Source organism: Hypanus sabinus, chromosome 21, assembly GCF_030144855.1.
Source record: "Hypanus sabinus isolate sHypSab1 chromosome 21, sHypSab1.hap1, whole genome shotgun sequence".
Lineage (NCBI taxonomy): Eukaryota > Metazoa > Chordata > Chondrichthyes > Myliobatiformes > Dasyatidae > Hypanus > Hypanus sabinus.
In genome coordinates this window covers 2,560,223-3,460,222 of record NC_082726.1, presented here as the reverse complement: position 1 = coordinate 3,460,222, position 900,000 = coordinate 2,560,223, and the positions used below count along the sequence as shown (strand labels likewise).

Genomic DNA, 900,000 nt, shown 5'->3' with positions numbered 1-900,000 from the left:
GATGGATTCAGTCAATGAAAGACACCAGTGAGTCAGTCGCTAGTTTAAGCTTTCAGTAGCCCAAAAGGGGGGAGTTAAGATCAATCCAGGGTATTAATAAATGACTCTCACAAGTTTGTTGCAACTAGAACAAGTTTGCAGGAAGACAAGAGAGAGGAGAGGTGAGGAAGGTTTGGAGCAGAAGAAACCTAGTGACAAAGAGATCACTGTTTGGCTCTCTCTCCAATTAGCCCATTCGGCTACGGAAGTGTGATTGTCACTTAGTTAATCCGCAGGACTGGGTTCTCTGGTGAGGGGCAAACCTTTGTGAATACCATGTGTGTGTTTACCCTTTGGCTATTCTTGAGAGTGAGGGCATGAACCCAGATGTAGTGGTCCATGTAGGGACCAACGATGTAGGTAAGGTGAGTGAGGGGGTCCTGCTTAGAGAGTTCAGGGAGTTAGGAGTGAAGCTGAAAGGCAGGACCTCCAGGGTGACAATCTCGGGATTGCTATCTGTGCCACGTGCGAGTGAGGCGAAGAATAGAATGATTATGCACGTTAATACGAGGCTGAGAGCATGGTGCAGGAAGGAAGGGTTCAGGTTTTTGGATAATTGGTCTTTGTTCCAGGGACATTGGGATCTGTTTCGAAGGGACGGTCTACATCTGAACCGGAGGGGTACTAACATTCTTGCAGGAGTGTTTGCCAGTGCTGCTCGGGGGGGTTTAAACTAGATGTGCAGGGGGCAGGGATCCAGATCCAGAGGGTTGGTCAGAAGGAGCATGGGGTTAAATGTGTAGAAGGTTTGGGTGATCTTGAGAAGGTCATCAAAATTCAGGGTGCAATTAGCCTGATGGAAGTTCAAGGAGCTGGGTTAGGTACAGTAGACAGTGTTTTAAGCAAAGAGAGGAGGAATGGGCTCAGAATTCTATACTTGAATGCGCGTAGTGTCAGAAATAAGACAGATGAGCTTGAAGCTCAGATGAAAATGGGGAACTACGATATTGTTGGGATAACGGAGACATGGCTGCAAGGGGATCAGGCCTGGGAATTGAGTGTACCAGGGTATACATGCTATCGTAGAGACAGAAATATGGGAAGAGTGGGTGGGGTGGCCCTGTTGGTGAGGAATGAGATTCAGTCCTTAGCAAGAGGTGACTTGGGAAAAGGGGAAGTAGAGTCTGTGTGGATTGAGCTGAGGAACAGTAAGGGTAAAAAGACCCTAATGGGTGGTGTGTACAGGCCCCCAAACAGTAGCGTGGATATTGGGTACAAGTTGATTAGGGAGTTAACATTGGCATGTGCTAAAGGTAATGCAGTCGTTATGGGAGATTTCAACATGCAGGTGAACTGGGAGAATCAGGTAGGTGCTGGACCCCAGGATAGGGAGTTTGTGGAGTGTCTAAGGGATGTATTTTTGGAACAGCTTGTGCTTGAGCCAACCAGGAACGAGGCTATTTTGGACTTGGTGATGTGTAATGAACAGGAATTGATAAGTGATCTTGAAGTAAAGGAGCCATTAGGAAGTAGTGATCATAACATGATAAGTTTTTATCTACAATTTGAGAGGGATAAGGGCAGATCAGAGGTGTCAGTTGCAATTAAATAAAGGAGACTACGGAGCCATGAGGGAAGAGCTGGCCAAAGTTAAATGGGCAGATGCCCTGGCAGGAAAGACAGTGGATCAGCAGTGGCAGATATTCTTGGGGATAATACAAAAGATGCAAAAGCAGTTCATTCCAATGAGAAGGAAGGATTCAAAGAGGGGGAAGGGGCCACAGTGGTTGACAAAGGAAGTCAGAGATTGTATAGCATTAAAGAAAAAGGAGTATGACAGGGCTAAGATGAGTGGGAATACAGATGATTAGGAAAGTTTTAAGGAACAGCAGATCTTAACTAAAAAAGCAATACGGAGAGAAAAAAATCAGGTATGAGCTGAATATATATGAGCCAGGAATATAAAAGGGGATAGCAAAAGCTTTTTTAGCTATGTGAAGAGAAAGAAGATAGTTAAGAACAATGTTGGCCCCTTGAAGAATGAATTGGGAGAAATTGTTATGGGAAACAGGGAAATGGCAACAGAATTTAATGCGTACTTTAGATCTGTCTTCACCAGGGAGGACACAAGCAATCTCCTGGATGTATGGATGGGCCAGGGTCATAAGATATCAGAGGAATTGAGACAGATTGACATTAGGAAAGAAACTGTGATGAGTAGACTGGTAGGACTGAAGGCTAATAAATCCCCGGGTCCAGATGGTCTGCATCTGAGGGTTCTAAAAGAGGTGGCTCAGGAAATTGTGGATGCATTGGTAATCATTTTCCAATGTTCCTTAGATTCAGGATCAGTTCCTGAAGATTGGAGAGTGGCTAATGTTATCCCACTTTTCAAGAAGGGAGGGAAGGAGAAAACGGAGAACTATTAGCTATTAACTATTAGCCTAATGTCAGTTGTGGGGAAGATGCTTGAGTCCATTATTAAGGACGAAATCGTGGCACATCTTGATGGCAGAAATAGGATTAGGCCGAGCCATCATGGATTTACCAAGGGCAAATCATGCTTGACTAATCTGTTGGAGTTTTTTGAGGGTGTAACAAGGATGTTAGACAAGGGTAAGCCAGTAGATTTTCAGAAGGCATTCAATAAGGTGCCACATAGGAGATTAGTGAGTAAAATCAGAGCTCATGGCATTGGGGGCAGGGTTTCAACATGGATAGAAAACTGGTTAGCAGATAGAAAGCAAAGGGTAGCAGTGAATGGGTGTTTCTCAGACTGGCTGGAGGTGACTAGTGGGGTACCACAGGGCTCTGTATTGGGACCACAGCTCTTTACGATTTATGTCAACGATTTAGATGAGGGCATTGAAAACTATATCAGCAAGTTTGCTGATGATACTAAACTGGGTGACAGTGTGACATGCGAAGAGGACGTTAGGAGAATACAGGGAGACTTGGATAGGCTGGGTGAGTGGGCAGATACTTGGCAGATGTCATTCAATGTGAATAAATGTGAAGTTATCCACTTTGGAAGCTGGAACAAGAGGGCAGAGTATTGTCTGAACAGTGTAGAGTTAGGTAAGGAAGAAATGCAAAGAGACCTAGGAGTCCTAGTTCATCAGTCAATGAAGGTGAATGAGCAAGTGCAACAGGCAGTGAAGAGGGCAAATGGAATGTTGGCCTTTATTACAAGGGGAATTGAGTACAAGAGCAAGGATGTCCTTTTGCATTTGTACAGGGCCCTGGTGAGACCACACCTGGAATATTGTGTACAGTTTTGGTCTCCAGGTTTAAGGAAGGACATTCTGGCAATTGAGGAAGTGCAGTGTAGATTCACTAGGTTGATTCCTGGGATGGCAGGGCTGTCTTACGCAGAGAGATTGGAGAGATTGGGCTTGTAAACGCTGGAATTGAGGTGATTGAGAGGGGATCTGATTGAAACGTTTAAGATAATTAAAGGATTTGATAGGATTGAGGCAGGAAATAGGTTCCAGATGTTGGGAGAGTCCAGTACCAGAGGGCATGGATTGAGAATAAGAGGTCAGTTATTTAAAACAGAGTTGAGGAAGAGCTTCTTCTCTCAGAGAGTTGTGGAGGTGTGGAATGCACTGCCTCGGAAGACGGTGGAGGCTAATTCTCTGGATGCTTTCAAGAAGGAGCTAGATAGATAATCTGATGGATAGGGGAATCAAGGGATATGGGGACAAGGCAGGGACTGGGTATTGATAGTGAATGATCAGCCATGATCTCAGAATGGCGGTGCAGACTCGAGGGGCCGAATGGTCTACTTCTGCACCTATTGTCTATTGTCTATTGTCTATTGTCTATTGTCTGGGTATGGTAGTTCACTGAAGACAGGCACCTCTGTGGCAAATCATGGAACTGGATAAGTGGCTATTAGGTTATGTGTTTGAGGTAACCTTGTGGAATCTGCCGGTGTGTCGACCTTTGCCTGAGTGGTGGTTCCCTTGAAGATAGTCCCTTTTTTGTGATAAACTGCTGTTGGTGATAATCCATACGTGGATTCTGTTTGAGTATCCTGTGGCCACCACGTTGGGATGTCCCGTAGCTGAACTCAGGTGTGGTGCCACTTGTGTTGAAAGGATATTCGTTGAAGATCACTGTTGGTGATACTTCACTTGTGGAGTGGAACAACTTTGGAGATAAAACCTACTGCTATTGTTATTTTGTATTGTTGTTGTGGAATCTGTGGAATATCAACGTAATTGTCTTTTCACAACATATGCCTTTGGATTACAAATCTCTCTCTCTTACCAACAACAGCAACCTCATGCATTGAACTGAACTTTCTCCCATACCATCAGAAGATTGTATCATTTACCACCTAAGTTTGAATGAGTTTGGGAAAAATACACTCACACCTATATGTGCCTAATACTGTTAATCCTTGGTTTATCTGGTTTTAAGTTTACTATTATTGGTTGATACTAATAAATAGTGTTTTGTTTGTAGCAAAACCAGACTCCAGTGTGTTCCATTTCTGCTGGTTCTTTTAACCTGTTATGGGGTATGTAAGAGTATATAAAGCCTAGGTTGGTAGGTTCATGGGTAGTCAGGGAGAATATGATTGAGATGGAAAATAAATCAGCAATGTTATTGAAATTCAGTGAACTTTTGTTTGCACCTCAGTGTCTCTCCCTCTGCACTAGGGTCATTACTGAAGACCCTTGTCAAGAGGGTATGTGTGTTTACTTCGACACTCTGTTCTTGCCTTTTACTATTTGCTTTAATTTTTTTTAAATTCCACAACTTTTCTCCAAAGGTCAGATTGTTCATTTCCTGTATGATGTTGTTTGACTGAGCCAACTCTGATTTCACCATGGTTCAAAGTGAATTTTTAATTCACACAGTTCATGCTTTTATCAAATTTGCATTGTGTAAATAATCCAGTGTAAATTTTTTTAAATGAAGAAAGGTCCTCCATCAACAGAAAGTTGCACTTTGGTATCTGTCATTCTGAATTAATGCAGCCATCTCTTTACAGTACTTTGATAATAAATTGGAACATTCAATGGGAGGTGATCATAGGGAAACCCAGGAAATTCTTACAAGGTTTGGAGTTGACATATGGTGCAGTTTGTGATGGAACCTACACTGTAAGGACATCTCAGCATCTCCTTTCACATGTGTATCATTCCCTTTCACTTATAGGAATCCCTTATTATCTTCCAGAGTGGCCTGGCACCAGAGATCTGGATCTTCACAACAGTTTAAGAAGCTCAATGCCACGTTCTAAAAGCCAGATAAGGGTGAATAATAAATACAGTGTTGCCTAAATCCCAATAAATGAAAAAATAGATAATTCTGGTTGTGATAATTCACGGTCAGTTCAACTGTTGGGATGAAAACCTTCCTCCAAAATTTTGTTTTGTGGATTTAAAGTCCTGCCAAAGTTGTGATACTTAAAAAATATCAGTCCTGCGTTATTATCCTTCTATCACATTCAAAATTTGTTATACTCTCCCCATCCTCCTCTAGTGTCTGAGGTCTCACATCTCCCTCTCACACACTCCCTGTCTGTCCACCCTATCCAGAATTATGGACACATTTGTTTTGGCACCAGACCTCACCAGAAAAGCAATCACAACCCAGATTGGAGCAATTATCCACAAAGAATTAAGGGATGCTTATTGAAATAAAAGCCGTAATTGCAAAAGTACTCCAAAGGCATAATTTAATAAATTGTTATATGTTATATGGTTATATGTTATATGTTAAATGTTATGTATGTTTTAAATATTAATAAGTTCAAAGTTAAAAATATTATAAAAATACATTTCTGATACTTGTACTAACTTGAGATTCCTTTCCTTGCAGGCGTTTACAGGAAAATAAATAGAACTTTATGAGAAACTGTATATAAAAGACTATTAAACAACCCCTCCCCTGAAATGAATATACCTAGCAAGATTTGGAAATTACAGCAATTAACAGAAGTGCTACTTTCCACTATTTAGTCACAAATTTTATCCTATTAATGAATAGGTCCTTCTGTGCAATGTAAACAGGCAGCCAGTAGAGGGCAGTAGCTGATAATGATTGGTGTGTACAGCTACTCCCTGTAGCGACATGAGGGGGCACTTTCATTCTGCAGGCTTATGAAGGCTCCAGCTTCCATTGCAGAGATGCAAAGGGATATTCCTTGCCTCATGTTCTACTTGTTGCTCATCCTAATCATATGCTTTACTCACTATTCCATCTGCTACCTTCCTCTTAAAGACAAGTTATTCTGCAGATGCTGAAAATCCAGGGCAACACACACAGGCGGTATCCATGGAAAAGAGTAAACAGTTGGCGTTTTGGGCCAAGACCCTTCATCAGGACTGTGTCACTCATTTTGTTTACCTGTTTACCTTTGAAACCCGGTACATTCACCTTGTTACTGACCAGTTCTATATCTATAGGGGGAGCTGATCCAGTCAGATCATAGATATCGGCATGGGGCGAGGGTGTGGTGCTGTGACCCTGTGGTAGTTCATTAGTCACATCTGACAACCTAAGAAAGATATGGTTGTCCTGTTCTTTTCTCTGAGGACTTAACCCAGGCCCAGCATAGAAAGTTGCTAATCCATGCTACAAAGAAGGCACGACAGCAGCCTCGTTTCATATTGAATTTGAGGAGATTTGGGATGTCACTAAAAGCACGGAAATTTCTACAGATGTACTGTGGAGAGCATTCTAACTGGATGGTGGGGGTGGGGTGCTGCTGCACAGGATCGGAATAAGCAGCAGATTTGTAAATTTAGTAACCTCCATCATGGGCACTACCCTCCTTAGTATCCAGGATGTCTTCAAGGAGCAATGCCTCAAAGAGTTGGCGTCCATCATTATGGACCCCCATCACCCAGATCATGCCTTGATCTCATTGCTACCATTGGGAAGGAGGTACAGAAGCCTGAAGGCACACACAGATTCAGGAACAGCTTCTTCCCCTTTGCTGTCTGATTTCTGAATGGACATTGAACCCATGAAAATTATCTCACTACTTCTTAATTTTTATTTTAGCACTACTTAATTCATTTCAATAGTTAATATCTGTACCCTTAATTTAATTCAAGGATTGTGTCAATCTTATTGTATTGTTTGTCAATTTCACAGCACATGCTTGTGATATGAATTTAGATTCTAATACTTCTCTTTCTTTTTCAATCCATGTCAACACATGAAACCTCAATTCTCTAACCTCCATGATCAACTTTCTTTCAGGCCTTGAAGAAATCTTTTTGAAACTTCTCAAACACATCACAACCACTTTGATATTCTGCTGCCACATCCATTGGATAGAAGTCATAGAATTCTACAGCACAGAATCAGAGTAAAGTTTATCACTGACATATGAAGTGATGTAAGCAGTCATTGGTAACTCTATATTAGACAATGGCGTAACCAGTTATTGGCGCATCTATAACTGACAGTATTGTAACCAGTCATTGGAAACTCTATATCAAACAGTGATGTAACCAGACGTTGGTGCCTCTATATCATACAGTGATTTACCAGTCATTGGCGCTTTTATATCAGACAGTGATAAAACCAGTCATTGGTAACTCTATATCAAACATATCATTGGTGCCTCTGTATCAGAAAGTGATGTAACCAATCATTAGGGCCTTGGTATCAGACAGTGATATAGCCAATCATTGCTACCTCTATATCAAACAGTTGTGTAACCAGTCATTGTTAACTCTATATCAAACAGTTGTGTAACCAGTCATTGTTAACTCTATATCAGACATTGATCAAACCGGTCATTGGCGCTTCTATATTAGACAATGATGATGTGCCTGTCTCAAAGTGATGTCACCAGTCATTGCTACCTCTATATCAGACAGTGATGTAACCAGTGATTGGCGCTTCTATATCAGATGGTGATGTAACTAGTTATTGGTAACTCTCTCTAAGAGTGATGGAACCTGTCATTGGTAACTCTATATCAAACAATTATGTAACTAGTTATTGGTAACTCTCCCTAAGACAGGGATGGAACCTGTCATTGTTAACTCTATATTGGAGTGCTGTAACCAGTCTTTGGTGCCACTATATCAGAGAGTGATGTAACCAGATATTGGCAACTCTATATCAGACAGTGATGCAACCAGTCATTAGCAACTCTACATCAGAGTGATTGAACCAGTCTTTGGTGCCTCTATATCAGACAGTGATGTAATCCATCTTTGGTCAGTCTATATCAAACAGTGATGTAGCCAGACCTTGGCACCTCTATTTCAGAGTGATGAAACCAGACATTGATGTCTCTCTATCAGACAATGATTTAAAAAGTCATTGGCACCTCCATATCAGACTGTGATGTAACCAGGCATTGGCGCCTCTATATCAGACAGTGATGTAAACATGGGTCTGGACTGTTGATATAAACATTTGACTAGACTGTTTTGATAGACGTGGGTCTGGACAGTTGAGATAAATATAGCTGGACAGTTGAATTAAATGCAAGGCTGGACTGTTGACCTAAATGCAGATGGACTTTTGATATAAACGTGGTTCTGTACTCTTGATATAAACGCGATGCTGAGTGTTGATATAAATGCAACTGGACAGTTGAACAAAATGCAGGACTGGACTGTTGAAACTCACCAGATGAAACCTAACGTTTGGGTTCTTTAACCCTTGGTTTGGTTACTGGTGATCATGAGAACTATAAGACATGGTGCATCAATCTTTGTATTAAACCATTGGACATCAGAGCAGAATTAGACCATTTGCATTTGAGTCTTCTTTGCCATTCAATCATGGCTAATTTATTTTCCCCCTTGATCTAATTTTTCTGCCTTCTCTCCTTAACCTTTGTAAACCTGACTATTATTTTGTTAGTTATTTACTGCAGCCTTTTAAGTCTTCAAGTCATTGATGCCTCTATATCATACAGTGAAGTAACCAGTCATTGAAAACTCTGTGTTAGAGTGATGTAACTATACATTGGTGCCTCTATATCAGACAGTGATGTAACCTGTCATTGGCGCCACTATTTGATATAATCGCGGCTCTGAATGTTAATATAAACACTTAGCTAGACTGTTGATATAAATGCAGCTGGCAAGTTGAATTAAATGCAGGAAAAGAACTGTTGAAACTCACCAATTGAAACCTAACGTTTGGGTTCTTTAACCCATGGTTTGGTTTCCAGTGATGATGGGAACTGTAAGGCATGGTGTACCATTCTTTATATTATTGTTTGAGTACTGTTGGGGGGTGACGGCCTACCTGGGGGAAGCAACAGTGGCCGCGTCTCTGGCGCAGAATCTGGCTGTGTGGCTCAGAAGGGTAGGGAAGGGAAGAGGAAGGCAGCAGTAATAGGGGACTCTATAGCTAGGGGGTCAGACAGGCAATTCTGTGGATAGAAGAAAGAAACACGGATGGTAGTTTGCCTCCCAGGTGCCAGGGTCCGGGATGTTTCTGATTGCATCCACAATATCCTGAAGCGGGAAAGAGAAAAACCAGAGGTCGTGGTATATATTGGTACCAACAAAATAGGCAGGAAAAGAGAGAAGGTCCTGAAAGCAGACTACAGGGAGTTAGGAAAGGAAGTTGAGAAGCAGGACCACAAAGGCAGTAATCTCAGGATTACTGCCTGTGCCACGTGACAGTGAGTATAGGAATAGAATGAGGTGGAGGATAAATGCATGGCTGAGGGATTAAAGCAGGGTGCAGGGATTCAGATTTCTGGATCATTGGGACCTCTTTTAGGGCAGGCGTGAAAAGGGTTGGGTTCTACTTGAATCCCAAGGGGACCAATATCCTGGTGGGGAGGTTTGCTAAGGCTATTGGGGAGAGTTTAAACTAGAATTGCTAGAATTGCTGAACCAAACTGAAGAGATGGAGGAAGAGGCAGTTGGCTCACAAATTGAGGAAGCTTGGAGACAGTGCGAGAGGGAAGATAGGCAGATGATAGAGAAGGGTCATGCTCAGACCGAAGGTTTGAGATGTGTCTATTTTACCGCAAGGTGTATTATGAACAAAGCGGATGAGCTTAGAGCATGGATCGGTACTTGGAGCTACAATGTTGTGGCCATTAAACAGACTTGGATGGCTCAGGGGCAGGAATGGTTACTTTGAGTGCCAGGCTTTAGATGTTTCAGAAAGGACAGGGAGTGAGAAAAAAGAGGTAGCACTGTTGATCAGAGATAGTGACACGGCTGCAGAAAAGGAGGAAGTCACGGAGGGATTGTCTACTGAGTCTCTATAGGTGGAAGTTTGGAACAAGGGTCAATAACTCTACTGGGTGTTTTTTTATTGACCACACAATAGTAACAGGGAATCAAAGAGCAGATAGGGAGACAGATTCTGGAAAGATGTAATAATAACAGGGTTGTTGTGGTGGGAGACTTTAATTTCCCAAATATTGATTGGCATGTCCCTAGAGCAAGGGGTTTAGATAGGGTGGAGTTGTTAGGTGTGTTCAAGGTTTCTTGACACAATATGTAGATAAGCCTACTAGAGGATAAGCTGTTCTTGATCTGGTATTGGGAAACGAACCTGGTCAGGTGTCGGGTCTCTCAGTGGGACAGCATTGTGGAGAATGTGATCACAATTCTATCTCCTTTACCAGAGCTTTGAGGAGAAACAGGAACAGACAAGTTAGGAGAGCATTTAACTAGAACTGACCAAAGTTGACTGGAAAGGGACACTAGTGGGAAGAATGACAGAGCAGCAGTGGCTGGAGTTTATGCGAGAAGGAGGGAAGATGCAAGACAGATGTATTCCAAAAAAGAAGAAATTTTCGAATGGAAGAAGGATGCAACCTTGGCTGACAAGAGAAGTCAAAGCCAAAGTAAAAGCAAAGGAGGGGGCATACAAGGAAGCAAAAATTAGTGGGAAGACAGAGGATTGGGAAGTTTTTAAAAGTTTACAAAACGAAACTAAGTAGGTCATTGAGAGGGAAAAGATGAACTATGAAAGGAAGCTAGCAAATAATATCTAAGAGGATATTAAGAGCTTTTTCAAGTATTTAAAGAGTAAAAGACAGATGAGAGTAGATATAGGACCAATAGAAAATGATGCTGGAGAAATTGTAATTGGAGATAAGGAGATGACGGAGGAACTAAACGAATATTTTGCCTCAGTCTTCACTGAAGAAGACATCAGCAGTATACTGGACACTCAAGGGTGACAGGGAAGAGAAGTGTGCACAGTCACAATTACAACAAAGAAAGTACTCAAGAAGCTGAATAGCCTAAGGGTAGATAAATCTCCTGGACCAGATGGAATGCATCCTCATGTTCTGAAGGAAGTAGCTGTGGAGATTGCGGAGGCATTAGCAATGATCTTTCAAAAGTCAATAGATTCTGGCATGGTTCTGGAGGACTGGAACATTGCGAATGTCACTCTGCTATTTAAGAAGGAGGCAAGGAAGCAAAAAGGAAATTATGGACCTGTTAGCTTGACATGGGTGGTTGGGAAGTTGTTGGAGTTGATTGTCAAGGATGAGGTACCTGGAGGTATATGACAAGATAGGCAGAACTCAACATGGTTTCCTTGAAGTAAAATCCTATCTGAAAGACCTATTATAATTTTTTGAGGAAATTACAAGTAGGCTAGACAAGGGAGATGCAGTGGATGTTGTGTATTTGGATTTTCAGAAGGCCTTTGACAAGGTGCTGCACATGAGGCTGCTAAACAAGAGCCCATGAAAATTACAGGAATGTTACAAGAGCATTGGCTGATCAGCAGGAAACAGAGTGGGAATAAAGGGATCTCATTTTGGTTGGCTGTCAGTGGTGTTCCACAGGGGTCCATGTTGGGGCTGCTTCTTTTTACATTGTATATCAATGATTTGGATTATGGAATAGATAGCTTTGTGGCTAAGTTTGCTGATGATACAAAGATAGGTGGAGGGGCTGGTAGTGCTGAGGAAACAGAGAGTCTGCAGAGAGATTTGGATAGATTGGGAGAATGGGCAAAGAAGTGACAAATGAAATACAATATTGTAAAGAGTATGGTCATGCACTTTGGTAGAAAAAATAAACGGGCAGACTATTATTTAAATAGGGAGAGAATTCAAAGTTCTGAGATGCAATGGGACTTGGGAGCCCTTAAGGTTAACCTCCAGGTTGAGTTGGTGGTGAAGAAAGCGAATGCAATGTTGGCATTCATTTCTAGAGGAATAGAGTATAGGAGCAGGGATGTGATGTTGAGGCTCTATAAGGCACTGGTAAAACCTCACTTGGGATACTATGTGCAGTTTTGGACTCCTTATTTAAGAAAGGATATGCTGACGTTGGAGAGGGTTCAGAGAAGATTCACTAGAATGATTCCGGGAATGAGAGGGTTAACATATGAGGAACGTTTAACCACTCTTGGACTGTACTCCTTGGAGTTTAGAAGAATAGAAACATTTTGAATGTTAAAAGACATGGACAGAGTGGATGTGGCAAAGTTGTTTCCCATGGTGGTGGAGTCTAGTACGAGAGGGTATGACTTAAGGATTGAAGGGTGCCAATTCAGAACAGAGATATGAAGAAATTTTTTTAGCCAGAGGGTGGTGAATCTGTGGAATTTGTTGCCACAGGCAGCTGTGGAGGTCAAGTCATTGGGTGTATTTAAGGCAGAGATTGATAGGTATCTGAGTAGCCATGGCATCAAAGGTTATGGTGAGAAGGCAGGGGAGTGGGACTAAATGGGAGAATGGATCAGCTCATGATAAAATGGCGGAGCAGACTTGATGGGCCAAATGGCCAATTTCTGCTCCTTTGTCTTATGGTCTTAATTAGAGTAAGGAGAAAGAGGTTATCAGGCAGGAACTTACAAGCATAAATTGGAAACAGATGTTCTCAGGAAACGTATGGAATAAATGTGGTAAATGTTCGGGGATATTTGCATAGAGTTCTGCATCAGTACATTCCAGTGAAACAGGGAAATGCTGGTAGGGTACAGGAACCATGGTGAACAAAGGCTGTTGTAATTCTAGTCAAGAAGAAAAGAAGAGCTTACAGAAGGTTTGAAAAACTCGGTAATGATAGAGATCTAGGAAAAGGAACTTAGGAATGAAATTAGGAGAGCCAGAATGGTCCATGAGAAGGCCTTGTTGGACAGAATTAAGGAAAACCCAAAGGTATTCTATGAGTATGTGAAGAGCAAGAGGATAAAATGTGAGAGAATAGGACCAATCAAGTGTAACAGTGGAAAAGTGTGTATGGAACCAGAGGAGATAGCTGAGGTACTTAATGCATACTTACCATCAGAATACACTATGGAAAAGGATCTTGGCAATTGTAGGGATGACTTACAGCAGACTGAAAAACTTGAGCATGTAGATATTCAGGAAGACAATGTGCTGGAGCTTTTTGAAAGCATCAAGTTGAATTAAGTAACTGGGACCAGACAATATGTACCGCAGGCTACTGTGGGGCATGAGGGAGGAGACTACTGAGCCTCTGGCAATGACCTTTGCATCATCATTGGGGATAGGAGAGGTCCTAGAGGATTGGAGGGTTGCTGATGTTGTTCCCTTATTCAAGAAAGGGAGTAGAGATAGCCCAGGAAACTATAGACCAGTGAGTCTTACTTCAGTGGTGTCAGGACACTATGGCAGGGATCCAATCACAGACCCAGTACTGTACACACTGTGATATTTATTGAGTGACAAATTCCAAGTTGCAAACAAAGTCAGCATCAAAGTTCAAGCAGAGATCAAAATATCCAGAGAAATCCAAAAATCAGAATCAGGAAACAAACAGAGTTCAAATACTGGAGTTCAGATTTGGAGAAGGAAGTCTGAGAATCAGAACAGGAGTGCTGCGGGAGCCATTTTGATTTTTTCTTCTCATCAGGGTTAAGAGAGGTGGGACTGCACAGGCGTGTGACATCAGGCAGAGAAGCGGGGAATTTATAAGGAACACAGCCTTATACAGTGGGCAACGTCGTTTTGCAGGCAGCAGGGTGAGCCAGGAGCAAAGTGAAGGCCTAAGGACTTTGGCTCAAGGGACTTAGGTGGAAACAGGTGAGGCAAGGTAGGTTTAGTTTTCAATTTTTCCTGTTATTTAAGGAAAGGGGGAATTATGAGTGTGAGGGCAGCTTGTTGTTCTCTGTGTCAGATGTGGGAGATCCGGGACTCTCCTAGCCTCCCGGACGTCCATACCTGCACCAGGTGCGCTGAGCTGCAGCTCCTAAGGGACCATGTTAGGGAACCGGAGCTGCAGCTCAATGACCTTCGTCTTGTCAGGGAGAGTGAGGAGTTGATAGAGAGGAGTTACAGGCAGGTGGTCACACCAGGGCCATGGGAGGCAGACAAGTGGATCACGGTTAGGAGAGGGAAGGGGAAGAGTCAGGTATTAGACAGTACCCCAGTGGTTGTACCCCTTGACAATAAGTACTCCTGTTTGAGAAGAAGGCAGTAGTAATAGGGGACTCGATAGTTAGGGGCTCAGATATACGATTCTGTGGACACAGCCGGGAGACCCGGATGGTAGTTTGCCTCCCTGGTGCCAGGGTCCGGGACGTTTCTGATCGCGTCCAAGATATCCTGAAGTGGGAGAGTGAGGAGCCAGAGGTCATGGTACATATAAGTACCAATGACATAGGTAGGAAAAGGGAAGAGGTCCTGAAAGGAGAATATAGGGAGTTAAGAAGGGAGTTGAGAAGAAGGACCGCAAAGGTAGTAATCTCAGGATTACTGCCTGTGCCACACGACAGTGAGAACAGGGATGGAATGAAGAGGAGGATAAATGCGTGTGAGGGATTGGAGCAATGGGCACGGATTCAAGTTTCCGGATCATTGGGACCTCTTTTGGGGCAGGAGTGACCTGTACAAAAAGGACGGGTCCTAGGGTGACCAATATCCTGGCGTGGATATTTGCGAAGGCTACTGGGGAGACTTTAAACTAGAATGGTTGGGGGCTGGGAATCAAATTGAAGAGACTAGGAGAGAGGAGGTTAGTTCACAAATAGTGAAAGCTTGTAAACAGTGTGTGAGGGAGGATAGGCAGGTGACAGAGAAGGGGAGTGCTCCGTCCGAAGATGTAGGGGAGAAGGAAGAAAAAGAAGATAGTAAAGTTAGGGATAAACAAAGATAAGAGGTGGAGAATTTCTTAAATGCATTTACTTTACTGCTAGGAGCATTGTAAGAAAGGTGTATGAGCTAAGAGCATCGATTGATACCTGGAAATATGGTTTTGTAGTAATTGGTGAAACATGGTTGCAGGAGGGGTGTGATTGGCAACTAAATATTCCTGGATTTCGTTGTTTCAGGTGTGATAGAATCGGAGGGACAAGAGGGGGAGGTGTTGCATTGCTTGTCAGAGAAAATATTACAGCGGTGCTCTGGCAGGATAGATTAGAGGGCTCGTCTAGGGAGTCTATTTGGGTGGAATTGAGGAATGAGAAAGGTGTAATAACACTGATAGGGGTGTATTATAGACCACCTAATGGGGAGTGAGAATTGGAGGAGCAAATTTGTAAGGAGAAAGCAGATATTTGTAGAAAACAGAAGGTTGTGATTGTGGGAGATTTTAATTTTCCTCTCATAGACTGGGAACCCCATACTGTAAAAGGGATGGATGGTTTGGAATTTGTAAAATGTGTGCAGGGTAGTTTTTTGCAGCAATACATAGAGGTACCAACTAGAGAAGGGGCAGTGTTGGATCTCCTGTTAGGGAATGAGATAGGTCAGGTGACGGAGGTATGTGTTGGGGAGCACTTCAGGTCCAGTGATCACAATGGCATTAGTTACAATATAATTATGGAGAAGGATAGGTCTGGACCCAGGGTGGAGATTTTTGATTGGAGAAAGCTAACTTTGAGGAGATGTGAAAGGATTTTGAAGGAGTGGATTGGGACAATTTGTTTTATGGGAAGGATGTAATAGAGAAATGGAGGTCATTTAAAGGAGAAATTTTGAGGGTACAGAATCTTTATATTCCTGTTAGGTTGAAAGGAAAGGTTAAAAGTTTGAGAGAGCCATGGTTTTTAAGGGATATTGGAAACGGTTCAGAAAAAGAGAGAGATCTACAATAAATATAGGCAGCATGGAGTAAATGAGGTGCTCAAGGAATATAAAGAATGTAAAAAGAACCTTAAGAAAGAAATTAGAAAAGCTAAAAGAAGATATGAGGTTGCTTTTGCAAGTAAGGTGAAAATAAATCTGAAGGGTTTCTACAGTTACATTAATAGCAAAAGGATAGTGAGGGATAAAATTGGTCCCTCAGAGAATCAGAGTGGACAGCTATGTGTGGAGCCGAAAGAAATGGAGATTTTGAACAACTTCTGTTCTTCGGTATTCACGATGTAAAAGGATATTGAGTTGTGTAAGGTAAGGGAAACAAGTGGGGTAGTTAAGGAAACTATGATGATTAAAGAAGAGGAATTACTGGCACTTTAAAAGAATATAAAAGTGGATAAGTCCCTGACAGGATATTCCCTAGGACCTTGAGGGAAGTTTGTGTAGAAATACCAGGGGCTCTGACAGAAATATTTCACATATCATTAGAAACAGGGATGGTGCTGGAGGTTTGGCGTATTGGTCATGTGGTTCCATTGTTTAAAAAGGTTTCTAAGAGTAAACCTAGCAATTATCAGCCTGTAAGTTTGATGTCAGTGGTGGGTAAATTAATGGAAAGTATTCTTAGAGATGTTATATATAATTATCTTGATAGACAGAGTCTGATTAGGAGCAGTCAACATGGATTTGTGCGTGGAAGGTCATGTTTGACAAATCTTATTGAATTTTTTGAAGACGTTACTAGGAAAGTTGACAAGCATAAAGCAGTGGATGTTGTCTGTATGGACTTCAGTAAAGCCTTTGACAAGGTTCCACATGGAAGGTTAGTTAGGAAGGTTCAATCGTTAGGTATTAATATTGAAGTAGTAAAATGCATTCAACAATGGCTGGATGGGAGATGCCAGAGAGTAGTGATGGATAACTGTTTGTCAGGTTGGAGGCCAATGACTAGTGGTGTGCCTCAGGGATCTGTACTGGGTCCAATGTTGTTTGTCATATACATTAATGATCTGGATGATGAGGTGGTAAATTGGATTAGTAAGTATGCGGATGATACTAAGATAGGTGGCGTTGTGGATAATGAAGTTGGTTTTCAAAGCTTGCAGAGAGATTTAGGCCAGTTAGAAGAGTGGGCGGAAAGATGGCAGATGGAGTTTAATACTGATAAGTGTGAGGTGCTACATTTCGGTAGAAATAATCAAAATAGGACATACATGGTAAATGGTAGGGCATTGAAGAATGCAGTAGAACAGAGTGATCTAGGAATAATGGTGCATAGTTCCCTGAAGGTGGAATCTCATGTGAATGGGGTGGTGAAGAAAGCTTTTGGTATGCTGGCCTTTATAAATCAGAGCATTGAGTATAGGAGTTGGGATGTAATGTTAAAATTGTACAAGGCATTGGAGAGGCCAAATTTTGGAGTATTGTGTACAGTTCTGGTCACCGAATTATAGGAAAGATATCAACAAAATAGAGAGAGTACAGAGGAGATTTACTAGAATGTTACCTGGGTTTCAGCATCTAAGTTACAGGGAAAGGTTGAACAAGTTAGGTATTTATTCTTTGGAACGTAGAAGGTTGAGGGGGAACTTGATAGAGGTATTTAAAATTATGAGAGGGATAGATAGAGTTGATGTGGATAGGCTTTTTCCATTGAAAGTAGGGGAGATTCAAACAAGAGGACATGAGTTGCAAGTTAGAGGGCAAAAGTTTAGGGGTAACATGAGGGGGAACTTCTTTACTCAGAGAGTTGTAGCTGTGTGGAACGAGCTTCCAGTAGAAGTGGTAGAGGCAGGTTCGATATTGTCATTTAAAAAAAATTGGATAGGTATATGGACAGGAAAGGAGTGGAAGGTTATGGGCTGAGTGTAGGTTGCTGGGACTAGGTGAGAGTAAGTGTTCAGCACGGACTAGAAGGGCCAAGATGGCCTGTTTCTGTGTTGTAATTATTATATGGTTGTTATATAGATTCAAATGCTGGACAGACTCAGGAAAACTCATTGGCACAATTCAGCAACAGGTGAAAACTCAGGACTGAAATACACTGACCAATAAACAGAGAGGCAGATAGTTGAAGCACAATGAGACACGGATGGCAGCAATACAGGTAATAGTGAGAAGCAGATGAGGGACGGAGTACTCAGTAACACAGGGGCCGGAGTAGAGCAGGAGCGGGTACAGGAGCACATGGCAATACAAAACCAAAGCTGACAGCTGGGCGGGGGGGAACACTCAAAAAGACAAAGTTCAACTGAAGGAACTGACAAATAGTTGGTAAGCTGATAGAGAAGATCCTGAGAGGGAGGATTTATGAACATTTGGAGAGGCCTTATATGATTATTAGAATAATCAGCATGGCTTTATGAAAAGCAGGTCATGCCTTACAAGCCTGATTGAATTTTTTAAGGATGTGACTAAACACTTTAATGAAGGTAGAGCAGCAGATGTAGTGTGTATGGATTTCAGCAAGGCATTTGACAAGGTACCCCATGCAAGGCTTATTGAGAAAGTAAGGAGGCATGGGATCCAAAGGGACGTTGCTTTGTGGATCCAGAACTGGCTTGCCCACAGAAGGCAAAGAGTGGTTGTAGACGGGTCATATTCTGCATGGAGGTTGGTGACCAGTGCTGTGCCATAGGGATCTGTTCTGGGACACTTACTCTTTGTGATTTTTATAAACAACCTGGATGAGTGAGGGGAGGGATGGATTAGTAAATTTGCTGATGACACAAAGGTGTTGTGGATAGCATGGAGGGCTGTCAGAGGTTACAGCGGGATATTGATAGGATGCAAAACTGGGCTGAGAAGTGGCAGATGGAGTTCAACCTAGATAAGTGTGAAGTGCAAACAACACAAAGTGAAGGTGGAACACAGCAGGCCAGGCAGCATCTACAGGAAGAAGCACTGTCGACATTTCGGGCCGAGACCCTTCGTCCGGACTAACTGAAAGGAGAGATACTAAGAGATTTGAAAGTAGTGGGGGGGGGGAGGGGGAAATGCGAAATGATAGGAGAAGACCAGAGGGGGTGAAATGAAGCTAAGAGCTGGAAAGGTGATTGGCGAAAGTGATACAGAGCTGGAGAAGGGAAAGGATCATGGGACGGGAGGCCTCGGGAGAAAGAGTGGGGGAGTGGGGGAGCACCAGAGGGAGATGGAGAACAGGCAGGGTGGTGGGCAGAGAGAGAAAAAACTAAATATGTCAGGGATGGGGTAAGACGGGGAGGAGGGGCATTAACGGAAGTTAGAGAAGTTGATGTTCATGCCATCAGGTTGGAGGCTACCCAGCCGGTATATAAGGTGTTGTTCCTCCAACCTGAGTGTAGATTCATCTTGACAGTAGAGGAGGCCATGGATAGACATATCAGAATGGGAATGGATGTGGAATTAAAATGTGTGGCCACTGGGAGATCCTGCTTTCTCTGGCAGACCGAGTGAGGGTGTTCAGCAAAACGGTCTCCCAGTCTGTGTCGGGTGTCACCAATATATAAAAGGCCACACCAGGAGCAGTATATCACACCAGCCGACTCACAGGTGAAGTGTCGCCTCACCTGGAAGGACTGTCTGGGGCCTTGAATGGTGGTAAGGGAGGAAGTGTAAGGGCGGGTGTAGAACTTGTTCCGCTTACAAGGATAACTGTCAGGAGGGAGATCAGTGGGAAGGGATGGGGGGGGGACGAGTGGACAAGGGAGTCGCGTAGGGAGAAATCCCTGTGGAAAGCAGAAAGAAGGGGGAGGGAAAGATGTGCTTGGTAGTGGGATCCCATAGGAGGTGGCGGAAGTTAAGGAGAATTATACATTGGATCTGGAGGCTGATGGCGTCGTAGGTGAGGACAAGGGGAACCCTATCCCGAGTGGGGTGGTGGGTGGATGGGGTGAGGGCAGATGTGCGGGAAATGGGAGAGATGCATTTTATAGCAGAGTTGATGGTGGAAGAAGGGAAGCCCCTTTGTTTAAAAAAAGAAGACACCTCCCTCGTCCTGGAATGAAAAGCCTCATCCTGAGAGCAGATGCGGCGGAAACGGAGGAATTGTGAGAAGGGGAAGAGACAGGGTGGGAAGCGGAATAGTCCAGGTAGTTGTGAGAGTCTGTAGGCTTATAGTAGATATCAGTAGATAAGCCGTCTCCACAAATGGAGACAAAGATCAAGAAAAGGGAGGGAGGTGTTGGAAATGGACCAGGTAAATCTGAGGGCAGGGTGAAAGTTGGAGGCAAGATTAATGAAGTCGACGAGCTCAGCATGTGTGCAGGAGGCAGCGCCAATGCAGTTGTCGATGTAGCGAAGGAAAAGAGGGGGATGGATACCGGTATAGAGTTGGAACATGGACTGTTCCACAAAGCCAACAAAAAGGCAGGCATAACTGGGATCCATACGGGTGCCCATGGCTAAACCCTTGGTTTGGAGGAAGTGGGAGGAGCCAAAGGAGAAATTATTGAGAATAAGAACTAATTCCGCCTGACGGAGGAGAGTGGTGGTAGAGGGGAATTGGTCAGGTCTAGAATCCAAAAAGAAACAGAGCTTTGGGACCGTCCGGGTGGGGGATGGAGGTATATAGGGACTGGACGTCCGTGGTGAACATAAGGCGGTGGGGGCCTGGGAACTTAAAATCATTAAAAAAATTCAAAGCGTGAGAAGTGTCATGAACATAGGTGGGAAGAGATTGAACAAGGGGGGAGAAGACAGTGTCAAGGTATGCAGAAATGAGTTTGGTGGGGCAGGAGCAAGCTGAGACAATAGGTCTACCTGGACAGGCAAATTTGTGGATCTTGTGTAGGATGTAGAAACGGGAAGTGCGGGGTGTGGGAACTATGAGGTTGGTGGCAGTGGATGGGAGATCCCCAGAGCTGATAAGGTTGGTGATGCTATAGGAGACAATGGCCTGGTGCTCCTTAGTGGGGTCATGATCAAGGGGTAAATCAGAGGAGGTATCAGAGAGTTGTGGCAATGCCTCGGCCAGGTAGAGGTCAGTACGCCAGACTACAACAACTCCCCCGTTATCAGTGGGTTTTATAGTGAGGTTGGGATTGGTGTGGAGGGAGTGGAGAGCAGAGCCAGACTACAACAACTCCCCCGTTATCAGTGGGTTTTATAGTGAGGTTGGGATTGGTGTGGAGAGCGGAGAGCAGAGCCAGACGACAACAACTCCCCCGTTATCAGTGGGTTTTATAGTGAGGTTGGGATTGGTGTGGAGAGCGGAGAGCAGAGCCAGACTACAACAACTCCCCCGTTATCAGTGGGTTTTATAGTGAGGTTGGGATTGGTGTGGAGGGAGTGGAGAGCAGAGCCAGACTACAACAACTCCCCCGTTATCAGTGGGTTTTATAGTGAGGTTGGGATTGGTGTGGAGGGAGTGGAGAGCAGAGCCAGACTACAACAACTCCCCCGTTATCAGTGGGTTTTATAGTGAGGTTGGGAATGTTGTGGAGGGAGTGGACAGCAGAGCCAGACTACAACAACTCCCCCGTTATCAGTGGGTTTTATAGTGAGGTTGGGATTGGTGCGGAGGGAGTGGAGAGCAGAGCCAGACTACAACAACTCCCCCGTTATCAGTGGGTTTTATAGTGAGGTTGGGATTGGTGTGGAGGGAGCGGAGAGCAGAGCCAGACTACAACAACTCCCCCGTTATCAGTGGGTTTTATAGTGAGGTTGGGATTGGTGTGGAGAGCGGAGAGCAGAGCCAGACTACAACAACTCCCCCATTATCAGTGGGTTTTATAGTGAGGTTGGGATTGGTGTGGAGAGTGGAGAGCAGAGCCAGACTACAACAACTCCCCCGTTATCAGTGGGTTTTATAGTGAGGTTGGGATTGGTGTGGAGGGAGCGGAGAGCAGAGCCAGACTACAACAACTCCCCCGTTATCAGTGGGTTTTATAGTGAGGTTGGGATTGGTGTGGAGGGAGCGGAGAGCAGAGCCAGACTACAACAACTCCCCCGTTATCAGTGGGTTTTATAGTGAGGTTGGGATTGGTGTGGAGAGCGGAGAGCAGAGCCAGACTACAACAACTCCCCCATTATCAGTGGGTTTTATAGTGAGGTTGGGATTGGTGTGGAGAGTGGAGAGCAGAGCCAGACTACAACAACTCCCCCGTTATCAGTGGGTTTTATAGTGAGGTTGGGATTGGTGTGGAGAGTGGAGAGCAGAGCCAGACTACAACAACTCCCCCGTTATCAGTGGGTTTTATAGTGAGGTTGGGATTGGTGTGGAGGGAGTGGAGAGCAGAGCCAGACTACAACAACTCCCCCGTTATCAGTGGGTTTTATACTGAGGTTGGGATTGGTGTGGAGAGTGGAGAGCAGAGCCAGACTACAACAACTCCCCTGTTATCAGTGGGTTTTATAGTGAGGTTGGGATTGGTGTGGAGGGAGCGGAGAGCAGAGCCAGACTACAAGAACTCCCCCGTTATCAGTGGGTTTTATAGTGAGGTTGGGATTGGTGTGGAGAGCGGAGAGCAGAGCCAGACTACAACAACGGCCCCGTTATCAGTGAGTTTTATAGTGAGGTTGGGATTGGTGTGGAGAGCGGAGAGCAGAGCCAGACTAAAACAACTCCCCCATTATCAGTGGGTTTTATAGTGAGGTTGGGATTGGTGTGGAGGGAGTGGAGAGCAGAGCCAGACTACAACAACTCCCCCGTTATCAGTGGGTTTTATAGTGAGGTTGGGATTGGTGCGGAGGGAGTGGAGAGCAGAGCCAGACTACAACAACTCCCCCGTTATCAGTGAGTTTTATAGTGAGGTTGGGATTGGTGTGGAGGGAGTGGAGGTCAGTACGCCAGACTACAACAACTCCCCCGTTATCAGTGGGTTTTATAGTGAGGTTGGGATTGGTGTGGAGAGTGGAGAGCAGAGCCAGACTACAACAACTCCCCTGTTATCAGTGGGTTTTATAGTGAGGTTGGGATTGGTGTGGAGAGTGGAGAGCAGAGCCAGACTACAACAACTCCCCCGTTATCAGTGGGTTTTATAGTGAGGTTGGGGTTGGTGTGGAGGGAGTGGAGAGCAGAGCCAGACTACAACAACTCCCCCATTATCAGTGGGTTTTATAGTGAGGTTGGGATTGGTGCGGAGGGAGTGGAGAGCAGAGCCAGACTGCAACAACTCCCCCGTTATCAGTGGGTTTTATAGTGAGGTTGGGATTGGTGTGGAGGGAGCGGAGAGCAGAGCCAGACTACAACAACTCCCCCGTTATCAGTGGGTTTTATAGTGAGGTTGGGATTGGTGTGGAGAGCGGAGAGCAGAGCCAGACTACAACAACTCCCCCGTTATCAGTGAGTTTTATAGTGAGGTTGGGATTGGTGTGGAGAGTGGAGAGCAGAGCCAGACTACAACAACTCCCCCGTTATCAGTGGGTTTTATAGTGAGGTTGGGATTGGTGTGGAGAGCGGAGAGCAGAGCCAGACTACAACAACTCCCCCGTTATCAGTGGGTTTTATAGTGAGGTTGGGATTGGTGTGGAGAGAGGAGAGCAGAGCCAGACTACAACAACTCCCCCGTTATCAGTGGGTTTTATAGTGAGGTTGGGATTGGTGTGGAGAGTGGAGAGCAGAGCCAGACTACAACAACTCCCCCGTTATCAGTGGGTTTTATAGTGAGGTTGGGATTGGTGTGGAGAGAGGAGAGCAGAGCCAGACAACAACAACTCCCCCATTATCAGTGGGTTTTATAGTGAGGTTGGGATTGGTGTGGAGAGTGGAGAGCAGAGCCAGACTACAACAACTCCCCCGTTATCAGTGGGTTTATAGTGAGGTTGGGATTGGTGTGGAGAGTGGAGAGCAGAGCCAGACTACAACAACTCCCCCGTTATCAGTGGGTTTTATAGTGAGGTTGGGATTGGTGTGGAGAGTGGAGAGCAGAGTCAGACTACAACAACTCCCCCGTTATCAGTGGGTTTTATAGTGAGGTTGGGATTGGTGTGGAGAGTGGAGAGCAGAGCCAGACTACAACAACTCCCCTGTTATCAGTGGGTTTTATAGTGAGGTTGGGATTGGTGTAGAGAGTGGAGAGCAGAGCCAGACTACAACAACTCCCCCGTTATCAGTGGGTTTTATAGTGAGGTTGGGATTGGTGTGGAGAGTGGAGAGCAGAGCCAGACTACAACAACTCCCCCGTTATCAGTGGGTTTTATAGTGAGGTTGGGATTGGTGTGGAGAGCGGAGAGCAGAGCCAGACGACAACAACTCCCCCGTTATCAGTGGGTTTTATAGTGAGGTTGGGATTGGTGTGGAGGGAGTGGAGAGCAGAGCCAGACTACAACAACTCCCCCGTTATCAGTGGGTTTTATAGTGAGGTTGGGATTGGTGTGGAGGGAGCGGAGAGCAGAGCCAGACTACAACAACTCCCCCGTTATCAGTGGGTTTTATAGTGAGGTTGGGATTGGTGTGGAGAGCGGAGAGCAGAGCCAGACGACAACAACTCCCCCGTTATCAGTGGGTTTTATAGTGAGGTTGGGATTGGTGTGGAGAGCGGAGAGCAGAGCCAGACTACAACAACTCCCCCGTTATCAGTGGGTTTTATAGTGAGGTTGGGATTGGTGTGGAGGGAGTGGAGAGCAGAGCCAGACTACAACAACTCCCCCGTTATCAGTGGGTTTTATAGTGAGGTTGGGATTGGTGTGGAGGGAGTGGAGAGCAGAGCCAGACTACAACAACTCCCCCGTTATCAGTGGGTTTTATAGTGAGGTTGGGATTGTTGTGGAGGGAGTGGACAGCAGAGCCAGACTACAACAACTCCCCCGTTATCAGTGGGTTTTATAGTGAGGTTGGGATTGGTGCGGAGGGAGTGGAGAGCAGAGCCAGACTACAACAACTCCCCCGTTATCAGTGGGTTTTATAGTGAGGTTGGGATTGGTGTGGAGGGAGCGGAGAGCAGAGCCAGACTACAACAACTCCCCCGTTATCAGTGGGTTTTATAGTGAGGTTGGGATTGGTGTGGAGAGCGGAGAGCAGAGCCAGACTACAACAACTCCCCCATTATCAGTGGGTTTTATAGTGAGGTTGGGATTGGTGTGGAGAGTGGAGAGCAGAGCCAGACTACAACAACTCCCCCGTTATCAGTGGGTTTTATAGTGAGGTTGGGATTGGTGTGGAGGGAGCGGAGAGCAGAGCCAGACTACAACAACTCCCCCGTTATCAGTGGGTTTTATAGTGAGGTTGGGATTGGTGTGGAGGGAGCGGAGAGCAGAGCCAGACTACAACAACTCCCCCGTTATCAGTGGGTTTTATAGTGAGGTTGGGATTGGTGTGGAGAGCGGAGAGCAGAGCCAGACTACAACAACTCCCCCATTATCAGTGGGTTTTATAGTGAGGTTGGGATTGGTGTGGAGAGTGGAGAGCAGAGCCAGACTACAACAACTCCCCCGTTATCAGTGGGTTTTATAGTGAGGTTGGGATTGGTGTGGAGAGTGGAGAGCAGAGCCAGACTACAACAACTCCCCCGTTATCAGTGGGTTTTATAGTGAGGTTGGGATTGGTGTGGAGGGAGTGGAGAGCAGAGCCAGACTACAACAACTCCCCCGTTATCAGTGGGTTTTATACTGAGGTTGGGATTGGTGTGGAGAGTGGAGAGCAGAGCCAGACTACAACAACTCCCCTGTTATCAGTGGGTTTTATAGTGAGGTTGGGATTGGTGTGGAGGGAGCGGAGAGCAGAGCCAGACTACAAGAACTCCCCCGTTATCAGTGGGTTTTATAGTGAGGTTGGGATTGGTGTGGAGAGCGGAGAGCAGAGCCAGACTACAACAACGGCCCCGTTATCAGTGAGTTTTATAGTGAGGTTGGGATTGGTGTGGAGAGCGGAGAGCAGAGCCAGACTAAAACAACTCCCCCATTATCAGTGGGTTTTATAGTGAGGTTGGGATTGGTGTGGAGGGAGTGGAGAGCAGAGCCAGACTACAACAACTCCCCCGTTATCAGTGGGTTTTATAGTGAGGTTGGGATTGGTGCGGAGGGAGTGGAGAGCAGAGCCAGACTACAACAACTCCCCCGTTATCAGTGAGTTTTATAGTGAGGTTGGGATTGGTGTGGAGGGAGTGGAGGTCAGTACGCCAGACTACAACAACTCCCCCGTTATCAGTGGGTTTTATAGTGAGGTTGGGATTGGTGTGGAGAGTGGAGAGCAGAGCCAGACTACAACAACTCCCCTGTTATCAGTGGGTTTTATAGTGAGGTTGGGATTGGTGTGGAGAGTGGAGAGCAGAGCCAGACTACAACAACTCCCCCGTTATCAGTGGGTTTTATAGTGAGGTTGGGGTTGGTGTGGAGGGAGTGGAGAGCAGAGCCAGACTACAACAACTCCCCCATTATCAGTGGGTTTTATAGTGAGGTTGGGATTGGTGCGGAGGGAGTGGAGAGCAGAGCCAGACTACAACAACTCCCCCGTTATCAGTGAGTTTTATAGTAAGGTTGGGATTGGTGTGGAGAGCGGAGAGCAGAGCCAGACTACAACAACTCCCCCGTTATCAGTGGGTTTTATAGTGAGGTTGGGATTGGTGTGGAGAGAGGAGAGCAGAGCCAGACTACAACAACTCCCCCGTTATCAGTGGGTTTTATAGTGAGGTTGGGATTGGTGTGGAGAGTGGAGAGCAGAGCCAGACTACAACAACTCCCCCGTTATCAGTGGGTTTTATAGTGAGGTTGGGATTGGTGTGGAGAGAGGAGAGCAGAGCCAGACAACAACAACTCCCCCATTATCAGTGGGTTTTATAGTGAGGTTGGGATTGGTGTGGAGAGTGGAGAGCAGAGCCAGACTACAACAACTCCCCCGTTATCAGTGGGTTTATAGTGAGGTTGGGATTGGTGTGGAGAGTGGAGAGCAGAGCCAGACTACAACAACTCCCCCGTTATCAGTGGGTTTTATAGTGAGGTTGGGATTGGTGTGGAGAGTGGAGAGCAGAGCCAGACTACAACAACTCCCCCGTTATCAGTGGGTTTTATAGTGAGGTTGGGATTGGTGTGGAGAGTGGAGAGCAGAGCCAGACTACAACAACTCCCCCGTTATCAGTGGGTTTTATAGTGAGGTTGGGATTGGTGTAGAGAGTGGAGAGCAGAGCCAGACTACAACAACTCCCCCGTTATCAGTGGGTTTTATAGTGAGGTTGGGATTGGTGTGGAGAGTGGAGAGCAGAGCCAGACTACAACAACTCCCCCGTTATCAGTGGGTTTTATAGTGAGGTTGGGATTGGTGTGGAGAGCGGAGAGCAGAGCCAGACTACAACAACTCCCCCGTTATCAGTGGGTTTTATAGTGAGGTTGGGATTGGTGTGGAGGGAGTGGAGAGCAGAGCCAGACTACAACAACTCCCCCGTTATCAGTGGGTTTTATAGTGAGGTTGGGATTGGTGTGGAGGGAGCGGAGAGCAGAGCCAGACTACAACAACTCCCCCGTTATCAGTGGGTTTTATAGTGAGGTTGGGATTGGTGTGGAGAGCGGAGAGCAGAGCCAGACTACAACAACTCCCCCGTTATCAGTGGGTTTTATAGTGAGGTTGGGATTGGTGCGGAGGGAGTGGAGAGCAGAGCCAGACTACAACAACTCCCCCGTTATCAGTGGGTTTTATAGTGAGGTTGGGATTGGTGCGGAGGGAGTGGAGAGCAGAGCCAGACTACAACAACTCCCCCGTTATCAGTGGTTTTATAGTGAGGTTGGGATTGGTGCGGAGGGAGCGGAGAGCAGAGGCAGACTACAACAACTCCCCCGTTATCAGTGGGTTTTATAGTGAGGTTGGGTTTGGTGTGGAGAGCGGAGAGCAGAGCCAGACTACAACAACTCCCCCGTTATCAGTGGTTTTATAGTGAGGTTGGGATTGGTGCGGAGGGAGCGGAGAGCAGAGCCAGACTACAACAACTCCCCCGTTATCAGTGGGTTTTATAGTGAGGTTGGGATTGGTGTGGAGAGTGGAGAGCAGAGCCAGACTACAACAACTCCCCCGTTATCAGTGGGTTTTATAGTGAGGTTGGGATTGGTGTGGAGAGTGGAGAGCAGAGCCAGACTACAACAACTCCCCCATTATCAGTGGGTTTTATAGTGAGGTTGGGATTGGTGTGGAGAGTGGAGAGCAGAGCCAGACTACAACAACTCCCCCGTTATCAGTGGGTTTTATAGTGAGGTTGGGATTGGTGTGGAGAGCGGAGAGCAGAGCCAGACTACAACAACTCCCCCATTATCAGTGGGTTTTATAGTGAGGTTGGGATTGGTGTGGAGGGAGTGGAGAGCAGAGCCAGACTACAACAACTCCCCCGTTATCAGTGGGTTTTATAGTGAGGTTGGGATTGGTGTGGAGGGAGTGGAGAGCAGAGCCAGACTACAACAAATCCCCCGTTATCAGTGGGTTTTATAGTGAGGTTGGGATTGGTGTGGAGAGCGGAGAGCAGAGCCAGACTACAACAACTCCCCCATTATCAGTGGGTTTTATAGTGAGGTTGGGATTGGTGTGGAGGGAGTGGAGAGCAGAGCCAGACTACAACAACTCCCCCGTTATCAGTGGGTTTTATACTGAGGTTGGGATTGGTGTGGAGGGAGTGGAGGTCAGTACGCCAGACTACAACAACTCCCCCGTTATCAGTGGGTTTTATAGTGAGGTTGGGATTGGTGTGGAGAGTGGAGAGCAGAGCCAGACTACAACAACTCCCCTGTTATCAGTGGGTTTTATAGTGAGGTTGGGATTGGTGTGGAGAGAGGAGAGCAGAGCCAGACTACAACAACTCCCCCGTTATCAGAGGGTTTTATAGTGAGGTTGGGATTGGTGTGGAGAGTGGAGAGCAGAGCCAGACTACAACAACTCCCCCGTTATCAGTGGGTTTTATAGTGAGGTTGGGATTGGTGTGGAGGGAGTGGAGAGCAGAGCCAGACTACAACAACTCCCCGGTTATCAGTGGGTTTTATAGTGAGGTTGGGATTGGTGTGGAGGGAGCGGAGAGCAGAGCCAGACTACAACAACTCCCCCGTTATCAGTGGGTTTTATAGTGAGGTTGGGATTGGTGTGGAGAGCGGAGAGCAGAGCCAGACTACAACAACTCCCCCGTTATCAGTGGTTTTATAGTGAGGTTGGGATTGGTGCGGAGGGAGTGGAGAGCAGAGCCAGACTACAACAACTCCCCCGTTATCAGTGGGTTTTATAGTGAGGTTGGGATTGGTGTGGAGAGTGGAGAATAGAGCCAGACTACAACAACTCCCCCATTATCAGTGGGTTTTATAGTGAGGTTGGGATTGGTGTGGAGAGTGGAGAGCAGAGCCAGACTACAACAACTCCCCCGTTATCAGTGGGTTTTATAGTGAGGATGGGATTGGTGTGGAGAGCGGAGAGCAGAGCCAGACTACAACAACTCCCCCATTATCAGTGGGTTTTATAGTGAGGTTGGGATTGGTGCGGAGGGAGTGGAGAGCAGAGCCAGACTACAACAACTCCCCCGTTATCAGTGGTTTTATAGTGAGGTTGGGATTGGTGCGGAGGGAGCGGAGAGCAGAGCCAGACTACAACAACTCCCCCGTTATCAGTGGGTTTTATAGTGAGGTTGGGTTTGGTGTGGAGAGCGGAGAGCAGAGCCAGACTACAACAACTCCCCCGTTATCAGTGGTTTTATAGTGAGGTTGGGATTGGTGCGGAGGGAGCGGAGAGCAGAGCCAGACTACAACAACTCCCCCGTTATCAGTGGGTTTTATAGTGAGGTTGGGATTGGTGTGGAGAGTGGAGAGCAGAGCCAGACTACAACAACTCCCCCGTTATCAGTGGGTTTTATAGTGAGGTTGGGATTGGTGTGGAGAGTGGAGAGCAGAGCCAGACTACAACAACTCCCCCATTATCAGTGGGTTTTATAGTGAGGTTGGGATTGGTGTGGAGAGTGGAGAGCAGAGCCAGACTACAACAACTCCCCCGTTATCAGTGGGTTTTATAGTGAGGTTGGGATTGGTGTGGAGAGCGGAGAGCAGAGCCAGACTACAACAACTCCCCCATTATCAGTGGGTTTTATAGTGAGGTTGGGATTGGTGTGGAGGGAGTGGAGAGCAGAGCCAGACTACAACAACTCCCCCGTTATCAGTGGGTTTTATAGTGAGGTTGGGATTGGTGTGGAGGGAGTGGAGAGCAGAGCCAGACTACAACAAATCCCCCGTTATCAGTGGGTTTTATAGTGAGGTTGGGATTGGTGTGGAGAGCGGAGAGCAGAGCCAGACTACAACAACTCCCCCATTATCAGTGGGTTTTATAGTGAGGTTGGGATTGGTGTGGAGGGAGTGGAGAGCAGAGCCAGACTACAACAACTCCCCCGTTATCAGTGGGTTTTATACTGAGGTTGGGATTGGTGTGGAGGGAGTGGAGGTCAGTACGCCAGACTACAACAACTCCCCCGTTATCAGTGGGTTTTATAGTGAGGTTGGGATTGGTGTGGAGAGTGGAGAGCAGAGCCAGACTACAACAACTCCCCTGTTATCAGTGGGTTTTATAGTGAGGTTGGGATTGGTGTGGAGAGAGGAGAGCAGAGCCAGACTACAACAACACCCCCGTTATCAGTGGGTTTTATAGTGAGGTTGGGATTGGTGTGGAGGGAGCGGAGAACAGAGCCAGACTACAACAACTCCCCCGTTATCAGTGGGTTTTATAGTGAGGTTGGGATTGGTGTGGAGAGAGGAGAGCAGAGCCAGACAACAACAACTCCCCCGTTATCAGTGGGTTTTATAGTGAGGTTGGGATTGGTGTGGACAGTGGAGAGCAGAGCCAGACTACAACAACTCCCCCGTTATCAGTGGGTTTTATAGTGAGGTTGGGATTGGTGTGGAGAGTGGAGAGCAGAGCCAGACTACAACAACTCCCCCGTTATCAGTGGGTTTTATAGTGAGGTTGGGATTGGTGTGGAGAGTGGAGAGCAGAGCCAGACTACAACAACTCCCCCGTTATCAGTGGGTTTTATAGTGATGTTGGGATTGGTGTGGAGAGTGGAGAGCAGAGCCAGACTACAACAACTCCCCCGTTATCAGTGGGTTTTATAGTGAGGTTGGGATTGGTGTGGAGAGCGGAGAGCAGAGCCAGACTACAACAACTCCCCCGTTATCAGTGGGTTTTATAGTGAGGTTGGGATTGGTGTGGAGGGAGTGGAGAGCAGAGCCAGACTACAACAACTCCCCCGTTATCAGTGGGTTTTATAGTGAGGTTGGGATTGGTGTGGAGGGAGTGGAGAGCAGAGCCAGACTACAACAACTCCCCCGTTATCAGTGGGTTTTATAGTGAGGTTGGGATTGGTGTGGAGGGAGTGGAGAGCAGAGCCAGACTACAACAACTCCCCCGTTATCAGTGGGTTTTATAGTGAGGTTGGGATTGGTGTGGAGAGCGGAGAGCAGAGCCAGACTACAACAACTCCCCCGTTATCAGTGGGTTTTATAGTGAGGTTGGGATTGGTGTGGAGGGAGTGGAGAGCAGAGCCAGACTACAACGACTCCCCCGTTATCAGTGGGTTTTATAGTGAGGTTGGGATTGGTGTGGAGGGAGTGGAGAGCAGAGCCAGACTACAACGACTCCCCCGTTATCAGTGGGTTTTATAGTGAGGTTGGGATTGGTGTGGAGGGAGTGGAGAGCAGAGCCAGACTACAACAACTCCCCCGTTATCAGTGGGTTTTATAGTGAGGTTGGGATTGGTGTGGAGAGCGGAGAGCAGAGCCAGACTACAACAACTCCCCCGTTATCAGTGGGTTTTATAGTGAGGTTAGGATTGGTGCGGAGAGCGGAGAGCAGAGCCAGACTACAACAACTCCCCCGTTATCAGTGGGTTTTATAGTGAGGTTGGGATTGGTGCGGAGGGAGTGGAGAGCAGAGCCAGACTACAACAACACCCCCGTTATCAGTGGGTTTTATAGTGAGGTTGGGATTGGTGTGGAGGGAGCGGAGAACAGAGCCAGACTACAACAACTCCCCCGTTATCAGTGGGTTTTATAGTGAGGTTGGGATTGGTGTGGAGGGAGTGGAGGTCAGTACGCCAGACTACAACAACTCCCCCGTTATCAGTGGGTTTTATAGTGAGGTTGGGATTGGTGTGGAGAGTGGAGAGCAGAGCCAGACTACAACAACTCCCCAGTTATCAGTGGGTTTTATAGTGAGGTTGGGATTGGTGTGGAGAGTGGAGAGCAGAGCCAGACTACAACAACTCCCCCGTTATCAGTGGGTTTTATAGTGAGGTTGGGATTGGTGTGGGGAGTGGAGAGCAGAGCCAGACTACAACAACTCCCCTGTTATCAGTGGGTTTTATAGTGAGGTTGGGATTGGTGTGGAGAGTGGAGAGCAGAGCCAGACCACAACAACTCCCCCGTTATCAGTGGGTTTTATAGTGAGGTTGGGATTGGTGTGGAGGGAGTGGAGAGCAGAGCCAGACTACAACAACTCCCCCGTTATCAGTGGGTTTTATAGTGAGGTTGGGATTGGTGTGGAGAGCGGAGAGCAGAGCCAGACTAAAACAACTCCCCCGTTATCAGTGGGTTTTATAGTGAGGTTGGGATTGGTGTGGAGGGAGCGGAGAGCAGAGCCAGACTACAACAACTCCCCAGTTATCAGTGGGTTTTATAGTGAGGTTGGGATTGGTGCGGAGAGCGGAGAGCAGAGCCAGACTACAACAACTCCCCCGTTATCAGTGGGTTTTATAGTGAGGTTGGGATTGGTGTGGAGAGTGGAGAGCAGAGCCAGACTACAACAACTCCCCCGTTATCAGTGGGTTTTATAGTGAGGTTGGGATTGGTGTGGAGAGCGGAGAGCAGAGCCAGACTACAAAAACTCCCCCGTTATCAGTGGGTTTTATAGTGAGGTTGGGATTGGTGTGGAGGGAGTGGAGAGCAGAGCCAGACTACAACAACTCCCCCGTTATCAGTGGGTTTTTTAGTGAGGTTGGGATTGGTGTGGAGAGTGGACAGCAGAGCCAGACTACAACAACTCCCCCGTTATCAGTGGGTTTTATAGTGAGGTTGGGATTGGTGTGGAGAGCGGAGAGCAGAGCCAGACTACAACAACTCCCCCGTTATCAGTGGGTTTTATAGTGAGGTTGGGATTGGTGTGGAGAGTGGAGAGCAGAGCCAGACTACAACAACTCCCCCGTTATCAGTGGGTTTTATAGTGAGGTTGGGATTGGTGTGGAGGGAGCGGAGAGCAGAGCCAGACTACAACAACTCCCCCGTTATCAGTGGGTTTTATAGTGAGGTTGGGATTGGTGTGGAGGGAGTGGAGGTCAGTACGCCAGACTACAACAACTCCCCCGTTATCAGTGGGTTTTATAGTGAGGTTGGGATTGGTGTGGAGGAAGCGGAGAGCAGAGCCAGACTACAACAACTCCCCCATTATCAGTGGGTTTTATAGTGAGGTTGGGATTGGTGTGGAGGGAGTGGAGGTCAGTACGCCAGACTACAACAACTCCCCCGTTATCAGTGGGTTTTATGGTGAGGTTGGGATTGGTGTGGAGAGTGGAGAGCAGAGCCAGACTACAACAACTCCCCCGTTATCAGTGGGTTTTATAGTGAGGTTGGGATTGGTGTGGAGGGAGCGGAGAGCAGAGCCAGACTACAACAACTCCCCCGTTATCAGTGGGTTTTATAGTGAGGTTGGGATTGGTGTGGAGAGTGGAGAGCAGAGCCAGACTACAACAACTCCCCCGTTATCAGTGGGTTTTATAGTGAGGTTGGGATTGGTGTGGAGAGCGGAGAGCAGAGCCAGACTACAACAACGGCCCCGTTATCAGTGAGTTTTATAGTGAGGTTGGGATTGGTGTGGAGAGCGGAGAGCAGAGCCAGACTACAACAACTCCCCCATTATCAGTGGGTTTTATAGTGAGGTTGGGATTGGTGTGGAGGGAGTGGAGAGCAGAGCCAGACTACAACAACTCCCCCGTTATCAGTGGGTTTTATAGTGAGGTTGGGATTGGTGCGGAGGGAGTGGAGAGCAGAGCCAGACTACAACAACTCCCCCGTTATCAGTGAGTTTTATAGTGAGGTTGGGATTGGTGTGGAGGGAGTGGAGGTCAGTACGCCAGACTACAACAACTCCCCCGTTATCAGTGGGTTTTATAGTGAGGTTGGGATTGGTGTGGAGGGAGCGGAGAGCAGAGCCAGACTACAAGAACTCCCCCGTTATCAGTGGGTTTTATAGTGAGGTTGGGATTGGTGTGGAGGGAGCGAAGAGCAGAGCCAGACTACAAGAACTCCCCCGTTATCAGTGGGTTTTATAGTGAGGTTGGGATTGGTGTGGAGAGCGGAGAGCAGAGCCAGACTACAACAACTCCCCCGTTATCAGTGGGTTTTATAGTGAGGTTGGGATTGGTGTGGAGGGAGCGGAGAGCAGAGCCAGACCACAACAACTCCCCCGTTATCAGTGAGTTTTATAGTAAGGTTGGGATTGGTGTGGAGAGCGGAGAGCAGAGCCAGACTACAACAACTCCCCCGTTATCAGTGGGTTTTATAGTGAGGTTGGGATTGGTGTGGAGAGAGGAGAGCAGAGCCAGACTACAACAACTCCCCCGTTATCAGTGGGTTTTATAGTGAGGTTGGGATTGGTGTGGAGAGTGGAGAGCAGAGCCAGACTACAACAACTCCCCCGTTATCAGTGGGTTTTATAGTGAGGTTGGGATTGGTGTGGAGAGAGGAGAGCAGAGCCAGACAACAACAACTCCCCCGTTATCAGTGGGTTTTATAGTGAGGTTGGGATTGGTGTGGAGAGTGGAGAGCAGAGCCAGACTACAACAACTCCCCCGTTATCAGTGGGTTTTATAGTGAGGTTGGGATTGGTGTGGAGAGTGGAGAGCAGAGCCAGACTACAACAACTCCCCCGTTATCAGTGGGTTTTATACTGAGGTTGGGATTGGTGTGGAGAGTGGAGAGCAGAGCCAGACTACAACAACTCCCCCGTTATCAGTGGGTTTTATAGTGAGGTTGGGATTGGTGTGGAGAGTGGAGAGCAGAGCCAGACTACAACAACTCCCCCGTTATCAGTGGGTTTTATAGTGAGGTTGGGATTGGTGTGGAGAGTGGAGAGCAGAGCCAGACTACAACAACTCCCCCGTTATCAGTGGGTTTTATAGTGAGGTTGGGATTGGTGTGGAGAGCGGAGAGCAGAGCCAGACTACAACAACTCCCCCGTTATCAGTGGGTTTTATAGTGAGGTTGGGATTGGTGTGGAGGGAGTGGAGAGCAGAGCCAGACTACAACAACTCCCCCGTTATCAGTGGGTTTTATAGTGAGGTTGGGATTGGTGTGGAGAGCGGAGAGCAGAGCCAGACTACAACAACTCCCCCGTTATCAGTGGGTTTTATATTGAGGTTGGGATTGGTGCGGAGGGAGTGGAGAGCAGAGCCAGACTACAACAACTCCCCCGTTATCAGTGGGTTTTATAGTGAGGTTGGGATTGGTGTGGAGGGAGTGGAGAGCAGAGCCAGACTACAACGACTCCCCCGTTATCAGTGGGTTTTATAGTGAGGTTGGGATTGGTGTGGAGGGAGTGGAGAGCAGAGCCAGACTACAACGACTCCCACGTTATCAGTGGGTTTTATAGTGAGGTTGGGATTGGTGTGGAGGGAGTGGAGAGCAGAGCCAGACTACAACAACTCCCCCGTTATCAGTGGGTTTTATAGTGAGGTTGGGATTGGTGTGGAGAGCGGAGAGCAGAGCCAGACTACAACAACTCCCCCGTTATCAGTGGGTTTTATAGTGAGGTTAGGATTGGTGCGGAGAGCGGAGAGCAGAGCCAGACTACAACAACTCCCCCGTTATCAGTGGGTTTTATAGTGAGGTTGGGATTGGTGCGGAGGGAGTGGAGAGCAGAGCCAGACTACAACAACACCCCCGTTATCAGTGGGTTTTATAGTGAGGTTGGGATTGGTGTGGAGGGAGCGGAGAACAGAGCCAGACTACAACAACTCCCCCGTTATCAGTGGGTTTTATAGTGAGGTTGGGATTGGTGTGGAGGGAGTGGAGGTCAGTACGCCAGACTACAACAACTCCCCCGTTATCAGTGGGTTTTATAGTGAGGTTGGGATTGGTGTGGAGAGTGGAGAGCAGAGCCAGACTACAACAACTCCCCCGTTATCAGTGGGTTTTATAGTGAGGTTGGGATTGGTGTGGAGAGTGGAGAGCAGAGCCAGACTACAACAACTCCCCCGTTATCAGTGGGTTTTATAGTGAGGTTGGGATTGGTGTGGGGAGTGGAGAGCAGAGCCAGACTACAACAACTCCCCTGTTATCAGTGGGTTTTATAGTGAGGTTGGGATTGGTGTGGAGAGTGGAGAGCAGAGCCAGACCACAACAACTCCCCCGTTATCAGTGGGTTTTATAGTGAGGTTGGGATTGGTGTGGAGGGAGTGGAGAGCAGAGCCAGACTACAACAACTCCCCCGTTATCAGTGGGTTTTATAGTGAGGTTGGGATTGGTGTGGAGAGCGGAGAGCAGAGCCAGACTAAAACAACTCCCCCGTTATCAGTGGGTTTTATAGTGAGGTTGGGATTGGTGTGGAGGGAGCGGAGAGCAGAGCCAGACTACAACAACTCCCCAGTTATCAGTGGGTTTTATAGTGAGGTTGGGATTGGTGCGGAGAGCGGAGAGCAGAGCCAGACTACAACAACTCCCCCGTTATCAGTGGGTTTTATAGTGAGGTTGGGATTGGTGTGGAGAGTGGAGAGCAGAGCCAGACTACAACAACTCCCCCGTTATCAGTGGGTTTTATAGTGAGGTTGGGATTGGTGTGGAGAGCGGAGAGCAGAGCCAGACTACAAAAACTCCCCCGTTATCAGTGGGTTTTATAGTGAGGTTGGGATTGGTGTGGAGGGAGTGGAGAGCAGAGCCAGACTACAACAACTCCCCCGTTATCAGTGGGTTTTTTAGTGAGGTTGGGATTGGTGTGGAGAGTGGACAGCAGAGCCAGACTACAACAACTCCCCCGTTATCAGTGGGTTTTATAGTGAGGTTGGGATTGGTGTGGAGGGAGTGGAGAGCAGAGCCAGACTACAACAACTCCCCCGTTATCAGTGGGTTTTATAGTGAGGTTGGGATTGGTGTGGAGGGAGTGGAGAGCAGAGCCAGACTACAACAACTCCCCCGTTATCAGTGGGTTTTATAGTGAGGTTGGGATTGGTGTGGAGAGCGGAGAGCAGAGCCAGACTACAACAACTCCCCCGTTATCAGTGGGTTTTATAGTGAGGTTGGGATTGGTGTGGAGAGTGGAGAGCAGAGCCAGACTACAACAACTCCCCCGTTATCAGTGGGTTTTATAGTGAGGTTGGGATTGGTGTGGAGGGAGCGGAGAGCAGAGCCAGACTACAACAACTCCCCCGTTATCAGTGGGTTTTATAGTGAGGTTGGGATTGGTGTGGAGGGAGTGGAGGTCAGTACGCCAGACTACAACAACTCGCCCGTTATCAGTGGGTTTTATAGTGAGGTTGGGATTGGTGTGGAGGAAGCGGAGAGCAGAGCCAGACTACAACAACTCCCCCGTTATCAGTGGGTTTTATAGTGAGGTTGGGATTGGTGTGGAGGGAGTGGAGGTCAGTACGCCAGACTACAACAACTCCCCCGTTATCAGTGGGTTTTATGGTGAGGTTGGGATTGGTGTGGAGAGTGGAGAGCAGAGCCAGACTACAACAACTCCCCCGTTATCAGTGGGTTTTATAGTGAGGTTGGGATTGGTGTGGAGGGAGCGGAGAGCAGAGCCAGACTACAACAACTCCCCCGTTATCAGTGGGTTTTATAGTGAGGTTGGGATTGGTGTGGAGAGTGGAGAGCAGAGCCAGACTACAACAACTCCCCCGTTATCAGTGGGTTTTATAGTGAGGTTGGGATTGGTGTGGAGAGCGGAGAGCAGAGCCAGACTACAACAACGGCCCCGTTATCAGTGAGTTTTATAGTGAGGTTGGGATTGGTGTGGAGAGCGGAGAGCAGAGCCAGACTACAACAACTCCCCCGTTATCAGTGGGTTTTATAGTGAGGTTGGGATTGGTGTGGAGGGAGTGGAGAGCAGAGCCAGACTACAACAACTCCCCCGTTATCAGTGGGTTTTATAGTGAGGTTGGGATTGGTGCGGAGGGAGTGGAGAGCAGAGCCAGACTACAACAACTCCCCCGTTATCAGTGAGTTTTATAGTGAGGTTGGGATTGGTGTGGAGGGAGTGGAGGTCAGTACGCCAGACTACAACAACTCCCCCGTTATCAGTGGGTTTTATAGTGAGGTTGGGATTGGTGTGCAGGGAGCGGAGAGCAGAGCCAGACTACAAGAACTCCCCCGTTATCAGTGGGTTTTATAGTGAGGTTGGGATTGGTGTGGAGGGAGCGGAGAGCAGAGCCAGACTACAACAACTCCCCCGTTATCAGTGGGTTTTATAGTGAGGTTGGGATTGGTGTGGAGAGCGGAGAGCAGAGCCAGACTAAAACAACTCCCCCGTTATCAGTGGGTTTTATAGTGAGGTTGGGATTGGTGTGGAGGGAGCGGAGAGCAGAGCCAGACTACAACAACTCCCCAGTTATCAGTGGGTTTTATAGTGAGGTTGGGATTGGTGCGGAGAGCGGAGAGCAGAGCCAGACTACAACAACTCCCCCGTTATCAGTGGGTTTTATAGTGAGGTTGGGATTGGTGTGGAGAGTGGAGAGCAGAGCCAGACTACAACAACTCCCCCGTTATCAGTGGGTTTTATAGTGAGGTTGGGATTGGTGTGGAGAGCGGAGAGCAGAGCCAGACTACAAAAACTCCCCCGTTATCAGTGGGTTTTATAGTGAGGTTGGGATTGGTGTGGAGGGAGTGGAGAGCAGAGCCAGACTACAACAACTCCCCCGTTATCAGTGGGTTTTTTAGTGAGGTTGGGATTGGTGTGGAGAGTGGACAGCAGAGCCAGACTACAACAACTCCCCCGTTATCAGTGGGTTTTATAGTGAGGTTGGGATTGGTGTGGAGGGAGTGGAGAGCAGAGCCAGACTACAACAACTCCCCCGTTATCAGTGGGTTTTATAGTGAGGTTGGGATTGGTGTGGAGGGAGTGGAGAGCAGAGCCAGACTACAACAACTCCCCCGTTATCAGTGGGTTTTATAGTGAGGTTGGGATTGGTGTGGAGAGCGGAGAGCAGAGCCAGACTACAACAACTCCCCCGTTATCAGTGGGTTTTATAGTGAGGTTGGGATTGGTGTGGAGAGTGGAGAGCAGAGCCAGACTGCAACAACTCCCCCGTTATCAGTGGGTTTTATAGTGAGGTTGGGATTGGTGTGGAGGGAGCGGAGAGCAGAGCCAGACTACAACAACTCCCCCGTTATCAGTGGGTTTTATAGTGAGGTTGGGATTGGTGTGGAGGGAGTGGAGGTCAGTACGCCAGACTACAACAACTCGCCCGTTATCAGTGGGTTTTATAGTGAGGTTGGGATTGGTGTGGAGGAAGCGGAGAGCAGAGCCAGACTACAACAACTCCCCCGTTATCAGTGGGTTTTATAGTGAGGTTGGGATTGGTGTGGAGGGAGTGGAGGTCAGTACGCCAGACTACAACAACTCCCCCGTTATCAGTGGGTTTTATGGTGAGGTTGGGATTGGTGTGGAGAGTGGAGAGCAGAGCCAGACTACAACAACTCCCCCGTTATCAGTGGGTTTTATAGTGAGGTTGGGATTGGTGTGGAGGGAGCGGAGAGCAGAGCCAGACTACAACAACTCCCCCGTTATCAGTGGGTTTTATAGTGAGGTTGGGATTGGTGTGGAGAGTGGAGAGCAGAGCCAGACTACAACAACTCCCCCGTTATCAGTGGGTTTTATAGTGAGGTTGGGATTGGTGTGGAGAGCGGAGAGCAGAGCCAGACTACAACAACGGCCCCGTTATCAGTGAGTTTTATAGTGAGGTTGGGATTGGTGTGGAGAGCGGAGAGCAGAGCCAGACTACAACAACTCCCCCATTATCAGTGGGTTTTATAGTGAGGTTGGGATTGGTGTGGAGGGAGTGGAGAGCAGAGCCAGACTACAACAACTCCCCCGTTATCAGTGGGTTTTATAGTGAGGTTGGGATTGGTGCGGAGGGAGTGGAGAGCAGAGCCAGACTACAACAACTCCCCCGTTATCAGTGAGTTTTATAGTGAGGTTGGGATTGGTGTGGAGGGAGTGGAGGTCAGTACGCCAGACTACAACAACTCCCCCGTTATCAGTGGGTTTTATAGTGAGGTTGGGATTGGTGTGCAGGGAGCGGAGAGCAGAGCCAGACTACAAGAACTCCCCCGTTATCAGTGGGTTTTATAGTGAGGTTGGGATTGGTGTGGAGGGAGCGGAGAGCAGAGCCAGACTACAAGAACTCCCCCGTTATCAGTGGGTTTTATAGTGAGGTTGGGACTGGTGTGGAGGGAGTGGAGAGCAGAGCCAGACTACAACAACTCCCCCGTTATCAGTGGGTTTTATAGTGAGGTTGGGATTGGTGTGGAGGGAGTGGAGAGCAGAGCCAGACTACAACAACTCCCCCGTTATCAGTGGGTTTTATAGTGAGGTTGGGATTGGTGTGGAGAGCGGAGAGCAGAGCCAGACTACAACAACGGCCCCGTTATCAGTGAGTTTTATAGTGAGGTTGGGATTGGTGTGGAGAGCGGAGAGCAGAGCCAGACTACAACAACTCCCCCATTATCAGTGGGTTTTATAGTGAGGTTGGGATTGGTGTGGAGGGAGTGGAGAGCAGAGCCAGACTACAACAACTCCCCCGTTATCAGTGGGTTTTATAGTGAGGTTGGGATTGGTGCGGAGGGAGTGGAGAGCAGAGCCAGACTACAACAACTCCCCCGTTATCAGTGAGTTTTATAGTGAGGTTGGGATTGGTGTGGAGGGAGTGGAGGTCAGTACGCCAGACTACAACAACTCCCCCGTTATCAGTGGGTTTTATAGTGAGGTTGGGATTGGTGTGCAGGGAGCGGAGAGCAGAGCCAGACTACAAGAACTCCCCCGTTATCAGTGGGTTTTATAGTGAGGTTGGGATTGGTGTGGAGGGAGCGGAGAGCAGAGCCAGACTACAAGAACTCCCCCGTTATCAGTGGGTTTTATAGTGAGGTTGGGACTGGTGTGGAGGGAGTGGAGAGCAGAGCCAGACTACAACAACTCCCCCGTTATCAGTGGGTTTTATAGTGAGGTTGGGATTGGTGTGGAGGGAGTGGAGAGCAGAGCCAGACTACAACAACTCCCCCGTTATCAGTGGGTTTTATAGTGAGGTTGGGATTGGTGTGGAGGGAGTGGAGAGCAGAGCCAGACTACAACAACTCCCCCGTTATCAGTGGGTTTTATAGTGAGGTTGGGATTGGTGTGGAGAGCGGAGAGCAGAGCCAGACTACAACAACTCCCCCGTTATCAGTGGGTTTTATAGTGAGGTTGGGATTGGTGTGGAGGGAGCGGAGAGCAGAGCCAGACTACAACAACTCCCCCGTTATCAGTGGGTTTTATAGTGAGGTTGGGATTGGTGTGGAGGGAGGGGAGAGCAGAGCCAGACTACAACAACTCCCCCGTTATCAGTGGGTTTTATAGTGAGGTTGGGATTGGTGTGGAGAGCGGAGAGCAGAGCCAGACTACAACAACTCCCCCGTTATCAGTGGGTTTTATAGTGAGGTTGGGATTGGTGTGGAGGGAGGGGAGAGCAGAGCCAGACTACAACAACTCCCCCGTTATCAGTGGGTTTTATAGTGAGGTTGGGATTGGTGTGTAGAGCGGAGAGCAGAGCCAGACTACAACAACTCCCCCGTTATCAGTGGGTTTTATAGTGAGGTTGGGATTGGTGTGGAGAGCGGAGAGCAGAGCCAGACTACAACAACTCCCCCGTTATCAGTGGGTTTTATAGTGAGGTTGGGATTGGTGTGGAGAGAGGAGAGCAGAGCCAGACAACAACAACTCCCCCGTTATCAGTGGGTTTTATAGTGAGGTTGGGATTGGTGTGGAGAGTGGAGAGCAGAGCCAGACTACAACAACTCCCCCGTTATCAGTGGGTTTTATAGTGAGGTTGGGATTGGTGTCGAGAGTGGAGAGCAGAGCCAGACTACAACAACTCCCCCGTTATCAGTGGGTTTTATAGTGAGGTTGGGATTGGTGTGGAGAGTGGAGAGCAGAGCCAGACTACAACAACTCCCCCGTTATCAGTGGGTTTTATAGTGAGGTTGGGATTGGTGTGGAGAGTGGAGAGCAGAGCCAGACTACAACAACTCCCCCGTTATCAGTGGGTTTTATAGTGAGGTTGGGATTGGTGTGGAGAGTGGAGAGCAGAGCCAGACAACAACAACTCCCCCGTTATCAGTGGGTTTTATAGTGAGGTTGGGATTGGTGTGGAGAGCGGAGAGCAGAGCCAGACTACAACAACTCCCCCGTTATCAGTGGGTTTTATAGTGAGGTTGGGATTGGTGTGGAGGGAGTGGAGAGCAGAGCCAGACTACAACAACTCCCCCGTTATCAGTGGGTTTTATAGTGAGGTTGGGATTGGTGTGGAGAGCGGAGAGCAGAGCCAGACTGCAACAACTCCCCCGTTATCAGTGGGTTTTATAGTGAGGTTGGGATTGGTGTGGAGGGAGCGGAGAGCAGAGCCAGACTACAACAACTCCCCCGTTATCAGTGGGTTTTATAGTGAGGTTGGGATTGGTGTGGAGGGAGTGGAGAGCAGAGCCAGACTACAACGACTCCCCCGTTATCAGTGGGTTTTATAGTGAGGTTGGGATTGGTGTGGAGGGAGTGGAGAGCAGAGCCAGACTACAACGACTCCCCCGTTATCAGTGGGTTTTATAGTGAGGTTGGGATTGGTGTGGAGGGAGTGGAGAGCAGAGCCAGACTACAACAACTCCCCCGTTATCAGTGGGTTTTATAGTGAGGTTGGGATTGGTGTGGAGAGCGGAGAGCAGAGCCAGACTACAACAACTCCCCCGTTATCAGTTGGTTTTATAGTGAGGTTAGGATTGGTGCGGAGAGCGGAGAGCAGGGCCAGACTACAACAACTCCCCCGTTATCAGTGGGTTTTATAGTGAGGTTGGGATTGGTGCGGAGGGAGTGGAGAGCAGAGCCAGACTACAACAACACCCCCGTTATCAGTGGGTTTTATAGTGAGGTTGGGATTGGTGTGGAGGGAGCGGAGAGCAGAGCCAGACTACAACAACTCCCCCGTTATCAGTGGGTTTTATAGTGAGGTTGGGATTGGTGTGGAGGGAGTGGAGGTCAGTACGCCAGACTACAACAACTCCCCCGTTATCAGTGGGTTTTATAGTGAGGTTGGGATTGGTGTGGAGAGTGGAGAGCAGAGCCAGACAACAACAACTCCCCCGTTATCAGTGGGTTTTATAGTGAGGTTGGGATTGGTGTGGAGAGCGGAGAGCAGAGCCAGACTACAACAACTCCCCCGTTATCAGTGGGTTTTATAGTGAGGTTGGGATTGGTGTGGAGGGAGTGGAGAGCAGAGCCAGACTACAACAACTCCCCCGTTATCAGTGGGTTTTATAGTGAGGTTGGGATTGGTGTGGAGGGAGTGGAGAGCAGAGCCAGACTACAACGACTCCCCCGTTATCAGTGGGTTTTATAGTGAGGTTGGGATTGGTGTGGAGGGAGTGGAGAGCAGAGCCAGACTACAACGACTCCCCCGTTATCAGTGGGTTTTATAGTGAGGTTGGGATTGGTGTGGAGGGAGTGGAGAGCAGAGCCAGACTACAACAACTCCCCCGTTATCAGTGGGTTTTATAGTGAGGTTGGGATTGGTGTGGAGAGCGGAGAGCAGAGCCAGACTACAACAACTCCCCCGTTATCAGTGGGTTTTATAGTGAGGTTAGGATTGGTGCGGAGAGCGGAGAGCAGGGCCAGACTACAACAACTCCCCCGTTATCAGTGGGTTTTATAGTGAGGTTGGGATTGGTGCGGAGGGAGTGGAGAGCAGAGCCAGACTACAACAACACCCCCGTTATCAGTGGGTTTTATAGTGAGGTTGGGATTGGTGTGGAGGGAGCGGAGAGCAGAGCCAGACTACAACAACTCCCCCGTTATCAGTGGGTTTTATAGTGAGGTTGGGATTGGTGTGGAGGGAGTGGAGGTCAGTACGCCAGACTACAACAACTCCCCCGTTATCAGTGGGTTTTATAGTGAGGTTGGGATTGGTGTGGAGAGTGGAGAGCAGAGCCAGACTACAACAACTCCCCCGTTATCAGTGGGTTTTATAGTGAGGTTGGGATTGGTGTGGAGAGTGGAGAGCAGAGCCAGACTACAACAACTCCCCCGTTATCAGTGGGTTTTATAGTGAGGTTGGGATTGGTGTGGGGAGTGGAGAGCAGAGCCAGACTACAACAACTCCCCTGTTATCAGTGGGTTTTATAGTGAGGTTGGGATTGGTGTGGAGAGTGGAGAGCAGAGCCAGACCACAACAACTCCCCCGTTATCAGTGGGTTTTATAGTGAGGTTGGGATTGGTGTGGAGGGAGTGGAGAGCAGAGCCAGACTACAACAACTCCCCCGTTATCAGTGGGTTTTATAGTGAGGTTGGGATTGGTGTGGAGAGCGGAGAGCAGAGCCAGACTAAAACAACTCCCCCATTATCAGTGGGTTTTATAGTGAGGTTGGGATTGGTGTGGAGGGAGCGGAGAGCAGAGCCAGACTACAACAACTCCCCAGTTATCAGTGGGTTTTATAGTGAGGTTGGGATTGGTGCGGAGAGCGGAGAGCAGAGCCAGACTACAACAACTCCCCCGTTATCAGTGGGTTTTATAGTGAGGTTGGGATTGGTGTGGAGAGCGGAGAGCAGAGCCAGACTACAAAAACTCCCCCGTTATCAGTGGGTTTTATAGTGAGGTTGGGATTGGTGTGGAGGGAGTGGAGAGCAGAGCCAGACTACAACAACTCCCCCGTTATCAGTGGGTTTTTTAGTGAGGTTGGGATTGGTGTGGAGAGTGGACAGCAGAGCCAGACTACAACAACTCCCCCGTTATCAGTGGGTTTTATAGTGAGGTTGGGATTGGTGTGGAGGGAGTGGAGAGCAGAGCCAGACTACAACAACTCCCCCGTTATCAGTGGGTTTTATAGTGAGGTTGGGATTGGTGTGGAGGGAGTGGAGAGCAGAGCCAGACTACAACAACTCCCCCGTTATCAGTGGGTTTTATAGTGAGGTTGGGATTGGTGTGGAGAGCGGAGAGCAGAGCCAGACTACAACAACTCCCCCGTTATCAGTGGGTTTTATAGTGAGGTTGGGATTGGTGTGGAGAGTGGAGAGCAGAGCCAGACTACAACAACTCCCCCGTTATCAGTGGGTTTTATAGTGAGGTTGGGATTGGTGTGGAGGGAGCGGAGAGCAGAGCCAGACTACAACAACTCCCCCGTTATCAGTGGGTTTTATAGTGAGGTTGGGATTGGTGTGGAGGGAGTGGAGGTCAGTACGCCAGACTACAACAACTCCCCCGTTATCAGTGGGTTTTATAGTGAGGTTGGGATTGGTGTGGAGGAAGCGGAGAGCAGAGCCAGACTACAACAACTCCCCCGTTATCAGTGGGTTTTATAGTGAGGTTGGGATTGGTGTGGAGGGAGTGGAGGTCAGTACGCCAGACTACAACAACTCTCCCGTTATCAGTGGGTTTTATGGTGAGGTTGGGATTGGTGTGGAGAGTGGAGAGCAGAGCCAGACTACAACAACTCCCCCGTTATCAGTGGGTTTTATAGTGAGGTTGCGATTGGTGTGGAGGAAGCGGAGAGCAGAGCCAGACTACAACAACTCCCCCGTTATCAGTGGGTTTTATAGTGAGGTTGGGATTGGTGTGGAGAGTGGAGAGCAGAGCCAGACTACAACAACTCCCCCGTTATCAGTGGGTTTTATAGTGAGGTTGGGATTGGTGTGGAGAGTGGAGAACAGAGCCAGACTACAACAACTCCCCCGTTATCAGTGGGTTTTATAGTGAGGTTGGGATTGGTGTGGAGAGTGGAGAGCAGAGCCAGACTACAACAACTCCCCCGTTATCAGTGGGTTTTATAGTGAGGTTGGGATTGGTGTGGAGAGCGGAGAGCAGAGCCAGACTACAACAACGGCCCCGTTATCAGTGAGTTTTATAGTGAGGTTGGGATTGGTGTGGAGAGCGGAGAGCAGAGCCAGACTACAACAACTCCCCCATTATCAGTGGGTTTTATAGTGAGGTTGGGATTGGTGTGGAGGGAGTGGAGAGCAGAGCCAGACTACAACAACTCCCCCGTTATCAGTGGGTTTTATAGTGAGGTTGGGATTGGTGCGGAGGGAGTGGAGAGCAGAGCCAGACTACAACAACTCCCCCGTTATCAGTGAGTTTTATAGTGAGGTTGGGATTGGTGTGGAGGGAGTGGAGGTCAGTACGCCAGACTACAACAACTCCCCCGTTATCAGTGGGTTTTATAGTGAGGTTGGGATTGGTGTGGAGGGAGCGGAGAGCAGAGCCAGACTACAAGAACTCCCCCGTTATCAGTGGGTTTTATAGTGAGGTTGGGATTGGTGTGGAGGGAGCGGCGAGCAGAGCCAGACTACAAGAACTCCCCCGTTATCAGTGGGTTTTATAGTGAGGTTGGGACTGGTGTGGAGGGAGTGGAGAGCAGAGCCAGACTACAACAACTCCCCCGTTATCAGTGGGTTTTATAGTGAGGTTGGGATTGGTGTGGAGGGAGTGGAGAGCAGAGCCAGACTACAACAACTCCCCCGTTATCAGTGGGTTTTATAGTGAGGTTGGGATTGGTGTGGAGGGAGTGGAGAGCAGAGCCAGACTACAACAACTCCCCCGTTATCAGTGGGTTTTATAGTGAGGTTGGGATTGGTGTGGAGAGCGGAGAGCAGAGCCAGACTACAACAACTCCCCCGTTATCAGTGGGTTTTATAGTGAGGTTGGGATTGGTGTGGAGGGAGCGGAGAGCAGAGCCAGACTACAACAACTCCCCCGTTATCAGTGGGTTTTATAGTGAGGTTGGGATTGGTGTGGAGGGAGGGGAGAGCAGAGCCAGACTACAACAACTCCCCCGTTATCAGTGGGTTTTATAGTGAGGTTGGGATTGGTGTGGAGAGCGGAGAGCAGAGCCAGACTACAACAACTCCCCCGTTATCAGTGGGTTTCATAGTGAGGTTGGGATTGGTGTGGAGGGAGGGGAGAGCAGAGCCAGACTACAACAACTCCCCCGTTATCAGTGGGTTTTATAGTGAGGTTGGGATTGGTGTGTAGAGCGGAGAGCAGAGCCAGACTACAACAACTCCCCCGTTATCAGTGGGTTTTATAGTGAGGTTGGGATTGGTGTGGAGAGCGGAGAGCAGAGCCAGACTACAACAACTCCCCGGTTATCAGTGGGTTTTATAGTGAGGTTGGGATTGGTGTGGAGAGCGGAGAGCAGAGCCAGACTACAACAACTCCCCCGTTATCAGTGGGTTTTATAGTGAGGTTGGGATTGGTGTGGAGGGAGGGGAGAGCAGAGCCAGACTACAACAACTCCCCCGTTATCAGTGGGTTTTATAGTGAGGTTGGGATTGGTGTGGAGAGCGGAGAGCAGAGCCAGACTACAACAACTCCCCCGTTATCAGTGGGTTTTATAGTGAGGTTGGGATTGGTGTGGAGAGCGGAGAGCAGAGCCAGACTACAACAACTCCCCCGTTATCAGTGGGTTTTATAGTGAGGTTGGGATTGGTGTGGAGAGCGGAGAGCAGAGCCAGACTACAACAACTCCCCCGTTATCAGTGGGTTTTATAGTGAGGTTGGGATTGGTGTGGAGAGTGGAGAGCAGAGCCAGACTACAACAACTCCCCCGTTATCAGTGGGTTTTATAGTGAGGTTGGGATTGGTGTGGAGAGCGGAGAGCAGAGCCAGACTACAACAACTCCCCCGTTATCAGTGGGTTTTATAGTGAGGTTGGGATTGGTGTGGAGGGAGGGGAGAGCAGAGCCAGACTACAACAACTCCCCCGTTATCAGTGGGTTTTATAGTGAGGTTGGGATTGGTGTGGAGAGCGGAGAGCAGAGCCAGACTACAACAACTCCCCCGTTATCAGTGGGTTTTATAGTGAGGTTGGGATTGGTGTGGAGGGAGGGGAGAGCAGAGCCAGACTACAACAACTCCCCCGTTATCAGTGGGTTTTATAGTGAGGTTGGGATTGGTGTGGAGAGCGGAGAGCAGAGCCAGACTACAACAACTCCCCCGTTATCAGTGGGTTTTATAGTGAGGTTGGGATTGGTGTGGAGGGAGGGGAGAGCAGAGCCAGACTACAACAACTCCCCCGTTATCAGTGGGTTTTATAGTGAGGTTGGGATTGGTGTGGAGAGCGGAGAGCAGAGCCAGACTACAACAACTCCCCCGTTATCAGTGGGTTTTGATAGTGAGGTTGGGATTGGTGTGGAGAGCGGAGAGCAGAGCCAGACTACAACAACTCCCCCGTTATCAGTGGGTTTTATAGTGAGGTTGGGATTGGTGTGGAGGGAGTGGAGAGCAGTGCCAGACTACAACAACTCCCCCGTTATCAGTGGGTTTTATAGTGAGGTTGGGATTGGTGTGGAGGGAGCGGAGAGCAGAGCCAGACTACAACAACTCCCCCGTTATCAGTGGGTTTTATAGTGAGGTTGGGATTGGTGTGGAGAGTGGAGAGCAGAGCCAGACTACAACAACTCCCCCGTTATCAGTGGGTTTTATAGTGAGGTTGGGATTGGTGTGGAGGGAGCGGAGAGCAGAGCCAGACTACAACAACTCCCCCGTTATCAGTGGGTTTTATAGTGAGGTTGGGATTGGTGTGGAGAGTGGAGAGCAGAGCCAGACTACAACAACTCCCCCGTTATCAGTGGGTTTTATAGTGAGGTTGGGATTGGTGTGGAGAGCGGAGAGCAGAGCCAGACTACAACAACTCCCCCGTTGTCAGTGGGTTTTTTAGTTTGGTTGGGAGCGGAGTGCAGAGCGTTCGGAAGGAGTGAGGTTGGAATTGGAACAGGGTGTGGTGAAGTCAAGACGGTTGATGTCCCGCCGGCAATTAGCAATAAAGAGATCCAGAGCGGGGTGTCCATGAAGAGGAGGAGGGTTGAAGACGGGAGAAGGGCTCATCGGTGGGGGTAGGAGAGTGAGCTCGGAGCCGGCGGAAGAGGAACTCGCTGAGGTGTGGGCGAAGGGGGTCAAAGCTGAGGACAGAGAGTTGAAGGTCGGAGGGAATGGTAAAGACCCAGCACAGATGTGTGAAGTGGTTCATCTTGGTAGGTCAAATCTGATGGTGTGGCGGTCCCTCGGGAGCCGCAGGCAGATGGGCGGGCCTTCCGGGGACAGTCTGGCGTCACGTCCGCCCCGCTGGTCGCAGGCACCCATGGGAGGGGAGGTATAAGGGCGCACGTTTGAATTAGTAAAGTCATTCCGAGTTCAGCTCGCTCTGCCTCCATTTGTTCCTTGTGTAGCGCTTTGCGCACGACCACATTGGCAGAATATAGTATTCATGGTAAGACTCCTGGCAGAGTGGGTCTAAATCCACAGGACGCTCAAAGCTGCTTGCACAGGTTGACTGTGGTTAAGAAAGCGTACGGTGCATTGGCCTTCATCAATCGTGGGATTGAGTTTAGGAGCTGAGAGGTAATGTTGCAGCTATATAGGACCTTGGTCAGACTCCACTTGGAGTACTGTGCTCATTTCTAGTTGCCTCACTACAGGAAGGATACGGAAGCCATAGAAAGGGTGCAGAAGAGATTTACACAATGTTGCCTGGATTGGGAAGCATGCCTTATGAGAATAGATTGAGTGAACTCGGCCTTTTCTCTTTGGAGCAACGGTGGATGATAGGTGACCTGATAGAGGTATATCAGATGATGAGAGGCATTGTTCATGTAGATAGTTAGAGGCTTTTTCCCAGGGCTGAAATGGCTAGCACGAGAAGGCAGTTTTAAGGTGCTTGGAAGAGGAGATATTGGGTACGTTTTTATGCAGAGTGGTGAGTGTGTGGAATGGGCTGCCAATGACGGTGGTGGAGGCGGATATAATAGAGTCTTTTAAGAGACTCCCGTATAGGTACATGGAGCTTAGAAAAATAGAGGGCTATTGGTAACTTGGTAATTTCTAAGAAAAGGACATGTTCGGCGCAGTTTTGTGGGACAAAGGGCCTGTATAGTGCTGTAGATTTTCTATGTTTTCTATGACTTAAACCATGAGTCATTTGAGCAGAATTATGCTATGTGTTTCAGTCTTCACTGCCGCTCAATCATGTCTGACTTATTTTCTCTCTTGACCTCTTTTTCCACCCTTCCCCCCTTAACCTTTGAAAAGCTGACTATTATTTTGTTAGTTATTTGCTCCAGCCTTCTATGTCTGCAAGGCCACAAAGTCAAAATGTGAAGTCATTTGGGAACTACACTAACAGGAATGTGGTCTTATATCAGACAATGATGTAACCAGTCTTCGGTAAATCGATATCAAACAGTGATATAACCAATCATTGGTAACTCTATATCAGACAGTGATGTAACCAGACATGGGAAACTCTGTCAGAGTGATGTAACTATACAATGATGCCTCTAAAGCAGACAATGATGAACCAGTCATTAGCACCTCCATATCGAATAGTGATGTAATCAGTTATTGGCACCTCTATATCAGACAGTGATGTAACCAGTCATTGATTACTCTATATGACACAGTGATGTAACTGGTCATTGATAACTCTATATCAGACAGTGAAGTAACCAGTCATTGATAACTCTATATCAGACAGTGATGTAACCAGTCATTGATAACTCTATATGACACAGTGATGTAACTGGTCATTGATAACTCTATATCAGACAGTGATGTAACCGGTCATTGATAACTCTATATGACACAGTGATGTAACCGGTCATTGATAACTCTATATCAGACAGCGAGGTAACCGGTCATTGATAACTCTATATGACACAATGATGTAACCGGTCATTGATAACTCTATATCAGACAGCGAGGTAACCGGTCATTGATAATTCTATATCAGACAATGATGTAACCGGTCATTGATAACTATATCAGACAGTGAGGTAACCGGTCATTGATATTTCTATATGACACAGTGATGTAACCGGTCATTGACAACTCTATATGACACAGTGATGTAACCGGTCATTGACAACTCTATATGACACAGTGATGTAAGCGGTCATTGATAACTCTATATGACACAATGATGTAACCGGTCATTGATAACTCTATATGACACAATGATGTAACCGGTCATTGATAACTCTATATCAGACAGTGAGGTAACCGGTCAGTGATAACTCTATATGACACAATGATGTAACCGGTCATTGATAACTCTATATCAGACAGTGAGGTAACCGGTCATTGATAACTCTATATGACACAATGATGTAACCGGTCATTGATAACTCTATATCAGACAGTGAGGTAACCGGTCATTGATAACTCTATATGACACAATGATGTAACCGGTCATTGATAACTCTATATCAGACAGTGAGGTAACCTGATATTGATAACTCTATATGACACAATGATGTAACCGGTCATTGATAACTCTATATCAGACAGTGATGTAACCGGTCATTGATAACTCTATATGACACAATGATGTAACCGGTCATTAATAACTCTATATGACACAATGATGTAACCGGTCATTGATAACTCTATATCAGACAGTGAGGTAACCGGTCATTGATAACTCTATATGACACAGTGAGGAAACTGGTCATTGATAACTCTATATGACACAGTGATGTAACCGGTCATTGATAACTCTATATGACACAATGATGTAACCGGTCATTGATAACTCTATATGACACAGTGAGGAAACTGGTCATTGATAACTCTATATGACACAGTGATGTAACTGCTCTTTGATAACTCTATATCAGACAGTGATGTAACCGGTCATTGATAACTCTATATCAGACAGTGATGTAACCGGTCATTGATAACTCTATATGACACAGTGATGTAACCGGTCATTGATAACTCTATATCAGACAGTGAGGTAACCGGTCATTGATAACTCTATATGACACAGTGAGGTAACCGGTCATTGATAACTCTATATGACACAGTGATGTAACCGGTCATTGATAACTCTATATCAGACAGTGATGTAACCGGTCATTGATAACTCTATATCAGACAGTGAGGTAACCGGTCATTGATAACTCTATATGACACAATGGTGTAACCGGTCATTGATAACTCTATATCAGACAGTGAGGTAACCGGTCATTGATAACTCTATATCAGACAGTGATGTAACCGGTCATTGATAACTCTATATGACACAATGATGTAACCGGTCATTGATAACTCTATATCAGACAGTGATGTAACCGGTCATTGATAACTCTATATGACACAGTGATGTAACCGGTCATTGATAACTCGAGATCAGACAGTGAGGTAACCGGTCATTGATAACTCTATATGACACAATGATGTAACCGGTCATTGATAACTCTATATCAGACAGTGAGGTAACCGGTCATTGATAACTCTATATGACACAATGATGTAACCGGTCATTGATAACTCTATATGACACAGTGAGGTAACTGGTCATTGATAACTCTATATGACAAAGTGATGTAACCGGTGATTGATAACTCTATATCAGACAGTGAGGTAACCGGTCATTGATAACTCTATATCAGACAGTGAGGTAACCGGTCATTGATAACTCTATATGACACAATGATGTAACCGGTCATTGATAACTCTATATCAGACAATGATGTAACCGGTCATTGATAACTCTATATGACACAATGATGTAACCGGTCATTGATAACTCTATATCAGACAGTGAGGTAACCGGTCATTGATAACTCTATATCAGACAGTGAGGTAACTGGTCATTGATAACTCTATATGACACAGTGAGGTAACCGGTCATTGATAACTCTATATGACACAGTGATATAACCGGTCATTGATAACTCTATATCAGACAGTGATGTAACCGGTCATTGATAACTCTATATGACACAATTATGTAACCGGTCATTGATAACTCTATATGACACAATGATGTAACCGGTCATTGATAACTCTATATCAGACAGTGAGGTAACCGGTCATTGATAACTCGAGATCAGACAGTGATGTAACCGGTCATTGATAACTCTATATCAGACAGTGATGTAACCGGTCATTGATAACTCTATATCAGACAGTGATGTAACCGGTCATTGATAACTCTATATGACACAATGATGTAACCGGTCATTGATAACCTTACAGTAACATTTGCAATCTCCCAGTCCTCTGGGACTATGCCAGAATCAAGTAATTCTTGAAAGTTCATGACCATTCATCCATTAGCTCTTCAGCAATCTCTCTCAGGACTCTGGGATGTAGTTCATCTGGTCCAGTTGAGTTATCCACCCTAAGACCTTTGAGTTTGCCCAGTGCTTTTTACTTTGTAATAGCAATGGCACTCACTCCCACTCCCTGACACTCCTGGACCTCTGGCACACTGCTAGTGTCTTCCACAGTGAAGACTGATGCAAAGTTCATCTGCCATTTCTTTGTCCCCCACTACTCCCTCATCAGCATCATTTTCCAGTGGTCCAATATCAACTCTCACCTCCCTTTTACTCTTTATATAACTGAAAAAAAAAACCTTTTAGAATCCTGCTTTGCCCTAGTTTGCCCTCATATTTCATCTTTTCTCTTCTCATAGCTTATTAATTGCCTTTTGTTGGATTTTAAAAGCTTCCCAATTATCCAATTTCCCACTCAATTTTGCTATCTTATATGGTATGCCCTTTCCTTGGCTTTTATGCAGTCCTTAACTTCCTTTGCCAGCCACGGTTGCCTACCCCAGCCATTTGAGAACTTCTTTCTTTGTGGGACATACCTATCCTGTGCCTCATGAAATAATCCCAGAAACTTTAGCCATCTCTCCTCTGCTGTCATTCCCACCAGTATCCTCCTCCAATCCACCTGGGCAAGCTCCTCTCTCATGCCTCTGCAGTTCCTATGTGATACTGATACATGTGACTTATGCTTCCCTCTCTCAAATTGCCGTATGAATTCAAGACATTTAACAAAATCTATCATCACTCAAATCTAGTGATATCAGTGGATCCTGCACTGTAAATTCAGGTTGTGAGTGCAGTTCCCCTTTAAGAAAACAAAAGCGGATAAGACAGAAACAAAAGAAAATCTGCAGATGCTGGAAATCCAAGAAATACACACAAAATGCTGGAGGAACTCATCTGGCCAAGCAGCATCTATGGAAAAGAGTACAGTTGTCATTTCAGGCCGAGACCCTTCAGCAGGAATGGGAAAAAAAAAATGAGTACATTTTAAAGGTGGGGTGAGGGTAGGGAGATACACAAGATGATAGGCGAAACTGAGAGGGGGAGGGGTGAAATAAAGAACTGGGAAGTTGAATGGCGAAAGAGTGACAGTGCTGGAGAAAGGGGAATCTAACAGGAGAGGGCAGAAGGCCATGGAAGAAAGGAAAGGGGGAGGCAATGGGTAGGCAAGAGGATAAGGTTAAGGAGGGAAAACGGGATGGGGAATGAAGGGTGGGGCAATACCAGAGGTTCGAGAAATTGATGTTCTTGCCATCAGGTTGGAGGCTACTCTGATGGAATATCAGGTGTTGCTTCTCCAATCTGAGTGTGGCTTCTTCACAACAATAGAGGAGGCCATGAATTGACATATTGGAATGGGAATCGGAAGTGGAATTAAAAAGGGTGGCCACTGGGAGATCCCACTTTTTCTGGCAAATGGAGCATAGGTGCTCAGCGAACTGATTTCCCAATCTATGTTGAGTCTCACCAATACATAAGAGGCCATACTGGATATAGGAGATGACTCCAACAGATTCACAGGTGAAGTGTTGCCTCACCAGGAAGGAATTTTTGGATCCCTGAATGGTTGTGAAGGAGGAAGTGTATGGGCAGGTGTAGCACTTGTTCTACTTGCAAGGATAAATGCCAGGAGGGAGATCAGTGGGGAGGGATGAATGGACAAGGGAGTCGCGTAGGGACCGATACCTGCGGAAAGCAGGGGGGAGTGAAAGATGTTCTTGGTGGTGGGATCCTTTTGGAGATGGCGAAAGTTACAGAGAATTATGTCTGGATGTGAAGGCTGGTGTGGTGGTGGGTGAGGACAAGAGGAATCCTATCCCTGGATGAGGTGCACAAAACTTTCAGGTATGATTGAAACACAGAGGCCATAGACTCCCACTCCTGTCTATCCTGCTGGTGAATGTACAGCCTCTGGAAAATAAAACTGAAGACCTCAGAGCAAGGTTGCAGCACCAGAGGGAATGTGTACTTCGCTTCCTGGAAACATGGCTCACACCCACCACTTCAGACACAGTGCTGCAGCCTGATGGCTTCACCATTCTCTGCAAGGCAGGACAGCTCAGTCTTTTAAAGGTAGAGGAGATGGAGCGTGCTCAAACTCATCATGGTTCACCAATGTGGTGGTTTTGTCTCAGTCCTCCTCACCTGACCTGGAACATCTAGCAGTCAAATATAGTTCATTTTATTTGCCAAGGGTGCTTTCTGCAGTCATCCCGGTAGTAGTGTAAATTCCACCTCAAACCAATGTCGGGGAAGCTGAACTGGAGAATGTGTGCCTTCGAGAACATTATTGGCATACCAAACCAAAAACCACGGATGCCCCAGGAGACTCGTAGTCTGCTGAGGGCTAGATCTGTGCCATTCAAGACTGGTGATCCAGAATTATACAAGAAGTCTTAACATGACCAACAGAAGGCTATTTTAAGAGCAAAAAAACCCAATTCTGATTGAAGTTGGATACACATCAGCTTTGGCAGGGTTTGCAGGCCATTACTCCCTACAAGGCAAAACCTAACATCATGAATGACTGTGATGCTCAACGTCTTTTATGCATGCTTTGAAATGGGAAACTACATGCTTTGAAACTACACCTGTGTGAATCCCTGCAACATCTGGTGACCCTGTGATCTCTGTCTTAGGGACCACCTTCAGAACATCTGAACCGTCACAAGTTGTCATTGAAAACCTGTGCTAACCAACTGGTGGAAGTATTCAAGAACATCCTCAATCTCTCACTGCTGCAGTCGGAGGTTCCCACCTGCTTCAAAAGGGTGACACTCATACCAGTATCTAAGAACAGGACAAGCTGCTCAATGACTGTCACGCAGTTGCACTCTCATAAACTGTGATGAAGTACTTTAAGAGGTTGGTCATAGCCAGAATCAACTCCTGCCTAAGCAAGGACTTGGACCCACTGCAATTTGCCTGTCAACATGATAGGTCTACAGTGGATACAAACTCGCTGACTCTTTACTCGGCCTTGGATCACCTGGACATAGCAACACCTACATCAGACCGCAATTTATTTACTACAGCTTGGTGTTCAACACAATCATACCCTCAGTTCTAATCAACAAGCTCCAAAACCTGGACCTCTGTACCTCCCTTGATTTCCTTACCAGACCACAGTCAATGGAAATAATCGCAAATAACATTTCGCTGACAATCAACACCGTGCACCTAAAGGACATGCTTAGCCCACTACCCTTCTCTCTCTACCCCCATGATTATGTGGCTAGGCACAGCTCAAACAGCATCTATAAATTTGTTGATGACCCAACTATTGTTGGCTCAATTGCAGATGGTGGTGAGAAGGCATAGTGGAGTGAGAAGGATCAACTGATTGAGTGGTATCACAACAAAAATATTGCACCCAACATCAGTAAGACCAATGAATAAATTGTGGACCTCTTCAGGAAGGGGAACAAACACCAGTCCTTGTTGAAGGGCCAGCACCTTCAAGTTCCTGGGCATCAACATATCTGAGGATCTATCTTGGGTCTAACATATTGATCCTATTACAAAGAAGGCACAACAGTGGCAATATTTCATCCGCAGTTTGAGAAGATGTCACCAAAGACTTATGCAAATTTCTGCAAGTGTACCATGGAGAGCATTCTAACTGATTGGAGGACCACTGAACAGAATCAGGTGAAAAGACAGGAAGAACAGCCAGCTCCCCAGCTTCAAGGGCACCTTCAAAAGGCAATATCTATCATTAAGGACTCCCATCACTCAGGACCTGCCCTCTTCCAATTGCTATCATCAAGGAGGAGCCTGAAGACACACACTCAATGTTTCAGGAACAGATTTTTTACCTTTACCATTCTGAATAGTCAATGAACTCATGAACTACTATTTATTTTCACTCTTTTTCCACTAACATACTGAACTTAATTTTTATATACATTTTGTATTGTAACTTACAGTTTTTTATTATTATGCACAGTAATGTATAGCTCCAACTAAACAACATATTTCACAACATATGCTAGTGATAATAGACCTGACACAGATTGGGGGATCGCTTCATCGAGCACCTCCTCTCCGTCTGCCACAACAGACAGGATCTCTTGGTTGTCACCGACTTCAATTCTGCTTCACATTCCCATTCGGATATGTCCATACATGGCCTCCTCTACTGCCATGATGAGGCGAAACTCAGGTTGGAAGAGCAACACCTCATATACCTTCTGGGTAGTCTCCAGCCCCTTGGCATGAACATTGAATTCTCCAACTTCCGGTAATTCCCTCCCTCATGGTTCTGCCTCCTTCTACTACCCATAGTGCTTTCCCCTTACATTCTTTCTTCACCTTTCCTGCCTATCCTCTCCTTGTTTCCCCTCCTTGATCCCTTGATCTTTCCCCTTATTGGTTTTTCACCTGGCATCTACCAACCTTCTCCTTCCCACCTTCCCCCCACCTTCTTTATAGGGCCCCTGCCCCCTCCCTCTTCAGGGAGGGGAGAACATGGGATGGTCAAGGGGGGATAAGAAGTGGGGGGAGGGATACCATCCTTTGTTTCTTCACTCCTGATGAAGGGTTTCGGCCCGAAACATCGTTATTACCTCCTCCCATAGATGCTGTCTGACCTGCTGAGTTCTGCCAGCATTTTGTGTTTTTTTATTTATTTCCAGCATCTGCAGATTCACTCGTGTTGTCAGTGATAATTAAACCTGATTCTGATTCCATACCAAAGCAAATTCTTTGAAACAGGTGTCAAAAGATAATGGAAAAGAACATCTTCGAAGTAATGGTATGCATTACTACCTTCAGACTCGTTTTCTTGCAGGCATTTACAGGAAAATAAAGAAATACAATAGAAATTATGAAAGAACCATAAATAACAAAGACTTACAATGTGCAAAAAATAAACCATGCAAATAATAATAAATAATACTGAGAACGTGAGTTGTAGAGTCCTTGAATGTGAGTCAGCTCAACACTGTGAAGGACATAAATCAGAAAGAACAAACATGTCATTTTCCAGGTGAACAATACTGTGAAGAGTGCTTTGCAGCAGGTATTGCCGCTGGTTCACTGCTACTCAAAATCTGTATCAATGATTTAGAATGATTTTTCTACAGATGTGTGCTGGAAAGTGTGCTGACTGGTTGCATTACAGGCTAGTTTGGGGACTCCAACACCTTTGAGTGGAAAATCCTACGAAAGGTAGTGGATTTAGCCCAGTACATCAAGAGTAAAACCCTCATAACCATTGAACACATCTACATGAAACGTTGCCTTAAGAAAGCAGCATCCATTATCAAAGATCCTTACCACCCAGGCCATTGCTCTTTTATCACTGCTGCCATCTGGTAGAAGGTACAGGTGCCTCAGGACACGCACCATCAGAGTCAAGAGCAGTTACTACCTCACAACCATCAAGCTCTTAAACAAAAGGGGATAACTGCACTCATTTAAGGACTCTTTTGTCTTGTTGTTTCAGGCTCGCATTATCTATTGCTATTTATTTATATTTGCATTTGCACATTTTGTTGTCCACTGATCCTGATTACGGTTACTGTTTTATAGATTTGCTAAGTACGTTGAAGAAAAAGAATTACAGAGTTGTATGTGGTGACATTTGTACTCTCATAATAGATTTTTACTTTCAACTTCAGAATGAAGGATGAACTGTAATAAATTTAAGTTTGCTAATGACACAGATATGGCTATAGAGGGATTTTGGAGATTGTACAAAGTCTAAGTGAATGATATATAACACAACATATAAAAGTATGGTATAGATAAACACAAGGTTGTCTACATTAGTAGGGAAAAAAGAAAGTAATCATTTCTAAATGGTGTGACCTCAAGTGTTCATTTATATACATTGATGCTAGAAAGTCTGTGAACGATTTAGAATTTTTTCTATTTCTGCATAAATATGGCCTAAAATGTGAGCAGATCTTCACGCAAGTCTAAAACTAGAATAAGAGAACCCAAATTAAGTAAATAACACAAAAATATTATACTTGTTCATTTTATTGAGAAAAATGATCCAATATTATAAGTATTTTAACTTAGTAACTGGTGTGATCCCCTTGTACAGCAATAACTTCAACCAAACGTTTCCAGTAACTGTTGATCAGTCCTGCACATCGGCTTGGAGGAATTTTAGAGCATTCCTCCTTACAAAATTGTTTCAGTTCATCAATATTGCTGGGATATCTTGCATGAACAGCCCTCTTCAGGTCATGCCACAACATCTCAATTGGGTTACGATCTGGACTTTGATTTGGCCATTTCAAAACATGAATATTCTTTTTAAAGTATTCTGTGTTGATTTACTCTCATCTTTTGGATCATTGTCTCAATGCATCATCTAACTTCTATTAAGCTTCAGGTGATGGACCACTACCCTGATATTCTCCCGTAAAATGTCTTGATACAATTTTGGATTCATTGCAAAGCAGCCCCAGACCATGATGTTCCTTGTTTCATAGTTAGGATGAAGTTTTGGTGTTGTGTGCGGTGCCCTTTTCCTCCCAGCTTAGCTGGGTTCAACTTTGGTCTCATCTGTTCACAGAATGTTGTCCCAGAAGCATTGCAGAACATCCACAAGGTAATTTGCAAACTTGAGACATGCAGTAATGTTTTATTTTTTTTGGAAAGCCATGGTTCCATGAACACCACTCTTGTTCAGTGTTTGTCTTATAGTGGACACATGAACAGAGAAAGAATAGTACTCAAGGAAGGACACTACGGAGGAAACCACTGATCTCCAAAAACAAAACACCATCTGGATGTTCTATAATGCTCACTACTATGTTTGAAAGAAAAAGGGTGCTGCACACCAACCCAAAACTTCGCATGTGTCCATGCACCTCTAATTTCTGAATTTTCTTCCCTTTAAGAAAATAAAAGGGAAGAGAAAATAGCTTAACTTTATTCTTCCTCACAAAATGCACAACCCCACATGTTCTTAAGTTGTATTCCATGTGCCACTTCTTTGCCTAGTCTTCCAACCTGTCCAAGTCCTTTTGCAGAAACAACAGAATGGTTTAAGAAGGAGAAAGTTTGTGTTTTGGAATGGCCGAGTCAAAGTCCTGACCTTAATCCTATAGAAATGTTGTGGAAGGACCTGAAGCAAGCAGGGCATGCAAGGAAGCTCACCAACATGCCAGAGTTGAAGCAGTTTTGTAAGGAAGAATTACCTAAAATCCCTCCAAACTGATGGGCAGGAGAAATCAACTGTTCCCAGAAATGTTTGAAGTTATTGCTATACAAGGGGGTGATGCCAGTTACTGAACACCTGTGGGGCTTGACAAGGTGGGTGAGCTGAGCTACATTGAAAAGATCAAAGGCTGAACCTCTGGTGATAGCATTTCGAAACTGCCCTGAATTGACTGGGATTTGGAGAGGGGGTGTTGAGCATAAAGTTTCTCTCTATGCTGATGACTTATTACTCTTTCTCTCAAATCCGTCTACATCCTTACCTCTAATGTTTTCACTTCTTGACCAGTTTAGCCAGATCTCTGGCTATAAACTTAATTTACATAAGAGTGAACTTCTCCCAATTAATAAAGAAGCACAAGAACTAACATTTCGTGATCTCCCTTTTAAAGTAGTCCATAATCAATTTACTTATCTTGGAATTACAGTCACAAGGAAGTTTAAAGATCTTTCGTGAAAATTTTGCCAATCTTTCATATGCTATAAAACAGAGTCTGGTACAATGGTCACCTCTATCTATGTCTTTGGTAGGTCGTATTAATGTTGTTAAAATGTATGTTCTCCCCAAATTTTTATACCTATTTCAATCTATCCCAATTTTTATTCCTAAATCTTTTTTTGATTCCTTAGACTCTATTATTTTGTCATATCTGTGGCAGAATAAGCGCTCTAGAATTAATAAAATCCATCTCCAAAAATCTAAAAAAGAGGGTGGCATGGCTTTACCTAACTTTCGTTTATATTATTGGGCAGCTAATATACGTTGTGCTACCTTTTGGTCTTTCTTCCACGGCCAACCCGAGTGCCCTAATTGGGTGGCAATGGAGTTGAGCTCCACTAAAGAATTATCTATCTCTGCACTTCTTGGCTCTGCACTCCCTAGTAGTCTGCCCAGATCAATAGCTAATCCTCTTGTTAGACACACTTTGCGTATATGGGCTCAGATCAGGAAATGGTATGGTTTCCAGGGGTTTTCCGTTTCCAGCCCTGTTGCTCATAATCACCTTTTTTTACCTACTACATACGATTCAGCATTCCAGGTTTGGTATAGGAAGGGCATTAGACATTTTGAAGATCTTTTCATTGATAATCGCTTCGCTTCTTTTCAGCAGCTCTCTGTTAAGTTCAATCTGCCCAATGCTCATTTTTTCAGATATCTCCAAATCCGACACTTTATTGCTCCTTTAATTCCTAACTTTCCTGAAATGCCTGCGAAAAATGCTATGGACCTATTTCTTTCCATGAATCCACTAGGTAAAGGCTTAATATCAATCATCCAAGATAAACTAGCAGCCTTACGACGGGCCCCCATGGATAAAATCAAAATGGCCTGGGAGCAGGATTTAAATATCTCCTTATCTGAGGAGAGCTGGGATTCAGTTCTCAAATCGGTTAACTCAACCTCTCTTTGTGCTCGCCACTGCCCTTTACAGTTTAAGATTGTTCATAGAGCCCATATGTCTAAATCTAAACTAGCTCGATTCGACCCTAGCGTTAGTCCGCTCTGTGATAAATGCAAGAGGGGCATGGCCTCTCTCATCCATATGTACTGGTTCTGTCCTAGCTTGGAGAAATTCTGGAAAGATGTCTTCACTACGTTATCGTGTAATCTGAATCAGCACCTAGAATCAAACCCCTTAATTGCTCTGTTCGGTTTTTGGGGCAGACTTATGTCTGAGTCCGACCAAATGCCGAATATTATCCTTTGCCTCTCTCCTGGCTAGACGCTTGATCCTCCTCAGATGGAGAGATGTTGCCCCGCCCACTCATGCTCAATGGCTTAATGACATCATGGCCTGTTTGGACCTCGAAAAAATTCATTATTCAGTTCTCAATTCGAATCTAAAGTTCCATAAGGTCTGGGGACCTTTTATCGAGTACTTTCATATTCCTCTTGACTAGGGTTTTTTTTTTCTTTTCGGTCCCTTGCTTTCAGCTCCTTTTTTTTTCTGGTAGAAGGGATTATTATCCTCTGTTGCTGAGTGTATTCACAGTCTGGGAGTTTGGCTGTCCTGACTTATACTCTCGATATTGTGTTGTGGTTGGTCTGGAGTTGCTGTTGTTTTTTCTTGTGTTGTGGGGCTTGGGGAGGACACTGAGCTTACGTCTTTAATTTAGGTGCTTTTTTTTGTTAAATTCTCTTCCTTTGTAGCATATTGTTATTGTATGCTTAATTTTGCACTACTTTAATGTTCCTCATTGGGATTTGGTGTTTTTAATTTGTAAAATGTTTTGAAAAACTAATAAAAAAATTTAAAAAAAGATCAAAGTCTCAACACAAGGTGGAAATTCTTCACCCAAAGGGTAGTAAATCCTTGGAATTCTGTACTCAAAGAATATTGTGCACTGTCAATAACTGAATATATTCAAGGCAGAGATCCATACACTTTTGGATATTGAAGATATGGGGCTCATTCAAGAAAGTGACACTGATGTAAAAGAATGGGTGCAAGGCCTATTGCAGCTTCTATATCTTACAAACACAAGAGATTCTGCAGATGCTGAAAATCCTGATCAACATACACAAAATGGAGGAACTCAGCAAGTCAGGCAGCATCACTGGAGGAGAATAAACAGTTGACCTTTTGGTCCAAGACCTTTCACCAGGACTTCACCTATATCTTACGTTCTTATACCACAAAGTGTAGCTTCCCTTTCAAGTTATTCACTCTCCTCACCAATTCTACTGCAGACAAACCCTTAGGTTCCCTATCTAAAAGCATTGTTGGAGATCCTTCACAAGAGGTTCAAGGGGGAAGCTCACCACTTCTCAAAGGTAATTGGGGATGCATTATGCATTAGCACAGCCCACATTACACAAGCACAGCTATAGAAAGCATGCTCATATTTTGAGCAATAGAACTACCCGATGCAAACCACCTGAACAATTAAAGTCACCCTCATTCTTCATTCATGCCCCATAGATTGTAACACATACTATTTAATAGATGCCAAACCCCTCGTACTCTGATCTGTTGCTTTTACTCCAGCAAGGAGGATGACTGTAACATCTTCAGTCTCATCCTTCCAACGATTTCTGACCCCCTAACATCAGGCAGGAGATGGTGAAGCATTAGGGTATGAACTGTATAGGACGGGCCCAGGCTGTAATACTACTGAAATTCCCGCCTCCACCCAGGTTCATCATATATGAAGCAACAGTAGTGTTATCCTGTTTACTTTTTAATTTGTGTTGTAAATGCACCTTATTATTTTGTTAATTTATTTGTGATAATACTGTATGTGTTGTGTGTGAGTTACATGTACTGTGTTGTGCACCTTGGTCAGGAGGAGCTGACATATTTGACCATGTATAGTACATGTACAAGGCAGGGACTGGGTATTGATAGTGAATGATCAGCCATGATCTCAGAATGGCGGTGCAGACTCGAGGGGCCGAATGGTCTACTTCTGCACCTATTGTCTATGTTGGCCAAGTGGTTAAGGCGTTGGTCTAGTGATTAAAAGGTCGCTAGTTAAGGCAGCGTGTTGTGTCCTTGAGCAAGCAACTCCACCACACATTGCACTGCGACACCAGTGTCAAGCTGTATCACCCCTTGCCCTCCCCCTGGACAACATCGTGGAGAGGGGAGACTTGCAGCATGGGCAACTCCCATACAACCCTGCCCAGGCTGTGCCCTGAAAACTTTCCAAGGCACAAATCCATGGTCTCTCGAGACTAACGGATGCCTAACAATACATGCGTACAGTTGAATGACAATAAACACAAACTTGAAAATCAACTTTCAAAATGGGGGAGAAATTGGTATATACCCTGCAGTTTGGGTTTGTTTGGATGCAGGTGACATTGGATAACAAGTTCCATTCAGTCTCAAATAAACGGATCTCACCAAGTGGTTCTGCACTAGTTTCATGTAGAGTAGAATTACTTTTCCTATTAAAAGCTTAAATTTTAAACAAGGTGGAACTGTGGTCGAAGTTTACCAGTCAGGAGAGAAGGCTCGCGTGCGCGAGAGGGCATCGGCGAACAGGTGGTGACATCACAGAGGGGGCACTATTGTGTGGCAGAAGTGGCACGTCGGTGGGGCGGAAGTGACGACAAAGGCGGACGCGCACAGGCGCGGGTGTCGCTGGGAGAGAGAGCGCGGCCCAGTCCCTTTGTTGCGGTAGCGCTGCCGGGGAGAGTGCGGAGCGGAGCCGAGCCTGAGGCAGGGACACCCACCCACCCACCCACCCACCCCCTCCCTCCTTCCTCCACACGCCCTGCACCCGCGCAGCCATGGACTCGGATGAGGGCTATATGTATGACGAGGACGAGTACAGCGAGGAAAGCGAGCCCGAGGACAACTTCGAGATCGGCGAGGTGGAGATGCAGGAACCCGGCCTGGAGCCCGGGCAGGACGGCGATGGGGTTGGCGGCGGAGTCGGCGGCCTTGGAGGCCTGGGCGGGTTGGGAGGCCTGGGCGCCGAGCAGGAGGAAGAGGATTACCGCTACGAGGTGCTGAGCGCCGAGCAGATTGTCCAGCATATGGTGGAGTGTATTCGGGAGGTCAACGAGGTCATCGAGGTAAGCCTAATCGGACCAGCGTGCCGAAGGAAAGCTCGATGAAAGCCCGAGCAAACAGGCCGCACAGGTGTAGGGCCCAGGGACTTGTCTGAAGTGGGATGGCCGAAGACGGGACTGGTGGGATGTAAGTTAGGGAATGCAGTGCAGGCTAGGAATGTGGGGGCATATTGGACCATGGAGGTGTGGGGGGGGGGGTGGGTTTATAGCTCAGTTAGTTGACTTCTTGTGGTTGGTTAGTTTTCAACAGGGTCTTTGGTTTGAGAGGGTCTGAACAAATGTCAGAAATATGTTTGGACAACCTGTTTTCTTACTGGTGAGCTCGTGTGGTCTAGCTTAGTTTTGTTCAATACACATCTGTGAATTGAGTCTAAGAGTTGGGAAGTAGGGAGTTATCACGATGCTGTCTTACAAGCTTTTAGACAACTATATTTGTATATTCCCATTGGTATTAGGACAGGCTATTTTAATTGTAGCTTATAATTCATTACTTATTTCTACCTTTGAATTGCAATACAGATCTACTGCTGGCTGAAATTAATATTTGGAGAGGTTGTCTTGAAATAACAGCCAGGCTAACTAATATCTACTGACTGAACATACCTTCTCAGCTGTGGATATTATTGGTATGTTCCAGTGCCATCTTTGTTAAGGCATGAGGTCTTTAATGAAGAATAAATTTGTCAAGCCAAGATGAATGCTTTTTAGCTACCTCTTATGACATTGGGTTCCTCTATTGGGAAAAGCATGATCCAGTTTAACAATTAGCCTGCAATTTTATGAACTGGGTTAGCACACAGACATTTAAGCTGGAAGTCTGGTTTCAGTCTTGACAGAAGTTTATTACGCACTAGCTGGTATGTCTTTTAAGGGTGGTACATTCTAATACTTTGTAAAAGTTGTGCATAATGTTTGAGTATGCTAGCTTCCATATTTCTCTACCCCATTGTTTGTTCTGTTGATTCATTTTCCTTTAACCATTTCTATTTGTACATCCTGGCAAGTATTTGGAGTTTTTATGCTTTAGATTTTATTGTTATTAATTGATTGGTTTTAAAGCTTTTACGTGATATGAAGTGATAACAAACTCGGATGCAGCAACCACGCCTGAATATTTGGATATCTGTCCCAACTTATCTATCATAATTAGGTGCTGTGTTGTATGAAATAGGTGATCATGGTCTCATGGCAAATTTTTCTACAGAAATGGTTTGCTATTGCCAACTTCTGGCAGAGCCTTTGCAAGCAGGTCATTACTCTGAGATTGTCAGCTTGTTGTTAGCGGTCACGTAACCAGGACTTGTGATGTGCACCAGCTGCTCATACAACCATCCATTATCTTCTCCCATGGCTTCACTTGACCCTGATCGGAGGCTAAGCAGGTGATGCACCTTGCTCAAGGGTGATCTTCAGGTTTGTGGTGGGAAGGGCCACCTTACACCTCTTTTGGTAGAAACATATCTCCATCCCCACCGTCCTAACTTACTGCCTTTACAAAAATAAGTCCAATTTCCAAGGTGTACTTTAAGGATGCTTCAGTGAAGTGCAGTCCCTATTTTAAATCATAGTGGCAACTCCTGATATCTGACCTGACTTATTCCTGTGTGTGTTAGGTTTGGCATTATCCTGTTCATTCAGATTGTACGTGGCTAACTGAATATTTTATAAACATCGCACTTACTTCAAGGCCTTTCAGTGAACAGACTTCAAGTATGCCATGTTGTCTCGATGTTCTATTGGCCATTGTGACCTTGGGCTGTTTGAGAAGAACTGTGGCCAATTTCCAGTACTCAAACTATGCATCTTTAAGCAGTATTTGTTGTTCATTTATGTTTGGTAACAGATCCTCTGCAATCTACCAACATGGAAAAGATGCCAAAACTTAAGTTTTAGCATGTTGAATGTAGTTTCCTCCCCTCCCCTCCCTCACAGTTCATTGTATGAGGATCAATAGATTTGCTTTCTGAATTATATAGACTTGATAGGCTAGTTTTATGGATATAAATACTTTGTTTTGTCCCATTAACTTACTGTGCCTTTCAATGAGGTGGCAGCTGATGTGTCCTGTGATTTTCCTCATATCCCTTATTCTTGGGTTTGAAATGGATCATTGACATGATTCGGAGTTATTTATGGAAGAGTTCTACATTTCTATCACCGTCTGCAATTGGAAGAATCTCCTAGCCTTGGTGGTGAAAGACCTGGTTCTGCTTGTCAATCTACAGTTGCAAGAAAAAGTATATGACCCCCTTTGCAGTTGCCTGGTTTTCTGCATTAATTACTTATAAAATGTGGTCTGGTCTTCATTTAAGTGACAATAATAGACAAACACAGTCTGCCTAAACTAATAACCCACAAACAATTATACTTCTTGTCAATACTGAGCACACAATTTAAACAATCGCAGTCTAGATTTAAAAAAAAGTGTGTGAAGCTGTGCGATAATGCCTTCTACACAAGTTATTTGAAGTCAGGTGTTCCAATCAATGAGATGAGGTTGGAGGTGTGGGTTGTGGAGGTGCCCTGCCCTATATTAAAAAAAGACACACCAAGTCAGGTTACTGACAGAGCCTGCTGTTCTCGAGAGATCTGGTTTGTGCACCAAAACAACTTTCAGAGAACCTCAGAAGAAGAATTGTAGAGATGCATGAAGTTGGAAAAGGCTACAAAAGCATTTCGAAAGACCTGAGCGTTTATTGGTCCATGATAATTGTCTACAAATTGAGGAAATTCAGTACTGTTGCTACTCTAATCTGCAATGCTGAAGGAGGTGAAAAAGAGCCCAAGAGTAACAGCAAGAGACCTGCAGAAATCTCTAGAACTTGCTGAATTCTCTATTGATGTGTCCACTGTAAGAAAAGCACTGAACAAGAATGGTGTTCATGGAAGGACGACACCATGCAGGAAACCACTGCTCTCCAAATTAAAAAAAACTGCATCTTTCAAGTTTGCAAAAGACCACGTGGATATTCCATAATGTTTCTGTAGACAGAATAGACATAAGTTCACACACTAATGTTTGGAGGAAAATGGGCACTGTACACCAACTTCAAAGCTACATCCCAACAGTGAAGCATGGTAGAAAGAGCATCATGGTTCAGGGCTGCTTTGCTGCCTCAGGGCCTCGGCAGCTTGCAATCGTTGAGGAAACAAGGAATTCAAAGTTGTATCAAGACATTTTACAGGAGAATGAGTAGCAGTCCGTTACATAGAGCTTAATAGAAGTTTGATGCAACGAAAGACTAGAGTAAATCAACAACAGAACGGTTTAAAAGCAAAGAAAATTCTTAACTGTTATGAACTGTACATTTGATAAGTTTGTTCTGCACTGTTTAAACCTTTTTACTTTTTGTTGCATTGTAGAAACTTATTTTAAAAAAATGTTAAAAAAAACAAAGAAAATTCATTTTTTGGGATAGCCAAATTATAGTCCAGACCCTAATCCAATTGAGGTGTTGTGGCATGACCTGAAGAGGGTGGTTCATGAAAGGCATCCCAGAAGTATTGATGAACTGAAACTGTTTTGTATGGAGAAATGGTTGAAAATCCCTCCTTGCCTTTGTGGAAGTCTGATCAGCAGTTACAGGAAGTGTTTGGTGGTCATTATTGCTGCCAGAGGAGGTTTTACCAGTTATTAAATACAAGGGTTAACATATTTTTTTTTCAGCCTGGATTGTGAATGTTTAAACAATCTTCAATAAAGACATGAAAAGTACAATTGTTTATATGTTATTAGTTTAGGCAGATTGTGTGTGTTCATTATTGTGATGTAGGTAAGATCAGACCACATTTTATGAGTACTTAATGCAGAAAACCAGGTAATTGCAAAGGGTTCACAAACTTTCTTGCAACTAGGTATCTCCTGTTCTAGTGTACTATCTGGCAGAGGTAGTTTCTTTCCATCTCTCATTGGCCCTTTTTCATATTTTCAGTCAAATCACCAACAGCCTTCTAAATTTTGTGGAGGGCTACGTTGTTGATTTCATATTTTATGATTTAAATGTTGAAACACGAGTAGCAATCCTTGAGTGTAGTGCTCAGTCAAGCATAAATTTATAGACTGCACAAGGACCTATGTTCTATCAATGTTACCATTCCTTTCTTGTATTTTTAATGACCATTGAACCTTCCCTGCTGGTTGGTGGGCTCCCGACCATCCAGCCACTAAGAATGTGGAGATTAATGCAGTCAGACACCTCAAACTCAGAGTCATGCTGTGAAACTGGGATTTTCCTAGCTTGTGATTTAGTTCCAGGCACTTAATTAACTTTGGGTGGGCTCCCTTATCTGTCTACCCAAGTTTCAATTGAAGTGAATTACAATTGATTGGAGTAGTAAAGCACATAAATGGGCTTTCACTGCATCTGGTTCATGCTGACTTCTTCCTAACTACACTAATCCCATTTGTTCTCATTAGGTCTATGTCTCTGTGTTTCTCTAAGTGTTGTCTAAATGCTGCTTTAAACAATTATTATATCTGATTACACCAACTCCAGAAGCAACAAGTTCCAAATATTAACCAGTCTGTGTGCACTCAAATCACCTTACACAGATAGCCTCTTTTTTTAAATATCTGTACCAAGTGTAAAAGATCTTAACTTATCTCTGTCCCTCATTTTTATTTCTTTGCGTGGTTACACCTCAGCCACCTTCATTCCAGGGTAAGGTAGCCACTCTGTATAATCTCTTCCTAGAATTAAAGTTCTCTAATCCAGGCAGAATCATGGCAAAACACTCAATTTCCAGCATCTGCTGAATCTCTTGTTGAAAATCTCGGTAAATCTCCTTTGCAGCTGGCCAGTGGTGTAGTGGCATCAGCACTGGACTTCCAGCCAAATGGTCCCAAGTTCGAATCCAGCCAGCTTCTGGCATGCTTTCCATCTGTGCTGGGTTGAGCGTCCAGCTAAAATCGGCAAAATGCTGCCTGATGCACCACAAAGGCACGAAGAAGAACAGCAAATAAACTCTCCTTTGAATTTTCACCTGTGAAATCATATTGTTCTAATAATGTGTGACTAGAACTGTACAGGATATTCCTGGTAGGGTCTAACAAATGGTTTGTGAAATTGCATATGATTTTCTTGGTTTTGTACCAGTGTTGGTTGCTGTACACTTTCATCTGAGCTGGTTATAGGTTAGAATGCTATGCACTCTGCCATTCACTATGGAGAAGATAGCTCATTGTCTGTATACCTAAATACATTCTAGTTAACAGTCTGAATTTCAAGCAAACAGCAGAGCAGAATCTATGCATTGCCTAGCCTGTGTCACTCAAATAGGATCTAGCTTTGAGCATTGATAATTGAACAATTTTTGATTTCATGCTGATCTCAGCAGCGACTAAGCTCAAATCTTTGTTCTTTCCTCGAAGAGTCATAATCACTCTGGAGTAATAACACAATATTGCACACCTTTTTCTAGGTTCACTGGAGTTATGGCACCTGCTGATTTGTGTCACTTGGTTGAGGACAGCATCTTGCTCTACAAACCACATTGGTGTTACAGGCATAGGCTCTGGGCACGCTAAGGAGTTTGTTCTGAGACCAGCATCCGTGCCTTGCTGCCACATTACTTTTTGGGTGAGATGATGCTTTTGAACTGCAAACTGCTGGTTGTTTTCCTTCTGGTGAATGTGGAGGATGTAACTTGTTCTGATCGTTATATCTGACCTAGTCTGGGTGGGGCTGTTTGCACATGAATCATTTTGTGATGGTCAACCTTCACAACAGGAAGCTCTTCCACCATTATGAATTGGGTATTATTTTGCCTTTAAAATGGTGGGCAATCATCATTTTCTTTTCAGAGTGTTTTTCTCCAGCTCAGAATCAGGTTTGATATCAATAGTATATGATCTCAAATTCATTGTTTTGTAGCAGTGCTGCATTGTAATTCTTAATTTAAATAACTATATCTTACAGTAAATATATAAAAATAAGTATCTCAAAAATAAAAAAATAGTGAGGGTCCTGCGACCACCATGCAAGTGCCATTACAAAGGCATGACAGTACTTTTATCTTCTGAGTTCCAGCACGTCATCTAAAACCTCTACGGATGTGCAGTGGAGAGTATCGTGACTGGTTGCATCAAGGCCTGGTACAGCAGCACAAGGCTCATGAATAAAAACACCTACAAATGTAGTGGATACTGCCCAGTCCATCACAGAAAAAAACCTACAAGGAGAGCTGTCGTAAAAAAAAAAAGAGCTGCATTTCTCATTAAGGACCTTACCATCTGGGCCATTTCTCTCATTGCATTCAGGAACTTATTATGCTATGCTCTCGATGCTTATTTCTTTATTATTTCGTTTGTTGTGCACATTTGTTGTTTGTTCGTCCTGTTGGTTGTGGACTTTGATTCTATTACTTGGAAGTACTGAGTTCAAGAACTTGAATCTCAGGGTTGCATTATGTACTTAGTCAATAACTAAACTTTGAACACTTACAAGTTAAGCAGCCTCAGTGGAGAAGAGAAATGTTTATATGCGGGTCAGTGTCTTATCAGAAATGGGATAAGTGTTAATAAATGGGGATTAATGAAGAGAGCAGGAAGAAAGGTTGAAGGCAAGTGAGTGGATGACCTAGGGGGTGAATATATAATCTTTAAAACAGGGTCACTTGGGGGGGGGGGGGTAATGAAGAAGGGTAGCATGAATTAAATACATTAAATAATGAAGTGAGGATGCTAGAAATATGAAATGGTTTAGAATCCGAATTGGGTTTATCTCTGGAAATTTGTGTTGCAACAATACAAGACATTACTATAAGTTAAACTCAGAGGCACGGTAGCATAATAGTAGCATTGTTGTAGAGCCTGAAACTTGGCTTCAATTCTTGCCACTCTGTCTAGGGTATTTATACGTTCTCCCTGTGATCACATGGGCTTCCACCAGGTACTCTGGTTTTCTCAAACATTCCAAGGACTTGCAAGTTAGTAGGTTAATTGGTCATATTGGTGTGGACTTGCTGGGCTGAATGGGCCTGTTACCATGTTGTTTCTCTACATAAGTAAATAGTGCAATAGGGGAATAGTGAGTTGGTGTTTATGGAGCTGTGTCTGTAATTGCTTTCCCCTAGCTGTGAATGCTGAAAACTGAATTAGGACATCATTGCTTTGCAAGGGAAGGTTGGCCCCCCCACAACCAGAAAATAATTTTAAATGGTTTGATTCTATGAAAGTACACAAAAGGATGGGATGGGGAAGACAATTATGAGTTTAAGTTGCACAAGAATGTCCTCTGTTTTGTGGTGAGTTGGACTGCGATTTAGGAAAACATTGGATTTTGCTGCGAGCCCACAGAATATTCATGGAGAGATGTGTTTTCTGATGGCACACACTCATTTGCCCTCTGCTCAGTGTATTCTACGTGTGGCTGTTTGGTTCTATGTATTCATGTTTACTTAACAAGAATGTAATATAAGAAATAGAAGAGAATAGTTGTTCCACCTTTTCTGTATCTGTTGAAATCTTGTAAGGACAGAATGTCAAATGAACAGTTTACAATTTACAGTGCTGCTGTTCTCGGGCCTAAATGGCAGACTCAGGATCCTAAGACCATGCTTTCTAGCTGGGCAATCAACCTCTTGCCTTTGGTCCTTCTCTCTTGGAGTTATATGCCTCCATTTCAATAATTCCTCTAACCTGATCAACCAGTATTAATCCAGTCTCCTTATTTGGGCAATGCTTTCATCCCAATAATGAAGCACTGCCTCACAGGCACATATATGGACTATTCTGGGGAGGGAAGGAAAAGCTGCATTATCCCAAAGTGACACACAAAATGCTGGCAAAACTCAGCCTGTCAGGCAGCATCAATGGAAAGGAATAAACAGTCGATGTTTTGGGCCGAGGCTGTTCGTCAGGAATTGGCCCAAAATGTTGATGGTTTATTCCTCACCCTAGAGGCTGGCTGACCTGCTAAGTTCTTCTAGTGTTTTGTGTTGCTCTGGGTTTCCAGCATCTGCAGGATCTCTTGTATTTGAGCTGCATTATCCCAGGTGTGATTTTAATATGGTGAACCTGTGTTCAGCTTAGGCCTAGGCCTAGTGGGTTGTTTGCTTTTAATTATGTTATGTTTAAGCCAAGGTTACATGAGTGGTTAGGAAGAGTCTTTGATGGAACTTGAATGTGTCGTGTTGTCTCAGTCACAGTCACTCAAGAAGTTCCTGTTACTGTTCTGCATTCATTTCAAGATGTTCTGCTATGTTTTCATTTGATGGTCAATTTACTGATGTTTGGTTTCTATACCCAGTATCACGCCATACCAAAACATGTAGTCTTGATTGATGTTTTTCCAAACTTACAATTAGAAGTTAAATGGCTTTGTGAAAGGCAGGTCATGCCTTATGAGTCTGATATAATTTTTTTGAGGACATGACTAAACACGTTGATGGTAGAGCAGTAGATGTAGTGTATATGGATTTCAGCAAGGCATGGGATCCATGGAGGTCAGTCACCAGTGGTGTACCTCAGGGATCTGTTCTGGGGCTTCTACTCTTCATGATTTTTAAAAATGACCTGGATGAAGAAGTGGAGGGATGGGTTAGTAAATCTGCTGATGACACAAAGGTTGGAGGTATTGTGGATAGTGTGGAGGGCTGTCAGAGGTTACAGCGGGACATTGATAGGATGCTATCAAACTGGGCTGAGAAGTGGCAGATGGAGTTCAACCCAGATAAGTGTGAGTTGGTTCATTTTGGGAGGTCAAATATGATGACAGAATATAGTGGTAATGGTAAGACTCTTGGTAGTGTGGAGGACCGGGGGTCTCCTTGGAGTGACGGATGATGAGAGGTGACCTGATAGAGGTGTATAAGAAGAGAGGCATGGATCGTGTGGATAGTCAGAGGCTTTCCCAGGGCTGAAATGGCTAACACGAGAGTGCACAGTTTTAAGGTGCTTGGAAGTAGATACAGAGGAGATGCCGGGGTAAGTTAATTTTACACGCAGTGGTGGGTGCGTGGAATGGGCTGCTGGCGACGGTGATGGAGGCAGATACGATAGTCTTTTAAGGGACTCCTGGACAGGTATATGGAGCTCAGAAAAATAGAGGGCTGTGGGTAACCTTAGGTAATTTCTCAGGTAAGGACATGTTCGGCACAACTTTGTAGGCTGAAGGGCCTGTATTCTGCTGTAGGTTTTCTATGTTTCTATGAAAATTGATCTTTTTTTAAAAAAAAATAGGGTACTTATCTAATTTCTTGGCCAACATTCTTCCCTTTAGTCTACATCGCCAGAGAAGATTAACTGCACTATTTTTTCACTCATTTTCTGTGCTTTATGTTATTGCTGTTGTCTACATAACACAGATGACATTGCCAGTGGTTAACCTCCCAAGTGCCAGCTTCATTTTGTCTACCCTATAGCAGTGCAAATCATGTGGTTGAAAGGAGTGCATAGAAGCTTCTCAGACAACATAGCCAACATATCATTTCTAGCTGCAAAAAATCTCACTTTTGTTGAAAGGTCCAGTATATTTACACAGTAATTGGATGTCTGTTTCTTAACTTGTGTTGCTCTTTTCTTTAAGACAGTGCCCTGTTGGAGCTGTGCAGTTAAAAGACAGATTTTTATCTCATGTTTATGACCTTAGGATATCCAAGAGCTCTTTAAAGCCTATGAAATTCTTCTGAAGTGTGGTCATTGCAGTTTTGAATGAGATGTAGCATGGTACTCGGAAGTGAAATGTGGGATCTGGATTTTCCCCTTCTTCAAACTGTGTTCTCTTGCTTCTAGATCAGCAGTTCCCAACCTGGGGTTCATGGACCCCTGTGTAAATGGTAAGGCTCCATGGCATAAAAAAGGTTGGGAACTCCTGCATGTATATTTTTTGCTGCTGGATGTGCACATTCTGAAGTATTCTCATTCCAAGTATTTGTTGCCAATTATCCTGCAAGATGACAGTCATGTGAGCTTGTAATGACATCAGAAGTATAAATGGCATGGGATCCATTCATGTGCAATGTGGTCATATTCCTCAGTGAGTGAGGTATGTTTGACTGCCACTGGCTTTGATGATATGAAAGCTTTGTTGGTGATTTTTACAGTTTTACATTCTCAATTTTGTCAATTCCAGATTGACTGCGTGATGGTTGAATCACGTATCATTTATAAGTTCCCGTGAGGTGGAGCATATGGTCTGCTATCAACAAAGGCATAAATAAGATGAAAGTAAAAAGCTTGTTTGTCTATATGAGAAAATAACATGCATAGAATCTGTTTTGTCATTTCTCTAACCTGGGGTCCTCAACCTTTTTTCTGCCGTGGACCCCTACCATTTACCATGGGGTTCGTGGACCTCAGGTTGGGAGCCCCTGCTCTCTAGGCAGTTTATTTTCTAAAGTCCTAAATCTTTAATACATTTGCCTCTTTTGATACTCCAAATGATTTTATTATACAGCAATCTTGGAAGCTCAAGATCTCAGCTGAATATTAATACACCTTTGTTGGATTCCTATCATTATACTGGTGGAATTTGTAATATTTTGTTAAACAAGGTTAAATGTGTCCGTTTAGCATGCACGAGGTGAATGAGAGATGCATTTATGTGGTAGGTACCACATATCTGAACCAGCTCAGAGTTTTACATATAAAAAAAATCACTGAAGTGCTAGTACTGCAGCCATTTTGTTCATAAGCCACATGTCAAATGTTATGGTATCTTTCACCTGTGAGAATTTGACTGCTGCAATTGAGTTTTTAACCCAATGCAATGATTAGTGCAGAGTTGCCAATAGTGCAGTATAATCTCAGTATTGTATTAATGAAAACCTGTTCAATTTAAGTAACGTAACTCCAAGCTGTTTACTCAGGTGGTTGCTGTGATGTGTTGAAATTAAGTTTTGCACAGGAAATGCATTGTACACTATCAAAGGAGTGTTGCTGACTCGTTTTGCTCAAGTTCATGCCAAAATATTGATTATGGCTCCTTTTGATACATGTAGAACTTCATTAACTGAACAAGTCCAATCATAAAAACACGTTTTAAGATGTGCATTGTATAATTTGGCACTGTCTTTTACCTACAGAATCCAGCTACTATCACAAGGATACTTCTCAGTCACTTCAACTGGGATAAAGAGAAGCTAATGGAAAGGTAAGCCTTGTCTCTAGTGAAATGTGGCCAGACGAATATAGGGAGTAGGGGTATCAGTGGGGAAAGAAAGAAATGTTAATTACTTTGCATAGTGGATGGGAAGATACAAATTTTAGTGGAAAAGATGAAGCAGATTACAGGAAGTAAGTTGAGATCAGGTTTGCGTGATCAGTAATCCCATTGTCTGAAAACCATGGTGTATGTGTTTGGCCCTAGTGGACATCTTTTGGAATCGTGTTTAATATCACTGGCATATGTTGTGTTTTGTGGCAGCAGTGCATTGCAAGACATAATGAGAAAAAAACTACGTTATAATAAGTATATATTTAAAAAGGCAATTTAGATTAAATAAATAGTGCATAAAGAGGGAAAAATATTGAGGTAGTGTTCATTGGTTCATTGTCCATTCAGAAATCTGATGGTGAAGGGGAAGAAGCTGTTACTGAAATGTTGAGTGTGTGTCTTCAGGCTCCTGTACCACCACCTTGATAGTAGCAGTGAGAAGATGGCATGTCCTGGGTGATGTGTGTCCTTATTGAGGGATGCTGCCTTTTTGATGCATCACTTTTTGAACCTGTCTTAGATGCTGGGGAGGCTAGTGCCCATGATGAAGCTGGCAAAGTTTACAGTTTTTTGTAGCTTTTTCCAGTCATGTGCTCTGGGCTTTCCATACCAGTTGGAATGTTCTCCACAACATTTGGTGACAAAACAGTTCTCCTTTAACTCCTAATGAAGTGTAGCCGCTATTGTGCCATCTTTGAAATTACATAAATATGTTGGGCCCAGCATAGATCCTTAGAGATGTTGACACTCAGGAGCTTGAAACTGCTCACCCCCTCTACTTCTGATCCCTCAATGAGGACTGGTGTGTGTTCTTTCAAGTTTCTGTGCCTGAAGTCTCCATAATTTATTGCTTGGTCGTATTGATATTGAGTACAAAGTTGTTGCTGCAATGCCACTCAACTGGCTGATTTATCTAGCCCCTGTACACTCCCTCATCACCATCTGCATTCTGCCAACAAAGGTGTTGTTGGCAAACCTAGAGACTATGTTTCAGCTGTGCCTAGCTATACAGTTGTGTGTTTAGAAAGAGTAGGGCAGTGGGCTAAGCAAGCATCTTTGAGGTGGATTAGTGTTACTTGGAGATGTTAGTTCCGATCTGCACAAACCATGGCCTTCTGTTGAGGAAATCTAGGATCCAGATACAGTAGGAGGTACAGAGGTCCAGGTTTTGGAGTTTGTTGATTAGAACACTGAGCTGTAGTCAATAAACAGTTGTCTGACATTGGTATTGCTTTGTCCAGGTGATCCAAGGTGAGTGGAGAGCCAGTGAGATTGCAGCTGCTGCAAATCTACTGTGGTGATAGGCTATTTGCAGTGGGTTGTTGTTTAGTCCTTGTTTAAGCAAGAGTTGATTTTAACCATGGCTGACCTCTCAAAGCACTAGTCAACAAGTTGGTCTCTGGGGTTTTGAATCCTGAAGTGGAGAAATTTGTGGTAATCAAAATAAAGATATACTAGTAATGTTGAGATGGTCACCAACATAAGACATATCAGCCCATTGAGTCTGCTCCTCCATTTTATCATGACTGATTTATTTTTCTTCACAACTCCATTCCCCTGCTTTCTCCCCATAACCTTTGACAACCTTACTAATTAAGAACCTATCAACCTCTGCTTTAAATATACCTGTAGGGTAATGTAATTGATGGAAGCTGGCCTGAGTGGTGTAATTACTGTGGTTTGTGTTCAGTGTTTTGGATTACAGTATATTAGTTTTTTCTTAAACATAAAATGCCATGCATTGTTTTATTTGAGAAAATCTACATTGTTGACCCCAATACTCTAGGGCTATTCCAGAGTTATTGAATATGTTGGCCAGTGCAGTAGTTTTGAAACAGCTGGAGTTTTGGGAGCAAAATGCTGTTGCTTGGTTTATACTGTTACGTATCCCGTAACTGGATAACTTACCAGCAAAGATAGAGAGATCTGTTGAAGTCTGATGTCACTATTTTCAAACATTTTTATTTATAAAGGGACGCAAAAGTAAGGTTAATACAAACATTCAGATAATGCACATCGTCAATACTCAATCTAAAGTGCGGGTATAGTAATAATCATCATTAAGCTCTATTGTTGTCTAGGGGTTAATAGATAGTCCGTTGGAAATATAAAAGTCGCTCAGAAAGTCTGCAGGCCTCAGCCTTTTGAGAATCGCTGGGGATCACGTGGGGCGACCGAGAGAGAGAGATTGGGGAGAAGAGAAAAAACTTGCCGGGTCTTGATGAAGCTTCTGTGAAATTGGGGTAGCATTGGTTCCCTCTCCCCGATGTTAGTTAAAAGCGGTTTTCTGTGATTCCAGCCACAAATTCCAGTCCCAGAATCTAACGCACGTGGCTTCCTTCAGAATGGCTTCCGGCTGCTGCGGGATCACTCTCTCATGTCTCCTTGGTGCGTTTGAAGGGCTGTCCCCCTGAGACTCTCCTTTATACTTCCTCACGGGGTCGCAGGTGTCAATCAGGTTGGGATGATGCAATCTCTCTCTCAACCAGCCCACCTTGCCCGAGGGCTTTTCATGTGGTCTCCATGAGACAATAGTCGCTGTCGTCTTATTCTGCATCCCGGGTGGAACGTGCAATTCGGCACATTTCTCTCTCTCTTCCTGGGTCTATTGACCCCCCCCCCCACCCCCCGACAGGTGCTCTTGTGATTCTCACAAAGGAGGGGGCTGGGATCATAACAATACAAACCGGGGCCGAGTTGGCGCTGCGAGAATCACCACGGACCACAATAAATTTTAGGTAGTAGCATCACTTAGTCTAGTAGAACACCATCCTGAACAGGATAAATACTGATTGCTGAAAGCTTGCCTTTTACAGAATTTTGGACAATTGGAGTCTGAGCACGCCAAACGGTTGCTGTCCTAGCCTGGTCTTAGCAAGTTAATGAACCTGATGCTGCCTCTGGGGAAATAATCATCTGTTATTTTTAAAGAACTCTTCATGCAGCTTATACTCAGCCAGGCAGATGTGAATCCTCCTTTCCCTTCTCAGTTAGCCCAGTCAGCACGACCTACAACATAAGGATTCCCGCAGCTTTAAAACTGTTTTTACTGCGCTCACTTTGGCATGAGCGCTAGGAAGTGCCGACCACCTTGCAGCTTCAACTGTGCCAGTGCATCGGGACATCAGAGTTCTGTGAATGGCGAGAGTTCCAGCTGCCAGGGATGTCTACTGCTTATTATGGGCACCCTTTCAGGGCGACACTTCCTGTTTGACACGGGTACTCAAGCAAATGTGCTGCCAGCATTGCTTCAGTGGCAAACATTATATGTGGGACTTGGTCCTGGCTAAAGTAGCTGGACCTCTGCTCGGTGCAGATTTCCTGTTTGCCTAAGGACTATTAGTTGATCTTAAGAATTGCATGCTAGTGGATGTCAAGAAACTTGGGTCGTAACCCTGGTCCCCAGTGCATCTAAATCCGAACACAGTTCTCATCTCCGCATGCTTTTCAATTGCTTAAGCCAACACAGGTGATTATTAACCCTGCTAAATGCCAATTTGGATTGTCAACCGTTGACTTTGTTGGCCATTGCATCTCTGCACAAGGTGCAAAACCCCTTCCATCAAAGATTGTGACTATTATGGATTTTGCACCCCCACCCCCTGCATTACTTTAAAAAAACTGCAGGAGTTTTTAGGCATGGTGAATTTCTATCACCACTTCATTCCACAAGCTGCTGAATTTGTTTTTCCCATGTATAGTGCACTTAAAGGAAATACCCCTAATCACGTGCTTGACTGGACAGCAGTTATGACCAGGGCATTTGATGATGCCAAGCAAACTTTTTCCATTGTTTCCAACCTGCTTCCCAACTATGCTGTGGGTGCTATGCATGAACAGTTGGTTGGAGGCTTGTGGCAGTCACTCTCCTAGCAGTACATGGTGCCAGTAGCACCATTCTCAAAATTAAGTACAGCGCGTTTGTCTGGGCTTCTGAGTCTGTCTGGCTATCCACCATTTTTGAAATTGACATTTCACAGCCTTCATTGACCACAAACCCCTTGTGCACACAGTAGCCAAAATATCAGACCCTCGGTCTGCATGACAGCAACGCCATCTGGCATATATCAGTTCACAACTGATATACAACATATCACGAGGGAAAACAATTGCCTCTCACAGCCAGCCATTGAGACCATACACATAGGGATTGATTATGCCGGCATGGCAGTCAACCAAGCTACTGACCTACAGGTCCAGGCTTACCAAACAGCAGTCATGGGCCTGCGTTAGCTCATACTAAGCTCGGGGAAGCTGGGGTTTCTCTCCTGTGTCTCAACTAGTCATCTTTGCCCCATGCTGCCCCAAGCTAGTGGCAGACTATTTTTAACTCTTGCACTAAAGCTTGTGTGGCATGATATTAGACAGGACATAAGAACATAAGAAATAGGAACAGGAGTAGGCCATCCTGCTCATTGAGCCTGCCCTGCCATTCAATAAGATCATGGCTGATCTGTCTATAAACTCAGCTCCATCTACCTGCCTTTTCCCCATAATTTTTAATTTCCCTACTATGTAAAAATCTATCTAACTGTATCTTAGATATATTTAGTGAAGAAGCCTCAACTGCTTCCCTGGGCAGAGAATTCTACAGACTCACCACTCTCTGGGGGGGAGAGACAGTTTCTTCTCATCTTCGTCCTAAATCTTCTCCCCTGAATCTTAAGGCAATGGAAACAACTTTTCTACTTATATCTTATCTATCCCTTTCAAAATTTTGTATGTTTCTACAAGATCCCCTCTCATTCTTGTGAATTTCAGAGAATACAGTCCCAGGCAACTCAACCTCTCCTCATAGGTTAACCCCTTCATCTCTGGAATCAACCTGGTGAACTTCCTCCGCACTGCCTCCAAAGTCAGTATATCCTTAAGTATGGAGACCAGAACTGCACACAGTACTCCAGGTGTGGCCTCACCAGTACCCTGTATAGTTGCAGCATGGCCTCCCTGCTATTGAGATCAACCCCTCTAGCAGTAAAGGCCAACATTCTGTTTGCCTTCTTAATAACCCGTTGTTTCTGCAAGCTAACTTTTTGCGATTCATGGACAAGCACTCCCAAGTCCTTCTGCACAACAGCATGCTGCAATCCATTTAAGTAATAATCTGCTCTCCTATTATTCCTTCCAAAGTGGATGATCTAGCATTTACCAATGTTGTATTCCATCTGCCAGACCTTAGCCCCCTCACTTAACTTACCTATATCCCTCTGCAGACTCTCCACATCCTCTGTTCAATTTACTTTTCCACTCAGTTTAGTGTCATCAGCAAATTTGCTATGCTACACTCAGTCCCCTCTTCCAGATCATCAATGTAAATGGTAAACAGCTGCGGGCCCAGCACCAACCCCTGCGGCACCCCACTCACCACTGACTGCCAACCAACCAACCAACCAGAGAAACACCCATTTATACCAAATCTCTGCCTTCTGTTGGTTAACCAATCCACTATCCATGCCAATACACTTCCTCCGACTCTTGTGTATTGTGCGGCACCTTATCGAATGCCTTCTGGAAATCCAAGTATACAACATTCACCTGTTCCCCTCTATCCACTGCATTCATTATGTCCTCAAAGAACTCCAGTGAGCTTGTCAAACAGGACGTGCATGATTGGAGTGCCAGCAGACAAAAATCAACAGTCATGTCCAGGCACCATTGGCACTGTTTGATGTCCCTTGCAAAGTTTGACCATGTCAGTGTGGACCTTGTTGGTCTTCTCCACCTGCCCCTCCCCCCAACTTCTTTGGTTTTGCACATCTGCTTACTAAAGTGGACTGTACCACCAGGTGGAAGTTGTCCCTCCAGCATTGACGGCAGCCACAGATGTGGCTTGTGTGTTTATCAGAGGTTGGCACCTCTGATATTTCCTCTAACCACGGTCCACAATTCATATCAGACCTTTGGGCTACTGTGGCCCAGAACCTTGACATTAGGCTACATCACACCGCAGCTTATCACCCACAATGGCCTATGCGACTGGTTTCACAGCTCCTTACCAGCTGCACTGAGGACTTCCATATGGATGACTGTTGGCATGATTATCTGTTGTGGTTCCTACTGAGGTTCAGAACAGCTCCAAAGAGGACTTGCAGTCATCCGGGGCTGAATCGGTATATACTTAGCTGTTATGAGTGCCAGGTGTTCTTATGCCTGACACCATGACTACCTGGTCAGCCTCTCAACAGTGTTCCTCCCTCCTTAGTAAATTTGATTTTCTGTGCACCTATCCTACATTCTGTACAGCAATTTTGGGTTCCTGTTTATCTACATTCTGCCTAATATGTTTTCAGCTGCCGTGATGCACACCCCTTAGACCCCCTAACGATGACCCATTCTGTGATTTTGGAACAGAGAGAAAAGACTTATCATAGACTAGAGGGGTAATTGTGAATGTGCTTCACTAGATCGCCTTAAACTGGCCCATCAAGATTTGGAGGATTCCACTACCACGTTGCTATCACAATGTGAACATGAGCGTGTCAGCACACCTCTGGATGAGCCAGAGATACCTGCAGTTTCTCCGCCCCTGGATCATAGGACCCGAGCCATGAGGCTCATCCAAGCTCTAGACAGGCTCTCACTGCAGGTTTAGGGTAATATAATTGGTGGAAACTTACATAATTCACAACCACTGACATTGACTTAGGGTTCATTTTAAGAGGTTGGTCTGACATGTTGAATTACATGAAGTACTTTTAACATGCTTTGTGTTACATGTTTTGGATTGCATTAAATGAGTTGTTACAGTTTTTCTTATGTTACACTTACCCAACAGGCTGGTATATGTCTAGGGGAAAAGGAGATGCAGCCACTCACCAACCCCACCTCCCGTACATGCAGGTGCTGTGAGAATCAAGTTTATGCCGCGCGTACACACACAATATCAAGCTCACACCAGATACCGTTATGGAATACACTTTAAAGATTTTTACTAAAACTAAGAGTACTATGCAATACAGTATATATGAATGAAAAGAAAATAAAGTAAAAGGCGCCAACTTGTCAAAGTTCAGTCAGTTTAGTGAACATCGTTGGAGCTCAATCATCGAACCATTCGACCCCTCGTCACTTTCTTCCAACTTCCACGTCCTCGCACCTGGGACCACCCTTGGTGGTCGACCGAGCAGTGCAGCGCACATCCAGCTTCCTCGGCGTCTCCTTCCCGCCTCCCCTGAAAAGACCCCGAAGCCCCCAAGCTCCCAGCCTCACAAGACAAAATAATTGGTTAACCCCATTGGTTAAAAAATGAATACAATCCCCCATATCAGCAAGTCCAGAGCTAAACAACTGCGAGAGAAACACTTATCAAATGTAAAAGCATTCCTACTCTAGCAAACCAAAGAAGCCATTTTGATTAACATACACAGTACATTGTACATTCTCCCCCCACCAGCAAATGTCATGCCCTAATGACATTACCAGAGTTCCCCAAGGCTTCTTGCAACACACAAAACCCAACCCAGGTGCAGAAAGCAGCGGCATAACTACCCAGAGCAGTAGAAATCACACTCCGTTCTCCTGGCACCACATATGTCAACCGCTCTGGGGGGGCGCCTACTCCTCTGAGATCTCTGTACCCCTTCTTCAGACCCTTCCGCCTCACTGGGCTCCCTCTTCACCTGCGAACCCTCTGCCTCGGACACCCCAGGTCTACCTTTCTTTCTTTTTAAATCTTTTTATTAATTTTTAATGAATTTGAGAGTACATAGTTAATAGTTTAAATAAACATTCAAATAGATGATAATTCATATATAATAACCTCCCAAACTCATAGTAATTACAAACAAAAGTAATAAAAACCAAAAAAAGTGGGGGGAAAAACTAACCAACATGGGCCATTGCATTATGTCAAATATATACAGTAGTGCCAATAACTCCATACCTCCATCCAAAGAATTAAGGATAATAAAAGTGAGGTTTAGGAAAAGACAGTTTAACTCGTATGAAAATGTTGAATAAATGGTCTCCCAAGTTTCTTCAAATTTAACTGAAGGATCAAAGACAACACTTCTAATTTTTTCTAAGCTCAAACAAGAGATAGTTTGAGAAAACCACTGAAATATAGTTGGAAGATTAATTTCTTTCCAATTCAATAGAATAGATCTTCTAGCCATTTATATAACAAATGCAATCATCCGTCGAGCTGAGGGAGATAAACGACTATTATCCACCATTGCTAAACAGAAAATTGCAGTAATAGGATGCGGTTAGAAATTGATATTCAGAACTGTTGAAATAATACCGAAAATATCTTTGTAGTAATTTTGCAAACAAGGGCAAGACCAAAACAGGTGGGTCAATGAAGCAACTTCAGAATGACATCTGTCTCAGGTTGGATTAACATAAGAATAAAATCGAGCAGGTTTATCCTTAGACATATGAGCTCTATGTACAACCTTAAATTGTATTAGGGCATGTTTAGCACAAATAGAAGAAGAATTGACTAATTGTAAAATTTTCTCCCACTGCTCAGGGGGTATAAGACAATGAAGTTCTTTTTCCCATTCCTCCTTAATTTCATCTGATACCCTGGCTCGATTTTCATGATCATATTATAAATGGTGGCTACTAAACCCTTCTGACAAGGATTCAGAGCTAAAAAAATTTCCGTAATGTCCAATGGACATAATTTTGGAAAAGACTAACTTATTATTCAAGAAATTTCTAACTTGCAAATATCTTAAAAAAAAAGAGTTTTAGGTAAATTATATTTATTAGATAGCTGTTCAAAGGATATAAAGCTATTACCTAAAAATAGATCATGAAAACATGTTATACCTTTTGTTTTCCATAAAACAAAGGCTTGATCCATAAAAGAGGGCCAAAAAAGAAAGTTAGATATTGTGGCGACTCATTTCCTAGCGTATCCGAACCGACTCACAATTAGATAGCCTACGGGGGTTTGCGAGCACAGAGCTTTGGAGCCTCTTCACCATGGGGGGCTGGTTGACAGAGGCTTAAAAGTGAGGCTGAAGTTTTCGAATAAAGTTTTTTCCTTCGACTGCAGTTACCGACTCCGTGTCGTAATTTTAGCGCTGCGTGTAGCACACCGCTACAATATTATAGGGCTTGATAAGATAAGCTTATTCAAGCCAAAAAATTTACAAAATTGAAACCATGTTTGCAATGTATGTTTAACTATAGGATTAGTTATTTGTTTATTCAATTTAGATAAAGAAAAAGGAAGTGAAAATCCTAAAATTGAAAACAATGAAAAGTCTTGTACAGATTTACATTCCAAATTTACCCATTGTGGGCAAGCTGCTATAGTCGATTCTTGTGTCCAAAATATTAAATATCGTATATTAACTGCCCAATAGTAAAATCTCAGGTTTGGCAAAGCTAAACCACCCTCCTTCTTAGGCTTCTGTAAATATTTTTTGCTTAGTCTAGGATTTTCTTTTCTGCCACACATTTTGGAGTCAATAATATCAAAAAAAGATTTAGGAATAAAAATTGGTAATGCTTGAAATAAATATAAGAATTTGGGTAATACCATCATCTTAATAGCATTAATTTGACCAACCAATGACAAAGTTAATGGGGACCACCTGGTAATAAGTTGTTGCTTAATTTGGTCAATTAAAGGTAAAAAATTAATTTAAAATAAACCTTTGTTTTTTTGGTAATTTTACTACCCAAATAAGTAAAATAATCTGTGACAATTTTAAATGGTAAATGTTTATAAATTGGAACTTGCATATTTAATGGAAATAATTCGCTCTTATTAAAATTTAATTTGTAACCAGAAAAGTTACTAAACTGAGCAAGCAAGGACGAAATAGCAGGAGTAGATGTCTCAGGGTCGGATATGTATAGTAACAAATCATCAGCATGTAATGACAATTATACATCCCTTCCCCACGAATAATACCCAAAATATTAGGTGATTCGCGAATGGCTATAGCTAAAGCTTCCAAAACAATGTCAAGTAGTAAAGGACTTAAAGGACAGCCTTGCCTTGTACCATGGAATAACTGAAAAAAAGATCTTTGATTATTGGTAAAAACCGAAGCCAAGGGTTTATAGTATATTAATTTAATCCATGATATAAATTTTGAACTAAAATTAAAATGCTGCAACGTATTAGATAAATATGGTCATTCAATATCAGATGCTTTTTCAGCATCTAAGGAAATGACACATTATGGTATTTTGTATGAAGGAGTATAAATAATATTAATTAATTTTCTAATGTTAAAAGATGAGTAACAGTTTTTAATAAATCCAGTCTGATCTTCAGAAATAATTCGAGGTAATATATTTTCTAATCTAGTGGCCAAAATTTTACTAAAAACCTTAAAATCCATATTCAGCAACGATATAGGCTGATAGGATGCACATTCAGTGAGGTCCTTATCTTTTTTAAGAATTAAAGAATTAGAGGCTTCATAAAAAAAATCGTGGCAATTTACCTATAGTTAACACATCTTTAAAAATTTTACAAAGCCAAGGAAAGAGTATAAAGGAAAAGGATTTTAAAAATTCTACAGTATAACCATCCGGACTAGGAGCTTTACCAGAATTCATTGAAAAAGTAGCCTCTTTTATTTCAGTTTCCGTAATAGGTGCATCTAGGAATACACTATCTTCTGTTGTTAATTTTGGGATATTCAATTTTCTTAAAAATTCATCTATTATAGAAGAATCCTCAACAAATTCTGATTGATATAAAGAATTATAAAAATCTTGAAAGGCTTTATTTATCTCTTTATGGTCGATCGTCAGAGTGCCATCTCGTTTACGAATCCTAGTAATTTGTCGTTTAACCAAAGCAGTTTTCAATTGATTAACCAATAATTTGCCAGACTTACCTCCATGTACATAGAACTGGGTTCTAGATCTAATTAACTGATTTTCAATTGAAGAGGATAATAACAAACTATGCTCCATTTGAAGTTCAACTCTTTCTTTATAACGTTCTTTTCTGGGGGTTACTGAATAAATCTTATCAATTGCTTTGATTTTATCAACAAATGTTAATATTTTAGAATTAGTTTGTTTCCTAACTCCAGCAGAGTATGAAATAATCTGTCCATGAATAAATGCTTTGAAAGTGTCCCATAAAATTCCACGAGAGATCTCTGCTGTAGAACTTGTTGAGAAAAACAAATCAATTTGTTGTTTAATAAAATTAAGAAAGTCTAAGTCCTGCAATAAAATAGAGTTGAACCTCCAAGATTTAGCATTAGTAGATGAGTCCATTGTCTTAATAGATTGCTTCAAAGGTGCATGGTCAAAAATGGTAATGGAGTCATATAACATCTGTAAGTAAACGGTGATCAATTAAAAAAGTAATCAATTCTTGAATAATTATGATATGAGAAAAGTATGAAAACTCTTTGTCATTGGGGCGTAAAAACGCCAAGTTTCGGGAATTCCAGAATCAATCAGGAAGGAATTAATAAGAGAGGCCAATTTATTTGGAAGAGCTTGGGTGGGCTTAGATCTATCCATCGAAGGGTTTAAGCAACAGTTAAAATCCCCACCCATTATCAGCATGTACTGATTCAAATTAGGAGAGGATGTAAATAGACACTTAAAAAATTCAGGACAATCAGTGTTTGGAGCGTAAACATTAACTAAAACAACTTTTTGATTAAAAAGTAAACCAGTAATAAGCAAAAATCTACCTTGTGGGTCCGAAATTGTTTCACAGTGTATAAAAGAGGTTGAAGAATCTATAAAAATGGAAACACCTCTTACTTTGGCTTGGGAATTCGAGTGATACTGTTGGTCTTTCCAAAACCTAAAAAAACGTTGACTATCCACCTTCTTCACATGAGTCTCTTGTACAAAGACAATATCAGCATTCATTCTGTGGAATACTTTGAATATTTTTTTCCGTTTGATCGGATGATTTAACATTAGTATTCCAAGAAACAAAATTAATAATCTTATTCATATTGCCAATATTTATTGCAGTTAACACAAGGTTAAAAAGAAAAGATGAACTCATGAATCCGGAAGAGGGAAGTAAGTTCATGGAGGAACCGGAAGTCATGACATTGCAACCATTTTTGTAGTTTCGAGTCAGCCCATGAAGTAAAACTAAGTGTGAAGCAAGCAAAAAGAAAAATCCCCCTCCCTCCACCCTCAAAACCCCAAGAAAAAAGCCAAAAAGAGGCAAGCAAGCAATCTAATACTAATACACGTCTCAAGATGGCAACTCAAACAAAAAAGTTAAATAAAAGATACAAACCACCCATATTATAAGAAAGGGTTAGTATAACAAAGATTAAAGTATAAAATTAGTATATATATAAAACAAAAGGATTTAAAAAAATTAAAATGATAAAACCCATAAATGGATAATATTGTATTAGTGTTTTAAAGGAAAGACCTTAAACTTATTCAGACACATCAAAACGGACGTGACGTATCCAAGCACTAAGGTCTTTGGGGGAAAAGAAACAACATCTTAGAAAAGTTTTATTTTTAAAAAATCTTAATATTTAAACATTAAAAATATAAAAAAGTGTATATGAACTTAAAAGAAAACCCTAATGAGTTACTTTCAGAACTAACAGAATAATAATGTAAAAAGAACGAACTCAGGATAAACCAAAAACGGACTTTTACCATGTGTAAGAAATATGTGTAAGCCATCACATAAAAAAAATCATCATTTTATAAAAGATCCAAATCTATAGACTATAATTATTACATTAGTCAACCCGTAGTAAAAAAAAAGTATTATTCTTCAAGGAATCTTTGAGCATCCACTGGAGATTTGAACAGCCGCTAAGTCCTATCTTTGAGAGTAACTCTCAATTGTGCTGGAAGTAACAGCGCTTGCTTGTAGCCTTCCTGATGAATTTCTGACATAACCGATTTAAAAGCCATTCTTGCCCTTAAAACTTTGGGACTATAGTCTTCCAGAATATGGAATTTAAAATTTTGAAAGCTGATCATACCCTTTTTCCGGGCAGCCCGAATCAAACGTTCTTTGGTATGAGGATAATGAATCCGGAGAATTGCTTGTCATGGTTTCAAACCTGAAGCTGATTGAAAACGAGAAATGCGATGTGCACGGTCGATTATTGGAGGGGTATCCAGTACTTCTGAGCCGAAGACGTCCATTAAAAATTTGGAGAAAAATACAGTGAGATCACCATTCTTAAAATTTTCCGGAAGCCCAATTATCCGGAGATTTTGTCTTCGAGAGTGGTTTTCAAGATCAGTGATTTTAGATTTATAACAATCCAGCAGTTGAGAAGTCGAAGCTTGCTGTTGTTGCAGAGTTTCAATTATGCGATCTCTCTGGCGAGCAGCATCTTCAAGAACTAAAATACTTGCTTGTTGTTGTTGTGAATCCAGTGTGAGTGTTTGAAGTTTTGCGTCGAGTGTCTTTTAAAATTTCATCGAACGTAGAAAGCTTTGAGGTTAATTTATTCTCCAGTTTTTCAAGTCTGTCGTCCATAAGTTTCGCAATTGCTTCCAAAGTTAACGGTTCTTTCGTCTGTTTCAATTCCTTTGCATTAGACATTTCAACGAGTTGAAAATGATTCAAACAGTTGAAAAAGATTTTATACGTCTGAACCCCTTTAGAATAGGTATAAACAGGTCAATTAGGGAGTGCTTGTAGGTAGAAAAAAGTAAAAGGATTTGAGCGAAGCCTAAAACCGCTTCACTCCATAAGCGCCATCTTGAGACTCCCCAGGTCTAACTGTCAGATCCTCACTCCCTCCCTCACAGGGTTCCCCCCTCACCTGAGAACCCTCTGGCTCATGTTCGGGTTCCACCCTCTCTCTCCCCCCCAACGCTGGCTGTCTCTCCATCTGACCATCAACACTTTCCCTCCTCTCGCCCAACTCAGTAGGGGAAGGGCCAGGAGCCTCCTCTTCTGGTACTGAAATGCCAGTGAATGGGAGCAGGGGCCACTCATCTGAGTCGTCAGCTTTCGAATCGGTATCCATTCCTGGGTTAAGGACCTGTCTCGGCTCTTCAGCAGTGGGCTCTTCCCTCGTGGAGTCCTTGTACTAGGCACAACCTCCCACTCTGGCTCCTTGTCCACCCACACCGCTTGACCCAGGGGCAACAGGTGATTCTGATGGGGTACTTTGATAGGCCCATTCCCATCCTCAGGTTTCACCCGGTAAACTGGTAGATTCGGCATCTGGCTCTCTATTACATAGGGCTGGTCGCCCATCGATCTGCCAACTTGTGCTTACCAGGGAGTCCCAAATTCCGTAAAAGGACCCGGTCGCCTGGCAATAATTGGGCAAACTTCACCTTTTGATCATATCTCATCTTATTCCTCTGATTTTGTTTGGTAGCCGCCACTTCAGCCAACTCGCACCAGTTAACAATCTTATCTCTGTCCATCTCTGCTCTGCTACCTGTGCAATTCCACAGCCCCTGACAATCCGATCCCGGACTAGCCCCCACAAATGTAACACTTAACCAACAGGCTGGTATATGTCTAAGGGGAAAAAAAGATCCAGCCACTCACCAACCCCACCTCCTGTACACGCAGGTGCTGTGAGAATCAAGTTTATGCTGCGCGTACACACACAATATCAAACTCACACCAGATAGAAAAAATCAGGTATGAGCTCAGTCTAGCCAGGAATATAAAAGGGGATAGCAAAAGCATTTTTTAGCTATGTGAAGAGAAAGAAAATAGTTAAGAACAATGTTGGCCCCTAGAAGAATGAATTGGGAGAAATTGTTATGGGAAACAGGGAAATGGCAACAGAATTTAATGCGTACTTTAGATCTGTCTTCACCAGGGAGGACACAAGCAATCTCCCAGATGTATGGATGGGCCAGGGTCATAAGATATCAGAGGAATTGAGACAGATTGACATTAGGAAAGAAACTGTGATGAGTAGACTGGTAGGACTGAAGGCTAATAAATCCCCGGGTCCAGATGGTCTGCATCCGAGGGTTCTAAAAGAGGTGGCTCAGGAAATTGCGGATGCATTGGTAATCATTTTCCAATGTTCCTTAGATTCAGGATCAGTTCCTGAAGATTGGAGAGTGGCTAATGTTATCCCACTTTTCAAGAAGGGAGGGAAGGAGAAAACGGAGAACTATCGCCCTGTTAGCCTAATGTCAGTTGTGGGGAAGATGCTTGAGTCCATTATTAAGGACAAAATCGTGGCACATCTTGATGGCAGAAATAGGATTAGGCTGAGCCAGCATGGATTTACCAAGGGCAAATCATGCTTGACTAATCTGTTGTTTTTTGAGGGTGTAACAAGGATGTTAGACGAGGGTAAGCCAGTGGATGTTGTGTACCTAGATTTTCAGAAGGCATTCAATAAGGTGCCACATAGGAGATTGGTGAGTAAAATCAGAGCTCATGGCATTGGGGGCAGGGTTTCAACATGGATAGAAAACTGGTTGGCAGATAGAAAGCAAAGGGTAGCAGTGAATGGGTGTTTCTCGGACTGGCTGGAGGTGACTAGTGGGGTACCACAGGGCTCTGTATTGGGACCACAGCTCTTTACGATTTATGTCAACGATTTAGATGAGGGCATTGAAAACTATATCAGCAAGTTTGCTGACGATACTAAACTGGGTGACAGTGTGACATGCGAAGAGGACGTTAGGAGAATACAGGGAGACTTGGATAGGCTGGGTGAGTGGGCAGATACTTGGCAGATGTCATTCAATGTGAATAAATGTGAAGTTATCCACTTTGGAAGCAGGAACAAGAGGGCAGAGTATTGTCTGAACGGTGTAGAGTTAGGTAAGGGAGAAATGCAAATAGACCTAGGAGTCCTAGTTCACCAGTCAATGAAGGTGAATGAGCAAGTGCAACAGGCAGTGAAGAGGGCAGATGGAATGTTGGCCTTTGTTACAAGGGGAATTGAGTAGAAGAGCAAGGATGTCCTTTTGCATTTGTACAGGGCCCTGGTGAGACCACACCTGGAATATTGTGTACAGTTTTGGTCTCCAGGTTTAAGGAAGGACATTCTGGAATTTGAGGAAGTGCAGCGTAGATTCACTAGGTTGATTCCTGGGATGGCAGGGCTGTCTTACGCAGAGAGATTGGAGAGATTGGGCTTGTACACGCTGGAATTGAGGAGATTGAGAGGTGATCTGATTGAAACGTTTAAGATAATTAAAGGATTTGATAGGATTGAGGCAGGTAATATGTTCCAGATGTTGGGAGAGTCCAGTACCAGAGGGCATGGATTGAGAATAAGAGGTCAGTTATTTAAAACAGAGTTGAGGAAGAGCTTCTTCTCCCAGAGAGTTGTGGAGGTGTGGAATGCACTGCCTCGGAAGACGGTGGAGGCCATTTCTCTGGATGCTTTCAAGAAGGAGCTAGATAGATAATCTGATGGATAGGGGAATCGAGGGATATGGGGACAAGGCAGGGACTGGGTATTGATAGTGAATGATCAGCCATGATCACAGAATGGCGGTGGAGACTCGAGGGGCCGAATGGTCTACTTCTGCACCTATTGTCTATTGTTATGGAATACACTGAAGATTTTACTAAAACTAAGAGTACTATGCAATACAGTATACATGAAGGAAAAGAAAATAAAGTAAAAGGCGCCAGCTTGTCAAAGTTCAGTCAGTTTAGTGAACATCGTTGGAGCTCAATCATTGAACCATTCGACCCCTCGTCACTTTCTTCCAACTTCCACGTCCTCGCACCTGGGACCACCCTTGGTGGTCGACCGAGCAGTGCAGCGCACATCCAGCTTCCTTGGCGTCTCCTTCCCGCCTCCCCTGAAAAGACCCCGAAGCCCCCAAGCTCCCAGCCTCACAAGACAAAATAATTGGTTAACCCCATTGGTTAAAAAATGAATACAATCCCCCATATAAGCAAGTCCAAAGCTAAACAACTGCGAGAGAAACACTTATCAAACATAAAAGCATTCCTATTCTAGCAAACCAAAGAAGCCATTTTGATTAACATACACAGTACATTGTACACTTAAATATAAAATGCCTCATGCTGTTATTTGCAAAAAGCCAAATGACTTAGCAATGATTCAATAGATTCGTCATCCTCTGACAAAAGAAATCTCTCATCTCTGTTTTAAAGGAATATCCTTCTCTGAGGCTGTGCCCTCTGGACCTAGATTCTATTAGAAACTTTTGGAAACATCCTCTCTATGTCCATTCTACCTAAGCCTTTAATATTCTGTAGGTACCCCCTCATTCTTTTAGGGTAGGAGTGCATCTTTCCAGCACAATGCAATTGGGAAGAGATTTGTACTAATTTATGGTGATAAATTTGGTATCCCACAAAGGTTGTAGGTGGTATCACAGCCAGTCAAGCTGAGAAAGATACGTTTGTTCCCATATTTTACTTTCTAATAACCAATTCCCATTCCATGCAGCTAAATTACCCAGAATCCCAGTGATCATCCTTGCTGACCATCTTGTGAATTAGCCTTATTGAAAGCATTTTAAAAGTCCAAGAATTCCTTATCCACTGGTTACCTTTTATCTGTTACATGATTCATATGCTCAAAAGATCCAATAAAGTTGTCAGTATTATTTCATTTTCATAAATCAACATTTTATTTTTTTCAAGGTTTTTTGATTTGTGATTTATAGGTTCGATTTTTTTTCTACCTTGAAGTTAGGTTAACATTGGTAGCTCCCTGTTTATTTTTTCCTCTATTAAATTGTGAGTTACTTTAAATTGAAATAACTAAAGGTAAAGAATGCTGCGACAGATTGGTTGACCTTGTTTGGCAACTATTTGTACTGATTATCTAAAATTCAGGCATTTACAAGTGGTGGGTCCAAACTAAATGGATGGTTGTCTACCTATCGTCAGCACTTTTTGTCCACTTCTGCCTTTGAACGTTAATGCTCATTTTAAATGTGTTTTCTAGTGATATTAGGGACTTCAGTGAATTTAAGTGAAACACAGAGTTTTTTCAGTAACTTTTGGGAAAATGTATCTTTATTACAAAAGAGCTGTGGGTACTTGGTAAGCTAAAGAAAGCTTTCAGTCCACTTGTGTATTTGTTACTTACCCAGCACTTGTTTGAGTACTCTTTGCTAATATTTAAGTGTAGATATAATTGTGGCAAGGCTTTATCTCTTGTCATATTGCTGCTTCAAGCTGTTCAGAGCCTGGTAAATTTTGGCCTCTCCCTGAATCGAAAAAGAAAGACTAACAGTTTTTTGGCTGTGTGCTGTCTGGCGCAATCTCTACTACTGATAGACTGGCACGTGCTGTCCTGGCACGTACTCACGCTGATGTGGTCGTGTGTGTAATTTAAATTTGACGTTTACAGGAAGATTAGTTGCTTTAATTCATATTTATGAAGTAAAATAAATTTTGCTCAGGTGAAAATGATATATTAGAATAGAAAAGTAAAGGTTATTACATTTCATATTTGTAGGTTTAGTCACTTATTCTGGGCAAAATTTCATGAAAGTTGTGGAAGTAGTAAAGTGCAAAGCCTGTTTGGAAAAGTCTCTAGAACTCATTGAGTTGGCATTGTGGTTTTCTCTGAGCTATGTGGCAGGTTTCTGACTGAATTTGAATGTTGTGGTTTTGGTTTTGCTCAGGGCAATTTTCTCCTAGTTATCTTGTGAAATTGCCCTTTTCTTATCAAATAGTGCTGAATCATTGCACACTGTGTACATGTATATTGAAAGTGTGGACCTTTGCGGTCAGTCACCAAGTAAATTAAGTGCATTGCCATTTTATTTTCTTAAGGGAGCTGCTTTTCATACTCATCACTGCTCGAGGGCTTTTTGGGAGAAAGTATGAAGAAAGCGTTTGCTTAGGCTCTGAAATGTGAAAAGTTGATGCTTCTGAGAGGGTCTGATGGAGTGTTTGTTTCAATGTTGAGCATATGTTGGGAATTAGTACAAGTCTAGAAGAGTCTAGGCCCAAAACATCAACTTTTCTTGGATGCTGCTTGATCTGTTGAGTTATTCCAGAATTTTGTGTATTGCTTGGTGTTTCCAGCATCTGCTGAGTCTTGTGTTTAGAACACCAAATGCTGCTTGGTTTAAATAGGCCATCAATATTAGGCATGGGAGGCTTGCTGCCTTTTGCTGGTGTGTTGAGATAGAGTACCATGTCAGCCTAGGTCACTTGGGCGTTCTTGTCTTTCCTATCATTCAATACGATCATGCTTAAATTGCTTTTAGTCTAATCCTTTCTAAAGGAATTTCCGTTTCCTGATCTTTCAAAAATGTATCTACTTCCCTCTTAAATACCCCATTGTTATAGACAATTATGCTTGCTTCCATGGAGACCTGGGAAGTCAAGATGTGGAAACTTGGGCATGAGTATAAGAGTGTCACATTGGAAATGTTTTACACTTTTATGTCTTTTTAAATTCAAGTTTATTGTCATTCAACCATATGCATGTATACAGATAAACAAAACATTGTTCCTCCAGGGAGGGCCAAGATGCAAAGCATAGAACACAGTGCCTAGATAAAGTATTCAGCCCCCACAACAATTTTCACATTTTATCATCTCATTTTCTAAATTTAAAACGTATTGAAGCAGGGGTTTTTTTTAGTTAATCTATAAAACATAGTACCTCATGTCAATCAGAAAAAAAAATTCTAAAACCTGTCAACAATTTACTAAAAATGTAAAAACCAAAATTGAGACTGAGAAAGTATTCATCTTCTTTTTAATTACTATGCTAAATTTCCTCAGGTGCAATACTTATCAGGTACAAATCTTACTTATGAACTCACCCAATTTGTTGATGTAGAAAATTAAAGAATCACCCGTTAATGAATTCATAAGAATAAATACCCCTTCTCTCTGTAAGGTCCAACAGTATGGTAGATTTTTCAACAGACCAAACCACAATGAAGACACAGGAGCATTCAAAACATCAGGGAAATGATAATGGGGAAATGGATATCTGAGGAAATTTACAAGACTATCTCAAAGCACTGAACATACCTTGGAGCGCAATGCAGTCTTTAAAACAAGTGGAAAGAATATGAAACCACAGTCACCCTGCCTAGGTCAGGCCACCCCTCTAAACTTGGTTGTCAGTGAAGCACTTATAAGAGAGACTACTGTGACACCAGCTGTCACTGACTCAGCTGCAGAAGTCAGTGGCTGCAACTGGAGATGAGGTTCATGGCTCTACAATCTCTTAAGGCTTTGTATAAAAAGGGTATTTATGTAAGAGTGACAAGGGAAAAGCCCTGGTTTAAAATGATATATATTCTTTACCTGTAAAAACTTTGCAAAGCATCTCTTAGAAGATACTGTAAAGAAGGTCTTGTGGTTGGATGAGACTAAAATGGAACTTTAGTCTAAGAAAATGTATACATGCCTTTAGGGTAGCAGAGGTTCAGGTGAAATGTGCCAAGGACAGCATGTTTGCTATATGAAAGTGAGCAGAGGAAACAGCAATTCCTGGAGCTAGGGAGAGTGAGAGATTAAATTCTTACAGGTTTGATCAGCTGGATTATCACTCCTAATGACGCATAGGCAGCTGGCAGCAGTTTGTCAGTGTTCCCCATCCTGGGCCAGTCCTTCAAGCTGTTCCCAGGTGTTGCCCATCAAAGGATCCCTCTTTTCCCAGGAACGAGGAGCTTCTGGTGTCACGGTGGGGTTGCTAGACTCCTTTCATAAAATCAGTAAAAGGGATCCAAGGAAGATTCTCCCCAGCCAAGGTGTTTCAGGGTAAAGGAAGACTGCTTAAGGCTGAAATGTGTGTGTGGCCTCCATCGGTCATGGTCGACCATGGGTACTGTGCCTCTTGTAGTCACTGGTTTGTCAAGCAGTGTCGACTGTGGCTATTGAGGCCGATCCTGGAATGGTAGGCTCTGCCACAGTTGCTGCATGTGTAGAGCGTCGTGGAATTGCTGTCCGCTGTGCTCTCCGTTTAGCTCTCCACTCCTCAAACTGACTCTGGGTCACTGTTTCGCCTTGCTCTATGTGTTGCTGAAGAGTACCTTGCCATTCGTTGCAGTCATCTGCTGTATCTTCCCAGCACTCTTATGTTGATTTTCAAGGCTTTCATGTTGCGCTTTCAGAGTTCCTTGAAGCGAATCTGGGGTCTACCAATGTTCCTCTTGCCTGTTGCCCTGTAGAGGATTTCCTTTGGCAGTCTACCATCCTTCATACGATGGACATGGCCCAGCCAGTGCAGTCTGCGTTGTCTTAAAAATGTGAACATTGTGGGAAGTCCAGCGCGGGAGAGGACCTCAGTTTGGGATTTTGTCTCTCCAGGTGATGCTGAGGATGTGGCAAAGGCTGCACAGGTGAAAACTATTGAATTTCCTCTCCTGTTTGGAGTAGATGGTCCAAGTCTCGCTACCATACAGGAGGGTGCTGATAATGCATGCATTCTACACAGCAGTCTTGGTCTTTGTAGCGAGTTTCGGATTCTTCCAGACCCGTGAGGAGAATCAAACAAGGATCGATGTTGCTTTGCTGATATGCCTATTGATTTCAGCATTGAGGGAGGGAGTGTCGCTAATGGTCGACCCCAAGTATGTGAACTCATGGACCACTTCTAGATCGTAATCGTCGATGATAATGACATGTCCTCACTACGTACTGGGCAAGGACATTTGTTTTTTTTACGCTGATGGTAAGCCCGAAGTTCTTCCATACCTTAGAGAAGTGGTCCATGACAGTTTGTAGTTGCTGTTTGGTGTGTGAGGTTATAGCAGCGTCATCGGCAAAGAGCATGTCACGATTTAAGATCTTTTGCACCTTTGTTCTTGCTCTCAGGTGTGCATGGTTGAATAGCCGCCCATCAAACCTGGTGTGCATGTAGATGCATTCTGTCGACGTCCCAAACGCGTGCTTCAATAGCATAGAGAAGAAGGTACCGAATAATGTTGAGGCCAACAGTCATTCATGTATGGCTCCACTATGAACAGTAAAGGGCCAGTAGCATTCATTCGTCATGGAATGACGATGATACTTTGGAGTTTTGGGGGACAGACGATTGAGGAGAATCTGAAAGAGCCCATCCCTGCTGACAAGGTCGAATGTCTTGGTCAAGTCGATGAAAGCAACACAGAGGAGTTTCTGTTGTTCCCTGCACTTCTCCTGCAGTTGGCGGAGTGAGAAAATCATGTCGACAGTTGACCTCCTTGCACGAAACCACCTTGAGACTAGGTAGAACCATTCTGCCAGAGTTTGTAGACATGCCAGAGTTACACGAACAATACTCAGGAGGGAGATACCCCTGTAGTTGTTGCTGTTGATTCTATCACCCTTGTTCGTGTACAAAATGATGATTTTGGAGTCGCGCATATCCTGTGGTACGGCTCCTTCCTTCCAGCACTGATGAAGGACCTCATGTAAAGGTTGGAGTGAGCTCTTGCAGTGTTTGATCAGGTCTGGAGGAATCCAATCATTGCCAGGAGCTCTCCCTGGGGCTAGACTGTCAATTGCCTTGCCGAGGTCCTCAATGGTTGGTTTGGAGTCAAGTTCATCCATGACTGGTAGACAATCGATGGCATCAATGGCTGAGCTAACAACAACATTTTCCCTCGAGTAGAGCTCAGAGTAGTGTTCTACCCAGTGTTCCATCTGCTTGTTTTTATCAGTGATTATTTCACCGCTAGATGACTTCAGGGGTGCTGTCTGAATGTTCTCACTGAGCTGGAGCCAGTGCTCATTTGCGCACTGCCTTGCAGTCTGTTGCACTTTATTTCTAGCAACTCGGAAGTGCCTGGGATGTTTGGTCGAATGGTGAGAGCTTGTACTCTTGAGAGCTGCACACTTGGCTTCGATGACGGGAGTCATGATGTTGGACCGCCTCAAACCAGTCACTGCTCTTTGTGGTCTTTCTTCCTGGAATTCTGTATTCCAGAGGATAATCGAAGTTCAGTTGAAAACAGATTGATAGATTTCTGGACATGGAGAGAATCAAGGGATGTAAGCAAAGTGCTGGAGGTAGCTTAGACATGATTTTGATAAGTGATCATGCAGGGTTCAAGGGCCTAATGTCTATTGCTGTTATTAATTGTTGATATAAACTTGTCCATGCAATTCAGCTACTCTTGAGGTGGGGTTGGGTGACACTATCAATAGTACTACAGCATTATAAAACTATTAGTTCCTGATAGTTATTGACAGAGCAATTCACCCACTACAATGTTCTTTTGATTGACAGTAAATGAATGAAAGAGCACATCTACCTTATGTAGATAATGGGATGCTTTCATACAATGCTTTCCATGATTATGTCCTCCAAATCTTCATTTTCATTATAACACTCAAGGTGATTATTAATGCTTTCAAATTCTTCATGGTTCCTAACTTGTTGATGTAGTGAAATCTCGTTTTCATTGCCGGCCATTTCTGGCATCTCCAAGTCTGAAAGCTTGAAACCACAGTGAGCAAAAAAGTTCTGAATTGTATTAACAATTAGTGACAAAAAGCACTGCTTTTTGACCACAAAACACACACAACTGCTGCTATTTAAAAACTCTCACAAAATGCTGGTGGAACACAGCAGGCCAGGCAGCATCTATAGGGAGAAGCGCTGTCAATGTTCATGCCATCCATTAACGGAACTTAGAGAAGTCAATGACTTCTAACTTCCGTTAATGCCCCTCCTCCCCTTCTTACCCCATCCCTGATATATTTAGTTTTTTTCCTCCCTCTGGTGCTCCCCTCCCCCTTTCTTTCTCCCTAGGCCTCCCATCCCATGATCCTTTCCCTTCTCCAGCTCTGTATCCCTTTTGCTAATCACCTTTCTGGCTCTCAGCTTCACCCCACCCCCTCTGGTCTTCTCCTAACATTTTGCATTTCCCCCTCTTCCCCCCCCCCCCCCCCACTACTTTCAAATCTCTTATCTTTCCTTTCAGTTAGTCCTGACGAAGGGTCTCGGCCCAAAATGTCGACAGTGCTTCTCCCTATAGATGCTGCCTGGCCTGCTGTGTTCCACCAGCATTTTGTGTGTGTTGCTTGAATTTTCAGCATCTGCAGATTTCCTCGTGTTTGCTATTTAAAAACTGTTCACTCTAAGCACAGTGTAGTGTCTAATGGCCATACAAGTGTACATGACTGAAGCTAGTTCGAACAGTCTCCTGTCCCAGTTAAGCAACATGTTGTTGCAAATGAACAAATGGAATCCCTGCTATTTTCTTAGTTTTTGTTCCTTTGAAAACAAATATAAGCCCAAAATAAGCAGCCGGGGCGATTAACCAGAATCCATTATATTAAAATTGTGTAATTAATTCTAGCAGTTTGTTGTGAGTACCTTTTTCAAATGTCACCATGTGAAGATTGAAAACTGAAATTTGCTTTCTCTAAGTAATCCCAAACTTAATTGTTACAGATATTTCGACGGGAACCTGGAGAAGCTTTTCGCGGAGTGTCACGTAGTTAATCCTTATAAAAAATCTCGAACACGGCAGATGAACACAAGGTCATCATCACAGGACATGGTTTGTGCGATCTGCTACCTGAATTATCCTAATTCGGTGAGTGCATTATACCGAAGAGCGTAAGAGACATTGTGTGAAATAGGTAAATTTGACCCACAACATTGTCACAAAAACATTGTGTTTTTTTTCCAACTTTATCTTGGCCTTAGTATTAGTATACCAGTCGCTGCGGCAGCTTAACGCTGTGTACAAGTTCTTGGGGAGATTTCCTAGGCAGCTGCCAGAGTGAAGTTTAATTATCATTCAACTATACATAGCAGACCTGCAGCAAGCTACCATGAAGATGACCATAACTTGCTCTTGCTGATCAATGCTGAAGCTTGGAGCACAGGGGTGGCTTTTTCTAATAAGAGCAGTACAGCAAGAAAATGGCCACTTCAGCCCAACCTGTCTATGCTGACCACAGCATAGTCACAGTTGCCTATGTTCAGCCCATAACCCTCCAAACCCCTTCACTCCATGTACCTATCCAAAAGCCTATTAAATGTGGAATTGTACCCACTCTAGTACATATGCTGTAAGCTCTTTCTATGTACTTGCAACCCTCTATGGAAAGAAGTTACTTCTCAGGTCTTTTAAATCTCTCCATTCTTCTGTCTGTGTTCTCTAGTTTTGGACTTGTTAACCCTGGGGAAAAGACTGACTGTTCAAATTATCCATATCTTTCATGATTTTAAAAACTTCTGAGGTCACCTCTCATTCTCCAGGGAATAAAGGTTAAGCATGGTCTTCTTCTCCCTATGGATCTGGCCCTCTTGTCCATGCAGCATCTTTGTAGTTCTCTTCTGCACTCTCCCCAGCTTGTCAATGCTTTTCCTATAAGAGGGTGAGTGAAACTATGCATATTACTCCAAAGTGCAGTCTCATCAGTGACTCTTGAGAAACTAACATAATGTTTCTGTTCCTAAACTCGATTGAGGCTAACAATTTTTACAGCACACTGTACTGGAAAAGTGGGGCCACTTTCAGCAAACCATACTCCCAGGTTCCACAGCAGATGTCAGTGCTACCTTTCATTGTGTAGATCCTAACCTGATTTGGCCGTCCAAAGTACATCACCTCACAATTATCTAACAATTGAAATCTATTTACCATTTCTCAGTCCATCTCCTTATCTGGTTAGGATCTCTGCAATTCATTGTAACCTGCTTCATTATCAGCAAGACCCCTAATTTAGTGTTGTAGCAAACTCATGCCATTTATAGTCACTTGCAAATCATTTACATAAAATGAATAACACTGACCCCATTGAGTGACAAGCCTTCAGTCAGAGAATCAACCAACTATCACTCTGTTTCTATCATCCAGCCAATTCTGAATCCACCTTCCCAAAGTTTAATGTGACCTAACCTTTCAAATCAGCCTGCCATGTGGGGCTTTGTCACAGGCCTTATAAAAGTCCTTGTAGCCAATATCTACTGCCCTTCTTTCATCTATTCCTTTAGTTATTTCTTTGGAAAAACTCCAGATATGACCTCCCATGTACAAAAGCATGCTGACTATTCCTGATCAGACCTTGACTATCCAAATTATGGTAGATCTTGTTCCTCGAGATTCTTTGTAACTTCTCTGCAACTGAAGTCAGTCTCAATGGCCTGTCTTTGTTACCCCTCTTGAACAATGGAACAACATTTGCCATCTATCAGTCATGGAGCTTCAACCATGACTAATGATAAGGCAAGTATCTCTGCAAAAGTCTCTGATTTCTTCCCTGGTCAGGGGTTGGTGGTGGGAGGGGGGGTTTGGTGGGTACACTTGGTCCGCCCAGGAAACTCTGCCCAACTTAATGAACTTAAATGCTGCAAATATCTCCCTCCTTGTAGTATGCATATGATCTAAGACCCTCATTTAGGACGTGAAAACACTATAGCACAGTAGAGGCCCTTCGGCCCTTTATGTTGTAAGAACAATCTGTCATAGCCCACCAGTTTTTAAAATCATCTGTGTGTCTGTCTAAGAGTTTCTTAAATGTCCCTAATGTATCTGCCTCTACCACCACCCCTGGCAGGGCGTTCCATACACCCAACACTTGTGTTAAGTTATTTCTGTGGCATTCATGATGCTCTTCTTAGTAAATGTTTTGTTATTTCTGAACAATGTGCAAGAGTCTTTAAGGCAGGGGTCCCCAACACCTTTTGTGTCATTGATCCCTATCATTAACCAAGGTGGTTAATGCTTTAAGATCTAATAGGATTATCAATCTATACATGGTATTTTTGCTTTCCATGGAGACTGCTATAACTTTTAACTGCACAAAATTCTGATCTGTATGGTGTTTGGTGGTTTCAGCCTTGTTTCTGAAACAGGTGCTGTATAAGGAACTGTATGTTCTTTCATCATAAGTTCATACAATGTTCCACAGAATTTGTTAAATGATCTTTGTCCCAGCAGAGTGTCTCGTTGATACTGATCATCATTCCCTACTCTAACAATATTATACCCCATACATTTAGTGTGAAAACGTGAATTATTTTGAAAATGAATATTTCAGTAGCACAGAGCTAACTTCATACAGACAAGATTATAACAACCCATGTTTTGCCTTTAGAAGTTGTTTACAAACTATGTAATTCTTGGTAGTTGACCAAGCTAATTACACTGAAAGATTAGTTTGTATTTGGGAAAACAGTAGGTGAAAAATATTGAATCGCCTAGGAAGCTGCATCTGATTCCCACGATAACAATAGATTGATACAGAAAATGTTGATGGTTAGGTCAGCAAGAACTGTCACTAAGGAGGCAGGAGTTCTGTGTACAGATGAGGTTTGTCTCAGGTGCAACTGAAATCGTGACATATCAGGTTCCGGATTTAAAACAAATTGGAAATATGTGCACTTGAACCTTTATTGAAGAGACAGTCTTTATAATCTGTTTACCATCAAGTTGATCCTTCCATTTGAAAAGTAGTTTCATGTTTCTACTTTAATTTTTTTTCTCTCTCTATGCCTATTTCATCCCAGGTTTCTTTTTCTCTGATCACTTCCCATAACTTTGTTCCTTATTGGTGATTACAGTATCTAATGACATTCTGTGTAGAAACTAACTGTGTTCTTAAGTCTCTAAACCTGATCTGGTTGCGCTCCCTGTTGCTATTATAAGTGAACTTGAAGCTATGGCTATATAAAGCTCACAAGCAGTCCCATAATTATGATCTCAGAAAGCAACCAGCACTAAAATCTTTCAAACATCCTCTCATTAGGTCCCAGATTTAATGAGTTGAAATTCTGTGCGTGGCTAAATATACCCAATGACTGAAATGCCCAAACAAAATGGGTTTAAAGTGTGTTATAAAGCCAGATGGAGTGTGTCAGAATATTGGAAATAGAAGCAGGAGAAGGCCTTGCTATCTCATGCCTGCTTTGCTATTCTGTAAGGTTGTGTTTTTTACCTCAGCTTAATTTTCTTGCACTGACTTTTCTCGTCATTCCCTGAATATAAATTACATTTTAATTGTTGGAATACTAGATTGGATGCTGCTGTACCTGTGTCCCCAAGGGATATCTCTAGAATAAAGGAGGAATTTCTTAGAGGGTGGTGAATCTGTGGAATTCATTGCACACAGACGTTGTGGAGACCAAGTCACTGGGTATTTTTAAAGCAAAGATTGATAGGTTATTGATTAGTAAAAGTATTAAAGGTTATGGGAAGAAGGCAGTGGAGAGGCATATAAATCAGCTATGATTGAATGGTACATCACATTTGATGGGCTGAATGACCTAGTTCTGCTGCTATATTTTATGTTTGTCTGACCTTCAGATCTTCCTGATTTCTGTCACCAATACACTTGGTCATTTAATTACCATAGCTTAAAATCTCACTTTTCTGTGTGAAGAAATTCATTTTCACCTTTGCACTGAATGACATCTAGGAAATGCAGTCCCTAATGGTGGACACCCCAACCAGAGGACGCAACAATTCCACATCAGTACAGATGAATCCTGTAAGAATTTTGTATGCCGTGAGATCGTGTCACATTCTTTTAAACTCTTATCAGCCCAGTCTGCTTGGTATCCTGACATCCCAGGAATCAAACTGAGGAAGGGTATCCTTCCTCAGTTAGGGGAACTTCTACACAATATTCTGGATGGTTTTACCGTTCATCTAAATGCTAGCAAATTTCAACAGATCAACCATGAGGAGCCTTCAAACTAGTTATATCAGCATCTGGTCTGGAGTGGCTAATATACAGTATTGGGGGGAAAAATCTGCAGAGGGTTTTAAATTCAGCCAGCTCCACCATGCGTGCTAGCCTCCCCACCATCAAGGACATCTTCTAAAGGTGATCTCTCAAAGAGGAGCATCCACCATTAAGGGCTCTAACCACCCAGCACATGCTCTCTTCTCATTACTACCATTGGAGAGCAGGTACAGTTCAGACACAGGCTCAATGTTCTAGGAGCAGCTTCTTTCCTGTCTGCCATCAGATTTCTGAAAATGCATGAGCACTGTTTCTCTTTCTGCACTGTCCTATTGCTGCAGAACAACTTATTTCACAACAAACTTTAATAAAAATAATGCATCTGATTCTGAGCAACATACACAAAATGCTGGAGGATCTTGGACAGCATCGATGGAAAATGAATAAACAGTCAATGTTTCAGGCCAAGACCCTTCAGCAGGACTGGATAGGAAGGAGGAAGGTGTTGGAATAAGAAGGTACAAGTTAGAAGTTGATGGGTGATGCCAGGTGGGTGAGGGAGAGGGTATGAAATAAGAAGCTGGGAGGTGATAGATGGAAACAGTAAAGGACCAGAGAAGGAGAATGGACCATGGGAGACAGGGCAAGAGGAGGGAGGCCAGAGAGGAAAATTGGTAAAATCGATTTATAGCTGCTTATTTAGAACGTGAGGTGTCAGAATGGGAATGGGGATAGGAATTGAAATGGTTGGCCACTGCAAAATCCCACTTTCTGTGGATGGAGCAGAGATGCTCGACAAAGCAATTTCCCCAATCTCTGTCGGGTCTCACTAGTGTAGAGGAGGCTACCTAGGCAGCAAGGAATCTCACCCAGAAGGACTGTTTGAGTCTCTGAATGGTGATGAGGGAGTCAGAGGGATCATGGGGGAAGCGATCTTTGTGGAAAGTAGAGATTGGTATGGGGGATGGAGGCGTAGAGATATGTTTGGTGGTAGGATCCTGTTGAAGATGGCGGAAGTTGCGGAGACTTGTGTATTGGATGGGAAGGCTCATGGGTGGTATGTGAGGGCAAAAGAAACTCTATTCCTGTTGAGGCAGCAGGTAGATGGAGTGAGCACTGATTTCTGGGAAATGGGGGAGATGCAGGTGAGGGCAGTAAAAATGGTGGAGAACAAGTAGGACATCATTATCCTGATTTTTGTTGAGACATCACTTTTGATGCATGCAAGGCCAACCTGTCACCTGACTTCCTATTTGCTTTCTGTACCCACGTATTCTGATTCATAGAAACATAGAAAACCTACAGCACAGTACAGGCCCTTGGGCGCACAAAGCTGTGCTGAACATGTCTTAGGAAGGACATTACCTTAGAAAGCTCCATGTACCTATCCAGGAGTCTCTTTTTTAAAAAAAAAACCCTATTGTATCCACTTCCACCACCGTCGCTGGCAGCCCATTCCACATACTCACCACTCTCCGTGTTTTTTTAAAAAAAAACGCCCCTGGCATCTCCTTTGTACCTACTTCTAAACACTTTAAAACTGTGCCCTCTCATGCTAGCCATTTCAGCCCTGGGGAGAAAGCCTTTGACTATCCACATGATCAATGCCTCTCATTATCTTATGTAAAAGAATATCTAGTTCTCTTTGAACACCGGTGCTATTCAATTTTTCACCACCTTATCCAACTGGATATCTCGCATCTCACAAACTCATTTCTCACATTTCTGCACAGTGCAGTTCATCTGCTATGTCCTTGTTCGTTCTCTGTAACATCAATATTCCGAACGCTGCTGCATCTGCCTTGTAGTCCATGTTGCTCCTTTACCTTTATAACATAAACCTGATCCTCTTTATGTACATTGTTGGCATCTGCAATCCCGACAGCAGCTTATTTGAAGATCCATTCATTGCTATTGTTTTCCAATTCTCGGTCATGCTGGTCTATTATTTTCAAAACACTGAGATCTAATTTTGAATAATTATCTCTTGTATGGGGGCATCTTATAAATCCTTTGGAGAGTTGAAGCACAACACTTAGATTAAATGGGCAACTGGCGGTGGCTGGAGAGCCCATTTCATAAGACCGTATAACATAGGAGCACATTTAAGCCATTCAGCCCGTCAAGTCTGCTCTAGCATTCCATTATGTATGATCTATTATACCTTTCAACCCCATTCTCCTGCCTTCTCCCTGTAACTTTTGATGTTGTGACTAATCAAGAGTCCTCAGAGTCCAGACTCTGAGGACTCTTCCATTGCTCAGGCTTGACCGTGGATGTTGCTACCTAGTTGTCATATGCAAGCCAAGGTAGTATGAAATGGACAGCAAGCAGCAGGCTCCCTCTCTCCACTCTGCTGATGAATCCAAGGGAGCAGCAGAGGCTGATACAGATGATATTGCAGGAGTTTAAAGCATTAAACTCAGCATCGTTCTGCCTTAGGGACTCCAGCTCTGGATTTCTCCTCAGTGTTTACTCTGGAAGCTTTCCCCAAATAGCAGTGAGGTTTGAGATCAAAGTTTCCTTTTAGATGAGCTATCAGACACTGTTGATGAACCCTTTCTGCCCAAAGTAACTGGTTTTAAGGTGCCAGTCACCAGGTTTTGCCTCTTCTCATGTTGGTAGTAACAGTTCTGCCGAGCTTATTAACTAAACCAAGAGCTGGAATTGGTTGTCAGTGGCTATTTAAGATGAATGCCATTGGGAGCATTTAATAGGTAGTGGGAGCTTAACCCCACTACCCTTGCCTGATGACAGCCTTAAAGGACCCATTCCAGACTCTCAAAACTAACTATCCTTGCTTGCCTGAGCTGTATACACAAATCTAAACATCCTCTGTTTGTCAGCAAGGTATAGCTAGACCTCAACAGCACCTGTGCTCAAATGCCAAGGATATGAGAGCCCACTTGTGGAATACTCTCACCCTTGGACTGGTGGTAAAACGAAGTGGAGACTTTCCTCCAGTGAATCCACAAAAACTCATAATTAATATTTTTTAAATTATTAAAATTGATGTAAATGTAAGCATTAAGATTAAATTTAAAATATGTAATTAAAAGATGACATTGTATGTAGTCCTGGATACATTGTTTTTTTTAATTTTGTGATCATAGATTCTGTTTACATTCATAAATTTTCTCTCTCAATCCCCTTTGCTTTCCCCAGTGCCTATCCCACAACTATACAGTTTGAAGCCTTATCTTTAGATCTAGCTATTTTGTTAGAACACTGGCCCTTGTTCAAGTGAAGTCTATCCCAATGGAATAGATCTTGTTTTTCTAATACTCGTGGTTTGAAAGCCATTTCTTCACAGATCTTTGAGTCATACTTTCTCTTACCTAATTGATTCTGTGACATTAATATTTCTAGATTAGAGCAGAAATCTCAAAATTGTTATTGCTTTACTTTTGAGTATGTTCATACTCCTGCAGTTGAACCTTTTACTTGTATTTTTCCATTGACTAAATCAGTTAGATCTTTTCCCCTCTGGCCCTAAGGATTATATATGTTTGTAAATGGAACTTTTTGCCTAGTTTTGCCATGCCTTTCTGATATTTGAATATTATATTCCATGAAATATTCTTCCAATGCTTGGCATTGTATATAGTTCTTTTAAAGCACAATATCCAGGTCATTTTTCACAAGCATAAGAAAATCTGCTGATGCCGGAAATCTAACCAGCTAGAGGAACCCAGCAGGCCAGGCAACATCTATGGAAAAGAGCACAGTCAACATTTCAGGGGGTCTCTGCCTGAAACATCTCTTTGATAAGTGCTGCCTGGCCGACTGAGTTCCTCCCGCAGTTTGTCTGTGTTTCCAGGTAAATTTTACCTTTTTTATTCCTTTTTCTAAAAGTTCATTCTGTCCTTTTGGAATAAATTTAGAAAATTATGAGCTCCCGAATAAAGCTGGTATTTAATGTCCAATTTTACATGTCCTTGCAAGAGTAGTGGTAACCTGTCATCTTGAAACACTCCAGTCTCTGTTGAAGGTGTTTCTGCAGTGCAGTTAGGTCAGCTGCTCCCAAGGTTTCAACCCAGCTTTCATTTGCAATGAATTTAGCATTCGTCATTTACTCTCTGGTGGAATTTGGACACATAAACTGGGAGGCAGCAAGGCCTCATCCTAAATAGAAATTCTGAATGCAGCAGCACATGATACTGGAGGAACACCAGGTAGCATTGTTGGACGGTGTACTTAAAACAGAGGTTGATAGATTTTGATTAGTCAGGGTGTCAAAGGTTATAGGACAAAGGCTGGAGAATGGGGTTGAGAGAGAAAATAAATCAGCTATGATGGAATGTGGAACAGACTCAGTGGGTTGAATGGTTTCATCTGGTTCTGATGCTGTTGACGAATCAGGTTGCCACCTTCACCTGGACCAAAAAAATAGAATGGGGTGGGGGTGGGTTGGCCAGTACAAAGGCACAGCAGGGGAGGGGTGAAGCAAGAGCTAGTAAGTGATCAGTGTATTGGGGTGAGGAGGGATGATTGGCAGATGGAGGAGCAAGTGGAAGTAGCAGAAGTTGGGAGGTATGGTGGAAGCAGCAAAGGACTGGACATGATGAAATCTTGCTAGGAGAGAAAATTGCAATGAAATCAAGTGAGGGAATTGGGGAAGGCAGACGGGCAGAGTGAGGGGCGGGGGACCCAATGTGAGGAGGAGAATGCTCTGTGCATGGTTCCTTCTGAGATGAGAAATGTTCTTTTTCTGGAACAAGGTGTAAAAGTAGAATAAATCTACTTGTAGTCAGAAGCTGCTTATCTAAAGTTAACTGCCCTGCTGAACTGAGTTTACCCAATATGAATAATTCATTTGGTATATTTTGTATCATTTTCCACGTAGAACTGGTGCCTAACATAATTTAACACTGGAGTTAACATTGCACCATTTGGAGACTGATGTGCTTATTCAAATTGGTGTAATTATGGTCTGATGGATTCTGGTTTCATTTCCAAGAATTTAACATTATATAAAGTTACAGTCTGGTGTGACCAGCTCCATGTGGACTGATTCTTGTCAAGTGTCCTGCATCATGACTCCCTGTCCCTCTCCTGGTTTGGTTAATGAAACAATTTAACAAACAATCTGAGCTCTGAGAATGGGTCTGCTCTAATTTTATGATTAAAAAGAATGCCCACTCAATGTGTTTTACTTCGGGTAGAACCCAGTGCTCAGGTCACCCTCCCTGCCAAACAGAGGACTATCCTTTTTAATGAGTCTGGATGTTTGTTTGACTGAGCCTTGACATCTTCGTAGTCCCTCATTGAAGTAAATGAGACCATAAACCAAGGAGCAGAATTAGGTCATTCGGCCCATCATATACTATACTATTCAGTCAAATGTTTTTATAACCCTCTCAACCCCATTCTCCTGCCTTCTTCATGTAACCCTTCAACCCCCGTATTAACCAAGAGCCTATTGACCTCTGCTTTAAATATACCCAGTGACTTGGCCTTCAAGGCCGCCTGTGGCAATGAATTCCACAAATTCACCGCCTTCTTCCTAAAGAAATTCCTCCTTATCTCTGTTCTAAAGGGATGCCCTTGCACTGTGAGGCTGTGCCCTCTGGTCCTAGACTATCCCACTATTGGAAACATCCTCTCCATGTCCACTCTGTCCACTCAATATGTTTGAAAGAGATCTCCCTCATTCTACTTAAACAGCATTAGATTGATTTAAGTGTGCAAGGTGCATATTTTGTTAGATTGGGGATAATGTGCATAGAGATTTATTTATAGACATTTTAGTGATAGTGATTTATAATTGTGTTTTTATACAACCTGAGAGAGTGGAGGTGTAACACAATGACAAGGTGGAAACGAGTCTCCTGTTCTCTCATTAGAAAGAAGAAAATGGGGGGTCTGGAAGCACCACTAGGATCTCTAACTCAGTATCAGATGGCCAGGTAGGGTGCAGACTTAAGCTGTATAGTATATGGGCTGGCACATTGTATTGAAAATACTGATTCTCCTCTCTTGGTCTCCCCCCACCATCTCCCCCAATAATTATTGATTTTGTGGCAGATGTTGATTGGTATTTACTTTGGCCCCTGGTGGTTCTTTCTGTCTTTCAGAATTCCACCTGCTACATTCCTCACCCAGCTGTTAAACTGTGCTATTTATATTTACTTATCATTTCAATGGAAGAATGTTGAAATAATGATATATCGCAATCGAATCAGTAATTCACCTACTTTCCATAAATGTGCCATCCCTAGATTAGTGTAGTACTTGGTCTGAGTTTACTGTTTTGTCTACTTGAAAATCCATTCACTCATGAAATCTGTCTCAGATGCATGCAAGACATTCTGTTGAGCAAATTGGCACTGCTGAAGCAGCAGAAATCATTTACTAGCAGCATTAATGATTTTACTATCTGCGTGATGAAGTGTTCCCAAAAGTATATTCTGAGTTCCTATACTATAAAGCATTTTGAACTGTAACTCTTAAACTGTGAACTAGGCATCATTACAGCTTAGATTTTTAGCTTTATATACTAACCAGCTCTTTGTTCCCATGGATGTATTAGATTGCTGAAGTTGTCCATTTTAGAATAACTTCTGTGAAACGCTGTTGAACTTAATTTTGTACCTATCAAGAAACTCCAGTGGATGTTCTAAGATCTATTTGCTGAAGGATCAAGATAAAAAAATGTTAAATGATATTGTATTGATTTTCCTGGCAAATTTGCTGCACAGAGTATTTAGTTATCCTATTCAGACTGATCTACCCCACAATTATGTTTGGAGTTCCTTGGGTCATTTGGTATCCAAACCAGTGTTCAACCAAAAACCAGAAATGAGTGTTTATTTTCTTATTGCTTATGAGACTTTGGCTGCAAATGGGAGGCATTTCTTAACATGTTACTTTAATTTAGAGATGCAGGACAGCAACAACCCCTTCCGACCCAATGAGTCCATGCCACCAAATCTCATGTGACCAACTGACTTGGCTCTTGTGTCTAAGTCAAATTGCCAGGTCCCTTCTAGCTATGCAGAGAGCTATAACAAAATGTTTGAACCGAGGAGTGGTAAAATGTCAGAAGTTCTTATTCCCATAAGACATGGGGGCAAAAAGCAGAATTACACAATTCAGACCATCAAGTCTGCTCCACCATTTCATCAGAGCTGATTCTTTTTCCCTCGGAGCCCTATTCTCCTGCCTTCTCCCTGTAGGCTTGACTAAACAAGAAACTACCAATCTCTGCCTTAAATATACCCAATGACCAAGCCTCCTCGGCCGTTCATGGCAGCAAATTTTCACAGATTCAGCTCTCTGGCTAAAGAAATTTTTCCTCATCTTCATTCTAAATGGACGTCCCTCTAATCTCAGGCTATACACGCTGGTCTTAGACTCACCCAATATAGGAAACATTTTCTCCACATCCTCTCTATCTAGGACTTTCAATTTTCAATAGGTTTCTGTAAGATTCCACCCTCCCCCCATTTTTTTTCTTCTAATCTCCAGTGAGTACAGGCCCAGAGCCATGAAGTGCTCCTAATACAATAACCCTTTCATTCCCAGAATCATTGTTGTAAACCACCTCTGAACCCTCTTCAATGTCAGTATATCTTTTATTAGATAAGGGGCCCAAAACTGCTCTCAGTACTCCAAGTGAGGCCACACCAGGGCCTGTGGAGCCTCAGTATTATATCCTTCCTTGCTTGTATACTCTAGTCTTCAGGACATGAATGTGTTCATTGTGTTTGCCTTCGTCACCAGTGACTCAACCTGGAAGTTAACTTTTAGGGAATCCTGCACAAGGACTCCTAAGTCCTTTTGCACCTTGGTTTTTTGAATTTTCTGCCTGTTTGAAAATAGTCTATGTATGCTTTTGTTTCTTCTCCCAAAATGCATGCCTAAACAGTTCCTGACACCATATTCCATCCACCACTTTGCCCATTTTCCTAACCTGTCTTAAGTCCTTTTGCAGCCCCTCTGCTTCCTCAGCACTAACTGCTCCTCCACCTATCTTTGTATCATCTGCAGACTTGGGCACAAAGCCACCAATTCCTTTATCCAACTCATTGGCATATAATGTAACAAAGAAGTGGTCCCCACAGTGACCTCTGCAGAACACCATTAGTCACCGAAAGCCAACCAGAAAAGGCTCCCTTTATTCCCACTCTGTGTCTTACCAATCAGCCAATCCTCTATCTATGCTAATATCTTCTCTGTAATACTATGGGTCCTTGTTAAGCAGCATCATGTCAAAGGTCTTCTGAAAATCCAAGTACACAACATCCACCAATTCTCCTGTCTATCCTGCTTGTTATTTCCTTGAAGAATTGCAACTTATTTGTCATATGTTTTCCCTTAAGGAAACCTTGCTGACTTTGGTCTATTTTATCAGGTGCCTTCAAGTACCCTGAGACATTATCCTTAATAGACAACATCTTACAGGCTAACTGGCCTATAGGCTCCTTTCTTCTGCTTCCCTCCCTTTTTGAAGAGTGGAGTGACATTTGCAATTTTCCAGTCCTCTGGAACCATGCCAGAACCTAGTGATTCTTGAACGATCATTACTAATTCTTTCACAATCTCTTCAGCCACCTCTTTCAGAACCCTGGGGTATAGTTCATCTGGTCCCAGGTGTTCTTTGAGTTAAAACACAAAAATACAACTGTAGATGCTGTGAATTAAAGAATACGTACACAATGCTGGAAGAACTCAGCAGGTCAGGCAGCATCGGCGAGAAAAGAGTAGCTGCCTGACCTGCTGAGTTCTTCCAGCATTGTGTACGTGTTCTTTGAGTTAACCCATCTACACTAATTCCAGCACTGCAATTGCAGTAAGAGGTAAGGACAATTCCAGTAAAGTTTCAATAATCCACCGCTAATGATTTTGGTGTTGCTAGGTTACTATATATACTGTCTCTTGAATTGCACTTCTGTTAATGCCCAACACTCTTTTATTAACTTTTTCACATGTTACACATCGGTATAATAAATTTTTCAGTGAATCCAGTGTTTGAATGGCAATGGAGCCTGAGTTCCAGTAGATTTAAAAGGAGAGGCTACTAGAATCTAGTGAGTTTCAGTGTGTCACAATTATCTGGAACATTCAAGCCATCCAGGTGTCATACGTAGCTTACACTGTAGACTTTCAGCTCTTGCTCGTGTCTGGTGAGAGAATCAGGTGCTGAGCGATGGAGAATGTTAAACAATTAGATACCAGGTTATTGGAACGCTATGGTATCCCTTAATAATGACTACCCAAAGAATGGACAATTTATTCTGTACCTTGCATTCCACACACTGTCTGTTTGTGTTTTTACAGATCAGATAAAGCAGAATGCTTTTGGCCATAAACTTGGAAAGGGAGTGGATAAGATGAAAGACACAGGAATTCAAAACTCAGTGGAAATATTTTCGGTAGTATAATAGTCAGCTACACGGGTTTAATTTCTGCCAGGGTCTTGTACTTTCTCCCCATGACCAATATGGGTTTCAACTGACTGCTCCAGTTTGCTCCCAAGTTCCAAAGTCAGTATTTGGTCACATGGGTGTAATTGGATGTCACAGGCTTGTGGGTTGGAAGGGATGGTACATGATGACCTGACAGCATTATGATAAGAGGATATGTTCTGTCTACTCTTCGTGCTACTGTCAGCTTAGTCAAATTGAATTTGGACAAAATAGTTGCTTTATAAATACTTCCCAATTTTGAGACATTGACGCGGTGATAAACTATGTTGAGTGAGGAGCACATATCATTGTTACCTATGGTTAAAGTGCTGGTGATATTAAGAAAGAGTTGGTAAAAGGTTCAAATTAATGTGATTATCCAGAATGTCCTGGTGTTTCTGTGTTGTATATCAGCAAACAGAAGGTATAGTTACTGCTTCATCATAAGCCAGCATATTGATCTTTGCACACCTCCAACTGTTTGTGCATCGTCGAAGTCTTGGACCCACTTTAAATTTGTTAGAACTTTTCTCTCTATCCATAAGAACAACATGTCGCTTATATAATATGCAGCAGTTTGGTGCAGGCAGTCCCTGGGTTACGAACGTCTGACTTATGGACAACTTATGAACGGAGGGAGGAGAACGCTGTCCGCCATTTTAAGGCGGATCATGACGCTGTCCGCCATTTTAACTCATTACCATTAACACTGTGAGTGTGTAACTTTGTATTTGGCTTAAATATTTCTTAGCAAGATTCACGCTGACCCCCGCTTTTCCAGTCAGCACCACCCCCACTTTTCACATTTAACCTGTCTCAGTGCGGGTGGATTTTAGGACCTGGTGGAGCAGAGGACCTGCCGCCCGTGGCTGCTGCTGTGTTTTTTTTATTAAGTGCGAGTATGAACAATAGCCACATCAGAAATGCTGATCAAGTCAACTAGTTCCTAAAGAGAACTCTGATAGGCCAATCAGATGGTTCACTGCTGCTCAGCAATAGAACATAAAATCTGCAGTCTTCTGTTCTGTTGATGGAAAATGATCTGTTTTTATAAGATTTTATAAAATATTTATAAGATAATAATTTAGTTTATATGCTGTGTGTGATATGTTGTGTGGGTGCATCATAGTCCAGAGGAGCATTGTTTCATTTGGTTATATATGTGTATGGTCAGATGACCGACTTGACCATCCAGCATATGACTTTAGGTTTAAGCATTCCTTACAGATGATTTGTACATAGACCATTACTGTTCTGGCAAGGAATTGATTTGGAGCCTTCAAGCACCTATTTATCGGCATGATGGGCATAAAATGAAATGAGAAGGGTAAGCAGCGTGCTTACTAATGACATTCAAATGTTAGCCAAGCAGAACAAAAGCTCATTTGAAAAAAATTACTCATCCAACAGTTAGCCTTGGATACCCATGAGATCCATAAGGCCTCCAGAATGCTGCCAAAGGAAGATGAGTGAATAACCAATGCTGGTCTACAAAAGTACCGAAGTTTATCTGTTCCCATGTAAGAATGAACTGCATACAAGCTTTATTGGCCTAAGATTTTGCTTGCTATTTGAGCTATGGGTTTTAATGGTTTCGAGTTTAACGTTCAACTGTTCTTCCTGATGTGTTTTATTGCTGTATCTCAGTTTTCTGAGATGGAGTTCTATGCATTTACATTAGTGCTCAGTCTGAACAAAGGATTTTGCAGATTCTAGAAATCCAAAGTAACACACAGTGCTGGAGGAACTAAGGTTTTGTGCTGAAACCCTTTATCAGGACTGGACAGGAAGGGTGAAGAAGTTGACTTTCACAAATGTACAACTTGATAATGGATTGAGGTCTAGAAATTGCAATGAAAAACTAGGTTTGCAATGGGAATGTTATCAGAGATGTATTTCTATGCTTGATCCCTGAGGAATAAACCAAGCTTGTGAAGTTTTCCCTTCAGTTAGTCCTGATGAAGGGTCTCAGCCCGAAACGTCAACAGCGTTTCTCCCTATAGATGCTGCCTGGCCTGCATTTTTCCAGCATTTTGTGTGTTGCTTGAATTTTCAACATCTGCAGATTTCCTCGTGTATACAAGTATTCCCTTGTAGTTTTTACCAGGAATCTCTACCAAATCCATTGATTGAACAAAACATATTCTGAGTGTGTCGCCTTTGATCAATCTTGGTCCACAGTCATAATCTTTTCAAAGCTAACCTCTCAAATTGAATGGGTAATTCATCTGGAAAAGTAAAAAGGTGACAAATTCTCAAGCCTGATTAGATCTTAGCTGTTAGATCATGCACCTCAATTGCATATCCTTCAATGCACTGAGCAAAAGTGAAAACTTTGTTGCTCTCTCAACCTTAAACAAATTTGTAAATGTTTTAATTCACTGTCTTTAATTCCAGTTTTCCATGGCCTTTTTGTTAGTGTTTCCAGATTTCACCCCAGTGTGGCCCTGTCCTCTTTTATTCTAGATGTTCCCTAATATTTCCAGCTTATATCTTTCTGTATTAAATCTTTGTTTTATACACTTGGATTATTTCTCAATCTTCTAAACTTGGCAAAGTCAGCCATTTGAGGTGATCTACCTGGTGAATTGGTTCTATTCTTCTACACCAGCACATTTCTCCTAGGTTCGGAACAGGAATTAAATGAAGACAATTACTCCTGATAGTCTATCATTTACTCACTTTTATATTCTTGTTCTTGAAGTGAAGACCATCAGGGCATTAGTCTTTTAATAACATAATTTGTGTAGAACACCAAGGTTGATAAGATGTGCTTCTACGTTGAACTTCATCTTCTCCCACCCCCCACTTACATGACCTTTGTAATTTATGTATCAATGGTACCTAATTGTCAGCATATTGAATAGAGAATGCTTTCCTATTGATGAAGTAATCTCAGAAGTACCAGGACACTTCATGATGGAGTTGTGTGATCTGGATTAGATGACTTCTAAAGGTGGAAACTTTTTTTTTAAAAAGGGTCCCTTGTGAGTTTTGGTGGGCCGAAAAGCCTGTATTTGTGATGTATCTGTGTCTGACCTTGACTTGAGGATTATCCCTAGTTGGGCAAATACTGATCATTAAAATGGGTTATAAAAATTGCATTCAAAGTGTTGCCAATAACTGAGGATCATTACTATTCAGAACAAAATGTGTATTACCTGGCACAATAAAATTATGTTTACTTTAGAGCTTTTAAGATCCTCTTTTCCTGTGACTTGTTTAATTTTGTTCAACAGCTATTGAAATCTACAGGTTGTGCTAGCACAGTGGTCAACTCCCAGTTTGAGGAATGGTCGTCTATTTCACTGCCTGTTGCACTTGCTCATTCACCTTCACTGACTGGTGAACTAGGACTCCTAGGTCTCTTTGCATTTCTCCCTTACCTAACTCTACACCGTTCAGACAATACTCTGCCCTCTTGTTCCTGCTTCCAAAGTGGATAACTTCACATTTATTCACATTGAATGACATCTGCCAAGTATCTGCCCACTCACCCAGCCTATCCAAGTCTCCCTGTATTCTCCTAACGTCCTCTTCGCATGTCACACTGCCACCCAGTTTAGTATCGTCAGCAAACTTGCTGATATAGTTTTCAATGCCCTCATCTAAATAGTTGACATAAATCATAAAGAGCTGTGGTCCCAATACGGAGCCCTGTGGTACCCCACTAGTCACCTCCAGCCAGTCTGAGAAACACCCATTCACTGCTACCCTTTGCTTTCTATCTGCCAACCAGTTTTCTATCCATGTTGAAACCCTGCCCTCAATGCCATGAGCTCTGATTTTACTCACCAATCTCCTATGTGGCACCTTATCGAATGCCTTCTGAAAATCTAGGTACACTACATCCACTGGATCTCCCTTGTCTAACTTCCTAGTTACATCCTCGAAAAACTCCAATAGATTAGTCAAGCATGATTTACCCTTGGTAAATCCATGCTGGCTCGGCCCAATCCTATCACTGCTATCTAGATATGCCACTATTTCATCTTTAATAATGTACTCTAGCATCAAGTGGGATAACATTAGCCACTCTCCAATCTTCAGGAACTGATCCTGAATCTAAGGAACATTGGAAAATGATTACCAATGCATCCGCAATTTCCTGAGCCACCTCTTTTAGAACCCTCGGATGCAGACCATCTGGACCCGGGGATTTATTAGCCTTCAGTCCTACCAGTCTACTCATCACAGTTTCTTTCCTAATGTCAATCTGTCTCAATTCCTCTGATATCTTATGACCCTGGCCCATCCATACATCTGGGAGATTGCTTGTGTCCTCCCTGGTGAAGACAGATCTAAAGTATGCATTAAATTCTGTTGCCATTTCCCTGTTTCCCATAACAATTTCTCCCAATTCATTCTTCAAGGGGCCAACATTGTTCTTAACTATCTTCTTTCTCTTCACATAGCTAAAAAAGCTTTTGCTATCCCCTTTTATATTCCTGGCTAGACTGAGCTCATACCTGATTTTTTCTCTCCGTATTGCTTTTTTAGTTAAGATCTGCTGTTCCTTAAAACTTTCCCAATCATCTGTATTCCCACTCATCTTAGCCCTGTCATACTTCTTTTTCTTTAATGCTATACAATCTCTGACTTCCTTTGTCAACCACTGTGGCCCCTTCCCCCTCTTTGAATCCTTCCTTCTCATTGGAATGAACTGCATTTGCATCTTTTGTATTATCCCCAAGAATATCTGCCACTGCTGATCCACTGTCTTTCCTGCCAGGGCATCCACCCATTTAACTTTGACCAGCTCTTCCCTCATGGCTCCGTAGTCTCCTTTATTTAATTGCAACACTGACACCTCTGATCTGCCCTTATCCCCCTCAAATTGTAGATAAAAACTTATCATGTTATGATCACTACTTCCTAATGGCTCCTTTACTTTAAGATCAATTATCAATTCCTGTTCATTACACATCACCAAGTCCAAAATAACCTTGTTCCTGGTTGGCTCAAGCACAAGCTGTTCCAAAAATACATCCCTTAGACACTCCACAAACTCCCTATCCTGGGGTCCAGCACCTACCTGATTCTCCCAGTTCACCTGCGTGTTGAAATCTCCCATAACGACTGCATTACCTTTAGCACATGCCAATGTTAACTCCCTAATCAACTTGTACCCAATATCCACGCTACTGTTTGGGGGCCTGTACACACCACCAATTAGGGTCTTTTTACCCTTACTGTTCCTCAGCTCAATCCACACAGACTCTACTTCCCCTGTTCCTAAGTCACCCCTTGCTAAGGACTGAATCTCATTTCTCACCAACAGGGCCACCTCACCCCCCTCTTCCCATATTTCTGTCTCTACGATAGCACGTATACCCTGGTACACTCAATTCCCAGGCCTGATCCCCTTGCAGCCATGTCTCCGTTATCCCAACAATATCGTAGTTCCCCATTTTCATCTGAGCTTCAAGCTCATCTGTCTTATTTCTGACACTACGCGCATTCAGGTATAGAATTCTTAGCCCATTCCTCCTCTCTTTGCTTAAAACACTGTCTATTGTACCTAACCCAGCTCCTTGAACTTCCATCGGGCTAATTGCACCTTGAATTTTGATGACCTTCTCAAGATCACCCAAACCTTCTACACATTTAACCCCATGCTCCTTCTGACCAACCCTCTGTACATGTAACTTTTCCAACACATGTTCTGTCTCACCTTTCTCCTTTGCACAATTAATATTTGGGAAACGTGTATTCCCCACCTGTCCCTTATCCTTCATCATATCATCTTCTCTCGTATTCTGGATCCCTGCCCCCTGCACATCTAGTTTAAGCCCCCCCCAAGCAGCACTGGCAAACATTCCTGCAAGAATGTTAGTACCCCTCCAGTTCAGATGTAGACTGTCCCTTCGAAACAGATCCCAACGTCCCTGGAACAAAGACCAATTATCCAAAAACCTGAACCCTTCCTTCCTGCGCCATGCTCTTAGCCTCGTATTAATGTGTGTAATCATTCTATTCTTCGCGTCACTCGCACGTGGCACAGATAGCAATCCCGAGATTGTCACCCTGGAGGTCTTGCCTTTCAGCTTCACTCCTAACTCCCTGAACTCTCTAAGCAGGATCCCCTCACTCACCTTACCTACATCATTGGTCCCTACATGGACCACTACATCTGGGTTCATGCCTTCGTTCTCAAGAATAACCTGCACCCGATCTGAGATGTCCCGGACCCTGGCACCAGGGAGGCAACATACCATCCAAGACTCCCGATCTGCCCCACAAAATCTCCTATCTGCCTTCCTCACTATAGAATCCTCTAAAACTATCGCTCTCTTCTCTTCCCTCCTCCCCTTCCTAGTTGAGGGTTCAACCTCTGTGCCAGAGGCAGGACCACTACAACTCATTCCTGGTAGGTCATCCCCATCAACAGTATCCAGTACGGTATACTTATTGTTAATGGGAATGGCCGCAGGGGTGCTCTGCTCTCTCTGCCTGCTCCCCCTGCCTCTCTGGACCATCACCCATCTGCCTACTTCTTGGATTTTTGGTGTGACTACCTCCTGATAACTCCTATCTATTTCTGCCTCTGCCTCCCGAATGATCCGTAGTTCATCTAGCTCCCGCTCCAACTCCCTAACTCGGTCTGATAGGAGCTGCAGCTGGACGCACCTTTTGCAGGTGTGGTCATCAGGGACAACTGTGTTGACCCTGACTTCCCACATACTGCATACGGAGCACACCACTGCTCTGACTGTCTCCCCCATACCTGAACTGGATTGATAGAATAAGTCTAAAAAGCACCTAGCGACCTTACCTTCTTCCCCTCAGCGAGCAATCACACAGGCTTACTGGTCCCCTTACGCCAAAGCCCACTTAGCCAAGGCCCAGGACTCTGCTTCCACGGACCCACTTAGCCAAAGCCCAGGACTCTGCTTCCACAGATTCCGCTGCCCGCTCTAAAAAGAAGTCCTGCCTTTTGAAGTGCGCGCTCGACGCTGACATCACTCGCACCTGCGCAGTTCCCCCTCCTCCACAGGTATTGACCAGGTAGGCTTAAATCCTACCTACAACGGTCGAATTCTCTGAGATCCCAGCTGAATCACAAGCTGTAACTTCCTCCCGATTCAAATGACCGATCTGAAAAGAAGTCCTGCCTTTTAACATGCGCGCTCGACAGGATGTATTCGCTAGTAATTCTCCCTGAAGACATTTTTAGGATTGACGATGTTGACTCTTGGAGAAAGGCCTATGTGATGCATGTGGAGTGTTGTGAGGAACAGTGTCCACAATCTTTTATTCCTTTGTTAGATCATGGACTTCTGGTTTAGGTACAAAACATTTCTAAGTTGACATATCCAGAAGAATATCAACTAATCTTCCTTTGTTTTCCCTGTTGCTACAAACTATCAGAAACCTAACACAGTTGGTTTGAGTTAGCCATCTCTTTAACTGTACAGCTAAAGACTGCTTAAGAAATGGGGCTTTGTAGTTTGAGGGTCAGGCAAATTCCCATTGCAGTGAGAGGAGTTACTGTTTTCTTTGTGAATTATTACCCTCAATGCATTTTTAGAAGAGCTATGTGGAGTAATACCGATATAATGACCATTTGACTGCCAACGGCTTTATGGTTTTCAACTATTTAGCAGCCGTCTTAAAAAAATAAATAAATTCTCTTCCTTTCTGCTTTCCTTAAAAGCTTACCTTTTAAATTTGTTCTATTACAGGGAATATACACCTGGAGAATTCATTCCTTTTTTTAAACTGATGTTAATTCTGTAATTCAACTATTTTAATGTGCAATGTCTGAATTTTCTAACAATTTTGAATAACTATAGCATTTTCAGCAGTATTTCTGGGGAAATATTTGCATGGTTTCTTAACAATTTGTGAATTTGGGCTTGAGTGATTAACAAATGTGTCCCCACAAAATCATTCAGTCTTCCCTAACCAGAAGCCTTGGGTGTACCATGAGATCTAATCAGGTGAAGGCCAGATCGGAAGCATTAAAGTCTAGTGATCAAGAAAGCTACAAGAGGTCCAGATGCAATCTCTGGAAACCCAATTCACAGGCAAAGTGGCGATTCCAAATTAAACTTGAATCACTGAAGGATGCTCAACAGATGTGGCAGGGCATGAATGCTATCACTTCTTAGAACGTAAAATCAAGCGACATGTATGACAATAGGCCTTTGCTTCCAGACAAGCTCAATACCTTCTATTCTCGCTTTAACCAAAACATGGAGGAACCATCTGCAACTCCTGTACCCCCAATGATCCTGTGAATTCAGTCTTTGAGATTGAGGTGCGATCTTCTTTCAGGAGGGTGAACCCATGGAAAGCATCTGGCCCAAATGGTGTACATGACCTAGTACTGTGCTGATCAACTGGCTGGAGTGTTCCATGAGAACTTTTAGCCTTCCATTTTGGCAGTCTGAGGTGCCCACCTCTTTCAAGCAGGCTTCACTTGTACTGGTGCCTAAGAAGAGAATGATAACCTGCCTGAATGACTATCACCCAGTAGCACTTGCATCCACTTTGATGATGAGTTCGGTGATGAAACATATGAACTCCTGACTGAGGAGTGATTTGGATCCTCTTCAATTTGCCTACTGATGCAGCAGTACAACAGCAGACATCATTTCATTGGTACGGGATCCTCAGGACTCACACTACTAGGTTCAGGAACAGTTATCAACTATCAGGCTCTTGAACCTAAAAGGATAACTTCACTCAACGTCACTTTCCCCATTGCTGAAATGTTCCCACAATCTATGGACTCACTTTCAAGGGCTCTTAATCTCATGTTCTTGATATTCATTGCTTTTTTAAAAAATTACTATTTTTTAAATTGCACAGTGGAATGCCCAAGTTGTGTAGTCTTTCATGAATTCTATTATGGAGTTATTGAGTATGCCCACAAGGAAATGAATGAGGGTACTTTGTGTTTTTTCTTTGTTTTCTCCCCCACCTCCCCTGGGAAGTTATGATTAATTGTTTAACAACATTGAATCACAGTAGATTTTATTTGTTTTGTTTTGACACTCTTCAACAGAAGAAGAATCTGTTATGTCAAAGTGAAAACAAATCTCTACTGTAATGTATTGTGTGAGTATTCGTAGGTCAGAGTGCGTATGATGTGAGAACGGGGGGTTAAAGAAAATGGAAGTCTGTTGAATAAACGTGGTTGTTCAATCTACAGCGGTGTCCGAGTCACATCAATACTACATGGTGTCAAAGTAATTGCGGAAGAAAGAAAAGAAGTAAAAGATGTCACAGTTACGGCCACTGTCAAGTTTAAGCCTACGAGGTAATATTGCTGAGAACAGGAAAGTGTGGATCCAGCAGTTTGAGCTGTTTTGCACCGCTAGCGGTGTAGCTGAAAAGATGGAGAAAGTGCATTGTGCTACGTTTCTGCATGTGGCAGGGGCAGAGGCAATAAAGGTTTGCAACAAGTTTGTTTTCCATGATGATGAGCAAGATAAAATTGAAGTGTTGAAGAAAAATTTTCAAAATTACTGCGAACCGAGAAAAAACCTACCGTACATTCGACACTTATTTTTTATGAGGGCTGAAGGGCCGACAGTGACCATAGACACCTACGTAACAGATTTGAAGAACAAGGCAAAAAACTGAGTTCGGACAACTGCATGATTCTTTAATACGCAACAAGATTGTATGCGGCATAGATCATTTCAGAGACAGGCTATTGAGAGAGGTGGAGCTCACATTAGAAAAGGCGATTGATGTTTGCCGTGCCAGCGAGATCACGTCAAGTCAGGTTGAAGTGCACAAAATAAAAACTCTGAAAACTGACGAGTAGGACAAAGCCAGCTCCACAGGATGATCAAAAGGAAGTTAACTGCAACAGATGTGATTATCAACATGGATACAGAAAATGGCCAGCAAACAAACTATGCAGGAAAAAAAATCACTTTACAAAGATGTGCAAATCGCAGGAGCAAGCAAGGAAAATGCATCCTGTGGAACAGAGTGAGGGCAATAGTGACATGTTCATTGGCACAGTTGAAGTGGAACAGGAGATATGCATAGAGAATATTGATAATGCAGAGATGGATGTTGAAGATAATTGGACTCAAGATCTGATAATAAACAGGAGGAATGTGACAGTTAAGTTTGACACTGGGGCAAAGTGCAATGTAATGTCAGCAGAAACATTCAACTCACTGGACATCAGAGGAAGACTGAGAAAATCCACCTGCAAGCTTGTCGCATATTTCGGCTACAAGACAGCGCCATTGGGAAAGAAAACACTCACCTGTGTGTACAAAGGACAAAAACACAAGACAGAGTATGAGATATTATAGCAACATGTTCCAGCAATACTGGGCAAAGCAACATGCACAAAGCTAGGCCTGGTGAAGCGAATCTATGGTGTTGAGAAAGAAAATGACATTCTCAAAGATTTTGCTGACTTGTTTTCTGGATTGGGATGTTTACCAGGGAAACACCATATCCAGATTGACCCAACTGTTGCTCCAGTTGTGCATGCTCCGAGAAAGATTCCAGTAGCTTTCAGAGATCGAGTAGTGGAGGAGCTACACAGAATGGAACAGATGGGGGTCATATCAAAACAAATAGAACTGACTGACTGGGTGAATAGTATGGTGACAGTGGTCACAGAGAAAAAGATGAGGATTTTCATAGATCCACAAGATCTCAACAGAGCCATCAAAAGAGAGCACTGTCTGCTGCTCACGGTTGAAGAGGTTGTCTCCCGCATGCCTAATGCAAAATACTTTTCAGTATTAAACGCAAATCAAGGTTTCTGGCAGATCAAGCTGGATGAGGAAAGTTCCAAATTATGCACTTTCAACACGCCCATAGGGAGATATCGTTTCCTGCGTCTACCCTTTGGGATTTCTTCTGCATCAGAGGTATTTCAGAGGTCCGTGGCACAAATGATTGAAGGCCTGGACGGGGTGGTCAACATCAGATTTGCTGGTATGGGGTGACACCATTGAACATGATCAGAGACTGAGGAAGCTTCTGGAGAGAGCACGTGAGTACAATCTAAAACTGAACAAAAGTAAATGTAGGATCAGAACTACAGAGATTAAATACATAGGTCATGTACTCAGCGCTGATGGGCTAAAACCAGATAATGAAAAAGTCAGGGCTGTGGTACAGCTACCACCACCCGAAGATAAGCAAGAACTAATGAGATTCATGCATTGATACAGTATCTTGCCAAATTCATTCCCAACTTATCAGAGGTCAGTGCTCCACTTCGAAAGCTAATAGAGAGCAACACTGAATGGCATTGGGAAGATGAACAAAAGAAAAGTTTTGACACATTGAAGCAGTTAGTTACCATTGCACCAGTCCTATGATGTCAATAAACCGGTGACTATGTCTGTGGATGCCATTTCGGAAGGAATAGGAGCTGTTATACTGCAGGATGGGAGGCCTGTGGCGTATGGATCACGAGCACTTACAGACTGTCAACGGCGATATACTCAAATTGAGAAGGAATTACTCGCCATAGTTTAGGGGTGTGAGAAGTTCCACCAGTATGTATATGGCAAAGAAATCCAGGTTGAGAGTGATCACAAACCACTTGAGAGCATCTTCAAAAAGCCACTTCATCAAGCTCCTATGAGGCTGCAAAGGATGCTTCTCAGGCTACAGAGGTACACTCTCACAGTCACCTATAAGCCAGGAAAAGAACTGTACGTCGCTGATGCTTTGAGCCGTGCAAAAGAACAAAAGGAAGAGTTGCTAGGAAGAGAGGTGGAGGTCAACCTCAGCTACCCATCTCTGAGGAGGTTGAACATATTCAGGAAAGCGACTGCAGGCGATCCTGAAATGCAAATGCTAAGAAACATTACAATGAATGGATGGCCAACAGAAAGAAAAGATGTTCCAAAAGAAATATAGAAATACTGGACATTTAAAGAGGAAATCAGCTAAGCACCAGGGCTAATGTTCAAAGCGGCAAAACTCATACCAAACCAAATGAGACAGGAAATGCTCAACAGAATTCATGTGTCATACTTGGGGATAGTGAAATGTAAAGAAAGAGCAAGGGACATTCTCTATTGGCCAGGTATGTCAACTCAGATAGAGGACATTGTGTCTCAGTGTGCTGTCTGTAATGAAAACAAAAACAGCAATCCAAGAGAGCCTTTGCTTCCCCATCCACTACCAGGGAGACCATGGGAGAAGATTGGCACAGATCTCTTTCACTACAATGGTGTAGAGTTATCTGCTTTGTGTGGACTACTATTCAAAATATCCGGAGATCACCAAGTTAAGTGACATGTCCAGTCAAGGTGTCATTACTGCAATGAAGTCGACATTTGCAAGACATGGTATTCCAGATATTGTCGTCAGTGACAATGGTCCACAATATGCCAGTGGTAAGTTCAGAGGGTTCTCAGAAAGCTAGGAATTTCAACATGTTACTTCCAGTCCAGGGCACGCTCAGTCTAATGGACAAGCAGAGAGAACTGTACAAACTGTGAAGAACATGCTCAAGAAGGCACAAAGCAGCAACGGTGACCCTTACATTGTTCTGCTTGAACACCGCAACACACTGATTGAGGGTGTGGGGTTCTCTCCTGTGCAGCTGTTGATGGGACGTCGTCTGAAGTCCAAACTGCCAACATCCACAACTCTACTGACTCCTGAAGGTAATCTTCAAGTACGTGACAAGCAAAAGTACAAGCAAATAAAGCAAAAGAGCTACTATGATAGACGTACAAGACAATTGCCAGATCTGCGTACAGGTGAAAATGTCAGAATACAGAGAGGAGACACTTGGCAGCCAGCTGTGGTTATGAACAGACATCAGCAACCAAGATCCTTCATAGTTCGCACGCCGGATGGAAGAGTCTACAGGAGGGACAGGAAGCATCTGCTGAAGACAGGTGAGAGGGAGTATCCACGTACAGATGCACAGGACATTTCCACAAATACGCACATGGGAACAAACGACACCAAGAATGAGGAGGGTGACGAAACCCCACGACGTAATGAAGGTGAAGGTTCGGCGCAGACCGCAAAGGCGCAGAGGTCACTTGAGAGACTGACACTGATAAAGGACAAGCACAGTCACAGTTGTATTGCACACAATCTGGGAGACAAGTCAAACTACCAGCTAGATACAGAGACTAGATTTACCTACAGTCTCGCACAGTTTGAGGCAAAGTCACACATGTTATAAGTTCCAAGGTGTGAAATAAAAAGTTTATTAATCTATGTTAGTAAAAGAAAATATACTGCTGTTAGTATTGTAAGATACAATGTAGAATATAGTATAAGAAGTTAAGATGTGTTTTTAGTTAATGTCATGGCTGTTGCAATGTAAGAAAGGCATTGTTTTGGTAATTCAGTGTTGTAAAAAATCTTGAGAAGGGGGATGTAATGTACTGTGTGAGTATTCGTAGGTCAGAGTGCACATGACGTGAGAACGGGGGTTAAAGGAAATGGAGGTCCGTTGAATAAACGTGGTTGTTCAATCTACATCAGTGTCCGAGTCACATCAATACCACTTCTACAAAGATTAATTACAAATATAAAACACAAAATAATTGATTGCATAAGTATTCATTCCCTTTAATACGACTCACCAAACCATCACTCATGCCGGCAATTGGTTTTAGAAGTCACTGCTGCGGAACCTCTTCCAGTGATGCCTACACCGAAGAAGATTAAATCTTCTCTTCGGGAGTTTAGTGAAACGCTCTCTCACTGCTCTCCATCTATAATTTCTTCGGCTCTTCAACTCTTCGACCACATTTTGACCCAAATCCGTTTCTACAGCTATATAACCTTCCTTGGAGTGCGTCTGTGCTGCCAACTTACTCCAGTTGGCTTCAGGATTTGTTTTCGAGCCTCTCAATTTGGACCTTCTGAGGATCCCAGGTACTCACATTTAATTGACTCTGCCTCCCGTTGTTTCTCCCGTCGAGCTCTGAGGGCGACACTCTCCGCCATGAGGAGGTACCTGGCGTCCCTATCACAATCCCTTCCACACCTCCGGGACACTTTTTTCACCAATTGTAATGGACCTGTCTGTTATTTCATCCTCCGCCGGATCCATGCGTGCAATCGCCGTTTCTTTGACTTTGTCATGTTAGGCAAGGATCACAAGATCTTCCATCTGCAGACCCCAGAGCCTGCCGGCACTGCCATTAGCAGGCATGAGCTTCGGATCGCAGCTCCTACCATTGATTTCGGAGGCCCTTCCAACCCAGGGCATATTCAAAACCCGGTCTCCAGCACCATTAATGGGGGTTCCAACTGCTACACCAGCCTTGAACTCCAGGTTGGGTCCTTTTGTGCTGCAATTGTGGCTCCCGTCTCCCCTTCCCCCACCACAACTTTGCAGTCCCGTCTCCCTCAGATCCCATCGTATGCTCCTGGGCCCTCAGAGGCTCCATCTTCCTCTCATCCCAACCCTCCTTTCTCCACTGACACTACCAGCCTCCCTCTCTTCCCCCCCGATTTAAGCTGTCATCCGTGCCAGGTTTTTACCATCCCCTCTGACCCTCAACTCTCTGAGGCAGGGCGCTCTGTCCTCAGTAAGGGCATTACCTTTGTCCCCCAACGCCCACACCTCAGCGAATTCTGCGTGTGCCATGACGCTGAACTCATCTTCTGCCGGCTCCTTTGAGCCTATTTCTTTGACAAGGACTCTCCCATTCTCCTGTCTTCAACCCTCATCCTCTTCATGGACACCCCGCTCTGGTCTTCTGCCTCCTCTGGATCTCTTTATTGCTAACTGCCGATGGGACATCAACCATCTCGACTTCACCGCACCTTCTTCCAATTCCAACCCATTCCTTCCGAGCGCTCTGCTCTCCACTCCCTGCGTACCAATCCCAACCTTACGATAAAACCAGCTGATAAGGGGAGCGCTATTGTAGTCTGGCGTACTGACCTCTACCTTGCCGAGGCACAGCGACAACTCACTGATACCTCCTCTTATTTAGCCCTCGATCATGACCCTACCAAGGAGCACCAGTCCATTGTCTCCCACACCATCACCAACCTTATCAGGTCTGTGTATCTCACATCCACTCCCACCCAACGTCACCCCGCACTTCCCGTTTCTACCTTCTACCCAAGGTCCACAAACCTGCCTGTCCAGGTGGACCCATTGTCTCAGCTTGCTCCTACCCCACCAAACTCATTTCTACATACCTCGACACTGTTTTATCTACCCCTTGTTCAATCACTTTCCAGGCTTTGAATTTTTCAAAGATTTTAAGACCCCTGGCTCCCACCGCATTATTTTCACCATGGACGTCCAGTCCCTATATACCTCCATCCCCCACCAGGAAGGTCTCAAAGCTCTCTGCTTCTTTTTGGATACCAGACCTAAACCAGCTCCCTTCTACCACCACTCTCCTAGGTCTCGTGGAATTGGTCCTTACTCTTAATAATTTCTCCTTTGGCTCCTCCCACTTCCTCCAAACCAAAGGTATAGCCGTGGGCACCCATATGCATCCCAGCTATGCTTGCCTTTTTGTTGGCTTTGTGGAACAGTGCATGTTACAAGCCTGTACGGGTATCCGTCCCCCACTTTTCCTTCGCTATATCGATGACTGCATTGGCACTGCTTCCTGCAGGCATGCTGAGTTCGTTGACTTCATTAATGTTGCCACCAACTTTCACCCTGCCCTCAAATTTACCTGGTCCATTTCTGACACCTCCCTCCCCTTTCTTGATTTTTCAGTCTATCTCTGGAGATGGCTTATCTACTGATATCTACTATAAGCCTACAGACTCTCACAGCTACCTGGACTATTCCTCTTCCCACCCTGTCTCTTGCAAAAATGCCACCCCCTTCTTGCAATTCCTCCGTCTCTGCCGTATCTGCTCTCAGGGTGAGGCTTTTCATTCCAGGACGAAGGAGGTGTCTTCCTTTTTTTAAAGAAAGGGGCTTCCCTTCCTCCACCATCAACTCTGCTTTCAAACACATCTCTCCCATTTCAGGCACATCTGCTGTCTCTCCATCTGCCAGCCACCCCCCTCGGGATAGGGTTCCCCTTGTCCTCAACTACCAGCCCACCAGCCTCTGGGTGCAACATATAATTCTGTGAGACTTCTGCCGCCTTTAACGGGATCCCACCACTAAGCACATCTTTCCCTCCCCCCTTCTGCTTTCCAAAGGGATCGCTCCCTACGTGACTCCCTTGTCCATTCGTCCCCCCCCCCCCCAATCCCTTCCCACCAATCTCCCTCATGGCACTTATCCTTGTAAGCAGAACAAGTGCTACACCTGCCCTTACACTTCCTCCCTCACCACCATTCAGGGCCCCAGACAGTCCTTCCAGGTGAGGCGACACTTCACCTGTGAGTCGGCTGGTGTGATATACTGCGTCTGGTGCTCCCGGTGCGGCTTTCTGTATATTGGTGAGACCGGACGCAGACTGGGAGACTTTCGCTGTACACCTACGCTCTGTCCGCCAGGGAAAGCAGGATCTCCCAGTGGCCACACATTTTAATTCCACGTCCCATTCCCATTCTGATATGTCTATCCATGGCTGCCTCTACCGTCAAGATGAAGCCACACTCAGGTTGGAGGAACAGCACCTTATATACTGGCTGGGTAGCCTCCAACCTGATGGCATGAACATTGATTTCTCTAACTTCCATTAATTCCCCCTCCCCTTCTTACCCCATCGCTTATTTGTTTATTACCCCCCTTTTCTCTCCCTCTTTTTTTCTCTCTGCCCCTCACAATCACTCCTTGCCTGCTCTCCATCTCCCTCTGGTGCTCCCCTCCCACTTTCTTTCTCCCTAGGCTTCCCGTCCCGTGATCCTTTCTCTACTCCAGCTGTGTATCCCTTTTGCCAATGGACTTTTCAGCTCTTAGCTTCATCCCTCCCCATCCTGTCTTCTATCATTTCGGATCTCCCCCTCCCGCTTTCAAATCTCTTACTATCTGTTCTTTCAGTTAGTCCTGACGACAGGTTCTAGCCCAAAACGTTGACTGTACTTCTTCCTATAGATGCGGCCTGGCCTGCTGAGTTCCACCAGCAATTTGTGTGTGTTGCTTGAATTTCCAGCATCTGCAGATTTCCTTTTGTTTGTGTAGATAAATGGAGATCTGTGTGCATGCAGTTAAGGTGTTTCAACTGATTTAGTAAAATAACACTTGTATCAGTAAGGTCCAACTGCTGATGAATCAGTAACCTGGCAAAAAACTACACTGAGGATAAAAGAACACTCCAAGCAACTCTGCCAAAAGGTTATTGAAATGCACAAGTCAGGAGATGGATACAAGAAAATTTCCAAGTCACTTGGAGTAGAGTTAAGTCAATCATCAAGGAATGGAAACAATATGACACAGCTGTAGATCTGCCTAGAGCAGGCCATCCTCAAAAACTGAATGACCATGCAAGGAGGGGACTAGTGAGCGAAGCCACCAAACGACCGATGACAACTCTGGAGCAGTTTACAAGCTTCAGTGGGTGAGTTGGGAGAGACTGCACATACAACAACTATTGACCGGCTGCTTCACCAGTCACAGCTTTATGGGAGGGTGGCAAAAAAAAAAGGCCACTGTTGAAAAACCTCACATGTAATCTTGGCATTTAGGAGACCCTGAAGTCAGCTGGAAGAAGGTTCCTAACTCTGATGAAACTGTAATGAGCTTTTTGGCCATCAGACTAAATGCTATGTTTGGCATAAAACAAACACCACAAATCATCAAAAACACACCATCCCTACCATGAAGCATGGTGGTGGCTGCATCGTGTTGTGGGGATGCTTCACTGTAATAGCCCCTGGTAGGCTTGTGAAGGTAGAGGGTAAAATGAATACAGCAAAATACAGGGAAATCCTGGAGGAAAACCTGACTCAGTCTGCAAGCGAACTGTGACTTGGGAGAAGATTTGTTTTCCAGCAAGACATTGACCCCAAGCATAAAGCCTAAACTGCACAGGATTGGCTTAAAAACAACAAAGTTAATGCCTTCGAGTGGCCAAGACAGATTCCAAATCTCAATCCAATGGATAATTTGTGGCTGGACTTGAAAAGGGGTGTTCACTCACAATCCTCATGCAATCTGACAGCTTGAGCAGTTTTGTAAAGGGGAAAATTTGCAATGTCCATATGTGTAAAGCACATAGGGTTCTATCCACATAGACTCAAGGTTGTAATTGTTGCTAAAGGTGTGCTTACTACTGACTTGAAAGGGGTGAATACTTATGCAGGCAATTATTTTGTGTTTTATATTTTTAATTAGATCAATTTGTAGAGATCTGTATTCACTTTGACATGAAGGAGTTGATCAGTGTCAAAAAAAAGCCAAATTAAATCCACTGATTCAATGTTGTAAAACAATAAATAATGCAAACTTTCAAGGGGGTGAATACTTTTTAGAGGCACCGTACTTACTTATTTAGAGATAGAGCATGGAATAGGCGCTTCAGCCCAATGGCATTCCCGATTTAACTCTAACCCAATCACGGGACAATTTACTGAGACAAGTTAACTCAAGTAATTAATGCAAAATACCAGCTAATTGCAAATGGTTCCCAAACCTTTTCTTGCAACTGTATTGCTCGTCTGCTTCATTCTGTTTCCATGGCTGATCACTGAGTTTCTGGAGCTCAACCTTTCCCATTGTTTTTTGCATTTTCAGAAGAAATTAGGTAGCATGTTTTCGAACTCATGTCTGCTGCAAAATTTCTGCTTGGGAGGGACCATCTTACGTGTTGTTGCTATACTCACTCTTGTCATAGTGTAAAAATTGATGATTTGAAGGTTAAACTGTCACATCTGCCGCACCCCAGTCTTTTAGTTTGGTTGACCTCCACCCAGTTTGATTCATTCTGCACCCATTTCTGTTTCAGTTATCAGTTTAGTTCATTCAACTCATTATGTCATTGACCATTAACACCTGTTATCTTTGTTTAATTGTGCACTGGGCTATATAAATAAATTACTTTGTAGATATGTTTTTATTTGAAAATGAATGCTTGGACTTTTTCTACTGACACACTGATGTAAAAGTCAAAAAACAAACATCTAAAACTTCTGCACATACTGTATTTATTAAATAAAATATTCAATAAAACCTTTTGATATTCCATGCTAGATCACTCATTCCATTTCCCTCTTTTTTACCATCCTGGAGGAGTGAATAGTTTGTACTTTATGCTCACTGGATTCCAGAGCTAGGTGTTCAGTTAAGTGTGAGGTGACAAAGTTTGGACTATTTGAATTCTGCGTTCTTGGAATTGCAACATTGAGGGCTGAGACAGGAAAATAGTGGGATGTTAGGGACAAGATTGGGGTGAGGATCAGTGACAATAGTGAATGGATTGAGGGACTGTGTGGTTCCGTTGCAGCTGATGCCAAATCCCTTTTTCATATATCAGAACCAGGTTTATTATCTCTGATGAATGTTGTGAAATTTGTTGTTTTGTGGCAGCAGCACAGTGCAACTCATAAATTATTGTAAGTTACAATTTTTAAAAAGCAAAATAGTAGTGAGGTAGTGTTCATCGACCATTCAGAAATCTGATGGTGGAGAGGGAAGAAACTTCCTGAAACATTGAGCATGTGTCTTCCGGCTCCTGTACTGCCTCCATGATGGTAGCAATGAGAACAGGGCATGTCCTGGGTGATGGGAGTCCTTAATGATGGATGTCACCTTCTTAGGCATCTGCTTTTGAAAATATCTTCAGTGGTTGGGAGGCTGGTGCCCATGATGGAGCTGGCTGTTTACAACCCTCTGTGCTTTTTCTGATCTTGTGCTTTGGAGTCTGTGATGCAGCTGGCTGAGCCTGTCCCATCTAATTTTTTAGAAGTAGTTAAATATGTAGCCTTGCCTGTGCATTGGAGTCTTGGGTGATGTACCAAATTACCTCAGACTCTGAGGTATATAGCTATAGCTGCTGGTGTACCTCCTTTGTGATTTCATTAATGTGTTTGGCCCAGAATGGTTCGTCTAAGATGCCGATACTCAGGAACTTGAAACTGCTAACCATTTCTACTAATGATCCCTCAATGTGGACTGGCATGTGTTCCCTCAGCTGAAGTCCACAGTCAATTCCTTGGTCTTGCTGATGTTGAGTGCAAGGTTGTTGTTGCAGCACCACTCAACCAGCCAATTTGAATTGCTCCTGTATGTTTCCACATCACCACCTGAGATTCTGCCAACAATGGTGGTGTCGTCAGAGAATTAATTGATGCCTTTTGAGCTGTGTTTAGTCACGTAGTCATGATTATAGAGTGTAGAGCATATGTGCCTGAGGTTGATTATCAGTAAGGAGATGATATTGTGCACTATGTACAGTTTGAATTATATTTTATTAAATTGTTGATGATAATATTTGTGCTGTGTGAGATGTTCTGCTTGGTTGAATATATGTGTAATCATGACAATGAACTTGAACTTCAAGATTTAAGATTTTTAGTGCCATTTTGTGTACAAAAGTGTCAGGAGAATGAAATAATTGTTACTCCGGATCCGATGCAGCACAAAAAACCCCACAAAAGATAAAATTAGCAATAAATAAATATACTTTATTACTGTTCCACATTGACTGTGGTCTCCTAATGAGGAAGTCAGGGATCCTGCTGCAGAGGGAAGTACAAAGGCTCAGGTTTTGAAGCTTGTTAATTACATTTCTGACTCCTTTGGAGAAGTTGTGAAGTTCTGCTTACCTAATCACAGGGATATTTTTTTAAATTGCTCAATCCAGGCACTAACAAGTTTATTCACCAGTGAGACATATTATAAAATAAAATCATAGGGGACAGTTCAGCCCATTGACTCTAGGGAAGTTATGGAGCTACCAAGCTGAAATGCATCTCCCAGCACTAGGTCTGTAGCCCTGCAAATCACCACTCTTCAAGTCCACACCCAGTTACTCGTATTGAGTGTTTCTGCTTTTAACATCCACCCTCTGTATGGGGAAATCACCAGGATGGCATAGCAGTTAGGTATTACAGCTCGGTGTCAGAGTTTGGAGTTTGTTCTGGTTTCCTTCCACAGTCCTGTAGGTAGGTTAATTGGTTTTTGTAAATTGTCTTGTGATTAGGGTAGGGCTAAATCGATGGATTGCTGGGTGGCATGGCTTGAAGGGCCAGGAGGGTTGTTTCACACCTATCTCTAAATAAAATTAAATTAATAAAATAATCTTCCTCTCCCTTCAGTCAATACCTACTCCCCAAATTTTTGACTCACCTGGAAAGGGAAATGTTCTCTATTTGGGATTTTCAAAGTAAACAGCCGTGCTTTATCCAAGCTTGCTTTGTAACCATATATTTTCATTCCTGGCAGCATCTTTGTAAATCTCTACCCAATTTCCACTGGATTCAGAGAGAAGGGTACTCCCGCTGTGGTCAAATGTGCATTTCCAGGAGAAACTCCTGTCTGCTGCATTGCATGACTCTGCTGGTGAAGGAAAGCATTCTGAATATCATTTTAACCAAAATACTGATTCTCCTGTTACCTTCAGTGCCCCTTTGACACTTCTCTATTCCTTACCTTTTTTGGCACCCCTTCTGATGCATTAATTTGCACTCCAGATTTGAATTCAATCTGCCATTTTGAAACCCAAATTTTCTTGATCTCTGAAGTCTCCTCCTCAGTGTCAAGCTTCTTTATCATGCCTTCTCCATTTCATGGCCCTTATCAAATTCTCACAATAAGTAATGACTTGCTTCTGCTCAAAGGTTAGTGTATATTATAAAAAGTGTGTCCAAAACTCTGTGTGAAATCTGCAGATATTAAAGCACCCATTAACTCTTACCTGTTGTTAACACAACCAATGCCTTTCAATATATGTTTCTATGTACATGTTGTAGGTTTTCATAAAACTGCAGAGGCATTTTAAATTTAAGGAAAACTGTAACAACTCACTTCATTGTCTCCAAACACAACCTAAAGCACTGTTTTTAAAAAAAAACTTTGCCATCACACTAGACCAGCCTCTCAAAAGTGAACCTAACTGAATGTCAGTGGTTGTGAATTATGCACGTTTCCATTACCCTACAATATGATAAATAAATCTGAATGTATTGTAATTAATTCAAGCAAAGATGAAACAAATCTGGACTGGGAAGCCTGTGTTTTGAGGGTCACACATTACTTGTGCCTTGTGTAGCATGCTGGACTCCTTTGACCTCTCTAAAGGACTGCTTATGACTAAATATTACTATGTTCCCAGGTGCTAATTGTAATGACACTGGCCATCTTTATTGTGTTTCCTTGTTTTCCAGTATTTCACAGGCTTGGAGTGTGGACACAAGTTCTGTATGCAGTGCTGGAATGAATACTTAACTACAAAGATCATAGAGGAAGGTATGGGGCAGGTATGTATCCTCCCCTCTCTGATCTGTGTTCTGTTACTGCAGTTAAGGAACTGAATACTTAAGTGTGAGTCCATTGATAAACCTCTTTGTTTTTCAGACTATATCTTGCCCAGCTCATGGCTGCGATATCCTAGTTGACGACAACACAGTTATGTAAGTATTGTTTTATTAGATGAATACTGTTTCCTTATGAGCATACAGTTTAAGATAAAACAAAAACTATAAAGACTAGAATGACTTTACCAGTAAGTATACATTTAAAGTGAGGGGGTAATTTTATAGGAGGAGGGAGAAGTAAGTTTTGTACACAGTGGTGGGTGCCTGGAATGCACTGTCTGGGCTGGTGGTAGAGGCAGAAACAGAGACGTTTAGTTAGGCACATGTATGTGAGGAAAATGGAAAGCTATGGACATTGTATAGGCTGAAAAGATTAGTTGGACATTTCATTACTAATTTAATTGGTTTGACACAACATTGTGGCAAATGGGGTCATTTGTTCCTGTGCAGTACTGTTCTATGTTCTATCGTGATCTAAACTCCACAGTAAGAAGTGCTATCCATTTCTCCAAGGTTTATGTTATGCAAAAGAGGCATGTGCTGCTGGTTGTAGTCCTGACTTGGTGCTGGTGGTAGCAGAAGATATGAGAATACCTGAATATTGAATTAGTGACTGAGGTGTATTTAATGTGGAAGGAATGGGATTACAATGGCCCTTATAATGCTGGACAGTAGTGGGAACAGTTATCAGTTCTTCAAATTGGACTCTAGTTTTCAAATGGAGTAGCAGCCCAGGGAGGTGTTAGGTTAGTATGAAGTAGTATTTCTGGTTTTTTACATCTAATAATTTCTTGTTGTACGCACTAAATGGGACATATTAACACATTGTAACATTACTTATCACTGGCAAACTTCTGGTAAAATGAAGCAAGAAAATTATTTGCTGAAAAAATTCAACAGGTCATGCAAAATCGGTGGAAGCAAAAGAATGGTTGACTTTCCTGGTGGAGACCTTGCAGTTAGAACTGAGAGTATATTTATTGTCAAAGTACATATGTCACCATATACAGTGGGATGCAAAAGTTTGGGCACCCCTGGTCAAAATTTCTGTTACTGTGAATAGCTTAGTGAGTAAAAGATGACCTGATTTCCAAAAGGCATAAAGTTAAATATCACACATTTTTAAAATATTTTAAGCAAGATTACTTTTTTATTTCTATCTTTTACAGTTTCAAAATAACCAAAAAGGAAAAGGGCCCGAAGCAAAAGCTTGGGCACCCTGCAAGGTCAGAACTTAGTAACACCCCCTTTGGCAAGCATCATAGCTTGTGAACACTTTCTGTAGCCAGCTAAGAGTCTTTCAATTCTTGTTATGGGGATTTTCGCCCATTCTTCGTTGCAAAAGGCTTCTAGTTCTGTGAGATTCTTGGGTCATCTTGCAAGCACTGCTCCTTTGAGGTCAATCCACAGATTTTCGATGATGTTTAGGTTGGGGTACTGTGAAGGTCATGGCAAAACCTTCAGCTTGCGCCTCTTGAGGTAGTCCATTGTGGATTTTGAGGTGTGTTTAGGATCATTTTCCTGTTGTAGAAGCCATCCTCTTTTCGCACACAGACCTGCTGTGTTCCACCAGCATTTTGTGTGTATTGTTTGAATTTCCAGCATCTGCAGATTTCCTCGTGTATCCTCTTTTCATCTTCAGCTTTTTTTTTACAGGTGGTGTGATGTTTGCTTCCAGAATTTGCTGGTATTTAACTGAATTAATTTTTCCCTTGACCAGTGAAATGTTCCCCGTGCCACTGGCTGCAACACAAGCCCAAAGCATGATTGATCCAGTCCTGTGTTTAACAGTTGGAGAGGTGTTCTTTTCATGAAATTTTGCACCCTTTTTTCTCCAAACATACCTTTGCTCATTGGGGCCAAAAAGTTCTGTTTTAACTTCATCAGTCCACAGGACTTGTTTCCAAAATGCATCAGGCTTGTTTAGATGTTCCTTTGCAAACTTCTGATGCTGAATTTGGTGGTGAGAACGCAGGAAAGGGTTTCTTCTGATGCCTCTTCCATGAAGGTCATATTTGTGCAGGTGTCGCTGCACAGTAGAACAGTGTACCACCACTCCAGAATCTTCTTGAAGGTCTTTTTGCAGTCAAACGGGGGTTTTGATTTGCCTTTCTAGCAATTCTACGAGCAGTTCTCACAGAAAGTTTTCTTGGTCTTCCAGACCTCAACTCGACCTCCACCATTCCTGTTAACTGCCATTTCTTTATTATACTACAAACTGAGGAAATGGCTACCTGAAAACGCTTTGCTATCTTCTTATAGCCTTCTCCTGCTTTAATTTTCAGAGTGCTAGGCAGCTGCTTAGAGGAGCCCATGGCTGCTGATCGTTGGGACAAGGTTTGAGGAGTTAGCGTATTGATAAAGCTTTTAAGTTTGCATCACCTGGCCTTTCCTAACAATGATTGTGAACAAGCCATAGCCCTTACAAGCTAATTAAGGTCTGAGACTTTGGTATAAGTTAGCTGAGAGCTGAAATCTCTTGGGGTGCCCAAAATATTGCATGGTGCTCCTTTCCTTCTTTTCACTCTAAGATTGTACAAAACAAAAATAATACACTAATCTTGCTTAAAATGTGGAAAAGAATGTTTCATCTTTAACATTGTGACTTTTGGAGATCAGTTCATCTTCTACTCACTTAATTATTCACAGTAACACAAATTTTGACCAGGGGTGCCCAAATTTTTGCATGCCACTGTACAATACTGAGATTCATTTTCTTGCAGTCATTGACAAAGAAACTCCATGGGATCAATGAAAAATTTCACACAACAAGATGGCCAATCAATGGACAAAAACCAACAAACCTAGCAAATACAAAAAACACACAAAATAATGAATAAATTAACAGTAAATATCAGGAACACAAGATGAAGTGTTCTTGAAAATGAGTCCATAGGTTGTGGGAACAGATCAGTAACTCTTTGGGTTTAAGAGCCTGGTGGTTGAGGAGTAATAACTGTTCCTGAAATATAGAGAAAATGATATATACAAGTGGGAGGGAGGGGTGAGAAGGTGAAAACAGATGAAACAAAAGTATTGAGTAGGTAGAACTCAGTGGGGAAGGGTGGAAACAGGCTGATTGGGGATCCTGATGGATATGGGGAAAGGAACCAATAAAGAAGTCATGGAGAGAAGGGGAGGGTGAGAATAGGAAAATGCAACCGGCTGTTGGGTCCCATTAAAGCAGACAGGTGTGATGAAGGATGGGGTGATGGTGAGGTAAAGGGTAGTAAGGACCAGGGAGTTCTATCTCTGCTCTGACTTTGAGGCATGTGGGTTGGTGAGAACAGACATGAAGGAAATGCAGGGAATGCTTGTGAGGACTCCCATTAGCAACTGCAAACAGTAAGTCATGTTTGTTGAAGAAAGATATTTCACAAGTCCTAGAGTGGAGAGAGCCTCACCTTGAGGGCAGAGACAATTGAGACTTAGAAACTGAGAGAAATGTTGGAGTCACAAACAAAAAAAATTCTGCAGATACTGGAAATCCAAGCAATACACAAAATGCTGAAGGAACTCAGCAGGGCAGGCAGTATCTACGGAAAAAAGTAAACATTTGATTATTTAGGCTGAGACCCTTCTCCAGGACTGGAGGGGAGGAAGAAATACAAGGCAGTAGGTGATATGTGAAACCGGGAGAGGGGAAGAGTGAAGTAAAGAGCTGGGAAGTTGATTGACAGAAGAGATAAAGGGCTGGAAGAGGGGGAATCTGATAGAGAGGACAAAAGGCCATGGAAGAAAGGGAAGGGGGGAGCACCAATGGGAGATGATGGGTGATAGTGGGGATTGGAGGAGGGGTCATTACTGGAAGTTCAAGAAATCAATGCTAATGCCAGATGGAATATAAGGTGCTCCTCCAACCTGAGTGTGGCCTCATTGTGGTAGTAGAGGAGGCCATGGACTGGCATATCAGAATGGGAATGGAAAGTAGAATTAAAATGAGTGGCCACTGGGAAAGGTTGGAGTCTTGGGTGGCAGGAGGTGGAAGTTGTGGAAACTGATTTGATTATAGTAGATGTCAGTGACTAGTTCATCTATACAGATGGAGGTGGAGAGATCCAAGAGGGAAAAATCTACTCTGTGATTTTAAAAAATGTGTCCATAAGACTGTCATTGGGAAATATTTCAAACCGCTCTTCAGCCAATGAATCATAGTTGTGGTTATAAGAGGGTAAATTTAATGGGTGATTAGCACACAATAAGGTTCCGCAAGTGATGATTATAGATATAATAGTGATTAAGTATTGAATACCGACCATAATAAAGTTATTTCCTGCATTGTATTCACCTGATCAACACAAGTGGGAATCACAGACTAATAAAGTCATTTTAAAAGAAGGCTTTTCCACAGTGGTCTAGTGTCCTCCACCTTTCAACAGTATGGTGACCCTCAACATTGTTCCTCCACTGAAAAGTCTGGATGACAGATGCATTAATTAGCACTGCAGAACATGCATGTCATATTTCACTTTGAATTTGAAGTTCCATCTCAGTGACCTTATTTTTTAGATTTCCCACATCCTAAACCACCTGCTACTGCAGTTTATTAGTGTTACTCATACAGAGTGGGGGAAGGGCTGAAAGTTGTGCGTTTGCCCTCCCCCACTCTGCCCCAGACAGAAGCATGGTCTAAATCTGAAGCAGAAGGCAACTGGTGAAGTTGATACTTTAAAGTTCCTTACTGAAAGAGCAGGAGTTCAAAGTAAATTTATTATCAAAATACATGTATGTCACCATATACTATTGAGTTTCTTTTTCCTGTGTGGATACCCAATAGAATAAAGAAATGAAAAACTAAACATGAACAAAGACTGACAAACAACTAGTGTGCAAAACAAGACAAACTGCAAATTAAAAAAAAAAGTAGTAAATAGTACACTTTATTTGGCCAACAACAATGGTGGCATCAGCAAACTTAAATATGACATTGGAACTGTGCTTAATCACGTGTTGGGGGTGGCAATCCTGCTATGCTGCCTCATTTGCTTGCTCACAAGTTAACATGTGTAAAATACTTTGAGGAGTTGTAATGGCTCAGTAAGCTGGTATATTGCTGATCCAGAGAGTGCAGGCAATTGTGTGTTCACACTTCAGTGGCAGACAGTCAAGTGAGTTCTTGAAGCTTTGTCAACACAAACTGGCTTTAGTTCATGCAATCTGGATCTGCTTGTGGGCCCCAGCACATGCTGATGATGCGCTGCCACTCAGGCCGATCCCGCTGGATGACATTGAGATGAACTGTTTACACAGACTGTTTGCTCCTGCTGGTTTTGGCATATCTGTTTTGGGGGGGGCCCTGCTGGCAGTCCCCCATCCCTCTCCTCCCCACTACACAACATCTCTTCCCTTGACCCCTGATGGGGTGGGTGCTTCAGGAACTGGTATTTCCCTCTCTGCAATTTGACTTCCACCCGAGTCCCCACCCTCAGAGTTATTCCACAGCCATTGAGTAGTCCTAACAAATGCTGGTGCAAACTCCGCAATGAGCACTCTTCTAACTTTTCAGTTGGTCACAGCAACTGTGAGCGAAACTGGTACCTGGGTGCCCCAGTGACCACTGCCGACGATGCCGCTAAACTTGGAGCTCCCTGGACCCTGAACGGGACCCACTGGATCTGCGGCTACCGCACCTACCCGTGGCTCCCCACAAGCTGGTACGACTGCTGCTTTCCAGCATATGTGGTGCCCTTCATCCACCCCCTGAATGACCTTGGGGAGCATCCAGGATACAGCAGCCACCGAGACAAGAGGGCCATTACAGAGACAGAGAGGTTCTGGATGATAGCCTTTCCCAGTTATGGTATGGTCCAGCTGTCCTGGGAGGTGATCCAGATAGATGACCAGTGTGCTCGAGACTCTGGCTAACAAGACAGCAGTGGCTTTGCAACACACGGAGGATGCCCTCACCCGAACGGCAGCAGAACTGACAGCTGTCAGGATGGTTGCCCTGCAGAACTGAATGGCACTGGACTACCTACTCGCTTCTGATGGTGGAACGTGTGCAGTGAGTGGTGAGGAATGCTGTACCTTTATCCCTGATGAGTCCAGCAACATCACTCACTTGGCTGCTCACATTCGGGACTCGGTGGCTAAAATTCAAAAATCAAGAGACCAGCTCCTCCAGCACAACACCTCATGGGGCAATTGGTGGTCGTTTGGGTCCCTAGGGGGGTGGTGGGCAACTGTCATTCACTGGTCCATCGCACTCATTCTTGTAATCACAGCCATTTCTATACTATGTTGCGCATGCCAGCTGATTGAGTGTCTCTGTATTTACTTAGCTGCTTAAAAATGGTTATTTCTGGTATATGCCATTTTATTTCACCCTCTTATATGTGTTGGCTATGTGGTGCATCTTCTGAGGGGTGGAGTGTATCCAGAGATACCGGCCACGTGACAGATGCACTGCCACCTGGCTGGTCGCAGGACACACCACACGCCAATCAACATTTGGTCCTTCCCAACTAATCAATGTACACCTAAATTATTGGTCACCTTAATTGGATTCTCGCCCAGCCCCATGCTATAAAAGGTGAGACATGTGCCTGGCTCGGTCTCTCTTACAGACCACCTCATTGAAGGTAAGTGCATTGATTTATGTTTGGGAAGGTTTATCGTTTGTCCTGGTAAGGGAGCCGCAGCTGTCCAAGGTCAAGGGGGATAGCTGTTGTAGTGCTTTACCCTTGTTCTTTGTATATGTAACTGTACCCTGTTCCCACACCACTTTCTGTGTATTGTACAGCCGACCCGACCTTCCCCACACGTGTTAACCCTAAGCGTTTTTTGTTAGAATATTGTAGTTGCTTGTGTTGACCCGACTTCCCCTTGTAAATAAATTCCTTATTATTAAAACTGTGTGTGTCCAGGCCTCTACTGTTGAGACTCAAAGAACCAGTTATTTTCCATCACAACATTAGTAGAACACCTGTGTGAATGGGACCATTAACCAAGTGGTTTGGTTTTAGATTGTTGGGTTGCTTCATTTGCCCATATATTAGCTGCTTTTCCATTTGTGTGGGCTATGATTACATGTTCCTGGAATGGCAAGCATTCTGTACATTTTGCCTAATGTTTTGTTCATGAGGGTCAGACATAGTCAGCTGTCCCCTGCTGACTATTAGATGAAACTGGTTTTAAATTATGTTTATGTGGTGGGTGATGATTTAAAGATTGGGATAAACCAGACACTTTATGCATTCTCTGCCAAGCTACGAGGAGTGAAATTTTGCTAATATATTGAAGAGATGTGCATAAACCGTATTTTGTTTGTTATTCAATAGAGTCTTTGATCAGAACAATGCTAAGAGTGTTTTATATAGTTCTAAGTTTGACACACTGTAAGTGCATGCTTTGTTCCTCATCCATGCCTGCCACTTCCCACACTGTCTTTGATCACCTTAGTTTGACAGCTTCTCTTTAGTAGTTCTGCTGGCTAAATTGATTTAATATATCTTTGCTCCAGTTTCACAAACTGAGGATGGGCAGGGGTTTTGATAATTTATAATTTCATAGTACTTGGTTGGCAGCTAATCTAAAAATTATTTCATTTTACTGCTTTGCAAAGTTCATGCTGATGACCGTGCTTGATCATGTATTGAATATTGCAGCACTATGTTTCAGTTCAAGTGAAAGTCTACAAATTTGTTTTTTGTTTGGAAAGCTATGAGCATATTTTAAAAATAATAAACCCAAATATGTTTAAATTTAAGTGCATCTCCCTCATACTCCATCTACTTGGAACTTCCATCCTTTACCTTCTAATCTACTGGGAGCCTCATTTTAATATCAATCCAGCAACATTAAAATGGCTGCCTTCTCACAGATAATATAAAATTTAATATTTGGGGAACTGGTATTCATCAGGGCTTTGGTGGTTAGTGATAAAGGCCGGGAATCTAGCATGACATCTATCCAGAAAAAGCTTGGACCTCTGCACTGTATAGATTTGAATGGAAAGTATCACACTTCAGTGGCAGTTTAATTGCCTGTTTTAATAACTGCACAGCTAAGAACTTCTGAGCCTGTAAGATGTGTGGAAGCTCATCTCTTGTTTTCTAGCATCTTGTATATTCACACAAGTTAGACCATAAGACCATAAAATATAGGAGCGGAGTAAGGGCATTTTGCCCATCAAGTCTGCCCCGTCATTCCATCATGGCTGATCCACTTTTCTTCTCAGCCCCAATCTCCTACTTTCTCCCCGTATTACTTCATACCCTGATCAATTCAACCTCTGCCTTAAATGTATGTAATGATTTGGCCTCCGTAGCCGCTTGTGGCAAAGAATTCCACAGATGCACCACTCTCTGGCTAAAGAAATTTCTCATCATCTCTGTTCTAAAAGGACACCCCTCTATTCTGGTCTTAGACTCTCCCACCATAGGAAACATCCTCTCCACATCCACTCTATCAAATTATTTCACCATTCAATGGGTTTCAATGAGGCCATCTTGCACTCTTCAGAATTCAAGTGAATACAGGCCGAGTCATTAAACACTCTTCACGTGACAAGCCATTCAATTCTGGAATCATTTTCATACTCTCAATACTCCCAAGTGAGGCCTCACCAGTGCTTTATAAAGTTTCAACATTAAATGCTTGCTTTTTAGCTATGCAGTTATTAAAACACGTAACTAAACTGGCAGTAAGTACGATGCTTGCCATTCAGTTCTAGCATCATCAGTATCAAAGTGGCAGGAAATGAGCACCATTACTGTGTGTGGGTGAGTTGTTTCTTGTGAAAAGACTCCTTTTATTCCTGTCAGATGTCAGTCTAAAGGAAATGTGCTTCCATTTATTTTCTCCAGGCGTTTGATCACAGATTCCAAAGTCAAGTTGAAGTACCAACATTTAATAACTAACAGTTTTGTAGAGGTATGACTTTCTCTCTTTAGAATTACCATTGTGCAGCAAGTAGAAATTAAAATAATTTAACACTGGTTGGTGGTGTAGTAATTCAAAGTATTTTAAATATGTTTAGTTTGTTTTAGATTCTGCTGCATGCTGATGATAGGTGGAGCCTTGCAGGATTTAACCCAGTTTGTTAGTACGTGTGCCGCAAGATATAACTAATGTCAGAAAGTCATTAACTAATTTCTGGTCGCGACTGGTACCTAAACCTTTTTATGCCACCTAGCTGCAATTCCATTTTTAAAAACAGATTGAGACACTAACAGCTGTGGTTTTCCATCGCAGTGCAATCGACTGTTAAAGTGGTGTCCTGCCCCTGACTGTCACCACGTTATTAAAGTTCAGTATCCTGATGCAAAGCCGGTTCGCTGTAAATGTGGGCGGCAGTTCTGGTAAGTGTGCACAGCACTATGGATTTCTATCTAAGTATTCTCTTGGTTATTGGGCTGCTTTGAGTATCTGAAATGTAGTCTGTCATAATGTAAGCTTGTTTCTTAATTTACAGCTTCAACTGTGCTGAGAATTGGCATGATCCTGTTAAATGCAAGGTGAGAGACAGTCTCCTGTATGTACTCAGAGTACTATTTTCACATTGGTAATGTGACAGTGTTCCTGTGCAAGATCAATTTGTTTTTAAATTGCAATAGGTGAAGTGAAACTTCAGTGCCTTTCCCTTGTATGTACAGAAAAGAAGATGGTGTACTGAGGAAGCCATTGAAGCAGACAGACTGGTTTTAGAGTGCAGCTAGATGTTTTTTTTGTAAAAGATTGGACAGGGTGGTGGTGGTAGTATTGGCAGTGGTGAGGAGTGGTAGATTTAAAGAGGGAATTTATTGGATATGAATAATGGACATTGTTCCTTTCTGTCTGCACTAACTAGGGACAACACAGTAGCGTAGTGGTTAGCACTTCGTTTTACAGCACTGGTGACCACTGATTAGGGTTCAATTTCAGTTGCTGCCTGTAAGAAGTTCAAACATTTTCCTTGTGATCGTGTGGGTTATCTCTGAGTGCTCCAGTTTCTTCCCACATTCCAAAGATGCTTGCTTAGGGTTATTAATTCATCGACATACTATGTTGGTGCTAGAAGTGTGCCGTGACATGCGTGTGGCCCAGCACAATTCTCACTGATCTGACTTGATGCTAATGATGCATTTCACTGTGTTTCGATGTACATGTGACAAGGCTAATCTAATCTAGATTTGAGAAGATGATGGTATATGAATCATCCACAATTGTTTTCGGGGGGGGGGGGGGGGAGAAAATCAGTGGACCAGAGCTTGTTGCCTTTCCTTGTTGGTAGAATATGATGGACCAAAATTGTCTTGTTGAAGGAGCAACCATCACTACATCATTTTTGGCTCGTGTTGCAGTGCAGAAATAAGACTTTTGTATCCAATATGAGACCCAAAATGAGGTCTGAGAATCAGGTCTGAAAATATGAGATTGTGGCGACCCATTTCCTGGAACATCCGAACCGGCTCACAATTAGATAGCCTACGGGGGTTTGCGAGCACAGAGCTTTGGAGCCTCTGCGCCACGGGGGGCAGATTGAGGGAGGCTTAAAAGTGAGGCTGAGGATTTCGAATAAAGTTTTTTCCTTCGACTGCAGTTACCGACTCCGTGTCGTAATTTTAGCGCTGCATGTAGCACACCACTACAATTGGTGACCCCGACGGTCCAAACGATTTTTGGACCAGAATTGACCGACCAGAAATGTTCATGCGGTTTTGTTGAAACTGCCGGGTTTCTGGACACAGCGACCGAACCTATGGTTCCAGCAAGCCGAAGCCCAATTCCACGTTCGCCAGATCACCTCAGAAGACACCCGCTACTACTACGTGGTGAGCTCCCTCGACCAGGACACAGCAGCCCAGGTCGCGGAGTTCGTACAGTCGCCCCCGGCAGACGGCAAGTACACGGAATTCAAAGCCCTGCTCCTCAGGACTTTTGGACTCTCACGGCGCGAGCGGGCTGCCCGTTTACTGCACCTGGATGGCTTGGGCGACAGACCTCCTTCGGCTTTAATGAATGAGATGTTGTCTCTGGCCAACGGACACACACCCTGCCTCATGTTTGAGCAGGCATTCCTGGAGCAGCTGCCCGAGGACATACGCCTGCTGCTGTCCGACGTGGATTTCAGTGACCCCCGGAAGGTGGCAGCCCGGGCGGACTTGCTGTGGAACGCCAAAAAGGTGAGCGGGGCGTCCATCGCACAGATCTCCCAGCCACGGTCCCAGCAGCAAACCAGTCCAGGCCCGGCCGCAGAGCCCGCCAACCCCCGGCCCAATGAACACTGGTGCTTCTACCACCAGCGGTGGGGCGCAGAAGCCCGCTGTTGTCGCCCGCCCTGCAAGTTCCCGGGAAACGCCAGGGCCAGCCGCCGCTGATGGCTACGGCGGCTGGCCATCGGGATAGCCTCCTGTATGTGTGGGACAGAAGGTCGGGACGCCGGTTTTTGGTCGACACTGGTGCCGAGATCAGCGTTTTACCTCCGACGAGTTACGGCACCCGCAGCAGGGCACCGGGGCCCCCCCTGAGGGCTGTGAACGGCAGCACAGTAAGGACCTATGGCACCCGTCAGGTGCAGCTACAGTTCGGCTCCAGCCAGTTCACGTGGGACTTTACACTGGCTGTCGTAGCCCAACCACTTCTGGGTGCGGATTTTTTGCGGGCTCACAGCCTACTGGTCGACCTGCCCAGGAAGAGACTGGTACACGCCGAGACCTTTCAGACGTTCTCCTTGGGTGCAGCCCCGTTGCCAGCCCCTCACCTCGGCTCCATCACGCTGTCCGACAATGACTTCACCAGGGTCCTGGCGGATTTCCCATCGGTTCTGGCACCGCAGTTCACAGCGGCCATGCCCCGACACGGCGTACAGCACCACATCCCGACCCAGGGACCACCCCTCCACGCCCGCGCTCGGCGACTTCCCCCGGACAAGCTCCGACTGGAGTTCCAGCGGATGGAGGAATTGGGGATCATCCGGCGGTCCAACTGCCCATGGGCCTCCCCCCTGCACATGGTGCCCAAAGCGACGGGAGGCTGTAGACCGTGCGGCGACTACCGCAGGCTGAACGAGGCTACCACTCCGGACCGCTACCCTGTGCCGCACATTCAGGACTTTGCAGCAAACCTGCACGGTGCACAGATCTTCTCCAAGGTAGACCTCGTCCGAGGGTACCATCAAATCCCGATGCATCCTGACGACGTCCCCAAAACGGCTCTCATCACCCCGTTTGGCCTTTTTGAGTTCCTCCGCATGCCGTTCGGCCTGAAGAATGCCGCACAGACGTTCCAGCGGTTAATGGACGCGGTGGGTTGGGACCTGGACTTTGCGTTCATCTATTTGGACGACATCCTCATAGCCAGCAGCAGTCGTCAGGAGCATCTGTCCCACCTCCGTCAACTCTGCGCCCAACTGAGTGAGTACGGTCTTACAATCAACCCCGCCAAATGCCAGTTCGGACTCGATACCATTGACTTCCTGGGCCACAGGATTACTAAAGACGGGGCAACCCCTCTGCCCGCTAAGATAGATGCGGTCCGCCACTTCCCCCGACCCACCACAATCAAAGGCCTTCAGGAATTCGTAGGTATGGTCAATTTCTACCACTGCTTCCTCCCTTCAGCTGCCCTGATCATGCGCCCCCTGTTCGCCCTGATGTTGGGTCCGAGCAAGGACATTGCCTGGGACGAGGAGTCTGTCGCCGCTTTCATTCAAACGAAGGAAGCTTTGGCGAACGCCGCAATGCTAGTACATCCCAGAATGGACGCCCCTACCACCCTCACAGTGGACGCATCTAACACGGCAGTCGGTGGGGTGCTGGAGCAACTCATCGCAGGTCGCTGGCAACCCTTGGCGTTTTTCAGCAAACACCTGCAGCCACCCGAGCTCAAGTACAGTGCTTTCGACCGGGAACTGTTGGCGCTCTACCTGGCAATCCGGCATTTCAGGTACTTCCTAGAAGGTCGGCCCTTCACCGCGTTCACGGACCACAAACCGCTTACCTTTGCGTTTACGAAAGCGTCCGACCCCTGGTCGTCCCGCCAGCAACGCCACCTGTCCTACATCTCTGAATACACGACGGATGTCCGGCACATCTCAGGTAAGGACAATGTCGTGGCGGATGCGCTCTCTCGCCCTACCGTTCATGCCCTTTCCCAAGGGGTAGACTTTGAGGCACTGGCAGAGGCACAGCAGGCAGATGAGGAGATTCCGAGTTACAGAACCGCAGTCTCCGGTTTGCAGCTCCAGGACCGGCCAGCCCCGCCCCGTCGTCCCGACAGCCTGGCGGCGCCGTGCTTTCGACTTCATTCATAACTTGGCGCATCCCTCCATCCGGACAACTGTCTGGATGGTTTCCAGCAGGTTCGTTTGGCACGGACTCCGCAAACAGGTCAGTGAATGGGCCAAAACGTGCATGCACTGCCAGACGGCCAAGGTGCAGCGGCACACCAAAGCCCCACCGCAGCAGTTCCATCCCGCCCACCGGCGTTTCGACCACATTCATGTGGATATCGTGGGCCCCCTGCCAGTGTCGCGTGGAGCGCGGCACCTCCTGACTATCGTGGACCGGTTCACAAGATGGCCAGAGGCAGTCCCGCTCAACGACACCACTTCTGAATCTTGCGCCCGAGCCCTGATCACCACCTGGATATTTCGCTTTGGTGTACCGGCCCAAATTACCTCTGACAGAGGCGCCCAGTTCACCTCCAGCCTGTGGTCAGCTATGGCCAGCCTTTTGGGGACTCAGCTGCACCACACAACTGCCTACCACCCACAGTCGAACGGGCTAGTGGAGCGTTTCCACCGTCACCTGAAGTTGGCCCTCATGGCCCGCCTGCGAGGAGCCAACTGGGCGGACGAGCTTCCCTGGGTCCTACTTGGCATCCGCACAGCGCCCAAGGACGACCTGCACGCCTCGTCGGCCGAGTTGGTATACGGTGCGCCCCGGTCATCCCCGGGGAGTTCCTACCAGCCCCACGGGGGCAAGAGGAAGATCCCGCAGCAGTCCTGGGCAGACTACGCGAGAAGCTCGGTAACCTGGCCCCCATACCCACTTCACAGCATGGACGGAACCTGACCTGCGTACCCAAAGACCTGCAGAACTGTAAGTTTGTGTTTGTATTAAGGGGCGGACAGCGGCCATACGAGGGGCCGTTTATGGTGCTCCGGAACAACGGGTCCACATTCGTGCTGGACGTTGGGGGGAAAGAGGAGGTTTTCACGGTGGACCGACTCAAACCGGCCCATGTGGACCTGGCGCAACCGGCCGAGTTTCCGGCACCTCGACGCAGAGGCCGACCTCCCAAGCAGGTTCCGGCCCAGACTGTGGACATTGGGGGGTGTATCGCCGGTTCTGGGGGCGGGGGGTTATGTGGCGACCCATTTCCTGGCACATCCGAACCGACTCACAATTAGATAGCCTACGGGGGTTTGCGAGCACAGAGCTTTGGAGCCTCTGTGTCACGGGGGGGGGGGGCAGGTTGAGGGAGGCTTAAAAGTGAGGCTGAGGATTTCGAATAAAGTTTTTTCCTTCGACTGCAGTTACCGACTCTGTGTTGTAATTTTAGCGCTGCACGTAGCACACCGCTACAAGATGCTAGAAATGTGCAGCAGGTTGGGCAGCTACTGTGGAGAGAGGAGCAGGGTATTTCAGTAGAATAGGACTTGTGTTGATTTAAGTAAACTCTTATAGCATTGTAGGATAAGGATGGTAAGATAAAACTTACTGAAATGTGACAGGAACACCTCATTTTGTCAGTAGTAGTGTGATACTTTGGGGGCTACCTGAAGAGTTTTGCACTGAGCTGTGGAGCTACAGGAAGGGACTATACCAAAGCACAACCTAGCGCAAACAGCAAGTCACTTAGATTGAGAAATGATGTTTGGGAAAATGAGGATTGGTGTGTATGAATTCTCTTTTTAAAAAAACTTGAACAGTATGCTTTGCAAATAATTTTAAATTGTCAATGTTTTGGAAGGTACTGATCTTCACAATGTCATAACCACTTTCAAAGTATCTTTTTGCACAGTGAATGTATGTAGGTGAACATAATGTGCTAATAACATGTCCTGCTGTCTTCCTTCTAGTGGTTGAAGAAATGGATTAAAAAGTGTGACGATGACAGTGAAACTTCCAATTGGATTGCAGCAAATACCAAGGTAGACTAGTGACCTCCAGAGACCATCAGTGAGAAGTAGTGCTTTGAATTGCCCCTTGTACGGTAGGAAGGCTGATGCAGGGAATATCAGTCTGTGAGGGATTGCAGATTCACCTTCTCTCAGTGTCCAGAATTGTCAGGAACTGCATGCTTTCAGGAAAAGTTCCAGATTAAACTGGAACTTCTCATGGGGATCTCATTGAAACCACTTGAATATTCAAAGGCCTACAAAGAGTGGATGTAGAGAGTATTTCCTGTAGTAGTGAACCAGGACCAGAGGGTGTAGCCTTAGAATAGCAGGATGTCCCTTTAGAACAAAGATGAGCTTGAATTTCTTTAGCCAGAGTGTAGTGAATCTGGAATTCATTTCCACAGACAGCTGTGGAGGCCAAATCTTGGGTATATTTAAAGCGGAGGTTGATAGGTTCGTGATTAGTATGGCTGTCAAGAGTTACAGAGAGAAGAAAGAACATGGGATTAAGAAGGATAATAAATCAGTTGTGATGAAATGGTGGAGCAGATTTGCTGGGTTGAATAGCCTAATTCTACTCCTATGTCTTATGTTCTCAATGATGTAGAATGTGAATATGTTAAACAATCTGCGTGTTTGACTCTGCCCTCTGATAGTTTGTATCTCTGCAGTACCTGTTTGTATGAAAGCGTGAGGTAGACCAAGAGTGGAACTGGGTGCTCTTGGCATACTGTGCCCACATCCCATGACAGTGGGGAAATGTTTAACGATGAGAGATGAGTGGGCTCTATATTTACTGCTCTCCAGATTCCCTTACATAAACATGCTATAGTAACAAGGATCAAGTATCAATGTAAATTTAGTAGATTCTTTGTGCCACAGTCCGAGATGACTACACATAGCTTGCAGTAAAAGCTTGGATATTTTTTATTCGCTGTACCCATTGTGAGAAATTCTTACCATCTCACATGATAATGGGATGCTGATGATCATTTAATCCTAACTTAAACAATCATAAGTAGATATTATGACACAGGAGTGAAGTATTGAACCAGTAGGACTTTAGAGGTGTTTATCCCCCCCAGAAACATCTATGTGCTGTCCTATTCTCAGACTCTTTCAAGCCAGCTCTGGCTTAACTTGTTCTTAAACACTTTCTCAGGGAAGACATTGTTTTAAAGAATAATCCTCGTAACTTTTTCCATAGCTTTTAATATTTTAATATTAAAATATTTTTTAATATTTAAAATCCCTTTTGTTTATAGCCCTTTAAGTCATCAAATCATTCTAAGTCATTCTGTTTCTCTTATCAATTCATAATGATAAATATTCTCACCATCCTCTTTCTGCAACTCGTTATTCATCCATTATAGCACATATAAAATCTTCTAGCAAACAATGATCTCTCAGGCTGCATCTTCCACATCTTCAATGTATTCTTAATTTTGTTTTTGAAACTGTTGGAGCCTGTGACTTACAGTCTCTAGTTCAATCGAATGAGCTAACACTCTGGCCCAGAAAAAAAACTTCAGGAGAGAAGCACAAATATGAGCTACCACGAGGAGAAGCTCAGATGAGGTGAGGGGCCATGATTGACTACATTTGCTGATTAAAGCATCAAGGAAGATTGAAACATTGAGGCAAATGAGGAGAGCGAGGATCGTTCTCCTAGGAGCTGCTGGGTTCAAGCAGTTGCTCTCTGTGAAGCTCTTGGAGATGTCATCAAAATTCTGAGATTTATGGATTGAACTATAGTTCATATTGGGCTTCTTTCAGTTCTGTGTTTTTATGTTCTTACCTACCCTTTGTTGCTGATTGGTAGTCTGGGGGTTTGGGATTTGATGCTCTTGTTGTGGGTGGGGGGGGGGTGCGGGTTGGAGGGCTTGGTAATTTCAAGTTTTCTGTTTTTCTTTCATGCGGGGAGGTGAGGCATTGATGTCTTACAGCTATGGCTTTTCTGTACTTCATGTCTATCTGGAGAGAACAAATCTCAGTTGTATTTTGCATGTGTGCATTGATAATAAAATGAACCTTTGAAATGCTGAAAGGAAAACAAGGTGATAGGTGAGGACAAGGGGCCTTGGGAGAAAAAGAAAGGAGAGGGGAAATTTCACTCAGTAGTTAAGACTGTCACTTTTTAAAAGTTTACATTTGCTGTGTTAACCATCCCTTTGTTTGGAGGGTGTTATCTGTACTTGTATCTAATAGGCTAGCACAGAAAGGAACTGCAGCTCAATTTAAAAATTTTGAGAAAATTCAATAGATGTGTTTGAGAGTTTCAAACTGACAGTAAATGGCTTGCCTTAACCAAGATATCCAGAAGTGAGAATTCAATCTCAAGAGTACTTGTAATAAATAAATGATCCAGATATCTAAACGGTCATTCCTGTTATGGTGTTGCTTTTGAAGTCTTGAGATTGAATCTCCAAGTCCAACCTCTTCCACGTCCCTCAGTCTCTCATCATTCAAGGTAAATTACAACTCCCTTTGGCCAGGTTGTACTTGACCAACCTGCCCCTAATATTCACCTCCCACCCCCCGACTTGTGATTTCTCCACAACTAAACCTTTACAGTTCTGTGGGTCTAATCAAGCTTAGGCTTCATTGTGCACCTCTCTTGAACCAATGAATTATGCATGAAGTTTGATGTTCAGGGCAGGCTTGTGATGCTCTCAGCTCTTTCCGATCAGCTAGATTTAGAATATTTCAAGGCAATTTTTAAATAATAATGAAAAATAGCGGCAGAGGCAGTTTTTTTTCAAGAGATGTAGGACCCATACATCTATATCACACCATGTTTTGTTTGCTTAGCAACATGCAATACAAAAAGTTCTTTGAAGTAAAGTATTAACAGGAAAATATCGAGTGTGTCTAATGACTATCAACTGTCATTAACTCTGGAAGTGATTTCTCTATATAGATTGCTAACTCATTGGGCTTGGTAGGTGGTTGATTAGTCAGCACAATACAACATTAGTGCAGGCTTCTAGTTCTTTGAATTTTTACCGTTTACTAACGGTGCTTCTAACATCTCAACAGGAATGCCCGAAATGTCATGTGACCATTGAAAAGGATGGTGGATGTAATCACATGGTTTGTCGCAATCAGAATTGTAAAGCAGAATTCTGTTGGGTCTGCCTTGGTCCTTGGGAGCCACATGGATCTGCCTGGTTAGTACGTTGCTTTGCTCTTGTAAAGGCTTAAGGATTTATTGACATTTTAATTGTTGGCACGGTATACTAGATGCTGCTCTCCCTCTGTCCCCGAGGAATGTCCTTTTAGAATAGAGATGAGGATTTTTTTTTAGCCAGAGGGTGGTGAATCTGTGGAATTCATTGCCACGTTGGCTGTGGAAGCCAAGTCATTGAGTATATTAAAGCAGAGGTTGATGGGTTATTTATTAGTAGGGGTGTCAAAGGTTACAGGGAGAAGGCAGGAGAATGGGATTGAAAGGGATAATAAGTCCGCCAAGATGGAATGGCAGAGCAGACTTGATGGGCAAGTGGTCTAATTCTGCTCTTTTGTCTTATGATTGCCTGTTTTGAAATTCTGTTGGTTTTCAGCACTTGAGCATAGCTTGGCACCCAACTAGTTTTCTTTGAAGTGGTGTCTGTCCTCCAATGGAACATGACAGCTGAATATTACGGTTTGTGTCAAGTACACCATGTGCAGGAGGAGAATTACAGCTTATTAACATGGATTAACAGTGACATTTCAAATAGGGGGAATGATCTTAACTAGCTTAGAAAGCAAAAGTTTAGCGTTTGTATGTGTATTCAGTGATAAACCTGAAATGTAATTAAGTTGGTCCCTCTCTGCTTTTAGGTATAACTGCAATCGCTATAATGAAGATGATGCAAAGGCGGCAAGAGATGCCCAGGAGGTAAATGGAGCATGGGTCGTGGGCAACTACTTAAAACCTTAAGCTGTGCAGTCGTGGAGAAATAGTTCTCAATGAAGCTTATTCCTTCAAACATTGAATCTTCTCTGCACCTGTCCAGGGCAGTCTTGTTCCTCTTACAGTGTGTCAACCACAACTGTACACAGTGCTCCAGCCAATCTTTTATAAAGTTGTATTCTAACAGCCTTGCTCTTTGATATTACAGCAAAGAAAAACAAGCATGATGCTGCCACCTTCAGGGAGTCTTGGATTTGTACTCTAAGGTCCCTTTGTATCTCAGTTTACAAGTCCTTCCGAAGTATATCCCCTCATGTTTATCAGGATTAAATTCCATCTTCCATTTCTTTGCCTATTTTAGCAACTATTCAATGTCATCCAATAGTCCATGACCATCTTCCTTATTATCAACAGCACCAATTTTTGTGTCATCTGTAAACCTGCTTATCATTCTACATTCCTATCCAATTTAATGGATCTAACAAACTGTAAAGGTACCAGCACTGATTGCTGTGGTGCATCACTGTTTACAGGTTTCCAATCACAAGAACACCTTCCTTCATCACCATATTGCCTTCTGTGAATAAGCCAATTGTGGGTCCGATTTGTTTTGAAGTAGTAAATGCTGACCACAGAGAGGTCGCCCTACATTACATACTTGTTAGAGAAGGAACTGTGGCCAAGCCACTCAGCTCTTCACGTAGTGCCAAGCATTCAAGGCATTTGTATTTCTAACTGTGTGTCATCCAGCCCCAACTTTGACAGATACTACTTGCTCTAGATATTATTGAGTTATTTCTCAATGTGGATATTGGTCAGGTTGACAGTGTCCGTCAGTTTACTTGCAGTAGATCATCCTTAAATGTTTAAATATCTGACGGTCTCCTATCCATGGCTTTCTGATCTACCATAGCCATTTCAGCTGAGCCAATCTTTTGCTGTTCATAGATTTGTTTTGACAATCAAACTGATGCATTTGATTTAACATGAAGTTGGAAGTCTATACTTTGAGGAATGTACACAAATATTAGAACATGCAACATTACAGCACAGCACAGGCCCCTTCAGCCTACAATGTTATGCCAACCTTTTAACCTTCTGCACGATCAACATTTCCCTCTCAAATAGCCCTCTGTTTTTTTCTTTTATCCATGTGCCTGTCTGAGTGTCTTAAATGTCGCTAATGCATTTGCCTCTACCCCTATCCCAGGCAGTGCATTCCATGCACCCACCACTCTGTTTAAAATAAAACTACCTCTGACATCTCCCTTCCACACCCCCACTATATTTTCCCTTTGCCCTCTCATATTAGTCATTTCCATGTGAAAAAAAGTGCCTGTCCACTCTATCTATGCTGCTTATACATACACCTCTATGAATTCACCTCTCATACTCTTTCACTAGCTTGCTCAACTTCTCATAAGACATCCCCTCTAATCCAGGTAGCATCCTGCTAAATCTTCTCAGCACCGTCTCTAAAGCTTCCACATGCTTCCTATAGTGAGACCAGAGCTCAACACAATACTCCAAAGTCTGGCCTAACCAGAATTTTATAAGTTGGATAATATTTTCAGTTCTGTCATCAAAAACTAAATTCATGTCAAAATTATCTTGTTGGGAGCTTCTCACAGGTGCCTGAATTCTGACATTATAAGCCTCAAACCTCACCTTTACAGCAAATGTTATTTGTAAAAATTGTAATGGCTTTTTAAAGAGAGGAAAAGGGTTTCCACTCCTAATACGTAATGTCTAATGTAGAAGAGGAAATGCATGTCAGACTGCATGCTTGGAAAGAAACAGCTAACGCTTCAGGTCAAAGAACTTGCAGAACTGAGAGGTTAACTCTATTTGTCTTCCCATGAGTGAGGCCTGCCTGACCAGCTGAGTGTTTTCAGAATTTTCTGATATTATTTCTGATCTTCAGCATCTGCAGTTTTTCAAATGTCTATTTCAGCTGTGAAGCTTGAGGCAGTATTGGATGGTACCTGACGAAATAGCATGCCCACTTCATTTTATCACCTAACTCTTATTTCTGTTAAAATACTTAAGCTCTTTTTTTGTAAATAGTTTTTTATTGATTCTACTGAGTTTCTTTGTTTTACGGTGAATGTTTGTAAGAAAGTGAATCTCAGGATAGTATATAGTGACATGTGTACTTTGACAATAAATTTACTTTGAACTTTCTATTTAATTATCTGAGAGTAGAAACATGCAGTACAGAAATGCAGTCTGGTTTTCTTGACTGAACACCAGCAATGATTGAAAATCATCTTTCCTAGTAACCGAGTTTCTCTCCTGTGTGACAGCGCTCGCGAGCAGCTCTCCAGCGATATCTCTTCTACTGCAACCGCTACATGAATCACATGCAGAGCCTGCGGTTCGAGCATAAGCTCTACGCTCAAGTCAAGCAGAAGATGGAAGAAATGCAGCAGCACAACATGTCTTGGATTGAGGTGCAATTCCTGAAAAAAGCCGTGGATGTCCTCTGTCAGTGTCGTGCCACACTAATGTACACTTACGTCTTTGCTTTCTACCTCAGAAAGAACAACCAGTCCATTATCTTTGAGGTATGCCCTATTTCCAGAGGGATTCGCATTGCTTTTTATTATTGTCACATTAACCAATATCCAGTGAAAAAACTATGCTAGCCAGACAGATTATTCCCAAGATACATCTATCAAGGTAGTACAAAGGGAAAAGCAATAACAATGCATAATATGATGATACACTTGGAGACTGTGGAGATGTGAGGACAATGACATGGTAGGTTGAAAAATCTAGAGTTCATCTTTATTGTACAAGAGGTCTGATCAAGAGTTACTACAGTGAGATAGAAGCTGTCTTAAAGCCTGATGTGTTTTTTAAAGTTTTTGTATCTTAAGGTCAATGGAAAGTGGGGGTCGAGAGAGAGAATGACTGGATGAGAGGAGTCTTCAATTATGTTGCCTGCTTTGTTGCCAAGCATGAAGCATGGCCATTCAGATAGAGGTTTGCATGATGAGCTAGCCTGTGTTCACAGCTCTCTTCATTTTGAGGTCTTGGGCCGAGCAGCTGCCACATCAACCAGTGCATTCTGATAGGATAGTTTCTGGGGTACAGCTGTGAAAATTGGTGTGCATTGTTGGGAATGTGCTGAGTTTCCTTAGGCTTCTGAGGAAATAGAGATTTTGGTTGCTTTCCTGACTTGGTTTGAGGCTGTTAACACAAATCCATGAATAAACGTTACTTTTTCTGAGTAGAAAATTGGATGCAATTAACAATTTCTGGGTCATCTTGGCTATTTTAAAGTTAATATTGTGTGAGAACCTGGATTCCTAATTGCTCTTGTGTGTGAGTAACAGCAATCAGAACTATATATATCTTCTAGGTCCTCAAACAATTCATTGAACAATGATACTGTGCCAACAAATCTTTTAAGGAATAAAGACAGTTGTAAACATCCATGTTACCATATCACAAAGCCATTACTTTTAAGCACCATCTTTTCTTGCCTCTAATCCTGCTCCACCCCTCCCCCCCCCAATCGGTTTTCTGTTTTTGAACAATCTTTACCACTGCTGCTGCCAAGTGGCCACAAAATTGTTTTCCAATTTGGTTGTACAGTATTCTAAAGGGCAGGGTGACAGATGGAAGTTGTGCACATTGGTACCAACGACTTAGGTAGGAAAAGAGATGAAGTCCTGAACAGAAAATATAGGGAGTTGGGTAGAAACCTGAAAAGGATCTTAAAGGGTAGTAATCTCTGGATTACTGCATCTGCCATGTGCCAGTGAGGATAAGAATAGGGTAATTTAGCAGATGGATACGTGGCTGTGAAATTGGTGTGGTGGGAAATGGAGAGTGTGTTTCAGATTTCTGTATCATTGGGATCTCATCTAAGGAAGGTATGACCTACACTTGAACCCAAGGGGCACCAATATCCTTGTGGGCAGGTTTGGCAGAGCTGTTGAGGAGGGTTTAAACTAATTTGGCAGGAGGAAAGGAGCTGGAATGATATAGCCAAGGATGTGGGAGTTGGAATTACATGTAGAAGCAATGTGTAGTGAGATTGTGAGGAAAGACAGATGGGCAAAATTGTAGTCAGTGGGATGAGTTGATGAAGGGTAATATGGGGGCAAAATAAAAGGAGAGATGAATACAAGACTGAAGGTAAAAGTTAGATCACTTTATAGTGCAGTTTTGCAGATGCAATGTGGGCATCATTGAGTCATGGCTGAAAGAAGATCATAGTTGAGAGTTTAACATCCAAGGATACACATTATATTGAAAGGACAGGCAGGTAGGCAGAGGTGGTGGGATGGATCTGTTTTTTAAAAAAAAGTGAAATTAAATCCTTAGAAAGAGATGACATAGCATTAGAAGATGTAGAATCCTTGTAGGTAGATTTAAGAAATTGCAAGGGTAAAAAGACCCTTATTGCAAGGCCTCTGAACGGTATCCAGGATGTGAGCTATAAATTAAAACAGGAGATAGAAAAGGCATGTGAAAAGGGCAGTGTTCATGGGGGATTTCAATATACTGGTAGATTGGGGAAAATCAGGTTGGTGCTGGATCCCAATAGAGGGAATTTGATAGAATGCCTAGGAGAACTATTTAGAGCAAGTTGTGATTGGGCCTAATTGGGGAAAAGACAATTCTGGATTAGATGTTGTGTAGTGGATCAGATTTGATTAGGGAGCTTAGTGTAAAGGAACCTTTACATAACCCTTAGTGATCATAATATGATAGAATGCATCCTGCAGTTTGATAGTATAGTTGCTATTATTAAGGAGAGAATGTGTTTGGGAAGCTGAAAGGTTTGAAGGTAGATGAGTCATCTGGGCCAGCTGAACTACATCCAGGGGTTTTAAAAGAGATTGTACAGACATTTGTAGTCATCGTTCAAGAATCACTGGATTCTGGAATGGTTCCATAGAACTGGAAAACTAAAAGTCACTCAACTCTTGAGTGTGTGAGAAGAGAGTGAGACAGAAGAAAGGTAATTATAGGGCTGACTTCTAAGATGTTGGATTCCATTATTAAGGATGAGGTTTTGGGGTACTTAGAGGCACACTTTAAATGCACCAAAATCGGCATGGTTTCCTTAAGGGAAATCATGCCTAATAAATCTGTTGGAATTCTTTCAGGAAATAACAGGCAGAATAGGCAAAGGAGAGTCGGTGTTTACTCAGATTTCTAGAAGGCTTTTTGAAAAGGTTCTGGGAATTAAAGGGTTGATACATGAGGAGCATTTTGTGGCTTTGGGCTTGTACTCGCTGGAATTTAGAAGAATGAGGGTGGATCTCATTGAAGTGTATGGAATAACAGAAGGGCTAAATAGAGTGGATGTGGAGAGGATGATTCCTATAGAGGGGGAGTCTCAGACCAAAAGGCACAACCTCAGAACAGCGGGACATCCATTTAGAACAGATAGAACATAGAATAGTACAGCACATTACAGACCCTTTGGCCCACAATGTTGTGCCGACCTTCAAACCCTGCCTCCCATATAACCCCCCCCCACCTTAAATTCCTCCATATACCTGTCTAATAGTCTCTTAAACATCACTAGTGTATTTGCCTCCACCACTGACTCAGGCAGTGCATTCCACGCACCAACCACTCTCTGAGTGAAAAACCTTCCTCTAATATCCCCCTTGAACTTCCCTCCCCTTACCTTAAAGCTATGTCCTCTTGAACTGCTGCTCAGTTCCCTGGGGAAGAGGCGCTGGCTGTCCACTCTGTCTATTCCTCTTATTATCTTGTATGAATTCCTTTAGCATGGAGTCTAAAATTCATTGCCACAGATGGCTGTGGAGGCCATGTCATCAGGTATATTTAAAGTGGAAGTTAATAGATTCTTGATTAGGAAGTGTAATGGAAATTATGGAGAGAAGACGGGAGAATGGTGTTGAAAGGGATTATAAATCAGCCGTGATCAAATGTCAGGGAAGACTTGATGGGTTGAATGGCCTAATTTGCTCCTTTGTCTAATGGTCTTAGTTAATCCTGGCCTTTCTTGAATTTTGTAATTCTGCAACCTCTTGCCATTGGCATGGCATTCTCTCCCCTTAATACATCAATACAATCTCCCACGGACCATTTCTAGTACTAGTTGACATGATTGATCAATCCTTTATTATGCTCTCTAAATAGCCTGAAGGCACTGCACTTCTATTCTGAAACTCCACCCAAGGTGAGAAGAGAAAGGTTATCTGTTGTCCCAGACTCAGTAGCACAGAGGATCCTGGACGACGTATTGATGGCAAAAATAAACACAAGGGCAAAAATTGCCTGTTAACCATTCACAGCATTTCCTGATGCAGAAAGTGTTCTCTCCCTTTTCCAGGCCATTTGACTTATTTTTGCAGTAACACAGATCTCTCAGTGGTTCTGGGGTCTTAATAAAGAATGTTGTCTTGTAATGTTGGCAGTTTATTCCTCTTTGTAGATGTTGCCTGACCTTCAGATTTCTGCCAGCATGATCCAGGGCCTTCATGGAAGCTTTGGCAACTTTCACGGGTCCATGTTGAACATTTCCAATGGATGTGAAAGGTTTTGGGTTCTGTTCTTGATGATCCCTAATGAGCAAATCATTCAGTGCTGTCTGTTTATAAGAATACTGGTTGGGTAGATAGCCAGAATTATAGAGTGGGTCTGCACAAAAGCAGATCAATTCCTCTTTGCCCTTGGATCAGTTGGAAATGCCACCCCTGACAGTGCAATCTAAACTCCAACCATTTTTATATGTTCTTCCTCACATCACTTTTGTTCTTTTTACCAGCCACCTTCAACCACAAGTCACAAGTGTTTGATCCTTTTCTCTCTACATAGTTCGGTTAAATGACCTCTTTGTGCAGTAGCTATCCCATGATTCAGATGATCCTACTTTGTCTGCCACTTTCCTCACAAACTGGGTGGTCCTGATTGACTTTCTAGCTTCGGCACTCTATACAAATAAGGTCATCCTCTCTAGAATCATTGTAGTAAATTCCTTCCATACCCTCCACAAAACCTTAAAAGCCTTCGCAAATGTGGCACCAACAATTGAGCACTCCTGTTTTGGCTGAAACATTGCATAGTACATAAATGTTTGTTGTGACAACTTTATGTGTGAGTAAAACCTCCGCTTCTGTATGCTTTCTCATTCTCCCCTACACATTTCAACAAAATGTGCCATTTGGTTTGGCATTCTACAGCAACCACCCTGATTTTGTCACTGATAGATATCGTCCTCTGTCAATTGGACTGTGTCAAAGTTCATCTGGCAAGCACATTGTGGGTACTTCAATCAGTTGTTTCTGTAACATTGCTGTTACAGAAACAACTGATTTTAACTTTCTTTTTGTCATACTAGCATTGCAAAGGCACTGTCAAAATCCTTACCCATACTGGGTTATTTTCCATCTTTAATGTGCCTTTCAGAATTAAAATGACTTGTGTATTCTTTCAGCTCATGGACTGATTCTTACAATAAATTGATCGTCTAAGACTTCTGTGACCTTGATAGTGGACTCTATCAGCTCATAGCTGGTTCAGAATCCTGCAAATCCCTATTTTTCTCAATCTATTAATTGTCTCTTGTTGAGACAGACAAAGTTAATGATTTCAGGCTATTCATCAATTTGAAATCTTAACTGTTACTCTCTCCACAGATACTGTCCACTCTGCAGTATTGTGTTTTTTGTTCCACTGGTCTGGGGAGGAAGCCTGCTGCCTCACTTTGAGATTACCAAAATGATCAGATGTTCACCTCTGATAGATTCTGAAAATTATTCCTTCAATGTTGTCGATCTGGAACTTGTAGAAATTGCTTCCAGTTCTTAGCTGATTACCAGACAGTAAAGAGGACAGCTGAACCTTATGAGTGAATCTTTTACCTTTGATTTGTATTGTAATTAATAGCACATCCTCTGACCCAAACAATACTATTAAAAGTTAGGGAGATAAGAGACTTCAGATGCTGGAATCTGAAGCAAAACAAAACTGCTGAAGGAACTCATTGGGTCAGGCAATGTTGTGGTGGAGGAGGAATTGCTGATATTTCATGCCAAGATCCTACATCTGGGCTCAATTAAGTTAGTTTACATTTGTTATCTAATTGGCAGAATGTGGAATATACTCCCACTGGGTGATGAGCTTAAGCAGCTTATTAGAGTCCTCTGTCCTGGGCTAGTCTTCCTGTCCCAAGGATGAGATTTTTAGAGCTTCTGTTGACATTTCTGTAGCTCTGGGTTTTTACGGTATGGGGTTGATAGCCCCATGCCCAACCTTATTCCTTCCGCAGCTGGGCTGTGGACATGGCTCAGATGGACTGTGTCACTGGTCACTGAATTACCTTCTGTCAATTAGCCTCATAGGCTGAGTGCCCTTTGTGGTTTAGCCATTGGAGGAAATTTAATTTGGCAATTTGCTATTTAAAACCCTAGACAGAATTGGACACTTACTCAATGCAGATGTGAAATGTGTGCTTCTCTTCCCAGAACAATCAGGCAGACTTGGAGAATGCAACAGAAGTGCTGTCTGGCTATCTGGAGAGGGACATATCCCAGGATTCCTTACAGGACATCAAGCAAAAAGTACAGGACAAGTACAGGTGTGCTGACATGAGTAAAGCAACTTCTCTAATATATGTCGTCTTACCCCTGTGCCTCATTCCCCATACCAGAATACTGGTGGGTATTAGCGTGGGGCCCTGATGGAATCTACACTGTCCAGATTGTTTATGTACTTTACTGCACACAAATACACATAATTTAAATTAAAACACATCCATGTGGTTATTCTTCTTAAAGGATGAGTAGACTGATTTGGAGCTTCTATTTCTATAAAAGGGTGGGGTAGGGCCGGAGGAGAACTTTTCCCTCTCAAGATTTTTATCCCAGAAGCATATAGAGATCATTTGTGACCCACCCAGTCCATTGAAATTAGCTAAATAAAACACTACTTAGTGATATTATCCTGCAGGGTTCTTCAAGTTATAGCATGTCCTTTTGACTTTATAAATGAAAACATTTTGTCCTTTGGAAGAATTCAACATGTTGATACATTTTATGACCTGAGGACTACCTGACAGATAATAACTTGAGTCTAATCTTGGTTCAGATGATTATTGTTCATTAGCATATGTAAAATACAATCTGCTTTAAATCATTTCACTCAAATATTTCCAGATGCTTCAGATAAAACAAACTACTTTTAAGTGTAATAAGGGTCAGATGCACCATATTATCGTGTCAGTGAATGACCGTTCGATTTGGACGGGGGCTGTGGAGTGAGGAACAATGGTGCCGAGCCATTCCTGAGTTGGCTACTTGGCCAGCAAGGTGCAGGCTTCTGGCAGCAGAGTTCTATTATCACACTGTACCAGATCAGATTAGCATGAGACTCAAAGCTTCAGTTTTCAAAACTGGACAATACAGCCATGCAGATCCTGGTGAACTAATGTTTTATCTGTGGTTCTTTATCTTGTCATATATAACACATGCAATTTAAACAGCTCAATCCATATTTGTGCAAGTCTGATAGCAGTAAATCCTGTCCAAGGGTTTTTACAGAGTACACTACAGTGTAGAAGCTGTGTAGTTTTCCTTCTAATTTTCATGGTGTTTGTCACGATGATAGCAGTTGTAGCACTTAATCTTTTTGTGTTGTATTTTTTTCTTTTATTGGTTTCATTAGGATAACTGGGGCAACTTAATATAAAGCTAATCTTTTCTCTTTAAATCTTTATGAAATCATCACATTTTAACCTGGGATAGATCTTCCAAATATGATTAAATTGTTAATGTATGTTTTTGCCTAGTCAGTCTAACCTGTAACCTCTTGTGATTTAATCCTTGTTTATCGTGTATTATTGAATATTCAATAGGAGGTACAGAGGAGACTTCCCTGGATGTTGCCTGAAATGTCTGTTTTGAAGACAAACATGATAGACTGGGTTCTTTTAGTTGAAGTAGAGGAGGCTGAGGTGGGGGGGGGGGGGGGGGACCTGAATGTGATGTACAAAATTGAGGGACAGAGTGAAAATGTTTCCTATTGCCGAGGTATCTGAAGCTAGAGGGGCATGGGGTTTAGAATAAGGTATAAAAGGTTTAGAGGGAATTGTTTGGAATATATACCCCGATGTGTGAATTGAGCCAGAGTCTCTCTCAACATTAAACAAACATTGAGATGGGCACTTGAATCACCTAACAAAGAAGTGGCTATAAATGGTTAGCATGGAGATGATGGGCTGAAGGACTGCTGTAATTACAAATTCAACATTGAGAGGGTGGTGCAAATGTGGAACAAGTTGCCAGTGGAATTGATGGATGTGAGTTTGATTGAAACATTTGAGAAGTTTGAATAAGTACTTGGCTGGTAGGGGAAATGGAGGGCTATAGTCCAGGTATGGGTTGAAGGGTCTAGGCAGAGTAACATTTCAGCTTGGGAGGATCCATATATAATCCAAAGTACTTCCTACCCTAACCCTAACTCTAACTTGTTTTATGGGACAGTTTGAAACTCTCTTGTCACTTCTGCTGAATGTTTTCAGAGGTGCTGAGTTCCAAGGCTTGTATATGCAATTCATTGTGAAGAGATTTTCTTTTCCTGACCAAACTAACTCAAATTGCCACCTGAAAAGTTCAAATGCCAAGTGTCATTTCTCTAACTTTAGACTGACTGTCTGTTCCTATTATGCAGATACTGTGAGAGCCGGAGGAAGGTGTTGCTACAGCACGTGCATGAAGGCTATGAGAAAGATCTCTGGGAGTATATCGAAGACTGAGGCACATCTTACAATGAACTGTCAACCCGTTAGCAACAGAGTGCTGATGCAAATAAAGTGGGCAGCACAGGCCCTTGCAGACACTGCTGGAGTTCTACCCTACTTTTTGTTAATGGAAAGTTTAAGTAAATTATATTGTAATAAAAAAGTAGATAAAACCACAATGTACAACAGTATTGTAAGTGGATGAAGGGTGTGACACACTAAAAGCCCTCCAGCTTTAATCTGTAATGTTGCTACATTCTGAGAGCTGAACCATTTTCTGTTTTCTTTCATTTATTCATTCTCTGTGTGTAGTAATTGAACTGAAACTGTTTTGACCTGGCTTCTCTTTTCCAGCCAGACATTAATGTATGTAGGTTCCCTGTTTGTGAATGTTGATTGGCTAATGTAAGGCAGCGCTCTGGGGTTACCTTTGTATATGACTTTTAAAAGGAGGACACAGTATTTTTCAAATTGTATATAGCGCATATGCATGGTTGAGCGAGAGCAAGTGTGGCACGTGTTTGCATAATGTTTAATTACAAAAAATATTTATTCTTTAAAACCTTCAAGAATATGTATATTTGCTGTGCAGTTTCTTTAGGTTTGCTAACCTTTGACCTCAGCGCTGTTAGTGGAATGTGGATTGAATTTTCTGCTCTTTGTCCTTCCCCTTTTAAAATGAAAAGCAAGTTTTTACCTTGTAATTTTCCATAGTACTAGCTGTAGACTCAAGCTGAGTCCTGGTACTTGGGTTTCCCCTTTTCAAATTGCTTTTCTACCCTGCTACAGCTGATGATGGTCACCTTCAGCTTCAGCAGACGCCCTCAGTACTTTCTATGTTCTCTGTTGCTGTATAAAAATAAAAAAATACCCGTAAAATTGTACAGATCTCGTCAGACAGTAGGAGTGGTCTAGACTGTAATATTTGGCAGAGAACAGTGTCTAGCCTGTGTCTTTCAACACTCTACCACCACCCTGGGTGATAATGGCTGCTCTCCTCGCTGTGTGTTGCTACTCCAGTGTACAGTGGTTAGGACTGAAGGATCATTGCTTGGTGGACAGCTATGTTCCCAAAATGGCAATCAAACCTAAGATACACAATGAGTAGTTGTTCTATTCTGTTCTAAGAGACTTGTCTGAGATTAAGATCTAGCCTTGGATTCCTTAACCCTATACTCGATGCTGTGGAACTTTGTTTTTGTTTCTCGTTATGTTGCACTGGGACAATGTGTTGTCAAACTCTCAAACAATGAAAGATTTGTAATGGATGAGTCCATGACAAACGTACGCCGTTGTAAAGCTTGAATACTGCAAAGCATTTACTGACGATAAAGGTTTAATTTGGGTATTCCTTGTGTGGCTTTTAGTGCTTGTGAGGTGGGGCTTATTTACTAGGGCAAAAGCACACGATCAAGCATACATGATTCAGGCATTGACCTACAGGCATGATTGCACTAGCAGGTTTATTTTTGTTCCATAGATTCTTTTATAACCAGGAAGGGTGTGAATCTCTTAACTGTGGATTTGACTGGGAGTTCATAACTATACCACACTCTCCAGCATTACTCTTGTCTTTGCATTGAAAGGTTCAAGTGGGCTTTTCCGAATACCCCCCTCCCACCCTAAATTCTCATTGTGCAATCACTTGGCTTTCCCTCTTGCTGCACCTGTGGCAAAAGTATTTTCAGTGTCCAGAATGCTAACTGAGATTGTTTTGGCTGCTATTTGCATGGTTTCACCATCTGAAGGGAAAATTAAAATTCTGTTAGAAATCAGTACTGTACATCCGCAGCAGGGCAGAAACAATGAGGTACCAGTATATGGGGACACATTATATAAATCCAGCTGGAAACTGAAGTCACCAAACCCAGTTTCCACTTCGTGGGTTGCCTGCAAATTGAAAACTGAACAGTCTGAACCTGTATGCACACATTATGAATTAAGCCATGGTCACCAGTGGCACTTGCACTTGCCATCTGTAGGTATAGAAAATACCTGTACTTGTCTGCTGTGCTGTTTCCTGTTTCTTTGTGATGCTAAAATAAGTTAATCTGACAGGGACTTTATGTAGTGTCAGTATTCTGATGGTAGTACAACATGAAGCACGGAAGTGGCAAATAGCTGCTGGAAACTAGAAAATTGATAACACAGTAAAGGTGCTCACCTCATTGTCTGTGCCAACAGGTTCTGAGTTGGGTGCTGGTATGCACATCTCACCTTTGAGCCTCTTCTGTCAATACAGGAGATGAACTTGGGGTTTGGGTTGGCAGGACTGGTGATGCTGCAAATCCATTTCCATTCCAACTTTTGTATGTTTCCTCTTCATTCAGGTCAGAACAGTTACTGAATGATTATCATCTGCAGTTCATATGCATCATGCAGTTCTGGGCCAAGGAATACTGTTTGAGGACATGTGGACTAGGCACCAGCACAGTGAAACTTTAAACCCAATAAATGCACTTTTGACAAATGTTTTCTAATTTTACTGAATTTGTTTCTCATTAAAATCCCCAAGCCATTGTAACTATTGTCCAAAGATGTGAAGAAGACTGGAAAGATGAAGTTACTCAAATATTCTATCTTCTGAAGAGTTTGGTTTGAGTGATGTCTGTCTTAATCCTCATTAAGCTTCACCAGCAGTCTGCTGTAATGGAACACGTTTTAGACACTAAATGTAGAATGAGGGAAGTGTGACATTCACTTCAGAATCAGAATCTTGTTTAATATCACAGACTTCTGTTGTGAAATTTATTGTTTTGAGGTTGCAGTACACAGAATAATGCAAACTATAAATTGTGATAAATATGTGTGAATATAAGAGAATTAGATAAGTAGTGCAACAAGAGGGTGGGAAATGCTGAGGCAGTGTACATGGGTTCACTGTTCATTCAGAAATCTGATGGTGAGGGCAAGAAGCTGTTCCTGAAAGGTGTGTCTTTAAAGGGCTCCTGTATCACCACCTTGATGAGAAGAGGATCGTCAAAGATTTTTAGGTAATGTCTTAGAATCAAATTGTTTTCAAATGCAGGTTGCAGAGATTGCAGTATAAGTACTGGCAGTGGGTGTTTGATGTGATGGACAGTACAAACTTGCATGGAATCAGAACTATGTAATGATTGCCATTACCCCAACAAGTAATTTTGAAGGCTAAATTCTCCCAGGTTATAGTGCTCACTGACGCATAGTACCCTCTGACTACTGGCCTGTCATGTTTACAGTGACCTCCACCCCGGAGACGGGCACTGACCATCAGCAGCACATCCTGCCTCTCGCCTACCCGAGTCTGTTGTCGTACGACGTAAATACGTCACAACGGCAAGCGTTGCGAGGAAGGCCCGGATGAATATCGCTCAATGAGATGGCGGCTCTGGCCAACGGGTGAGCGGGGTTTGGGAGTCGGAGGCCGGGCGGTATTAGGCAGCGAGGCGGAGGTGTCCCGGCAGTGCGAGGCCGTGAGCTGTAGGGCAATTATTCGGGACGGGAGTCGCGGACCTGGTGACGTTGCCTGGCGGCGGCTGGTTACCAGGGCAACGCTGGAGACGAGAACCTCGCGTAGCGCCTCGGGAACTTTAACATTGCCCTCGTACGGCTGTCCGTCCCTCGCCAGTACTGTGCACTTCCTCCGCCCTGTTTAGGGCCTGTACAGGTTGGTGAAGTGCACAGTTTTGATCCCTTTACCTCAGGTTGGGTGTATGTTTCTTGGCGTTTAGGAGAACGGAGGGATGCCTTATTTCAATAGCATCAGTGTTGGTCGGCAGGAAAGATGGATGGTTAGCTAGGAATCCAGCACCATTGACAAGAGGCGGAATGTAAATGTTGGCCAGCCTCTGTCACATGGACAGTACTGGATCTACAGAGCAATTAGAAATATTTCCATTGATAGATTGTCCCTTGTTCAAGTGATCAGCTGTTAGAATCCTAGTGCGTCTATCCTATTCTCTATGGGCACTGGAATCGCCCATTATGGGCCAGGAAGCTAGTCCAATGCAGATTAGGGTGACAGTTCCTCGACAGCCTTGGTCATTTTCTGAGTGACACGCAGATTCATCTTCCTGTTGACAGGGAGCTCTTTGTGTTGGAATGTTCGGAAAGTCTTCGACTAAGACGATCTTCTTTGTGATGTGCTGTTATTTGGAAGTCAAAAAGGATCAGGTGATTTGAAGCAGTTACAAGATTTTTAGTTAAGCCACCAATCATAAAGAAAATTAAACATAAATCAATCATTTTTATTATTGATCTCTTATATGTAAAGTTACAGCAGCAGCAGAATAGAACAAAGACATAAAAATTACTATAAATTGCAAAGAAAAGAAAAAAAGGAGGTAATGTTCATGAACCAATCAAATATCTGATGGCGGAGGAGAAGAAACTGTTTCCGAATCACTGGGTTTTCAGTCTTTTGTATTGTTCCTTGATGGCAGCTGTGACAAGAGGAACAGGTATGATGACCTAGATGGAAAAAGCTCTTAATGATATGTGCTACCTTCTTGAGGCACCACCTCTTAAAGATGTCCTCAGTAGTAGGCAGAGTTATGCCAATGATAGAGTCAGTTGAGTCTGTCCCCCTTTCTGATATAAACGTTTAGTTAAATCTGTAGATTATGGATTTGTGGACATGAGTGCCAGTGTAAATGCTATTTAACTATTAATTTCAATGCTGGATAAGATTGAAGATTTAAAAAAATTAGCTTTATTTGTCACAAATACATCAAAACATACACCAAAAGTTAGAGTTAAATCAAATCAGCGAGAATTACGCTGGGCAGCCTGCAAGTGTTACCATGCTTCTGGCACCACCAGAGCATGCCCACAACTCACTAACTCTAGCTCTTACTTCATTGGAACGTGGGAAGAAACTGGAGCACCTGGAGGAAACTCAAGCGATTATGGGGACACTTAGAAACACCTTCCAGACAGTGGCGGAAAAGAACCCTGATTTTACAGCTGGTGCTGCAATAGCATTACAGTAACCTCTACTCTTTTGCCCTTTTATGAGTGAAAAATTCTGTCTGGTGGCTATAGTTTTACATTATGGTTGAGGGATGTCAGAAAACCTGCAGCATTGAATTGGTTTGTTTTTTCTGAAAATCTGATTCTTATACAAAACCTCTCCCAAGTGTTCTAGAGGCCTAGGCTAAAGTTAGTGTGTAGGTGAATTGATGTCCTTTGCTGTCCATTTAAAGTGGTCTTTCATGCAGGTGATCAATATATATCAGTGATCTCTGTCTGTTCTGTTGTTACTTCTTATCTCACGTGCTTAAACTTGTTAACAGTTCGGCTGTTGGAAGTCCAAATAACAGCACATCATCAACATTTCCCTCATCTTCTGAAACCAGATGAATTAGACTCAGTTTCATATTTTTTTCTTTGTGATGACTTCAGATTCCTTGTAGTACAGACTGAGAAGTGGGGACAGGAAATGGATGCCACCATTGTCAATGTATTTTTTGACTAACAGGGAATGTTGAATGACTGGAAGCCTGTGAGTGGACTGTACTTGTTCTCTGTGGATGTTGGTGCTCATTTTCATCTGTTCCTTTGACTACTGCTCTCTCGCAACAGAATGGCAGATTTGGAGAAAGAACCGGTGAGTAGCAAAAAATCTTAAAGAATAATCGTTCTTTCTTGGTACGTTCAAAGTCAGGGTTTATTGTTGCATATGTAATGGTGCAGTGGAAAGCTTGATAGCACAGAGCATCATATAAGCTCCATTCACACCAGAGAAGCAAGAAGGCTATGAGTGGAACGGCTAAGGATTTCCGGAGCGAAGGCTTTTAACCACTCAGGGTAAAGAGAGGCAAGACTGCACAGGTGTGTGACGTTAGCCAGTAGAGCAGGAAAAGTTTAGAAAGATGACTGCCATATCCAGCAGGCAGCGGAGTGAGAGGACTGTAGCAATGGGCTTAGGCAGTAATGGGACAAGGCGAGGTAGGTTTACCTGTGTTAATTGCGGAAAGGAAGTATGTGTGTGAGGCTGGTGTTCTGTGCTCGGTGTCAGATGAGGGAAGTACTGGAGTTGCCTGACCTCCCGGATGGCCACATCTGCACCCAATGTGTCAAGCTACAGCTCCTAAGGGACAGCGTGAGGGAACTGGAGTTGCAGCTCAGTGACCTTCGTCTGGTCAGGGAGAACTAGGAGGTGATAGAGAGGAGTTATAGGCAGGTGCTCACACTGGGGCCACAGGAGACAAACAAGTGGGTAACAGTCAGGAGAGGGAAGGGGAAGGGTCAGGTACTAGAAGTTGAGAAGCAGGACCGCAAAGGTAGTAATCTTGGGATTACTACCTGTGCTACGTGACAGTGAGTATAGGAATAGAGTGAGGTGGAGGATAACTGAGTGGCTGAAGGATTGGAGCAGGGGTCAGGGATTCAGATTTCTGGATCATTGGGACCTCTTTTCAGGCAGGTGTGACCTGTACAAAAAAGATGGGTTGCACTTGAATCCCAGGGGGACCAATATCTTGGCGGGGAGGTTTACTAAGGCTACTGGGGAGAGTTTAAACAAGGACTGTTGGGGAGTGGGAGCCAAACTGAAGAGACTGGAGAAGAGGTGGTTGAGCTTAGAGTGTGGATCAGTACTTGGAGCTATGATGAGGTGGCCATTACAAAGACTTGGATGGCTCAGGGACAGGAAAAGTTACTTCAAGTGCTGGGTTTAGATGTTTCAGAAAGGACAGGGAGAGAGGCAGAAGAGGTGGGGGCGCAGCACTGTTGATCAGAGATAGTGTCATGGCTACAGAAAAGGTGGACGTCATGGAGGGATTGTCTACAGAGTCTCTGTGGGTGAAGGTTAGGAACAGGAAAGGGTCAATAACTCTACTGGCTGTTTTTTATAGGCTGCCCAATAGTAACAGGGATATCGAGGAGCAGATAGGGAAACAGATCCTGGAAAGGTGTAATAACAACAGGGTTGTCGTGGTGGGAGATTTTAATTTCCCTAATATCGATAGGCATCTCCTTAGAGCAAGGGGCTTAGATGGGGTGGAGTTTGTTAGGTGTGTTCAGGGCACAATATGTAGATAAGCCGACAAGAGGAGAGGCTGTACTTGATCTGGTATTGGGAAATGAACTTGGTCAGTTGTCAGGTCTCTCAGTGGGAGAGCATTTTGGAGATAGTGATGACAATTTTATCTCCTTTACCACAACATTGGAGAGGGATACAAACAGACAAGTTAGGGAAACATTTAATTGGAGTAAGGCGAAATATGAGACTATCAGGTAGGAACTTGGAAGCATAAATTGGAAACAGATGGAAAAAATGTGGCAAACGTTCAGGGGATATTTGCATGGGGTTCTGAGCAGGTACATTCCAACGAGACATGGAAAGGTTGGTAGGTACAAGATCCGTAGTGTACAAAGGTAGTTATAAATCTAGTCAAGAAGAAAAGAGCTTACGAGAGGTTCAAAAAACTAGGTAATGATAGGAATCTAGAAGATTATAAGGCTAGCAGGAAGGAGTTTAAGAATGAAATTAGGAGAACCAGGAGGGGTCATGAGAAGGCCTTGGTGGGCAGGATTAAGGAAAACCCCAAGGCATTCTACAAGTATGTGAAGAGCAAGAGGATAAGACATGAAAGAATAGGACAAATCTAGTGTGACAGTGGGAAAGTGTGTATGGAACGGGAGGAAATAGCAGAGGCACTTAATGAATACTTTCCTTCAGTATTCACTGCAGAAAAGGATCTTGGTGATTGTAGTGATGACTTGCAGCGGACTGAAAAGCTTTAGCATGTACATGAAAGTGGATGTGCTGGAGATTTTGGAAAGCATCAAGTCACTGGGACCAGATGAGATGTACCCCAGGCTACTGTGGGAGGTGAGGGAGGAGATTGCTGAGCCTCTGGTGATGATTTTTGCATCTTCAATGGGGACTGGAGGGTTGGAGATGTTGTTCCCTTGTTCAAGAAAGGGAGCAGAGATAGCCCAGGAAATTATAGATCAGTGAGTCTTGCTTCAGTTGATGGAGAAGATCCTGAGAGGCATAATATAATTAAAAATAGTCAGCCTGGCTTTGTCAAAGGCAGGTCATGCCTGACGAGCCTGATTGAATTTTTTAAAGATGCTGCTAAATACATTGATGAAGGTAGAGCAGTAGATGTAGTGTATATGGATTTCAACAAGTCATTCGATAATGTTGGAAAAAGAGAGAGAGAGATACCGCTTCTACCTCTTCCAACGATTCTGAGTGAGGCACAGAGAGATATGTATTTACTAACAATTACCTTTATTGTTCAAACTAACAAGTACGTGAATTCATACACTAAATGCCTTGTGCGCACACCTGCTAAGTATCCCTGACTCTCCTGGATAGTCAAAGAATTACCCAGGCAGAGGAATTTACGCTGGCCGGGCGCTCCTTGATCCTCGTGGTCCCGATTCACTCTCCACGTGCTTCACGCAGGGCTCTTCTCACTAGTATCTGCGATGGTTATTCTTCGAAGTTACCGCCCCGGGCACACACAAAACATCCACTTTTATATCCATTGCTTATCAATTCAAATGTCGCATTCCCGTGTCATTGGCCGCAGGTCATGTGTCTGGCCTTTAACACCTGGTCATTGGCTCTGGTCCAAGCCAGCATCCATCTATTATCCTCTTCCCATCAAGGGACAGTTGCTGACTCATGGCTCTTTGTTCTCAGTCAGCAATGAGCTTGAATCACCTCAGGCATTTACAATCCTGCATGTTATAGCCAACCAAAGAACACCCCACAAATAACTCCTTATTTGGAAATGACCTCCAGTCCAGCAGATTACCTGAAGAGTCTTTGTGCCTTCTTTAAAACACTAATCAAGTCCAGCATGTCAAGCTCACAAAATGGAGAATCGAGTGTCTTCACAAAAGGGCAGCCTCCAACCCCCAAGCACACGGCAAGAACAAAGACTGCTTCCACTGTCCTTGATTCATTTGAATTCACTGATTTGAAGATTATCATTCTTTCTGGCCAACAATAAGGTACCCCATGCAAGGCTTATTGAGAAAGTAAGGAGGCATAGGATCCAAGGGACGTTGCTTTGTGGATCCAGAACTGGCTTGCCCACAAAAGGCTGTAGACGGGTGGTTGTAGACGGGTCATATTCTGCATGGAGGTCGGTGACCAGTGGTGTGACTCAGGGATCTGTTCTGTGACCCTTACTCTTCATGATTTTTATAAATGACTTGGATGGGGAAGTGGAGGGAATGGTTAATATGTTTGCTGATGACACAAAAGTTGGGGGGGTTGTGGATAGTGCGGAGGGCTGTCAGAGGTTACAGCAGGACATCGATAGGATGCAAAACTGGCCTGAGAAATGGCAGATGGAATTCAACCCAGATAAGTGTGAGGTGGTTCATCTTAGTAGGTCAAATATGATGGCAGAGTATAGTATTAATGGTAAGACTCTTGGCACTGTGGAGGATCAGAGGGATCTTGGGGCCCGAGTCCATAGGATGCTCAAAGCAGCTGCGCAGGTTGACTCTGTGGTTAAGAAGGCGTATGGTGTATTGGCCAGCATCAATCGTGGAATTGAATTTAGGAGCTGAGAGATAATGTTGCAGCTCTTGAGGACCCTGGTCAGACCCTACTTGGAGTACTGTGCTCAGTTCTGGTCGCCTCACTACAGGAAGGATGTGAAAACGATAGAAAGGGTGCAGAGGAGATTTAAAAGATGTTGTCTGGATTGGGGTGCATGCCTTATGAAAACAGGCTGAGTTTACTTGGCCTTTTCTCCTTGAAGCAAAGGAGGATGAGAGGTGACCTGATAAGAGGTGTATAAGATGATGAGGGGCATTGATCATGTAGATAGTCAGAGGCTTTTTCCCAGGGCTGATATGGCTAGCATGAGACGGCACTGTTTTAAGGCACTTGGAAGTAGGTACAGAGGAGATGTCGGAGTAAGTTTTATACACAGAGAGTGGTGAGTGCATGGAATGGGCAACGGTGGTGGAGGCGGATATGATAGGGTCTTTTAGGAGACTTTTGTATAGGTACATGGAGCTTAGAAAAATAGAGGGCTATAGGTAACCATAGTAATTTCTAAGTTAGGTATATGTTTGGTACAACTTTGTCGGCCGAAGGGCCTGTTTTGTGCTGTAAGTTTTCTATGTTACTTTGTTTCAAAAACAAATCAAAAATTCTACATAATTGTTACAAAAAGGACTCAAAAGGCAAGTCATGAACACAGTATTCTGTAGAAGCTGGAAGTTCAGAGCAACACACACATGTATCTCGACACAAAACATCAACTATTTATTCATCACTATAGATGCTACCTGACCTGCTGAGTTTCTCCAACATTTTGCTTGTGTTACTGAAAAAGCAAGGTTCATCTTTAGTGTAAAGTGCAAGACTGAAGTGGTGATTAGGGTATTGTGAATTGATTCAAAATCCAGCTAGTTGGAGGAAAGTAGCTGTTGTTGAACACAGATTCTACAGGTGCTGTAAATCCAGAATAATACACACAATATGCTGGAGGAACTCAGCAGGCCAAGCAGAAACCATGGAGAATAAAAAAGAGTTGACATTTCAGGTAGAAGCTATTCATGAGGACTGAAATGGAAAGGGGAAAATGCCAAAATAAGGTGGGGGAGGAGTACAAACAGGCAGCTGATAGGTGAGACTGGGTGAGGGAAAGGTGAAGGAGATGAGGTGATAAGTTGGGAGGTGATAGGTGGAAAGGTAAAGGGCTGAAGAAGGAGGAATTTTAAAACAGAGAAGTAGATTGTGGAAGGAGGAGGAGCACAGAGGGAGGTCATAGACAGGTGATGAGAAGAGAAGAGATAAAACGGGAGCCGCAACGGGGCATGAAAAAAAGAAGGGCGTGGGGGAGAAATTACGAGAAGTAACAGAAATCAATGTACATGTCATCTGGTTGTGAAGGCAACATTATTGGTGAAATCAAGTTCATAAATCCCTTAAAAGTTGCTATGCAAGTTGTAAAGTTATTAAGAAGGCTTGTGATGTTTTGGCCTTTATTAGTTGGATGATTAAGTCAAGATTTATAAGGTAATGTTGCAGCTCCATAAAGCTCTAGTTAGATCACACTTGGAGTATCATGTTTAGTTCTAGTCATCTCATTATAGGTACAAACATAGGATGTGGAAGCTTGAGAGGGTGCAGATGAGATTTACCAGGATTCTGGATTAGTAAGCATGTTTTATGAGGAAAATTTAAGCAAGCTAGGGCTTTTCTCTTTGGAATGTAGGCGAGTAAGAGGCGATTTGATTAAGGTGTATAAAATTATAACCTGTTGGTAAGAGATAGAATTACAGTCGGCCCTCCTTATCCGTGGATTCAACCAACTGTGGATTGGGAAAACCCGGAAGTTATCTCTCCAGCACTTGTTGTTTGAGCATGTACAGACTATTTTTTTCTTGTCATTATTCCCTAAACAATACAGTACAACAACTATTTATATTGTATTAGGTATTATAAGTAATCTAGAGATTATTTAAAAGTACAGGCAGTCCCCTGGTTATGAATGAGTTCTGTTTCTGAGTCCATCTTCAAGTTGGATTTGAAGTCAGAACAGGTACATCCGGTATTATTTAGCATCAGTTAGTAAAACGTTTTTCTTAGTATATAGTATATATTTTATCTTTCTATGCATATAAAACTTAACATATGTATTTCAATAATTAAACCACTGTGTTGCTAGGTAATAATTGTAGCTTTCATCGTGGCAGGGCCTTTCATATGCTCTGTTAAAATTGTTCCGATCGTTGACTGACTGTAGCCTAATGCTTTTCCAATGACGTTTCACCTCTTTCTGATCACTTTGTTACTTCCACCTTATTTTCAATTGTGATCGTGATTATTTTCATGAATTGCCGATTCAGAGCTGCGCCAGGTCGCCACACTGAGACAGGTTAAATAAGGGACTTGAGCATCCATGATTTTTGGTATACGCGGGGGGGGGGGGGGGGGGGGGTCCCAGAACCAACCCCCTGCAGATAAGGAGTGCTGACTGTATATCTTTATAAAGAGGTGACATAGGATCAGAAAATGTTGAATCTTTGTGGGTGCGTTCAGAAATTGCAAGGATGAAAAAAACATAGGAATCATATGTAGGCTTCCAAATAGTAGCCAAGATGTGGGTTTAAGATTGCAAAGGGAGGTGGAAAAGGCATGTAATAAGAGTAATGACACAATTGTAGTGTATTCAATATGCAAGGGGATTGGCAAAATCAAGTTGGTGTTGGATCACAAGAGAGGGAATTTATTGAATATAGGTATTTCCTGAGTTATGAACATCCGACTTAGGAAGACCTAAGGAAGGAGAATGCCATCTACCATTTAAAGTCAGATCGCGAGGCTGTCCACCATTTTAAATTGGATCGCGATGCCATCCGCCATTTTAAGTCGTTGCCATTGACACTGTGTTGAGTGTGTAAGTTTGTATTTGGCTTAAATTTTTCTGAGCAAGATTCACCCTGACCCCCCTCCCCCCACCGTTCTGGTCGGCTGGAGGCACAGTGAGATCAGTGCCGGGCTCGAGAACGGAGGTTCCCGAGTTTGATCCAGTGACAGACCGCTGCCATGCTGGGTTGATGTTGAGCTCGCAACTCGACCTCGTAAAAAAAAACTGCCACCTCCAGTTTAAATTCCCACGCGGAATATTGTGGAGGATCAAATACCCAAACCCAGCACAGCCTCCACTTGTCCCATTTAACCTGTCTCAGTGCGGTGGACTTTAGAACCTGGGGAATTCAGTGTGGTGGTCCTTAGGACCCGGCGGAGCTCGGGACCCACTGCCTGCAGTGTTTCTGTTCCGTTGAAGGGAAGTGATCGCGATTGAAAATAAAGTGGAAATAATAAAGCGTTTGGAAAGAGGTGACATGCCATCAGTCATTGGAAAAGCATTAGGCTACAGTTGGTCAACGATCAGAACAATTTTAAAGGATAAAGTGAGAATAATGGAGCATGTGAAAGGCCCTGCCCTGCTGAAAGCTACAATTATTACTAAGCAACACAGTGGTTTAATTATTGGAATACGTATATTTCTTAAGTGTTTTATATGCATAGAAAAGTTAAATATATACTATATACTAAGACAACCGTTTGACTAACTGACTCTAAATAATGCCGGATGTACTTGTTACAACTTAAGTACAAATCCACTTAAAGACAAGATGGCTTGTGCTTGACCCTACTTGGAGAAAGGCTATCTTAGACTGGGTGTTATCTTATAACCCAGATCTTATTAGGGAGCTTAACGTAAAGGAACCCTTAGGAGGCAATGATCATAATATGATTGACTTCACACTGATATTTGAGAGGGAGAAGCACCTCAGATGTATCAGTATCACAAAGGAATAAAAGGAATTACAGGAAAATGAGAGAGGAGCTTGCCCAGGTGGATTGGAGGATACGGTTGGAGATGACGACAGAGCAGAGATGGCTGAAGTTTCTGGGAATAGTTCACAAGGTGATGGATAGATATGTCCCACAGAGGAAGCAGTTCTCAAATGGCAGGGGTAGGCAACCATGGCTGACAAAGGATGTTGGGGACTGCATAAATGCCAAGGAAAGGGCATGTAAGGTAGCAAAAATGAGTGGGAAGTTGAATGATTGGGAAGATTTTAAAATCCAACAAAATGCAACTAAAAAAGCTGTAAGAAGGGAAAAGGAAATAGGAGGGCAGACTAGCCAGTAATATAAAGCAGATACCAAAAGATTTTTCAGTTACATAAAGAGTAAAAGTGAGAGTTGATATTGGACCACTGGAAAGTGATGCTGGTGAGGTAGTAATGGGAGACAAAGAAATGGCAGATGAACTTAATGGATACTTTACATCTGTCTTCACTGTTGAAGACACTAGCAGTGTGAGTGTCAGGGAGTAGGAGTGAGTGCAATTGCTATCACAAAGGAAAAAAATGCTAGGCAAACTCAAAAGTCATCTGGACCAAGTGGACTACGTCACATAGTCCTGAGAGGTTGCTGCAGAGATAACAGATGCATTGGTCATGATCTTTCAAGAATCTCATGGTCCCGGAGGAGTGAAAGATTGCAAATGTCACTCCACTATTTAGGAGAGGGAGGAAGGCAAAATAAAGGAAATTATTTTCTCAGTGGCTGGGAAAGTGTTGGAGTCTATTATTGAGGTTTAGAGGTACAGTACTTGTAGACTAATGATAAAATAAGTCCAAGTCAAAGGCAAAATAAAGGAAATTAATTCCTCAGTGGCTGGGAAAGTGTTGGAGTCTATTATTGAGGTTTAGAGGTACAGTACTTGTAGACTAATGATAAAATAAGTCAAAGTCAGCATGGTTTCTGTAAAGGGAAATCTTGCCTGACAAATCTGTTAAAGTTCTTTGAAGAAATAACTAGCAGGATGGCCAAAGAGGCAGTGGAGGTCATTTACTTGGATTTTCAGAAGGCATTTGATAAGGTGCCACACATAAGGCTGCTAGACAAGATAAAATCCTATGGTGTTACAGGAAAGATTCTGACATGGAAAGCAGATGGCTGACAGGCAGGAGACAGCAGCTGGGGAAAAAATGTACCTTATTTGGTTGGCTGCCAGTAACTAGTGGTGTTTCTCAGGGATCAGTATTGTGATAGTTACTTTTCACATTGTATGTCAATGATTTAGATAACGGAATTGATGGCTTTGTGGCAAAGTTTATGGATACTACGAAAATAGATGAAGAGGTGGGTAGTGGTGAAGAAGCATTGCGATGGGAGCAGGATTTAGTCAAATTGGAAGCATGGGCAAAAAAGTGGCAGATGGGATACAGTGTTGGAAGATGTATGATAATGCATTTTGGTCAAAGGAACAATAGTGTGGACTACTATCTAAATGGGGAGAACTTCAAACATCAGAGGTGTAGAGGGAACATAGGGGTCCTCGGGCAGGACTCTCAGAAGGTTAATTTACAGGTTGAGTCTGTGGTAAAGAAGGCAAATGCAATGTTGGCATTTATTTCAAGGGGGATAGAATATAAAAGTAAGGAGATAATACTGAGCATTTATAAGACACTTTGTCAGGCAGCACTTGGAGGATTGTCAACAGTTTTGAGCCCCATATCTCAGAAAGAATGTATTGTTGTTGGAGAGAGTCCAGAGGAGGTTCATGAGGATGATTCTGAGAATGAAGGGGTTAATATGTGAGGAGTGTTTTGGCAGCTTTGGGCCTGTATTCACTGGAATTTAGAAAAATGCGGGGGATCTCATTGAAACCTCTCGAATGTTGAAAGGACTAGATAAGGTAGATGTGGAGAGGATGTTTCCTGTGGTTGGGCTATCCAGAACTGGAGGGCACAACCTCAAAACTGAGGGACGACCCTCCAAAACAGAGGTAAGGAGTAATTTTTTAAGCCTGATAGTATATCTATGGAATGCTCTGCCACAGACTGCAGCGGAGGCCAAGTCCATGGGTATACTTAAGGTGGAAGTTGATCATTTCCTGATTGGTCAGGACTTCAAAGGATATGGCAAGAAGACAGGTATATGGGGTTGAGTGGCATCCAAGATCACCCATGATGGAGTGATGGAGCAGACTCAATGAGCTGAATGGCCCAATTCTGCTCCTTTGTTTTATGGTCTTACTGTCTTATTATAAGAGGCATGCACAGAATGGACAGCTGGCACCTTTATTCCAAGCCAACAATGTAAGGTGATTGGGGAAGAGTTTAGGGGAAACGTGAGAGATAGGCGTTTTTTTTTTGCGCTTTTTTTTAAACAGTGGAATGCACTGTCATGGGTGGTGGAGGCAGAAAATTGGAGGGTTATGGGCTGTGCAGAAGTGAAGTGTTAGATTGATCATGCAATAGTTCTATATAGGTCAGTACAACATTCTGGGTTGAAGGGCTTGTACTGTTCTATATCATTGCTTCATATAGATGGAATAGCGGTCTTGATTTTGGCACTAACAAACTTGTCCAACAGAACAAATATTGTTTTTTTTGTCAGGACTAGTAAGGGCTAGACTCGTGCTTTGGGTGTTTCACGTTGAAAAGATAGTGTAAAAGGAGCTCTGCAGATCCTGCCCTGGGAGTGGCCACTGGGACACTAATTAATTAGAACAATTTGATGGGAATGCATTGGTAGAACATTATAGTTTGACTCACTATATTCCCATATTCAATTTTCCCAGATTACGCTACACGCAGATGTTTCAGCTGATCTTCCAAAACCACGATCAAAAAAAGGTGACGTTTTTAATTTTGTTTAATTTGTGCTTTAACAGATAACTGATCTTACTCTCCTGTTTTGCTCTTAATTATGGTGGATGTTGTGTGTTATCACTAAATGTGTTGTGATTAGTATTTGAGTACCGACAGGCCCTTTGATCATGGACATCACAACCAAACCTGTTCCCATTTCAGTGGAGCTGCTGGTCAGAAGCAACAATAAGGCTTAATTTCCTTTTCCATAATGAAGTATGTATTTGGCTCCAGCTAAGTACTGGGAACACCACCACAGTCAACTCCATTACACCTGCTCCAAAGTTCTGAACCACATTGTTTGCAGGCATGGAGCTATACTGGATCCCAAGATGAGCTGCTGATTCACAGAACTGTTACATCTTGTCCCACAATGTCTGTTTCCATCTCTATAAGATTGCCTGACTAACTCTGCTTTAGCTCGTATCCTGACAAAACCCACAGCTGTGCTTTTTAACTATTCCTCTAAATTCTGGTCCTATATCCCTTCTACTCCCCATCAATATGCAAAACTTTTCTGCCCATTTAATTTTGGTCAAGTCCAATTTACCCAACACCCTTTTAATGATTAGCACATGGTCCTGTTGAAGGGTGATAAGAAATGTGCAGCACAGAAACAGGCCTTTCAGCCTACCATGTCCATGCTGTCCTTTTGTCCTGTGCACTGATCCCATTTGTCCATATTAGGGCCTTATTTTCTATGCCTTGTTTATTTAAATGCCTCTTAGAACACAATGGTTGGATCTGGTTCTCGCAGCACATTCTAGCTATTAACTCTAAAAATAAAAGTTTCCCCTCGTCCTTCTTTAAAACTTCCTCTAAATTTCATCTTAAACCTATGTGCTCTTGTTTTTCATACCCCTGCCATGGGAAAAAAGTTATTGATCTTTCATAAAAACCCAATCTTTCCCAGGGGCATATCTACGGAAAATAGTGCCTATGGCAAGCACTGAAATTGCACGCTGTCCAAACATCTGACACCCATCTTTTAGATAACTTCAGCTCAAAAATACAAGTCAAGCTCATTAATCTTTTAATTAACAAATTATGGCACTACATGAAAACTATAACTGCACCTTCCTTGCTTTCACTGATCCAAATTGGTCAATGATGTGATCAAAGTCAGTTGTTTCAATTTCTTCTCTTTCTACACTCAGCAGAGCAAGATCACAGAGTCTGTCCTTGACCCATGGAGGCTTTCAAATGCAAAAGTATTGGTTTTAACTTGCTGAATGATCTCTCACAGCTGCTGATGGAAACTGCAATTTTTAGCATTATCTGAATAGCAATGCGAAGATTGGGGAAGACGCTCTCATCTCCATACTGAACAATAAATTCAAGCAGCTCTTCAGGTCTTTATATTTTCATGTTGACCCACCTTGATTGCAACATTCTGCAATCCAAGATTTCTTCATATAGCTGCTGTCCATCAACATCAGAGCTGTATGATTCACCCAAATTTTCTCACTTCTTTAGGTCGTTACTGTCGGTGCCATAACACACAATCCCTCAACATCGAGAAGGAACCCAAACTTGGCGTCATTGTCGTGCAAACAAATGAACCTTTCATCCATTTCTCTGTGAAAATGGTCGAGTGTTCCCTTCATGACTCTTACCATTTTCTCCTCAGCTGTTAACCCAGCATCTCGAGTTCTCATCAGCCATTCGTTTGTTTCATCTGACATCTTTCAACTTCAATATTCCATTCTTGACAGAGACCAACGACTCCTTTGAGTGACTCACTGACCAATGCTTCTCTTTTGTCATGAAAATGATCTCGGAGGGCTTTCAAATCCAGGGCAGCATTGTGGAAATTCATGCTAGGATCCTGCAGCCTCTTTTGAATACGGTCAATGTGAATGAGTACTTTGTTCAAAAATCCTAGTAAAATCAGAAAATCATAACTCAACATGCGGTTGTACAGCTGCCTTATGTCACTTCTTGTTCACTGGTCACATTTTCATTGTCCATCATGTCCTGGAGAACTTGAAGCATCTCCTAATGGTACTTGTTGATGGGCTTCACTGTTTCTGTCCTTGCACTCCACCTGGTTTTGGACTCTGACTTAACCACAGGCATGGCATTTTTGAGTTTTTCCCAGCACTGTTGAATGAGGGAAAAGCACTGCTTCGATGGTTCCAAAAAACGTGACCATCATTGTATCCCTCTTGGCTGCATAAACACCCACCAAGTTGAGTGAGTGATTGTTGCAAATCACAAACACTGCCGGGTTGTTTTTCTCACTTATTCTTTGATGAGCATCACTTGTGTCCAGCCATCACAGCAGTGTTGTCATAGCACTGTGACAGACAATCTTGTAGCTCCATTTTGTCCTTCTCTGGCTGTTTCAAGATGTCTTCAACCAAGCTCTCAGTATCCTTCTGGCTTATCTGTATAAAACCAAGGAAGGACTCTAACATGGACTGTTTTCCTCTCAAAATCAACTTCCACATACGAATGCTTCTCAGTTAACTGAGAAACAGTGGATGCCATCACGTGGATGAATTCGTTCTGGACACCCAGTGAAAGGTAAGACATGGATCCAGGATGACTTTCCAAATGAGTGAGGTGTTCTTTTATGACAAGGTTAAAGATGGCCAGTAGTTTCAGTAATCCAAGGAAATTTCCCACATTGGAGTCATCATCTAGCTGAAGTGACTGTGTCCTTGCAAAGCCAGGTTCTGAGTTGCAAGGAACTTTATTCAGTGAAGGATTCTCCTTAATATAACACGCCACTTCTGCTTTCCTTTCTCAATCTGTGACTGAAATACCATGTCAATAACTCCTGTTTCCAGCTAAATTTCTTTCCACTGTGTGAAGCATTCCTGATGATTCTTGGCATTTTCATGAACACTAAGCCTTTTTTTTAATGTTTCCATAAGATGTATTTCAGATATTGTACATATATATCAGTCATATATGCCACAAATTTCCACATATTTATGAGGTATACACTTAAAGAAAAGAGGAAAGAAAGAACAAACAAAAGGAGGAAACTATGTACAAGTAGGGAGTGATTTTTTTTAATCAGGTCTCTGAGGTGTTATGTAGTTACACCATTTTTTCCCAGTATGAATCAAATTGTTCCAACTTATGATTAACAGATGCTGTTATCTTTTTCATTTTGTAAATGTCCATTGTATTTAAGGTTGGGCTTCCTGTGAATGCACATCCATGCATTTAAGGTTGGGCTTCCTGTGATAACTATTTCCTAGTAAGTCTTTTTACCAGCCACCTGCACTATTAAATATTTATCACTTTTCAACCATTCTTGGTAATAATCTTGAGTAATAATCTCAGGATTACTGCCTGAGCCACGTGCTAATGAAGGTAAGAATAGCAGAATTAAGCAGATGAATGTGTGGCTAAGTAACTGGTGCGGGGGCAGGGCTTCATTCTTGGATCATTGGGATCTATTTTCGGGGAGGTATGACTTATACAAAAACAATGGGTTAAAAAATGATGGGTACAAAAAAGGGTACTTATATCCTGGCAGGATTGTTTAATGTAGCTGTTAGGGAGGGTTTAAACTAAGTTGGCAGGATGATTTGCTATGTGATAGAAATATAGCAAATTCGGTAACAGATACCGATCTAAATGTACTGTACTTAACTGCACAGTATTAGAAATAAAGTGGTTGAGCTTGTTGTACAGCTACAGGTTAAAAGATATGACATTGTGGCCATCACTGAGTTATGGCTAAATGATGGATGTGATGGGGAGTTGATGTCCAAGGATACAGTGTGTAGGAAAGATAGGAGGAAAGATAGGAGGGTAGGTAGAGGGGGTGGTGTGGCCCTGATGGTAAGCAATAATATCAAATCACTAGAAAGAAGGGATATAGGATCAGAAGAGGTAGAATCCTTATAGGTAGAGTTAAGAAATGGCAAGGATAAAAAGACACTAATAGTAGTTATATACAGATCTCCAAACAGCAGCTGGGATGTGGACTACAAGTTACAGCTGGAAATAGAAAAAGCATGTCAGAAGGAAAATGTCAAGATTATGAGGGATTTTAATATGGAAGTGGATTGGGAAAGTCAAGAAGGTACTGGATCTCAGGAGAGGGAGTTTGTAGAATGCCTACGGGATGGCTTTTTGGAGCAGCTTGTCCATAAGCCCACCAGGGGATCAGCTGTTTTGGATTGGGTGCTGTGTAATGAACCTGAAGCGATTAGTGAGCTAGAGGTAATGGAACCCTTTGGAAATAGTGATCATAATATGATTGAGTTCATATTTGAAAAGGAGAAGCTGGTATCAGGTGTATTTTCAGTGGAAAATCATATTTCAGTGGAACAAAGAAAATTGCAGTGGTATGAGAGAGGAACTGGACCAAGTTGATTGGAGAAGTAAGCTAGGTAGAGGGACAGTAGATCAGAATTGGATGAAATTCCTACAAGAAATAAGTGCAAGAAAAATATATTCCAAGAAAAAAGAAAACCATGAATGGAAAAGTGGCACAAATGTGGCTAACGAGAGAGGTTAAGGCTAAAATAAAAGCAAAAGAGACAGCGTACAAGGAAGCAAAAATTAGTGGGGAAAACCGAGGACTGGACAACTTTTAAAAACTTACAGAAGGAAACTAAGAAAATCATTAGGAAAGGAAAGATGAAATATGAAAGGAAGTTGTCAATTAACAAAAAAGGATACCAAGAGTTTTTTTTAAATATGATGAGTAAAAGAGACAGGTAGATATAGGACCGAATGAAAATGATGATGGAGAAATTATAATGGGTAACAAAGATGGCAGAGGAACTAAATGAGTATTTTGCATGAGTCTTCACGGTGGAAGACATTAGCAACATACCTGATAGCCAGAGGTCTCAGGGAATAGAATTAGGTACAGTCAAGATTACTAGAGAGAGTGCTTGGGAAGCTAAATGGACTAAGGATAGATAAGTCTCCCGGACCGGATGAGGTGCACCCATGGGTTCTGAAGGAGGCGGCTTTGGAGATTGTGGAGGCATTAGAAATGATCTTCCAGGAATCAGTAGACTGACATGGTTCCAGAGGACTGGAAGGTCGCAAATGTAGTTCCACCGTTTAAGAAAGGAGGGAGGCAGCAAAAAGAAAATTACAGACCTATTAGTCTGACATTGGTAGTTGGAAAGTTATTGGAGTCAATCCTCAAGGATGAGTTTATGAAATACCTCGAGGTGCATGACAAGATAGGCCCAAGCCAGCATGGTTTCCTGAAGGAAAGATCCTGCCTCACCAACCTTTTGGAATTTTGAGGTAATCTCAAATAAGATTGACAAGTGAGAGGCTGTGGATGTTGTGTATTTGGATTTTCAAAAGGCCTTCGATAAGGTGCCCAAGAGGTTGCTTAGTAAGATGAGAACCCATGGAATTACAGGAAAGATATTGGAATAGGTGGAGCATTGGCTGATAGGCAGAAAGCAAAGGGTGGGAATAAAGAGATCCTATTCTGGTTGGTTGCCAGTTACTAGTGGTGTTCCGCAGGGGTCGGTGTTGGGGCCACTTCTTTTTACACTATGTTGATGATTTAAATTATGGATTAAATGGTTTTGTGGTTAAGTTTGCGGATGACACCAAGATAGGTCGAGAAGCAGGAAGTGTTGAAGAAACGGAAAGGTTGCAGACACTTGGTCAGTTTAGGAGAGTGGGCAAAGAAATGGCAGATGAGATACAATGTTGAGAATTGTACGGTTGTACATTTTGGAAGAAGAAATAATTTAGATGGGGAGAGAATTCAAAAATCAGAAGTGCAAAGGGACTTGGGGGTCCTTGTGCAGGATACCCTAAAGGTTAACCACCAGGTTGGATCGGCAGTAAGTGAATGCTATGTTGGCGTTCATTTCAAAAGGAATAGTGTATCAGAGTAAGGAGGTGGTGATGAGGCTCTATGGGGCACTGGTGAGACCTCATTTGGAATACTGTGTGCAGTTTTGGGACCCTTAGAAGGGATGTACTGATGTTGGAGAAAGTTCAGAGAAGATTTGAGGATGATTCCTGGAATGCAGGGCTAACATATGAGGAGCGTTTGTCAGCTCTTTGACTGTATTCGTTAGAGTATAGAAGAATGAGAGGGGATCTGATAGAAACATTTCGAATGTTGAAAGGGTTGGACAGCGTAGCTGTGGAAAGGCTGTTTCCCTTGGTGGGCGAGTCCAGGACAAAAGGTCAGTCTTAGAATTAGAGGGTACCCATTTAAAACAGATGAGAAATTTTTTTAACCAGAGGGTCGTGGATTTATGGAATTCGTTGCCACATACAGCTGTGGAGGCTCAATCATTGAGAGTGTTTAAGGAGATTGATAGGTATCTAATTAGTCAGGGTATTAAGGGATATGGGGAAGCAGCCAGAAATTGTAAGTAGATGGGAGAATAGCTCATGGTGGAGTGGCAGAGCAGAATCGATGGCCTACTTCTGCTCCTTTGTCTTGTGATCTTGTGATATACACATAATATATGGTCTTACTTTCTAAGGGTATTTCACATTTAAAGATGTCTTGTAGGGCATTGTGTATCCCACTCCAACAGTCTTTGATAACAGGGCATTCCCAGAAAATATAATGGTTTGCATTTTGATTTCCACAATTTCTCCAGCAAACAGGGAGGTTACTATCATAAAGGGATTTCTGAGAGGGTGTAATAAAATATCTTACCAAGATTTTCCATCCGAACACCCTCAATTTCTGTGAACTGGTACACTTCCATTGATACCTTCATATTATTGTCTATTCTTCCTCAGATATAATTAACCCTCCTTCCTTCTCTCATTTTGTTTTAATGTATGAAGTCAAATGTGTTTTAGGATTTGACAAACCCATATACACACCTGAAATGATTCTACTACCATTATCTGAATTATATGCTTTTCTAAATAGCTCTATAAAAGCATGCTTCTTGCCCTATCACCTCTCATGACAGCACCTTCTACTACCCATAGTGCTTTCCTCTTACATTCCTTCACCTGTCCTGCCTATCCCCTCCCTGCTTCCCCTCACCCACCCCTTGTTCTTTCCTCTGGTTTTCCACCCTCCCCCCACCTTCTTTATAGGGCCCCTGCCCCTTCCCTCTTTAGTCCTGACGAAGGGTCTCAACCCGAAACGTTGACTGCTTCTTTCAACAGATGCTGCCCGACCTGCTGAGTTCATCCAGCTTTTTTTTTTTATATACTTGTTTTGACTACAGCATCTGTAGTGTACTTTGTGTTTACCACATAGGCTTGTTCTTTCATCTTTTTTGATAGAATTTTACTGTTTGATTGGATTTAACAGCCTATTGACATTAAAAGAAATGAATTTTACTTTGTCCTTAGCCATGTGTATTTATCTGTCAGTATATTAAAATTAGCAAAATAGAACATTATTAATCTACTCCCTGAACAAAGAACCAAGAAACAGAAATGAAGAAAAGGTACCAAAGGTGTGATTCCAGGGCTGAGGTCTCCAGTAGATGACCCTGGGTTGATTTAGAGGAAACGTTTAGCCATGGGGGATAGCCTCTCTTACCTGTAAATTGAGGGCCCCCATTGCAATACCCATAAAAGTGAACAAATCTATGTCCATTACACAGAAAAGACTTCCCTGTGTATTCCTCCAAAAAAAATTGAGTAATAAAATCCACATAAATATTTCTTGAGATAGGTATAGCACTGTAATTTTGCTTCAGTTTAGTTTATCAACACTTAGTTAGCCCAACCTTATGGCTCTTCTGGAGGGGGTGAGGGCTGTCTTCAGAAAACTCAGTGTCTTCTTGATATTCTTCTCTTGCCCTCTTCCCATCCCCTGCTTTTTCGATTCTCTTACTTTCCCAAGCAGAACAGGATAACTGCTCAGCCAGGCTTTCCCTCTGTGTGATCATACTAACAGGCAACCTTCTGGCCTTCATGTATGTAGTGGCCTCTTCCATTGTCTGATACAGTTGGATCCCATCTTCGTAAAAACACTCAGTTTAGCAGGGTACAGAGTTTGGAATCTAAGCTTTACTTGCTTTAATATTCGCTTTACTTCAGAGTTTTCTTTACATTTCTTCTGAACTGCTGGGGGGTGTAATCTTGATCGAATAATATTAATTTCCCACCCAAAAACACTCTTCTTTCCCCAGGCCCTTCATAGAATCTCCGCCTTGGTATTGTATCGAAGGAATCTAATTACTATTGAACGTGGCTTATCTTCTGTCTCCAGTAGGTCTCAGGGCGAGCACATGATGCGCCCTCTCAATTTCAAGCTCCATAGTCGAAGGAATCTCTAGCGCATCCCGCAGCAACTTCCCTACAAACTCCATCATAGACAAACCCTCCACTCCTTCAGGAACATTGTATATACTGATATTTTTCCGCCGTGATCTTACCTCCTGGTCAAGCAGTTTACTTGTTGATTTAATATTTTTATCGTCTTACTTAGTATCCATTCCACATTTTGCATGCTGTCTTCCACCTTCTCAATTCGTGTCTCTGCCACTGCTATTTTTTGATTGACGTTGGCGAGTTCTGACTTGATATCATTTAGTTACTGTTTTATTCTTTTCAAATCTTTTTATTATTATTATTCAAAAATAACAGGTACATCGAAGTAACACTTACAATGCCTCAAAAAAAAAATCTTAAAGATTGAAAATTTTTGTGAATAAAGAACCCTACTATGCAAGAAAAGTGAGAGAAAAAAAGAAACCCATTGAGGGTACATCCCCGGAGCCATGCATCATATAAAAAGCTTCTAAAAATAAACATCAAGCTGCCAACAAGATATCAAGAAAAAAATTACACTTAGATCGTGGAGGAAATATATCAGTTAACTGAAATGATAATAGCGAGCAAATGAGCCCCATCTCTTCTCAAAATCAAATAAAGGTTCAAGGGTTCAACTTCTAATTTTCTCCAAGCTAAGACACATCACTTGAGAACCATTGTGACAAAGTAGGAGCTGATATATCCTTCCATTTCAATAAGATGGCCCTCCTAGCCATCAATGTAACAAATGCAATAACATGTTGAAGACCACACCTGTAAAAGGTGCATCCAGCTGCAGTGCCTATCAGACCGAGTTAGGGAATTGGAGCAGGAGCTGGATGAACTGTGGATCATTCGGGAAGCAGAGATAGATAAGAGTTATCGGGAGGTAGTTACACCAAAAAGTCAGGAGGTAAGCAAATGGGTGACTGTCAAGAGAGGCAGGGGGAGCAGACAGAGAGCAGAGCACCCCTGTGGCCATTCCCATCAACAATAAGTATACAGTTTTGGATACTGTTAGTGAGGATGACCTACCAGCAACAAGTTGCAGTGGTCCTATCTCTGGCACTGGGGTTGGACCCTCCACTAGGAAGGGGAGGAGGGAAGAGAAGAGACCGGTAGTGATAGGGGATTCTATAGTCAGGGGGGCAGATAGGATATTTTATGGGGAAGATCAGGAGTCTCGGATGGTATGTTGCTTCCCTGGTGCCGGGGTCCAAGACATCTCAGATCGGGTGCAGGTTATTCTCGAGACGGAGGGCAAGAATCCAGATGTTGTGGTCCATGTAGGGACCAACGACGTGGGTAGGATGAGTGAGGGGGTCCTGCGTAGGGAGTTCAGGGAGTTAGGTGCGAAGCAGGACCTCCAGGGCAACAATCTCAGGATTGCTACCTGTGCCACGTGCGAGTGAGGCAAGGAACAGAAAAATTATACAGATTAATACGTGGCTGAGAGGATGGTGCAGGGAGGGCTTCAGGTTTTTAGATAATTGGGCTTTGTTCCAGGGAAGGTGGGATCTGTTCCGAAGGGACGGTTTACACCTGAACTGGAGTGGTACTAACATTCTTGCAGGGAAGTTTGCTAGTGCTTCTTGGGGGGGGGGGGGGGGGTTTAAACTAAATTTGCAGGGGGCGGGGATCCAGAATGAGAGAGAGGATAGCGAGATGAAGAATATAGGACAGGTGGGGACTATATGGTTCCAGAATATTAAGTGTGTAGCAGAGAAAGGAGAGGCGGAACAAGTGATAGGGAGGACACATGTACAGAGGGATGGTCTGACGGAACATGGAGTTAAATGTGCAGAAGGAATAGGTAAATTTAGGAAGGACAACAACATTCTAGGGGCGTATAGCCCGATGGGAGTTCGGGGAGCTGGGTTAAGCACAATGGGCAGAGATTCAAACAGAGAGAGGAGAAATGGGCTAAAAATTCTATATCTGAATGCACAAAGTGTCAGAAATAAGGCGGATGAGCTTGAATCTCAGGTGTGAATAGGTAACTATGATGTTGTTGGGATAGCAGATATGGCTGCAGGGGGATCAGACCTGGGAAATGAACATACAAGGGTATACGTGCTATTGTAGGGACAGAAATGTGGGCAGAGGGGGTAGGGTGACCCTGTTGGTGAGAAATGAGATTCAGTCCTTTGCAAGGTGGGGGGGAGACATAGGGTCAGGAGAAGTAGTGTGTGGATAGAACTGAGGAACAGTAAGGGCAAAAGGACCCTAATGGGTGTTGTCCATAGGCCACCAAATAGTAGCACAGATATTGGGTGCAAGTTGAATACGGAGTTGACATTGGCATGTGACAAAGGTAATGTCGCAGTAGTTATGGGGGATTTCAACATGCAGGTGAACTGGGAGAATCAGGTTGGTGCTGGACCCCAGGATAGGGAGTTTGTAGAGTGCCTACGGGATGCATTCTTGGAACAGCTTTTGTGAGAGCCAACCAGGGACAAGGCTATTCTGGATTTAGTGTTATGTAATGAACAGGATTTGATAAGCAATCTTGAAGTAAAAGAGCCATTAGGGGGTAATGATGTTTTTATCTGCAATTTGAGAAGGATCAGGGCAGCTTGGAGGTGTCAGTGTTGCAGTTGAACAAAGGAGACTATGGAGCCATGAGGGAGGAGCTGGCCAAAGTTAACTGGACGGATATCCTAGCAGAAAAGACAGTGTAGGCAATGGCAGGTATTCTTGGGAATAATGCACAAGGTGCAAAATCAGTTCATCCCCTGGAGTAGGAAGGATTCAAAGGGGGGAAAGGGGCCACAGTGGATGACAAAGGAAGTCAGAGATTGCATAGCATTAAAAAAAAGTATGACATTGCTAAGGTGAGTGGGAGGACAGATTGGGAAATTAAGGAACAGAACTTAACTAAAAAGGCAATACGGGGAGAAAAAATGAGGTACAAACGCAAGCTAGCCAGGAATATAAAGGAGGATAGCAAAAGCTTTTTTTTTGGTATGTGAAGAGAAAGAAGATAGTTAAGAACAATGTTGGGCCCTTGAAGAATGAATTGGGTGGAATTGTTATGGGAAACAAATGGCAGAAGAATTTAATAAGTACTTTAGATCTGTCTTCACTAAGGAAGACACAAGCAATCTCCTGGATGTATGGATGGGCCAAGGACATAGGGTAACAGGAAATTAAACAGATTGACATTAGGAAGGAAACAGTGATGAGTACACTGATGGGACTGAAGGATGACAAATCCCCAGGTCCAGATGGTCTGCATCCTAGGGTACTAAGGTGGCGGCCCTGGAAATTGCGGATGCATTGGTAATCATTTTCCAATGTTCCTTAGATTCAGGATCAGTTCCTGAGGATTGGAGAATGGCTAATGTTATCCCACTTTAAGAAAGGAGGGAGGGAGAAAACAGAACTATCAACCTGTCAGCCTAACATCAGTAGTGGGGAAGATGCTAGAGTCCATTATTAAAGATGAAATAGTGGCATATCTAGATAGCAGTGATAGGATTGGGCCGAGCCAGCATGGATTTACCAAGGGTAAATCATGCTTGACTAATCTTGGAGTTTTTCGAGGATGTAACCAGGAAGTTAGACAAGGGAGATCCTGTGGATGTAGTGTACCTCTATTTTCAGAAAGCATTTGCTAACTCCCACATAAGAGATTGGTGGGTAAAATCAAAGCTCATGGCATGGGGTGGGGGGAGAGAAGACATTGACATAGAAAACAAATGGTAGCAGTGAATGGGTGTTTCTCGGAATGGCAGGTGGTGACTAGTGGGGTGCCACAGGGCTCGGTATTGGGACCACAGCTGTTTACAATTTTCGTCAACAATTTAGATGAAGGCATTGAGAATATCAGCAAGTTTGCTGATGATACTAAGCTGGGTGGCAGTGTGACATGTGATGAGGACGTTAGGAGAATTCAGGGTGACTTGGATAGGCTGGGTGAGTGGGCAGATACTTGGCAGATGACGTTTAATGTGAATAAGTGTGAGGTTATCCACTTTGGGAGTAAGAACAGGAAGGCAGATTATTATCTGAAAGGTGTACAGTTAGGTAAGGGAGAAATACAAAGAGATCTAGGAGTCCTTGTTCATCAGTAACTGAAGGTGAATGAGCAGGTGCAGCAGGCAGTGAAGGCTAATGGAATGTTGGCCTTTATTACAAAGGGAATTGAGTACAAGAGCAAGGAAATCCTTTTGCATTTGTACAGGGCCCTGGTGAGATCACACCTGGAATATTGTGTACAGTTTTGGTCTCCAGGGTTAAGGAAGGACATCCTGGCTGTAGAGGAAGTGCAGCATAGATTCACAAGGTTAATTCCTGGGATGTCAGGACTGTCTTATGCAGAGAGGTTAGAGAGACTGGGCTGTATACGCTGGAATTAAAGCGATTGAGAGGGGATTTGATTGCAATATATTATTAAGGGATTGGACAAGATAGCAGGAAATATGTTCCAGATGCTGGGAGAGTCCAGTACCAGAGGGCATGGTTTGAGAATAAGGGGTAGGTCATTTAGGACAGAGTTAAGGAAAAACTTCTCCCAGAGAGTTGTGGGGGTCTGGAATGCACTGCCTCGGAAGGCAGTGGAGGCCACTTCTCTGGATACTTTCAAGAAGAAGCGAGATAGGTATCTTATGGATAGGGGAATCAAGGGATATGGGGACAAGGCAAGAACTGGGTATTGATAGTAGATAATCAGCCATGATCTCAAAATGGCAGTGCAGGCTCGAAGGGCCAAATGGTCTACTTCTGCACCTATTGTCTATTGGTCAGACAGAAATACCATGGGTATTTTGAGGAATTATTCCAAAAAGTACAGTCAATTTATTAGGTTGTAAGTTGATTCTGAGTGCTTTAGAAATTGTCGAAAAGACTGACTTCCAAAACTGTTTTAATATAGAACATGACCAGAACATGTGTCAGTGTAGCTATCTCTGTTTTACATCTATCACAATACTTGTCAACATTGGGAAATATTTTAGAAAGCCTCTCCTTCGTCAAATGGTAACAATGTACAATTTAAAATTGAATCAGTGAATGACTAGCGCAGATTGAAGAGTTAATTGGCTTCAGAATCCGTGTCCAGTCCTCCTATATAAAAGTCAAATTGAGTTCATTCTCCCAATCCTGTTTAATCTTAAGGACGCTTATCCTATTGTAATAAATTCTTCCAATAGAACTTTTTAATTGAAGGGTTCGTATTCATAATAGTATCTTACAAGTCAACCTCCAATATGCAAGGAAAATTACTTAAATATTTTTGTAAAAAATGTCTAACTTGAAGATATTGTAAAAAGTGTGAATATGAGAGAATATTTATCAATTGTTCAAAAGACATCAATCTGCCTTCTTATAATAAATCCAAAAAAGAAATTGTACCTTCATTTTTTCAAAGTAAAAAAATTGGATCACTCCAGGATGGTTTAAAGTAGTAATTACAATAAATTGTACTACAAAGTTTAAATTTTTTAAAGATTAAAAAATTTTTTTGAACTGGAGCCAAATTTGTAAAGTGCTTAACCACAGGATATAGGTTTAAATTAGCAACTTTAGCTAATTATATAGGTAGAGCAAGTCCTAGCAACGAAGTTAAATAAAACTGTTTCATAGCTCTCAGTTCCAGGTCTACCCAAATTGGCCGATCATTCCTATCACCCCAATATAACCAAAAGGACATAAAACCAAAAGGACATATAACCATATAACAATCTCAGCACAGATATCACAAATTAACAGCCCAATAATACATTCTTATACAAGGCAAAGCGAGACCTCCATCCTTTTTCAGCTTTTGTAAATGACATTTACTAATTCTTGGTCTTTTATTATCCCAAATAAAAGATAGAATAGAATCAATCAAAAAACTTTAGTCAAAAAAACAGGAATATTCTGAAATAAATATAAAAATTTTAATAAAATCATCATTTTACCTACATGAATACGACCAACAAGTGAAAAAGTGGGCTCCATCTACTAAATGAGTACTTCATAGAGTCCAACAAAGGAGGAAAATTGGCTTTAAAAAGATCCTTATATTTTTTGTAATTATGACACCCAAATATCTAAAAGAATCCGTAACTTTAAAAGGAATATCATATATATATAGATTCATTTAAAGGGAGTAATTCACTTTTACTAAAATGTATTTTATATCCTGAAAAATCTCCAAATGTCAAATAATTTTAGCAAAGCAGGAATAGATTATTCAGGCTTAGATATATACACCAATAAATCATCAGCATAAAGAGATCTTGTGCTTGGTCTCATTCACAAAAATCCCATGAATATTTTTGGCTTCATCAAGAACATTAGCCAGGGGTTCTAATATTAAATAACAAAGGACTTAATGGACAACCTTGTCTTGTCCCCCGTGATAGCTGAAAAAAGGAGACCTGCAATTATTAGTGACAACAGTAGCAATAGGAGCTTTATATCATTTTGATCTAATTATTAAAATTAATACCAAAACCAAATTTTTCTAAAACATTAAATAAATATTTCCATTCGACTCGATCAAATGCATTTTCAGCATCCAAAGATACGTGGAGTTTTAGAAGAGGGCGAAAATATAATGTTAAATAGTCTCCGAACATTTGAAAAAGAATAACGGCTGTTTATAAAGCCTGTTTGATCTTTAAAAATGATTTTACCCAAAGTGCTCTCTAACCGATTGGCCATTATCTTTGAGAGAATCTTAGCATCAACATTCAATGAAATAGGTCTGTATGAGGCACAATCAGTAGGATCTTTATCCTTTGAGAATTAAAGAAATAGAAGCCTCATTAAAAAGTAGGGGGCAAATCACCTTTCACAAAAGAATCTTTAAAGATCTCCAACATATGGAGAAAGCAATTTTCCAAATTTTTTTTATAAAATTCTACACGATAACCATCAAATCCTGGGGCCTTACTAGATTGCATTGAAAAATTAGCTCTATGAAATTCAGATTCAGTAATTTGGCCATCAAGAGCTTTTTGGTCCTCAGCAGAAATTTTAGGAAAACCAATCATTCGTAAAAAAGCATTAATTTCAGAAGAATCTGCTGGACATTGAGATTTATAAAGTTCAGTATAAAAATCTTGAAAAATCTTAATTTCTTCATATTCCCGAGCAATCCTTTCTACGAATTTTCAAAATTTGCCATTTGGCTCCAGACAATTTTAATTGAGATGCAAGTAGTTTATTATTTTTATCTCCAAACATAAAATTGGCTCTTTAACTTTAGTTAACCTTCAATTGGATGTTAATAGGTTATATTGTGATTGAAGTTCCATTCTTTTTTTTTAAAAAGAAGTCAATATTAGGGGAAGTCGCATAGATATTATCTAAATCTTTAATTTGTTTTGAAATTTTATCTAATTCTGCTTTAGTCTGTTTTTTAAGTTCAGCTGAAAAAGAAATAATCTGACCACGTAAAAATGTTTTGAATGTATCCCATATAATTAATTTGGATATACCTCCCTATATCATTAAAAAGAAAAAGTTCTTTTATCTGGCTTTCAATAAAACTGATAAAATCAGTTTTGCAATAAAGTCTGAGACATGCGCCATGTTGGACGGGCAAAAATGACATCAAATTCAAAGGACAAACTCAAAGGCGCATGATCAGATATAGCAATAGCATCATATTCAGAGTTTTTAAACATTAGGCAAAAGGCAGGGCTCAATTATATAATCAATCCTCAAATATTTTTTATAGACATGTGAAAAAAGGAATATTCTGTTATCAGGGTGGAAATGCCTCCATAATTTGATCAACCCAAAATCGGTCAAAAAGTTAATAACTGACACAGAATGATTTGAAAGTCACTGATTAGTTGAGCTCTTGTCAATCATAGGATTTAAACAGTTAAAATACCCACCCATTATCAACATATATTCATTTAAATCCAGCAACAAATACTTTTTTAGAAAAAGGATCTAAATTAGGACTATACAAATTGACCAAAACAACCTTTCTATTACAAATCACTCCTTTAACAATTAAAAATCTACCATGAGAATCTGATTCAATATCCTCGATTTAGTTTTACTGAGAAGTAGCATGGAGCTGTAACCCATTCCACCATCCAAAAATCATATTTTGATCTCCTGCCCTGATGTCTCCTGAGCAAAACTTATCAGGTTGGAATTGATTAATAATTAATAATTAAGTCTTTTTTCATTTAATAGGATGATTCCAACCACATACATTCCAACTTATTACATGAATCCATTTAACTGCCATACTATAATTTTATTCTAATTTACTTTATACATTGATGATTGGCAAAGATGGCAGTGGTGAAGAATACAACCATATAGAAAACACACATGCTCCGGAACTACCCAATGAGAAAAAACTCCTAACTAAACCCACCCACCCTCCCAAAAGCCCGAATAAAAGGCAAGCGAACTACGATAGAATACAAAGCCATGGGCCGCTCTGTCGGTCTCGTCTCTCCTTCTCCCCAGCCAGTACACAAAAAAAAATAAAATGACCTTGCAAGAAAGACAGTAATGTTTCAGAGTGTTCTCATTCCATCATATATTAAACAAAAAAAACAAATAATATAATCTCTTAGAGAGAAAAACAAGCACCATCTTAAGTTTAGTTTTAAATCTCTAAGACTTTAAATTCGGTTATAGAACGCTATAATAAAATAGATAAAAAAGGTTAATAGTATATTTAACCAAACTAAATTTACCAAAATATTAATCAGTAATATCATAAGTAGCTATACCCTCACAGATATATAATTTATATTTATATAAAGAATCCCCATTAGTAGGAAAAACTACCAATTAGTAAATTAACAACAAACATCAAACCAAGTATTAGATAAAAGGAACAAATTCTTTTATCCTCTTCTCAGTCAAATATCTAATTAGCCATTTAAACAGTCAAACTTGAACCGTAAATCTTTCCAAAAAATCCAATAGGATGTAATGATGAGCAGGTTTTTTTTATCATCTTTTATTAATCTCTCTAATCTCCAAATAGATTATCTGTATTATTCATACTTCCAAAACATATATAAACAGCTTTTCAGTTCATTCAGTAGTAACATCAGTGACAGTGACAGGTATAGCCTGAACAAAATCCAATGCAGCTTTTGGGTCAAAGAAAGTACGTGGAGAAGAATTAGGAGGAAAAACTTTCATTCTTGTTGAGTAACTCAAAGAGGGAAATAGTTTCTTATAATATGCTTGTTTCATTACCAAAGCAAATCTTGATCTTTGTTTCATTACTTCTTTCTGATAATCTTCATAAAAATGAAGCTCAGACTCGTTGAATTTAAAAACTGTTTTCTTCCCTGTCGCATTATTTGATCTTTAATTTTAAAGTGATGAAAACAAACCAAAATAAATCTTGGTCTGCTTGAGTCTTTAAATTTCGAAGTAGACAGCCTGTGTGCTCTTCAATAGCAGACGGCTGTGATAAAATAGTCGGAAATAGAGTTTGAAAGAGCTTACCAAAGTAAACTGTTACGTCTCCATTTTCAGTTTCTTCTTGCAATCCAAGAATTCATATATTGTTTCCAGGTCTATAATCTTACTTTGATATTTTTCCAAATGGGTTGTAGTTTCCAACCATTTTTGCTTAGTTAACTTCAATTCCTCTTCATGTTTAGTAACTTGAGTTTCCACATCTTTAAGTTTTCCCAAAAGTAACTTCATTTCATTTTTCTTTTCCGGTTGATCTTTAATTGCCCTGTTCTGATCTTGAATTGAATTCAATGTCCGAACGATATCTTCAGCCTATGATGGCATTTCATTAGATCTTTCCTTCGGCATCTTTCCTCTTCCATTACCTTTATCAGTAGGTTCATGCGGATTCTTCCCACTTCTCGGAGACAGTCATATTACTCCTCTTCTAGAATCAACAATTAAAAATTTTAAATTCAAAATTTAAATTGGGGTAGAGGAAACAGAGCAGCACAAAATTACTGCTAGTCCGTAGACAGACAGGTGGTCTCCAGTTGCTGTTTTATATCTTTCCGGAATCCCTGCATCTCTTCCAGAATTTTTATACTTGCCGCTTCGTCCGAGCGAGACCCATTGTCAGCCTCGCTACCACGTTTGGGTAGGAGAGCCGCTCGCTGCACCCCCCTTGTCCATAGGCTCCGCGGTGATGCTTTTTTTCATCTCCATTCCTTTTCCTCATTCTTGCCCCCCTTATCAATTCAGATATTTTCAAAAGATCTTATATTTGATGGATTAATGGAGCAAAATATGTGTTTTTCTGGAGGAGCTATTGACTTAAATTGCCATTCTGAATGATGACATCACCAGAACTCCCTGAACATTAATCTTTTCAGATGCTTTCCACTGGTTGAATCTACTTTCCTGCTCCAATGAGGATTGATGGTCTGACCGGGAATAGAGAAAACAACAGATACAAAATGCAGATTTTTTAAAAAGACCAACCATGAGCGAGTCACTTCCTCACCACGAGCATTTCCCAATTTCCTCTTGAACCAAGTTTTGTTCATTGAGTGGTTTTTGTTGATAGTAAAGGCCCCTCACTGTTCTGGAAATACTTCAAACCCAGCTTTATTATTTCAGTTCTCAGTGCATCAGGCAGATTTGCTTTTCCAGTATCCTTGTCGAACTTCAGAAGTCCAACGTATTGCTGTTCAATCACTTCTGGTATTACAGTTCGAGGCTGTTTGACACCATCCAGGTCACTAGGTTCAGTGTCGTCAGGTCCAATCTCGTCAGGTAAAATCTCGTCAGTAAACTCAATATCATTGTCTTCCCCTCCTGTCATGTCCATGTTCTCTGTGGCAGCCTCACTCTTAATCTCATCATACTCGGATTTGTCTGACTTCCTCCTTTGCTTGTGACACATTTGAACCTGATCCACCTTCGGATTTTAACAAACTTGTAGCAGGTGCAGGTGACTCCATGGAACGTGTCGAACTACTTGTTCTGGGCTTTTCAAAGGTCATGAAGAACTTGCTCGACTTCTTGGCTTCCTCCGCCTCTAACTTACGTCTCTTCCGTCCTTCAGTTCCACTGTCCTTCGTGAAGGAGGAATTCATGGTCTTAGAAACAGAAAAATAGAAAACCTACAGCACAATACAGGTCCTTCAACCCACAAAGATGTGCTGAACATGTCTCTACCTTAGAGATTACTAGGCTTACCTATAGCCCTCTATTTTACTATACTCCATGTACCAATCTAAAAGCCTCTCAAAAGACTATCATATCTGCCTCCACCACTATTGCCGGCAGCCCTTTCCACGCACTCACCACTGAGAAAAATCTTAACCCTGACATCTCCTCTGTACCTACGCCCCAGCACCTTAAACCTGTGAACTCTTGTGGCAACCATTTCAACCCTGGGAAAAAGCCTCTGACTATCCACACGATTAATACCTCTCATCACCTAGTGCACCTCTATCTGGTCACCTCTCATCCTCCTTCGCTCCAAGGAGAAAAGGCCAAATTCACTCAACCTATTTTCATAATCTCCTCTGCACCCTTTTTATGGCTTCCACATCCTTCCTGTAGTGAGGCAGCCAGAACTGAGCACAGTACTCCAAATGGGGCCTGACCAGGGTCCTATATAGCTGCAACATTACCTCTCAGCTCCTAAATTCAATTCCACGGTTGATGAAGGCCAATACACCAAATGCCTTCTTAACCGGAGTCAACCTGCACAGCTGCTTTGAGCGTCCTATGGACTCAGACCCCAAGATCCCTCTGATCCTCCACACAGCCAAGTGTCTTACCATTGAAATTATATTCTGCTATCATATTTGACCTACCAGAATGAACCACTTCACACTTATCTGGGTTGAACTTCAGCTGCCACTTCTCAGCCCAGGTTTATATCCTATCAATGTCCTGCTGTAGCCTCTGACAGCCCTCCACACTATCAACACCTCCAACCTTTGTGTCATCAGCAAACTTACTAACCCATTCCTCCTCTTCCTCATCCGGGTCATTTATAAAAATCACGAAGAGTAAGGGTCCCAGAACAGATCCCTGAGGCACTCCACTGGAGGCCAACCTCCATGCAGAATATGACCACTCTTTGCCTTGTGGGCAAGCCACTTCTGGATCCTCAAAGCAACATCCCCTTGGATCCCATGCCTCCTTACTATCTCCGTAAGCCTTGCATGGGGTACCTTATTTAATGCCTTGCTTCTTACACAATGCTCTGAAATACGATCATTCTAGTGCTTCTCACCCATGATAATCAAAGACAGATCATATATCTGAAGAAAATTCTTTTTTCACTATCAGAGGGTAGCTTGTCTGACTTTAATAGAAACTGCTCAGTGGAGCCCCCCCCCCCCCCCCCATCAACTGGCACCCAGGGCATGTGCCATGTGCTATACCTTAGATACGCCACTGATCTTTCCATATCTCTGATAAATTTATCACCTATCAAGGACCTAGTTCCTTAAGGTTGTCATAGCTGGGGGGTTGGGAGGGCAGTGGGGATAAGCTCCCACTACATATTAAATGCTCCCAAAGGTGTCTCAAATAGCCTCTGACAACCAAATCTAGCTCTTGGGCTTAGCTACTGAGCCCGATGGAACCATTTCTACTGATAGGAATGACTGGTGCCTTAAAACCAGTTGCTTCAGGCAGATGGGGCTTATCAGCCACGTTAGGCAGCTCATCAAAACAAAAATTCTGATCTCAAACTTTCGCTACTTTGCAGCTATATCCATTCACATGGAAGGCTTTGGAAGTAAAGCCCAAGGAAAAATCCGGAGCTGGAGTACCTAAGACAGTCATACGCTGAGTTCAACACTGATTTGCAACTCCTGTAATATTGCTGGTGCCAAGTCTGTGCCACTCCTTTAGATTCATCAGCTGCGTAGAGAATGAGAGCGAGAGCCTGCTGCATCTGCTTACTCTTCCTATGGCATTGCCTTGGCTTGCGTAGCACATAGACAGCTAGGATACAACTTCCATGGTCAACCTCAACAAATGGAGAGCTTTAAGGTGATTTATACTTGTGTATGAGCTACGCCGTAGGCCTGATTTATACTTATGCGTAGGCTCTATGCTGTAGCAAGCATGCATTGGTGTGTGCCAAAATGCTAGTTGGCAGTGTGGTTTCTATGCCACTGTGTTGAGTTTCTTCGTGAGAGACACGGACAAGGAAATGCATTTCAAACATTTTCACATGTCGGCAGGTAGATTTGATGATTTGGCTCATCTATTTCACACTGGTGTACAGACATGGCAGAGAAGAAGCAACCAGAATTGCGCAGGAGGAAATGTGATGCTACCAAGCGGACCAATCACAGTTGTTGTGGTCTGCATCGCCACAATGCACGAGTTACTTTTTTGGGGAGGCGCACATCACCCTACTGTGTAGGGTACAGCGTAGGGTACATGGTACCTACAGCGTAGATGCAACGCAGAAGTATAAATCAGCCTTAAATCAGGGAACTGTCTTTGCTTTAGGGAAAGCAACCCCAGCCTATCCAGTCTCTTACCAAAACTAAAGTGCTCCACTCCAGACAACATCATGCCCTCTCCCCAATCTAACTATTTTGTGTGGCAACCAATACACCAAGTGTGCCCCAATCAACAGTGTAATATTGCAATTTAACGTCCCCATGTTTAAATTCTGTGTTCTGACATATGAAGACAAGCCATATGCCTGTTCACCATTTTGACCAGTGTCTCCGCTATCAGGGAACAATGGACTTGGATTCCTAGATTATCAACATGTTTAGTTTCCTATCATTACTGTACTCTTCCTACCCCTAAATGCATCAGAGTCACAAGCAATACAGCACAGATACTGGCTGTTCAGCCCAACCAGTCTGTATCAACCACAGTGCCCACCAAGCTCAAGGGACAACTGCATTGGTGCATGGACATCAGCAAGTTAGACCAGCGGGAAGAACTTCAAAAGACATCTTTATAGAGCAGGTGTCAGAGTAGAAGGACTTTGGCTCGTACTGGCTTCAGTGGTAACGGGTCGAGGTGAGGTAAGTTACTTGTGAAGAATAGGAATAGGAAGTATGTCTTCGAGGCTGGTGTACTGTACTGGATGTCACATATGGGATGTCCAGGAGATTCCCAGTCTCCCGGACGGCCACATCTGCACCAGGTGTGTCAAGCTGGAGTTCCTTAGGGACTGTGTTAGGGAACTGGAGATGCAGCTCGATGACCTTCGTCTGTGAAAGTAAGGGGGTGATAGAGAGGAGCTATGGGCAAGTAGTCACACTGGGGCCTCAGGAGAGAGATACAGTTGAAGTCATACACCTTAGCCAAATACATTTAAACTCAGTTTTTCCACAATTCCTGACATTTAATCCTAGGAAACATTCCCTGTCTTAGGGTAGTTAGGATCACTATTTTAAGAATGTGAAATGTCAGAATAATAGAGAGAATGATTTATTTAAACTTTCATTTTTTTCCCCAATCACTCAGAAGTTTACATACATTGTTAGTATTTGGTAGCACTGCCTTTAAGTTGTTCAACTTGGGTCAAACATTTTGGATAGCCTTCCACACGCTTCTCACAGTAAGTTGCTGGAATTTTGTTGCATTCCTCCAGACAGAACTGGTGTAACTGAGTCAGGTTTGTAGGCCTCCTTGCTCACATACGCTTTTTCAGTTCCGCCCACAATTTTTTTTTATTGGATTGAGGTCAGGGCTTTGTGATGGCCACTCCAATACCTTGACTTTGTTATCCTTAAGCAATTTTGCCACAACTTTGGGGTCATTATCCATTTGGAAGACCCATTTGCGACTGAGCCTCAACTTCCTGGCTGATGTCTTGAGATGTTTCTTCAATATATCCACATTATTTTCCTTCCTCATAATGCCATTTTATGAAGTGCACCAGTTCCTCCTGCAGCACAGCACCCCCCCACCACCCCCCCCAACATGATGCTGCCACCCCTATGCTTCACGGTTTGGATGATGTTCTTCAGCTTGCAAGCCTCACCCTTTTTCCTCCAAACAACGATGATCATTATGGCCAAACAGTTCAATTTTTGTTTCATCAGACCAGAGGACATGTCTCCAAAAAGCAAGATATTTGTCCCCATGTGCATTTGCAAACTAGTCTGGCTTTTTTATGGTGGTTTGGAGCAGTGGCTTCTTCCTTGCTGAGCAGCCTTTCAGGTTATATAGATACTTGTCCACCTGTTTCCTCCAGCAACTTCACAAGGTCCTTTACTGTTGTTCTGGGATCGATTTGCACTTTTCTCGCCAAAGTATGTTTATCTGTAGGAGACAGAATGTGTCTCCTTCCTGAGCAGTACGACGGCTACGTGGTCCCATTGTGTTTATACTTATGCGCTATTGTTTGTACAAATGAATGTGGTACCTTCAGACGTTTGGAAATTGCTCCCAAGGATGAACCAGACTTGTCATCATTTTCTGACCCCAATCCGATAGAAAATTTGTGGGCAGAACTGAAAAAGCGTATGTGAGCAAGGAGACCTACAAACCTGACTTAGTTACACCAGTTCTTTCTGGAGGAATGCAACAAAATTCCAGCAACTTACTGTGAGAAGCTTGTGGAAGGCTACCTAAAACATTTGACTGAAGTTAAATAATTTAAAGGCAATGCTACCAAATACTAACAAAATGTATGTAAACTTCCAACCCACTGGGAAAGTAATGAAAGAAGCTGAAATAAATCATTCTCTACTATTATTCTGACATTTCACATTGTTAAAATAAAGCAGTGATCCTAACTGACCTAAGGCAGGGAATGTTTTCTAGGATTAAACGTCAGGAATTGTGAAAAACTGAGTTTAAATGTATTTGGCTAAGGTGTATGTAAACTTCTGACTTCAACTGTAGTTGGATAACAGTCAGGAGAGGGAAGGGCAAGAGTCAGATACTGGAGTACCCCTGTGGCTGACCCCCCTTAACGATAATTACTCCTGTTTGAGTACTGTTGGTGGGGGGGCACCTACCTAGTGGAAATAACAGTGGCTGTGCCTCTGGCAGACGGTCTGGCCCTGTGGCTCAGAAGGGGAGGGAAAGGAAGAGGATGACAGTAGTGACAGAGGACTCTATACTTAAGGGGTCAGACAGGCGATTCTGTGGAAGAAGGGGGAGAAACAGATGGTAGAGTCTGGGGTGTTTCTGATCAAGTCCTCAAGTGGGAAGGTGAACAGCCAGAAGGTTGTGGCACATATTGGTAGCAACAACATAGGTAGGAAAATGGAAGAGGTCCTGAAAATAGACTACGGAGAGTTAGGAAGGAAGTTGAGAAGCAGGACCTCAAAGGTAGCAATTTCGGGATTACTGCTTGTGCCACACGACAGTGAGTATAGGAATAGAGTGAGGTGAATGATAAATGCGTGGCTGAGGGATTGGAGCAAGGGGCAGGGATTCAGATTTCTGGATTATTGGACCTCTTTTGGGGCAGGTGTGACCTGTACAAAAAGGACGAGTTGCACTTGAATCCCAGGGGGACCAATATCCTGGCAGAAAGGTTTGCCAAGGATGTTGGGAAGATTTTAAACTAGAATTGCTGGGGGGTGGGAACTGAACTGAAGAGGCAGAGGAAGGGGTGGTTGGCTCACAAATCAAGAAAGTTTGTTGACAGGCTCTCCCATCCATTCTGCTCTCCAATGGACATTAAATTGGACTACATCTGTGGATAGGCAGGTGATAGAGAAGGGATATGCTCAGACTGATGGTTTGAGATGAGTCTATTTTAATGCAAGGGGTATCATGAACAAAGTGGATGAGCTTATAGTGTGGATCAGCACTTGGAGCTATGATGTTGTGGCCATTACAGAGACATGGATGGATCAGGGGCAGGAATGGCTACTTCAAATGCCAGGCTTTAGATGTTTCAGAAAGGTTTAGAAGAGAGGCAGAAGAGATGGAGTCATGGCACTGCTGATCAGAGATAGTGTCATAGCTGCAGAAAAGAAAGTAGTCATGGAGAGATAGTCTGCTGAGTGAGTGGAAATTAGTAACAGGAAGGGGTCAATAACTCTACTGGCTGTATTTTTATAGACTTCCCAATAATAGGAATATCAAGGGGCAGATAGGGAAACAGATTCTGGAACGGTGCAATAACAGGGTTGTCGTAATGGGAGAATTTTCTTCCCCCAATATTGATTGGCATCTCCCTGGGGCAAGGGGTATAGATGGGGTGGAGTTTGTTAGATGTGTTCAGGACACAATATGTAGATAAGCCTACAGGAGGAGAGGCTGTACTTGATCTGATATTGGGAAATGAACCTGGTCAGGTGTCAGATCCCTCAGTGGGAGAGCATTTTCGAGATTGTAATTGCAATTCTATCTTCTTTACCATAGCATTGGAGAGGGATAGGAACATACAAGTTAGGAAAGTGTTTAATTGGAGTAAGGGGAAATATGAAGTGGCACAGCACATAGCAGCAGCAGTCTTTCGGATCTGGTGCTACTTTAGTTTTTTAATTTAAGGCACAATTAGGGTTTAGGGCAATGGATAACAGAGCAACTATCTACCATTGCCAGATACTGCTACAATACAGAGGTCACCCAAAAACAAGCCTTCATGAAAATCTGCTGGTTAGATTGCGCGACCTCAGCTTGCTGAGGGGATTGGGCCTGCAGTCGTTGGAGTAGCCTGATGCAGTTGGCCGGAGGTGGGGAAGTCATAAGCAGTGTGCAAGGAGGTGCAAGTGAGGCGAGCGGGCAGGAGTCCATGCCAGGAAAAAAGCAAGCCCTAGCTGGCCAGCTCTCCCGTCCATTCTGCTCTCCAATGGACATTAAATTGGACTACATGTGGCAACGAAATATTCGGTGGGAGTAGAGAAATAGACAGAATCCTGGACACCACCATTCAGCTGTTTATTTATGTAACAGATTTTCTCCCTAACCATCAGACTTACCATCTACCATCTACTGTCCACCTACTTACCACCTAACCATCTACTGTCTTCTGCTGTGCCTATTGTCTTGTTTATTATTTATTGTAATGCCTGCACTGTTCTGTGTACTTTATGCAGTCCTGGGTAGGTCTGTAATCTAGTGTAGTTTTTGTATTGGTTTATGTAGTTCAGTGTAGTTTTTGTATTGTTCATGTAGCACCATGGTCCTGAAAAACATCTCATTTTTACTGTGAACTGTACCAGCAGTTATGGTCGAAATGACAATAAAAAGTGACTTGACTTGTAGCTATCAGGCAGGAACTTGGAAGCATAAATTGGGAACATATATTCTCAAGGAAATGTACAGCAGAAATGTGACAAATGTTCAGGGGATATTTGCATGATGTTCTGCATAGGCACATTCTAATGAGACAGGGAAAGGATGGTTGGGAACAGAAACCATAGTGTAGAAAGGCTGTTGAAAATCTAGTCAAGAAAAGCTTACAAAAAGTTTAAAAAAACTACGTAATAATAGAGATCTAGAGAAAATTGTAAGGCTAGCAGGAAGGAATTTAAGAATGAAATTAGGAGAGCCAAGAGGAGCCATGAGCAGGCCTTGGCGAGCAGGATTAAGGAAAACACCAAGGCATTCTACAGGTATGTGAAGAACAAGAGGATAAGATGTGAGAGAATAGGACCAATCAAGCGTGACAGTGGAAAAGTGTGTATGGAACTGGAGGAGATAGTAGAGGTACTTAATACTTTGCTTCAGTATTCACTATGGAAAAGGACCTTGGATGACCTACAGCAAACTGAAAAGCTTGATCCTATACAAATGAAGAGGATGTGCTGGAGCTTTCAGAATGCATCAAGTTGGGTAAGTCACCTGGACTAGACGAGATATACCCCAGGGTACTGTGGGAGGTGAGGGAGGAGATCGTTGATCCTCTGGCAATGATCTTTGCATCATCAATGGGAATGGGAGAGGTTCCGGAGGATTAGAGGGTTGCAGATGTTCCCTTATTCAAGAAAGGCAGCAGAGGTAGCCTAAGAAATTATAGACCAGTGAGTCTTGCTTCAGTTGATGAAGATCCTTAGAGGCAGGATTTATAAACATTTAGAGAGGCATAGTATAATTAAAAATAGTCAGTGTGGCTTTGTCAAAGGCAGGTCGTGCCTGACAAGCCTGATTGAATTTTGAGGATATGACTAAACACATTGATGAAGGTAGAGCAGTAGGTGTAGTGTATATGGATTTCAGCAAGGCATTTGATAAGGTACCCCATGCAAGGCTTATTGAGAAAGTAATGAGGCATGGAATCCAAGGGGACCTTACTTTATGGATCCAGAATTAGTTTGCCCACAGAAGGCAAAGAGTAGTTGTAGACAGGTCATATCATGCATGGAGGTTGGTGACCGGTTGTGTGCCTCAGGGATCTGTTCTGGGACCCCTACTCTTCGTGATTTCTATAAATGAATTGGATGAGGAAGTGGAGGGATGGGTTCGTAAATTTGCTGATTACACAAAGGTTGGGGGTGTTGTGGATAGTGTGGAGGGCTGTCAGAGGTTACAGCGGGACATCGATAAGATGCAAATCTGGGCTGAGAAGTGTCAGATAGAGTTCAACCCAGATAAGTGTGAGGTGGTTCATTTTGGTAGGTCAAATATAGTATTAATGGTAAGACCCTCAGCAGTGTGGAGGATCAGAGGGATCTTGGGGTCCAAGTCCATAGGACACTCAAAGCTTCTGCGCAGGTTGACTGTGTGGTTAAGGCATACAGTGCATTGGCCTTCATCAACCATGGGATTGAGTTCAAGAGCCAAGAGGTAATGTTACAGCTATATAGGACCCTGGTCAGACCACAGAGTATAATGCTCAGTTCTGGTCACCTGACTACAGGAAGGATGTTGAAACTACATAAAGAGTGCAGAGGAAATTAAGGATGTTGCCTGGATTGGGGAGCATGAGTAATGGAAATAGGTTAAGTAAACGTGACCTTTTCTCTTTGGAGTGACAGAGGATGAGAGGTTACCTGATAGAGGTGTACAAGATGATGAGAGGTATTCATCGTGTGGATAGTCAGAGGCTTTAATCCAGGACTGAAATGGCTAACATGAGAGGGCACAGTTCTAAGGTGCTTGGAAGTAGGTACAGAGGGCATGTCAGAGGCAAGTTTTTTTTAATAAAATGCTTAGAGTGGAGAGTGCATGGAATGGGCTGCTGATGACGGTGGAGGCAGATACAGTATAGTCTTTTAAGAGACTCCTGGATGAGTACATGGAGCTTAGAAAAATAGAGGTCTATGGGTAACCTGAGGTAATTTCTAAAGTCCATACATATTCGGCATAGCAATGTGGGCCAAAGGGCTTGTAGTGTGCTGTAGGTTTTCTGTGTTTCTATGTTTCTAGTTCCAGTTTCCTGCATTCAACCTACATCTCTGAGCACCACTTGTACCTCTTAGTGTTTTTTAAATACTATTGTACCAGTGTCAACTACATCTTCTGGTAACTTGTTTCATATACTGAACACCCTTTTCATGAAAAAGTTACCTCATCAGGTCTGTTAAATCTTTCTCCTCTTACCCTAAATCTATGCCTCATGGTTTTGGACTCCCCTACCTTTGAAAAATTATTATTACCGTCCTCCTTATTTATGCCTCTCAGTTTTAAAGATTTATAAAAGGGCATTTTCCTAAGTTCTCCTTCATTCTCCTAAGTTCCAAGGACAAAAATGCTAGCCTGACCAACCTCTCCCTGTAACTCAGGTATAAATCCTTTGTGCTCTTTCTAGTTTACCATATCTTTGATCACATACAGGGTAACAAAAACTGTACACTATTACTCCACACATTAGTGTGGCCTCTCTAATGACATAAAACTGCAACAAAATGTCCCAGCTCCTATTTTCTGTGCCCTGATGCAGGCCAGTGTTTTTTCACCGCTCTAACTTGTGACACCACTTTAAACAAACTGTTCACTTATAGAATCAGATTTATTATAACTGATATGTGACATGAAATTTGTTAACTTAGCAGCAGTTCAATGCAATACATAACAAAGTAAATCAATTCAATATACATAATTGTTTTAAGAAAAATCCTTGCAAAAACAGTAATACTGTATATTAAAAGAAAAGTGAGGTAGTGTCAATGTCCATTTTGGAATAGGATGGCAGAGAGGAAGAAGCTGTTCCTGAATCATGTGCGCCTTCAGGCTTCTGTACCTCTTACCTGATGGTAACAATGAGAAAAGGGTGCTGGAGGTCCTTAAAAACGGATGCTGCTTTTCTGAGACAACTCCCTGAAGATGTCCTGGGTATTTTGTGGGCGAGTACCCAAGATGGAGCTGACTATGTTTACAACATTTTGCAGCTTCTTCCAGTCCTGTGCAGTAGCTCCTCCGTACTAGACAGTGAAACAGCCTGTCAGAATGCTCTCCATGGTACAACTATAGAAGTTTTTGAGTATATTTGTTGACATGCCAAATCTCTTTAAACTCGTAATAAAGTAGAGCCACTGTCTTGCCTTCTTTATAACTACATCAATATGTTGGGACCAGGTTAGATCCTCAGAGATCCTGACACCTAGGAACTTGAAGCTGCTCACTCTCTCCACTTCTGATCCCTATGAGGATTGGTATGTGCTTCTTCATCTTACCCTTCCTGAAGTCCACAATCAGCTCTTTCATCTTACTTACATTGAGTGCCAGGTTGTTGCTGTGGCACCATCCCACTAGTTCGCATATTTCAGTCCTGTACACCTTCCTGTCACCACCTGAGATTCTACCAGATGGTTGTATCATCAGTAAATTTATAGATGGTATTTGAGCTATGGTTAGCCACACAGTCTTGTGTATATAGAGAGCAGAGCAGTGGGCTAAGCACACACCATTGAGGTGCACCAGTGTTGATCATCAGCAAGGAGAATATGTTATCACCAATCCACACAGCCTGTGGTCTTCTGGTTAGGAAGTCGAGAATCCATTTGCAGAGGGAGGTACAGAGGCCAGGCAGATACAAACTCCAAAGTCCCTGTTCCTTTACAGCCCCTACCATTCATACCTGCATTCTTTTGACTTTCCAAATGCATCACTTCACACTTATGCATTGAAATTCAATTGCCATTCTTTGGCCCACATCCCTGACTAATCAAAGTTCCTTTGTAATCAATAACCTTCACTGTCAGTAACACCTCTAAATTTCATGTCATCCACAAACTTGCTGATCAATTCTAATCATTTATATAAATAATGAATAACAGGTGCCCCACATCAACACCTACAACACACCAGTAGTCACTGGCCTCCATTTCAAGAAACGACTTTCAACCACACCCCGTTTCCTAATTCGGAGTCAATTTTGAACCCACCTAACGAGCTGCTTGGGAACTCGCATTCCAGACCAGCCTACCATGAGAGCTTGTCAAAGTCCTTGCTAAAAATCCAAATAGACACTGCCCTATCCTTATCTACACTTTTGCTTGCTTCTTCAAAAAAAAAGAAAAAGAGGTTTGTCAAGAACAACTTCCCACACACAAAGCCATGCCGACAACTTCTAATCAGATTTTACCTATCCACATGCTGGTAGACCTTGTTCCTCAGAGTTCCCTCTGGTAATTTCCCACAGACTGACTGGCTTGGAGTTCCATGGCTTGAACTTGCAACCCTTTTTAAACAATGGATCAACATTAACCATCTTCCAGTCTTTAAGACCGTCACCAGAGGCTAATTATGAAGCAAAAATCTCTATAAAGGCAGCCATCATTTCCTCTCTACTTCCCACAAAGTCTGAGGATGCACTCGGGATTTATCTATCTGAAATATACTTTAAGGCTACAAGCAACTCCTCCATGATGCTATGAATGTCCTCCCTCCTCCTTGATATACGATTGTCCTCCAAAACATTTCCACTCATTTCCCTTGTCTCGTGACCTTGTCATGATTTCTCCTCAGTAAACACCAAAATAATGTATTCCCCTTGAAATAAATGCCAACATTACATTTGCCTTCTTTACCACAGACTCAACCTATAAATTAACCTTCTAGGAGTTTTGCACAAAGACTTCCAAGTCCCTTGGCACCTTTGGTGTTTGAACCTTCTCCCCATTTAGATTATAGTCCACACCATTGTTCCTTTTACCAAAATGCATTATCATTCATTTCCCAACACGATATTCCATCTGCCAATTTTCTGCCCATTCTTCCAATTTATCCAAGTCCTGCCGCAATCACATTGCTTCCACACCACTGCCTACCCCTCCACCCATCTTTGTATCATCTGCAAACTTTACCACAAAGCCATCAATTCCATTATCCTAATCACTGACAAACAATATGCAAAATAGCAGTCCCAATACTGATCCCAGAGGAACACCACTAGTCACCAGCAGCCAACCAGAATAGGCCCCTTTTATTTCCAGTAGCTGCTTCCAGCCTTTCAACTCTGCACTTTTCCTGTAATACCATAGAATTTTATCTTAAAGAGCCTCATGGCACCTTATCAAATGCCTTCTGAAAATCCAAGTAAATGACATCCACTGCCTCTCTGTCCACCTTGCTCGTTAATACCTTGAAGAACTCTTAACAGATTTGTCAAGCAATATTTCCCTTCAGATACCATGCTGACTTTGTCTTATTTTATCATTAGTCTCCAAGTCCCTCGAAACCTCATCCTTAATAGATTCCAACATTTTCCCAACCATTGGATTTAGGCTAACTAGCCTATAATTTCCTCTCTTTTCCCTTTCTCCCTTCTTAGAGAGTGGTCTGACATTTGCAATCTTCCAGTTCTCCAGGACCATGCCAGAATCAGGTGATTCTTGAAAAATAATGACCAATGCATCCGTTAACTCTTCAGCAACCTCTCTCAGGACTCTGGGATGTAGTCCATTTTGTCCAGTTGACTTATCCACCTTAAGATCTTTGAGTTTGCCCAACATTTTTTCCTTTAATCACAATGGCACTCATTCTCTTAACCTTGCCTGCCAGATCAATCTAATTTCCCTCTTTTGACCATAACACAACCCTGATTTTCTAAAGTCAACATATGCTTCCTTGGAGAGTTTCAATACCTCTTGTTGGCCGGGGTTCTCTAAACTTGCCAGGTTTACCCTTCACCCAAACAGGAACATGCTGCTCCTGGACAAATGGTATCACACTTAAAAGCCTCCACTTGCCATTTGTTTCTTTTCTTTCAAACAGGGACATCTATTACACTTCTGCTCAAACTTAATTGCCCCTAAATTAGCCATGCTTGAGTGTAGGGCCCTAATCTGTGGCTCTGACCTGTCTCTTTCCATCACTATCTTTTTTGTAATTTATTTTTTATTGAAGCTCAAACATTTCCATATGATGCATTTCAGATACTGTACAAATATATAATATTCATGCAAACAAGAAAATCTGCAGATGTTAGAAATTCAAGCAGCTCACACAAAATGCTGGTGGAACACAGCAGGCCAGGCAGCATCTATAGGAAGTACAGTCGATGTTTCAGGCTGAGACCCTTTGTCAGGACTAACTGAAAAGATAGTAAGAGATTTGAAAGTGGGAGGGGGAGGGGGAAATCCAAAATGATAGAAGACAGGAGGGGGAGGGGTGAAGTTAAAGAGCTGGAAAGGTGATTGGCAAAAGGGATACACAGCTGGAGAAGGGAAAGGATCATGGGACGGGAGGCCTAGGGAAAAAGTGGGAGAGGAGCACCAGAGGGAGATGGAGAACAGGCAAGGAGTGATTGTGAGGGGCAGAGAGAAAAAGGGGGGTTAATGAATAAATAAGGGATAGGGTAAGAAGGGGAGGAGGGGCATTAACAGAAGTTAGAGAAATCAATGTTCATGCCATCAGGTTGGAGGCTACCCAGACAGAATATAAGGTGTTGTTCCTCCAACCCGAGTGTGGCTTTATCTTGATAGCAGAGGAGGCCATGGATAGACATATCAGAATGAAAATGGGACGTGGAATTAAAATGTGTGGCCACTGGGAGATCCTGCTTTCTCTGGCGGACGGAGTGTAGGCATTAAGCAAAACGGCCTTCTATAGGTGAGACCCGACGTAGACTGGGAGACTGTTTCACTGAACACCTACAGTCTGTCCATCTTCCAATGGCCACACATTTTAATTCCACGTCCCATTCCCATTCTGATATGTCTATCCATTCTCTCCTCTACTGACAGCCTTCAGAGTATCCCGTAGAATGGGAGGTGAAACCTCTCCTTTATCATTGAATTCTAAGTAAATACCAATTTATTTTTTAATTTGTTCCTTAAAATAGGGATCATTGAGTAGATTTGAATTTAGTTTCAAAATAGTAATCTTTGGTTGTAGGTCAAAATCAACAGATAAATATATAGGTACATGGTCACTTACATCTATTGTCCCAATTCCACAGGCATTTATTTTGTCTTTATCTTTTCCAAATGTTATGAAATAGCATGTTCTTGTATATACAGAATGGGGGGGGGGGGCAGAATAATGTGTAATCCCTTCTGTCAGGGAAAGGTCCCTCCATATATCATTAGACCAACATCCTCAAAAAGTGTATTAACTTCCTTGTGTAAGGACTTTCATAGGTTTTTCTGTTGAAAGAGAATAACTTTGGTTGTAATTGTAAATTTAAGTCTCTCTCCCCCCCCCCATATATCGAGACCTTCTGCTTCTGTTACCATAATATTAGTAATCTAGAAGAAATTGATAACACTTCCTAATATCACTTCAACAGAGTAACTGAATTTCTGTCTATATTCCCCCTTACCAGAATATATCTGCCTTCATCTCCCATTTCAAATTCTTTTTCAAAATTTAGCTTGCTTGAGGTTAGAATAGCAACTCCTCTCCTATGTCATTTATATGAGAAAAGCAAATTAATGAAGCCCACTCTCTAGTTTTCCATGCTCATTATCACTTGAGTTTCCTGTAAATATACTACATAGGCTTGTTCTTTCTTCATTTTTGATAGAATTTTACTGTGTTTGATTGGGTTTAATAGCCTATTGACATTAAAAGAAATGAATTTTACTTTGTCCTTAGCCATGTGTATTTATCTGTCAGTATATCATTGAAATTTAGCAAAATAGAACATAATTAATCTACTCCCTGAACAAATAAGAACCAAGAAATGCAAATGAAAAAAGGTACCGAAGGTGTGATTCCAGGGCTGAGTCTCCAGTAGATGACTCGGGGTTGAGCTAGAGGAAACGTTTAGCCATGAAGGATAGCCTCTCCTACCTGTGAATTGAGGGCCCCCATTGCAATACCCATAAAAGTGAACAAATCTATGTCCATTACACAGAAGACTTCCCTGTGTATTCCTTCCATGTATATATTCTCATTTAGGTGGGGAAAAAGGAGTGTATGAATAAAAAAATAAAATAATTGAGCAATAAAATCCACATTATGTACTTCTTGAGATATGTATAGCACCATCTATTTTTGCTTCTGTTTAGCTTATCAATACTTTTGAAATCAGACCTTCTGGAAGGGGTGATAGCTGCTCAGCCAGGCTTTCCCTCGGTTTGATCACGTTAACAGATTAACAGGCAACCTTCTGTCCTTTATGTCTGCAGTCGCCTTTTCCACTGTCTGATACAACTGCATCCCGTCTTCATATAACACTCAGTTTAGCAGGGTCCGGAGTCTTTCCTTTAATACTCGCGTCGCTTCCGAATATTCCTTACGTTTCTGCAGGACTGCTGGGGGGAGTAATTTTGATCAAAATATATCAATTTCCCATTTAAAAATACCTTCTTTCCCCAGGCCTTGCATCAAAACTCTGCTTTGGTTTTGTACTGAAGGAACCTGATTACTATTGACCGTGGCTTATCAGAAGGCCTCGGGACGAGCGCGCGGTGTGCTCTCTCAATGAGAACTGCCATGGTTGGGGAAACTCCAGTGTGTCCTGTAGCAAGTTTTCTAAAATTCTACCATAGACAACCCCTCTGCTCCTTTAGGAACATCATATATCCTAATATTCTTTCGTCGTGACCTTCCTTCTTGGTCAAGTAATTTATTTTCTTGTTGATTTAACACTATCATCTTACTTAGCATCCATTCCACATTTTGAACACGATCTTCCACCTTGTCAATTTGTGTCTCTACCACCGCTATTTTTTGATTAACATTGGTGAGCTCTGACTTGATATCATTTAGTTGCTGTTTTATGTCTTTTTGGAATTCCCGTATCTCTTCCAGACTTTTTATTAAATTTGCCGCTTCGCCTGAACGAGTCCCAGCATCAGCCTCGCAACCACACACACGTGTAGGAGAGCCGCTTGCTGCACTCCCCTCGTCCACAGGCTCCACAGCAGCGCTTTTTAAAATCTCCAGTCCTTTCCCCATTCTTGCCCCTCTTACCAGTTCAGATATTTTCGAGGGATCTAGTATTTGGCAGATTAAAGGGGAGCTATTGTTTTAGGCTGCCATTCTGAACGATGACGTTACCAGACTCACCCCATCACTATCTTAAATCTACCCAAAACATACAGTAGCACCTCACACTTGTCAATATTTAATTCCAACTGCGAATATTCTCCCCAACTTTCCATCTGATCTATTTCTTTTTGTCAGCTTCAACAACCTTCCTCTTCATCTGTGGCACTACCAAACTTCGTGGCATCCACATCGTTTAAAGTGTACCTCCCGTTTGAATCTATCATTCTTTCTTCAAACCTTTCCAGCCTTGCAACCCTCCCAGTTCTCTGCATATTGGACCATAAGAGCAGAAGTAGGCCATTTGGCCATAACTTTTGACAGTCTGATTAATCAATGTATCAACCTCCACCTTAAATATACCTTATGATTTGGCCTACACAGCCATTTCTGGCAAAGAATTCCACAGATTCACTACCATCTGGCTAAAAAAAAAATCATCTTATTCTAAATAGATATCCCTCAGTTCTGAGGCATTGCCCTTGGGTCCTAGACTCTCCCACTATTGGAAACATTCTCCCCACCTCCATTCTATCCATACCTTTCAATATTCAATTGGTTTCAATGCATTCCCCCCTCATTCTTCTAAATTCCAGTGAGTACAGGCCCAGAGACATCCAACACTCAAGTGTTAACCCTTTTATTCTTGGGATCATTCATGTGGACTTCCTCTGGACTTTCCAATGCAGCATATCCTTTCTTAGATAAGGGGCTCAAAGCTGCTCTAATACTCCCAAGTGTGGTCTGACTGATGTCTTCGTATTACATCCGTGCTTTTGTATTCTAGTTCTTTTGAAATGAATGCTAACATTGCATTTGCCTTCCTTACCACTGACTCAACCTGCAAATTTACATGCATGAGGACACCCAGATCCCTCCGTACCCGTACCGAAGTGCTCGACCATGAACTTTCCTCATTATGTTCCATCTGCCACTTCTTTGCCCATTCCCCCATTCCATTTAAGTCCTTCGGTTGATACCCTGTAACCTTAACACTACCTGCTCTTCATTGACGTACAATGTAAAAAGTGGTCCCAACATTGACTCCTGCAACACATCTCTAGTGAGAGGCAGCCAACCAGAAAAAAACTATTCCAACTCTTTGCCTCCTGCCAGTCACTCTCTTAATACCATGGGGTCTTATTTTGTTAGGCATCCTCATGTGTGGCATCTTGTCAAAGGCCTTCTTGAAAATCCAAATAAATATCTACTAACTCATTTGACTATTTTGCTTGTTATTTTCTGAAAGAATTCCAACAAATTTATCAGGCAAGGTTTCCATTTTAGAGAACCATGCTGACTTTGGTTTATTTTAACATGTACCTCCAAGTATCCCAAATCCTCACCTTTATTAATGGACTCCCAACATCTTTCCTACTACTGAAGTCAGGCTAATTGGCCTATTAATTCCTTTCTTTGGCTACAATTCAAGTTTAATTAGCATTCAACCATACACAAATACCCATGAATACAGCAAACGAAACACTTTCTCCAGGGCCAAGGTGCAAAATGCAATACCAACAGTCATACATAGCAAAAGGCACATATAATATATATATATATATATATATACACAAGATAGCAAGCACATATCAGATATCAGTAAAATACAGGCACACAAAAAAATTGCCTCCCTCCCTTCTTAGAGAGTGGAGTGCAATTTTCCAGTATTCAGGAACCATTCCAGAATCTATTGATTCTTGAAAGATCAAGACTCCACAATCTCTTCAGCTACCTTTTCAGAGTCCCGGGGTGTAGTCCATCTGGTCCTAGTGACTAATCTACCTTCAGACTTCTCAGCTTCCAGAGCACTTTCTCCCTAGGAAAACTATCAACACTCAGTTCTTCCCCCTTACACTCACATTTCTGGCATTCTGCTGGTTTCAGTGAAAACTGACAAAATACTTAGAGAGTTCACCCACCATTTCTGTGTCATCCCCATTGCTACCTCTCCAGTGTCATTTTCCAGTAACCCAATAATCCACTCTTATCTCTTACTTCTTGTATATCTAAAAAAACTTATATTATTGGCTAGCTTACCTACAGTACATATTTCATCTCGTCTCTCTGTGGCTTTTTTTTTTAAGTTTCCTGTTGGTTTTTAAAAGCTTCATAATCCTCTTGCTTCCCACTAATTTTTGCTATGTTATATGTCCTCTTTTTTGCTTTTAAGCTGTCTGACTTCCCTTGTCAGCCGTGGTTGCCTTATCCCCCCCCCCCCCCCTTAGAATACTTTTTCAACTTTGGGATGCATCTTTCCTGCACCTTCCAAATTGCTCTCAGAAACTCAAGCCATTACTGTTCTGTCATCATCCCTGCTTATGTCACCTTCCAATCAACTTTGGCCAGCTCCTCTCTCATATCTCTATAATTCCCATTGTTGCAACTGTAATACTGATATCTGATTTTAGCTTTTCCTTCTCAGATTACAGGGTGAATTCTATCATCACTGGCTCCTAAGGGTTCCTTCACCTTAAGCTTCCTAATCAAATTCAGGTAATTACTTAACACTCAGTCTAGGATTGCCTTTCTCCGAGTATGCTCAACCACAAGCTGCTCTAGAAAGTCATCTCATAGGCATCCTAAAAATTCCCTTTTGGCATTCAGCACTAACCTGATTTTCCCAATCTACCTGCATGTTGAAATTCCCCATATTTATCACAACATTGCCCTTTTTATATGCTTTTTCTATGTCGCATTGTAATTTGTAGCCTACATTCTGGCTACTGTTCAGAGGGCTGTAAATAAATCCCATTAAAGTCTATTTACCCTTGCAGTTTCTTAACTCTCTCCACAAGAATTCTATATCTTCTGACCCTATGTCACTTCTTTCTAAGGATTTGATTCAATTATTTTTTTTTAAACCAACAGAGCCATCCCACTGCTCCCCTCCCCCCCACCTACCTACCTGCCTGACCTTGCAATACAATGTGAATCTTTGGATGTTAAGCTCACAATTATGATCCTCTTACAGCCATGACTCAGTGATGAGTGATGCCTGCAACGTCATACCTGACGATCTTTAACTTTTGGAAAAAACTTGGAAAATGTCTAGCCTCAGGTGGTTGATGGTTGTCTTGAGTTGTTCTGATTTTGGCAGTCCATTTGCAAACATTTTGTCACCATACGAAGAGACATTAGCAGTGCACTGTTCATTTGTGCTGTGCTCTCCAAATTTTTGGCTTTTATATACTTATCATTACGGTTGTCATTACAGAAACTCAGTTGTGATGTAGAGAGGATGTCTCACTGCTGATTTGTTGCTTCAGAACCTGCAAAACTCACTAAAAACAAGCTTTGGAGAATAAAGACAAATGATGCTGACATTGTGCAATTCTACAGCCTTCCAAATGTTCATAAAGCAGGAACAGACATATGTCCAATTGTATCATTACTGAGTTTCTCCACTTACAACTTAGCGTGAGAACTGTGGTGGCATCTTCGATATCTAATAGTGGGATATTCACACTCAGTTTCTGAACAACATCTGCATAGATGTCAAAACAATATTCTCTTTTGATGTCAATTCTGTTTACCTTAGTCTAGCCAAAAACTCAAATAGAACTACACCCTAATGAAGAACCAAACAATGGGAAACTAAAGATGGCACATGTACTGTAAACTGGGTGAAATCTGTTTATATACTGACTAAATTTAATAGCATGCTTTACAAACAGCTAAAAGGGACACCAATGGGTCTGCCCATCTCCGGGTTCAGAGCGGCAGCCATCATGCAAATGTTAGGAAAGACAATGTTGCCAATTATAAACCCTAAAGTTTGGGTGCATTACATTGCTGTTGTAAAATGTTGTTGTAAATACCTGTGTTGTAAAACGCAGTGAAATTGAAAGAACTTATAAACTAATCAAAGATGTGTTCAATGATATTAAGTTTACGATGGAAAAAGAAACAGAGGGGAGATTGACTTTCTTAGATGTGCTTGCCAGTAGAAATACAGACAGCAGTTTAAAAACATCCATTTATTGTAAGGGATCACATACAGATCAGATCCTAAACTATCACAGTAACCACCCAAATGCTTAACAAGAGGAGCTGTATCAAAATTTTGTTCTGAAGAGTGGAGTCACACTGCAGCATAGCAGAACTAAAGAATAAATAGAAATACCTCTTCAACATATTCGCATGAAACAGATACTCACGTAACTTAATACAAAGATGCTTACAAGGTTGATAATGTACCAACCAAAAAGCAACCAAATAGGTTGTCCTTCCATAAATTTGAAATGTTTCAGAAATGACAGCCCAACTGCTCCAAAAACATAGAATTTTGATTGCACATAAACCTACAGCAACATTGAGGAGTACTCTACAAACCTAAAGAACAAACCAAGCTATTGGGTAAGACCAGCATGGTCTACATAATCCACTGTAGGGACTGCAGCAAATGTTATATCAGCCAACCTCAAAACTATCCACAAGGATCCATGAACATTGACTAGCTGTAAAACAACATGACCAGCTCTCCCTAGTCTCATGAAGATCAAGCAAGACACAAATGCAACTGGACATCAGTGAAAGTCGTGGTGCAAGTAAACATGCAGCATGCAAGAGAATTCCTAGAAGTATGGTTTTCTGCAAATAACTCTTCAGTTTGCCACATAGCCAGTGATGAGAACCTCTTATTGTGATGGAAATGAGAAAGATTCTTTGGGTCTCAAAGGCAAGAGCTCTGGACACAGTGCTAATAATGAATTTATTTACAAGGGAAGAAAAAGCTTGGGAACAACAGAAGTAATTACAATACTCACACAAACACACTTAGAATAGAACACACTTAACATGGGAAAAGTTGGGTCAGCAGTACAAGACACCAGAAAACAGTGTAGGGACAGAGTAGAAGTACACATACAAGCAAGGGAAAAGTAACTACAATACTTGCCAACCCTTGACTATTGGCAGACATGGCCCTTTGCTGAAGGGACAACAATAAACACTCCCACAACCCGATTCAATGCACACCTTACCATGTGTCTTCAGCCTAGAGTGAAGCAGGGTGGTCCCTCAAGAATGGCAAAAAGAGAGTGAAGCAAGTACATGCAGCACCCTTTATAGGTCAGGGGGCTGGAGGGTCCAGCCCAGGTGATTCACCAGGGGGCCAACAGCTTGGTGCTAGATGGGTTAATCCAATTAAGGTGGCCAATGGTTAAGTGTGCATTGATTAGTTGGGAGGGACGAAATGTTGACTGGCAGGTGGTGTGACTTCCAACCAGGTGAGGGCAGTGCTGTCACATGACAGGCACAGCTGTCTGGATATACCTCTCTTTCACTGATTAGAGTTTCCATGCATCATAATTGAGTTTCCATAATGACCAATCAACTGATTGATAAGTATATAAAAGCCAAGCATTTGAAGGATGCTCTGCAAGTGAAGAGCACACTGATAATGTTTGCTTGTATGGTGATGAAATGTTTGTAAGTGAATTGCCAAGATTGTAGAACAATGCAACCCAACCATTCTCTAATTATATTTCTGGCTTCCTGCTTATTACTCAAATTAATTGCTTTCCATGCCCTCAGTTGTTAAGGCCCTGAGCTCAAGCAGGAGTTCCTAACATTTATAATGCCATGGAGCCTTATCAATAGCCCCTGTGCTAGAATTTGTTCACTATCTCCTTCCATCTCACTTCAGTTGCTGCCTATAACTTACCTCTATGACAGGTGTTGGCTCTCTGCCCCATTATCTCCTTTGTGGCATGCAGCAGATTTTTATTAATTTGTTGCTTATACTCCTGTGATCCATCTTGAAAAGTTAATTTTATATTAAAACATTATGTAAATAAAAGTTGTGGTAATTGCAATGGAAAAGTAAGCTTTATGGTTCAAAGTAAAATTAGTATTAAAGTACATCTATATCAATGTATACAACCCTGAGATTCATTTTCTTGCAGGCATACTGAACAAATCCAAATACAATCAATGAAAGACCCATCAGTAGGGTGGGCAACCAGTCTGCAAAAGACAACAAGCTGTGCAAATGTAAAAAGAAAGATAAATAAATAGATAGATAGTAACGTGAGATGGAGTGCTCTTGAAAGTGAAACAATAACATAGGTTGTGACACAAGAAAGACTACAGATGCTGGAATCTGGATCAACATACACAAATTGCTGGAGCAGGTCAGCCTGCATCTATAAAAGAAAATGAATAGTCAACATTTCCGGTCACATCTTAATGAAGGGTTTTAGATCAAAATGTCAACTGTTCATTCTCCTCCATAGATGCTGCCTGAACTGCTGAATTCATCTAGCATTTTGTGTGTGTAGATTGTTACAGTTGTGAATTGCCTTGGGTTATTCTGAGGGTATTTTTTATGAATATGAATTTATTTTCATTTATTTTGTATTTCTTCATCTCAAGTTTCAAAATAAGCTTAATATCAAAGTATGTATATGTCACCATATACAACCCTGAGATTCATTTTCTTGCATGCAGTCACAATAGGTACACAAGAAACACAATGGAATCAATCAAAGAGCACATACAACAGGATGGGCAAACAATCAATGTGCAAAAGTAAATAATGAACTGCAAGCACAGAAAGAGAAAAAGAAAGAAATAATAATGAATAAGTATTGAGAATATAAAATGAAGAGTCCTTGAAAGTGAGTCCACAGGTTGTGGGAACAGTTCAGTGATGGGCGAGTGAAGTTATTCCCTCTGGTTGAGGGGTAATAACTGTTCCTAAATCTGGTGGTGTTAGTCCTGAAGTTCCTGTACTTTCTTCTTGATGGCAGAGCAAGAAGAGAGTGTGGTGTGGATGGCTGGGGTCCTTGGTGATGAATGCTGCTTTTCAGTGACAATGCTCCATATAGATGTGCTCAATGATGGACTGGGCCATGTTCATGACTTTTTGTAGGATTTTCCTTTCAATGGCTTTGGTGTTTCCATATTAGGCCATGATGCAACCAATCAATATACTCTTAATAACACGTCTATAGGAGTTTGTCAAAGTTTTAGATGCCATGCCAAACCTTTGCAAACTTCTAAAGAAGTAGAGCTACTGCCATGCTTTCTTTGTAATGGCACTTACTTGCTGGACCTTGGGACAGATCCACTGAAATGATAACATCAAGGAATTTAAAGTTTCTGACCCTCTACAGTTCTGATCCCCTAATGAAGACTGTCACATGGACCTCCAGTTTTCTCCTCCTGGAGTCAGTAATCTGCTCCTTGGTTATTGTTGTAGCACCACTCAGCCAGATTTTTAATCTCCCTCTTATATGTTAATTCATCCTCACTTTTTTTAAATTTAGGCAATGGTGGTGTCACCAAACTTAAATATGTCATTGGAGCTGTGCTTAGCTACATAGTCATAAGTATACAACAAGCAGAGCAGGAGGTTAAGCACTCAGCCTTGTTCTGCACCTGTGCTGATGGAGATCGTGGAGGAGATGTTGTTGCCAATCTGAACTGACTGGGGTCTGCAAGTGAGGAATTCAAGAATTGCACAAGGAACTATTGAGGCCAAAGTCTTGAAGCTTATTCATTAGTTTTGAAAGGATGATAGTATTAAATGCTGAGCTGTAGTTGACGAAGAGCATCCTGATGATTACACCTTTGCTGTCCAGATGTTTCTGGGTTGAGTGAAGAGCCAATGAAATGGCACCTGCTGTGGACCTGTTGTGCCTGTAAGCAAATTGGAACAAATCCAAGTTTCTTCTCAGGCAGGAGTTGATATGTTTTGTCATTAACTTCCCACAGCACTTCATCACAGTGGATGCAAGTGCTACTGGATGATAGCCATTGAAGCAGGTTTCTACATTCTTCTTAGGCACTGGTATAATTGAAACCAGCTTGATTCAGACTGCTGAAGCGAGAGGTTAAAACTCTCAGTGAACACTCCAGCCAGTTAATCAGCACAGGTCTTTTGGACTCACTGTGTCTGGACCAGATGCTTTCTGTGGTTTTAATCTCCTGATGGATGCTCTCACTTCGTCCTCTGAAACTAAAATTACAGGATCACTGGGGGCTGTGAGAGTTAGTGAAGATGCATCCATGTTTTGCTGCTGTAAAAACTAATATTCATGGTGCTTATTATGGTGTGTATGTGTGCCTTTGACAAGAATAAACTTGAAATTGAGTTTCCCAATCTTGGATTTATGTTTTCTGAAATGACAGTCACTGTAATAACAAATTTGTGAAATGGATGTGAGTGGTTTCTGAATGATTTGTCTTAATCTCTTATATAGCTCCAGAACTTCCCATTTTGGAAAGAAGAAACTGGCTGATACATTTGCATTATATTAGGAAGGACTATGAGACCTGCAAGGTAAGTGGAAATTCACTTAAATGAAAAGCAATCTTCCTTCCTCTAAATACAGGCAATTAAAAGTAGACACAGATTGCTGTGTGTATGTAGCGAGCTGCCAGCAGAGGTGGTAGATGTAGGTTTAATTGCAATATTTAAGAGGCATTTGAATAAGTACATGGATGGGAAGGGTATGAAGGGCAGTAGAAAAGATGTGGGTTGATGAGACTCGTCAGAATAATAGTTCGGTATGGACTAAGTGGGCCAAAGGGCCTGTTTCTGTGATGTAATGCTTGCTGACTCTCTGACACACCTTCTTGTCAGAGGAAAGCTTTTCATGGATGCAAGCTTAGCAAGCACAGGTTGTGGTCAGGTTTGGTGGGAGTTAATTTTCTGGTTATAAATTCTGCCTCCTTGCAGTAATCCTCAGAAATAACCTTGCATTGAGGATCACAGAATAATGAGGAGCAGTTCTGTGCTGTCATTTCTCAGTGATAGGCCTTGGTAACCATTGAAGTATTGTGAACTAAACAGAGACACCCACTACTGGCTTTCTATGGGCACTCTCCTTTTGTAAGAATCACCCCTTGTAATAATGATTGGGGAGGCACAGAGAGATTTATGTCTCAACAGAAGAACATGTGAACTTAAACAACCAAATATGTGTGTGCACAGCTACTAAGATTTCACTAACTTTCTATGAACAGTCAAAGAACAGAAAATATAATACCAGTTAAAAAGGAATTTCTGCTGCTGGCCACACATTCCCTGTTGTCCCATTTCGAATCTCCTCTTATCTGTGGGGTGCCTCACATCCATGATGGTGAACCTCCTATCGAGTCATCGCTGCATTGTATGCGGAAACCTCTGCTTTTATACTTCTTACCAATTCAAATATTGCATTCTATTATCATTGGCTGTCAGTCATGTGTCTGACACCTTTTAACTGGCTCTGCTCCAGGCCAGTATCCATTTATTGCCCTCTTCCCAGCAAGTGGCAATCAGTAATTTATGCCTGTTTGTTCTCAATCAGCAACCAGCTTAGATCGCGCATAACATAGAAATCCCATTAATCACAAACCTGTATGTTATATCCAACCAAAGAACACGCCACAAATAACTTCTTATTTGAAAATGATCCCTAGTTCAGGAGATTGCCTGAGGCACCATTGTGTCTACTTTAAAATCTGATCAAGCCAAGCAACTTTTACTCCCAAAATGGAGAACAGTCTCTTCATAAAATGTAGCCTCCACCTCCTTCCTCCTGGCAAGAACTTCCACTGTTCATTCCAATTTACTGACTTGTAGACTTTAGTTCTTTCTGGCCAACACTCCCTTAGCCCATTTCTGATAGAAAAATGTTGTAATGTCACAGTAAGCTGTAGCGTTCTATATCTGTTCACTATGATGGTTCTCTAGAACAGGAAATGTGACATGAGACTTTGCAGATGCTGGAATCAAACTGTGTGGAGGAGCACAGTGGGTCGAGCAGCATCTATGGAGGAAGAGGAAGTACTGATGTTTCAGGTTAAGCTCCTGCTTCAGCATGCGCACATGCACACACAGACACAGAAAGGCACAAACAAACACACAGTACACATGCAGATAGACAGATAGACACACACATTCGCACTGAGACAGTACTGAAGGCATCTGCCTTGTTTCCTGTGCAGTGAATGCATGCACTGTGTGTTGTGTCAGGAGAACATCAACTGTATTTTTTTGTTTTTTTATACATTTTCTACATCGCTGCAGATTAAAAAAAAACAGATCAAAATGAAGAACATTAATACAGTGCAAAAATAAACATACAATAATAATATAGTACAAAAAAAGATAATTGAGAAATCACCCAAATTGAAGACATGTAAAATTAGTATCCTCCCCAAGCCCCACAACAAAAAAAAAGAACTCCAGACCAACCACAACACAATATAGAGAATATAAATCAGGACAATCAAACCCCCAAAACTGTAAATACACTTAGCAACAGAAGATATTAATGCCTACTACCAAAAAAAAGGAGCTGAAAGCAAGGGACCGGGAAAAAAAACCTTAGTTAAGAGGAAGGTTATGAAAGTGCTCAATAAAAGGTCCCCAGACCTTATGGAACTTTATCCGAATTAAGAACTGAATAATGCATTTTTTCAAGGTCTAAGCAGGACATAATATCATTAAGCCATTGAGCATGCGTGGGCGGGGCAACATCTCTCCATCTAAGGAGCATTAAACTTCTAGCCAGGAGAGAAGCAAAAGATAATATTCAACACTTAGTCAAACTCAGACGTAAATCTGTCTCACCCAAAAAACCGAACAAAGCAATTAAAGGGTTAGGTTCTAGGTGGTGATTCAGAATATACGATAACGTTATGAAGACATCTTTCCAAAATTTCTCCAAACTAGGACAAAACCAGTACATATGAATGAGAGAGGCCTTGCCCCTTTTGCATTTATCACAAAGAGGACTAATATTAGGGTAAAATCGAGATAATTTAGATTTAGACATATGGGCTTTATGAACAATCTTAAACTGTAAAAGGCAATGGCAAGCACAAAGAGAGGTTGAATTAACCGATTTGAGAATCGAGTCCCAAGTCTCATCAGATAAGGAGGTATTTAAATCATGCTCCCATGCCATTTTAATTTTATCCACAGGGGCACGTCGTAGGGCTGCTAATTTATCACGAATAAATGATATTAAACCTTTTACCTAGTGGATTAATAGAAAGAAATAAATCCATAACATTTTTCTCAGGCATTTTAGGGAAGTTAGGAATTAAAGGATTAATAAAGTGTCTAATTTGGAGATATCTAAAAAAATGAGCATTGGGCAGATTGAACTTAGCAGAGAGCTGTTGAAAAGATGCGAAGCGATTATCAGTAAAAAGATCTTCAAAATGTCTAATGCCCTTCCTATACCAATCATGGAATGCTGAATCATACGTAGTAGGTAAAAAAAGGTGATTATGTAAGATAGGGCTAGAAAAGGAAAAACCATGGAAACCATAAAATTTCCTAAATTGAGCCCATATACGCAAAGTGTGTCTAACAAGAGGATTAACTATTAATCTGGACAAACTACTAGGGAGTACAGAGCCAAGAAGTGCAGAGATAGATAAATCTTTAGTGGAACTCAACTCCATTGCCACCCAATTAGGGCACTTGGGTTGGCCATGGAAAAAAGACCAAAAGGTAGCACAACGTATATTGGCTGCCCAATAATATAAACAAAAGTTAGGTAAAGCCATGCCATCCTCTTTTTTAGATTTTTGGAGATAAACTTTATTAATTCTAGAGCACTTATTCTTCCACAGATATGACAAAATAATAGAGTCTAAGGAATCAAAAAAAGATTTAGGAATAAAAATTGGGATTGATTGAAATAAATATAAAAGTTTAGGGAGAACATACATTTTAACAACATTGATATGACCTACCAAAGACATAGATAGAGGTGACCATTGTAACAGACTCTGTTTTATAGTATATGAAAGATTGGCAAAATTTTCACGAAAAAGATCTTTAAACTTCCTTGTGACTGTAATCCTAAGATAAGTAAATTGATTATGAACTACTTTAAAAAGGAGATCACGGAATGTTAATTCTTGTGCTTCTTTATTAATTGGGAAAAGTTCACTCTTATGTAAATTAAGTTTATAGCCAGAGATCTGGCTAAACTGATCAAGAAGTGAAAACATTGGAGGTAAGGATGTAGACGGATTTGAAAGAAAAAGTAATAAGTCACCAGCATAAAGAGAAACTTAATGCTCAACACCCCCCTCCAAATCCTGGTCAATTCAGGACAATTTCGAAAAGCTATCACCAAAGGTTCTATAGCCAAATCAAAGAGAAAGGGACTTAAAGGGCATCCCTGAGGGGTCCAAGTTTGAGGTTAAATAACTGGGATTTCTGAAAATTAGTCAAAACAGAGGCAGTAGGACACAGATACAGCAATTTGATCCAAGAGATAAAACTTGACCGAGGTCAAATTTTTCTAAAACTGCAAAAAGGTAGTTCCACTCTATACGATCAAATGCTTTCTCCGCATCGAGGGAAATAACACATTCAGGAATCCCAGTTGGAGGTGAATATAAAATGTTAAATAAATGCCGAATGTTAAAAAAACAAAGACGGTTTTTAATAAAACTAGTTTGATCCTCAGAAATAATAGAGAGAATAACAGTTTCTAATCTATAAGCCAAAACTTTGGCCAAGATTTTAACATCAACATTAAGCAAAGAAATCGGCCTATACGAGGAACACTCTGTTGGGTCTTTACCCTTTTTTAATAAAAGAATAATAGATGCCTCATTAAAAGAGGGTGGCAATTTATATTAATTAAATGAATCAGATAATACTGAGAATAACTGAGGAGAAAGAAGTGAAGAGAATGATTTATAAAATTCTACGGGGAACCCATCAGGTCCAGGAGATTTCCTGAAGACAATGCAGAAATTGCAAAAGATATTTCTTCTGATGATATAGGCGCATTAAGTTTAGCTTTAAAATCAGATAAAAGCGAAGGAATATTCAGATTATTTAAAAAATGATCAACAGAGATATTCTCATTCAGAGATTCAGAGGAATAAAGTCGAGAATAAAAATTTTTAAGTGCGTCATTGATTTCTAAGTGATCCGATGTAAAGTCTCCATTCTCCTTCCGGATCTTTGTAATATGTTGTTTGGCTTTGGAACGCCTCAGCTGATTGGCTAGAAATTTACCAGATTTGTCACCATGAATATAAAAGCGACTCTTACTTTCAAGAAGTTGGCGTTCGACAGGTTTAGATAGAAGATTAAATTTAGTTTGAAGTTCTACACGCTTCTTGTATAATTCAGGATTCTTAGCTTGAGCATACAGTTGATCCAATTCTTTAATCTGATTAATGAGGTCTAATCGATCTGCACAGGACTTTCTTTTAAGATTTGCTGTATAGGAGATTATTTGACCCCTCAAATATGCTTTCATGGCATCCCAGACAATCTGGGATGACATTTCAGATGATGTATTGGTGTTAAAATAAAAGGTTATCTGATCCTTAATAAATTTTAGAAAATCATCATCCGATAATAAAGTCGAGTCAAACCGCCAGTGTTTATTCCTCTGAGGGAGACCAGGAAAATTTAAAGACAGAGTAATTGGGGCATGGTCAGAAATCAGTATACTCTGATAGTCACAAGAGTAGACAAATGGAATAAGTTGATTATCGAGTAAAAAGTAGTCAATTCTAGTAAAGGTATGGTGAACATGTGAAAAAAAGAATAATCTCTCTCAGTAGGATGAAGGAAACGCCATATATCAGAGATACCATAATTAGAGAGAAAAGATTGAATAGCTAAGGCAGATTTAGTAGGTAGTCTAGTAACAGAGGACGATCGATCCAAATTAGGATCTAACCAACAATTGAAATCGCCACCCAGTATAAGAGAGTATGAGTTTAAGTCTGGTGGTGAGGAGAAAAAACGTTCAAAAAAATTAACATCATCAAAATTGGGAGCATACAGGTTTGCTAGTACAACTTTAGTATTATATAATTTACCAGAAACAATAATAAAACGGCCATTTGTATCAGATATCTTATTATGGAGTTCAAAAGGAATATTTGAGTTAATAAGGATGGAGATCCCCCTAGCTTTGGCGGCAAAGGATGAATGAAAATGCTGACCCGCCCACTTTGACGAAAGTCGAGAATTATCAAAACTACGAATATGAGTTTCTTGAAGGAAAGCAATGTCAGCTTTGAGTTGTTTAATATGTGAGAATACCTTCCTCCTTTTAACAGGGTGATTCAATCCCTTTGCATTCCAGCTCACAAGTTTAAGTGTATTAACCATTATCAATTGTTAGTGCACAGAAAACAGCAGGCATATAAAAAATCAAGCAGTACAATAACAGTCTGGGAGCAAAAATGTGAACATAGATCCGTAGAATCAAAACAGAGACATGTCCTGAATAACAAAGGAAAGCAAAAGAAACAGTGAGTAGTGTTGGAACTGGAGAACCCATCCCACCCTGGCAACCCAAAACTAGATGACTACCTAAAAAAGCAGCTAGCTCTACCAAAAAAATTAACCCAAGACTGACTTCCAGTTCTGTGTTGTTAACAAAAGTTCTGTATAAATACTATAGCAAATAATAACTAATTTATGCACTAGAAAGCAGAATTACAAATAGGAACAACTTCAACAAAGTATAAAACTTAATACAAAGAAAATCAGAAGAAAACCAAAACTAACCTACCTGCGAAAAATTATAAAAGATTAAAAGAAAAAAAAGGGAGGGAGAAAAGGGGGAAATTATAGATTCGAAGAGAGTACTTATCAACCATTTACAGAAAAAAAAGCAAAACTTAAACTATGAATCAACCAACAGGTAGGCCTTCAATAAAAACTCCAAACCTCCAAAACAAGTTAAAGTCAATTGTAGATCTCTATAGATAAAGTTATACAAAAATAAAATAGATTACACAAGTACAATCTAAAAGTCCACAGGGAAACATTAAGCTTAGATTATCTATTTAGAAAAAATGCACCAAGTCCAGGGAGAGATTGACTACAGCCCTTAGAGTTTCAATAGATAATGTCTGAATTATTCAAGTAAAGTCTGAGTTCAGAAAAAATAGTTTTACTTTGAGAAGTACTTATCAACCATTTTAGAAGGTCCGACCAGGTTCCGAAGAAGACTGGATTGCCGGAAGAGTTCCAACAAATGCCTCAGCCTCCTTCACTGATTTAAACCACTTATATTCTCCAGTAGTAAGCGTAATTCAAAGATCGGCTGGATTTCGGAGAGAGGGTCTGAATCCGCGATCAAAAAGCACTTTCATTACACCTTTAAACTCAGCACGCATCTTCAGAACCTGGGGGGCATAATCCTCCACAAAACGAATGGCCATATTTTGAAAAGCAAAAGTACCTCTGCAGCGTGCCTCCATAATCAAACGGTTTTTCACCTAGTATTGATGAAAGCACAAAATTACCGGCCGTGGACAGGAACCCAGAGTTGCACGGGGAACATACATCCTGTGAGCCCTTTCAAGCTCAGGTGGAGTCGGAAGAAATTCTTTCCCAAAAATCTCACAGAGAAAGTCAGAAAAAAATTTCATGGGAGAGCCCTGTTCAGTGGCCTCTGGCAAACCAAGAATTCGTAGATTGCAACGTCTGCTCTGATTTTCAAGATCCACCATTTTGGAAAAAAGTTTACTATTCTTCTCCTCTAGGTTGGAGCAGAGAGTTTCAAGATATTGAACACGGCGTTTTAAATCTTCAGAAGTTGAGTCAATGCGAGATAAATGTTCAGCATGTTCATCCACTCTAGCATTGATCTGATCCAATTTGAAATCCAGCTGGTTGAAAGAAGTTCTAAATTCATTTCTAAAATCCATTAAAATATCTTGTCGATGTTGTTCCAAAACAGCGAGAATGTCAGCGGGCAAAGCCGTAGAAGTTTCCTTTTTCCCAGTTTTAGTACTTTTGGTAGCCATTATAAGATAGATGTGTTCACAGGCAGGTAAAAGAGAACTAATAAAATACCTAACTAAGGTTTAAGGAGGGAGACATATAGTGCAAAGATAGGAAGAATGACGGAGCAAAAGTTCGGAGCAACTAAACAATCGCCATCCTACCGGAAGTCCGAGAACATCAACTGTTTAAATTATTTTTCAGGCAATCATCAAAGAACAGCTGCAGGAGACCCAGGGGATGTGTGAATATGCTGTCTATGTACAAGGTGAGGTAGTGTACAGATTGCAGGGCAGTCCTGGGGATGCTTGGGAATAATTTTAAACCACAAAGTTAATGTTTTTTCTGAGGTGTAAAAGTAATAGGGGGTGGGGAAAGGGAAAATTATGCAATTAGTGCTGCAGTTAAAAACAGATGGTGGTTTAATTTTTCATGATGGTGCCTTCAGTAAAAATATAGAGAAGTAATTTCACTTTACGCAGGTAACGCTGACAAAATCACATTGATTGTCTCCCTTGTAAGCCAATGCTTGGCCACTTCATAGGATTTTGGGAATGAACTACATAGTATGAACTGGAATTACTGAATGATTGGACTTGATTGGCAGTGGTGGTTCAGCTTTCTTGACAGAGAATCTGGTAGCCAAGCCATTCCGATGGATTTTTTCCTAACTCTAGCCCACAAATTGAATTTCCCAATGGGCTATGATTCATTGCTGTGGAATAATGAAGAATAATGTAACCACCTCTCTGGAAGGTTTGAACTATTTCCATAACTTTTTTAAATTTGGTTCAGTTTTTTTTTGGTTGCCAGTAAACAAAATATGGCCATCTGATCATTTAACATCTATTAAATATTGGTATCTGATTCTACTTCTGCTCTTGCAAACTCAATAATTCCTGTTTGGAATGTATAAATGTGACAAGTGATGTCTGAACTCTTGTTTCAGCACTTATCTTCCGCTTAGAAGGAAAGATTCAGGAATCCTTTGAACTCTTTCAGACCTGTGCAATCCTGAACCCACAGAACGTGGACAACTTAAAACAAGTGGCCAGATCACTGTAAGTCTTCACTGGTCTGTGCACTACTCACACTCGATCAGATCTATGTCTAGCTATTTCAGACTGAGAGAAGGATATTTCTGTACATGTGGAGCCACAAGCTGCATTTTGCCTTAAAATCATCACTGTCTCCCTACTTTCCACCCTACTAGGTAAATAGCAGATTCCCTTTGCTTACGACTCTGTTCTTCATTATTAACCTACCCCAGGTTAACGCATCACACAGCCCCTCACATTGCATTACTAATTCCCCCCATCTCCAAAATCCCCAGAAACTTATCTACAGTCTTCTGTTAACAACCAGCATTATTTTTCAAATGTACATTAAAGAATTGAAAGATACGGTGAAATGTTTCAAATGAAACAATACTCTCTGAGGAATGTGCTGGAGGCAGTCCACAGCGTTGCCACACTTCCAGCACCAATGTAGCATGCCCACAACTTACTAACCCCAACCCACACGTTTTTGGAATGTCAAGGAAACTGGAGCACCTGGAGGAAACCCATATGGTCACAGGGAGAATGTAGAAACTCCTAAAAGTCAGGAATGGAAAGGGGGTTGCTGACACTGTAATAGCATTACACTAACCATTACACTACCCATTTTCTACATTTTGGATATTGTTAATCTATTCAGTTGAAAAATCTTACCCTTCATTGTTCATTCCTTGCTTCAGCTACCTCTCACAGGTCAACGTGTGCCCATTGCTCTGGGTACTGATTCTGTAACCATTACCCACCCCAGTGCATTCACAATATTAAAGTCCTCAGCACTCTTGGAAGGCTGTTCACCTACCACTCCTCTCCACCCTTCTACCCTGGGCCACCATCAGTATTAACTGCTGCCTTCCAGACAGTGGACAAGCCAGTGTGAGATTGCACAAAAACATGCTGGCCATGGTGTGCCTCCTCAGATTCAGATTTATTCATCACGTTTATCAGAGGAGAGCACTTGGGGAGGAAATCGGGAGAACTAACAGAAGGCATGAGGTTGCTCTAGCAGACAAGGTGAAGGAGAATCCCAAGGGCTTCTACATATGTTTTATGAGCAAAAGGATAGCAAGGGACAAAATTGATCCACTTGAAGATCAGAGTAGCCATCCATGCGTGGAGCCATAAGAGATGGGGAAGACCTTAAATGGAGTTTTTTACATCTGTAATTACTTGGAAGGAGGACGGAAAGTCTACAGAAGTGAGGTAAAACAGCAACTAGGTCATGGACTGTATATAGATTACAGAGGAGGTGTTTGCTGTCTTACGCTAGAGTGCAGGGAATTGAGTGGAGACTTGATAAAAGCTACAAAATTGTAAGGGGTATAGATAGGGAAGGCCGGCTGGTGGTGCAGTGACATCAGCGCCAGACTCTGGAGTGAAGGTTCCTGAGTTCAAACCCATTCAGGACACTTCTGGGCATGTTTTCCATCTGGGTTGAGTGTTGAGCTTGCAACTTAGCCTCGTAAAAACAACTGCGCTGTGAGAAGGACGTGAGGGTCCACTCACAGGATCTTTCCTCCAAGACAACCACTTGAAAAAAAAGTCATCGCCGAGGCTCTGGCAAGAGTATGGCACACAAAAAAATAGATAGGGTAAATGCAAGCTGGACTTTTCCACTGAAGTTGGGTGAGACTAGAACTAGAAGGCATGGGTTAAAGGTGAAAGGTGAAATATTTAAGGAAACATGAGAGGAAGCTTCACCCGAGGGTGATGAGAGTGTGAAACGAGCTGCCACCAGAGGTGGTGGATGCAGATTGGTTTCAACATTTGGATAGGTACATGGATGGGAAAGGTATGGTGGGATATGGTTCAGGAGGGCTAGGCAGATTAATAATTTGGCATGGACTAGATGGGCTGAAGGGCTTGTTTCTGTGCTGATCTATGACTAATGTTAACATACAGTGAAAAGCATCATTAGCGTTAACAACCAACACACCTAAGGATGTGCTGGGGGCAGCCTGCAAGTATAACCACACATTCTGGAGCCAACCTAGCATGCCCACAATGCTAGGCAGAGATTCTTCCAGTCTCAGTGGAAGCTGACTGAATATTCTCAATTCTTCTTAGGTATTTGCTTGGAAAACACAAGGCTGCGATTGAAGTTTACAGTGACGCTGCTAAATTAAATGAAAGGGATTGGGTAAGTTACACAACAAACAATATGAGGAGTGAGTACTCTTAACAGTCACATTACAGTATCAGTCCATACCTAGATTTGACTGTTTTAGCAATTTGTAGATTGTCACTCTTGTGATTAAACCAGAATTTTGTTCTCTGGACTTTTTGTCAACATTTCCAAGAGGAACTGATGGGAGTAGATAGGATCTATTTTTACTGGTAACATGAAATTCAAAGCAAAGCGTGAAATTCGGAAACACACAGCAGATGGTAGAAATTTGGAATGTGTCCCACTTTTTAGTAAACAGTAAATGAAATAATTTCCCTCCATTTTGTAATTCTACCTTTGTTCTATTTGCATCCACTTAGGAAATCAGCCACAATCTGGGAGTCTGTTTCATGCACCTGAAGAATTTTGAGAAGGTAACTGACTCTAAACAACTCACAAAAAATCATCTGCAGAATATTTTTATTGTTTACATTTTATGATAATCAGGACTAAGTTTGACAGTGCAAAGAATGAAATCAGAATCAGGTTTATTATCACTGACATATGTCATGAAATTTGTTGTTTTGCAGCAGCAATACAGTGCAATACATAAAATATAAATTACAGTGAGAAATATATAAAAATAATTGACATAATCACCCAAGTATTAGATCCACAAACTTGCCTGTCCAGGTAGACCTATTGTCTCAGCTTGCTCCTGCCCCACTGAACTCATTTCTGCATACCTTGACACTGTCTTATCCCCCCTTGTACAATCTCTTCCCACCTATGTTCATGACACTTCTCTTGCTTTGAATTTTTTCAATAATTTTAAGTTCCCTGGCCCCCACCACCTTATTTTCACCATGGACGTCCAGTCCCTATATACCTCCATCCCCCACCGAGGGTCTCGAAGCTCTTCGCTTCTTTTTGGATTCCAGACCTAACCAATTCCCCTCTCCTCCGTCTAGCGGAATTAGTTCTTACTCTCAATAATATCTCCTTTGGCTCCTCCCACTTCCTCCAAACCAAGTGTGTAGCCATGGGCACCCGTATGGGTCCCAGTTATGCCTGCCTTTTTGTTTTGGAACAGTCCATGTTCCAAGTCTATACGGGTATCCGTCCCCCTCTTTTCCTTCGCTACATCGATGACTGCATTGGCACTGTCTCCTGCACGCATGCTGAGCTCGTCGACTTCATTAACTTTGCCTCCAACTTTCACCCTGCCCTCAAATTTACCTGGTCCATTTCCGACACCTCCCTCCCCTTTCTTGATCTTTCTGTCTCCATCTTTGGAGACGGCCTATCTACTGATATCTACTATAAGCCTACAGACTCTCACAGCCATCTGGACTAATCCTCTTCTGACCCTGTCTCTTGCAAAAAGGCTATCGCCTTCTCACAATTCCTCCATCTCTGCCGCATCTGCTCTCAGGATGAGGCTTTTCATTCCAGGACAAAGGAGATGTCTTCCTTTTTTAAACAAAGGGGCTTCCCTTCGTCCACCACCAACTCTGCTCTCAAACGCATCTCTCCCATTTCCCGCACATCTGCCCTTACCCCCTCCACCCGCTACCACACTCGGGACAGGGTTCCCCTTGTCCTCACCTACCACCCCACCAGCCTCCAGGTCCAACGTATAATTCTCTGTAACTTCCGCCACCTCCAACGGGATCCCACTACCAAGCACATCTTTCCCTCCCCCGCTTTCTGCTTTTCGCGACTCCCTTGTCCACTTGTCCTCCCCATCCCTTCCCACCGATCTCCCTCCTGGCACTTATCCTTGTAAACGGAACAAGTGCTGTACCTGCCCTTACACTTCCTCCCTCACCACCATTCAGGGCCCCAGACAGTCCTTCCAGGTGAGGCGACACTTCACCTGTGAGTCGGCTGGTGTGGTATACTGCGTCAGGTGTTCCCGGTGTGGCCTTTTATATATTGGTGAGACCTGACGCAGACAGGGAGACCATTTCGCTGAACACCTATGCTCGGTCCGCCAGAAAAAGCAGGATCTCCCAGTGGACACACATTTTAATTCCACGTCCCATTCCCATTCTGATATATCTATCCATGGCCTCCTCTACTGTCAAAATGAATCCAAACTCAGGTTGGAGGAACAACACCTTATATACCGGCTGGGTAGCCTCCAACCTGATGGCATGAACGTTGACTTCTCTAACTTCCATTAATGCCCCTCCTTCCCTTCTTACCCCATCCCTGACATATTTAGTTGTTTGCCTGTTCTCCTTCTCCCTCTGGTGCTCCCTTCCCCCTTTCTTTCTCCCGAGGCCTCCCATCCCATGATCCTTTCCCTTCTCCAGCTCTGTATCACTTTTGCCTATCACCTTTCCAGCTCTTAGCTTCATCCCACCCCCTCCAGTCTTCTCCTATCATTTCGCATTTCCCCCTCCCCCCACTACTTTCAAATCTCTTACTATCTTTCCTTTCTGTTAGTCCTGACGAAGGGTCTCGGCCCGAAACATCGACAGTGCATCTCCTATAGATGCTGCCTGGCCTGCTGTGTTCCACTAGCATTTTGTGCGTGTGGTTACCCAAGTATTTTGACATTTTCAAACTTCCTGCTACATTTTGAAGACTATTGGAAATGGAATAGAGAGCAATACATTCCAAAGGTTCACCACCCTCTGGCTAAAGAAATTCCTCCTTATCTCTGCTCTACAAAGACTTCCTTCTACTCTGAGGCTGCATTTACTGGTCCTAGACTCCCCCAATATAGGAAATATCCTCTCCATGTCCAGTCTATCTAGGCCTTTCAATATTCAGTCAGTTTCATTCTTCTAAACTCCAGTGAGTACAGGTCCAGAGCCATCAAATGTGTCTCGTACATTAACCCTTTCATTCCCTGGATCATTCATGTAAACTTCCTCTGGACCCTCTCCGATGCCGGCATATCCCTTCTTAGGTAAGGGGCAAAAAATAAAATCCTTTTATTAATTTTAAACAAACATAAATGAAACATCGAGTACAAAGAGCTTGAGAGTACATAATTAATAGGTTAAGGTACAAATACAAATAGTTAATAATCCACATATAATAACCTCCCAAACTCATAGTGGTTACAGAAAATGGAAAAAATAAGACCCCCCCCCCCCAAAAAAAAAACTAACCTAACCAACATGGGCCATTGCATTATATCAAATAAACACAGTAGCGTCAATAACTCCGCACCTCTATCCAAATAATTAAAGATGATAAGAATAAGGTTTAGGAAAAGTCAGGTTAGCTCATATGAAAATGTTGAATAAATGGTCTCCAAGTTTCTTCAAATTTAACTGAAGGGTCGAAGACAACACTTACAATTTTTTCTAAACTCAAACAAGAAAAAGTTTGAGAAAACTACTGAAATGTAGTTGGAGGATTAATTTCTTTCCAGTTCAATAGGATAGATCTTCTAGCCATTAATGTAACAAATGCAATCATCCGCCAGGCTGAGGAAGATAAACATCTATTATCCACCATTGGTAAACCGAAAATTGCAGTAATAGGATTGCAATTGTTGAGATAATACCAAAAATATCTTTCCAGTAATTTTGCAAACAGGGGCAAGACCAAAACATTTGAGTCAATGAATCGACTTCAGAATGACATCTGTCGCAGATTGGATTAACATGAGAATAAAATCAAGCAAGTTTGTCCTTGGATATATGAGCCCTATGTACAACCTTAAATTATATTAGCACAAATGGAAGAAGAATTAACTAATTGTAAAATTTTCTCCCACTGCTCTGTGGGTACAAGACAGTGAAGTTCTTTTTCCCATTCCTTCTTAATTTTATCTGATACCCTGGCTGTATTTTCATGATCATATTATAAATGATGGCTACTAAACCCTTCTGACAAGGATTCAAAGCTAGGATTTTTTCCGTAATATCCATTGGACATAATTTCGGAAAAGACTAACATATTATTCAAGAAATTTCTAACTTGTAAGTATCTAAAAAATGAGTTTTAGGCAAATTATATTTATTGGACAGCTGTTCAAAGGACATAAAGCTGTTATCTAAAAATAGATCACGAAAGCATGTTATACCTTTTGTTTTCCATAACACAAAGGCTTGATCCATAAAAGAGGGCTGGAAAAAAAAGTCAGATATAATAGGGCTTGATAAGATAAACTTATTCAAGCCAAAGAATTTACGAAATTGAAACCATATTCGTAATGTATGTTTAACTATAGGATTAGTTATTTGTTTATTCAATTTAGATAAAGCAAAAGGAAGCGAAGATCCTAAAATAGAAAACAATGAAAAGTCTTGTACAGGTTTGTACTCCAAATTTACCCATTGTGGGCTTGGTAATGTGACGGATTCTTGTGTCCAAAATATTAAATATCGAATGTTAACTGCCCAATAGTAAAATCTTAGGTTTGGCAAAGCCAAATCACCTTCCTTCTTAGGCTTCTGTAAATATTTTTTACTTAATCTAGGATTTTTATTCTGCCACACATACGAGGATATTTTGGAGTCTATAATGTCAAAAAAAGATTTAGGAATAAAAATTGGTAATGCTTGAAATAGATATAAAAATTTGGGTAAAACTATCATCTTGATAGCATTAATTCGACCAACCAGTGACAAAGATAATGGGGACCATCTAGTAATAAGTTGCTTGATTTGGTCAATTAAAGGTAAAAAGTTAACATTAAATAAATCTTTATGTTTCTTGGTAATTTTAATACCCAAATAAGTAAAGTTATCTGTAACAACTTTAAATGGTAAGTGTTTATAGATTGAAACTTGCATATTTAATGGAAATAATTCACTCTTATTAAAATTCATTTTGTAGCCAGAAAAGCTACTAAACTGAGCAAGCAAGGATAAAATAACAGGAATAGATCTCTCAGGGTCAGAGATGTATTGAAACAAATCATAAGCATATAATGATAACTTATAAGTCCCTTCCCTACGGGTAATACCAAAAATGTTAGGTGAGTCACGAATGGCAATGGCTAAAGGTTCCAAAGCAATGTCAAATAATAGAGGACTTAAAGGGCAGCCTTGCCTCTTACCATGGGACAGCTGAAAAAAGGGAGATCTTTGATTATTGGTAAGAACCAAAACCAAAGGTTTATAATATATTGATTTAATCCATGATATAAATTTCGGGCTAAAATTAAAATTCTGTGGCATATTAAATAAATATGGCCATTCAACTCTATCGAACACTTTTTCAGCATCTAAGGAAATGACACATTCTGGTACTTTAGATGAAGGAGTATAAACTATATTAATTAATTTTCTAATGCTAAAAGATGAATAATGATTTTTGATAAATCCAGTCTGGTCTTCAGAGATAATTTGAGGTAATATATTTTCTAATCTAGTGGCCAAAATTTTGGTAAAAATCTTGGAATCCATTTATCTTAATTTATTTAAGGATATAGACCGATAGGATACACATTTGATAGAGTCTTTATCTTTATCTTTTTTAAGAATTAGAGAAATGGAGGCGTCATAAAAAGATTGTGGTAGTTTACCTACAGTTAACGCATCTTAAAAAATTTTACAAAGCCAAGGAGAGAGTATAGAAGAAAAGGATTTTTAAAATTCCACAGTATAACCATCTGGACCAGGGGCTTTACCTGAATTCATTGAAAAAATAGCCTCTTTTGTTTCAACTTCCATAATGGGTGCATCTAGAAATACACAATCTTCCGCTGTTAATTTCGGGATATTCAATTTCCTTAAAAATTCATCCATTATGGAAGAATCCTCAAAAATTTCTGATATAGAGTTATAAAAATCTTGAAAAGCTTTATTTATCTCTTTATGATCTTTATCTCTTTATCAAAGTGTCATCTCGTTTACGAATCTTAATAATTTGCCATTTAACCAAAGCAGTTTTCAATTGATTAGCCAATAATTTACCAGATTTATCTCTATGTACATAAAACTGAGTCCTGGATTTAATTAACTGATTTTCAATCGAGGAGGAGAATAACAAACTGTGCTCCATTTGAAGTTCAACTCTCTTTTTATAAAGTTCTTTACTAGGGGTCACAGAGTAAGTCTTATCAATTTTTTTAATTTTATCAACCAATGTAAGTATTTCAGTGTTAATTCGTTTTCTGACTCCAGCAGAATATGAAATAATTTCTCCGCGAATAACTGCTTTAAAAGAGTCCTGTAGCGGTGTGCTACACGCAGCGCTAAAATTACGACACGGAGTCGGTAACTGCAGTCGAAGGAAAAACTTTATTCGAAATCCTCAGCCTCACTTTTAAGCCTCCCTCAACCTGCTCCCGGTGGCGCAGAGGCTCCAAAGCCCTGTGCTCGCAAACCCCCGTAGGCTATCTAATTGTGAGCCGGTTCGGATGTGCCAGGAAATGGGTCGCCACATAACCCCCCCCCCCCCCCCCCCCCCCAGAACCGGCGATACACCCCCCCCCCCAATGTCCACAGTCTGGGCCAGAACCTGCTTGGGAGGTCGGCCTCTGCGCCGAGGTGCCGGAAACTTGGCCGGTTGCGCCAGGTCCACATGGGCTGGTTTGAGGCGGTCCACCGTGAAAACCTCCTCTTTCCCCCCAACGTCCAGCACGAACGTGGACCCGTTGTTCCGGAGCACCATAAATGGCCCCTCGTATGGCCGCTGCAGCGGTGGCCGATGCCCGCCCCTTCATACAAACACAAACTTACAGTTCTGTAGGTCTTTGTGTACGCAGGTCGGGTGCCGCCCGTGCTGTGAAGTGGGTATGGGGGCCAGGTTACTGAGCTTCTCGCGTAGTCTGCCCAGGACTGCTGTGGGATCTTCCTCTTGCCCCCGTGGGGCTGGTAGGAACTCCCCGGGGATGACCAGGGGCGCGCCGTATACCAACTCGGCCGACGAGGCGTGCAGGTCATCCTTGGGCGCTGTGCGGATGCCGAGTGGGACCCAGGGAAGCTCGTCCGCCCAGTTGGCTCCTCGCAGGCGGGCCATGAGGGCCGACTTCAGGTGACGGTGGAAACGCTCCACTAGCCCGTTCGACTGTGGGTGGTAGGCAGTGGTGTGGTGCAGCTGAGTCCCCAAAAGGCTGGCCATAGCTGACCACAGGCTGGAGGTGAACTGGGCGCCTCTGTCGGAGGTAATGTGGGCCGGTACACCAAAGCGAGATATCCAGGTGGCGATCAGGGCTCGGGCGCAAGATTCGGAGCTGGTGTCGGTGAGCGGGACCACCTCTGGCCATCTTGTGAACCGGTCCACAATAGTCAGGAGGTGCCGCGCTCCACGCGACACTGGCAGGGGGCCCACAATATCCACGTGAATGTGGTCGAAACGCCGGTGGGCGGGATGGAACTGCTGCGGTAGGGCTTTGGTGTGCCGCTGCACCTTGGCCGTCTGGCAGTGCATGCACGTTTTGGCCCATTCACTGACCTGTTTGCGGAGTCCGTGCCAAACGAACCTGCTGGAAACCATCCGGACAGTTGTCCGGATGGAGGGATGCGCCAAGTTATGAATGGAGTCGAAAACACGGCGCCGCCAGGCTGTTGGGACGACGGGATGGGGCTGGCCGGTGGCGACGTCACAGAGTAGGGTCCTCTCACCCGGGCCCACGGAGAGGTCCTGGAGCTGCAAACCGGAGACTGCGGTTCTGTAACTCGGAATCTCCTCATCCGCCTGCTGCGCCTCTGCCAGTGCCTCAAAGTCTACCCCTTGGGAAAGGGCATGAACGGTAGGGCGAGAGAGGGCATCCGCCACGACATTGTCTTTACCGGAGACGTGCCGGACATCCATCGTGTATTCAGAGATGTAGGACAGGTGGCGTTGCTGACGGGACGACCAGGGGTCGGACGCTTTCGTAAACGCAAAGGTAAGCGGTTTGTGGTCCGTGAACGCGGTGAAGGGCCGACCTTCTAGGAAGTACCTGAAATGCCGGATTGCCAGGTAGAGCGCCAACAGTTCCCGGTCGAAAGCACTGTACTTGAGCTCGGGTGGCTGCAGGTGTTTGCTGAAAAACACCAGGGGTTGCCAGCGACCTGCGATGAGTTGCTCCAGCACCCCACCGACTGCCGTGTTAGATGCGTCCACTGTGAGGGCGGTAGGGGCATCCATTCTGGGATGTACTAGCATTGCGGTGTTCGCCAAAGCTTCCTTCGTTTGAACGAAAGCGGCGGCGGACTCCTCGTCCCAGGTAATGTCCTTGCTCGGACCCGACATCAGGGCGAACAGGGGGCGCATGGTCTGGGCAGCTGAAGGGAGGAAGCGGCAGTAGAAATTGACCATACCTACGAATTCCTGAAGGCCTTTGATTGTGGTGGGTCGGGGAAAGTGGCGGACCGCATCTACCTTAGCGGGCAGAGGGGTTGCCCCGTCTTTAGTAATCCTGTGGCCCAGGAAGTCAATGGTATTGAGTCTGAACTGGCATTTGGCAGGGTTGATTGTAAGACCGTACTCACTCAGTCGGGCGCAGAGTTGATGGAGGTGGGACAGATGCTCCTGACGACTGCTGCTGGCTATGAGGATGTCATCCAAATAGATGAACGCGAAGTCCAGGTCCCATCCCACCGCGTCCATTAACCGCTGGAACGTCTGTGCGGCATTCTTCAGGCCGAACGGCATGCGGAGGAACTCGAAAAGGCCAAACAGGGTGATGAGAGCCGTTTTGGGGACGTCGTCAGGACGCATCGGGATTTGATGGTACCCTCGGACGAGGTCTACCTTGGAGAAGATCCGTGCGCCGTGCAGGTTTGCTGCAAAGTCCTGAATGTGCGGCACAGGGTAGCGGTCCAGTGTGGTAGCCTCATTCAGCCTGCGGTAGTCGCCGCACGGTCTCCAGCCTCCCATCGCTTTGGGCACCATGTGCAGGGGGGAGGCCCATGGGCTGTCGGACCGCTGGATGATCCCAAATTCCTCCATCCTCATGAACTCCTCCTTCGCCAGTCGGAGCTTGTCCGGGGGAAGCTGCTGAGCACGGGCGTGGAGGGGTGTTCCCTGGGTCGGGATGTGGTGCTGTACGCCGTGCCTGGGCATGGCCACTGTGAACTGCGGTGCCAGAACCGATGGGAAATCCGCCAGGACCCTGGTGAAGTCGTTGTCGGACAGCGTGATGGAGCCGAGGTGAGGGGCTGGCAACTGGGCTGCACCCAGGGAGAACGTCTGAAAGGTCTCGGCGTGTACCAGTCTCTTCCTGGGCAGGTCGACCAGTAGGCTGTGAGCTCGCAAAAAATCCGCACCCAGAAGCAGTTGGGCTACGGCGGCCAGTGTGAAGTCCCACGTGAACTGGCTGGAGCCAAACTGTAGCTGCACCTGACGGGTGCCATAGGTCCTTACTGTGCTGCCATTCAGGGCCCTCAGGGGGGGACCCGGCGCCCTGCTGCGGGTGTAGTAACTCGTCGGAGGTAAAACGCTGATCTCAGCCCCAGTAACGACCAAAAACCGGCGTCCTGACCTTCTATCCCACACATACAGGAGGCTATCCCGATGGCCAGCCGCCATAGCCATCAGCGGCGGCTGGCCCTGACGTTTCCCGGGAACTTGCAGGGCGGGCGACAACGGCGGGCTTCTGCGCTCCACCGCTGGTGGTAGAAGCACCAGTGTTCATTGGGCCGGGGGTTGGCGGGCTCTGCGGCCGGGCCTGGACTGGTTTGCTGCCGGGAGCGTGGCTGGGAGATCTGTGCGATGGACGCCTCGCTCACCTTTGTGGCGTTCCACAGCAAGTCCGCCCGGGCTGCCACCTTCCGGGGGGTCACTGAAATCCGCGTCGGACAGCAGCAGGCGTATGTCCTCGGGCAGCTGCTCCAGGAATGCCTGCTCAAACATGAGGCAGTGTGTGTGTCCGTCGGCGAGAGACAACATCTCATTCATTAGAGCCGATGGAGGTCTGTCGCCCAAGCCATCCAGGTGCAGTAAACGGGCAGCGCGCTCGCGCCGTGAGAGTCCGAAAGTCCTGAGGAGCAGGGCTTTGAATTCCGTGTACTTGCCATCTGCCGGGGGCGATTGTACGAACTCCGCGACCCGGGCCGCTGTGTCCTGGTCGAGGGAGCTCACCACGTAGTAGTAGCGGGTGTCTCCTGAGGTGATCCGGCGAACGTGGAATTGGGCTTCGGCTTGCTGGAACCATAGGTTCGGTTGCTGTGTCCAGAAACCCGGCAGTTTCAACGAAACCGCATGAACAGAGGCAGCGTTGGTCATTTCTGGTCCAAAAATCGTTTGGACCGTCGGGGTCACCAATTGTAGCGGTGTGCTATACGCAGCGCTAAAATTACTACACGGAGTCGGTAACTGCAGTCGAAGGAAAAACTTTATTCAAAATCCTCAGCCTCACTTTTAAGCCTCCCTCAACCTGCCCCCCGTGGCGCAGAGGCTCCAAAGCTCTGTGCTCGCAAACCCCCGTAGGCTATCTAATTGTGAGCCGGTTCGGATGTGCCAGGAAATGGGTCGCCACAGTCCCATATTATTTCACTAGAAATCTCTTCTGTAGAGTTTGTTGAAAAAAAACAAATCAATTTGTTGTTTAATAAAGTTGAGGAAGTCTGAATCCTGAAGTAAAGTAGAGTTGAACCACCAAGATTTGGCATTTGAGGATGAATCCATTGTCTTAATAAATAGCTTCAAAGATGCATGATGAGAGAATCATATTTACAATCAATAACATCTGTAAGTAAACAATGATCAATAAAGAAATAGTCAATTCTTGAGTAATTATAATAAACATGAGAAAAGTATGAAAATTCTTTGTCTTTGGGGTGTAAGAATCGCCAAATTTCAGAGATCCCAGAATCAACCATAAAGGAGTTAATAAGAGAGGCCGATTTATTCGGAAGAACCTGAGTGGACTTAGATCTATCCATCGAGGGATTTAAACAACAGTTGAAATCCCCACCCATTATCAACATGTACTCATTTAAATTAGGGAAGGATGTAAATAAACATTTAAAAAATTCAGGACAGTCAGTATCTGGAGCATAAACATCAACTAAAACAACTTTTTGATTAAAAAGTAAACCAGCAAGAAGCAAAAATCTACCTTGTGGGTCCGAAATTGTTTCATAGTGTATAAAAGAGGTTGAGGAGTCTATGAAAATAGAAACACCTCTTACTTTGGCTTGGGAATTCAAATGATACTGTTGGCCTTTCCAAAACCCAAAAAAAGTTGACTATCCTTCTTCCTCACATGAGTCTCTTGTGCAAGGATAATATTAGCATTCATTCTGTGGAATACTTTAAATATTTTTTTCCATTTAATTGGATGATTTAAACCATTTGTATTCCAAAATACAAAGTTAATAATCTTGTCCATATTACCAATATTTATCGTAGTTAACGCACGAGGTTAAAAAGAAGACAAACTCATGAATCTGGAAGTGGAGAGCAGGTTCAAAAAAGAACCGGAATTTATGACACTCCGGCCATTTTGGTAGTTTTGAGTTAGCCCATGAAGTGAAAACTAAGCAAAAGCAAAAGCAGAAAAGAATCCACCTCCTCCCACCCCCAGAAACCCAAGAAAAAGCCAGAAAGAGGAAAGTAGGCAAACTAATACTAATTTTACCCCCACCTCTCAAGATGGCAACTCAAAAGAAAAAGTAAAAAAAAGACACAAACCACCCATATTCAAAAAAACATAAAGGGTTAGTATAACAAGGATTAATCTATGAAATTAGTATTATATATGTAAAAAAGATTAAAAAAAGAAGAAAAATACTAAATTGTTAAAACCCAAAAGTGGATAACATGATATTAATAGTTTAAAAGAAGATCACCAGTCTTGTTCAGACACATCCAAACAGATGTGACCTATCCAAGCACTAAGGTTTTATAGAAAGAAGAAACGACATCTTGGAAAAAGGTTTTTAAAAAAAAACCTTAATATTTAAGCATAAAAGATATAATACAAAAATGTATATAAACTTAAAAACACCTAATTAGTAGCTTACAATACTAACAGAATAATAGTTTTAAAAAAACTCAAAATAAACCAAAAAATAACCTGTACTTAAGTGTGTAAAATACACTATCAACCATCACATAAGGATTATCAAATTATGAAAGGTTCGAATCTATAGACTAATTATTAGCTTAAAGGAAAAAGCCAATACGGATAGTAAAAATACAATACGTTAGTCAACTCGTAGTGAAAAGGTGCTATTCTTCAAGAAATCTTTGGGCATCCGCTGGAGATTTGAACAACCGACAAGTCTCATTGGGAAGAGTAACTCTCAGTTGTGCTGGAAATAACAACGCTTGTTTATAACCTTTCCGATGGATTTCGGACGTAACTGGTTTAAAAACCATTCTTTCCCTCAAATCTTCGGGACTGTAGTCTGCCAGAATATAAAATTTGAAATCTTGAAAGCTGATCATACCCTTTTCTCGGGCAACCCGAATCAGGCGTTCTTTAGTATGAGGATAATGAAGTGGGAGAATCACTGGCTGTGGTTTCCCACCTGGAACTGGTTGAAAGCGAGAGATATAATGTGCGTGCTTGATTATTGGAGGAGTATCCAGAACATTTGAGCCAAAGACATCCGTTAAAAATTTTGAGAAAAGTTTACCCTTCTCAAAATTTTCCAGAAGCCCAATTATCCGGAGGTTCTGTCTTTGAGACCGGTTTTCAAGATCAATAAGTTTGGATTTATAATGTTCCAGCAGTTGAGAAGTCAAAGATAGGTTTTGTTCCAGCGTTTCAATTTTGCGATCTCTCTGGCGAGCAGCAGCTTCGAGAGCTAAAATTCTTGCATGTTGTTATTGAGTATCCGATGTGAGTGATTGAAATTTTGCATTGACTATCTTTAAAGTTCAATCAAGCATAGAAAGCTTTGGGGTGAGTTTATTCTCCAGTTTCGCAAGTCTCTCGTCCATAAGTTCCGCAATTGCTTCCAAAGTTAACGGTTCTTTCGCCAGTTTCGATTCCTTAGTTTCTCGTGGTTTAGACATTTTGACGAGTTGAAAAATAATTCAAATAGTCGAAAAAAAATTCATAAGTACCAACCCCTTTAGAATAGGTATAAATAGGTCAATTAGGGGGTGATTGTAGGTAGAAGAAAAGTAGAAGGATTGGAGCAACGCCTAAAACAGCCTCACCCCATAAGCGCATCTTGAGAGCTCCCAGAACTTTCTACAGGAGCACAATTGAGAGCATCTTGACTGCTGATCACTGCTGATATGGGAACTATACCTCCCTGAATCGCAGAACTCTGCAGAGAGTGGTGCGGAGAGCCCAGCACATCTGCTGTTGTGAACTTCCCTTGATTCAGGACATTTACAAGGACAGGAGTGTAAAGAGGATCATTGTGGACCTGAGTCACCCCAACCACAATCTGTTCCAGCTGCTACCATCCGGGAAGCGGTACCATAAGCATAAAAGCCAGGACCAACAGGCTCCGGGACAGCTTCTTCCACCAGGCCATCAGACTGATGAACTTACGCTGATCTAAGTGTTCTCTATTATACATTGACTGTTCTATTTTTTATAAATTACTATGATTGCACATTGCGCATTTAGATGGAGACGTAACATAAAGATTTTTACTCTTCATGTATGTAATGGATGTAAGAAATAAGTCAATTCAATTCAATTTCTGAGGATGCTGAAGAGAGGTGGATTATGCACATCTTACTCGTGTCATTCTGCAGATGTGCAGTATAGAGAGCATCCTAACATGCTGTATGATATGGAAACTACTGTGGAGGACGGGAAGCCTCTACAACGGGTAATCAAAACTGCCCAATATATCAGTGGCACCAGCCTACCCACCATCAAGGACATATATACAGAAAGGTGCGGAAAAGAGCCAGTAACATTGTGAACCCACCCTACTCGTGGACTGCTTGTCCCACTCCCATCAAGGAGGAGTCTATATAGCACCCACACCAGGACCACCAGTCTCAAAAACAGTTAGTACCCTGTGCAATAAGGCTGCTCAACATCTCCACCCACATTTCTATCCCTCCACCACACACCCCCAACCACCACAACTTATTCATTTCCTGTCAGAGTTACCTTGTGTACAGACACTCCTGTGCCTAGTATTACTTTATAGACATACAATCAATCTAGCTACATAACCTAGCTTATCTATTTATTTTTATTGTTTTATTATTGTGTTCTTTATCTTACTGTGTTTTTTGTGCTGCATCAGATCTAGAGTAACAATAATTTTGTTCTCCTCTACACTTGTGTACTGGAAATGACATTAAACAATCTTGAATATATTGTTAATGACCCGAGTATCCAGTTTTGTTTGCTGATGTTAGAAACATAGAAAACCTACAGCACAGTTCAGGCCCTTCAGCCCACAAAGCTGTGCCGAACATTTCCTTACCTTAGAAATTACCTAGGGTTACCCATAGCCCTCTATTTTTCTGAGCTCCATGTACCCGTCCAGGAATCTCTTAAAAGACCCTATCGTATCTGCCTCCACCATCATTGCCAGCAGCCCATTCCATGCACTCACCACTCTCTACGTAAAAAACTTACCCCTGACATCTCCTCTGTACCTACTTCCAGTCGCCTTAAAGCTGTGCCCTCTTGTGCTAGCCATTTCAGCCCTGGGAAAAAGCCTCTGTCTATCCACATGATCAATGCCTCTCATCATCTTATATACCTCTATCAGGTCACCTCTCATCCTCTGTCGCACCAAGGAGAAAAGGCCAAGTTCACTCAACCTATTCTCATAAGGTACATCCCCCAATTCAGGCAATAGCTTTGTAAATCTCCTCTGCACCCTTTCTATGGTTTCCACATCCTTCCTGTAGTGAGGCGACCAGGACTGAGCACAATACTCCAAGTGGGGTCCTATATAGCTGTAACATTACCTCTTGGCTTTTAACCTCAATCCCACGGTTGATGAAGGCCTTAACCACAGAGTGTTCTTGGAAATACTCCTGGAAGGCACTGTGTAAAAGTATTTGATTTTTGAAAAAACTAAAATATTTTGGTTAATTTTTAAAAATTAATTGAGGGACAACGACCACAGACTGCTGTGCCACCTAGAGCCACCTGGGCAGTGCTTGCATCAAGACCAATGTGTCAACTCAACTCCAGCCGTAGAGCTGTTTACATTGCTGAAGCCTCAGCTACTAGATTATGGCCAAGTCAGTGGTGTGAATAGTGCAGATAGCCTTTCTGTTCCAATATGGAATGCCCCATAGCTCCTAGTTTAGTACTAGATGGGAAAATTATTAACAATAATTACTAACACTAGATGCTGCCTGGATTACAGGGCATGTGGTATATACAAGAGGTTGGATAAAGTTGGTTTGTTTTCTCTGGAGTGGCGAAGACTGAGGGGAATCACAAACAGATGCTGGAAATCCAAGCAACACACACAAAGTGCTGAAGGAACTCAGTAGGTCAGGCAGCCTCTATAGAAAAGAGTAAACAGTGAACCCTTCATCAGGACTGGAGAGAAAAGATGAAAAGTGGGGCTGGGAGGGGAGGAAAAGGTACAAGGTGGCAGGTGATAGGTGAAGCTGGGAGGGGAAGTGTGAAGTAAAGAGCTGGGGAGTCAATTGGTGTAAGAGAGAAAGGGTTGGAGAAGGGGGAATCTGATAGGAGAGGAGGGGAGTGGATCACCAGAGGGAGGTGATGGGCACGTAAGGAGATAAGGTGAGAGAGGAAAATGAAAATGGGGAATGGTGGTGAGGAGGGGGCAATTACCTGAAGTTCAAGAAATCGATGTTTATGTCATCAGACAGAAATAAGATGTTGCTCCTCCAACCTGAACGTGGCCTCTTCGCAACAGTAGAGGAGGCCATGGACTGACATATCAGAATGGGAATGGAAAGTGGAATTGAAATGGGTTGCTACCCAGGAGATCCCGCTTTCTCTGTCAGATGGAGAGTAGGTGCTTGGCGAAGCGGTCTCCCAATCTACGTCAGGTCTCACCGATATACAGGAGGCCACACCAGGAGCACCGGATACAGTATATGACCCCAACAGACTCACAGCTGAAGTGTTGCCTCACCTGGAAGGACTATTTGGGGCCCTGAATGGTAATGAGGGAGGAGGGTTAGGAGCAGATGTAGCTCTTGTTCCGCTTGCACAGGTAAGTGTCAGTAAGGTGATCAGAGGGAAGGGACAAATGGAAAAGGGATCCCTGTGGAAAGTGGGGTTGAGGAAAAAATGTGCTTGGTGGTGGGATCCCCTTGGAGGTGGTGGAAGTTAAGGAGAATTATATGCTAGAAGCAGAGGCTGGTAGGGTGGTAGGTGAGGACAAGAGGTACCCTATTCCTGATGGGGTGAGGGCAGGCTTGTGCAAAATGGGAAGAGTTGTGGGTGAGGGCTGCATTGATGATGGAAGTAGGAAGACATCTCATTAGTTCTGAATGAAAAGCCTCATCCTGAGAGCAGATGCTGCAGAGACAGAGGAACTGAGAGAAGGGGTGGTATTTTTATAAATGGCAGGGTGGGAAGAGGTTTTTTCCAGATATCTGTGAGAATCAGTGAGAGTATGTTTTCAGATAGAGATGAGGGGTTTCTTCTTTCAGAGAATATAAGCTCCTTAACAGGAATTATGGTGCAGGGCAATCTATAAATTGAGACATTGGAGGACACTGGAACAATGGAAGGATTGAGAGGTGTGAAGATACAGCAGGGAAGTGGTGCTTAGTTCAAGGTTGGATCAGCTATGATCTTCTTGAAGGCAGAGCAGTCTGTAAGGGCTAATCACTTTACTTCTGCCATTCCTTATCTCATGTTTCTTATCTTCACAGGCTCAATTTTATTTGAACTGTGCTCTGCAAAGCAGCAAGCATGATCTGACCTTCGTGGTGCTCGGGAAACTTTGCCTATTGGAGGGAAATACTGAAGGCGCTGTGGAAATTTATAAGAAAGCTGTAGAGTAAGTGTAGAACTAGAGAGAGTTATAATTATTTTCAGAATTGTCATTAATTGTCACCAAGCAATACCACAAGCTCAGCAGGCCAGGCAGCATCTATAGAAAAAAATATAGTCCTGCTGAAGGATTTTGGCCTGAAACGTCAATTGTAATTTTTTTCTATAGATGCTGCCTGACTTGCTGAGTTCTTCTAGCATTTTGTGTGTGTTGCTTGGATTTCCAGCATCTGCAGATTTTCTCTTGATTGTGATTAATTGTTATCCACTTATTATGTTTTAAGATGGTTCTTGCAGGAAAATATTAAATGCAATTGTGCTACCATACGCTGCTTCAAGTGGACAGAGACGTTACATGAAGCAATAAGAAGAAGGGAGGAGGGATTGCAGTGTTAGTGAATGAAAGGTGGTGTAATCCCGGACACATTACTGTAAAGGAACATTGAGCTCTTAGCCATTGGGATACTTCCAGACGTTGAGCTCTTAGCCATTGGGATACCCCCGGACATTGAGCTCTTAGCCATTGGGATACGATTAGGTACATGCCTCTTGTCCAGCGGCAGCCTGTGTCAACAAGGTTTGTAAGAAGGTGGGCTCAGGATGTTAATGAAGCACTACATACATGCTTTGAGAGAACGAACTGGGATGTGTTATGTGAGCCACCCAGGGCGGACATTAACAAAATGACATTATATCAAATTCTGTGAGAATACCGTCTTGCCAGCCAGGACTGTATGCTGCTTCCCCAACAAGCCCTGGATCATAGTGACCTGAAAGAACTTTTGAATATGAAGAAGAAACCCTTCAGGTCTGGAGATGGACAAGCACTGAGGCAAGAACAGAGTGAGCTGAGGGAGTGCAAAGAATCTGACAAAAGGAAGCTGGAGTACAGGCTCCAGCAGGAGAGCATAAAGGACGTGTGGTCAGGCATGAAGCAGGTCACTGGCTTCAAGGTTAAGGAAAGGAAGATTGAGGGCTGCCTGGATAGGACCAATGAATTGAACTTGTTTTTCAACAGGTACAGCATGAGATCTGCTGTCCCCTCCCCCATTTGCCCAAACCACACACCTTCCTTGCCTCTGAAGCCTTCTCCCTCCATCCCTCCCTCCCCTCTGGTGAGTGCTTGTGTCCTAAGCCCTCAAACTTTGGAGTCTCCTGCCTCCATGGGGATGACCACCCTCTCCCGCCTGACTGACTACAGGTCAGGTTAAGAGACAGCTGGAGAGACTACATCAAGGCAAGGCTACTGGACTGGATGAATTAATTGTACAGAAGACCTGTGCGAGTCAGCTGTCTGGTATTTTGTAGCACCTTAACAATATTAGTCTGAGTCAGGAAAAGATACTGATGCCATTGAAGACTTCCTGCTTGGTTCCTGTGACTTCATCTAAACATAATGACCAATTGCCCTTACACCTCATGTGATGGAGATGCTGGAGAGGCTGGTCCTGACTTACCTTGGACCACAGGTGAGACCTTCATTGTACCCTTTACAGTTTGCTACCAGCCTCATGTGGGAGTGGATGATGCCATCATCTACCTGTTGCAGGAGCTCACTCCCACCTGGATGATGCTGGTGGCATTGTGAGTGTCATATTTTTTGATTCTCTAGGGCCTTCAGTACAATCCAGCCACTTCTGAACGAGAAGCTGCAAAGGATGGGCGTAGATAAATACACTATTTCCTGGATTACTGTCTACCTGACAGATAGACCCCAGTTCTTCACGGCTGAGTAGTTCTCAGTCTGAGATACTGGTGAGTGGCACTGGACTTTCTTGTCTCTGATTCTGTTCACACTGTATACCTCAGACTTTCAGTACAAGTTAGAGTCTTGTCACTTGCAGAAGTTCTCTGATGATGCTGCAGTGGTTGGATGTAGCAGGTGTCAGAGTACAGAAAACTGGTGGACAAGTTTGTGGAGTAGTCCTGCTCCTGAATGTGGCCAAAATCAGGGAGATGGTGACTGATTTCAGGAGGAAGAGAACTGTGATGAGTCATTCTGGGAGAAGTAGCTGCGGTGGTAGAGGAATACAAGTACCTGGGTGTTCACCTCGACAACAGACGACTGGAAAACCAACACCAAGGCTGCTTACACAAAGGTGGTAAACAGAATCTATATTCTAAGAAAGCTGAGATCCTTCAATGTGTGCAGGTGGATGTTGGAGATCTTTTACCAGACTGTTTTAGCGAGTGCTGTCTTCTTTGCAGCTTTATGTTGGGGAAGCAGCATCGGTGCTGGTGAAGCAAAAAGACAAAATAAACCCATCAAAAAGGCTGGATCCATCCTTGGCTACACTTTTAAGTTAGTAGTGGAATGGAGGTCACTAAACAAACTACTATCCATTATGGACAATCTGGCACATCACCCTTTCAAGCAGGCTCAATCAGCACCACTATCACGATGATTGTTACAGAAAATCTTTCCTAACAAATGTGATAAGCATATACAACAGTTCATATCTGTGCGACAGGAGAACACACATCATAGTACAACAGTCTCTGCTGGGAAGTTAAATGAAAGGAGAAAGTATACACCTTTGGTTGTTCACCCAAGAGGATCAGAGGCTGAATTGACAGAGAGAATCAATTCCCCAAGGTAGAAATCAGAGGATATGCTTTTAAGGTTAGAGGAAGGAAAATTTAGAGATGATGTGAGAGGCAAGTTTTTATCGCATAGGTGCTTGGAATGAGTTACCAGGGGTAGTAGTGGAAGCAGACAGTTTGGTGGAGTTAAGGAGATTTTAGATAAACACATGACTATGAAGGAATGGAGGAATATGGATGATACACAAAAGGAGGACATTTGGTGTCAAGATCAGCACAACATTATTTGGCCAAATGGTGTGTCCAGTGTTGTACTGTTTTATGTTCATTGTTCAATGATTTACATTTATTTTGATGTCTTAAGGAAACCATGTTGAGCAGAGTGCAGTAAGAGCAATGGATGCAGAAGAAAGTGACAGAGAGAAAAGTGAGGCACCTCTTGGCGCACTGAGTGAAGTGAGGAGAGTTTGGAGAGAGATCAGAGAAGTTGGGATATAGTGGGTGGTGACAAAGGCTGCTAACCAGAGAGACTGGCGGCGGGCGAGAACAACCGGGGTGAAATCACAAACACAAGGAAATCTTCAGATGCTGGAAATTCAAGCAACACACACAACATACTAGTGGAACGCAGCAGGCCAGGCCACATCTATAGGAAGAAGTACAGTCGACGGTTCGGGCCCAGACCCTTCGACAGGATTAACTGAAAGAAAAGATAGTAAGAGATTTGAAAGGGGGAGGGGAGATCCGAAATGATAGGAGAAGACAAGAGGGGGAGGGGTGAAGCTAAGAGCTGGAAAGGTGATTGGCGAAAGGGATACACAGCTGGAGAAGGGAAAGGATCATGGGACGGGAGGCCTAGGGTGAAAGAAAGGGGGAGGGGAGCACCAGAGGGAGATGGAGAACAGGCAAGGAGTGATTGTGAGAGGGGCAGAGAGAGAGAAAAAAGGAAAGGGGAGGAATAATTAATTAATAGATAAATAAATAAATAGATAGATAGATAGATAAAGGGTGAGGTAAGAAGGGGAGGAGGGGCATTAACAGAAGTTAGAGAAATCAATATTCATGCCATTGGGTTGGAGGCTACCCAGATGGAATATAAGGTGTTGTTCCTCCAACCTGAGTGTGGCTTCATCTTGACAGTAGAGGAGGGATATCAGAATGAGAATGGGACATGGTATTAAAATGTGTGGCCACTGGGAGATCCTGCTTTTTCTGGCAGACAGAGAGTAGTTGTTCGGCGAAACAGTCTCCCAGTCTGCGTCGGGTCTCACCAATATATAGAAGGCTGCACCGGGAACACCGGATGCAGTATGTTTTCCCACTCTGTCTTTTGCATACCTGGGCTATTCCTCTTCCCACCCTGTCTCTTGCAAAAATGCCATCCCCTTCTTGCAGTTCCTCTGTCTCCGCCTCATCTGCTCTCAGGATGAGGCTTTTCATTCTAGGACGAAGGAGATGTTTTCCTTTTTTAAAGAAAGGGGCTTCACTTCCTCCACCATCAACTCTGCTCTCAAATGCACCTCTCCCATTTCACACACATCTGCTCTCACCCCATCCTCCTGCCACCCCACTCGGGATAAGGTTCCCCTTGTCCTCACCTACCACCCCACCAGCCTCCGGGTCCAACATATTCTCCGTAACTTCTGCCACTTCCAACGGGATCCCACCACCAAACACATCTTTCCCTCTCCCTCCTTTCTTCTTTCTGCAGGGATCGCTCCCTTCGCGACTCCCTTGTCCACTCGCTCCCCCCATCCCTTCCCACCGATCTCCCTTCTGGCACTTATCCTTGTAAGCGGAACATGTGCTACACCTGCCCTTACACTTCCTCTCTCACTACCATTCAGGGCCCCAGACAGTCCTTCCAGGTGACATGAGACTTCACTTCTGAGTCAGCTGTTGTGATATTCTGTGATATTGTGATAAGGTGCTTCCAGTGCAGTCTCCTATATGTTGGTGAGACCCGATGCAGACTGGGAGACCGGTTCGCTGAAACCTACGCTCTATCCGCTAGAGAAAGCAGGATCTCCCCGCGGCCACACATTTTAATTCCACGTCCCATTCCCATTCTGATATGTCTATCCATGGCCTCCTCTACTGTCAAAATGAATCCAAACTCAGGTTGAACAACACCTTATGTACCGGCTGGGTATCCTCCAACCTGATGGCATGAACATTGATTTCTCTAACTTCTGTTAATGCCCCTTCTCCCCTTCTTACCTCACCCTTTATTTATTTATTTATTTATCTGTCTGTCTGTCTATTTATTTATTTATCTATTAATTAATTATTCCTCCCCCCCTCTTTTTTTCTCTCTCTGCCCCTCTCACAATCACTCCTTGCCTGTTCTCCATCTCCCTCTGGTGCTCCCCTCCCCCTTTCTTTCTCCCTAGGCCTCCCGTCCTATGATCCTTTCCCTTCTCCAGCTGTGTATCCCTTTTGCCAATCACCTTTCCAGCTCTTAGCTTCACCCCTCCCCCTCTTGTCTTCTCCTATCATTTCGGATCTCCCCTCCCCCTTTCAAATCTCTTACTATCTTTTCTTTCAGTTAATCCTGACGAAGGGTCTGGGCCCGAACCGTCGACTGTACTTCTTCCTATAGATGTGGCCTGGCCTGCTGCGTTCCACTAGTATGTTGTGTGTGTTGCTTGAATTTCCAGCATCTGAAGATTTCCTTGTGTTTGTGATTTCACCCCGGCTGTTCTCGCCCGCCGCCAGTCTCTCTGGTTAGCAGCCTTTGTCACCACCCACTATATCCCAACTTCTCTGATCTCTCTCCAAACTCTCCTCACTTCACTTAGTGCACCAAGAGGTGCCTCACTTTTCTCTCTGTCACTTTCTTCTGCATCCATTGCTCTTACTGCACTCTGCTCAACATGGTTTCCTTAAGACATCAAAATAAATGTAAATCATTGAACAATGAACATAAAACAGTACAACACTGGACACACCATTTGGCCAAATAATGTTGTGCTGATCTTGACACCAAATTATACTAAATGTCCTCCTCCTGTGTCTCATCCATATTCCATCATTCCTTCATAGTCATGTGTTTATTTAAAATCTCCTTAACTCCACCACACTCAGGTTGGAGGAACAACACCTTATATTCCGTCTGGGTGGCCTCGAACCTGATGGCATGAACATTGATTTCTCTAACTTCCGTTAATGCCCCTCCTCTCCTTTTTACCCCATCCCTCATTTATCTATGTAAAGGGGGTTTCTTTTTTTTCTTTGTTACTGTTGGGAAAGGGTTTCCTTTTGTTAACTAGCAGGAATGCTAATTTACTGATAACGAGAATGGTATTCCTTTGTAAACCAAATGGGGATTAATGTTCTTTCTTCTGAGTCTGTAAGCTTTTGTTGACGGGCTTTTGGGCAAATCGGCGCGAGGGGGTCGAGAGAGAGGACGCAATGCTCTAAGCTGGGCGAGGATGGGGTCCGAGGCCAGGAGATTCTCCGAGGACGGGGGGGGGATGAAGCTAGATGTGCTTGGTTGACCACTCGGAGGGTCCTGAGCTGTTTGGAGAGTCGAGGAGTTCGGAGGGTCCTGAGCTGCGAGTCGAGGAGTTCGGAGGGGATCGAATGGTGGCCAGAAGACTTCAGTAATTGAGCTCCAACGGCTGTGCACGAAGTGATTTGGACTTTGATAAGTTTGGCGCCTTTTCTTTAATTTTCTCTTCATATATACTGTATCGTTATTAATCACTTAGTTATAGTAACCTTTATAAATTGTACTCATTTAATCGCATATGGTGTACTGTCTGTTTGTGGGCGAGGCGGGGACATCACACAGCATCCACACCAGCTGAGTACCCAGTTTGGCGGGGCCGAAGGCTGCTCCCCTAGACGAGAACGAGTGTGAGCGAGCCTGAGGCGACCCAGGGGGTTACATCTATCTATCTAATTAATTAATTACTCCCTCTTCTCTTTTTTCTCTCTCTGCCCCTCTCACGATCACTGCTTGCCTGCTCTCCATTTCCCTCTGGTGCTTCCCTCCCCCTTTCCTTCTCCTGAGGCCTCCCGTCCTATGATCCTTTCCCTTCCCCAGCTGTGTATCCCTTTTGCCAATCACCTTTCAAGCTCTTGGCTTCATCCCACCCCCTCCTGTCTTCTCCTATAATTTCCGATCTCCCCTTCCCCCTCCATCTTTCAAATCTCTTACTGTCTTTTCTTTCAGTTAGTCCTGATGAAGGGTCTCGGCCCGAAACGTCGACTGTACTTCTTCCTATAGATGCTGCCTGACCTGCTTGTGTTCCACCAGCATTTTGTGTGTGTTGTGGGGTGAAATCAGGTATCTTTACTAAAGTTAGAAAATTGCAAAGAAAAGTAAAATGAGTTTATCCTGACGTATCACTTGGGGGATGATACTGAAGCAAAGATGCTGCTGAGAAAAAAACAGATTTACCATTTCAGATTAGTAACCCTCCTTCACGCCCTAATGATTAATTCTGTTTCTCCCTCCACATATGCCGCCACATCTGTTGAATTTCATCACAACTTTTTTTTATTTATAGCATCTGTAGTCATTCGTTTTTAAAAATTTCTTTTAACGCTGCCACTCCTTCCAATAGGTTTTCTCCTGAAAATGCTGATCTTCTGACAACTCTGGGGTTACTGTACCTGCAGGTAATGTTACAGTAGAAACACTTTGTGGACGCATGGTTTTAACCATTTTCTCAAAGGCCTTGTGCTTGCATGAGAATATTTATATGAAATTTCTAAATAAAATTCAGAACTATGGGGAAGATTGAGTCATTTTTTTTCAAGCACCTCAGCTCCATCTGTCAAAAGCTGAATTTTCCAGTGGCCAACCATTTCAATTCCTATCCCCATTCCCATTCCAACATGTTGGTCCAAGGCTTCCTCTTCTGCTATGACAAGGCCACTCTAAGACTGGAGGTGTAACCCCTCATATTCTGTCTAGGTAGCCTCTAAACTGATCATATGAACATCGATTTCTCCAACATCCAGTCATTTTCCCCTCCCCCTCCCTCTGCTTCGTTTTCCCACTCTGGCCTGTAACCTTTTCTCCTCACCTGCCTATTACCTCCACCTAGTGCCTCTACTTCTCTTTCCCTTCTATCTGGTCCACTTTCCTCTCCTGTCAGATCCCTTCTCCAGTTCTTTGCCTTTTCCACTATCACCAACCCAGTTTTCTTACTTCATCCCCTCTCCCCCATCCACCTGGTTTCACCTATCATCTTCTAGTTTGTCCTCCTTCCCCTATCCCCATCTTCCCCCTTTCTTTCCTGTCCTGATGAAGGTTCTTGGTCCAAACCATCGACTGTTTATTCATTGCAATAGATGCTGCCTGACCTACTGAGTTGCTCCAGCATTTGTGTGTGTTGCACTGGAAGATTCTGTTAATTAAGGCGTAATTTTCTTCATCATCTGACAATCAGGAGAATATATCTGCACATGCTCAACACTGAATTTTTTACAGGTGTAGCTTGCAGTTTATTAAATCTCGTCGACTATACTCTATTTGCACGTGCATTTTCCAATGTGTTTACATGTGTGGATCTTCAGATTTAAAAATGCTCATCCCGTAGTACATTTACCTGTGTGGCCTTTACTTAGTTTGTGAAGGTTGATTTACCTGCTTTTGGTCAATTTCTGTCTGAAATTATGCTGGCTTTGTTCTGAAAAAGAGCAAGGTTGAATGAAATTTTGTAGACTCAATAAAAGATGGGTTCTGGGAACAATGCCACATTGTCTGTTTACATACAGTGTCAAAATAACAACCAACAATCATGTATGTTCTTGGTTTTCAGCTTGGCATGTACCAGAAAGCTTTTGAGCATTTAGGAAATGCTCTCACCTACAACCCCAACAATTATAAGGTACAGATTAATTTATTTGGATAGAAACTTCATAATATTCATTATGTGGAAGCTCCATAAAGCATTGGTCAAACCGCAGAGAGAAACATAGAAATGTAGAAAACACACAGCACAATACAGGCCCTTCAGCCCACAAAGCTGTGCCGAACATGTCCCTACCTTCAAACTACCTAGACTTTACCCATAGCCCTTATTTTTTTAAGCTCCATGTAGCCATCCAGGAGTCTCTTAAAAGATCCTATTGTATCCCTCTCCCCCACTGCCACTTGCAGCCCATTCCACGCACTCACCACTCTGCGTAAAAAACTTAACCCCTGACATCTCCTGTGTACCTACTTCCAAGCACCTTAAAACTATGCCCTCTCGTGCTAGCCATTTCAGCCCTGGGAAAAAACCTCTGACTATCCACACGATCAATGCCCCTCATTATCTTGTACAACTCTTTCAGGTCACCTCTCATCCTCTGTCACTCCAAGAAGAAAAGGCCAAGTTCACTCAACCTTTTCTCATAAGGCATGCTCCCCAATCCAGGCAACATCTTTGTAAATCTCCTCTGCACCCTTTCTATGGTTTCCATGTCCTTCCTGTAGTGAGGCGACCAGAATTGAGCACAGTACTCCAAGTGTGGTCTGACCAGGGTCCTATATAGTTGGAACATTACCTCTCGGCTCTCAAACTCAATCCCATGGTTGATGAAGGCCAATGCACCGTTTGCCTTCTGAACCACTGAGTCAACCTGCGAAGCAGCTTTGAGTGTCCAGTGGACTCGGACCCCAAGATCCCTCTGAACCTCCACACTGCCAAGAGTCTTACCATTAATGCTATATTCTGCCATCATATTTGACCTACCAAAATTAACCACTTCACACTTAACTGGGTTGAACTCCTTTTGCCACTTCTGAGCCCAGTTTTGCATCCTATCAATGTCCCGCTGTAAACTCTGACAGCCCTCCACAACACCCCTAACCTTTGTGACATCAGCAAATTTACTAACCCATCCCTCCACTTCCTCATCCAGGTCAATTATAAAAATCACAAAGCGTAGGGGTCCCAGTACAGATCCCTGATGCACACCACTGGTTACCGGCCTCCATGCAGAATATGACCCGTCTCCAACCACTCTTTGCCTTCTGTGGGGAAGTCAGTTCTGGATCCACAAAGCAATGTCCCCTTGCATCCCGTGCCTCCTTACTTTCTCAATAAACTTTGCATGTAGTACCCTATCAAATGCCTTGCTAAAATCCATATACACTGCATCTATGGCTCTACCTTCATCAATGTGTTTAGTCACATCCTCAAAAAATTCAATCAGACTCGTAAGGCACGACCTGCCTTTGACAAAGCTGTGCTGATTACTCTTAATCATATGTTCATAAATCCTGCCTCTCAGGATCTTCTCCAACTTACCAACCACTGAAGTAAGACACACTGGCCTATAGTTTCCTGGGCTATCCCTACTCCCTTTCTTGAATAATGGAACAACATCCACAACCCTCCAATCCTCCGGAATCTCTCCCATCCTCATTGATGATGCAAAGATCATTGCCAGAAGCTCAGCAATCTCCTCCCTCACTTCCCACAGTAGCCTGGGGTACATCCTGTCCGGTCCCGGTGACTTATTCAACTTGATGCTTTCCAAAAGCTCCAGCACATCCTCTTCCTTAACATCTACATTCTCAAGCTTTTCAGTCCACTGCAAGTCATCCCTACAATCGTCGTTCCTTTTCCGTAGTGAATACTGAAGCAAGGTATTCATTAAGTACCTCTGCTATTTCCTTTGGTTGCATACACACTTTTCCACTGTTACACTTGATTGGTCCTATTCTCTCAGATCTTATCCTCTTGCTCTTCACATACTTGTAGAATGCCTTGGGGTTTTCCTTAATCTTGTCTGCGAAGGCCTTCTCATGGCCCCTTCTGGCTCTCCTAATTTCATTCTTAAGCTCCTTCCTGCTAGACTTATAATCTTCTAGATTCCTATCATTACCTAGTTTTTTTTTTAAGTAATGAGAGAAGTTTGGCCCCTTTATCAATGAAAAGATAAGCTTTTATTGGAAAGAGTCCAGAGGAGGGTTGTGAGAATGATTCCAGGAATGAAATAGTTAACACATGGTAACGGTTAGAGTGTCACTACGTATATCAACTCAGGGCTTGAGGGGCTATATGGCCATATGTCTTATGATCATATGGTTACAATAAATGCTTAGTGCTGAACAGTCTGTAAGAAAAAACTCTATGCCTGTGATGTCTTGTTGGAGTTTCAAATCCGTCAAAGGACTGATCGTGAACACATACAGAGAAACTCCCTGCTAGCTGTGAGACCTCAGGATAGGAATTTCTCACTGGGAATGTCCAACTGAAATGTTCAGTTGAAGGTACATTTAGAGAGTCTGTGGATTCATTCACTTATAGTTTTGCTCTGGAAGTGTCCAATTTAAATGTTCAGGTGAAGGCACACTTAGGCTATGTCCACACTACACCAGATAAATCCATAACCGAAGCTTTTTCTCTTAATTTTTACCCTCTGTCCACACTTAAACTTCGTTTTCGTCCCCTGAAAAAGGAGATTTTCAGAAACACTCTCCAGAGTGTGTTATTTTTGAAAATGCCGGATTGGCTGGAGCAGTGTGGACCAGGTAACCGGAGAAATCTAAAAACGCTGTCATGACGTGCCGGAACAGATGGTGACGGCAGCGCGTCATTTCATTATTTTCTTGAACGCAGCCTAACAATTTCAGAACAGACACAATGAGACTGAAGCCAGAAGAGTTCGAAATGTACTCACCAAATACTTTGACCCATAACTTACTGAATAAATAAGTATACTCACTTTGCCCTGTTTTCTGTCCTTGCTCTTATGAAAGTGGTTTCCCTATTTATGTAAGTACTTCTCTGACAATAGATGTGTAACAGCCTAATGTAACATTGTATGGAAATACAAGATAACACTGATGCAGACATGTTTTATACATTTAACAAAGGGCTTTATTAATGCAACAGAGTTAGTCAGTTTTTCAATGTTCGTCGTCAGCCGGATCATACTGTCTGTGAACTCCCTGTTGGTTGCCTCCATATGCTCCAGTATTTGTTTTTTTTAGTTTTAAGTCCTCCTATGTGAGAGCCAACAGCTGTCCGTCGTTTAAGTTTTTCTAGTCTGTAACTGAACAAACGCGCTCCAACTCTTTCATGGCGAGATTCGATACCAAACACGTTGCTTGTTTTTGGTAGATGTGTCCTGCGCATACGCAGTAGGAGGAGATTCACCAAAATATCCGTTTCAATGTGGACATAGGTATTTTCAAATTTTTATGCGAAACCAGCGTTTTCAAAATTATCCGGTGTAGTGTGGACGTAGCCTTAGGCTTTGAATTCATTCTGTTTTTTGTTTCAAAGTTCAAGTACATTTTAAAGGTGTTGGGAAGAATTTACAAATTCCTCGTAAACAAGTGAAATGGAAAGTGACAGTTGCAACCAGAGAATGTTACCCAGGTTTTCTATGTTTTGTATATGGACTTGGATTAGAGGCTTATTTTCAGTCTTATTGTTCTTTTATATTCTGTGTTTTTTGCCTGATCTTTCTCATTCTTTGCAGGGGAATGGGATTTGGGGGTTAATCTGCCTGTTACATTTTAGTTCATTTTGTTTTGTTTTCAGTGTTGCATACTTTGTTAATAAATGAACTTTTCAACCTTTGAAACCTGGGCTTTAGAGTTAGTTAGGAGTTTTTGCACGGAGTGGGTTTGTGACTAAAGCTGAGTGGCACTGTGCTCAGTGTGGACTTGTTGCTCTAAAGACCCTGTATACAGTGCAGTTTTGCTCTGTTACTCCAGCTTTTTGCACTTTGGCCTTTTTGTATTTTCCTTGAATGGATGAATGCTGCCTTGCTAGGCTGATCACTGAATCATAAGTTCACATTGCAGGAGGAGGTGAATTCATCTGGTTGTTAAATGGTATTTATTGACCCCCTCTGCTCAGTGCTATTGTATTTCACACAATAGGCACTTCATTAGGTACCCCTTAATGTATGTTCATGGTCTTCCGCTGCTGTAGCCCATCCCCTTCAATGTTCAACATGTGTTTTCAGAGATGCTTTTCTGCACACTGCTGTTGTAACATGTGGTTATTTGAGTTATGTCACCCTCCTGTCAGTTTGAACCAGTCTGGCCATTCTCCTCTGACCTCTCTTGTTAACAAGCTGTTAACATAGAACTACTGCTCACTGGATATTTTTAGTTTTCACAAAATTCTCTGAAAACACAAAGGTCAAAATACATTTATTATCAAAATATGTACTGTATACCATACAGAGCCAGCTGAACAATCCTGAAGAAAATTTATGGCCAGAAATGTTGACTGTACTCTTTTCCACTGATGCTGCCTGGCATGCTGAGTTCCTCCAACATTTTGTGTGTGATGCTTTAAATGTCCAGCAGCTGCAGACTTTATGTTTTTGACACCATATACAACCTTGAGTTGCATCTTTTTGTAGGCAGCCGCAAAACAAAGAAATTAAATAGCATCCATGATAAAACCACAAAGACTATCAGACAGCCATTGTGCAGAAAAAAGGATGCAAATGATAAAAAAGGTAAACAAATAACACACAGAACGTGACCTGCAAAAAGTGAGTCCACAGAGCCCATTGAGCACTGAGGCAAATAAAACCTCATGGCATAGTGCGCTGAACACAGATTCATCCTTTGTCCTCAGCCACGGTGCCTTGATCTTTTTAATCTGGCTTGGTGCTGAACATTGGTTTGTTTTTCACTTTTGGGCCCTGGCCCCACGGCTTCAATGCAGCTCTAATTCTGCTCCAGCAATGGCTGATGTGTCTGTACCTGCATTCTCCAGAGTCCAGTTCACCGAATCCTTCAGTATACTCTAAAAATGCCAGATTGTTCAGCCAGCTTAAAAGTACAACTCCCAAAGAGGAATGTACTTTTAAACTGGCTGAACAATCAGCATAAACTCCCAAAAGGGAAAATACAGTCTGAAATTGTAGTGACCATAGTCCTGAAAAAGTACCTTTCATAGAATATTTAGTAGTTTTGTTTGATGCTGCAAATTGTTGCTGCTTCTCACCAGTGGCATTTTGGACAAGTCTGTTGTGTGTGAAAATACCAGGAGATCAGCAATTTTCTTAGATACTCAAACCACCCCATCTAGCACCAACAATTATTCCATGGAAAAAGTCACTTAGATCATGTTTTTTCTGCTTTCTGATGTGTGGTCCGAACCTTTTGCTTTTATGAATTGAGTTGCTGCCACATGATTGATTGATTAAATATTTGTATTAATAAGCAGCTGTACAGGTGTAACATAAAATGGCCACTGAGTGTATATGAAAATAGGAGACATTCCGGGTCAATTTTCTGTGAAGCCTCTACTGTGAAATCACTTCCTCCCTGTGCTGTGGTGGTTCAATGACTGTGTCTGCAGTCCCAGTGCTTTTGCTCATTGAATTTTTGGGCAGTTGAAGGATGTAAGAATTGGCCTGAGTTAGAGGATGAACCATGCAGTTATTGAATGATGGGGCAAGTTGAGATGGTGATTACTGTGCTGAGATAAAGGTTGAACCATGCGGTTATTGAATGATGGGAAAGGTTGAGATAGGGACCACTGTTCTGTGCATGTTCATTGGCCTGAGGTAGAGGATGACCATAAGATTTAGGAGCACATTTAGGCCATTTGACCCATCGAGTCTGCTCCACCATTTCATCATACTGATCCATGTAAACACTCAACCCCAGTCTCCTGCCTCCCCCTGCCCCCCCTCATTTCTGTTTATCCCCTGACCAATCAAGAATCTATCAATCTCTGCCTTAAATATAAGTAACTCTTGGTTCAGCCAGCGGCTTAATATAGAGACTGATAGCCCCCAGCCCAGCCAAACTTAAGAAGTCTCATTTGGGTGGATGCTGCGCGATGTGTCCCGTTACAAATCAGTACCATGAAATAATAAACAGTACACAAAATGCGATTAATCCATTGAGCTTTATAATTCTTAATTTGACTATATGGTTAATAAAGAAACAAAAAAAGAAAAAGGCCCATTCTCATGAAACAGTCTAATGCGTAACGTTGGAACTTACTGATAAAAACCATTCATCCACCATCGACCTCCTCTGATCCTCACTGACCTTCGGACCCTCGCTCCAATTCCACTTCGTCTAGCGGTCTACCAACTCTCTCCAGTAACGTCTTCTTTCCTCTTCTACCCCAGCAAAAGACTGTAAGTTCCCGGCTCCCAGACACACAAGAAAGAACAACATCCCACTCATGGGCTAACATGCCCCGTTATCTCTAGTCTTAACCCAAACATTGCTGCTACCGAGAAACCATTACCTTAGCAGTGGAACATTACAGAGAAGCTGTTACATTAGCAGTGAAATCTTACAGCGTGTTACATATACATAAAGACTTGGTCTCCAAATCTGCCTGTGGCAACAGATTCCACAGATTCACCACTCTCTGGCTAAAGAAATTGCTCTTCATCTCTGTTTAAAAGGACGACCCTCTATTCTGAGGCTGTGTCCTCTGGTCTTAAACACTCCCACCATATCTCCACATCTACTATATCAAGGCCTTTCACCATTCGATAGTTTTCAATGAGGTCACTCTCATTCTTCTGAACTCAAGTGAATACAAGGCTACAGCCATCAAATACTCTTCATATGACAAGCTGTTTAATCCTGGAGTAACTTTTATGAACCTCCTTTGAACCCTCTCTAGTTTCAGCACATCCTTTCTAGGATAAGGGGCCCAAAATTGCTCACAATACTCCAAGTGAGGCCTCACCAGTGCTTTATAAAATCACAACATTACGTCCTTGCTTTTATATTCTAGTCCTCTTGAAATGAATACTACCAATGCATTTGCCTTCCACAGCCTGCAACTTTACCTTTAGGGAATCCTGTACCTCAGATTTTTGTATTTTCTCTCCATTTAGAAAATAGTTAACTTTTTCATTTTTTCTATCAAAGTGCATAACCATACACTTCCCGACACTGTATTCCATCTGCTACTTCTTTGCCCATTCTAATCTAAGTGCTTCTGTAGCCTCTGCACTTCCTCAAAACTTGCTGCCCCTCCACCTATCTTTGTATCATCTGCAAACTTTGCACATAGCTATCAATTCCATTTTACAAATCATTAACTATAGTGATGTAAAAAGAATTGGTTCCAACACAGGCCCTTGTGAAATACCACTAGTCACCGGTAACCAACCAGAAAAGACTCCCTTTATTACCCCTCTTTGACTTGTGTCAATCAGCTACTGCTTTATCCATGCTAGGATCTTTCCTGTAAAGCCATAGGTTTGTTAAACAGCCTCATGTGTGGCACCTTGTCAAAGGCCGTTGGAAAATCCAAATACATAACACCCACTGATTCTCTTTTGTCTATCCTGCTTGTTATTTCTTCAAAGAATTCCAACAGATTTGTCAGGCAGGATTTTCCCTTGAGGAAACCATGCGGACTATGGTCTATTTTATCATGTGTCTCCAAATACCCTGAGACCTTACTGTTAACAATCAACTCCAATACCTTCTCAACCACTGAGATTAGACTAACTGGCATTTTCTTTCTTCTGCCTCTCTCCCTTCTTGAAGAGTGGAGTGAGATTTGCAATTTTCCAGTCTTCCAGACCATTCCAGAATCTAGCGATTCTTGAAAAATCATTACTAATGCCTGCACAATCTCTTCAGCCACCTCTTTCAGAACCCTGGGATGTACACCATCTGGTCCAGGTGACTTATCTACTTTCAGACCTTACAGTTTCCCAATAATCTTCTTACTAGTAATTTTAACTTCACACACTTCATGACCTGACACCTGGAACTGCTAGTGTCTAACACAGTGAACATAGAACATAGAAATCTACAGCATATTACAGGCCATTCGGCCCACAATGTTGTGCCGACCATGTTGTGCTATACAAATAACCAGCAGGTTTCAATGAGATTCTCCCCCATTCATGTGATTGAGTACAAAAGCGGAGATACCAAATGCTCAAGTATAAATCTTTTCACTCTGGAAATCTCTGGCTGCTCTCCAGGGCCACTGCATCTTTCGTTGCATAGTGATATTGCTCACAATAATCTAAATGCAATCCGACCAGCTCCATACAAAGCCATAATACATTCTGGCTTTGGCTGTGATACCCTTGAAATAGATGCAAACATTCCATTTGCCTTCATTCATCTCACTTGCAAGTTAACCCACAGGAAATCCTGAACTTATCCCAAAGTCCCATTGAACCTCAATTTCCAAATCTCCTCCATTTTCTTTTTCTCCTTTTCTAGACACATAGGAAACCTACAGTACAATATAAGCCTTTCGGCCCACAAAGCTGTGCCAAACATGTCCTTCCCCTAGAAATTACCTAGGGTAACCCATAGCCCAATATTTTTCTCTTATTATTAATTAGAGATCCCATTGATAGTGAAGCAGATCATAATGCATTGCAAAAAGATGTGACTAGTCAGGAAATGGGGTGAGGAACAGCAAGCAGTGTGATGTATTTTACACCATCAAGCCAGTGCAGGTCAATACAAGGCACTGATGCTGCAGAGTTTACTGAAGTTCTCTGAAGATTAATGCAAAATACTTATTCTGCTCGTCCACAATTTCCTTGTCCCTCATTACTACCTCTCCACCATTGTTTTCCAGCAGTCCAAAATCTACACCCAACTCACTTTTACACTTTATATATCTGAAAAACTTCTGGTATCCTCTTTAATATTATCGGCTAGCTTACTTTTACCTTCTTAATGACTTTTTAGGTACCTTCTGTTGTTTTTTAAAAGCTTCCCAATCCTCTAACTTCCCACTAATTTTTGTTGTATTATATGCATTCTTCTTCTTCTTTGGGATGTATACGTCCTGTGCCTTCCAAATTGCTTCTTGAAATTCCAGCCATTACTGCTCTGCCATCTTCCCTGCCAGTGTTCCTTTCCAGTCAATTCTGGTCAACTCTTCTCTCATGCCTCTGTCATTCCCTTTACTCCACTATAATACAGATACATCTGACTTTAGCTTCTCATTCTTTAATTTCAGGATGAATTCAATCATATTATGATAACTTTCTCCTAAGGGTTCCTTTATCTTGAGCACTAATCAATTCCAGTTCATTGCACACCACCTTGTCCAGAATAACTGATCCCCTGGTGAGCTCAACCACAAGCTGCCCTAAAAAAAGCCAACTCCAGAAATCCCCTCTCTTGAAATCCAGCACCAACCTGATTCTTCCAATCTATCTGCATTATTGAAATCCATCCTCCCTCCCCCCCATGACTGTTGTAACATTGCCCTTTTCTGTCTCACATTGCAACTTGTAGATCACATCCTTACTACTGTTTGGGGTCTGTATTTAACTCCCATCTGGATCTTTTACCCTTACAGTTCCTGAGTTCCATCCACAATGATTCAACACCTTCTGATCCTATGTCACCTCTTTCTAATGATTTAATTTCATTTTTACCAACAGAATCACCCTACCCCCTCTGCATTCCTGCCTGGTCTTTCGATACAATGTGTATCCTTGGACATAAAGCTCCCAGCAAAATTTTCTTTCAGCCATGATTTAGTGATGCTTACAACATCATACTTGCTAATCTGTAACTGCTACAAATTTATCAACCTTATTCCATGTGGGATGAACCATGCAGTTATTGAATGATGGGACACGTTGAGATGGTGACCACTGTTTGTACATGTTCATTGTGCTGATTCCACATGATAAACTGCAGATTAACTGTTTATCCGGGAACATTACATTTTTTTCAGCTGTTTAACCAGGGTGATTGTTGTTTGTGTGTTGCATCTAACAATGATAGGAGACTGTGCGGGAGAGTTTTTAAAGTGGAAAAGCAGTTGCACTGCAACAGTTCCATCCTCTTGACCAAGGAGGACTGGATCCTGTGGTACGAGTAGTCGGCACAATCTGAGTCTTCCTTGGTTGCAACAGACTTCTTCTGTGTTTTGTTATGCGCTTTGCTGTCCACAAAGCATTGAAGTACTGCTTTCCTAGCTGCTGGATCTGTCTGTTGATCTCATCCACTCAGTCCGCTGGAGCTGATTTCACATGCATAACCCTATCTCACCAGGGTATGAGGCCTGCCAGCTATCTTCACCTAACACCTGTCAATTTGGTATACCGGGATGTGGCCATTGCTGCATACAAACAGCTACTTGGAGCCACAGGTGAGAGCAAAGTGTTCAATGGGGTCCAAAGATGAGTCAGCTGACTCAGAATGGACATGACAAGCCCCTTCTCCGGGGGTGCTACCCCTCACTTGAAACTCCTATAACCCCGGTGGTTATTGCTCTGGTAACTGTGATGTGTTCTGTGCGTTTTCTGAAGTGTACACAGAGTATGATTCTAGACTCCCTCTAATTCTCTGTTTGATTTGCCCAGGCCATCCTGGCTGCAGGTAGCATGATGCAGTCTCACAATGACTATGATGTGGCGCTCAGCAAGTACAGGATAGCAGCACATGCCATTCCCGAAAGCCCACCCCTATGGAATAACATTGGAATGTGTTTCTTTGGGAAGAAGAAATATGTAGCCGTAAGTATATTGAGGAGCTTCTGATCATCAGGGACAGTGAGGCTGGCTGGACTCGTTGTCTGTAGTAGAGAGCTTCACTTGTAAAGACTAAAAGAAATTGTAGGTTCACTGTGCTCCTCGTCACCACATCAGTGATTGTGTTCTTGGTACCAACCCCTCTGCTGCTGATGGTTTCATAGATGTCCACAGCCCGCTTTTAGCTTCCTGGTCACGTAAGAACTGTGTGTTTCATTGAAGGTCAGGCAGAAACTAATTTTTGATTAAGGGTCTTCAACCTCAAAAGATATCTGTTTCTTATCAGCATCGCCTGCCCTGCTGAGTTTGCCAGCATTTTCTGCTTCTTTCACTCTTCCTGATCCAAAGCCCTGGAGTACTTGCTCTCTGCTGCCAGTGTTGCTCCACTACAGGCAGCTGTCTGCCTTTTTTGCCACCCAGTATAGAGCTGTTGATCATTCCTTAACGTAGCTTCCTTACAACAGTGAGGCCTGGGGTTAGTTGGTTCCTGCAAGCGAGAGGTGTTAGCAAAGACTGAGATTCCCAAAGCTCCAAATTTTACTGGCACAGGAGCAGAATTTAACTGATGAAGGGTCAACTTTTTAACTCAAATGTCAGCTTTTTATTCCCCTCCATAGATGCTGACTGACCTGCTGAGTTCATCCAGCATTTTGCATGTTGCTTAGAATTTAACTATTTGAATGTAATTAGTACTAGCCATAATGGAATGTTAGTGATAGCTCACACTGGGTACTTTATTACTGACTGTTTCTAAGTGTTGGAAGGAAACATCAAGAGCACCAGTTGGCAGAAAACAAACTGAAACTCAAATATTAAGCTTAAGCTTTGGAGGACCCGAGGCAGCTATAAACGTGCCACTACACTGCTCCATCAAACACTCCCAGGGCAGCAACAGCATGAGTTACAAACAGAGTAAAGCTCCCTCTAATGTTTCAGCACATATTTCCAAGGTAGGAAGAGCATGTGTTAGATACTGAACCCAGACTTTGATAAAACCTATCAATATCTGTTATCTCCACTTAAACCGTCTGTTCCTTCTTGGCCCTTTTAAACACTCTAAAGAGAAGATACAAGGTTCCCTCTACACAGTGATTGTGAGGTCTCATTTCTTCCCCCCTGCCCTCAGTTGGTCACATTCCATTTGTTCCTTGATGGCCCATCAAGTCTATGCTGGCTCATTGAGCAATCCTATTCTTCTGTTATACGTTCCCACCAACTCTTCTCAGATTCTATAATTTATAAACAGACTAGTGAACAAATTGTACAGGCCAGTTTATCTTTAGAATGTGTGATGGACAAAGAGCATGCGATTATTGGGAGAGTTTACAAGTCCCACACAGATTGCATCAGAGGTCAGGATTAATAATAGATCACCAGGGCAGTGAGGTTCAGCTCTACTTCTCCACTGAATCATCCAGTTGCACGTTCATGAAGCCTGTCTCCCCACAGTAACTTTTATTCACCCTGCTCATTAACTACTCTGCTTGGAAATATTCAGACTGATTTTACACCAGCCTTTGAGGGAGAGGGTTCCAAAGACTCATGACCCTCAGAGAAAACAAGTTGCTCCATCTCCGTGACCCTCCTTTTTAAACAGTAAACTTAGTTCTAGATTCTCCCACAGGAAATTATATTTTTTCCACATCCAGCCTGTTGAGACTCCTGAAGAAATAATCAAGTGGTCTCTTACTCTTCTAAGTTCCAGTGCACACGTTTCAATTATAATTTTAGTAAACCTTCACTTAATTGCTTCAACATATTAATGTCATTCCTTGAATAAGGAGGGCAGTACTGTACAGTCAGGCACAAATGTGGTCTCATCAACTCCCCAATATAACCAAAACAAAAACTTATTATTTTTGTGTTCAGCTCCCCTCAGAAGACTGTTAAATCCTTGGGGCCTGACTGAGTGTATCCTAGGACAGTGTGGGAAGATAGGTAAGAAATTGTTGAGGCTTACTGAGATAATTGTATCCATCATTTGCTGTGGATGTGGTCCTGGAAGACTGGTGGGTGGTTAAGTTGGGCATTTATTCAAGGTCTGCAAGGAAAAGCCAAGGAACTGCTGGATAGTGAACATGTCATCAGTGGGATTGTTTCTGGAGTGGATTCCGAGACATAAGAATCAATGGAAATAGTCACCTTGGCTTTGCTATGTGTCAGAAATTAGATTAAGAAGTGGTGACCAAGAAGATTGACAATGGCAGGGTGGTAGATGATGTCCACGTGCCAAAATTTTTGACAAGGTCCAACATAGTTGGCTGGTCTGGAAGGCCAGAATCAGGCACTTTGGCCTAATTGTCCAACTGAGCAGGCACCTATTAATCTTTTCCTATCCATGTAGTTGTCCAATTGTACCCTCCTCTACCATTTCCCTTGGCATTTCCTTCCATGCACTCACCATCTCTGTGTGGAAAAATTTGTTTCTTAGGTCCCTTTTAAACCTTTCCACACTCAGTTTAAACCAGTCCCCTCTAGTTTTAAACTCACATGGAATCCAGAGTGAGCTAACCAATTTGATACACAATTGGTGTGGTGGTAGGAGGCAGAGTGTGTGAGTGGAGGTTTTTTTTTTCCAGGCTGGAGGCCTGTGACCAGAGGTGTTCCACAAGGATCGATGCTGGGCCTGCTATTGGTCATCATCTGTATGAACAATTTGATTGAGAATGTTGCTGGCATGGTTAGTGTATATGTGCTTGATCCCAGAATTGATGGGTGGTGCTCTGTGAAGAAAGTAAGATAACAACAGGATCTAGATTACCTGGGGAACTGGGCAAGGCAATGGCAGATGGCATTTAACAAGTGCAAGGTGTTGCATTTTGATCAGTTAAACCAGGTCAGGACTCGAACATGCGTAACACACAAAATCTTGGAGGAACTCAGCAGATCAGGCAGCATCTGAAATGAATAAACTGTCAATGTTTCAGGCTAAAACCCTTCATTTGGACTGATTATTAATTTCCAACCTTGTTCACCGAGCATGTAATTAGCATGGATTATGATCAGAGATTAAGGGAGCTAGAGCTTTACTCTTTGGAGAGGAGGAGGATAAGAGGAGACATGATAGAGGTGTACAAGATATTCAGAGGAATAGACAGAGTGGACAGCCAGCACCTCTTCCCCAGGGCACCACTGCTCAGTACAAGAGGACATGGCTTTAAGGTAAGGGGAGGGAAGTTCAAGGGGGATATTAGAGGAAGGTTTTTCACTCAGAGAGTGGTTGGTGCGTGGAATACACTGCCTGAGTCAGTGGTGGAGGCAAATACACTAGTGATGTTTAAGAGACTACTAGACAGGTATATGGAAGAATTTAAGGTGGGGGGGTTATATGGGAGGCAGGGTTTGAGGGTCGGCACAACATTGTGGGCCGAAGGGCCTGTAATGTGCTGTACTATTCTATGTTCTATGTTTTGTTTGTGTTGCTTTGGATTTCCAGCATCTGCAGAATCTCTTGTGCTAATTATAGACCTGTCAGTTTGACATCAGTGGTGGGTAAATTAATGGAAAGTATTCTTAGAGATAGTATTTATAATTATCTGGATAGACGGGATCTGATTAGAAGTAGCCAGCATGGATTTGTGCGTGGAAGGTCATGTTTGACAAACCTTATTGAATTTTTTGAAGAAGTTACGAGGAATGTTGACGAGGGTAAGGCAGTGGATGTAGTCTATATGGACTTCAGCAAAGCCTTTGACAAAGTTCCACATGGAAGGTTAGTTAAGAAGGTTCAGTTGTTAGGTATTAATGCTGGAGTAATAAAATGGATTCAACAGTGGCTAGATGGGAGATGCCAGAGAGTAGTGGTGGATAATTGTTTATCGGGATGGAGGCCGGTGACTAGCGGGGTGCCTCAGGGATCTGTTTTGGGCCCAATGTTGTTTGTAATATACATAAATGATCTGGATGATGGGGTGGTAAATTGGATTAGTAAGTATGCCGATGATACTAAGGTAGGAGGTGTTGTGGATAATGAGGTGGATTTTCAAAGCTTGCAGGGAGATTTATGCCGGTTAGAAGAATGGGCTGAACGTTGGCAGATGGAGTTTATTGCTGAGAAGTGTGAGGTTCTACATTTTGGCAGGAATAATCCAAATAGAACATACAGAGTAAATGGTAGGGCATTGAGAAATGCAGAGGAACAGAGAGATCTAGGAATAACTGTGCATAGTTCCCTGAAAGTGGAGTCTCATGTAGATAGGGTGGTGAAGAGGGCTTTTGGAACGCTGGACTTTATAAATCAAAGCATTGAGTACAGAAGTTGGGATGTAATGCTAAAGTTGTACAAGGCATTGGTAAGGCCAGATTTGGAATATTGTGTGCAGTTCTGGTCACCGAATTATAGGAAAGATACCAATAAATTAGAGAGAGTGCAGAGACGATTTACTAGGATGTTACCTGGGTTTCAGCAATTAAGTTACAGAGAAAGGTTGAACAAGTTAGGTCTCTATTCATTGGAGCGTAGAAGGTTGAGGGGGGATTTGATCGAGGTATTTAAAATTTTGAGAGGGATAGATAGAGTTGACGTGAATAGGCTGTTTCCATTGAGAGTAGGGGAGATTCAAACTAGAGGACATGATTTGAGAGTTAGGGGGCAGAAGTTTAAGGGAAACACGAGGGGGTATTTCTTTACTCAAAGAGTGATAGCTGTGTGGAATGAGCTTCCTGTAGAAGTGATAGAGGCCAGTTCAGTTGTGTCATTTAAGGTAAAATTGGATAGGTATGTGGACAGGAAAGGAGTGGAGGGTTATGGGCTGAGTGCGGGTAGGTGGGACTAGGTGAGATTAAGGGTTCGGCACGGACTAGGAGGGCCAAGATGGCCTGTTTCCGTGCTGTGATTGTTATATGGTTATATATGGTTAATAAATACCAGGACGTTGCAGAACAGGGAAGGCTGAGGATACATGTACATTGTTCTCTGAAAGTGGCAACACAGGCAAACAGTAGTGTAGAGTTTGTTTGGCATACTTGCCTTTCATCAGTTCGGGTATTGAGTAGAAGAGTTTGGATGTCATATTACTGCTGTTCAATACCACATGGAGTTTTGTATGCAGTTCTGGTCATCCAGCTATAGGAAGGATGTTGTTAATGTGGGAAGGGTGTAAGGAGGGCTGGAGTAATGAGGAAAGACTTGGTGGACTGGGCTTTTTTCCCTGGAGCAAAAAAAAACTGAGGATTGGAATTCAGACTATTCCCTAACACTATAAAAGTATGTGGGATCATGCGGGATGTGGATAAGGTGAACCTTCACAATCTTTTTCCCAGAATACAATTTAGACAGTTACCTGGATAGGAAAGGTTAGAGGAATATGGGCCAATTGGACTAGCCCAGACACAACCTGGTCAGCATGGACTTTGGGCTAAAGGACCAGCTTACATTCTTCAGGCTGTGATTCCAGGGTACAATTAGCTTTACTATCCATTTCTGAATCATGTTCCAGGACACCCAGACCCTTCTGCACGTTGAAGCTCTGTCATCTCTCACTATTTACGTAACGTATGTGAAACCCCTTTTTACCATCATCTCTAGAGGTGCAGCATGTTAGCGCCTTGCTAACAACCACCAGACTCAGAAGTGAGAAAACCATCTTTCTCAGACTCCATACATCTTTGGTCAATATGACTTGGGTCTCACCTACCCAAACCCCAATCTGTGTGAATACTGTGTAAACATTTCCCCCATGCAATTAGCCGTTGGCAAGAAATAACAGATCATTCACCCTGCATACAATTATAAAGAAAGTATGTTTACAAATTTCAACTTTATTGAACAGTTAGTAGAGAAAACAAAAGAAAAAAAAGGGCCCATTACAGTTAACCCAGTCCAAATGTGCACATAAGTTGGAACTCATCTTGAAGTTGTCTTTAACTCACATGCTGGACCCACATTCTGCATGAAAGCACACACCACCTTCCAAATGTTGCTTAGAATCCGCCTTAAACAAACGTGCTCCCCCACAGGAGTATTGATCCTTCCTCCTTGAAGCCATTCACCTGCACCAAGCACCTTGTGTAAAAAGCACGGCATCCTCAGCCATCTTCCTTCCTGTCTCTTCCCAGCTCCCACCTAAAAGACCTTGACTCACACCAGTGTCCATTACAAAAACCAGCATTTGCTAGAACCTTCTCCCAATTCCACCATCCTGATTGGCTGATTCAACGTTCCTAAGTTGAACAACATAATTCCTTATCTCAACTGAAACTCAAACATGCGCAAAACAGAAAAGACTGCTCTTATACAACTGCTAAAATGAAATACCTCCAGAACAGCAGTAAAAATCCTAACCGGGGGTACATGTGATTTTCTATTCTAACTTCTATTGTGGGCAGCTGCTAGATCGTTGCCTATTCATTTGATACATGTACAAAATTTGCTGCTCTTATGTCCTCGTCACCATTTATTTTCCTACCAATCTTTGTGTGTTCTACAAATTCAGCAGCCATACCTTTGGTGCCTTTAGATGTCACATATATAAATTGTATTTGCATTGTTTCTATTTACATATTAATTAAAGACCATTTTACTGATTTTGCAACTGTTATTAATGACTTGTACTTCAGTGACACTGTGAAATGATAAACTGTCCCTTGGGTTAAGTTTCACTTTTCACTTTACTGCAGGCTATTAGCTGTCTGAAACGAGCTAATTATCTCGCTCCATTTGACTGGAAAATTCTCTATAACTTGGGCTTGGTACACCTGACAATGCAGCAGTATGCATCGGCATTCCACTTCCTGAGTGCTGCTATCAACATTCACTCAAAGATGGGCGAGTTGTACATGCTTCTGGCTGGTGAGTGCACTGACTGACACTGGCAATCAGCACCAACACCGTGAAAATTCGACGTCTCATCGCACACAATCCCTCCTTTCATTTCCTACACCACCATCACCTGTTTCCAGCTCCTCTGGTATACGTAGATAAGTCAGCAGATAGTGAATAGAAACATAGAAACCCTACAGCACAATACAGGCCCTTTGGCCCACAAAGCTATGCTGAAATTACATAGGGTTACCCATAGCCCTCATTTTCCTGAGCTCCATATATGTGTCCAGGAGTCTCTTTAACGACCCTATCGTATCCGCCTCTACCACTGTCGCTGGCAGCCCATACCATGCACTCACCACTCTGCATAAAAAAACTTACCTCTGATATCTGCTCTGTACCTACTTCCAAGCACCAAGACTGTGCCCTCTTCAGATTCAGTTTATTGTCATTTATAAACCACAAATACAATGCAGTTAAGAAATGAGACAACATTCTCCGGAATGATATCACAAAAAACCACAAAACAAACCACACAAGAAAAACCACATAACGTTTGGTAATCCCCAAACCAGAGTCCGGAGAGGCTGCTGCGTATCGATATCACGCTAGCCATTTCAGCCCTGGGAAAATGCCTCTCATCATCTTATACACCTCTATCAGGTCACCTCTCATCCTTCGTCGCGCCAAGGAGAAAAGGCCGAGTTCACACAACCTATTCTCATAAGGCATGCCCCCCAATCCAGGCATCATCCTTGTGACTCTCCTGTGCACCCTTTTTTAAGTTGAATAAATGTTGAATAAATCATAAGGAACTGAAGCGGAGTAGACCATTGTACCCTTTGTCACTGCTTCTACATTCAGTATGGTCAAGGCAGATCTTTCCCTGCAGCATCATTTTCCTCAGTTGTCCAACTTTCTTTAATTTCCTTTGGTCTAAAACTGACTGTTCATTGCCAGAAATGTTGTCAGTAACTTGTTCTCTTTGGCAGTTGGGTAGCGAGTTCCTGTTGTACTCTGGGTGAAGAACTTGGATGTAGTTAGTTCCCTGTGCTCTTTGGCAGTTGGGTAGTGAGTTCCTGCTGTGCTCTGGGTGAAGAACTTGGATGTAGTTAGTTCCCTGTTCTCTTTGGCAGTTGGGTAGTGAGTTCCTGTTGTGCTCTGGGTGAAGAACTTGGATGTAGTTAGTTCCCTGTGCTCTTTGGCAGTTGGGTAGCGAGTTCCTGTTGTGCTCTGGGTGAAGAACTTGGATGTAGTTAGTTCCCTGTTCTCTTTGGCAGTTGGGTAGTAAGTTCCTGTTGTGCTCTGGGTGAAGAACTTGACCTGAGGGTCAATCTGTTATTTCAGATTCTGACGCCATCTCAGGGAACATCTGTCTGCTCAAGCCCCAGAGAGGAGGCTTGGGAGAGTGATTAGGAGAGTGGGGGTATCAAAGGATCAGAATCAGGTTTAATATCACTGACGTGTTGTGAAATTTATTGTTTTGCAGCAGCAGTACAGTGCTATACATAATAATTTAAACTATGAATTATAGTAAGAAATATATTTTTAAACTTCAAATAAATAGTGCAAAAAGAGAGCAAAAAAGGAAATAAAATACTGAGGTACTGTTTATGGGTTCATTGTCCATTCAGAAATCTGATAAAAAAAAACTGTTCCTAAAATGTTTAATATGTGTTTTCAGGCTCCTGTAGCTCCTCCTTGATGGTAGCAATGAGAAGAAGGAATGCCAGAGGTGATGGATGTCCTTAATGTTGGATGCCACCTTTTTGAGGCAACACCTGTTGAAGGAGTCCTATAAGTTGGGGGGGCTAGTGCCCATGATGGAGCTGGCTGAGTTTACTTTTTTTTTGCAGCTTTTTCCTATCCTGTGCAGAGGCCCCTCCATACCAGACAGTGATGCAGCCAGTTAGAATGGTAGTACATCTGAAGCACAGTACTTCTGCAGAAATTTGCGAGGATCTAGTATTCTGCAATGGATGGTAGATTGTGGAACATGCCGAAGGGCTGGGACAGAAGCCTCATGTCACATGAGGAGTGTAGCTGGCTGGCATCATCTCTGGGCATTCCATTATGGTTGAGAATGACTTATTTTTGCACCATTTCTGTTGAGACTGATGATTTTTGAGGTTTTCTGGAGCCTCTACTCAGATAAGGAAGTGGAAGGGTGGGTTAAAGTTTGCAGAAGAAATGGTTTGGTGATTTTAGAACATAGAAATCTACAGCACATTACAGGGTCTTCGGCCCACAATGTAACCTACTCTAGAAACTGCCTAAAATTTCCCTACTGCATAGCTCTCTAATTTTCTAAGCTAAGAGTCTCTTAAAAGACTCTACTAACGTTGCTGGCAGTACATTCCATGTATCCACCAATCTCTGTGTAAAAAACTTACCTTTTACCTTTTGTGATGTAGCAGGTTGATAGGTTACAATGGGTTTAGGAGATTAGGATAGATTACATAGGTTACAATAGGATACAGAGCTGGGCTGAGAAGTGGCAGATGGAGTTCAGTCTGGAAAAGTGTGAAGTGATTCACTTTGGAAGTCAAACTTGATTGCAGAATACAGGGTTAATAGCAGGATTCTTAACAATATGTAGGAACTGTGGTTTGCATCCATAGATCCCTCAAACTTGCTGCACAATTTGATAGGGTAGTTAAGAAGGCACTTGGTGTGTTGACAGGGGATTGAGTTCAAAAGCTGCTAGGTAATGTTGCAGGTCTATAAAAACACTAGTTACACCACACTTAGAATATTATGTTCATTTCTGGTCACCTCATTATAGAAAGAATGGAGAGGATTTGGAGAAGATACAGAGAAGATTTACTTAGGGTGCTGTCTGGATAGAGAAAATGTCTTAATGAGGAAAGGTTGAGCAAGGTAAGGATTTTCTTTTTGGGTCAAAGGAGGATGAGAGGCTAGATAGAGTGGACGGCCAGCACTCTTTTCCCAGGTAGCAATGGCTAAAACGAGGGGGACATAGTTTAAAGGTGTTTGGAAGAAGGTATGAGGGGGATGCCAGGTAGGTTTTTACACAGGTGTGTGGGTGCATGGAATGCACTACTATGAGTGGTGGTAGAGGCAGATACACTCAGTGGCCACTCTATTAGATACCTCCTGTACCTAATGTAGTGGCCGCTGTGTGTATGGTCCTGGTACTGTGGAGAGCATTCTAACTGTTTGCATCACTGTCTGGTGTGGAGGGGCTACTGCAGAGGATTGGAAAATGCTGCAGAAAGTTGTAAACTCAGCCAGCTCCATCATAGGCACCAGCCTCTCCAGCATCAAAAGGTGATGCCTCAAAAAGTCGACATCCATCATTAAGGATCGCCATCTCTTCCAACTACTACTATCAAGGAGGAACCACAGGAGCCTGAAGACACTCATTTAATGTTTTAGGAACAGTTTCTTATTCTTCACCATCAAATGTCTGAATGGACAATGAACTTCTTCAATTCTTTACTTGTTTTGATCTCTGTTTGCACTGCTTACTTAATTTTTTTATGTATGTACTGCTGCAAGAAGAAGTTGTGAACCCTTTGCAATTAGCTGGTTTTCTTCATTAATTACTCAGAAAATCTGGTCTGATCTTCATCTACGTCACAATAATACACAAACACAATCTGCCTAAACTAATAACACATGAACAGTTGTACTTTTCATGTCTTTATTGAACACATTGTTTAATCATTCACAGTCCAGCCTGAAAAAGTATGTGAACCCTTGTGTTTAATGACTGGTTTAATTACTGTTTAATTACTCCCTCAGCAGCAGTAATCTCCACTGAACATTTTCTGTGGTTGCTTATCAGACTTGTCCAACGGTGAGGAATTTTAGACCATTTCTCCATACAAAACTGTCTCAGTTCATCAATATATATGATAGTGAGATATGATAGGGTCTCTTAAGAGACTCCTGCATAGGCACATGAAGCTTAGAAAGATAGGGTATGGGTTACCCTAGGTAATTTCTAAAGTAAGTACATGTTCGGCACAGCATTGTGGGCAAAAGGGGTTGTATTGTGCTGTAGATTTTCTATGTTTCTAAAATATCTGGGATATCTTGCATGAAAGTTCTACTTTTGCGTCATCTGTTCCTGGAACATTATCCCGGAAGTGCTGTGGAACATCGTGATGGTCTTTTCCAAACTTGACACATGCAGTAATGTTTTGTTTTTGAGAGCAGTAGGTTCCCAAGCACAAAGAGCAACAAGGCATCGTCCCCCCACTGAGCATTCAAGCGTGCAGCAAAGCATTAATTGACGAGAAGTACAATTGTTGTGTGTTCTAAGTCTAGGCAGATTGTGTTTGTTATTGTGGCAAAGATGAAGATCAGACCACATTTTATGAGTAATTAATGCAGAGAAACAGTCAATTGCAAACGGCTCACAAACCTTTTCATGCAACTGTATTTCTTATTGTAACTTATAATTTTTTATTATTATGCCCTGCACTGTACTGCTGCGATGAAACAACGAATTTCAGAACATATGCTAGTGATATTAAACCTAATTCTTGTCTTCTACTGCTGTGTGCCATCCACTTCAAGGTTCAAAGCGATGTGCATTCAGAGATGCTCTTCTGCACAGCACTGTTGTAACATGTGTTTTTCTGTTCCTGTTGCTTGCCTGTCAGCTAAAATCGTGCGGCCATACTCCTCTGACCTTTCTCTTATAAACTAGGCATTTTTGCCTATAACCATATAACAATTACAGCACGGGAACAGGCCATCTCGGCCCTTCTAGTCCGTGATGAATGATTACTCTCACCTAGTCCCACTGGCCTGCACTCAGCCCATAACCTTCCATTCCTTTCCTGTCCATATACCTATCCAATTTTACTCTAAATGACAATATCGAATCTGCCCCTACCACTTCTACTGGAAGCTCGTTCCACACAGATACCACTCTCTGAGTAAAGAAATTCCCCCTCGTGTTACACCTAAACTTTTGCCCACTAACTCTCAACTCCTGTCCTCGTTTGAATCTCCCCTACTCTCAATAGAAAGAGCCGATCCATGTGAACTCTATCTATCCCCCTCATGATTTTAAATACTTCTATCAAGTCCCTGGCAGAGGAAGGTGGGTGGAGAGGAAGAACGGATGTCTCCGGCGGAGGAAGGTGAATGGAGAGGAGGAAGGGATGTCTATGGGAAAGGAAGGTGGTTGGAGAGGAAGAAGGGATGTCTGGTGGAGGAAAGTGGGTGGAGAGGAAGAAAGTATATCTCTGGCAGAGGCAGGTCAGTTGAGAGGAAGAAGTGATGTCTCTGGTGGAGGAATGTAGGTGGAGAGGAAGGAGTTATGTCTCTGGCCGAGGAAGGTGGATGGAGAGGAAGAAGGGATGTCTGGTGGATGAAGGTGGGTGGAGAGGAAGAAGGGATGTCTGGTGGATGAAGGTGGGTGGAGAGGAAGAAGGGATGTCTGGTGGATGAAGGTGGGTGGAGAGGAAGAAGGGATGTCTGGTGGATGAAGGTGGGTGGAGAGAAAGAAGGGTTGTCTGTGGCGGAGGAAGGTGGGTGGAGAGGAAGAAGGGTTGTCTCTGGCGGAGGAAGGTCGGGGGAGAGGACAAAGTGATGTCTCTGGTGGAGGAAGGTGGGTGGAGAGGAAGAAGGGATCTTTCTGGCGGAGGAAGGTGGGTGGAGAGGAAGAAGGGATGTCTGGTGGATGAAGGTGGGTGGAGAGGAAGAACGGATCTTTCTGGCGGAGGAAGGTCGGGGGAGAGGACGAAGGGATGTCTCTGGGGAAGGAAGCTGGGTGGAGAGGTAGAAGGGACGTCTCTGGAGAAGGTAGGTGCGTGGAGAGGAAGAAGGGATGTCTGGGGAAGGAAGGTGGGTGGAGAGGAAGAAGGGATGTCTCTGGCGGAGGAAGGTGGGTGGAGAGGAAGAAGGGTTGTCTGTGGCAGAGGAAGGTGGGTGGAGAGGAAGAAGGGATGTTTCTGGGGAAGAAAGGTGGGTGGAGAGGAAGAAGGGATGTCTGTGGGGAAGGAAGGTGGGTGGAGAGGAAGAAGGGTTGTCTGTGGCGGAGGAAGTTGGGTGGAGAGGAAGAAGGGATGTCTCTGGGGAAGGAAGGTGGATGGAGAGGAAGAAGGGTTGTCTGTGGCAGAGGAAGGTGGGTGGAGAGGAAGAAGGGATGTCTGTGGGGAAGGAAGGTGGGTGGAGAGGAAGAAGGGATGGGGAAGGAAGGTGGATGGAGAGGAAGAAGGGTTGTCTGTGGCGGAGGAAGGTGGGTGGAGTGGAAGAAGGGATGTCTGTGGGGAAGGTAGGTGGGTGGAGAGGAAGAAGGGATGTCTGTGGGGAAGGTAGGTGGGTGGAGAAGAAGAAGGGATGTCTGTGGGGAAGGAAGGTGGATGGAGAGGAAGAAGGATTGTCTGTGGCGGAGGAAGGTGGGTTGAGAGGAAGAAGGGATGTTTCTGGGGAAGAAAGGTGGGTGGAGAGGAAGAAGGGATGTCTGTGGGGAAGGTAGGTGGGTGGAGAGGAAGAAGGGATGTCTGTGGGGAAGGTAGGTGGGTGGAGAGGAAGAAGGGATGTCTGTGGCGGAGGAAGGTGGGTGGACAGGAAGAAGGGATGTCTGTGGGGAAGGAAGGTGGGTGGAGAGGAAGAAGGGATGTCTGGTGGAGGAAGGTGGGTGGAGAGGAAGAAGGGATGTCTCTAGCGGAGGAAAGTCAGTGGAGAGGAAGAGGTGATGTCTCTGGCAGAGGAAGGTGGGTAGAGAGGAAGGAGTTATGTCTCTGGCGGAGGAAGGTGGATGGAGAGGAAGAAGGGATGTCTGTGGGGAAGGAAGGTGGGTGGAGAGGAAGAAGGGATGTCTGTGGGGAAGGAAGGTGGGTGGAGAGGAAGAAGGGTTGTCTGTGGCGGAGGAAGGTGGGTGGAGAGGAAGAAGGGATGTCTGGTGGAGGAAGGTGGGTGGAGAGGGAGAAGGGATGTCTCTGGCGGAGGAAGTTGGGTGGAGAGGAAGAAGGGTTGTCTGTGGCGGAGGAAGGTGGGTGGAGAGGAAGAAAGGATGTCTGGTGGAGGAAGGTGGGTGGAGAGGAAGAAGGGATGTCTCTGGGGAAGGTAGGTGGGTGGAGAGGAAGAAGGGATGTCTGTGGGGAAGGAAGGTGGGTGGAGAGGAAGAAGGGATGTCTGGTGGAAGAAGGTGGGTGGAGAGGAAGAAGGGATGTCTCTGGCGGAGGAAGTTGGATGGAGAGGAAGAAGGGTTGTCTGTGGCGGAGGAAGGTGGGTGGAGTGGAAGAAGGGATGTCTGTGGGGAAGGTAGGTGGGTGGAGAGGAAGAAGGGATGTCGGTGGGGAAGGTAGGTGGGTGGAGAGGAAGAAGGGATGTCTGTGGGGAAGGAAGGTGGATGGAGAGGAAGAAGGATTGTCTGTGGCGGAGGAAGGTGGGTTGAGAGGAAGAAGGGATGTTTCTGGGGAAGAAAGGTGGGTGGAGAGGAAGAAGGGATGTCTGTGGGGAAGGTAGGTGGGTGGAGAGGAAGAAGGGATGTCTGTGGGGAAGGTAGGTGGGTGGAGAGGAAGAAGGGATGTCTGTGGCGGAGGAAGGTGGGTGGACAGGAAGAAGGGATGTCTGGTGGAGGAAGGTGGGTGGAGAAGGAGAAGGGATGTCTGGTGGAGGAAGGTGGGTGGAGAGGAAGAAGGGATGTCTGGCGGAGGAACGTGGGTGGAGAGGAAGAAGGGATGTCTCTGGCGGAGGAAGTTGGGTGGAGGAAGAAGGGATGTCTCTGGCGGAGGAAGGTGGATGGAGAGGAAGAAGGGATGTCTGTGGGGAAGGAAGGTGGGTGGAGAGGAAGAAGGGATGTCTGGTGGAGGAAGGTGGGTGGAGAGGAAGAAGGGATGTCTGTGGGGAAGGAAGGTGGGTGGAGAGGAAGAAGGGTTGTCTGTGGCGGAGGAAGGTGGGTTGAGAGGAAGAAGGGATGTCTGTGGGGAAGGAAGGTGGGTGGAGAGGAAGAAGGGATGTCTGGTGGAGGAAGGTGGGTGGAGAGGAAGAAGGGATGTCTGTGGGGAAGGAAGGTGGGTGGAGAGGAAGAAGGGTTGTCTGTGGCAGAGGAAGGTGGGTGGAGAGGAAGAAGGGATGTCTGTGGGGAAGGAAGGTGGGTGGAGAGGAAGAAGGGATGGGGAAGGAAGGTGGATGGAGAGGAAGAAGGGTTGTCTGTGGCGGAGGAAGGTGGGTGGAGTGGAAGAAGGGATGTCTGTGGGGAAGGTAGGTGGGTGGAGAGGAAGAAGGGATGTCTGTGGGGAAGGTAGGTGGGTGGAGAAGAAGAAGGGATGTCTGTGGGGAAGGAAGGTGGATGGAGAGGAAGAAGGATTGTCTGTGGCGGAGGAAGGTGGGTTGAGAGGAAGAAGGGATGTTTCTGGGGAAGAAAGGTGGGTGGAGAGGAAGAAGGGATGTCTGTGGGGAAGGTAGGTGGGTGGAGAGGAAGAAGGGATGTCTGTGGGGAAGGTAGGTGGGTGGAGAGGAAGAAGGGATGTCTGTGGCGGAGGAAGGTGGGTGGACAGGAAGAAGGGATGTCTGTGGGGAAGGAAGGTGGGTGGAGAGGAAGAAGGGATGTCTGGTGGAGGAAGGTGGGTGGAGAGGAAGAAGGGATGTCTCTAGCGGAGGAAAGTCAGTGGAGAGGAAGAGGTGATGTCTCTGGCAGAGGAAGGTGGGTAGAGAGGAAGGAGTTATGTCTCTGGCGGAGGAAGTTGGGTGGAGAGGAAGAAGTAATGTCTCTGGCGGAGGAAGGTGGATGGAGAGGAAGAAGGGATGTCTGTGGGGAAGGAAGGTGGGTGGAGAGGAAGAAGGGATGTCTGTGGGGAAGGAAGGAGGGTGGAGAGGAAGAAGGGTTGTCTGTGGCGGAGGAAGGTGGGTGGAGAGGAAGAAGGGATGTCTGGTGGAGGAAGGTGGGTGGAGTGGGAGAAGGGATGTCTCTGGCGGAGGAAGTTGGGTGGAGAGGAAGAAGGGTTGTCTGTGGCGGAGGAAGGTGGGTGGAGAGGAAGAAAGGATGTCTGGTGGAGGAAGGTGGGTGGAGAGGAAGAAGGGATGTCTCTGGGGAAGGTAGGTGGGTGGAGAGGAAGAAGGGATGTCTGTGGGGAAGGAAGGTGGGTGGAGAGGAAGAAGAGATGTCTGGTGGAAGAAGGTGGGTGGAGAGGAAGAAGGGATGTCTCTGGCGGAGGAAGTTGGATGGAGAGGAAGAAGGGTTGTCTGTGGCGGAGGAAGGTGGGTGGAGTGGAAGAAGGGATGTCTGTGGGGAAGGTAGGTGGGTGGAGAGGAAGAAGGGATGTCTGTGGGGAAGGTAGGTGGGTGGAGAGGAAGAAGGGATGTCTGTGGGGAAGGAAGGTGGATGGAGAGGAAGAAGGATTGTCTGTGGCGGAGGAAGGTGGGTTGAGAGGAAGAAGGGATGTTTCTGGGGAAGAAAGGTGGGTGGAGAGGAAGAAGGGATGTCTGTGGGGAAGGTAGGTGGGTGGAGAGGAAGAAGGGATGTCTGTGGGGAAGGTAGGTGGGTGGAGAGGAAGAAGGGATGTCTGTGGCGGAGGAAGGTGGGTGGACAGGAAGAAGGGATGTCTGTGGGGAAGGAAGGTGGGTGGAGAGGAAGAAGGGATGTCTGGTGGAGGAAGGTGGGTGGAGAGGAAGAAGGGATGTCTCTGGCGGAGGAAGGTGGATGGAGAGGAAGAAGGGATGTCTGTGGGGAAGGAAGGTGGGTGGAGAGGAAGAAGGGATGTCTGTGGGGAAGGAAGGTGGGTGGAGAGGAAGAAGGGTTGTCTGTGGCGGAGGAAGGTGGGTGGAGAGGAAGAAGGGATGTCTGGTGGAGGAAGGTGGGTGGAGAAGGAGAAGGGATGTCTGGTGGAGGAAGGTGGGTGGAGAGGAAGAAGGGATGTCTGGCGGAGGAACGTGGGTGGAGAGGAAGAAGGGATGTCTCTGGCGGAGGAAGTTGGGTGGAGGAAGAAGGGATGTCTCTGGTGGAGGAAGGTGGGTGGAGAGGAAGAAGGGATGTCTGTGGGGAAGGAAGGTGGGTGGAGAGGAAGAAGGTTTGTCTGTGGCGGAGGAAGGTGGGTGGAGAGGAAGAAGGGATGTCTGTGGGGAAGGAAGGTGGGTGGAGAGGAAGAAGGGATGTCTGGTGGAGGAAGGTGGGTGGAGAGGAAGAAGGGATGTCTGTGGGGAAGGAAGGTGGGTGGAGAGGAAGAAGGGTTGTCTGTGGGGAAGGAAGGTGGGTGGAGAGGAAGAAGGGATGTCTGGGGAAGGGTGGGTGGAGAGGAAGAAGGGATGTCTGTGGGGAAGGAAGGTGGGTGGAGAGGAAGAAGGTATGTCTGTGTCGGAGGAGGGTGGGTGGAGAGGAAGAAGGGATGTCTCTGGGGAAGGGTGGGTGGAGAGGAAGAAGGGATGTCTGGTGGAGGAAGGTGGGTGGAGAGGAAGAAGGGATGTCTGGTGGATGAAGGTGGGTGGAGATGTAGAAAGTATATCTCTGGCAGAGGCAGGTCAGTTGAGAGGAAGAAGTGATATCTCTGGTGGAGGAATGTGGGTGGAGAGGAAGAAGGGATCTTTCTGGCGGAGGAAGGTGGGTGCAGAGGAAGAAGGGATGTCTCTTGGGAAGGGTGGGTGGAGAGGAAGAAAGGATGTCTCTGGGGAAGAAAGGTGGGTGGAGAGGAAGAAGGGATGTCTCTAGCGGAGGAAAGTCAGTGGAGAGGAAGAGGTGATGTCTCTGGCGGAGGAAGGTGGGTAGAGAGGAAGGAGTTATGTCTCTGGCCAAGGAAGGTGGATGGAGAGGAAGAAGGGTTGTCTCTGGCGGAGGAAGATCAGTGGAGAGGACGAAGGGATGTCTCTGGGGAAGGAAGGTGAGTGGAGAGGAAGAAGGGATGTTTCTGAGGAAGGAAGCTGGGTGGAGAGGTAGAAGGGACGTTTCTGGGGAATGAAGGTGGGTGGAGACGATGAAGGGACGTCTCTGGAGAAGGTAGGTGGGTGGAGAGGAAGAATGGATGTCTCTGGGGAAGGGTGGGTGGAGAGTAAGAAGTGATGTCTCTGGGGAAGGAAGGTGGGTGGAGCGGAAGAAGGGATGTCTGGGGGAGGAAGGTGGGTGGAGAGGAAGAAGGGATGTCTCTGGCGGAGGAAGTTGGGTGGAGAGGAAGAAGGGATGTCTCTGGCGGAGGAAGGTGGATGGAGAGGAAGAAGGGATGTCTGTGGGGAAGGAAGGTGGGTGGAGAGGAAGAAGGGATGTCTGTGGGGAAGGAAGGTGGGTGGAGAGGAAGAAGGGTTGTCTGTGGCGGAGGAAGGTGGGTGGAGAGGAAGAAGGGATGTCTGGTGGAGGAAGGTGGGTGGAGAGGGAGAAGGGATGTCTCTGGCGGAGGAAGTTGGGTGGAGAGGAAGAAGGGTTGTCTGTGGCGGAGGAAGGTGGGTGGAGAGGAAGAAAGGATGTCTGGTGGAGGAAGGTGGGTGGAGAGGAAGAAGGGATGTCTCTGGGGAAGGTAGGTGGGTGGAGAGGAAGAAGGGATGTCTGTGGGGAAGGAAGGTGGGTGGAGAGGAAGAAGGGATGTCTGGTGGAAGAAGGTGGGTGGAGAGGAAGAAGGGATGTCTCTGGCGGAGGAAGTTGGATGGAGAGGAAGAAGGGTTGTCTGTGGCGGAGGAAGGTGGGTGGAGTGGAAGAAGGGATGTCTGTGGGGAAGGTAGGTGGGTGGAGAGGAAGAAGGGATGTCTGTGGGGAAGGTAGGTGGGTGGAGAGGAAGAAGGGATGTCTGTGGGGAAGGAAGGTGGATGGAGAGGAAGAAGGATTGTCTGTGGCGGAGGAAGGTGGGTTGAGAGGAAGAAGGGATGTTTCTGGGGAAGAAAGGTGGGTGGAGAGGAAGAAGGGATGTCTGTGGGGAAGGTAGGTGGGTGGAGAGGGAGAAGGGATGTCTGTGGGGAAGGTAGGTGGGTGGAGAGGAAGAAGGGATGTCTGTGGCGGAGGAAGGTGGGTGGACAGGAAGAAGGGATGTCTGTGGGGAAGGAAGGTGGGTGGAGAGGAAGAAGGGATGTCTGGTGGAGGAAGGTGGGTGGAGAGGAAGAAGGGATGTCTCTGGCGGAGGAAGGTGGATGGAGAGGAAGAAGGGATGTCTGTGGGGAAGGAAGGTGGGTGGAGAGGAAGAAGGGATGTCTGTGGGGAAGGAAGGTGGGTGGAGAGGAAGAAGGGTTGTCTGTGGCGGAGGAAGGTGGGTGGAGAGGAAGAAGGGATGTCTGGTGGAGGAAGGTGGGTGGAGAAGGAGAAGGGATGTCTGGTGGAGGAAGGTGGGTGGAGAGGAAGAAGGGATGTCTGTGGGGAAGGAAGGTGGGTGGAGAGGAAGAAGGGATGTCTGGTGGAGGAAGGTGGGTGGAGAGGAAGAAGGGATGTCTGTGGGGAAGGAAGGTGGGTGGAGAGGAAGAAGGGTTGTCTGTGGCAGAGGAAGGTGGGTGGAGAGGAAGAAGGGATGTCTGTGGGGAAGGAAGGTGGGTGGAGAGGAAGAAGGGATGTCTGGTGGAGGAAGGTGGGTGGAGAGGAAGAAGGGATGTCTGTGGGGAAGGAAGGTGGGTGGAGAGGAAGAAGGGATGTCTGGTGGAGGAAGGTGGGTGGAGAGGAAGAAGGGATGTCTGGTGGATGAAGGTGGGTGGAGATGTAGAAAGTATATCTCTGGCAGAGGCAGGTCAGTTGAGAGGAAGAAGTGATATCTCTGGTGGAGGAATGTGGGTGGAGAGGAAGAAGGGATCTTTCTGGCGGAGGAAGGTGGGTGCAGAGGAAGAAGGGATGTCTCTTGGGAAGGGTGGGTGGAGAGGAAGAAAGGATGTCTCTGGGGAAGAAAGGTGGGTGGAGAGGAAGAAGGGATGTCTCTAGCGGAGGAAAGTCAGTGGAGAGGAAGAGGTGATGTCTCTGGCGGAGGAAGGTGGGTAGAGAGGAAGGAGTTATGTCTCTGGCCAAGGAAGGTGGATGGAGAGGAAGAAGGGTTGTCTCTGGCGGAGGAAGATCAGTGGAGAGGACGAAGGGATGTCTCTGGGGAAGGAAGGTGAGTGGAGAGGAAGAAGGGATGTTTCTGAGGAAGGAAGCTGGGTGGAGAGGTAGAAGGGACGTTTCTGGGGAATGAAGGTGGGTGGAGACGATGAAGGGACGTCTCTGGAGAAGGTAGGTGGGTGGAGAGGAAGAATGGATGTCTCTGGGGAAGGGTGGGTGGAGAGTAAGAAGTGATGTCTCTGGGGAAGGAAGGTGGGTGGAGCGGAAGAAGGGATGTCTGGGGGAGGAAGGTGGGTGGAGAGGAAGAAGGGATGTCTCTGGCGGAGGAAGTTGGGTGGAGAGGAAGAAGGGATGTCTCTGGCGGAGAAAGTTGGGTGGAGAGGAAGAAGGGATGTCTCTGGCGGAGAAAGTTGGGTGGAGAGGAAGAAGGGATATCTCTGGCGGAGGAAGTTGGTGGAGAGGAAGAGGTGATGTCTCTGGCGGAGGAAGGTGGGTAGAGAGGGAGTTATGTCTCTGGCCAAGGAAGGTGGATGGAGAGGAAGAAGGGTTGTCTCTGGTGGAGGAAGATCAATGGAGAGGACAAAGGGATGTCTCTGGGGAAGGAAGGTGAGTGGAGAGGAAGAAGGGATGTTTCTGAGGAAGGAAGCTGGGTGGAGAGGTAGAAGGGACGTCTCTGGGGAATGAAGGTGGGTGGAGACGATGAAGGGACGTCTCTGGAGAAGGTAGGTGGGTGGAGAGGAAGAAGGGATGTCTCTGGGGAAGGGTGGGTGGAGAGTAAGAAGTGATGTCTCTGGGGAAGGAAGGTGGGTGGAGCGGAAGAAGGGATGTCTGGTGGAGGAAGGTGGGTGGAGAGGAAGAAGGGATGTCTCTGGCGGAGGAAGTTGGGTGGAGAGGAAGAAGGGATGTTTCTGAGGAAGGAAGCTGGGTGGAGAGGTAGAAGGGACGTCTCTGGGGAATGAAGGTGGGTGGAGACGATGAAGGGACGTCTCTGGAGAAGGTAGGTGGGTGGAGAGGAAGAAGGGATGTCTGTGGCGGAGGAAGGTGGGTGGACAGGAAGAAGGGATGTCTGTGGGGAAGGAAGGTGGGTGGAGAGGAAGAAGGGATGTCTGGTGGAGGAAGGTGGGTGGAGAGGAAGAAGGGATGTCTCTGGCGGAGGAAGGTGGATGGAGAGGAAGAAGGGATGTCTGTGGGGAAGGAAGGTGGGTGGAGAGGAAGAAGGGATGTCTGTGGGGAAGGAAGGTGGGTGGAGAGGAAGAAGGGTTGTCTGTGGCGGAGGAAGGTGGGTGGAGAGGAAGAAGGGATGTCTGGTGGAGGAAGGTGGGTGGAGAGGGAGAAGGGATGTCTGGTGGAGGAAGTTGGGTGGAGAGGAAGAAGGGATGTTTCTGAGGAAGGAAGCTGGGTGGAGAGGTAGAAGGGACGTCTCTGGGGAATGAAGGTGGGTGGAGACGATGAAGGGACGTCTCTGGAGAAGGTAGGTGGGTGGAGAGGAAGAAGGGATGTCTCTGGGGAAGGGTGGGTGGAGAGTAAGAAGTGATGTCTCTGGGGAAGGAAGGTGGGTGGAGCGGAAGAAGGGATGTCTGGTGGAGGAAGGTGGGTGGAGAGGAAGAAGGGATGTCTCTGGCGGCGGAAGTTGGGTGGAGAGTAAGAAGTGATGTCTCTGGGGAAGGAAGGTGGGTGGAGAGGAAGAAGTGATTTCTCTGGGGAAGAAAGGTGGGTGGAGAGGAAGAAGGGATGTCTGGTGGAGGAAGGTGGGTGGAGAGGATGAAGGGATGTATCTGGCGGAGGAAGGTGGGTGGAGAGGAAGAAGGGATGTCTCTGGCGGAGGAAGGTGGGTGGAGAGGAAGAAGGGATGTCTGGCGGAGGAAGGTGGGTGGAGAGGAAGGGATGTCTCTGGGTAAGGAAGGTGGGTGGAGAGGAAGAAGGGATGTCTGGTGGAGGAAGGTGGGTGGAGAGGAAGAAGGGATGTCTCTGGCGGAGGAAGTTGGGTGGAGAGGAAGAAGGGATGTCTCTGGGGAAGGGTGGGTGGAGAGGAAGAAGGGATGTCTCTGGGTAAGGAAGGTGGGTGGAGAGGAAGAAGGGATGTCTCTGGCAGAGGAAGGTGGATGGAGAGGAAGAAGTGATGTCTCTGGGGGAGGAAGGTAGGTGGAGAGGAAGAAGGGATGTCTCTGGCGGACGAAGAAGAGATGTCTCTGGTGGAAGAAGATGGGTCGATTGGAAGATGTGATGCCTCTCTTAAGGGCAAAGGTGGGTGTAAAATAAGAAGGGATGAGATTTTATTTTTCTCTACTTTCATTTCCAGTTGCTTTGACAAATTTGGAAGATCCTGAAAATGCCAAGAGATCTTACAATCAAGCAGTGAGTTTAGACCAGTGAGTATCTGAGGATCAGCTGATGGACCTGAAGATCTGTTTTTGAGAGAGCTTGCTCCCTACAGGAGTTGGTCGCACTTAACACGCATGGCCCTTCAATATTTCTGACTGTTTTGATGTGGTAACTTTGATGGGGTACTGGCTGAGGTTGCCCCACCATTCCAAAAGGGCTCTTGTTGATGTGTAATAATCTTTAGCAGGTTTATATCTGGGAATTTTACCTAATGCATGGAGTCTGTATGGTACTTTGTCATTCTGGGACAGGGGTGGAATGACCAATTTTCACATACTCTTGCTGACAGGAGAGTATGAAAATCCAATCACAAACAACTCAGTGAAATAGAATCTTCTCCCCTATCTCTTGGCTATTCTACCATGATGAGTGTTGTCAGGTTATGAGACACACTGAGAATCAGGACTTGGAACCTGTATCTACTCTCATGTATTATCTTGTTACGTCGATAGTCACGGTTTGACTTCATCAGGATCATCTTCTGCTCAGAATGTGAACCTCTGTCTCTTCTCTTCAGGTCCAACCCTTTGATAAATTTAAACTATTGCATACTACTGTATAATCAAGGGGACCGGAAGGGAGCCCTGCTCCAGTACCAGGAAATGGAGAAGGTGGTGAACAGGCTTAAGGAGAGTAGCAGTTCATTGGAGTTTGATCCAGAGGTATGTTAATATGACATTCTTTGTAAAGGACATTTTAAAACAATGCTGATCAAATGATGAGAGATTACTCGGAGTCGAAATATTCTCTCCACACACAGAAATCTCATGCTCTTACTTTAGGCACTAAGGAGTTTTATACAAAACATGCACAGAAATAACTTTAAATAAGGGAAAATCTGCAATTGCTGGAAATCCAAGCAACATGCATCAAATGCTGCAGGAACTCAACAGGCCAGGCAGCACCTATAGAAAAGAGTACAGTCAATGTTTTGGTCAAGAAACCTGCATTTTGTGTGTGTTGCACAGAAATAACTTGAAGTCTTTGACTATGGAAAATTAGAACACTGCAGTTGGCTTTAATTTGTAGCAAACTGCAAAGCACTGCAGGAACTATAGAGAAAAGTAGAAAGCCACTGTTTGAGGTGGGAACTCGGCAGGGCAGTTCTCTGCAGAAAAGTGGATATTCACTGTTTGAGGTGGGAACTCGGCAGGGCAGTTCTCTAGAGAACAGTGGATATTCACTGTTTGAGGTGGGAACTCGGCAGGGCACCTCTAGATAACAGTGGATATTCACTGTTTGAGGTGGGAACTCGGCGGGGCAGTTCTCTAGAGAACAGTGGATATTCACTGTTTGAGGTGGGAACTCGGCAGAGCAGTTCTCTGGAGAAAAGTGGATATTCACTGTTTGAGGTGGGAACTCGGCAGGGCAGTTCTTTATAGAAAAGTGGATATTCACTGTTTGAGGTGGGAACTCGGCAGGGCAGTTCTCTAGAGAACAGTGGATATTCACTGTTTGAGGTGGGAACTCGGTGGGGCAGTTCTTTTTAGAAAAGCGGATATTCACTGTTTGAGGTGGGAACTCGGCAGGGCAGTTCTCTAGAGAAAAGTGGATATTCACTGTTTGAGGTGGGAACTCGGCAGGGCAGTTCTCTAGAGAAAAGTGGATCTTCACTGTTTGAGGTGGGAACTTGGTGGGGCAATTCCATGGGGAAAAGTGGATAATCACCAAGGGTGCAGTGCTGCCGGAGCTCACCGGAGTGCCGCTCTGGCACCTCTGTAAAAAAAAGTCAAAATAAACAAGCGGGGAATTTAACAGTGGCTGCATATTAAACAGAGGGAATTTTATGGAAGCAGGGGTTGGGGAGAGGGCGTGGTGGCTGGTGGGGAAAATACCACTAATAACATTAGGATATTTGATTGTTTTTGGTGAAATCCTGGAGCTGTGACTGTTTTGTGAAATTCCTCCTGGCTCGACCTGTTGTCCCAGCATATCCTGCTGTATTTTCCTGCCATTTCACAGATCCTCAGTGTTTCTCCAGCACTCGTTGTTTGAGCATTGCTTGCCAAGAAAGTAAAATCTTAGATCTTTTGAAAAGAGGCAGGTCGCTTGCTGAAGTGGGCTGTAAGGTCGGTAAGAACGAATCGAGCATTGGCACAATAAAGCAGAAAGAAGCTGAAATTCGTGGAAGTGTTAGTGCTCCCCCTACAACGGCAAAAATGGTCTCTCTGGTTCTTTATAAAGTGCTTTCAAAGACTGAGGAAGCATTAAGTGTGTGGCTAGAGGACATGTCACAGAAGCATATGCCTGTTGATGGCAAAATTATGTGTGAAAAAGCACTTAGTCTCTATGAACACTACCATGAGGGGGATGAGGAGAGCGAGAGGAGATTAAGACTAGTAAGGATGGCAGGCTAGCTATGTAAAGTGCTACAGCCTCAAGAACTTAAAGATCACAGGAGAATCGGCATGGCAGATGTACCAAGTATCCTATTATGGAGCCCATTGAAGTACACGCTTTAAGTCTGTCAGAGAGAAAATTGTTGATCACAAACTATCAAAAGCTCACACTGCTGCTCTAAGTGTTGAAAATATAGCTAGTGAAGATGCTCTTGGAATATTATGTGACACCATGAATGCTTCGCAATCTTAAGGCAACATGTACAATTTTTTGTTCTGCATATTATTTAGCTCAGAATGACAGACCATACTCTGATTACTTTGGCTTATTGGAACTTCAAAAAAACTGGTATTGACATTGGAACTGGACTGCATTCCCGCAGTAGTGCTACAGAGATAATTAATCACAGAGCCATTAATATGAAAAAGAAAATTTGCCAGCATATCAAGCAGATAAATGGGAAATTTTCTGTTCTCATTGATGAATCAACAAGCTTGAGCATTAAGACTGCCCGAATAGTTAAGGAAGGTGATCCCCATTTTTATGTTTTTAGATCTAATTGAACTGCCTGATCAGAAAGCTGCAACTATTACTAAGCCTCTATTGACCTGTCTCAATAACCAAGGGTTTGAAACAGAACCTTGTGGCATTTGCTAGTGATGGGGCGAGCACAATGCTTGGTGTCAAATCTGGTGTCGCTAAAATTCTCAAGGAACGTTACCCTGATGTAATAATTTGGTACTGCCTTAATCACAGATTAGAACTTACAGTAGGTGATTCGGTGAGAGAAGTTCATGGAATAAATCATTTTCAATCATTTATGGACAAATTGTACTCTGTTTTCAGTAGATCACCTGTAAATCAAAAGGAACTGTCTGAATATGCCTCTCAACTAGAACAACAAATTTGCAAAATAGGCCGTGTTCTGGGCACCAGGTGGGTAGCTAGCTTGTTTCAAACAGTTTCAGCAGTGTGGCAAAATTATGAAGCACTGCGTTTTCATTTGGAAAAAGCAATGAAGGATGAAACAAGACCTGGGAGTGACAGAAAAACCTATGAAGGTCTGTTGAAAAGTCTCTCTTCAGAACAGTTTCTTTTGGACTTAGTTGTAATGTATGACACGTTGCATGAACTTGGTTCACTGTTAAGAGTGCAGAAACGCACTACGACAATTGCTTATGCAGACAAACTGATCCAACAGAGCATAAGATCACTCCATGGATTGAAGGAGCAACCTGATACAAAAACTCTAGAAGCTCAAGAGGCAGTGAAAAGGGCAAGTTTGGAGAAATTACCTTAACAAGCAACAACAAAATGGTCTCCATTAATTATCTACAGTTTCTTACTAGTCTTATAAACAATTTGCAGCACCATATGTTCACGGCAACATCCTTGAAACTTCTAAACCTCAAAGTATGTATAAGTCCCTGCTAAATGAAATATGTGTCCTTGATAAAGATAACTGGCCTGCTGAAATACCGCCTAATTATGGAGAAGCTGCAATATCATCTCTCTGTAAGAGGTTTAAGCTTTCTTCCTCCTCTGTAATAAATGCCTTCAGAGATTATGTGAAGGATCATGGATACTGCATCCCCCAAGCTTTACACCTATGACTGAGCTGTTCACAAGTTATTCCTGTTAGTACTGCTGAGTGTGAGAGAGGGTTCAGTTACATGAACTTGATAATAACAAGAATTCTTGTAAATCATGTATCAGCCCTTATGTTTGTTAAACTACATGGACCTCCTCTAGTTCAGTGGAATCCTGAGCCGTATGTCACATCATGGCTGAGGAACCACAAATCAGCAGATGACACCAGGACAAGAGTTGCTTCAGACCCCCAAACACATATTATGCCTGACCCTTTGTAGAAATTATTGTGAAGCTTCTCATTGGTGGCATTTGATAAGTAGGTAATTACATTTAAATTGGTAAAATACATAATTATTGTCTTTTTCTTTACTTGCTTGATAATTATATTTTATGATATATTAGTGAGTGCAAACGTGCAATACTTTGTCATATTATTAAGTATTATATGTTTTATTGTACCAGTTATACACAGAAATGTAGTGATAGGCTATAATATTGTTAATGTCTTAATTATCACTATATTTCTGTGGAGCTCTGGAATTCATATATTTCTTTCACCTTGGTTTAGTGCTTGACATTATAAAAACCCTATTCATATATGTATGTCACACCAAATTTGTGTACCTGTTCATCACATGAATGGGGCAAGGAAGTTGCCCAGAACATGAAATAAGCAGATACACAAATTGGGTGTGACATATGTAGAGAGGATATACGAAATGGCAAGCAATTTGTCAGTTCCGGCACCTATAAAATTAGCACTAGACCCCTGATATTCACTGTTTGAGGTGGGAACTCGGCAGGGCAGTTCTTTATAGAAAAGTGGATATTCACTGTTTGAGGTGGGAACTCGGCAGGGCAGTTCTCTAGAGAACAGTGGATATTTACTGTTTGAGGTGGGAACTCGGCAGGGCAGTTCTTTATAGAAAAGTGGATATTCACTGTTTGAGGTGAAAACTCGGCTGGGCAGTTCTTTATAGAAAAGTGGATATTCACTGTTTGAGGTGGGAACTCGGCAGGGCAGTTCTCTAGAGAAAAGTGGATATTCACTGTTTGAGGTGGAAACTCGGCAGGCAATTTTATAGGGAAAAGTAGATAGTCTATGTTTCTGGTCAAAACCAGATGGAAGAACTGCTGAGTTCCTCCAGCTCTTCGTGTGTTGCTCAAGTCTTCAACTATGCTCCAGATCCAAATGGCTAGAGAAGTTATTGAAAATCAAGGATGTTTTAAGACATAACCAGAGTAACCAATGGCAGTCTTTTGCTCTCAGCTGATAGACATGGCTCAGAAGATTGGAGCAGCACTTCAGGTGGGGGAAAATCTTGTCTGGACTAAACCAAGCAAGGACACCAAGTCAAAACACTGTGCGGCACCATCTGGCAGCAAAGTGACCTCTAACCAACAACCCCTGGGCTCTAACCAAGCCCTGGGGCAAGCTATGTCTTCAGCTGCAGGCTATAGCAAAACCATTCAGCTTTCTGCTGGTAAGGAACAGATCTGTTAATTCAACTCTCAGCTTCGTTTCTATTAAAGAATGTCTTTGCTCTTTATTACTCTTAGTTCTGGTAACACAAGCTAGTAAGAGAAGTTTCTTGTATTTGCAGATCGATGTGTATTAGTAGTAAGGCACCAGCCACTTAGCCCTTCAAGCCTTCTGCATTGTTCAGTTGAAGGGCTAGGTCAGGGGTCGGCAACCTTTACCACTGAAAGAGCCACTTGGACCCGTTTCCCACAGAAAAGAAAACACTGGGAGCCGCAAAACACGTTTGACATTTAAAATGAAATAACACTGCATACAACGTTTTTTTGCCTTTATGCTATGTATAAACAAACTATAATGTGTTGCATTTATGAAATTGATGAACTCCTGCAGAGAAAACGAAATTACATTTCTGCATGCAACAAAAACATTTTGAACTCCGAAAAAAAGACGTTGGGTTGAAGGTTACTTTTAAGTAAAATACTCAATGTCTATTTGAGTTCTTCTTGTATTTATGAAAAACGCTGAACTTATATTTTCCGCCAGCAGCAAACCAAAAATAACGTCAGCCAGCTGTCAACCTGAAAAATAAAAGGACTATTTCACTGAACAATGAAAAAATATGAATATTCCTAAAATAATAGGCAATTAAAATATGTATCATACTTGGTTAATGGGATTTCTGCTCCTGGACCTCAGCGCACAGCATCTGCACACCAGGGCTGTATGACGTCACCTTCATCTTTACACAGGATCGCAAGCTGTCATCTGTGAGGCGTGCACGATGTTTGTTTTTAATAAAGTTCATGTTGGAGAACACCTGCTCACATACATATGTGGATCCAAAGATCGACAGGACTCCAAGCGCATACTTTTTAATGTTTACATAAATGTCGGGGATAGCATTCCATGTTTCGAACACAAGTTTGTCCGGTTTAGGGAGGTTTTCAATATCACTCCATTTGTGATTCTGAGCAAGAACGGCCTTCTGACGGGCAACATCTTCAAGGTCTGCTGTCAAGCGTCTAAACTTGGACACCCATATGTCTTTGTCGGCTATTTCGGCCAGTTCCATCTCAAGATCAGGTTTACTCACACCTGCCAATGCAGTCGTATTCAGTAGAGATGAATCAATGCTTGGGGGAGTGACCAGGAAGGATAATGTGTTTTTTTCCTCTCTGAACTCACAGAAGCGTTTCCCAAACGATGTTTGCATTGCGATGATTGCAGAATGTAAATACTCCGAACTTATCATGTCGTGACCTTGTTTGAACTCTCTCAAATTGGGGAAGTGAGACAAAGTGCCTTTCTGTCAATCTCTGGCAAGCACTGTCAACTTGCGCTCGAATGCCAAAACTCCTCCAACATGTGTAGGGCTGTACGTCCTTTCCCCTGAAGAGCTTTGTTCAGCGTGTTCAGGTGCGCTGTCATGTCTACCATGAAGTGTAGCTTTTCCAGCCCTTTGCTGCCCAGGAAAGTTTTCACTTCTTCCAGACAAAGCATTTCAGCACCTCCCCTCTGGACAGCCACTGGACTTTGTTGTGCAGCAGGAGATCAGAATATGCGCTTTCCAGCTCGTCCAGTAACAAACGGAATTGACGGTGATTTAAACTTTTTGCCATTATTTTATTGACAATCTGAATGACAACATCCATTACTTCTGTGCATTCCGGAGGAAATGTTTGAGCGCACAGTGCCTCTTGGTGCAAGATGCAGTGAAAAATCAGCAGCTTTCTGTCCAGCGACTTCTGCAGTAAAGCCACAATTCCCTTGTGCGTTCCTGTCATATTCGGTGCCCCATCAGTAGCTACTGACACCAGGTGGGTAATCTTTATTCCTTTGGCTCTTAAACAATTCAAGACAGCCTCACAGATGTCCTCCCCCCGTGTTTGGTCTTTTAGAGGTATCAACTCAATCAGTTCTTCCTGTGGCCTGGCAGAGTTTACATACCGGCAGAACAACGCTATTTGTTCAATATCACCTTTGTCTTTAGACTCGTCACAGGCAATCGAGTAGGCCACAGCTGAATTGATGTCTTTAATTTGCTGTCTTGTGATGTCTTCTGCCATTTTTATGGTTCTGTCTTTGACAGTCTTTGCAGAGAGGGGCATATCCCTGATTTTCTGCACAATTTCACTCTTGTTTTTAAAGTCCGTGAATAGATGTTCTGAAATCTTAATGAAAGATTCTTTTATATATTCACCATCTGTAAACTGCTTCCCGTGCCTGACTATTTCCTGAGCGGCAATATAACTAGCGTATGTCGTTGGTTTTCCGGACTTCATCCATTGCTTGAAATGATTTTTGCTCAGATCAACCTTCCGCATCAGTTCCGAAACGGCTTTTTTTCTCTCATCTCCATCCGGATATTTTTGAGCAAAGGCTGCATGTTTATTCTAGAAATGCTTTGCAACATTTGACTTTTTGTTGTTTGCTAGTTTCTCATTGCATATTAAGCATACCGGTAAACCAGTCTCATCAACAGTGAAAGCAAATGAATCTGTCCACGTATCATTAAACGTACTGTTTTCTTCAGTCACTTTTCTTTTTTTAGAATTCTCCATAGTTGGCCTACCTTGGATCGAAAAATTAAAGAAATCGCGCACTGACGGGTGTCAGGTATTGGCAGTGGTGACGTATATTAATAGCGATAAAAACACGTTGTAGCGGTGTGCTCACACAGTCAGTAAACTGCAGTCGAATAACTTTATTCGAACTAAACAGCCTTGCTTTTAAGCCTCCCTCAACCTGGCCCCCATGGGCGCGGATGCTGCAAAAGACCAATTATTTCCCAAAGCAACAGGGAGCCACAGCACAGAGGTAAAAGAGCCGCATGTGGCTCCGGAGCCGCGGGTTGCCGACCCCCGGGCTAGGTGGCTGGTGCCTTACTATTGATACACAAATGATCATTCAAATTGAATGATGGAGCAGCCCAGTTTCACAATGGGATCTGGCTGATCACTGCCATGGTGAAGAACCCTCTGCCCCACTGTGCCTGTTGTATATTTTTAAATCCCTTCACAGACTGGATGGCATTCAACCTTTGCAGTCTTCACAGTTCCTCAGAATCAACCCCATTCCTATAATTTTCCCTTAAGTACCCTAATTCTATTCCCACTGCCTCTACAGGAGGGACATTCCAGATTACAAGTGCCGTGATTCTGTTCCCACTTCCCCGTTCTTTAAATATCATATTCTATTATATATATATCATATTCTTTCAGGTGTTTTAAAAACCTCCCAGTTTCTTAATTCAGCTGTTCCATCTCAGTCAGAAGTGAGCAGATAATCAGGTTGTCTTCTCTAACATATTTCTAAAACCACAGGGACAACGTGCTCTCTACTTTGGTTTTAATTCCTCCTTATAACATGATTGGCAAAACCACATGCAGTTCTCTTCCTACAGCCTTCTCAATGTTTGGTTAGACTCGTAAATAGTTATAGAATATTAAATTGAAAACTGATGTTGGTGTTTTCATCCAGTAGATTCCCTTGAATCCTTCATGATCTCTCTGTTCATGTTGAGTTTTTAAAAGGTGTCTTTTAAGTGTATACTCACTTCTGTTACTTATGATTTGCTTGTTTTGTATGCTGTTCACATTAACTTTTGTTCATGAACTTTTATTATGCATTTTACACAGTTTCAAACCTGTTTCTTCTCATCAGTCAGTGTTTCTGTGAAGCTGTGTTTGATTAACCTTCAGAAAGCCACCAGGACTACACTGAACACAGGCCTTGAGCAGCTCTGACTGCGCTCATCATCAACTAACTGCTGATTTCTTCTCTCTGCAGATGGCTGCCTGACGCATATACAGAAACCTCCCTCGTTACCCCTGGAACCAGAATCAGGTGCTGAAGATTTGAGCAGAAAGCAAAGCCCAAGATAGCTTGTGTTAGCTTCCTGATCTTTAGAATAGGCAATTAATTACAGCACCATAATGTAATAGCGTCCTGTGCTATTACGTTACATTATTGCAGTGTCTCTATTATCTACAGATTTCAAACATTAGTTTGGTTTTCTACTTTCCATGTGTAAAGTTTAAGCCCCACACCAGCTGTCCCAGCTGGGATTGTACTCCCCTTCTCCAGAACGATGCCACCAGTCTGAGAAGTTGGTGGGAAACTCACTCTGCATGGATCTAGGAGGCTGTTCTGGAACCCAGATACACAGGCTGCTCAAAACTTTGCTTTGGTCTGTTATAGGAACCGAGGGTTTGCTTCTCACACCTAACCCTGGCATTCTCTCCGCATCACTTGTTCTTATAAACAGTTAGTAGTCAACAGATTAACCATTAGTCTCAGCGTTCAGCAATTGGGCAGTCTGCTGACTCTGGTGGAGCTGTTCTTGTGGCAGTCTAGTATGAACAAACCACTCTGAGTGGTTCTTAGAAAGGATGGTGAGGTAGTTCATTGTTTAGCCCTGGCAATGGTTATTTGGGAAAGACATCAGAACTTGGGCAAGCCCTGGTAGAGATCAGAAAAACTGCAGGGTCAGGGATGGCTGTGCAGTGTGTAGCCAAATGCTTTTGTTAAATTTTGTTAAATTTGTTAAACATTGAAGTAGACCATTCGCTTATTGTGCATCTCATAACATCTCAACAAACAGAACATTGGCACAGCTATTCCATTATAAGACCTTAAGACATAGGAGCAGAATTAGGCCATTCAGCCCATCAAGTCTGCTCCACCATTACAGAATTATTGGCTGATTTATTATCCTTCTCAGTACTATTCTCCTTCCTTATCCCCATCCCCTTTGATGCTCTGATTTAGCTAAAAATTTATCAAACTCTGCCTTAAATGTACTCCATGTCTTGACCTACACAGCCACCTGTGGCAAAGAATTCCACAGATTCAGTACCCTCTTATGGAAGAAATTCCTCATCTCTGTTCTAAATGGATGTGTCCTTCAATTCTGAGGCTGTACCCTCTGATCCTAGAGTCCCTACTATAGAAAATATCCTCTTTACCTCCATTCTATCCAGATCTTTTCAATATTTGATATGTTTCCATTAGATTCTCCCTTCATTTTTCTAAATTCCATTGTGTACAGGCCAAAGCCACTAAACACTCCTCATATGTCAATCCTTTCATTACTGAGATCATTCTGGTGAACCTCCATTGGACTCTGTCCAATGCCAGCACATTCTTTCTTAGATAAGGGGCCCAAAACTGCTCACAATACTCCGTGCAGTCTGACCTATAAATCCTCAGCATCACATCCTTGCTTTTGTTTTCTAGTCCTCAGAAAATGAATGCTCACATTGTATTTGCCTTCCGCACCATCACCAACTCAACCTTTAAGTTAATCTTTAGGAAATCCTGCGCAGGGATTCCCAAGACTTTTTTAACTCTGATTTTTGAACTTTCTCCCCTTTACAAATTAATCTACAACTTTATTCTTTTGCCAAAGTGCATGAATGTGTACCTCTATATTATTATACTGCACCTTCCACTTCTTTACCAATTCCTCCAATCTTTCTAAGCCCTCTGCAGACACCATTTCCTCAACACTACCTGTTCTTTGACTTGTCCTTGTATCATCTGCAAACATGGCCACAAAGCAATTAATTCTTTTGTCCAAATCATTGAAATACAACATGAAAAGAAGCAGCCCCAACACCGACTCCTGCTGCACATCACTGGTCACCAACAGCCAACCAGAAAAGGCCCCCTTTATTCCCAAGGTTTGCCTCCTGCTAGTCAGCCAATCGTCTATCCATTCTAGTACCTTACCTGTCATACCATGGGCTCTTATTTTGTTAAGAGGCATCATATGCAGCACTTGGTCAAAGGCCTTCTTAAAATCCAAGTACACAACGTCCGGTGACTCTCTTTGGTCTACCCTGCTTGTTATTTCCTGAAAGAATTCCAACAGATTTATCAGGCAAGATTTCCCCTTTAGAAAGCCATGCTGTCTTTGACCTATTTTATCATGTGCTTCCAAGTACTCTGAAGCCAAATTGAACCCAATGTCTTCCCAGCCACTGAAATCAGACCAACTGGCCTATAATTTCCTTTTTTCTACCTCCGCTCGTTTTCTTGATGAGTGGAGTGACACTTGCAATTTTCCAGTCCTCAGAAATCATTCCAGCGTGTAGTGATTGCTGAATAGATCATTACTAATGCCTCCACAATCTCTTCAACTATGTCTTTCACAATCCTGGGGTGTAGTCCATCTAGTCCAGGCCTTATCTACCTTCAGACTTTTCAGCTTCCCAAGCACCTTCTCCTTAGTAATCGCAATGACACTTACTTCTGCCCAATACCCTTGCATTTCTGGCATTCTGCTAGCATCTTCCACAGTAAAGTCAGACGCAAAATACTTATTTTGTTCATCACCATTTCTTTGTCCCCATTACAACATATCCAGCATCATTTTCCTGCAGTCTAATTATGCACTCATCTTTTTTTCACTCCATATGTATTTGAAAATAACTTTCTGCATGCTTTCTGATGGTTTTTAAAAGCTTCCCAATCTCCTACTTTTCCACTAATTTTTACCCTATTGTATATCCTCTCTTTTGCTCTTATGCAGTCTTTGACTACCCTTGGCAGCCATGGTTACCTCATTTTCCCTTTAGAATATTTCTTCATCTTTGTGATGTATCTTTCTTGTGCCTTCTGAATTTCCTCCCCTAAAACCAGAGGGCTTGCATTGAAGTTGGGGAGGGGGGGATGTGAGGGCTAAGTTTTTTTTACTCCAGAGTCGTGGATGCCTGGAATGTGCCTCATGGTATGATGGTAGAGGCAAATACACTGTTTTGAGGCTTTTCAATTATATATGTATCGGCACATGGATGCAAGGAAGATGGAGGAACATGAACATGGTGTAGGTAGGAGGGATTAATGTTTGGGTGTTTTTGATTTGCATCTTAGCTGGTTAGGCACAACATTGTGGGCCAAATGCCCGGTTCCTGTTCTATATACTGCATGCATTCAAATATAACCTTTTAAAAATAACACATTATACACAGATAAGACCTTCCATTGGCTCCAGAGGTTGCTATAAGAGATAGCATTGGCTAAGTTGCAGTGCAATTGCTAACATGTCAGGAATATTGTATTTGTACAACTTTAATTTCAATGCTTTGAAAGGACAATTGTCAGGAAAGTTGTCATTTTCTCTTGGAGGATTGTCATACCTATGGTGGTGCACTTCTGCAGCTTGAAAGGCAATCCCTGAGACCAAGCACTGGAAAGCTCCACTTAGTCCCAAGTGTTCCTTCCTCTCAGTCCTTCAACTGTCCTTAATTATCCCGTTCCCTTGTGAATTCGATATATGCCACAACTGTTTGGAACTAAAGATCAGTGAACTACACACACACACACGCACCCACCCTATTTGCTTGCACCATTTACCCGAGTCAGTGGAAGTGATCCTTTTAATAATCATAAAATGATGGCTTTGTGGCAAAGTTGGCAGTGATACAAAGATAGGTGGAGGGGTAGGTAATGCTGAGGAAGCAATGAGATTGCAGCAGGACTTAGACAAATTGGAAGAATGGGCAAAAAAGTGGCAGATAGAATACAGTGTTGGGAAATGTATGATAATGTATTTTGGTAAAAGAAACAATAGTGCAGACTATTATCTAAATGGGGGCAAGTTTCAAACATCAGAGGTGCAAAGGCGCTTGGAAGTCCCCAGAAGGTTAGTTCACAGGTTGAGTCTGTGGTAAAGAAGACAAATGCAATGTTAACATTTATTTTAAGGGGAATAAAATATAAAAACGAGATAATGCTGAAGCTTTATAAGACACTAATCAGGAGTATTGTCAATGGTTTTTCGCCCCTTAGTTCAGAAAGGATGTATCATCATTGGAGAGGAAGTCTAGAGGAGGTTCACAAGGATAATTCTGATTCTGAAGGAGTTAACATGTGAGGAGTGTTTGGCAGCTTTAGGCCTGTACGCACTGGAATTTAGAAGAATGGGGGGTGGGGTGTATCTCATTGAAACCTACCAAAAATTGAAAGGACTAGATAAGGTGGATGTGGAGAGGATGTTTCCCCTGGTGGGGGTATCCAGAACTAGAGGGCACAGCCTCAAAATTGAGGGGCAACCTGTTGGAACAGAAGTATGGAAGAATTTTTATAGTGGTGAATCGGTGGATCTGTGGATCGCTCTGCTGCAGACCGTGGTGGAGGCCAAGTCTGTGGCTGTGTTCAAAGTGGAAGTTGATAGTTTCCTGATTGGTCAGGGCATCAAAGGATATGGTGAGAGGGCAGGTGTATGGGGTTGAATGGGATCCAGGATCAGCCATGATGAAATGGTGGAGTAGGGACTCGATGGGCTGAATAGCCTAATTCTACTCCTATGTCTTAAGGTCTAATACTCAGTTTATTTTATTACCCCCCTTTTGGCCTGGCTGTCATCCTTCATTTTTCTGTGTAGTTAAAGCTTTGGCATTATTTTGCAACTGTGGCACAAATGTTAGTTTGTCAGGGACTGGTGATGCTGGAATGTGGAACCACAACCTGTTGGAAGAACTCAGTGGGTGGAACAATGAAAGGAATTGTCAAAGTTTCCTTTCCTCCCACAGCTGCTGCTCGTCCCACTGTGTTCTTTCAGCAGATTGTGTGTTGCAGTGATTTGTGTAGGTTTAAATAAGTCTGGCATTTAGAGTTAAATGCATCTATCTGTGAGAAAAATTGCCTTATGTGTTATTAAAAAGTTTCTAATTCTAGGGCAGATGTACAGCAGTTGTTTAAACTGTGTTTTTGGCCAGTGCATATTGGAGAAAGGTTTTGGAGAAAATTCCAGACTTTAGGCTGTCACAACAGAAATCATGGCTGCATGGTTGGGATGTGGAAGAGACAAGAACCATTGTCTGAAGAAAGGAAATTGAGAGATTTTAACATGAAGAAAATAAATTCTCAGGAGAAGTAGTGGGCCCTATGTAAAAATTCCCATGAAGCCTGGCTCTCTGGTCTTCTAATTTGTATTTTCTGTCAGCAGAGGTCCATGCCTGAGAAATGTTTCTGGAGGTGATGGTACTGTCTGAGTTTCATCATTTCCACTGCCAGTTTTGCAAGAAACCCTGGGCATGACCCTATGACCTCACCTTGCAAAAAAATAACTAGGCTTCTGATTCTAGTTATTTCCAATATTTTCTTTCCCAGTAAATATTTCAGATATCCATTGTCATTTTCAAAAGTTGCAATATTGTAGCCCAGCATTTAAGTTCTAACTGAGGGAAATGTGAATGTGTTATTATGAAACAAGAGAGGTGTTGAACATATTTGCAAGGATTTTAATGCGCACAAGTAATTAAATAAATATTTCCTAAATATGTGGTTTCTATAGAGCTTTCAAAATGTTATGAATCCGCCCTTCCCCTGAGCAACCAGTCTGGCATTACTCCCAGGAGTGGGAATCTTGCAGTCTGCAACAACCCTTACAGTAATGGATTTCAGACAGGCTGCATTAATACATATAATCCTTGCAGTTTATTTTACTAGATGTTTGCACAGTCTGTACAGGGTCTGTGATCTGTCCCTCTACATATAGGACTGAATGTTAAACCCTACATCCTGCCAGTTGTACAAATATGCTGAAGTTGGACTCCAGCACAGGGTTGAGACTGAATTATTGGCCCTGTCTTGCTGTGCAGAAACAGTGGGGCTGAAATAACTTGTAGCACTTGGCTGCAATTTTTGCACAGACAGGTAACCTGGCTGAGCCACTGATGTGTGTTGAATTGATTGCCCAAGGTCTCTCTGTATTAAGCTGGATATGTTCGAGTGTTTCCTGACAAAATCAATCTGACAGCTCAGTGGATCATTACAACACATTGTACATCCAAACTTAAGTCATTGAGTATATTTAAAGCAGAAATTGATAGGTTCTTAATTAATCAGGGTTGAGAGGGATAATAAATCAGCCATGATGGAATGGCGGAGCAGACTTAATGGGCCAAATAGCCTAATTCTGCTCCTATGTCTTGTGAACAAACCAAAATGATCAGAAGCAGGAATGGACCAACTAACTTCTCTACACACACTGGAACTTTTCTCCTTCTTGCTTATCAATTGTCCATCTAACATTGCCTTAAAATGGTCCAGTCTCTCCTTTACTTCATCCTTTTAGATAAGGGTATTAATCTTAGCTGAGATAACATTCCAGGAGCAGCACCAGGCCAAGCTGAGCAAACTGCAACACTAGATTACACACCTGTAACAAAGCCATATGACCCCACGACAGCACATCAGATCACCGCCTGTACTGGAGCTTAAGGAGCTACAGACTACTATCAAGTGCACCATGGCATTAATGATGACAGACCCAGCACGAGGTTAATGATGAACACGCAACCTAATTTGATCTGTTCAAGAATCATTTGATGGCAAGAAACAGCTGATGATCTGGTTACAGCATTGAAGATCTACCATGGCCAAAGACGAGCCATCCCAACCAATTAATGCACCATCCGGACTGTCTCATACTGACAACATGGAGGATTATCCAGGTCATTTCTATCCACATATTTGATAAGACAAATCCAGTGTAGCTCATTTCTGTCTCATCACTCCATTCCTGATTTTCAGCAGATTGATGACAATTCAACAAGTGGCACTTGCTGACCAGATCCAAGCCTGGTGTCACTAACACCTCAGCACAGCCTTGGTCCAGACAGCTGATTTGGGAGTGACTGCAAAAAAAATCAAGCTAGCATTTGATGCAGGAACTCTGGGGGTAACCAGTGTCAGTGAAAAGCATGCACGAAGCTCCATTCTGCTGGCAATATTCCTTGCCCAAGGTAAAACTGGGTTATGGGTGATCATCCCAGCACCATGACATCACTGCAGGAGTTTCTTCATTAATGAACATTCTGATGGAGAGGTGTTGGGATGTCTCTGGCTGTGGTGTCTAACCAGATTATTAGCTGTTTGTTGTGATCACACTGTTCAGTGATGACCACAGGAATTCCAATTCCAATTACAACTCCCCAGAAAGCAAGTGATCTAAATACTATCTCAGGCTAGTTAGTGAAAAGTAGTATGTACCCCACACAAATTGAGAGTTCTTTGAATTTATCACATCATTTTCACTCATCATTAATGTTCGTGGGACATTGATCACAAGCTCAAATGGTTGGGGGCTGGATATCCTGTCACAAGTGACTTGCCTCCCCAAAGCCTTTTGTCTACCTACAGGGGGAAAAATCAGAAGGTGACAGAAACTTGCCTAGATGAGGCGAGCCAAGAAATTCTAGCAAGCTCACACTAGTCCATGATAAAGTTACCTGTTTGTCACTCTTAAGCATTCACTCCCTCCACCATCAAGCTGACAAAAGCAGCATCTTGATCCCACATTTACACACCATGCTTGTCTGTCTGTGTTGTTATGAACTTACAACGTGAGTCTTCTACACCAAGGTCATTACAGAGAAAACTTCACTGACCCTTTTCCCTGTAGAGATGCTGCCTGTACTTCCATAACCACCATTTAGTTTTCGTTGACATCTCTAGCTAGACTACTAGGTTGGTACAGACCAGTGTGGCCAAAAGGGCCTGTTTCCATGCTGAATAGCTCTATACGGTAATTTGTGATTCAAAGGTTTAAGTCCAGGATTGACATTTTTCTTTCTACTGACTTTAAGTGGTCAATGAATAGAGTTAAAGACATCCTAATTGACTTCTTGACACGAGCCTCCAGCACAAAGCACAGATCCACAAGAAGTGATTCACCTCTTAATTCCACAATCGCACTTAAAGTGCTGGCAGATCTTCCCCTTCTGTAGACCAAATCCGCATTCCTGGCAGTGCACTTTCTTGCAAGCAAGCACTGCCTAGAGCTTTTCTCCGAGAGTGACTTAATGAGCAGAAGCCATTGAATCTGGTCACCCCTCAAGCTTGGAACCAGGTTAATCTTAGTACAGTAATCCATCAATACACTGGCTTCTGTGTTGATTTCACCGTTACTGGCAGTGTAGACTGTGAATAAATGTCTCCATTCACACATCCTCCTATTGGTTGAATACAAAATGTATTGGAATTCCAATATTACATTAGAACATGAAGTTTAAAAAAGCCACCGAAAATGCTACTAGCAAAGTTCTTTGTACATAAAACTACAGTAGTCTGCATCATTTCTACAATCGTGATTAATAAACAATCTGCACCTTCCGCGACCTTGGAAAACAGAAAGCTGCGTTAGCTAATGAGAACACTACAGATACAACAGAGGATTCCAAATTTTGAACACAGGCCAGAAAGAAAGGATTCTTTGTAAATAAAGATGGAAAAAGTGCAAAACAGATCTTACTGCCTACAACAGGAGGATGTTTTCTAAGTCTTCACAATAGCTTCGTTCAGTTATATTCATTACAATAAATTTCCTTAAACAGTTATATTAACATTCATGGAGATGTACATAGGAAGCAATATTCACAAACAAAGTAAAACCATGACTGTAGGAGCAATTACAACAATGTGATGGGGAGGGTGGGTCAGGCTAAATGAGATGATAGGAACTGCCTGTAATTGAATTCAGTACATGATTTGATATGTAATCTGATCAGAACCCAATTGATGGGATTGATTTGGGAGCCATATTATTGGGACCAATTCAGCTAGGTCTCCTTGGGGTACAGTAAATTCACCTATTTACTGAATTCAGTACAGCTTTAGTAACTGGAGCCTACCCACTCAACACAGTTACTGAGGGCTGGAAAATTACTGAGGGTATAATGATCATGTTAAATGCTGGCTATATAATCAAAACTCATCGATAGGATTTAATAAAGATCGTGCAACCAGAACCCATTGGTAGGGTTGAATTATTTTTTTTCCTTATGGCTAAATGATTTTCCAGTAGAATACATAAAGACAGTCTTCATATAAAATGTCAATTGCTGCACACATTTATTTAAACTAATGTGCTTTGAGTCTTGCCAAGCCTCTTTGTGAGTTCTTTGTGGATAGATCTTGCTGGTTCCATTTTACTAATTGTGCTTTAATCAGCTAACTTGCCAAGTCCAGCAGGAGTTGCTAAAAGATCACAGTGATGAGTGCGGACAGCTTGGCAGTTTTGTCAGAAGGTTGCAGAGTCTGGATGCCTTGGCACTGTGTGATGCGGAGGAAGCAAGAAATGGCCATGTTATTAATCAATGCCTCTCATCATCGGATGGTGAGGCAGTCAAATGTCACATCTGGATACCAAAGTAACAATTCAACATTCTCTTTATAACACCAAAAACGTAAACACGCAGTAAATAGACGATATTGAATGTCGAACACTATATCGGTATCTCCAGTACATTTCCAAACCAGCAGCAGTCTGTCAGAGCTGAGGGTCATCAGATTCCGACGCCTTGACTGCATTAACATAATATCCACAAGGCTGCATCAACTGGACTGAAATTGTGACAAAGGCATGTTCCACGAGACTGAACACATCACATTATGTTGTAGTCGACCCTCTGAGTGTCTTGTGTACTTGTGCAGACCTGCTCTGGTTTCAGTTTGAGTAATTGTTGATACTTTGATCTATGCTGTGGTGATAACATTGAGATCCTTCATCAACCCTGTGAGGTGTGCCATCTCTTCAGTTAGTTCATCTGAGCCATAATTCTGCAAAAAGATACCAAAGGTTATTGGCTTGCCAAAATAGAATTTAGCACACAACAAACCTTTACTTGAGGGCTCTTGGCTGACCTCCCATTGGTGTGAGGATTTCTTACTTGGTGAACCCTCATTTCTGCAAGTGGTGGCATTTTCGGAATGATCTAGTAGCACAATTAAGAGATTGGCAAATATGATATTATGGGCATCACTGAGCCTTGGCTGAGAAAAGATCTTAATTGTGAGCTTAACGTCCAAGCATGCACATTGTATAGAAAGGATAGGCACACTGGCAGCAGGGTGGCTCTTTAGTAAAAAAAAATTGAATCAAATCCTTAGAAAGAGGTGACATAAGATTGGAAGATGTAGAATCCTTGTGGGTAGTACTGAGAAACTGCAAGGGTAAAAAGAGCATGGGGAATTCCGGTATGCAGGTAGATTGGGAAAATCAGGCTGGTACTGGATCCCAAGAAGAGGAATTGGTAAACTGCCTATGAGATGGCTTTTTAGAGCAGCTTGTGATTGAGCACATGACAGAATCAGCTATTCTGGTTTGGGTGTTGCATAATGAACCAGATTACATCAGGGAGCTTAAGGAAAAGGAACCCTTAGGAAGCCGTGATCATAATATGATAGATTCACCTTGCAGTTTGAGAAGGGGAGACTAAAGTCAGATTATAGTGGAGTAAAGAGAATTACAGAGGCATGAGAGAAGAGCTGGAAAATGTTGATTGGAAGTGCTCTCTAGTAGGGATGACAGCAGAACAGCAATGGCCAGAGTTTCTGACAGCAATTCGGAAGGCACAGGAAAGATGGATCTCAAAAATGAAGAAGTATGCTAAAGGGAGGCAATATAGACCATAAGACATAGAAGCAAAATTAAGTCATTTGGCCCATCAGGTCTGATCCACCATTCCATCATGGCTGATTTATTATCCCTCTCAACCCCATTCTTTGATCAAGAATGTATTAACCTCTGCCTTAAATATACCCAATGACTTGGCCTGTCAGGTTGTCTGGGGCCACAGATTAACCACACTTTGACTAAAGAAAATTTTCCTCATCACTCACAAAATGCTGGTGGAACACAGCAGGCCAGGCAGCATCTATAGGAAGAAGTACAGACAACAAGTTCCCCCCCCCCCCCCACTTTCAAATCTCTTACTATCTTTTCTTTCAGTTAGTCCTGACGAAGGGTCTCAGCCCGAAATGCTCCTCATATGTTAACCATTTTTATATCCTTGGGATCATTCTCACGAAACTTCTCTCAACCCTCAGAAATCAGCCATGATGGAATGAATGGTGGAGCTCACTCAATGGGCTGAATGGATTAATTCTGCTCCTATGTCTTATGGTCTTAGGATTGTCTGATCTCCTCATTCTTACACCTTGTTGGGATTCTGCAAAAGGGCTCAACAGAAGTTGTTTAACTCAGCAGCTGCATGTTGGTTGGAGGTCCCAACAGCAATTGCCAATGGTCAAGTCGGAAGGAATAGCATCCCCAGGTCTACTGAACCTGGGCGGGGGTGGGGTGGATGGAGATTACATGACTGGCCTATATAGTGGTATAATGAGTGAAGGCGACTCAGAGCTGGTGTGAGAGACTGTTTCTTCTAGAGAAAGATTAGCCATTGTTGAATGGTACATTAGCCTCAGGAGGACAAATGGTACCAATGTTTAGAGAGTCAAGAAAAAGAGAGCACATTCTCAGGATGAGGGGTTGATCACTGGGGGAAAAGTTTAACCGTGGACATGGGAATAAGCGGATCTGAGGAGAAAGGGTTGACCATTAGTGTATAAATTTAATTATGGACATGTGGACAGGGAAGTCTAAGGAGAAAGTCAAGAAAAGAAGGAAAATTATGTAAAGCTTTGGAAGCTGGGATCAAACAAAGCACATGAGTATAAAGAAGCCAGAAAAGAACTAAAGAATGGAATTAGGAAAGCAGGAGGCGCCAGGAAAAGTCCTTGGCATTTAGGATTCCCAAGGCATTCTATGATACATCAAGAGCAAGAGAATAACTAGGGAGAGGTTGGGATCACTCAAAGATAAAAGGGGCAATATTTGCTTGGATGCAGAAAATGACAGCGAGGTACTTATTGAGTACCTTGCTTCAGTATTTACCAAGGAAAAAGATATGGAGGACCAGGAGATCAGTGCTGTGTATGTAAATATGTTAGGGTGTTTAGAGGTCAAAGAGGAGAAAGTGTTGGGCCTCCAAATGAGTATTAAGGTGGATAAATCCCCAGAGCCTGATGGAATTTACCCAGGTTATTGGAGAAGGCAAGAGATGAGATTGCTGAGCCCTTGACCAGGACATTCATGTCCTCTCTAGCCACAGGCAAGGTCCCAGAGGACTGGCGAGTGGCTAATGTTGTACGTCAATGTAAGAGAACAAGGGAAAATCTTGGTAATATGAGTCTCATGCAAGTTGAAAAGAAATTGCTGGAGAAAATTCTTAAGTATAGGACATATGAACACTTGAAAACCCATAGCCTAATTAGGGAAAGCCAGCATGTCTGTGCAGGGCAGGTTGTCTTACCAATAATTTTTTTTTGACAAGGTGATGAGAGAGATTGATGAGGGTGGGGCAGTGGATGTGGCCCATAGACAGTAAGGTGTTTAACAAAAGTCCCTCATGGGAGGCTAATCCAGACTATTAAGATGCATGGGGTCCACAGCTAATGGCTGTTTGGATTCAGAACTGGCACATAGAAGACAGAGGGTGGTGGTTGAAGGGACCTGTCTGAGCTGAAGGTCTGTAATTAGTGGAGTTCCGCAGGGATCTGTGCCGAGACCTCTGCTATTTGTAATGTGTATTAAATGACCTGGAGGACAATGTCGATGGATGGGTTAGTAAATTTGCAGATGATACCAAGATTGATATAGTTGTGGATAGTTTAGAAGACTGACAAAGAATACAGCATGATATAGATCAGATATGGACTGAGAAATGGCAGATGGAGTTTAACCCAGGTAAATGAGGTGTTGCACCTAGGTAGGGCAAGTGCACGGAGACAGTACACTGTTAAGGGCAAGGTCCTCAACAGTGTTACTGAGCAGAGAGATCTTGGATCCAAGTTCACAGCTCGACACTGGCTACACAGGATCAGTTCTGGGGCCTCTACTTTTCGTGATTTTTATTAACGACCTGGATGTAGGGGTGGAAGGGTGGGTTGGCAAGTTTGCAGATGACACAAAGGTTGGTGGTGGTGTGGAAAGTGTAGAGGATTGTCGTAAGATTGCAGAGAGACATTGATAGGTTGCAGAAGTGGACTGAGAAGTGGCAGATGGAGTTCAACCCAGAGAAGTATGAGGTGGTACACTTTGGAAGGATAAACTCCAAGGCAGAGTACAAAGTAAATGGCAGGATACTTGGAAGTGTGGAGGAGCAGAGGGATCTGGGGATACATGTCCACAGATCCCTAGAAGTTGCCTCACAGGTAGATAGAAAGCTTATGGAGTGTTAGCTTTCCTAAGTCGAGGGATAGAGTTTAAGAGTCGTGGGGTAATGATGCAGCTCTATAAAACTCTGGTTAGGCCACACTTGGGAGTACTGTGTCCAGTTCTGGTCACCTCACTATAGGAAGGATGTGGAAGCATTGGAAAGGGTACAGAGGAGATTTATCAGGGTGCTGCCTGGTTTAGAATGTATGAATTATGATCAGAGATTAAGGGAGCTAGGGCTTTACTCTTTGGAGAGAAGGAGGATGAGAGGAGACATGATAGAGGTGTACAAGATATTAAGAGGAAAAGATAGAGTGGACAGCAAGCACCTCTTCCCCAGGGGACCACTGCTCAATACAAGAGGACATGGCTTTAAGGTAAGGGGTGGAAAGTTCAAGGGGGATATTAGAGGAAGGTTTTTTTTACTCGGGAGAGTGGTTGGTGCGTGGAATGCACTGCCTGAGTCAGTGGTGGAGGCAGATACACTAGTGAAGTTTAAGAGACTACTAGACAGGTATATGGAGGAATTTAAGGTGGAAGGTTATATGGGAGGCAGGGTTTAAGGGTCGGCACAGCATTGTGGGCCGAAGGGCTTGTACTGTGCTGTATTGTTCTATGTTCTATAAGGTGGTTAAGAAGGCTTATGGAATACTTGCTTTTATTAGTCAAGGTACTGATTAGTCAAGGTTGATTTCTCTGGAGTGCCTTAGTCTGAGGGGAGATCTGACAGAGGTTTACAAGATTTTGAGAGGCATAGATAGAGTGGACAGAGTATCTGTTTCCCAGGGTTGAAATGTTTAATACCAGAGGGCACACACCGAAGGCAAGAAGGGGGGGTGGTGTTTTTAATCAGAGAGTGGTGGATGCCTGGTATGATGGAGGAGGCAAATACATTTAAGAGATACTTGGATGGGCACATGGATGTAAAGAAGATAGAAGGATATTGACATGTGTAGGTAGGAGGGATTAGTATTGGGAGTGTTTTTGATTTGCTTTTAGCTTTGAGCACAACATAGAGAGCCGAACGGCCTGTTCCTGGGCTCTACTATTCTATGTTTGTAGGGGATCTGAGGAGAAACGGCTGACCACTGGATAAATTTAATCATGGACATGGGAACATAGAAACCAAAGGAGGAAGTAGAAAGTGGAATTGTACTGGTGTAGAGAATGGAGAGTGTTGGAACTGTACGAGTGTACATGACAGACACTGTTGAGATTCAGAGTGGGGAGGGGGGGATCCAAATACAGATGGTTAAGGACAGGGAAAAGTAGAGGGAGACACAGTACCCAACGAGAGGGTGCAGAATACAATGAAGGATAAACACAGGGGGTCCAGTAGTGGACATGGGAACCCTGCATCAAACCTACAGCGTCAGAGTCCTCCAGCATTTTAGTGGATTCTGCGACATCCGGTGCACTGGGCACAGTGACGGCCATTGGGGACCTGCTTCTCCCCAGTGTTCCTATTGATGCTGTCTTCACTGAGTGCACTTGTGGGTTTGTTCCTGCAAATGAAACATCACCTGTCAGAGCTTTCTGCAGCAGTACCTTCACACCTTTCTTCCAACTTTGCACACAGCAAGAGATGCGGGCAGGTGGGAGGGAGGGGGAGAGAGAGGGAGAGGGAGACACACACACACAGAGGGACAGACACTTGAGGAAAAAAAAGCTTGTTCTCAGCCCTTTCATCAGTGCTCAGTGACCGTGCTTGCTCACCTGTCTGGGCCAGTAAGGGTGTACTGGATGAAGCTGCGTCATAGTTGGTGCTGGTAGGAGGAATGGCAATTACTGCAAAACTTTTCAGCGGGTGGGATGGACGCACATGAGCTGTTGGGACACTGCGGTTAGATTCTTCCTCCTGCGACCCTGGCAGATACGATACAGGGGGAACATCTGCCTCCAGGGTCTCTGCAGTGTGGGTCTGTGAGCTTAGTGCTGGTGACATGTCACTGTTGGGTGTATTTCGAACAGATTCTGAAAAGCAAAGTGTCAAAGTGTTAACTATCCAGGTTTCACCTGACCCTTCTATTACTCCATGTTTAATTGTAGAGGTGAGCTTCCTTCGTCTGAACTTTGCAATGAGTGGGCCATCAGTTTTCCTTTGGCTCAGGTTATTCAGCAACAAGGAACAACACTCATTAGAAAATGGGATCATGTGGCTCTCATTCCTGCTGTCAGTGAAGATCCAGAGAGGAGTACAGAAATGATTACTCCATGGTCTCTCGCAAATCCCACTGGGCACCGCAGCCATAACCCACCCTTGTGCCACAAGGAAGGTCCCACATCATTCCCCGGATACACCTGCTTTTGGAGCACAGTGGGAGAACCTGGACTACACTGGTCTGAGAACAACCAGAACTGCTTCTTCTCAAAGCAACATCCCTCATGGCCGATGCCATACTGTAGCCGCCCTCATTCTACGTCACTGGTGACGTTGAGGTCCGAACCCAAAAATTCTCCCCTCCCCCAAACTTCCCCAAATACCAAATCATCACCTTTTGACAGCATCCTCAATCCTCAAACCACTTCCCTCATGGCTGGTCGCTCCCTGATCTTTGTTCTATCTGTGGCTCCAGCTGTTCCTTCATCCCTGTCCCCACCTTCTCCCAGCCACAGTGTGGGTCCCAGGCATAAAGCTGCCAATAATGTATAGTACTAATGACTCAACTTTTCAACTTTTAATTCTCCTCAATGTTCAAACAATCTGTGCTAATGGTCATCCTTGTTATCATTTCCTTTCCCAGAAACATTCCTGTCCCCTGTCCTCTCCCTTTCTGAATTGTCTCCTGTGCCTGAACTCGCTGTCCATTGAATAACTGAACATAATTAGCGAACAGGCAGAATATACCAGCATCGCTATCCCTCCTCTCCTCAAAAACTTTTCAAGCGCGGCAGTGTGTGAGAAGTTTCAAAGTATTCTGATGTCTGAGAGCAGAAATGTTAATCAGGAATCCCTAACCTGAGGAATGAAGCTGGTGTAATGGCTGACAAAACCAGTGCCCTCACATCAAGAGAACAAAGAGCTAGAGGTAGAGGTAGCAGCTAATCTACAACCCTGTGACGAGGCAGGGTGGAGGTCTCACCTGTGGAGTTGGCCCTGTCTAACGAGGAGCCAAGCGGCCGGTTGCTGGTCTGACGGAGGTAACTGCGGGTTGGGGATGACAGCCCTTCACAGTGGTGATGGTGATGAGGGTTGTCGAGTGAATGGATGGGATGGGCACTAATCACAGCTGTGAATGAACACAACACAGAGAGCACTTCATACACAGAAAGGACTACAATGATGCAGAGAAACCCACCCCACTATACACAGACACACAGTCACATTCAGAATCCAGACCAAGTTTACAATTCCAACCCTCCCTAATCAGTACCTGGAGTCCTGCATCCAACCACTCCATCCTGGACTGCATGTTACACAAAGGTCCTGTCTGCTCTCTCTGATGCTCAATAAAAGATCCTATGGAACTCGTTCAGAGAATTGTAGGTGACTTCTGGGGATGCCTGCCCAGCTAAAGCTGATTCCTTAACCAAAGCAGATGGTCAATGTTCATTTCATTGCTTTGTGGATCTTGCAAAGCAAGTTGCTGCCCTATTTCTTAGAATACCTTTAGTTCAAAGTCCCCGTTGGCCAAACAACCTTCTTGGGTATTTTGGGTCACCAAAGTATTGTACAGTAGAGCTTCCTAGCCTACTCATTGCACTGGAACATCACTATAATATCCTGGAAGCCGCGGAACGGGTGGATCCTGACATAGGGCACAGAGGGAACATCATCTTCCCCAAACTATAAATGTTCCAAAAGCACCTTGCAGTAGATTAAGGCAGATTTCCATTGCTGTCCTAAGAAACAACCAATAGAGCTCTGCCTATTAGCTACAGAACAGTCTTGCTCAGCCCAGCTGAAACTGAGTTTGTTTCAGTTACAGCTTGTTTTTTTTGGAGCCAGATCGAATTCAAGGCACACACATACACTCACACAGACACACACATGCATGCACACTCACACACACGGTGCACATTTCACTCAAGTGCTGACATACAAAGTGTACACACATGGCTGAGATAAAGGCTGCAGCTTACGGGTTGCCAACAAGTGGATTCCAACCCCTGTGGCTGCTTGTTACGTCATCACGACCCACATATTTTACCAAAGCAAACTTTGCAATTAGCAGCAAGATAACCTCAGCAAATGAGGTGTATCATCCAGTAATTACAGATATTACACTTCATTTGGTGAGATTGTTTTAAATACTCATTTGTCCCCCTAATAATTTTAATGACAATCAGGTTTGGCTTTTAAATTAAAGCCGCAGATCCTCCAAAACTGTTGAAAATGTCTTAAGTGAATCTGTCAGTGTCTGACATTTTGGTATCAATGATCTCTGTTACGTTTTCATTTGATCAGTTTGGCCGATATTCCTCAGTTTTGAAAGTACAAAGAGATGTTGTAGAACTAGGGGAGACTCTGACAAGGTGAGTGCTCAGAGTGTGCTTCCTCTGCAGTGGAATCTGGATTAGGGATGTTGTTTCAGAATTAGAAGACACCAATTTCAGATGAAAATATGGAGGAATTTCTTTCCCTGAGGATCTGAAATATGTGTTTCTCCTCACAGTGGTAGAGGGGGATACAATGAACATATTCAAGACCAAGATCTTAGGTCTACAGGGAACTTGGATTCAAGAACATGCAGCTGAGGCCAAGGGCAGAGATCAGTACCAATCTTACTGAATGGTGTGCAGGGCTGGATGAGCTGAATATCCACCCCTGCAGATGTTCTCCTTCGCTCGGGTTCAAATCCACACTCTACCCTGTCAGTACCTCACTCAAGAGGTCAACAAAACTGCAGCAGATAGCATTCAGGATCAAAGTTCCTGTCATGTCAGATTCTGTTCTCAGCTGTAGCTCTGAGACACGACCATAACTCTGACTCAATGTGCTGACTTGTTCCCTGAATGAGGGCAGTCCCAACTATGCCACATGCTGACACTATGGATCAGAGAGACAGTTGCCTTTATCCACATCACACAGCGTGCACAAACATTCTCACATTATTACTGCCTGCCCTCTCAACACAGCTGTCCCATGCTAACAACCCCTGGGTGAGTGAGAAACAGCATCAGACATACGCTGTGGAGGGTGAGCATCAAATGGCATCATAATCTTTGGCCGCAGACCACGTCGACCACTCAAAGATGACACGCCATCCTCCAGTTCACGCCCTGTGAACAGAAACATCCCATAATTCTCCACACTACAGTCACATGGATGGCAACCTCAGAATGCAAGTACCCAGAACACCGTCACTCACTTCCTACAGGGCACTGTGCCTAGAATCAACCCCATCTCCCAGGGTAGGGTTAGAATGGACAAATCTGGGGAATCTCTCTAATCTATTCTGGATATGGGTCAAGCTCTAATTCGCTTGTGGCCTGAATCCTCGCAGAAACTGAAGGTCAGCATGTAACATTTGAGCTCCCCCTCGCAGCTATTCAGAAAGCTCATCTGTAATAGTCATCTCCCAAGGCCACCTGTGACATTCACTGAGTACTTCTCTTATTAAGTTTGTTGAGAGAATTGATGGAAAGAGTGGGAACTCAGGTGAACTTTTGCCCTCCTGGATGAAGGATCTACTATACCTGTTTCCTGTACAGCCCATCCCCACAGAGTCAGATACACTTCCACCCACCTCCCCCTCACTGAAAGCTGTTTCGCAGCTTAAGCTGGAATACTGTGGAAGTTGTGAATTATTTCACTCTATGCTGAGATGCATCTGGAAAGTACAAAAGTCTTTTGGGGCTTTGCTCATCTTTACAAAGAATTTCTCATTCTTCCTTACTCCTCTCAAAAGTTCTCTCAGCAGCCAGGGTCACCAGTTCCCACCAGGCGTCATCAGCTCCCAATGGGTGTCACCGGCATCTACTCGGCATCATCGGATCCTTCTGCTCCTGTTTCAGCGCAGTTTAAGATTTCCCAGTTTCTAGCAGCCAGGGGCCAGACCTTAACAGTGCAACAGTGCCCAGCCTCACAACCTTTATTCAATGTCTTTTCCCTTTAGCTGGAAACTCAGTCGAAGTGTCCTGGAAGATGACCCCAATTCTGAACAGGTGGCCCCACATCCTGTGGACCCCTTGGACCCCTGATCACAACAAACAAATAGTTTACTCACCCAGGTAGGAATTCCTGCGCTGATGGTCCTTGTCCACGGAGCTGTCAACGGGAGTGATATCCTGGGAATTGCGAGGAATAGGAGTGTCTGTCATGACAGGGTTAGGATCTGGTGATTTGTCATTTGGCTTCAGTTCCAGGCGCTCATGGTGAATCCAAAGGTCAGGAGGCTTCACGTCCTTTGAATTGCCTTTGTACTTGTGAGACCCATTAGCTGATTTACAAGCAGCCCGCTTCCTAGAGAGAAACAAAAGCAGATGAGGATTTTTAATGTTTTATTTCCTCTGACAGAACAAATGTGGTTGATGAGATACTTTCTTTGGACTACCCATCAACCCCCATCCCTGACATTCTCAATCATAGAAATTAACATTCCCTCCCTTTCCCAGATCCGACAAAATGTCTCAGCATGAAACATTAAACTCTCTTTCTCCTTTAACAGATGATGCTCCATGTGTCCTGTCGTACAAGCTCAGTGTCAGATAGAGAGTGAAGCTTTCTCCACAGTCACAAGACACACAGAGTGAAGCTCCCTCAACACCATCCCATCACACACTCCCAGGGTCAGACACAGTGAATCTCCCTCTACACCATCCCATCACACACTCCCAGGGTCTGACAGAGTGATGCTCTCTCCATACCCTCCTGATACACATTCTCAGTCATATTCAAAGTGAAGCTCCCTCCACACCATCCCATCACACATTCTCAGGTTCAGACACAGAGAGAATCTCCCTACACACTGTCCCATCACACACTCCCAGGGTCAGACACAGTGAATCTCCCTCCACACTGTTCCATCACACACTCTTGATTTATTGTGATCAGCAGAGAATTAATTAAAATCTAACCCCCCTCAGAAAAAAACACACGAGGAGACCGTCCCATTACAACTCCCATAGCAGGGGACAGGACAGCATGGGTTAAATACACAGTAAATCATTTTTGTACACTGGACAGTTGTTTCAATTCAATAAGCATTGTGCAGAAGTGTGATTTTCATTTCCTTGCTGTCTGGCTGAAGTTGACAGCAGTACTCATCAGGGAGTTACTCACTTTTTCTGCTGGTAGTTGGTCCTCCGCGTGCAGATCAACGCGATAATCACCACCATGATGATGGTGAAGACGCCTACAGAAATGATGATGATCAGCATAATGTTGCTGTCCAGGCTGGAGGTGGGACTACCATGAGGACTGTTGTGACCTGCAGATAAAAACAACAGCCGTCAGGGAGAAACTGCCCAGGGCTGCCGGCTCATGTAACCTGGCTGAAACTCACTGCAAAATTCAGCTCTGAGCCAGTAACTGTGTGTCAGGGAGAGGTTGTGACAGTGACTGAGTTGGGGACAGGTTGGGACAGTGACTGTGTCGGGAAGAGGTTGGGACAGTGACTGTGTCGGAGAGAGGTTGGGTCAGTGACTGCGTGGGGAGACACTGGGACAGTGACTGCGTGGGGAGAGGTTGGGACAGTGACTGTGTGGGGAGAGGTTGGGACAGTGACTGTGTCGGAGAGAGGTTGGGACAGTGACTGTGTGGGGAGACACTGGGACAGTGACTGTGTGTCGGGGAGAGTTTGTGACGGTGACTGTGTGGGGAGAGGTTGGGACAGTGACTGTGTGTCGGGGAGAGGTTGGGACAGTGACTGTGTGGGGAGAGTTTGTGACAGTGACTGTGTGGGGAGACACTGGGACTATGACTGTGTGTCGGGGAGAGTTTGTGACAGTGACTGTGTGGGGAGAGGTTGGGACAGTGACTGTGTGTCGGGGAGAGTTTGTGACAGTGACTGTGTGGGGGGAGGTTGGGACAGTGACTGTGTCGGAGAGAGGTTGGGACAGTGACTGCGTGGGGAGAGGTTGGGACAGTGACTGTGTGGGGAGAGGTTGGGACAGTGACTGTGTCGGAGAGAGGTTGGGACAGTGACTGTGTGGGGAGACACTGGGACAGTGACTGTGTGTCGGGGAGAGTTTGTGACGGTGACTGTGTGGGGAGAGGTTGGGACAGTGACTGTGTGTCAGGGAGAGGTTGTGACAGTGACTGAGTTGGGGACAGGTTGGGACAGTGACTGTGTCGGGGAGAGGTTGGGACAGTGACTGTGTCGGAGAGAGGTTGGGACAGTGACTGCGTGGGGAGAGGTTGGGACAGTGACTGTGTGGGGAGAGGTTGGGACAGTGACTGTGTGGGGAGAGTTTGTGACAGTGACTGTGTGGGGAGACACTGGGACTATGACTGTGTGTCGGGGAGAGTTTGTGACAGTGACTGTGTGGGGAGAGGTTGGGACAGTGACTGTGAGTCGGGGAGAGTTTGTGACAGTGACTGTGTGGGGGGAGGTTGGGACAGTGACTGTGTGTCGGAGAGAGGTTGGGACAGTGACGGTGTGTCGGGGAGAGTTTGTGACAGTGACTGTGTGGGGGGAGGTTGGGACAGTGACTGTGTGTCGGGGAGAGTATGTGACAGTGACTGTGTGGGGGGAGGTTGGGACAGTGACTGTGTGTCGGAGAGAGGTTGGGACAGTGACTGTGTGTCGGGGAGAGTTTGTGACAGTGACTGTGTGGGGGGAGGTTGGGACAGTGACTGTGTGGGGAGACATTGGGACAGTGACTGTGTCATGGGGAGACGTTGGGACAGTGACTGTGTGGGGAGATGATGGGACAGTGACTGTGTGGGGAGAGGTTGGGACAGTGACTGTGTGGGGAGATGATGGGACAGTGACTGTGTCGGGGAGAGGTTGGGACAGTGACTGTGTGGGGAGATGATGGGACAGTGACTGTGTCGGGGAGAGGTTGGGTCAGTGACTGGGGAGACGTTGGGACAGTGACTGTGTGGGGAGACGTTGGGACAATGACTGTGTGGGGAGACGTTGGGACAGTGACTGTGCATGGGGAGAGGTTGGGTAAGTGACTGTGTGGAGAGAGGTTGGGACAGTGTCTGTGTCGGGAAGAGTTTGGGACAGTGAATGTGTCAGGGAGAGGTTGGGTCAGTGACTGGGGAGACATTGGGACAATGACTGTGTGGGGAGATTGGGACAGTGACTGTGTGTCGTGGGGAGACGTTGGGACAGTGACTGTGTGGGAAGACATTGGGACAGTGACTGTGTGGGGAGAGGTTGCGACAGTGACTGTGTCGGGGAGAGTTTGGGACAGTGACTGTAGGGAGAGTTTGGGACATTGACTGTCGGGGAGAGGTTCTGACAGTGACTGTGTGACAGGGAGAGGTTGGGACAGTGACTGTGTGGGGAGAGTTTGTAACAGTGACTGTGTGGGGAGACACTGGGACAGTGACTGTGTGTCGGGGAGAGTTTGTGACAGTGACTGTGTGGGGAGAGGTTGGGACAGTGACTGTGTGTCGGGGAGAGTTTGTGACAGTGACTGTGTGGGGGGAGGTTGGGACAGTGACTGTGTGGGGAGACATTGGGACAGTGACTGTGTCATGGGGAGACGTTGGGACAGTGACTGTGTGGGGAGATGATGGGACAGTGACTGTGTGGGGAGAGGTTGGGACAGTGACTGTGTGGGGAGATGATGGGACAGTGACTGTGTGTCGGAGAGAGGTTGGGACAGTGACTGTGTGGGGAGAGGTTGGGACAGTGACTGTGTGGGGAGACGTTGGGACAGTGACTGTGTGGGGAGACGTTGGGACAGTGACTGTGCATGGGGAGAGGTTGGGTAAGTGACTGTGTGGAGAGAGGTTGGGACAGTGTCTGTGTCGGGAAGAGTTTGGGACAGTGAATGTGTCAGGGAGAGGTTGGGTCAGTGACTGGGGAGACATTGGGACAATGACTGTGTGGGGAGATTGGGACAGTGACTGTGTGTCGTGGGGAGACGTTGGGACAGTGACTGTGTGGGAAGACATTGGGACAGTGACTGTGTGGGGAGAGGTTGCGACAGTGACTGTGTCAGGGAGAGTTTGGGACAGTGACTGTAGGGAGAGTTTGGGACATTGACTGTCGGGGAGAGGTTCTGACAGTGACTGTGTGACAGGGAGAGGTTGGGACAGTGACTGTGTGGGGAGACACTGGGACAGTGACTGTGTGTCGGGGAGAGTTTGTAACAGTGACTGTGTGGGGAGAGGTTGGGACAGTGACTGTGTGTCGGGGAGAGTTTGTGACAGTGACTGTGTGGGGGGAGGTTGGGACAGTGACTGTGTGGGGAGACATTGGGACAGTGACTGTGTCATGGGGAGACGTTGGGACAATGACTGTGTGGGGAGATGATGGGACAGTGACTGTGTGGGGAGAGGTTGGGACAGTGACTGTGTGGGGAGATGATGGGACAGTGACTGTAGGGAGAGTTTGGGACATTGACTGTCGGGGAGAGGTTCTGACAGTGACTGTGTGACAGGGAGAGGTTGGGACAGTGACTGTGTGGGGAGAGTTTGTGACAGTGACTGTGTGGGGAGACACTGGGACAGTGACTGTGTGTCGGGGAGAGTTTGTGACAGTGACTGTGTGGGGAGAGGTTGGGACAGTGACTGTGTGGGGAGAGGTTGGGACAGTGACGGTGTCGGAGAGAGGTTGAGACAGTGACTGTGTAGGGGAGAGGTTGTGACAGTGACTGAGTGGGGGGAGGTTGTGACAGTGACTGTGTGTGGAGAGGTTGGGACAGTGACTGTGTTGGGGAGTGGTAGGGACAGTGACTGTGTGGGGGTGTGGTTGTGACAGTGACTGTGTGGAGAGAGGTTCGGACAGTGACTGTGTCGGGGAGAGGTTGGGACAGTGATGGTGTGTCAGGGAGAGGTTGGGACAGTGACTGTGTCGGGGAGAGGTTGTGACAGTGACTGTGTGTCAGGGAGAGGTTGTGACAGTGACTGTGTGGGGAGAGATTGTGACAGTGACTATGTGGGGAGAGGTTGTGACAGTGATTGTGTGGGGGTTGGTTGGGACAGTGACCGTGTGGGGAGAGTCCGTGGCAGTGACTGTGTGCAGAGAGGTTGTGACAGTGATTGTGTCGGGGAGAGGTTGGGACAGTGACTGTGTAGGGGAGAGGTTGTGACACAGTGACTGTGTCGGGGAGACGTTGGGACAGTGACTGTGTTGGGGAGAGGTTGGGACAGTGACAGTGTTGGGGAGAGGTTCAGACAGTGACTCTGTGTGGGGAGAAGTTGGGACAGTGACTGTGTGGGGAGACGTTGGGACGGTGACTGTGTCGGGGAGAGGTTGGGTCAGTGACTGTGTGGGGAGACGTTGGGACAGTGACTGTGCATGGGGAGAGGTTGAGTAAGTGACTGTGTGGAGAGAGGTTGGGACAGTGTCTGTGTCGGGAAGAGTTTGGGACAGTGAATGTGTCGGGGAGAGGTTGGGTCAGTGACTGGGGAGAGATTGGGACAATGACTGTGTGGGGAGATTGGGACAGTGACTGTGTGTCGTGGGGAGATGTTGAGACAGTGACTGTGTGGGGAGACATTGGGGCAGTGACTGTGTGGGGAGAGGTTGCGACAGTGACTGTGTGGGGAGAGTTTGGGACAGTGACTGTGTCGGGGAGACGTTGGGACAGTGATTGTGTGGGGAGACGTTGGGACAGTGACTGTGTGTCATGGGGAGAGGTTGTGACAGTGACCGTGTGGGGAGAGTCCGTGGCAGTGACTGTGTGCAGAGAGGTTGTGACAGTGATTGTGTCGGGGAGAGGTTGGGACAGTGACTGTGTCGGGGAGAGGTTGTGACACAGTGACTGTGTCGGGGAGACGTTGGGACAGTGACTGTGTTGGGGAGAGGTTGGGACAGTGACAGTGTTGGGGAGAGGTTCAGACAGTGACTCTGTGTGGGGAGAAGTTGGGACAGTGACTTTGTGGGGAGACGTTGGGACGGTGACTGTGTCGGGGAGAGGTTGGGTCAGTGACTGTGTGGGGAGACGTTGGGACAGTGACTGTGCATGGGGAGAGGTTGAGTAAGTGACTGTGTGGAGAGAGGTTGGGACAGTGTCTGTGTCGGGAAGAGTTTGGGACAGTGAATGTGTCGGGGAGAGGTTGGGTCAGTGACTGGGGAGAGATTGGGACAATGACTGTGTGGGGAGATTGGGACAGTGACTGTGTGTCGTGGGGAGATGTTGAGACAGTGACTGTGTGGGGAGACATTGGGGCAGTGACTGTGTGGGGAGAGGTTGCGACAGTGACTGTGTGGGGAGAGTTTGGGACAGTGACTGTGTCGGGGAGACGTTGGGACAGTGATTGTGTGGGGAGACGTTGGGACAGTGACTGTGTGGGGAGACTTTGGGACAGTGACTGTGTGTCGTGGGGAGACGTTGGGCCAGTGACTGTGTGGGGAGACATTGGGGCAGTAACTGTATCGGGGAGAGGTTGGGTCAGTGACTGTGTGAGGAGACGTTGGGACAGTGACGGTGTCGGGGAGAGGTTGAGACAGTGACTTTGTGGGGAGAGCTTGGGACAGTGACTGTGTGGGGAGACTTTGGGGCAGTGACTGTGTGGGGAGAGGTTGTGACAGTGACTGTGTGGGGAGAGGTTGTGACAGTGACTGTGTCGGGGAGAGCTTGGGACAGTGACGGTGTGTCGGGGAGAGTTTGGGACAGTGACTGTGTCAGGGAGAGGTTGTGACCGTGACTGTGCGGGGAGAGTTTGGGACAGTGACTGTGTCAGGGAGAGGTTGTGACAGTGACTGTGTGGGGGTGTTTGGGACAGTGACGCTGTGTCAGGGAGAGGTTGGGACAGTGGCTGTGTCGGGGAGAGCTTGGGACAGAGACGGTGTGTCAGGGAGAGGTTGGGACAGTGACTGTGTCGGGGAGAGGTTGGAACAGTGACTGTGTCGGGGAGAGGTTGTGACAGTGACTGTGCAGGGGGAGGTTGGGACAGTGACTGTGCAGGGAGAGTTTGGGACAGTGACTGTGTCAGGGAGAGGTTGGAACAGTGACTGTGTCGGGGAGAGGTTGTTACAGTGACTGTGTGGGGGGAGATTGTGACTGAGACTGGGGCGAGTTTGTGACAGTGACTGTGTGGGGAAACGTTGGGCCAGTGACTGTGTGGGGAGACATTGGGGCAGTGACTGTGTGGGGGGAAGTTGTGACAGTGACTGTGGGGGGAGGTTGGGACAGTGACTGTGTGTGGGAGATCTTGGGACAGTGACTGTGTCGGGGAAAGGTTGGGACAGTGACTGTGTGTGGGGAGAGGTTGGGATAGTGACTCTGTGGGGAGAGGTTGGGATAGTGACTCTGTGGGGAGAGGTTGGGACAGTGACTGTGTGGGGGGAGGTTGGGACAGTGACTGTGCATGGGGAGAGGTTGGGTAAGTGACTGTGTGGAGAGAGGTTGGGACAGTGTCTGTGTCGGGAAGAGTTTGGGACAGTGAATGTGTCAGGGAGAGGTTGGGTCAGTGACTGGGGAGACATTGGGACAATGACTGTGTGGGGAGATTGGGACAGTGACTGTGTGTCGTGGGGAGACGTTGGGACAGTGACTGTGTGGGAAGACATTGGGACAGTGACTGTGTGGGGAGAGGTTGCGACAGTGACTGTGTCAGGGAGAGTTTGGGACAGTGACTGTAGGGAGAGTTTGGGACATTGACTGTCGGGGAGAGGTTCTGACAGTGACTGTGTGACAGGGAGAGGTTGGGACAGTGACTGTGTGGGGAGACACTGGGACAGTGACTGTGTGTCGGGGAGAGTTTGTAACAGTGACTGTGTGGGGAGAGGTTGGGACAGTGACTGTGTGTCGGGGAGAGTTTGTGACAGTGACTGTGTGGGGGGAGGTTGGGACAGTGACTGTGTGGGGAGACATTGGGACAGTGACTGTGTCATGGGGAGACGTTGGGACAATGACTGTGTGGGGAGATGATGGGACAGTGACTGTGTGGGGAGAGGTTGGGACAGTGACTGTGTGGGGAGATGATGGGACAGTGACTGTAGGGAGAGTTTGGGACATTGACTGTCGGGGAGAGGTTCTGACAGTGACTGTGTGACAGGGAGAGGTTGGGACAGTGACTGTGTGGGGAGAGTTTGTGACAGTGACTGTGTGGGGAGACACTGGGACAGTGACTGTGTGTCGGGGAGAGTTTGTGACAGTGACTGTGTGGGGAGAGGTTGGGACAGTGACTGTGTGGGGAGAGGTTGGGACAGTGACGGTGTCGGAGAGAGGTTGAGACAGTGACTGTGTAGGGGAGAGGTTGTGACAGTGACTGAGTGGGGGGAGGTTGTGACAGTGACTGTGTGTGGAGAGGTTGGGACAGTGACTGTGTTGGGGAGTGGTAGGGACAGTGACTGTGTGGGGGTGTGGTTGTGACAGTGACTGTGTGGAGAGAGGTTCGGACAGTGACTGTGTCGGGGAGAGGTTGGGACAGTGACGGTGTGTCAGGGAGAGGTTGGGACAGTGACTGTGTCGGGGAGAGGTTGTGACAGTGACTGTGTGTCAGGGAGAGGTTGTGACAGTGACTGTGTGGGGAGAGATTGTGACAGTGACTATGTGGGGAGAGGTTGTGACAGTGATTGTGTGGGGGTTGGTTGGGACAGTGACCGTGTGGGGAGAGTCCGTGGCAGTGACTGTGTGCAGAGAGGTTGTGAGTGATTGTGTCGGGGAGAGGTTGGGACAGTGACTGTGTAGGGGAGAGGTTGTGACACAGTGACTGTGTCGGGGAGACGTTGGGACAGTGACTGTGTTGGGGAGAGGTTGGGACAGTGACAGTGTTGGGGAGAGGTTCAGACAGTGACTCTGTGTGGGGAGAAGTTGGGACAGTGACTGTGTGGGGAGACGTTGGGACGGTGACTGTGTCGGGGAGAGGTTGGGTCAGTGACTGTGTGGGGAGACGTTGGGACAGTGACTGTGCATGGGGAGAGGTTGAGTAAGTGACTGTGTGGAGAGAGGTTGGGACAGTGTCTGTGTCGGGAAGAGTTTGGGACAGTGAATGTGTCGGGGAGAGGTTGGGTCAGTGACTGGGGAGAGATTGGGACAATGACTGTGTGGGGAGATTGGGACAGTGACTGTGTGTCGTGGGGAGATGTTGAGACAGTGACTGTGTGGGGAGACATTGGGGCAGTGACTGTGTGGGGAGAGGTTGCGACAGTGACTGTGTGGGGAGAGTTTGGGACAGTGACTGTGTCGGGGAGACGTTGGGACAGTGATTGTGTGGGGAGACGTTGGGACAGTGACTGTGTGTCATGGGGAGAGGTTGTGACAGTGACCGTGTGGGGAGAGTCCGTGGCAGTGACTGTGTGCAGAGAGGTTGTGACAGTGATTGTGTCGGGGAGAGGTTGGGACAGTGACTGTGTAGGGGAGAGGTTGTGACACAGTGACTGTGTCGGGGAGACGTTGGGACAGTGACTGTGTTGGGGAGAGGTTGGGACAGTGACAGTGTTGGGGAGAGGTTCAGACAGTGACTCTGTGTGGGGAGAAGTTGGGACAGTGACTTTGTGGGGAGACGTTGGGACGGTGACTGTGTCGGGGAGAGGTTGGGTCAGTGACTGTGTGGGGAGACGTTGGGACAGTGACTGTGCATGGGGAGAGGTTGAGTAAGTGACTGTGTGGAGAGAGGTTGGGACAGTGTCTGTGTCGGGAAGAGTTTGGGACAGTGAATGTGTCGGGGAGAGGTTGGGTCAGTGACTGGGGAGAGATTGGGACAATGACTGTGTGGGGAGATTGGGACAGTGACTGTGTGTCGTGGGGAGATGTTGAGACAGTGACTGTGTGGGGAGACATTGGGGCAGTGACTGTGTGGGGAGAGGTTGCGACAGTGACTGTGTGGGGAGAGTTTGGGACAGTGACTGTGTCGGGGAGACGTTGGGACAGTGATTGTGTGGGGAGACGTTGGGACAGTGACTGTGTGGGGAGACTTTGGGACAGTGACTGTGTGTCGTGGGGAGACGTTGGGCCAGTGACTGTGTGGGGAGACATTGGGGCAGTAACTGTATCGGGGAGAGGTTGGGTCAGTGACTGTGTGAGGAGACGTTGGGACAGTGACGGTGTCGGGGAGAGGTTGAGACAGTGACTTTGTGGGGAGAGCTTGAGACAGTGACTTTGTGGGGAGAGCTTGGGACAGTGACTGTGTGGGGAGACTTTGGGGCAGTGACTGTGTGGGGAGAGGTTGTGACAGTGACTGTGTGGGGAGAGGTTGTGACAGTGACTGTGTCGGGGAGAGCTTGGGACAGTGACGGTGTGTCGGGGAGAGTTTGGGACAGTGACTGTGTCAGGGAGAGGTTGTGACCGTGACTGTGCGGGGAGAGTTTGGGACAGTGACTGTGTCAGGGAGAGGTTGTGACAGTGACTGTGTGGGGGTGTTTGGGACAGTGACGCTGTGTCAGGGAGAGGTTGGGACAGTGGCTGTGTCGGGGAGAGCTTGGGACAGAGACGGTGTGTCAGGGAGAGGTTGGGACAGTGACTGTGTCGGGGAGAGGTTGGAACAGTGACTGTGTCGGGGAGAGGTTGTGACAGTGACTGTGCAGGGGGAGGTTGGGACAGTGACTGTGCAGGGAGAGTTTGGGACAGTGACTGTGTCAGGGAGAGGTTGGAACAGTGACTGTGTCGGGGAGAGGTTGTTACAGTGACTGTGTGGGGGGAGATTGTGACTGAGACTGGGGCGAGTTTGTGACAGTGACTGTGTGGGGAAACGTTGGGCCAGTGACTGTGTGGGGAGACATTGGGGCAGTGACTGTGTGGGGGGAAGTTGTGACAGTGACTGTGGGGGGAGGTTGGGACAGTGACTGTGTGTGGGAGATCTTGGGACAGTGACTGTGTCGGGGAAAGGTTGGGACAGTGACTGTGTGTGGGGAGAGGTTGGGATAGTGACTCTGTGGGGAGAGGTTGGGATAGTGACTCTGTGGGGAGAGGTTGGGACAGTGACTGTGTGGGGGGAGGTTGGGACAGTGACAGTGTGTTGGGGAGTTCTTGGGACAGTGACTGTGTGTGGGGAGAGGTTGGGACAGTGACTATGTGGGGAGAGGTTGTGACAGTGACTGTGTGGAGAGAGGTTCGGACAGTGACTGTGTCAGGGTGAGGTTGTGACAGTGACTGTGTGGGGAGAGGTTGTGACAGAGACTGTGTCGGGGAGAGCTTGGGACAGTGATGGTGTGTCGGGGAGAGGTTGGGACAGTGACTGTGTCGGGGAGAGGTTGTGACAGTGACTGCGTGGGGGGAGGTTGGGACAGTGACTGTGTCAGGGAGAGGTTGTGACAGTGACTGTGTGGGGGTGTTTGGGATAGTGACTGTGTCGGGGAGAGGTTGGGACAGTGACGGTGTGTCAGGGGGAGGTTGGGACAGTGACTGTGTCCGGGAGAGGTTGTGACAGTGACTGTGTGTCAGGGAGAGGTTGTGACAGAGACTGCGTGGGGAGAATTTGTGACAGTGACTGTGTGGGGAGAGTTTGTGACAGTGACTGTGTGTAGGGGTAGGTTGTGACAGTGACTGTGTGTGGGGGGAGGTTGTGACAGTGTCTGTGTGTGGGGAGAGGTGGTGACAGTGACTGTGTGGGGGGAGGTTGGGACAGTGACTGTGTGTCGGGGAGATCTTGGGACAGTGACTGTGTCGGCAAAGGTTGGGACAGTGACTGTGTGTGGGGAGAGTTTGGGATAGTGACTCTGTGGGGAGAGGTTGGGACAGTGACTGTGTCAGGGAGAAATTGGGACAGTGACTGCATGGGGGTAGGTTGGGACAGTGACTGTGTGGGGGGAGGTTGGGACAGTGACTGTGTGTCGGGGAGATCTTGGGACAGTGACTGTGTCGGGGAAAGGTTGGGACAGTGACTGTGTGTGGGGAGAGGTTGGGATAGTGACTCTGTGGGGAGAGTTTGGGTCAGTGACTCTGTGGGAAGAGTTTGGGACAGTGACTGCGTGGGGAGAAGTTGAGAGAGTGACTGCGTGGGGAGAGGTTGGGATAGTGTCTCTGTGGGGAGAGTTTGCGACAGTGACTGTGTGGGGAGAGGTTGTGACAGTAACTGTATCTGGGAGAGGTTGGGACAGTGACTGTGTGGGGAGAGCTTTGGACAGTGACGGTGTGGGGGGAGGTTGGGACAGTGACAGTGTGTTGGGGAGATCTTGGGACAGTGACTGTGTGTGGGGAGAGGTTGGGATAGTGACTGTGGGGAGAGGTTGGGACAGTGACTATGTGGGGAGAGTTTGGGACAGTGACTCTGCGGGGAGAGTTTGGGACAGTGACTGTGTGGGGGGAGGTTGGGACAGTGACTGTGCGGGGAGAGTTTGGGACAGTTACTGTGTCAGGGAGAAGTTGTGACAGTGACTGTGTGGGGGGAGTTTGTGACAGTGACTGTGTGTGGAGAGGTTGGGACAGTGACTGTGTTGGGGAGTGGTAGGGACAGTGACTGTGTGGGGAGTGGTTGTGACATTGACAGTGTTGGGGAGAGGTTCGGACAGTGACTGTGTGTGGGAAGTAGTTGGGACAGTGACTGTGTGGGGAGACGTTGGGACAGTGACTGTGTCAGGGAGAGGTTGGGTCAGTGACTGGGGAGACTTTGGGAAAGTGACTGTGTGGGGAGACGTTGGGACAGTGTCTGTGTCGGGGAGACATTGGGACTGCGACTGTGTGTCGTGGGGAGACGTTAGGCCAGTGACTCTGTGGGGAGAAATTGGGGCAGTGACTGTGTGGGGAGAGGTTGCGACAGTGACTGTGTGGGGAGAGTTTGGGACAGTGACTGTGTCGGGGAGAGGTTGGGTCAGTGACTGTGTGGGGAGAGTTTGTGACAGTGATTGTGTGGTGGTTGGTTGGGACAGTGACTGTGTGGGGAGAGTCCGTGGCAGTGACTGTGTGCAGAGAGGTTGTGACAGTGATTGTGTCGGGGAGAGGTTGGGACAGTGACTGTGTGCAGAGAGGTTGTGACAGTGATTGTGTCGGGGAGAGGTTGGGACAGTGACTGTGTCGGGGAGAGGTTGTGACACAGTGACTGTGTCGGGGAGACGTTGGGACAGTGACTGTGTTGGGGAGAGGTTGGGACAGTGACAGTGTTGGGGAGAGGTTCGGACAGTGACTCTGTGTGGGGAAAAGTTGGGACAGTGACTGTGTGGGGAGACATTGGGACAGTGACTGTGTGTCGTGGGGAGACGTTGGGACAGTGACTGTGTGGGGAGACATTGGGGCAGTGACTGTGTGGGGAGTGTTTGGGACAGTGACTGTGTCGGGGAGAGGTTGGGTCACTGACTGTGTGGGGAGACGATGGGACAGTGACTGCGTGGGGAGAGGTTGGGACAGTGACTGTATAAGGAGAGCTTGGGACAGAGACGTTGTATCAGGGAGAGGTTGGGACAGTGACGGTGTCGGGGAGAGGTTGTTACAGTGACTGTGTGTCAGGGGGAGGTTGGGACAGTGACTGTGTGGTGGGAGGTGCGTACAGTGACTGTGCGGGGAGAGTTTCGGACAGTGACTGTGTCAGGGAGAGGTTGTGACAGAGACTGTGCGGGGGCAGTTTGGGACAGTGACTGTGCGGGGGGAGGTTGGGACAGTGACTGTGTGGGGAGAGGTTGTGACAGTGCTTGTGTCAGGGAAAGGTTGGTACAGTGACTGTGTCGGGGAGAGGTTGTGACACAGTGACTGTGTCGGGGAGACGTTGTGACAGTGACTGTGTTGGGGAGAGGTTGTGACAGTGACTGTGTTGGGGAGAGGTTGGGACAGTGACTGTGTTGGGGAGACGTTCGGACAGTGACTGTGTGGGGAGAAGTTGGGACAGTGACTGTGTGGGGAGACGTTGGGACAGTGACTGTGTCCGGGAGAGGATGAAACACTGACTGTGTCGGGAAGACGTTGGGACAGTGACTGTGGGGAGAGTTTGGGACAGTGACTGTGTCGGGAAGAGGTTGGGTCAGTGACTGGGGAGACTTTGGGACAGTGACTGTGTGGGGAGACATTGGGACAGTGACTGTGTAGGGGAGAGGTTGTGACAGTGACTGTGCATGGGGAGAGGTTGGGTAAGTGACTGTGTGGAGAGAGGTTGGGACAGTGTCTGTGTCGGGGAGAGTTTGGGACAGTGACGGTGTCGGGGAGACATTGGGACTGTGACTGTGTGTCATGGGGAGACGTTGGGACAGTGACTGTGTGGGGAGACATTGGGACAGTGACTGTGTGTCATGGGGAGACGTTGGGACAGTGACTGTGAGGAGACATTGGGACAGTGGCTGTGTGGGGAGAGTTTGGGACATTGACTGTGTCGGGGAGAGGTTGGGACAGTGACTGTGTATCGGGGAGAGGTTGGGACAGTGACTGTGGGGAGAGAGGTTGGGACAGTGATTCTGCGGGGAGAGGTTGGGACAGCGATTCTGCGGGGAGAGGTTGGGACAGTGACTGTGTCGGGGAGAGGTTGGGACAGTGACTGTGTATCGGGGAGAGGTTGGGACAGTGACTGTGGGGAGAGAGGTTGGGACAGTGATTCTGCGGGGAGAGGTTGGGACAGCGATTCTGCGGGGAGAGGTTGGGACAGTGACTGTGTCGGGGATAGGTTGGGACAGTGACGGTGTCGGGGAGACATTGGGACTGTGACTGCGTCGTGGGGAGACGTTAGCACAGTGACTGTGTGGGGAGACATTGGGACAGTGACTGTGTGTCGTGGGGAGACGTTGGGACAGTGACTGTGAGGAGACATAGGGACAGTGGCTATGTGGGGAGAGTTTGGGACATTGACTGTGTCGGGGAGAGGTTGGGTCAGTGACTGGGGAGACGTTGGGACAGTGACTGTGTGCGGGGAGGTTGGGACATTGACTGTGTAGGGGATAGGTTGGGACAGTGACGGTGTGTCAGGGAGAGGTTGGGACAGTGACTGTGTCCGGGAGAGGTTGTGACAGTAACTGTGTGTCAGGGAGAGGTTGTGACAGAGACTGCGTGGGGAGAGTTTGTGACAGTGACTGTGTGGGGAGAGTTTGTGACAGTGACTGTGTGTAGAGGGAGGTTGTGACAGTGACTGTGTGTGGGGGGAGGTTGGAACAGTGACTGTGTGTCGGGGAGATCTTGGGACAGTGACTGTGTCGGCAAAGGTGGGGACAGTGACTGTGTGTGGGGAGAGGTTGGGATAGTGACTCTGTGGGGAGAGGTTGGGACAGTGACTCTGTGGGAAGAGTTTGGGACAGTGACTGCGTGGGGAGAAGTTGGGAGAGTGACTGCGTGGGGAGAGGTTGGGATAGTGTCTCTGTGGGGAGAGTTTGCGACAGTGACTGTGTGGGGAGAGGTTGTGACAGTAACTGTATCTGGGAGAGGTTGGGACAGTGACTGTGTGGGGAGAGCTTTGGACAGTGATGGTGTGTCAGGGAGAGATTGGGACAGTGACTGTGTCGGGGAGAGGTTGGGACAGTGACGGTGTATCAGGGAGAGGTTATGACAGTGACTGTGTCGGGGAGAGGTTGGGTCAGTGACTGTGTCGGGGATAGGTTGGGACAGTGACTGTGCGAGGGGAGGTTGGGACAGTGACTGTGTGGGGAGAGGTTGGGACAGTGACTGTGTGTCGGGGAGATCTTGGGACAGTGACTGTGTCGGGAAAGGTTGTGACAGTGACTGTGTCGGGGAGAGGTTGGGACAGTGACTGTGTCGGGGAGAGGTTGGGTCAGTGACTGTGTGTCATGGGGAGAGGTTGTGACAGTGACTGTGTGGGGAGAGGTTGGGACAGTGACTGTGTGGGGAGAGGTTGTGACAGTGACTGTGTGGGGAGAGGTTGTGACAGTGACTGTGTCGGGAAAGGTTGTGACAGTGACTGTGTCGGGGAGAGGTTGGGACAGTGACTGTGTCGGGGAGAGGTTGGGTCAGTGACTGTGTGTCATGGGGAGAGGTTGTGACAGTGACTGTGTGGGGAGAGGTTGGGACAGTGACTGTGTGGGGAGAGGTTGTGACAGTGACTGTGTCGGGGAGAGGTTGGGACAGTGACTGTGTCGGGGAGAGGTTGGGTCAGTGACTGTGTGTCATGGGGAGAGGTTGTGACAGTGACTGTGTGGGGAGAGGTTGGGACAGTGACTGTGTGGGGAGAGGTTGGGACAGTGACTGTGTGGGGAGAGGTTGGGACAGTGACTGTGTGGGGAGAGGTTGTGACAGTGACTGTGTCGGGAAAGGTTGTGACAGTGACTGTGTCGGGGAGAGGTTGGGACAGTGACTGTGTCGGGGAGAGGTTGTGACACAGTGACTGTGTCGGGGAGACGTTGGGACAGTGACTGTGTTGGGGAGAGGTTGGGACAGTGACTGAGTTGGTGAGAGGTTGGGACATTGACTGTGTTGGGGAGAGGTTCGGACAGTGACTGTGTGGGGAGTAGTTGGGACAGTAACTGTGTGGGGAGAGGTTGGGACAGTGACTGTGTGGGGAGTCGTTGGGACAGTGACTGTGTCGGGGAGACGTTGGGTCAGTGACTGGGGAGACGTTGGGACAGTGACTGTGCATGGGCAGAGGTTGGGTAAGTGATTATGTGGAGAGAGTTTGGGACAGTGTCTGTGTCGGGGAGACGTTGGGACAGTGATTGTGTGGGGAGACGTTGGGACAGTGACTGTGTGGGGAGACTTTGGGACAGTGACTGTGTGTCGTGGGGAGACGTTGGGCCAGTGACTGTATGGGGAGACATTGGGGCAGTAAATGTATCGGGGAGAGGTTGGGTCAGTGACTGTGTGAGGAGACGTTGGGACAGTGACGGTGTCGGGGAGAGGTTGAGACAGTGACTTTGTGGGGAGAGCTTGGGACAGTGACTGTGTGGGGAGAGCTTGGGACAGTGACGGTGTGTCGGGGAGAGTTTGGGACAGTGACTGTGTCAGGGAGAGGTTGTGACCGTGACTGTGCGGGGAGAGTTTGGGACAGTGACTGTGTCAGGGAGAGGTTGTGACAGTGACTGTGTGGGGGTGTTTGGGACAGTGACGCTGTGTCAGGGAGAGGTTGGGACAGTGGCTGTGTCGGGGAGAGCTTGGGACAGAGACGGTGTGTCAGGGAGAGGTTGGGACTGTGTCAGGGAGAGCTTGGGACAGAGACGGTGTGTCAGGGAGAGGTTGGGACAGTGACTGTGCAGGGAGAGTTTGGGACAGTGACTGTGTCAGGGAGAGGTTGGAACAGTGACTGTGTCAGGGAGAGGTTGGGACAGTGACTGTGTCGGGGAGAGGTTGGAACAGTGACTGTGTCGGGGAGAGGTTGGAACAGTGACTGTGCAGGGAGAGTTTGGGACAGAGACGGTGTGTCAGGGAGAGGTTGGAACAGTGACTGTGTCGGGGAGAGGTTGCGACAGTGACTGTGCAGGGGGAGGTTGGGACAGTGACTGCGTCGGGGAGAGGTTGTGACAGTGACTATGTCGGGAAGAGGTTGTGACAGTGACTGTGCAGGGGGAGGTTGGGACAGTGACTGTGCAGGGAGAGTTTGGGACAGTGACTGTGTCAGGGAGAGGTTGGGACAGTGACTGTGTCGGGGAGAGGTTGTGACAGTGACTGTGCAGGGGGAGGTTGGGACAGTGACTGTGCAGGGAGAGTTTGGGACAGTGACTGTGTCAGGGAGAGGTTGGAACAGTGACTGTGTCGGGGAGAGGTTGTTACAGTGACTGTGTGGGGGGAGATTGTGACTGAGACTGGGGCGAGTTTGTGACAGTGACTGTGTGGGGAAACGTTGGGCCAGTGACTGTGTGGGGAGACATTGGGGCAGTGACTGTGTGGGGGGAAGTTGTGACAGTGACTGTGGTGGGAGGTTGGGATAGTGACTGTGTGGGGGGAGGTTGGGACAGTGACTGTGTGTGGGAGATCTTGGGACAGTGACTGTGTCGGGGAAAGGTTGGGACAGTGACTGTGTGTGGGGAGAGGTTGGGATAGTGACTCTGTGGGGAGAGGTTGGGATAGTGATTCTGTGGGGAGAGGTTGGGATAGTGACTCTGTGGGGAGAGGTTGGGACAGTGACTGTGTGGGGGGAGGTTGGGACAGTGACAGTGTGTTGGGGAGTTCTTGGGACAGTGACTGTGTGTGGGGAGAGGTTGGGACAGTGACTATGTGGGGAGAGGTTGTGACAGTGACTGTGTGGAGAGAGGTTCGGACAGTGACTGTGTCAGGGTGAGGTTGTGACAGTGACTGTGTGGGGAGAGGTTGTGACAGAGACTGTGTCGGGGAGAGCTTGGGACAGTGATGGTGTGTCGGGGAGAGGTTGGGACAGTGACTGTGTCGGGGAGAGGTTGTGACAGTGACTGCATGGGGGGAGGTTGGGACAGTGACTGTGTCAGGGAGAGTTTGTGACAGTGACTGTGTGGGGGTGTTTGGGACAGTGACTGTGTCAGGGAGAGGTTGTGACAGAGACTGCGTGGGGAGAGTTTGTGACAGTGACTGTGTGGGGAGAGTTTGTGACAGTGACTGTGTGTAGAGGGAGGTTGTGACAGTGACTGTGTGTGGGGGGAGGTTGGAACAGTGACTGTGTGTCGGGGAGATCTTGGGACAGTGACTGTGTCGGCAAAGGTGGGGACAGTGACTGTGTGTGGGGAGAGGTTGGGATAGTGACTCTGTGGGGAGAGGTTGGGACAGTGACTGTATGGGGGTAGGTTGGGACAGTGACTGTGTGGGGGGAGGTTGGGACAGTGACTGTGTGTCGGGGAGATCTTGGGACAGTGACTGTGTCGGGGAAAGGTTGGGACAGTGACTGTGTGTGGGGAGAGGTTGGGATAGTGACTCTGTGGGGAGGGTTGGGTACAGTGACTCTGTGGGAAGAGTTTGGGACAGTGACTGCGTGGGGAGAAGTTGGGAGAGTGACTGCGTGGGGAGAGGTTGGGATAGTGTCTCTGTGGGGAGAGTTTGCGACAGTGACTGTGTGGGGAGAGGTTGTGACAGTAACTGTATCTGGGAGAGGTTGGGACAGTGACTGTGTGGGGAGAGCTTTGGACAGTGACGGTGTGTCAGGGAGAGATTGGGACAGTGACTGTGTCGGGGAGAGGTTGGGACAGTGACGGTGTGTCAGGGAGAGGTTGTGACAGTAACTGTATCTGGGAGAGGTTGGGACAGTGACTGTGTGGGGAGAGCTTTGGACAGTGATGGTGTGTCAGGGAGAGATTGGGACAGTGACTGTGTCGGGGAGAGGTTGGGACAGTGACGGTGTATCAGGGAGAGGTTATGACAGTGACTGTGTCGGGGAGAGGTTGGGTCAGTGACTGTGTCGGGGATAGGTTGGGACAGTGACTGTGCGAGGGGAGGTTGGGACAGTGACTGTGTGGGGAGAGGTTGGGACAGTGACTGTGTGGGGAGAGGTTGGGACAGTGACTGTGTGGGGAGAGGTTGTGACAGTGACAGTGTCGGGAAAGGTTGTGACAGTGACTGTGTCGGGGAGAGGTTGGGACAGTGACTGTGTCGGGGAGAGGTTGGGTCAGTGACTGTGTGTCATGGGGAGAGGTTGTGACAGTGACTGTGTGGGGAGAGGTTGGGACAGTGACTGTGTGGGGAGAGGTTGTGACAGTGACTGTGTGGGGAGAGGTTGTGACAGTGACTGTGTCGGGAAAGGTTGTGACAGTGACTGTGTCGGGGAGAGGTTGGGACAGTGACTGTGTCGGGGAGAGGTTGGGTCAGTGACTGTGTGTCATGGGGAGAGGTTGTGACAGTGACTGTGTGGGGAGAGGTTGGGACAGTGACTGTGTGGGGAGAGGTTGTGACAGTGACTGTGTCGGGGAGAGGTTGGGACAGTGACTGTGTCGGGGAGAGGTTGGGTCAGTGACTGTGTGTCATGGGGAGAGGTTGTGACAGTGACTGTGTGGGGAGAGGTTGGGACAGTGACTGTGTGGGGAGAGGTTGGGACAGTGACTGTGTGGGGAGAGGTTGTGACAGTGACTGTGTCGGGAAAGGTTGTGACAGTGACTGTGTCGGGGAGAGGTTGGGACAGTGACTGTGTCGGGGAGAGGTTGTGACACAGTGACTGTGTCGGGGAGACGTTGGGACAGTGACTGTGTTGGGGAGAGGTTGGGACAGTGACTGAGTTGGTGAGAGGTTGGGACATTGACTGTGTTGGGGAGAGGTTCGGACAGTGACTGTGTGGGGAGTAGTTGGGACAGTAACTGTGTGGGGAGAGGTTGGGACAGTGACTGTGTGGGGAGTCGTTGGGACAGTGACTGTGTCGGGGAGACGTTGGGTCAGTGACTGGGGAGACGTTGGGACAGTGACTGTGCATGGGCAGAGGTTGGGTAAGTGATTATGTGGAGAGAGTTTGGGACAGTGTCTGTGTCGGGGAGACGTTGGGACAGTGATTGTGTGGGGAGACGTTGGGACAGTGACTGTGTGGGGAGACTTTGGGACAGTGACTGTGTGTCGTGGGGAGACGTTGGGCCAGTGACTGTGTGGGGAGACATTGGGGCAGTAACTGTATCGGGGAGAGGTTGGGTCAGTGACTGTGTGAGGAGACGTTGGGACAGTGACGGTGTCGGGGAGAGGTTGAGACAGTGACTTTGTGGGGAGAGCTTGGGACAGTGACTGTGTGGGGAGAGCTTGGGACAGTGACGGTGTGTCGGGGAGAGTTTGGGACAGTGACTGTGTCAGGGAGAGGTTGTGACCGTGACTGTGCGGGGAGAGTTTGGGACAGTGACTGTGTCAGGGAGAGGTTGTGACAGTGACTGTGTGGGGGTGTTTGGGACAGTGACGCTGTGTCAGGGAGAGGTTGGGACAGTGGCTGTGTCGGGGAGAGCTTGGGACAGAGACGGTGTGTCAGGGAGAGGTTGGGACAGTGACTGTGTCAGGGAGAGCTTGGGACAGAGACGGTGTGTCAGGGAGAGGTTGGGACAGTGACTGTGCAGGGAGAGTTTGGGACAGTGACTGTGTCAGGGAGAGGTTGGAACAGTGACTGTGTCAGGGAGAGGTTGGGACAGTGACTGTGTCGGGGAGAGGTTGGAACAGTGACTGTGTCGGGGAGAGGTTGGAACAGTGACTGTGCAGGGAGAGTTTGGGACAGTGACTGTGTCAGGGAGAGGTTGGGACAGAGACGGTGTGTCAGGGAGAGGTTGGAACAGTGACTGTGTCGGGGAGAGGTTGTGACAGTGACTGTGCAGGGGGAGGTTGGGACAGTGACTGCGTCGGGGAGAGGTTGTGACAGTGACTGTGCAGGGGGAGGTTGGGACAGTGACTGTGCAGGGAGAGTTTGGGACAGTGACTGTGTCAGGGAGAGTTTGGAACAGTGACTGTGTCGGGGAGAGGTTGTTACAGTGACTGTGTGGGGGGAGATTGTGACTGAGACTGGGGCGAGTTTGTGACAGTGACTGTGTGGGGAAACGTTGGGCCAGTGACTGTGTGGGGAGACATTGGGGCAGTGACTGTGTGGGGGGAAGTTGTGACAGTGACTGTGGTGGGAGGTTGGGATAGTGACTGTGTGGGGGGAGGTTGGGACAGTGACTGTGTGTGGGAGATCTTGGGACAGTGACTGTGTCGGGGAAAGGTTGGGACAGTGACTGTGTGTGGGGAGAGGTTGGGATAGTGACTCTGTGGGGAGAGGTTGGGATAGTGACTCTGTGGGGAGAGGTTGGGATAGTGACTCTGTGGGGAGAGGTTGGGACAGTGACTGTGTGGGGGGAGGTTGGGACAGTGACAGTGTGTTGGGGAGTTCTTGGGACAGTGACTGTGTGTGGGGAGAGGTTGGGACAGTGACTATGTGGGGAGAGGTTGTGACAGTGACTGTGTGGAGAGAGGTTCGGACAGTGACTGTGTCAGGGTGAGGTTGTGACAGTGACTGTGTGGGGAGAGGTTGTGACAGAGACTGTGTCGGGGAGAGCTTGGGACAGTGATGGTGTGTCGGGGAGAGGTTGGGACAGTGACTGTGTCGGGGAGAGGTTGTGACAGTGACTGCGTGGGGGGAGGTTGGGACAGTGACTGTGTCAGGGAGAGGTTGTGACAGTGACTGTGTGGGGGTGTTTGGGACAGTGACTGTGTCAGGGAGAGGTTGGGACAGTGACGGTGTGTCAGGGGGAGGTTGGGACAGTGACTGTGTCCGGGAGAGGTTGTGACAGTGACTGTGTGTCAGGGAGAGGTTGTGACAGAGACTGCGTGGGGAGAATTTGTGACAGTGACTGTGTGGGGAGAGTTTGTGACAGTGACTGTGTGCAGGGGGAGGTTGTGACAGTGACTGTGTGTGGGGGGAGGTTGTGACAGTGTCTGTGTGTGGGGAGAGGTGGTGACAGTGACTGTGTGGGGGGAGGTTGGGACAGTGTCTGTGTGTCGGGGAGATCTTGGGACAGTGACTGTGTCGGCAAAGGTTGGGACAGTGACTGTGTGTGGGAAGAGTTTGGGATAGTGACTCTGTGGGGAGAGGTTGGGACAGTGTCTGTGTCAGGGAGAAATTGGGACAGTGACTGCATGGGGGTAGATTGGGACAGTGACTGTGTGGGGGGAGGTTGGGACAGTGACTGTGTGTCGGGGAGATCTTGGGACAGTGACTGTGTCGGGGAAAGGTTGGGACAGTGACTGTGTGTGGGGAGAGGTTGGGATAGTGACTCTGTGGGGAGAGTTTGGGACAGTGACTCTGTGGGAAGAGTTTGGGACAGTGACTGCGTGGGGAGAAGTTGAGAGAGTGACTGCGTGGGGAGAGGTTGGGATAGTGTCTCTGTGGGGAGAGTTTGCGACAGTGACTGTGTGGGGAGAGGTTGTGACAGTAACTGTATCTGGGAGAGGTTGGGACAGTGACTGTGTGGGGAGAGGTTGTGACAGTAACTGTATCTGGGAGAGGTTGGGACAGTGACTGTGTGGGGAGAGCTTTGGACAGTGACGGTGTGGGGGGAGGTTGGGTCAGTGACTGTGTGTCATGGGGAGAGGTTGTGACAGTGACTGTGTGGGGAGAGGTTGGGACAGTGACTGTGTGGGGAGAGGTTGTGACAGTGACTGTGTGGGGAGAGGTTGTGACAGTGACAGTGTCGGGAAAGGTTGTGACAGTGACTGTGTCGGGGAGAGGTTGGGTCAGTGACTGTGTGTCATGGGGAGAGGTTGTGACAGTGACTGTGTGGGGAGAGGTTGGGACAGTGACTGTGTGGGGAGAGGTTGGGACAGTGACTGTGTGGGGAGAGGTTGGGACAGTGACTGTGTGGGGAGAGGTTGTGACAGTGACTGTGTCGGGAAAGGTTGTGACAGTGACTGTGTCGGGGAGAGGTTGGGACAGTGACTGTGTCGGGGAGAGGTTGTGACACAGTGACTGTGTCGGGGAGACTTTGGGACAGTGACTGTGTTGGGGAGAGGTTGGGACAGTGACTGAGTTGGTGAGAGGTTAGGACATTGACTGTGTTGGGGAGAGGTTCGGACAGTGACTGTGTGGGGAGTAGTTGGGACAGTAACTGTGTGGGGAGAGGTTGGGACAGTGACTGTGTGGGGAGTCGTTGGGACAGTGACTGTGTCGGGGAGACGTTGGGTCAGTGACTGGGGAGACGTTGGGACAGTGACTGTGCATGGGCAGAGGTTGGGTAAGTGATTATGTGGAGAGAGTTTGGGACAGTGACTGTGTGTCGGGGAGAGTTTGTGACGGTGACTGTGTGGGGAGAGGTTGGGACAGTGACTGTGTGTCAGGGAGAGGTTGTGACAGTGACTGAGTTGGGGACAGGTTGGGACAGTGACTGTGTCGGGGAGAGGTTGGGACAGTGACTGTGTCGGAGAGAGGTTGGGACAGTGACTGCGTGGGGAGAGGTTGGGACAGTGACTGTGTGGGGAGAGGTTGGGACAGTGACTGTGTGGGGAGAGTTTGTGACAGTGACTGTGTGGGGAGACACTGGGACTATGACTGTGTGTCGGGGAGAGTTTGTGACAGTGACTGTGTGGGGAGAGGTTGGGACAGTGACTGTGTGTCGGGGAGAGTTTGTGACAGTGACTGTGTGGGGGGAGGTTGGGACAGTGACTGTGTGTCGGAGAGAGGTTGGGACAGTGACGGTGTGTCGGGGAGAGTTTGTGACAGTGACTGTGTGGGGGGAGGTTGTGACAGTGACTGTGCAGGGGGAGGTTGGGACAGTGACTGTGCAGGGAGAGTTTGGGACAGTGACTGTGTCAGGGAGAGTTTGGAACAGTGACTGTGTCGGGGAGAGGTTGTTACAGTGACTGTGTGGGGGGAGATTGTGACTGAGACTGGGGCGAGTTTGTGACAGTGACTGTGTGGGGAAACGTTGGGCCAGTGACTGTGTGGGGAGACATTGGGGCAGTGACTGTGTGGGGGGAAGTTGTGACAGTGACTGTGGTGGGAGGTTGGGATAGTGACTGTGTGGGGGGAGGTTGGGACAGTGACTGTGTGTGGGAGATCTTGGGACAGTGACTGTGTCGGGGAAAGGTTGGGACAGTGACTGTGTGTGGGGAGAGGTTGGGATAGTGACTCTGTGGGGAGAGGTTGGGATAGTGACTCTGTGGGGAGAGGTTGGGATAGTGACTCTGTGGGGAGAGGTTGGGACAGTGACTGTGTGGGGGGAGGTTGGGACAGTGACAGTGTGTTGGGGAGTTCTTGGGACAGTGACTGTGTGTGGGGAGAGGTTGGGACAGTGACTATGTGGGGAGAGGTTGTGACAGTGACTGTGTGGAGAGAGGTTCGGACAGTGACTGTGTCAGGGTGAGGTTGTGACAGTGACTGTGTGGGGAGAGGTTGTGACAGAGACTGTGTCGGGGAGAGCTTGGGACAGTGATGGTGTGTCGGGGAGAGGTTGGGACAGTGACTGTGTCGGGGAGAGGTTGTGACAGTGACTGCGTGGGGGGAGGTTGGGACAGTGACTGTGTCAGGGAGAGGTTGTGACAGTGACTGTGTGGGGGTGTTTGGGACAGTGACTGTGTCAGGGAGAGGTTGGGACAGTGACGGTGTGTCAGGGGGAGGTTGGGACAGTGACTGTGTCCGGGAGAGGTTGTGACAGTGACTGTGTGTCAGGGAGAGGTTGTGACAGAGACTGCGTGGGGAGAATTTGTGACAGTGACTGTGTGGGGAGAGTTTGTGACAGTGACTGTGTGCAGGGGGAGGTTGTGACAGTGACTGTGTGTGGGGGGAGGTTGTGACAGTGTCTGTGTGTGGGGAGAGGTGGTGACAGTGACTGTGTGGGGGGAGGTTGGGACAGTGTCTGTGTGTCGGGGAGATCTTGGGACAGTGACTGTGTCGGCAAAGGTTGGGACAGTGACTGTGTGTGGGAAGAGTTTGGGATAGTGACTCTGTGGGGAGAGGTTGGGACAGTGTCTGTGTCAGGGAGAAATTGGGACAGTGACTGCATGGGGGTAGATTGGGACAGTGACTGTGTGGGGGGAGGTTGGGACAGTGACTGTGTGTCGGGGAGATCTTGGGACAGTGACTGTGTCGGGGAAAGGTTGGGACAGTGACTGTGTGTGGGGAGAGGTTGGGATAGTGACTCTGTGGGGAGAGTTTGGGACAGTGACTCTGTGGGAAGAGTTTGGGACAGTGACTGCGTGGGGAGAAGTTGAGAGAGTGACTGCGTGGGGAGAGGTTGGGATAGTGTCTCTGTGGGGAGAGTTTGCGACAGTGACTGTGTGGGGAGAGGTTGTGACAGTAACTGTATCTGGGAGAGGTTGGGACAGTGACTGTGTGGGGAGAGGTTGTGACAGTAACTGTATCTGGGAGAGGTTGGGACAGTGACTGTGTGGGGAGAGCTTTGGACAGTGACGGTGTGGGGGGAGGTTGGGTCAGTGACTGTGTGTCATGGGGAGAGGTTGTGACAGTGACTGTGTGGGGAGAGGTTGGGACAGTGACTGTGTGGGGAGAGGTTGTGACAGTGACTGTGTGGGGAGAGGTTGTGACAGTGACAGTGTCGGGAAAGGTTGTGACAGTGACTGTGTCGGGGAGAGGTTGGGTCAGTGACTGTGTGTCATGGGGAGAGGTTGTGACAGTGACTGTGTGGGGAGAGGTTGGGACAGTGACTGTGTGGGGAGAGGTTGGGACAGTGACTGTGTGGGGAGAGGTTGGGACAGTGACTGTGTGGGGAGAGGTTGTGACAGTGACTGTGTCGGGAAAGGTTGTGACAGTGACTGTGTCGGGGAGAGGTTGGGACAGTGACTGTGTCGGGGAGAGGTTGTGACACAGTGACTGTGTCGGGGAGACGTTGGGACAGTGACTGTGTTGGGGAGAGGTTGGGACAGTGACTGAGTTGGTGAGAGGTTAGGACATTGACTGTGTTGGGGAGAGGTTCGGACAGTGACTGTGTGGGGAGTAGTTGGGACAGTAACTGTGTGGGGAGAGGTTGGGACAGTGACTGTGTGGGGAGTCGTTGGGACAGTGACTGTGTCGGGGAGACGTTGGGTCAGTGACTGGGGAGACGTTGGGACAGTGACTGTGCATGGGCAGAGGTTGGGTAAGTGATTATGTGGAGAGAGTTTGGGACAGTGACTGTGTGTCGGGGAGAGTTTGTGACGGTGACTGTGTGGGGAGAGGTTGGGACAGTGACTGTGTGTCAGGGAGAGGTTGTGACAGTGACTGAGTTGGGGACAGGTTGGGACAGTGACTGTGTCGGGGAGAGGTTGGGACAGTGACTGTGTCGGAGAGAGGTTGGGACAGTGACTGCGTGGGGAGAGGTTGGGACAGTGACTGTGTGGGGAGAGGTTGGGACAGTGACTGTGTGGGGAGAGTTTGTGACAGTGACTGTGTGGGGAGACACTGGGACTATGACTGTGTGTCGGGGAGAGTTTGTGACAGTGACTGTGTGGGGAGAGGTTGGGACAGTGACTGTGTGTCGGGGAGAGTTTGTGACAGTGACTGTGTGGGGGGAGGTTGGGACAGTGACTGTGTGTCGGAGAGAGGTTGGGACAGTGACGGTGTGTCGGGGAGAGTTTGTGACAGTGACTGTGTGGGGGGAGGTTGGGACAGTGACTGTGTGTCGGGGAGAGTATGTGACAGTGACTGTGTGGGGGGAGGTTGGGACAGTGACTGTGTGTCGGAGAGAGGTTGGGACAGTGACTGTGTGTCGGGGAGAGTTTGTGACAGTGACTGTGTGGGGGGAGGTTGGGACAGTGACTGTGTGGGGAGACATTGGGACAGTGACTGTGTCATGGGGAGACGTTGGGACAGTGACTGTGTGGGGAGATGATGGGACAGTGACTGTGTGGGGAGAGGTTGGGACAGTGACTGTGTGGGGAGATGATGGGACAGTGACTGTGTCGGGGAGAGGTTGGGACAGTGACTGTGTGGGGAGATGATGGGACAGTGACTGTGTCGGGGAGAGGTTGGGTCAGTGACTGGGGAGACGTTGGGACAGTGACTGTGTGGGGAGACGTTGGGACAGTGACTGTGTGGGGAGACGTTGGGACAGTGACTGTGCATGGGGAGAGGTTGGGTAAGTGACTGTGTGGAGAGAGGTTGGGACAGTGTCTGTGTCGGGAAGAGTTTGGGACAGTGAATGTGTCAGGGAGAGGTTGGGTCAGTGACTGGGGAGACATTGGGACAATGACTGTGTGGGGAGATTGGGACAGTGACTGTGTGTCGTGGGGAGACGTTGGGACAGTGACTGTGTGGGAAGACATTGGGACAGTGACTGTGTGGGGAGAGGTTGCGACAGTGACTGTGTCGGGGAGAGTTTGGGACAGTGACTGTAGGGAGAGTTTGAGACATTGACTGTCGGGGAGAGGTTCTGACAGTGACTGTGTGACAGGGAGAGGTTGGGACAGTGACTGTGTGGGGAGAGTTTGTGACAGTGACTGTGTGGGGAGACACTGGGACAGTGACTGTGTGTCGGGGAGAGTTTGTGACAGTGACTGTGTGGGGAGAGGTTGGGACAGTGACTGTGTGTCGGGGAGAGTTTGTGACAGTGACTGTGTGGGGGGAGGTTGGGACAGTGACTGTGTGGGGAGACATTGGGACAGTGACTGTGTCATGGGGAGACGTTGGGACAGTGACTGTGTGGGGAGATGATGGGACAGTGACTGTGTGGGGAGAGGTTGGGACAGTGACTGTGTGGGGAGATGATGGGACAGTGACTGTGTGTCGGATAGAGGTTGGGACAGTGACTGTGTGGGGAGAGGTTGGGACAGTGACTGTGTGGGGAGACGTTGGGACAGTGACTGTGTGGGGAGACGTTGGGACAGTGACTGTGCATGGGGAGAGGTTGGGTAAGTGACTGTGTGGAGAGAGGTTGGGACAGTGTCTGTGTCGGGAAGAGTTTGGGACAGTGAATGTGTCAGGGAGAGGTTGGGTCAGTGACTGGGGAGACATTGGGACAATGACTGTGTGGGGAGATTGGGACAGTGACTGTGTGTCGTGGGGAGACGTTGGGACAGTGACTGTGTGGGAAGACATTGGGACAGTGACTGTGTGGGGAGAGGTTGCGACAGTGACTGTGTCAGGGAGAGTTTGGGACAGTGACTGTAGGGAGAGTTTGGGACATTGACTGTCGGGGAGAGGTTCTGACAGTGACTGTGTGACAGGGAGAGGTTGGGACAGTGACTGTGTGGGGAGACACTGGGACAGTGACTGTGTGTCGGGGAGAGTTTGTAACAGTGACTGTGTGGGGAGAGGTTGGGACAGTGACTGTGTGTCGGGGAGAGTTTGTGACAGTGACTGTGTGGGGGGAGGTTGGGACAGTGACTGTGTGGGGAGACATTGGGACAGTGACTGTGTCATGGGGAGACGTTGGGACAATGACTGTGTGGGGAGATGATGGGACAGTGACTGTGTGGGGAGAGGTTGGGACAGTGACTGTGTGGGGAGATGATGGGACAGTGACTGTAGGGAGAGTTTGGGACATTGACTGTCGGGGAGAGGTTCTGACAGTGACTGTGTGACAGGGAGAGGTTGGGACAGTGACTGTGTGGGGAGAGTTTGTGACAGTGACTGTGTGGGGAGACACTGGGACAGTGACTGTGTGTCGGGGAGAGTTTGTGACAGTGACTGTGTGGGGAGAGGTTGGGACAGTGACTGTGTGGGGAGAGGTTGGGACAGTGACGGTGTCGGAGAGAGGTTGAGACAGTGACTGTGTAGGGGAGAGGTTGTGACAGTGACTGAGTGGGGGGAGGTTGTGACAGTGACTGTGTGTGGAGAGGTTGGGACAGTGACTGTGTTGGGGAGTGGTAGGGACAGTGACTGTGTGGGGGTGTGGTTGTGACAGTGACTGTGTGGAGAGAGGTTCGGACAGTGACTGTGTCGGGGAGAGGTTGGGACAGTGACGGTGTGTCAGGGAGAGGTTGGGACAGTGACTGTGTCGGGGAGAGGTTGTGACAGTGACTGTGTGTCAGGGAGAGGTTGTGACAGTGACTGTGTGGGGAGAGATTGTGACAGTGACTATGTGGGGAGAGGTTGTGACAGTGATTGTGTGGGGGTTGGTTGGGACAGTGACCGTGTGGGGAGAGTCCGTGGCAGTGACTGTGTGCAGAGAGGTTGTGACAGTGATTGTGTCGGGGAGAGGTTGGGACAGTGACTGTGTAGGGGAGAGGTTGTGACACAGTGACTGTGTCGGGGAGACGTTGGGACAGTGACTGTGTTGGGGAGAGGTTGGGACAGTGACAGTGTTGGGGAGAGGTTCAGACAGTGACTCTGTGTGGGGAGAAGTTGGGACAGTGACTGTGTGGGGAGACGTTGGGACGGTGACTGTGTCGGGGAGAGGATGGGTCAGTGACTGTGTGGGGAGACGTTGGGACAGTGACTGTGCATGGGGAGAGGTTGAGTAAGTGACTGTGTGGAGAGAGGTTGGGACAGTGTCTGTGTCGGGAAGAGTTTGGGACAGTGAATGTGTCGGGGAGAGGTTGGGTCAGTGACTGGGGAGAGATTGGGACAATGACTGTGAGGGGAGATTGGGACAGTGACTGTGTGTCGTGGGGAGATGTTGAGACAGTGACTGTGTGGGGAGACATTGGGGCAGTGACTGTGTGGGGAGAGGTTGCGACAGTGACTGTGTGGGGAGAGTTTGGGACAGTGACTGTGTCGGGGAGACGTTGGGACAGTGATTGTGTGGGGAGACGTTGGGACAGTGACTGTGTGTCATGGGGAGAGGTTGTGACAGTGACCGTGTGGGGAGAGTCCGTGGCAGTGACTGTGTGCAGAGAGGTTGTGACAGTGATTGTGTCGGGGAGAGGTTGGGACAGTGACTGTGTCGGGGAGAGGTTGTGACACAGTGACTGTGTCGGGGAGACGTTGGGACAGTGACTGTGTTGGGGAGAGGTTGGGACAGTGACAGTGTTGGGGAGAGGTTCAGACAGTGACTCTGTGTGGGGAGAAGTTGGGACAGTGACTTTGTGGGGAGACGTTGGGACGGTGACTGTGTCGGGGAGAGGTTGGGTCAGTGACTGTGTGGGGAGACGTTGGGACAGTGACTGTGCATGGGGAGAGGTTGAGTAAGTGACTGTGTGGAGAGAGGTTGGGACAGTGTCTGTGTCGGGAAGAGTTTGGGACAGTGAATGTGTCGGGGAGAGGTTGGGTCAGTGACTGGGGAGAGATTGGGACAATGACTGTGTGGGGAGATTGGGACAGTGACTGTGTGTCGTGGGGAGATGTTGAGACAGTGACTGTGTGGGGAGACATTGGGGCAGTGACTGTGTGGGGAGAGGTTGCGACAGTGACTGTGTGGGGAGAGTTTGGGACAGTGACTGTGTCGGGGAGACGTTGGGACAGTGATTGTGTGGGGAGACGTTGGGACAGTGACTGTGTGGGGAGACTTTGGGACAGTGACTCTGTGTCGTGGGGAGACGTTGGGCCAGTGACTGTGTGGGGAGACATTGGGGCAGTAACTGTATCGGGGAGAGGTTGGGTCAGTGACTGTGTGAGGAGACGTTGGGACAGTGACGGTGTCGGGGAGAGGTTGAGACAGTGACTTTGTGGGGAGAGCTTGGGACAGTGACTGTGTGGGGAGACTTTGGGGCAGTGACTGTGTGGGGAGAGGTTGTGACAGTGACTGTGTGGGGAGAGGTTGTGACAGTGACTGTGTCGGGGAGAGCTTGGGACAGTGACGGTGTGTCGGGGAGAGTTTGGGACAGTGACTGTGTCAGGGAGAGGTTGTGACCGTGACTGTGCGGGGAGAGTTTGGGACAGTGACTGTGTCAGGGAGAGGTTGTGACAGTGACTGTGTGGGGGTGTTTGGGACAGTGACGCTGTGTCAGGGAGAGGTTGGGACAGTGGCTGTGTCGGGGAGAGCTTGGGACAGAGACGGTGTGTCAGGGAGAGGTTGGGACAGTGACTGTGTCGGGGAGAGGTTGGAACAGTGACTGTGTCGGGGAGAGGTTGTGACAGTGACTGTGCAGGGGGAGGTTGGGACAGTGACTGTGCAGGGAGAGTTTGGGACAGTGACTGTGTCAGGGAGAGGTTGGAACAGTGACTGTGTCGGGGAGAGGTTGTTACAGTGACTGTGTGGGGGGAGATTGTGACTGAGACTGGGGCGAGTTTGTGACAGTGACTGTGTGGGGAAACGTTGGGCCAGTGACTGTGTGGGGAGACATTGGGGCAGTGACTGTGTGGGGGGAAGTTGTGACAGTGACTGTGGGGGGAGGTTGGGACAGTGACTGTGTGTGGGAGATCTTGGGACAGTGACTGTGTCGGGGAAAGGTTGGGACAGTGACTGTGTGTGGGGAGAGGTTGGGATAGTGACTCTGTGGGGAGAGGTTGGGATAGTGACTCTGTGGGGAGAGGTTGGGACAGTGACTGTGTGGGGGGAGGTTGGGACAGTGACAGTGTGTTGGGGAGTTCTTGGGACAGTGACTGTGTGTGGGGAGAGGTTGGGACAGTGACTATGTGGGGAGAGGTTGTGACAGTGACTGTGTGGAGAGAGGTTCGGACAGTGACTGTGTCAGGGTGAGGTTGTGACAGTGACTGTGTGGGGAGAGGTTGTGACAGAGACTGTGTCGGGGAGAGCTTGGGACAGTGATGGTGTGTCGGGGAGAGGTTGGGACAGTGACTGTGTCGGGGAGAGGTTGTGACAGTGACTGCGTGGGGGGAGGTTGGGACAGTGACTGTGTCAGGGAGAGGTTGTGACAGTGACTGTGTGGGGGTGTTTGGGATAGTGACTGTGTCGGGGAGAGGTTGGGACAGTGACGGTGTGTCAGGGGGAGGTTGGGACAGTGACTGTGTCCGGGAGAGGTTGTGACAGTGACTGTGTGTCAGGGAGAGGTTGTGACAGAGACTGCGTGGGGAGAATTTGTGACAGTGACTGTGTGGGGAGAGTTTGTGACAGTGACTGTGTGTAGGGGTAGGTTGTGACAGTGACTGTGTGTGGGGGGAGGTTGTGACAGTGTCTGTGTGTGGGGAGAGGTGGTGACAGTGACTGTGTGGGGGGAGGTTGGGACAGTGACTGTGTGTCGGGGAGATCTTGGGACAGTGACTGTGTCGGCAAAGGTTGGGACAGTGACTGTGTGTGGGGAGAGTTTGGGATAGTGACTCTGTGGGGAGAGGTTGGGACAGTGACTGTGTCAGGGAGAAATTGGGACAGTGACTGCATGGGGGTAGGTTGGGACAGTGACTGTGTGGGGGGAGGTTGGGACAGTGACTGTGTGTCGGGGAGATCTTGGGACAGTGACTGTGTCGGGGAAAGGTTGGGACAGTGACTGTGTGTGGGGAGAGGTTGGGATAGTGACTCTGTGGGGAGAGTTTGGGTCAGTGACTCTGTGGGAAGAGTTTGGGACAGTGACTGCGTGGGGAGAAGTTGAGAGAGTGACTGCGTGGGGAGAGGTTGGGATAGTGTCTCTGTGGGGAGAGTTTGCGACAGTGACTGTGTGGGGAGAGGTTGTGACAGTAACTGTATCTGGGAGAGGTTGGGACAGTGACTGTGTGGGGAGAGCTTTGGACAGTGACGGTGTGGGGGGAGGTTGGGACAGTGACAGTGTGTTGGGGAGATCTTGGGACAGTGACTGTGTGTGGGGAGAGGTTGGGATAGTGACTGTGGGGAGAGGTTGGGACAGTGACTATGTGGGGAGAGTTTGGGACAGTGACTCTGCGGGGAGAGTTTGGGACAGTGACTGTGTGGGGGGAGGTTGGGACAGTGACTGTGCGGGGAGAGTTTGGGACAGTTACTGTGTCAGGGAGAAGTTGTGACAGTGACTGTGTGGGGGGAGTTTGTGACAGTGACTGTGTGTGGAGAGGTTGGGACAGTGACTGTGTTGGGGAGTGGTAGGGACAGTGACTGTGTGGGGAGTGGTTGTGACATTGACAGTGTTGGGGAGAGGTTCGGACAGTGACTGTGTGTGGGAAGTAGTTGGGACAGTGACTGTGTGGGGAGACGTTGGGACAGTGACTGTGTCAGGGAGAGGTTGGGTCAGTGACTGGGGAGACTTTGGGAAAGTGACTGTGTGGGGAGACGTTGGGACAGTGTCTGTGTCGGGGAGACATTGGGACTGCGACTGTGTGTCGTGGGGAGACGTTAGGCCAGTGACTCTGTGGGGAGAAATTGGGGCAGTGACTGTGTGGGGAGAGGTTGCGACAGTGACTGTGTGGGGAGAGTTTGGGACAGTGACTGTGTCGGGGAGAGGTTGGGTCAGTGACTGTGTGGGGAGAGTTTGTGACAGTGATTGTGTGGTGGTTGGTTGGGACAGTGACTGTGTGGGGAGAGTCCGTGGCAGTGACTGTGTGCAGAGAGGTTGTGACAGTGATTGTGTCGGGGAGAGGTTGGGACAGTGACTGTGTGCAGAGAGGTTGTGACAGTGATTGTGTCGGGGAGAGGTTGGGACAGTGACTGTGTCGGGGAGAGGTTGTGACACAGTGACTGTGTCGGGGAGACGTTGGGACAGTGACTGTGTTGGGGAGAGGTTGGGACAGTGACAGTGTTGGGGAGAGGTTCGGACAGTGACTCTGTGTGGGGAAAAGTTGGGACAGTGACTGTGTGGGGAGACATTGGGACAGTGACTGTGTGTCGTGGGGAGACGTTGGGACAGTGACTGTGTGGGGAGACATTGGGGCAGTGACTGTGTGGGGAGTGTTTGGGACAGTGACTGTGTCGGGGAGAGGTTGGGTCACTGACTGTGTGGGGAGACGATGGGACAGTGACTGCGTGGGGAGAGGTTGGGACAGTGACTGTATAAGGAGAGCTTGGGACAGAGACGTTGTATCAGGGAGAGGTTGGGACAGTGACGGTGTCGGGGAGAGGTTGTTACAGTGACTGTGTGTCAGGGGGAGGTTGGGACAGTGACTGTGTGGTGGGAGGTGCGTACAGTGACTGTGCGGGGAGAGTTTCGGACAGTGACTGTGTCAGGGAGAGGTTGTGACAGTGACTGTGCGGGGGCAGTTTGGGACAGTGACTGTGCGGGGGGAGGTTGGGACAGTGACTGTGTGGGGAGAGGTTGTGACAGTGCTTGTGTCAGGGAAAGGTTGGTACAGTGACTGTGTCGGGGAGAGGTTGTGACACAGTGACTGTGTCGGGGAGACGTTGTGACAGTGACTGTGTTGGGGAGAGGTTGTGACAGTGACTGTGTTGGGGAGAGGTTGGGTCAGTGACTGTGTGAGGAGACGTTGGGACAGTGACGGTGTCGGGGAGAGGTTGAGACAGTGACTTTGTGGGGAGAGCTTGGGACAGTGACTGTGTGGGGAGACTTTGGGGCAGTGACTGTGTGGGGAGAGGTTGTGACAGTGACTGTGTGGGGAGAGGTTGTGACAGTGACTGTGTCGGGGAGAGCTTGGGACAGTGACGGTGTGTCGGGGAGAGTTTGGGACAGTGACTGTGTCAGGGAGAGGTTGTGACCGTGACTGTGCGGGGAGAGTTTGGGACAGTGACTGTGTCAGGGAGAGGTTGTGACAGTGACTGTGTGGGGGTGTTTGGGACAGCGACGCTGTGTCAGGGAGAGGTTGGGACAGTGGCTGTGTCGGGGAGAGCTTGGGACAGAGACGGTGTGTCAGGGAGAGGTTGGGACAGTGACTGTGTCGGGGAGAGGTTGGAACAGTGACTGTGTCGGGGAGAGGTTGTGACAGTGACTGTGCAGGGGGAGGTTGGGACAGTGACTGTGCAGGGAGAGTTTGGGACAGTGACTGTGTCAGGGAGAGGTTGGAACAGTGACTGTGTCGGGGAGAGGTTGTTACAGTGACTGTGTGGGGGGAGATTGTGACTGAGACTGGGGCGAGTTTGTGACAGTGACTGTGTGGGGAAACGTTGGGCCAGTGACTGTGTGGGGAGACATTGGGGCAGTGACTGTGTGGGGGGAAGTTGTGACAGTGACTGTGGGGGGAGGTTGGGACAGTGACTGTGTGTGGGAGATCTTGGGACAGTGACTGTGTCGGGGAAAGGTTGGGACAGTGACTGTGTGTGGGGAGAGGTTGGGATAGTGACTCTGTGGGGAGAGGTTGGGATAGTGACTCTGTGGGGAGAGGTTGGGACAGTGACTGTGTGGGGGGAGGTTGGGACAGTGACAGTGTGTTGGGGAGTTCTTGGGACAGTGACTGTGTGTGGGGAGAGGTTGGGACAGTGACTATGTGGGGAGAGGTTGTGACAGTGACTGTGTGGAGAGAGGTTCGGACAGTGACTGTGTCAGGGTGAGGTTGTGACAGTGACTGTGTGGGGAGAGGTTGTGACAGAGACTGTGTCGGGGAGAGCTTGGGACAGTGATGGTGTGTCGGGGAGAGGTTGGGACAGTGACTGTGTCGGGGAGAGGTTGTGACAGTGACTGCGTGGGGGGAGGTTGGGACAGTGACTGTGTCAGGGAGAGGTTGTGACAGTGACTGTGTGGGGGTGTTTGGGATAGTGACTGTGTCGGGGAGAGGTTGGGACAGTGACGGTGTGTCAGGGGGAGGTTGGGACAGTGACTGTGTCCGGGAGAGGTTGTGACAGTGACTGTGTGTCAGGGAGAGGTTGTGACAGAGACTGCGTGGGGAGAATTTGTGACAGTGACTGTGTGGGGAGAGTTTGTGACAGTGACTGTGTGTAGGGGTAGGTTGTGACAGTGACTGTGTGTGGGGGGAGGTTGTGACAGTGTCTGTGTGTGGGGAGAGGTGGTGACAGTGACTGTGTGGGGGGAGGTTGGGACAGTGACTGTGTGTCGGGGAGATCTTGGGACAGTGACTGTGTCGGCAAAGGTTGGGACAGTGACTGTGTGTGGGGAGAGTTTGGGATAGTGACTCTGTGGGGAGAGGTTGGGACAGTGACTGTGTCAGGGAGAAATTGGGACAGTGACTGCATGGGGGTAGGTTGGGACAGTGACTGTGTGGGGGGAGGTTGGGACAGTGACTGTGTGTCAGGGAGATCTTGGGACAGTGACTGTGTCGGGGAAAGGTTGGGACAGTGACTGTGTGTGGGGAGAGGTTGGGATAGTGACTCTGTGGGGAGAGTTTGGGTCAGTGACTCTGTGGGAAGAGTTTGGGACAGTGACTGCGTGGGGAGAAGTTGAGAGAGTGACTGCGTGGGGAGAGGTTGGGATAGTGTCTCTGTGGGGAGAGTTTGCGACAGTGACTGTGTGGGGAGAGGTTGTGACAGTAACTGTATCTGGGAGAGGTTGGGACAGTGACTGTGTGGGGAGAGCTTTGGACAGTGACGGTGTGGGGGGAGGTTGGGACAGTGACAGTGTGTTGGGGAGATCTTGGGACAGTGACTGTGTGTGGGGAGAGGTTGGGATAGTGACTGTGGGGAGAGGTTGGGACAGTGACTATGTGGGGAGAGTTTGGGACAGTTACTGTGTCAGGGAGAAGTTGTGACAGTGACTGTGTGGGGGGAGTTTGTGACAGTGACTGTGTGTGGAGAGGTTGGGACAGTGACTGTGTTGGGGAGTGGTAGGGACAGTGACTGTGTGGGGAGTGGTTGTGACATTGACAGTGTTGGGGAGAGGTTCGGACAGTGACTGTGTGTGGGAAGTAGTTGGGACAGTGACTGTGTGGGGAGACGTTGGGACAGTGACTGTGTCAGGGAGAGGTTGGGTCAGTGACTGGGGAGACTTTGGGAAAGTGACTGTGTGGGGAGACGTTGGGACAGTGTCTGTGTCGGGGAGACATTGGGACTGCGACTGTGTGTCGTGGGGAGACGTTAGGCCAGTGACTCTGTGGGGAGAAATTGGGGCAGTGACTGTGTGGGGAGAGGTTGCGACAGTGACTGTGTGGGGAGAGTTTGGGACAGTGACTGTGTCGGGGAGAGGTTGGGTCAGTGACTGTGTGGGGAGAGTTTGTGACAGTGATTGTGTGGTGGTTGGTTGGGACAGTGACTGTGTGGGGAGAGTCCGTGGCAGTGACTGTGTGCAGAGAGGTTGTGACAGTGATTGTGTCGGGGAGAGGTTGGGACAGTGACTGTGTGCAGAGAGGTTGTGACAGTGATTGTGTCGGGGAGAGGTTGGGACAGTGACTGTGTCGGGGAGAGGTTGTGACACAGTGACTGTGTCGGGGAGACGTTGGGACAGTGACTGTGTTGGGGAGAGGTTGGGACAGTGACAGTGTTGGGGAGAGGTTCGGACAGTGACTCTGTGTGGGGAAAAGTTGGGACAGTGACTGTGTGGGGAGACATTGGGACAGTGACTGTGTGTCGTGGGGAGACGTTGGGACAGTGACTGTGTGGGGAGACATTGGGGCAGTGACTGTGTGGGGAGTGTTTGGGACAGTGACTGTGTCGGGGAGAGGTTGGGTCACTGACTGTGTGGGGAGACGATGGGACAGTGACTGCGTGGGGAGAGGTTGGGACAGTGACTGTATAAGGAGAGCTTGGGACAGAGACGTTGTATCAGGGAGAGGTTGGGACAGTGACGGTGTCGGGGAGAGGTTGTTACAGTGACTGTGTGTCAGGGGGAGGTTGGGACAGTGACTGTGTGGTGGGAGGTGCGTACAGTGACTGTGCGGGGAGAGTTTCGGACAGTGACTGTGTCAGGGAGAGGTTGTGACAGTGACTGTGCGGGGGCAGTTTGGGACAGTGACTGTGCGGGGGGAGGTTGGGACAGTGACTGTGTGGGGAGAGGTTGTGACAGTGCTTGTGTCAGGGAAAGGTTGGTACAGTGACTGTGTCGGGGAGAGGTTGTGACACAGTGACTGTGTCGGGGAGACGTTGTGACAGTGACTGTGTTGGGGAGAGGTTGTGACAGTGACTGTGTTGGGGAGAGGTTGGGTCAGTGACTGTGTGAGGAGACGTTGGGACAGTGACGGTGTCGGGGAGAGGTTGAGACAGTGACTGTGTGGGGAGACTTTGGGGCAGTGACTGTGTGGGGAGAGGTTGTGACAGTGACTGTGTGGGGAGAGGTTGTGACAGTGACTGTGTCGGGGAGAGCTTGGGACAGTGACGGTGTGTCGGGGAGAGTTTGGGACAGTGACTGTGTCAGGGAGAGGTTGTGACCGTGACTGTGCGGGGAGAGTTTGGGACAGTGACTGTGTCAGGGAGAGGTTGTGACAGTGACTGTGTGGGGGTGTTTGGGACAGTGACGCTGTGTCAGGGAGAGGTTGGGACAGTGGCTGTGTCGGGGAGAGCTTGGGACAGAGACGGTGTGTCAGGGAGAGGTTGGGACAGTGACTGTGTCGGGGAGAGGTTGGAACAGTGACTGTGTCGGGGAGAGGTTGTGACAGTGACTGTGCAGGGGGAGGTTGGGACAGTGACTGTGCAGGGAGAGTTTGGGACAGTGACTGTGTCAGGGAGAGGTTGGAACAGTGACTGTGTCGGGGAGAGGTTGTTACAGTGACTGTGTGGGGGGAGATTGTGACTGAGACTGGGGCGAGTTTGTGACAGTGACTGTGTGGGGAAACGTTGGGCCAGTGACTGTGTGGGGAGACATTGGGGCAGTGACTGTGTGGGGGGAAGTTGTGACAGTGACTGTGGGGGGAGGTTGGGACAGTGACTGTGTGTGGGAGATCTTGGGACAGTGACTGTGTCGGGGAAAGGTTGGGACAGTGACTGTGTGTGGGGAGAGGTTGGGATAGTGACTCTGTGGGGAGAGGTTGGGATAGTGACTCTGTGGGGAGAGGTTGGGACAGTGACTGTGTGGGGGGAGGTTGGGACAGTGACAGTGTGTTGGGGAGTTCTTGGGACAGTGACTGTGTGTGGGGAGAGGTTGGGACAGTGACTATGTGGGGAGAGGTTGTGACAGTGACTGTGTGGAGAGAGGTTCGGACAGTGACTGTGTCAGGGTGAGGTTGTGACAGTGACTGTGTGGGGAGAGGTTGTGACAGAGACTGTGTCGGGGAGAGCTTGGGACAGTGATGGTGTGTCGGGGAGAGGTTGGGACAGTGACTGTGTCGGGGAGAGGTTGTGACAGTGACTGCGTGGGGGGAGGTTGGGACAGTGACTGTGTCAGGGAGAGGTTGTGACAGTGACTGTGTGGGGGTGTTTGGGATAGTGACTGTGTCGGGGAGAGGTTGGGACAGTGACGGTGTGTCAGGGGGAGGTTGGGACAGTGACTGTGTCCGGGAGAGGTTGTGACAGTGACTGTGTGTCAGGGAGAGGTTGTGACAGAGACTGCGTGGGGAGAATTTGTGACAGTGACTGTGTGGGGAGAGTTTGTGACAGTGACTGTGTGTAGGGGTAGGTTGTGACAGTGACTGTGTGTGGGGGGAGGTTGTGACAGTGTCTGTGTGTGGGGAGAGGTGGTGACAGTGACTGTGTGGGGGGAGGTTGGGACAGTGACTGTGTGTCGGGGAGATCTTGGGACAGTGACTGTGTCGGCAAAGGTTGGGACAGTGACTGTGTGTGGGGAGAGTTTGGGATAGTGACTCTGTGGGGAGAGGTTGGGACAGTGACTGTGTCAGGGAGAAATTGGGACAGTGACTGCATGGGGGTAGGTTGGGACAGTGACTGTGTGGGGGGAGGTTGGGACAGTGACTGTGTGTCGGGGAGATCTTGGGACAGTGACTGTGTCGGGGAAAGGTTGGGACAGTGACTGTGTGTGGGGAGAGGTTGGGATAGTGACTCTGTGGGGAGAGGTTGGGACAGTGACTGTGTGGGGGGAGGTTGGGACAGTGACAGTGTGTTGGGGAGTTCTTGGGACAGTGACTGTGTGTGGGGAGAGGTTGGGACAGTGACTATGTGGGGAGAGGTTGTGACAGTGACTGTGTGGAGAGAGGTTCGGACAGTGACTGTGTCAGGGTGAGGTTGTGACAGTGACTGTGTGGGGAGAGGTTGTGACAGAGACTGTGTCGGGGAGAGCTTGGGACAGTGATGGTGTGTCGGGGAGAGGTTGGGACAGTGACTGTGTCGGGGAGAGGTTGTGACAGTGACTGCGTGGGGGGAGGTTGGGACAGTGACTGTGTCAGGGAGAGGTTGTGACAGTGACTGTGTGGGGGTGTTTGGGATAGTGACTGTGTCGGGGAGAGGTTGGGACAGTGACGGTGTGTCAGGGGGAGGTTGGGACAGTGACTGTGTCCGGGAGAGGTTGTGACAGTGACTGTGTGTCAGGGAGAGGTTGGGTCAGTGACTGTGTGGGGAGAGTTTGTGACAGTGATTGTGTGGTGGTTGGTTGGGACAGTGACTGTGTGGGGAGAGTCCGTGGCAGTGACTGTGTGCAGAGAGGTTGTGACAGTGATTGTGTCGGGGAGAGGTTGGGACAGTGACTGTGTGCAGAGAGGTTGTGACAGTGATTGTGTCGGGGAGAGGTTGGGACAGTGACTGTGTCGGGGAGAGGTTGTGACACAGTGACTGTGTCGGGGAGACGTTGGGACAGTGACTGTGTTGGGGAGAGGTTGGGACAGTGACAGTGTTGGGGAGAGGTTCGGACAGTGACTCTGTGTGGGGAAAAGTTGGGACAGTGACTGTGTGGGGAGACATTGGGACAGTGACTGTGTGTCGTGGGGAGACGTTGGGACAGTGACTGTGTGGGGAGACATTGGGGCAGTGACTGTGTGGGGAGTGTTTGGGACAGTGACTGTGTCGGGGAGAGGTTGGGTCACTGACTGTGTGGGGAGACGATGGGACAGTGACTGCGTGGGGAGAGGTTGGGACAGTGACTGTATAAGGAGAGCTTGGGACAGAGACGTTGTATCAGGGAGAGGTTGGGACAGTGACGGTGTCGGGGAGAGGTTGTTACAGTGACTGTGTGTCAGGGGGAGGTTGGGACAGTGACTGTGTGGTGGGAGGTGCGTACAGTGACTGTGCGGGGAGAGTTTCGGACAGTGACTGTGTCAGGGAGAGGTTGTGACAGTGACTGTGCGGGGGCAGTTTGGGACAGTGACTGTGCGGGGGGAGGTTGGGACAGTGACTGTGTGGGGAGAGGTTGTGACAGTGCTTGTGTCAGGGAAAGGTTGGTACAGTGACTGTGTCGGGGAGAGGTTGTGACACAGTGACTGTGTCGGGGAGACGTTGTGACAGTGACTGTGTTGGGGAGAGGTTGTGACAGTGACTGTGTTGGGGAGAGGTTGGGTCAGTGACTGTGTGAGGAGACGTTGGGACAGTGACGGTGTCGGGGAGAGGTTGAGACAGTGACTGTGTGGGGAGACTTTGGGGCAGTGACTGTGTGGGGAGAGGTTGTGACAGTGACTGTGTGGGGAGAGGTTGTGACAGTGACTGTGTCGGGGAGAGCTTGGGACAGTGACGGTGTGTCGGGGAGAGTTTGGGACAGTGACTGTGTCAGGGAGAGGTTGTGACCGTGACTGTGCGGGGAGAGTTTGGGACAGTGACTGTGTCAGGGAGAGGTTGTGACAGTGACTGTGTGGGGGTGTTTGGGACAGTGACGCTGTGTCAGGGAGAGGTTGGGACAGTGGCTGTGTCGGGGAGAGCTTGGGACAGAGACGGTGTGTCAGGGAGAGGTTGGGACAGTGACTGTGTCGGGGAGAGGTTGGAACAGTGACTGTGTCGGGGAGAGGTTGTGACAGTGACTGTGCAGGGGGAGGTTGGGACAGTGACTGTGCAGGGAGAGTTTGGGACAGTGACTGTGTCAGGGAGAGGTTGGAACAGTGACTGTGTCGGGGAGAGGTTGTTACAGTGACTGTGTGGGGGGAGATTGTGACTGAGACTGGGGCGAGTTTGTGACAGTGACTGTGTGGGGAAACGTTGGGCCAGTGACTGTGTGGGGAGACATTGGGGCAGTGACTGTGTGGGGGGAAGTTGTGACAGTGACTGTGGGGGGAGGTTGGGACAGTGACTGTGTGTGGGAGATCTTGGGACAGTGACTGTGTCGGGGAAAGGTTGGGACAGTGACTGTGTGTGGGGAGAGGTTGGGATAGTGACTCTGTGGGGAGAGGTTGGGATAGTGACTCTGTGGGGAGAGGTTGGGACAGTGACTGTGTGGGGGGAGGTTGGGACAGTGACAGTGTGTTGGGGAGTTCTTGGGACAGTGACTGTGTGTGGGGAGAGGTTGGGACAGTGACTATGTGGGGAGAGGTTGTGACAGTGACTGTGTGGAGAGAGGTTCGGACAGTGACTGTGTCAGGGTGAGGTTGTGACAGTGACTGTGTGGGGAGAGGTTGTGACAGAGACTGTGTCGGGGAGAGCTTGGGACAGTGATGGTGTGTCGGGGAGAGGTTGGGACAGTGACTGTGTCGGGGAGAGGTTGTGACAGTGACTGCGTGGGGGGAGGTTGGGACAGTGACTGTGTCAGGGAGAGGTTGTGACAGTGACTGTGTGGGGGTGTTTGGGATAGTGACTGTGTCGGGGAGAGGTTGGGACAGTGACGGTGTGTCAGGGGGAGGTTGGGACAGTGACTGTGTCCGGGAGAGGTTGTGACAGTGACTGTGTGTCAGGGAGAGGTTGTGACAGAGACTGCGTGGGGAGAATTTGTGACAGTGACTGTGTGGGGAGAGTTTGTGACAGTGACTGTGTGTAGGGGTAGGTTGTGACAGTGACTGTGTGTGGGGGGAGGTTGTGACAGTGTCTGTGTGTGGGGAGAGGTGGTGACAGTGACTGTGTGGGGGGAGGTTGGGACAGTGACTGTGTGTCGGGGAGATCTTGGGACAGTGACTGTGTCGGCAAAGGTTGGGACAGTGACTGTGTGTGGGGAGAGTTTGGGATAGTGACTCTGTGGGGAGAGGTTGGGACAGTGACTGTGTCAGGGAGAAATTGGGACAGTGACTGCATGGGGGTAGGTTGGGACAGTGACTGTGTGGGGGGAGGTTGGGACAGTGACTGTGTGTCGGGGAGATCTTGGGACAGTGACTGTGTCGGGGAAAGGTTGGGACAGTGACTGTGTGTGGGGAGAGGTTGGGATAGTGACTCTGTGGGGAGAGGTTGGGACAGTGACTGTGTGGGGGGAGGTTGGGACAGTGACAGTGTGTTGGGGAGTTCTTGGGACAGTGACTGTGTGTGGGGAGAGGTTGGGACAGTGACTATGTGGGGAGAGGTTGTGACAGTGACTGTGTGGAGAGAGGTTCGGACAGTGACTGTGTCAGGGTGAGGTTGTGACAGTGACTGTGTGGGGAGAGGTTGTGACAGAGACTGTGTCGGGGAGAGCTTGGGACAGTGATGGTGTGTCGGGGAGAGGTTGGGACAGTGACTGTGTCGGGGAGAGGTTGTGACAGTGACTGCGTGGGGGGAGGTTGGGACAGTGACTGTGTCAGGGAGAGGTTGTGACAGTGACTGTGTGGGGGTGTTTGGGATAGTGACTGTGTCGGGGAGAGGTTGGGACAGTGACGGTGTGTCAGGGGGAGGTTGGGACAGTGACTGTGTCCGGGAGAGGTTGTGACAGTGACTGTGTGTCAGGGAGAGGTTGTGACAGAGACTGCGTGGGGAGAATTTGTGACAGTGACTGTGTGGGGAGAGTTTGTGACAGTGACTGTGTGTAGGGGTAGGTTGTGACAGTGACTGTGTGTGGGGGGAGGTTGTGACAGTGTCTGTGTGTGGGGAGAGGTGGTGACAGTGACTGTGTGGGGGGAGGTTGGGACAGTGACTGTGTGTCGGGGAGATCTTGGGACAGTGACTGTGTCGGCAAAGGTTGGGACAGTGACTGTGTGTGGGGAGAGTTTGGGATAGTGACTCTGTGGGGAGAGGTTGGGACAGTGACTGTGTCAGGGAGAAATTGGGACAGTGACTGCATGGGGGTAGGTTGGGACAGTGACTGTGTGGGGGGAGGTTGGGACAGTGACTGTGTGTCGGGGAGATCTTGGGACAGTGACTGTGTCGGGGAAAGGTTGGGACAGTGACTGTGTGTGGGGAGAGGTTGGGATAGTGACTCTGTGGGGAGAGTTTGGGTCAGTGACTCTGTGGGAAGAGTTTGGGACAGTGACTGCGTGGGGAGAAGTTGAGAGAGTGACTGCGTGGGGAGAGGTTGGGATAGTGTCTCTGTGGGGAGAGTTTGCGACAGTGACTGTGTGGGGAGAGGTTGTGACAGTAACTGTATCTGGGAGAGGTTGGGACAGTGACTGTGTGGGGAGAGCTTTGGACAGTGACGGTGTGGGGGGAGGTTGGGACAGTGACAGTGTGTTGGGGAGATCTTGGGACAGTGACTGTGTGTGGGGAGAGGTTGGGATAGTGACTGTGGGGAGAGGTTGGGACAGTGACTATGTGGGGAGAGTTTGGGACAGTGACTCTGCGGGGAGAGTTTGGGACAGTGACTGTGTGGGGGGAGGTTGGGACAGTGACTGTGCGGGGAGAGTTTGGGACAGTTACTGTGTCAGGGAGAAGTTGTGACAGTGACTGTGTGGGGGGAGTTTGTGACAGTGACTGTGTGTGGAGAGGTTGGGACAGTGACTGTGTTGGGGAGTGGTAGGGACAGTGACTGTGTGGGGAGTGGTTGTGACATTGACAGTGTTGGGGAGAGGTTCGGACAGTGACTGTGTGTGGGAAGTAGTTGGGACAGTGACTGTGTGGGGAGACGTTGGGACAGTGACTGTGTCAGGGAGAGGTTGGGTCAGTGACTGGGGAGACTTTGGGAAAGTGACTGTGTGGGGAGACGTTGGGACAGTGTCTGTGTCGGGGAGACATTGGGACTGCGAATGTGTGTCGTGGGGAGACGTTAGGCCAGTGACTCTGTGGGGAGAAATTGGGGCAGTGACTGTGTGGGGAGAGGTTGCGACAGTGACTGTGTGGGGAGAGTTTGGGACAGTGACTGTGTCGGGGAGAGGTTGGGTCAGTGACTGTGTGGGGAGAGTTTGTGACAGTGATTGTGTGGTGGTTGGTTGGGACAGTGACTGTGTGGGGAGAGTCCGTGGCAGTGACTGTGTGCAGAGAGGTTGTGACAGTGATTGTGTCGGGGAGAGGTTGGGACAGTGACTGTGTGCAGAGAGGTTGTGACAGTGATTGTGTCGGGGAGAGGTTGGGACAGTGACTGTGTCGGGGAGAGGTTGTGACACAGTGACTGTGTCGGGGAGACGTTGGGACAGTGACTGTGTTGGGGAGAGGTTGGGACAGTGACAGTGTTGGGGAGAGGTTCGGACAGTGACTCTGTGTGGGGAAAAGTTGGGACAGTGACTGTGTGGGGAGACATTGGGACAGTGACTGTGTGTCGTGGGGAGACGTTGGGACAGTGACTGTGTGGGGAGACATTGGGGCAGTGACTGTGTGGGGAGTGTTTGGGACAGTGACTGTGTCGGGGAGAGGTTGGGTCACTGACTGTGTGGGGAGACGATGGGACAGTGACTGCGTGGGGAGAGGTTGGGACAGTGACTGTATAAGGAGAGCTTGGGACAGAGACGTTGTATCAGGGAGAGGTTGGGACAGTGACGGTGTCGGGGAGAGGTTGTTACAGTGACTGTGTGTCAGGGGGAGGTTGGGACAGTGACTGTGTGGTGGGAGGTGCGTACAGTGACTGTGCGGGGAGAGTTTCGGACAGTGACTGTGTCAGGGAGAGGTTGTGACAGAGACTGTGCGGGGGCAGTTTGGGACAGTGACTGTGCGGGGGGAGGTTGGGACAGTGACTGTGTGGGGAGAGGTTGTGACAGTGCTTGTGTCAGGGAAAGGTTGGTACAGTGACTGTGTCGGGGAGAGGTTGTGACACAGTGACTGTGTCGGGGAGACGTTGTGACAGTGACTGTGTTGGGGAGAGGTTGTGACAGTGACTGTGTTGGGGAGAGGTTGGGACAGTGACTGTGTTGGGGAGACGTTCGGACAGTGACTGTGTGGGGAGAAGTTGGGACAGTGACTGTGTGGGGAGACGTTGGGACAGTGACTGTGTCCGGGAGAGGATGAAACACTGACTGTGTCGGGAAGACGTTGGGACAGTGACTGTGGGGAGAGTTTGGGACAGTGACTGTGTCGGGAAGAGGTTGGGTCAGTGACTGGGGAGACTTTGGGACAGTGACTGTGTGGGGAGACATTGGGACAGTGACTGTGTAGGGGAGAGGTTGTGACAGTGACTGTGCATGGGGAGAGGTTGGGTAAGTGACTGTGTGGAGAGAGGTTGGGACAGTGTCTGTGTCGGGGAGAGTTTGGGACAGTGACGGTGTCGGGGAGACATTGGGACTGTGACTGTGTGTCATGGGGAGACGTTGGGACAGTGACTGTGTGGGGAGACATTGGGACAGTGACTGTGTGTCATGGGGAGACGTTGGGACAGTGACTGTGAGGAGACATTGGGACAGTGGCTGTGTGGGGAGAGTTTGGGACATTGACTGTGTCGGGGAGAGGTTGGGACAGTGACTGTGTATCGGGGAGAGGTTGGGACAGTGACTGTGGGGAGAGAGGTTGGGACAGTGATTCTGCGGGGAGAGGTTGGGACAGCGATTCTGCGGGGAGAGGTTGGGACAGTGACTGTGTCGGGGAGAGGTTGGGACAGTGACTGTGTATCGGGGAGAGGTTGGGACAGTGACTGTGGGGAGAGAGGTTGGGACAGTGATTCTGCGGGGAGAGGTTGGGACAGCGATTCTGCGGGGAGAGGTTGGGACAGTGACTGTGTCGGGGATAGGTTGGGACAGTGACGGTGTCGGGGAGACATTGGGACTGTGACTGCGTCGTGGGGAGACGTTAGCACAGTGACTGTGTGGGGAGACATTGGGACAGTGACTGTGTGTCGTGGGGAGACGTTGGGACAGTGACTGTGAGGAGACATAGGGACAGTGGCTATGTGGGGAGAGTTTGGGACATTGACTGTGTCGGGGAGAGGTTGGGTCAGTGACTGGGGAGACGTTGGGACAGTGACTGTGTGCGGGGAGGTTGGGACATTGACTGTGTAGGGGATAGGTTGGGACAGTGACGGTGTGTCAGGGAGAGGTTGGGACAGTGACTGTGTCCGGGAGAGGTTGTGACAGTGACTGTGTGTCAGGGAGAGGTTGTGACAGAGACTGCGTGGGGAGAGTTTGTGACAGTGACTGTGTGGGGAGAGTTTGTGACAGTGACTGTGTGTAGAGGGAGGTTGTGACAGTGACTGTGTGTGGGGGGAGGTTGGAACAGTGACTGTGTGTTGGGGAGATCTTGGGACAGTGACTGTGTCGGCAAAGGTTGGGACAGTGACTGTGTGCGGGGAGGTTGGGACATTGACTGTGTAGGGGATAGGTTGGGACAGTGACGGTGTGTCAGGGAGAGGTTGGGACAGTGACTGTGTCCGGGAGAGGTTGTGACAGTGACTGTGTGTCAGGGAGAGGTTGTGACAGAGACTGCGTGGGGAGAGTTTGTGACAGTGACTGTGTGGGGGGAGGTTGGGACAGTGACTGTGTGTCGGGGAGATCTTGGGACAGTGACTGTGTCGGGGAAAGGTTGGGACAGTGACTGTGTGTGGGGAGAGGTTGGGATAGTGACTCTGTGGGGAGAGTTTGGGTCAGTGACTCTGTGGGAAGAGTTTGGGACAGTGACTGCGTGGGGAGAAGTTGAGAGAGTGACTGCGTGGGGAGAGGTTGGGATAGTGTCTCTGTGGGGAGAGTTTGCGACAGTGACTGTGTGGGGAGAGGTTGTGACAGTAACTGTATCTGGGAGAGGTTGGGACAGTGACTGTGTGGGGAGAGCTTTGGACAGTGACGGTGTGGGGGGAGGTTGGGACAGTGACAGTGTGTTGGGGAGATCTTGGGACAGTGACTGTGTGTGGGGAGAGGTTGGGATAGTGACTGTGGGGAGAGGTTGGGACAGTGACTATGTGGGGAGAGTTTGGGACAGTGACTCTGCGGGGAGAGTTTGGGACAGTGACTGTGTGGGGGGAGGTTGGGACAGTGACTGTGCGGGGAGAGTTTGGGACAGTTACTGTGTCAGGGAGAAGTTGTGACAGTGACTGTGTGGGGGGAGTTTGTGACAGTGACTGTGTGTGGAGAGGTTGGGACAGTGACTGTGTTGGGGAGTGGTAGGGACAGTGACTGTGTGGGGAGTGGTTGTGACATTGACAGTGTTGGGGAGAGGTTCGGACAGTGACTGTGTGTGGGAAGTAGTTGGGACAGTGACTGTGTGGGGAGACGTTGGGACAGTGACTGTGTCAGGGAGAGGTTGGGTCAGTGACTGGGGAGACTTTGGGAAAGTGACTGTGTGGGGAGACGTTGGGACAGTGTCTGTGTCGGGGAGACATTGGGACTGCGAATGTGTGTCGTGGGGAGACGTTAGGCCAGTGACTCTGTGGGGAGAAATTGGGGCAGTGACTGTGTGGGGAGAGGTTGCGACAGTGACTGTGTGGGGAGAGTTTGGGACAGTGACTGTGTCGGGGAGAGGTTGGGTCAGTGACTGTGTGGGGAGAGTTTGTGACAGTGATTGTGTGGTGGTTGGTTGGGACAGTGACTGTGTGGGGAGAGTCCGTGGCAGTGACTGTGTGCAGAGAGGTTGTGACAGTGATTGTGTCGGGGAGAGGTTGGGACAGTGACTGTGTGCAGAGAGGTTGTGACAGTGATTGTGTCGGGGAGAGGTTGGGACAGTGACTGTGTCGGGGAGAGGTTGTGACACAGTGACTGTGTCGGGGAGACGTTGGGACAGTGACTGTGTTGGGGAGAGGTTGGGACAGTGACAGTGTTGGGGAGAGGTTCGGACAGTGACTCTGTGTGGGGAAAAGTTGGGACAGTGACTGTGTGGGGAGACATTGGGACAGTGACTGTGTGTCGTGGGGAGACGTTGGGACAGTGACTGTGTGGGGAGACATTGGGGCAGTGACTGTGTGGGGAGTGTTTGGGACAGTGACTGTGTCGGGGAGAGGTTGGGTCACTGACTGTGTGGGGAGACGATGGGACAGTGACTGCGTGGGGAGAGGTTGGGACAGTGACTGTATAAGGAGAGCTTGGGACAGAGACGTTGTATCAGGGAGAGGTTGGGACAGTGACGGTGTCGGGGAGAGGTTGTTACAGTGACTGTGTGTCAGGGGGAGGTTGGGACAGTGACTGTGTGGTGGGAGGTGCGTACAGTGACTGTGCGGGGAGAGTTTCGGACAGTGACTGTGTCAGGGAGAGGTTGTGACAGAGACTGTGCGGGGGCAGTTTGGGACAGTGACTGTGCGGGGGGAGGTTGGGACAGTGACTGTGTGGGGAGAGGTTGTGACAGTGCTTGTGTCAGGGAAAGGTTGGTACAGTGACTGTGTCGGGGAGAGGTTGTGACACAGTGACTGTGTCGGGGAGACGTTGTGACAGTGACTGTGTTGGGGAGAGGTTGTGACAGTGACTGTGTTGGGGAGAGGTTGGGACAGTGACTGTGTTGGGGAGACGTTCGGACAGTGACTGTGTGGGGAGAAGTTGGGACAGTGACTGTGTGGGGAGACGTTGGGACAGTGACTGTGTCCGGGAGAGGATGAAACACTGACTGTGTCGGGAAGACGTTGGGACAGTGACTGTGGGGAGAGTTTGGGACAGTGACTGTGTCGGGAAGAGGTTGGGTCAGTGACTGGGGAGACTTTGGGACAGTGACTGTGTGGGGAGACATTGGGACAGTGACTGTGTAGGGGAGAGGTTGTGACAGTGACTGTGCATGGGGAGAGGTTGGGTAAGTGACTGTGTGGAGAGAGGTTGGGACAGTGTCTGTGTCGGGGAGAGTTTGGGACAGTGACGGTGTCGGGGAGACATTGGGACTGTGACTGTGTGTCATGGGGAGACGTTGGGACAGTGACTGTGTGGGGAGACATTGGGACAGTGACTGTGTGTCATGGGGAGACGTTGGGACAGTGACTGTGAGGAGACATTGGGACAGTGGCTGTGTGGGGAGAGTTTGGGACATTGACTGTGTCGGGGAGAGGTTGGGACAGTGACTGTGTATCGGGGAGAGGTTGGGACAGTGACTGTGGGGAGAGAGGTTGGGACAGTGATTCTGCGGGGAGAGGTTGGGACAGCGATTCTGCGGGGAGAGGTTGGGACAGTGACTGTGTCGGGGAGAGGTTGGGACAGTGACTGTGTATCGGGGAGAGGTTGGGACAGTGACTGTGGGGAGAGAGGTTGGGACAGTGATTCTGCGGGGAGAGGTTGGGACAGCGATTCTGCGGGGAGAGGTTGGGACAGTGACTGTGTCGGGGATAGGTTGGGACAGTGACGGTGTCGGGGAGACATTGGGACTGTGACTGCGTCGTGGGGAGACGTTAGCACAGTGACTGTGTGGGGAGACATTGGGACAGTGACTGTGTGTCGTGGGGAGACGTTGGGACAGTGACTGTGAGGAGACATAGGGACAGTGGCTATGTGGGGAGAGTTTGGGACATTGACTGTGTCGGGGAGAGGTTGGGTCAGTGACTGGGGAGACGTTGGGACAGTGACTGTGTGCGGGGAGGTTGGGACATTGACTGTGTAGGGGATAGGTTGGGACAGTGACGGTGTGTCAGGGAGAGGTTGGGACAGTGACTGTGTCCGGGAGAGGTTGTGACAGTGACTGTGTGTCAGGGAGAGGTTGTGACAGAGACTGCGTGGGGAGAGTTTGTGACAGTGACTGTGTGGGGAGAGTTTGTGACAGTGACTGTGTGTAGAGGGAGGTTGTGACAGTGACTGTGTGTGGGGGGAGGTTGGAACAGTGACTGTGTGTTGGGGAGATCTTGGGACAGTGACTGTGTCGGCAAAGGTTGGGACAGTGACTGTGTGCGGGGAGGTTGGGACATTGACTGTGTAGGGGATAGGTTGGGACAGTGACGGTGTGTCAGGGAGAGGTTGGGACAGTGACTGTGTCCGGGAGAGGTTGTGACAGTGACTGTGTGTCAGGGAGAGGTTGTGACAGAGACTGCGTGGGGAGAGTTTGTGACAGTGACTGTGTGGGGAGAGTTTGTGACAGTGACTGTGTGTAGAGGGAGGTTGTGACAGTGACTGTGTGTGGGGGGAGGTTGGAACAGTGACTGTGTGTCGGGGAGATCTTGGGACAGTGACTGTGTCGGCAAAGGTGGGGACAGTGACTGTGTGTGGGGAGAGGTTGGGATAGTGACTCTGTGGGGAGAGGTTGGGACAGTGACTGTATGGGGGTAGGTTGGGACAGTGACTGTGTGGGGGGAGGTTGGGACAGTGACTGTGTGTCGGGGAGATCTTGGGACAGTGACTGTGTCGGGGAAAGGTTGGGACAGTGACTGTGTGTGGGGAGAGGTTGGGATAGTGACTCTGTGGGGAGGGTTGGGTACAGTGACTCTGTGGGAAGAGTTTGTGACAGTGACTGCGTGGGGAGAAGTTGGGAGAGTGACTGTGTGGGGAGACATTGGGGCAGTGACTGTGTGGGGGGAAGTTGTGACAGTGACTGTGGGGGGAGGTTGGGACAGTGACTGTGTGTGGGAGATCTTGGGACAGTGACTGTGTCGGGGAAAGGTTGGGACAGTGACTGTGTGTGGGGAGAGGTTGGGATAGTGACTCTGTGGGGAGAGGTTGGGATAGTGACTCTGTGGGGAGAGGTTGGGACAGTGACTGTGTGGGGGGAGGTTGGGACAGTGACAGTGTGTTGGGGAGTTCTTGGGACAGTGACTGTGTGTGGGGAGAGGTTGGGACAGTGACTATGTGGGGAGAGGTTGTGACAGTGACTGTGTGGAGAGAGGTTCGGACAGTGACTGTGTCAGGGTGAGGTTGTGACAGTGACTGTGCGGGGAGAGGTTGTGACAGAGACTGTGTCGGGGAGAGCTTGGGACAGTGATGGTGTGTCGGGGAGAGGTTGGGACAGTGACTGTGTCGGGGAGAGGTTGTGACAGTGACTGCGTGGGGGGAGGTTGGGACAGTGACTGTGTCAGGGAGAGGTTGTGACAGTGACTGTGTGGGGGTGTTTGGGATAGTGACTGTGTCGGGGAGAGGTTGGGACAGTGACGGTGTGTCAGGGGGAGGTTGGGACAGTGACTGTGTCCGGGAGAGGTTGTGACAGTGACTGTGTGTCAGGGAGAGGTTGTGACAGAGACTGCGTGGGGAGAATTTGTGACAGTGACTGTGTGGGGAGAGTTTGTGACAGTGACTGTGTGTAGGGGTAGGTTGTGACAGTGACTGTGTGTGGGGGGAGGTTGTGACAGTGTCTGTGTGTGGGGAGAGGTGGTGACAGTGACTGTGTGGGGGGAGGTTGGGACAGTGACTGTGTGTCGGGGAGATCTTGGGACAGTGACTGTGTCGGCAAAGGTTGGGACAGTGACTGTGTGTGGGGAGAGTTTGGGATAGTGACTCTGTGGGGAGAGGTTGGGACAGTGACTGTGTCAGGGAGAAATTGGGACAGTGACTGCATGGGGGTAGGTTGGGACAGTGACTGTGTGGGGGGAGGTTGGGACAGTGACTGTGTGTCGGGGAGATCTTGGGACAGTGACTGTGTCGGGGAAAGGTTGGGACAGTGACTGTGTGTGGGGAGAGGTTGGGATAGTGACTCTGTGGGGAGAGTTTGGGTCAGTGACTCTGTGGGAAGAGTTTGGGACAGTGACTGCGTGGGGAGAAGTTGAGAGAGTGACTGCGTGGGGAGAGGTTGGGATAGTGTCTCTGTGGGGAGAGTTTGCGACAGTGACTGTGTGGGGAGAGGTTGTGACAGTAACTGTATCTGGGAGAGGTTGGGACAGTGACTGTGTGGGGAGAGCTTTGGACAGTGACGGTGTGGGGGGAGGTTGGGACAGTGACAGTGTGTTGGGGAGATCTTGGGACAGTGACTGTGTGTGGGGAGAGGTTGGGATAGTGACTGTGGGGAGAGGTTGGGACAGTGACTATGTGGGGAGAGTTTGGGACAGTGACTCTGCGGGGAGAGTTTGGGACAGTGACTGTGTGGGGGGAGGTTGGGACAGTGACTGTGCGGGGAGAGTTTGGGACAGTTACTGTGTCAGGGAGAAGTTGTGACAGTGACTGTGTGGGGGGAGTTTGTGACAGTGACTGTGTGTGGAGAGGTTGGGACAGTGACTGTGTTGGGGAGTGGTAGGGACAGTGACTGTGTGGGGAGTGGTTGTGACATTGACAGTGTTGGGGAGAGGTTCGGACAGTGACTGTGTGTGGGAAGTAGTTGGGACAGTGACTGTGTGGGGAGACGTTGGGACAGTGACTGTGTCAGGGAGAGGTTGGGTCAGTGACTGGGGAGACTTTGGGAAAGTGACTGTGTGGGGAGACGTTGGGACAGTGTCTGTGTCGGGGAGACATTGGGACTGCGACTGTGTGTCGTGGGGAGACGTTAGGCCAGTGACTCTGTGGGGAGAAATTGGGGCAGTGACTGTGTGGGGAGAGGTTGCGACAGTGACTGTGTGGGGAGAGTTTGGGACAGTGACTGTGTCGGGGAGAGGTTGGGTCAGTGACTGTGTGGGGAGAGTTTGTGACAGTGATTGTGTGGTGGTTGGTTGGGACAGTGACTGTGTGGGGAGAGTCCGTGGCAGTGACTGTGTGCAGAGAGGTTGTGACAGTGATTGTGTCGGGGAGAGGTTGGGACAGTGACTGTGTGCAGAGAGGTTGTGACAGTGATTGTGTCGGGGAGAGGTTGGGACAGTGACTGTGTCGGGGAGAGGTTGTGACACAGTGACTGTGTCGGGGAGACGTTGGGACAGTGACTGTGTTGGGGAGAGGTTGGGACAGTGACAGTGTTGGGGAGAGGTTCGGACAGTGACTCTGTGTGGGGAAAAGTTGGGACAGTGACTGTGTGGGGAGACATTGGGACAGTGACTGTGTGTCGTGGGGAGACGTTGGGACAGTGACTGTGTGGGGAGACATTGGGGCAGTGACTGTGTGGGGAGTGTTTGGGACAGTGACTGTGTCGGGGAGAGGTTGGGTCACTGACTGTGTGGGGAGACGATGGGACAGTGACTGCGTGGGGAGAGGTTGGGACAGTGACTGTATAAGGAGAGCTTGGGACAGAGACGTTGTATCAGGGAGAGGTTGGGACAGTGACGGTGTCGGGGAGAGGTTGTTACAGTGACTGTGTGTCAGGGGGAGGTTGGGACAGTGACTGTGTGGTGGGAGGTGCGTACAGTGACTGTGCGGGGAGAGTTTCGGACAGTGACTGTGTCAGGGAGAGGTTGTGACAGAGACTGTGCGGGGGCAGTTTGGGACAGTGACTGTGCGGGGGGAGGTTGGGACAGTGACTGTGTGGGGAGAGGTTGTGACAGTGCTTGTGTCAGGGAAAGGTTGGTACAGTGACTGTGTCGGGGAGAGGTTGTGACACAGTGACTGTGTCGGGGAGACGTTGTGACAGTGACTGTGTTGGGGAGAGGTTGTGACAGTGACTGTGTTGGGGAGAGGTTGGGACAGTGACTGTGTTGGGGAGACGTTCGGACAGTGACTGTGTGGGGAGAAGTTGGGACAGTGACTGTGTGGGGAGACGTTGGGACAGTGACTGTGTCCGGGAGAGGATGAAACACTGACTGTGTCGGGAAGACGTTGGGACAGTGACTGTGGGGAGAGTTTGGGACAGTGACTGTGTCGGGAAGAGGTTGGGTCAGTGACTGGGGAGACTTTGGGACAGTGACTGTGTGGGGAGACATTGGGACAGTGACTGTGTAGGGGAGAGGTTGTGACAGTGACTGTGCATGGGGAGAGGTTGGGTAAGTGACTGTGTGGAGAGAGGTTGGGACAGTGTCTGTGTCGGGGAGAGTTTGGGACAGTGACGGTGTCGGGGAGACATTGGGACTGTGACTGTGTGTCATGGGGAGACGTTGGGACAGTGACTGTGTGGGGAGACATTGGGACAGTGACTGTGTGTCATGGGGAGACGTTGGGACAGTGACTGTGAGGAGACATTGGGACAGTGGCTGTGTGGGGAGAGTTTGGGACATTGACTGTGTCGGGGAGAGGTTGGGACAGTGACTGTGTATCGGGGAGAGGTTGGGACAGTGACTGTGGGGAGAGAGGTTGGGACAGTGATTCTGCGGGGAGAGGTTGGGACAGCGATTCTGCGGGGAGAGGTTGGGACAGTGACTGTGTCGGGGAGAGGTTGGGACAGTGACTGTGTATCGGGGAGAGGTTGGGACAGTGACTGTGGGGAGAGAGGTTGGGACAGTGATTCTGCGGGGAGAGGTTGGGACAGCGATTCTGCGGGGAGAGGTTGGGACAGTGACTGTGTCGGGGATAGGTTGGGACAGTGACGGTGTCGGGGAGACATTGGGACTGTGACTGCGTCGTGGGGAGACGTTAGCACAGTGACTGTGTGGGGAGACATTGGGACAGTGACTGTGTGTCGTGGGGAGACGTTGGGACAGTGACTGTGAGGAGACATAGGGACAGTGGCTATGTGGGGAGAGTTTGGGACATTGACTGTGTCGGGGAGAGGTTGGGTCAGTGACTGGGGAGACGTTGGGACAGTGACTGTGTGCGGGGAGGTTGGGACATTGACTGTGTAGGGGATAGGTTGGGACAGTGACGGTGTGTCAGGGAGAGGTTGGGACAGTGACTGTGTCCGGGAGAGGTTGTGACAGTGACTGTGTGTCAGGGAGAGGTTGTGACAGAGACTGCGTGGGGAGAGTTTGTGACAGTGACTGTGTGGGGAGAGTTTGTGACAGTGACTGTGTGTAGAGGGAGGTTGTGACAGTGACTGTGTGTGGGGGGAGGTTGGAACAGTGACTGTGTGTTGGGGAGATCTTGGGACAGTGACTGTGTCGGCAAAGGTTGGGACAGTGACTGTGTGCGGGGAGGTTGGGACATTGACTGTGTAGGGGATAGGTTGGGACAGTGACGGTGTGTCAGGGAGAGGTTGGGACAGTGACTGTGTCCGGGAGAGGTTGTGACAGTGACTGTGTGTCAGGGAGAGGTTGTGACAGAGACTGCGTGGGGAGAGTTTGTGACAGTGACTGTGTGGGGAGAGTTTGTGACAGTGACTGTGTGTAGAGGGAGGTTGTGACAGTGACTGTGTGTGGGGGGAGGTTGGAACAGTGACTGTGTGTCGGGGAGATCTTGGGACAGTGACTGTGTCGGCAAAGGTGGGGACAGTGACTGTGTGTGGGGAGAGGTTGGGATAGTGACTCTGTGGGGAGAGGTTGGGACAGTGACTGTATGGGGGTAGGTTGGGACAGTGACTGTGTGGGGGGAGGTTGGGACAGTGACTGTGTGTCGGGGAGATCTTGGGACAGTGACTGTGTCGGGGAAAGGTTGGGACAGTGACTGTGTGTGGGGAGAGGTTGGGATAGTGACTCTGTGGGGAGGGTTGGGTACAGTGACTCTGTGGGAAGAGTTTGGGACAGTGACTGCGTGGGGAGAAGTTGGGAGAGTGACTGCGTGGGGAGAGGTTGGGATAGTGTCTCTGTGGGGAGAGTTTGCGACAGTGACTGTGTGGGGAGAGGTTGTGACAGTAACTGTATCTGGGAGAGGTTGGGACAGTGACTGTGTGGGGAGAGCTTTGGACAGTGATGGTGTGTCAGGGAGAGATTGGGACAGTGACTGTGTCGGGGAGAGGTTGGGACAGTGACGGTGTATCAGGGAGAGGTTATGACAGTGACTGTGTCGGGGAGAGGTTGGGTCAGTGACTGTGTCGGGGATAGGTTGGGACAGTGACTGTGCGAGGGGAGGTTGGGACAGTGACTGTGTGGGGAGAAGTTGGGACAGTGACTGTGTGTCGGGGAGATCTTGGGACAGTGACTGTGTCGGGAAAGGTTGTGACAGTGACTGTGTCGGGGAGAGGTTGGGACAGTGACTGTGTCGGGGAGAGGTTGGGTCAGTGACTGTGTGTCATGGGGAGAGGTTGTGACAGTGACTGTGTGGGGAGAGGTTGGGACAGTGACTGTGTGGGGAGAGGTTGTGACAGTGACTGTGTGGGGAGAGGTTGTGACAGTGACTGTGTCGGGAAAGGTTGTGACAGTGACTGTGTCGGGGAGAGGTTGGGACAGTGACTGTGTCGGGGAGAGGTTGGGTCAGTGACTGTGTGTCATGGGGAGAGGTTGTGACAGTGACTGTGTGGGGAGAGGTTGGGACAGTGACTGTGTGGGGAGAGGTTGTGACAGTGACTGTGTCGGGGAGAGGTTGGGACAGTGACTGTGTCGGGGAGAGGTTGGGTCAGTGACTGTGTGTCATGGGGAGAGGTTGTGACAGTGACTGTGTGGGGAGAGGTTGGGACAGTGACTGTGTGGGGAGAGGTTGGGACAGTGACTGTGTGGGGAGAGGTTGGGACAGTGACTGTGTGGGGAGAGGTTGTGACAGTGACTGTGTCGGGAAAGGTTGTGACAGTGACTGTGTCGGGGAGAGGTTGGGACAGTGACTGTGTCGGGGAGAGGTTGTGACACAGTGACTGTGTCGGGGAGACGTTGGGACAGTGACTGTGTTGGGGAGAGGTTGGGACAGTGACTGAGTTGGTGAGAGGTTGGGACATTGACTGTGTTGGGGAGAGGTTCGGACAGTGACTGTGTGGGGAGTAGTTGGGACAGTAACTGTGTGGGGAGAGGTTGGGACAGTGACTGTGTGGGGAGTCGTTGGGACAGTGACTGTGTCGGGGAGACGTTGGGTCAGTGACTGGGGAGACGTTGGGACAGTGACTGTGCATGGGCAGAGGTTGGGTAAGTGATTATGTGGAGAGAGTTTGGGACAGTGTCTGTGTCGGGGAGACGTTGGTACAGTGATTGTGTGGGGAGACGTTGGGACAGTGACTGTGTGGGGAGACTTTGGGACAGTGACTGTGTGTCGTGGGGAGACGTTGGGCCAGTGACTGTATGGGGAGACATTGGGGCAGTAAATGTATCGGGGAGAGGTTGGGTCAGTGACTGTGTGAGGAGACGTTGGGACAGTGACGGTGTCGGGGAGAGGTTGAGACAGTGACTTTGTGGGGAGAGCTTGGGACAGTGACTGTGTGGGGAGAGCTTGGGACAGTGACGGTGTGTCGGGGAGAGTTTGGGACAGTGACTGTGTCAGGGAGAGGTTGTGACCGTGACTGTGCGGGGAGAGTTTGGGACAGTGACTGTGTCAGGGAGAGGTTGTGACAGTGACTGTGTGGGGGTGTTTGGGACAGTGACGCTGTGTCAGGGAGAGGTTGGGACAGTGGCTGTGTCGGGGAGAGCTTGGGACAGAGACGGTGTGTCAGGGAGAGGTTGGGACAGAGACGGTGTGTCAGGGAGAGGTTGGGACTGTGTCAGGGAGAGCTTGGGACAGAGACGGTGTGTCAGGGAGAGGTTGGGACAGTGACTGTGCAGGGAGAGTTTGGGACAGTGACTGTGTCAGGGAGAGGTTGGAACAGTGACTGTGTCAGGGAGAGGTTGGGACAGTGACTGTGTCGGGGAGAGGTTGGAACAGTGACTGTGTCGGGGAGAGGTTGGAACAGTGACTGTGCAGGGAGAGTTTGGGACAGTGACTGTGTCAGGGAGAGGTTGGGACAGAGACGGTGTGTCAGGGAGAGGTTGGAACAGTGACTGTGTCGGGGAGAGGTTGTGACAGTGACTGTGCAGGGGGAGGTTGGGACAGTGACTGCGTCGGGGAGAGGTTGTGACAGTGACTGTGTCGGGAAGAGGTTGTGACAGTGACTGTGCAGGGGGAGGTTGGGACAGTGACTGTGCAGGGAGAGTTTGGGACAGTGACTGTGTCAGGGAGAGGTTGGGACAGTGACTGTGTCGGGGAGAGGTTGTGACAGTGACTGTGCAGGGGGAGGTTGGGACAGTGACTGTGCAGGGAGAGTTTGGGACAGTGACTGTGTCAGGGAGAGGTTGTGACAGTGACTGTGTCGGGAAGAGGTTGTGACAGTGACTGTGCAGGGGGAGGTTGGGACAGTGACTGTGCAGGGAGAGTTTGGGACAGTGACTGTGTCAGGGAGAGGTTGGGACAGTGACTGTGTCGGGGAGAGGTTGTGACAGTGACTGTGCAGGGGGAGGTTGGGACAGTGACTGCGTCGGGGAGAGGTTGTGACAGTGACTGTGCAGGGGGAGGTTGGGACAGTGACTGTGCAGGGAGAGTTTGGGACAGTGACTGTGTCAGGGAGAGGTTGGAACAGTGACTGTGTCGGGGAGAGGTTGTTACAGTGACTGTGTGGGGGGAGATTGTGACTGAGACTGGGGCGAGTTTGTGACAGTGACTGTGTGGGGAAACGTTGGGCCAGTGACTGTGTGGGGAGACATTGGGGCAGTGACTGTGTGGGGGGAAGTTGTGACAGTGACTGTGGTGGGAGGTTGGGATAGTGACTGTGTGGGGGGAGGTTGGGACAGTGACTGTGTGTGGGAGATCTTGGGACAGTGACTGTGTCGGGGAAAGGTTGGGACAGTGACTGTGTGTGGGGAGAGGTTGGGATAGTGACTCTGTGGGGAGAGGTTGGGATAGTGATTCTGTGGGGAGAGGTTGGGATAGTGACTCTGTGGGGAGAGGTTGGGACAGTGACTGTGTGGGGGGAGGTTGGGACAGTGACAGTGTGTTGGGGAGTTCTTGGGACAGTGACTGTGTGTGGGGAGAGGTTGGGACAGTGACTATGTGGGGAGAGGTTGTGACAGTGACTGTGTGGAGAGAGGTTCGGACAGTGACTGTGTCAGGGTGAGGTTGTGACAGTGACTGTGTGGGGAGAGGTTGTGACAGAGACTGTGTCGGGGAGAGCTTGGGACAGTGATGGTGTGTCGGGGAGAGGTTGGGACAGTGACTGTGTCGGGGAGAGGTTGTGACAGTGACTGCATGGGGGGAGGTTGGGACAGTGACTGTGTCAGGGAGAGGTTGTGACAGTGACTGTGTGGGGGTGTTTGGGACAGTGACTGTGTCAGGGAGAGGTTGTGACAGAGACTGCGTGGGGAGAGTTTGTGACAGTGACTGTGTGGGGAGAGTTTGTGACAGTGACTGTGTGTAGAGGGAGGTTGTGACAGTGACTGTGTGTGGGGGGAGGTTGGAACAGTGACTGTGTGTCGGGGAGATCTTGGGACAGTGACTGTGTCGGCAAAGGTGGGGACAGTGACTGTGTGTGGGGAGAGGTTGGGATAGTGACTCTGTGGGGAGAGGTTGGGACAGTGACTGTATGGGGGTAGGTTGGGACAGTGACTGTGTGGGGGGAGGTTGGGACAGTGACTGTGTGTCGGGGAGATCTTGGGACAGTGACTGTGTCGGGGAAAGGTTGGGACAGTGACTGTGTGTGGGGAGAGGTTGGGATAGTGACTCTGTGGGGAGGGTTGGGTACAGTGACTCTGTGGGAAGAGTTTGGGACAGTGACTGCGTGGGGAGAAGTTGGGAGAGTGACTGCGTGGGGAGAGGTTGGGATAGTGTCTCTGTGGGGAGAGTTTGCGACAGTGACTGTGTGGGGAGAGGTTGTGACAGTAACTGTATCTGGGAGAGGTTGGGACAGTGACTGTGTGGGGAGAGCTTTGGACAGTGACGGTGTGTCAGGGAGAGATTGGGACAGTGACTGTGTCGGGGAGAGGTTGGGACAGTGACGGTGTGTCAGGGAGAGGTTGTGACAGTAACTGTATCTGGGAGAGGTTGGGACAGTGACTGTGTGGGGAGAGCTTTGGACAGTGATGGTGTGTCAGGGAGAGATTGGGACAGTGACTGTGTCGGGGAGAGGTTGGGACAGTGACGGTGTATCAGGGAGAGGTTATGACAGTGACTGTGTCGGGGAGAGGTTGGGTCAGTGACTGTGTCGGGGATAGGTTGGGACAGTGACTGTGCGAGGGGAGGTTGGGACAGTGACTGTGTGGGGAGAGGTTGGGACAGTGACTGTGTGGGGAGAGGTTGGGACAGTGACTGTGTGGGGAGAGGTTGTGACAGTGACAGTGTCGGGAAAGGTTGTGACAGTGACTGTGTCGGGGAGAGGTTGGGACAGTGACTGTGTCGGGGAGAGGTTGGGTCAGTGACTGTGTGTCATGGGGAGAGGTTGTGACAGTGACTGTGTGGGGAGAGGTTGGGACAGTGACTGTGTGGGGAGAGGTTGTGACAGTGACTGTGTCGGGGAGAGGTTGGGACAGTGACTGTGTCGGGGAGAGGTTGGGTCAGTGACTGTGTGTCATGGGGAGAGGTTGTGACAGTGACTGTGTGGGGAGAGGTTGGGACAGTGACTGTGTGGGGAGAGGTTGGGACAGTGACTGTGTGGGGAGAGGTTGGGACAGTGACTGTGTGGGGAGAGGTTGTGACAGTGACTGTGTCGGGAAAGGTTGTGACAGTGACTGTGTCGGGGAGAGGTTGGGACAGTGACTGTGTCGGGGAGAGGTTGTGACACAGTGACTGTGTCGGGGAGACGTTGGGACAGTGACTGTGTTGGGGAGAGGTTGGGACAGTGACTGAGTTGGTGAGAGGTTGGGACATTGACTGTGTTGGGGAGAGGTTCGGACAGTGACTGTGTGGGGAGTAGTTGGGACAGTAACTGTGTGGGGAGAGGTTGGGACAGTGACTGTGTGGGGAGTCGTTGGGACAGTGACTGTGTCGGGGAGACGTTGGGTCAGTGACTGGGGAGACGTTGGGACAGTGACTGTGCATGGGCAGAGGTTGGGTAAGTGATTATGTGGAGAGAGTTTGGGACAGTGTCTGTGTCGGGGAGACGTTGGGACAGTGATTGTGTGGGGAGACGTTGGGACAGTGACTGTGTGGGGAGACTTTGGGACAGTGACTGTGTGTCGTGGGGAGACGTTGGGCCAGTGACTGTGTGGGGAGACATTGGGGCAGTAAATGTATCGGGGAGAGGTTGGGTCAGTGACTGTGTGAGGAGACGTTGGGACAGTGACGGTGTCGGGGAGAGGTTGAGACAGTGACTTTGTGGGGAGAGCTTGGGACAGTGACTGTGTGGGGAGAGCTTGGGACAGTGACGGTGTGTCGGGGAGAGTTTGGGACAGTGACTGTGTCAGGGAGAGGTTGTGACCGTGACTGTGCGGGGAGAGTTTGGGACAGTGACTGTGTCAGGGAGAGGTTGTGACAGTGACTGTGTGGGGGTGTTTGGGACAGTGACGCTGTGTCAGGGAGAGGTTGGGACAGTGGCTGTGTCGGGGAGAGCTTGGGACAGAGACGGTGTGTCAGGGAGAGGTTGGGACAGAGACGGTGTGTCAGGGAGAGGTTGGGACTGTGTCAGGGAGAGCTTGGGACAGAGACGGTGTGTCAGGGAGAGGTTGGGACAGTGACTGTGCAGGGAGAGTTTGGGACAGTGACTGTGTCAGGGAGAGGTTGGAACAGTGACTGTGTCAGGGAGAGGTTGGGACAGTGACTGTGTCGGGGAGAGGTTGGAACAGTGACTGTGTCGGGGAGAGGTTGGAACAGTGACTGTGCAGGGAGAGTTTGGGACAGTGACTGTGTCAGGGAGAGGTTGGGACAGAGACGGTGTGTCAGGGAGAGGTTGGAACAGTGACTGTGTCGGGGAGAGGTTGTGACAGTGACTGTGCAGGGGGAGGTTGGGACAGTGACTGCGTCGGGGAGAGGTTGTGACAGTGACTGTGTCGGGAAGAGGTTGTGACAGTGACTGTGCAGGGGGAGGTTGGGACAGTGACTGTGCAGGGAGAGTTTGGGACAGTGACTGTGTCAGGGAGAGGTTGGGACAGTGACTGTGTCGGGGAGAGGTTGTGACAGTGACTGTGCAGGGGGAGGTTGGGACAGTGACTGTGCAGGGAGAGTTTGGGACAGTGACTGTGTCAGGGAGAGGTTGTGACAGTGACTGTGTCGGGAAGAGGTTGTGACAGTGACTGTGCAGGGGGAGGTTGGGACAGTGACTGTGCAGGGAGAGTTTGGGACAGTGACTGTGTCAGGGAGAGGTTGGGACAGTGACTGTGTCGGGGAGAGGTTGTGACAGTGACTGTGCAGGGGGAGGTTGGGACAGTGACTGTGCAGGGAGAGTTTGGGACAGTGACTGTGTCAGGGAGAGGTTGGAACAGTGACTGTGTCGGGGAGAGGTTGTTACAGTGACTGTGTGGGGGGAGATTGTGACTGAGACTGGGGCGAGTTTGTGACAGTGACTGTGTGGGGAAACGTTGGGCCAGTGACTGTGTGGGGAGACATTGGGGCAGTGACTGTGTGGGGGGAAGTTGTGACAGTGACTGTGGTGGGAGGTTGGGATAGTGACTGTGTGGGGGGAGGTTGGGACAGTGACTGTGTGTGGGAGATCTTGGGACAGTGACTGTGTCGGGGAAAGGTTGGGACAGTGACTGTGTGTGGGGAGAGGTTGGGATAGTGACTCTGTGGGGAGAGGTTGGGATAGTGATTCTGTGGGGAGAGGTTGGGATAGTGACTCTGTGGGGAGAGGTTGGGACAGTGACTGTGTGGGGGGAGGTTGGGACAGTGACAGTGTGTTGGGGAGTTCTTGGGACAGTGACTGTGTGTGGGGAGAGGTTGGGACAGTGACTATGTGGGGAGAGGTTGTGACAGTGACTGTGTGGAGAGAGGTTCGGACAGTGACTGTGTCAGGGTGAGGTTGTGACAGTGACTGTGTGGGGAGAGGTTGTGACAGAGACTGTGTCGGGGAGAGCTTGGGACAGTGATGGTGTGTCGGGGAGAGGTTGGGACAGTGACTGTGTCGGGGAGAGGTTGTGACAGTGACTGCATGGGGGGAGGTTGGGACAGTGACTGTGTCAGGGAGAGGTTGTGACAGTGACTGTGTGGGGGTGTTTGGGACAGTGACTGTGTCAGGGAGAGGTTGTGACAGAGACTGCGTGGGGAGAGTTTGTGACAGTGACTGTGTGGGGAGAGTTTGTGACAGTGACTGTGTGTAGAGGGAGGTTGTGACAGTGACTGTGTGTGGGGGGAGGTTGGAACAGTGACTGTGTGTCGGGGAGATCTTGGGACAGTGACTGTGTCGGCAAAGGTGGGGACAGTGACTGTGTGTGGGGAGAGGTTGGGATAGTGACTCTGTGGGGAGAGGTTGGGACAGTGACTGTATGGGGGTAGGTTGGGACAGTGACTGTGTGGGGGGAGGTTGGGACAGTGACTGTGTGTCGGGGAGATCTTGGGACAGTGACTGTGTCGGGGAAAGGTTGGGACAGTGACTGTGTGTGGGGAGAGGTTGGGATAGTGACTCTGTGGGGAGGGTTGGGTACAGTGACTCTGTGGGAAGAGTTTGGGACAGTGACTGCGTGGGGAGAAGTTGGGAGAGTGACTGCGTGGGGAGAGGTTGGGATAGTGTCTCTGTGGGGAGAGTTTGCGACAGTGACTGTGTGGGGAGAGGTTGTGACAGTAACTGTATCTGGGAGAGGTTGGGACAGTGACTGTGTGGGGAGAGCTTTGGACAGTGACGGTGTGTCAGGGAGAGATTGGGACAGTGACTGTGTCGGGGAGAGGTTGGGACAGTGACGGTGTGTCAGGGAGAGGTTGTGACAGTAACTGTATCTGGGAGAGGTTGGGACAGTGACTGTGTGGGGAGAGCTTTGGACAGTGATGGTGTGTCAGGGAGAGATTGGGACAGTGACTGTGTCGGGGAGAGGTTGGGACAGTGACGGTGTATCAGGGAGAGGTTATGACAGTGACTGTGTCGGGGAGAGGTTGGGTCAGTGACTGTGTCGGGGATAGGTTGGGACAGTGACTGTGCGAGGGGAGGTTGGGACAGTGACTGTGTGGGGAGAGGTTGGGACAGTGACTGTGTGGGGAGAGGTTGGGACAGTGACTGTGTGGGGAGAGGTTGTGACAGTGACAGTGTCGGGAAAGGTTGTGACAGTGACTGTGTCGGGGAGAGGTTGGGACAGTGACTGTGTCGGGGAGAGGTTGGGTCAGTGACTGTGTGTCATGGGGAGAGGTTGTGACAGTGACTGTGTGGGGAGAGGTTGGGACAGTGACTGTGTGGGGAGAGGTTGTGACAGTGACTGTGTCGGGGAGAGGTTGGGACAGTGACTGTGTCGGGGAGAGGTTGGGTCAGTGACTGTGTGTCATGGGGAGAGGTTGTGACAGTGACTGTGTGGGGAGAGGTTGGGACAGTGACTGTGTGGGGAGAGGTTGGGACAGTGACTGTGTGGGGAGAGGTTGGGACAGTGACTGTGTGGGGAGAGGTTGTGACAGTGACTGTGTCGGGAAAGGTTGTGACAGTGACTGTGTCGGGGAGAGGTTGGGACAGTGACTGTGTCGGGGAGAGGTTGTGACACAGTGACTGTGTCGGGGAGACGTTGGGACAGTGACTGTGTTGGGGAGAGGTTGGGACAGTGACTGAGTTGGTGAGAGGTTGGGACATTGACTGTGTTGGGGAGAGGTTCGGACAGTGACTGTGTGGGGAGTAGTTGGGACAGTAACTGTGTGGGGAGAGGTTGGGACAGTGACTGTGTGGGGAGTCGTTGGGACAGTGACTGTGTCGGGGAGACGTTGGGTCAGTGACTGGGGAGACGTTGGGACAGTGACTGTGCATGGGCAGAGGTTGGGTAAGTGATTATGTGGAGAGAGTTTGGGACAGTGTCTGTGTCGGGGAGACGTTGGGACAGTGATTGTGTGGGGAGACGTTGGGACAGTGACTGTGTGGGGAGACTTTGGGACAGTGACTGTGTGTCGTGGGGAGACGTTGGGCCAGTGACTGTGTGGGGAGACATTGGGGCAGTAACTGTATCGGGGAGAGGTTGGGTCAGTGACTGTGTGAGGAGACGTTGGGACAGTGACGGTGTCGGGGAGAGGTTGAGACAGTGACTTTGTGGGGAGAGCTTGGGACAGTGACTGTGTGGGGAGAGCTTGGGACAGTGACGGTGTGTCGGGGAGAGTTTGGGACAGTGACTGTGTCAGGGAGAGGTTGTGACCGTGACTGTGCGGGGAGAGTTTGGGACAGTGACTGTGTCAGGGAGAGGTTGTGACAGTGACTGTGTGGGGGTGTTTGGGACAGTGACGCTGTGTCAGGGAGAGGTTGGGACAGTGGCTGTGTCGGGGAGAGCTTGGGACAGAGACGGTGTGTCAGGGAGAGGTTGGGACAGTGACTGTGTCAGGGAGAGCTTGGGACAGAGACGGTGTGTCAGGGAGAGGTTGGGACAGTGACTGTGCAGGGAGAGTTTGGGACAGTGACTGTGTCAGGGAGAGGTTGGAACAGTGACTGTGTCAGGGAGAGGTTGGGACAGTGACTGTGTCGGGGAGAGGTTGGAACAGTGACTGTGTCGGGGAGAGGTTGGAACAGTGACTGTGCAGGGAGAGTTTGGGACAGTGACTGTGTCAGGGAGAGGTTGGGACAGAGACGGTGTGTCAGGGAGAGGTTGGAACAGTGACTGTGTCGGGGAGAGGTTGTGACAGTGACTGTGCAGGGGGAGGTTGGGACAGTGACTGCGTCGGGGAGAGGTTGTGACAGTGACTGTGCAGGGGGAGGTTGGGACAGTGACTGTGCAGGGAGAGTTTGGGACAGTGACTGTGTCAGGGAGAGGTTGGGACAGTGACTGTGTCGGGGAGAGGTTGTGACAGTGACTGTGCAGGGGGAGGTTGGGACAGTGACTGTGCAGGGAGAGTTTGGGACAGTGACTGTGTCAGGGAGAGGTTGGAACAGTGACTGTGTCGGGGAGAGGTTGTTACAGTGACTGTGTGGGGGGAGATTGTGACTGAGACTGGGGCGAGTTTGTGACAGTGACTGTGTGGGGAAACGTTGGGCCAGTGACTGTGTGGGGAGACATTGGGGCAGTGACTGTGTGGGGGGAAGTTGTGACAGTGACTGTGGTGGGAGGTTGGGATAGTGACTGTGTGGGGGGAGGTTGGGACAGTGACTGTGTGTGGGAGATCTTGGGACAGTGACTGTGTCGGGGAAAGGTTGGGACAGTGACTGTGTGTGGGGAGAGGTTGGGATAGTGACTCTGTGGGGAGAGGTTGGGATAGTGACTCTGTGGGGAGAGGTTGGGATAGTGACTCTGTGGGGAGAGGTTGGGACAGTGACTGTGTGGGGGGAGGTTGGGACAGTGACAGTGTGTTGTGGAGTTCTTGGGACAGTGACTGTGTGTGGGGAGAGGTTGGGACAGTGACTATGTGGGGAGAGGTTGTGACAGTGACTGTGTGGAGAGAGGTTCGGACAGTGACTGTGTCAGGGTGAGGTTGTGACAGTGACTGTGTGGGGAGAGGTTGTGACAGAGACTGTGTCGGGGAGAGCTTGGGACAGTGATGGTGTGTCGGGGAGAGGTTGGGACAGTGACTGTGTCGGGGAGAGGTTGTGACAGTGACTGCGTGGGGGGAGGTTGGGACAGTGACTGTGTCAGGGAGAGGTTGTGACAGTGACTGTGTGGGGGTGTTTGGGACAGTGACTGTGTCAGGGAGAGGTTGGGACAGTGACGGTGTGTCAGGGGGAGGTTGGGACAGTGACTGTGTCCGGGAGAGGTTGTGACAGTGACTGTGTGTCAGGGAGAGGTTGTGACAGAGACTGCGTGGGGAGAATTTGTGACAGTGACTGTGTGGGGAGAGTTTGTGACAGTGACTGTGTGCAGGGGGAGGTTGTGACAGTGACTGTGTGTGGGGGGAGGTTGTGACAGTGTCTGTGTGTGGGGAGAGGTGGTGACAGTGACTGTGTGGGGGGAGGTTGGGACAGTGTCTGTGTGTCGGGGAGATCTTGGGACAGTGACTGTGTCGGCAAAGGTTGGGACAGTGACTGTGTGTGGGAAGAGTTTGGGATAGTGACTCTGTGGGGAGAGGTTGGGACAGTGACTGTGTCAGGGAGAAATTGGGACAGTGACTGCATGGGGGTAGATTGGGACAGTGACTGTGTGGGGGGAGGTTGGGACAGTGACTGTGTGTCGGGGAGATCTTGGGACAGTGACTGTGTCGGGGAAAGGTTGGGACAGTGACTGTGTGTGGGGAGAGGTTGGGATAGTGACTCTGTGGGGAGAGTTTGGGACAGTGACTCTGTGGGAAGAGTTTGGGACAGTGACTGCGTGGGGAGAAGTTGAGAGAGTGACTGCGTGGGGAGAGGTTGGGATAGTGTCTCTGTGGGGAGAGTTTGCGACAGTGACTGTGTGGGGAGAGGTTGTGACAGTAACTGTATCTGGGAGAGGTTGGGACAGTGACTGTGTGGGGAGAGGTTGTGACAGTAACTGTATCTGGGAGAGGTTGGGACAGTGACTGTGTGGGGAGAGCTTTGGACAGTGACGGTGTGGGGGGAGGTTGGGTCAGTGACTGTGTGTCATGGGGAGAGGTTGTGACAGTGACTGTGTGGGGAGAGGTTGGGACAGTGACTGTGTGGGGAGAGGTTGTGACAGTGACTGTGTGGGGAGAGGTTGTGACAGTGACAGTGTCGGGAAAGGTTGTGACAGTGACTGTGTCGGGGAGAGGTTGGGTCAGTGACTGTGTGTCATGGGGAGAGGTTGTGACAGTGACTGTGTGGGGAGAGGTTGGGACAGTGACTGTGTGGGGAGAGGTTGGGACAGTGACTGTGTGGGGAGAGGTTGTGACAGTGACTGTGTCGGGAAAGGTTGTGACAGTGACTGTGTCGGGGAGAGGTTGGGACAGTGACTGTGTCGGGGAGAGGTTGTGACACAGTGACTGTGTCGGGGAGACGTTGGGACAGTGACTGTGTTGGGGAGAGGTTGGGACAGTGACTGAGTTGGTGAGAGGTTGGGACATTGACTGTGTTGGGGAGAGGTTCGGACAGTGACTGTGTGGGGAGTAGTTGGGACAGTAACTGTGTGGGGAGAGGTTGGGACAGTGACTGTGTGGGGAGTCGTTGGGACAGTGACTGTGTCGGGGAGACATTGGGTCAGTGACTGGGGAGACGTTGGGACAGTGACTGTGCATGGGCAGAGGTTGGGTAAGTGATTATGTGGAGAGAGTTTGGGACAGTGTCTGTGTCGGGGAGACGTTGGGACAGTGATTGTGTGGGGAGACGTTGGGACAGTGACTGTGTGGGGAGACTTTGGGACAGTGACTGTGTGTCGTGGGGAGACGTTGGGCCAGTGACTGTGTGGGGAGACATTGGGGCAGTAACTGTATCGGGGAGAGGTTGGGTCAGTGACTGTGTGAGGAGACGTTGGGACAGTGACGGTGTCGGGGAGAGGTTGAGACAGTGACTTTGTGGGGAGAGCTTGGGACAGTGACTGTGTGGGGAGAGCTTGGGACAGTGACGGTGTGTCGGGGAGAGTTTGGGACAGTGACTGTGTCAGGGAGAGGTTGTGACCGTGACTGTGCGGGGAGAGTTTGGGACAGTGACTGTGTCAGGGAGAGGTTGTGACAGTGACTGTGTGGGGGTGTTTGGGACAGTGACGCTGTGTCAGGGAGAGGTTGGGACAGTGGCTGTGTCGGGGAGAGCTTGGGACAGAGACGGTGTGTCAGGGAGAGGTTGGGACAGTGACTGTGTCAGGGAGAGCTTGGGACAGAGACGGTGTGTCAGGGAGAGGTTGGGACAGTGACTGTGCAGGGAGAGTTTGGGACAGTGACTGTGTCAGGGAGAGGTTGGAACAGTGACTGTGTCAGGGAGAGGTTGGGACAGTGACTGAGTCGGGGAGAGGTTGGAACAGTGACTGTGTCGGGGAGAGGTTGGAACAGTGACTGTGCAGGGAGAGTTTGGGACAGTGACTGTGTCAGGGAGAGGTTGGGACAGAGACGGTGTGTCAGGGAGAGGTTGGAACAGTGACTGTGTCGGGGAGAGGTTGTGACAGTGACTGTGCAGGGGGAGGTTGGGACAGTGACTGCGTCGGGGAGAGGTTGTGACAGTGACTGTGTCGGGGAGAGGTTGTGACAGTGACTGTGCAGGGGGAGGTTGGGACAGTGACTGTGCAGGGAGAGTTTGGGACAGTGACTGTGTCAGGGAGAGGTTGGGACAGTGACTGTGTCGGGGAGAGGTTGTGACAGTGACTGTGCAGGGGGAGGTTGGGACAGTGACTGTGCAGGGAGAGTTTGGGACAGTGACTGTGTCAGGGAGAGGTTGTGACCGTGACTGTGCGGGGAGAGTTTGGGACAGTGACTGTGTCAGGGAGAGGTTGTGACAGTGACTGTGTGGGGGTGTTTGGGACAGTGACGCTGTGTCAGGGAGAGGTTGGGACAGTGGCTGTGTCGGGGAGAGCTTGGGACAGAGACGGTGTGTCAGGGAGAGGTTGGGACAGTGACTGTGTCAGGGAGAGCTTGGGACAGAGACGGTGTGTCAGGGAGAGGTTGGGACAGTGACTGTGCAGGGAGAGTTTGGGACAGTGACTGTGTCAGGGAGAGGTTGGAACAGTGACTGTGTCAGGGAGAGGTTGGGACAGTGACTGTGTCGGGGAGAGGTTGGAACAGTGACTGTGTCGGGGAGAGGTTGGAACAGTGACTGTGCAGGGAGAGTTTGGGACAGTGACTGTGTCAGGGAGAGGTTGGGACAGAGACGGTGTGTCAGGGAGAGGTTGGAACAGTGACTGTGTCGGGGAGAGGTTGTGACAGTGACTGTGCAGGGGGAGGTTGGGACAGTGACTGCGTCGGGGAGAGGTTGTGACAGTGACTGTGCAGGGGGAGGTTGGGACAGTGACTGTGCAGGGAGAGTTTGGGACAGTGACTGTGTCAGGGAGAGGTTGGGACAGTGACTGTGTCGGGGAGAGGTTGTGACAGTGACTGTGCAGGGGGAGGTTGGGACAGTGACTGTGCAGGGAGAGTTTGGGACAGTGACTGTGTCAGGGAGAGTTTGGAACAGTGACTGTGTCGGGGAGAGGTTGTTACAGTGACTGTGTGGGGGGAGATTGGGGCAGTAACTGTATCGGGGAGAGGTTGGGTCAGTGACTGTGTGAGGAGACGTTGGGACAGTGACGGTGTCGGGGAGAGGTTGAGACAGTGACTTTGTGGGGAGAGCTTGGGACAGTGACTGTGTGGGGAGAGCTTGGGACAGTGACGGTGTGTCGGGGAGAGTTTGGGACAGTGACTGTGTCAGGGAGAGGTTGTGACCGTGACTGTGCGGGGAGAGTTTGGGACAGTGACGCTGTGTCAGGGAGAGGTTGGGACAGTGGCTGTGTCGGGGAGAGCTTGGGACAGAGACGGTGTGTCAGGGAGAGGTTGGGACAGTGACTGTGTCAGGGAGAGCTTGGGACAGAGACGGTGTGTCAGGGAGAGGTTGGGACAGTGACTGTGCAGGGAGAGTTTGGGACAGTGACTGTGTCAGGGAGAGGTTGGAACAGTGACTGTGTCAGGGAGAGGTTGGGACAGTGACTGAGTCGGGGAGAGGTTGGAACAGTGACTGTGTCGGGGAGAGGTTGGAACAGTGACTGTGCAGGGAGAGTTTGGGACAGTGACTGTGTCAGGGAGAGGTTGGGACAGAGACGGTGTGTCAGGGAGAGGTTGGAACAGTGACTGTGTCGGGGAGAGGTTGTGACAGTGACTGTGCAGGGGGAGGTTGGGACAGTGACTGCGTCGGGGAGAGGTTGTGACAGTGACTGTGTCGGGGAGAGGTTGTGACAGTGACTGTGCAGGGGGAGGTTGGGACAGTGACTGTGCAGGGAGAGTTTGGGACAGTGACTGTGTCAGGGAGAGGTTGGGACAGTGACTGTGTCGGGGAGAGGTTGTGACAGTGACTGTGCAGGGGGAGGTTGGGACAGTGACTGTGCAGGGAGAGTTTGGGACAGTGACTGTGTCAGGGAGAGGTTGTGACCGTGACTGTGCGGGGAGAGTTTGGGACAGTGACTGTGTCAGGGAGAGGTTGTGACAGTGACTGTGTGGGGGTGTTTGGGACAGTGACGCTGTGTCAGGGAGAGGTTGGGACAGTGGCAGTGTCGGGGAGAGCTTGGGACAGAGACGGTGTGTCAGGGAGAGGTTGGGACAGTGACTGTGTCAGGGAGAGCTTGGGACAGAGACGGTGTGTCAGGGAGAGGTTGGGACAGTGACTGTGCAGGGAGAGTTTGGGACAGTGACTGTGTCAGGGAGAGGTTGGAACAGTGACTGTGTCAGGGAGAGGTTGGGACAGTGACTGTGTCGGGGAGAGGTTGGAACAGTGACTGTGTCGGGGAGAGGTTGGAACAGTGACTGTGCAGGGAGAGTTTGGGACAGTGACTGTGTCAGGGAGAGGTTGGGACAGAGACGGTGTGTCAGGGAGAGGTTGGAACAGTGACTGTGTCGGGGAGAGGTTGTGACAGTGACTGTGCAGGGGGAGGTTGGGACAGTGACTGCGTCGGGGAGAGGTTGTGACAGTGACTGTGCAGGGGGAGGTTGGGACAGTGACTGTGCAGGGAGAGTTTGGGACAGTGACTGTGTCAGGGAGAGGTTGGGACAGTGACTGTGTCGGGGAGAGGTTGTGACAGTGACTGTGCAGGGGGAGGTTGGGACAGTGACTGTGCAGGGAGAGTTTGGGACAGTGACTGTGTCAGGGAGAGTTTGGAACAGTGACTGTGTCGGGGAGAGGTTGTTACAGTGACTGTGTGGGGGGAGATTGTGACTGAGACTGGGGCGAGTTTGTGACAGTGACTGTGTGGGGAAACGTTGGGCCAGTGACTGTGTGGGGAGACATTGGGGCAGTGACTGTGTGGGGGGAAGTTGTGACAGTGACTGTGGTGGGAGGTTGGGATAGTGACTGTGTGGGGGGAGGTTGGGACAGTGACTGTGTGTGGGAGATCTTGGGACAGTGACTGTGTCGGGGAAAGGTTGGGACAGTGACTGTGTGTGGGGAGAGGTTGGGATAGTGACTCTGTGGGGAGAGGTTGGGATAGTGACTCTGTGGGGAGAGGTTGGGATAGTGACTCTGTGGGGAGAGGTTGGGACAGTGACTGTGTGGGGGGAGGTTGGGACAGTGACAGTGTGTTGGGGAGTTCTTGGGACAGTGACTGTGTGTGGGGAGAGGTTGGGACAGTGACTATGTGGGGAGAGGTTGTGACAGTGACTGTGTGGAGAGAGGTTCGGACAGTGACTGTGTCAGGGTGAGGTTGTGACAGTGACTGTGTGGGGAGAGGTTGTGACAGAGACTGTGTCGGGGAGAGCTTGGGACAGTGATGGTGTGTCGGGGAGAGGTTGGGACAGTGACTGTGTCGGGGAGAGGTTGTGACAGTGACTGCGTGGGGGGAGGTTGGGACAGTGACTGTGTCAGGGAGAGGTTGTGACAGTGACTGTGTGGGGGTGTTTGGGACAGTGACTGTGTCAGGGAGAGGTTGGGACAGTGACGGTGTGTCAGGGGGAGGTTGGGACAGTGACTGTGTCCGGGAGAGGTTGTGACAGTGACTGTGTGTCAGGGAGAGGTTGTGACAGAGACTGCGTGGGGAGAATTTGTGACAGTGACTGTGTGGGGAGAGTTTGTGACAGTGACTGTGTGCAGGGGGAGGTTGTGACAGTGACTGTGTGTGGGGGGAGGTTGTGACAGTGTCTGTGTGTGGGGAGAGGTGGTGACAGTGACTGTGTGGGGGGAGGTTGGGACAGTGTCTGTGTGTCGGGGAGATCTTGGGACAGTGACTGTGTCGGCAAAGGTTGGGACAGTGACTGTGTGTGGGAAGAGTTTGGGATAGTGACTCTGTGGGGAGAGGTTGGGACAGTGACTGTGTCAGGGAGAAATTGGGACAGTGACTGCATGGGGGTAGATTGGGACAGTGACTGTGTCAGGGAGAGGTTGGGACAGAGACGGTGTGTCAGGGAGAGGTTGGAACAGTGACTGTGTCGGGGAGAGGTTGTGACAGTGACTGTGCAGGGGGAGGTTGGGACAGTGACTGCGTCGGGGAGAGGTTGTGACAGTGACTGTGCAGGGGGAGGTTGGGACAGTGACTGTGCAGGGAGAGTTTGGGACAGTGACTGTGTCAGGGAGAGGTTGGGACAGTGACTGTGTCGGGGAGAGGTTGTGACAGTGACTGTGCAGGGGGAGGTTGGGACAGTGACTGTGCAGGGAGAGTTTGGGACAGTGACTGTGTCAGGGAGAGTTTGGAACAGTGACTGTGTCGGGGAGAGGTTGTTACAGTGACTGTGTGGGGGGAGATTGTGACTGAGACTGGGGCGAGTTTGTGACAGTGACTGTGTGGGGAAACGTTGGGCCAGTGACTGTGTGGGGAGACATTGGGGCAGTGACTGTGTGGGGGGAAGTTGTGACAGTGACTGTGGTGGGAGGTTGGGATAGTGACTGTGTGGGGGGAGGTTGGGACAGTGACTGTGTGTGGGAGATCTTGGGACAGTGACTGTGTCGGGGAAAGGTTGGGACAGTGACTGTGTGTGGGGAGAGGTTGGGATAGTGACTCTGTGGGGAGAGGTTGGGATAGTGACTCTGTGGGGAGAGGTTGGGATAGTGACTCTGTGGGGAGAGGTTGGGACAGTGACTGTGTGGGGGGAGGTTGGGACAGTGACAGTGTGTTGGGGAGTTCTTGGGACAGTGACTGTGTGTGGGGAGAGGTTGGGACAGTGACTATGTGGGGAGAGGTTGTGACAGTGACTGTGTGGAGAGAGGTTCGGACAGTGACTGTGTCAGGGTGAGGTTGTGACAGTGACTGTGTGGGGAGAGGTTGTGACAGAGACTGTGTCGGGGAGAGCTTGGGACAGTGATGGTGTGTCGGGGAGAGGTTGGGACAGTGACTGTGTCGGGGAGAGGTTGTGACAGTGACTGCGTGGGGGGAGGTTGGGACAGTGACTGTGTCAGGGAGAGGTTGTGACAGTGACTGTGTGGGGGTGTTTGGGACAGTGACTGTGTCAGGGAGAGGTTGGGACAGTGACGGTGTGTCAGGGGGAGGTTGGGACAGTGACTGTGTCCGGGAGAGGTTGTGACAGTGACTGTGTGTCAGGGAGAGGTTGTGACAGAGACTGCGTGGGGAGAATTTGTGACAGTGACTGTGTGGGGAGAGTTTGTGACAGTGACTGTGTGCAGGGGGAGGTTGTGACAGTGACTGTGTGTGGGGGGAGGTTGTGACAGTGTCTGTGTGTGGGGAGAGGTGGTGACAGTGACTGTGTGGGGGGAGGTTGGGACAGTGTCTGTGTGTCGGGGAGATCTTGGGACAGTGACTGTGTCGGCAAAGGTTGGGACAGTGACTGTGTGTGGGAAGAGTTTGGGATAGTGACTCTGTGGGGAGAGGTTGGGACAGTGACTGTGTCAGGGAGAAATTGGGACAGTGACTGCATGGGGGTAGATTGGGACAGTGACTGTGTGGGGGGAGGTTGGGACAGTGACTGTGTGTCGGGGAGATCTTGGGACAGTGACTGTGTCGGGGAAAGGTTGGGACAGTGACTGTGTGTGGGGAGAGGTTGGGATAGTGACTCTGTGGGGAGAGTTTGGGACAGTGACTCTGTGGGAAGAGTTTGGGACAGTGACTGCGTGGGGAGAAGTTGAGAGAGTGACTGCGTGGGGAGAGGTTGGGATAGTGTCTCTGTGGGGAGAGTTTGCGACAGTGACTGTGTGGGGAGAGGTTGTGACAGTAACTGTATCTGGGAGAGGTTGGGACAGTGACTGTGTGGGGAGAGGTTGTGACAGTAACTGTATCTGGGAGAGGTTGGGACAGTGACTGTGTGGGGAGAGCTTTGGACAGTGACGGTGTGGGGGGAGGTTGGGTCAGTGACTGTGTGTCATGGGGAGAGGTTGTGACAGTGACTGTGTGGGGAGAGGTTGGGATAGTGTCTCTGTGGGGAGAGTTTGCGACAGTGACTGTGTGGGGAGAGGTTGTGACAGTAACTGTATCTGGGAGAGGTTGGGACAGTGACTGTGTGGGGAGAGCTTTGGACAGTGACGGTGTGTCAGGGAGAGATTGGGACAGTGACTGTGTCGGGGAGAGGTTGGGACAGTGACGGTGTGTCAGGGAGAGGTTGTGACAGTAACTGTATCTGGGAGAGGTTGGGACAGTGACTGTGTGGGGAGAGCTTTGGACAGTGATGGTGTGTCAGGGAGAGATTGGGACAGTGACTGTGTCGGGGAGAGGTTGGGACAGTGACGGTGTATCAGGGAGAGGTTATGACAGTGACTGTGTCGGGGAGAGGTTGGGTCAGTGACTGTGTCGGGGATAGGTTGGGACAGTGACTGTGCGAGGGGAGGTTGGGACAGTGACTGTGTGGGGAGAGGTTGGGACAGTGACTGTGTGGGGAGAGGTTGGGACAGTGACTGTGTGGGGAGAGGTTGTGACAGTGACAGTGTCGGGAAAGGTTGTGACAGTGACTGTGTCGGGGAGAGGTTGGGACAGTGACTGTGTCGGGGAGAGGTTGGGTCAGTGACTGTGTGTCATGGGGAGAGGTTGTGACAGTGACTGTGTGGGGAGAGGTTGGGACAGTGACTGTGTGGGGAGAGGTTGTGACAGTGACTGTGTGGGGAGAGGTTGTGACAGTGACTGTGTCGGGAAAGGTTGTGACAGTGACTGTGTCGGGGAGAGGTTGGGACAGTGACTGTGTCGGGGAGAGGTTGGGTCAGTGACTGTGTGTCATGGGGAGAGGTTGTGACAGTGACTGTGTGGGGAGAGGTTGGGACAGTGACTGTGTGGGGAGAGGTTGTGACAGTGACTGTGTCGGGGAGAGGTTGGGACAGTGACTGTGTCGGGGAGAGGTTGGGTCAGTGACTGTGTGTCATGGGGAGAGGTTGTGACAGTGACTGTGTGGGGAGAGGTTGGGACAGTGACTGTGTGGGGAGAGGTTGGGACAGTGACTGTGTGGGGAGAGGTTGGGACAGTGACTGTGTCGGGAAAGGTTGTGACAGTGACTGTGTCGGGGAGAGGTTGGGACAGTGACTGTGTCGGGGAGAGGTTGTGACACAGTGACTGTGTCGGGGAGACGTTGGGACAGTGACTGTGTTGGGGAGAGGTTGGGACAGTGACTGAGTTGGTGAGAGGTTGGGACATTGACTGTGTTGGGGAGAGGTTCGGACAGTGACTGTGTGGGGAGTAGTTGGGACAGTAACTGTGTGGGGAGAGGTTGGGACAGTGACTGTGTGGGGAGTCGTTGGGACAGTGACTGTGTCGGGGAGACATTGGGTCAGTGACTGGGGAGACGTTGGGACAGTGACTGTGCATGGGCAGAGGTTGGGTAAGTGATTATGTGGAGAGAGTTTGGGACAGTGTCTGTGTCGGGGAGACGTTGGGACAGTGATTGTGTGGGGAGACGTTGGGACAGTGACTGTGTGGGGAGACTTTGGGACAGTGACTGTGTGTCGTGGGGAGACGTTGGGCCAGTGACTGTGTGGGGAGACATTGGGGCAGTAACTGTATCGGGGAGAGGTTGGGTCAGTGACTGTGTGAGGAGACGTTGGGACAGTGACGGTGTCGGGGAGAGGTTGAGACAGTGACTTTGTGGGGAGAGCTTGGGACAGTGACTGTGTGGGGAGAGCTTGGGACAGTGACGGTGTGTCGGGGAGAGTTTGGGACAGTGACTGTGTCAGGGAGAGGTTGTGACCGTGACTGTGCGGGGAGAGTTTGGGACAGTGACTGTGTCAGGGAGAGGTTGTGACAGTGACTGTGTGGGGGTGTTTGGGACAGTGACGCTGTGTCAGGGAGAGGTTGGGACAGTGGCTGTGTCGGGGAGAGCTTGGGACAGAGACGGTGTGTCAGGGAGAGGTTGGGACAGTGACTGTGTCAGGGAGAGCTTGGGACAGAGACGGTGTGTCAGGGAGAGGTTGGGACAGTGACTGTGCAGGGAGAGTTTGGGACAGTGACTGTGTCAGGGAGAGGTTGGAACAGTGACTGTGTCAGGGAGAGGTTGGGACAGTGACTGTGTCGGGGAGAGGTTGGAACAGTGACTGTGTCGGGGAGAGGTTGGAACAGTGACTGGGCAGGGAGAGTTTGGGACAGTGACTGGGTCAGGGAGAGGTTGGGACAGAGACGGTGTGTCAGGGAGAGGTTGGAACAGTGACTGTGTCGGGGAGAGGTTGTGACAGTGACTGTGCAGGGGGAGGTTGGGACAGTGACTGTGCAGGGAGAGTTTGGGACAGTGACTGTGTCAGGGAGAGGTTGGGACAGTGACTGTGTCGGGGAGAGGTTGTGACAGTGACTGTGCAGGGGGAGGTTGGGACAGTGACTGTGTCAGGGAGAGGTTGGGACAGTGACTGTGTCGGGGAGAGGTTGTGACAGTGACTGTGCAGGGGGAGGTTGGGACAGTGACTCTGTGGGGAGAGGTTGGGATAGTGACTCTGTGGGGAGAGGTTGGGATAGTGACTCTGTGGGGAGAGGTTGGGACAGTGACTGTGTGGGGAGAGGTTGTGACAGTGACTGTGTGGAGAGAGGTTCGGACAGTGACTGTGTCAGGGTGAGGTTGTGACAGTGACTGTGTGGGGAGAGGTTGTGACAGAGACTGTGTCGGGGAGAGCTTGGGACAGTGATGGTGTGTCGGGGAGAGGTTGGGACAGTGACTGTGTCGGGGAGAGGTTGTGACAGTGACTGCATGGGGGGAGGTTGGGACAGTGACTGTGTCAGGGAGAGGTTGTGACAGTGACTGTGTGGGGGTGTTTGGGACAGTGACTGTGTCAGGGAGAGGTTGTGACAGAGACTGCGTGGGGAGAGTTTGTGACAGTGACTGTGTGGGGAGAGTTTGTGACAGTGACTGTGTGTAGAGGGAGGTTGTGACAGTGACTGTGTGTGGGGGGAGGTTGGAACAGTGACTGTGTGTCGGGGAGATCTTGGGACAGTGACTGTGTCGGCAAAGGTGGGGACAGTGACTGTGTGTGGGGAGAGGTTGGGATAGTGACTCTGTGGGGAGAGGTTGGGACAGTGACTGTATGGGGGTAGGTTGGGACAGTGACTGTGTGGGGGGAGGTTGGGACAGTGACTGTGTGTCGGGGAGATCTTGGGACAGTGACTGTGTCGGGGAAAGGTTGGGACAGTGACTGTGTGTGGGGAGAGGTTGGGATAGTGACTCTGTGGGGAGGGTTGGGTACAGTGACTCTGTGGGAAGAGTTTGGGACAGTGACTGCGTGGGGAGAAGTTGAGAGAGTGACTGCGTGGGGAGAGGTTGGGATAGTGTCTCTGTGGGGAGAGTTTGCGACAGTGACTGTGTGGGGAGAGGTTGTGACAGTAACTGTATCTGGGAGAGGTTGGGACAGTGACTGTGTGGGGAGAGCTTTGGACAGTGACGGTGTGTCAGGGAGAGATTGGGACAGTGACTGTGTCGGGGAGAGGTTGGGACAGTGACGGTGTGTCAGGGAGAGGTTGTGACAGTAACTGTATCTGGGAGAGGTTGGGACAGTGACTGTGTGGGGAGAGCTTTGGACAGTGATGGTGTGTCAGGGAGAGATTGGGACAGTGACTGTGTCGGGGAGAGGTTGGGACAGTGACGGTGTATCAGGGAGAGGTTATGACAGTGACTGTGTCGGGGAGAGGTTGGGTCAGTGACTGTGTCGGGGATAGGTTGGGACAGTGACTGTGCGAGGGGAGGTTGGGACAGTGACTGTGTGGGGAGAGGTTGGGACAGTGACTGTGTGGGGAGAGGTTGGGACAGTGACTGTGTGGGGAGAGGTTGGGACAGTGACAGTGTCGGGAAAGGTTGTGACAGTGACTGTGTCGGGGAGAGGTTGGGACAGTGACTGTGTCGGGGAGAGGTTGGGTCAGTGACTGTGTGTCATGGGGAGAGGTTGTGACAGTGACTGTGTGGGGAGAGGTTGGGACAGTGACTGTGTGGGGAGAGGTTGTGACAGTGACTGTGTGGGGAGAGGTTGTGACAGTGACTGTGTCGGGAAAGGTTGTGACAGTGACTGTGTCGGGGAGAGGTTGGGACAGTGACTGTGTCGGGGAGAGGTTGTGACAGTGACTGTGTGGGGAGAGGTTGGGACAGTGACTGTGTGGGGAGAGGTTGGGACAGTGACTGTGTGGGGAGAGGTTGTGACAGTGACTGTGTCGGGGAGAGGTTGGGACAGTGACTGTGTCGGGGAGAGGTTGGGTCAGTGACTGTGTGTCATGGGGAGAGGTTGTGACAGTGACTGTGTGGGGAGAGGTTGGGACAGTGACTGTGTGGGGAGAGGTTGGGACAGTGACTGTGTGGGGAGAGGTTGTGACAGTGACTGTGTGGGGAGAGGTTGTGACAGTGACTGTGTCGGGAAAGGTTGTGACAGTGACTGTGTCGGGGAGAGGTTGGGACAGTGACTGTGTCGGGGAGAGGTTGGGTCAGTGACTGTGTGTCATGGGGAGAGGTTGTGACAGTGACTGTGTGGGGAGAGGTTGGGACAGTGACTGTGTGGGGAGAGGTTGTGACAGTGACTGTGTGGGGAGAGGTTGGGACAGTGACTGTGTGGGGAGAGGTTGTGACAGTGACTGTGTGGGGAGAGGTTGTGACAGTGACTGTGTCGGGAAAGGTTGTGACAGTGACTGTGTCGGGGAGAGGTTGGGACAGTGACTGTGTCGGGGAGAGGTTGGGTCAGTGACTGTGTGTCATGGGGAGAGGTTGTGACAGTGACTGTGTGGGGAGAGGTTGGGACAGTGACTGTGTGGGGAGAGGTTGTGACAGTGACTGTGTCGGGGAGAGGTTGGGACAGTGACTGTGTCGGGGAGAGGTTGGGTCAGTGACTGTGTGTCATGGGGAGAGGTTGTGACAGTGACTGTGTGGGGAGAGGTTGTGACAGTGACTGTGTGGGGAGAGGTTGGGACAGTGACTGTGTGGGGAGAGGTTGTGACAGTGACTGTGTCGGGGAGAGGTTGGGTCAGTGACTGTGTGTCATGGGGAGAGGTTGGGTCAGTGACTGTGTGTCATGGGGAGAGGTTGTGACAGTGACTGTGTGGGGAGAGGTTGGGACAGTGACTGTGTGGGGAGAGGTTGGGACAGTGACTGTGTGGGGAGAGGTTGTGACAGTGACTGTGTCGGGAGAGGTTGTGACAGTGACTGTGTCGGGAAAGGTTGTGACAGTGACTGTGTCGGGGAGAGGTTGGGACAGTGACTGTGTCGGGGAGAGGTTGTGACAGTGACTGTGTGGGGAGAGGTTGTGACAGTGACTGTGTGGGGAGAGGTTGGGACAGTGACTGTGTGGGGAGAGGTTGTGACAGTGACTGTGTCGGGGAGAGGTTGGGACAGTGACTGTGTCGGGGAGAGGTTGGGACAGTGACTGTGTGTCATGGGGAGAGGTTGTGACAGTGACTGTGTGGGGAGAGGTTGGGACAGTGACTGTGTGGGGAGAGGTTGGGACAGTGACTGTGTGGGGAGAGGTTGGGACAGTGACTGTGTGGGGAGAGGTTGTGACAGTGACTGTGTCGGGAAAGGTTGTGACAGTGACTGTGTCGGGGAGAGGTTGGGACAGTGACTGTGTCGGGGAGAGGTTGGGACAGTGACTGTGTCGGGGAGAGGTTGTGACACAGTGACTGTGTCGGGGAGACGTTGGGACAGTGACTGTGTTGGGGAGAGGTTGGGACAGTGACTGAGTTGGTGAGAGGTTGGGACATTGACTGTGTTGGGGAGAGGTTCGGACAGTGACTGTGTGGGGAGTAGTTGGGACAGTAACTGTGTGGGGAGAGGTTGGGACAGTGACTGTGTGGGGAGTCGTTGGGACAGTGACTGTGTCGGGGAGACGTTGGGTCAGTGACTGGGGAGACGTTGGGACAGTGACTGTGCATGGGCAGAGGTTGGGTAAGTGATTATGTGGAGAGAGTTTGGGACAGTGTCTGTGTCGGGGAGACGTTGGGACAGTGATTGTGTGGGGAGACGTTGGGACAGTGACTGTGTGGGGAGACTTTGGGACGTGACTGTGTGTCGTGGGGAGACGTTGGGCCAGTGACTGTGTGGGGAGACATTGGGGGCAGTAACTGTATCGGGGAGAGGTTGGGTCAGTGACTGTGTGAGGAGACGTTGGGACAGTGACGGTGTCGGGGAGAGGGTTGAGACAGTGACTTTGTGGGGAGAGCTTGGGACAGTGACTGTGTGGGGAGAGCTTGGGACAGTGACGGTGTGTCGGGGAGAGTTTGGGACAGTGACTGTGTCAGGGAGAGGTTGTGACCGTGACTGTGCGGGGAGAGTTTGGGACAGTGACTGTGTCAGGGAGAGGTTGTGACAGTGACTGTGTGGGGGTGTTTGGGACAGTGACGCTGTGTCAGGGAGAGGTTGGACAGTGGCTGTGTCGGGGAGAGCTTGGGACAGAGACGGTGTGTCAGGGAGAGGTTGGGACAGTGACTGTGTCAGGGAGAGCTTGGGACAGAGACGGTGTGTCAGGGAGAGGTTGGGACAGTGACTGTGCAGGGAGAGTTTGGGACAGTGACTGTGTCAGGGAGAGGTTGGAACAGTGACTGTGTCAGGGAGAGGTTGGGACAGTGACTGTGTCGGGGAGAGGTTGGAACAGTGACTGTGTCGGGGAGAGGTTGGAACAGTGACTGTGCAGGGAGAGTTTGGGACAGTGACTGGGTCAGGGAGAGGTTGGGACAGAGACGGTGTGTCAGGGAGAGGTTGGAACAGTGACTGTGTCGGGGAGAGGTTGTGACAGTGACTGTGCAGGGGGAGGTTGGGACAGTGACTGTGCAGGGAGAGTTTGGGACAGTGACTGTGTCAGGGAGAGGTTGGGACAGTGACTGTGTCGGGGAGAGGTTGTGACAGTGACTGTGCAGGGGGAGGTTGGGACAGTGACTGTGTCAGGGAGAGGTTGGGACAGTGACTGTGTCGGGGAGAGGTTGTGACAGTGACTGTGCAGGGGGAGGTTGGGACAGTGACTCTGTGGGGAGAGGTTGGGATAGTGACTCTGTGGGGAGAGGTTGGGATAGTGACTCTGTGGGGAGAGGTTGGGACAGTGACTGTGTGGGGGGAGGTTGGGACAGTGACAGTGTGTTGGGGAGTTCTTGGGACAGTGACTGTGTGTGGGGAGAGGTTGGGACAGTGACTATGTGGGGAGAGGTTGTGACAGTGACTGTGTGGAGAGAGGTTCGGACAGTGACTGTGTCAGGGTGAGGTTGTGACAGTGACTGTGTGGGGAGAGGTTGTGACAGAGACTGTGTCGGGGAGAGCTTGGGACAGTGATGGTGTGTCGGGGAGAGGTTGGGACAGTGACTGTGTCGGGGAGAGGTTGTGACAGTGACTGCATGGGGGGAGGTTGGGACAGTGACTGTGTCAGGGAGAGGTTGTGACAGTGACTGTGTGGGGGTGTTTGGGACAGTGACTGTGTCAGGGAGAGGTTGTGACAGAGACTGCGTGGGGAGAGTTTGTGACAGTGACTGTGTGGGGAGAGTTTGTGACAGTGACTGTGTGTAGAGGGAGGTTGTGACAGTGACTGTGTGTGGGGGGAGGTTGGAACAGTGACTGTGTGTCGGGGAGATCTTGGGACAGTGACTGTGTCGGCAAAGGTGGGGACAGTGACTGTGTGTGGGGAGAGGTTGGGATAGTGACTCTGTGGGGAGAGGTTGGGACAGTGACTGTATGGGGGTAGGTTGGGACAGTGACTGTGTGGGGGGAGGTTGGGACAGTGACTGTGTGTCGGGGAGATCTTGGGACAGTGACTGTGTCGGGGAAAGGTTGGGACAGTGACTGTGTGTGGGGAGAGGTTGGGATAGTGACTCTGTGGGGAGGGTTGGGTACAGTGACTCTGTGGGAAGAGTTTGGGACAGTGACTGCGTGGGGAGAAGTTGAGAGAGTGACTGCGTGGGGAGAGGTTGGGATAGTGTCTCTGTGGGGAGAGTTTGCGACAGTGACTGTGTGGGGAGAGGTTGTGACAGTAACTGTATCTGGGAGAGGTTGGGACAGTGACTGTGTGGGGAGAGCTTTGGACAGTGACGGTGTGTCAGGGAGAGATTGGGACAGTGACTGTGTCGGGGAGAGGTTGGGACAGTGACGGTGTGTCAGGGAGAGGTTGTGACAGTAACTGTATCTGGGAGAGGTTGGGACAGTGACTGTGTGGGGAGAGCTTTGGACAGTGATGGTGTGTCAGGGAGAGATTGGGACAGTGACTGTGTCGGGGAGAGGTTGGGACAGTGACGGTGTATCAGGGAGAGGTTATGACAGTGACTGTGTCGGGGAGAGGTTGGGTCAGTGACTGTGTCGGGGATAGGTTGGGACAGTGACTGTGCGAGGGGAGGTTGGGACAGTGACTGTGTGGGGAGAGGTTGGGACAGTGACTGTGTGGGGAGAGGTTGGGACAGTGACTGTGTGGGGAGAGGTTGTGACAGTGACAGTGTCGGGAAAGGTTGTGACAGTGACTGTGTCGGGGAGAGGTTGGGACAGTGACTGTGTCGGGGAGAGGTTGGGTCAGTGACAGTGTGTCATGGGGAGAGGTTGTGACAGTGACTGTGTGGGGAGAGGTTGGGACAGTGACTGTGTGGGGAGAGGTTGTGACAGTGACTGTGTGGGGAGAGGTTGTGACAGTGACTGTGTCGGGAAAGGTTGTGACAGTGACTGTGTCGGGGAGAGGTTGGGACAGTGACTGTGTCGGGGAGAGGTTGGGTCAGTGACTGTGTGTCATGGGGAGAGGTTGTGACAGTGACTGTGTGGGGAGAGGTTGGGACAGTGACTGTGTGGGGAGAGGTTGTGACAGTGACTGTGTCGGGGAGAGGTTGGGACAGTGACTGTGTCAGGGAGAGGTTGGGTCAGTGACTGTGTGTCATGGGGAGAGGTTGTGACAGTGACTGTGTGGGGAGAGGTTGGGACAGTGACTGTGTGGGGAGAGGTTGGGACAGTGACTGTGTGGGGAGAGGTTGGGACAGTGACTGTGTGGGGAGAGGTTGTGACAGTGACTGTGTCGGGAAAGGTTGTGACAGTGACTGTGTCGGGGAGAGGTTGGGACAGTGACTGTGTCGGGGAGAGGTTGTGACACAGTGACTGTGTCGGGGAGACGTTGGGACAGTGACTGTGTTGGGGAGAGGTTGGGACAGTGACTGAGTTGGTGAGAGGTTGGGACATTGACTGTGTTGGGGAGAGGTTCGGACAGTGACTGTGTGGGGAGTAGTTGGGACAGTAACTGTGTGGGGAGAGGTTGGGACAGTGACTGTGTGGGGAGTCGTTGGGACAGTGACTGTGTCGGGGAGACGTTGGGTCAGTGACTGGGGAGACGTTGGGACAGTGACTGTGCATGGGCAGAGGTTGGGTAAGTGATTATGTGGAGAGAGTTTGGGACAGTGTCTGTGTCGGGGAGACGTTGGGACAGTGATTGTGTGGGGAGACGTTGGGACAGTGACTGTGTGGGGAGACTTTGGGACAGTGACTGTGTGTCGTGGGGAGACGTTGGGCCAGTGACTGTGTGGGGAGACATTGGGGCAGTAACTGTATCGGGGAGAGGTTGGGTCAGTGACTGTGTGAGGAGACGTTGGGACAGTGACGGTGTCGGGGAGAGGTTGAGACAGTGACTTTGTGGGGAGAGCTTGGGACAGTGACTGTGTGGGGAGAGCTTGGGACAGTGACGGTGTGTCGGGGAGAGTTTGGGACAGTGACTGTGTCAGGGAGAGGTTGTGACCGTGACTGTGCGGGGAGAGTTTGGGACAGTGACTGTGTCAGGGAGAGGTTGTGACAGTGACTGTGTGGGGGTGTTTGGGACAGTGACGCTGTGTCAGGGAGAGGTTGGGACAGTGGCTGTGTCGGGGAGAGCTTGGGACAGAGACGGTGTGTCAGGGAGAGGTTGGGACAGTGACTGTGTCAGGGAGAGCTTGGGACAGAGACGGTGTGTCAGGGAGAGGTTGGGACAGTGACTGTGCAGGGAGAGTTTGGGACAGTGACTGTGTCAGGGAGAGGTTGGAACAGTGACTGTGTCAGGGAGAGGTTGGGACAGTGACTGTGTCGGGGAGAGGTTGGAACAGTAACTGTGTCGGGGAGAGGTTGGAACAGTGACTGTGCAGGGAGAGTTTGGGACAGTGACTGTGTCAGGGAGAGGTTGGGACAGAGACGGTGTGTCAGGGAGAGGTTGGAACAGTGACTGTGTCGGGGAGAGGTTGTGACAGTAACTGTGCAGGGGGAGGTTGGGACAGTGACTGTGCAGGGAGAGTTTGGGACAGTGACTGTGTCAGGGAGAGGTTGGGACAGTGACTGTGTCGGGGAGAGGTTGTGACAGTGACTGTGCAGGGGGAGGTTGGGACAGTGACTGTGCAGGGAGAGTTTGGGACAGTGACTGTGTCAGGGAGAGGTTGGAACAGTGACTGTGTCGGGGAGAGGTTGTTACAGTGACTGTGTGGGGGGAGATTGTGACTGAGACTGGGGCGAGTTTGTGACAGTGACTGTGTGGGGGGAGGTTGGGACAGTGACTGTGTGTGGGAGATCTTGGGACAGTGACTGTGTCGGGGAAAGGTTGGGACAGTGACTGTGTGTGGGGAGAGGTTGGGATAGTGACTCTGTGGGGAGAGGTTGGGATAGTGACTCTGTGGGGAGAGGTTGGGACAGTGACTGTGTGGGGGGAGGTTGGGACAGTGACAGTGTGTTGGGGAGTTCTTGGGACAGTGACTGTGTGTGGGGAGAGGTTGGGATAGTGACTATGTGGGGAGAGGTTGTGACAGTGACTGTGTGGAGAGAGGTTCGGACAGTGACTGTGTCAGGGTGAGGTTGTGACAGTGACTGTGTGGGGAGAGGTTGTGACAGAGACTGTGTCGGGGAGAGCTTGGGACAGTGATGGTGTGTCGGGGAGAGGTTGGGACAGTGACTGTGTCGGGGAGAGGTTGTGACAGTGACTGCGTGGGGGGAGGTTGGGACAGTGACTGTGTCAGGGAGAGGTTGTGACAGTGACTGTGAGGGGGTGTTTGGGACAGTGACTGTGTCAGGGAGAGGTTGGGACAGTGACGGTGTGTCAGGGGGAGGTTGGGACAGTGACTGTGTCCGGGAGAGGTTGTGACAGTGACTGTGTTTCAGGGAGAGGTTGTGACAGAGACTGCGTGGGGAGAATTTGTGACAGTGACTGTGTGGGGAGAGTTTGTGACAGTGACTGTGTGCAGGGGGAGGTTGTGACAGTGACTGTGTGTGGGGGGAGGTTGTGACAGTGTCTGTGTGTGGGGAGAGGTGGTGACAGTGACTGTGTGGGGGGAGGTTGGGACAGTGTCTGTGTGTCGGGGAGATCTTGGGACAGTGACTGTGTCGGCAAAGGTTGGGACAGTGACTGTGTGTGGGAAGAGTTTGGGATAGTGACTCTGTGGGGAGAGGTTGGGACAGTGACTGTGTCAGGGAGAAATTGGGACAGTGACTGCATGGGGGTAGATTGGGAGTGTGACTGTGTGGGGGGAGGTTGGGACAGTGACTGTGTGTCGGGGAGATCTTGGGACAGTGACTGTGTCGGGGAAAGGTTGGGACAGTGACTGTGTGTGGGGAGAGGTTGGGATAGTGACTCTGTGGGGAGAGTTTGGGACAGTGACTCTGTGGGAAGAGTTTGGGACAGTGACTGCGTGGGGAGAAGTTGAGAGAGTGACTGCGTGGGGAGAGGTTGGGATAGTGTCTCTGTGGGGAGAGTTTGCGACAGTGACTGTGTGGGGAGAGGTTGTGACAGTAACTGTATCTGGGAGAGGTTGGGACAGTGACTGTGTGGGGAGAGGTTGGGTCAGTGACTGTGTGTCATGGGGAGAGGTTGTGACAGTGACTGTGTGGGGAGAGGTTGGGACAGTGACTGTGTGGGGAGAGGTTGTGACAGTGACTGTGTGGGGAGAGGTTGTGACAGTAACTGTATCTGGGAGAGGTTGGGACAGTGACTGTGTGGGGAGAGCTTTGGACAGTGATGGTGTGTCAGGGAGAGATTGGGACAGTGACTGTGTCGGGGAGAGGTTGGGACAGTGACGGTGTATCAGGGAGAGGTTATGACAGTGACTGTGTCGGGGAGAGGTTGGGTCAGTGACTGTGTCGGGGATAGGTTGGGACAGTGACTGTGCGAGGGGAGGTTGGGACAGTGACTGTGTGGGGAGAGGTTGGGACAGTGACTGTGTGGGGAGAGGTTGGGACAGTGACTGTGTGGGGAGAGGTTGGGACAGTGACAGTGTCGGGAAAGGTTGTGACAGTGACTGTGTCGGGGAGAGGTTGGGACAGTGACTGTGTCGGGGAGAGGTTGGGTCAGTGACTGTGTGTCATGGGGAGAGGTTGTGACAGTGACTGTGTGGGGAGAGGTTGGGACAGTGACTGTGTGGGGAGAGGTTGTGACAGTGACTGTGTGGGGAGAGGTTGTGACAGTGACTGTGTGGGGAGAGGTTGTGACAGTGACTGTGTCGGGAAAGGTTGTGACAGTGACTGTGTCGGGGAGAGGTTGGGACAGTGACTGTGTCGGGGAGAGGTTGTGACAGTGACTGTGTGGGGAGAGGTTGGGACAGTGACTGTGTGGGGAGAGGTTGGGACAGTGACTGTGTGGGGAGAGGTTGTGACAGTGACTGTGTCGGGGAGAGGTTGGGACAGTGACTGTGTCGGGGAGAGGTTGGGTCAGTGACTGTGTGTCATGGGGAGAGGTTGTGACAGTGACTGTGTGGGGAGAGGTTGGGACAGTGACTGTGTGGGGAGAGGTTGGGACAGTGACTGTGTGGGGAGAGGTTGTGACAGTGACTGTGTGGGGAGAGGTTGTGACAGTGACTGTGTCGGGAAAGGTTGTGACAGTGACTGTGTCGGGGAGAGGTTGGGACAGTGACTGTGTCGGGGAGAGGTTGGGTCAGTGACTGTGTGTCATGGGGAGAGGTTGTGACAGTGACTGTGTGGGGAGAGGTTGGGACAGTGACTGTGTGGGGAGAGGTTGTGACAGTGACTGTGTGGGGAGAGGTTGGGACAGTGACTGTGTGGGGAGAGGTTGTGACAGTGACTGTGTGGGGAGAGGTTGTGACAGTGACTGTGTCGGGAAAGGTTGTGACAGTGACTGTGTCGGGGAGAGGTTGGGACAGTGACTGTGTCGGGGAGAGGTTGGGTCAGTGACTGTGTGTCATGGGGAGAGGTTGTGACAGTGACTGTGTGGGGAGAGGTTGGGACAGTGACTGTGTGGGGAGAGGTTGTGACAGTGACTGTGTCGGGGAGAGGTTGGGACAGTGACTGTGTCGGGGAGAGGTTGGGTCAGTGACTGTGTGTCATGGGGAGAGGTTGTGACAGTGACTGTGTGGGGAGAGGTTGTGACAGTGACTGTGTGGGGAGAGGTTGGGACAGTGACTGTGTGGGGAGAGGTTGTGACAGTGACTGTGTCGGGGAGAGGTTGGGTCAGTGACTGTGTGTCATGGGGAGAGGTTGGGTCAGTGACTGTGTGTCATGGGGAGAGGTTGTGACAGTGACTGTGTGGGGAGAGGTTGGGACAGTGACTGTGTGGGGAGAGGTTGGGACAGTGACTGTGTGGGGAGAGGTTGTGACAGTGACTGTGTCGGGAGAGGTTGTGACAGTGACTGTGTCGGGAAAGGTTGTGACAGTGACTGTGTCGGGGAGAGGTTGGGACAGTGACTGTGTCGGGGAGAGGTTGTGACAGTGACTGTGTGGGGAGAGGTTGTGACAGTGACTGTGTGGGGAGAGGTTGGGACAGTGACTGTGTGGGGAGAGGTTGTGACAGTGACTGTGTCGGGGAGAGGTTGGGACAGTGACTGTGTCGGGGAGAGGTTGGGTCAGTGACTGTGTGTCATGGGGAGAGGTTGTGACAGTGACTGTGTGGGGAGAGGTTGGGACAGTGACTGTGTGGGGAGAGGTTGGGACAGTGACTGTGTGGGGAGAGGTTGGGACAGTGACTGTGTGGGGAGAGGTTGTGACAGTGACTGTGTCGGGAAAGGTTGTGACAGTGACTGTGTCGGGGAGAGGTTGGGACAGTGACTGTGTCGGGGAGAGGTTGGGACAGTGACTGTGTCGGGGAGAGGTTGTGACACAGTGACTGTGTCGGGGAGACGTTGGGACAGTGACTGTGTTGGGGAGAGGTTGGGACAGTGACTGAGTTGGTGAGAGGTTGGGACATTGACTGTGTTGGGGAGAGGTTCGGACAGTGACTGTGTGGGGAGTAGTTGGGACAGTAACTGTGTGGGGAGAGGTTGGGACAGTGACTGTGTGGGGAGTCGTTGGGACAGTGACTGTGTCGGGGAGACGTTGGGTCAGTGACTGGGGAGACGTTGGGACAGTGACTGTGCATGGGCAGAGGTTGGGTAAGTGATTATGTGGAGAGAGTTTGGGACAGTGTCTGTGTCGGGGAGACGTTGGGACAGTGATTGTGTGGGGAGACGTTGGGACAGTGACTGTGTGGGGAGACTTTGGGACAGTGACTGTGTGTCGTGGGGAGACGTTGGGCCAGTGACTGTGTGGGGAGACATTGGGGCAGTAACTGTATCGGGGAGAGGTTGGGTCAGTGACTGTGTGAGGAGACGTTGGGACAGTGACGGTGTCGGGGAGAGGTTGAGACAGTGACTTTGTGGGGAGAGCTTGGGACAGTGACTGTGTGGGGAGAGCTTGGGACAGTGACGGTGTGTCGGGGAGAGTTTGGGACAGTGACTGTGTCAGGGAGAGGTTGTGACCGTGACTGTGCGGGGAGAGTTTGGGACAGTGACTGTGTCAGGGAGAGGTTGTGACAGTGACTGTGTGGGGGTGTTTGGGACAGTGACGCTGTGTCAGGGAGAGGTTGGGACAGTGGCTGTGTCGGGGAGAGCTTGGGACAGAGACGGTGTGTCAGGGAGAGGTTGGGACAGTGACTGTGTCAGGGAGAGCTTGGGACAGAGACGGTGTGTCAGGGAGAGGTTGGGACAGTGACTGTGCAGGGAGAGTTTGGGACAGTGACTGTGTCAGGGAGAGGTTGGAACAGTGACTGTGTCAGGGAGAGGTTGGGACAGTGACTGTGTCGGGGAGAGGTTGGAACAGTGACTGTGTCGGGGAGAGGTTGGAACAGTGACTGTGCAGGGAGAGTTTGGGACAGTGACTGGGTCAGGGAGAGGTTGGGACAGAGACGGTGTGTCAGGGAGAGGTTGGAACAGTGACTGTGTCGGGGAGAGGTTGTGACAGTGACTGTGCAGGGGGAGGTTGGGACAGTGACTGTGCAGGGAGAGTTTGGGACAGTGACTGTGTCAGGGAGAGGTTGGGACAGTGACTGTGTCGGGGAGAGGTTGTGACAGTGACTGTGCAGGGGGAGGTTGGGACAGTGACTGTGTCAGGGAGAGGTTGGGACAGTGACTGTGTCGGGGAGAGGTTGTGACAGTGACTGTGCAGGGGGAGGTTGGGACAGTGACTCTGTGGGGAGAGGTTGGGATAGTGACTCTGTGGGGAGAGGTTGGGATAGTGACTCTGTGGGGAGAGGTTGGGACAGTGACTGTGTGGGGGGAGGTTGGGACAGTGACAGTGTGTTGGGGAGTTCTTGGGACAGTGACTGTGTGTGGGGAGAGGTTGGGACAGTGACTATGTGGGGAGAGGTTGTGACAGTGACTGTGTGGAGAGAGGTTCGGACAGTGACTGTGTCAGGGTGAGGTTGTGACAGTGACTGTGTGGGGAGAGGTTGTGACAGAGACTGTGTCGGGGAGAGCTTGGGACAGTGATGGTGTGTCGGGGAGAGGTTGGGACAGTGACTGTGTCGGGGAGAGGTTGTGACAGTGACTGCATGGGGGGAGGTTGGGACAGTGACTGTGTCAGGGAGAGGTTGTGACAGTGACTGTGTGGGGGTGTTTGGGACAGTGACTGTGTCAGGGAGAGGTTGTGACAGAGACTGCGTGGGGAGAGTTTGTGACAGTGACTGTGTGGGGAGAGTTTGTGACAGTGACTGTGTGTAGAGGGAGGTTGTGACAGTGACTGTGTGTGGGGGGAGGTTGGAACAGTGACTGTGTGTCGGGGAGATCTTGGGACAGTGACTGTGTCGGCAAAGGTGGGGACAGTGACTGTGTGTGGGGAGAGGTTGGGATAGTGACTCTGTGGGGAGAGGTTGGGACAGTGACTGTATGGGGGTAGGTTGGGACAGTGACTGTGTGGGGGGAGGTTGGGACAGTGACTGTGTGTCGGGGAGATCTTGGGACAGTGACTGTGTCGGGGAAAGGTTGGGACAGTGACTGTGTGTGGGGAGAGGTTGGGATAGTGACTCTGTGGGGAGGGTTGGGTACAGTGACTCTGTGGGAAGAGTTTGGGACAGTGACTGCGTGGGGAGAAGTTGAGAGAGTGACTGCGTGGGGAGAGGTTGGGATAGTGTCTCTGTGGGGAGAGTTTGCGACAGTGACTGTGTGGGGAGAGGTTGTGACAGTAACTGTATCTGGGAGAGGTTGGGACAGTGACTGTGTGGGGAGAGCTTTGGACAGTGACGGTGTGTCAGGGAGAGATTGGGACAGTGACTGTGTCGGGGAGAGGTTGGGACAGTGACGGTGTGTCAGGGAGAGGTTGTGACAGTAACTGTATCTGGGAGAGGTTGGGACAGTGACTGTGTGGGGAGAGCTTTGGACAGTGATGGTGTGTCAGGGAGAGATTGGGACAGTGACTGTGTCGGGGAGAGGTTGGGACAGTGACGGTGTATCAGGGAGAGGTTATGACAGTGACTGTGTCGGGGAGAGGTTGGGTCAGTGACTGTGTCGGGGATAGGTTGGGACAGTGACTGTGCGAGGGGAGGTTGGGACAGTGACTGTGTGGGGAGAGGTTGGGACAGTGACTGTGTGGGGAGAGGTTGGGACAGTGACTGTGTGGGGAGAGGTTGTGACAGTGACAGTGTCGGGAAAGGTTGTGACAGTGACTGTGTCGGGGAGAGGTTGGGACAGTGACTGTGTCGGGGAGAGGTTGGGTCAGTGACAGTGTGTCATGGGGAGAGGTTGTGACAGTGACTGTGTGGGGAGAGGTTGGGACAGTGACTGTGTGGGGAGAGGTTGTGACAGTGACTGTGTGGGGAGAGGTTGTGACAGTGACTGTGTCGGGAAAGGTTGTGACAGTGACTGTGTCGGGGAGAGGTTGGGACAGTGACTGTGTCGGGGAGAGGTTGGGTCAGTGACTGTGTGTCATGGGGAGAGGTTGTGACAGTGACTGTGTGGGGAGAGGTTGGGACAGTGACTGTGTGGGGAGAGGTTGTGACAGTGACTGTGTCGGGGAGAGGTTGTGACAGTGACTGTGTCGGGGAGAGGTTGGGTCAGTGACTGTGTGTCATGGGGAGAGGTTGTGACAGTGACTGTGTGGGGAGAGGTTGGGACAGTGACTGTGTGGGGAGAGGTTGGGACAGTGACTGTGTGGGGAGAGGTTGGGACAGTGACTGTGTGGGGAGAGGTTGTGACAGTGACTGTGTCGGGAAAGGTTGTGACAGTGACTGTGTCGGGGAGAGGTTGGGACAGTGACTGTGTCGGGGAGAGGTTGTGACACAGTGACTGTGTCGGGGAGACGTTGGGACAGTGACTGTGTTGGGGAGAGGTTGGGACAGTGACTGAGTTGGTGAGAGGTTGGGACATTGACTGTGTTGGGGAGAGGTTCGGACAGTGACTGTGTGGGGAGTAGTTGGGACAGTAACTGTGTGGGGAGAGGTTGGGACAGTGACTGTGTGGGGAGTCGTTGGGACAGTGACTGTGTCGGGGAGACGTTGGGTCAGTGACTGGGGAGACGTTGGGACAGTGACTGTGCATGGGCAGAGGTTGGGTAAGTGATTATGTGGAGAGAGTTTGGGACAGTGTCTGTGTCGGGGAGACGTTGGGACAGTGATTGTGTGGGGAGACGTTGGGACAGTGACTGTGTGGGGAGACTTTGGGACAGTGACTGTGTGTCGTGGGGAGACGTTGGGCCAGTGACTGTGTGGGGAGACATTGGGGCAGTAACTGTATCGGGGAGAGGTTGGGTCAGTGACTGTGTGAGGAGACGTTGGGACAGTGACGGTGTCGGGGAGAGGTTGAGACAGTGACTTTGTGGGGAGAGCTTGGGACAGTGACTGTGTGGGGAGAGCTTGGGACAGTGACGGTGTGTCGGGGAGAGTTTGGGACAGTGACTGTGTCAGGGAGAGGTTGTGACCGTGACTGTGCGGGGAGAGTTTGGGACAGTGACTGTGTCAGGGAGAGGTTGTGACAGTGACTGTGTGGGGGTGTTTGGGACAGTGACGCTGTGTCAGGGAGAGGTTGGGACAGTGGCTGTGTCGGGGAGAGCTTGGGACAGAGACGGTGTGTCAGGGAGAGGTTGGGACAGTGACTGTGTCAGGGAGAGCTTGGGACAGAGACGGTGTGTCAGGGAGAGGTTGGGACAGTGACTGTGCAGGGAGAGTTTGGGACAGTGACTGTGTCAGGGAGAGGTTGGAACAGTGACTGTGTCAGGGAGAGGTTGGGACAGTGACTGTGTCGGGGAGAGGTTGGAACAGTAACTGTGTCGGGGAGAGGTTGGAACAGTGACTGTGCAGGGAGAGTTTGGGACAGTGACTGTGTCAGGGAGAGGTTGGGACAGAGACGGTGTGTCAGGGAGAGGTTGGAACAGTGACTGTGTCGGGGAGAGGTTGTGACAGTAACTGTGCAGGGGGAGGTTGGGACAGTGACTGTGCAGGGAGAGTTTGGGACAGTGACTGTGTCAGGGAGAGGTTGGGACAGTGACTGTGTCGGGGAGAGGTTGTGACAGTGACTGTGCAGGGGGAGGTTGGGACAGTGACTGTGCAGGGAGAGTTTGGGACAGTGACTGTGTCAGGGAGAGGTTGGAACAGTGACTGTGTCGGGGAGAGGTTGTTACAGTGACTGTGTGGGGGGAGATTGTGACTGAGACTGGGGCGAGTTTGTGACAGTGACTGTGTGGGGGGAGGTTGGGACAGTGACTGTGTGTGGGAGATCTTGGGACAGTGACTGTGTCGGGGAAAGGTTGGGACAGTGACTGTGTGTGGGGAGAGGTTGGGATAGTGACTCTGTGGGGAGAGGTTGGGATAGTGACTCTGTGGGGAGAGGTTGGGACAGTGACTGTGTGGGGGGAGGTTGGGACAGTGACAGTGTGTTGGGGAGTTCTTGGGACAGTGACTGTGTGTGGGGAGAGGTTGGGATAGTGACTATGTGGGGAGAGGTTGTGACAGTGACTGTGTGGAGAGAGGTTCGGACAGTGACTGTGTCAGGGTGAGGTTGTGACAGTGACTGTGTGGGGAGAGGTTGTGACAGAGACTGTGTCGGGGAGAGCTTGGGACAGTGATGGTGTGTCGGGGAGAGGTTGGGACAGTGACTGTGTCGGGGAGAGGTTGTGACAGTGACTGCGTGGGGGGAGGTTGGGACAGTGACTGTGTCAGGGAGAGGTTGTGACAGTGACTGTGAGGGGGTGTTTGGGACAGTGACTGTGTCAGGGAGAGGTTGGGACAGTGACGGTGTGTCAGGGGGAGGTTGGGACAGTGACTGTGTCCGGGAGAGGTTGTGACAGTGACTGTGTTTCAGGGAGAGGTTGTGACAGAGACTGCGTGGGGAGAATTTGTGACAGTGACTGTGTGGGGAGAGTTTGTGACAGTGACTGTGTGCAGGGGGAGGTTGTGACAGTGACTGTGTGTGGGGGGAGGTTGTGACAGTGTCTGTGTGTGGGGAGAGGTGGTGACAGTGACTGTGTGGGGGGAGGTTGGGACAGTGTCTGTGTGTCGGGGAGATCTTGGGACAGTGACTGTGTCGGCAAAGGTTGGGACAGTGACTGTGTGTGGGAAGAGTTTGGGATAGTGACTCTGTGGGGAGAGGTTGGGACAGTGACTGTGTCAGGGAGAAATTGGGACAGTGACTGCATGGGGGTAGATTGGGAGTGTGACTGTGTGGGGGGAGGTTGGGACAGTGACTGTGTGTCGGGGAGATCTTGGGACAGTGACTGTGTCGGGGAAAGGTTGGGACAGTGACTGTGTGTGGGGAGAGGTTGGGATAGTGACTCTGTGGGGAGAGTTTGGGACAGTGACTCTGTGGGAAGAGTTTGGGACAGTGACTGCGTGGGGAGAAGTTGAGAGAGTGACTGCGTGGGGAGAGGTTGGGATAGTGTCTCTGTGGGGAGAGTTTGCGACAGTGACTGTGTGGGGAGAGGTTGTGACAGTAACTGTATCTGGGAGAGGTTGGGACAGTGACTGTGTGGGGAGAGGTTGGGTCAGTGACTGTGTGTCATGGGGAGAGGTTGTGACAGTGACTGTGTGGGGAGAGGTTGGGACAGTGACTGTGTGGGGAGAGGTTGTGACAGTGACTGTGTGGGGAGAGGTTGTGACAGTGACAGTGTCGGGAAAGGTTGTGACAGTGACTGTGTCGGGGAGAGGTTGGGTCAGTGACTGTGTGTCATGGGGAGAGGTTGTGACAGTGACTGTGTGGGGAGAGGTTGGGACAGTGACTGTGTGGGGAGAGGTTGGGACAGTGACTGTGTGGGGAGAGGTTGGGACAGTGACTGTGTGGGGAGAGGTTGTGACAGTGACTGTGTCGGGAAAGGTTGTGACAGTGACTGTGTCGGGGAGAGGTTGGGACAGTGACTGTGTCGGGGAGAGGTTGTGACACAGTGACTGTGTCGGGGAGACGTTGGGACAGTGACTGTGTTGGGGAGAGGTTGGGACAGTGACTGAGTTGGTGAGAGGTTGGGACATTGACTGTGTTGGGGAGAGGTTCGGACAGTGACTGTGTGGGGAGAGGTTGGGACAGTGACTGTGTGGGGAGTCGTTGGGACAGTGACTGTGTCGGGGAGACGTTGGGTCAGTGACTGGGGAGACGTTGGGACAGTGACTGTGCATGGGCAGAGGTTGGGTAAGTGATTATGTGGAGAGAGTTTGGGACAGTGTCTGTGTCGGGGAGACGTTGGGACAGTGATTGTGTGGGGAGACGTTGGGACAGTGACTGTGTGGGGAGACTTTGGGACAGTGACTGTGTGTCGTGGGGAGACGTTGGGCCAGTGACTGTGTGGGGAGACATTGGGGCAGTAACTGTATCGGGGAGAGGTTGGGTCAGTGACTGTGTGAGGAGACGTTGGGACAGTGACGGTGTCGGGGAGAGGTTGAGACAGTGACTTTGTGGGGAGAGCTTGGGACAGTGACTGTGTGGGGAGAGCTTGGGACAGTGACGGTGTGTCGGGGAGAGTTTGGGACAGTGACTGTGTCAGGGAGAGGTTGTGACCGTGACTGTGCGGGGAGAGTTTGGGACAGTGACTGTGTCAGGGAGAGGTTGTGACAGTGACTGTGTGGGGGTGTTTGGGACAGTGACGCTGTGTCAGGGAGAGGTTGGGACAGTGGCTGTGTCGGGGAGAGCTTGGGACAGAGACGGTGTGTCAGGGAGAGGTTGGGACAGTGACTGTGTCAGGGAGAGCTTGGGACAGAGACGGTGTGTCAGGGAGAGGTTGGGACAGTGACTGTGCAGGGAGAGTTTGGGACAGTGACTGTGTCAGGGAGAGGTTGGAACAGTGACTGTGTCAGGGAGAGGTTGGGACAGTGACTGTGTCGGGGAGAGGTTGGAACAGTGACTGTGTCGGGGAGAGGTTGGAACAGTGACTGTGCAGGGAGAGTTTGGGACAGTGACTGTGTCAGGGAGAGGTTGGGACAGAGACGGTGTGTCAGGGAGAGGTTGGAACAGTGACTGTGTCGGGGAGAGGTTGTGACAGTGACTGTGCAGGGGGAGGTTGGGACAGTGACTGCGTCGGGGAGAGGTTGTAACAGTGACTGTGTCGGGGAGAGGTTGTGACAGTGACTGTGCAGGGGGAGGTTGGGACAGTGACTGTGCAGGGAGAGTTTGGGACAGTGACTGTGTCAGGGAGAGGTTGGGACAGTGACTGTGTCGGGGAGAGGTTGTGACAGTGACTGTGCAGGGGGAGGTTGGGACAGTGACTGTGCAGGGAGAGTTTGGGACAGTGACTGTGTCAGGGAGAGGTTGGAACAGTGACTGTGTCGGGGAGAGGTTGTTACAGTGACTGTGTGGGGGGAGATTGTGACTGAGACTGGGGCGAGTTTGTGACAGTGACTGTGTGGGGAAACGTTGGGCCAGTGACTGTGTGGGGAGACATTGGGGCAGTGACTGTGTGGGGGGAAGTTGTGACAGTGACTGTGGTGGGAGGTTGGGATAGTGACTGTGTGGGGGGAGGTTGGGACAGTGACTGTGTGTGGGAGATCTTGGGACAGTGACTGTGTCGGGGAAAGGTTGGGACAGTGACTGTGTGTGGGGAGAGGTTGGGATAGTGACTCTGTGGGGAGAGGTTGGGATAGTGACTCTGTGGGGAGAGGTTGGGATAGTGACTCTGTGGGGAGAGGTTGGGACAGTGACTGTGTGGGGGGAGGTTGGGACAGTGACAGTGTGTTGGGGAGTTCTTGGGACAGTGACTGTGTGTGGGGAGAGGTTGGGACAGTGACTATGTGGGGAGAGGTTGTGACAGTGACTGTGTGGAGAGAGGTTCGGACAGTGACTGTGTCAGGGTGAGGTTGTGACAGTGACTGTGTGGGGAGAGGTTGTGACAGAGACTGTGTCGGGGAGAGCTTGGGACAGTGATGGTGTGTCGGGGAGAGGTTGGGACAGTGACTGTGTCGGGGAGAGGTTGTGACAGTGACTGCGTGGGGGGAGGTTGGGACAGTGACTGTGTCAGGGAGAGGTTGTGACAGTGACTGTGTGGGGGTGTTTGGGACAGTGACTGTGTCAGGGGGAGGTTGGGACAGTGACTGTGTCCGGGAGAGGTTGTGACAGTGACTGTGTGTCAGGGAGAGGTTGTGACAGAGACTGCGTGGGGAGAATTTGTGACAGTGACTGTGTGGGGAGAGTTTGTGACAGTGACTGTGTGTAGGGGGAGGTTGTGACAGTGACTGTGTGTGGGGGGAGGTTGTGACAGTGTCTGTGTGTGGGGAGAGGTGGTGACAGTGACTGTGTGGGGGGAGGTTGGGACAGTGTCTGTGTGTCGGGGAGATCTTGGGACAGTGACTGTGTCGGCAAAGGTTGGGACAGTGACTGTGTGTGGGAAGAGTTTGGGATAGTGACTCTGTGGGGAGAGGTTGGGACAGTGACTGTGTCAGGGAGAAATTGGGACAGTGACTGCATGGGGGTAGATTGGGACAGTGACTGTGTGGGGGGAGGTTGGGACAGTGACTGTGTGTCGGGGAGATCTTGGGACAGTGACTGTGTCGGGGAAAGGTTGGGACAGTGACTGTGTGTGGGGAGAGGTTGGGATAGTGACTCTGTGGGGAGAGTTTGGGACAGTGACTCTGTGGGAAGAGTTTGGGACAGTGACTGCGTGGGGAGAAGTTGAGAGAGTGACTGCGTGGGGAGAGGTTGGGATAGTGTCTCTGTGGGGAGAGTTTGCGACAGTGACTGTGTGGGGAGAGGTTGTGACAGTAACTGTATCTGGGAGAGGTTGGGACAGTGACTGTGTGGGGAGAGCTTTGGACAGTGACGGTGTGGGGGGAGGTTGGGACAGTGACAGTGTGTTGGGGAGATCTTGGGACAGTGACTGTGTGTGGGGAGAGGTTGGGACAGTGACTCTGTGGGGAGAGTTTGGGACAGTGACTCTGCGGGGAGAGTTTGGGACAGTGACTGCGTGGGGAGAGGTTGGGACAGTGACTGCGTGGGGAGAGGTTGGGATAGTGACTCTGTGGGGAGAGGTTGGGACAGTGACTATGTGGGGAGGGGTTGTGACAGTGACTGTGTGTCGGGGAGATCTTGGGACAGTGACTGTGTCGGCAAAGGTTGGGACAGTGACTGTGTGTGGGGAGAGTTTGGGATAGTGACTCTGTGGGGAGAGGTTGGGACAGTGACTGTGTCAGTGAGAGATTGGGACAGTGACTGTATGGGGGTAGGTTGGGACAGTGACTGTGTGGGGGGAGGTTGGGACAGTGACTGTGTGTCGGGGAGATCTTGGGACAGTGACTGTGTCGGGGAAAGGTTGGGACAGTGACTGTGTGTGGGGAGAGGTTGGGATAGTGACTCTGTGGGGAGAGTTTGGGACAGTGACTCTGTGGGAAGAGTTTGGGACAGTGACTGTGTGGGGAGAAGTTGAGAGAGTGACTGCGTGTGGAGAGGTTGGGATAGTGTCTCTGTGGGGAGAGTTTGCGACAGTGACTGTGTGGGGAGAGGTTGTGACAGTAACTGTATCTGGGAGAGGTTGGGACAGTGACTGTGTGGGGAGAGTTTGTGACAGTGACTGTGTGTGGGGGGAGGTTCTGACAGTGTCTGTGTGTGGGGAGAGGTGATGACAGTGACTGTGTGGGGGGAGGTTGGGACAGTGACTGTGTGTCGGGGAGATCTTGGGACAGTGACTGTGTCGGCAAAGGTTGGGACAGTGACTGTGTGTGGGGAGAGTTTGGGATAGTGACTCTGTGGGGAGAGGTTGGGACAGTGACTGTGTCAGGGAGAGATTGGGACAGTGACTGTATGCGGGTAGGTTGGGGCAGTGACTGTGTGGGGGGAGGTTGGGACAGTGACTGTGTGTCGGGGAGATCTTGGGACAGTGACTGTGTGTCGGGGAGATCTTGGGACAGTGACTGTGTCGGGGAAAGGTTGGGACAGTGACTGTGTGTGGGAAGAGTTTGGGACAGTGACTCTGTGGGAAGAGTTTGGGACAGTGACTGCGTGGGGAGAAGTTGAGAGAGTGACTGCGTGGGGAGAGGTTGGGATAGTGTCTCTGTGGGGAGAGGAAGATCCGTGCTGTATGCGGGACAAATATTCTGTGTGTGAGGGCAGTGAATGAGGGAGAAGGACCAAGCTGTGTGAGTTGGGCAAACCGGGACCAAGGGAGGAGGAAAGGGAGAGTGGGAGAGGAGAGAGAGTGGGGAACACACACTCACTATGAAGTGTGTGTGTGAGTGAGTGTCAGATCGTGAGAGAGAGGGAGAGACATGTGTGTTTTCTTGGGGGGATGGGGAGGGGGGTGATGATCTGTGTGACTGGAATTGGTGACAATGGCCTATGCAGGGGAAGTAATGTGGGGCACACACCTCATAGAGAAGTCACTGCTGTATAAACACAAGTTACAGCTCACCACTGATGGAATGCCTGGTGTCTGCGCCTGAGTCCATCATCGGAGGATTCTTCCCAACTTTCCCAGATGATCCTGGTGCTGCAGGAACACAAGAAGCTCAAAACTGGTGTATGGAGCTACACAGAAACATTCACAGTCACTCACTACTGACTACTCCATCCCTACAATACACAGAAGGAACCCAGGATGGGAGGAATGGAAAGCGTACTCCTTTGATCAATTTGCCCCACACCAATATTCGGCAGTCTCTCTGTGCTTTCCTCGATCGATGGATCCCCACTTCCAAGAGGGTGATCGCGTCTTTTCTGTTAAGTGTCTCCTGGTCAGCGTGAGGGTGTTGATTGAATAATGAGAACAAAGAAATGGCTAAATTACTGGTTATTTTATGGAACGGTTATTCATGTACATTGATAAAATCAATGGGGCACAGAAGTTAGCATGACGCAATTGCAGCTTGAGACACCAGACTTCAGAGTTCAAAGTTCAATTCTACTGTCCTTTGTAAGTAACTTTGTACATTCCTCCCCGTGTGCATGTGGGCTGCTTTTGGGCGTTCTGGTTTCCACCCACAGTCCAAAATATATCGACTAGTTTGTAGCTTAAGTGGCCATTGAAAAATGTTCTGTGATTAGGCTAAGATTAAATGAATGGGCGCTGCGCCGGTAGGGCCTGTTCCACACTGTATCGGAGAGGATGGGCAGAGAAGAGTTGAGAGTTTCATCATCAACCCATCGGAAAGCACTAAGGTACACCAGGGAAACATCAGCGCCAACCCTTGGACCACAGCAGCCACTTGGTTAACTTGAGCACGCAGAGGAAGGGAGGCCCTTCCCTCCAGTATGACTCAAAGCATTCCACTGAATGTCATGCAGCTGCTGGAAGCTGCATCAGCAAAGGTCCAAATGCAGGACTACATACCACAACTCACTGAGAACCAGTTAGAGGTGATACCTCCCCAGCATCAGTCTGGTTAATAACCCACCCTCTCCTTAGAGCCTGTGTAATAAACCCCACTTTCAGTCAGGGTATTAACCTCCTCCCACCGTCAGTCTGGTTCATAACTCGCCCCACCGTCAGTATGGGTAATAACCCCCCAGTCAGTCTGGGTAATAAACCCCCACTGTCAGTCCAGGTAATACCCCCCCCCCCCCCCCACTGTCAGTCTGGGTAATAAATTCCCCACCGTCAGTCTGGGAAATACAACCCCCCACTGTCAGTCTGGGTAATAACCCCACCCCCACCATCAGCCTGGATAATAACACCCCACCTGTCAGTCTGGGTAATAACCCCCTCCCACTGTCAGTCCAGGTAATACCCCCCCCCACTGTCAGTCTGGGTAATAACCCCACCCCCACCATCAGCCTGGATAATAACACCCCACCTGTCAGTCTGGGTAATAACCCCCTCCCACTGTCAGTCCAGGTAATAACCCCCTCCCACTGTCAGTCCAGGTAATACCCCACCCCCCACTGTCAGTCTGGGTAATAACACCCCACCTGTCAGTCTGGGTAATAACCCCCTCCCACTGTCAGTCTGGGTAATAACCCCCTCCCACTGTCAGTCTGGGTAATAAACTCACACCGTCAGTATGGGTAATAAACCCCCACTGTCAGTCCAGGTAATACCCCCCCCCACTGTCAGTCTGGGTAATAACCCCACCCCCACCATCAGCCTGGATAATAACACCCCCCAATGTCAGTATGGGTAATAAACCCCCACTGTCAGTCCAGGTAATACCCCCCCCCACTGTCAGTCTGGGTAATAACCCCACCACCCACTGTCAGTCTGGGTAATAAACACCACCCCCCACTGTCAGTCTGGGTAATAACACCCCACCTGTCAGTCTGGGTAATAACCCCCTCCCACTGTCAGTCTGGGTAATAAACTCACACCGTCAGTATGGGTAATAAACCCTCACTGTCAGTCCAGGTAATACCCCCCCCCCACTGTCAGTCCAGGTAATACCCCCCCCACTGTCAGTCTGGGTAATAAACTCACACCGTCAGTATGGGTAATAAACCCCCACTGTCAGTCTGGGTAATACCCCCCCCACTGTCAGTCTGGGTAATAAACACCACCCCACTTTCAGTCAGGGTAATAACCCCTACATCATCAGTCAGGGTAATATCCCCTCCATTGTCAGGCACATAACATCTGAGGTTGAAAGGGAGATGCCATCACCCTGAGAAACAAATGCAGTGATACCCCTGGGATAGTTCACGATGGATGAATGTTCTGCTGTATCAATGAAAATGTTCTAAATAAGGAATATAATTGGAAAAAATGCAATCAAACTCCCATATGGGCAGCCAGGTACTGAAAACTAACATTCGGTGACAGATTACTGTGGGTTAACATGCTGGATGTACTCTCCAGAACGTGATGGGCAGAGGGGTGTTCACTATTGGACACGACTACTCGCAAAGCCGTCGGCGGAGAGGGTGTTCACTAATGGACACAACTACTCGCAAAGGCGTCAGTGGAGAGGGTGTTCACTACTGAACACGACTGCTCACACAGACTTCAGCCATTAACTCTAAGTTACAGGGTGGGAAACGGTAAGCTTGCCATTGAATCTGGAGTCAGACATACAAAAAATTATTTGGTCTGTGCCAAAATACAACCAGACCTCAACAAAACACCTAAGTGTAGTTCATGTGGAAGGTAACATTCAGAAACAGAAGCTCCCCATCGTATCATCTCCTCCTTCGTAGGGCTGACTTTTGTGCAGAAGCGTGATTGGAAAAGCCACATAAACGCAGGAGGCCAGAGACTGGTGAACGACTACAGATGTCTCACCACCCGAAGTTTTCTATTAGCTACAAGATATATCAGGAGTAACATGGAATTTTCCTGACTGTTGGATGAGCACAGCTCCAACAACACACCATCCAGCACAAGATGCCACTGTAACCTAGCAAGTAGAGTATCACAGCATGGCTGTCTTAGTTCAAATCTGATGCCAAATGTAAGGAGTATGTACGTCCCCCTCATGACTACCTGGGTTCCCTCTCACAGTCCAAAGAGGCACCAGGTTAATTAGGTAGGTTGCTGGGCAGTGTGGCTCATTGGGCCTGAAGGAGCTGTTCTGTCCTGTATCACAAAATAAAATGAAAAATATAATACACGTTCACTCCCTCCACCTCTGGTTACTGTTCCAATGTGCCCATCAGCAATACATATCACAACCCTCCAGAACCTTCTCCAACACATCGCAGAAACGCAGTCTCCACTATTTAGAGGTATAGTGGCAGTGGGTGCAAGGTGCTGTGACAAACTGCAAGATCCCCATGGCAGACATCAACTTGGCAACACGTATCACCATTTCTCCATGGTTGCTAGGTCTAAAGCCAGGCACACCCTACGCCAACAATTACTGCAGGAGCTTCACCTTCTCTGGGACAGCACAGCCCGTGTGAGTGATCTGAGGTGCCTTTCTCAAGCTGCACACCTTACAGTGGTGTGATGGATGGATCAGCTACCATCTCATCGGTGCAGCCATTAATAGAAGGGTTGTCTCTGGGGTGTGTACCCCTGTCAGCACACAATCTCTCCACATGAAGCCTGTGCAAAATGTACCACAATAGCAAAGCTGCTAAACATGTGCCAAATGGTTCAAGCCACATTGCAGAGGTCCTACACAAAATGCTGGTGGAACACAACAAGCCAGGCAGCATCTATAAGGAGAAGCACTGTCGACATTTCGAGGTCCTCCTCACTGGGAGCTGGTGGGTGTAAGAGACAGATACAAAGCCAGCACTCTGAGCCTTTACTGTAGTGTGGGAGAAGCTGGGGCTCCTCGCCACCTTTGGCTGCCAACTCTGACTGAAAGCAGACCACGAGATTTTGTTCTGTGTCAAGTTAGCTATCATCTGTCAGAGTGTGTCCTCCAGCTGACTTTCAGAGATGTACCACTGCCTCGGCAGTTTGTGTGGCTCTCAGAGTAAGCCTGGTGGTCAATTTCACTTTGGTGACTTGGTTGAGGAACTGGGAGAGATTCCAGTCAGGAAAATGCACTCTCAGAAGGGTGGTGGGGGGGGGGGGGGGGGGGGCTGAGATCTGCAAAGAACTTACCTCAAAAACATTAGGCAGCCCTTCAAATAACACATCAGACATTTACTCATATGGTTTGTATAAAGGCAAACTACAGGAAATCTGAAATAAAAGCAGAAAATGCTACAAATCTTCAACAAATTGGGCAGCATCAAATCATTCCTGATCATAAACTTGAAACAACCACTACTTCTCTCTCCATATATGCTGGCTGACTTGCCAAATATTTCTCGTATTTCCCATTTGAAATTCTGAGATGTCTGGCCCTAATTAAACTGGAAGCTGCTGATTATGCTGAGGAAGCAAAGAAGAATCTCCCTCCACTCCCCAACAAATTAAAAACAAGCAGAAGAATCAGATGCCGGTCTATGACCGGCTATCCTCAGTACAGGCTTTGTTTGTAGGATTTAGTGATTTGTTCATTCTCTGTATTTCCTCCCCTTTCTCTGGGGAAATGGTTTGACCTCAGATGGGTGATTCTGCCAGTCCAGTTGTACTAAGGACCTCACAGGTAGCTGCAAGTAGAGAGACACGTGATGCCATGGGCTATTAAACCCAGAATCACTAACCTGATACACAAAACCTGGTGTGAAGGCCCAGAGATCAAAGGATTAAATGGCAGGAAACAACAAAAGGTGCAGAGTATAAACTAGCAACAAGTCCAGGGTGAACAGGGTGCAGTGAGTTACCTTGATCATGAGCCATTTTGTCTGATGACTCAGCTAATGGATCAGGGACACAAGAGAAAACATCAAAAGCAATTCAATTGAACCTGATGTTAAACACAAATTCAACCAGTCCACATCAAAGTAGCAACATTCAAAGGTGAGGGAAGTTCGGTCATATGCACATCTACAGCCATTGCTCAACAGTCTCACTCCATGTCAAAGTGACAACACACTCATGGCGTGATGCACAGAGATGATCACTGGCTTGCTCGTTCACCTCCTCTCTTCAGATGGTCAGAACGGGTGAAACTACTGTCTTGGCACCAGCGATGAAAGGAAATTTGACAAACGACAGAAACATACAGAAGCACACATTATCTGCAACTGCCCATGCTACAGAAATCCAGTCAACGTACAATAAAAGCAGCACTGCATATATCATAGAGATTGGATTGTACAAAGTGAAAGGTGGGGATAGAAATTTTTAAGAATTTTGTATAAATAGACCAATACGTCCTGCCATATCCCTAAAGAGACAAGTCCTGATTTTTGAGTAAGTCAGATTAAAAAAATTAAGGTAGAAATAAGCAGTGGGTTTTCTGTCCTGTCCTAATTTAACTTGCATTCTCCCTTTACTTGCCACTTGTGTATCCTGAGCAATCCCTGTCTGCCTGATGACTGCTCAGGTTGAAACACTGGCACTTGACTGAGCCCACAGCTGCCACATGCAGACTAGGCTCTTTGCACTTCTGTTCTGAAGGGGAGGGCTAGAAATTCAGTCAGGATTACTCTCCCCTTTGTAGGGCTGAAAGATATAGGAGGTAGGAAGGAAGACTGCCCTTATAGGTTGACTTAGCGAGGGCTTTTCTCTTTGGAATGAAGGAGAATGAGAGGTGATTTGATAGATGTGTACAAGATAAGAGACACAGATTCAGTGGACAGCCAGAGGACTTTTTGACAAGGCAGAGATGGCTAATATGAAGGGGCATAGCTTTAAGATAACCATATAACAATGTAACAATTACAGCACGGAAACAGGCTATCTCGGCCCTTCTAGTCCGTGCCAAACGCTTACTCTCACCTAATCGCACTAACCCACACTCAGCCCATAACCCTCCATTCCTTTCCTGTCCATCTGCCTATCCAATTTTGCTCTAAATGGCATTACTCAAATTGCCTCTACCACTTCTACTGGAAGCTCATTCCACACAGCTACCACTCTCTGAGTAAAGAAATTCCCCCTCATGTTACCCTTAAACTTTTGCCCCCTAAGTCTCAACTCATGTCCTCTTGTTTGAATCTCCCCTATTCTCAATGGAAAAAGCCTATCCATGTCAATTCTATCTATCACCTTCATAATTTTAAATACCTCTCTCAAGTCCCCCCTCAACCTTCTACGCTCCAAAGAATAAAGACTTAACTTGTTCAACCTTTCCCTGTAACTTAAGTGCTGAAACCCAGGTAACATTCTAGTAAATCTTCTCTGTACTCTCTCTATTTTGTTGACATCTTTCCTATAATTCGGTGACCAGAACTGTACACAATACTCCAAATTCGGCCTTACCAATGCCTTGTAGAATGCTAACATTACATCCCAACTCCTATACTCAGTGCTCTGATTTATAAAGGCCAACATTCCAAAGGCTTTTTTCACCACCCTATCCACATGAGATTCAGGGAACTATGCACCATTATTCCTAGATCACTATGTTCTACTGCATTTCTCAATGCCCTACCTTTTACCATGTATGACCTATTTGGATTATTCTTACCAAAATGTAGCACCTCGCACTTATCAGTATTAAATTCCATCTGCCATTGCTCAGCCCACTCTTCTAACTGGCCTAAATCTCCCTGCAAGCTTTGAAAACCTACTTCATTATCCACAACGCCACCTATCTTAGTATCATCTGCATACTTACTCATCCAATTTACCACCTCATCATCCAGATCATTAATGTATATGACAAACAACATTGGACCCAGTACAGATCCCTGAGGCACACCACTAGTCACTGGCCTACAATTTGACAAACAGTTATCCACGACTACTCTCTGGCATCTCCCATCCAGCCACTGTTGAATCCATTTTACTACTTCAATATTAATACCTAACGATTGAACTTTCCTAACTAACCTTCCATGCGGAACCTTGTCAAAGGCCTTACTGAAGTCCAAATAGACAACATCCACTGCTTTACCTTCGTCATCTTTCCTCGTAACCTCTTCAAAAAACTCAGTAAGATTTGTCAAACATGACCTTCCACGCACAAGTCCATGTTGACTGTTCCTAATCAGACCCTGCCTACCCAGATAATTATATATACATCTCTAAGAATACTTTCCATTAATTTACCCACCATTGACGTCAAACTTACAGGCCTATAATTACTAGGTTTACTCTTAGAACCATTTTTAAACAATGGAACCACATGAGCAATACGCCAATCCTCCGGCACCATCCCTGTTTCTAATGACATTTGAAATATTTCTGTCATAACCCCTGCTATTTCTACACTAACCTCCCTCAAGGTTCTAGTGAATATCCTGTCAGGACCCGGTTTATCCACTTTTATATTCCTTAAAAGCGCCAGTACTTCCTCCTCTTTAATCGTCATAGTTTCCATAACTTCCCTACTTGTTTCCCTTACCTTACACAATTCAATATCTTTCTCCTTAGTGAATACTGAAGAAAAGAAGTTGTTCAAAATCTCCCCCACCTCTTTCGGTTCCACACATAGCTGTCCACTCTGATTCTCTAAGGGACCAATTTTATCCCTCACTATCCTTTTGCTATTAATATAACTGTAGAAACCTTTTGGATTTACTTTCACCTTACTTGCCAAAGCGATGTCATACCTTCTTTTAGCTTTTCTAATTTCTTTCTTAAGATTCTTCTTACCTTCTTTATATTCCTTGAGCACCTCATTTACTCCATGCTGCCTATATTTATTGTAGATATCTCTCTTTTTCCTAGCCAAGTTTCCAATATCCCTTGAAAACCATGGCTTTCTCAAACTTTTAACCTTTCCTTTCAACCTAACAGGAACATAAAGATTCTGTACCCTCAAAATTTCACATTTAAATGACCTCCATTTCTCTATTACATCCTTCCCATAAAACAAATTGTCCCAATCCACTCCTTCTAAATCCTTTTGCATTGCCTCAAAGTTAGCCTTTCTCCAATCAAAAATCTCAACCCTGGGTCCAGTCCTATCCTTCTCCATTAATTATATTGAAACTAATGACATTGTGATCACTGGACCCGAAGTGCTCCTAACACATACATCTGTCACCTGACCTATCTCATTCCCTAACAGGAGATCCAACACTGCCCCTTCTCTAGTTGGTACCTCTATGTATTGCTGCAAAAAACTATCCTGCACACATTTTACAAACTCCAAACCATCCATCCCTTTTACATTATGGGCTTCCCAGTCTATGTGTGGAAAATTAAAATCTCCCACAATCACAACCCTGTGCTTACTACAAATATCTGCTATCTCCTTGCAAAGATGATTAGAGAAAGCTTGTAGACAGTGTGTGAGGGAGGATAGGCAGGTGATAGAGAAGGGGAGTGCTCAGACCAAAGATGTAGGGGAGAAGGAAGAAAAAGAAGATAGTAAAGTTGTTTGCACCGTTAGGGATAAACAGAGAGTAAGAGGTGAAGAATTTCTTAAATGCATTTATTTTAATGCTAGGAGCATTGCAAGAAAGGTAGATGAGTTTGGTGCATGGATTGATACCTGGAAATATGATGTTGTAGCTATTAGTGAAACATGGTTGCAGGAGGGGTGTAACTGGCAACTAATTATTCCTGGATTTCGCTGCTTCAGGTGTGATTGAATCGGAGGGGCAAGAGGGGGAGGTGTTGCATTGCTTGTCAGAGAAAATATTACAGTGGTACTTTGGCAGGATAGATTAGAGGGCTCGTTGAGGGAGACTATTTGGGTGGAATTGAGGATTGGGAAAGGTGTAGTAACACTTATAGGTGTATTATAGACCACCTAATGGGGAGTGAGAATTGGAGGAGCAAATTTATAAGGACATAGCAGATATTTGTAGTAAGCACAAGGTTGTGATAGTGGGAGATTTTAATTTTCCACACATAGACTGGGAAGCCCGTTCTGTAAAAGGGATGGATGGATTGGAGTTTGTAAAATGTGTGCAGGATAGTTTTTTGCAGCAATACATAGAGGTACCAACTAGAAGAAGGGGCATTGTTGGATCTCCTGTTAGGGAATAAGATAGGTCAGGTGATGGAGGAATGTGTTAGGGAGCATTTCGGGTCCAGTGATCACAATGCCATTAGTTTCAATATAATTATGGAGAAGAATAGGTCTGGACCCAGGGTTGAGATTTTTGATTGAAGAAAGACTAACTTTGAGGAGATGCGAAAGGATTTAGAAGGAGTGGATTGGGACAATTTGTTTTATGGGAAGGATGTAATAGAGAAATGGAGGTCATTTAAATGTGAAATTTTGAAGGTACAGAATCTTTATGCTCCTGTTAGGTTGAAAGGAAAGGTTAAAAGTTTGAGAGAGCCATGGTTTTCAAGGGATATTGGAAACTTGGTTCAGAAAAAGAGAGAGATCTACAATAAATGTAGGCAGCACGGAGCAAATGAAGTGCTCATGGAATATAAAGAATGTAAAAAGAATCTTAAGAACGAAATTCAAAAAGGTAAAAGAAGATATGTGGTTGCTTTAGCAAGTAAGGTGAAAATAAATCCAAAGGGTTTCTATAGTTATATTAATAACTAAAGGATAGTGAGGGATAAAATTGGTCCCTTAGAGAATCAGAGTGGACAGCTATGTGTGGAGCCAGAAGAGATGGGGGAGATTTTGAACAATTTCTTTTCTTCGGTATTCACTAAGGAGAAGGATATTGCATTGTATAAGGTAAGGGAAACAAGTAGGGTAGTTATGGAAATGCTGATGATTAAAGAAGAGGAAGCACTGGCGCTTTTAAAGAATATAAAAGTGGATACGCCTCCGGGTCCTGACAGGATATTCACCAGGACCTTGAGGGAAGTTAGTGTAGAAATAGCAGGGGCTCTGACAGAAATATTTCAAATGTCATTAGAAACGGGGATAATGCCTGAGAATTGGCGTATTGCTCATGTGGCTCCATTGTTTAAAAAGGGTTCTAAGAGTAAACCTAGTAAGTTTGACATCAGTGGTGGTTAAATTAATGGAAAGTATTCTTAGAGATGGTATATATAATTATCTGGGTAGGCAGGGTCTGAATAGGAACAGTCAACATGGATTTGTGCATGGAAGGTCATGTTTGACAACTTCTGAATTTTTTGAAGAGGTTACTAGGAACGTTGATGAGGGTAAAACAGTAGATGTTGTCTATATGGACTTTAGTAAGGCCTTTGACAAGGTTCCGCATGGAAGGTTAGTTAGGAAGGTTCAATCATTAGGTATTAATATTGAAGTAGTAAAATGGATTCAACAGTGGCTGGATGGGAGATGCCAGAGAGTAGTGGTGGATAACTGTTTGTCAGGTTGGTGGCCGGTGACTAGTGGTGTGCTTCAGGGAACTGTACTGGGTCCAATGTTGTTTGTCATATACATTAATGATCTGAATGATGGGTTGGGAAATCGGATAAGTAAGTATGCAGATGATACTAAGATAGGTGGCGTTGTGGATAATGAAGTAGGTTTTCAAAGCTTGCAGGGAGATTTAGGCCAGTTAGAAGAGTGGGCTGAGCAATGGCAGATGGAATTTAATACTGATAAGTGCGAGGTGCTACATTTTGGTAAGAATAATCCAAATAGGTCATACATGGTAAAAGGTAGGGCACTGAGAAATGCAGTAGAACATAGTGATCTAGGAATAATGGTGCATAGTTCCCTAAATCTCATGTGGATAGGGTGGTGAAAAAAGCCTTTGGAATGTTGGCCTTTATAAATCAGAGCATTGAGTATAGGAGTTGGGATGTAATGTTAGCATTCTACAAGGCATTGGTGAGGCCCAATTTGAAGTATTGTGTACAGTTCTGGTCACCAAATTATAGGAAAGATGTCAACAAAATAGAGCGAGGACAGAGGAGATTTACTAGAATGTTACCTGGGTTTTAGCACCTAAGTTACAGGGAAAGGTTGAACAAGTTAGGTCTTTATTCTTTGGAGCGGAGAAGGTTGAGGGGAACTTGAGAGAGGTATTTAAAATTATGAGGGTGATAGGTAGAATTTACGTGGATAGGCTTTTTCCATTGAGAGTAGGGGAGATTCAAACAAGAGGACCTGAGTTGAGACTTAGGGGTCAAAAGTTTAGAGGTAACACAAGAGGGAACTACTTTACTCAGAGAGTGGTATCTGTGTGGAATGAACTTCCAGTAGAAGTGGTAAAGGCAGGTTCGATATTGTCATTTTAAAAAAATTGGATAGGTACATTGATAGGAAAGGAATGGAGCTGAGTGCAGGTTGGTGGGACTAGGTGAGAGTAAGCGTTCGGCATGGACTAGAAGGGCCGAGATGGCCTGTTTCCGTGCTGTAATTGTTATATGGTTATATGGAGGGATGTCAAGAGTCAGGAGTTTTACACACAGAGTGGTGAGTGTGTGGAACGCCCTACCAGGGTTGGTGGTAGAAGCGGATACATCAGGCCCATTCAAGAAATTATTAAGATATGCACATGGATGACAGAAAAATGGAGGGCTATGTAGAGGGGAGGCTTAGGTTGATCCTACGGTAGATTAAGAGGTTGGCACAACATTGTGAGCTGAATGGCCTATAGAATTCTCTGTTCTATACCCCTAGTTTATGTGGTCTGAGTGTGTGCACAGCTGAGGAGGGTGGGAGATACCCGGTTTCTGAATCACTTTGTATCTCAAAGAAAAGTACTTTCTTTCCTCAGTGTGATCTTTGCACATGACATTGTAAATGCTCAGAGCCACGCCTTACCCTTAGGTGTGCGGAACTGGACGAAGTCTGACAAAGGGCCCATGCCTTTGGAATTACGGGCCTGGATTTTGAAGTAGTATGTGGTATCAAGCGTAAGGTCCTGGATCTGGTGAGTGAGCCTGTCTCCGACCACTGGCTCTATTACCCAGTCGTGGATCTCTGCTTTTATGTCTGTGCTGTAGTAAATGATGTAACCTATACACAGAAACAGATAGACATGTGAAATAAATCTGGCACCCACAAACTCCACTCTTCCTTAGAATAAACTATGTGGTACAGCCATGTGGTATTCTCTCATAACAACCCAAATGTACTTCCATCAACTTGCACATGATTTATTTAATATACAGTACTGTGCAAAAATCTTGGGCACTTATATATAGCTAGGATGCCTAAGACTTTGCTCAGTACAGTATTTGTCAATGTGGAGCAGGGAGCAAGTTTCTAAGTCCTGTGGGAGGGCTGTGGAACAGTGGGCAGAGAAGGCGTGCCAGTGGCTGGGAGTGGCACAGGTGCAGGCACACCCAGCCCTGAGATACCAGTCAAGGCCATTTGTTTCCAAACAAATTGTTACTTGATCATTACAGAATGTCTCTCTGGTGCTTCCCACTCCCTCTCCTCTCTCCCAACAATGATTCCTCTCTCCCTGTCTCCTTTCCACTCAGTCCAAAACAGAGGCCCATATCAGAATCAGATGTATTATCACTCATTTGTGTCATGCAATTTGTTTTTTTTTGTGACAGCAGTACATAAAATTACTTCATTGTTGGGCAAAAGTCTTAGGTACCCTAACAATACATATATTGTGCCTAAGATTTTTGCATACTACTGTATTTAATTCTCTTTCTGTAGAATCTCCACTGTTTGTATCGTGGGGCAATTAACTTCATGCCATCTTGTAAGTTCCTTCCCCAGGCAGTTAATACTCTAATTAGCCACCCCAAAACCCTGTATCTATTACCCATGTCATCGCACTGCACTTAAAACACTTCAAATCATTTTTTATAATGCTGATAAATAAATGCTGCTATGTATTTATTCACATTTAAATACCTGTTTCAATCTATGACTTTATAATTCATTTTATAATTATTGAATGTTGGCATATTTCATTGTACGTCATTCCAACACGCCACAGTAAATTCCTAGTACATGTAAATGTATGTGATGACTAAAGCTTGGATGAGGGGAGATTGCTGACTGCACTGCACACTCCACTCACAGCTCTCCTTATTACCAAACCCCTCCCCCCCCAGTTCCTGCTTCTACTGATGAACGCTTGGTTCATTAGTAGTTATGAGTTATACTACAGAGATTGCTGAGGTTCGCTGAGATTCCTGCCTCAGAACCACTGGCCCCAACTTATTGGCACCATCTATCCTTCCACCTATGATTTTGTGGCCTGGAATGATCATGCAGCCAGCCTCGCTCCTTCACCTCACTGGAACCCCACTGCCTGTATCCTGAGCATCAGCATGCCTTCCCAACAACTGAGGCCCATTTAAACTCCTTTATTCAATCCTTCCCTTTTGTTGGTCCTACAAGTTTCCTGAACTCTCCAACCAGCTTCTGGCAAGTTGTGACTCCACAGTCCTCTGCTCCTCCATCCCCACACAATCCCAAGTGATGGAAGGGTCACATGATCCACATGCTCAGCCCAAAGTCACTTCTCTGTTCAGCTCCCGTTTCTGTCCACTTTCATGAAACAACTGCAAGACATCACAGGACTATGAAATGCTCCTTTCAAGTCAGATAATTCATGCTTTACCAGTTTAACCTCAGAGCCATTCAGTGGGAGCAGTGGTTACAGAAATGCTAAGGAGGAGTTAAGGCCCCACTCTTCCTGATGGATCCAATGAAATGTCACTTACCCAAACTTCTAAATACTAAGCGAAGCCCACTTCATCCCAACATTTCCTTTTGTAAACTGTTCCTTTTGATCACACTGTAGTGAAAGGTGAGCACTGGCCCCTCTGCCCACTGGAGGGTGCCCTCCCTCGGTCTCCACAGCCTGTGGTCACCCCACCCCGCAGCTCATGCAGGTTCCCCAGTACCTGTTATTTTCCCATTGGCTTCTGATGGTGGCTGCCAGTTCACAATGATGGTTCTGGGCTTGCCTTCCTTGCTGACCACAGTTAGATCCTTGGGCGGAGATGTTGGCACTGAAATAAACAGGGAAACATGAGGATGGGCCTACCACTGAACCAGGTATTCAAATCATGGATTAATGAACCAGACCCATATTGACAGTGTGAAAACTTGGAAAACAATACAGGTGACTTCAGAATCAAAATCAGGTTTATTATCACTGACATATTTCATGAAATGTGTTGCTTTATGGCAGCACTGCCAATGTAAGACATAAAAGCTACAGTAAGTTAACAAAAATAAATAGCAATGGATGATACTAAAAGTGACATATTGGTCCATGGCCTCCTGTACTGTCATGATCAGGCCACTTTCAGGTTGGAAGAGCAACAACTCCGTCAGTGCAGCCTCCGATGAGATGCCATTAACTTTAATTTTTCCAACTTCTGGAAATATTCCCCTCCTCTCTTCTTCAATTCTCCACTCTGGTTCCCTTATTTCTTCTCCTCACCTGCCACTTTCTCCTCACCCCTTTCCACCTCACTTCCCCTCACCCCCCCCGAAACCCAGTTGCTCTCCTCCTTCCCATTCTCCACTCCACTTCTCCAACCCTTCACCTTTTCCATCTATCACCTCCCAGCTTTGTACTTCCCCTCTCCCCCACCTGCCTAGTTTCACCTATCACCTTCTAGCCTGTCCTTCATTCCCTCTTCTCACCTTCTTATTTGGTTTCTTTCCCTTCCCTTTCCAGTCCTGATGAAGGGTATCGACCTAAAACTTGTTTATTCATTTCCATAGATACTGCCTGACCTGTTGAGTTCCTCTATCCATCAAGGACTTACATACAGAGAGGTGCTGGAAAAGGGCCAGTAACATTCTGAAGTATCTGATCCACCCTGCTTATGGACTGTCTGCCCCACTCTCATTGGGGAGAAGGCTACATAGCATCCATGCCAGGACCACCAGACTTAAAAACAGTTAGTATCCCCAAGCAGTGAAGCTGATCAACATTTCCATTCACTAACCCACCCCTGAAAAACCCCCACCACCACTACTTTATCATTTCTTGTCAGGGAATCTTATGTACACACACTCTTTTGCCTAGCATCACTTTATGGACATGCAATCAAAGTATATAAGCATCTTATGTATTTATATTTATTGTGTTTTTTTTTTATTCTTGTTTCCTTTATCTTATTGGGTGTGTTTTTTCCTGAAACAGATCCAGAGAAACAATAATTTCTTTCTCCTTTACACTTGTGTACTGGAAATAACATTAAATAATCTTGAAACTTGAAGTTTGAGTGTATATCCTCAAAGGATCAGTCTTCATTTGAGAGACTGGGGTGCGAGCAAGGTATTTGCCTGCCTCCTCACAACCACTGAACTAGATAATCAAGAGCAGAAAACTTAGCTGTAAACCTGAGTCAAACAGACCCAGGGACCTTTATTTTCCTGAAACCAGTTGGTCTTCCAGTGCAGTCCGTAAGGGAATGCTGCTGGCTGCTGTTGTCTGGGTTAGGATCATGGGTGCTGCTGTCACTGGACATGTATGGCTGAATCCTGGCTAACAGCCTCTAACGTGCTTGATTGGGAGTATAGTTCAGAGGCCACTTGAGTGGCATTGGTGCTTTGCATTAGGATGTTGGTTTAATGACAATGATTATAAATGAAGGCACGTACTGACTACTTTGAACAAAAACACCGACAATTAGAAGGACTCAATGCGTGAGGCAGTGTCTGAGGAGTCAACATTTCTTTTTGAGACCCAGCATCAGGACTGAGATGGAAAAGGAAGAATTACTGTGTACAGCAGTACAGAGGAGGGGTAGGGCCAGTGCTGGAGGTGAGAGATAGAACCAAATGGGAAGGGGAAAATAGACAGGTGGGGTAAGGGATGGATAGATGAACAAAGGGAGAAGAAAACTGGACAATCAAGTGGGCTTGGACAGGAGAGGAGCACTGGGGACCATGAACTACTGTTCACAGTGTTTCACTGCAAGGTACCTGAGTGAGACACAAGGTGTTGTTCTTCCACTGTGTGTTTAGCCTCTCTGTAGCAATAAGGAAGGTCAAGGACAGGCAGGTAGGTGAGGGAGTGGAAAGGAGAGATAAAAAGACAGGAAGTTCAAGATGATCACTGCAGACACAATGTAAGGGCTCCACAAAGCAGATGTGTAGTCCAGTTCTCTATAGACTCTTCAGATCACATTATATTTTCTGTAGATATTTTCATACATTTTGTTGAAATAATTCTCCTTACTGAACTATGATCACAAACTGATTGGCCTGGTAACAAAGAATTAATGCACTGATAATTTATTCCGGACGTACCAGTTTCAAATGTTGTTCCATGTGCTGTCATGCTCCAGGTACTTGACCTCCGACCCTTTGTGACCTTCACAGAGAATTCATAGAGTGTGTTTGGTTTCAGCCCTGAGACAATATAACTCAACGTAGTGGTGTCTGCAGTCTAAGAAGGAAATAAATTTACACTGTATCAGAGTCAATGAAAGCAGGCTCATTTAGCGTACAGTGAGCCAGCAGAGGAGCTGCTGTACTCCTGTACACACTGAATCAATCACAACCAGGTCTATTATCACTGTCTTACATGATGTGTTTTGTGACAGCAACATAGTGCAAAGGCATAAAAATGGCAGCACTGTAGCACAGTGGTTAGTGTAACACTTCATAGCGCAGCAATCAGGGTTTAATTCCCACCGATGTCGTAAATCCTAAAATAAACAAGCAGTGCAAAAAGAGGACTAACAAGCTAGAGTTCATCCCCAGCACAACCAGCCTTCCTTTAACCACAAGAAAGAGACAGTGCAAAAAGCACAAAGGCAGGTAAAGGCTCACCTTGTACTTGGTGTTGGCAGGGTAGTTAGTTTTCCAGTGCACTGTGTAATATCGCGCGTCAGTGATCTTCTGGTTCTTGGGCAGCGAGCTGTCAGCCCAGGTCACTCGGATGGTGTCGTGGGTGAGCACAGTGGCCTGCACTCCAACAGGGGGCATCATGGGGCTGGGGTCTGGTACTGGAGTGTATGGATTATCGAAAAAATCAATTAAATAAACTTCTGAAGGGTCAAAAGGGTCTGAGGGATAAAATAAACAGGCAAAATGTGAAACAGATAAATGATACACCATGCAAGGGCAGGGGAAAGTAACCAAAGAGAGTGATTCCATGAGAGCAGTGCAGCAGGAAATAATGAAATAGAGGAGAAACAAAGAAAGAAGCTGAGGTTACTGATTAGAGCAAGTGTTCAATACACTAACATTATAAATGTGTTTATCTGTCAATGTGACCAGACAGCCACAGTCATACAATGTCCCACACACATAAACATAAGCAGGACTCACAGAATCAAACACACAAAGACCAGACAGTGTTGCACACCCAACAACTGAAATGGCCACTAGCCTAATGATTCAAAATGCTACACGCACAGTAACCCAACCAACTACACACTCAGCAACTAGAACAGTCACACACCAGGTACCAGGCTTTTGAAGTTTCAGAAAAGATAGACAAGGAGATAAAAGAGGAGCTGGGGGGGATACTAATCAGGGTCAAAATCACAGGGCATTCAAAAGAGGCATAATGGAGAGTTCAGACACTGAGCCCATTTGGGTAGAACTCAGGAACAGGAACTAGAAGAGGAAATTAGAAAAGCCAGGAGGGGCCATGAAAAGACCTTGGTAAATAGAATTAAGATGAATCCCAAAGCATTCTATATATATATCAAGAGCAAGAGGATAACTAGGGAGAGGGTGGAACCACTCAAGGATAAAGAGGGGAGCATTTGTTTCAATGCGGAGAATGTGAGTGAGGTACTTAATGAGTACTTTGCTTCAGTGTTTACCAAGGAAAAGGATGTGGAGGACCAGGAGATCAATGCTGAGCGTATAAATACATTAGGGCGTTTAGAGGTCAAGGAGGAGAAAGCATTGAGCCTCTGAATGAGTATTAAGGTGCATAAATCCCAGGGCCTGATGGGATTTACCCCAGGTTATTGAAGGTTATCGAAGGACACAAGAGACGAGATTGCTGGGGACTTGACGCGTGACTTCATTTCCTCTCTAGGCACAGGCAAGGTCCTGGAGGATTAACGACTGGCTAATGTTGTACCTCTAAGAAGGGAACAAGGGAAAATCCTGGGGACTATAGACTGGTGAGCCTCATGTCAGTTGAAGGGAAATTGCTGGAGAAAATTATTAAGGATAGAATATATGAGCATTTGTGGCTTAATTAGGGAGACCCAAACTTGGTTCTGTGCAGGGCAGGTCATGTCTCACCAACTTGATTTGAGTTTTTTGACAAGGTAACAAGAGATATTGATGAAGGTGGATGTTGTCTACATGGATTTTAGTGAGGCATTTTACAAAGTCCCCCGTGACAGGCTAATCCAGAAGATTAAGGTGCATGGGGCTTGTGGAGAATTGGCTGCTTAGACTCAGAACTAGCTTGCACATAGAAGACAAAAAGTAGTGGTTGAAGGGATATTTGAGCTGGAGGTCTGTAATTACTGGATCTGTGCTGGGTCCTCGGCTGTTTATGATGTACAGTGTCATGCAAAAGTTTGGGCACCCCTGGTCAAAATTTCTGTTACTGTGAATAGTTAAGTGAGTAGAAAACAAACTGATTTCCAAAAGTCATAAAGTTAAAGATGAAACATTCTTTTCAACATTTTAAGCAAGATTAGTGTATTATTTTTGTTTTCTACAATTTTAGAGTGAAAAAAAGGAAAGGAGCAACATGCTAAAATTTGGACACCCCAAGAGATTTACCTAGCTCTCAGACCTTAATTAGCTTGTTAGGGCTATGGGTTGTTCACAGTCATCATTAGGAAAGGCCAGGTGATGCAAATTTCAAAGTTTTATAAACAGCCTGACTCCTCAAACCTTGTCCCAACAATCAGCAGCCATGGGCTCCTCTAAGCAGCTGCCTAGCACTCTGAAAATTAAAATAAATGATGCCCACAAAGTAGGAGCATGTTATAAGAAGATAGCGAAGCATTTTCAAGTAGCTGTTTCCTCAATTCATAATGAAATTAAGAAATGGCAGTTAACTGGAACGGTGGAGGTCAAGTTGATGTCTGGAAGACCAAAGAAACTTTCCAAGAGAACTGCTTGTAGGCAAATCAAAACTCCCGTTTGACTCCAAGGGAGATGAATGACTTCAGACCTGTTGCTTTGACGTCACACGTGATGAAGACCATGGAGCGGCTAATAATACAGAATCTGAGGCCACAAACCAGGCACGCCCGGGATCCTCTTCAGTTTGCGTATCAGGAGAAGGTGGGAGTGGAGGATGCTATCACGTACTTGCTGCACAAATCCCTCTCTCACCTGGACGGGGTCAGTGGTGCTGTGAGGATTACATTCCTCTAGTGTCTTTAACACCATCCAGCCCAGGATCTTAAGGCACAAACTAATGGAGATGGGAGTAGACTCACACATGGTGGCTTGGATAACAGACTATTTGACAGACAGACCTCAGTATGTGCTGTTGGGAGACTGTAGGTCTGACACGGTGGTCAGCAGCACAGGAGCACCGCAGGGGACCGTGCTCTCTCCGGTCCTGTTCACCCTGTACACATCTGACTTCCAATATAACTCGGAGTCCTGCCATGTGCAGAAGTTCAAGTTCGCTGATGACACGGCCATAGTGGGGTGTGTCAGGAATGGTCAGGAGGAAGAGTATAGGAAACTGATACAGGACTTTGTGATATGGTGCAACTCAAACTACCTGCGTCTCAGTATCACCAAGACCAAGGAGATGGTGGTGGACTTTAGGAGATCTAGGCCTCATATGGAGCCAGTGATCATTAATGGAGAATGTGTGGAGCAGGTTCAGACCTACAAGTATCTGGGAGTGCAGTTAGACGAGAAGCTAGACTGGACTGCCAACACAGATGCCCTGTGCAGGAAAGCACAGAGTCGACTGTACTTCCTCAGAAGGCCGGCGTCATTCAATGTTTGTAGTGAGATGCTGAAGATGTTCTATCGGTCAGTTGTGGAGAGCGCCCTCTTCTTTGTGGTGGCGTGCTCGGGAGGCAGCATTAAGAAGAGGGATGCCTCACGTCTTAACAAGCTGGTAAGGAAGGCGGGCTCTGTCGCGGGCACAGAACTGGAGAGTATGACATCGGTGGCGGAGCGGAGGGCGCTGAGTAGGCTACAGTCAATCATGGAAAACCCTGAATATCCTCTGCACAGCACCATCCAGAGACAGAGAAGCAGCTTCAGCGGCAGGTTGCTGACAATGCAATGCTCCTCAGACAGGATGAAGAGATCATTACTCCCAGACGCCATTCGGCTCTACAATTCAACCACCAGGGGCAAGACATGTTAAAGTGCCGGGGTTAGGACTGAGCTTAAATTACCACTCAATGCACTTTAGTAAACTATTTAAGAACTTTTTAAAAGCTATTTATTAATGCTTTTTGGGAGGGTGATTTTTAGATGCAGATCATATTTATACTGAGTTAAATTATGTAATTAGTTTTGCTACAATAAGTGTATGGGACACTGGAAAAATGTTGAATTTCCCCTTGGGGATGAATAAAGTATCTATCTATCTATCTAAAAGACCTTCAGGAAGATTTAGCAGACTCTGGAGTGGTGGTGCACTGTTCTACTGTGCAGCGACACCTGCACAAATATGACCTTCATGGAAGAGTCATCAGAAGAAAACCTTTCCTGTGTCCTCACCACAAAATTCAGTGTCAGAAGTTTGCAAAGGAACATCTAAACAAGCCTGATGCATTTTAGAAACAAGTCCTATGGACTGATGAAGTTAAAATAGAACTTTTTGGCTACAATGAGCAAAGGTATGCTTAGAGAAAAAAGGATGCAGAATTTCATGAAAAGAACACCTCTCCACCTGTTAAGCACGGGGGTGGATCGATCATGCTTTGGGCTTGCGTTGCAGTCAGTGGTACGGGGAACATTTCACTGGTAGAGGGAAGAATGAATTCAATTAAATATCAGCAAATTCTGGAAGCAAACCATCTGTAAAAAAGCTGAAGATGAAAAGAGGATGGCTTCTACAACAGGATAATGATCCTAAACACACCTCAAACTCCACAATGGACCACATCACGAGGTGCAAGCTGAAGGTTTTGCCATGGCCCTCACAGTCCCCCGACCTAAACATCATCAAAAATCTGTGGATACACCTCAAAAGAGCAGTGCATGCAAGACAGCCCAAGAATCTCACAGAACTAGCAGCCTTTTGCAAGGAAGAATGGGCGAAAATCCCCCAAACAAGAATTCAAAGACTCTGAGCTGGCTACAGAAAGCGTTTACAAGCTGTGATACTTGCCAAAGGGGGTGTTACTAAGTACTGACCATACAGGGTGCCCAAACTTTTGCTTTGGGCCCTTTTCCTTTTTTGTTATTTTGAAACTGTAAAAGATAAAAATAAAAAAGTAATCTTGCTTAAAATATTAAAGAAATGTGTCATCTTTAACTTTATGCCTTTTGAAAATCAGTTAATCTTTAACTCGCTAAGCTAATCACAACAGAAATTTTGACTGGGGTGCCCAAACATTTGCATGCCACTGTATATAAATGACCTGGATGAAAATGTGGATGGGTGGGTGAGTAAATTTGTGGATGATACTAAGATTGGTGAAGTTGGGTGGTGTAGAAGACTGGCAAAAAATACATCATGACATAGATCAGTTGCAGGTAAGAGCGGAGAAATGGCAGGTGGTGTTTAACCCAGATAAATGTGAGGTGTTGCACGTCAGAAGAGCAAATGCAAGGAGACAGTACACTGTTAAATTGAATGGAAAAGCAAATTGTGCAAAGGATACAGAGAGTTTGGAGAGAGATATAGATACGTAGGTTAAGTGACTGGGCAAAGGTCTGGCCAATAGAGTACAAGTTCATAAATGTGAGTCATCCACTTTGGAAGTAAAAACAGAAGAGCAGATTTTTACTTAAATGGTGAAAGATTGCAGCATGCAGCTGTGCAGAAGGACTTTGGGAGTGCTTGTGCACGAATCTCAAGAGGTTGGTTTGCAGGTGCAGCAGGCTATCAATAAGATAAATGGAAAGTTGGCCTTCATTACAAGAGGGATTGAGTTTAAGAGCAGGGAGGTTATGCTTCAACTGTACAGGGTGCTGGGTGAGGCCACACCTGGACTACAGCGTGTAGTTCTGGTTATCTTACTTGAAGGAGATACTGGCTTTGGAGGTGGTGTAGAGGAGGCTCACCAGGTTGATTCCAGAGATGAGGAGTTTGGACTACGAGAGATTGAGTCTCCTGGGACTGTACTCACTGGAATTCAGAAGGATGAGAGGAAATCTTATAGAAACATAAAATTATGAAAGGGATAGATAGATAGAGTCAGGAAAGTTGTTTCCACTGGTTGGTGAGACTAGAGCTAGGGGAGATAGTCTCAAGATATAGGACAGAGATGAGGAGGAACTGCTTTTCCCAAAGAGTGGTGTATCTGTGGAATTCTCTACCCAATGAAGCAGTGGAGGCTACCTCAGTAAATATATGTACAACAAGGTTGGATAGATTTTTGCATAGTTGGGGAATTAAGGGTTATGGGGAAAAGGCAGGTAGGTGGAGATGAGTCCATGGTCAGATCAGCCATGATCTTATTGAATGGCGGAGCAGGCTCAATGGGCCAGATGGCCTACTCCTGCTCCTATTTCTTATGCTCTTATGTTAAGGACAAGATCCTTAACGGTATTGTTGAGCAGAGGGATCTCAGGGTCAAAGTTCATAGCTCCATGAAAGTAGCTACACAGGTCAAAAGGGAGGTTAAGAAGGCATATGGAATGCTTGTCTTTATTTGTATTCAAAAGCTTAGAGGTTATGTTGCAATTTTATAAAACTGGTTCAGCCACATCGGGCATATTGCATACAGTTCTGGTCGCCCCACTGTAGGAATGATGTTGAGGCTTTGGAGAGGGAGCAGAACAGGTTTACCAGGATGCTACCTGGTTTAGACGGGATGTGCTATCATGAGAGGCTGGATAAACTTGGGGTGTTTTCTCTGGAGCGGTGGAGGCTAAGGGGAGATCTGATAGAGATTAACAAAATTATGAGAGGCATAGATAGAAGGGAAGCATCCGTTTCCCAGGGCTGAAATATCTAATATCAGAGGGCACGCATTGAAGGTGAGGGGGATAGGGAATAGGTAAGGGGTAAGTTTTTTTACTCGGAAAGAGGTGGATGCCTGGAATGCACTGTCTGGTATGGTGGCAGAGGCAAATACATTACAGGCTTTTAAGAGACGATCAGATATGCACAGTAATGTGAGGAAGATGGAAGGATATGGAAATTGTATAGGTAGGAGGGATCAGTGTTTGGGTGTTTCTGATTTGCTTTTTAGCTGGTTCAGTACAACATAGTCAGCTGAAGGGCCTGTTCCTCTGCTGTACTGTTCAATATTCTAACCAGAACAGTCATTAATGGGCATACACTCAACAACTGAGCAGTCACCTCCCCAACAACTGAAACAGCCAGTGTCAAAGATAAAGTTGAGCTAATAATATTGTCGATGCATATAGGACCTATTTCTGAGCTGTAGTGCTTGTTAACTCTATGACTCTAAGTACACACATTCACAGGTGTAATGCAAAACTGACTTGCAGCAGACATACAGCATCATATAAGTAAATTCACAGAACAGTCATACAGACAACAGCCAGAAAGTCATACACCCAACGTCTTGGACACCAAACTCAACAGCTAGGGCAGCCTTACTCTCAACATCTGGAGTATCGCAGTCTCAGTCCCCAGAGTAATTGCACAGTCAGAGCCTTTGGACATTCTCTGATGTCTTGCTGCCTTCCTGAACTTACATCACAGTTGAGACTTAGACCCTGCCTCTCCAGTGACATTCCCAATTCCACCCTTATCCTATTCCTACTCTTCCGACTCTTGTACTTTCTTCTAACTCTGCTGCTATCTTGAAGATCAGCAAATGAACCACAAACAGCATATAGTTATAAACATATTATTTATAAACAAAACAGACATGCCAGTTGAACACAAACACCAAAGATTCAGTAGATGCTGGAAATCTGGAGAAAAACATACAAAATGCTGGAGGAATTCAGGAGGTCACGGTGTGGAATAAACAGTCGATGTTTTGGACCAAGGCCCTTCATCAGGTCTGCTTTGTTTGATTTACTAGCTGGTGAGTGGTGAGAGCCTCATCCTCTGGCAGTCAAAATCACAATGAATAACTTGAAATTGCAATCCATTCCCCTGGGAAAGTATTGGAAACCAATCCTAGAGTTCAACATTTCCGCTCGTCACTCTTCCCACCCTAATGAGTGAAGAGACTTCTGTTTTTAAAAGAAAATCAAAGGCTATGGGCAAAGTGGTGGAGTATGGTTAGCATAACACTCTATAGTGCCAGTGATCACTGAAAGTGGTTCAATTCTCACCGCTGTCTATAAGGACTTTCTGCATTCTCCCCATGACCACATGTGTTTCCTCCAGGTGCGATCTTTAACAACATCAACACCAGAATTAACCCTGAATCATTCTCTGCCCAAACTGTGCATCCTTCCAGCTGAAAGCAAGCTAACTATAATTTGTAAAGGTGCATGCAGTCTTAGAGATAGAGAGGCATTGTACATCAGAGCACGAAAGCAGAATGTTTCTCTGTTACCGGTTAGTGGTCTGGTGGCCGTGCTCTCATACAGAGGGATTCCTTCGCCAACCTTGTTGTATGCTTTCAGTGTGATCACGTAGTGTGAGTTTGGCTCTGGAAAAGAGAAGAAATGACTGAGCATCTGGAGTAACATGCTCTCTCCTCCCTGTAATCCAGGGCACTGCCATGTTCACCAGCACTTCACCCCATCACTTCCTGATCTCAGTGGCTACTGGTATGTCAGTTAATGAAGGTGCAGACACCAGTTTCAGGATTCCTGCTCTTAATCAGTGCCCCTCCAGGCAAGGACAGGGAGCAGAAGTGTGCAATTTGGTGAGGCTGGCAACATGTAACACTTAGTCCAAGCGAGAGGATTGGACACCTCCACTATTAATGTACTGAGTAAAGTAACAATAGACATAGGCTGCTTCTCCTTAAAGCAGAAAATTAAGGGCAGATATTTGTAAGAATGTCTTTCAAAGTCCTGGCAGCTGCCAATATCTAGGATCTCTGTTTTTGGGTGGTTTGATACATACCTTCCAAATGAGGAGTAAGGCACTCATTCCCTCTACTAGCATGTAGGTCTTCCTTAGGCTAAGTGTAGCCACCCCCCCCCCCCCCACCCTCCACCCTAGCAACAATCAGGGCCATAAGAGCAGCTGGTGCATATCACAAGTCCTGGTTATGCGACCACTGACACCTGGCACTCTGAAGAGTAGTGATAATAGCAGGAATCACCCGCCTTATAAAGACACTGCCCAGAAGAAGGCAATGGCAAGCCATTTATGCAGAAAATTTGTAAAGAACAACCATGGCCATGAAAAGACTACAATCAGCCACGTTACACAAAACAGCACACAATGAACAAATGAATCAATCATCACCAAATACCATGACCGCACTTAACATCTATGAACTAAACTTCCTCTGGTACAGACCCAACCAGTCAAAACTTCTCTACAGGGTATATCTGCTAAAGATTAAGAGAGGAAGGGGAGGAGATTCATCTTCCCCATCCTTCCTATTACTGGTGATTCTACAGAATAGTCCCACGGCACCATGTCACTATACAGTCATTTAAAGCTTCTCAGCAAATAACTAAGCCTTCTGTGTTGCCCCAGCAGGAGCTCCTCACAATTATGCATAGGTTCAAAATAAAATTCCATCATAAAGTTCCATTTAAATACTTTAACTATAAGAACAGTTGTGTGGTTTAACATAAGCCTTAGGCAGATTAAATAATTAACACAAGAGATACTGAGAAGCTGGAAATCTAGAGGAAAAAACACAGGACTCTGGAGGACTTAGCAGGTCAGCAGCATCTATAGAGTGAAATGAAAAGGTAAGCACAAAATACTCTGCAGACGCTGGGGTCAAAGTAACACGCACAACACGCTGGAGGAACTCAGCAAGTCGGGCAGCATCCATGGAAATGAACAGTCAACGTTTCGGGGCGAGACCATTCAACAGGACTGAAGAGGGAGGGGGCAGGGGCCCTATAAAGAAGGTGGGGGGAGGGTGAGAAGAAGACTGGTAGGTGCCAGGTGAAAAACCAGTAAGGGAGAGGGGAAGCAAGGAGAGGATAGGCAGGAAAGGTGAAGAAGGAATGTAAGGGGAAAGCACTATGGGTGGTAGAAGGAGGCGGAACCATGAGGGAGGTGATAGGCAGCTGGAGGAGGAGACAGAGTGGAACTGGGATGGGGGAAGGGGGGGGAATTACCAAACTTGGAGAATTCAATGTTCATGCCAAAGGGCTAAAGACTACCTAGATTGTATATAGGGTGCTGCTCCTCCAACCTGAGTTTGACCTCATCACTGGCAGTAGAGGAGGCCATGTATGGACATATCTAATTGGGAATGTGAAACAGAGTTGAAGTGGGTGGCAACCAGTAAATCTGTCCGTTGTGACAGACGGAGTGGAGGTGCTCGACGAAGCGGTCCCCCAATCTGCATTGGGTCTCACCGATGTAGAGGCCGCACCGGGAGAAGACCCTGAAAGTTTTTGACGAAGTGTCTTGGCCTGAAACATCAAATGTCCCTTCATCTCCACAGATACTTCCTCACCTGCTGAGATTGAACAGTTGTTATCAAGCTCTGCTGTTACAATATTTAAGAGAAGAGTTGATTGTCTAAGCAGACATAGATATACGTTACCCCAGATCCACCATCGCCACAGTGTTCATCACTCACCCAGATTCTCGATGGTGTAATAACGTTGCTTATAGTCGACACGGATGGTCTCTGCATGCGGGCTGCCAATTCCATAGCCGATAGTATATCCCCTTACAACAATGTTCTGATTTTCAGGTGGTGTCCAACTCACAACAATGTGGTTAATAAGAGGCCGCACGTGGAGAGAGCTGGGCTTGTCTGGAACCCGTGATTCTGTAAAATACCAAAGCAATAAATACAAACAACCTAACCTAACAATCATCCAGTAAATACAACCTGGCTCTAAACAATCAGTCGATATATACAACCAGTCAAACCCAACAATCTGCCAGTAAATACAACTGGACTCTAACCCAACAATCGGCCAGTAAATACAACTGATCTAACCCAACAATCGGCCAGTAAATACAAGTGATCTAACCCAACAATCGGCCAGTAAATACAACTGATCTAACCCAACAATCAGTCAGGAAATACAACTGGTCTCTAACCCAACAATCGGCCAGTAAATACAACTGATCTAACCCAACAATCGGCCAGTAAATACAGCTGGTCTCTGACTGAGCAATCAGCCTGTCAATACAATTGGTCTAACCCAACAATCAACCAGAAAATACAACTGGTTTCTAAGCCTACAATCAGCTGGTTAATAACTGGTCCAACTCAACAATTAACCAGCAGAGAAGTGAACATTATCGTAAGTCCCCAGTGACAGCCCACATGCCCAAAATCAATCACGCCATCAGGATTCCAGCCACAAGACCCCTGTGAAGAGTCCCCACATGCAAACTGAATCACCCCATCCAGATTCCAGCCCCATCCATATCCTGAGGTTGAGAGGGACAATATTCCCACTCCATCGTCAGATGTAGAACAATGTTCAATGTTCATATTGATTTCTGTGGGTGGCCACTCTCAGACAGAAGTGAACACAGACTGACAGATCTGCCCTTTCCCAGCAATGCTCTCTTGGCCAGGGTATCAAACCCGCAGAAGGACACACAGCCCCCAGGAGTCCCACTGTTGGATGGATGTATGAAGGCAGTTGCCCAAGACACATAACCACAATAATGATGATGATGTTTGTGACCACAGACCCATGTCAGGAATACGCTCACTCTCAAGCAGGGGGTTTCTGCACGTTAAGGCCTCCTCTGCACCTCCACTTCTAAGCAAGGTCATCCTCTTCCACTTCTTCCCTAAGATGACCACCACTGAGGGGGATCCTACATTCCAATTCCACATCCTTCCTTTTACTTTAAATGCCTATCAATGTCCACCTTGAATATATTGGTTGACTTTACCACAGAAGCCTGGGACAGAGTGGTCAAATCAATGACTACCTTCTGAGGAGAAATTTGTCCTGATTTCCAAATGAAATCAGCTATTCCCTATTCTGAATGATGACACTTGGTGCAGATCATTCTCTCAGTATCCACTCTGAGAAACCCTCTCAGGACTTTATATGCTTCAATCTAATCAATTCTCTGAAACTCCAATAAGATTAAGTCAAATCTCCTCAACCTCTCTTCATATGTAAACCCTTCATTTGAAAAATCCACTACTGAACACTCTCCTACCTCTCCAATGCAGGTCTAACCCAACCGGTTGAAATCCAACCAGTCAAATCTACAATCAGCCTGTCAATTCAAACAGTGCAACCTGACAACTAGTCAGTGAATACAGCCAAACTAACCCAACAATCAGCTGGTATGTACAACCAGATTAACCCAACAATCAGCTGGTATCTACGACCAGACTAACCCAACAATCAGCTGGTATGTACAACCAGATTAACCCAACAATCAGCTGGTATCTACAACCAGACTAACCCAACAATCAGTTGGTATATTCAACCGGTCTAACCCAACAATCAGCCAGTATATATATACAACCAGACTAACCAAGCAATCAGTTGGTATATACAACTGGTCTATGGCAACAATTAGCCTGTATATACAACCAGTCTAACCTAACAATCACCCAGTAAATACAACCAGTCAAACTGTGCAGAAGGAGACTCAGCGCGCCCCCCCCCCCCCCCCAGAGTTCCAGGTTTGGATTTAGATATGAAAGCAGCTCTGGTAAGATTAAGTCAAACCTCCTTAACCTTTCTTCATATGTTAAGCTTCATCCCAGGAATTTACTACTGAACCTTCTCCAATACTGGCACATCATTCCTTAAACATGGAGACTAGAATTGCTTGCAGTTTCCATCTGCCTCTTCACAGGTCTGGAAAGTTGTGTCAAAACTTCCCTCCTTCCAAACACAAGTGCCTGGGGGTGAAGGGCAAGTTTCCATTTGTCTTCCTAATTACAGAAACTATAGAACTAATAACAAAGAGCAATGTAAGGCTAGCAAGAAGGAAGCAGAAAGGAAAGTCAAGAATGGTCATTGCACACAGGTTGGACTCCAATAGGTACTCTCTATCCATCCAACAACCAACTCAAGTGATTCTGCCCACATAGTGTGTAATGCAGCAGTCTCTGTCAATCGGTCTCTGTTCTGAACGTACTCTGCAGCCCTAGGAAGAGATTCCAAAAAGTCACTGCCTCCTGGATAAAGATATTTTTCATTTGTGTCCTGAATGACCAGCCACTTATCTTGAGACTGTGTGCCCTGGTCCTACACGTCCCAGCTAAGAAATATCAACTCTGCATCTACACTGTCTAACCCACCATAAGATATTATGATGCTCCAGTAGAATTACCTTTCATTTCTTTTAAACTTAGGATAATATAGTCCTACTCTTTCATTTTTTCTCTCATTAGGCCAAACCACTGAAGTTCTGAATTTCAGCTGCACTCTTTCCATTGCAAGTACATAATTTTCTGGCTACTGTCTCAACTGTGCTCTATAACAGAACGAAGATGTTACTCTTGCAATCAATCATAAGGGCCAACATACTGGTTACCTTCTTACCAGCTTGCTGACCCTACATACTAACATTCAACGATTCGAGTAAAAACACACCCAGCTCTATTTAACACAATCGATCCACCACCATTTAAAAATACTCAACCTTTCTAGTTTTTTTCATACAGAGTGCATATTATACAGAGTGCATTTCCACATTATATTCCATTTGTCAATCACTAGTCTATTCAATTAGCCTGTATAATTACTACCTAAATATTAACAAATTACAACCTTCAAATCTTCAAACTGATCTGACTAACATGATTTTCTTTTCATAAATATATTTTGACTTCGCCTGTTAATATTTTTCAAACATCCTGACAATACTTCCTTAAAAGGTTCTAGCATTTTTTCCTACTAATGTTAGGCTAACTGGTGTGTAGGTCACTACACTTCCTCTCTTTCCTTTCCCATACAGTGCATTTACACTTACTACCTTCCAACTTATGGAAATCATTCTACAGATCGATGCAATTTTGGAAGAACAAATAGTACTTTCACAGTCACCTCCATCAGTACCCTAGGATGCAGATCACAGCTCCTGCAGATTTATCACCTCTCTATTCAAGAAGGGAGAGAGGCAGAATAAAGGAAACTTTAGGCCTGTCTGACCTCAGTAGTTGGGAAAATGTTGGAGTCAATTATTAAGGATGAGGTATCAGGGTACTTGGAGGCACATGGTAAAATAAGCCGTAGTCAGCATGGTTTCCTCAAAGGAAAATCTTGCCTGATAAATCTGATGGAATTCTTTGAAGAAGTAACAAACAAAGGAAAATCAGTTGATGTTGTGTACATGGATTTTCAGAAGGTATTTAACAAGGTGCCACACATGAGGCTGCCTAACAAGCGATGAGCCCATGGTATTACAGGAAAGAGGACACAGGCTCACAGGATACAATAGAGGGGTTGTAGCGGTGTGCTACAAGCAGCGCTAAAATTACGACACGGAGTCGGTAACTGCAGTCGAAGGAAAAACTTTATTCGAAAACTTCAGCCTCACTTTTAAGCCTCTGTCAACCGGCCCCCCATGGCGAAGAGGCTCCAAAGCTCTGTGCTCGCAAACCCCCGTAGGCTATCTAATTGTGATCCGGCGAACGTGGAATTGGGCTTCGGCTTGCTGGAACCATAGGTCCGGGCGCTGTGTCCAGAAACCCGGCAGTTTCAACGAAACCGCATGAACAGAGGCGGCGTCGGTCATTTCTGGTCCAAAAATCGTTTGGACCGTCGGGGTCACCAATTGTAGCGGTGTGCTACAAGCAGCGCTAAAATTACGACACGGAGTCGGTAACTGCAGTCGAAGGAAAAACTTTATTCGAAAACTTCAGCCTCACTTTTAAGCCTTTGTCAACCGGCCCCCCATGGCGAAGAGGCTCCAAAGCTCTGTGCTCGCAAACCCCCGTAGGCTATCTAATTGTGAGTCGGTTCGGATACGCTAGGAAATGAGGCGCTACAGGGTATCCTTTTAGAATGGCGATGAGGAACAATTTCTTTAGCCAGAGGTGGTGGATCTGTGGAATCTGTTGCTACAGATTTGGAGGCCAAGTCTTTATGTATATTTAAGGCAGAGGTTGACAGATTCTTGATTGGTCAGGACATGAAGGGATAAAGGGAGAAGGCTGGAGATTGGGGCTGAGAGGAAAACTGGATTAGCCATGATGAAATGGCAGAGCAGATTAGGTGGGCAAAATCGCCTAATTCGGCTCCTATATCTTATGATGTTATGATCTCATTAAGTCCTCTAAAAATTTATTTTACAAATGCTACTTTTTGTTCTCCGTATTTATAATAGATGTGTTTTGTTCCACTGTTTCCAGATTTTCCAGATACACAAAAAGTTTAACTTTTTCTGCCATTTCCAGTACAGTTTAATCTTGCTTTAATCATTAACATTAGTTGTTCTATTCCTTTAGAAATATCTATTAAAGCTTTATTCACCTTACATTATGTTTCTCTTGGATCTTTCCCATCTACTTCTGAAATATTCTGAATCTTCAGGCTGTATTATATGTTTTTCTGTTGATCTAAAATTATTATCAAATTCCCTTGAATGGTTGAAATGTATTTCTTGTTGGATGTTGGAAGGGAAATAGAGAAGAAGCTTCACTCTGCACCTAACCCATGTTATAGTGCTTCACTCTGTGAAGCTCCCATATTGTTGGGAGCTTAACTCCTAATTCACATTGTAGGGAGCTTCACTCTGTGTCTAACCCATATTGTAGGGAGCTTCACTCTGTGACTAACCTACATTGTAGGGAGCTTCACTCTGTGTCTAACCCACATTGTACGGAGCTTCACTCTGTGCCTAACCCACATTGTAGGGAGCTTCACTCTGTGACTAACCTACATTGTAGGGAGCTTCACTCTGTGTCTAACCCACATTGTACGGAGCTTCACTCTGTGTCTAACATATATTGTTGGGAGCTTCACTCTGTGACTAACCCACATTTTAGGGAGCTTCACTTTGTGTCTAACCCACATTGTAGGGAGCTTCACTCTGTGTCTAACCCATATTGTTGGGAGCTTCACTCTGTGCCTAACCCACATTGTAGGGAGCTTCACTCTGTGCCTAACCCACATTGTAGGGAGCTTCAGTCTGTGACTAACCCACATTTTAGGGAGCTTCACTCTGTATCTAACCCACATTGTAGGAAGCTTCACTCTGGGTCTAACCCACATTGTAGGAAGCTTCACTCTGTATCTAACCCACATTGTAGGAAGCTTCACTCTGTATCTAACCCACATTGTACGGAGCTTCACTCTGTGTCTAACCCATATTGTTGGGAGCTTCCACTCTGTGCCTAACCCACATTGTAGGGAGCTTCACTCTGTGCCTAACCCACACTGTAGGGAGCTTCACTCTGTGTCTAATTCACATTGTAGGGAGCTTCAATCTGTGTCTAATTCACATTGTACGGAGCTTCACTCTGTGTCTAACCCATATTGTTGGGAGCTTCACTCTGTGCCTAACCCACACTGTAGGCAGCTTCGGTCTGTGCCCAACCCATGTTGTGCATTGTCTGAGAGCCTGACATGGCACTGTTCCACTTCTCACAGTTAAACTTAATGGTTCATAGCTTAAATATTGGAAATTGTACAAAGTGTAAGTACATTATGATTACTTGAGACAGAGGGATTGACTGTTCGATACTAATCCCTTACCATCCAGGTCACTTTCGAAGGTTTCGGCAGATACCCAGTCCGAAGAAGGTCCAGTCCCATTGACCGTGATTGCAGAAACTCTGAAACTGTATTCGGTGTTTCTCTCCAACCCTGGAACATGACGGAGAATGAAACAGCGCACACCAAAGATCTAACAGTGACCCATCTGCTTCCTCCTCCCACAGTCCCAGATGCAGGCAGCAGAGGACTACTGCATGTACCAGCATGAGAGAACGTTTCTGAAAACAGAAGTGTTTTCCTGCAGCGTGGTTTAACTAGGAAGTAGTTGGGTCCTTTGATTCTCAGTCTTACTGTGCTGGTCACATTTCATGCTTATTGTAGATTGACCAGAATGGCTGAGACTGAATAGAGAAAATGAAAATCAAACCATACTACCAAACACAGGTCATAATATAATGGTGTTTGGAGTCTGTATATTCACCACTTAACTCCTTTTCCCCCAGCTGCTCCAGTTTCTTTTCACATTTCAAAGATGTATGGGTTAGGGTTAGGAAGTTGAGGGCATGCTATGTTATCACCAGAAGCCTAGAGTCACTTGTGGGCTGCCCCAGCATGTCCTTGGACTGTGTTGGTTATTGATGCAAATTATGCATTTCGCTGTGTGTTTCCATGTGCTTGTGACAAATAAAGGTAATATTTAATCTTTCAGAGGGTAGTTGATGCACCATCAATAACTCACACTGAGACGTAGGCGAGATATCGGCTTTTATTGACTGGAAGAAGGAACCAGGAGTGAGTGTCTATCATACAAGGTCTTGGAGACTGAGGCCGAGCATCAGGCCGCAGGTCTCCTTTATACAGGGGCCTGTGGGAGGAGCCACAGGAGCAGTCAGCAGGGGCGTGTCCCGACAGGCACATAGTTCACCACAGTAGTGAGTACCGAGAATGATCTGCCAGAGGGAGTGGTCGAGAAGGATATAACATAGCTTTTCGATCAGTACATGGGGGGGAACAGCTTGGAGCATTATGGAAAGAGTGTGTGCAACTGGGACTAACAGGGAGGATGCTGTCAAGTTGGGCCAAAAGGCCTGTTTCCATGCTGTCCTCACCCCTTTCTGACTTCAAGAGCTGTAGCTCCACATACTACCACTGGAGGCCCTCACTGAGCTAGAGAACTGTCAGGAGCCATTCTATTTATTCATCCCCCTGAATAACCCTCACTACCCAACACAAAACAGTCAAGTCTGATTCAACACTTCCCAACTTTTTGTTTTAAAAACATACTTCATTCAAAATATATTCAGTAAGTACAATAGCGAGATGTCTTTCTCTATTGTACTACAGAGGATTCTGGTTACTTGGGACACATCAAAACTAATTATTCAGCTGCCCCAAATAATTAAAAAGGTATATAAAAAAAGATAAACTGAGTAACAAATTATGTATTTAAATGAAATACAGCACAAATTAGAATACTACCAATAGTACGATAGTACTATAAAACTGCAAGTTATTGATGGGGAAATTCATCCAGTGTACACAATGAACAAAATTAGCACAGACACCTGGTGCAGATAATAGACCACCTTCATACAATGCTATCAATGACTGCGCCCTCCAAACTTTCATTTTCATTGTACATTCAAGATGATTGTCGATACCTTCAAATTCTTCATAGTTTTAAATTGTTGAAGTAGTGAAATTGTTGCATTTTCATTTCCAGCCTGTTCTGGCATCTCCAAGCCTGAATGCTTGAAACCACAGTGAGCAAAACAGTTCTGAATTGTCTTATTGCTTATTTCTCACTAACTACAGCTTTTTGAAGACAACTGACAATATTAAAAACTGCTTATTTTAAGCATGATGTAATGTGTAATGGCTACACATCGGTGCATTACTGACATTAGTTCAGCAATAGTCTCCTGCCCAATTAAGTGGCATAGTGTGCCAACTAAAGGAGGGAATCTAGGCAATTTTCTTGCTTAGTTTTTGCTCATTAAGAGTTGTCCCAAGTAAGTGGCTACCCCGAATGGCTCAAAGAACTAGAACCTACGTGGAACAGTCTATGTTCCAAGCCTACACTGGTATCCGTCCCCAACTTTACGTGTTACATTGACGACTGCATTGATGCTGCTTCCTGCACCATCAACTTTACTTCCAACTTCCACCCTGCCCACAAATTTACCTGGTCCATTTCTGACACCTCCTTCTCCTTTCTCAATCTCACTGTCGCTACCTCTGGAGTCAGTCTATGAGGAGGAAGGTGAAACCGCATTAGGCCCGGACACTGACCATTACTGCAGCGTGTTATCACTGTCGAGGGGAGAGCAGACTGGGGTAGAGAATGCCTTGCCTGCTCAGGGGAACACATTTCTGCCCCATTCTCTGGGACATAATGCAAATCTGATCTAAAAAAAATTATAACAGAGTCATGTTCCATACACAAGACTGACTCACCATCGATGACCTGAGAAAGCTGATTCCCACCAGTAGAATCTGTCTCCCCACGGCGACCTGCCTTTTTGTACCGAATGTTGTAACCAGTGATCACCCCATTTTGTGTCCCTAGAGGAGGAGGCTGCCAGTGCACAACGATGCTCTGGCGAAAAGGAAGGGTGGAGATAACATCAGAAAAGACAAGTAATGCAACTTCCCACATCGGGTGACCCATAAACCCCACCCCACCACCCTCACCCTCACACTGGGGAATCACAAACCTCCCAACTCCCAGGATGGGTAATTGCAATGCACACCCCATTACAACGCCACCATCCTGGTGGGCTGCAATCATTGTGACAGGCTGTTTGCTGGTGATGCAGTTTAAAAAGAGCTTTCAGAACTTTTCAGAAGACTGCAGTCATAACGATCTATTAGGCACTCAGCAGGGACCGATAAAAAGCAAGGGTGTAAGCAGAGCAGCCATTGTGCGAGTTGACAGTGTTAGAATAGTCAGGCTTTGGTTCAACAGGCTTAGGTGAGTACAGGCAGAGGTTCCAAGTAAGGTTTTTTTTTCCCTGTAAGTACATAGCTAGTGCACTAAGAATGGGTCCAGAGTTAATGGTATATTCCTTGTCTGAGATGTGGGAACTTTGGGAGACCTCCTGTCTCCCTGATAACTCTAAGTGCACCAAGTTGCTGCTCCTTAGAGAAAACGTCAAAGAACTGGAGCAGAGGCTCAATAACCATTGCCTTATACAGAAAAATGAGGAGGTAGATAGGAACTACAGAATTGGCTTGCTCACAGAAGGCAAAGAGTGGTTGTAGATGGGTCATATTCTGCATGGGACCAGGGATCTGTTCTAGGACTCCTTCTCTTCATGATTTTAATAAACCTGGATGAGGAAGTGGAGGGATGAGTGAGTAAATTTGCGGAAGACACAAAGGTTGGAGGTGTTGTGGTTAATGTGGAGGGCTGTCAGAGGTTACATTGGGACATCAATAAGATGCAAAACTGGGCTGAGAAGTAGCAGACAGGGTTCAGCCCAGGTAAGTGTGAGGTGGTTCATTTTGGTCGGTCAAATATGATGGCAGAATACAATATTAATGGTAAGACTCTTGGAAGTGTGGAGCATCAGAGGGATCTTGAGGTCCGAGTCCATAGGGTACACAAAGCTGCTGCTCAGGTTGAGTCTGTGGTTAAGAAAGCATATGATGCATTGGCCCTCATCAACCGTGGGATTGAACTTAAGCGCCAAGGGGTAATGTTACAGCTATATAGGACCCTCACTTGGAGTACTATGCTCAGTTCCAGTCACCTCACCACAGGAAGGATATGGAAACCATAGAAGGGGTGCAGAGGAGATTTACGTGGATGTTGCCTGGCTTGGGAAAGCATGCCTTATGAGAATAGGTTGAGTGAACTTGGCATTTTTTCCTTGGAGCAATGGAGGATGAGAGATGACTTGATAGAGTTGTATAAAATGATGAGAGGCATTGATCATGTGTATAGTCCGAAGCTTTTTCCCAGGGATGAAATGGCTAACACGAGAGAGCAGTTTTAAGGTGCCTGGAAGTAGGTACAGAGGGGATGTCAGGATTAAGTTTTTTATGCAGAGTGGCAAGTGCACGGAATGGACTGCTGGCGACGGTGGTGGAGGCGGATATGATAGACTCACTTAAGAGACTCCTGGAGAGGTACAGGTCCACAATCCCTTATTCAAAATTCTGAAATCCAAAAACCTCTGAAAACCCAAGTCTTTTTTGCCAACAGCTGACGTCACTCAGGTGTGACGTGGCAGCACTGGCAGAGGCTGCCAGGCGTCAGCTGTGGCTCAGCGCTCGTTACACGTGCATTTGCTGTTCGCTGATATTTTGTGTTCACTGTTGACTTTGTGTCTAATTTCACCGTGAAAATGTCAAAAAGAGTTGCAGACACCCTTATGGGTAACAATGAGAAAAAGAGAAGGAAGCATCTATCATTCTCAATAACGCAGAAAGTGGAGTTATTGCAGAAGCTTTATCGTGGTTTGTCTGAATATGGTGCTGGAATTACCACTGTATATGATTTAAAGAAACAGAAAGACAAGTTACTGAAGTTTTATAGTGACAGTGATGTTCTACATTTATTCCAATAAGTCATTTACTATGTGTTTGATTCAGTTTGTTTGAAGCTGTATATTTTTATGTTTTATTGAATGTTTTTGTTGGAAATATATTTTTTTCTTGTCATTATTCCCTAAACAATACAGTATAACAACTATTTACATAGCATTTACATTATATTAGGTATTATAAGTAATCTAGAGATACGGGAGGATGTGCGTAGGTGTGGTATCCTGCAGGGTCCTAAAATCCACCCTCATTAAAACAGGTTAAATAAGGGACTTGAGCATACGTGTTTTTTGGTATCCATGGGGGAGGTCCTGTAACCAATATGGAGGGATTCTGAAATCCAAAATATTCTGAATTCCAAAATGCAACTGGCCCCAAAGATTTTGGATAAGGGATTGTTGACCTGTACATGGAGCTTAGAAAAATAGAGGGCTATGGGTAACCCAGGTAATGTCTAAGTAAGTACATGTTTGGCACAGCATTGTGGGCCAAAGGGCCTGTATTGCGCTACAGGTTTTCTATGTTTTACAAGGAGGCAGTCACCCCTAAGTTGCAGGTGGCAGGTACCTGGGTGATCGTCAGGAGGGTACAGGCAGCCCGTGCACAATACCCCTGTTGATAAGTGTAAGCATATGATTAGTTACTGTTGGTGGGGGGGGAGGAAGGGGGAGAGAATGACCTACCAGGGTAAGCTATAGCAACTGGATCTCTGGCTATAAGTCTGTCTCTGTGGCTAGAAGGGAAGTGAGGGAGGAGAAAGAATTTTCAGAATGCCTATAAGGTGGCTTTTTAAGTTGAGCCCACCAGGGGTATGGCAATTCTACATTAGGTGTTACATAACAATCCAGATTGATTAGGGATCTTAGGGTAAAAGAACCCTTAGGAGTCATTGATCATAATATGATAGAATTCACCCTGCAGATTGAAAAAGAGAAGCTAAAATCAGATGTATCAATACTTCAGTGGAGTAAAGGGAATTACAGAGGCACAAGAGAGGAGCTGGAAGAGGACACTAGTGGGGATGATGACAAAACAGCAATAACCAAAGTTTCTGGAGGCATTCTGAAAGACACAGGAAAGATCCAACCCAAAGATGAAAGAGTATTCTAAAGGGAGTAAAAGGCAACTGTGGCTGACAAGGGATGTCAAAGTCAGCAAAAAAAGCAAAAATGGGAGCATGTAATAGAGCTAAAATTAATGAGAAAGTAGGGGATTGGGAAGCTTTTAAAAGCCAACAGAAGGTAACTAAACAAGCCATAAAGAGAGGAAAAATGAAATACAAATGTAAGCTAGTTAAAATGTAAAAGAAGATTCAGAAATCTTTCTCAGATATATAAGAGAGATGAGAGTGCACAATTGACCAATGGAAAATGATGCAGGAGAGGTAGCAACTGGAACGAAGAAATGGCAGATATACTCAATAAGTATTTTACATCAACCTTCACTGCAGAAGATACTAGCAGAATGCGAGAAATGCAAGAGTATCAGGGGGCAGAAATGAGTGTCATTGCTATTATTAAGGAGAAGGTGCTTAGGAAGCTGAAATGTCTGAAGGTAGGTAAGTCACCTGGACAAGATGGACTACACCCCAGGGTTCTGAAAGAGGTAGCCGAAAGACTGTGGAGGCATTAGTATGATAGAACATGGAAAATCTACAGCGCATTATGGGCCCTTCGGCCTACAATGTTGTGCCGACCATGTAACCTGCTCTTGAAACTGCCTAGAATTTCCCTACTGCATTGCCCACTATTTTTCTAAGCTCTATGTACCCATCTAAGAGTCTGTAAAAAGACCCTATTGTATCCGCCCGTACCACATCCACTGGCAGGGCATTCCACGTATCTTTCCACAATTATTACATTCTGGAATGGTTCTGGAGAAATAGGAAATAGTAAATGTCACTATACTCTTTAAGAAGAGAGGGAGACAGAAGAAAGGAAATTGTAGACCAGTAGGCCTGACTTCAGTGGTTGGCAAAATGTTGGAGTCTATTATTAAGGATGAGGTTTCAGGGTACGTGGAGGCACGTGACAAAATAGGTCAATTCAACATGGTTTCCTTAAGGGGAGTTCTTGCCCGACATATCTATTGGAATTCTTCAAGGAAATAACAGGCAGGAAAGACAAAAGAGAGTCAGTGGATGTTGACTACTAGGATTTTCAAAAGCTTTTGACAAGGTGCCACGCAGAAAGCTGCTTTACGAGATAAGAGCTCATGTTATTACAGGAAAGATACTAGTATGGATAGAGCACGGGCTGTATCCCGGAGCACGGAAATAGAGGGTGCCTTTTCTAGTTGGCTGTCGGTGACTAGTGGTGTGCCACAGGGGTCACTGTTGGGGCCACCTGTTTGAAAATGATACAAAGATAGGTGGAGGACCAGGTAATGTTAAGGAAACAGGGAGTCTGCAGAAGGACTTAATTGTGAGAATGCACAATGAAGTGGCAGATGGAATATTGTGCAGGGAAGTGGACTATTTTCTAACTGGGGAGATAATACAAAAAAAGAAGTGCAAAGAGCCTTAGGAGCTAAAGGTTAACTTGCAGGTTCAATTGGTGTTATGGAAGGCAAACACAATGCTTGCATTCATTTCGAGACGAGTAGAATGCAAAAACAAAGTTGTAATGCTGAGGCTTTATACGGAATTGGCCAAAACGCACTTAATTATTGTGAGCAGTTTTGGACCTCTTATCTAAGAAAAGAAGTGGGGCATTGGACAGGGTTCAGAGGAGGTTCACAAAAATGATCCCAGGAATAAAGAGCATTTGATGGCTCTGGGCCTGAACTCGCTGGAGTTTCAGAAAATGAGAGAGAATCTCATTAAATATTGAAAGGCCCAGACAGAGTGGATGTGGAGAGGCTATTTCCGGTAGTGGGGGAGTGCAAGACTAGAGGGCACAACCTCTAAACAGTGTAATGTACCTTTAAAACAGAGATGAGGAGGATTTTCTTTAGCTAGAGAGTGATAAATCTGTGGAATTCATTGCTACAGATGCTGTGCAGGCCAAATCATTGGTAGATTAAGGTAGAGATTGATAGGCTATTGATTAATCAAAGGTAGATGCAGCAGGCAAGAGAATAGGATCCAGAGGATAATAAATCAGCCCAGATGGAATGGTAGAGCACACTCGATGTGCTGAACGGCCTAATTCAGCTCCTGTGCCCTAAGGTCTTATCTCCACATCTGTCCAATATAAACCTGTTATTCCCTGACATTTCTCAACTCACAGCCTACCTTCACATCCATCCACTGCACACTCCCCACACTCACATCTCACCAGCAGGTCTACCTATAGATGATCCATCTTCAATCTATCCAATTCACTGCACACTTCATCCCTTCTACAAGGCACCACCCCTACTCCTGTAGCTGCCAGCAGGTTCAGTGATGTCCAATGTCCAACAATTTATAGCACTTGGTTCACATCATATGAAATGCTGTCTTTCACTCAGAGGATGAGGTCTGCCTTAGCCTGGAGAGCACAAGTCGTTAACTGTCCTCCACATCCCCACGTGTACACAGCACAACATGCCAGCTCATTTATTTTTGCACTACTCGGATTCTTGTTGCCAAAATCCAAGGTCACTTTCCTGACCCCCTCCTTCACAACTGGCTATCAGAACTTTCCCACTGAATCACCCTGCCCAATCCATGAATATGGCACTGTTCTTCCTCACATCCCTCCCCATCAGGCACCCTACCCTCAATACCCCTATACCCCTTAAATCTCACTACTAGCAATGACTTTCTCTGTAGTACTCTTCTCACTTTGCACAAGTGGCACCCCAAACCATGACGTCTGCTCTTCAGAAAGCACTTGCACATGGTGGCACACATGAGATGCGTGTATTGTGCACCCTACTTTGGGTGTTGTAGTCTGCAAGCCTCACACAAAGCACAGTGTCGGTTATAAGGAAACGTCTGTGGGCAGAGGAGATGCTATGCCATAAGCTTAAGTTATGGATGGTGCCGTGTATTAGGGAACCACACTGGATCAATGGGGTCAAATTTCCATGCCACCAGTATTGAGGAGTGTGAAACTGAGAGATGGATTCTCTTCATTCTGTTCCCCTCACACAGTCAATTCCCAAGCACATCAATGAAATGAGAACAGTTGCCAGGCTAGGCAACACTAAAATACATTCCGAAAGCCAATCTCTATCTCCACAATCCTCATGAGAAATATTATGAGCTGTAAACCTTGCTCATTAGGCATAACTCTCCCTCTCTCAGAGCCTAATTGATTACTTTTTAATATGAATATAAGCACTACAGTAAACACGTGAGGACCCCAATGCAGTTCCGAGGTTTAAACACATCGCTTCAGAAACAAGTGTATTTTAAAACAGACAAGAGATCTTGACCTGAATCGTCAATGGTTTACTCTTTACCATAAATACTGTCTGGTCTGCTGAGTTCCTCCAGAATCTTGTGTGGATTATTTTAACAAAACCAGGAACTAAAGCAACACACTCAGCAAAAAAACCAACATAATTTGCTGTCTCAATAGCTAGATTCAAGGATTCTCCTGCCCTTGATCATTGCCTACTCACCAAGCTGTGAAGGACACTGATGTTAGCATTGAGGCAGAGAGAAGCACTTGAGATTAACTTTGATGCTCTAGGATGGACAAGATGATCATCCAAGAGTGAAGTATTAAAGGTTACTGGCCCCTGTGGAACTGTATGCCACAGGAGTATCTTCCTTCCAGTGAAAGGCCAGAGAACTAGGAGATTTGTTAGAAACCAGCTATGGATGACTAAAAAAAAAGAGGGCGAAGATAAAAGTACACCATAAGACATAGAGGCAGAATTAGGCCATTTGGCCCATTAAGTATGCTTGTCTTTCCACCATGCTGATTTATTATCCCTCTCAACCTCATCCTCCTGCATTCTCCCTGTAAGCACTGGCACCCTGATTAATCAAGATCCTATCATCCTCCACCTTAAATATACACAATGACTTGTGCTCCACGGCTTTCTGTTGCAATGAATTCCACAGATTCACCACTTTCTGGCTGAAGAAATTTTTCTTCATCTCTGTTCTAAATGGACATCCCTCTATTCTGAGGTTGTGCCTTCTAGTCCTATACTCTCCCACTACAGGAAACATTCCCTCCACAACTACTCTATCTAGACCTTTCAATATTTAATAGGTTTCAATGAGAACCCACCCTCATTCTTCTAAGCTCCAGTGAGTGCACATCTCATCTCATCAATCAACTTCCCAGTGCTTTACTTCATCCCTCCCCTTCTAGGTTTCACCTATCACCCGGTGGTTCTCTCTCACCTCCCTCCACCTTATAAATCTACTCCTCAGCTTTTTTTCTTTAGTCCTGCCGAAGGGTTTCGGCCCGAAACATCAACTGTACTTTTGTCCATAGATGTTGCCTGGCCTGCTGAGTTCCTCCAGCATTTTGTGTGTGTTGCATCTGCAGATTTCCTCTTGTTTGTGATCAAATGCTCCTTATATGTTAATGCTTTCATTCCTGGAATTATTCTCAAGAACCTCCTCTGGACTATGTCCACTGCCAGCACAGCCTTTTCTTCGATGAGGGGCCCAAAACTGCTCACAACACTCCAGTGCAGTCTAACCAATGCTCTATAAAGCCTCAGCTTTACTTGTTTTTGTATTTTGGACCTTTTGATTCCTTTATTCCTTCTACCAAAGTGCATGACCATTCAATTCCCTACACTATATTCCATCTGCCACTTCTTTGCTCATTCCCCGAATCTATCTAAGTCCTTGTGCAGATACCCTGCTTCTTCAACACTACTTGCTCCTCCACTTATCTTTGTATCATCTGCAAACCTGGCTACAAGGCTATCAAATCTTACATCCAAATCACTGATACACAACATAAAACGAAGCAGTCTCAACACCAACCCATGCAGCACACCACAAGTCACCAGCAGCCAGCCATCTATCCATGCTAGTATCTTGCCTGTAATACCATGGGCTGTTATCTTGCAAAGCAGCCTTTTGTGAGGCACCTCGTCAAAGGTTTTCTGAAAATCCAAACAAATAACATCCACTGACTCTCCTTTGTTTATCCTGCTTGTTATTTCCTCAAAGAATTCCAAAAGATTTGTCAGGTAAGATTTCCCCTTGAGAAAACCATACTGATTTTTATTGATTTTTAAAAGCACCCCAATCCTCTACCTTCCCATTAATTTATTCAATATTACATGCCCGCACTTTCACTTTTATACTGTCTTTGACTTCCCTGTCAGCCACAGTTTCCTCATCCTCCTTTTAGATGACTTCTTCATCTTTGGGATGCATCTTTCCTGTACCTTCAGAATTTCACCCAGAAACAACAGTCATCTGCCGTCATCCCTGCTAGTGTCCTCTTCAAATCAACTTTGACTAGCTCCTCTCTCATGCCTCTCTAATTCCCTTTACTCCATTTTAATAATGATACACTGACTTTAGCTTCTGTTTCTTAAACTACAGACTGAATATTATGATCGCTGTCTCCTAAGCTTCTTAATCAAATCATTACATTAACATCCAATCTAGAAATGCTGCTCTGTTAGTGGGCTCAACCACAAGTTGTTCTAGAATGCCATCTTGTACACATTCTATAAATCCCTTCTCTTGGGATCCAACACCAACCTGATTTTCCCAAATCTGCCTGCATATTTAAATTCCCCATGACTGTCCTAACATTGCCCTTTATACATGCGTTTTCTATTTCCTATGCTAATTTGTAGCCAACAACCTAACTACTATTTGGAGGCCTGTACTGGAAGCCTTTTACATCTTCTGAAACTGTGTCGCCTCTTTCTAAGGATTTGATTTCAATTTTTACCAACAAAGACACGCCACACCCTCTGCCTACCTGCTGGTCCTTTTGTTACAATGTGTATCCTCAGATATGTATCAGATGTGTATCTCAACTATGAACTTCTTACAGCCACGGTTCAGTGATGCCCACAGCATCAGACCTGTCAATCTCTAACTGCGCTACAAGATCAACTACTTTATTCCACAAACTGTGTGTATTCTGTTACGAATGTGCCACAACTCTGAGGGGCCGAAGGGTACAAAGTAGCCCCCTCCTTTTTGAGAATCGCAAGATCGCTATTAATTCGGGTCTGGGACCCAGGAAATGAGAGAGGGACGTCCAGAATACATAGGGTTTGGAATGTGTCCTGACCTCAGCGAGACAAAGCCACGGATAATGGCCATTGTCTCTTGGAGACGGAATTATGTATTGAGTACTGTACTATTCATTGAAGCCCTCAGGGAATAATCAGAGTGGGCTGGTTGAGGGATTGCATCATCCCAACCTGATTGACATCTGAGACCCCATGAGTAAGGATAAAAGAGGGTCTGGGGAACAACCCCTTTAGACGCACCAGGAGAAACGCTAGAAATCCCGTGCCAGCGTTTGATAGCGACAGCTGGTGGGGCTCATGTGCGTCCTTTTCCTTTGCCTAGGAAGTGGCGGGCTTACCACGGAAGGACGGCTTAGCTAAAGGACCGGCTACACCAACGGAACTCTCAAAGGATCAAAATCATAAAAAGGAAAACCTGGCAAGTTTCTAAAAATCTCTCTTGACTCCAACCAAAGGCTGCAGCCTGAATGAACTGAGTGACATTTATATTTCCATCGGACAATATATTTATCCCCTAGACAACGATAGAGCTTATTTCTTATTGATTATTATTATACCCGCACCTTTAGATTTAGTATTGATGACGTATATTGTCTGTATGTTTGCATTGGTATTATTTTTGTGTATTTTTACTAATAAATACTGTTAAAAATAGTACCATCAGACTTCAACGGACCTCTCTATCTTTGCTGGTAAGTGACCCAGTTATGGGGTTCGTAACAATTCAAATATAACACCTTTAGTTCTGTATTCAGCACTCTTTTAAGAGAGCTTACTAGCAACAAATTAAAATCTGACAGCAAAATCTTCTACAGCTACACCAAAGGGATGACAGAGGACAAAGTAAGTGTTGGGCTTCGTGCAGATGAGACCAGGAAATTAATAATGGGAAATGAGGAAGTGGCAGAGATTCAAAATAATTATTTTGTATTAGTTTTCACAGGAGACAACATTGAAAACAGCTGAATAATAACAGATAATTATGGGGCTCTAGGGAGGAAATTAATTTCTATCTGGAGAAAAACAGGGCTAAATGGGAACAGTATCCTTGACTTGATGACCCTTGCTTGGCTGCAGGAATGGAGCAGGCATTTTATCAAGATTCCTGAGACTCTGGAGAAGTCCCAGAGGACTGAAAAATCATAAATATAACGCCATGGAATGAGAGACTCAGAAAGCAGGAGACTACAGGCCAGAAAGCCATACATCTGTGAATGGGAAAGTGATGGAATCCATAACTGAGGTGAATACAAACAGGGGAATAAAGCAGAACCAGTAGGACTTTGCAGAATGAGAGGTGAACTTATTGGAACATAATATTCTAAGGGAACTGACAGAATAGGTGCTAAGAGAATGCTTCCCCTCCCTGGGGAATCTAGGACTAGGGAGCAGAGTTTTAGAATAAGGTGTTGAATATTTCAACTGGGGATGGGAAGGAATTTCACTGTGATTGTGAAACGAACCCAGCAGAGATTGCACTTTCTGAGGAAGCTTAAACAAGCATCACTCCCCACTAACATCTTAACTACATTCTACAGAGGCGTGGTTGAGAATGTGCTTCACAACCTGGTACTCCAGCTGCAGTGCTGCCAACAAAAAAGCCTTGCAGAGGGTGGTTAGGGGAGCAGAGAAGGTTATTGGGGTCCCACTACCTTCTGTCCAAGACGTCTTTTGGAGTCGATGCCTCCAGAAGACATGGTACATCATTAAAGACCCCTCACACCCTCTCCATGAACTGTTTGTTCTTCTGCCATCAGGTAAACGTTACAGGAGCATCAAAACTAAAACCACAAGGCTGCTGAACAGCTTCCTCCCACAGGCAGTCAGACTGCTAAATAGCTGCTCTACCTGACTCTGCTTTGGACACTTTTAACTTGCACTGGACACTTATAACTTGTTTTTAACGGACATGTGGCTGTTGTGTTTTACTATTTATTATTATGTTTATTATTTAGTGTTGCGTTTGTTATGTTATGATTGCACTGCTCCTGGGAAATGCTGTCTCATTCTGCCCTGCAGAGCCGATGTACGGTTAGAATAACAATAAAGTTTTTGAATCTTGAATCTTGAATTTATTCTCAGTGGGTCATGAAAATGACAGACATGTTAACTCGAAGGGAGCCCAGGAGTACAGGGAGTGAGCAGGACAGTGGCCAAGAATTGATCAGCCCTGATGTCACTGAAAGGCAGGATGAGCCCAGGGGCCAGAAGGTCTCCTGTTCCTTACATGGTATGAGAGATGCCTCCTGATTTTGTCTGCTGTTCCTTGTATTCCTTGGGGGAAGAGAGAATAGGGTTGTGAGCTTAATATTCATGCAAGGCTTTTCAGGGTGATGTAAGAAAGCACCTTGTTTTACAAAAAGGGTAGAAACTTGAAACATACTCTCACAAAAAGCTGGAGAACTTCCTAGAGCTTGATAGATATACCTTGGTGAAGAATATTAAGGGCTACAGGGACAGTGAGAGCAAGTACAACTGCTAATGTCCAACAAGGATATAACTGAATGGTGGATATACCCAACCTGGGGACTGCATCACCTTCTCTGGGTTCAGTCAAAGACTCACCTTGGAATTGCGGACTTCCAGCGTGACATTCTGTGGGGGTGCACTGGGAACTAAAATAGACAGCTAGTCAGTCAGGCAGAGTGGAAACAAATGCCACACACAAATTGTCAGACATTCAACAACTTGAGGAAAACATGCCAGAGTCTCAACTTACCGTCAGAGTAGGTGGTGGCCACTATCTCCTCGGTGGAGACACCAGGCCCATGCTTGTTGTACGCCACTACCCTGAAGCTGTACTCCGTGAACTTCTTCAACCCATTGATGGTGTAAGACAGACTCCCAACATCCACATCCTGGAAAGGAAAAACATCATGAGAGTAATCTCAGACTCGTCCGACTTTTATTTCATGTTATGATAAGCTCCAGCAAACAGAAAAATAAAGTAAAATCATCAACTCCATGTGGATAGTCCCAAGCCCTGCTGCGAAAGGAGGGTTAGGCATGGAGCTAATAAGCATATCCCCTAAAACCCCAGAGCTGCAGAAATGCCAACAGAAGCTCCAAAGGCCTCATTCTTGCGAGAGGAAGGAAGAAGATGGGCTATACCTGGGAACAACAGAGGACTATGGCAAGCTGCTGACAGTGGCTTATGCTCCAGCAGGGGTGAAGGGCTTAATGAACTAACAAACAGGACAGCCATTGCCAGAGAAAAGTGGCATGCCCAGCGCTATGAATGAAGGGTGTTGCCTGTCCTTATACCAGCATGCCCCTGTCATAGTTCCCACCCCTGCCCAAGGCTGAGCTGCTGGCAGGAATGAAATACATCTGGCCTTAAGACTCTCCATTTCAGACCAAGACCCTTCATTAAGTGACTGTCCACTAATCTTTTAACTACGTCTCTTCACTTGAGACTTTCCCATCAATGGAAACATTTTACCCTGTTGAGCACCTCAGAGTCTTGTATGTTTCAATAAATTCATCCCTCTTCTTTAACTGCAAAGAAAACTTTATCCTGTGATAACGTTCAGAAGATGAAGGGTCTTAGCCAAAAATGTTGACTCTTTATTCCTTTCCATAGATGCAACCTGACCTACTGAGTTCCTCCATGTGTTCCAGCATCTGCACAAACACCTGTGTTTATGACCTTGGTCCCTCAAGCCTGTGATCTCAGCAATTAAACTCTTGGTACTGGAGATCACTCCACCAATTGCCAAGTATCCAACACCACAAACAATCCAGCCCTCTTGGGTCATTTCTGTTTACTTCGCCCTGCTGTTTGACCCAGCAGGACTGCTGAAAGAACCAAATGTCAGAGTTTACTCACCTGCTCGCTGCCTGCCCCTTTCTCCATGTAGTATAGTTTGTAGTTCACGATGGGGCCATTGTCTGACAAAGGCTCCTGCCACGTCACTGTGATGGAGGTGGGTGAATTTGCTTGTGCAAACAGATTTTGGGCAGGTCCAGGAACTTGAACTGAAAGAACACAGAAAGATCTCACATACACATTTTCCAAAGTTAACCCATATGAAATGAAATCAAATGGCACAAAGACAAGACCAATCTCCACCACTGCCTTTATTCAGTTTTTTTTTTGCTCTCTTTTCGCAGTACTCACTTAATTTAATCTATATATACTGTATATAGCTTTTTAAAATTGTTATGTATTGCAATGCATTGCTGCCGCAAAACATCAAATTTCACAACATGTTAAACCAGTTTCTGATTCGGATTCCTTTCGCAATGAATTGATTCTAACTGGTTACAGATGTGGGTGTGCTCAGGGAGATCTAACTGCATCACCATAAACCACTACTTCCTCAAGACTATCTTCAAAAGGCAGCATCCATCGTGAAGGACCCTCAGCACCCAGGACATGTCCTCTTCTCATCACTACTATCAAGGAGGAGGTTTAGAAGCCAGAAGACATGCACTCAATGTCACACACAAACAGCTTCCCCTCTACCAGCAAGATTTCTGACCATCCATGAACACTATTTTGTACCCTTTTTGCTCTTTGCTTATTTATATTTTTTATTGTAATTTATAGTAATTTTTATGTATTGCACTGTATTACTGCCACAAAACAATTAATTTTATGATACATGTCAGTGATAATAAAGCTGATTTTGATTCAGTCCATGAACCCCTGAAAACTCCCTCACTATTTTGCTATCCTTTTGAACCACTTATTTATATTCTTATTGCAATTTATAATGACTCTTATGCATCGCATGGTACTGCACTGGCAGAATAACATATTTCATGATGTATGCCATAGAACAAAAAACACAGAACATAGAAATTTACAGCACATTACAGGCCTCTTGGCCCACAATGCTGTACCGACCGTGTAACCTACCCTAGGAACCGCCTAGAATTTCTCTACCACATCACCCTCTATTTTTCTAAGCTCCATGTACCTATCTAAGAGATTCTTAAAAGACTCTATCATATCCACCTCTACCACCGGTGCTGGCAGCCCATTCCGTGCACCTACCACTCTCAGAGTGATAAATTTGCCTCTGTCATCCTCCCTGTACTTACTTCCAAGCAACTTAAAACTATGCCCCATCGTGTTAGCCATTTCAGCCCTGGGGAAAAGCCTCTGGCTATCCACACGATCAATGCCTCTCATCACCTCCATCACTTTGTCACTCCAAGGAGAAAAAGCCAAGTTCACTCAACCTATTCTAAGGCACGCTCTCCAATCCAGGCAACATCCTTGTAAATCTCCTCTGCATTCTCTCCATAGTATCCTTCCTGTAGTGAGGTGACCAGAACTGAACACAGTATTCCAAGTGGTGTCTAAGGTATTTTAGATTAGATTATGAGGACATTTTATTGTTTATTGTCATTTAGAAATGCATACATGCATTAAAAAATGATACAATGTTCCTCCAGAGTGATATCACAAAACAAAAAAAAGGACAAACCAAGACTCATACTGACAAAACCACATAATTATAGCATATAGTTACAGCAGTGCAAAACAATACCTTAATTCGGTAAACGCAGACCATGGATGCAGTTTAAAAATCTGAAGTCTCAATCAACTTCAATCATCCTGGTATCAGGCAGCAAACAGGAGAACTCTCCCTGCCATAAACTTCCAGGCACTGACAATTTAATGCCTCGGAAGCAACCGATGACAGCAGACTCTTGAGTCCATCTGAAAACTTCGAGCCTCCGACCAGCCCCTCCGATACAGCCTCCAGAGCGCCTTCCTCTGCCGAGCTCCTTCCACCTCGTCCCAGCCGCCGAAACAAGTAAAGCCGAGGTCTCGGAGGCCTTCTCCTCCGGAGATTCCGGACCGCACAGTAGCAGCAGCAGTGAAGCGGGTATTTCAGAAGTTTCTCCAGATGTTCCTCCGCACTCTCACGTCTGTCTCCATCAAATCAGGATTGTGCACAGATCCCTACTTAACATGTAATGGATATCCATTCTCCGGAGAGGCCGCGCATGCTGCGTCGCACTGCCTTTTTCTCCTCCTTTTATAGCTGTATCATTATTTCACGGCTCTTGAACAGTCCCACAGCTGATGAAGGCCAACACACCATATGCCTTCTTAACAACACTCTCAAACTGAGCAGCAGCTTTGAGTGTGTCCTATGGACACGGACCACAAGATCTCTCTGATCCTCCGCACATATTATATTTTGTCCTCAAATTCAACTACCGAAACTTTCATCTGGGTTGAACTCCATCTGCCACTTCTCAGCCCAGTTCTGCATCTGATCAATGACCTGCTGTAACCTCTGACAGCCCTCCAGACTACCCACAACACCCCAAACTTTTGTGTCATCAGCAAAAACATTAACCTTCTACTTCCTCATCCAGGTCATTGAGAAAAATCAGTAAGAGGAGGGGTCCCAGAACAGATCCCTGCGGAACACCACTGGTCACTGACCTCCACGTAGTATACCAACAGTCTACAATCACACTTTGATTTGTGGGCAAGCCAATTCTGGATACACAAAGCAAGGCCTCCTTGGACCCCATACCTCCTTATCTTCTGAATGAGCTTTGCATGGGGAACTTTATCAAATGCCTTACTGAAATCCATATACATTACATCCACTGCTCTACCTTCATTAATTTATTTTGTTACATGCTCAAAGAATTCAATCAAGCTCCTAAGGCATGACTTGCCCTTGACAAGGCCATGCTGAATATCCCTAATCAGACTGTATAAGGGAACAACATTTGCAACCTTCCAATCCTCTGGTACTTCTCCTGTCCCTATTGATGATGCAAAGATCATCACCAGAAGTTCAGCAATTTCCTCCCTCGCTTCCCACAGTAGCCTGGGGTATATCTCATTCAGACCCAGCAACTTATCTAACTTAATGCTTTTCAAAAGCTCCAGGCCATCCTCTTTCAAAATGTCTATACTCAAGTGTTTCAGTCCACTGTAAGTCATCCCCACAACTGCCAAGATTCTTTTACCCTGGTGAATACTGAAGCAAAGCATTAAAAACCTCTGCTACCTCCTTTAACTCCATGCACGTTTCAACTATCGCACCTGATTGGTCCTATTCTCACATGGTTCATCCTTTTGCTCTTCATATATTTGTAGCATGCCTTGGGGTTTTCCTTAATCCTGCTTGCCAAGGCCTCTCATGGTCCCTTCTAGCTCTCCTAATTTCATTCTGAAGCTCCTTTCTAGCAACCTTGTTAATTTTTTTAGAGCTCTGATGGTACCTAATTTCTTGAACTTTTCATAAGCATTCCTTTTCTTAATTAGATTTTCCACATCCTTTGTACACCTTGGTTCTTTTACCCTACCATCCATCCCCTGCCTCAATGGAACATACCTATGCAGAATGCCATGCAAGTGTTCCCTGAATATTTGCCACATTTTTGACATGCATTTCCCTGAGAACATTTGCTCTCAATTTATGTTCCCAATTTTCTGCCTAATAGCATCCTATTTCCCCTTAGCCCAATTAAATGTTTTCCCAAATTGTCTGTTCCTATCCCTCTCCAGCAGTATGGTAAAGGAGATTACAGTTGTGACCACTATCTCCAAAACGCTCTCCCACCCAGAGGTATGACACCTGACCAGGTTTGTTTCCCAATACCAGATCAAGTATAGCCTCTCCTCTAACTGGCTTTTCTATACATTGTGTCTGGAAACATTCCTGAACACACCTAACAAACACAGCCCATCCAAAACCATTGCTCTAAGAGATGCCAGTCAATATTAGGAAAGTTAAAATCTCCCATCAGAACAACTATTATTATTGCACTGTTCCAGAATCTGCCTCTTTATCTGCTCCTCCATATCTCTGTTACTATTGGGGGGGGGGGGGGGTCTATAAAAAAATACCCAGTAGAGTTATCCTGTTTTTAACTTCCATCCACACTGACTCAGTAGACAATCCCTCTATGACCTCCTCCTTTTCTGCAGCCAGGGTACTATCCCTGATTAGCAATCCATACCCCCAGCTCTTTTGCCTCCCTTCCATTCCTTTATGAAACATCTAAAGCCCAGCACACTCAGCAGCCATTGCTGCCCTTGAGATATCCAAGTCTTTGTAATGGCCAAAACATCACAGTTCCTTGTATTACTCCAACATGCTCTAAGTTCTTCTACCTTGTTTATGATACTCTTTACGTTAAAATAGACATCTCAAACAATCTGGCTGAGTGCACCTTTGCTCTATCATCTGCCTATCTTTCCTCACAAACTCCCAACAAGTCCACTTGACTTGTGCGCCAACCTCCCCGTCCTCTGCCTTTTCACTTTGGTTCGCACCTCCCTACAAATCTAGTTTAAACTCTTCCCAATAGCATTGGCTGCACTTCCCGCAGGTGCAATCATCAGGGAGACCATCAGGTTCCATGAATTCCCTCATCCTAAAGAAGGAGTATTCCACTGCCATATCTGCCATCCTGCCTGCATTGGGCAACCAAGACTAAATCAGCAATAAAGAAAGGAAAAACCTACCCTTCCTATCCATTTCTTTGGCTTCATCCACTCCTCGTTGAAGCCTCTAAGTTCCCACCCTGACTCTAGCCCCCACTCCGAAAATGCCTGCTCCATCAGACCCCTTCTCTCATAGACAATATACATCTAGGGTCGATTATGATTTGAGGTTCAACCAACCAGAAATGCCCCAATGTTCCGATTAAAGGAACTTTGTTGTCTGTGATAATAAACCTAATTCTGATTCTGATAAGTGAGGGAGCTTGTGTCAAGTGTATAACACGTCGGCCACATCAGTATCTGACCAGGACTAGTGCACACTTACAGGCAGTTGGTGCTAGGGTCAGTAATGGAGCTAGTGGAAAGAAGGGGAGAAGAGCACAGCAGTAGCGTGAGGGTTGCAGAATCTGAGGTAGTTACCAACCAGTGAGGACAGTGGAGTAACAGGGCCAGCTTCTTCACACACCTAGTGAGGCAGGAGAAGCACTGTCAGCATGGCTGTATGGGCACCTAGGTGAGCTTCAGCACACTGCAATAAGGAATTGAAGGAAGGAGAACGGAACTAAATATAAATAGTAATATATTTTGACTTTGAACAATGTACCAAAAGAAGGAATCAGCTTGTGTTTGAAATCTGCATGACTGGATGTTGAGTGGGAACAGCACCTGCCACCTCAGCCCATGTCCTAGCTGCTCCTACTTGGGCAGGAAGTAGGAGACAGCCGACATTGTACACTAGTGAAGCAGGGCCCTTCCGAGAGTGAAGAGAAAATATCGGAGAATTTTTTGAAAACAAAATTGGGAACTTAGCAAAAAAATGCACTTAACTTATAACAATAGAGTTCACTATCTTTATAACCTTATAAAACCAATACAAGTTCATCTCCTTAAGTTACTCTATGCCGGAGGCAATCATCTACAGACAAACATTGTCCAGCACATTGACTGCAAGTGTAACAGCTGTTGAATTATCAGCAGGCTCATGGAGGAATCACACTCTGAAATATTAAACCAGTGTAATTCACCCTTCAGCGACATACACAACAAGCTCAGTAATGCCTCAAATTATAATCTAATAAACCCATGTTGCCTAATAATAACAACAGTAAACTTGGCTTGACTGTAAAAATCCCTCTGGACTGTGCTCAGAACCCAAATCAAATTATAGGAAAAAGAATCTTTGTAACTTAATCCTACAAAAACAGTAACAATCTGCATTTTACATTGCATTAGAACCTTTGCAAATGGCTGATAGGATGTTAAAGATGGGTTGAAAACCAGCTACATCAATAACTAGGCTAATCAAAGGTTTAAGGAGTATATCTATGAAGAAAATGAAGGAGAGATTTAGGGAACACTAGGGGTTAGAATTGCTGCTGAGGATAGATAAGTTAGGTTTAGACATGGGAAGAAGGCTCCGTATCAAAAATTGAATATAATATGATTTACAGGATTGTGTTTCCTGCTTGGCATTGCTGCCAACCGTGCCTCCAACAGTGCCCTTAGATCTGCTGCAGGGCCATCAGCCAGGGACCACCATTCATTGATGTTTCGCTTCCTTAACCCTGATCTCCTGGCGGCAGAGCAGTGGCGGAGACGTCCCCCTGCCATACTCTGCAGCTTTCAATAGAGTTAGTCAGTGCTGAATTTTCTGTCCTTCTTCTTCAGCTGCACCAAAAGCTGCGCTTCTCCACCTCTTCACAAAAATGATCAATAATTTAGGATGGGGAAGTTGTGGGTATACACACCAGTCTCCACCGAGAGGTCAACATCTCTGAAGATCTATTGATGCAATTATGAAGAATGCCATCAGCATCTTTATTTCATTAGGAATTTGAGGAGATTTGGTGTGTCACCAAAGACACTAGCAGATTTCTAGAGATGTACCTTGAAAAGCATTCTGACTGGTTGCATTACCGTCTGGAATGGAGGAGCTCTGCACAGGATTGGGAAGAGCTGCAGAAAGTTGTAAACTCAGCCAGCTCCATCACAGGCACTTGACTTCCCAGCATCGACAACACCTTCAAAAGGTGATGCTTAAGAACGACCCTTGCCATTTAGGACTCCTCATTACTACATTCAAGGAGGAGGTATAGGAGCCTGAGGACCCACACTCAACATCTTAAGAACAGCTTCTTCCCCTCTGCCATCACATTTCTGAATAAATCATGAACCCATGAACACTACCTCACTATTTGCTATGATTTTCAACAGTGGTGCTTTAGCTGGCCCTGCGGCCTACAGTCACAATAAACGACACAACACTAGACTGAACTGAACTGAACTAAGTTGCACGCCCCCTAGACCATTTTGTGGACTCTGTGATTTGACGTTACTCGCTTGCTTTTTGTCGCTTGATATTTGCTTTGAATGGATTCCATGGCGTTTCTTTGTTTTGTAGCTGCCTGTGAGAGGATGATTCTAGGATTATATACTGTATACATACTTCGATAATAAATTTACTTTGAATCCTTTGCACTACTTAATTATTTTATAATATTAATTATTATTACCGATAGTAATGTTTTTATTGTACAGGTGCCACAAAACAAATTCTATGACGTATGTCAAAAACACAACTTTGACATTTTCCTAATGTCTCATGCAGACTATCCCACTATTTTTTCCCTTTTTGGCTCTCATTTTACACCATTTATTTAAGTTATTTTTAAAAATATATTTTATTGTAATTTATAGTTCTTTTTATTATGTATTGCAATGTACTGCAGCTCAAAACAACTAATTTCATGACATATGCCAGTGACATAATCTAATTCTGATTTGTATTCTGGACATTAATACATTAGGTAAGAACATGTGAACATAGTCCATTTCTTGGTGTGAACAACCACTGTCCACACCTATATCACCTCTACACAAGCAGCAGGCTGGGATTGTTTCCAAAGCAATGTTACTGCTTCCCTGCAAAGCTCAACAAGACTTGGCTCAGTACAAACCACAGTGCCTCTGAGGAAGACCGCCAGTGCCCAAGCTTCTTTCAATGAGTGTCACAACACCCACTTCAGAGTACACTGAGCACAAAGGAAATTCACTCCAACCATTTTGCTGGCGTGTGGGAAGGCTGAATGAAAATCAAACTGCACTGAACATAATGGTGAAAGAAGTAAATGTTTAATTAATGGTGTTTAGCAGAGCAAGTAAAGAAACATAAAACAACTCTAACAAGCCTGACAGTTGTTTGCTTTATTCAGTCATGAGCCATTTCTTTCAATTAGTGCCGCAACATCAGATTTCATCCTACCCAGCTGCTGCTGCCTGCCAAAATAGGCTGCAGGCTTGGCCCATCTCTCAGAAATAATGACCGGCACATTGCATCACACACCTTCCCATTCTAACTGCACGAACACCATCCCCAACAAGATGTAACAACTGACACATTGCATTGCACACCTTCCCATTCTAAATGCACAAACACCATCCCCGACAAGATGTAATGGAAACAGTTGCTGACATTCTGACCAGTTACAGTGAAGAATAACGTTGTGTGTTCTACAATACCTCCCACAGTCCCCTAAGCCCCATCGATGACTCTCAGTGGAATAATCTCAGGAGTGTTGACTAATCTTTGGCATGCTGCCTACATCTCCTTCCTGTAGTCACTACATACACAATGGGTCACCTTGTACAACACAGACAAACACATGCACCCCTCTAAATTTAAACCACTTTATAACTGAGCAAAACAGAGAAAGTGCTGGAGGATCTCAGCAGATCAGGCAACATTTATGGAGAGGAATAAAAAGTCATTTCAGGTCAGACTGAAATGTCAACTTATTCCTCTCCATAGACGCTGCCTGACCTGTTGAGTTCCTCTAGTATTTTGTGTGTGTTGCAGGAGATTTCCAGCATCTCTTGTGTTTATCAGTTTATAACTGGTTTCTCGGGATTGTTCTTACTATTGCTTTGCATTGTTCCCATGGGTCCAAACCCTTTCAGCTTTAAGTGTCTAACCTAGGCTCCAGTGTACCACTAAAGGACTGCGGACTTCACAAGCCAGTGATAACCATTTCATAGGGAATGAAAAATACAAGGGCCATCCTGAGCAGATAAAGGGAAGTGTATCAGAAATGGGGACTCCTTATTCGTAGAGGTATGCATTTCAGAAGCCTAAACCCATGCTAACAGACTGCACTCTAACTGAAGATTTGTTCGTCAATGAGGCAGCAACTAACACCTTTAGATGCACAGCATGGCATAAATCCTTCGAGCCACAGCACCAGCAACACCCAATTTAGCCCTAGCCTAATCACGGTACAATTTACAAACCACCAACCAGTACTTGGACTATGGGAGGAAACTGAAGCACCTGGAGAAAACCTACACATTCCAAAGGGAAGACATACAGACTCCTTACAGATGATGCCAGGATTGAACTCTGACACCCCAAGCTGTAATAGCATCACGTTAATAGCTACGCTACCACAGCACCCTATCCTCCCTTTTCATACATAGTGAATTCAAACAAAAAGCTGGTGAATGAGGAATGTTGCCCAAAGAGACGGATTTGTCTGAACACCATTGGTCAGACTGGCTGCAAGTGCCCAGGGTGCACATTGAAGGTTCAACAGCCATATACAGAGATCTTAATCAAGTCGAAGTACAGAAATAACATTTCAGAATCTCAACAAAATTCAGTTTTAAATGTTTTGAGATTATCTGAAAAATTGTCTGGGGGGGTCTAATTTTAACATGACTAGAGGGAAGTACAGGGGGGTATGTCAGAGGTAAGTTTAATAGACAGAGAGAGAGGTGAGTTTGTGGATTGTGCTGCTGGGGTGGTGGTAGAGGCAGATATATCAGAGGAACTTAACAGACTCTTAGATAGGCACATGGATGAAAGAAAAATGGAAGGCTATGTAGGAGGGAAGGGTTAGATTGATCTTAGAGTAGGTTAAAGGGTTGGCATAACATTGTGGGCCAAAGGGCCTGAACTGTGCTGTAGTGTTCTATGTTAAGTTAAAATTACCGAGAGATGATAATACATTGGAGGCCTAACAGAACTTCAGATTAAAATTATTTCCCATAACTCAGATAATTCACATCAAAAGGTTTCACCCAAAGATCTGGGGTGCACCATGTTTGAATTTCTCAATTGAACACAATCACAACAGTGAAGTTAACCGTGTGACAGAGAACTCAATCTTTCTTCCAAGGCAATTGCAAACTATGCATTTCCAGTTTGAGTGGGGTCTCTCAGTGGTGCAGCAAAAGTATGAGGGTGTGCTCGGCCCAAGTCCAGAGCTCACAATTCAGCCCTGATCCTAATCTCTGTGATATACAGCTGAGCAGAATTTTTGCTGTTTCCTGGCACTCAGCTTCTGTCTGCTTTAATCAAGTGATCAAACAGAATGCTTCTCAATAGCATAAAAAAAAATGTCAAAGCTGCTTTACAACACAGAGCAGAAACTAACCATTTCCTTGCCATGGGTTTGAAACTACAACAGACAGCCCGTGTCAATGGAGTTCAGAAGAATGAGAAGAGATCTCATTGAAGCCTATCAAATATTGAAAGGCCTAAATAGACTGAATGTAGAGAAGAGTCTAAGATCAGAGGGCACAGCCTCAGAGTAGAGGGACTTCCATTTAGAACAGAAATAAGGAAGTATTTCTTTAGCGAGAGGATTGTGAATCTGTGGAATTCATTGCCACAGACAACTGTGGAGGCCAAGTTATTGAGAATATTTAAAGCAGAGGTGGAAATGTTCTTGGTTAGTCATGGCATCAAAGGTTAAAGAAACATGGCAGGAGAATGGAGTTGAGAGAAATATTAAATCAGGAACAGCAGAACAGACACGATGGGCCAAATGGCCTAATTCCACTCCTGTGTTTTATAGTCTTTTGATATTATGGTCAAATTCAAAGTACATCAAGCAAGAGGTCAAAGTACTAGGAGAGAAGAAATAAAAGCATGAAGTGCTGGCAATACTCAGGTCGAGCAACCTCCCAGAGAATCACAAATACACAGCACATAAATGGGTCCTGTTTGCCTTTTTTTAACCGTTTTTATCAATGTTGTGATGCCTATTTTTGCCCACTTTATCAATGTTATGTTGCTTGTCTTTGACAGTCTTTATAAATGCTGTGATGCCTGCCTTTGCTTATCCCATTTGTCTACATTAGGCCTGTATCCCTTTCCAACTTTCCAGTCCAAGTCCTGGACAAACGCCTTTTAAATGTTATAATTGCATCTGCCTCCATCACTTCCACTGGCAGGTCATTCCAGATACTCTGCACTCTCTGTAAATAACCCATCCCTTTAGATCAGATGGAAAGGTATGGACATTGTGTCAGCAGAAGGGTTTAGATTAGATGGTCATTTGACATGTTCCACACAACACTGTGGGCCAAAGTGCCTGTTACTGCGCTGTACTGTTCTACATTCCATCTCCTTTCAATTTCTCCCCTCACCTTAAGCCCATGCTTTCTAGTTCAAGGTTGGCCTGCCCAGCAGAAACAGAACCAGTTAATGTTGCAATGGTCTCACATTTGAAACATCAATTCTATTTCTCCTGTCATCTATTCCTCCCTGACCCGCTAAATATTTCCAGAAGCTTCTGTTTATATTCTGTTATGGGTGAAAGGCATGCTCTCTCAGTCCCAGTATGTTTGCCATTAGGGGCACTCTTTTAACCCCACAGCTCAATGGTGAGAAATGAAGGAAATAAATGCACTTGGAATGCCCTGCTTATTAGCACACACAAAATGTTGGAGGAATCAGCAGGTCAGGCAGTGTCTATAGAGATGAATAAAGAACTGACGCTTCAGGCCAAAACCCTTCAACAGGACTGTAACGCTTATGCACGGACAAGATGTGAGGAGATCAGGGACAGTGAGATGTGTGGAGATCGGCTGAAGGCAGTACATGAGGAGATCAAGTTTGGAAATTTGGTGAATTTTTAGGTGATTGGAGGACAGGTGATGAGAGAAGAGTGCATGAGGAGAGTGGGTAAAGATAAAACGTATGGATGTTCGTGACCTAATAATGGTGCTGACCGTGCTTCAAACAGTCTGGTGTACACCTCTTCAATCTATCCCTCCCAGTGTCTTACTCATTCCCTTCCCCTGTTGCTCAAGATTTCTAGTTCCTTAAGATTGGAATAAGCTCCCACTACCTATTAAATGTTCCCAATAACATGCAGCAAGGAAAACCAGCAAGTTTTTCGACAGGAGTCATTGATTGGAGTACTGCGCGGATGCAAAAGAAGTACTCCCAAACAGATCTGACAAAGATTTTCGACAGGAAGCCCAGTCTCTATAAAATAGAGGTACCACCTAGCAGAGCAGTCATCATGGGAGCCGACGTCATCGAAGTAGTTTGAGGCAAAGTGAGAAGCTTTGGCTCAACTGGGCTTCGGCAAAAACAGGTGGAGGCAAGAGTAAGTTCATTCCTTATTTTTTATTCAACTCTAGAGAGAATAGGGCGCATGTCTACAGGCCAGTGTTCTGTTCTGTGTGTCAGATGTGAGATTTCCAGGAGACTCCCAGCCTCCCTGATGACCACATCTATGCCTGGTGCATCGAGATGCAGTTCCTTAGAGACCATGTTAGGGAACTGGACCTGTACTCGATGACCTTCAGTTTTTTAGGGAAAGTGAGGCAGTGATAGATAGGAGCTACAGGGAGGTAGTCACCTCAGGGCCACAGGAGACAGATAAACGGGTGACTCAGAAAAGGGAAGGTGGAATGTCAGATAGTGGAGAGCACCCCTGTGGCCATCCCCCTCAACAGTAAGTACTCCATTTTGAGTACTGTTGAGAGGGGTGACCTACCTGGGGGAAGCAACAGCGGCCATGCCACTGGCACTGAGTCTGGCCCTGTGACTCAGAAGGGTAGGAAATTGAAGAGGATAGCAGCAGTATAGGGGACTGTTTAGACAGGGGGACAGATAGCCAATTCTGTGGACGCAAAAAGGAGACACAGATGGTAGTTTGCCTCCCAGGTTCCAGGGTCTGAGATATTTCTGGATGCATCCATAATATCCTGAAAAGAGAGGGTGAGCAGGCCATCTTAGATTGGGTGTTGTGTAATAACCCAGATTTTATTAGGGAGCTTAACATAAATGAACCCTTAGGAGGCAGTGATCAAAATACGATTGAATTCATACTGCAATTTGAGAGCAAGAAGCATACACGTATCTGTATCACAATGGAATAAAGGGAATTACAGAGGCATGAGAGATGAGCTTTCCCAGGTGGATTGGAGGAGGATACTGGCGGGGATGACAGCAGAGCAGAGGTGGCTGAAGTTTCTGGGAATAGTTCACAAGGCATAGGATAGATAAGTCCAACAGAGGAAGAAGTTCTCAAATGGCAGGGGTAGGCAGTCATGGCTGACAAAGTAAGATAAGGACTGCATAAGATCCAAGGAAAGGGCATATAAGGTAGCAAATTTGAGTGGGAAGTTGGATGATAGATGCTGATAGATGTTGGATGCTTTTAAAATCCAACAAAAGGCAACTAAAATAGCTATAAGAAGGGAAAAGATTAAATATGAGGGCAGACTAGCCAATAATATAAAGCAGATACCAGAAGTTTTTTCAGTTACATAAAGAGCAAAAGGGAGGTGAGAATTGAATTTGGACCACTGGAAAATGAAGCTGGTGAGGGGACAAAGAATTGGCAGATGAACTTAATAGGTACTTTGCATCTGTCTTCACTGTTGAAGACCCTAGCTGTATGCCACAGGTCCGTGAGTGTCAGGGAGCAGAAGTGAAAAAGGAAAAAGTACTAGGCAAACTCAAAGGTCTTACGGTGGACAAGTCACCTGGGCCAGATGGATTACATCCCAGAGTCCTGAGAGAGGTTGCTGAATAGATAACGGATGCATTGGTCATGATCTTCCAAGAATCACTTGATTCTCACATGGTCCCAGACGACAGGGAATTGCAAATGATACTTCACTCTTTTAGAAGGGAGGAAGGCAAAAGAAAGGAAATTATAGGCCAGTTTGCCTCACCTAAGTGGTTGGAAAAGTGTTGGGAGTCCATTATTAAGGATGAGGTTTCGAGGTACTTGGTGACTAATGATAAAATAAATCAAAGTCAGCATGGTTTCTTAAAGGGAAATCTTGCCTGACAAATCTGTTAAATTTCTTGAAAAAAGCAACAAACAGGGTGGACAAAGAAGAGGCAGTGGATGTCATTTACTTGGATTTTCAGAAGGCATTTGATAAGGCGCCACATATGAGGCTGCTGAACAAGATAAAATCCTTACAGGACATGGATAGCGGAATGGCTGACAGGCAGAAGCAGCAAAAGGGAATAAAAGGGGCCTTTTCCGGTTGGCTGCCAATGACCAGTGGTGATCCTTGGGGGTCAGTATTGAGACAAGACTCGTGCAAGACTCCCAGAAGGTTAATTTACAGGTTGAGTCTGTGGTAAAGGCAGCAAATGTAATGTTGGCATTTATTCCAAGGGGAAAAGGATATAAAAAAACAAGGAGATAACTCTGAGGCTTTATAAGACCCTAGTCTTATAAAGCACTTGGAGTGTTACCAACAGTTTTGGGCCCATATCTCAGAAAGAATGTGTTGTCATTGGAGAGAGTCCAGAGCAGGTTCATGAGGATGATTCCAGAAAAAAGGGGTTAATATATGAAGAGCATTGGGTAGCTTTGGGCCTTTACGCACTGGAATTTAGAAGAATGTTGACGGGGGGGTGGGGGGTATATCTCATTGAAGCCTACCAAATGCTGAAGGGACTCGATAGGGAGATAGGAAACATCCTCTCCATATACACCCTATGTTGGAGGTGTCCAGAACTAGAGGGCACAGCTTCAAAATTGATGGACGACCCTTTAGAACAGAAGGGGGAAATTTTTTAGCCAGGAAGTAGTAAATCTGTGGAATGCTCTGCCACAGATTGCAGTGGAGGTCGAGTCCGTGCCTATACTTAGGGCGGAAGTTGATCGTTTCCTGATCGGTGAGGACATCCAAGGATATAGCAAAAAGGCAGTTGTATGGGGTTGAGTAGGATCCGGGATCAGCCATGATGGAATGGTGGAACAGACTTGATGAGCTGAATGGCCTAAATCTGCTCCTATGTCTATGGTCTTATGGTTTTATCTCTAATAACCTCTAATAACCAAGTCCCTCCTGGCCTTTGCATGTGGCTTATCCTAGCAGAACCATTTCTACTGACAGAAGAAGTGACAAAGGCAGGCAACTGGCACCTTAAAACCAGTGGCTTTGGGCAGATTGGAATTTGTCAGTCATGGTTGGCAGCTCATTTTGGAGAAGGAAAACTCTGATCTCAAACGTCCTCTTGCTTTGTGGCTGTACCCACTCATAGAGAAGGTTTTGTCCTGGCTTGCATATCACACAAACAGCTAGGAAGTAATATCTATGGTTGCCTCCAACTGCAGCATCTGCAGAAAGTCTTGTGATTATAAGTCTGGTGATAGTAACTGGCTTGAGCATTTTTACTGAACTTAGTGGATGAATGAATTTCAGAAAGTCACCAGTGAATGTGTAAAAGTGACCTCTGCATAAAACCAAATGAATAAATCTTTACCTCATTCAAATTGGAGCTAAATACCATTGTTTGCTTGTACATACAAAGTGACAGTAAATGACAACATTAAACATGCATTCAGATAAACACAGAGCAACAAGACAAGGCAGGCCACATTGAGAAACAAACTAACCTTCCGGTTGGGTGGCCACTTTGAAAGGAGCAGAGCTCTCTCCCGCTCCATGCTTATTGTGAGCAACCACTCGGAATACATACTTCACATCTGGCATCAGCTCTCCAATCGTCACTTCTAGATCGCCCGGTCGACTAGTATTTTCCACACGTTCCCTATTGGGAAATATCACAGCAGAGTGTTTTTACAACTCATCCATCCAAATGGAAGTGGTGACCTGTCCCGTGGTGGTGGCTGCTCCACATTCAATGGCAGCAGTGTCAAGAATTAAGCTCCATTTCTACCCAGCTCTCTCATTATTCTTGGGGTCAGGAGAAATGTGGACTGCACGGGAATGAAAACAGGCTCATTCTTCAGGGTGGTGTTAACCGACACCCAGTTTCAGGTTTTCCAGCATGAGTAAGATAACAGTTGACATTTATATTCCATTGGGCTTGAATAAAATTATCAGTGTTTGCAAAAACTAATTACTTTCCCAGCTTTGAATGTGGTGTATGAATCTGAAGTAAGGACAAGCTGTTTTTCCCCAACAGAACCACACAGAATGCTTTTTGGGTGAAAAAAAACTGGGAAGTGGATAGATCCCAGGAGATAGCAGTACCAGAAAACATGCACACAGGGTAATACCCTCAGCCCAGTGCAGGGACGGTGATGGGGCAAGGTGGGGGGGGGGGGGGGGGAGAGAGTGGAAATATGTTGAAACTTAAATGTTACAGGCAGGAAGAAAGGGCCAATGATACCAGAAGGAATTCTGGGTGACTGTACAAGTTGGAGGAGCTGTGTCAAGTTGTGCAAGACTCATTAAGGTCACAGTCAAAGCATATCATTATAGATGGTGGGATGTTGTTGGAACCATAGAGACAGGCAGCATGACTATGATTTATTAGAATTTATCAAGTGAATAAATGCTTAGAGTTACAGAGAAAATACAATGATTCTTACTGTCAGAGAAGGTAAATAACCAGAAACTCTACTAGCTGTGAATGACAAACTCGGGATTATCACTGGGCAAAGGACTACGGCTTTTCGCACAAGACAATGAACAAACAGGATAATTCAACTAACGAGTTGAGGCTGGAGAGCAATTTTAAAACAGTATTAGATACACAGTTGAAAGGAAGAATATGGACAGATTAGGAAAGAAAACATCAGGGAAATGGAATTACAGCTGAGAGCTCCATTTCAGACTTAATACTGTTAAAGTGTTGCAACTGTTAAAATGTCATTAGAGCAGCAGCTGATCTGTGCCCAGCTAGATCTCATAGCAACACTGTGATAATGACCAAAACATGTAATGTTAGCTTTGATTACATATTGTTCAGGACACAAGAGTGGACATGGATGATATTCCCTGCAAGCTGGCTTACAAACACTTGAAGGTAAGGAACACTTGTTTTATTTACCTAGAGATACAAAGCAGACCATACCCTTCCAGACACACTGCCCTGCAACCCACCAATTTTAACATCAGCCTAATCACAGGACAATTTACAATGAACAATTAATCTACTAACTGCACATCTTTGGACTGTGGGAGGAAATGTATGCATACATGGGAAGGAATGTACAGAGGACACCAGAATTGGACTCCAAGTTTTGACACTTTGAGCTGCATTAGCGCCATGCTAACCACTATGCTACCATGGTGCCCACTTGTTATGGTCATGAGATCCCCATCAACTCCTGCTGGAGGGTTGGTCTAGATTATGTGGTGAACTCCTTGAGTGGGCTCTGAGCCAGATATGGTGCTAATACCACTGGCTCATGTTACACAATACCACCAAGTCACATTAATTCAACTCAGCAGCAGATAAGGGGGTCACTCTAGAAACCTGCCACTTCCTTTCTTCTGAGCTGATTCCTTGAAATAAGTACTAAATATTACAAATGTTAATCCATTCACTTTGGGCAATACTCACGCTACCACTTCACACATCTGACAGTGACAGCCTTTTCCCAGTCAGGAGCAGGAGGAGGAAACACTGGGGAGCAGTGATATTGGAGTGCAGTGAATACAGACGGGGTTGATATGCTTTAGGCAGGAAGCTCTCAGTGTTAGTATGCCACATAACCAGTGGGCAAGGGTTGCAGAACACCTACCTGTTGGCACCATCCTTGGCGTAGTACACGGAGTAGGCGAGGATCTCTGCATTTGGCTCAGCAGGTGGGCGCCATGCCAGCTTGATGAAGCGCGTGGAGACAAGGAGAGCCACCACATCACGGGGAGCAGAGGGCAGCAGTCCAGCAGTGGCCGTCGCTAGATGGTCAGCAGTGGCACTTGTCAGTGAGGTGGGGGGAAATGTCGGGATGGGAACATCTTGGTGCACAAGGAGGGATGGTGGGATGGACGTCAGACGCCACAACACACAAAACAAAAATAAAAAATAAAAAAAGGAGAAAAAGTAAAGAAAATAAACCAAACTAAAGCACAATGGGAACAAAAAATGAACAGACATAGAAAGGGCAAATGGGCAGCTATCTGCTGAACTCAAAGGGAGGCACACAGACATACATAAAGCAGCAGTCCATGAGGACACAGGCACAGAGTAACGTACACCCAGGGAGGTACACAGACATACATAAAGCAGCAGTCGATGAGGACACAGGCACAGAGTAACGTACACCCAGGGAGGTACACAGACATACATAAAGCAGCAGTCGATGAGGACACAGGCACAGAGTAACGTACACCCAGGGAGGTACACACACATACATAAAGCAGCAGTCCGTGAGGACACAGGCACAGAGTAACGTACACCCAGGGAGGTACACAGACATACATTATAGCAGCAGTCCGTGAGGACACAGGCACAGAGTAACGTACACCCAGGGAGGTACACAGACATACATAAAGCAGCAGTCGATGAGGACACAGGCACAGAGTAACGTACACCCAGGAAGGCACACACATACATAAAGCAGCAGTCCGTGAGGACACAGGCACAGAGTAACGTACACCCAGGAAGGCACACAGACATACATAAAGCAGCAGTCCATGAGGACACAGGCACAGAGTAACGTACACCTAGGGAGGTACACACACATACATAAAGCAGCAGTCCGTGAGGACACAGGCACAGAGTAACGTACACCCAGGGAGGTACACACACATACATAAAGCAGCAGTCCGTGAGGACACAGGCACAGAGTAACGTACACCCAGGGAGGTACACACACATACATAAAGCAGCAGTCCGTGAGGACACAGGCACACAGTAACATACACCTACACAACACAACGAACAGTGTAACACAAAATCCGGAAGACCTAAGACATGGGAGCAGAATTAGGCCATTTGGCCTGTCGAGTCTGCCCCATCGAGTCTGCCCCATCATTCCATTATGGCAGATTTATTATCCCTCTCAACCCCATTCTCCAGCCTTCTCCCTATAACTTTTGATGCCCTTAACGAATCAAGAATATGCTTTAAATATACCTTTCTATATTTATCATGAATTTCATTGTACTGTAACCGCAAAGTTAACAAGTTTCACAACATATGCCTGTGATTTAAACCTGTTTCTGATTCTGATGGCTTGGCCTCCTCTGCTGCCTGTGATAATGAGTTCTACAAATTCACCACTCACTGGCTAAAGAAGTTCATCCTCGTCACTGTTCTGAATGGAAGTCACTCTATTCAGAGGCTACCCCTAAACTGCCTCACTATTGGAAACACTGATCCTCACCCACTCTTTCTAAGCCTTTCAATACTTGATAGGCCACTACAATACACACCTAGAGTACAGAACCTTCTAACATCACTCAGCCCAAAATACTCCAATTCTCAGGTTCAGTGGTTTACTGACCCATCCGCAGGGATTTATGGATCGCTCCCCACTTCAGGGTTTTCTGACCCATCCCCTGCTCAGGGTTTACTGACCCCTCCCCTGCTCAGGGTTTACTGACCCCTCCCCAGCTGAGGGTTTACTGACCCATCCCCAGCTCAGGGTTTACTGACCCATCCCCTGCTCAGGGTTTACTGACCCATCCCCTGCTCAGGGTTTTCTGACCCCTCCCAGCTCAGGGTTTACTGACCCATCCCCAGCTCAGGGCTTATTGACCCATCCCCTGCTCAGGGTTTACTGACCCATCCCCAGCAAAGGGTTTACTGACCCCTCCCCTGCTCAGGGTTTACTGACCCATCCCCAGCTCAGGACTTATTGACCCATCCCCTGCTCAGGGTTTACTGGCCCATCTCCTGCTCAGGGTTTTCTGACCCCTCCCCATCTCAGGCCTTACTGACCCCTCCCCAGCTCAGGGCTTACTGACTCATCTCCTGCTCAGGGTTTACTGACCCCTCCCCAGCTCAGGGTTTACTGACCCCTCCCCAGCTCAGGGTTTACTGACCCATCCCCTGCTCAGGGTTTACTGACCCCTCCCAGGCTCAGGGTTTACTGACCCCTCCCCAGCTCAGGGCTTACTGACCCCTCCCCAGCTCAGGGTTTACTGACCCCTCCCCAGCCCAGGGTTTACTGACCCCTCCCCAGCTCAGGGTTTACTGACCCCTCCCCAGCTCAGGGTTTACTGACCCATCCCCTGCTCAGGGTTTACTGACCCCTCCCCAGCTCATGGTTAACTGACCCCTCCCCAGCCCAGGGTTTACTGACCCATCCCCTGCTCAGGGCTTACTGACCCCTCCCCAGCCAAGGGTTTACTGACCCCTCCCCAGCCCAGGGTTTACTGACCCATCCCCTGCTCAGGGTTTACTGATCCCTCCCCAGCTCAGGGTTTACTGACCCCTCCCCAGCTCAGGGCTTACTGACCCATCCCCTGCTCAGTGTTTACTGACCCCTCCCCAGCTCAGGGTTTACTGACCCCTCCCCAGCTCAGGGTTTACTGACCCATCCCCAGCTCAGGGCTTACTGACTCATCCCCTGCTCAGGGTTTACTGACCCCTCCCCAGCTCAGGGTTTACTGACTCATCTCCTGCTCAGGGTTTACTGACCCATCCCCTGCTCAGTGTTTACTGACCCCTCCCCAGCTCAGGGTTTACTGACTCATCTCCTGCTCAGGGTTTACTGACCCATCCCCTGCTCAGTGTTTACTGACCCCTCCCCAGCTCAGGGTTTACTGACTCATCTCCTGCTCAGGGCTTACTGACCCCTCCCCAGCTCAGGGCTTACTGACTCATCCCCTGCTCAGGGTTTACTGACCCATCCCCTGCTCAGGGTTTACTGACCCCTCCCCAGCTCAGGGTTTACTGACCCCTCCCCAGCCCAGGGTTTACTGAACCCTCCCCAGCTCAGGGTTTACTGAACCTTCTCCTGCTCAGGGTTTACTGACCCATCCCCAGCTCAGGGTTTACTGACTCAACTCCTGCTCAGGGCTTACTGAACCCTCCCCAGCTCAGGGTTTACTGACCCCTCCCCAGCTCAGGGTTTACTGACCCCTCCCCAGCCCAGGGTTTACTGACCCCTCCCCAGCCCAGGGCTTACTGACCCATCCCCTGCTCAGTGTTTACTGACCCCTCCCCAGCTCAGGGTTTACTGACCCATCCCCAGCTCAGGGCTTATTGACCCATCCCCTGCTCAGGGTTTACTGACCCATCCCCTGCTCAGGGTTTTCTGACCCCTCCCCAGCTCAGGGTTTACTGACCCATCCCCAGCTCAGGGCTTATTGACCCATCCCCTGCTCAGGGTTTACTGACCCCTCCCCAGCTCAGGGCTTATTGACCCATCCCCTGCTCAGGGTTTACTGACCCATCCCCTGCTCAGGGTTTTCTGACCCCTCCCCAGCTCAGGGTTTTCTGACCCATCCCCAGCTCAGGGCTTACTGACCCCTCCCCAGCAAAGGGTTTACTGACCCCTCCCCTGCTCAGGGCTTACTGACCCATCCCCTGCTCAGGGTTTACTGACCCCTCCCCATCTCAGGGCTTACTGACTCATCTCCTGCTCAGGGTTTACTGACCCCTCCCCAGCTCAGGGTTTACTGACCCCTCCCCAGCTCAGGGTTTACTGACCCATCCCCAGCTCAGGGTTTCCTGACCCATCCCCAGCTCAGGGCTTACTGACCCCTCCCCAGCCCAGGGTTTACTGACCCATCCCCAGCTCAGGGTTTACCGACTCATCTCCTGCTCAGGGTTTACTGACCCATCTCCTGCTCAGGGTTTACTGACCCCTCCCCAGCTCAGGGTTTACTGACCCCTCCCCAGCCCAGGGTTTACTGACCCACCCCCAGCTCAGGGTTTACTGACCCCTCCCCAGCCCAGGGTTTACTGACCCCTCCCCAGCCCAGGGTTTACTGACCCCTCCCCAGCTCAGGGTTTACTGACCCCTCCCCAGCCCAGGGTTTACTGACCCATCCCCAGCTCAGGGTTTACTGACTCATCTCCTGCTCAGGGTTTTCTGACCCCTCCCCAGCTCAGGGTTTACTGACCCATCTCCTGCTCAGGGCTTACTGACCCCTCCCCAGCTCAGGGTTTACTGACCCATCTCCTGCTCAGGGTTTTCTGACCCCTCCCCAGCTCAGGGTTTACTGACCCCTCCCCAGCTCAGGGCTTACTGACTCATCCCCAGCTCAGGGTTTACTGACCCCTCCCCAGCTCAGGGTTTACTGACCCCTCCCCAGCCCAGGGTTTACTGACCCATCCCCAGCTCAGGGTTTACTGACTCATCTCCTGCTCAGGGTTTACTGACCCATCTCCTGCTCAGGGTTTACTGACCCCTCCCCAGCTCAGGGTTTACTGACCCCTCCCCAGCCCAGGGTTTACTGACCCACCCCCAGCTCAGGGTTTACTGACCCCTCCCCAGCCCAGGGTTTACTGACCCCTCCCCAGCCCAGGGTTTACTGACCCATCCCCAGCTCAGGGTTTACTGACCCCTCCCCTGCTCAGGGCTTACTGACCCATCCCCTGCTCAGGGTTTACTGACCCATCCCCTGCTCAGGGTTTACTGACCCATCCCCTGCTCAGGGTTTACTGACCCCTCCCCAGCTCAGGGCTTACTGACTCATCTCCTGCTCAGGGCTTACTGACCCCTCCCCAGCTCAGGGCTTACTGACTCATCTCCTGCTCAGGGCTTACTGACCCCTCCCCAGCTCAGGGCTTACTGACTCATCTCCTGCTCAGGGCTTACTGACCCCTCTTCTGCTCAGGGTTTACTGACCCATCCCCAGCTCAGGGTTTACTGACCCCTCCCCAGCTCAGGGTTTACTGACCCCTCCCCAGCTCAGGGCTTACTGACATCCCCTGCTCAGGGTTTACTGACCCCTCCCCAGCTCAGGGCTTACTGACCCCTCCCCAGCTCAGGGATTACTGACATCCCCTGCTCAGGGTTTACTGACCCCTCCCCAGCTCAGGGTTTACTGACCCATCCCCAGCTCAGGGCTTACTGACCCCTCCCCAGCTCAGGGCTTACTGACCCATGCCATTGCATGTCTGTCTATGTATACCCAGCATTAAATGACCATGGGATAGAAGAAAGCTAACTCTGCAGAGTAAGTTTTCTACCACTTGAGATGGGACTGGAACTCAGTGTGCACTCATCCCTGGGTGACAATGATGCTGGCTGGAGTAAAGCCCTCAGGTTATGACTCCCTAATACTGCCCAAATAAAGCAAGATGTTCTGAGATCACAACAGAAACACCAAAAGGCATCCTGGGCTGACTTTAAAATATTTAGTATGATCATGAGCTCATGAATTAAAAGTAACCTACTTCCTTCTCCCAGGGGCATCTGTGGTCAAATTCAACTACAAGAGGAATAGAATAGATATCTAAACATACCCAATCTTTAACATTAAATCTGAGGTATTTACTTTGATCATATAGGTAATTCAGGAGTAGGTTGCATGACCAGGGAACTTAAAAGATAATTCTGTATTGTGCAGTAAAAATACAAATGAATTCTATCATCAGAACTCAGTATTACTAACAGGCATCTGAATAAGCACTGGAATCATCAAGGCATGGTAAGCTTAGGGACGAGCAGATATGCAATGGTCGGCATGGCCACTGAAGGGCCTGTTTCAGTGCAGTACAGTTCTATGACTCTTAATGTTTCTGTCTCTAGTGTGACAGAGTGGATATCATACATTATGCATACATGCTTCCTAATATCCACGGACTCAAACAGTCCTTGCAAATGGAGTAGCAAAGCTCTTGCTCTTCTTCAGATCTAGTCTACTGCATTAGGTGTTCCTGTCCACTGGAGAAACCAAACACAAACAGAGCGACCATTTTGCAAAGCACCTTCTTTTAGTCTGGACAGAGAACCCCAAGCTCCTAGCCACCTTTCACTTTAATTTTCCATCTTACACCCATGCTGATGAGCATTTCAGTCTCTGTCCAGCTACACTGTTCCAACTAGGCCAATTATAAGCAGGAGTGACAGCATTCATCTTCAGGTGTCAGTGTTAAATTCAGCAATTTCAGGTAAGTCTGGTGTCAGTTCTATGACAGGTTATCCATCTACATTTTCACAGGCTTCGGATTTCTAGTTTTCTGCATTTGGTTTCAGATTCATTATCTGACAGAGGCATTCCCTTTACTCCTCTCCCTCCAACTGTCCTCATGAACATAGGAATCACCTCAGCAACCCTGATCCCCTACCAGTATATTCTCTACAGCTTAAGGCTCCTGTTCTCAGTTACCATCAGGTAGGAGGTATAGAAACTTAAAGGCACTCACTTAGTGATTCAGGAACAGCTTCTTCCTCTCTGCCATCCAATTCCTAAATGGACATTGAACCCACGAACATTACCTCACTTTTTTAAAAATATATAGTATTTATGTTTTTTGCATGATTTTTAATTTATTCAATATATATATATACACACACACACACACACACACAGAGTAATTTATTTATTTATCATTATATAATTTTGTGGGGGGGGGGGGTTCTGCATTATGTATTGCACTGAACTGCTGCTAGGTTAACAAATTTCCCATACATACCAGTGATAATAAACCTGATTCTGATTCACTCTTTTACTCGCTTTCCCAATTCTGATGAAGGGCCTTCAATATAAAACATATCTACTTTCTTTGCTGAGGATGCTGCCTAACCTGCTGGATGTTTCCAGCATTTTCATTATTAATAATTTTTAGCTGCTGCAGTTTTTTCTGGATTTTCATTAAACATCAAATTCTTGAAGCATCAGTGAAGTATTTGTCTGTATGCTTTGATGTACATGTGATAAATAAATAAATGAATCTGAACGTGATGCAAAGGAAAACCATTGCCATTTGCACTGCTACAGATATCCTTATTCTGTTTGTTTAATGCAGACTTTCAATGACCCATCAACCTCAGAGACTGCAGTGCATTTCTTGGCTCCTATGACTTCACATCATTGTAACAGGCAGCTGTAAAATGCCACAACAATCTCAAACTCCAAGAGATCGATACACACTTTCAAATCAATAGTTCAATATGGTCACCATTTAAATACCTCTAACCTGCTTCTATCAGTTTTATGGTAAACAAACTAATTCACTGGCCTCCAAATTTTGAGGCAATATTGCGCACAAAAAGCAAGCCAAAGACTGAAAGGGATGGCAGTGGGGAAGTAAACTATATCACAAGAAATTCTGCAGATTAACACTGACACGAAATGCTAGAGGATGTAAATTTACCCTCTGCTGTGTGAACAAGTATGCAGTATTGTAAGATCTCAGGTAACTGCATCACACATTTAGTGTCAAAACCAAAGGTAGTTATTTACCCCAATTATCTAAACTAAACTTTAGAGTTGTAAATTCACAGCACCTCAATGAGAAAGATTGGGGAGAAGTTTGGAGTGATGACAACTTTTTTTGACACCAGTCTGTACTGCAACTGGGTCTGGAAATGGCTGGAATTGCACACCATCATTCAGCAGCTTCAGAATAGAGACACTTGTCTGTTTGTGGCCAAATCTGAAGGGATCTCCGCACTCCCTCCACATGAGCAAAGCTCTTGTAAAGTCAAACAGGATCACATATGATCAATGCTGCTCCCTGCGTTTTCCCAGAATTGCCCTAAATTGAAGATCGTACCCACATATGCATGAAATCTGCACTGCAATTCAGGGAGTAGATCTTTCTCGAAAATGGGTATACTTATAAACCATATAACAATTACAGCACGGAAACAGGCCATCTCGGTCCTTCTAGTCTGTGCTGAATGCTTACTCTCACCTAGTCCCACCGACCTGCACTCAGCCCATAACCCTCCATTCCTTTCCTGTCCATATACCTATCCAATTTTTTTTTAATGACATTAGTGTACCAGGTCCTCCACTTAGTAACAACATTCTTGTAAGGCAGAGTCACAGTCAGCCAAGCAAGGTGACTACACACCAGTGAGTGAGCAGGTCTCATTGTATGCGCATACTACAGCCATCTTCTACGGGTGGCACTTTTCTGGAGAATACAACCCTGTTTTCATGGGAGAAGTTGATATGGTTTCTACTTTCTCCATTTTTGAATAGGCTGGGTTTTCTGTATAAATTGCTGCAAGTCACTTGCCTGCCCCATCTTCACCTCACAAAATGCTGGAGGAACTCCGCATGTGAGGCAGCATAAATGGAAAAGAGTAAACAGTCAACGTTTCAGGCTGAAATCCCTCATTAGGACTGTTGGTAATGAAGATTCTGTATTTAATACTGTATCCTCATGGCTAAAGGAGCTTCCTGGGAAATGAATCATAAATTGTTACCATGGGAAAGATAAAACAAAGGAAGTCTCATTACTGTGTAATATTGACTTCTTGTAAAAGGGTCTTCAATCAGCCGCGCACACAGCAGAAAACAATAGCTGTCTCTGTACAACACTAGACTAGATCTTATAAGATTTCCAGACCATCCTTATTGCAGTATCAGTCAGCAACAGCACTTGGTTTTGGACAAATCATATTGAGGAGCTGCGCTCTTTGCCTAGTCTTGGTAGTTTAGGCTCTTTCCTTCCTACTACACAAACTGAGATTCAACAATCATCCCCCCCCCCCCCCCCCTTCAACAAGAGGCTCCAAAATCACTTCTGATAAAGACACTAGGGGAGAGCAGCTTAGGGAATGGATATCAGAACAGCTAATCAATACACAGAAATTTATAAAGGGAAGTTAACAGATAATCAATACACTGAGGAATTACATGAATGGGGTTAGATTCATCTCGACTCAGAGTGTTTTGGTTATACTTTATACTCACTCTCCTTTAAGGACACAATGCTTTATCTGTCATTCTTTCCTATTTTTAGTACTAAAACAGAGCTCAAATATACAGTAGTATTTATTGCACTACATTTCTGCTACAAATAGTACAGCAAATCCAATCTGTGTAAATCCATTGCAGATCGATGATCAAATCAACCTGACTCTCCCATGTACATGAAGTACACATGTTAGTCAACTCATTAATATCACAATGTACCATTACAGTAGCACATGGCTGGCAGGGCTTCAAATGGATCGTGCTTTATTCAGTCAGTTACTGTGAGAAGTTTTACATTTAATACCCAGTATCTGTGGTTAATGGAGTGAGGGTACAATAATTGGACTATCAGCATGATGCCTCATCTAATTGCATTCTGATCACCGTTTCATTTTTAATTTTATTTCCTTCCCTTGGATTCCTCTGGGACTGTTAACTGCTCTGGATTCACCTATTCCGATTGTTCATGGCTGTGTTATTGCACTAGGACAGTGTCAGATTCAGCTCTGTGTTCATGGGCACAGAGACATGTCAGTCAGTGGAACTGCACCATAGTAGATCACAGATCATGGGGAGTGGCAGCTGGATACAAACATAGAACAAGGAATAGGCCCTTCAGTATTACTATTGACCATGCCAATCCAAGCTCATCCTACCTGTCTGCACATAGTCTATATCCTTGCATTCCTTGCCTGTTCACTTGCTCTTTGACCTGCTTCCACCACTTCCCATGCACTCACCAACCACTGGAAAAAAAACTTGCCTCCTTAAATTTCCTGTTAACATTCCCCCTCTCACTTAAAGTTATTCCATCCAGTATTTAACCCTGGTTAAAGGACTCTGAACATCTAGCCTGTCTATGCCTCTCAAAATGTTACAAACCTCTATCATGTGTTCCCTTCACTCAATAGAAAACAATTCAACTTTGTTTATACTCTTCTTTAAGCTAATACCGTGTAATCCAGGCAAACTGCTGGTGAACCACTTCTGCACCCTCTCCAAAGGCTCCAGGACTGCACCCAATATTCCAAGTGCAGCCTAACCAAAGATTTATACAGCTACATGACTTTCTGACTTTTATACCCAACACCCAACCAATGAAGGCAAGTATGCTGTATGTTTTTAATGACCCTGTCTTCTTAGATGCATTGCCATATTCAGGGAGCTATGGGCTTGCATAATTAGATCCCTCTATATATCAATGTTTTTAAATGGGTCCTTTAATTTTCTGTATATGTCCCTCTTAATATTTGACTTTCCTAAGTGCAACACCTCACGCTTGTCTGGTTTAGGCTTCACCTGCATTTTTCTGCTCACATTTCATCTGGTCTGTATCCTGATGAATCCTTTAATAATCATCTTCATCATCCACAACTCTGCCAATTTTCACGTCACCTGCAAACTTACTCATCACCCACTTACAATTTCATTGAAATTATTAAATATATTAAAAACAGAGCACATAGGTAACAATCCTCCAGTCAAAAAAACTACCCGCTGTCTTCGATGGCCACACTAAGTTTGAGTCCCATCTACCAAACCTCCATGGATCCTATGTGCCTTAATCTTCTAGATCAGCCCACCATGAGGGACCTTGTCAAAAGCTTCACCAAAGTTCAGGTATGCAACCACCCACTGCCCTACCCTCAACAATCAGTCTTCCACAGAGGAACCTGTGGAAGGCATCTGGCCTGGTCCATGCACCTGGCCCTGTCATTGGATCCCATGCTGGTTACTGGCAGGGGTTTGGCTGGCATTTTTAACCTCTCTTTGCCTTACCCTGTAGTTCCTCCCTGCTTTAAGAACAGTGGTCCCCAACAAAGCGTGTGCTACCGGGCTGCGAGGAAATGGCATGATTTGGCGATATGAAATGATATGAGTCAGCTGCACCTTTCCTCATTCCCTGTCACGCCCATTGTTGAACTTGAATGCGCATGAGGTCATTACGCATGCGAAGTCATTACCTACGTGAGGTCATCAGTCGCCTAAACGCAGTGATACCCTCGTGCCAGGGACCACTGGTTGGCCTCTGGTACCCAGCCGCCTTGTGCGGCCAGCGAGAAGTGCTGTTGCTACTGGCCTGGAGCGTGTACAGATGGGCACCGCCTCTGAACCTGTTTAGCATACCGAATGTCGTGGGGAACCCAGTGTTAAAATATTCGCAGGCGACCTAATTCGAGCTCAGGGTTTCGTAAGTAGCAGAGCAGCTACCTCACTGCGACCTATTGAAAGTGATCCCTCAAGCCAAACTTTTGTCGGCCGGTAGATCCTACGTACGGGGGGGGTCGGCGGCAGGCACCGTCACACTCCTTGCTCAGTCGGTCACTCTCTCTGGATGGGGACCTCCAGCCCTTACCTTGTCCACTCACTGGTGTGTTGCAATGATTTTATATGTTCATACGAGGAAAATATACACTGTGTTTAATATTAAATTTGTTAGATAAACCCTTTTAGAAGTGTATTAGCCATTTATAAGTGACTTAAAGTTGAATTATCAGCTATATTCCGATTGTGATTAACACTTCCCCGTCAGCCAGTCCGCAAGAATATTGTCAATATTAAATCGGTCTGCAGGGCAAAAAAGGTTGGTGAACCCTGTTTAAGAAGACTACTAAGAAAAACAAGATAAATTGTCTTAACAACTACCACCCAGTGACTTTAATGTGTACCATCATAATTCATAATCATAGAGAAGTACCACACAGAAACAAGCCCTTCGTCCCATCTAGTCCAAGCCAAAACCATTTAAAGTGCCTACTCCCATCGACCTGCGCCAGGACCATAGCCTTCCATATCCCAATTAACCATGTACCTATCCAAACTTTTCTTACACTTTGAAAATGAGCTCACATAGACCACTTGTGCTGGCAGCTCATTCCACACTCTCACAACACCCTGAGTAAAGAATTTTCCCTTCAAATTCCCCTTAAACTTCTCACCTTTCACCCTTAACACATGACCCCTCGTTGTAGTCAAACTCAAGCTCAGTGAAAAAAGCCCACTTGCATTTACAAGCAATGTATACCCGTAATCATTTTACATACCTCTCATCGAATCTGCTCTTAATCGTCTTAAGTTCTAAAGAATACATCCTAACCTATTCAATCTTTCCTTACAACTCAGGACCTCCAGACCTGGCATCATCCTTGTGAATTTTCTCTGCAATCTTTCAACATTGTTTATATACTTCCTGTAGGTAGGTGACCAAAACTGCACATAATATTGCAAATTTGGCCTCACCAACGTCTTACACAACTTCAATATTATATCCCATCTTCTGCATTCAATACATTGATTTATGAAGGCCAATACCAAAAGCTTTCTTTACAACCCTATCTACCTGTGATGCCATTTTCAACAAATTATGTACAAACCCCATTTCCAGAAAAGTTGGGATATTTTCCAAAATTCTAAATTTGTGTATATTTACAAAATACAAATAAGTTGGTCAGTAAAACTATTGAAAATCTTTTCTTTGTACTTTTGTCAGTTAAATAAAGGTTCACATGAATTAACATATCACAGATTTTTGTTTTTATTGCATTTTGGAAAAATATCCCAACTTTTCTGGAAATGGGGTTTGTACAAAAGATGTTTGTGAACTTTTTACAATTACCTGGCTTTCTGCATTAAATACTCATAAAATGTAATTTGATCTTAATAATAATAGACAAATATAGACAAATCATAATAATAGACAAACACAATTGTACTTCTCGTCATACTGATTACTCCATTTAAACAATCACAGTCTAGGTTCAAAGAAGTAAATGAATCTCTGGAGCAATGCCTGCTACAGCAGCCAGAATCAAGCAATCCAATCAATGAGATAAGATTGGAGATGTCGTTTGTCATAGTGCCCTGCCCTATAAAAGACATACAAAATTAGGTTACTGACAGACCCTGCTCTTTGCAAGGAAGATCTATTTATGTGCACCATGCCTTGATCAAAACGATTTTCAGAGGACCTCAGAATAGTAGAGATGCGTACAGATGGAAAAGGCTATAAAAACATTTTTAAAGACTCGAGTGTTCACCATTGCACAGTAAGAGAAATTTTCTACGAACAGAGGAAACTCAGTACGGTTGCTACTCCCCCTATGAGTGGGCGTCCTGCAAAGATCACACCAACAGCACAATGTGTGATGCTGAAGGAAGTGAAAAAGAACCCAAGGTAACAGCAAAAGACCTGCAAAAATCTCCAGAAATTGCTAAAGTCTCTGTTCACATGTCTCTATAATAAAAACATAGAACAAAAATGGTGTTCATGGAAGGCCACCATGGAGGAAACCACTGCTCTCCAAAAAAAAACCACTACTGCACGTCTTAAGTTTGCAAAAGACCACCTGGATGTTCCACAACACTTTTGGGACAATGTTCTGTGGAAAGATGAGACAAAAGTTGAACTTCTTGGCAGAAATGCATACCGCTATGTTTAGAAGGAAAAGGGGAGGACTCCCGGTAAGATGGCGATTGCTTAGCTGCTCCGAACTTTTGTTCCGTTATTTTCGCTATCTTTGCACTAAATGTCTCCATTTTTTAAACTTTAATTAGGAACTTTATTTGGTTTCTTTTACTTGCCTGTGAACACATCTACCTTACAATGTCTAGCAAGAGTTCTAAAACCGGGAGAGAGGAAGTTGCTGCCCTGTCTTCTGAGACCCTCGCTGCGCTGGAACAACACCGCGACGATATTTTAAAGGAATTTAGAACCGCTTTCAAACAGCTGGAAGCCAAACTGGATCGGATCAACGATAGAGTGGATGAACATGCTGAACACTTATCTCGCATCGATTCGACTTCTGTAAATTTAGAAAGTCGTGTTCGATACTTGGAGACTCTGTTCCAGCCTAGAAGAAAAAAATAATAAACTCCTTTCTAAAATGGTCGATCTCGAAAATCGGAGCAGACGTTGTAACCTTCGAATTCTTGGGTTGCCAGAAGCCACCGAACCGTGAACCGTGAAGTTTTTCGCCGAGTTTCTCTGTGAGATATTCGGGAAAGATTTGCTTCCGAATCTGCCCGAGCTCGAGAGGGCACACAGGGTCTACTTTCCCCCCGGAATTCTGGGCTCCAGCCCGCGACCAGTAATTTTATGCTTCCATCAATACCAGGTAAAACACCGTCTGATTATGGAGGCACGTTGCAGAGGTACTTTTACTTTCCAAAATACAATCATTCGCTTTGAGGAAGATTTTGCACCCCAGACCTTAAAGATGCACGCTGAGTTTAAAGGTGTAATGAAAGTACTTTTTGATCGTGGTTTTAAACCCTCTCTTCGCACTCCTGCCGATTTACGAATCACGCTTAATACTGGAAAATATAAGTGGTTTAAGTCAGTGAAGGAGGCTGAGGCATTTGTTGCAAGTCTTCCGGCTATCCAGCCATCTTCGGAACCCGATCGGACCTCCTAAAATAGTGAATAAGTACTTCTCGTAGTAAAATTACTTTTCCCGGACTCAGACTTTACTTGAATCACTCAGACACTATTTATTGAAACTCTAAGGGTTATTGACAATCTCTCCCTGGATCTGGAGTGTCTTTTTTAAATAGACATTCTGTGCTTAATGTTTCCCTGTGGACGTTTAAATAGTACTTTTGTAATCTATTTTATTCTTGTATAACTTCATCTATAGAGTTCTACAATTGACTCTAACTTGTTTTGGAGGTTTGAAGTCTTTTTTGAAGGCCCCCCTGTTTGTTGGTTCACAGTTTAACTGCTGATTATTTTTTATTTTTTTATTTATTATTATTTTTTCACTTTTTCTTTTAATCTTTGATTTTTTTTCCTCTCTGTAAATGGTTGATTAGTACTCTTCTTGAATCTATAATTTTCCCCTTCCTCCCTTTTTTCCCCCCTTTCTCTTACTTTATTCTTCCATAATTTTTCACGGGTAGGTTAGTTATGGTTTTCTTCCGATTTTCTCTGTATTCAGTTTTATATTTCTGCAGATGTTCCAATTTCTGGTTATGTTTTCTAGTGCATAAACTAGTTACTATTTGCTAGAGTATTTATACGGAACTGCTGTTAATGACACAGATCTGGAAGTTATATTTGGGTTAATTTTTTTTGTAGAGCTAGCTGCTTTTTTTGGTAGCCGTCTAGTTTTGGGTTGTGTGGGTGGGGTGGATTTTCCAGTTCCAACATCACTCACTGTATTTATTGTTTGTCTTTATTGCTCAGGACATGTTTATGTTTTGATCTCACGAATCTATGCTTACATTTCTGCTCCCAGACTGCTATCGTATTGCTTGACTTTTTATATGCCTGCTGCCTTTTATGCATTAGTAATTGATAATGGCTAGTGCATTTAAATTCATGAGCTGGAATGTAAAGGGATTGAATCACCCTGTTAAAAGGAGGAAGGTATTCTCACATATTAAACAGCTCAAAGCTGACATTGCTTTCTTTCAAGAAACCCATATTCGTTGTTTTGATAACTCCCGGCTTCTGTCAAAGTGGGCAGATCAGCATTTTCATTCATCCTTTGCCGCTAAAGCTCCATTTTATAAGAGTCTCCATTCTTATTAACTCAAATATTCCTTTTGAACTCCATAATAAAATATCTGATACAAATGGCCGTTTTATTATTGTTTCTGGTAAACTATACAACACTAAAGTTGTACTAGCAAACCTGTATGCCCCCAACTTTCGTGATGTTAACTTTTTTAAACATTTTTTTTCTTCACCACCAGACTTAAACTCATACTCTCTTATACTGGGTGGTGACTTCAACTGTTGGTTAGATCCTAATCTGGATCGATCGTCCTCTGTTACCAGATCACCTACTAAATCTGCCTTAGCTATCCAATCGTTTCTCTCTAATTTTGGTATCTCTGATAAATGGCGTTTCCTTCATCCTACTGAGAGAGATTATTCTTTTTTTTCACATGTTCACCATACCTTCACTAGAATTGACTATTTCTTACTCGATAACCAACTTATCCCATTGGCCTACTCTTGTGACTATCAGAGTATACTGATTTCTGACCATGCCCCAATTACTCTCTCGCTGAACTTTCCTGGTCTCCCTCAGAGGAATAAATACTGGCGGTTTGATTCAAATTTATTGGATGATGATTTTTAAAAATTTATTAAGGATCAGATAACCTTTTATTTTAACACTAATACATCACCTGAAGTGTCATCCCAGATTGTCTGGGATGCCATGAAAGCATATCTGAGGGGTCAAATAATCTCTTACACAGCAAATCTCAACAGAAGATCCTGTGCAGATCAATTAGACCTCATTAACCAGATTAAAGAATTGGATCAACTATATGCTCAAAGTAAGAACCCTGAACTATACAAGAAGCGTGTTGAACTCCAAACTAAATTTAATCTTCTGTCTACTCAACCTGTCGAACGCCAACTTCTCGAAAGTAAGAGTCGCTTTTACATTCATGGGGATAAGTCTGGTAAATTTCTAGCCAATCAGCTGAGACGTTCCAAAGCCAAACAACATATTACAAAGATCCGAAAGGAGAACGAAGACTTTACATTGGATCATTTAGAAATTAATGACGCATTTAAAAACTTTTATTCTCGGCTTTATTCCTCTGAATCTTCTAATGACAATATCTCTGCTGATCAATTTTTAAAGAATCTGAGTATTCCTTCACTTTCATCTGATTCTAAAGCCAAACTTAATGCGCCTATATCATCAGAAGAAATATCTTTTGCAATTTCTGCACTGTCCTCAAGGAAATTTCCTGGACCCGATGGGTTCCCTGTAGAATTTTATAAATCATTCTCTTCACTTCTTTCTCCTCAGTTACTTTCAGTATTATCTGATTCGTTTAATTACGGCAAATTGCCACCCTCTTTCAATGAGGCATCTATTATTCTTCTATTAAAAAAGGGCAAAGACCCAACAGAGTGTTCCTCGATTAGGCCGATTTCTTTGCTCAATGTTGATGTAAAGATCTTAGCTAAAGTTTTGGCTCATAGATTAGAAACCTCCATTATCTCTGATGACCAATCAGGTTTTATTAAAAACCGTCTCCCTTTTTTTAACATTCGGCGTTTATTTAATATCTTATACTCACCTCCAACTGGGATTCCTGAATGTGTTATTTCCCTCGATGCGGAGAAAGCATTTGATCGTATAGAGTGGAACTACCTTTTTGCAGTCTTAGAAAAATTTGACCTCGGTCAAGGTTTCATCTCTTGGATCAAATTGCTGTACTTGTGTCCTACTGCTTCTGTTTTAACTAATTTTCAGAAATCCCAGGTATTTAATCTCAAACGTGGCACCCTTTCTCTTTGATTTGGCTATAGAACCTTTGGCGATAGCATTTCGAAATTGTCCTGAATTGACCGGGATCTGGAGAGGGGGTGTTGAGCATAAAGTTTCTCTTTATGCTGATGACTTATTACTCTTTCTCTCAAATCCGTTTACATCCTTACCTCCAACGTTTTCACTTCTTGACCAGTTTAGCCAGATCTCTGGCTATAAACTTAATTTACATAAGAGTGAACTTTTCCCAATTAATAAAGAAGCACAAGAATTAACATTTCGTGATCTCCCTTTTAAAGTAGTCCATAATCAATTTACTTATCTTGGAATTACAGTCACAAGGAAGTTTAAAGATCTCTTTCGTGAAAACTTTGCCAATCTTTCATATACTATAAAACAGAATCTGGTACAATGGTCACCTCTATCTATGTCTTTGGTAGGTCATATCAATGTTGTTAAAATGTATGTTCTCCCTAAACTTTTATATGTATTTCAATCAATCCCAATTTTTATTCCTAAATCTTTTTTTGATTCCTTAGACTCTATTATTTTGTCATATCTGTGGAAGAATAAGCGCTCTAGAATTAATAAAATCCATCTCCAAAAATCTAAAAAAGAGGGTGGCATGGCTTTACCTAACTTTCGTCTATATTATTGGGCAGCTAATATACGTTGTGCTACCTTTTGGTCTTTCTTCCATGACCAACCCAAGTGCCCTAATTGGGTGGCAATGGAGTTGAGCTCCACTAAAGAATTATCTATCTCTGCACTTCTTGGCTCTGCACTCCCTAGCAGTTTGTCCAGATTAATAGCTAATCCTCTTGTTAGACACACTTTGCGTATATGGGCTCAGTTTAGGAAATGCTATGGTTTCCATGGTTTTTCCGTTTCCAGCCCTGTCGTACATAATCACCTTTTTTACCTACCATGTACGATTCAGCATTCCAGGTTTGGCATAGGAAGGGCATTAGACGTTTTGAAGATCTCTTCATTGATAATCGCTTCGCTTCTTTTCAGCAGCTCTCTGTTAAGTTCAATCTGCCCAATGCTCATTTTTTTAGATATCTCCAAATTAGACACTTTATTGCTCCTTTAATTCCTAACTTTCCTGAAATGCCTGCGAAAAATGCTATGGACTTATTCCTTTCCATTAATCCACTAGGTAAAGGTTTAATATCAATTATTCAAGATAAATTAGCAGCCTTACGACGGGCCCCTGTGGATAAAATTAAAATGGCATGGGAGCATGATTTAAATACCTCCTTATCTGATGAGATCTGGGACTCGATTCTCAAATCGGTTAACTCAACCTCTCTTTGTGCTCGCCATTGTCTTTTACAGTTTAAGATTGTTCATAGAGCCCATATGTCTAAATCTAAACTATCTCGATTTTACCCTGACATTAGTCCGCTCTGTGATAAATGCAAGAGGGGCGAGGCCTCTCTCATTCATATGTACTGGTTCTGTCCTAGCTTGGAGAAATTTTGGAAAGTTGTCTTCACTACGTTATCGTATATTCTGAATCAGCACCTAGAACCAAACCCCGTAATTGCTTTGTTCGGTTTCTGGGATGAGACAGATTTACGTCTGAGTCTGACCAAATGCCGAATATTATCCTTTGCCTCTCTCCTGGCTAGATGCTTGATCCTCCTTAAATGGAGAGATGTTGCCCCGCCCACTCATGCTCAATGGCTTAACAATATTATGGCCTGCTTGGACCTCGAAAAAATTCATTATTCAGTTCTTAATTCAGACCTAAAGTTCCATTAGGTCTGGGGACCTTTTATCGAGTACTTTCATAACCTTCCTCTTGATTAGGGTTTTTTTTTCCTTTTCAGTCCCTTGCTTTCAGCTCCTTTTTTTTTCTCTGGTAGTAGGCATTACTATCCTCTGATGCTAAGTGTATTCACAGTCTGGGAGTTTGATTGTCCTGATTTATATTCTCTATATTGTGTTGTGGTTGGTCTGGAGTTTTTTTTTGTGTTGTGGGGCTTGGGGAGGTCACTAAGTTTACTTGTCTTTAATTTAGGTGCTTTTTTTTTAATTCTCTTTCTCTGTATCATACTGTCATTGTATGCTTAATTTTGCACTGTATTAATGTTCCTCATTGTGATTTGGGGTTTTTTAATCAGAAAGAAAGAAGGAAGGAAAGAAAGAAAGAAAAGGGAACTGCACACCAACATCAAAACCTCATCCCAACTGTGAGGCATGATGGAAGGAACAGAATGGTATGCTGCCTCAGGCCCTGGACAGTTTGCAATTGTTGAAGGAACAATGAATTCAAAATCATATCAAGACATTTTACAAGAGAATGTCAGGGTAGTGGTCCGTCACCTGAAGCTTAATAGAGGTTGGATGATGCAAGAAGATAATGATCTGAAACACAAGAGTAAATCAACAACAAAATGATTTAAAAAGAAGAAAATTCATGCTTGGAATGGCCAAGTCAAAGTCCAGACTTTAACCCAATTGAGATGCTGTGGCATGACCTGAACAGGACTGTTCACGCAATGTATCCCAGAAATATTGATGAACTGAAACAGTTTCTCAGAAGTGGAGAAGTGGTCTAAATTTCTAGCCAATGTATTCAATATAGATATGAAAAGTACAAATTTTTTGTGTTATTAGTTTAGGCAAATTGCATTTGTCTATTATTGTGACTTCGATGAAGATCAGACCAGATTTTATGAGTAATTAATGCAGAAAACAAGGTCATTACAAAGAGTTCACTAACATTTTCTTGCAAATGTACCAGTAGTCCCAGATTCCTTTGCCTACCACACTCCTCAGTGCCCTGTGGCTCACTGTGTAGGAACTACCCTGGTTGGGCCTACCAAAGTGCAAAACTTCCCACTTGTTTGCATTAAATTCCATCAGCCCATTTTTCCAGCTGATGCAGATCCCTCTGCAAGCTATGACAGCCTTCCTTGCTGTCCACTACACCCTCAATCCTGGTGACAATGAGGTGCTGTGTAAGTTATGGCACACAATGACTCCAGCTTTCCAGACAAACTTCGTCCACTGCAATTTGCTTACCTTCAAAACAGGTCCCTGGCCCTGGCACTGGAGCATCTGGACAATAAAAGTCACTCACATCACACTGTTGTTTATTGAATCAGCTCATCCACTCAAATCAACAAAAGCAGTGGTTACAATTCAACGAGTTTCCAGGAACAGGTATGTAAAGCCAGTGTGTATTTCTCCAGGTAACTATTAGGATTCTGTCCACCTGCAGAGGGAATGGGCTCTCCTGCCAACCAGGAGGAAAGGAGAACACTGCCCATCGAGAACTTGCAGACACCCCTGGCTGAAACTAAAAGGGAGCTGGTAGAAACCGAGGGGAATATCTTGGCACAAACTGTCTAGGGCAGGGACTATTTAGAATGTGCAGGAACATGGGGTGGGCAAAAACTAATTTCTTTTAAAACTGGGTCATTAAGAAAAGACAGTGCCTTATCATTTAAAGGGAGCCTCCACACATGCAGAATACTAGAACCATGTTCAAGCTGTTTTAGCCCAGAGCAAGCAGAGCTGTTGCTGAAAGCAGTATTCTACCATCTGCCTAACTGCTTTGGCCACCTGTTTCGTTCTCACTCCCACTGCCAAGTCCTGAGATCTAACAGAGTCCTGCAGATTCCCCCTTCCCTGGCAGCACCTGGCAGGCACGTCTGTGCTATCTCTCACTTACCGTGCTCCAGGATGATCAGCTGGGCACTGGCCTGCTTGTTCCCCACGTCGTTCTTTGCCACACACTGATACAGACCTTCATCAGACTTCACCAGACCAAGGACTTGTAAGTTCCGCTCATTCTGAAAAAAACAGCAAATAAAAACAATGTTATGTGCACACAACAACAGCTTCCTTACCAAACAGGAGAGTCCTGGAGTACAATGAATAAAGATCTCTTCCTAGATTGAAGATAGGCACACTGCTAGGAATTAATGGTTAAAATCTGAAATAGAAATCTACAGGCTTGGACAAATGATCAACAGACAGATCTGAAACAATGATTAGCTTTATTTGTCGCATGTACATCGAAACATTGAAATATAGAGTGAAATGAATCGTTGACACTGACAAATAACACGGCCCAGGGATACAATGGGGCAGCCTGCAAATGTTGCCATGCTTCTAGCGCCAACATAGTATGCCCATCACTTGCTAACCCACACCCATTTGTCTTTGAAATGTGGGAGGAAATTGGAACACCTGGAGGAAACATACACAGTCGTGGTGAGAATGTACAAGTTCCTTACAGTCAGCAGCGGGGATTGAATCCAGATCACTGCACTGCAAAGCTTTATGCTACCAAAATGATTACACCAGTGAAGGAGAATGTGAACCTGCCAGATTGTTGTTTGACCCAACTTGCTTAATGATGGTAATGCTAAATTATTTACATAGAAGGATATTTTGTGACCAATATGAACACGACAAATTCTCTAGATGCTGGAAATCCAAAGCAACACACACAAAATACTGGAGGAACTCAGCAAGTCAGGCATCAGGAATAGGAGAATAGCTATAAGATGATAGGTGAATCTGCAGCAGTTCAAAAAGTTAATCACTTATACCCTTTGAAGGGAAATTAGGGCTGGACAATAAATGCTGGCATTGAATTATGTGAATTATGTGTACACGTGACAAATAAGTAAAGTGCTGGCAAAGTATTGGAAGCTTGGCAGCCAGCAATTTACACAAAGTACACGATGCTAACAATGGGCCAGAATGTGAAATACATGGTCATAGTCATACAGCACGAAAAAGGATCCTTCAGCTCAATAGTCCATGCTAACCATAGCATTCTCTCTGCTAGCCCTAGTTGTCTGTGTTCAACCCATAACCCACCAAGCCTCTCCCCTCTATATATCTCTCCAAATGCCCCCTAAATGTTGCAATTGTCCCCACCTCAACCACCTTCCTCCAGCAGATCATTTCAGATATTCACTACTCTCTGTGCAAAGACATAGAAACCTTACAGCACAATAAAAAACCTTTGGCCCACAAAGCTGTCCCAAACATGTACTTACTTTAGAAATTACCTGGGTTTACCCATAGCCCTCTATTTTCTAAGCTCCATGTACCCATCCGGGAGTCTCTTAAAAGACCCTATCTTTTCCACCTCCACCACCACCGTCGGCAGCCCATTCCACGCACTCACCACTCTCTGTGTAAAAAACTTACCCCGATATCTCTATACCTCCTTCCAAGCACCTTAAAACTATGCCCTCTCAGGCAAGAACTTATATGCAGCATGAACAATTGACTAAAAAGCATATAAACCTGCTTAAAAGATCAAACTTACTACAGGTCCACAATCCCTTATCCAAAATCCTTGGGGTCAGTTGCATTTCAGAATTCAGAATTTTTCGGATTTCAGACCCACTCCCTACCCTAGATACCAAAAAACACGTATGCTCAAGTCCCTTATGTAATCTGTCTCAGTGTGGTAGACTTTAGGACCCAGCTGAGCTCCAAACCTACGTATATCCTCCCATATACTTTAAATCATCTAGATTACTTATAATACCTAATACAATGTAAATGTTATGTAAATAGTTGTTATACTGTATTGTTTAGAGAATAATGACAAGAAAAAAATTTATTTCCAACAAAAACATTCAATAAAACATAAAAATATACAGCTTCAAACGAACCAAATCAAACACATGGTAAATGACTTATTGGAATAAATGTAGAATATCACTGTCACTATAAAACTTCAGTAATTTGTCTTTCTGTTTCTTTAAATCATATACAGTGGTAGTTCCAACACCATATTCTTCAGTAAGACGCCGCACAGACACACCCTTTCAAGCTTCTGCAATTACTCCACTTTCTGTGTTATTGATAATGATAGATGCTTCCTTCTCTTTTTCTCCTTGTTACCCATAGGGGTATCTGCAGTTCTTTTTGACATTTTCACAGTAAAATTAAACACAAAGTCAACAGTGAAAACAAAATATCAGCGAACAGCAAATGTACGCGTAACCAGTACAAGAGCCGAGCCACAACTGACTTCTGGTGGCCTCTGCTAGTGCTGCCATGTCACACCTAAGTGATGTCAGCTGTTGGTGAAAAATCTTCGCTTTTCGGAGTTTTTTGGATCTCAGAATTTCAGATAAAGGAATGTGCACCTAGAGTTAAAATCACCCTTTGATTTCCTTTGCTCTGGGAATACAAGCCCAGCCTGTCAAATGAAGTCTTCTAATCCAGGCATTATCCTGGTGGACTTCCTCTGCACTCTCTCACGCACAATCAAAGCTTCCATTTATTATGCTGTAACCACAACTCCATACAATATTCCAAGTATGGTCTAATCAGAGTTAGACCACACAGAAGCAGATCCTTTGGCCCAACCTGTCCATGCCGAGTCCCACTTGTTTGCATTTGCCCCATATCTCTCTAAACCTTTGTTATCCATGTACCTGTTCAATGTTGTAACTGTACCTATCTCTATCACTTCCTCTGCAGCTCATTCCATAGACCCACCATCCTCTGTGTAAAAGGATGCCCTCAGGTCCCCTTTAAATCATTATTCTCTCACCTTAATCTAATGAACTCCCTTACTCTGAGAAAAAGACCACAAATACTTGTTTGTAAAGTTACAACACAATAACCTAACTCATACTCATGAAGGCAATTATGGTGCCTTCTTCACCAACCTATCTACTGTTTTGACTCTTAAAAAACTATGAATTTGAAAACCAAGGTCACTTTGTTTATCAACATTCATTCTGCATATATTTTGCCCACTTGACTTGTAAATATGCATTACCTCACATTTATCAGATTAAATTCCACCTGCCAATACTTTGCCCAACATTCCCATCCTTATCTGTACCCTGCTGTAGCCTTCCTCGCTATCCACAATATCACCTACAAATTTGCCATCTACATTCACATGAAGGCATCATGTGTGGTTCCTCATAAAAGGTGGAATAGCTAAATAAATCATTCTAGCTGCCATGCACCTTCAAAACAGAAGCGCATCGACCATCCTAACCTGCCTGAAACTAACATGGTTAGACTGATGATGCTCAGCCAGAACTCTCCTTTACACATGCTGACTGGCCCTCCAATTCCCACTTATTCTATTCATCGACAACATAGAGAAAATGTGTAACTATATTAGCCATCACAAACAAGTGAAAACCTGCAGATGCTGGAAATCTGAGCAACACACACAAAATGCTTGAGGAACTCAGTAGGACAGGCAGCACCTATGGAAAAAAGTAAGTCAACGTTTCAGACCAAGATGTCGACTATATTCTTTTCCATAGATGCTACCTGGCCTGCTGAGTTCCTCCAGCATTTTGTGTATGTTGTACTATTTTAGCCACGAAAAATTAATTTGAGGTGCTCTCAGTATCGACAACAGGCTTGCTTTTTGCTGCAGGAATTAGGATACCAGAAGCAGATATTATAATAGCATAGGAATTTAGACAGGAAATTTTAGAGTTTTCCAGATATTATGCTCATCAGGTAGCATTCTGCATTTCTCACATAGAGATAAGAACTCTGATGCCCTTTCAATGAACAGTGTAGGATGTGGCAAAATAAATGGAATGAAGGGCTGAAATTGTTTGCATTATTAGCATGCATGTGAGGTTTGCAGTATCCATAAAAGCAGATGGCAGAAACAACCCAATCTAATAATTTACTCACAACAATCTTGAAATAGTCACTTGGGATCACCATGTCTCCATTCTTGATCCATTTTACAGCTGGCATTGGTATCCCTGTCACTTCACATTCAAACACAATGTCCATGGACTCGTGAGCATAAATGCTAACAGGTCGCTTCAGGAAGTGAGGGGGAACTATTAAAGGAAGCAAAAGAGAATGGAATGGTAAGCAGAAGGACTACAGAAATCCCCTGATCCTTTCTCAACTCCAAGCAGAGAAAGGATTTTCTCTAGACCACGGGACCAATAAAGCATGATCTCCGTTCACCTTAACTCTGCAGTACAATTCCAAATTTCACTTACCAGCAACTCTGCTCTCTAACAAACCTATTCTGATGAAAGGTTATTGACATATAACATTTCCTTTGTTTCTCTCTCTACTGATGCTGCCTGATTTGTTGAATACTTCCAACATTTTCCATCTTTATTATAATTTTAACTTTTGTCCTCCCAAACTTGACTCGAATTGGATAAGTGTGACAATAATATGATGTCAGGAAGATTATTAAACTAGGAGCAGTTTGAAGTGATGAATTACAGTAATCACACATGAAACATATCATACATTCAAGTGTTTCAGCTCCAGGCTGAATCCTTCTCGTGCAGTATTAACAAACAACTGAGGAACAATCTCTGGTCTGATCTATGAAGACTAGAGAGTGCCTCTGCACAAATTAATCAGAAACTGTACTTTACTTCAGACTTAAGTTTCAATGACCTTTGATTGATTCTACAGGTGTTGAACAGCAAAATTTTTGTGCACTGGAATGAAATAATTTTGATTCATCAGAAGATTGATGATAAGGAACAATTGACAGAAGTGGCTCTCCCCAGAGTCCACTTGCCCAATATTCAAAATCCTCTCAAGAAGGACTAAAGCAAATAAAAACTTTATAATTATTTAAGAAGTAATTAGAATCTGAAATGGGAAAGGTTTAAAGTTCAAAGCAAACATACAATCAAAGTACATACATTTCACTGTCTGCTACATAGAGATTCATTTTCTGGCAGTCATTCATAGTAGAACAAGGAAATACAATGGAATTGATGAAAACTGCAAAGACTGAAAAATAACTAGTTCAAAAGAAGACAAACTATACAAATAAAAAAGCAGATAAAGAGATAACTAGACAGATAATACTGAGAAGATGAATCGTAGAGTCCTTGAAAGTGAGTCCATAGGTTGTGTTCAGTGATTAGTTCAGAGCTAAGGTGAGTGAAGTTATCCATGTAGGTTCAGGAGCCTAATGGTAGAAGGGTAATAACTATTTCTGAACCTGAGGGTCCTGTATCTCCTCTCCAACAGCAGCAGCAAGTAAAGAGCATGGCATGGATGGTTGGGGTCCTTGATGATGAACCTAAAGGACATTCGTTAGTATTCTGGGATATGAAAAGAAGGATTTAATGGCCACCATTGTCACTGCCTGCTCAGAGTGAACATATTCATTTCATACCAATGCACAAAGAACAGCTGAAGGATCAATCAAAGGCCATGGCATTAGCATTTGTTGTCCTCATAATGGAAGGGTGATGGCCGATAGGGTTGAGCTACTGCTGATTTACTTCTGCACTGAGCTTCCAGTCAACCTAGTTGCATTTTAATGGCTGGCAAAACTTGTTACTATAGCTACTAATTACTCATCATGCATGTAAAATTATTAGCATCTGAGACAGCTGCAATGGGCAACATTGCAGACCTTGTCAAGCGTACTTGTGTAGAGGAAGCTCCTGAGGAGATGGCCCAAAGCCCAAATGCAACCTAACGTGAAATTGCAATGGGATTGTTAGCTGGTTCATAGAGGGTCACTCCAGACTGTACACCACTCATCTTTTAAACAACTCATCAAAATTCACAGAAGAATTTTGAAACAGTTCCCTGGAAACAGTCACAAATCAGTACACTCACGAGGTCAATGAACTGTCTTGTTACTTAATATTGCTGCTCTGCCCAGTGATTCAAAAATTGTAGTCTCAATATATTTACTTTTTCAGAGACAGTACCCTCTCTTCCAGGTACTTAATGACATCCCAGGTGAGCTGCTAACTAATAGGGTATGCATCACACTCTAAGATGCCTACAAATTGATGAAGTATCACCAGGTGATTACACTTCATATCACAGACTGGAAGGCCAAATTATGAAACTACCAGCAATCTGACCAAGTGAGCTGTGGACATAACACAATTGCTCAGATGAATTCAATCATCCCCAGTGGCAGACACAAAACTAAATACACAAGGACCCAGAATTGGAGGACATAGCTTTTCAATAGCTTTCCAATAGCTTTCATGGGAGTGTGGTTGGAAATGGTAGGAATATTAATACAGCTATTAATAACTATAATTGAAATAGTGCACTTAATACACAGGCACACAACACTAAGCCAAAAAACAATGGCAATCTGTTTGCTGATTACCTCCCTGTTTGCTTCAAGAACAATTATGGCTGAATAAATATCTTAAGTTTCAGAAAGAAAATTTCAAACTAAGAGCACAAATGAAATCTTTGTTTAAACTTCAACCCCTGATGAAATCTGCACTTTATGTTTAAGAGCATCCCTTCACCTCATGTTCCGATTATTATCTCAGCAGCCATCTCCTGCCTGCCAGCCACATGCTGCTCCCAGCTTAGTTAACTCACTGCCAGGTACTCCATGAGAAAAGGATTAGCCAGGAGCTGACACACTTGATGTGTGACGAGCTTTATTTGTGACTATCTTAATTCATCACCTCAATTTCTCCTACTGCTAGCAGTAGTTATAAAATAAACGTTGGTAGTGTCACAACTGACTTAGGTCTAATTTGGGAGAATAGCTGAATTTTCCTCCGTACTCTGAGACTTTAAGACACAAACGATGGCTCTGACTGAGACTAACACCTGGCACAGTTTAGCTTTGGGAACAATGAATTTGGAAGAGAGCAAGGAATCGAGCATTCCCAGAAAAAGAGAGAAAGGATGCCTTCAGCTCCTGAAGTTACATCCTCACACAATTCCACTATCAAATATACTTATATCCACAAATGTATTCCAGAAACTACATTAGTAATCTAACTAAAATAAGTATTTATGTTAATTTGGGTCAGATGAAAAGAATATGAAAAAGATTTGTGTGAAAAACTAACACTGACAGTATATATGATCTACTCCTTAGCAAAATTCTAGCTAATTGCCTTTAAGGTGTTTGTTTTCTGACAGTTACAAACACCAGAACTTGTGCAACCACTCCCACTTTGACCACATATGCCACTCCCTCCTCTGGCCAATGCACTGTCTCATTCTGAGGAAATACTTGACAGCAATAAAGGCTTTGTAAATGATCCAAACCAAGGATGAATACATAAGAGATTCTACAGATGCTGGAAATATGGAGCGACACACAAAATGCTGGAAGTCAGGCAACATCTATGGAGCAGATGTTTTGGGCCGAGATCCTTCATCAGGACTGGAAAGAAAGAAGAAAGGTGCCAAAATAAAAAGATGGTGGTGGTGAGGAGAAAGCGTACAAGCTGGCAGTTGATAGGTAAAAGTAGGTGAGGGAGAAGGTGGGAATGAAGTGGAAGGTAGAAGGGGATAAGTGGAAGAGGTAAAGAGCTGATGAAGAAGGAATCAGATGGGGGAAGGACAATGAGCCACAGGAGAAAAGAAAGGAGGAGGGAAACCAGAATGGGAAATGGAAAAAAAAGACAAGGGAAGGGGGTAGAAATTACTGTAAGTGAGTTCCCTGGAGCTAAAAGGCCACAGCATATTTTGAATATCTTACCTTGAACACTCAGCTCTGCCTGAGCATGGATGGTCTCATTCCCAAACTCTGCAATGCATTCATATAGGCCAGCATCCTCTTCCAAAATATCATTGATCTGCAGACTGCCACTGCCAACCAAAGCCATTCTGTGGGACCTGTGAGTTTCAGGAAAACAGATTACAACAGGACATGAAAAACAAATTGAAAACAGTAGGAAAAGCTGCCATCAAGTGCATAACCCTCCCCTTCACCATCACAAGAGTCTAAATCCTGGCACTCTGTACCAACGGCCTGGCAAGCTGCCATAGTTTAAGAGTCATCATCATCACTACTTGAAGGAAGCCAGGAATGGACAATAAAAGCTAGCACACACATAAAACTTGCATCCCAGTAATTAGTATAAAATCTTAAGCTTCTAATCAGTTACCTATCTGTCCAACCAAAACAGATTACAAATACATTAATGCACTAGTAGCATTGCGGTTATCACAACAGCTTTACAGAGCCAGTGATCACCAAATGAGGTTCTAGCCCCACCATTGTCTGTAAGGAACTTTATTTTCTTCAAAGGGCCTGTAATGTGCTGTAGATTTCTATGTTCTACCAACTCCATTCTCTCTTTATCAACTGTCCAAAACTAAAACAAACTTTTCATAAACTTTGTCATCTTGGTCTGACTGAGCATCAAATCATGTGTTGTAACTTATTTCAGAGGTTGTTAGGCATGAAATGCCAAGGGCAACCACATCTCATACAAAGAATAGGCTCAAAGAATGGATGGCCTTGGTTGTTCCAGTGCCCAGCCATGCATAGAAGGAAGAGGGAAGAATACATTTGTATTATTTGTTTACTAAATGTTCCAGTATCTGTAGTATAGCTGCTTCTGTGTTTTTCTGGAAGTTTCTTAGCTTTTCTGTTACAGGTGCTACACCACTTGAATCTGGTTAATTTATAGGTTAATTGTTATCACTGATAAGTTGTTATCTTTTTAGTCGAAGCTAGCTTTTATTAAGACCACAACTTTTTTCTTCTTCTCTTCTTTCCTTCGTTCATTCTGTGCTCTTGTAACATATAATTAAAACCTCTCAATCATAGAAACACCAGTATCCAATATTCCATTCCCTAATACAGGTCACTATGACTGATGATAGCACCACAAACAATGCTCTGGCTTACCACCTGTCTCAGCATAGTCTGACCTGTGGATGAATTTAACTTTTAACATCATGTGCTGGATACTTTGAAAACTTTTTTCCTGTCCAAGAAACTGCTGGATGTTGCCAACAGTTTTTAACTAGCATCAGTCACATGAATGTGTGGTCATTAGACAGTACACTGTGCTTAGAGTGAACAGCTTTTAAATAGTGTCAGTTGCATGTGTTTGTGTTCAAATGGCAGTGATTTTTGTCACTGATATTTGGCAAGAAATAAGTAGTAAGACAACTTGGAATGGTTTTGCTCACTGCAGTTTCAAGCATTCAGGCTTGGAGGTGCCAAAAATGTCCAAGCGTGAAAATTAAATGATTTCACTCCTTCAAGTTTGACTGCAAAGAGTTCGAAGGTATCGATAATCATCTTGAACATTACCCTAAAAATTGAAGATTTGGAGGATACAATCGTCGACAACATTGTATGAAGGTAGTTCACTTATCTGTACTGTGTGATGCTTTTGTTCATTTATAGTGTCAATCAAAAGAACACCGCAGCATGTTGTTTGTTGTATCCAACGATGACAGCAAAACTATTGCAAGAAAGTTGTTAAAGTGGAAAATACATACACTGGGGTCTTCCTTGGTTGCAGTGGGTAACCATGACTTCTTCTGTGCCTCCTCATGCCCTTCACTCTCCACAAAGTGTTGCAGAACTGCCTTCCTGGCCATTGGATGTCAGTGTTGATCTCATCCGGCCAGTCCACCAGAGTTGACTTCACATGCTTGGACAGGGATTTCCCCATCTCACTGGGGCATGAGGCCTCCTGGTTTAGCCAGCCTGTCACAATGGTGTACCAGGGTGTGGTTGCTGTCACATGAAACAACTTCTTGGATCCGCAGGTGAGAGTTGAGTGTCCGGTGGGAACCAAAGGTGAGTGAACCCCTTCACCAGAGAAGCTACCCCTTCCTGGACAGCCCACACATAGCAGTGCACATTGGAAGAATTCTTCCATCGATAACTATTAGGAACTAATAGACAGTTTTATCATTGGTAGTGTTCTAATTTGTTCTGTATTTCATTAACTATGCACCAAATTTGTTACTCAGTTAAACTGTACTTTATCTTTTTAACTATTTCCATGAAACTTAGGCCGCTTGGTTGGACCAAAATGTACTCATCCCAATGTGTCCCAATTATCCAGAATCCACTGTATTCTAAAATATTGCCTGTTGGTGAAGGCTGGCCTATGTTTTGCATTTAAATTTAATTCTCTTCAGGTCTACTTGCTTAAGGCCCCTTCAGCACAGAACCCAAGATGAACTGAGATATTCAATCTTTGGCCTCATTATAAAATGTTAACTCTTTCACTCAATTCTGACTCCATCTCAGCAAAAACAGATTACAAATAAATAATCACTCAGTGAATCCCAAACCTTTAGATTCATAGCATGGTTGGCACAGATAGAGGTCCTTTGGCCCCTGCACTCCATTCCCACTGCAGTGCACACCCAGGTAGAACCATCTTCCTTCATTCAGCCCATATCCCTCCAGTACCTATCAAAGTGTTTCTTAAATTTTACCTGCTTCATCTGTTTCCTTTGTCAGCTTATACTCACTAACCTTTATGTGAAAGAAAATATTAATCCTCTGCTCTAATTTAAATCTTTACCATGAACCTACAAGTATGCCCTTATGTTTTGGTCTCCCCTAAAAGGCTGTTAGCATCCACTTTATCTGTGCCTCTCATCATTTTAAACATTTCTATAAATTGTCCCTTATTCTCCTACATTCCAAGGAATAGAGACCCAGACTGGCCAAGCATACCCTGTGACTCAGGCCCTCAAGTCCTGGCAATATCCTTGTACATTTCTAATGTATTCTTTCCAATCTAACCACATCTTCCCTATAGGCTGCAGTACTCCATCTGCAGCCTATACAACTGCAATATAATGTTCCAACTTCTATACTCAGTGCCCTGACTGATGAAGGTCAGTGTGCTAAACACTGTATCCTGTCTACTTATGATGCCACTTTCAACAAACTTGTACTCTTGTCCCTCCGTCCTATACACTCCTTAACGTCGTATTATCCTACACTGGTTTGACTTTCTAAAATACTTCACCTTATACTTAACTGTATTTAAATCCATTTGTCACTCTTTGGCCCACTTCCCTAATAGATCTAGATTGCCCTGTAATCTATGATAACCTTCTTCTCAACAATACCTAATTTTGTGTCATCTGCAAACTTACTGATTCACATCCAAATTACTTATATAGCAAAGCGCATAACAGCCGCTGTGGCACACCACTAGTCACTGGTTGCCATTCCAAGAAACAATTTTCAATCATCAACTGTCTGCTTCCCATTTCTGAGTCAATTTTAAACCCACCTATCTAATTCCATGGGAACTAACCTTCCAGACCAGCATACCATGTGGAACCTTATTAAAGGCTTTGCTAAAAATCCAAATAGACAACAGCACTCCCCTACCTATATCTACTTTTTTTATTATTTCTTCAAAAAACTCTAAGAGGTCCATCAAGCACAAATTCCAACACACAAAACCATGCTGACCCCTCCTAATCAGATTTTGTCCCTCAGAATTCCCTCAAGTAACTTCACCACTGTTGTCATCAGGGTCACTGACCTGTGGTTCTCTGGATTGTCCTTTCTACCTTCCCAAGACAATGCAACTTTAGTCATTTTCCAATTTTTGGGAATTTCACCAGTAACTAATGTTAAAGCAAATATCTTTGCATTTTTGAAGCAAATATCTTCTTACTCACAGTTGAACCAACAAAGGCACAGCAAATGCCTTGAAATATGCAAACCATATGAAATTGAACTACAGACACAACCACCACTGTAGGATGTAAAAGGGGAGTGTGTGATGTGAGAAGCTACAAACCATCATTTAAACATGGAGACAACCAAGGACGTTAATGTTTTGCGTGTTCCAGTGAAGTACTGAAGGTTACTCGCTGGACTACAGCTTGCGGCCTCTCTCTCACTTTCGCCTGTGTACGTAAACCTCCTCACATGGTAAGTACACATGTAATCACACATTCAAATAAATACAGCCATTTAACCCTTGGTTTGCTGCTGAACGTAGCAAAGGAATTGAATGTCATCAGTGATTTAAAACAGAACTCTTTCTGGACAGGAGGCACTGTGTGGAGCAGATGTCTAAAGAGTATTTATCACATCAGCAGAGATTTATTTTTAACCAAACAACTCCTGATTGTCCTAAATAGAGAATTCAAACAGATTTGGCTTACTTCACTCAAACTGTACTGACTGTCCCTAGCTCATAAGAGTTCCTGAGTGCCTTAAGAGTTTGCACCAGACACCTGTCATCACACATCTCTCTGAGCAGTTCCTTACTGGCCCTTAGGTCATAGGTTCAGACATTGATACAAATGTTTAGCAAATATCTACAATTGCCACCTCACCACCCATGACACCTGCAGATCCACCCAATTATCTCTTAGCACCAACAGAATTACTGCATAGGAGACTATAATTAGATCAAATGACCTTCCGTTGGAAAATATCCTTAAATTATTGTGAGCTTATCTGATAGATGCCTGTTATTTGACAGTTTCCACCAACATCAACAATAACCTGGAAGTCCCTCAGAGTTCACACCCTTCCTCAGTCACAGCTTTGACCATAAGTCACATGCCTGCCCGAGGACGAGGATACAATCATAACCTCAGCCAGAGTAACACAAGGCAAACATTCATTCACAGCCAATTTTCTCTGTTCATGCTCACTTTTACTTCTCACAAGCTCCATTTCTGCCTCTCTGTCCACCAACACTTGCCTGGAAGGGTACCTGTGGTTAATGCTCCCAATACCTTGTCCAGCTACTCTTAATCTGAGACATTTCGGCTGAATTCAATCTCATCCTCATGCAACATACAAGCCCATGTATGGGCGTTTTCTTTCTTCATGTATAACTAATATATAATTTATTGTGTATGTTTTCTGACCTATGTCGTGTGATGCTTATGTAAGCAAGTTTTTCATAACTGTACCTCACCACACTTATGCACCACAGTAAACCTGACATGAAACACTCACTGAATGGAAGCAGCAATCTTCAGATCCTCGTACAAAGGCACAGTGGCCAATGGCAATAACTGGCCACTGGCTTAGATGAACTAACGCAGCATAGCTTGACCTTGCTGATAACGCTGGACAATACGTGTACCTAACACTGGTCGTGGTACATGTAGGTACCAATGACATAGGAAGGAAAGGGGAAGAGGTCCTGAAACGAGAGTATAGGGAGTTAGGAAGGCAGTTAAGAAAAAGGACCGCAAAGGTAGTAATCTCGGGATTACTGCCTGTGCCATGCGACAGTGAGAGTAGGAATAGAATTAGGTGGAGGATGAATGCGTGGCTGTGGGATTGGAGCAGGGGGCAGGGATTCAAGTTTCTGGATCATTGGGACCTCTTCTGGGGCAGGAATGACCTGTTCAAGAAGGACGGGTTACACTTGAATCGTGGGGGGACCAATATCCTAGCGGGGAGGTTTGCTAGGGCTACAGGGCGGACTTTAAACTAGTAAGATGGGGGGGCGGGAGACTATTTGAGGAGACTATGGGAGAGGAGGTTAGTTCACCAGTGGAACAAGTAAATAGACAGTGTGTGAGGGAGGAAAGGCTGGTGATGGAGAAGGGATGCGCTCAGCCCGAAGATGTAGGGGAGAAGAAAGGATAATAAATTTGAATGCATTGTTAGGGATGGAAAGAGAGGAGGAGATGGAGAGTATCTTAAATGTATCTATTTTAATGCTAGGAGCATTGTAAGAAAGGTGGATGAGCTTAAAGCGTGGATTGATACCTGGAATTCTGATGTTGTAGCTATTAGTGAAACATGGTTGCAGGAAGGGTGTGATTGGCAACTAAATATTCCTGGATTTAGTTGCTTCAGGTGTGATAGAGTAGGAGGGGCCAGAGGAGGAAGTGTTGCATTGCTTGTCCGAGAAAATCTTATGGCGGTGCTTTGGAAGGATAGATTAGAGAGCTCCTCTAGGGAGGCCATTTGGGTGGAATTGAAGAATGGGAAAGGTGCAGTAACACTGATAGGAGTGTATTATAGGCCACCTAATGGGGCGCGTGAGTTGGAAGAGCAAATGTGTAAGGAGATAGCAGATATTTGTAGTAAACACAAGGTGGTGATTGTGGGAGATTTTAATTTTCCACAAGTAGACTGGGAAGCTCATTTTGTAAAAGGGCTGGAAGGTTTAGAGTTTGTGAAATGTGTGCAGGATAGTTTTTTGCAACAATACATAGAAGTACCGACTAGAGATGGGGCAGTGTTGGATCTCCTGTTAGGGAATGCGATAGGTCAGCTGACAGATGTATGTGTTGGGGAGCACTTCGGGTCCAGTGATCACAATAGCATTAGCTTCAATATAATTATGGAGAAGGACAGGACTGGACCTAGAGTTGAGATTTTTGATTGGAGAAAGGCTAACTTTGAGGGGATGCGAAGAGATTTAGAGAGAGTGGATTGGGTCAAGTTGTTTTATGGGAAGGATGTAATAGAGAAATGGAGGTCATTTAAGGGTGAAATTATGAGGGTACAGAATCTTTATGTTCCTGTTAGGGTGAAGGGAAAGGTTAAAGGTTTGAGAGCACCATGGTTTTCAAGGGATATTAGAAATTTGGTTCAGAAAAAGAGGGATGTCTACAATAGATATAGGCAGCATGGAGTAAAGGAATTGCTCGAGGAATATAAAGAATGTAAAAGGAATCTTAAGAAAGAGATTAGAAAAGCTAAAAGAAGATACCAGGTTGGTTTGGCAAATAAAGTGAAAGTAAATCCGAAAGGTTTCTACAGTTATATTAAAAGCAAGAGGATAGTGAGGGATAAAATTGGTCCCTTAGAGAATCAGAGTGGTCAGCTATGTGTGGAACCGAAGGAGATGGGAGAGATTTTGAATGATTTCTTCTCTTCGGTATTCACTAAGGAGAAGGATATTGAATTGTCTAAGGTGTGGGAAAAAAATAAGGAAGTTATGGAACCTATGACAATTAAAGAGGTGGAGGTACTGGCGCTTTTAAGAAATTTAAAAGTGGATAAATCTCCGGGTCCTGACAGGATATTCCCCAGGACCTTGAGGGAACTTTGTGTAGAAATAGCAGGAGCTCTGACGGAGATCTTTAATATGTCATTAGAAACGGGGATTGTGCCGGAGGATTGGCATATTGCTCATGTGGTTCCATTGTTTAAAAAGGGTTCTAGAAGGAAGCCTAGCAATTATAGACCTGTCAGTTTGACATCAGTGGTGGGTAAATTAATGAAAAGTATTCTTAGAGATAGTATTTATTATTATCTGGATAGACGGGATCTGATTAGAAGTAGCCAGCATGGATTTGTGCGTGGAAGGTCATGTTTGACAAACCTTATTGAATTTTTTGAAGAAGTTACGAGGAATGTTGACGAGGGTAAGGTAGTGGATGTAGTCTATATGGACTTCAGCAAAGCCTTTGACAAAGTTCCACATGGAAGGTTAGTTAAGAAGGTTCAGTCGTTAGGTATTAATGCTGGAGTAATAAAATGGATTCAACAGTGGCTAGATGGGAGATGCCAGAGAGTAGTGGTGGATAATTGTTTATCGGGATGGAGGCCGGTGACCAGCGGGGTGCCTCAGGGATCTGTTTTGGGCCCAATGTTGTTTGTAATATACATAAATGATCTGGATGATGGGGTGGTAAATTGGATTAGTAAGTATGCCGATAATACTAAGGTAGGAGGTGTTGTGGATAATGAGATGGATTTTCAAAGCTTGCAGGGAGATTTATGCCGGTTAGAAGAATGGGGGGGTGGAGTTTCAAGATGGCGACGTAAACATCTGCCTTTTAGGCGCTCTTCACTTTTCTAACTATAATCACCCTTTAATCTAATCTTTTCGAATTTAATCAAATGAGTTGATATTTTCGATTGACTTTTTTTTCTTTTAAAACTATATTTGATCTAACTTTGCCGAACTTAAAATGGCTACAAGTAAGAAATCGTCTAAGGAGCCTTTATCTGTTGAAACAATTTCTAATCTTCTGGACACTAAACTTGCAGGTTTGGATAACAAGCTGCAAAGTAAAATGGCAAGTTTGGAAAGTAAAATGGCAAGTTTGGAAAACACGTTTACCACGAAAATGTCTGAACTTGAAGGAGCTGTTAAATCGCTTGATACTAAGTTTCAATCGCAGGCATCGGTTATTCAGCGGCATGAAGATAAGTTGGCGACTCTTGAAAAATTAATTGTTGAAAAAGTACGTACAATTGAAGTGTTGGATAAGAAGGTACAATCGACTCTTAAGACTGTAGATCAGTATAAGTTTAAAATTTCTGATCTCGAAAATCGATCTCGCAGACAGAATTTGCGTATTATCGGGTTTCCCGAAAAAGTTGAGTCCGGTGATTTAACTGAATTTTTCTCTAATTTACTATGGGAAATTTTCGGTGATGAAGGTTTGAAAACTAAACCTGTTATTGACCGTGCTCACAGAGTTGCGAGGTTTTCGTCTGTGCCTGATAAACCACGAGCGGTGATTGTTCGCCTTCATTATCCTCGTGAGAAAGAGCTTTTAATTCGATTAGCTCGTAAAAAAGGTATGATTTCCTACAAAAACTTTCAATTTCGAATAGTTGAGGATTATTCTTTTGAAGTAATGAGAGCCAGGATCGCTTTTAAACCAGTGATGGCAGAGATTCATTCGATCGGACTTAGACAAGCTTTAATGTATCCAGCGAAGCTTAGAATTGTGCTGCCCGACAACAGTCAACGATTTTTCAACACTCTGGAAGAAGCGAAGAAATTTGTTGGAGAATTTCGATCTTCTACTGCAACTTGAACTATGTGTTATGTGGAAGATTTTTCGGAGAGAGGATATCTTTCTATTTTAAGTTTTAACCTATGAAGTTGGGTTATAACTTTTTATTTTTTGATCTATGGGTCCGGTTTTTTTTACTAGCTTCATTGTTTATAGATGTTTTTTTTTAGTTTTGATAATATTCTTTTTTTTCTTTCTGTTTTGGTTATATACGTTTATATTTTGCATTAATGATTTATCTTTTTTTTAAGATGTTTATTTTTCCCGTAAGATTCTGTTTTTTACAAGCATTTATCTGTTTGCCTGTACTCAGATATGGGACGAATGTTTTGGATTTTTAGTTTTTTTTATATATATGTTGTACTGTTTATTATATCCCTTTCTTTTTAAATGTTATTTTGTCTTTTAACAGATCGCTGAACTCACTTTTGTATTTAGTAATATGGCTTTTTCAAAATGGCGTTTCTTCTTCCCATAAGTCTTTGCTCTTGAAACGTCATCTTGTATTTGAATATGGGATTTTTTTTTAAAGGTATACTACACTTTTAAATTTTGACGTTTATACCTTTTTTTATTAATGATTGTTGTATTATATTAGTTTTTTTTATTATTCTGATTGATATATATTTTTTTTTTGCAACTCTATATTTTAATTTGGGTGATATATAGTTTTCTTCTAATCTTTTTTTTTTATAGAGCTGCCATCTTGAAATGGGGGTAATATTAGTATTAGATTATGCGCCTGCCGCTTGGCTTTTTTTCGAAGGGTGGGGGGAGGGGGTAGGGATCTTTTTTCACGCTTTTGCTTTTTATTTTTTTGCTTTTAGTTTATGGGCCGACTTTAAATTACTAATATTGTTGAGGTGTCATGTTCTCCGGCTGCTCCTGAATCAATTTTCCTCCTTCCTGAATTGTGGGTTATGTGTCTTTTTAACCTTTTATGATACACACAATTAATATTGGTATGATGGATAGATCTGTTAACTTTATCTCCTGGAATACTAATGGTTTAAATCATCCGATTAAACGCAAAAAAATATTTAAAGTATTCCATAGACTGAATGCTAATATTATCTTTGCACAGGAGACCCATATCAGGAGGGAGGATAATCAACGTTTTTTTAGGTTCTGGAAGGGTCAACAATTTCATTCGAATTGTACCGCCAAAATTAGGGGTGTGTCTATTTTTATAGATCCCTCAATATCGTTTACACATCATGAAATTATCTCTGACCCACAGGGTAGATTTTTGTTGATAACTGGTTTACTTTTCCATCGGAAAGTTGTTCTAGTTAATATTTATGCTCCAAACTTTGATTGCCCTGAATTTTTTAGACGTTTATTTACCTCTCTTCCTAATCTAAATGAATATATGTTGATAATGGGTGGAGATTTTAATTGTTGTTTGAATCCTTCGATGGATAGATCTAAACCTATTCGCACTCTTCCGAATAGATCAGCCCTACTTATTAATTCATTTTTGGTTGACTCGGGAATTACAGAAATATGGCAGTTTTTGAACCCTAAAGATAAAGAATTTTCTTTTTTTTCACATGTATATCATAGTTACTCTAGAATTGACTATTTTCTTATTGATCATCGGTTATTAACGGATGTTATTGATTGTAAATATGATTCTATTACTATTTCGGATCATGCACCTTTGAAGTTATCTATTAAGATTTCGGACTATTCCAATAACACCAGATCTTGGAGACTTAACGCTACTTTGCTTCAAGACCCGGAATTTATTACTTATATAAAACAGCAAATTGACTTGTTCTTTTCTACAAACTGTACTGAAGAAATCGACAGAGGAATACTTTGGGACTCTTTTAAGGCTTTTATTCGTGGTCAAATTATCTCATATTCTGTTGGTAAAAGAAAACAAAGATATTTAGATATTGCTTTATTGGTGGATAAAATTAAGGAAATTGATAAGATTTATTCCGTGACTCCTACCAAAGAACTTTATAAGAAGAGAGTTGAGCTTCAAATGGAACATAGTTTACTATTATCTTCTTCAATTGAAAATCAATTAATTAGGACCAGGGCTCAATTTTATATTCATAGTGACCGTACTGGTAAACTGTTAGCTAATCAATTAAAGGCTATCTCGACTAAGCGACAAATTATTAAAATTCGCAAATCAGACGGTAATTTAACTACTGATCATAAAGAAATTAATAATACCTTTCAAGATTTTTATAAATCTTTATATCATTCAGAATTTGATGGTGACCAGTCCATGATAGATAATTTTTTTAACAATTTGAATATTCCTAAACTGACTGATGAAGATCATAGCCTGTTAGATGCTCCTATTTCTATAGTGGAAATAGGAGAGGCTATTTCATCAATGAACTCAGGGAAAGCTCCTGGTCCTGATGGTTATATAGTAGAATTTTTTAAAACTTTTTCTTCTTTGCTTTCTCCTTGGTTATGTGAAATTTTTAATGATGCGTTTGCTAAGAAGAGATTACCTCAATCTTTTTATGAAGCTAATATTTCTCTAATTCTTAAAAAAGATAAAGATCCTACTTTATGTACATCTTATCGCCCTATATCATTATTAAATGTAGATTCTAAGATTCTTACAAAAATTTTAGCTATTAGATTAGAAAAAGTACTGTCTCAGATTATTTCAGAAGATCAAACTGGTTTTATGAGGAATCGGTATTCCTTTTTTAATGTTAGAAAATTGATTAATATAATTCATACTTCACCACCCACAATCCCAGAATGTGTTATTTCATTAGATGCTGAAAAAGCTTTTGATAGAGTTGAATGGATATATTTATTTAATACATTGAGAAATTTTAATTTTAGTCCTAATTTTATATCATGGATTAAATTAATATATCATAAACCTGTTGCTTCTGTTTTTACGAATAACCACAGATCCTCTTTTTTTCAATTATCTCGTGGTACGAGACAAGGTTGTCCCTTAAGTCCTTTATTATTTAATATTGCATTAGAACCTTTAGCTATTGCTATTCGTGAATCTCCTAATATTTTTGGTATTACCCGTAATGAGAAGTTATATAAATTATCTCTTTATGCTGATGATTTGCTGTTATATATTTCTGACCCTGATAGGTCTATTCCTGCTATTTTATCCTTGTTGGTTCAATTTGGTACTTTTTCTGGTTATAAACTAAATTTAGATAAGAGTGAATTATTTCCTTTAAATGCACAAACTTTATTGACTGATAGGACACCATTTAAAGTTGTTACTGATAACTTCACTTATCTAGGTATAAAAATTACCAAGAAATATAAAGATTTATTCAGAATGAATTTTTTACCTATGTTTCATCAAATTCATCAACTTACTACAAGATGGTCTCCCTTGTTTTTATCATTAATTGGTAGGATTAATGCTGTCAAAATGATGATTTTACCGAAATTTTTATATTTATTCCAAGCCCTACCAGTTTTTATTCCTAAATCTTTTTTTGATAACATTGATTCAAAAATTTCTTCATTTGTGTGGCAAAATAAAAACCCTAGGTTAAGTAAAAAGCAATTGCAAAAATCAAAAAAAGATGGTGGTTTAGCTTTACCTAATTTTAGATTTTATTATTGGGCAAATAATATTCGTAATTTATTGTATTGGAAATTAGATTTGGATTCACCACTGTGCCCACAGTGGGTAAATTTGGAATGTAATGAGGTAAAGGGATATTCTCTATTCTCTGTTCTTGGTTCTTGTCTTCCTGCGGATTTAGTTAAATTTAATAAACAAATACTTAATCCTGTTATTAAACATACATTACGAATTTGGTTTCAATTTCGTAAGTTTTTTATTTTGAAAAACTTTGTTCTTGATAGCCCTATCTTATTTAATTTCTTTTTCAAACCCTCCTGGACAGATCAAGCTTTTAACATATGGAAAAGGAAAGGTATAAAATGTTTTCGTGATCTCTTTTTTGAAGATACTTTGATGTCATTTGATCAACTTTCTAATAAATTTGAACTACCTAAATCTAATTTTTTCAGATACTTACAAATTAGAAATTTTTTACATAAAGTTTTACCATCTTTTCCTAATTCAACTTTGATGGACACTACAGATTTGATCTTTATCTTAAATCCTTGTCAGAAGGGATTAGTAGCTTTTATTTATAATATGATTATGAAGATACAACCAGAAATATCAGTTAGAATTAAACAAGAATGGGAAAAAGAACTTCAATACAACATATCAACAGATAAATGGGAAAAAATTTTGCAAATGGTTAATTCTTCTTCTATATGTGCTAAACATGCTTTAATACAATTTAAAATTGTACATAGAGCTCATATGTCTAAAGATAAACTTGCTCGATTCTATTCTCATATTAACCCTCTATGTGACAGATGTCATTTAGCAGTGGCCTCATTAACCCATATGTTTTGGTCATGTCCCACTTTACATAATTATTGGAAGGATATATTTACTACTATTTCCTCAATTTGGAATATAGATTTACAACCTCATTTTATTACTGCAATTTTTGGCATACCAAATGAAGATGGCAATCAGTTTTCCCCCTCAATCAGACGAATGATTGCTTTTGTAACATTAATGGCCAGAAGGTCTATACTACAAAATTGGAAAGAAGTAAATCCTCCTACTACATTTCAATGGCTTTCTCAAACTATTTCTTGTCTGAGTTTGGAAAAAATTAGAAGCACTATTTTTGACTCATCAATTAAATTTGAAGAAACTTGGAGACCGTTTATTCGACATTTTCATATGAATTAATTTGGCCTTCTCCAGACCTTTCTGCTTATTCATGTTCAGGTATGGAGTTCCGGAGTTCTTTGACACTATCTTATACTTGTAAACTGTTATTATTGCCTATGTTAGTTTAGTTTAGTGTTTTATTTTTTTTAATATATTTTTTTTCTCACATATTTTTTAATATTTTTTTTTCTTTTTTAATGGTTATTTGTTTTTTTTTCATATAATCATGTGGACTTGATTAAGGTATTTTCTTTTGTTGATGTTTAGTAGGATATTATTATCTTATTATCAATGTGATTTCAAGTCTATTGTATTTATAATTTACTTATTACTATGTTATTTTTTTTTGTGTATATGTGAAAATTAATAAAAAGATTGAAAAAGAAAGAAAGAAAAAAAGAAAGAATGGGCTGAACGTTGGCAGATGGAGTTTAATGCTGAGAAGTGTGAGGTTCTACATTTTGGCAGGAATAATCCAAATAGAACATACAGAGTAAATGGTAGGGCATTGAGGAATGCAGAGGAACAGAGAGATCTAGGAATAACTGTGCATAGTTCCCTGAAAGTGGAGTCTCATGTAGATAGGGTGGTGAAGAGGGCTTTTGGAACGCTGGCCTTTATAAATCAAAGCATTGAGTACAGAAGTTGGGATGTAATGCTAAAGTTGTACAAGGCATTGGTAAGGCCAAATTTGGAATATTGTGTGCAGTTCGGGTCACCGAATTATAGGAAAGATATCAATAAATTAGAGAGAGTGCAGAGACGATTTACTAGGATGTTACCTGGGTTTCTGCAATTAAGTTACAGAGAAAGGTTGAACAAGTTAGGTCTCTATTCATTGGAGCGTAGAAGGTTGAGGGGGGATTTGATCGAGGTATTTAAAATTTTGAGAGGGATAGATAGAGTTGACGTGAACAGGCTGTTTCCATTGAGAGTAGGGGAGATTCAAACTAAAGGACATGATTTGAGAGTTAGGGGGCAGAAGTTTAAGGGAAACACGAGGGGGTATTTCTTTACTCAAAGAGTGATAGCTGTGTGGAATGAGCTTCCTGTAGAAGTAGTAGAGGCCAGTTCAGTTGTGTCATTTAAGGTAAAATTGGATAGGTATATGGACAGGAAAGGAGTGGAGGGTTATGGGCTGAGTGCGGGTAGGTGGGACTAGGTGAGATTAAGGATTCGGCACGGACTAGGAGGGCCAAGATGGCCTGTTTCCGTGCTGTGATTGTTATATGATTATATGGTTACTCTTATTGGATTGATATAACACTGGGAATTTCTGAAATGGTGAGAGAGTGAATACAAATCACCAATAATCTTGCACAGCAGCTTCAAGCTGAAAATAGTTATAATAAGAAAAATGTTCCTGCCACCGGAAAAAGTCATGGAGTCATAGAGCACTACAACACAGAAGCAAGCCATTTGGCCCATCTAGTCTATGCTGAACTAGATCCATTGTTCCATTGAAACTAGATGCCTAGTTCCATTGACCTGCACATGGACCATATCTCACCATACCTCCTATTCAAATGTCTCTTAAATATTGAAATCAAACCCACATCCACCCTCACACTCACACCACCATCATGTTCCCCTTAAACTTTTCACCTTAACCCATGACCCCCAGATCTAGTCTCACCCAACCTCAGTGGAAAAGTGTTAACTTCAATTCCATTACTTACTATTGTCTATTCAAATATGTTTTTGGATTGTTTTAGCAAGGCTGATATCAGTCTAGAACAATAATTTTACCAGCAACAAAATAACCAGCTAGAGGAACTCAGTAGTTGGAGCAGCATCTATGAGGGGATAGGCAGTGTGAATGTTTCAGGTTAAAACCCTTCTTCGTTCCTGATATACCTTTGTCATACAATGCATTTGTTTATGTTGTAATTCTATGCCCATATTTAAACCATTACTTTCCAAGGTTTAGCAGTCCTGTTGTAATTATGCCCTCCTGCTAGTGGCATTGCTGCAGTTTTACATCTCCCCACTCTACACTGCACAAAGACTCCTTGCTCCAAGATTCAATATCCAGATTTATTTATCACATATACATCAAAACATACAGTGAAGTGCATTATTTGCATAAAACTAACACATGTGCTGGGGGCAGCCTACAAGTGTTACCATACATTCTAGCACCAACATACCATGCCCACATGACTGACAGAACAGCATTGAATACAAGCGACAAAACAACAGCAGTAAAAAATGCCCCTTTCCAATCTCAGTGTTTTGAAATTCTTCTTTCAGGATGTGTTCAACACTGACAATGTGCTTTAATTATCTAATGCTGTGTCCTTGGAGCTTTAAACCAGCCTTATAATGTTAAGAAGTTAGCATCTCGTAGGCCGTTTGTGACCCTGGATATTTTTTGTAAGGGTCATAGCAGCTAAGAGCTTGAGAAAAAGTATAGAAGCACAAATGTTTTCTCATAAGATAAGCTGAGTGAGTGACATCATCCTTGGTATACGATTAGTGCTTAACTTCTGTTTTTGCTTAGAGTAACTTGTATCATTGCTTGATTAATTGCTGTGAGAAACATATTCTGCTTTGTACCCCTTATGGCACCTGCAAGGTAAGCATTAAAAAGAGTGGCTATTTTCAAGGGCAGGAAGCTTTGTCTGTCTGTATTCAGACAAAGTGACAATTAAAACTGTTATACGAATAATTTATTACTGATAAAGTTAACAATACTCATCTGTACAGAAACTAAGGGGGTGTACCCACATGTATCTGTGTATGTGACTGCATGTATATAAAAAGAACTGTATTTGCTTCAGGAGACCTTCAAAGCAGCCTTCGAGAGAGAGTGCTTAAGGAGGGATCTCTCAGGTAACTTGCTAATAAAGAGTTAAAGTTACTTTCACCGTAGTACATGGTGTCTTTGCATCGGGTAGATTACGACAGCCTCGCAGTACAAGGGTGGGGTCAGGTATTGCTCAAAATGTAGAGAGATTCGCCACCGAGAAGGAGCTTAGAGAATTACTCAGGTTTTTAAGGAATCCAGTAACTTTTCAGATGTTAGTCATGAATTATTCTGATTCTAAAACTTGATAAAACCCAGGAAAAGATGGCAAATCAGGTTCACCATTTTTAGACTATCTCTTAATCACAAATCAGAGAGAATCTGCAGATACTGGAAACCTGAGTATTGGATGCTGGAAACACAAACAAAAATTATGGAGGAACTCAGCAGGCCAGGCAACACCTGTGGAAAAAAGTACAGTTAACGTTTCAGGCCCACACCCTTTGGCAGGACTGGAGAAAAAGAGCTGAGGAGTAGATAAATAGGGAACGGGAGAGAGAATCACAAGGAGACAGGTAAAACCAAGAGGGGGAGGGCTGAAGTACATAGCTGGGAAGTTGAGTGGTAAAAGAAATACAGAGTTAGAGAAAGAGGAGTCTGGTAGGTGGGGATAGAAGGCCACAGGAAGAAAGAAAAGTGGGGAGGAGCACCAGATGGAGGCGATGGGCAGGCAAGGAGATAAGATGAGAGAGGGAAAAGGGGATGAGGACGGGTGATGAGGGGGATGCCATTACCAGAAGTTCGAGAAATCGATGTTCATGCTATCAAGTTGGTGGCTACTCAGGCAGAACATAAGACGTTGTTTCTCCAACCTGAGTGTAGCCTCATCACAACAGTAGTGGAGGTCATGTACTGATATATCAGAATGGGAATGGGAAGTGGAAATAAAATGGGTGGCCACTGGGAGATCCTGTTTCTTCTGGCGAACAGAGTGTAGGAAAAATTGCATGTTATTAAAATGGAGACAGATTTGTCCTGTGCCACTTGGTTCAATTTCCTATCCTGTAAATGTGCTTCTCCACAAGTTTAACTTAATTTGCATACTCAGTTTCTCCCATCACTATTCAACAAATCAACTGTCCAAGCATGTCCCTTTGACACAGTGGCTGCAATTCCAATATACTGGTCACCTTGAAGCATTAAGCCACCTTCATACTGCTAAAGTCCAAGAAAAATTTAATCCCAATATCCAACATGACATCAAAACAAAAGATTGAGCATGGGGAGAAGTCACAAATGAAAGACTGTTAATAGACTCTCCAGCCTCTGTATTGCCCCAGAGCAATCTTATATTAGCTAAGTTCATGCAATAAAAGAAAACATCAGACCTTTCGAAGACGATCTCATCGTTGTGGATCCACTGAATGGAGGGTGTTGGATATCCGGACACCACACATGGTAGAATTACTGACTGCCCTGCCACTTTACTAATGGAGACAGGTTGCTGGAGAAATTTCAGCTGTCGCTCTGCACCCATTTCTGAAAAACACACAAGAGAGAGCTGTTAGTTATCACAGCTGCACATGGTTCTGTTTCCATTAATAAAGAGCACCTACAAAGTTCTTGTATCAGAAGCCACTGGAAGAGAACAAAGGGAAAGAGCAGATTACAATTTTGTAAAATAGATGTGGAATGCAATGTGATAAATGATGCTTGCTTCAACTCAAAAATTATTCTCCACAGTGGGACATTTCCAAATCAGGTACAACATTATTCAACAGAGATACATTCACAAAGTAAAACCCAACAGAAATTCTCCCATTTCTCAGTTGCTTTACTTTTTCTGTGCAAAACTGCCAAATTAGGAACAGAGTACATCTGGAAATCCAAACTTGCTTCACGTAAATGCAGAGGTCTAAGCAGGTAAGACTTTCTTTGTGTAGATTGCTTGGATTTCATAAGTCTAACTGCAGAGTCTCGGACATTATGCACTATTTGTTACAATTGACGGTTACCTGGCAAAACTGTAAGCTCTACCTCTTCACTCGTCTTGGAAGAACCTGCAATTTCTACAGAACAGCGATATGGGCCAACATCACTGTTGGTGGTGTTGCTGATCTCCAATGCACCACTGGGGAGTTTCAGGAACCTGCCTTCCAACACCATAAGTTGCCGGTTATGCTCCCACCTCACAAATGGAACAAGATCAGCGTTCACCTCACAGCCAAGCAGGGCAGTGTCGCCTTGGTGCACTGAGACGGCCTCAGGCTGACCACTGAATCGAGGAAGACCTGAAACAAGAAAGATCATGAGCCATTTCTACATTGCTACAAGAAATTATAAAATATTACCCAAAAGCAAAATACTGCAGATACTCAAAATTCAAAATAAAAACAGAAAATTTTTAAAATAGAAGAAAACAGAGTTAATGATTCAACTTAGTTTTTCTTTGTAGTTCTGAAGAAACATCATGGAGAAGAATTGTAAACTGTTTCTCTCACCACAGATGTGTTCTGACCAGATAAGTATTCAGGATTTCTAATTTTATAGCAGCGTGTAGCCATTCATCTCACTAATCCCATTTGCAATATGACAGTCTTTAGCTTTTTAACAGCTAATTTATTAACTAAAACAGGGGTTCCCAATGTTTTTCATAACATGTTCCCCTACCATTAACCAAGAGGTCCATGAACCCCAGGCTGGGAAACCCTGTTCCAAAGTATAGTTAAAACTGTAATGAAGGAACTGCAACACCAATATCTGTATAGTATGCTCTCAGAAATATTAATGAAATAGATGCTCAAATTATCTACCTTGACAATATTGATTGAGGGTTAAATGTTGGCTAGGTTAAGGAGAAGAGTTCTTCTACAAAATATATACTCAGTGGCTACTTTATTAGGTACACCTGTCTGCCTGCTCATTAATGCAAATATTTAACCAGCCAATCATGTGGCAGCAACACAAAGCACGCAGACATGATTAAGAAATTCAAAGTTCAGACCAAACATCACAATAGGGAAAGAAACATGGAATGTTTGCTGTTGCCAGACAGCATGGTTTGAGTATCTTCCAAACTACTGATCTCCTGGAAGTTTCATACACAACAGTCTCTAGAGCAGTAGCAAGCAGCAGTTTATGATCAAGAGCACCTATGGGAGAGATCAGAGGAGTATGGCCAGACTGGTTAAGCTGGCAGGGTGTACCTAATAAAGTGGCCACTGAGTGGAAGTGAAGGAGTTTTTACACTTTCTAAGTGGGTCCTTGGTTTAATGGGAGATCTGAAAGATAGCACTTCAAACAAAATCACACTTTTACTTACTATTTAATTCAGTAGCCTGAAGTGGATTTATGAGCTCTGGAGAGGGCATTAGCCTAAAACTTTCCAACCCTGATTCACTCATTGCCAAAAAGACCAAGGAGCTGATCATTGACTTCAGGAGAAGAAAACCAGAGGTCCATGAACTAGTCCTCATCAGAAGATCAGAGGTGGAGAGGGACAGTAACTTTAAATTCCTTGGTGTTATAATTTCAGAAGACCTCTTCTGGGTCCAAATTACAAAGAAAGCATGGTGGCACCTTTACATACTTAGAACTTTGCAGAGATTCAGCCTGAGACCTGAAACTTTAACAAACTTCTATAGATGTGTAGTGGAGAGTACACTGACTGGGTGCATCACTGCCCGGTATGGAAATACCAATCTCTTTGAAAGGAAAATCCGATAGAAAGTAACGAATATCACCTAGTCCATCACAGGTAAAGCCCTCCCCACCATTGAGCAGATCTACACAGAGCTCTGTCACAGGAAAGCAGCACCCATCATCAAGAAACTTCACCATCTAAGTCACATTCCCTTCTTGCTGTTGCCATCAGGAAGAAGGTACAGGAGCCTCAGGTCTCACACTACCAGATTCAAGAACAGTTATTACTCCTCAAACATCAGGCTCTTGAACCAGAGGGGATAACTTCATAATTTTACTCCACTTCAGTGCCCCATCACCAAACTGTTCCCACAACCTATGGACTCACTTTCAGGAACTCTTCATCTCATATTCTCATTATATATTGCTTATTTTTTTTTAATACTGCATTTACAGTTTGCTGTCTTTTGCATACCAGCTGTTCGCCATGCTGGATGGGGTCTTTCATTGATTCTATTATGGTTTTTGGATACATTTAGTATGCCCACAAGTAAACAAATCTCAGGGTAGAATACAGTGACATATATGTACTTTGATAATTAATTTACTTTGAACTTTGAGGAAGGTAGGATTGAGCTAAAAAAACACACACACGTCTTTAGCCATATTTTCCAATGTGCCAAAAGTCCTTCGTAGTTTATTAGCAGCAATCTATAACTAGGATGGTCTGTGCTAAACACCTCTCACACCCTGACACATCCACAGCCAATGTGTTCACACTCAGACTATTTTTGGATTATCTGCAATAACATTTCATATCCTGCCCAGCAAGTGAATTTATCAGTGGGATTTGGATTGGACCCAGTATAGCAGAAGCCCAAGTACCTGCTGAAAGTGATCCTCACATTCTGTGAGTTACTAATCTCACTGTCATCCATATACAGCTCTACACTGTACATTGGCTGGGTCAGGGACAATCCCAAAACTCTGGCACTGAGCCTGGGCAACTCAAACAATGACAACAAACAAAATGAACAGATCTGCAGAAGTAAACAATTCTGAAGAAAGGATTTATTTTACTTATTTTGCTCCTCTGCTTGTTTGTACATCTGAAGACATCCCAACTTCTGTCACTACATAATGGAAGTGGGAAACATAAACAAGACTTTCATAGCTGCATTATAAATGCACACAGACATGCATTTGCATGCACACACAGATGCCCACACACATCATCATCTTCTTTGGCAGACCATCTGGATCAAGAATGATAGCATTTCTGTAGGTTGGGAGGCTGTCTTGGCTCTTTAAGGTTATTATAGATGAGGGCTGCAGTGGGAATAAGCTCCCACCAGCTATTAAATGCTCCCAATGTTGTGCATCTGAAATAGCCTATGACAACCAAAATCAGTTTCTGTCTTCATATGTGACTTAGCTACTAAACCTGGCAAAACTGCTTCTACTGTTAGGAGAAGGGGCAAAGATAAGTAACTGGCACCTTAAAACCAGTTGCTTTGGGCAGATGGGGCTTATTTAAGAGAAGAAAAACTCTAATCTCAAACCTCCATTGCCTTGCAGCTATATCCACTCTTGGGGAAAGCTTCAGGAGTGAACCCCAAGGAAATATCCAGGGCTGAAGTCCCTAAGTCAGTCTTACATTGAATTCAATGCTAACTGGTAACTCCTGCGATTCCACTGGTGCCAAACTGTTCCAGTCTCTACTGTTCCTTTGGATTCATCAGCTGGTTAGAGAGGGTCAGCTTACTGCCTGGGCTCTCCATATTATATTGGCCTGACTTGCAAATCACGTAAAGAGCTAGGATGCAATGTTCATGATCAACCCTGACCAACTGAGGCCTTGGAGACTGCCTTGACCCAGTGTGGGACTTGCAAACTCTGCCAAAATGTAAATGTTTGAAACGATGTGAATAGTTTCTGAGGTGGGATACTCCTTCCACCACTTCTTCAGGGTTTCTGTGTGCTGCAGATGCAAGGGCTCAACATTCTCAATGATATCCGTTTTGAAAGATCAAGTATCAAACATACGCTAAGTGTAACACCCTTACGCGTTCTTTTTGGCTTTTCCAATACCTTAGAACTCATCTTGCTTTAGGGTTGCACAAAACGGATGCACAAAATAAATCGACATAAAGTACAAATGCTCACAGACATGTGTTTAAGCAATGCCGGCTAGAATGCAGTTCCGGGGGAAGAGCCGGTCTGCTTTTTTTCACACGCTCACATGCTGCATTTTTCCACACACTGCCTTTTTCGCGCGCTGCCTTTTCTCGTAACAGTGAAAACACCTTCTGTTAGTGAAAACAGGTAACTAATGTAGGTCTTTCGGAACAGCAAGTTGGCGTAAATCAAACGTTTGAAAAACGGGGGACGCCTGTATTCAAATACTGTTGCACTGTAGAAAATGTGACAGACAATTTTCATATGGCAACTTTGTTCATACAGCAATGTAATGACAGGTGGATAATCTGTTCTGGTACATTCAAATGAGGAATAAATACTGCCCAGTATGCTGGGCAGAATAACTTCCCTACACCTCTCTCTGGAAAAACTGTATCCAAGTGAGAAAGCACATGGCCTTGGTTTAATATCTCAGACAAACAACAGAACCTCAAATAGTGCAGTAACTCCTCAGTGCAACACAGACATTTCAGACTGGAACACAGTAGTCAAGTGTTTGGATTAGAACCTGAGAAAACAACAGTCTGGCTGAAAGCAACCACTAGGCTGCTGCTGCTGATGGTAACCACCAAGTCTGAACTGTGGCAGAGACAAGAAGTGCACATATGCTTCTGCTTTACCAAGAGCTCGATATAGCAGATGCACTATAGATCCTCATGCCTGTCACTGGCAGCGGAAGCAGACTGAGATGTTAAATTAATAAGTTCAGACAACCCTTAAGCTCCGTACCAGAAAATACTCAGCATTTTTATAATTAGGAACATCACTGGCTCTGATTTAACGGTACTTGACAGTAATGTATTCAATGGATCTCCAGATCTAGCAGCACTTTTGAGGAGCATGGCTCAGGAATGCAGTGTAGGAAAGTGTATGGTGATGCACTTTGCTAGAAGAAATAAAGATGTAGATTGTTTTCTAAATAGAGAATGAATTCAGAAATTTGAGGTGAAAGGGTACTTGGGAGTCCTGGTGCAGGATTCCCTGAAGATTAACTAGCAAGGAAAGTCAGTAGTAAAGAAGGCAAATGCAATATTCGTGTCCATTTCAAGAAGACTTAACTAAAAAAGCAAGAATGTTATACTGAGGTTTTATGAAACATTGTAGAGGGTCCAAACGAGGTTAATGAGAATCATCCCAGGAATGAAAAGGTTAACGTATGAGGAGCATATGATAGTACTGGGCCTACACTTGCTGGAGTTTACAAGGATGGGGGGGGGGGGGGGGGAATCTCATTGAAACCTACTGAATATTGAAAGGCCTAGGCAGAGTGGATGTGGAGAAGGTGTTAAGGTGTTTTTCCATAGTGGGGGAGGGGGTCTAGGACCACAGGACACAGCCTCAGAATACAGGGGTGTCCACTTAGAACAGACATGAGAAGGAATTTAATACAGAAGCTAACAGTTTCTTGATTAGTTAGGATGTCAAAGGTTACAGGGAGAAGACACAAAAATGAGGTTGAGAGGAAATAAATCAGCCATGATCAAATGGCAGAGCAGAGTAGATAAACCAAATGGCCTAATTCTGCTCCTATGTCTTATGGTCTATCAGAAGAAGTTGGAACACATTGAGTTCTGGATCAATGCAAAAACATTCCCCACATTTTTACAGAACTGAAAGACTGGAGCAAAGGGCACCAGGAACATATGGAATCATGGAACAAGGGTTTGTGTCCTGGATACTGATGCACAGGTTTCATAGAGGTGGTGGTGGAGAAGCAACTCCTGGGCAAGCAGGCCAGCTGGATTCCTACTGCTCTTTTGCGTGAAGTAGTGCCTCCTGCTTTCTCTCCTGCCATGCTTGACTTCAATATTAGAACATGCCCCAGAGATGTATGCCCAGCCCCACTGCATATGCCAAAGGAAATAACTGTTCTTTATCAAATCCTTCTCAATTTAACCATCTCGATTAGCATCAGGCCTGCTAGGGATTTACAGACCCATCAGGTCAGGTCACACCTATTCAGCTGCTTAATTACGAGAAAAAAAATAGGATTTCCCCTTTCAAAAATGCTTTATTGTGACTTACTGAAGAGGTCATCTCCATGGCAATTCCAATATCAAAGAAACTCTGCTCCTATTACAACCAGCTGAAAAATGTGTCCATTAGAGGTAGTCATCAAAAAGCAGGCAACACAAAATCTCAAAAGGTTTGAATCTTTTTATATCAGTCGGCTCATCCACGCTCTTGAACTGCACTGCAATCTGCGTGTTCCTTAGTTCAAAGACATCTCCTTCCCTGAAGAAAATGAAACACAACCTTGATTCTTTTGATGACATAGTTTGAAAATTTGTTCTACTGTCAATCTGTCTTCGGTAGATCTTACTGCTGTTCAATTACAATGAACCCAACATAAATCACACAGTATAGAAGAGGAATTTTGGCCCATCAGCCCAGTGCTAGCTCTGCAATTAGTCCCACTCTCCTGATCTTTCCTCACAAGGAACGAGGTACTGAAGCCTCAGGACTCACAGCACCAGATTAAGGAATGGTTATTACCCCTCCACCATCAGGCCCTTGAACTCCACTTGCCCCATCATCAAAATGTTTCCACAACCAATGGACTCACTTTCAAGGATTCTTCATCTCATTTTCTTAACATTTATTGTTTATCTATTTACCACTTTTACTTCTTTCTTTTTGCATTTGCAGTTTGTTGTATTCTGCACTCTGGTTGAACACCCTAGTTGAGCGGACTTTCATGTTTCTGTTACAGTTATTATTCTATTAATTTATTTAATATGCCCGCAAGAAAATGAATCTTAGGGCTGTACATGGTGACATATATGTACTTTGATAATAAATTTACTTTGAACTTGAAGGCTGATATTGCATGCCTTTTGATTGTTTCCATATTTCTTCCAAAGGTCATCAATTAATTTTTTCCACTGCCTTTTCAGACAGCGATTTAATTCCAAATTAGGAAATGTTTCCAAACAAAACTTCTTCATTGCAATCTCTTCAAACCAATTTGCAAACCAGTTGCAAGTTACTCAGTCTGGAGACATCACTCTGGGCAGCCTACTGTGCAGACCTGTGGGAATGGCAAGCGCACAAGTCCACTGTGCTCTTGGCAAGTAAAAACACCCACTGAAACTCAAAGTAACCGCTGGGCTGCAGCTGATGGTAACATCCAGTTAGTCATCATCTGGGCTGAAGATGTGACCTGGTATAAGGAATCAAACACAAAGGCCTCCATTCCATTCAAAAATTAAATACGCTTCAGACAATGCGGATTCACAGTTATACAAGGAACCTATTTTTACCAACTTCTCTTTATATGCGTCCAAAACTCAGTTATGGGAGCAGCACTGCTTTCCCGCCAATACAAGTCACGTGCGCACGCCTCACAGTCTCACTCCCGCCAGTCTCGCATTGGTTTTGGCAACATGTGGATGTGTGTAAGATCTTGCGCTCTTAAACTTTTGTTGTTTTTACCTACGGTGCAGTAATTTTGTGCTTGAAATATTTAACTACGCCTCCTAAGTGACCAATGTCAAGTCCTGGGCCATCAGCCAAGCGACAGAGAACCACTTTAACAATTGAAGAAAAGTTGGAAATTATAAACAGGGCGGCGTCAGGTGAAGGTAACACAGCTCTGGGATGCTAATTCGGCTGGGTGAGTCCACAGACAGACAGACATACTTTATTGATCCCGAGGGAAACTGGGTTTCGTTACAGTGGCACCAACCAAGAATAGTGTAGAAATATAGCAATATAAAACCACAAATAATTAAATAATAATAAGTAAATTATGCCAAGTGGAAATTAGTCCAGGACCAGCCTACTGGCTCAGGGTGACTGACACTCCAAGGGAGGAGTTGTAAAGTTTGATGGCCACAGGCAGGAATGACTTCCTATGACGCTCAGTGTTGCACCTCCGTGGAATGAGTCTCTGGCTGAATGTACTCCTGTGCCTAACCAGTACATTATGGAGTGGATGGGAGACATTGTCCAAGATGGCATGCAACTTGGACAGCATCCTCTTTTCAGACACCACCGTCAGAGAGTCCAGTTCCACCCCCACAACATCACTGGCCTTACAAATGAGTTTGTTGATTCTGTTAGTGTCTGCTACCCTCAGCCTGCTGCCCCAGCACGCAACATCAAACATGATTAACTACGTTTCAGACAATGCAGATTCACAGTTATGCAAGGAACCTATTTCTACCAACTTCTCCACAGACTCGTAGAAGATCCTCAGCATCATCCGGCAGATGTTAAAGGACCTCCGTCTCCTCAGGAAATAGAGACAGCTCTGACCCTTCTTGTAGACAGCCTCAGTGTTCTTTGACCAGTCGAGTTTATTGTCAATTCATATCCCCAGGTATTTGTAATCCTCCACCATGTCCACACTGACCCCTTGGATGGAAACAGGGGTCACGATCAGAAACATAAAGAAAAATGCTGAGAAAATAAAAAGTGCAGTGATTGATTCACCACAAGTGTCTTCAAAGATTGTTACCAAAGTGTGTAACCCAATTATGACAAAAATGGAGAAAATGTTGAGTTTGTACATTGAGCATGAAACAAAGAAAAAAATAACTTAGTTCCGATCATCTTTGTGTGAAAGCTTTGGAAATTTATGGTCGCCTTTGTTCAGAGGCTAGTGAGGAAGTGTCAAGTGATATTGTTAGCTTTAATGCAAGTAGGGGATGGTTTTCTAAGTTTGTTCATCGTCACAGGTTTCGCAACTTAGCTGTGCGTGGTGAGCAAGCTAGTGCTGACCACGAAACTGCTGAACGCTACCCTGTGCAGCTGTGGGCTATGATAGCTGAGTTAGGCATCACACCAAAGCAGGTGTTTAATGCAGACAAGACCAGGCTTTTTTGGAAGCGTTTGCTGAAATGCACTTACACAAGTAAGGATGAAAAAAACTGCGTCAGATTTCAAGGCAGCAAAGGATAGACTGACTTTGCTTATGTGTTCCAATGCCAACAGAGACTGTAAGATGAAACCTCTCTTAGTTTACCATTCACTAAACCCTCATGCTCTTAAGGGTTTGAGTACTGTACACCCTAGTATGTTAACTTTCTATGAATTTTTCCTTAAATTGATGAAATATAATACGAAAGTTGCCTTGTGGAACTGCTTTTGTGTCGTATGAAAATGTGCGCATCCTCGTTTTCTCCATTTAAATAATCATTCACATTTTGCGTTTTCACATTATGCATTGACTGTGAGGAACGTATCCACCGCATATAACGAGGATAGGGTGGGTACTCCATCAGCTTCTCCAACATGAGCCACTTGTCAGAGCAAAACAAGTTGTTCACAGCTTTCTTTTACCTCTTAAGGAGTGAATAGAGTTTACAACCACCTGAGTCAAATCCATAACAGTTTAATGCTTCAACACTTTCTTTAAGGAAAACACAAGAATGCATAACTTTTGTGTCAGTTACAAATCAGTATTATTTCTGCAAGGTAGTTACACCAGTTTTGTATCTCTTCACTGCTCACTTTGACAGCATCTCAGACACATAATTATTAAAATATCCATGCTCCTATTCAGGATTTTCCCCACTCCAAGGAAGCCTACGTCCACATGTCCTGGAATTCAATCGCTAAATTTCATCATCTTCTCTCACCTCCTCAAAACCTAATCACACTTCACTACACAGCATTCCTGTGAAGCTGAAGTATTTTCGCCCTACAATTTGTTCAGTCTTTGTCTCTGTTCCTCTTGCAGCTGTCAACTCGGAGTAAATTCCACAGAGACCCAATGCCCTTCAGTCCCTTTTCTGTGTAATATTCTGAGTCAGTGCTGCCAGGTAATTGATGACTGTCATATCTCAGCCTAAAACTGTCTTCATTCAAGATCCACAGCTCAGCAGAAAGTGTTCATTGGGTGAAGACTGGAATGTCAAGACCAGCAGGAATACTCCTGCAATCAACAATGATTGACAGCACACCCAGCAGCTACTGGTGTGTGCATCCAATGTCATCCGAGGTCAGGCCATTTAAAAATTACAAAGTGGAGACTGCAGATTTTTGTTGAGTGAAGACATTGTGGTAAAGGGAAAAAAATGAAGCTACTGTGTGCGCAATTCAAACCAAATGCTGAACAGGTTCGTGGGGGTGAATGACCTTTTCATATTCCGAGAGAGCATACAATTTTAAGAGTTAAGCTAATGATTTTATAACTCTTCCTTTCAGATGAAGGGAAAAAGTGTAAGGTCATTTTAACATAGAACACTAAACAGGCAGCTTGGCCCACAAAGTCTGTGTTAAACATTCAGATTCAGATTCAGTATATTGTCATTTAGAAACCACAAATGCAATGCAGTTAAAAAATGAGACAATGTTCCCCAGAATGATATCATAAAAAGCATATGACAAAACAGACTACACCAGAAAATCCACATAACGTTTGGCAATCCCCAATCCAGAGTCCAGACAAGCTGCTGCGTATTAATATCGCACTACCGTCTAGTACGTTCCCCGGAAAGGAGCTCCAAATCTACCAGACAAAAACAAGACCAAAAACTAAAGCTACAAGACCTGCACAAAACCACGTAATTACAACATATAGTTACAACGGTGCAAACAATAGCATAATTGATAAAAAAAAGACTATGGGCGCAGTAAAAATAGTCTAAGATGTTAAAGGACTGTAAGTTCAAAAGAAATCACCACAGTTTCCACAAGGCCCCAGGGTCCCGACAGACTTGCCATCCCACGCCAGCGGCAGAAGGGAGTACCCCCACTATGGACTTCCAAGGCGCCACCCGACTCAGGCTCGCAGATGCAGCACACACTGAAAGCGACCTGAGTCCGTCAAACCTCCGAGCCGACGCCCATCCCCTCCGGCACAGCTTCTCTGAGCACCATCCTCTGCCGAGCGTATTAAGACGGCCATCGGCAACGCGACCCCGAGGACTGGGGGCCTTTTCTTCCCAGCAGAGACCCGGACCTCGCAGCAGCAGCAGCAATGAAGAAGGTCTTCCTGGAATTTTCCGATGTTCCTCTGCACTCCCACGTCCATTTTCAATCGATTATGATTGCGCAAGGCACCCACTTCACAAATAACAGATAATCAGTTCCGGAGTGGCCGCTGCAAGCTGCATCGTGCCGCGATCTTGGATCAAATATGATATAAACATGATACCAACTTAACCTAATCTTATCTGCCTTAGCTGTTCATGCGCAATTTTAATGTTGCTTTCATCTCAAATCTATACCTTCTACTGTTTGACATTTTCACCTAGGCAAAAGATACCCTATTTACTCTCTTTAGGTGTCTCATAATTCTATATGAAGTGAATTCTAGTTAATTGGGACATGCCAGGACCAGTACATTTTGACCTAAGTTACAAGGAAATAGTTAAAAAGATATAAAAAAAGACAAACTACTATTTAACTGAGTAAGGAATTATGTATTTAAATGAATACAGACAAATTAGAGCACTTCCAATACTACTACAGTACTATAAAAATGTATTAGTTCCTAATAGTTATCAATGGAGGAATACATCCAGTGTACACTGCCATGCTCCCTTGATTGACTGTAAATGAACAAAATCAGCACTTAGTGCAGATAATGGACTGCCTTCACTACCTTCCTACTTGAAGTAGTATTATAATCTTTTCAAGTCAAAATAAAACAAAATTATCAAAACATCACTTCTTTTTGAATCAGCGCCTATCAACCCAAATAGATAGCATAACACAAGCACATGTAACTGACACTATTTAAAAACTGCTCACTCTAAGCATGGTGTTGTGTCATACAACACAAGTGCATGTGACTGACACTTGTTAGAAACTGTTCCGCAATGGTCTTGTGTCACAAATAATCAGCATAGTGTGCCAATAAACAATTAATTTTGTTCCGTAAGAGCCTTCCCAAATTAGTAGCTTTCCCTATTAACCTATGGCCCAATTAACTGGAATCTACTGTGCTGAATCTACTGTCAGGTTACCCTCAAGCCTCTGAGGCTCCAGTGAAAGTGATCCAAATTTGTCCAACCTCTCCTCATAGCTACTATGTAATCCAGGGAACACCCTGGTGAACCTTGCATCAATATGCTCTATAATATCAGTCCAAATCCAACTCGGGTGGGTACCATTGCACAGTGCTGATTTAGTATCTCTCACACTTCCACTGCTTCAGACATAAATTCCTCCCCTTGTCCTTGAATGGTCCTCTTGTTTTCTCTAAGTAGCCTCTTTTTAAAATCTATGTATAACATGTCTTACCATTGACACAACAGATTATCACAGGTAAAATAAAGATGAGAGAGCCATTCACTATTGTACGTAGGAGAAAGATTAAACTTAGGCAGTTCCAATGTAGGATATTGCAGGTTCAGACTGGTTCCATGTGGGATGCATATAAACATTCAATTCAGGAACAAGGGGGGTGAGGCACAGACTGGGATGTGGATAGCATCGCACATACAGACCTCATTTCATTATTGCAGATACAGGCTTTGGCCCATGTGAAATACCACAAGCATTAAGCTTGGTCCACATTGGAATCACAGGGCCTGACGTGATTCCATTTGAGTTATTGTGGGCACCAACTTGTGCACATGCTGAAAATCAGAGGCACAGACATAGACATTTTTTAGAATCTTTTTTCTTAAGCAGTCCTCTGGGATTGAGTATAACTTCCCTCCACCAGAGCTCTGTGGATATAGAAAGCTAAGGAACCAACATGGGACACACCCCTCCACCCAGGCACCACCATAGGTGAGGTGAAGGGGATGCTGGATAATTTCAATGGGTAGAACTCTGCTCTTTTAGCCTCTGACACTGGGGCTCTGTGTGGTCCTGACATGTGGATGCATGCTTGCTAGGTCTTCCCACCGGTTGGTGGAGGCAGCACCCTTGCTCCAAGGAAGCTTTGAGATTCCTGAAACTAATTCTCTTTTCTTTTTCAATCTTTTTATTGAGTTTCATATATAAAAAAGAACATAACATAATAATGAATAGGTTATGTGCAATAGACTTGAAATTAAATTAATAATAAGATAGCAATATCCTATTAAAATATCAACAGAAAAAAATAGTACATTAATCAATCAACCCTATAATAATTATATATGAAAAAATAAGAATAATCATCAAAAGAAAAAAAAATTAAAAATACAAGAAAAAATATATATTGAGAAAAAAAACACTAAACTAAACTAACATGGGCAATAATAACAGTTTATATGTATATGATAGTGTCAAAAACTCCGGAACTCCATACCAGAACAAGAATAAACAGAGAGAAGGTCTGGAAGAGGCCAAATTAATTCATATGAAAATGTCGAATGAACGGTCCCCAAGTTTCTTCAAATTTAATTGATGAGTCAAAAATAGTGCTTCTAATTTTTTCCAAGCTCAGATAAGAAATAGTTTGAGAGAACCACTGAAACGTGGTAGGAGGATTTACTTCTTTCCAATTTTGTAATATAGACCTTCTGGCCATTAATGTTACAAAAGCAATCATTCTTCTAATTGAAGGGGAAAACTGATTACCATCCTCATTTGGTATACCAAAAATTGCAGTAATAAAATGAGGTTGTAAATCGATATTCCAAACTGAGGAAATGGTAGCAAATATGTCCTTCCAATAGTTATATAAAGTGGGACATGACCAAAACATGTGGGTCAATGAAGCCATATCTGAATGACATCTGTCACATTGAGGGTTAACATGAGAATAGAATCGAGCAAGCTTATCTTTAGACATATGAGCTTTATGTACAATTTTAAATTGTATTAAAGCATGTTTAGCACATATAGAAGAATTAACCATTTGTAAAATTTTTTTCCCATTTTTCTGTTGATATATTATATTGAAGTTCTTTTTCCCATTCTTGTTTAATTCTACCTGATATTTCTGGTTGTATCTTCATAATCATATTATAAATAAAAGCCACTAATCCCTTCTGACAAGGATTTAAGGTAAAAATCAAATCTAAAAAATCCATTGAAGTTGAATTGGGGAAGGATGGTAGAACTTTATGTAAAAAATGTCTGATTTGTAAATATCTAAAAAAATTAGATTTAGGTAACTTAAATTTGTTGGAAAGTTGGTCGAAAGACATCAAACTACCTTCAAAAAAAAGATCACGAAAACATTTTATACCTTTCCTTTTCCATATGCTAAAAGCTTGATCTGTCAAAGAAGGTTTGAAAAAGAAATTAAGTAAAATAGGGCTATCAAGAACAAAGTTTTTCAGAGTAAAAAACTTACGAAATTGAAACCAAATTCGTAATGTATGTTTGACAACAGGGTTGGATATCTGTTTATTGAATTTAACTAAATCAGCAGGAAGAGAAGAACCAAGAACGGAGAATAGAGAATATCCCTGTGCCTCATTGCATTCTAATGAAACTAATTCTCTGCCCATCTTTTGCCACAACAGAACTCAAAACTAACTGTCTGTTTTGGGAGATTAATTGCTCTTTCAAGCATGTGAACAATGCAGCCTGCCCACTAGAGCCAAGCTAAAGCCTGCAGGCTTGGTACACAAGCCTGGGAGGCTGGTTTTGGTTCATTTGTGCTACCAATGCATAAAGAGGGAGACCATTGGTGGTATCTCTCCAATGGCTTGTGATTCCTGATCCCTGCAACAAAAAGCTCATGTCAAAGAAATATGTTGACCAGGTTTCACTGCTGAGATGTTGGGTTTTGTGATGAATCTGATGACTTTATTTTCAAATACACCTTTTCTCAGAGAACCAGCGCACTGAAGACTCAAGCGCACTGTAAACTCCACCATAGCCTCACCGTGAGGAAATTCCCGAGATACAGACATGCCCAAACTTTACAGAGTTCCATTATGTACTAATATTTTCAGAAAGGACAGTGCTTCCCTGTAAGGTATTGCAGGCATGGACCTGTGTCCCCATGACATAACATAGGCATAGATCTAGATGCAGGCAAGCCTGATCTACTTCATGGAAACAAAAACAGAATTAATGCTTTGGGTCAAAGACACAAAGATCTTCCTACAGATCTTTCCAGCTTTTTTTGTGTTTTTATTTCAGATTTGCAGTATTGTTTTAAATTTTCATTTCTGATCCTACCTGCCTCAAAAGAGCAACAATCATATCAATGCACAAGAGCAGCAGGAAGAGCTGCCTTAACAATTATAGTCCAGTAGCACTCACATCTGTGGTAATGGAATGCTTTGAAAGATTGGTCGTGACTAGAAATAATTCCTAGTTCAGCAAGAACCTGGACCTCCTGCAATTTGCCTATCACCACAATAGGTCTACAGTAGATGCAATCTCATTGGCCACTCATGTGGCCTTGGATCACTGAGACAATAATAATACTTATGCGGCATGCAAAAGTTTGGGCACCCCAGTCAAAATTTCTGTTACTGCGAATAGTTAGGTGAGTAGAAGATTAATTGTTCTCCAAAAGTCATAAAGTTAAAGATGAAACTTTCTTTTCAACATTTTAAGCAAGATTAGTGTATTATTTTTGTTTTCTACGATTTTAGAGTGAAAAAAAGGAAAGGTGCACCATGCAAAAGTTTGGGAACCCCCAAGAGATTTGAGCTGTCAGATAACTTTTACCAAGGTCTCAGACCTTAATTAGCTTGTTAGGGCTATGGCTTGTTCACAATCATCATTAGGAAAGGTCAGGTGATGCAAATTTCAAAGCTTTGTAAATACCCTGACTCCTCAAACCTTGTCCCAACAATCAGCAGCCACAGGCTCCTCTAAGCAGCTGCCTAGCACTCTGAAAATTAAATGATGCCCACAAAGCCTGAGAAGGCTATAAGAAGATAGCAAAGCATTTTCAGGTAGCCGTTTCCTCAGTTCGTAATGTAATTAAGAAATGGCAGTTATTGGAGGTCAAGTTGAGGTCTGGAAGACCAAGAAAACTTCCCAAGAGAACTGCTCGTAAGATTGCTAGAAAGGCAAATCAAAACCCCCGTTTGACTGCAAAAGACCTTCAGGAAGATTTCGCAGATGCTGGAGTGGTGGTGCACTGTTCTACTGTGCAGCGACACCTGCACAAATATGACCTTCATGGAAGAGTCATCAGAAGAAAACCTTTCCTGCATCCTCCCCACAAAATTCAGCACCAGAAGTTTGCAAAGGAACATCTAAACAAGCCTGATGCATTTTGGAAACAAGTCCGGTGGACTGATGAAGTTAACATTTTTGGCCGCAATGAGCAAAGGTAGGTTTGGAGAAAAAAGGGTGCAGAATTTCATTAAAAGAACACCTCTCTAACTGTTAAGCACGGGGGTGGATCAATCATGCTTTGGGCCTGTGTTGCAGCCAGTGGCACAGGGAACATTTCACTGGTTGAGAGAAGAATGAATTCAATTAAATACCAGCAAATCCTAGAAGCAAACATCACACCATCTGTAAAAAAAAGAGCTTAAGATGAAAAGAGGATGGCTTCTAAAAAAGGATAATGATCCTAAACACACCTCAAAATCCACAATGGACTACATCACGAGGTGCAAGCTGAAGGTTTTGCCATGGCCCTCACAGTCCCACGACCTAAACATCATCGAAAATCATCATCGAAAAATCATCGATACACCTCAAAAGAGCAGTGCATTCAAGATGGCCCAAGAATCTCACAGAACTAGAAGCATTTTGCAAGGAAGAATGGGCAAAAATCCCCCAAACAAGAATTGAAAGACTCTTAACTGACTACAGAAAGCATTTACAAGCTGTGATACTTGCCAAAAGGGGTGTTACTAAGTCCTGACAATGCAGGTGCCCAAACTTTTGCTTCCGGCCCTTTTCCTTTTTTGTTATTTTGAAACTGTGAAAAATGGAAATAAAAAAGTAATCTTGCTTAAAATATTAAAGAAATGTGTCATCTTTAACTTTATGCCTTTTGAAAATCAGGTCATCTTTTACTTGCTTAGCTATGCACAGTAACAGAAATTTTGACTGGGGTGCCCAAACTTTTGCATACCACTATATGCCAAGATGCAGCTTATACAACTCAGTGCTGAACAAAATCACTCCTACAGTTTTGACTGCAAAGCTCCAAAACCTGAGCCTCTCTATCTCCTTCTGCAAGTGGATCCTCAACTTCCCCACTAGAAAACTGCAATCTGTACGAACAATCAACACTGGCAAACCTCAAAGATGTGTGCTTAGCCCACTACTTTACTCTCTCTACACCTATGACTGTTGGTAGAATTTCAGAAGGTGTACAGGAGCAAGACAGAATCAGAATCAGGTTTATTATCATCGGCATGTGATGTGAAATTTGTTAACTTAGCACCTGCAATTCAATGTATTACATAATCTAGCACAAAGAGAGAGAAAAATAAAATAAAACATAATAATAAATAAACAAGTAAATCAATTACATATATTGAATATTTTTAAAAAATGTACAAAAATACTGTATATTAAAAAAAGTGAGGTAGTGTCCAAAAATTCAATGTCCATTTAGGAATCAAATGGCAGAGGAGAAGAAGCTGTTCCCGAATCGCTGGGTGTGTGCCTTCAGGCTTCTGTGTCTCCTACCTGACAGTAACAGTGAGAAAAGGGCATGCCCTGGGTGCTGGAGGTCTTTAATAATGGAGGCTTCTGTGTCTCCTACCTGACAGTAACAGTGAGAAAAGGGCATGCCCTGGGTGCTGGAGGTCTTTAATAAGTGTCTTTCTGAGACACTGCTCCCTAAAGATGTCCTGGGTACTTTGTAGGCTAGTATCCAAGATGGAGCTGACTAGATTTACAAGCAGCCTCTTTCGGTCCTGGGCAGTAGCCCCTCCATATCAGACAGTGATGCAGCCTGTCAGAATGTTCTCCACGGTACAACTGTGGAAGTTTTTGAGTGTATTTGTTGACATACCAAATCTCTTCAAACTCCTAATAAAGTCTTGACTTGACTTGACTTATGACGACATCAATATGTTGGGGCCAGGTTAGATCAGCAGAGATCTTGACACCCAGGAACTTGAAGCTGCTCACTCTCTCCACTTCTGATCCCTCTATGAGGATTGGTGTGTGTTCCTTCGTCTTACCCTTCCTGAAGTCCACAATCAGCTTTTTCGTCTTACTGACGTTGAGTGCCAGGTTGTTGTTGTGGCACCATTCCACTAGTTGGTGTATCTCACTCCTATACGCCCTCTCGTCACCACCTGAGATTCTACCAACAACGGTTGTACTGTCATCAAATACGCAGATAATATTTGAGCTCTGCCTAGCCACACAGTCATGTGTACAGAGGGAGTAGAGCAGTGGGCAAAGCACACACCACCGAGGTGCACCAGTGTTGATCGTCAGCGAGGAGCATACGTTATCGCCAATCTGCACCGACTGTGGTCTTCCAGTTAGGAATTTGAGGATCCAATTGCAGGGGAAGGTGCAGAGGCCCAGGTTCTGCAACTTCTCTATCAGGATTCTGGGAATGATAGTATTAAATGCTGAGCTATAGTCAATGAACAGCAGCCTGTTGTCTAGGTGGTCTAAAGCAGTGTGAAAAGCCATTGATATTGCATATGCTGTAGACCTATTGTGACAATAGGCAAATTGCAATGGTCCAGGTCCTTGCTGAGGCAGGATTTCAGTATGGTCATAACCAAACTCTCTAAGCATTTCATCACTCTCAATGTGAGTGCGATAGTCATTAAGGCAGCCCACATCATTCTTCATAGGCACTGGTATAATTGTTGCCTTTTTGAAGCAAGTGGGAACTTCTGCCCATAGCAGTGAGAGGTTGAAAATGTCCTTGAATACTCCCACGAGTTGGTTGGCACAAGTTTTCAGAGACTTACCAAGTACTTCATCGGGACCTTCTGCCTTGCAAGGATTCACTCTCTTTAAAGACAGTCTAACATCGGCCTCTCACCAGGAAGGACAGTCTGGGGTCCTGAATGGTGGTGAGGGAGAAAGTGTAAGGGCAGGTGTAGCATTTGTTCCGCTTACAAGGATAAGTGCCAGGAGAGCGATCAGTGGGAAGGGATGGGGGGGGGGGGGGGATGAGTAGACAAAGTAGCCTCCAATCTGATGGCATGAACATTGACTTCTCTAACTTCCGTTAATGCCCCTCCTCCCCTCTTACCCCATCCCTGACATATTTAGTTGTTTGCTTTTTTTTCTCTCTCTGCCCATCACTGCCTGTTCTCCATCTCCCTCCGGTGCTTCCCCCCTCCCCCTTTCTTTCTCCCGAGGCCTCCCGTCCCATGATCCTTTCCCTTCTCCAGCTCTGTATCACTTTTGCCAATCACCGTTCCAGCTCTTAGTTTCATCCCACCCCCTCTGGTCTTCTCCTATCATTCCGCATTTCCCCCTCCCCCCCCCACTACTTTCAAATTTCTTACGATCTTTCCTTTCAGTTAGTCCTGATGAAGGGTCTCGGCCCGAAACATCGACAGTGCTTCTCCTTATAGATGCTGCCTGCCTGCTGTGTTCCACCAGCACTTTGTGTGTGTTGTTTGAATTTCCAGCATCTGCAGATTTCCTCGTGTTTGCTCTTTAAATTCACTACTGCAAAGCCTCTGCCAGTGATGCCTACACTGAAGAAATTTAAATCTTCTCTTCGACAGTTCAGTGAAACCCTCTCTCGCTGCTCCCCATCTATAATTCCTTCAACTTTTCAATCACATTTTGACCCAGACCCGCTATTACAATCATATATCCTTCCTTGGAACGTGTCTCCGCCACCAACTGACTCCAGTTGGCTTCAGGATCCGTTTTCGAGCTTCTCAATTTGGACCTTTTGAGGATCCCAGGTACTCACATTTAATTGACTCTGCCTCCCGTTGTTTCTCCCGTCGAGCTCTGAGGGCGACACTCTCCGCCATGAGAAGGTACCTGGCGTCCCTATCACAATCCCTTCCACACCTCCGGGACACTTTTTTTCTCCGTTTGCAATGGACCTGTCCGTTATTTCATCCTCTGTTGGATCCATGCATGCAACCTACAGTTCCTTAACTTTATCACGCCCTGCAAGGATCGCAAGATCTTCTAATCTGCAGACCACAGAGCATGGACTTCGTATCGCGTCCCTGTCAATCTCGGCTGCCCCAGCAACCCAGGGCATATTGAAAACCCGGACTCCAACACCATCACCGCGTGTTCCAACGACCATGGATTGGCCTCGGCCATCGACCTCGGCTGCCCCAGCAACCCAGGACATATTGAAAACCCGGATTCCAGCACCATTAACGGCAACCCAGGGCATATTGAAAACCCGGATTCCAGCACCATCAATGGCAACCCAGGGCATATCGAAAACCTGGAATCCAGCACCATCACCGCGTGTTCCAACGACCATGGACAGATTCAAAGCGATTGCACAACCACCGACTGCGACTCCAGCCTCAAACTCCGGGCCGGGTCTTCACATGCTGCGATTGTGACTCCCATCTCCCCTTCCCCCACCACCACTCTGCAATCCCCTCTCCCTCAGATCCCATCGTCAGCTCCTGGGCCCTCAGAGGCTCCATCTTACTCTCACCCCAACCTTTCCCTCTCCACTGACACTACCAGCCTCCCTCCCCCCTCTGATCCCATCTCTCATCTGTGCTGGGTCTTTACCATTCCCTCCAAACTTCAATTCTCTGAGGCAGAGCACGCTGTCCTCAGTAAGGGCCTCAGCTTTGACTCCCTTCGCCCACAACTCAGCGAGGTGCCGGAGCCGGAGCTTATTTCTTTGGCAAGGACTCTCCTACCCCCACCAATGACCCCTTCTCCCGTCTTCAACCCTCCTCCTCTTCATGGACACCCCGCTCTGGTCTTCTGCCTGCTCTGGATCTCTTTATTGCTAATTGCCGACGGGACATCAACCATCTCAACTTCACTACACTCTGTTCCAATTCCAACCTAACTCACTCCAAACGCTCTGCTCTCCACTCCCTCCACACCAATCCCAACCTCACTATAAAACCTGCTGATAAGGGGGGAGTTGTTGTAGTCTGGCGTACTGACCTCTACCTGGCCAAGGCACAGCGACAACTCTCTGATACCTCCTCTGATTTACCCCTTGATCATGACCCCACTAAGCAGCACCAGGCCGTTGTCTCCTATACCATCACCAACCTTATCATCTCTGGGGATCTCCCATCCACTGCCACTAACCTCATAGTTCCCACACCCCGCACTTCCCGTTTCTACTTCCTACCCAAGATCCACAAACCTGCCTGTCCAGGTAGACCTATTGTCTCAGCTTGCTCCTGCCCCACCAAACTCATTTCTGCATACCTTGACACTGTTTTATCACCCCTTGTTCAATCTCTTCCCACCTATGTTCGTGACACTTCTCATGCTTTGAATTTTTTCAATGATTTTAAGTCCCCTGGCCCCCACCGCCTTATTTTCACCATGGACGTCCAGTCCCTATATACCTCCATCCCCCACCCGGACAGTCTCAAAGGTCTCTGCTTCTTTTTGGATTCCAGACCTAACCAATTCCCCTCTACCACCTCTCTCCTCCGTCTAGAGGAATTAGTTCCTACTCTCAATAATTTCTCCTTTGGCTCCTCCCACTTCCTCCAAACCAAGTGTGTAGCCATGGGCACCCGTATGGATCCCAGTTATGCCTGCCTTCTGTTGGCTTTGTGGAACAGTCCATGTTCCAAGTCTATACGGGTATCTCTCCCCCTCTTCTCCTTCGCTACATCGACAACTGCATTGGCGCTGCCTCCTGCACGCATGCTGAGCTCGTCGACTTCATTAATCTTGCCTCCAACTTTCACCCTGCCCTCAGATTTACCTGGTCCATTTCTGATACCTCCCTCCCCTTTCTTGATCTTTCTGTCTCTATCTCTGGAGACAGCTTATCTACTGATATTTACTATAAGCCTACAGACTCTCACAGCTACCTGGACTATACCTCTTCCCACCCTGTCTCTTGCAAAAAGGCTATCTATCCCCTTCTCACAATTCCTCCACCTCCGCCACATCTGCTCTCAGGATGAGGCTTTTCATTCCAGGACAAAGGAGATGTCTTCCTTTTTTAAACAAAGGAGCTTCCCTTCTTCCACCATCAACGCCGCTCTCAAATGCATCTCTCCCATTTCCCGCACATCTGCCTTCACCCCATCCGCCCGCCACCCCACTCGGGATAGAGTTCCCCTTGTCCTCACCTACCATCCCACCAGCCTCCAGGTCCAGGTCTATGCGACTCCCTTCTCAACTCGTCCCCCCCATCCCACCAATCTCCCTCCTGGCACTTATCCTTGTAAGCGGAACAAGTGCTATACCTGCCCTTACACTTCCTCCCTCACCACCATTCAGGGCCCCAGACAGTCCTTCCAGGTGAGGCGACACTTCACCTGTGAGTTGGCTGGTGTGGTATACTGCGTCCGATGCTCCTGGTGTGGCCTTTTATATATTGGTGAGACCTGACGTAGACTGGGAGATCATTTCGCTGAACACCTACACTTGGTCCGCCAGAGAAAGCAGGATCTCCCAGTGGCCACAAATTTTAATTCCATGTCCCATTCCCATTCTGATATGTCTATCCATGGCCTCCTCTACTGTCAAAATGAATCCAAACTCAGGTTGGAGGAACAACACCTTATATACCAGCTGGGTAGCCTCCAACCTGATGGCATTAACATTGACTTCTCTAATGCCCCTCCTCCCCTTCTTACCCCATCCCTGACATATTTAGTTGTTTGTTTGATTGTTTTTTTTTCTCTCTCTCTCTGCCTGTTCTTCATTTCCCTCTGGTGCTTCCCCCACTCCCCCTTTCTTTATCCCGAGGCCTCCCGTCCCATGATCCCTTCCCTTCTCCAGCTCTGTATCACTTTTGCAAATCACCTTTCCAGCTCTTAGCTACATCCTACCCCTCAGGTCTTCTCCTATCATTTCACATTTCCCCCTCGCACCACTACTTTCAAATCTCTTACTATCTTTCCTTTCAGTTAGTCCTGACGAAGGGTCTTGGCCCGAAACGTCGACAGTGCTTCTCCTTATAGATGCTGCCTGGCCTGCTGTGTTCCACCAGCATTTTGTGTGTGTTGTTTGAATTTCCAGCATCTGCAGATTTCCTCGTGTTTGCTCCTGATTCATCCACGGCTTTTGGTTTGGGAATGTACAGTAAGTCTTTGTAGGCACACATTCATCCACACAGGTTTTAATGAAGTTGGTAACAACTGCAACATATTCATCCAGATCCAAAGATGAATCCCTAAATACAGTCCTGTCCACATATTCAAAGCAGTCCTGTAGGCACTCCTGTGTTTCCCCTGTCCAAACCTTCTTGGTCCTCACTGCTGATGCTGCAGTCTTCAGTCTCTGCCTATACTCAGGGAGTAGAAATGCAGCTATGTTATCAGACTTCCTGAAGTATGGGTGTGAAATAGCATGGTAGTCATACTTGATGGTAGTGTAACAATGGTCCAGTGTGTTGTTTCCTCTGGTATTGCAAGTGATCTGTTGATGGTAGTTGCTTTGTGATTTTTTTCAGACTGGGTTGTTAAAATCTCCCAAAACGATGGTGAATAGCTAGTTGAGTGGTATCTCAGCAACCTTGCACTCAACATCAGGAAGACCAAAGAACTGATTGTGGACTTCAGAAACGATAAGACGAGAGAACACACACCAGCCCTCATTGAAGGATCAGAAGTGGAAAGACTGAGCAATTTCAAGTTTCCGCATATCAACATCTCTGAAGATCTATGCTGGGCCCAATGTACCAATGCTGTTGCAAAGGTCTAACAGTGGCTACATTTCAGTAGGAGTTTGAGGAGATCTGGTATGTCACCAAAGACACTTGAAAATTTCTACTGATGTACTGTGGAGAGCATTCTAACTGGATACATCACTGTCTAGTATTTGTGGGGGGGCTACTGCACGGGATCAAAAGCTGCTGCAAAAAGTTGTGAACTTAGTCAGCTCCATCATGGGCACTAGCCTCCGTAACATAACATTCAGGACATCTTCAAAGAACAATGCCTCAAAAAGGCAGCATTCGTCATTAAGGACCCCCATTACCCAGGACATGCCCTCTTCTCATAGCTACCATCAAGGAGATACAGGAGCCTGTAGGCACAAACTCCACTATTCAGGAACAACTTCTTCCCCTCCGCCATCTGATTTCTGAATGGACATTGAACCCATGTTCAACCACCTGTTTACTTACTGATTTAATTGTAGGTACACAATTAAACAGGTGGAGTGGGATATTGCATTGAGCATAATGGGAAATAATACCTTACAAAAGGTTACATTAAACAGTCTGAAAGGGTAATGTAAACAAGGGAATTCCATAAGAAAGAGATGATGACATATTCAGAGTAAAAAGCTCCCATTTACACAGCTCATTTAAAGCTCAGCTCAGCTAAAGAATCTTCAAAAGCACTTTAGAGCTATATAATTGCTGCTTTGAAAAGCGGAAGGCAGCATCCATATACAGCATTAAATGATAAGCAGAGAGCCAGTTCAGTGTTAAATAAGGGTCAGCACACTGGCAATAATTTTCCCTTTATCTTCTCAAATAGTATCATGGGATCTTTTACACCAATCTGGGAGGGATTATATCCAAATTGGCAACTCTGACAGAGTAGCATTCCTGTATTACACTGCATCATCAGTGTAGGTTTATGCATTCTGATCTCTAGAAATGACTTGAACCCTCAGCAGTTCAGCTCAGACACCAATGCCATAGATGACCACTCAAGAAATACTCACATGCATATATGATGGGTACATAAAATGTTAAAAACACTGCAAGTAGCAAAAAACAGTATGTTATATGCGTGTGTGTGGAGGGAGTAGTGGATTTCATCACACAGAACCAGATAATCCTACTGGACATAGGGAGAACATTTGGCCCTGTTTAAAAGAGTATTTCCTGCTCCCTCCACACAGCCCTGCAAACGTTCCTCCTCAAAGAATTTATCCAAATCCTTTTTGAATCCATTTTCCTGTGTTTTCAAGCATCACCTTTCAGACCACAACCCAGCTATCTTTTTGACAATCACCTTCAACCCGTGTCCTCAGTTATTGAATTTCTCTCCACGAGAAACAATTCCTCTATCCACACGACTGTACAGATAAATACATGCAGGAACACACCCACACACATGTGTATGCACACACTGATTTTATGGTCCCACCTTTACTTTTTATAAGCTTTCTTCAACCTCCATCCAGGAGTCAATGAAGAAAGAGCTGACAAAGTCCAAAATGGGAGCAGCAGAAATATTCTTCAGCACTGTGCACTGATTTGGCAGTTTACGAATGTGCTTTGCCACAAACTCCTGAGCATTCTTAGCACGGCTGTGACAATTTTATCCTCACATGCTCCCTGCCTCCGGCTCTAGAAAAAGTGGTGGACGTAGGTTCAATTTCAACATCCAATTTGGATAAGTACATGGATGAGAGATGTCCAATCACAAACAAGAGAATATCTGCAGATGCTGGAAATCTAACCAACACACACAAAATGTTGGAGGAACTCAGCAGGCCAGGCAGCATTTATGGAAAAGAATGCAGTCAATGTTTTGGGCTGCAACCTTCAGCAGCACTGGAGAGAAAAAAATGATGAATCAAGTCAAAAGGTGGGGGGAGGGGAGGGAGAAACACAAGATGATAGGTGAAACTGAGTGAAGGAAAGAGCCAGGAAGTTGATTAGTGAAAGAGATACAGGGCACCAGACACAGTAAATGACCCCAACAAACTCAGAGGTGAAATGCTGCCTTACCTGGAAGGACTGTTTGAGGTCCTGAATGGCAGTAAGGGAGGAGGTGAAGGAATAGTGTAGCAGTTGTTCTGCTTGGAGTCATTACTGTGTCCAGTGCTGTATACCGGTGAGACCCGACATAGATTGAAACACCGCTTCACTGAGCACCTACACTCCGTCCGCCAGAAAAAGCAGGATCTCCCAGTGGCCACCCATTTTAATTCCACTTCCCATTCCCATTCCGATATGCCTATCCATGGCCTCCTCTACTGTCATGATGAGGCCACACATATTGAAGAAACACCACCTAATATTCCGTCTGGGCAGCCTCCAACCTGATGGCTGGAACGTCGACTTCTCGAACTTCCAGTAATGTGCCCTGCCTCCCCACCATTCTTCATCCTCTTTTCTCTCTCTCACTTTATCTCTTTGCCTGCCCATCTCTGGGGCTCCTCCCCCCTTTTCTTTCTTCCAGGGCCTTCTGTCCTCTCTTATTAGATACCCCCTTCTCCAGCTCTGTATCTCTTTCGCCAATCAACATTCCCAGCTCTTTACTTCACCCCTCCCTCCCAGTTTCACATCACCTTGTGCTTCTCTCTCCACACCCCTCACTTTTTAACTGTACTCCTCATCTTGTTTTTACCAGTTCTGCTGAAGGATCTCGACCCAAAACTGTATTCTTCTCCATAGATGCTGCCTAGCCTGCTGAGCTACCCCAGCATTCTGTATGTGTTGCTTGGATGAGAGGGGTGTAGAGAGCTATGGTCCATGTGTGGGTCAATAGGACAAAGTCTGTTCAGTACAGACTGGATGGGCTGAAGGGCGTGTTTCTGTGCTGTAGTGCTCTAATGACTCTAGAAGGGAAACCTGAGAGAGCCAAGAAGATTTAAAGTCATGGTAAGGAAGTGAGAGAAACTGTCCAACAATGACATCAGGCTATGACACTGGATGCCGAATGAGTAAGTATTTGAGGAACCAGAGTGGAAAGCACTGAACAAGGCAAAACCAATAAATGAGTCAGGATGAGAAGGGTTGTGAGGGAAAAGTGAGACCTTCATCAATCAAACAGCAACTTTTTGCTTACATTTACTTCAGGAATGTCACAGGGGTGCCAACCAAGCTCTGACTGCTTGAACAGGATACAAGCTTCTGTCAGAATCAGATAGCAAGAGGAATGAGAAGGAAAGTACTTCCTTACAAGAAAACAAAATTGACTATATTAAGGGATTATAATCATGATTGATATGTCAGTACTTTTGATAGTAAATATTAGCCACCTCTGGCCTTCATAGTTGGTTTTCTAATAGAGTGCTGGTCCACTGCTTTTATTTAGTGCTGGCTTTAGGAATCTCTGGCATGGAGTCTCTTTCACATTATAACTGGGCAACTGTTTTATGCAAGACATCTTGGGAGACAATAGAAGAGTAATTAATGTTCACACCACTTAATAAGTGTTTGTCTCTTCAGGACAATAAATGGTACTCTTATTCATCAATCCTTTAAGCTGTTTCGAATTTTTTCCTCTTTTCTCTACTGATTTGACACATGGTTCAATTCCCCACCCATTAGGCATCCTTTGGAAAGCTGTAAACACAGGCTGCATCCAGTTTGGGAGGAAACTGCAGTTGGGCAGAACTCCAAACAGGAAGTAACAACCACAGATTTCTACTGAGGGTGGGATTAGGAACCACGTCTCCCACCCGAGAGGGAAAGGTCAATCAGTAATGAAACCACTCCAGTGGAGAGAAATATGTCATAGTTTCACTCAGTTACTGAGAACAAACTAGTTTCCATAATAATCTTTCCCAAACAGTCCCAGAAAATTAAGCAAGACCTGTTTCTACACCCGATCTGTAGGTTCTCATTTTTTCTTAACAAAACCTAAGAATCACTGGCTCTTCCACAGATATGGCAGGGGGTACTCAATGGGGTAGATGAGCACTCAGTGTCAGTAAGACCAAGAAATTAATTGGAAGGGGAAGTCAAGGGAACACACAGAAGTCCTCGTCACAGGGTTAGCAGTGGAAAAGGTGAGCAGTTTCAACTTCCCGGGTGTCAACATTTCTGAGTCTAACATATTGATGCAATTACAAAGAAGACACGGCAGCCGCTATATTTAATTAGCAGTTTGAGGTGACTAGGTATGTCACCAAAGACTCTCACAAATTTCTATAGATGTACCATGGAGAGCATTCCAACTAGTTGCATCAACGTCTGGTATGAATAGGCCACTGCACAAAATCGGAAAAAAATGCAAAAGACTCAGCCGGCTCCATCTTGGACATCTTCAAAAGGCAATGCCTCAAAAAGGCAGCAGTCACCATTAAGGACCCCCATCCCCCAGGACATATCCTTTTCTCATTGCTACCAGTAAGGAAGAGGTGCAGGAGCCTGAAGGCACACACTCAACCTGTTAGGAACAGCTACATCTCCTCTGTCATCAGACTACTTACTTAATTTAATTTAAATATATCTGTATTTATATTTCTTATTGTAATTCATAGTTTTATCAAAATGTATTGCAATGTACTGCTGACACAAAACATCAAATTTTGCAACATATGCAATTTTAACATTAAACTTGATTCTGACGGAATAATTTCCCTGGTGATGTATTTCATACCACTTATGGGGTGGATTTCTCTGAACTCCTCATTCATAGTTACAAAGTTCTCAGTGCCAACCCAAGGACTCCTCTGCTTAGAGTGGTCACAAACAGGGATTCCCAGGAGTCAGTGGAAACGTTGCCCTTATTCCCCCCTCAAGGATGCTTGGACACATTCTTGACTCTTTCCCTCTCTACCTCATAAACTCTTCCTGAGACAGAGCCTCATTCAAGACGAGTCAGACGAGTGAATGGCATGTCTGGTCCCTAAAGGCTGTTTTATACTTTTGTGTCAAATGAATGCTGTAGGTATGGTGTAGCCACATAACCTACGCTGTACCCTACACCCTACTCTACGCCATAGCCTGACGTGCACCTCTCCAAAAATGTTACTGCACGTCGCGGCAACGCAGACCACAACAACTATGATTGGTCCACTTGGTAGCATCGCATTGCCTCCTGTCTATAGGCATACACTGATGCGAAATAAATTGTTGGAGACGATGAACCAAATCGTCAAATCTACCTGCCCACATCGAAAATATCTGAAATGCATTTCCTCGTCCATGTCTCTCAGTGGCCGGACAAGCACAGAAAATTCACCCTCCTTCTGCCTCAATACGTTCAATGGTTGTACATACCATCTCCTCTGAGGTCTTCTCTCTTTTCTGCGTTGCAGTGATTTCAATAAAAGTAACCCTTGTTCAACATTTATTAGTTCCAATACCAACATGATGCACTCAATCGCCATTAGAAACCCCACCGCCAACTAGCGTTTTGGTGGTGAATTGCAGAGCAACGCAGACACACCAACGCACAGGTATAAATGTTCCCAACGGCGTAGGCTACTACACACAAGTATAAATCAGCCTTAACGATAACTGTATGTTATTTAGACCTCAATGTTGGTATATTTGTTAGGAGGAGATGCTGATGCTTGTTCCTTCATTATTACACTAGGCTTCAACAGAGACCATGTCGGTGCTATACTTCCAGTGCTCTGTGATGGCTGCTGTGGGTAGTCCATGAACAGGAATCATTGCTGTTAGTAAAATCAGAGTTTTGTGCCAGGTTTAAAGTCTCATGATAACCAACACCCTGTTCATCAAAGAGGCCGGCTATTACAGTAGCATGCCCAGTCAAGCACTAACTGCACAGCAATGGTACTGATGATAGCTGTACAGATCACTGCATAATCACCAGTTGTCTCCAGAATTTGCTCCACAACAACAGTGTCCTCAGATACATTGCAAGAATAGAAATATCAAAGAGTTCAAGAACCACAGAAACCCCCTGCTGGCGTGTAACCCTCTGTGTGCAGACTCTTACGCAGGCACAGGGCAGATGCTTTACATTTACTTTCAGATTTTGACATTGGCCTTAAAGGCATATGACATAGAAGCAAAATTAGGCCATTCAGCCACTGAGTCTTCTCCAATGACTTGGTCTCCACAGCCATCTGTGGCAGTGAATTCCACATATTTACTAACCTCTGGCTAAAGAAATTCCTCCTCATCTCTGTTCTGAAGGGACGTCCTAACAGAAGATCCTGACAGATCCCTGCTATCAAGAATCATGGTATTCACAACAATCCTACAAAAAAAAACCTGATGCAGTAAGAACCCTGCCACAGTGCTTTGAAAACCAATGGTCAACTGCCTTGTCAATGTGTCCCAACCAGAAAGCCTGCAGAGCCAGAAGCACTGGCCAATGTTCCTCCTTCCTGATCCAGGCTTGTGAAGTTGGGCTGTGTAGCTTATGTTGCTGTGAGAGAGAGTCCACAATTATATAAAGAATAGATTGGATAGCAGTCAGCCAGTTGTTACAGCAATGACCCTGTGTGTGAGGTGACCCTTCACAATGACGCTGCTGTGATTTGTAGTTTGGCTGCGTGATGTAAAAGGTATAATAAACAATGGAAAGGCTGGAGCCCAACAGCGACATGCTGGATCATGCTCCCTCTGCACATGCAGCGATGTATTCTGAGAATAAAAGAGTGCCTAGAAGCCATTTGTGTGCGAGTTAATTAAAAACAGGTTTAACTTGTAAAATTACCAAATGGACTGAAAAGCAGCTGCATGGAGGGCAAAATCCTTCCTGTTAGTGAACACAACTCTGAGTGCATGCACACCACAAAGTGTTAACAGGGTCTCATTTTATGCCCTGATCTTCTCTGGATCTGCGTCGGTTATTTTTAACTAAGTGAGCAGGAGTCAGATTTCTGAGCTGCATCATGTCAAATAACTGCTTACTCGTTCACTCACTCACTCGCACTACACGCATACATGAGTATTTACTTTCAACTGGCCCACCTCACTGAAAGTCATGGCAACACACAATGCAATAGCTGATTATAGGGAGTTCCCGGGTTACATACGAGTTCCATTCCTGAGTCCGTCTTTAAGTCGAATTTGTATGTAAGTTGGAACAAGTACATCCGGTATTATTTAGCGTCAGTTAGTCAAACGTTTGTCTTAGTATATAGTATACATTTTATTATATATATGCATATAAAACACTTAAGAAACGTATGTATTCCAATAATTAAACCACTGTGTTGCTTAGTAATAATTGCAGTTTTCATCGGGGCAGGGCCTTTCACATGCTCCGTTATTCTCACATTATCCGTTATCCTTTAAAATTGTTCCGATCGTTGACTGACTGTAGCCTAACGCTTTTCCAATGACCGATGGTGTTTCAGCTCTTTCCAAACGCTTTATTGTTTCCACTTTATCTTCAATCGCAATCGCTTCCCGTCAATGGAACAGAAACACTGTGGGCGGCGGGTCCCGAGCTCCACCAGCTCCCAAGGTCCGTTGGGTCCTAAGGACCACCGCACTGAATTCCCTGGGTCTGAAAGTCCACCGCACTGAGACAGGTTAAATGGGACAAGTGGGGGGCTGTGCTGGGTTTGGGTATTCGATCCTCCACAATATTCCGTGTGGGAATTTAAACTGGAGGTGGCAGTGGTTTTTTTTACAAGGTCAAGTTGCGAGCTCGACATCAACCCAGCATGGGTGGTATGGGAGTCACTGGATCGACATCAACCCGGCATAGGAACAGTCTGTCACTAAATCAAACTCCGGAACCTCCGTTCTCCAGCCCGGCGCTGATCTCACTGCACCACGAGCCAACTGGAACGGAGGGGGGTGGGCGGGGTCAGGGTGAAGCTTACTAAGAAATATTTAAGCCAAATACAAAGTTAAACACTCAATACAGTGTCAACGGCAACGACTTAAAATGGCGGACGGCATCGCAATCTGACTTAAAATGGCAGACGGCATTCTCCTTCCTCGGTTCGTAAGTACGAGTAAGTCGGACGTTTGTAACTCGGGGACTACCTGTACTCTGCTCTCTGTTCCCTGCTTCTACCAAAGGCAAAGCCAAGAGGAGTCACACTGAAAAAGATTCTACCAGTGACTAATACAGCTTGCTTGGATACCGTGAATCCCCCTTTCCTCACCAACCCCGACCTTGATCTCCCTCACTTACATCCGCACCACCACGATCACAGAGCTGTGAAACAACAGTAATGGAGAATGTGCACAAAGGCCTGATCCACAATGCAGGATGTCACTTTGGAAGAAAATGTGACAGAATCTGCAGCTTAGATACACAGTTTGGAGTCACTGACAACAACCTGTTAGAAACTAGGACATTTGGCCTGTTCTCTTTTCCGCTATTCCCTGACCTCTCCAATACAGTGTGCACAAGCTTCTCCTTTGTTCTCCCTCCAAATGAGACTTTTGCTTTTGATTGTGTTCCTACAAAACAGGCCAAAAGACTTCATTCTCATTGTCTACTGAATCTCTCCAATTCCAGCTACATCAAAATAAACAGTACAGTTCTACACCATGAAAATCTCCACTCTTTGAGATGGGGCCCTTGAGCACCACCTCTATCTCTGTACTGGAATAGTGATCTGAGCTACCAGAACTTGCTGCTCGAAGCAGTTATGCAGCCACAAACCCTTCGCTTGAACTGAAGGAGGAGGGGGCACGGGCCACATAAAGAAGGTGGGGGGAGGGGGAAGGTGCAGGTGAAAAACCAATCAGAGGAAAGATCAAGGGGCGGGGGAGGGGAAGCAGGGACTCCTTCTTCAGTCCTGACGAAGGGTCTCGGCCCGAAACGTTGGCTGCTCCTTTCAACGGATGCTGCCCAACCTGCTGAGTTCATCCAGCTTGTTTGTACATGTTGATTTGACCACTGCATCTGCAGTGTACTTTGTGTTTACCTTCACCTAACCCATTGGCCCTGTTCTTCCTTCATCATAACTCCTTAGTTTGAACAACCTACTTTGGCAGTAATTAACATCCCTCACTATATTGGGGCTTGTGCTATTTTAATATATAAATTTATATAAAATGCTTATTAACTCAAAAGACAAATTTTAAATTCATGCTTTCCGTCATCAGATGAGCACATAATTTTGGCCTGACCGTTCAAATTTTGTCTCCACATGCCCTTTTCTCACTGTTACCATTAGGTAGGAGATACAGAAGCCTGAAGGCACACACTGAGCAATTCAGGAACAGCTTCTTCCCCTCTGCCATCTGATTTCTAAATGGACATTGAATCCATGAACACTACCTTTTGAGTCAGTGGTTAGTGATGGAGAGGAGGTCAGTTATCCATTATGGACAATCTGGCACATCCTCTCCATGACCTACTGAATAAGCAGAGCAGCACCCTTTCAAACAGGCTCACTCAGCTCCGTTGTCACAAGGATTGCTACAGAAAATCTTTTCTAACAAATGCAATAAGCATACACCACAGTTCATCTCTGTGCGGGAACACACATCATAGTACAATATGATGTACTATGCCCTGACGAAGGGTCTCGGCCCAAAACGTCGACAGTGCTTTTTCCTATAAATGCTGCCTGGTCTACTGCATTCCACCAGCATTTTGTGTGTGTTACCTGAATTTCCAGCATCTGCAGATTTCCTCGTGTTTGCTCATACTACAATAGTCTCGTTTTATTACTTCATACATTATTATTGTACATTGGTAAATTATTATTGTATATATTATTATTCTGTATTTGATTATTAGTTAAGTCTGCACACTGCTAAGTGTGTTTTTAAATGTTGCTGCTGTAACAAAAGGATTTCCCACTCAGGATCAATAAAGTACTTATTATTATCTCACTACTTTTTATTCCTGTTATCTTGCACTACTTATTTTTAACTTAATTATTTAATAGACATATATACACTTACTATAACTCATTTTTTCTCTATATTTATCATGCATTTCATTGTACTGCTGCCATGAAATTAACAAATTTCATGACATATGTTGGTGATATATTAAATCTGATTCTGACTCAGATGAAATGGCTCTGATTTCTTTTCAACATCTTGAAATTTTCGATAAAATCACTTGGTGGTCTTCAAAATCTCAGACTAAATGAGTCTGGACTGTGTCATTTTTCCTTATGATTAAAGCATATTGCGCATTCCCTCTGAATCCATTCCCAATGCTGTGGTCACCTGGGAAAGGTCTGCTATAACACCTAAGGGCAGTACTGAGACAGTGCAGCATTCTCAAAGGGTCATGATTGCTGGAGTATCAGATTATTAATGGGACAGGACTAAGGGAATACGGACTGCCGGGGGAAACAGTACTGAGTGAACATCACACTGTTGAAAGGTCAGTGCCAAGGGAGTACCAGATGTAGGAGGGGGCGCCACATCATCAGATGTTCAGTGTTGAGGGAGTTCTATCCTGTCAGAAGGAAAACATTAAGGGAGACTGTCAGTGGTGAGGAATTGCTGCTCTGTTAGAGGGCAAACTGATGGGACACCACACCACTGGATGTAATTAGAACTTTAAGTTAACATACTAGAAAAGAAGATCAGAGGCAGATCTAAAGGGCAGGTTTTGGACATAAGGGTTAATGCAGGGCAGAGGAGGACACTGAACAATCCAAGAATACAGGTCACCATAGCACTGGGAAAGGATTCAGAGGGAAAGCACAAGATGCTTTAATCGCAAGGAGAAAATAGATAACCTATCCTCATTTTGTCAGAAATTTTGAAGACTACCAAGTGATTAAATTGAAATTTTCAATACATTGAGAAGAATTTGATCCATTTCAACTGACAGGGGAGTTTAGAATTAGGGGGCAAAAATCTGAACAATCAGGCCTTTCAGGAGTACAGAATGGAAACATTCTGCATCAAGGACAGTACATCAAGAACTCACTATTCAAATAGCAACTAATGCTGGGCTAACCAGTAAGTTTAAATTGATGAATTGTTCTCCCTTAGTAGGGAGAGAAGGAGCAGTGCTATCACATGATGGCAATCAATCACAGACTAGGTTCAAGGGGTGAAATGGCCTCCTCCTGTTTGTACATTCCATTGTGAAAATGGAAGTAAGCAGTTGCTGAGAGAAGAAGTGCATGTGGTTTTACTACCTTGCTAAGGTATACATACTTTTGTAAATGCTTCTAATTTTCATGATGACATGTTAGTGCTGACCCTTAGTCAGTCATTACCAGTACAATATTAGCCCAAGGTGAAGCTCCCTCAAGTCTGTGTCAACACCATTCCTCAACTCTAAAACAAATGGAGACCTCTAAGATGCCTCAGGGTTAGGTTAGCATCTAAATAGTATTCAGCATCCAGTCATGTGCAGTTCTTCACAATGGACTGGAGTCAAAGTTCAAAGTAAATTTATTATCATAGTATGTAGATGTTATTATGTATCACCTTAAGATTCATTTTTGTAGGCTTTTACATGAATAATGAAATATAACTTAATTTAAAAGGATTGTACATAAACAAAAACTGTCCAACAAGGTAACTTAATACTACAACTCATCAAATACAGTGAAAGGCGTTAATGACCACACTGCTGAAGACTCACAACCACAGTCACACCACAAACATCACTGCCCAATTCCACGATCCAAGGTGCAACATTAACCAACCATAATCCTAAATCCCACATACAGGCTGGGTCTTGTCCCCCTGGGGTCCACTTACACACCATCTCTAGTGGGATTGACAAGATTATACTTTGAAAGAAGCAACCTGGAGATGGCAAACTCAGTACCAAGTTAACACAGAGTAAACAAAGGACAGTTGCAGCTGATAGTCAAATGCACATTCCACACTAGTACAGTGCTATAACATCCATCACACATCCCCCACCACATAAATTCAAAACTTTCAGCACAGAAACATTCCAAGTTATACATGTGATTTTTATCAGAAACAGCTTGCGAGTCCAATTCTATATGAGAATTACCAGGTCATCCACTTATCTAATCCACCTCAGTAACCATACTGACCCTAGCACAAGACAATCTCCCCGCTCAGTAACTGAGCTGAGCACAGCAGGAGGCCTGAAAGATGAGAAGTGCTCATGCAAAAAGCTGTGTATAGATTTAAGGTAATTCATAGCAGAAGAAGAGGAAAAGTGAAGATTGTTTTTCACATTGTTAGCTGGGCTAGAATTTGGGTCCTAAAAGAATGGTGAAAGAAACAACATTTTAAAAATCTCTGGATGAAGCAGAGGACAGGCCAGCAGTTAAGAAGTGTGAATAATCGGCTGGATGGACACAATGGGCTAAACTATCCTCCTCTGTGCCATAAACGTTAATGATTTTCTGAGAGCCAATCCCCTCAAATGAGACTTTGCTGAAACAGCAAGGGAATAAGTCCTTGCTAGTCACAAGGACTTTTGTCCTGGAGTCAATCCAGATAGAAACAGCACAAACTCAGCACCAGAACCTCTTTGATTTATATTCTCATAGGCTTTACTTCAACACAAGAGCTAATCTGTTCCATGTCCTTAGACTATAATGACCCGGGCATCAGAAATGGCCTGTAGAGTGTTTTATTCTGCAAAATGGAGTCATGAAAGACTGCAGATGCAGGAAATCTGGGGCTACACACAAAGAAGGAACAACAATTCAGGCAGCATCTCTGGAGGGAAATGAACAGGTGACATTTCAGACCCAGGCCCTTCATCAGGACTGGAAAGGAGGGCAGAAGCCAGAATCAAACAGTGAGCAGAAAGTTAGCTGCATGATCAGTGAATCCAGGTGAGATGGGGAAGTGATGTAAGTGAGGGAAGGGGGAGGAATGGGAATGATAGACCATAAGGCATAGGACACAGGAGCAAAATTAGGCCATCTGGCCCATCAAGTCTGCTCCACCATTCAATCATGGATGATCTTTTTTTTTATCTCCTCCTCGACCCCAGTTCCCAGCCTTCTCCCTGTAACCTTGATGCCATGTCCAATCAAAAGTATATCAATCTCTGCCTTAAATACACCCAATGACATGGCCTCCACAGCTGCATGTGGCAACAAATTCCACAAATTCACCAACCTTTGGCTAAAGAAATTTCTCCGCATCTCTGTTTTGAAAAGATGCCCCTTTATACTGAGGCTGTGCCCTCTTGTCCTAGACTCTCCCACTATGGTAAACATCCTTTCCACATCTACTCTGTCTAAACCTTTCAACATTTGAAAGGTTTCAATGAAATCCTCCCCCATCATCCTTCTGAATTCCAGTGAGTAGACCAGAGCAATCAAACGTTCCTCGTATGATAGCCCTTTCATTCCTGGAATCATCTTTGTGAACCTCCTCTGGACCCTCTCCAATGCCAGCACATCTGTTCTAAGATGAGGAGCCCAAAACTGTTCACAATACTCAAGGTGAGGCTTCACCAGTGACTTATAACCTTATAAATCCTCAGCATCACATCCTTGCTCTTGTATTCTAGACCTCTTGAAATGAATACTAAACACAGCATTTGCCTTCCTCACCACTGACTCAACCTGCAAATTAACCTTTATGGTGTTCTGCACAAGGACTCCCAAGTCCTTCTGCATCTCAAATTCCTGGATTTTCTCCCCGCTTAGAAAATAGTCCACACATTTATTTTTACTACCAAAGTGCATGATCATGCATTTTCCAACATTGTATTTCATTTGCCACTTTCTTGTCCATTCTCCTAATCTGTCTAAGGTGGAAGAGACAAAGAGCTGAAGAAGGTGGAACCTGGTAGGAGAGGATACTGTGCTGTGGAATAAAGGGAAGGAGGTGGGAATCACATCTTTCTCCTTCTGGTTCACCCCTTCTTCCCTTTATTGCACTGCTCACTATTCACTCTTACAGATTCCACCTTATTCAGCCCTTAGCCTCTTCCACTTAACACTTCCCAGCTTCTCACATCATTCCCACTTCCCCTTTCACCTGGATTTACGATCACCCACCAGCACATGCTCCTCCCTCTCTCCCACCCTGTTATTCTGGCCTCTGCCCTCTTCCTTTCCAGTCCTGATAAAGAGACTCAGCCCAAAACAACTGTTCACTTCCTTCTGTAGATGTTGCCTGACCTGCTGAGTTCCTCCAGCATTTTTGTGTGTTTTGTTCTGCAATCCATGTTCTCACTACCATTCCAGTTCCACAACAAGAAATTCTCCACTTCATATCTTCCTTTAAACAATACCATTCCTAAACTGACTAAATCCATTACAGGTTTTCCCACAGTACTCCAGTGCTTCAGTAAATCAGTGAATTCAGCCTGGGAACTACTCCACCCTACAACTTTCAGCAGCAGTAATATTCCAGTGTATTTACCTACTCCACTCCGCATCTTCCCGCCAACAGTTAGAAAAAAAAACCAAGGTAATGTCTGCTCACAAATTGTCCCTAAAAGACACACTAAAGGGTTTGAATGTTTCTGCGCTCGGAACTCTAAGGGGAATACATCAGCAATTCAGTAGACACCGTATGGAGTATGGCAATGAAAGAAAAATTCTTCAGTATCAGGGAAATGCCATCTCCAAGTGACTGTTAGTCCTCCTCAACGATCAGATCCTCGGTTCATGTTTACTTATATTCTTTCATCTGCCTTGAATAAAGCAAGCTTCACTAGGACTGTGTTACACCCAATACTATAGAAACGCAATTGCCCTGTCTCGATGGAATTAAATGAAAACAGGCATGTGTGCAACATCTACAGACTGGGTAACTGTGCAGGGGGTGGCAGAAATCCCTCCACGGAGGCCCCCTCTCAGCTCGACCCGCCTCCCTCTGCACAGACTGTAATTTAAGCTGATTCCCAGAGTTGCAGTACCGGCCTTATCTAGAAATCTCTGTTGAATACCAACCGCAATGTTCTTTTAATTAGATGCCAACCGTATAAACTATTGTTTTAACGCGAACTGTTCGGGGAGGTGGGGGGGGGTGGTAATCAGTAAAGCGCACAGCACACACAATTCCCAGCCTCCAACAGATTACCCGCACAGGGCAGCTAGTCTTTCCTGAGGCTGCTCGAAGCAGTTATGCAGCCACCACCAGCTGCACATCATTCATCACAGATTCAGGGACTTTTCCTAGCTCCCTCCCTCCGCCAACAGGCATCTCTCTAGCCGCAGTGTTCTGCCACCTTTCCCAGCGGCATTAGCACAGGATTGAGGAAGGGGAGGGGCGTCATACATTTAACTGGATACAGTTCAAGAACACTGCTTTGGAAAAACATTTACTTTCCCCAAGCAGTAAGGCTGATCACACCACCAAATGCTCCATCATTACTATTATTTCCTGTCAGTAACCTTACTTACAGCCTATCATCACTTTGTGGACTTACAATCAAAATACACATATACGATGTAAATAAGCTACCTTGTGCATTTATATTTATTATGTTTTATTTTTATTGTATTCTTTATCTCCTCTGGGTTTATGTTGCATCAGATCCAGAGTAACAATTATTTCATTCTCCTTTACAGTGGTGTTGAGGAAATAACATCAAACTATCTTGAATCTTGAGGAGTAAGAATGTTGTTTAACTTTACCTTGCCAGTGCTCAGATGATGCTGCAGCACTTCTGAATGGGGCTTGGAGACTCAACCACTGCATGGAGATTGTGATGGACACTCACAATGGTGTAAAACATCCTGGGGGGGGGGGGGGGCTTCACAGAGGAAGGAGAGCAGAAGCTTGTTCAAGAATAAGAAACTGGACACAAATTAAGTATTAAGGATGAAAAATTCTTCCAAACACAGAGATTTCACCAACCAGCAGTTCCATATTACCAAAGGGCATGAGGGCAGGAAGCCACACAAACGCCACATTCTCTCTGTAATTGCCACTGGCCTCATTAAGCAAGTATCAACACTGCACAACCCAAACACTAAAGGTAATGTGGTTCCCACAAAATACCACAGGACCTAATCAGCCTTGCTCACTGGGGTGAGAAGACACAGTCTGGGATTATTCCACTCCCCTGGTAAATGCAGCACTGTGCATCTCCAGAATGTTCTAACATTTTTGAATAAAGAAAAGCAAACAAAATAGAAAAGTGGAAAAAGGTAGCAATGAATGCCTTAGGATACAGTGAATATAAGACAACGTATGTGGACATAATCAGAAACAAACAAGTTCCATCTCAAGATGTACTGCAGCCACATCTTAAACTATCTCTGGGGCAACTAAATCAGAAGATTGTCCTGCAAATCCCTCTTCTAAGTGTCACCACACTCAGCTGAGGGGCAGCAGCCATGGGTTTAGTTCCTTAAAATTGTCATAGCTGAGGGAGAGGTTGGAGCAGTGGACATAAGCTCCCAATGGTGTGCAGCTCCTGTCCTTCACATTTTGCTTAGCTACTAAGCCCAGTGGAACTGTTTCTAATGACAGGAGAAGGGGCAAAGGCAGGTTACTGGCATCTTAAAACCATTCACTCTGGGCAAATGGGGCTCATCAGCCATGGTTGGCAGCTCCTCTAGGATCTCAATTCTCCAACGCCTGGCAGCTATACCCACTCATGAGTAAGGCTTTGGGAGTAAACAAGAAAAATCCAGATGTTGACTTCAACGCTGACTAGCAACTCCTGTAACTCTGCTGTGGCCAAACTGTATCCTTTAGATTCATCAGTTGCATGAGAAGGGAAACCTGCTGCATAGGCAACAGCTTGCTCACCATATCATACTGCCCTGGCTTGTGTTTCACGTAGACAGCTAGGATGAAACATCCATGGAGCAATGGAGGGCCTTTATAGCGTTTATTGCAGAAAACGTCATACCCTGTACCATGCAGCGGCTGGGGTATTTCCAATAAATCATCTACCTCATCTTTGGTGTTCTTGTTGTGTCTTTTTCTACATTGGTGAGACAAAACCTAGACTAAGTTTTGCAGAACACCCACACTTTGTCAACAATGGCCATACTGATCTCATGGTGGCACGTCACATCAACTCCCCTTTCCATTCCTACACCAACCTGAGAGTCCTCGGCCTTCTCCTCCACCAGGGTGAAGCAAAACACAAACTAGAACAGCACTTCATATTCTATTTCAGTAGTCGACAACCTAATAGCATGGACAACTGATTTTGAATTTTAGGTAACCCGCATTCTTTGTGAGATAGGATAAAAAAGTGGAGAGAATAAATACATGGGAGTAATGTAGAATTAGTGTAAATGGGCAGTCGGCAGTCAACAAGCCAAAGAACCTATTTCAATGCTGTGGATCGCATCACACCGCCAACTCCACTTCCATTAACATTAAAATGTACATAGAGCTCACCATACTCTCTCAGCACCCCCTCCCCCTCCCCACACACACAGAAATAAAATGCACTCCTCTGCAGACATAGCTAAGCAGAAATACAAATAATCACACTAACAGCTCAAATGCATGAGTACAAATACACATGTACGCATCTCAATCCTCATACACATGGCTGTAATCATGAGCTGTAAAGAGTCACAAATTCCATAATTCAACAACAGTACAAGACCAAAGGACAGGAGTGGTTCATAAATGCACCATTAAGAATGCACCGACATACATCATTGGGAGAATTTACTGTTCAGATGAAAGATCGGGGTTCTTAAGTTGGCAATGTATGATTAAACAATTCAAAATACAAATCAAATTCCCAGTCTGTGCTCATTATGTGATCCAAAAGTGAGTTAAAATCAGACACGCTACCATTTGTGCCAGTCGTGTAAAGAAAGCAGGGTAGAAAGTGCCTTTCAGTTGTTGAACAATGGTGCAAAATTGGTTTTGGTTGTAATATGCACCACCCCCCCCCCCCCCAAACACACACTCCCTGTAGTGGGTCTGATTCAGAGGAGCCAGAGTGTGTGGAAAGAATTGGCTGGAGCAGATAGGTACAGAGTTCAGAGACCCATGTCTACAAGTCTTGGCCAGGGGCTGGAGTTGGAGACCCTGAGGCAGCCTGTCCTGGGGTTGGACTACCTGTGTTGTGTAAGTGGGTAGCGAAGATACTTGTTTTTCGGTTGTTGTTTTGTTTCGTTGCTGTGTTATGTTCCGTGTTGTTCTGCTGAACATTGTGGATATGCTATTTTGCCACTGGAATGTGCAGCGGCACTTGTAGGCTGCCCCCAGCACAACCTTAGGTTGTGTTGGTTGTTAATGCAAATGACAAATTTCACTGGATGTTTTGATGTACATGTGATAAATAAATCAATCAAAATCTAAATCTGAAGGTGATGGATATGGGAGAGGCTGTCCCCTCTCAAAGACCTCTCAGATGCAAGGTGCACTAGGGGTTCCCCAGTGTTGTAAAGGAAGTGTGGGCCTGCCCTTGTTGCTGCATAATCCTGGACCTGGTGTGGCACAACCACACCACCTGTCCCTTATATAAAAGTTTAAGCAGAAAAACGCCTCTGGCCAATGTATATCCAATGAAATGATCCCCCCTGCCTGTAGTCTATAAAAAGTCATTTGGCAAGTTGATAGCCACAGACATTTTCCCAGGGCAGAAATGGCTAATACGAGGGGCATAATTTTAATGTGACTGGAGGAAAGTATGGGGGGATATTGGAGGTATATTCTTTACACAGACAGTGGTAGATGCTTGGAACACCCTGCCAGGGGTGGTGGTAGAGGCAAATATATTAAGAGCATTAAAGAAACTCTTAGATAGTCACATGAATGCTAGAAAGATTGAGGGTCATGTAGGAGGTCAGATCTCATAGTAGGTTAAAAGGTCGGTACAACATCATGGGCTGAGCAGTACTGCGCTGTAATGTCTATGTTCTATATTCTGAGATGCCCCCTCGCCAGAACTCACCCAGACCTTGTGTGGCTGGCGGTGCAAAGGGCCCTTCCAATCAGATCCACAACGCAGAGATTAAGTCTCGATTCTATGACATGCTGCCTTCGATGTGGCTGCAGTGGAGATGTTGATCATCCTTCTGGTGTACTATGCTTTTACCAGTCAGGTGTAGAAAGGGCTGCAGTGTCTTTATCAAATCTCATCCTGAGCTGATGCCTAACACAGGAGTCTGTGATCCATCATGGATTGTTCACATGGATACATACTGGGACAAACATCAAGTGCTGCTAGAAGCTCATTAACTTGGTGAAAGAAGTAACGTTCTGTAAAATTGCCATCTAATCTAGGTTTGGTCTCGCCAATGTAGAAGAGGTTATGTCAAGAGGTAAGAGGAGGTGCCTGTGAATCTGTGTTTATTTAGAGTGAGTGAGCCCATTGCACAACAGAAAAGATTAAAAATGTGGATGCTAGAAATACTTAAAAAAATTTTAAATGTTGGAAGTAGTCGATCAGGTAATCTCATCTAAAAGAAAAACACAGTTAACATTTCAACTCCATAAACATCCAACAGGTTAGAAAGAGTTTATAGACTTAACAGGTTTAACAAGCCTTCAACAGGTAGGGCAAGAGAAGAAAGAACAAAAGAAGTCATACATTCTTATGAACCACAGCCAATCTCAACATGTTTATGCCATTAAAAGTACCTGTGAATAAGCACAAAAATCAGGAGTAGGAATAGGTCACTGACTCTCAGGCCTAGAATGACGTTTCCTCATAAGATAACCCATCTCTTCAAGTCTAGTAAACCTCTGCTTCTGTTACTGTGTTACTGTCCTTGCTTAATGAAACCATAAACTTGACAGTCTTCCTGTGCAAGATGTCTGCAACTTAATGCAACTTGACTGGCCCATTTCAAAATGCAGAAGTAAATGCTGAGAGATGCACTGAGGCTCTGGGCAGCCCCTACAAAGGCTCTGTTGGGGAGGACCACAGTCTTAGTTATTGTCACCACACATCATGGAAGACCAATACAACCTTTACAGTAGAAACATTGCTAGGAAATGACAGAAAATGAAATGATTAACCAAAGCAGGGAGATAATAAAGGTACATCAGTCTGCCCTTTTACCTCCCAACCCTGGCATCAGTACTGTTACCACCCTTCCACTATTATCAGCAATAGGCCTGCAACCTCCAGCAATAAATAGACTTGTTACAATTAAAATCACACTCTTCAGACATCCTAAGTTTACCATGGGCCCCTATAAACTATACTATACTACAGACATAAAGATGAAAGTGCCACAGGCTGATTATTGCTGAAATCATAGCAATAGAACAACTTGATTAAAATACTGATTATTTATCTCCAAAATATAACTTTTTATTAATATTTGACAGGACAATTGTGTGTGTGTGTGTGGGGAGGGGGGAGGGTGCATGCATGTGTGTGTGTCTGTGTGTGAGTGTGCATGTACGTGTGTGTGTGTAGGTTTTTGTAATATGGTGCAATATGTGCTCTACATGAATAAACATTAGGTGACGCCTGACTGCTTGGCAGCCTCTTACAAGGTACTAATTCAATTCAACCATTCGGACGACATCACAAACTGCAGAATTTAAAGCAGAGATTGAATTACGGTTTCTGCATATACTGGTGACTATTTGCTTTATATACACAAAATAATGGCCAGCTAGATGATTAAAGATAAATTCATTCTCTGAAACAATTAATCTGTGACATTTTGAGATTATTGCACTGGTTTGAAACATTAGATAAAGGTATCAACAGTTACAATACAGATTCAATTCCCTTTGCCCCAGTGACTCCAACAGTGAAAACATTACCAGACATCATGCTAAAACTGAGCATAATACAAGATTCTTGATTAGCTCTGATCTAAACCAGGTGTTGCAATTGTCCTCTGAGCCTAGAGGCAGGAGAAAGAGGAAAAAAGCTCATTGTCATCGCTAACCTCCAAGACCCAAGCATTGATACCTCCTTGTACAATGGGATCCTTGGTTTCTTCACTGACAGACCTCAGTTAATACAGTTGTTCCACAAACACCATCAGCACAGGTGCATCACAAGGCTGTGTGTTTAGTACCTTGCTCTACTCACCAATGCTCTATTTAAGTTTGCTGATGACACCATCGTTGATTACTGAATCAAAAGTGGTGACAAACTGCATGGGGGTAGGGGGTTTCGATGCTTCTCTCATTCATTCTGTGGGGTTCTTGTTTCATGGATGTCAGTGAAAAGTATGAATTTCAGGTTGTATAATGCATACATTCTTTGATATTAAAATGAACCTTTGAACCTTTTGATGCCGCAATAACAAACTCTCACTCAACATTAACAAAGCCAAAGAGCTGGATTGTTGACTATAGGAGGAAGAAGCCAGAGGTCCATCAGCCAATCTCTATTGGGGGAATCAAGGTGGAGAGGGTCAGTAGCTTTAAATTCCTTGACATTAAATAGGATAGATCTGGCTGGGACCAGTATATAAGTGTCAACACAAAGAAGGCACAACAGCGCCTCTATTTTCTTAGAAATTTGTGCACATTCACAGAAAACTTGACAAACTTCTATGAGTCCTGGTATGGAAACACTAGTGGAAAATACTCTAGAAAGTGGTGGACACAGCCTCGTTCATCATAAGCCAAGCTCTGCCCACCATTGAACACACCTACATGGAGCACTGCTACAAGAAAGCAGCATCCATTATCAAGAACCCCACCATCCAAGGACATGTTATCTTCTCAACACTACTATCAGGCAGAAGGTACAATACCACCAGGTTCAGGAACACTACAACCATCAGACTCCCGAACCAGCAGCTCTCTCAGATGATGAGATTAAGAAAGTGCCAGTAGGGTACTACCTCAATGATGGAGTATTAATGAGGAAGAGGACATCCAGTTATGACTGGAACAATTGAAGTTTGATATGTTTAAAGTAGAGGCTGAGGAAAAAGAAAGACAGGCAATTTGATACTAGAGAAGCAAACAAACAGAGGGAAGAAGCAGAAAGGCAGAGGCAGTTTGAGATGGATAAATTAAGGTTTGAGACAGAAGCTGCTGCCTCTAAGGAGTTGGTTGTACCATTTATTGCCAGCCAGAAAGTTAAACTGGAGTCTAAAGAATATGATCTTATGATAACTCGTATTAAAGGCAAAGATAATATAACTGCTAATTGTCTTTTCAGATGTTAAGCTTGCAATGTATGGAGTAGAATCTGTTTTTCTTATATGCTTTTGCAATATGTTATGTAATAGTTGCAACTGTATTGTTTTATATATTATAGTTTGCAGTTAAAATTCTGCTCTTTTAGATCAAAATTTTCCTATTGAGGGAAGTGTTACAAACCCACAGGTTTCGTTTACTGTGGACTGTCACTTTAAAAGAGCGCTTCAGTGAGGCAGGACTATGATGTTATTCACTGACTGACTCACAGCTTGTTTACCTTTAAAACAAGGACACAGACAGTCACAGCCAGAAGTCAGAAGAAGCGAACCTGGAAAAGGTAGCAGCTCCAGCTTGTCAAAGCTGGGAATTTGGAACTCTGCCATACCCACAAGGGTGGGTTGATTATCCATCCAGTGCACATCGAATGTGTGGCTGTCACTTCGTATAATCCATAGGAGTGGATTTAGGAATGTACTGTGGGACCACTCGAAGTTAACCTTGCCTGGGTATGTTACATGGTAACCCCTTGAAGACGACATCCCTGTGACAGATCACTTTGGTGGTAATTCGTATGTGGATTTGGAACGGCTCAACAGAGGATCTTTGACAACTGATATTTATTAATTACCATCGTGGAGCGTATGGAATTCAACGTAATTACCTTCTCTCTGCATTTTACCTTGGATTACAAATATCTGTCTCCCATCATTTATTCCTTGGATTACTGAACTTTCCTACTGCACCATCTCAAGACTCTAAGCCTTGTTCCCCCAGGCTCGCTAGTCTGGGAGTTATATTTACACACATTTATACACATAACACCATTAACTTTTGTTTATCTTGGTTAAGTTACTATATTATAATTAGATACTAATAAAGATAATGGTTTTAACATCAAAACCAGACTCCAGTGTGAACTCTATTGCTGCTGGTTTGTTTCTAAAATGTTACAGTTTGTAACAACCCACCAACTCTCTTTCAAGGACTCTTTACAACCTATGTTTTCAGCATTTTATTATTTGCAGTTTGCTTCTTTTGCAAGCTTTTTTTTGTCAGTCTGTTTGTGTCCAATGTTTCATAAAATTATATTGTATTTCTTTTTCTGATAAATGCCTGCAAGAAAATAAATCTCAAAGGTTCATAGTAACATGTACATACATGTACATGTATGTGTGTGTTTGCATGTGCATATGCTTACATGTACATCAATGCACACACAATGCACATACACACGTCAAAGTGGAGGACTTAGGCAAGATGGCACCAGCATACATCAGCGACTCTCTGCAAGCTGCAGAAAATTGTACCAGTTTTCCTCTTAAATATATTCCTTTTGAACTACTTTCACTGCAATCTGCAGCATGTAAATTTCCTCCTAATAATGGATTACAAAATTACATCAGTGATCTTCAGATCTCATGACTGGCAATCGAATATGATGCGTAAGTCACGAGCTCCAGCAAAACAGTTAACTGCAGCGCCTTTAAGGGCCAAAATCACCCCCTCAAAACTAGAGAGTAAACTCCAATCCCTTGTGCAATTAGATCCTGGATTTCCTCACTTGTAGACACCAGTCAATTTGGATTGGCAAAACATCCCCTCCATAACCTCCATCAGCACAGGAGCACCACAGGGATGTGTACTTAGCTCCCAACTTTACTCACTTTACATCTGTGACTGTGGTTATGTACATCTTCAACACCACATACAAGTTTGCTGATGACACCACTGTTGTGGGTTGTATCAAAGGTGTCAACGAATCAGGATACAGGAGGGAGATAGTAAATTTGGCTGTGATGTAATAACAACAACCTCTCACTCAATGTCAATAAGAACAAGGAACTTCAGGAGAGGGAAACTACACTCATTCTATTTCTGGAGTTCCCACAACCAATGGTCTCAGCTTAAGGACTCTATCTTGTTATTTCATGTCTGTTATTTATTGCTATTTAGTTATATCTGTATATGCGTAGGTTGTTGATCCTATTTAGTGTCTATAGATTTGCCAAGTATGCCTAAAGAAAAGAATTTCAGGGTTATATGTGGTGACATGTATGTATTCTGATAATGAACTTTACTTTGAATTTGAATGCCTATTGGATATGATGCCTCCAGTATAAAATAACCCTTGCTGCTATCCTGGTTTGATGCACTGAAGATGACCATTCCGATGAGATAAGAGTAGCATTTTGTTCCTGTGTTTGGCAAACTATCCAGAGGCCTGGTCCAGTGACCAAAGGGACAAAGGTTCGACTCACACCAAAGTGGCCAAGAAGTTTCAATTGTGTTAATAAAATAAATTGAAATAAAAAAGCAAATAACAGAAATGAAGACTGTGATTACCTATTAGGTTGTAAAAAATCATATCTGATTAACTCATATCCAAGAATGAAATCTGCTGCCCTTACCCAGCTTGGTACATGAACAAACCAAGAGCCATAACAACCTGCTTGACTGGTCTAACAAATCAATAAAGTTCAAGGACAGAGGCTGCCAACTCCAGAAGCAATGTCCACTTCAATGATTCACAGCATCAATGAACTTAACCTCTCAGTGGCTTCATCATTCATGCATACCAGATCTGTCTCTCAGCCAACTTTGTGGGGAAAAGCCACATTAATCAGCTGGTAGTGCATGGATCCTCAGTTTCTCCAATGCATTTTAATAACACAATTGTAAAATCAAGTACTCATTTTTTAAGCATGCACGCAGACACGAAGACAAAGTTGTTTCCAACTCCCAAGTGTTAGCCAGATATCCTCACACTGTTTTTTGATTTTTTTTAATGGGGTGAAGACTCAGTGTCACATGCTCCCTGAAAAGGATCATGTTGGTCAGGAAGTAGTAGTAAAGGTAACACCAAGCTTATGCTTTAGTATGAAGGCAGGGATGCAGTAGTGCTGTGTAATACTAGAATAACTGTGAGAGGGTCGAGGAATGTGAACTATGACAATATGGCCAGTGATAAAGTCGTAAGCTGTTTCTTTCTAAATGTGTTGTGCAGAAGTATAGCAAAGTACTTACAATGTAGACAACAGTTTCTGATGTACCGAGAGTCTCAGAACAAAATAAAAGTGTGATTTTTCATGCAGTTATTGCTAGTCAGTCTTTAAGTTCAAGTAAGCAGGCAGGAGTATTCTATTATTAGCTGTTGGGAAGACAAACTGCTAGCTATCAAAGATAATATTAAAGATGTCAGAGCAGAGCACAAAGCAAAGGGAAATCATGTTTGATCAATTTACCAGAGCTCTTTGTGTACTGGATAAAGAGAAACCAGTGAAGCCCTCTTCTCATTGTTACCATCAAGGAGGTGGTACGGGAGCCTGAAAACGCACACTCAGTGTTTTAGCAACAGCTTTTTCCCCTTTGCAATCACATTTTTGCAGGGATCGCAGGGAATCCTCAAGGGTGAAGGTGAACAGCCGGAAGTGGTAGTGCATGTTGGCACAAATAACATCGGGAAGAAGAGGAAGGACGTTCTGCAGCGGGACTTCAGAGAACTCGGAAGAAGGCTGAAAAGCAGGACTTCCAGGGTGGTTATCTCTGGTTTGCTTCCAGTTCCTCGTGCTGGAGAGGGCAGGAACAGGGAGATAATGGATCTGAATGTGTGGCTGAGGAACTGGTGCAGGAAGCAAGGATTTACATTCTTGGACCACTGGGTAGGGATAGGATTTTGTGGTAGAGATGAATTGTACAAAAGGGACAGGTTGCACCTTAAATAGGCGGGGGGGGGGGCAGCATTCTGGCAGACAGGTTTGCCACTGCAACACAGATGTGTTTAAACTAAGTAGTGGGGGGGGGGATGAACTGGAAATATAAGCATGGAGTTAAAGGGAAAGTGAAAATAAGAAAAGTTAAAAAGGACAACAGAATCAATGGAGTAGAAAGCTCAAGAAGAGATCATACAGTATGGCCAAGTGAAATAGGAATGAAAGGAGAGGGGAGTACCAAATTAAAAGTATTATATATGAATGCACGAAGTATAAGGAATAAAGTAGATGAGCTTGAGGCTCAGTTGGAAATTGGCAAGTACGATGTTGTGGGAATAACTGAGACATGGCTTCAAGTGGACAGGGCCTGGGAAATGAATATTCAAGGCTATACATCTTATCGAAAGGACAGACTGACTGGCAGAGGGGGTGGGGTGGCTCTGTCAGTGAGGAATGATATTCAGTCCCTTGCGAGGGGGGACAAAGAATCTGGGGATGTAGAGTCAGTATGGATAGAACTGAGAAATTCTAAGGGTAGAAAGACCCTAATGGGAGTTATCTACAGGCCCCCAAACAGCAGTCTGGATGTAGGGTGTAAGTTGAATGAAGAGTTAAAATTGGCATGTTGCAAAGGTAATGATACAGTTGTCATGGGGGATTTCAACATGCAGGTAGACTGGGAGAATCAGAATGGTACTGGACCCCAAGAAAGGGAGTTTGTGGAGTGCCTCCGAGATGGATTCTTAGAACAGCTTGTACTGGAGCCTACCAGGGAGAAGGCAATTCTAGATTTAGTGTTGTGCAATGAACCGGATTTGATCAGGGACTTGGAGGTAAAGGAACCATTAGGAGGTAGTGACCATAATATGATATGTTTTAACCTACAATTTGAAAAGGAGAAGGGAAAATCGGATGTGTCAGTATTACAGTTAAACAAAGGGAACTATGGAGCTATGAGGGAGGAGCTGGCCAAAATTCAATGGAACAATACCCTAGCAGGGAAGACAGTGGAACAAAAATGGCAGGTATTTCTGGGAATAATGCAGAAGGTGCAGGATCGGTTCATTCCAAAGAGGAAGAAAGATCCTAAGGGGAGTAAGGGGCGGCTGTGGCTGACGAGGGAAGTAAAGGGCACTATAAAAATAAAAGAGAAGAAGTATAACATAGCAAAGATGAGTGGGAAACCGGAGGACTGGGAAGCTTTTAAAGAGCAACAGAAGATAACAAAAAAGGCAATACGCCAAGAAAAAATGAGGTACAAGGGTAAACTAGTCAAGAATATAAAGGAGGATAGTAAAAGCTTCTTTAGGTATGTGAATAGCAAAAAAATAGTTAAGACCAAATTTGGGCCATTGAAGACAAAAACAGGTGAATTTATTATAGGGAACAAGGAAATGGCAGATGAGTTGAACAGGTACTTTGGATCTGTCTTCACTAGGGAAGACACAAACAATCTCCCAGTTGTAATAGTGGCCAAAGGAACTATGGTAAAGGATGAACTGAAGGAAATTTATATTAGGCAAGAAACGGTGTTGGATAGACTGTTGAGTCTGAAGGCTGATAAGTCCCCGGGACCTGATGGTCTGCATCCCAGGGTACTTAAAGAGGTGGCTCCAGAAATCGTGGACGCATTGGTAATCATTTTCCAATGCTCTATAGATTCAGGAACAGTTCCTGCTGATTGGAGGGTGGCTAATGTTGTCCCACTTTTCAAGAAAGGAGGGAGAGAGAAAAGAGGGAATTATAGACCGGTTAGCCTGACGTCAGTGGTGGGAAAGATGCTGGAGTCAATTATAAAAGAGGAAATTACAACACATTTGGATAGCAGTAGAAGGATCAGTCCGAGTCAGCATGGATTTATGAAGGGAAAATCATGCTTGACTAATCTTCTGGAGTTTTTGAGGATGTAACTATGAAAATGGACAAGGGAGAGCCAGTGCATGCAGTGTACCTGGACTTCCTGAAAGCTTTTGATAAAGTCCCACATAGGAGATTAGTGGGCAAAATTAGGGCACATGGTATTGGGGGCAGAGTATTGACATAGATTGAAAATTGGCTGGCTGACAGGAAACAAAGAGTAGTGATTAACGGGTCCCTTTCGGAATGGCAGGCTGTGACCAGTGCGGTACCGCAAGGTTCGGTGCTGGGACCGCAGCTGTTTACAATATGCATTAATGATTTAGATGAAGGGATTAAAAGTAACATTAGCAAATTTGCTGATGACACAAAGCTGGGTGGCAGTGTGAAATGTCAGGAGGATGTTATGACAATGCAGGGTGACTTGGACAGTTTGGGTGAGTGGGCAAATGTATGGCAGGTGCAGTTTAATGTGGATAAATGTGAGGTTATCCACTTTGGTGGCAAGAACAGGAAGGCAGATTACTATCTAAATGGAGTCAAGTTAGGAAAAGGGGAAGTACAATGAGATCTAGGTGCTCTTGTACATCAGTCAATGAAAGCAAGCATGCAGGTACAGCAGGCAGTGAAGAAAACTAATGGCATGCTGGCTTTTATAACGAGGGGAATTGAGTATAGGAGTAAAGAGGTCCTTCTGCAGGTGTACAGGGCCCTGGTGAGACCCCACCTGGAGTATTGTGTGCAGTTTTGGTCTCCAAATTTGAGGAAGGACATTCTTGCTATTGAGGGAGTGCAGCGTAGGTTCACAAGGTTAATTCCCGGAATGGCGGGACTGTCATATGTTGAAAGATTGGAGTGACTGGGCTTGTATACACTGGAATTTAGAAGGATGAGAGGGGATCTGATTGAAACATATAAGATTATTAAGGGATTGGTCACGCTGGAGGCAGGAAGTATGTTCCCACTGATGGGTGAGTCCAGAACTAGAGGCCACAGTTTAAGAATAAGGGGTAGGCCATTTAGAACTGAGATGCAGAAAAACATTTTCACCCAGAGAGTGGTGGATATGTGGAAAGTTCTGCCCCAGAAGGCAGCGGAGGCCAAAGTCTCTGGATGCATTCAAGACAGAGTTAGTTAGAGCTCTTATAGATAGCGGGGTCAAGGGATATGGGGAGAGGGCAGGAACGGGGTACTGATTGTGTATGATCAGCCATGATCAAAGTGAATGGTGGTGCTGGCTAGAAAGGCCGAATGGCCTAGTCCTGCACCTACTGTCTATTGTCTATTGTCCATTTTGAATGGACAATGAACCATGTACACTACCTCACTATATATTTTTTCTTTGTTTTTTGTGCACTACACTTAATTTAATTTAAATTATGTATTCAACTGTTTTGCCACCACCAAGCAACAAATTTCACAACATACGTCAGTGATAGCCGATTCTTTTTCTGTGTTATACTCAGATTTCCGGAAGGCATTTATTCAGGTGTTGAATCAAAGGATGTTGTGGCAAAGGTAATGTCGCAGTAGTTATGGGGGATTTCAACATGCAGGTGAACTAGGAGAATCAGGTTGGTGCTGGACCCCAGGATAGGGAGTTTGTAGAGTGCCTACGGGATGCATTCTTGAAACAGCTTGTACGAGAGCCGACCAGGGACAAGGCTATTCTGGATGTAGTGTTATGTAATGAACAGGATTTGATAAGCGATCTTGAAGTAAAGGAGCCATTAGGAGGTAGTGATCATAATATGATAAGTTTTTATCTGCAATTTGAGAAGGATAAGGGCAGCTCGGAGGTGTCAGTGTTGCAGTTGAACAGGGGAAACTATGGAGCCATGAGGGAGGAGCTGGCCAAAGTTGACTGGACGGATATCCTAGCAGAAAAGACAGTGGAACAGCAATGACAGGTATTCTTGGGAATAATGCACAAGGTGCAAAATCAGTTCATCCCCCGGAGAAGGAAGGATTCAAAGGGGGGATAGGGGCCACAGTGGTTGGCAAAGGAAGTCAGAGATTGCATAGCATTAAAAAAAAGGAAGTATGACAGAGCTAAGGTGAGTGGGAGGACAGATGATTGGGAAGTTTTTAAGGAACAACAGAACTTAACTAAAAAGGCAACACGGGGAGAAAAAATTAGGTACAAACGCAAGCTAGCCAGGAATAGAAAGGAGGATAGCAAAAGCTTTTTTAGGTAGGTGAAGATAAAGAAGATAGTTAAGAACAATGTTGGGCCCTTGAAGAATGAATTGGGTGAAATTGTTATGAGAAACAGAGAAATGGCAGAAGATTTTAACAAGTACTTTAGATCTGCCTTCACTAAGGAAGACACAAGCAATCTCCCAGATGTATGGATGGGCCAAGGACATAGGGTAACAGAGGAAATGAAACAGATTGACATTAGGAAGGAAACAGTGATGAGTAGACTGATGGGACTGAAGGCTGACAAATCCCCAGGTCCAGATGTTCTGCATCCTAGGGTACTAAAGGAGGTGGCCCTGGAAATTGCGGATGCATTGGTAATCATTTTCCAATGTTCCTTAGATTCAGGACCAGTTCCTGAGGATTGGAGAATGGCTAATGTTATCCCACTTTTTAAGAAAGGAGGGAGGGAGAAAACAGAGAACTATCGACCTGTCAACCTGACATTGATGGTGGGGAAGATGCTAGAGTCCATTATTAAAGATGAATGATATCACTGATATCTAGATAGCAGTGATAGGATTGGGCCGATCCAGCGTGGATTTACCAAGGGTAAATCATGCTTGACTAATCTGTTGGGAGTTTCTCGAGGATGTAACCAGAAAGTTAGACAAGGGAGATCCAGTGGATGTAGTGTACCTCGATTTTCAGAAGGCATTTGATAAGGTCCCACATAGGAGATTGGTGGGTAAAATTAAAGCTCATGGCATTGGGGGGAAGACATTGATATGGATAGAAAACTGGTTGGCAGATAGAAAGCAAGGGGTAGCGGTGAATGGGTGTTTCTCGGAATGGCAGGTGGTGACTAGTGGGGTGCCACAGGGCTCGGTATTGGGACCACAGCTGTTTACGATTTACGTCAACGATTTAGATGAAGGCATTGAGAATAACATCAGCAAATTTGCTGATGATACTAAGCTGGGTGGCAGTGTGACATGTGATGAGGATGTTAGGAGAATTCAGGGTGACTTGGATAGGCTGGGTGTGAGCAGATACTTGGCAGATGACGTTTAATGTGAATAAGTGTGAGGTTATCCACTTTGGGAGTAAGAACAGGAAGGCAGATTATTATCTGAACAGTGTAGAGTTAGGTAAGGAAGAAATACAAAGCGATCTCGGAGTCCTTGTTCATCAGTTACTGAAGATGAATGAGCAGGTGCAGCAGGCAGTGAAGAAGGCTAATGGAATGTTGGCCTTTATTACAAAGGAAATTGAGTATAAGAGCAAGGAAATCCTCTTGCATTTGGACAGAGCCCTGGTGAGACCACACCTGGAGTATTGTGTACAGTTTTGGTCTCCAGGGTTAAGGAAGGACATCCTGGCTGTAGAGGAAGTTCAGTGTAGATTCACAAGGTTAATTCCTGGGATGTCTGGACTGTCTTAAGCAGAGAGGTTAGAGAGACTGGGCTTGTACACGCTGGGATTAAGGAGATTGAGAGGGGATCTGATTGAAACATATAAGATTATTAAGGGATTGGACAAGATAGAGGCAGGAAATATGCTCCAGATGCTGGGAGAATCCAGTACCAGAGGGCATGGTTGGAGAATAAGGGGTAGGTCATTTAGGACAGAGTTAAGGAAAAACTTCTTCTCCCAGAGAGTTGTGGGGGTCTGGAATGCACTGCCTCGGTAGGTAGTGGAGGCCAATTCTCCGGATGCTTTCAAGAAGGCACTAGATAGGTATCTTACGGATAGGGGAATCAAGGGATATGGGGACAAGGCAGGAACAGGGTATTGATCGTAGATGATCAGCCATGATCTCAAAATGGCGGTGCAGGCTCAAAGGGCTGAATGGTCTACTTCTGCACCTATTGTCTATCGTCTAAAATGAGAGTTTATGGTGTAGCAGGTAACATACTAGCATGGTCAGAACACTGGTTGGCTAACAGAAAATAGACAGTAGGCATAAATGGGTCTTTTTCTGGTTGGCAAAATGTAATGAGTGATGTGCCACAGACTGAATGAATGTAGAAGTGACTGAATGTAGGCACCAAAAGCATGGTTGATAAATTTGTTGAGACACAAAGATAGGTACATAAGTAAGTTCTGAGGAGGAAATAAGGGACTACAGAAGGGATATAGACAGGTAAGAGAATGGCCATTCTAGCAAATAGACTACAATGTGGAAAGGTATTAAACTGTCTATGTTAGCAGAAAATAAATTAAAAGGGTATATTTTCCAAATGATGCAATATCGCAGAGCTTTCATGCAAAAGGAAATTAAATTTTATAATGGTTAGCATGCAAGTAAAGCAAATAATTGTAAATTTAACAGTATATTACCTTTACTGCTGAGAGAATTGAATATAAAAATCAGGTTTTGTGTTGTTATATGGTGAGACCAAATCTGTTTCACGTGAAGCAATGGCTTCCTTATTTAAGGGAACTATTAGTGCACTGAAGCAGTTCAGAGACTGCTACTGGTAGACAAGACGAGGAAAACGCTGTAGCATGCTCAATTTCTCAGAACGCCCTTGATAAACCCCAATATAAAAGGTTACTGTGTAAAATTGAAGTACACAGTACTGGTGTAATCAGAATCAGGTTCAATATCATCGGCATATTCCATGAAATTTGTTGTACTGGTGATATATACTGGAAACATACTGGTGTGGACCAAATTCTGGTTAACAGACAGGACCAAGAGAGTAATAATACATTGAGCAAACATGAGGAAATTTGCAGATGCTGGAAATTCAAACAACAACACACACAAAATGCTGGTGGAACACAGCAGGCCAGGCAGCATCTATAGAAGCACTGTCGACGTATCGGGCCGAGACCCTTCGTCAGGACTAACCAAAACGAAAGGCAGTAAGAGAGTTGAAAGTAGTGGGGGCAGGGGGAAATGTGAAATGATAGGAGAAGACCGGAGGGGGTGAGATAAAGCTAAGAGCTGGAAAGATGATTGGCGAAAGTGATACAGAGCTGGAGAAATGAAAGGATCATGGGACGGGAGGCCTCAGGAGAAAGAAGGGTGGGGAGCACCAGAGGGAGATGGAGAACAGGCAAACAACTAAATATGTCAGGGATGGGGTAAGAAGGGGAGGAGGGGCATTAACGGAAGTTAGAGAAGTAAATGTTCATGCCATCAGGTTGGAGGCTACCCAGCCGGTATATAAGGTGTTGTTCCTCCAACCTGAGTTTGGATTCATTTTGACAATAGAGGAGGCCTTCATTAACTTTGCCTCCAACTTTCACCCTGCCCTCAAATTTACCTGGTCCATTTCTGACACCTCCCTCCCCTTCCTTGATCTTTCTGTCTCCATCTCTGGAGACGGCCTATCTACTGATATCTACTATAAGCCTACAGACTCTCACAGCTACCTGGACTATTCCTCTTCCCACCCTGTCTCTTGCAAAAAGGCTATCCCCTTCTCACAATTCCTCCGTCTCCACCACATCTGCTCTCAGGATGAGGCTTTTCATTCCAGGATGAAGGAGATGTTTTAAACAAAGGGGCTTCCCTTCGTCCACCATCAACTCTGCTCTCAAATGCATCTCTCCCATTTCCCGCACATCTGCCTTCACCCCATACACCCGCCACCCCACTCGGGATAGGGTTCCCCTTGTCCTTACCTACCACCCCACCAGCCTCCAGGTCCAATGTATAATTCTCCGTAACTTCCGCCACCTCCAACGCGATCCCACTACCAAACACACTTTTCCCTCCCCCCCCCCTTTCTGCTTTTCGCAGGGATCGCTCTCTACATGACTCCCTTGTCCACTCGTCCCCCACCCCCCATCCTTTCCCACCGATCTCCCTCCTAGCATTTATCCTTGTAAACGGAACAAGTGCTACACCTGCCCTTACACTTCCTCCCTCACCACCATTCAGGTCCCCAGACAGTCCTTCCAGGTGAGGCGACACTTTACCTGTGAGTCGGCTGGTGTGGTATACTGCATCCGGTGCTCCCGGTGTGGCCTTTTATATATTGGTGAGACCCGACGCAGACTGGGAGACCGTTTCGCTGAACACCTATGCTCGGTCCAGCAGAAAAAGCAGGATCTCCCAGTGGCCACACATTTTAATTCCATGTCCCATTCCCATCCTGATATGTCTATCCATGGCCTCCTCTACTGTCAAAATGAATCCAAACTCAGGTTGGAGGAACAACATCTTATATACCGGCTGGGTAGCCTCCAATCTGATGGCATGAACATTGACTTCTCTAACTTCCTTCAATGTCCCTCCTCCCCTTCTTACCCCATCCCTGACATATTTAGTTGTTTGCCTGTTCTCCATCTCCCTCTGGTGCTCTCCCGCCTTCTTTCTCCTGAGGCCTCCCGTCCCATGATCCTTTCCCTTCTCCAGCTCTGTATCACTTTCGTCAATCACCTTTCCAGCTCTTAGCTTCATCCCACCCCCTCCGGTCTTCTCCTATCATTTCGCATTTCCCCCTCCCCCCACTACTTTCAAATCTCTTACTATCTTTCCTTTCAGTTAGTCCTGACGAAGGGTCTCAGCCCGAAATGTCGACAGTAATAATACACTGTTCTTTTTCAGATCAGCATGCACTAGTAGGTACTGCACAAATAAAAACTTGTGCCTCAGCTGTTCACAACATAGTCAATGATTCAAATGAATGAACAGAACATGCAGAGGATTCGGATTGGTTGGGCCATCAGTTAATCACAGCAGCCACTTCTTTGGGACAACTCTTAAAAAACAAAAACTAATCAATAAATAGCCAAGATTCCTTTCATTTATTTGGGAAACTATGCCACTTAATTGGGACAGGAGACTGTTGCCAAACAGTTTCTAACTAACGTCAGTTTAGATACTATGTTCTTAAATAATGTTGGTTGTTTGTAACTATGTTCAAAAAGCTGCAAATTTTGTCAGTGTTAGTTGGCAAGAAATAATCAGTAAGATAATTCAGAATTGCTTTACTCACTGCAGTTTTAAGTATTTAGGCTTAGAGATGCCAGAAATGGCTGGGACTGAAAATTAAACAATTTAACAACTTCAACAAGTTAGGAACTACGAAGAATCTGAAGGTATCGACAATTCATCTTGACTGTTACAATGAAAATGAAGATTTGGAGGATGCAATCAATCATTAAATACACTAGGTGCCTATCCTAATTTTGTTCATTTACAGTCAAAGGAATGTGATGCAGATTGATTCCTCCATCGATAAGAATTGAGAACTAATACGGTTTTATAGTACTGCAGTAGAATTGGTAGTGTTCTAATTTGTTCTGTATTTCATCTAAATACATAATTTGTTACTCAGTTTATCTTTTTAACTATTTCCATGGAACTTCAGCTAACTGGGGCAGCCACCTAATTGGGCCGAAATATGCTGGTCCTGATGTGTCGCAATAAACTGCAATCCACCACATTTCCAAGTTTGTCAATAACACTAAACTGGGTGGAAGGAACATTGAGAGATGGATGCAAAGAGATTTCAAGACTGAGGAAGTGGGCAAAAGCTGGCTGGTGCAAAATAATGTACATAAGTGAAAGTTATTCGATCTGAGAGGTAAAAGAGACAGACACAGTATTATTTAAATGGTGTTAAATTGAAAGGAGGTGATGCATGAAAAAACATCTTCATGTAAGAAAACCAAGCATGTCCATAATATTCCAGATACAGTCTCACCAGGGATTTACTGTAGGGTGGTATCTCCAGATCATCTATTCCTAAAATCTCAGACCCAGTGTAACAGATTTAACGTAAGGACCAGTGTGATAGTTCTTGCGATGCCTAATGTTCAGTGCCATTTCCTTTTTTTAATATATCTCTTTGGTTATCCAGGAACAGAAAATGCTGTCCCATTGATACATTGAAAGAGGTGTGACAGTAATTAAGATGCACTGTGGGTGATAAATCGTTGGAAGGAACTGATGGATCAGTGACTCGCCCTGGCATTGGGCTCAGGCACATCAAAATTCTGGCAGGACCATCAAACAGTCCATACAACAGCCCATGCCAAAAGGAAGTGTTTATTCTGTAAAATACTGCCCTTTTTTTTAATTACAACTACCCAAGCTGATATCTTTTACTGTGGAGCTATGCATAAGAAGCCCATCTTCTGGTGTTTTGTCTAGACGGCTATTCTTCATTGTGGCACGTTGACAGGAAGTGGGTTATTCAAGCAACAAGGTATCAAGCAAAAGCTGATCAAAGATCAAGGAGATGGCATTCAACCCCAAAACCTGTTTTGCCATTCGACTTGGATTACAACCAATCTGTATCCTAATTCCATCTACGATCTGGTTTCCACAATCCTTCATACCTTTATCCAACAACACTATCAAACTCAGTTAATTTTTACTACCAACCTCCACAGCTTTGGGCTGTGAAGGTCCAGATCTACAGTACCCTTATATGCACAGACTGCACAAGCACGCTACATAACTTAACCCTTTCAGCACTGATATGATTCGACTGAATCTCTGCTATACAAAACCAGACTAACTGATTCAATCAACAGTGATAGAGCCTGAGCTGAACTCGGTGATTCGAAATGAAGACTGTCCACGATTCCAGAAGTGAACCCAATCACATGTAACCATTTCATGGAATCTTCCTGCCAGAGACTTAGTAATCTGTTTAGCAGTCGGCAACCAGAACACTCACCTTCAATCCAGAAGCTGATTACACCTGAAATTCGTTCACCCGGTGCTGAATGACTTTAAGAGCCTGTGTTGGGGCAAAAATTCTTCATAATCTTCTACATGAGGAAAGATCTGCAACTTTTTTCTCAATTAAATGTGACAACTCTGAGCCACAATTCCTATTCTTCACAATTTGAGAAATGCAAATTAGCACCAGAATACAATACTTCAGCGTAGGCTGGGGGAACGTCAGACCATAGAACACCACACCTTTTCGTTCCTCAGTTTCACATTTCTAGTTAAAGTGGAACAGAAAACACTTCTGGCTGCCCAGTCAACACCTCCAACTACAAACAGAGCACACCTTTCTCTCAATTCCATTTGTGGTATCTTGCTGTGCATAAAATAGCTATATATTTGCCTCATGACATTGAATTCTGCTTTGCAAAAGAATATTAAATTCAACACACACAAAATGTTGGTGGAACTCAGAAGATCAGGCAGCACCAATGGAGGGAAATAAACAGTCCGTCCTAAAAAAGACGCTGGCTGTTTATTACTCTCCGTGGACATTGATTGGTCTGCTGGGTTCTTCCTGCATTTTGTGTATGCTGCTCTAGATTTCCAACAGCTGTAGAATCTCTTGTGTCTTATTATATTTGAGTTCCTTTGAGACATGATAAAGTACTGTAAATATTTTCAGAAATGTTTCACATGCAGTTCTTATGATATCACCTACTAGTAGGCAGTATGTGACTGTACCAACACTGGACACCAGGGACATCTAATTGAAAATTGGTATTTGTTATGTGACTGTACCAACAATGGACACTAGGGACATCTAATTGTAACTTGAAAGCACTGCAACACTTCAATAAACTGATTAGAATCATATTAATTGAACACATTCTATCAATCTTAATCTCCAACTAATCTCCTAGAATCCTATCAAATTCTACACTGAAACAACTGAATTAATCATTAGTGAAAGAAATAACAATTAACAAAAAGGCCTGTGTTTCTGTAGCACTTTTTCCAACTGCAAGATATCACAGAACATTTCACACCCTATCATAAACATGAGATCCAGCACACACTGTATGTCACCAAATCAAACCTTTCTTTTACAAGTAGTCACCATATATCTATAAATCCAATTCATGCATAGCCACTTCAAAGATTACCAAAATAATAACCAAATATTCTGTATAAGTGGTCTCAATTGAGGAGGAAATCTCAAAGCAGGACATTCAGTAGAACTCTGTTCTTCACACTTTTCATGGGATCTTTTATGCTCACATCAGAGGATAAACCAGGATAATATCTGATATATCCACTTTGAACCCCAAATATTCTCATTGATATTGGAAATGTTACACAGTAAAATTTGAATCAAGTAACCATGTTATTTTATATTGCTTACACCAGATGTGACACCATCTCACCACGTTCAGTAAGATACCTCATTGTCCTAGTTTTAAAAGCAGGTTTAATATCACCGGCACATGTTGAGAAATTTATTGTTTTGCAGCAGAAGTTCATTGTAATATGACAGTTGTCCCCCATGCCTGACAATGACAGGAAACCCGTGCAGGAGAAAGCCATTCCACTCTCTTGACTTCACATGTCCAGGTCCAGTGGGACAAAAAACTTGATGAACAATAAATTAGAATAAATACGTATAATAAGTAGTACCAAAAGAGAGGGAACAAAAAAGAAAAACTACTGAGGAAGTGTTCATGCGTTCATTGTCTATTCAGAAATCTGATGGCAGAGGGGAAGAAACTGTTCCTTAAAGAGTGAGTGAGTGAGTGTGTGTGAGATTAGCAAATTTGCCGATGACACAAAGCTGGGTGGCAGTGTGAAATGTCAGGAGGATGTTATGACAATGCAGGGTGACTTGGATAGGTTGGGTGAGTGGGCAAATGTATGGCAGATGCAGTTTAATGTGGATAAATGTGAGGTTATCCACTTTGGTGGCAAGAACAGGAAGGCAGATTACTATCTAAATGGAGTCAAGTTAGGAAAAGGGGAAGTACAACGAGATCTAGGTGTTCTTGTACATCAGTCAATGAAAGCAAGCATGCGGGTACAGCAGGCAGTGAAGAAAGCTAATGGCATGCTGGCTTTTATAACGAGGGGAATTGAGTATAGGAGTAAAGAGGTCCTTCTGCAGCTGCACAGGGCCCTGGTGAGACCCCACCTGGAGTATTGTGTGCAGTTTTGGTCTCCAAATTTGAGGAAGGACATTCTTGCTATTGAGGGAGCGCAGCGTAGGTTCACAAGGTTAATTCCCGGAATGGCGGGATTGTCATATGTTGAAAGATTAGAGCAACTGGGCTTGTATACACTGGAATTTAGGATGAGAGGGGATCTGATTGAAACATATAAGATTATTAAGGGATTGGACACGCTGGAGGCAGGATGCATGTTCCCGCTGATGGGTGAGTCCAGAACTAGAGGCCACAGTTTAAGAATAAGGGGTAGGCCATTTAGAACAGAGATGCGGAAAAACTTTTGCACCCAGAGAGTGGTGGATATATGGAATGCTCTGCCCCAGAAGGCAGTGGAGGCCAAGTCTCTAGATGCATTCAAGAGAGAGTTAGATAGAGCTCTTATAGATAGCAGGGTCAAGGGATATAAGGAGAGAGCAGGAACGGGGTACTGTTTGTGTATGATTAGCCATGATCACAGTGAATGGCAGAGCTGGCTAGAAGGGCTGAATGGCCTGGTCCTGCACCTACTGTCTATTGTCTATAAAAGCTATCCAGGAGCAATATGAGGGTCATTCCTCCTCACTGAGAATGGCCTAATCCTGGCAAAAGAGGAGGCCACCAAGAAACTTTGCTTTTAGCACATGGATTGGAGGTGCTCAACCTTAGTACTTCTTTAATGTGGAGAATGAATGGATTCACGAACCATTATTCTTCAATAAAATCTCCAAAGCAGAGATTTTGCTCCTAAACTCTAGTGGACAGACTTAACGTGGTCATTTTATCGGTTTATCCCAAACTGTGTGCACCAAGGTTTCTAAAGCTTGATCTATCTGGCCTGCCCTAAACCACTACTGTACAGGGACCAAGCAGCACCTGTCAACACATACAGAACAGGAGGTGGTTGTTAGGAAGGTTAGGAAAGCAAATCGACAGCATTAATGCTGGAAAGAATGTGCATAACCAAGAACGCTGCTCCATCAAGTCACATGGAAAGGCACAATCCAGATACCGTATTTCTGATGGACTTCTGATAGTTATTTCATTCTGACTGTATGACAAGAGGTAAGACTAAGCTCATCATGCTGATTAGCAACACGCCAGATATGGTGCGAAACTCGTTTAAATGCTGCTTACATTAAATTAAAAACTGAAGGTTCCATTACTGAGGCAGTACATGGCACTGAGACTAACACTCAATCTATTCACACAATTTAAAAAACCCAAACTCAGTTTTCTCATGTGTAAAAGACGATTCAACATTCTTGAGCAGTTCATATCCAATCTGGATTCAGGTTTTCTTATAAATACAAAAAATTATAACATCTGACTTATATACTAGCAAAGTGACTGGTGTGTGTGCGCACACACACACAGAGCAGCCCCTTCATGGCTTGCTTGGTCAGTTTTCCACACAGTTTGATGGTCATCCTCACAGACCATAAGGTTCTAGGTTAAATCTTTCGGTTCAGCTTCATGAGCCAAAGCAGAAACTGAGGCATTAACGCTGATTTCAGTAACACTGAGCTATGAACAAGATACACATCCTGTTCTTGATCACCATCCAGCATTTATATGGGCAAGATTCAATTTAGCTGTTATAGTCCATCACAGTGATGAACTTTTAGGACAGGCTAAATTCTTAAAATGCTCAGCAGGGAAGTTGATTCCTCCATCTAAATACCCTGCAGATGTCACAGTCTAGCAATAATAGGCCACTTAGGTCTGGGATGGAAATAAATGTCTTCACAGAGCATGGAGAATCACTGAAATTTTGTACTGTATAGGGTTGCGGCATCTTGGTCATTGAGCTCGCTGGAGAAATCAAATACAGAGTGGATGACTCTTTAAGGAGCACCTTCACTTAGTCTACTAGGGTGACACAGAACATCAAACCCACTATCCCTAGAAGCAGACAGGTGAATTTTCACTGTACTTCTATTAGGACAAGAATATCCCCTTACAGAAAAAGAGACCAAAGCTGTATACAAAACGCTAGGGGCAGTCTTATCAAGGCCTTATATATTTGCAATAATACATTTCACTACTGCACTAAAATCCACTTGTAATAAATGCCAACAGATCATTTATTTTCCCAATCACTTGCTGCATCTGTACATTAGCTTCAATGTATTTTTAAAGCAGACTGACTGATGTTTTCAAATTGTGGTTATGGAACTGAATCTGAAAGCCCACAAATGGCTACATGTATCAGAACACCTAATAGGGCAATGCTATTTATATGAACACCAACAATGCATCAGTTTTCTGTGTCTGCTTACCTGAATGACTATAGAGACCAGCAAGCATAGATACAATTTAGCTGGCTAGACTCTTCTGCATGGAGTTACTATCATGAACTGGAACCCAGTAAAATCATCAGCCCCTCTTAAAGAGGAAGAGTATTCTGGCAGATTTAAATTTGGTAGATTTCTGCAAGGGGGCTCATAGTGACACATAAACATCTGATTGTTCCTCACTAAGATTTATGTAAGTGAATCGCTCCCTCAGAGCGGAGTCCTCTCTTTCTTCTCCATTTTTTGCCCTTGCGTTCCCTCTGTTCATTCTCCCACTTGAAAGGAGAATGGCCATTGGTGCACTACATCTGGAACGAAGCCTGAAAAATGTCCTCCAGCATCAGCCTTATACTCTATGAAGATCTCCAAAACGTGAATAACTCTAGAAAGTGTCAAACAGCTACCGCTTTAAGAAATTAGCCAGTAATTACGCAGTAACCTGTAAGATCCGCTTAAACAATACAAGTGCTGCTGGAATGTTGTGTTCTGCATGATGTCAAAAAACGTCATCAACCTGGTGTTAATTCTCATTCTCCCTCCACAGATGCTGACTGACTCACTGAGCATTTTCAGCTTTTGCTACTTTATTGGGCTTCAAGTATCTGTCATACTTCATTGTTGGATCACTAAGAACAGCTTTACACCCTCTTACTGATATGTTGTTACTCACATTACTTGTGTGGATGCATTGTGAATCTAAGGGCTCTCAAAGAAGACAAATGTTATGCAATATTTGCACCCTCCTTCCCACCCCAGCACAGTCCTTGATCCCAGTTATTGGACTGTGTATGCAAGTTTCAGGATGTGGGTGCCAGACAGTAATACTAATCACAGAAACTTACAGCTCTTAATAGAATCCTTAACACTAAGAAATCCATAGAATTAGTTTTCATTTCTCCTTCTAAGGGTCGAGCCCAGTAAAACCTGGCACAAGTATGTAATCCAAGAGGCTAGAGAATTACTGCTTGAACTTAACAGTAAATTCCACACCATGAAATTGCCAATGTGGAGGGCGGAAAGGAGACAACACACACTTAAGAAGTTGAGAAGGGACTGGGTTTGGATTGAGCCTTAGAAACTCAAGCTGCAGTTTGTACACCACAAAGATTCCAACTTGTACAGTCTAAAAGGAAACACTGCCCTCAGCTGATGCCCATAAGCAGCATCCAAAAGGTGACGCTTCATAACAGCACCCACCTGCTACTGTTATCTTGGCAGTCCTGCTCACAATGGTTCCCAGGCTATCAATAGTGGCAACACATTGATAAAATCCCTCATCAGGTTTGTGGTGTTTGGAATGTACCACACTATGTATCAACAGTGAACCTTCCGGAAGCATCTGTCTGCGTTCATCTGAAATCAGGTTTAGGAATGTTCCATCTTTTCTCCATTCAATTCTGGCTTTGGGTTCAGCGAAAACTGAACAGTTCAGTATAACCGAGGACCCTCGTATCGCAAGTGTGTCTGCTGGCTCCACCGTAAAGTAGAAAGGTGTGAATCTTCGGATGACAGATTCTATTGAGAGATGAAAAGACATAAAAAAATCATTATACATATATCATTATACACATTCATCCCCAGTCCAAATATTCAGATTGCTATCGGTCTCAAACATACATCATGTTGAAGTCAGTGGAATGAATTTCACAGACAGAGCACAATACGTAAACACAGGTAAATAGGTCTAAAACTGGAGTATTATATAGAGCCATAGAAGATTCCAGCAAAGAAACAAGCCCTTCGGCCTATCTAGCCTATGCCGAACCGTTATTCTACCTAGTCTCATTGACCTGCACCCAACCATAGCCTTCCATGTCCCTCCCATCCATGTACTTAATACAAGTTTTACAAACTTTTGTCAAATGTTGAAATTGAATCCGCATCCACCATCTGGCAAGCTCGTTCCGCACTTGCACCACCAAAGTGAAGTAGATCCCCTTAAATATTTACCTTTCACGCTTAACCTAGGTCTAGTTTCACCCAACCTGAGTGGAAAAAGCCTGCTTACATTAACCTTATCTATGCCCATTGTAATTTTGTATATGTCTATCAAATCTCCCCTTGTTCTCCTCTCCTCCAGGTAAAAATATCCTAAGCTTTTCAACCTTTCCCTATCAGGTTATCAAGTCCCAGCACATCCTTGTAAATTTTGTCTATACTCTTTCAATCTTATTGATATCTTTCCAATAGACAGATTACCAGAACTACACACAATACTCCAAACAAGATAAAATCTGGAAATCCAAGCAACACACACAAATTGCTGGAGGAACTCAGCAGGCCAGGCAGCATCTATGGAAATTACTAAATAGTCGATGTTTCGGGCCGAGACCCTTCACCAAGACTGGAGAAAAAAAGATGAGAAAAAAAGTCAGAGTAAGAAGATGGGGGGAGGGGAGGAAGAAATACAAGGTGATAGGTGAAACAATTCTACAAATCTGGTTTTTCCAATGCCTGATACTACTTCATCATATCATTCCAACTCCTATACTTGGCACTCTGATATATGTGCCAAAAACTCTCTTTATGACCCTATCTACCTGTAATGCCAACTTCTATATCTGTTTTTTTTATTTACAATCAATGCAGTGTGAAATGAGGCCTTCTGGCTTTTTGAGCCACACCACCCTTTAACTCTGATTAACACAAGATTCTAAATTGGGAAAAAAAGCTAATTTTGAAGGCATCAGAAAGGATCTGGCACATGAATTGGGACAGGTTGTTTTCTGGCAACAGTGTACTTGGTAAGTGGGAGGCCTTCAAAAGTGAAATTTTGAGAGTACAAGCTTGTAGGTTCCTGTCACAATAAAAGGCAAGAATGACAGATTTAGGGAACTTTTGTTTTTGAGAGATATTGAGGACCTGGTTAAGAAAAAAGAAGTGTATAGCAGGGGTAGCCAACAGGAACACATGAGGTTTTCAGAGTATAAGAAATGCAAGAGAACAATTAAGAAAAATCGGGGGGGGGGGGGGGGGGGGAAAGACATAAGGTTGCTCTAGTAGACAATCTGAAGGAGAATCCTAAGAGTTTCTACAGATATATTAAGAGCAAAAGTTCAGCAAGGGACAAAATTGATCCACTGGAAGATCAAAATGGCAATCTATACGTGGAAATGAAAGAGATAGAGGAGACCTTAAATAGATTTTTTGTATCTGTGTTTACTCAGTAACGGACAAAGAGTCTATAGTGAGACACAGAATCAGCAGTGAGGTCAAGGACCCAACACAGATTACAAAGGAGGAGTTTTGGGGGGGTGGGGGGGAAATAAATCCTTAGGGCCTGACAACGTGTTCCCTCAGACCCTGTGGGAGTCTAGTACAGAAACTGTAATGTCCCAAGGAAAGATATTTAAAACCTTCTTAGACGTGAGTGAGGTGCCAGAGGACTGGAGAACAGCTAATGTTGTTCTGTTGTTTAAGAAAGGCTCAAAGAACAAGGCAGTAAAGTATACGCCGGTGAGCCTGACATCGGTAGTGAGAAAATTATTAGAAGGTATTTTAGGACTGGATATATCCAGTTGCAAGAAAAAAGTTTGTGAACACTTTGCAATTACCTGGTTTTCTGTGTTAATTACTCATAAAATGGGGTCTGATCTTCATCTAACTCACAATAATAAACGAACACAAACTGCCAAAACTAATAACAAACAAACAATTGTTCTCTTCATGTCTTTATTGAACACACTGTTTAATCATTCACAGTCCAGGCTGGTAAAAGTATGTCAACCCTACATTTAATAACTGGTAGAACCTAATTTAGCAGCAAAAACCTACAAACATTTCCTGCTGCTGCTGATTAGTTTTGCACAATGGCGAAGAGGAATTTTAGAGCATACCTTCACAAAACAAAACTGTTTCCTTTAATCAGTATTTCTGGGATACCTTGCTTGCATGAACAGCCTTTTTCAGATCATGCCACAACATTTCAAATGGGTTAAGGTCCGGTCTCTGACTTGGCCATTCTAATACAAAAGTTTTCATCTTTTTAAACCATTCTGATGTTGATATGCTCTTGTGTTTCAGATCATTGTCTTGTTGCATCACCCAACTTCTATTAAGCTTCAGGTGACAGACTACTACCCTGACATTCTCCTATAAAATGTCTTGACACAATTCTGAATGCATTAACAACTACAAGCTGTCCAGGGCCTGAGACAATAAAGCAGCCCCAAACCATAATGCTCCTTGCACCATGCTTCCCAGTCGGGATGAGGTTTTGGTGTTGGTACGCTGTGTCCTTTTTCTTTCAGTGTGAATTTCTGCCAAAAAGTTCAACTTTTGTCTCATCTGTCCTTAGAACATTGTCCCAGAAGTGTTATGCAACATCCACGTGGTCTTTAGCAAACTTGAGATGTGCAGCAATGGTTTTTTTTCTGGAGAGCAGTGGCTTTCATGAACATCATTCTTGTTCAGTGATTTTCCTATAATGGACACATGAACAAAAACCTTAGCATGTTCTAAAGATTTCTGCAGGTTTTTTGCTGTTGTTACCCTTGGGTTCTTTTTCACCTCCTTCAACATTGCACGAACTTCCTCGATTTGTAGATAATTATGGCTAGAGCAGGGATCCAAGTGAGGACTGGCAGGAAGTGGAGGGCAGAGGAAGCTGTTCAGGAAGCAGAAGAAAGGCTGCGTCACAGGAGGCTGGTGGGAGTCATGAGGCCTCGGTCACATGAGGCCGAGCTGGGCTAGGATCCTTTCCAAATCCCTGAATGGACACCATCAGAGGGAAGGAAAGGCGCCATCTAGTTCAGGAGGAGGTGAGAGCAGCAGTGGAGGAGACAAGAACCTGCAAGGTGGTGGGAATGAAGCAACAGGGAGCTTGGACAAGATGGGAGAATGCGGTGGAGAGGAAAGTGACCTGGACAGAGCTTTGGAAAGGCGAGCCACACCGCATCCAATTTCTCATCCAGGCAGTGTATGATGAGCTTCCAAGCCCATCAAATCTGCACACATGAGGCAAAGCAGAGTCGTCAGCGTGCCCTCTGTGTTCCATGCAAGGAACCCTGAAGCACATCCTCAGCGGCTGCACAAGGACACTTGGTGAGGGACGGTACCGATGGAGGCATGATCAGGTCTTGAAGACCATCGCTGAAGCCATCAGCGCAGGAGTGGAGTGGGCAAAGCAGTCCCGACCCTCCAAGCAGACCATTGCCTTTGTCAGAGCTGGGGAGCAGCCAATACCCGCCAAAGGAACATCTGCAGGTATCCTGACCTCTGCAAGGGACTGGCGGCTGTTAATGGACCTCGAACAGCAGCTGAAGTTCCCCAACCATATAGCAGCCACCACCCTTAGACCAGACATTGTCCTTATATCTGAGTCTACGAAGCAGGTGGAGCTGACAGTCCCATGGGAAGATCACTTGGAAGAGGCCTTTGAAAGGAAGCTATCTGAGTATACAGGACTGATCAGCGACTGCCAGCAGGCTGGATGGAGAGCAAGGTGTCTCCCAGTGGAAGTTGGTTGCAGGGGATTCGCAGCCCATCCCTTAGCCAGAGCCTTCAGCAATTTGGGCATTGAGGGAGAGAGGGAGAGGAGAGCTATCCGCAATACCACATATGCAGCAGGAAGGGCCCCAAGATGGCTGTGGCTCAAGAGAGGGGAGTCATGGAATCATATGTAGCTTGCCATCTGGTCACAAGCTGGGGTCTGATCAGCCCTGGCTGGGTCACCTGGAGAAGGGTGTATGATGTTGAAAGACCCGAATCATCCGATGATTCCAGAAACGTTACTGATAATGTGCCCAGAAGCATCAGCAGATGTATGCACACAGCTTACTGTGGACTGAAGAACACTCAGATCTTTAGAAATACTGAGACTTGAGGACCTGAGTTATAGGGAACATTGAATAGGTTAGAACTTTATTCCCTTGAACATAAAAGACTGATGGAAGATTTGATAGAGGTGTACAAAATTATGATAGGTATAGATAGGGTAAATGCAAATAAGTTTTTCCTATTGAGGATGGGTGAGACTACAACTAGAGGTCATACATTAAGATGAAAGATAAAATGCTTAAGGAGAGCATGAGGGGAAACTTCTTCACTCAGAGGTGGTAAGAGTATGGAATGAGCTAACAGTGCAAGCGGTGGATGTAGGGTCGATTTCAACATTTAAGAGAAATTTGGATATTGTACATGGATGGGGATGGGGGGAGTATGGAGGGCTATGGTCTTGGTGGAGATTGAGGGGACTAAGCAGATTAATGGTTGAGCACAGACTAGATGCACCAAATAATCTTTTCTATGCTGTAATGTTCTATGACTCTAATTGAACTCTGAACTCCATTGCCAGAGCTGTAATAGCGTTGCACTAATCACTGTGCCACCACGGTGCCCAATATGGATCTGCATCCCCAGATTAAGGATTTATATTCCCAGATCCCAGCACTGATTTTAAAACATTGTCTAACTGTGCGTCCATTTATTCTGGAAAAATAATATGTTGCACAGCTATACACAAGGATTATCACACAATCCCCAAGAAACCTAGACAACAAACAAGGTGACACAACTCTAAATAAAGCAATGAGGTAATACATTACCACCCCCCCTCCCGTGGTCTTGAGCAGAAAATGTTCCAGGAGTCTCAAACAGTAATGATTCCGGTTAACAGGTCCATTGGTTAAGCGAGGCAGCTGCTCAATTGATTTGTTCATAAGGAACAAAAACTAATCGAGAGAATAACCCAGGTATCATTTGTTTACTTGGGACATTATGCCACTTCATTGGGACAGGAGACTGTTGCCAAACAGTTTCTAACTAGTGTCAGTTGTGTAACTGATAGACTTTATACCGTGCTTAGAGCAAACAGTTTTGTGAATTTGTGTTTAAAAATTAGTGATGTTTGTCACTGATAGTCAGTGAGAAATCAGCAATGACAATTCAGTACTGTTTTGTTCACTGTGATTTCAAGCATTCAGGCTTGGAGATGCCGGAAACATCTGGGAGTGAAAATGAACGAATTTCACTACTTCAGCAAGTTGGGAACTACAAAGAATTTGAAGGTAATGATAATCATGTTGAATGTTCAAAGTATATTTAGGATTAAAGTACGTATACAATATACAATCTTACAGGCAGCCACAAAACAAAGAAACCCAACAGAACCCATTAAACAAACTGTCAAACACCCAGTGTGCAGAAAAAATAAATCGTGCAAACAATACAAATAATTAAATAACAACTGAAATTCACAAAAGCAAGTCCACAGCCAAGAAGCAAGCCAAACTAATCCAGGAGCCCCTTAGTTGCAGGCCAAAGACTCAGTTCAGCTCAGAGACGAGTAAACATCACGGAGCAGTGAGCTAAACACCAGCATGACCTACGCCTCTGGCTCCAACACCCCGACCTTTTCAATTCGGCCCAGCACTTAAATTAGCCAAACAGCAGGTTGCTCCTCAATCTCAGATCTGGGCCCAAACATCTTGCCTCAGTTATGCTGCTTTGAATCACCTCTGAGTCCACTCCAGCAACAAAACATTGGCTCGTTGCCTGCTCTCAGAACCAGGACCCACTTCCTTGATTTAGTCTGTACACTCCACAACCATCCTACACCTTTGAGACTGTTCAGATTGTAGAAGTGCCAGGTCACACAAGGGGTTCAAAAGCTCAACTCCGACAAAGGCTACTGATTGGAGTGATCCTTTTTGATTAAATCAAAGTGTGATTAATAAAGTAGTCAATAGTTGTTTTTGCTGCCAACAAGTTGTCGTTGTCCTTCACCAGCACCATATTAAACAGAACGTTACGATGAAATGAAGATTTGGAGGTCGCAATGTTCAAAAGCATTGTATGAAGGCAGTTAATTATCAGCACTAGGTGCCTGTGTTGATTTTGTTCATTTACAGTCAATCAAAATAACACAGCAGCAAATACTGGTGAATTCCTCTGTTAATAACAGTTAGGAACTAATATTAAGTTTTATAGTATTGTAGTAATATTGGTAGTGTTCCAATTTGTCCTATATTTAATTTAAATGCATAATTTTTCACTCAGTAGTTTTGTCTTTTTAAACACAAGAGATTCTGCAGATGCTGGAAATCCAGAGCCACACTCACAAAATGCTCGAGGAAGTCAGCAGGTCAGACAGCATCTATGGAAATGAATAAGCAATTGATGTTTTGGGTCAAGACCCTTCATCAGTTTGTCTTTTTTTTATACTTTGTTAACTATTTTCATGAAACTTCGGCTGATAGGGACAGCCACTCAATTGGGTCAAAATGTATCGGTCCCAATGTGCTCCAGTTAAGTGGAATTCACTGTATAGACTAACAAGAAGCTGATCCCAGCTAGGTTCCTGCATCAGGCCTCAGTTAGAAAGAAAGACAAACCACGCACTAGTAATCCAGTGATCTGATCGCTGCCTGCTTCGAGGACCACTGATCATCACACAGTAAGAACAAGATAAGCACACAAATGTTGTCAGGAAAAAAACAACTGTAATGCCCTCCTTCAGTGATTTTACATTGCCATGAATCCTGAGGAGAGTGCAATTTGGATAAGGAAGCTAGGGTCTTCCAGCAGCCTAGAAGCAGAATTTCATCACTTCAAAAGAACAAGAAACATGAAATGGAATATGTGACTAGAAAATAGATTAAATGTAATGGACAATGATATACAGATGTAAAGAATCTGAGGCAAGGCTGACTAACAGTTAACGAAAGCAGAAATCAAGTTTACACTGTGCATCTACCATAGAAATTCATGTATTAATCCCACTCGAGACACAGTCTGATCATTATTAATGTAAAATAAGATTCAATGCATTCATGTAAGAATACCATGCAGTTCATTCCTCAACTGGAACAGTAGCTGCTTCAACTTCCATATATGCTGCTTAGACTGCAAAGCATCTGTTATTTTTGTCTCAGAAGTTTGATCAACACATCAAATGCCAATACCTAGTAGCTTTAACATCTTCCAGTTCAATTCCATAAGACCATGAGACATAGGAAAGAAATCAGGACATTCAACCCATCGAGTCTGCTCCGCTATTTCCCTCTCAACCCCATTCTCCCCGTAACTCTTCACGCCATGACTAATAAGGAATCTAACAACCTTCGCCTTAAATATGTGGCAACAAATTCTGCAGATTCACTACTGTCTGGTTAAAGAAATTCCTCATCCTGCTTCTGAATGGACGACCCTCTATTCTGAGGCTCTGCGCTTAAGATTCCCCCACCATAGAAAACATCCTCTCCATATCCACTCTATCTAGGCCTTTCAACATTCAAAAGGTTTCAATGAGATCTTCACTCAGTCCTCTAAATTCCAGCGAGTAAAGGCCCAGAGCCATCAATTGCTCTTCATACAATAAGCCTTTTTATTCTTGGAATCATTCTCTTGAACCTTCTCTAAACTCCCTCCAATGCCAGCACATCCTTTCTTAAATAAGAGGCTCAAAACTGCACACAATACTCCAAGTGAGACCTCACCAGAGCCTTATCAAGACTCAGCAATTGTTTTTATATTCTAGTCCTCTCAAAATAAAAGCTAACATTACATTTGTCTTCATCACCACCAAACCAACCTGCAAATTCACCTTGGGGAATCCTGCACAAAGGCTCCCAAACACGAGGAAATCTGCAGATGCTGGAAATTCAAACAACACACAAAAAATGCTGGTGGAACGCAGCAGGTCAGGCATCATCTATAGGGAGAGGCGCTGTCGACGTTTCAGGCCGAGACCCTTCATCAGGACTAACTGAAAGGAAAGCTAGTAAGAGATTTGAAAGTAGGAGGGGGAGGGGAAAATGTGAAATGATAGAAGACCAGAGGGGGTGGCGTGAAGCTGAGAACTGGAAAGGTGATTGGCAAAAGGGATACAGAGCTAGTGAAGGGAAAGGATCATGGGACAGGAGGCCTAGGGAGAAAGAAAGGGGGAGGGGAGCACCAGAGGGAGATGGAGAACATGCAGAGTGATGGGCAGAAAGAGAGGGAAAAAAGGAGGGGGGAAAAATGCTAAATATATCAAGGATGGGGTAAGAAGGGGAGGAGGGGCATTAACGGAAGTTAGAGAAGTCCATGTTCATGCCATCAGGTTGGAGGCTACCCAGTCGATATAAAAAGTGTTGCTCCTCCAACCTGAGTATGGCTTCATCTTGACAGTAGAGGAGGCCATGGATAGACATATCAGAATGGGAATGGGACGTGGAATTAAAAAGTGTGGCCACTGGGAGATCCTGCTTTCTCTGGCGGACAGAGCGTAGGTGCTCAGCAAAATGGTCTCCCAGTCTGCGTTGGGTCTCACCAATATATAAAAGGCCACACCAGAAGCATCGGACACAGTATACACTCACAGGTGAAGTGTCGCCTCACCTGGAAGGACTGTCTGGGGCCCTGAATGGTGGTGAGGGAGGAAGTGTAAGGGCAGGTGTAGCACTTGTTCCATTTGCAAGGATAAGTGCCAGGAAGGAGATCGGTGGGAAGGGATGGGGGGCATGAATGGACAAGGGAGTCGCATAGGGAGCGATCCCTGCAGAAAGCAGAAAGAGGGAGGTAGGGAAAGATGTGCTTGGTAGTGGGATTCCATTGGAGGTGGCGGAAGTTACAGAGAATTATATGTTGGACCCGGAGGCTGGTGGGGAGGTAGGTGAGGACAAGGGGAACCCTATCCCGAGTGGAGTGGTGGGCGGATGGGGTGAGGGCAGATGTGCGGGAAATGGGAGAGATGCATCTGATAGCAGAGTTGATGGTGGAAGAAGGGAAGCCCCTTTGTTTAAAAAAAGGAAGACATCTCCTTTGTCCTGGAATGAAAAGCCTCATCCTGAGAGCAGATGCGGCAGAGACTGAGGAACTGTGAGAAGGGGACAGCATTTTTGCAAGAGACAGGGTGGGAAGAGGAATAGTCCAGGTAGCTGTGAGAGTCTGTAGGCTTATAGTAGATAAGCCGCCTCCAGAGATGGAGACAGAAAGATCAAGAAAGGGGAGGGAGGTGTCAGAAATGGACCAGGTAAATTTGAGGGCGGGGTGAAAGTTGGAGGCAAGTTAATTAAGTCAACGAGCTCAGCATGTGCGCAGGAGGCAGCGTCAATGCAGTCATTGATGTAGCGAAGGAAAAGATACCCATATAGGCTTGGAACATGGACTGTTCCACAAAGCCAACAGAAAGACAGGCATAACTGGGACCCATGCGGGTGCCCATGGCTACACACTTGGTTTGGAGGAAGTGGGAGGAGCCAAAGGAGAAATTATTGAGAGTAAGAACTAATTCCGCTAGACGGAGGAGAGAGGTGGTAGAGGGGAATCGGTTAGGTCTGGAATCCAAAAAGAAGCGGAGACCTTTGAGACCGTCCGGGTGGGGGATGGAGGTATATAGGGACTGGACGTCCAAGGTGAAAATAAGGCGGTGGGAGCCAGGGAACTTAAAATCATTGAAAAAATTCAAAGTGTGAGAAGTATCATGAACATAGGTGGGAAAGGTTTGAACAAGGGGGGGGGGATAAGACAGTGTCAAGGTATGCAGAAATGTGTTTGGTGGGGCAGGAGCAAGCTGAGACAATGGGTCTACCCAGACAGGCAGGTTCGTGGATCTTGGGTAGGAGGTAGAAACGGGAAGTGCGGGGTGTGGGAACTATGAGGTTGGTGGCAGTGGAGGGGAGATCTCCAGAGCTGATAAGGTTGGTGATGGTATAGGAGACAGTTCCCAAGTCCTTTTGCACCTCGGATTTTTGAATTTACTCTGTTTAGAAAACAGTCCATGCTTTGATTCCTTCTACCAGACTGTATTACTATACACTTCCCAACACTGTATTCCACCTGCCACTTCTTTGCCCATTCTCCAAATTTGTCTATGTCCTTTTTCAGCCTCCTTGCTTCCACAACACTACCTGCCCCTCTTCCTATCTTTGTATCTTCAGCAAACTTGGCCACAAAGTTATCAAATTTGTCATCCAGATCATTGACATAAAATGTAAAAAGAACCAGTCCCAACACCCACCATCACTAATCACCAGCAGCCAATCAGAAAAGGCTCCCTTTGTTCCCACTCTTTGCTTCCTGCCAATCAGCCAATGCTCTACCCATGCTATTATCTTTCCCTGTAATACCACAGGCACATAGCTTATTAAGCATCCTCATATGCAGCACCTTGCCAAAAACCTTCTGAAAATCCAAGTACACAACACCCACAGATTCTCCTTCATCGATCCTGCTTGCTATTTTCTCAAAAGATGCCAACAGATTTGTCAGGTAAGATTTTCTCTGAAGGAAACAATGCTGACTATGGGCTATTTTATCATGTGCCTCAATACACGCCGAAACCAAATCCTTAACAATCAAACCCAACATCTTGCCAACCACTGACGTCAGTTTAACTGGCCTATAATTCATTTTCTTTGGTTCCCTCCTTTCTTGAAGAGTGGAGTGGCATTTGCAATTTTCCATTCCACCGGGACCACACCAGAATCTAGTGATTCTGGAACGATCAGTACTAATGCCTCCACAGTCACTTCAGCTCCCTCTCTGTGGTGTAGCCCATCTGGTACAGGTGACTTACTTATCTTCAGACATTTAATTTTCTCAAGCACCTTCTCACTAGTGATGTCAACTTCACACACTTCTGGCCTTTGACACTCTTGAACTTCCTGCAAACTGCTAGTGTCTTCCACAGTGAAGACTGATGCAAAATACTTACTCACTTCATTTGTAATTTCCTTGTTCCTCCATTACTACCTCTCCAGCATCATTTTCCATCAATTCAATATCTACTCTCGCCTCTCGTTTACTCTTTATTTTCCGAAAAACTTTCAGTACCCTCTTTGATATTATTGGCTAGCTTACCTCCATATTTCATCTTTTCCATCCTTATGACTTTTTTCAGTTGCCTTCTGTTGTTTTTTTTTAAAGTTTCCCAATCCTCTAACTTCCCACTAATTTTTGCTCTTCTTTTTCTTTTATGCTGTTTTTGACTTCCCTTGTCAGCCACAGTTGCACAATTCTCCCTTTAGAATACTATTCCTTCTTTGCCCTTATCCTACACCTTTTGAATTTCACCCAGAAACTCCAGCCATTGCTATTCTCCCATCATCCCTGCTAGTGTCCCCATCTAATTAATTTTGGTTAGCGCCTCTCTCATGCCTCTAATTCCCTTTACTCTACTGTAATATTAATACATCTAACTTTAGCATCTTCCTCTCAAATTGAAGGGTGAATTCTATTGCATGGTCTCCTAAGGGTTCCTCTACCTTAGGGCTCCTTAATCAAATCTGGTTACACAACACCCAATCCTGAATAGCTGATCCCCTAGTGGGCTCAACCACAAGCTGTTCGAAAAAGCCATCTTGTACACACCCTTCAAATTCTATCTCGGGAACCTGATTTTCCCAATGTCCCTGCATACTGAAATCTCCATTATTATCGTAACACTGCCCTTTTGGCATGCCTTTTCTATCTCCAGTTGTAATTTGAAGCCCACATCCTGACTACTGTTTAGTGACCTGTATATGACTCCTATCAGGGTCTTTTTCACCCTTGAAATTTCTGAACTCTATCCACAAGGATCCTATATCTTCAGTTTCTTAGTCACCTTTTTCTGAGGACATGATTTCAGTTTTTACCACATCCCCTGTGGCCATCTGCCTGTCTCTTCAATACAAAGTGATTCTTTGAATGTAAAGCTCCCAACTATAATCTTCTTTCAGTCATGACTCAGTGATGCCCACAACATCATACCAGCCAATCTCTAAATGCACTACAAGATCATCTACCTTATTCCATATACTGCGTGCATTCAAATATATACTATTGGAATTCCATCAGGCTAATGGTGGAATTTTAGATTCCATACCTTACTACAGTACAGTTGAGAATGTCTCAATCTGATACATCAATGGGCACATCCCTCATACATCAGTAGTATCTACAGGAGGAGTTGTCTCAAGAAGGCAAAGACCCTCAACAGCCAGACCATACAATTTACTCGCAGCGACTAGTGGGCAGGACATTCAGAAGTCCAAAGTCTCACATCTACATCCCTACAAACACTTTGCTGTTGAACCAGCTGCTAAACCCCAATCACTAGTCTAGCAACACGTTCACTACCTTGCACTAAAATGGACTTACCTTTTGTTCTACTTCTGCACTTTCTTGTAAGATTTGTGTATAATTTATGCTTAATTCATGTTTTTTCTTGCGAGTGCTGCTTATATGTTGCTATGTGCCTGTGATGCCATTCACAAGTTTTTCATTGCACCTGTGCACACATATACTTGCGTATATGACGATAAACACAACATTGACTTTATCTTTTGCAATAATAGTAAATACCAGGGTGTCAAATAAACCCAATGGCCTTGAGGCTTCCAGATTTAATGTTGATCTGGTAAACTATGCCTTGGATTAAGTACCAGGCATATTAGTGGTCACCAACCCGTCAATCGCGATCAGCTGGTTGATCTTGGAGACTTTCCCAGTAGATCCGGAAAAAAAAAGAAAAATAAATACACAAATACTGTTGAGAGATTGTTTCCGGGTTGCAGGGTTTTAGTTCCGTTCTTTATGCCCAGTGCACACTGGTTGGCCTCGTGCAGCTGGCAGGAAGTGCCATTGCTACTGGCCTGGAGCGCAGACAGATGGGCACCGCCTCTAAACCTGTTTAACACACCAAATGTTCCTGGGGAACCTGGTGTTAAAATATTCGCAGACAACCTAATCCAGGCTCAGGGTTTCATAAGTAGCAGAGCAGCTACCTCGCTGCGATCTACTGAAGCAAACTTTTATCGGCCGACAGATCCTACGGGGGGTGGGGGTGGGCACGCGCCCTGTTGCACTCCTCGCTTGGTCAGTCACTATCTCCGGACTGCGACCGCCGCAGCCCTGGCACGGGGACCTCTGGCTCTTACCTTGTCCTCTCACCCCACCCACGAGCAGCTGCACCTGGCCAAGGAGTCTGACAGGTGGAAGGCTGGGGTTTGAGCCCGGAGGCTGTCTAATGAGGCAATGAAGCCCTCAAAACTGCTATGGTACCTTAAGTCCAAGCACCCCGCACTTAAAGACAAACCCGTTGAGTTTTTTCAGCAGAAAAAAACGTGAGCAAGCGGGACAGCAGCTGAGAGCCACAAAAACTAAATTGTGGAATAGACTGGACATAACTGGAATACAGAATCACTGTATTCCAGTTGTGTTTAACACCCCCCCAGCCCCCCCATCGGCTGTTCCGCAAGAATATTGTCAATATTAAACCGGTCCGCTGTAAAAAAGGGTGGGGACTCCTGGTGTTCATACATTATTTCTACTTCCAGGTTACAGGGTTTTACTTCTGGTCTTTTCTGCCCTGGTACTCATGCGTGTAACTAATCAATTTGGGGTCGATCCTGCCTTTCACTAAGGCCGAGGTAGGGGTTCTTGGGCTTAAAAAGGTTGGTGACAACTAAGGTATATGATGACAGGGTTAGTCTCCAGGGTTAAATAGTCTGATGCTGACCTTTGTCAATCTCAAACTTTGAAAACTGCTAGAAACAATCAGCAGACAGTATTTGTGAAAAGAGAAACGATCTTAAACCCTAAAATATGAACTCCATTTGTCTTTCCAAAGATGCTGCATGACCTGATTGTTTGCACCATCAACTGCTTTTACGTCAGATTCTCAGCATCAGCATTTCTTTAACTTTTATTCAAAAATAATTTGATATACTTAGTGCAGACAGGAAACGTTGGAAACTTCAGGCACTGTACCCTGAAAAGAGATTGTACTCCTGTAGCTCCCTCTGCAACTGGATCCTTGACTTCTTCACTGAGAGACCACAGTCAGTGCAGATCAGAAATAACACCTCCTCTTTGCTGACACCTCCAGATTGCATTCTTAGCCACTGCTTGGTAGATGACACTACCATGTGTCAGTAAGACCAAGAAATTAATTGTAGACTTCATAAAGGGGAAGTCAAGGGAACACACACCAGTCTTCAACAAGATATCAGAAGTGGAAAGGGTGAGCAGTTTCAAGTTTTTGAGTACATCTCTGAAGAACTATCTTGGGCCCAATATATTGATGCAATTGCAAAAAAAACATAAGTATCTTTGGGGACATATCAGTCTCCTAAGAGTAGCAAATTTTAACCAAGGAAAATATTCTAAGTGGTTGCATCACCGTCTGGTATGGAGGGGCCACTGCTTCAATATCAGAAAAAGCTGCAAAAAGTTATCAACTCAGCCAGCTCCACATTGGGCTCCCCAACATCAACATGATAATAATCTTTTTATAATTTATAGCATATTTTATGCATTGCATTGTCCTGCTGCCACAAAGCAGCAAATTTTGTAACATATGCCAGTGATAATAAACTCGATTCTAATTTTCGTTTTCCTTCTGAACACGCTACTTTGGGAGTTGACAACTGCTACCCTAAAATTAAATGCTGTTACAAACCCCACATTTTCCTTTGGGTCAAGGAGTAAAGGACCCCAGAGCATCGTTCAGAAATCAGAGAATTCTCCCCTAACTTGGTTAACATTCTTCTCTCATCCGACGATACCAATAACCTGTGGAATGTTGTGGTCTCGACAATAGAGGACTTCATTGCTTATTCAGGAGCAGTAGCTGTAGCTAAAAGTAATTTACTATGTCTGAGCACTTTAAGAGGCCTCTCTTTTCCTTCAATGCCCTCTCCCATTCACACAAAAATAATTATGCCCATAACAAAAAGAGATTAGGCAGAAGTGGAATGAGCCTGCACAGAGTTCAAATTTTGCTCAATAAACCTTTCGTTAGCTAACTGTGTGCTCTGAGAAAGTGAAACAGGCTACCAAGAGAACTGAGAGACTGATAAGGCTTTGAGTACTAAGCAGTAACCATGTTGCCATGATAGCCGTGATATCCAACGTAGGGATAGCATGAGAGAACCACATTCATACTAATAAAGATTTTGTTCGGAATGCTTTAATAGTGAAATGTCCTTGTACCCCGATGACTCACTAGCATTTACTTTGTTTCTAGTGTTTATCGATGAATAACAGCCTCAGCATCATTAACTCTTTCAAGGCAATATTAATTTTTACAGCAATGAAAACAGCATTAAAACTAAAAGTTTTAAATAAACCTCTAGTTATGTTTTTCAGTGATGCCAAAATGCCTTTTAAAAAAAGCACCTGAAGTAGCCTTGAATTGAAATGCTCTGAAGTTAATGATTTGGATACAGAGTGAACGAAGCCGACAGGAGTGTCCTAAAGCCTAACAACTTGGAGATCTGGAAATTATCAGAACAAAGGTAACAGGACCTCACATTTTCGTATGATCTCAATCATACTACAACAAGCTTCTCAATCATCACCACTGAGAGCCCTTAGTGTCAGGCTCCAGCTCTCCTTCTCCATGGCTTTCCTGACATTTTCCGGCTCTGTTGTCATATCTGTAGCCCTAAGGTTGCGATGAACTCACTGCGGTCAGTATTTGCTCTGTAGTTTCAGTATGTCCCAACAGGAAAAATAGGCCCTTTAGTCCATGCAAAACCATCAAGCACTCTGTAGTAATATTCCTAAACTAATACCACTTTATTGACCTCACACTCCCATTAACTCTCCGAGATGCTCCGACTGTAGGGTAACGTAATTGGGAGAAACTTACATAATTCACAACACCAACATTGAGTTGGGTTTTGCTTTTAGAGGTGGGTCTGACATGATGTTGTTACATAATGATTTTTAGCATGCTTTTGTATTTAGGTTTTGGGAGTTCAATAAAATGTGTCATGGGTTCCATTAAACATTAAGCACCTACATTAGTAACCCCAAAGTTCAAGGATGATTCCGGAGTTATTGAACATGTCAGCCAACACAGTTGCTTTGAAACTACCTGAGTTTTAAGAGCAAAAGACTGTCACTTGGTTTGCAAAATATAAGGCCAGTTTGCTCCGTAAGAAATCTTTGCCAACAACAGCAAATTCTATTACACGGTAAATTCTACTACATGTTCACCCAACAATTCCATGGTGATGAGAGTGGTGAATCTGCTCAAACACCCAATTGAACAAGATAAATAACAATCGCTGAAAACTCACCTTTTACAGACATTTGGACTATCAGGAGTCTGAGTGCACCAAACAGTCACTGTCCTTGCCCGGTCTTGGTGATGCTAGGCCTTCGGAGGTAATGGACCATAGGCTGCCTCTCCTGGGAAATCACCATCCTTGTTTTACTTTTAAAGAACTGTTCATGCAGCAAATGCCTAATGAGGTTTGCATAGCCCTCGCTAATGCACCCATGATGGACTATGGGGAGCTTGTTAAAATGGTTGAAAGTCTAAACTCAACTCGGCAGCAGTGCATCATTCCTCCTCCTTTCTGTACCTCAATAAGCCCGGTCATCAAGACCTCCAACATAAGGACCCCCGCAGCTGTAAAACAGACAATGCCAGGTCTGTGTTTTTACCATGCTTGCTTTGGCAGGAACACTAGGAAGTGCTGACCCCCTTACAGCTTCAACAGAGCCAGCATATCAGGACATCAGAAGTCTGTAACCACCATGGGTTCCACAGACCTGACCGCCATGGCCAGGGTCATCCACTGGTCATTATGGACACCGATTCAGGGCCACACTTCTTTTGTGATATGTGTGCTCAAGTGAGTGTGCTGCCTGCACTCCCTATTGATCTGAAGTCACAGAAGTCCCAGTCATACGGGACACGATGGCTGACACTCTGCATCAGGGGCAATGTTCCACATGGGACTTTGCTCTGGCTAAAGTGGCCGAACTCTGTTTGGTGCAGATTTTTAGCACGGTTTTGTATTTAAGAGTTGGGAGTTCAGTAAAATGTGTTACAGTTTCAGCCAACATATAACACCTCAACACACACAAAATGCTGGTGGAACACAGCAGGCCAGGCAGCATCTATAGGGAGAAGCACTGTCGACGTTTCGGGCCGAGACCCTTCGTCAGGACACGTGTAATGTAAAACACGTATAGGATATTTGTAGTGCTTCTCCCTATAGATGCTGCCTGGCCTGCTGTGTTCCACCAGCATTTTGTGTGTGTTGTTTGAATTTCCAGTATCTGCAGATTTCCTCATGTTTGCTCTTTATAATAACACCTCACTTCATTTTATTTGCAAAAACCTAGACTATCACCACTAGACTCACTCGGGGCAGTTTATAGTGGACATCATTTGTAGGATATGCAAACTTAATGGAGACAGCACCAGACATTAGGATTGCTGGGAGTATGGATTGAAGCTTGCTGCCGCTTACGCACAGGAGGGAGAGGAGCTGGGGGGGACTTTAGGGGCACTCCTCTGTTTTCGTGGATGGTTGCAAAGAAAAAGCATTTCAGGATGTATATTGTATACATTTCTCTGACATTAAATGTACCTTTGAAACAGCAGCCCTACCAACCACCACCATGGTGCTTTTTCAGATTCAGCTCTACATGAACTCAAACACCTGTTCTGCTTCATTCATTTCAGGTAATGATCGTATAAAACATTCCTAAATCTTCCTCATGACTTTAATGTAAGGTTTTCATTTGACTATCATTTTACAATCAGCCAGCACAATTAAAATGCACATTCAGTGCATAGGAGATGACATTTACAACATCATTCCATTGACATGGCTAACATTGTCCGGAACTGATGAACACTATTAGGGGTAATTGTATTTTGAACAGTTTCTTAATGAAGAGGTTACTCTATTACAGTCCATTACTTAATACTTTCTTAAACAGATTGTGCTTTCAGAATCAAATTTATGACATACACTTAAGTTGCATAAATCCACCTTTAACAAAAGTCCCTGAGAGCCAAAGGCTGACTGTGGAGTACAGATTAGTGAGGATGCCCGCTGTAAGAACCAGCAACCTTCGAGGTGTCGCAACTTTAGACCAAGAGGTCTTGTGGACACAACATACTGAAGGAAGAGCAATTCAGACACAGGACGTCAAAGAACAAAAAAAATCAGACCAAGTGAGAAGCTGGGAAAGAAGGTACATTACAGCTGAAAATATATGAATAGAATTGAATCATAGAGATCAACTGGAAGGTTTGATCAAATCCAAAGCACTAAATATGACACAAAACGATGATGGAGGCACAGAACCTGATTGTGAAGGAATCTTGCACATAATGAAGAAGTCAGCAAGATGGGGTTCAAAGCTAAACCACAGATAGAGGATAAGCAGAGAGATTTGACAATATGGAACAGAGGCACCATTTCTGAGAAACCCATTAAGTCAGACCAATTGGTTTCTTCACACAAGCTCGTGTCTCCTCCCACTAACCTACACTGTAAATTAGCAACTCTAACCTCAGTGGCTCCTGAATCTCATTGCTTCTTGCTGCCCGCATTTCCCAGCACTCTTCAGGGAAATCTACCTGTCAATAAGCATCGACCTCAATTCCTTTTTGGAAATTACAAGGATTTGAAAATGACAAAATACAGAACAGAAGGAATAGCTTTCTCTTTTCTTTTTCTTACTTTTACAGCTAAATATATCAGATAAAAGCCAGTTTAGCAAAGCCATTTATTTCACACCACTGGGAAATTAACATTCCGCCCACTACCACAATCTGTAGCAGGACTCCAGTCCATATGGATGTGTGCTGTCCATATGAAGTGTTCCATGCCAGCTCTGAAAACTGCTGAGCTTGCAGTTTACCATACACTGCAGATGTCATAGGCCAGCAGGGAAGGACCCTACCACCAGGTTGGAACTTCAGGCAGCCCTTGTGTGGGGGGCAGCTACCTTCAGAATAAATCAACCTCTACAGAGCTATCCATGACATTACACAATAAAGAGAGCTCCAGTATTTAAAAGATACAGTGCATTCAAAGGCTGGTAGACTGGAAAGTGTACATTAGCGGTCGCCAACCCGTCGATCTTTGAGACTTTCCCAGTTGACCCCAAAAAAAATGAAAAATAAATACACAAATACTGTTGAGAGATTGTTTCCGGGTTACGGGGTTTTAGTTCCATTCTTTCTATCCAGTGTGCATGCGTATAGCTCTCCTGCACTACACAGTGTAATTCACTGGTTTCAACCACTGGGCCGCGAGGAAACGATATGAGTCAGCTGCACTTTTCCTCATTCCCTGTCACACCCACTGTTGAACTTGAACCCATGCAAAGTCATCAGGCAACTAAACGCAGTGAAACCCTTGCGCCAGGTATCACCGGTTGCCCTTGGGCAGCCGGTAGGAAGTGCCGTCGCTACTGGCCTGGAGCGCTGTCTCTGAACCTGTGTAGCACACTGAATGTTTATGGGGAACCTGGTGCTAAAATATTCGCAGACAACCTAATTCGGACTCAGCGTTTCATAAGTATCAGAGCAGCTATCGTGCTGCGATCTACTGAAACAAACATTTGTCGGCTGATAGATCCCACAAGGGGGGCGGGCGGGCGTTGTGTCGCACTCCCTGCTCAGTCGGCCGCGCTCTCCGGACTGTGACCACCGCGGCCCTGGCACGGGGACCTCCGGCTCTGACCTTGTCCTCTCACCCCACCCACAACCAACTACACCTGGCCAGGGCGTCTGGTGGCGGGCGGGTGGGAGGCTGAGTTTGGGCCCGGAGGCTGTCTAATGAGGCAATGTCTCAAAACTGCTTCAGTACTCTGAGTCTGGGGGACGTCACGTGATGACATAGGGTCGAGACGTTAGGAATCCAGCTCCCTCATAAAAAGTAATGAAATAGGGTTTAAATGAAGAAGAATTAATAAATACCTACTAGAAACTATTTATAAGTAACTCAGGATTACTTTTAGATATGGCTCCTAAACCGAAACAGAAGAAAGCTACCACTTTGAAGACTGCGCAAATCGGCAGGGAAGAAGGCCTAACCGTATCAGCGAAGCCTCGGACTCAAGTTGGATCTCCTCCCGGTGAAATGCAATGCACTTCTGATGATGCAGGACAGGAAGTTGCAGCAATGAAGTAACGGCAAGAACAACGCATGCGCAAAGAAACAAGTATGCATGAACAGATATTAACAAAGCTACAAATCCCAACTATGGCTGGAAGTGAATTGGAAGTGGAATCAGACTCTTTGGGAAATACAGAGGATGAAGAAGAGGAAAAGAAGAAAGAGATTAAAGGAAACATAAGAGATATCCTGATATATATGATGAATGAATTAAAGGCTATAAGAACAGATATAAGAAGGATGCAGAATAAACTCGATAACGTGGTGGAAAAACAAAAGAAGATGGATAATAAAGTTAAAGAGATGGAAGTAAAAATGGAAGAAAACACTAAAAGAATAGATAAGATAGAAGACAATAATCTTGCCTGGACAATAGAAAGAAAACGGATGTTGGAAAAAAATAGATGCGCTTGAAAACTCTAGTAGACGAAATAATATTAAAATTGTTGGTCTTATGGAAGGTACAGAGGGAGAAAATCCAATAAAATTCTTTCAAGAATGGATTCCGAAAATTTTGGAAATGAAAGAAGGAAGCCAAGTAATTGAAATTGAAAGAGCACACAGAGCTTTAAGACCAAGACCTCAACAAGATCAAAATCCAAGATCAATTTTGATAAAATGCTTAAGGTATCAAGATAAAGAAATGATCTTGAAGGCAGCTACTCAAGGTGCTAAAAAGAGAAATGGGCCATTGATAACAGAAGGGAAAAGAGTTTTTTTTTATCCAGACATAAGTTATGATCTTCTGAAGAGGCAGAAGGAATTTAATCCAGTGAAAAAATCTTTATTGGAAAAGGGCTTTAAATTTTTATTGAGCTACCAAGCAAAATTGATAATTTTCCTGGATAACGAAGAAAGAAGATCTTTCGCTGATTACCGGAAAGCGGAGAAATTTGTACAAGAATTATTTGATGTCCACGAAGAGGACTAAAGAATTATAGAAATAAAGTGGACTAATTATGAAGACTGAAATAAGGTTGGACTTGATGGACATTTATAAGGAAAACAAAAACAGTTGAGAAGTATTAATTGGGAGTAGAGACATTAATTATTTTCTTTTTTTTTCTTCACTAATATATTTTCTTTCTTTTTTTTTGCGGGGGAGCTGGAGGAGCTCCTGATCGATGGCTGTGAGTTTCACGTGCACAATCATGGCGATTGCCATGACCCGTAAAATGGGGGGGGGGGGGGGGGGGAATGTTGTGTTCTTTTTATTCGCAACATTAGTGGGGGGGGGTATTTTGGGTTTTTTTTCTTATATCTTAGTTACCTTTTTTCTATTTTTCTTCTTTTTTGCCTGGATTGTTGGGGAGAGACTCATAGCAACATGGAGAATTTCAAAGAGTTCCCAAGGTATTATGAATGACTAATTTACTTAATTTTTTAAGTTTTAATGTTAATGGAATTAATGGACCTGTGAAAAGAAAAAGAGTTTTAACATATATTAAGAAAATGAAAGAAGATATAGCTTTTTTACAAGAAACACATTTAACAGAAACAGAACATAAGAAATTAAAGAGAGATTGGGTTGGAAATGTCATTGCAGCTTCATTTAATTCAAAATCGAGAGGAGTTGCAATTTTGGTTAATAAAACTTTACCAATTAAAATACAAAATGTAGTAATTGATTCTGTGGGGAGATATGTGATTACACATTGTCAATTTTTTTCAGAATTATGGACTTTTATGAACATTTATGCACCAAATTAAAATGATGCAAAATTCATACAAGAAGTTTTTTTGAATTTGGCTGATGCACATGATAAAATATTAATAGGTGGAGACATTAATTTTTGTTTAGATCCAGTTTTGGATAGGTCAACTAAAGTTGCTACAAAATCAAAAGTAATAAAACTAACTTTATCACTAATGAAAGATTTAAACCTGATTGATATATGGAGAAAAATTAATCCAAGAGAAAGAGATTATTCATTTTATTCAAATAGACATAAAACTTACTCAAGAATTTATTTTTTTTATTATCAAAAAATATTCAGGATAGAGTGAAAAGTGTGGAATATAAAGCAAGAATACTGTCAGATCATTCCCCCTTGATAATGACAATGATAATGATGGATAAGGAGGAATCAATCTATAGATGGAGATTTAATTCAATTTTATTAAAACGTCAAGATTTTTGTGATTTTATGAAAAAACAGATTCAATTTTTTTTGGATACAAACTTACATTCAGTTGAAGATAAAATTGTATTATGGGAAGCAATGAAAGCATATTTAAGGGGTCAGATTATAAGTTATACATCTAAAATTAAGAAGGAGTACATGGCAGAAATAGATCAATTGGAAAAAGATACCATAAAGTTAGAAAAGAAATCTCAAAGATATATGACAGAAGAAAAACAAAGACAACTTGTTAATAAAAAATTACAATACACTTCAGACATAGTGTACAGAAAAAGTAATTATGAGAACTAAACAAATATTATGAATTAGGTGAAAGATCACATAAGATTCTTGCTTGGCAGTTGAAAACAGAACAGGCTTCTAAAACAATAAATGCAATTAGAACAAGTGTAAATAAGGTTACTTATAAGCCTTTAGAAATTAATGAAACTTTTAAAAAATTTTATACAACTATATCAATCAGAATCACAAAATAAGATTGCTGAGATAGATAAATTTTTATCACAAATAACCCTTCCAAAATTAAATTTGGAAGAACAGAAAGGATTAGATATGCCCTTTACATTAAAAGAGGTTGAAGAAGCTTTAGGATCACTTCAGAGTAATAAATCCCCAGGAGAAGATGGTTTTCCTCCTGAATTTTATAAAAAATTTAAAGATTTATTAATTCCTCCTTTTATGGAATTAATATATCAAGTGGAAAGAATGCATAAACTCCCACAATCTTAACAGCGATCATAACTGTATTGCCAAAAAAAGATAGAGATCCTTTAAAACCAACATCATATAGACCTATTTCTTTGTTGAATACAGATTATAAAATAATAGCAAAAATTTTATCTAAATATTTACCAAAATTAATACATATGGATCAAACAGGTTTTATTAAAAACAGACAATCAATGGATAATATAACCCGGTTACTTAGTATAATTCATTTGGCACAAAAAAGAGAGGAAAAGAGTGTGGCAGTTGCTTTGGATGCAGAAAAAGCATTTGATAGATTGGAATGGGATTTTTTATTTAAGGTATTGGAAAAATATGAGTTAGGAAAATCTTAAATACAATGGATTAAAACATTAAATACTAATCCTCAAGCTAAAGTAGTTACAAATGGTCAGATTTCAACACCATTTTGCTTAACGAGGTCAACTAGACAAGGCTGCCCATTATCACCTGTTTTATTTGTATTGGCAATAGAACCATTAGCTGAATTAATTAGAACAGATTCAGACATTGGGGGCTTTAGAGTTAATCGAGAAGAATATAAGATTAATTTATTTGCTGATGATGTTTTGATTTATTTAACAAACCCATTGCAATCTTTGCAAAGATTATCTTTTAGATTGGAAGAATATGGAAAAGTATCAGGGTATAAAGTAAATTCGGATAAAAGTGAAATTTTACCCCTTACCAAAGGAAATTATAATCAATGTCAATAAGTAACTCAATTTCGATGGTCAATAAATGGGATAAAATATTTAGGTATTAGAGTTGATAATGATGTAAAAAATTTATATAAACAAAATTATTTGCCATTAATAAAAAAAATAAAAGAGGATCTTGATAAATGGATGATGTTACCAATAACATTAATAGGTAGAGTTAATGCTGTAAAAATGAATATATTTCCTAGATTGCAATATTTATTTCAAACTTTACCAATACAATTACCTCAGAAGTTTTTTCAAGAACTGAATAAATATGTAAGGAAATTTCTTTGGAAAGGAAAGATGTCAGGAATATCATTGGAAAAATTGACGTGTAAATTTGATTTAGGAGGGTTACAACTTCCAAATTTTAAGAATTATTATGAAGCAAGTCAACTTAGATTTATTGCGTCTTTTTTTGATGAAAAAAAACCGGCATGGATTAGAATAGAATTAGATAAGATAGGAGAAAACGTACCAGAAGATTTTATATATAAATAGGAATCTAAATGGACACGGGAAAAACAAGAATCTCCTATATTAAGACATTTGATTGATTTATGGGGGTAGGTAAATATGGATGATGAAATAAATAAATCTTTATTAGCAAAAAGAACTTTAATTCAAAATAGGCTTATTCCTTTTACAATGGATAATAAACTTTTACATAATTTGTTCCAAAAGGGGATTAAATATATAGGTGATTGTTTTGAAGGAGGTATATTGATGTCATTTGATCAATTAAAAAATAAATATAAAATATCAAACAACACTCTATTCTGTTATTTTCAATTAAAGGCTTATTTACGAGAAAAGCTGGGTCAAACAATGTTGATGCCAAAACCTAGTGAAATAGAAATATGAATTCAAAAAAGAAAAATTTAAAAATTTACATCTTTTATGTACAATTTGATTCAAGAACAGACAATTGAATCTGGAATTCATAAATCAAGACAAAAATGGGAATCTGATTTGAATATTAAAATTGAAGGAAAAAGTTGGTCAAGATTATGTTCTGATTGTATGATAAATACAATAAATGTTCGACTTAGATTAATACAATATAATTTTTTACATCAATTATATATAACACCACAGAAAATAAATAGACTAAATTCAAATATGTCTGACCAATGTTTTCGATGTAATCAAAAAATTGGTACTTTTTTACATTCTACTTGGTCTTGTTTTAAAATTCAACCATTTTGGATAAATTTAAGACTTTTATTGGAACAAATTACTGGAGTACAACTCTCTCATAGTCCAATGTTATTTTTATTAGGAGATATTGAAGGGACAATACCGAAACTTAAATTGAATAAGTATCAGAAAAAATTTATAAAAATTGCAGTTACTTGGAAATCTGATTTATATTGAACTATGGATCGTTGGAATAATGAAATATATAGTTGTATTCCACAAAAAAATTACATATAATCTAAGAAATGAATATGATATATCTTTGAAAATTTGGCTCCCATACATAGAAAAGATGGGATTAAATATATAGGTCCTTTGAAGATAAAATTATAAAATAATTGGGGAAAGTAAAAATAAATATTAAAGTTATTTTGAACTCCATGGAGCATGTGGGGATCCTCCGATATCCAGGCAATCTTTTTTCTTCTTTCTTTCTTTCTTTTTTTACTTTCTTTAGGTAAGGGTTAAGGGGAGGGGGGAGGATCAATATTATTTTTCTTTTTTTTTCATTACATTTATTCTTCGTAATTTTCTAAAAATTTAATAAATAAAATTTAAAAGAAGTATCCTGAGTCCAAGCAGCCAGCACTAAAAGATGAACCCACTGAGTTTTCTCAGCGGAAAAAATGTGAGCAGGCGGGACAGAAGCCGAGAGCCACGAAAACTGGAATAGACTGGACATAAGGAACCTGCTTCGAGTATTCTGGTCATGTTTAACACCAACCCCCCCCCCCCACCCCCCCCAGCCCCTGTCAGCCAGTCCGCAAGAATATTATCAATATTAAACAGGTCCGGGTGCAAAAAAAAAAGAGTGGTACCCCCAGTGTTTATATATTATTTCTACTTCTGGGTTGTGGGGTTTTACTTCCAGTCTTTTCTGCCCTGGTGTGCATGTGTGTAACTAATTGATGTGGGGTCGATCTTGCCTTTTACTAAGGCTGAGGTAGGGGATCTTGGGCTTAAAAAGGTTGGTGACCACTAGTGTACATATGAGTGGCCATCTGATCAACCAGTTCGAATCCAGGTTCCACACACAAAATACTGGAAGAACACAGTGATGTTTCAGGCTGAGACCATTCCAAAATGTCGACTGTTTATTCTCCTCCACAGATACTGCCTGATCTGCCAAGTTATAGAACATAGAATAGTACAGCACATTACAGGCCCTTCAGCCCACAATGTTGTGCCAACCCTCAAACCCTGCCTCCCATATAACCCCCCACCTTAAATTCCTCCGTATGCCTATCTGGTAGTCTCTTAAACTTCACTAGTGTATCTGCCTCCACTACTGACTCAGGCAGTGCATTCCATGCACCAACCACTCTCTGAGTGAAAAACCTTCCTCTAATATCCCCCTTGAACTTCCCTCCCCTTACCTTAAAGCCATGTTCTCTTATACTGAGCAGTGGTGCCCTGGGGAAGAGGTGCTGGCTGTCCACTCTATCTAGTCCTCTTAATATCTTGTACACCTCTATCATGTCTCCTCTCATCCTCCTCCTCTCCAAAGAGTAAAGCCCTAGCTCCCTTAATCTCTGATCAAGTTCCTCCAGCATTTTGTGCCTGCTGCCCAAAATTTCCAGAATCTGCAGAATCTCTTGTGCCAGTCAAGGTACATTCTCCCTGAATTCAAACCAAGAATATCACACCCTCTGCCATTCAGTACATTCCTCCAAGAACTGTAGAACTCCCCAGCCCCCAAAAGATACTACATAAACAGGGAAGAAATTGCTGAGCCTCTGGCTAGGATCTTTATGTCCTCGTTGTCCACGGGAATGGTACCGGAGAATTGGAGGGAGGTGAATGTTGTCCCCTTGTTCAAAAAAGGTAGTAGGGATAGTCCAGGTAATTATAGACCAGTGAGCCTTACGTCTGTGGTGGGAAAGCTGTTGGAAAGGATTCTCAGAGATAGAATCTATGGGCATCTAGAGAATCATGGTCTGATCAAGGACAGTCAGCACAGCTTTGTGAACGGCAGCTTGTGTCTAACAAGCCTGATAGAGTTCTTTTGAGGAGGTGACTAGGCATATAGATGAGGGTAGTGCAGTGGATGTGATCTACCTGGATTTTAGTAAGGCATTTGACAAGGTACCACACAGTAGGCTTATTCAGAAAGTCAAAAGGTATGGGATCCAGGGAAGTTTGGTCAGGTGAATTCAGAATTGGCTTGCCTGAAGAAAGCAGAGGGTCGTGATGGAGGGAGTACATTTGGATTGGAGGGTTGTGATTAGTGGTGTCCCACAAAGATCGGTTCTGGGACCTCTACTTTTCGTGATTTTTATTAACGACCTGGATGTGGGGGTAGAAGGGTGGGTTGGCAAGTTTGCAGACGACACAAAAGTTAGTGGTGTTACGGATAGTGTTGAAGATTGTCGAAGTTTGCAGAGAGACATTGATAGGATGCAGAAGTGGACTGAAAAGTGGCAGATGGAGTTCAACCCGGAGAAGTGTGAGGTGGTACACTTTGGAAGGACAAACTCCAAGGCAGAGTACAAAGTAAATGTCAGGATATTTGGAAGTGTGAAGGAGCAGAGGGATCTGGGGGTACATGTCCACAGATCCCTGAAAGTTGCCTCACAGGTACATAAGGTAGTTAAGAAAGCTTATGGAGTGCTAGCTTACATAAGTCAAGAGAAAGAGTTTAAGAGTCGCGGGGTAATGATGCAGCTCTATAAAACTCTGGTTAGGCCACACTTGGAAAACTATGTTCAGTTCTGGTCACCTCACTATAGGAAGGATGTGGAAGCACTGGAAAGGGTATAGAGGAGACTTACCAGGATGCTGCCTGGTTTAGAGAGTATGCATTATGATCAGCGATTAAGGGAGCTGGGGCTTTACTCTTTGGAGGAGGAGGAGGATAAGAGGTGACATGATAGAGGTATACAAGGTATTAAGAGGAACAGACAGAGTGGACAGCAAGCACCTCTTCCCCAGAGCACTACTGTTCAATACAAGAGGACATGGCTTTAAGGTAAAGAGAGGGAAGTTCAAGGGGGATATTAGAGGAAGGTTTTTCACTCAGAGAGTGGTTGGTGCATGGAATGCACTGCCTGAGTCTGTGGTGGAGGCAGTTACACTAGTGAAATTTAAGAGACTACTAGACATGTATATGGAGGAATTTAAGGTGAGGGGTTATGTGGGAGGCAGGATTTAAGGGTCAGCACAATATAGTGGGCCGAAGGGCCTGTACTGTGCTGTACTGTTCTATGTTCTATAAATGTAAGGATGCTTTTTCACTGTTATAAACATTTCAGCAAGAGGACCGCTTAGACTTAATCTTTGTCTGTCATAAGGACTCATAACATGGCTCTCTAATTTCGTTTGATCACAGGGATTGATCAACTGCAGGGAGGAGAGAACTATTCCAATGAGCCCCATGTCTCACAAATGCTCTGGAAACAAACTGTAGGTTAACAGCAAGATTTTATTTATCTTGTACAAAAAGGTAAATTTATTCCAGCATCTGTAGAACCTCGTGTTCAAATTTATTAGCAATCTGAGCAACTTTCCAGGAAAAATGTAGCAAACTCTGGAAATCCCTGAAAACAATGTCTGATGATACCGTTACTGCTTTCTTGTCTTTGTCCCAGACTTCCACAACACAGCTCTGTGCCCCTGGCCCTGACCTTCAGAGTTCAGTCTTACAAGTTGGCCACACTTACGAGGGATTCAGTAATGGCCCGGACAAACAGCGAGGGTACTGACAGAGTTAAGGGTGTATTGATTGACTGGGTCTGAGAGACAGGAGTGTAGTAGGGGACTGTGACAAAGAACAGGAGATTAGGAAAGTAGCAATAGGCCAAGCCCAGGACCAAGAACACAAGGATTAGTGACGAGCTGAGGACAGAGAACAGTGAGGGTTCTGAGGAAAAGAAGGACATTAATATTTTAAACCTTTGAAGATTTGATGGAGCTGCTGATGTGTGTTCAATGCTGATAGAATCTCTTCAGGATGTGACATGCAGTGAATAGGAGTGAGCCTCTACCACAGCTAGTTCCCAATACACTATAACTCAGAGTGAGTTCCGCTAGTGACACATAATTGGGACCGTGCTTATATTTATTTTCAATTCATATTTCCTCTCCACGTGTACACACCATTCAATTTGGTGACTTATTGCAAGAGAAACAGGAAATATTCCATTAATATTTCCTTCCACATCTCATGGCAATAAAAATTAGAGTAAAAGCCTGTGTAAACACATGCAGTCCTCCCAAGCTTCACCATTAGATAAATAAAATCTGACAATTATCAAAGTGCGCTGATGACCACTGGGGCTAATGGTGAATAGTGTATAGTGCTAGGCAACCATTACTTTACCCACTCTATCCTCTGATATGTCAGAGTCATATTTCTCTGAAATAGTCATCAGCCCACAATTCAGTGACATTCAGTCTGACAATTCAGTGAGTGAGATAAACAACTGGATACAACATGGACTTGGGGGAAGGATTCAGTCGGTAGTAATGGAGGGTTGCTTTTCAGGCTGGAAAACTGTGGTGCACCACAGGCATCCAATGTTGTTTGTGATTTATGTTAACAGACTGGATAGAATAGGTTGGCATGGTTAATAAGTTTGCCAATGACACCAAAATTGGTGGCATAGTGGGCAGTGAAGGTAGTTATCTAACTACAACCATACTTAAAACAATTGGGATTCAGGTTCACATATAACTCAAGACACTTTGTGACAGTCACTTTTCCCTTTCATCTGCAGCTCAGAAATGAAGTTCACGAAACCTTAATGTACAAATCTCTAAACAATGAAGGAAAACATGTACCTTATGTAGCTCTCACTCTATTGGCTATATTTGCAGTTGCTCAAGAAATTACCACCCTCATCAAGAAACAAAGGTAAAAGGGAAGAGAACAAAAACTAGTGATCATCTCACTACTTATTGGCCAAGATTGTATCCAATTAAGTTCAGTCTACTATGGTTCTAGTTTTCCATTGAATAAGATCTCTGAAAGCCTTGCATCATCCACAGATGCAATCACTTGGATGGCGGTTTGCCCAATAAGTGCAAACACGGAGAAGGCCATTAAATCATTGGCCTTTAACATTATAGAATGAGTTGCCAAGAGAAAGCAGTTGAGGCAGCAACATTAGTAACATTTTGAAGGTGTTTAGACATGTGCATGGAGAGGAAAGGTTTAGAGGGATATAGGCCAAACTTGGGTAAATGGGAATATTGGTCAGCATGAATTAGTTGGGCTGAAAGGACTGCTTCAATTAGACTGCTCTGGAAGGTTAAATCATATGGACTCCAGGGAGAGCTGGCTCATTGGATACACAGTTGAACTAGCAATAAGAAAAAGAGTGCAATGATGGTGAAAGGCTGTTTCTCAGAATGGAGGTCTGTGTCAAATGGAGTTCAGGGGTTAGTGCTGAGCCCCATTATTTGGCATCTACATCAATAATATTGATAACAATGTACAAGGCACCTGACACTAAAATAGGTGATATAATGGATAGTGAGGAAGGTTATCAAAAATTATCAGGGAATCTAGACTAGCTAAGTGATTGGCTAATTGGGGCATCACAGTAGAGCAGCTGTTAGCTATTACAGCTCAAGGTGTTAAGAGTTCAGAGTTCAATTCCAGTGCCATCTATAAGGAATTTGTACATTCTCCACGTGACCATATGAGTTTCTTCCAGGTACTCCAGTATTAAATGGGTGGGTTACTGGGTAGCGTGTCTCATTGGACCTGAAGGGCCTGTTCCACACTGTATCTCTAAAAAAACTAAATAAGTGGGCCAAGGAATAGCAAATGGAATATAATTCGGATCAGTACAGGGTGTTGTATTTTGGAAAGACCAATCAAAGTAGGGCTTTTGCATTGAACAGCAGAGCCGTGGAGTGTGTTCTAGAACAGAGGGACCTTGGACTACTAATACATGGTTCCTTGAAAGTGGAGTCACAGATAAGACAGGGTGCTGAAGAAGGCTTTTGGAATACTGACCTTCATCGGTCAAGGCGTTGAAATCTTAAGTTATTAACTTCAAACTTTCTGCATAATCACTCAAAGAGTAGAACTGCATGTGCATATAACGAAAGCTGTATAACTCATCTCCTTCTACCTTGGGCCACAAACTTATCAATCACTCCTGCAGTGGACCACTTCTGGAGGTCAAAGACGCTGACTTCCAAAAAGAAGGATCCATATGCTCCACGACTGCTGGACTAAGTGTGTAAATGTAGGAGGGGATTATGTTGAAAAATAAATGTGCTAGGTTTTCTAAAATTGATTCCTTCTACCTTAGACCATGAACTTATCAATCACCCCTCGTAAGACTTCATTTCTTGGAACACAAGAGGCTGGGAGATGATTTTTATAGAGGTGGATAAAATCATAAGGGTGAGTGCACTAAGTCTTTCTTTCCCCCAGGGTTGGAGCATCAAGAGCTAGAGAGCATAGGTGTAAGGTGAGGGGAGAAAGATTTAACAGGAACTTCAGAGATAATATTTTTTATATGAAAGGCATGAAATTGGCTGCCAGAGGAAGTAGTTGAGGGTGGTATAATAACAACCTTTTAAAGGAAGCTGGACAGGTACATGGATAATTAAGACTTAGAAAGTTATGGGCCAAACACATGGGACAAGCTTGAATGGGCATCTTGGTTGGCATGGGCCAGTTGAGCTGAAGGCCTGTTTCCATGCTATGTGACTCTATGTGAGCATGTAAGATCCATATACATCTCCTGTGCTGCAAGTAATCTTCCATTCTATCTAGAGATACAAAAAAGATGGTGCTCACAGGGATGTAATCAACAAATCTCTATATCCCTTTGTTTATCAACCTCTGACTTAAAACTGTTCAAATCAAACAGTTTCCATCTCCCTTTGAGAAGCTCTGAAGATTAAATTTTTGAGATGAAAAGTTTCACCTCATCTCAATCTTATTATCATGGAATGATAACAAATTGTTTTAAACTACTTTCGATCTACCCGATGCAAAGACACCATGTACTACTCTTTATTAGCAAGTTACTCGAGAGAACCCTCCTTAAGCACTCTCTCTCGGAGGCTGCTCCGAGGGTCTCTCTCTCCTGAAGCAAATACAATTCTTTTTATATCATGCAGTCACGTACACAGATGCATGTGGGTTCAACCCCCTTAGTTTCTGTACAGATGAGTATTGTTAACTTCATCAGTCATAAATTGTTTGTATAACAGTTTTAATTGCTACCATGTCTGGATGCAGACAGACACAGGCTTACCATCCAAAGCCTGCTGTCCTTGGAAATAGTCACTCCTTCTTTATGCTTATCTTGCATGTGCCATAAGGAATACAAGGCACAATATGTTTCTCACAGCAAATAATCAGGTTACCCTAAGCAACACTAAAGTGCAGATTGCATACCAAGGATGCTGTCACCCACTTATCTTATGCATTTATACTTTTTTCGCAAACTCAGCTTATCTTATGAGAAAGCATTTGACATTGTACATTTATACTCTTTTTCTCAAGCTCATAGCTGCTATGACCTTTAAAAAAATAGCCAGGGTAACAAGCAGCCTACGAGGTGCTAACTTCTTAATATTACATTATGTGCTCAACCCCTTTATTTTCAAAAACTAACTCTGGTTCTAGATTTCCCACAAGAGGAAACATCCTATCTACATCCACCTTGTCAGGTCCTTATATGTCTTGACATGGATAAGACCACAGGACCTTAAAAGTTTTAATCAAGTCTCTCTCACTCTTCGGAATTCCATCGGGAATGTGCATATCTCCACCAGAAATGTGTGTCTCCACTGGGAATGTTATGTGAAACCAGATTTTGAGCATCAATAGGAAGTAAATGGAGTGGAAAGCAGGTACTTCATAATGTTCAGTACGGAGACTTTTGTATATGAACTCATTTCCATAAGATTAGCAAACATTAGGCAAGATTGACTGTAAAAGATTCCCAATCAGAAAGGCCAGAATTCTATGGTTAAACAAAGACAGAGCAACAGTGAAGTTGACAAAAGACTAAATTAATTGGCATTATGTAGAAGGAAATTATAATATAAAGTATAAATTAGTACAATGAGAGATTAATGCAGTTTAGTGGGAACTCGTACAAAGGTTAAGAAAAAGGAAATGCCAAAGTTTTGAAAGCATTTAAGAAATGAATATTGTAAAACAAATAACCCAAATAAAGGTCACTTAGTCATGAAGGAAGCCATAATTTTGTGCACTCAGTAAATACATACTTTCATCTGCAAAGGATGCTGATAGTACAATCACTGAGCAAACAGCAGAGGGAATACAGAAGTGAATCACTGAAGTATTTGAAATGGAATAGAACTACAAAAACTCTTGGCACAGAAGGCAGCTATTTTGTCCATGCTGGCCAAATTTCAAACTGTTTGACTTCCTCTCTTTCCACCTGACAGTTATTTGCCTTGTAGTAAATGGTATTTATGCAGGTACAGTACTGAGTTAATTAATGATTTCTTAAGAATTTTTGACTCCATTACATCTTACAGCGATTTCCAGATCCCCACTAATCTAAGAATAAATATATTTTACTTATCAACTTCCCTCTACATCCAACAATTAACCCAAACATAAGTTTATGTACTCCTCTGAAAGGAAAAATTAAATTCTTGTTCACCTTTTTAAGCCTCTTGCCTCAGTTAAATCTCAGTTTCCTTTATTCCCAATATATTCAAAGCCTTTTTAGTCTTTTTTCATAACTATTATTCTACAGCCATCAACAGCCATGTAAATCTTCTCTGCATCTTCTTATACGTGTTGACCAGAATTATACATAGTCCTTTAATCAATCACAGTCAATAAAGGCAATTATCTAGCATACCTTCATAATCACTGATCTTTATCAATCTTCGAATCTGAACTCCAAGATCTGTTTCTCTATCCCAGACAGCATCCAGCCTTGTTCCTCACTACCAACCACAATTTTTGTATCATCAGCAAATGTCTCGATTGTGACTCCAATGTTTTATTTCAAATCAACAACATACAGAACAAAAAGCAAAGTGTTTAGTATCCTTAGAAGGCCCACTGCACTCATCCTCTAGTCACTGTGTCTCACAAATGCTTTCCCTTTACGAGTTTATTTACCTAATTATATAATGACTTGGAACATTATCAAATATTTTGTTAAAATCTAGGTACATCACAATAAATAATCTTCATCCAATTTCCTTGTTCATTCCTGAAATTGGTCAGACACAAGCTTCCCATAACAAATCCTTGCTAACACTCCTTGATTAATTTATGCCTCTACAAAAGTTGATGTGCCATTCCTCAGATTTTTGTCTAATAATTTTCCCAGAATATTAGCTCACTGCCTTTCTCCTAGTTAAAACACCATTACCACATTAGAAACATAGAAAATAAGTGCAGGAGTAGGCCATTCGGCCCTTCGAGCCTGCACCGCCATTCAGTATGATCATGGCTGATCATCCAACTCAGAATCCTGTACCTTTTTTCTCTACATACCCCATGATCCCTTTAGCCACAAGGGCCACATCTAACTTCCTCTTAAATATAGCCAATGAACCGGTCTCAACTGTTTCCTGTGGCAGAGAATTCCACAGATTCACCACTCTGTGTGAAGAAATTTTTCCTCATCTCGGTCCTAAAAGGCTTCCCCTTTATCTTTAAACTGTGATCCTTTGTTCTGGACTTCCCCAACATCGGAAACAATCTTCCTGCATCTAGCCTGTCCAATCCCTTTAGAATTTTATATGTTTCAATAAGATCCCCCCTCAATCTTCTAAATTCCAGTGGGTATAAGCCTAGTCGATCCAGTCTTTCTTCATATGAAAGTCCTGCCATCCCGGGAATCAATCTGGTGAACCTTCTCTGTACTCCCTCTATGGCAAGAATGTCTTTCCTCAGATTAGGGGACCAAAACTGCACACAATACTCTAGGTGCAGTCTCACCAAGGCCTTGTACAACTGGAGTAGAACCTCCCTGCTCCTGTACTCAAATCCTTTTGCTATGAATGCCAACATACCATTTGCCTTTTTCACCACCTGCTGTACCTGCATGCCCACTTTCAATGATTGGTGTACAATGACACCCAGGTCTCGTTGCATCTCCCCTTTCCCTAATCAGCCATCGTTCCGATAATAATCTGCTTTCCTGTTCTTGCAACCAAAGTGGATAACCCCACATTTATCCACATTAAATTACAGCTGCCATGAATCTGCCCACTCACCTAACCTATCCAAGTCACCCTGCATCCTCTTAGCATCCTCCTCAAAGCTAACACTGCCGCCCAGCTTCGTGTCATCCACAAACTTGGAGATGCTGCATTTCATTCCCTCATCTAAATCATTAATATATATTGTAAACAACTGGGGTCCCAGCACTGAGCCTTGCAGTACCCCACTAGTCACTGCCTGCCATTCTTAAAAGGTCCCATTTACTCCCACTCTTTGCTTCCTGTCTGCCAACCAATTCTCTATCCACATCAATACCATACCCCCAAAACCATCTGCAAGTTTGCACACTAATCTCCTGTGTGGCACCTTGTCAAAAGCCTTTTGAAAATCTAAATATACCACATCCACTGGCTCTCCCCAATCCACTCTACTAGTTACATCTTCAAAAAATTCTATAAGATTCGTCAGACACGATTTTCCTTTCACAAATCCATGCTGACTTTGTCCAATGATTTCATCTCTTTCCAAATGTGCTGTTATCACATCTTTGATAACCGACTCTAGCATTTTCCCCACCACCGATGTCAGACTAACTGGTCTATAATTCCCTGGTTTCTCTCTCCCTCCTTTTTTTTAAAAAGTGGGGTTACATTAGCCACCCTCCAATCCTCAGGAACTAATTCAGAATCTAAGGAGTTTTGAAAAATTATCACTAATGCATCCACTCTTTCTTGGGCTACTTCCTTAAGCACTCTGGGATGCAGACCATCTGGCCCTGGGGATTTATCTGCCTTTAATCCCTTCAATTTACCTAACACCACTTCCCTACTAACATGTATTTCCCTCAGTTCCTCCATCTCACTAGACCCTCGGTCCCTTACTATTTCCGGAAGATTATTTACGTCCTCCTTAGTGAAGACAGAACCAAAGTAGTTATTCAATTGGTCTGCCATGTCTATGTACCCTATGATCAATTCACCTGTTTCTGACTGTAAAGGACCTACATTTGTCTTGACCAATCTTTTTCTTTTCACGTATCTATAAAAGCTTTTACAGTCAGTTTTTATGTTCCCTGCCAGCATTCTCTCATAATCTTTTTTCCCTTTCCTAATTAAGCCCTCCTCTGCTGGTCTCTGAATTTCTCCCAGTCCTCAGGTGTGCCACTTTTTTTTGCTAATTTATGTTTCTTCTTTGGACTTGATACTATCCCTAATTTCCCATGTCAGCCACGGATGTACTACCTTCCCTGGTTTATTCTTTTGCCAAACTGGGATGAACAATTGTTGTAGTTCATCCATGTGATCTTTAAATGCTTGCCATTGCATATCCACTGTCAACCCTTTAAGTATCATTTGCCAGTCTACCTTAGTTAATTCACGTTTCATACCTTCAAAGTTACCCTTCTTTACCTTTGTTTCTGAATTAACTATGTCACTCTCCATCTTAATGAAGAATTCCACCATATTATGGTCACCCTTACCCAAGGGGCCTTGCACGACAAGATTGCTAACTAACCCTTCCTCATTGCTCAATACCCAATCTAGAATGGCCTGCTCTCTAGTTGATTCCTCGACATGTTGGTTCAGAAAACCATCCCGCATACGTTCCAAGAAATCCTCTTCCTCAGCACCCTTACCAATTTGGTTCACTCAATCTATATGTAGATTGAAGTCACCCATTATAACTACTGTTCCTTTATTGCACGCATTTCTAATTTCCTGTTTAATGCCATCCCCAACCTCACTGCTACTGTTAGGTGACCTGTACACAATTCCCACCAGCGTTTTCTGCCCCTTAGTGTTATGCAGCTCTACCCATATCGATTCCACATCCTCCAGGCTAATGTCCTTCCTTTCTATTGCATTAATCTCCTCTCTAACCAGCAATGCTACCCCACCTCCTCTTCTTTCCTGTCTATCCCTCCTGAATAATGAATATCCCTGGATGTTGAGCTCCCATTCTTGGTCACCCTGGAGCCATGTCTCTGTGATCCCAACTATATCATATTCATTAATAACTATCTGTACATTCAATTCATCCACCTTGTTACGAATGCTCCTCGTATTGACACACAAAGCCTTCAGGCTTGTTTTTACAACACTCTTAGCCCTTATACAATTATGTTGAAAAGTGGCTCTTTTTGCTTTTTGCCCTGGATTTGCCTGCCTGCCACTTTTACTTTTCACCTTACTACTTTTTGCTTCTATCCTCATTTTACACCCCTCTGTCTCTCTGCACTTGTTCCCATCCCCCTGCCACATTAGTTTAAAGCCTCCTGAACAGCAGTAGCAAACGCTCCCCCTAGGACATTGGTTCCAATCCAGCCCAGGTGCAGATCGTCCTGTTTATACCAGTCCCACCTCCCCCAGAACTGGTTCCAATGCCCCAGAAGTTTGAATCCCTCCCCCTTGCACCATTTTTCAAGCCATGTATTCATCTGAAATATCCTCCTATTTCTACTCTGACTAGCACATGGCACTGGTAGTAATCCAGAGATTATTACCTTTGTGGTCCTACTTTTTAGTTTATCTCCTAACTCCCTAAATTCACCTTGAAGGACCTCATCTCGTTTTTTTACCTATATCGTTGGTACCTATGTGCACCACGACCACTGGCTGTTCACCCTCCTATTCCAGAATGTCCTGCAGCCGCTCAGAGACATCCTTGACCCATGCACCAGGAAGGCAACATACCATCCTGGAGTATCGTTTGCGGCCGCAGAAACGTCTATCTATTCCCCTTACAGTCGAATCCCCTATCACTATAGCTCTCCCACTCCTTTTCCTTCCCTCCTGTGCCGCAGAGCCACCCATGGTGCAATGAACTCAGCTGCTGCTGCCTTCACCAGATGAGATATCTCCCCCAACAGTATCCAAAACAGTATATCTGTTTAGGAGGGAGATGACCTCAGGGGACTCCTGCACTACCTGCCCACTGCTATGCTGTCTAGTGGCCACCCCCTCCCTTTCTGCCTGTGTAGCCTTTACCTGCATTAGCCACCCTCAATTCACACATTATCTAGGCACAGATACTACAAAACTCTTAATATGTCCTCTCTCTGGGTATTATTTCCAACAGTTTACATTCTTCCTCCAAGTGTCAATGTCTGTATATTCCTTTCTTTCCACAAAAGTACACACAAAGTATTAACTTAGAACTATACCCATCTTATACGAACCTATACATTGGCTACTGCTTTCTCATAATGACAAATTCTTTTCTTTGTTATCCTCTTTTCTGTCATATATTAAGTTGTGCTCAGTTCTGGATGCCTCTACTACAGGAAGGATGTGAAAGCCATAGAAAGGGTGCAGAGGAGATTTACAAGGATGCTGCCTGGATTGGGGAGCATGCCTTATGAGAATAGGTTGAGTGAACTCAGCCTTTTCTCCTTGGAGCAAAGGAGAATGAGAGGTACCTTATAGAGGTGTACAAGATGATGAGAGGTATTGATCGTGTAGATAGTCAAGAGGCTTTTTGCCAGGGCTGAAATGGTTGCCACAAGAGAAAACAGGTTTAAGGTGCTGAGGAGTAGGTACAGAGGAGATGTCAGGGGTAAGTTTTTTACTCAGAGGGTGGTGAGTGTGTGGAATAGGCTGCCAGCAACGGTGGTGGAGGCAGATACGGTGGGGTCTTTTAAGAGGCTTTTGGATAGGTACATAGAGCTCAGTAAAATAGAGGGCTATGGGTAAGCCTAGTAATTTCTAAGGTAGGGATATGTTTGGCACAACTTTGTGGGCCAAAGGGCCTGTATTGTGCTCTTGGTTTTCTATGTTTAAGTATTTCAGTTTTTCTTAATGTTCCTCTTTTCCTTTCTCCCATGGTCCACTCTCCTCTCCCATCTTCTTCAGGCCTTTATTTTTTCCACCTATCACCTCCCAGCTTCTCACTTCATTCTCCACACCCACTTACCTTTATCCTCAGCTGGTCTCATCTATCACCTGGCAATGTGTACTCCTTCCCCTCACTCCTTCCACCTAACTTCCTTAATCTGGCTTCTTCCTCCTTCCTTTCCAGTTGTGATGAAGACTCTCAGCCTGAAACATTGACTGTTTATTCCTCTCCGTAGATGCTGCCTGACCTGCTGAGTTCCTCCAGGATTTTTGTATATGTTGTCCTTAATTTGAATATTTTTCAAGCAACTTCTTTGCTTTCTTTAATTCATTTTTACTTTTACTTCTGAACCTCTGTAGTCCTCCAAGCTTTCTATAGTGCTGGGTGCTTAGTATTTGTTATAAATTTTCCTTTTGTGCCTAAACTAATCTTGTAAATTCCTCAAGTTACTAGAACCTAGAAATGGGAGCTCCTTCTTTGCCTTATTAGAAAAATATTTGATCTCAAATCTCTGTAACTTCTCTTGTTTACCTTTCAGTGCCATTAATTTACTGTCATATACACTAGAGTGCAATGAAATTTCTTGCTTGCATGACTGTTTCTGGTCTATTTTTTACTAAGTCTAGTAAAATTATCTATACCCAGGGTGTTGTGCCAATCTTTAACCTAACCAACTAAGATCAATTTTAAACCTTCCCTCTTACATAGCCCTCCATTTTTTATCATCCATGTACCTATCTAAGAGCCTCTTAAATGTTCCTAATGTATCTGCCTCTACCATATCCCCCAGCAACACATTCCAGTCACTTACTATTACCTGTGTAAAAAAATACCTCTGACGTCCCTCTTACACTTACCTCCAATTGCCTGAAAATTATGTCCCCTCGCAATCGCCATTTCCGCTCTGGGCTACGCACTTGATCTAAACCTGTTATCATCTTTTACACCTCTACCATGCCAACTCTCATCCTCAGTTGCTCCAAAGGCAAAAGCCTTGGCTTGTTCAACTATTCCTCATAAAACATGCTCTCTATTTCATGAAGTGTCCCGGTAAATCTACTCTGCACTCTCTCTAAAGCTTCCACATCTTTCCTATAATAGGGTGACCAGAACCTTACATCCACTTACACAAAGTTTAGATATGAACAACCACATCTGACACAGACACAAAGCTGCTTTACACAGACACACAACAAATCTTGTGATGGTTCTCTTTACTGAGAAAGAACTGTGACCCTCCTCGCACTGGAAAGTAAATGCTGCACATACAAAAGATTCTGCTGATGTTAGAAATCCAGAGCAACACCCACAAAAAGTTGGAGGAACTCAGCAGGTCAGACAGCATCTATGTAAATGAATAAACAGTCGACATTTCAGGCCAAGATCCTTCATAAAAACTGGAAAGGAAAGGGTAAGATGCCAGAGATAAGAGCTCAGCATGAAGAAAGAAGAGAGAAGGGGCAGGTGAAAAAATTACTGCAAGTTGGAGAAACTGATGCTCATGCCAACAGGTTCGAGGCTACCTAGACAGAATATGAGGTGCTGCTCCTCCAACCTGAGAGTGGCTTCATCATGTCAGAAAAGGAGGCCATGGACTGACTCTTCAGAATAGGAATGAGGATAGGAAGTGAAATGGTTGGTTACTGGGAAATTCTGCTTTTTGTGGATGAAGTTGAGATTCATAATATATGCTGTGCCTAGATGATAAACCATGATCCTCCAGTGTGCAAACATTTCTCATCTAAGTTGAAATGAGGAAAGAACTATTTAGATGGAGTGCCAGACACAGAATCAGTACATATGAGGCAGGACCCTACCAAGGAGGTCATTAGTTGGCCAGAGATAGGGACCATAAGGGAAAGTAAATGAATATTGCTGACTGACTTTTCTCCTCCCTAAAGATGAGTGAAGGCAAAACTGACCTTCCACTACTAAATATTCATTGCAGTTTGATCACAGTTCCCTCCAGCAAACAGTGGCTGTGACGAAGCAGACAGAGACAAATAGCACACTTATATAGTGACAACCATATAGAAACCCTGCACGGGCACTGAGCAGTCACATTACCAACACCAGCCAAACAATGAATACTAATCAGCAGACAGAGCTGACAGGCTAATATCCCTTAACATCAGACTGTATAGAAATCGCATGTGGGACCCAGATTTTACTGAGACAATTGTATCAGCATCTCCTCAGGCAGCAGGGACAAATAATCCATCCCCCACTCCTAAAGTGATATGCTTAGAGAGACTACAATAATGGACAATTACCTTCATCATACAAAGGAGAACAGGGTGCCATGGTAGTGTATGGGTTAGCGCGACACTAATACAGCTGGTGACATCCTGCAGTTCGGAGTTCAATCCTGGCACCCTTTGAAAGGAGTTTGTACATTCTCCCCGTGACCAAGTGTGTTTCCTCTGGGTGCTCTGGTTTTCTCCCACAGTCCAAAGATGTACTAGTTAGTAGATTAATTGGTCATTATAAATTGTCCTGTGATTAGGCTCAGGTAAGTAGATGGGTTGCAGAGTTGAAAGGGCCTGTTCTGCACGGTACCTCTAATAATAAATCAAATAAATACAGACCCTATTTCCAGAAAAGTTGGGAAATTTTCCAAAATGCAATAAAAACAAAAATCTGTGATACGTTAATTCACGTGAACCTTTGTTTAACTGACAAAAGTACAAAGAAAAGATTTTCAATAGTTTTACTGACCAACTTAATTGTATTTTGTAAATATACACAAATTTAGAATTTGATGGCTGCAACACATAGACCCATACATCAACTCTATGCAGAAATGCCGGTGAGTTCTCTGGGTTCTTTGGGCCTGAGCTCATCTCAAATGGACCAAAAGACTGTGAAACCGTGTGCTGTGGTCAGATGAGTCCACATTTCAGCTAGTTTTCGGAAAAAACAGACGTCGAGTTCTTGTGCCAAAGATGAAAACAACCATCCTGATTGTTATCAGCAAAAGGTGCAAAAGCCAGCATCTGTGATGGTATGGGGGTGCATCAGTGCTCATGGCATGGGTGAGTTGCATGTATGGGAAGGTACCATTGACTCTGAGGCATATATTAGGATTTTAGAGAGACATATGTTGCCATCAAGGCGACGTCTCTTCCCGGGACGTCCATGCTTATTTCAGCAGGACAATGCCAGACCACATTCTGCACGGGCTACAACAGAATGGCTTTGTAGACACAGAGTGCGTATGCTTGACTGGCCTGCTGCCAGTCCAGATCTATCTCCTATTGAAAATGTATGGCGCATCATGAAGAGGAGAATCAGACAACGGAGACCACGGACTGTTGAGCAGCTGAAGTCTGATATCATGCAAGAATGGACAAAATTTCCAATTGCAAATCTACTACAATTAGTATCCTCAGTTCCAAAACTATTAAAAAGTGTTATTAAAAGGAAAGGTGATGTAACACAATGGTAAACATGCCTCTGTCCCAACTTTTGTTGAGTGTGTTGCAGCCATCAAATTCTAAATTTGTGTAGATTTACAAAATACAATTAAGTTGGTCAGTAAAACTATTGAAAATCTTTTCTTTGTACTTTGTCAGTTAAATAAAGGTTCACGTGAATTAACATATCACAGACTTTTGTTTTTATTGCATTTTGGAAAATATCCCAACTTTTCTGGAAATGAGGTTTGTACATACAATAAAGGAAACTCTCTCTGTAAAGACCCCCATTATCACTACGTCTGCCTGTACCTCAGCTCTTCATGTCTCGATAAGTTAATGAGCCAGGGCTCACTCATCCACTCAGTTACCCAGCCTCATTCTCCTAGTGACAGGTCTCTGGAGATGGTCAGGCAGATGATTTGACGTAGGAGGGAATAAGGGTAACAATGTCATGTGTATAATCACTGGCATGTCGGGGTTAAAGTATAAAACAGATTCTGGGCAGCCATGAGAATACTGTATAATACTTTGAAAAATTTCATAATCTGCCCTTGGTGACTGAGATGATATGTTTTATATTTCTGCTTTTTCTTGAAAGCAAATATTTCAAGAAATATATCTGAATTCACAGATATGGGCTCATAAAGCACGAAGGTCATTCAGCCTGCTGTATATTGTGGCAGAGCCATCCAGTGAGCCCATTCCTGCAAGCTTCACAATGTTTATCCAGTTGTCTTTCGTCAGCTTTGCCTCACAACTAGCATCCTTGCCTCTCCCACAGACATTACAGGTTCAGCATGAGTACAAAATGCAGGCTGCTGCTCTGCTGTCAAAGGGGTGACTATTCAGTCTTTTGTTTGTCCCTCTTAATTAGTCACTTAACCCTATTGTATACCGAACATTTCTGATTGAAGATCAATGACCTAAACATTGACTCTGTTTTCATTTCCACAAATACTGTATGAAATGACCTTCTGAGATCTTCCAGCATTTATTTTATTTTATTAGAGCAATGGTCTACCTATTCTCAAGTTAAAAAGATCCTGGTGCATAACTCCGAGGAAAAGTAGAAGAGTTGCACATTGTTAACCCTTCGCTAACAAAAGTAAAATTATCAAGTCATATTTGGGGCTTCTTCTGGATAAATTGACTCCTGTGGTTCCTTCATTACAACTGTAAATCTACAGCAAAAACAATATCAGAGCTTTTTTCCCCAAAGATGTGAGAAGTGTTGCAGAAATCTAGGTCTTTTTTTATTTGAATCCCTTTCACACAGCACATTCCAAATCACAGCTAATTCTCACATCTCCTCTCATGTTTTTGCTGATCACTGTAAAACTGTAACACCTGCTTGATTATTCACTTTCCAGTGAAAATAGTTTCTCCCTAATCCACATTTAAAACCCTTCATGACTTCATATTACAAACAAGAGAAAAATCTGCAGATGCTGGAAATTCAAACAACATACACAAAATGCTGGAGGAACTCAGCAGGCCAGGCAGCATCTATGGAAAAAGTACAGTCAACGTTTTGGACTGAGACAATAAAATGTGAGTAACCCGCAATGCAGGGGTAACAGCCCCAATATTTATCATGCCTTGTCTTGTCCATACTGCACCAACTGCCACCGCTGGGCTATAAACGTGCAGTCCCTCATGCATGCAGTTGTAATTTAAATTGCGGTGTTTAAGAGCAGTGACTTGAAAGTTTTACTATCAGTGGCAGATTTAATGTGTGGCAGCAGGGAGTTCCAAACTGGAATGGTCCTAGGGTACAGTGAGTAGCGGTAGCCGTCCTTGTTGGTCTGGATGGTCTTGTAGTTCAGGGGCTGGTTTTGTCAGGTTGCTGGTCTATTATTCTGGTTACACAAAAGGCGACTAATATTGGATGGAGTTAATGAATGAGTTTCCTTGTAGCCATATAACAATTACAGCACAGAAACAGGCCATCTCGGCCCTTATAGTCCGCGCCGAACGCTTACTCTCACCTAGTCCCACTGACCTTCACTCAGCCCATAACCCTCCATTCCTTTCCTGTCCATATACCTATCCAATTTTACTTTAAATGACAATATTGAACCTGCCTCTACCACTTCTCCAATTACCACTACCACTAATTGTAGTAAGCCTGGCTATTGTGCGGCGTCTTTGGCGGGTATCCCATTTAAGGTCGAGAACCCTATCTGTAACACTACTGGTCTTTCTATAATCACTGGTTACAAACCTGGCAGCTCTTCCCTCGACTTTCTCAAGGTTATTGATGTGAATGGTTTGGTAGGGATCCCAAATGGCACTACAGTATTTAAGTCCTGGACGAACGAGAGTTTTATAAGCAATTTCTTTTCTGGTTTTTGCGCAATTCCAAAAGTTACGCTGTAGAAGGCCAAAGATTTTGTTGGAACTTGAAATGGTTTGGTTGATGTGTTTTGCCCAGCTAAGGTTATCAGACAGTTCATTGCCCAAATTGGGGTGATGATTTACTTCCTGGAGTGCAGCATTTCCCATGAAGTACTGATAATGGTAAAAAAATTTCTTGAGGGTCATTCTCATAATGTAGCACTTTGCGTTGTTAAATTTCATCTGCCAGGAGGACTCCCACTTGCACAGCGAGTTAATGCCTTGTTGAAGAGTACTGCAGTCATTTGGAGAAATTATGGGTCTGTACAGAATCAGGTCATCTGCAAACAGTCTAACTTCAGATGTAACACAAGTTGGAAGGTCATTTATACAGGTTAAAAAAAAAGTAGTGGGCCTAAGACATTGCCCTGTAGTACTCCCGAAAACACTGGACAGCTAGATGAGGTTTGCCCGTCGATTAATACCGTCTGGTGTCATTTAGTTAGAAAGCTTTCGATCCAATCCTTGGTAGAGCCTCGGATGTGGTACAGTATCAAAAGCTTTACTAAAATCCATTATGCAAAGGTCAACTTGAATCTTTGCATCCAGAATCTGGGCTAGATCATTAATGAGTAGAATAACTGTGTTTCACAAGACTGTCCACTCCTACATCCATGCTGCATGTCGGAGAGAAGTGAGAATCTCTCCAGATGACCCATGATATTGCTATGAATAACGTGTTCTAACTGCTTGCTTGCAATACAAGTGACACAGGACGGTAATTAGATGGTAAAGACCTGTCCCCTTTCTTGTAGATCGGTATGACATTGGCAATGCACAAGGTTCCAGTAGACAAAGACTTTTGATAGATTTTTTGGAGTATTGGAGCAGCACTAGCGGCACATTCTATGAGAATACGGGCTGGCACATTATCAGGTCCTGCGGCTTTGTGGGCCTGGAGGTTTTTCAATAACTTTTCAACACCTGCAATGGTAATATTGATATTCGGCATATTTCAAACACTACTATGTCCTAAGTCCAGTAATGATGAAATATCTTCCCTTGTGAAAACTGAGCAAAACTGTCAGTTGAGTACTTCCACTTTCTCCTTTGCACCGGAAACAATCCTTCCCATAATGGGGAGACACAGAATACTTCCTGAAGCTTTCCCATTGTTCCAGAAAGGTTTGGTATTTTTACTCTGGAGACATGTACCAATATCATGCACATAATCACAGTGAAGTTTTTTCATCTGCCTGTCAACCTGTCAGCATGTTATCATGCTGATCAATTTTAACCAACGATACTACATCAGGTCCAAAGTATTGGTTCCCATATTGACTGTCTTTCCTTAAAGATGTGCCACAAAATTTAATTTCACATTCCAATGTCAAACACACCCTCCATTTTCAGTCCTCATTTTTCACTGAGCCAATTACAGCCTTCCAAACTCAACACTTAGTTCAATACACAAACACAAGAGATTCTGCAAAAGCTGGAGATCGAGTGCAACACAAAATGCTGGAGGAACTCAGCAGGTCAGACAGCATCTATGGAGAGGAATAAACAGTTGGCGTTTCAAGCCACGATATTACTTTCAGGTAATATTTAAGGCAAAATTTTTAAGCACTACATGCTGGCATTGAATCCAGTATCTCCATGAATGGACAATGAACCCATGAGCGATGTTTGCTCTCTTTTTGCACTGCTTATTTAATATATTTTATATATATTTCTAGAGTGCTATGGTAGCATAGTGGTTAGCACAACACTAATACAGCTTGTGTGTTCCAGGATTTAGAGTTCAATTCCAGCACCATTGTGAAAGTAGTCTGTATGCCCTCCCCATAGAATGTATGGGTTTCCCCTGGGTGCTCCAGTTTCCTCACATAGTCCAAAGGTAGGTTAATTGGTCATTGTAAATTGATTAGATTAGAGTTAATCGGGTTTGGCAGGAGTTGTTGGAGCAGCTAGACTCAATGGGCCAAAAGGGCTGCAATTTGTGCTGCACTGTTGCCACAAAACAACAAATTTCACAACATATGGAGGTGATAGTAAAATAGACTCTGATTATTCCATGTTCTTTGGACTTCCACTAACATCCCCATTCTTGCCTTCTAACCATTTCTAATCCATCCCTTTGTTCTTTTGCACATTACACTTTTCTCTGCTCCCAGTTCCAATTAAAGAGAATTGGATGATGAACATTTTCCCTTCAGAAATGTTGCCTGATGTGCAGTTCATATTGTATATTGAAAATCTACCGTCTGACATCAAACTATGCCTGATAATTTTGTCCACAGTGCCTTTCACACACGTGCATACAACTTAAGACAGTTTCAGTGAAATAATTCACCGTTGTGATAAAACAGGTGCCTGCAAAGTACCTTGGGATGTTTTATTGTGCGTAAGGTGCTAAGTAAAAATAAGTTTCAGTCATTGCAGTCGATTCAAGCACTCATATTTTGAGGATTTAACTCTATGGAAAACAAGCAGATAGCAGATGAACTTAACTCCTATTTTGCATCAGTCTTCAATATAAAGAATGCAAATAACATCCCAGAAACAGCTTTCTATTAGGAATTATAAAGGAGGAAAGAACTCAAAAAAAAATCACAATGATAAAGGAAATATTTCCAAGCAAATTGTCAGAGCTGTGGACTGACAAATCTCCAGGTCCTGATGGACTTCATCCAAGGGTATTATCAGTTAGAGAGAAAGTTGCTGCATTTTCAAAGTTTTCCTATAGTTGTGAAAAATTACATTTAATATTTTTCAAGCTAATAAATCTCCTTTATTCAAAGAAAGGACAATGAAATCAGGTAGCTGTAGATGAGTTTAACATCCGTCATAGGAAGATTTAGAAGTATTATTGCAAATGTTAAAGCAGAGCACTTGGAAAAGTTTAAAATAATCAGGCAACGTCAACAGACACCACGTTTGATCAAATTATAATTGTTTAAGAAAGTTATAAATAGGATAAGGTAAAGCATACAATTTTTAAATTTCTAGAAAGCATTTGATATGGTGTTAATTGAAAAGATATTGTAGGAAATAGAAGTCCATGTGTAGGATCTAACATAGTGACATGAATAGAAATTTGGCAGGTAAACAAGATCTGGGGAGTAAACAGTCTAGTCCTTTATTGGTTAACAAAATATTATGAATTTGAACAAGTGGGTAAAAGGCTGCTACAGGTGGATGATATGTGGAATCAGATTACAATCAGATCAGCCTCGATTTTACTGAATGGCAGAGCAGGGTAAAGGGGCCAAATAACCTACTTTTACTCCTAAATTGAATGTCAGTGTGTTCATATGTAATCAAGGCAATGCAATATCTTCCAGATGACAGGCATTGTATTCACACATAAACTGCTCAGTCCCTATAGCACAAAATCACGCACTCTACATCCTGCCCAAATACACTGTTTTAGAAGGGAGTGAACAGCAGAGTGAACCTGTAAAATCTATCCCTGCTTATTCCTGGCATTGAGATTAGAATTCTTATCCTATAAAGGGAACGACTCCACCTGGAGCTAATCTATAGCTACATTTTCTTTGCATATAACATGTCTTCCCAGATTCAGGATAAATCTCTCTTCTCCAGGGGGTCCTTCCCTGTCTGCCTTCTCCCTGGCTGTGTCCACACTCTGCCTTTCTGTACACGTCTCACTCTCTTACTAAAGGCAACATGCTGTATTGCATGTTTCATGAATCTAAGGAACCCATATCCACAGGCTAATGGAAGAGAATAAAGCTACACATGCCAAAGGTTTCCATGGTTACCTTCAGTCAGTGAGGGAACTCAAATAGGGGGTGGGGGTGGAGTCTGTCTCAACCTGCCAACTGACATTGCTCTTCTTTTGTTTAAGCAAGGATATGGCTCATGTTGAATTGCCTCTCCAACAGCTGGGAAACAGTGCAGTTTACCTACACACTACAAAGGACAACTCAGCACAAATAACCCTTCTCTAGTCTCACACCCTCCTCTCTCCTCCTTCCATCCCACACCCTCCTCCAACTGCATGTGAGGAATGGTAATATAGTGGCCAAGTTATTGAACTGGGATCCTGAGACCCCAAGAATTTCCAAAGACAATATGACCTCAGCACCCAGGTAGTTAAATTCATGTAAATAGCAAGCAAAAGTGAATTAAATTTTTAAAAAGTTCATCTCAGCATGAGAGCAAAGGAGAGAGAGAAACTGAGCATAGAGACAGGCCCTTTGGCTCAAAGAGTCCACAGCCACCATAAATCACCACTACACTAATCCTACTTTAATACCATTTTTTAATACTCCGATTCTATGACATATCTATACACTAGGGGCAATTTACAATGGCCAATTAACCTACCAGTCTGCACATCTTCAAAGTTCAAAGTAAATTTATTAACAAAGTACATATATGTCACCAAATTCATTTGGTGATTCATTTTCTTGCAGGCATTCAGAGCAAATACAAGCAACACAATAGAATCTACAAAAAACTGCCCCCAAAAGGACAGACAAACAACCAACATGGAAAAGACAACAAACTGTGCAAATACAAAAAGATTAAAAAGAAATAATAATAATAATGACAAGTAATAAATATTGAGAACCTGAGATGAAAAGCCCTTCAAAACAAGTCCATAGTTTGTGGGAACAGTTTAGTATGGGGTGAGTGAAGTCATCCCTTCTGGTTCAAGAGCCTAATAGTTGAGGGGTAATAACTGTTCCTGAACCTCATGGTGTGGGTCCTGAGGCTACTGTACCACCTTCTTGATAGCAAAAAGAGAGCATGCCCTGGATGGTGGGGGTCCTTGATGATGGATGCTGCTTTCCTGAGACAGCGCTTCACATAAATATGCTCAGTCTTGGGGATGGCTTTACCCATAATGCACTGGGCCATATCCACAACTTTTTGTAGGCTTTTATGTACAAGAGCATTAGTGTTTCCATACCAGGCTGTGACGCAGCCAGTCAATATACTCTCCATAACACTTCAGATGGCTGTCAAAGTTTTAGAAGTCATGCCAAATCTTTGGGGTGTGGATTTCCTGCGGGTACTCTGCCTTCCCTCAACACCCCAGAGACATGCAAGGTTAGTAGGTTAATTGGTCACTACAAATTATTGAAAGAACAATCAAATTATTTGACATTTTTCAGGAAAAAGTTTGCCAACATGTAACTCCAGACTCACCAATGCCTCTTAATCCAGGAGCAGTGAGGGCTGTGCAGTAAATTCTGTCCTTGCCAGCTATGTCCATATCCTCTTCAAGCATTAAAACTCACATATTTTCTTTTAAATCCTTCCAGAGTGGTGATACTATAGTGGTTAACACAATGCTTTACAGAGCACATGCCTCAAGTTCATTTCTTGACACTGCTTGTAAGGGGTTTCTGCATTCTCCCGGTGACTGCGTGGGCTTCCTCCAACAGTCCAACAAGTTGTGGTTATTGTAACTTGTCTCTTGATTAAATCTGGGGATTGCTGGGTGGCGCAGCTCTGAGGGACAGAAGGGTCTGTTCCGCGGTTTATCAACAAATAGTCTGCCCTGTTCTCTGTAAATGACTCAGCCCACAAACAGCCTGTGATCTTTTTGCTCTTCTGAGTGTGCTCCACCATTGACAGCTGTCTTTAGTTGCCAAGGCACCAAAGTATGGAATTTCAAGTCTAAACCTTGTCTTTCTCCTGCTTTAAATGGCTGCAAAAAAACCTGCCTCTTTTCTGTACTAATACTGTAATCCTTTATATGATTGTCATTTTTTTCCTTTGGCGAAGCTCCTTTGAAACATTGTAGATTGTTTTAATGCATTAAGTACGTTCTTTTAAATTCACCTTACGAGATGCTGGGTAGCTGGCAAGGTTAGGATTTACTACCCGTCCATAATGCTCCATGCACTGCATTCTTGAACAACTGCTATGTTGTGTAGACACTCCCATTATAATGGGAGGCAGGGAATTGCAGGACTTAGTCTGTAGGAGATGGTGACACATTTCAAAGGACAATGTGTGACTTGGAGAAGGTGGTGCACCATTACTCCTGCTGCCTCTGTCCATCTAAGTTGTGGTTAGAGAGAGAGGAAAAATGCTGTTGGAGAAATGCTAGTTGGTTGTAAATTTTTTTAAATAAAATAGTCAGGCTTGCAGACAATACAGAGTAGAGCCTCACAGACACCTCAGAACATACACAAAACATTTGAATGGAATCAGTAATTGTACATCAGAAATTCAACAGCTTATTTCAAACAGTAAAAGAAAGAAACAAACACAAGAGATTCTGCAGATGCTGAAAATCCAGAGTAATACACACACACAAAATGCTGGATGGAGGGTCTAATGAAGTCTCCCCCAAAACAGCAACTCTTTATTCCTCTCCAGAGATGTTCCCTGACCTGCTAAGTTCCTCCAGTATTTTGTGTGTGCTTTCTGGAAGAAAGAAAACTGAGTTAAGAGCTTCCAAGCACTCAACATTTCACTATTCATCTAAATACTAGCAAAGTCGTTGTAGAAGACCTTGAGCACAGCAAGGTGCACAGTTATATGAAGCAATCAAAGTGAACCGGGAGATGCATTATAATTTATAAAATCGCAAAACGAGTATCAGATAGACATGTGCAAACTCCAGTTTGAGTATTATGTCATGCTACAAGCAAAATATACAGCAGCAGAGGCAAACCATCAGTGCAGCATCTCTGGCTGATTACCTATGGACAGCAAAACTGAGCCACTCCTGATAGAATGCAAATGGCAGCAGTTCATACACAGTATGTGAAAGCAGGACAAGAACCGGGGGGGGGGGGGGGGGGGGGAACCAGTCAGGGACTAACAGTACATTGTTCAGAGTCACAAGAAATGAATGTATGAATGTTATTAAACTACATCTCTAAACCACACAAGAATGAGATTCATTTAATCGCCTCTTGCAAAAACCTAATATCTTGAGTCATAGAATCATGTACCTCTCCACACACACACACACACCATCAACTTACATTAATTCTTATTTATTCTTCCCATATTCACATTAATCCTCCCAGATTTCATCATTCACCTGAACACTAACAGCCAATTAATCCATCAACCAGCATATCTTGGTGTATCAGAGGAAACCTGGAAATGCACATAGTCACAGAGTGGAACATAGAAACTCCACACAGACAATACCGGAAATCAAGACTGAACCCAATCGCTGGAGCTAAAATTCTGCTAACTGTGCCACCTCAAAAACTTGAATGATTTTCCTTTATCCAACTAGAGTAAAAATTATGCAATGAAAAATTCAAAAGGCTTTTAAAAATACAGCCATAATTCATGCCATCTATTCCTAATGTACAGTGTTATTTATCATTTTTGTTTATCTAGGTTTTTGCTAACCAAAATGAACTTTAAAAAAACACACAAGTTACAAAGGACAATGCATTCATCATTAGTACAAGTCTTCCAAAGATGTAAAACATTCTCAAGTTCCCTTATGGACAGCATTCTCTTGCCAACATTTTCACTCTTCAAAATAATTATTTACATTCCAGTTTGAACTCTTGCTTCGCTGGGGGCAATGTCACAAGGTTCTTTGTGCTTGAAACAAAAGTTGTACCCTCAACTTGGAGTACAGGCACTGTTGGAAAGTCTGCTGCAGCCTTTCTGTTGGATCACACTCAACACACACTGTACGCAAATAATTTTTATCAGCTGCATTATGATTTCCTACTCATCTCTATTACAATAAATTAAATATATTAAATATATATTTCTTTCTAACATAGGAGTCCATTCAGTCCATTAACTCCATGCAGTTTGTTAGACTTAATAAACCTCCAATTGTTATCCTGAATGTGCTCTATCCAAGGTTGCTATGTGAAGCAAGTGAAGAGATAGCTGGGGGCCTGGCGAAGATTTATGCATCTTCATTAGCCACAGGTGTGGTTACAGAAGACTGGATGACAGCTCTTGTTACTCCTTTTTTGAGAAAGCCAACAAGCAAAAATCAGGTTATCACAGGCCAGTGAACAGGTCAATGGTAGGGACATTTATGGACAAAGTCCTAAGACATTGGATTTATGTTCATGGAAAAGCAGAGACTGATTGGGGATAATCATATGGTTTTGCGAAGAGAAAATCCTCCACTAATTTAACTGAGTTTTTTTTGAGAAGATAACTAAGAAGATTGACAAAGGCAGGGCAGTAGAGATAATCTATATGCAACTGAATAGGTTCCACATGGTAGGTTGGTCCTGAACGTCAAGACACATAGACTTGAACTAGCTCAATGCATCCAAAAATAGCTTGGTGATAGAAGGCAGAAGGTAGTAGTAAAAGAGAGCTTTTCTAATTAGAAATCTGTGGTAAGTGGTGTTCCTCAGAGATCAGTACTGGGACGCTTCTTGTTTGTGATATATTAGCGATTTGGATGTGAACTGGTAAGTATGATTGGTAAGTCTGTGAATGACATGAAAGTTATATCAGATATAGCAGCTGAACGTCACTTTGGCAGATGGAATTTAATCCCATAAAGTGTGAGGTGATACATTTTGGGATATCAGCTAGGTGTAGGAGTCGCAACAAATGATCAGGTACCAAGGTATGGTGGTGAACAGAAGGGACTTGGTATTCAAATACACAGCTCATGAAATGTCAGTAAAGAAGAGGGGCACATAGAACGATTTCCTGCACAGTCTGGAACATAAGGTACAAAAGTTGGAATTGTATGTAGAAACTTTACAAAATACTGTTTAGAATGATGAAGCCAAGAGTATAATGTCTGATTCTGGTCACAGACTATTGGAAAGGGTGTGATTGCACTGGGGAGACTGCAGATTACAAGGATGTTGCATTGATTAAGGATTTTAGTTATAGTGAGCGATCAGACCAGCTCGGTTCATATTCCCAGAGTAGAGAAGGCTTGAGGGATGACTTGACAGAGGAATATAAAATTATAAGAGGCAGAGATAGAGTAGTCCATCATAGCCTTTTCCCACGGTAGGGGTACAGGTTTAAGGAGTTTTCCCACGGTACGAGGGCACAGGTTTAAGGAGTTTTCAAAGGGATTTGAGAGGAAAATTTCTTTTTTTCTTTAAATAGAGCTGTTGATAGGTGGAACTCATTGCAAGAAGAGATGGTGGAGTCAGACACAAGAACTATGCTTAAGAAACATTTAGACATTCATTTAAATTGGAAAGCCATAGAAAAATACAGGACAAAAACAGTAAATAGGTTGGCATGGATGTAGCAGGCCAAAGGTCTCATTTCTGAGCTGTTCAACTCAATGACTATCACTCATTTTTGCTTAATTTTGTGTGTTCAAACAGAAATGTAGAACTATTACATCATTCAGCCCATTTAATTCCATCTACCAGCCCCTTCACTGTTGGCCTGTAACTATTTATCCACCACATTTTATCTAATTCCCTCCAGGGATCCAGAATCAAACCTGTCTACTATACCACATTCCTCCACACATTGCATAAAAAAGTATTTCCTTATGGCACTCTTAATTCCCTTTAGTTTCTGTGACCTCTATCCCCAACTCTTGCACCAAAGTCTATACAGTCTGTTCAAGCTCTTCATGTACTTCTATCAGATCACCCCTTCTCTAAAGGAAACAGTCCCAGCTTCTTTAATCTACCCATGTACTCTCTCATCCCAGCAGTTACCCTCATAAACCTTTTCTGAATCTTCATTTTTGCCTTCAAAATCTTCCCATATAGAGTCAACCAGAACAGAGCATTATATTCAATTTAAGTTGAGACCAGTGTCTTGTAAAGGTTCAACATAATTTCCTTGCAGTTGAGGTAGAGGAAAGCTTTGACAGGGTGGAAAGAAGCTTATCAGTAAGGGTACCAAGCTATTGAGGTTAGTGATAACTCAGTAACAGCTCAACACAACATTTGACCTTCAGGTGAACTGAAGGATTTGAGTTCAGTTCTGACAATGGTTTATTTCTCATCTACGGTACAATTCTTTCTCACTCAACCTTTCCAGCTCAGCAAGCATGTCTAATCCCATTAATGAAGCCCCAGTGGACATCTACAGAGCTAATTACACAGAATACCCAACACAGAAACACTCAACTGAACCTGCTCATGCCGATGTTTATGCTCCACTGAAGAATCTTTCCATCCAACACTATCAACATCACTATCGCCTTCTCCCTGATCTTCCTATCTTGTTTTCTGTTAAGAACAAGGAGGATTACGTTTGCTAGGGTGATGACCCAGCTTTGCTTGACATCTGCCTGCACTGAGATTGGGTCTGTTGTACACCTGTTCATTAGGATCAGATCTTGCATGCCATCGTAAGGCAAATTTAAGATAGAAATGAATTTCTGTGGGAAACCAAATTTGAGAAGGATGCTCCAGAATACAGAGTCAAAGGCTTTTGCAAAAACAAAAAAGTATTTGAAAGTGATTGATGATGCTTCATGTGTTTCTCTCAGAGAAGTGGCATAATGAAAATCTGTGTGATTCTAGATGGGAAGCAGCTCTTCAGCCTTTGGAGGAGGAGACAGATAAGACGCTGGTAATGATGTTTCCTGTGGAGCCCCCTCTACAATACAATCAGTTTAGGTTACTTTTTTCAAGATGGCCATGATTATAGTATCTCTAAAGTTACCTGTTGTGTACTTCCCTTCCCAGACATGGAAGAGGTTGAAAACTTTTATTCAAAGTTCCCCTTGGCTAGGTTTCAAATTTCAAAGTACATTTGTCATCAAAGTATGTTGCATGTTAACATCTACTATTTTGAGATTAACTTTCTTGCAGCATTTACAAAATAAAATAAACACAATAGAATCTATGAAAAACTATACATAAACAAAGACTGACAAATAACCAATGTTCAAAAGATTCAAGATTGTTTAATGTTATTTCCAGTACACAAGTGTGAAGGAGAACAAAATAATTGTTACTCCAGATCCAATACAGCACAAAATGAAACACAATAAGATAAAGAACACAGTAATATAAAAGCACAATAAATATAAAATCATAGGATAGCTTATATACATTCATTGTATGTCCATAAAGTGACGCTAGGCATAAGCATAAGAAAATTCTGACAGAAAATGGTGGTTGGGGATATGGAGGGGTGGGTTAGTGGGTGGAGCTGATGATCAGCCTTACTGCTTGGGGAAAGTAACTATTTTTGAGTAGAGTGGACCTGGCATGAATGCTAAATAGTGTCTTCCCTAATGGGAGCACAACGAACAGTCCATGAGCAGGGTGGGTGGGATCTTTCATGATGTTACTGGCCCTTTTCCAGCACACTTCTTTATATATATCCTTGATGGTTGGTAGGATGATACCGGTGATGCGTTGGGCAGTTTTGACTACCCATCATAGAGCATAACTGTTCACCACAGTGCAGTTTCCGTACCATGCAGTGATGCAGCATGTTAAGATGCTCTCTACTGCACATCTGTAGAAGGACAAGAGTATAAGTGTGTGTTATCCAGCTCTCTTCAGCCTCCTCACAAAGCAGAGGCATTGTTGAGGTTTCCTGACTGCACAGAATGTGTTCTGGGACCATGACAAGTTATGTTAGATGTGCACTCCCAGGAGTTTGAAACTGCTCACATTGTAAACAGAGGTATGAGTGGTGCGAGTTATCCTGAAGTCAATAACCAACCCCTTTGTCCTGTTTACAGTGAGGAAGAGATCATTTGCTGGCTTCCACCTCCTCTCAGTAGGTCATTTCATCATTAAAGACAAAATGCGCAAATAAAATAATACTGAGAGCAAGAGTTGTAAAGAGTCCTTGAAAGTGTGTTTGCAGGTCATAGAATCAGTTCAGAGTAGTGGTTCAGCAGCCTGATGGTTGAGGGTTAACTGTTCCTAAAACTTGTTTCTGCACCTCCTTCCCAATGGTAGGAGTGAGAAGATAAGAGCTTTTGAATTTCAGCAAGGGTATCCTCTGCTGCCAAGACCTTGTTGGTTTTCAGTTGGCATATGCCTTTTTACAAATTCTAGTTGTCATGGGGTGGCAGCAAGGCTGAATTAGATGTATTGATGTGGGATAGAGTTAAGGTCAAAACTGGGGAATACTGGCCCCTTGTCTCTTGAAGGCTTCTGATATGAGGTATAGACCAGCTTCAGCAGGACTTTTCAAAGCACTAGAGAAGTACTATCAATGACACCTTCACAAACTCCTTCCAATGCAGTGGCAAGACAAGCACACATACATCAGCATCCTTTCCAGGGTTAACATCTCCAGCAGTGATTACACTTAATCTTAATTACACTTAGACAACTTTGATGGGCAGACCAATTGTATACAACCAAGCTCCTTATGCAAATATTCCATTCCAAGCCTTGTCACACCAAATGTGCCAACAGAAAAAAAAGATTCAAGATCTTCTCAAAAGTACCTCCTTCCCCAGCTGTAACAGAGTCTGTGGACTCCACATTGTGTTTTTCTTTTTGGAACCTTCAGAAGTGGAGTAGCCAGCTGGTGGTTCAATAGCATCAGTAATGGACTTCAAGGCAAGTGGTCTGGAGTTCAAATCCAGCCAGCCCCTTGCATGCTTCCCATCCACGCTGGGTTGATAATTGAGCTAGCAACTCGGCATCATATAAAAAAAAACAGCCAAAAGGCTGAAGAACTATCAAGGTTGCTGCCCGAAGAGGAATAACATCACAGAAGTGGAGTGGAAGTATGTCACTCTTCACTGCAGGAATGGGGAGGATACTAAGATTGGGTAGAGCTATGGGAAGGTTGCAAGATCAAGAGAAGGCAAGGAATATTTAAGAGTAAAGAGATGAGGAAAACACACAATAGAAAGATGCAAATCTCATGCTTAACCAGCTGAACTTCCCTACATTTACAAAAGAAAATATTTCAACAAACTCAGAACATCTAAAATAGTTCACATTTAACTGCTTTTATTATGAAGTCATCAGTTTATCTGCCAATTTGTGCACAGCAAGATTCCAAACATAGGTTGAATATAAACACTTGATTCAATTGTTTCCAGTAGAGGGGTTTAACAAGTACTCTGGGAAGACATCTTGCCAAATTAGTGCCATTAGATCTTTAACATCTCGAGGAAAGGATATATCAGACTTCAGTTTAACATCTCATCCAATATTTCAAAACCATGCTATTTCGTGCTTGATTTAACATCAGCAGTTGGGAAAATGCTAGCATCTATTAATAAGGAAGGGATATCAGGGCAAATATTAAATAATAAAGGACCAGCCAGAATGGATTTTGTGAAAGTGAAACCATGTTTGACAAATCCATTAAGAACTGCTGGACATGATTTGTTTGCTCTTTCAAAAGGTGATCCACAGTAGGTCGAAAAGCAAATGAGAGCACATATATACTAGCCTGTAACTCAGGACTAATTAATGAACAGTAAACAACCAGTACCCGGACTTCCAGGGCCATCTATGAGGAGCTGTTACCTCCTTTCCTTAAATAAATATGAATTATAAATCAACTTCAAGTTTGTCACAGGACACACACGTGAGTACAACTAAACGAATCAGCATTCCTCCGTGGTCAATGAGCAAAACACAGTCATATATAGCACATAGTACATAGAATTTCAACAGCAGAAAAACATAGTCTCAAGAAAAATTAATATAGCCCATGTCCCTGAGTGGCATAGCCTGAAGGTTGATATTGCCTGGATATCACCTGGATATTGCCTGGTTTCCCAGCTAAGGGAGGAGGTACTTCCAACTCAGAGTCACCATATTGATTGCTGGGATGAACATGGGGGTTTGCAGTATCAGTTCTAGGAGAGATTAAACAGACTGAGCCTGCACTCTCGAGTTTAGAAGAATGAGGGATTATCTCAGTGAAGCATACAAAGCTTAAGAAACTTGACTGGTTGGATGCTGGTTGATAATTTCCTCCGACTGGGGTCTCTCGAACTAAGGGACACTCTCACAAAATTAGGAGCAACTGTTCAGGACTATGTTAAGAAAATATTTTTACATTGAGGGCAGTAAGCCTGTGGAACTGTCTACTCAGGGAGGCTATGGAGACTCATCACTCAGTATCTTTAGACGTTCAGGGAATAAAGAGGGGTGGAATTAGTGCAGAAACAGGGTAAATGGTAGGGCATTGAGGAATGCAGAGGAACAGAAAGATCTAGGAATAACAGTGCATAGTTCCCTGAAGGTGGAGTCTCATGTAGATAGGGTGGTGAAGAAGGCTTTTGGAACACTGGCCTTTATAAATCAGAGCATTTAGTACAGAAGTTGGGATGTAATGTTAAAATTGTACAAGGCATTGGTAAGACCAAATTTGGAATATTGTGTACAGTTCTGGTCACTGAATTATAGGAAAGATATCAATAAATTAGAGAGAGTGCAGAGACGATTTACTAGGATGTTACCTGGGTTTCAGCACTTAAGTTACAGAGAAAGGTTGAACAAGTTAGGTCTCTATTCATTGGAGCATAGAAGGTTGAGGGGGGATTTGATCGAGGTATTTAAAATTTTGAGAGGGATAGATAGAGTTGACGTGAATAGGCTGTGTCCATTGAGAGTAGGGGAGATTCAAACGAGAGGACATGACTTGAGAGTTAGGGGGCAGAAGTTTAAGGGAAACACGAGGGGGTATATCTTTACTCAAAGTGATAGCTGTGCGGAATGAGCTTCCTGTAGAAGTAGTAGAGGCCAGTTCAGTTGTGTCATTTAAGGTAAAATTTGGATTGGTATATGGACAGAAAAGGAGTGGAGGGTTATGGGCTGAGTGCAGGTAGGTGGGACTAGGTGAGATTAAGAGTTCGGCACGGACTAGGAGGGCCGAGATGGCCTGTTTCCGTGCTGTGAATGTTATATGGTTATATGGTTAAAAGTGGAACTGAGGTAAGAAATCAGCCACTAGTGCAATGAATGGTGAAGCACAAGTGAAAATTTCTCAGTTTGAGATTGCCAATATAAATGTGAGATTGCTGAGAGTTTGCAAGTCCTTGATTATCCTTCAAGCCATCAGCAGAAAATCCACAAGTGAGTATTGGTGACAGAAACTGTCAGCACAGCAGTCACAAAGAAGAGAAGCTGAAGAGGTATTGACACTGTGGTCTGCTCCAGCTAACTGCTGATCAACAAAGCTTAATTACACTGAGGATCTCTAATCAGGCAGGAGTTCTAATAATACTCAGTAATCATAGCCCAGAGTTAACCAACAGAGCTGGGACACTGCCAGTGGAATTAAGAGTAAATGTATTTAATTTTAATTAAAAACTAAACCACACGGCAGAGAGCCTCAGTACACTATCCCAGATGCTGCTGTGTAGCTCAATCAAGGCCACAAAGGAATCAGACAGAAGGGTTTCTCTAGCCTCAGATGGGAGACAGAATCTATCCAGCTCATGCCATTTCGAGAAGATGAGCTTTATCTGTCAAATGTACATCAAAACATACAGTGAAAGACATAATTTGCATTAATGACCAACACAGTTTGAGGATGTGCTGGGGTAGCCCATAAGTGTCACTATGCTTCCATCACCAACATAGCATACCCACAACTTGCTAACCCTAACTTGTACATCTTGCAATGTGGGAGAAACCTGAGCATCCATGAGAAACCCATGCTGTCAAGCTCCTTACAGACAGCAGAAACTGAAACCAGATAGCTGTCGCTGGAAAGCATTACACTAACCACAATGCTATGTTTTAACCCCGAGTGTCCAAATTTGAACTTTGTTCTGTTGCAGCTGGGCAGGGAATGAAATTAAATAAAAGATTCACTGGCTCAAAGATCTTACTCACCTCTTCATATTCCCCTATTCATGTAAACAGCAACAAGAGCAAGCCTTATGAACCACCTTTCACAACATCCAATGCCCCTAAACTAAAGAAGCCCTCAAATTCATCCAATTGTGATGAAAGAAGTTTGTGGATAACAAAATGGAGCTGATGAATTGACTTCCTGATTGGCAAGATGAAATCAGTCATGGTACCCTGGGATGCACATTAGGGTCTCAGCACTTCACTATAAAGATCACTGAAGGGGGTGAACCAATATACTTGGGTCTGTGGATGACACCAAGTTAGGATAGATGGTGAAGAAATGGACTGGAGCAGAATGTAAAGGTTAAAAAAGGTTAAAAACCTTTTAAAAATAAAATGGGAGCTTTTATTGGAAATATAAAATTGAAATGTATTCTTAATGGTGAAAAAAAATAGAACATTTTAAATGATTCAAACTGAATGCATGCATTGTTTTCCTGTGAATGTTGGAGCATGAAAAGCAATTTCATTGAGGTGGTTAAAAGTTAGAAGTGGCTGATCTGTCTCACCACTTGCTCAGTATGGTTCTAAAACCCCTCATACACCATTATAATCCTGAATACTCTCGTCTAACCTAAATCATTCCACTTTAGAAATACATGTTTGATACCCAGCCTGAACAGTTTTTGAGGACTGTCTTCTGGTTTTTCACTAATCTCTTCTCTGATAGCACCCCAAACTATCTGGCTCTCATTTTGAAGGTTAAAATGTTGTGGACTCTCTCAACAAAGGGAGTAGTTACTACCCATCCTATTAAAACCCACATCTTAAGTTACATATATTATTCTCATGCATTTTCTTACAGTACAGAAGGAAGTAATTCAGTTCATTGAATTTACACCAGTTCTTGGCACAATGTATCAATCTCACCTATTCACCCATTGCCTATTAATTTTCCATGATTTCTCTACTACCTACCTACAGTAGTAGTTTACAGTGGAAAATTAGTCTTTGGGGTGTGGGCAGAAGTCAGAGAACCTACAACAAATCTTTGTGGTCACAGGAAGAATGTGTAAACTCCACAATAAGGTTAGAATCCCTTGGCCTATGAGATAAGCGCATTATCCACAGTCTCAATCTGATCACATATTTTTCTGATCGCATATCTTCACTGGAGTTTAGAAGAATGGGGTGGGGGGTAATTTCACTGAAAACCTAGAGAGTGAGAATGTTTCTAACAGTAGAGAGTCTAAGGCCAGAAGGAACAGACTCAGGATAGAAGGACGTCCCTTTAGCACAGAAAAAAGGAGGAATTTCTTTAGTCAAGGGTTGTGATTGTGTGGAATTCATTGCAACGAATAGCTTTGGAGCCCAAGTCATTGGGTATATTTAAACCAGAGGTTGATAAGTTCTTGAATAGTAAGGATGCAAAAGACTATGGGGAGAAGGCAGGAGAATGGGATTGAGAGGGAAAATAAATCACCCATGATAAATTGGTGGAGCAGACTTGATGGGCCAAATTCTGCTCTTACATCTTATAGTCTTATATTATCACTAATAGTTGAGGTAGTGCAATTCCTTGATGCACATCTGCTCTGGTTAAAAATGCTCCTCACAAACAAGAGCCCAACAGCCATGTAGAGGAAAACAGGTTTGCAACTTACATTACAACAGTCCTTTCACTTTTCAAACATTCACAACCTATGTGCTGGAGGCTAAACAGCTCTAGAGACTAGAGATTGCAGGATTATTAATAATTTATGAAGTTCTGCTGCGCAGCACCAAAAAAAAAACATTAAATTAACCAAAGACTTTCCAATACAACCCTTCCCCCAGCAACAGTTCCCAGTGATCTATCCCTATGCTTGGTTCCGCAGAATCCCATTAATGAGTCAAGAATGGCAATGACAATCCCTTCCATCACATACCCTCTCCAGAAAAGGGGTCAAATTGCAAACCCTTTTTAAAAATTTACCAACTATGCACAAACATTCACAACCACACAAATGAGCAATGAACATTGGACATCCACATTCTTAATAAATTCAGTAATAGAGGCACAGTGGGAAATAAAGAGAAGAGGGATACTGATTCCCTCAGTATCAAATGTTAGCTCTAATTTTATATACATCATTTTGAACAGCAAGGTGTGGAAGTAGAGGGAGTATCTGGGGTTAAAACTACAGCTAAATCTGCCCTCAACCAATACAGACCAGGTCTGGAACTGACTGAAAATAAGAATAAGCTATTTTTCCTCTGCTAACCCCAAGATGCAGAGACAGCATGACATTAACCCAACTATGCACAGATCTGCACCCGAGTCCTGACCCAAAATGTCAACTCTTTATTCCTCTCCATAGATGCTGCCTAACCTGCTGGGTTCTTCTAGTATTTTGTGTGCTACTACATGAAGATCTGTTTTGATTTCTCCCTCAAATGCATAGAAAGGATCAAAAAGTGGAAAAAAATGTAATGCTGGAAATCTGAAATACAAACGGGAAATTCTGGAAATATACTACACAGCACCCATGGAAGGAGAATCCTCACCGATGAGCTTTCAACGTCAGAAGGAAGTTCCCCAACCTTAATACTAACCCTGACCAACTTGTTTTATTAAATGAAATGTTTTGGTTTCACTGAGGTATACACATTCCAGCAGAGGGAGTGGTGCAGAAAGGAAGGATGGGCTTGTTAACCAACATCAGATTGTCACCTTAGGAGGACTGGAACACAGCATGGAAAGCAGTCACAGTCAAGATAGGTAAGATATAAACAGGATACAAAAGCAGTATTGTAATCAATTCAAGTTAAGCTATCAGCAAAACAACAGAGGAAAAATTAGTTCAATATGTGAGACTCCGGAAGCAGGTTCAGCAATTAAAACAAACCACAGACTCTGTATGGAACGATGGAATTGAGAGTATTTAAGGATAGTGACACTTTGACTAACCTGCAGCAATGAAACTATAAATCCCTCAGATTATAAATAACTTGGATTTGTATTCTTTAAATTTAAAAGAGTGAAGTGTGAGCTTATTGAAATATGTAAGATGCTGAGGAGTAATGGTGTGGATTTTGAGAAGTTTCCACTGATGGGAGAGTCTCAAACAGGGAACATAGCTGCAGTTGCAAGAAAAAGCTGTGAACCCTTTGCAAAGGTGGTCTGATCTTCATCCAAGTCACACTAACAAACAAACATAATCTACCTAAACTAATAACATGCAAACAATTGTAATTCTTCTCATCAACACTGAGTACATCATTTAACCAAAAAAGTATGTGAACTGCTGGAGTAATACCTTCTACAAAAGTTATTTGGTGTCAGGTGTTCCAATCAATGAGATGAGATTTGATGGGTTGTAGAGAAATTGTCTACAAATGAAGAAAATTCAGCACTGTTGCTTTTCTCCCTTGGAGTGGGCATTTTGAAAAGATTACACCAAAAGCACAATGTGCAATGCTGAAAAAGGTGAAAATGAACCCAAAAGTAACAGCAAAAGACCTACAGAAATCTCTAAACTTGCTAAAATCTCTTCTCATGTGTCCACTATAAGAAAAACAATGAACAAGATTGGTTTTCATGGAAGGACACCATGGAGAAACCACTGCTGCATCTCAAGTTTGCAAAAGACCACCAGGATGTTTCACAACACTTCTGGGGCAAAGTTCTCTGGACAGGTGAGACAAAAGTTGAACTTTTTGGCAGAAATACACGCTGTTATATTTGGAGGAAAAAGGGCACTGCACACCAACCTTATCCCAACTGTGAAGCAGGGTGGAAGGAGCATTATGGTTCAGGACTGCTTTGCTGCCTCAGGCCTTGGACAGCTTGTAATCACTGAGGGAACAATGAATTCAAAATTGTATCAAGACATTTTACAGGAGAATGTCAGGGTAGCAGTTTGTCACCTGAAACTTAATAGAAGTTGGATGATGAAACAAGACAATGATCCAAAATAAAAGAGTAAATCATCAACAGAATAGTTGAAAAAGAAGAGCAGTTGTATTTTGGAATGATGAAGTCAGAGTCTAGACTTTAACCCAATAAAGATATGGTGGCATGATCTGAACAGGTCTGCTCATGCAGGGTATCCCAGAAATAAGCCAATAAGACATAGGAGCAGAATTAGGCCATTTGACCCATTGAATCTGTTCCGCCATTCAATTAAGGCTGATTTATTATCCCTCTCAACCCTGTTCTTCTGCCTTCTCCCTGTTACCTTTATCTTGACTAATTAAAAGCCTATCAGCCTCTGCTTTAAATACACCCAATGACTTGGTCTCCACAGCCATTTGTGGTAATGAACTCCATAGATTCACCACCCTCTGGCGAAAGAAATTCCTCCTCATTTCTATTCTGAAGATTTGTCCCAGTATTCTGAGGCTATGCCTCAGAGTGTGAAGGATATTCTAGCTGCAGATGGTGTTAAATCTTTTGGAGTCCTCTGGCCCAGGGTTCTGAGGAGAATAGATCACTGGAAATAGTTAAAGAGGAGAAAGATACATATTGGAAAATCAGAGAATTGAGGATAACAGGGAACTGGCACTGAAGTTTAGAGAGCTGACTTATATCAGACAAAATCAGATTAAATGGTGAAGCAGTCTTGAGGGGCCAGGTGGCTTACTCCTCTATCTTCTTGCATTCTTAAATGCTCCTAAACATGAGGAAGGAGAGGTAATAACTGACCCTGACAATAAGAAATCATGAGCCTCCACCATGACAGTCATAATTAGTTTTAGCTGAAACTACCAAACAAATGGCAGCGGCCGTCCAGAGAGAAATGGAAGCAATCAGAACTCAATGTGGTGTCATCTTATCAGCAAACACTGTCCATTTTCACAAATGGACAGATTTCCTGCATGTGATAATAAGAACTGCAGTTAGAGGAAAGCAACAACATTAAATGTGGGCTTGGAAGAGGGTGAAAAGGGCAGGTGGAGATGTTAAGAGGGTGGAAAAAGAATTTAAGGAGAAGAAATTTAGGAATGAAATCTGTGTTTTCTTTTAGTACAAAACCATCAGAATATTCTCAACAGTACAGATTCTGCCAAGCCACAGATCTTGAAAATTGAGGTCAAAATATTTTGATTAGCTAAGAAACATGGAGCAATGGTAGGATAATGGATGTACAGATCACCCACAGATAAACTAAATGGTAGGTGGCTAGTGTGAATGAGATAAAATAAAGATTAAAGATTATAAGCATTTATTAAGATTAGCTTTATTTGTCACACGTATATCCAAACATACAGAGAAATAGATCACGCAGCAACAACCAATACAGTCCGAGAATGTGTTGGGAGCAGTCCACAAGTGTTGTCACACCTCCCCAGTCAACACTGCATGTCCACAACTTACTAACCCTAACCCACACATCTTATAATGCATAAGGAAACTGCAGCATCCAGAGGTAACCCACATGGTCATGGGAAGAACATAAAAACTCCTTCAACAGCAGCGGGAATTGAACCCAGATCGCTGGTGTTGTAAAGCATTACGCTACCATACCACCCATACAAGTCGCTATCTGAATCATGAACCAAGTAATAAGGATACAATTAACTCACTGGGATTCCTTTCTGATGTTCAAACCCAATTCCCTCTCTTCCCTCAAAAGTGTAACTAACTACCTACCTACAATATTGTCATCAATTCCTGCAATAATGCAACTTCTTCCCCCATATCGTAACCAATTCCATTAATGACGTAGCCCTTTGCCCTGTGAATTTCTTCAATAATCAATCCATTTCCCTTAGAGATGTATCCTCCTCCCTCAATGAGTAAAACCAACTGCTTTAAGGATGTAACTTCTGCCAATGATATAATCAATTCTCTCAATGAATTAAGCAGAACAAAGTCTTAAAACACCAGTAATGTAAAGAAAACTTAAAAGTTCAGCAGAGTCAATGGAGGAGAGTTGTTCTGGGACAGTCTGCAGATCTTTTCTTAGCTTTTCTTATTACAAATGTGCTTGGCTTTAGTTGAAAGGGCAGGGTTCAGAGTTGACAAGGGTTATATCACTTGAGTTCTGTTCCTGTCTTTCTCTAATAGATGACAAGCCAGGGACCACTGGATATTCCCAGGATACCAGGTCAAAGGTTAGGCCCGTCAGCTCATTAATGGATGTAGTTACTAGGTTACCACAATCGGATTCTCTGCATTCGTCAGCTGGGAATCTATCATCAAGAAACCAGCAGAGCAACAAGGCTGCAGGCTCCTTTTCATCCGAGGGTGAACAGCGGGTGTAGCTCTGATGTGTGAACAATAAGTAGCAGAACAGGTGGCTATAGCAGGACCAGGGGCAGAGCTAGTGTGTGGCTTTCACAACACTGCATAAAGGGAGAGCATTTTCAAACAAGCAGCAAACAGCAGCTGCCATCGTGAAATTTGTGCAACTGCTAAACACACAGAATCCTATTGAGTCCATGGCTCAGAGTGGAAACGCACCGCACAGTCTCAACTACCACTTGGACAACTGGACAAGGGTGCTAGGGGCTGGTGTTGCACCTTGAAATGTGTCTATAAGAAGCACTGCTTTCACGACAGAGAGCACTTTTGTTTAAATGTAGCACTTTTTGTCATTGAATAGAAGTAATTTGAATGGAAAATCACAAGGCTCCTTTTCCAGTTAGGTGCATCCACTCAGCTGAAATGTTCTCAATAAAAGAATATAAAGAGCAAAGCTTATTAACTGTAAACTACAAGCCATAAAACTAAGTGAACAGCTGGATGGTTTTACTGAAAGTAATTTCTACCTTGTTAAAATAAAAACTGACAACCTTGACAACCACTTTATATTAAAGGAACAAATGCTCCTTAAACTGATATGAGGTTTGGCCAGACTTGTTCTGATTCTTCTGCTCCACCCTTCATGTACAAATAACACTTCCCTCATTCCATGTAGCAACTAAAACATAGGCAGCCATAATTTCCCACAACAACCTCCTCACACCAATATCCCCTACTCCCTCTACGTCTGGGTTCAATCAGATGAAATAGGATCACTGTAAGGACAGTATTCTCAGTAAGTCAATCTGAGTATAAGAAATTTATATCCCAGTGGGGATCAGCTTCCAGGAAAAGCAATCACATTCACTATGCCCCTCAACGATTCAGTTCACCTTCCGTTTTCTATATACACTGGATTCGGTCCAATTAGTTGGGTCATTAGTTCATTGGGGTAGCCACTTATTCGGGACAACTTTGAAAGAACAAAAACTAATCGAGAAAATAGCCAAGATTCCCTTCATTTATTTGCGACATTATGCTGTTTAATTTGGGCAGAAACTATTGGCAGTTTCTAACTTGCATCAGTTATGTGCACATGTGTGGTCATTAGACATTGCACTGAGCTTACAGCGAACAGTTTTTTTTAAAAAAAAATAGTGTCAGTTGTGTGTGCTTGTGTGTTATCCATTTGGGCCAAAAAGCACCAATTCAAAAAACAGTGACCTTTGATCATTTTGTGCCAGGAAATTTATTGTTGAATTACAACATTATTTCATGCAGGAAGACAATGAAGGCAGTGCATTATCCACACTAGGCATCTGCATGATTTTATTTATTTACAGTCAATCAAAAGAATACAGCTTTGTACACTGGATGAATTTCTCCATCGATAACTATTAGGAACTAATAAAGTTTTACAGTACTGTAGTAGTACTTGTAGTGTTCTAATTTGTTTTGTATTTCATTTAAATACATAATTTGTTAATTGGCTACATGGTAGTTTGCCTTTGTCAGACTGTTTTAACTGTTTCCATGAAACTATGGCTAACTGGGGTGCTTCTTAATTGGGCCAAAATATACTGGTTTCGATGCATCCCAATTAACTGGAATCCACTGTATCTATAGTGCAATGCTGCACAACACCATTAGGGTACAGATTCAAATGGATTCTACAAAATTTGGTACACCAGACCAATCCCTTTGTGCAGCATTGTACAACAGCAATTGTCGCATTGCTTTATAGCACCAGCAATCACCAATCGGGGTTCACTTCCTGCCACTCTCTGTAAGGAATTTGTATGTTCTTCCCCTTGACCACATGGGTTTCCTCTGGGTGCTCCAGTTTCCTCCAACAGTCTAAAGATGTACTTAGTGTTAGTGAGTTCTGAGCATACCATGTTGGCACTAGAAACAGGGCAATGCTTGTGAGCTGCCCAACACAATCCTTGAGGATTTGATTTGATTTGGAGTAAACAACACATTTCACAGTTTGTTTTGATGTACATGTGACAATGCTAATCTTTATCTTTGGTGCTCTTAAAAGTTGCCTACACAATGTTACTACCACAGCTACCCTCAACAAACTATCATCAACTAACATGTGCTCCACTATCCATATACTTCCTCACACCCCATGTCATTAAACAAAGGGGAAGTGAGGGAGTGAATCCTGTCAACTGAATAAATAGGCTCCACACTAGGATGCTCATTCCAAAACAAATCTCTGGAGTTTATGAAATGGCTCCTCTAAAAAGGTAATAACTTCAAAATGGAAGAGGTTAGGGAATGTTAAGAGAAGAAAGAGAAAACTGTTTATATATTACTTTTAACAACTTGCTCTGAAAGTTCCTAGGTGTCAAGATCTCTAAAGATCTTACCTGGTCCCAAAATATTGATGTAGTCATAAAGAAGGCAAGACAGAGGCTATACTTCAGTAGGAGTCTGAAGTGATTTGGCATGTCAACAAATACACTCAAAAACTTCTATAGTTATATGTGGAAAGAATTCTGACAGGTTGCATCACTGTCTGGTATGGAGGGGCTACTGCACAGGACTGAAAGAAGCTGCAGAAGGTTGTAAATCTAATCAGCTCCATCTTGGACACTAGCCTACAAAGTACCAAGGACATCTTTAGGGGGCGGTGTCTCAGAAAGGCAGCATCCATTATTAAAGACCTCCAGCACCCAGGGCATGCCCTTTTCTCACTGTTACCATCAGGTAGGAGACACAGAAGCCTGAAGGTACACACTCAGCAATTCAGGAACAGCTTCTTTCCCTCTGCCACCCGACTCCTAAATAGACTTTGAAGCTTTGAACACTACCTCACTTTTTTTAATATACAGTATTTCTGTTTTTGTACATTTTTTAATAACCTATTCAATATACATAATAAATAAACAAGTAAATCAATTATGTTTTATTTTATTTATTATTATTAATTTTCTCTCTCTGCTAGATTATGTGTTGCATTGAACTGCAAAGTTAACAAATTTCATGTCACATGCCAGTGATAATAACCCTAATTCTGAAAGTTATACAAAGTTTTTTTAAACACATTGGGCTAGATTTTTTTGTTGTGAGTGATAGCAAACTAATCAATCCAAATGGGCGCAGCCAATAACAAAAACAGAGAATCTACAAGATTATTTTCCCTTAAAGAGAGACAAGCTCCTGCAACTGCATGCCACAGTCTGCAGAGAATTTGCACGTTCTCCCTGTGACCACATGAGTTTCCTCCCACATTCCAAAGATGTACGGTTGGTCTTGTGAGTTGAGGGCATGCCATGTTGCCGCCAGAAGCATGGCAATACTTGTGAGCTGTCCAAATCCTTGCTAATTTAATGCAAATAATGCATTTCTCCATATGTTTCAATGTACACATGACAAATAAAATGAATCTTCTAATCGTCATCTTCCAACTGTGTAGAATTGCTTCAGAGGCACACTGCAAAGTGTTTAAAATATTGGGTTAATTCCCACTCTCTGTCCATGCCAAAGGCAAGGGCTATTTCCTGGAGCATTGCTGCCAGTGGTTACTTGGCACCTTAGTACAGGTCATTCAGTCACTGAGGTCATCACAGCTAAGACCAGTGCTGTCCTCAGCAACCCTCCAACTCTTTCCAAATAATGAAAACAAGAACTCTGGATGATTCTCCACACATGTAATGCCATCAGCTAACTCAACATACTTCTCCCAAACTATTTTTTAAAATTATAGTGCAAGTAATGAGCTGCTTCAGACCTACATCGATTGAAAATGGGTTTTGGGAAGATTCCAATTTTCCAAGAATCTAAACTTGTGCAGTGTAAGCAGAGATCCACAAACAGACTATAGTTTATCCTTCCAGAGAGGTACAGTCTGCCCACACATTCCTCCTTCACATGCAACATTTTGAGAGCCTCACTGGTTTCCTCGGTGATGAAATAACTGTCTCTTAAACCTATGCAAAGCACAGAGACTGCTTGCTTGGTTTAGTGCTTATTATGGTACAGAAGGTCATTTCACTAGCCAATCTCAAACAAGTAGCACTTTACTACTTCACTACCACCCAGCTTTTGAAAAGAACTCAAAACGAAATTTTTTCCATGCTGGTTTGTAAAGGGGCATTTTATTAACTGCATGCACACAGAGAGCCTTGTGTGTCCAGGCTGTAAGCTCACAGCCTGTAGCTCTTGGCATCGTTCAACAGGCATGTGTGTGCTTCCAAAGAAAACAAGGGCTAAAACTGGATGAATGGGCAAGTTCCAGAGAGGTCTGTAACTAACTCTGAACAAATGACACTGTAAAGGAAAGCAGATTTTCAGACACACACCTTAACTTCAGGCTTATTCTTACTCCTGTTTATTACTTCAGTGTCTATGACAAAGCTTCAAGTTGGCAGCCTCATCAAGGCTTCCAGACAAGGAATCCCAGCAAGAACCTGGTAGAGTACTGGTAACTACAAAACATCTTACAGTACCAGAATCCCTTTCACCACTTTCATTCAATGTCAGGTTAGTCACCACCAGGAATAGCTTCTTCCTCCTTCAATCCTTAGAGCAAGAACATAAGAGCCCCAGATAAACATAACAAACACAATACACAGCAACCAAAAAAATCCAGAACCTCCCAGATAAAGCACCATTAAATGTACTCCAAATTCCATAAAATGGACTCTTGACCTATCTACCTCATTGTGGACCTTATAGTACCTTACTACCTATCAACACTGTACTTCCTCTGAAACTATAATACTTTACTCAGCATTCTGTTTTTGTTTTCCCTTGTACCACCACAATACACTGCTGTAATGAAATGATGGCATTCAAACCTTAGTATATGTGGCAATAATAAACCAATTTACCAATATATGTGCTTCTAAAACTGGACACAATAGTAACCATATGATGGTAAGCATTGTTCCCAGCTGCAACCAGCAACAACCTGCTTCTACATTAAACTCCCAAATCAAATACAAACACAATGGGATGACTGAGTCAATATGTCCGAGATGCTAAACACAACTCACTACAGTTAAAAAGGATTAAAATACTTACATTTACTTAATTGATTTAACAAGGTGCCTCTTTTCAAATTTTGACAAGCCAGGAGACTGCAAGTTTGGTCAATGACAAATGTTTTACTGAGCACCCTCAGGAATGACATTGCCTAACACAGTAAAAAAGACCCTTTAACACTGTCAGCTTACATCAACCACCCATGTATACTAATGCTAGACAAATCCCATTTTATTTTCAGCTCCCATCCCCTCTACCACTCGCAAAATACTAGGGTCAATTTACAGCATCAACTAGCCTACCAACCCCACACATCATCAGGATGTGAGAGGACTAGAGGTTCTACAGGGGACCTACACCATATGAGGGGGTTCATGCAAAATACATAAGAGCACCAGGAGATAACAAGTGAACCTGGAGACCTGGGTTGTGCTGTCGCACTGCTAGTGTTCATATTTCTTTCTATTTTTTTGTAAATTTAGAAATACAACACTATTACAAACCCTTCCAACCCAAAGAGCCTGCACTGCCCAATTACACCCACCTGACGAACTAGCCTACTAACATTCCACATTTTGGAATGTGGGAGGAAACCCACTTGCTCATAGGGAGAATATACAGCGACAGTAATTGAACTCAGGTCGCTGGCACTGTAATATTACAGTAACCACTACACTACCATGTTCCTATGCTATAGAGGGAGGTAAGGAGAGAGGGAGAGGGATCTGAAAAGAGCATTCCACAACTCATAACTTTGGCAGTTCCTAGTAAATGGTCACAATTCCTAGTACTGGCATCATTAAATGCTACTGCCATTAGTAAATAAAAAGAACAACAGATGAGCACAAGGCACAAGGTCTCTTCTTTCACACTTTTTCTTTCAAAACTCAGCAAATGGACACCTCCTGGCAACTGAACCATTTGGAGTGGGGCCTCTGAGGCTGGTGACACAAATAACAACAGATTATTACAACATCAATTCCACCCAGCCCCCTACATTCTCAAAACATCCCAGCTGAGGAATGAATCAGAATTATGCAATGCCCACTCTGACCCAATGGTTCTTTGTTTATGGGCATTGGTGTGGGACAGAATTGAACTCAGATGCAACACCTCTAGGTGTCAAGCAGTCTGCTGTTAGTTTTGTTCTAGGAGAAAATGAGGCAAATATTAAATATAATTATCTGAAAAGATAAATGGGTTGCTTATGAGCCAAGAGCACCAGTTGCACCAAGGGGTTTACCTGACAGCCAGGCTTTTAGTAAAATCACTCTTGAAGGGGTCTGTGTATCCTTATATTACATGTACTCAAGGAAGCAAACCTTTTAAATCCTTTATCAATTTTTTTTAGAGCAGCACGGTTGGATAGTGGTTAGCATAACACTTTATAGCACCAGCAAACTACGTTTAATTCCCGTCACTGTTTGTAAGGAGTTGGAACATTCTGTGTGTGACCATTTGGGTTTCCTCCGGGTGCTCCAGTATCCTCTCACATTCCAAAAATATACGAGTCAGAAGGTTAATTGCTCACGTGGGTGCAATTGGGCAGTGTTGTCTCATTAGGCTGGAAGGGCCTGTTACAATGCTGTATCTCAAAATAAATAAATAAAATTATTATATTCCCCTAATGCTTTCAACAATATTTCCTCCTCTCTGCTCCCCCTCTCTCTCAGCCACAGATGCACTGAGAAGCCACTTTTTCCTCCCACTCACAGGGCTCCTTGTTTCCCAAGTCCCTTTTGGGTGCCTCATACATTCCTCTGTTTCTTCAAGCAGCAATAATGTCAGCAACAGGATCAAAGGCACCTGGCAGGCTGGCTCCCTTACTGCCCCCTTAGGGATTCAGAGTCCGAACTGCAATTTGCAACTCACAATCAATCCTGAGCCAGACAAACATTTGCCTCACTGTCCCACACACAATTCAAAGCAGGGAGACATAAAACTGTTAAGAACAGCTACAACACACCGAATCCTGATATGCTTCCCCTCAAAAGTTTTACAATGGAATTTTGGACAAAACCAGATAAAAGCAACAGAGATACAGGACACAGTGTCAGGAAAGCGTAGCAGTTAGCATTACACTAGCAGTGCTAGCAACCCGGGTTCAACTCCACCACTGTCTGTAAGAAATTTGTATGCGTCATGTCCTGATCGCCACCCCCCCCCCACCCAATGAACATATGGATTTCCTCCAAGTGCTCTTGTTTCCTCCCACATTCCAAGTGTAGAGGTTAGGTTCATTGGTCACATGGGTGTAATTGGGTGATGTGGGCTCGTTGGGCCAGAAGGGCATGTTACTGTGCTGTATCCCAAAATAAAATAAAACAAAAATAAATAATAGGTAAGTATAGTTCCTAGGTTATCCTGTTCAATTCCAAGTACAAAGTAATATGGCATCAGAAGCAGGCCACTTAATTCCTCAACCTGAGATTTTGGCTGATCTGTGACTGAACTCCAGAAATCCAATTGCCTGTGTAACAGAAGAAACCAGCCAGTCAATCTTCTCCTCTTCTTTCTTGCTAGGGTGGTTTCCATGAACGCCCAGTTTCTCTATGACACCTGTCAAAAATCGCCAGTTGCCATGCGTGAATCACAGCAAGATCAGACTGGCAATTCATCCATTACAACCGTCACAAAAAGGTTTAATGCTTTTTTTTTCCAACCTACACAACATGTACAGACAAACATGTACACACACTCGAACATCTACACACTCCATCAGCAGAGGTCAATACAAAGTGACACCCAGAGCAATGTCTTTTAAGTTTCACATGGAAACCATAAATCTATCCCTGCCATTCTGGTCATTAAAAAATCAAAATGTCCCCATTTCCTCAGGAACAAATGTTTGCTATAGACTTTCACTACGATGATGGAGCCCTTTAAACAGCTTCAAATTCACAGTAGAGGATTTGCTCAGAAGATTGTTGCTGCACAAATACTCTCCCTCAAATCGTTCAAAGGTGGCCCTGCAGTCAATCACCACATAACCACAAATACCACCATCCCTTTACCCACAAGCTGATAAGATACAAACTAATAACAACTCTTAGTAACATTCTACTATACGATATGCTGTTTAGACAATTTAAACGCTGGCCCAGAACGGAGGTGAGAGTTGATTTCGCTCACTCTCTGTGATGTGCACTATTCTCTCCAGGGCAGCCTTTCGCTGTTCCCTTGTTTGATCACTTTAAAAGGTAGACTGTAAAGACAGGATGTTGCTTGGGTCAAGAGCCGATTTTGCTCATTCTTTGCCATGGTCATCTCCATGGTGCTGAGGCTGCCCTGACTGTTGTGATCAGTCAATAGACAATAGGTGCAGAAGTAGACCATTCGGCCCCTCGAGTCTGCACCGCCATTCTGAGATCATGGCTGATTATTCACTATCAATACCCATATGCCTTGTCCCCATATCCCTTGATTCCCCTATCCATCAGATATCTATCTAGCTCCTTCTTGAAAGCATCCAGAGAATTGGCCTCCACCGTCTTCCGAGGCAGTGCATTCCAAACCTCCACAACTCTCTGGGAGAAGAAGCTCTTCCTCAACTCTGTTTTAAATAACTGACCTCTTATTCTCAATCCATGCCCTCTGGTACTGGACTCTCCCAATATCTGGAACATATTTCCTGCCTCAATCCTATCAAATCCTTTAATTATCTTAGAACGTTTCAATCCGATCCCCTCTCAATCTCCTCAATTCCAGTGTGTACAAGCCCAATCTCTCCAATCCCTCTGCGTAAGACAGCCCTGCCATCCCAGGAATCAACCTAGTGAATCTACGCTGCACTTCCTCAATTGCCAGAATGTCCTTCCTTAAACCTGGAGACCAAAACTGTACACAATATTCCAGGTGTGGTCTCACCAGGGCCCTGTACAAATGCAAAAGGACATCCTTGCTCTTGTACTCAATTCCCCTTGTAATAAAGGCCAACATTCCATTTGCCCTCTTCACTGCCTGTTGCACTTGCTCATTCACCTTCATTGACTGATGAACTAGGACTCCTAGGTCTCTTTGCACTTCTCCCTTACCTAACTCTACACCGTTCAGACAATACTCTGCCCTCTTGTTCCTGCTTCCAAAGTGGATAACTTCACATTTATTCACATTGAATGACATCTGCCAAGTATCTGCCCACTCACCCAGCCTATCCAAGAGCAGAATTATTCGACCCATTGCATTTGCTCTGCCATTTAATCAAGGTTGATTTGTTATTCTACTGAACTGTATTCTCTTGAGTTCTTCCTGTAACCTTTGACACCCAGATTAATCAAGAACCTTTCAATCTCTGTTTTAAATATACTCATTGACTTGGTCTCCACAGCCACCTGTGGTAACGAATTTCACTGATTCACCACCCTCTGGCTCTATCCTCTGTTCTAAAAGGACATCCTTCTATTCTGAGGCTATGTCCTCTTGTCCTAGACTTCCCCACTACAGGAAACATTTTCTCCTACTCTGTCTAGGCCTTTCAGTACAGGCAGTCCCCAGGTTACGTACGAGTTCCATTCCTGAGTCTGTCTTTAAGTCGGATTTCTACGCAAATTGGAACAAGTACATCCAGTATTATTTAGCGTCAGTTAGTCAAATGGTTGTCTTAGTATATAGTATATATTTAACTTTTCTATGCATATAAAACACTTAAGAAACGTATATATTTCAACAATTAAACCACTGTGCAGCTTAGTAATAAATGTAGATTTCATCAAGGCAGGACCTTTCACATGCTCCATTATTCTCACTTTATCCTTTAAAATTGTTCCGATCGTTGACCGACTGTAGCCTAATGCTTTTCCAGTGACCGATGGCGTTTCAAACGCTTTATTATTTCCACTTTATTGTCAATTGCGATCGCTTCCCATCAATGGAAGAGAAACATGCAGGCGGCGGGTCCCAACCTCCGCCGGGTCCCGAGGTCCGCTGGGTCCTAAGGACCAGCGCACTGAAATCCCCAGGTCCACACTGAGACAGGTTAAATGGGGCAAGTGGGGGCTGTGCTGGGTTTGGGTACCATATTTGATCCTCTACAATATTCCGCGTAGGAATTTAAACTGGAGGTGGCAGTGTTTTTTTTGAGGTCGAGTTGCACACTAGACATTAACCCGGCATGGATGGGGGACTGTGTGCCGGGATCTCCCTGTGGCCACACACTTCAATTCCACAGATCACTCCCACACCAATATGTCTGTCCATGGCCTCCTCTACCATCAAGATGAGGCCACACGCAGGTTGATGGAGCAACATCCTATCTCCCGCCTAGGTAGCCTCCTACCTGCCGGCATGAATATTCAACTCACAGACCTCCGTTGATACTCCTGCCCCCCCTCTTACCCCATCCCTATCTACAGTTTTTGTCTGGTTCTCTTTCTCTCTTTTTCCCCCCTCACTGTAATCTCCCCCCAGCCCTACCTTTCTTTCTCTTTTATTTCTCTTAATTCTCCACCTTCCCCCTAGCCCATTTCCCTTCAGCCTATCATTTCCCAGCTCTCTACTTCATCCCCCCCCACCACCGACCATCCCATGTTACTTCACTCCTGATGAAGGGTTTCGGCCCGAAACATCATCACTACCTCCTCCCATAGATGCTGTCTGGCCTGCTGAGTTCTACCAGCATTTTGTGTTTGTATAACATTCTTGCACTTTTTTTATGAGGAGAAGACTAGGAGTATTATTGGGAAATCCCTTAGAACAAATTACTGTCATGTTTTGAGAGTTGACTTGTCTGCCACTCTATCCTTGCCTTGAAAGATATCAAAAACTGATACTAACATTCTTGCAGGGAAGTTTGCTAGTGCTTCTTGGGGGGGTTTAAACTAAATTTGCAGGGGGCAGGGATCCAGAATGAGAGAGAAGATAGCGAGATTAAGAATAAAGCACAGGTGGTGACTACATGGTTCCAGAATATTAAGTGTGTAGTAGAGAAAGAAGAGGCAGAACAAGGACACATTTACAGAGGGATGGTCTGACAGAACATGGAGTTAAATGTGCAGAAAGAATAGGTAAATTTAGGAAGAACAAAATTCTAGGGGCGTATAGCCCGATGGGAGTTTGGGGAGCTGGGTTAAGCACAATAGGCAGAGATTCAAACAGAGAGAGGAGAAATGGGCTAAAAATCATATATCTGAATGCACGAAGTGTCAGAAATAAGGCAGATGAGTTTGAAGCTCAGGTGCGAATGGGTAACTATGATGTTGTTGGGATAACGGAGACATGGCTGCAGGGGGATCAGACCTGGGAAATGAATGTACAAGGGTATACGTGCTATCGTAGGGACAGAAATGTGGGCAGAGGGGGTGGGGTGGTCCCGTTGGTGAGGAATGAGATTCAGTCCTTTGCAAGGGGGGGACATAGGGTCAGGAGAAATAGAGTCTATGTGGATAGAATTGAGGAACAGTAAGGGCAAAAGGACCCTAATGGGTGTTGTCCATAGGCTACCAAACAGTAGCATGGATATTGGGTGCAAGTTGAATAGGGAGTTAACATTGGCATGTGACAAAGGTAATGTTGCAGTAGTTATGGGGGATTTCAACATGCAGGTTAACTGGGAGAATCAGGTTGGTGCTGGACCCCAGGATAGGGAGTTTGTAGAGTGCCTAAGGGATGCATTCTTGGAACACCTTGTATGAGAGCCGACCAGGGGCAAGGCTATTCTGGATTTAGTCTTGTGTAATGAACAGGATTTGATAAGCGATCTTGAAGTAAAGGAGCCATTGGGGGTAGTGATCATAACATGATAAGTTTTTATCTGCAATTTGAGAAGGATAAGGGCAGCTCGGAGGTGTCAGTGTTGCAGTTGAACAAAGGAGACCATGGAGCAATGAGGGAGGAGCTGGCCAAAGTTAACTGGACAGATATCCTAGCAGAAAAGACAGTGGAACAGCAATGGCAGGTATTCTTGGGAATAATGCACAAGGTGCAAAATCAGTTCATCCCCCGGAGAAGGAAGGATTCAAAGGGGGAAAAGGGGCCACAGTGGATGACAAAGGAAGTCAGAGATCGCATAGCATTAAAAAAAAGGAAGTATGACAGAGTTAAGGTGAGTGGGAGGACAGATGATTGGGAAATTTTTAAGGAACAACAGAACTTAACTAAAAAGGCAATACGGGGAGAAAAAATGAGGTACAAATGCAAGCTAGCCAGGAATATAAAGGAGGATAGCAAAAGCTTTTTTTTAAGGTATGTGAAGAGAAAAAAGATAGTTAAGAACAATGTTGGGCCCTTGAAGAATGAATTGGGTGGAATTGTTATGGGAAACAGAAATGGCAGAAGAATTTAATGAGTACTTTAGATCTGTCTTCACTAAGGAAGACACAAGCAATCTCCCAGATGTATGGATGGGCCAAGGACATAGGGTAACAGAGGAAATGAAACAGACTGACATTAGGAAGGAAATGGTGGTGAGTAGACTGATGGGACTGAAGGCTGACAAATCCCCAGGTCCAGATGGTCTCCATCCTAGGGTACTAAAGGAGGTGGCCCTGGAAATTGCGGATGCATTGGTAATCATTTTCCAATGTTCCTTAGATTCAGGACCAGTTCCTGAGGATTGGAGAATGGCTAACGTTATCCCACTTTTTAAGAAAGGAGGGAGGGAGAAAACAGAGAACTATCGACCTGTCAGCCTAACATCAGTAGTGGGGAAGATGCTAGAGTCCATTATTAAAGATGAAATAGTGGCATATCTAGATAGCAGTGATAGGATTGGGCCAATCCAGCATGGATTTACCAAGGGTAAACCATGCTTGACTAATCTATTGGAGTTTTTCGAGGATGTAACCAGGAAGTTAGACAAGGGAGATCCAGTGGATGTAGTGTACCTCGATTTTCAGAAGGCATTTGATAAGGTCCCACATAGGAGATTGGTGGGTAAAATCAAAACTCATGGCATTGGGGGGTAAGACATTGACATGGATAAAAAACTGGTTGGCAGATAGAAAGCCAAGGGTAGCGGTGAATGGGTGTTTCTCGGAATGGCAGTGGGGTGCCACAGGGCTCGGTATTGGGACCACAACTGTTTACAATTTACGTCAACGATTTAGATGAAGGCATTGAGAATAACATCAGCAAGTTTGCTGATGATACTAAGCTGGGTGGCAGTGTGACATGTGATGAGGATGTTAGGAGAATTCAGGGTGGCTTGGATAGGCTGGGTGAGTGGGCAGATACTTAGCAGATGACGTTTAATGTGAATAAGTGTGAGGTTGTCCACTTTGGGAGTAAGAACAGGAAGGCAGATTATTATCTGAATGGTGTAAAGTTAGGTAAGGGAGAAATACAAAGAGAAAAACAAATAAAAGTCACTGAAGGTGAATGAGCAAGTGAAGAAGGCTAATGGAATGTTGGCCTTTATTACAAAGGGAATTAAGTACAAGAGCAAGAAAATCCTTTTGCATTTGTACAGGGCCCTGGTGAGACCACAACTGGAGTATTGTGTACAGTTTTGGTCTCCAGGGTTAAGGAAGGACATCCTGGCTGTAGAGGAAGTGCAGCGTAGATTCACAAGGTTAATTCCTGGGATGTCAGGACTGTCTTACGCAGAGTGGTTAGAGAGACTGGGCTTGTACACGCTGGAATTAAGGAGATTGAGAGGGGATCTGATTGAAACATATAAGATTATTAAGGGATTGGACAAGATAGAGGCAGGAAATATGTTCCAGATGCTGGGAGTCCAGTACCAGAAGGCACGGTTTGAGAATAAGGGGTAGGTCATTTAGGACAGAGTTAAAGAAAAACTTCTTCTCCCAGAGAGTTGTGGGGGTCTGGAATGCATTGCCTTGGAAGGCAGTGGAGGACAATTCTCTGGATGCTTTCAAGAAGGAGCTAGATAGGTATCTTATGGATAGGGGAATCAAGGGATATGGGGACAAGGCAGGAACCGGGTATTGATGGTAAATGATCAGCCATGATCTCAAGATGGTGGTGCAGGCTCGAAGGGCCGAATGGTCTACTTCTGCACCTATTGTCTATAATATTAGGAGAGTTAAGTCAATTCATTTGAAACCACAACTAGAAACTATGTTACTCCACGGTGAGCACTTTGCCCTGTACACTTAATCTCTTTCTGTGGCTAAACATGATGCTGCTTTCCATTCTGCACTGAGAAATCTCATGGTAGGAACAAACAAAATATATTAAGAGCTTGAACTTCAGTTGGGGAAACTAATATCCTCAGGGCAACACACTTCTGGATCAAGCCTCTGAAAGCAAGGCTCTTTGAGTTTGATATGCTGACCTCAAGATTACAACCAATGATAATAGACCAATCAACTTCAACTGCAAAATTAGACACACAACTCTTCTGTGAGAATGCCCATCTCAGTCCACAAATGGAATGAAATCTGACTGACAATTCCATTATTTGATGCTGGTTTCAGACTCAGATACACAACAGTTCTTCAGAATTCCATAAAACCACAATGTGACAGAGGGTCAGATAGAATAAAATGCCATGATGTTTAAATTTTGATTCAAGGTAGCATTGTCAGAGTATATTTGTTAACACAAATGCTAAATGCTAATAGCTTCTTCGGATGCAATGGTCTTGACCGGTCTCCTGTCACCACTAGTCCCCATGTACTTCACCTCTGTCTGGCAACTTAAAATATTCTCCAAGCACAACTCAAATCACAATAAAATCAAATGTTCCACTGCTGGCCTGTCTTCACAATTGAGGCAGGCCATGAATTTTATACTCTCAGCACCACACCTGGAATCCAAGACAAACTATTCAGACACAAATCATAGCTTAGTCATGCCAAATTGAGCATGATGTTATTTTTAATTACTTCGGTTTGAGAAATGAAGTAGAGAGCAGGAAAGTAGCAACTGATGATCTGGAAAGTAATACAAATGGAATTATATCAACATATTTGATAACCAGAAGGGAACAGAACCAAGCAGGACTACCCAGGAAACTACTGGTTGGTGAGCCATGTATCAGTTCAGCAATGCATATGGTTTGGTCACTGCACTTCAGAAAGAATATGAAGATGTTTGAAAGAGTACAGAAGAGATTTATCAGAACGTTGTCTAGAATGAAGTACAGCACTGTAAGTAAATAATGGCCAGACTTGAATTGTTGTATCTGGAACATCTGAGACCCAAGGCACAAGCTGACTGAAGTATATAAAATTATGAGAGGCATAATTTTAGGGTAGAAAGAGTTTTTTTTGCCAGGATGGAAATATCCTAACTAAATTGGCATATGGGAAACACAGACTTGTAGGCTGAAGGGGCTGTACCTATCTGCCCCTTTTTGCATTATTCTATATTCTACCAGCAGAAAGAGGACAATAGACTGGAACCAAATTAACTTTCATCTCCTGAAGAATATCAACACTAAAAACTGTAAAGATACGTGGAAGAGACCTTCTATCCAAGAGATTAGTCACCAACACTGGAAGGAAAGGATGGCTATGTCACTAACTGAGGAACAGTCACCAAGTCCGGCCAGAATCTAGCTAAGAACATTAACATTAATTCTATGATTGTGAGGGTTTTGTATTTTTAGTATCTCTTGAGAAATTTATTTTGAAATATATATAAAAACAATTCAGCCAGTTAATACAACAGAAACTGGAACTAGAACTGAAGCCACAAATATTTATGTAACACAAATTCAGAACCCACAATCTACTACCATTGAGCACAGTCATCCATTTTCAGAATTAGACCCCAAAGTCAAGGAAATAGGAATACTGGAAACAGGAGCAGAAGTAGGGAATTAGTTTCTCACACCTGCCATGCATTTCTGGAATATGAATGTCGATCCAACCTTGATCTCAACACCACATTTGCACTCTGTCCCAACATCAAGTCCACTCTGCCATTCCATCATGGCTGATTTATTTTCCCTCCAAACCTCATTCTCCTGTCTTCTCCATGTAAGTTTTGATGCCCTGACTAATCAAGGACCTATCAACCTTTGATTTAGATATATCCGATGACTTGGCCTCCAAAGTTGTCTGTGGCAATGAATTCCACAGATTCACCGCCCTCTGGCAAAAGAACTTGCTCCTTATTTCTTTTCTAAACGAATGCCCCCTGGCCCTAGACTCTTTGTATTTCAATTACTCGGATCTACTATTCCTCTCTACTATAGGAGCTTCACACACAAAGCGCTGGAGGAACTCAGCAGATCAGGCAACATCTACGGAGGGAAATAAACAGTCGACACTTTTGGTCAAGACCCTACATCAAGATTACTGCATGACTTAAAAGTGTCTGAAAGTGTTTACGTATCTGAAACAAAATACAGAACTATGAGGAAAACGGAGCAAATTGGATGAATGTTGATGCTCCAGCAAAGTTCAAGCACATAACCAACTGCCTCTTTCCTGGTTCTTGATACTAGAATTACTTGTGAAAATACTCTCCAAAAGTCACAAAGTAGTTTCAGAGAGGCTTCCCCAATGCCCAAATTATCTAATCTCAAGCATAAAATCTAGCATCGGAAGCATATGATTTGTAGTTTCAAAAAGAACTTAAAACATTTGGAAGCAATTCCACAAAACACTGATTTCTTGAGTGGTGCTGGAGTTGTTTGGATCAACACCCAAGAAGCTCAATATAATCAAGGAAAAAGCAACTGACTTTAATGGCAATACTATTTCAATATTCAATCCCTATACCTTGAGAATGCCTACCAATAAAAAAATCTCCCGCAGTATTTTTAAGTATAGCAAAAAGCATCTCCCAATTCCACAAACCTACAGGACAAGAACTGCAGGGATACAGAATTCCACCCATTGTTTCCTTCAGATTCAAATGCCATCCTGATTTGGGTGGCAAATCCACATCAGATCCTATCACATTCTTCCTTCCCTCAGCCTTTTACGTTTTCAAGCTACAACCTCCTAGCTTCTCATTCATTATCCTTCCCCACTCACCCACCTTCCCCCTAAATTGGTCTCACCTATCACCTGCTAGCTTGTCCTTCTTCCCCCTTCCTTCCAGTGCTGATAAGGGATGTCAGCCTGAAAAGTCAAATGTTTATTCTTCCTTATAGACGATGCCTGACCTGCTGAGTTCCTCCAGCATTTTATGTGTTGCTCTGGATCTGCAGAATTTCTTGTGTGTCCAATTTGGAAACAGATTGTCATAGATTCTAGATACTGGAAGACTCTACAGAACAAGATTATGGGGATTCCATTAACATGAGATTTGCAACAGAGTATTGTTCGCCATTCCCCTTCTAGCTAGGAATGGGGATTAAATGTTGGCATCAGCATAAATAACAAACAAAATCCCTAAAATATTAAAGTGAATCACACCCCTTATCCAACCCATAGGCTCCTAATCCAAAGTGAATCTTGAAGTGTGTATCTTCCGTTATTTAGTGGACAGCACTCTTGACCACAGAAGCACAAGATCTAGGTTTATTCTCCATCTGGTACATTACCAGGTAGATACTGCATTGTTGACAGGGCCATTTTCAGATGCATCATTACACTAAGAGTCCATCTGATTGCTCATTTGAACATAACAGTGTTTTCTCAGTATTTGGCCAATATTTCAAAATTCAAAGTATTTTTATTATCAAGTATGTTTTCCATATAAAACCTTGGGATTCATCTTCTTGCAGGCAACAAACAATAAAATCCACACAACAAAGACCGACAAACACCCAATGTGCAAGAAAAAGAACAAATCATGCTAATAATAAAAAGACACATGAATCGCAAGTGAGTTCACAATCATGAAGCCAGTTCAATAGCCCGATGGCTGCAAGCCATAGCTGTGGAGCCAGTTCAGTGCTAAGATGAGTGAAACAGGTTCAGAAGCCCGATGGCTAGAGGGCAATAAATACTCCCAAACCTGACAGTGTAAACCCTACCCAGCAAATAATATGATGTAACAACAGATCACATGGCCATTATACTGCAGTTTACAAAATCATATTACAGGCATTGGCTGTCAAATTTCTTAATTTATAGTGACAGCACCTCACAATAACATCATGGCATGGACAAGTTCTAGGGGGCATCGTATACAGAATCACCTTTATTATCACCGGCATGTGATGTGAAACTTGTTAACTTAACAGCAGCAGTTCAATGCAATACATAATCTAAAATAGTAAAATAAAACATAATAAATAAGTAAATCAATTACATATTGAATAGGTTATTAAAAAATGTGCAATAACAGAAATACTGTATATTGAAAAAAGTGAGGTAGTGTCCAAAGCTTCAAAGTCTATTTAGGAATCAGATGGCGGAGGGGAAGAAGCTGTTCCTGAATCGTTGAGTGTGCGCCTTCAGGCTTCTGTACCTTCTACCTGATGGTAACAGTGAGAAAAGGGCACGCCTGGGGTGCTGGAGGTCCTTAACAATGGAAACTGCCTTCCTGAGACACCGCTCCCTAAAGATGTCCTTAGAACTTTGTAGGCTAGTGCCCAAGATGGAGCTGACTAGATTTACGACCGTCTGCAGCTTCATTTGGTCCTGTACAGTAGCCCCTCCATACCAGACAGTGATGCAGCCTGTCAGAATGCTCTCCACAGTACAACTATAGAACTTGAGCGTATTTGTTGACATGCCAAATCTCTTCAAACTCCTACTAAAGTATAGTCTCTGTCTTGCCTTCTTTATGACTTCAATATGTTGGGGCCAGGTTAGATCCTCAGAGATCTTGACACCCAGGAACTTGAAGCTGCTCACTCTCTCCACTTCTGATCCCTCTATGAGGATTGGTACGTGTTCCTTCATTTTACCCTTCCTGAAGTCCACAATCAGTTCTTTCGTCTTAGTGACAGGTTGTTGCTGTGGTACCACTCCACTAGTTGGCATATCTCACTCCTGTACACCCTCTCGTCACCACCTGAGATTCTACCAACAAAGATCGTATCGTCAGCAAATTTGTAGAAGGTATTTGAGCTATGCCTAGCCACATAGTCATGTGTATACAGAGAGTAGAGCAGTGGGCTAAGCACACACTCCTGAGGTACACCAGTGTTGATCATCAGCAAAGAGGATATGTTATCACCAATCCCCACAGACTGTGGTCTTCTGGTTAGGAAGTCGAGGATTCAATTAGAGGGAGGTACAGAGGCCCAGGTTCTGCAACTTCTCAATCAGGATTGTGGGAATGATGGTATTAAATGCTGAGCTATAGTCGATGCACAGCATCCTGACGTAGGTGTTTGTGTGTACAGATACTCTCTTAAAATTATCAGAATCCAAACCTATTCCTGACCCAAAACACTGCACCCCACCTGTCTGGACAGTGATCAGTAGCAGTAACCCAGGTACTTTCACCATTGCATCTACCAGCCTGACTGAACAGAACCAGTGCCTCTCCTCGCTGAACACAACAGAATGTACTTTATCCACTCGGCCAACAATTGAGCTCAGAGGTTTCCTAACAAATTAATTTGAAACACATGTTTAACCAGGATTCCTGAGAGGTGGGAATATGAAGCAGATTTTTTAATCAGTAACAGGACCCAAAACCCATCAGTGCTCATGTCACTCAGCAATCCTGTTAATATTCCATCCCCACCTATCCTCTTACTGCCTCTGTAGGTAGTTATTGTGTTACTGAGTGAGCATTAACACCTTGCAATGAAACAGCTGCAACTTTACATACAATCACAAGAGGTGTATGCTCCTACCCTGTCCATTCACTCACAAGAACAATACATGCCAGAAAGATTCCAACAGAGCTCACACATTCCCTTCCATCCAAATCCCTTCAGCAATACACTCAATCTCGGACTTGTGCCCACTGGGCACATCATATTACTTCAATGACTGAATGAAGTATTCTGCTGGACACAGGCACATTTGTGGTCTTTAACAGCAATAATAAATGGGATTTAATTAGTCACTGTGATGAGGGAAAGGAAAATCAGCCAGTTATAGTCCTACTGCCTGTCACTATCCAATGATTCACAGAACAAAGAACAATACAGTACAATACAATACAGGCCATAGCCCACAATATTATGCCAACCCTTTAACCTACTCCAAGCTCATCTGGACAATACTCATACTTATGTCAGGCTACAAGCTCAGAGTTTAACACAATCATAAGACCATAACACATAGGGGCAGAATTAGGCAAATCAGCCCATCAAGTCTACTCCACCATTCCATCATCGCTGATCCCGGATCCCACTCAACCCCATACACCTGCCTTCTCACCATATCCTTTGATGCCCTGACCAATCAGGAAATGATCAACTTCTGCCTTAAATATATGCACAGACTTGGCCTCCTCTGAAGTCTGTGGCAGAGCATTCCACAAATTTACTACTCTCTAGATAAAAAAATTCCTCCTTACCTCTGTTCTAAATGGTCGCCCCTCAGTTTTGAGATTGTGCCCTCTAGTTCTGGATACCCCCACCATAGGAAGCATCCTCTCCACATCCACTCTATCTAGTCCTTTCAACATTTGGTAAGTTTCATGAGATTCCCACGCATTCTTCTCAATTCCAGTGAGTACAGGCCCAAAGCTGCCAAATGCTCATCTGTTAACTCCTTCATTCCTGAAATCATCCTCGTGAACCTCTTAGAATTGTGATCAAAAAGTTCCAAAACCTGGGCCTCTGTACCTCCCTCTGCAACTGGATCCTTGACTTCCTCACTGGGAGGCCACAATCTGTGCAGATCAGAAATAACATATCCACTTCACTGGCAATCAACACTGGCGCATCTCAGGGATGTGTACTTAGCCCACTATATGGCTAGTCACAGCTCAAGTGACATCTATAAATTTGCTGATGACATAACTACTGTTGGCAGAATTTCAGATGCTGACGAGAGGGCATACAGAAGCAAAATATATCAGCTAATTAAGTGGTGTTGCAGCAGCAATCTTGCACTCAATGTCAGTAAGACCAAAGAACCATTTGTAGACTTCATAAAAGGTAGGACAAGGGAACACACACTAGTCCTCATGGAGGGATCAGTAGGAAGAATGTGCAATTTCATGTTTTTCGGTGTCAACATCCCTGTGGATCTATCCTGGGCCCAACATATCGATGCAGTTACAAAGGTACAACAGGGGCTATATTTTATAAGGAGATTGAAGAGATTTGGTATGTCACCAAAGACTCTTGCAAATTTCTATAGATATACTGTAGAGAGCATTCTAACTGGCTGCATCACTTTCTGGTAAGGGGGAGATAAAAACACAGTCAGCTCCATCATGGGCACTATCTTCAAGGAGCAATGCCTCAAAAAAGTGGCATCCATCATTTAGGACCCCCATCACCCAGGACATGCCTTCTTCTCATTGCTACCATCAGGGAGGAGGGAGAGAAGCCTGAAAGCACACAATCAATTATTTGGGAATAGCTTTGGGAAATCCTCTCTGTCATCAGATTTCACACACACACACACAACCAACTCCCCAGTCATCATGGACTCACCTTCACTACTGAGCAGGGCTCTGGGGAAACTCAGACACAGCAAGACACTGGGACTGGATGGTGTGAACCCCAAGATCCTGAAGAAGTGTGCTAAGCAGCTGTGCAGAGTTCTCCAGCAAATTTTCAAACTGAATCTCATCCAGGTAAGGGTTCCGACTGTGTGGAAAACATTATGTGTGGTTCCAGTACCCAAGAAAGGTCAAATGAAAGTCTGGAATGACTACCGACCAGTGGCCCTGACCTCACACACCATGAAGACCCTAGAGAGGCTGGTCCTGGCTCACCTCCGACCCCTGCAGCCCTTGATCCCCTGCAATTTACCTACCAGGAGCACATTGGAGTCAACAATGCTGTCATCTACCTGCTGAAAAGAGCCTACTTCCATTTGGATAAGCAGGGCAGCACTATGAGGATCATGTTATTTGATTTCTCAAGAGTCCACAATGCCATACAGCCCTCACTTACTGCTGGAGGGAAAAGCTCCGTTCAATGCAGTTTGGCACTTCCATTGTATCCTGGATAATGGACAACCTGTCTGGCAAACATTGTTTGTGTGGCTTCAGAGCTGTATCAGACGTGGCTATAAGCAGCACTGGGGCTCCAAAAGGGAATGTATTGGCTCCCTTCCTGTTTACCCCATATACCTCAGACACAACACTGAGTCACATCATCTGCAGAAATTCTCTGACAACTCAGCAATAGTTGGGCGCATAAAGGGAAGACAAGAGGATATATACAGGGCTCTGGTGGAGAACATTGTGGAATAGTACAAGCTAAATTATCTTCAGCTAAACATCAGTAAGTCAAAGGAAATGGTGCTGGACTTTAGGAAGACCAAGTTTGTACTGCTTCCCTGTCACTATTGATGGTGAGGACCTAAAGTACCTGTGGTTGAACCTAGGCAACAGATTTGAGTGGAGCACCAACACAGAGGCTGTGTACATGAAGGGTCAAACTTGCCTCTACTTCCTCAGGAGTCTGAAATCCTTTGGTGTATGTAGGCCTCTTCTTCACATGTTCTACCAGTCTGTATTTGCCAGTACAATCTTCTATGTGGTGTTTGTGCTGGGGCAATGGCATCAACACGGGTGATACTAGCAGGCTCAATAAACTGATTAGAAAGACTGGCTATTTTATAGGAGTCAAACTGGACATAGCTGTGGTAGAACAAAGGACCCAATGAAAAATCCTAGCAATTCTGGACAATGTTTCTCACCCTCTGCATGCCATCTTGGCTTAACAGAGGAGCACTTTAGTAATAGACTAAGATAACTGTGTTGCTCCAAAGAGCGGTATATGAGGTCATTCTTACCCTCAGCCATTAGGCTCTATAATGAGTCAACCTATAGCTGGGGAAGTGATGGTCCCCTCCTGTTAGACTCTCCGACTTATTTTTTATTCTTTCTTACTTTTCTTCTATTACTTGCATATTTGTATATCTGTGCACTTGTAATGCTACAGTGACACTAATTTCCTTTGAGATCAATAAAGTATCTATATAGCAACAAATTTTACGACATACACCAGTGATATTAAACCTGATACAATAGGTTTCAAAGGTACATGTCACAGAAATGTACACAATATACATCCCGAAATTCTTTTTCTTCGCAAACATTCACGAAAATAGGAGTGCCCCAAAAAATTAATGACAGTTATAAATCAGAATCCCCCTCCCATGCACAAGCAGTAACAAGGCAATTACCACCCCCACCAGCAAAAAAAAAAATCGGGGCTCGCCACCGAGCGCTCAAGCGTGAGCAAAGCATCAGTAAGACACGGACTTGCAGTACCCCGAAGACTACTCGTTCACCCAGTATTCGACATACCACAGACTCTCTTCCTAATAAAGGAAAAAGATTCCAATATTCTGATTCCAATATAACCCCTCCTACATAGCCCTCCAACCTTGAGATCCATTTTCTTACAGGTGCCCCAGGAAAACAAATTTAAAAAAGCACACTTAACAAAGACCAACAAACATCCAATGTGCAAAAGAGGACAAATCATGCAAATAGTAAAAAAAGTTTAAATAGAACATGAGCTGAAGAGCCCACAGGCTGCAAAGACAGTTCAGCACCAATTCATCTGCCTCTATCAACAGCCCCGGCAGCAACCACTGTGTAAAAACTTACCTCTGACATCTCCCCCCCCCCCTTACACTTTCCTCCAAACATCTTAAAAGTTATGACCCCTCACATCAACTACTTCCACTCTGGGTAAAAGTTTCTGGCTGTCCACTCGATTTAAAGCCCTCATAAGATGTGCTCTCTAATCCAGGCAGCATTCTGTTAAATCTCTGCACCCTCTCTAAAGCTTCCACATCCTTCCTATAATGAGGTGATTAGAACTGAACATAATACTCCAAGTATGGTTTAACCAAGTTTTATAGAGCTGCAACTTTCCTGGACATTGAGGGGCTCAGCCCTGTGTAGAGGCCTCTCAAACAATTGAAGTTTGTATCTTCTCAAGAGGGCTTAAATGGCAATGATGTGCTGTGCAGAAATGTACAATCACTATAATGTATAGAACAATTAACACTATGAATGTAGAAACTGAAAAACACAAAGGGATGCAGTGATGTGCTGCGCAGGGCATGTTCAAAGTACATTATCAAAGTACCTATATATTATACAACCTTGAAATTCATCCCCTAACAGGCAGCCATGAAACAAAGAAACCCAAAAGAACACAAAAAACGACTGCCAAACACAACATGCAGAGAATAAAAACACATCATGCCCATAAAAAAAGACCAAACATCCAGTGTGCAGGGGAAAAAAATACTGTGCAAACAATAACTGCAAGGAAATAATGATCTGAACTGAAGCCCACAGAGTCCCACAGTCCAGTGCAGAGCCGAGTTGTGGAGCAGCGATCTGAACCAGCCTGTCCCTCGCCTTGGCCCCTGACACCCTCATCTCTTAAATTACTATAATGCAAGAACCACCAACACTATGAATGTATAGACTGAAAAACACAATGTAAAGAAAGCATTTTATTTTGACATTTTTGCATATACTCTTATGCGTACTCCATCTTTACATTTTGAAAATAATTAAAAAATAAGCTAAGGAAAGGATCATACTCATACAATGACATCTATTTAGAAAACTAATCAACGCTGAAACATAAAAAAATAGCCACCTGGGCAAGATAACAGCCGAGAGTCGGGAATGGAGAACACTTTGGAATCACATCCTTGTCAGAATCAGTGAAACAACAGGAGAGCTAAGTGAAAGTAAATTCAAGAACTCACAATCATAAATGCACTTTCATGACTAAAGGACTTTCCAAATCACTTGTATACAAATAAGATGCATTCTAGGCCCTGTATTATCAAAAATACAAGCTGAAGGAACTCAGCAGATCAAATATAAAGGGAATGGATAGTCAATGATTTTGATTGAGATTTTTCATCTGGACTAAAAGATAGAAGCGAGATAGCCTGAATATAAAGGTGGAAGGAAGGGGGTGGAACAAGACCTAGCCAGCTATTGCTGGAACCAGACAAGGAGAGGTGGAGATGCTGCCTGACTAGCTAAGGTCCTCCTGTTTCTTGTCCATTGCTCCAGATTCCAATGTCTGTAGTCTCTTGTGCCCCCATATTACTAGCTTCCCTCCTCAAGGCTAAGAAAGACCATGGCAGCTTTAAGTTCAATGGGTACAAAAGATTAACTCCACCATGGATAGTCCCAAACCCAGCTATGAAAGGAGGATTGAGCATGGGGCTAGCAAACCCATCCTGTAAATACCTAGTGCTACAGAAATACCAACAGAAGTTCCAAAGATCTCACCGCTGGAAGAGGAAGGATCTTCAATATTGAGTTACATCTGGGGACAATTTGTAGGACTGATCCAGGACACAGGAGTCTGGCGGGCTGCTGTTGGGGTGATGGGTTAAGAAGTAGTACAAAAGATGATCAGATGGGGTCTAGAACATGAAGCATTTGTCCAATAGATAACTGGTTTTAGAAACTGCCGCAGGAGACCTCATCATCACAGTAAGAAAGCAATGACCTTGTCTACTAATTCAGTTAATTGAGCATGGGCATTTATGTAACAAAAACTATTCCATTCCATGCTGAAAGCCAAACAAGCTCTTGGATGACCATTAGTTTAAAAAAGTCCCAATGAAACGATGCAAACTTAATTCTTTCTGCATTCAAGTATTACCAAAAAAAAATCTCCTGTAACTAAGCCTGCTTTCACATTGTGCACAACTCTAAACCTTTCGCCGCATTTTACTCCCACCCTGCTGCCAGGCTACCCTCACCAGTACCTTTCTCAGAAGTTGTGCAGTATTAGTCAACCCCCAATCACACAGTGACAATTCAAGTTTGGATGAAGCATGCCACCCAGTCTCCACCATCCCACTGTTGAACTTGACTGAAACTCGATGACATTGTGGGATATTCCAAGACCTTGCATCCATTTCCAGAATTACTTGTTACTACTTAGGGTTAGAAACACGCTTTTCTGAAGTTGGGTAACTGCTTGCTAAATATTACAAGAACTCTCACTACTCATTATATTCTGCTGGGACTATGGACAGAATATCAAGATCAGTTTCAGTAATAATGCTATATGACATAGTCTACCCTCTGCTACATATACAATCTAGATTGATATAGTTAATTGAGCACAGCATTTTCACAGCACTATCTGAAAATATCTGGGTTTTCAAAAGAAGAAAAAGTTGAACAGAGAAATAAATACAAAGCATTTGATTTTTAACAGAAGTGTAAATGAGAGATGACAGATACTAGAATATAGTATCCTGATGCTGAAGAACAGTTATTTTTCAAAATTTGTACTTAATGTTTTTTCAATTTAGCAAGATGTCAATGCCACAAATAGAAAAACATATCCAGCACTTCATGACTATCTTATTACACACTCTTATGCCAGTTTCTGAATGAATCAGGTTCAATATGTATCACAAATTTCAGCATTTTCCCTTTTTACTCACATTGTCTAGTTTTCTCATTCACATCATTTTCAATTTCTACTGATTTTCAAGATCATTCTTCCTTCAAATTCCTCCCATTCATACCTACTGTTGCTCACCCAGATATTTGCCAGTCTCTCCTGCAATATTCCTATTATTTTCTCCATAATCACAGTCTGCTCTGGTATTCCCACAAAATCCAGTCATCTCTTTGCATTTGCAGTGTTTCTGCTCCTTCATTGTCCTGACATTTTCTTAGCATGTTACATTCTTGTTCATTCTGCAATGACCAATATTCAATGCTCCCCTGGGAGTCCCAGAGTAACCTCTCTCTCCTGCTAATCACTTCAATACCTTCTCAGTCTCCCTTTATCCCCCATAAATTCTCTATTCCCAATTCCTGTTCATTCACCTCTAACTCTCAATATTCACCCCAGCTCCCTTTCCCAGGAATTCCAATTTCTCACTCTTTGTAATCCCTCTATCCCCATTCTTGCTCATCCCTGTCATGGATTCAAATTCTCTCACTTCCAGTTCCAACTAATTTTCCCCATTTTGTCCCACTGTCCCTTTCAGAATAGGCAGCACCCACTTAGTGCATTGCTCCCTCATTCTTGGTATTTCACTTAATCCCAGTGTTGTTTTCCCATACGTTCTGAGCTCAGAATCAAAGTATGTTTATCGCGTTCAGCCCATCCAGTCCCTACTAGCTTTATCTGATCAAAACCGATCGAGAAATCCTTCTCCCCACAGCCTTGCACATACTTCCCACCCAGTGCCCCATCAGCTTCCAATTTGAACGCCACAATGCATTTCAAACCCCAGCCTCTTGCCACCAAACGAAGTTTTTCATCCTGTCACTTGTAGCTGTTTTGCTCATCACCTCCATTTCCCCGGCTCCTGCGAAACCACCCCCCGCCAATCCCTTCACGACTGGGGACGCCCCACTCGGTTCCCTGGTCACCTCCTGTACTCCAAGGAGAAGCGTCAGCTTGTGCCGTGCACCTCACGGCGACCGTCCCTTAGCAGACGGTGGCGACCCTCCCCTCACATCCCCAAACACCAGCATTCTCCGTCTCTTCATTCCCGCTGTTCCACCATGCCCGGGATCTCCTCACCATCCCGGGATTCCACCTTTACCTGAACTCCGGGCCGCACTCAAAGCCGCCAGCGCCAACAGGAGCTGCAGTCGGCGCTCCGCCATCTCCCGCCACCGCTGCCGCAGGCCTGCGCCTGAGTATCGGGCGCCCGCTGCTGCCGCACCGGTATTCGCCGCCTGTCCGCAGTCGGTCGGGAAGAACTCGCCGAACCGAGCCGAGCAAGGCTGCGAGCGGCCGCCACTCACGGACAATACCCAGCATGGACGGGGTCGCCCACAAAATCCGGCCTGGAACACGGCGTCCGCCGCAGCCAAACCCGCAACGGAATTCCCAGAGTGGATTGGATGGGCATACCAACTGCAAAACCCGACCTAGAGCTCCAGCCACCACAGCGACTGGACTGGAATCGCTGCAACAAAAATCGGGGGAATAATTTGGAGCTAAAAACATTTAAAACAACGATCTGACTATACAGAAATCCTAATTTTAAAAAAAAGGATATGCTAGGAGTGCTCAGGAGGCTCACTGAAATATTATGTAAAGTCTTGATCTGAAACGTTTAACTATTTTTCTACATACCTGTATACGTTCTGTATACGGCTGCAGCAAAAGAACAGGAATCACTGTAGTCAAATTGAAAAATTGAACCTTACTGAAGGACAGGCAGGCCTGTAACGTTTAACATAGCCTAGCTTAGTGATCAGTGACTGTCTCAGCTCAAAATATTAACCTTTCCATAGATGTTGCCTGGCCTGCTGACTTCATCCAGCATTTTGTGGGTGTTATTCTGGATTTTCAGCATCTGCAGAATCTGGGTTCAAAGAGAGGACAAACCATAGGAACATAGAAAACCTACAGCACAATACAGGTCTTTCGGCCCACAAAGATGTGCCAAACATGTCCCTTAGAAATTATTAGGCTTGCCTATAGCCCCCTATTTTTCTATGCTCCATGTACTTATCTAAAAGCCTCTTAAAAGACCCTATCGTACCCACCTCCACCACTGTTGCCAACAGCCCGTTCCATACACTCACCAGTCTGGAGTAAAAAAAACTTACCCGACATCTCCTCTGAACCTACTCCCCAGCACCTTAAACCTGCGTCCTCTTGTGGCAACCACTTCAGCCTTAGGAAAAAGCCTCTGACTATCCACATGATCAAAACCTCTCATCATCTTGTACAGCTCTAACAGGTCACCTCTCATCCTCCTTCGCTCCAAGGAGAAAAGGCCAAGTTCACTCAACCTATTCTCATAATGCATACTCCCCAATCCAGGCAACATCCTTGTAAATCTCCTCTGCACCCTTTCTATGGCTTCCACATCCTTCCTGTAGTGAGAATTGAGCACAGTACTCCAAGTGGGGTCTGACCAGGGTCCTATATAGCTGCAACATTACCTCTCGGCTCCTAAATTCAATTCCATGGTTGATGGAGGCCAATACACCATACACCTTCTTAACCACAGAGTCAACCTGCACAGCAGCTTTGAGCGTCCTATGGACTCAGACTCCAAGATCCCTGATCCTCCACACTGCCAAGAGTCATTAATACTATATTCTGCCATCATATTTGACCTACCAAAATGAACCACTTCACACTTATCTGGGTTGAACTCCACCTGCCACTTCTCAGCCCAGTTTTACATGTCCTGCTGTAACCTCTGACAGCCCTCCACACTATCCACAACACCTCCAACCTTTGTGTCATCAGCAAACTTACTAACCCATCCCTCCACTTCCTCATCCAGGTCATTTATAAAAATCATGAAGGCTAAGGGTCCCAGAACAGAGGGCCTCCACTGGTGACTGACCTCCATGCAGAATATGACCCGTCTACAACCACTCTTTGCCTTCTGTGGGCAAGCCAGTTCTAGATCCACAAAGCAATGCGCCCTTGGATCCCATTCCTCCTCACTTTCTCAATAAGCCTTACATGGGTTACCTTATCAAATACCTTGCTGAAATCCATATACACTACATCTATTTCAAAGAATATACTCTATTAAATGTTTATGTTGTTGCGTTAGGAAATGCAATTGCAAGCTCCCACATACAGTGATCTGATAACGATCAGCTAATTTCTCTCAATGATATTGACTGAATAAATAGGCCCCAGACAATACAATACTAAACTGATCTTCTAGTGGGAGCAGCAGAATATCTTACATTCACTTCGAAAAAAAGCTAGGATCTAAAGTTCACATCACATCTGATACTCAGCATTGTGCTGGGGTTTCAATTGAGTTTGTGCCCCCAGTGGGGGATGGTGCACTACATAATGCACAGCAGTTATTTGCCTAGAAACACTGCCCTCAAAGTTGCCCCCATAAGTTGGATATATCATATTGCTCACATTGCTATTCTTAAATAACGAGCTGGGTCTGGAAGTTCCCAGTGATGAGGCACCTGTATTAAAAAGACTTTGGAGGTTCCTGGCAACAGTTCATCATTACCTTCTCTAGAGCATTTAGAATTTGGTAATAACTATTGACCCTGTTAACAAAGCCCAAATCTTGTAAATGATTGCAAAAACCCTGAAGACATTAACTACAGACTCAGTCAGAAAGATAGGATTTAGATTTTATTTCAAACATTTGCAAGCTGGTACCTCAGTAACGACTGCAGCCAATACCTGCATGTAAAGGAAATTCCTTCATTAGAAACTGGACCCTTTTTGTCTGCATCCTCCTCAAGGTAGTTTGAAGGTATCAAAAGGAAAGAAATTGATGAACATCCCAGCTACTCTTTCCTAGTAAGGAGCTCAAGAATGTTAAGAAAGATTTGAATCAGGATCTCCCCTAGGGGCAGAACACAACAAACACACATTCTCACTGATGCAATGCAAACAGTATTGTACACAACTACAGCATGTTTGTATTCCTTGCCACTGAATAATAAGGCACCATAAATAGAAAATAACTCACCTGCTGAAAGAACCCTTTTTTAAAAAAGACAGCATTTATTATAATACCTTGCTTTTACAAAAGTAAATGGTCACTGGATTGACACAGTACTTAAACCACCGAAATTTAACAACTCTCAAATTTGTTGGACATCAGCAACTTACATAAGAGAAAACAAGGCATATATTCTTCCAACAATCTGCCATGAGGTATCTCTAGACTTCACAGAAAAAGCAGAGCAACCAGTGTTAATAAAGCTACAGTCAATTTAAACCATGTCAAACACTGCCTCGCAAAAAATTTTCCACAATTTAAAATATACATGTCATACCATTGTTCCCATTGCCAAGAAAAATATTGATCCTCGAAATCAAATTGCAACGCAAATTGACACATAGCAGAATCCCAGCTTTTCAATGATCCATTTCTTATCTCCTGTTTTCACTGGGTACATTGTGGTAGGACACAAAGTCACTAGAGGGAACATGGAGACAGATCACAGTCCCAGTGCAATGCAAATGCTGAATTCCTGTTAATATCTTGCTGTTGATCGTGCAGAGTTGTCTTTGGCAGCAAACTCACAGTCAAAGACAACCCTAGATGTGTAAATCAAAATGCTTAGGATCAGTTTGTCTTGTCTTTGCAAAGTAACATGCCAACTCTGCTGTTTTGACCATAAAAAAATTCCACATAATTTTGTATTACAGATAACATTCCATATACTGTACATACAACCAGTGGACACTTTGCTGTAACAGAAAAACAATCAATTACACAAACCCCATTTTCACATTGGCTTTTGTGTGAATACTCTGCATTGTGTGGCACTACACTGCCTCCTACTGAGCAGAGGCCTCCAAGGCAGAGGATATTTGAAAACAATTGATAAATGTTCAAGCTTGTTGCATTTATAATTTAAGCAGAGGATACATTTTGAAATCTTTCATCCTACACTGGTTCTATGAAATATACTTTCAGGAACAATCTTCACTAGTATTAATGACCTGTTAAAAAGTCACAGACCTAAAAAGCAATGTTGACATCACATCTACCAACAGTCGCTTCTGCAAAAAAAAACTCCTTTCATGTGGAATATCTAATAGCACAAGCACAACCATGGTGTTGTTGGAATGGGGAAAAAACCCAAATGTTCCTCTATACAAAAAGCATTAAATAGCCAAGTTCACCCTCCAGTGTAAACGTAGCTGATTGTCTGCTAAATTTGTAGCTGAATTTATGCCACAGTATGTCACAGCCTTTGGTTCAATGACATCTAAGAGAAAGCTAATCAGAGCAAAGATGGAAGTGATCTCAGTCAGCTGTCTGACTCAGACTTTGCCCTCAGTCAGGCAGCTCGTAACCTGGTGAGAGTAGTGGGGGAAACACACAACTTTCAGACTCAGCTTTAAATGTTTTTTTAAAATGTACTTCCTCTACTTTGGGTGTCAAGATGTAGAATGAACAGTACAAGTATACCCATCTGTGCCTCCCACCACCTCACTTCTGCACTTTCCCATTCTCTATGTGATAACTTCAACAGTCGGTACAAGCTATTCAATTGAGGAGCTTCGCAACTCTGGTCCAGCCTTCCAGGTACTTACATTTTGCAGAAGCCCCTCCACCCACCCTCCAGATGTATGCAGGAATGAAAACTCTGTTAGGGTCCTCTCCAACCCTCCCAGTCATTGACCGAATTAATGCCCCCATTCCTGGCAGCATCTCAGAAAGACAAGGCCTTTAACCACCACAGGGTTGTTTAACTTGCCACAGCTACAGTTCGTTTCCTTAAATGGAGATGCCAGACAGGCTAAATCAGAATCATGATCACTAACAGTTCATTACTCCTCTCTTGATAAAAAAGGCTGAAAAGTAGCACCTATGCCTTATTTCACACCTCCCACATCCCCAACCAGCACTTTTTTCATCCACTCCTCTTAAAGTATAGATTTCTAGGAAAATGCTGTTTCAAAGCCTGGCTTTCACTCTGAATTGGTGGTGTGATGCAGCAGTTTTCAAATGCAGAAATCCATTCTGACTGGAAGTTATAAACCTTTCCTGACTGAACAAAGGCATTAAACTACAATCGTTCAGCATTAGGGTTAGTAAGAGAAAGGTCACAGCTGACAGCAGGGAGCAATAAGGTGTTCACCACCAGGTAAATCTGGCCTTTCAAATTTCAGTATCTCCTGAAAGAAGGGAGGAAAGTAATGTCTTACAGTGGAAATGAAGCAAAGCCTTCTTTAAAGCCAAGTAGTAAGACTGATAATTGTTGTTCACCTGGCTTTGGGAAGCAATGCCTGCAACTCAGAAAAGCATCCTGTTTGTCAGTCCCCACATCATGCAGTTTGCAATTAGAGCTGAATTAAGGCAAGCCATGATAGATACAATGGGCTGAATAGCCTAATTCTGCTCCTATGTCTTATGGTCTAAGCATTAACTCAGCCAGACTAGAAATGGCACTGAAACCACTTTCATTCTGCATGTGGAAGTCTACCAGTACAAGATTATCCATGGATTAAAATCCATGTGGAAGACCCATCTAATACATTGCATCTCAGAAATATAACTACACCAAAAACTCATTGTATTGCAAACAACTTAACTACATTTCCAAAGATCTCATCAAAAATAGGAAATGCAGAAAAGTTTGAAAAGATATATCTATATAAAAGAAAATGAAAAGATTTGAGAGGTCTATAGAATACAGCAAATCTACAAATGAAAACTGCATTCACTTACTTGTTGGCTTTCTTACACTATATCCAGGATTAAAAAGCACCTCACACCCATACCTGCTGTCCCTTCTCCCTGCTCTAAGCCATGACACACACCCCACACTCAAAGAGCCACTCCTACACTACATATAAAATTTGCCGTTATTACATTGTCAGGTTTGACATTGTCTTGTTGAACACTGAGTCACGTCACTGCCGTTCAGAATACAACAAGCCTTCCGCAGAGATGCTGTCTCCCAATCCTACAGTCCTGATTGGGTCAATACAAACCAGCACAGGGGTAATGAAGAATGTAATGTTTTCTCTGTGCCACATGCCTACTGGGTCAGTTGGACTCAGTGTCATTTTCTTGGTCTTCAATGATTTGTCGATGTTTGACAGAACAAACTGCATGGGGAATTTGAGAACAACTTTTGTGGGGTCAATGGCGCCGGTACCACATGCTTGACTCCCAGCAATTCGCGCACCAGCTGCAACAGATGCGACTTGATTGTTCCAGTAACCATCAATAATTGCTATCATGTGGTAAGAGAGTGTGTGAAAATGAATGCGAGTTAAATCTGAATCTCTGGTTGAGTCAGTGCGCCCATACTCCTTCAGGAGCCAGAAGATGATATCGCTGACCATTGCAACATCGGGAGTTCCACTCCAATACTGTTGTGAGCTGTGAGGCCCTGAACCAGCGCGACTGATGAACAAGAGCTCCTGCTCATTTAGGCCAATCGAGTTCACAAGAGTGAGAACCTGCTGAGGAAAAGAAAAGTGGATCAGATGGGAGATAATCTAACAGCATACCAAATAGTCAGGGGAATATAACCCTCAGTGATTATGTAGAGGCTAAAAAATGCCCAGTTATTTGTCACACAATAGCCTAATTCACACCACTGTGGGAGGAGGGGGGGGTAGAGATCAAGTAAGTACAGATCTTTAGTATAATCCTAAAGGCGAAGTAAAGAGCACACTGGCGGATTTGTTCTGGCTACAACAGCACAAAATAAAAGCAAGGATCCTTAAGAGTTACCAGCCAAAGGAAGTGCCTGGCTACTGGAGGTGTACAGGATGTCCATAGATGCTGTTGGCTGGGAAGGACATGGGCGTGAAGGAAGGTCAAGTGAGATCAGGGAATGGTAGGAGCACATTGAGATAAAAAAGGTGGTGGTATTGTACCTATTGCATTAAGTTGATAAGTCTATCCCAGGTTATTGAGAAAGGCAAGAGAGGAGTTTGCTTGGGCTTTGATAAAGAAATGTCAAATACTAGAGGTCACAGTTTTCTGTGAGGGTGAAAATATAAGGGACATATGCAGGGCAATTTTTGCTTCAGACACTGCCAGAGATAGTGGTGCAAGCGGACACAGTAAGTGCTGTTCAAGAGGCATTTAAATAGATACACAAATGTGCAGAATGGAAGGATATGGATCATTTATGGCAGATGGGTTAGTGTAATTTGGCATCATAGTTGTCACAGACATTGTGGGCCGAAAGGCCGACTCATGTGCGTACTGTTCCTCTACAATGAGGAGGGACTACAGACTTGAAGACACCATTTCTAACTAGATGAAGATTGCTACAGCAACAGTGTAAATTTAACTAGAATCAAGAGAGGAATGGTATCCGAGTGTGTCTCCTCAAGTTAACTGCATTGGAACAAAGCAACCATCCCTGCTCGTTTATTATTCCACTTTTCAACTTGGAGGAATTTAAACAAATTTACTTTCCCACATTCTGCCAATTCAGTAAAATGGCAGTGTGAGGTTGAATCATTCCACCACAGTACAACATAGATCTACACTAATGGTCGCCAACCCGTCGATCGCGATCAACTAGTTGATCTTTGAGACTTTCCCAGTTGATCCCGAAAAAAATGAAAAATAAATACACAAATATTGTTGAGAGATTGTTTCCGGGTTGCGGGGTTTTAGTTCCGTTCTTTCTGTCCAGTGCGCATGCGTATAGCTCTCCGCACTACACAGTGTAATTCACCGGGAAATGATACAAGTCAGCTGCACTTTTCCTCATTCCCTGTCACGCCGACTGTTGAACTTGAACCCACGCGAAGTCATCAGGTGACTAAACACAGTGATACCCTCACGCCAGGGATCACCAGTTGCCCTCAGGCAGCCGGCGGGAAGTGCCGTTGCTACTGGCCTGGAGCGCTGCCTCTGAACCTGTTTAGCACACCAAATGTTCATGGGGAACCCGGTGCTAAAATATTCGCAGACGACCTAATTCGGACTCAGCGTTTCGTAAGTATCAGAGCAGCTACCACACTGTGATCTACTGAAACAAACATTTGTCGGCCGATAGATCCTTCCGGGGGGGGGGGGGGGGGGGGGCGGGGCGGGTGGGCGCTCTGTCACACTCCCAGCTCGATCGGCCGCGCTCTCCAGACTGTGACCGCCACGGCCCCAGTACGGGGACCTCCGGCTCTGACCTTGTCCTCTCACCCCACCCACAACCAGCCGCACCTGGCCAAGGCGTCTGGTGGCCAGCGGGCGGGAGGTTGTCTAATGAGGCACCGTCTCAAAACTGCTTCAGTACCCTGAGTCCAAGCACCCAGCACTTAAAGACGAACCCACTGAGTTTTCTCAGCGGAAAAAATGTGAGCAAGTGGGACAGAAGCCGAGAGCCACAAAAACTAGAATAGGCTGGACTTAAGGAACCTGCTTCAAGTATCGCTGTATTCCGGTCATGATTAACACCACCCCCCACCCCCATCGGCCGGTCCACAAGAATATCATCAACATTAAACCGGTCCGCAGTGCAAAAAAAAGGTGGGTACCCCCAGGGTTTATATATTATTTCTACTTCCAGGTTGCGGGTTTTACTTCCGGTCTTTTCTGCCCTGGTGCACATGCCTATAACTAACAAATGTGGGGTCGATCTTGCATTTTACTAAGGCCGAGGTAGGGGATCTTGGGCTTAAAAAGGTTGGTGACCACTAATCTATACCCTTCATCTACCCCAAAAACAATCATTACCTGTTCCACAATTGTATTCATGTACGCGGTGTCTGTCATGCTGGCAAGCTCCAGGTGCACCGTGATTTCACTGGGGATCTGAGAGATTAACAGGCTCACCTGTGATGTGGATTAATTGGGGAATGGGTGGAGCGAACAGAAGTCATTATGTTCAAGCTTAAACAGACATTGGTTACAGTTCAGAGAAATATCAATCCTGCTTTAAGAAACATTTAGAATTGTCATAACAAAATCCAATACTAACCTTCAGCAAGTAATGAAATGCTCTTAGTTATTGTTGACCCTCTGCTCCTCACTTGGGAAGACCTCAGTTTTCTTGACAGCATTAATACCATCATTCCCTCTAAACTAATCAATAAGCTTCAAGACCTTGGCCTCAATACCTCCTTGTGCAACTGGATCCTCAACTTCCTCACTTGCAGACTGCAGTCAGTTCACACCACTGTCACTAGCCACATCAAAGGTGGTAACAAATCAGCATGGGGGGGGGGGGGAAGAGAGAGACTGAAAATCCGACTGAGTGATGCCACAACAATCTCTTACACAATGTCAGCAAGACCAAGAAGCTGATCTTCAGGAGGAGGAAACAGGAGGTTCATAAGCCAGTCCTCATCTGGGGATCAGAGGTAGAAACTTTAAATTCCTCAGTGTTCTATTTCAGAGGACCCCTTCTGGGCCCAGTAAGTAAGCACAGTAGCGCCTTTACTTCCTTCACAGCTTTCAAAATTTCACGACATCTAAAGTTCTGACAAACTTCTGTCGATGTGTGGTGGTTAGTATACCAACTGGCTGCATCACAACCTGATATGAAAACACCAATACCTGTGAACAGATAATCCCACAAAAAATTGTGGATACAGCCCAGTCTATCATGGGTAAAGCCCTTCCCACCATTGAGCATATCTACACAGAGCATGGTCACAGGAAAGTATCATCCATCATCAGGGTCCCCCACCACCTAAGTCAAGGTCTCTTCTTGCTGCTGCCATCAGGAAGGTGGTACAGGAACTCAGGACTCACTACCAGGTCCAGGAACAGTTATTACTCCTCAGCCATCAGGCTCTTGAACCAAAGGGGTAACTTCACTCGACAATCACTTGCCCTATCGTTGAAATGCTCCCACAACCTATGGACTTACAAGGGGTGATTCATAAGTTTGTGACCTAAGGTAGAAGGAGTCAATTTTAGAAAACCTAGCACATTTATTTTTCAACATAGTCCCTTCCTACGTTTACACACTTAGTCCAGTGATCGTGGAGCATATGGATCTTGTTCCTCCAGAAAGTGTCCACAGCAGGGGTGATTGATAAGGTAGAAGGAGATGAGTTATACAGCTCTTGTTACATGCACATACAGTTCAACTCTGAGTAATTATGCAGAAAGTTTGAAGTTAATAACTCATCAGTTAATAAACTCATCAGGGGTGATTGATAAGTTTGTGGTCTAAGGTAGAAAAGGAGATGAGTTAACTTCAAACTTTTTGCATAATCACTCAAAGAGTTGACCCGCATGTACACGTAACAAGAGCTGTATAACTCATCTCCTTCTACCTCAGGCCACTTATCAATCACCCCTCGTATTTTGAAGGACTTTATCAAATGTTCTTGATCTTTAATGCTTGTTTATTTACTATTATTTTTTTTCTGTATTTGTACAGTTCATTGTCTTTTGCACACTGATGGAATTGGTGTGTTTCCTTCTTGGTTCTATCATGGTTATTAATCTAATGTGGACTTATTGAGTATGCCCACAAGAAAAATGAATCTCACAGTTGTATATGGTGCCATATATGCACCTTGATAAGGAATTAACTTTGAACTTGCTTGAGTGCAAGCCCATATCGAAAACAAGTTCCAAAGGACTAAACTTGGTTATGTATGGTTTACATGGATCTTATTGTACAGCAGATTACAGGATTGTTGCAAAATCAGGACCAGTTTTCAATACTGCAACAATCCTGAAATCATCTGACACAAACATAGGTCAGAAAAACACATGTTTTGAGCTGTCTGTCCCCTTCTGATGGGAGAGCTGATATACAGAAAGGTGTGCCAGAAGGAGAATGATGTTATCACTGGAGAGTCTGCATCTGGCATCTTAAATAGAATAGGAACTACAGAAATTAGAAAGAAGTCAATGTTATTTGATGTACTTAAATGGCAAGTCTTCAGCTCAAACTACAACAGGTTTGGGACCCCAGATCTGATGTTTCCATTGCGGCCTCCTCTACATTGATGAGACCCATCATAAATAGGCACACTGCCTCCTTCTCCACCAAAAGCAGAACTTGCTGGTGGACAAGCACAATGAGGAGCATCACATTATATTCTATCTGGGTAGCCTCTAACCTGATGGTGTGGATATCAATTTGTCCTTCCAATTAAAAAAATTTGCACTCTTCCTCTATTTCCCACTCAGACCTCTTAACTTTGCTCACCTGCTTATCACCTCCCCCTGGATCCCCTCCTCCTCCCTTTTCTCCTAGGGTCCCCTCTTCTCTCCTATCAAACTCCTTCCTCTCCAACCCTTTATCTTTCCTATCCATCTGGCTTCACCTATCACCTTCTAGCTGGTCCTCCTACCCCTCTCCCCACCTTTTTATTCTGGCATTTTCCCCACTTCCTTCCCAGTCCTAAAGAAGGATCTTGGCCCGAAACATCGATCATTTATTCATTTCCATAGATGCTACCTGACCTGCTGAGTTCCTCCAGCATTCTCTGTGTTGCTTTGGTCTTCCAGCACCTACAGACTTGCTTGTGTTTGAAGTACAAGAGTTGTTGCCCTCCAACCATCGGGCTCCAGGACCAGATGTCACTGAACAGACTCTCAGCTTGTTGTCTCACTTTCAGGGACAGATGGAATATAGTAGGAAAGTGTATGGTCATGCACATTAATCGAAGGAATAAAGGAGTAGACTATTTAACAGGGAGAAAATTCAGAAAATCTGAGGTGCAAAGGGACTTGGGAGTCCTTGTGCAGGATTCCCTAAAAGGTCATCTTGCAGATTGAGTCAAGTTAAGGACAGCAATTACAATATTGTCATTCATTTTGAGACAATGAGAATAAGAGTAAGTATGTAATCCTGAGGCTTTATAAGGCATAGGTCAGATCTCACTTGGAGGTATTGTGAGCCGTTTTGGGCCCTTTATCTAAAAAAGGGTGTGCTAGCATTGCAGAGGGTCCAGATGAGGTCCTTAGAATTATTCCAGGAATAAAAGGGTTAATGTATGAGGAGCATTTAATGGCTCTGGGTCTGTACTCGCTGGAGTTTAGAATGAGGGGTATCTGATTGAAACCTGTCAAATACTGAAAGGCCTAGCCATAGATGTGGAGAGGATACTTCACATAATGGGCGAGTCTAGGACCAGGGCACAGCCTCAGAAGAGAGGGGCATCTATTTAGAACAGAGATGAAGAGCAATTTATTTGGCCAGATGGAAGTGAGTCTGTGGAATTCATTGCCACAGATGACTGTGCTGGCCAGGTTCTTTAGTATATTTAATAAAGGTTGATAGGTTCTTGGTTAGCCAGGGTGTCAAAGGTTACGGGGAGAAGGCAAGAAAATGTGGTTGTGAGCAATAATAAATCAGCCATGATGGAATGGTGGAGCAGACTTGATGGGCCTAATTCTGCTCCTATGTCCTATGGCATTATGGGACACTGCCTTTGTTATGTATCGTTTTCATGGTTTCTATTGTACTTCATTTTCCTGTGGGTGCTTGCAAGAAAATGAATTAATGGTAAGCATACTTTGAACTTTGAGATTCAAATGGTAAAGAAATGCTTTAGAAAGTTGTTGATCTGGACAGCTATCCAGTTCTTCGGGTGGAGAATCAATCAGCTTCCCTCTTGTGACTGCAATAGGATTTTGGGCTTTGCAGATGGCTGCGACTTTCTCTGTTTGAGGATGATGATTATGGTTGTATGCGTGGTGGACTAAAAGAGGCTTAAGATCAGAGTCACTCTCAGCATTGCCTCCCAATGGAGGGCAATCTTTGGTTTACACGAAACCCAAAGCAGTTTGGTTTACCTCAAGATATACACATGGCAGGGTATCCTCCTTCCCAGCTGATCCTTGTAAAACATCTTAAGAAGATAGAAATTTTTTAAAAACTGCAGAGGTTGGAAATCTGAAATAAAAGTAGAAAAGGCTGAGAACACTTTAGGTCCATTGATGTTGTGGCTCAGATTTAGTGTTTTGGTTTCTAGCTGTTCTGAGGACAAAGGGAGCTAGGAGTCAGGGATGAGGGAGATTTAGAGACCGAGGTAATAGATGAATCAGGACTAATGTTCAGAGTCTGTGGTCGAAGGTTGAGTCTGTAGGTACTGGAGAAACCAGCAATCCCCAGGTTGGCCATCATGCTATGTTTGTGCTGGAATATGTGGCCATACTTGTAGGCTTCCCCAGCAATTCCTTGGGTGTGTTCATTGTTAAAGTAAACAACGCATTTCACTGTATCTTTTGATGTACAGTACATGTGATAAAGTAAATCTGAATCTCAGGTAATCAAATCCAATGGAAAGAGAAGCAAGGTTAATGTTTCAGGTCAGACACTAATGACCTCCGAGTGTCTTCAGCATTGTCTATTTTTACTTGCTAAGGGTAGAAATGACTTTGCTTGATTCACCTTAGCTTTGAAAAGTCTCCTGCCATCATAGCACCTGCACATGGCAGGTTGGTACACTTAAAGAAACATACAAACCAGCAGCTGCTGACCTTGGATATGTCAGCACCTTCTTAAGATCCACCATCCCTTTCTGTTCTTTCATGTTACTTCATGACAAGACTCAAGATTATTCAATGTCACTTCCAGTACACAAGTGTAAAGGAGAACAAAACAATTGTTACTCTGGATCCAATACAGCACCAAAACAAAATCACAATAAGATAAAAAAAAACACAATTTAAAAAACAGAAATACAAATACATCAGATACATCACAATAGCTTACATACAAAGATTTATTGTAGGTCCATGAAGTGACACTAGGCTCAGGGGAGCATGTACATTAGATCACTGATAGGAAATGATAACAAGGTAATGGGGGAGCTGCAGAAGAATGGGATACAGCATGGAACAGGCTTTTTGGCCAAACTAGCCATACTGACGAGCAACACGCCTATTTAACCCGAGCCAGGACAGTTTACAATGACCAATTAATCTACTGACCAGAACATCTTTGGAATATGGGAGCAAACCAAGTAGAGAATATAGAACATAGAATAGTACAGCACATTACAGGCCCTTCGGCCCACAATGTTGTGCCAACCCTCAAACCCTGCCTCCCATATAACCCCCCACTTTAAATTCCTCCATATACTTGTCTAGTAGTCTCTTAAACTTCACTAGTGTGTCTGCCTCCACCACTGACTCAGGCAATGCAATCCACGCACCAACCACCTCTAATAAGGTGAAAAACCTTCCTCTAATATCCCCCCTTGAACTTCCCTTCCCTTAATTTAAAGCCATGTCCTCTTGTACGGAGCAGTGGTGCCTTGGGGAAGAGGCGATGGCTGTCCACTCTGTCTATTCCTCTTAATATCTTGTACACCTCTATCATGTCTCCTCTCATCCTCCTTCTCTCCAAAGAGTAAAGCCCTAGCTCCCTTAATCTCTGATCATAATCCATACTCTCTAAACCAGGCAGCATCCTGATAAATCTCCTCTGTACCCTTTCCAATGCTTCCACATCCTTCCTATACTGAGGTGACCAGAACTGGACACAGTACTCCAAGTGTGGCCTAACTAGAGTTTTATAGAGCTGCATCATTACATCGTGTTTTTTAAACTCTATCCCTCGACTTATGAAAGCTAACGCCCCATAAGCTTTCTTAACTACCCTATCTACCTGTGGACATGTACCCATAGATCCCTCTGCTCCTCCACACTTCCAAGTATCCTGCCATTTACTTTGTACTCTGCCTTGGAGTTTGTCCTTCCAAAGTGTACCACCTCACACTTCTCCAAGTTGAACTCCATCTGCCACTGGTCAGCCCACTTCTGCATCCTATCAATGTCTCTCTGCAATCTTTGACAATCCTCTACACTATCTACAACACCACCAATCTTTGTGTCATCTGCAAACTTGCCAACCCACCCTTCTAACCCCACATCCAGATCATTAATAAAAATCACGAAAAGTAGAGGTCCCAGAACAAATCCTTGTGGGACACCACTAGTCACAACCCTCCAATCTGAATGTACTCCCTCCACCACGACCCTCTGCGTTCTGCAGGCAAGCCAATTCTGAATCCACCTGGCCAAACTTCCCTGGATCCCATGCCTTCTGACTTTCTGAATAAGCCTACCATGTGGAACCTTGTCAAATGCCTTACTAAAATCAATGTAGATCACATCCACTGCACTATCCTCATCTGTATGCCTGGTCACCTCCTCAAAGAACTCTATCAGGCTCGTTAGGCATGTTCTGCCCTTCTCAAAGCCATGCTGACTGTCCCTGATCAGACCACGATTCTCTAAATGCCCGTAGATCCTATCTCTAAGAATCTTTTCCAACAGCTTTCCCACCACAGACGTAAGGCTCACTGGTCTATAATTACCTGGACTATCCCTACTACCTTTTTCGAACAAGGGGACAACATTCACCTCCCTCCAATCCTCCGGTACCATTCCCGTGGACAACGAGGACATAACGATCCTAGCCAGAGGTTCAGCAATCTCTTCCCTTGCCTTGTGCAACACCCTGGGGAATACTCATCAGGCCGCAGGGACTTATCCGTCCTAATGTATTTTAACAACTCCAACACCTCCTCTCCCTTAATATCAACATGCTCCAAAACATCAACCTCACTCATATTGTCCTCACCGTCATCAAGTTCCCTCTCAGTGGTGAATACTGAAGAGAAGTATTCATTGAGGACCTCGCTCACTTCCACAGCCTCCAGGCACATCTTCACACTTTTATCTCTAATCGGTCCTACCTTCACTCCTGTCATCCTTTTGTTTTTCACATAATTGAAGAATGCCTTGGGGTTTTCCTTTACTCTACTCGCCAAGGCCTTGTCATAACCCCTTCTTGCTCTTCTCAAGAGATCTCTTGCCCTTCTTAAGCTCCTTTCTTGCTACCCTATTGTGGTGAACTACGTGTGCCTGTCTGGACACGCCCCCTGCTGACTGCTCCTGTGGCTCCTCCCACAGACCCTTGTATAAAGGCGATCACGGCCTGAGCCCGCCCTCTCAGTCTCCAGGATGTAGTATGGTGGTCACTCACTGCTGGTTCCTTCTTCCAGTCAATAAAAGCTGATATCTCGCCTTTACGTCTCAGAGTGAGTTATTGATGGTGCATCACCTATATTCCTCAATAGACCCATCTGATCCTTGCTTCCTAAACCTCATGTATGCTGTCTTCTTCCACCTCACTAGATTTTCCACTTCACTTGTCACCCATGGTTCCTTCACCCTACCATTCTTTATCTTCCTCACCAGGACAAATTTATCCCTAACATCCTGCAAGAGATCCTTAAACATCAACCACGTGACCATAGTACATTTCCCTGCAAAAACATCATCCTGATTCACACCCGCAAGTTCTAGCCTTAGCCTCATAATTTGCCCTTCTCCAAATAAAAATTTTCCTATCCTCTCTGATTCTATCCTTTTCCATGATAATGCTAAAGGTCAGGGAGCGGTGATCACTGTCCCCCAGATGCTCACCCACTGATAGATCTGTGACCTGACCCGGTTCGTTACCTAATACTACATCTAGTATGGCATTCCCCCTAGTCGGTCTGTCAACATACTGTGACAGGAATCCATCCTGGACACACTTAACAAACTCTGCCCCATCTACACCCTTGCAACTAATCAAGTGCCAATCAATATTAGGGAAGTTAAAGTCACCCATGATAACAACCCTGTTATTTTTGCGTCTTTCCCAAATCTGCCTCCCAATCTGCTCCTCGGTATCTCTGCTGCTACCAAGGGACCTATAGAATACCCCCAGTAGAGTAACTGCTCCCTTCCTGTTCCTGACTTCCACCCATACCGACTCAGAAGAGGATCCTGCTACATGACCCACCCTTTCTGTAATAGTATCCCCGACCAGTAATGTCACTCCTCCTCCCCTTTCCCCCCTCCCTATCCCTTTTAAAGCACTGAAATCCAGGAATATTGAGAATCCATTCCTGCCAGCCAAGTCTCCGTAATGGACACTACATCATAATTCCATGTATGTATCCAAGCTCTCAGTTCATCACCTTTGTTCCTGATGCTTCTTGCATTGAAGTACACACACTTTAGCCCTTCTACCTTACTACCTTTATACCCTTTATTCTGCTGCCCTTTCCTCAAAGCCTCTCTATATGCTAGATCTGGCTTTACTCCATGCACTTCTTTATCGCTCTGGGTCCCATCCCCCTTGTAAATTAGTTTAACCCCTCCCGAACCATGCTAGCAAACCTGCCAGCAAGGATATTGCTCCCCCTTGAGTTCAGGTGCAACCCATCCAATCTGTACAGGTCCCACCTTCCCCAGAAGAGATCCCAATGGTCCAAAAATCTAAAACCCTGCACCAACTCCTCAGCCACACATTCAACTGCCATCTCCTCCAATTCTTACCATCACTATCACGTAGTACTGGCAGCAATCCTGAGAGCACCACCCTTGAGGTCCTGTTCTTCAGCCTTCTGCCTAGTTCCCGAAACTCACACTTCAGGACCTCATCCCTCTTCCTTCCTATGTCGTTGGTCCCAACATGTATCACAACTTCTGGTTGCTTTCCCTCTCGTACCAGGATGTCATGCACAGAGACATCCCGGATCCTGGCACCCGGGAGGCAACAAACCATGCGGGTTTCATTCTCACTTCCACAAAATCTCCTGTCTGCTCCCGACTATAGAGTCTATAGAGAAACATACAAACTCTTTACAGACAGCGTCGGAATTAAGCCCCAACAATCTGAGCTGTAACAATATCTTGCTAACTGCTGCTGTGGCACCCTAATCTTGCCACAACAATCCAGCCTTTTCTTGGATAATCAAACTCAGGAGTACATGCTACTGATTCTATTTACCACAAGCTTCACACATCATTTTTAGTCTCTCAGTTACACACACCATTATTGTTCTACAGGATATGTATACCCAGGGAAAACTATCTCCATAAACAATAAGAACCTATAGAGTAACACTCTGATAATGCACTAGGTGTTTGCCATCTGGCTCACCATCAGTTTCCTGCACCCTCTTTAAAAAGATAGGGGCCCCACTTCCCACATCCCTCCAAATTCACCTGGTTCACTAGAAAATTTATTATATTGAATTAAAAACAGATTGGGATACTAACAGGAACAATGTCTAATTGTGCCGGAAACCTGCCAGTCTAGCATACCAATGTCCTGAAGTAACAAATTATCAGAGTTTAATGTCTTTTCAATAGTCAATTGTGTCAATTAGATGCCATTCCTCTCAAGAGATACTTGTGAGAATGATTTGCGAACAGCTGTGTATTTCAGAGGAGGTGTCAGTGGAGTGGACTCTGACCTTTGTTGGTACAGTTGCATCTCCTGGGATTTCAGCTGCTAACAATGAAATCATCTTTCTCTGCCACCTGTAATGATTATTCGTTACAGTGAAAGAAAGCTTTGTAAATCAGGGACACATATCCTCACAACTTGACTGTGTTATTGTGGTGAATCTTTATAAGTTGAGCATTTGATAAGTAAAGTGATACTCGCAGATCAATAATGACTTCTGTTGAAAGAAATGAATCAGAATCCAGTTGTCTATTAATGGAAGGAGAAAAATTCTTCTGTGACAATTCAACAAATGTGCAGAGGGTGAGAACATCAGCACTGCATCAGAGCAGAAGTGTAAATTCTGACAATTGCACTGAAGCCTTCTAAAAAGTAATAAAAGCAGACCAAAAAATAACAAAGAGGCAAAAATTCTTAGGTAAGTGTAGCAGCAATGGCATTTTATTCATAAAGTGGGGAAAAGGCAAACTTATTATTAGACTTGAATAGACCTCATGTACAAGGGATGCCTAGGGAAGAGTAACATCTCTGGTGAAGGGGCTTGTCAAATCCATTCTGGGACAGCTCAATCACCTTTGGGCCCCATTGGACACTCAGCTCTCCAGGTAGCTGTTAGCATACAACAGCAGCTACAACGTTTTGACAGTCAGGCTTAAACAGGTCAGGGTAACTGGAGGGCCTCATACCCCAGTGAGATAGGGATATGCCCGTCCTAGTATGTGACATCAGCTCCAGCACACTAGGCAGATGAGTTCAACAGTAAGATCCACTGCCCGGAAGGTGGTACTACAACACCTTGTGGATGGTAAAGGGGATGTTGTCAATGCATTCCACTGCAAGAAAGAAAGACCCCAGTTGTGAAGACTACTCGTACCACTGGACCCAGACATCTGAGATTGAGAGAGTGGAACTACCCCTGTGCAATAGTCTTCCATTTTAAAAACTCTACCCTCATTGTCAGATATGACACACAACCAACCACAATAAGATGGACTCCTGATCTCACAATCTACTTGGTCATGGTCTTTATTTTATTTATTTAGAGATACAGCATGAAATTGACCCTTCCAGCCCTTCAAGCTGTGCCACCAGCTACCCACTGGTTGAACCCCAGCCTAATCATGGGACGATTTACAATGGCCAGATAACCTCCCAACCAGTACAGCTTTGGATTGTAGGAGGAAACCCACACATTTCTCAGAGAGGACATACAAACTTGGATGGATTGAACTCCAAACTCTGAGATGTTATAGCGTCATGCTAACCTCTATACTTTATCTGCCTGTACTGCACTTTCTCTGGAACTGTAACACTATTCTGCATTCTCTTATTGTGTTTCCCTTGTGCCAGCTCAATGTACTGATATGATAAATACTCTGAACGAATGACATGCAAAACAAAGCTTTTCACTGCACCTCAGTACAGTAACAATAAACTTATAACCAACCAATTAAAATCACATTCCAGCACTTCAACAGAAAGCATATAAAATCCCAATAGCACAGAGTATTTTTAGTTCTGGACAGCTTAAGCAGGGGCAATACCCTCTGTGAACCCTGCCAGAACTTTGTAATTTTCAGTGAAATCTTCTATTTCTTGGTGTCAAACTCTGTCCCAATCTCTCAACAACTCTATAGAAGGCCAATCAGAATTTACAATCCCAAAAGCATGGTAACAGATCATTCTAGCTCAACGAGCCCTCACCACTATAATAACGTTAAGCTAAGTGGTATTGTGCTGCCCTTTTTGTTAGTAAGAATGTAGAGATGTTTAAGATAGGGTTGGGAGACAATTCCAACAAAGATAAATACTGCAAAGCCTCAAGGAGTTCAAAGCATTAAAGGACCGGATACATTCAATGCCAAGTTAGTTCATACTTTTATCTTACCTCCTCTAGTCTCTTATCTCGTGCTTTCTTTCCCCGTCCCTCCATCATGTGTAAACCCGAAAGAACAACAAGCTCAGGTTTAAATTCCTCCAGACTTGATATAAGGGTCTCCAACATTTTCATTTCTCCATTCGACACATCGTGGGAGAAGATGAAGCGATTGGCATGAGGTGCCTCAATCTCCCCCCAGTTTTGCCCTACACAAAAGAGCCTACATTTAGCTTAATTCTTCTCAACAACAGACATTGGCAATATATAATAATCCATGTGTCAGTGCATTTGTCATCAACTTTTCCCAGGCAGCTATCACTGAATGCAAGGCTGTGGACAAGAGGTGGGAAAAGGGGAAAACGCATAACTTGTTAAAACATCAAAACATTCCCTGACATTTTAAACTCTTGACCAGAGTTTTTGTAACTTGAAGTGACATTGCTAGTAAATTCCCATCGAAGGGCTCTATGTCATGTCCATTTGCATGCTCAAGTAGTCAAAGAGGGTTATCGCTGGTCAGCACCCCTTCCAAACTCTGGAAGCTAAAAGAGGAATCCTAGAAAGGTATTATCAACAGAGTAAGACAAGCAACTCAGAGCCAACTTGGCAATTGCAGATCTCACACACAACAATGGAATTTTTTACTTCTGTTCAATCTGGGGAATCTACTGATAAGGAACAACTCAGCTTTGAACACAAACTGACCACTATTCACATCAATTTTTCCTGTCCTATTCTTTTTCAATCTTGGTGAGACTTCAATCCTCAATAAAACATAACATATTTGGCCTTCAGTTTTCTGAATTTTCTAGCTGGACATCACACTGATGCTTGTTATGATGTTGTCACACATTCAATGTTTGCTGTTCTTCCTAGGTTATAGTAGTAACCACATTTAAAGATATTTCATCGGTCCAATGCTTTAGAACATTCTAAGAGTGGAAGGTATAGTCGGCCCTCCTTATCCACGAGTTCTGCACACATGAATTCAACCAACTGCGAATCGAGAAAACCTGGAAGTGCTCTTCCAGCACTTGTTGCTCAAGCATGTATAGACTTTTTTCTTATCATTATTCCCTAAACAACGCAGTATAACAACTATTTGCACAGCATTTACATTGTATTAGGTATTATAAATATTCTAGAGATGATTTAAAGTATATGGGAGGATGTGTGTAGGTTATCGTGCATCAGGATTGAAAAAACTTAAGTTCTCTAAGTAAGTCAGAACAGGTACATCTGGTATTTAGCGTCAGTTAGTCAAATGTTTGTCTTAGTATATATTATATATTTTAGCTTTCTATGCATATAAAACACTTAAGAAATGTATGCATTTCAATAATTAAACCACTGCATTGCTTAGTAATAATTGTAGCTTTCATCGGGGCAGGGCCTTTCTCACTTTATCCTTTAAAATTGTTCTGATCGTTGACCAACTGTAGCCTAACGCTTTTCCAATGACTGATGCCATTTCATCTCCTTCCGATCGCTTTATTATTTCCACTTTATTTTCAATCGTGATTATTTTCGTGAACAGAAACACTGCGGATTCAGAGCTCCTCCGGGTCCTAAAGACCACCACACTGAGACAGATAAAATAAAGGTCTGGGGTTCTGCTGGGTCCTAAAGTTCACGGCACTGAGACAAGTTAAATAAGGGACTTGAGCAACCGCGTTTTTTGGTATCCGCGATGGGTCCTGGAACCAATCTCCCACAGATAAGGAGGGCTGACTGTATAAGTAAGCAATGTAATTGTGAAAGGCATCACTCACCATTGCAGTTGCTCTTTGCAGACTCTGGATTTGCTAATAAGGTGTGAAGTATGCAAAGGGCTGTGGCTACATCCACACTAGACCGGATAATTTTGAAAAAGCCAGTTTTGCGTAAAAATAATAGGTGTCCACACTATGCGTTTTTGAAAATAACTCTATCCACACTGAAACGGGGATTTCTGCGAATCTCCTCCTCCTGCGCACGCGCAGGACACATCTACCGAAAACAAGTGACATGTTTGGTGTCGAATCTCACTGTAAAAGTGCACAGGAGAACTTAAAACTAAAAAAAAAACAAATACTGGAGCATACGGCGGCAACCGACATGGAGTTCATGGACAGATTGGCCCAGCTGACGACGAACATTGAAAAACTGACTAACTCTGTTGCATTAATAAAGCCCTTTGTTAAATGTATAAAACATGTCTGCATCAGTGTTATCTTGTATTTCCATACAATGTTACATTAGGCTGTTACACATCTATTGTCAGAGAAGTACTTGCATAGATAGGTAAACCACCTTCATACAAGCAAGGACAGAAAACAGGGCAAAGTGAGTATAGTATACTTATTTATTCAGTAAGTTCTGTGTCGAAGTATTTGGTGAGCACATTTCTAGCTCTTTTGGCTTCAGTCTCTTTGCCGTCTGTTCCGAAATTGTTAGGTTGCGTTCAAGAAAACAATGAAATGGCACGCTGCCGTCTGACAGCGTTTTCAGAAGTCTCTGGTTACCCCATCCACACTGATCTGCCCGAGCAGCATTTTCAAAAATACCCACCCTGGAAATTGTTTCTGAAAAGCTCCGGTTTCGGGAGATGAAAACGCCGTTTTAGTGTGGACAGAGGGTAAAAACGAAGAGAAAAAGCTTTGGTTACAGATTTATCTGGCGTAGTGTGGATGTAGCCTGAATCCCAGTTCATCCACGGCAGCTGCATAATAAAGGACTCTCTGAGCAACACGCTGTTCCCAGGAACAGTATGCTGCTAGAAGGTCATCAGCTCGGTGAAGGACACCCTTTGGTCTGCCAGAATCCTGTTGGTTTTCGATGGACAGTCAGCAATTCAGGTCGAGACCCTTCATCTGGACTAAGGGGAGATGGCCAGAATTAAATGGAGGGAAGGGGTACAGCAAGAGTTGGCAAACAAAAGAGGTTTCAGATTGGGAGGGGTGGTTGATAGGCAAATGAAGATTGGCCTATAACTAACCCCCTCCCCTACTTGGATCCACCCATCACCTATTGCCACTTGCTCCACCCCTTCCCACCAGCTTTCTATACTGACACCCTCCATCTTATCTTTCAAATCTCAACCTGAGATGTCAACTACCCATTCCTCTCCAGATGCTGACTGACATGTAGAGATAAAATTACAATATGGTGACATTAAAAAGCAGTAGCGATTAAAAAGATTGCTCAACTCTGCACTCACCAGTCTGATATTCTAGAATGAGATGAAACTCATCCATTTCCTGCAAAGATTCTGGGGGAACAATAATCCGATCATCCAAGAGTTCCTGAAGCTTGGGACCCACAGGCCCACATAGAAGCACCTGCAGCCAAAAACAGAATAATAATGCTTCCCAATATCTAAACAAGCGGGCAAAGAATGGCTGTGAAAAAGCAGCCCGGCTTATGCTAGCAGTACTGGTTAACTCCACATACAGCTGCGTCATTTACAGACAACTCCAGGTCTAAACCCCATCAGATCATGGCAGCTGATCTCATTTAGGCCACAGTACTGGCTCAAGATTCAAATTTATATATCAAGTGTACATCAAAAAGATACCAGGATGGATAGAAGACTGGCTGACTGACAGGAGGCAAGGAGTGGGAATAAAGGGGCCTTTTCTGGTTGGCTGCCAATGACTAGTGGTGTTCTACAGGGGTTGGTGTTCGGACCACTTCTTTTCATGTTGTATGTTAATGCTGTGGATAAAGGAATTGATGGCTTTGTGGCCAGGTTTGCACTCAATACAAAGATAGATGGAGGGGCAGGTACTGTTGAAAAAGTAGGGAATATGCAGAAGGGCTTAAGACAGATTGGGAGAATGGCAAAGTGGTAGAGGAATACACTGTAGGGAAGCACTTGGTCATGGAAGAAGAAATAAAGGTGTGGACTATTTTCAAAATGTTAACTTGCAGGTTGAGTCAGTGGTAAGACAGATGAAATGTTAGCATTTATTTCAATTCAAGATTACCTCATGTATTTCAAAACATAGTGAAATGTGACACTTGCATTAACCAACATAACCAAAGGCTGTGCTGGGGGCAGCCTGTAGGTGCTGCCACACATACTGGCACCAACATAGTATGCCACAACACTCAGCACTACTCGCAATGTTTGGCAATGATCTCAGAGGACGACAGGGTTAGTGTACCTTTCTACAGTCAATAGTACCAGTACTATGATGTCCCTTTCACATTTTATACATGAATGAAGCCATAAATCAAGAAAAACAAATTGAAAACATAACTACCCTCTGGAAAGAGCACCCACTCAACCTGAGCTGAGGGAGGGCTGACTCCAGTTTAACCCATATGTTCAATAGACACTTTATTAGGTACTTTGCTTATTAATGCAAATAATCTAATTAGACAATCATGTGACAGCAACTCAATGCATAAAAGCATGCAGACATGGTTAAGAGGTTTAGTTGTTGTTCAGACCAAACATCAGAATGGAGAAGGAAAAAAATGTGATCCAAGTGACTACTATCTTTTCTTTCAGTTAGTCCTGACAAAGGGTCTCAGCCCAAAACGTCGACTGTACTTCTTCCTATAGAAGCTGCTTGGCCTGCAAAATCAGCATTTTGTGTGTGTTGCTTGATCATTACATGAATGATTCTTGGTGCCAGACGAGCTGAATTGAGTATCTTATAAACTGTTGATTTCCTGGGATTTTTACGCACAACTGTCTCTATAGTTTACAGAGAATAGTGTGAGAAACAAAAAAAAAATCAATGAACAGCAGTTCTGTGGGCAAAAATGCCAGATTGGTTCAAGCTGAAAGGAAGTACCTCAAATATTTTTTTACTCAAAAATACTCAAAAGCTCAAATGACTTTCCCTTTCAATGTTCTTTTGAAGACCAGGAGTTACACTCTGATTTTGGTACTTTGCAGGAATGGGTCCTGCTCTCAGGCCCTTAAGACCGGCCACTTTTTGATATGCCAAGCGCGTCTTCAGGGTACTGGATCTTCTTCGCTCTGGAGACAGACAGATTCAAGGTTGGTGCTGCCGAAAATGACTGATGTGTGTTACTAATGTGCCAGAACTCTGAGGGGCTGAAGGGTACAAAGTCCTTTTTGAGAATCGCAAGATCGCTATTAATTCGGGTCTGGGACCCAGGAAATGAGAGAGAATCCTCAAGGTTTTGGAATGTGTCCTGGCCTCAGCAAGACAAAGCCACGGATAACAGCCATTGTCTCTTGGAGACGGAATTGTGTATTGAATACTGTACTATTCATTGAAGCCCTCAGGAGATGACCAGAGTGGGCTGGTTGAGGAATTGCATCATCTCAACCTGATTGACATCTGAGATCCCGTGAGTAAGGATAAAAGAGGGTCTGGGGAACAACCCCTTCAGACGCACCAGGAGAAACGCTAGAAATCCCGTGACAGCGTTTAATAGCGACAGCCAGTGGGGGGCTCGCATGCGTCCTTTCCCTTTGCCTGGGATTGGGGCCTTACCACGGAAGAACGGCTTAGCTAAAAGAGAGGCCACAAGGGAACGGCCACACCAACGAGACTCTGAAGGATCGAAATCATAAAAAGAAAAAGCTGGAAAGTTTCTAAAAATCTCTCTCTTGACTCCAACCAAAGGCTGCAGCCTGAATGAACTGAGTGACTTTTATATTTCCATCGGACAATACATTATCCCCTAGACAACGATAGAGCTTATTTCTTATTGATTATTGATTATTATTATACCCGCACTTTTAGATTTAGTATTGATGATGTATATTATCTGTATGTTTGCATTGATATTATTTTTGTGTGTTTTTACTAATAAATACTGTTAAAAATAGTACCATCAGACTTCAACGGACCTCTCTATCTTTGCTGGTAAGTGACTCAATTACGGGGTTCGTAACATGTGTCATGGGAGAACAAGGAAGACCAGAAGCAGTTGGCTGTGTGCCCAGAGCTCAGGAAAAGCGATGCCACAGACTTTTAACACCATAAATCAGTGAGTTGTTTTGTTATGTCTCCCCTCTTGCCGTGCCTTTACTGGGAGGGGGAGAGAAAGAGAGAAAGGGAGAGGGAGGGAGGGAGATAGAGACTGTGGTATGTTGAAACCCAGGTGAACGAGTAGTCTTTGGGGTACTCTAAGTCTGTGTTTTTATTGATTCTTTGCTACATGCTTGAGTGCGGGGTTGGGGAGGGTGGCTTTGCCTTGCTGCTGCTTGGGGGCTTTGGGGTTCGAACATTTAACGGTCATTCATTCTTCGGGGCACTCCTCTGTTTTTGTGGATGTTTGCTAAGAAAAAGAATTTCATGATGCATATTGTATACATTTCTCTGACATTAAATGTGCCTACGGAATAACTATGTGTTACAGCAGTGACGTGCAGAAAAACATCTCCAAACACAATACATCAAAACTAAGTGGATGGGCTAAGCAGCAGGACCATAAACATATCAGAAGACTATATGACATTCGGCCCATTGAGTCTGCTCTGCCATTCCATCATAGCTAATTAATATCCATCTCAATCCAGGCCTTTCAATATTCCATAGGTTTCAATGAGATCCACACCCCCCCCACCAATTCTCTTAAACTGCAGCAAGTACAGACCCAGAGCCATCATAAACTCCTCAAAAGTTAATCTTTTTGTTCCCCAAATCATTCTTGAAAACCTCCTCTGCCAGCACATCTTCTCTTACATAAGAGGCCTAAAACTGCTTGCAGTACTCCAAGTGCAGCCTCACCAGTGGAGCCTCAACATTATGACTTTGGTCTTATATTTTAGAGCTCCAGAAATGAATGCTAACTTTTCATTTGCCTTGCCTACTACCAATTCAACCTGCAAGTCAACCTTCAGGTAAATCTGCACAAGAACTCCCAAGTTCCTTTGCACCCCAGCCTTCTGTCCTATCAAAGTGCATGACTATACAATCCCTACACTATATGGCATTTGCCACTTCTTTGCCCATTCTCCTTCTGCTTCGGAAGGAAGAGGGGACGAAGCTGTTCCTGAATTGCTGAGTGTGCGCCTTCTGACTTCTAAACCTCCTACCTGATGGTAACTGTGAGAAAAAGGCATGCCCTGGTTGCTGAAGGTCTTTAATAATGGACGCTACCTTTCTGAGACACCACTCCCTGAAGATGTTCTGGGTACTTTGCAGGCTCATATCCAAGATGGAGCTGTCTAGATTTACAACCCCTTACAGCTTCTTTTAGCCCTTCCCACACCAGACAATGATGCAGCCTGTCAGAATGGTACATCTATAGATGTTTTTGAGTGTATTTGTTGATATGCCAAATCTCTTTGTTGGGACCAGGTTAGTTCCTCCAAGATCTAACACCCAGGAACTTGAAACTGCTCACTCTCTCTACTTCTGATCCCTCTATTAGGATTGGCATGTGTTCCTTCGACTCAACCTTCCTGAAGTCCACAATCAACTCTTTTGTCTTACTGACGCTGAGTGCCAGGTTGTTGCTGCAGCACCACTCCACCAGATGATATTGCTAGTTGGCTCAATGCTACCTGTACCTCAGCTGATCTTTGTGTCATCGCAAACTTGGCCACAAAGCTATCAATTCCTTTATCCAAACCATTGGCATAGAAAGTGAAAAGCAGTCCTAACACTGACATCTGAAAACACCACTAGTCACTGATAGCTAATCAGAAAAGGCCCCCTTTATTCCCACTCCTTTTCTCCAGTCAGAAAATGCCCTATCTATGCTGGTATCTTTCCTAGAACACATGGGCTCTTACCTTATTAACCAGCCTCATGTGCAGCACCTTGTCAAAGACCTTTTGAAATTCCAAGTACACAACATTCACCGACTCTCCTTTGTCTATCCAACCTGTTATTTCCTCAAAGAATTTCAACAGATTTGTTAGGCAAGATTTCCCCTTAAGAAAACTTTAGTCCATTTTATCATGTGTTTCCAAATATCCCAAAATCTAATCCTTCAGAATGGACTCCAACATCTTCCAAGTCACTCCTTTCTTCTGATTCCTTCACTTCTTACAGTAGCGTGTCATTTGCAATTCTCCAGTGCTCTAGAACCATCCCAGAATCTACTGATTCTTGAAAGATCACTACTAATGCCTCCACAATCTCTTCAACTACCTCTTTCAGAATCCTGAGGTGTCGTCTATCTGGACCAGGTGACTATCTACCTTCAGACCTTATGGCTTCCTAAGCACCTCCTCCTTAGTAACAGCCACTATACTAACTTCTGCCCCCTAACTCGTTCAAATTTCTGGCATACTGCTGGTGTCTTCCACAGTGAAGATTGATGAAAAATACTTAAGTTCATTTGTCATTTCTTTGTCCCCCACACCTACCTCTCCAGTGGTCCAAATTCACTCACCTCTTTTATTCTTTGTATATCTGTTTAAAAAAAATTCTCTCCCTTTATGGCTCTTTTAGTTGCCTTATGTTGGTTTTTAAAAGCTTCTCAATCCTCTGACTTCCCACAAATTTTCCTTTTATGCTGACTTTGACTTCCCTTGTCAATGTGGTTGCCTCATCGTCCCTTTAAAATACTTCATCTTTTTAAAATTTTACTTTATTTACTGAGATAGAGTACAGAATAGGACCCTCAAGGCTCACCACCCAGCAATTCCCCAATTTAATCCTAGCTTAATCACTGGACAATTTACAATGACCAATTAACCTACCAATTGGTACATTTTTGGACTGTGGGAGGAAACCCACATGATTACTGGGAGAACATACAAACTCCTTACAGGCAGCACCTGTTCTGTGAAGTGTTGTGCTAACCACTATGCTACTGTGCTGCCTCTTTGGGATGTATCTATCCTGTGCCTCCCAAATTACCTCCAAAAACTCTGTCATTGTTCCTGTGATTGTCCCCTTTCAATCTACTTTGGCCAGCAATGTCTCGGAAATTCCCTTTACACCACTGTAAGACTGATAGATCTGACTTTATCTTCTCCCTCTCAAACTATTGAGTGAATTTTATATTATGATCACTGCCTCCAAAGGGTTGCTTTACCCTTAAGCTCCATAATCAAATCTGGTTCATCACACAACATCCAATCCAGAACTGCCTCTCCCCTAGTAGCTCAACCATAAGCTGCTCTGAAAAGCCATCTCGTAGGCATTCTACATTCTACAAATTCGCTCTTGGGATCCAGCACCAACCCAATTATTTTCAATCTACCTACATATTGAAATTCCCCCAACTCTCTCGCAATATTTCTTAGCTTTATTCACAAGGATGCTATATCATCTGATCCTATGTCACCTTATTCCTCTCCCTACCCGCCTTTTAACACAAGGTGTATCGTTGGATGTTAAGCTCCCAATTATGATCTTCTTTCAGCCACAACTCAGTGATACCCAAAATATCATACCTGCCTAGCTCTAAATGTTCAACAAAATAATCTACCTTCTTCCATATATTGCTTGCATTCAAATGTTACACCTCCAGTCCTGTATTCATCACTCTTTACGATTTTTCCCGTTACACTTCAATTTTGCTCTATCATCTGCCTGTCCTTCCTCAGTCTCACTACACACTGCATCTACTTGTATACCAAATCCCCTATTATCAGCCCCTTCACCGAGTTTCCTATTCCCCCTGCTAAATTAGTTTAAATCTCCTCAGCTCTAGAAAACCTGCCCACAAGGATACTGGTCCCCCTCAGGTTTGGGTACAATCCATCCTTTTTGTACAGGTCATACCTTCCCCAGAGGTGATCCCAGAAATCCAGATATCCTCAGCCATGTATTCATCTGCCAAATCATCTTACCCTCACTGACGCGGGACAGACAGCAATCCAGAGATTACCACTCTGGAGGACCTGCTTTATAGCCTTCTATGCAACTCCCTATACTCCCTCTTCAGGATCTCCTCCCTTTTCCTACCTATGTCATTGGTACTAATATGTATCACGACTTCTGTCTGCTCACTCTCCCCCTTTAGACGCTGTGGATCCTATCTGAGACATCCCTGACCTGGCACCTGGGATGCAACATACCATCTGAGTTTCTCCTTCATCCATAGAATCTGCCGTCTGCTCCTCCAGCTATGGATTCCCCTATGACTACTGTAACCCTCTCCTCCCCACTTCCCTTCTAAACCACCCAGTGCCAGAGATCAGGTTGCTGCAGCTACTTCCAGGTAGATTGTTCCCCACCCAGCCCCCCATCCACCCCCCCAACAACACCCAAAATGGTATTCCTATTATTGAGGGGTCAGCCAGAGAGCTACCCTGCATTGGCTGCCTATTCCCTGTCCTGGCAGTCACTCGGGTACCTGCCTCCTGCAAATTAGGGGTGACTACCTCCCTGTAGCTCCTATCTGTCACCTCCTCATTCTCTTGTATGAGAAGGTCATGGAACTGCAGATATAATTCCTCAACACAGTCTCTAAGATGCAGCTCAACACACTTCACGTACATGTACATCAGGGAGATTGGACGTCTCCTACAGTTCCCACATCTCACACAAAGAACATACCACCACCTCTGAAACCATTCTTAGCTATGATAGACAAAGAAGAAAAAACTTACTAGAAAAACTTACTTGGATCCTTGACCTGTGCTTGCCCAAGCCTGTTCTCACCAAACCCTGTTGAGCCAAAGCCTCCTGCTCCAAAATGGCTCCTTTGCTTACACCACCCATTTTATTGGCTCAAATAAAACTCACTCCCAATGAGACTTGACATTTTCAAATGGCTCCTGCCTTGCAACAATCTTCACTCATTCTTTCAAAAAGCCTAAAAAAGTTACCACTGAGTGTAGAAGCGGGTAGAATAGATGTCTTTTTTTCAGACTGGAAGGACATAACTAGTGGAATGCTCCATGGATCACTTTTTGGTCCTCAATAATTTCCAATATAGTTAATGACTGGAGGGTGGGGGCAGAATGCAAGGCACCCGTCTTTTTGCAGTGATACTGAAAGAGAAAGGAGGCATGCTGTGATGACAATATTTGGGACACTAACGCAGTATATAGACAGGGTGAATAAGTAGATGAAGACTTGGCAGTCGAGTTTAATGGTCTGCCCAGTGCTGTACACAAGAATCAGTGGAGCTGTGCAGGTTATCAAAGGATATAGATCATTGGAAAATTAGGTGGAGAAATGGCAGATGAGTTTAATACAAGCATCAGGTGATGTATTTTAGAAGGTCAAGTGAAACAGGAAAGCGGCAAGTCCTTTAATAGAATTGGGTATAAAAGATGTGTTACTTCTCTAAAGTAACAACACATGGAAAGAGTGGTAAAGGTGGCACATGACATTAACTTCATTGGCAAGGGAGCTGAATATAAAATTTGGGAGCTCATCCTTGGTTATGCCACACTTTTGTGTGCAGTTCTGGTTGCCACACTATAGGAAGGATGTGGAGACTTTGGAGAGGGTCCTGGATATTATTCAGATTGGAGTGTATTACCTATAAGGCTGGATAAAAATGGATTTCTTTCTCTCAAGCATTGGAGGGCAAGAAGGTGGTCTGACAGAACTATCTAAAATTATGCAATGTTTAAAGAGCATAAATAGTCAGAGCCTTTTTCCCCCAAGGTGGAAATGTTAAACTCCAAAGGACCTGGATTTAAAGAAAAAAGTCTGAAGGAGACTTTAAGGAATTGCTTTCTAAGCAGGTGTTCCATCACGATCAGATTCAGGCCATGACACTCAGGGACTTGGGCTCTACTATTTTTTGTAACAATGTTATTCCACTATAACTACAGTACTGAGCAAAAATCTTAGGCAGATATACAGTGCCTGTAAGTAGTATTCACCCCTTGGAAGTTTTCATGTTTTATTGTTTTACAACATTGAATCACAGTGGATTTAATTTGGCTTTTTTGAGACCAATCAACAGAAAAGACTCTTGTTTTAAAGTGAAATCAAGTTTCTCTAAATTGGTCTAAATTAATTACAAATAAAAACACAAAGTAATTGATGACATGTATTCACCCCCTTTAATATGACATGAAATTATCACTGATGCAGCCAATTGGTTTTAGAAGTCATATAATTAGTTAAATGGAGATCAGCTGTGTGCAGTCACGGTGTTTCAATTGATTGTATGTTGAAGAGTGATAGTCTTGAAAGCCAAGTAGCTACTACTGTTCATAAACACAAGAGAATCTGCAGATCCAGAGTAACACACAAAATGCTGGAGGAACTCAGCAACTCAGGCAGCATCCATGGAAACAGATGAACAGTTGACATTTTGGGCTGAGGCCCTTCAGCAAGACCAGAAAGGAAAGGGGTATATGTCAGAATAAGAAGGTGGAGGGACGGGAAGGAGGACAAGCTAGAAGTTGATTCATGAAGCCAGGTGGGTGGAGAGGATGAAGTAAGCTGGGTGGTGACTAATGGAAAAGGTAAAGGGCTGGAGAAGAACGAATCTGATAGGAAAGAAAAGTGGACCATAGGAGAAGGGAAGGAGGAGGGGCACTGGGGAACTGAGGTGAAGAGATAAGAGGGAGGGGAAAATAAATTACTTAAGAAATCTATGTCCATGCCATCATACTGGAGGCTACCTAGATGGAATATAAGGTGTTGCTCCTCCAACATGAGAATGGCCTCATTGTGGCAGATCTGTCATCTAAAAAACCTCACCCTGAGATCAGCAACAGTTTGCTACAACTACAGGGACAACCAGCACTGAATAGACCCAAATCCAGAGAGAAACAGAACCACAAGACTTAACAATATGTATGAGAGAATGGAGCCAACGATGTTCAATGTACACATGACAATAAAAATCTCTAATCACTGACAAAGTCAGAACAATGATCAATGATTGTTTTTTTTTTGTTCAGCAGTGCCAGAATCTGTTCTTTGTTTTTAATAAGGTATTAATTGAATTAATGAATTTTTAGCAACAAGTTGTAGTTTCACAAACATAGTTTGTATTTTTAACTTCTAATGTTACCCTGACACTGTAATTTCCCTTGGGAATAAAGTTAGACTCCACCTGCTGGTGTCAAAGTGATATAACAATCAAAGGTTTATCATCTTTCATTTTCATTGGCTAAGTGTTAAACATGCTATACCTACATCTTCTAATTGGTCCTTGCTTATCTCAGGAATTTCACAGTATAAAAGTGTCTGTCTCTGCAAAAATCGCCATCTTAGATCTTGTCTGTCTTAGTTTTTTGTTCAATAGTTTCGCGTGCTCTGTGACTGTATCTTTGTTTTGAACTTTCAGACAGACTTTATTGATCCCGAGGGAAATTGGGTTTCGTTACAGCTTCACCAACCAAGAACAGTGAAGAAATATAGCAATAATTAAATATAGCATAAATAATTAAATAAAAATGAGTTAATCTTGCCAAGTGGAAATAAATCCAGGACCAGCCTATTGGCTCAGGGTGTCTGACACTCCGAGGGAGGAGTTGTAAAGTTTGATGGCCACAGGTAGGAATGACTTCCTATGATGCTCAGTGTTACATCTCGGACAATAAACGATCGTGAAGCAACAAGTTTTCAACTCATTCTTGGACCCCAAAAAGAAACTGCAGATTGAACATCACCAGATTCGACAGCAGAAATGACATACACTCATTCTCCCACAAATATGCAAGTTATGACCATGGTTTTACAGTAGTAAGAATACAGAAATAATAGACTAACCGACAGGTTCCCATTCGACCCTAGCTTCTGACCAATGAGAGCAGCATTTCCGCCCACAAAGTGCTGTAAAGATGACAGAAAGAATAACAGTTAGGAATGCCTTCATCTCATCAGCAGAGTCAATTCAAGCTGTCAAAGACCATTGGTCTCAATAATGCAAGGGCGTAATCAGAAAACTTGAAACACTTTAATGGAGTCTGATCCACAAATTTATTCTCTCAAATTGTCCCCACCTACACTGACTAAACCGCTGGACATTCACTGTAAAGATTATGAAATAACTGCCTTCGGTTATAATAGAAATATTAAACCACAATTTTAGTGCTCCGTACAATTTTCTATTATTCTATTGAGCCCTGGGGAGAGTTGGCACCTTTGGGCCTATAGCCCAGGGGAAGAGTTGACATCTTCAAAGGTGGAAAAAGTTGTAAACATACAATATTAAAAAGTTAAAATGTGTCCGGAACTTGGTGGATCATAGGTACAATTGCTGGTTAATACCACATGTTTACAGGATCCTGAAGCATTTACAAAAGACTTCTTTGTAAGGACTAGCTCTCAGCTACTAAAGGTATTTTACTACGTGGCTTTTGGCAGCTTACCTAATCAGCCTTTTATAAACTCTAGCCAGCTATTGATTTACAAAGTACAATATAGCTCATTTTAAATCTCACACCATTCTCCTGGAAACTGGTCAACTGTGTTTTGCTCTATACCACAGAAATGTGTAGACTGAAAGACCATCAGAATAGCAGCACCATTTATGTAACATCATTTCATGGACCCATTTCACTCACTGGACCCAGGACTGCAAAAGATAATTTACTTATGCGTCTTAGACGTATTTGTTTCTGTATTATTTATTCAGAGATACAACATGGAATTCACCCTTTTGGCCCAATGAGCTGTGCTGTCCAGCTACTCACCTATTTAACCCTAGCCTAATCTCAGGCCTAATCCATATACTTACTCTATTTTAAATTACACAAATTTATGCATGAATTAAATCTTGCACAATGCATTTCACAACCTCCAGACAAAATGTTATTCACACAATTACAAAAAATTTATGATACAAAAGGCTATTCAGCTGCGCATTCAAACCCCACCCAATTGCAACTTGCAGCAGGTGTGCCTGTATCAGGGCTCTTCAAACACTCATCTAAGTACTGTGTGTGCCTTCACTATTCCCTCAGGCAGAACGTGCCACACCCCATCACGCCTTTCTAATCCTTCTGCCAATTACCCTGGACCCTAGTTTTTGCCCACTGCTAGAGAAATAACTCCTATTTACACTAACAAGACTTTAATTTTAAATACCTAAAGTCTTTCTTCAGCCTTTACTACTCTGAAGAAATCATAGCTCATCCAATCTTTCCTGAAAGCAACAATTTTCTAGTCCTGGTAACATCTACGCCTCACATCTTTCTTGAAATGTGATGACCAGAACTGTGTATAATAGCTCAATCATGATCTAACTGGTTCTGCTTTTATATTTTAAACTTCAGCTAATAAAGCAAGTATCCGTAAGGTTTTTCAGCCACCTTATTGATCTGTCTTGTGATCCAAGTGTGATTGGTTGAATCTACTCATCATTACCCTCTCATTTACTGCTGAGCGTCTTACATCATTTCACTTTCCCAAATGCATTACCTCACACTAAACTGGTTTAAATTACATTTGCCATTTAAACATAAAGCATTGCAGCATAATAAAGCCCTTTAGCCTACAATGTTATGCTGACCTTTTAACCTACACCAAGATCTAACCCTTCCCTCCCACAGAGCCCACCATTTTTCTATCATCCATGTGCCTAAGAGTTTCTTAAAATGCTCCTAATGTATCTGCCTCCATCACCACCTATCAGTACATTCCACACACCCACCACTCCAGTAAAAAAACTAGCTCTGATATGCTCCCCTCACTTTCCTCCAATCGCTTAAAATTAAGCCCCCTCATATTGCCATTTCTGCCTTGGTAAAAGTCTCTGGCTGCTTACTCTATGCCTCTTATTATCTTGTACATCCCACCCTCCTTACCTCCAAAGAGAAAACCCCAAGCTCCCTCAACTTATCCAAATGAACTTGACTATCCACATCTTTCTTCTATCTAAAGCTTTCCTCAGCACTGAATAGCCAAATAGAGTTACAACAAATTCCTGTTTGGTGGAAATTCACTTGCACAGGATAACCTTAACCTTCAAATTCAAATCATCCTACATTCATCTGCTTGTCTCCTCAGAACAGCATATTCATTTCAGAGGCAAAGGCTAGGAGGTTAAACCCCATAAAACAGCATCTGGATGCTGCAGGAGTTCCAGAGGGATTTGTCTCCAAAGGGGTTTGTCTCCAAATGAAACCTTCAACCACTTTTGTCTGTTAGACACACCAACACATCCTCATGCCATAGGTGTGTAAAATAAATAAATTTATCTTTAAACTTAATGTCACCCCTCACACTGGTTCCTGATCAAAATGTAGCCTTTCCCTAAATTCAATAAAAGCTTGTACCTTCAAAATGTTCCTTTTTTTCTCTAAACTACAAACGTGTTGCATTTAAAAACTCCAATTCATCTCATTTTGTCCTGCTGCTTCTACAGTTTTGGGCTTTAACATTGTACCTTCACCCATAGGTTGCTCGGTAAACAAAAGCTGCACCTTAGCTCCTGGGTACTTGGATGCAGCCAGAGCAATGTTCTGAAAGTGTTCCTTCTCAGCGAAGAATCGTTCGGCTGCCACTCCTTTCTCCATGAAATAAGAGAAAGTTTCCCTTAGATCTTCTGTCGACTGCAGTATGTCATGATCCGCTTGATTACCAGGGTTCAAGCCCAGAGCTGTTAAAAGGCCAACGCCGCACACCACCACATCCACACAGGCATTCACCCTGTCCAAGAGGAAGAAGCAGTCAGCACCACCACCACTCACAGCACACCAATACTCCAAGACAAGTGGCTCAAGACATGCTTGTAGCTCTTAACATCAAATGTTGGTCACACCCATGTGTTTTCAGTTAAAATTCAGTAAGTGACAGAAACATACACCACAGAGCCAAGTCCTTATGGTTCACCTCGCCCATGCCAAATGTGATGCTCATCTTACCTGACTACACTACGACTGCTTCCCTTCATTACTTCCCTATTTCTTTCCAAGTTATGTAACAGTACACTGGATTTGTTCTGATATTAATGCAGTACAAATTAACATTTTGTGATACCTCACATTTTTTAAATCTCAGCACATTTTGAATAAACCAAATAAAACTGTATCAACCATTAAAAGTTATCTGGGTTGACTTGATGGGGAATCTCTTAATTCTCTTTGAATCCTCTGCAACTTGCAGAATGAACCACTGATCTAGAACTGTTAACAATTGGCCAGCATCAACAGGAACATTGCCAACGATGGCAACAGTAAACAAAAAATGTCAAAAATCTTCGCCCCAGTGTCAAGAACCGAAACTCAGCAATAGTGCAAGGGCACATCCCATCCACGCCGAGTCCTTATGCTGCAGCCGTCATCCTCTGCTTCTCCTCTCCAATCCTCCACTCATCCCTCAGAAACTGAAAAGGCCATTCAACCCCTTGTGCCTGCTTCTTCATTCAATAAGATTATGACTGACCTTTCACCTCAACAATACTTCCCAGCAATGACCCATATCTGCTGGTTCCCTTCACGTGCAAAAATCTATCAATCTCCATCTTGAATACAAATTCACTAACACACCTTACATGTTGCATTCTGTAATCATGATGTAGTCCCGCCCATACTGATTGGTTAACCACTTTGTGAAACAGCTCCATTCAATCCTCAAGAGTGATCCCTGGCTTTCTATTATTTTAATTCTCTATTATGCTCTCAATCTACTTTTCCTTTGGCCTTGTAATTCTTCCGATCAATCCCATGAAAAACAGAACACACTCATTTTCTGTCAAGGCACGTTGCAGCCCTCAGGACTTAATGTTGAAACCAGCTTTCCTGTTTGACCAAATTGGCTGATTTTGATGCAAAAACTCATACTGGGTATAGCAAGCATCTTTTATTCCACATTTTCTAATTTTTTTTTTTTACTCGCTACCAGCTCTGAAAGTAATCTTGCTTGGGCAACCTTAGTTTTACACTATCAAGCACATTGTTCTCTCTGCAAATTACAACACATGTGCTTGCTCATCTTTCTAATTATAATGAAGAGGCACCACCCAAAATGGTTAACTCCATTCCTTGTGCCATAAATGCTGACTGAACTGCGGTTCACTATCTGTTTTGCAGTTCTGTCTTGAATATAGTGAGAACCTCACAGCCTCCTTGAGCAATGAATCTGAACGGTTCTTTCTTTGGGTGAAGAAATGACTCATTTGTGCCCCAAGTAGTCAACCCTTACACAACAAAGTCTGCAGATTTTGGAAATCCAAAGCAACACACACAAAATGCTGTTAGAATCCAGGTTGAGCAACATCAAAGAAAAGGAGCAAACAGCCAACATTTCGGGCTGAGACCCTTCATCAGGACTGAGAAGAAAGGGAGAAGTAGCCAGAATAAAAATGTGGAGAGTGGGGAAGGAGGCCAACTGGAAGATGAGAGCTGAAGCCAGGTCAAAGGCTGGAGAAGAAAAAAATCTGGTGGGAGAGGAGAGTGGAAAATGGAAGAAAGGGAAGGATAAGAGAGCCCCAGGGAAGTAATAGGCAGGTGAGAAGTGAAAGGTCAGAATGGGGGCAACACACACAAAATGCTGGAGAAACTCAGCAGGCCAGGCAGGACCTTTGGGGAAAAAAAGTATAGTCAACATTTCGTGCTGAAGGATCCAGCCAAAGGTTTCCAGCCCGAAACGTTGACCGTACTATTTTTTCATCGATGCTGCCTGGCCTGCTGAGTTCTTCCAGCATTTTGTGTGTGTTGATCGGATTCCCAGCATTTGCAGGTTTTCTCTTGTTTGAGGTCAGAGTGGGGAATGGGGGGGGGGGGGGGGGAGGAATTTGCTTACCACAAGGAGAAATCAATATTCATACCATCAGGTTGGAGGGTATCCAAACAGAAGAATATAGGGTATACCCAGAAGAAGAAACCAACCAAGATGAGACGTTAGAACCCCTTAAATCGACACGTTAGAACCCCTTATTTTGGGAATGGGACAGCTGGTTTGAGACATCCAGTCAAGACTCAGGTCAACCCTGCATTCACCTATCAAACCTCATAAGAATGTTGTGCTCGTCAATAGGTTACCTGGTGTGGATTTAGGTTCATTCTGCGTAATTACACCTCGCAAGACAAACCAACTATCCTTGGAGCCTACCTCGACCTCTCTGTTTCCTACACCAACTCTACACCTTACATCCCTCCAAGCCTTCTCTCCTCACGTCCTTCCATACCACCCATCTCATCTGTGGACGCCCAGCTACCCTTCGTCTTGCCTCACACGTCCCTCACTCACCCCACGGCCACCTTGGTCCAGCCCACAGTCGGTGGAACGATCATCACGTTCCAGGCCTCGGCCAGAAGCTCCTCCGGCGTCTGTTCCGCCACCATACCAAGCACATTCTCGGACAGAAATCGTGCCACGGTCTCCGGAACCTCTAGCTGAAGGAATGAGCAGAGGAGGTGCAGCCACACGGCGAAGACCACGACCCCGACAGCAGCCCGCCACATCCTGCAGACCGGCTGCGGTCGACCGGAAACAATGCACGTCACGCCCTATTCCCGCGCATGCGCACGGCAGCCAGCCAGTTGCAACCTGTTTCCATGACAATTGGCCTAGCCGCTGTGGAAGCCTCATCAAAACGAAGACTCACAAAATGCTGGCCAAGCAGAATCTATAGAAAAGAGTAAACAGTCTGCCTCGTTCAAAGCTGAAGGCCAACTGTCGAGAGTTAAATCTGAATGAAAGAGTGAAGGAAGTGGCGATAAAATGTGGCCAGGAGCCTTGGACGTAACCACTAATAAGCCCGACGTTTGACAAGCTACACACTTCCTTTCAGTGAACCGTACTAAACCGAGGCTTCATCACCAGGCCTCACCAGCTGGCTGGCGGTGAGAGGGGCCTTCCCAGTCAGATCTTTACCGTACGCTCGGAACATCGTCTCCACACCCCGCTACCCACGGGAAGGCTGTAGAGGGGCGGAATCAGTAACCCACCTCTTTGCACACTGGGTTCGCGGAGAAGGTGTGAAGGAGGCTGAACGGGCTGGTGTCACAGCATCTGCGTACTAGAGGACTCTCTGCTCTGCGGGCTGTTCCCGGGGACGCACACGGAGACAAACATCTGTTGCTGGCAGATCATCAACACCGTGAAAGACGCTCTTTGGTCTGCCAGCGCATCGAGATATGTCCGTGGCAGAATGCTGCCGGCTGAGGGACGCACTGAAACTTGGTACAACCACCGCAAGGGCCCGATAGGGAAGGACCACGGTTTAGGGTTCCACTCCCGTGGGAGTGAGAAGGGGTTGGGTGGCTGGGAGTATACCCTTCAACAATGTACAATATAGATCATCAGAGTGCCACGTGAGTGGCTGAAATTGTTCTACTGTAAATGTAATGGTAACGTCTGCAAAGAATTGAGAGTTATTGAATGGTTTATTGTAAATAATTTATTGTGAATATATTTTAATATAAAAAAACAAGGCTTGTCCTACAGACGTTTCTGCTGCCTTATTCCACGACCAAACAAAAGCTTCAGCAAATCTGCCAGAACAACAATGGCTCCAATTCAGGCCATTTATAATAACGGGGAATTATTATAGTGTGTGGCTTTAAACCACGCAAATAGATACTGGTGGTAATAGAAACATAGAAAACATATAGCACAATACAGGCTTTGGCCCACAAAGCTGTGGCAAACATGTCCCTGCCTTACCCATAGCCCTCTATTTTTCTAAGCTCCATGCAGCCATCCAGGAATCTCTTCAAAGACCCTATCATTTCTACCTCCACAACTGATGCTGGCAGCCTATTCCAAGCACTCACCGCTCTGAGTAAAAAAAACTTACCCCTGTACATCTCCTCTGTACCTACTTCCAAGCACCTTAAAACTATGCCCTTTTGTGCTAGCCATTTCAGCCCTGGCAAAAATACCTCTGATCAATGCCTCTCATTATCTAGTACACTTCTATCAGGTCACCTCACAATCTATCTCGCTCCAAGGAGAAAAGGCCAAGTTCACTCAACCTATTCTCATAAGGTATGCTCCCCAATCCAAGCAACATCCTTGTAAATCTCTTCTGCACCCTTTCTATGGTTTCTACATCCTTCCTGTAGTGAGGCAACCAGAATTCAGCGCAGTGCTTCAAGTGGGGTCTGTCCAGACTCCTACATAGCTGCAACACTACCTTTCGGCTCTTAAACTCAATCCCACCACGCCTTCTTAACCGCAGAGTCAACCTGCATAGCAGCTTTGAGTGTCCTATGGACTCAGAACCCAAGATCCCTCTGATCCTCCACACTGCCAAGAGTCTTATCACTAATGCTATATTCTGCCGTCATATTTGACCTACCAAAATGAACCACCTCACACTTATCTGGGTTGAACTCCATCCACCACTTCTCAACCCAGTTTTGCATCCTATCATATAGAACATAGAATAGTACAGCACATTACAGGCCCTTCAGCCCACAATGTTGTGCCAACCCTCAAACCCTGCCTCCCATATAACCCCCCCACTTAAATTCCTCCATATTCCTGTCTAGTATAAACTTCACTACTCTATCTGCCTCCACCACTGACTCAGGCAGTGCATTGCACGCACCAACCACTCTCTGATTGAGAAACCTTCCTCTAATATCCCCCCTGAACTTCCCTCCCCTTACCTTAAAGCCATGTCCTCTTGTACTGAGCAGTGGTACCTTGAGGAAGAGGCGATGGCTGTCCACTCTGTCTATTCCTCTTAATATTTTGTACACCTCTATCATGTCTCCTCTCATCCTCCTTCTCTCCAAAGAGTAAAGCCCTAGCTCCCTTAATCTCTGATCATAATCCTTACTCTCTAAACCAGGCAGCATCCTGGTAAACGTACTCTTTCCAATGCTTCCACATCCTTCCTATAGTGCAGCGACCAGAACTGGACACCGTACTCCAAGTGTGGCCTAACTAGAGTTTTATAGAGCTGCATCATTACATCGCGTTTTTTAAGCTCTATCCCTCGACTTATGAAAGCTAACACCCCTTCCCAAGAAGAATCTGCAAAACTCCCAAATTAAAATGAAATATTGGTTTGATAAGAGAGCGAGGGGGCAGATGTTCGAGGTTGGAAGTAAAGTGCTGGTTCTGTTCGCCCTTGAGGTCAACCCCCTCCAAGCACAATTTCATGGACCATACTGCATAATTAAGAAAATTGATTGGCTGAATTATGTTATTGAAACTCCCGACGGAAGGAAGGCGACCCAATTAGTTCATGTAAACATGCTGAAGCCTTATTATGACTCAGAGACGGTACAAATAAGTACTGTTAGTAAAACAAATGGGGCTGTGGAATTCGATAATGAGGTGCAAGCTCATTTTGACAAACTGAATATTGTATCAATAAGACTTGAGAATTCCACTATTCTGAAAGACCTCACTGATAAAGTCTGTCATACAGAGCCTGCACAGAGGGAACAATTGCAAGGACTAATTAGCAAGCATAAAGATTTATTTTCTGACATTCCAAGACGGTGCACAGTTGCAGTGCATGATGTCATTATAAATTCAGCCCAGCCCATTAAACAGCATCCTTACAGAATGAACTTCGAGAAAATAAAAGGGGTTGAAAAGGAAATTGAATACATGCTGGCAACTGGTATCATTAGGCAATCTACCTCAGACTGGGCGTCGCCCTGCGTTCTTGTGCCTAAACCGGACGATACATGAGATTCTGTACCAACTACAGGAATATCAATGCAATAACCAAGACAGATGCTTATCCCATCCCGAGAGTGGATGACTGTATTGATAAAATGGGGAAGGCTAAGTACCTCACAAAAATTGACTTGCTAAAAGGATATTGGTGTGCTCCTTTGACCAACAAACCAGAGAAATCTTAGCATTTATCACACCTTCAGGGTTGTATGAATATAATGTTTTACCCTTTGGGATGAAAAATGCTCCAGGGCCATTTCAAAGAATGATCAATTCTGTGATTAGAGGTTTAGAAAACACAGGGGCTTATATCGATGATTTAGTGGTCTGGAATGACACGTGGGAAGAGCATATTGCAGCCGTAGAAGAACCGTTTGAAAGGCTGTCCAAGGCCAATCTTACTGTGAACCTCGCTAAAAGTGAGTTTGGCCATGCTGCAGTTACATACCTGGGCTATGTAGTAAGCCAGGGCCAACTGGCTCCTGTACAGGCCAAGGTTCAGGCTATTGCTGAAGTTCCTGTTCCGACTGGCAAGAAAGCGTTAAGAAGGATTTTAGGTATGGTGGGGTATTACTGAAAGTTTTGTAAGAACTTGCAGATATCGCTCTTCCCCTAACAAAACTCTAGGGAAGAGTGAAAGATTTGTGTGGACTGATCTTTGCCAGAAGGCATTTGAATGTCTGAAAACCATCCTGTGCTCAAAGTACCTGATTTTTCCAAGCCATTCTCTATAGCAACAGACGCTAGTGATGAAGCTGCTGGGGCAGTACTGTTACAGAAGGGTGTGGATGACATTGAACATCCAGTAGCTTATTTCTCAAAGAAACTTAATGTGCACCAGAAAAATTATTCCACTGTTGAAAAGGAGTTGCTATCATTTATTCTGGCTTTACAACATTTTAAGGTCTATACTTGTCCTGCCCAGAGACCACTTGTGGTTTACACGGATCACAATCCGTTGGTGTTTCTAACTAAAATGAAGGATAAGAATAGAACATAGAACAGTACAGCACAATACAGGCCCTTCGGCCCACAATGTTGAGCCGACCCTCAAACCCTGCCTCCCATATAACCTCCCTACCTTAAATTCCTCCATATACCTATCTAGTAGTCTCTTAAACTTCACTGGTGTATCTGCCTCCACCACTGACTCAGGCAGTGCATTCCACGCACCAGCCACTCTCTGATTGAAAAACCTTCCTCTAATATCCCCCTTGAACTTCCCTCCCCTTACCATGTCCTCTTGTACTGAGCAGTGATACCCTGGGGAAGAGGCACTTGCTGTCCACTCTATCTATTCCTCTTAATATCTTGTACACCTCTATCATGTCTCCTCTCATCCTTCTCTCCAAAGAGTAAAGCCCTAGCTCCCTTAATCTCTGATCATAATCCATACTCTCTAAACCAGGCAGCACCCTGATAAATCTCCTCTGTACCCTTTCCAATGCTTCCACATCCTTCCTATAGTGAGGTGACCAGAACTGGACACAGTACTCCAAGTGTGGCCTAACTAGAGTTTTATAGAGCTGCATCATTACATCGCATCTCTTAAACTCTATCTCTCAACTTAAGAAAGCTAACATCCCATAAGCTTTCTTAACTACCCTATCTACCTGTGAGGCAACTTTCAGGGATCTGTGGACGTGTACCCCCAGATCCCTCTGCTCCTCCACACTACCAAGTATCCTGCCATTTACTTTGTACTTTGTCTTGGAGTTTGTCCTTCCAAAGTGTACCACCTCACACTTCCCCGGGTTGAACTCCATCTGCCACTGGTCAGCCCACTTCTGCATCCTATCAATGTCTCTCTCCTTTAATAATCCTCTACACTATCTACAACACCACCAATCTTTGTGTCATAAGCAAACTTGCCAACCCACCCTTCTAACCCCACATCCAGGTCGTTAACGAAAATCACAAAAAGTAAAGGTCCCAGAGCAGATCCTTGTGGGACACCACTAGTCACAACCCTCCAATCTGAATGTACTCCCTCCACCACAACACTCTGCCTTCTGCAGGCAAGCCAATTCTGAATCCAAACTTCTGGCCAAACTTCCCTGGATCCCATGCCTTCTGACTTTCTGAATAAGCCTACCGTGTGGAACCTTGTCAAATGCCTTACTAAAATCCATGTAGATCACATCCACTGCACTACCCTCATCTATATGCCTGGTCACCTCCTCAAAGAACTCTATCAGGCTTGTTAGGCAAAATCTTCCCTTCACAAAGCCATGCTGACTGTCCCTGATCAGACCATGATTCTCTAGATGCCCATAGATCCTATCTCTAAGAATCTTTTCCAACAGCTTTCCCACCACAGATGTAAGACTCACTATCAGTGTCCCATTGTAACCTCTGACAGCCCTCCACACTATCCACAACAACCACAATCTTTGTGACATCAGCAAATTTACTAACCTATTCCTCAACTTCCTCATCCAGGTTATTTATAAAAATCACCAAGAGTAGGGGTTCCAGAACACATCCCTGAGGCACACCACTCATCACTGGCCTCCATGCAGAATATGACCTGTATACAACCACTAAGTCATTAAACATTACTTGTCTTTGACAAAGCCATGCTGACTATTCATAATCATATTATGCCTCTCCAAATGTTCATAAATCCTGCCTCAGGATCTTCTCCATCAACTTACTACCCACTGAAGTAAGACTCACTGGCCTATAATTTCCTGGGCTATCGCTACTCCCTTTCTTGAATAAAGGAACAACATCCTCAACCTTCCAATCCTCTGGAACATCTCCCGTCCTGACTGATGGTGCAAAGGTCATCACCAGAGGCTCAGCAGTCTCCTCCCTCGCTTCCCACAGTAGCCTGGGGTACGTCCAGTCCGGTCCCGGTGACTTATTCAACTTGATGCTTTCCAAAGGCTCCAGCACATCCTCTTCCTTAGTATCTACATTCTCAAGCTTTTCAGTCCACTGCAAGTCATCCCTACAATCACCAAGATCCTCTTCTGTAGTGAATATTGAAACAAAGTATTCAATAAGTACCTTTGCTATCTCCTCCGGTCCCGTACACACTTTTCCACTGTAACACTTGATTAGTCCTATTCTCTCACGTCTTATCCTCTTACTCTTCATATACTTGTAGAATGCCTTGGGGTTTTCCTTAAACCTGTCCGCCAAGGCCTTCTCATTGCCCCTTCTGGCTCTCCTAATTTCATTCTTAAGCACCTTCCTGCTAGCCTTATAATCTTCTAGATGCCTATCATTACCTAGTTTTTTGAATCTCTCGTAAGCCCTTCTTTTCTTCTTGACTAGATTTACAACTGCCTTTGTACATCACAGATCTTGTACCCTACCATCCTTTCCATGTCTCATTGGAACATACCTATTCAGAACCCCATGCAAAAATCCCCTGAACATTTGCACATTTCTTCCATACATTTCCCTGAGATCATCTGTTTCCAATTTATGCTTCCAAGTTCCTGCCTGATAGCCTCATATTTCCCCTTACTCCAATTAGATGTTTTCCTAACTTGTCTGTTTCTATCCCTCTCTATGGTAAAGGAGATAGAATTGTGATCACTATCTCTAAAATGCTCTCCCACTGAGAGATCTGACACATGACCAGGTTCATTTCCCAATACCAGATCAAGTACAGCCTCTCCTCTTGTAGGCTTACCTACATATTGTGTCCAAAAACCTTTCTGAACACACCTAACAAACTCCACCCCATCTAAACCCCTCACTCGAGGGAGATGCCAATCAATATTCGGGAAATTAAAATCTCCCACCACAACAACCCTGTTATTATTACTCCTTTCCAGAATCTGTCTTCCTATCTACTCCTCAATGTCCCTGTTACCATTTGGTGCTCTATAAAAAACACCCAGTAGAGTTATTAACCCCTTCCTAATCCTAACTTCCACCCACAGAGACTCCATAGACAATCCCTCCATGACTTTCTCCTTTTCTGCTACCGTGACACTATCTCTGATCAACAGTGCCATGCTCCCACCTCTTTTGCATCCCTATCCTTTCTGAAACATCTAAAGCCTGGCACTTGAAGTAGCCATTCCTGCCCCTGAACCATCCAAGTCTCTGCAACGGCCACAACATCATAGCTCCAAGTGCTGATACACGCTCTAAACTCATCCGCTTTATTCATGATGCTCTTTGCATTAAAATAGGCACATCTCAAACCATCAGTCTGAGCATGTCCCTTCTCTATCACTTACCTATTCTCCTTCTCACACTGTCTCCAAGCTTTCTCTATTTGTGAGCCAACCTCCCTTTCTTCCGTCACTTCAGTTCAGTTCCCACCCACCACCACCCCCCCCCCAGCAATTCTAATTTAAACTCTTCCCAAAAGCATTTGCAAACCTTCCCGCCAGGATATTGGTCCCCCTTGGATTCAAGTGCAACCCGTCATTTTTGTACAGGTCACTCCTGCCCTAGAAGAGGTCCCAATTATCCAGAAATCTGAATCCCTGATCCCTGCTCCAATCCCTTAGCCACACATTTATCCTCCACCTCATTCCATGTATTCCTATACTCACTGTCACGAGGCATAGGCAGTAATCCCAAGATTAGTACCTTTGAGGTCCTGCTTTTCAACTTCTTTCCTAACTCACAGAATTCTGTCTTCAGGACCTCCTCCCTTTTCCTGCTATGTCGTTGGTACCAATATGTACCATGACCTGTGGCTGTTCTTCCCACTTCAGGCCACCGTGGACAATAGACAATAGACAGTAGGTGCAGGAGTAGGCCATTCGGCCCTTCTAGCCAGCACAGCCACTCGCTGTGATCATGGCTGATCATACACAATCAGTACCCCGTTCCTGCCCTCTCCCCATATCCCTTGACCCCGCTATCTATGAGAGCTCTATCTAACTCTCTCTTGAATGCATCCAGAGACTTGGCCTCCACTGCCTTCTGGGGCAGAGCATTCTACATATCCACCACTCTCTGGGTGAAAAAGTTTTTCCGCATCTCAGTTCTAAATTTTTAAAGTTCTACATTTTTTCTTAAACTGTGGCCTCTAGTTCTGGACTCACCCATCAGCGGGAACATGCTTCCTGCCTCCAGTGTGTCCAATCCCTTAATAATCTTAAATGTTTCAATCAGATCCCCTCTCATCCTTCTAAATTCCAGTGTATACAAGCCCAGTCGCTCCAATCTTTCAACATATGACAGTCCCGCCATTCCAGGAGTTAACCTTGTGAACCTACGCTGCACTCCCTCAATAGCAAGGATGTCCTTCCTCAAATTTGGAGACCAAAACTGCACACAATACTCCAGATGGGGTCTCGCCAGAGCCCTGTACAGCTGCAGAAGGACCTCTTTACTCCTATTCTCAATTCCTCTTGTTATAAAGGCTAGCATGCCATTAGCTTTCTTCACTGCCTGCTGTACCTGCATGCTTGCTTTCATTGACTAATGTACAAGAACACCAAGATCTCAAGATGCAAGATAGTTTATGTCATTTCCAATACACGAGGGGAAGGGAAAAAATAATTGCCTATGCAGCAAAAAATCAACAAAAATAAAGAACATGATAATAATAATAAATCACAATAGATATAAATACATAAGATAGCTTATATACATAGTTTGATAATATGTCCACAAGGTGATTCTAGGCACAGGAGTGTCAGTACATAAGAACATAAGAAATATGAGCAGGAGTAGGCCATCTGGCTCATTGAGCCTGCTCCGCCATTCAATAAGACCATGGCTGATCTGGTCATGGACTCATCTCCACCTGCCTGCCTTTTCCCCATAACCCTTAATTCCCCTACAATGCAAAAATCTATCCAACCTTGTCTTAAATATGTTTACTGAGGTAGCCTCCACTGCTTCATTGGGCAGAGAATTCCACAGGTTCACCATTCTTCGGAAAAAGCAATTCCTCCTTATCCCTGTCCTAAATTTACTTACCCGAATCTTGAGGCTATGTTCCCTAGTTCTAGCCTCACCTACCAGTGGAAACAACTTTCCTGCCTCCATCTTATCTAATCCTTTCATAACGTTATATGTTTCTATAAAATCTCTCATTCTTCTGAATTCCAGCGAGTACAGTCCCAGGCAACTCAATCTCTCCTCATAGTCTCACTCCCTCATCTCTGGAATAAACCTGGTGAACCTTCTCTACACCACCTCCAATGCCAACATAACCTTCCTCAAATAAGGAGACCAGAACTGCACACAGTACTCCAGGTGTGGCCTCACCAGTACCCTGTACAGTCGCAGCATAACCCCCCTGCTCTTAAATTCAATCCCTCTAGCAATGAAAGCCAACATCCCATTTGCCTTCTTGGTAGCCTGCAAACCAACCTTTTGTGATTCATGCACAAGCACTCCAAGTCCTTCTGCACAGCAGCATGCTGCAATCTTTTAAATAATAATCTGTTCTTCCATTTTCCCTTCCAAAGTGGATGACCTCACATTTACCAACATTTTACTCCATCTGCCAGACACTTGCCCACACACTTAACTGATCTTTTTCTCTCCGCAGACTCTCCGTACCTTCTGCACAATTTGCTTTTCCCCTCAATTTAATGTCATCAGGAAACTTAGATACACCGCACTCGGTTCCCCTCTTCCAGATCGTTAACGTATATCGTGAACAGTTGTGAGCCCAGCACTGACCCCTGCAGCACACCGCTCACCACTGATTCCCAACCAGAGAAATAACCTTGTATCCCAACTCCCTGCTTTCTGTTAGTTAACCAATCCTCTATCCATGCTAATACATCACCCCCAACTCCATGCAACCTTAGCTTATAGATAAGTCTTATAGATAAGTACCTTTTTGAACGCCTTCTGGAAATACAAGTAAATAATGTCCATCTGTTTCCCTCTATCCACTGTACTCATTATATCCACAAAGTTTAATAAACAGGACCTGCCTTTGCTGAATCCATGCTGCATCTGCCTGATGGATCCATTTCTTTCCAGATGCCTCACTATTTCTTATTTAATGATAAACCTCTATTTTAACCTCTGCCCTTTCTTTTGGTACCCTGGGATACATTCCATCAGGACTAAGGGACTTGTCTATCTTCAGGCCCAAGAGTTTGCTCAGCAAACTCTTTAGTGATAGCTATTGTATCGAGGTCCACACCTCCCATTACATCCATATCAGAATCAGATTTATTATCACCGGCAAGTGTCATGAAATTTATTACTCCAGGCAGGCAACACAGGAATTAGGTGACTCTGACAACAAATGATAAAGTCGTGGTGGTTGAGGGTGTGCAGTGGTGGGTTAGTGGCTGGAGCCTTACTGCTTGGGGAAAGTAACTGTTTTTCAGTCTGGTGGTCCTGGTGTGGATGCTATGTACCCTCCTTCCTGATGGGAGTGGGACAAACAAATGGTCCACGAGCAGGGTGGGTGGGATCCTTCATGATATTTTTGGCCCTTTCCCAGCAACTTCCTGTACATATTACGTTTTTTTAATCTGACAGTTTATCAGTTAGCACAATGGAGGAAAATACCATAAAACTGAATGCTTTTTTGTAATTGAAAATTTGTTAACAGTTCTGCAAGGATCCACAGTACTTTGGTTAATTTCTGTTACTAAAGTAGTGTCACTTAGTTCAGAAGACACAGAAACCTTCCATAAATTGTGAGGAACTGAAGCTCAACAGTGAAAGAGGAGCTGAAAGAAATCAGCATTAATTAAAAAGCTGTATTAGATGAATTAGGACCATAAGACATTTGAGCAGAATTAGGCCATTTGGCCCATCAAGTCTGCTCTGCTATTCCATCATAGCTGATTTATTATTCCTCTTAATCACATTCTCCTACCTTCTGCCCATAATCTTTGACACCCTGACTAAACAAGAACCTATCAACCTCTGCTTTAAATATACCCAATGACTTGGCCTCCACAGCTAGCTGTGGCAATGAATTCCACAGATTCACCTCCCTCTGGCTAAAGATATTCCATCTTATCTCTGTTCTAAATGGACATCCCTCTATTCTGAGGCTGTGCCCTCTGGTCCTAGACTCACTCACTAGAGGAAACATCCTCTGCATATCCACTCTATCTTGGCCTTTCAATGAGATTCCCCCCTCATTCTTCTAAACTCCAGCAAGTACAGCCCCAGAGCCATAAAACAGTTTTTATACATTAACCCTTTCATTAATGGAATCATTCTCGTGAATCTCCCCTGGACCTTCTCCAAAGTCATCTTTTCTTAGAATAAGGGGCCAAAACTGCTCACAATACTCAAAGAGCTGTCTGCCCTATGCCTTATAAAGCTTCAGCATCACATCTTTGCTCTTGTATCTAATCCTCTTGAAATGAATGCTGACATTACATTTGCCTTCCTAAACACCGACTCAACCTGCAAGTTAACATTGAGGGAATCCTGCACAAGGACTCCCAAATCCCTTTGCATCTCTGATTCTTGAATTTTCTCCCTGTTTGGAAAATAGTCTACGCCTTCATTACTTCTACCAAAGTGCATGCCCATACACTTCCCTACACTGTATTCCATCTGGAACTTCTTTGGCATTCTCCTAATCTGTCCAAGTCTTTCTGCAGATTCCCTGCTTCCTCCACCTATCTTTGTATCATCTGCAAACTTGGCCACAAAGCCACCAATTCCAATATTCAAATCTTTGAAGATATTTGAAAAGGAGCTGTCACAATAGGAGCTCTGCAGAACACCACTTCTCACAACACCCAATCAGAAAAGGTCTCCTTTTTTCTGCTCTCTGCCTCCTGGCAGTCAGGAAATCTCTTATCCATGTTCACGTTCTGCCTGTAATATCATGGGCTCTTACCTTGTTAAGCAGTCTCATGTGCAGCACCTTGTCAAAGGCCTTCTGAAAATGTAAGTAAACAACATTCACTGACTCTCCTTTGTCTGTCCTACTTATTATTTCCTCAAGGAATTCCAACAGATTTGTCGGGTAAGATTTCCCTTTTATGCTGACTTTGGCCTATTTTATCATGTGTCTCCAAGTACCCCAAAACCACACCCTTATTAATAGATTCCAACGTCTTTCCAGCCACTGAGGTCAGGCAATTAAGAGGACTGAAGAACAATAAATCCCCAGACCCCAATGATCTGTACCTTAGGTTTTGAAGAAGGTGACTTCGGGTGGATCTCTTTGAAAGCACATAGGTTCTAGAATAGTTTACACAAGTTGCGGTTGACAAATGTAACCCCTTTACCTAAAGAACAGAGGGAAAGAGGAAACACAAGCAGTTGCCCACATATCAGCAGTAGCAAATATGTTGGATTGATTTCTTAAGGATTGAACTTAACTGATGCTCTGTGCCTGTGGTGCTGTCACACACTTTCCAATGCACCTGTGCACACATATACAGTACCTGCTCACATGAAAATAAACTCAGATCTGACTTTCAACAAGTTCAACTTGAATTTATCAAAAGGAAAGCATGCTTGACAAATCTGTTAGGATTTCTTGAGGTAAGAGTAAGTAGCAGAATTAATAAGGCCAAATGAATGGGTGTGGTGTTTTTGGAATTTGTTAAGAAGCCACACAGAATATTATAGAATACAGCTGGATTGCAAGGTATTGGGAAAAACATACTGTCATGGACTGTGGATCATTTATTAGACAGAAACCATCAGAAAGAAAAAATAGATCATTTTCAGATTAAGAGTTTGTGGCTAATCTTTCTTCCAAAAAGATACTTCATTCATTTTATATATATATATATATATACACACTAAATACAATTAGGTATATCTTTCTCAATCTTACTTTCTTTATAACAATCACTGATCTGATGTACAACTTCATCCAGTTTCTGTTTTTCTGTCAGGGTCCGGTCCGGTCCGTTCCGTAATCCGTGTTCCGGGTCTCGATCCAGTCCAAGGTCTCCGGATTCCAGGTCCTGCAGTTGTCCCTCCGGTCACCCGTGATCTAGTTAGGACCCTCCTGGCTCAAGGAGGCACACCTGTGACTCATTGAGCTGCAGGTGTTTATAAGGGACCTTGGGACTGGGACCAGGCGGGTGGTTGTTTTGTTTCCTGTTCTCTGCTGGCTCTGAACTCTTCTCTGCATTCTGTTATCCTGCCCGGGCTCAGATCTACTCCTCATCGTGCTTCCCTGCCCTGTACCAGTAATGCCAGGTTGGTCCTCTCCCCCACCTTTCTTCCCATGCGCTGGTCCCGCTTCTCCGCTCGTTTGTGTTGTTCGCGTGGTTGTGCTGTCTGCCGGCCTTTCCCGATTTTCCTGTTATCATGACTGTTGTGTTGGTCACCCTGGACCTATGCCTGGACCTATACCTTGCCTCCATCGGGCAGGTCCGGTTGACCTGCCGCTGCCCGGTGGTGGTTCTGCCTGTTCCTATCCCTTGCCTCCATCGGGCAGGTCCGGTCGACCTGCCGCTGCCCGGTGGTGGTTCTGCCCCATCCTCCTCTTCCGCCCAAACCCTGGGATTGTGCCCCGCACCCGCCTAGGGGTCCGCGTCATGCCCGGGCCTCCAGTGTTACTGCCTGGGAAGCGACCCTACCCAGGACATATGCGGCTCGCCCAGGGAGGGCTCTCCGCCAGCCTATCTAGCCACCTAGACCTGCCTGCCTGCCTGAACCCCAGGGACCTGTCTGTCTGCCTGCCTGCCTGAACTCCGGGAGCCCGCTCTGCTCTGCCTGCCTGAACTCCGGGAGCCCGCTCCGCTCTGCCTGCCTGAACTCCGGGAGCCCGCTCCGCTCTGCCTGCCTGAACTCCGGGAGCCCGCTCCGCTCTGCCTGCCTGAACTCCGGGAGCCCGCTCCGCTCTGCCTGCCTGAACTCCAATCTACCTGAACCCCAGCTCTACCCTTAAATGCCATGGCATCCCCATCCTGTCCTCCCCACCCCCCCCCAGTACTTCAGTGTCTGCATCCTGTGTTTGGGCCCATCTGGCCGCGTTCCTGACATTGTCATGCAATTCAGACCCAAGACTCTCCTATTAATTGAAACATCAAGTTGCAGCAAAGATGAGGGTGTTACAGATAGAATTTCGGAAATATCGCTGACAGGGTTCCCATGGTGATGCAAAAGGTTGACTGAAGTTGAAGAGAGGAAAAGCAAAGAAAGAGACTCTGTGAATTACGATTGCAATGGTCAAAAAATCTGAAAACAAAAGGTGGATGCTCTAAGTGGCCTCTGCTGAAAGGGAAAATATTACAGACAGAAAATGCTGCAGTAGAACTGCCTTGTGTACACACAGGAAGCACTCTGCCTGAAAATGTTGAACTTGGTATTGAGTCATGAAGGCCACAGTGTGTGCAGACAGAAAACAAGGTGCTCTGGGCCCCTCTGAAGCCATAGACAGAGAGTTAGAGCATAAATGGAATGGAGACTCAGACAGACAGACAGGAAATGGAACGGAGACACAGACAGACAGAATGGAACTGGAACGGAGACTCAGACAAACAGAATGGAACTGGAATGGAGACATGGGCAGTCAGACAGAGTGGAAATGGAATGGAGACAGACAGACAGAGTGGAAATGGAATGGAGACACAGACAGACAGACAGAGTGAAAATTGGACGGACACTCCGACAGACAGAGTGGAAATGGAATGGAGACACAGACAGACAGAATGGAACTGGAATGGAGACATGGGCAGTCAGACAGAGTGGAAATGGAATGGAGACAGACAGAGTGGAAATGGAATGGAGACACAGACAGAGTGAAAATTGGACGGACACTCCGACAGACAGAGTGGAAATGGAACGGAGACACAGACAGACAGAGTGGAACTGGAATAGAGACAGACAGACAGAGTGAAAATTGAACGGACACTCCGACAGACAGTGTGGAAATGGAACAGAGACACAGACAGACAGACAGAGTGGAAATAGAATGGTGACACAGACATACAGTCAGAATGGAAATGGAATGGAGATACAGACAGGCAGACAGAGTGAAAATGGAATGGAGATACAGACAGGCAGACAGAGTGGCATTGGAATGGAGAGACAGATAGAGTGGAAATGGAACAGAGACACAGACGGACAGACAGAGCGGAATTGGAATGGAGACGCAGACAGACAGACAGTGTGGAAATCGAACAGAAACACAGACAGAGTGGAAATGGGACAGAGACACAGACAGACAAATGTAGTGGAAATCTAACAGAGACACAGACGGACAGACAAAGTGGAAATGGTATCGTGAAAAAGACAGTCAGAGTGGACATGGAACAGAGACACAGACAGACAGAGTGGAAATGGAACAGAGAAACAGACAGATTTGAAATAGAAGGGAGACAGACAGACAGACAGAGTGGAAATGGAGCGGAGACACAAATGGACAGACAGAGTGGAAATGGAACGGAGACATAGACAGACAGATTTGAAATGGAAGGGAGACACGGACAGGTAGAGAGAGTGGAAATGGGACAGACACACAGACAGATGTAGTGGAAGTCTAACGGAGACACAGACGGACTGTCATGGTCTGGTCTGAAGTCCGCATTCCGGTTCACGGTCTCATCCCTGGACTCTGGGTCCTCCGGCTGTCCCTTGTTTCAGTTGCACTTAATCATAAGCTCCTGATGCTCATCTTGGGGCTGGGAATATCAGTGGCCCGGAGACTGAGTGTGGTTGGGGGGTTGTCTTGTCTGCGACCTGTCCCGTCCTTTAGATTGCTCTCGTCCTGTTCCTAGTACTTCAGTGTCTGTGTCCTGCATTTGGGTTCACTTCCAACTCCCCCCTTGTGACACATACAGACAGACAGAGTGGAATTGCAATGGAGACACAGACTGACAGACAGACAGAGTGGAAATGGAATGCAGACACAAACAGACAGAGTGGAAATGGAACGGTAAAACACAACAGTCAGAGTGGACAGGGAACGGAGACACAAACAGACAGAGTGGAAATGGAACGGTAAAACACAACAGTCAGAGTGGACAGGGAACGGAGACACAAACAGACAGAGTGGAAATGGAACGGTAAAACACAACAGTCAGAGTGGACAGGGAACGGAGACACAGATAGATAGACAGAGTGGAAATGGAATGGAGACTCAGACAGACAGAGTGGAACTGGAGTGGAGACACAGACAGACAGAATGGAAATGGTACGGAGACACAGACAGACTGTCAAGGTGGAAATGGAACTGAGACATAGACAGGCAGATAGTGGAAATGGAACACAGACACAGACAGACAGACAGACAGAGTGGAAATGGAACGGAGAATCAGACAGACAAAGTGGAAACGGAACCGAGACATAGACAGTCAGAGTGGAACTGGAGTGGAGACACAGACAGACAGTCAGAGTGGAAATGGAGTGGAGACACAGGCAGATAGATAGAGTAACAATGGAACGGAGACACAGACAGACAGAGTGGAAATGGAACGGAGACATAGACTGTCAGAGTGGAAGTGGTGCATAGACACAGATAGACAGACAGAGTGGAAACAGAACTGAGACATAGACAGACAGTGTGGAAATGGATACGGAGACACAGAAAGACAGAGTGGAAATGGAATGTAGACACAGATAGATAGACATAGTGGCAATGGAATGGAAACACAGACAGACTGACAGAGTGGAAATGGAACGGAGACAAAGGCAGACAGAGTGGAAGTGGAATGGAAACACAGACAGACTGACAGAGTGGAAATGGAACGGAGACAAAGGCAGACAGAGTGGAAGTGGAATGGAAACACAGACAGACTGACAGAGTGGAAATGGAACGGAGACAAAGGCAGACAGAGTGGAAATGGAATGCAGATACAGACAATCAGAGTGGAAACGGAATGGAGATGCAGACAGACAGACAGACAGACAGAGTGGAAATAGAATGTATAATTTAAGTGTTGGGGAACTGGAAAGTCAGCACCATTAATGTGGAAAATACAGTTACTTCTCAAAATGATCACCCGATCTGCATTCGCATTTTTTTGTGAGGAACTTGACCTTGGAGAGTAAATGCAGTAAATCAGATATTAAGATCTGTTAGGGGTCACAACTTCACAGGGAGGACAATTTGGTACCCGGAATGGTGGAAAGAGACAAGGTCACAATGCAGGGGTTGCATCTCCTAAGTTGTAACTCTTGTGGGAAAGGAAGCATTGTTGGATGTGAAAGTAGAGTGATTGAAATATCGTAGTCAGCTCAGATCTCCCCACGTAAGAAGGGATGTAATTACAAACATAGTGGTTAGCACAACACTTTACAGTACCAGTGACATGGGTTCAATTCTCACCGCTCTCTGTCAGCAGTTTGTACTCCTTCGCATGACTGTGTGGGCTCCTTCTGGGTGCTCCGATTTCCTCTCACATTCCAAAGACACAGATTAATTGGTCATTGTAAATTGTCCTGTGATTAGGCTGCAATTAAATTGGGGGACTGCTGGGCAGTGTCTCGAAGGGCCTGATGGGCCTATTCTACACTTTATATCAATCAATCAATAAATAAATAATAATTTGGGAGTGCAGCAAACATTTCCCAGCTTGATTCCTTGGCTGACAGCTTTGTTGTACGAGGGAGATTGTGTTTTAGCCTCAAACATAGTTTGATACAACCACACAGAAAGGCAGCCATTTGGATGTTCTGCTTCACTTTCTCCAGAGACCTGTATATATCTCAATGGAGCTGATCCGGTTTGAATTTCCCAATGAAATGGAAGAAGGCTTGGGGAGGTGTCTCAATGCAAGAGCTGTGTACTCTCTTTGTGTGGTGAACTATGTGCCTGTCTGGACACGCCCCCTTCTGACTGCTCCTGTGGCTCCTCCCACAGGCCCCTGTATAAAGGCGATCGAGGTCTGATCCTCTGCCTTATTCTCCAGGATGTAATATGGTGGTCACTTACTGCTGGTTCCTTCTTCAGTCAATAAAAGCCAATATCTCGCCTTACGTCTCAGAGTGAGTTATTGATGGTGCATCAATTTTATTGACTGGAAGTTTTAAAACATGGAAACCGTTTTACGTCCGGAAAGGTTGGATATGGACCCTCAAGACCCTGAACCAGCTCTTACTTTTGAACACTGGCTTGCATGCTTCCAATCATACTTGGCGGAGCTTCGTGTGACTGACCCTGCCGTTATGTACAGAATTCTCCTCTCAAGGGTCACCCCAAAAGTTTATTCCATTACCTGATAGACTTGACCTGTAAGAAACTTCGCCACATGGGGACTCTTTCAAACAAAGCGGGGGTGAATGTGGTGAACTATGTGCCTGTCTGGACACGCCCCCTTCTGACTGCTCCTGTGGCTCCTCCCACAGGCCCCTGTATAAAGGCGATCGAGGTCTGATCCTCTGCCTCATTCTCCAGGATGTAATATGATGGTCACTCACTGCTGGTTCCTTCTTCAATCAATAAAAGCCGATATCTCGCCTTACGTCTCAGAGTGAGTTATTGATGGTGCATCACTTTGAAATAATCAAACGTGCTTTTAATAAATCCATTCAAATTTCCTATGTTTGTTGTTCATTTCTATTCCAGCTGAGGTTTCAGTTTTAGTTTGAGGTTTTAGTTTTAATTTTTAGTTTTTTTTTTAGTTTTTCGTTTTTTTAGTCTGGGGTTTTAGTTTACAGCTAAACAGCACTAGTGCCTAACAAGATGGGGTGGGGGCAGGGCAGACAGTTGTGAAATGAATAGGTTTCTCTGCACAGGGAGCTGTGATCTGGAACTGCATTTGGGAATCTGAAATAAAAGAGAAAGATGGAAATTCTCAGCCAATCAGGAAGAAAGTGTAGAGGAGAGGAACTGGATTACCATTACAGTTCCAGATGGATGGCCAAACCTGGTGATCTGAAATTGTTAAGTTCCATGGCAGTGCTAACAATTGGAATGGGAGACAAGATGTTTTACTTTGAAATGTCAGAATGAGGATAGAACTCTTTGAGAACTGACTAGAGAAACCAAAGTCAGACTGGGTGATGGCGCAGCCAGCTTTTGGAAAGAGCACCCAATGTTCCCTCTCAGTTTTTATACAGCTGCACAGATAAACCATTCCTGTGAACAGAAAATTTGTACATGGACTGAAAACTGTGCAGCACTTTAAATGGCAAACATGAGGAAATCTGCAGATGCTGGAAATTCAAATAATACACACAAAATGCTGGTGGAACACAGCAGGCCAGGCAGCGTCTATAGGGAGAAGCACTGTCGACTTTTTGAGCCGAGACCCTTCGTCAGGACTAACAGACCTTCCTTCCTTTCCCCTATAGATGCTGCCTGGCCTGCTGTGTTCCACCAGCATTTTGTCTGTTGTTTAGCACTTTAAATGTTATTTTTTGTAATATGTATGCTATGATTCCACTCAATGACCAAACAACTTTTCCTTTTTCTTCCTTTTATTTTTCTCAAGTGCGGCAGTTTGATAGTTCCATTAGTTCCATCAACCATTAGTCATTAGGTGAGAAAACTGGCTGCCTCTCTGGACCTTGTGGACGGATTCTGACCTGCACAGACTCTGTTTCTCTAATAGACCGTTATGTTTTCAAACCGGGTGGCCCCTCCCGAAGGTTCCCGAACTCCTTTTAAACCTCGTGCCATTTGCCAGAAGCGCCTGCGCACAATGATCCCCGTGACGAAGCTAGCGCTAACCTAAATGCAGTGACAGCAGTGTTCTTTGCCATGAAATAGTTATTTGAAGTTCAGCATCTTACCGCAGATTCCAACGCTGCTCCTGGACTGCCGCTGTGATGCTGTGGGTTTTGCCCAGTGTTCCGGGCAAAAGCAGCACTCAGGCAGCGGGTTCCATCCGGTCTATCAGTGGGTCCTTGCTATTACTTTTAAATTTTATTTTCTTTTGCCTCTAGGTCCCAGTACTTTCTAGAAATTCTAGTTTGACTTGACAGTATGCTATGAATTCTTAGAATGAAAATTTAAAAATCAGATACTTTTGATTTTATTAATAGAAGGGATAATGAAACATGGTGCAACAAAGAAAATCTTTAACGTTTGGTAAACTTTTTCTCATCTGTGTTTATTCCAGCTGCATGGCTACGTGCACGGGAGCATTTCAGTTACTGTGCAGCTTAGAGGCAACAATGTCCTGACCTGAGGAAGAGCTGACACTGACTGAATCTAACCCCAGGTTGTCACATACACTTAGCAGCCACTTTATCCCATTCCCAAAGACTTCTGACATTATGTGATCATAAAGATAAAGCAACAGAGTGACATATGATTTGCAGCTCAGGTTCACTTCTGAACAGAGAAACAGTCACACAATCTGCCTTTGCTTTCTCCAGAACAGAAATGACCATCTAATTCAAAGCATTCAGTAGAAAAAAAGTTAAAGTAAGTTTATTATCCAAGTGTGTATATGTTGCCCTATACTACCCTGAGATTCATTTCTTCCAAGCATTTACAGTAGAACAAAGAAATACAATTGAATCATCGAAAAATGTCACTGACAATCAACCAGTGTGCAAAAGATGACAAATTGTGCAAATGTAAAAAATACTGTAATAATAATTAATAAAAATACAAAGATTATGAGTTGTAGAATCGTTGAAAGTGAGTTCATAGGTTGTGGAATCAGTGCACTTGTGAATTGCTGTTTCACCTGAAAGGATAGTTTGGAGTCCTCTACACTGGGAAAGGATGAATTAGAAGGACAGAGCTTGCATCTCCTGTAGTCACAAGGAAAAGTGCTGTGAGTAAGGGAGTTGTTGCTGCATTGGAAGTGCAAATCAGGAAAAGTGAACAGTATCTCCAGGACACTGAATGGGGATGAAAGGGAAGATGTGTTTGGTGATAAATCCCCTTGGATGTGGTGGAAATTATGGAGAATGATCCACTGAATGTGGAGGCTGGTGGGGTACAGGAGCATGAAGACCCATATTCAATGAATCAGGAATAGCTTTTTCCCCTCCAATATCAGATTTCTGAGTGATCTAAGAACCCAATAATGCCATTAAGGAGTATTCTGAAGTTACATGAATATAACAGATATTAATCCAGTCTTCAGTTGTTCATGCAAATTGTAAATTGCAAGCGGTAAATTGAAGTAAAAAACACTCATTTGAAAATAAACAATACTGTCTGTGGATCATAGGTTGGCCTACATACTAAGAGATATAGTTTGCAGAATGGTGACCATAAGACACCTGGACAGAAGTTGTGTTAATTGGCCTGCATCAGTCAGGACAACAATGGGTTTAAGTAATTCGCACCATTGTAAACAAGCTCAAGGAATAAACTCTCCTCGGGCTTCAAGTCAGGTACAGGTATTGATTATAGCCGACATTTCAATGACAAATGCTGCTTTCTTCTTCAGGGATTATTATTCGTCATGAAAGCACTAGATCCAAGTTCAAGGAAGCTTGCAGACCAGACTGAGCACATCAATTAGCTGCTCCATCTGGTTCACTGTCACAGAAGTTTTAGAATATTAATTTCTCCCAGTAAAGCATTTGACCCTTCATAGATCTCTTACCAGTTACAATGTGTTTCCACTGTAAAGTTGTGTGATGCACCATCAATAACTCACACTGAGACGGAAGGCGAGATATCGGCTTTTATTGACTGGAAGAAGGAACCAGGAGTGAGTGTCTATCGTACAATGTCCTGGAGACTGAGGCCGAGCGTCAGGCCTCAGATCTCCTTTATACAGGGGCCTGTGGGAGGAGCCACAGGAGCAGTCAGCAGGGGGCGTGTCCAGACAGGCACATAGTTCACCACACTGTGCCTCAAAGGAACCATTTGTCAACCCAAATTATTGAAGTAAACAATGTCATTGCAACTATTGAAATTGCAATGAACCACCTTTGATCGAAGGACATAAAAATATGATGTACTTTTGAGTTTGTGAGACCCTACGGAGAAGGTCTGTGGTTTCACTTCTGCAACCTCTCCAAACACTACCTCATTCACAGCATTTTTAAGCATATACACTGTACTGCTCCTGCAAAAGAACAAATTTTACTTCATCCAAGACAGATAATAAATGTGATAATGGGACCATCTTCCATTTCACCTGGAGACTCAAAATGAATCAAGTCCGGATGGTCTCCAAAGAAATAAAAACACAAACCACAGCCTTCACTCTGTGTGTGGCTGCCTTCAGTTCTGTGTAGAACACAGATATTGAAACATTGAGTGTCACTGTGTGCTGAAGATTCTGTAAATGCTGGAGGAACTCAGTAGGTCAGGCAGCATCTAAGGGGAGGGGGTGAGAGTAAACAAGTCCCGATGAAGGGTCTCGGCCCAAAATGTCGACTATTTCTTCTATTGATACAGACATTGATGCTGCCTGACCTGCTGAGTTCCTCCAGCATCTTGAGCATGTTAACTCTGTATTTCCATCTTGAGCATGTTACTCTCAATTTCCATCATGGTTATGAAAGGTCTGTGAAAGCCTTGTGGGGCAGTTTATTAGGGAAAATGGCCATTACCCTCAGTAATCATTATCTTGTTTTGGATCCTGCTGAAGGGGATGATCTGACAGAAGATGTCCACGGCGATCGGATCTCTGGCACTGAACTGGTTCCATGGAGCAGAAGGGAGAGAAGAAGATGAGGAATGCGGTAGCCATAGGGGATTCCATAGTGAGGGGAGCAGACAGGAGGTTCTATCAGCCTGATAGAGATAGCCACATGCGTGTTGCCTCCCAGGTGCTAAGGTACGGGATGTCTTGGATTGGGTGTAGAGAATTCTGAAGGGAGAAGGTAAACAGCCAGAAGTCTTGGTACACTTTGGTACCAATGACAAGGGAGGAGGTCCTGAAGAGAGAATTCAGGGAGTTGGGTAGGAAGCTGAAAAGCAGGATCTCCAGTGTAGTAATCTCGGGATTGCTGCCTGTGCCACATGCTAATGAGCGCAAGAATAGCATGATCAGGCATATTTAATGTGTGGCTGATAGACTGGTGTAGGGGGCAGGGCTTCAGGTTCCAGGATCACTGGGACCTCTTCTGGGAGAGATACAACCTGTATGAAAAGGACGGATTACACCTGAACCCAAAGGGGTCCAATATCCTAGCAGGCAGGTTTAATAGAGCTGTTAGGGAGGGTTTAAACTAATTTGGCGAGGGGATGTGAACTGGAGTCATAGGGCTGAGGAAGGGGAAAACAGAAATAAATCAAAGATGGCATGCATAATCACAGCCAGTGGGATGAGTTACAAGGCAATAGAGGTGTGGTGCAGTGAAAACAGGAAGCAATCAGTACTGGCCTGAATGTGTTACATCTGAATGCACGCAGCATAAGAAATAAAATGGACAATCTTGAAACTCAGCTACAGATTGGCAAGTATGACGTTGTGGCCATCTCTGAAATTTGGCTAAAGGATGGCTGTCATTGGGAGCTGATCGTCCAAGGATATGTGTATTGGAAAGATTGGTTAGTAGGCAGAGGAGGTGGTGTGGCCCTGTGTATCTATGGGTTGTGTTAAGAAATGGCAAGGGTAAAAGGACCCTAATGGCAGTTGTATACAGGCCTCCAAACAGCAGCTGGGATGTGGATTACAAATTAAAGCAGGATTTAGAAAAGGTGTGTCAGAAAGGCAATGTCATGATAATCACTGGGAATTTTAACATGAAAGTGGATTAAGAAAACCAGGTCAGTACTGATCCTCAAGAGAGAGAATTTGTAGAATGTCTAAGGCAGGGGTCGGCAACCTTTACCACTGAAAGAGCCATATGGACCCATTTCCCACAGAAAAGAAAACACTGGGAGCCACAAAACCCGTTTGACATTTAAAATGAAATAACACTGCATACAACGTTTTTTTTTGCCTTTATGCTATGTATAAACAAACTATAATGTGTTGCATTTATGAAATTGATGAACTCCTGCAGAGAAAACAAAATTACATTTCTGCATGCAAGAAAAACATTTTGAACTCCGAAAAAAAAGACGTTGGGTTGAAGGTTACTCCATAGTTAGCCTACCTTGGATTGAAAAATTAAAAGAAATCGCGCACTGGCGGGTGTCAGGCATTGGCAGTGGTGACGTATATTAATAGCGATAAAAAACACGTTGTAGCGGTGTGCTACACGCAGCGCTAAAATAACGACACTGCAGTCAAAGATAACTTTATTCGAACTAAACAGCCTTGCTTTAAAGCCTCCCTCAACCCGCCCCCCGTGGGCGCAGATGCTCCAAAAGACATGTACTCACAAACCCCTTTAGGCTATCTCCTTTAGCTGGAACGGTGGCTAATTGTGAGCCGGTTCAGATGTGCCAGGAAATGGGGTCGCCACAACGTTTTATTTAGATTGTACAAGATCACCATAATCTTCAAATTTTGAATTACATTTCAAAAACTAACAAACCACGGGGAGCCGCAGCACAGAGATGAAAGAGTCGCATGCGGCTCTGGAGCCGTGGGTTGCCGACCCTAGGTCTAAGGGGTGGCTTTTTAGAACAGCTTGTTGTTGAGCCCACTAGGGGGATCGGATGTGCTGGATTGGGTATTGTGCAATGGTCTGGAGGTGATGAGAGCTTGAAGTACAGGAACCTTTGGGGAATAGTGATCACAGTATGATCAACTTCACTTTGAAATTTGAGAAGGAGAAACTAAATTCCAATGCATTTCAGTGGAATAAAGGAAATTACAATGGCATGAGAGGGGAAATGGCCAAGGTTGACTGAAAAGGGACACTAGCAGAAAGGACAGCAGAGCATCAATGGCTAGAGTTTTTACGAAAAGTGTGGGAAGTGCAAGACAGATATTCCAAATTCCAAATAAGAAGAAATTTTCAAATGGAAGAAGGACACTACCGCGGCTGACAAGTGAAGTCAGAGCCAAAGTAAAAGCAAAAGAGGAAGCCAGAGCTAGTGGGAAGCCAGAGCTAGTGGGAAGATAGAGGATTGGGAAGCTTTTAAAAACTTTCAGAAGGAAACTAAGAAGGTCATTAGGAAGGAAAAGACAAATTATGAAAGGAAGCTGGTGACTATTACTAAGTATTACTAAATTACTAAATATAATTACTAAAGATACTAAAAGCTTTTTTAAAATATATAAATGGCAATAGAGAATTGTGGGTAAATATAGGATCAATAGAAAATGACAGTGGAGATTTGTAATGAGAGACACAGAGATGGCAGGGGAACTGAATGTGAATTTGCATCAGTCTTCACAGTGGAAGACATCTGCAGTATACCAGTCATTCAAGAGTATCAGGGAAGTGAAGTATATGCAGTGAAAATTACAACTGAGAAGATGCTCAGGAAGTTTAATGGTCTGAGGACGGATAAATCTCCTGAACCTGATGGAATGCACCCTTGGGTTGGAGAGGTTACAGAGGCATTAACTATGATCTTTTAAGAAACGATAGATTCTGGCATTGTACTGGATGACTGGAAAATTGCAAATATTACTGTGCTATTTAAGAAGGGTTGGAGGCAGCAGAAACTAAACTATAGACCTGTCAGCCTGGCATCAGTGGTTGGGATGGTGTTGGAATCGATTATTAGGGATGAGATTACGGAAGACCTGGAGGCACATGACAAGAAAGGCCAAAACCAGCATGGTTTCCTGAAAGGAAAATCCTGCCTGACGAATTTTTTAAGGAAATTACAAGCAGGATAGACAAAGGAGATGCAGTGGATGTGGTGCACTTGGATTTTCAGGAGGCCTTTGACAAAGTGCTGCACCTGAGGCTGCTTAGCAAGATAAGAGCTCATGGAATTACAGGGGAGTTACTAGCATGGGTGGAGCATTGGCTGATCGGCAGAGAACAGAGAGTGGGAATAAAGGGATCCTATTCTGGCTGGCTGCTGGTTACCAGTGGAGTTCCACAGGGGTTGGTGTTGGGAACGCTGCTTTTTACGATGTATGTCAATGATTTGGACTATGGGATTAACGGATTTGTGGGTAAATTTGCCGATGATACAAAGATACGTGGAGGAGTGGGTAGTGTTGAGGAAACAGAGAGACTAAGATAGTTTAGGGGAATGGGCAAAGAAGTGGCAAATGAAATACTATGTTGGAAAGTTATGGTCATGCACTTTGGTGGGAGAAATAAATGAACAGACTACTATTTAGATGGGGAGAGAATTCAAAACGCAAAGATGCAAAGGGACTTGGGAGATCTTGTGCAAGATACCCAAAAGGTTAACCTCCAGATTGAGTCTGTGGTGAGTTGTGCCGAACATGTCCCTAGAACTTAGAACTACCTAGGTTTTACCCATAGCCCTCTATTCTTCTAAACACCATGTAGCTGTCCAAGGAGTCTCTCCAAAGACCGTATCATTTCTGCCTCTACCACAGCTGCCAGCAGCCCATTCCACACACTCACCATTCTCTGCGTAAAAAACTTACCCATGACATCTCCCCTGTACCTTCTTCCAAGCACTTTAAAACTATGCCCTCTCATGCTAACCATTTCAGCCCTGGGGAAAAGCCTCTGACTATCCACACTATCAATGCTTCTCATCATTTTATACACCTCTATCAAGTCACCTCTCATCCTCCTTCACTCCAAGGAGAAAAGGCCGAGTTCGCTCAACCTATTCTCATAAGGCATGTTCCCCAATGCTCTTACAACATCCTTGTAAGTCTCCTCTGTACCCTTTCTATGGTTTCCACATCTTTTCTATAGTGAGGTGACCAGAATTGAGCACAGTACTCCAAGTGGGGTATGACCAGGGTCCTACATAACTGCAACATTACCTCTTGGCTCCTAAACTCAATCCCATGATTGATGAAGGCCAATGCACCATATACCTTCTTAACCACAGAGTCAACCTGCAGAGCAGCTTTGAACGTCCTATGGATTCGGACCCCAAGATCCCTCTGATCCTCCACACTGCCAAGAGTCTTACCATTGATACTATATTCTGCCGTCATATTTGACCTACCAAAATGAACCACCTCACACTTATCTGGGATGAACTCCATCTGCCACTTCTCAGCCCAGTTTTGGATCCTATCAATGTCCCGTTGTAACCTGCGACAGCCCTCCACACTATCCACAATACACCCAACCTCTGTGTCATCAGCAAGTTGACTAACCCATCCCTCCACTTCTTCATCCAGGTCATTTATAAAGATCACAAAGAGTAGGGGTCCCAGAGCAGATCCCTGAGGCACACCACTATGGCCCATCTACAACCACTCTTTGCTTTCTGTGGGCAAGCCAGTTCTGGATCCACAAAGCAATGTCCCCTTGGATCCCATGCCTCCCTACTTTCTCAATAAGCCTTGCATGGGGTACCTTATCAAATGCCTTGCTAAAATCCATATACACTACATCTATGGCTCTACCTTCGTCAATGTTGACATTCATTTCTAGAGGTACAGAATATAAAAGCAGGGATGTGATGTTGAGGCTCTGTAAGGTACTCATGAGACCACACGGAGTATTGTGTGCAGTTTTAGGAACATAGAAAACCTGCAGCACAATATAGGCCCTTCAGCCCACAAAGTTGTGCTAAACATGTCCCTACCTTAGAAATTACTAGGCTTATCCATAGCCCTCTATTTTTCTAAGCTCCATGTACCTATCCAAAAGTCTCTTAAAAGACCCTATCGTATCCGCCTTCACCACCGTTGCCGGCAGCCCATTCCAGGCACTCACCACTCTCTGAGTAAAAAACTGTTAGGGTCCGGTCCAGAGCCCGCCTTCTGGGTCTTGCTCCGGTCTGTGGACTCCGGACTCTGGGCCTTGCAGCCAGCCCTCCTGTCACCCGGAGCCATTGGATCATCTTGGCTAAGGATGTACATCTGTCGCCTATTAGGGGGCAGGTGTTTATAAGGGGCTCGGGGACTGAGCCTAGTTGGGGGGTTGTCCTGCTCTGAAGCTGGTTTAATCTGCTCTGTACCTGGTCCACCGGGTCTGTATCCTGCTCTGCTGGCCGGCTCTGTATCTGTTCTGTCTGGTTGGTCTTGTTCCCCTGCTTCTCTCGTGTGCGCTGGTCCTGCTGTTCTGCCTTATTTGCCTTGCCCGTGCTGTTACACTGTCGGTTGCCTTTCCCAATTTACCGGTGTATCATGGTAGTCCTGCTGCTCACCCTGGACCCAGCTCCCTTCTGTTTTCTCGCCTCTGTTGGGTAAGCCAGGCTGTCGCCGTTACCTCTCGGGTGGTTCTGTCCCTTCCTGTCCCTTGTCCCTGTCAGGTAAGCCAGGCTGTTGCTGTTACCCTATGGGTAAGTTCTGCCCCTTCCTGCCCCTCGCCTCCGTCGGGGAAGCCAGGCCATCTGCCTACCCCTCACCTCAGATGGGTTGTGCCCCGCACCTGCCCGGGTGTCCGCGCCTTGCCCAGACCTCCGTGACTCTGCCTGGGAGGCGGTCCTGCCCAGGATGTGGCCCACCCTGAGGACTTCTACCCTTTTCTCCCCTCGTTCTGATGGGTTGTGCCCTGCACCTGCCCAGGGGTCCGTGCCTTGCTCAGGCCTCTGTGCTTCTGCCTGGGAGGTGGTCCTTCCCGGGATCCACGCGGACCGCCCTGAGGACTCTGACCCTTTCCATCCATTGCTCCCTACGGGTTGCGCCTGCACCTGCTCCAGGGTTCCGCGTCTTGCCCGGGCTGCTGTGTTCCTGCTTGGGAGGCAGCCCTGTCCAGGAGTTATGCGCCCGCCCCAGGGGGCTCTTCTGCCCCACCTGAACTCTGGGATCCTCCTGCCTCGCCTGACATCCGGGATCCAGCCCCACCTGCATTACCCCTTGCATGCCATGGCATCCCAATCCTGTCCTACCCCTAGTACTTCAGTGCCTGCGTCCTGCATTTGTGTCCATTCCATGTCCGCTCCTGACAAAAACTTACCCCTGACATCTCCTCTGTACCCACTCCCCAGCACTGTATCCTCTTGTGGCAGCCATTTCAGCCCTGGGAAAAAGCCTCTGACTATCTACATGATCAATGCCTCTCATCTTGTACACCATCATCTTTGGGCTCCTTATTTTAGAAAGGATATACTGACATTGGAGAGGGTTCAGAGAAGAATGATTCCAGAAATGAAAAGGTTACCATATGAGGAACATCCGGCAGCTCTTGGGCTATATTCCCTGGAGTTCAGGAGAATGAAGAGGGTTCTCTTAGAAGGCCTGAATAGATTAGATATGGCAAAGTTATTTCCCATGGTAGGGGAGTCTAGGATGTTACGTACCCTGAAACTGGGTCACTTACCAGCAAAGATAGAGAGGTCCATTGAAGTCTGATGGTACTATTTTTAACAGTATTTATTGATAAAAATACACAAAAATAATATCAATGCAAACATACAGATAATATACGTCATCAATACTAAATCTAAAAGTGCGGGTATAATAATAATCAATAAGAAATAGCTCTATCGTTGAATAGGTGATAATGTATTGTCCGATGGAAATATAAAAGTCACTTTAGTTCATTCAGGCTGCAGCCTTTGGTTGGAGAAAGACAGATTTTTAGAACTTGCCAGCTTTTCCTTTTTATGATGTCGATCCTTCGAAATTTTGTTGGTGGTGATCTCTTCTTTAGCTAAGCTGTCTTCCGTGGTAAGGCCCCAATCCCAGGCAACGGGAAAGGACACACGTGGGCCCTCCACCGGCTGTCGCTATTAAACGCTGTCACGGGATTTCTAGCGTTTCTCCTGGTGCGGCTAAAGGGGTTGTTCCCCAGACCCTCTTTTATCCTTACTCACGGGATCTCAGATGTCAATCAGGTTGGGATGGTGCCACCCCTCAACCCAGCCCACTTTGGTAATTCCCTGAGGACTTCAAATAAATAGTACAGTACTCAATACACAATCTCGTCTCCAAGAGACAATGGCCGTTTCCCGTGGCTTTGTATCGCTGAGGGGCCAGGACATTCCAAACCCCTTGTGGATTCTGCGTGTCTTTCTCTCATTTCCTGGGTCTCCTGAACTGAATTAATAGCGATCTTGCGATTCTCAAAAAGGAGGGGGCTACTTTGTACTCTTCGGCCCCTCAGAGTTGGGGCACAGGCGTAACACCCCCTTTCTTCAACACGTTTTTACCATCGGTAAAAACGAAGTAATACAGAGTCTTACAGGATTTTAGAATCTAACACAATACAAAAGTTTTTTTTTCACTACAGAGTAATACATTCAATTCAGCATCTAAACAGTTAACGATTACATTGTCACTTCCTTTAATATCTTAACATCTTGTACCTTATTAAAGTCTTGTAGCATCAGACTCCAATTTAATAACCACCTTTTTTTTCTTCAGCAAACAAAACTAAAGAGTTGTGATCTTAGCTTACGTGTATACTACAAAAGTTCCTGCAAATACTAATCTTTATGTTACTTTCAAACTTAACAGTCAAGCTTCCATGGGGGTTGTCTTGACTATTCACATGCTTTGTCGAAATCCCTTAGAACCGGCTTCTGCTATTTAAACATGGCGTCCCATTAACCCTTGCCTCTTTTCCAGTTAATTCCCACGTGGTGAGCTTGTGCACCCTGGCGAAATAGGCTTTCGCTTGCTCCTTTCATAGGAGTTATTTTACCAACAATGTGTTCCAAACTTAGACCATTTTCCGAATCTCCACACAATTCTTTAATTTTACACAAGTTGCTAGTTTTCTCTTCAGGACCCTTCAGGCTATTAGGTCTCAATGCCAGCGATCCCTCTTTGTTCAAACAGCATTTCGAACTCTGCAGTTTCACACCACACTCTGGAATAACAATAGCATGTGGGGCCCCTTTACCTTCCAACTCAACCTGTAATTGATTCACAGGCACCGTGTTACCAAGCCATTGTCTCTGTAGTCTGGTTGCTGCTTCTGACATCAGTCCAGACTTTAAATTTTCTTCATTCAATTTGGGAACTACACTTTTCCCTTTTCCTTCAATAATAATATTCACCTCACCACCTTTGATCTCCTCACTAACTTTTAACACACCTTCGAGCACAAACAACTGGGAACTCTCACTTCCCACTAGTACCAAGGTTAACCCTTTCTTCACTGAACCAAGTCCATCTGACCCACAAGGACTGCAGTCCTTTTCAACTGAATCAAATACCTCAGACTTTTCCTGAGCTCCATTACTAGGTTCAGTACCATGTGCATCCACATCTTGGACACACTCAAACGGGACATTTGCCTCTTCCAGGCTTTCAATACCTGTACCATTTTCAAATTCTAAATTCCCCTGATCCTCCCAGCTACTCTCTGGGTAACTCCCTTCTGGAGTAAACTCAACCCTGCGGGCTGAAACAACCTCATCTACCAACCCAGCAGACTTCTTCAAGGTAAGGGCACCCTTTTCATCTAGGACTGCCCTCATTTCACTATCGGGAACACCTTTAGAATTTTCAACTTCTTCAAACAGTTCTGCCAAACCAGACAGATCATCTATGTCCAACCCTGGACCTTTTAACAGTTTTATCTGTTTCTCATCTTTATTTCGCGCCTCTATAAATTTTCTCCTCGCTAAGGGCAGGTCTACCTCCTCTCCCTTACTCTCTTTCACCTTACTACTCTTCGTTTTACCACCCTCTAAACCCTCGTGGTACAGTGTCAGCAAAGACGTCTCGGCCAAATCGATACTGGCCGGATTTAAACTGCTCTTGTTCTCAGCTGCCTTTCTCGACATGCTGCGAGTGATCGCGCATGTGGGATAGATCCTGGAACCGAGGGGCGGGACCGCAACACTCACCAGCCGGCTCGTCAGTGTCATTGCTGCCCAAACCTTACCACCGGCTAAATCATTACCAAGAAGGACGTCCGCGTCAGTTCTCGGGAATTCTGATCGCCCCCATTTCAACTGGTCCAGATACCAGCTCACAATTCATAATGATCCTATGCAAGGGCACCGTTTCTGTCCATTTTCCTATTCATTTCACAGCTACCATTCCTGTCTTGCGACCAAAGTCCAGTAATCAAGGACAGTTCAGCTCCCGTGTCTCTCCAGATCCGCACTGGAACTGGTGTGTCTCCCTCTCTCACAGACACGGTTCCTTTTGACATACAAGTCTCAGACCTTTCTCGTACTCTGTCTACCCGGGGCTCTCTTGTCGATTTACTGATTACCACGGCACATCCTATAGGGACTGCTGCTTTCCCTTTTCCTGTCTCCTTCCTCAGAGTAAAGCACCTAGATCGGGGTGGGCAAACTTTTTGACTTGTGGGCCACAAAGGGTTCTAAAATTTGACAGGGGGGCCGGACCAGGAGCAGATGGACGGAGTGTTTTGGTAATACACCTCATAAGAGAAAATAAAATATCATGGGATATGTAGAAAACATGTGCTTTAATTTCAATTGAAAATGAACAACTGCATTACAACAAAATATCTGTCTTTGAAGTCCCATGGTATTTAGCTATTTATTGAAATGACTTTTAAAACACTGAACATTAAATGAATAAAATACAGCTTTTTTAAATAGTAAGTTATTATTTTAAAGCACTGAAAATTCTGTTATCCTTCAAGATATTATCATCATCACTCTCCTCCTGACTGACTTTATTTCAAAAACAGTAGGAGATGCAGGTCTACTTGTCCTGCTCCTTCTTATTCAATTGTCCCCTGTGCCAAAACTCAACAATGACCAGCACAAGGACAGAACAGTGACAGCGCACCAGTATGCGGAGCGCGTTATTTGATCTGGAGCGCATTTTTTATTTTGAGAACGTACGTGCACCTGCGCACTACTCATGTCCATCACTTAACAGAAATGACATGTAACATGTAAGGCTTATTGAAAAAAATATTTTCAAATGCATTTTTTACATAACACAACGAAGAAACTTATTTTTAATTTCAGTGGGAACAGTGTTGTTGGTCTCCCTTTTTAGCCAGCGCATCAAAGTCTGGATTTAGTTTTGTTGTGGCGATTCTCAGGATGGATCTGCGGTGTTGGTCAGTTAACTTGGATCTGTGGCTGGCTTTGTTGATGTTCATGACGCTGAACGCCTGTTCACACAAATAGGTCGAGCCGAACAAAGAATATGTGGAGTAATACGCTGCACCTCAACATATAGAGTGCGTCATCTATTGGGAAAACGCCAGAATTGCGGGGAAAAAATGTTAACAAGGTTTATTAATATACTTTCATCAAGTTCTGCGGGCCGGATTAAAAAGTTTAACCGCATATGGCCCGCAGGCCGTAGTTTGCCCATGCCTGATCTAGATGCATTATGTCCCCCCTTTCCACAATTAAAACAGGTCAAGCCCGGAAATCTCTGGCCGTCTTGCCTCTCCCCCTCAATCTTACCACTAGCTCCCGGCGGGACCTCTGCCTCAGCCGGTGGGCTTTCTGTATCTTTCCCACGGTCCCTCTGGTAACTCTTATTCGAGGAAAACTTTGTCTTGTGGGTTAGGGCATATTCATCTGTGAACCTAGCAAATTCGGAGATGGACTTATTCGGCTTCTCATTCAAATACATCTGGATATCCTCCGAAATACCACCTTTAAATTCCTCAATCAGAATTAACTCCCTGAGATGCCAAAAATCCTCTTCCACTAGTTCTGCTGTACACCAACGATCCAAGAGCACACCCTTCTCATAGGCAAACTTGGTATATGTCTGATTCCACCCTTTCTTTAAATTTCTGAACTTTTGTCTATATGCTTCAGGTACCAATTCGTAGGTCCGGAGAATGGCCTCCTTTACTTTGTCATAATTCTCCGCCTCTTCCTCCTCCATGGACAACGCTGCATATGCCCATTGTGCCTTCCCTTTTAACACACTTTGTAACAACGCCACCCACTGCTCTTTGGGCCACTTCTGATTCTCTGCCACCTTTTCAAAATGCAAGAAATAACTATCAACATCCGTTTCCTCGAATGGAGGTACTAACCTCAACTCCTGACTAACATTAAACTGCTCCTCTCGGTCTGACCCTTGAGCTCTTCGCTCTTGCCTTAACTTCTCCATATCCAAGTCATGTTGCCTCTGTTTCTCTGCCTCCTCATACTCTCTCTCCTTCTCGGCTCTCTCCCTCTCAGCTCTGTCCTGCTCTTTTTTCACCTCTAACTCCTTTAGCTGGAGCTCATGCTCCCTTTGTTTGTCGGTCCTTTCTTTCTCTCTCTCGGCTCTTTCTTTCTCCTTCTCAGCTGCTTCCAGCTGCTTTAACTTAATTGCATGTTCCAACCTTAATTTCTCCAACTCTAACTGAGCCGTCCCACTAGCTGGTACCTTTTCAGGGATATTTTCCAATACCTCAGCTGCAAACACATTCTTCCCAATATAATACTGAGTTATAGCCCTTCGCACGTCCCGCTTTTTCATTGACAACCTCTCCTCCGCGAGGTTTAGTCCCTTCGCCATACTTATCAAGTCCGATTTGGTGGCCGCCTCTAGCGTCTCCAGAGTTGGGTTTTCTATAAATTTATCCATGTCCATCTTTGCTGGTTTCCCTTCTGGCTATCCGCGTAACCAGATCCAAGTTTGGACTTACAAGCCCGATTCACTGGCCTCCCAATTTGGTATCAAATCCCGAGACGAGAACCCCAAGTTGTTACGTACCCCGTAACTGGGTCACTCACCAGCAAAGATAGAGAGGTCCATTGAAGTCTGATGGTACTATTTTTAACAGTATTTATTGATAAAAATACACAAAAATAATATCAATGCAAACATACAGATAATATACGTCATCAATACTAAATCTAAAAGCATGGGTATAATAATAATCAATAAGAAATAGCTCTATCATTGTCTAGGGGATAATGTATTGTCCGATGGAAATATAAAAGTCACTTTAGTTCATTCAGGTTGCAGCCTTTGGTTGGAGAAAGACAGATTTTTAGAACTTGCCAGCTTTTCCTTTTTATGATGTCGATCCTTCTAAATTTTGTTGGTGGTGATCTCTTCTTTAGCTAAGCTGTCTTCCGTGGTAAGGCCCCAATCCCAGGCAACGGGAAAGGACACACGTGAGCCCCACCGGCTGTCGCTATTAAACGCTGTCACGGGATTTCTAGCGTTTCTCCTGGTGTGTCTAAAGGGGTTGTTCTCCAGACCCTCTTTTATCCTTACTCACGGGGTCTCAGATGTCAATCAGGTTGGGATGGTGCCATCCCTCAACCCAGCCCACTTTGGTAATTCCCTGAGGGCTTCAAATAAATAGTACAGTACTCAATACACAATCCCGTCTCCAAGAGACAATGGCCGTTTCCCGTGGCTTTGTATCGCTGAGGGGCCAGGACATTCCAAACCCCTTGTGGATTCTGCGTGTCTTTCCCTCATTTCCTGGGTCTCCTGACCTGAATTAATAGCGATCTTTTGACTCTCAAAAAGGAGGGGGCTACTTTGTACCCTTCGGCCCCTACGAGTTGGGGCACAGGCGTAACAAGGACAAGAGGGATCGAAGGATGTGGAGAAATTACTTTAGTCAGAGAGTGGTAAATCTGTGGAATTTGTTGCCACGAGTGTCTGTGGAGGCCAAGTCACTGGGGGCATTTAAGGCAGAGATAGATAGGTTCCTGATTAGCCAGGGCATCAAAGGGTATGGGGAGAAGGCAAGGGTGGAGATGATTGGAAGAATTGGATCAACCCATGACTGAATGACAGAGCTGACTCAATGGGCCAAATGGCCTACTTCTGATCCTATATCTTATGGTCTTATGGCATATTGTGTGTGCTGAAGTTCTTCTTGTTTGCTAGTTTCATTGCTGATGATTGTTGGATCTTTCCACAGTACTTTACCCTTGTGAAAATATTCCTGTGGAAACAAAGACATCCACCAGGCAGTCCACACAGACTGATCTGAAGGCATTGCAGAAAGAGTGGTGGTTCCTGTGGAAGCTTCTCTCACTATATTGTTTATTATCACTGGCATGTGACGTGAAATTTGTTAACTTCGTAGCAGCAGTTCAATGTGATACATAATATAGAAGAGAAAAAATAAAATAAAAATAATAAAAAATAAATTAATAAATCAATTACTGTATATGTACATTGAATAGACTAAAAATGTGCAAGAAACAGAATTACTGTATATTTAAAAAAGCGAAGTAGTGTCCAAAGATTCAATGTCCACTTAGGCAGAGGGGAAGAAGCTGTTCCTGAATCACTGACTGTGCCTTCAGGCTTCTGTACCTCCTATCCGATGTTAACAGTGAGAAAAGGGCATGCCCTGGGTGCTGGAGGTCCTTAAAAATGGAAACTGCCTTCCTGAGACACCACTCCCTAAAGATGTCCTGGGTACTTTGTAGGCTAGTACCCAAGATGGAGCTGACTAGATTTCAGAATTCACAAACAAGCAACAACTTCTGTTAGTGAGAGCCCCCATCAGATCTATCCTGCCCAGTTCAGCCCTATCACACACTGTGCTCAAGATGGCTGCCGTGCAGATGAATGGTCAATCACCTCCTTGTGGACATTTCGTTTGACCAGCAAGTCAGGAAAGAGATGCAGTGGTGTATGGTCTCCCCAAAATCTATTGCTCTTCCAGAGTGAATGCTCATCAATATGTGGACAAAGTCAACTGCATGTTTGAATATGCAGGGGCAGAAGCAGGGGTTGAGGGATACACCTCAACCATGTATCAACCTCAACAGCTCAATTCAGTGTTGACACTGCATAGGCTCCACCAAGAGGGACCACAATCTATGGCCATTTTGTCACTGGACTCAGAGGAGTTGGGCCCTAGGTGAAGATCTCCTTTTCTTTTTGTTTTACTCATGAAATGCTTGGAAATGAAAGGTAGTGGCTGATAAATCACAATTGAGAACACTGGATTGTCTGTAATAGGAATGAAGTAAACATGTCCCTGATGTGTTACAGTCTATTTTATGAACACAATACTTTTTTTTGTTTTGTATCACTAATTTTTACTGCAACACCAACAAATTACATTCAATACAACCAGTTGCCAATTACACAGCCACCGCCACCTCCTCTCTCTCCCCACCCTCTACCAACCAACTGAATGGTAGTGCATACACAGACAGAGCATTCCTATTTTAACAGAAAATCTTTTAAGTTAGATATCAAATTTGTCCAAAGTGTGTTTGGTCGTGCATCATTTACTCTTGCTGATGATAATTCCAGGTAACTGTGTAAGAAATTCAAAGCTTTTGAACACTTGTAGGGAGAGTTTAATCCTCTAACAATGATACAATAGTAAGACTTTCTAATTTATCTGTGTTGCTCATCTTCACCAGATCTGTTTTTGTAAGTTGGTGGTGGAGCCCTGAGTTACCCCCTTCCCATTACCCCTCCCATTCAGCCCTTTACTTTGTAACATCTGTGAGTGTCACTTAGCAATGTCAATACTGAACATTAACCGCCTCCCTCTAGTGCCAACACATTAGAAAGGCAAAGCGGTTCTCATAGACAATAATATCAAAGAGACAAGAGAAAAAACCTGGTCAAACCAATTAACCTATATAATTTAAACCATTCCCATCTCAAATATATTATAACACATAATCAACACCCCAACAGTTCTCTTGCAGGAGACAGTTGCTTTAATAGACCGTCGCTTAGCGATGATGCCAGTGACGTCTTATCTGGCACCCAGGAATGTAAACAAGTTGACTTGAGACATAACCTGAAACGAACATCTATCTACAGGCAGTCCCCGAGTGATGAATGTCTGACTTACGAACGACTCGTACTTACAAATGGAGGAAGGAGAACGCCGTCCACCAATTTAAGTCAGATCACGACACTGTCCACCATTTTAAGTCGTTGCCGTTAACACTGTGTTGAGTATGTAACTTTGTATTTGGCTTAAATTTTTCTAAGCAAGATTCACCCTGATCCCCCTTTTCCAGTCAGCACCGCCCTCACTTGTCCCATTTAACCTGATACTGTGCAGTGGACTTTAGGACCCGGGGGAGCTCACTACTGCTGAATCTGTTCCGTTGATGGAAAATGATCACGATTGAAAATAAGATTATTATTAAAACAGATTATTATCTGAACGGTGGCCGATTAGGAAAAGGGGAGGTGCAACGAGACCTGGGTGTCATTGTACACCAGTCATTGAAGGTGGGCATGCAGGTACAGCAGGTGGTGAAAAAGGCAAATGGTATGTTGGCATTCATAGCAAAAAGATTTGGGAGGTTCTATTGCAGTTGTACAAGGCCTTGGTGAGACCGCACCTAGAGTATTGTGTGCAGTTTTGGTCCCCTAATCTGAGGAAAGACATTCTTGCCATAGAGGGAGTACAAAGAAGGTTCATCAGATTGATTCCTGGGATGGCAGGACTTCCATATGAAGAAAGACTGGATCGACTAGGCTTATATGCACTGGAATTTAGAAGATTAGGGGATCTTATTGAACATATAAAATTCTAAAGGGATTGGACAGGCTAGATTGTAGGAAGATTGTTTCCGATGTTGGGGAAGTCCAGAATGAGGGGTCACAGTTTAAGGATAAAGGGGAAGCCTTTTAGGACCAAGATGAGGAAAAACTTCATCACACAGAGTGTGGTGAATCTGTGGAATTCTCTGCCACAGGAAACAGTTGAGGCCGGATCATTGGCTATATTTAAGAGGAAGTTAGATATGGCCCTTGTGGCTAAAGGGATCGGGGGTATGGAGAGAAAGCAGGTACAGGGTTCTGAGTTGGATGATCAGCCATGATCATACTGAATGGCGGTGCAGGCTCGAAGGGCCGATTGGCCTACTCCTGCACCTGTTTTCTATGTTTCTATGTTTCTAAAGTGGAAATAATAAAGCGATCAGAAAGAGGTAAAACACCATCAGTCACCGGAAAAGCGTTAGGCTACAGTTGGTCAATGATCAGATCAATTTCAAAGGATAAAGTGAGAACAATAATGTGAAAGGCCCTGCCCCAATGAAAGCTACAATTATTACTAAGCAACACAGTGGTTTAATTATTTAAATACATACCTTTCTTAAGCATTTTGAATGCATAAAGGTAAAATATATACTATATACTAAGACAAATGTTTGACTAACTGATGCTAAATAATACCGGATGTACTTGTTCCGACTTACACACAAATCTGACTTAAAGACGGACTCAGGAATGGAACTCGTTCGTAACCCGGGGACTGCCTGTATATACTATTAAAACCTCTGTCTGTCTGTTTGTGACCTCCAATTAGCCCAAATGGTGCATTACAGCGGCATTTTTTTGACTAAGTCAACTTAAAACACACTAACTTACAGAATGCATGCAAAGTTCAGGGTTATATGTTTGTATAAAATTGTTCACTCGTCAATCAACAGGTCCCACTTTCCACAACCTGAGCCGATTCCACCTTCCATGGAAGCCGTGATGTGATCCCAGGTTGCTTACGCACGGCCAGCCTCAGAAGTGACTCATGATGCTCACAGAGCTGATTCCAGCTTCCATGGAAGCCGCGACGTGACACCAGGATGCATGCACACGGCCTACCTCAGCAGCGACACCAACTGGAGCAAAAGGGCAGGACAACTCTATTTCCAGCGGTCACATTCTGCTGATCACCATCAGCATGTGCAGGATTGGGACAGATCAAACTGCGACTCATCAATAAGAGATAATTAAATCATATTGTAATGACGTACTTTGAGACACCCATCAAATTTTTTGCTGCCATCAAAGGACCGCGGTGATTATATCACGTCCATTTAGGAGAGTGCCAACCACATCATTAGGTATAATCAGCATCCAGGAGGCTTTGGTGTTACTGCTTCGTATCTTCTATCCAGCATCAGGGTAAAAAAAAATATGATCAGCCTAATTATGCCGTGTGGAAAGAGAAGGGGGCATTATGGTCAAGAGATGACGCCAAACGTCGTTGGGAAGCAGCAAGGAGAGGGAGAGAATCAGATGAGGCCAGGGCCGCATGACTCCAGGATCACAGAGTCAGGACAAAAAAGATGAGAGAAGAAGAGACAGAGGAAGAGAGGCATGCATGGCATTGGGGGTTGAAAGGGCTGAACGTCTCCAGAATGACATCGAGAGGCACAAGGGTGGCAGATCAATCAGAAATGCTGCCATCAAAAGTGGCCATCATTAAACAAGGAGGAGCTATATTTGCTTTGCTACATGTTGTTCTTCTTTAATAAACTGAGGTATTCTTCTTCAATTTCCAAGGCAAAGAGATACCAATAGCATTCAGGAAAATGTAATGTTCCTTCTGGTCACATCAGACTGCACTACCCTTCTCTCAAAGGGTGCCCCAACAGGTCACCCCGTTGTCTAGTGTACAACTAAAGTTATTCAGAACAAAACTGCTATTTTTCAGCTTCATTCTTGATGAAGTATGACCTTTGGGTGTGTTGAATATCACCTTAGAAAGTAAAAAGTATATTTGAGGCGGACTTATATCACATGTCCATGTTATCCTTGTACTAACAAGTCAACTGAGCCATTGCCTTAAAACTCTTGACCTGCAATACTCAGGAACAAACTGGCCCCTTCATTAACTAAATACAAAAGTGCCTCAAATAACTTTCCAATAAAAGAATAACCAGAAAACTTCATTCATAGGATGTTAACTTGCCCGTACTGTTAGACTGCGCATATAGGCTGGTCCAAGCTCTTACTGCAGTTCTATCTCCACCTGCGGGGCATGTGGTCTTTGCCCAGAGCCTTCTTCCACATCTCCCAGCACCAATGACTTTAGGGCTTCTAACAACACACACAAAATGCTGGTGGAACACAGCAGGCCAGGCAGCATCTATAAGGAGAAGCACTGTCGACGTTTTGGGCCGAGACCCTTCGACAGTGCTTCTCCTTATAGATGCTGCTTGGCCTGCTGTGTTCCACCAGCATTTTGTGTGTGTTGTTTGAATTTCCAGCATCTGCAGATTTCCTCGTGTTTGCATTTTAGGGCTACTTTCGTGTCCTCTGCCAAGTTAAACGACATCTTCATGCCCTTGATAATTCACTCTCAAAATTGCCGGGTATATAAGGAACGAGTCATCCCCTTCTGTCGAAGCTTAGCGTGAATCTCCTTGTATGCCTGCCATTCCTGCATCATGCCGGGGCTGTAGTCAGCGAAGAACTGCAGCTGGGTGCCGTCAGGGAGGGTAGGTTTGGCTTTCCTCGCACCCTCCAGGATAGCCTGCCGGTCGGTGTACAGTAGAAGCCTAAAGACCATGGTCCGCAGTCTTGAGGTGTTGTTGGAAAAGATCCTATGTGGTCTATTGATCTCCAGTGGGGTGCTGTGGGAGTTCTTGAGCACTGGAATCCAATTAGGCAGCATCTCCTGGAGGCAGCCTCTCGGATCGTCGCCCTCTGCGCCTGTTGGTAAGTTGACCAGCCGCATATTGTTTCTCCTGGATCTATCCTCCAAGTCGTTTAGCTTCTTCCATATCTTAGTCACCTCCGCGAGACAGAAGCTAGTATCTTTCTCATTCTTGCTTAAACCAACCTGAATGTTGTCTGTTTTGTTGAAGACTGTGGTAAACTTTTTAGCATGAATGTCCGCTTGCTCCTTTAATGACCGAAGAATGTTGCCATTCTCTGCCATATGCTTCTGTATGGGGTCGAGACCCTTTTCCAGCAACAACTTTAGCAAGTGGGCTACCGTTTCTTGCAGCAATTCCATTTCCATTGCTTGCTTAATTAGCATGGCTATTTCCTTGGATGAATCGCTAGCTTGGTGTCATCTGCTGGTATCTTGTTTCTTGGTTGAATTTGGATCTCTTTTTGAGGTCATGTCTTTAGTTAGACCTTTCTCCAATTCAAACTTGTAGTAAGACCGTCTATGAGCCCTAAAGAATGTGAAAATGGAGGGTTTAAAAACACAAAACACGAGGAAATCTGCAGATGCTGGAAATTCAAGCAAAACGCACAAAATGCTGGTGGAACGTAGCAGGCCAGACAAAATCTATAGGAAGAAGTACAGTGACATTTTGGGCTGAGACCCTTTGTCAGGACTAACTGAAAGAAAAGATAGTACGAGATTTGAAAGTGGGAGGGGGAGGGGGAGATCCGAAATGATAGGAGAAGACAGGAGGGGGAAGGATGAAGCTAAGAGCTGGAAAGTTGGATACAAAAGGGATACATAGCTGGAGAAGGGAAAGGATCATGGGACGGGAGGCCTAGGGTGAAAGAAAGGGGGAGGGGAGCACCAGAGGGAGATGGAGAACAGGCAAGGAGTGATTGTGAGAGGGGCAGAGAGAGAAAAAAAGGAGAGGGGGGAGATAGATAGATAAATGAATGAATGATGGGGTAAGAAGGGGAGGAGGGGCATTAACAGAAGTTAGAGAAATTAATGTTCATGCCATCAGGTTGGAGGCTATCCAGACAGAATGTAAGATGTTGTTCCTCCAACCTGAGTGTAGTTTCATCTTGACAGTAAAGGATGAACATACCAGAATGGGAATGGGATGTGGAATTAAAATGTGTGGCCACTGGGAGATCCTGCTTTCTCTGGTGAAAAGAGTGTAGGTGTTCAGCAAAACAGTCTCCCAGTCTGCGTCGGGTCTCACCAGTATGTAGAAGGCCACACCGGGATCACTCCCTACGCGACTCCCTTGTCCATTCGTCCCCCCCCATCCCTTCCCACCAATCTCCCTCCTGGCACTTAACCTTGTAAGTTGAACAAGTGCTACATCTGCCCTTACACTTCCTCTCTCACCACCATTCAGAGCCCCAGACAGTCCTTCCAGGTGAGGCGACACTTCACCTGTGAGTTGGCTAGTGTGGTATACTGCGTCTAGTGCTCTTGGTGCGGCCATCTCCCTCTGGTGCTCCTCTCCCACTTTCTTTCTCCCTAGGCCTCCCGTCCCATGATCCTTTCCCTTCTCCAGCTCTGTATCCCTTTTGCCAACCACCTTTCCAGCTCTTAGCTTCATCCCACCCCCTCCGGTCTTCTCCTATCATTTCGGATCTCCCCCTCCCCCTCCCACTTTCAAACCTCCTACTACCTTTTCTTTCAGTTAGTTCTGACGAAGGGTCTCGGCCCGAAATGTCGACTGTTCTTCTTCCTGTATATTTTACTTGGCCTGCCGCGTTCCACCAGAAAAGGGAGGGTTATAAGTCAGTGCTCAGTGCTGTGCATCTTGCCTCGTGCCTCAACGGAAGTCCTTACATTTTTTTGGAAATTTATAATTTCCCTAAGGGTGGGAAACACATATCTCTAGACCTTGGATCTGCTGGAAATATTATCAATCCACCTGCAATTTCAGGGGTTCCCAATCTTTTTCATGCCATGGACCCTTACCATCACCCAAAGGGTTCGTGCATGCCAGGTGGGCAACCCCTGGTCTGCATGGTGCCTTTACTGTTATCTTGGAGGCATTTTTGCAGTTGTTACCTGGACTCACAAGGACGAGCTTTGGGGAGCGAGTTAAGGATCAACTGCGAATGGGAAGTTTCCAATTCTACGCAATCAGTTTGCGCCGCTGGCGCTATGTATTTCGGGAGTCGCAGTTTGTTTTATCGCGGATAACTTTCCGTCGCATAGATTGCGCAGTGACGTCACGACTCAGGCTGAAGCGTCTTGTGGCGCAGCCGCGGAAGCATCGCCAACTCCTAAGTAGCTCGCCGTGATCGTATAGTGGTTAGTACTCTGCGTTGTGGCCGCAGCAACCTCGGTTCGAATCCGAGTCACGGCATTGCGGGGAAGCAATGACACGGCATTGGGAGTGTTCCTTTTTCACTTTTACAAGTTTTAAATTTGTTATTAAAAACATTCAAACGGTGATTTGATCATCAGGTCTCCATAAGAAGTGACCACACGGGTTGGTGGGACACTTCATCGGGACTGGGTAGGGACTGCAGTAGGAAACGATTTGCCAGTGATGGGAAAAGCTTGACTCAGGGCGAGATTCTGGACCTTGCTGGCTTGGAGCAGATTCGTCGGCAGAGTACGCCCCCGGCTGGGCTTCTGGGAGAACTGCAGCGCTTCCATCATTAACTTTTCCAGCCAGGACTTTGGAATGAGGCATTCAGTTTGATGAGATCCCTGAAAATCGAGAAGCAGCAAACGCCGAAATCTACAATAAAAACATAAAGTACTGCTGTCAGATAGCATCTGTGAAAAGAGAAACAGTTAATTTCTCTGATCCGTAACCCTCCCGGACATGCAACATTTTCTGTTACTGCTGAAAGAACTATTGAATATGGGTCATATCACTGAGTAAGGCACAAAATAATGGAGGAACTCAGCAAGGCACGCTCCTCCCTCACTACCGTTCAGGGCCCCAAACAGTCCTTCCAAGTGAGACAAAATTTCGCCTGTGAGTCTGTTGGGGTCACCTACTATATCCAGTGCGGCTTCCTGCATATCAGGGAGACCCAACAAAGATTTTCCTGTTCCTACATGTCAGTCCATGGCCTCTTCTACTGTCATGATGAAGCCACACTCAAGTTGGAGGAGCAACACCGATATTCCGTTTGGGTAGCCTCCAACCTGTTGCAATGGACGACTGGAAGCGGATCCAAGTGGAGGACACAGATACACAGGTAGCATCGACAGAAGTATATTTATTAATAGTTGTAAGGATATCCTGGGAGCGAGGATCTGAACATTGGAGAACAAGTGGGAGGAGCCTAGACCCGGAACTTGGTCATGGAGTGTCGACTTGAACACAGAGCCTGGAATTGGACACGGAGCCTGGACTTGGACTTGGACTCGGACACGGAGCCTGGACTTACTTGGACTCGGACACGGAGCCTGGACTTGGATTTGGACTCGGACACGGAGCTTGGACTTGGACTCGGACACGGAGCCTGGACTTACTTGGACTCGGACATGGGAAAAAGGAAAAGGGAAAGAGAAAATCCCAAATGCCTGTGTTCAGATGGTTAAAACACCTCTGAAGAAGGAGGGGTCTGACCGAGTTCAAGAGGGACTTGAGAGATTTATTTCAAATGTCTGTGAAGGAGGGGTCAACTGCAGTTCCAGTGAGAATCTGGAGGGATACTGGAGCTTTTCAGTCACAGATATTAAAGAGTGATTTGGAATTTGGTACTGAGACAGAGACTGGTGAAGAGAATATTATCAAAGGTATTGGAAAGGGGACTGAGGCCGTACCCTTGCATAAGGTAATTTTGAAATGCAACTTGGTATCCAGACCAGTCACAATAGGGGTACGATCTGAACTACCGCTAGACAATGTTGATGTCTTGCTCAGTAATGATCTTGCAGGTGGGGATGTTTACCCAGCAGTTCAGCTGACAAGTAAACCTGCTGCTGCTGAGGACCAGCACATAGATGCTGATGTGTATCCCGCCTGCACAATAACTAGAAGCATGTCGAAAAAGGCTGTTGATGCTAATGTTGATTTATCCAAGACTTTCCTACCGTCCCTATACCAACAGGACTTAGAGGGTAGTAAGGCTGAGGAGAGTAAGGAGAATGAGAAAGACTTGTCCTTATTGAGGAAGAAATTTTTCGAAGAACTAAATAAAGGTCCTGAAATTGTGGCTTTGAAAGAGAGAGCTCTCTCAGGATGAAATTCAGAATGAGTCGGTGGGATATTACCTTAAAGATGGGGTGTTAATGAGGAAGTGGAGTCCAGCCACTGTGAGGATTGGGCTATTGTGTACCAGTTAGTGGTTCTAAAAGTTTACAGGACTGAAACCTGGCCCATAAGATGCCTTTAGGTGGCCATTTCGGAGTAAAGAAAACAGTGCACAGGATTATGAGAGAATTTTATTGGCCTAACGTGAGGAAAGATATTGTCAATTACTGTAGAGGGTGCCATACGTGCCAGATGGTGGGAAAACCTAATCAGGCCATCCGAAAAACACCACTTCGACCGATACCTGCGTTTGGTGAACCATTTTCCAGGGTCATAGTGGATTGTGTAGGCCCATTGCCAAAGACTGCAGCTGGTCATCAGTACTTGTTAACTAGATGTGTGCTGCATCTAGGTTCCCTGAAGCTGTGCCTGTCAGGAACATCCAGGCCAAGACTGTGGTAAAAGCACTCAGCAAGTTTTTCACACTGGTACGTCTGCCTAAAGAAATTCAATCGGACCAGGGTAGTAATTTTACTTCAGGAACATTCCAGCAGATAGTTTCTGAGCTGGTGGCTAAACAAATTGTGTCATCAGCAAACCACCCAGAGTCTCAAGGGGCTTTGGAGTGGTTTCATTCCACTTTAAAGACCATGATTAAAACATACTGTTATGAGAATGACAGGGACTGGGATGAAGGGATACACTTATTACTTTTTGCCGTGATAGACACCATTCAAGGGTGAATGGGGTTTAGTCCATTTGAGCTCATTTTCGGCCATAGGCCCAAAGGACCTTTGACCTTGCTCAGAGAGCAATGGTCTAATCCAAAAGTGTGTGTCAGTGTGTTAGATTATGTTTTGAAATTCCGGGAAAGACTTAAGGCTTGTGACCTTGCCGAGAAGAATCTGCAAAACTCCCAAATTAAAATGAAATATTGGTTTGATAGGAGAGCGAGGGAGCAGATGTTCGAGGTTGGAAGTAAAGTGTTCTGTTCGCCCTTGAGGTCAACCCCCTCCAAACACAATTTCATGGACCATACTGCATAATTAAGAAAATTGATTGGCTGAGTTATGTTATTGAAACTCCCGACAGAAGGAAGGGGACCCAATTAGCTCATGTAAACATGCTGAAGCCTTATTATGACTCTGAGAAGGTACCAATAAATACTGTTACTAAAACAAATGGGGCTGTGGAATTCGATAATGAGGTGCAAGATCATTTTGACAAACTGAATATTATATCAACAAGACTTGAGAATTCCACTATTCTGAAAGACCTCACTGATAAAATCTGTCATACAGAGCCTGCACAGATGGAGCAATTGCAAGAACTAATTAGCAAGCATAAAGATTTATTTTCTGACATTCCAAGACGGTGCACAGTTGCAGTGCATGATGTCATTATAAATTCAGCCCAGCCCATTAAACAGCATCCTTACAGAATGAACTTTCAGAAAATAAAAGGGGTTGAAAAGGAAATTGAATACATGCTGGCAACCGGTATCATTATGCAATCTACCTCAGACTGGGCGTCGCCCTGCGTTCTTGTGCCTAAACCGGACGATACATGAGATTCTGTACCGACTACAGGAATATCAATGCAATAACCAAGACAGATGCTTATCCCATCCCGAGAGTGGATGACTGTATTGATAAAGTGGGGAAGGCTAAGTACCTCACAAAAATTGACTTGCTAAAAGGATATTGGTGTGCTCCTTTGACCAACAGACTAGAGAAATCTTAGCATTGATCACATTTCAGGGTTGTATGAATATAATGTTTTACCCTTTGGGATGAAAAATGCTCCAGGGCCATTTCAAAGAATGATCAATTCTGTGATTAGAGGTTTAGAAAACACAGGGGCTTATATCGATGATTTAGTGGTCTGGAATGACACGTGGGAAGAGCATATTGCAGCCGTAGAAGAACCGTTTGAAAGGCTGTCCAAGGCCAATCTTACTGTGAACCTCGCTAAAAGTGAGTTTGGCCATGCTGCAGTTACATACCTGGGCTATGTAGTAAGCCAGGGCCAACTGGCTCCTGTACAGGCCAAGGTTCAGGCTATTGCTGAAGTTCCTGTTCCGACTGGCAAGAAAGCGTTAAGAAGGATTTTAGGTATGGTGGGGTATTACTGAAAGTTTTGTAAGAACTTGCAGATATCGCTCTTCCCCTAACAAAACTCTAGGGAAGAGTGAAAGATTTGTGTGGACTGATCTTTGCCAGAAGGCATTTGAATGTCTGAAAACCATCCTGTGCTCAAAGTACCTGATTTTTCCAAGCCATTCTCTATAGCAACAGACGCTAGTGATGAAGCTGCTGGGGCAGTACTGTTACAGAAGGGTGTGGATGACATTGAACATCCAGTAGCTTATTTCTCAAAGAAACTTAATGTGCACCAGAAAAATTATTCCACTGTTGAAAAGGAGTTGCTATCACTTATTCTGGCTTTACAACATTTTAAGGTCTATACTTGTCCTGCCCAGAGACCACTTGTTGTTTACACGGATCACAATCCGTTGGTGTTTCTAACTAAAATGAAGGATAAGAATAGAACATAGAACAGTACAGCTCAATACAGGCCCTTCGGCCCACAATGTTGTGCTGACCCCCAAACCCTGCCTCCCATATAACCTCCCTACCTTAAATTCCTCCATATACCTGTCTAGTAGTCTCTTAAACTTCACTGGTGTATCTGCCTCCACCACTGACTCAGGCAGTGCATTCCACGCACCAGCCACTCTCTGATTGTAAAACCTTCCTCTAATATCCCCCTTGAACTTCCCTCCCCTTACCTTAAAGCCATGTCCTCTTGTACTGAGCAGTGATACCTTGGGGAAGAGGCACTTGCTGTCCACTCTATCTATTCCTCTTAATATCTTGTACACCTCTATCATGTCTCCTCTCATCCTTCTCTCCAAAGAGTAAAGCCCTAGCTCCCTTAATCTCTGATCATAATCCACACTCTCTAAACCAGGCAGCATCTTGGTAAATCTCCTCTGTACCCTTTCCAATGCCTTCACATCCTTCCTATACTGAGGTGACCAGAACTGGACACAGTACTCCAAATGTGGCCTAACTAGAGTTTTATAGAGCTGCATCATTACATCGCGTCTCTTAAACTCTTATCCCTCGACTTATGAAAGCTAACACCCCATAAGCTTTCTTAACCACCCTATCTACCTGTGAGGCAACTTTCAGGGATCTGTGGACATGTAACCACAGATCCCTCTGCTCCTCAACACTGCCAAGTATCCTGCCATTTACTTTGTACTCTGCCTTGGAGTTTGTCCTTCCAAAGTGTACAACCTCACACTTCTCCGGGTTGAACTCCATCTGCCACTTCTCAGCCCACTTCTGCATCCTATCAATGTCTCTCTGCAATCTTTGACAATCCTCTACACTATCTACAACACCACCAACCTTTGTGTCATCTGCAAACTTGCCAACCCACCCTTCTAACCCCACATCCAGGTCGTTAACAAAAATCACAAAAAGTAAAGATCCCAGAGTAGATCCTTGTGGGACACCACTAGTCACAACCCTCCAATCTGAATGTACTCCCTCCACTACGACCCGCTGCCTTCTGCAGGCAAGACAATTCTGTATCAACCTGGCCAAACATCCCTGGATCCCATGCCTTCTGACTTTCTGAATAAGCCGACCGTGTGGAACCTTGTCAAATGCCTTACTAAAATCCATGTAGATCACATCCACTGCACTACCCTCATCTATATGCCTGGTCACCTCCTCAAAGAACTCTATCAGGCTTGTTAGGCACAAACTGCCGTTCACAAAGCCATGCTGACTGTCCCTGATCAGACCATGATTCTCTAAATGCCCATAGATCCTATCTCAGAATCTTTTCCAACAGCTTTCCCACCACAGACGTAAGGCTCACTGGTCTATAATTACCTGGACTATCCCTACTACCTTTTTCGAACAAGGGGACAACATTCACCTCCCTCCAATCCTCCGGTACCATTCCCGTGGACAACGAGGACATAACGATCCTAGCCAGAGGTTCAGCAATCTCTTCCCTTGCCTTGTGGAACACCCTGGGGTATACTCATCAGGCCGCAGGGACTTATCCGTCCTAATGTATTTTAACAACTCCAACACCTCCTCTCCCTTAATATCAACATGCTCCAAAACATCAACCTCACTCATATTGTCCTCACCATCATCAAGTTCCCTCTCAGTGGTGAATACTGAAGAGAAGTATTCATTGAGGACCTCGCTCACTTCCACAGCCTCCAGGCACATCTTCACACTTTTATCTCTAATCGGTCCTACCTTCACTCCTGTCATCCTTTTGTTTTTCACATAATTGAAGAACGCCTTGGGGTTTTCCTTTATTCTACTCGCCAAGGCCTTCTCATAACCCCTTCTTGCTCTTCTCAAGAGATCTCTTGCCCTTCTTAAGCTCCTTTCTTGCTACCCTATTGTGGTGAACTACGTGTGCCTGTCTGGACATGCCCCCTGCTGACTGCTCCTGTGGCTCCTCCCACAGACCCTTGTATAAAGGCGATCACGGCCTGAGCCCGCCCTCTCAGTCTCCAGGATGTAGTATGGTGGTCACTCACTGCTGGTTCCTTCTTCCTGCAAAAACATCATCCTGATTCACACCCGCAAGTTCTAGCCTTAGCCTCATAATTTGCCCTTCTCCAAATAAATATTTTCCTATCCTCTCTGATTCTATCCTTTTCCATGATAATGCTAAAGGTCAGGGAGCGGTGATCACTGTCCCCCAGATGCTCACCCACTGACAGATCTGTGACCTGACCCGGTTCGTTACCTAATACTACATCTAGTATGGCATTTCCCCTAGTTGGTCTGTCAACATACTGTGACAGGAATCCATCCTGGACACACTTAACAAACTCTGCCCCATCTACACCCTTGCAACTAATCAAGTGCCAATCAATATTAGGGAAGTTAAAGTCATCCATGATAACAACCTTGTTATTTTTGCACCTTTCCAAAATCTGCCTCTCAATCTGCTCCTCGGTATCTCTGCTGCAACCAAGGGACCTATAGAATACCCCCAGTAGAGTAACTGCTCCCTTCCTGTTCCTGACTTCCACCCATACCGACTCAGAAGAGGATCCTGCTACATGACCCACCCTTTCTGTAATAGTATCCCCGACCAGTAATGTCACTCCTCCTCCCCTTTCCCCCCTCCCTATCCCTTTTAAAGCACTGAAATCCAGGAATATTGAGAATCCATTCCTGCCCTGGTGCCAGCCAAGTCTCCGTAATGGACACTACATCATAATTCCATGTATGTATCCAAGCTCTCAGTTCATCACCTTCGTTCCTGATGCTTCTTGCATTGAAGTACACACACTTTAGCCCTTCTGCCTTACTACCTTTATACCCTTTATTCTGCTGCTCTTTCCTCAAAGCCTCTCTATATGTTAGATCTGGCTTTACTCCATGCGCTTCTTTCACTGCTCTATCACTCTGGGTCCCATCCCCCTTGCAAATTAGTTTAAACCCTCCCAAACCGTGCTAGCAAACCTGCCAGCAAGGATATTGCTCCCCCTTGAGTTCAGGTGCAACCCATCCAATCTGTACAGGTCCCTCCTTCCCCAGAAGAAATCCCAATAGTCCAAAAATCTAAAACCCTGCCCCCTGCACCAACTTCTCAGCCACGCATTCAACTGCCATCTCCTCCAATTCTTACCATCACTATCACGTAGCACTGGCAGCAATCCTGAGAACGCCACCCTTGAGGTCCTGTTCTTCAGCCTTCTGCCTAGTTCCCGAAACTCACACTTCAGGACCTCATCTCTCTTCCTGCCTATGTCGTTGGTCCCAACATGTATCACGACTTCTGGTTGCTTTCCTTCTCATAACAGGATGTCATGCACCCGGTCAGAGACATCCCGGACCCTGGCACCCGGGAGGCAACAAACCATGCGGGTTTCCTTCTCACATCCACAAAATCTCCTGTCTGCTCCCCTGACTATAGAGTCTCCAATGACGACAGCTCTCCTCTTCCCCGTCCCATCCTTCTGCACCACAGGGTCAGACTCAGAGGCCCTGCCACCGTGACTCACACCTGGTCGGTCGTCCTCACCAACGGCATCCAGGATGGTAAACTTATTGTTCAGGGGAATGGCTACAGGGGTGCTCTGCACTACCTGTCCACTCTCCTTCGTTTTCCCCCCTTGGACTGTCACCCAACAACCTGCTTCCGGCAGCCTAGGTGTGACTACCTCCCCGTAGCTCTCATCTATGACTGCCTCATTCTCCCTTAAGAGTCGAAGGTCATCCAGCTGCTGCTCCAGATTCCTCACAAAGTCTTCCAGATCGCCCAGCTGCAAGCACTTCCGGCAGGTGTGACTCTGCGGGAGAGGGGAGTTCCCCCAAGACTGCCACATCTCACAGGAGAGGCACATCACCGTCTCAGGAGTCATTGTAAAGACTAACGGAGAACAAGCTCGTCCTCCACCTCTTCTCATCAAAGCCTCAAATCTCCACTCCTTCACTGGCCTACTCACTCACTGGCCGCTTTCCACAGAAGGTGGATATTAAACTGAACAGGTTATTAAACTGGAGTCTGATATTGCAAGAATATGACTTAAAAATCAAAGGTACTGACAACATTATAGCTGATTGTTTATCTAGATTTTAGGTTAGAAATTGTACACATTTTTGCTCTGTTATCTGATAATTATACATGTATTGTTTCAAACTTTGACTACAGTTAAATTTTTTTTGCCTTCGTCAAAATTTTTTTTCTCTAAAAGGAAGGGGGTGTGATGGGGTCCTGAATTACCCCTATGAATTGTGCATTTGAAAAGAGAGAAGGAGTTGTTGTTCAACACCAGACACCTTGTTACTAAGAGAGAGGTGAAGACTGCTCGGAGGTGGTGTTAGGTTTTCTCAAGGACACTGTCAGCTTCTGTATTCTTACAGAGAGGGAAGGGAGGAGCTGTTTGATGGACAGCTGGTGTTCAGCACTGTGAGATAAATAGAAGGTCAGCTGCTGGACCTACAGACACAAGGTTTTGGACACTGAATGAGCTTTGTTGTGCCCACATAAAGGATCGATCAGGCGGATTGATCAGTGGCTCTCGCAGTGTGAAAGGGTGTGACCGGTAGGGAGTTTTTCGTGTGTCCAACCCTCGCCTGGGTTGATAATTCCTCCATGGAAGAACGGTCCCCCTTGTTGTGGTCATAGTCGGTGACTTCTAAAGGATTCCGGAGGACAATGGGAAGATCGACAGCATCAGCTCACCTGAAGAACTAAACATCGCTCTCTCTCCATCACTACTCAATTCCAAACCATGAACTGAACTGAACTTTACTCACCACCATAAGACTGTATCTATTCACCCCAGGCTTGAACAGGCTTGGTTTTCATATATTTCCACACTTAATCATTGCTAACCTGTTTAATATACCTGAATTTATATTACCGTATTGCGTAGTTACCCTGAGTTAGTAGCAATACTGGACTCCAAAGTGTTTTCTATTTCTGCTGGTTCTTTAGCCCGTCACGGGGTATGTGTCACAACTCTCACCTGCCACTTTAGGCTGATGTTAAGCTGTCTCAAAAGAGAGTGAACCCACGCAAGGCAGCAGGTTCCGACGGAGTACCTGGTAAGGCTCCGAAAACCTGTGCCAACCACTAGCAGAAGTATTCAAAGACATTTTCAACCTCTCACTGTTACGGGCGGAAGTTCCCACTTGTTTCAAAAAGGCAACAATTATACCAGTGCCTAAGAAGAACAATGTGTTATGCCTTAATGACTATTGCCTAGTAGCCCTCACATCAACAGTGATAAAAGGCTTTGAGAGGTTGGTCATAACTAGACTGAACTCCTGCCTCAGCAAGGACCTGGACCCATTGCAATTGGTCTATCGCCATAATAGGTCAACGTGAAGACACAATCTCATTTTTTCATTTTTCAATCTTTTTTATTGATTTCCAAATAAAGAATATACAAATCGGAAGAGGAGTTTAACACATAGATAATATAAAAGACATGTAAACAGCAATAGTAAAAAACAGAAAGTATATAATGTCAAAATCAAATAGATAAAATATTATGCTGTTATATGTACAATGGTAAAAAAAAACTACAACTCCTCATAGCAATCATAAAAAAAAGATTGGAAATTTTATTGATAAGGAAAAAAAACCCACTAACTAAGCTGAAACAAAAAAAAGAGAAAAAAAAGGTAAGAAAAAGAAAGATTGGGCAGTCCAATCGAGGATAAAATTAGAAAAAAAAAGAGAGAGAGAGAAAAAAAAAACATCCTTCCAGTCATCTCCGAACCTTCATGGATAAGGATTTTCTCCAAAGAGAATAAAGAAAAATAAATAAATAAAAATAAATTAAAGCATGAGAAAATATTGAATAAAGGGTCACCAGACTTGTTCAAAATTAAAGGATGTATCAAATGTCTGGCTTCTAATTTTCTCCAAGCTTAGACATGACATAATGGAGGAGAACCAATAGAAAATAGATTTTGAATCGGGAGCAAGTTACAGCTTGTGATTCAGCTGGGAGCTCAGAGAATTCGACCGTGTAGGTAGGATTTAAGCCTACCTGGTCAATACGTGCGGAGGAGGGGGAACTGCGCAGGCGCGAGTGACGTCAGCGTCGAGCGCGCACTTTAAAAGGCAGGACTTCTTGTCAGAGCGGGCAGCGGAGTCCGTGGAAGCAGAGTCCTGGGCTTTGGCTAAGTGAGTCTGTGGAAGCAGAGTCCTGGGCTTTGGCTAAGTGAGTCCGTGGGAGCAGAGTCCTGGGCTTTGGTTAAGTGGAGTCTGTGGAAGCAGAGTCCTGGGCCTTGGCTAAGTGGAGTCCGTGGAAGCAGAGTCCTGGGCTTTGGCTAAGTGAGTCCGTGGAAGCAGAGTCCTGGGCTTTGGCTAAGTGAGTCCGTGGAAGCAGAGTCCTGGACTTTGGCTAAGTGAGTCCGTGGAAGCAGAGTCCTGGGCTTTGGCTAAGTGAGTCCGTGGGAGCAGAGTCCTGGGCTTTGGTTAAGTGGAGTCTGTGGAAGCAGAGTCCTGGGCCTTGGCTAAGTGGAGTCCGTGGAAGCAGAGTCCTGGGCTTTGGCTAAGTGAGTCCGTGGAAGCAGAGTCCTGGACTTTGGCTAAGTGAGTCCGTGGAAGCAGAGTCCTGGGCCTTGGCTAAGTGGGAGTCCGTGGAAGCAGAGTCCTGGGCCTTGGCTAAGTGGGAGTCCGTGGAAGCAGAGTCCTGGGCTTTGGCTAAGTGGAGTCTGTGGAAGCAGAGTCCTGGGCCTTGGCTAAGTGAGTCCGTGGAAGCAGAGTCCTGGGCTTTGGCTAAGTGGAGTCCGTGGAAGCAGAGTCCTGGGCTTTGGCTAAGTGAGTCCGTGGAAGCAGAGTCCTGGGCCTTGGCTAAGTGAGTCCGTGGAAGAAGAGTCCTGGGCTTTGGCTAAGTGGGAGTCCGTGGAAGCAGAGTCCTGGGCCTTGGCTAAGTTGGAGTCCGTGGAAGCAGAGTCCTGGGCTTTGGCTAAGTGGAGTCTGTGGAAGCAGAGTCCTGGGCCTTGGCTAAGTGAGTCCGTGGAAGCAGAGTCCTGGGCTTTGGCTAAGTGGAGTCCGTGGAAGCAGAGTCCTGGGCTTTGGCTAAGTGAGTCCGTGGAAGCAGAGTCCTGGGCCTTGGCTAAGTGAGTCCGTGGAAGAAGAGTCCTGGGCTTTGGCTAAGTGAGTCCGTGGAAGCAGAGTCCTGGGCTTTGGCTAAGTGGGGGTCCGTGGAAGCAGAGTCCTGGGCTTTGGCTAAGTGAGTCCGTGGAAGCAGAGTCCTGGGCTTTGGCTAAGTGAGTCCATGGAAGCAGAGTCCTGGGCCTTGGCTATGTGGGCTTCAGCGTAAGGGGACTTCGGTAAGCCTGTGTGATTGCTCGCTGAGGGGAAGAAGGTAAGGTCGCTAGGTGCTTTTTAGACTTATTCTATTAATCCAGTTCAGGTATGGGGGAGACAGTCAGAGCAGTGGTGTGCTCCGTATGCAGTATGTGGGAGGTCAGGGTCAACACAGTTGTCCCTGATGACCACACCTGTAAAAGGTGCGTCCAGCTGCAGCTCCTATCAGCCCGAGTTAGGGAGTTGGAGCAGGAGCTGGATGAACTACGGATCATTCGGGAGGTGGAGGCAGGGATAGATAGGAGTTATCAGGAGGTAGTCACACCAAAAAACCAAGAAGTAGGCAGATGGGTGACGGTCCAGAGAGGCAGGGGGAGCAGGCAGAGAGAGCAGAGCACCCCTGCGGCCATTCCCATTAACAATAAGTATACCGTACTGGATACTGTTGATGGGGATGACCTACCAGGAATGAGTTGTAGTGGTCCTGCCTCTGGCACAGAGGTTGAACCCTCAACTAGAAAGGGGAGGAGGGAAGAGAAGAGAGCGATAGTTTTAGGGGACTCTATAGTTAGGGGGGCAGATAGGAGATTTTGTGGGGCAGATCGGGAGTCTCGGATGGTATGTTGCCTCCCTGGTGCCAGGGTCCGGGACATCTCAGATCGGGTGCAGGCTATTCTTGAACCCAGATGTAGTGGTCCATGTAGGGACCAACGATGTAGGTAAGGTGAGTGAGGGGGTCCTGCTTAGAGAGTTCAGGGAGTTAGGAGTGAAGCTGAAAGGCAGGACCTCCAGGGTGACAATCTCGGGATTGCTACCTGTGCCACGTGCGAGTGAGGCGAAGAATAGAATGATTATGCACATTAATACGAGGCTGAGAGCATGGTGCAGGAAGGAAGGGTTCAGGTTTTTGGATAATTGGTCTTTGTTCCAGGGACATTGGGATCTGTTTCGAAGGGATGGTCTACATCTGAACCGGAAGGGTACTAACATTCTTGCAGGAGTATTTGCCAGTGCTGCTCGGGGGGGGTTTAAACTAGATGTGCAGGGGGCAGGGATGCAGATCCAGAGGGTTGGTCAGAAGGTGCATGGGGTTAAATGTGTACAAGGTTTGGGTGATCTTGAGAAGGTCATCAAAATTCAGGGTGCAATTTGCCCAATGGAAGTTCAAGGAGCTGGGTTAGGTACAGTAGACAGTGTTTTAAGCAAAGAGAGGAGGAATGGGCTAAGAATTCTATACTTGAATGCGCGTAGTGTCAGAAATAAGACAGATGAGCTTGAAGCTCAGATGAAAATGGGGAACTACGATATTGTTGGGATAACGGAGACATGGCTGCAAGGGGATCAGGCCTGGGAATTGAGTGTACCAGGGTATACGTGCTATCGTAGAGACAGAAATATGGGAAGAGGGGGTGGGGTGGCCCTGTTGGTGAGGAATGAGATTCAGTCCTTAGCAAGAGGTGACTTGGGAACAGGGGAAGTAGAGTCTGTGTGGATTGAGCTGAGGAACAGTAAGGGTAAAAAGACCCTAATGGGTGTTGTGTACAGGCCCCCAAACAGTAGCGTGGATATTGGGTACAAGTTGATTAGGGAGTTAACATTGGCATGTGCTAAAGGTAATGCAGTCGTTATGGGAGATTTCAACATGCAGGTGGACTGGGAGAATCGGGTAGGTGCTGGACCCCAGGATAGGGAGTTTGTGGAGTGTCTAAGGGATGTATTTTTGGAACAGCTTGTGCTTGAGCCAACCAGGAACGAGGCTATTTTGGACTTGGTGATGTGTAATGAACAGGAATTGATAAGTGATCTTGAAGTAAAGGAGCCATTAGGAAGTAGTGATCATAACATGATAAGTTTTTATCTACAATTTGAGAGGGATAGGGGCAGATCAGAGGTGTCAGTGTTGCAATTAAATAAAGGAGACTACAGAGCCATGAGGGAAGAGCTGGCCAAAGTTAAATGGGCGGATGCCCTGGCAGGAAAGACAGTGGATCAGCAGTGGCAGATATTCTTGGGCATAATACAAAAGATGCAAATGCAGTTCATTCCAATGAGAAGGAAGGATTCAAAGAGGGGGAAGGGGCCACAGTGGTTGACAAAGGAAGTCAGAGATTGTATAGCATTAAAGAAAAAGAAGTATGACAGGGCTAAGATGAGTGGGAATACAGATGATTGGGAAAGTTTTAAGGAACAGCAGATCTTAACTAAAAAAGCAATACGGAGAGAAAAAATCAGGTATGAGCTCAGTCTAGCCAGGAATATAAAAGGGGATAGCAAAAGCTTTTTTAGCTATGTGAAGAGAAAGAAGATAGTTAAGAACAATGTTGGCCCCTTGAAGAATGAATTGGGAGAAATTGTTATGGGAAACAGGGAAATGGCAACAGAATTTAATGCATACTTTAGATCTGTCTTCACCAGGGAGGACACAAGCAATCTCCCAGATGTATGGATGGGCCAGGGTCATAAGATATCAGAGGAATTGAGACAGATTGACATTAGGAAAGAAACTGTGATGAGTAGACTGGTAGGACTGAAGGCTAATAAATCCCCGGGTCCAGATGGTCTGCATCCGAGGGTTCTAAAAGAGGTGGCTCAGGAAATTGCGGATGCATTGGTAATCATTTTCCAATGTTCCTTAGATTCAGGATCAGTTCCTGAAGATTGGAGAGTGGCTAATGTTGTCCCACTTTTCAAGAAGGGAGGGAAGGAGAAAACGGAGAACTATCGCCCTGTTAGCTTGAGTCCATTATTAAGGACGAAATAGTGGCACATCTTGATGGCAGAAATAGGATTAGGCCGAGCCAGCAAGGATTTACCAAGGGCAAATCATGCTTGACTAATCTGTTGGAGTTTTTTGAGGGTGTAACAAGGATGTTAGACGAGGGTAAGCCAGTGGATGTTGTGTACCTAGATTTTCAGAAGGCATTCGATAAGGTGCCACATAGGAGATTGGTGAGTAAAATCAGAGCTCATGGCATTGGGGGCAGGGTTTCAACATGGATAGAAAACTGGTTGGCAGATAGAAAGCAAAGGGTAGCAGTGAATGGGTGTTTCTCAGACTGGCTGGAGGTGACTAGTGGGGTACCACAGGGCTCTGTATTGGGACCACAGCTCTTTACGATTTATGTCAATGATTTAGATGAGGGCATTGAAAACTATATCAGCAAGTTTGTTGACGATACCAAACTGGGTGGCAGTGTGACATGCGAAGAGGACGTTAGGAGAATACAGGGAGACTTGGATAGGCTGAGTGAGTGGGCAGATACTTGGCAGATGTCATTCAATGTGAATAAATGTGAAGTTATCCACTTTGGAAGCTGGAACAAGAGGGCAGAGTATTGTCTGAATGGCGTCGAGTTAGGTAAGGGAGAAATGCAAAGAGACCTAGGAGTCCTAGTTCACCAGTCAATGAAGGTGAATGAGCAAGTGCAACAGGCAGTGAAGAGGGCAAATGGAATGTTGGCCTTTGTTACAAGGGGAATTGAATACAAGAGCAAGGATGTTCTTTTGCATTTGTACAGGGCCCTGGTGAGACCACACCTGGAATATTGTGTACAGTTTTGGTCTCCAGGTTTAAGGAAGGACATTCTGGCAATTGAGGAAGTGCAGTGTAGATTCACTAGGTTGATTCCTGGGATGGCAGGGCTGTCTTACGCAGAGAGATTGGAGAGATTGGGCTTGTACACGCTGGAATTGAGGAGATTGAGAGGGGATCTGATTGAAACGTTTAAGATAATTAAAGGATTTGATAGGATTGAGGCAGGAAATATGTTCCAGATGTTGGGAGAGTCCAGTACCAGAGGGCATGGATTGAGAATAAGAGGTCAGTTATTTAAAACAGAGTTGAGGAAGAGCTTCTTCTCCCAGAGAGTTGTGGAGGCGTGGAATGCACTGCCTCGGAAGATGGTGGAGGCCAATTCTCTGGATGCTTTCAAGAAGGAGCTGGATAGATAATCTGATGGATAGGGGAATCAAGGGATATGGGGACAAGGCAGGGACTGGGTATTGATAGTGAATGATCAGCCATGATCTCAGAATGGCGGTGCAGACTCGAGGGGCCGAATGGTCTACTTCTGCACCTATTGTCTATTGTCTATAAAACAGTGGGTGAGTTAGATTCTTTCCAGTGTAGCAAAATAGCTCTCCTAGCCAGTAAAGTTGAAAAAGCTATCACATGTTGGGTGGAAGCAGACACTTTGCTTGCTTCCTCTGGAATAATCCCAAAAATTGCAGTAAGTAGATTAGGTTGAACATCCACATCTATAACTTTAGATAATATTCCAAAAACATCCCTCCAAAAATTATTTAAACTTACACATGACCAAAACATATGAGTTAGAGTAGCTACTTCTGCGTTACATCTGTCACAAATAGGGCTTATATTAGGAAAAATATGCGCCAATTTATCTTTGGACGTATGGCCCATACGGCCCATAGGGCCCCTATGTACTATCTTAAACTGAATTAAGATATGGCGTGCGCAGATAGATGAATTATTGACTAAATAATAAATTTTACTCCATTGATTATCTGAAAGTGAATGTTGAAGTTCTATTTCTCGGGCGACACGTGAGCATTCATTAGCTGTTTATAAATGATAGCTATTAATCATTTTTGGAAAGGTTTAAACTGAAAAATAACATAAGCCAAATTTAAAGAGCAGGCCAAGGGGTAATTCAGTAAAAAATCATGTAAAAAATTCCTAACCTGTAAATACCTGAAAAAATGTGTATTAGTGATATATAAACTGTGAAAAAGACATTAAACAGTCTTGTAAAAACAAATCTAAAAAAGTTTTGTCGATGTCATTGATAGGTCGAATAAATGCTATAAAAATGGTTATTCTACCGAAATTTTTATATATATTTCAAGCAGTTCTCTCTTTTGTTCCTTCCAAAAACATTTTTTGATAGATTCTCTGATTTTGTCTTATGTTTGGAATAATAGAAGCTCTAGAGTGAATAAACTTTTATTGCAAAAATCAAAAAAAGATGGAGGACTGGCTTTACCAAACTTTAGATTTTATTATTGGACAATTAATATTCATTATATTATTTTTTGGATTTATGATATAGATGACCAAGATCGCCCTTCATGGTTACAGCTGGAGGAAAACTCAGTAATGGGGTTTTCGTTAGCTTCTTTATTAGGAGCTCCCCTTCCGTTTTCACTCTCCAGAACAGGTAGACAAGCTCTTAACCCTATTGTTAACCATACTTTAAAAATTTGGTTTCAATTTCGTAGATTTTTTGAATTAAATGATTTTTTACTTTCTAGTAATAATTTCTAATTTCTAATTTCTTTTTTTAAACCATCAACTTTGGATAAGGCTTTTTTAACATGGAAAATTAAGAGAAGACACAATCTCAATGGCTTTCCACACGGCTTTGGACCACCTGGACAACATAAATACCTACATCAGGATGCTGTTCATCAATGAAGCCATTTAATACCATCATTCCCACAATCGTGATTGAGAAAATTGCAGAAGCTGGGCCTCTGTACCTCTCTCTGCAATTGGACCCTCGACTTTCTAACTGGAAGACCACAGTCTGTGGGGATTGGTGATAACATTTCCTCTTTGCTGACGATCAACACTGGCGCACCTCAGGGGCCCACTGCTCGACTCTCTGTATACACATGACTACGTGGCTATGCATAGCTCAAATATCATCTGTAAATTTGCTGATGATACAACCATTGTTGGTAGAATCTCAGGTGGTGATGAGAAGGCATACAGGAGTGAGATATGCCAACTAGTGGAGTGGTGCCACAGCAACAACCTGGCACTCAACGTTAGTAAGACGAAAGGGCTGATTGTAGACTTCAGGAAGGGTAAGACGAAGGAACAAATACCAATCCTCATAGAGGGATCAGAAGTGGAGAGAGTGAGCAGCTTCAAGTTCCTGGGTGTCAAGATCTCTGAGGATCTAACCTGGTCCCAACATAGCAATGTAGTTATAAAGAAGGCAAGACAGAGACTATACTTTCTTAGGAGTTTGAAGAGATTTGGCATAGAACCATAGAACCATGATGGGCTACATCTCTGTCTGGTAAGGAGGGGCTACTGCACAAGACCAAAAGAAGCTGCAGAGGGTTGTAAATCTAGTCAGCTTCATCTTGGGTACTAGTCTATAAAGTATCCAGGACATCCGCAGGGAGCAAAGTCTCAGAAAGGCAGTGTCCATTATTAAGGACCTCCACCACCCAGGCCATGCCCTTTTCTCACTGTTTCCATCAAGTAGGAGGTACAGAAGCCTGAAGGCACACACTCAGCAATTCGGGAACAGCGTCTTCCCCTCTGCCATACAATTCCTAAATGGACATTGAAGCTTTGGACACTACTTCACTTTTTAAAATATACAGTATTTCTGTTTTTGCACGTTTTAAAATCTTCAATATATGTAATTGATTTACTTGTTTATTTATTATTATTATTATTTTATTTATTAGTTTTTTGTCTGCTAGATTTTATATTGCATTGAACTGCTGCTAAGTTAACAAATTTTACGTCACATGTCGATGATAATAAACCTGATTCTGATTTTGAACTTCTTCCACTTTCTTGATCTTAACTTCTCCCCTTCCTTTCCAGTCCCGATGAAGGGTCTCGGCCCGAAATGTCGACTGTTTGCTCTTTTCCACGGATGCTGCCTGGCCTGCTGAGCCGCTCCAGCATTTTTTGTGTTGTTTTGTATTTCCAGCATCTTTTGTGTTGTTTTGTATTTCCAGCATCTGCAGATCTTCTCGTTTGTGTAGGCCGAGAAATTATGCGGCAGGCTCTCCCACCACCAGCGGTGAATCCTCGGACGCGCAGTTTCCTTGCTGCAATACCAGCTGAAACCAACAGGTGTCTCCTGCCGAGAATTTCCTCTTCAATGGGCCCGAGATACGAATTATTTCTGTTCATGTGACTATGAAAGCAGGGACGGAAAGAGGAGGGGATTTTATTGATTTTCTTCCCTGTTACAAATAGTTTAGATCTGGAAAAAAATCACAGGATAAGTTAACAAATTTCACGACACATGCCGTTGATAATAAACCCGATTGTTTGTTTTCAAATAAAGAGCAGACCAATGGCTGGAGTCTGTTTGCTAATGTATGCAAATATTTCCATGACTTCTGGGTAATAATTGAAGAGTCGAAACTATGTTTCTCTCAAGTTGAAATTTAACGTTTAGAAATGATGGAAAGAGGCTTTTAACATTTTTATTCAATTCTTTTTCATATTTTGAAAAAGCTGAGAAAAAAAAAGTCGTAGGTCGTTGTATGTTAGAGGTGGCCTGTCGTCGATGGAGAGGAAAGCAGTGGCTCTGTTCAGTTAAGACTATACTTTTAAGGATCATTTCTATAGTCTGTGACTGAGAAATCCTGTACAAAAAAGTTGGTCTCTGCAACCATGATGAGGAGCTGCAGCGTTTTCTCCTGAGCGCGAAGCAGTTCTCAAGCTTTGCTTTATGCAATGGCTTGTTAACATTGATGACCGTTCCCTTCTTCCAATGTGGGAGTTGTGGAGGGAGAATCCGCAGTCTGAGTGGTTGCTTTTTAATTACTCAAAAAATAACAGGCAGGCGCTAGTTCCTTGGCGCACCGTACGCTTGCGCGAATTCTCTTTTATCCTTACAGGTACAATCGCGCCTCTTTTGCTGCTGTTAAAGAGAACTCGTGCTCCCCCACCTTCAGGGCCCCAGACAGTCTTTCCAGGTGAGGCAACACTTCACTCTTGGTGCTCCCGGTGCGACCTCCATATCGGCGAGACCCGACGCAGATTGGGGGAATCGCTTCGTCCACCACAAAGAGACTTCAATCAATCAAGAATTTGTTTATTATAAAAGTATATATCCTTATACAACTCTGAGATTCATCTTCTCCAGACAGGCAGGAAACAAAGAAAGAACATGAAAGTCATTCAGAGAGAAACATCAACCCCTCCCCCCACCGCCACTACAAAAAAATTATAGGAGCAGAATTAGGCCCTTTGAATCTTCTCCGCCATTTAATCATGGCTGGTCCCCTCCTCAGCCTCACTACACGGCCTTCTGCCTGTAAGAAGCCATCAATCTCTGCCTTAAATACACCCAACGACCTGGCCTCCACAAATTCAGTACTCGCAGGCAGTACTCACATCTCTGTGTTAAATAGATTGTTCCCTTGTTTTAAAAAGGCACTAAGAGTAATCTGGGAAATTATAGGCCAGTAAGTTTGACTCAGTAGTAGATAAATTATTGGAAGGAGTACTAAGAGATAGGGATAAGTATTTGGATAGATGAACTTATTAGGGAGAGTCAACATGGCTTTGTGCATGGTAGGTCATGTTTAACAAATCTATTAGAGTTTTTTGAGAAAGTTACCAGGAAAGTGGATGAAGGGAAAGGAGTGGATGTTGTTTACATGGACTTCAGTAAGACCTTTCACAAGGTCCCGCATGGGAGGTTAGTTAGGAAGATTCAGTCGCTAGGTATACATGGAGAGGTAGTAAATTGGATTAGACATTGGCTCAATGGGAAAAGCCAGATAGTGATAGTGGAGGATTGCTTCTCTGAGTGGAGGCCTGTGACTAGTGGTGTGCCACAGGGGTCAGCACTGGGTTGGTCCATTGTAATTTGTCATCTATATCAATGATCTGGATGATAATGTGGTAAATTGGATCAGCAAATTTGCTGATGATACAAAGATTGGAGGTGTGGTGGACAGTGAGGAAGGTTTTCTGGACCAGCTGGAAAAATGGGCTGAAAAATGGCATTTGGAGTTTAATACAGACAAGTGTGAGGTATTGCACTTTGGAAGGACAAACCAAGGTAGAACATACAAGGTAAATGGTAGGGCACTGAGGAGTGCAGTAGAACAGAGGGATCTAGGAATACAGATACCAAATTCCTTAAAAGTGGTGTCACAGGTATAGAGAGCTTCTGGTACATTGTCCTTTATAAATCAAAGTATTGAGTATAAGAGTTGGAATGTAATGGTGATGTTGTATAAAGCATTGGTGAGTCTGAATTTGAAGTATTGTGTGCAGTTTTGGTCACCTAATTTCAGGAAGGATATTAATAAGGTTGAAAAAGTGCAGAGAAGGCTTACAAGGATGTTGCCAGGACGTGAGAAACTGAGTTACAGAGGAAGGTTGAATAGGTTAGATTATTCTCTGGAGCGTAGAAGAATGAGGGGGGATTTGATAGAGGTATATAAAATTATGATAGGTATAGATAGTGAATGCAAGCAGGCTTTTTCCACAGAGGCAAGGGGAGGAAAAAAAAACAGCTTAAGGGTGAAGGGGGAAAAGTTTAAAGGGAACATTGGGGGGGGGGGGGCTTCTTCGCACAGAGAGTGGTGGGAGTGTGGAATGAGCTGCCAGATGAAGTTGTAAATGCAGGCTCACTTTTAATATTTAAGAAAAACTTGGACAGGTACATGGATGAGATGTGTATGGAGGGATATGGTCCAGTGACAGGCCACTCTCAGACTCAAAACAGTAACTGTTTGTTACAGGCAAATGAGGAATTGTTAACAATAATTGAAACTGAGGACCTCACTTGGTCTGTACCTACCGGCTGTGTGGTGAAAAAAGCACAACAGCACCTCTTTCACCTCAGTTGGGTGAAGGATTCTACCAAAGGAATCTCTGAGTGCTGTAAAGAAAGATGCTATCATTGTGATTATCATTCACGATTTGAATGAAATAAAATTCCAAATTTTTGGTTGTCAGTGCTGAACTAAAATGAACTCAACATAAAAACATAGAAAATCCATAATGAGCCGACCATGTAACCCACTCCAGAAGCTGCTTAGTTTTTCTTTACTGCATGGCCGTCTATTTTTCTAAGCTCCATGTACCTGTTTAAGAGGCTCTTAAAAGACTCTATTGTATCCACCTTTACTGGCAGTGCATTCTACCACTCTCTGTGTGAAAAACTTACCCCTGACATTCCCTCAATACCTATTTCCAAACAGCTTAAAACTACAACCTCTGATTTTAGACATTTCAGCCCTGGGCAAAAGCCTCCGACTATCCACACGATCAATGACTCTCATCAGCCTATACACCTCTATCAGGTCACTTCTCATCGTCCTTTTCTCCTTGGAGCAACGGAGTTGCCGAGTTCACTCAACCTATTCTCATAAGGCATACTCTCCAATCCAGGCAACATCCTTTTAAATCTCCTCTGCATCCTCTACACCCTTCCTGTAGTGAGGTGACCAGAACTGAACACAGTACTCCAAGTGGCATCTGACCAAGATCCTATATAGCTGTAACATTACCTCTTGGCTCTTAAACTCAATCCCATGATGAAGGCCAACACACCATATGCCTTCTTAACAACAAAGTCAATCTGCACAGCAGCTTTTGAGTGTCTATGGACATGGACCCCAAGATCTCACTGATCCTCCGCACTGCCAAGAATCTTACCATTAATATTATATTCTTTCTTCAAACTGACCTACAAAAATGAAACACCTCACACTTACCTGGGTTAAACTCTATCTGCCTCTTCTCAGCCCAGTTCTGCATCTTATCAATGTCCCGATGTGACCTCTGACAACCCTCCACACTGTCCACAACACCCCCAACTTTTGTGTCATCAGCAAACTTACTGACACTTATACTTCCTTATCCAGGTAATTTATAAATATCACAAATAGGAGTGGTCCCAGAACAGATCCCTGAGGCACACCACTGGTTACCATCGTCCATGCAGAATATGACCCATCTACAACCACTCTTTGCCTTCTGCGGGCAAGCCAATTCTGGATCTATGAAGCAACGTCCCTTTGGATCCCTTGCTTCATTACTTTCTGAATGAACCTTGTATGGGATATCTTATCAAATTCCTTGCTGAAATCCATATACACTACATCACTGCTCTACCTTCATCAGTGTGTTTTGTTACTGTTACGAAGGATGAACAACTCTGATGGGCAGAAGGGTGCAGAGTTGCCCATGCCCCCTTTTGGAGAATCACCAGTTACATTACAGAAGACACCCGGTTATGGGGTACGTAACATTACATCCTCAAAGAATTCAATCAGCTTCATAAGGTATGAGCTGCCCTTGACAAAGCCATGCTGACTATCCCTAATCAGATTATGTCTCTCCATATGCTCATAAATCCTGCCTCTCACGATCTTCTCCAACAACCTGCCCACCACAGAAGTAAGGCCCACTGGTCTATAACTTCCTAGGTTATCTCTACTCCCTTTCTTGAACAAAGGAACAATGTTTGCAACCTTCCAATCCTCTGGAACTTCTCATTTCCCGACTGTTGATGCAAAGATCATCGCCAAAGTCTCAGCAATCTCCTCACTTACTTCCCACAATAGCCTGGGGTATATCTTGTCCAGTCTCAGCAACTTATCTAACTTAATACTGTTCAAAAGCTCCAGCACATCCTCTTTCTTAATGCCTGTATGCTCAAGCATTTTAGTCCACTGTAAGTCATCCCAACAACTACCAAATTCCTTTTCCCTGGTGATTACTGAAGCCAAGTATACATTAAGTACCTCTGCTATCTCCTCCAGTTCCACTATTGCACCTGATTGCTCCTGTTCTCACACAGCTCATCCCCTTGCTCTTCACATACTTCAAAGGTTTCAAATGTACATTTAGTGTCAGAGAAAGGTATACAATATACATCCTGAAATGCTTTTTCTTCACAACCATTCACGAAAAACAGAGGAGTGTTCCCAAAGAATGAATGACAGTTAAAATGTTAGAACTCCAAAGTCCCCCCCAGCTCCCCACTCCCGTGTGTAAGCAGCAGCAAGCAGTAATCACCTCTCCCCCACCGGCAAAAAAAAAGCATCGGCACCCACCACTGAGCACTCAAGCCTGAGCAAAGCAACAGCAAGGACACAGAGTTGCAGTTACCCAAAGACTACTCGTTCACCCGGTATTCGACATACCACAGGCATTTTCCATTCTGCATCTCGAACTTAGGTAGTGCCGAATACATAGAACAAATTAACAACATTAAACATGATCTAACTTTGTCAGACAGAGTTAGGACATCTGTTGTCTCTGTGCAGAGCTGCTGCCTGAACCACAGGGATTTTCCAGCATGTTCTGTGTTCACTCAGTGATTCAATATGACAGGGGAATACAGAACAAGGTAGGGTTGATACCTTCCTGGGCTGGAAATCAGATAAAGGACAGAGCTGGAATGTAACATGGGGGAGATCACTCAGTTATTGGACACGAAATCACAGTGAAATCAAAATTCAGAGAAAAACATGCTGAAGGAACTGAGCAGGTTAGGCAGCATCTGTAGAGAGAAATAAAAAGCCAATGTTGCTGGCTGAGACCCTTCGTCAGGACTGGAAAGGAAGGAGGAGCAGACACAGAAGGTGGGGGGAGAGGAAGAATTACAAACTGGTGGGTGGGTGGGGGAGGGGAATGAAGTCAGAAACAGACAGTCACAGAGCGAACTGGAAGAAGGTGCACTGAACTACAGAATGGGAAAACAGGAGCTGCAGAGATCTCAGGCAGTGTATGATTAAATCTCAGCCAGCATTACAGATTACAGATTCAAAAGGGCCCACACCCCCAGGTTATTACTCTACAATCCCTCAATCCCAGGTCATTACCCTACAATCCCACACCCCCAGGTCATTACCTTACAGTCCCTCAGTCCCAGGTCATTACCCTACAATCCCACACACCCAGGTCATTACCTTACAGTCCCTCAGTCCCAGGTCATTACCCTACAATCCCACACCACCAGGTCATTACCCTACAATCCCTCAGCCCCAGGTCATTACCCTACAATCCCACACCACCAGGTCATCACCCTACAATCCCTCAGCCCCAGGTCATTACCGTACAATCCCACACCCCCAGGTCATTACCCTACAATCTCTCAGCCCCAGGTCATTGCCCTACAATCCCACACCACCAGGTCATTACCCTACAATCCCTCAGCCCCAGGTCATTACCCTACAATCCCACACCACCAGGTCATTACCCTACAATCCCTCAGCCCCAGGTCATTACCCTACAATCCCACACCACCAGGTCATTACCCTACAATCCCACAGCCGCAGGTCATTACCCTACAATCCCTCAGCCTCAGGTAATTACCCTTCAATCCCTCACCCCCAGGTCATTACCCTTCAATCCCTCAGCCCCAGGTCATTACCCTACAGTCCCTCAGCCCCAGGTCATTACCCTACAACCTCACACCCCCAGGTCATTACCCTACAGTCCCTCAGCCCCAGGTCATTACCCTACAACCTCACACCCCCAGGTCATTACCCTACAGTCCCTCACCCCCAGGTCATTACCCTACAATCCCTCAGCCCCAGGTCATTACCCTACAAACCCACACAACCAGGTCATTACCCTACAATCCCTCAGCCTCAGGTCATTACCCTACAATCCCTCAGCCCTAGGTCATTACTCTACAATCCCACACCACCAGGTCATACCCTACAGTCTCTCACCCCCAGGTCATTACCCTACAATCCCTCAGCCCCAGGTCATTACCCTACCATCCCACACTCCCAGGTCATTACCCAACAATCCCTCAGCCCCAGGTCATTACACTACAATCCCACACCCCCAGGTCATTACCCTACAGTCCCACACCCCCAGGTCAATACCCCACAATCCCTCAGCCCCAGGTCATTACCCTACAATCCCACACCCCCAGGTCATTACCATACAATCCCTCAGCCCCAGGTCATTACCCTACAATCCCTCAGCCTCAGGTCATTACCCTACAATCCCACACCCCCAGGTCATTACCCTACAATCCCTCAGCCTCAGGTCATTACCCTACAATCCCACACCCCCAGGTCATTACCCTACAATCCCTCAGCCCCTGGTCATTACCCTACAATCCCTCAGCCCCAGGTCATTACCCTACAATCTCACACCACCAGGTCATTACCCTACAATCCCTCAGCCCCAGGTCATTACCCTACAAACCTACACCACCAGGTCATTACCTTAGAATCCCTCAGCCCCAGGTCATTACCCTACAATCCCACACCACAAGGTCATTACCCTACAATCCCTCAGCCCCAGGTCATTACCCTACAGTCCCTCAGCCCCAGGTCATTACCCTACAATCCCACAACACCAGGTCATTACCCTACAAACCCACACGCCCAGGTCATTACCCTACAATCCCTCAGCCCCAGGTCATTACCCTACAAACCTACACCAGCAGGTCATTACCCTACAATCCCACACCACAAGGGCATTACCCTACAATCCCTCAGCCCCAGGTCATTACCGTACAATCCCACACCACCAGGTCATTACCCTACAATCCCTCACCCCCAGGTCATTACCCGACAATCCCACACCACAAGGTCATTACCCTACAATCGCTCAGCCCCAGGTCATTACCCTACAATCCCACACCACCAGGTCATCACCCTACAATCCCTCACCCCCAGGTCATTACCCTACAATCCCTCAGCCCCAGGTCATTACCCTACAAACCTACACCAGCAGGTCATTACCCTACAATCCCACACCACAAGGGCATTACCCTACAATCCCTCACCCGCAGGTCATTACCCTACAATCCCACACCACAAGGTCATTACCCTACAATCCCTCAGCTCCAGGTCGTTACCCTACAGTCCCTCACCCCCAGGTCATTACCCGACAATCCCACACCACAAGGTCATTACCCTACAATCGCTCAGCCCCAGGTCATTACCCTACAGTCCCTCACCCCCAGGTCATTACCCTACAATCCCTCAGCCCCAGGTCATTACCCTACAGTCCCTCAGCCCCAGGTCATTACCCTACAATCCCTCAGCCCCAGGTCATTACCTTACAGTCCCTCACCCCCAGGTCATTACCCTACAATCCCACACCCCCAGGTCATTACGTTACAGTCCCGCAGTCCCAGGTCATTACCCTACAATCCCACACCCCCAGGTCATTACCTTACAGTCCCGCAGTCCCAGGTCATTGCCCTACAATCCCTCACCACCAGGTCATTACCCTACAATCCCTCAGCCCCAGGTCATTACCCTACAATCCCACACCATCAGGTCATTACCCTACAATCCCTCAGCCCCAGGTCATTACCCTACAACCTCACACCCCCAGGTCATTACCCTACAGTCCCTCACCCCCAGGTCATTACCCTACAATCCCTCAGCCCCAGGTCATTACCCTACAAACCCACACAACCAGGTCATTACCCTACAATCCCTCAGCCTCAGGTCATTACCCTACAATCCCTCAGCCCCAGGTCATTACTCTACAATCCCACACCACCAGGTCATTACCCTACAATCCCTCAGCCCCAGGTCATTACCCTACAATCCCACACCACCAGGTCATTACCCTACAATCCCTCAGCCCCAGGTCATTACCCTACAATCCCACACCAGCAGGTCATACCCTACAGTCCCTCACCACCAGGTCATTACCCTACAATCCCTCAGCCCCAGGTCATTACCCTACAATCCCACACCACCAGGTCATTACCCTACAATCCCTCAGTCCCAGGTCATTACCCTACAATCCCACACCACCAGGTCATTACCCTACAATCCCTCAGCCCCAGGTCATTACCCTACAGTCCCTCACCCCCAGGTCATTACCCTACAATCCCTCAGCCCCAGGTCATTACCCTACAGTCCCTCACCCCCAGGTCATTACCTTACAATCCCTCAGCCCCAGGTCATTACTCTACAGTCCCTCACCCCCAGGTCATTACCTTACAATCCCTCAGCCCCAGGTCATTACTCTACAGTCCCTCACCCCCAGGTCATTACCTTACAATCCCTCACCCCCAGGTCATTACCTTACAATCCCACACCACCAGGTCATTACTCTACAGTCCCTCACCCCCAGGTCATTACCTTACAATCCCTCACCCCCAGGTCATTACCTTACAATCCCACACCACCAGGTCATTACTCTACAGTCCCTCACCCCCAGGTCATTACCTTACAATCCCTCACCCCCAGGTCATTACCCTACAATCCCACACCCCCAGGTCATTACCTTACAATCCCTCAGCCCCAGGTCATTACCCTACAATCCCACACCACCAGGTCATTACCCTACAATCCCTCAGCCCCAGGTCATTACCCTACAATCCCACACCAGCAGGTCATACCCTACAGTCCCTCACCACCAGGTCATTACCCTACAATCCCTCAGCCCCAGGTCATTACCCTACAATCCCACACCACCAGGTCATTACCCTACAATCCCTCAGCCCCAGGTCATTACCCTACAATCCCACACCACCAGGTCATTACCCTACAGTCCCTCACCCCCAGGTCATTACCCTACAATCCCAGACCAGCAGGTCATTACCCTACAATCCCTCAGCCCCAGGTCATTACTCTACAATCCCACACCCCCAGGTCATTACCTTACAGTCCTGCAGTCCCAGGTCATTGCCCTACAATCCCTCACCACCAGGTCATTACCCTACAATCCCTCAGCCCCAGGTCATTACCCTACAATCCCACACCATCAGGTCATTACCCTACAGTCCCACACCCCCAGGTCATTACCCTACAATCCCTCAGCCCCAGGTCATTACCCTACAACCTCACAGCCCCAGGTCATTACCCTACAACCTCACACCCCCAGGTCATTACCCTACAGTCGCTCACCCCCAGGTCATTACCCTACAATCCCTCAGCCCCAGGTCATTACCCTACAAACCCACACAACCAGGTCATTACCCTACAATCCCTCAGCCTCAGGTCATTACCCTACAATCCCTCAGCCCTAGGTCATTACTCTACAATCCCACACCACCAGGTCATACCCTACAGTCCCTCACCCCCAGGTCATTACCCTACAATCCCTCAGCCCCAGGTCATTACCCTACAATCCCTCAGCCCTAGGTCATTACTCTACAATCCCACACCACCAGGTCATACCCTACAGTCCCTCACCCCCAGGTCATTACCCTACCATCCCACACTCCCAGGTCATTACCCAACAATCCCTCAGCCCCAGGTCATTACCCTTCAATCCCACACCACCAGGTCATTACCTTACAGTCTCTCAGTGCCAGGTCATTACCCTACAATCCCTCAGCCTCAGGTCATTACCCTACAGTCCCACACCCCCAGGTCAATACCCCACAATCCCTCAGCCCCAGGTCATTACCCTACAATCCCACACCATCAGGTCATTACCCTACAGTCCCTCACCCCCAGGTCATTACCCTACAATCCCTCAGCCCCAGGTCATTACCCTACAATCCCTCAGCCTCAGGTCATTACCCTACAATCCCACACCCCCAGGTCATTACCCTACAATCCCTCAGCCTCAGGTCATTACCCTACAATCCCACACCCCCAGGTCATTAACCTACAATCCCTCAGCCGCAGGTCATTACCCTACAATCCCACACCACCAGGTCATTACCCTACAATCCCTCAGCCCCTGGTCATTACCCTACAATCCCTCAGCCCCAGGTCATTACCCTACAATCCCACACCACCAGGTCATTACCCTACAATCCCTCAGCCCCAGGTCATTACCCTACAAACCTACACCACCAGGTCATTACCTTAGAATCCCTCAGCCCCAGGTCATTACCCTACAATCCCACACCACAAGGTCATTACCCTACAGTCCCTCACCCCCAGGTCATTACCCTACAATCCCTCAGCCCCAGGTCATTACCCTACAGTCCCTCAGCCCCAGGTCATTACCCTACAATCCCACAACACCAGGTCATTACCCTACAAACCCACACGCCCAGGTCATTACCCTACAATCCCTCAGCCCCAGGTCATTACCCTACAAACCTACACCAGCAGGTCATTACCCTACAATCCCACACCACAAGGGCATTACCCTACAATCCCTCAGCCCCAGGTCATTACCGTACAATCCCACACCACCAGGTCATTACCCTACAATCCCTCAGCTCCAGGTCGTTACCCTACAGTCCCTCACCCCCAGGTCATTACCCGACAATCCCACACCACAAGGTCATTACCCTACAATCGCTCAGCCCCAGGTCATTACTCTACAATCCCACACCCCCAGGTCATTACCTTACAGTCCCGCAGTCCCAGGTCATTGCCCTACAATCCCTCACCACCAGGTCATTACCCTACAATCCCTCAGCCCCAGGTCATTACCCTACAATCCCACACCATCAGGTCATTACCCTACAGTCCCACACCCCCAGGTCATTACCCTACAATCCCTCAGCCCCAGGTCATTACCCTACAACCTCACAGCCCCAGGTCATTACCCTACAACCTCACACCCCCAGGTCATTACCCTACAGTCGCTCACCCCCAGGTCATTACCCTACAATCCCTCAGCCCCAGGTCATTACCCTACAAACCCACACAACCAGGTCATTACCCTACAATCCCTCAGCCTCAGGTCATTACCCTACAATCCCTCAGCCCTAGGTCATTACTCTACAATCCCACACCACCAGGTCATACCCTACAGTCCCTCACCCCCAGGTCATTACCCTACAATCCCTCAGCCCCAGGTCATTACCCTACAATCCCTCAGCCCTAGGTCATTACTCTACAATCCCACACCACCAGGTCATACCCTACAGTCCCTCACCCCCAGGTCATTACCCTACCATCCCACACTCCCAGGTCATTACCCAACAATCCCTCAGCCCCAGGTCATTACCCTTCAATCCCACACCACCAGGTCATTACCTTACAGTCTCTCAGTGCCAGGTCATTACCCTACAATCCCTCAGCCTCAGGTCATTACCCTACAGTCCCACACCCCCAGGTCAATACCCCACAATCCCTCAGCCCCAGGTCATTACCCTACAATCCCACACCATCAGGTCATTACCCTACAATCCCTCACCCCCAGGTCATTACCCTACAATCCCTCAGCCCCAGGTCATTACCCTACAATCCCTCAGCCTCAGGTCATTACCCTACAATCCCACACCCCCAGGTCATTACCCTACAATCCCTCAGCCTCAGGTCATTACCCTACAATCCCACACCCCCAGGTCATTAACCTACAATCCCTCAGCCGCAGGTCATTACCCTACAATCCCACACCACCAGGTCATTACCCTACAGTCCCTCAGCCCCAGGTCATTACCCTACAATCCCACACCACCAGGTCATTACCCTACAATCCCTCAGCCCCAGGTCATTACCCTACAAACCTACACCACCAGGTCATTACCTTAGAATCCCTCAGCCCCAGGTCATTACCCTACAATCCCACACCACAAGGTCATTACCCTACAGTCCCTCACCCCCAGGTCATTACCCTACAATCCCTCAGCCCCAGGTCATTACCCTACAGTCCCTCAGCCCCAGGTCATTACCCTACAATCCCACAACACCAGGTCATTACCCTACAAACCCACACGCCCAGGTCATTACCCTACAATCCCTCAGCCCCAGGTCATTACCCTACAAACCTACACCAGCAGGTCATTACCCTACAATCCCACACCACAAGGGCATTTCCCTACAATCCCTCAGCCCCAGGTCATTACCGTACAATCCCACACCACCAGGTCATTACCCTACAATCCCTCAGCTCCAGGTCATTACCCTACAAACCTACACCAGCAGGTCATTACCCTACAATCCCTCAGCCCCAGGTCATTACCCTACAATCCCACACCCCCAGGTCATTACCCTACAATCCCTCAGCCCCAGGTCATTACCCTACAATCCCTCAGCCCCAGGTCATTACCCTACAAACCTACACCACAAGGTCATTACCCTACAGTCCCTCACCCCCAGGTCATTACCCTACAATCCCTCAGCCCCAGGTCATTACCCTACAGTCCCTCAGCCCCAGGTCATTACCCTACAATCCCTCAGCCCCAGGTCATTACCCTACAATCCCACACCACAAGGTCATTACCCTACAGTCCCTCACCCCCAGGTCATTACCCTACAATCCCTCAGCCCCAGGTCATTACCCTACAGTCCCTCAGCCCCAGGTCATTACCCTACAATCCCACAACACCAGGTCATTACCCTACAAACCCACACGCCCAGGTCATTACCCTACAATCCCTCAGCCCCAGGTCATTACCCTACAAACCTACACCAGCAGGTCATTACCCTACAATCCCACACCACAAGGGCATTACCCTACAATCCCTCAGCCCCAGGTCATTACCGTACAATCCCACACCACCAGGTCATTACCCTACAATCCCTCAGCTCCAGGTCATTACCCTACAAACCTACACCAGCAGGTCATTACCCTACAGTCCCTCACCCCCAGGTCATTACCCGACAATCCCACACCACAAGGTCATTACCCTACAATCGCTCAGCCCCAGGTCATTACCCTACAGTCCCTCACCCCCAGGTCATTACCCTACAATCCCTCAGCCCCAGGTCATTACCCTACAAACCTACACCAGCAGGTCATTACCCTACAATCCCACACCACAAGGGCATTACCCTACAATCCCTCAGCCCCAGGTCATTACCCTACAATCCCACACCACCAGGTCATTACCCTACAATCGCTCAGCCCCAGGTCATTACCCTACAGTCCCTCACCCCCAGGTCATTACCCTACAATCCCTCAGCCCCAGGTCATTACCCTACAGTCCCTCACCCCCAGGTCATTACCCTACAATCCCACACCCCCAGGTCATTACCTTACAGTCCCGCAGTCCCAGGTCATTGCCCTACAATCCCTCACCACCAGGTCATTACCCTACAATCCCTCAGCCCCAGGTCATTACCCTACAATCCCACACCATCAGGTCATTACCCTACAGTCCCACACCCCCAGGTCATTACCCTACAATCCCTCAGACCCGGGTCATTACCCTACAATCCCACACCATCAGGTCATTACCCTACAGTCCCACACCCCCAGGTCATTGCCCTACAATCCCTCACCCCCAGGTCATTACCCTACAATCCCACACCCCCAGGTCATTACCCTACAGTCCCAGACCAGCAGGTCATTACCCTACAATCCCTCAGCCCCAGGTCATTACTCTACAATCCCACACCCCCAGGTCATTACCTTACAGTCCCGCAGTCCCAGGTCATTGCCCTACAATCCCTCACCACCAGGTCATTACCCTACAATCCCTCAGCCCCAGGTCATTACCCTACAATCCCACACCATCAGGTCATTACCCTACAGTCCCACACCCCCAGGTCATTACCCTACAATCCCTCAGCCCCAGGTCATTACCCTACAACCTCACAGCCCCAGGTCATTACCCTACAACCTCACACCCCCAGGTCATTACCCTACAGTCGCTCACCCCCAGGTCATTACCCTACAATCCCTCAGCCCCAGGTCATTACCCTACCATCCCACACAACCAGGTCATTACCCAGCAATCCCTCAGCCCCAGGTCATTACCCTTCAATCCCACACCACCAGGTCATTACCTTACAGTCTCTCAGTGCCAGGTCATTACCCTACAATCCCTCAGCCTCAGGTCATTACCCTACAGTCCCACACCCCCAGGTCAATACCCCACAATCCCTCAGCCCCAGGTCATTACCCTACAATCCCACACCATCAGGTCATTACCCTACAGTCCCTCACCCCCAGGTCATTACCCTACAATCCCTCAGCCCCAGGTCATTACCCTACAATCCCTCAGCCTCAGGTCATTACCCTACAATCCCACACCCCCAGGTCATTACCCTACAATCCCTCAGCCTCAGGTCATTACCCTACAATCCCACACCCCCAGGTCATTAACCTACAATCCCTCAGCCGCAGGTCATTACCCTACAATCCCACACCACCAGGTCATTACCCTACAATCCCTCAGCCCCTGGTCATTACCCTGCAATCCCTCAGCCCCAGGTCATTACCCTACAATCCCACACCACCAGGTCATTACCCTACAATCCCTCAGCCCCAGGTCATTACCCTACAAACCTACACCACCAGGTCATTACCTTAGAATCCCTCAGCCCCAGGTCATTACCCTACAATCCCTCAGCCCCAGGTCATTACCCTACAGTCCCTCACCCCCAGGTCATTACCCTACAATCCCTCAGCCCCAGGTCATTACCCTACAGTCCCTCAGCCCCAGGTCATTACCCTACAATCCCACAACACCAGGTCATTACCCTACAAACCCACACGCCCAGGTCATTACCCTACAATCCCTCAGCCCCAGGTCATTACCCTACAAACCTACACCAGCAGGTCATTACCCTACAATCCCACACCACAAGGGCATTACCCTACAATCCCTCAGCCCCAGGTCATTACCGTACAATCCCACACCACCAGGTCATTACCCTACAATCCCTCAGCTCCAGGTCGTTACCCTACAGTCCCTCACCCCCAGGTCATTACCCGACAATCCCACACCACAAGGTCATTACCCTACAATCGCTCAGCCCCAGGTCATTACCCTACAGTCCCTCACCCCCAGGTCATTACCCTACAATCCCTCAGCCCCAGGTCATTACCCTACAAACCTACACCAGCAGGTCATTACCCTACAATCCCACACCACAAGGGCATTACCCTACAATCCCTCAGCCCCAGGTCATTACCCTACAATCCCACACCACCAGGTCATTACCCTACAATCTCTCAGCCCCAGGTCATTACCTTACAATCCCACACCACCAGGTCATTACGTTACAGTCTCTCAGCCCCAGGTCATTACCCTACAATCCCACACCACCAGGTCATTACCCTACAATCTCTCAGCCCCAGGTCATTACCCTACAATCCCACACCACCAGGTCATTACCCTACAATCTCTCAGCCCCAGGTCATTACCCTACAATCGCTCAGCCCCAGGTCATTACCCTACAGTCCCTCACCCCCAGGTCATTACCCTACAATCCCTCAGCCCCAGGTCATTACCCTACAGTCCCTCACCCCCAGGTCATTACCCTACAATCCCACACCCCCAGGTCATTACCCTACAGTCCCTCACCCCCAGGTCATTACCCTACAATCCCACACCCCCAGGTCATTACGTTACAGTCCCGCAGTCCCAGGTCATTACCCTACAATCCCACACCCCCAGGTCATTACCTTACAGTCCCGCAGTCCCAGGTCATTGCCCTACAATCCCTCACCACCAGGTCATTACCCTACAATCCCTCAGCCCCAGGTCATTACCCTACAATCCCACACCATCAGGTCATTACCCTACAGTCCCACACCCCCAGGTCATTACCCTACAGTCCCTCAGCCCCAGGTCATTACCCTACAATCCCACACCCCCAGGTCATTACCCTACAGTCCCTCACCCCCAGGTCATTACCCTACAATCCCACACCCCCAGGTCATTACGTTACAGTCCCGCAGTCCCAGGTCATTACCCTACAATCCCACACCCCCAGGTCATTACCTTACAGTCCCGCAGTCCCAGGTCATTGCCCTACAATCCCTCAGCCCCAGGTCATTACCCTACAATCCCACACCATCAGGTCATTACCCTACAGTCCCACACCCCCAGGTCATTACCCTACAATCCCTCAGACCCGGGTCATTACACTACAATCCCACACCCCCAGGTCATTACCCTACAATCCCTCCGCCCCAGGTCATTACCCTACAATCCCTCAGCCCCAGGTCATTACCCTACAATCCCTCAGCCCCAGGTCATTACCCTACAAACCCACACAACCAGGTCATTACCCTACAATCCCTCAGCCTCAGGTCATTACCCTACAATCCCTCAGCCCCAGGTCATTACTCTACAATCCCACACCACCAGGTCATACCCTACAGTCCCTCACCCCCAGGTCATTACCCTACAATCCCTCAGCCCCAAGTCATTACACTACAATCCCACACCCCCAGGTCATTACCCTAGAATCCCTCAGCCTCAGGTCATTACCCTACAGTCCCACACACCCAGGTCAATACCCCACAATCCCTCAGCCCCAGGTCATTACCCTACAATCCCACACCATCAGGTCATTACCCTACAGTCCCTCACCCCCAGGTCATTACCCTACAATCCCTCAGCCCCAGGTCATTACCCTACAATCCCTCAGCCCCTGGTCCTTACCCTACAGTCCCTCACCACCAGGTCATTACCCTACAATCCCTCAGCCCCTGGTCATTAACCTACAATCCCACACCCCCAGGTCATTAACCTACAATCCCACACCACCAGGTCATTACCCTACAATCCCTCAGCCCCAGGTCATTACCCTACAAACCTACACCACCAGGTCATTACCCTAGAATCCCTCAGCCCCAGGTCATTACCCTACAATCCCACACCACAAGGTCATTACCCTACAGTCCCTCACCCCCAGGTCATTACCCTACAATCCCTCAGCCCCAGGTCATTACCCTACAGTCCCTCACCCCCAGGTCATTACCCTACAATCCCACACCACCAGGTCATTACCCTACAGTCCCACACCCCCAGGTCATTACCATACAATCCCACAGCCTCAGGTCATTACCCCACAATCCCACACCACAAGGTCATTACCCTACAGTCCCACACACCCAGGTCATTACCATACAATCCCTCACCCCCAGGTCATTACCCTACAATCCCACACCACAAGGTCATTACCCTACAGTCCCTCACCCCCAGGTCATTACCCTACAATCCCTCAGCCCCAGGTCATTACCCTACAAACCTACACCACCAGGTCATTACCCTACAATCCCACACAACCAGGTCATTACCCTACAGTCCCTCACCCCCAGGTCATTACCCTACAATCCCTCAGCCCCAGGTCATTACCCTACAAACCTACACCACCAGGTCATTACCCTAGAATCCCTCAGCCCCAGGTCATTACCCTACAATCCCACACCACCAGGTCATTACCCTACAGTCCCTCACCCCCAGGTCATTACCCTACAATCCCTCAGCCCCAGGTCATTACCCTACAATCCCTCACCCCCAGGTCATTACCCTACAGTCCCTCAGCCCCAGGTTATTACCCTACAATCCCACAACACCAGGTCATTACCCTACAAACCCACACGCCCAGGTCATTACCCTACAATCCCTCAGCCCCAGGTCATTACCCTACAAACCTACACGAGCAGGTCATTACCCTACAATCCCACACCACAAGGGCATTACCCTACAATCCCTCAGCCCCAGGTCATTACCGTACAATCCCACACCACCAGGTCATTACCCTACAATCCCACACCCCCAGGTCATTTCCCTACAATCCCTCAGCCCCAGGTCATTACCCTACAATCCTACACCCCCAGGTCATTACCCTACAATCCCTCAGCCCCAGGTCATTACCCTACAATCCCACACCGCTAGGTCATTACCCTACAATCCCTCAGCCCCAGGTCATTACTCTACACTCCCTCACCCGCAGGTCATTACCCTACAATCCCTCAGCTCCAGGTCGTTACCCTACAGTCCCTCACCCCCAGGTCATTACCCGACAATCCCACACCACAAGGTCATTACCCTACAATCCCTCAGCCCCAGGTCATTACCCTACAGTCCCTCAGCCCCAGGTCATTACCGTACAAACCTACACCATCAGGTCATTACCCCACAATCCCACACCACCAGGTCATTACCCTACAATCCCACACCCCCAGGTCATTACCCTACAATCCCTCAGCCCCAGGTCATTACTCTACACTCCCTCACCCGCAGGTCATTACCCTACAATCCCTCAGCTCCAGGTCGTTACCCTACAGTCCCTCACCCCCAGGTCATTACCCGACAATCCCACACCACAAGGTCATTACCCTACAATCCCTCAGCCCCAGGTCATTACCCTACAGTCCCTCAGCCCCAGGTCATTACCGTACAAACCTACACCATCAGGTCATTACCCCACAATCCCACACCACCAGGTCATTACCCTACAATCCCACACCCCCAGGTCATTACCTTACAGTCTCTCAGTCCCAGGTCATTACCCTACAATCCCTCAGCCCCAGGTCATTACCCAACAATCCCACACTCCCAGGTCATTACCCTACAATCCCTCAGCCCCAGGTCATTACCCTACAATCCCACAACCCCGGGTCATTACCCTACAATCCCTCAGCCCCAGGTCATTACCCTACAAACCTACACCACCAGGTCATTACCCTACAATCCCTCAGCCCCAGGTCATTACCCTACAATCCCACAACACCAGGTCATTACCCTACAATCCCTCAGCCCCTTGTCATTACCCTACAATCCCACACCCCCAGGTCATTACCTTACAGTCGCTCAGTCCCAGGTCATTACCCTACAATCCCACACCACCAGGTCATTACCCTACAATCCCACACCCCCAGGTCATTACCTTACAGTCTCTCAGTCCCAGGTCATTACCCTACAATCCCACACTCCCAGGTCATTACTTTACAATCCCTCAGCCCCAGGTCATTACCCTACAATCCCACACCCCCAGGTCATTACCCTACAATCCCTCAGCCCCAGGTCATTACCCTACAAACCTACACCACCAGGTCATTACCCTACAATCCCTCAGCCCCAGGTCATTACACTACAATCCCACAACACCAGGTCATTACCCTACAATCCCTCAGCCCCTTGTCATTACCCTACAATCCCACACCCCCAGGTCATTACCGTACAATCCCACACCACCAGGTCATTACCCTACAGTCCCTCACCCCCAGGTCATTTCCCTACAATCCTTCAGCCCCAGGTCATTACCCTACAATCCTACACCCCCAGGTCATTACCCTAGAATCCCTCAGCCCCAGGTCATTACCCTACAATCCCACACCGCTAGGTCATTACCCTACAATCCCTCAGCTCCAGGTCGTTACCCTACAGTCCCTCACCACCAGGTCATTACCCTACAATCCCACACCACCAGGTCATTACCCTACAATCCCACACCCTCAGGTCATTACCCTACAATCCCTCAGCCCCAGGTCATTACCCTACAATCCCACACCCCCAGGTCATTACCTTACAGTCTCTCAGTCCCAGGTCATTACCCTACAATCCCTCAGCCCCAGGTCATTACCCTATAATCCCACACTCCCAGGTCATTACCCTACAATCCCTCAGCCCCAGGTCATTACCCTACAATCCCACACCCCCGGGTCATTACCCTACAATCCCTCAGCCCCAGGTCATTACCCTACAAACCTACACCACCAGGTCATTACCCTACAATCCCTCAGCCCCAGGTCATTACCCTACAATCCCACAACACCAGGTCATTACCCTACAATCCCTCAGCCCCTTGTCATTACCCTACAATCCCACACCCCCAGTTCATTACCTTACAGTCGCTCAGTCCCAGGTCATTACCCTACAATCCCACACCACCAGGTCATTACCCTACAATCCCACACCCCCAGGTCATTACCTTACAGTCTCTCAGTCCCAGGTCATTACCCTACAATCCCACACCACCAGGTCATTACCCTACAATCCCTCAGCCCCAGGTCATTACCCTACAATCCCACACCACCAGGTCATTACCTTACAGTCTCTCAGTCCCAGGTCATTACCCTACAATCCCTCAGCCCCAGGTCATTACCCTATAATCCCACACTCCCAGGTCATTACCCTACAATCCCTCAGCCCCAGGTCATTACCCTACAATCCCACACCCCCGGGTCATTACCCTACAATCCCTCAGCCCCAGGTCATTACCCTACAAACCTACACCACCAGGTCATTACCCTACAATCCCTCAGCCCCAGGTCATTACCCTACAATCCCACAACACCAGGTCATTACCCTACAATCCCTCAGCCCCTTGTCAATACCCTACAATCCCACACCCCCAGGTCATTACCTTACAGTCGCTCAGTCCCAGGTCATTACCCTACAATCCCACACCACCAGGTCATTACCCTACAATCCCACACCCCCAGGTCATTACCTTACAGTCTCTCAGTCCCAGGTCATTACCCTACAATCCCACACTCCCAGGTCATTACTTTACAATCCCTCAGCCCCAGGTCATTACCCTACAATCCCACACCCCCAGGTCATTACCCTACAATCCCTCAGCCCCAGGTCATTACCCTAGAAACCTACACCACCAGGTCATTACCCTACAATCCCTCAGCCCCAGGTCATTACACTACAATCCCACAACACCAGGTCATTACCCTACAATCCCTCAGCCCCTTGTCATTACCCTACAATCCCACACCCCCAGGTCATTACCTTACAGTCGCTCAGTCCCAGGTCATTACCCTTCAATCCCTCAGCCTCAGGTCATTACCCTACAATCCCTCAGCCCCAGGTCATTACTCTACAATCCCACAGCCCCAGGTCATTACCCTACAATCCTTCAGCCTCAGGTCATTACCCTACAATCCCTCAGCCCCAGGTCATTACCCTACAATTCCTCACCCCCAGGTCATTACCCTACAATCCCACACCACCAGGTCATTACCCTACAATCCCTCAGCCCCAGGTCATTACCCTACAATCCCACACCACCAGGTCATTACCCTACAATCCCTCAGCCCCAGGTCATTACCCTACAAACCTACACCACCAGGTCATTACCCTAGAATCCCTGAGCCCCAGGTCATTACCCTACAATCCCACACCACAAGGTCATTACCCTACAGTCCCTCACCCCCAGGTCATTACCCTACAATCCCACACCACAAGGTCTTTATCCTACAATCCCTCAGCCCCAGGTCATTACTCTACAGTCCCTCAGCCCCAGGTCATTACCCTACAATCCCACACCACCAGGTCATTACCCTACAAACCCACACCCCCAGGTCATTACCCTACAATCCCTCAGCCCCAGGACATTACCCTACAAACCTATACCAGCAGGTCATTACCCTACAATCCCACACCACAAGGGCATTACCCTACAATCCCTCAGCCCCAGGTCATTACCCTACAATCCCTCAGCCCCAGGTCATTACCCTACAATCCTACACCCCCAGGTCATTACCCTAGAATCCCTCAGCCCCAGGTCATTACCCTACAATCCCTCAGCCCCAGGTCATTACTCTACACTCCCTCACCCGCAGGTCATTACCCTAAAATCCCACACCACAAGGTCATTACCCTACAATCCCTCAGCTCCAGGTCGTTACCCTACAGTCCCTCACCCCCAGGTCATTACCCTACAATCCCACACCACAAGGTCATTACCCTACAATCCCTCAGCCCCAGGTCATTACCCTACAGTCCCTCAGCCCCAGGTCATTACCCTACAAACCTACACCAGCAGGTCATTACCCTACAATCCCACACCACCAGGTCATTACCCTACAATCCCTCAGCCCCAGGTCATTACCCTACAATCCCACATCCCCAGGTCATTACCTTACAGTCTCTCAGTCCCAGGTCATTACCCTACAATCCCTCAGCCCCAGGTCATTACCCTACAATCCCTCAGCCCAGGTCATTACCCTACAATCCCTCAGCGCCAGGTCATTACCCTACAATCCCACACCCCCAGGTCATTACCCTACAATCCCACACCACCAGGTCATTACCCTACAGTCCCTCAGCCCCAGGTCATTACCCTATAATCCCTCAGCCCCAGGTCATTACCCTACAATCCCACAACCCCAGGTCATTACCCTACAATCCGTCAGCCCCAGGTCATTACCCAACAATCCCACACCAACAGGTCATTACCCTACAATCCCTCAGCCCCAGGTCATTACCCTACAATCCCACACCACCAGGTCATTACCCTAGAATCCCTCAGCCCCAGGTCATTACCCTACAATCCCACACCGCTAGGTCATTACCCTACAATCCCTCAGCTCCAGGTCGTTACCCTACAGTCCCTCACCACCAGGTCATTACCCTACAATCCCACACCACCAGGTCATTACCCTACAATCCCACACCCTCAGGTCATTACCCTACAATCCCTCAGCCCCAGGTCATTACCCTACAATCCCACACCCCCAGGTCATTACCTTACAGTCTCTCAGTCCCAGGTCATTACCCTACAATCCCTCAGCCCCAGGTCATTACCCTATAATCCCACACTCCCAGGTCATTACCCTACAATCCCTCAGCCCCAGGTCATTACCCTACAATCCCACACCCCCGGGTCATTACCCTACAATCCCTCAGCCCCAGGTCATTACCCTACAAACCTACACCACCAGGTCATTACCCTACAATCCCTCAGCCCCAGGTCATTACCCTACAATCCCACAACACCAGGTCATTACCCTACAATCCCTCAGCCCCTTGTCATTACCCTACAATCCCACACCCCCAGGTCATTACCTTACAGTCGCTCAGTCCCAGGTCATTACCCTACAATCCCACACCACCAGGTCATTACCCTACAATCCCACACCCCCAGGTCATTACCTTACAGTCTCTCAGTCCCAGGTCATTACCCTACAATCCCACACCACCAGGTCATTACCCTACAATCCCTCAGCCCCAGGTCATTACCCTACAATCCCACACCACCAGGTCATTACCTTACAGTCTCTCAGTCCCAGGTCATTACCCTACAATCCCTCAGCCCCAGGTCATTACCCTATAATCCCACACTCCCAGGTCATTACCCTACAATCCCTCAGCCCCAGGTCATTACCCTACAATCCCACACCCCCGGGTCATTACCCTACAATCCCTCAGCCCCAGGTCATTACCCTACAAACCTACACCACCAGGTCATTACCCTACAATCCCTCAGCCCCAGGTCATTACCCTACAATCCCACAACACCAGGTCATTACCCTACAATCCCTCAGCCCCTTGTCAATACCCTACAATCCCACACCCCCAGGTCATTACCTTACAGTCGCTCAGTCCCAGGTCATTACCCTACAATCCCACACCACCAGGTCATTACCCTACAATCCCACACCCCCAGGTCATTACCTTACAGTCTCTCAGTCCCAGGTCATTACCCTACAATCCCACACTCCCAGGTCATTACTTTACAATCCCTCAGCCCCAGGTCATTACCCTACAATCCCACACCCCCAGGTCATTACCCTACAATCCCTCAGCCCCAGGTCATTACCCTAGAAACCTACACCACCAGGTCATTACCCTACAATCCCTCAGCCCCAGGTCATTACACTACAATCCCACAACACCAGGTCATTACCCTACAATCCCTCAGCCCCTTGTCATTACCCTACAATCCCACACCCCCAGGTCATTACCTTACAGTCGCTCAGTCCCAGGTCATTACCCTTCAATCCCTCAGCCTCAGGTCATTACCCTACAATCCCTCAGCCCCAGGTCATTACTCTACAATCCCACAGCCCCAGGTCATTACCCTACAATCCTTCAGCCTCAGGTCATTACCCTACAATCCCTCAGCCCCAGGTCATTACCCTACAATTCCTCACCCCCAGGTCATTACCCTACAATCCCACACCACCAGGTCATTACCCTACAATCCCTCAGCCCCAGGTCATTACCCTACAATCCCACACCACCAGGTCATTACCCTACAATCCCTCAGCCCCAGGTCATTACCCTACAAACCTACACCACCAGGTCATTACCCTAGAATCCCTGAGCCCCAGGTCATTACCCTACAATCCCACACCACAAGGTCATTACCCTACAGTCCCTCACCCCCAGGTCATTACCCTACAATCCCACACCACAAGGTCTTTATCCTACAATCCCTCAGCCCCAGGTCATTACTCTACAGTCCCTCAGCCCCAGGTCATTACCCTACAATCCCACACCACCAGGTCATTACCCTACAAACCCACACCCCCAGGTCATTACCCTACAATCCCTCAGCCCCAGGACATTACCCTACAAACCTATACCAGCAGGTCATTACCCTACAATCCCACACCACAAGGGCATTACCCTACAATCCCTCAGCCCCAGGTCATTACCCTACAATCCCTCAGCCCCAGGTCATTACCCTACAATCCTACACCCCCAGGTCATTACCCTAGAATCCCTCAGCCCCAGGTCATTACCCTACAATCCCTCAGCCCCAGGTCATTACTCTACACTCCCTCACCCGCAGGTCATTACCCTAAAATCCCACACCACAAGGTCATTACCCTACAATCCCTCAGCTCCAGGTCGTTACCCTACAGTCCCTCACCCCCAGGTCATTACCCTACAATCCCACACCACAAGGTCATTACCCTACAATCCCTCAGCCCCAGGTCATTACCCTACAGTCCCTCAGCCCCAGGTCATTACCCTACAAACCTACACCAGCAGGTCATTACCCTACAATCCCACACCACCAGGTCATTACCCTACAATCCCTCAGCCCCAGGTCATTACCCTACAATCCCACATCCCCAGGTCATTACCTTACAGTCTCTCAGTCCCAGGTCATTACCCTACAATCCCTCAGCCCCAGGTCATTACCCTACAATCCCTCAGCCCAGGTCATTACCCTACAATCCCTCAGCGCCAGGTCATTACCCTACAATCCCACACCCCCAGGTCATTACCCTACAATCCCACACCACCAGGTCATTACCCTACAGTCCCTCAGCCCCAGGTCATTACCCTATAATCCCTCAGCCCCAGGTCATTACCCTACAATCCCACAACCCCAGGTCATTACCCTACAATCCGTCAGCCCCAGGTCATTACCCAACAATCCCACACCAACAGGTCATTACCCTACAATCCCTCAGCCCCAGGTCATTACCCTACAAACCCTCAGCCCAGGTCATTACCCAACAGTCCCTCACCCCCAGGTCATTACCCAACAATCCCACACCACCAGGTCATTACCCTACAATCCCACACCACCAGGTCATTACCCTACAATCCCTCAGCCCCAGGTCATTACCCTACAATCCCACACCACCAGGTAATTACCCTACAGTCCCTCAACACAAGGTCATTACCCTACAATCGCTCAGTCCCAGATCATTACCCTACAATCCCACACCACCAGGTCATTACCCTACAGTCCCTCACCCACAGGTCATTACCCTACAATCCCACACCACCAGGTCATTACCCTACAGTCCCTCAGCCCCAGGTCATTACTCTACAATCCCACACCCCCAGGTCATTACCTTACAGTCCCGCAGTCCCAGGTTATTGCCCTACAATCCCTCACCACCAGGTCATTACCCTACAATCCCTCAGCCCCAGGTCATTACCCTACAATCCCACACCATCAGGTCATTACCCTACAGTCCCACACCCCCAGGTCATTACCTTACAGTCCCGCAGTCCCAGGTCATTGCCCTACAATCCCTCACCACCAGGTCATTACCCTACAATCCCTCAGCCCCAGGTCATTACTCTACAATCCCACACCCCCAGGTCATTACCTTACAGTCCCGCAGTCCCAGGTCATTGCCCTACAATCCCTCACCACCAGGTCATTACCCTACAATCCCTCAGCCCCAGGTCATTACCCTACAATCTCACACCATCAGGTCATTACCCTACAGTCCCACACCCCCAGGTCATTACCCTACAAACCCACACAACCAGGTCATTACCCTACAATCCCTCAGCCTCAGGTCATTACCCTACAATCCCTCAGCCCTAGGTCATTACTCTACAATCCCACACCACCAGGTCATACCCTACAGTCCCTCACCCCCAGGTCATTACCCTACAATCCCTCAGCCCCAGGTCATTACCCTACCATCCCGCACTCCCAGGTCATTACCCAACAATCCCTCAGCCCCAGGTCATTACACTACAATCCCACACCCCCAGGTCATTACCTTACAGTCTCTCAGTGCCAGGTCATTACCCTACAATCCCTCAGCCTCAGGTCATTACCCTACAGTCCCACACGCCCAGGTCAATACCCCACAATCCCTCAGCCCCAGGTCATTACCCTACAATCCCACACCATCAGGTCATTACCCTACAGTCCCTCACCCCCAGGTCATTACCCTACAATCCCTCAGCCTCAGGTCATTACCCTACAATCCCACACCCCCAGGTCATTACCCTACAATCCCTCAGCCTCAGGTCATTACCCTACAATCCCACACCCCCAGGTCATTAACCTACAATCCCTCAGCCCCAGGTCATTACCCTACAATCCCACACCACCAGGTCATTACCCTACAATCCCTCAGCCCCTGGTCATTACCCTACAATCCCTCAGCCCCAGGTCATTACCCTACAATCCCACACCACCAGGTCATTACCCTACAATCCCACAGCCCCAGGTCATTACCCTACAAACCCACACCACAAGGTCATTACCCTACAATCCCTCACCCCCAGGTCATTACCCTACAATCCCACACCACAAGGTCATTACCCTACAATCCCTCAGCCCCAGGTCATTACCCAACAGTCCCTCAGCCCCAGGTCATTACCCTACAATCCCACAACACCAGGTCATTACCCTACAAACCCACACGCCCAGGTCATTACCCTACAATCCCTCAGCCCCAGGTCATTACCCTACAAACCTACACCAGCAGGTCATTACCCTACAATCCCACACCACAAGGGCATTACCCTACAATCCCTCAGCCCCAGGTCATTACCGTACAATCCTACACCACCAGGTCATTACCCTACAATCCCTCAGCTCCAGGTCGTTACCCTACAGTCCCTCACCCCCAGGTCATTACCCGACAATCCCACACCACAAGGTCATTACCCTACAATCGCTCAGCCCCAGGTCATTACCCTACAGTCCCTCACCCCCAGGTCATTACCCTACAATCCCTCAGCCCCAGGTCATTACCCTACAAACCTACACCAGCAGGTCATTACCCTACAATCCCACACCACAAGGGCATTACCCTACAATCCCTCACCCGCAGGTCATTACCCTACAATCCCACACCACAAGGTCATTACCCTACAATCCCTCAGCTCCAGGTCGTTACCCTACAGTCCCTCACCCCCAGGTCATTACCCTACAATCCCTCCGCCCCAGGTCATTACCCTACAATCCCTCAGCCCCAGGTCATTACCCTACAATCGCTCAGCCCCAGGTCATTACCCTACAATCGCTCAGCCCCAGGTCATTACCCTACAGTCCCTCAGCCCCAGGTCATTACCCTACAATCCCTCAGTCCCAGATCATTACCCTACAATCCCACACCCCCAGGTCATTATCCTACAGTCCCTCACCCCCAGGTCATTACCCTACAGTCCCTCAGCCCCAGGTCATTACCCTACAATCCCACACCCCCAGGTTATTACCCTACAGTCCCTCACCCCCAGGACATTACCCTACAATCCCACACCCCCAGGTCATTACGTTACAGTCCCGCAGTCCCAGGTCATTACCCTACAATCCCACACCCCCAGGTCATTACCTTACAGTCCCGCAGTCCCAGGTCATTGCCCTACAATCCCTCACCACCAGTTCATTACCCTACAATCCCTCAGCCCCAGGTCATTACCCTACAATCCCACACAATCAGGTCATTACCCTACAGTCCCACACCCCCAGGACATTACCCTACAATCCCTCAGCCCCAGGTCATTACCCTACAACCTCACACCCCCAGGTCATTACCCTACAGTCCCTCACCCCCAGGTCATTACCCTACAATCCCTCAGCCCCAGGTCATTACCCTACAAACCCACACAACCAGGTCATTACCCTACAATCCCTCAGCCTCAGGTCATTACCCTACAATCCCTCAGCCCCAGCTCATTACTCAACAATCCCACACCACCAGGTCATACCCTACAGTCCCTCACCACCAGGTCATTACCCTACAATCCCTCAGCCCCAGGTCATTACCCTACCATCCCACACTCCCAGGTCATTACCCAACAATCCCTCAGCCCCAGGTCATTACACTACAATCCCACACCCCCAGGTCATTACCTTACAGTCTCTCAGTGCCAGGTCATTACCCTACAATCCCTCAGCCTCAGGTCATTACCCTACAGTCCCACACCCCCAGGTCAATACCCCACAATCCCTCAGCCCCAGGTCATTACCCTACAATCCCACACCATCAGGTCATTACCCTACAGTCCCTCACCCCCAGGTCATTACCCTACAATCCCTCAGCCCCAGGTCATTACCCTACAATCCCTCAGCCTCAGGTCATTACCCTACAATCCCACACCCCCAGGTCATTACCGTACAATCCCTCAGCCTCAGGTCATTACCCTACAATCCCACACCCCCAGGTCATTAACCTACAATCCAACACCACCAGGTCATTACCCTACAATCCCTCAGTCCCAGATCATTACCCTACAATCCCACACCCCCAGGTCATTATCCTACAGTCCCTCACCCCCAGGTCATTACTCTACAATCCCACACCCCCAGGTCATTACCCTACAGTCCCTCAGCCCCAGGTCATTACCCTACAGTCCCTCACCCCCAGGTCATTACCCTACAATCCCACACCCCCAGGTCATTACCCTACAGTCCCTCACCCCCAGGACATTACCCTACAATCCCACACCCCCAGGTCATTACGTTACAGTCCCGCAGTCCCAGGTCATTACCCTACAATCCCACACCCCCAGGTCATTACCTTACAGTCCCGCAGTCCCAGGTCATTGCCCTACAATCCCTCACCACCAGGTCATTACCCTACAATCCCTCAGCCCCAGGTCATTACCGTACAATCCCTCAGCCTCAGGTCATTACCCTACAATCCCACACCCCCAGGTCATTAACCTACAATCCCACACCACCAGGTCATTACCCTACAATCCCACACCCCCAGGTCATTACCCTACAGTCCCTCAGCCCCAGGTCATTACCCTACAGTCCCTCACCCCCAGGTCATTACCCTACAATCCCACACCCCCAGGTCATTACCCTACAGTCCCTCACCCCCAGGACATTACCCTACAATCCCACACCCCCAGGTCATTACGTTACAGTCCCGCAGTCCCAGGTCATTACCCTACAATCCCACACCCCCAGGTCATTACCTTACAGTCCCGCAGTCCCAGGTCATTGCCCTACAATCCCTCACCACCAGGTCATTACCCTACAATCCCTCAGCCCCAGGTCATTACCCTACAATCCCACACAATCAGGTCATTACCCTACAGTCCCACACCCCCAGGACATTACCCTACAATCCCTCAGCCCCAGGTCATTACCCTACAACCTCACACCCCCAGGTCATTACCCTACAGTCCCTCACCCCCAGGTCATTACCCTACAATCCCTCAGCCCCAGGTCATTACCCTACAAACCCACACAACCAGGTCATTACCCTACAATCCCTCAGCCTCAGGTCATTACCCTACAATCCCTCAGCCCCAGCTCATTACTCTACAATCCCACACCACCAGGTCATACCCTACAGTCCCTCACCACCAGGTCATTACCCTACAATCCCTCAGCCCCAGGTCATTACCCTACCATCCCACACTCCCAGGTCATTACCCAACAATCCCTCAGCCCCAGGTCATTACACTACAATCCCACACCCCCAGGTCATTACCTTACAGTCTCTCAGTGCCAGGTCATTACCCTACAATCCCTCAGCCTCAGGTCATTACCCTACAGTCCCACACCCCCAGGTCAATACCCCACAATCCCTCAGCCCCAGGTCATTACCCTACAATCCCACACCATCAGGTCATTACCCTACAGTCCCTCACCCCCAGGTCATTACCCTACAATCCCTCAGCCCCAGGTCATTACCCTACAATCCCTCAGCCTCAGGTCATTACCCTACAATCCCACACCCCCAGGTCATTACCGTACAATCCCTCAGCCCCAGGTCATTACCCTACAATCCCACACAACCAGGTCATTACCCTACAATCCCTCAGCCCCAGGTCATTACCCTACATTCTCACACCACCAGGTCATTACCCTACAAACCTACACCACCAGGTCATTACCCTACAATCCCTCAGCCCCAGGTCATTACCCTACAATCCCATACCCCCCAGGCCATTACTCTACAGTCCCTCACCCCCAGGTCATTACTCTACAGTCCCTCAGCCCAGGTCATTACCCTACAATCCCTCAGCCCCAGGTCATTACCCTACAATCCCACACCCCCAGGTCATTACCCTACAGTCCCTCACCCCCAGGTCTTTAACTTAGAGTCCCTCAGTCCCAGGTCATTACCCTACAATCCCTCAGCCTCAGGTCATTACCCTACAACCTCACACCCCCAGGTCATTACCCTACATTCCCTCACCCCCAGGTCATTATCCTACAATCCCTCAGCCCCAGGTCATTACCCTACATTCCCTCACCCCCAGGTCATTACCCTACAATCCCACACCCCCAGGTCACTACCCTACAATCCCTCAGCCCCAGGTCATTACTCTACAATCCCACACCACCAGGTCATCACCCTACAATCCCTCAGCCCCAGGTCATTACCCTACAACCCCACACCACCAGGTCATTACCCTACAATCCCTCAGCCCCAGGTCATTACCCTACATTCCCTCACCCCCAGGTCATTATCCTACAATCCCTCAGCCCCAGGTCATTACCCTACATTCCCTCACCCCCAGGTCATTACCCCACAAACCTACACCACCAGGTCATTACCCTACAATCCCTCAGCCCCAGGTCATTACCCTACAATCCCATACCCCCCAGGCCATTACTCTACAGTCCCTCACCCCCAGGTCATTACTCTACAGTCCCTCAGCCCCAGGTCATTACCCTACAACCCCTCAGCCCCAGGTCATTACCCTACAATCCCACACACCCAGGTCATTACCCTACAGTCCCTCACCCCCAGGTCTTTAACTTACAGTCCCTCAGTCCCAGGTCATTACCCTACAATCCCTCAGCCTCAGGTCATTACCCTACAAACTCACACCCCCAGGTCATTACCCTACATTCCCTCACCCCGAGGTCATTATCCTACAATCCCTCAGCCCCAGGTCATTACCCTACATTCCCTCACACCCAGGTCATTACCCTACAATCCGACACCCCCAGGTCACTACCCTACAATCGCTCAGCCCCAGGTCATTACCCTACAACCCCACACCACCAGGTCATTACCCTACATTCCCTCACCCCCAGGTCATTATCCTACAATCCCTCACCCCCAGGTCATTACCCTACAATCCCACACCCCCAGGTCATTACCCTACAATCCCTCAGCCCAGGTCATTACCCTACAATCCCAGACCACCAGGTCATCACCCTACAATCCCTCAGCCCCAGGTCATTACCCTACAATCCCACACCACCAGGTCATTACCCTACAGTCCCTCAGCCCCAGGTCATTACCCTACAATCCCACACCACCAGGTCATTACCCTACAATCCCTCAGCCCCAGGTCATTACCCTACAAACCCACGCCACCAGGTCATTACCCTACAAACCTACACCACCCGGTCATTACCCTACAATCCCTCAGCCGCAGGTCATTACCCTACAATCCCACACCCCCAGGTCATTACCCTACAATCCCTCAGCCCCAGGTCATTACCCTACAATCCCACACCCACAGGTCATTACCTTACAGTCTCTCAGTCCCAGGTCATTACCCTACAATCCCTCACCACCAGGTCATTACCCTACAATCCCACACCACCAGGTCATTACCCTACAGTCCCTCACCACCAGGTCATTACCCTACAATCCCACACCACCAGGTCATTAACCTACAGTCCCTCACCCCCAGGTCATTACCCTACAATCCCTCAGACCCGGGTCATTACCCTACAATCCCACACCCCCAGGTCAATACCCTACAATCCCTCCGCCCCAGGTCATTACCCTTCAATCCCTGAGCCTCAGGTCATAACCCTACAGTCCCACACCACCAGGTCATTACCCTACAATCTCTCAGCCCCAGGTCATTACCCTACAATCCCACACCACCAGGTCATCACCCTACAATCCCTCAGCGCCAGGTCATTACCCTACAATCCCACACCCCCAGGTCATTACCTTACAGTCTCTCAATCCCAGGTCATTACCCTACAATCCCACACCACCAGGTCATTACCCTACAGTCCCTCACCCCCAGGTCATTACCCTACAATCCCACACCACCAGGTCATTACCCTACAGTCCCTCACCCCCAGGTCATTACCCTACAATCCCACACCACCAGGTCATTACCCTACAGTCCCTCACCCCCAGGTCATTACCCTACAATCCCACACCACCAGGTCATTACCCTACAATCTCTCAGCCCCAGGTCATTACCCTACAATCCCACACCACCAGGTCATCACCCTACAATCCCTCAGCGCCAGGTCATTACCCTACAATCCCACACCCCCAGGTCATTACCTTACAGTCTCTCAATCCCAGGTCATTACCCTACAATCCCACACCACCAGGTCATTACCCTACAGTCCCTCACCCCCAGGTCATTACCCTACAATCCCTCAGACCCGGGTCATTACACTACAATCCCACACCCCCAGGTCATTACCCTACAATCCCTGAGCCTCAGGTCATTACCCTACAGTCCCTCAGCCCCAGGTCATTACCCTACAATCCCACACCACCAGGTCATTACCCTACAATCTCTCAGCCCCAGGTCATTACCCTACAATCCCACACCACCAGGTCATTACCCTACAATCCCACAGACCCAGGTCATTACCCTACAATCCCTCAGCCCCAGGTCATTACCCTACAATCCCACACCACCAGGTCATTACCCTACAATCCCACAGACCCAGGTCATTACCCTACAATCCCTCAGCCCCAGGTCATTACCCTACAATCCCACACCCCCAGGTCATTACCCTACAGTCCCTCACCCCCAGGTCTTTAACTTACAGTCCCTCACCCCCAGGTCATTACCCTACAATCCCACACCCCCAGGTCATTACCCTACAATCCCTCAGACCCAGGTCATTACCCTACAATCCCACACCACCAGGTCATCACCCTACAATCCCTCAGCCCCAGGTCATTACCCTACAATCCCACACCACCAGGTCATTAACCTACAGTCCCTCACCCCCAGGTCATTACCCTACAATCCCTCAGACCCGGTTCACTACCCTACAATCCCACACCCCCAGGTCATTACCCTACAATCCCTCCGCCCCAGGTCATTACCCTTCAATCCCTGAGCCTCAGGTCATTACCCTACAGTCCCTCAGCCCCAGGTCATTACCCTACAATCCCACACCACCAGGTCATTACCCTACAATCCCTCAGCGCCAGGTCATTACCCTACAATCCCACATCCCCAGGTCATTAGCTTACAGTCTCTCAATCCCAGGTCATTACCCTACAATCCCACACCACCAGGTCATTACCCTACAGTCCCACACCACCAGGTCATTACCCTACAATCCCACACCACCAGGTCATTAACCTACAGTCCCTCACCCCCAGGTCATTACCCTACAATCCCTCAGACCCGGGTCACTACCCTACAATCCCACACCCCCAGGTCATTACCCTACAATCCCTCCGCCCCAGGTCATTACCCTTCAATCCCTGAGCCTCAGGTCATTACCCTACAGTCCCTCAGCCCCAGGTCATTACCCTACAATCCCACACCACCAGGTCATTACCCTACAATCCCTCAGCGCCAGGTCATTACCCTACAATCCCACAACCCCAGGTCATTACCTTACAGTCTCTCAATCCCAGGTCATTACCCTACAATCCCACACCCCCAGGTCATTACCCTACAATCCCACACCACCAGGTCATTACCCTACAGTCCCTCACCCCCAGGTCATTACCCTACAATCCCTCACCCCGAGGTCATTATCCTACAATCCCTCACACCCAGGTCATTACCCTACAATCCGACACCCCCAGGTCACTACCCTACAATCCCTCAGCCCCAGGTCATTACCCTACAATCCCACACCACCAGGTCATCACCCTACAATCCCTCAGCCCCAGGTCATTACCCTACAAACCCACACCCCCAGGTCATTACCCTACAATCCCACACCACCAGGTCATTACCCTACATTCCCTCACCCCCAGGTCATTATCCTACAATCCCTCAGCCCCAGGTCATTACCCTACATTCCCTCACCCCCAGGTCATTACCCTACAATCCCTCACCCCCAGGTCATTACCCTACATTCCCTCACCCCCAGGTCATTACCCTACAATCCCACACCCCCAGGTCATTACCCTACAATCCCTCAGCCCAGGTCATTACCCTACAATCCCAGACCACCAGGTCATCACCCTACAATCCCTCAGCCCCAGGTCATTACCCTACAATCCCACACCACCAGGTCATTACCCTACAGTCCCTCAGCCCCAGGTCATTACCCTACAATCCCACACCACCAGGTCATTACCCTACAATCCCTCAGCCCCAGGTCATTACCCTACAATCCCACGCCACCAGGTCATTACCCTACAAACCTACACCACCCGGTCATTACCCTACAATCCCTCAGCCGCAGGTCATTACCCTACAATCCCACACCCCCAGGTCATTACCCTACAATCCCTCAGCCCCAGGTCATTGCCCTACAATCCCACACCCCCAGGTCATTACCTTACAGTCTCTCAGTCCCAGGTCATTACCCTACAATCCCACACCACCAGGTCATTACCCTACAATCCCTCAGCCCCAGGTCATTACCCTACAATCCCACACCCCCAGGTCATTACCCTACAGTCCCTCACCCTCAGGTTTTTAACTTAGAGTCCCTCAGTCCCAGGTCATTACCCTACAATCCCTCAGCCTCAGGTCATTACCCTACAACCTCACACCCCCAGGTCATTACCCTACATTCCCTCACCCCCAGGTCATTATCCTACAATCCCTCAGCCCCAGGTCATTACCCTACATTCCCTCACCCCCAGGTCATTACCCTACAATCCCACACCCCCAGGTCACTACCCTACAATCCCTCAGCCCCAGGTCATTACTCTACAATCCCACACCACCAGGTCATCACCCTACAATCCCTCAGCCCCAGGTCATTACCCTACAACCCCACACCACCAGGTCATTACCCTACATTCCCTCACCCCCAGGTCATTATCCTACAATCCCTCAGCCCCAGGTCATTACCCTACATTCCCTCACCCCCAGGTCATTACCCCACAAACCTACACCACCAGGTCATTACCCTACAATCCCTCAGCCCCAGGTCATTACCCTACAATCCCATATCCCCCAGGCCATTACTCTACAGTCCCTCACCCCCAGGTCATTACTCTACAGTCCCTCAGCCCCAGGTCATTACCCTACAACCCCTCAGCCCCAGGTCATTACCCTACAATCCCACACACCCAGGTCATTACCCTACAGTCCCTCACCCCCAGGTCTTTAACTTACAGTCCCTCAGTCCCAGGTCATTACCCTACAATCCCTCAGCCTCAGGTCATTACCCTACAAACTCACACCCCCAGGTCATTACCCTACATTCCCTCACCCCGAGGTCATTATCCTACAATCCCTCAGCCCCAGGTCATTACCCTACATTCCCTCACACCCAGGTCATTACCCTACAATCCGACACCCCCAGGTCACTACCCTACAATCCCTCAGCCCCAGGTCATTACCCTACAACCCCACACCACCAGGTCATTACCCTACATTCCCTCACCCCCAGGTCATTATCCTACAATCCCTCAGCCCCAGGTCATTACCCTACATTCCCTCACCCCCAGGTCATTACCCTAAAATCCCACACCCCCAGGTCATTACCCTACAATCCCTCAGCCCAGGTCATTACCCTACAATCCCAGACCACCAGGTCATCACCCTACAATCCCTCAGCCCCAGGTCATTACCCTACAATCCCACACCACCAGGTCATTACCCTACAGTCCCTCAGCCCCAGGTCATTACCCTACAATCCCACACCACCAGGTCATTACCCTACAATCCCTCAGCCCCAGGTCATTACCCTACAATCCCACGCCACCAGGTCATTACCCTACAAACCTACACCACCCGGTCATTACCCTACAATCCCTCAGCCGCAGGTCATTACCCTACAATCCCACACCCCCAGGTCATTACCCTACAATCCCTCAGCCCCAGGTCATTACCCTACAATCCCACACCCCCAGGTCATTACCTTACAGTCTCTCAGTCCCAGGTCATTACCCTACAATCCCACACCACCAGGTCATTACCCTACAGTCCCACACCACCAGGTCATTACCCTACAATCCCACACCACCAGGTCATTAACCTACAGTCCCTCACCCCCAGGTCATTACCCTACAATCCCTCAGACCCGGGTCATTACCCTACAATCCCACACCCCCAGGTCAATACCCTACAATCCCTCCGCCCCAGGTCATTACCCTTCAATCCCTGAGCCTCAGGTCATAACCCTACAGTCCCTCAGCCCCAGGTCATTACCCTACAATCCCACACCACCAGGTCATTACCCTACAATCTCTCAGCCCCAGGTCATTACCCTACAATCCCACACCACCAGGTCATCACCCTACAATCCCTCAGCGCCAGGTCATTACCCTACAATCCCACACCCCCAGGTCATTACCTTACAGTCTCTCAATCCCAGGTCATTACCCTACAATCCCACACCACCAGGTCATTACCCTACAGTCCCTCACCCCCAGGTCATTACCCTACAATCCCACACCACCAGGTCATTACCCTACAGACCCTCACACCCAGGTCATTACCCTACAATCCCACACCACCAGGTCATTACCCTACAGTCCCTCACCCCCAGGTCATTACCCTACAATCCCTCAGACCCGGGTCATTACACTACAATCCCACACCCCCAGGTCATTACCCTACAATCCCTGAGCCTCAGGTCATTACCCTACAGTCCCTCAGCCCCAGGTCATTACCCTACAATCCCACACCACCAGGTCATTACCCTACAATCTCTCAGCCCCAGGTCATTACCCTACAATCCCACACCACCAGGTCATTACCCTACAATCCCACAGACCCAGGTCATTACCCTACAATCCCTCAGCCCCAGGTCATTACCCTACAATCCCACACCACCAGGTCATCAACCTACAATCCCACACCCCCAGGTCATTACCCTACAGTCCCTCAGACCCAGGTCATTACCCTACAATCCCACACCACCAGGTCATCACCCTACAATCCCTCAGCCCCAGGTCATTACCCTACAATCCCACACCACCAGGTCATTACCCTACAGTCCCTCAGCCCCAGGTCATTACCCTACAATCCCACACCACCAGGTCATTACCCTACAATCCCTCAGCCCCAGGTCATTACCCTACAATCCCACACCACCAGGTCATTACCCTACAAACCTACACCACCAGGTTATTACCCTACAATCCCTCAGCCCCAGGTCATTACCCTACAATCCCATACCCTTCAGGCCATTACTCTACAGTCCCTCACCCCCAGGTCATTACTCTACAATCCCACACCCCCAGGTCATTAACCTACAGTCCCTCACCCCCAGGTCATTACCCTACAATCCCTCAGACCCGGGTCACTACCCTACAATCCCACACCCCCAGGTCATTACCCTACAATCCCTCCGCCCCAGGTCATTACCCTTCAATCCCTGAGCCTCAGGTCATTACCCTACTGTCCCTCAGCCCCAGGTCATTACCCTACAATCCCACACCACCAGGTCATTACCCTACAATCCCTCAGCGCCAGGTCATTACCCTACAATCCCACATCCCCAGGTCATTACCTTACAGTCTCTCAATCCCAGGTCATTACCCTACAATCCCACACCACCAGGTCATTACCCTACAGTCCCACACCACCAGGTCATTACCCTACAATCCCACACCACCAGGTCATTAACCTACAGTCCCTCACCCCCAGGTCATTACCCTACAATCCCTCAGACCCGGGTCACTACCCTACAATCCCACACCCCCAGGTCATTACCCTACAATCCCTCCGCCCCAGGTCATTACCCTTCAATCCCTGAGCCTCAGGTCATTACCCTACAGTCCCTCAGCCCCAGGTCATTACCCTACAATCCCACACCACCAGGTCATTACCCTACAATCCCTCAGCGCCAGGTCATTACCCTACAATCCCACATCCCCAGGTCATTACCTTACAGTCTCTCAATCCCAGGTCATTACCCTACAATCCCACACCACCAGGTCATTACCCTACAGTCCCTCACCCCCAGGTCATTACCCTACAATCCCACACCACCAGGTCATTACCCTACAATCCCTCACCCCCAGGTCATTACCCTACAGTCCCTCACCCCCAGGTCATTACCCTACAATCCCTCACCCCGAGGTCATTATCCTACAATCCCTCAGCCCCAGGTCATTACCCTACATTCCCTCACACCCAGGTCATTACCCTACAATCCGACACCCCCAGGTCACTACCCTACAATCCCTCAGCCCCAGGTCATTACCCTACAATCCCACACCACCAGGTCATCACCCTACAATCCCTCAGCCCCAGGTCATTACCCTACAAACCCACACCCCCAGGTCATTACCCTACAATCCCACACCACCAGGTCATTACCCTACATTCCCTCACCCCCAGGTCATTATCCTACAATCCCTCAGCCCCAGGTCATTACCCTACATTCCCTCACCCCCAGGTCATTACCCTACAATCCCTCACCCCCAGGTCATTACCCTACATTCCCTCACCCCCAGGTCATTACCCTACAATCCCACACCCCCAGGTCATTACCCTACAATCCCTCAGCCCAGGTCATTACCCTACAATCCCAGACCACCAGGTCATCACCCTACAATCCCTCAGCCCCAGGTCATTACCCTACAATCCCACACCACCAGGTCATTACCCTACAGTCCCTCAGCCCCAGGTCATTACCCTACAATCCCACACCACCAGGTCATTACCCTACAATCCCTCAGCCCCAGGTCATTACCCTACAATCCCACGCCACCAGGTCATTACCCTACAAACCTACACCACCCGGTCATTACCCTACAATCGCTCAGCCGCAGGTCATTACCCTACAATCCCACACCCCCAGGTCATTACCCTACAATCCCTCAGCCCCAGGTCATTACCCTACAATCCCACACCCCCAGGTCATTACCTTACAGTCTCTCAGTCCCAGGTCATTACCCTACAATCCCACACCACCAGGTCATTACCCTACAGTCCCTCACCCCCAGGTCATTACCCTACAATCCCTCAGTCCCAGGTCATTACCCTACAATCCCACACCACCAGGTCATTACCCTACAATCCCACACCACCAGGTCATTAACCTACAGTCCCTCACCCCCAGGTCATTACCCTACAATCCCTCAGACCCGGGTCATTACCCTACAATCCCACACCCCCAGGTCAATACCCTACAATCCCTCCACCCCAGGTCATTACCCTTCAATCCCTGAGCCTCAGGTCATAACCCTACAGTCCCTCAGCCCCAGGTCATTACCATACAATCCCACACCACCAGGTCATTACCCTACAATCTCTCAGCCCCAGGTCATTACCCTACAATCCCACACCACCAGGTCATCACCCTACAATCCCTCAGCGCCAGGTCATTACCCTACAATCCCACACCCCCAGGTCATTACCTTACAGTCTCTCAATCCCAGGTCATTACCCTACAATCCCACACCACCAGGTCATTACCCTACAGTCCCTCACCCCCAGGTCATTACCCTACAATCCCACACCACCAGATCATTACCCTACAGTCCCTCACCCCCAGGTCATTACCCTACAATCCCTCAGACCCGGGTCATTACACTACAATCCCACACCCCCAGGTCATTACCCTACAATCCCTGAGCCTTAGGTCATTACCCTACAGTCCCTCAGCCCCAGGTCATTACCCTACAATCCCACACCACCAGGTCATTACCCTACAATCTCTCAGCCCCAGGTCATTACCCTACAATCCCACACCACCAGGTCATTACCCTACAATCCCACAGACCCAGGTCATTACTCTACAATCCCTCAGCCCCAGGTCATTACCCTACAATCCCACACCACCAGGTCATCAACCTACAATCCCACACCCCCAGGTCATTACCCTACAGTCCCTCACCCCCAGGTCTTTAACTTACAGTCCCTCAGACCCAGGTCATTACCCTACAATCCCACACCACCAGGTCATCACCCTACAATCCCTCAGCCCCAGGTCATTACCCTACAATCCCACACCACCAGGTCATTACCCTACAGTCCCTCAGCCCCAGGTCATTACCCTACAATCCCACACCACCAGGTCATTACCCTACAATCCCTCAGCCCCAGGTCATTACCCTACAATCCCACACCACCAGGTCATTACCCTACAAACCTACACCACCAGGTTAGTACCCTACAATCCCTCAGCCCCAGGTCATTACCCTACAATCCCATACCCACCAGGCCATTACTCTACAGTCCCTCACCCCCAGGTCATTACTCTACAGTCCCTCAGCCCCAGGTCATTACCCTACAATCCCTCAGCCCCAGGTCATTAACCTACAGTCCCTCACCCCCAGGTCATTACCCTACAATCCCTCAGACCCGGGTCACTACCCTACAATCCCACACCCCCAGGTCATTACCCTACAATCCTTCCGCCCCAGGTCATTACCCTTCAATCCCTGAGCCTCAGGTCATTACCCTACAGTCCCTCAGCCCCAGGTCATTACCCTACAATCCCACACCACCACGTCATTACCCTACAATCCCACATCCCCAGGTCATTACCTTACAGTCTCTCAATCCCAGGTCATTACCCTACAATCCCACACCACCAGGTCATTACCCTACAGTCCCTCACCCCCAGGTCATTACCCTACAATCCCACACCCCCAGGTCATTACCCTACAATCCCTCAGACCCGGGTCATTACACTACAATCCCACACCCCCAGGTCATTACCCTACAATCCCTGAGCCTCAGGTCATTACCCTACAGTCCCTCAGCCCCAGGTCATTACCCTACAATCCCACACCACCAGGTCATTACCCTACAATCTCTCAGCCCCAGGTCATTACCCTACAATCCCACACCACCAGGTCATTACCCTACAATCCCACACACCCAGGTAATTACCCTACAATCCCTCAGCCCCAGGTCATTACCCTACAATCCCACACCACCAGGTCATCACCCTACAATCCCACACCCCCAGGTCATTACCCTACAGTCCCTCACCCCCAGGTCATTACCCTACAATCCCTCAGACCCGGGTCATTACCCTACAATCCCACACCACCAGGTCATCACCCTACAATCCCTCAGCCCCAGGTCATTACCCTACAATCCCACACCACCAGGTCATTACCCTACAGTCCCTCAGCCCCAGGTCATTACCCTACAATCCCACACCACCAGGTCATTACCCTACAATCCCTCAGCCCCAGGTCATTACCCTACAATCCCACACCACCAGGTCATTACCCTACAAACCTACACAACCAGGTCATTACCCTACAATCCCTCAGCCCCAGGTCATTACCCTACAATCCCATACCCCCCAGGCCATTACTCTACAGTCTCTCACCCCCAGGTCATTACTCTACAGTCCCTCAGCCCCAGGTCATTACCCTACAATCCCTCAGCCCCAGCTCATTACCCTACAATCCCACACCCCCAGGTCATTACCCTACAGTCCCTCACCCCCAGGTCTTTAACTTAGAGTCCCTCAGTCCCAGGTCATTACCCTACAATCCCTCAGCCTCAGGTCATTACCCTACAACCTCACACCCCCAGGTCATTACCCTACATTCCCTCACCCCCAGGTCATTATCCTACAATCCCTCAGCCCCAGGTCATTACCCTACATTCCCTCACCCCCAGGTCATTACCCTACAATCCCACACCCCCAGGTCACTACCCTACAATCCCTCAGCCCCAGGTCATTACCCTACAATCCCACACCACCAGGTCATCACCCTACAATCCCTCAGCCCCAGGTCATTACCCTACAACCCCACACAACCAGGTCATTACCCTACATTCCCTCACCCCCAGGTCATTATCCTACAATCCCTCAGCCCCAGGTCATTACCCTACATTCCCTCACCCCCAGGTCATTACCCTACAATCCCACACCACCAGGTCATTACCCTACAGTCCCTCACCCCCAGGTCATTACCCTACAATCCCACACCACCAGGTCATTACCCTACAATCCCACACCACCAGGTCATTACCCTACATTCCCTCACCCCCAGGTCATTACCCTACAATCCCACACCACCAGGTCATTACCCTACAGTCCCTCACCCCCAGGTCATTACCCTACAATCCCTCAGACCCGGGTCATTACACTACAATCCCACACCACCAGGTCATTACCCTACAATCTCTCAGCCCCAGGTCATGACCCTACAATCCCACACCACCAGGTCATTACCCTACAATCCCTGAGCCTCAGGTCATTACCCTACAGTCCCTCAGCCCCAGGTCATTACCCTACAATCCCACACCACCAGGTCATTACCCTACAATCTCTCAGCCCCAGGTCATGACCCTACAATCCCACACCACCAGGTCATTACCCTACAATCCCACACACCCAGGTAATTACCCTACAATCCCTCAGCCCCAGGTCATTACCCTACAATCCCACACCACCAGGTCATCACCCTACAATCCCACACCCACAGGTCATTACCCTACAATCCCTCAGCCCCAGGTCATTACCCTACATTCCCTCACCCCCAGGTCATTACCCTACATTCCCTCACCCCCAGGTCTTTCTTACAGTCCCTCAGACCCAGGTCATTACCCTACAATCCCACACCACCAGGTCATCACCCTACAATCCCTCAGCCCCAGGTCATTACCCTACAATCCCACACCACCAGGTCATTACCCTACAATCCCTCAGCCCCAGGTCATTACCCTACAATCCCACACCACCAGGTCATTACCCTACAAACCTACACCACCAGGTCATTACCCTACAATCCCTCAGCCCCAGGTCATTACCCTACAGTCCCATACCCCCCAGGTCATTACTCTACAGACCCTCACCCCCAGGTCATTACTCTACAGTCCCTCAGCCCCAGGTCATTACCCTACAATCCCTCAGCCCCAGGTCATTACCCTACAATCCCACACCCCCAGGTCATCACCCTACAATCCCTCAGCCCCAGGTCATTACCCTACAATCCCACACCACCAGGTCATTACCCTACAGTCCCTCACCCCCAGGTCTTTAACTTAGAGTCCCTCAGTCCCAGGTCATTACCCTACAATCCCTCAGCCTCAGGTGATTACCCTACAACCTCACACCCCCATGTCATTACCCTACATTCCCTCACCCCCAGGTCATTATCCTACAATCCCTCAGCCCCAGGTCATTACCCTACATTCCCTCACCCCCAGGTCATTACCCTACAATCCCACACCCCCAGGTCACTACCCTACAATCCCTCAGCCCCAGGTCATTACCCTACAATCCCACACCACCAGGTCATCACCCTACAATCCCTCAGCCCCAGGTCATTACCCTACAACCCCACACCACCAGGTCATTACCCTACATTCCCTCACCCCCAGGTCATTATCCTACAATCCCTCAGCCCCAGGTCATTACCCTACATTCCCTCACCCCCAGGTCATTACCCTACAATCCCACACCCCCAGGTCATTACCCTACAATCCCTCAGCCCAGGTCATTACCCTACAATCCCAGACCACGAGGTCATCACCCTACAATCCCTCAGCCCCAGGTCATTACCCTACAATCCCACACCACCAGGTCATTACCCTACAATCCCTCAGCCCCAGGTCATTACCCTACAATCCCACACCACAAGGTCATTACCCTACAAACCTACACCACCAGGTCATTACCCTACAATCCCTCAGCCCCAGGTCATTACCCTACAATCCCACACCACCGGGTCATTACCCTACAATCCCACACCACCAGGTCATTACCCTACAATCCCACACCCCCAGGTCATTACCCTACAATCCCTCCGCCCCAGGTCATTACCCTACAATCCCACACCCCCAGGTCATTACCCTACAGTCCCTCAGCCCCAGGTCATTACCCTACAATCCCACACCACCAGGTCATTACCCTACAATCCCTCCGCCCCAGGTCATTACCCTTCAATCCCTGAGCCTCAGGTCATTACCCTACAGTCCCTCAGCCCCAGGTCATTACCCTACAATCCCACACCACCACGTCATTACCCTACAATCCCTCAGCGCCAGGTCATTACCCTACAATCCCACATCCCCAGGTCATTACCTTACAGTCTCTCAATCCCAGGTCATTACCCTACAATCCCACACCACCAGGTCATTACCCTGCAGTCCCTCACTCCCAGGTCATTACCCTACAATCCCTCAGACCCGGGTCATTACACTACAATCCCACACCCCCAGGTCATTACCCTACAATCCCTGAGCCTCAGGTCATTACCCTACAGTCCCTCAGCCCCAGGTCATTACCCTACAATCCCACACCACCAGGTCATTACCCTACAATCTCTCAGCCCCAGGTCATTACCCTACAACACCACACCACCAGGTCATTACCCTACAATCCCACACACCCAGGTAATTACCCTACAATCCCTCAGCCCCAGGTCATTACCCTACAATCCCACACCACCAGGTCATTACCCTACAGTCCCTCAGCCCCAGGTCATTACCCTACAATCCCACACCACCAGGTCATTACCCTACAATCCCTCACCCCCAGGTCTTTAACTTACAGTCCCTCAGACCCAGGTCATTACCCTACAATCCCACACCACCAGGTCATTACCCTACAGTCCCTCAGCCCCAGGTCATTACCCTACAATCCCACACCACCAGGTCATTACCCTACAATCCCTCACCCCCAGGTCTTTAACTTACAATCCCTCAGCCCCAGGTCATTACCCTACAATCCCACACCACCAGGTCATTACCCTACAGTCCCTCAGCCCCAGGTCATTACCCTACAATCCCACACCACCAGGTCATTACCCTACAATCCCTCAGCCCCAGGTCATTACCCTACAATCCCACACCACCAGGTCATTACCCTACAATCCCACACCACCAGGTCATTACCCTACAATCCCTCAGCCCCAGGTCATTACCCTACAATCCCTCACCACCAGGTCATTACCCTACAATCCCTCAGCCCCAGGTCATTACCCTACAATCCCTCACCACCAGGTCATTACCCTACAAACCTACACAACCAGGTCATTACCCTACAGTCCCTCACCCCCAGGTCATTACTCTACAGTCCCTCAGCCCCAGGTCATTACCCTACAATCCCTCAGCCCCAGCTCATTACCCTACAATCCCACACCCCCAGGTCATTACCCTACAGTCCCTCACCCCCAGGTATTTAACTTAGAGTCCCTCAGTCCCAGGTCATTACCCTACAATCCCTCAGCCTCAGGTCATTACCCTACAACCTCACACCCCCAGGTCATTACCCTACATTCCCTCACCCCCAGGTCATTATCCTACAATCCCTCAGCCCCAGGTCATTACCCTACATTCCCTCACCCCCAGGTCATTACCCTACAATCCCACACCCCCAGGTCACTACCCTACAATCCCTCAGCCCCAGGTCATTACCCTACAATCCCACACCACCAGGTCATCCCCCTACAATCCCTCAGCCCCAGGTCATTACCCTACAACCCCACACCACCAGGTCATTACCCTACATTCCCTCACCCCCAGGTCATTATCCTACAATCCCTCAGCCCCAGGTCATTACCCTACATTCCCTCACCCCCAGGTCATTACCCTACAATCCCACACCACCAGGTCATTACCCTACAGTCCCTCACCCCCAGGTCATTACCCTACAATCCCACACCACCAGGTCATTACCCTACAGTCCCTCACCCCCAGGTCATTACCCTACAATCCCTCAGACCCGGGTCATTTCACTACAATCCCACACCCCCAGGTCATTACCCTACAATCCCTGAGCCTCAGGTCATTACCCTACAATCCCACACCACCAGGTCATTACCCTACAGTCCCTCAGCCCCAGGTCATTACCCTACAATCCCTCAGACCCGGGTCATTACCCTACAATCCCACACCACCAGGTCATCACCCTACAATCCCACACCCACAGGTCATTACCCTACAATCCCTCAGCCCCAGGTCATTACCCTACAGTCCCTCACCCCCAGGTCTTTCTTACAGTCCCTCAGACCCAGGTCATTACCCTACAATCCCACACCACCAGGTCATCACCCTACAATCCCTCAGCCCCAGGTCATTACCCTACAATCCCACACCACCAGGTCATTACCCTACAATCCCACACCACCAGGTCATTACCCTACAGTCCCTCAGCCCCAGGTCATTACCCTACAATCCCACACCACCAGGTCATTACCCTACAATCCCTCAGCCCCAGGTCATTACCCTACAATCCCACACCACCAGGTCATTACCCTACAAACCTACACCACCAGGTCATTACCCTACAATCCCTCAGCCCCAGGTCATTACCCTACAATCCCATACCCCCCAGGTCATTACTCTACAGTCCCTCACCCCCAGGTCATTACTCTACAGTCCCTCAGCCCCAGGTCATTACCCTACAATCCCTCAGCCCCAGGTCATTACCCTACAATCCCACACCCCCAGGTCATCACCCTACAATCCCTCAGCCCCAGGTCATTACCCTACAATCCCACACCACCAGGTCATTACCCTACAGTCCCTCACCCCCAGGTCTTTAACTTAGAGTCCCTCAGTCCCAGGTCATTACCCTACAATCCCTCAGCCTCAGGTGATTACCCTACAACCTCACACCCCCATGTCATTACCCTACATTCCCTCACCCCCAGGTCATTATCCTACAATCCCTCAGCCCCAGGTCATTACCCTACATTCCCTCACCCCCAGGTCATTACCCTACAATCCCACACCCCCAGGTCACTACCCTACAATCCCTCAGCCCCAGGTCATTACCCTACAATCCCACACCACCAGGTCATCACCCTACAATCCCTCAGCCCCAGGTCATTACCCTACAACCCCACACCACCAGGTCATTACCCTACATTCCCTCACCCCCAGGTCATTATCCTACAATCCCTCACCCCCAGGTCATTACCCTACAATCCCACACCCCCAGGTCATTACCCTACAATCCCTCAGCCCAGGTCATTACCCTACAATCCCAGACCACGAGGTCATCACCCTACAATCCCTCAGCCCCAGGTCATTACCCTACAATCCCACACCACCAGGTCATTACCCTACAATCCCTCAGCCCCAGGTCATTACCCTACAATCCCACACCACCAGGTCATTACCCTACAAACCTACACCACCAGGTCATTACCCTACAATCCCTCAGCCCCAGGTCATTACCCTACAATCCCTCAGCCTCAGGTCATTACCCTACAACCTCACACCCCCAGGTCATTACCCTACAATCCCACACCACCAGGTCATTACCCTACAAACCTACACCACCAGGTCATTACCCTACAATCCCTCAGCCCCAGGTCATTACCCTACAGTCCCTCACCCCCAGGTCTTTAACTTACAGTCCCTCAGTCCCAGGTCATTACCCTACAATCCCTCAGCCTCAGGTCATTACCCTACAACCTCACACCCCCAGGTCATTACCCTACATTCCCTCACCCCCAGGTCATTATCCTACAATCCCTCAGCCCCAGGTCATTACCCTACATTCCCTCACCCCCAGGTCATTACCCCACAATCCCACACCACCAGGTCATTACCCTACAATCCCTCAGCCCCAGGTCATTACCCTACAATCCCACAACACCAGGTCATTACCCTACAATCCCACACCCCCAGGTCATTACCCTACAATCCCTCAGCCCCAGGTCATTACCCTACATTCCCTCACCCCCAGGTCATTACCCTACAATCCCACACCCCCAGGTCATTACCCTACAATCCCTCAGCCCCAGGTCATTACCCTACAATCCCACACCACCAGGTCATCACCCTACAATCCCTCAGCCCCTTGGTCATTACCCTACAATCCCACACCACCAGGTCATTACCCTACAGTTCCTCAGCCCCAGGTCATTACCCTACAATCCCACACCACCAGGTCATTACCCTACAAACCTACACCACCAGGTCATTACCCTACAATCCCTCAGCCCCAGGTCATTACCCTGCAATCCCATACCCCCCAGGCCATTACTCTACAGTCCCTCACCCCCAGGTCATTACTCTACAGTCCCTCAGCCCCAGGTCATTACCCTTCAATCCCTGAGCCTCAGGTCATTACCCTACATTCCCTCAGCCCCAGGTCATTACCCTACAATCCCACACCACCAGGTCATTACCCTACAATCTCTCAGCCCCAGGTCATTACCCTACAATCCCACACCACCAGGTCATTACCCTACAATCCCACACCCCCAGGTCATTACCCTACAATCCCTCAGCCCCAGGTCATTACCCTACAATCCCACACCACCAGGTCATCACTCTACAATCCTTCAGCGCCAGGTCATTACCCTACAATCCCACACCGCCAGGTCATTACCCTACAATCCCTCAGCCCCAGGTCATTACCCTACAATCCCACACCACCAGGTCATCACCCTACAATCCCTCAGCCCCAGGTCATTACCCTACAATCCCACACCCCCAGGTCATTACCCTACAATCCCACACCACCAGGTCATTACCCTACAGTCCCTCAGCCCCAGGTCATTACCCTACAATCCCACACCACCAGGTCATTACCCTACAAACCTACACCACCAGGTCATTACCCTACAATCCCTCAGCCCCAGGTCATTACCCTACAATCCCTCAGCCTCAGGTCATTACCCTACAACCTGACACCCCCAGGTCATTACCCTACATTCCCTCACCCCCAGGTCATTATCTAAAATCCCTCAGCCCCAGGTCATTACCCTACATTCCCTCACCCCCAGGTCATTACCCTACAATCCCACACCCCCAGGTCATTACCCTACAATCCCTCAGCCCCAGGTCATTACCCTACAATCCCACACCACCAGGTCATTACCCTACAGTCCCTCAGCCCCAGGTCATTACCCTACAATCCCACACCACCAGGTAATTACCCTACAAACCTAAACCACCAGGTCATTACCCTACAATCCCTCAGCCCCAGGTCATTACCCTACAATCCCACACCCCCAGGTCATTACCCTACAATCCCTCAGCCCCAGGTCATTACCCTACAATCCCACACCCCCAGGTCATTATCCTACAATCCCTCAGCCCCAGGTCATTACCCTACAGTCCCTCACCCCCAGGTCTTTAACTTACAGTCCCTCAGTCCCAGGTCATTACCCTACAATCCCTCAGCCTCAGGTCATTACCCTACAACCTCACACCCCCAGGTCATTACCCTACATTCCCTCACCCCCAGGTCATTATCCTACAATCCCTCAGCCCCAGGTCATTACCCTACATTCCCTCACCCCCAGGTCATTACCCCACAATCCCACACCACCAGGTCATTACCCTACAATCCCTCAGCCCCAGGTCATTACCCTACAATCCCACAACACCAGGTCATTACCCTACAATCCCACACCCCCAGGTCATTACCCTACAATCCCTCAGCCCCAGGTCATTACCCTACATTCCCTCACCCCCAGGTCATTACCCTACAATCCCACACCCCCAGGTCATTACCCTACAATCCCTCAGCCCCAGGTCATTACCCTACAATCCCACACCACCAGGTCATCACCCTACAATCCCTCAGCCCCTTGGTCATTACCCTACAATCCCACACCACCAGGTCATTACCCTACAGTTCCTCAGCCCCAGGTCATTACCCTACAATCCCACACCACCAGGTCATTACCCTACAAACCTACACCACCAGGTCATTACCCTACAATCCCTCAGCCCCAGGTCATTACCCTGCAATCCCATACCCCCCAGGCCATTACTCTACAGTCCCTCACCCCCAGGTCATTACTCTACAGTCCCTCAGCCCCAGGTCATTACCCTTCAATCCCTGAGCCTCAGGTCATTACCCTACATTCCCTCAGCCCCAGGTCATTACCCTACAATCCCACACCACCAGGTCATTACCCTACAATCTCTCAGCCCCAGGTCATTACCCTACAATCCCACACCACCAGGTCATTACCCTACAATCCCACACCCCCAGGTCATTACCCTACAATCCCTCAGCCCCAGGTCATTACCCTACAATCCCACACCACCAGGTCATCACCCTACAATCCTTCAGCGCCAGGTCATTACCCTACAATCCCTCAGCCCCAGGTCATTACCCTACAATCCCACACCACCAGGTCATCACCCTACAATCCCTCAGCCCCAGGTCATTACCCTACAATCCCACACCCCCAGGTCATTACCCTACAATCCCACACCACCAGGTCATTACCCTACAGTCCCTCAGCCCCAGGTCATTACCCTACAATCCCACACCACCAGGTCATTACCCTACAAACCTACACCACCAGGTCATTACCCTACAATCCCTCAGCCCCAGGTCATTACCCTACAATCCCTCAGCCTCAGGTCATTACCCTACAACCTGACACCCCCAGGTCATTACCCTACATTCCCTCACCCCCAGGTCATTATCTAAAATCCCTCAGCCCCAGGTCATTACCCTACATTCCCTCACCCCCAGGTCATTACCCTACAATCCCACACCCCCAGGTCATTACCCTACAATCCCTCAGCCCCAGGTCATTACCCTACAATCCCACACCACCAGGTCATTACCCTACAGTCCCTCAGCCCCAGGTCATTACCCTACAATCCCACACCACCAGGTAATTACCCTACAAAACTAAACCACCAGGTCATTACCCTACAATCCCTCAGCCCCAGGTCATTACCCTACAATCCCACACCCCCAGGTCATTACCCTACAATCCCTCAGCCCCAGGTCATTACCCTACAATCCCACACCCCCAGGTCATTACCCTACAGTCCCTCACCCCCAGGTCATTACCCTACAATCCCACACCACCAGGTCATTACCCTGCAGTCCCTCACCCCCAGGTCATTACCCTACAATCCCTCAGACCCGGGTCATTACACTACAATCCCACACCCCCAGGTCATTACCCTACAATCCCTCCGCCCCAGGTCATTACCCTACAATCCCACACCCCCAGGTCACTACCCTACAATCCCTCAGCCCCAGGTCATTACCCTACAATCCCACACCACCAGGTCATCACCCTACAATCCCTCAGCCCCAGGTCATTACCCTACAACCCCACACCACCAGGTCATTACCCTACATTCCCTCACCCCCAGGTCATTATCCTACAATCCCTCAGCCCCAGGTCATTACCCTACATTCCCTCACCCCCAGGTCATTACCCTACAATCCCACACCCCCAGGTCATTACCCTACAATCCCTCAGCCCAGGTCATTACCCTACAATCCCAGACCACGAGGTCATCACCCTACAATCCCTCAGCCCCAGGTCATTACCCTACAATCCCACACCACCAGGTCATTACCCTACAATCCCTCAGCCCCAGGTCATTACCCTACAATCCCACACCACCAGGTCATTACCCTACAAACCTACACCACCAGGTCATTACCCTACAATCCCTCAGCCCCAGGTCATTACCCTACAATCCCACACCACCGGGTCATTACCCTACAATCCCACACCACCAGGTCATTACCCTACAATCCCACACCCCCAGGTCATTACCCTACAATCCCTCCGCCCCAGGTCATTACCCTACAATCCCACACCCCCAGGTCATTACCCTACAGTCCCTCAGCCCCAGGTCATTACCCTACAATCCCACACCACCAGGTCATTACCCTACAATCCCTCAGCCCCAGGTCATTACCCTACAATCCCACACCACCAGGTCATTACCCTACAAACCTACACCACCAGGTCATTACCCTACAATCCCTTAGCCCCAGGTCATTACCCTACAATCCCATACCCCCCAGGCCATTACTCTACAGTCCCTCACCCCCAGGTCATTACTCTACAGTCCCTCAGCCCCAGGTCATTACCCTACAATCCCTCAGCTCCAGGTCATTACCCTACAATCCCACACCCCCAGGTCATTACCCTACAGTCCCGCACCCCCAGGTCTTTAACTTACAGTCCCTCAGTCCCAGGTCATTACCCTACAATCCCTCAGCCTCAGGTCATTACCCTACAACCTCACACCCCCAGGTCATTACCCTACATTCCCTCACCCCCAGGTCATTATCCTACAATCCCTCAGCCCCAGGTCATTACCCTACATTCCCTCACCCCCAGGTCATTACCCCACAATCCCACACCACCAGGTCATTACCCTACAATCCCTCAGCCCCAGGTCATTACCCTACAATCCCACAACACCAGGTCATTACCCTACAATCCCACACCCCCAGGTCATTACCCTACAATCCCTCAGCCCCAGGTCATTACCCTACATTCCCTCACCCCCAGGTCATTACCCTACAATCCCACACCCCCAGGTCATTACCCTACAATCCCTCAGCCCCAGGTCATTACCCTACAATCCCACACCACCAGGTCATCACCCTACAATCCCTCAGCCCCTTGGTCATTACCCTACAATCCCACACCACCAGGTCATTACCCTACAGTTCCTCAGCCCCAGGTCATTACCCTACAATCCCACACCACCAGGTCATTACCCTACAAACCTACACCACCAGGTCATTACCCTACAATCCCTCAGCCCCAGGTCATTACCCTGCAATCCCATACCCCCCAGGCCATTACTCTACAGTCCCTCACCCCCAGGTCATTACTCTACAGTCCCTCAGCCCCAGGTCATTACCCTTCAATCCCTGAGCCTCAGGTCATTACCCTACATTCCCTCAGCCCCAGGTCATTACCCTACAATCCCACACCACCAGGTCATTACCCTACAATCTCTCAGCCCCAGGTCATTACCCTACAATCCCACACCACCAGGTCATTACCCTACAATCCCACACCCCCAGGTCATTACCCTACAATCCCTCAGCCCCAGGTCATTACCCTACAATCCCACACCACCAGGTCATCACCCTACAATCCTTCAGCGCCAGGTCATTACCCTACAATCCCACACCGCCAGGTCATTACCCTACAATCCCTCAGCCCCAGGTCATTACCCTACAATCCCACACCCCCAGGTCATTATCCTACAATCCCTCAGCCCCAGGTCATTACCCTACAGTCCCTCACCCCCAGGTCTTTAACTTACAGTCCCTCAGTCCCAGGTCATTACCCTACAATCCCTCAGCCTCAGGTCATTACCCTACAACCTCACACCCCCAGGTCATTACCCTACATTCCCTCACCCCCAGGTCATTATCCTACAATCCCTCAGCCCCAGGTCATTACCCTACATTCCCTCACCCCCAGGTCATTACCCCACAATCCCACACCACCAGGTCATTACCCTACAATCCCTCAGCCCCAGGTCATTACCCTACAATCCCACAACACCAGGTCATTACCCTACAATCCCACACCCCCAGGTCATTACCCTACAATCCCTCAGCCCCAGGTCATTACCCTACATTCCCTCACCCCCAGGTCATTACCCTACAATCCCACACCCCCAGGTCATTACCCTACAATCCCTCAGCCCCAGGTCATTACCCTACAATCCCACACCACCAGGTCATCACCCTACAATCCCTCAGCCCCTTGGTCATTACCCTACAATCCCACACCACCAGGTCATTACCCTACAGTTCCTCAGCCCCAGGTCATTACCCTACAATCCCACACCACCAGGTCATTACCCTACAAACCTACACCACCAGGTCATTACCCTACAATCCCTCAGCCCCAGGTCATTACCCTGCAATCCCATACCCCCCAGGCCATTACTCTACAGTCCCTCACCCCCAGGTCATTACTCTACAGTCCCTCAGCCCCAGGTCATTACCCTTCAATCCCTGAGCCTCAGGTCATTACCCTACATTCCCTCAGCCCCAGGTCATTACCCTACAATCCCACACCACCAGGTCATTACCCTACAATCTCTCAGCCCCAGGTCATTACCCTACAATCCCACACCACCAGGTCATTACCCTACAATCCCACACCCCCAGGTCATTACCCTACAATCCCTCAGCCCCAGGTCATTACCCTACAATCCCACACCACCAGGTCATCACCCTACAATCCTTCAGCGCCAGGTCATTACCCTACAATCCCACACCGCCAGGTCATTACCCTACAATCCCTCAGCCCCAGGTCATTACCCTACAATCCCACACCACCAGGTCATCACCCTACAATCCCTCAGCCCCAGGTCATTACCCTACAATCCCACACCCCCAGGTCATTACCCTACAATCCCACACCACCAGGTCATTACCCTACAGTCCCTCAGCCCCAGGTCATTACCCTACAATCCCACACCACCAGGTCATTACCCTACAAACCTACACCACCAGGTCATTACCCTACAATCCCTCAGCCCCAGGTCATTACCCTACAATCCCTCAGCCTCAGGTCATTACCCTACAACCTGACACCCCCAGGTCATTACCCTACATTCCCTCACCCCCAGGTCATTATCTAAAATCCCTCAGCCCCAGGTCATTACCCTACATTCCCTCACCCCCAGGTCATTACCCTACAATCCCACACCCCCAGGTCATTACCCTACAATCCCTCAGCCCCAGGTCATTACCCTACAATCCCACACCACCAGGTCATTACCCTACAGTCCCTCAGCCCCAGGTCATTACCCTACAATCCCACACCACCAGGTAATTACCCTACAAACCTAAACCACCAGGTCATTACCCTACAATCCCTCAGCCCCAGGTCATTACCCTACAATCCCACACCCCCAGGTCATTACCCTACAATCCCTCAGCCCCAGGTCATTACCCTACAATCCCACACCCCCAGGTCATTACCCTACAGTCCCTCACCCCCAGGTCATTACCCTACAATCCCACACCACCAGGTCATTACCCTGCAGTCCCTCACCCCCAGGTCATTACCCTACAATCCCTCAGACCCGGGTCATTACACTACAATCCCACACCCCCAGGTCATTACCCTACAATCCCTCCGCCCCAGGTCATTACCCTACAATCCCACACCCCCAGGTCACTACCCTACAATCCCTCAGCCCCAGGTCATTACCCTACAATCCCACACCACCAGGTCATCACCCTACAATCCCTCAGCCCCAGGTCATTACCCTACAACCCCACACCACCAGGTCATTACCCTACATTCCCTCACCCCCAGGTCATTATCCTACAATCCCTCAGCCCCAGGTCATTACCCTACATTCCCTCACCCCCAGGTCATTACCCTACAATCCCACACCCCCAGGTCATTACCCTACAATCCCTCAGCCCAGGTCATTACCCTACAATCCCAGACCACGAGGTCATCACCCTACAATCCCTCAGCCCCAGGTCATTACCCTACAATCCCACACCACCAGGTCATTACCCTACAATCCCTCAGCCCCAGGTCATTACCCTACAATCCCACACCACCAGGTCATTACCCTACAAACCTACACCACCAGGTCATTACCCTACAATCCCTCAGCCCCAGGTCATTACCCTACAATCCCACACCACCGGGTCATTACCCTACAATCCCACACCACCAGGTCATTACCCTACAATCCCACACCCCCAGGTCATTACCCTACAATCCCTCCGCCCCAGGTCATTACCCTACAATCCCACACCCCCAGGTCATTACCCTACAGTCCCTCAGCCCCAGGTCATTACCCTACAATCCCACACCACCAGGTCATTACCCTACAATCCCTCAGCCCCAGGTCATTACCCTACAATCCCACACCACCAGGTCATTACCCTACAAACCTACACCACCAGGTCATTACCCTACAATCCCTTAGCCCCAGGTCATTACCCTACAATCCCATACCCCCCAGGCCATTACTCTACAGTCCCTCACCCCCAGGTCATTACTCTACAGTCCCTCAGCCCCAGGTCATTACCCTACAATCCCTCAGCTCCAGGTCATTACCCTACAATCCCACACCCCCAGGTCATTACCCTACAGTCCCGCACCCCCAGGTCTTTAACTTACAGTCCCTCAGTCCCAGGTCATTACCCTACAATCCCTCAGCCTCAGGTCATTACCCTACAACCTCACACCCCCAGGTCATTACCCTACATTCCCTCACCCCCAGGTCATTATCCTACAATCCCTCAGCCCCAGGTCATTACCCTACATTCCCTCACCCCCAGGTCATTACCCCACAATCCCACACCACCAGGTCATTACCCTACAATCCCTCAGCCCCAGGTCATTACCCTACAATCCCACAACACCAGGTCATTACCCTACAATCCCACACCCCCAGGTCATTACCCTACAATCCCTCAGCCCCAGGTCATTACCCTACATTCCCTCACCCCCAGGTCATTACCCTACAATCCCACACCCCCAGGTCATTACCCTACAATCCCTCAGCCCCAGGTCATTACCCTACAATCCCACACCACCAGGTCATCACCCTACAATCCCTCAGCCCCTTGGTCATTACCCTACAATCCCACACCACCAGGTCATTACCCTACAGTTCCTCAGCCCCAGGTCATTACCCTACAATCCCACACCACCAGGTCATTACCCTACAAACCTACACCACCAGGTCATTACCCTACAATCCCTCAGCCCCAGGTCATTACCCTGCAATCCCATACCCCCCAGGCCATTACTCTACAGTCCCTCACCCCCAGGTCATTACTCTACAGTCCCTCAGCCCCAGGTCATTACCCTTCAATCCCTGAGCCTCAGGTCATTACCCTACATTCCCTCAGCCCCAGGTCATTACCCTACAATCCCACACCACCAGGTCATTACCCTACAATCTCTCAGCCCCAGGTCATTACCCTACAATCCCACACCACCAGGTCATTACCCTACAATCCCACACCCCCAGGTCATTACCCTACAATCCCTCAGCCCCAGGTCATTACCCTACAATCCCACACCACCAGGTCATCACCCTACAATCCTTCAGCGCCAGGTCATTACCCTACAATCCCACACCGCCAGGTCATTACCCTACAATCCCTCAGCCCCAGGTCATTACCCTACAATCCCACACCACCAGGTCATCACCCTACAATCCCTCAGCCCCAGGTCATTACCCTACAATCCCACAACACCAGGTCATTACCCTACAATCCCACACCCCCAGGTCATTACCCTACAATCCCTCAGCCCCAGGTCATTACCCTACAATCCCACACCACCAGGTCATTACCCTACAATCCCTCAGCCCCAGGTCATTACCCTACAATCCCACACCACCAGGTCATTACCCTACAAACCTACACCACCAGGTCATTACCCTACAATCCCTCAGCCCCAGGTCATTACCCTACAATCCCACACCACCGGGTCATTACCCTACAATCCCACACCACCAGGTCATTACCCTACAATCCCACACCCCCAGGTCATTACCCTACAATCCCTCCGCCCCAGGTCATTACCCTACAATCCCACACCCCCAGGTCATTACCCTACAGTCCCTCAGCCCCAGGTCATTACCCTACAATCCCACACCACCAGGTCATTACCCTACAATCCCTCAGCCCCAGGTCATTACCCTACAATCCCACACCACCAGGTCATTACCCTACAAACCTACACCACCAGGTCATTACCCTACAATCCCTTAGCCCCAGGTCATTACCCTACAATCCCATACCCCCCAGGCCATTACTCTACAGTCCCTCACCCCCAGGTCATTACTCTACAGTCCCTCAGCCCCAGGTCATTACCCTACAATCCCTCAGCTCCAGGTCATTACCCTACAATCCCACACCCCCAGGTCATTACCCTACAGTCCCGCACCCCCAGGTCTTTAACTTACAGTCCCTCAGTCCCAGGTCATTACCCTACAATCCCTCAGCCTCAGGTCATTACCCTACAACCTCACACCCCCAGGTCATTACCCTACATTCCCTCACCCCCAGGTCATTATCCTACAATCCCTCAGCCCCAGGTCATTACCCTACATTCCCTCACCCCCAGGTCATTACCCCACAATCCCACACCACCAGGTCATTACCCTACAATCCCTCAGCCCCAGGTCATTACCCTACAATCCCACAACACCAGGTCATTACCCTACAATCCCACACCCCCAGGTCATTACCCTACAATCCCTCAGCCCCAGGTCATTACCCTACATTCCCTCACCCCCAGGTCATTACCCTACAATCCCACACCCCCAGGTCATTACCCTACAATCCCTCAGCCCCAGGTCATTACCCTACAATCCCACACCACCAGGTCATCACCCTACAATCCCTCAGCCCCTTGGTCATTACCCTACAATCCCACACCACCAGGTCATTACCCTACAGTTCCTCAGCCCCAGGTCATTACCCTACAATCCCACACCACCAGGTCATTACCCTACAAACCTACACCACCAGGTCATTACCCTACAATCCCTCAGCCCCAGGTCATTACCCTGCAATCCCATACCCCCCAGGCCATTACTCTACAGTCCCTCACCCCCAGGTCATTACTCTACAGTCCCTCAGCCCCAGGTCATTACCCTTCAATCCCTGAGCCTCAGGTCATTACCCTACATTCCCTCAGCCCCAGGTCATTACCCTACAATCCCACACCACCAGGTCATTACCCTACAATCTCTCAGCCCCAGGTCATTACCCTACAATCCCACACCACCAGGTCATTACCCTACAATCCCACACCCCCAGGTCATTACCCTACAATCCCTCAGCCCCAGGTCATTACCCTACAATCCCACACCACCAGGTCATCACCCTACAATCCTTCAGCGCCAGGTCATTACCCTACAATCCCACACCGCCAGGTCATTACCCTACAATCCCTCAGCCCCAGGTCATTACCCTACAATCCCACACCCCCAGGTCATTATCCTACAATCCCTCAGCCCCAGGTCATTACCCTACAGTCCCTCACCCCCAGGTCTTTAACTTACAGTCCCTCAGTCCCAGGTCATTACCCTACAATCCCTCAGCCTCAGGTCATTACCCTACAACCTCACACCCCCAGGTCATTACCCTACATTCCCTCACCCCCAGGTCATTATCCTACAATCCCTCAGCCCCAGGTCATTACCCTACATTCCCTCACCCCCAGGTCATTACCCCACAATCCCACACCACCAGGTCATTACCCTACAATCCCTCAGCCCCAGGTCATTACCCTACAATCCCACAACACCAGGTCATTACCCTACAATCCCACACCCCCAGGTCATTACCCTACAATCCCTCAGCCCCAGGTCATTACCCTACATTCCCTCACCCCCAGGTCATTACCCTACAATCCCACACCCCCAGGTCATTACCCTACAATCCCTCAGCCCCAGGTCATTACCCTACAATCCCACACCACCAGGTCATCACCCTACAATCCCTCAGCCCCTTGGTCATTACCCTACAATCCCACACCACCAGGTCATTACCCTACAGTTCCTCAGCCCCAGGTCATTACCCTACAATCCCACACCACCAGGTCATTACCCTACAAACCTACACCACCAGGTCATTACCCTACAATCCCTCAGCCCCAGGTCATTACCCTGCAATCCCATACCCCCCAGGCCATTACTCTACAGTCCCTCACCCCCAGGTCATTACTCTACAGTCCCTCAGCCCCAGGTCATTACCCTTCAATCCCTGAGCCTCAGGTCATTACCCTACATTCCCTCAGCCCCAGGTCATTACCCTACAATCCCACACCACCAGGTCATTACCCTACAATCTCTCAGCCCCAGGTCATTACCCTACAATCCCACACCACCAGGTCATTACCCTACAATCCCACACCCCCAGGTCATTACCCTACAATCCCTCAGCCCCAGGTCATTACCCTACAATCCCACACCACCAGGTCATCACCCTACAATCCTTCAGCGCCAGGTCATTACCCTACAATCCCACACCGCCAGGTCATTACCCTACAATCCCTCAGCCCCAGGTCATTACCCTACAATCCCACACCACCAGGTCATCACCCTACAATCCCTCAGCCCCAGGTCATTACCCTACAATCCCACACCCCCAGGTCATTACCCTACAATCCCACACCACCAGGTCATTACCCTACAGTCCCTCAGCCCCAGGTCATTACCCTACAATCCCACACCACCAGGTCATTACCCTACAAACCTACACCACCAGGTCATTACCCTACAATCCCTCAGCCCCAGGTCATTACCCTACAATCCCTCAGCCTCAGGTCATTACCCTACAACCTGACACCCCCAGGTCATTACCCTACATTCCCTCACCCCCAGGTCATTATCTAAAATCCCTCAGCCCCAGGTCATTACCCTACATTCCCTCACCCCCAGGTCATTACCCTACAATCCCACACCCCCAGGTCATTACCCTACAATCCCTCAGCCCCAGGTCATTACCCTACAATCCCACACCACCAGGTCATTACCCTACAGTCCCTCAGCCCCAGGTCATTACCCTACAATCCCACACCACCAGGTAATTACCCTACAAACCTAAACCACCAGGTCATTACCCTACAATCCCTCAGCCCCAGGTCATTACCCTACAATCCCACACCCCCAGGTCATTACCCTACAATCCCTCAGCCCCAGGTCATTACCCTACAATCCCACACCCCCAGGTCATTACCCTACAGTCCCTCACCCCCAGGTCATTACCCTACAATCCCACACCACCAGGTCATTACCCTGCAGTCCCTCACCCCCAGGTCATTACCCTACAATCCCTCAGACCCGGGTCATTACACTACAATCCCACACCCCCAGGTCATTACCCTACAATCCCTCCGCCCCAGGTCATTACCCTACAATCCCACACCCCCAGGTCACTACCCTAGAATCCCTCAGCCCCAGGTCATTACCCTACAATCCCACACCACCAGGTCATCACCCTACAATCCCTCAGCCCCAGGTCATTACCCTACAACCCCACACCACCAGGTCATTACCCTACATTCCCTCACCCCCAGGTCATTATCCTACAATCCCTCAGCCCCAGGTCATTACCCTACATTCCCTCACCCCCAGGTCATTACCCTACAATCCCACACCCCCAGGTCATTACCCTACAATCCCTCAGCCCAGGTCATTACCCTACAATCCCAGACCACGAGGTCATCACCCTACAATCCCTCAGCCCCAGGTCATTACCCTACAATCCCACACCACCAGGTCATTACCCTACAATCCCTCAGCCCCAGGTCATTACCCTACAATCCCACACCACCAGGTCATTACCCTACAAACCTACACCACCAGGTCATTACCCTACAATCCCTCAGCCCCAGGTCATTACCCTACAATCCCACACCACCGGGTCATTACCCTACAATCCCACACCACCAGGTCATTACCCTACAATCCCACACCCCCAGGTCATTACCCTACAATCCCTCCGCCCCAGGTCATTACCCTACAATCCCACACCCCCAGGTCATTACCCTACAGTCCCTCAGCCCCAGGTCATTACCCTACAATCCCACACCACCAGGTCATTACCCTACAATCCCTCAGCCCCAGGTCATTACCCTACAATCCCACACCACCAGGTCATTACCCTACAAACCTACACCACCAGGTCATTACCCTACAATCCCTTAGCCCCAGGTCATTACCCTACAATCCCATACCCCCCAGGCCATTACTCTACAGTCCCTCACCCCCAGGTCATTACTCTACAGTCCCTCAGCCCCAGGTCATTACCCTAGAATCCCTCAGCTCCAGGTCATTACCCTACAATCCCACACCCCCAGGTCATTACCCTACAGTCCCGCACCCCCAGGTCTTTAACTTACAGTCCCTCAGTCCCAGGTCATTACCCTACAATCCCTCAGCCTCAGGTCATTACCCTACAACCTCACACCCCCAGGTCATTACCCTACATTCCCTCACCCCCAGGTCATTATCCTACAATCCCTCAGCCCCAGGTCATTACCCTACATTCCCTCACCCCCAGGTCATTACCCCACAATCCCACACCACCAGGTCATTACCCTACAATCCCTCAGCCCCAGGTCATTACCCTACAATCCCACAACACCAGGTCATTACCCTACAATCCCACACCCCCAGGTCATTACCCTACAATCCCTCAGCCCCAGGTCATTACCCTACATTCCCTCACCCCCAGGTCATTACCCTACAATCCCACACCCCCAGGTCATTACCCTACAATCCCTCAGCCCCAGGTCATTACCCTACAATCCCACACCACCAGGTCATCACCCTACAATCCCTCAGCCCCTTGGTCATTACCCTACAATCCCACACCACCAGGTCATTACCCTACAGTTCCTCAGCCCCAGGTCATCACCCTACAATCCCTCAGCCCCAGGTCATTACCCTACAATCCCACACCACCAGGTCATTACCCTACAAACCTACACCACCAGGTCATTACCCTACAATCCCTCAGCCCCAGGTCATTACCCTGCAATCCCATACCCCCCAGGCCATTACTCTACAGTCCCTCACCCCCAGGTCATTACTCTACAGTCCCTCAGCCCCAGGTCATTACCCTTCAATCCCTGAGCCTCAGGTCATTACCCTACATTCCCTCAGCCCCAGGTCATTACCCTACAATCCCACACCACCAGGTCATTACCCTACAATCTCTCAGCCCCAGGTCATTACCCTACAATCCCACACCACCAGGTCATTACCCTACAATCCCACACCCCCAGGTCATTACCCTACAATCCCTCAGCCCCAGGTCATTACCCTACAATCCCACACCACCAGGTCATCACCCTACAATCCTTCAGCGCCAGGTCATTACCCTACAATCCCACACCGCCAGGTCATTACCCTACAATCCCTCAGCCCCAGGTCATTACCCTACAATCCCACACCACCAGGTCATCACCCTACAATCCCTCAGCCCCAGGTCATTACCCTACAATCCCACACCCCCAGGTCATTACCCTACAATCCCACACCCCCAGGTCATTACCCTACAATCCCACACCACCAGGTCATTACCCTACAAACCTACACCACCAGGTCATTACCCTACAATCCCTCAGCCCCAGGTCATTACCCTACAATCCCTCAGCCTCAGGTCATTACCCTACAACCTGACACCCCCAGGTCATTACCCTACATTCCCTCACCCCCAGGTCATTATCTAAAATCCCTCAGCCCCAGGTCATTACCCTACATTCCCTCACCCCCAGGTCATTACCCTACAATCCCACACCCCCAGGTCATTACCCTACAATCCCTCAGCCCCAGGTCATTACCCTACAATCCCACACCACCAGGTCATTACCCTACAGTCCCTCAGCCCCAGGTCATTACCCTACAATCCCACACCACCAGGTAATTACCCTACAAACCTACACCACCAGGTCATTACCCTACAATCCCTCAGCCCCAGGTCTTTACCCTACAATCCCACACCCCCAGGTCATTACCCTACAATCCCTCAGCCCCAGGTCATTACCCTACAATCCCACACCCCCAGGTCATTACCCTACAGTCCCTCACCCCCAGGTCATTACCCTACAATCCCACACCACCAGGTCATTACCCTACAGTCCCTCACCCCCAGGTCATTACCCTACAATCCCTCAGACCCGGGTCATTACACTACAATCCCACACCCCCAGGTCATTACCCTACAATCCCTCCGCCCCAGGTCATTACCCTTCAATCCCTGAGCCTCAGGTCATTACCCTACAGTCCCTCAGCCCCAGGTCATTATCCTACAATCCCTCAGCCCCAGGTCATTACCCTACATCCCCTCACCCCCAGGTCATTACCCTACAATCCCACACCCCCAGGTCATTACCCTACAATCCCTCAGCCCCAGGTCATTACCCTACAATCCCACACCACCAAGTCATCACCCTACAATCCCTCAGCCCCAGGTCATTACCCTACAATCCCACACCCCCAGGTCATTACCCTACAATCCCACACCACCAGGTCATTACCCTACAGTCCCTCAGCCCCAGGTCATTACCCTACAATCCCACACCACCAGGTCATTACCCTACAAACCTACACCACCAGGTCATTACCCTACAATCCCTCAGCCCCAGGTCATTACCCTACAATCCCTCAGCCTCAGGTCATTACCCTACAACCTGACAGCCCCAGGTCATTACCCTGCATTCCCTCACCCCCAGGTCATTATCTAAAATCCCTCAGCCCCAGGTCATTACCCTACATTCCCTCACCCCCAGGTCATTACCCTACAATCCCACACCCCCAGGTCATTACCCTACAATCCCTCAGCCCCAGGTCATTACCCTACAATCCCACACCACCAGGTCATTACCCTACAAACCTACACCACCAGGTCATTACCCTACAATCCCTCAGCCCCAGGTCATTACCCTACAATCCCTCAGCCTCAGGTCATTACCCTACAACCTGACACCCCCAGGTCATTACCCTACATTCCCTCACCCCCAGGTCATTATCTAAAATCCCTCAGCCCCAGGTCATTACCCTACATTCCCTCACCCCCAGGTCATTACCCTACAATCCCACACCCCCAGGTCATTACCCTACAATCCCTCAGCCCCAGGTCATTACCCTACAATCCCACACCACCAGGTCATTACCCTACAGTCCCTCAGCCCCAGGTCATTACCCTACAATCCCACACCACCAGGTAATTACCCTACAAACCTACACCACCAGGTCATTACCCTACAATCCCTCAGCCCCAGGTCATTACCCTACAATCCCACACCCCCAGGTCATTACCCTACAATCCCTCAGCCCCAGGTCATTACCCTACAATCCCACACACCCAGGTCATTACCCTACAGTCACTCACCCCCAGGTCATTACCCTACAATCCCACACCACCAGGTCATTACCCTACAGTCCCTCACCCCCAGGTCATTACCCTACAATCCCTCAGACCCCGGTCATTACACTACAATCCCACACCCCCAGGTCATTACCCTACAATCCCTCCGCCCCAGGTCATTACCCTTCAATCCCTGAGCCTCAGGTCATTACCCTACAGTCCCTCAGCCCCAGGTCATTATCCTACAATCCCTCAGCCCCAGGTCATTACCCTACATCCCCTCACCCCCAGGTCATTACCCTACAATCCCACACCCCCAGGTCATTACCCTACAATCCCTCAGCCCCAGGTCATTACCCTACAATCCCACACCACCAGGTCATCAACCTACAATCCCTCAGCCCCAGGTCATTACCCTACAATCCCACACCACCAGGTCATTACCCTACAGTCCCTCAGCCCCAGGTCATTACCCTACAATCCCACACCACCAGGTCATTACCCTACAAACCTACACCACCAGGTCATTACCCTACAATCCCTCAGCCCCAGGTCATTACCCTACAATCCCACACCCCCAGGTCATTACCCTACAATCCCTCAGCCCAGGTCATTACCCTACAATCCCAGACCACCAGGTCATCACACTACAATCCCTCAGCCCCAGGTCATTACCCTACAATCCCACACCACCAGGTCATTACCCTACAATCCCTCAGCCCCAGGTCATTACCCTACAATCCCACACCACCAGGTCATTACCCTACAATCCCACACCCCCAGGTCATTACCCTACAATCCCACACCACCAGGTCATTACCCTACAAACCTACACCACCAGGTCATTACCCTACAATCCCTCAGCCCCAGGTCATTACCCTACAATCCCACACCACCGGGTCATTAACCTACAATCCCACACCACCAGGTCATTACCCTACAAACCTACACCACCAGGTCATTACCCTACAATCCCTCAGCCCCAGGTCATTACCCTACAATTCCTCAGCCTCAGGTCATTACCCTACAACCTGACACCCCCAGGTCATTACCCTACATTCCCTCACCCCCAGGTCATTATCTAAAATCCCTCAGCCCCAGGTCATTACCCTACATTCCCTCACCCCCAGGTCATTACCCTACAATCCCACACCCCCAGGTCATTACCCTACAATCCCTCAGCCCCAGGTCATTACCCTACAATCCCACACCACCAGGTCATTACCCTACAGTCCCTCAGCCCCAGGTCATTACCCTACAATCCCACACCACCAGGTAATTACCCTACAAACCTACACCACCAGGTCATTACCCTACAATCCCTCAGCCCCAGGTCATTACCCTACAATCCCACACCCCCAGGTCATTACCCTACAATCCCTCAGCCCCAGGTCATTACCCTACAATCCCACACACCCAGGTCATTACCCTACAGTCACTCACCCCCAGGTCATTACCCTACAATCCCACACCACCAGGTCATTACCCTACAGTCCCTCACCCCCAGGTCATTACCCTACAATCCCTCAGACCCCGGTCATTACACTACAATCCCAGACCCCCAGGTCATTACCCTACAATCCCTCCGCCCCAGGTCATTACCCTTCAATCCCTGAGCCTCAGGTCATTACCCTACAGTCCCTCAGCCCCAGGTCATTATCCTACAATCCCTCAGCCCCAGGTCATTACCCTACATCCCCTCACCCCCAGGTCATTACCCTACAATCCCACACCCCCAGGTCATTACCCTACAATCCCTCAGCCCCAGGTCATTACCCTACAATCCCACACCACCAGGTCATCAACCTACAATCCCTCAGCCCCAGGTCATTACCCTACAATCCCACACCACCAGGTCATTACCCTACAGTCCCTCAGCCCCAGGTCATTACCCTACAATCCCACACCACCAGGTCATTACCCTACAAACCTACACCACCAGGTCATTACCCTACAATCCCTCAGCCCCAGGTCATTACCCTACAATCCCACACCCCCAGGTCATTACCCTACAATCCCTCAGCCCAGGTCATTACCCTACAATCCCAGACCACCAGGTCATCACACTACAATCCCTCAGCCCCAGGTCATTACCCTACAATCCCACACCACCAGGTCATTACCCTACAATCCCTCAGCCCCAGGTCATTACCCTACAATCCCACACCACCAGGTCATTACCCTACAAACCTACACCACCAGGTCATTACCCTACAATCCCTCAGCCCCAGGTCATTACCCTACAATCCCACACCACCGGGTCATTACCCTACAATCCCACACCACCAGGTCATTACCCTACAATCCCACACCCCCAGGTCATTACCCTACAATCCCTCGGCCCCAGGTCATTACCCTACAATCCCACACCCCCAGGTCATTACCCTACAGTCCCTCCGCCCCAGGTCATTACCCTACAATCCCACACCACCAGGTCATTACCCTACAATCCCTCAGCCCCAGGTCATTACCCTACAATCCCACACCACCAGGTCATTACCCTACAAACCTACACCACCAGGTCATTACCCTACAATCCCTTAGCCCCAGGTCATTACCCTACAATCCCATACCCCCCAGGCCATTACTCTACAGTCCCTCACCCCCAGGTCATTACTCTACAGTCCCTCAGCCCCAGGTCATTACCCTACAATCCCTCAGCTCCAGGTCATTACCCTACAATCCCACACCCCCAGGTCATTACCCTACAGTCCCTCACCCCAGGTCTTTAACTTACAGTCCCTCAGTCCCAGGTCATTACCCTACAATCCCTCAGCCTCAGCTCATTACCCTACAACCTCACACCCCCAGGTCATTACCCTACATTCCCTCACCCCCAGGTCATTATCCTACAATCCCTCAGCCCCAGGTCATTACCCTACATTCCCTCACCCCCAGGTCATTACCCCACAATCCCACACCACCAGGTCATTACCCTACAATCTCTCAGCCCCAGGTCATTACCCTACAATCCCACAACACCAGGTCATTACCCTACAATCCCACACCCCCAGGTCATTACCCTACAATCCCTCAGCCCCAGGTCATTACCCTACATTCCCTCACCCCCAGGTCATTACCCTACAATCCCACACCCCCAGGTCATTACCCTAGAATCCCTCAGCCCCAGGTCATTACCCTACAATCCCACACCACCAGGTCATCACCCTACAATCCCTCAGCCCCTTGGTCATTACCCTACAATCCCACACCACCAGGTCATTACCCTACAGTTCCTCAGCCCCAGGTCATTACCCTACAATCCCACACCACCAGGTCATTACCCTACAAACCTACACCACCAGGTCATTACCCTACAATCCCTCAGCCCCAGGTCATTACCCTGCAATCCCATACCCCCCAGGCCATTACTCTACAGTCCCTCACCCCCAGGTCATTACTCTACAGTCCCTCAGCCCCAGGTCATTACCCTTCAATCCCTGAGCCTCAGGTCATTACCCTACATTCCCTCAGCCCCAGGTCATTACCCTACAATCCCACACCACCAGGTCATTACCCTACAATCTCTCAGCCCCAGGTCATTACCCTACAATCCCACACCACCAGGTCATTACCCTACAATCCCACACCCCCAGGTCATTACCCTACAATCCCTCAGCCCCAGGTCATTACCCTACAATCCCACACCACCAGGTCATCACCCTACAATCCTTCAGCGCCAGGTCATTACCCTACAATCCCACACCGCCAGGTCATTACCCTACAATCCCACACCACCAGGTCATTACCCTACAAACCTACACCACCAGGTGATTACCCTACAATCCCTCAGCCCCAGGTCATTACCCTACAATCCCTCAGCCTCAGGTCATTACCCTACAACCTGACACCCCCAGGTCATTACCCTACATTCCCTCACCCCCAGGTCATTACCCTACAATCCCACACCCCCAGGTCATTACCCTACAATCCCTCAGCCCCAGGTCATTACCCTACAATCCCTCAGCCCCAGGTCATTACCCTACATTCCCTCACCCCCAGGTCATTACCCTACAATCCCACACCCCCAGGTCATTACCCTACAATCCCTCAGCCCCAGGTCATTACCCTACAATCCCACACCACCAGGTCATTACCCTACAGTCCCTCAGCCCCAGGTCATTACCCTACAATCCCACACCACCAGGTAATTACCCTACAAACCTACACCACCAGGTCATTACCCTACAATCCCTCAGCCCCAGGTCATTACCCTACAATCCCACACCCCCAGGTCATTACCCTACAGTCCCTCACCCCCAGGTCATTACCCTACAATCCCACACCACCAGGTCATTACACTACAGTCCCTCACCCCCAGGTCATTACCCTACAATCCCTCAGACCCGGGTCATTACACTACAATCCCACACCCCCAGGTCATTACCCTACAATCCCTCCGCCCCAGGTCATTACCCTTCAATCCCTGAGCCTCAGGTCATTACCCTACAGTCCCTCAGCCCCAGGTCATTATCCTACAATCCCTCAGCCCCAGGTCATTACCCTACATCCCCTCACCCCCAGGTCATTACCCTACAATCCCACACCCCCAGGTCATTACCCTACAATCCCTCAGCCCCAGGTCATTACCCTACAATCCCACACCACCAGGTCATCAACCTACAATCCCTCAGCCCCAGGTCATTACCCTACAATCCCACACCACCAGGTCATTACCCTACAGTCCCTCAGCCCCAGGTCATTACCCTACAATCCCACACCACCAGGTCATTACCCTACAAACCTACACCACCAGGTCATTACCCTACAATCCCTCAGCCCCAGGTCATTACCCTACAATCCCACACCCCCAGGTCATTACCCTACAATCCCTCAGCCCAGGTCATTACCCTACAATCCCAGACCACCAGGTCATCACACTACAATCCCTCAGCCCCAGGTCATTACCCTACAATCCCACACCACCAGGTCATTACCCTACAATCCCTCAGCCCCAGGTCATTACCCTACAATCCCACACCACCAGGTCATTACCCTACAAACCTACACCACCAGGTCATTACCCTACAATCCCTCAGCCCCAGGTCATTACCCTACAATCCCACACCACCGGGTCATTAACCTACAATCCCACACCACCAGGTCATTACCCTACAAACCTACACCACCAGGTCATTACCCTACAATCCCTCAGCCCCAGGTCATTACCCTACAATCCCTCAGCCTCAGGTCATTACCCTACAACCTGACACCCCCAGGTCATTACCCTACATTCCCTCACCCCCAGGTCATTATCTAAAATCCCTCAGCCCCAGGTCATTACCCTACATTCCCTCACCCCCAGGTCATTACCCTACAATCCCACACCCCCAGGTCATTACCCTACAATCCCTCAGCCCCAGGTCATTACCCTACAATCCCACACCACCAGGTCATTACCCTACAGTCCCTCAGCCCCAGGTCATTACCCTACAATCCCACACCACCAGGTAATTACCCTACAAACCTACACCACCAGGTCATTACCCTACAATCCCTCAGCCCCAGGTCATTACCCTACAATCCCACACCCCCAGGTCATTACCCTACAATCCCTCAGCCCCAGGTCATTACCCTACAATCCCACACACCCAGGTCATTACCCTACAGTCACTCACCCCCAGGTCATTACCCTACAATCCCACACCACCAGGTCATTACCCTACAGTCCCTCACCCCCAGGACATTACCCTACAACCCCTCAGACCCCGGTCATTACACTACAATCCCACACCCCCAGGTCATTACCCTACAATCCCTCCGCCCCAGGTCATTACCCTTCAATCCCTGAGCCTCAGGTCATTACCCTACAGTCCCTCAGCCCCAGGTCATTATCCTACAATCCCTCAGCCCCAGGTCATTACCCTACATCCCCTCACCCCCAGGTCATTACCCTACAATCCCACACCCCCAGGTCATTACCCTACAATCCCTCAGCCCCAGGTCATTACCCTACAATCCCACACCACCAGGTCATCAACCTACAATCCCTCAGCCCCAGGTCATTACCCTACAATCCCACACCACCAGGTCATTACCCTACAGTCCCTCAGCCCCAGGTCATTACCCTACAATCCCACACCACCAGGTCATTACCCTACAAACCTACACCACCAGGTCATTACCCTACAATCCCTCAGCCCCAGGTCATTACCCTACAATCCCACACCCCCAGGTCATTACCCTACAATCCCTCAGCCCAGGTCATTACCCTACAATCCCAGACCACCAGGTCATCACACTACAATCCCTCAGCCCCAGGTCATTACCCTACAATCCCACACCACCAGGTCATTACCCTACAATCCCTCAGCCCCAGGTCATTACCCTACAATCCCACACCACCAGGTCATTACCCTACAAACCTACACCACCAGGTCATTACCCTACAATCCCTCAGCCCCAGGTCATTACCCTACAATCCCACACCACCGGGTCATTACCCTACAATCCCACACCACCAGGTCATTACCCTACAATCCCACACCCCCAGGTCATTACCCTACAATCCCTCCGCCCCAGGTCATTACCCTACAATCCCACACCCCCAGGTCATTACCCTACAGTCCCTCAGCCCCAGGTCATTACCCTACAATCCCACACCACCAGGTCATTACCCTACAATCCCTCAGCCCCAGGTCATTACCCTACAATCCCACACCACCAGGTCATTACCCTACAAACCTACACCACCAGGTCATTACCCTACAATCCCTTAGCCCCAGGTCATTACCCTACAATCCCATACCCCCCAGGCCATTACTCTACAGTCCCTCACCCCCAGGTCATTACTCTACAGTCCCTCAGCCCCAGGTCATTACCCTACAATCCCTCAGCTCCAGGTCATTACCCTACAATCCCACACCCCCAGGTCATTACCCTACAGTCCCTCACCCCAGGTCTTTAACTTACAGTCCCTCAGTCCCAGGTCATTACCCTACAATCCCTCAGCCTCAGCTCATTACCCTACAACCTCACACCCCCAGGTCATTACCCTACATTCCCTCACCCCCAGGTCATTATCCTACAATCCCTCAGCCCCAGGTCATTACCCTACATTCCCTCACCCCCAGGTCATTACCCCACAATCCCACACCACCAGGTCATTACCCTACAATCTCTCAGCCCCAGGTCATTACCCTACAATCCCACAACACCAGGTCATTACCCTACAATCCCACACCCCCAGGTCATTACCCTACAATCCCTCAGCCCCAGGTCATTACCCTACATTCCCTCACCCCCAGGTCATTACCCTACAATCCCACACCCCCAGGTCATTACCCTAGAATCCCTCAGCCCCAGGTCATTACCCTACAATCCCACACCACCAGGTCATCACCCTACAATCCCTCAGCCCCTTGGTCATTACCCTACAATCCCACACCACCAGGTCATTACCCTACAGTTCCTCAGCCCCAGGTCATTACCCTACAATCCCACACCACCAGGTCATTACCCTACAAACCTACACCACCAGGTCATTACCCTACAATCCCTCAGCCCCAGGTCATTACCCTGCAATCCCATACCCCCCAGGCCATTACTCTACAGTCCCTCACCCCCAGGTCATTACTCTACAGTCCCTCAGCCCCAGGTCATTACCCTTCAATCCCTGAGCCTCAGGTCATTACCCTACATTCCCTCAGCCCCAGGTCATTACCCTACAATCCCACACCACCAGGTCATTACCCTACAATCTCTCAGCCCCAGGACATTACCCTACAATCCCACACCACCAGGTCATTACCCTACAATCCCACACCCCCAGGTCATTACCCTACAATCCCTCAGCCCCAGGTCATTACCCTACAATCCCACACCACCAGGTCATCACCCTACAATCCTTCAGCGCCAGGTCATTACCCTACAATCCCACACCGCCAGGTCATTACCCTACAATCCCTCAGCCCCAGGTCATTACCCTACAATCCCACACCACCAGGTCATCACCCTACAATCCCTCAGCCCCAGGGCATTACCCTACAATCCCACACCCCCAGGTCATTACCCTACAATCCCACACCACCAGGTCATTACCCTACAGTCCCTCAGCCCCAGGTCATTACCCTACAATCCCACACCACCAGGTCATTACCCTACAAACCTACACCACCAGGTGATTACCCTACAATCCCTCAGCCCCAGGTCATTACCCTACAATCCCTCAGCCTCAGGTCATTACCCTACAACCTGACACCCCCAGGTCATTACCCTACATTCCCTCACCCCCAGGTCATTATCTAAAATCCCTCAGCCCCAGGTCATTACCCTACATTCCCTCACCCCCAGGTCATTACCCTACAATCCCACACCCCCAGGTCATTACCCTACAATCCCTCAGCCCCAGGTCATTACCCTACAATCCCACACCACCAGGTCATTACCCTACAGTCCCTCAGCCCCAGGTCATTACCCTACAATCCCACACCACCAGGTAATTACCCTACAAACCTACACCACCAGGTCATTACCCTACAATCCCTCAGCCCCAGGTCATTACCCTACAATCCCACACCCCCAGGTCATTACCCTACAGTCCCTCACCCCCAGGTCATTACCCTACAATCCCACACCACCAGGTCATTACCCTACAGTCCCTCACCCCCAGGTCATTACCCTACAATCCCTCAGACCCGGGTCATTACACTACAATCCCACACCCCCAGGTCATTACCCTACAATCCCTCAGCCCCAGGTCATTACCCTACAATCCCACACCACCAGGTCATTACCCTACAGTCCCTCAGCCCCAGGTCATTACCCTACAATCCCACACCACCAGGTAATTACCCTACAAACCTACACCACCAGGTCATTACCCTACAATCCCTCAGCCCCAGGTCATTACCCTACAATCCCACACCCCCAGGTCATTACCCTACAGTCCCTCACCCCCAGGTCATTACCCTACAATCCCACACCACCAGGTCATTACACTACAGTCCCTCACCCCCAGGTCATTACCCTACAATCCCTCAGACCCGGGTCATTACACTACAATCCCACACCCCCAGGTCATTACCCTACAATCCCTCCGCCCCAGGTCATTACCCTTCAATCCCTGAGCCTCAGGTCATTACCCTACAGTCCCTCAGCCCCAGGTCATTATCCTACAATCCCTCAGCCCCAGGTCATTACCCTACATCCCCTCACCCCCAGGTCATTACCCTACAATCCCACACCCCCAGGTCATTACCCTACAATCCCTCAGCCCCAGGTCATTACCCTACAATCCCACACCACCAGGTCATCAACCTACAATCCCTCAGCCCCAGGTCATTACCCTACAATCCCACACCACCAGGTCATTACCCTACAGTCCCTCAGCCCCAGGTCATTACCCTACAATCCCACACCACCAGGTCATTACCCTACAAACCTACACCACCAGGTCATTACCCTACAATCCCTCAGCCCCAGGTCATTACCCTACAATCCCACACCCCCAGGTCATTACCCTACAATCCCTCAGCCCAGGTCATTACCCTACAATCCCAGACCACCAGGTCATCACACTACAATCCCTCAGCCCCAGGTCATTACCCTACAATCCCACACCACCAGGTCATTACCCTACAATCCCTCAGCCCCAGGTCATTACCCTACAATCCCACACCACCAGGTCATTACCCTACAAACCTACACCACCAGGTCATTACCCTACAATCCCTCAGCCCCAGGTCATTACCCTACAATCCCACACCACCGGGTCATTAACCTACAATCCCACACCACCAGGTCATTACCCTACAAACCTACACCACCAGGTCATTACCCTACAATCCCTCAGCCCCAGGTCATTACCCTACAATCCCTCAGCCTCAGGTCATTACCCTACAACCTGACACCCCCAGGTCATTACCCTACATTCCCTCACCCCCAGGTCATTATCTAAAATCCCTCAGCCCCAGGTCATTACCCTACATTCCCTCACCCCCAGGTCATTACCCTACAATCCCACACCCCCAGGTCATTACCCTACAATCCCTCAGCCCCAGGTCATTACCCTACAATCCCACACCACCAGGTCATTACCCTACAGTCCCTCAGCCCCAGGTCATTACCCTACAATCCCACACCACCAGGTAATTACCCTACAAACCTACACCACCAGGTCATTACCCTACAATCCCTCAGCCCCAGGTCATTACCCTACAATCCCACACCCCCAGGTCATTACCCTACAATCCCTCAGCCCCAGGTCATTACCCTACAATCCCACACACCCAGGTCATTACCCTACAGTCACTCACCCCCAGGTCATTACCCTACAATCCCACACCACCAGGTCATTACCCTACAGTCCCTCACCCCCAGGTCATTACCCTACAACCCCTCAGACCCCGGTCATTACACTACAATCCCACACCCCCAGGTCATTACCCTACAATCCCTCCGCCCCAGGTCATTACCCTTCAATCCCTGAGCCTCAGGTCATTACCCTACAGTCCCTCAGCCCCAGGTCATTATCCTACAATCCCTCAGCCCCAGGTCATTACCCTACATCCCCTCACCCCCAGGTCATTACCCTACAATCCCACACCCCCAGGTCATTACCCTACAATCCCTCAGCCCCAGGTCATTACCCTACAATCCCACACCACCAGGTCATCAACCTACAATCCCTCAGCCCCAGGTCATTACCCTACAATCCCACACCACCAGGTCATTACCCTACAGTCCCTCAGCCCCAGGTCATTACCCTACAATCCCACACCACCAGGTCATTACCCTACAAACCTACACCACCAGGTCATTACCCTACAATCCCTCAGCCCCAGGTCATTACCCTACAATCCCACACCCCCAGGTCATTACCCTACAATCCCTCAGCCCAGGTCATTACCCTACAATCCCAGACCACCAGGTCATCACACTACAATCCCTCAGCCCCAGGTCATTACCCTACAATCCCACACCACCAGGTCATTACCCTACAATCCCTCAGCCCCAGGTCATTACCCTACAATCCCACACCACCAGGTCATTACCCTACAAACCTACACCACCAGGTCATTACCCTACAATCCCTCAGCCCCAGGTCATTACCCTACAATCCCACACCACCGGGTCATTACCCTACAATCCCACACCACCAGGTCATTACCCTACAATCCCACACCCCCAGGTCATTACCCTACAATCCCTCCGCCCCAGGTCATTACCCTACAATCCCACACCCCCAGGTCATTACCCTACAGTCCCTCAGCCCCAGGTCATTACCCTACAATCCCACACCACCAGGTCATTACCCTACAATCCCTCTGCCCCAGGTCATTACCCTACAATCCCACACCACCAGGTCATTACCCTACAAACCTACACCACCAGGTCATTACCCTACAATCCCTTAGCCCCAGGTCATTACCCTACAATCCCATACCCCCCAGGCCATTACTCTACAGTCCCTCACCCCCAGGTCATTACTCTACAGTCCCTCAGCCCCAGGTCATTACCCTACAATCCCTCAGCTCCAGGTCATTACCCTACAATCCCACACCCCCAGGTCATTACCCTACAGTCCCTCACCCCAGGTCTTTAACTTACAGTCCCTCAGTCCCAGGTCATTACCCTACAATCCCTCAGCCTCAGCTCATTACCCTACAACCTCACACCCCCAGGTCATTACCCTACATTCCCTCACCCCCAGGTCATTATCCTACAATCCCTCAGCCCCAGGTCATTACCCTACATTCCCTCACCCCCAGGTCATTACCCCACAATCCCACACCACCAGGTCATTACCCTACAATCTCTCAGCCCCAGGTCATTACCCTACAATCCCACAACACCAGGTCATTACCCTACAATCCCACACCCCCAGGTCATTACCCTACAATCCCTCAGCCCCAGGTCATTACCCTACATTCCCTCACCCCCAGGTCATTACCCTACAATCCCACACCCCCAGGTCATTACCCTAGAATCCCTCAGCCCCAGGTCATTACCCTACAATCCCACACCACCAGGTCATCACCCTACAATCCCTCAGCCCCTTGGTCATTACCCTACAATCCCACACCACCAGGTCATTACCCTACAGTTCCTCAGCCCCAGGTCATTACCCTACAATCCCACACCACCAGGTCATTACCCTACAAACCTACACCACCAGGTCATTACCCTACAATCCCTCAGCCCCAGGTCATTACCCTGCAATCCCATACCCCCCAGGCCATTACTCTACAGTCCCTCACCCCCAGGTCATTACTCTACAGTCCCTCAGCCCCAGGTCATTACCCTTCAATCCCTGAGCCTCAGGTCATTACCCTACATTCCCTCAGCCCCAGGTCATTACCCTACAATCCCACACCACCAGGTCATTACCCTACAATCTCTCAGCCCCAGGACATTACCCTACAATCCCACACCACCAGGTCATTACCCTACAATCCCACACCCCCAGGTCATTACCCTACAATCCCTCAGCCCCAGGTCATTACCCTACAATCCCACACCACCAGGTCATCACCCTACAATCCTTCAGCGCCAGGTCATTACCCTACAATCCCACACCGCCAGGTCATTACCCTACAATCCCTCAGCCCCAGGTCATTACCCTACAATCCCACACCACCAGGTCATCACCCTACAATCCCTCAGCCCCAGGGCATTACCCTACAATCCCACACCCCCAGGTCATTACCCTACAATCCCACACCACCAGGTCATTACCCTACAGTCCCTCAGCCCCAGGTCATTACCCTACAATCCCACACCACCAGGTCATTACCCTACAAACCTACACCACCAGGTGATTACCCTACAATCCCTCAGCCCCAGGTCATTACCCTACAATCCCTCAGCCTCAGGTCATTACCCTACAACCTGACACCCCCAGGTCATTACCCTACATTCCCTCACCCCCAGGTCATTATCTAAAATCCCTCAGCCCCAGGTCATTACCCTACATTCCCTCACCCCCAGGTCATTACCCTACAATCCCACACCCCCAGGTCATTACCCTACAATCCCTCAGCCCCAGGTCATTACCCTACAATCCCACACCACCAGGTCATTACCCTACAGTCCCTCAGCCCCAGGTCATTACCCTACAATCCCACACCACCAGGTAATTACCCTACAAACCTACACCACCAGGTCATTACCCTACAATCCCTCAGCCCCAGGTCATTACCCTACAATCCCACACCCCCAGGTCATTACCCTACAGTCCCTCACCCCCAGGTCATTACCCTACAATCCCACACCACCAGGTCATTACCCTACAGTCCCTCACCCCCAGGTCATTACCCTACAATCCCTCAGACCCGGGTCATTACACTACAATCCCACACCCCCAGGTCATTACCCTACAATCCCTCCGCCCCAGGTCATTACCCTTCAATCCCTGAGCCTCAGGTCATTACCCTACAGTCCCTCAGCCCCAGGTCATTACCCTACATCCCCTCACCCCCAGGTCATTACCCTACAATCCCACACCCCCAGGTCATTACCCTACAATCCCTCAGCCCTAGGTCATTACCCTACAATCCCACACCGCCAGGTCATTACCCTACAATCCCTCAGCCCCAGGTCATTACCCTACAATCCCACACCACCAGGTCATCACCCTACAATCCCTCAGCCCCAGGTCATTACCCTACAATCCCACACCCCCAGGTCATTACCCTACAATCCCACACCACCAGGTCATTACCCTACAGTCCCTCAGCCCCAGGTCATTACCCTACAATCCCACACCACCAGGTCATTGCCCTACAAACCTACACCACCAGGTCATTACCCTACAATCCCTCAGCCCCAGGTCATTACCCTACAACCTGACACCCCCAGGTCATTACCCTACATTCCCTCACCCCCAGGTCATTATCTAAAATCCCTCAGCCCCAGGTCATTACCCTACATTCCCTCACCCCCAGGTAATTACCCTACAATCCCACACCCCCAGGTCATTACCCTACAATCCCTCAGCCCAGGTCATTACCCTACAATCCCAGACCACCAGGTCATCACACTACAATCCCTCAGCCCCAGGTCATTACCCTACAATCCCACACCACCAGGTCATTACCCTACAATCCCTCAGCCCCAGGTCATTACCCTACAATCCCACACCACCAGGTCATTACCCTACAAACCTACACCACCAGGTCATTACCCTACAATCCCTCAGCCCCAGGTCATTACCCTACAATCCCACACCACCGGGTCATTAACCTACAATCCCACACCACCAGGTCATTACCCTACAAACCTACACCACCAGGTCATTACCCTACAATCCCTCAGCCCCAGGTCATTACCCTACAATCCCTCAGCCTCAGGTCATTACCCTACAACCTGACACCCCCAGGTCATTACCCTACATTCCCTCACCCCCAGGTCATTATCTAAAATCCCTCAGCCCCAGGTCATTACCCTACATTCCCTCACCCCCAGGTCATTACCCTACAATCCCACACCCCCAGGTCATTACCCTACAATCCCTCAGCCCCAGGTCATTACCCTACAATCCCACACCACCAGGTCATTACCCTACAGTCCCTCAGCCCCAGGTCATTACCCTACAATCCCACACCACCAGGTAATTACCCTACAAACCTACACCACCAGGTCATTACCCTACAATCCCTCAGCCCCAGGTCATTACCCTACAATCCCACACCCCCAGGTCATTACCCTACAATCCCTCAGCCCCAGGTCATTACCCTACAATCCCACACACCCAGGTCATTACCCTACAGTCACTCACCCCCAGGTCATTACCCTACAATCCCACACCACCAGGTCATTACCCTACAGTCCCTCACCCCCAGGTCATTACCCTACAACCCCTCAGACCCCGGTCATTACACTACAATCCCACACCCCCAGGTCATTACCCTACAATCCCTCCGCCCCAGGTCATTACCCTTCAATCCCTGAGCCTCAGGTCATTACCCTACAGTCCCTCAGCCCCAGGTCATTATCCTACAATCCCTCAGCCCCAGGTCATTACCCTACATCCCCTCACCCCCAGGTCATTACCCTACAATCCCACACCCCCAGGTCATTACCCTACAATCCCTCAGCCCCAGGTCATTACCCTACAATCCCACACCACCAGGTCATCAACCTACAATCCCTCAGCCCCAGGTCATTACCCTACAATCCCACACCACCAGGTCATTACCCTACAGTCCCTCAGCCCCAGGTCATTACCCTACAATCCCACACCACCAGGTCATTACCCTACAAACCTACACCACCAGGTCATTACCCTACAATCCCTCAGCCCCAGGTCATTACCCTACAATCCCACACCCCCAGGTCATTACCCTACAATCCCTCAGCCCAGGTCATTACCCTACAATCCCAGACCACCAGGTCATCACACTACAATCCCTCAGCCCCAGGTCATTACCCTACAATCCCACACCACCAGGTCATTACCCTACAATCCCTCAGCCCCAGGTCATTACCCTACAATCCCACACCACCAGGTCATTACCCTACAAACCTACACCACCAGGTCATTACCCTACAATCCCTCAGCCCCAGGTCATTACCCTACAATCCCACACCACCGGGTCATTACCCTACAATCCCACACCACCAGGTCATTACCCTACAATCCCACACCCCCAGGTCATTGCCCTACAATCCCTCCGCCCCAGGTCATTACCCTACAATCCCACACCCCCAGGTCATTACCCTACAGTCCCTCAGCCCCAGGTCATTACCCTACAATCCCACACCACCAGGTCATTACCCTACAATCCCTCAGCCCCAGGTCATTACCCTACAATCCCACACCACCAGGTCATTACCCTACAAACCTACACCACCAGGTCATTACCCTACAATCCCTTAGCCCCAGGTCATTACCCTACAATCCCATACCCCCCAGGCCATTACTCTACAGTCCCTCACCCCCAGGTCATTACTCTACAGTCCCTCAGCCCCAGGTCATTACCCTACAATCCCTCAGCTCCAGGTCATTACCCTACAATCCCACACCCCCAGGTCATTACCCTACAGTCCCTCACCCCAGGTCTTTAACTTACAGTCCCTCAGTCCCAGGTCATTACCCTACAATCCCTCAGCCTCAGCTCATTACCCTACAACCTCACACCCCCAGGTCATTACCCTACATTCCCTCACCCCCAGGTCATTATCCTACAATCCCTCAGCCCCAGGTCATTACCCTACATTCCCTCACCCCCAGGTCATTACCCCACAATCCCACACCACCAGGTCATTACCCTACAATCTCTCAGCCCCAGGTCATTACCCTACAATCCCACAACACCAGGTCATTACCCTACAATCCCACACCCCCAGGTCATTACCCTACAATCCCTCAGCCCCAGGTCATTACCCTACATTCCCTCACCCCCAGGTCATTACCCTACAATCCCACACCCCCAGGTCATTACCCTAGAATCCCTCAGCCCCAGGTCATTACCCTACAATCCCACACCACCAGGTCATCACCCTACAATCCCTCAGCCCCTTGGTCATTACCCTACAATCCCACACCACCAGGTCATTACCCTACAGTTCCTCAGCCCCAGGTCATTACCCTACAATCCCACACCACCAGGTCATTACCCTACAAACCTACACCACCAGGTCATTACCCTACAATCCCTCAGCCCCAGGTCATTACCCTGCAATCCCATACCCCCCAGGCCATTACTCTACAGTCCCTCACCCCCAGGTCATTACTCTACAGTCCCTCAGCCCCAGGTCATTACCCTTCAATCCCTGAGCCTCAGGTCATTACCCTACATTCCCTCAGCCCCAGGTCATTACCCTACAATCCCACACCACCAGGTCATTACCCTACAATCTCTCAGCCCCAGGACATTACCCTACAATCCCACACCACCAGGTCATTACCCTACAATCCCACACCCCCAGGTCATTACCCTACAATCCCTCAGCCCCAGGTCATTACCCTACAATCCCACACCACCAGGTCATCACCCTACAATCCCACACCACCAGGTCATTACCCTACAGTCCCTCAGCCCCAGGTCATTACCCTACAATCCCACACCACCAGGTCATTACCCTACAAACCTACACCACCAGGTGATTACCCTACAATCCCTCAGCCCCAGGTCATTACCCTACAATCCCTCAGCCTCAGGTCATTACCCTACAACCTGACACCCCCAGGTCATTACCCTACATTCCCTCACCCCCAGGTCATTATCTAAAATCCCTCAGCCCCAGGTCATTACCCTACATTCCCTCACCCCCAGGTCATTACCCTACAATCCCACACCCCCAGGTCATTACCCTACAATCCCTCAGCCCCAGGTCATTACCCTACAATCCCACACCACCAGGTCATTACCCTACAGTCCCTCAGCCCCAGGTCATTACCCTACAATCCCACACCACCAGGTAATTACCCTACAAACCTACACCACCAGGTCATTACCCTACAATCCCTCAGCCCCAGGTCATTACCCTACAATCCCACACCCCCAGGTCATTACCCTACAGTCCCTCACCCCCAGGTCATTACCCTACAATCCCACACCACCAGGTCATTACCCTACAGTCCCTCACCCCCAGGTCATTACCCTACAATCCCTCAGACCCGGGTCATTACACTACAATCCCACACCCCCAGGTCATTACCCTACAATCCCTCCGCCCCAGGTCATTACCCTTCAATCCCTGAGCCTCAGGTCATTACCCTACAGTCCCTCAGCCCCAGGTCATTACCCTACATCCCCTCACCCCCAGGTCATTACCCTACAATCCCACACCCCCAGGTCATTACCCTACAATCCCTCAGCCCTAGGTCATTACCCTACAATCCCACACCGCCAGGTCATTACCCTACAATCCCTCAGCCCCAGGTCATTACCCTACAATCCCACACCACCAGGTCATCACCCTACAATCCCTCAGCCCCAGGTCATTACCCTACAATCCCACACCCCCAGGTCATTACCCTACAATCCCACACCACCAGGTCATTACCCTACAGTCCCTCAGCCCCAGGTCATTACCCTACAATCCCACACCACCAGGTCATTGCCCTACAAACCTACACCACCAGGTCATTACCCTACAATCCCTCAGCCCCAGGTCATTACCCTACAACCTGACACCCCCAGGTCATTACCCTACATTCCCTCACCCCCAGGTCATTATCTAAAATCCCTCAGCCCCAGGTCATTACCCTACATTCCCTCACCCCCAGGTAATTACCCTACAATCCCACACCCCCAGGTCATTACCCTACAATCCCTCAGCCCCAGGTCATTACCCTACAATCCCACACCACCAGGTCATTACCCTACAAACCTACACCACCAGGTCATTACCCTACAATCCCTCAGCCCCAGGTCATTACCCTACAATCCCTCAGCCTCAGGTCATTACCCTACAACCTGACACCCCCAGGTCATTACCCTACATTCCCTCACCCCCAGGTCATTATCTAAAATCCCTCAGCCCCAGGTCATTACCCTACATTCCCTCACCCCCAGGTCATTACCCTACAATCCCACACCCCCAGGTCATTACCCTACAATCCCTCAGCCCCATGTCATTACCCTACAATCCCACACCACCAGGTCATTACCCTACAGTCCCTCAGCCCCAGGTCATTACCCTACAATCCCACACCACCAGGTAATTACCCTACAAACCTACACCACCAGGTCATTACCCTACAATCCCTCAGCCCCAGGTCATTACCCTACAATCCCACACCCCCAGGTCATTACGCTACAATCCCTCAGCCCCAGGTCATTACCCTACAATCCCACACCCCCAGGTCATTACCCTACAGTCCCTCACCCCCAGGTCATTACCCTACAATCCCACACCACCAGGTCATTACCCTACAATCCCTCAGCCCCAGGTCATTACCCTACAATCCCACACCACCAGGTCATTACCCTACAATCCCACACGCCCAGGTCATTACCCTACAATCCCTCAGCCCCAGGTCATTACCCTACAGTCCCTCACCCCCAGGTCATTACCCTACAATCCCACACCACCAGGTCATTACCCTACAATCCCTCAGCCCCAGGTCATTACCCTACAATCCCACACCCCCAGGTCATTACCCTACAGTCCCTCACCCCCAGGTCATTACCCTACAATCCCTCAGACCCCGGTCATTACACTACAATCCCACACCCCCAGGTCATTACCCTACAATCCCTCCGCCCCAGGTCATTACCCTTCAATCCCTGAGCCTCAGGTCATTACCCTACAGTCCCTCAGCCCCAGGTCATTATCCTACAATCCCTCAGCCCCAGGTCATTACCCTACATCCCCTCACCCCCAGGTCATTACCCTACAATCCCACACCCCCAGGTCATTACCCTACAATCCCTCAGCCCCAGGTCATTACCCTACAATCCCACACCACCAGGTCATCAACCTACAATCCCTCAGCCCCAGGTCATTACCCTACAATCCCTCACCCCCAGGTCATTACCCTACAATCCCACACCCCCAGGTCACAACCCTACAATCCCTCAGCCCCAGGTCATTACCCTACAAACCCACACCACCAGGTCATCACCCTACAATCACTCAGCCCCAGGTCATTACCCTACAATCCCACACCACCAGGTCATTACCCTACAAACCTACACCACCAGGTCATTACCCTACAATCCCTCAGCCCCAGGTCATTACCCTACAATCCCACACCACCGGGTCATTACCCTACAATCCCACACCACCAGGTCATTACCCTACAATCCCACACCCCCAGGTCATTACCCTACAATCCCTCCGCCCCAGGTCATTACCCTACAATCCCACACCCCCAGGTCATTACCCTACAGTCCCTCAGCCCCAGGTCATTACCCTACAATCGCACACCACCAGGTCATTACCCTACAATCCCTCAGCCCCAGGTCATTACCCTACAATCCCACACCACCAGGTCATTACCCTACAAACCTACACCACCAGGTCATTACCCTACAATCCCTTAGCCCCAGGTCATTACCCTACAATCCCATACCCCCCAGGCCATTACTCTACAGTCCCTCACCCCCAGGCCATTACTCTACAGTCCCTCAGCCCCAGGTCATTACCCTACAATCCCTCAGCTCCAGGTCATTACCCTACAATCCCACACCCCCAGGTCATTACCCTACAGTCCCTCACCCCCAGGTCTTTAACTTACAGTCCCTCAGTCCCAGGTCATTACCCTACAATCCCTCAGCCTCAGCTCATTACCCTACAACCTCACACCCCCAGGTCATTACCCTACATTCCCTCACCCCCAGGTCATTATCCTACAATCCCTCAGCCCCAGGTCATTACCCTACATTCCCTCACCCCCAGGTCATTACCCCACAATCCCACACCACCAGGTCATTACCCTACAATCTCTCAGCCCCAGGTCATTACCCTACAATCCCACAACACCAGGTCATTACCCTACAATCCCACACCCCCAGGTCATTACCCTACAATCCCTCAGCCCCAGGTCATTACCCTACATTCCCTCACCCCCAGGTCATTACCCTACAATCCCACACCCCCAGGTCATTACCCTACAATCCCTCAGCCCCAGGTCATTACCCTACAATCCCACACCACCAGGTCATCACCCTACAATCCCTCAGCCCCTTGGTCATTACCCTACAATCCCACACCACCAGGTCATTACCCTACAGTTCCTCAGCCCCAGGTCATTACCCTACAATCCCACACCACCAGGTCATTACCCTACAAACCTACACCACCAGGTCATTACCCTACAATCCCTCAGCCCCAGGTCATTACCCTGCAATCCCATACCCCCCAGGCCATTACTCTACAGTCCCTCACCCCCAGGTCATTACTCTACAGTCCCTCAGCCCCAGGTCATTACCCTTCAATCCCTGAGCCTCAGGTCATTACCCTACATTCCCTCAGCCCCAGGTCATTACCCTACAATCCCACACCACCAGGTCATTACCCTACAATCTCTCAGCCCCAGGTCATTACCCTACAATCCCACACCACCAGGTCATTACCCTACAATCCCACACCCCCAGGTCATTACCCTACAATCCCTCAGCCCCAGGTCATTACCCTACAATCCCACACCACCAGGTCATCACCCTACAATCCTTCAGCGCCAGGTCATTACCCTACAATCCCACACCGCCAGGTCATTACCCTACAATCCCTCAGCCCCAGGTCATTACCCTACAATCCCACACCACCAGGTCATCACCCTACAATCCCTCAGCCCCAGGTCATTACCCTACAATCCCACACTCCCAGGTCATTACGCTACAATCCCACACCACCAGGTCATTACCCTACAGTCCCTCAGCCCCAGGTCATTACCCTACAATCCCACACCACCAGGTCATTACCCTACAAACCTACACCACCAGGTCATTACCCTACAATCCCTCAGCCCCAGGTCATTACCCTACAATCCCTCAGCCTCAGGTCATTACCCTACAACCTGACACCCCCAGGTCATTACCCTACATTCCCTCACCCCCAGGTCATTATCTAAAATCCCTCAGCACCAGGTCATTACCCTACATTCCCTCACCCCCAGGTCATTACCCTACAATCCCACACCCCCAGGTCATTACCCTACAATCCCTCAGCCCCAGGTCATTACCCTACAATCCCACACCACCAGGTCATTACCCTACAGTCCCTCAGCCCCAGGTCATTACCCTACAATCCCACACCACCAGGTAATTACCCTACAAACCTACACCACCAGGTCATTACCCTACAATCCCTCAGCCCCAGGTCATTACCCTACAATCCCACACCCCCAGGTCATTACCCTACAGTCCCTCACCCCCAGGTCATTACCCTACAATCCCACACCACCAGGTCATTACCCTACAGTCCCTCACCCCCAGGTCATTACCCTACAATCCCTCAGACCCGGGTCATTACACTACAATCCCACACCCCCAGGTCATTACCCTACAATCCCTCCGCCCCAGGTCATTACCCTTCAATCCCTGAGCCTCAGGTCATTACCCTACAGTCCCTCAGCCCCAGGTCATTATCCTACAATCCCTCAGCCCCAGGTCATTACCCTACATCCCCTCACCCCCAGGTCATTACCCTACAATCCCACACCCCCAGGTCATTACCCTACAATCACTCAGCCCCAGGTCATTACCCTACAATCCCACACCGCCAGGTCATTACCCTACAATCCCTCAGCCCCAGGTCATTACCCTACAATCCCAGTCCACCAGGTCATCACCCTACAATCCCTCAGCCCCAGGTCATTACCCTACAATCCCACACCCCCAGGTCATTACCCTACAATCCCACACCACCAGGTCATTACCCTTCAGTCCCTCAGCCCCAGGTCATTACCCTACAATCCCACACCACCAGGTCATTACCCTACAATCCCTCAGCCCCAGGTCATTACCCTACAACCTCACACCCCCAGGTCATTACCCTACATTCCCTCACCCCCAGGTCATTATCCTACAATCCCTCAGCCCCAGGTCATTACCCTACAGTCCCTCACCCCCTGGTCATTTCCCTACAATCCCACACCCCCAGGTCACTACCCTACAATCCCTCAGCCCCAGGTCATTACCCTACAATCCCACACCACCAGGTCATCACCCTACAATCCCTCAGCCCCAGGTCATTACCCTACAATCCCACACCACCAGGGCATTACTCTACAGTCCCTCAGCCCCAGGTCATTACCCTACAATCCCACACCACCAGGTCATTACCGTACAATCCCACACCCCCAGGTCATTACCTTACAGTCTCTCAGTCCCAGGTCATTACCCTACAATCCCACACCACCAGGTCATTACTCTACAATGCCACACCACCAGGTGATTACCCTACAGTCCCTCACCCCCAGGTCATTACCCTACAATCCCTCAGACCCGGGTCATTACCCTACAATCCCACACCACCAGGTCATTACCCTACAGTCCCTCACCCCCAGGTCATTACCCTACAATCCCACACCACCAGGTCATTACCCTACAGTCCCTCACCCCCAGGTCATTACCCTACAATCCCTCAGACCCGGGTCATTACACTACAATCCCACACCCCCAGGTCATTACGCTACAATCCCTCCGCCCCAGGTCATTACCCTACAGTCCCTCACCCCCAGGTCTTTAACTTACAGTCCCTCAGACCCAGGTCATTACCCTACAATCCCTCAGCCTCAGGTCATTACCCTACAACCTCACACACCCAGGTCATTATCCTACAATCCCTCAGCCCCAGGTCATTACCCTACAATCCCACACCACCAGGTCATTACCCTACAATCCCTCAGCCCCAGGTCATTACCCTACAGTCCCTCACCCCCTGGTCATTTCCCTACAATCCCACACCCCCAGGTCACTACCCTACAATCCCTCAGCCCCAGGTCATTACCCTACAATCCCACACCACCAGGTCATTACCCTACAAACCTACACCACCAGGTCATTACCCTACAATCCCTCAGCCCCAGGTCATTACCCTACAACCTCACACCCCCAGGTCATTACCCTACATTCCCTCACCCCCAGGTCATTATCCTACAATCCCTCAGCCCCAGGTCATTACCCTACAGTCCCTCACCCCCTGGTCATTTCCCTACAATCCCACACCCCCAGGTCACTACCCTACAATCCCTCAGCCCCAGGTCATTACCCTACAATCCCACACCACCAGGTCATCACCCTACAATCCCTCAGCCCCAGGTCATTACCCTACAATCCCACACCACCAGGGCATTACTCTACAGTCCCTCAGCCCCAGGTCATTACCCTACAATCCCACACCACCAGGTCATTACCGTACAATCCCACACCCCCAGGTCATTACCTTACAGTCTCTCAGTCCCAGGTCATTACCCTACAATCCCACACCACCAGGTCATTACTCTACAATGCCACACCACCAGGTGATTACCCTACAGTCCCTCACCCCCAGGTCATTACCCTACAATCCCTCAGACCCGGGTCATTACCCTACAATCCCACACCCCCAGGTCATTACCCTACAATCCCTCCGCCCCAGGTCATTACCCTTCAATCCCTGAGCCTCAGGTCATTACCCTACAGTCCCTCAGACCCAGGTCATTACCCTACAATCCCACACCACCAGGTCATTACCCTACAATCTCTCAGCCCCAGGTCATTACCCTACAACCCCACACCACCAGGTCATTACCCTACAATCCCACACCCCCAGGTCATTACCCTACAATCCCTCAGCCCCAGGTCATTACCCTACAATCCCACACCACCAGGTCATTACCCTACAATCCCTCAGCGCCAGGTCATTACCCTACAATCCCACAACCCCAGGTCATTACCTTACAGTCTCTCAATCCCAGGTCATTACCCTACAATCCCACACCACCAGGTCATTACCCTACAGTCCCTCACCCCCAGGTCATTACCCTACAATCCCACACCACCAGGTCATTACCCTACAGTCCCTCACCCCCAGGTCATTACCCTACAATCCCTCAGACCCGGGTCATTACACTACAATCCCACACCCCCAGGTCATTACGCTACAATCCCTCCGCCCCAGGTCATTACCCTACAGTCCCTCACCCCCAGATCTTTAACTTACAGTCCCTCAGACCCAGGTCATTACCCTACAATCCCTCAGCCTCAGGTCATTACCCTACAACCTCACACACCCAGGTCATTATCCTACAATCCCTCAGCCCCAGGTCATTACCCTACAATCCCACACCACCAGGTCATTACCCTACAATCCCTCAGCCCCAGGTCATTACCCTACAGTCCCTCACCCCCTGGTCATTTCCCTACAATCCCACACCCCCAGGTCACAACCCTACAATCCCTCAGCCCCAGGTCATTACCCTTCAATCCCTGAGCCTCAGGTCATTACCCTACAATCCCACACCGCCAGGTCATTACCCTACAATCCCTCAGCCCCAGGTCATTACCCTACAATCCCAGTCCACCAGGTCATCACCCTACAATCCCTCAGCCCCAGGTCATTACCCTACAATCCCACACCACCAGGTCATTACCCTACAATCCCTCAGCCCCAGGTCATTACCCTACAGTCCCTCACCCCCTGGTCATTTCCCTACAATCCCACACCACCAGGTCATTACCCTACAATCCCTCAGCACCAGGTCATTACCCTACATTCCCTCACCCCCAGGTCATTACCCTACAATCCCACACCCCCAGGTCATTACCCTACAATCCCTCAGCCCCAGGTCATTACCCTACAATCCCACACCACCAGGTCATTACCCTACAGTCCCTCAGCCCCAGGTCATTACCCTACAATCCCACACCACCAGGTAATTACCCTACAAACCTACACCACCAGGTCATTACCCTACAATCCCTCAGCCCCAGGTCATTACCCTACAATCCCACACCCCCAGGTCATTACCCTACAGTCCCTCACCCCCAGGTCATTACCCTACAATCCCACACCACCAGGTCATTACCCTACAGTCCCTCACCCCCAGGTCATTACCCTACAATCCCTCAGACCCGGGTCATTACACTACAATCCCACACCCCCAGGTCATTACCCTACAATCCCTCCGCCCCAGGTCATTACCCTTCAATCCCTGAGCCTCAGGTCATTACCCTACAGTCCCTCAGCCCCAGGTCATTATCCTACAATCCCTCAGCCCCAGGTCATTACCCTACATCCCCTCACCCCCAGGTCATTACCCTACAATCCCACACCCCCAGGTCATTACCCTACAATCACTCAGCCCCAGGTCATTACCCTACAATCCCACACCGCCAGGTCATTACCCTACAATCCCTCAGCCCCAGGTCATTACCCTACAATCCCAGTCCACCAGGTCATCACCCTACAATCCCTCAGCCCCAGGTCATTACCCTACAATCCCACACCCCCAGGTCATTACCCTACAATCCCACACCACCAGGTCATTACCCTTCAGTCCCTCAGCCCCAGGTCATTACCCTACAATCCCACACCACCAGGTCATTACCCTACAATCCCTCAGCCCCAGGTCATTACCCTACAACCTCACACCCCCAGGTCATTACCCTACATTCCCTCACCCCCAGGTCATTATCCTACAATCCCTCAGCCCCAGGTCATTACCCTACAGTCCCTCACCCCCTGGTCATTTCCCTACAATCCCACACCCCCAGGTCACTACCCTACAATCCCTCAGCCCCAGGTCATTACCCTACAATCCCACACCACCAGGTCATCACCCTACAATCCCTCAGCCCCAGGTCATTACCCTACAATCCCACACCACCAGGGCATTACTCTACAGTCCCTCAGCCCCAGGTCATTACCCTACAATCCCACACCACCAGGTCATTACCGTACAATCCCACACCCCCAGGTCATTACCTTACAGTCTCTCAGTCCCAGGTCATTACCCTACAATCCCACACCACCAGGTCATTACTCTACAATGCCACACCACCAGGTGATTACCCTACAGTCCCTCACCCCCAGGTCATTACCCTACAATCCCTCAGACCCGGGTCATTACCCTACAATCCCACACCACCAGGTCATTACCCTACAGTCCCTCACCCCCAGGTCATTACCCTACAATCCCACACCACCAGGTCATTACCCTACAGTCCCTCACCCCCAGGTCATTACCCTACAATCCCTCAGACCCGGGTCATTACACTACAATCCCACACCCCCAGGTCATTACGCTACAATCCCTCCGCCCCAGGTCATTACCCTACAGTCCCTCACCCCCAGGTCTTTAACTTACAGTCCCTCAGACCCAGGTCATTACCCTACAATCCCTCAGCCTCAGGTCATTACCCTACAACCTCACACACCCAGGTCATTATCCTACAATCCCTCAGCCCCAGGTCATTACCCTACAATCCCACACCACCAGGTCATTACCCTACAATCCCTCAGCCCCAGGTCATTACCCTACAGTCCCTCACCCCCTGGTCATTTCCCTACAATCCCACACCCCCAGGTCACTACCCTACAATCCCTCAGCCCCAGGTCATTACCCTACAATCCCACACCACCAGGTCATTACCCTACAAACCTACACCACCAGGTCATTACCCTACAATCCCTCAGCCCCAGGTCATTACCCTACAACCTCACACCCCCAGGTCATTACCCTACATTCCCTCACCCCCAGGTCATTATCCTACAATCCCTCAGCCCCAGGTCATTACCCTACAGTCCCTCACCCCCTGGTCATTTCCCTACAATTCCACACCCCCAGGTCACTACCCTACAATCCCTCAGCCCCAGGTCATTACCCTACAATCCCACACCACCAGGTCATCACCCTACAATCCCTCAGCCCCAGGTCATTACCCTACAATCCCACACCACCAGGGCATTACTCTACAGTCCCTCAGCCCCAGGTCATTACCCTACAATCCCACACCACCAGGTCATTACCGTACAATCCCACACCCCCAGGTCATTACCTTACAGTCTCTCAGTCCCAGGTCATTACCCTACAATCCCACACCACCAGGTCATTACTCTACAATGCCACACCACCAGGTGATTACCCTACAGTCCCTCACCCCCAGGTCATTACCCTACAATCCCTCAGACCCGGGTCATTACCCTACAATCCCACACCCCCAGGTCATTACCCTACAATCCCTCCGCCCCAGGTCATTACCCTTCAATCCCTGAGCCTCAGGTCATTATCCTACAGTCCCTCAGACCCAGGTCATTACCCTACAATCCCACACCACCAGGTCATTACCCTACAATCTCTCAGCCCCAGGTCATTACCCTACAAACCCACACCACCAGGTCATTACCCTACAATCCCACACCCCCAGGTCATTACCCTACAATCCCTCAGCCCCAGGTCATTACCCTACAATCCCACACCACCAGGTCATTACCCTACAATCCCTCAGCGCCAGGTCATTACCCTACAATCCCACAACCCCAGGTCATTACCTTACAGTCTCTCAATCCCAGGTCATTACCCTACAATCCCACACCACCAGGTCATTACCCTACAGTCCCTCACCCCCAGGTCATTACCCTACAATCCCACACCACCAGGTCATTACCCTACAGTCCCTCACCCCCAGGTCATTACCCTACAATCCCTCAGACCCGGGTCATTACACTACAATCCCACACCCCCAGGTCATTACGCTACAATCCCTCCGCCCCAGGTCATTACCCTACAGTCCCTCACCCCCAGATCTTTAACTTACAGTCCCTCAGACCCAGGTCATTACCCTACAATCCCTCAGCCTCAGGTCATTACCCTACAACCTCACACACCCAGGTCATTATCCTACAATCCCTCAGCCCCAGGTCATTACCCTACAATCCCACACCACCAGGTCATTACCCTACAATCCCTCAGCCCCAGGTCATTACCCTACAGTCCCTCACCCCCTGGTCATTTCCCTACAATCCCACACCCCCAGGTCACAACCCTACAATCCCTCAGCCCCAGGTCATTACCCTTCAATCCCTGAGCCTCAGGTCATTACCCTACAATCCCACACCGCCAGGTCATTACCCTACAATCCCTCAGCCCCAGGTCATTACCCTACAATCCCAGTCCACCAGGTCATCACCCTACAATCCCTCAGCCCCAGGTCATTACCCTACAATCCCACACCACCAGGTCATTACCCTACAATCCCTCAGCCCCAGGTCATTACCCTACAGTCCCTCACCCCCTGGTCATTTCCCTACAATCCCACACCCCCAGGTCACTACCCTACAATCCCACACCCCCAGGTCATTACCCTACAATCACTCAGCCCCAGGTCATTACCCTACAATCCCACACCGCCAGGTCATTACCCTACAATCCCTCAGCCCCAGGTCATTACCCTACAATCCCAGTCCACCAGGTCATCACCCTAAAATCCCTCAGCCCCAGGTCATTACCCTACATTCCCTCACCCCCAGGTCATTACCCTACAATCCCACACCCCCAGGTCATTACCCTACAATCCCTCAGCCCCAGGTCATTACCCTACAATCCCACACAACCAGGTCATTACCCTACAAACCTACACCACCAGGTCATTACCCTACAATCCCTCAGCCCCAGGTCATTACCCTACAATCCCTCAGCCTCAGGTCATTACCCTACAACCTGACACCCCCAGGTCATTACCCTACATTCCCTCACCCCCAGGTCATTATCTAAAATCCCTCAGCCCCAGGTCATTACCCTACATTCCCTCACCCCCAGGTCATTACCCTACAATCCCACACCCCCAGGTCATTACCCTACAATCCCTCAGCCCCAGGTCATTACCCTACAATCCCACACCACCAGGTCATTACCCTACAGTCCCTCAGCCCCAGGTCATTACCCTACAATCCCACACCACCAGGTAATTACCCTACAAACCTACACCACCAGGTCATTACCATACAATCCCTCAGCCCCAGGTCATTACCCTACAATCCCACACCCCCAGGTCATTACCCTACAATCCCTCAGCCCCAGGTCATTACCCTACAATCCCACACCCCCAGGTCATTACCCTACAGTCCCTCACCCCCAGGTCATTACCCTACAATCCCACACCACCAGGTCATTACCCTACAGTCCCTCACCCCCAGGTCATTACCCTACAATCCCTCAGACCCCGGTCATTACACTACAATCCCACACCCCCAGGTCATTACCCTACAATCCCTCCGCCCCAGGTCATTACCCTTCAATCCCTGAGCCTCAGGTCATTACCCTACAGTCCCTCAGCCCCAGGTCATTATCCTACAATCCCTCAGCCCCAGGTCATTACCCTACAATCCCACACCCCCAGGTCATTACCCTACAATCCCACACCCCCAGGTCATTACCCTACAGTCCCTCACCCCCAGGTCATTACCCTACAATCCCACACCACCAGGTCATTACCCTACAATCCCTCAGCCCCAGGTCATTACCCTACATCCCCTCACCCCCAGGTCATTACCCTACAATCCCACACCCCCAGGTCATTACCCTACAATCCCTCAGCCCCAGGTCATTACCCTACAATCCCACACCACCAGGTCATCAACCTACAATCCCTCAGCCCCAGGTCATTACCCTACAATCCCACACCACCAGGTCATTACCCTACAGTCCCTCAGCCCCAGGTCATTACCCTACAATCCCACACCACCAGGTCATTACCCTACAAACTTACACCACCAGGTCATTACCCTACAATCCCTCAGCCCCAGGTCATTACCCTACAATCCCACACCCCCAGGTCATTACCCTACAATCCCACACCCCCAGGTCACTACCCTACAATCCCTCAGCCCCAGGTCATTACCCTACAAACCCACACCACCAGGTCATCACCCTACAATCACTCAGCCCCAGGTCATTACCCTACAATCCCACACCACCAGGTCATTACCCTACATTCCCTCACCCCCAGGTCATTATCCTACAATCCCTCAGCCCCAGGTCATTACCCTACATTCCCTCACCCCCAGGTCATTACCCTACAATCCCACACCCCCAGGTCATTACCCTACAATCCCTCAGCCCAGGTCATTACCCTACAATCCCAGACCACCAGGTCATCACCCTACAATCCCTCCGCCCCAGGTCATTACCCTACAATCCCACACCACCAGGTCATTACCCTACAGTCCCTCAGCCCCAGGTCATTACTCTACAATCCCACACCACCAGGTCATTACCCTACAATCCCTCAGCCCCAGGTCATTACCCTACAATCCCACACCACCAGGTCATTACCCTACAAACCTACACCACCAGGTCATTACCCTACAATCCCTCAGCCCCAGGTCATTACCCTACAACCTCACACCCCCAGGTCATTACCCTACATTCCCTCACCCCCAGGTCATTATCCTACAATCCCTCAGCCCCAGGTCATTACCCTACAGTCCCTCACCCCCTGGTCATTTCCCTACAATCCCACACCCCCAGGTCACTACCCTACAATCCCTCAGCCCCAGGTCATTACCCTACAATCCCACACCACCAGGTCATCACCCTACAATCCCTCAGCCCCAGGTCATTACCCTACAATCCCACACCACCAGGGCATTACTCTACAGTCCCTCAGCCCCAGGTCATTACCCTACAATCCCACACCACCAGGTCATTACCGTACAATCCCACACCCCCAGGTCATTACCTTACAGTCTCTCAGTCCCAGGTCATTACCCTACAATCCCACACCACCAGGTCATTACTCTACAATGCCACACCACCAGGTGATTACCCTACAGTCCCTCACCCCCAGGTCATTACCCTACAATCCCTCAGACCCGGGTCATTACCCTACAATCCCACACCCCCAGGTCATTACCCTACAATCCCTCCGCCCCAGGTCATTACCCTTCAATCCCTGAGCCTCAGGTCATTACCCTACAGTCCCTCAGACCCAGGTCATTACCCTACAATCCCACACCACCAGGTCATTACCCTACAATCTCTCAGCCCCAGGTCATTACCCTACAACCCCACACCACCAGGTCATTACCCTACAATCCCACACCCCCAGGTCATTACCCTACAATCCCTCAGCCCCAGGTCATTACCCTACAATCCCACACCACCAGGTCATTACCCTACAATCCCTCAGCGCCAGGTCATTACCCTACAATCCCACAACCCCAGGTCATTACCTTACAGTCTCTCAATCCCAGGTCATTACCCTACAATCCCACACCACCAGGTCATTACCCTACAGTCCCTCACCCCCAGGTCATTACCCTACAATCCCACACCACCAGGTCATTACCCTACAGTCCCTCACCCCCAGGTCATTACCCTACAATCCCTCAGACCCGGGTCATTACACTACAATCCCACACCCCCAGGTCATTACGCTACAATCCCTCCGCCCCAGGTCATTACCCTACAGTCCCTCACCCCCAGGTCTTTAACTTACAGTCCCTCAGACCCAGGTCATTACCCTACAATCCCTCAGCCTCAGGTCATTACCCTACAACCTCACACACCCAGGTCATTATCCTACAATCCCTCAGCCCCAGGTCATTACCCTACAATCCCACACCACCAGGTCATTACCCTACAATCTCTCAGCCCCAGGTCATTACCCTACAATCCCACACCACCAGGTCATTACCCTACAATCCCACACACCCAGGTCATTACCCTACAATCCCTTAGCCCCAGGTCATTACCCTACAATCCCACACCACCAGGTCATCACCCTACAATCCCACACCCCCAGGTCATAACCCTACAGTCCCTCACCCCCAGGTCTTTAACTTACAGTCCCTCAGACCCAGGTCATTACCCTACAATCCCTCAGCCTCAGGTCATTACCCTACAACCTCACACCCCCAGGTCATTATCCTACAATCCCTCAGCCCCAGGTCATTACCCTACAATCCCACACCCCCAGGTCATTACCCTACAGTCCCTCACCCCCAGGTCTTTAACTTACAGTCCCTCAGCCCCAGGTCATTACCCTACAATCCCACACCCCCAGGTCATTATCCTACAATCCCTCAGCCCCAGGTCATTACCCTACAATCCCACACCACCAGGTCATTACCCTACAAACCTACACCACCAGGTCATTACCCTACAATCCCTCAGCCCCAGGTCATTACCCTACAATCCCACACCACCAGGTCATTACCCTACAATCCCTCAGCCCCAGGTCATTACCCTACAATCCCACACCACCAGGTCATTACCCTACAAACCTACACCACCAGGTCATTACCCTACAATCCCTCAGCCCCAGGTCATTACCCTACAATCCCATACCCCCCAGGTCATTACTCTACAGTCCCTCACCCCCAGGTCATTACTCTACAGTCCCTCAGCCCCAGGTCATTACCCTACAATCCCTCAGCTCCAGGTCATTACCCTACAATCCCACACCCCCAGGTCATTTCCCTACAATCCCACACCACCAGGTCATTACCCTACAAACCTACACCACCAGGTCATTACCCTACAATCCCTCAGCTCCAGGTCATTACCCTACAATCCCACACCCCCAGGTCATTACCCTACATTCCCTCACCCCCAGGTCATTATCCTACAATCCCTCAGCCCCAGGTCATTACCCTACAGTCCCTCACCCCCTGGTCTTTAACTTACAGTTCCAGTGTCCCAGGTCATTACCCTACAATCCCTCAGCCTCAGGTCATTACCCTACAACCTCACACCCCCAGGTCATTACCCTACATTCCCTCACCCCCAGGTCATTATCCTACAATCCCTCAGCCCCAGGTCATTACCCTACATTCCCTCACCCCCAGGTCATTACCCCACAATCCCACACCCCCAGGTCATTACCCTACAATCCCTCAGCCCCAGGTCATTACCCTACAATCCCAGTCCACCAGGTCATCACCCTACAATCCCTCAGCCCCAGGTCATTACCCTACAATCCCACACCACCAGGTCATTACCCTACAGTCCCTCAGCCCCAGGTCATTACCCTACAATCCCACACCACCAGGTCATTACCCTACAATCCCTCAGCCCCAGGACATTACCCTACAATCCCACACCACCAGGTCATTACCCTACAAACCTACACCACCAGGTCATTACCCTACAATCCCTCAGCCCCAGGTCATTACCCTACAATCCCACACCCCCAGGTCATTACCCTACAATCCCTCAGCCCCAGGTTATTACCCTACAATCCCACACCCCCAGGTCATTACCTTACAGTCTCTCAATCCCAGGTCATTACCCTACAATCCCACACCACCAGGTCATTACCCTACAGTCCCTCACCCCCAGGTCATTACCCTACAATCCCTCAGACCCGGGTCATTACCCTACAATCCCACACCCCCAGGTCATTACCCTACAATCCCTCCGCCCCAGATCATTACCCTTCAATCCCTGAGCCTCAGGTCATTACCCTACAGTCCCTCAGCCCCAGGTCATTACCCTACAATCCCACACCACCAGGTCATTACCCTACAATCTCTCAGCCCCAGGTCATTACCCTACAATCCCACACCACCAGGTCATTACCCTACAATCCCACACCCCCTGGTCATTACCCTACAATCCCTCAGCCCCAGGTCATTACCCTACATTCCCTCACCCCCAGGTCATTACCCTACAATCACACACCCCCAGGTCATTACCCTACAATCCCTCAGCCCCAGGTCATTACCCTACAATCCCACACCACCAGGTCATCACCCTACAATCCCTCAGCCCCTTGGTCATTACCCTACAATCCCACACCACCAGGTCATTACCCTACAGTTCCTCAGCCCCAGGTCATTACCCTACAAACCTACACCAACAGGTCATTACCCTACAATCCCTCAGCCCCAGGTCATTACCCTACAATCCCATACCCCCCTGGCCATTACTTTACAGTCCCTCACCCCCAGGTCATTACTCTACTGTCCCTCAGCCCCAGGTCATTACCCTACAATCCCACACCACCAGGTCATTACCCTACAATCCCACACCCCCAGGTCATTACCCTACAGTCCCTCAACCCCAGGTCTTTAACTTACAGTCCCTCAGTCCCAGGTCATTACCCTACAATCCCTCAGCCTCAGGTCATTACCCTACAACCTCACACCCCCAGGTCATTACCCTACATTCCCTCACCCCCAGGTCATTATCCTACAATCCCTCAGCCCCAGGTCATTACCCTACATTCCCTCACCCCCAGGTCATTACCCCACAATCCCACACCCCCAGGTCATTACCCTACAATCCCTCAGCCCCAGGTCATTACCCTACAATCCCATACCACCAGGTCATCACCCTACAATCCCTCAGCCCCAGGTCATTACCCTACTATCCCACACCACCAGGTCATTACCCTACAGTCCCTCAGCCCCAGGTCATTACCCTACAATCCCACACCACCAGGTCATTACCCTACAATCCCTCAGCCCCAGGTCATTACCCTACAATCCCACACCACCAGGTCATTACCCTACAAACCTACACCACCAGGTCATTACCCTACAATCCCTCAGCCCCAGGTCATTACCCTACAATCCCACACCCCCAGGTCAATACCCTACAATCCCTCAGCCCCAGGTCATTACCCTACAATCCCAAACCCCCAGGTCATTACCCTACAACCTCACACCCCCAGGTCATTATCCTACAATCCCTCAGCCCCAGGTCATTACCCTACAATCCCACACCACCAGGTCATTACCCTACAATCTCTCAGCCCCAGGTCATTACCCTACAATCCCACACCACCAGGTCATTACCCTACAATCCCACACACCCAGGTCATTACCCTACAATCCCTCAGCCCCAGGTCATTACCCTACAATCCCACACCACCAGGTCATCACCCTACAATCCCACACCCCCAGGTCATTACCCTACAGTCCCTCACCCCCAGGTCTTTAACTTACAGTCCCTCAGACCCAGGTCATTACCCTACAATCCCTCAGCCTCAGGTCATTACCCTACAACCTCACACCCCCAGGTCATTATCCTACAATCCCTCAGCCCCAGGTAATTACCCTACATTCCCTCACCCACAGGTCATTACCCTACAATACCACACACCCAGGACATTACCCTACAATCCCTCAGCCCCAGGTCATTACCCTACAATCCCACACCACCAGGTCATCACCCTACAATCCCTCAGCCCCAGGTCATTACCCTACAATCCTACACCACCAGGTCATTACCCTACAATCCCTCAGCCCCAGGTCATTACCCTACAATCCCACACCACCAGGTCATTACCCTACAAACCTACACTACCAGGTCATTACCCTACAATCCCTCAGCCCCAGGTCATTAACCTACAATCCCATAACCCCCAGGCCATTACTCTACAGTCCCTCACCCCCAGGTCATTACTCTACAGTCCCACACCCCCAGGTCATTACCCTACAATCCCTCAGCTCCAGGTCATTACCCTACAATCCCACACCCCCAGGTCATTACCCTACAGTCCCTCACGCCCAGGTCTTTAACTTACAGTCCCTCAGTCCCAGGTCATTACCCTACAATCCCTCAGCCTCAGGTCATTACCCTACAACCTCACACCCCCAGGTCATTACCCTACATTCCCTCACCCCCAGGTCATTATCCTACAATCCCTCAGCCCCAGGTCATTACCCTACATTCCCTCACCCCCAGGTCATTACCCCACAATCCCACACCCCCAGGTCATTACCCTACAATCCCTCAGCCCCAGGTCATTACCCTACAATCCCAGTCCACCAGGTCATCACCCGACAATCCCTCAGCCCCAGGTCATTACCCTACAATCCCACACCACCAGGTCATTACCCTACAGTCCCTCAGCCCCAGGTCATTACCCTACAATCCCACACCACCAGGTCATTACCCTACAATCCCTCAGCCCCAGGACATTACCCTACATTCCCTCACCCCCAGGTCATTACCCCACAATCCCACACCCCCAGGTCATTACCCTACAATCCCTCAGCCCCAGGTCATTACCCTACAATCCCAGACCACCAGGTCATCACCCTACAGTCCCTCAGCCCCAGGTCATTACCCTACAATCCAACACCACCAGGTCATTACCCTACAATCCCTCAGCCCCAGGTCATTACCCTACAATCCCACACCACCAGGTCATTACCCTACAAACCTACACCACCAGGTCATTACCCTACAATCCCTCAACCCCAGGTCATTACCCTACAATCCCACACCCCCAGGTCATTACCCTACAATCCCTCAGCCCCAGGTCATTACCCTACAATCCCACACCCCCAGGTCATTACCTTACAGTCTCTCAGTCCCAGGTCATTACCCTACAATCCCACACCACCAGGTCATTACCCTACAGTCCCTCAGCCCCAGGTCATTACCCTACAATCCCACACCCCCAGGTCAATACCCTACAATCCCTCAGCCCCAGGTCATTACCCTACAATCCCAAACCCCCAGGTCATTACCCTACAACCTCACACCCCCAGGTCATTATCCTACAATCCCTCAGCCCCAGGTCATTACCCTACAATCCCACACCACCAGGTCATTACCCTACAATCTCTCAGCCCCAGGTCATTACCCTACAATCCCACACCACCAGGTCATTACCCTACAATCCCACACACCCAGGTCATTACCCTACAATCCCTCAGCCCCAGGTCATTACCCTACAATCCCACACCACCAGGTCATCACCCTACAATCCCTCAGCCCCAGGTCATTACCCTACAATCCCACACCACCAGGTCATCACCCTACAATCCCACACCCCCAGGTCATTACCCTACAATCCCACACACCCAGGTCATTACCCTACAATCCCTCAGCCCCAGGTCATTACCCTACAATCCCACACCACCAGGTCATCACCCTACAATCCCTCAGCCCCAGGTCATTACCCTACAATCCCACACCACCAGGTCATCACCCTACAATCCCTCAGCCCCAGGTCATTACCCTACAATCCCACACCACCAGGTCATCACCCTACAATCCCACACCCCCAGGTCATTACCCTACAGTCCCTCACCCCCAGGTCTTTAACTTACAGTCCCTCAGACCCAGGTCATTACCCTACAATCCCTCAGCCTCAGGTCATTACCCTACAACCTCACACCCCCAGGTCATTATCCTACAATCCCTCAGCCCCAGGTAATTACCCTACATTCCCTCACCCCCAGCTCATTACCCTACAATACCACACACCCAGGACATTACCCTACAATCCCTCAGCCCCAGGTCATTACCCTACAATCCCACACCACCAGGTCATCACCCTACAATCCCTCAGCCCCAGGTCATTACCCTACAATCCTACACCACCAGGTCATTACCCTACAATCCCTCAGCCCCAGGTCATTACCCTACAATCCCACACCACCAGGTCATTACCCTACAAACCTACACTACCAGGTCATTACCCTACAATCCCTCAGCCCCAGGTCATTAACCTACAATCCCATAACCCCCAGGCCATTACTCTACAGTCCCTCACCCCCAGGCCATTACTCTACAGTCCCTCACCCCCAGGTCATTACTCTACAGTCCCACACCCCAGGTCATTACCCTACAATCCCTCAGCTCCAGGTCATTACCCTACAATCCCACACCCCCAGGTCATTACCCTACAGTCCCTCACGCCCAGGTCTTTAACTTACAGTCCCTCAGTCCCAGGTCATTACCCTACAATCCCTCAGCCTCAGGTCATTACCCTACAACCTCACACCCCCAGGTCATTACCCTACATTCCCTCACCCCCAGGTCATTATCCTACAATCCCTCAGCCCCAGGTCATTACCCTACATTCCCTCACCCCCAGGTCATTACCCCACAATCCCACACCCCCAGGTCATTACCCTACAATCCCTCAGCCCCAGGTCATTACCCTACAATCCCAGACCACCAGGTCATCACCCGACAATCCC

At 45.6% G+C, this 900,000-nt stretch overlaps 7 protein-coding genes and 2 non-coding genes across 27 annotated transcripts; 5 read left to right on the top strand and 4 right to left on the bottom strand.

Moving 5' to 3' along the window:
• Window positions 1-64,416: 64,416 nt before the first annotated feature.
• LOC132378749 (E3 ubiquitin-protein ligase ARIH1) lies at window positions 64,417-167,244 on the top strand. Of its 2 annotated transcripts, XM_059945882.1 has the most exons (15): window positions 64,417-64,857; window positions 75,880-75,947; window positions 100,238-100,382; window positions 110,331-110,393; window positions 136,065-136,157; window positions 136,255-136,310; window positions 145,022-145,088; window positions 145,410-145,516; window positions 145,630-145,672; window positions 151,222-151,293; window positions 154,303-154,433; window positions 155,089-155,146; window positions 157,468-157,728; window positions 163,624-163,736; window positions 165,827-167,244. In XM_059945882.1, the coding sequence occupies exons 1-15, from the start codon at window positions 64,570-64,572 to the stop codon at window positions 165,909-165,911; spliced, it is 1,650 nt and encodes a 549-aa protein (XP_059801865.1). In that variant the 5' UTR covers window positions 64,417-64,569; the 3' UTR covers window positions 165,912-167,244. The 2 variants fall into 2 exon arrangements, with proteins under 2 accessions (XP_059801865.1, XP_059801866.1); XM_059945883.1 differs by lacking the exon at window positions 110,331-110,393 and having other exon boundaries at window positions 64,419-64,857.
• A 1,973-nt stretch (window positions 167,245-169,217) lies between these two features.
• On the top strand, window positions 169,218-307,313 carry bbs4 (Bardet-Biedl syndrome 4). 10 transcript variants are annotated; one of them, XM_059945876.1, is made up of 18 exons: window positions 171,403-171,483; window positions 181,973-182,027; window positions 202,876-203,162; window positions 219,856-219,926; window positions 225,641-225,720; window positions 233,365-233,428; window positions 234,110-234,221; window positions 236,283-236,355; window positions 236,703-236,756; window positions 252,973-253,100; window positions 260,212-260,266; window positions 261,415-261,483; window positions 271,901-272,053; window positions 278,687-278,858; window positions 294,047-294,116; window positions 294,647-294,791; window positions 299,333-299,546; window positions 303,335-307,313. In XM_059945876.1, exons 6-18 carry the CDS (start codon window positions 233,401-233,403, stop codon window positions 303,427-303,429), a joined length of 1,368 nt encoding a protein of 455 aa, XP_059801859.1. In that variant the 5' UTR covers window positions 171,403-171,483; window positions 181,973-182,027; window positions 202,876-203,162; window positions 219,856-219,926; window positions 225,641-225,720; window positions 233,365-233,400; the 3' UTR covers window positions 303,430-307,313. The 10 variants fall into 10 exon arrangements, with proteins under 10 accessions (XP_059801853.1, XP_059801861.1, XP_059801858.1 ...); XM_059945870.1 differs by lacking the exons at window positions 202,876-203,162; window positions 219,856-219,926 and adding an exon at window positions 169,218-169,274 and having other exon boundaries at window positions 171,355-171,483; XM_059945869.1 differs by lacking the exons at window positions 202,876-203,162; window positions 219,856-219,926 and adding an exon at window positions 169,303-169,542 and having other exon boundaries at window positions 171,355-171,483.
• On the bottom strand, window positions 299,555-303,326 carry LOC132378748 (protein FAM200C-like). The gene is made up of 2 exons (XM_059945881.1): window positions 300,209-303,326; window positions 299,555-300,123 (listed from the first exon to the last, which is right to left on the bottom strand). The coding sequence occupies exon 1, from the start codon at window positions 301,867-301,869 to the stop codon at window positions 301,024-301,026; it is 846 nt and encodes a 281-aa protein (XP_059801864.1). The 5' UTR covers window positions 301,870-303,326; the 3' UTR covers window positions 299,555-300,123; window positions 300,209-301,023.
• Window positions 307,314-311,506: 4,193 nt separating the features above from the next.
• LOC132378744 (neogenin-like) lies at window positions 311,507-695,462 on the bottom strand. Of its 2 annotated transcripts, none has more exons than XM_059945868.1 (28): window positions 695,147-695,462; window positions 600,639-600,956; window positions 535,359-535,634; window positions 534,732-534,882; window positions 516,879-517,015; window positions 513,098-513,252; window positions 509,118-509,238; window positions 488,156-488,372; window positions 486,056-486,210; window positions 470,787-470,935; window positions 469,677-469,815; window positions 469,523-469,572; window positions 457,739-457,880; window positions 455,321-455,431; window positions 449,260-449,454; window positions 447,088-447,183; window positions 439,301-439,476; window positions 438,776-438,914; window positions 436,408-436,515; window positions 434,354-434,548; window positions 422,719-422,796; window positions 323,779-323,926; window positions 322,724-322,959; window positions 321,684-321,776; window positions 319,637-319,783; window positions 318,270-318,527; window positions 317,922-318,058; window positions 311,507-313,114 (listed from the first exon to the last, which is right to left on the bottom strand). In XM_059945868.1, the coding sequence occupies exons 1-28, from the start codon at window positions 695,208-695,210 to the stop codon at window positions 313,031-313,033; spliced, it is 4,275 nt and encodes a 1,424-aa protein (XP_059801851.1). In that variant the 5' UTR covers window positions 695,211-695,462; the 3' UTR covers window positions 311,507-313,030. The 2 variants fall into 2 exon arrangements, with proteins under 2 accessions (XP_059801851.1, XP_059801850.1); XM_059945867.1 differs by having other exon boundaries at window positions 488,156-488,312; window positions 695,147-695,431.
• On the top strand, window positions 439,483-467,427 carry LOC132378747 (uncharacterized). The gene is made up of 2 exons (XM_059945880.1): window positions 439,483-444,133; window positions 467,284-467,427. The coding sequence occupies exon 1, from the start codon at window positions 441,876-441,878 to the stop codon at window positions 442,791-442,793; it is 918 nt and encodes a 305-aa protein (XP_059801863.1). The 5' UTR covers window positions 439,483-441,875; the 3' UTR covers window positions 442,794-444,133; window positions 467,284-467,427.
• Window positions 695,463-698,033: 2,571 nt separating the features above from the next.
• Window positions 698,034-735,270, bottom strand: adpgk (ADP-dependent glucokinase). 7 transcript variants are annotated; one of them, XM_059945865.1, is made up of 7 exons: window positions 734,783-735,267; window positions 731,315-731,540; window positions 728,658-728,720; window positions 718,295-718,415; window positions 715,105-715,301; window positions 703,724-703,822; window positions 698,034-701,490 (listed from the first exon to the last, which is right to left on the bottom strand). In XM_059945865.1, the coding sequence occupies exons 2-7, from the start codon at window positions 731,405-731,407 to the stop codon at window positions 700,933-700,935; spliced, it is 1,131 nt and encodes a 376-aa protein (XP_059801848.1). In that variant the 5' UTR covers window positions 731,408-731,540; window positions 734,783-735,267; the 3' UTR covers window positions 698,034-700,932. The 7 variants fall into 7 exon arrangements, with proteins under 7 accessions (XP_059801848.1, XP_059801843.1, XP_059801844.1 ...); XM_059945860.1 differs by lacking the exon at window positions 734,783-735,267 and adding an exon at window positions 734,082-734,412; XM_059945861.1 differs by lacking the exon at window positions 734,783-735,267 and adding an exon at window positions 734,082-734,411 and having other exon boundaries at window positions 698,034-701,487.
• Window positions 735,271-766,688: 31,418 nt separating this feature from the next.
• Window positions 766,689-777,502, bottom strand: LOC132378742 (uncharacterized). 2 transcript variants are annotated; one of them, XM_059945858.1, is made up of 2 exons: window positions 777,453-777,502; window positions 766,689-773,613 (listed from the first exon to the last, which is right to left on the bottom strand). In XM_059945858.1, the coding sequence occupies exon 2, from the start codon at window positions 768,623-768,625 to the stop codon at window positions 767,267-767,269; it is 1,359 nt and encodes a 452-aa protein (XP_059801841.1). In that variant the 5' UTR covers window positions 768,626-773,613; window positions 777,453-777,502; the 3' UTR covers window positions 766,689-767,266. The 2 variants fall into 2 exon arrangements, with proteins under 2 accessions (XP_059801841.1, XP_059801840.1); XM_059945857.1 differs by having other exon boundaries at window positions 766,689-773,660; window positions 777,453-777,491.
• Window positions 777,503-777,681: 179 nt separating this feature from the next.
• Window positions 777,682-777,753, top strand: trnah-gug (transfer RNA histidin (anticodon GUG)). The gene has a single exon. It is a non-coding gene; the product is annotated as a tRNA-His (tRNA).
• A 19,002-nt stretch (window positions 777,754-796,755) lies between these two features.
• Window positions 796,756-796,971, top strand: LOC132379290 (small nucleolar RNA U3). The gene has a single exon (XR_009507362.1). It is a non-coding gene; the product is annotated as a small nucleolar RNA U3 (small nucleolar RNA).
• Window positions 796,972-900,000: the final 103,029 nt, after the last annotated feature.

What these genes read in the sequence shown, in the direction of transcription:
- LOC132378749 (XM_059945882.1), top strand. Translation starts at nt 64,570, where the DNA reads ATGGACTCGGATGAGGGCTATATGTATGACGAGGACGAGTACAGCGAG. An exon ending in AAAGAGAAGCTAATGGAAAG is followed by an intron (nt 75,948 to 100,237) that starts GTAAGCCTTGTC and finishes TAATTGTTACAG; the next exon opens with ATATTTCGACGGGAACCTGG. An exon ending in GTTGACGACAACACAGTTAT is followed by an intron (nt 136,311 to 145,021) that starts GTAAGTATTGTT and finishes TATTTTCTCCAG; the next exon opens with GCGTTTGATCACAGATTCCA.
- bbs4 (XM_059945870.1), top strand. Translation starts at nt 171,460, where the DNA reads ATGGCAGATTTGGAGAAAGAACCG. An exon ending in ATTTATAAGAAAGCTGTAGA is followed by an intron (nt 253,101 to 260,211) that starts GTAAGTGTAGAA and finishes TCCTTCCAATAG; the next exon opens with GTTTTCTCCTGAAAATGCTG. An exon ending in CAAGCAGTGAGTTTAGACCA is followed by an intron (nt 294,117 to 294,646) that starts GTGAGTATCTGA and finishes TCTTCTCTTCAG; the next exon opens with GTCCAACCCTTTGATAAATT.
- LOC132378748 (XM_059945881.1), bottom strand. Translation starts at nt 301,869, where the DNA reads ATGCGGAAGGTTGATCTGAGCAAAAATCATTTCAAGCAATGGATGAAG.
- LOC132378747 (XM_059945880.1), top strand. Translation starts at nt 441,876, where the DNA reads ATGGAGATGGGAGTAGACTCACACATGGTGGCTTGGATAACAGACTAT.
- LOC132378744 (XM_059945868.1), bottom strand. Translation starts at nt 695,210, where the DNA reads ATGGCGGAGCGCCGACTGCAGCTCCTGTTGGCGCTGGCGGCTTTGAGT. An exon ending in AGTGGCCACCCAACCGGAAG is followed by an intron (nt 470,936 to 486,055) that starts GTTAGTTTGTTT and finishes GTGTTCTTTCAG; the next exon opens with TTCAAGTTCCTGGACCTGCC. An exon ending in AGACAGGGCCAACTCCACAG is followed by an intron (nt 318,528 to 319,636) that starts GTGAGACCTCCA and finishes TTTGCTTTTCAG; the next exon opens with AATCTGTTCGAAATACACCC.
- adpgk (XM_059945860.1), bottom strand. Translation starts at nt 734,296, where the DNA reads ATGTGGCGGGCTGCTGTCGGGGTCGTGGTCTTCGCCGTGTGGCTGCAC. An exon ending in GAGATAAGAGACTAGAGGAG is followed by an intron (nt 703,823 to 715,104) that starts GTAAGATAAAAG and finishes TCCACATCACAG; the next exon opens with GTGAGCCTGTTAATCTCTCA. An exon ending in TGAATACAATTGTGGAACAG is followed by an intron (nt 701,491 to 703,723) that starts GTAATGATTGTT and finishes TCTTTTCCTCAG; the next exon opens with CAGGTTCTCACTCTTGTGAA.
- LOC132378742 (XM_059945858.1), bottom strand. Translation starts at nt 768,625, where the DNA reads ATGGACATGGATAAATTTATAGAAAACCCAACTCTGGAGACGCTAGAG.